Source organism: Bemisia tabaci, chromosome 8 (genome assembly GCF_918797505.1).
Source record: "Bemisia tabaci chromosome 8, PGI_BMITA_v3".
Classification (NCBI taxonomy): Eukaryota; Metazoa; Arthropoda; class Insecta; order Hemiptera; family Aleyrodidae; genus Bemisia; species Bemisia tabaci.
In genome coordinates, this window is record NC_092800.1 from 13,140,872 (window position 1) to 14,181,965 (window position 1,041,094).

Genomic DNA, 1,041,094 nt, shown 5'->3' on the forward strand with positions numbered 1-1,041,094 from the left:
TTTTGGCTAAAATACGCCTTAAGACCTATGCATAAGCAACCATACAGTACGTAATTAGAGTCGTATTCCTTAAATCAGGGTTGCCTCGAAAATTGCATAGGCGCAACTCGTGATTAATGTAGTAATTCCCAGATTTCATTTGGTTCGGTTTCTTTTAAAAAAATATAATAGAAGCGAAAATCTAAAAACCACCGTAACCGAGATACGAATTTTTCATCTTCGATGTGCGATCTTCTCGTAGAAGTTATGGAAATTTTTTTTTTTATTAAACCTATATAAAACTACATGAGCCTAATATTTTAGCCTTGTTTACCCATTTTTTTTTGATTTATTATAACTACATTTCGACGGTGTAAGTCCGCAAACAAGTATCTCGTTTGCTGTGTTTGAAAATCTCCAATCCTATTTTATTTTTTTAAACGAAAACAAATCGACTTCCTTTTTTGAAGTTTTCACAGGATTTTCTTCGCACAGGGAATAAAAATCACGGCAATTTCTAGGAATTGACAATGAGTAGTTTTCCATTTAAAAAATGAAGTATGACAGGAAGTCTACCACGTTGCGAACCGAAATCCGTGGCTGTGGACTTACACTATCGACAGATTGAACAAATGTTTTCAGTTCTTAAAAATGAGGTAAACATTTTCTGAAATCTGCACAGGAATTTGATAAAAATTTGAGAGTCTCAGAAAAAAATATTTTAAGGTTTGAAGGTTTGTCTGAAAACCACTATTTCATTATGAGAAATTTCACCGGAGCTTGGAGCTCCTTGCTACTTTCTTTATCGGCATGGCAGTTACTCCTGCGTTGAATCCAATGGCAAACCTGAGTCCTCGGGTTCGGGTGCCAATTGAGTTAGATTTACGATCTTGCAATGGCTGCAGTTTACAGACTTGCTTTCCGCATTGCACTGGAGCAAAATTTCCTCCAATAATCGATCCCCGCCGGACAGAGAGTGAACCAACCTTCTTTTTGAAACTCGAAAATAACATTGATAATATTGAAACAGGATCATAAAAAAGTATCCAGTAGAGAAACAACGCTTCCAGAGGGAAAAAATTGCAGCACTGGGCAGGACCGGATTTAGGGGGTGGCCACATGGGCGGATGGGCCGTGGCCCATGGCGGCAAATTTTGCAATTTTTTAAACATAGGTATAGAAAAAATCAGATTCAGAAACAAATCGAAAACGAGACAAGGCGACAAAATCTCTAATTTTGTTGCCTCGGCGCGGCGATCGGCATGAAACGCGTATTAGGGCCTGCAAGACTCGCGAATACTTCACGGATTGCGTCAAACACAGGGCATTCAGCAGCGGTCGGTGTGAAACGCATAGCGCCTACAAGACTGCATGAATACTTCACGCATTGCGTCAAACGCAGTGCGTTCAGCAGCGGTCGGTGTGAAACGGATAGCGCCTACAAAACTGTAGGAATACATCACGCATTGCGCCGAACGCAGTGCGCCCAGCGCGGCGCGGGGTGGCAGAAGTTAAAATGATTAAACCGCATATGTTTGTTCTTTCATGATTTTTTCGTTCGTTTCTGATAAATGGAAGGCCTTGTCCACACAGAGATAGGTTTACGGAACTTAACTTTCGCGCAAAATTCCGTGAGCTTTTGCTAGTAGTATTGACAGGAATTTCGCAAAAAATGTGTCCAACACGAGTAAAAGCGTCTTATGCACTCCTCCCCCTCCGGCACGTTCACTTGATGGTTTTTATTGATATTTTAAAACGAATGAGAAGGGAGCGGCAAAATACAGGCGGCCCATAGGTGGGAAGTAGGTAAATCCGGCCCTGATGGCACTGGGAAAAAATAGCTTGTAAACTAATGATTTATTACAACACGAAGATTCGCCTTCATCTATCAGGATAGGCAAAAGTGGACTCCTTCATGTTAGAATAGTGGTATCGAAATATCGTGCCCTGGAGTAGCACAAAGATATATCCTTGCTTTGTAAATACTACTATTATGACTCGTTCTGCCTACCCGGTGAAATGAGGGGTAATTTACACGAATAATCATTCCTCGCATTCTTAGCCCGGAGGCCAAATTCTCTCGTTGACTCTCTTAACAAATAGTTTTATTTAGAGTACCTATATTAAGAGAGTATGGCCACTGGGTCCCACGGAGAGGCTTAGGACCCAAAAATGGCGGTGCTTTGTTTTGGTTTTTGAGGATGGGAGGGGGGTCATTGCCAACTTTTGACGGTTATCACCAACCGCACTTGCTGCCAACCTTACTACATCTAAGATCATTTTTCTCAAAAATTGCACACGATTAGCCTTAAAAATATGTAAAAAAATCGCAATAGTGCATTTGGGTAAAGTTCTCGTTACGATAAGCAAAGACAACTACATTTTGAATCATTTTGCATTACATTAACTTTATGGCGTCCGCCATTTTTGGGTCCTAAGGGCTCCATTCAGCCTAAGATGGCTGAGCCAATCAGAGGTGGTAACTCCAGTGGCCATACTCTCTCAATATAGGTACTCTAGTTTTATTGTTAGTCTAGCGTTTATTATCAAGCATTTTTCACCAAAATAAAAAAATAACTTATATCGAGAAAGAGCCCTCACCAAGAAAGTTTACGTACTTTTAGACTACGGTAAAAGATCACGTGACGCTGCTTTAGCATTCAAAGTAATTAAATGCAAGACCCAAGATGACAGATCATATGTCGCAGTTTAAAAGTGCGTAAACTTATTTGGTGCAGACCCTACTTTTGTTATACCACTATTATCACGAGACCTAAGTAATCCTGATGTTTTTTTGACTCTCGCGATGGCACAAAGACACCAGAAATCTTCACATCCCGACAGCCGTTTTGCTAAAGGTAAGCTTTCCCTCCCAAACTTAAATTTCTTTTACTTACTTTTGCCTACGACGCCGCCATTCTGAATACCAAATTACCCATACATTCAACAACGACGCATGCTAGGTGCGTACTCTTTGTCGGTCCGATATCTCTTATTTATACACGTGTTCTTATATTAATGCAGAATATAAGGAAAGAGCTAAACTTGCTGTCAGTTGGGCCTTATTTTCCTCATGTCGTTTATATTATATATCTTATCCCCCCCCCCCTTGTCGTAAGAAATTGGTTGAGAGCAATGTGTAGTTGGCTACCGCTTACACTCACAATGATCACTTGACTTTCTTTCAGGTTCATGCGGTTAAGTGGGACGCTGTATCCGGAGAATAGGTTGTCAAGTCTGACGCTTGTCGCGACACAAACGCAAAGGGTTCTAGTCCCCCATTAAGGTGATTTGATGGAGGATAGTTTGCGTGTCAAAGCGACGTGCGATATATCGCATCGATTTTTTCCATAATTTCAGTCACTCGTCATTTTTTTCGAATTTTGAGATCGCACTTCTGTTCGAGTGCAGTTTTGATATCAGTATGGAATGCGATATTTTCCCTCTAAAAAACCACGCCTTTATTACGTTGAATTTCTTTGTCAAATTTGGTACATGAGTTCTTAAGTCTCATGACAACAGAAGTGCGATCTCAAAATTCGAAAAAAATGACGAGTGGCTGAAATTATGGAAAAAACCGATGCGATATATCGCGCGTCGCTCTGACACGAAAAATGGCCTCCATCGAATCACCTTAAGCATCAGGTCGGTGTCAATTCCTTTGCGATCCTTTTTTAAAAACTCCCCCTCCCGCATCCTATCCAAAATTGAGAAAAACATAAGAGACCGGATCTGTGAAAAGGGACCTCTTTTTCCGGAAAAAAATATTTCTCAATCTTTTACCAAAGCTGAAACCATGTTTTCTACAACCTGAATGTTTTGTCTCTAATCTGAAGAACTTAACTTTCCTTTAATTTTTGAGTTTTCAGGGTCAAAATTGCGCCAAAATTTCCAGATGTTTTCTTTTGAGTTACTGTACTTGAGTTTACTGCCTGCAAAATGTTAGGATCCCTTTTCCGCATTCGGTACGTTGTAGGTATTTAAAAAGGAGGGGGGGGGGGGGGGGCGTTCTAGGCTTCAAAGTTAAATGAACTCCAAATTTCAGTCCAAAATTTTCAACAAAACAATTTTCTTTTTCTGTCTCTTCCCCGCGGACGATAACCCGGATGATCCATCGCGCACAAAAGTAAACCTGTCTCTTTTGACGATACACATGCGCGGAAAATCGGTGAAAACTATCTGAAGCTAGTTTTTAACCTCGAGAGGAAAGCGAAAAGAGCTCCACACCAAGGCTATTCTCAGACTCCCGTTTTCTCGCCGTCCGGCCGGCCGGCGCAGGTCGTCGTCGTCGTCGGCGCGTGGTAAATTAAGGTACGCTCCCACAGACAAGGCGCGACGCGAAGATGATTGCGCAGCAGAGCCGTGCTACCGGGTGCAAAGATTTTCAACTCAACCATTCCCTCAAACGTCATAGGCAGGTTTAAAATTATCACCAAATTAGAGCCTTTAAAATTCGGAATTCGCTTATTCGAAAACCTCGGAAATTTCAAGGAAATTCCCGTTCCCTCTCGCAAAAGTACCAAAACCGTGGTATCTCAAATAATTTAATCTTCATAACTCGAAATTATTTCGTCTCATTATTTTCCCTTATTGATTTGCAGTTTCCGACGGTTACCTAATTAATTCGAAAAAAAAACATCGTTTCTCGGAGGGAATAGGAGATGACCTAAGTGAATCGAGGTCACCGAGGCCGATTATAAAAGAAACGAATACTCATGCAGAAAAACATGTTTTTTGTTCCATTTTTTTGTGAAGGGATTAAAATTAGTTAATAATTTATATTAATGAAATGAAAATGTTTCTTTTACATTATCAATGGTTTGAATTTACATGCAAACCCAAGAACCACTTTCACAGCGCTCACTAGAGTACCTTTATAGACAGAGTATGGCCATTCGTATCTTTTTACTACAGGAAAACTGTTCCGCTTTTTGATTGGTCAACGAGTTTTTAGGCTTCATGATGCTCTTAGGGCCGTAAATAAACAAACAAGATGGCGGCTCACCGTAACATCGATGAGAAGCTAAATTTGACAAAAATTTCAATTATGCGGCAGTAACAATTTAAACGAGCATATCTACGAATAGCACACGAAAAACACATGAAAGCATTGTTAAATTGCCTTTCACCTTTATCACAGGAGGATGTAAGATGTGCATAACCTCAATCTTGCTTGCTGATAACGGCCATCTTGTTTGTTTATTTACGGCCCTAAGAGCATCGTATCAGCCTATTCGCTCGCGACCAATGAAAAACCGGAACAGAAATGGCCATACTCTGTTTATAAAGGTACTCTAGCGCTCACCGGCGCTTTGCGACACCTAGCCGCCACAATACCCACAATTGTAATTCTATTTCCTGTATTTTTCATTTCAATCTGCAATGACATCAACCTCCATAACTCGAAGATTTTATCCTAATCTCAAAACATGATTCCTCGATTTCTGTCGGTCTCTCCTCACTTTCGAACCATCGCAGTGTGACTTTGTCGCACTCGCTCGCGCGTCGAATTCCGCGTCGCGCGCTGCCACTGGAACGGTGGCTTTATGCAAGGACGGCGCGCATAACAAGAGTCAAGCTCAGGGTAACAAGTGCTCCTACTCCACAGGTGGCGCCCGGCTTTCCTCACGCATAGACCATCTCAGCTCAAACCGCGAATCCCGACCCACCCAACGGATAATTTTAGTACTCAGTCGTTTTGAATCACACGCTCGATTGCTCTCGAGACCGCTGCCAAGTGTTGGAAAACCTTATTTTTATATCATTTTTCCCGCCGTTTTGTTCCGAGGTGAGTTGTGAATGCACATTTCAATCGTGAGTAATCAACTTTTCCCCTCTTCTATGTTTTTGCCCGTGGGAGACACGTGCTTGACCACATTTTTACTTCATTTTGCGAAAAGAAACAACTATCATTGTGATGTTACGCGGTTTGTATCATACTACCCTGGCGATACACCTACGATGAATGGAATTCACAGTATAGATTCCTACTTCGATTGCCGTGTTTTGGGTGATAATACAAACTCACATAATGCTTAGGTTTTCCTTGCAAAAAAAAAATAAATAAATAAATGATACAATCTTATGGCAGCAATGCGGTGTATACCGGTAGTTCCTTTTTTGCGAAATGTAGTCCACTTACTTTGCATCATGGAACTGCGCTTGCATCAGTGCATCGCAGGCAGTTAAGATGTCGGCGAAGATATTACAACTTAACTGTTTACCATAAATTAAGTGAATTAAGATCAATACTAATGAAATTCTTAAGACGTATAATGTCTTCTTTTAGTTGACATTATTTTCACCCCCAAATTAGAACCGTTTGAATTTTCAGATTTTTCCCGAAAGATTGAAAAGGTTGTAACATTCTATGCAACCTATCAATGCTAATGGTTTCTTTTTATTATTTTTTATTTTTTATAACAAAAAATCGGTCTAATAGGATAAATTCAACCGCGGGTTAGCCTGATCACAACGAACATTGCCCAAAATATTTGCACCAGAAATCCAAACTACATTCTGACTTGAAATTTTGTGAACACCCTTTTTAACCCAGGAAAAATTCACAGAAAAGTTGATAGATGTGCGATGACTTGTTAGACTACATTTTGTAATGAGGAATTACTATTTCCGGTACCTTCATTTTTGAAACCATCAATGAGCCGTTACTTTTCCCAAACAGATAAGTGCTTTCACGGATTAGCCAGAAATAGCAGTTCCTTCACTGCAAAATTTAGTTTAACTTTTCTTGAAAGTAAAGTATACCATTGAAAAATACAACTAGGTTGATTTCGGGAAAATTGTTCTAGTTCAGGTCACCCTTGTAGATTCATCGGTCCCTGTCCCTAACTTACGTACACAATCACTCCATGCAAATACAGAGTGTCCCGATAACGATGATGTTCTTGTGCATTCAAGTGGACAGCGTCAAGAGAAACAGTCTAATCTCATCTTGAAGTGAACCTACTATAATAGAACACCATTTTACTTCTGATAAAATTCTATATACTTGATATTTCTACTGGGTGAAGTACAACTTTTAATTTGTAGACAAATTGAAGAAATTTGACCCATTAAGAACCTTGTACTATCTCTTTTTTTTTCGACCATAAAGTTGCAAAAATCTCAAGAAAATACTCTATTGAGTTTCTGAAGGAGGCCATAATTATGCTCAAAAATTTATTTTGGATCAAAACGTGTAGACCAACTTTATAGTTTGAACCAGAATGAACTTGCGACTTGATACTGATTCATAAGCGGTCTCAGTAAAGCATCATTAACAGTGCTATGGAATGACATCTTTTTTTTCTAAAACATTCCAACAACGCACCTATTAGCAATTCATCACAGTTTTCCTTGTGTGTAGAATGTAACGTCTAACTGAATTGATTGATTTAGCTTTTTTGCACGAAATTTTTTATCGTCAGTTTCTGAGGACGGATTTAAATTCCATTAATTTTTTTATGTCTCTAATCGTAAGTTCCCCGGCTAAACTATTCAGTGCAATTTAGTTTGTGTGTAAAATTTTGTGCCGAACGTATTTGCACGGCAATCAATATTTTACCTTTGACTGCATGCTAAGAATGCGCCCCTTCCAAAAAAATAATTTAATTTTCCATTTGAACAGCATTCAATATTCTTGTCCAAATCCTTGCCTTCACCTTAGGTACATCTTGCACTACAGCAAGAAAAAATTCAGAGAAAACTTGACATTTTTGCTAATATTGGAAATTTAAATCTTTTAAAGTAAGTTTGATATTTCTCGAGGGAAAATAAAATTACCATAGAACCGATGGAAAAAGTAAGGTAGATTCTCATGAAAAGCGATTAATGGTATAAAAATAAATACGCGAGCCTTAGGAACGGCGAAACTTCACTAATCTGGTATGTTGACAAGGTCAGCTTTTACCGTAAAAGTTGGCCTTGACAACATACCAGACCAGGGCACAAGTTTATGCGACTCTGAGACTTTGTGATGAGTTCAAAAGTATTTTATTCTTCACCGCAGTGTCATAAAGGGGAAAAATTGTCATTCTCGTAGCTAATCTTTATTCCGCTGCATCGCGATGTCAATGACCTCTCTGATTTCATTTTAACCTCATTTTGCAATTAGGAACCACTGTCTCTGGTTCATTAATAGAGGAACCTATCTGCATATGAAAATTTATGGCACATACGTATGTTGTTTCTGTAATGAACCTGAAATAGGACCTAAACCTATTGCAAAATTTAGTCCATTTATAATGTGTGACCGTCTAAGGAGGCAAAATTTTCAAGATTGCGTTTTCATTTTCATTGCGTGGCTTCCCATTTGAAAAATAAAGTGAGACGGAAAGTCTGCAACGCCGCAATGGGATATGTGGTTTGGGAGTTTCACCATCGAATAAGTGTTTCATTTTTTTGGATGATTTACGGTACGGTAGAGGGTCATTCCCCTGTGCTCTAATGATCCTGTTCTTACGCGATTGTCTCCTTGGTCGCAACATGACATTAGATGCATAAAATCAACCAGATCAATATCACAAAAATGTTTGCCGTGTCTCTTTCCGATCAGGGAAGAGATTAAGAACCGTATCTACTCAAACCATGCTGAATCACTCTCCAAGTTATATAATTGTCTTTTTCTCTTTGGACGAGCTCTGAGTCCTAAAAATGAGTAATTTATAAACATAAGTTACGTAAGTGTAAGGACTGCTGCAGCAGATAACGCGAAAAATAATAATGTTCAGGCTCATCCAAGAAGTTTCGGAGTTCCAGAAGTTCCGAGGGTAGTTTCCCCTGTGCGGGTGGTGGGACGTTGCCTAATGTCTTATGTTAAAGTACCTACTTACAGGGAAATCCGTGAACATTTTTCCTCCAATTTGTCAGAGAATTTTATTCGCTGTTAGTTTAAAAATTATCAAGGAATTTCAGAAGAAAGGATTCTCGACTTTCCTCAAAAATAAACATTTTATCGAAGAAAGTTTGGCAACTCTTGAATGTACATACCTATACGGCGTTCTTCCTTAGCACGGCAGTATACATGCGGATGATCCAGATCGTAACTGGAACATTGGAATGAAAAATAACATCATTAATCTGATCACTTAGAATTGTAACAAGGTGGTAAAATAGTGTTAACTTTTCACCAGTTTGCAGGAAAAACAAGGCCAAAAATCAATCAGAGTGGACTGCTTAACAGAAAGAACCAAGCACATCATATTGCAATTTAATGGCAATTTATTGTTTACACGAAAACGTTTGTGCGGATTTCGTGCAAATTCAGTGAAATCTCCATGGGCGAAGCAATTCCTTTAAATTTTCAAAGAAATTCGAACAACGTCTCTCGTAAAAAAATTAATTGCAGTTAAATGGAATAGCTGATGTGCATGGTTCTTTCTGTTAAACCGGTCCAGTCAATTTTGAGCTCCAATCGTAGTACAGTAAGGAGGTTCAGCTCCGGCAGATGCATATTGGAATATTATTTTACCACCTTATTACATACAGTTCGGGCAACGTTTCTTAGTGGTTTTGTCTTGCCTAGAATCGTATTTCGGTCATACTTTTTCCTGTCATGAACATCTGCTCTCAAACATTTTTTTCGTGAGTAGGTGTGTGTCAAATAAAATTTAAATTTCGTTGAATAGTATAAAATGACGGGGTCGCTAGTTGTTCCTAGTTTAACTATATTGCTGGTATTAGTCCCATAAAGTCCAATTCCAGAATTAACGAGGCCTAGATTGCACTGTCTGGCACGAACCGTAAAGCCATTCCATTTCTCGAATTTTCTGAGCAAAAGAAGAAAATTTTGTCGCAACTTTACATCAGGAATAGGTAACTTGTGCGCGAAGGTTCTAATCGAAAAATTCGTTCTCATTCATCAACTTATTTTATTCCTTTGTGCCGGCCATTTGTCAGTTATGGTGATGGTAACCTTCTACAAATTACGTAAGGCACCAAGGGGAGTCAAGAGGTGACTTATGAAGGGAAGGAGGGGGGGGGGGGGTCGCCAAGCGATGCCTTACGTAAGGCAAGATACCTACTTGAATGGGGCGAAAAAAGACTTGTTGTTTTTTGAAAACAACAGAATTTTCCAATCATATTTTAAACTTATCTACTATTTAAAACATAAAACAGTTTGCAATTTTAAACATAAAACTGCAAATTTTTTCAATGTAACTACGATTTTCCTTTATGGCATTCATGCGCGTTTTTCAAATAAGCACTGCGCTCAGCGTAATATTTACCAGAATAAATTGGGATTACTTAAATCAACACAAATTTATTTCAGCACAAGTTCTCGACCACTTACCTGTGTCTTCTTTTAACAATAGGAATATTACAAGGTAGACGTGGGGAGGGGGCAGGGGGGGGTGGATTTCAGAGAGACAAAAAGAGAAGAACAATTGGACGTATTTATGCTAAAAGGAACTATGTGCATAGGGTTTGCGTTGGACATAGTTCCTTTTAGCATAAATACGTCCAATTGGGAAAAGTCCCTTAAGTAATTACGGACTATCCCATGCTCAGTGACTACCAGAATGATTTTTTTGTGGAAAAATTGTTAATAATATTTCAAGGTACCCACGATTTGACCATAGTTATTCTGCCCTCTCTCCCTCTCCGTCCAGTATCCGAGCTGTGTCTCGAGAGATAATTTTGTGATTTTTTAAGAGATTTTCATGTTTCTTTTTTTATAAAAAAGTTTTTAAAAGTGAATTTCGAGGTAGGAACATTACAACATACTGATATCATGTCTTTTTTTTTGGTTTTTTGTTTTTGAAAGAAAATTCAAAATTGTTCACATGCCCGTGAGATCCCGTGTTTCCTGTCGCAGTCCAATGCGGTTGCGTGTGGCAACCGCGCGTGATTCCGCGAGTAAGGCGTGATTATGAATGGCGGTGATTGCCGTTACGTAAGCCAGTGCTTGTTAATGCAACCGCTCAGCAGACAGGATGAGGGGGATATAGAAAATAGCACTGGAGAATCTGAGTTGAGTCACTGCGCTCTGCCAACGAACACACCCTTCTTTCGCGTGGGTAAGTGGTTCAGCAGCGGGCACGCCGCCGCGCCGGCCGGTACGCTTCAAAATGCTGCTTTAAGAAGCTTCCTTGATTGTAATTTTGTCGAAATTCTTCACCATACATCTAGACCTTCTTGGGGCAAAATTTCACAAAAAGGAACCAAGTTACAGAGTTAGAGTAGGACTGCGTTAAGCAGAAAGGAACCATGCCACATCAGCTATCGCCAAATTTACTTATGCATTTTTAACTTTTTACGTGAAAACGGTCGTGTGGATTTTTGTGGAAATTTCAGAGAATTTTCTGCACAACACGAAGCGAATTCCTTAAAATTTTCACAGGCTTCCGCACAAATTTTCTATCGTAAACATTTAAATTGTCCAGTTTAATTTGGCAATAGCTGGCGTGGCTTGGTTCCTTTCTGCAAAACGCGGTCCAATAGAGAAAAATGGTTACAATAAATTATCTTCTTCAATAACACTCAGCGGAAGAAATTAAGTTTCACTCGATATTGCCGGTGAAACTGCGAGACACCTACGTCGGTTTCATGGGCACAAATGGGGGAGGGGGGTGTTTTTTATCTACTTATGCTTATATGAATGAATCTATCGGTGAATAAGGATTTAACAAGGGATCAACTCCCTGAAACTGAATGAAATATTCTATGATGCAAAACTTAAAGAGCCTGGCAACTTACTGCCCTACCAAAACGGTCCCAAAGAGACCCATAAAATTCCAATGGATCCCTATGGGACTCATGGGGCATGGGTCGGATCATGGGGCATGGGTCTCTATGGGGAGAGTGCAGAGACCAACAGGACCCATGGAGCAGTCGGAGTGACTGCAGCGACTCAGATGGTTACCTTAGATTCATCAAGGATTCCCATGGGAACATATGGGCCAGTTCTAGATGGGTTACCATGGGAGCCCGTGTAATATTCCAATGGCATCGTTTGACGGGGTTCAATTTTAAAGATTTTATTGGCAACTTGGGAGGACCATAAATCAACAAAGTTCCTCACTGAACTTACTTAAAAATGGACCGAGTTTAACAGAAAGGAACCAAGCCACATCAGCTATTGCCAAGTTTAACTGGGCAATTAATTGTTTTACGGGAGAACGTTTGTTCGAATTTCTTTGAAAATTTTTAAGGAATTTGCTTCGCACCATGGAGAATTTTCACTGAAATTTTGCACGAAAATCCGCACAAACGTTTTCGTGTAAACAATAAAATTGCCCAGTTAAATTTGGCAATAGCTGATGTGGCTTGGTTCCTTTCTGTTTAACGCAGTCCAAATAGCTATCTGCAAAAATTCGCAATCATATTCATGTAGAAACAATTTTTGAAAAATTGTCGTTTTCAAAATAGGTTTGCCATAGAATTCTAATTTTTGTGAGCTTCAGGTTTGGAAAAAAAAAAAAAAAAAAAAAAAAAAAGCAGGTCGGATCCCAAAACAGGAAAGTTTTTTCCCCCCTAGCATAGATTGTGCATCAGTAATGGAAATTATGCATTGGAAACTCACTGTGGTCAAATAGTTCTATGTTCCACTGTTCAAGTGTTTATTTACAGTCGCACCAACAGCCTTGATTGCCATAAGGCTATAACACTTCTTAAACGTAATTGCATGTTCTTTTACATAATCGCGACAACTCAATGGCTCTCAACGCTTACCCGGCCATTACGATTTTTCTCGAAATTTGGCTCATAGCCAGTCAGGAGGTGCCAACCGTGCTAAGTAGGTACAGACACATACTCCTTCTACTCCTTCGTGACTTGCATCCATAGCCGTCAGGGATTTTCTGCAAGTTCATTTTCACAGGTAATCCTTTCTTAACGCGAAGTCAGATTATAGGTCCGAAATAAATTGATCGCTCTTTTAAAATCTTCGTCGTGGAATCTCCCCGACTGTGTTAGTGTTCAATGGACCACTGAAAGCGTTAATTTACTCAATTTTGAAAGTGTCCAATAATTTTGCTAGTTTTTTCCAAGGATCACAAACTTCTTTACACTGATTCCTAGACCAGCCGAATCAAGGCTACGTGCTAAAATCGTACAGCTTTCTTCGTGTCTGCATCTGTTTCCAATTATTCTCCAAACATGTTGAAATTTTTAATCTGGAAGCGTTATCAAAAGGATTTCAAGTATGTAGTGTCTTAAAATGTTAGCCCTCTAATTTAATTATTTTAAAATCAAGTTTCAGTTATGAACACTCATAATTGGCTGGAAACCGAAATTGAAATGCAAACCACCGCGTCCTATGAAAGCTTTGATGAACATTCATTTTCATGCTTATGTGTTTGTTTAATCCTTTTGTTGGATCATATGGGAGCCACATTACGTCACTCTGGTAAAAATTGGCGATAGGAGCTATGTTTCAAAATACCATAGGAGTACTTATAGCCGACTACAGAAGGCTATAGAAAATCATATAGCTGCCTGTAAAAAGCGAAAAAAATCATACGACCGGGCTATACGAAGCGATAACAAATTATGCAGCTGGGCTATAGTTCCTATCGCCGGTCTTTACACTTTATCGCCTGGTTGTTGCTTTATCGTCATCGGGCTATAAAAGGGTAGAAGAAATTATGTAGAAATTCGTGTGCTTTGTAAATCCTTAAGTTTGTACGGAATCACCTTAATATTTACAAAACACACATTATATTTTCCTTTAATACATATTTTTTTCATCAACTAAAATGAGAATAATCTATATAGAGTGTGCAAACAATTCAAAATCATGAGTTGAAAAACGCTGATTCCGCGAGATTAAATATTAGAGTCTAACATAGAGCGGTGAGGCGACGCACTGGCGCCTACAAACCTAACAGGGATACTTCACGCATTGCGTAACGCGTGATGTATCCCTGTTAGGTTTGTAGGCGCCAAAGCGCGTCTCGCGCTAGCTGCCCGCCTGCCGCGCCGCAGCGTGCCACGGCGCTTGAAGCAACTATTTCACACTATAGGTATTGCGCAGTATTATACGAAATTGAAGGCGCTCCAACATATGAAGTATGACAGGTATCCTTCAAAAGTACGGAACTTTCCTCGCAAATTAAATCAATATACTACGGCCCAAAAAGAGAGCGGTAGTCCAAAAACTCACTAAGTCCTAGCATCCGTAATTAGTAATGTTTAGCATACACTTTATCGCCTGGCTGTTGCTTAGTAGCCTTCGGCTATTAAAGGCTATTAGAAATTTTGTAGCCGGCTGTAGAAGCTATTGGAGATTTTATAGCCGGCTTTAGGTCTATGGTATTTTGGAACACAATTTCTACTGCCAATTTTTACCAGGGCAGAATCGAGTAGTCAAAAGAGGAGAGAGGAGGCAAGGTTTTTGTCCTAGCTGCACTTTTCTCACGCATCTCCATGATGCAACCACGGTATACTGCCGTGCTAAGGAAAAACGCCGTATGAACCAAATTGCCTCTCAGAAATTAAATCTTTTTTAAAGACGCTATGAATATTTTTCCTTAAAATTTTCAGACACTTCAGATCGAATTACGAAAAAAATGCTCAAAAATAATCTGGAAGGAAACTTTTTGCAAATTTTCCGGAAAATTCGTAATTTGTTGAGAGAGATTTGGCAACGTCTGAAGGCTCATATGGCGTTTATTCTTAATACGGCAGTATGGGACTTCAGTTTCCCTTTCGGAGTCTCTTATACACGAATTATGTTTTTATCGCTGTTAAATCATGTATGCATGCTCTATAACTCGACAAAAAAAATCGAGTCATTAAGGTGTGGTTGTATTGTTCAAATTGAGACTGCATTTCTTCTGCAATGATTGTTTTTACGTCCTTTGAAGAACTGGACATTTTTTTCCTCTTTCGGTCAGTGAGTTGGAGACTGCACGGATAATTTTAGGGAACGAGAAACTTTAACTATCAAAGTAAGAGTATTTGACTATCTGCCTATGCATTTGATTAAATGCCTGTTTTAACTACTTGTTAGTGACGCCTTGAAAGGAAGGTGGAAGAGGGAAAGGGGACTTTACATTGGAGAGGGAGGTCAAAAATCCGTGAAAACTCCCCACTTAGGGGCGGCTCTTCCATACGTAACGCACTTTTTCTCCATTTTCGATCCCTCCCCTCCCCCTTGTAACACTTTTGTGGCGTAGGTCTCTATCCTATGTCTCGTAAAAAAAAATGGCGTAACACTCTCCTCGGCCCCCTCCCTCCCTAGGGTGTCAGAGGGAGCTCTTAAAGTTGATTTTTGAAGTGATACCTATGCTGCCGTGCCAAGGAAGAACGCCGTATGAACATTCAAGAGTTGCCAAATTTCCCTCGATAAAATGTTTATTTTTAAGGCAATTTATGAATATTTTTCCTTGAAATTTTCAGGAACTTTAGGTAAAATTGCGAACAAAATTATACGAAAAATTGGGGGAAAAATATTCATATGTTTACCAGGAAATTCGTGTTTTATCAAAGGATATTTGGCAACGCCTGAAGGCTCATACGGCGTTCTTCCTTAGCATGGCAGAATACTGCCGTTGTAGAAAAAATGCCATATATGCGTCCTTATTCTGCCATTATTTGCCCGACGAAACAGTTATTTCGGAAAAGAGTCAGGGATATTGTTCTCTTAGCATTTTCGTAGACATTAGACTAAATTATGAGGAAATATTTCTGGGATAACTATATTTTGGAAAGTACATGATAAAAAAAGAGACAAATTTTCAAAATAATATGGACAAAATATGGACCTAATTATCCTCATGACGTCATCAATTTCACGTATGTTTGTTTGCAGATCCGACGTAGACAATGCAGAAAGGAGACCTGTACACGGAGTTCAACGCATCGTCGGCCAAGTACAGAGACATCGCGGCCCTTCTTCGGGACCACGAGTCGCTGCTGCGATGGTCGCAGGACGAGGTGGTGCTGGATGCGGGCTGTGGACCGGGTGACGTCACACACAACGTCCTCCTCCCCTTCCTCCCGGACGCCGCCGTCAAGCACCTCGTCGGCGTCGACATCTCGCCCTCCATGAAGGAGCACGGATACAAGAACTTCCCCCACCCCAAGCTCATCTTCGACACCTTCGATCTCGCACAGGATGACGTCACCAAGCTCACCCAGGACCCCCGCCTCCACGACGGATTCGACAAGATCTTCTCATTTTACGTCCTTAACTGGATTTTTGATCTCAAGTAAGAAATTTTGATCTCAAAGAAGTGAGGGGTTTGGAGGACAAAGCGCATAAATGCAGTTTTTGAAAAAAAATGGAGATATTAATGATTTCAAGTAAAACTATTCATAATGCATATTCTGTGAAAATTCGCTCCCAAATTCCAATTTTTAAGCATTAAAAAGTTGGTTCGAACTTTTTTTTCGCCGTAAGAATCATTGTAATTTCGAAACTTCAAACACGTATTTCTCACAATAGAAAAAACTGCCTCCCATTCGAGGAGCATAGAAACATTGGAAGCGCCTTCATCTCCCCTTGATACGTCACGCTTTGCCGCGCCGTTAGTTTAGTTGCCTAGCCGACCCGAACCCAACATGGGTCACCTGAACTCAAATGAGGTTTCCATTTTAAGGTATCTGCAAAGGACACGATTTCGGCCTAGAGCGACTTCATTTTCGCATGATGCTGAGTGATAAAGGTTAGTTGCCTAGCTGGCCCGAAACCAACTTAGGGCTCCAGAAAAGTATCATTTTTACTCACAAATACCTTTAGCTTCCTGAAGCTTTTACTGAAAGTTGCGTGCATTTAGAGTTTGAGCATTTAGATCAAATACAGAAAGTTTGGAATTTGAAATGAAAAAAAGTGCAAAGCAAATACGACAGGGCTTTGGTTTTTGATACAAAATAAACGGGTTTTTGTGGGTTTTAAACGGAATCTAAGTCGAGCACAGAAACAACTAGAATTAGTCGTCAACTGGTAATTTGTTCGTTATTGGCAATAACTTTTGATGGACTATTTTCTACACGCACCAATTTTCTTACGAAATTTTGACGCGGATGGCCATTGAAGGAAATAGGATTTTGCGGGATTTTCTCAGCTTTCTACTCAATAGGTTGATGAGCGGATGTCAGAAACAATTCCAAAATGGCAAAGAATTTGCTTCAACGGTTTCGATTCCATCGTTGTTTTGTTCACACAGAGGGAAAAAAAGTTTGGTTCATTTTGAACTTAGTCAAAAATCAAGAAAAAAAACCTGTATGTTTTTTAGTATTCCAAGCGATTCTTACGATCCGGCCGAACATGATAGTGGGAAAATGTGTGACTAAACATGCGTGATTTTTTGCATTCTATATTTTCAGCCGTTTTCGATTTCTGTCTTCTGAAAATTCTTGTCATGAAAAATCATTCTCCAAAAACTGAGCGGTTGCGTTTGAATATCTTTTCACAGGTCAGCACTGAACAAAATCTACACATTATTGAAACCCAGAGGACAAGCACTGTTCATGTTCCCAGCGAATAGACATTACCAGAGGACCTACGTTGAAATTCAACAAAGGCAGCCCTGGTCAGATATCCTTCAAGTAAGTTTTTAATTTTGAGCTTTTTGATATTACAAATTCATGAGATTGCTCAAATATTGTGAAGAGATTGATTAAATTGTCACGTCTATTCATCTCGTGCAAAATGATGTGAACATGTAGCGACACACGATTCAAAGGTTATCAATATGACCAAAAGTTATCAGGCAGGATGAACTTGATTGTAGATTGTTTCAAATAAATTGTTACCTAAAATAGCCAACTCTGCCACCCCTCCTCCCCCCCCCTCAAAAAAAAATACTTCGTGCGAACGCTTTTAAATAATTATTGGTTTAGGTCACTTATAATAGATTCTTTAAGGGCCCTCCCCCCCCCCCCCCACTAGAGTCCATTAAGATATCCTCTCTTTTCATGACTGTGCATTCATTAAAAAAGTCTCGCCACCAAATTCGTAGAAATACTTAGAAATAAAATGAACTATTCTTTAAAGCAAATTAACTATCAATTTAAGTAGATAGGATGGCTAACTGTGGAACATAATAGTTTTGATTTCCCTGCCAGCGTAACGCAAAAACCGATGATTTTCCTTACACTGCTAGAGGCGCTTACATATAGGATCCCCAGCAGTTTCTGACACTGATGACATTGGTTTTGCTTGAGAGGTAGTAGCTCTCTCAAATTTTTAGTGCTTCCTCCGAAGTCTCGCGAAAAATTTTTTTCATGGGAAACTGGTGTGATGTAATGAACTCTACAGACACACGTGGAATTATGTAACGTATTTACGCGACTCTTGCCTGCTGCTGTCAAAAAATTCAGCGTGACTGACATCATGCGGTATGCCAATGGTTTGAGTAAAAAATAACGCATGATCGTACCATTCTATCGACAAATCTTCTCTCATTATATTTATTTTTTGAGGAAAAAACCGTAGCATTAAAACTTTTAGATCGTAACTTTTAAAAATTAAAGAAAAAATACCTACTAGTTAGGCATTATGTTGAGTTTGGATTTCTTTAAATGATTAGAAACGTCGGTGGAAAGTAGAAACTTCGCTAAGAGGATAATTTGTCTCTTTACATAAACCAGTGATAAAATACTTGGAGGAAATGACAGGCCCGGTACTCTCGGTAGGTTACTGAATCAACGTTAAAATACTCAATGAGAATCCGTCGACTGTTCCCCTATTCCTATCCTTGGTCTTGTTTAAATTGACGTTATATTTTAAACTGAAAATATTTCCATTGATTCAATGGCTGCAAAATGAGGGTGGAAAGTATTAGTGCAAGCGCTTGTATTAAAGATACAGCTTGTATGAAGCGGCCTAAAACACCCTGTATAACTCGATTTTTAAGTTTCAAGCAATATATCAAGGAAGTGAGATAACTAGAAAAACAGAAATTTCAGTTTTTTTTAATTTATTCAACGAACTTCAGGCTATACAATTCAACAATTTTAATGCAGATTCTTAATCTTATTTGCAAGACTTCCTTAACAACTGAAACAAAGTTGACGGGAAAATAGGGACAATTAAAATCAATCATGTCCCTTTTGTTTGTAAGTTGTGCTGTGTGTAGAGACTTTGGGTGCGAGTAGGTTGTATTTACAGTTGTACTCCCTTCGTAATGTAACTCTGCAGCTAGATGGGTTTCAGTAGCTAATTAGAAAAAAAAGAAAAGAAAACAAGAAAACGGAGAAAATGTTTTTTGGTCCTGACTCTGCATTTGCCGGTATAGTTGAAGTTGCGTTGAACACTGCATTGGCCTTAGGAAGATCCTATTGAAAAAATTCAAACAAATAACGTGTCAATTTATTTAATGAAAAACCAAATCCAGATCGAAGTATACTTATATCGAATGCAAAAAAGTGTAATTTTAAGATTTTCTTTTGAAACTTCATTCTCACTCTATGGAAAATATTTTCACCCGTAAATTTGAGAAGTACTTTTGCTAGGATGTCACTGGAAAATATGAATTTCCACAAAATGCTACGTGTAATCAAATTCTTGTATTTCACGGAATATTTAGTAAATTTGACTCACAATTTTGCTGAGATTTTCTCACCGATTTTCAAGAAAGCAATCATTCGCGCCTTTTATCGATCGTACATTGCAATTAGTAGTCGTGATAATTGCGTGAAATTTTTTATTGAGAAAAAAGGGCAAAATCGAAGTCGGTGATAACATTCAATTAAGAGATAAAGATAATACTGCCGTGCTAAGGAAGAGCTCGGTGAGCTATTATACGTTGCCATATTCCTTCCATGAAAAACGAATCGACAGGGAAAATTGTAAATGTTTTTCCTCAAATTTTTCAAACAATTTCATCCCCAATTTACCCTAAAATATCTGAATGTTGAGGAAAAATATACATAACTTTTCTCAAAAATGCATTTTTTATCCGGGGATATTTGGCAACACTCGAATGCTCATACGGCGTTCTTCCTTAGCATGGTAGAATACAAAATCGTTGAATTGTCACCAAAAAGATAAACCTTACCTTAGCACCATCCGCATCCTCCACAACCGCAACCACCCCATCCACAACCTCCCCAGCCTCCGCATCCACAACCACCCCAACCACCGCAACCACAGCCACCCCAACCTCCACACCCACAGCCACCGTTCCTATTGCAGTTCTTGATCAAGGCACAACCCTGCAACCAAACACAAACCATTTTAAGTCAAAGAAATCAGTATCAGAAGGCTTTTATATCTAATTATATTATTTTTGTAATTCTGACACAATCTCATGTCAGGGACAGTGGCGTGGCGTGCTTTGCGATATATCGATTGATACGCCACTCAAACCTATGAAAAAAGATCGATTATCAGGGTGTTCGCAACGAACACCTTAGTAATCGATTCTTTACCACAGCTTCAAATGGCGAGATATCGATAATCGATCATTTACGCCACGCCACTGGTCAGGGAATCATAATCAGCGCTCACGATTTATTTTGTAGCTGATACAAATATACTATGCCTACGTACTAGAAGGAATATTATTTCATAACGTGCTACGAGATCAATGCACAAATAACTCGAATCAATCAATCGAAGAACAAAGATAAATGAAAGAATAAAGCTGATGTGGAAAAATTCTGTGTAAATCGCGTTGTTTTCAAAATTTCTGAGGAAATTATAATTTTCATGAGGATCATTGGACATTTTTCAGGAAATATTTTTAAATGAGCAGAAAAAATTGGAAACGAATTCAGGAAGAAATGTCTTCTCACAAAAATTGGAACTGCTAGAACCAAGCAGATTAGTAGTTCAATCTCCTGTAGCAATTATTGAAGTTTTCAAATGAATGTGAAAAGTAAACTACCATAGTACAAACCTGAACATAAGTCGCTAGCATAGCAACGACAACGAAGAGGAAGAAAAATAACTGTCCATTGGTTTGAGCCATCTGAAACTTCTGCTGTCAAATACAGGGACTAAAAAGAAAGTTTTGAAAGTGGAGTTATTCTCGGCAAATATGAATAAAGAGCTGTATAAGACTTTGAGCTGCTTGGAATGCACTGTGATTAGAGCAGGAACAACTCGATATTTAAAGAAGCCTCCATAGGTATCCTCCATAAAATCCCAATCAATTTCAAGATAAAAAGTCAAAATGAAATTCGCAAGTGTTCCTCCAAACCCCCAGTAACATCTGACTGCTAGGAAAAATCATCCTGAATGATTAATGGAAACACTGCCTCGTGCTTTATTTTTACGCCTCTAAACTCCTGGACTGATTTGTCACTACATGTGCCCTGATAAAGCAATGAGAACAACCAAGGGGCATACTTAGCATAAATTTTTGGTGACGGCTGTGAAAGCATTACTGCGTGTCAATCTTCGCAAATTGTGCCGTTTTAATCAGATGATAAAAAGAACAAGCTGCGCTAAGCTGGCTATAGTTAATGCGACAACCCTTATCGAGTGCAATTGATACTGACAGATTTTTAGATGTTAATTTCTGTGAACGAAAATCAACTTATTGGCATAATGAGTTGAGTTCTGTGGACATCGCTTTCCGTGAGCGTGTCGTGGGTGGAAGTCATTCGCGGGAAATCTAGCAATTCAGATGAGAACTGATAATGATGATTCGCCAATTTTTGCTTATGTTTATGTTGATTCGGATTTTCATGGGAGCTTAGCAATTACTTTCCCGCATCTGGCTCTCACACCCACGCATTCTTTCGATAACAGTTGTTCATACAGCTGTTGCATGTATCGACGGCGTAAGTCCGCAACCATGTATCTCGTTTGCAGAGTTTGAAAATCTCCGCTCCCATTTTATTTTTTTAAATAAGAAAAAATTGACAGCATTTCTTATAGTTTTCACAGATTTTCCCCGTATCGAGAGGAAAAATCACGGCATTTTTTAAGAATTGCCGTTGAGTAGTTTATCATTTAAAAAGTAGAGTATGACAGGGAGTTTGCGACCGGTACTCCAGGATTGCGCGAAAGGGCTAAGAAAATATATGAGGATTACGCGAAAAAGGTACAAAGATTACGTACGTAGGAACCTTAAAACCTGCTACAGGAATGCGCAAATTTAAAATGAAATTAATTTCAGGTAGAAGTTTGGCAAACAGGAAACAGTTGGAAAATAAACGCATTTTTATGTCAACGCTAGTTTAGGTTAATTTGTTGACAAGTCATCGATGTCTTACCTTCTGATGATAAATGAAGTGAAAAGATTAAGTAATGGTCGTGGGTATAAAGAACTGGCCTAACTTTTCTCGGAAAAAATTATTTTATCAGGAGAAACGGGGCAACGTTGGAATGCTCATAAGGCGTCGAAACTCAACATGGGCCATTTAACCTCTATTATGCAATACCGCGATTACTCTAACGCGAGTTTGAATACTCGCGCCAAAAACAGTGCAGCCGGTGTTTAGCGTATATTAGCGCCTGCAAGACTTGAGGAATACTTCACACATTGCGCCAAACAGTGCGGTCGGCGTAGAGCCCCTATTAGCGCCTACAAGACTGTATAAATACTTCTCGCATTGCGCCAAAACCCAGTGCAGTCGGTCAGTTGGCATGAATCGCATATTAGCGCCTGCATGACTGTAGGAATGCTGTAGGACTGCGGGTCACCATTCTTGACTTTCTGCTCCAGTTTTTACCATAATTAAAAGGAAAAGTGCATCCTCATTGTAACAATTCAGGAACTCGGATGATATTTAATTTATTTTTGGTTACAGTAAAAGAAAATGGAACGAACAAAAATATCCCGTCCAAATTTTCGATACTTTAATTTGAAATCATCTAGGTAAATTCGCGGATGATTTTCAGAAATACTCGTACTGCGTGTAGCTTTTTTTAACATATTTATTAAAAATAAAATATAAAAGTGGTGCATAACGTTGCAATGCGAGACAAATATCGACGGTGTACGTCGGCAATCACATGACTCGTTTGCGGTGTCTGAAAATCTCCACCTCTATGTTATTTTTTTAAAAGGGAACAAATTGACATCATTCCTTGAAGTTTTTGCAGAATTTTCTTCGCATAGAGATAAAAAAAATCGCGGCAGTTTGAAAGAATTGCCGTTGAGTAGTATTCCGTATAAAAAATTAAGTATGACAGGAAGTCTGTGACGTCGCAAACCGAGTTATAAGATTGCCGACGTATTCCGTCGATATACCCTTTCGGGTACACCCGTCGGGTTTTGAATCCATTCATCTCTTAAAAAATTGAATATGGATGTTCTAAGATTTTGTACGTGTAGTTTTGCTCAATATTTGGTGGCCGCGTAGCGGCCACAGGCCCCTAATTCGCTTTTTAAATGTCTATAAAAGCTCTCTGGACCATTTGTGCTACGAGGGCTAACCATGGAAGAAAGGCATGCCCGTAAGTGAGGAGGGAGTGGAAACTGAACAGTCTTCGGCGATGTAGTTATCGACCACTAACTACCAAGGTTGCCAGTTTAGCGTATCCTCGTTGAATATTGAATATTACATGTGAGTTTTCAGTACCAGGAAAATTCGCGCATTCCTATGCGTCTCCAAAAAGGTAAGAAAGGGGGCATTGCATTCGCGCAATCCTACCGCAGCCTCTGCGACGTCGCAAACCGAAATACGTGGTTGCGGGCTTGTACCGTCGATATGTGTTTTACTAAACTCCCCTAGTAGGAATCAACATGCAACGGAGTTCTTGCATTCATTGGCGGATCCAGCAAATTGGCAACATTGTCTTTTCTCCATTTAAACCTATGGAAATGTATCGAATCTTGGAGGGGCCAGGTGTTCCGACAAGAATCGATTATTTTGCATATGTTTAAATGAAGGAAATCCGGTGTTGCCAAATTACTGAATCCCCCTCTGCTTGCATTGGCCGGAGATTTGCGATTTAACCACTCTATCCTTCGTAAAAACTTCGCGAAAAACACGATGGTGCCCCTGGTTCTCGCTGAACAAACTTTTGAGCTCAAATCAAGCTATCAAAGTTGAGATCGTACTTAATAGGGGGGATCGATCGCCTCCGTTATCGTGACTGCCCACCTGTTTAACCAGTCAAACCTCCAGGCTTAGATATCGGGGGCAAATGTATTAGTAGGATGCCGCCGCAGCTGTAGCCTTAGCGTTCCCTCACAAAAAGGTAACAAATCCAGGGCCGGACTAAGGGGGTGGCCACATGGGCCGCGGCCCATGGCGGCAAATCAATTGTGGGCGGCAAATTTTGCAATTTTTTTAAACGTAGGTATAAAAAAATTCGGATTTAGAAAAAAATTTACGAACGAAAAAAGGCGACAAAATCTCTAATTTTCTGAGAGTACAGTAATTTCTAATTGTGTCGTATTTCAGTGATACAAGAGATAACACCTTTAATTAGTCGAGTTAAGATAGAAACCAAACACGCAATTTGGCCTGGAACGGCGCGACTTACCTAGAGAGAAATGATGACGAGGACTTGAGATGAAAAGGAGAAACCCTCGGCGCGGCAATCGGCATGGAACACATATTAGCCCCTACAAGACTGCACGAATACTTCACGCATTGCATCAAACAGTGCGTTCATTGCGGACAGCGTGAAACGGATAGCGCCTACAAAAATGCATGAATACCTCACGCATTGCGGAAAACACAGTGCGATCAGCGTGAAACGGATAGCGCCTACAAGACTGCGTGAATACTTCACGCATTGCGTCAAACACGGTGCGGTCTGCGAGGCACGGCGGCGGAAGTTAAAATCATTAATCCACATTTATGTTTGTTCTTTCATAATTTTTTCGTTCATTTCTTATGAATGGAAGGCCTTGTCCACAAAGAAATAGATTTGCGAAACTTAAATTTCGCGCAAAATTCCGTGAACTTTTGCTAGTAGTGTTGACAGGGCTTTCCCAAAAAATGTGTTCAACACGAGTAAACGCGTCTTATGCATCCCTCCCCCGCTGGCACGTTCATTTGATGGTTTTCATTGATGTTTCAAAACGAATGAGAAGGGGGCGGCAAAATACTAGCGGCCCATGGGCGGCAAGTAGGTAAATCCGGCCCTGAACAAATCAAGAATTCTGTCAGAAGTCTGCATTTTTTTTCAAAGGGGTAACCTTGCCTATGCATTTGCTTCCTATCTGTGCATGGAGAGTTTGACTGGATATTAACTCACCATAACGTACGCAATTTCTCCATGACGGCCTTAACTTTGAGAGCTTTTTTTAAGCTTGGGAGTTCGTTGCATGCGAAGAAAATTAGCGGCGCCATCGTTTTCTCGCGAAATTTTACACTAGATAAATTACGTATATCACAAATCCCGGTGGCATGCAAAAGCTGCAGTAATAATGGAGGTACACAGGAATGGATCACTAGACAAGGTACGAATTTCAGCATTCTGATACATGGTTTTCCATCAAAATTTCACACAGAACACGATGCGTACAACGAAAATGACTGAAATCAACTCCTAACGAAGATATTTAATGATTCTTGATGCATGAATTCAAACCCCCTGCTCATAAAAACTGAATGTTCAACGTGAGTCACATCGCACGCTAAACGTTATCATGACAGTCTCTGCGATATAAAAATCTGGCAACCTCAATCTTGACGCTTTGGTTCAGTTTTAGCAAATTGCTCATAGTTTAAACAACACAGGGTGGGAAATGAACATTGCTCGATTGAAAAGCTTGCCAAAACCGTTGTAGTGCGCGATTTGCCTCACACAGAGTATTGTGTTTCTTGCGACCGGGCAATTCAAATTTCCCGTATCCAATGTAAAATTAAAACGTTAATATCCAAGTTAGAAGTTGATCTCAGTAATTTTTGATGCAAGAATCGTGTTTTACATGAAATTCTGGTTAAGTAATATGTAACAGGATTCTTAAATTCATACCTTGTTTAGTGGTCCATTTGACAACGCAGCTCATTGTTCAAGCCCGAAAAATTCACCCTCTTAATATTATTTTATGAGTTTTCTTAAACTTCACCTCAAAAAATCCACTTGTATTTCAGGGTCTCAAACGGGAGATTTCACCGTATTTCTACAGCAACGACCCTGCTGGAGAATTCACAGAGCTCCTGAAGGAAGTAGGATTCAAAGTGAGCGTCTGTAAATGTGTCGAGACCGAAGACGAATTTGAAAGCTTGGACGTCCTAAAAAGTGAGTATTTCAAAAGTCAGCTCCATTAAAGTTTTCGATTGATTTGGTTCATCCGAGATGGGGGCCGCCGCCCCCGCCCCAGAAATTTACCTCGCCCCTCCCAAGAAACGCGAGAAATTTTGCTGAGTAAGCGCGTGACACCTTTCATCATTGAAATGATGATTCGATCATTTTGTGGGTGAAAAAAACTCAAAATTGCTCTTGCAACGATTCAATTTTTCAAAATTTTCTAGGGGAGGCTCCCAATACCCCCCTCAGAGCCAGATGAATCCCCGAACCCTTCTTCGAAACTGGTGGTACCCCACAGATCCCCTGGCGGGTCGTTGTTTTTGTGCCCCTAAGACCCACCCTTGATGAAATGCCCTTCCGCCCCCCTCCCCACAAAAAAATCCTAGTTCCGCCTATGCTTCTTTACAAACTGATTACGGTAGACGCACTAGCCGTATGACAGTAAGTTGTAATTTTATAGCCAACGTGCGCTTAAAAATACAGAAAGCTGGACATCATTACGCTTCATTCTGTCCACAGTTCATGGACACCACGAACAAAAATCTGAAATTAGTGTGTTCAATCTATCCACGTCCGGGGACTCCACGAACACCTTAAATCTATATTAGGTGTTCGTGGAGTCCACGAACCAAGTTTTCACACATTACTCAAAGCTATGCTTACGCATGACTTATGATAAGGACTTGCAACTTTTGAAGAAGACTTTAGACTTTTAAACTGGAACTTTTAAAAACTTGGATCTTGTACAAACTTATGCACGGTGCCAAAATTTACAGTTATTTGAAATTAAATTTGTATTCGTGGAGTCCACGAACGTGGATAGTTTGAACATACTAATTTAAGAATTTTGTTCGTGGCGTCTATGAACTGTGGACAAGATGAAGCGTTACCGGAAAGCTCCTGCAGAGGGAAAAAGCTCACATGAGCATAATTTTCCCTCAAAGGGATACGCTGTTTGGTGCAACCTTAGTTACAAAAAATTACAACTTACTGTCTTACGACTAATGCGTCTACCGAAATCAGCTTATGAAACTGCCCTGCCAAGGCTCATACGGAGCTGTCTTAATAATAATCGCTCACTAAATGGCGCAAGTTTACTCGCCGCCAGCGACGCACTGAGAATGGGTCCAACTAGACCTGAACGCGTCTTCGGAAGCGGATCCAGCAACTTGACAACACCGGATTTCCCCCATTTAACATACATACATAAAGTCGCTTTTATAGCGCCGCCTCGCGCTCTGCGACGCCCAATCGCCATTGCCCTCTATCCTCCCAGAGATCATCAGGCAATTGGCACCTTCTGATCTCCTCCTCCACCCCTTGTCGCCAACCTTTCACAGGACGTCCACGCCGTCGCCTTCCGGGAGGAACCCAATCGAAGACCTACATTATTCCCCCATTACCATTTCCCCCATTTAAACCTATGTTAAATAATCGATTCTGGTCAGATCACCAAGCCCCTCCAAGAATCGATACATTTCCATGGATTTAAATGGAGAGAAAACGATGTTGCGAATTTGCTAGATCCGCCTATGGCGTCCTGAATGGTCGTAACTAGTGTTGCACCAAATAGCGTATCTCTTTGAGGGAAAATTGTGCTCATATGAGCTTCTTCCCTCTGCAGTGAGATTCCCAGTTTTATGGATTTTTAAACGCGCGTTAGCTAAACAATCACAACGTACTATCTTATGCCACTTTAGGCATTAATTTCTCAATTTTAAGCACATGACTTGTTTTCAAGTGGGTTCGTCCTTCAATTTTTGCAGAGTTGATCGAGTCATTGGATAAATACAATTCGAAGATACCCGCCGAACTGAAGGATCAGTATTTGGAGGAGTGCACGCAAATCATGAGAAAGGACAACGCCCTTAAGGAGTTGGATGGTGGTAGAGTTATGGTGCCGCATAGGAGGCTCATCGCTCTCATCGAAAAATGAGAGAAAAGTGTTTCAGAAATTGAAAATATTACATCAATCTGTGCCATAGAGAAAAAGTGGACTATTTCTTGACCACTCTCTCGTCTTCTGCCGGAAAGACACCACTCGAGTTTGGTGCGATTTAAAGCTAAAATGTGATTTAATTCTGTTAAGAGTACACACTTTTTCGATAAAATTCGTGATTTAAAGTTTTACGGCATGTTCTGACATTCACAGTCTCAGGAGGGGGAGTATATCGACGGTGTAAGTCGGCAATCGCATAATTCGGTTTATGACGTCGCAGACTTCCTGTCATACTTCATTTTTAAACGGAAGACTACTCAACGGCAATTCTTTAAAACTGCCGTGATTTTTTATCTCTGTGCGTAGAAAATTCTGCAAAAACTTCAAGAAATGATGTCAATTTGCTCTCTTTTAAAAAAAATAACAAAGAGGTGGAGATTTTCAGACACCGCAAACGAGATTTGTGATTGCGGACTCACGCCGTCGATATGCTTTCATCATGAAAATGAAAATTTATCTCTCCTTTTTTATCATCTGTAATTTCCAAAATGTAATTATCCCAGAAATATTTTCTCATAATTTAGTCTATGTCTAAGAAAATGCTAAGAGAGCAATATCTCCGACTTTTTTCCAAAATAACTGTTTCGTCGGGCAAATAATGGCAGAATAAGGACGCATATAAGGCCTTTTTTCTACAACGGTAGTATTCTGCCGTGCTAAGGAAGAACGCCGTATGAACATTCGAGAGTTGCCAAATTTCTCCGGATAAAACATGTATTTCTTTGGAAAGTTATGCATATTTTTCCGTGAAATTTACAGATGTTTTAGATCGAATTGCGAACAAAATTATCTGAAAAATTTGACAAAAATATGAACAATTTTTCCAGTAAATTCAATTGTTATTAAAGGGGATCTGGCAACGTCTAAAGGCTCATACGGCGTTTTTCCTTGGCACGGCACTATTCATCTTGTGTTCCACGTGGAAGTGATAGGTTAGTCATCGTCAAAACGCGGTTGGTATCAATCGACTCCAACAACAACGTGCCTTGACCATGGGAATGGTCAATTGATCATTTTGACAAGAGACCTCTATGATTTTCCTTCGAGCAAGTATATACACACATTATGCTCACTGTCACGATATAGGACGGTAGGCAGGGATAACATAAGGTGTTGTCAAAATTATGACATGACGTTGCTCCGGATCAGATATCATTTTGTCAACATGGTGCTAGTTTGACCTCAGTTCAGGTGCGGTAATATGTAAGGGTCGTATTGAAGATCCGATTTCTTTCTCTTCCGTCTTTTTCCGTTTCAATTCATTGACTCAATTTTTATGATCATATGATCAGAGATGAGTCTGACGTATCTTAGGATTTTCGGAAAAAATGAAAATAGCTATGATTATATCCTGTTTCTTTTTCTTTTTTCCTTTTTATTTTCTTAATAGTTTGAAAAGTATTGCATTTGTCTAAGATCCAACCAACAATAAGTGAGACTCGATCTAATGAAAGTTCTATCTGGACTATGCTGTCAGACCTATTGTAATAACTCACCATGCGAACAAATGGCAGAGTTCAATTAGATTCACCGATATAGAGAAGAGAAATATTTACGTCAGTTGTTAATAATTTAAATTCTAAATCGAGGCTGAGATCCTCCGATCTATGTTTTTCCCCATTAAAATACTGCAATATTAATCCCATGTTGATATCAGCCTGATCATTGACTGTACTGCCTTCAATTTTTATAATTAAAAAAAGAATAATAATGTATCAAACTTGTGTTTTTCTTTGTCGTGTACGTAATTATATTTTGATTGAAGCAGATTCGAGAAATAATAAGTACCTAACTCTCGATTTGAGCGAGGAACGAAAGAAAACAATTGGCTCTATGATAGCATTGATGGCGCGGAGCGCCTTCAGGGGGTTGGACCGCGTAGCGGTCAGGGGCATAGCCCCCTAGTATTTGACTATTTGCCTAGGCATTTGACAAAATGCCTAATTTTACTATTTGCCTGCGACATATCCATTGCAGTGTTTGAAAATTTCTTTCCTCCCCCTCCCTCCCTTTGGCACCAAGTTTTACGAAAATCCGACGAGCAGGAACCGAGATAGCGTTTTAGGCCACGCCCGCCACCTTGGTTTTTTCGAAATTAGACTAAAAATTCGAATTTAATCGATGGAATGGGAGCCGATGTATCAATTTAGGCTACGTCCGCCGCGCCGTCTTAAATTTTTCAAATTCAGAAAATTCAACTTGAAACGCATCATACCCAAAATCTAAGCTCAGATTCGGCTTCCTCGTGAAAAATCGATGCTATTTCATGTATCATGTGTTACCATAGCATAAAGAAAAGAGGGTAATCGTAGGCGTAAAGATTCTATCAAAGCCGGCCGGTATGCGGAAGTAGGCACAGAATTCAAACGTTTGAGCTACGCCGCCAGGCGCCAGGCGCCAAGCATTTGGTTCGTCCGTTTCCGAGAAAACAAACTTCTTCTTATTACTCATCAGCTGACCCACTCCGAATCACCCATGTTGCCACGTCGGACTGATATGTTAGAATCTACACGCCTACGTTAATCTCTTTCCTTCACGATATGGTGACATATGATACATGAAATTGCATCGATTTTTCACGAGGAAGCCGAATCTGAGCTTAGATTTCGGATATTATGCGTTTTAAGTCAAATTTTCTTTTATCTATTTTAAATCACTCAGGAAAATTTGCGGAAGCTCATTGGAATAACAGTGTGTATTCTTTTAAAAACATTGATCAAAAATAAAACATTGACGGTATTTGAATCCATTAATCTCCGAGATAACTTGAACGCGGTTGTTTCTACGACTTTTTACGTATGTTGTTTTCTTCCGCATTGGTTGTCGGCAGCGTAGCGGCCAAAGGCCCCTGGTACTAATAATAGTTTTCAAAATCAATGTTTTTCTACATTCAAAATTCCAAGGAAATGGCAGAAATTTATCAATTGTCACTAATGTTTTAACAATGTTTCATGTCAATTGTATGCTGTCGTTAAGCTAAACATCCCAGGTTTAGCAGTAGGCTAGACATGCACTATCTTTAACACCATGTCAAAACTTCAGTACTTTGGAGGGGTAATTTTTTTATTTTCTATTCTACATAATCTCACTTGTTCAAGTAAGTATCCTGGGATTATTTGTCCAATGCTAGAAGCACTTCAGCCAATCATAAAAATAATCCTAGTTTGAAAATTTTGAATTGATTCTCGACATGAAAAGAAAAAAAGAAAAAATAGATGAATAAAATGCAGTTATAAATAACAACGAAGAGATATTTAATGAAGTATAAAAATTAAAATGAAGTGACTGAATTAAAGTAAAAAAATGAAAAAATTGCAAGAAATAAAATAAAGTAAGTAACGGTAAAATACAGGGAAGAAATAAAGAATAAATAATCAAAGAAAAATAATATTAAGTGAAGAAAAAACAATAAAGTAAAACATTAAAATTAAGTAAAAAAACAAAGGGAAACAAATTAAAATAAAGTAAATAAATAAAAAGAAATAATCAAAGAAAATTTTTTTACGTAAAGGAAAAAAATAAAGTAAAAAATTTAAAATGAAGTAACGAAATAAAATAAAGTAAAAAACTGAAATAACGTTAAAAAATAAAATGAAATACAAAAATTAGAAAAATGAATGAACCAATCTTAATATTTAATTTGAAAAATAGAATGAAATTGTGAATCAGCCACTGTACTAATTGCGAGGGGCGTTGGTTCATTTGAAAGGTGTTGTTCTCAATGCTTCGGGAAAACTATAAATTATTTTCTGGGGTTCTTCCCCGATTTTTAAATCCCTAAAAACTCATAAATTGGATGAGGGGAAGTGGGGGTTTTTTGTTTTTTGTTTTTTGTTTTTCGGAAAAGTTTTGTTGCTACGCATCTTACTTTACTGTTTGCTGTCTTTTTATCAGCTGTTTTCATTCAACAATCATCATTAAGTGAGGTTACTTCCAACACTCAACTGCCATCAACTTACATTTTTCTTTTCCCGCGTTTTTTTTTTTACGGTTTTTCATGATTGGTTCCATCTTTTTCCTATTGCCAATTTTTCCTCATTAAGGCAATAACCTCCAAGTTTTTTTTCTCATTTAACTTTTCACGCTGTTTCTTTTCAATGTGTATAAATATGTTTATTATTAATTTCCATTTTCATTTCATCCTTTTTCTTCTGATTTATTTTTTTTAATTTAAATATTGAACTTTTCAGTTATGATTTTGTTAAAATAATAATAATTTTTACTAATTTTAATTTTAAATTTAACAGTTGTTATGAGTGAAATTTTCAATGACCGAGGCGGTCGTCCTCCAAAACGTGGTCGCGTTTTCCAGAATTCTTCGCATGTTCGTTTAGTGAAGCAAGAACTTAACTCTGTTATTAGTATAGAAAATCAAAGTTTCATTTCTTCATTTCGGAAGTATAAAATTGATGATCAGAACTTTGATGAAAATTTTGTTACCAAATTTTCAGTCGGTTCAATGAATATAATTTGTCATCATTGTGATGCTCGCCATTTTCAGGGTGAAATGTCCAATGGTCATTTTAATAACTGCTGCCAAAATGGCTTAATTTCTTTACCGAGTATTCGGACAAATACCGATTTGAAATCATTATTTTTATATTCTCCAAATTTCATAAAGCATATCAGAAATTATAATAGTGCTGTTGCTTTTGCCTCTTTCTCTGCAAATCGAATTGATATTCCGGGTGATGGACCTTATTGCTTTAAAGTTCAAGGATCCATATATAGGTAAGTTTATTTAATATTTACCGTTACGTAACGTACTTTTTTCAGTTTCTCAGTCCGTCCCTCCCTCCTTCCCACCCCTTAACGCATCCGGAATGCAGCTGCATTCCGGACCATGGAACCATGGAACCATGAAAAAAAGAACAGCAAAAATTAAAGACTCAAAGGGCAACGGGGTAAGAAAAAAGAAAAATTATTACGTAGCGCAATTGAATCGGTTTCTGTTATACGGGCGTAAGTCCAAAAATTTCAAAATCGTTTTTTTTGCATTTTCAGCCTCCTTTAGGGTACATACACATTTTCTGAAAAGATGGCGGAAGTCCTATGTATAGAAGCCTGTGGAATAGGGGGGGCGAGTTCTCAAACTCGCGCATTTCTAAAGTTTCTGTAACTTTTTTCTAATAAATGAAGAACATTTGTATTGAATTTGCATCTTGACCTAGCTGTTAGGTGATATAACTTCTTACTGTGCATTGATCACAAAAAATACATGATTGAAATTTGAAAACTTGGTTTCAACACTTTTTTAAATGAAAATATCCCATGTCACCTTCATTAATTTTGGAAAAATAGGAGTAATTATAGAAAATTTAGGCCTTTAAATAAATTTAAAAACATATAATAACTCCCTATGCTATATAAAAGAAAAAAACCATGTGCTACATTTTTCAAACTTACTTTAATATTAGTTTTTTGGCTTGAAACTGTCTCAGTCATCCTTCGTTTTCTGGTATAAGGGCGTAAGTCCCAAAACTTAAAATTAGCCTAAAAGGGTACTAAAATTTTTCTGAGCCAAAAAAACATTTCAGAACTTTTAAACGGGTGTTTATACAACCTTTGAACCCTTTTTTGAAATTTAGTGGTGTCCTGCATAACGAGAAAATCAGTTTTTTTGCCTCTCCTGAAAAAATTTGGATTTGTGGACTTACGCCCGTTTAACAGAAACCGATTCAATTGTGGAATGGGAAACGGGGCGGAGAGTCTAAAACACCAAAAAAACACCACTGACAATTAACAAACGACAAAAAAATTGAAAAATTACATTTCAAAAGCAGCAGAGAGAGGATTTTCTATTGTATGAAGATTAAAACAAAATTTTAGTTTAAAGTTTACTAAATAAAATTACAATTTTTGAAAACATTTGTTGCATTTATTCTCTCAAAGAAATTAATTAGACCCGATTCAAAGACAAAACAGAAAATTAAATGAAAATAAATAAAAAAAAAAAAAAAAAACATGTGAAAGTGAAAAGTGTACAGGAAAAATAAGGGGCTGCGAAGCAGCCCCATAAGCCCCTAGTAGGTATGTAGATTGAATATCCTGGTTTCCTGTTCAAATCGAAGCTATGTACAGGTTTTTCGGTCAAGATTTTCATTATACTGTGTAGCTCAATCGTTAGGGTCCTCGGCTAGGGTATGATAGGTCCCAGGTTCAATTCCCGCGGTAGGCAAAAAAATTTGATGGGTCGGATACGACTACAGCACCTCACAATAAGTACTGTAGTCTCATTTTACTCGATTTTGAAATTTATTTACGCGATTAACCATTAACCCTTTTCCACCATCATCTAGCTGCGAGCCCCGACGTTGCACACCTTTGTATTCAATTTTTTTAGCTGTACGTTTTACAAGAAAATACTCCTCTTTATGGCTAAAAACACAAAATATTAGGTTCTCCTAGCTTTCATGATTGATACACTAAACATCCGGATGGGTCAGTTTACCATCTTTGAAGGTCTATCTCAGCAACGCTGTGCGGGACGTCTACGGAGGACGGCGCGCCCGCCCAGCAGTGTTGGTGCGAATTACCCAAAGACATAAAGACGGAGCGCTCGTATCTAAAAGCACGGGGAAAAAGTGAAGCTAGGTTCGGCGCTGCGCGCTTGTGTGAGTGTGTAAATGAGCGCGGGAATCCATGGCGGCAAACGGAAATTTGATTTGAACTTGTCCTCTTGATTTTTGCATATTTCTTCTTCGAAACGTATTTTAAATTCCTAAAACGAATATACTAAGAAAGTTCGGTCTGCGTCCTAACATAATACACCTACTTTTGCTCGGTAACAGGCAGTAATCTCAGATAAAGTTAGTTTTTCTTCTGCTCATGGTGGTTCTGCAGGTTCAAACAGGCCGTTACAGTTCTAGATCAACGTTACTCCCAAATGAAATTAATCGGTCGACGACGGACGGAAACTAACCTAGAGTTAAAAAAATATGAGTTTGTACCTGAATTTGGGCAAAAATCAACCTAAAATACTTTGTTTCCGCAATTATTTTATTCAGTTCCCGCCCTACATTTGAATTCAAACTTGTCCCGATTTCGCCGCCAATCCTCTAGCCAATAGTAGAGGTGGTTGAAAAGAAGCTTCATTTTTTGCTTTTAGCCCTCCGTCTTTATGTCTTTGGAATTACCATCTTTGTTGTCAACGCCTACCTGATCGCGGTTTGAGGTTACTAACCATCATACATTTGTGCTCGTAGCAAAATTGTTCTCAGGGGTCGAATCTGGGAATCCAAGATGGTAAATGTCACCTACTATCTGGCTATAAGCACCAAAGATTTTTTTCCGTGTGGATGGCACACCCTTTGTAAGTTGCAAACTAGGAGTGTCAAAATTTTTGTGACCTGCGGATCCGTAAAAGAAAACTTACTCCCTAATATGTAATCAACAGCAAGAATTCAAAGTCATACTTCTTTGTAAATCTTACTCTATATGTTTATTATCCCCCTCAGTTTCGTGCTGGTACGCCTTAGAGTTCAAAAAATTTAATTTTAACTCTAATTATAATTTTTGGAACTTCTTGGCTTTGTTTTCCCCGCGAAATGGTGTGAACCCAGCACCATTTCTCTACCTTGTTACATACAGTTCGGACCCTTTCTTAGTGTTTTTTTTTTTTCATTTATTTTTATTACATTTTTTGTTTTTTTTCCAAGTTGACAAAGTGTTCAAAACCACCGTATCGGTCACACGACATTTTTTTTGTAAATTTTAGCCTTGTACCCATTTTTCTCATGTGTTTGTTTTGTCAAATAATTTGGGCTTTTTGTGCGTGGTCCTCTTATCTGATTATATGCAGTATATACCTCCTCAAGTTGCGTAATTTTATACTTCAACCGGGCCTCCCGGTGAAATGCATTTTGAAAGTTATTAACGAAGCTTCGTGCGTTTACGTTTAGTTTGTAGATTTCTCATGATTCATGCTGATATGAATTTTAAAGCATTCGATAGAATGAGAAAGTCCCGCGTAAAGGAAAGTTCAGGGACAGGTGGCGTCGATTTTAGTGTGGAAATGAATTGAAAGATGAAATAAATTGATCAAAAATAATGAAAGAAGTGTTTGCAATCACGATGAGTTTTCACGTCATAGTATTTCTTCAGCGCAATTTGTCTGCCTTATCATGAGAAATATAATCGTAAGTTAAGTAAAATATTTTGTTTCGTTCATGATTCTTGGTTGACTTGAAAGGCTTAGCTTCGTGACACTGTTCATTTCAGGATCAGTATCCTGATTGTTAAAATTATATGTTTGTCCACCGGTTAAGACAATTTAGGAAAATGGAGTCATATCTGAGTCGTGCGTTTTGTAGTGCTGATAAAGGATGGATTGAGAAGGATTGGATTTGAGTATAGGATTGGATTTGAAAGGATAGATGGAGCATCGGCATCTTAAGGGGTGCCTTTAGCTTCTCGTTGATCACACCCTTCATTGGCGCGACAAGACGCCAACTCAGAGCACCGACCAATCACATAGGTAACTCCATTTCTCCTTGGTCTTGTCTCATCCGGTCCGCAAACACAAAAAATCAACAATCAGACTGCAGCTGAACAAAAGCAGGCGCATTTTTTTTTTTTTTATTAGAGATTTCGTACATGTATTCTTCATAATTTAGAGATCATTTATATAAAGTTTCTGAGCTGTATTTTTTCCAGCAATCGGTCAAAATAAATAAATCATGAAAAAAAGCAGGCCGTGTGAAATGAAGTTTGGCTGTTTCTGTTTAAAGCGGACGCCAAAAGACCGAACTGGATAAAACAAATATTTGAACTCCTGCGTAGCTCAAATTGCATAACTCTCTAATTGAAGGCGAACTGAGTTTCCCCCCATTTATGCACGCGCCTGCACTGAGGATCTATACAGGATGTCCTGAATTGCAATGCGAGTGTTTAGAAATCAATTTTTGAGAGATGATGCTATTCCCCAGCTCAGTAAATTAAGTTTTCTACGAGCCATTTTAAAGAAGAATTAGACTCTCAAAGGTTCGTTCAAAAATCAAAGTAAGTCCATCTACGAGAAAAGGTGCCCACAAAATATACAAAAATAGCCCACAAATTCGAAATATTCAGAGGAGCCCTTCTCGTCAAGTTGGGTTTAAGATTTTTACTTATTAGCGGGAAACTTAAGCGTTAATAGAATAAGTATAAGTTGCAAGGGTAGAGATCACTTTTATATCAATATAGGACGTAAAGTTGCACTAGCATTCGAAGATTTTTTTTCCTTTTTTTTCTTTTTTTTGTGCCCCAAACCTACGACAGATTAAACGTTTGAATAGTAAATTCCAGTCTCTTCTGTCTGCAATCCAGACGTTAAACCCGAGGATTATCTAAGCAAGAGCAGCGTTTCTCGTGTAGTTCTGTTCATCATTGCAGGATCTTGTGCCCTTTTTCTTTATAGTTTCATCGCAATATTCAAAGTACGAGCTGAACACTAAAAATAAGGATTTTGTGGATCTCTGCTTCGGGCCAATTCAAAAATAGAAAAAACACTCAACGCATAATGATCCTTCTCTCCCTGTATCAACTGATTGCAGCTTTTCAAGTATGGTATGCTGTCGGTGAAACGCTGATAACACCAGAGTACATTAAAAAAATATGTGATCGTTTCCAGATACAACCAAATCTTCTTGACACAATTCCAACCAACATAATTGAGGTATGTTAAATGAAGCAGAGTAATATTAACTTATTGTTGTAAAATCATAGACGTAATTTGAATACCTAAGCATTTAAAATCAGGAAGTTCGACAATGAATTCCAACATCTGACTCAGTTAATAGTCAATTAATGCCAACATATTCGAGCTCACATGATGTCCCTGGTTTTTACTCCAATTTGTGATTATCAAGTGGCAATATTTGTATCCAGCTTAGGATCTCATTTCATTCATTCTATTTTGTGCGTCGCTCCTTACATTTGAAATTTCTAAAGGGAATCGAGTGAAGTTTATCCTGGTAGAACATTTCTTTAAAGTAAATTTATATTTAAAAAAATTAAAAAATTGAAGCAAGGAACATTTTGGATGAGGCTTCCTAAGCGTTTTTTCGTCTCAAATTAACAAAATGTTTCCACTGCAAACTTAGATTACTGTGTGTTTGCGGCCGAGGTTTTATGAAGATAAAAAGAGTGAAGACGCCAAAAGATTCTGTTAATGTAATAAGATAATTTTTAAGGCCCAAAAATAGGAAGCACTGTTCCCATGCACCAGTTATCTCTTTTCCGTGTTTGTACGTATAAAAAATATGGTACATTCTTTCAAGAGAGGAGAAAAGTAATTTGGGAATGATGTTGCAAAGTGAAGTAGAATCGGCAAATGCTTTACTTTACCTCGTATGGGGCAGGTTTTTCTAGCTAAGTGATTGAGAGGTCTCTAACAAAGTTCAAAATCCTCAAGTATCATCCTGCTAAAGAACTTTATTTTTGTTTTCTCGTGATTAATTGTTGTCATATTTCTCATTGCTTCATTTAAGGTTAAGTTCAGCGATAAGGTGACTGTTGAATTCGGGAATGCCATCGATGAAAGAGATTGTCAAGAAGAACCGAAGGTCTCGTGGCCGATTGAGTCCAATCAGACATATTATACGCTTATAATGACAGGTAACGTTGTTATGGATAAATTGAACTGAATTAAAGAGAAATTTTTATTTCCCCATCAATTTACATCCCCACAATCCAAAACAAAATCAATGATTTTAAGTAATCTATAAATATGTTATGTCTTCAAAACACTAATTTAGTCGATTTTTAACAAACCAGGGCTCTCACAGAGATCACAAGTCACATTTTGAGAAAAAAAATGCGTTATACCAGTAGTTTTAAGCTTAATTCTGCTCCTAAAATTTTTTTAAGGTTCAGAAAAAATATTTTGAAAAAGAAACCCGCCGCTAAACTCATCACTAACATTAAATCTTATGGAGGAATACCTATACAATTTCCAACCTTCTTTTTTTTTTCGCTTCCATGCTAATGCGACCTGAATAATTGTTGTTAAAATTGGTAAAATTCCTTTTTAAAAACCCCGTCCCTAAAGTGTTCCTTTAAAAATGCATATAAATTGCAAAATTGATAAGAAACGCCTATTTTGGCGCAAACCACCGAAGTCTGGAAAGTATATTATAGCACGTTTTTAAGTAGCTTCATTCCCGAGATGTATCTCTCCGTGTCTAAGTATTGAAAAGGAATCTGTAAAAATTTCATTCAGATCCAGACAATCCCACTCGTGCTGATGCCACAAAGCGAGAGTTTCTGCACTGGCTCATTGGGAACATTCCGGGAACAATCAAGGAACATGGTGACGAATTGGTTCCCTGGTATCCACCTCATCCGATCAAAGCGTGCGGTAAACTCGTGTCTATCATTTTATTCTCTTTTTTCTTTTTCTTTTTTTTCTCTCAAGATCATTCTGAGGAAACTTGATTTAAAGTGCGCGCTGAGGGACCTTACTATACTGCCGTACTGAGGAAGAACATCGTACATTTGAGAGTTGCCAAATTTGCTGCAGTAAAATGTTAATTTTTTGAGAGACTAATGAGTATTTCCCCTCAAAATTTTTAGATACTATAGATAAAATTGTGAATTAAATGCTGGAAAAAAATTGGGAGAAAAATATGCACTACATTGGGAAAAAAACACATTGGATCTAGAGTCCAGACTCTTGAAAACATTCACAAGAAAAAATACTCTTGATTCAATCGGATTTTTGCTTGAATCAAAAGGAAATCCGCTTAAATTAAGAGGCTTGGTTCTTGATTTAAGCTAGATTCTGAATGAATCAAGAATACTTTTTCTTGTCAATGTTTATAAGAGTCTGGACTCTAGGTCCAATGTGTTTTTTTTTTCCAGTGTAGTTTTCCAGGAATTTCGTATTTTGTCGAAGGAAATTTGACAACGCCTGAAGGCTCATACGGCGTTTTTCCTTAGCACGGCAGTATAGGTGACACGATTATTTTGAATCCCGAGTAGTTCACATTGCATATCTTTAATGTTGAAGGCGAACTAAGTTTTTCCATTGTTCTTACAGCAAAGTAACATCCAATGATCACAAGCTCAATATGTGAACCCTTACCTAGTTTGCACCGTACCTGGTTCATTATTTTGAGAAGAAACGAACTAAAACTATTCCTTAAAATTTGTACGGAGTATACAGAGCACATTTTACCCAATGAAAGAGAATGAAAAAGAAGATCGGAGCTAGATGTTTTCAAGAAATAACGTCGAGCAATTTTTCATTTAAAAAATTACGTGTGCAGCATGTCGCGTGCAAACCGCGGTACGCTTCGCGCCGTTCCACCGTCGATGTGCTATAACATTTTTTTTGCGACAAATAGCATATTTCTTTGAGGACATATTGTGCTTGAATAAGTTTTTTCCCTGCATTGCCCAGATTTTCAATTTTATGCCGGAAACGCACGATCAACGTTTCTGTGCAACTAACGTGCGTAGAATCGCAATATGTTTGTATTCAATTTCCATAATTCGACGGCGAAACTACCAAACCACGTATCTTGGTTTGCGACGTCGCAGACTTCCTGTCATACTTTATTTTTATAATGAAAAACTACTTAACGTCTAGTCTTGAAAATTTCTGTGATTTTTTCTCTTTGTGCGGAGAAAATTTGGTGAAAATTTCAAGGAATGATATTGATTTGGTCGACTTTAAAAAATAAAATGCGAGCGTAGATTTTTAAACACCGCAAACGAGATACGTGGTTTGGTAGTTTCACCGTCGAATTGCAACTTATCCAAAAAAGGATCTGCTGGTAAGTGCAAAAAAATGCGATTATTCGATCGCGACGTTATCCGTTCCCCGAATTGTTCGGACTTCAGATATATCTGGCAAGAACGCACGGTCGGGGTAAGGTACCGGTACCAGTTTCGATTGAAATTTTCGGTAAATTTGGATTCTGACTGAACTAAGACTGGGAAATGTGTTGTTGATTATTTGAATTTTTTCGTCATTCGGATCGACACGGTTCTAATCAATATTTGCAACTCTTGCGTGCGCTGGAATGTTAATGGAATGATAAGAGCTTTCATTCATGTTAAACTTTAGTGCAATATTAAGGATAGCTTAAAATTGACCACCCTGAAGAGTGAGTGTGGGGCGGGAGGTAGAGTTCCGTGTTGTGGCGTGGGTTGAATACTTGTAGCTTTTGGTGCATGAAAAATGAAGGAATCGAGGATGGATCTGATATTGGGCATGTATGCATAATGAAAAATTGTGCAGCTAATGTCTATTTTATTCATTTTTTTTTTTTTTATTTTTTAAACTTGTGTCATGGAACAGATTAATGATTTTGTTGTTGCGTGAAAGAAAAATTCTGAAAACTCGAAAAGGAAATTAAAATTTGGGATTCTAAAAAATGGATAAATAATCGCACTGAAAACTTGAAAAAAATTACGACATGCGATACAGGTGTGAAAGTATGCTCTTTTTGTAAGGGGTGGGGGAGAGAACACGCAATGCTGTCCTGATTTTTAAATTGAGGCAGGAGCCCTTGTGAGCTTCTCTCAGATTTCATGCCCAATTGCATTATACCACGTGATGCCACATTTCATACGCACTGAAACGATTGTACACGTTTAACTCTCGGGTGTATTACGTTTTATAAAAATGAGATGCCCATTGATAAATCATCGTTCCTTTTCAATTTTTCCTCAATCTCATCGAGTTGTTACTGTATGAGTCAACAGAGCAACAGTTATTGCTGCAACACCGTTCATATCATACAATAATGTTTTGAGTTTAGGTATGTGAAATACACTTTGTTTATTTGTGTCGTTGAAAAAAAGAAATCTCAAATGTAATACATTCTCGGCCGGAAGAAAATTACTCCCATGAAACATATGAGATCCTCAATCTGATTCACAGGTTCACTCAATTGTCAATGACGAGGCAAAAACATGCATGTAATATAACTTGACGTGAAAAATCGAAAATAGAAGCACATCATAGTTTTTTTTTTTTTTTTTTTTTTTTTGCATTTTCTGTTGGTGTTTGCCAGTTTTGTAATCATGGACAAAGAATATTTCTTGTTAGCCATAAGTTTTGGAGAGGAGGCATTTTTATCTCAATTTTTTGGCATCTTTAATATGCTATAGTTTTTTAAGGATTTTAGAAATGAAAGTGTACGAGGTACCTTGTTTTAGCCTTTGCTTTTTGCCTGTAAATGCCATGATAACCTTCGTTGATGTTTCACAGGGGTAGGAATCATGTGTGCATTCAAAAAGAGAAAAATTCTGTTGGAATACCAAGCATTACGATCAGCACTTCCTGTTTTGGATTTTCATTTTAGAATGTTTACATTTTTATATTCAACACGTATAGAATATGATTTTCCGGCGGCTCATTAAAAGTTTACATGGAATACCTACTGTCAGTTAAAAAATATCCTGGCTAAAAATTTCTTCACTATACATACTTATGAGGGTGAAGTTGCTATTTTTGAAGAAGCGGGTTACTTGTTCCTGCGAAAAATAGTTTTTCATAACCCACCATACAATGCTCTGGTTTCTAGCAATCGTGATTTTTAAATTTTGAAGATTTGACTGGAAAGAATTACCCTAATACTACGTTTCAAAAAAACTGACAGGAGCCGAGATGAAATTTTGGGCCACGGCCGCCATCTTGGGTTTACGAATTTTGGAAATTTGACTAGAAATTTGAATTTCCCGTCGAAAAATACCCCGCGATACCGAGTTTCAGCGAACTCGAACGAAGAGAAACCGAGATAGCATATTAGGCCACGTCCGCCATCTTGGATTTGAGAATTTTTAAAAATTGACTAAAAATTCGAGTTTCCGGTCGAAAAATACCCTGGGACACCGAGATTCAGAAAAATCCATCGAACAGGAGCCGACATAGCATTTCAGACCACGTCCGCCATCTTGGATTTGAGAATTTTTAAACATAGTAAAAATTCGAGTTTCCGGTCGAAAAATACCCTCAGACACCGAGTTTCAGAAAAATCCATCGAACAGGAGCCGACATATCATTTCAGACCACGTCCGCCATCTTGGATTTGAGAATTTTCAAAAATCGACTAAAAATTCGAGTTTCCCGTCGAAAAGTACCTCTGATCCCGCGGTTCACAAAGCTCCAATGAACAGAAATGGAGGCCAGAAACGGGGCTCATTTTAGGCCACATCCAACATTTTGGAGTTGAGAATTTTAAAAAAATTGATTAAAAATTCGAGTTTTCCGTTAAAAAATACCGTGTGATACCGCGTTCCACAAGACTCGAACAAACAGAAACCGAGATAGCATTTTAGCCCACGTCCGCCATCTTGAATTTGAGAATTTTAAAAAATGGACTAAAAATTCGAGTTTCCCGTCGAAAAATACCTCCTGACACTGAATTTCAGAAAAATCCATCGAACAGGAGCCGAGATAGCATTTTAAGCCATTTCGGATTTTCGAATTTTGAATTTTTTGAATTTTGACAAATTTTGATTTAAAACGCGTGATCCCTAAAATCGAAGCTCAGATTCGGATTTCTCGTAAAAAATCGATGCGATTTCATGTATCATACCCTGACACCGAATTTCAGGAGAATCCACCGAACAGGAGCCGAGATGGCATTTTAAGCCACTTCAGTCATTTCGGAATTTTGAAGTTGAAAAATTTTACTTAAAACGCGTGACTTAAACGCTTAAACGCAATACCCAAAATCGAAGTTCAGATTCGGATTCCTCGTAAAAAATCGATGCGATTTCATGTATCATACCCTGACACCGAATTTCAGGAAAATCCATCGAACGGGAGCCGAGATGGTAATTTAAGCCACGTCACTCATTTCAGATTTTCGAATTTGGAAAATTTGACTTAAAACGCGTGATACCCAAAATCGAAGTTCAGATTCGGATTCCTCGTTAAAAATTGATACAATTTCATGTATCATACCCGAGCATATCGTGAAGGAAAGAGACGTAACGTAGACATACTGATTCGAGCATATGAATCCAACGTGGCAACATGGGTAGTGCTCAGTGGGTCAGCGGAGGAGGAAGAATAAGAATTTATCGTGAGGAATTCCTCGCGACGAAACCGAACGCTTGGCCGGCGCTAACTGGCGCCTCCCCGTTCGGTTTCACTCGGGCGATCGGCGCGGCGGCGTAGTTCAAAAGGGAAGTATGGCAGAATCTATACGCGTCGTTAAACCTTTTTCCTTCACGCTATTTTAACATATGATACATGATATCTCATCAATTTTTCACGAGGAATCCGAATCTGAGCTTAGATTTTGGATATTACGCGTTTTAATCTATTTAAAATCGTAGGAGAATTTACAGAATTGTCCTTGAAAATTGATCACACATTAGTGTTTTTTTTACGTCATTAAACCTCTTTCCTTCTCGCTATTCTAACATATGATGCATAAAATCTCACCAAGTTTTCACGTGGAATCCGAATCTGAGCTTAGATTTTCGATATTACGCGTTTTAATCTATTTAAAATCGTAGGAGAAATTACAGAATTGTCCTTGAAAATTGATCACACATTAGTGATTATTTACCCCGTTTTTCTTCTACGTTCACGTAATGAAATTAGATCAACAGTTGACTCATCGACTAGTCTAGCCTAACCCCCCAGAATCGGTCTAAAGGGCGAACGATTTTATCAGATAAGATGTGCGGTCCTAGTTTCCGGGCAATTGCGGTTTGATGGAAGCTGCGATGAGGAGAAACGGAGGATATCGATACCAAACCACGTATCTCGGTTTGCGACGTCGCAGACTTCCTGTCATACTTTATTTTTTAAATTAAAAACTACTCAACGTCAATTCGTGAAAACCTCCGTGATTTTTCCTCTTTGTGCGGAGAAAAATCTGTGAAACTTGTAAGGAATGATATTGATTTGATCTCCTTCAAAAAAATAAAATGTGAGTGGAGATTTTTAAACACCGCAAACGAGATACGCGGTCTGGTAGTTTCACCGTCGATATGCGAAACTCGGGCGGATATTAAGTGAGAAACTAGGTATAGGGGAAAGGCTTTCTTCCCGAAAAGTTAGTGCTCGGGCCAACTTACATGGTCACTGGAGCATTGTATAGCAGGTTGTGGGAAACTATTTTTTTGCAGCAACAACCAATTGGATTGCATTTTGCAAAAAGGAACTAAGAGCATTTCAATGTTGCTGGGATTGTGCAACTTAGGTACATTCTTTGCAAAAAGTAAACTTTGCGACGGTAATTTTCGTCTTGAATTCATAGTTTATTGGGAGTAGAGGTGAAACTAGTTTAGATGATCGTTTATGTTTGCAAGGTTACCTAGCGACATTGGAATGCTCTTTCACAGGTACAAAATTTGCACCATCAGAACTAAATTGGACGTATGAGTTACAGCCCTCTGCACTGTGACAAGATGTCTTCAATCGGCAAGCAGATTTATATGGGTCAATTCATTACGTGTGGACATCAGACTTTTGTGCCCAGTAACATTTTTCTTCCTCTGAACCTACTCATCAAAATATGCCATCGCAGAAATTTCTTTGCCTCACCAGGGTCTCACTCTCAAATTGCAAATTCAACGATCCTTAACCCGCAACTTTTCCGATTAAATTCGACGGCAGTTAGCTTCTTTCAACACGAAAAGTATGGAATTTTGGACGATATTACTGATTAGCGCGAAAGACATGCATAAATAAGGACCAAATTCTACTCGCATCACTATGCCATGATTTATTTATAAAATTCTTGATGGATGAAAAAACGAAACGATATCAATGATAGTGGTATTCACTTGAACAAAAAGCACACTATTCTCTGTAACTTTAAAATACCCATATAATTATACGTCAGTCACCTGAGGATAACTCAGTTTCACTCGATAGTTTTGAATTATTTTTGGAATTCTATATAAAATGAATTATTTCAGGTTTTCACAGGTATACATTTATTGTTTTCAAACAGCCGGAAGCGGAAAAACTTAGCTTTGACGAACCTAAATTGAACTATTCGTGAGTAAATTTTTTATGATAGATTTCGATACCTACTTCCTCTAGGACCCAACTTCCGATTTTGGGGGTGATCTGGTGGCTGAAATTTCGCCCCATTTCAACCCGTGCCGTGCGTAATCAGGAAATGAAGTACTTGGAGGACAAGGCGCATAAGTGCATTTTCTTGCAACATCGAAAAATACGTGTTTGGAGTTTCGAAATTACATGGATTCTTATAGCGGAAGGAAAGTTCAAACTGACTTTTTGATGCTTAAAAATTGGAATTGGGGAGCAATTTTTTCACAGAATATGCAAGACTAGTTTTAATTGAAATCATTAATGACACAATTATTCCAAAAACTGCACTTATGCACCTTGTCTTCCAAGCCCCTGAAATCTAGTAATCTACGACTAAGATCAGGAATTGCCTATCTCCGATTTCGACATTTCAAAACAATTGTGTTCAATTCATTTTTTAGATAGCAAAAATCATCAAATGCGCGAGAGATCGTTTCGTATCTTCATTTCTTCATAGTCATGCCAAGTTAGCCAGCACAGCTTTGACATAGTTTTGCTTAGAATCAAACCTGCTCTGAGGTTCTAAAAAAATGGTGGCAAGTCATTTTTCCTAAAACATTTTTTCCTACTGCAATTTTTCCTAATACTTTTTTCCTACTCGTTTTTTGTCCCATCACAGTTGGATAGCATTTTGCAATTCGGAACTATAGGCAGAACGGTAGGTTTTCAGGAGAGCAACTTTTGCAAAAACCATTGGCGTTTTTCATCAAAACGATCAATGTTGCGGTTTGATGGTTCATTTTATAGCTATGGAGTTCCTTTAACACCCTGTGTTGATAGATTCGTCAAAAACATCACACTGTTGCCAATAATTACAAAAAAAGGCTATAGTTCCTTATTGCAAAATGAAGAATCCGGGAAAGCTCATTTTGCAATTAGGAACTATAGATTGTTTTAGCACTGACTGCATAGGGGAGACGACCCTGGTGTCACTATTACAAACTGGAGGGTTAACCCCAACAGAGAAAACACCCCTTCCTTCCATCATACGAGGAAGGGGGAGGTGCATTGTCCCTGCGGAAAGATATACTACAAAAAACAGGGTGTGCCAAAAATATGGATACCTACCGACTTGCTAATATTTCGAGAATGGTAGCAAATATTAACATGCAATTTGGACGGGAGGGTTTATAGATTTGATTGACATAAATCGATCAAAAAATGAAAGCATGAATCGATTAACACCGACTCGATCGACAAATTATTGAAAAACCGGTGTCATGATTCCGACATGACCGACATGAATCGATCGAAAAGTTAGAACATGAACCGATTGACGTGATTTGATCGGCACTGATTCGATTGACGACCGTGAATCGATCAAAAACCAGCGAATCGATCCGCAAATCCGTGAATCGATTGACAACCCCGTGATTCGTTCGAAAAATCCGTGAATTGATCGATAAACCCTTGAATAGGTCAACAAACCCGTGAATCGTGAAATTTTGAAAATTCGAAAATCCAAGATTAAGGATGTGGCCTATAATGCTATCTCGGCTCCTGTTCGATGGATCTTGCTGATTTTTGGTAACCGGGGGTATTTTTCGACAGGAAACTCGAATTTCTGGTCAAATTTTGAAAATTCAAAAATCCAAGATGGCGGATGTGGCCTAAAATGCTATCTCGGCTCCTGTTCGATCTTGCTTTGTTGTTCCTGATCTTGCTGATTTTTGGTACCCGGGGGTATTTTTCGACGGGAAACTCGAATTTCTGGTCAAATTTTGAAAATTCAAAAATCCAAGATGGCGGATGTGGCCTAAAATGCTATCTCGGCTCGTGCTCCATCTATCGCGGTGAATCTTGGTACCAGGTAGTATTTTTGGATGGGAAACTCGAATTTCTGATCGAATTTTGAAAATTCAAAAATCCAAGATGGTGGATGTGGCCAAAAATGACCTTACTTGAGGAAGTATCCCCTGGGGGATCTTTCATTCCTCGGACACACGTTTAAAGGGGAGCTCAGAAGACGCAACATCAAACTTGTTTTTCGTGGATTGAAATGCGAAAAATATCGGAGAAATTATTTGTGGCTTATGCGTAGTAAATACTTCAAAAAACGCAAAAATCAAAAATCACTGAACAAGCTCAATGTCAAAATTTGAAAAATTTCAATTTTTCGAAACTCGGCTAGGAATTTGAGATTCCCGGCCAAAAATACCCCCTATACAACCAAGATTCACCACGATAGGTCGAGCAGCCCGAGATAGCATTTTAGGCCACATCCGCCATCTCGGATTTTCAAATTTTCAAAATTTGACCAGAAATTCAAGTTTCCCGTTCAAAATCCCTAATAGCACAGTTACACAATGGAATGTTTTTAAAATGTTTCAAATTATGTCAATCTCGGATCAGTCATTGACATATGTTTCCAACAAATTTTCAAAACGAATACATGAAATGGGCAAGTTGGCCGTGTCTTTGAAACGTATTGAAAACAAATCGAAAATGTTTCTAATTGCGGTCATTCAAACTTTTTTAAAAATAAGTTGGAAACGTTTCAAACTTATTTCAAAAAGGCATAAATAACCCACCCAAAAAATGTGTAAGAATTGTGTCAGCTATGTGTTGTCAATATATTGCAGTCCGTTCAATAAACTATATCAGAAAGGTTTCAAAAACATTTCAAAACCATTGCCATAGCTAAGCTTATGATTGAAACATATTTACGGAACATTTCTGCCACAATTTATATGAAAATCAATGAACCTTTATTGACATCTATCGGAAAAAATTTGTAATGGTGTCAATTTTTTTTTAACGACCCAGGCACAGATTCATATTAGATTTGTGTACGATATGTTGGGAAAGGAGATCAACTAAATATTTTGGAAACATTTCTAAAACATATTTAAAACGTTGCTGCAGAAATTCTTGGAAGTTCGAAGTTTCTGAGAAATAAGCCTGACATATTTCTGACACAATTTAGCAACGTTTCCAAGATCCTTCAAAAACATGTTTCAGAAACAACTGGCAGATATTTCGTATTTTTAATCTGATAAGGTACAGCTATATGTTGAATTTATGTATGAAACGTGACGGAATGGTATTTGAAACGCCTTCAGATTTTCGTGTACGAATTTCCCTCATGGCTCTCCAGTTGAAATACTCGTATCACTCTCATTTAATTGATCCGCGGCGATCGCACGTCATAACCATTTATAAAATTAATTTAAACGCATAAGGGTAAGGAAATTTATTTCAGAAATGTGTCAGGAATATATCAGTTAAACAAAACAGTGCCTTGATTGTCATTAAAACCTGGTGAACACAAGTTGAAAACATTTCTCAGACCTTTCTAAAAATTTTCCTAGATCAAACTGAACCCACCAGAGAGCGTTGACGTTTCATTTTCCAATTTTACCAAATTTTGGTTTATTTTTTTGTCTCAAGGTTTACTTTTTGGCTATTTAATTATGCAGAGTTAAAAATAGTTTTAAATTCTTGGTATGCATCGCATTTATCTCCATAAGAGCTTATAAGTTATGGATTATCTAAAATATTGAAACCGTACATCATGCTTTGCGTATACCTACTTTTCTAAAGTGAGGACGTCCTAATCCCTCTGATAGTTTAATACTGATGGAGTGAACCCATAGTTCCATACTCTCCTTAGGCATAGTCTGTAATCAGGCCGCCCAGGCACTTGATTTGATAGCTATAATGCCTCCACGACATTTGTTAGAACAGATGTCAGAAAATTTTTTTACGGTTAAGAAGTAGTGACATGCGGATGTATTCAACACAGAGTGGGCTCGTGTTTAACACTACATGGACTGTAGTGCTTATACCGAAAATGTGTCATAAACATTTAGAAAATCAGAGGAAAATCTGAGTTAAAGGCTCATTGTTTTACAAATGTGTCAGAAATGTGTCAAAAATGCACTGCCAACGGAGACCTTTGCCCATTGTGTCATTGAAATATGTTAAAAATGAATTCGAAACATTTCGGTGACACAATCTGCAAATGTTTCACAGACACATAAAATGTGGTGACATGGGAATGTGTTGAACACAGAGTGGCTTCGTGTTTGACACTTCATTCGGGTTTTTAAAGTATCACGTGAAACATTTCAGAAATGAGGCTTGGTGTCATTGACACGTTTTAAAAACATCTCTAAGACTAGGTGTGCTATTACGGTACCTCCTGGTATTGAGCATTAATGAGCATTGAACATATAAATGAGCATTTTAGGCCACATCCGCCATCTTGGATTTTTGAATTTTCAAAATTTGACCAGAAATTCGAGTTTCCCGTCGAAAAATACCCCCGGATACCAAAAATCAGCAAGATTGATCGAACAAGAGTCGAGATAGCATTTTAGGGCACATCCGCCATCTTGGATTTTTGAATTTTCAAAATTTGACCAGAAATTCGAGTTTCCCGTCGAAAAATACCCCCGGACACTAAAAATCAGCAAGATCGGTCAAACAGGAGCCGAGAATGCCGAGAAAGCATTATGCCGTCCTGTCTATAGTTCCGAATTGCAAAATGGAAAATCCGAGTTTCGCATTACGCAATAGGGAACCATAGTATAGGTCCCAATTGCAAAATGAACTTCGCGTGATCCTGCGACGGCAAATTTTTGCGGGGTCGCTGAAGCGGGATAAAAATTGTTTTTGAGGATTTTCTTTTTCTCAATAGTAAGTAAATACCCTCCTGATACGGAATTCATCATAAAAAAAAATTCGAAAATTTGACCCTAGTTCCTTATTGCATAAAGCTGTCCAGTTAGTCCTACGAGTGAGATGCCCTACTGGCTTTTTTCCTAGGGGCATTTGTCCTAAATTCAATTTTAAAACTAAGGGAAAAGTCGAAAACTCGAGAAAGTAAAAAAACAACATAGGTACCTCACAAGTTAAAGTTGTGGCCGCATGCCTGTAAGAAGTGGAGCTTCATCCTCCTCCTTATATTAAGGGTATAGAAGGCTCTGCTTGTGATGTCTCCTGTTCACGCGCTTATATTCGGCTCGCTGAGAAAACTTTACTCTTTCTGAAAACTTTCCCTCTACTCTACTCATGTTTACGTTTCAATTATTATTGAATTATTAGGACAAACACCCTTAGGAAAAAAGCCAGAGGGACATCTCACTCGTAGGACTTACTGTAATGGGACAAAAACGAGTAGGAAAAAAGTATTAGGAAAACCTGATGTAGGAAAAAAAAATTTAGGAAAAATGACCTAGCACCAAAAAAATCTACAATTTTACTTTCTGATGAAATTAAGTAAGTGATTGCTGATGGAGGATGTTTTCATTTAAGTGTAAAGAACTTTACGGAGCGCATTTTTTTACTTGATTTTTTTTTTTTTTTTTTTTTTTTTTTTTTTTTTTTTCCTACACAGTGAATATGGACGCGCACATTTCAACACTAGGAAGTTTGCAAAAAAGTACAATCTAGGCGATCCGGAGGCTCTTAATTTTTTCCTTGCCGAATCTCATCTCGGATGAGAGAATAATCCTGCTCCTGAAGGCAGAAGAAAATTACCAAGACAACTTAAACATTCAAGAAGCCACATGCACACAAGTAGCGACATATGGATTGAAACACTGCATTTTATCTGATCACTGATCTTTGAAACACTGTTCTTTGAAAAACGAAAAATAAATGTTGAGGAAAGACAAAAAAACCTATCGATTCTACTTTTATTGTTGTTCCCGATAAAAGTATACTTAATATGTACCAGGACCCATAAATATAACACATATTAACTTATTATTTTCCATCGAGGTGTCCATTTCAATCGCTTAATAAAACCATTGAAAACCGCGTTTCTTTTAAATCACACTTTTAATTTGGCCTAATTACACGCCCTGCCTAATGTTGCGTCATTAAACCTCCCGCGCTTGCTTACCAGTGGCGTGGCGTGTTTTGCGATACATCGATTTATTTCCCATTTAAACCTATGGGAAAGGATCGATAGACAGGGTGTTCGCAGCGAACACCTTAATAATCGATTCTTCAGCATACCTTCAAATGGGGAAATATCGATAATCGATCATTCACGCCACGCCATTGTTGCTTACGCACAGGAGGCGTCTTGAAAAGCGTCAATAATGCATAGAAATTCCTCTCATTTTGAGCAGCTTCAGTTATTCGACTGACGAATAGACGCATAGATTTCTCGGATTTCTCTCGGTCCACACACTAAAACCACAACATTGACAGAATGAGAATAAAATCTCGTGTCACGAGAATTAAAAAGCACGCGTGGAGTTGAGTTCAGCCTAGTGCTTATGTGTATAAATTGAACTACTTACAATTAAAGTGATAAAATCGTTCGCAAAATTAATGAAATAATGATTTGCGTTTAGAATTCGGATGGATTTATACTTTGTGAAATTTCTTTGGACAACTTTCGCTTGTCTCGACGTAAGAAATACTATCGTAAGTGAAATGAAACATTCTGTCACTTTAATTAACTTTAAATACTTTAATTTACACACTACACTTTAATCACTTTATTTTTGTTTAAAAAGGAGAACACGAAATTATGATAGCACGAATCTAAAATTAGCCTAGCAACATTTTGTATTGTTTAATTTTTTCATGCATTTTTTTGTCTTTACAAGAACACCAAGGGAAATAATTTGTCTAAAAACTTCTGTGCATACATTCTTCTTAATTGAGGAGTAATTTGTGAAAATTTTCGACGCATTATATTTCGCTTGGGTTTTTGTACAGAAATGAAACCTGGGAAGAAATCCCACAACGTGAAATACAGTTAGAAAGACCATGATTGATTCCGTCTATGATGGAGTTAAACTTTCTGTGAATTTTTCTCGAACCACAAAGAATATTCTTAAAAAATGTCAAAGCTGAATAAAAGGCGTCCTGAATGGAGATGTTGCATGTGTGAGGATTCGCGATTCGACTGTTGATTCTTATGTAAAAGTTTGCGAGAAACACGATGGGGCCACTGGTTTTCTCTGAAATTAACGCCCAAGCTCAAAAAAGCTCTCAAGTTGAGGCTAAAATGGAGGAGATATCCCTCACTATCCTGAGAGTCCACCTCTTCGTCAAAACAAACTCTCCATGCAAAGATAGGGAGCAAATACATTGACAGGGCTGCCACTTTATTTGGGGACTCTTGAACTGAATTCACGGCAACCCTGCTAATGTATTTGCTCCCCATCTTTGCATGGAGAGTTCGTCTTGATGTAGAGGTGGACTCTCAGGATAGCGTTGGATATCCCCTCCATTTTGGCCTCAACTTGAGAGCTGTTTTTGAGCTTGGAAGATGATTTCAGAGAAAACCAGTAGCACCATCGTGTTTCTCGCGAACTTTTACCTAAGAATCAACAGTCAAATCGCAAATCCCTCACACATGCAACATCTCTATTGAGCTGCGGAACTGCACCCGGAAAGAATATAAGGAAACGGGGGACAACCGACAAAGCTCCGAGACGGTAGCCGGAGGAGTAACCGAAATCACCGGGTATATAATTGAAGGGGCGTCTTGCGTTCTGTGACCCGCCCTCGTCACCAACACTGATGGCGTCAGCAGGAGAAGGGAGAAGCGGTTTGTCACCTTCAACGCACTATCGTACGTCATCGAATCAACAGTCAAATTCCTCACACATGCAACATCTCCATTTTTCTTAGATTTATACCCTAATTCTACTTCATGGTTTCTGTCCACACCAGGCACTTCATGAAAAAGGCGGGGCATATGCAGAATCAGATTTTCGTGATCTTGTTTCGCTAGAGCGGCCGTTCGTTGACAAGACAGAACTGATCAAAGAAATAATGTCCAATGACGCCAGGGTAACACTGATCGTCCAACCTCACCGTTTCGGTAAATCGCTCACTCTATCCATGCTCCAATATTTCCTAGACAAAAGAAAAGCACCCCCGAATACCACGGACTTATTCAACGGACTAAAAATATCAGAAGATCGTGGCTTCTGTGAAACCTACAAAAACCGCTTCCCGGTCATTCACTTCTCATTCCGTGATGTCAACGCAACAGACTTCAAGACCGCTGAATCGGCTGTTTACTCCATAATTCAACAACAATTTAAAGAGCATAGCTACTTACTCACGAATAACTCTCTCAACTTTTTTAGCTCCCTCCAAGTAGGAATGATTATGAATGGAACGTCTTCCCTTGAGACTGTCCGGAACGGGATTTTTTCCCTTTGCGATTTCCTCGGAAACGTGAAAAAATTGATAAAGGAAAACATAGCTGTGATATTACTAGTTGATGATTACGATACGCCTCTCAGAGCAGCCTACATGAACAATTATTTACCCGAAATGTCACGTTTACTCTCCAATGTTCTATCATGCCTTACGACCAGTCCATTCGTTAAAAAAGGTATAATTACAGGCTTATACAGCATTTCATCAGGCGATATATTTCCCAAACGAAGCACCAAAATTATATCGGTCTTTAATGACCAAAAAATACCATATTTTGGATTTACCGCCCCTGAAGTGAAAAACTTACTTCAAGGAATCTCTAGTAATGTGGGAATGAAGGATCTAGGTGAATGGTACGGTCTTGACTCTCCAGTCACGAAATATAATCCGTGGTCGGTGTTATGCTGTTTAGCGAATAAAGGAGCTTTGGCCCCTTATTGGGTTCGTTCATCCGACTCTCGCTTAGTTTCGAACCTTCTCAGTTTGATTGGTGTGAGTGAAGCTGTTAGTTTGATTTATTTAGTACAAGGAGGAATAATTGAGAAATCTGTACACAGGAGTGTTCGCTTTGAAGCTTTGACATCTGAAGCAGAGTATTTTTGGACTGTCTTAGTGCATGGAGGATATCTAAGCGCCAATTTTGTCAAGGAGGTAAGTGTACCTACCAGTGCCGTGGCGTGCTTGGGGAGGTATTGATTTATCTACCATTTAAACCTATGAAAGAGGATCGATAAACACGGTGTTTGCAACGAACACCTTACTAATCAATTCTTCACCACAGCTTAAGGGGAAATATCGATGATCGATCATTTACGCCCCGCCATTCCTACTTATCGTGTAACTTTATGGATGGTTTCACGATAACTGGAGTACTTTTGTCGTCGTAACAGACAACACATTTTTCGGTCATATTTTTGGTAGAAATGATAATCACCCGAATTTTTTCGCTTTAATCTTCAAAGAGTTACGTATTATAACGCTTTCTAATGATTAATTGCTCTATTTCTCAATCAATATTATGTAAATTCCGACAATGTGCTGTCTGTTACGCGGTAAAATGTCAGCGTAACAGACAGCACATTTTCGGCCATTTATATATTAAAATTGAAAAGGAGAGCAATAAATCCTTGAAAAGAGTTACAACACGTAACCCTGTGTAGATTAATGCAAATAAATTCGTGTGATTATCATTACTACTAAAAATATGACCGAAAAATATGTTGTGTGTTACGGCGACAAAGCTATTCCAGTTATCGTGAAACCATCTGTACACGTGTTTTGGTGTGTATACATTTCCGTTCTACGGCAAATTGAAGGAGCTTCATACCATTACATTACAACATTACGATGCGCCATGCGCCTTAAATCGGCGGGCGTCTTGTAATAACTTTAAATATGAAAAGCCCCTTCAATTGATAGATATGCAACATACATAACACTACGATGTAATTCCACGCACTAGTTTTACGTATAAAATTGCAACCTATGATATTTGAGACGGTAATTAAAAGTATATACAGCTCATTTTTTCTATGTATTTTTCAACCTAATAGTTTTGATTGATTCCTTCTTCTGTAATCATTTTTTAAAGGATAGCAGCCGGAAAATTTACTCGCTGGTCATTCCTAATTTTGAGATCAAAAATGAAATCAACCACTGGTGCAGGACGAGGCTCTCAGAGGCGGTGAGGAAAACTACAGGGAAGCTGGCAGAATTTGTGAAGAACACAATGCACGGAGAGGTTGAAAAGATAATGGACTTCTTATTAGAATGCATGCAAAAAACTGGAATTTACTACAACTTCGAAAATCCCGCGCACCTAGGGCGATATTACACCTATTATACAGCTCTCTTCACTCCGTTACGTGATTATTACAAAATTACAGAAAGTCAGACCGAAAAGAACGTCAACATGAGACGACGGCGCTGTTACAGCTTTGTTCTGGAACCCAAGAATTACTCTACGGTAGGAATAATTATGGAGATTGAGGGAGCAAATATCAGTACAGATATGAAAAAGACAGCAGAGATGGTTTTGAAACGAATGAAGAATGACGAACTCTCTCCTCATATCCTCACGGTTTGCGGCAAAGTTTTAGCTATCGGAATGGCATTTTACAGACAAAATTTTGAGTTCAGCTATGATCTGATCGGTGCACAGGTGCTGTGATTGGTTTTTCGTTCCTAAGATATCGCTCTACAAATTCAGATCTGGCACCTACTCTTCGAGTTTAGTGCTACTCTCTTTTCTATGAAAGGAGGAAACATTATACGAATGCCTTATCAATTTTACGTTACTTAAAGGATTTTTTTTGTTTTCATTTTTTATCTACAATTGTCGAATTTTGACACGTTTTTTCCTATTTTTTGTAAGCATCAAAAGCGAAACTTTAACTCGCAGTGTTGTGCAATATTATTCTCTAGCACTTCAATTGAGGCGTCTTTAATAAAAACCTACAATGCAATCTCCCTTTCGCTGTATGAAAGTTTGACAATCGTCTGATTTATTGTAAAAGGAGCAGGCGAGTTTTTACTAGCGTACTTTCTCAAGAATTTACTACATTTTAACAGGATAATTGTGACAGCATTGTACTCATGAAGTTTCATTGATTACTTCTTTTTACAAATTCAAACATCTGACAAATTTTGGACATCGGAGTGAGGATTGCAGCTTTTGATTCTTGACGCTTCAAGCTTCAATTAAAAGAAAAAAAAATCGTCATTCGACTGGAATTCGAGCCTTTCATCAGTAGTTTCAAACTGTCTTTTGCTGAGACGCTTCCTTTAAATGTTTCTTAATTTGTTAAAATTTCATACTTATTAAGCAAATTGGGGAATTCATAAAATCAGCTTTATCAAATATGTAAAAAACACAAATATCGCAGTTCTCTGATAAACGACGCTCTTTCGTCTATGAAAGACTAATTTAAGTTTTATCATTTTGGAGAGTAATTATCGAAAACGCTCTATTATGTTTAGAATTTTCCACAGAGAAGTGGCCTCGAAGAATGTATAAATCAATTAAGCTATATCTCTGTAATTTATTACAAGCGAGGATAGCTGAGTTAAATCGCCTGAAATTTGATAGGGTCACGGTAGCTGATAATGTCTCGATGAAATAATTGTAATCTGGAAGACAACAACACTTAAAATTGCAAAAAAAAAAAAAAAATCAACGAATGAATGTGCGAGTTAGGAAAATATCCTAATTATGTATTGTTGCTTATATTTGAGCCAAATAAATAATCAGCTATCCTTTTGGTTAATAATAATGCTCTTTGACACTTGGTGATTAGAACAAAGTAAGTATTTAATCAATAAAAATACCGTTCGTAAGAATTGATGTTTACAATGTGATGAGATAGTCTGATGGGCTTTTCTCCTATCTTCAAGAATAAAAGAATCGCATCCTCATCCTAAAATACTGCAGTAAATAAGTGTGTGGAACTGCGGTGGATGAAAGTCTAATTAATATGATGCTAGAAGCAAATGCCTTCAAAGCGAGATGTAGGCAAATTTACGTGTTAGCATGATTTCACCCAGTACGGTCTTACAATTTTGCAGGAGACTTTAGAAGCTCAGAGTACCTCACTTATAGTTTTATTGCAGGAAGCTACTTGATCGCAGTCTGACAATACTCTCAAAATAAATCGTTAGCATTTCAACGTTGCTTGAAAATTAGTATTTTTAAATTCTTTATAAATGTTAGAATATTTTTAAACAAGACAGTAATTAATTCTTTCTATCTTAACCCTCAAAAATTGCAGTGAATTTGAGAAATTTTCTAAAATCACCCGAGGAACCTATTAAATTAACACTTAATTTCAAGTTTCATGGGAAAATGTTTTTATTTATCTGTATTGTTTGCTTCTTGGCCATGTATAGCATATCCATGGGAAATTACACTATTTTTACACATTTTGTTGTTTGTGATTTAAAAGTGATCGTAAGAAATGAAACCTTATTTTATGATTAAAAAAATGTTCAGAACACAATTAGCGATTCAACCGTTCAAGATTTTACGGCAAAATCTTTGCCACCCCGTCAAGAAAGAGCATAGTAAATTAGTGGCGAAAAATATGTATTGTGGTATTCTTGTTTAGCTTAAATTGTATTCTACTCGTTTTTTCAAGTGACTTCATGTAAAAGTAATAACAAAAAGCGAAATATTAACTTGTGGAAAACGAGGTTACCCATGGGACCATTCCGAAATACGCCTTGCAGTACGAATGTTGACTCTGATTTTGCCTGAATGTCAATGCCAGTTGCAGTTGGCAACTGGCAGTTGCTAGGCAGTTAGCTTTTCCTCGACGGGGCAATGTAGACTCACGACTTCTAGCGCAATCAAGTATATAAAAATTAAAAAGGCAACTTATATGGCAACTGAAGGATTTAATTTCAAGGGAATTTATAAAAGCAGCACACATTTGAATAAAAAAGATACATTCGAAAAATAAGCACATACAAATTCTTTCACCGCAAATGTTCTTGGGAAAAATGTTCACTCTCAAAATGATTGTACTGACAATAAAATAATTCATTGCCGAGTGGATTTTGTTTTTTTACATCTTTACGATTATAATAAGTCTGATTCGGATGGGTCGGATCCAAGAGCCCCCCTCCCCTCCTTCAGCGATGGAGTATATTGAGTGCTGAGGAGCCATCTTGGACCGGACGATGAGAAAAACAGCGTGAAAGGCTGTTAAATGGGCCTCTCTGAGCGTTATTATTTTGATTTGTGTTATTACTATATTTATGTAATTTTTATCAAAGAAACTTTGGAAACATATTGTGTCATGTGGCTCGGTACAGGGATTACTCCCGCGAGAATCATTCACCCATGCATATTTTCTAGACTTAAAAAAAATACACCACAAAACTCTAAAGGTAAGTAATGCGTCATGAAGTTTTAGGGACGAATGATTTTCAAAAACAGTATGTAATAGGCTCTCGGAAAAATTTAAAATAGCACAGCAACTTAGAGCTAACAAAAAAATCAACGGAGAGGACCCTCTAAAAAGTGGCTTTTTGACATTTTTCCTGAAAACCTGGGAATTTCTACGATGTATAAAATTAAACCCGTAGAATAAATCAAACCTCTAGGAAAAACAGTTTGAGCTCAAAGCGTATCTCTTGAAAGCTCAAGCATTGCTCAAGCGTTACAAGGTTTACACCGTTTTTCATTGTAAATATCTGTGCATAAAAAGGCTGAGAAATTAAACGTTACATTGCTGAAAAACTAGCTTTGAACTCAATCTAAAACTATTAACGAGGCTTTTCTCAATAGTAGATTAGTTTTATAACGTTAATGAAATCCCTAAATTCCCAACCAAAGAGATCTTCTCTGCCGAGCTATAAGGGAAAACGCCGTATGAACATTAGAGTGATAAGATATTTATTTTTTAGAAAGATTTAAACCAGTGGACCACATTTTGCAATTAGAAACTACAATCTCTAGCTCATCCATGAAAGTACCCATCTACATAGGTAAACTAGTAGCATATTTGTTGTTTCTAAAATGAGCGAGAAATATTAGTTCCGTATTGCAAAATGCAGTCCAATTTATCCTTAAAATTTTCGCCTATCTGCGAATGAAATTTTCTGATACGTTCAAGTCAAAACTCACCAATGTTTTTTTAAAAAAAGAGGGGTATCGCTAAGGGCCGTTTTTTAACTAAACCTGAATTTCCTTAACTCTACAATTTTTTGTTCATTGAAGGTCTAGGTATATTTTATGGAGTGCATCATAATTTAGTGATTTCCGGTCTTTTTTCGGGTCCGTTACAGGCCTAAACATGGGTCTAAAGGCCGATTTTGGCGTAAACCGCGAGTACTGCGATAGCGGTTAAACACCGAAAAATCCGCTTTTTTCGCCAAAATCCGCTTTCAGACATATGTTTAGATTAGAGCGGAGAAGAGACCAGAAATGACCGAATCATGATGCATTCCATAAAATATAGACCTTCAATGGACAAAAATCGTTGAGTTGAAGAAACTTGACTACCTTAGGCCCAAACACGACCCTTGTCGATACCGGCCTTTATATTTTAGACACACAAAACACAAGACACTTCTGCCGTGCTAGGGAGGAACGCAGTATGAACATTCGAGAGTTGCCAAATTCCCTTCGGTAAAATGTTCTTTTTTAGGAAAGTTATGAATATTTCCCTTGAAATAGTCAGGACTTTTCAATGGAATTGCGAGCAAAATTATATGAAAAATTGTAAGAAAAATATTCATAAATTTACCAGAAAATTCGTTGTTTTATCGAAGGAAATTTGCCAACTCCTGAGGGTTCATACAGCGTTCTTCCTTAGCACGGCAGAGTTAAAGACAACACAATTTTTGCACTGTTCGAGTGTTCATACGGCATTTTCCACTTGACACAACTGTTTTTGGGGCGGCGCTTTAAGTGCAAGCCTCAACGTCGGATTTTCTCCTCTCGTGGTCGCCAAGGCTTTTCACGAACTTGATAAAATCCGATGGTACAGGATCAAATCGATGCGAATCGTTGTTGACAAAACAGTTGACGAAATTCCTCGCCTGTTCCTCGTCGAAGCTCATATCCCGGAGGTCCCTGGGGTTCAAGTATTGGAGCCACTCCATATCGCGTGCGCTGCACTGCGGGCTCTCTAACTGGTCGTCGAAGTCCTCCACCATCTCAGCTTTGGGTAGGAAGCAGGAAGCGTCGGTCCTCCCGAACATGACGTTCTGGAAGTGGTCCCTGAGTGCGGACCTCGGAGGCACTGATAACACGCATTTGACCAATAGGATCGTCAAGACGAAAAACTTCATCACGGTTTTGATTGGTCGAAACATGTCGATGGAATTCTCCTGATTATCCGAACACACTAGCTTCGCGGAAAACTCGAATGGAAAGTTGGTGTGATGTTATGGGCATTTGTTAATAATATCCTTCAGTTAACCTTCGTCGCTAAAACTGGAGAAATTTTCGCGCATAACCAAAATCACTAACTTATATGTTCACAAAATATCATCAAATGTCCTGAAACCCGTGTTCTTCCTAATGCGGAGAGCACTGGTTCAAAGTTTTTAAAAAAATGTCACAGTTTCGAATGGAAAATTAGTGTGATGTTGTGGGCATTTGTTTACCCCATTCAGTAGCCTTTTTCGCTAAAATTTGAGAATTTTGTAGCGTCTAATTAAACGCGCCTGCTGAAATATTCGCGTAGGATCACCAAATGCCAAGAACCTCGTATTGTTTTTGGTAATGGAAGCACTGGTTCAAACTATAATAAAAATGTCACAGTATATAACCTTTTTAGGTGTGATTGTTTTCAAGCTCTGCTTTACAGTTATATCTAATGATTGTCCATTCAGAAACTTCACTTTTTCACGTGTAAATGCTGATTATGACCAGCTCTGAGCGGCGAGCCACGAAAATAACACGGATTCCAACACCTCGATTGTCACTTCAAAACAGTGTCACTGGCAGAAAAATGGTCCGGCCGTCTGTCTGTCATTCTCTTAAATCAACTCGGATGAGCACGCGTGCGCCTGTGATATCAAAAATCGAAGAAGCGAGTCTTGATATCAGTCTCAGGAGCGTCGAATTGTCGGCACCCGGTTTGAGGAATTTCAAGTAATTTTCGGGCTGATCTTACCAGGGACCAGTTGCAATATTTCTTAATTAAAGACAGAGTTTTTACCACTAAATGAAGAGTCGGAATGCAAAATTTGGTCAGCGCTATTTCGGTTTGGGTAAAAAATTGGACAAAAATCGGCATAAAATTTCCGCTTTGCAATATTTTGGGATCCGTCTTTTCGAGAGAATGAGATATATCGTTACGGTTATGATTTCTCAATCTCATGCCTTAGATTTACCTATCCTAAATCTAAGAAATTGGCCTGAAAAAAGTGAAATATAAAAGTCATCCATTGAGTATGGTCGGGTCGTAACCAGTTAAGTGCGATTTTCTTTTCAACCTTCATCGTTTCCTGAAATGCAGGAAAGCTCATATACCTTAAATTGTTGCTATATTTGACATAGTTGCTCTCCCACCAAAAATCAGCATCATCTGCAGCAATTACATATTTGAGAGAGAAAATTTCTTCAGTGGCGTTAGCATTTTGACTTAAATTAAACATGAACAAATTGTTAAAATGTACGAATTCGGAAGCCACCCCTTTCGAAGTAAAATTAATGTGAAAATACGTTGAGGAAAAGGTATGAGGAGAAAATTGGCAAAGTCGCATTTTTACATAAAAAAAGAACAAAAGTGGTTCCCCGACGCGGATATTTGTAGAGTTCTCAAAGAGTTTCTTTTTTTGAAAATCTGAAGTTTTTAACGTTTTTACTTACAGTCAGTGTCAATTAGGGTAGATTGATAGAGAATTTGCGGGAGTCTGAAATGTTTAAATTGCATGTTTAGAATGAAGTTACCAAGAGAACTGAGCAGGGTGATATCGTTGGTTTCTAAATCGAACAATTAGTGGGTGAAATATGACAAAATAACAAAATCTGCTGAAATACATTTGTTTAAATGGAAAATGCCGCCAGATGACGTCCCAAGGCGGCACATTTTTTCAATTTTAACCCTATTTTTCTACCAAATCCCATTTCAGAAAAAAATATGAAAAATTCTGCGAACTCATCTCATTAAGCACTGTTTGATTAATCCATAAAAAAATTGTGTGCAAATTCTCAATCAGCGCATTTAAATCCGGTATATTTCCGAAATATAGCAACCCTGTCATAGAATCTTGCCAATCGAAACAGATGCAATGAATCCCGATTCCCGAACGGAGTCGATAGCCGATCGGTTCGGAGTTCGATTTTTCGAAGATTATTGGATCGGTATCCGCTGAATTCTTCTTTAGCTCCTTTGTCTCCAGCGATCCGCAGCTGAGGACGTGACAGATAAAGTGCAGCCGTCTCGACTGCACCGCTATCCTCAGCAAGAACCACGTATCTCCGATAGACTAATACGTGTAGAAACGCGGTTTTTGGTAGCAGAGCAGTAGTGCGAGACGAGTGGGCGACAAGCTCTTTTGCTGACGCGCTGCAGTGATCTGCACCATGCACTTGGCTCGCGTTACATCTACATCGCGCCGTCAGACTGATCTTGACCGTGAATTTTTTAAAACAGTGCGATCGGATTTAAAATCGGTCGTTTTTCGTTCCGATTTGGCGGTGTCGCTATTGCACCGGGTCAGTATCGATTTGTTGGAGATTCTGCGTATGGATCTCGTAGTACCTTCTATACAGGGTATGCAATAAATAGAAACACATTTTCAAGAGCAGCCCGAGACAATGATAACAGTGGAAAAAAGAAGGGGGGAAAAACGGGAAACAACACTGGAAAAAAAAACCACATTGGATCTTGAGTCCAGACTCTTAAAAACATCGACAAGAAAAAATACTCTTGATTCAATCAGATTTAAGCTCAAATCAAGAACCAAGCTTCTTAATTTGAACGGATTTCCTTTCGATTTAAGCTTAAATCTGATTGAATCAAGAGTCATTTTTCTTGTCAATGTTTTCAAAAGTCTGGACTCTAGATCCAATGTGTTTTTTTTTTCCAGTGAAGGCTAAAATACACAATTAATAAAAACTGAGACGTTTCAACTCAAAACTGAGTCATTTTCAGTCGGAAATACAATACAAATTTTAAAAAAAAACTATGAAAACCTGAGCCCTCCATGAAGGTGGCCGAAATCCGAGAAAAAGAGAAAAAAATGACTCAGTTGTGAGTCGGAACGTCTCGGTTTTTATTACTTGTGTATTTTAGCCTTGTTTCCCGTTTTTCCTCCCTTGTTTTTTCCACTGGTATGCAATAAATATGGATACTTGTTGATATTTCGAGAACGAATGCTGGTATTGACATTCGATTTGGGCGAGATTTGTTGATGGTGACCCCCACAAAAAATTTGCCCACCTTTGTATGAGGGAGTCTCGTCCAAATCGCACGTTATCCAAACCATATGTCAAGATCTGCAACCGTTCTCGAAATATTAACGAGAGAAAGAAAAAAACTAAAAATGTGGCCCGAAGTGTGAATAGTAGAGTGGTAGAATATTGCTGGGTCCACACTACTCTGCGAGGAAACCAAGGTCATAAAATTCCAAAAATTTTCTTTGGATTAAAAATTTAAACTTGTATTAGTGTTACTGCAGCACTTGTTGGAGTTCATGATCTGAATACTTTTTTAATCTATTGAACATTTTCATGATTTTTTGGCCTTAATTTCCCCCAGAATATTGTGGACGCAGCACTATTCTGCTTTCTAAGGAAGAACACCGTATGAACATTCGAGAGCTGCCAAATTTTCTCTCGGAAAATATGCATTTTTGAAGAAACTTATAAATATTTTCCTTGCAATTTTCAGACTTAATGGCTCAAATTGTAAGCTACATTACCTGAGACTAGAAGAAAAATACCCACAAATTATCTTCAAAATGAGTAATTTTTCAAAGGAACGATTTGGCAACGCTCAGAGGTTCATACGGCGTTTTTCCTTAGCACGGCAGTATTCTACTACCTTCACGGTAAGAAGTATTCATACTGTTAGCACACCCTGTATGTCCTTCGCTGGCGAGGGAGAAGTTCATCGTATTCATCGTTACTCAGTATATCGAGTAAAACTTCTTGTCAGGAGTTGAATTCTATCGGCACTTTTGTACGGAAGGCAACATTCGTCGATGTGCTGAAACGCCGCACAGTGGATCGAGTCAATAGGAGAGGTCAGACAAAATTTAGAAACTTTAAACGCTTATAACTCTATTATTACAGGACTTTGAAGTTCTGGAAGTGGTTTCATTGGTTTCCTCGTGAAATTTTTTTCAAGAAACACTCCTCCAAGTTTAAAATGTGACAAAATAAACATAAAAATTTGCAGTTTTAGTCAAAATTTTCATGTCCGACCTCCCTGATTAACTCGATCCACTGTGCGCCGGCCAATCAAATGCCCTATAACGGACTTAGGTGCAGTAGCAACTTATCCCGAGTATATTTGCATCACATTAACTAGAATCAGTCTAACTACATACTTTTCATACCTAGTGTACGGATACGACAGGCAAATCAGTGTGAAAACGAGGGAGAAACTCAGTTAGCCTTCAATTCAAAAGATATGCAATTTGTGCTACACAGGAGTTAAAATAGTTGTATCGCCTAGTTGGGTCCCTCAGTGCGAACATCAGATTAAGCTTTAAATGCCAGGTTGTTCCATGGAGAAGGCGATATGGATGGATTTATCTAGAATCATCCTAACCACATCTCACGTTGCATGATTTTCTATCATTTTTTATTTATTTTGAAGAGATATTTAATTTGTGCTACGCAGGATTTAAAATAGTTGATCGCCTAGTTGAGTCCCTCAGCGCGCACTTCAACGAACATCAGATTAAAAGCTTTAAATGCCGGGTTGCAGCCTGGAAAAGACGATATGGATGGGTTTATCTAGAATGATCCTAACTACATCGCACGTTGTATAGTTTTCTATCATTTTTTATTTATTTTAACAGATTGCTTTAAAAAAATGGGAAAAAAAACGCCTGGAAACTTTCCGTGTTTTTTCCCAAAATGGACCACTATAGACAAGGTATACGAAGCATTCTGATACATGTTTCTTAACTAAAATTCCACGTGAAGTGTGACGTGCACAACGAAAATTATCGAAATCAACTCCTTCCAAAGATATTTAATGATTCTTGATGCGTGAATTCAAACCACCCGCTCATGAAAACTCAATGCTCTGTGTGATCCACATCGTGCGCTAAACGTTATCATGACAGTCTCTGCGATATAAAAATCTTGCAACCTCAATCTTGCCGCTTTGGCTCAGCTGTAGCAAATCGCTTATGGTTTAAACAACACATGGTGGGAAATGAACATTACTTGATTGAGAAGCTTGTTGAAACCGTTGTCTCGCGCGATTTGACTCGCATAGAGTTTTGAGTTTCTTGTGAACGGGCAGTTCAACTTCCTCGTAACCAATGTGAAATAAAAAAGTTAGTATCTTCGTTTGGAGTTTGTGTCATTAGTTTTCGTTGCGCGAATCGTTCTGCACGTGAAATTCTGGTTAAGGGACATGTATCAGAATGCTGAAATTCGTACCTTGTCTAGTTGTCCATTATGAAGAATATTCTTCGGCAATTCAAGCTAGACTGTTGCTTTGCTTTCTATCAGAAGAATAACATCAGAGTGGATGTAAGGCTGCGCTTTATGCAATTACTGATTAAAGGCTGGCTCTGGTTGAGTCCGTTTATTTCGTCACCCACTTGACATAAAGACGTAACTACAATTTGCAATGAGCCCTGTCGTCCATACAATTCAGTGCTCTCCCAGGCTCATCTCTTTATGTGGTTTTGGCTTTCTGTCCGCCAAGCTACGATTTATGAAAATTGGATCCAAGATTATTTTAAGTTTTTTGTTATCAGGAAAATATTTTCAAAGTTTTCATGCTCAATCCTTAAAATGGTTCATCTATGATGCACCCTCGCACCTTTTTTTGACATTGAAATGAACTAAATCGCTTACACTTTTCTTTTATGAGATACTAGTTTTTGTCCTCGATCAAGGGCTCTGATGACGAACTGAGGAAAATTTCCTCCTTTTAAAACTTTTCTTTCCTGAAAACCAGAGAACTTATTTCCTGGACGATGAAGTAAATATTTTGACGGAAAAGCTCGAGGAATTGATGTGGGCATGGAGGATAAGACGCACAAGTTCAGCTTTTGAAAAAATTGAGATATTCATGAACTCAACTAAAACTAGTTTGATTTTGTTATCTGTGAAAAATTCACAGCTAAAATCCAACTTTAAAGCATGAAAAAGTCAGCTTCAACTTCCTCTCTGCCATAAGGCTCCATGTAATTTCGAAACTTTAAGCTTGCATTTTTTGAAATAGCAAAAACTGCACTTATGTGCCTTGTCCTCCAAGCCCACCAATTGAATCGGCTCGTACGAAAACCGCTAACGTTCATCTTTTTCAATTTTGAGATTTTTGGGTTCAAATACGAGGTCAGACACACTCATTAATGTGGTGAAAATATTAGTTCTGCTTTCAATTCAAGCTGGAGTCAGAATAGTACAAAATTTCATCATTCTTGTGTGCTCGTGTAATGGAAGGAAAGGAAACGAGGTGACCTAGAAAAAGAAAAAAAAATCTTGTCTATCGTTTAATCATTTCATTTTTCTTAGAAGCATAAATAAAATATGTAAAAACTATCTAAAAATAAATTAGCAAGATTTTATAAAAAATGTATATCTCATAAAATGGCAGCTATTGCAAAATATAAAAAAGGGTCTGCAGCAAATTGATGATAATACAGAAATGCAGCAGATAAGGCTAAAGCTAGGGGAGTTGTACTTATACTTGTTTACTGATTTTGCTAGAAAACGGACGGTCTTGTTGTTATCGTACAGAGGTAGTAATTAGCATCGAGATAATCGGAAATCAGTTGAGAGTGAAACCTGTGCAAACAGGATAAAATAGATCATAATTCGTATGATTCAATCTGCCTTAAAACTTCGTAAGACATGCACGCACCTGAACAATGAAATTACAAACCTTCTTCGTGTGTACTTTTTATACAGATAACAAAAAAATATGACCTCTTGTAGAGGCGCCATTTTTACTCGTAACAAAATAAATACTTAAGCTTAAAATTATAAAATGTAAATATAAAACGCAGTTTTAGCAATATTGCAATTAGAGCAGTCCAGCGCAGCGGTGTCAATGACACTTGAATGAAGAATTGCCGTATCTCTTTCAAAATACAAATATTCCCAGAGAATACGCGAAAAAATCGCATATCGTGTAAATTGACAACTATTATCAAATTGACAACTCTGGATTTGGTCAATTCAAATTCATATAAAACAATCGATGTTTCATCAAAGCTTCACTCAGATTCGATTCTTTCAATGGACCTGAATGGAGCAAATACAATTTTGCCAACGGACCACTAGACAAGGTACGAATTTAAGCAATCTGATACATGTTTCCTAACCAGAATTTCACGTAGAAGACGACTCGCGCAACAAAAATTACTGTAACCAACTCCTAACGAAGATATTAACGTTTTTATTTCACATTGGTCACGAGGAAATTGAACTGCCCGCTCACAAGAAACTCAAAGCTCTACGTGAGTCAAATCGCGCACTACAACGGCTTCAGCAAGCTTCTCAATCGAGCAATGTTCATTTCTCACCATGTGTTGTTTAAACTATAAGCAATTTGCTACAACTGAGTCAAAGCGTCAAGATTGAGGTTGCCAGATTTTCATCACGCAAAGACTGTCATGATAACATTTAGCGCTCGATGTGAATCACGTAGAGCATTGAGTTTTCGTGAGCGGGTGGTTTAAATTCACGCATCAAGAATCATTAATTATCTTCGTAAGAAGTTGATTTCAGTAATTTTCGTTTTGCACATCGTAGTTTACGTGAAATTTTGGTTAAGAAACATGTATCAGAATGCTGAAATTCGTACCTTGTCTAGTGGTCCATTCGTGAGAACTGTCAATCATTCGCTGTCTTGAATGAGACCTCATATACGGGCATTTGATAACCGCGACTCAGAATACAACGACGATAATACCCTTTCGATCTGCCCTCCTGAGGAAAAACGCCACACGAACATTCGATCGTTGCCCGATTTTTCTTGATAAAATATGGATTTCCGGAAAAAAATTATGGATATTTTTTCTCGAATTTCCTCTTAATTACGGAGTTGAACTAAGAATACGGGTTTTGGGAGTCTATGGTGGTTAGGCATCGCAGATCGGACTCCTCTTCCTGACAATTTCATCTGAGGTACCTTTTTTCAAGGAAAAATATTCTCAATTGAAGAGTGGAAATTCAAAACCTCGTAAGCGACATTAAATGTTGGTAGATTGTTTAATTTTCCTCTCATCTAATAGGGATTCGGTTCGGAGGCTTACACACAACGCGATTCTCGTCCGAAGAATGAAAATAGAATTCAGAGAAAAATCTCAAAAAATTCCATGAAACGAAGACACTCAGGTTATTTTATGCCGCAACACTTAATGGCTCTTTCCAAATTTTGAACTGCACTACATCTTGCAGTTAGGGACCACGATTTCTGGTCCATACGTAAAAACACGCAAGTGTATGAGGAAACCAATTGCACATACGTTGTTTCTAGACTGAGCCATAAATTGTGGTTCCCAATTGCAAAATTTAGTCCGATTCCCACTCTTCAATAACGTTTCTCCAAAATCCACATTTTACCGGAAGAATTTGGCGACATCCGAAATTCAGTGGCGTGGCGTGCTTCGCGATATATCGACAGATCTGTCATTCTAACCTATGGAAAAGGATCGATAAAGAGGGTGTTCGCAGCGAACACCTTGACAATCGATTCTTTACCATAGCTTCAAATGGAGAAATATCGATAATCGATCATTCACGCCACGCCTCTGATCCGAATGCACATACGACGGTTTACCTCAGCACGGCGGCGTTTTGTGCGCATGTTTCGAGCCGATATAAACAATTGGCGGCCCCGGTTGTGCGAACTGGTCGGTGGTCCGATGGCGAATCAGGCTGTGAGTCGTTGCATGTGCCAGTCGACCTGCGGCTTGTCTTTAACGAAGAGGATGCGGTCCGCGATGTGCTTCTCCTTCCCGTAGTAGAACTCCATGAAATCCGGGAACACCTTAAACGCCGTGCTGAAAGCAAAAAAGGCCACACTGAAGTCTCGAGTTGAATAACCAATGACAAGGCACTGGGTCAGTTGCGCGTGCCGCACAGTGGATCTAGAGTCCCTTTATACTGAGAGTCAACACAACACCCCCTCATGGAGTCACAAACGGGAATAAAGATTACAGAAATTGAACGTTTTTCGTAATCTTTAATCGGCCCATTCTCAAATTCCTTTCTCCGTTCCTTCTCTCATTCCGTTTGTTCCTTGCCGAACCCGTAATTCCCTGGTCCATTTCAGATTATAATCTTTGCAATCGGTGAAAATGTAATCTTTATTCCCGTTTGTGACACTGTGAAGGCCTAAAATACGGGAACCAATCAGAAATGGAATCACATTGTCTTAACTCTCAGTATAAAGGGACTCTAGGTGGATCGAGTCAATTAGAGAGGTCGGACATGAAATTTTTGATTAAAGCATCAAATTTTGATGCTTACTTCGACGCATTCCAAATTTTAAAAATTGCCTCTAGAAAAAAAATTTACGAGGAAACCAATGGAACTACTTTTGGAACCTCAAAGCTTTATATGAACGGAGTTACAAGCGTTTTCAAGTTTCCAAATTTTGTCCGACCTCTCCTATTGACTCGATCCACTGTGTGCCGCACACGGAGAGAAAATGGACCGCGTTTAGCAGAAAGGAACCAAGCCACATCAGCTATTGCCAAATTTGACTGAGCCAGTTTAATTTTTACAAGAGAACGTTAGTGTGGATTCCTCTGAAAGTTTTTAGGAATTTGCTGTGTACTCAGCAGAAAATTTACTGGAATTTGCACAAAAATCCGCACACCCGTTTTCATGTAAAAAATTAAATGCCCAATCAGATTTGACAGTAAAGAAACTAAGGAAGAACGCCGTATGAACATTCGAGAGCTGCCAAATTTCCTTAGATAAAATGTTTATTTATGAGGAACGTCATGAAGATTTTTCCTTGAAATTTTTAAGAACTTTCAGTGATATCGGGAACGAAATTATCTGAAAAATTGGGAGGAAAATATTCACAAGTTCACCAGGAAATTCGTGGTTCATCGAAGGAAATTTGGCAACGCTTGAGGGTTCATACGGCGTTTTTCCTTAGCACGGCAGAACATCTGATGTGGCTTGGTTCCTTTCTGCTTAACACGGTCCGATTATTGCCATTGTATCGGAGTGTCGTGCATGTTGTCTATTCGCTGATTGAAGGGGCTCCTCGTATTGAAATTTATTGCGATACAATTGAAATAAGTTGAATTTTTTCTTGATGCATTGCCTACCTTTCCCACGCACGAATAGACACATTTGATTGATCTACTGGAAAAAAAGGCTCTTGGATCCAGAGTCCAAACCTTGTAAAGAAATTCGACAAGAAAAACATTATTTTTAATCATGCACGCGGATTTGAACTTGAATCGAGAGCCCAGCCCCTTAATTTAAGCGTATTTTCTTTTGATTCAAGCCAAAATCCGATTAAAACCTGGGTATTTTTTCTTGTCGAATTTTTCAGAATCCAGCCATTGGATCCAAAAACCTTTTTTTTTTCATTTTTTTTCTTTCTTTAATTTTAATGAAATACCCATTTCAATATTCCTGAGGCTTCGTGAATATGAATCCAACATTAAAACAATATTTCTTTGTCAAACGCGTCGGAAAACCTACTCTACACAGTTCTTTACGAATATCCCTCGATCACACTCTTGCTTGCACCGAGGTGTTGTCAGATTTCGTTAAAAAGTATAAATTAAACATAGCCTCATACGAAAATGTGAGTGATTTTGATGGATATCCGACAACCACGGAGGCCTGGGTCCACTCGTGACCTGATGGACGCAAAGAGACGGTTACTGCCGATACCTCTTCGAGAAAACCTGGAATGGGTTGCGTAAGCGAATTACGTAACCGTGCCCTTTTTTAATCTGTAAATTGTATGAATAACTCGCGGAATTCTCGGGAAATCAGTTTATGCTAATATCCTATGTTCCATGGTTTATTACTTCTTTCAGAGACGGCTGCGGTCTGCGACCCGATCCCGCTGATCCCAAGAAAGTTTTCGCGTTCGGTGAAACGACACGTGTCGGAGTTGATGTCCTCTCTGCCCTCACGGGGAGAGGTGTTATTCGCAGGCGCAGACCGCTATGCCACTATCGCATAAAGGCCCCAAATAAGGCCTCGGATACTGCCGTGCTAAGGAAAAACGCCGTATGAACCTCCAGGCGTTGCCAAATTTCCTTTGGTAAATCATGAATTTTCGGGAAAATTTGCAAATATTTTTCCTCAGATTTATCAGACAATTTTGTTCACAATTTCACCTAAAGTTTCTGAAAATTTCCAGGAAAAAGGATCATAACTTCCTTCAAAAATGACTATTTTCTGAGAGGAGATTTGGCAACTCTCGAATGCTCATACGGCGTTTTTCCTTAGCACGGCAGGATAGGTCTCAGGATAGACGTGTCTTCGAAAAAATGAACCGTCCGGGAGGAAATGGACATTGGCCCTTGATAGCAAAAACGAATTAGTTCTTATTTTATTAGAAGCTACGCTGGTTGGCTTAATGCCTTCGGTTAGTCTTGGAATAGTGTACGTTTCAGTGGCAAAACGTAGATGATCGACCATCGATTTTTCCCCAATTGAAGCTATGGTATAGAGAATCGACCATTAAGGTGTTCGTTGAAACACTGTTGGTAACACTGGAAAAAAACACGTTGGATCTAGAGTCCAGACTCTTAAAAACATTGACAAGAAGTAGTACTCTTGATTCAATCAGAATCTAACTTAAATCAAGAACCAAGCCTTTTAATTTAAGCGGATTTCGTTTTGATTCAAGCAAAAATCCGATTGAATCAAGAGTATTTTTTCTTGTCAATGTTTTCTAGAGTCTGGACTCTAGATCCAATGTGTTTTTTTTCCAGTGAACCTTCGATCCTTTTCCTTGGGTTTAAATAGCAGATCAATCGATGTATCGCGAAGCATGCTACGCCACTGATACACACACACATTCACAATTTAGTGGGATTCAGGCTTCGGTTTTTTAAGCTAAATATGTTTTGAATCGTTCTATTCGGTGTAATTGGTATGATTATCAGTTATTATTCATTTTAAAGGTTAACGCAGATTTTGCTAAAATATTAGAATTGCTTTTCGCTTTTTGGCAAAAAGTTGATTGACTAAGTCTTTTGGAAATGTGCTTCCAGGTGTCATAGATCTGTTTTTGGTAAAAAATTAAAGTATGAACCAGAAAATCAGCAAACATTGTTCAATATCTCGATGTTTGTTGACTCCCACACGCCACAGCCACTATAGATTTACTATAACAGAAGCACCAAGTCTTGTCCCTAAATACAGACAACCACTTTTGGTGCGATCGCCCGATGATTATAGGGGTTGACAGAATGATAATGTACGGGCCTAACAATAAGTCGGCAGGTTAAATGATAGATGGTGGTTGGGTCAATTACGTCATAATGACGTAACTTGATCTGCGAATTCAATTATTCTCGCCGATCGATCTTATTTCGAGGAAAAAAAGAATAAAAGCGATTTAAAAAAATATAAATAAATTCTCTCGTTATTTTTCTGTTCGTATTAAGTAACCAGGGTCAAATCGTTCAAGGCGATAAATTTCTCTCGTTTATGGGACTAGATTGATTTGAAGTTATATAAACTGCACTGAGGGCTCTATCCGGTTTGATCATATACCGATAAAACTCTTACCCGGGGTTCTCTTGTAAGTGGCGATTCTTGCAAGTTGGCAACCCTGTTTGCTATCCATTTAAATGTATGTTCAACAATCTATTCTAGGTGATACGTACTGCCTCACCTAGAATCGATATATTTTAAAATCGATAAGTTTTCTGTCAAAGTTCAACTTACAAATGATCCGGCATGGGTAGATCAGTCTCTTTCTGCTGGACTCTCTTGACTAGAGTGTCGTGCTTTTCCTTGAGAGTTTCCCATTCGGTCGGGCTGTCCTGATGGCAAATGTGCGCGCGAACCTTGCAGAAGAAGGGCTCTCTGTCGTACAGATCTTGATACCGTGGACGGGTTAGCTGTTCAATGCTACCTTCAATCCGGACCTAAAATCAAAGGACGGGCTCGTCAAAAGCGTAGACTGATAAACTTTGATATGAATCAGTGAGAACGACAACACACCAACTCGGTAACTCGAAAATGCTTAAATTTCATGAAAGATAGTCAGTTTTCAAAAAGTTCATTGAAGTTAACGCATCTGTTGCAACTTGGACCTTTAAAGTGTCCTTAAGTACTTGTCTTTCGGCACCAAAGATCTTTTTCTTGTGTCAACTTTTTCAGCTACTGTATAGTTTTGCGTGTGTCTTGATTATTTCCATTTTTTCGAGTTGGTGTGTTTTCGTTCTCACTGATTCATATGGTGTCGAGCATGATAGCATGAAATTTGAAAGTTTTAACCGACCCTTTAAGTACTTGTAATAATTTGTTGAGTTGGCTGAGAAATACCACAATGCGCTAATAAAGAATTAGGATTGCGAGGGCTTACAGACACACAGTTTAAGATTTCTAGGGGTATTTGTCGGAGGGTATCGATTCGATCGACATGAATCGATCGAAAAATGAAAATGTGAATCGATCGACGCCGATTCGATCGACAGTTAATTTAAAAACACCCGTGTCGATTCGATCGACATGAATGGATCGAAAAATTAGAACGTGAATCGATCGAAGTGAATCGATAGACACCGATTCCATCGACAACCGTGAATCGATCAACAAACCTGTGAATGTGTGACAAGCCCGTGAAGCAATCGAATTTTGTCGACAGAATCGGTGTCGATGTCGATTGATTCACGTCGATCGATTCACGTTTTCGTTTTTCGATCCATTCATGTCGATCGAATCGACACGGGTGTTTTTAAATTAACTGTCGATCGATTCATGTCGATCGATTCACGTTGTCATTTTTCGATCGATTCATGTCGATCGAATGGACACCGGTTTTTTAATAATTTGTCGGTCGATTCATGTCGATCGATTTACGTTTTCATTTTTCGATCGATACATGTCGATCGAATCCACACCGTTTTTTTAATAATTTGTCGATCGAATCGGTGTCGATCGATTCATGTCGATTGTCATCAGCATCAGCACGGCAGCACGCGCGTTGATCACGGCGCAGAGATACAACTATTCGTACTTGATGGATGTCCGTGCTGCATCTGCAAAATTGAAGGCGCGATGGCGCAAGGCGTGAACTCGCATTGCTCCGCTCTTTGAAGCCATCGCTCAGATTCGGGAGAAAAGTTTAAAAGAGAAGCCGGATTACGTATCTCCTATCTTCGGTTGTGTTGACAATCGATACTCTTCATTCTTTTCAATTTGATGTCTGATTCTTTTCAGGAGATTTTTATAGAACTATATCAAAAGTTCGTATGCACCAGCACCATAACTCTTCCTTCCTCCCTTGGACGTTTATATTTGGATTGAATGTATAATCCTTCATAAAGCACACTGGTAACCTACCTGAATGAATGACCCAATGAATAACCCATGAATAAGATTTTAATAAACAGCTTTTATACGGCAAAACATCGCGGTGAATAGGAAAGTAAGTAGCTAGGTATAGAAATTAGCTGCATTTTCCGGATTCTTATCACCAACTTCACGCTTGACTTTCTCTTTGAATTAGCCTTATGTAATCGCTACCGTTTTCATAAAAACTGAGTTTCTTTTCGTTTGGACCGCCCTATCATTTTTTGCAGCTGATGTAAATAGGTGTGATACTGTTATGAAAGTAGGTTGATCTGGTGTTAGAGTTGCTAGATTTTTCTGATAATTAGCGTTATTCCAGTAAGACTCAATGTAAAAAATGCTGATTGATCAGCACAATTTAGCTACCGTGTCTGGTGATTTACACGCGCGTAACAGGGTGGCAACTCAAACCAGATTTATATCCAGACTCTGAAAGCATAAAAAGTGCGATACATTTTTCGTTTGAACAAAAATTTCGTTGTTAGATTTCTGACTCCTCAAATTTTTTAGTGAAAAACATTTGAGAATCTGAGATTGGAATAATATTGTCTTACCTGCTTGTTTTGAGTTACTCCGTCCTTCTTGTAAACCCATAAAAATACAATTGCAACTCGTGGATTTTCTTTCTGAAATCATGAATTAAAGCCAAGATGACATTTTATTTTGAGCAGGAACTAAGATAGTTATTTATCTAACAATTTTAACGCAAAAGCTTTTATTTTTATTGTGTTTCAGTTAATGGATTTTTCCATTTGCTTTGCGTACTGGGTGGAGACGTGTAAGCCAATCTAGTGGTTACGTCATTCAATAGGTATATCGATGTTGAATTTTATTCTCCACTAAAAAGTACGGCAAAACGCATGGTAAAATTGTTGATTTTACTCAGAATATTATCAATCAGGGAACTGGGTCGAAATAGGCTTTCGATCTAAATTTTTGAAAAATTAATTCCAGTTTGAGTCAAATTTTTACACAGTATTCATTTTGAAAATAGTTTATATTAAGTAAATTATGTTTAACATAGTGTACTAATTCATAGCAGGTCATTCTTTTCAAACGGAGTCATTTTATACTTTCAAGTATGTACCTATTAAAATGACAGCACGGTGCGTTTTCTGCAGCCATGCATCAAATTTCTTTACATTCCTACGGGGGGATTAGAATAGCCAAGATTACCTACGTATTGTCTAAGTATTTTTTTCATAATTTCACTCAGAATATCGCAGCAAAAAATTCATAGCATTTCTTTTGCAGTTACTTTAAAAATTTGCGAATCTAGAAAACGCATGAAAACTTTATCGGTTACAAAATATTGAACTAGATTGTTAGTGAAAACTATTTTTCATACCTCCCTTGGTCTCTGTATTGATACATAAAATCTTGCTCCTAATCGTGGATAAATACTATTGCCTCATTCTTATTTTGTGTTAAGAATTTCCTTAAAATTCTACGTGGATATCCTAACTGAGACTAAGAGTTTATCGAGGGTAAAGTTATTATACAGTTTTCTCTCATAATTTTATACATAATACTTACAATTTCTCGAACTTTTCTGCTTCTGTTGTCTGTCATGATGACAATTCCATCTTCTTCTATTCTCCTTAATAACAAACTTCTTGAACTAACTTTACCGTCTCTGTAAACAAAGAAATTCGACTGGACGTTAAAATCCCATCAAAATTTTTCTAAGAGGAAAAATTTCATCAGGAACTATCCCAACTAGAGTAATCATGCGCCTCCGAAGAAAAGGGGGCTTGAAAATTGATCCATACCACAAATAATACGCCTCTTTTTACATAGACCTCAGAGTCGTAAAATTTCCTGATCCTTATTTACCACGCATAAACTGATGGCGGCGATCTCTCTACTTATTATGAGGAGGCAAGGCTTTCCCGAAGAATTTACATTACTCCTTCTTCATCAACGACATTTGAAATGACTGAAAAAGATAGGGAATAAAAAGTATTACCAGTATCAAAATCGATAGGTTGGAGTTTGACACAATGGAGCTGTTACATGTATCATGGATTTGCGTTTTAAGTAGGTAATTATCGCCAATAAAATTTCGCAAGAATCGCGATGGTACCACTGGTTTTCTCTGAAATCAACTTCCAAGCTCAAAAAAAGCTCTCAAGTTCGGACTGTGATAGTGAGCATAGAGATATGCCATGCAGCCCGCACAGATAGGGAAAAAATACATCAGCAGAGTTGCCGTGGTGCCATCTTTGGAGTCCCCAAAAAAAGTGACAACTCTGCTGACGTAATGTGTAAAAGTTGGGTTTATGTCCCTCTTTACGTAAACTGCTCATCCTCTTTGCTAAACCTGGTTTATCGCTGGGGAAATGCACTCAACCGCGCAGAGTTTTGGAGAGAATTTGATGTGTGTCACCGGTGTTGTTTCATTGTTAAATGAAGGCGAAAGCGGACTGCGTTCCGCGAACGAAACCAACATTACTGACTTATTTAGGTACACGGACTTTATGTCCACAATTTTTACGTCCACAGTTCTTAAGCCCACACTATTGTTAAGTCCATTACTTAAACGTCCACTAAGTAAAGTCCACTAAAATCAAATTTAAGCGTTATATTTTAGTCCGTGTGTAAAATTATATCGACAATATCGAAATGAGAAAATTGAGAGAGAATGAGGTGTTGTTATCGTAACTCATATTTTAAATGAAATGTTAATTTCTTCTTTTGATTCATCTTTTCAAGTTGTCTTTGGTAAATACTTGGTTTAATTTTTATCCTTGAAATTTCCTATATAAAATATACCTTAAATGTACATTTTTTTTTAAATGAAATTGATTACTTCATTTTAAAAACATTTTTAAAACGTGGTAAATATTTGTAAAACCTTTTCCAAGCAATGGCATAGATATGAATCTCAATGAGCCGTAGTTGTGATAAAAGAAACTATACAAAATTAATAAAAGAGGAACAAAACTAGAAGCACGCAATTTTTTGTTTTTAACTTAATTGTACATCGACCTTCTTGAGTCAAATATGTCCAATTTTGAGCCTTTAGTTGCGCTTACACCACGCTGCAGCACAGTAAAAGCCCAAAACATAAAAGAATAAATTTGAATGCTTTGGAAATCATTTTTGACCCGGAACCACTATTATATTTACAAAAAACACATTATATTTTCCAGTAGTACATGTTTCTTTTTCATCAGTTTAAAAGGGAATAATCAATGCAGAGAGTGCAAATATTTCAAAATCATGAGTTGAAAAACGCTGACTCCGCGAGTTTAAATAGTAGAGCCTAACACAGAGCGGAGCGGCGTGTTAGCAGCGCAGAACGCTTACTGGCGCCTATAAACCTAACGGGATACTTCACGCATTTCGCAGCGCTTGAAGTATCCCGTTAGGTTTGTAGGCGCCTATGCGCGTGTCACGCTGGTTGCCTGCCGCGCCGCAACGCTTTGAGCAACTATTTCGCGTCAGAGGCGTTGCGCATTATCTTACAAGATTGAAGGCGAACGAAATAACTAGTTAAGGAGGACTTTCAATTTTGACTGCATCTGTTACTGAAAAATGTTTAATTTGTCATTGGAGCGTTTCCTAGGCTCCCGCTTTGGTTTTCATCTTAACATATCCGTACAGTATACACATGAACATATGTTTTTATCTGCTCCTAGAGTCTGTTCTCTTTCATGACTTGTTTCATGAATGAAATGTTTTTAAGAATGAAGGTAGTAGTAGTCTGCATTTATTTTTGAGGTGGTTCCTGTCTTTTAAATGAGAAGAAAAAAATGTGGACATAACATGTCAACAATTTGGACAATTTTAGACATATTCATGGTTGGACATTAAATCATGTGGACTTCATAAAGACTGGACTTAACGTTTAGTGGACATAAATAGCGGTGGAAATTTATCTAATGGACGAAAGGTAGGTGGACATAAAGTCCTGGAAGCCTTATTTAAGAGACTGAATATCGTTCATCAATTTCCTTTTGCATACACGTGTCGCAGGCAAAATGATCAAATGCCTAGGCAAATATCCAAATATTGTTACTTATTGTTAGATTTAAATCCTGATCATTTTGCTAATTTTAGACAAAATAATTCGTTATTTTTCGAATATTAAAAATTTCGTTAACTGTCAAAATTTGCCAATCTGCCTAGACTTTTGATAAAATTCCCGATTTGACTAATTGCTTGCGACATACGTGCTTTCAGTATTATTGCTGCATATATGTTATGGTATATGGATATGGCTTACTGTGTGGCCGTTGAGAGGACAAGTGCCTCGGGAAGGAGACAAGAGCAAGTTTTGGCCTCCTGCAACCAGTCTCTGAAGAGTTGCAGCGGGTCATTGTGGTCGAAGTCGATGTAGGCAAGTCCGGACTCATCAGCGTAACAGATCCCGTTCTCAAGCTTATTTCCATTCTCAAGCTTATTCCCGTTCATGCCATTTTCGCTCACTCCGTTCCCATTGCTTACACCGTTCACGGGTTTTGCCTGCGAAATCAATTCAAAATTACAATTATAAGTCGAATAGCTAGTATGAAAGAAACACTAGAATCGGAGATAATCTGCCGTGCTAAAGAAGAACGCCGTATGAACCTCCGTCAGTTGCCATTTCCTTTGATCAAATACGAATTTCCAGGAAAATGTGTGACCATTATCCGTTCAACTTTTCAGAGAATTTTCTTCGTTATTAGATCTGTATCATCATGAAAATATTCATGGTTCTCCGCAAAAATAAACATTTTATTGATGGAAGGATATTATTTTCTTATTTGGAGGCAACTCTCGAATACTCATATGGAATTTTTCCTCAGCATGGCAGTAATACATTCAGGCAGTACCCGAGTAGCAGTGATCACGGCAAGTTGTGATTTGATCTGAGAATGCTCCGCGCTTTTATCGAAGTCGAATGATTGCAATGTTATCGGATGAAAAATTGCGATTTCATGGCATAAATTTGCAATAAAATCGCGATTTTATCGACGGCGATTTATCGCAATATTATCGAACTAAAAATCGTGATAAAATTTTGATTTTATCGAACGCGATTCTAAAAAATTCTATAAAATTCTTTAAAATTGCAACAAGGTCGCAGGACAAACGCTCAGATGTTCATGATCCTAGCGATTTTATTGACAAAAAACCGCGACTTAATTTTAAAATATCGCAATTTTTCCGTTGAAGAATGACCTGGGAAGTAAAAGGGCTTAAGAAACGACTATTTATAGGGCGCTAAGGTCTCCACGGGGGTGATCCAGATCTAACTACATATATATGCGCCTAATCAAATTCAAACCTTTATACTGGACGACACCCTTGAGCCTCGGGGGAATATTTTTATGACATAAGGAGACTATCCTAACCTAGAACAGTAGCATTCCGAGGTACTTGTTTGTCACTAGGGACGATAACAGTATACCTATCACTTTGATTGATGGCTCCAATCTGAGACAGGTGAGCGACAGCCAACTCGATCTCGATCAGTCGTTGTTGCAGCTGATAATTATGGAGCTGCCGACTCGGTAACCGAGGGGCTCGTTCTTAGTACGTTGTGCAAAAAAGAAATCATCCGAGTGACTAACTAATCAGCCACAAGTTGTGCTAGAGCTTAGGAAGAATGTCTTATTTGTATTGCAATGTTGACAAATTGGGGCCGGAAATATTTGTGATGAAGTCAGGTGAAAGAGAACGAAAGAGAATTTGGGAGTGCTATTGACAGCCTTCAGTTCATCTCGAGACCACTCTTACGTAAGAACGTCTTATGTGTATTGCAATGTTGACAAATTGACCCGTAAAATATTTGTGATGCAGTCAGGTGAAAGAGAACGATACATCGCGAATTTGGGAGTGCTGTTGACAGCCTTCAGTTAATTCCGAAATTAGTCTTACGTTAGTCTTCCTATTTAAACAAGGGGAGCGAGAAAGTATTTTAAAAAAATGAAAATTATGTATATTTTTCAATCTAACGAATATTTTCGCCAGTTTTTCCGTAGATTTGTGAACAACTCGGAGGGAAGCGGGGATTAGGTAAGCGGGCCGATTGTTGAAATTGGTAGACAAGCTATAGACAAAGATGACAAAAAGGATATGGAGGGATCCTATTGGTGTAAGCGGGTAATTGCAATGGACACAGGAGGTAGGTACTAGATTAATTAACGGCCCTCGAGAGACCCTTTAGTTGGTACATCATTTTCTCCCTTAGTCTATACAAATGACCCATCTCTACCTATAGGATCGCTCCATACTCCTTGTCTTTTTTGTCTATCGCTTTGTCTATCAATTTTAACAATCAGACTGCAGTCTTACGTAATTCAAAAAGCGTGGGAAGTTATCTTATAGGTGCCGGTGTCTTGCCTAGGGAGGGGGTCAAGAGGTCAGCCAAAATGCCTTACTGAATATTTAATCGGTCGACCCCGCAATTAAATTTTAAATGTAGTTTCGGAAAAATTTCCAAATTTTGTAGAAAATTGGCAATTTATTGGAAGAAATCTGGCTGCGTTTGATCGTTCATACGGCGTTTTTCCTCAGCATGGCAGTGTTCCACCGCATCGTGATAACTATGGAGGCTGTTTATTGAGTTGGCACTGGGATTCTTGAACCATTCATTTTCGCACGTGGCGCTCTGTGCATTCATCCGCTGATTTCCCATTATAATTCTACTTTAAAATATTGAAAACCTGCTACTCTGTGAGCGCTGTTACGCAAGAAGGCCTCTGGAAACGGAAAACGGGCCTCAAGAATACAATTTGTCCCCACGCGACTTGGATAGTAGCCTAATGTTGCATTCTTAATCGGATGGATTTCCAAGGGAAAAGGATTTTACAATTAGTTGACACCGTTCAGGAAAGTGAGCTACGTGCGATTCGGTCAAAAAATCGGATTTTGGTTTTCAATGAACTATACTCTCAAATATCTGAAATAAAAAGCAAGCGGTTAGGGTCATTTTTCAAAGATGGAGGGACCCTGGTAAAAATTGGCAGTAGAATCTGTGTTCCAAAATACCATAGACCTACCATAGGCTGTAAGATTTCCAATAGCTTCCGTAGCCGGCTGTACAATTTATCATAGCCTTTTATAGCCGATGGCGATTAAGCAACAGCCAGACGATAAAGTTTATGCTAAACGTCACTAAATACGGATACCAGGACTTAGTTAGTTTTTGGACTACCGCTCTCTTTTTGTGCCGTAGTGTCTTGATTTATTTTGCGAGGAAAGCTCCGTACTTTTGAGGGATGCCTGTCATTCTTAATATGTTTGAGCGCCTTCAATTTCTTATGATACTGTGCAATACCTCTGGTGTGAAATAGTTGCTTCAGACGCCGTGGCACGCTGCGGTGCGGCGGGCGGGCAGAGAGTGCGAAACGCGCATTGGCGCCTACAAACCTAACAGGGATACTTCACGCGTTGCGCAATGCGTGAAGTATCCCTTTTAGGTTTGTAGGCGCCAGTGCGTCGCCGCTCCGCTTTGTGTTAGGCTCTAATATTTAATCTCGCGGAGTCAGCGTTTTTCATCTCATGATTTTGAAATGTTTGCACACTCTGTATGGACTATTCTCATTTTAATTGATGAAAAAAAAAAAAAAATGTTTTAAAGGAACATATAATGTGTGTTTTGTAAGTATTAAGGTAGCTCCGTATTAAACTTAATGATTTCCAAAGCACACGAATTTCTGCACAATTTCTTACAGCCTTTTATAGCCAATGGCGATAAAGTGTAATAAGCCCGGCGATAGGAACTATAGCCCGACTGTATACTTTTATATAGCTTCATATAGCCCGGCTATATGTTTTGCTCCGCTTTCTACAGCCAGCTATATGATTTTCAATAGCCCTCTTTAGTCGGCTATAAGAACTCCTATGGTATTTCGAAACGCAGCTCCTATCGCCAATTTTTACCAAGGGATTGAAAACATCCGAGTATTTAAATTCACCAATTTTGAGCCGCGAACAAGGAAAGTTAAAATTTCAAAAAGCTCCTCTTTCAAAATTACTCTTTACATAAACCTAGAGCAGCCTCTCCAGTTTGGATCGTCATTTTGGAGCGTGTTATGTCGCAAAATGTGCGTAAATCACTCCTTGAAAAGTGTGAACCCAATTTTGATTTTTCCGGTGGATCGGTAGAACCAGTAGATCAGTCCCATTTCTGCAGTGCTGAATTCTCTTTACCCGTGGACGGTGAAACTTGAATTTATAAAAAAATTTCGGGAAAACAAATGAGGAATGAGGGGTGCCTTCTCTCCAGTTCAGAAGTTTCTTTTATCCTAAATACAATTTTCGCTTCAACATTACTGCAAAGGCTTTGACAGGATAATACACATCCGAATGTACTCTGAAAAATTGGGTTGTCAACGAAAAATGGGTTCATTACAAAACTTTGCAATGTTCCCTATTAATTCCATAAGCAAACGAACTTTTATGACTGCAACAACGATTTTGCGTCAAAAAACGTTCATCCACAAGCACGGACCAACAAAAAAACCAACAATTTCTAGGTGTCACATCTCTTCGAGGCCAGATAAGAACCAACAAATAGACGCCCTCCAAGAGTCAAAGACTTTCAATTCAATCATTTATCTTAAGATAAAATTTCGCGGGAAACTCAACAGTACCTACCAAGGAATCTGTCGAAAGAATATTCCCGAACGTTACTCGCTAAAAACTTTCGAATTTAAGGCCACAGGGACATAAAAGTTACGGGAGGACCTTCAAGTAAAGGAAAATCAAAGCAAATTTTTTAGGAGAATAGGAGAAAATTACTGGCACACCCTTGAAAATTAGGAAAAAATTTGCAATGAGAATACATTTTCAAATTTTGTATTATAGGTACAGGAGACTCTTGATCCGCGATGATGGGAATTGGATCCACCGCGGAAAATAGAAAATCGTGGATAATCGAAAATCGCGGATAAACCGAAGCTAAGCTATTTGGTCTGGAATAATGATCACGAAGACTCTGTTAAAACACCCGTCAGAGATTACACTGAAATGTAAGGATCAGTTAAGAATGAATAATGTTTACCTTAAAATAAATTATTTTGGCAAACATCGTAGCTGGAGGAAATTTTTATACAAAAGTTTGCGCCAAAGCATTGCAACGCTTTTGGGCTGCGACCTTTTCCATGCGTTCAAAGATAATTACTCTTAAAGTTGATTAACCCCCAAATTTCCCTCCACCCCATGAAAAAAACCCTTACTGAAACAAACGCGGATGGTCCGAACTCGACTATACATGTAGTAAAATGTACAACAAGATGATTCTTCTCTTTTAAAAGAGGAATTTCTACCGTAAAGGATTATCAGAGAATGCTCAAATGACGCAAACTTCTACGAACGATAAAACAGCTTCTTTGCACGCAACTTTGTAGATTTGAATGGAGCCACATAATGCATTGAGATTAAATGCGTGCTTGTGCCAGCTTGTTAGCTCTCAGCTGTTGACCGATGTTAATTATTACAACGGTCTAGCTCTGCCAGACAGTGAAGATCCTCGACTTTGAATCCACGAACTCGTTTTCCTGTCCTATATCCCTACTCCCCACTTGTAATTATCAGTGCTCGAGTATAGTAATTGTGATTCAAACGAACGTAAATCACTCCATTGACATTTTTTACTCTCGTAAAATTATGTAATGGTTTTGGCATCTAAGAATTGGGTCAGTCGCGCGTGTAATACGGCTGGTCGCTGGGGATGAAATTGGCAAGTCTTCGAGAATAAACTTGTAAATAAATGAGCAATTTTCCTGTTGTATCTTCCCAGAGGCAAGAGACCCTCCACTAGTATCTTGGCCATTGTGGAAGCTTATACTTTCGGGACGTCACCATTCTACTGTAGACTTACCAACATGGTTGATGTTCAAGCCGAAAGTGGCCGACGTTTGGGAAACTTGTTTGTCTCATGACGTCATCCGAAGCTCATCATCGACCATGTAGGTAAGTCAACAGCCGAAACTAGGGTGATGACTGTTGCTCCCTAGTAATTGTCCATAAGGAATTGTTGAGACGCCGAAAGTAAAAGCTTCCACCTGTCGCCAAGAGGCCAGTGGAGGGTCTCTTGTCTCTGTATCCTCCACAGAATTTCAACCATTCTTTGTGCAAACAACGTGAAAGCTTCGCAACGCTGCTCAGAATGGGCAGTTTTTTGTTAAAAGTGCCTAATTTTCAATTAAAGGGTTTGGAGGACATGGCACATAAGTGCAGTTTTTGAAAAATAGAGATATTAATAATTTCAAGTGAAACTGGTCTTATTGCATATTCTGTGAAAAATTAGCTCCCAAACTCCAATTTTCAGGCATCAAAATGTCAGTTTGAACTTTCTTTACACCATAAGGATCCATGTAATTTCGAAACTTCAAACACGTATTTCTCGAAATAGCAAAAGCTGCACTCATGCGCCTTGTCCTCCAAGCCCCTCAATAATACGAAATGGAGGCTCCCTTAATGCTTTTCACCCTCGTAAAAATCTACTTTCTTTTGATTGATTCCACCGCAAAAACTATTACAATGTCAATGGCCAAACTGTGGAACCACATATCTCCACTGCATCGATTCAAAAAATTTCCACTCCTATTAGATTTTTTCGGAAAGGGACAAGCCAACATTGTGGCTTTAACCATGAAGAATATTCTGCTGACAGAGAAGAAAAATCAAATGCATTTTCAAGAAATTACGTAGACTAATTTCCCGAGGAAAAAATAAATAACAACAAAAAGTCTGCGACGTCGCAAACGGAGATACGTGGTTTCACACTTTGGCCACCAATGTGGGTTTATTTTCATTGCTTTAACAATACAGGGTGATCCCTCTGAGAATCTCGCACGACCAGCACCAAACATAATCCCTTCGACTTGTGAACAAATTAAAATAAAGACTTGAAATGATGTGAGTTCTCTTAGGTACAGGAAAAAACGTTTAGAGTCCCCCAAAATTGTATGGGAATCACCCTGAAAAGGGACAAGAACCCTGTAGGCTACAAGGCGGGACTTTTGGATCACCCTGTATACGAGGGTGCAAAATCTGAGCAGCACCTCAAAGTTTATACGTCTTTTCTGCAAGGAATGCCTCTCTTAGGCACAGGAAAAAACTTTTAGAATCCCCCAAAATTTTATGGGAATCACCCTGAAAAGGGACAAGAACCCTATAGGCTACAAGGCGGGACTGTCGGATCACCCTGTATACGAGGGTGCAAAATCTGAGCTGCACCTCAAAGTTTATACGTCCTTTCTGCAAGGAATGCCTTAAAACTACTCCTCGCAATCTCATCCTAAGCTGTGAAAGTTCACTTTAAAAAAAGCAATCTTGCAGCAATGCGCGGTCATGATTTTGTGCATCTAGATTCCCGTCTAGAGAGTTGACACACTATTCGCGAAACAGGTAATTATCGTCGGCTTCGATAGACGCAAGGTCACGGCATCCATCGACAGATCGCAGGTGATAACATCTAAGTTACATGCACCTACCGTTTACATACAACTGGTTCGAAGATAACAGAGGCGTTGACATTCGTAGGTGCGCCTGCAATGCGTCGAGATACCACACGTCTTCGTTCCGATCTGGGGATACATACATTGTTAGCACCTCCGCCGAGCATTCCACGAATATTACGTAGACGATGGACTCGAACCAAACCAGTATGCCGTGCTAAGGAAAAACGCCGTATGAGCCTCCAGACGTTGCCAAGTTTCCTTCGAAAAAAACTTATATTACTGGGAAAATTGTGAATATATTTTTTTCCAAAATTTTCAGACAATTTTGTATGCAATTTAATCTAAAATATCTGATAATTTCAAAGAAGTATATGTGCATGAATGTCGTCAAAAATACATGTTTTATCAAGGGAAATTTGGCAACTCTTGAATGTTCATACGGCGTTCTTCTTAAGCACGGCAGTATGGATAGGTACGCGTTCCGCAAGACTTGTGCACTTTTAATCCTTCGCGGGGGAAATACGCTTATTGTATAGCACGAATATAGGAATACGATATGTAGAATAAAGCACGAATATAGGAATACGATATGTAGAATAGAATACATGTTCAATCAAGGCTTCCAAAGATGTTGACAAAGCTATAGACAAAAAAAACAAAAGGGAAATGGAGGGATCCTATTGGTGGAAGTGGGTGGTTGCAATGGACAAAGGAGGTATAGATAGGGATAGTAATAGATTGACTGAAGGCAACTTACGAGAAAACCTGTAGTTAGTCCATCTTTTTCTCCCTTAGTCTATAGGAACCACCCATTTCACCCAATAGGATCGCTCTATACTCTCTATATCCTCTTTCTCTATAGCTTTGTCTATCAATTTCAATAATCGGCCCGCTGGTGCTGCTAAAACTTCATCTCCTTGGACCACGATCCATTTTCCCATGTATCATGAGTGCGATCAGGAAAATAAAAAAAAGTCAGAAAAAAGTGAGGTGAGTCTCCTCAGAAATGCATTCTGACATTTCTCATGCTTTTTTCCCCCTATAATTTCAAATACGTGTTTTATATCAGAGCGATCCCTACATAGATACGCTAAGTGCTCAATTCCAATAAAGAACCACTTTGTGGTGTAGGTACATGCGTTTTTCATGCTCGACAGTGCTCCGAGTATTAAACACCAGCCTCCTTATACTCACAGATTCGAGAATTTTTTTCTTCTTCTTTTTCTTCGCCCTTGCGTCTCTCGTGCCGTGATCTTTTTTTGCCTCGCCAATCAGTGCCACCAGACTCAGAGGTCAATTACACTGGTCTGTTTTTCCACGGGGTTCTCTCAATAGCAATTTATATAACATCAATTTCCGACAAATTCATTTCCGTTATGTAACACTCCGGCAGGCTACCTTCGATTCAGTTCTTGTTGCGAAAGGCGAGTAGGGATTTCATCCGATGGGTATTTCACACTCGTTTGTTTTAGCTCGAGGATTTTTTGTTTTTGGAAATCTCTTTTTTAGAATTTGTAGGTTTGCGGCGCGGTAGCCCCCCCCCCCATCATATTTTGTTTTGTTTATTGATAGCAGCATAAAATATCGTGTGATTTTTTTTATTTCCTTTCAATAATATCCTCTGAGAATTATAATAACATGTCTATTATCAAGCGATGTATTTTGAGAATAGAGACAATTAAAGGGAACATTTCGGAAAATTACAGAATTCGAGGTTCGTGTTTTTGTAAATTTGCCGTCGAGGTATAATTTGGACTACATTTTTCAACGAGGAACTACATATTCGGCTCCTTTCAACGTATGTGCCATGAGTTTCCTTTTATAGAAGAGTACTTTTGTGGAAGAGACAGAAACAGTACTTAGTTCACTCTTTAGCGCAAAATGTAGTTCATTTTTTGACGTTCCCCGATTTGTTCTGTTATCTCTAAACACGTTTTCCGGTGAAAAGAAGGATCGATCAAAATTTTTATTTCTTATAATTCATCTTTAGAAAGCCAGAATATCACAAGTATTCGCTTGTGAGTGCCTACAAATAAGAGTGATTTTTTGCACCAAAAATCCCCCTTCCCCCGCCATGTCTGTAAGTGGTCATTCCTTTTTGCCAACGTTGAATAAATAAATAAAAAAAATAGATATTTCTGTATGAACATCCATATCCGCCTCGCAATCGTGAAAATTTCGAAAAGCGGAAACCGTGAGACGCACTCGTGAATCAGGTTGGGTTGAATCGTCCGAGTCACGCGCTGAGAAGGTCACTGTTAGTGTTTTTCAAGCTACCGTTACTGCTCCTGATCGCAGCGGCAGCGGTCAACAAGTGAATAATTCCACGAATTACATAAGCCCGGTTCGTTTATCGGGATAAACAGGAGTTACATAAAAATTTAATGATAATCCCGTCAAAATAAGAATTTGATAAACCGAGGTAATTATTGGCTCTTAGGCTCTAGTGCACCCCGGTTTCTTAAGGTGCTTCGATATCGATATTTGGATAGAAATAAGCAAACAGGACATATCGACATTCGAATTTTTTAAAATTAGACCATCTATTCAATGGATGAATCACGATCTTCGATTTTCACTATCGGTCGTCCTTTATGGTCTATGGCATTTGGCTTTCGATTGGCATAACCGAACTTTTAAACGAAACTATACCAAAAAGATAGCGCGATTGTATGGATCGTACAAAGAAAAAGTCAGTTGCATGTCCGACGTATGGGTTGATGAGCGAGGCCCATATTGCGTGTTCCAGCTCCAATGACCGATCTGTTTTTCCTTCAATTTGATGAATTTGATCAAAATAACTACACCATACCTAATTTCCTCTCATATTTTATTTAAAAAAAAAAAAAAAAAAAAAAAAAAAAAAAAAAAAAAAAAACGAAGTAAATTCTAACTTGAAATTTTGTGAGTATGCTCCTGATAACCAACAGGAAATTCGTAGAAAGTTTCAAGGTGTCATATTGTTTACTATGTTTAGTTCTTTGTGAAAAAAATGAAATATAAAAGGAAATTAGGCAGCGTGAAATTCAGTTAGACTGATTTTGTAGCGAATAATTATGATCATCCTTACTTGATTTTCATTGATTAGTCTTGTTAAAATTGAGCAATACCTTTAGCCTTTTAGCCTTTTTAAAACGTTCAAAGCTAAACATGATATATGTATTGAAGAAAATTTGCAACGTCACATGCCAGGCAGCAGTATACAGTTCCGCCATCATCACGTGACTTTAAGGAGTCAAAAAACTTTTGTCAGCGTCTTAGATCTCTCAAAAGGTAGGAAGCCCGCAAATACTCACAGCAAGCTCTTTGCACCTTTGCAATTGCTGTAAAACCATCTTAAAAGCCACACAAAGCGCGAAGTGACGTGTCATTCCTTCCGTTCTCATCTTACTTGCGGTTGAGGCTCGATGAAGTGACTAATTTGTTAACCGAGCACCATCATTTTGTTTACATTCTATTTCCGCGGCAGTGATAATACCGGACGAAAAATGTTAGATTCAGTTTCAATATTTCACATCCAAATCTATGCCAAGAAATTCAAAATCGGCACGTTTCTGTTCCAAACAGTGACCGCGAAACGGGTGGGCGGGAGACAGATCCCCCCTTGACCCCCTCCAAAAAAATTCAGTGTCGCTAAATTAACGAACAGACTCTAGAAAAACATCTTCTCCTTGAGATCAACCACCAGGAATCCAAATTCGACGTCCCGAAGCCCAACAAAAGTTCGCTGATATAATGCAGGGGGCCCCAAATTTTGTGAATTCACAAAATAACGGATCCCCAGAATTACATTATATCGAATCTTTGGGGGTTTCGGGGCTGTCAGAATCGGGCTTACCGGAGAACATCCTTTTCCTAAGTTTCTGAGTTTTAGCGACATTGAATTTTTGACAGGAGGGCTCTGTCCCTCACCTTTCGAGGTCAATATTTCGAATAGGATTGGACGATTTTGGATTTCTTTGTATCGCTTACCTAAGGACAAAATTATCCGTACCTCTTGAATTTAATGAAGTATTATCAAAAATTTTGACGAAAAATCGAATTTATGAAGTTACGACTCCCCTTTCTCTCTCCGATGGAGGCCGGTAGGGCTACAGGGCCGTGAATTTTGCATTCCCTGGGCGATTCCAACTTCATTCAATCTACAGTAACCGAGACGAAAACCGATCATGGGACACTTTGTATCCTCATATTTATTTGATGCGTTGTTTCTATTCTATACATTTATAACGTATGTGCGTGTAAGGACCTTTTCTCGTTCACAACACTCACAACCTCAAGTTATGCCGTGCTAAGAAAAAACGCCGTATGAACATTCGAGAGTTGCCAAATTTCCTTCGATAAAGTGTTTAATTTTGGGGGGAAGCTATGGATATTTTCTCTTGTAATTTTCAGGAAATTTAGGTGAAATTCCGAACAAAATTATCCGAAAAATTGGAAGAAAAAGATTTTCAGATTCTCCCAAAAATTCGTGATTTACTAAAGGAAATTTGGCAGCGCCTGGAGGCTCATACGGCTTTCTTCCTTAGCAAGGCGGAGTTCAACCATCAAAATGTATCAGCGGTCAAAAAATTTTGAACGATGGATGGTGACTACCAGTTACCAAAGGCTTCATTTTGATGACACTTATCCTTGTTTAGATAGCGAAAGTAGATCCTGCGGTGTTTTGCCTCTGAATAATGCTTAGGAAAGTCGTTTTAACTGTGTCACAAGCCAGTTTGAACCAGACAGCATTTGAATCCTCTGCAATAATGATCTGCTTAAATATTACAAAGTAGCCTTCTCACCACTTTTTAAACAATCTTCTCGGAGAAAGCGGCGTAAGAGTTGCACTTTCTCTCTTTCCCTTGTGGTGCTTTCAAGATGCCGTACACCCTCAATTGGACGTGTAGAACTATGTGCATTATGACGTGAGCTCTATTATGCATATATTCTTATGGGTCTCAGGGCTCATGTCTTAATGCACATAGTCCCGTTTGGCAGAAACGTCCAATGTCTCATCTCTCTGCAAGCTCTAAAAGATAATTTTTTCACGGATCAAATCCACGTCTCATAATACCAAGAATTCTGGGAAGCCAATTGTAAACACGAGAATCTAGTATTAATCATTAATTTTTCCTCAGTTGAGCAGGTTTCAAAATTCGATGTTTCCCGCACAAAGGAACGTAACTCCATTGCAAGGTTGCAAAACTGACTCAAACATTTCAATGTTTTACGAGAGTGTAACTTTGCAATTTTTGTCCAAAATTTGACTGATTTTTGCTTGAGATCATGAATAATGTCAGTGAAATTTTCAGTTAAAGGCATCCAAGTTTATCCAAGTAAAAATTCAATTTGCGAGGAAAAATTTGGCTACGTTGAATTGTAGTTACGTGCCCTCGTCTGGAAGACGACGATCCAATAATTGGACTGCATTTTGCAATTCGGAGCTTTAAATTCTAACTCATCTGAAAAAAAAACACTGATGTGCATAAGAAAACTAATGGCACATACGTTGTTTTTAAACCTGTTCGAAATTTATAGTTGTCAATAGCAAGATGTAGTCCAATTGATCCAATAATTTTCTCTTACAGAAGGAGTGAAAGACAATTTCCAAATCTCTGAATCCAATTGAAAAAGCGCAAGTTAAACTTATTGTTATATGTATATTATATGTATAATGGGCTTAATGGGAATTTTGAACTTTCGATCGATTCTTTTTAAAACACGTCTTGAGTATCGTCTTCTTCCTTATACCTTCTTTATACCTTAGCGAGGATGAATAAAATTCGTTTCTCCCGTGGCAAAACGGAAGATATAAATCGTAAATATTATACCCATAAATCTTTATTGGTCAATGTATCTGTTAAGTGGCTAAATATAAGGAAAATATGCTCCATTCTCAAGAGGATCCTGACCTCTGATGCCTCTGTGATTTGAAATATCTATGCTTGGCTATATAAATAAACCCTGTTTTAAACAAGTCCTTCTAAGCCTAAGGAAAATCGAGAAATGGGGCAAGAATCTTGCTGAATCACTGACCTACATCCGCCGAATCAGAAATTCTCACCTGAGATCTAGATTTTGACCGAGGTTCGTTTACACTACCACCAGTACGATGTTAGTATAGGCAGTGTGTTTGGTCACGATACTCATAACCTTGATCTTCATTCCGAACTCATCGTGAATGCAGTTGTTTTGATATAATGGTAGGAATGTTTTATAGATTGCAAGAGTGTCGTAGCCACTGTACCGGGTGTCCCAGAATTAAGTGCGGATATTGAAGGAGTCGATTCTTTGGGTCAAAAGAAGACGTTTTTGTGGTATAACTTTTTTTCGAAAAATGCTTTCAGTGGGGGCCCCATTAACCCCCATTTTTATTATCAGCTCCTATTATTCCCTATTAGTCCTTATAATCTCGAAAACGATGAGTTATAGCGAAAAAACGCAGGAGACATTTTCTCAATATTTTTCAACGAAAATCTTATGGTGCCGTCAAAAATCAATGTTTATCGCTAAAAACATTAATTTTGGCCACTTTCAGGTTCGATACCCCCCCCCCCCCCTAAACCCAACTCAAAATGAGTTCTTCCTTTTTTGGAGGTCAAAAATGAAAAGGACGCTTAAAATTACTCCCATTTTCCAGTTTATATTAATATTAGTTGATAAACATTGCCGCAGTGTTAAAAAGGCGATTTTTTTCCTGCAATTTTGGGGAGTCGTGGCGCCCAGGGAAAGCGTTTTTGGAAAAAAATGTATACTACAAAATCGTCTTTTTTTGACCCAAAGAATCGACTCCTTCAATATTCGTACTTAATTCTAGGACACCCTGTATTCATTAGTCTTATCTATCTTGAAACTTCGGCCCGAAAGAAATCGACCTGTGTCGACTTGAATTTTCCAAAATTTTCGATACTTTAACGGGAAATCCGCAAATGAATCAATACTTTTACATAAACTTGAAATAACAAATTTTATGAATGATGAATTGACATGTCTCAAACTCAATATTGATGCTAGAGTTTCACATAAAGTCCATAATAGGAAAATTGATGCTAGATAAGGGTCATCAATTTGTAATTGATTATTACCTCATTAGATTATAGAACCTGAATCCCCGATTCTTATTTTTTCCTTCTTTCTCTAATCATAACTTTATTTGACTGATCTCTCGGGTCATTTTTTTAATTTATCAATTTATTTGAATTAATTTGTCAGAGTTAAGCGAAAACTGGTTGATAACTAACTTAGAAAGTGAAATTGCTGCCAGTGCCGGCTTTATCTCGTGCGAGATAGATTTAGGCGCCTCTTAAGGAGTGATCTGAAGGAGACCCCGAAGCTAAAAAGAAATCTACGAAACATATTAAACATTTTGAGTGCTCATGTTGTAATTTGATATATATTCAGTACTTACTTTCCGTCTTTTTGTTCGCTAAAATGAAATGGAAAATTGTGAAACAAAAAATTAAAAAAAATCATAAGTTTTATCGTTGTCACCAATGATTCTTGATCCTTACGTTCTTACGTTTCAATGACCGCATTTGGTCAATTTTAGAACCCTCGAAATATTTCAATTAATATTGATTGTGCAAACCACCACCAATTTAAGCAACCAGCTCATTGGACGAAATCTATCAAAAATAACAATTAAAAACAGATTGAAAATAATAACTCGAGTTTACAAAATCGTAACCTACGCAAGCAGATGATACTTTTTACACTGCGATTTTGCTAGTCTGGGTGGTTGACATCACATAAGTTCAGAACTTCGAAAAAGACTCATGATGCCAGAGATACGTTAGAAATTTGAGGCGCGACTTCAAAGACGATATCTACCGATGAACTTAAAACGTCGTTTATCGGCTCAATCAATGCTTACGGAGTGATATAACTATGTATTCTTCAATTTTGTGCTCTTAGGTAATGTTTGCTGCCTATACAGCAGAACTGAAGGCGAACTCTGTGGAGCGAGTAGAATGTGTGTTTTTCGAAGTAGATAACTATTCGCGCTCCTCTGTACGTTTTTTGCCTATGCGGCCAAATTGAAGGCGGACCTTAAGTTAACAATATCTGTCAATAGATTTACGCATAGGCCATTGGTTTAGCAGTGTTTATAGTGCGTGAAGTTTTTAACCATGAAATCGATTCTTTAGCAATTTGTGGAGCTTAAAAATACCGTGACGATTTGGACCGCGTTCAGCAGAAGGGAACCTAGACACATCAGCCATTACCAAATTTAACTGAGCAATTCAATTTTTTACAAGAGAACGTTTGCGCGTATTCATTTGAAAATGTTAAGGAATTTGCTTCATTCTATGCAGAAAATGTACTGAAAGCAACAGAAAATCCCTACGACCGTCCTCATGTAAAAAATTAAATCGTCCAATGAAACTTGGCAATAACTGATGTGGCTTCGTTCGTTTCTGCAAAACGCGGTCCATTTACCAGACAATTAAACTTTCGTAAAGACTAAAATTGATATCATTATGAGTCATAAGAAGAAAAAAGGGAAAACGATCAACAAGATAAGATTTTTTTTTTAAATAAGTAAAAATTTAACAGATCCCTGGTAAAAATTGGCAGTAGAATCTGTGTTCCAAAATACCATAGACCTACGGCCGGCTGTAAGATTTCCAATAGCTTCTATAGCCGGCTACACAATTTCTTATAGCCTTTTGTAGCCGATGGCGATTGAGCAACTCACAGCCAGGTGATAAAGTGCTAAACGCCACTAATTACGGATGCTAGGACTTAGTGAGTTTTTGGACCACTGCTCTCTTTTTGGGCCGTAGTATCTTGATTTATTTTGCGAAGAAAGCTCCGTACTTTTGATGGATGCCTGCCATTCCTAATATATTAGATTCAGTTTCGTATGATGCTGTGCAGGTGTAAAATAGTTGCTTCAAGCGCCGTTGCACGCTGCGGCGCGGCAGGCGGGCAGCCAGCGCGAAACGCGCATTGGCGCCTACAAACCTAACAGGGATACTTCACGCGTTGCGCAATGCGTGAAGTATCCCTGTTAGGTTTGTAGGCGCCAGTTCGTCGCCGCTCCGCTTTGTGTTAGGCTCTAATATTTAATCTGGCGGAGTCAGCGTTATTCAACTCATGATTTTGAAATGTTTGCACGTCCTGTATGGATTATTATTCTCGTTTTAATTGATGAGAAAAAAATATGTATTAAAGGAAAATATAACGTGTGTTTTGTAAATATTAAGGTGGTTCCGTATCAAACTTAATGATTTCCAAAGCACACGAATTTCTACACAATTTCTTATAGCCTTTTATAATCGATGGCGAAAAAGCAACAGCCAGGCGATAAAGTGCAAAGCCCGGCTATAGGAACTATAGCCCGGCTGCATAATTTTTTATAGCTTCGTATAGCCCGGCCGTAGGATTTTCTCCGCATTCTACAGCCAGCTATATGATTTTCTGTAGCCTTCTTTAGCCGGCTATAAGAATTCCTATGGTATTTTGAAACGCAGCTCTTATCGCCAATTTTTACCAGGGATTTTATTTACAGTCAGGGAGAAGAAGATCGCTTCGATGCCTCATATCCTAATTCGTCGTGATGATGAATGAATGCTGAATAAGCTAAATTGCTACTCTGCCGCGCTAAGAAAGAACGCCGTATGAACATTCTAGAGTTGCCAAATTTCCTTGATAAAACATGTATTTTTGACGACATTCATGCACATTTCTCTTTGAAATTTTCAGATATTTTAGATCAAATTGCGTACGAAATTGTCGGCAATTTTGCAAAAAAATATTCTCAATTTTCCCTGCAAATTTGGTATTCATCGAAGCAAATTTGGCAACATCTGATGGCTCATACGGCATTCTTCCCTAGCACGGCAGTGCTGGGAATGAAATAGGTTCAGAAACTACTCAATTTCTTCTCATTCCGCGCGAAGAGAGACCTTCGACGGGTGCTCGCGTAAAAATAGCGATGTAATAAAAAGAAAACAAGTTTTCATGACTATTTCACGGGCAAAAATAAGTGCTTATCAATCAGTTTTCGGTGATTTCACTCTAGTCTATCCTGTCTCTTGAAGTATTATCTGTGTATCTTTCTCTTTTTCTGTAACTCTTTATTTTTTTTCCTCCTCCGCATTTTTCTGCGCGCTTGTGCTCTTTATCTCTTTAACACGTGTCATCTTTCTTTTAGTATTATAGCTCTTTTCCCTCGATCTTTTATGGCAGCTTAAAGAACTATTAAACTGTCATCCTCATTTAAATTTAGTGTTGTTTAAGGTTAAATTCGACCTGCATTGCGGTGAATCAGAGTTGGCTCGGTGGAACAGCCATGTGCGTTAATTTTACTTTGTTTATTTTATCGATTATCTTTCCTCGAATCGTATAATCTGTGAAAGGTTAAAGCTATTTTTTTCAGTACACGAGTTCATATTTATCATTGATCGGTTTAATGGAAACTTCTCTGTAGCTTTGGAGGTAGAAAGCAGTTCTCACAATATTTGTTTACATATTTTTGTTATGAGTAGATTAGCATCTCTGATTCTTGCAAATAGCGATTTGACTCGTCATTGGTCGTTACTTATTAGTGCTAATTTCATTTTAAGCAAACCATATCTTGGCTTCTGTAATTCACGCATTTATTTTTGGAAGATCAAGTTTTCAGCCAGCTCCATTTTAGTTCTAAATTGGACTACAATCCATTTTCCCATGAATGCACTTTACGAAAAAAATGTTCTTGAGAAAAATGTTTTGAGAATGTTCTTTAAATTATTTTTAGCATCATAGAGACGGGAAAAATCCACCCTTGGAGGAACGTCTTTTTTATCCGCGCATTCATACTTGGATTTACTTTTGCAAGAAGGAATCAGAAGAATATCGATGATGCTAAGATTGTGCATTTTCATCCTTTGCAATAAAATTACTGAAACCATGAAAAAATGTGAAATTTACATTGTAATTTTGTCTTAAATTTACTGTTTTTAGCGAGTAAAATAAAAACTGTTGATGGATAATCAGGGTTTTCTTCCAAGACAAAAGAAGTTCCACTATCTTAGCAACATTGCAATGCTCCTGGTTCCTTTTTGCAAAATGCAATCCACTTTCTTTGGTCTTTTAAGGGATTTACTACGTGTTTAATTGACGCGACAAACAACGGTCAACGATCGGGAGAGAATGTCCAATAATTGGACGTATTTCTACCAAACGGAACTATGTGCATTTAAACATGAGCCCTGAGACCCATAAGAATACAAGTATAACAGGGCTCACGTCATAATGCACATAGTTCCGTTTGATAGAAATACGTCCAATTGTAAGTGCCAACCTGCACGTCCATCGAGTCGCTGGGCGCAGAGGTTGCCGTTGGCAAGTGTAATGGAGCAAGGTTGGACCCGATTGGACCACTGGACCACCATGGTCATCGTCTTCCAGATCTTTCTATGCCGGGTTTGCCGTGTGCAATGATGCACCCCACATCGATAACAAGCAGGAAAACAATAAACATCTCCTCCCATTCGAATTCTCCAAAACTATCGCGTACATACTGTCATCTATGCTATCGTTCTAAGGAAGAACGCCGTATGAGCCTTCAAACGTTGCCAAATTTCCTTCGACAAAAACCGAATTTACTGAGAAAATTGTGAATATTAATTTCCAAAATCTTCAGACTATTTTGTACGCAATTTAATCTAAAATATCTGAACACTTTAAAAAATGTGCATAAATATCGTCAAAAATACATGCTTTATCAAGGGAAATTTGGCAACTTTCGAATGTTCATACGACGTTATTCCTCGCACCTCACACCAATGATATCAAGGAAAACAATAAACGTCTCCACCCATTCGAATTCTCCAAAAAATTAGCTCAAAAACCTACTTCCTAAGTAGCACAGTGCAATAAAATTAATGTAATAAAATTGCAATTTTTTACCATGAAATTACGATAATTTTACATCATTTGGTCGATGAAGGCCGATTTTAAACGATCAATTTTACATCTATCAGAAAGACAGACAACTTGCAATGCAAAAAACAAATTCCACAATGAGGTGTCCCTTCGATCAGTAGATAGGCAACTTACATAACACTCCGATGAAGTAGCAATAAGTTTACCATGTAATTGCAATTTATTTCACTGTGCTGCTTGAGTGTCATCTATTTTGGAAAAACAGCTCCATCCTTCTTAATTTCACTCGGAACTAACAATCCTTGGAATATATAATAATTCCTGTGACTCTATGCTCGATAGCCTAAGGATTCTCGTAACCTACTTTTTTGACGGCGTGCAGCGATAGATTTATTTTTATTGGTATTCATCATGAATTGCTTTGATCTCCATTCTATTTAATTACCTTACTACAGTGACCTTAACCTTAGCACCTACAAATCTAGATCACATACGTAACGAGTTTCACATGAGTTGGTGTCTTGAATTACCTCACTCACATCTTTGAAATAAAACATGATCCAGAGTATTTGCTGATTATTCGCGATTTTTCCCACTCTGGGAGGCAGTTGTATATATATGCAATATCCCAACATACCTTAAAACCTCGGAAATTTTGAGAGTAATGTTGTAACATTGGAACGTACCCGCGGTAGTGTGATGGCGTTCTCGAGCCCAAAGTTTCGTACATCCCTAAAAGCGAAAATTGGCCAGAAAGAGAGAGGGAGATCGGAGAGCCTTCTCTCTCCCTCAAAAAAACCACGTTACGTTTCAAAAATTCCTGCTCGTATCAACCATGAATATTTCCTCTGCCCTAATTAAAAACTTGAAAATACCGCAAATATGATAAAAGCTCGTTCTTCGAGCAGTTAAGCCTTTTTATCATACGCCAAATTTCCACACCGCCCATTCCCATGAACGGAGCTGATGAGAGGCTAAGGTGCGCCCCCCCCCCCCCCCGAAATTTGAAATAGTATCATCTATAATCATAGATTGTAAAGCCATAGCACTGGCCCAAACATAATTGAAGAACTTGAGGGGCAAGCGAAATAAGAGCAGTTTTTGAAAAAATTGAGGTATCAATGATTTCAACTTTCTTTACGCCGCACAGTGGATCGAGTCAATTGGAGATGTCGGACAAAATTTGGAAACTTTAAGCACTTATAACTCCGTTTATTCAATACTTTGAGGTTTTAAAAGTGGTTCCGTTGAATTTCTTGTGAAATTTTCTTTCAGTAGCATCCCTTAAAATTAAAATTTTGACGAAATTAACATAAAAATTTGCAATTATAGTAAAAAATGTCATGCTCAACCTCTCTAATTGACTCGATCTACTGTGCGCCATAAGGCTCTATGTAAATTTGATATATGCCGCCAGTATATGCCATTGGTTTCCTTATTCAGAGAGGTGCTTTTACAGAGGAGCCAGGGTTCCTTATTGCAAGATGTAATCCAACTCTACAATCCTGTTGCATAGGAAGTATCGAAAATGTGTGTTGGCTCCTTTCTAATAAACTCGGTCCAAATAGGACAGGAAAAGGCAGGGACAAGGTTGAAAAACACAAAAATTTACAAAACACGAGACGTTTCGACCGGTCTCAAATTTTGCATTAAGGAACCACTATATTTCTTTAGAAACAACGTAGATGCCATTGGTTTCACTCTGCAGAAAGGCGCTTTTATAGAAGAGCCAGAGATAGTGATTTTCTGGCTATTTCTATCCTGACTATTTCTGACTCATTTTAGAAACAACGTATATGCCATTGGATTCCCTATGCAGAAAGGTGCTTTCATAGAAGAGCCAGAAATAGTGGTTTTTCTGGCTACTTCTATCCTCACTATTCCTGGCTCATTTCAGAAACAACGTATATGCCATTGGTTCCCCATGCAGGAAGGTGCTATTATAGAAGAGCCAGAGTTCCTCATTCCAAAATGCACGGAGAAAAAAACCTCGTGCGCGAGACCCGAAGTTTAGGTCATATTGATCTCTGAACACTTTCAATCTTTTCAGATTGAGCATCTGAACACTTTAGGTCTAGCTAACGAGGTTCGGATCACACATCTGAAACTTCAGTTCTTACATCTGAAGTACTTATTCAGGTGTGAGGACCGAAGTTTTTTGGATGTGAAAACCGAAGTACTTCAGATTTAAGAACTGAAGTTTCAGATGTGTGATCCAAACCTCGTTAGCTGGACCTTACGTGTTCAGATGCTCAATCCGAAAACTTCGAAGATCCATATGACCTAAACTTCATTCGGGTCTCACGAACGAAGTTTTTTTCTCCGTGTAGAAGAGCCAGAAATAGTGGTTTTTCTGGCTATTTCTATCCTGACTATTCCTGGCTCATTTTAGAAACACCGTCTATGCCATTGGTCCCCCATGCAGGAAGGTGCTTTTATAGAGGAGCCAGAGCCTTTGCAAAATGTAATCCAATTTCACGATCCTGTTGCATAGGGAGTATACGCACCATGGTAGCTGCCATCCTGGGGGGCTGCGGCTTTCACTAAATGCGCCGTAATATATACCTAGACAAAAAGACAATTTGGCCCCTATAAAATCTTCAATGGCGCCTAAAAATCGGGCTTGATGTGCCGCATGGCTCCTAAAACTCAAAGGTGAGTTTCGAACACTGTTAGCACGGCAGTTCTACGATCCTGTTGGATAGGAAGTATACGCACCATGGTAGCTGCCATCCTGGGGGGCTGCGGCTATCCTTCGTCGGGGGACCTGGGCGGGGGTCACTGCACGTGGGGGCGGTTGGCGGTTTCCGGGTCGGGCACTGGAGGTCACGATCGCGGGGCGGCGGCGACGAGGATCGGAAGCTGTCGAGGTGCGCACTGAGGACTGACCGGGGACAACGGCGAGTCAGGTGGATTCGAGTCCGCGGTGCGTCGGGGAGGAACGCGATCGGATCGGATCGGCTCGGGAGCGCGGACGCGTGAGGCGGATTGCGAGAAGATCAAAGGTGCACTTGCTCCGGCTTTTAAAAGGAATTAGCCACCGCGATGGCAGCCGCCGCACAGTGGATCGAACCAATAGGAGAGGTCGGACAAAATTCGGAAACTTTAAAAGCATGTATCTTCATTAATATGCAATTTTGATGTTTTAAAAATAGTTTCATTGGTTTTCTCTTAAAATTGCCCATGAAAAAGCACCCCTTAAAATCGAAATTGTGATGAGATAAACATAAAATTTTACAATTTTTGTCAAAATTCTCATGTCCGACTTCTCCGATTGACTCGATCCACTGTGCGCCGCTCCGGATCGCATCGGGGCCGGGGGGATCCGAGGCCTTACGTAACCCCATCTCCGCCGAGCTCCGTTACGTAACCCGAGTGCGGATTATTTATTTATTTACGCGCCCGAGACGCTTATGTATCCGCCGGGATCTTCCCAGGAGCCCTGCAAGAGTACCGTGTTGGCGAAAAAAGAAAAGAAGGTGGGTGGGAGGGGCGAAAAATTATTAAGATTGACAGAAAGTAATCGATAAAAAAAAAACCCTTCGGAAAATCTCGAGAAACGTCCTGAATTAGATCAACCACGGACACTCATTTGTCCGCCAGGATCTCCAGAGAGCCCTGATTGGTACCCTGGGCATGAGCGATTTTTCAACGAAAAAAGAAAGAAAAGAAAAGAAAAGAGAGGAAGGGGGGAAAACGTTGATAAGAGGAGGCAAAACGTACTAGAGAAATCTTGAGAAATACCATACTATAGATGAACTTCAGTCACTTACTCATCCGCTGGGATCTTCTCTAGGAGTCGTGACCGGGCAAGTACTATGTTGGCGAATTAAGAAAAATAAAGATGGGGAAGGAAGGGGCGAAAAATTGATGAGAGGAGGTAAAGTGTACTCAGAAAAGAGGTGGAAAAACTTGGAAAAATCTCGAGGAATACCATACAATAGATCAACTGCAGACACTTATTTATCCGCTGGGATCTTCTCTAGGAGTCGTGACCGGGCAAGTACTATGTTGGCGAATTAAGAAAAATAAAGATGGGGGAGGAAGGGGCGAAAAATTGATGAGAGGAGGTAAAGTGTACTCAGAAAAGAGGTGGAAAAACTTGGAAAAATCTAGAGAAATGCCACATAATGAATCAACGGCAAACACTTATTTTATCCGTCGCGATCTTCCAGGGAGTACTGATTGGTACCCTGGACAAGAACGCCATTTCAGAAAAGACAGAGGAAAAAGATGGAGGAGAAAGGGACAAAAACTTATAGAACAAGTCAAAATGCACCCGAGTATGACGGGGAATAACTTAGGAAAATCTCGAGAAATAACCGCGGTAACTTACATATCCGCCGGGATCATCTCTGCGAGTCGTCGCTGGGCAAGGGCGTCCTTTCAGAGGAAAAAACATAAAAAAAACGGGAGAAAGGGGCAAAAAATTTATAGGAGGAAACACAATGTACTCAGGGAGAGTGAAAAAACTTCGGAAAATCTTCAGAAATGCCCTGAAACAGATCAACCACGGACACATTTTTATCAGCAAGAATCAAGCAAAAGCGTTATTTCAGCGAAGAAAGGAGAAAAAGATGGAGGAGTAAGAGGCAAAAAATTGATAAGAAGAGACAAAATTTTCTCAGAAGGAGGGGAAAAATTTTCGAAAAATCTCAAGAAACGCCATATAACAGGCCAACTGCAAACACTTATGTATCCGTCGGGCGATCTTCCAGGAAGCTTGATACCCTCGGCAAGATCGCCAGTTCAGCGAAAATGGAGAAAAAAGATGGAGAAGGAGGAAGGGGCAAGCAATGATAATAAGAGCCAAGCATACAGCGTTTTCTAGGAAATTTATACCCGCTGGACGAAATCCTGGATGCGGATTTTCAAGACTACTTACTTCCATTACAAATCCCTTGAAATGGAGATGTTGCATTGGTGAGGAATTTGCGATTTGACTGTTGATTCTCATGTAAAAAGTTCGCGAGAAACACGATGGCGCCACTGGTTTTCTCTGAAATCAACTCCCAAGCTCAAAAAAAGCTCTCAAGTTGAGGCCAAAATGGAGGGATATCCCACCCTACCCTGAGAGTCCACCTCTACATCAAGACAAACTCTCCATGCAAAGATAGGGAGCAAATACATTAGCAGGGTTGTCGTGTTTTCAGTTTTAGAGTGCCCAAGTAAAGTGGCAGCCCTGTCAATGTATTTGCTCTCTATCTTTGCATGGAGAGTTTGTCTTGATGTAGAGGTGGACTCTCAGGGTAGGGTGGGATATCCCCTGCGGAACTGCACCCGAAAAGAATGTAAGGAAACGGGGGACAAAGCTCCGAGACGGTAACCGGAGGAGTAACCGAAATCACCGGGTATAAAATTGAAGGAGCGTCTTGCGTTCTGTTACCCGTCCTCGTCACCGACACTGATGACGTCAGCGGGAGAAGAGAGATCCGGTGTGTCACCTTCAACGCACTAATCAAGTCACCCCCACCAATTCCTTCGATCACTATTTCGTCAAATTCGACTGTTTTTGGTTTCGCGCTGTTGGGATCTAGCAAGTCGGATAAAAGCCCAGAGAAAAAAGGTGTCCAGCCAACGTTGACACAATATTACTCACCGTTTTAACAATTATATTTTATATTAAACTATTGCGTCGATATTTAAAGAATATTGTGAGAGTCAGCATTTAAATAAAAGTAGCAAAATATTCTTATTTGGATTTTTACAAGCATCATATAAAGAGAAAATGCTCGAAAAATATTGAAGAATTACGGAGTGAAACAGTTTTCAGGTGAATAAGAGGCCAACTTTTAAAAAATTATAGTAAAATACTCCAAAAATATCAGTATTAAATCCTACAATAATAAATTAATGTTAATGTTTTAACTCTGGCTCAAATCCGACATGCATATCACTTAATAGGCACGTGTTTGGCACAATTTTGGGGATTTTTAGACAACAATTTTGTCTCGTCGTGTTTTCAGCCTTGTTTCCCCTATTGTTTCAAATTCATCAGCAATAAGACAAAGATAAAATACGGCCTTTATACGAGTAGTATACTCAGGAATCAAGGAATATACACATCAAACTTTAGTTTGTTTACAAGCAAAGTGTTAAATTCATCAAATTATCGTCTGCTTGCAATTCGCCTTCAATTTTCCCGCATAGGCAATAAACATACCAAGGAATTTCACATTGTTATTCTGCTTGAAAAACTAAAAAATATCTCGCTGCATATTGGCGGTGAAACTGCCGTAACGCATTTTTCGATTTAATGACTCGTAGTTAGTAATGCTCCTGGATCTGGTAAAATTTCGGGAAGAAATGCGATAGATAAAAATGCAGTGGCCTTTATAGACTTTTCGTCTGAATTTATTTATAAAAATAATAATAATAATAATCAATAATAATTACATATAATAATATAGACCAGTTGCATCAACTTTTCAAGGTGATTGAAGAGGTCAGTGATGATATTGGCATGATGCTTGGAGTACCTAAATGCGCGACGCTCCATATAGAAAACGGCGTTATAGTGCGGTGAGGATGGTTTTTGTGACCAATTCTGGTGACGTCATCATAGCTTGACAATGGAGGATGCTTATAAATACCTTGGAATGTGGCAGAGCTCTTCCATCCAGAAGGTGAGAGTCAAAGAGCACCTGGTTAACACCTTCGTTGATCGGCTGAGTGCGATACTTAAGACCTCTCTAAACTCAAAACATACGACCAAGGCAATCAACACCTTCGCCATTCCTGCGTTAGCGTACTCATTTGGCGTTGTCCCATGGTTGACACGGAGCTTGAGGGGCTTAATAGGAAAGTCAGAACCTTGATGACCAAGTGGAATAAGCATCACCCAAGAGCCGCGAAGGAGAGAATACACATCCCCCGCAAACAGGGGGGAAGAGGTATCCTTGATGTGAAGGAGGTCTGCCACAGCCAAGTCCGTAACCTGCGAAATTACTTCCTCAGTAGAAACGACAGCACTTTGCACGCTGCAGTAAATGCCATAGATAAATCCTACACGCCTTTGCGCCTCGCTTGTCACGATCTGAATGAAGAACAACCCTCAGACCCAGTTGCTGGCCAGTTGGAGGCATGGGCCTCCAAGCCGCTGCATGGACGCTTTTATCATTCAGTTGCGCAGGATCATGTTAGTGAAGGAAAGTCTTTCTTGTGGTTATCGAAAGGGCAGCTGTATCCAGAAACGGAAGGATTTGTTCTCGCAATACAAGACCAAGTGATCAGTACCAGGAATTACAAGAGATATATACTGAAGGAGAAGATCGAGAGCGATAAGTGTAGGAAGTGTAATGCTGCATCCGAGACAATAGATCACATTACATCTGGTTGCGCATTGCTTGCAGGGAAGGAATATACCGAGCGGCATAACAACATGGCTAAAATTATACATCTAGCGCTGGCCAACGATCGAGAACTATGTGATACTGCTGAACCCTACTACAAATATTGCCCAGCCACGGTCCTGGAGAATCAGCGCTTCCGGCTCTATTGGGATAACCCGATCCTAACCGATAAAAACCATCATGGCAAACAGACCGGACATAGTGCTTGTTGATAAGCGAGATCGCACCGCTTACATCATTGATATTAGCATCCCTAATAATCATAACTTGGAGCTGAAGTATCAGGAAAAGATGGTAAAATATCTGCCCTTAGCTGCAGAAATGAAGCGATTATGGAACCTGAATATTGTTTGTATCAAGCCCCTGATAATGTCAGTAACGGGGATAGTTCCAAAAAGTTTAGTTCAACATCTTCGAGACCTCGGAATAAACAGTTACCTGCTTCATTCAATGCAGAAGTCCGTCGTTATAAGCACGTCAAGTATTGTCAGGTCGTTTCTTAATATCGAATAATTTTTTTGATTTCGCTTAAAATTTAATTTTTTTAAATTTTTTTTTTTTTTTTTTTTTTTTTTTTTTTTTTTTTTTTTTTTTTTTTTTTTTTTTTTTTTTATAAATTTACTTTAAAATAACGTTTACCCTTTTTTTCAAGCAAGATAGTATGTGTTACTGACTTTGGCCTGTGGCCCGTCAGTAATACTTGTGCCGGAAGTGTCCCTCTTCTGAGTTAAAAAAAAAAAAAAAAAAAAAAATAATAATAAAATTCTAATCGTTATTTCTCGAATTTGTCTCTGATTTTTCCTCTCTGTCTGAATTGTGTATCTAAATCTCTCTTTGAGGGATCATCCATGAGAATTTCAAGCAATAACTTAGGTTATAAGTAAATTGTTTTTTTCTCATTCGCTAAAATATAACGACGGTGTAAGTCTGCAACCAGGTAATTCGTTTGCGGTGTTTGAAAATCTCCGCTCCTATTTTATTTCTTCAAAGGAGAACAAGTCGGCATCATTCCTTGAAGTTTGCGCAGAATTTTACTCGGACGGAGAAGAAAAATCACGACAATTTAAAAAAAAGTAAAGTATGACCTCGCGGTTGCAGACTTCCACCGTAGATATTAGGAAACGGAACTTTTGGACGTGCAACGAGATACGCATTCCTGCAGTTTCAATGCCGATAAGTTCATTGAGCGAATAAAACCAATCTGTAAGCCTACTATTGCGGATATCTTGCACTTATAATTCGCCTTTAATTTCACTGGATACACTGGGAAAAAAACACATTGAATCTAGAGTCCAGACTCTTAAAAACATCGACAAGAAAAAATACTCTTGATTCAATCAGCGATTTTAGCTTAAATCAAGATCCAATCCTCTTAATTTGAGCAGAGTTTATTTTAATTTAAGCGGAATTTTGATCCGTATTTATTTTTTGAATTTTGAATTTGATCTGATTGAATCAAGAGTCCTTTTTCTTGTCAATGTTGTCAAGAGTCTGGACTCTAGATACAATGTGTTTTTTTTCCAGTGTAGGTGACAAACATTCCGGGGATTACAAATAGTTGTTTCCCTGAAAATTATACAAATATCTCGCCGCATACCATGATTGAAACAACTTGGTCAATGTGTTCGTCTATTGTTGGGTAAAGTGCACTCAAAATTCACCTTCAATTTTGCCAGGTAGGCAACAAACATGCCAGGAAGTGCGAATATTTATCTCTTCAAAAAAAAGCACATCCCGCTGCATACTTCATTGAACCCATAAAACCCATGGTTAGACCTATTGCTGGATGTCGTCTCTTAAATTTCGCCTTCAATTTTTCCTGGTAGGCAACAAACATGCCAGAAAATACGCAGTCATTTTCATAAAAATCTTACAAATCGATTACCAAGGTGCGAAACCACGTATCTCCGTTTGCTACGTTGCAGACTTCCAGTCCGAAATAATTACTACATTCGAAATCTCGTCAACTCAATTTCTCGAGAACTTCTTTAATTATTATTAGTATTAACAGAATATCTCTCATACCTCTGAAGATCATTTAAGCACCATGATGATGTTTCATTTTACTGGACCGTTCTATTAAAATAATAAAACACGAGTGGAAACTTGCAACATCGAAATCGGAGGTACGCATTTTTCGACGTTATCCGTCGATGTATTTTTATCTTATTTTACACGCATTATCATTCAATATATTGTCAAATTTTATATTATATTGTAAACGGACATGTTTATAGAACGTGAGCAACTTTAAAAGGGTTTTCTTCTTCTTTTCCTTCCTCTCCCCAATCCTTTTCTTTTTCTTCCACTTTTTCATGTTTTGCTTTTCTTTCTTCAGATTTTAAGAGTTTCCTCTGACTACAATTATGTGATTTGTAGGCTTCTTGCAAAATTCTACCAAGATCACAAAAGCGGTAAAATTCAAAAAATAAAAAAAAAAATAATTATACAATTCAGTTCAGGTGGTGTGTGTGTATAAGCTCCGCCGTGACAGTGAGCGCGCGGGATTAATTTACCCGTCACTTTGAAATTTCCCGCGACAATTCAAATTCTGTTACGTTGGTCACTTGGAGAAGCGGGAAAAAAAGTTGGCAGTGCTGGTAATGATTCTAACCTCAAAGTCAAATCAAAACAAACCGAGAATGAGAATGTGAAATGTGATTGTGAAATCTTTGTGAAACCCTGTATCTTTAATTTAAGTTAAGCTCTAATCATTGTAATTGTTAAATAATCGTCTTTGTCTTTTAGTTTTTAATGTATACCGTGGTTTCTCCGTTTGCGTCGGGGTAACATCTAAATCACACAGCAATGTTTACTTGATGGATCTGATACCTGCATCCTGAATCTCAATCGTTTGACCAAATCTATTTTATTTACTTGATATGACAAATGTATGCATGTTTTATACTATAATCATCGAAGAATACTCAGCCAATGACTTGAAACCATTGCCATGTGAAACATTGCAATGATCGCATCAAACCTCTCACTCTACCTATGTGCGTGGTAGAACCACCCTGGTCTGAATCTCATTCTTCTGGCACTCTAAGTTTATGCTACAATCCTCATGCTTGGTCCAGCTAATAAATCAGGAACATGCACGCTTTTCAAACATCGCAAAAGCATGTTATCTCAAACTTTCTTGGAAGTAAACTGAGGCACAAGAAAATCATATGCATTTTATTCCTGTTCCTATTTATTCTTTTTTGCACATGGGACCAGCTGATATTTTCCCTTTACGTCTACAAAGTGCCAACAGGCCTGAATTGTTACAAAGACCAACAGAAAGATTTAGCTGTTCTTACGGTCCCTGATTATAAAGTTCCACCAAACAGTATTTTTTTTGTTGAAACATCATGTCGACATGATGAAGGCATCGACATCTCTAAAAGACAAGCCTGTGCCTATGAATCAGCTGCCAAAGTTCACCCAGACTCTGAAATCTTGGTGTTATTTCCGTCTCCGATTTCTCTGGGCACCCAGTCAACGCTCGTCACTGAATTGTTGAAGTATCCCAACATAAAATTGGTGCACATTGACATGGAGAAGTATTTTTCAGATACACCTCTAGAAGATTTTTACAAGCAAGGCAAGTTAGAGAAGAGCTACTGGCCAAAATCTCATGCAAGTGATGCTCTAAGATATTTGACGTTATGGAGATATGGCGGCACGTACTTGGACTCGGATATTGTTATGATTAGGTAAGAATCAACTAAGCAAGTACCTCATTGCTAATCAGTAATTCAATTTGGAATAGCCCACACTTCTTCTTTTGGTTCATTCAAAAAATAAAACAGTTTTATGAATCACTTGACCACACCTTAGGTTGGTATGGATTCAGTCTTTTCTAAAAAGTAAACATGTGTAAATTTAAGATTTCTATCTGCTGCCTCTTAATTTTTAAAGGATAACACCATTTTTGTCATTTTGCCACTCTTTGCAGAAAACTATCTCATAAGCTACCTTATATCATAGAGGATAAAGGGAGGTTGAAGAGTAATTTCTTATGAACCTTCTAACTTACATCATTAGAGACGACCCGTCTGGACCTTTCTACATCTTTGCCCTATTATTTCTCTCTTTATCTCGCCTATTGGTTGTACTACCTTTTCACATCTTTGAAATGACTGTCAAAACAAAAATTTCCACCACTTTCAGTTTTTCCTCCATGATTTTGCATGTGGAAAATTTTAAAGAGCATTGTTCATGATGTGCTTTTGTAGCCACTATAGTTAAGGCTGTCAAAAAAAAAGTGGAGGCAAAGAAAATTCTGCACTTTTTTCTTAGGAACTCAAAAGTTGCTCCTCCTTTCGCTGAAAATTTTACAAAACATCTATAACTTTCAGCAAGGCAAATTTTTTCTCCAAGGACTTGGTAATTTTTCCTCCAGATACCTACTGAAAGTTTTGTGACGACTCCTTGGCAAGAATATCTTCCTTTTGACTCTTTAAGGTCTTAATATTTTTTCAATAGTTTTTTCATCTTGAGGTGATCTTGATTAATTTTTGTCCGTAGATGTCTTGTTTTCCCAGTAAAAAGTAGCAAGTCTGCTACCTCCTCTGAAAGATTGCCACCGTGTATCTTAGCCCCTATAATTAAATCTTCTCTCAGTTGAAGAGGGATTTTTTTCCTCCTTCTTAGGCATCTAACTCCTGTAATTTGATCATTTTGCAGGCCTATCAATACAATGGAAAATTTTGCGGGTGCAGAATCAAAGACAGACATTGCTGCTGGTTTTTTGAATTTCAATATCAGTGGCGTCAATGGAAGACAGCTTGCTGATGAAATGATCCACGAAATCAAGAACAATTTTCGTGGCTGGGATTGGGGTTACAATGGACCAGGAGTTGTTTCTAGAGTCTTACGCAGGATTTGTAATGAAGAAAATGTGAGTGGAAGTTCTTCATTCTAATTCTCAACAATTATGTAGAGCATTTTAGCCGGCCAGAAAGTTTTTCAATGATAGAATTTTCTGAATTTCTCTTCATCATGTAACTTTTCTCCATCAGATGACTTCATAGAATTAATTCCCATAGTAAGATAGGTAGATAGATACATACATACATACTTTATTCTGAAAAAAAAATACTGAGAACAAACTATTTTTACTATTTCCGCTTTGAGTTTGGCTCGTGCTGTGGAGTTAGTAGTGAAATACAGATTAAAACTAAATTAATATTTTGGCCACATTGGTTACTGACCCAGACTAGGTACTTAAACAAAATAGAATCACAGAGAAAATTTACTAAATTATCTAATAATCTAAAATATATAATCAATGATACTTAAATAGGTAAGATATGATAAAATCTGGGTTACTGAATACTGAAATGAACTTAATGGCAGCACTCTGAAGCAGGAATGAGACAGAAACGTTGAACGAGTAAGATTAAAGACTCGCATTTTGGTTCTCTGGTTGCAGTAATGAATTTTTAGGACGTCTAAATTCATTGCTCATTGTGGCAATTATTCACCTGAAAAATCTAGTGGAGGCCAGCGGATCTAGTGAAGGGCAATAGTTAGGGAAAATCTGGAAATATCAGGGAAAATGACAAAAGGTTCAGAGAAAAATTATGAAGCCAGCTTTATTTGCTCTCTAGAATGGGTTAGATCTTTGAACAACAATATCTACGAGAAAACTATTTCAAATTATGTCTTTTCATGCATCTGGCTCATTTTCAATTTTCAAGGAATTTCACCAAAATGTGACAGAGAGATCAGGAAAAACCATTTTCTAAAGTCTGTGGCAACCGAAAAGCTGTGTATCCCCATCCCTGTTTCAAATTACTCTGTGTGTGAAATGAAGTATATAAGGTATTGCAATTGAGGCACTGGATGCGAAAAGGGCACTTCTCGATTGCGGTGTTTCAGAATCTCTGTTGCCAATTAATCCCTTGGAGAAGCCTTTAATGGGTGATTTTTCCAGAATTCTTTCCATAGAAAATTGTAGAATCATAAGGAATATTCAGTAGAATTTTTAGTGAAATGGATGCATTCACTTTCCTTACAGTGAATGAAATATTAGAGGAAGACTCTGAAACACTGCAACCGAGAAGTGCCCTTTTTGCATCCAGTGCCTCAATTGCAAGACAAACTTATGTGTTTATCTTTGTTTTAATCTTTTTCCTCCGCTCTTTTTGTTTGTCACCAAAAAATGGGAAAAGGCTTTAAAATTATTGATTGTTTTTTTGCAGGTTCTGCGGATGACTCCTGAGAAGTGTAAAGGCTTTACCGTGTTCCCACCCTCTGCATTTTATCCCATCTCCTGGCGTAACTGGAGGATGTATTTCAACGAGCACGTGAGTCAAATGTTTCTTGACCAACTTGGCGAGAGTTTTGGAATTCATGTGTGGAATATGCACAGCAGCAAAACTCCCGTCAAAGTCGGGTCGCGGATGCCTTATAGTGTGTTTGCCTCTAAATTTTGTCCGAGAGTATATTCAGTTGTTGGTGATTATTTGTAAGCGGTTTTTAATGTTGTTTCACTTATTTATTTTTGCCCCATTAGCCATTTACGTACTACTTCTTTCTAGTTACGGCAAGTTAACTTAGGAAAGAAATTTTAAAAAGGTGTAGGCACTTTGTCAGGTTGGCTGTCTTAATCAGGTTTTATTCTAGACGTAAAATCCTAGCCCGGTACTTGGTGCTTCGGTTTATTACTTAGAAGTTAATTATTGTATTAGAAGTTGTTACCAAAATAAAGTCTAGGAAAGCAACTCTGCTGGCTTAGGAAAAACATTGTATGAGCCCTCAGATGTTGTCAAACTTCTTTTGACAAATAACAAATTTTTGGACAAATTTGGAAGTTTTTCTACTCCAAATGCTCACATAATTTGTTTGTTGATCTGAAGTCTGAAAATTTCAATGAAGAAAATATTCACAACTTTCCTTAAAAGTAATTCTTTCTTGAAAGTAAATTTGGCAATATTTGAGTGTTCCTACAGCGTTTTTTCTTAGCACAGCAAAAGTGCAGGTGTATCTTTTCCATTCAGGTTTTTTGGTGAATGGTTTCACTCTCAAAATATGTGTTTCCAGGGACTTTCTGAGCTCTTTTGGTACGCAATTAGTCAAAAAACTCTTTGAAAAACATTGCTAACTGAAAGATACTATCCAAGTCCAGAAATACCCAAAACATACGATTTTTTGACAATTTTATATTTGAAAAAGTCAGCCTTTTGAGTCAAAATCAACGTTATAATACTTACATGCTAAAGGAAAACGTACGAACATTCAAATGTTGCCAAATCCCTCCCTGATAAAAAACATACTTTGGAAAAAGCATGTGTCTATGCATGTTTTTTCCTTGAAATTTTTAGATTTTTTTATTTAATTGCAAAGAAAATCGTTTGACAAATCGGAAGAAAAATATTTACAACTTTTCCAATAAATTCCTATTTTATGAAAGGAAATTTGGCGACCAAGAGGTTCATACAGCATCTTTCCTCGACACAGCAGAATAAGGGATACAAGAAGCAGAGTGATGTACACCTTCTGATGTCTTATTTATTGAGTTAATCAACAAAAGTGTCTCCAGTCAAACTGAATTTTTTAACTAGGTATGTAGACATAGCTCATCACTCACCGAAAAGATCTTATTTTTAAATGACTCCTCCTACAAATATTCAGATCAGTGACTACAATAAGCGTAAATCTCTTACAACCAGGGGAAATCAAAAATCAAATGCTCCTCAAAATATTATCTTTTCAAAAACATTTTGTTGTAATAGACTCTGCCAACCTACAAGGCACCTGTAGTGTGCACCTACAAGGTTGTTATATGTTGTTTACGGATTTATACAATACTCCTAAAACTCAAAACAAGTGTTCTCTGTGTGTCATTGATGATTATCAGCAAAAAATTGATAATTCAAGAGAGTTAGAAATCAGAGTGTGTGTTTCCTCAGACAAGCTTCATCTACAACAGCTAAGAACTTTTGAAAGTCTCTAATGGACCACTAGACAAAGTTCGAATTTAAGCATTCAGAAACATGTTTCCTGATCAAAATTTTATATTAAACATGATTTGTGCCACAAAAATTACTGAATTCATCCTCTAAGTAAAATGTTAACATTTTTAGTTCACATCGGCTGCTCACAAGAAAAACAATACCCTACTTGAATCAAATTGCCAACTAAAACTGTTTTGCAGGCTTCTTAATCGAGCAATGTTCCTTTCCCACCTTGTGCTGTTTGAAGTGTTAACAACGTGCATCAGCTGAGCCAGAGCACGGAGATTAAGGTTTCTATATTTTCAAACCACAGAAATTGTTATGGCAACGTTTATTGCGCAATCCAACTTGCGTCGAGTTTTTTATTTTCTTAAGCAAAAGGTTTAAATCTATGCATCAAAACTCGTGTAATTCTTCAGTTAAGAGTTAATTTTAGCAATTTTCCTCGTCCGAATCGTGCTGTGCGTTACATTTTAGTTAGGAGACATTTACCAGAATGTTAAAATTTGCACCTTATTTAGTGGTTCAGTTTGAAGCATTTTCCAGACTTCTCAGCGTGCACTAAATTCTTAAGGTCAATGTGATTGTATTTCTAGTTTGCAATGTGCCCCTGTACCATGAGTGAAATGCACCGATAAATGTTTTAAATCAACTTTTAATTGATAGGCATTAGTGATTAATGGGAAAGAATTTAATCATTGGTGTGATACCAAAAATCTTCTTGAAGTAAAAAACGAGCAGTTGTTCCTAGGAAACATTTAAAACTGTGATACTTGATTGTAAATTATCTTTTTAGACTGTCCATCATAATGTTTAATCTATTATTTATCAGGTTTCCTGAAGGATTTTTTTCCAATTTTAATTTTTTCAACTGTAAATAGCTTTGTTTTTTTGTAATTTTAATGTTTAACTTAATGATTTATTTCCTTAAAATGCATTATATTAAGGAGCGTTCAAAAGACACGAGGTGATGGATATAAATATACCTAGTCAAGGTTTCCTAAATTTTTGTTTGAAAAGACAGGGCATTCTAAAAATCCCCATGAACTCTACATTCTAAGTTGTGGTTTGAATTTCAAAGAACGTAATCAGCTCTTCTATTCGTTCAAATCCATTTAATTTTGTGAATTATTCTCTTTATGTAATTTCAGCTTACCGACATGATGAAATTTTTTATATTATTTCAGTAAGACCTCTTTTTTTCAAATCTCTGGAATCATACTTCTAAAATTTAATTTTCTATGCTTTTTTCTATTTTTGTTAAGATTTAAAAAGACAATTTTTGTAATGTAAATCACTGGTTTGGGGATTTTTAAAAAATATTTAGGCTGCAGGAGGTAGCTTTTAAGGCTTAAAGGACAGACATCCAGTAGTTTTTGAGCTTTTGATGAATGACAACCCTTTATATTACATTGTAGGCTTTTATTGTTTGTTTCGAGAATTTTTTGTGGGGGTTTTTCTTGAAAAGTGTATCAGATATGAGCAGTGAAAAATTATTCCCCCCACCGCTTTCATCACTAAAGGAGCAATGCTACCCTCGTGCAATTTGAAAAAGCCTTACGGCTGCATACTGAATCGACTTTTCCAGTGCAGTCTAAGTGAAGAGCAAATAAACAGCAAACCTTTCAATTTACCTTGTGTCATATATAAAACAAAGTCAAACCAAAAATTATATTCGCAGAGAAAGTCACTAAAGCAGGATTGCTCCTTTGGCAGCAGAATGATAGATGTATAAAGTAACGAAACAATCATTTTAAACTCTTATTTGTCAGCGAATGATGTTCTACTTTTGGTCAGTTGGCAAGCATTGCAACACAGGAATGATTTTATTTTATGAGATGATAAAATCCAGAAAAATCTATGGTTGTTTTCTATATTTTCTGCAGTACTTATAGTTTTATGAAGAGGGAGATTAGCTCGTTAATTTTTTTAATTTTGGATTAAACATTTAATTTTTCTTTCTGTTTGTTAAGTTCATACATTGTTCGTAGATAGCTTTTTGCTTTTTTTCCTTCTCCTTCTTTCTTTTTTTCTAAAGTCATTAGGCTAATAACTCTTGAATCATTGCATCATTTAGCTAAAAAGCTCCTTCTTTTTGTGTCATTGAACCCACAGACTTTTGTTGTAATGGCATATTTTTTCAAGCTGACTACATGTCGTTAAACTTAAATAACTATGAGATGTAGGGAAATTGAGTAATGACGAAAAAACTTAAACTTTATAAAAGTAGCTTAACCAAGAGACAATGAGGTAATTTTCAAATTATTTATTTTATCTCCTCTAAATTATTTAATTTAATTGTAAATTGTGGACAACCTTGTCATCTTTAAACAGAATCATAGATTACATTTTTGTCTGTGTTTTTAAATTTACGCTGTATCCATACTTTTAGTTGGATTTGTTGAAGACATAAATAGCACAAATTTACCTCATGAATTCTCATCCATGTATAGAATCAATACTGATCATCGGAATCTCACATCACCTTAGTCATTAGTTTTCAAATGAAGTCATACAAATTTAATGGAACAGACTCATCCATTTTATAAAAAATTGTTAAAATTTCATGAACAAACCTTGTGTACAGAATCTACAAATCTATAGAATCTCAAATTATTTCACGTACTATTGTTCAAAAAAAATTGTATCTCACAGATTTTCCTCAATAGCTACTCAAAAAAATTTTTATCTACTTAACAACCCATTTTCAATCTAAGATAGAAAAATTATAAAAACAAGCCAAAATGTAGCTCTTAAATGAATGGTTTGTAGTTTTGCTTTTTATAATCAATGCTTTTCTTCTTTTTAATGGGGCTTTTACATGGTTATAGAATGTTGATTCTTAATTAGGTTGTTTTAAAAATGATCAACTGTTTTTTTTTAGCATGGAAGAAAACGGGAGGAGATAGCCAGTAGCCAGCACCCAGTGATGTAGTCAAAAGAAAGATATGTCAATAAAAAGCGAGAATTGTTGAAAGCATTGTGCAGTCTTGCCTTACTTGTCACAGTTTGATGTCATACCTGGCTGTATGGGCTAAGGTATTGGTTTCTTTTCCCATATATTTTACCATTTTTTAAAAAGTGGGAATTTTCATTTTTTCTTTTTAAAGTCTGTATCCTCCCCAAATGATTTGCGAAGTAGTCACTAAGCTGAAACTGGCGGTCGTCTCCTGAAATTTCTCTGTGTTCTTTTAGTTTTACTCAGAAATCATATTTGTACACCTCTGTTTTAGAACTAGCCGAACAATCCGATCAAATATTGTTTAATCAGCTATCACTTCATTTTTTTAATTCAGGATCCTCTTAGGCCTATGTTTCATGGAGTGTTCCATTGGTAGCTGTTCGTAATTTGAGTCTTTAATTGCATCAATTCTACTCGTGGATTTGTTTTTATCTTTTCGTTTGCATATTTTTATTTTTTCTCCCTTTAATTCAAAACAACACACACACTCAAAAGAGACATAACCGAAACACATTCTTTTAAAATCCTTTGTATGATATTTTCAGATTTTTTCATAGCCACCGATTCAATCATTGTTTTTTAACGCATAGTCTTGCATGTTTTTGGTTGTTTAAAAACATCACTCTTGAGTTTTTAAGTAAAATCGTCCAGCACATGTCCCATGAAACTGTTTAATCATAGGAGAATATCTTACCAAAATCCTTCATAATGTTTGCAACATTTAAGAACAAATGACACTGTAAGATACATTTGTGATGAATTTGTTAGAGTGTCTTAGTTTAAAACTTTAATCGAACAATATGAATCATTGAATTTTTATTTTTTACTGTTCTTCGATAGTTATACTTAATTTTAATGTTTATTGTTATTTCACCATCGGTTGAGTGTGTTTTGAGTCTCAAATTGTCTGTTTTTCATTTGCCTCTCATTTTGTTTTAGCTCTTGATATTTTGCTACGTGTTACCTGTACACAGTTTTCTAGCCTAATAAAAGGCTTTTTTCATGATTCTTTGGCTCTGATTTATAGTGTCATCCCATCATACGGACTTAGCTCCCGACATAGTGCTCCTGTAGTAAAACCTCTGGCTTTAAAAAGAACAATTTCAGTGTTGTCCGCACTTTTCAAGTACACTTATCTTCATTGTTTTACAAAAATTTAGAATTGAAAAAATACGACTTTATCCTCAGCCTTCACCGAACTCGCATGGTTTGCTAACGGCTGCAGATAGGGTCAAAACACATTCCTGATTTAATTACATGTGTGCAAAAAGTACGGGTTTTAAACATTTTATTAAATTCCAAGTTTCTTTTTCAATAAAAACTTTCATATTATATTGCTTATTCTCCAAATTAAAGGAATATTTTGCATTGCCAATAGGCTCTCCTTGTTTTTGCGTAACAGCAATCAATTTTTCCTATCTACTTTTTTTCAGCAGAAATAACGAATATTTCAAATGAAGTAGGTACATCGAGAATTTCGCTTTAACCTCTAAGATTTTTAGTAGAAATTAAATGTCATTGAAGTGTGAATATCAATACATTCATGAAGCTAATTCCTTTCCATCTGAGAAGCGGAGGTCAACAATTTATTTTCACTTTTACGCCACAGAAATATTCAAAAAAATGAAATTTTTAGAGATATTCTCTTTAAAATTAAAGAATTAATGAGGAACTTATTCTTAAAGTAATATTTATGAAAAAGAGGAGAATAAAGTTTCTGAACTGCTGCAAGCAACCAGTTTTGCTCCTAAACCACATCACATTGCCTAGTCACGCCGTTGAAGGCGAACTGATCACAGCGCGGAACGCTGCTGCTGTTTGTATGTACAGTAATTTACATGACACCACTATTGAAACCAAATTAATGTCACCACACTACTGTATAAGTAACTATTACTCCTCCTGAACCGCTTAGTTTGCCTATTCGCGCTTTTGAAGGCGAACTAATCGCATCACAAAACACTGCTATTACATGCAAAGTAATTTACGTGCGACTACTAGGTACTGAAACCAAATTAACGTCGCGTCGCCGACCTGTCGCAAGCAACTATTACTGCTCCTAAGCCAATCACATTGCCTAGTCACGTTGTTGAAGGCGAATTGCTCACAGCGCGGTCGCAACGCTGAGAACATTTTACAGTATTTCAATTAATTCCAATCGCTGTTGAGGTCAAATTAACGTCACCGCACCTACTATGCCGTGCTAAGGAAGAACGCCGTATGAACATTGCCAGAGTTGCCAAGTATCCTTCGATAAAATGTTTATTTTTGAGGAAAGTAATGAATATTTTCCCTTGAAACTTTCTAATAATTTAGATCAAACTGCGTACAAAATTGCCCGAAAATTTGGAGTTAAAAAATCCACACATTTTCTTGAAAATTGGTATTTTATCTAAAGAGATTTGGCAACGGCTGATGGTTCACACGAAGTTTTTCCTTAGCACGGCAGTAGGTACTGTTGTAAGCAACTGTTCCTACTCCTGAGCCACTTATATACTTAGTTACGTGTGTAAGGCGAGCTTATCAGAAGGGGGGGGGGGGGGGGGGTTGAAGCATTATTAATGTGCCGAAAACCGAGTGACCGTATTTATTTGAAGTTAAAACGAGATGCTTGTCTCTTGGAAGGAAATCGGCATGATGGCGTTTGACAAAATTCCTATGGCTCCGAAATGAGGAGAAGATGAGAACAGATCGCCGAGCTCTATACTGTTTTACTACGGAAAAACGTCGTATGAGCATTCAAATTTTGCCAAGTTTCCTCTCAGAAAATATATATCTTCAAGGAAATTTGTGAGTATTTTTCTATGAAAGACTCAGACACATCAGAATAAATTACGAACAAAATTTTCTGCAAAATCAGAGGAAAATATTGGAAATTTGGCGACGTCCGAAGGCTCATACGGCGTTCTTACTTAGCACGGCAGTATATAACCCGACGATAAGGTTATAGGCTCCTTCAATGATGATCATTTGAAATGTCTCAAGAGGCGGAAGCCTCTTGATTATCACACGATCATCATCCATTTTGCCGTGCTAAGGAAGAACGCCATGAACATTCGAGAGTTGCCAAATGTTTCTTGATAAGATATGTATTTTTGACGATATTTATGCACATTTTTCTTTTAAATTTTCAGATATTTTAGATTAAATTGCGTACAAAATAGTTTTTGGGGTAAAATATTCACTATTTTACCAGTGAATTCGGTTTTTATCGAAGGAAACTTGGTAACGTCTGAAGACTCAAACGGCGTTCTTCCATAGCAGGGCAGCATTGTCGGTCCCACTAAATACTCCCCCGCCTTTTCTCTGTTCCTCCTCTTGCTCCTTCTTTTCTGTTTTTTTCTCCAGGATCACCCCCGGTCTATCGAGCAGTCCTTTTCAGCGAGAGTAATTTGGTTTTTTACCCAAGCAGCATTTTTCAACGGAATAATCGCAGTATTTTAAAATCAAGTTGCGATTTTTTTTACGATTTTTGGCCGTCAAATCGTAAGGATCATCAACATCTGAACGATTATCTCTATTTTATCTCAGAAAATCGACATTCCACCTCAATTTATCACGATTTTTTTTCGATATTGTTGCAATTCATCGTTGCCCTGGTAAAAATTAGCAGTAGAATCTGTGTTCCAAAATACCATAGACCTACAGCCGGCTGTAAGATTTCCAACAGCTTCTATAGCCGGATGCACAATTTCTTATAGCCTTTTATAGCCGATGGCGATCAAGCAACAGCCAGGCGATAAAGTGTATACTAAATGTTACCAATTACGGATGCTAGGACTTTGTGAGTTTTTGGACTACCGCTCTCTTTTTGGGCCGAAGTATCTTGATGTATTTTGCGAGGAAAGCTCCGTACTTTTGATGGATGCCTGCCATTCCTAATATGTTAGCGCGCCTTCAATTTCGTATGATACTCTGCAATACCTCTGGTGTGAAATAGTTGCTGCAAGCGCCGCGGTACGCTGCGGCGGGCGAGCAGCCAGCGCTGAACGCGCATTGGCGCCTGCAAACCTAACAGGGATACTTCACGCATTGCGCAATGCGTGAAGTATCCCTGTTAGGTTTGTAGGCGCCAGTGCGTCGCCGCTCCGCTTTGTGTTGGGCTCTAACATTTAATCTGGCGGAGTCAGCGTTTTTCAACTCATGATTTTGAAATGTCTGCACGCTCTGTATGGATTATATTCTCATTTTAATTGATGAAAAAAAATATGTATTAAAGGAAAATATAATGTGTGTTTTGTAAATATTAAGGTGGTTCCGTATCAAACTTAATGATTTTCAAAGCGCACGAATTTCTGCACAATTCCTTTTATAGCAGATGGCGATAAGGTGTATAATCCGGCGATAGGAACTATAGCTTACCTTCATAATTTTTTATCGCTTCGTATAGCCCGGCTCTATGATTTTCTCCACTTTCTACAGCCAGCTATATGATTTTCTATCGCCTCCTTTAGCCGGCTATAAGAATTCTTAAAGTATTTTGAAACGCAGCTCCTACCGCCAATTTTTACCAGGGTGTCGATAAAATCGAGATTTTATTGCAAATTTCTGTTACATAATCGCAATTTTTCATCCGATAATATTGAAATAAATCGACGGCGATAAATTCGCGATCGCTCCAGTGAAAGTGTTACCTTGAGTTCAAATCTCATTTTAGCATACAGCATTGCGAAGTTTGCATTTCTCTTTGTTGAAAAAGTTTTAAGAAAAAGCTTGAGCACACAGTGCAACGAAAATGTTGAAATTAAATTCGCAACTTGATTTCAATAATATTGTAATTTTTTTACCATTAATTTGCAATATTTTTACATCATTTAGTCGATTTATGCCAATTTTAAACAATCAGCAAAATGAGCTCCATGTGTCAGAAAGATAGACAACATGCAATGCAATGAAAAATTGCAACTTACTTCAATTTTTTTGCAATAAGTTTCAATAAATGGGGCCCTTTCAAATTGGAGCTAGGCAAAATACACAACATTCAGTGGAATTGCAATATTTTTACAATGTAATTGCCACGTATTGCAATCTGTGCCACTTGGGATGCTTCAAAATATTTTTTGAAGTTATTCACTCGTAAAGCAACTTTAATCGATTTTTTTATTTTATTTTATGGGACGCAATTTTATCAACTACCATTCTACTTCTGTTTTCATGTTTCTTGGGGAATTGTTGACAATACGATCCAGCTGTCAGTCGTGATGAAGCTTTGAAAAGAATATATTCAAGAAGTCCCAGGCTACCCATGCAAGGCTTTTTTCTCGGTCTTGTATGTCAGTTATCTAGGACCGAGTTAGATAGAAACGGATCTCAAAGTGGGCCGATGGACTTCCAAACCATGAAAGTCCGATTTCAGGGGTTCGTACCGCTATCAAACTACCCGTTCTAAACATCATCCGACCTAAGAAACAGAGAAAAAAGCCAAGCGCGGATAATCTGGCACATCGTGTATAAACTTTGTAAAGCCATAAAACGACAGACCGATACATCGTAGTATCAACAACAGTTTTAGTCCCCGGGTAATAAATTTGATGAAATTTTGCCCACTCAATAAAAAAGATCAATTCTAGTTGTTTTTAATGAAAGAACTTAAAGTATTAACATTTTTAATGGGCGCATTATAGTCCGAGAGCCAGACGACTTTGAGTGACAAACTCGGGATACATGTTTTGACCACCTAAATCGATAGCCTTGCATGCACTGAAACGGAAAATTTTTGTCTGCCGCCCTCTAGCCTGTGCCATCACCCTCATCTAGGCCCTCAAAGTGGTCCAAAAAACACCATCTGGTGACAAACTCCTGACGCTCGGCAGACAAGTCTATTATTAAAGATCATACCCAGGGTGACTAGAAAAACTTTGTCTGCCGCCTTCTAGCCTGTGCCATCACCCTCATCTAGGCCCTCAAAGTGGTCCAAAAAACACCATCTGGTGACAAACTCCTGACGCTCGGCAGACAAGTCTATTATTAAAGATCATACCCAGGGTGACTAGAAAAACTTTGTCTGCCGCCTTCTAGCCTGTGCCATCACCCTCATCTAGGCCCTCAAAGTGGTCCAAAAAACACCATCTGGTGACAAACTCCTGACGCCTAGTGCGGTTGCAGATGTACTCCTGTGAGCAGCTTGTGTAATAAAGTTTGAATGATACATCATTCTCTTCGTTTTTTCGTGTAGAATCCGATTTTCGATGTTGTCAAGTCCAAAAATGATGCTGGTGCCCCCAATTCAAGATGACGCCCAAAATGGCCGCCCCGGGGGTCAAAATTCCAAAATTTGAGAATATTGTCGAGTTTGGTATCCATTTATATGTAATTTTGGTCGTAGAATTCATATCTGGTGTCAAAAAATAATTTCAACCCCTTAGGGTCCGTCAAATCCAAGATGGCGGCCAAAATTTCAACTTTAATGATAATTACCCAAGATGCACCTTTCACTGTCGAATGACGTGTCTTCATTTATGTTAATTAGGTCAGAAAACCTACAAGGGAGGTCTACAATGCCACTGCACCCTATGGAGAGCCAGGGTTCACCCCCTCCTACCCCCAATATGGCCGCCGCGGAGGGCATAAATAGTGACATTCTCTCAGAACGTCATAGTAGGTAAAAAATGCCATTGTGTCCATTCCTATGTAATTTGAGGCGTAAATTCCAAATTTCAAGTCATAAATCGCAAATGTGAGACTTGCAATGGCTTATACCCTATATGGGGCCAGGGGAACCCCCTCAACCCCCTCTTCTTTCTAATATGACTGCCATGGGGGGCATAAATAGTGAAATTCTCTCAAGACGTCATGTGAGGTGTCGATTCATAACATTGGGACCATATACGTTTTCAGATCCCAGAAATCGTCCAGAATTAAGAAAACACATAACTTCCAAGGGAAATTATGAACTTGATTTATCGACTTTTTTCACCCTGAAATGTCCGCTATTCCAATATTCGCCCACATAGGAACAGTGAAATTCTCTCAAAGCGGCATAGTAGGTGTCGATTTGTTTTTAATCTGAGGCGTGGATTTCGAATCACAAGTCAAAACATGTAAATATCCCATAGTGACGAAAATACTTATATATGGCAACCGCTTTGGCCTACATTTTGGACTAAAAATGCTGCTTGGGTTCATTTTTGTCGAAAGAGCTGGAAATGAATTGGTGATTTTAATGGCAATTGACAAATTTCACGCGTATTCTTTTTCTATGTAGGTACGCAAAGGACTCAGATGGGCGTCTGTTTTTTTCATTTTTAAAAATTCCCACAAAAATATAATTTTTTTGCCGACGAAGTATGTATCTGCATTCAGAGTTCCTATGTTATTGTTTATGAACGCAGTCAGTTTAATTGCAATTAAAACAACTGGATAATTGAGTGCTTTTTGTAGCGCAGGGTTTCGTCTCCTAGTAGAAGCGACACCTACAGTTTCCTGCGTTATCTGCAACAAAACGCACGCTCCTGCTAGAAGAAAATCGATTACAAAAAGAACCATCTATTATCCAGTTGTCTAATAATGAAAGAACCAGAAACCAATATGAATCCTCTGTGTACATTTGAAAAAGAACACCGGTGAAATATGTCAATCACCATTAAAGTATCCGATTAATTTCCAGCTCTTTCGACATAACTGAACCCAACCCAAGATGCATTCTTTATTCCAAGATGAAGGCCAGAGCGATTGCCATGCTTAAGTGTTTTTGTCACTTTGAGATATTGACGATTTCTGACTTAAAATTCGGAATCTACGCCTCAACTTACATGAGAATCGACACCTCACATGCCGCTTTGAGAGAATTTCACTGCAACTATGTCCCCCCGGCGGCCGTTTTGAAGAGGGTACGGGGCTGCTCCTGGCCCCGCGTAGGGTGAAATGGCCTCAACTTACATGAGAATCGACACCTCACATGCCGCTTTGAGAGAATTTCACTGCAACTATGTCCCCCCGGCGGCCGTTTTGAAGAGGGTACGGGGTTGCTCCTGGCCCCCCGTAGGGGTAATGGCATTCCAGACCTCTAATTTGCGATTTCCGACTTGGAATTCCGAATCTACACCTCTATTTACATTAGAATCGACACCTCACATGCCGCTTTGAGAGAATTTCACTGCAACTATGCCCCCCCGGCGACCGTTTTGAAGAGGGTAGGGGGCTGCTCCTGGCCCCGCGTAGGGTGAAATGGCATTCCAGACCTCTAATTTGCGATTTTCAACTTGGAATTCGGAATATAAGCCTCTACTTACATAAGAATCGACACCTCACATGACGTCTTGAGAGAATTTCACTATTTATGCCCCCCATGGCAGTCATATTAGAAAGAAGAGGGGGTTGAGGGGGTTCCCCTGGCCCCATATAGGGTATAAGCCATTGCAAGTCTCACATTTGCGATTTATGACTTGAAATTTGGAATTTACGCCTCAAATTACATAGGAATGGACACAATGGCATTTTTTACCTACTATGACGTTCTGAGAGAATGTCACTATTTATGCCCTCCGCGGCGGCCATATTGGGGGTAGGAGGGGGTGAACCCTGGCTCTCCATAGGGTGCAGTGGCATTGTAGACCTCCCTTGTAGGTTTTCTGACCTAATTAACATAAATGAAGACACGTCATTCGACAGTGAAAGGTGCATCTTGGGTAATTATCATTAAAGTTGAAATTTTGGCCGCCATCTTGGATTTGACGGACCCTAAGGGGTTGAAATTATTTTTTGACACCAGATATGAATTCTACGACCAAAATTACATATAAATGGATACCAAACTCGACAATATTCTCAAATTTTGGAATTTTGACCCCCGGGGCGGCCATTTTGGGCGTCATCTTGAATTGGGGGCACCAGCATCATTTTTGGACTTGACAACATCGAAAATCGGATTCTACACGAAAAAACGAAGAGAATGATGTATCATTCAAACTTTATTACACAAGCTGCTCACAGGAGTACATCTGCAACCGCACTAGGCGTCAGGAGTTTGTCACCAGATGGTGTTTTTTGGACCACTTTGAGGGCCTAGATGAGGGTGATGGCACAGGCTAGAAGGCGGCAGACAAAGTTTTTCTAGTCACCCTGGGTATGATCTTTAATAATAGACTTGTCTGCCGAGCGTCAGGAGTTTGTCACCAGATGGTGTTTTTTGGACCACTTTGAGGGCCTAGATGAGGGTGATGGCACAGGCTAGAAGGCGGCAGACAAAGTTTTTCTAGTCACCCTGGGTATGATCTTTAATAATAGACTTGTCTGCCGAGCGTCAGGAGTTTGTCACCAGATGGTGTTTTTTGGACCACTTTGAGGGCCTAGATGAGGGTGATGGCACAGGCTAGAGGGCGGCAGACAAAAATTTTCCGTTTCAGTGCATGCAAGGCTATCGATTTAGGGGGTCAAAACATGTATCCCGAGTTTGTCACTCAAAGTCGTCTGGCTCTCAGACTATTATATAATGTTACTTTTTACAAGACGCACAGTTAGAATAAGACGGGGTGGGCCTTCTTGTGTCAATATCATCAATTATATTTATTGAATATTGGCTATCTTTGGCATGAGAAAACGCTGAAGTTGCAGGGATTCTGGATTAGGCCGATCTTGGTCAGTATAGGAGCGATTTCGCCCACTGGCGACACCTCACCTTTGAGTATGCCTTTTAAATTTTTCCGCTACGTTCTTTCTCTCTTCAGCTCATTTCTGTCTCATTTTATCAGACCTCTTACTTTCCTCATTTTCGTCCATCTCTCTGTGAGCACTCATTTTCTGTTATCTTTCATTATCACCGTCGTCGTTAAGCTATCGATTCTTACAATGATAGTTCAATGCAGTGTTGGAGGTTGCTACAGCTGGCATGGAATATTTTATTATTTGCTTTCAACCAATCAGAGGCTCTTTTCATCTCTGTCTATGAATGACGTCACGACTGGTAGTTGCATATGGATTCACCTACAAATCTATGTATTTTAATAACTTTTAAACCTGTGGCTTCCTGTATCACGATTCATCAGCATCTCGTGCACCGATTCAAAAAAGTATGTCGCAGAGTGATATTACATTCTTTATTTCTTGTGTTCTCTTTTAGTATCAGGACCAGTGGGTACCGACACTATTCTTTTTGTTAGTCCGACAAGAAAAAAAACCTTAAATGTACTTATCTCAGTTTTGAATGAATGACATAATGAATTCAACGTCCAATGTACAGATTTTCAGTTATCTGTTCGTGTTGGATTTCGGAGCCACTGTATTTGATCCTCAGGTAAGTAGAAAATTAGCTCGGTTTTGGACGTTACAAAATTTTTGTACTTAATCCGATTAATGACCTCCACTTGTATTTTTGCAAATTTTGGCCTGTATTGAGCAATTTTTTATTGGGATTTTTCAAAAATTTTCACCCCCTTCCCCCCCCCCCCGGAAAATTTTACTTCCTTTTAACAAATCTCCATATTAGTAACTTCATCATTTTCCTTACGATTTAGCCAGAAATATGTCCCGATTTGTAAGTACAAATATGCATTAATTTAGTGGCATTTGTTTGGAGTGAAAACAATGACCTCATGCAATTAAATAAACATGATTTCAGGAAATCATAGAAATTGCCTGCTTAAAAGTGGGCACGAAGTCGAAGCAGGTAGAGGACAGTTTTCGTCAGTACGTGCGGCCAAAATATTGTGGACGACTGAATGGCGTGACTATGAATATCACCGGCGTGCGGCAGGTCAGTTTGTATAAAAATCGATCATTTTATTTTCACCGAAAAAAAGTGAAGTTGATTTAACATTTTAGATGTAAAAAACGTGTGCGAGAACTTACAAAATGCCAGAATTACCCACCACAGCAGTTAATTTTACATCTTGGCATTGCTAAAATGACTGCTATATGGCGGATATAATTAAGCACTTTTTAAGTTCTCGCACACTTTTTTACATCCAGAATGTTAAATCAACTTCAATTTTTTTTCGGTGTTTCGGTAATTTAACAGCACGATAGCTAAACACTAAACTCATATGCCCAAATTGGTACCTAGGTTTCAAGATTCATGCGTTTAACTACTTTATTTTTTACAGGGAAAACATGTCCATATCATAGCTTATAATGTTAACGATAAAGAAAATCACTTTTTTGGGAGGGGAGTCTCTAAGGATTGGGTCTAGATCGCTACCACCACCTGAAATAAGAGAAAATTTCTATTTTCAAGCCGCACAGTATTAATTTTTTTTTCCTCTGAAAAATTACATGCATGCGTCAATAATTTGGAACGTTGTGTTGTCCCAGTTGCGGTGCGAAGTTTTGGACTTTGCGAACGTTGATATGTCATGTTTGGAGAAAAAAATTAATTCAACTTTTAGAGTTTTCAAGGTTAGGCCCTAACATGAAATTTCAAAACTGACACGAAAAAACCAACGTACCGCATTGGGGCAAACCCTCGTTGAAAATTTACCATATTTCAGTGAATTTTCAGAGCTTTTACTGGTGCTGGGCATTGAATTTGGTGCCGTCTCTAAATTACGTAACGCATCTGTTCGGCTTTTTACCCCTCCCCCCCCCCGTAACATTTTGTGACGTAAATCCCTATCCTCATTTAACACGCACGGGACGGTACTTTTATTTAGAATTTTGCACTCAGCAAAGATTTTTTTTCTCAGTGAAAAAAAGTCCAATAGTAAGTTTTCAAAACAGTTCAAGGTATGTTCAACAAAATTCAATGTGGATAAAGTTCATACCTACGCAGATTTTTATTTTTTGAAAATGCCCTTTTCAATTCTCAGGAGATGGTTTCCTCTGCACCTAGATTTAGGGTAGCGTGGATGAAATTTATGAACTGGTATTTGGCAGCTAAAGGGAATCATACAGTTGCTTTTTTGACGGTTGATAGCTTTCCCATTAATATGCATCTCCGGTGTCAAACACTACTCTCCAAAATGAGACCTAGCGACGATTTCAATCAATGGATCGTCCTTAAGAAGGTGGGTATAACCTAATCTTTTCCCCTTGAAGTTGCATTTTCCTGGATAGTTCAGCAGGGAAATTTCCTCGACAGCCGTTGAGTCCAACATCTGCACTGAAAAAAAATTCTCGGCGTTTTTACCAAGGTCCGTTGGTGCCTTTACCATCTCACTTTTTTTTACCGATTATTGGTAATTTTACAAAGACAGACTGGTAAACTTACCTAAAAACCGGTATTTTTACTGTTTTTTTCAGGTAAGAATACAACTTTAATTGGTAATCAATTCCCGGTAACTTTGCCATTTTATCTCGGTAATTCTACTACAGTCGATAAAAAATATTGGCGTTTTTACCGGGCGTTATGGCGTATGGCGTATTGGCGTTAAGTCAATAATTTTACCGGGATTTCTCGGTAAAATTACCAATTCCATAAATGGTAATTTTACCAAAAAAATCTGGGATCAAATAGAACCCTGAATTCTTAGTAATTTTACCTTTTTCTTAGTAAATACACCGAGATTTTTTTTTCAGTGTGGATGTATTAAATAATTACATGAATGTGCGAAGTATTTATTCGACGGCACCTATGAAGAGTACCCGTTATTAGGGGTGCAGAAAGTTCTTAATCTACCCCAAATTGTAATTTGCCTTCCTCCAAAATTTGATGTTTTGCTATAATTGGACCGCCTTTAGAAGAAAGGAACCAAGCCACATCAGCTACTGGGCAATTCAATTTTTCACGAGAGAAAGTTTGTGCGGATTCCTTCGAAAAATGTTAAGGAATTAGCTCCGGACACTTTGTAGAAAATTCACTGAAATTTGCACAAAAGGCCCAGTGGCAAGAAACCCTCCATTGGCCTCTTGGCGACAGGTAGAAGCTTTTACTTTCGGGGTTTCAACATTTCCTTATGAGCAATTATAAGGGAGCAACAGTCATCACTTTTTTCTCGGCGATTGACCTACCTACTTGTCGATGATGAGCTCCGGGTGACGTCATGAGCTTAATAACTTTCTCAAACTTCGGCTTGTTTTGCAAAACGAAACTGTCAACACGGTATTAACCACCGACCAAGTAGATAGGTCAACAATTGAATGTTGAAGTGGCGAAAGTAAAAGCTTCCACCATTGCCAAGATACTAGTGGAGGGTCTCTTGTCTCTGAAAAATCCGTACCACCATTTTCATGTAAAAAATTAGATTGCCCAATTAAATTTGGCAATAGCTGATGTGGCTTGGTTCATTAATGCCTAATGCGGTCCGGTCACTCCTCCACATAAAAAACTGCGTTTGAAAGGCGTCCAAAAACAATGCGCTCACAGTATTTTCCCCAAAATCGATCGAAATTAATAAAAAAAAAAGAAATTTATTGAAAAGAAGCCATCTCAAATTTTCACAGCCCTCCCTATGTAATTCTCACGCGAGCGGCCATGCGATCTTGAAGGCGTGATCGAGAACATTCTTCACCCCTGACCGTCATGCATATCTGTCATAAAATCTTTCCATTCTTTTAAATTTGTGTTATTTTCTTCTAGCTCATAAAGTATGAATATTTCCTAATAAAAAGCTATTATATACATTTTGTATACAGGAAACGGATAGTAGCCGAGCGGAGCCATGCTAAACACGAAGTAATGTAGACATATTGCTTAACTCAGCAGGAATGGAGCGTATCAAATTGCATACTTCATGTGTATGAAGGCGTTTTTCATAACTGGCGAGTAAAGAATCCTCAGGAGCCGAGCAAAGATTACACAGCTATTCAAAAAACATAAAAATATCACAGATGAAAAGATCATGAAGATTAAACTGCCTTGGACTCATTCTTCGTAATACCGTTGGATCTACTGAATCTGAGATATTGGCGAGGCGTGATTATCAGATATTTCCCCATTTGGAGCTATGGTGAAGAATCGATTATTAAGGTGTTCGTTGCGAACAAAACACTCTATTTATCGATCCTTTTCCATACTATAAAGAGCAGATCAATCCATACATCGCAAAACACGATACGCTACTAATCAGACCGAGTCTCTGAAGTTAATCTTCCATACTTTCCTGCCCCCTCTCACTTTTTCGTGTCATTTTTATCTTAATATCAATTCGTAATCTCGTCGATTTTTGATACCTATATACTCTTCCATGCTAAGGAAAAACACCGTATAAGCATTCGAATGTTGCCAAGTTGCCTCTCAGAAAATATTTATTTCTGAAGACTGTCATGCATATTTTTCCTTTAAATTTCCAAAAACTTCAGATCAAACCACGAACAAAATGCTTCCAAAAGCTGAATGAAAAAAATAAATAAATATTCCCGAAAATACGAGATTTTTCGAAGGAGATTTGGCAACGTCTGAAGGTTCATACGCCGTTCTACCTTAGCACGGCAACACTGGCGTCATTCCAAGTCGCCAAAACAATTAAACGGTATTCTCCTTTTTTCAGGTTTACTACAAAGCTTACGACTTTTTCCCGCGCAATCTGCAGTTTATGATGAGAGAATTGAAGTTGCCCTATCAGGGTAAAGTAGAGAACGCCTATGGTATTGATATTTTGAAGTTAATACTGATTCCTACATTGTTTCCTGAAATTTTTCGTACTAGCCTGGTCATTGCTAATTTTTCGAAAATGATCCCTACATGGATATCGTTAACGATGCATCAGCATATCATATATCGACGGTGAAAGTCGGCAATCACGTAACTCGTTTGCAGTGTTTGAAAATCTCCGCTCACATGTCATTTTTTTGAAGTCGAACAAATTGACATTATTTCTTGAAGTTTTTGCAGAATTTTCTTCGAATCGAAGAAGAAAAATCAAGACAGTTTTAAAGAATTGCCGTCGAGTAGTTTTCCATTTAAAAAATAAAGTATGACAAGAAGTCTGCGACGTCGCAAACCGAGTTATGTGATTGCGACTCACACCGTCGATATATTACAGTTCGTAAGAAAGTGAGTGACCTCTGTGCTGCACAAGGAGATTCCCACCAGTGGCGAAGCGTGAATGATCGATTATTATCGATATTTCCCCATTGAAACTATGATAAACAATCGATTATTAAGATGTTCGTTGCGAACACCCTGTTTATCGATACTTTTCCATAGGTTTAAATGGCCGATTTATCGCAAAGCAAACCACGCCACTGATTCCCACACCCTTTGAGAGAAATTTTGAGAGGGTGTAAGTCTTTCTTCTTCTTCATTCAACCAATGTTGGTATTTCTTAGGAACTAATCCCCCTGCCCCTCCCACCATTCTGAAAAAGTCGCCGCCTTTAATCCGGTTAAGGCCATAACATTACCATGTCCACAATGGAGAATTTGCAGGTGTCTGAAATTTTAAAAATTAAATTGCCTGGTTACATTTGTTAATAGCTGATGTGGCTTGGTCCCTTTCTATGATACGCGGTCCAAATCATAGTGTGCATGCACTGATGCGGCTGATGACGTCATTTGTCGTGTCTTTAGAAAAGCGAAATCTATCCTAAAGACGTAAAAACTTGACGACACTTCGTATTGCTGTTTGTTTTCTTATTACGTATTCTCTACTGCCGTGCTAAATAGAACGTCGTAAGAGCCTTCAAATGTTGCCAAATTTCATTTGATAAAATACGGATATTTAGAGAAATCTGTGAATATTTTCCCTCCCATTTTTTAGAGGATTTTATTCGCGATCAGATCTAAGTTATCTGAAAATTTCAAGAGAAAATATTCATAGCTCCCTTTAAAAATAAATACTTTATTTGAAGAGATTTTGCAACTTTCAAATGATCATACGGAGTTTTTCCTCAGCACGGCAGTAACTTCGCAGTGCCTCGCACTCAAGGCACGATCCTGAGACATGGGTGACTGGCGCATGGTTTTTTTCTGTTTCCAGATGACGTCACCAATGCGGCATTGGTGACTCAAAGAATGCTGAGGGAAAATATCAAATTCGAAATCAATAATCACGTAAAGATAGACCTCGGACCTTGGCCTGCCGTGAGACCAGATCGAAAGCCATACATTCCCCCGGGAACACTGCCACCGGGTGCATACTGATTGTGAATTTCGACTAGAATTAGTGAAGTGGATAAATTGCGGAAAATTACGGAGCGTTTTTTTCCTCCGTCCTTTTCTCTTTCTTCTTCATTTTTTCAGATGTCTTAACTGGAATCTGCTGGTTGGCTTAAAAACCTAAATTAACTACACCAAATCCAGTCAAAAATTTACTATTGAAATGTTTTTAGAAGATTTTAGAAACCGATTAAAAAAAGGAAACAAATCTTACTGAGAATATCCGTAGAAAATACTAATTTACGGCAGAGGATGAACTTTCAGCATCTTCGATCTCCTTCAACTTTGTGTGACCGTAATTGGTGGGGCCGCACTAACATGCGTGTGGCCTACTTCTTGCTTTGAAGGGGCTAGCGAGCTCGTCCTTGTGAACGCCCTAGTAGCACAATGGGTGTCAAAAATGTTTTAAAAATGTTTCACTGAAATCAAGAAACGTCGCCAACACATTTCATCGGAACATTTTAAAAACATTGGAAATGTATTCAGTTTTTAATACATTTCAAACACTTCTCTATGTCACCCCAAATTTTTGTCAAACTGACACTCTACGCAGATGTTTCTGATGCCTATTGAGGATGTATCAAAGTTTCACTGCTACGCTCCAGGAACATTTCTGAAACATATTTTTGAAAGGAAAGGTGCTTGATGCTCTCACAGAATTGTTTCAGAAACGTTTCCAAAACATTTCGATGGTTTTCAAAATTTTTCCTACGTTTCATCGAAACATAATATTAAACACGTTCAGAATGTGCTCATTCAGTTTTTAACACGTTTCAGACACTTCTCTATGTCACCCCAATTTCTTGTGTCGCCCACACCGTGGGAAGATGTTTCTGAAACCTATTGAGGATGTTTTAAAGTTTCACTGATACGTTTCGGAAATATTTCTGTTACATGTATTGGAGAAAATTAGGTTCTGACTGTTCACTGTGAAATGTGTTAAAAACGTTTGCATGTTTCAGAAATATGTTTCTTCGGGGGATATCTAGTGGCTGAGTAACAACAGTTTTCAGTCATTTGTCTTAACAAATGTCGTATTGGGATTAGAACCATCACGACAGGCGTTCCTTGATACCAACCATGCCTGAAGACTGAATCGTTGCACTTCATCACTAATAACCTATCAGAGGGACCAGGACACCTTCACTTTAGAAAAGTATACGCAAAGCATGATGCACGGTTTCAATATTCTAGATAATCCATAACTTATGAGCTTTTATGGTGATGAACTCGATGCATACAAGGAATTTAACATTTTAAAACCTCCACATAATTAAATGTCCAAAAAGTATAGCTTAAGACGAAAAATTAAGCTGAAATTTGGTAAAATTGAAAAATAAAACGTCAACGCCCTCTGGTGGATTCAGTTTGAACTAGGAAAAGTTTTAGAAAGGTCCTAGAAATGTTTCTATATTATTCAATGAAAAATTTCCAAAATGTGTCAAAAACATTTTTGAGTGACGAATAAATTCGAACAAAATATTAAAAAGGTTTTAAAGACATGCATTTTGAAAAATTTTTGAAAACGTATTTAAAAAATCGGGCGGAAAGATTATAAGAATAGGTTTTCCAATTGTATCTAAAACATACACCTCTAAAACCTCATGATTTTCTGTATTGTTTCAAAAACATGTTCAAAACGTTTCGAAGTGACGCCCCAGTAGGTACAAACAAAGTATTTCAGAGAGCATTCAAAAATATTTCAGAAAGAATGCGCTCAAAGAAAAAAAAAGGTTTTCAAATGGTATCAGAAACATTTTCAATTTAGATCTTCGATACCTGTTGAAACATTTTTAAAATGTGTTCCAAATATTTCAACTAAAACCGCCCATTTCAGACATCATTTATAATTTGTTTTGGGAACGTTCTAACAAAGATTAATGAGATGAAGAAGAAATGTTTGGAAAATAATTTTGACTCCAGTTCTACGCAACAAAGATCAAACTAGATCAAAATGTTTTAAATTTGTTTCAAAAATGTTTTAAATGAAATGCGTCAATTTCTCACATCATAGGAAATATTTCTGGAATTTTTTAGATATGTTTCTGAAAGATCGCGTAAAAATCTTTTTAAACTGTTTTTGAAACATTTTAAAATTATTTAGATCTAGCATGAAAAAACTAAAATAAAACATTTTAAATTTATTTCAAAAATATTTTTAGGTGAAAAATTTGGACCTAGGACCTTGGACAATAATGTTTCCAAGATAGTTTGGAAACATTTAAATTTTGTTTCATTGTTTTAACTGTAATTAGTTTCCAATTTCTTTCTGATACATTTTGCTTTGATAATTTTATTTAAAAAGAAAACGTTTTTAAAACGTTCCAAATTTATATTAATGCAACTTTCGAAGTGTTGGCGTCAATTATTTATTTCAAAAATGTTTCTATTAACATCAAAGAACCAAAGACACCTGATGCGAAGAAGATTGGAGAAATCATAAAGATACACGTAAATCTGAGAAAACATTTTAATCCAGAGGCTTAATTTCGGAACTCTTACACAAAAAAGTCGAGAAACGGTGATGGAGGAAAACGAAAGTTGCAATACAGATTAATTTAGATACGCATGAGATAAGTGAATTCATACCAAATCAGCAATTGATTCTGTTACGAAGGGGGGGGGAGGGCGATATGTAGCGGTTTTGGATTATATCCTTGGTATTGCCCTTTGTATCCTCCTTCAAAATTACCCCCATAGTTGTTGCCGGAGCTGGACGGATAGGAAGGCATCGGGATTTCCATCTGCTTGTCTGCAGGCTTCCAGCCTGCTTGTACTGCTTGTGCGTTTGCGAGATATTCGTGCCGGACCAGCACGGAGACGAAAGCCACAGCCAAGTACAAGACGAGCACGCTCGGAAACTTCATAGTAGATAACGTAGTCACTTCAACTGCAGCAACGAGGAACTTTCAGAGATCACTTGCAACTTAGTAGCAGACTGATGTTCTTACATATTATGGCAGCGTTTTTAAACTCGAGCAAGGATGTGATAACTCGTTTTATCTACTAACCTAAAATCAGGCGGCTGCGACGTACTCGTGCGTCAATTTTTTCCGTTGGAAACCTTATCGCCTTTAAAATTCAGCTTAGAAATATAATTTTGAGTAATTTTTCGAGGAATTCTGTGGAAGTGTTTCTAGCTGTAATCTTGTGTTTCTAGCTGTAATCTTATCACCTCTGACCTTAATTTTATGACAGTTTCGTTCCTTCAGATATTCCTGAAGAGATTGATAGATACAGGCCCAGACTGACCATGGAACTACCGGAACTCTCCCCGCTGGGCCGGTCTGACACAAGTCCGATAGGAGAAAAAAAGAGGAGTTTAGAGGGAAAATATGTGAAAATTTAATTTTTGGACAGAAAACATCGTTAACAATTGGAAGCATTTTTGCCAAACGGAACCAAAGACAGGAGGGATACAAGGTGTACGCTCGTCAGTCGATGGCCGTAAGAATGAATGGGAATTATAAAGCGCCATTGACGTCATCGGCGACGAAGCCGCCGCCGCTCAGTGGATCGAGTCAATAAGAGAGGTTGGACATGAAATTTTCGACTAAAACTGCAAATTTTGTTGTATATCTCGTCACATTTTAAACTTTCAGGGGTGCTTTCAGAGGAAAATTTTACGAGGAAACCAATGGAACCACTTTTAGAGCCACGAAGTTTTGTATAAACGGAGTTATAAGCTTTTAAAGCTTCCAGGTTTTGACTGACCTCTCCTCTCCTATTGACTCGATCCATTGAGCGCCGCGACTCCCAGTGGTCAGTAATAATTGGACTACATTTTGCAATGCGGAACTATAATTTCTGGCTTATCGGTAAAAACACGTACGTGCACAAGGAAACTGATGGTACATGCGTTGTTTCTAAGCTGAGCCTGAAATTATAGTTCCGAATTGCAAAATGTGGTCCAATTCATGAGCCTTGTCCACAACACTCTTGTCACATGCCCATGGCTCACGAGTGCCGCATTCAATTGGACGTACTTCTACCAAACAGACCTATGTGGAGGTGAGAAATATGGGGTGTGCTTGTTAGTTCTCTGGCCGCAAGAGTGAATGAGAATAATAAAGCGCCAGTGACGTCAGCGGCAATGAGGGAGCGCCCGCGAAACGGGGAGATCGTCGTCGGGGCACTTTAACTCATGAGCCCTGTGCACAAGGCTCTCTTGCCATGCCCGCGGCTCATGAGTCCCGCATTCAGATGGCACATAGGTCTGTTTGATAGAATGCAATATCCCGCTTTCCCAATTCTTCAAAAGGAACCACGCCCTCTTTTACATTGCTTCTTATGCAACTTCGACGAGCACACCCCATATTTCTCACCACCACATAGGTCTGTTTGATAGAAATACGTCCAATTGGCGCTTAGTTCCATTTGGATATATTCATGCTAAAAGGAACTACGTGCAAAAGGTTTGTGTGCAACATAGTTCAGTTCTTATCGGCATAAATACGTTCATTTTATTTAATGTAAAATCCTGCTTTTCCATTTCTACAAAGTCTACATTTTAGGCACTAAAAAGTCAGGTTGAATTTTCTTTCCGCCATAAGGCTCCATATAATTTCGAAACGTCAAACACGCATTTCTCGAAATAGCAAAAACTGCAAATATGCGCCGTGTCCTCCGAGCCCCTAATTTCGGCTCTTGTTCTTTCCTTGTACATGCCTCCATCGTAGTCCCCTCCCCCCCCCCCCCATTTTTTTAGATTTTAGATTACAGCTTTAAATATAAAGTAAATTCCGTACAAGCTAGCCAAAGATGAACTTAAACTAACCAAAATGACATCGAGGCAGAAGTATTCGAAGAGACTCGCATCAGCAGAAGACGGCCTTAAATGAAATGCTCCACCGTGCCGAGCAACGTGTTCTACCCAGAAAACAGCCTTGTCCATTGCATTGCTTGAGCTGTGAAATCATGCGATTTTGTGGAGAGCTCTCGCATGTTCCTCGAGTAGCTGGGAAAGAATCATTTAATTAAAATACTACTCTTTTCGTCAATAGTTTTGTGATATCTAGGAAGGATTAGGTTTTGCTACTGTATCTATGACACTATTGAGCCATAACACCCAATGAATGACGTACCCCACCACCCTGGTAAAAATTGGCAGTAGAATCTGTGTTCCAAAATACCATAGACCTACAGCCGGCTGTAAGATTTCCAATAGCTTCTATAGCCGGCTACACAATTTCTTATAGCCTTTTATAGCCGATGGCGACTCAGCAACAGCCAGGCGATAAAGTGTATGCTAAGCGTTACTAATTACGGATGCTAAGACTTAGTGAGTTTTTGGACTACCGCTCTCTTTCTGGGCCGTAGTGTCTTGATTTATTTTGCGAGGAAAGCTCCGTACCTTTGATGGATGCCTGCCATTACTAATATATTAGAGCGCCTTCAGTTTCGTATGATACTGTGCAATGCCTCTGGTGTGAAATAGTTGCTTCAAGCGCCGTGGCACATTGCGGCGCGGCGGGCGGGCAGCCAGTGCAAAACGCGCATTGGCGCCTACAAACCTAACAGGGATACTTCACGCGTTGCGCAATGCGTGAAGTATCCCTGTTAGGTTTGTAGGCGCCAGTGCGTCGCCGCTCCGCTTTGTGTTAGGCTCTAATATCTAATCTCGCGGAGTCAGCGTTATTCAACTCATGATTTTGAAATTTTTGCACATCCTGTATGGATCATTATTCTCGTTTTAATTTGATGAAAAAAAAATATGTATTAAAGGAAAATATAACGTGTGTTTTGTAAATATTAAGGTGGTTACGTATCAAACTTAATGATTTCCAAAGCACACGAATTTCCACACAATTTCTTATAGCCTTTTATAATCGATGGTGAACAAGCAACAGCCAGGCGATAAAGTCTAAAGCCCGGCGATAGGAACTATAGCCCGGCTGCATAATTTTTTATCGCTTCGTATAGCCCGGCCGTATGATTTTCTCCGCATTCTACAGCCAGCTATATGATTTTCTGTAGCCTTCTTTAGTCGGCTATAAGAATTCCAATGGTATTTTGAAACGCAGCTCTTATCGCCAATTTTTACCAGGGCAAATCATCATGAGATAGGAATTGGTTGTCACATTGTATTTATGTCTCCCTTTGTCACATTGTATATATTTCTTCCCATAGCCCCCTATCCTGGGGACAATATTGTATCAGAATAATCTTAGGTTTAGGTCTTAATTACGTCTTATTGTTAGTCTTAGGTCTAGGATTAATCATATTGTAAATATTCTTATTTCTAGGTGTAGAAGGCAAATGATCCCCGAAAAAAATGTAAATATATATAAAAAAAAAAAAAAAAAAAAAAAAAATTAAAATCAAGCATAATAATTGCCGAGGCGACCAGAGTATAGAATCGTTCGCTAAAAAGTGACAGTTGCTAAGAGGAATGATATCTCGTTCTTTTAAAACTCAAAATTTACATTTTTACCAGATCATGGAAGAATCTGATATGAAAAATTTGAACATAGCCATAAAATGCCATAAAAATTGCATAAATGTCATAACAAGTGACGAACCAAGGTCCATGCATGCGGGTGAAAAAGTTGGCACCTATCTGGCACTTGTGATGAATAAGGTATGTATGTATATACCTACTTGTTCATAACTGGATGTACCTATTCATGCTAAATAAAGCTATATTACACGCAAGTGCAAGTAGATAGTAGAGACTCCTTGAATTTTCAGGTATATCCTGCATGAAGAAGAGAATAGTACTATCTCAACAGTTTTGCGATGTTTTATAGTTCCGTGTTGCAAAATGGGGGTCATTTATGCGTCTTTCCTACCTCCTTCACTCCCAATTCGACTTGACAATAACATAATTGCATCGATGGCCGAAATACTAAAGCACATATCTTCATCAGGATGTTTCAAAATTTCCGCTCCTATTTCATTCATAGAGAAACAAGCCAGCTTCATAGCTTGAAGTGTATACTGGATCTGTTAATGGAGAAGAAAAATCAATGGATTTTCAAGAAATTACGTTGGCTAGTTTCCCAAAGAGATAATAAAATGTAGCGGGAAGAATGCAACGTTACAAACGGAGATACGTGGTTCCGCGCTTTGGCCATCGACATGTTCTTTTTTCCACAAAATCGTTTTGGACAGTTTCGCAGGGGTTGGTGTTGTACTTCGCGTACCCTTCCTTTCGATTAAGAAATGACACTGGACAAGTTTTTCTTGATATATTATTTTAACTTTAAGCGTAGTTTCTTGTCGACAGATTTTGATTTTTTTTTTTAAAGTTAAATCCGTGCGTATTTAACTTAAAATCAGTTTTATTGAGAAACGTTGTTTTGCTATCTCTTTTTAAAATAAATTTAACGATAGCAAAACGACGTTTTTTTATTTAAAAAGAAATGACTTTCATGCAGTTAAATCCGCACGGATTTACCTCAGGAGAAGAAAAGGAAAAAAATTGTCGACAAGAAATGACGCATTAAGTGAAAATAGTATCTCAAGACATTTTTTTTTGTTCAGTGAATGTCACTCCTACCTCATCATACAACACAGTTTCGACGGCAGATTTGATGCTTGCAAAAGAGTGGACATCCTGTGGCGATAACTTGATTCCAACTTTTGCGTCAACCATCTTAGCTGTGACGCACTCTTGATCCGGTACCCATGGAATGCTAACTGTCGGGACGCCATAATGTACCGCCTCTTGAAAACTCTGGAGTCCCCCTTGTGTGATGAAAAGTTTTGTTTTCGGATGAGCTATCGAAAATGACGGGACAAAATTAAAATTGGATTGCAGTGCGTATTTTGTATTTTAAAATTCAAGAATATATGTACATGAATTTTAATACTGAAGAAAGACCCATCTCCCATCTGATTTTCCCTAACTCCAAATCGATGGCCAAAGTCCGAAACCACGTATCTCCGTGTGTGACGCTGCAGATTTCCTGTCACACATTCTTTTTCTTAGGAAAATTAGGCAACAAAATCTCTTGAGATCTTCCTTGATTTTTCCTTTCTGTCAGCAGAATATTCTGATAAAATTTCAAGCTTAAAAGTTGGCCTGTTTCTCTTCAAATTGGTAAACATTATGAAATTTTTGAAACACCGCAAAGGATGTACGTGGTTTTGCACTTTGGCAATTGAAATTGACTTTTTTCTTACTTAGTTTTCCTTTTTTTTAGAAGGGGCGGGCTCCTGATAGATGTCCCATTTCCGAGAAATTAGCACATCTTCAAACGAGACATTTCAAGCATCTCTCATTTTAAGAATTTTTCAATTTTAGAATTTCTTATCTACTGTAGTAGATGTCTTGATCTTTAAAATTTAATTGAGGTCGATCCTTAATTTTAAACGCGTTTCCTCATGTCTCAAAACATTCATACGTTTGGAGATTCAAAAACGAGGCTCAAATTTTGCTGGCTACGGCCTAGCGCAAATCGGGTGAGCTTGTAACAGTGGCGTGGTGGGCTCTGCAATTTATCTATTGATCTTCAATTTAAACCTATGAAAAAAGATTGATAGATAGGGTGTTTGCAACGCACACCTTAATAATCGATTCTTAAACACAGTTTTAAATGGGGGAAATTTCGATAATCGATCATTCACGCCTCGCCCTCGCCATTGACTTAAAATCGGCTGGTTCCTCTAGTCAGCTAGAAACCTTAAGCCTAGCTGTGCTGAGGATGGCCTCAGCTGCTCGGACTGGCAAAACTCGACTCGGCTTCCAAACTATACCATTGGCGGATCCAGCGATTCGGCAACACCGGATTTCCTCCATTTACGAGGGTCATCCAAAAAGTAAGTTCACCCCTTTCATATTTCCGAAACTAAAAGGAATAAATCAAATCGGTAAAAAATAACTTCTTACTTATATCCTCAGCTCTCCATAGATACCAAGATTTTTAAATTTGGACCACTGGTTGCCGAGATATTCGATTTTATAATTTTAACAGTTCTCTAAAGAGTTTTTAAAACCAAATTTTAACAGCCGTTGCGTAGGTCCACGTGAATTAAAACATTTCAACGGTGTAAGTCTGCAATCACATATCTCGTTTGCGGTTTCTGAAAATCTCCGCCTCTATGTTATTTTTTTCAAGGAGAAAAAATTGACATCATCCCTTGAAGTTTTTGCAGAATTTTCTTTGCACAGAGAAGAAAAATCACGGCAGTTTTAAAGAATTTCCGTTGAGTAGTTTTCCGTTTAAAAAATAAAGTATGACAGGAAGTCTGCGACGTCGCAACTAATTAATTTTTTGGGAGTCTAATGTAGGTATATGCACTGGAAGATCAAACTATGTGATACAACTATATCAACTTCTGGGTCGCACAAATTGCATACCCTCTGAGTTGAAGGCGGACTGAGTTTCTACCTAGAATCTGTACTCCTTTGGACTAAACAGCAGTACTCTCCATTATTATGAATCAATATTGAACGTCGTAAACTTTAAACACGTATTTACTCTAAATAGCCTACCGTGTTCCGTGAAGATATTTAAATGAGACTTTTTTGCAACTTTTGCAGATTTAGTAGAGTTCATGGATAAACATTTTTCAAAAATTCCCGCGGATTTGAAAGAGCAGTATCTAGAGAAGTGCGTGGACGTCATGAGGAAGGACAACGTGCTTCAAGAACTGGATGACGGCAAAGTGTTGGTTCTACATAAAATGATCAGCGCTTTCATTGAAAAAGAAGACAAACTAAATATTTGACCTCTATATAACCTACCAACAGCCTTGGAACCGCTCCCCAGTAAAACCTTTTTTTTTTTTGCTAATCTGGAATATACTCGTAGATGGCCAAAATGCGAAACCACGTATCTTCGTTTACAACGTTGCGGACTTTCTGTGATTAAAAACCGGGATAAAAGGGAGGATAAAATAGGATAGATGGGAATAAAACTGAATATATCCCACCCTTCGATTTATTGATCTTTGTTTATCTACCTTCGATATATCGTTCGAAATATAACAGGATAGACATGGATAAACGGGATGTTTCTCGGAATTCATTAACCGAGAATTTTCAATGACGTTTTCTGATTGGGTAATGAAAGGACCAATGAGAATGCAAATTGACACGAACGTGCACACAAAAAAGGCCTTGATGTGTTTAGTGTGTTTCATATGTTTTTGTGTTTGGTCTGTTTGATGTGTTCGGTGTGTTTGATGTTTTCTTCTTTGAAAAACTAGTTAACGCAATTTCTCGAGATTTTCTTGATTTTTTCATTCTATTAGCAGAATATTCTATAAAAATTTTAAGCCATAAAGTTGGCTTGTTTCTCCTCGAAAAAATCAAAATAGGAGCAGAAATATTAAAACAGCACAATGACGATATGCGGTTTTGCACTGTAGCTATCGATATTTGTTAATCTAATAAGCGGCAAGTGATCTCCAATGAACAAGAATAAAAAGCATATTTTAATGATCAGGACACTGGACAGATTCAACCGGAACAACTGAGAAGTACATGGGGCATTTTTTGCACCGTTTAGCAAAAAATAACCAACTGACACTCTGAAAAAATCAACTTAACGGCACTGTTTTAATCTTTTCTTTTTTCAGCAAATTCTCTAGAAACTTAAATGTGGGTTCCATTCAAAAAATGAAGCATGGTGAAATTTGACTTACAATTAAGTACTTCCTTACATTCTACCTTGAACAGGGATGAAACTTCAAACCTATGTTCCTTCATCCAAATTCATGTCAATTAAATGTAGTTATCAATTATGACCATTTTTTTCCTCAAAAAAGATGAAACGTACTTCATAACCGACAAATCGGCTCTGCGCTCACATTTCTCTCCGTTCGATTTGCGCCGAAAGATCAAACTACAAGATACGACTATTTTAACTCTCGGTTCGCTCAAACTGCATACCTACTCACTAGTTGAAGGCGAACTTAGTTTCTTTCCTAAATCTGCATTCGTTTCGACTGAAGAGCTGCATTTTCCGTATGAATAAATCAACTGAGAAAGTCACAAAACAAGTATCTCAATTTTTGTGATGTTGCAGATTTCTATTCATGATTTTAAAAACCGACGGACATTATTTTTGCAAAATGTTTACTGTTTACTGTATACATTTTATAGGTATACCGACAAAATTTTAAGACACTATAAACTTGTTATTCTTAATCGACGAACAAAGTAAAAAAAGAAATTTCACAACATCGGAAGGTTATAGGCAATTTCCTCAACGATTTTTTGTCCGCGCATCTGTTTTTTCCGGTAATTTACGTCCACGCGTTTTTTCGGCACGGGAGTTTTGGTCCACATGCCAGTTGAGACTCAAAGTTAATTGGCCCACACGTAAATACAAACGACAATTGCTCACGACGTTTTTGGATGAAAATGTAAAATGTCTTGGAAGAATGAAAGTTTGCTTGTTTTTTGTTTTGTCCGTTTGGTCCATCGGAGAATAATATATAGTTAAGAGTTTTGGTAAAAATGGGGAAGCGTCAATTCCATGAGACAAAATTCACTGAAACTCTCTACACCTCTTTGGTGTAACAGGACTTAATTATCTTTCAAGATTTTCCCACCTTGTTATACCTGAACCGGATAAATCTTTATATTTGCCTCAGCTGAAGGCTCTTAGATTTTTCCAGCGTACGATAAGTATCTTGATTTATTTTGCGAGGAAAGATCTGTACTTTTAAAGGATGCCTGTCATTCTTAATACGTTCAATTTCGTATAATACTGCGCAACACCTCTGTTGTAAAATAGTTGCTTCAGGTCCTGCCGCATGGCGGGCGGGCGGCCAGCGCGAAACGGGGCATTAGCGCCTACAAACCTAAGTGGATACTTCAAGCATTGTGCAATGCGCGAAGTATCCACTTAGGTTTGTAGGCACCAGTGAGCCGCTCGCGCTGGCAGCACGTTGCTCCGCTCTGTTAGGCTTTAATATTTATACTCGCATAGTCAGCGTTTTTTAAATCATGATTTTGAAATGTTTGCACACTCTGCATTGACTATTCTCATTTAAATTGATGAGAAAAAAATATGTATCAATTTATCAAAGGAGAATAATAATATAAAATGTGTTTTTTAAATATTGGTGGTTCCGTGTCAAATTTAATGATTTCCATAGCACTTCAATTTTTTCTTTTACATTTTGTGCTTTTATCGTGCTGCAGCGAGGGGTACGCGCAACCAAACTCTCAAAATTTGACGTATTTGACTCTAAAAGATCGATGTACAGATGGGTTAAAACTAAAGATTGCGTGCCTCTTGGTTTTTTCCCCCTCTTTTAATCATTTTTGCAGTATATGTCGGCACAACTGCGGCTTATTTTGTCACGTTTTAAAAATATAAATGTTTTCAAAATGAAGTAATAATTTCGTAAAGAAAAAATTAAAAAAATAAAAAAAAGTACTTATACACATATAAGGTGTATTGTACATCAAATATTTTAAGGATAGAAATAAAACCAAATATTCACCAAAGACAATTTAAAAAGATGATTCAAAAGGAGAAAGTAATAACATTTAGAAAATGAGCAACCATAACAATACCTCCTTCTCACTCAATTTCTCATTTCCATATTGTCAATATAAATTTACATACCGACTAAAATATAACGCTTGGACCAAGTCACCGTTGCTTATTTTACGTGTGGGCGTAAACTACTGGACAAAAAAGGTGCGCGGACAAAAAATGCATTCAGGATGCTTCCGGTTGAAGCTGTCTTCTCGTCGTCACCTGCATGAAAGAACGTAACTCCATTCCAAGGTTGCCAAATTGACTCAAACGATTATTTTATTTTACTAAGTCGTGCCTTCGAAATTTTAATCCATAAGTTTTCTGATTTTTGCATGAAATACGAGAAAAAATCGGTGAAATTTTCGGTTAAGGGTTTCCAGGATTCTCCTAATTTATGATCAATTTGCGAGGCGAAATTTGGCAACATTGAAATGAAGTTACGTTCTTTCTTGAGGGAGACAACATACTGTCTGCTTGCTTATAACATAGAACGTTAGTCTATTAATTCTATGCTTATAATGTCGCATGCCGGAACCTTTCATCCAAATATCAAAGCTTTACATCGCTGAAAAAACCCGAACACCTCAAGCATCGAGTACCAACAACCCGTTGCCAGGCAACGGGTAGACGCCTCGGACCTTTCACGTGTGCGCACGGGCGCCGCAGGGCTGCCACCCTCTGAACCACGCGCAAAATCAATAACTCAAAGTCCACCATGCATCTTGCGTCACAGAGGCTCATTTCCACCATACCTTGCCCCTCTATTTAGAATATTATTTAAGCTGATTGAATCCAGCTTTTTCCTCCGACACGAAAACAAAAATACGAACAAGAGGAAAGATTTTGATTACTCTTCAAGTTCAAACCCAGAAAATGAGCGGGATAATTTTGCGTTCGGATGTTGGCAGCGGTACTGATAAGATTTGAACAGCACAGTGAAGGAATCCTCGGATGCCAGCAAATTGGGAAAATAAATGTAAGTAAAGTTCCTCTCACTTATACGCTTAGTTTAATGGGTTTTTTCTTTCCTTTTCTTACTTGATGGTGTACTGTTTGCCTCTCGTAATGAGTTTCTGATTTTTCGGCTGCTGAAAAACGAGAGGGTAAGTGAAACCATTCATGTTCGGAGGCGGTATCGATCGGCAAGGGTTTGCCGTAGGGTAGGCAATTTCGTCTGCCGTATGCAACTTTTCTCGCGTTCGGGATATGCTTGTTGCAATGTTCCGTTTGAAGGCAAATCGAGGGCTGCGGGAAGTGAAATTAGTAATTTCGAATTTTCGGTTGATGTTTGGATTACCTCGCGATTACTTCGTTCGAGACTAGAGACAACGTCTTTGACAGATTATTTTTTAAAAAAATAGTGCTGTGATATTCACCGCCTCGGTCCTATAAAAAGGTGAGCTGAACATTTTCCGAGTTCCGTTGAAAATGGTGAGATTCGAAATCGTGTAATGAACCGAATTGCTCCCAATTTGTTGATTAAGTTATTTATTGTAGGTGCGCTTTCATTTACAAATAATTTTTAATGTAGAGAGTGCGTGTGGTGGTGGCTGCATTACGTGCTTATTTTTATTTTGCAAGTAGCACAGTTCAATGAAAATACTGAAATAAAAATGCAGTAAAATTGCAAATTTTTTTTTTACAAAAATATAGTAATATTTTTACAAACTTTTGTGCCGACTTTACCTAATCAACGAGTGAGCTCCATGTGTCTGAAAAGTAGACAATTTACAATACAAAGAAACATTGCAACTTATTCCAATTTTATTGCAATAAATTTCAAAAAGAGGTGCCCCTTCAGAAAATAGATAGGCAGTATACACCACACTCCGATGCAGCAGCAATACTTTTACTTTGTAATTACAATGTATTGCAATCTGTGCTGCTTGGGTTGCAGCGTTGCAGGTTATCTTATTTTACAAAGAAAAAATCAACGATCTAAGGATGATATTGACACGACAAATTTGTTATTCTTTTTGATACTACTAAAATGATTCTTGCAAATATTATGCATAATCTCTGTGGGAAGAAATGAGATGCAAGCAAAAGTGCGTGTGGTAATCATGGTACTAATTTTAGAAATTTACCATCGAGTAAAAACTGAGAGCCGATGAATCATAGACAAAATGATATATTTTCTTTGAAGAAGGAAGGGAAATGGTAGCGGAAATGTTGCAACAACGGCGCAAATCGAGCGACGCAGCGCGCAGCTTTCTCAGTACGAAGAAAAATCGGTTCAATGCGTGATGAACATCGGCAGTCGGTGCGACTTCAATTTTTAAGATATGCAATATAGACATCCATCGAGCACGAATTGTTGCATCCTTGCAGGCGTTGTTGATAGCATCGCATTTAACTTCAAAACGAGCATACCTACCGTGCGAGAAAATTCGTGCACGCCCACAATTGTAAATATAGTGTGATCCTAATAGACTACTTTGTGATTTTCGTTTTTTTTTAAACTAGAATACTATACAGTCTAGTTTTAAAGAAGAAAATAACGCAGAAAAATCCAGACATGGAAAATCCTTTTTTTTTTTTTTTTTTTTTTTTTTTTTTTAGGAGAATAGTAGGGATAAGAAAATCATATCGCGTTCCTATTTGTGGAACTATGCTAAAAAGTGAGAGCGGAAATATTAGCCTCCCTTCCCCCCCCCCCCCCCCATCGCCGTGACTCTAAATACGAGTTCTTCGTTCCTATAATTCCTCCATGAGTGATGCTAATAAAAAGTAACCTTCTACAAAAATATCGGATAGTTCGAAAGTTTAGTCAATAGGATGAGACGTTGATAATGCACTGTAATAAATTTGTCCTAAATATTAAATTTGACCTGCTCGAAATAAAACATAGCTCATGAATCATGATAGAAAATTTTTAGAGGCCCATTAAACACAATTATGACATTTAAATCGTTTTAATGTAAAATCGCAATTCATTGCGTGCAAAAACTAGCATTTCTGTGTGTGCAACGTATGCATCTATCAAATTAGAGTCACATCCAAGAATATTATTAACGCTGATTTTATCTTAATGAGCAGTTAAAACAAGAAACATCATAATGCACCTTTACTGCTTTGCGTGAGCTACAAGCGCATCCATTGACCATAATTGTAGCCAGGCGTTGTTGTAAGACCACACAATTATTAGCATAGCCATGGCCGGATTTACCTACTTGCCGCTAATGGGTCGCCTGTATTTTGCCGCCCTCTTCTCATTTATTTTGAAACATCAATAAAAAACCATAAAGTGAACGTACCGGAGGGAAAAGGGTGCATAAAACGCGTTCACTCGTGTTGGACACATTTTTTACGTAAGCCCTGTCAACGCTACTAGCAAAAGTTCACGGAACTTCGCGCGAAAGTTCAGTTCCGTAAACCTATCTCTGTGGGGACAAGGCCTTTCATTTGTAAGAAATGAACGAAAAAATTAAGAAAGAACAAACATAAATGTGGTTTAATAATTTTAACTTCCGCCGCCGTGCCGCGCTGACCACACTGTGTTTGGCGCAATGCGTGAAGTATTCATGCAGTCTTGTAGGCACTGTGCGTTTCACGCCGCGCCGACCGCTGCAGCGCTGTTGACCGTTCTGTGTTTGACGCAATGCGTGAAGTATTCATGCAGTCTCGTAGGCGCTAATATGTGTTACATGCCGACCGCCGCGCCGAGGGCTTCTCCTTTTCATCTCAAGTTCTCGTCATCATTTCTCTTTGCGCCGCGCCGCGCCGCTCGGGCTCGGATCTACCGCGGAAAATCCGAAATTGAGTTGTTTGACCAGGAAAAGGGATCGATAAGGCTGTATTTTGAGAGAATCTATTTAAGCACTTGTCAAATACTAGACAGAAATATATTAGTTGGTTAAAAGATAAAGGAATCTTACCCCCAAAGAAGTTATTTGTAAACATCATTTTTGAAGATTTTTTTTCCCCGATTATCTACGGATATTTGAGACCACTGGCGGATCCAGCAAATCGGCAACATAGTTTTTTCCCCTTTAAACCTATGGAAATGTAACGATTCTTGGAGGGGCCAGGCAGGTGCTCCGACAAGAATCGATTATTCAACATAGCTTTAAATGGAGGAAATCCGATGTTGCCAAATTGCTGGATCCGCCTCTGATTGAAACTATACCGCATGTTTTTCTTCCTTGACAAAAATTCAAATTTTTGTTACAGTGATAAAAATGCAAATTTTCCAAGTACTCTCAAATCTATGGCCAAATTGCGGAATCACGTACCTTCGTTTACGACGTCGCTGCCCTCCTGCCATACTCTATTTTATCTCTGTAAAACAAGTCGATGCAATTTCTTAAAAACTTCTTTGATTTTTCTACTCTTTTAGCTTTAGCAGAATATTCTCGCGGAGCGGAAATTTTGAAACACCGAAATTAAGATACGTGGTTTCGCACCTTAGCCATCGAAATGCAATATATTCAATTTTTCATTAAATTTAAGTAGGTAAATGTACCTATCAAGTTTTGATAAAGATAAATTTCAACCTTCACTTCTTGAACATCTTTTCCCCCTTTATTCTATTCTGTAACACCAATCTTGCTAATTTTCTTTCCAGATATACCTTCTTCCTGATACTCCACCCGAGATGAGTGCAGTCGCTGATGATAACGCAGAGAAGAAATCCGAGCAATGGACAGAAAATAACTTGGGCAATGGCAGCCTCATGATCACATTTAAGACAGAAAAGGAATCTGAAGATGAAGCTGATGATGAGGATGCTTACGAAGAAGAACCATTGGACCCAACTGATTATTTGGAAACCAATCACACCACTGAGGAATCCAGCAAGAATGATCAAGAATATCTTCCATACGATGACTCCGCACTGGAGGTGAAAATAAAGGAAGAGCCACTTGAATATCCCGAGTCTGTTTTGCCCGATATTCCTACCGGAGAGGAAGTAACCCAAACTAAAATCAAAGAGGAGCCCGACTCAGATGTTGAATGCAACGGAGAGTTCATATCGTGCGATGCAACAGAAAGTGAACAGAATTACGAGCTACCACCCATTATTCCAGATTCCATTATCCACAGATGCGACAATTGTCGAAGCGAGTTTGACTCGGAACAAGACTTAGAAACACACCTCCAGGAATGCTCCAAAGAGGTAGCCATGAAAAACGCTATCAAAGCCCGGCTGAAACTGAAACTAGGACTGAATGTTGCCGCCCCGTTGGGGCTCTTACATTTGATGCCGGAGAAAGAAGTCGAGGAAGAGAAAAATCCTGCCGTCCATGGAAACTGCAAACCGCTGCCCGGGAAGAAGTATGGCTGTAATCTATGCGGAGCGACATTCATGAACCGTTCTAACGTCCGCGTTCACAAGGTGTTGAAACATTCCAGCGATCGCAAGTTCGAGTGCAATATCTGCAACGCTAAATTCAAAATCAAGTTCATCCTTCAAAAACACATCAACACGAAACATTCCGAGATTAGGAACTTCTGCTGCACCCAGTGTGAGGCCAAGTTCAAGACGAAACACGAGCTGATCAGTCATACCAGGTTCAAACACACCGACGAAAGGAACTGGGAGTGTAGGATCTGCGGGTCCAAGTTTAAAACAAAGGCACACCTGCAGGCTCACGAAAGCAATAGGCATACTAAAGTCCGCAATTTCAAATGTGATATGTGCTCTGCGACTTTCAAATCGAAAGCTGCTCTCAACAGGCACTTGAAATACAACTCGAGTAAGCTGCATTCCAATGTTACGGTGTTTGAATGTACTTTGTGTAACATGCGATTCAAGGCAGAGCTCCCGATGAAACTGCACATGGCAATGAGCCATTCGACAGAGCAAGAACAGGAGTCATCCTGAAATTGAAATTTAGCTCAAAGCTTTATTAAGACCATTTGAAAAATGTTGAACAAAATGAAAGCTACTTGCATTTCTAATTAAGCTTTCATATGTACAGGTATGCCCATAAGCTCGTATCGAAAAATAGATATCCCTCTTTCCCTTTCTCAAGTTTTTAAGACAGTCCATAGTGGACTGTTAGTCTAATTTTTAAATGCGTATTAAAAATCCATGAAAAATTCAGAGAAGAACTACTGCAAAAATTACTCTTGGCTGGTAAATCTGGCACATTAATCTATTTAAATTTTTTTCTCTCTTTTTAAAATTACGAAATAGCAGTGTTGTTGTTATTGTTGTACCTTGTTTGTTTTTTCTTTTTTTTCAAGTTTTTGGAGTAGGAAAGGAAGTATCATCCCAGAAAATTTTAACCATTCTTGACTAATGCCTTTCAAAATTAAAGGTTGTCTCAAGGCAATTTTCTGTCTTTTGAAGATTATTTCCGTGAGGCAAAAAATGGCAAGATATTCTTTCTTGAAGGTCAAGAATTCCGACATTTTAGAGATGTACAGATAAATCTTTCTTTGTCTTTCCTGGCAATGAAATATTTTTGAACTTCTAAAGGTACTTAATTGCGGAAGCTCCGCCATGAAAAGTTTTAATAACTTCAAATCCAGGGCGCAAGAAGGTCAAATCCAAAAGTTAAGGATACATGATAATAATTGATTTGGCTGAAGAGATGTCTAGTTGGTATGATAGATTAAAAAAAAAAAAAAAAATCCCCCCTTTCTCAGCTGAAGTCAAATTATTACACACACATACACTCCAGAATTTTCTGAGCCTTTTTGGGTTTAAAATTTACTTTGGATGAACTTCGAAGTCAAATAATATTCCTCTCATTCCATTGTTACCTGTCTCTTTCACTTGTAGTTCAATGATCTTCATTTGTATTTTTTCTTTAGACTGGAAACGTTTTTGATGCTAAATTTTGACTGTTCGGATCCCTTAAAATTTTGCATTTTGTGTTTTCCACAGTAATTAATGAAACACGAGTTAAGTTCGACTTTAAATTTACTACCTACTAGATAATTTTAGTTGTTTTGAAATTTCAAATTTAAATGTATTATTCCTGTAGTCAATTGTTGATTTACCTGTTTGTCTTTTTATTTTTTGTTGACATTCTTCCGCTATTTAACGATAGTTCTTGGTCAACACTCAAGATTTCATCCTAATTTGAAAATCTGCCATCTTACAAACTTATTGGCATGAGGAACAAGAAGAAAAATTTCTTCTGACATCGTAAGAAATTCAGAGGATTCACTCTCCCAGTCAAGCTATGCCTGAAAATCTGAGTGTTGACAAAGAGCACACGCTAAACCTAAATTATATGTTTGACACAATTTGTTACTCCCAAAGTTTAGACATTACTTTTTGTTGTGTTACTGCCTTTTATTACGAAGTTACTATGCGCTGGATTATAGACCCTTATAATTTTAGTCAAATTTTAATTGTTTTGTCTCATTGTCTGTTTCTATGACCCTTCATTGTTTAAATAGACCCTTTCCCTTTTCTGTCTATTTGTTTCGTTTTGTTTTGTTTTTTTTTTTTTTGTTTTTTTTTTGAAAAAAAAAAGAATGCATTTGATTTATTCAAAAGTAGGGGACAATGTAGCAGGTGACTATGCAAAAATTGAACCTGGTGAAAAGATTTCTTTCCTATTAATTTAATTCACTGTCTTGAATAAGACCTACCCTTTTGCTATTTTTATTAAATATTTTACATATAGGCTCACATCTTGGTCCAGAAACAATTTTTTTCTCTCTCTCGCCTTTTTGTCTTTTCAATAAATTTGAGACTTGCCCATGATGATGTAACAGAAAACTATGCAATTATTCGATTAATAAAGTAAACTTTGTAATTTTTATTTTTTTGTCTTCCATTCTTTATTTTAGTTTTGCTAAACACAAATTTCTTTAATAGACTCCTGAATGTAATGCATTAGAATACTATAGAATCAATGATGAAACAATTCTAAGAAAAGAAAAGAAGAAAAAAACTGCTTCAGCACAATATTCAGTTAATAAGTGGATTCAGGAAAATTCCTGGCAAAAGAATTACTAAAAATCAACACCGAAAATTCTGGAGCAGTTATTTATTTCAAAGAAAATTATAAAAGAGAGAAGCTTACAAGGAAAAGTTTCTCTGTGAGAAAATTAAATGCATTTACTCTGCGCAATAGAACAGAAGCTGGCATGAAAACATGCACAATTTTAAGTAGAAAAAAAAAGAAAAAAAATCAACCACTAAGGTACATATCACAAAACCTAACGGAAGAAAAAAATTAGAAAACATAGTTAAGTAGGAAGTTAAATTTTTGATATTAGTTACCAGAGTTATTGAGCTTATATCTATATCACATTATTGGCTGATGAAATCAACTTCTATGAATGTTTATTCGGTGGCATCAGCTTTAGCTACTGAGAAGGGTTGATCAACTTTCTCATGACCACAGTCAACAATGATAACATCTTCGACAGGCCGGTCTTGTCTATCAGTCTTTGTTTGTTCTATTTTCCGGACTGAATTCTGAAACAGAGAAGAGCACTTTTCATCAAGACTATGAACAAAATAATTTGATTTCCTTTTGTTGAGATTCTTACTTTGGCATTCTTGACAAGAGATCCTACAACTGCGTACAGTCTATCATGAACAAGTTTACCAAATTTTTGAGGTCCACTGAGATTATGCAATATTCACTTTAGCAGGCAAGAACTAGGATTGCAGATCTTAAGTGTTCACTCGATGAATGAATCAGTCCACTTATTTGGTTGGGTGAATTTTTTCTTTCTTTTTAACTAGCTTTTGATAGGTATGATTAATATTTCTTTAAAAAGCACTTTAATCTGAAACTTACCCCCGATTAGAATTACTTTATTTAACCCTAATGTGCCATTATTTTAAACAAATATACAGATACCAATGGCAATTACTGGGTACCTAATGAAAGATAAACCAAACAGATAACTTGCAGATGTTTGTTAATTTTTGGTTTTAATGATTTGTTATTTTGAGGTCTGGAGAAACTTTACTTCGGATCTAAGATGACCTCTATGCTGACAAAACCTGTATCGCACCTCCTCAGGGAAAAGAGTTTCTACAGGTGTTATCAAGTGTACAACTGGTCACAATAAACTTCTTGGAGTTTTCATGTATTAGGTATGGTTCCCCAGGTTTTAAACCTAATCTAATCGAAGACAACCTCTTGATGCGTCAGAAGACCTGTAAACATAGTACTTACCATTCCTTTCAAAATCTTTCCGAAAACAACATGGCGTTTGTTGAGCCAGGGGGTCTGTTTTGTGGTAATGAAAAACTGAGATCCATTGGTATCTTTTCCAGCATTGGCCATAGATAACCATCCTGCACCATAGTGTTCCAATTTGAAGTTTTCATCTTCGAACTTGTCACCATAGATACTGCGACCTGAAATCAAAAGGAGAATGTATTTTAAAAAGCTTTGCTGTTGACAAAGAATCGTTTTATTACATTTAAAGCTGATACAACAAATTTTATAACTGTTCAGAGGGACAAAATATATATGATTTTGCAATTACGAGAAGCAGATCAGACTGCTGCAAACATGAGGATATTTTCAAAAACATTTTGCCATGCTTTTTAAAACAAGTTTTATCCCAGGTGCAGAATCCACAGGGTGTCTAGTTTCTTTTCATTTTGGGGAATCCTGATTTTTCCTGACTTTTGACTGCTAAATCCTGATTTCGTAATTTTTCCAAATCCTGATCAAATCCTGGTTTTTTGCGGAGAAAAAGAGGCGAATGTAACCTCACAAAAGTAGCTCCATAAAAAAATCCCATCCGACGATCGATTTTCTTCAAATCCTGAGGAAATCGAGATTAAATCCTGATTGACCTCAAATCCTGAAAGAATCGGGAAAATCCTGATTCTTGACACCCTGATCCAGGAAGCCATTTTGAAAAGTATCGTGTTCTATGGTTGTAAAGTGTGATCTTTGCCCGCGGAAAAAAAAAAAAAAAAAAAAAAAGCAAGTAACACAATATGTTGAGGACAACTGAAACAGATTTTTAGCGTTCTGCTGACATCCTGAGAAAGAACCTTGTCTATAGTGAAAGAATTCCCGAGATAATAAAGGTTAAAAGTATTTTACAACAGGTTTTGGGGCATACAGATTGTGCCCTTGATTTAATATTTAGTTTTAGCCCTTGGAGATGCAAACGGGCCTGTTGCAAACTTCTGCTAGAGCAAAAATAATGATAATGTCTTATAGATAATGTCTCAAAAATCACGATGAGCGCATCGGCAAACTCTGGAATGCAGTCCTAATTTCAAAATCTGCATAAGAAATGTGCGTTTTTTTAAGCTTCCCGCTTCAAAAAGGATACTACAGCACAGGTGAACATTTGGTTAGAGGAGTCGTTCTATTCAATCCCTGCTCAACACGGCTGAAGCTTCGAACGTAAGGTAAGAAGAGCACGAGGTCAATCAAGGCGGATATCTATCAACGTGAGAAAAATTTAAATGTAAACACGCCGATGATTGTTATCAGGTGGTTGGATTCATCATCCTGTCACATGCATTTTAGCGGATTGGTGTCAGCTATGTTGAATATTACGTAGTATCCTTGTGAGCAGGGGTTGGATGGAATGACTCCTCTAACGAAATGTTCACCTGTGCTATGGTATCGTTTTTAAAGCGGGAAGCTTGAAAAAACGCACATTTCTTGTGCAAATTGCGAATTAAGGAATGCATTTCAGACTTTGCAGATGCGCTCATTGTGATTTTTGAGATACTTTCTATGAGTAACAACCCTTACTTTTGCTCTAGCAAAAGTTTACAACAGGCCCATTTTGAGATTCAGAGACTTGCAAAAAAACCACAGATCCAAACTTTAACTTACCACCAGTTCCATCTCCTCTGGTGAAGTCGCCACCCTGGATCATGAAGTCCTTAATCACCCTGTGGAATTTGCTTCCCTTGTAGCCCTCGCCTTTTGGTTTCGTAGCGAGCTGCTTGAAATTCTCGACAGTCTTCGGGACGGTTCCACCGAATAATCCGATCCAGATTAGTTCTGGGAGTTCTTCCCCCCCCATCTTGACTTTGAACCAAACCTAGAATGAGAAATTATTATGATCAGATGATAGGTATAAAAACTTTCGGATGAGAAATTTTTCTGTTAAATTCTCCCTTTTGTTTTATTTCACCCCTTAAGTAACTTCTCAGTTATGAATGGCTGCAAGAAAGAAAGTCAACTGCTAAGTTCCGCAGAGGGTATAGAATAAATTTCCGTCTCATTTAACTCAGAATCTCTACAGAAAATTCTGCAATAATCAATATTTTAATCTTGCAAAAATGTTAAGTGCTTTCAGTATGTATTCGTGTGTTGAAAGTCTGGTTCAAAACAAATAATCTCCACTTTTACCTGACGGAGCTGTCCCGCGGAGGATGCTTTGCCACTTGCAGTGCCTTGATTTACATACTCATCAGCCGAAACTATCATGAGCCAGCCGGTACATTCATTCATAAATTACGCAACAGTAGAGAGGTTGGCCATTGTTCTGATGTAAACAAAGAGTGACCCGCGACAAGGCCAAAATGTGCAGAATGTTTCCATTACATCAAATTGAAAAATCATATTGAATATCAATTTAGAGCATTGAACTCCACATAGATTCAGCAGCATTACAGAGCAAACTGCAAATGCCACGTCTCGCTAACCAGAAACAGAGCATAAGGATGCTTCCTCGAAGCTAAGTTTGCTGATAAGACCAACTCAACAAGGAGGGTAACAAAGCTGAGGATTTGGGAAACTGCAGTTATAACTTATCTTTCTGGAGCTAGTCTTCTAAACGTATTTAAAATGAGCTTAAAACTTCGGATAACTTGCCTTATCGGTAACTTTAGGTCCTGATTTCTTCGGATCTTCGGCGGCGTTGGAGATGACGAACAAGACGCACAAAGTGATGAGAGAGAACAGCAATCCGACCTGAACTTTCGGGTTCTTCATGATTGCTTTGAGTTTCCTGGAGTACAGAAGGAAAATTGTGGTCACAAGTGTGGCGACAGGATGCAGAGAACTTGGAAAATTCGAAATTTAAGTAGTAAAGCCAAGTGGTCGTGGCCGATTGGTGTCCTCTCCCGTTCACTAACCTCTGCTCGGAGATGTTTTGTGTTGATTTGCTGGCGCTTGGGAAGCGATGGTGCCAAACTATGTTATTTTCATTTTTATTTCAAGACAAAGCAAAGACGCGGACGGTTTTTTTTTCTTTAAAGTTATCATAAAGCACAAGCATCTTTCAAATTCTTCGACTGAGGATTTACAATCTTGATTTTCGCACTTATTTCAGAGAGCGTCGCCGCTCGCCGGTGGCTACATGGGGCGCCTACACTTTAGTGTATATGCAACCTGGGTACCCCTCGAAGTACGAATAGTTGTATCCTTTCAATCGACGTCGCTTTTCTTCGGTCACAGAGCGCAACGCAACTACAAGCGCATGATTCGGTTAATTTCGTTCTCATGTGGTTGAAACACTTTTTTCGTTCTTCTGACTCCTATGGTTTTCTATTCATTGTAAAGGTTGAAGCGTGACTTTTTTCGACAAAGCGCCAATGTCCTTAATGAGAGGTATGATATAAGAGAAATCTACAGGCGTAGAGCATTCCGCTCCTCATAGCACGCATCTTTCACAATTTTCTTTGAAAAACGTCTGATTCGCTCATGAGGAAGATCCGTACACAAAATTAAGTATTATGCCGTCGAGAAAGTTTATTAATAAAAGAACCACCTAATCGGGAGGAAGGGGGGTGGGATATCCCACACTTCCGCTACTGGCGCTGTCCTTCATTAGCCTTTTTTACAAGATGGGATGCAGTGGCGAGGCGTGAATGATTGACTATCGATATTTCCCCATTTAAAACTGTATTAAAGAATCGATAATTGAGGTGTTCGTTGCGAACACCTCTTTATCGATAGTTTTGCCTAGGTTTAAATGGCAGATCAATCGATTTATCGCAAAGCACGCCACGCCGCTGATGGGATGGACAAGTTTCATGTCAGTGAAAAGGAACCGAACTTAGTCTCTTACTCAGAGTGGCAGGAAACGAAAGAAACATGAATGATATAGAACATTTCTGGGAAACACTCTTTTCTTGACATTTCCCAAGGCTGTGAAATTTACGGGCGATAAGTGTGAAACATTTATTTCAGGGGCAAAGTATGCAATACGCATCCGAAACACCAAAGTATGCATGAACCTTTGTATTCTCCTCATATTTATCTCGAATTTTCTTCATTTTTCCATTCGTGGAGAAAAATATGGTACCAAATTTTATTTTTAACATTTTATTTTATATTAATTTTTTAATCAAACCTTGTTTAAAAATAATATCTGGAAAATTTCAATGATTATTCATTTTGAGGCTGATAATCTGAAAAAAAAATTAAACCTGTAGGTTTTTCATGAATTTTGGAAATTTTCGAGGTATTTCACGTGAAATTTCACAATTTTAAATTTCATGATTTACCACCCTCGTTTGGGATGGAGGAAATAAAAAAATTGGTGCCTCGATTTGATCTACAGAACTCCAGCGCGCCGTTTCCACCTGTTTAATCACATGGGGAAGGGATAGACAATCCAAGTAGAACAGGTTGCAATTTATTGCACTTATACTTAGCTCAGCTCTTGCATGTTGTTTACGTACTTCAGAAAACACATGGCAGGAAATGAACACTGCCAAAAGCATTGAAGCGCACTATGATTTAGGTGCGTACTCTCAAGTTTTTCTTGCCAATTCAAAATTATTGATATTGCATCGGGGTGTTGCGTATAGAATGTTGCCTACTCAATAATTGAAGGGGCTCCTTCAATTGAAGTGTAATTCAATAAAATTGAATTTAGTTGCCACTTTTTTGCATTGCATATTACTAGATACCATTCTCACACATACGGAACTCATATTTTTATTGATCATTTAAACTCAGGATTAATTGATCAAATCATGTAAATATATTGCGATTTGATGATTCAATTACAATTGAGGGGCTTGGGGGGCAAGACGCATGCGTGCAGTTTTTGCTATTCCGAGAAATACGTGTTTGAAGTTTTGAAATTACATGGATCTTTGTGGAGGGAAGAAAGTTTAAACTGATTTTTCTGCTTAAAAATTGGGATTTGGAAGCGAATTTTCCCAGAAGCATTAAGACTATTTTTATTTGAAATCATCAATATCTCAATTTTTTCAAAAACTGCACTTATACGCATTGTCCCCCGAGTCCCTCGATTGTCATTTCATTGCCTTATAAAGTGGAAAATTATCTCACTCTCCTCGTTGTTTCTTGGGTTCCTACTGTTAATAGTCTGAGATCTAATGATATCAAAAGCGACTTGGCAACAGCGTACGCTGAAGCGCGAGAAACCAGTCTTGAGCTTGAGTCTCTGCTGAAAAAAAAACAGTAAATATAGCGTAGAGGGGTTCGAGAACTCGAGACGGGGGGAGAAAATAAAACAGGAAGAACAAGACCATTTTCATCAGATCGGACGATCGACCACACAGTCGTGTTAAGGAAAAACGCCATATGAGCCATTAGACGTTGCCAGATTTACTTCAATTAAACCCGAATTTTCTTGGAATATTGCGAACATTTTTCTTCAAAATTTTCAGATGATGCTGTTCGCGATTTGATCTAAAATATCTGAAAATGTCAAAGAGAAATATATATAACTTTCCTCAAAAATATGTGTTTTATCTAGAGAAATTTGGCAACTCTCGGATGTTCATACGACCTTTTTCCTTAGCGCGGCAGTGTCGGACTCGCCAGAGGATCTCGTATGACTTCATGGAAGATGAGCCGGCAGAAGCGACGGGAATAGCCACTAAAATTTTCAAGGTTCCACCTCGGAATCAGAGGTCACGGCTACCGCCTACCACGGTCATCGGCCTGACCTCATCCATGTAGAGATGGGTCGCCAAACAAGATCGTTGCCCCATCTAAGGAATCCCTTTTGTTTCATCTCGGAGGTCGGAGGGTGGACGGAGTGAGGGTTTCTCAAAAATTATTATTTCTTCATTTCCACTATAGTGAAGGGAAGAATGCATCTGAGGATCCGCCCCGCCCCCCTCTCAAGTAGCGGTGATCGCGATAAGTTGCGATTTGATCAAAAAATGTATCGCGCGATTTTATAGGCGTCGACTTTATGCGATATTAACGGATGAAAAATTGCGATTCATCACATTTTGCAATGAAATCGCGATTTTATCGACGGCGATTGAACGCAATATTATCATCGAAATCGAACAAAAAATCGCGTGATAAATTGAGATAAAATACCAATTTTATCGTTATTATTGCGACAGGGTTGGGGATTAATCGATCAGATGTGAATGATCCAAGCGATCATATCACCAAAAAATCGTGAAAGAAATCGCAACTTAAATTCAAAATATCACGAGTTTTTTGTCGAAAGATGCTATTTAAGCTTGATTCTTCTCTCACGGTGGTCTTGAAGCAAAAATAAATTGCGACAAAAATGTACCCAAAAATGGTTTGCTAGGGTCGATGGTACTGTGTCGACTTAAATCGCGAAAAATCAAAATCTTGGCTGATCCTAATTTCAAGGTATCGCAATTTGAAATTTGCAAAGTAAATGCAAGTTTTTTACTGATTTTGATCAGCTTCTTTATTTATTTGTCCATCATTGAATCGGTGTTGATCGATTCACGTTTTTATTTTTCGTTCGATTCATGTCGATCGAGCACATCGTTGCACGCAGACTACCTATTCATACCCTTTTTTTTAAACTGAACAATACGCCTTCTGCTGCGCCTGCAGCAATTGTTGTTACGAATATGTTGTGCGTGCTAATTTCAGCACATTACATACTCGACTCTCTGAAGGCGTTTTATGTGCGCAAGTAGCGCGGTCTGTCGGAGAACGAACGAAGTAGGGTTTGAGCGATTCATTCAATCTCACTTCGTCGTTCCCCGACAGACTGCGCTACTTGCGCGCATAAAACGCCTTCAGAGAGTTGAGTATGTAATGTGCTGAAATCAGCACGCACGACATATTCGTAAAAACAATTGCTGCAGACGCAGCAGAAGGCGAATTGCTCCGTAAAAAAAAGAGAATGATAGGTAGTCTGCGTGCAAGGAGGGGGTATGTATTCGATCGAAATGAATCATACGCGGATGAAAAACACGAACCGATCAACATCGATTCAATGGTCAGTAAATAAAGAAGCGGATCAAAATCAGTAGAAAACTTGAATTTACTTTAAAAATTTCAAATTGCGATACCTCGAAATTAGGATAGCCAAGATCTTCATTTTTTGCGATTTTGTCCACGCACGTACTACAGAGTAGCCCCCTGCAAACCATTTTTGGGTACATTTTCGTCGCATTTTATTTTTTATTTTTTGCTTCAAGACCACTGTTCCCTCTGTGAAAAGAATGCGAGTGGTTCGAGAGACACTGCATTTTGCAATGAAAAATCTGGGGCAAATGTTGCGATTCAGTGCAATAAAGTAGGAATTTATTTACCATGGAATTGCAATTTTGTACGTTAAGTATTTGATCGATAAATGCCGATTTTAAACGATCAGCAAGGTGAATTCCATGTGTCAGAAAGATTAACAATTTGCAACACAAAAAAAAAAGTCCAACTTAAATGTCATTGTAATGTATTCCGATGAGAGGAGCCCCTTCAATTAGAAGATAGGCAGCATACGCTACACTCCGGTACAGTTGCGATGATTTGGACCGCGTTTAGCAGAAAGGAACTAAGCCACATCAGCTGTAGTACCAAATTTAACTGGGCACTTTAATTTTTAACAAGGAAACGTTTGTGCGGATTCCTTTGAAAAGTTTAAGGCATTTGCTTCGTACTATGCAAAAAATTCACTAAAATCTTCACGAAAATCCACACAACCGTTTTCATAACCAAAAATTAAGTTGCCCAATTACATTTGGCGACAGCTGATGTGACTTGGTTCCTTCCTGCTTAACGCGGTTCATTTTACCATACAATCGCAGTCTATGCAACTCGGGTGTTGCTGCTTCTGAGCAACGCAGCCACGTAAAATAACTATTATTCTCTGATAAACACGAAGACTAAACCCCGTAAAGGCCTTGTCTCGACGGCACTTCTCTTGGGACTTTGTCCTCAGGAAAAATCTCACTTGCGATCTTGGGAAAAATATTGAGTTTGTCAATACTAATCACAGTACAAAGTAGAGTCCTAAGAGCGACTCAGAGAGAAGAAGAGGAAATTTTGCTGTTAAGTTCAACAGGGAAAAAGCCTAGAAGTTTTCATTCCCGCGATTTTCAAGTCCATGTCCTTTCCACGTTCACGTACGACGTCCGAGAAGACACGGCCTCAGGACCGGATTTTCCTTCTTGCCGCCCATGGGCCGCCTGTATTTTGCCGACCCCTTCTCATTCATTTTGTAACATCAAAAAAAACCATCAAGGGAACGTGTCAGCGGGGGAGGGGTGCATGAGAAGCGTTTAATCGTGCTGAACACAGTTTTTGGGAAAGCCCTGTCAACACTACTAGCAAAGGTCACGGAACTTCGCGCGAAAGTCAAGTTTCGTAAACCTATCTCTAATGGACAAGGCCTTCCATTCATGAGAAATTAACGAAAAAATTATGAAAGAACAAACACAAAATTTGGTTTAATGTTTTTAACTTCCGCCGTCCCGCCGCGCCGACCGCACCGTGTTTGGCGCAATGCGTGAAGTATGCATGCATTCTTGTAGGCGCTAATATGTGTTACATGCCGATTGCCGCGCCGAGGGATTCTCCTTTTCATCTCAAGTCTTCGTCATCATTTCTCCCTAAGTCACGCCGTTTCAGGCCAAATTGCTGTGTGTTTGGTTTCTCTCTTAACTCGACTAATTAAAGGGGCTGTCTCTTATATAACTGAAAGACGACAAAATTAGAAATTACTATACTCTCAGGAAATGAGAGATTTTGTAGCCTTTTCTCGTTTGTAATTTTTTTTTCTAAATCCAATTTTTTTTATACCTACATTTAAAAAAATTGCGGAATTTGCCGCCCCCTAGATTTGCCGCCATGGGCCGCGGCCCATGTGGCCACTCCCTTAATCCGGCCCTGCAAGGCCTATACATTTTTAAGTGTAATGATGCCGTGTTAAGGAGAAACGCCGTATGAACCTCCGGGCGTTGCCAAATTACCTTAGATAAAACACGAATTTCCCGGTAAACTTGGGAATATTTTTTTTTCGAATTTTCAGGTAATTTTGTTCGCAATTTCACCTATAAAGTTCCTGAAAATTTCAAGGAAAAATATTTATAACCTGCCTCAAAAATAAACATTTTACCAAAGGAAATGTGGCATCTCTCGAATGTTCATACGGCGTTCTTCGTTGGCTCAGCAAGCACCGCGGTTAAACGGAAACCGCGGATATTCCAGCAGTAAGAGACCCACTCTAAAAACCTACCCAAAACGAATTTGTTATTTTTAAACAGAAAACATTTTTTACAGTTTAGCGCGATGGCTGAACTTGGAAATCAGATGCCTCGTTGCAGTCTAGTTGCAGACTTCTCTCCTTGCTTAGTTTTTTTTTATTGTTCACTATTCGATAAAGTTCCTATGAATTATCCAGAATAATTTTTCTCTGCATTGAACATATTCCATGTTTCAGGTGATAAAGTCATTTCATTTCCGCTTGAGAAAATTTAATTAAAGCCAAAATCTTGAAATCAAGATGAGTTTTGAAGACTTTAACCTCCTTGCCTATGCCCCAATAACTCCACAACTCAAGCTTTCCTACCCTTGTATTCATTGAGACTTACAATCAAAAGGTCAAGAAGAGAAAAGGTCAATATCCTTTGATATTAGAAAATGGACTACATATTTTGATAAGGAACTAAAATTTCTAGCTCAGTTTAGAAACGACATTTGTGCTATTAGTTTCTCTATACAGACAGGTGCTTTCACGGATGGATCAGAAATTTCAGTTCATTCTTGCAAAATGACGTCCAAATTTGACTCAGACCAGGACAAGATGAGGACTGAATTCCTATGAGTCCTGCACCTCCTTCTTTGCCGCAGAACACTGCGATGGTTCCTTTCAAAAAGGACAGTCACATTTTAGTTAAAGCTGCTACTTCTCAACTTTTAGCACAGCCCTATCCAGCAGAACATTTTTTAAAATCATTTTTACTTTTGTTTTAATGATGTTATCTTTAGAGAGCTATTGATGAAGAAAAAAAAGTCTAGGAAATGAATATCAACATGACTGAGTTACAAGAAAAATGTTTAATCACATATTAGAAATCATGTTTAAAAATGATTCTATTATTTATAACATTTATATACATATTTTACATACAAGTTTTTGAAAAAAATCATTACATTATGTAGGAGCAAATAAGATAGTTTCAACCTGCCTGATCAAGCAACGAGTTCAAAGATGTTGGAACCCAAAAATTATTATTGTTACAAGCGAACAGAACGTTCTTTTCGATGTATACCATGACATTTCCAACACGATAAATTTGTTTCCCGTCCTTGAACCTGTTTGGTAACGGCATGAATAGGATTCCTTTTTCTTCGCAACGTTTTTGAACCAACTCTCTGAAGCCTTGAGGAACTTGCGATGTTGTTCGTACTGACTCGGCCATATTCTGTGGAAAAAAAGAAGAAAAACGGTTATGAAATTAGCAGAACAAAGAGATCTGAAGAACTCAGGGATCACTTTGAAACTACAAATAACCATTTTTGAGTGTCGACAAATTCCAGTGGATTTATCGGTTCTTTAAAAAAATCAATGGAATCCAGAATTGAGCTCTCCCAAAATTGATCTTTGATACTTTAAGAGTGAAAATCTCAAACATGTCATAATTTCTGCCAATGCATTCAAACTGTGAACCAAAATTTGAAAATAATCGTTGGATTTTAATATTTTCCGACAAAACGTGCATGGATCAGATTTAAAATCAAAATCAAAGAATTGATACAGTTTTTAAGATTACTTCAGCCAAAAAATGCATGCCTTGAAAAAAAATCATGTTTTAAATAGCTAGTTATTAAATAAATTGATCCAACCAAAAATGGCTTTGTTGATCAATATAACTTCAATTTTAACTATTAACAATTCAAGTTTCTAGAAGATAAGTACTAAAACAAGATAAATTAAACTCAATCAATTTGAAATTGCCATCTTAATTTACGACTTCTTTTACACCAGTAAATTTTATGCCTTCGTGACTCCGCGAGTAGCACACGTATTACTGCAAGCAAGCGGAACTCGTCTAGAGAGCAGAAAATACCGAACACAGTAGCGGAAATGGCGGCAAATTACTTCGTTATACGCGAGGTGCTCCCGCCAAGACTTTGTTAAGGGCCGGCTTTTCTACTATTGAGTGTATATGGAGGCACTAGAAAAATGAAAATTACTTCGTTATATCCGAAACGTCCTTAAAAGCGAGTTTGTCATATACGGGCTCCACTGCAATTGCAGCTTTTCATGACTAAACAATTCGTATAACTTGATAACTAAAAAATACCTGATGTCGATTGAAAGTTGCGGTGTTCTGAGAAGGTGGCGGTGGTGGTGAAGGGGTCCCCCGTCACCTACGGATCTACTCATCATTTCTAGAGCTGACCTAAAATGTTCTGAAAAATAAAAACAATAAAAATTAATTATCAAGTTAAGTTTTAGTTGAGTTAAATTTATTAATGGTCACTATAAATCAGTGAGAAATTTTCCAATGTGTAAACCATAAGTTTTAAATTGTGATCTGCACAGTCAAAAGTGATTTTACAAAACCGTTCATGGCCATAATTTCAGCTTAGTTTGAAGGAAAACAATAAAAAGTCTCACATAGATAATCTCTCTCTTGTTTACTTTAAAAAAACAAATGAACCTTCTACTTACATATATTTTTAAGGTAAAATATTAGAGAATGTAACGTATTGCATAAAACAGAGCGCCAGTCTCACATTATTTTCAATGCATTACAAATATAATGTTGTAAAAAGAGAAAATCCGTAAAAAGGGCATTATTTAATACAATCATAGCATCTTTGGGCTTTTTTAGGCTCTTTTAGATAGAAGATTTCGCCTATCAGAACTGCTTTGTTCCTGAAAATTGAAATGAACATTGCCTTCGCATTGACATCAATTACCTTTAACAACTGGTTCATTCATTAAGGTTTCAGGCACTAAGTTTTTCCACCCAGAGTACCAGCGTGAGACCTGGTCGTAGTCTGGATTCATGTTTAGCCAAAGCGTCAGTACTTGAAGCCACTTTGGGAAGAAGCACTTATCAAGTATTGTTGCGATGATAGGTGCAGGTATCAATTTATTCCAATCCATGACCCAATTCCAATTATCTGAAACAGATTCAAAAATGTTAACTACGTCATTTGCATTCCCTTGAGCAGACCAAATGATTACTTACTAATTACAAGTCAGAATTAATTTTTATAGGATCTCCCGCAAACAGTTTAATTCAAAACTTTCTTTGAAATAATTAATCTCAGTTGGCAGCAGGGGAAAATCCGCTTTAACTCAAATTACAAAAAAACAACAAGTTTGGAGCTTCTACCTTGACAAATATCACTCTAATACAAAATTGGCCCTTTTGCACTGATGTAATTAGAAATTTGAAATGCACTACAACTTTATCCACTTTAAATTATTTATAATGAAGATTTATTTTATGGATGGGTGCACTAAATGTAAAAAGAAAATGCTGAAGGCAGCTTACCTAAATGCTGTTGATGAGGATTGATAATGAATTCTTGGAGGGCTACGTTCAACTTAGGAACAATGTTATTGACTAGGAAAGCGTCCATTTCTCCCTTGGAGAAAGCTTTAGACCACGGTTCTAACATGAGTCTCGCAGAAGTGTCCGACGGATGCCAATTGACCAGGGCAACACTCAATTTATGCCGAATGATCGGGAATACCGTGGTGGACAAATGTTTTTCCAGGAATATGATCCATGGGTGTATCCACACATGAATCGGGATGGTATCCGTAAGGGGATTCCAGTTTTCAACTTCTAGTTGCAGCTTTGGCAGGATTGTCTGCTGGAGAATGTTATCCAGGATCCATTGTGGTAAAATCGGTACCCAAACTTCTAGAAATTCAACCATTGGATTGGGGTTTCGACAGTTCCAAGAGCTGGAAGGAGAAATAAGAACGAAATAAATTAGCCTTATAATAATAGGATGCGGACAGAATTTTTAAAAAACAAAAATTTTGACCTTTTACAGACTTTTTTCCTGATGGTTAGGTCATGCGACCTCTGTCCAGAAACTAATAAGTGTTGAATGGTCATTAATAATTCTGAGAGCACATTTGCCAAACACCCCACTTTGAGAAGAATAATAGCTATAGATTTCTTTTTGGGATTTTATGACTAGTGCACTCCTTAAATTGATCACATATTAGATTTTTGATCAGTTATAGGTCAGGAGATCACTATGACCAAGGGACATGCTTTGTCTGACCTTGGTTTTTTATTCTTGTTTTTGCACGGCACACTATAAATGCATTTTTCCTTTGTATTTTCAGGTTTCCTCATGAAATGTACATCCATATGTTCAAATTCTCTTAACTTTTGTCTCCATTAAAATATGTACATCGGTTCGGCGAGTAAATTACAAAGACTGATTAAGTTAGACTACACCAACAACCACAACCGCTCACCCTGAAGCACTTGATATTTTATGAATTTAAGAGAGCTCCAGTCACTTATAAAAACTATAAAGCATGGTAATTACTTGCTAGTATACTTACGCAATAGCAGTCCTAACAGACGGCATCCATGACTCCCATAATAAAACAGCAAACGGATCTTGAGTGGCTGCCGCTGACAAATAGTGCGTTTTATCCGTTTCCACTAAACTTCTCCATTTCTTGAACAATTCTAAAGGTTCTTCGGGATCTTCTAGTGGCTCCCAGGTTTTTAAGTTTTCTTTGATTACTGGTAAGAGAATTGTCGTCGTCAACGTTGCTACTTCATACATTTGATAATCAGACATATTGCTTTCCTGCAAGAGAAAAATACAGCAAGTGTAAAAAACAATCCACCTTTGAGAGCTAAATGAATCATGTAATTAGGATTAATACTTCGTAATTAATAGTTTGTTTAATCGAATAAAGTTTAAAAGAAGTGAATACTTTAACAACAAAACAAAAGTTTATATTTTATTTTATTTAGTTTTGGAAAATGTGCACAGAAGAACAAAGAAGAATTAATTAACTGTTTGACAAGATATTTTTTTATTTTTTATAATTTTTTATTCTTTTATTCTCTTGTATAACAAAATTAAACTTCCTCTGAAAATCCTTCGCTTTAAATTTGGGAATAGAAATGTAAATTGAAAGAGTTCAAACCTGTAGCTGCTTCAGTGATGCTACAGCTTGATCCACAGTCAAGGCTTTCTTTTCTGCTGCTTCGACAAAAGTTTCGATAGTCTTCAGAATTTTGGATAATGACTCTATACTGGATTCTTGTTGCACAAGCTTTTTATCCAACTTAGTGACCTCTTGCTCAATTGTTACGATCCTATCTTCAGAATACCTCATTTTTTTGTCATTTTCGATGATACTCTGCACAAAAGGGAAATAACAGATAAGCATATTCCTACCAGTGGTTCACATATTATTGTTGACTTGTTAATCCTTGCACCAGTCATGTATTTGAGGCATTGGGTGCAGAAAAGACACTTGTTCCTTGCAGTACTTCAGATTCTGTAAAGGAGCGCAAAGAAGGCTTTTTCTGGAATTTATTGGTTAGAATATCAAGAGGCTGTAAGGAATGTTCAATAAAAGTTTCGATGAAATGTATGCATTTTCTTTCCCTGTAATAAATGAAACGTTGGTAGAGATTCTGAGACACTGCAAACGAGAAAAGCCCTTTTTGTACCCAGCACTTCAGTTGCTCTCACAGTTCTAAGTATCCCCAAATCAACGCACATTTGCATACTACCATGACTATGGTAGCCTAGCCAAAAACGAGTAGCAAAAAAAGAGTTAACGCAAGTTTTGAATTACTTATCTTGCTGATAAGCACTTGTCTTACACTCTCCTTTGAGCAAACTGATCAACTGAGCAGTTTAAAAGCAACTTCTAAAAAAAAAAATTCTGAGCAGTAAGGAAAATCTCTGAACTTCCCCTCGATTTTAGACTTGTCATTGGAATATCTGACTTTTATGGGACATTCAACAGTTTTTAAATCTTCATACAATCTGTTGGATTGGTCTTGCAAAAAAATTATACTGCAGAAAAGATCAATCACTATACATAGGTTGTCCCAAAAGTACTGCACGTTTTTTCTTTTTGGACGAACGGTAGCAGATATCAAAATGCGGTTTGTGTAGTCTTAAAGACAGAGCAATTACCGATAAAACAACACAAATCCGAGCTCTCTAAGTCAAAAAATGACCAAGTTACAGGGTTTTGAAAATGGCTTCCAGAGGGGACCCCTACGGAAATTTTAGCTTCTTTTCTGGAAAAAAAAAACAAAGATTTAAAGATTCAAGATCAATTGGTTTTATTAAATCAATTTTACACAATCTTACCAAGATTACTGGCATTTAATCCTCTTCACTTGACGACTGGACACTGGTTTCCTTCTCAAAATACCTTCCATCGCTTGCCACACAGCGCCGCAACCGTTCTTCCCACTTCTTCAAACATGTTTTTTCGAATTCTTCTTGCCTGATGTTCTTCAAGAAAGTTTCAACAGCTCTTTTTATCTCGTTGATGGAGTTCAATTTCCTGCCTCTTAAGCCCTTTTTCAGCGTAGGGAATAACCAAAAATCGCAGGGTGCAAGGTCCGGGCTGATATCATGTTGCCAACTTCATTCGATCGCGATGATTTCTCTGTAGAATTTTTGATTAATCAAATCTTTGTTTTTTCCAGAAAAGAAGCTAAAAATCCTGGAGGGGTCACCTCTACAAGTCATTTTCAAAACACTGTAACTTGGTCATTTTTTGACTTAGAGAGCTCGGATTTGTCTTGTTTTATTGGTAATTGGCCGGTCTTTAAGACTACACAAACCGCATTTTGATATCTGCTACCGTTCGTCTAAAAAAAAAAAACAATCAACTCTTTGTTTTTTTCCCGGAAAAGAAGCTAAAATTTCCGTAGGGGTCCCCTCTGGAAGCCATTTTCAAAACCCTGTAACTTGGTCATTTTTTGACTTAGAGAGCTCGGATTTGTGTTGTTTTATCGGTAATTGCTCTGTCTTTAAGACTACACAAACCGCATTTTGATATCTGCTACCGTTCGTCCAAAAAGAAAAAACGTGCAGTACTTTTGGGACAACCTATGTACTTAAATCAACCAAGAGGAAAATGGTCGGTATGACTCTTTTAACAGGCAACTTGTTAAAAAGTACCTACTGACAGTGAAAATACAAAAATGCCTATCTTGGTTGCAGTGTTTCAAAATCTCAGCTCCTATTTTGTAAGTGAGGCATAAGAGGAAGTTTGCAACACTGCAAGATACGCATTCCTGCAGTTTTATCATCAATATGTCTTTATTTCCAAACCTCAAGATGTTATTTTGAAATTCTTTGATCATAGAAAGACACAAAAAAATTACCTGTTCACACATGTCTACAAGCAGGTTGAGATTATGCTGGAGCTCCGGCACAGAAAAATTGACGAATTGCTTGTCTTTCCGTATTTCCCACTGATCTGTTGGTCGTTGAACTCCTGAAATAGCATGATAACCAGATAGAATCCTTTGCTCGGGTCCTGTCATATCAATAACTTTTACTTTACTTAATTCACTGCAACAAAAATGAACAATGTAAGTATTGAAGTAAACTTGGGGAACTGCTACAGCAAAACTAGACCAATGAAGTGCGGTAATTTACGATCAACAGTTCTGTCGTGCTACAGCAAAACACTGTATGAACCTTCAAGCGTAGCCAGATTTCCTTGGATAAATCACTAATTTCCAGGAAAATTTTTGCATGCTTTCCTTCCAATTTCTCACAGAATTTTGTTTGTAATTTGATCTAAAGTGTGTGAAAACTTCAAGGAAAAATATTGATAACTTTCCTCAAAAATAAACATTTTATCGGATGAAATTTGGCAACTCTTGAATGTTCATACGGCGTTTTTCCTTAGCACAGCAGAGTTGCCGTCACGATTTTGTCATGGATTGAAGATGAAAAAAAAAGCTCAAGGATTACAAAGGAGTGCTTCAATTCTTATCCTGTTGAATAGTTTATTGGCAGAAATTCACTCTTCAATTTTCAGTACTATGTGATTTTGTTGTATCCCAGATGAAGGAATGTATCTCGATTGTATTGTTTCAGTATTTCTTCAGAACATTTTATTTTTTCATATGAGAGGCATCACATGAATTTACCAGAAATTTCCAGAGGTTGTTTTTTACACTTTTGTGTGTAAAGACACTTTAAAAAATTTAGACAAATTCATGCAACGGTTCAGTTGAAAAAATAAAATTCTGGTAGGAATAACGAAATAACGCAAATGAAATATATTCCATTGTACAGGCGACAATAATGACCTTACAGCCACTTCCTTGCAAAACGATTGAAAATCAGAAACATAGAACAATAATCATAGCTAATCTTAGGAGAAGACCTTTGTTCCTTCGGATTGTTTCCATCCTTTATAAAAAATCAGACTGATATTGAAGGAGCCACTTACTTAAATTCTCGTTTTGGTTTTCCAGGCTGTTTACTTTGCTCCAAGACTTCATCCACACTTTTGTAAACGTAACGGACTTTCTTGCCTTCCTCTCCTTCCTTCCGCCACTGAGACACTCTTTCTTCCACTTCTCCATCTTTACCTTTCTTGCTTTTATCAGTCTTCAATTCAGCTATCTTGGCTGCTTTCTCTGGTCCATATGCACCTAGGGAAGAAATGAAAGAAAATGGCATAAAGAGCATGTGGCGATATAGATGATAAGAACCTAATGAATTACCGTTACCTAGTTTGCCCCGTTTTTTGCGCCTGCCTTTTTCTTTGGACTTCATGAAATAAAATTACAAGTTTTGCAGGGGACCTTCGAAAAAAATTTTAGGACTTTGGCAGTGTCACACTCCTGGTGTGGTGTCTGACTTACAAATTGTTTCATCATGTAATCGTTTTAACTTCACTGAAGAGTTGATAATCGGTTCCATTTTACAGCGTTTTAGATCATGAGAAGGTGGTGAAATTTGTTTAATGGAGGTGAAAATGATTTCAGAGATTTTTTTCTTCCTTTTTTCCAGAAATTTATTGATAAGCTACAATGATCTGTTCGTGAGAATGATAAATAAATGAAAAATGTGCAAAATTTAAGCAATCCTAAGGTGTTGACCATCAAACGCAAGGCATACATTTTTTGGGAGTGACAGTGTCGAGCGATAATTTGTTCTTTTTTCAAAATTAATTTCTTTTTGAATTTTTGGCAAAAATCAGAGAAAACAACGATCATCTGTAGAAAGGCTGCTGGAAAATACAAAAGAGTAGACAAGAAATTAAGTAAAAAAACTGGAACATTTCAAAATAGGTGCATTACGATCACATTTTCAGCAAGAAAACTAAAGAAAAATGAATTAAAGATCCGCTGTTAATCGGAAACCAAGACTTATAGATCAGAGAAAATCAGAGTCAAAGGACTTACCAATTGCCCCTCTGCCTTTCCTTAGCTGAGCTTCGATGGGAGCTTGGATACCTTGTAGATTTTTACCAAGACCTTTGCCGGGTTGGAAACCCATCTGAAAAGGTATAAAAATTACTTTGAAAATTGCTTTGAAACATAGATCGGGGGGAACACAAAAACAGACATCACTAATTAGGAGGAGACTGTCTACAATGAGCCATTCTGAAAAGAACCTCGAGTTGTACAGACAGATTTGGCTAAATTTTAGTCATTTGGCGGTAGGGTTTAGGATGATTTTATCCTTAAGCCCTGATGCGAATTTAAAATGAAATGTCAAATAGACAAAATGGTTGTCTTGAACGAATGGAACAATTTCCATTTGACATTGGAGATAGGTCCACTTGATGGAACAAGATATAAGCCAAGAGTGAATTTAGCAGAAAGGACCTGTCTAGGGAACTCTAAAATAATCAAAGTAGTTTTGGAGTTGATGGTGGCTCGAGAGGTTTTTGCCAATGCCTCTCATTTCCGGCTACTTTTATACATTTCTTCCCCTCTTGATTTCATACATATCCCTATCTAACTCTGGTTACCACCCGTAAATTATTGCACATGCGTCTTTTTAAAAAACTCAAAATGTAGGAAGTCCTATACACTGCTCATGAATAAAAGGAGAGGTAATACAATGGGTTAGTTGCTCTAATCTCAGAATTGTGTTTTGATTCTTGATTCTTGTAGATCAACTAAAAATAATTAGATCCGTCCAAACTGCAACTTTCTACATTCAATATTGACCGAGAGAAAACCCTTTGAAAAGTTGGGTTTTTGACGTCATCCACCAAGGTAGTGACACCCTTAGTTTCTTCCACCTTGCTCTCATCCGCGTCTCACATAGAGTAACCAGTGCTAATGTGTGTCTCCCTGACTGATGAAAGCAAGGTGGAAGAAACCAAGGGTGGGAACCAAGGGTGGAAACCAACTACCGCGGTGGGTGATGTCAAAAACTCAACTTTTCAAAAGGCAATATCTCGATTAATATTAAACGTAGAAAGTTGCAGTTTGGACGGATCTTAATATTTCTAGCTAATCTACCAGAATCAAGCATTAAAACACAATTCAATGACCAGCGCAACTGACCCATTGGACAATTCACATTTGAATAGTGTTGATTAGTGTCAATCGAAAATGCCCATATATTACTTCAGACTTTATATCTGATAGTATCTCACATCAACATTATGCTAGAGCGGCCTAATTCTATGAAAGGGAGCACTTGGTAAGTTGCATAACAAAACAACAAAGCAGGGCCATCAACCCTTTTCTGGACTTTTCGGTTCCTTAATAACACCATAGAGGAGATAATAATCAACTGACCTGTAGCATGAGTTTGCCTCCGATTCCTTTGTTATGTTTCTCCCAATTGCCAATACCTTGATTCATAAGTGTAGGATTTGTAGGAGCCCGTTTCTTCCGTAGGCCTGCCGTTTCTGCATCAATTAATTTTGATGTGCTGAATGCTGGTGACTCTTCTTCACTGTAATAGAAACAGGATGGAATTATTAATTCTTCTAGAACTGAGAATCCTCACTTACTATTTGCTCAAGACATCCTCTTTTTGAACTAATAACTTCAAACCATCGAAACTCAGGTGCGGTTTGACATCTGTGCTAAAATGTTCTTAGGGATTGTCTCTGAGTGCTGATGCTTACAAACATGAGCCAAAGGGGTTTCATTGCATTGCAACGTTCTGAAGTTTCATTTGATAGTTTAATATTAACTCAAGCACAGCTGCAAATTTTCTTTGAGATTTACTTGATGAAAATTTCCTGAAATAGGTATTTGATGTAAAACATGCATACTACTGTCAAAACATAAAAAAATAAGTTATGAGGTGAATTTTAGAAACATTGCAATCAAGCCTTCTGACTCTCATCGGTTTAAATTATGAGTTTATCAGCAAGTCCCTTTCGTCCTTCGATTGAAAATAAGCATATTGATAGCACTGGCAAAATGATCTTCAATTTGAACCACTTATATACTCCTGCATTGTGGGGATAGAATTGTAGCTATTTTAATACAAACCTGGAGGAATCTCCTCTTTTGGGCGAATCGCGAGAGCTGCTACTCTTGCTTGAACTTTCTGCTTTGATAGCTTTATCCTTTCCAGCCTGCTGAACACCACCAGCGATAAAACTAACAGGAGCTGTATAATTTTTGGGCTGCCTGCCAGTTCCTTTGAAACCAACCATTGGCTCACCATCATCGCTGCCATCTTCATCATCAGCCCAAATCCCTGAAAAGTTGCTCTAGTATTAAAATCGTGCTACTGATCAGAATGTGACAATGTGTGTTCAGAATGTGCCTAGCCATGATGTTTGTATTCCTAAAGCTTTGTTCATAGTGTCCCCTGCCAAACAAATTTACGTATTTTTAGACTGCAGGAGAAGAACCGCCATCTTGAGACTTGCATTTACCTCACTCGCAAAAGTGACGTTAGACGATCTTCTGTTTTGGTCCTAGAGGTGCTCTGACTATTCGGCATGGACTCAAAATAACTATAGAAACACTTGGAGTTTTTAATATTTTAATTTTGATATGCTTCCTTGAAATCTTGCTAGTTCACAAACCTTGTAATTTGAAAAAAACCCCTAGTCTCTCAGTTTAAAACTGGCAAGCGTGCAATCAACAAAGATTTATACAGTCCATGCCAACTATGTTTACACACTTTTCAAGTGAGAAAGATATTCAACTAGAGCCTGTTTCAGTTAACTTGTTCTTAAGGTAATTCGATGGACGCCATATTTTGTGTCAAAGCGGCATGCGATATATCACATCAATTGGTTCCATTTTTTCAGCTACTCGTCATTTTTCTCCAATGTTGAGATCGCAATTCTGTTGTCAGGAGACTAATGCACTCACCTACCAATTTTAACAAAGAAATTCAACGTAATAAAGGCGTGGTTTTCTTAGAGAGAAAACATCGCATTCGATATATACTGATATCGAAACTGCACTCGAATGCGATATTTTCTCTCTAAAAAACCACGCCATTATTACGTTGAATTTCTTTGTTAAAATTGGTAGGTGAGTGCTTTAGTCTCCTGACAACAGAATTGCAATCTCAAAATTGGAGAAAAATGACGAGTAGCTGAAAAAATGGAACCAAATTATGCGATATATCGCATGCCATTCTGACACAAAATATGGCGTCCATCGAATCACCTTTTGCTGTACAAGCGGAATAAGAAATTCCGCATTCTGGGTACACAGCGATAAGGGACAAGTTATCTGAGACCGGCGCTATCTTATTTTTCGCACGTTCTTTCAATGTTGAAATGGAAACAGCAGATCATGGGACTTTTTTTTATCTGTGCAACACATGAAATGCAATGGTTTGGGATCTTTGCTGTTCGGACCGGTTCAACCGGCCTCAACCCACTTCAGAAGAACTCCTCCACCTCCTACCTCCACTGGAACAGACGGAACGCACCGGAACACGCAAGTGAAACAGAGTAAAAAAGTTATGCATTCCGTAGTGATCCTCTGCAGTTCTGATAAAAAAAGCCCGCATCTGTCCCATTTAAGAAGTGCGCTAACTTGATTGTCATGAACTTATGTAAGTAAATCGAGAAAATTGTATTCTAATTAGAGTAATACTTACCATAAATTCTTTGATTTTTACTTATCCTTCCACGGGGTCGATTGATGTTAAATTCATTATCCAGATCATAATCGGTAACTTCAAAACTTTCCACTTCGTTGTCTGACATTCTGATATGATTTATTTAAAACTAAAACTGGGTAATGTCAGGCAAATGCCAGGTTTTCAATCGACTTGAATCATGCTTAACTAACTTCAACCGATGAATTTAAAGATCCAGAAATTGATTGACGACATCATACGAAATTATGCGGCTACGCAATTATGCATCCAAAACAATACATCAAAACCAGATTAGATTGCACAAATTCACAAATTGGTTCAAATTGCTACATTTTCCCAATTATTCCTCTTTTCGAACAGAAGGAATCTTAACCGCAAATTCTGAACCAGACGCTTTGATTGGTCCAGAGCGGTTCATTCCAATTATTCCGAGTTGAACCAAAACAAGCGGGAATTTCAAATAATTTCGGATATCCTGTTTACCAAATGGTTTCCGTTTCCGGTAAAGCGGTGTTGTCAGTTTTATTCATCAAATGCTCGTGAAACTGACAACACTGTTTACCGGAAACGGAAACGATTTGGTTGACAGGATATCCGGAATTATTTGAAATTCCCGCTTGTTTTGGTTCAACTTGGAATAATTGGAATGAACCGCTCTGGACCAATCAAAGCGTCTGGTTCAGAATTTGCGGTTAAGATTCCTTTTGTTCGAATAGAGGAATAATTGGAAAAATAGGTTGTAAAAAACTTTTTACGCTGTTGCCAGATATCTGCATGTCAACAAGAGAAGAGGGGATAAGAAGAAGAATGAACGTTTGTTTACAGTCATCCATCTTCTCTCCCGAGGCTGGAATTTCCTTTGATAAATTGAGTGATAACGGGAGATAGAATACGCCCTTTCCCCACAAACTTGTTCTATATATCTTGAAAAAGTGCAAATATTCATCTGGAATCGACACATGTACGAGCAGCCAACTTACCCTCTCATAGACAACTCTCAATCATGGACAACTCGAAAGCAGGTAAATCAGTCACACTGGGTATTTATCTTAGGTGATCCTTTAGCCATCGAAGGGCATCTCTACGAATGAGGAATGCTATAAGAAGTTACTGGCTAACTTACCTCAATTCTGCATCATCTAGTGACGACTGACCCTCATTGGTAACTTGGTTAATCTGCGATGAATATCGATCATCCTCTTAGGAAATTTTAATCTAGCGAGTTACGTGAGTCAATTTCAAAGCAGAATTTGACATGCCGTCACCACCACAGTTACAGGTGGTTGAGATGCAAGTCTACTGTCCGATATAAATTGAACCAGTCAAAATGTTTTTTAGGGAACTCTCTTCGTCTTCCATTAAAATGAGTATTAATTCAGCTATGTAATTTACCAAATGCCTATCAAACGTTCTATTAAGCATCTCGTTTTTTGTAACCTATTTACTGTACCACAACTTCTCCCAATATATAATACTCAGATTATTTGCCGCTTTTATTGCCTAGCTGTTGCTGCGAGGCTAATTGGAGCACATCAAACAGAGGAGAACCAAGTCACATCAGCCATTGTCAAACTTTATCGAATGATTTATATTTCCTCCATTGGTCTGCAAATTTTTCAGCAGGCAGTGCTGAGGTTTGAGCAATAGATAGAGCGGGTAGATAACCTGGCAAAATTTTCTAGAGCCTGTACCCACTAATGATCATGCCCTCAATTTTTCTGTTTTTCTTATACAGCCAGCGAAGTCGTCAAATTGCAGCAGCATTTAAATTTACTGAAAGAAGAGTATGTCAAGCTTCAGTCATACAACGCAGAACTTGAGAGAAAGTATGCTGTCAGCTCTGCATCCGTTGAAAACGGGAATAAAAATAGTTTCGTTGCAAGACTACTTAAAACCGTATCGGGCCTGTACGACACATCTCTCTACAGGTAAGTGTATTCCAACCTTTATCTAGGTTCACCGTTTTTTCCACCAAAATTATTCCTGTACGGCCTGTTTTGTAGGAAATTCCCAGGCTTTATTTTCTAACACTTTATTTAACCTCTCATCTGTGGACTGGACCGATGGCTTAAGTAAAAGATGCATATCGACGGTGCAAGTCGGCAATCACATAACTCGGTTTGCGACGTCGCAGACTTCCTGTCATACTTTATTTTTTAAATGGAAAACTACTCAACGGCAATTCTTTAAAACTGTCATGATTTTTCTTCTCAATGCGAAGAAAATTCTGCAAAAACTTCAAGAAATAATGTCAATTTGCTCTCCTTTAAAAAAATGACGTAGAGGCGGAGATTTTCAGACACCGCAAACGAGTTATGTGATTGCCGACTTTCACCGTCGATATGCTAGATTGCAATGATGCAAGTCTCTGAGTATATTTTATTTTTTTAAAGAAAACCAATTCAACAGTTTTTCTTAAAATTTTTTGTGGATCGTATTCACTCTTTCAAAGATATTGAAATTAAATTTCTAGAAGATATTTTAATCAGTCTTTTTGATATCTTTATCTCCTCATTTGCCTTTGTTTTGTTTTTTTTTTTTGTATCATTTTGTTTTTGATTTGTTTCAGTGATCTCAAGATAAAGCTACAAGATAAAACGGTTCCAGCCCACAAATTCGTTCTTGCTGCTCGAAGTGACGATTGGAATGTAGCCTCTTTACCGGATACAGAATGTTTAGGTAGAAAGTTCTCCTCATAGGAGCTAATTCAATATCTCTTATTTTTGGGAAAATCACAAACATCAGAGACAACTGCAATTCAAAATCCTCTTCATAAAACTAATAAACTCCTCTCTTCTGTTCAGGGCGTTGCCTCGAATGACAGCAATTTGCACAATAATAGAAATCTACTCGTTTAACAATTTTAAAAGTGCAAAAAATGTATATCAGTTCTAACACAGTTTTTCTGTCTTAAGCAGCGACGTAGAAGAAATTTTGTGTTTGTTGACGGAAATTGACAAGATAAAGCAAATAAAAACAGGAATGGAGTTATCTGATTGACCAGTTTTACCAATCGTTCTTGTTGTGCAGTTTTGATGAGAAATTAAGGCACCTCTTTAGTTGCCGATGGTTTGTGGTCAACGAAGCCCCACATGGTACAACAAAGAGGATGACTGACAAGCTGACCAATCACATAAGTCCATTCCTATCTTCTTCTGCTTTATCTTGTCTTATCCGATTGGCAAACACAAAATTACAACAGCCACACTGACGGTCAGTCATCAAAATTGCTTCGTTATTGATGCAGCCTCTTTAGACTAAATGGACCGCGTTTAGCAGAAAGGAACGAAGTCACATCAGTTATTGCCAGATTGACTTGGCAATTAATTTTTTACATGAAAACGGTTGTGCAGGTTTTTGTGCAAATTTCAGTGAATTTTCTGCATGGTTCAAAGCAAATTTCTTAAATTTCACAAAGAAATTTGCAGAAACGTTCTCTTGCAAAAAATTAAATTGCAAAGTTAAATATGGCAATAGGTGATGTGGCTTGGTTCCTTTCTGTTTAACACGGTTCAAATGGAAAGAAAATTTTGTAATGGACTTGTTAGATGATGTTCTTTTTTTTAAAGAAGTATAATTAGGTCAGATGAGTGTTAAGTCACTTTTGGTATATCTATAAACTGAACAACCAATCTAGCTTGTCTTCCGTATTAAGCACAGTAAAGAGGTCATTAATTCCAATCAACCAACCAGTACAAACCTCTGTCTAAACTCATCTCTTATCTTATTTCGTGGAAGGAGACAAAATTCACGTATTTGTTTGCTTGATAGGGAATGAATCTACTTTGGTATTTTTCAATAGAGAAAAGAATAAGTTTTCTGAAATAAAAACTGTACCCTAAAGATTCCCCCGCCCTCTCTCTCTTATAAAAATGAATTACCTAAATGAAAATAAAATATTCAAAGTTTCTTCAAAAAAGTTCTGGCTGTTAAAAAGCTTGCAAGGAAAGAATTTTGCTCGGACTTTTTCCTTTGTTACATCAAAATTAGAGGTCTGTTTTTCTGAATTTTGAACTTTCTTTATTTTGGAATGTTCGATGGAATCCTTGGGTCTATTAAAAAAAACCAAAAGAGAGTTTTCATCAGATTTTTCTATTCTTTTATGGATGATGTTTACTTGTGATTTTTTTAATCTACCCAGATTGGAGTGATCTCCCGTCTCCTGTAGGCGAAGCCATCCTGAAATGGACCTACACCGACTTGGTCAACTTTTCAGAAGGCGATGATTTCACTTTGCAACTCATGAGAACTGCCAATAAGTTTTTCCTCCATGACCTTGTCTCAAAGTAAGTTCTAGTTTGAAAGATTTATACTAGTTTTAAAACTCCTCATACACTCACTTTCTGTCTGCCCATTAAAGTGAGCGAATTCAGAGTTTTAAATTTAACAACTGGTGCAAGGTATTTTAGTTAGAAGTTCACTATTTTGAATCTATATCCCCTCACAATAAGCTGGACGGAGCTTTTTTTTGACAGAATGCACCAAGTCATACTGATTCATTCGTCAGTAGTGTGGGTGAGAGAACAATGTGGATACGGCTGAAAATGCAGATTTCACTTAAAAAAATTAAGTTGTTAATTCAGTACAATCATCCTCAAATGAAGAAAATTAAAATCTGAAATTTTTATTTTTTCCATCAGACAGAAAGAATTAAAAATGTTGCATTTAATAAAACAGAGTCATGAAAACTGCAAGTTGTATAGTGTTCTGACATAATCCTCCCCCCCTCAGTTTTCATTGTAAATTTACAATTAAACAAATTTATTGGTATAGACATTCACAGACTGCCTTAGTCTTTACTTTGTTTTTATCATGAAACAATCAAATATAAATATTGGTTCCACTAAGATTTTAGAAAAATGACATGGTTAACTACAGCCAACTCTCAAATGACATTGAAATATGACCTTTTTTGTTTTTTTCCATTGCTATTTTGCACTTACTTTTTGCTCATGGATATTTTTTAATGTTGATGAAACCTAAGCGTAAGGAATATTTTAGTGGAAAGGGAAAAACTATTGAAAATAACAGCCAGTACTGTCATTGGCTAATGAAAATATTGAATGTTATGTTTATTGAAAATGCTTACTATTTTGGCTTGTTTTTCGTGACATTTTAAAAATTCAGTCATTTGTTAGCAATACCCAGTGAAATGAAGTCATGTAAGTCTCATATTAATTTTACAGATGTGAAAAAGCTCTAATGGCATCCGTGCATGTCCGTAATTGCGTCAGATTTTATACGACAGCTGACGAAATTGGTGCTGAAAGTCTAAAAGAACATTGCTCTAGTTTGATATCCGCTCATTGGGTAAGTCGCCTTGTGTTTCACTTTCTCAGAATTTTTTTTGAAGTATCCGTTGCACTCGACAATCAATGCATAATAAGTAAAAAGACACAGATCAGTTAGCTATTTTCAACTCATGGACATTTATTGTTGCGCGGGGAACTTTTATGGACAGGTAAATCCAGTGCTTTAGATAATGTAATTATTTAGATATTTTTAGAGTTTGAAGCTTCATATTCTGAACTCAACATCATGAAAATGCATTGCCAAATTGAGCAAAGCCGAAAGTTTTTTAACAGAAATTGTGGCTTTAGGGGATCTATTGTGTTGTTTTATTAATAAATGTCCTCAATACTTGGATACTTGTTATTATTAATTTTAATTATTTTTGTTTTAGGATGACTTCACTAGTGAAGATTTCGCTCACATGTCTGCCCCATTACTATTTCACATGTTCAAAAATAAAACTGACTATCCACTTCACTCCGCGGTTCGACTTCACCGGGAGGATGTTGTTTTTTTATACCTTGTTGAAAACAGTGCACAGGTAAGAACAAGCACAATTTTATAAATCCTAACGTGTCATTTGTCTCCATTCAGAAAAGTAGCGGAGAGCTATTTTGCCCCTGTTTTACTTCATTTCTTTCTCTTATTTTCCTCAGCTATCAACAAAACTGAATCAGTTCGATAATCATGGCGATTTGCCACTGGACATAGCAATCAAAGATAGGCAAACCAGCATTGCGGCAACTTTATTAGAACACAAGGCTGATCCAGACGCAAAAGATTCTAAGGGATGGACCTTATTACATCGCGCTGTGGAAAGAGGTAAGGTTTCTCTCAAAATCTACTGTGACTACGATCATTGTGAGCCATCAAAACCTGAAGCCCTAAAACTCCTTAAGTTGTAGCTAAAAAGAATGTGGATTTTTTTGTTCATGTTCTATTTTTCTCTACCTCATCTTTATTGAATGTTATGAGCTTATTATGAATTGGGCTGCTCTTGCTGCTATTAGAAGTCACTGAGACTTTTTTGTGCACAGCCACTGTACAGTTGTACCTTATTGCAAAGTTTCTCGAAATACGGTTTTTTTTCGAGGAAACGTTCATTTTTCAAGTCCTGGCCAGTCACTTCTCATTTTAGCGTTTCTCAAAGTAACGTTTTTCCAGATACAATGTTCTTCGTTTTATTCCCCTTTGAAAATGTTATAAGGGGGTGAGATTGTATTTAAATGATGGAAACTACTCACTACTGCAAGTGGAATGTTATTTGTGTTGTCACAATCCCAAATCCTTGTCAAATCCTGAAAACCAATAAGGAAACTCCAAGCCAACGTTACCTAATCGATCTAACTAGAGTCAGTCAGCCAAGTCAATTGCGAGATTTGGCCAGTCACATCGTGATTTGACCAGGATTTGGAATTTGACAACGACATCCCAATTTCTATTTTCTAGGGGACAGCTATGCTGCAACTTTTCTCTTGGAAAACGGAGCCTCTGTTGCAATCGCCACTCCTGATCTGGGCAACACTGCATTGCACCTGATCGCAAGTTGTTCTCCGGACATAACACCCGAGGAAACATTGACAGCACTGACAGGAGTTGCAAAACTCATGTTAGATAAAGGATTGGATCCCAATATCCAGAATAAAAAAGGATTGTAAGTGTCAATATTGTTTTGTCATCTGGAACGATTTAAATTACTTATTTCATTGTGTTGCAGCCTTTTAGATGAAAAAAACAATTCTGTGGAAGACTTCGAAACATTTGGCTATCAATTTTCGTTGTTTGTGTCTTTTTCTCATTTTCATAAATCTTGATGAAAAAATTGGATGAATTTAGAGTGAAAACCTCTTCTAGTTGCAAATTTTAAACAAGGCTCACTTTAAAATTTTCCATGCGTCCAATTTAATACCTGTGGAAGTTACTCATCTCCGTCTCAATCTTATTGATTCAATTTCTCTTCTTCAATTTAATTAAATAGGGATACAGCACTTGCAGTATTGACGTTCATTGGATACACAACAGCATATAATACGTAGTTAAGTATACTGCTGTGCGAAAGATAAACACCTTCGTGTTTTCAAAATTCACCAGATTTCTTTCGATAAAATATTTATGTCGCAGAAAATTCAAGAACATTTTGCTGTCAAGTCGGGAGCTTAAAACATGAGGGCCGTAACTAATATTTCTGAAAAGTCAGATTATTCACATTCTCATTATGCTTAGGAGGAGGTTCATATTTGTTAACAAATTTGGTAGTGACTTATTGCCAAATCTCAAAATTGCAAATTGCACGGAAAGCAATGGGCAATAGGGTTACCAGACAGTTTTTTCTTTATCTTATGTACTTTATAGTATAAAATCATAAGGGTGCCTTGTCACGCTGAGGGTATCATGCTAAACATGTCATAAACCAGTTTCTCCTCCACTCCCCGCTTTTCCCAGCCGCGCATGCTCACATGCTTCCTGCCCTCTCCAAACTAGGTTTTCCTCCACTCTCCGTTCCCCTTCCGCTGAGCATGCTACCGTTGCCACTACCCCTAACTCTTAATGATCTTAACGATCTCACTATCTTTATGCGATTAATATCTGCACATTAAATGCGCAAAGCGCCTCTGGGGGATTCAGCCACGGAGCGGCCAGGGGGCGCAGCCCCCTAGTTCTTTAACAAAAAAAAAATGTAATTACAACCATTCTGCTCCAAGCTTCTGAATTTTTCAGAAACAATGCATCAATTATGGATAAAGTTCTATGAAAGCTCTGTTCGGAATTTTTAAGAAGTATCTTTTAAAATTTTCAATCTTAATTGCAGTGCTGCTCTGCATTTGGCTGTCATGACACGCAATGAGGAAATATTTGCTCTGCTACTAAAAAGATCTGAAACCCAGATGGTAAATTTGGATGTTCAAACTGTTGAAGGACATTCTCCAATGTGGTATGCTTTGTTTGCATCGCGGAAACTAATCAACAGCAACAGTTTTGCGGCCCGTCTTTTCGAGAAAGGAGCTAATGCCAACCCTGTAAGTAAACGTTTATCTTTGTGCCTTACTTCCTTTATGACGAACATATATTATAGTGCCAAATTTCAAATTTTCAACCGATCAGACTCCATCATGTTCCTTCTCATGGCAATGACTAGTAGCTTCTGTGATGATGTCATCAATACGCCAAAAATTTTAAATTTCATTATTGCAAAAAACTGTCTTAATCAGCCAAAATGATAAAATTTGACTAATGAAATTCGAAGGAGAAAAACTCTAATCAAATGTAAATAAAATTTTAAAATCATCATCAACATTCAACATCATTCAACTTTGAGTTTATATGTGTTGTTATAACAACTATATATCGCAGGGTGTTTACAGGTCTGGAAAACAAATCAGGGAAAATTCAGGGAATTTATAAAAAAGAATAAGGATTTGCAAAATCTTGGAGCTCGAAATCTGAAAAAATATTAGTGCTGTCCACACAATCAAACTGACTGCAAGTTTCAGTCTGGCCCTGGGCTCAATTTTCCGACTCGCACTCTAAAGAGTGATCATTAGTTAATTGAACCATTCATAACAGAGGAAAAAAATTCACATGTTTCTGTCATTTTCGGTGAAATTATTGCCAAAAGTTTTCCAATTTCAGATCTGTGCCTTCAAATTGTCTGTGTGAAAATTCAGGGAATATTAATCATTTTGGCCAAGAGACTGCCAAGTTTGTAGAAATCTTGCTATCTTAACATATTTGAAGAGCTGTACTCTAATTTTCATTCCAATTATAAATGAAACTGTCCAAGAACCCACATTTAAACAACTGTACTGAAATCCAATCGATTCTATCACACTAGCAGTCTATCTTTCATATTGAAATACTTAATTAAGTGTTATATACTTAATTAAGACGTGACTTAATTAAGTGCTGACTTACGCTGCGGAGACCCAGGCAGACACAAAGCGCACTGAACAACAGTTTCGGACTGTAGAAATGAAAGTCCTGTGGAAAATAGCAGACTTTACGCTCCAAGACAGGCAGACCAACGAGTCAATTCGCGAAGAGTGCCAAATTCAAGATATTGCCAAATAGACCAAGATGCGCCGGAAAATGTAGTCGGAACATGTTGAGAGGATGGACGGGGAAAGGCTTGCCAAGATTTGTATGGTAGGACGACCTCATAGCCAAAGGCAACTCGGACGACCGCCCAAGAGATGGGCACACAGCTGCCTTTCATCCCCGGAGAATTAACCCTCTCTCATCGCCATCATATGTCATTTGTCATATTTATATACTAATTTAGAGGCTAGACAAACAGGGTCACGTCCCTAGTCAGAAGGTAGAAGAAGAAGAAGAAGAAGAAGAATTAAGTGTAATTTTATGCTTTAAAAATGAAACCATTTTTGTAATGTTATTTTTTCATTCCAGATATATCCTCAAACGAATGATTCTTTACTTCATTTGGTCGCAGAGGAAGGCCTCGAAGAAGCAGCCTTGTTCATTTGCTCTCACGCCAATAACCTCAATCATATCAATCGAAAAGTAAGTCCATCCTATTTTTCTTCTTACATATCAGGTTCTTTTATTTTATGACAAGTCTTTAATTTTTAAGATGGAATACTGTAATGGAAGAAATTCAAACGAGATGTGTTCCTTTTTCCTTACTGGCAATCCGTTTATTTTTGTGTTTTTTAGGAGTTATCTCTTTTTCAATAATTTCTTCTGGTTAGAATAATTGCTAAATTTTGTGTTTGTTCCTCCTAAGAAACTCAGTGCTCTTGTTAATTTCAGGGTGAAAGTGCCTTACACATAGCCTGCGCTCAAGGTCTGCATCGGCTGGCTACGAATTTGTTAGAAGCAGATGCAGATCCTAACCTTCAAACTCTTCCACCTGAAGATCTCGGCATCAGTGAAGAGGCAAATTCAATAGTCTATAAACAGACTCCACTCCATGTTGCAATCACCAATCGACAAGACTCGTGTGTGAAAGCTATTTTGCAGTTCAAAGGTAAATTTTTTTCATGAGGCTCAGTATTTGGAAGAAGTTGGAAGAATCAAATTGAAAATTAAGCCGTACATTTTCCAATCCGGTTAGGTTTGGTTTTTTTTTTTTCCAATCTTTTTTTTCCATCTACTTTTCGTCTGACTTTTTTCGGTGGATTACATTAATCAAATGTCAGTAGATTTTCTTCAATGATGAAGCACTATGGGTAATTTTTTGGCGTCCTTGAATTTGTGTACAAATGTTTTCATTGAAAATGTGCCCCTCATTTGCTATTTTATAATATATAAAGAACGTTTTTACTCACTTTTCAAGAAAATGTGTGTCGGTACATGGATTGTGTAATAGACCACTAAACAAGATGCTAAGCTGGTAGCTAGCATTATCTCCCGTCTGCAGTAAATTACACCCTGAAAATTCAAGCCCTGCACTAATCTATATCAGTTCTTTGGGCTGAGCTATTTTTATATTCGTGCTTCTTTGATTTGGAAAAAATAGTCCAGGAAAACCTAAGAAGTCAGATAGATGAGAAGAAAATTTCACTGAATATGCGGTTAGGCCTTATGCTCTACAAGCAACAGTTTATTAAATCTGTCCCAGGTCTACATTTTTCATTGTAATTTTTAGTAGAGTAGTTAATTAGATCTCACTGCAGATATGTTAGCAGTTGCTTTCTTGGCATTTGTAAATGACTACATTGGTGCTGTGCAAGAGTCATTGTAGATTGACCCAGAGCAACAACTTTGCAAAATGTAAGCACATGAAACAATTTCCTCGCACATGATGGTTAAAAGCAAACGACTGCTGTCTTATCTAATACGAGTTCTAGTGTGCTCCAATTAACAATTCTTCACTCCTTTCTTTATTTTATTTGTAAGTATCGGTTTTTAATCTACCTGTAATTAATCTTTGATTCCAGCCACTCAAGATCAAAATGCCACTGTTGTAGCAGACCTAAATTTAAAGAACTCTCGTGATGACAGTCCTCTGTCTTTAGCTCTGAATTGTCAAATGCAGCATGTTGTCCCTGACCTGATAAAAGGTGTGTAAAAATTTTGATAGCAAATTATAACCTTTTTAATTATTATTAGTTGAAATAGTAATTGATTAAATTATTATGCAGTTTAGAGCATTTTTAGATCATTTTACATGAAAAATTCTGTTTCTGCACCCAAACAAGAATGGTGTGTAATATCAGAATATCCAGTTATGAGCCTTCCTGTGATGACGGAAGGTGATGATGCTGCCATGCACAGAAGGAGTAAAGAGCATAATTATTTAGAGACTATTATGAACGATCCTTTAATTTCAACTTTAACTGCTAATATCACTTGAATGTAGGTATCATGTTAATAATTTTTTTTTTTGAAAACGCTGGATAACCATTATTTTCAGATCAAACACTAATACTTTTCTATGGCAGATTTTTTTGTGCTCACTCTGTCTTTAGAATCACAATACATGACTTAAGTTTTTTAAGAGTGTTTCTCATGTCTGATGGTTAGTTGATTTTTTATTTGAGCCCAATCGCTTTCATCGTTTACCAATAGTGAATCATTAATGTGTCTTCCTCTTTTATCTTTTGAATCTGATCATTTTCCCCAAAATTATTTTTTTTATTTTATTATTTTTAAAGTCCAGACTTTGTACCCTCACCCTTTTGTTTGATGTGGCTGCTGATTTCAAAGCCCCAATTCACACTACCCAATGTTATCTACAATTTTGTAGTCTTTCAAGTATTTGTTTTTTCTATTTTTTCTATTTATGTTTCTTAAAGTTACTTATGAGTCGTATATGTCCCAGGTGGCGCTGATATTAATGTCCGAACCGGAGAAGAAAGACTGACACTATTGCATCAAGCGATCATCAACGAAGATGCCAAGATCGCAACATTCCTCTTAGAACAAGGAGCTAACATGGACGCTAAAACCATGGACAACGTTACTCCTCTGCAGTTAGCGATCAAACACAAAGTCGGTGCTGTTGTTGAAGCTCTGTGCAAAAGAGGCGCTGACATGTCGGTTAAAGATGAAAATAACAACTGCCCCTTGTGGGTTGCACTGGATTCCGGCGAAGAGGATATCGCTTCAACTCTTGTCAGGTATGGATCGAAGCACCTCATCAATCTTTGCTTAATTTCCTCGTTAAAAAACCTACCTGTTTTCTTCCAGTAAAATCACAAGAATAAAAAAATTCTCTATTATCAAATGATGCCACAGGTGGTAATAACTTGTTACAATTGTCCTATGAGTAGACTTTTAAATCTTTAATAGGACTGCTATATTTCACATGAAATTTTGATAAGGGAAAAAGTATCAAGTGGCGGAAGGTTTCACCCTGTATTCCTAAAGATTGTTTCTTACTCGTTTGTGGTGATTAGTTGTCAATTGACCTGATAAAATTAGAGGGGTACAGAAAGTGCTCAATTGGCTGATTGCGGTAGAAACATGAAGACGCCTGAAAAGGAGGAAAATTTGAAGGAGGAAGGTATTTTTGTAAAGGAAACTTGTGAACTAACTAAAACTAATTTCTTGAGAAAAAAAACTACCTAAGCTCCTTTTTTTTGGCAAAGGAAATTGTGTAACATGCTCTTGAATGCAAAAAAAAACAGTGACATGCGATTTTTCATACGAAAAAAAATAGTGAAGTGTTCAGTCTTATGTGGACATCAATGTGAAGGCAGTGGCACTAATGAGGAGGTGAAGAACTTTTGCATCAATCTAATCAACCCAATGGTTAGAAATCGCTGGCTAGAAGTCGTTAATCAGAATTTCTAATTATGAGCTATTGGTTTTGTGCCCCAAATAATTAGGTATGGCGTGGACACTGACTGCTGGGATGAAGGCCCCGAAGGCTGTTGGCAGACTTTACTTCATCGAGCAATCGATGAGAATAAAGAGGGAATTGCCAAATTTTTAATACAAAGTGGCTGTGATCTTAATACGCCACGAAAGCCCGGCCCTGGAGGCACTGGGGGAGAGGAAGCTCGTGATCTTCAAACGCCTCTCCATTTGTGCTGTGTCTGGGGACTCGAATCCGTCGTGCAGACACTGGTTGAATTTGGTGCTGATGTGAATGCCAAGGTTTGTTTTAATCACTAGCTCTCTCTCATTTTTTCAAAATGTTTTGTTCTGTTTTTAAAGCCTTTCAATGATAGTTGCATCTGAAGGTGCATTAGCTTCTTAATTGACGGGTGAAGCAAAAAATGGAGAAGACTAAGAGGATAGGTTCTGGAAGTAGGGAGGCTGAATGTATATATGTGCAAATTGCTACATTCATAAAATCTTGGATTTTTTAAGGAGGAAAATAAGTCACCACTTTGATAGTCATCGCTTTGAATTGTGGAAAACGAGAGATTTTGGAATTGGAAAGCCTATTGGAAAGTAAGGAAGCTAAGTCCCTTCTGCATCATTGTATGTTGTGCAAAATATCTAAACTTTTTTTCATTCCCAATAAATGTTTCAACAAATAATTGTTTAGATCACATGCAAAGTAACTCTTTCAAGTCCTTTTGAGGCCATGGAGACAAATACGTGAATTTCGATCAAGATGATTTTTTTTTCAAATTCCTGCAAATTTCAAACATTTTTTAAAAATTGTTCGAACAAGAAAATTTTCTGTACCAAATTATGATTGTTTTCCTTAGACTAGAAAAAAACGTAAAATTATATTGCAAGTGAGCGTGCGCACTCATATTTTCTTTTCCTCAAACTCCTTGATACTTTTGGTCAGCCATCTTCTGCACTAGATTGTTCCATAATACTGCTTGTTTTCACAGTAACCAATGCAGTTCCTCTTTAGTGTTTTCTGCTTTTTTCTTTTCTTCCTTATTTTTTTTTGTTCCTCAGTGCAAAAATTACTGTGTTTATTCCAGGACTCAGATGGAAAGACACCACTTCACGTGGCAATAGTCAATCAGCACAGCGCTATAATCTCTCTGCTTCTCTGTCATCCTGGATTAGATCTAACGCAGAGGGATAAAAGTGGTCTCACACCGTTCGCCACTGCCCTCACCTGTAGGAACAACAAAGCTGCAACTGCTATTTTGGAAAAGTTACCCACAGCTGCAGAGCAGGTATTTCATCCTCAATTTTAAAAAAAGCTTTCATTCCTCCTCCTTCTCCCTTTCAAGGCTCACCAGTAGCCGAATTGAGGGGCTTGAAGGACAAGGCGCATAAGCGCAGTTTTTGAAAACTGAAAAAATGATTTCAAGTGAACCTAGTCTTAGTGCATATTCTGTGAAAAATTCGCTCCCAAATTTCAATTTTTAAGCATAAAAAAATCAGTTCGATCTTTCTTTCTGCTGTAAGGATCGATGTAATTTCAAAAATTCAAGCACATATTCCTCGAATTAGCAAAAAACTGCAATTATGCGCCCTGTCCTCCGAGCCCCTCAATTACGTCTCTGGTCACTAAGTTTATATCAGGCGTTGAATTAAGTAATTGATTCATGTTATTCGTAAATATCGTTGGCTAAAGTGCGGAACCATGTATCTTCGTTTGCAATGTTGCAAACTTCTTGTCATTTTTTTTAATGGTAACTGGTCAACATAATTTCTTGAACTGAAAACTTCCTAGATCTTTCTTTTCTGTTGGTGGAATATCCTTTAAAAATTTTAAGCTCTAGAATTGGCTTGTTCCTCCTCAAAAAAATAAAATAGGAGCGAAAATTTTGAAAAACTGCAATGGAGGTACGTAATTTCGCACTCTGGCCATTAATATATAATGAAAAGGAAAATACACTCACCCTGCGCCTTAGAGCACCAGGCAGGATCGGCTGAAAGTTCTACTGGATAAGATAGACTGGCCTCTCAAAAGGGCAGAGGAGAATTAAATGTGGAGAATGCACTATGGGAATGCGCTTGTTAAATATCATTGACTTCAATATCAAAAAGCTGCATTGTGTCTCGTGAATTTTCTCCTCAATGGGTCAGTTGCGCTGGTCACAAAATCATATTTTGATGCTTGAATCTTGTAGATCAGCCAAAAATGATAAGATTTGTCCAAACTGCAATTTTATACGTCACCCACCACGGGAGTGACAGACTTGGTCTCTTCCACCTTGCTTCCATCCGAGTTTCACGTTGAGTATCCAGTGCAAATGTGTGTCTTCCTGGCTGATGAAAGCAAGGTGGAAGAAACCAAGGGTGTCACTCCCGTGGTGGGTGATGTCATAATCCGAATTTTTCAAAGGGGGATATCTCGGTTCATATTGAACATAGAAAGTTGCGATTTGGTTAAGTCTTATTATTTTTAGCTAATATACAAGAATCAAACATCAAAACAAGAATTTTGTAACCAGCACAACTGGCCCATTAATTTTTTTGGCTCACTGTTCTTACGCTTGGCTCTTCTATTCATTTTAGTCATTAATGATGCACTAATTTTTTTCTTCACTTTTTTCATTCAGTTCGACAATAGGGGCTGCAATTTCTTACACATGGCAATCATGAAGCACGACGTTGAAAGTGTTCTGTTCTTACTTTCAATTCAAGTCGATGTTAATTCAAGGGTTCAAGATTCGAACCAAACTCCGCCTCTTCATTTGACGGCTGCAACCGGTGATGAAACCCTTGTCCGAAGTTTACTGTTAGTCGGTGCCAGAGTGGATGACCGGGACGCCAGGAGGAAAACAGCATTGCATGTTGCCGCTGAGTCAGGGTACCCGGCCGTAGTTTCTGCCTTGTTGGGGAACAACTGTGACTGTGATGCTGTTGATTCTGAAGGTTTGATACCATTTAATTATTTTTTAGATTTCTTTGATCCACACTGCCGTGGACTGAGAATTTTCTGAACTTCTCTTAGAGTGTATTCATTTTATTGATTTCTTTCATTAATTTTCTTGCAGTATCCCCTTTAAAATCTTTATAACTAATCGTATAGTAACCGAGAGGTCAGGATGATTTCATGCTTTCCTTTTCAAGAAGAGTTGCTACTACAGGGTTTTCACAGTCAGGGAATACCAGGAAATGTCAGGGAACCTCTGGAAGTGTCGAGAAAAAGACAGAAGTATTGAGAAAAAGACTGAAGTGTCAGGGAAAAATTTTTAAGTCACCTATTTTTGTTTTCTAGGATGGTTTTGATGTTTCAAACAACAGATTTTGCATGAAAACGTATTCAAATTGTGTTTTTTTTTAAACCGTCCGGCATATCTTTAATTGTCAGGGAATTTTACCAAAACGTAACAGGAAAATCGTGGAAATTTTAGGGAATTTCATTTTTTAAATTCTGTGGCAACCCTGCACTAACAAAATTTTGCTCATCTGTCTGAAGCTATCTAACACTGAAGTTATAGTTTTTATGATTTTTTACTAATATCAGCTCTTGTTCTGGGCTTCCTGTATAAATGATGAGCATGTATCTCAAATCGAATACTAATTAAATAGAATTGTAGATTATAAAGAATATAATTTTAATTTACAAGTAGAACGTAGTTGTTCCCATTTTTAAAAAAATGTGTGGAAGAGTTGGCTATGATTTCGGTTCAAAAATTAAGACTATATTGAGTCTTCTATCAGATCAGAATAAATTCAAAAGGTAATCTTCTTACTGTATTCTTCCTTGAAATGTATACTTCCTTTCCTTTAATTTTCTTTCCTCGTTTTTTGTGCTTTATCAGACAGCTATGGAAAGCTGATGGATACAAAAGACAGTAATCACATGACTACTTTAAATGTATTGTGCTGTTCATTACATTGAACCATTTACTCTTCCGCAAAAATTGAATTTTTATATCATGAATCTTCTTTGGTTCTCTTCAACAAACTGTTCTCCTTCCCTCCAGGAATTTTTTACCTGATATTTAACTTTCTTTCTATTTCTTGTTTTTTTTTTTTTTTTTTTTAGGAGACAATGCATTACACATTGCTTGCCAATTTGGGCATCCTCAAGTCGTACGAATGCTTCTGTCAGAATCCAGGATTAATGCCGAAACCATAAATCTGAAGGGAAGAAATCCTTTGCACGTCTTAGCAAGGTATGGAAAAGAGAATGCAGCTGCCATTTGTGAACTTTTTATGGAGTTTATCCCTGACTACCCATGGAACAAACCTGATGTAGATGGAAATACAGGTAATGTCTTCTTCTTCTTTTTCTCTTCTTCCAGTTGTATAGACCGCATGCTCACATTTTTTGTCAGCCATGTGATTTTGAATTGCATCTAGACAGTGTTGCAGAAACTTCACGCTTGCTTTTTGGATGAAATGGGGAAACCCCTGCTTTGAGGCCCTCTCTGTGAATCGGAGAAAAGCTGTCAACTAATTTTGATATTCTCGTTTTTACAGCATTCTAGCGCTGAAAAAGCCGACTTTGCTCAGGAATTTTTTTTTCTCTATCTCCAGTTCTTAGGGGACATTAATCATGAATTACAGTGCAAAATGAGCTAATTGAATGTAGGGAAAGGCTCACATGTCAGTAGCTAAATTCACAAACCTGTCTTGCAATGTTGTAGATCATCCATCTTACTCTATTTCATTTTTTCCCCCTTTACAAATAATGTTCATTTCTCTGAAATTTTTATATATATATGGTAAAAATGTAAGCAGAAAAGTTGCTCAACATTTATTTTTGTCAAATTTAACACCTAGCAAATCCGTTCAGTTCCTGTATTCCCAGTGCTTATTGATCTCATTTTTAATAATGTAAGTTAATCAAGAAGCAGTATTAACATATTCTATAATCTGTAAATTAAAATTCTATTGTCAAAACCAAAATTTGTAATTCTAATATTTGTCCATACCCCGCAGCTCTTTTACTTGCATACATGAAAGGTAACGGACAACTTTGTAGAGCTCTGGTGAAAGCAGGTGCTTGCGTTGGATCCATGAACAAAGAGAGTGTTACTATCTTCAACTACCAAGTTGCCACGAAAACACTTTTATATAAGTAAGTATCGTCCTGTTCGACTGCTCAGAGCTAAAATTCTACTTTCTAATATTGCATATATTTTGACATGTTTTTCCATAAGTATGTAATGATTCAGGTGTTTGTTGAGTTGTGATTTTCAAGATTTCCAGTGAATTTATCGTTTCTGACAATAACTTTCTTTTTCTGGCCCAGTAAAAATTGCGAAGTCCACAATCACAACTCTTGAAAAAAATCTCCTACGAATAACAATGGACCATTAGACAGAGTAGGTACGAATTCAAGCATTCTGATATATGTTTCCTCTTATAAATTTCACGATTCGCGCTACAAAAACACTTAAATTAACTCCTATTTGAGATATTCATGTTTTCATTCAACATTCATTTCAAAAAATTTAAATTTCCTTCTCGCAAGTTAAACCTGAGTCCACGTTAGGGGCACCATGGGGTGGGGTAGGGAGGGGGAGTGTATCTGCCTAGCCTTGTGTATTGGAGAATAACTGTTTGAGTCGCAAATCGCTCGACACGACCGGGGGAAAAAAGTGGGAAAATGGTCTGACGTTTGCCGTTTCCACAATGAGAAGCTAAGAAAAAAAAAAAAGAAAAAAAACACTCCATCACTCTTTTGCCTGGCTCTGCATTAACCTGAAATGGCGCCCCTGGTCCTCGTGAATCAAATTTTGTACAAAATGTGAACAGCGTGCAACAGCTTTGCAGAAGTACCAAGTTAAAAGTTGCTGTATTTTCGCACCGCAAAGACTGTTGCGGTAACATTTAGTGTGCGATGAAACTCTAGTAGAATATTGTGTTTTCTATGAATGGGAAGTTTGAACTTATGCACCAAAATAGGATAATATCTTGGTTTGAAGGCACTTTCAATAATTTTCGTTGCACAAATCAACAAGAAATTTTTATGAGAAAACATACATCAGCAAGCTTAAATTTGCAACTTGTCTAGTGGTCTGTTCATTTTATATTTCACGTTTTCTTCTTTTCTAACAGCTGAAGATAATTATTCCCAACAACGACAAACTCTAACATGTAAGTCCATATCTCACCTTTTCTTCAATTTTTCCAGATTGCTGGACCATTTATCGCGCGAACCTCCATGGACAGAAGGCGACATTTGCTATGAGTGCGGAACAAAATTTAACATCACCATGCGCAAACATCACTGCAGACATTGCGGACGGCTACTCTGTAGTAAGTGCTCATCGCATGAGATTCCTATCCTTAAATTCAATCTGAACAAACCAGTGCGGGTATGTGGAGTTTGTTTCAACGTTCTCCAGGGTGCTGAAAGTGATGGTTACTATTGAAAAAGATAACTGCATTTTTTAGAATTTAAAAGTCCAAAAGGTTCTTCCTAACCTTGCTTTTCTACTTCATAATTGTTGAGGGAAACTGATTTCACCCCCTCTCACCTCATTTGTTTATTTATTCATTTTTTTTCTAATGATAGATGCCAAAAATTAGTAGAAAAAGAACAAATAAGTTGAACATTTTCCATCTGTATTTTGAAGAATTAAACGACCTTCAGCTGTTGGGAACTTCTTTTTCTACATACTTTCTCTTAAAAGTGATTTTAGGATAAAAGTAATGAATAATGACTTGCTCATCTCGTATACATTTTTAGTTTACTGTTTTACTTCATATAAAAAGTATTTTTTTTTTTTTTTTTGCCGTTTTTTGTATTTTAAAAAAAACTAAAATTTCCCTGCATTTAATTCTAACAGTAAATCTAAGTGAACATTTTTTCGAGGTATTTTTTTGCTGTAAATTTTGCCAGAAAAAATGAGAATGGTACGGAAGTAACTTGAAAAACTTAAGTCAGATAAGTTGGTAGTTTTCAATTTTGACTGTCATAAGCTGTACATTCCTGCATATAGTTGCATCGTTGCCTGTAGTCAATCTTCAATGGATATAGGATGACTGCAACGCAGTTGCTTGCTAACAGAAAGTGAACAACTACCAACTTATTTAACATGAGTTCTAAATAATTTACTGGTAACGGAAGGTACAGAATCTCTAATGTAGTATCAGTAAGAGACTCAGAAGTTGAAAGAGAAACATTTTTTTCCTGTAGTATTTATGTCATTGAAGTTTTTCAAGTGAAAATTCCAAGAGATTCTGGGATAGCAACTACGTAATAGTTTCAGTTTGTAACCATCCGAATTTTGTATTTAGATTAGACAAAAATTCAGTATTCACATAATTGTATTTTTATTTTATCTGTATCCGCTTATCAGCCTAATGATCATTTAATTAGATAGTACCATCGTTTAGTTCATAAATTCAAAAGATCGGTACTGTCAAAAATTTTCCTGTTGACGTATTTAATTTGCTTCATACAAATAGCATCTGCAGATTTTAGCAGAATCTGTCTGTTAACAGGAAATAGAAGAAACCAAATTAATATTTTAACTTCTGTTGTTCCTTGTTTTTTGTTGTGTTGTCTGGAGAGAGCTTTTTTCTCTAAAATGTTATTTTAATAATTGTTTTATTCCGTTTAATTTCTCTCAAAGCCCTATTTTTGAGACTTTTTAAAGTATTCCACAGATTTTTTTTAAAATTCTTTATGTTTTGTAAATATAAATTCATTTAATGTACCCGTTTGTTATTTTTTCCCTGGAGTTTTTACTCTGTATAGTTACATTTTTTTTGGAGGGATTTTCTCTCTAAGTTCATGTTTAAGCTATTAATCAACATATTGGTGATAGTGCCGGATACCAGAGCCCTTGCAACAATTTGAATGGAAATGATAGAAAAAAGACTTAATGATTAGAAATCGACTTTATTGTCAACATTAATTGTATAAAAAAAAGAACTAGAATAAACAAGGCTAAATTTACCTCAAATAGATATTAGAATACTTAATGGCAACAAATTTTACACATTACTTTTTCAAAAACTTCCTGGTTCCCTCATCACTAAGCCTCTTGCTAATAAATATGGCTAATAAATCCAATACAACAAATAATCCTTGAGATTTAAGAATTTAATTCCAATTTTTGTACGCATGATCAGAGCAAAAGAACTATTTACTTTTCAGGGGAATAAGAAAATCAGAGGCTAAAATTGTTTTACGAGCTTTATAGTACTTAATCGTCGATCGCTTCCAATATAGAAAATACACTAAACATATTATGTTCGATGAGTACCAAAATAAGGAACTTTTGGCAGCTTAGAGTGAAAGGAAATACAGCAAAAGGTTAGCAGTCTTTCCTTGGAAGCCCTTTGAAGGTTTGCAAGAAGGTCCAAGCGCAGGAAATAACTAACTGTTTTTATCAGCATCAATATTCAGAACCAATGCAGTCAAATCTAAGATAATACAAAAGCATGATCCCCTCCTATTGGACTGTCTAGCAGCTTCATAAGGACCTTTGAGAGATAAATTACTAACAATAAACATTCAACAACATCTGCGTGGTAGAGTAACGGTTAACAGGTAATATAATTTCAAAATTAAATAATGCTACGATGATTGGATAGTTTACAATGATCATTAATTGGCACTAAGCATTTGACACTTAAGGCATAATTAAATTGTGAACACACATTTTGAAGAGCTAAAAAATGGAACGCTGAAGACAAAAAAAATAGAATGGCATTTGAATATTTAGTTATATAAATTCATATAAATTTTAATTTTGATTAGATTTGATTGATCAAAGCAACAGGTTCAATTTTAGTAGCTCTCCATGACATACATACTCAGAATTTTTTTTTTTTCTGTGGTTACTAGAAGAAAAAAAGCTTATCCATTAGATAAAAAAAAGTTGGAAATGGTAATCCTTACTTGACTTTGACAAGAAATCACTTTCTTAGTGACACTGTCCATCCAAGTTGATACTATTGGCAGTACACTAAAAATAGAGAATCATTAAAGCAAGATCCAGATCTAAAACATACATCAGATTTTTAATACGACAAAGAACCAGCCTTTTGCAAATTCTGACAGATACATTAAAGTCTCATTTTCTTCTTTTGCTTGTAAGTACGTGAAAAAACAAAATGAAGTAATTTTTCTAAATTTCAACATTGGAATAAAAAATAATTGAGACATTATTCAAGTTAAACAGTCTTTGATTGAAGGTACTTTCATGTAAAATGGCAGGTGAATATATATAGGAAAGTCTCGATGAGGAATGTGAGTGATTTAGAAATAAATGCTCAAAAAACTTTTGGTGAATTGCTATACTTTGAAGGCTAAAGCTCAATTCACACAGTTCAACTTTTTATCCAACAAAAGTGTATGAAAAGCTGGATAGAAAGTTGTATACGACAAAATTTGATTGAATGCTGATCCATTGCTGTGTGATATTGTCAAACTGAATTCGTCAGCTTGCAGTTCACGAAAATACAGCTCTTGCTAATGTCGGTCGTAAGATTTCGTTTCAACTTTCCTATCAACTTTTCATCCAGTTGTAGCGTTCTCGTGTCTGTAACACACGATCCAACTTTTCATTCGGCCAAAGCAGAAGAAAAGTTTAATGAAAAGTTGAACCGTGTGAATTGGGCCTTCAGATTGCAAAAGTAGAGACAAACAGAATGAGATTTGCGTAACCCATGGGATTGTAAATTCCTCAAAGATAAATAACCGAGGCACGTGTGATGTAAATCAAATGAGATTCTTTTTCCAAATCCAAAATAGGAAGACATAGAAGACATTTCCAGTTTCCCCAGTAATTTGTGAAAATTTTTCCTGAAACAAGAGAGAAGGAATACAATGTAAGTTAACAACGGGTGAATTCTGTACTTGGCTCCTATCAGCTGATTTCCTCAACATCAGTTAGATACAGTTCAACAAAAAAGTCATACCTACATTGTGGTGTTGCACAATCTCATCTCCTATTTTAATTTGTTGGAAGGGAACCATCGAACACTTTCACTCCAAATTTTGTGGGAATAACTTTCACGTAGGCAAGTAAAATTGCGAACATTTGCGAGTGGAGGTGTTGTTTGGTTTCCTTCCAAAACCTTTAAATAGATTTTCAGATTTTGGAACACTGCAATTCACATATGACAGTTCGCCTTTACTCTATATAATTTTTCAGGTAAATTTGTTTGACATAATTATCACTTTTGTTTCGTGGTTCACGAACAGAATACAAAATTTGGTGAAATGGCCTGAACCATTTTGAACTGAACAGTTCAGGGCAAATGAAATGCCTGCACAGTCCTCTGGATGGTGCAAGGCTAGTAAAAACTGCTGTATGGAGATGGAAATTTATGGCCTTATTTTCTTTCTTTGCTTGCTTTTTCTTCATTTTCTTGTGATACATTGAGTAAGTTGTTGCAATCTCAGCAAAAGCACTATCATGTCCTTCTTCAGAAAGACCAAAACTGGAAATTGTTAGGAACGTTCCATATCGATGGCTAAAACGAGAAACCAAAAATCTGCATTGACAGACTTGCAGACTTCCTGTCATACTTTTTTTCTTTAAAAAACTAGTCAATGTAATTTTTTGAAAACCTTGGTTTTTCTTCCCTGCTTGCAGAATTTTCTATCTAAATTTCAATCTATTAACTTGGTTTGTCTCTCTTCAAAATATAAACTCGGTGCGAAGATTTTGGAACATCACTATGAATTGTTTAAACTTTATTAATCACTATGAAGATGCTGGTTCCTGACATTGGCCATCGAGACATACCACAAGAAATGCTTTTGCTTGGATCAGCAACTCCTAAATCAGTTTTTGATCTTCACAGACCTCATTTAACGTCAATATTTTTCAATTTTACACTCCAATGAGACTTCAGCAATGGTGAACTTAGTTTCATTTTGCATGAGTGATTTTTTTTTGGACACGATTTGTTACAACATCAGACACTGACCTCAACAGGAGCAGAACGGTTTTTCAGGCTGAGCAACGGGGCCTCGCAGTGTTACTGTATCCTCATCGTTTGCAATTGCTCCATCGTTTCTTTCCTGCTTCATCATCATATCCACCATAAACCTGATAAAATTAATGATTTTTGGCATGAGAAGAAAAATAAATCTGAGAGCTGATTATTGAAATTGACAGACAAAGCTATAGACGAAAATAAAACGAAAAACTTTTCCGCATTTGGAGGCTGCACAAGAAATGATCAACAATTTTAAAAAAGTACTCACTTATACATCAATTAATTATTATTGCGGAGGCGTTTTGCTCCTGCCCATGGAGCATCATCAGCGCGACTGATATGTTCTTCTTGACATATGAAAAGGTATGGCAGGGAAGATGCGATATACTGAGCATGAAGTTTTCGCAGTGACTAACTAACCTTTGTGTTTAAATTATTATAAGGTATAAGGCTAATGCATGTTTTAGGACCAACTTCTACGTGAAAGTCAGTGCTGGAGTAACAAAAAAATTCCATTGTCCCTCCCCCTCATTTACTTTCATTGATTCTAATCCAGGCGAATGCTAATAACAGAGAGCACCTCTCATTCAGTTCTTAAACCTGAAAATCAGTTAAGCGCCACAAAAAATTCTTCATTTTTTTCAAGTAATTAAAGTTTTTGAGCAATGGAACCAAAGTACAAAATCATGTCAAAAGGTCTTACTTCATAGAGTCTTCAACCATGAGGCCTTCTTTCGCAGATACTTCAGTCCAACCGATAAAATTGTGCTCTTTGTAAAACGTCTCAATTTCCATTTGTTCCACCTGACGATGAGGTAAATCGCACTAAGAAAAACAAGGACAGAGGAACATTAAGGAAAATCTTCATCATTGTGTCAGATCAAGGCCTTAGTGGAACCATTAGTTTATGAAAGAGCCTAAGCACCTTAAATTGCTGAGTCTTGGTTCCTCTCTTTTTCTATGACTCTCCTCGCTGATGAGTTTTCGACACTTGGGCTCTCATAGGATGTTTCAATTCTTAAAATACTTTGATGCAATATCACAAACCAAGGTGCATGTTTTCCTACTTCAGCCATCAATTTATCATTCTTTAATTTTCAATTTGTGATGATTTAAGCAGTGTATAAGGTAAGAGGTTGGATTGGTACGAACATGTGTGTAGGGTGGCACACAATCAGTGACTCAACTAGGTTTTCAATTGGATTCCTCCTCGGAAGAAACGGCATGGACGTCCCAAAAAAGGTTGGCGACAAGAAATGGAAAGGGAGATCAGAAAGTGTCATTGCCCGGCAATCTGTGAAATAATAATGAGCAACAGCGATAGCAGAGTTGCCTTAATTCCTTCATCTTTAAATTCCCTGACTATTTTTGCTTTTCCTGACTCCAAGATTTTTGTTGAATAATACTTCCACTTTGATTTTTTTTCCCTCTTTAAATCACACTCACTTATACTAAACGCTCCTCGGAAAACGCTCCCTGGCCTTTCCATTGAATTCCCTGACTTTTTCCGGTTGACGCAAATTTCCTTACTTTCCCAATTTTCCAGACTGCCGGCGACCCTGCAATAGATTGTTGTAGAGCAGAAAGCTGCGCTATAAAAGTGGGTGTCATACACGTAAGGTACAAGTTTAATTAAAAATGTGAGTGAATTAAAATAAAATGTATCCATTTTTTATTAAAAAAGTCAAATTTAGGTACTTTCCTTACTTTATTGGCCAGAAGCATGCAAGGAATTGGATTCCCATTCGAAAGTTGACATTTTTCATCTACATCGTTTTTCCACTTCAAAGTATTGATAAAAGAGTTTTTGTTGGTAAGATCGAACATAATAACACAGCCATGAGCATCCTTGTAGTACACTCGAGTCATCTGCGTAAACCTCTCCTGCCCTGTAAATCAGACAAAATATCAAGCTACAGCGATCTACCTTCTACTAGATATAGTTATTTTTCAGTAATAGTTAGTATACTTGGTGCAAATCTTATTTTCAGAAACTTAGCAGTGTTTATTAAGGAGCCAATATTTATTCACATGTGCTCCTAAGACGAGGTGTTTACCGTCTAAACAAAATTCCCAGGAAAAATTATAGACCTATTTCTGAATTATTTTAGACTTCTTCTTGATAGTTGAGCCAATTTTACTCAGTCAGCTACAAGAAACATTAGGTAGTATTCAACGCTCATTGATAATTCTGTGAGCACTGTTGCTGCTTGATAGATGTTGCATAAGATCAATCAACCTAGACTTCTAAAAGACTTATTTATCTATATGATCATAGCATATCTATATGACCATAATTTTAACTTCTAATCTGCCCTGTTTTGGTAAAAAATTACACGATTGAATACAAGTGCTACGGTCAGCCTCTGTTGACATAAAGTTGATCCGAACCGCTCAAAATTTATTCTTCAGAAACACTAAATTTTTCTCTTGAAAACTCAAAATTCAATACTTCTTCCAACTCACCAAAATTTGCTCCACTGAAAATATTGCACGCTAACATCTCTTACCCCCAGGGACAGTCAGAAATGTGAAGATTGACTGTTAATTTACAAAATTTAATTTAGAAGAAACAGAGCAAATTTCTTTTCTATTATTTATTTATTCTATTATTTCTATTATTATTTATTTATTTTTTCCCCGATTTCCTTGATTTTCCAGACCTGAGCTTCCGAGACTTTCACTGGACTTTCTAGTAAAACTAGATTTTCCCCCTGAGTTCAGAAAAAAATAATGAATTTCTCATCTTGCAGCTAAATATATCACACTGACATTTCAATGACCGTCTAATTTGTAGACAGAGTGGTCTCAGAGTGGTAAGAGAGGAAATTCATGCTAAAATAACCGAATTTTCAGATGAATTTTATACTTATCATGAGAAAATTCCATTCCCTGATGAATCTTGATGTTTCCTGGTCTTTCCAGATTTTAAAGATCATGATTTGAGAAGGGTTTAATGACCAAAATGACCACGGAACATGGATTTGCAGACTGAGGAAAACTGATTTTAACTTTCATCCCACCATTAAGCTCAATATGAAAAATAACTACTGGTCAAATTATTGAACACTGAATATAGTCTGTGAACACTAGATTTGCAGTATGTGACTAGAAATACATTTTTGAAATAGCTCAAAGCATTCCTCTATGAGTAAAAATTGAGCTTGAATGAGCTTTTTCTCTCTGTGACAAGAATTTCAGTTTCATACTGAATTTTAATGTTTGTTGGTAAAATCACAGACTCTCTTGTCAAAGCCTGTTAGGCTATCCTTGATTCAGTTTTTATGATAATGTCACTTTATTCCTTTTCGACAGGTGCTGCCCATTTTAATGTGATTTTTTTTAAAGTTGCCCATTGAATGTAAGACTGGTGAGACAAAGGGGGAACATTTTGAGAGGCAACAGCGAAACATGTCGAGAAATAAAAGGTTGGTACCTGCAATATCCCATAGTTGAAGTTTCAAGGTTTGATGATCTGACCATTGGAGAACTTTCAAAGCAAAATCGACTCCAACAGTGCCTTTGTAGTCTTTCTTGAAAGAGTTTTGTACATATCTTTGAACATAAGAAGTTTTTCCCACGGTTGGATCACCGATGATAATTACTTTGTAAAGTTTTTCAGGTACGATTACTGTCTCTGCAAAAAAAAGTAAGTGTTTGTAGTTAAAAAAAATAGAAGTTAAATCATAGATTTAATGTTTGAATGACCTTCTTTTGATTATGAAAAACTTTTGGTATTGCAATGTTATTAGGATTGTAGAACTTCTTCACTCTAGCAAAGGTTTAAAAATGTATCAGCTTCCTCATCTTGAAAACCCTTTTTCCTACCTAAAGTTTTCACAGCACTGGTACCCTTTTTTTCGCTCTTAGGCAAAAATTGCATGCTGCAATTCTGCAAAAAATACACAATTTTCTTGCCAGCCAACCTGCTTGCTTTGAAGCCTTCTTCACATAACCTTCCCATTTTTAAAACATGTCTTTGGGGCCTTCCAGATCTCTTAAGGTATATGAAAATTTCGGCTCATATTCTGTAGTTTTAAGAGAACAAGGCATGAATATTTACATACAATTTAGAGGGTGTTTTTGGAAGGGCACCAAAAAATCAACTGACATTTTTAGCAACAACGATAACCAGTCACCTTTCAAAGGCCTCGTACACACGAGCAGGGTTCGCGGAACATTCGAGACACAGGTTTTTCTCAGTTTACGATCAATTCGACTTTCAAAGAATTTATCTCATCTTTATACTTACTTCGTTCGGCCATTAGACGAAACTGCGCATCACTTTCTGGATCACTTCCTTCACCCAACGGCGTGCTGTCTCCTTTGTCTGATAATTGCTGAAGAGGGGCGTCTTCCCACTCTGTATCACTAGAACTATCACTATGATCTACTCTCGGCCAGAATACAAGACTACGTCTTTTGTTATCAGACATACCAGATCATCAAGAGCTACAGCTTTGATGACACACAACTGGAAAAGAAAGACATAGTCTCGTTATTTTGAAAGTTTGCAGGTAAATGAAACGAGGGCAACTTTCAATTTTTGCATTGTTAGATAAATCGATGGCCAAAGCGCAAAACTATTTAAGTCTATTTGCAGCGAAGCAGACTTTCTGTCATACCTTATTTTTTCTTTGGAACACTCATCAACATAATTTCTTGAATCTTCTTAGATTCGTCCTCTCTCTTAGCAGAATATTCTTTTTAAATTTAATGCCTTAAAGTTGATTTCTTTCTCTTCAAAAAAGCAAAACTGGAATGGAAATTTTGAATGCGATTTTGCACTTTAGACATCAAAATGGCATGTTTTGAACACCATCCAACTCAGAGACTAAAAATTTTCATAAAACACAGAAAAGAATGAGGAAGAAAATTTTGGTAGGTTGAAAACCTCTTTCAGGTTGTGTTACAGCAACCGAAGACAGGCTGATGAACAAACGGGGGATATTTCATCCACGCCTTTTCAGGGAGCCAGTTGGCCCCTGCAGACACCATGCTTTGATTAAGCTCACAGGATTTTGTTCTGAGGAATTTCATGGGGATCGTTGCAAATTCTGAAGTTAAAACATGCAAAATTTGGACCATCGGCGAGAGTAAGTTATCATTAATGGAGAATATGAGGGACACCTCTTCAGCAAAGCTCCTTAGAAACAAGGGAAAGACTTTTAACTGAGAAACTAGGATGAACTATTGTAAAAGCATACATTTAGATAAAACAGACAATGAAATCAAGTCAAATGAGCTACCTGATATTCGGCAGATAGAACCTTGAAATCAATCTTTGTTATAACAAAGACTTGGTCAAAAATTAAAACAAAGACAAGGAATAATGGAATTACTTAAAACTTCAAAAATCACTTGCTCCACACAATCAAAAGGCTGATCTTTAGTGATAAATTCAATTGGATTATAAATGAAGTTCTGGGGACTGTTTATATCTCAGCGAACTCCTCATTAAAATCAATGAAAGTGACTGATGCCCTGCTGTGGTCAGTCGCTAAAAGTGAGCGTTATGTTTCAAAGTGATACTGTATGATTCATTGAGCACTGAGGGAATACAAGAACAGGTTTTCACTGTCACACAAAATGAGAGCAATAACTAAGTGTGGTAAATAAAATTGTAAATTTCAGTTACATAAGTTAATCACGGTTGTTATGTAATCAAAACATCAGCATGTTTCAGTTACATATGCATTGGGGAGGCAGGAAACCCTGAACCTGCATAGAAGTTCACGCTATGCAAATTCGATCAAAAGATGAAACAAAGTGACGAAAAAGGTAAAACTTACGAAATGCATGTAAATTATGAGAGAACTTCATCGCTTTATAATATTAAATCACAAAGGGAAGAAAGTGGCGTACGGTCGGTCCGGTCTAACCTTCCCGAATCAAACAAAGTAAAGAAGTTTCGTAGATTGGTGGATTATGACATGAACTGATTTGAAGGAACACTCAACTTGCGTAGATATCTGTAGAGTTTCGAGTATTTTTAGGTGCTTTATCGCAGAATAATAAATCGAACGGAATGCAACTACGGATTCTGATCCACATTACATGTGATAAGCGTGGATTTGCGTTATATAATCACAACACCCATTCCTCTCTCCCCTCTTCTTGCACTGATGTCCGTTGGCCAATCGTAACCATTCTCTAGCTGCAATCTACCCAAGTAACCAATCAGATCGCTGTAATAATGCACTCGGTCTTTTCCCGCTGAAGAGGTTGAAATTCAAATTGACGGCACAGGACAATCAGGAACAGGGGGGATACCAGGAGGGTTTGCGTAAATTAGCTTCATATGTCACACTGTTTTAATTAAAAACCACCCACATTACTGTAATATTGGTCATTTACTCCATTAAATATCTAGATATCAATGAGTGGATTAGTAATGCTGAAATTTCAGCCTTGACCTTGAGAAGAGAGTGAGGAGCTCCGGTTGTAAACCACATTTTCTTTACAAATACTTTTAATTTACGTTGACATTCTTGCAATGTGGTCTTGTCCGTCTTGTTTGGATTTTCAAAAAATGTGCCAGTTGTAGCTACGTGCAACAGGGCCCGACTTTAATGACTAGCCGAGCAGCTGAGCGAACTTATCAGTCGAACTGCCCGCGCCCAGAAATCTTGATTTGTTTCTCGTCTTCTCAGTCTCTGATTGGCTGAGTCCACTGATTTTAGGTTATGTTTACTTGATTTGTTTTATTCGTTATCACCTTATCACTCAGTCACTTGTACTTATCAGTGAAAATGTGACTGAAAACAGTTTTCACTCGGTAAAATAATGTTTGTTATACATCGTTTTATGTCATGGAGTCTGTTATGTAAGTTAACTGGAAGTTAGTACATTTATCAACACACATCAATTCACATATTTTTGGACAATTATCACTTCCTGATTGCTGGAAGTTTTGACTACAGGCACTTCAAGTGTTACTTGATGTGGGTTCATCGAATCCCGCGTTTATTTTGTTGCTAATTTCGCTTCTCTGAAGGATTACTCATGGAATCCTCTGCAGGAAATGAGACACCTGTAAGTAGCAGCCGGATTTTGCAACCGAGGAACGTGAAATCTGCACCTGTAACATCAAAGAAAGCCGGCTTCAGTATGTGTCGCCAAATCGGCCTAAAGCGGAAATCCACCACTGGCACAATTTTTCAATCACCCTTGAAAAGAAGCGCTGGAAGCAATGAGCTTAATCCTGCATTATGTTCTGTGAGCAATAATTTATTTTCAAGACCTCCCATCTCCACCAGTCAAGAAGAAATTGATTCAGGAACATCTCTCACCAATTTTGAAAAAGACTCTAACATCTCTGATATACCTACTAGCAAAGAACCTGACCCTGATATCAAGCAAAACCAGACACAAGCACAACTTAGTTCTGTCAGAAGTTTCACGCCAGTATTATCAAGACGTAAAAAGTTTTTGCTGAGTTCAGTCACCAAAAAATTGAATCTGTCACCCGGCAGTAAAGATATGCCTTCTGCAAGGGAAAACTTGGCAGATATCAGTAAGGATGCTGAAATAGTTACTGCAAATACTCCTAGCATTGTAAATGATCAGGTCAAGTGTCTAAGTGTGAAAAAGTCTGAACACTCAACAGAATTATCAAAATACAACAGTAACTCGGATCAGAATTCTCAATGCTCCGATGCGCAGTTTTCAGCAGAGCTTCAAAAGGCACTGACTAGGAACTACCCGCATTTTCAAACATATGATAATTCTTCTTCAAAGGATCAAGTAGATCAAGAAATAGACCCTGAGAAACAAAATGTTATTTTACAATTGAAACAAATGTTCCATGATATAACAACTTTGAAGCAGTCTCTTTTAAACGCCAAACAGCATGACCTATCCAAACTGCAATTACTCACTGCAAAATGGAGAGAAGGGTGTCAACGTGCTCTTCTTCTTCTTTTGGAGAAGTTTCAGGAACAAGGCAATGAATGCGACATGCCCCAGTTACTTGTCAAATTAGGCATCCCTAGTAAATTAGTAAAATATGATGAAAATATTCAGGATTTTGTCACTTGAACCAGGCATAAATAGTCAGGTTTTTTTTTATTTTGTTTTTATCTTTTGTTCTTCTTTTTTGTTCCTTTTGAGATGTACTAAAAAACTGATGATAGGAGTTGCGAAGCCGTGTAGGTACAATGCTCTAGCAAAAAATTGACAGTGTAAGTCGGCAATCACATAACTCAGTTTGCGACGTCGCAATCTTCCTGTCATACTTTGTCTTTTAAACGGGAAATTACTCAACAGCAATTCTTTAAAACTGCCGTGATTTTTCATCTTTGTGCGAAAGAATTTCTGCATAAACTTCAAGGAATGATGTCCATTTGTTTTCCTTTAAAAAAATAACATAGAGGCAGAGATTTTCGGACACCGCAAAGGAGATATGTGATTGCAGACTTACGCTGTCAAAATGAAATTTTTGCATTGCTTGTTGCCAGCTGAATCCTGGTGCCAGCAACTTTTCAGGAGGCTTTGAAAAAATTTGTACCTAAATTTTGAAGAGACATCTCTCAAAGAAGATGTTGAAATTTATGAGCTGCTATGCGTCCATACCCTAAGTAGAATTTACGAGAGCCGAATTTTCCTCAGAGAGGTATTGAAGAAACTCTCAAAATATATGCACTAGTTTCATTAACTCTTAAATGTTTTAATAAGCGAGGGTTAGAGAATTACCTAAAAATACCTTTCAAAAGGGCACTTTTAAAGAGTCTTGTTGGCGTCACAGTTACTTAAAAGATTTAACTTCGAAAGAATTTCTTCCTGTGTAAAATCTCAACAATCTTTTAAATGTGCTATTCGACAATAACAAACTGCTACTTAAGAACTGAGTAAATTACTTATGTTAACAAATTCTGCCAGAATAAACAAATAGCGGGCAATAATGAGATCGCCAAGAATTCATTCCCTTTTTTCCAAACATATTCATTAAATGTACACCATCAGAAGTTGCCTTTAAATCTATTCCAAAAAATTGCTCTTAGCTAGGAAATAATGTTACTGAGGCATTTCTAGATGTTCATTGGCCGTCTAGGAATAATTCTACCAAAGCTGTAATTCTAAAAACCAGAAAAATATATGTTGTTAAGGCATCAGTAGAAAATTCCTTGCACAATTTATTCATTTCTTACTTGAGGGAGGTGAAATTGTTATCCAAAACTTGGTGTAAGTTTACTTAAAAAACTCGTTATCAAAAAATTCATGAGATGACGTTTGTTGCTTTTCATTTTAAAGAAATTAAATAAAATGTTTGATTTACCCACTGGCGATATTATCTTTCATATATTAGTTTGACCTTTCATGATTCAATCATCCGAAAAGCCTATCTCCACTCCTTGATTTATGGACTTTACCAACAAGCGAATTTTATTCACATTTTTGGTAAGGATTATCTATCGAATGTTGCGTTTTAACATATTGCGTCGGATGATCCGCTCTTAGTGCCCTTCTCTCATTGTTGAAATCCATTAATTTTTGCGTCAGCAGACAGAAATTGCTGAAGAATGGTAATCCTTTAGTTTTCTCCTTCAACGCTATCTTTTACATTCGGAATGAATAAAAGAACTATAAACACTAATTATTGACCAGCTATTTCTGAGGACAAAACTTTTACGTGACAGGTAGATAAAGTTCGCTTAATGGAAACTCTTCCATGTTTAATAGTAAGTTAAAGCTAAAATCAATCCTCTCTCCCACTGAATCTTTGAAAAGAAAGAGAAACACTCACAGTTCAATGCAAAATTATATTAACTTGATATTTACAATTATTTTACAATTTTTTGATAATACTTCCTAATACAAAAAAAGAAGAAGAAAGACAATTAATTATAAAACAACCATAGACAATTTAGAAACAACATTATAAGCACTATTGCATTAACAAATATATGACTTGTTTGAAGAGAGGTGCATCAGTATGACAAATACACCATCATTTACAAAATAAGCCATTTGATGATAAAAGTTGTAAACAAAAAAAACAAGATCTAAGATAACTTTACTGTGTCATAACAACACAATTTTCGAAAAATGTACCCTACTTTCTTTGGGTATCATTTCAAAGTTTAGGGATTGGTTCTTTCCATTTACCTCCTTGAGGAGAGGGTCTAAAAGATTCACAGTCTAAGTAATATTCATAGAAGAAAAAAGAGATGATATGATATGAAATGAAATATGATCGTCCTGAAACAAAAGGACATGAATGATCAATGATAGAAGGAAAAAAGTTTGGCGCACGATAACATACATACCTAATTGACTAGAAAAATTTTGGAGCAATAAAGAGAATAAGTGCAATAAACGATAAAAAAAAAAAAAAAAAAAAAAAAAAATTAATACAGTGAAACCTTGATTATTTGACTATTAATGGCGTAAAGGGTGTTGAATAATGAAAAAGTCGGGAGAGTCGCTTACAGACTCTCTTCCCAAACTTGTTACACACTTATTACATAAATGTGAGCAACAAATAATGACATTAGAAAGTATTAAATTCTCCCCTCCTTGTTGTTGGGTAAAAAATGTGTGATCTCCAGCTGTCATTTAAAAATTTTGGCAAAAACTAAGCAAAAATGGCAACAAATTTTACGAATTGAAAGTCATCAGGGTTCCACTATATCACTGTCGAAGAAATAAAAGTAAAATTAGGGGAATTTTGAATGAAAATCTCTGTTATTTTCACTAAGGAAGAACATAAAATTAAGGAAAATGTTCTTCTATTAATATTCAACGACAGTATTTCGAAAATAAAATGGCATAATCCATGAAGATTTCAAAAGTATATGAGAGCAGCTGATAGAGGCCTTTTTGCATAACTAAATTTCATTCTATAAAACCAACAGACAATATTGACTGTGGCCTGTATACAATACAGTCATATTTCAACAGAAATAACTACTTGCAACGTTCAGCTGCTTTGTATTGTGATGGAACCAATACAATACAAAACTAACATATTTTACGGTTGAAATACAGCTGAAACGCACTTCAAACTCAATTCAGACCAGAATAGATCCTCAAACTTCTGCTAAATTAAATGAAACAAAAGATTCATACTATGTCCTATGGTAAAGTTTAATCTGCAGAGCAGTGTGACAGTTTAAAAAAAATAAATGAAATACACTAGCCTAAAGGTTAAAACCTATGAAAGTGAACGCATGAATCACTGAATCAAGCGAGAGATGCATTGTTTTATCCTGAAAGGGTGATGTTAAAACTCAGAAAACTAAAATCATACGCGGAGATAAATTAGAGAAAAGAAAAAAAGGAATTGAGAGTTTTCACTCCTTTGTCTATGGAATCCTGACAAATTTTCACAAAAATGGCACGCTTAGGTAGAGAAATCTGAGAGACTTATAAATTCTTGTAAAAATGAGAGAAAAAAATCAAATTGGCTCCTTAACGGAAAAGCAGAAAAAAAGGGCGATTAGACTGCAAAATTTTCAGCCTATTCATGCATGAACTGCAAATGTGGCAACAATAAGTAACTGGATGGTAGAATAATGCAGGGTCCTTGTTATTCTGCAACGGAATCAAAGCGAAAAGTCCGAAAGTTAGAAGTAGAATCACAAAATAAACTTCTAGGAGTTTTGGTTGATATTTCAATGCATCTACCCGAGCTAAACACTCTCCTCCTTGGTTTTCTACTGAAACTCAGAAGAGTTCATTTTGTGACTCTAATTATAATTTTTGGATTTTTTTCGCTTTCATTTCCCTGCAGAATGGCATGAACCCAGCAATATTCATCCATGAATAGGTTGTAAGAAATAATGGAAACAAGAGTGAAAGGTTGGCCACACACACAAATTATTGGCCGGAAATACATAGGCTGTCCCAAAAAGAAGTGGACTGATGCTGTAATTTCCGAACTGATCATTGCAGCGATCTTTTCTTGGTTGCGTTTTAAAGATCAACTCAATACCTATCGATTAAGACCAAGATCATCAAAATCGGTCAAAAATTGACCGAGTTATGACGTTTTCCGTGAGAGGAGTAACAATTCAGCCTTCCGTTTTTGAATAAAAAATCATACCGAGAGTTACGCGTGTCAAGCTTCATCTCCACTGTAACTTCTCTCCCGTAATGTTTTCCTTCATCAGTGATACAATATGACTAAAAACCTGTTGGTAACAGTGTCTAGTCGGTGTCCGACTCATGCCGTAACCATAGCGACCAGACAGGATCGGGGAGACTGGCTCAGAATTCGGCGACAACTTCGCCCGCCAGCGACAGTTTTCGAGTGCGCGCGCTCAGTGCAGTGGCAATTAGTTTGTGCCGTTTTCATTCGTTTTTTCGGGATTATGGAAAAGGACAGTGAAATTGTCTGTTCTTTCACAATTTCACTGTCCTTTTCCATAATCCCGAAAAAACGAATGAAAACGGCACAAACTAATTGCCACTGCACTGAGCGCGCGCACTCGAAAACTGTCACTGGCGGGCGAAGTTGTCGCCGAATTCTGAGCGAGTCTCCCCGATCCTGTCTGGTCGCTATGGTTACGGCATGAGTCGGACACCGACTAGACACTGTTACCAACAGGTTTTTAGTCATATTGTATCACTGATGAAGGAAAACATTACGGGAGAGAAGTTACAGTGGAGATGAAGCTTGACACGCGTAACTCTCGGTATGATTTTTTATTCAAAAAACGGTAGGCTGAATTGTTACTCCTCTCACGGAAAACGTCATAACTCGGTCAATTTTTGACCGATTTTGATGATCTTGGTCTTAATCGATAGGTATTGAGTTGATCTTTAAAACGCGACCAAGAAAAGATCGCTGCAATGATCAGTTCGGAAATTATAGCATCAGTCCACTTCTTTTTGGGACAGCCTATGTAAACTTAATTTTTCAGTCTTTCTGTAAAATTAGGATGTGAAATTCAAAAACACAAAATCTCAATTGTGCCATTTCAAAAGTTTTACTGTTGTTCAATTTCTAGTGGGTAAAGAGAAACAAACGAACAATATCGTTAGAAATTTTCGCGGAATATTCTACATTCGATGAGGGGATATATCTAAAAACTCCAAGAAATAATGATAATGAGTTGTTAATTCCATTCAAAAAATATAATAAATGTTCAACGCCTGTAATTAAGAAGCCTGTGTCTCGACTCTCACAACCCAAATATTAGCCAAAATAAAAGGAACTGCTGATTTGGAAGCACCGGGAGATATGAATGGGATGGCCGTGGGATTCGGAGGGTTTTGGAAATATTTGATCAAACTCAAAAATTATCCCTTCATTCATTTTCCTCTCTTTCTTTTCTCTTTTTACTAAACATCAAACTGATTTACTTTCCACTCACAAGAGCATCTCTTGAACGACAATTCTTCTTCCACCAAGTGGCCTGAAACAACGATTTCGCTGCTTCAAAGTTATTGAATATCTTCTCTAAAAGGAGCTACTCATCAGGGGGACAGGAGCAGAAGAAGCAGCAATTTTTTCTTCCGTTATCAACCTGAACAAATAGCGGAATACTTTGGCTCAAATTTTGACAAAAAATAGTAGAAATACTTTTTCGTATTAAATTCAGTTTTGAGCAGATATTAAAAAAGTGAGACTGGCAGTCGCAGTTTCAACTACGGTACTCGTCCTTTTGATTAATCTCAACTAAACTTCTCTTAAACCGTTTAAAATTAAACTATAAGAGCTAATCACTTAAGTTGCAAAGAGCTGATAACAAGTAAACAAATTCCAAAAGCAAGGAACATAGGTGCATCACAATACATCTATATCAGAACTCCTCAATCAGTTGAGAAATAAGATAGCTACCATTCTACATTTAAAACAGGATGGAAAAGACATACTGTCCTGACCACAGGACACATTGAATGTCCAGGTGCCATAGAAGGGATGAGGAGAAATCCAGATCAAAAATATGGGGCAGATGACAAAATGATTGAGCAGCTAGAAGGAGATGCCTAACAATCAAGGGTAAAACAGCGAGAAGGGGCTTGATAATCTTCCGGTGACTCATGAGGAATTAGTAGGAGCAGCTTTAAATAGAGTTATTTGTGGGAAAAATTAATTTTTTTCCTGGAAATTTTAAAGCGTTCTGTAAACAAGACCTTTAAGGTGAGTCTTAAACTTTTACGGTGGAATGTGGAACACTGAAATGAATCTGCTCTGATTCTACACCAAATATTAGTTTTTTCAACGGAAAAAAAGTCTAAAAATTCTGGGAAAATTCAAATAGGTGAAAAGATTAGTTTTCTTGACTGATTTTTAGACTGCTCTAGAACCTTTACTTTTCATTTCATCCTTCTGCTCTTTGACTCAGTATCCACCAGACCAAGGTGGGAACAGTCTTTTTTGTCATCTACCTTGGCTCTGAAAAAAGTGAAATACCATTCCATACACTTAGAATAGGTTGTCTAACTAATAGTGCAGCCTGATTGAAATTAAGTTACACTTATCTAATTATAAAAAGAAAAACGCTCTATGGACTTATACTTTGGTCTTGTTTTCTCATGAACCTCCAGTCAAGTAATTCATTGCTTCTTCTATTATCGTGCATAGTGATGTGGTCTATTTCAAAATGAGAGGTAGCATATTTGTTGCCCGAGGGCTGAGATGAAATAAAAACTGTGGAAAAATTAGGCAAGATTTCATGGGTGTGCAGGGTTGCCACAGAATTTAGAAAATAAAATGTCTTAAAATCCCCCGGTCATGTTTTGGTACATTCCCTGATAATGGCAGATATGCCAGATGGTTAAAAGACATAATTTTAAATCTTTTTTGGGCAAATATTGTTTTACGAAACGTCCACCCCATTCTGGAAAGAAAATAAAGGTGCCTTAACAATTTTTCCCGAACATTTCAACGTTTTACCAGACTTTCAAAAGTCCCTGACTATGGCAACCCTGTGTGAGTCATGCTATTAAGCAGGAGCTATAAGGCATTGCGCTGGATAAAGATCTACAGCATCTTCAATGTTTCAATCTCAGGGAAAGAGACTGGGGTCGTACCCTGTAACAAAATATTGCTCATCAGGATCATCAATTGATAGGCACAAACCCTTAAGCACCACACTCGACAATCTATCACAACCAGAGTGGAGAGCTTTCACTTTTAACTGGTAACCAAGTACAAATCTAGTCGATGAATTCAGAAAAACTCTACAAAGCTTATGAGCACTGCTTGTAAGTCGCAACGGTGTTACCGACTCGCTGGGTGATGGTGCGGCATGTCCTCTGGTATCCGCCGCTGGATTCGTGCGGGTGGTGGAATTGCTGAGCGTGATGGTGCGCCTGATGGTGAGCTTGATGGTGAGCCTGATGGTGGTGATGATGGTGGTTACCGCCGCCACCGCCAAAATGTCCGCCGAAGAACGACCCACCATCCCCGAACTGCTCCTGGTCTTGCATGTGGAATTGATCGAACATTCCTTCCTGCAATCACGTGAAATCAAAATGATAGGGATTTTAAAATTTTAAGATTTATCATTGAGAAAACCAAAATATTGAGATTTTTTTGTGGAAAATCAGGGTTGCCACTAAAATTGAAAATATCCTCCATGTGGAGGAGATCTTGTTTTGCAACAACATTTATTTAAATGGTTTTTTAAGCATCCACAACTTTGTGTATTAATTTTATCACGTTTTGGTGTTATTTCTCATTTAATTAGAAGAGAGGCTGGTAAACTAGAAATATTTGGAACTATAGATACAAATTTTAAGAGCAGCCCAAGACAATGATAACAGTGGAAAAACAAGGATGAAAAAAGGGGAAACAAGGCTAAAAATACACAATTAATGAAACCCGAGACGTTTCAACTCAAAACTGAGTCATTTTCAGTCGGAAACAATAAAAATTTAAAAGAAAAACGATAAAAAACCTGAGCCCTACATGGTGGTGTCCGGGATCTGAGAGAAAGAGAAAATTGATAACCTCGATATTTGGAACGTCAAATATACTCATAAAAACAAATAAAGGTGACTCAACAATTTTACCCTCACACTTTCATCATTTACCTGACATTTCAGTTTGAAACACAGCTGACAGATCATTTAAAATTCCATATCATGCTGATCATGGCCACTGTTCAGCATGACATCACAATTTGATTCAAAGAGAGTACATTTCGAGAGAGTACTGTATTTGCAGCCATTTTTTAAGTTTTGCCCCTACTACCTAAGTTTAAGGAAATATGTTGCCTCTTTTTTCGTCAGTCCTGGAGAAGTTCTCTCATTGGATCAAAATACGTCCAGATGTGGCACGATTTCTTTCAAAAATCTTTTGGTCAAAAGAATGAGCTTACATTGAAAAAATCATCAAAGCTGAAGTGTTGCCTGTGCTTTTCAGCATGTCCATGGTGATGGAAACTTCCGCCTCCTCCGTTGCCGTGAGAGCTGAAGAAGAATGTTTGACCACTACCGAAGTCATCGTCAAAGGCACTGAAAATATCATCGAAGTTGAATGTGTGATGTCGCGGTTGACCTCCAGTTTCAAACGAGGCTGAGCCAAACTGATCATACTGCTTCCTCTTGTCAGGATCCGATAGGACTTCGTATGCTGTGAACACAATGTTAACATTATATACATACTTTTCTATTTTGAACATGAAAAACACATGGATCAAAAAGGCTTCAAAGACAACAACTCAGGACATGATCATAACAAAATGAAATGGATGGTCCATTATGGAGCCTTTTTTGATGTCGAGGCTCTGGGAAATTCCTTCCTGTGGAATTTTCTTCTCATTTTTTTTCTAATTTATAACCGTCCTTTAGGACAAGAGATTTATATTCACACCCTCTAAACTTTTATTAGAGAAATTTTTGCCAAAACAGTACATTTTGACTAACAAACAAGCACACTTGCTCTTCATTCAATTTTTGAACTGCCTCTAGGAGGACATTCCTCTCCGATCTCTCTGGTTAATCAATTTATTATTTTGCTATTTTTGAGTCACTTCTGTATACATTTTTGTTACTTTATTTTGGTATTCTAGTTTTAATTTAAGTTTATATCATCAAAACTTATCTCGACCTTATTGCCGTCTCGTTTTGGTCTTTGTTTTTGTAATATTGTCTAGCTGATGGGTCTTTATGCCCCGTTGATACTGTAAATAAATTAATAAACTTTACTTTGAGTCTGAGACTTCCACTGAAAACTCTCTCCAAAGTTCTAAGGAATAAGTAGCCAGTATTTCAGTTCATTTTTAGAGGTTAACAGTTACCGAAGTACCCTGCAGCCCGATTATTGAAACTATGTCAGCATGAAAAGACAAGACTTAGCCCCATCTTAACCATGCAATATATTGCATCTCGATGTCTTGTCGGGCTGCTTTGAGCTTTCAATATTCCGGCCCCTGGAAAAGGCAAATTTCAGAATAGAATTTTAAATGCCCCTGGCTCATCATATCAGCATAAAAAACGAATAATTTTTGCAAAATTATGACGGTGCGTAAATAAAAGCAAAAAGGGTCATAACTGTGAAAATCTTTGAGGGAAGGGGTCTTGAAATGGGAAAACGATTTGAAGAATGAGAAGACTAATAACTTTCTGCACCCCTGCTCTCGTACTCCCTGATGAAAATAGCCTTCCTAAAATTAACTTCAGGTGAAAAGTAGGATACAATTTTAATGTAGCCATAGTGTCGGCCTCCTGTGGTGTAGTGGTTGTAGCGCTGGCTCTACAATCAGGAGGTCCCGGGTTCGATTCCCGGCTAGGCGACTCGAGTTTGATGGTCTCAAACAACGGTTGCCTTGGGCTGGTACATGGTAGGGACGGAGGGGGGAGGGGCTCTTACTGGAAGCGCTAGGATTACCACTTGTGTGGTATTTGAAGTAGTAAAAAAAAAAAAAAAAAAAAAAAAAAAAAGTTTATACAGCCATTATTTTCAGTTAAATACGTACCTTGAGCAATTTTTTGGAACTTCTGCTCTGCTCCCTCCTCTTTATTCTTGTCTGGGTGCCAGCGCTTTGCTAAATGCCTGAATGCTTTTTTTATTTCTTTTTCGGAGGCATTTTTCTTGACGTTCAGGACTTCATAGTAATCGTCCTCCGTTAGACAAACAACAACCATCAGTGATAGACAGAAAAGGAAGTACCACAGCTGGAGTGCCGGTAACTTGAGATTTTTCATCAAATCCATTTTGGTTAGGAAAATTTAATTCACCTGAAAAACAAGAGCAAAGAGAATTGGATTAAATCTGTAGATGAGAGGGTGGAAAGAAACTTTGCTCATAACTTTCAGAGTACAATATATCACCACTTCAACACACCTGTGATTAATTATGAATTGTGTTGTAGTAAGAGTGTGTTGTGAAAAAAACTGAAAACAAGCTGCAACCCCTTTCAAAAGAGAAGCCCCATTGTTTAAACGAATTTCAGATGAGCTTGGAACATTAACAATTAACTCAGATAATCACAGAGAGGTGTAAAGTTTCACCTCCTGCGAGTCGATCGTTGAATCGTTAGTAGCAATTGATCCTGATTGGTGAATCCTTATCTTAACATTGCTGTTGACCGATGATGATCATTTGATATTGATTCAACAAGCGAGCCGCTGGATGAGGTTCTACACTACGCAGGCATGAATTGTTCGCGGACTTGAGAGATCATAACCTCCCTTCACACTTCATGTAAGTAGCACTGCATTAGTTTTCAAGGAGTGTTCACTGTTGCAAAGCAGGGGAAAACAGAAGCAATCTGGTACTTACGATGGATTAGATAAAGAATCTATGGGGATTGGGGAATAAAGTTACTACTGGCTGATTCTTCCTTTCTCTTTGATTGGGACTGATGGAGCGAGATGAGTTGACAAGGTAATTCGCGCTACAGTGCTCGATTCATCAGATACAACCCTGATGATAGACACTTGTGTAAACAAGTGTCAACACTTTGACGCATCATTATTTTCACATACAGGACTGTCTTTAAAATTTAGTTGACACAGATTGAATTTTCTTGAAGACACGAGATGCCCGAACAGTTTTAGAAGGTAAGATGAGCTGATAATGAGACTTGTGAAGAGTTGATACTTGAAAGGAAAAGAGCTGGTATTTCACAATCTAAGCTGGGTGGTGCAAATTTTTCGAACAAATTTATAAGATCCTTACCTAATTTTTTGATTCTGATTTGGACGGCCGAGAAAGAATGAAACTGACAAAAGGTTATAGTAGTGTAGCAGTGATAAGGGTGCAGGAACGAAAAACGAAATTTTTCACGACGCGACGTGCTAGCAATCACAAACGAGCAAAACTGAAGTTCGCAAGTGTGAAAGGTATACGTGTTTTAAATTCAGACAGCTGACACACAAATGCTAACGAGTACACAAAAAATTACATTCACATTTCAAGGTGCACGCGATTGTAGGTTCTAGAATTGGATTTGTGTACAAAATAATGTAGTTCTTATCACCAAGGACTGGCCGTATTCCTCCGCGCTTGCGTCAGGTGTCTGATTTTACTTGGTTCTATCTGATTGGTCGCTCGCATTGGCGGGAATAACCGAGATTATTCAAATGGTTTTCCGCATTGGATAGTTGACGCACTGCACGTGATGAATCATTTGACAGGTGTTTCGAGTTTGACGTATAGACGTAAGTACGTGGCTTCCGCCACTTAAAATTTCGATGAAAAAACTACAAAACCACGTATGTACCTCCATTAGGGACATTGTAGATTTCTTTCACATTTCACTTCTGAAGAATGACTGTTCATCGTTATTACTATGCTACATTTTTGGTGATTTTTTTAACCTTTCAAGAATGTTCCTTCAACAATGTCTACAATATTCTTTTGTAAATGAGGAGAAGAGCGAAGTTTTGGAAACGTTGATATCATAATACTCTTAACTTAAGGTGCTAAATAGTAACTACATGATTGGAAGAAAAAGTCCTCTAATATCTCTAAGTCTGGAAATCAACCTCTAACCAAGGTGTAGGTGTTTACAATTAATATTGGTTACATGGCAAAAATGCAAATGATCATTGGTGCAATTTAACTTCCATCTAATCTGTACCTATTCCAAATACTTGGTTATAACTTGTTCAAGAGTTGATTTTCAAACTTCCTATTGTGTGGATCATTCTCTACATAAGATTCTAAGGAAAAAACAAGTTGCATTTTCGTCTTGCTCACAGTCGGACTTTGTCTAGTGAGCCATTGGCTGGTTATACAACAGTTTTAACTGTTCTGCAATTAGGAGGCTTTCAGTGCTTATGGGTGGGAAAACTACAGAATTAAAAATCTTGGTTTGCAGGGCTGCAAACTTCTTGTCATCTTGTACTTTCTTTGTACAAGAAAAACCATTTCTTAAAACTTTGAAGCCATGTTTCGTCTCTTTTCAAAAAATAAAATAGAAGCGGAGATTTTAAGACAATGCAACTGCAATTCACAAATCTATAGTTCCAATGTTGTTTTGCAGTAAGAGTACTCTTAATTGAAAAAAAAATTCTGAAATATTTGTGATTAGAAAGGAGCAAAGTGAGTCACCAAAAGTTCAGAAAAATGCCAGGAAACACTGAGACAATACTTGAGTAGTGAGAAAAATTGTAGAGGTTTTTATAAAAAGCAAGAGAAATAAATCGCTGCCAAAAGTTATGAAGAAAATATAAAAAAATTTATTATCACATTATTGAGTAAATTTTAATACTTATTAACCTTTAAATAAAGAGAACCATGCCTTCCTGAAAATTCAGAGGAACAGAACTCGGAAACTTTCAGTACAAAAATTGTCATATAAACATGACAAAATAAAAACAAAATTAAAACAAAGTAGATGGATTAAAAACATTATGAAAGCCAAATGGGTTATTTTAAACGTTGGTAACTTCAACATGTACTGAAGTTCACTTCAGTGAAAAGAGGCATTGGTGTAGAGAGTTAGAGATGAACGTAAATTATGAGAAATAAAATAATTAATCGACAGTGTGAAAATTGCCCCTCCAGGAAGGGATAGCTTCAATTTGATGCAGTGAGCAGTAAGTATAATCAAAAAGAAACAGGGGAAAGAATTGAAATAAATATGCCCTGATTGTAACTTTGCTTTCAATGGAATAATTCTGTCATTAATCTTCCCTTGACATTCTCCCTTAAAACTTGTTCCTAGAAAGCTCTATTGTTTACATTACTTTCTTATTCTTATGAGAAAAATCCTAATATGTCATGCTTTTTAATGGAGAGAAAGAGAGAATTCACACAAAACAAAAGGTAGAGAATGATCACAAGTGGGAAAACTCATTTTTGTCTCATGATCTACCAGACAAATTTCTGACTTTTAAATTATGAAAATTGAACAAATTACCTAGATCTTTGAATTCAATTAGAAGCTAAAATGTCGTTTAGAGAAACTATTTACTTTGACAAAAACACTGTTTAACTTTTGAGTGGATTCAATCTAGTATAACATTAGATGATGAGCATCATCAAGGTGGTATGACGGCAAAAATACTCAAGCACAGATACATTGATGACTGCAAAACCAAATTTTCAAGTTTAGAACATCAGTTTAAACTTTCAACTGGTCAGCAGACTCAATACAATCATAAAACTTAAAACTTGTTATTCTGAATAATACAAAAGCACTTCTTACCTCCTCCGTTCATCGAAGGCTTCAATTCTCTCAGAGTCAGATCAACAGCACTTGAATTGCGTAGAAATAGAAACAATTACAAGTCATCAAACAAGTCTTGTGTGCTGTACATCAATTGATTATGACTTGATACTTCCGGAGATTCTTTAGTCTCTGGCTCATCATACTTCTTGGACTCCGCGGGTGGAGACGAAGGTTGTTGTGCAGAGCTAGGTCCAGGCTCAGCAGGATCTACGATCATCGATTCACTCTTGGTTGATTTTATTGTTTGTGTCGATGGTACCCTCCTGCTTAAAACCAGAACTGGCGAGTTCTGCGAATCATCCAAGGCGAAATTCTCCATTGAATTCTGAGAATTTGATTTCTGGGAGTTGGTTGCGTTTGATTCAACTTCTGCTTCATTTTCTGGTTCTTCCTCCGTATCCACATCCGTTTCTGAATCGTATGGATTGCTTGTGGTTGGTTGATCATTTTTTGAGCTTTCATCAAAGTTTTCAAGGATGGATGAGTGACTCAGCAAAACATCTACAAATAAAATCAGAGGTGTGTCAGTTTAGCACGAGGAGGCTGATTGTTTTTGGAGAAAGGAGGTTTTTTAAATGAAAATGCAAAACGTCGTTGAGAACGTTTTTAAGAATTAAAAGTACTTACAGCTTTGGAGGTAGTCATACTAGATGTAAAAAGTTTGGGAAAGTATTGATAATTTTTAAAACAATTAATTGCCTACTATTGTAATGGTTATTTGCAAAAATCAGAATGAAATATTCCTATTAGAAGTTTTACTGCAATGCTTGATTCGGGAGTTCTTTTGGACCGATTTCAACAATGCTTGATTCTGGTAATAGTTATTGATGTCTTAATGTTCACGAAACTGTCAAAGTTCCAAATTTTCTCTCTTTCCTGCTGTGGAAGCCAAATTTTCTTGGAGGGTTTTTATAATTCCTTCATTTTCTGATTCCCTGATTTTGTTTCTTCTTTATCTCAATTTTCTTAGTTTCTCTCTGGCTCCAAAATTTCCAAATTCTCTGACTTCCCTACACCTTCTGGCAGAATATCCGCTTGGAGTGTTCTCCTTTCAATAACGCTTAACTGAACCTTGAACAAAATTTCCACTTCTACAGATTGCTATATGATGGTGATATCTTTGTTACAAGGAAAAATACATGAATAATTTAAAACTAATGACTAATAATTTCCTTGGAAATTACCTAAAATAATTTAGATACCTACCTTTAACATTAAATCTGTTATCTAATTTTTTGTGCAAGGAACAAATTTTATCCTTTTCAGCATTCAGGATGTGTAGGAAGTTTTGGTACAAATTCTTCTCTTCCTCCTCGATTAAAGCTGGATATGACTCTAATCTATGCCGCAAATTATTTTGAACTGTAAAAGAGAGAGAGAGAGAGAAATTAAACAGATTAGCAATAATTCAAATGATCTGTAAAAAAAGATCAAAGAAAACAAGGTATTTACAAGGTGTCGACTAAAATTTCATTTCGGATTTTCCTGAATTTCAAATGAAATTTCCTGATTTTTTATGCGAATAAATAGATACTTGTTTGATTTTACAAACTGACATATTTGATGAATTGAATCAAATGTTTCGCTCTTGCAAGTGCTTAACTGAATGTAGTTGAAAAAGGCTTTACGCACTCAGAATTGTCTGATCCATGACCGATTTTTTGGATATTTTCCTGATGACATCGAATTCCCTAATATTTTCCAGATTATCTGGTGCTTACTGACAGAAGACATGCTAGTACAGCTTAGAATACTTTATAACATATTTTTCCTTGAAATTTCTTGTAAAAACTCTGTTATATACCAGCAAGTTTGAAAGTAACCTCCGAAGTCAACTCCTCCTGGGATTTAAAAATAAAAATAAAAAATTCACTAAAAACTGCTTTTGAAGGTATATTATCATATGAAAAGGTTTGAATTTTCATCTTCATGCGACAGGACTCAGAATTCTTACATCTTTGATATTTCTTTACATACCTGTTTGATGGGCAGCTATTGAATTTTTCAGTGTTGCGATGCGTTTGTTCAATTTTTTATTGGTGCTTAGTAGAATATCGATAAATTCATTGGCTATATGCGGGATTGGAATCTGCAAACATAACAAAACAGATTAAGATAGAAATTGATTTTGGACGAATTTGGTTTTTCCAGACAGTCATGACGGACAAGGGACAGCATTTGAATTAAATGAAAGATTCCAAATGTTGAGGGTAAGAGGAGTTACTTAAACTAACCACTATGGGCAGAGATCTCCCAGTGAAGGTTGTTTCCTATCCATATCCATCGCTGATTGAGGCTATTAAAAAAACACAATATTCGCCTTCAGGTACAAAAGTTATCCTTTTATTCAGTGATTTCATCTCCTCATGGAATATTTAGAGTAGAATATTTCCTAGAGGCCTACCAATGAGGTCCCTGACAACGGCTAGGTGAAAAATTTTTTTGGGGAAAAAATGCGTTAAAAAAGACCAAATTGATATGGTATATGATTGTTCACAGAAAAAAGGACCTAATTCCACAAAAAATTAAGATTGAGCTACTGACACCAGAGCAATGGAGCAAGAGGAATGTTCTACAAACGCATGAAGACTTAAACCGCTTGAAAATATTAGTCCAAACAGGTATGGCCATTTAAAAAGTTTCATCCGCCGTTTTCATGTGCAAAAATTCCGGCTTTTATTGCAACTTCGAGCAATATATAAACACAAAAAAATGAACTAAACTACCTGTAACTTATTCTTTAGGATAGTAAATGAAGTTCTCTTGCAAAATCTCAAGATCCAATTTTTTCGACTCACCTCGATAAAAATCACTTTACAGAATAATTCGCCTCTGTTAATCAAGTCGCTTTTCCCCAAGGACAGTCACATAATCGATGGCCAAGAGGCAAAATTACGCAACTCCATTGCAGTGTTTCAAAATTTCCCCTCCTATTTAATTTTTTCTAAGAGACACAGCCTACTTCATGACTTAAAATTTACACGGAATATTCTATTTGCAGAGAGGAAAAATCAAGGAATCGAAAAATTATAGAATAAAAAAATTACATTTTCCAAGGAAAAAATTAAGAATGACAGGAGTCCTGCAACATCGGAAACGGATATTTATAGTTTCGTACTTTAGACATCCATGCTGATGGTAAAATTGCACACATGCGTACCTCCGTTTACGTAGTTGCAGACTTTTTGTTATACTTTATCTTTTATACCTATGGTAAACAAGTCAACGTAATTTCTTCCAGCAGACTTCCTGTAGTGCCTACTTTATTTTCTACAGGGAAAACTACCAAATGTCTTTTCTTAAAAACTTCTGTGATTTTTTCTCTCTAGGTGCAAAATATTCTGTGTAATACTGTGTGTCCCCTTTTAAGACATGAAATGGAAGCAGGGATTTTGAAACACCGCAAATGATAAACACATTTTTGCAGTGTTACTATCAATATTGACGTGTACTATAGCTCCACAGAGAGGCATTCTCTGTAAAAACGTATTATTAAATATGAAACAATAACTTACACTTTCTAATGCGATACTGCCGAATTTAATCTTCAGATCACCATCTACTTTTTTCTTCCATGTGAAAGAGCTTTTATCTAAAGTATATGAGGCGGAAGATTCTGTAGTAGAGGTCAACATTTTCAGAGTTTCTTGAAAGTAGTCCTCTTCAGTCTTTCCGAGTAATTTACTCCATAATGAGATTTGCTCCGGCCCAAACTGAAACACGAATTGAGGTCTGATAAGATAATACTTTAAATTAAGACAAAATATTCATGAAAATTGCAGACAAGGAATTTTAAGACCATTCTTTGCAGTTAATTTACTCTGTGGAAGAGTATGGTTAAAATGAAGATGTAGAAATATGTAATTTTAATTTTGTTGAATGAAGAAAGAACATCTCGCCGTTTCCCTAACGAAGGCACTTAACTTCATTCCAGGGTTGCAAAATTGGCTGTATCAGTTTGATTTTTGTTACAAAAATGTGATTGTTCAGTTTTTGTTCAAAATTTAGCTGATTTTCGCATGTGATTAGAGGAAAAAACCAGTAAAAACCATGTAAACCAGTTGATTTTTCTTTCTTTCTTTTAGCGAATGAGTGAAAGAAACAATAGAGAAATAAAACACATAAGGAGGGCGGGGGGGAGGGGGTCGATTAATTTTTTTTGTGAGTGATAAAATGGACCCATTTGAACAAAAGAAAAAAATACTAGCCGCCCTGGATGAGTAATTATTATGCAAGCTTAAACATAGGTAATAAAATTAAAATCCAATAAACTTATCTCCTTATCTATAGGATCAATCATGATTACTGAGATGACATATGGAGCAGTATTTTTGAAAAGACTGGTCAGATCTACATGGTGGAGGGAATGGAGAGGGGGGGGTTGCAGAGCTGTAACATCCATACACTTGAAGTTAGATAAGATCAGTATAACCTTAATTTCAACACAAGCTAGATGTGAGTTCATAAAGTTAAGTTTCATCATAAAAATGAGTACTGATGAAAAAAAAGTTTTTTTAACAGGTGCATCCGGACTTCTGGGGAGAGCTATATACAAAAAGTTTAAGTCAGGAGGATGGGATATTCAAGGGACTGCTTTCACCAGGTAAGTTATGAGAGCTGTTTGGTTTTTAGGTTAGCTGAAGGGCAATGGTTGCTAAGATGATCATTGTATAAACATGACCCAACAGCGCAATACAGTAAATGTACATGATGCTTTCCAATACAGTAAAATTTTTTGAAAAATGAAAATTTGAAATTAAAGGTACAATATTTTCGGTTTGGATGATCTCTGTAAAAATAATTGAGAAATATTTTTTATCCTGCTAAACAATAGCACTTTAGGTGCCCATGGAAAATAGTTCTAAAAGCTTTGGAGACACCTGTTGCTCATGAATACCTCATGCCCATTGTTGGGGGGTGATATTTTTGATGGTAAATACAGAAAATGAACATATGGCAACTGTGCTCTTAAAATTGCCATTCATGATTGGTATTTTCTTTTTTTGAGAAAACTGACTCTCATTACTGCATGAAATTCTTGGGGAATTATCTGCTGGGGGAGGGGGGGGGGAGGACTCAGAAGATTTTAAGTATGAGTACTGATTAGTTCATCATGAAAAAAATTAAATTTTACAGGCCATTAAAACACCATGATGTAAAAATGTCTAGCTGATTGGACCATTACAATAAGATGATTTGGATTGCATTTGGCAAAAAGGAACCGGTGCGATTACAGTGTTTCCAAATTCGTGCGACTTCTTCTTTTCTTTCATAGATACCTAAGATATGTACCGTAATCAAATTCACACAATTATTTTGCTTTAAAATTAACAATTTTTTGTGTGGAAGAAAAAACCATTCGCTATTCTGGGATATTTTTTAGATACTTATAAAGAAGCGCAACATTTTTACAACACTGTAATCATGCTGGTTCCTTTTTGCTAAATGCGATCCATCTATGATAGTATTAAAAGTTAATGGATCATTAATCCAATCAATAATTTTAAATTCCCAATTAAAAAAAATCTCCAAAAAATATATGATGATATACGTACAAGGGAAAGATTGGAAGTAGAGAGGAAAAAGGAAGGTGAGCTCTGCAAATTAAAAATGAAAATGAGGAAAAGATACACAGCCTCAGCATATTAAAGATACCTTAATGATGGATAGGTAAATTGATAATTTCTTACAGGGTTACCGAGGATTTGATAAAAGTGGACATAACAAACGAAAAGGAGCTGAAAGACACGGTTGCAAAATTTCAACCAAAATTCATAATCCACTGTGCGGCTCAAAGGTTTCCCGATAAATGCGATAAAAATCCCAAGGAGGCAGAGCTGCTGAATGTGACAGCGACCGAATACATTGCTGCAATTGCACGTAAGTATTTGTTCTTCAACTGTTGGGAGGAATAAAATCGTCAAGGATACAGAAAATTCGACCCAGTTATCTATGTTGTGCATACCTGGTGAAATTAGAAATTTTAGAGGAGGAAGTGTTAGATGATACATGAGAGCATTTACCAAGACTTTAAAGTTGACGGTAAACATGTCAGCAAACGCACACAAAAATTGAAGAACTTAACTTTTGTCTAAATTTGAGTAATAATTGGACTGCATTTTGTAATTTCTGGCCCGGTTAAAAACAACGCATGTGCCATTAGTTTCCCTGAGTACATAAGTGCTTTTTCAGATGAGCCAGACTTTATAGTTCCTAATTGCAAAATGCGGTCCAATTAATACCTGAGATACTATGAGTTAAGGACAAGGAGATATGAGGTTCCGCACTTTTGCCATCGATTTGTGAGCATTTTTCCAAACAAAGAGACTGTGGATTACTCTTTTTGAAAATGATACTATCGACTTAAGTTTTTTCCCATGAAGGTTCTTTCCAAGTACGATCGTGTATTTTGAGGATGAATATTACTTAATTAGATTGCATTTGACCTACTTTTCAGAACAAAGAATGATTCCCTTGATATTCATCAGCACAGATTATGTCTTCGATGGAAAAAATCCTCCCTATCAGCCAATCAGCGAACCGAATCCAGTGAATCTTTATGGTAAAACCAAAGCAGAAGGTGAAACGATTACTCTGAGCAAATCTCTGAGTAAGTGCATTTTTGACAATTTTTAAGGAGTATTTTCAGAGACTGTAAAAAATCTAAATAAATCTATTGTAAACAATCTGATAAGATATATTAATATTTTTCAATAATTATAAGAATATTTTTCCAGCGAACAAATGGAAAACTTCAATTCTCATATTTTTCTGATCAAATACTTATCGTTAGACTGACTCCCAGGAACAGAACCATCAGTCAATCAAGGCAACTCCCTTGCTTTCAAAATTGGACTTAAAATCCTGAATTTTTTTTCTAATATCCACGGTGAAACCACCAGACCATGTATATTGTTTGCAGTGTTTAAAAATCTCTGCTCCCATTTTCTTTTTTTGAAGAGGAACAAATCAATATCATTTGTTGAAGTTTTCACAGAGCTTTCTCCTCACAGAGAAGAAAAATCACGGAAGTATTCAGGAATTGACACTGAGTAGTTTTCCAGTTGCAAAATAAAAAACGACAGAGAGTTTGCAACGTTGCAAACTGAGATACCTGGTGTGGTAGTTTCACTGTCAATATTTAACTGCCACTAAAATATTAAATACGAAGCTTGACACAGAAGTTTCCGTGTGGAAACTTTTGGAGCACATTGAATTAATCTTGTTGCTGTTTTTTTCATGCGATCATGAGTACTTTCAGATTAATTTCTTGTCAATTTAGGTAATGAGTAGGTAACCCTGCAGCAAAGTTTTTTTCTTCCTTGCAGAAAATATAATTTTACGAGTTCCGGTCTTGTACGGACCGGTGACCAGTTTATCAGAAAGTGCAGTGACCTCCCTCCTTCAGAACTTACTGAATACAGAGAAACCAATTACAGTTTCAAACTATGAAAAAAGGAGGCCTGCTCATGTGGATGATATAGCTTCTATTTGCTTTGATTTGCTTCAGCAGAAAATCAAGGTAAGTTCCTTTTCGAGGATCCATTCATTCATTGGTTGAAAAAATATTAGAACATAGACGTGTCTTTGAAAAAATGCCAAAGGCTTTTGAAGTTACTCTCATTTCTAGAGCGGGGAAAAATATATTTTAGAATCGAAGTAGTTGGGAGTATTTTTCAGATTCAGATTAATCAAACTTCATCTTCTAATTTTGGAATAAATCTTGGAAGGAAAGAGTAAATTTTATCCTTTAAAAAAATTGAGGCAAAAGTAATTACCTACTTAAAAAAAACTGACTTGAAAATTTATTTTTTCCGCTTTCATCTTCAGCCCTTAAAGGGCATTATATAACGTCTTTGGTGGACTGCAGATAATCTAAAGCGCAAATATATGGACCTCGGACAGCCAAGACTTTACTGCATTGCCTCCTAGCTCATAGTTAAGGTTCTACCGTTGGATACACCTATGCTGTAAATCCTTGAACAAGAGTTATTTTTTCAGGATCCAGAGCTGAAAGGAATTTTCCAATGGAGCGGTGAAGAAGTCTTTACCAAGTATCAAATGATTCAAGTGATGAGTGAAGTTTTCAACTTAAAAATGGATCACATAACGCCTGATTCGAAGGAACCAGACCCTAGCGCAGCAGCAAGACCATTTGACGTTACGCTTGACTCATCTAGGTTGAAATCGCTGGGAATTCATCATCATACGATTTTCAAGGAAGGAATTAAAAAAGATCTTGCAAAATGGGTGCAAAAATGAGGATGAACATGAGACAATATTCCCACTGCGTGGGATGAGAGGGAGACCACATTATAACAGCGTCTTTTGATTAGAATGACCAGGAGATTCTCTTGGCTTCAAGGCATTTTTCCTTCAAGTTTTGAGACTGACTGATTTTAAACACACTCAGTAAGTACTTAAGGTACGCCAGACTGTGATTTTTTCAGAAATATTAACCTAGATGTTCAGAATTAAATTAAGTATGTTGTGAAAAAATATAGAAACTTGAGTTAAACAGCATTTCTAGCTTGTGAATCTTTGCCTCAAAATAAACCTTAAGGCCATGTAACATTGTTGATAGCAGGTCATCTCAAGTTATAATTGAGACCTCAGCTGGAGCAAGCTGAGCTCAACAGCAGGACTAATAAATGAATGTACTTACGCTAAAAGTAAGTAACTAGAGATGTGTGGGAAATATGGAAGTGCTTGTTTGAGCTGCATTTGAAATAATGTAAAAAAGGGTATGATTCCCTTTGGGAAAATGGAAAGCTGGGATTTTACATTGAATCAAAAGGAACTATTTGTAAATGTCGAAATATGCTTATGTGAACAGGATTTGGGAGTTAAAGAAATTCGTGGGCGGCCACAGAGGTGGCGGCATCGACGCTGATGTCACTGGCACCCTTTAATTCCCTTTCCTTCTCACGACCCTCAACTAGCAAGCACCGTCGTTCCTTCCTACACACCTCTGGTTCCTTTCAGCATAAATAAGTATATCCAAGTGTCCTCTCATTTTTATATTTTTGGTAATCCATGTTATTCCTTCAATAAATAAATCAAACAAAATCTTTGGAAGAGGAGAAAAAACTATGCCGTGTGGATACCTAGTGAGCCTATATGGTGAATCCAGCCCTGAGTTAGTCCCATCATCAGCGTAGCGTAGCTTCCTGATTTCCCGCTGCTGCGATCTAATGAATCAATCCTTGGACTGGTTTGGCAACCTATACAAGATTGGAGGTAGAAAATCGGAAGGCTGCTCCGCACTCATGTGCTGACGATAGGACCAATAAGTAAGGGAATGTGTCCTCAGTTACCTTCCTGATTGGTCGTAACCAAAGTTCTATCAGACAGCACATCTCTCTAAGGGGAAATTTTACTCGCATGAGCTTTCTCTGTCCATAATGAGAATTTTAATTTATAACTAAAGTTGAGCGCATGCTGACCCAAACAAACAAATCCATCTGCATCTTTTTCCAGCAAGGGGCGAGCAACTTTTTTGTTCATCATGATTTTCACTTGACAGCACGTACCTAGGGATGCATACAGCAAAATCAGATTCATGAGCAGTTCTTAAACCAAAAGCTTACCTTTCCAGTCCAGGCGTTGTTCTCTTCTAAGATGGTTAGAGTCCCTTCCCTCTCTCGCCATTCGCTTTTCACTCTAAGTTTGTGGTCAGGGTTGTTGTCGTTGAGGAGACAGCACACATATTTTTGGACGGGATTATCCCCGTTCATTGTCTATTTTAGTGTTGAAGACGAAAGAGTTAGATCTCCATGACGAACACATGTGCAAGGAGCTATGAAAGATGATTGAGAATTGAGAATGGGAAGTGTGGGAAGAAATGAATTGTGCAGTTCGTAGGACCTGGCAGGAACTCTTCTTTGTCGAAGCACTTTTCAAGAGTATCATAAATTGCAAAGGTACTGAAATATCATAATAGTATCTAGTAACTTTACCCAGCGGAGAGAATAGAGGACAATTACAAGAGGAATCAACTAGTATTCGTGAAATTTCAGTCGTTTATAATGCAATTTTCACCGGCAACGGCACTCACTCACTCGTTTCCACGCTTGTTTACAATATTATTCATGGTTGTCAAAGTGAACGTTAAAAAGAAAAAAAAAACAATTGTTTCTCTAAATTCTCAATCAAATTTGTAGCAACATGACAACTTGACACGAATTTGCATCAGTCAGCGGATAAATCCATCGATGGCTGATCAGCTGATGATGTGTTTACAATTTATGACAACATACATTTTGCTGGAGCTTTTTTGCACCTTTTGCCACTTAAATTAGCTATGAAATGTCAAGTAAAAGAGTGTCTTGTGCTTTAGTTCGAACTTCAGTGTTTTAGAATTTCCCAGCAGTTATCTTTTCTTTCCATCATGATCACTTAATCTTGTCACACTAATGGTTTGTGGCCCTTCGCTGCCACACAATCACTATCGGTTTTCAGAACAACTTGAGTGTTTAAGTGCAAAATTCAGATTGAATATTAGGGATAATGGGATAATGTTGAAACTAACTTTTTTCCTTACGTTTATTTTTGGAATATTATTCTCCATAGTCTTGCACAAGCTATCAATATATCTTACCACTGACTCCGTTCGTTATGTTCCACCTGATACCAAAGTATTCACTTTAATTCCCTTTGAATCATCTGTACACAATGATATTTTGGACATAGCACCTCGACCTTCAGATGTAGAGCCTTCTTGTAAGTGTTACATTAATAATATTTAAGCACTCAGGAGAACTTAATTTTTACATCAGAATGCCTCATTGAGCAGTCAGTGGTTTTACTACATCCAGCAGAGAAGATTTTTCATTGTATGTAAGGTACAACATTTACACAGACAGACAGAAGGTAACCCATTAATGGGAGGAGTTACCTGTATCTTGTTACCACATAAAGAGCTTTCAACCGAGTAGAACCGGTTGACTTAGATGTCGATTTTATTACACTCCGTGTCAACTAATGTTGGCACCATACCTCAGAGGCGGCAGTGACATATTGCACCAGTGGTCTCCTAGAATCATCAATGGATGGATGTTGCCTACATGAAGGGAAAGGCTGTAACCATCTGCAAGTGACATCTTGCCAGTGGATGAAATTCGGCCTTGGTTGAACATGCATTCGTTTTGTAACAATATGTTCTCAAGAGTTGATCTAATGTAAAAATTCTTACGACCCTTTTCAACACGAGAAGAAATTTCACTTTGGAAGCAGACTAGTCTATGGAGAATGATAATTGGAGAAGCAAAGGCTAGATACCGAAAATTGTATATCTACTACAATTCAAGCAAACTGCTCACACAGCTGTAGCTGATCGGAGGCGACTCTGACTGGTGTATGTGGTGACTGCCTCACTCATCGATGCTCCAATGACTCGGAAATGATCGTTGTCATTCAGTACATTTTCATCAGTCGTGTGATATCATGGAATGAAGTAACGAAAATGAAGCAAAGGCCTCTCCCTTCACTAGGCAGTGAAATGAATCGTGCAGCCTGAAAGGACATGCTTCCTAAAAGTGTCTTTCGACCAAGTTTTTTTAAAATTTTTAGCCCACTGAACATGACTTATGACATTATATTTCAACTTAATTTTTCCTAGTTTTGATTTTGTGAAGGAACTTTCTTGGAAAATCAAAGTGGCAAATTTTTTCCTCACCTGAGAAAAAAATCTGTGTGTGGCAAAAGAAATTGATGTCCTTTGTAAATGCTCAAATGATTTTATCCCCTAAAATGTGAGAGAATGGAACGGAAAATACGAGGAATAGGTATTACGTACTGCATCTGTGTAGCGAAATAAATTTAGCATAGAGGAAAACATAAGTATAGAAAAAGTATTTAAGCATTCAGTTAGGAGAAACAGAAAGAAATATTTAATGAAGAAAGGCTATTGCATCTTGTTAGTGCAAGTATCTACCAGTTTTCGTATCCACTAGATAGCCGTTGAAAAAGCAATTGATATTTCTGCTAACCTACAATACTTAACTGAGCTCTATGATCAATACATTTTTCAGGCTAACAATTTTTTCTTGAAATTTTCAGATTCTGAAGGTGAAGCTGTAGCATCGCTGCAAATAGCGTTGGAAGTTTGGAAATCAGGAAGATTGGATAAAGCGAAGAAATTATTTGAGCACGCCGTCACATTAGCGCCCAAATGCCCAGATATTTTAACTTATTATGGAGAGTTCCTTGAAGAGAGTCAAAATGACATCTTAGCTGCTGACCAGTTGTACTTCAAGGTGAGATCTCAATCCACCTTGAATTTGAATTCATTGAACTGTATCCTGGGAGTTAAACTAGTCTGGACCGAAAATCATCAAATTCCATCACAAAAATTGATCCATTTAAACTTTCTCAAATTTTCCTCTTTCGGGAAAATTATCACCGCTTTTATCAAAACTGATAGTTCAAGATTCTAGTTGAATTTATTTTATTATCTTTATCAGGACACACAATATTGCAATACTGATTTTTGGTCGATTAATGCCAATACAAATGAGAGGTTGGTAATTAAATCAAACTAAGCCCAAGTTTACAGAATCTTGTTGATAAAACTTCTAGCCAAAGCCTGATCATTCTTAGAAATTTTCTTTCCAATGTCAAAAACTTACTTTACGATTATGACCATTTTGATGACAGTGTCACCATCATCAGATCATTGTGCCAAAAACATTAAGATAGGAGTCACAACTAACTAAGGTTGCATGTTAATGTGGATGAATTAAATAAAATGAAAAGAAAATGAGATCACAACAAAACTAAAGTATCCAGTTTTGATTTTGCAAATTTTTTCAATCAAGTTTCCAGACAGATAAACCCTCTAGCTTTCCTACTTTTAGCGTTTAATTTGACACAGTTGGCTTTGTTCGTGGCAGCATTGAACCTCCTTAAATTCTGATTTTGTGTAGGCATTGGTCCAAAGTCCAAATCATCGGAGGGCAATCACAAACAGGCAACGCACAGCATCTTTGGTTGAGGAAATTGACAGGACAACGTTAAGAAGGATCGATAAAAAAAGGGATCATGTTGCAAGCATACCAGACTCTGATCCAGCTTTACAAAAAGCTAAGAAAGAATCCTACTTCCAGGTAAAACCCAATGTAACGATAAATGTTTAGTTTTTAGAAAGTTTTACAATCTGAATGAAAGATTTTAGTGTAGTTTTGTACATATTGTCAAACGATCTTTCATCGCTTACAGTTTGAAATGCTTTGTCCGAACTGGCAGACTTCTAGCTAAGTAGTTCTATAAACTTCACGCAAACTCAAGTACAGTCATAGGGTTTTTTTTTATTATTTATTGTTGCTTGAGAATAGTTACAGAGTTATAGAATTCACTTACAATGAAAGTGAGTAATACAGAAATTAGAGAAACAATAATAATTAGGACTATGATATAAATTATGAGCTTAAACAGTCATAGGGTAACTTCCGAGGTTGCCACAGTCAGGGAACACCGGGAAATGTCAGGGAATCTTAAAAAGTCGGGGAGAATGCTGGAAGTGTCAGATAACAATTGTCAAGTCATCTTTATTTGTTTTCTTTCCAGAATGGATTTGACGTTTTGAACAACAAATTTTGCTCGAAAATTATCTCAAATAATGTCTATTTAACCATATTGCATATTTTCAATTGTCAGGGAAATCAGGGAAATGTCAGGTAATTTCCTTTTCTAAATTCTGCGGCAACCCTACTTCTCTGGACATGTTCCAACAGAACTTTATGAATAGTTTTTTGAACTAACCATGCTGAATTTGGCGGAAGTTAACGTAGATGAGATATAACTTGTTATTTACAATAACTGTACCAGATTCGACAATGATAGCTTGTTGCACTTCTTGATTCACTAAGTTTTTAAGTTAAGAGAAAACAATTTTTTCATTCCTTACTCATTGTCTGTTTCTTTCTTTTTCATTCTTCAGCACATTTACCACACAGTCGGAATTGAAGGAAACTCAATGACTTTATCCCAAACGAGATCAATCGTGGAGACAAGGATGGCAATCGGTGGAAAAAGCATAGCTGAGCATAATGAGATTTTGGGACTGGATGCTGCATTGAAGTACATTAATGCAACTTTGATCAAAAGGTAAAGTCTTCTGAATTTTTCTCCTATTTTCGCAGGCATTGAGAAAAAATTCATTGTGCGTAACTCATACAGGATTTTATGAATTATAAAAATTCATGGTAGGGATGAAGAGGAAAAAGAATTAAAACAAAAAATCGACAAGTACATTATAATAGATTTAATGTTAGCAAGTAGGCAAAACTGGTTCATATTATATAAATATATTAAAGATACGTTAGAAATTAAGAATAAAAGCTATAAAGTACCGACCAACAATGTCAATTCACCATCAACTAACAATCAATTCACCTATTTTGAAAAGAGAATTTCAGCGCTTGAAATGCTAGCTAATCAACTTTCTCAGCAGATCGCGCTTCTGATGAAGGTTATCGGGGCTCTTTCTGCTGCAACTGCGGCTTTTCCGTTGGTGCTGGGTGAGGGGGTCTCCGAGGCCTTTTTTGCTTCTAATCTCTTCCTATCGCCCTCACCGCTCATTTTCTCAATTTTTGATTAACACTTGCGGTGGGTGTGAGATGAAGTGATAAATTCTCAACACTGTCGTATCAATTTATGACTCTTTAATTTATTATTGTCTCTCATTGTTAGTTTTTTGCTCTCAGGTTTTTTCTGACTAATCCTTACAACTACTCTCTAATCTCATATATTTTATCCTAAGTCAGTCTTTATTTATTGTAATCAAATAGTTTTGTATTTTGTCTTCTTCGGACGATCTATGGTTTCAACCGCATACGCCCGTTTATTTCTGTATTTTATGTTGAATCTCGGAAATTAATAAGTTTAAAAAAAAACAATGTAAATAATTCTAAGCAACCTCCCCCGATGTGAAGCCCTCAGGTGGTCCCAGGGCTATATGAAGTTCGGTTTTGTTATTTTGGGACAGTTACTCTTAAGTATTTTTTTTTAATACTTATGTCATCATGTAAATCCGATACACTTAATAAATAATTTTAAAAAAAAAGAAAAAAGAGAATCCGAGTCAGCCCACCAACACCAATCGTATTAAGTAAGTATAAGTATGTAGTGAAGAGTGAGTATAGTAAGTAATAAGCAAAACAATTGTAAAAACTGTAATCTTTAAAATTTGTATCCTGAGGCTAGCTCAAAAATATTGCTAAAAAATTTTAGTCAGAAATTCTAGTCTTTTAAAGTGAGTAATGTATGTATGTGTATCTTTTTTCATCTGATTTCAGTCTTGCGGCAAAGCTATATAGACTCTAGATTTTGCTGGAGGCTCCCAAAAAGTTTTCACACTTTCAGGCTATGTCCCCTTTTCCAAAAATTTAGGCTTTGAGTCTATCCTCTGATAATTTAGAGCACCTACTGACGAAGATTTAGAACCAAGCGAGGGGAATGAGGAATGAATCTTTTGGGAGAATGTCACAACATTGAACTGTGACTTTAACTTTCAAGAAGGCTCTGAATGCAAGCATCTTCTTTCCGTATGAAACCGAACATCTCCGAATAGCCCAATGTAAAAAATGTCTCTCTCTAGGCCAAACAGTAATTAGAAATAAATACACAAAAGTTCTGTCAAGCTTGTTAGTTTTAGTTTACTTGAAACTTAATCTACTACGAGTTCCGTGTACAGTTTATCTTTTGATAGTAGGTGTTGCAAGTTGTTCTGTAAGAAACTACAACTTCATTTAAGAAGGTAGTAAAAAGCAAAAGTTCAAGAAGGGAATTTGTTATTGAGGAACTTAAAGCTGTTATTAAGGAACTTAAAGCCTCCACTCCGAATATTCTACTGTTAAAATTAATTCACTGTTTTTCAGACTTGGTAAAATTTCCATGGATGACATTTCAGAAATTCATCAACGAGTCTTGGGGTTTGTTGATCCAATCGAGAGTGGCGCTTTCCATCACACGCAAGTCTTTGTCGGTGGTCACATCCCGCCGAGAGAAAGACAATGCTAACATAGAATAAAAAAACGAAATAAAATTCTCTTTTCCCGAGAAATTCTAACTCTCTTCTGTATGTAAACTAAAAGTGGTCAAATAGGTTTTGTTCTAGGTATCCACTCAACTATAATTTTCTGTCATTTCATTACTGAGTGTTATCCTCGTTTCATGTTTTTATTCATACTTCCATTCCGAATATTCCACTGTTAAAATTAATTCCTTGTTTTTCAGACTTGGTAAAATTTCCATCGACGACATTTTAGAAATTCATCAACGAGTCTTGGGGTTTGTTGATCCAATCGAGAGTGGCGCTTTCCGTCGCACGCAAGTTTTTGTCGGTGGTCACATCCCGCCGACTCCCCATCACATCCCTCCTTTGATGGAAGAGTTTGCTGAATGGCTCAACTCGGACCAGGCTCTAAGAATGCATCCAGTGCGGTATGCTGCTTTAGCACATTACAAACTAGTTCATATTCATCCCTTCACAGATGGGAACGGACGAACTTCCAGACTACTTATGAATATGATATTGATGCAAGCTGGTTATCCACCGGTGATCATCCCGAAACAAGAACGGCACAAGTGAGTTGAACATTTTATCACAAGTGGTCTCAGTTCATTTGCAAAGTTCAATAGCAAAACAAATTTAACAATTTGGTCATGACAAGTAAGGTTACATTACAAGAATTATTTACATCCACTCCCTTTAGTTCACAAAGGTATAAATATGAGTTTATAGCTTAAAAGTTTTTCTACTTTAAAGTTTTAGGGCATTCAGTAATTAAAGACTGTACCATTTAAATAAACTGTACACAAAAATAACTGGGGAAAAATCGGGGGTGGGGGCGAAACCTAGTTTGGTAGATAAGAGGTGGGATAAAACTTTTTTTCAAAAAACCTAGGTGCAATTTTTTTGTATTCATGATCACTAGGTTTTTTCTATTCATCAAATTCCAAAAACACTCTCATAACTGCAGATTGTACACACGTAAACCTTAAAGGTTGAAAGCTGATTGATTTGCAAGGATCTTCTGTCCACATATTGCAGCTCAAATAAAAAATAAAAGCCGGCAGTCGGACAAAATGCCCTCAGATTTTTTTATTGGTTCCAATCCATTGCTCTTGAATTTAAATAGTTGCTTCGCCATATTTTTATCGACACCAAGGGATTATTCACCCACCGACGAATGAAAGTAAGGAGACGAATTAAAGGAAGGAGAGGAATGAAAGGAAGGAGATGAATGAAAGGAAGGAGAGGAATGAAAGGAAGGAGACGAATGAAAGGAAGGAGACAAAATGAAAAGGAGCCGGCTGCAGTCAGGCGAGATGCCCTCAGATATTTAATTTGGCGTACATTGCATCCGAGTTTAAACAACCTCCTCAATTGAATTTAATTCCAAGAAAAATTTCTTACCCACCGATTAATGAGTGAGCAAATGCAGACGAATGAGTTGTGCATCGGCGATGAAAAGCGTTTTGAGTAAAATAAAAGTAAGAAAAAAATACCACACCGTAATATAAAACTTTCAAGGAGTGCATATAGAATAGACGGAACACAATTAAACTAGTGTGTGCTTGGGGTCTAAGAGATGGAAAAATGATCACAGGCTACTGCAGTGCAGCTGTTATTTATAAGAGCCGTTAAATCATTGATGGTGAATGATGAGAGGAGGCCTATGATTGGCTACAGGCATGGAGTGACTCAATTTTAGATGTGGCAACGGGGCCCCAAATTATCATTACGAGCATCAGCAGGATGATAATTGAGATAGATAACTGAATATGAAGCAAAATGATTAAGGAGAAAGATAAAGTAAAGGAAAACTTGGAATTTTGAATTCGTAGAGACTTAAATGAGTATGAGATTTATGGCCAACGAATAAAAAATCGAGTCAGAAGAGGTAATCTCAATATGACAGTATCACAGATGGGGTTGTTTGATATTTTAGTGATAAACAGAACACTGCCTTTAAAACTGAAAACTTCCATGGTAGTCATGGGGCGAATGAACCTGAAAATCAAATTTTAAGATGGAGAATAGAGCACTTATCAGTGTAAAAACTTCTTTACGTCATTGAAAACTTAAAAAAGTCAGGTCATTTCTCTAACTCTGCAAAGTCAGGAAATTTCACTTCGGAATCTTGAAATTCTTGCATCCGGCAGAAAAAATTAATTACTTTCTTCTGCTGCCACATACTTTGTAGACGGAAACTAGAACGTCTGCCTTTAAGCTTTTGAATTTTAAAATTGCACAAGACTTTGCATGCAAAGAAATAGTCGTGAAAAACATGTTCATGAGATACCATACTAAGAAAAAAATATTGGAAAGTCCTGGAAAAGTCAGGGAATTGCATGTTCAAAAACCTTCAGATGTCATGAAAAAGTCAGGGAATTTTGAAATCCAAACTTGTCACCCTTATAATGCCTAGTTTTTTTTAATAGTATGAATTTCCTCATCTAAAATTATTATCCTTCAAATATTCAACTTAAATTAAAAGAGCTATTCATAGAATCAAGGAACCAAATTGATATTTTTTGCAAGTTTCTGGATACATGAGTACATCTAAAACGTTTTGCTGGGATTTAATTGTTTGAAGAAAATCACTCTGAAATATTTAAAAAAGTAGACAGTGAGCTGCTCAGTTCATTCGTGGATTTATAGACAAAGTGTAAAGTTTTTTTTTTTTTTTTCTTTTTCTTTTTTTCCTTTCCTTGCTATCCCGTAACCACATGTTTTATCACTGCCATAAATTCAATAGATTAGACTAAATACTGAAGTAACAGTTATTAATGTAATTCAATCCATGCCAATAAAGGATCTCCAAAATAAAAATAAATTAAAAAAAGATAGAAAGTGTAAAGTTGCATCATCTATACTATAAGCTCCAAGACCTCCTAATTTTGCGAAACTGGTAACGCTTAGTTCCAGCGTTCTATCGGGCCGATTTTCATAATTTTTGCGGCTATCGACGGCAATTGTCTCTAGATAAGCCAACTCTTTTCAGATTTTCAAAATATGGCCCAGGTTTTTTTATATTATGTGGTAAAGTTGCGAATTCTCCCATTTAAACAATGTAAATATATACTTTTTGTCATAGTTCGTTTGAGCGTTCTACCGGGCCGATTTCCATGATTTTTTCGTAAATCGACAGGTAATAGGCCCTAGATGAGCCCGCTGTAATCAGATTTTGGCAAAAGGACCCAGGTTTTTTTAAAATCACGATATAAAAGTGAGTGAGTTTACAGAATGCTCCGGTACTGCTACCGCTATGCGCGGGAGGATGCGCAGTGATCGAGGAGGTTGCGCAGTAGCTGTGTAGCCTGCGCATCAGCTCTACACTTATCTACACAAGATTCGCGTCGATTTTTGTACGTTGAGCGGTGGCCGAGTCGTCTAAGACAGCGATTGCGTCCGCTATGAACTCGGTGTGGGTTCGATCCCCGATTTGAGAGATCTTAATTATTACCTGACTATCATTGTTCATTGTTTTACTGCAATATTTCATCAAGCAGTCATTCCAAAACGCGTCCTTTTAATTTTAAAGTAATTTTAAGTAAAATTTAAAATTAAAGTATACCGCATATCGTATTTTTTTAGGGGAAAAATAAAACTAACACTGATAGTAGGGTAATAATAGGGCCGCAAAGCGGCCCATTGATGGCGCGGAGCGCCTCCAGGGGGTTGGGCCGCGTAGCGGCCAGGGAGCGTAGCCCCTTAGTAATCTGATATTTTTTGAGCTTCAAAAACGGCCAATCATAATTTTGATCACCTCTCTCTCACAATCAAGTTTTTTACCCTGCTGTCCTGATCAAACAGTCTTAACCAGGTTCAGTATAACATTTGTGGGCGTTTCCGAGCTAAAATTTCGGTTGAGCACTCCTTTAGGAGCAGAAACTATGTATTAATTTATACTTTGTTGGCAGAAAGATCCTTTTCCCTGTAGACAACAATATCTTGTTCTAAGGTCCTTTTTTTGGACCATGTCGCAAGTCAGAAATTTTGCTCGATAAAGACAGAACCATTCAAAGAAGGATTATCGTAATTTTCACCTTTAATTTTGTTCTTTGAATTTTACAAAGATAGGGAAACATGATACAAAAAAAGGGAAGAGCTCTTTATTATCAATGATTTTGGTTCATTTCAGGTATTACCAAATGCTAGAACTGGCGAACGAAGGTGACATCAGGCCATTCATAAGGTTCATCGCTGAGTGCACAGAGCAGACTCTAAATCTATTCATTTGGGCGACCACTGAATTTGGCACAACAGTTCCAGCGCTAGACGTTGACGTAAAAACTATCATGGGTAATGATAATTGATTCTGTCACCATCTGTCGTCATTGTCACTTGTGTGTATGATCCGGCAAGGTGTCGAACAATGGCAGAAAGGGCGCAGAGATATATCTCTTCACTTTTGTTTTTAATACTCATGAATCAGGACCATTGCAACTTGGAAATTTTCAGCAACCTAAGTTGTTGATTCCAATAGAAACTTTGTGATTAATTAGAATATAGAGTTGCTGAAGTATTGGGAACGATTTATTGCTACTCTATTAAGATAAAATTGCTTGTATCATCAACATTCAAGTGATTTTCGCCATTGATTTCACTGATAGTCGACCTTGACAAAATAGCAGTTTTATCATAGGAAATCGTGATTCTTGCATCTGATTTTGTTGCATCAGATTGCTGTTGATGAGATCGCAATATTCTGTTTATCAAATTGCAACTTACAGCAAAAATTGCTACTCGCGTAGGATGTCCTAAGGTTTGGAAAAGTCTCGTATTCTACCTAGGATCAGTCTGGGATGTGGGTGAAATTTTTTCTACAGAGTAGTTGAAATGGTCACAAAAACTTAATCCTCTCTTTTTTGTGTTGGTCATGTGTTGATCAAAAGATTACGAAAATTTTCAACATTTCAGTCAAGAAAAATGTAAAAAAATCAAGAGAATCTTTTCTGGAAATCCTCTGGCATCCTGATAGCACTTTAAATTTATAAACCTCCTAAGAAGGATTAAGGAGTTTTTTTTTTTTAAAAAAAAAAAACAAAAAAAAAAAACGATTTTTTTAGGCTCATAGAAACTCTCTTGATTGTGATCAGTACAAATTAAATTCTTACTTCAACCAGAGTAGGCTATAGAATTTCAATTGATTTTTCGAAAATTTCCATTCAGCATTCAATAATACTGTTTGGTCGCTCTGTAAGTGGTGCAAACGTCTATGTCATGACCAGTTTCATCTCATATCAGACTAGATAGCACTCATCAGAAAGGATATTGATGGTGAAACTACCAGACCATGCATCTCGTTTGGGGTGTTTACAAATTTCCGCTCTCATTTTATTTTTTTGAATGAGAACAAATCAATATCATTCCTCAAAGTTTTCACAGAGTTTATGTCACACAGGAAAGAAAAATCATGGAAGTTTTCAAGAATTGATGTTGGGTAGTTTTCCATTTAAAAGATGAAGTAAAAATAAAGACAGGAAGTCCGCAATGTCGCAAACGGAGACAAGCGGTCTATTAGTTTCGCCGTCAATATAAGTACTAGTCATAACAGATTGAAGAGAGCTATTGTGCTGAGGACTCATGTTTAGTTGCTATGGTTAAGAATTTCTAGTCGCACAATTTAGAAAGTCCATTCAGCTTCAAAAATCATCCAGTTATAATCAGGGTTCGGTATCGCCAGAGAAGTTTCAAAAGTGTTTTAAAGTGGATCGTTTAATCATGTTCAAAACGAAGTCAGAGAAGTGAACAATTTTCTTTTTTATTTTCTCAGGCTCTCGTTTTTTCTTTTTTTTCCAAGAGATCAAACTAGAAAATATGCATTCAAAATATTATCTAGTTCACAAAAAACATTTAAAATTGATAATAGAGACTTTGCAACTTTCAAAATTATCAATCTTAAAATTCATGTTCATGTATCATTCATTCTTAGTGCACTGTTTTTGACAATAACGTCACTTCAATTCATTTTGCTCCCGGTTTTTTTTTCTCTGCAAATTAGCAGGGCTTCTTGTCACTTTTGTCAGGAAACGCTGCATTATTTAATTGTTGAAATAGGACTATTTTCTCCACAAACAGGCCTTTAGACCAAGTTTCCAGGTACTAGTTTATATCTAGTTCATATTCAATCCTATCAAGAATTGTAATAATCATAAAGTTAAATATCAGAGAAAGGAACTGATTACGTACTGTTGTGAACATTATCGTGATGTACATGGAATGTTGAAAGTATTTAACTGAAAAATGTTGTAATTTTGACCCTGCTTGCTGATCCTGTTTCCCTTAAATTTTCGTGCCAAATTTTTTCTAGAAAAATGTCATGATTGACTTATTGATACTTAGATCCCCAGTTTTATTGATACCCTTTCCAAAATTTTTGTGATGTATACAGGAACCCTCTGTTGAAAGGACCACCAGACGAAATAAGAATTGAAGCATCAAAATCCATGGTCCCATCAGAAGTCAAAGCAGAACATATCAAACATGTTGGAAATTTCCAAAATAATTTCATGAGCTTTCATTGTTCGTGTTATTCATGTGGGTGATTGTCGTTGTACGTCTTTTAAGCAAGCTTGTACATACTGCATCAATTCAATGTGTGTGAACGTCATGTATAAAGAATACATTTGAATTATTCCTGAGACTGAATGAATTGTGTGAAGAATTCTGAAGGAACGGAATAATGAAAATTTAGAGAAGTGCACTGTATCAGACAATTTTTTTACTTTTCATTGCAATCTGGATGTAATTATTACAGGTAGAACTTGGGAGCATTTTATTTATTAGGGAACAATCACAATCGGAAAACTTGCTCAGAAGTAGAAAAAAATCTAACTCCAATAATAATATTCAATGGATTTTAGAATAGGCTCGCAACAATGTATGTTCCGATTGATTTGCAAAGTTGTTTACTCTCGTTGCTTGCAAATTTTGATTGTAGAATAACCTTCATAGAATGCTCAGTTCATAGTGCTGGAGGGAAAAAAAGCTCTCTGAGAACCTCCTCCGATTTTTTGTGTGACCAGTCAAAATTTAGTCACTGCAAGTTTTTTTTCCTCTTATCGTTGCGTTTATTTTTGGTTACTTGCGTCGTACTCGAGTCGGGATGTATACAACATCTGAATCTTTGTAAAAACTATAGCCCATCTAGAGGATATATCCTTAGTCAGGGCAAAATAGGAAAGACAGAAATTTATTTAAAAAAGACAGTGAGTGTTATTTTCACCCAGGCAAGACCTGTGAATTTCAATGTTTTATTCTTCTGGGACGAACAATTCTGCTAAGCTGTCATTTGACTCATGCTTAGTCAAAAATTATCCTAATACAAACTTTTGATGTGAAATTTTTTTCCGGTTAATTCTGAGTTTTTGGTCAGGGAAAAACCTGTGTTTTTCAATATTTCTGTGATGTGTCTTTATTTTACTAAAGTTTGTTTGTTTCATGTATATTATTGTTTGTTTCATGTATATTATGTATATATCACATTCATTTCTTTATTTTAAGTACTTAGATGTTGCGGAGCACCATAGAGTGCTGTGGAAGGGGCTCTTATGTATGTAATTTTAAGCACTTTGTGGGCAAAAGTATCCTAAAGCATCTTTAAAAATCTTCGCTCTTTTTCCCAAAAAATTGTGAACACTAGTGGACAGAATTATTTCAATGCATCTTCGATGCATGAAAAAAAAGAAAAGTTTAAGAAGGTACCAGAACACAAATTTACACTGAATAACTTGGTTCTCTTCTAATAGAGTCCACATCAATGAGTTTATGCACTTTTAGACCGCAACAGGAGATCATGTGACGTCAGTTTAGCATTGAAAGCAAATGCAAGAATCAAGATGGTGGATCTTCTATCGCAGTTTAAAGGTACTTAAACTTATTTTTTGTGGACTCTATATCATACCAATCACCTTCTCTCTCCTAAGAATTTGACCAGTCACTCATTACGTTTTCCTCCTTGGGATCAATGGAGTAAGCAGCAAAGTATATACATAAAAATGAACAGAGAAGATGCATTGAAATAACATGACAAATCTGTGCTAATGTTCTCAGAATTTGAATGATAACTATAAATTCCTGTTGCAGGTTCTTGGGTCATCTGATTCTCTTTAAACACGCACTTTATCCTGTGGTAGGATTTTAATAAATGGCTGTGATTAGATTAAGATGGATTTTTCGAAAAGTTGGATGAACAGTGCCCTGTGTTTTCTAATATTCTATTATAAGTCTATCATCTATTCTATTTTAGAGCTGTCATTATGCTATTGATAGTTTTTAATTTTACAGAAGAATTTTAGCACCCGGTAATTTGTGGTAGAGACTTCTACTGATGTCGAAAATGCTGAAATATTGAAAATGTATGGAAAACGGTAGAAATATTAAAGGAAACTGTAGATGCCTTGAATGAAGGGTTGCCAAATGTCTAGAGGGTAACTAAAGTTCTCCTGTAATGGATAAATCGCTTACTCTTAATATTTATTCTATTTGGACGCATTTTTGCAAAAGGAGTTTATCAGCATTGGAATATTTAAGAAAGAACATACGTATCTAAGGGATGATTGGACTTCGGGATTGAAGTTTGCAGGCTCGTTTGAGCTGAATTTGATGCTCAAGTATTGTTGTAAATGGAGGACTCAGCAAGCAAAAGACGTGAATCGGTGTGGAAAAGATGGAAGGTTTTTCTCAAGTTTTTACACAGATAGACTCTTGTTTTACCATAATACGGCTCGAAACAAGAATTGCGTAAGAAAAAAATGTGTATCAGTTAGATAGAGCTAAAAATTACTCATTTAGAGTCTTGAGTAGTTTTCACATGTCCATTGCTTTTTCTGTCCTGGAGGAAAAGGTGGAAAGAGGGAAAAGAAAAAGATTAAGATCTTCCCTTTTTCTTCCTCTTCCTCCAATTTTGTGGATATCTCTTAACTGCTGTGCTAAAGAAAAACGCAGTATGAACATTCGAGAGTTGCCAAATTTCCTTCCATAAAATGTTTATTTTTTAGGAAAGTTATGAATATTTTTTCTTTAAATTTTCAGAATCTTTAGGCAAAATTGGGAACTAAATTATCCGAAAAATTGGGAGGAAAATATTTATAAATTTACCAAGAAATTCGCGTTTTATCCAAGGAAATTTGGCAACCCCTGAAGGTTCATAAGGCGTTTTTCCTTAGCACAGCAGTATACATCCAACACATGTTTCCAGTTCCAAATTGTCGCTCTTACTTTTTTTTTTTTTTTTTTTTTTTTATAACTGCTCACGTCGGAATGCTACCTTTGTTTAAATGCGTCCATCTAATATTTTATCAAGGAAAATGCCTACTTAAGGTCTCAAAATTACCAGACCTTGAGTGACTTCTAATTGTCGATAAATATTTTTCCTAGAAGAGTACCTTCAAAGTTGTAAATTTCAATTTATTGCATCTGTTGACTTTTAAAAGACTTATCAATGCCAAAGTTATAAAAGAATTTCGTTAAAAAATTTATGTGAGGACTTCCTCAGTAAAAGGCGGCATGAGGCTGCAATGTTGCTAGGATTGTCCAATTATTCTTAGCATTTGCAGAAAATGAAATTCGTTTAAATTCGACTTACATTTACACAATAATGGGACAAAATTCGAAGCAGACACAGGGGAAAATTCATGGCAGAGCTTTTTGATAGGTTATTCGCACATAATTAAAGAACTACATTGCACATTCTTGGCACCATCAGAAGCCTCATATACTCTTATAAGGATTAAGTCCTCAATCCTTCCTTCACTTAAGTATCTCTTAACCCGGTGTATTTCTCTCACAACAGAAAAAATCAAAATCAATCCAAAGTGATTCTGTTTAATTTTTATTCAGAAAATACTTATCTTTAGTCAGAATTAGGAAACCTCAAATAACAGTACTTTAGATGCAGAAATTGCAGCGCTGAATACTGTTAAAATAATACATGTAACCTCAATTCTATTTCAGTAAATGCCAGAGACCGCCGACTTTCTGTGTGGCAAATAGGTTGGTAGCATCACTTGCGTCACGCGAGTTGAAGCTGTAGCTGACACTGAGGTACTTTTCGACTTTACTGAAGTCTTAGGCATTGACCATATCAATGACCAAAGTGCGAAATCACATATTTCCATTGCACTATTTCAAAATTCCCGCTCCTATTTTATTGTCTCAAGAAGAAACTAGCCATCTTCATAGCTTGAAGTAATTCACACAGAATATTCTACTGACAGAGAACAAAAAGTCAAGGAAGATGTCAAGAAATTACATTGACTAGTTTTCCAAAGAAAAAATAAAGTATGACAGGTGTACAACGTTGCAAACAAAGATATGTGGTTTCACACTTTAGCCATCTGTCCGACGGATTTTACCAGAATCACCATAACTGCATTTGACACTTCCTCTTTTCCTCTCAAGTTTTATTTTTATTAACAGAGAACCAAACCATTCAAAACCTCGAAAGTTTCTGTGAAATTTCTTTAGATTATGAGGGATACACTCACAAGATTTCAAATTAGAATTTTGATCAGTTTTCTGTTGAAAAAACAAAACATGAGAGGACAAAAAGCAACTGCTGATGTAGCAGTCTCGTTAAATTCGTCCCGTTAATTTCCAAAAAAATGTTGTTTAATTTATTTTTTAGAAGTATATGATTGTTGGCGCAGTTTATATTTCAGTTATATATGTCTTTGTTAAAACTTTGTGCGTGATCATTGAAGGAATAAACCACTGTATTTTTCTTTACCAGTTGCATACTATTTTTCCTCCTCATATTGAGTTGTTTAAGATATATCTTAATATTCTCGTTTGAACAAGATGTTTCCTTGAACGGTGGGAGTTTATTTTTCCACTAAATCAAATTTTCTGCTCTCTTACCTCATGGTGGATATACAGTTGGAATAAAGTCCCTTATCTTTTAGACTTTCAGAGATTCAAATTTCGAGACAAAATAATTTCTGAAACTTAACTCATTTATCATTTTTTAAGGTAGTGTCAGTTTTTTCGTTACCAAGAGCTTCCTAATTGCAATTCAATATTCTTCTTATTTTTTACAAAAAACATCTCAGAGTACCCACCCTCAGGTACTTATTTTCTTTTCTTCAATCAGGTTATTGTCAAATTATAATAAGGATCACTTTCTTGTGGAAGTTAAAGAGAGTCTATGGCTAACAAGTCAATGCATTTAAGTAAAAAGTGTGATTGAAGACCTGCAGTCTTCATTTTAGTGTTCGAAGAATAGGTTCCCTAAGTACAAAAATCAAAATTTGATGCTCTGCTTCACCCAATAAATGGATAAACTTATTTAGCGTACACTCCAAGTCGAGGTAAACCGGTGATACTAGATTTTAAAAATTTTCGAATTTTTTTTTTTTGTTGTTCATATCTGCTCTTTAACTTAGGAAGTGAGTTGGTACAATTAAGTTGAGCATCCAATGTTTTTTTTTTTTACTTGATGGACCAAAACATGAATAGAAAAATTGAAAGCACACGCTTACATGGAAAATCTAATTGATTGTGAATACTGAATTTCTATGTTTTACTGTTTTTCAAAAGAAAAGAAGGTAAATTGGAAAATTTTACCGAACGATGATGCCATGAAGGGAGGGGGGGCTTAGATTAATTTTGTGAAATTTGCTGGCTGTCAGAACGCTTTTACAAATTCATGCTCCTGAAAAGTGTCGCTGGTGGCGCAGAAGATGAGGAAGAATCTTTACGTTCTTTTTTAACGATTCCATTAATTTTCGGAAAATTCACAACCCCCTAAACACATCCTTAAGTCAGAAGGCGGGAGGGGATGGAGGGGTAAAGCGGGCGACACAGCGCGCGGGAAATGGCCGATACGAACTCATGCACGCACGGTATCATTATCACTCTGTTATCACAGGAGCGCGCTTGATCGAGTTATCTAATGAATGAAAAGCGTTGAATTTTAAATTTTGCGTAACGTTCATTTCTAACAGTCCGAGGAAATTTTTTTTCCGCATGCTGTTTTGCCGCTGGGACACTAACGCGCTCTAAACCCCCACTTCAAGATTTGAATTTTCGTTTTATGATGGTGGCGCTGCTATCGTATCGTAACGAGTTTCCGTCCTGTTCCGAGAGCGCCCATGATCGAGTTCCGAGATCAACTCGTGAATTTTTTCGTGACATCTTTTAACAATCCTTTTCATCCCCATAAACAAGTAAACCGTGCTCTCGCGCAGTTAATTTCGGAGTGATAACCCAGTGCATCAGCATCAGAATGTAACTGTGTCTCTTTTCATACCAGTTTTTTTTGTCCCAACCTCGTACCCTTTCTCTCCGTGCGAAGTTGTTTGGAGTGTGAAATCTCCCGAGGTTCTGTAACCATGCCGCTATTTTAATATTATCGACGTTTCTGTGATCGTTTTCTAAATTATATGTGCTTTCCAATTTGTTTCTAAAATGGAGGATTTACATCTCATCAAATCCGGGACGAGCGTAGACATAAGAAGAACAGATGGTGAGTCGTGTTGCTTCACTCTCATCCTCCTCATAACGGTTATCTGCCGATTTTCGGTGGATATTTTCTTCACGTTCTTGGCGTCGTTATCACTGCCGTTATCGCTATTATTATTTTTTAAATTCATCTCGTCGGCAATCGTAAAGGAACAGCGGGATCTCGCATGGTAGCTGAGATAATAACAGTCGAAGTTGCTGATGGCCCTCTGGCAAAAACTAGATTGAACCTAAAAGAGAAAGTAGAAAACATCTTCGCAGCTCGACTATTTGAGTTGGACCTGAATATGATAATAGTTGCTTCTTTAAAAGGAGATGTGTATGTTCCTTAGTTTGAGTATTCAAACATGTGAATCAACCCTGGCCCAATAAGTTTTAGGCTAATCTTCAGATCGAGTTAGGAATGCTATCTAGGGTAGGTGTGAGGTTAGCTCACCGCTAGCTTATCATCGGTTTGGCTGCTTCTCTGCTAACCTGTCAAAATGCAAGCAAGGAACACATTATTTGTGTAGCCATACATTTTGAATAATGAAAGCAGTAACCCAAATTTTCCATTGTTAACTTAATCAGCATGAAAACACCAAGTACTCGTGTAAGAATAACGCCTCTCATTGCAATAGAATACCAATGAACAGAAAATGATGCTTAAATCAACTGACAGCTGATAATAGAAAGTATTGAAGGATATTTGAAAGAACTTGAAGAGGTCCCCTCTCTGTTAGCATCGTTTTTGGATTGTTTTATCCCGATCTTCACTGTATCTCAAGTATTGAAGTTTCTTTTTGCTGACAGAATGTACACATGGTGCCACCATCTCTTATTACAATTTAACCTTTGTTCTAATAAATGTGTTTCCTGTTTGCTCTCTTTATAAATTAGCCTCTTTATATGTAATTGAAAGGCTAAATTAAAAAGATAGGGTCGGGCCTCTATATCGCGTCGACCCCCTCTGGAAGTTAAAGCTCTATGAACTCCTGCGGTTGGTAGTACACTCCCGACCGCCCCTGCTATTCTAACGCTACAACGGTCGCCGATTGGCCAAAAGCCAGATTGCACCATACTCAAACCAACAACCAACATTACGGTGGTCAAATTGCTTCATCTTAGTCTCCCTTCTGCACCATACATTATTTGTCAGAAAAATTTCCAAGCCCTTTCATTCAAATCAAGAGTTTTATAAAAGGGAAGCTCTCCCATTAAGTAAGTAGGTAGGTAACCAAATACCAAGTGATGAATTTTCAAGACAGCCTTTTGTGTCTGTTTATATCATTACTTTAATTTTCAAAAGCCCAGAAATGTATAGTAACTCGAGTTAATTTTTAATTTTTTTTTTTTAATACCAATTTCAAGTAGCCTATCGGCTAATCCCACGCTTGTTACCCCAGAGTGATGTTTGAAGTGTTCTCTGTTGAATTTTTTTGATAGGAACTGAGTTGATATGATCTATCAGTAGGTAAGTATCAGAATGCTAAATGTATGAATGCTCATTTCCAAGTGCCACCTCCATGGTTTGTTATGCTCTGAGTGAGGACTGAAGACATAACCAGGAAACAATCATTTTCTCTGATCCCAGAATTCTTAGGAAAGTACTATCAGCAGGTTCAGATCTTTAATGATCCCTAGATTCCAGTTTGAACCAGTTTGATTCAGTGAATACCTGTCTTAACCAGTCTTCATTTCATTGAGCTCCGAGAAATAGACCTGAGTTTTTCACTTAAGTCATCCTGAAGTACACTCAGGTCCTTCCTTGTAGGTCTTTCAGGTTGCACCTATTGCGGCTCTGTAGACACTTACACTAGAATTTGTGATTTCAACAAGCTCCTTTCTAATATGGACAGAATATATTTAAGTAAATACCTAAGTAGGTATTGCAGAAATTATTTAATTTCTCAATTTTCTTAGAAATTTTGGAGAGTGCTGAGGGAGAGAATTCAATAATGCTAGGATCCTCATCAGAATTCCCTGAGTACTGACAGTGAGATCCTACCTGTGAACGAAAAGAAGATAGGATATAACATCAAAGCATAGGTTATCATCCCCAATTACGTCAAATTCCATAATTTAAGTTCTGTAGCTGTTGCATGAAGCCCCTGTTGGATGATGTTATTCACCCGTTCCACTCAGAATCAGTCTGTTAGGGACTAAAAGTAAATTTTGCATAAAACAATAGTCATAGTGAAACTTGTATCTACTTGACAACAGGATGAAAGTCTGTCTGAAATATTTTCTCAATATGTAAAGCACCATCGTTCAAAACTCAACTCTCAGAGATTGCAGGCAAACACGGCAGGAGGTTGGTCACATAATCTGAACATGCTAAAAATTATCCAGTTTTCCAAGATGTTTGAAAAGGGAAGTTGAAATGAGTGAACTTGCTTGTGAGGCAGGAAGAGAATTATGGTTTTGGTCAGGTTACTCTCATCGGTGACCAGGCATTTCATTTGATAATTTGAATGATGTAAATTTTAGGGATTGAGGGGTTTTAGGGGCGATTTTGGAGGTGTGCTTCCCGGTTTCGTTTCATATTTTCAGTTGAAAAAAATCTTTATTGAGAAATTTCTTTATTTCGTTAGAAACCTAAAAGTAGGTACGCTTGGAGCCAGAAACTTACGTAAGTCGTGCTGATTTATTTACTTTTGTAGCTCAAGGCAAGGCGTTCTTTTGAAGAAATATGCGGAATGAGGGAATTTTTTCGATTTAGAGCTTAATTTTTTTCTCTTTTTCTTCTTCTTCTTTTATATCGAAGAAAAGAGATTTTTCGTGTTATTTTCAATTGATAAAATGAGAATCAAAGGCAAAGCACGCTCCTTTACTAAAATGTATCGCCTAATGCACAATTCGTCGCCCGGCTGACAAAAAGACGTAACTCAACACTGAAATGAGCCCGGAAAAGCATTGAATCGTACGAGCAACAGGGTTCATTGCAAATTGTAGTTACGCCCTTGCCCGATTAGCTTCACAGGCAATCGTGCGAGTTTTTAGCAAAATACCCTATTTTTCGGTGAAATGTGCGATTTGTCTCACTTCATTTTCAGCATGGAGAAAAAAAGTCATTCCCTATAAAATTACCTCACAAATGAAGATTTACTTCGCGTACGAGAAACCCAACAGTTAGTCCATCATTTTCTCCCATGGTCAATAAGAATCACACATTTTAACCAATACTGCCGTGCTACGAAAAAACGCCGTACGGACCTTCAGACGTTGCCGAATTTCCTTTAGTTGATAAAACACGAATTTCATGGTAAACTCATGCATATTTTTCCTCCTATTTCCAATTTTGCTTGCAATTTGCTTTGCTTTTTTTTTGCTTGCTTCCAATTTTGTTTGCAATTCCACCTAAAGTCCCTGAAAATTTCAAGGAAAAATATTCATATCTTTCCTCAAAAATATACATTTTATTGAAGGAAATTCCGCAACTCTCGAATCTTCATACGGCGTTCTTCCTTAGCACGGCAGAATAGGATCGCTCCATACCCCTTTGTCTTCTTTGTCTATAGCCTTTTCTATCAATGGAGTTGTTGCATGTGTGAGGAATTCGCGATTTGATTGCGCCAACACAGTACGCGGAGTACAGTCGGCGTGGAATGCATATCAGCGCCTACAAGGCTGTGGGAATACTTCACGCATTACGCCAAACACAGTACGCCAGTGCGCTCGACATGAATCGCATATTAGCGCCTACAAGACTGCCTGAATACTTCACGCATTACGCGTACGCCACGGTGCACATTTCAATCGTTAAGTATTCGCATTTTCTTGCTGTTAGACCTACCGCCCGCGATGTACACAATTTCCGACCAGTGTACACCGCGAGCCTGCCGTCCCAGGTTCCAAGGATCGCTGAGATTTTGCATCTCTGAATGGTACCTTAGTTTACAGGAACTGAAAATTTAGTCTGCATGATAGAGTCTGCTAGATTGATAGGGCGAGGTCTCTAAGAGATATTGTCTCTGTTCTTGATGGCAACGTCTGAATGCAATTGTTCGCGCTCAATGCATGTCCGTTTCGCAAACACGAAAATTTTAGACACACTCACTTCTTTTGTTGTCCGCTGAAGAAGTTGTCTAGTATGTATCAAATATTTGTTGCGCATAATATTTCAAACTATCGAGGCACGGAATGAAAAATCATGCCGAATTCAACGGATGTGTTTCCCTCGTTGAAAAAAAAAAAACATGTGGTGGGAAACACATAACGCCGCCAATGGAGATGTTGCATGTGTGAGGAATTTGCGATTTGAGAGTCGATTCTATTGTAAAAGTTCGCGAGGAACACGATGGTGCCACAGGTTTTCTCTGAGAAATCAACTCCCAAGCTCAAAAAAAGCTCTCGAGTTGAGGTCAAAATGGAGGGGATATCCCACGCTGTCCTGAGAGTCCACCTCTACATCAAGACAAACTCTCCATGCAAAGATATGGAGCAAATGCATTGACAGGGCTGCCTTTTTATTTTGGGACTCTAAAACTGAAAACACGGCAACCCTGTCAATGTATTTGCTCCCTATCATTGCATGGAGAGTTTGTCTTGATATAGAGGTGGACTCTCAGGATAGCGTGGGATATCCCCTCCATTTTGGCCTCAACTTGAGAGCTTTTTTTGAGCTTGGGAGTTGATTTCAGAGAAAACCAGTGGCAACATCATGTTTCTCGCAAACTTTTACAGAAGAATCAACTGTCAAATCGCAAATTCCTCACACATGCAACATCTCCATTTCACTAATCAGCCCGCTGGGATAGTCCCACAGGGCGTCATTCTTTTGCCCACGAGTGTGGCGTCCCGCGATCTGCCCCGGTCGGAATGCGGCTAAAAGGTGAGATGAAGGGGTGGTGGGCCGGGGGTGGGGGCGGTGAAATTTCAGGAAGTCCGGAGCGTGCGGCCAAGTTGGCACGCCGCGGCGCCTCGCGTCGCGATGCTCCGCGGTCGTTGCCGCGCGCGTTGGGCGTCACGACGCCCCGGGCGGGGGCATCGCATCGGACAGAAATCGCCGCGCCGCGCGGCCATCTTAAAACACGCCTCGACCGGTCTCTCAACGTCTTCGTCAGGACCGGCCACTCGAGCCTCACGTGTTTTGCATCTCGGACCGGGGCCGATCGTCCCCAGATGGCGCCACTGGGTTTTGACCCTTTACTTATATCTAGAGTCCCTTTATACTGAAAGTCAAGACAATGTGAATCCATTTCTGATTGGTTCCCGTATTTTAGGCCTTCACGGTGTCACAAACGGGAATAAAGATTACATTTTCACCGATTGCAGAGATTATGATCTGGAATGGACCAAGGAATTACGGGTTCGGAAAGGAACAAACGGAATGAGAGAAGGAGCGGAGAAAGGAATTTGAGAATGGGCCGATCAAAGATCGCAAAAGACGTTCAATTTCTGTAATCTTTATTCCCGTTTGTGACTCCATGAGGGGGTGTTGTCTTGACTCTCAGTATAAAGGGACTCTACTTAAATCTGTGTGGCAAAATCGATATTTATCGAAGTCGCAGGCTGTTCGGCCTAGCAGGGTGTCTATCAGTCCGGAAGTGGAGCTCTTGCATGTGTCAGGAATCTGCGATTTAAGTACTTTTTCTAGAGTAAAATTCCACATGAACCACGATGGTGCCACTGGTTTTCTCAGAAATCGACTCCAAAGCTCAAAAAAAGCTCTCAAAGTTGAGGCCTTAATGCAGGGTACTTAGCGACCTGGAAAACCGGAAAATGTCAGGAAATTCAGGGAAAACTTCAGGGACTGGCCGCAATAATTCGGCATGTCAGGGAATTCGATTTTGCGAGCGATTCTCGTGTCAGGATAACGTCAGGGAAATCGAAATACGCGAATTTTCCGGAAAATGCATCGCAAATTTTACCTTGCGAAGATTTCTACCGGAAGTTCTGTTGATACCTTTTAAATTTTAAAATCGAGGCAAAAATATCTCTCATAAGTTTAGGAAACATATATTTTGCTCTATTTATTCATTCTATTCCTAAGACATGTAAAAAATTTTGCCTACCCCTAATCAGTTCAGCCGTGTCGAAAAATTAGGAATATTTTTCCATTTTGTCAGGAAAATTTCAGGGAATTTAAATTTCTCCCCCGTTTTCCTGGCCGTTTTTGGAAGGGGAATCTGGGAAATGTCATGGAATTTTTTTTTTTTTTTTTGAAAATTGCTAGGCACCCTGCCGTTGAATGTGTCAGGAATTTGCGATTTAAGTACTGTTCCTAGAGTAAAATTCCACAGGAAATACGATGGTGCCACTGGTTTTCTTAGAAATCGACTCCAAAGCTCTAAAAAGCTCTCAAAGTTGAGGCCTTAATAGGGAGGCCCACGCTACTCTGAGAGTCCACCTCCACATCAAGTCAAACTCTCCATGCAAAGGTGTGGAGCTATAGTAGCTCGTGCCCGTGTGCTTATATCGTCGCTCCTCTGACGTAAGGGCGTATCTCGATTTCCACATGAACCCTGTTCTCCATATAACTCCATGCTTTCTAGGGCTCACGTCGAAATCGAGATACGTCCTTACGTCAGATGAGCGACGATATGAGTGACACGCGAGGAAATAAATTTGTCAACCACAACGTAGACATTTCTCAATAAGTCACGTTTTTTAATAAATTCTCAAAAATTTTGCGCCCCTCGGAATGTTGCGCCCTAGGCTATAGTCTATGCAGCCTATTGGTAAATCCGGCCCTGGTCAAGACTCCAGATCCAAGCGACTTCTTTTTCCACGCAGTGCACAAAGTATTGGTTACTTTTTCTTGCTGTGTAGTATTCGACTGAAATTTGCTCCATACCACGATGCTTGCCCATTCCGGCCCCAGATCCAGCTCAAAACCCAGGGGTCGAGTCAAACTACGATCTCCATAGGCGCCGAGCCAGGGCATCGTGCCGGCACCCATTCAGTTCGCCGTTTGTAAATCGAATAAACAGGTTAGAGTGGAGTGTGAAAGTTCGCGCGGATCTGGACAGCGTCTCAAGACCTATCTCCGTCGCGGAGCGAAATGAAGTCGCGCCGGTCTGCCAAATCGTTGCTCCTGCATCACAAATGCGTACAATGGAAATGATGCTTGTGTGAGGAATTTGCGGTTTGACTGTTGATTCCTTTGTAAAAGTTCGCGAGAAACACGATGGTGCCACTGGTTTTCTCTGGAATCAACTCCCAAGCTCAAAAAAAGCTCTCAAGTTGAGGCCAAAATGGAGGGGATAACCTACGCTATCCTGAGAGTCCACCTCTGCATCAAGACAAACTCTCCATGCAAAGATAGGGAGCAATTACATTGACGGGGCTGCCACTTTTTGGGGACTCTAAAACTGGACTGCTTTTTTCAATTTGGAACTATAACTTCTGGCTCTTCTGGAAAAACACTGATACGCATAGGGAAACGAATGGCACGTACGTTGTTTTTAAACCGGGCTAGAATTTATAGTTCCAAATTGCAAAATGTAGTCCAACTGAAAACACGGCATCACTGCTAATGTATTTGCTCCCTATCTTTGCATGGAGAGTTGGTCTTGATGTAGACGTGGAATCTCAGGGTAAGGTGGGATATCCCCTCCATTTTGGCCTCAACTTGAGAGCTTTTTTGAGCTTGGAAGATGATTTCAGAGGAAACCAGTGACATCATCGTGTTTCTCGCGAACTTTTACAATATAATCATCAGTCAAATCGCTAATTCCCCACACAAGCAGCATCTCCATTCACTTTCACGTGCAGAACGGGGGTAAGAAGAAAATGGACCGAAGTCTTGTCGAGAAACAGCGCCATTCAATAGAAATTCTAGTCTTTAATAATGGGCCAACTGGATGGATTTATGCTGAAAGGAACTATATGCAATTGGAAAGATGGGGTGTGCTCGTGGAAGCCGGATAAAGAACAATGTATAAGTGGATATAGTTCCTTTTGAGAAAATGGAAAAGCGGGATTTTCAATTAAATCAAAAGGAACTGAGCGCTAACTCGTGAGCCGTGGGCATGTGACAAGAGCCTTGTGGACAGAGCTCATGAGTTGAAGACCGTGTCGTTGATCGTCGTTTCTCTCGTCGTTGCCTCTGACGTCACTGGCGCTTTATATTTCCCATTCATTCTTATGGGCCCACCACGAACGAGCACACCCCATCTTCCACTTGCACATAGTTCCATTTAGCATAAATACGTCCAACTGTTGATTGATGCGCTTCAGGTTGATTTGATGTGACATCTCTTCGTTTCCTTCACGAAGGAACGTAACTCCATTTGAATGTTGCAAAATTTCTCCTCGCAAATTGCATTTGTATTATTACACGTTTATTTTTCCTTAAAATTTGCAGTTATTTTAGATTTAATTGCGAACGAAATATTCCGAAAAATTGGAAGAAAAACCGTCACTATTTTCCCGATAAATTCGTATTTTATCAGAGAAAAACTGGCAACGCCTGGAGGCTCATACGGCGTTTTTCCTTAGTATGGTAGCATGCAGGTCAAGTGATTCTGGGGTATGTAGGGTGTCTAGTATCAGAATTTTCCCGATTCTATCAGGATTTGTGGTCAATCAGGATTCAATCCCGATTTCATCAGGATTTGAGGAAAAATCTGTGATAAAATCAGAATCAGAGAAAAGTCGGACGCTGAAATTCGAGAGTTCTGCTTTCGAACATGCTTTTGCAGATATTTTAATTTTTCTCCGCAAAAAATTAAGATTTGATCAGGATTTGGAAAAATCATGAAATCAGGATTCAGCAGTCAAAAATCAGGATTCAGCAGTCAATAATCAGGATTTAATCCTGATTTCATTTGGATTTGAGGAAAAATCGGTCGTAAAATCAGATTAGAGAAAAGTCCGACGCTGAAATTCGAGAGTTCTGCTTTCGAACACGCTTTTGCAGAAATTTTAATTTTTCTCCGCAAAAAATAAAGATTTGATCAGGATTTGGAAAAATTTTGGAATCAGGATTCAGCAGTCAAAAATCAGGACAAATCAGGATCAAATCCCGATTTCATCAGGATTTGAGGACAAATCGGTCGTAAAATCAGGATTAGAGAAAAATCGGCCATCCGAAATTCTGGAGTTCTGCTTTCGCATACCTACGCTTATAAGTACGTAAATATTAATTTTTCTCCGCAAAAATCAGGATTTGGAAAAATCATGAAATCAAGATTTAGCAGTCAAAAATCAGGACAAATCAGGATTTAGCGGTCAAAAATCAGGACAAATCAGGATTCAGCAGTCAAAAATCAGGACAAATCAGGATCAAATCCCGATTTCATCAGGATTTGAGGACAAATCGGTCGTAAAATCAGGATTAGAGAAAAATCGGCCATCCGAAATTCTGGAGTTCTGCTTTCGCATACCTACGCTTATAAGTACGGAAATATTAATTTTTCTACGCAAAAATCAGGATTTGGAAGAATCATGAAATCAAGATTTAGCAGTCAAAAATCAGGACAAATCAGGATTTAGCAGTAAAAAATCAGGATTCAGCAGTCAAAAATCAGGACAAATCAGGATTTCTCAACATGAAAAGAACTACACACCCTTTGCCATTTTTCTTCTCGTTCAAGATGCCGGTTCGGCAACCGCGGTGGGATTACACTCATCCACGTTGGGATTGTTTTAAGCGGGCGGGCAGCGGGCATTCTTTCCCCGGGTTCGCTACTCGGCTCAATTGACTCGCGTCCAAATTTTCGAGCCGCCGCGACCGCGTCCAGCGGCGGCGGCATGGAAATCGAGTTGCAGGAGCTCATTGTTATGGCGGCTCCGTCGTCCGACGCCCCCGGAACCCCGCAACGGGACCGCCCGGGAATCGGGAATCGAAATGGGAGCCCGGCTCCCTGACCGGGAATCGCACGCTCGCCGTGACCTCCGCGGCTCGGGAAGGGCTCGTTATGCCTCGAAATTGCGATCCATCGATTGATCTACCGTTTAAAACCCGTGGAAAAGTATCGATCAACACACTGGAAAAAAAACACATTGGATCTAGAGTCCAGACTCTTGAAAACAGAGTTCGAAACTCACATTTGCCTTTTAGGTGCCACGCGGCGCATCAAGCCCGATTTTTAGGCGCCATCGAAGATTTGTTAGGGGCCGAATTGACTTTTTGCCTACGTATCACAGCGCATTTAGTGAAAAGTTAGACGCAAGATGTCTTCGTAACAGAACTTGTGAGTAGCTGTAACTCGGGGAAGACAAAACCGCAAATGATGAAATCGTGAAGAATAGAAAAAGCTTTCCTTGTGGTGCTGAAAATTTCGAATAATCACCTAATATGAAAATTCAGATTTTTAGGGGGCAATTTTTAGGGGCCACGTTGGCGCAGAGCCTTCATTTTTAGGCGCCATGTCCGATTTTTTACGCGCATTTGGCGCGTTGGCGCCTGTGAGTTTCGAATACTGCTTGAAAACATTGACAAGAAAAAGGACTCGTAGTCGAGAACAAAAAATAAGAAATCAGGACTTTGCCATTCCAAATTTTTACGAAGGGAAACACAGGGTATTTTGCTCAACGTAGTCGAGGAAAATTCAAGTAATTTTGAAATGTTTCACAAGTTCCAACCCTGCTCTAATCACGCAAAAATCAGTCAATAACACACTGGAGAAAAACCTGACTCTGGAGTCCAGACTCTTGAAAACATTGACAAGAAAAAGGACTCTTGATTCAAGCAAATTTAAGCTTAAATCGAAAGGAAATCCGCTCAAATTAAGAGGTTTGGTTCTTGATCTAAGCTTAAATCTGATTGAATCAAGAGTATTTTTCATGTCGATGTTTTAAAGAGTCTGGACTCTAGATCCAATGTGTTTTTTTTTTCCAGTGCAGGGTGTTCGCGACAAACACATTTATAAGAGATTTTGTACTATAGGTACAGCTGCAAATGGGAAAATATCGATAATCGACCGTTCATGATTTGGCACCGAAACTCGAAAATTCCTTGAATATACCCTCTTAAACTTTTTTTCTATTTTAGAATTCTTAAATTTTGGACAAATAATCAGAAGCAGTGTTCGGAACTCACAGGCGCCAAATGCGCCGAAAAAATCGGTCATGGCGCCTAAAAAATGAAGGCTCTGCGCCAAAGTAGCCCCTAAAAATTGCCCCCTCAAAATCTGGATTTTCACAGGAAGTCACATAAAGAAAGAAAAACAAATCTATTTGAATTGGAAAAACTCAGAATTTTCAGCACTACAAGTGAAAGCTTACTTTTTCTGTTCTTCACGATTTCATTCTTAGTGCTTTTGTCTTCCTCAAGTTACAGCTACTTACTAGTTCTGTGACGGAAACATTTTACATCTAACTTTTCGCTAAATGCGCCGTAATATATGGGCTAAAAGTCAATTTGGCCCCTAAAAAATCTTCAATGACGCCTAAAAATCAGGCTTGATGCGCCACATGGCTCCTAAAACTCAAAGGTGAGTTTCGAACACCGGCCGTGACTTCCGCGGCTCGGAAAGGGCTCGTCATGCCTTAAAATTGCGATCCATCGATTGATCAGCCGTTTAAACCCATGGCAAAGTATCGATCAACAGGGTGTTCACGACAAACACATTTATGAGAGATTTTTTACGATAGGTACTACAGCTTCAAATGGGAAAATATCGATAATCGACCATTCACGATTTGGCACTGAAACTCGAAAATTCCTTGAATATACTCACTTAAACCATGATGTCTAGTTCTTTAAAAACCGGGATTCATCAGGGAACGAAAATTTACCGGGAAAATCAGGGAATCTGTTCCAGAACCGGGAATCTCTTCTCCAACCACCCAGGGATCATTTCGTTTTCAAATGTGGCGGTCTAATCTGACGTGCGCCACAGATTAATTAAAATCGATATTCATATCTGAAACTCTGGAAAATTATATTCCTTTCCCCAAGAAAATCCCAGGAAGTGGAAGAAAACTTCGGTTTCTCATCGCGGAATGAGCTCCTGAAAATCAGGGAAAATCAGGGAAAATCAGGGAATGAGCTTTGCCAAGAAAACCAGACACCATGACTTAAACTTTTTTTCTATTTTAGAATTCTTAAATTTTGGACAAATAATCAGAAGGGTATAGGTTCGATCGACAAACAGGGTTGCCACAGTCAAGAAAAACTGGGAAATGTCAGGGAAACTGACATAAGTGTCAAAAAAAAAAAATTGTCACTTCATCTTTCTTTGCTTTCTAGAATGAGTTTGAAGTTTCAAACAACAAATGCCTGAAACTATTTCTAACTACGTCCTTCTAACCATCTGGCTTATCTTCAATTGCCAGGGAATTTCATTCTCTAAATTCTGTGGCAACCCTGACAGGGTATTCGCAACGAACACCTTCTATAATAGATTTTTTTTATCATAGTTTTAAATAAAAAATATCGATAATCGCTAAAGCATAGCTATGCGTGGAATCAGAGATTTTAAACGGAAAATCTAAAACTAAAGAAAGAGTAAAATATGAGAACATTGAGACAGAAGTTTATTTCTTTATTCTTTCCTATTTTTCTCCCTTCCTCAAGTCCCACGCAACTTTCCGAGCGAGAGCTATCCCCCAACACAGCCAACCAGTGGCGTGGCGTGAAGGATCGATTATCGATTTATCGCCGTTTGAAGCTATGGTAAAGAATCGATTACCAAGGTGTTTGCTGCGAACACCCTGATAATCGATCTTTTTTCATAGGTTTGAGTGGCGTATCAATCGATATATCGCAAAGCACGCCACGCCACTGCCCAATACAGCCAACTTGACCCTAACCTACCGCGTGTTTCCGACGAGTTGACACGCAATTCTCTGGTACGTAAGAGGCATGGGGAGAGGAAGACATGAGTCACAGTCACAACAATCTAGGCGTCCATCGGAAAGAGCTAACATGAGTGTTATTGCCCTCTTTTAAGGCTGCCTTGGGGCTCATATCCCACATCAATTCGTTTCCTTCGCGAAAGAACGTAACTCCATTTGAATGTTGCAAAACTCCTCGCAAATTGCATTTGTATGATTTTATGTACCTATATTTGGTGGCAAGTCATTTTTCCTAAAACATTTTTTCCTACTGCAATTTTTCCTGATACTTTTTTCCTACTCGTTTTTTGTTCCATCACAGTTACTCCTACGAGTGAGATGTCCTACTGGCTTTTTTCCTAGGAGCATTTGTCCTAAATTCAATTTTAAAACTAGGGGATCGAGAAAGTAAAAAAAAAACAACATAGGTACCTCACAAGTTAAAGTTGTGTGACCGCATGCCCGTAAGTAGTGGAGCTTCATCCTCCTCCTTATATTGAGGGTATAGAAAGCTCAGCTTGTGATGTCTCCTGTTCACGCGTTTATATTCGGGTCGCTGAGAAAACTTTACTCTTTCTGAAAAATTTCCCTCTACTCTACTCATGTTTACGTTTCAATTATTATTGGATTATTAGGACAAATACCCTTAGAAAAAAAGCCAGTGGGACATCTCACTCGTAGGACTTACTGTAATAGGACGAAAAACGAGTAGGAAAAAAGGATTAGGAAAACCTGATGTAGGAAAATTTTTTTTAGGAAAAATGACCTAGCACCGTATATTTTTCCTTAAAATTTGCAGATATTTTAGATTAAATTGCGAACGAAATATTCCGAAAAACTAGAAGAAAAACATTTACTATATTTCCCCGATAAATTTGTATTTTATCAAAGAAAATCTGGCAACACCTGGAGGTTCAAACGGCGTTTTTCCTTAGTATAGCAGTTTGCACGTCAAGTGATTCTGAGATGTGCAGGGTGTCTAGCATCAAGATTTTCCCAATTCTATCAGGATTTGAGGTCAGTCAGGAATTAATCCCGACTTTATCAGGATTTGAGGAAAAATCGGTCGTAAAATCAGGATTTGAGTAAAGTCGGCCGTCTGATCGGATTTTTCTTTATATAGCTATTTTTGAGAAGTTATATTTGCCTAATTTTTCTCCGCAAAAAATCGGGATTTGGAAAAATTATGAAATCGGGACTTAGCAGTCAAAAATCAGGATTTCATCAGGATTTCCCAGAAGGAAAAAAAAAAACTAGACGCCCTGCATGTTTAAGCAGGGAGTATCTTTTTAAACTTCATTCGCACCAATGCTTTAAATGGGATCCCCCTATTTTTAGAATGAAGGAAACAAATTGACTGCAGCTCGGAGCTTGCATGTTTATCGTCGCAATTTCATTCACTCTGGATTTATTCTATTCTTACTGTCAGGAAGCACGACAAAAACACCTCTCCATCGCACCTCAATCTCAACGTAGGGACTCCCCCAAGCACCCGCGAAACTTTCATTAACGACATTCCCTTTCTTTCCCAATTATCGCCGTAACGGCCGAGTCATTTTTAAAACCTTGGTGTCGACAGCTCGTTCACGAATCCTTGAAAATGTTGAAACAGGTTCTGGTTTCGCGGAAAAAATTAAATTGCTGATTTAACAATTCAATTGCTAAAAACAGTGACTGCAATATTTCAATGTAGATCATTCACAACACAAACAAGCAGTTCCAACGCCCAAGCGTTGAAGGGCGCTTCTTTGTCAAAGCATATTACTACCAACTTATGTACCCGAAGACTGACGAAGCTGGAATTTAAAGTGGGATTCTTTAACCGCAAAATCCTTCAAAACTTCAGATCGACCGCGAAGACCTGAAACTTTCCACAAGCACTTTGTGATGAATTTAGTCGGTGGCGAATGGAAACATAAAGGATTCACTGTAAATCAGACGACGGGAAAGAGCGGCGGAACCTCTAAAGCTGGTGCGTCAACGCAATCTAGCGGACAGCGGCGTCGCGACGCCGCGAGGTAGGGCGCGCAGGTCGCGGGGGAGCGGGGCCGCGTGAAGAGGAGTTCAGCAATGGGGAGGGGAAGCGCGGGTCGCGGGGAAGAGAGGGACCGGCCGGCCGGCGGTGACATCGGCGCTGGCTGGACCCATCCATATTCACGGCGTGAACGCAGGCAGCGCTAATGTCTCCGCTAACTGGAGTTGGGGGTCCTTATTCATTCTCTTGGTCCATGACATAACCTTAAACCTTCCGCTCAATGCCGCAAACAGCTGACGTGTCGATGCTGCGCCAAGAAAATGAACCAATCACAAAGTAGCACAGTAATACGTCACTAAAATGAAGAGATCACGTGACTGTTCGTAATATTTTCAAATCGATCTGAAAGTACTGCCTCGGATATAAGTATTTAAAGCATAAGGAGGCCCTAAAATACTTTAACCAGGTAATACGTCCGTGCGAGATTGTTATGCTTAAAAGCAAAACACTTCACGAAAACTTTTACGAGTACCAGATGCAGAAAAAAATCAAATTTTCCCGGGTGTACCAGAATGGCGTCATTACCCATAAGGCAAAAGGGCATGTAGTATAGTACATGTTACATCGGGGGAGTCGAACGGTTGGAAAGGGCGCATCTGGTACCCAGAAGCGCCCAAAATGCTACTTTAACCACCCCCGTTGTTAAATTAAGTAGTTTACAATAGTGTTTAAAGTGGCATTTTTTTTTGTTGTAAAATCTACGTTGAAACATTGCAGTCACTTTTTGTCATGGGAACGGAGTTCCCCATGATATTACGATCGTTCCGTTGCTATCGCTATGGGATTCCCTATACCTCTGCGACCTTGAGCGTTTCGCCCAGTCTCCGATTTTTGGTTGATTTTCCGATGTATCAAAAACCGTTGTATTTTTTAGCCAATCATGTCTCTACGTCAAGTTGTGTTGATTTGCTAAAATTCGCTTTCAGCGAGTTTTTTTCCACCTTGAGATGTCGTGTCTGACTGGTAAATCTGCGCAGAACCACGAAGTTCCGTTTTTGGGCAAATTCTTTTTTTTGGGAGGTTCTGATTGGTTATTTTTCGCCATCAGTTTTCTGTTCGTTGGTGCAAAAGATCGCCTACCTCGGTGTTCTTGAGAAGCCGCCATTATCCCACCTCAAATTTGAAAAATAGAAGTAAAGAAATAATAACCATCGTACAAGGTGGAAAATTGTTCTGGAGGACTCGTTACGGATAAAGAAGTCAAAATCAGAGCTCGATTGATTGATTTAATTCATGGATACGCAAATATTGCCTTAGCTCAACTGCCGCGATCGGAATGCATGCTGGGATGAACCTCGAGACGCATTAAAACAGTGCGAACCATGGCTCCTACAGCAATGCGCTTCATATTCCAAAAGCAGTCAAGGTCTCTTGTGATAAGTCCCGCCCATTGCCCGAGTCTTTTAAATGCTATTTTTACTCTCGCTCACGTGGATCCGTTATAGCCTAGTTGACTAAACCGCCTCGTATTTTTGATTAGGTGCGGGCACCCGGCGATCGGGAGTTCGATACCCGACGATGGGAACTACTTTTTAATGGTTGTATTGAATGTTTTAGACTAATCATCAAAAAATAATTAATAGTAGATGATAAATGTACGAACATTTTCTCGTGAGTTAATATGTTAAACAAAAATACTGGAATATACCTCCTTCATATAATCAGCCACATGTTCCCCCAAATTAATGACGTTATTTTCTTTTTTCAATAAAGTTAATTTGCATTCAACGTTCGTAAGTTAAGCAAAAAGTACCTATTGATACAAATAGAAAGACATGAAAATAGTATGTCTAACATTTCAGTTGTTTTTTTTTTTTTTTATTTATTTTTTGTTTTTTTGTTTTTTCAATAAAACAAATTGACTGGGACTAGAATCATCGTATCTCTGAAGACAAAAGCTAAGTTTTTTGATACAGAAATACTAATATATTCATCCTTTATATAATCAGGGAGATGTTGACCCAAATATTGATGTATATTTTCTCTGTTCGCCCAAATTAATGATGGTATTTTCTTTTTTCAATAAAATTAATTTACATTCCACGTTCTTAAAGCAATATTTTCTCCAAAATTCAGCAAAAAATAACAATTTATACCTACGCAAAAAGTAAATAAATAAATAAAGCAATGACATGAAAGTAGTATAGGTAGTACACATCTAACATTTCGGTTACATCTATTTGAATGAAAAAAATGGCAACTTAGGAAGCACATAGGTCACTTATCGACGGTGAAACTACCAAACCACGTATCTCGGTTTGCGACGTCGCAGACTTCCTGTCATACTTTATTTTTTAAATGAAAAGCTACTTAACGTCCAGTCTTGAAAATTTCCGTGATTTTTCCTCTTCGTGCGGAGAAAATTCTGTGAAAATTTTAAGGAATGATATTGATTTGGTCTACTTCAAAAAAATAAAATGTGAGCGGAGATTTTTAAACACCGCAAACGAGATACGTGGTTTGGTAGTTTCACCGTCGTTATGATGCGTATTCGGGCATATGCGTAGAGTAAAAATATCATACTTTACGCCGAAAAAACGAAACTGAAAGTTAAATGCGTTAACTTCCAAAAACCATACATAATCCAACGAAAATAAATCATTGGTAAATAACAGCTTTCTTGTATGCAAAGAAAAAAAATTAAAAATGTTAAAAAAGAGATGTCGACACAAAATTACATAGCCCCTTCAATTCTGAAGATACTACAAACGAACTGTACCTTAAAATTTTCATATCCCAGAAGCAAAAGTTCCCATGACGAATATTGCTATCGCTAGCGATTGCAAAAACCAACTTGTTTTAGCAATTGAATTGTTAAATCAGCAATTTAATTTCTTCCGTGGGGCCGCCCTACCGTCCAAGTTATTAGGTGCGAGCTTCTTTAGGGTGTCTAGCGAACGAGAAAACCTGGGAAACCGGAAAATGTCAGGACATCTTTTTTGTGTTGGGGTACTCAAGGAAAATGTCAGGGAATCCGCAAAATTGGGCATGTCCGGAAATGTTATTTTGCAAGCTATTTTCGTGTCAAGGAAATCGAATAATTCGAATTTTTCGGAAAATGTCTCCGTAATTTCACTCTCACGGAGATTTACACCAAAATTTCTACCAGAATTTCTGCTAATGTCTTTTAAGTTTTAAAATTTAGGCTATAATCTCTCGTATAAGTTTAGGTAGGTTCCATATATTTTGCTGTATTTATTACATTATATTCCTAAAACATGATAACATGTAGTCAGTTCAACCGCGTCGAAAAATTAGGAATATTTTTCGTTTTTTTAAGGGAATGTCAGGGCATCATTTTCTCCGTCTGTCAGTGAATTTTAAATTTTCCCCGGTTTTTGGCCGTTTTTGTCCGGGAAATCAGGGAATGTCAGATAATTTTTTATTTGAAAATTGCCAGGCAGCCTGTTCTGGAGAGGGGTGGTCTTAAATAAACCTTAAAAAGCCGTAAAAGCAAGAACTCCGCAGGTAATACCAGTGGCGTGGGACTTTTGAATCACCCTGTAGAAGATAGTCCCTGCGAACATGAGTCATAACGTCTTGTCAGCGAGTAACCCCGCCGTTTGGGTTTAAGCTCTCACGGTAGCTACGTAAAAAGCGTACACCTGTTATTATTTGGCTGACCTCTATCGGCCCCTTGTAATCCCTCGTCGTTGTTAAACCCTGCCCTGCGATCCCACCCCCTCCCTCTCGCGTTGTTACCCTTTTTTAGTGTGTCCTTTACGTCCGGGGAGTCCCGAGGGTTCCAACTCAATCGATAAGTACTTCCGTCGCGATGTTTTAATGTAATTTCTGATTTTTCCTCGCCTTGTCCCGCCGCGAGAGTGCGCCAGCAGTGATGCTTGCAAGTTGGCAACACTGTTTTCCGTCCATTCTAACGTATGTTAAACAGACGACGCTCAGGCGTTGCCATCTAGAACAGAGACAATATCTCTCAGAGACCTCGCCCTATCAATCTAGCAGACTCTATCAAGCAGACTAAATTATCAGTTCTTGTAAACTAAGGTACTATTTAGGAATGCAAAATCTCAGCGATCCTTGGATTCTGGGACGGCAGGCTCGCGGTGAACACTGGTCGGAAATTGTGTACATCGCGGGCGGTAGGTCTAACACCGAGAAAATACGAATATTCAACGATTGAAATGTGCACCGTGGCGTACGCGCAATGCGTGAAGTATTCAGGCAGTCTTGTAGGCGCTAATACGCGCTCCATGTCGAACGCACCGGCGCAGCGCACTGTGTTTGGCGCAATGCGTGAAGTATTCCCTCGGTCTTGTAGGCGCTGATATGCTTTCCACGCCGACTGTACTCCGTACTGTGTTAGGCGCAACGCGTAAATTCTTCCTCCAGTCTTGTATAGGCGCTGATACGCGTTTCAAGCTGATTGTACTGTGTTCGGCGCGATTATTTAAACTTGCGGAACCTAAGCTGCGCAATCGGGTGTGGCTGTGGCATAAGTTAATTTTGGAGGGCAACACTATTTTTCGCCTAGTGCTGGTTGTTGACAACTGGTTGAGCAAAAAATATACAATTCGCCTAATGTAGATCGATGAATGTCAGGGGGACACTTTCCCAGACGAGTTTTTGTAATTTAGGTTAGGATCGTTAATCCAATTTCTCAACTCTTTGGTCATTCAGTCATCATAAGGCAAACATGAGCGTTGAATTTCGGAAGTAACTTCTACATTACACTGCCGTACTAAGGGAAAACGCCGTATGAGCCTCCAGGCGATGACAAATTTCCTTCGACGAATCACTAATTTTCAGGAAAATTTGTGAATATTTTTCTCTCAATTTCTCAGATAATTTTGTTTGTAATTTGATCTAAAGTGTCTGAAAATTTCAAAGAAAAGTATTCATGACTTTTCTCATAAAGCAACATTTTATCGAGAGAAATTTGGCAAATCTCGAATGTTCATACGGCGTTCTTCCTTAGCCTCGCAGTATAGAGGAGATAGCAGTGCAGGGTCTCCAAAATGCATTGTCTCCGGTGGCGAGGCGTGCATGATCGATTACACTGGTCAACATGGGTTCTGTCCTTCGAACCAAACCAATTTTTTCAGTTCCCAGGTGCTAAAGAAGCCCGGAAATGGCCATATTAACTTCAGGAAAATTTGCTGGTTCTCAGGGCGCCGCCATCTCGAATTTTTCAAAATTGAGAAAACCCACGATTACATTTTTGCAAATATCTCCTCAACGGTTCATCTCAAAAAAAAATCTAATCGTGGGTTTTCTCAATTTTGAAAAATTCAAAATGGCGGCGCCCTGAGGACCAGAAAATTTTCCTGAAGTTAATATGACCATTTTCGGGCTTCTTTAGCACCTAGGAACTGAAAAAAATTGGTTTGGTTCGAAGGACAAACCAAAACCCGAAATTTGTTGTGCTGTGTTATCGATTTTTTCCCATTTGAAGCTATGGTAAAGAATCGATTTTGAAAGTGTTCGCTCCGAACACCCTGTTTATCGATCCTTTTACATAGGATTAAATAGCAGATCAATCTATATATCCCAAAGCACGCCATGTCATTGATCGTCTCTGCCCGGTCTCGTCGAAATTAGCGTCATGATCAGAAAAGAATAGATCGTATTCGATACATCAAACGGGTGAGATTGTATCGATATCGATTGGTACAAAACATAAACATAACCTCAAAATTCAGAAATCTGAGAGAACGGGTCTTTTGTAACAGATTTTTTATTATTTGGAGCACCAACTGCCAATGTAAAGTGAAATTGTCAGGAAATTTCTTATTTTCAGCTTTTCCAACTTAAATCCTTACAGTTTCAGTTTGGTTTGAGGTTATGTTCTATTGTTTTGAACCAAACGATACATCGAACTGTTATCGAATACGGTCTATTCTATAGTTTTGCCATCGAATCCGACATCCACGGGCGAGAAGGAGGGTGGGTCCGCGGTCCCTTCCGCGACATCGTTCATCACCATCGTCGTCTCCCGGATCAGATCGGGTCAGCCGCTAAAATTAGCCGCGATCCTCTCGGTTTATCGACGCCGCCGACTCGAAGCCGAATCTTGGCCCTCGCGCGGGCGGTGTTTGATGAGCCTCGAGATCCTTATCACCGATCGATGACACGCACCGCTCATCGCAGGTGAGTCCTCCACCGCCCGGTCGCGGTGCCGCGCGGTGGGACGCGATATCCGTCCATTCAAATTCTAATTGACACCCCCCCCCCCCCCCTCGCCGCAAAGTTCGGCTTCTTGGTTTCGGACGAGCAACCTCTTAGTGGCAGGTGGAAAATTTTACTTTCGGGGATTCAACACTTCCTTTCGGACAATGGAGATGTTGCATGTGTGAGGAATTTGAGGCTTGACTGTTGATTCTTCTGTAAAAGTTCGCGAGGAACACGATGGTGCCGCTGGTTTTCTCTGAAATCAACTCCCAAGCTCAAAAAAAGCTCTCGAGTTGAGGCCAAAATGGAGGGGATATCCCACGCTACCCTGAGAGTTGACCTCTACATCAAGACAAACTCTCCATGCAAAGATAGGGAGCAAATACATTGAGAGGGCTGCCACTTTATTTGAGGACTCCAAAACTGAAAACACGGCAACCCTGCTAATGTATTTGCTCCCTATCTTTGCATGGAGAGTTGGTTTTGATGTAGAAGTGGACTCTCAGGTTAGCGCGGGATATCCCCTCCACTTTGGCCTCAACTTGAGAGCTACTTTTGAGCTTGGGAGATGATTTCAGAGAAAACCAGCGGCACCATCGTGTTTCTCGCGAACTTTTACGTTAGAATCAACAGTCAAATCGCAAATTCCTCACACATGCAACATCTCCATTCTTCGTCTCCCGCACGAAGGAACGCAACTCCATTCCATGGTTGTCGAATTCACTGACGGAATGCAATATTTTACGCGAATATACCTGAACAATTTTCGTCGACAATTTGTCTGATTTTTGCACGAAACCAGAAGAAAAATCTGACAAATTTTCAGTTAGAAATTCTCAAAATTCTCCCGCTGAAAATGCAATTCAAGCGGACTAATCTGACAAAATTGAAATTTAGTTACGTTCTCTCGTCAGAAAAAAGACGAATTGGACTGCATTTTGCAATTTGGAACTACAAAGTCTGGCTCATCTGAAAAAACGCTTATGTGCATAGGTAAACTAATGGCACATACGTTGTTTTTAAACCGGGCTGGAATTTATAGTTCCTAATTGCAAAATGCAGTCCAATTACAAGTCATCATACCTTTACCTTGCGGACACGAGCGTGGCGTGATGAACCAAACAAAGTTCCCTAACTTTAGCTTGTTTGCAAAACTAAATGCTTAACACGTTCTTGAACATCCACCTGGTAGATAGGTGAACTCAACTGTTGAGTTGGCTGACTTTCGGGACTCCAACATTCAACTGTTGAGTCAGCAGTTGAATGTTGTCCCGAAAGACAAAGCTTCCGCACCATCGCCTCCCCAAAAAATAAAAAAAAAAAATCGCCCATAAAGAATTTCAAGCTGCGCTACCAGCCGGAGTTTCCGTTGAGTCTTTCTTACCCAAACGAAACCGCATTCCATGCTACTGTTCTCTCATCTCATCTATTCATCGCAATTATTGCGATGTTACCATTTAAAACTCTTCGGACGAATAGCCGCTTCGGTCGTTAGTTCCGAGGTCGCGAGTAGACAGCATACGAAACGCGATCATCGTATAGAGCTTTTAGTGATTCCTACACACAGCTTCAAGCTCGAATATTCTCTCTCTATCGAATGAAAACACTGAGCAGTGAGTCTACACTCTACAATGCGGTAACACATCGAGCTGTTGGAGTGTTGCCACCACTCGAAGAATAAATTCGCCTGCAGGATTCGACACCGGAGACACTGTATTTTAGACTGGACTATATTTTGCCATTAGGAACTAAAATTTCTGGCTCAATTTTTAATTAAAGAATCGAAATTTTTGAAAAACACTAAAAGCTGTATTAAAACTTTTAAAAACTTTTTTGGAAAACTCACGCTTTCACTAATTTGTTATTTTTCGGCGGCTACCCGGGCTACCATCATCAACTGACACCTGATGATACTATGACCAGAATGATCAAAATGACCAGGATGTAAAAGTTCGCGAGAAACACGATGGCGCCACTGGTTTTCTTTGAAATCAACTCCCAAGCTCGAAAAAAGCTCTGAAGTTGAGGCCAAAATGGAGGGGATATCCCACGCTATCCTGAGAGTCCATCTCTATATAATGACAAACTCTCCATGCAAAGATAGGGACCAAATACATTGACAGGTCTGCCACTTTATTTGGGGACTCTTAAACTGAGAACACGGCATCACTGCTGATGTATTTGCTCCCTATCTTTGCATGGAGAGTTCGTCTTGATGTAGAGGTGGACTCTCAGGATAGCGTGAGATATCCCCTCCATTTTGGCCTCAACTTGAGAGCTTTTTTTTCAGCTTTGGAGTTGATTTCAGAGAGAACCAGTGGCACCATCGTGTTTTCTGCGAACTTTTACATAAGAATCAACAGTCAAATCGCAAATTCCTCACACATGCAACATCTCCATTAATGGTCGGACTAAAAATGCCCGATACCAGCGAAAAATCTTAATTTTTCTCGCAAAAATGGCAACGATGCTGGTGGCGGATCCACCGTTCGACCCGGTCCCTCGCCGTTCAATTAAAAGCTCCCATTATTAGCCTCCCGAGCATGACTCCTCCGCGCCGCACAGTGGAGCCACCAATCGGAAGAGGTCGGACATGACATTTTCAACTTAAATTTCAACATTTCATCTTCATCTCATCACATTTTAAGGGTGCTTCTTGTAGAGAATTTTACGACTGAACCAATAAAATCACTGTTCAGGGTGTCTAAAAGTCCGGAACTCCCGGAAAGAGTACTGATTTTTAAGGGCGGTCCGGAAGTACTGAAAAAGTGCGGAAATTCCTTAAGATGGCCCGGAATTTGTTCACTTTTTGTCATTTTTGGCGCAATTCGAGCGGGAAATTCAGATTTTTCAAATTTCTTTCATTGAAGATACTGAAACAGTGCCGGCGGCAGATCCAGCAAATTGGCAACGCTGTTTGTCTCCATTTAAACTTATGGAAATGTATCGATTCTTATAGAGGCTAGGTGCTCCAAGGAATCGATTATTTAACTTAGGCTTAAATGGAGAAAATCCGGTGTTGCCAATTTGCTAGATCCGCCTCTCAAAAGTACTGAATTTTTCTGTTGAGGAGGTACTGAAATTCTCGGGAATGTACCGAAATAGCACTGATTTTTTGCCAGCCTGGTCTAGTAGACACCTTGGTGTTAGTATTCTACCTTTCGTATCACCGACGTTTCGAAGCTTTCGAAGTTGCCAGATCGTGTCCAATTTCTTCCACCGACTCGCTCCGCTGTGCGGCGCGACGTGCGACGCCGGCTTTTTTATCGCCGCTGACACGGTACGGGGTGTTTGATAAATCACTCGCCCCGTCGCCGTCGCAATCGCGCCATCGATTGCCCGGTGCATTCTAACCTTGACGGAGGGGGGGGGGGGGGTTGGAAATCGGATTTGGGCACGTGGTAAGCCTATGGAGCCTGAAAGAAATGCTCCACATTCGATGGCCTTTGGGAGCGGAAAGGGAAGAGGGGATGGACACTCCATCTAGTGGCGAGGCGTGAATGATCGATTATCGATGTCCCCATTTGAAGCTATGGTAAAGAATCGATTATTTAGGAGTTTGTTGCGGACATTCTGTCTATAGATTATTTTCCATTGGTTCAAATGGCAGATCAATCGATTATCGTAAAGCACGCTACGCCACTGATTCCATCGACGGAATGGGGGTGGCACGGTGCAAGGAGAGCCTTTTGATCCCGGCGTCGTAGCGCCCCTTCAGGAAAGGGTGCAAAGTCCGGGAAAGTTCAGTAACCGGAGAGAACTTTTGATACTAAGAAGCACGAGGCTTCCCTCGGAAAATCTTGGAACTTGTTAAACTTGAAGTTGATGTAGAATTTAACGTAATTTAAGCGCTTATTTCGAAAGGATGTCAACTCTGAAAAAAGTAGAAAAAACGGGAAGGGTGCAAAGTTCGGGAAAGTTCAGTAACCGTAGAGAACTTTTGATACCAAGAGGCACGAAGCTTCCCCCGGAAAGACTTTGAACTTGTTAATCTTGAAGTTGATTGTAGAATTTAACGTAATTGAAGCGCTTATTTCGAAAGTATGTCAACTCTGAAAAAAAATGAGAAAAAACGGGAAGGGTGCAAAGTCCGGGAAAGTTCAGTAACTGTAGAGAACTTTTGATACCAAGAGGCACGAGGCTTCCCTCGGAAAATCTTGGAACTTGTTAAACTTGAAGTTGATTGTAGAATTTAACGTAATTGAAGCGCTTATTTCGAAAGGAGGTCAACTCTAAAAAAAAAAAAAAAAGAGAAAAGACAGTTCAGGAGACAAGCAAAACAACACTGGACAGGGTCGCCACAGTCAAGGAACACCGGGAAATGTTAGGGGATTTTGAAAGTCAGGGAAACCCCGGAAATGTCTGGGAAAATTTGTTATATCGTCTTTATTTGCTTGCTAGAATGGGTTCGAAGTTTCAAACAAAAACTTTTGCCCGATAAATATTTTCAATTATGTCTTCTCAACCCCCTGTTATATCTTTAATTGTCATGGCACTTCGCCAAAATGTGTCAGGGAAATCTAGGAAATGTCAGGGAATTTCATTTTCTAAATTATGTGGCAACCCTTTTTCACCTCGATTTTTAACAGTGCATGAATGCAAAAATTTAGTCATTTTTCATTACCATGCAATGGGCTATTGGGTCCGTTTTCTGCCAAACATCCAAAGTGACCCCAGCAATTTTTTTTTTTCATTTCTCGATGTTTGTTCCTCAGAGGCGGATCCAGCAATTATGCAACACCGGATTACCTCCATTTATACCCATGCTAATTAATCGATTCTTGTCGGAGCACCTCCCGGGCCTCTCCAAGAATCGATAAATTTCCATAGGTTTCAATGGAGAAAATACACTGTTGCCTATTTGCTGGATCCACCAGTGTTGCTCCTATACCTTCTCTCGGCGGAGATTCATCTCAATCCTCGTGGAGTCGCTAGTTTAATATCCTACACTGAAAAAAAAAATCTCCGTGTATTTACTAAGAAAAGGGTAAAATTACCAAGAATTCAGGGTTTTATTTGATCCCAGTTGTTTCTTGGTAAAATTACCATTTATGGAATTGGTAATTTTACCGAGAAATCTCTGTTAAATTATTGAACTTTCTCGGTAATTTTACTGGACCTTGGTAAAAACGCCAATATTTTTTATCGGCTGCGGTAGAATTACCGAGATGAAATGGCAAAGTTACCGGGAATTGATTACCACTAAAAGTGGTATTTTTACTTGAAAAAAAAAACAGTAAAAATACCGGTATTTAGGTAAGCTTACCAGTCTGTCTTGGTAAAATTATCAATAATTGGTAAAAAAGTGAGATGGTAAAGGTACCAACGGAACGTGGTAAAAACGCCGAGAATTTTTTTTCAGTGCACCTCCCGGGCCTCTCCAAGAGTCGATAAATTTCCATAGGTTTCAATGGAGACAATACACTGTTGCCTATTTGCTGGATCCGCCAGTGTTGCTCTTATACCTTCTCTCGGCGCAGCTTTATCTCAATCCTCGTGGAGTCGCTAGTTTAAGATCCTAACCAATACTGCCGTGATAGCGAAGAGAGCCGTAAGTGCAAAAATGAAGTTTTGAGAAAACGGGTTCAGAAGCTTCTGATAAGAACATTTTATTGAAAGAAGCCTCCGTCCTTTGTAAAATTGTCACTAATCGTCCGGAAGACTCCCAGAAATCGTTTGGATGATTAAAAAATCGACCGATTTTATTTCAATTACGTAAAAAGGGTATTTTTCATTTTCATGCTAGGTTATTGTTAGGCAAGACAGCCGTAAGTGCTATCTTCTGCGTGCTTTTGTCATGCTTTTGTGGTAGCGTGTTGGACACACAACAAACACATTTTCAGGTTAGAAATCCGCAGATGAGGGCGGCATTCCTCTTGAAAGCACTGTTTTCATTGGTTCTCATGCACCTACGGCTGTCTTGAAGAAAACCATGTCATTTTTTGTGCACTTGCGGCCTTTTCATACGTCTCGTTTACATTAAATTAGGGTGAATTTTGCTGTTTTACCTGTCACAGCAATTTCATCTAAAAGAGTTCAGAAGAATTTTGAAGAAAACTCGATTTCGAAAATTTTGCACTCACGGCTCTCTTCGCTATCACGGCAGAAGAGTCGATAAATTTCCATAGGTTTCAATGGAGAAAATACACTGTTGCCTATTTGCTGGATCCGCCAGTGTTGTTCTCATACCTTCTCTCGGCGTAGCTTTATCTCAATCCTCGTGGAGTCGCTAGTTTAAGATCCTAACCAATAAGTCTTTCTCGTCGGCGCGGAGAAGCGAAGAGTTGGAGCGAGACTCGGAACCCGGAACGAGGATCAGGGACTCGACAAGGAACCGAGGGAAGTGGGCGGCATGCCGAGGAGTGTTCCATAGCGTTGCCAATTCGCACGACGCCCATGAATTCGTGACGAGCTCCTTATTTTGTCATTTTCCGAGGTCACCGGGTACCGATTGTTCGTGGAAATATCATCCGCGTGTCGTCGATACGATCAGGAGCAAGATCGAACGTCGGAACTGCTGCTGTAAGACCCAGAGACAATTAGAGTCCCCTTATACTGAGAGTCAAGACAACACCCCTCATGGAGTCACAAACGGGAATAAAGATTACACAAATTGAACGTTTTTCGTAATCTTTGATCGGCCCATTCTCGAATTCCTTTTTTCGTTCCTTCCCTCATTCCGTTTGTTCCTTGCCGAACCCGTGATTCCCCGGTCCATTCCAGATTATAATCTTTGCAATCGGTGAAAATGTAATCTTTATTCCCGTTTGTGACACTGTGAAGGCCTAAAATACGGGAACCAATCAGAAATGGATTCTCATTGTCTTGACTCTCAGTATAAAGGAACTCTAGAGACAATTGGATTGCATTGTACAAAAAGGAACCACTAGCATTGCAACGACGCTAAGATTGTGCAACTTCATTTTTTGCAATAAAATTGCGGAAATCGTGAAAAACCATGAAATTTAGATGGTAATTTTTGTCTTAGATTTACAGTTTTTAGCGAGTAAAATAGAAACTATTAATGGATAATCGGGTTTTTCCCCCAAGACAAAAGAAGTCGCACAATCTTAGCAACATTGCAATGCTAGTGGTTCCTTTTTGCAAAATGCAATCCAATTCTGCCGTGATACCGAAGAGAGCAGTAAATGTCGAATTTTCGAAATCCAGGGTGTCTACAAGTGCGGAATTTCCGGAAAGTCTGGAAATAGTACTGATTTCTCAAGAGCGGTCCGTAAGTACTGAAAAAGTGCTGAACGTCTGCGAGAAGGTCCAGAATTTTGTTCTTTTTCTAGCCATTTTTGTCGCGATTTGAGCGAGAAATTCAAATTTTTGAAATTTTTCGAATTTCGTCAAAATGGAGGTACTGAGAAAGTACTGAATTTTTCTGTTGGGGAGGTACTGAATTTCCTGGGAACGTACTGAAAATGTACTGATTTTAAGCCAGCCTGTTTTATTGGATACTTTGGTATCATTCCTATCACGGCAGTGTAGTTTCGCACACAATGGACCACCAGACAAGGTGCGACTTTAAGCAGTCTGATACATGTTCCTTAGTCAGAATTTCACGTAGAGCACGATTCGCACAACGATAATAACTTAAACCAACTCCTAACGAAGATATTAACGTTTTTATTTCACATTGGTTACGAGGAATTTGAACTGCCCGCTCACAAGAAACTCAAAGCTCTACATGAATCAAATCGCGCACTGCAACGGTTTCAGCAAGCTTCTCAGTCGAGCAATGTTCATGTCCCACCATGTGTTGTTCAAACTATAAGCAATTCCCTACAGCTGAGCCAAAGCGTCAAGATTGAGGTCGCCAGATTTTTATATCGTAGAGACTGTCATGATAACGTTTAGCGCGCGATGTGAATCACGTAGAGCATTGAGTTTTCATGAGCGGGTGGTTTGAATTCGCGCATCAAGAATCATTAAATATCTTCGTGAGGAGTTGATTTTGGTAATTTTTGTTGTGCTACGTGAAATTTTGGTTAAGAAACATGTACCAGAATGCTGAAATTCGTACCTTATCTAGTGGTCCATTTTCGAAGATTGAGACCCCAAGACAATTTTGCATGAAGCTCTAGATTGGAAAACGGAAGTGGACGGCGACTCTTCCTTTGCGACCTCTAAGTTGACGTGAACGTGGATGCTGGGCCGTTGCTGCAATCGGAAACTCGTTATGTTTTCCCGCGTCCCCGCGTCCCGCTCGAGTTGACGCCCATTCCGAGTTGCACAACGTGGGTCGACTCGACACTCGCCAGTCTACCGGTAGCCGGGACTCCCAGGGCAACAGTCCAGCTCCAAATTCACTCCGAGCTCATTTGGACGTATTTCTACCAAACAGACCTGTGTGGAGGTGAGAAATATGGGGTGTGCTCTAGAAAGCTGCATAAGAAGCAATGTAAAAGTGGGCGTGATTCCTTTTGAAGAATGGACCACTAGATGAGGTACGAATTTCAGCATTCTGATACATGTTTCTTAACCAAAATTTTACGTAAAACACGATGCACACAACGAAAATTACCGAAATTAACTCCTACGAAGATATTTAATGATTCTTAATGCGTGAATTCAAACCACCCGCTCATGAAAACTCAATGCTCTACGTGATTCACATCGCGCGCTAAACGTTATCATGACAGTCTCTGCGATATAAAAATCTGGCAACCTCAATCTTGACGCTTTGGCTCAGTTATAGCAAATTGCTAATAGTTTGAACAACAGATGATGGGAAATAAACATTCCTCGATTGAGAAACTTGCTGAAACCGTTGTAGTGGGCGATTTGACTCACGTAGAGTTTTGAGTTTCTTGTGAGCGGGCAGTTCAAATTCCTCGTAACCAATGTGAAATAAAAACGTTAATATCTTCGTTAGGAGTTGGTTTCCGTAATTTTCGTTGTGTGAATCGTTTTCTAAGTGAAATTCTGGTTAAGAAACATGTATCAGATCGCTTAAATTCGTACCTTGTCTAGTTGTCCATTGGAAAAGCGGGATTTTACATTCTATCAAACAGACCTATGTGCCAACTGAATGCGGGATTCATGAGCCGCGGGCATGGCAAGAGAGCGTTGTGGACAGGGCTCATGAGTTAAAGCCAGGATCCCCCCGATGAACCCCCGCTTTTTCATTGCCGCTGACGTCACTGGCGCTTTATTATTCTCATTCACTCTTACGGCCAGAGAACTAACGAGCACACCCCATATTTCTCACCTCCACATAGGTATGTTTGGTTGAAATACGTCCATTTCACAGTCTGAGATTAGATCGATGAATGGGGTGGCCGCAGTCGGGGGAAATGGCCTGGTTACACGCTAAAATTTCTGTCAAAGTCCGATCAAAATGATGAGCAAGATGGCGGTCGAGAGTTATCTAGATTGATGGTTAAATTAATTAAAACAGCGTGTTGATTGAAATAAGCATGAAATAAGCACAGTTGTGTGGAAATGAGATGAAGGATGAGCCCCACAGCGCCATCATCTACCATCAAATTTTTGCAGGCCGCAGAAATTTGATGGTAGATGGTGCGCACCAGTCACCATTTGATCGGAAATTGATGGGAATTTGAGCGTGTAACCAGCACAAAACTGAGGAGGCTCAGAAAAAGTCAGGGTTGCCTCAGTCAGGGAGAACCGGAAAATGTCAGGGAATTTGAAAAAATCAGGGGATATGACGTAAGGGCCAGGGAAAATTTTTTAAATCATCTTGAATTGTGCTCCAGTATAAATTCGACGTTCTTAACAACTCTCGCGAGAAAACCATTTAAAATAACGTCTTTTTAATCATCCGGGGTGTTTATCAGTCCGTCATCTTGGAAGTCCGAGGATAGTACTGATTTTTAAGGCGATCCGGAAGTACTGAAAGAGTGCGGAAATTCCGGAAGAAGCTAGGTCCGTAATTTTTTCCCTCATACCACCCGGGTTTTTTAATGAAGCCCGAGGAGTATACAATTCCCTACAACTGATTCTCAGAGTAGTATTTGCTTGCAATATCGCGATTTTATAATCAGTTAATCTTTAAGCCACCGATGAAAGTTTTTGGCTGGTTTATTTTTGTCGCAATTCATACGAGAATTTCAAATTTTCGAAATTTGTCTAATTTCGTCAACTGGAAGTAATGGAAAAGCACTGAGCTTTTCTTCTGAAGAGGTACTGAATTGCTTGGGAATGTACTGCATAAGCACTGTTAAAGTACTGATTTTTGGCCAGCCTGTCTAGTAAACAACCTGAAATTGGCCGAGTTTTCCCGAGAATGTTTCAGGAAACAAGAGAGTTCCCCCTTAGGTTCCCAGTCTAGTTTTGTATACCCTGAAAAAAAATTCTCGGCGTTTTTACCAAGGTCCGTTGGTACCTTTACCATCTCACTTTTTTCACCAATTATTGGTAATTTTACCAAGACAGACTGGTAAGCTTACCTAAAAACCGGTATTTTTACTGGTTTTTTTTTTTCAGGTAAAAATATCACTTTTATTGGTAATCAATTCCCGGTAACTTTGCCATTTTATCTCGGTAATGGACCACTAGACAAGGTACGAATTTCAGCATTCTGATACATGTTTCTCAATCAAAATTTCACGTAGGACACGATACGCACAACGAAAATTACCAAAATCAACTCCTGACGAAGATATTTAATGATTCTTGATGCGTGAATTCAAACCACCCGCTCATGAAAACTCAATGCTCTACGTGATTCACATCGCGCGCTAAATGTTTATCATGACAGTCTCTGCGATGTAAAAATCTTCAACTTCAATCTTGACACTTTGGCTCAGCTATAGCAAATTACCAATAGTTTGAACAACACATGGTGGAAAATGAACATTGCTCGATTGAGAAGCTTGCTGAAACCGTTGTAGTGGGCGATTTGACTCACGTAGAGTTTTGAGTTTCTTGTGAGCGGGCAGTTCAAATTCCTCGTAACCAATGTGAAATAAAAACGTTAATATCTTCGTTAGGAGTTGGTTTCCGTAACTTTCGTTGTGTGAATCGTTTTCTACGTGAAATTCTGGTTAAGAAACATGTATCAGATCGCTTAAATTCGTACCTTGTCTAGTGGTCCATTCTACCACAGTCGATAAAAAATATTGGCGTTTTTACCAAGGTTCAGTAAAATCACCGAGAAACTTCAATAATTTTACCGAGATTTCTCGTTAAAATTACCATTCCATAAATAGTAATTTTACCAAGAAAAAACTGGGATCAAATGGAACCCTGAATTCTTGGTAATTTTACCCTTTTCTTAGTAAATACACCAGTTCTCGCTCTAGAGCGAGAACTGACGAGCCGCTACTGTAAAAGAAATGATTATAAACACGGAAAGAAAACAAAGCAAGAAAAGGGCGCCTAAAAAGGATTTCGTGAGCTGTTCATTAGTTCATCAGAGGAGAGAGTAACGGGTTTTATTGCATGTCTAGCGGAAGGAGCTTCCCACATCTGACGAGCCACTTCCACTCATCACCATCGCGGCTAATAGAGTAAGCCGAGTAGCCGAAATACCTCATCACCGTGAAGCTGCCGCCGTCTCGAAATTAAACTTTTCGCCAACTAGGTGAGACGCCCATTCAAACGAAAGAATAAGATTTATTGCATCCATAAGTCCGCCGTGATACACGGAGAAAATGAAATTGCTGATTTAACAATTCAATTGTTGAAAAAGTGACTGCAATGTTTCAATGTTGATTTTACAACACAAAAATGCTACTTTAACCACTATTGTAAGCTAATATAACCACGGGGGTGGTTGAAGTACATTGAAACATTGCAGTCACTTTTCTTAGCAATTGAATTGTTAAATCAGCAATTTCATTTTTTCCGTGTAGCGAAGAGAGCCGTAGTCTCAAATTTTCAAAAGCGAGTTTCCTTAGAAATTTTTCTCATCTCTGTTAGATGAAATCATGTCATGATTTTTTTTGATCCTGTATAATAAATTACTCTCTTTTGTGTTTGTTTCAGGTGAGTACGATTTCTCAGTTACACATTTCGCACATTCGGTTATGAAACGCATGTAAGTACCAAATTGTTGATGAAATTGCGTTTTCCATGTTCATACTTTGAAAAGTTAGGAGGTATTGACACGGCCAGAGAAGATAGCGGAAGAAGAAGTCAGGAAATGCTTCCAATTTTTGTGAGCGACAATCCACGGTATTTTGGCACAACGTAGTCACGGAAAATTCAAGTAATGTTGAAATTTTTCTCAAGTTTCAGCCCTGTTTAAATCACACAAAAATCATTCAATAACACGGTTAGCTTTCCGTTTTCTCCGCGTAGCGCCAAGTTTCTTCTCCAGGGTCTCAATTTTTCTTGAAATTTCTCACGAAGCACATCTTGAAATTTCATAAAAATATGAAAGATATTGAAAACTTCATTCGGAAGTCGAAAAAAGACGAACATTTTTCGCTTTTTGGTGTATTCTCGTGGATTTTTGGAAACCCAGCGCCAAAATATGCTTCATATTTTTCATAGCTTTGTAAAATTTCGCTGAATATTTTACGAAAACTCTCGATTTTTCATATTTTTCATTGCGCTTGTGCCACCGTCCGCTGTGCTAAGTCAAAACGCCGTATGAGGTTTGGAAAGTTGCCAAGTTTCCTCTCAGGAAATATCTATTGTTGAGGAAAGTCATGAATATTTTTCCCTCAAATTTTCAGACTTTCTAGATCAAATCACGATGATCTATCGGAGAAGAAATTTTCACCAATTTTCCTGAAAACTTCGTGATTTTTCAAAGGAAATTTGGCATCGCCTGATGGCTCATTCGGCGTTCTTCCCCAGCACGGCAGCCCTCTCAGCACCCTGGATCGACATAAAAAGCGACCATATGGACGTATTTACGCCAAAAGGACCTATGTGCATAGGATTTACGTGAAACTTAGTTCCTTTTAGCATAAATACGTCCATATGGACGCATTTCTATCAAACGGAACTATGTGCATTATGACGTGAGCCCTGTTATGCATGCATTCTTATGGTATCAGGGCTCATGTCTTAATGCACATAGTTCCCTTTGATAGAAATGCGTCCATATGTCATGCGTCTTGCAAAGTTGAGATCCCCGCTCCGAGCTTCGGTTTCCGGTTCCGACCCTGGCGATCCGTCTCCCATCGATTTGCGATTTATCGATTGACCTCCATTTAAACCAATGGAATACTATCGATTATAAGGCTGTCCGCAACTAACATTTTAATAATCGATTCTTTAGCATAGCTTTTAATGGGTGTATATCGATACCCCATGGACTCAGACCGCCTTTTTCTCGCAGATGGTCCGTTCGTCTTCGCTGAAACTCGCGCTGACCTCACTCAACGTTCGCTTTCGTCGGGACACATGTTCGACCCGTCGCGTCGCTTTGTCTCCGAATCCAGTTCAAGTTCCCCTTGATTTATCAACCGCGTCGGTGACGCCGAGTACTTGAAAAGTAATTAGGGCTCGCGCGCGGAGGGAGGAAACAACTTCGGTTAAAAGTACCGAGCTTTCAGATTCAAGGTGTCAACGTTCGAGCGGATGTGAAGAAATTAGAGTCCCATAGAGTCCCTTTATACTGAGAGTCAAGACAACGTGAATCCATTTCTGATTGGTTCCCGTGTTTTAGGCCTTCGCAGTGTCACAAACGGGAATAAAGATTACATTTTCTCCGATTGCAAAGATTATAATCTGGAATGGACCAGGGAATTACGGGTTAGGCAAGGAGCAAACGTAATGAGAGAAGGAACGGAGAAAGGAATCTGAGAATGGGCCGATCAAAGATTACAAAAAACGTTCAATTTGTGTAATCTTTATTCCCGTTTGTGACTCCATGAGGGGGTGTTGTCTTGACTCTTAGTATAAAGGGACTCTAGAGTCCCAGTCCCTCTATACTGAGAGTTAAGACAACACCCCCTCGCGGAGTCACAAACGGAAATAAAGATTACGCAAATTGAACGTTTTTCGTAATCTTTGATCGGCTCATTCTCAAATTCCTTTCTCCGTCCCTTCTCTCATTCCGTTTGTTCCTCGGCGAACCCGTAATTCCTTGGTCCATTCCAGATTATAATCTTTAAAATCGGTGAACTTGTAATCTTTTTCCCGTTTGTGACACTGTAGAGGCCCAAAATACAGTAACCAATCAGAAATGGATTCACATTGTCTTATCTCTCAGTATGAAGGAACTCTAGAAGTAACAGATTTCAATCGACCTTAATCCCTGAAAATTTGAAAGCCTGGAGCATGGATGTGTACCCTTATCGAGCAATGTTCATTTCCCACCATGTGTTTTTCAAACTAAAAGTAATTTGCTATAGCTGAGCCAAAGCGTCAAGATTGAGGTTGCCAGATTTTTTTATCGCAGAGGCGTTCATGATAACGTTTAGCGCACGCTGTAAATCACGTAGAGCATTGAGTTTTCACGAGCGGGTGGTTTCAATTCACGCACTAATCATTAAGTATCTTCGGAAGGAGTTGATTTCGGTAATTTTCGTTTAGCGCGTCGTGTTTTACGTGAAATTTTAGGGAAGAAACATGAAACAGAATGTTGAAATTCGTACCTTGTCTAGTGGTCCATTGGTTCACCGAAAAATCGGAATCCGGGGGGGAGGGGGGGTGTGCGTCGGAGAATCATGGCTGGAATCGCCGGGCGCTTGTTAGGGATCAGCACGTTCCCCCGTCGGAACGGCCGTTGCCGGTTCGTTCCAGGGCACGGGTGCCCGGCGGCCGGGAATCAGGGTTGTTTCGGGGAAGACGCGGCACGGGCGCTGAGGCGGTATGCGGCCGACGCCCGGGGTTTATTTTTATCCGGAGGCTTGTGATTCCGACGGAGGATCCGTCGTTCCCAACGGCGCGATCACTCCTGAGGCGCCGCGCGCACCCTCCAATCCGACTGGTCAAGCTGAGCGCCGGGGTTCATAACCGAAGGTAGAGCGTAAGAGATTTTACCAGGCAAAAAAATCAGGGAAAAATCGGTTGATTTAGACCCGTAGGGTTCTCGTTAGGTCAAATTTGAAGGGTTTGCTTCAGTACTGAAATGAAATTTACGGGCTATATTGACATACCTAGAGTACCTATATTGAGAGAGTATGGCCACCGGTGTTGCCACCTATGATTGGTTCAGCCATCTTAGGCTGAATGGAGCCCTTAGGACCCAAAAATGGCGGACGCCATAAATTAATGTAATGCAAAATGACTTTAAATGTAGTTTTCTTTGCTTATCGTAACGAGAAATTTACCCAAAAGCACTATTGCGACTTCTTTACATATTTTTAAGGCTAGTCGTGTGCAATTTTTGAGAAAAATCATCTTAGATGTAGTAAGGTTGGCAGCAAGTGCGGTTGGTGAAAACCGTCAAAAGTTATCAATGACCCCCCTCCCATCCACAACAAACTAGAGTCCCTTTATACTGAGAGTCAAGACAATTTGAATCCATTTCTGATTGGTTCCCGTATTTTAGGCCTTCGCAGTGTCACAAACGGGAATAAAGATTACATTTTCACCGATTGCAAAGATTATAATCTGGAATGGACCAGGGAATTACGGGTTCGGCAAGGGACAAACGGAATGAGAGAAGGAAGGGAGAAAGGAATTTGAGAATGGGCCGATCAAAGATTACAGAAAACGTTCAATTTCTGTAATCTTTATTCCCGTTTGTGACTCCATGAGGGGGTGTTGTCTTGACTCTCAGTATAAAGGGACTCTACAACAAACCAAAACAAAGCACCGCCATATTTGGGTCCCAAGCCTCTCCATGAGGCCCAGTGGCCATACTCTCTCAATATAGGTACTCTAGACATACCGTCCGTTCCGGGCTCAGAGGCTGGAAGTTTCAGGTGGTGGAGCCGTAGCTTAGATCGCTCCGGGTGCTACGCCTGGAACGCTGACGGTAACGGTATGTCTATATAGACCGTAAAAACGGCCTTCGCGGCTTGAGGTTTTTTTTCAGTAAACGTTGAAACCTTGGAGAATCATGGAATCGGGAGGAAAACCCCGGAAATATGGGTCGCGCTAAGCAGCAAGGAACCAAGTCACATCAGCCATTGGCCAGTTTTAATGGAGCAGTTTAATTTTTCACACGAAAACGATTGTTCGGATTTTTGTGTGAATTTTAGTGAATTTTCCGCGCAATACGAAGCAAATTCCTTCAAAGTTTTAAAGGAATCAGCAGAAACTATTCCTCTCGTAAAAAAATAGTTTGCTCAAGTAAATTAAGCAATGGCTCGTGTGGCTTGGTTCCTCTGTGCTAAACGTGATCCAAGTGTGGTAGGAGGGGCTTGGAAGACAAGGCGCATAAGTGCAGTTTTTGAAAAAAATAAGAGATTTTGATGATTTTAAGTAAAACTAGTCTTAATGCGTAATCTGTGAATAATCCGCTCCCAAATTCCAATTTTGAAACATCGAATAGTCAGTTTGAACTTTCTTTCCGCCACAAGGATCCATGTAATTTTGAAACTTCAAAACACGTATTCCTCGGAATCGTGAAAACTGCACTTATGCTCCTTGTCCTCCAAGCCCCTCAAATGGACCGCGTTTAACAGAAAGGAACCAAGCCACATGAGGAATTGCCAAATTTAACTGGGCAATTTAAGTTTTTACGAGTGAACTTTTCCGTGGATTCCTTTGAAAATTTTTAGAAATTTGCTTTGTACTATGGAGAAAATTCGCTGAAATTTGCACGAAAATCCGCACAACCGTTTTCATGTAAAAAATAGAATCGCCAAATTCAATTTGACAATAGCTGATGTGGATTGGTTCCTTTCTGTTTAACGCAGTCCAAATGTGGTACGTTAAATTTCTTCAGAGAGCATTAACGTTCGGTGACTGAATTCTGAATCAATAACATAGAATTTCGATCTCAAAGTTCATCGGCCCCTTGAAGGAGCGTATCGTGAAATGTTGCGTGTCAGATGAAATTGTGAGAGGCAACTTTGATCATCCAAGTCGGTGATTGAGTATACCATTTCCATTCCACGTTTTGCTAATCGTTTTTCTGTTTTTCCGTTTCTTTTTCGGATGAGCGCACGGACAAGAGTATTTCCGATTCTCCACGCGGAATGCTTTAAATTCAGTGGCGTGGCGTACTTTGTGACATATCGATTAATCTGCCATTTAAACCAATGGAAAAGAATCGATGAAGAGTGTTTGTAATGAACACCTTATAATCGATTCTTTACCCCAGTTTCAAATGGATAAGTATCGATAAGCGATCACTCAAGCGTCGCTCTGTTTAAATTGCGTGCGTCCATCGCAAGGTCACACCTACAATGAATTAGGAAGATGAGTAATTTTCTCTTAATTTCAGTGCGTGTGAGCTGTGAGGTGCGTAAAGTATTTTCTGTGAAACTATCTAGTTAGTTACAGAGAGCGCGGGACGATCGGTGCGTTTTTACGGATCAATTTTTTTTAAGAGCACGGAAGTGTTTTTCAGGTGGCTAGTTTGTCAGGTTTTAAGAAAATGCTCTCTTTCACAAGCAGCTGGCTGACTATCGAAGTTGATAGACGAAACCGAGGGTCAATATCAAAGTGCTTTATTGGAGTGAGAATCGGATAATAGTCACTGGACGTTCCACCAAGAAGGTCACAGAAGACACGAAAATTACGAAAGTCTTTCGCCCTCCGAACATCACGCTAAACCAAAATTCATGATACAACTATTCCGGCTCCTGAGCCGCTTAAATTGCATAACCATCTAGTCGAAGGCGACTTTGAATTCTCACTCCGGTTTTTTGGCCATTCCAACGAGTTTCGCACTCATTTTGACTCATTCAGGGTGTCTACAAGTCCGTAATTTCCGGAACGTCCGGAAATAGTACTGATTTTTTAAGGGCGGTCCGGAATTACTGAAAAAGTGCGGAAATTCCGCAAAAAGGTCCGGAATTCATTTTTTGTCATTTTTGTCGCAATTTCAAATTTTGGAAATTTTTCGAATTTCGTCAAATGGAGGTACTGTAAAAGTTCGGAATTTTTCTGTTGGAGGAGGTACTGAATTTCTTGATAAGGTACTGAAAAAGTACTGTAAACTTATTTATTTTTGATCAGCCTATTTTAGTAGACACCCTGTCATTGATGTTGCCATCCAAACGTAAAAAAGGTAAAGTAATATTTACCCAAGAATGTGCCTAAATATCATTGGTAGACAGTTAAGAATACATTATCAAAAATCAAAATATCGAATAAAACCGCTATTCTGGATTGTGCGCTCGTTGAAAACTGGTATGAAAACCAGCAGTTTCGTCCAGAAAGATCCGCCTACCTGGTCCGCACTGGTGAAAGCAGAGGTAAACAAACTGAGTGTGGTATTAACCAATATGGAAGTAGATGACACTCTACACAGCCCTATTTCTGCAAAGACGCTAAAAAAACCTACAACTCCGAACCTTATTAACTTTGCGACAGTTGGACTACATTTCGCAATTTGGAACTATTAATTCTAGCCCGGTTTAAAAACAACGTATGTGCCATTATGTGCCTATGCACATAAGTGTTTTTCCAGAAAAGCCAGAATGTATAGTTCCAAATTGCTAAATGCAGTCCAATTGATCCTACTATTTAGGTGCTTTTTAGGATGTGCAAAAAGAGTGAATATTTTTCTCGGAGAATCGCGTAAAAACTATCAGACGTTTCACTAGAAGGGTGACTAAAAACATGAAGATCACAACGAAATTCACTCGCTAGTCGCCCTCTAGACTAGAAATTAAGCTGAACGAAAAAGGGTGATACAACTATTTTAACTTCTGAGCCGCTCAAATTGCATAGGTATCAAATTGAAGGCGAACTTGATTTCTTACTCTCGTTTGCAGTCGTTCAGACCTGGTCACACATGGTTCTTGTTATAAAAATATGAACAAATATTGTAGGATAATATTCGGTACGTACGTTCTTTAATGATTGATCTAAAGACGAACATTTCCTCTAAAATAATCCATCCGGTGGTTAAAATTTTAAGCATTATCTTACTTATGCAAAATGACGCCAAAACGGAGTTCATCATAAGAAAAACCAATCTTACCCACCTGCGGCCGATTATTATAGACAAAGCCATAGACAAAGGAGACGAAAAGGATTTGAAAGGGTCCAATTGGTGGAAGCGGGTGGTTGCAATGCATGAAGGAGGTAGGTAATAGACTAACTAACGGCAACCGACAAGAAACCCTTAGTTAGCCCATCATTTCCCCCCTTTTTTAGTCTTCAAGAACCACCAGTTTCAACCAATGGGATCGCTACATACACCTTATCTCTTCTGAATCTATCGCTTTGTCTATCAGTTTCAATCATCAGCGTGCAGGCCAGATCTTAACACCAGGGGAAAAGTTTAAAGTCTTAAAAACAGAGAATTTTCCCATTTAAATATTGCCCGCAATCATCGCTTATTTCGGATAGTTTCTTCCTGATCTAACGTTTTATTATTGAATCGATAAACGTGAATCTTACATGATGCACTTCTGGAATGCATTGCCAGGTGTTCTAATCGGCGGGAAGATCGCGGATCTGGGATGGTGAACTTAGCGTGTCTAACTCCGAAACCTGAAGTACCTCGCTAAGGAAGAACGCCGTATGAGCCGTGAAATGTTGCCAAATTTTGCTCGATTCACCACGAATTCTCCGTAACTCTTGTGAATGCTTCTTTTCCAAATTTGTATAGAATTTGAGTCACAATTTTATCTGAAATATCTGAGAAGTTCAAAGTAAAATATTTATAATTTTCCCGAAAAATGCATATTTTCTCCGGAGAAATTTGGCAATCTTCGAACGTTTATGAGGCGTTTTTCCTTACCCAGACGGTGAAGTGCCCACAAGTCGACACGGATGAGTCATTAGGTGCTGTAGACACTAGGTTGCCAAATTTCACTGAAATAATAAACACTACCAATGCGGAAACAAATATTGATTTCTGTCTAGGCAATTGAGTAATCTGAGAAAGGAAAGAAATACATTTGTCAAAAAAACCTACTTCCTTCGAGGAAAAACTCTCTTAGTAAGTTTAGAGTGCGATCCAGAATACGATTTTGTCGGATTAAAGTGGAAGAGGAATATGTTTCAATAACTTTTGGGAAGAAAGTAAAAGTCTGTCTGGTCAGGGGTCGATAATCTCTCAAGCTTTCCAATAATTGCTGGATTTGGGGTTGAGCGCCTTCCAAGAAAAATGATGACTTTCTTCAACTTTCACAATGGACGGAATTCCGTGCGATTTGCAGAATAGGCTTGAGACAACATCTTGCTTTCGCCGAAATATATTTTGTTTTGGTTTTTTGGGGCGTCTCTCTAAAATTTGGTAGAATTTCCAAGTTTTTGCGCGATCACGGATCGCGCGATTTGGAGGAGTATCGACTCCTGTTTGGTTTTTAGTTTTAGGTAAACAATTTGCAAGTCTTTCGACGGCCAATCCTTCACACAGATTTTTCCTCCTACCCTAAAGGCGCCTAATCAGTCATCGATCTGTTTAGCCATCGTACGACTTCATTCGAATCCATTCGAAGCCCGGCAACTCTGTGTGGATTTCCAACGATGGCCGTGACTGATGCATCATGTCGGAGACAAAGCAACGAGACATCGAGGTGAATATTATTCCGATGCCGTTCGGATCTATGTTCGAGGCGCGCGCGCGGATCGCATCGCCAAAATCCGCGCTTTTTCGCCCCCCTCCCCCCCCCTTCCCTCCTACCGACATTCATGTAGGTTCCTCGTGAGCAAGCTGTCTCTACAGCTTTCATTCTTATCATTAAGTAAAATGAGGGTGGCCTTGCAGTCGCGGGAAAGCGGGAAAAGTCAGAAAAAGAGAACGAACCCAACAAAATTTGGGAAAGATCGCGTTCATGAAAATGGAGCATCTCTATGTATGTGCTTTCTCAGCTTCTTTCAGCTTTCTCCCCAATGTCCTTCCCTCCACAAAAGAATGTAACTCCATTTCAAGGTTGTGACATTTCCCTTCGCAAATTGCAATTTTAACAGGAGAATCTTTGGCATTTTCGCCTGATTTCACCGCTTTTCGTAACGAGACAGGGGGCGCACAGTGGATCGAGTCAATTTGTGAGGTCGGACTTGAAATTTTTGACTAAACGTGCAAATTTTGATGTTTATTTCGTCCAGGGTTTCCTCCGAATCTTAAAGAAGAAATCCTCTGACATTTCCCTGATTCCCCTGACACATTCTGGTAATTTTTCCTGACAATTAAAGATAAGCCGGTTGGTTAAAAAGGCATAATTCCAAATAGTTTTCAGGCAAAATCTATTGTTTGGAACGTCTAACCTAGTCTAGAAGCGAGAATAAAGGTGACTTGACAATTTTTCCCGGACATTTTCGTCATTCTCCCTGATTTATTAAAATTCCCTGAAATTCCCTGGTTTTCCAGGTATTCCCTGACTTCGGCAACCCTGTTCGTCACATTTTAAATTTCGAGGGGTGTTCTCAGAAGAGCATTTCACGAGGAAACCTATGGAACCACTTTTAGGACTTTCAATTTTTTTAAAAACGGAGTTATACGCGTTTAAGGTTTCCAAATTTTGTCCGACCTCTCCTATCGCTCGATCCACTGTGTGTCGGAGCTCGAGAGAGGTGCGCGGGGTGGATAGAAGTGCACCCCGACGAATCCGGAACAGTGACGTGGCGTGCTTTGCAATATATCGATTGTCATGCCATTTAAACCTATGTAAAATGATCGATAATCAGGGTGTTCGCAGCGAACACCTCTATAATCGATTCTTTACCATAGGTTTAAATGGCATAACAATCGATATATCGCAAAGCACGCCACGCCACTGATCCGCAATGCATTCTGAGACCTTTCCGAAGGTCCCTCCGGCAGCGCGGTTGAAAAGGGGAGAAAGCTCGTGTGTCACTCCTTACGACTGACGTAAGGGCGTATCTCCAATTTCACACGAGCCCCAGAAAGCATAGGATTTTACGGAGAACAGGGCTCACGTGAATATTGAGATACACCCATAAGTAATAAGAGCGATGTACTGGCGTCCTGTCTGCGGTCACTAGTTGCTTCCGAAGTTTCGAGCCTTCCGTGGGATCCTATCCGTTTCGCGCGAGCTCTAGAGGTCAATTGAAATAGAGCTGGCCACGGGGTCGCCGCAAAAATTTCGCATCGGAATGGAGATGTTGCATGTGTAAGGAATTTGCGATTTGACTGTTGATTCTTATGTCCAAGTTCGCGAGAAACACGATGGTGCCTCTGGTTTTCTCTGAAATCAACTCCCAAGCTCAAAAAAGCTCTCAAGTTGAGGCCAAAGTGGAGGGGAAATCCCACGCTATCCTGAGAGTTGACCTCTACATCAAGACAAACTCTCCATGCAAAGATAGGGAGCCAATACATTGACAGGGCTCCCACTTTATTTGGGGACTCCAAAACTGAAAACACGGCATCACTGCTAAAAATGTATTTGCTCCCTATCTTTGCATGGAGAGTTTGTCTTGGTGTAGAGGTGGACTCTCAGTATAGCGTGGGATATCCTCTCCATTTTGGCCTCAACTTGAGAGCTTTTTTTGAGCTTGGGAGTTGATTTCAGAGAAAACCAGTGGCACTATCGTGTTTCTCACGAACTTTTACATAAGAATCAATAGTCAAATTGCAAATTCCTCACTCATGCAATATCTCCATTCCCCGATTGTCCCCGATTCTGAAAAGGTGTCCTCGATCTCCCCGAATGTCCCCGATTTTCATGTTCAGGTCCCCAAAAACTGACACGAATCGTCCGCCGAAAATTTCAAATTTTCGCGGTGCTACGGTTGAGTGCGATGCGGCAGAAATTCGACCTTTCGCTGGCGTCTTTCGGCGGGAACGGCCCGGAACTTCGGGAGCTCGGTGTCGAGTTTATCTTTATTTCATTTTATGTCGCTTTCTCTCGCGGCGTTTCTCTCGTCTACTTTGGTAAAAATGTCCCCAATTTTCATGGAAATAGTTTAAAAAAGTTCCCAAATGTCCCCGATTTCGGTTTTCTCCACCTGGTAGACACCCTGATTTGACAAATCATCGGTTCTCAGAAGATGGAACGTATCCCCTAAAGAAATTTCGCTAGCCATCCTGTATCTAGGATTAAGCAAGAAACAACTCAAGTAATCGGTCCAGTTCTCCCCACAGCCCTTTGCTTTCATCTTCGGTTGAAAAATCCTTGATCCTATATACGTCGGACGCTCAAAACACTGACGGATGATAGGCAAGTGATCGGGGCCGCTGAAAGCGAAAGGAACCGGTTCAATTTCGAGCGAAGGTCCAGTCCAGCCGCACGGGGGCCTCGTCCGACTATCTCCTATTGTCACCGCAATTCGTCATGTACTCGCGGCTCATAGAACTCTAGGTATTGCACCGAGTCCCCTATTGAGATAGCCATGTTTAGAGCACCTTTATGGCAGAGTATGGACTTATCGGTAATTTTGGAGGTTAGGGTTAGGTTATGATGCTCTTCGGCAGAGACAAAAAGACCCTCCATTGGCCTTATGGCGGCTGGTGGAAACTTATTCTTTCGGGGATTCAACGCTTCCGTATGGACAAATATAAGGGAGCAGCAGTCATCAGTCATCACCTCTTCTTCGGCTGTCGACCTAAATCAGGGAAAACGTCAGGGAATCCACAAAAATTCGGCATGTCAGGGGATTTTATTTTGAAAGCTATTTACGTGGCAGGAAAACGTCAGGGTAATCGAGAAACACAGATTTTCCGGAAAATGTTTCGCCAATTTGATCCTTGTGGAGATTTATACCGAAATTTTTACCAGAATTTCTGTTGATATCTTTACAATTTTAAAAATGAGGCAAACATATCTATCATATCTCTCATAAGTTAGGAAACCATATTTTTTGCTTTATTCATTCATCTATTTCCGTATGTAAAAATTCTTACTTACTCTAATCAGTTCAACCGTGTCGAAAAATCGAGAATACTCTCCCATTTTGCCAGGGAAATGTCAGGAAATTATTTTTTCCGTCCGTCGGAAAATTTCAAATTGTTTCCTGTTTTTTCGGCCGTTTTTGTCAGGGAAATCAGGGAAATGTCAGCACTGGAAAAAAAACACACATTGGATCTAGAGTCAAGACTCTTAAAAACATGGACAAGAAAAAATACTCTTGATTCAATCAGAATCTAGCTTAAATCAAGAACCAAGCCTCTTAATTTAAGCGGATTTCGTCTTGATTCAAGCAAAAATCCGATTGAATCAAGAGTACTTTTTCTTGTCAATGTTTCCAAGAGTCGGGACTCTAGATCCAATGTGTTTTTTTTCCAGTGAGGGAATTATTGTTCCGAAGATTGCTAGACATCCTGCTCTATTCGGTTCTAGTTTTGGACTTTTGCAAGTGCAGGGCGGCGTGGTCGGTCGGTCGGTCGGTCCACGACTGGGACGATGGGCACGCTGACGGTGGAAGCTGCGGATCCGTGTTCGCATTCGTGGTCGCGTCGTCGGCCTGGTCGGCGCCCCCACGTGCTCCCAGGTGGGCGGACCACCTTGTTGCCCTTGTTTGGCCAAACGTGGAGGCCGGCCCCAAGAGCCCAACTCCGTCCAACCGAGCCGCGTTGAGCCAGCTAACCACCGCTCACAACCCGAGCCGTTGCGCTGTCGTCTCCGGAATCGAGACGCAGACACACACACCCCCCCCCCCCCCCCCCACGAGTTGTCCCCAGGATTCCGTCTGTTCCCGTCGTATGAATTGATAGCACGTGGCGAGTAGAGTACCTTTACAGGGAGAGTATGGACATGTCGAAAAGTTTGAGATTAGGTGATGGAGCTCTTAGACCCCGAAAAGGTAGGCAATCTATAAAATTCAAATTATCCAGAGTGATTTATGATCACAATTGTTGGGAACTGTCGTTGGTAAAGCACGTATTTGACTTGGTTTCTTCATAAACTTACTCATTTTCGCGGAAGAATGCTTACTTATGAATTTTCTTGTCCATTTTTGTTGGATATTGGAGTTTGACGATTGACAGTGACATTTTTCGTTTTCAAAGGTTGCCTACCCTTTTGGGCCCTAAGAGCTACGTATTTTGAGTTGTCCATACTCTCCAGGTACTCTAGTGGCGAATGGTCAACCCGGGCCCAGAATGGATTTCCCGGAGGTTCGGCAGGGGATTTTAGAGTCAGCCGATGGATAACACAGTTCTTCCAAAAAAATTCGACCAAAATTTCCTAATAAGGCAACGTATAGGGTTGCGACAGCCAGGAAATACCGGGGACTGTCAGGGAATTTTAAGAAGTCTGGGAAAATTGTTTTAACCCACACCGATGGATATCAAAGTTCTTCCAAACGAAAAAAACAATTTGACCAAAATTTCCCGCAGAGGCAATATGCAGGGTTGCCACAGCCAGGGAATATTGGGAAACCCAGAAATTGTCAGGGAAAAACGACGGAAGTGACAGGGAAAAATTATTAACTCACCTTTATTTGTTTTCTAGAATAGGTTGGACGTATTGAACAACTGCTCTCGTCTGAAAACCATTGCAAATTATGTGTTTAACCGTCTGGCATATCTTTATTTGTTATAGGGAATTTTACTCAAATGTTTCAGGAAAATCAGAAAAGATCAGGGAATTTCATTTTCTAAATTTTGTGGCAACCCTGAATATATTTCAGAGACCCCTCTCCTCCAACGTGGCTCCTAGGCCGGAAATAGTACTAATTTCGTGAGAGCGGTCCGGAGGTACTGAAAAAGTGCAGAAATTCCGGAAGAAGGTCCGGAATTTGCAATCCCCAGCGCGTTGAGTCTTAGAGTAGTATCCGCTTGCAAGATCGCGATTCTGCAGTCGGTCAATCCTCTAGCCACGAATGAAATTTTGAGTCCACGTCATTTTTGTCGCATTTCGAGCAAGAATTTCAAATTGTCGACATTTCTCGAATTTCGTTCAATGGAAGTACGAAAAAGTGCTAAATTTTTCTGTTGAGGATGTACTAATTTTTTTGGGTATCCTCAAAAAGCACTGCGAAGTACTGATTTTTAGCCAGCCTGTTTTAAGAGACACTCAGGTAATCAAAATAAAATTCGAATTTAGTTGTGTTCCACTTCCTATAATCATTGAAATAAAATTCTCGGCGTTTTTACCAAAGTCCGTTGGTACCTTTACCATCTCACTTTTTTCCCAATTATTGGTAATTTTACCAAGACAGACTGGTAAGCTTACCTAGAAACCGGTATTTTTACTGTTTTTTTTCAGGTAAGAATACCACTTTTATTGGTAATCAATTCCCGGTAACTTTGCCATTTTATCTCGGTAATTCTAGCACAGTCGATAAAAAATATTGGCGTTTTTACCAAGGTCCAGTAAAATTACCGAGAAAGTTCAGTAATTATACCGAGATTTCTCGGTACAATTACCAATTCCGTAAAAGGTACTTTTACCAAGAAAAAACTGGGATCAAATAGAACCCTGAATTCTTGGTAATTTTACCCTTTTCTCAGTAAATACACCGAGATTTTTTTTTTCAGGGAACTAAAAGTAACACCAGAATATAGATATTTCTCTTGAGTGTAGGGAGATCGGAAATATCGGCTTGGCGTCGTGAAATCCTTCCTCATTTTCCTAACTTGAAGGATAGCTGTCCAGTACTCTGATAGCTGGTCAGTCTGATTTGAGAGAGCCGCGTATTCTTGAACGCGCTGAACAAAGACGAGTCGAGGAGTAAACAGAGCGTATAATGTCACCCAGCCCATCGCTGTTGTCCATCACGGCGAGAATATCCGCGTAACTCCAGGAAAAGTTTGATATTATTTTCATGGATGCAGGATGCAGTACATCAGAATACAGAGTGCCTCAGGGCTAAACGGTCCGACTGTAGGAGGAGAGACTGGTCGAAATAAGCCTTTTTTTCATCTGTAAAGTTTTTCTTACAGAAGTTCTTCGTATAATGTCATCCAGCCCATCGCTGTTGTCCATTACGGCGAGAATATCCGCGTAACTCCAGGAAAAGTTTGATATTATTTTCATGGATGCAGGATGCAGTACATCAGAATACAGAGTGCCTCAGGGCTAAACAATCCGACTGTAGGAGGAGAGACTGGTCGAAATGAGCCGATTTTCCATTTGTAAAGTTCCTCACAAAAGTTCTTCTAGTCGGAGCTATAGCCCCCGAAGTTTTGGGAAAACTATAGTTCTTTCTTAATTTCGGGGACCTAAACTCATGAAAAATAGCTGCGTCCCATACTTTCTTATGCTAAATTTATCTATGGCCTGAAAAATATCGAAATCTGTAGTTGAACCGGGATTTCAGGGGGTCCAAGCAGAAAACTACATTGAACCTTAAAACCTTTTAAATCCTCCTTTAACTTGAAATTCTCATATTTCCTAGGCTATGAAAAAATTTAATGCTGAAAATTTCAACGCGTAGCCATTTTTTATGAATTCTTGTCCATTATCATTGCAGAATTTTAGGAAATGTTTGATTTTCAAAAATTTTGGGGAGTCATAGCGCCGACAAAGGGCTGTCTTGGGAACAACTTTATAGAGGATAAAAAAGGTTATTTTGACCCCCAGCACACGATCCTGCATCCTAATTTTGGGACACCCTGTATTTTAAAAATCACTGATGAAATGATACCGATTTATATGATAACTGCAGGATTGCTGGCAGTCTGGAAAACCGGGAAAATCAAGGAAAATGGGAAAGTCAGGGAATTTCTGGCACATATTCAAATCGCTAAAAGATGTCACTGATCTTCAAAATGTTTACACTCTGTGGTCATTTTTTAGGGTTGCCATCATTTAACCATTCACTGAATGCTTTTTTCCATAATATGATCGCTAATCAATGAAATTTTGTACCAAGCTCAGCGAAAGTCAGCGTTTTTAAAAAGCATAGTGAAAGTTTCGTTCGAAGGTTAGGGCAAGTCAGGGAATTAGAAAATTCTTACGTCAAGGAAAAGTCCGAGAAAATTAAAGGAAAGTCGGGGAATTTGAAGATGAAGAAATTATGGTAACCTATTACGAATTGTATAGACTTTGGAGCGACGCTCTGTTGCGAATTTTTTGGTTTTTGCGGAACTTTGGGAGTTTTGGGGGTAAAGAACGGGCGGGCTTTTGGCGAACTTAGCAAATTCATATCCTCCATAATTTTCTACGAATTTTGGTGTAAAGAAACCCTTTCTTGCATTTTGTTTGAGGTCAACTGTTTATTCCCCGGACTAGCCCTGTTACCGGAATGGTTATGGTTGAAGAGACCGAGTTAGAGAACCGCAATATACCATCGGGTTACGGGAGAAGGTACTCTGCCGTATGCTAAGGAAGAACGCCTTACGAACATTCGATAGATGCCAAATTTCCTCCAATAAAATGTTTATTTTTGAGTAAAGTTTTGAATATTCCTTCTTGAAATTTTCAGGAACTTCAGGTGAAATTGCAAACGACAGTATCTGAAAAATTGGAAGAAAAATACTCATAAGTTTACCCAAAGATTCGTGTTTTCTAAATGGAAATTTGGCAACACCTGAAGGTTCATACGGAGTTTTTCCTTAGCACGGCAGTACTTAAATCTCGTGGTTTCGCAGAGGGTGGAAGAAGGGTAGGAAGCGGGATGCATATCGCAGCACTTGAAACGGACGGAGTGTCTGAGAGCCGAGGAGAGCGCGCGAGGCTGTAAAATATGAATCTTGTGCCCGCGCCTAAATATCTCGAGCCCGACCCAGTTTCGCGGTCCGATTTTCAGTTTCAAGGAGCGGCGTCCTCCGTTTTCGCGCCATTAAAAGTTTTACCGGCGATGCTATTACATCCGAAGGATGGTAAATTTCCACCGACGAGACCTAATTGGGTGTTTCGGGTGAGCGAGTTAATTCATCATTTTTGTAATTTTGAGAGGAACTGCTGCTAAATCTCTATAATAACGATGGGACTGGAAGGGCACGGAGAAGCTGTCACGACAGAGATGCAAGTTTCACGGAGTGTTGCAAAATTTGGAATGTCGAGCGACCTGAAAATCATGGAAATTTCCTAGAATAATCATCTTATTTTAATTCATTTTTTTTTTTTAAAAAAAACAACAACATGCTAAACTCCCTAAAGCCGAAAATGGTAAATTCTACTGGATAAAAGTCTATTGGACCGAGAGGCCAGACTCTTAAAAAATGTGACAACAACAAATACTCATGATGCAATTGGATTCTCTTGCTTGAACCGAAAGGAAATAATCTTAAAACAAGGAACTTGACTCTCGATTCAAGCAAAATTCCGATCGAATCTAGAGTATTTTTTGAAGCTTCCTTTGAAGCTATGGCAAAGAATCTATTAATGAGGTGTTCGTCGCGAACACCTTAGTAATCGATCCTCTTCCATAATTTTAAATGGCAGATCAATCGATACATCCCAAAGCACGCCACACTACTAAAGTTCACGCCGTCCCTACGACAGGACGTGTCCATAAAAAATTTCAGTCATGAAAAAAATGACACAGCCGTCTGAGAATTGCTGCCATGCCGAGAAAAATGCCGGTCGAAATTTTTCCCCCGCATCCAGCAGTCCTCCTCCGGTTTCCTCATCCCGTTCATTAACCTTGAAACGTCGACTGTCCTATCGTGACGTCATTCCGTCGCCCGATTCAAACCAGACTCACTTTTTTCTCTAATCGTAAAAGGTTGACATCTCCATTCAGGTCTACGGATGAGTCTGGGTCCTCTCGTTAGATGTGGTTTGACGAGGAGGCGGCGGCCAGCGGAAATCGAAACTCATACCATACCGAACTAGGGTTTTGGCAGTGTTGCCGAAAGTACTCCAATAATAATAAAGAGGAAATTTTCTTTGTTTAATACATTTTTCTCAGGAAGCGAGTTTTTTGCGAGAAGTAATTGAAACATATTTTTAAGCAATATCAGGAAACAACGTCGGCATTCTGGAAAACTTCTTTTTAAGGCTGAAAAAATTTTTTTGAATGATTTTTTGGTTTTGAAGAAATGGACGTATACCCTCGATGGTGCACCTTTCGAATATATTCAAAACATCTCATTCTGCCGTGCTAAGGAAGATCGCTGTATGGACATTCGAGAATTGCTAAATATCCCCGAATTAAAAATTTATTTTGAAGGGAAGATATGTATATTTCGTTCTCTCCATTACGAAAGAACGTAATCCCAATTCATCGGTACCAAACTCCCCCTCGCAAATTGCTTACTATAACTAGACAAATCTTGGGTATTCCTCACTGAAAACTTTACCGGTTTTTTCCTAGATTTCATGCAAAAATTAGAAAAATTTGGATAAAACTTCCACGAGTACATTTTCGTGAATTAAATTAATGGTTTGAGTCCATTTAGCAACTTTGGGATGGAATTACGTTCCTTTTTCCGGGAGACGACGATTTTTCTTCGAAATTTTCAAATATTTGTGATTAAATTGCGAACAAAATTGTCTGAAAAGGTTGAAGAAAAATGTCAACCATTTTCCCGGTAAATTCTGTTTTTATTGAAGGAAATACGGCAACGATTGGAGGCTCATACGGCGTTCTTTCTTAGCTCGGTAGTATGGACCACTAGACAAGGTACGAATTAAAGGATTCTGTTACATGTTTCTTAACCAAAATTTCACGCAGAACACGATTTGCGCAACGAAAATGACTGAAACCAACTCTTTACGAAGATATTTAATGATTCTTGATGTGTGAATTCAAACCACCCGCTCACGAAAACTCAGTGCTCTACGTGATTCACATCGCGCGGTAAACGTTATCATGACAGTCTGCGATATAAAAATCTGGCAACCTCAATCTTGACGCTTTGGCTCAGATATAGCAAATTTCTTATAGTTTGAACAACACATGGTGGGAAATAAACATTGCTCGATTGAGAAGATTGCTGAACCATTGTAGAGCGCGATTTGACTCACGTAGAGCTTTGAGTTTCTTGTGAGCGGACAGTTCAAATTCCCTGTAACCAATGTATGATATAAAAACGTTAATACCTTTGTTAAGAGTCGGTTTCAGTAATTTTCGTTCAGTGAATCGTGTTTTACATGAAATTCTGGTTAAGAAACATGTATCAGATTGCTTAAATTCGTACCTTGTCGTGGTCCATTGTAGCGGGTAATTCGTACTGCACTTGCACACCGGCAACTCAGGCGTCGGATCTATAAAACCAGTCGGGTTAGCGGATGAGTCATCGAGACAAAGAATCGAATCTATGACCGCCGCACTGAACCGCGGGACGTCCCCCCTTTCTTCGGGAGAGTCCTGCTTTCAGCCGCGCAGTAGCGCACAGTAGGCAAACTATGAACTTCCAATAGAGTCAGGAATTGGTCCGTTGCACGCCGGAACCTTACGAGTATGAATATTGAAAATCACGTCAACAATGCATTAAAGAAAACATTGAGAAATGAGTTCATCATAAATTGAAGAAAGAAAGTTACAGGGGTTTGGCCGCGGAGCGATCATAGGGACACTAAAAGAATGGAGCTGGTTCTTGGGTTGCCAGCAATCTGGAAAACGTAGAAAGCACGAAGAGGTGAGGACATTTTATAGAATATTTAAAATTTATGGAAAAGCCAGAGAATATGATAGATATCACGAAAAAATGGGGGATTTTTGTGGGGGGAAAAAAAAAATACATTTTCCTTCCAAATTTTTCCCTGTTTTAGATGCTCTTTCCAGCCCAGAAAACCGGGCAGAGCCTAGTCGTAAAGCCCGGATCAGACGATCAAAGTAAAGGCTTTTTAAAGAGACTCATCGATTGCCCCGACTTAAACCGCTGGCCAATGAGAAGGCCAGGAAAGGCATCGATGAACCTCTTTGAAGCCTCTACTTTGATCCTCTGATACGGGGGACCGCGAGGGTTGGCAGGGCGGACAAGACATCTTCGCAGTTTGACGCACCTTCAATCCGGCGAAGCTGCAACATGCTTACATCCGTGGTCAAATAGTTGTATGTCACGCCTGCCGTAAACGAACTCAAATATCGATGGTTCCACGCGAAAAGGAGCGTATTTACCTCGATTGCAACGTTGCAAACCATTGTTAATGCTTCAATTTCAATCAATATTTTTTAAAAGTCCGCGCAGAGATTCTCTGAAAAATTTACAAGAATTTAAAGAACGATTTTAACTGAAATCACGGGAAATTTCGTCGCGATATTATATTTAGTCGTATTTTCCTTTTTTTCTTTTTACCGAAAAAAACCACGGCTCCTGGTTCTAAATCGTAGCTTTTAGGATTTTTTTTTTTTTTTTTTTTTTTTTTTTTTTTTTTTTTTTTTATGGTGAAAATTATAAGGGAGTCATAAATAATGACGCGATGTTGCAGCGATTTTAGCCTTCGTCCCGCCCGCGCATAATGCAGTACAAATCCATGCCCCAGGGTCTCATTTTGAGGGCTGTATCTGCAGATAAACTGGATCGCATTTTGCAATAAGGAACCACTTTTTATGGCCCATTTTAGAAACAACATACATGCCATTGGTTTCCCTATGCAGATATGTGCTTTTATGGGAGAGCGAGAGATAGTGGTTCCTTATTGCAAAATGTAATCCAACTCTTCAGTTCCGTGAAAATTTGTCGCCACTACCAGGATTCGAACCCGGTACATGTTGACCCAAAGTCTGACGTGCCTACCACAACCAACCATCTGCAGGCTTATTATTTTCTTACATAGATCCCGGTCTTAAGTCTGCAAATATAATCCATAAGGCAGTGGCGCATCTATGATTAAACCGGAGTGAGAAAGAAATCAAGTTCGCCTTCAACTCGATGGTTAGGCAATTTGAGCGGCTCAGGAGTTTAAATACTTGTATCACGTAGGTTGGTCTAACGTGATGATCGGAGGACGACTGGCGAGTGATTTTCGTTGTGATCTTCGTGTTTTTAATGGCCTCAGTGGAACCCTAGTAACTTTTACGTACGATTCTCCGCGCAAAAAAAATATTTTGATTTTGACATTGAAATGAATTGCAAAGTTAGAGTGCAGTCCCACCTCTCATTGGATGAAAATCGGAGAGTAGAACACCTTGCGTGTCATCATTGGTCGTTGAAATAATTGTACAAGTTGGGAAGCCTACCGGTAAAAAAACCGAAGTGCCCTCGTCTCATTGAGATTTTTTCATCAGAATTGAAAAAAGTACAATTTTGACTTGGATTAGCAGAACAATGAACTTAAGGGCCAATTCGTCGCCTGGCTGATATAAGGGCGTAACTACACATTGAGATGAGCCAGGGAAACCATTGAAACATATGGAAAACAGGGTTCATTGCAGAGTGTAGTTACGCCCTTATGTCAGGTAGGCGACGAATTTTCCAATCAATATGACACATCCATGGCAAAAATCGAATAATGCGTTTCTCAGATTGCGACGTCATAATTAAGTCTCCGCTTGTGTTTCATTTTTTCAAAGATAACTAACTAACAGATTCTTTTGAAATCTTGAGTTTTCCAGTTTTTTTATGAAGAAAATGGTTCATACAAGGAGATTCTTATGCGTTAGAGTTGAGGTATACATCTTTCCTATTTAGCCATTTTTCCGTCTTCTTTTTTTAATGCATGTCGGTGGAGCTTCATCAGAAAAGTTCGGAAATTTGTGTTAGTTTCTTCTAAGAAACATTGAAAAAACAACAGTGTTTCGTCATTTTGGTCAAACCAACCTGAAAAAAAACTAGGGATTTTCCGTAAAGGCTTCAGACACTCTTCTTTACATTTCGCTCTTGCTTCCTAGTTCATTTCAGCTCTTCAACCAGAGGTCAGTACTGCCGTGCTAAGGAAGAACGCCGTTTGAACATTTGAGAGTTGCCAAATTTCCTCGACAAAATGTTTATTTTAGAGGAGCGTTCTGAATATTTTTCATTGAAATTTTCAGGAAATTTTGCCGTGCTAAGGAAGAACGCCGTATGAACATCCGAGAGCTGCCAAATTTCCTTTGCTAAAATGTTTATTTTTAAAGAAATTTGTGAATATTTTTCCTTGACATTTTCAGGAACTTTGGGTGAAATTGCTGACAAAATTACCAATCTGAAAAATTAGAAGAAAATTATTCATACTTTTACGAAAAAATTCATGTTTTATCTAAGGAAATTTAGCAACACCCGGGGGTTTATACGGCGTTTTTCCTCAGCATGGCAGAATTGCTAACAAAATTATCTGAAAAATTGGAAGAAGAATATTCATAAAAGCCAGAAATTTGTATTTTATCAAAGGAAATTTGGCAACGCATGAAGGTTTATACGGTGTTTCTCCTTAGCATGGCAGAATTGCGAACAAAATTATCTGAAAAATTGGAAGAGAAATATTCATAAGTTTAGCCAGAAATTTGTATTTTATCAAAGGAAATTTGGCAACGCATGAAGGTTTATACGGTGTTTTTCCTTAGCATGGCAGAATTGCGAACAAAATTATCTGAAAAATTGGAAGAAAAATATTCATAAGTTTAGCCAGAAATTTGTATTTTATCAAAGGATATTTGGCAACGCATGAAGGTTCATACGGCGTTTTTCCTTAGCACGGCAGAGTATTGCGTCTTTAGCCAAGTGGATGAATAATGACCCCGGTCACCAGTCAATCACCCTACTTATACTAAGATTAAACACATTTTTCAAAGTGACGAATCGCGCGCAACTGCAGCTTTCTACTTCTAGTGTTGCTTGACGTATGTGTTTCACTCGAGCGTCCATACCCTTCAGCTTTGGACTTACGCCGATGATTGTGCCCTATGACTCATATTTATTATCATCTTAAGAAAATTTACTTTCTTTCCACTTCCCTAAAAGCACCTAGTATTCTTGGATCAATGATCGCGAAATGGACCGGTTCGGAGTCGTTGGTTTTTTATCGTCTTCGCAGAAATAATACTGTGTAAGACGTCGTATACTGCCGTGCTAAGGAAGAACGCCGCATGAGCCTACAGACGTTGCCATACACTGGGGAAGAAAAACACATTGGATCTAGAGTCCAGTCTCTTGAAAACATTGACAAGAAAAAATACTCTTGATTCAATCGGATTTTTGCTTGAATCAAAACGAAATCCGCTTTAATTAAGAGGCTTGGTTCTTGATTTGAGCTAGATTCTGATTGAATCAAGAGTACATTTTCTTGTCGATGTTTTTAAGAGTCTGGACTCTAGATCCAATGTGGGTTTTTTTCCAGTGTATGTCCTTCAGTAATTAAACGAATTTATTGGTAAAATTGTGAATCTTTTTCTTAAATTTGCCAGACAATTTTTCTCGTATCCAAAATATCTTAAAATTTCATGGGGAAAGGTAGAAAACTTCCGTTAAAAATACATGTTTTAACCGTTGACGGGAGGAAATGATGGACTAACGATAGGGTCTCTCATTGGTTGTCGTCAGATAGTCTATTACTTTACTCCTTTGTCCAATCCAACAAATCACCTCCACCAATAGGATCCTTTCATATCCCTTTTGCTTTCTTTATCTACAGCTTTGTCTATCATTTTCAATGGGCCTGTTGCAAACTTTTGCTAGAGCAAAACTAAGAGTTGTTTCTTCTAGATAATGCCTCAAAAATCACAATGAGCGCATCGGCAAAGTCTGAAATGCACTCATAACTTCACAATCTGCGTAAGATTTTTGCGGTTTTTTGAGCTTCCCGCTTCGAAAACGATACTACGGTACAGGTGAGCATTTTGTTAGAGGAGTCGTTCCATTGGCGACAATACTCATCATGGCCGACGCCAGTCCGCCAAAACACCTGTGATGGGACGAGATAACACCTGAACAGGATTAAACCATATAACAATCGGCGTGTTTACGTTCATATTTTCCTCGCCCGCCTTAATTGACCTTGAACTCTTCTCGAATTACGCGAGGAACTGCGCAAGCGTCGGCCATGATGAATATTGCCGACGATGGAGCGACTCCTCTAACAAAATGTTCACCTGTGCAGTAGTATCGTTTTTGAAGCGGGAAGCTCAAAATAACGCAAATTTCTTACGCAGATTGTGAATTTATGAGTGCATTTCAGACTTTGCCGATGCGCTCATCGTGATTTTTGAGGCATTATCTATAGGAAACAACTCTTCATTCTGCTCTAGCAAAAGTTTGCAACAGGCCCATTATTGGCCCGTGGGCCGATTATTGAAAAAGCTATAAACAAAGATGACACGCAAAAAATAAAGCGCCTATTTGGCGCAATGCGTGAAGTATTCACGCAGTCTTGTAGGCGCTATGCGTTTCACGCCGACCGCACTGTGTTTGGCGCAATGCGTGAAGTATTCGTGCAGTCGTGTAGGCGCTAATATGTGTTACATGCCGATTGCCGCGCCGAGGGCTTCTCCTTTTCATCTCAAGTCCTCGACATCATTTTTCCCTAAATCGCGCCGTTCCAGGCCAAATTGTGTTCGGTTTCTCTCTTAACTCGACTAATTGAAGGGCTGTCTCTTGTATCACTGAAAGACGACAAAATTAGAAATTACTACACTCTCAGGAAATAAGAGATTTTGTAGCCTTTTCTTGTTTGTAATTTTTTTTTTCTAAATCTGATTTTTTTTATACCTACATTTAAAAAAAATTGCAAAATTTGCCACCCCCTTAATCCGGCCCTGGCATGATGATTTTTGAATTTGCCGCCAAGAATTTTTTTTATCTTGCTTTAAGATGACTTTTTCTTAATACAAGAAAGATAATATTTGGGTTAAGCAAAAAAGTAGTTTATATTAACCAGAAAAATTCTTGATTTAAGAAGAAATACTTCTCGGCGGCAAATTTAAGATTCTTTCTTTTCGCTGAATAAGATCGCTCCACACTCCTTATGCCCTTGTGTCCATAGCTTTGTCTATCAATTTTAATAACCGGCTCGCTGGTTCGGGATTCTATCGAAGCCTGAATCTGCGGGCCGATTATTGAAATGTATAGACACAGCTATAGGCAAAGAAGACGTAAAGAGTATAGAGCGATCCTATCGGTTGAAATGGGTGGTTCTTATAGACTAGGGGTTAAATGATGGACTATAACTATCGGGTCTCTCGTGAGTTGCCGTTAGTTAGCCTATTACCTACGTCCTCTGTCTATTGCAACCACCCGCTTCCACCAATAGGAACCCTCCATATCCTTTTTGTCTTTTTTGTCTATTCCTTTCAATAAGCAGCCCGCAGCGGGCTGATTATTGAAATTGATAGACAAAGCTATAGACAAGTAAGACAAAAGAAGTATCGAGAGATTTTATTAGTGAAAGCGGGTGGTTGCAATGGACAAAGGACGTAGGTAATAGACTACCTAACGGCAACTCACGAGAGACCCGATAGTTAGTCCATCATTTACCCCCTAGTCTATGAGCACCACCCATTTCAACCGATAGGATCGCTCTATACTCTTTATGTCTTCTTTGTCTGTAGCTTTGTCTATACATTTCAATAATCGGCCCGCTGGCAGGAGTAGCGAAACTGGGTGGCTCTGGGCTCTCTGCTCCGACGGTGAACGCTGAACGGTGGACGTGTGTGCTGCATCCGAGGCTCATGGATGCGATCCGGCAGACGAGGAGGGCATTGCAGCGAACCGGAGACCGCAAACGGTATAGACTGCGAGCGTTAGAGTCGCGCCTCGTTGTCACACTGAAAGCGCCCACGGGAAACTTTTCCTCCGAGGTCGCTCCCATGGAAATCCCCAGGATCTCTCAGCCACGGAGTCCTAATCCGCAAGTTTTGTAGATCCATCGTGTGTAGAAACTTCGTTTGAGCTCCGCAGAGGATTAGTTGCGCGTTTTGAGGGTACATTGGAACACACAAAAAAAAAAAAAACACATTGGATCTAGAGTCCAGACTCTTAAAAACATCGACAAGAAAAAAGACGCCTGATTCAATCGGATTTTTGCTTAAATCAAGAACCAAGCCTCTTAATTTGAGCGAATTTCCCATTTATATAAGCTTAAATCTGATTGAATCAAGAGTATTTTTTCTTGTCAATGTTTTCAAGAGCCTGGACTCTAGATCCAATGTGTTTTTTTTTCCAGTGTGGTGTCTAGTTTTTTAAAAACCGGGATTCATCAGGGAATGAAAATTTACCGGGAAAATTCGGGGAAAATCAAGAAATCTGTTCCAGAAACCGGGAATCTCTTCCATTGACAAGATAATATCAACGTCAGGAACATTTTTTTAACTAACATTTTGAATGTTCGCCAAAGAAATGGCTGCATGTAAGATTAATTAAAATCGAAATTCATATCTGAAACTCTGGAAAATCATATTATTTTCCCCAAGAAAATCCCAAGAAAGTGGGAGGAAACTTCGGTCTCTCACCAGGGAATGAGCTCCTGAAAATCAGGGAAAAATCAGGGAATGAGCTTTGCCAAGACAACTACACAGCATGGTCTTGAGGGTTTAAGCCAGCGGTTCCTAACCGGTAGCCCGACAATTTTTTGTCCGAAAAGTCGAAGTGAAAAACCATAGGACAAAAAAAGAAGGAGATCGTTCAGTTTTTTTGGTGGTTTGCGACTTCCTCTTTCATCGGAAGGTCTACGGCCAGAAAAGGTTGGGAATCGCTGGGGGGCTTAAAGCGGCCGGTCCATGGCTGAAATCCCGAGATTTTCGACATTTTGCAGCTGATAGCGTATACTTTACAGAATTTGTATCATAGCGACTCCCACATTTTTTGGGCTCCGGAACAGAGCTTGGGTCCGAACGCCGAAATCCACGAAAATTCGCGTCTTTTTAGTGCTCCTAATCAGATTACATGCTGGGCCCAAAGGACTTGGTTGACCATCTTCAACTACTTCACGTCTCAGGTGGTTAAAAAACAACTTATCCAAAGCTCATGAATCGTTATCATTGGGCCCAGCACGAACTCTAATGTGACCACCGTAAAAACGAGAATATCCGTGGATTTTGGCTCAAGAACCCTTTGGGCCCCAACTTGTGAATATCGCCGCAACATAGATGTTCCTGCAAAATATATGTCGTTCGATAGGAAATATCGAGGTAAATAGAGATTTCGGAATTATGCAGGGTGTCTACAAATCCGGAATTTCCGGAACGTCCGGAAAAAGTACTGATTTTTTAAGGACGGTCCGGAAGTACTGAAAAAGTGCGGAATTTTCGCAAGAAGGTTCGGAATTTTTTCATTTTTGTGGCAAATTTGAGCGATGAATTCAAAATTTTGAAATTTTCCGGATTTCGTTGAATAGAGGTACTGGAAAAGTACCGAATTTTTCTGTTGAGGAGGTACTGAATTTCTTGGGAATGTACTGTAAAAGTACTGATTTTTTGCCAGCCTGTTCTACTAGACACCCTGATACGCCGATTTTGGTCCTCATCGATACACCTCCTTTCGACATAACGAATGGAAATGTATGAACTTGGGACTTGGTAGAGTCCCTTTATACTGAGAGTCAAGACAATTCGGCTCATGGATGTCACAAACGGGAATAAAGATTACAGAATTTGAACGTTTTTCGTAATCTTTGATCGGCCCATTCTCAAATGCCTTTCTCCGTTCCTCCTCTCATTCCGTTTGTTCCTTGCCGAACCCGTAATTCCCTGGTCCATTCCAGATTATAATCTTTGCAATTGGTGAGAATGTAATCTTTATTCCCGTTTGTGACACTGTGGAGGCCTAAAATACGGGAACCAATCAGAAATGGATTCAAATTGTCTTGACTCTCAGTATAAAGGGACTCCAAGACTTGGTATCCGCGATTTCTGCTCGATTTCGCAGCGTCGTTCCCGCGTCTTCTGCGCCACCTCAGCCTCGCTGCCAAATCCTCCGTAAATAAACCTCATTCCCCGAGCGAAAATCTCGAGTTTCAACGGAGATCCGACAGGGGGGCGCGTCGGTACACGGGGACCGTTTATGGTCAAACTCGGGAAGCCAGCAAACAGGTGACTCCCGGCGGATGACTCACGCGCCGCGAGCATTGTTGCCAGGCAGTGCTCCGAAATCAGCTCTTTTCCCGTTTTAAACACCGTATTTTATCGGAGAACTTGGCAATCTCGTCGGCGAGCACCTCCTTCGCGGCTCCTAATTCTTTCTTTTTCGCGTCCGCGTGCGCCCATGCCGTGCCCAACGCACAGTGGATCGAGTCAATAGGACACTGAAATAAAAATCTCGGTGTATTTACTAAGAAAAGGGTAAAATTACCAAGAATTCAGGGTTCTATTTGATCCCAGTTTTTTCTCGGTTAAATTACCGTGTATGGAATTGGTAATTTTACCGAGAAATCTCGGTTAAAGTATTGAACTTTCTCCGTAATTTTACTGGACCTTGGTAAAAACGCCAATATTTTTATCGACTGTGGTGGGATTACTGAGATAAAATGGCAAAGTTACCGGGAATTGATTACCAATGAAAGTGGTATTCTTACCTGGAAAAATAAGAAAAAATACCGGTTTCTAGGTAAGCTTACCAGTCAGTCTTGGTAAAATTACCAATAATTCGTAAAAAAGTGAGATGGTAAAGGTACCAACGGAACTTCGTAATAACGCCGAGAATTTTTCTCTCAGTGGAGGGGTCGGACAAAGTTCGGAAACTTCGAACGCGTATAACTCCGTTTACACAAAACTTCGAGGTGCTCATAATGGTTTCGTTGGTTTCCTCGTAACATTTTCTGCTGAAAGCGCCCCTTGAAACTCATTATTTGACGACTGAAACATCAAAATTCGCAGCTGTAGTCAAACATTTCGTGTCCCACCTCTCTGATAGACGACCCTCCCCGCCGAGATGCGGCAAACGAGTTTCACCGAAAAACCTTCAAATTTCTGCACTAACCACAAACCGTTGCGAAGCTGCTTTTGAGGTTATAAACACAGTTTTGATAACAGAGATAAGGGCTGATATGCTGATAACACTAGTGAACTGCTAGGACGACGTAAGAATCCTAAAATTTCATGAAATAATTTAATTTTTCGAAGCAAGCTCAGTTCGGTACTAGAAATTCATATCCAAAGCTATTCAGTCGATCCAGGTTCTCTAATTTTCGTGTCACTTTCATAGTTCCATCGTCTAAAATTTAAAACGAGGAAAGTCTATGTAAAAGTTGTATCCCTATTTATCACATCGTGTTTCTTTTACAGCCGAACAGTATCAATCAATTTTTTGTTCTTTACTCTCAAACTGCATAGTACTTGAATTTATATCATGCTGTTTGATGAGTGGTTAAAAATTGAGGAGTTGAATCATCGGATTCTTCAGATAGAAACTTAAATCTTTTAATTGCATTTACAAAATACCTGTCACTTCAACTCAACAATCCTCAATGAATAAATTTTTGCTCATTCTTGTTTCTCGGTAGGAGTTTGTCACTGGAGGTTCGCCTTCTTGGGCCCTAAGTAATATTCACGATCTATATGTTTTGATGAGAGACATTTTTTATGAGCCAAAGATTCAACCAGCAATTCTTGATATTGATTCACCTACAACTCACTCAGTAATCATCAGTACAGGATTCAGCCACCCTCAATTAAATATGAGAGGTCATATTGATGCTGCAAGCATAGAATAATAACTAGCATTTATTATTCTATGCTGCAAGTGTGTTCACAAGTTTTTGACTTTAATACATCATAATTGTATACAAAAATGTTGAATTTTCTTCCCTGCGTTAAAGCAAATAATCTTGGATACTGTAAGCCAAACTTTATCTCGCCCAGAAATTTCTTTACAGCCAAAAATTGTTTTACTATCCACAATTTTCTCTTCGGGAGGAAAATGAGTTTCATCCAATTAGTAAACTCTGACTCGTCCCCAGTGATTGTAAAAATTTGGGAACTAAACGGATAATCTCGTGAATAACACCAATGACACATTTTCCCTCTGTGTATGGGCATCATTGAAAAAAGCTTACGTAATATATCATTTTATTTCTTTGACCTCCCGTAAGAAAAGTGACACATAAGGCTTTAAATTTTTTTATGATGCTGCTGATCAGTTTCCTACTGTTTCTGCAATTGGGGAAAAATTACAAATCAAATGAGATTTGACTTACTCTCAGAAAAAAATAAAAGCAGGGCATCTCTGCTTTTTTTGAATATGATCGACAGTCTCCCTTTGAAAGACGTCTAGGCATTCTTGACCAAATCAAGTCATCAAATGGCCAAGGCCAGAAGCTTTTTCTTCAAATAAAAATGACCCACAGGTATTTGATGGAATGACCATGAATATAGGTACAATTAAAAGTTTAGGTCCTTTTCTGCCGGACACAAGTGCACATGGACGAAGTATTTAGGTAACGTAGATGCACCAAACTTGAACCATAGGAAAGAGATTCAAAGTCTTATTCCTCCATAATAATGAGGACCAAGTTTGAGGATTTTTTGCAACGTTCAAAATATTTTGACAGAGAAAAATTTAAGGCTCTTGTTTAATGCCAAACTACTCCAAAGTCATATTTTCCTTAATGCACCTTTAGCCTTGATAAAGATCGCAAGGATCGAAAAGCTTCAGCTATAATCTAATAAATGTATCTCTCTTAACACCTTGGCGTTTTGTATTCACATGTTCCTACTATTAGTAACGCACTTTGTTGCATTTTTGTCAAAGTATTCGTTCAAATGATGATAATGCGATATTGCTCACAAATTTCTAGGAATTTAAGGCACATGAGTCAAAATTGAATCACAACATCAAGTCTAATGATATCGAGATCCTGTCAGCAGTTCAGCATCAATATTGCTTGATCAATTAAGTATTTGCTGGTTGCAAATCCAGTTTGCTTATTAGGAAAGCATCGGTATTTGCTGCTCTCAATTCAAACTTTATCAGGTATTGAGCAACATGTATGAAATGGTAAGAAAAGTGGAACTAATCTGGCCATCATAACCAGGGCCAAATCATGATATTTGGATAACATTGCAAAATGTAAAGTATGTAATAGTAGTGTAACAGAAGAGAAAGGAAGGAGATGTCAATGACAGTGAGTGAGTGAGATCTATCAGCGTTCATTACATGGCAAGGGTACTATGATCTTGCTGGCTAAGATTCACATTCATACACTGATACTTCTTGCATCCTTGGAAGCATTCTGTTTTGACACAAACAGAAGCTTCACAAAAATTCAAATGACGTAGCTCATGTAGATAAAGAAACAATATGTAGAATGTACAATGATTTACATTACAAAAATACAATAGTAGTGATAAGAGGAAATCAATTTCAAAAGCGCGGTGTTTACGTTACGATAGTTGAGAGGTGACACTCCGTGGTGTACGTTGCTTGTCGTTTGCCGCATCTCAGCAGGAAGCAAAAACCCCTCTCTGATTGACTCGATCCACTGTGCGGCGCCGTGGCCGCGCCGGCACTGACCTTGCCGCTGACCTTGTCTCCGCGTTTCGTTTCGATGGGGACCCGGGCTCAGCTTCCCGAGGGATGGGGGGGGGGTCGGGTGCATCGCAGGGTCACTGCGCGGGGGATGGGGGTTCTCCTGGGTCGCGCAGGTGAAGTGGGGTCACGGGTCACTGGGTTAGGTCTGGTTTATCACTAACCTAACCTTTATACTGAGAGTCAAGACAATTTGAATCCATTTCTGATTGGTTCCCGTATTTTAGGCCTCCACAGTGTCACAAACGGGAGTAAAGATTACATTTTCACCGATTGCAAAGATTATAATCTAGAATGGACCGGGGAATTACGGGTTCGGCAAGGAACAAACGGAATGAGAGGAGGAACGGAGAAAGGCATTTGAGAATGGGCCGATCAAAGATTACGAAAAATGTTCAATTTGTGTAATCTTTATTCCCGTTTGTGACATCCATGAGCCGAATTGTCTTGACTCTCAGTATAAAGGGACTCTAGGGTGGATTAGAGGCCCTTTATACTGAGAGTCAAGACAACACCCCCTCATGGAGTCACAAACGGGAATAAAGATTACAGAAATTGAACGTTTTTTGTAATCTTTGATCGACCCATACTCAAATTCCTTTCTCCGTTCCTTCTCTCATTCCGTTTGTTCCTTGTCGAGCCCGTTATTCCCCGGTCCATTCTATATCATAATCTTTGCAATCGGTGAAAATGTAATCTTTATTCCCGTTTGTGACACTATGGAGGCCTAAAATACGGGAACCGGTCAGAAATGGATTCACATTGTCTTGAGTCTCAGTATGAAGGGACTCTAAGGTGGATGTGGGGTTTAGAAGTGGTGTCAATGTCGAAATTGAAGAGCTTAGTATCTTAGTTTGCAGTACTGCAGAATTTTTGAGTTTTGATGGATTGCTGGTCATCGTTACCCCTAAGGCCTTGTCTCCACGGGACGTTTCGTGGGATTCGTCCCTGGGAAAAATCTCACCTGCGGCCACACTGCAGGAGCGTATTTTATGGGTCAAAATAAAATTTTTTGTCGCATAAAGTTTTTCTGCCAAAATTGCCCCCGGTCGGAGCTGTGGCCCCCCAAAATTTTGGAACGTTAATCGTTTTTTCCTGAATTTTGGCAACGATGCGAACCAAATCCCAAGAAAATAACTCCCTTGTACTTTTATGCCCTAAATTCATAAATGGTCTAAAAAAAAAAATCGAAATTTCTTTTGTGCATTGCATGATTAATGCCTACGTAATTTTAATTTATTGTTTTCCTTTTGTTACAGGTGAGTAACTGTTGAACGCTCCTGTCCATTAAGTACTCTGCGTGAGTGAGTCCCAAATTTTTTGTGTAAATTCAACTCAAAAACAAAGTCACGGAAAAAAATTTCGTGAATGATCCATTATATTATCGAGATCTTCCTATTTGAAGCTATATGGTAAAGAATCGATTATCAAGGTTTCTTTGCGAAAATCCTGTTCATCGATCCTTTCATAGGTTTAATTAACAGATCAATCGGTGTATCACAAAGCACGCCACGCCATTGAAATGTATCATTGAGTCGTGATCATCATACCCACATGCTAAAATCGTCAAAAATGGGGGTAGAATGCGCCTTTATCGGCAACCGTGTGGAATTAAATCCAGGACCTACCCACTACCCAGATCATGGCGGATTATCCCCCAGACGTGCAACCGACCTCTAGATCGAACCATCGATACCGATCGGACCTCGCGTGAGGTTCCGCGCGGAAAACGCCATCACCAATTACTCCTCAATTACGAGGGCGCCGAGATTAAAACGCGCGAGGGTTAAGCTGAAACGATGCACGAATACGAAGCCCGACAGTAGCTAAGCTTTGGACTAAGTCAGCAGGGTGTCTACAAGTCCGGAATGGAGATGTTGTATGTGTGAGGAATTTGCGATTAGACTACTAATTTTTATGTAAAAGTTTGCGAGAAACACGATGGTGCCACTGGTTTTCTCTGAAATTAATTCCCTAGCTCAAAAAAGCTCTCAAGTTGAGGCCAAAACGGAGGGGATATCCCACGCTCTCCTGAGAGTCCATAGGGTGCGGCTTATAGAGGAAATTAAAAATGATGAATTTTAAAATTGACAAGGCACCCCGCCAAAACGTTCCTACTAGTGTAAAAACAAACGTTGTAGAACAGTTTTGCATTTGGTCAACATTTAGAGGTTGCGACGGGCCTTTAAAGTTGCCAAATTTGGCTAATTTTCGCATTTTTTCGTCAATTTTGGCAAATTTTCCCAGGCCTTACTGAGAGTTCTAATCGGTCAATTTATTCATAAATAGGCAGTACATAACCTAAAATGTACCCCATCCTCCACCTAAAGCCCCCCAGCCACCCCCAACCCCCCTCCCTCACCGATCCAATATAAATACACTCTTTATAAACTACGCTATTTTGGTAGTGACCAGAGATCTAAAGTAACACTGGTCAACACGGGTTCAAATGTGATTGTTCTAGGGTAGTTTTTAGCGCTGAGTCCGAAAATGACCTCCGTTATGCTGGGTCAGGTCGATTTTCCCCGGAAAAATCAGGATTTTCCTTAAAAATCGAGCTTTTCCGGTGAAAAATCAATTTTCCGGAAAATCTGTGCATGATGGAGGAAAGATAAGGTCATTTTCGGATTCAGCAGCTAAAATTACATGGGAAACCATATATTGCATGCCTATTGAAGTTTCCGTTCTGTTCCAAATATCGAGGTTTTTCCGGACAAGTGCCCCTTTCCGCCCATGTAACGCATGTAATACCAGTCCGATTGATTTGCGTCGGAAAGGAGGGAAAATATTTTTTCTCAGGCGACAGGTGGAGTTGACTCCACTAAATTATCGCTGCTGCAGCCGAAAATGACCCTCGTTTTCTTCCAAAATCTATCAATTTTGTTGAAAAATCGATTTTTCCAAAAAAAATGCACATTTTAATTCAAAAACGTTTAAAAACATTCCCTCTTTTCGGAATCTTGATTTTCCAAAGGTTCTGAAAGGAAATGAGGGTCATTTTCGGCTGCAGCAGCGATAATTTAGTGGAGTCAACTCCACCTGTCGCCTGAGAAAAAATATTTTCCCTCCTTTCCGACGCAAATCAATCGGACTGGTATTACATGCGTTACATGGGCGGAAAGGGGCACTTGTCCGGAAAAACCTCGATATTTGGAACAGAACGGAAACTTCAATAGGCATGCAATATATGGTTTCCCATGTAATTTTAGCTGCTGAATCCGAAAATGACCTCATCTTTCCTCCATCATGCACAGATTTTCCGGAAAATTGATTTTTCACCGGAAAAGCTCGATTTTTAAGGAAAATCCTGATTTTTCCGGGGAAAATCGACCTGACCCATCATAACGGAGGTCATTTTCGGACTCAGCGCTAAAAACTACCCTAGAACAATCACGTTTGAACCCGTGTTGACCAGTGTTACTTTAGATCTCTGGTCACTACCAAAATAGCGTAGTTTATAAAGAGTGTATTTATATTCGATCGGTGAGGGAGGGGGGTTGGGGGTGGAGGGGGGCTTTAGGGGGAGGATGGGGTACATTTTAGGTTATGTACTGCCTATTTATGAATAAATTGACCGATTAGAACTCTCAGTAAGGCCTGGGAAAATTTGCCAAAATTGACGAAAAAATGCGAAAATTAGCCAAATTTGGCAACTTTAAAGGCCCGTCGCGACCTCTAAATGTTGACCAAATGCAAAACTGTTCTACAACGTTTGTTTTTACACTAGTAGGAACGTTTTGGCGGGGTGCCTTGTCAATTTTAAAATTCATCATTTTTAATTTCCTCTATAAGCCGCACCCTATGGACTCTCAGGAGAGCGTGGGATATCCCCTCCGTTTTGGCCTCAACTTGAGAGCTTTTTTGAGCTAGGGAATTAATTTCAGAGAAAACCAGTGGCACCATCGTGTTTCTCGCAAACTTTTACATAAAAATTAGTAGTCTAATCGCAAATTCCTCACACATACAACATCTCCATTCCGGACTTGTAGACACCCTGCTGACTTAGTCCAAAGCTTAGCTACTGTCGCATTTTTTATTTTCCTATTTATTCCCTATTTTTAATTTCCTCTATAAGCCGCACCCTAGAGTCCACCTCTACATCAAGACGAACTCTCCGTGCAAAGATAGGGAGCAAATACATTGACAGGGCTGCCACTTTATTTGGGGACTCCAAAACTGATAACACGGCAACACTGTCAATGTATTTGCTCCCTATCTTTGCATGGAGAGTTCGTCTTGATGTGGACGTGGACTCTCAGGATAGCGTGGGATATCCCCTCCACTTTGGCCTCAACTTGAGAGCTTTTTTCGAGCTTGGGAGTTAATTTCAGGGAAAACCAGTGGCACCATCGTGTTTCTCGCGAACTTTTACTTAAGAATCAACAGTCAAATCGCAAAGTCCTCACACATGCAACATCTCCGTTTTAAAAAGTCAGGGAAAACCTGGAATTTTCAGGGGAAATGACGAAAATATCCGGGAAAATTTTCAAGTCACCTTTATTCGCTTTCCGGACTAGGTTTGACATTTCAAACAATAGAGTTTGCATGAAAACTATTTGGAATATTGCCTTTTTTTACCATCTGGCATATCGTCACCTTCCAGGCAAAGTATCACAAGCGCCATGCGACGTTTAAAAATTTCCGCCGCCATTATATTTTTTTACAGAGAAATTGTTCAACGAAGCTGTCTGAAAATTACACCGAATTTTCTTTGTGCTACCGATAAAATTTAGTGAAATTTTCGAACAGATTCAACCAACAATTTCTCAGTAAAAAAATAAAATGGCGGCGGAAATTTTTAAACGTCGCATGGCGCTTGTGATACTTTGCCTGGAAGGTGACGATATATTTAACTGTCGGGGAATTGTGCAAAAACGAGTCAGGGAATTTCTTTTTTAGATTCGTTAGCAACCCTGGACGAAATAAGCATTAAAACTTGCAGCTTTAGTCAAAAATTTCATGTCCGACCTCTCTAATTGATTCGATCCACTGTGCGACCTCAAGATGGTCACTGATCGGATCTCGCGCGAGGTTCCGCGAGGAAGCGCGATCACCGATCGATTACTCTTCGATTACGTTCTCGGTAACGAGGGGAGGGCGCCGAAATAATACCGCGTGAGGATTATTTACGCGAGCGATGAACAAATATGGGGCCCGGGAGTAGCCGGGCCTTGGAGCGAGTCAAGGCGGGCAGCGCGGGCTCGCTCGACCAATTAGACCGGCCCGCGCGAAGCGCCGCGCCGCTCTGCCCTTTTAAGGACCAGCATTTCAATACGATTTTGGCGATTCTGAGTCATGGAAAACCGATTAAAAAAAGGGCGACGAGTCCGCGCAAAAAGTGTTCCTTCGTCGCGGTAACTTGCTTCCCGTGAGCAACTTAAAGTTGCGACTCGCTCCGTTAGTGCTCCATGAAAGCTTAAAATCGATTAAAAAAAGAGCGACGAGTCCTTTCAAAAAGAGTTCCCTCGTCGCGGTAACTTGCTCCTCGTGAGCAACTTAAAGTTGCGACTCGCTCCGTTAGTGCTCCATGAAAGCTTAAAATCGATTAAAAAAAGAGCGACGAGTCCTAGCGGAAAGAGTTCCCTGGTCGCGGTAACTTACTCCTCGTGAGCAACTTAAAGGTGTGACTTGCTTCCTTAGTTGCTCCTTGAAAGCCTAAAATCGATTATAAAAAGAGCGACGAGTCCTCGCAAAAAGAGTTCCTTCGTCGCGGTAACTTGCTCCTCGTGAGCAACTCAAAGTTGCAAATAGCTTCGTTAGTTGCTCTGTGAAAGTTTTAAATCTGTTATGGTTGTATGAACCAAATGTTTCAGTGTCGGCTATCGCGACTCATCATCACAACTGAATGTATTTTATCATTACTTTTAAAGAGCACCTTATAGGCACTTTCTGAAAGCTTTAAATCAGTATTTGTCGCATGCCATGGTCTTTGTCATGCTCATGGTCTTTGTCGTGCTCATGGTCTTTGTCATGCTCATGGTCTTCTTCAATTATGGAAAACCGATTTTTAAAAAAAACCTATAATTAAAAAAAGGGCGACGAGTCCTTGCAAAAAAAGTTCCTTCGTTGCGGTAATTTGCTCCTCGTGAGTAACTTAAAGTTGCCACTCCCTTTCGTTAGTTGCTCCTTGAAAGCTCAAAAACTATTATAGTTACCTGATTGCCTGAACCTGAGGTTTCAGCTTCGGCAGTTGCAACCCACCATCGAAACTAAAATGAATTATCATCACCTCTAAAGCTTTAAATCAATATTGATCGCATGAACTAAGTGTTTCAGCTCTAGCTAATGCAACTCACTGTCACATCTTAAGGTAAACTGTCATTACTTCAAAGAGCAACTTCCAGCTTGCTGGAATTAGCCCCAATTTTTGAGCAATATTGGTTTCTTGGCGAAGCGTGTTAAAATAATAGCTCAAAATATACAATTTTAAACTTGTTTTCCGTAAAGTTCAGTGGATTGTTTTAAAATATCGGGGGAAATTCCTACGAAAAAAGCTCCGCCGTTAAGTAAAGACTTCAACTTTTTCGGTAAACGAGTGTATTGGGCTTCCAATACTGCTAAGATTGTGCGATTTTTCACAGCGTTTGTGGCAGACGAAACTCATTCACAGTCGACTTACTTCCTTACACAATGGCGAAGAAAAACTCATGGCTGAACTGTCAGATAAGTTACTTACAACTCGAGAACAACGTTGCACAATCTAGCAGCACTGGAAGTCTCACACGTTCTTTAATCGTAAAATGCCTCAATTATTCTGCATACTGAAAAAAAGTTACGGGCTTTATAGACATACCGTCCGTTCCGGGCTCAGAAGCCGAAAGTTCTGGGTGCTGTAACCGTAGCTTCGATTTCTCCGGGTGCTACGTCCGGAACTTTCGGCCTCTGAGCCCGGAACGCGGGCGGTATGTCCATATGAGGCCTTATATGTAACAATGGCGGATGTGAAAAATTACCTTTTCGAAACACGCTTAAAAAACTGCTTTGTTCACACAAAAATGTAATATGTTTGGCTCTGGTATAATGTACAGATCTCGAAGATCACATCTCAAGTATTTTCTCAAAATTTTCCCGATGCCAAAACAGTTTTTGAATGTGTTTCGAAAAGGTAATTTTTCACATCCGCCATTCTTACATATCAGTCCTCATATAGCCCGTAAGCACGGCCTCCACGGCCGGAGTTTTTTTTTCAGTGCAATAATCCGAGAATTAAAAATCATGTCCTTCGTAATTAAAAATCACTGAACAAGTTCAACGCCAATCTGGAATGGACAATCGAGTTGTACCCACACTGCGATGGGCATCTCTACGGTCCGTGCTCGGATCGTTGAGCAACGGTGGCAGGATCTTGAAAAGGGTAAAAAACGGCGAATCGGGCTCCGGTAAGTTGGAGAGACGTGATAATTGATCAAATGACTGTTTTGCAATCTCTCCCCGAGTCTCCGCCAGTGGCGTGGCGTGCTGCGCGATATATCGATTGATCGGCCATTTAAACCTATGGAAAAGGATCGATAGACAGGGTGTTCGCAGCGAACACCTTAATAATCGATTCTTTACCATAGGTTTAAATGGCAGAACAATCGATAGATCGCAATTCACGCCACGCCACTGGTCCCCGCCGACGATGCCATCCACGACGCGACGCGCTCGGCTCTTCGTCGCGTACAAATAGCCTCAACCGCTTCCAGTCCCACGCGAAAAGCGTCGATATAGCATAGCCAACTTGTTACACCGAGTTGAATATGTTTGTCATGTCTTGGAAAGTTTATAAATGAATCCGGATTTTTCAAGATTTCTCAAGTTCTTGAATATATTTGCAGGGTGTCTACAGGTTCCTCCTGGGAGGAGACGTAGGGGACGCCCAGTGAGAGGTTGGCGACAGGGGGTGTTGAGTGAGATGAGGGAGTGTCAACTCCCTGATGACCTGTGGGAAGACCGAGCTTTGTGGCGATTAGGCGTCGTAAAGCGCCAAAGAGCGCTATAAAAGCGACTCATATGTATGTCTACAGGTTCCGAAAGTCCTGAAAAAGTCCGGAATTTGCATGACCGGTCCCGAAGTCACGAATAAGTCCGGAATTTTAACTCGAGGTCCCGAAAAATTTAAAAATTCACGGTTTTCGCGAGTCAAAGTGTAATTATTGTCACGTAGAAAAAATGTCTCCGGTTATACATACATATCATGCAATTTATCAGCAATATAAACCCCTCAGAATAATATATATATATTAATCATTAGCAATAGAGAAGGAGAGGTAGAATAATATATACATAAAGTAATATAGTTATTAATATTTAAGTGCTGACATAAAACAGCACTTAAATATATTAAATCTATAAGTAAAAAAAGATATTAACCATTAGCAATAGAGAAGGAGAGGCCCCTGAGGGGCTGACAGCCCCTTAGCTATCAGCAATTTTCATATAGATGCACTCGATTTCTATTAGAATTAGCAGTGATTGTAGACCCTGACTTAGCAAAAATACTCCGAAGGTCCTGAAAAAGTTCTGGAAAGGTCCTGAAAAAGTCCTGAAATTGGCTTTAATAAATCTGCAGACACTCTGAATTTTGAAATTAGAAAAATGTTTACATTTCAGGAGCGCGTTCGTCGAAAACGGTGTCTAAATGCGTGAAACAACTATTTCGACTTCCAAGTTGGTAAAATTGCATATTCACGAATGGAAGGAGACGTAAACTCTTTGCGGCTGACCCAGAGATTTTAACGCAGGAGTAGAAAAGTTAGGTTGGGATAAATGCGTGATACAACTATTTCGGCTTTAAAGTAGGTAAAATTGCATAGCCACAAAATGAAGGAGAATCTCTTTTCGACTGGCTCAGAGACTTTAACGCAGGAGTAGTAAAGTGTGATGAGCGAAACGCGTGATACAACTATTGCATCTTCCAAGGAGGTTCAATTGCGTATCCACAGAACGAAGGAGAACTTGGTGTCCTACATCATCCCAACTATCCGAATCGTCCAACCCAACTTTTAGTTCTTTCAAACCAAGGATTCGGTTTGTATAATCGAACTTATGATTTTAAAAAAATCCTATGAAGGAAGTTCGATTACAAAATCAACTATCGATTATACGAATCATAAAATTGGGTTTACTCCATGGAGTGAACGCTCAACGCGCCGATTTTAAGGGATCTTATGTATGACAAGGATGTTTATATTTTGTAAAAATTAGTGCGAGCGAAAGCAATGCATTGCTGAGAAATTCACTAAGTATGTGTTGAATTTTTTTTTTTGGCTTATGACTTCTCAAGTGTTGACTCCTTTGAAGAAGCACTGCGAAAGCGTTACATTTAAAGAAATCTACTTCAAAATAGCGTTGAATTTTTAGAAAATTAATGGAACCGTGTTTAATTATTTTAAGATTTCTGCAAACGCGCTAGGTATTTTTTTTTTTTTTTTTTTTTTTTTTTTTTTTTTTTTTTTTTTTTTTTTTTTTTTTTTGGAAAATTACTGCGGATTATCATATTGCGTGGACTGAATTTCCGACTGCTTCAATTTTCGTAGGCCGAAGTACTTTCTACACCCTTGATAATCTGTAGTGAAATTATCGTCTAAAATTTTGCATTCAGTTCTACGTGTGTAAACTGTCTTAATGTCACAAATAAGTCAGGGATAACTTGGTAAAGTCCGGGAAATTTTTTCTTGCCGAGTCCAGTGGCGACTGGCGAGGCGTGAAATAACGATGATCTATACATGAAGCTGTAGTAAAGAATCGATTATTCAAGTGTTTGTTGCGACCACTCTGTTGATCGATCCTTTTAAGTGTTTGTTGCGAACACTCTGTTGATCGATCCTTTTAAGTGTTTGTTGCGAACACTCTGTTGATCGATCCTTTTAAGTGTTTGTTGCGAACACTCTGTTGATCGATCCTTTTCCGTAGGTTTAAATGGCAGATCAATCGATGTATCGCGAAGCACGCCACGCTACTGCCTCGAGTCCGTACTATTCTGCCGTGCGATACAAAAACCCCGTAAACGCCATTTTGCATTTTTTTGGAAACAATGTATCATAGCAGAAAAACTTGTCTACCTTGGTACTATGTTTTTACAGAATTCTTTCGCGAATACTATCAAGAACTTAACCTGAAAATTTGAGGTGCATGGGTCAAACAGGTTTTGTTTTATAGAGTGCTTAGTTCCAGAAAATGAGGGAAAATCTTGATGGATTTACGGCGTTCTTGCTTACACTGGAAAAAAAAACACACTGGATCCAGAGTCCAGACTCTTAAAAACATCGACAAGAAAAAGTACTCTTGATTCAGTCAGAATCTAGCTTAAATCAAGAACCAAGCCCCTTAATTTAGCGGATTTCGTTTTGATTCAAGCAAAAATCCGATTGAATCAAGAGTAGGTATTTTTTCTTGTCAGTGTTTTCAAGAGTCTGGACTCTAGATCCAATGTGATTTTTTCCCAGTGTAGCAACGCAGTATTATCTATAGATTCCCTGTAACTTCGTTTAGGAGCTGATGTGGAATTGAGATCCCCTGTACACACTCACTTTCGGGCACTTTCGGAAAAGGAAATGCTCCTTCCGAAAACACAGTTTACACGATGCACTCGGGCACGACACGAAGTCGCCGCCGTGTCCAGCTCGTTGCCCCCGTGGACTCACGTTCGAATGTCACCGTTGCGGGGACTTTGCATGCAGTTGCAGTATGCAAGTTGCACCGTATACCGGCGCTCACTGCATCGTGTCGTGAATGGCCAAGCAGCGTGGCGCTTGGCGCACGGCAACGGGCACAGTGGATCGAGTCAATAGGAGAGGTCGTGCCAATTTGTAAAAAATGCTTTTAACTCTGTTTATACAAAACTTCGAGATCCTAAAAGTGGCTCCATTGCAGGGTGTCTAGCATCAGGATTTTCCCGATTCCATCAGGATCTGAGGAAAAATCGGTCATAAAATCAGAATTCCAGAAAAGTCGGCCGTCCGATCGAATTTTTGTATCAAGCTATTTTTGGGAAGGTACATTCGCCAAATTTTTCTCACAATTTTTCTCCGCAAAAAATCAGGATTTGGTAAAATTATGAAATCAGGATTTAGCAGTCGAAAATCAGGATTACCCAAAGTGAGGAAACACTTGACATGCTACATTGGTTTCCTCGTGAAATTTTTAAATATAAGCACCCCTTAAACTTTCAAATGCGACAAAATAAACATCAAAATTGGCAGTTTTAGTAAAAAATTTCATGTCCGGCCTGCATATTAGACTCAATCCACTGTGCGACGCGACGTGGCGTTCAGCGCAGTGGCGAAGCGTGAATGATCGATCATCGATGTTTCCCCGCACTGAAAAAAAAATCTCGGTATATTTACTAAGAAAAGGGTAAAATTACCAAGAATTCAGGGTTCTATTCGATCCCAGTTTTTTCTTGGTAAAATTACCACTTATGGAATTGGTAATTTTACAGAGAAATCTCGGTAAAATTATCGACTTTCTCGGTAATGTTACTGGACCCCGGTAAAAACGCCAATATTTTTTATCGACTGTGGTAGAATTACCGAGATAAAATGGCAAAGTTACCGGGAATTGATTACCGATAAAAGTGGTATTCTTACCTGGAAAAAACAGTAAAAATACCGGTTTTTAGGTAAGCTTACCAGTCTGTCTTGGTAAAATTACCAATAATTGGTAAAAAAGTGAGATGGTAAAGGTACCAACGGACCTTGGTAAAAACGCCGAGAATTTTTTTTCAGTGCGTTTGAAGCTGCGGTGAAGAATCGATTGTTCAGGTGATCGTTGAAAACACCCTGTTTATCAATCCTTTTCCATAGGTCTAAATAGCAGATTAATCGATGTATCGTATAGCACACCACGATACTGGCTCAGCGCTACAATGGTCGCTCGTCCAAATCGTCGCTACGGTTCTCATGCAGACGAAGGCACGTAACTCCATTCCACGGCTGCAGAATTTGTTCGAACGATTGAATATTTTATCTGAAGTGTGACCGTGCGTTTTTTCCCCCGAACTTTGATTGATTTTTGTGAGCAACCAAAAGAAAAATAGGTGTTTTCTATCAGAAACGGCCATCCGTTCTCCAGGAAAAATGATTTTTGCAAGTGGAAATTTTGCAACGTTTGAATGTAGACTTGTTCTTTCGTCTGGAAAACGATGAAATGGGCCGCACGATATTTTACCGTAATAATTTCAACTACCGGGTTTGGTTGCCATCGGGTCTGTGTGATCCAAGAGCCTCTTCTAGATTGACGGTTCTCTATATTTTCATCCCGAAATTTTTTCCAGCCGTTCGGCCAGCAAACCCAAGTTTTGAGAACACTCTGCGCAAGGCGAGGGGACTCGGAACTTAAGAATAGTATTCCGTCGAAAACTCAATTTTGGGTGACAGAGCCCTTCTTTGGCCATTCAGTGGCGTGGCGTGCTTTGCGATATATCGATGGATATGTCAATGTAAACCTATAGTAAAGGATCTATAAACAGGGTGTTTGCAACGAGCACCTTAATAATCGATGCTTTACCATGGTTTCACATGGCGGAATATCGATAATCGATCATTCAACCCTCGCCACTGTGCCATTGCCCGTAAATTCAAGTCCCTTTTTTGAAGTGCCTATTTTTGGTCCTGCAGGTTTTTACTTCATCGTGATTGAAAAATATTCGCATTTTGCAGACACTGACAACGCTCATTGAAGCGATCCCACCTGAGATGAGCTCGTAAAGTGAGCTTTTAGATCCGAGCGTTGGGTTTCCTTGGGAGAAAAATTTACGTAACCCAAAATGGGCGGTCATTAATTCTCGACAAATTTTTCTTGTTCCGTGTATCCACACCTATCTCCCGCCACAAATTGGCGCGCGAGTTGTATATCGGGCGCGACAATTTAGTTCGATCCGTAGGCGTAATTTATGAGTCGGTGGTTAGTCATTCGTAAGTATTTACGTCACAAGGAACTATCTCCAATATGACGTGGGCCCTCCAATGCTTGCTCTCTTATGAGCCGCAGGGTCCAGGTGACAGTAGGGGTGGATCACGTTGATTTAAATACGTTTGCTTAGCTCAAGCTTTTTTGTTAATGCTCATGTTAGTCGTGTGTCTCCCGCGGCTTCCTGCACTGGGCACATTTCGACTGGACAAATTTTTTCCTGAAAAAGAAAAAATTTGTCTTACTATCCGTAAAATGTGTGGTCAGTGCGTCAAAAGGCAGCCAACCTATTTTAAATTATCCAGAACGATTTATTTTACGATTTGTACGACTCGTCGTTTGTAAAGCACGTATTTGACTCAGTTTTGCATGAAACTCATTTTTTCGGAAGAACGATCATTTGTGAACATTCTCGGCCATTTTGGTTTGAATTTGAATCTGAAGATTGGTAATAAAATTGTGTGTGTTTAAAGGCTGGCTGCCTGTTTGGACCCTAAACACTCCATAATTCAAAGCGAGCTTTCTATACTCCCGGCAACTAAGAAAAATTTACCGCAGAGGCGGTGAGTTTGAAAAACGCTACAGCGACTACGCAATAATATTGAGTGTTATGAGGGGAGTGAAAGGTAAAAAAATGTCCGATTCAAAAGTGGAACCTTTTCCCCAGGCGGTAAAATTTTCGGTTAAGCTATTTTTGGCCTGAAAAATGTCCTTCTTGATTAATCTAAAGCTCTCTCAGAAGTCAAACCTCAACGCACGCATGCGTTGACCGTTTCTCGCTCCTTCAAAATGAACCGATACCACCCGATAAACTCAATATTCTGGCCCTCTTGCCTCACTCTCTCCCGTAGTCCGCTATCAAGGATATTGAAGAGGTTATTTTGTTTTCGAAAGGACTTCTTCAAATCCCAACTTTGAAAAAAATTGAAGAAGTCGCACAATTTTGGGAACTCTGTAATCGCGCTGGTACCTTTTTGTTGAGTGCGATCCAGTCAACAATTGAACTACATTTTGCAAATAAGAACTGTAAATTTCGGCCCGGTTTAAAAACAACTTAAGTGCCATTAATTTCCCTATGCATGTAAGTGTTTTTTCTGATGAGTTAGAATTTATAGCTCCAAATTGCAAAAAACAGTCCAATGGGCCGAAAAAGGCGAAAAAAAGGGTCTCCATTTACGAGAATTGCTTCATGAACTAAGACTTGCCTCGCGTTTGCAGAGGCGGATCCAGCAAATTGGCAACATTGTCTTTCCTCCATTTAAACCTATGCTGAAAAATCGATTCTTGGCGGATTACCCGCCCCCCCTCCAAAGAATCGATAAATATCCATAGGTTTAAATGGAAAAAAGACAATGTTGCCAATTTGCTGGATCCGCCAATGCGCGTTTGCCGCTACCCTACGATCGCGAGACGTGCGTTTTCTGCAACAAACATGTTGCCTTGTGTTTTAATTCATACTTTTTCTAGCGGTTCGTTTTTCTTTCTCGCCAATCATGTCCGCTCCTCGGCGGACCCCTCGCCGCTGACTGACCTACCGCAATTGGCGAATAATTGGCAATCGCATCTCTGCCCTATCCTTTCCGATTCCGTTCCTGGCGCTTCGGAGACCGAAGCTCCGAGCTGCCGCGCCAAGGAAAAACGACGCAAATCCATTCGAATGTTGCCAAGTTCCCCCCAAATTAAAAAATTAAACTAAAAAGTGGCCCGGTCTTTGTTTCCCCGCGAAATGGTGTGGACCCAGCACCATTTCTCCACCTTGTTCCCCCCAAAGAAGTATCTATTTTCGAGGTAAAAAATAAAATATTTTTTTAGAAAATTGCATCTCGCGTGATAGTAAAGTATTTAGGTAAACTGAAGAATAAAAGTAAACCAGTAAGTACACGTATTTTTTGCAGTAGAGGTCTGTGCTCTCGTATGCATTCCGGGAAAATCATCAGTAAGAAAATTGTATTTATTTTTTTTATTATTATTTATTATTATTAATTTCTTGCTGATGATGAGATTTCCCGAAATGCATACGAGAAAATTGGCTTCTACTGCTAAGAATGCATTGGGTTGCCTTTTACTTCTTAATTTAAATGAATATTTTCCTTGAACTTTTCTGACGTACCAGGAAACAATTCAGATGAAATCCTTTCGAACATCTTATATATTAAAACGCAAAGTTCCGAATCTTTGGACGTTAACTTTGAGAGAACCACCGGACCGATTTGCCTGATCTTTTTTTTTAAATGAAAGCCTCTGAGCTGTAGATTTGCAGGTTGTAATTTGTTTTTCGATTTTATCAAAATTTCTCTAATGTATTAAAACTGAGGTCCGAATTTTTGGACGTTAAATAGATTAGCTAGTTTCAAAGAAAATGCGGCAGAAATTTCACAGGAAATTCGTTTTTGATCGGAAGAAATTTGGCAATGCAGGAATGTCCTTACGTCGTTTTCCCTCGGAACGACAGCTAGCATGCCCTTCGCGAGCCATTCGCGATCCCCGGCCGTGCCTCCGTTCCGCAATTGGTTTGTTTACGATTGCCGCCCCCCGCACCCTCCCGCATAGGGGAGGGGGGGGTCATTTTTCGGTTCATTAGACAAGAGATACTCGCGGGCCGGCGGTGGGTTGCGTCAGTCGCCGGTACGGCTCCGTGTATCGAACTGATTAATAGAGCCATCGTCGAAAATTACCCTCCATACATCGCCCCCCCCCTCCCCCCGTGCCCCCACCTCCTCGCCCCCCACTCTTTCGCGTGGGGGTCAGCATCCGCGACAGGCCGAGACGACGCGCAGTGGATCGAGTCGATAGGAGAGGTCGGACAAAATTTTGAAACTTCAAACGCTTATAACTCCGTTTATACACAACTTTGTGGTTTGAAAGTGGTTCCAGTGGTTTCCTTGTAAAATTTTCGTGTCCGACATCTATAATGGAGATATTGCATGTGTGAGGAATTTGCGATTTGACCGTTGATTCTCATGTAAAAGTTCGCGAGAAACACGATGGTGCCACTGGTTTTCCCTGAAATCAACTCCCAAGCTCAGAAAAAAGCTCTCAAGTTGAGGCCAAAATGGAAGAGATATCCCACGCTATCCCGAGAGTCCACCTCTACATCAAGACAAACTCCCCGTGCAAAGATAGGGAGCAAATACATTGACAGGGCTGCCACTTTATTTGGGGACTCCAAAACTGAAAACACGGCATCACTGCTAATGTATTTACTCCCTATCTTCGCATGGAGGGTTTGTCTTGATGTGGACGTGGACTCTCAGGATAGCGTGGGATATCCCCTCCATTTTGGCCTCAACTTGAGAGCTTTTTTTCAGCTTTGGAGTTGATTTCAGAGAGAACCAGTGGCACCATCGTGTTTCTCGCAAACTTTTACACTATTATTAACAGTCAAATCGCAAATTCCTAACACATGCAACACCTCCATTGACTCAATCCACTGTGCGACGCGCACAAGACGAACGGAACGGTTCGATTCCAGGCTCGGCCGTAGCGGCGAGACGTGAACGATCGATTATCGATATATTCCCATTTGTAGGTATGATAAAGAATCGATTATTTAGCGAACAAATCGTTTATCGATCCTTTTCCGTAGGTTCAAATGACAGATCAATCGGTGTATTGCAAAGCATGCTACGCCACTGCTCGGCCGACTTATCCCCCCCTGGACTCAGGTATCGCGATGTGACCTCCCCGTCACTCCCCCCCTTCGCGATCAGCTGAGTCGCCCCCCTCTCTCCCTTCTTTTGTTTTGTTCCGCGACCGGCCGCTCTCGGGTATCGAAAGACAGTATCGATGAGATTTCGTGACGCCCACGATCATCCGTTCGCCGTTTCGTTTCGTGTTCGTGTCCGTGTGGACGCACGTGTGCTTGTGTTGGTTAGCGCATCTGTGTTTTTTTCGCGTGATTTCGGTTTTTTTTTGTGATTTTTATCATCGGTACGGGGTGGGGTGTTTTAGAGGGGTTTAATATTGTGTCTACTGTGTTTACTGTGTTCGGACGTTTCTTTTTCTGCGTCCATATCGAAGGCTTATATGACAGGTTTCTCGTCGAAGGTTTTAGGTTATGTTTAGGTTGTATTGAGGTTGAGGGCACGGAGTTTGTAAACAAGGGTGTCGTTTTTTTTCGTCATTTGTTCCTGGATTTTTCGTGTTTTTTGTTTGTTTTCTTTACGTGGTGCTGTTTTTTGCTTTTTGCGAGGGGAGGGAGGCTATTGTTGTTGTTGTTGTTGTTGTTGTTGTTGTTGGTTTTTTTTTCTCATAGGTTTGAACGGTTTTACAGAAGTTTTCTTGTTGGTCGTTGTAGGTTTGGTTTCACGCTTTTGTCACACTTTTTGAACGCAGATGGTCATAGCATCTGTGTTCACTTTATGTGTGTGTGGTTTAGTTTTTCGAATGTGGCGCATCGAGGGAAAAAGATTTCTTGCTGCCCCTGCTATCCCCAGTTGGTATTGCACCAATTTAGTCAGTGCACAACATGCTTTTGGTCGGTCTACAACGCCAAATGGTAACTGCGTCAGCAGGATCAATATAAAGCGTAATGTCGGAGCAGAACATCCATTTTTTTCCTAGTGCAGAATGGAATGTTTTTGGGGCACATTTGTACTGTACACGTGCTGCGCGACGAACTTGTTAGGTTCGGTTGTTGTTTTTTTTCTCCGGGTGAGAAGGTTCTCATAAAGGTTTTATCGCTTCTAGGTTTAGGCAGACGTTACCGCACCCATTTTGGTTTTTATGTGTCCCTAGTTTTGTTATTGTTGTGTTTTTATTATTCTGGGAGATGTATCCTCGGGGAACATGACATTGCGTTTGTTATGCTAGAAACCACGTTCTTCAATAAGGAACTATCATATCTGGCTCGTTTTAGAAACAAAATGTGTGGTAATAGTTCCACTTTGTAGAAAGATGCTTTACGGAGAAGCCGGAAACCGTAGTTCCTTAGTGCAAAATGTAGCCCAATTTATTACACACATCATGCTTGAAGGGTGTAAATGTCTTCTAAAAAAAAATTTTGCAGATGCGGTATAAATATTAATACCAATGCGGATTTTTCGTGAAAAGGGAGAGGGATTTTACAGAGATTGTAGACTTGCATCACGGATGCGTGAGAAGGGAGGGGGTAAAAAATTTCGAATTTTGGTCACTGCGTGACGCAAATGCATACAAGCGGGGCATCTACAGCCTTTCACCCCATTATGTGTCACCGCTCGATGACTTTGGGTCGTAAAGTCCTCAAATTTCGACGAGGGGTATCCGTTGAAAGCTCGCGCGATTAACCGTATCACATCGGTCGCGTGTTGAAAGTTCCGAGCAATCTCCATCGAAAGTTCTGCGTGTATTCCATCACGTGTTCGTGCTCATATCGAATGAGACCCACCGAAGTTTGCCCTAATTCACAGAGAGGACGAAGACACCGCTCCTGTTGGGCTTAATCGAGCTGGAGAAAGGGGCGCCGCGCCCGGTGGTGCTGGAGACCGTCGTTTTGACTCTACGCCTTTTTTTTCAGTTTCTCTTTCCTCCTCTTACTATGCCAAGGTTCATCCACCTTTAAAAAGTTGCGTTGAGATACAAGTTCAACGTCTCCGAGGGCCATCTATAAATGGATTGCATTTTGCAAAAAGGAACCACTAGCATCGCAATGATGCTAAGATTGTGCAACTTCATCTTTTGCAATAAAATTGCGAAAATCGTGAAAAACTATGAAATTTAGATGGTAATTTTTGTCTTAAATTTACAGTTTTTAGCGAGTAAAGTAGAAACTATGAATGGATAATCGGGTTTTTCCTCCAAGACAAAAAAAAGTTGCACAATCTTAGCAACATTGCAATGCTAGTGGTTCCTTTTTGCAAAATGCAATCCAAATGACACCTGCACTGAAAAATAATAAGTTACAGGCTGTATAGAGTATAGACATACTGTCCGTTCCGGGCTCAGAGGACGAAAGATCCGGGTGCTGGAGCCGCAGCTTCGATTGCTCCGAATGCTACGCCAGGAACTTTCGGCCTCTGAGCCCGGAACGCGGGCGGTATGCCTGTATAGCCCGGAAGTACGGCTTTCACGGCCGGAGTTTTTTTTCGGTGTACGGGCTGATTATTGAAATTGGTAGGCAAAATTATGGACAAACAGGGTGTCTACTAGTCCGGAAATAGCACTGATTTTTTAAGGGCGATCCGGAAGTTTTAAAAAAGTGCAGAAGTTCCGCAAGAAGGTCCAGAATTTTTCCTTCATACCATGCGTATATTTCAATAAGAAAGCCTGGAAATTATCCAATCCTCTGCGCGTTAATTGTTACAGTAGTGTTTGCCTGCAAAATCGCTATTGATGTGCAGTCAATTAATCTTCAAGCCACCAATGAAACTATGTGTCGACGTCATTTTTGTCGCAATTCGAGCGAGAGTTTCAAATTTTCAAAAATGTTCGAATTTCGTCAAATGGAAGTACTGAAAAAGTATCGGATTTCTCTGTCGAGGAGGTGCGGAATATCCTGGGAACGTACTGAAGAAGTATTGTAAAAGTACTGACTTTCAGTCAGCTTGTTTTAGTAAGCTCTCGATACACGATCAAATTCCCGAACCATTTACTAACCGAGTGTCGAAAGTTTTCAGTCTTAAAATCGTTACTCCGCTTAGTTTTCAGATGAAAACTCGGCAGAAATGTTTCTTGTGGCAAGAAATGATGAATGGTGGCACTTCATTCTGATCAAAATTTGACGGTCCAAAGTCCGGTTTGACCAAAGAAGACTGTTGCATGCACTGGAAAAAAAAAAACACATTGGATCTAGAGTCCAGATTCTTGAAAACATTGACAAGAAAAAATACTCTTGATTCAATCGGATTGCGTGAATCAAAACGAAATCCGCTTAAATTAAGAGGCTTGGTTCTTGATTTAAGCTAGATTCTGATTGAATCAAGAGTACTTTTTCTTGTCGATGTTTTTAAGAGTCTGGACTCGAGATACAATGTGTTTTTTTTTTTTCCAGTGTGGTGACCATCAATCATCCGGTGGCCTACTTTGATCGGAATGGATTCGGAATTCGATCGTTTATCGAGACTTGTAAACACCCTGGATGAAGGAGAATCGTTTACGAAGGTATACCCCGATGATCGATCCTTCTTCATAGGTTTAAACGGCAGATTATTCGATTCATCGCCAAGCGCAACGCGAGATTGCTCACGTCGTTTTCCCGCGGGAAGGCAGCGTGGAGTTGCTTCCTGCCCCCGCGGAGCATACTGCACACACGGTTACGGGCGCGTTTCGACACGAGAGCGTGCGCAGTCTCAGCCCGTGGGATGGATGAGGCCCAACTTACGTAATTCCGATTCGAATTAGGAAGGAGCCGGCTCATTTCGTCCCGGAGGTGGAGGCGCGGCGCGGCGCACAGTGGATCGAGGCAATAGGAGAGGTCGGACATAATTTGGAAACTTTATAAGCTTATAACTCCGTTTATACAAAACGTTGAGGTTTTAATGTGGTTCCATTGGTTTTCTAGTGAAATTTTCTTCTCTAAGCACCCCTAAACATTTGAAATATGACGAAAAAAACGTCAAAATTTGCAGTTTAAGTCTAAAATTTCATGTCCGACCTCTCCAATTGACTCGATCCACTGTGCGGCGTTGCGGTGGTGCACGCCCCTTTGGGGGCATCTCCTCTCCTCTAATCGCGGGCCCGCGACGTCGGGACGCTCGTTTCGTAATTTTTAATTTATCCCCCTCCCCCCCCCCCGCGCGGTGATCACTCGGATTGGTTTTTCTTATCTCTGATCCGAGAGACAATAGATTTTAGAGACCTCGCACCGCTTTCCGCACTGCAGCGTAGAGGTTATCTACGGAAGTCAACGCTCGGATTCGCCTGACGATGACCGGTGACCAAAGAGTTGAGCTATGGACCACTGGATTAGAGTACTTGTATAGCGAGAGTAGAGTACCTATATTGAGAGAGTATGGCCACTGGGGTACCACCTCTAATTGGCTCAGCCATCTTAGGCTAAATGGAGCCCTTAGGACCCAAAAATGGCGGACGCCATAAATTAATGTAATGCAAAATGACTCAAAATGTAGTTTTCTTTGCTTATCGTAACGAGAAATTTACTCAAATGCACTATTGCGACATCTTTACATACTTTTAAGGCTAATCGTGTGCAATTTTTGAGAAAAATTATCTTAGATGTAGTAAGGTTGGCAGCAAGTGCGGTTGGTGATAACCGTCAAAAGTTGGCAATGACCCTCCTCCCATCCACAAAAACCAAAACAAAGCACCGCCATTTCTGGGTCCTAAGCCTCTCCATGGGGCCGGTGGCCATACTCTCTCAATATAGGTACTCTAAGCGAGAGTATGGCCAGATGTGAAACTCCGAAACCCCATCAGGCCTTCACCGATGCCTCTGCGAATAGAGTTAGTGCCCAGAAATGCAGCCAACCTATGAATTTCGATTATCCAGAACGATTTACTAATACAATTGTCACGAACCATCGTTTATAAAGCACGTATTTGACTTGGTTTTTGCATAAATTTTCTCATTTTTGCGGAAGAACGCTCCTCTATGTGCATTCTCAGCCGTTTTGGTTAGAATTGGAATCTGCAGACTGGTAGTGAAACTTCGTGCGTTAGAAGTTGGTTAGAAGGGTGGCTGCACTTTTGGGCCCTAAGCCCTCCATGAAGCGATCTGTCCACACTCTCGCTATATAGGTACTCTACACTGGATAAGGTACGAATTTAAGCATTCTGATACATGCATATAAGTATTCTGTTTCTTAGCCAAAATTTTACGTCTAGAATACGATGCTCGCAACGAAAATTACTGACATTAAGTCCAGAAGAATTAAAAACCAGGGATTCGGTGTTCCTTGACTCGTGAATTGGACGTATTTCTATCAAACGGAACTATGTGCATAATGACGTGAGCCCTAATATGCACATATTCTTATGGGTCTCAGAGTTCATGTCTTAATGCACATAGTTCCGTTTGATAGAAATACGTCCAATTCAAACCTCCCGCTCATGAAATGCAATGGTCTACGTGAGTCAAATCGCGCACTAAACGTTACTGTAATAGTTCGTACGGTATGAATATGTGGCAACGTCAATCTCGGTACTTTGGCTCAGCCGTTGCTTATTGTTAACACTTTAAACAACAGAAGGAGGAGAGCGATCGTTAATTTATTCAAATGTTTGCCTAAACTGTTGTAGTGTGCGATTCGCCTCGTGTAGAGTATTGCGTTTCTTGTGACCGGGCAACGGGCAATTCAAATTTCCCGTAACCAATGTAAAGTAAAAACGGTAATATCTTAGTCAGAAGTTGAATTCAGTAACTTTCGATGCAAGAATCGTGTTCTGTGTGAAATTCTGGTCTAGAAATATGTATCAGAATGCTTAACTTCGTACCTTGTCTAGTGGGTTAGCATTCCTAACACCGCTTTCAAAGCACGCGCCTAGCAAAGTGCTCACCCCGTATTTAGCGGAAAAATTGCCGCAGTTGAGGTAATTTTGACCGAAAAATCAGCGCGGTCGAAGTAACTTTAACCATGAAATACAATGTGTAACGTAGCATAGAAAAATGCGTTGTGTTTTTACCGAGAAATCGTTAACGCATATCCAGTGATTAACACACAAATCGGTGTCCGAACAATATTTAATAAACGTTCTTTAAATCAAAGCAATTACAAGAATGGACCACTAGACAAGGTACGAATTTAAGCGATTTGATACATGTGTCTTCACCAGAATTTCACGTAGAACACGATTCACACAACGAAAATTACTGAAACCAATTCCAAACGAAGATATCAACGCTTTTATTTCACATTGGTTACGGGGAATTTGAACTGCCCGCTCACAAGAAACTCAAAGCTCTACGTGAGTCAAATCGCCCACTACAACGGTTTCAGCAAGCTTCTCAGTCGAGCAATGTTCATTCCCCACCATGTGTTGTTCAAACTATTAGCAATTTGCTATGGCTGAGCCAAAGCGTCAAGATTAAGGTTGCCAGATTTTTATATTGCAGAGACTGTCATGATAACGTTTAGCGCGCGATGTGAATCACGTAGAGCATTGAGTTTTCATGAGCGGGTGGTTTGAATTCACGCATCAAGAATCATTAAATATCTTCGTAAGGAGTTAATATCGGTCATTTTCGTTGTGTGCATCGTGTTTTACGGAAAATTTTGGTTAAGAAGCATGTATCAGAATGCTGAAATTCGTACCTTATCTAGTGGTCCATTCAGCTAAATGCATGCACTTTGAATTATTTGAATTCACTGACGTGAGTAACGTGACGAATCAGCATAGTCGCGGGCAGTAAATGGCGTGCCCGCATGCACCACATATAGCGCCTTCAACATCACGTGAATACTTCATGCGCTACACCGTCACGCACATGCATTCGCTCCGATATGCTCATTGCGTTCACTGCGCCTGCTAGAGTTGTTGGCCGTGTTGCGAGGTGGACATCGTCCCAGCACTATCCACGATTTGGGAGATCGAGCATTTTTTGCCCGCCTGGTGCTGAAGTACTGTTTTTTTTTTCGAATTTTCAAATTCTGGAATATCCTCGAAGTTTGAGGAATCGCTCTTTATTTGAAAGTTCTTAAATCTTCCAAAACCTGTTTAGATTGATAGTGATCATTTATAATGATCAACTATTTCAAATTATGTATTTTTAATCATCTGGCTTATCTTCAATGGACCACCAGACGAGGTACGAATTGAAGCATTCTGATACATGTTTCTTAACGAGAATTTTACGTAGAACGCGGTTCGCGAAACGAAAATGACTGAAACCAACTCCTAACGAAGATATTAACGTTTTTATCTCACATTGATTACAAGGAATTTGAACTGCCCGCTCACAAAGAAACTCAAAGCTCTACGTGAGTCAAACTGCGTACTACAACGATTTCAGCAATCTTCTCAATCGAGCAATGTTCATTTCCCACCACGTGATGTTCAGACTATAAGCAATTTGCTGTAGCTGAGCCAAGGCGTCAAGATTGAGTCGCCAGATTTTTATATCGCAGAGACTGTCATGATAACGTTTAGCGCGCGATGTGAAACACGTTGAGCATTGAGTTTTTATGAGCGGGAGGCTTGAATTCACGCGTCAAGAAACATAGACTATCTTAGGTAGGAATTAATATCAGTAATTTTTGTTGCGCAAATCGTGATCTTCGTGAAATTTTGATTAAGAATCATGTATCAGAATGCTGAAATTCGTACCTTGTCTAGTGGTCCATTGTCAGGGAATTTTACTCAAATGAGTCAAGTAAATCAGGGAATTCCATCTTCCGAATTCCGTGGCAATCCTATTTTTTGTTTGAACTAAATCGGGTTTTACTGGAAAATCGTCGACCGGCCGACGATTGCAACGGAAGGAATCGAGAACTCGGCGAACGGAGGATTCGGGATGGATAGCGGCGGAATCGCGGCGAAGGCTGGAAAGCAAGCGTGTTCCCTAATCAAGCGGGAAATTTAATTAACGCACGACTGCAACAACTGCGTTCCGGGCTCTGCTCTTGGCCGCGACTCCGGCATGGCGGCGGCCGGCAGCGATGACGTTGTTTTCGCCAAAAACGCGGACTAATCGCGATGAGACGTCTTCAGCGACCGATGAAGGTACCTGCTCGTGTATTTCTCCTCGCGGTCAGTCTGCCCTAGCTATCGTGATCTACTCTACAATGTAGAGTCCCTCTATACCCAGAGTTACGACAGCTCACTTTTGTAATCAATTATTCACAAACCAATCTCATTTTCTTTTTAATTGATCACTTTTGTTGATGTTGTTGTTTTTGGAGGACAGACATCGCAGGATTCCTTATCCTTATCTCTCAATATCGTTCGTTTGGGTGCACTCGTTTGTGCCTCCATGGCCAGCCAAGGCCGGCTGCCAGTCAGCTGATAATCGAGTTGTCTCCCTCTAAGGGACTCTACTACAATGTATTGCGAAAAAACATGACGGCAGGGTGTCTACAAGTCCGGAAATAGTACTCATTTTTTAAGGGCGGTCCGGAAGTACTGCAAAAGTGCGGAAATTCTGTCAGTAGGTCCGGAATTTTTCATTTTTGTCGCAATTTAAGAGAGTAATTCAAATTTTTGAAATTTTTCGAATTTCCTCTAATAGAGGTACTGAAAAAGTGCTGAATTTTTCCGTTAAGGTACTGAATTTCTCGGGTATGCACTGAAAAAGTACTGATTTTTGGCCAGCCTGTTTTAGTAGACACCCTGTAAGAAAGACATGGATTACTCTACAGGGTTGCCACAGTCAGGGAGTACCAGGGAAACTGGAAATGTCAGGGAATTTCAATAAGTCAGGAAAAACCTCGAATTGTCAGGGAAAATGACGAAACTTTCTAGGAAAAATTTTTAGGTTATCTTTATTTGCTTTTCATAATGGGTTTAATATAATGTTTCGAACAACAAATTTTGCCCGAAACCTATTTTTAATTATACCTTTTGGACCATCTGACATTTCTTAAACTGTCAGGGAATTTCACCGAATTATGTCAGGGAATTTAATTTGCTAAAATCTGTGGCAGGGTGTGTACAAGTCCGGAAATAGTAACGATTTTTTAAGGGCGATCCGGAGGGACCGAAAAAGTGCGGAAATTCCGCAAGAAGGTCCGGAATTTTTGTCATCTCTGTCGGAATTCGAGCGAAAAATTCATATTTTTGAACTTTTTCGAATTTCGTCTAAAGAAAGCACTGAAAAAGCACTGAATTTTTCCGTTGAGCGGATACTGAATTTCTGGGGATTGTACTGAAAAAGTACTGTAAAAGTACTGATTTTTGGCCATCCCGTTTTAGTAGACACCCTGGACACTCTTTCCAGGCAGGGTGCACTGGAAAAAAAAAACACATTGGATCTAGAGTCCAGACTCTTGAAAACATTGACAAGAAAAAGTACTCTTGGGTCAATCACATTTTTGCTTAAATCAAAAGGAAATCCGCTCCAATTAACAAGCTTGGCTCTTGATTAAAGCAAAAATCCGATTGATTCAAGAGTATCTTTTCTTGTCGATGTTTTTAAGAGTCTGGACTCCAGATCCAATGCGTTTTTTTTTTCCAGTGTGCAAAAACTTCTGCAAACTCTCAATTCTTGGGTTTTCGCCCCGTTTCGTACGAGGAGATTCACGCTGAGTGCGGCAAAGCCGATCTCATCCGAACGGAGCGCGATGTTTTCTGGACCGGAGGCGGCTTCGCAAATGCCAAGTTCTTGGCTCGGGCGCCGGGATCCCAGTTCAATTAATATCTTTCGGTAATTAAGCGGAATCCGAACGGAGCCGTTTTTTTTTTCCCCCCCTCCCTGGATTTCGAGCTCGGGCACCGACGAGCACTGAGGACGGCCCCTGGGCGAATGCTCCTCGCTGCTGCTGTCGGTCCGTTTATGGGAAAGGACCTTGTGCCGTCGAGACCCAGAAAGCCTCTCGTCTCTCCTCGTGAATAATGACGCCCAGGGAATCAGCGCAGATGTCGTTCGCAGAAATGTGTAATTTTATTACGTTTTCAGGGTTGTCGGCGGTCTGGAGAACCGGGAATTCAGGGATTTTGCGACGGCCGGGAAAGTCAGGGATATGTGGGAAATGTCAGGAAATTTATGGGAAAAGCCTGGGAGTTTGTTGGGAAAGTCAGGGATTTCTGAAACATGCGCTAATGACTAAAACATGTCATTAATCTCTCGGGGAAATCTGGGAATTTTCAACGACCGGGAAAAGTTAGGGAATCCGTGGGAAAAGTCAGGGCATTCGTAGGAAAAGTCAGAGACTTTGTGGAAGATGTCAGAAAATTTGTGGGAAAAGTCAGGGAAAATAATGGGAAGAGTCAGGGAATTAATGGGAAAAGTCAGGGAATTCATGGGAAAAGCCAGGGAATTTGTGGAAAAAGTCAGGAAATTTGTGAGAAAAGCCAGTGAATTTCTGAAACATGCACTAATGACTAATGCATCTCACTAATCTTTCGACTGTGTACCCTTTTTGTGCATTTTTAAGGCTTGTCATCGTGTAAGCAGCTACTGAATGTCTTTAACCATAATTTTATCTCGAAACAAGGAAGTGTTCAAAGTTCAGCAAAATTCTGCGTATTAAAAGAGAAAAAAGAAAAAATCTTCAACTTTATTTATTTATTTATTTATTTATTTATTTAATATTATCGGAGAGTAAGTGAATTTTGTCGAAGAACAGGAATAAAGTTGTGGGATGAAAAACGTATTCCGAACAACAGCTTGTCTTAATGAATCAGTGACGTTGAACCTCAGGTTGAGACCATTTATCTAGTGTCCGAACGGTCGCGAAGGAGAACAAAACAGTTTTCTCACAATTAATGGTTTTCGTCAGGCAAGGAAGAAAAAAAAATGAACGGTGAGAGAAGTGTCACTATTATGACGCTCCACCCTAAACCCACATCGGTAACAGTGATGTCAACGTTTATCACATTCTCAAGCTCTGGAAAAAGAGTTAGATGAAAGTAAAGCTCTAGAAACTATAGATAGGGTGATCTGGGTGATGAATTTCGTTTCACATCAGGAGCAACAATTAGGTTAGGATGAGGATAGTCCATGGTTCTCCATGGTGTTCTCCGTGGTTCACTATGGGATTGTTGCTGAATAAGGACTTATATCAAATTCAGAACCAACCGTTTGGAAATCTGTGTCCAGATAGAAACCTTACCACTCTTCGTGTGTGTTTACGATACAAATAACGCTTAATCATTTATTGTAAAAACAACCGTAAGACCCCATGTTGTTGAAGTTATGACGAGAATAGTAATGGGTCAGTTGCGCGGCTGGTCACATAATTGTGTTTAATAATAAGATCTGCGTAAACGGCAATTTTTTACCTCACTATTAACCGAGATATCGCTCTTTGAAAAATTCGGTTTATGACGTCATCCACCGCGGTAGTGACACCCTTGCTTTCTTCCACCTTGCTTTCATCCTAGTCACACGTTTAGTAACCAGTGTAAATGCGTGTTTCCCTGATTGATGAAAGCAAGGTGGAAGAGACCAATAGTGTCACTACCGCAGTGGATGACGTCATGAACCGTATTTTTCAAAGCTTGATATCTTGGTTAATATCCAACTTAGAAAATTGCTATTTGGATCGAACTGAATATTTTCAGCTGATCGAAAAGAACCAAGCATCAAAACACCAGCCAAAGACCATCGCACTTGACCCATTGGACAGTTGAATCAGTCAGAACGAAAACACACCAACTCGGTGACTCGAAGATACTCAATTTCCATTAAAGACAGTTAATTTACATAAATGTCATTGAAGTTAGCGCGTCTGTTCCAACTTGGACCTTCAAAGTGGCCATAAGTACTTGTCTTTCGGCAGCAAAAATATTTCTCTTAAACTAACTTCTTCACCTACTGTGCAGTTTTGCGTGTGTCTTAATTATTTTCATTTTTCCGAGTTGGTGTGTTTTCGTTTTCACCGATTCAGTTCCTCTCCCCGCCCGTCTATCGAACAGTTGCTCCGTGTCTGTTACGTTGTTTCGTCGGCCACCACCAATTACGGTTTCTATATCAGAAGTGAATAAAAAGGCCAAGATTTTAGATGAAGGGCTTTGTGAGTAGACGCGGCACCGGCGGGAAGCCTAGAGGGGTCCCCTGAATCTGTTTTAATAGAGCGTTTCCCGTCATGACGCGCTGTTCTGAGTTATTAAAGCATCTCGGGTGCACCACTGCACTCGCGTTGCACTCGCATTAACGAGTGCATTATTTTGTCGTCTCCCTGACGAAGAAACGTAACTCAATCCAAGGTTGCATAATTGACTCATACCATTCAATTTTTTAAAAGAATGTACCTGCGCAATTTTTCTTGAAAATGTATCCGATTTTTTTCATGAGATCAGTCTATTCAGGGTTGCCACAGTCAGGAAAAACCGGAAAATGTCAGGGAATTTTAAAAAGTCAGGGAAAACCGGGCAATGTCAGGGAAAATGGCGGAAATGACGAACATGTGAGGGAAAATCAGTTAAATCGCCTTCATTTGCTTTCTAGAATGGTTTTGAGGTTTCGAACAACAAATACCTGAAAACTATTTTCAATTATGCCTTCTTAACCATCCGTCACATGTTCAATTGTCAGGGAATTTCGCCAAAATGTGTCAGGGAAATCAGGGAAAAGTCAGGGAATTTTATTTTCTAAATTCTGTGGCAACCCTGTCTATAATAGTCCCGAAAGCCTGAAAATAGCTAAAGTCAAATATATTAATATAATATAAGATATTGTTAATAGTCAAAAGCGTTGAATTTCACTAGCAACTTCTACATTATAAAGAAGATAGCTGTGCGGGTTCTGTAAAATACATTGTCCGTGCTTGGTCTCATCGTAATTTGCCTCATCAGGATGTCTACAAGTCCGGAAATAGTACTAATTTTGTAAGGGCGGCCAGGAAGTACTGAAAAAGTCTGGAACTTGCTCAAGAAGTTCCGGAATTTTTGCCTTCATACCACGCGTGTTTTTTAATTAAGCCTGAAAAATATGCAACCCTCTGCGCGTTGATTCTTAGAGTAGTATTTGCCTGCGAGTGTGCAGTCAATTAATAAGCTACCATTCCGCCGCCGGTCTTCTAAAAAAATTGTGGCTTATCAGAAGGAAATCGGCAATGTTCAATTTTTCATACTGCGTTTTTCCTCAGGAAGCTGGCGCCCGACGGTCTGGGTCCACTCCCTCGGGACGGTTTTACGATCGTCGAAACTGGAACGACGCACACTGGACCGAGTCAACAGGAGATGTCGGACAAAATCTGGAAACTTTGAAAGCTTTTATTTTCGAAAAATACGGAACCAAAAAAGTTTAAGAGTGGTGCCATTGGTTTTTTCGTAAAATTTCCGTTCAGAATCACCTTTGAAATTGAATTTGCGGCGAAATAAACATCAAATGTTGAAATTTTAGCCAACATTTTCGTGTCCGAGTTCTGCAATTAGCTCGTTCCATTGTGCGACGTCGCGGTGGACGTCGGTCCAAGTTTATCCGATCTGCACCAAATGCAGTAAGTGGAGGGACTTGAACCTAAAAGCACGTATCTGCGTAAAGAGAGCCGCGGTAGATTCGTCGTTTTTGCAATAAGCCTTGAAGTTGCAAGGTTCGGTTGCATCGGACGGGACGGGGGTCTCGCATCGTTTGGTACTGGCTCACGTCAAGGTTTCGTTTTTTAGTAGGATGCGTCGTCGAGATGGCTTTTTAATCTGCTCGCTGATTTATATTTGTCTCTGTTCTTGGTGCTTAACAGAGACAATATTTTAGAGATCGCGCACTAAACTGCTGTGCTAATAGGGTGTCTACAAGTCCGGAAATAGTACTGATTTTTTAAGGACAGTCCGGAAGTACTGAAAAATTGCAACCATTCTTTTTAACCAATAGGATCGCTCCATTTTCCCTGCCCTCCTTGTCCGATCGTTTTGTCTATCACTTTCAGTCATCAGCTCGCAACCTTCCTCGAAAACTTTGGTGTTTCACGTGAATCGAAGTTTCCTCCTCCGTTTTGCCCATGATTCTAACGCGGTATAGTTTCTCATTCTCAGTGTATCTAAGTGCAGTATTATCAAAAGAAGGGTGAAAAAGACTAGTTAACAAGTCCGAGTTTTTCGTGACGATTTTCAAGGATGTGAAAATATATTTTCCACTCGCGGGGACTCAGTACGACACGACGACTTGGATGCTGGGGACCGCCTCCGATTGGACGATCAAGGGATGGGAGGATGCTCCAGGTGTGTTTCGGGTGCTGCTCCTCGCCCAAGAGCCTGAAAACGGACCAGGATGACGTCGCCGCCGACGCGATCCGCGATGACGTCAAAAAAGACGCCCCCGCCGCCGACCCCCCGGCATCGCCGCCGAAACCGAAGCCGCCGACATCGGGTAAATAATATCGGGTTGCAATTTGCAAAAAAGAACCAAGAGCATTCCAATGTCGCTAAGATTGTGCAACTTTTTTTACCTTGCAAATGGACCGCGTTAAACAGAAAGGAACCAATCCACATCAGCTATTGCCAAATTCAATGGGACAATTTAATTTTTTACATGAAAACGGTTGTGCGGATTTTTGTGCAAATTTCAGTGAATTTTCTGCATAATACAAGGCGAATTCCTTAAAATTTTCAAAGGAATCTGCATAGACGTTCGCTCGTAAAAAATGTAATTTCCCTGTTAAATTTGGCAATAGCTGATGTGGCTTGGTTCATTTCTGTTTAACGCGGTCCTAATATAAACTGATCATCTAACCAAGTTTCATCTTTACTCTCGATAAATTAAAAATTCTAGACGAAAATTACCTCTATATTATTAATTTTTTGCGCGGCTTCAGTATTTCCTTGCAGAAAATGTAAGTTGCACCATCCTATCAACATTGGAATGCTATTGGTTCCTTTTTGCAAAATGCAATCCATACAAGCGAGATTTTGCTGGTCATCCACCAGCAGTGACGTGACATGGCCAGTAATTTGGCAACACCGGTTTCCTCCAGTGAAACCTATGCTAAATAATCGATTCTAGTCGGAGCAGTCGGATCAAGAATCGATACGTTTCCGTAGGTTTAAATGTAGGAAATCCGGCGTTGCCAAATCGCTGGATCCGCCAATAGACGTGGCGTAATTTGCGATATATCGATTAATCTGCCATTTAAACCTATGGCAAAGGATCGATATACTGGGTGTTCGTCAATAATCGATTCTTTACTGCAGCTTCAAATGCGGATATATCGATGATCGATCATTCACGCCTCGCCACTGTCCACCACCAATGACCCCCTCTTGATGCAGTTTTGATTTTTTTGCTCATTTTTTCTGTTCTCCTCACTGATTGAAAAGCGCCGGTGCTGTGCACCATTGTTGATTGCCAGGTTTTGCTGAAAATTCAGCTCATTTCTCCATGCAACTGTGTGTTAAGTTCCAGATTGTCTCACACAATCTGGCAACCTTGCTGTGCACTAACAAGAAGCGCGCGAGAAAATCCACTTGAACGTTGGCTCGATTATAAATCGTCTCATGCTGCCATGCGAATATTGAATAACGCTGTAGAAGCCTCCAGACCAGTGGCGTGGCTTGCTTTGCGCTCTATCGATATTTCCCCATCAGAAGCTGTGGTTAATCACCTTCATTTTCTTTCTTTGATGGGTTTGAGATTTTGAACAAGAAATTTTGCCCGAAAACTATTTTTAACTTTGTCCTCACTGGAAAAAAAACACATTGGATCTTGAGTCCGACTCTTGAAAACATTGACAAGAAAAAGGACTCTTGATCAATCAGATTTAAGCTTAAATCAAAAGGAAATCCGCTCAAATTAAGAGGCTTGCTTCTTGATTTAAGCTTAAATCTGATTGAATCAGAGTATTTTTTCTTGTCTTTATGAGTCTGGACCCTAGATCCAATGTGTTTTTTTTCCAGTGCTCTTAACCATCCGTCACATCTTCAATTGTCAGGGAATTTCACCAAAATGTGTCAGGGATATGTCAGGGAATTTCATTTCTTAAATTCTGTGGCAACCCTTTGATTATAACCCAGGTAAAAACGTGTTTCCCTCGATATTTTTTTGTTTTTTCCTCACACTGAAAAAAAATTCTCGGCGTTTTTACCAAGGTCCGTTGGTACCTTTACCATCTCACTTTTTTACCAATTATTGGTAATTTTACCAAGACAGACTGGTAAGCTTACCTAAAAACCGGTATTTTTACTGTTTTTTTTCCAGGTAAGAATACCACTTTTATTGGTAATCAATTCCCGGTAACTTTGCCATTTTATCTCGGTAATTCTACCACAGTCGATAAAAAATATTGGCGTTTTTATCAAGGTCCAGTAAAATTACCGAGAAACTTCAATAATTTTACCAAGATTTCTCGGTAAAATTACCAATTCCATAAATGGTAATTTTACCAAGAAAAAACTGGGATCAAATAGAACCCTGAATTCTTGGTAATCTTACCCTTTTTTTAGTAAATACACCGGGATTTTTTTTTCAGTGCAACAGGGCAGCGTTGGCCAGGGAAGAATTTTCCGAGCCCTCGGTGTCCAAGATTGTAGAGCTGACTAACAGAATTGTTTATGTTGCAGGACGTGTCCACTCGGCGATCGTGTCCGGCGTGAACCCCGATACACGCTCCGTCACAGTCGAATGGTTCGAAAAAGGCGAGACTAAAGGCAAAGAGGTAAGTCCTATCGATATCGAATCGCCTCCATGCCCTATCCTAGCAGTGCTTTTTATCGATCGAAATAAATCGATAACGATTCATCTCAATCCAGGATTCCTCCTCTCGCTGGCTATAGTCGATCGTCGGATCGATATCGAATCGCCTCGATCGATAAACTCGTATCTTAGCATTGCTATTTATCGATCATAATAATTCGATAACAATTCATACATCGATCGAGGCCCTGTTCCTCCGATGCGATGCCACGATAATCTTTGCATCTGAATCCAGGATTCCTCCTCTCGAAGGCTAGTCGATCGTCGGATCGATATCGAATCGCCTCGATCGATAAACCCCTATCCTAGTAGTGTTATTTATCGATCGAGATAGTTTGATTACGATCCATCTATCCATCGATGCCCCGCTCTTCTGATGCCATGCCATCATAATCTTTGCATCTGAATCCAGGATTCCTCTTCTCGCTGGCTAGTCGATCGTCGTATCGATATCGAATCGCCTCGATCGATAAACCCCTATCTTAGTAGTATTATATATCGATCGAAATAGCTCGAATACGATCCATTATCCATCGAGGCCCCGTTCCTCCGATGCCATGCCACGATAATCTTTGCATCTGAATCCAGGATTCCTCCTCTCGAAGGCTAGTCGATCGTCGGATCGATATTGAATCGCCTCGATCGATACATCTCTATCCTAGGAGTGTTCTGTATCGATCGAGATAGTTAAATAACACGAGGCCCCGCTCCTTCGATGCCATGCCACGATAATCTTTGCATCTGAATCCACGATAGACCGTATCATCATTTAAGATCTCGGATCCGATTCCTGATACGTTTATTGAGAATTTAGGCGGAGAGGGGTAGAGTACCTATATTAAGAGAGAGTATGGCCACTGGAGTTACCACCTCTGATTGGCTCAGCCATCTTAGGGCCGATTTTATCTCTCTGTGTCAGGACGGCGCTAATTCCGGTGTCAGGTAACACCCGTTTTAGCTTGACACGGACGCTGACACCAAGACCGATTTTAACTCCCCGAATTCAGCCTGTGTCACAGGACACGCTCTCGCTAAAGACCTTCCTGCGTAAATTCGAGGTTTCGTTGGAAAATCGTGTCTGTTCACATCGTTTCTGCTGGGTTTGTTGAGGTTTGAGGTTAGTTCGTGTCATTATCAACCGTGTTTACTATTGTTGGGTTTGAGGTTAATCACGTATACTTCCTTATGCCTTGCTTGGGCGTGATGTTAGTTTTGCGTAGTTTCTCATTTTCCTTGAAACCTTTCAATATTAGAGGAAAATGGGACCTTTTGCAAAGGCCGTAAAATTTTCTATCGGTTCATTTCAAAAAATTACAAAACAAAAATTCTTGTGACAAAAAAGATGGGTTTTAAAAAAAGCCGCGGCTAAAATTCTCACGATCAGCGACCATTTTCCTCATTTTCCTTTAAACATTTCAATCTTAGAGGAAAATGTTATAGGACCTTTTATGAAGGCCGTAAAATTTCCTATCGGTTGATTACACAAAATTTTCGAAAAAATAATTTTTGAGACCAAAAATAAGGGTTTTAGGTAAAAAGGGTGGAGACAAAAATTCGTATGATCAGTGACCTTTTTACTCATTTTTCTTTTAAACCCTTGACTTTAGGGGAAAATTTTATACGACCTTTTTATAAGAGCGTACAAATTCCTATCAGCTCATTACAAAACAATTCCAAAAATCTTTAAATCTTCACTCTGAAACTTGGCTGGAACACGTTCAGATCAGACTTGTCTAGCACCGAGCAGAGCCGCAATGCAAATTCTTTGTCGTGAACCCACCCGGGATCAGCTAAACACCGGTGTCAAGGCCTGGAACACAGCTCCGGAGGCGTGTCAGCCAAACACCGACGCGCACCCCCAAACACGGGTTTGACACGCAGCGAGAATCGACATAAAATCGAGGTTTGAGCCAACACCGGTGTCAGACGCTGATACGGCTCTGACACCGTCTTGACACGGGGAGATAAAATCGGCCCTTAGGCTGAATGGAGCCCTTAGGACCCAAAAATGGCGGACGCCATAAAGTTAATGTAATGCAAAATGATTCAAAATGTAGTTGTCTTTGCTTATCGTAACGAGAACTTTACCCAAATGCACTATTGCGACTTTTTTACATATTTTTAAGGCTAATCGTGTGCAATTTTTGAGAAAAATGATCTTAGATGTAGTAAGGTTGGCAGCTAGTGCGGTTGGTGATAACCGTCAAAAGTTGGCAATGACCCCCCTCCCATCCTCAAAAACCAAAACAAAGCACCGCCATTTTTGGGTCCTAAGCCTCTCCATGGGACCCAGTGGCCATACTCTCTCAATAAAGGTACTCTAGAGAGGGGTATCAATTCGTTGTGTTTTTTGGACGAAAGAACGCAAATTTTTTCAGTGTAGCAAAGTTGCAAAGTTCCACTAGCAAATTAGTTCTAACGGGAAAGTGTCGGGAATATTTCCAACGGAGATCGTCACTTATTTTTCTACTGATCAATGGCCACGGATTTGTTTGGCAGAAACTAACAATAAGTCAGCGTATTTAAAAAAAAAAAAAAAAAAAAAAAAAAAGTGGAAATTTTGTTTGAAGTTCAAAGGAAAGTCAGGGAATTGAACAATTTTGTTACTTAGGAAAAAGCCAAAAAAAAAAAAAAATATTCGGGAAAGTTAGGGAATTTGAAGTTGAAGATATTCTGACAACCCTGTGTTAAGTTCTTTGACCCGGTAACGATGAATTTCTCGCGTTCTGGCACCTCTCTGGCCCTCTGCACGTTGTTGTCCACATCTCCTATCTCTTATCAATTTCCGAACCAAAACTGACTGGGTTTGAGCCTCTGGTTTGAGCACTGACTCGAGGAATGCCGAATGAGCATCACCATCAAGGTCGTTGTCGTTCAGTCTCGCGAAGTCCGTCGCCATGGACAATTACCGCAGTCAAATTCCTACCCGGAAAAGGCGAGTCACACCTGAAGTGAGTGAATCCAAAGAATTGTTTTTTCAGGGTGATAATGGACTACTAGACAAGGTACGAATTTTAGCATTCTGATACATGCCTCTTAATCAGAATTTCACGTAGAACACGATTCGCGCAACGAAAATTACTGAAACCAACTCCTAACGGAGATATTAACATTTTTATTTCACATTGGTTACGAGGAATTTGAACTGCCCGCCCACAAGAAACTCAAAGCTCTACGTGAGTCAAATCGCGCACTACAACTACGGTTTCAGCAATCTTCTCAATCGAGCAATGTTCATTTCCCACCATGTGTTGTTCAAACTGTAAGCAGTTTGCTACAGCTGAGCCAAAGCGTTAAGATTGAGGTTGCCAGATTCTTATATCTCAGAGACTGTCATGATAAACGTTTAGCGCGCGATGTGAATCACGTAGAGCATTGGGTTTTCATGAGCGGGTGGTTTGCGTGGTCGCGTTTGGAGCGTTTTCTACGTGAAATTTTGGTTATGAAACGTGTATCAGAATGCTGGAATTCGTGCCTTGTCTACTGGTCCATTCGGGTTTGCAGTGATATCTGACAGAGTCTCGTTATTGTGATATATAGTATTAGATATAAGTAGCTCAGTTTTTACTCTCAATGTTTCTACTCAAGACTATTGATACATGTGTAGTTAAAACGAAGAAAATTAGTTGGATTCTATAGCACATTTTAAGTGACAATAATTCATACAGATTGTGCATAAACTTTATCTTCGTAACAAGTTTTTTTTTTTTTTTTTTTTTTTTGCCCTGTGATGGGTCTTCGGCCTTTGTGCATTGACACAAACAACCAAAGTAGCAAGTTGAGAAATGCTCAATTCCACGAGTTTAAATAATAGCGCCAAACACAGTGCGATCAGCTTGAAACGCGTATCAGCGCCTACATGACTCTAGGAATACTTCACGCATTGCGCCAAACGGTGCGGTCGGCACGGAGCACTTATTAGCGCCTACAAGACTGCATGAATACTTCACGCATTGCGCGTACGCCACGGTGCGCGCTTCAATGTTCGTTATTTCCCGGTGTCTGACATACCGCCTGCGGTGTACACTATTTCCGACCAGTGTACACAAGAAGCCTGCAATCCCAGGATTGAAGAATCACTGAGATTTTGCACCCCTGAATAGTAACGTAGTCTACGGAAACCGAAATTTGAGTATTTGATGCCGGAGTCTAGAGGAGTGTTCTCATGAGACTATCATGTGGTTGACACTCTACAGCCTCATCGACGGTGTAAGTCGACAATCACATAACTCAGTTTGCGACGTCGCAGACTTCCTGTGTAACTTTACGTTTTAAGCGGAAAATTACTCAATGGCAATTCTTCAAAATGGCCGTGATTTTTCCTCTCTGTTCGAAGAAAATTCTGCAAAAACTTCAAGGAATGATGTCAATTTGTTTTCCTTTGAAAAAATAATATAGAGGCGGAGATTTTTTGACACCGCAAACGAGATATGTGATTGCGGACTTACGTCGTCGACATGTGATTTGATCCCAGCTTTTTTTGACGCACGGACTGTATGGATGGACGTGCATACGTGTAACGCAGTTTTCATTCGAAATAGTGACATGCTGTAAAGAATGCATAAAAATGTCGTTCCGACATAGGTTTATCAATAATAATAATCAATTCATTTTAATTAATCGTGGACTTAGAACATTTGTTTTTCCTTTACTTTTTGGACCTTGAAATTTTATTTTTCCTGTTTTACTTATAACTTTCTCCCTATCTTTCCCAATTTTCCTTCCTTACATTTATCAGGATTTTTTCTTTTTTTGTTTATTTTGTTATGTAATTTATTTGTTCTCTAAATTACAGATCGAGGTGGAAACTATCTTAGCACTCAATGGACACCTCGCCGCTCCCAATAACATTAACAATTTCAACGTGCCAAATAACAAAGTTCCCAGGGTAAGTAATTTGCACCTTTTGGTTTTTCTCTTATTAAAAAGTAATAGAGAATTTACATGTGTCTGAAATTTGATGAATTTCGTGTTTAAGTGGAAATTACTGAGTGAGCTGAACATGAGGATACCCTTGGTTCATGAATTGAACAATTATTGGAGAAGATATGACAAAATGATCTAATCTGCAAAAATACATGTGTTTAAATGGGAAATGCCGCCAGATGACGTCACTTGACGGTTCATTTTATCACTTTTAAATCTATTTTTATACTATTTCCCATATCAGAAATTGTTTAAAAAAATTACTATGAAATCAGCTCTTTAAGCACTCTCAGATGAAGCAATAAAAAATTTGCATGCTCTCCATTCGTGAAATATTTATAGGGCTGCACCTTTTCTGTTTTTACGACAAAATATAATCACGAACAAAATTTCAAGAATTTCTTTCACACCCATTTATAAATCGGCCTCTGTTAGACGAGCGTAAGTCCAAGCCACGAGCCCTAGAGTTCAGATCAATGAAACTAAAATGTGAATGTGAAAGAGACTTTAAAATCAATATTTTTAATGGATTTAAGTGGAGAAAGTACCGTGTCGCCAACTTTCAATAATCGCTGTTGGATCCCGCCAAGGGCCTGGATGAATCACGTAAAAACTCTGAATACAGGGTTGCCGCAGTCAGGGAAAACCGGGAAGTGTCAGGGAATTCTAAAAAGTCAGGGAAAATAACGAAAATGTCAGGGAAAATTTGTTAAATCACCTTCATTTGCTCCCTAGAATGGGTTTGAGGTTTCAAACAACACATTTTACCTAAAAACTATTTTCAATTATGTCTTCTTAACCATCTCTCTTCTCAATCGAGCAATGTTCATTTCCCACCATGTGTTGTTCCGTATCCTCAATATCGTCGTAGAATTTCATCAAAATTTGGCAGGGAAATCAGGGAAATGTCAGAGAATTTCATTTTCTAAATCCTGTGGCAACCCTGACAATGTCAACAATCCGCCCGTCGTCGGGCCTCGAGTTTCCCGACCCCGGCGTTAAATATAACTCTCGAAAGTAGGTATACGGTCCATTCCGTATACTCGATCCGCGATCACGGTTTCCCGATCGATAGCCCCCCCCCCCCCCCCCCCCTCCCGCCGCCGTAGGTTGCAGTTATGCAGGCCGGCGCGGCGCGGCGATTCAAGTTCAATGTGAAAATGGAGCAAACCAATTCTCATGGCTCCGCGCGTCATATCGACAGGTGATAGGATGACCCCGGAGATGGTGCCGAGGAGGGGTGGGGGGGGGGATAATATGAGGTGTGCAGTTGTACTTAGCCACCAGAGCGGAATGACATTGATCCTGATTCTCTGGTATCGGTATCAGCCCGTGTTACGTTCGCGTAGTTCGCGCACGCTGCGCCGATCCTTGCGCAGGCGCAGTCTGGTCGTCTCTGCGGCCGAAAATATGATATTGATGGCTAAATTGCGAAACGGCGTATCTCCATGCGGTGTCTACGAATTTCTGCTCCTATTTTATTTTTTCGAAGAGGAACGAGCCAGGGTATCCAGGTCGTCTATGGAGATGTTGCATGTGTGAGGAATTCGCGATTTGACTATTGATTCTTATGTAAAAGTTCGCGAGAAACACGATGGTGCCGCTGGTTTTCTCTGAAATCAACTCCCAAGCTCAAGAAAAGCTCTCAAGTTGAGGCCAAAATGGAGGGGATATCCCACGCTATCCTGAGAGCCCACATCTACATCAAGACAAACTCTCCATGCAAGATAGGGAGCAAATACATTGGCAGGGCTGCCAATTTATGTGGGGACTCCAAAACTGAAAACACGGCATCCCTGCTAATGTATTTGCTCCCTCTCTTTGCATGGAGAGTTCGTCTTGATGTAGAGGTGCACTCTCAGGATAGCGTTGGACATCCCCTCCATTTTGGCCTCAACTTGAGAGCTTTTCTTGAGCTTGGGAGTTGATTTCAGAGAAAACCAGTGGCACCATCGTAAAACAACAGATCACTTTTCTATCATCGTTTCTTTTTAAAACTTCCGAGAGCCCTTTTTAAAAATAAAATGGAAGTCTATTGCGGGAGGTATTGAATCGAAGGTCTTTTTGAATAAACGAAAACCTCTTCTGATTGCGGGCCGGAAGCTCTGCAAATGAGCTGAAATAAAGAGGACAGAGTGGCTTAGAACTGAAAAGACTGCGCTCTCAAAAACGGGTGCCACAAAAATCAATTTTTCTCGAAGTTTTTGTCTATGCAATATACATTGTTATGAATTAATTCATGCATTGGGTATTTAGACACAAACAATTTCATTTGACGTTTGAAATATAGCAAAAATAGAGACATATGATACGCAGCTTCAAATCCTGCCAGTCACGATGGACTGGAGATTTTTCAGAGGTACTGCAATAATGCACCGAAGAGCAAATACGCGGGTGGCCATCTCTCGGCTTGTAGCCCCTTCAAATACTGAAGCTGCAATTACTCATACACTAATACCTCTTCCTGTGTTACAACCGGTCAATTGAAGGCGATCGAATGTGAAACTCTAACGCCAGCTTACGAAGTTACGACCCTTCAACCAGATTACAGTTTCTGAGTTTACAGAATGACTTTGGTGAGGGAGTACTTAGAAAACGGAGCAAAAGACTGGGGAACATAGTGTTTACCGAAAGGGAAGGGCGGATTACGCTCGTGAATTTCAATTTTGTTTTTCATTGACCATCGACCCTTATGAAATAATGCACCCTCTAACTTACTTTATATCGATCGCTATGGTCCAAAAATGTGTTTGTGTATTGCAATTTTCTTTTTCTAATATTTTAAACGAAAACAAACCAACAGTTAAAAAAAAAAAATCTTCTCTCTTTTAAAAATTTTAGGAAACTTTGTTGAGCTTTATCCTATAAAAATGAAGTTTGGTCCAGGGTATCTACAAGTCCGGGAAGTCCGAAAATAGTACCGCTTTTTTAAGGGCGGTCCGGAAGTACTGAAAAAGTGCGAAAATTCCGCAAAAAGGTCCGGAATTGTCTTTAATGTTTGTCATTTTTGGCGGAAATTTTTCGAATTTCGTCAAATGGAAGTACTGAAAAAGCACGGAATTTTTCTGTCAGAGGAGGTACTGAATTTCTTGAGAATGTACTGAAAAAGTACGGTAAAAGTACTTATTTTTGACCAGCCTGTTTTAGTAGACACCCTGTTGATCTGAAATGTCAAGAAAATTCAATAGAATACGCATTTTTCAGCCTTAGCCATTTCAAGTCAATGTCGCTTGATACCTTCTCGCTAAACTCTTCCTACTTCGCCGTTAAGGTGAAGGGTCACCTACAATTCGATTATTAATACTAACTTTCCTCCTAATGTGGAAATTTTTTTTCGATCTATTCCTTGATATGAAAAGTTCTCGAAAAAATTCAGACCTGGTTGCAAGCTTTCAATCGTTTTCTGAAAACAGTCATGATAGTTTCTTGAAAAAAGAATGAATGAAAGTATTTAATCTAGATGATAATCAGCATTGAATAGAGATTAGAAAAAGTCGTTACAATCGCGGAACACAATGGACGCAAGTCACCGAACCTTCCTCTACATATACATCGAGTTTATCCGCGTTGTTTTTTTGAACGTATTTTGGAACTTACCCAAACTTGAATTAGCTGTTTTTGTGGTCGCGAAAGACTTGGAATGAATAGTATGCTGAGGCTCGCCTGTGAAGACGATCTTTTTTAGTTAAATTTATGGTTAATGGTTGAATTACGCCTCAACGAGATGCATCTGAAATCTTGAATGTGCCACCCTAAGTGTTAAATTTTCTATCATGGAGACAAGATCGCGCAGTCGTATTCCTATATTGAAAGCTTCAGTTAGGGTGAGTGAATCGAAAGTATTTGTTAGTGTTTTAAACTCGGTACCCCTCGACTATGCACGTGAATATAGAACACGGAAAAGAGGGCTTTCCAATTCGTACTCCGTTCTGTGTAATTTGTATTTTGAAACCTGTTGCTGCAAGCCCCTTAAATTTCAATTTACCTAATATCCAATAGATTCACAGCACACCCAGTTTGATATTCAATAATTTCAACCACACCCAGTTTGATATTCAATAATTTCAACAAGTTCAAAAACATATTGTTTATTAAATCAAATATCACAAAAATAATCTTTACAATTACAAAAAAGTAAACTAACTTATTTCTAGAAAAAATAGTGGAATGGATTAATTTCGAAGAGTAAGGTCATGAGTTCAGATATTTTTAAAGAAAACCGTAATACTCCTATGAGTTTAAGGTTCTTTAAGGTTTGCGCATTTCAATCGGTTTTGATTTTCGTTAATAATGATAATGAACGTTCGAAAATATCATTCTTTCTGCAAAATTTTCGTTTCGCCTGAAATTTTTTTGGATAATTGTCTCACAAAATAGTCAATTAGCTAGTGCTGGTAACTAAGGTTTGTAAAGGTTGAATTTGAGTGAAACTTAGAGTACAGAATAGAATAGAAAAAGAAGACGAATGACTCGAGGAATAACACTAATGGTTCGATATTCGATCGATTCATGGTAAAGACCGAATACATACGGTATCTGCTTTTTCCGGTATGGCAACTTGACCTAGCGTTTTTAGGAACTTAAAAATTAATACATATTCATCAAATTAATTTTGATGAACAACTCCAATTGAAATAAGTTTGATGTAAATGAGACCAGATTATTTGGAGAAATATTCCATGAAAAACCTCCCAAGACAAGTTTGAGATTTATCGCAAAACAGCCTGGGATTCAGTTTCATTCGGAAGTTAGATTCGACTCTCCTCCAAATGACCACCTATTGAGGTCAGACTTCAGGAAGTATTTTCTCCTACGAACTAATAATTTTTGAGGGAAAAATTACCTCGATCTCAAAGTAAGTTAACTGAAAAAGAAAATTCGTCGAAAAAAAAAATAGTAGCAAAGAAGAAGAAACCCTGTTCTCACTACCGTCACACCTAGCATCATAAGCAAAGATGAAAAATTGAATTTCATATGACCTCCTTAAAACCTAAAAATTTCACAAAAATTTAAATTTTATCCTACTTTACTGACACATTTATTCTCATTTTTAACAATTAGGAAAGTGTTAAATTCCCGTCTTCCTACTAGATCGTGCAAGAAAAAGACAAGTCCACCTACTTTTCGTTCAATTTTATCGTATTTAGAGTGAAATTCTGAATTTTTGCAGGAGTTGAGTATGCAACCCGCACTAAAATTAAGCCAGCGGGCAACGTAACGAACTTATCAACGATTTTGAATCAAAATTGATCACGTTGTAGGTTTGATTTTGACTCTTGGGTTGGACTAGATTTATCCAAATGGACTTCAGATGGTTTAAAATAGAAATTCTGCTTAATTTCCCGCCCAAATATCCCTAATCTTTCGAGACATTTGAATTTTCATGAGATTTTAAGAAATTACACAGGTGAAAACTTGAGTACCTTTATAGGGAGAGTTTGAACACGTCAATTTATGTAGCTCTTAGGGCCCAAAAGGGCGACAACAGGTAAAACGAAAATCACCAGAAAAGTGCCGCTGCCAACCTATGCATTTGAAAGATTAATCAATATGACCGACAGCGCATTGTAAACAAGCGTCTTTAAGGAGTAAGACTTCGAAACTGAGAAAGTTCATGCGAAATCAAAGTTTTATACATGCCTCTATAATTTTTGATCAGTGCACCGGTGTAAAAGTATTATTATGAAACGACGGGTAGTAAGAATTGTGAAAATCAGTGCCGCTGGATAATTCGAATTCGTAGGTTGGCTGTCCTTTTGGGCTCTACAAGACCAAGTTACATGACCTGATCGAACCTAACTTTCAAATTTTCGACGTATTCATACCAGAGACAAGTCCATACTCTCCCTATAAAGGTGCTCCAGTGAAAATTATACATAATCCAGAGACAAGATACTCTCCACTAGTATATTGGCCATGGTGGAAGCTTTTACTTTCGGGACTTCAGCATTCTACTGTTGACTTACCTACATGGTTGATGTTCAACAACGTGTAGGCAGTTTCGTTTTGCAAACAAGCCGAAAATGGCCGACATTTGGGAAACTTGTTTGGCTCATGACGTCATCCGAAGCTCATCATCGACCATGTAGGTAAGTCAACAGCCGAAAATAGGGTGATGACTGTTGCTCGCTAATAATTGTCCATAAGGAATTGTTGAAACCCCGAAAGTAAAAGCTTCCACCTGTCGCTAGGAGGCCAGTGGAGGGTCTCTTGTCTCTGACATAATCTCGTAAGCGAAATTTCACGATACTTCTGAATACCAAAGAGGATCTCTTCTCTCCGACTTTCTGAGCGAGAAACCCCCGCGGAACGACTACGAGTTAGCGTCGTTCCTGGCGTCCTTGCCCTTGCCCTTCTTGAGGAGCTTGGAGTTCTTGGTCTCGGCCTCGAGCATCAACCCCAGGACCCTCTCCCGCAGCTCGGCCTGGATCTCCTTCACGTAGGACCGCGCCACGTCCCCCATGGACCTGAAGAACACGACGATGGGGTCCTCCTCCGCGTCCATCTTCCTCTTGAGGTTGACGGCGTGCCCGCGGACCGTCCGCCGCCGCTCGGTCGTGATGGACGTGTCCGACGACGTGAGCATCACCTGCGGCTCGTTGAAGAGGAGGAGATCGTCCTCGTTCGGGTCGTCCCACGTCGATTCCGTCGCCGCGCCGCCGCCGGTCGAGTAGCCGTTGACGTTGACGTTGACGTCCGAGGACGCGTCGAGCTTGGGGTCCGAGCTGGCCGTCGTGTCCATGCTCTGGTCGCCGTTGACCAGGACGTCCGGTTTGTCGGCGTCGTCCAGGAGGGCGTCCTCCGCGGCGGCGCCCGTCATCAGGTTGTAGGTCAGGCTCAGGTGGTAGTCCTGCCCGCCGGCCCGCAGCATCTCCTCCGTTATCACAGGGCTGGAAACGGGATTTGAAGTGCATTAACAACTAGGTCATGTCTTAGAGAGCAGGGTCCGTGACCAGAGACAGTTTATTTTAGGGACTCCCGCTATCATAGTGATCATGAGATCTATCTTGTGCATGGGTGTCTACCGTCAGTGAAAACCCGACAATATCAGAAAATTCGGTGTCATCAGAAAAATACTCGGAAAACTTTTCAGAATTCGATGTCTCAGAATCTAAAACTTTGTCTTCATTATTTATTTTAAATCAAACGAGCGTCAATTGGACGTATTTCTATCAAACGGAACTAAGTGCACGAATATGGTGTCGAGTTCCTTTGCGTGAGTGAATATTAGAATCCCGTGATCAGCGCAACGTTGCCGTCCAGGAAAAACCGTCCCGCCGTACGCCGCCATAGATCCACAAGCATCTTGCCGAGGCTCATACCTGCATCAGTTGCACATAGTCGATAGAATGCCATATCTCGCTTTCCAATTCTCAAAGGAATCACGCACACTTCTGCTTCTTAGCACTTCCTCACACCATATGTCGCCTCCTAGGCCTGTTTGATAGAAATGCGTCCAATTTAGTCCTGCCTATAAATCAGAAAATTTCGTCTAAAATATCAGAAAAAATGAGGATAATCCAAAATTAAATTTTAATAGACACCCTTTATCGATCAAGGCTGAAGTCAAGTTAGAAGACCTCCTAACTCCTACCTTTGAGGCTTTTTTTCGCCCGATGATAATCGATGGTTGACAGGTGAAAATCTCCACATGTGTACAATGTGACAGTGTACACAAAGGCCCCCAAATATATCTAATGGATTCCGTAACATTTTGCCTCTCTACCAGCAGGTATTATTAAAAGCATGTTTGAAGGTTTTTAGTTTTTTTCCGCACATCATTTGAAGTTGATAAAACCTCTCTCAGACGTTCTGGAAGATTTTTAAAAGTGCTTGATTTTGCTAATGAAAACTCCTTGAAATCTAGGACCCTCTTTCATGCTGTAAAATGAGATCCTCTCAAAGATTCTTACGTATTTATCCGTAATCGCAAAACACGAATAGGCAGTTGTTATTGTAGCACTTATACTGCTTTGATGTTGAGGCTTATAGGTAGGATGTTTCCGGAAATACTTACTCTCTTGGTTTAATGAAGGCTTTGAGAAACGAAAGTTGCTCATAGTTTTTGAACCTAACGCAGGAAAAATCCTCCGTGATTTGACTTCTTTGGACTAATTTGTACTGCTTGGCGAAAGCATCTCTTAGAGTCCTCCATTTTGATTTACATTGAGGCACTGAAATGAAAGTACACAAGATTATTAGGTAATGTTCGTACCCCAAAGTTATCATAATATCTTGGCTTATTGTCGATTGATATCGCACGGAAAGATTTAAATTGCAACTCGCATGAAAAAATCCTGTTTGTTGCATTATTTTTTTATATATTTTCAAGATTGTTGGGAGTTCTCATAGTTAATGACACTTTAATTGAGATACACCAATAGAATTATTTCATATTTTTTTTTTTTTTCTGTAGGATTGCTATTAACAGAGGAAATTTCTGAGCCCTATACTGTCGTGCTGAGGATAAACATTATATGAACATTCGAGAGTTGCCAAATTTTCCTGTGCGTTTTTGAGGAAAGTTATGGATTGTTTTCTTTGGATTTTCCAGATATTTTAGATCAAATTGCGGAAATAATTGTCTGAAAAATCTGAAAAAAATATTTACAATTTTCCCCGTAAATTCGCTTTATATTGAAGGAAATATGACAACGCCTGAAAGCTCATACGACGTTCTTCCTTAAAACGGCAGTGTAAGGCTGGAACCCTGATGATCTCTACAGCAGCTTTGCAGAGGTACTTGAGTAAGGGAGTTTGGAAGCGAATTTTCAATCGCAAAGTTGTACTTACTTGACAGATCTAATTCTTCGGCTATTTCACCCCAGATCTTGTCTCTTTTCTCTATATCCTTGTAATGCTCGTGGCCTGTGTCGTACAGCTGTGGGTGTTTGTGGACTAGTTCAATCAGCTGTCTCTCCAAAGGCGTGTTGTTCGTGCCTTTCGCTATTTTTTCCGGAACCTGCAACAGGTCAAGAGGTGGCACCGTATTAGAATTTTCATTCAGTGAGAAACTAGTACAATTCTATAAATCACTGTCAACATTTCGGTAACATGCGTTTCCTATTGCAACTTCAATGGTTTTCCAACATGATTTCTTTCCTCTTTTTGAAAAGCTACGTGAAAAAATATGAGTGATGCCACTTGCACATTGCGATAGATGGCATTGTCTTCGTCTGCGCTGTACCTGTATCACGAAGTACGGAAAAATAAAATGTAAAATTAAAAGCAAGGATTTTAAATGATCTCGTACTAAAGTAGACACCCTGTTGCATTGCCGCACCACGAAACAATGTGATGTATAATGGAACGGACAATTATTAGGAAAGGTCAGACAGCACTCAGACATGGAATTTATGATTCAAAATGCAAATTCTGATGTTTACTCCTTTACATTACAAATTTTAAGGTGTGAATTTTTTAAAAAAAACTTTAGAAGAGAACCCAATGAAAAACACTTCTAAACTTCAACGTTTTGTATTTATGTATCTGTCAACTTTTAAAGTCTCCACAACATATCCTACCCATCCGGTCGACGCGCTCTACTGTGTGACAGCTTGCTAAGACTGATAATTCGAGAGGATGTCATGTGGTCTGCTACCGTGCTAAGGAAGAACGCCGTATGAGCCTTCAGACGTTGCCAAATTTCCTTCGATAAAAACCGAATTTACCGGGACAGTTGTGAATATTTTTTTCCAAAATTTTCAGACAGTTGCGTTCGCAATTTAATCTAAAATATCTGAAAATTTCAAAGAAAAATGTGCACGAATGTCGTCAAAAATACATGTTTTACCAAGGGAAATTTGGCAACTCTCGAATGATCATACGGCGTTCTTCCTTAGCATGGCAGCGCGGCAGCGTTGGGGAAGGGTGGTCCAGTGCACAATGGGGAGTCATTTACAGGAAGGGGAGCAGGAGCTTTCTGCCCTAATGAGTTGCGGGTCGCGAAGGGATGTCAGGAGAGGAGTCGTAGAATCCAGTGGCGTGGCGTGAATTGCGATGTATCGATTGTTATGCCATTTAAAACTATGGAAAAGGATCGATAAACAGGGTGTTCGCAGCGAACACCTTAATAATCGATTCTTTACCACGGCTTCAAATGGGGGAATGTCGATAATCGATCATTCACGCCTCGCTACTGATTCTACCAGTGGCGTGGCGTGAATTGCGATATATCGATTGTTATGCCATTTAAACCTATGGAAAAGGATCGATAAACAGGGTGTTCGCAGCGAACACCTTAATAATCGATTCTTTACCTTAGGTTTAAATGGCATAACAATCGATCTATCGCAATTCACGCCACGCCACTGGTAGAATCAGTAGCGAGACGTGAATGATCGATAATTGCCCATTTGAAGCCGTGGTAAAGAATCGACTATTAAGGTGCTCGTTGCGAACACCATGTTTATCGATCCTTTTCCATAGGTTTAAATGGCATAACAATCGATATATCGCAATTCACGCCACGCCACTGGTAGAATCAGTAGCGAGGCGTGAATGATCGATTATCGACATTCCCCCCATTTGAAGCCGTGGTAAAGAATCGACTATTAAGGTGCTCGTTGCGAACACCATGTTTATCGATCCTTTTCCATAGGTTTAAATGGCGATCAATCGATGTGTCGCAAAGCACGCCACGCCACTGCATAGAATGAACCGTACTCTGCTTACCCAAGACTTTCTTTTTATGTAATTTCAATCAAACGGATTTGACCGGCCTAACTGCATCGCCCATTCTCTAAATGCCTCTTTTTCAATTTTCTGCACGAAAACTTAGCCCCGTGAACTATCAAAATTTCCCGGTAATTTCCCCCAAAGTGGCAAGAAAAAACGAACAAAATTTTAAGACAGGTCAATGCTTAGCCATAATCGGGTAACGTCTCATGTAGTTGCGCTGATTCTTGTTAGAAATCACGTAACTCAACCACAGTTTCTAAATGTCTGCTCCAATTTTATTTTTTCGGAGGGAATCAGTTCAGTTTCATCCCTGGACATGTCTTTTGAATATCCCTCTAATAAAGAAGAAAATTCACGAGAATGGTCAAAAAATTATGCAGGTCAATAATTCTATGACTAGGCACAGAGGCAACCGGCTGAATACATCCCTGCGTTGCCTAATATCTCCCAATAAAATACGAATATTCGGTATACGAATGAAGGAAATCTTGGCAATTTTCCCCTCGAATTTTTCGGAAAATTTCCCTCGCGATTTTATCAAGCACGAACGAAAATTTCAATTCAATTTCCAGCATTTCATGCGGTTCTTTTCTCGGGGGAAGCGAGGCAACCCTGCGCGAGGAGAGGCATAGTCGGCCCCGCGAAACTGCGATGCGGTTCGAGATTGATAACTCCGCGGCATTGTTGCCAGACATTGCTTTGGAAAAACAGATTTTCGCCCGTATTCGAACTTATGCAAAATAACCGCAATTCATCGCGTAACCTGGTAACCTAGCTCCGCGGACGGACGCAGCGCGTTCGATTCGACCGCACTGCTGCGGCCGCGAGTAACCGTGAAAAGAATTATGTGTCGTCGGTGACGTAATCGTTTCTCGATAACACACATCGCATCGGCGTCGCCGTAGGTCGTGTGCGGTCTTGGTCTTGAACAGCGGCGTCGCGACGCTGCTGGGTCGGACGCTGACGACGGCGCGATGCGATGCGTCGCCCCAAGCCGCTCGCCGTTGCGATGGTCAAAAACCTCGCCTGATTGTGAGCCGGATGGATGGGTGTCACAGTGTCACTCGACAGTGGCGTGGCGTGAATTGCGATATATCGATTGTTAAGCCATTTAAACCTATGGAAAAGGATCGATAAACAGGGTGTTCGCAGCGAACACCTTAATAATCGATTCTTTACTATAGGTTTAAATGGCGTAACAATCGATATATCGTAAAGCACGCCACGCCACTGTCACTCGAGCCGACGATGAACGGATGCGAAGACAAAGCGCTGCGATGTCGGGTTTGAGTCGTCGAGTTTTGGCACGAAAAGGCCGGAGACGATGTATTATACAGGGTGTCGTGGGGGAAACGAGGCAGTTTGGGTGTCTCGAGAAATTTTGACGTGGAGTCCGAAAAAAGGGTTTGGCACGAAACTTGGACCGCATTTTGCAACTTTAAACTATAAATTCTGGCCCGGTTTAAAAACAACGTATGTGCCATTGGTTTCCCTATGGACATAAGTGTTTTTCATATGAGCCAGAATTTATAGTTCCAAATTGCAAAATGTAGTCCATTTAAGGTTCGAGACGAGTTATTATACAGGGTGTCCCGTAAAAAACGAGCCGGTTCGAGTTTCTTGATTGATGAAAAACCCGAAAAAATAGTCGAAGGGTTGCCATTTGGAAATATTCTGATTGATTGACGTCCAGGTTGAGCTGTAAATCTGAAATTCTATGCGTTAAAGTTTTCTGAAGTATTAAAGTGGGTTTGCTGCTCAAAAATGTTGAGTTAGGCGGGGGGCACCCCCCCCCCTCCAAATTTCAACGTATTTTGAAATTCAAAAGCGTTCTCGAAATGTCCAGACTGGCTCCTTTTCTCAGGAACATCCTGTAGAGATTCCGCTTGACCAATCCATGTAAATGGGTGAGCAAAAAATGCAAATGAATTCGTCTATTTAATTGGGTAAGGCGAAAGTCAAATTCGGAGATCAACGCTACTGTTCGCTCAATGATGATTGATGAGCAACTTGTTGAGCATATAATTTGCCTAACGATCGTGCGAGCTGCATTCAACTTCGTGCCTAAATATTCGCACTGGACAGGCACCAAATTTCGAGAAGATGACTTTAAATTGACTACTACTCTTGCAGTTTTTGGTCTATAACTCGCGACGAGTTGATCTAACCACAAAATTAGTTATTTTCAAAATTGAAGATCAAGTTTTCTCCAAGATTAGTTTTCAGAATTATTTTGCTAAATAAATAATTAATATTAAATCAATATTAATATTAATAATTAATATTTCACAAAATTTATGGTACTGAAAGGTTACGCACTCAGAGGGTTGCCAGAGAATCTGTGGTTTTTGGTGTAATCAATGTTGACAGCAATGAAACTAACCTAACGCAAGTAATACCAAAAACATAACCTATTTCAACGGCAAATAACTGATTTTTCCAGAGATTTTTCGCCTATTTCAATCACGTCACTTTCGACGATGTATAGATTTTCGATGGTTTCAACCAAAACAAGAGAACAAAATCTCAAGTCAAAATTTCGCGCAGAGGTAATTGCGTTACTTCATCGGAATTTTGTCATTACCGAATTATAAATCAATCAATGACTCGTAAAACCGAAGAAATTCCGATTGCAATAAGGCTCTTGGACGCATTTTACCATTAATACGCGAATACAACAAGGTTATGCGTCTGTTTACACTGGAGCCATCGGTCTGCGGCATACAACGAATGACGTAGCCACCAAATCAATTCGCGAGAACCAATTTTTCGATGGCTAACGAACATTACCCCCCATCTGCTATCTTACGATTTTGCAGAACGAAGAGAAAACTTCGCCATTTTTGTAATTTTAAGGTTAGATTTGCAATTTTTCATGCATTACAGCGCCGTTGAAGCGCTCCCCTATAGAATTTGAGAAAAAAAAAAAACTAAAATCATCAGCTGGCGTATTTTATACTGTAGAATGCGGCACTGTCGCTAACTCTTTTTTCGCCAAAATCGTCAGTTAGGTGGTATTGTTTGTCAGCCCTCGCTATGCAAATCGCTCCAGCACCAACGGCAGTCGACCTTGATGGAAATCCTGTTACCCAACGAACGGCAATCGGTCCGCGGTTGACCGTTGCGTTGCGTTGCGTCGAGTCTCTTACCTGTCGTTTGGCTCTGAGATCCATGGCGACCTTGGAACACCCCGACGCGCGCACACAAAAAAGGAACGTAAATAAACACACGCTGGAATCACATGGCTCCGACCGAGAGCTTTTCCACGCACGGGGTTCCGCGTTGGGGGCTTTTCACGCGGGAAAGGGAATTTTCTCACTCTTGGCGGAATATTTTTCGCGGACTGGCGAGCGAGTCGCGGGCCTCCGTGCCACTCCGTGCGTGCTACTCGCGGCGACGCTGCGGGATTGGCTTCGTCGGCCGGAAACCTGCCCCCCCTCGCACGCCGCTTTCCCTGCGGCATGCGTGCTCGGCTTCCGCTCGGCGTCACGTGACCCGCCCCCCGCCCCGCGCGCCGTGCCGTCCGCGCGCCGCGCGGCGTCGCATCGATCCCCGGGCCGGCGGGGTGGGGGCGGGGGAGGGGGGTTGCAGTGCGGAGCGCCGCCGCTGCAGTTGCGCGCGGGGCTCCCGACGTCGTGTTGCCCTCCGCAACGGACCCAACACCGCAATCGATGACGGACGCACCGAGCCAGCTGCACTGCGCCCCCGACGACGCGGCTCGGAGCCGGAGCTTCCCGCCAAACTTGACCGTGAAAGCCTCCACGTCGCCATCGGACTGAAATCGTCGTCGCTGACGCAGCCGAGGCGTATTTTTGTCGCACGTGTGATCGCGGGTGACGGGGGGCAGGATCGCGGTCGAGTAACTCAAAATTCAGTTATATCAGTCGATGCAGGGTTGCCACAGACAGGAAAAACCGGGGAATTTTAAAAAATCAGGGAAAACATCGAAATGTCAGGGAATTCGACGAAAATGTCAGAAAATATTGTCGAGCTCGCTGACGCATACGAGGTTTAATTTTGTCACACGTGTGATCGCGGGTGACGGGGGGCAGGATCGCGGTCGAGTAACTCAAAATTCAGTTATATCAGTCGATGCAGGGTTGCCGCAGTCAGGGAATACCGGGAAATGTCAGGGAATTTTACGAATATGTCAGAAAATATTGTCGAGCTCGCTGACGCATACGAGGCTTATTTTTGTCACACGTGTGATCGCGGGTGACGGGGGACAGGATTGCGGTCGGATAACTCAAAATTCTGTCCCATTAGTCGCCACAGGGTTGCTACGGTCTTGGAAAACCGGGAATTTCAGGGAATTTTAAAATAATAGGGAAAACCTGGAAATATCAGGGAAACCCTGGAAATGTCAGTGAAAACCTGGAAATGTCAGGGAAAACCTGGAAATGTCAGGGAATAGAGAATTCGCAGATCTCAGAAATTTGATGAATGGACCAATAGACAAGGTACGAATTTAAGCATTCTAATACATGTTTCTTGACCAGAATTTCACGTAGAACACAATTTGCGTAACGAAAATTACCGAAATCAACTCCTAACAAAGATATTAACGTTTATATTTCACATTGGTTACGAGGAGTTTGAACTGCCCGCTCACAAGAAACTCAAAGCTCTACGTGAGTCAAATCGTGCACTACAACGGTTTCAGCAAGCTTCTCAATCAAGCGATGTTCATTTCCAACAATTTACTGTTCAAACTATGAACAACTTGCAATAGCTGAGCTAAAGCGTCAAGATTAAGGTTGCCAGATTTTTATATCGCAGAGACTGTCATGATAACGTTTAGCGCGCGATGTGAGTCACGTAGAGCATTGAGTTTTCATGAGCGGGTGGTTTGAATTCACGCATCAAGAATCATTAAATATCTTCATAACGGGTTGATTTCGGTAATTTTCGATGTGCGCATCGTGTTTTACGTGAAATTTTGATTATGAAACGTGTATCAGAATGCAGAAATTTGAGCCTTGTCTACTGGTCCATTTCGTGTTTAAGTGGAAACTACTGGGTGAAATGAACACGAGGATTCACTCGGCTCATTAATTGAACAATTATTGGAGAAGATATGACAAAATACGATTACATCAACGCCATCACACCACTGACGGGGTGTAGTTACGTCCTAATGTCAGGAGCGTACGGTAAGGGGCCAGGCGACTATTTTACATTGATTTCGGGACGAAAATGGATGGTCTCTGGCGGTCTGGAAAACCTGGAAAGTCTAGGGAGTTCACAGCGACTTGGTAAAGTCAGGAGCGACGGGGAATGGAACTCTTGCATGTGTATGTGTCGGGGATTTGCGATTTAAGTCCTGATTCCTACACGAAACGCGAGAAACGCGATGGTGTCACTGGTTTTCTCTGTAACCAACTTCAAAACTCAAGAAAAGCTCTCAAAGTTGAGGCTCTTATGAAGGAGAGATATCGCACGCTATCCTAATGAGAGTCTACCTCTGTATCAAGTTCTGAAAATCCTCAATCCTCAAGGTCCTCTCAGTTGGCGCGGGATTTTTTGGTAGAAAATTTGCACCATTAGGCAACGTTCCTGCGATGCAAAACGGCTCATTCGACAGCACACTGTAGTTAATGCAACGTAGAAAACCCTCGAGTATTACCAACCGTAGCCGCACACTGTGCCGAAGAGAACCAGAACGCCTGCAATTTTTGTGTATGCAACACGGACATCCCCAGAACACGAATAGTTGCATTCAGACCTAGCCCGTAGGAAAGCCGAGATGCCTTCAATTTTTTCCGCTTGTGATAAGGAAATGCATCACTCATTGCATTTATACGTCGTCATCGCACAAAAATGGAGCGATTTGAGTATTTGATCAAATAGAAATAATTAAAAAAACAAGCAAATAGATGATAAATAAGTAGATAGAACAGAGACGATTCATGCGAAAATTAATCACCTATTTGATCGGCAAATATACATTTAAACCTCTTCTGAATCCTCACATTTAATTTACTCATTGGAAGTATGTAAAAATCGTATCCCATTAATTATTTACAATTTTAATTTTTTGTGTGGCTGCGTGCCGAATAGTACAGTTTGCGGTACCGTTATTGGCAAAAACTAGCGAAATCACGGCCCGATCGTGATCATCGTTGTTTGCAATGTGACAGGTTCTCTTGGATTTAAAAATTCCTTGACTATTCAGATATTTTGAACCTAAAATTCCCGATTTCTCTCCAGCTTTTTGGTATTTTTTGGCATGGTTTCTGAAAAGGAATTAATAAATATATTGATTAATTTATCGAAAAATTTTAGTGTGGGGTCTCTATAATGTATTGTCTCTGATCATGCTGGTGAAAAATAAGGAGCTCGATTGGTGCGAAGCGAGCAACAGTTTTTTTCCCATTTGCCATCCATTCCGTGACCTATCTCAACTCGAGACAAGAGCCACTTGAAAACGACACTCGTGGTCCGTCAATCGCATACGATTGCCATCGAGCGCGAAGCGACCAAGTGACCACTCCAACTCGAGTCCAGCCGCTCTCCGGTTCGATTGTTGAATCGATATCGCATGGCCTCGATCGATGAAAAGCATCGGTAAGATAGGGATTTATCGATCAAGATCATTCGATATAAATTCAACAATCTATATCGAATTGTCTCGGTCGATAAAAATCATTGTTAAGATAGGGGGATTTATCGATCAAATCATTCGATAACGATTCAACAATAGAGCCGCGCGGAGCTGGCCTTGATTTCCTGCTCGGAGCTGAGGTACTTTGAGGTGTCGACTTTTCCGTTTCATCCAGGACGGCCTATATTCAGGAGCTGCAATAGCCACTCCCGAGGAAAAACTCGAGTAAAATGAAGGTTTTTCTCAAAATTAGAGACGTCTTTCAACATTAGTTTTGGTGATAGTTGCGAAGAACATCTGCTCGAGGCGAGACGTAGAGACCAAGCTGGATTGGGGAAGGGATGAGGGAGCTTGGAGGCTTGAGCCTCGGGTGGCAAAGTTTGGAAGTGATGACCTTTTTTTTCCCTCTTTTTTTCATTTTCTTTTTCTTTTTGTGTTTTTCAATCACGCCATTCTTCAAGGTAAAGTTGTGAAAATCAACAAGCTAAGAAAAAGGGGAAAAGAGACCAAAAAAGGGGAATCAGTTGAAGCGAATGTGAACAACGATATAAGGGGGACAAGAAAAAGAGGATGAAAAAGAAAAAAAAACCTAGGAAAGAACCATGGATAAAAGAATATACGGTAGTCGGGGAAACAAGAGAAGATGGGGGAAAATATACAAAAAAAAAGAAAATTTGAAAAAAAATAAAAATAAAAAAAGCAAGGAAAACGGAAGAAGCCCAAAAAATGGGGGAAATAGAAAAAAGAACAATCAACACACCAGAGAAAGCGGTATTAAAAAAAAATAGCAAAAAATTAATCACTTTTAAAATCTGGGGGACTGCAATCCCGTTAATCCGACCCTGGCATTTACGATAGCAAAAATGATTAATTCTATCAAATCGAACACTTGTAACGCTCATAGCAGTTCAGTTTAACTGTCAGAATCAATAGGTCTTTTTCTTTTTTCCCATCGCTTTTTCTCTCTCTTTTTTTCAAAAAACGCGCCATAAAATTTGAGTTTGAGAGTCTTTTTTTCCAGTAAAAAATGACCACACTCGCGGCTCGGGGCGCATGAAAGTACAACTGCACATCGGAGCAACTGACCTTGAACGTGAACGAGGTGGATGGAACTTTCCGTTCTCGTCGGCTGCAATGTGTTTTAAAATTTTCACGAACAACCGATTCCCCAGTCCAAAGCCTCAAAATGCACGCAACCAACTTATTCCCCTCGGAAAAATCTCCAATCCGACGTAATTTTGCTGCCGAGTTGTTCTCTCATTAATTTTAACGTGATTTCTGGATCAGTACTGCCGTGCTAAAGAAGAACGCCGTATGAGCCTTCGGACATCGCCAAATTTCCGTCGACAGATCACGGATTTTCCGGAAAATTTGCCGACAATTTTCTTCAGGTTCTTCCGAGCATTTCGTTCGTAATGTGATCTAAAGCGTCCGGAAATTCGAAGGGAAATTATTCGTAACTTTTCTCGAAAATTAATTATTTTTCGAGATGCAATTTGGCAACACTCAAATGTTCATACGGCGTTTTTCCTTAGCACAGCAGAGTAGTAAAAACCGCCTCGGATCGTGCGGTATCGTCGCTCCCCTTGACGTGAGGGCGTATATCGATTTCAGAATGAGCCCCAGGAAGCATGAACTCTAATGTGAAACAAGGCTCGTGTGGAAATTGAGATACGTCCTTACGTCAGAGGGACCACGACATTCATACGGAGAAGAGGGCGCTTTCAGAAAGTTACATATAGTACCATAACCCCCCCCCCCCTCTCCAAGCCCCAAGCCTTAGAGCACCGCCATTATACCTAGGTTATAGTTCGAAAATTTGAAGAGCGGGCTCATCGAATTACTGTATAGATCCTGGTAACCGTTGCATTATTTTTCCAAAAGGCGAAGAAGAAAAAATAAAATGGGCGCTACTTTCCTCATAATTTAATTCTTGATTTTAAAGTGGAACTTTACCGGATTTTCCCTGCGCATCCTTTTTTGATTTTTCTCTCCAGCGTAATGACAGTTTTTTTCTGGTTCAAAAATTGAAATTTCCTCGTCTTTTTTTGTTTCAGTATTCTACCAACAAAGCCACTCCAGCGCCAGTAGTCTCCAATAAAGGTCAGTGTTCCGTCCTTTATCATGTCCATATCGTTGTAGAAATTACTAATCGCAATGTAATTGCAGTCGACTAAACCAGAAACCATGTTATATATATTTGTCTTCAACTTCATCATCTCCTTCACCCCTCCGTAACGTTCCTTGAGTTTTCACAGAGCTCGTGCAGCTTTTAAAGCCAGTTTTTCCTCCCTTATCCTCCACTCCAGTTTTTTTTTTGAAATCTCAAGACTGCGAATCAAAATCTGCATATTGCATCGCCACATTCCATTATTTCCTCCTTTATTATGTTTTTCTCAAGATGCAAATCACTTAAATTGGCCCTGGATAATTTTTTCACGCCCCCCCCCCTCCCCCAACCCCATTCGCAACCTGCGGTGGTGCAAGGACCTCACCGCACTTTCTCGTTCGCATTCAGTGGCGATTTTTTTAAAGTTGGCAACACTGTACTTCGCCTATTTAAATGCATGTAAAACAAGTGATATTTTATCGAATATATAGCGCATAGTTAAATGGAGGGAAAAAGTTTTGCCAACTTGCGAGAGTCTGTAATTTTTTTCGAACGATAATGTTCGTTTATAGTTGCACAAGCCCTGTTTGGTTGCCACGTTCACGATCTACCTCTAAAACTTAACTAATCACCATTTACTCGTGTAGTTAAGGTTTGTCTAACTTTGATTTTTCTTCACTTGTTTTTTGAACTTACACTTCTGGTTTTTAAGCTACCGCCCCTTGTAACCATTCCTCTAGATGAACGGATTTTCGATTTTCTCGCAAAGTTTGATTTTGTGTGTTTCTTTTTTAAAAACTTAATTGCAGTCGCACAATCGAATTTTTACCCTACGCGCGTGTGTGTGTGATTTGCCTAGAAACATATGCACGATTGATTTTAAGAAGCTCCTGAGATAGAGAAAATAATCTTTTCGAGTGTGGCGTTCAGTGCTTGGCGATCGGGTATGATATGTTTATGATTTATACCTGCACACTGTCGCGCTAAGGAAGAACGCCGTGTGAACCCTCACACGCTGACAAACGTCCGTGTTCTCGAGACCCCTCGGTGTGAGGTCCGGGTTCCTTTTTAACTCTATCTTCTCGTGAGGATGCAACTATTCGAGCACTGGTGTATGCATATTGCCTATCCAGTAGAAATGAAGGATTTTTTACTTTTTAAAATAAGGCAGGGTAGCCCCTGACTCACAATCAGTTATCCCGGGGGTTTTCCCATATTCTCGAGACCCCTCCCTCGGTGCGATTTTTCCACCAGTCCGGCCCCGGGGGAAAGGGAGGGTTGTTTTAAGTCTTGATCAGTGCTTACTCTAAATGGTAGCGTCCCGGCTCGATGAAAAAAAGTGGCGCTAGAAGTTAACGCCTCGACTTGAAAGCCGGATAGCGTGCAAGGTGGCTCTGTGATCACGTGGTCGCGTCCGAGCGCCCTGAGCGGGTAAAGTCAAAGTCGGGAGCGAAAATCGGACCGGTCGTGTCCGTGTCAGGACACCGAGGGGTCGTTGACTTTCCCCGGGCTTGAATGTTATGACCGGCCGCGGTTTCAACCCCCCGCGCAACAGCCCCAATCGCCGTCAGGGAGGAACGCTAAACTTGACTTCTCGCGGCGCAGCACCTGTGCTCATAATGATTTGTAGCTGCAATATGGACTAAAAAGAAGTCTCAACATTTTTGGACCCCAAAACCATCCCCAGACCCTTGCGCTGTGCCTTTAAGGGGTTGAAATTCGAAAAGCATACAATTTTACCGGTTAAAAAGTTTGAATGGTCAAGTAAACAGCGTACGAATTTCAGGGTTGTTGGCGATTTGGAAAACCGAGAAGGTCAGGGAATTTTGAGAGGGTGTTGGGCTTAATTGAGTGGAATTTAAAGGGGAGAAAACCAAAGTGGAAGTCTTACTCGAATGTCAGAGAAAGTCAGGGAATCCGAAAATTTTGGAGTCTGGGTTAAGCGAAAATAGTCAGGGAATTTGAAGATGAAAAATTTACTGTGGCAAAGGTTTGCATTTTTGAGTTTTATCAATGTTCATGTTTTGGTATATTCTCTTTGAAAAACCAACTTCAAAGTAGACTTCTCAACACTTACAAAACGGGTAGATGAAACATTATGATACAGCAAGTCTCCGGTAAAAGTTTCAACTTATGCACTAGCCGCGTTTTGGCAGTGCATCGTTGCAAAATTTACCTCAATCCCGAAATCCTTCTAATTCGTGGGGAAGTGGCAACACGGGGCAGCGACGCGAAGTCACCCGGTGACCTACAGCCCGACTTTTTTGTTTTCTCAAGCCCACTCGAAACTGCCCGCGTGTAAAATTCGAAGTGCTCGCGCGGCGCTAATAACGCGGAGATAAAATCGCGAGTCGTTCCGCGTTTTGCCCGACCATCGCATGTCGGGCGCAACTTACAATACTCCGTCCGTTTCATATTTAATGGCTTCGATTGTGCAAACAGGTTTATTAGCCCGCGCCCGGGCGAGCGGTCAGCGCGTCGGGGGCCAATGGCGTGGCGTGCTGTCGATATATCGATCGATCTACCGTTTAAATCCATGGAAAAGGATCGATAGACAGAGTGTTCGCCAAGAATATTTTAATAATCGATTCTTTACCATATCTCCAAATGGAGAAATATCGAAAATCGATCATTTACGCTTTGCCTCTGGCGGGGGCTTCAACGACGGGCGTCGCGACGCTGAGATTAGTGCGCCCGTTGTTTCGCCGTCGAGAGTCGTGTGTTGTGTCATCGTCGGTCTTTTTATCCTGAGTTTTCTTTTTTTTTTTTTATTTTGATTTATTTATTTTTTTTTTATTTTTTTTTTTTTTAGCAAAATGGAGATGTTGCATATGTGAGGAATTTGCGATTTGACTGTTGATTCTTATGTAAAAGTTTGCGAGAAGTACGATGGTGCTACTGGTTTTCTTTGAAATCATCTTCAAAGCTCAAAAACAGCTCTCAAGTTGAAGCCAAAATGGAGAGAATATCCCACGCTATCCTGAGAGTCCACTTCTACATCAAAATAAACTCTCCGTGCAAAGATAGGGCATAGATAGGGAGCAAAGTGACAGCAAGTGTACATTAGCAGTGATGCCGTGTTCTCAGTTTTAGAGTCACTAGATACAAAAAACACATTGGATCTAGAGTCCAGACTCTTAAAAACATCGACAAGAAAAAGTATTATTGATTCAATCAGAATCTAGCTTAAATCAAGAACCAAGTCTCTTAATTTAAGCGGATTTCGTTTTGATTCAAGCAAAAATCGTGGGATATTCCCTCCATTTTGGCCTCAGCTTGAGAGCTTTTTTGAACTTGGGAGTTGATTTCAGAGAAAACAAGTGGCAACATCGTGTTTCTCACGACTTTTTACATAAGAATCAACAGTTAAATCGCAAATTCATTACATAAGCAACATCTCCATTCTGTAAAAATCAGGGGACACCTGAAAACGAAAGGGGATCAGTGGCGAAGCATGAATGAGCGATAATCGATTTTTCCCCATTTGAAGCTATGGTAAAGAGTCGATCATTAAGGTGCTCGTTGCGAGCACCCCGTTTATCGATCCTTTTCTATAGGTTTAAATGTCAGATCAATCGATATATCGCAAAGCACGCCGCGCCACTGGTGGTCTCCTGAAACGCGCGCTCGGTTTCTTTTTGTTCTACGCTGCCCTTTAAATCTTGAATATTTCAAATCTTTAAGTCTGAATTATAATATTTCCTGTTTTTTACCTCAGCGGCGATTCCAGCAAGTTGACAACACTGTTTTTCCTCCATTTAAATCCGTGAAAAATATCGATTGTTTTACTTACATTTAAAGGAAGGAAAAGCAGTGTTGCCAACTCTCAAGAATCGCCAAGCTCGGTTTCCTTTTGTTCTACGCCGCCCGTAAAATCTTGAATGTTTCAAAAACTCTGAATTATTACATTTCCTTTTCTCTCCCCAGTGGCGATTCAAGGAAGCTGGCAGCGCTGTTTTTTCTCCATTTAAATCCACCTAAAATATCGATGCCAGGTAAGGCAAGCTGTCTCACCAAGAATCGATTGTTTCACCAGGGTTGCCACAGTCAAGGAAAACCGGGAACTGTCAGGGAATTTTAAAAAGTCAGGGAAAACCGGGAAATGTCAGGGAAAATGACGAAAGTGTCAGGGAAAATTTGTTAAATCCCCTCGTTTGCTTTCTAGACTCAGGTTTGAGGTTTCGAACGACAAATTTTGCCTGAAAACTATTTTCAATTATGCCCTCTTGACCACCCGTCACATCTTCAATTGTCAGGGAATTTCGCCAAAATGTGTAAGGGAAATCAGGGAATTTTATCGCCTAAACTCTGTGGCAACCCTGTTTTACATACATTTAAAGGAAGAAAAAGCAGTGTTGCCAACTCTCAAAACTCGCCATTGTCTCTCCTCTCATCTTAAGGTGATTCGTCAAGCTCAAGTGACGTGGTCGAACTGGCATGCGATGTATCGCATCTTTTAGGTCAAAAATCTCGGCAGATTTTGAATTTTCAGCAAAAAAAAGGACGATAGCCCCTGCGCATGAGCCTAAAGAATCATTCTAAACCCAAAAATCGGCAAAATTCAGAGAAATGAAAGCAGGATAGTGTTTGGAATAAAACCTCACATTCGATACACAAATCGATAGCTGAATCGAATGCGAGGTTTTCTCCCAAATACACTATCCTGCTTTCATTTCTCTGAATTTTGCAGATTTTTGGGATTAGAATGATTCTTTAGGCTCATGCGCAGGGGCTATCGTCCTTTCTTTTGCTGAAAATTCAAAATCTGCCGAGATTTTTGACCTATAAGATGCGATACATCGCATGCCAGTTCGACCACTTCTTTTGAGCTTGACGCGTCACCTTAAGTTTTCCCTCTTTTTACAAATCCTTCCCCGTCCTGTTTCATCTTTCCCGCCAAAAGCAGCCAAGTCAAAGCCCCGTCCGCCGAGAATGGAAACAGCCCCGTCGCCCTCTTACCTTTTCGATTACAAAAATTTTAAGCCGTTTTTGTCGCGCAGTAAAGTCAGAAGCTCCAACACTTTCAACCTGGCAGCCGAAGCCCCCAAACGCCTCCCTACGCCCTCCTACCTTGATGGTACTTTTTCATATTCTACTTTGTTTTGTCTAACGTGTAAAAAATCAAAAATTATGTCGTGAAAAATGTTTTAAAAACTATGCGAAGTATTGTATTTGTGAAATTTGATCTCTCTTCTTACTGAGATCGCACCGTGAGATCCTTTTTATCCTTTTCATAATTTTGGCTCTCATATCTGGAAAAGCAACACATTTCTTGAGAAAAATAGCAGAAATAAAGGAAATCATATGTTGGACCGAAGTGTTTTCAGTAATATTCATGAGTAATTTTCTGTGATGAAACTAGATTTTCGACCAAATCTTTTGGAATACGAATAAGTACATTGAAAACTGATCACAAGCAGACTATTTCTGCGCAACACCTTGTTTCAGCCTCTTATCTGTAAAAACGCATCATTTTTATTAGCTGAAACAAAGGAAATGCTACTTTTTATTTTTGTTTTTCTTTGGAACATTCCTGTTTGCAGCTAAAATCATAAGTAACATTTAGTGAAAAATCATTGGCGAGGTGTGAATGATCGACTATTGATTTTCCCCATTTGAAGCTATGATAAAGAGTCGATCATCAAGGTGTTCGATCTTCTTCCATGGGTTTAAATTGTAGATTAATCGATACGTCGCAAAGCACGCCACGCCACTGAAAAAAAAATCATATTTTTAACCAATAAGTAAGTGCGCATGAAAAACTAATTACCTACCAACAGAGCTCTTCAACGTAATACCATCCAGTACTGCCGTGCGGAGGAAGAACGACGTATGAAGCCTGAAGAGTTGCCAAATTTCTCAGAATAAAACATGTATTTTTGAAGAGAGTTTTGTATATTGTCCCTTGAAATTTTCAGATATTTTAGATTCAATTGTGAACAAAATTCTCTGAAAAATTGGAGGAAAAATATTTCCCAGTAAATTCGGTTTTTATCGAAGGACTTTTGACAACGTCTGAAGGCTCATACGGCGTTCTTTCTTACACGGAGAAAATAACTTCGTGCGTGGGGCCCGAAGTTTAGGTCATATGGATCTCTGAAGTTTTCGGATTGAGCATCTGAACACTTAAGGTCCAGCTGCTGAGGTTTGGATCACACATCTGAAACTTCAGTTCTTACATCTGAAGTACTTCGGTTTTCACATCCGAAAAACTTCGGTTCTCACATCCGAAAAACTTCGGTTCTCACATCTGAAGTACTTCGGATGTAAGAACTGAAGTTTCAGATGCGTGATCCGAACCTCGACAGCTAGACCTAAAGTGTTCAGATGCTCAATCCGAAAATTTCAGAGATCCATATTACCTAAAACTTTGGGTCCCACGCACGAGGTTTTTTTCTCCGTGTAGGTCCGCAATCAGTAGTCGGTCTGATGTAGAGTACCTTTATAGACAGAGTATGGCCATTTCTGTTCCGGTTTTTCATTGGTCGCGAGCGAATAGGCTGACACGATGCTCTTAGGGCCGTAAATAAACAAACAAGATGGCTGTTATCAGCAAGGAAGATTGAGGTTGGAATATAAGCCAATAAACCATCAGAAGAAGAAGAAGAAGATTGAGGTTATGCTTATGCACATCTTACATCCTCCTGTGATAAAGGTGAAAGGCGATTTAATAATGTTTTCATTTGTTTTTCGTGTGTTATTCGTAGATATGCTAGTTTAAATTGTTACTGCCGCATAATTGAAATTTTTGTCAAATTTAGCTTCTTATCGATGTTACGGTGAGCCGCCATCTTGTTTGTTAATATACGGCCGTAAGAGCATCATGAAGCCTAAAAACTCGTTGACCAATCAAAAAGCGGAACAGTTTTTCTGTAGTAAAAAGATACGAATGGCCATACTCTGTCTAAAAAGGTACTCTAGTCTGATGCATTTTCAGCTGCATTATTTTGCATCCTTGCGCATTGGTTTGATGTTTGGTGCCTGTCGAAGTTTGTTGCACTCTCTACATTGTAAATATTGATTCAACAGGATCTTATCGTTCGACGAAACTGCAAAGTCGTCCGACTAATATCATCACTAACGGGCACAGCGAGACCCGAGGGACCGAGAACTTGCCATCCACACCGACGACCCCTGTCGTACCGAGTCGCGAGACGTTTATTTCCTCGCACATCCCCGGCGCCCAAAATGTGCGGGGCTCCGTTACGTCCTCGCTCGCTAACGCCACGACTATCAATGTCCAGCAGCGGCAGCAGCAGCAGAAACAGCAGCAGCAGCAACAACAAGAGCTGCAGCAGCAAGACTCCCAAGGCAAGATATGTTCATCCCCCAACTCTCCCTTCTTTGGATATCCGGTGGCTAGTGACCGGGAAAACTGGAAACTCTCACGGATTTTTTTTTTGTATCAACAGGGTGTCTAAATGTCCGGAAATACTGAAAAAGTGCGGAATTCCGCAAGATGGACCGGAATTTTTGTCATTTCTGTCGCAATTTGAGCGAGAAATGTCAAAATTTTTCGAATTTCGTCAATCGGAGATACAAGGGTGTCTACAAGTCCGGAAATAGTACTGAATTTTTAAGGGCGGTCCGGAAGTACTGAAAAAGTGCGAAAATGCCGCAAGAAGGTCCGGAATTTTACTCATTTTTTTGTCACAATTTGAGCGAGAAATTCTAATGTTTGAAATTTTTCCCATTTCGTCGAATGGAGGTACTGAAAATGTACTGAATTTTTCTGTTGAGGAGGTACTGAATTTCTTGAGAATGTACTGAAGAAGTGCTGTAAAGTGCTGATTTTTGGCCAGCCTATTTTAGTAGACACTCTGATCAGGGATATCAGGGAAAATGCCCGGGAATCCGCAAAAATTCGGCATGTCAGAGAATTTAATTTTACAAGCAATTTTCATGTGAGAGAAATCGAAAAACACAGATTTTTCGGAAAATGTTTCGCAAATTTTACGTTTACGTTTTACGGAGATTTCTCGCTGATGTCTTTTAATTTTTCAAAATGAGGCAAAAATCTCTCGCATAAGCTTAGATATCGAATATTTTGCTCTGTTTTTTACATTATATTCCTGAGACTTCAAAAAATTCTTACTCACATCTAATCAGTTGGACCGTGTCGAAAAATTGGGAATATTTTTCCTTTTTGTTAGGAGATGTTTTTTGAAGATTGCGAGACACCCTGAAGAAAGACAGATAGAAGATATTAAGAATAAATGTGATTAGACCTGATGTTAATTCATGGTGTCTAAGGAATTGTTGGGAATGTGTCAAAACTGGGATTCATTAGGGAATGAAACATTTCAGGAAAAATTAGGGATCCTATTCCAGAAACCGGGAATCTCTTCTACAGCTTGCAGAAAAAATATATGGGGACCATAAAGTAACTCCCCTTGAATGGAGATGTTGCATGTGTGAGGGATTTGCGATTTGACAATCGATTCTTATGTAAAAGTTCGCGAGAAACACGATGGTGGCACTGGTTTTCTCTGAAGTCAACTCCCAAGCTCATAAAAAGCTCTCAAGCTGAGGCAAAAATAGAGGGGATATCCCACGCTATCCTGAGAGTCCACCTCTACATCAAGTCTAATTCTCCATGCAAAGATAGGGAGCAATTACATTAGCAGGGTTGCCGTGTTTTCAGTCTTTGAGTCCCCAAATAAAGTGGCAGCCCTATCAATGTATTTGCTCCCTATCTTTGCATGGAGAGTTTGTCTTGATGTAGAGTAGAGGTGGACTTTCAGGGTAGGGTGGGATATCCCCTCCATTTCAGCCGCAACTTGAGAGCTTTTTTTGAGCTTGGGAGTTGACTTCAGAGAAAACCAGCGGCACCATCGTGTTTCTCGTAAACTTTTACATTAGAAACAACAGTCAAATCGCAAATCCCTCACACATGCAACATCTCCAATAGGACCATTTGTCCAGTTTCAGATCTTCTTTTCGATTATGTGAAAAGTTAGAGGAGGAGGAGAAAAAGACGGGGGGAAATTCCATGTTTTAAAACCACGAAAAGTCAGGGTATTTTGAAGTCCAACAAAACTCGTCACTTATTATCATCATACCTAATATGGAACCCATACAAAGGGTGTAATCTAGCGTTTATTTTTATTTTTTTTTCTTACTATCCTGGTGTATCGCCTTGCATTTGAGCGAGAATATTTGTCCTGGCTTTCTCCTACCTTTCCCCCAAAAGACTTTTCGGGTACCCCAATAATATATGATCAGATTAGCTTACTGTATTTTAGCACTCGTAGTTCTGTAAATGTGTAAATACTAACTTAGTTTTAACCTGCTATCTGCATGTGTACTGGTCTTGTTTTTTTTGACCTCATTATCTACTCGAACCAGTTGGACCGACTTGAACAGAAACACACCAAATTGCATTTTGGAAAAAAGGTTACCTAGCAGCAGTAGTTCGCAATTCGTTACTTACCTCCTGATTACGGAAAAAAAGTTTTGTTGTCGTTTATTCGCCAATGACCATATCAAAAGACAGAACTTTCTTCTTCCGAGCGTTGAGTTAGAAGTAGTTCTAAATTCAACTAGTTGTACATTTTTTCTTGTAAATAATGCGAAGTCGAGAAAAAATATATTGAACATGAAAATAGTGGATAAACTTTGTCCATAACATTGAGTCTTGTATAGAAATAAAACATGAAAAATCCTGTTCTTGGTTCAAACTTGATGCAACTTGGTCTGTTTCTGTTAAACTCGACCCAGTCGTTCCCTGCTGATCCAGCACAATCTGTTTTGTTTTTTACTTGAATACTTATACATGTTTATTTCATCTTTTTAAACCGTCAATTGAGCTCTTTGTCACCAATGAGTCACCTAACAGAAGACGGAACAAGGCAATATGACACATGCTCTCTTATCCAAATTTTATGTACAACTTGCCTCTTGCGCTGCCTTTCTAAAGCGTAGAGCCCCCTTGTTGTGTGGTTATTAACTCAAATTTCTTTACAGTTTCTCAATTATCTAGAAAAATAAAATTAATAGGCTATTGTTTTTTTTTTTTTTTTTTTTCAGTTAGCTGTTCATTATCAGTTGAATAATTCTACTTATGAATAGCCAACAAAAATTAAATATATTTTTGGAATAATCAAATCAAGGGCTTCTATACAATTCAACTATTCCGTAATGGCATCCAAGACCAAGTATGAGTTTCAGCGGGCTGATTTTTGAAATTAGTAGACCAAGTTTTAGATAAAGAAGATTAAGGAAGCATGGAGCATTTCTTTCGGTTGAAATGGGTGGTTCCTATAGACTAAGGGAGAAAATGATGGACCAACTATAGGGTTCCTCGTGATTTGCCGTTAGTTAGTCTATTACTCACCTCCTTTGTCCATTGCGGCCACCCGCTTCCACTAATAGGATTCCTCCATATCCCTAATGTATTTTTTGTCTACAGCTTTGTCTATAAATTTCAATAATCGGCCCGTCGGACTTTAAAACTAGCGAATCATGTAGAGATCAATGGGGTAGCTGAGCAGTTCTCTCTTCTGATTTTTAAAATCGATGCAAATGTAGTTATTTCTTTGGCTCGAAACTACTGATTTCATCTGACTTCTAGTGTGTCTAATCTTTTGAAATTCATTTTGGCAGGTGCAGGTGGTAAGAATAGAAGGAGTCATGTGGTCAAAGAGGTTGAAAAACTCAAGAAAAACCGTGAGGAAAGACGGCAGCGACAAGCGGAATTACGAGAGGAGAAAGAAGCTTTAATCAACATGGATCCAGGGCAACAAAACTGGGAGTTCCTCGGCATGATAAGGTATGAATTGAACGTATTTCTGTCAAACGGAACTATGTGCATTAAGACATGAGCCCTGAGATACATAAGAATGCATGCATAACAGGGCTCACATCATAATGCACATAGTTCTGTTTGACAGAAGTACGTCCAATTGAAGTAAAATTTCAAATGAAGCTGACACTTTTTTTTACCACTCCAAGTAAATAAACGTTTTAATAAGTGATGAGTATACACATAGAAGCAATTGAATCAGTGAGAAGGAAAACTTATCTACTCAGAAAAAAGAAAATAATCAAGCCACACACAAAACGGCACAGTAGGTGAAGAAGCCTGGTTAGTTGAAGAAAAAAATTTTTGATGCTGATAGACATGTAGTCAGGGACACTTTTAAGGTCCAAGTTGGGACAGATGCGCCAACTTCAATAGCCTTTATGAAAATTGCCTGTCGTTAATAAAAATCGAGCATTTTTGAGTTACAGAGTTGGAGTGTTTTTATTCGCACTGATTCAATTATTGACAACGCTGGAATCGTTACTTTACCCTCTAAGTGCTCTAGGAGAATAAAGTTTCCCTATTTTTCAGGAATAAAGGCACTCTCTGGAAGGTACTTTTAGTGTACCTTATCAATGACTTTAAACATAATCATGGTTAATACAGAGTATGAGAAACACCGTAAAAAATAGTTCTGGAACCATTCGTTTTATTTGCTCAGAATCCTGATGTTAAGTTATACATTTATGAACTCTTTTTTTTTCTTTTCTTTTCATGATTTTAATCAACATATAACAACAGTGTCCTTTTTGTCATTCTTATGAAAAATTTGATAAATTCCCCTTCTTCTTTTCAGAGATTATCGGTCGCAAATCAATTTTAGGCCATTGCGTGATGCTGAGCCGGTGGAAAATCATCAGATTTCAGTATGTGTTAGGAAACGTCCATTGAATAAAAAAGGTAAGCAGTTAATTATCATTTTCAAGAAACAGTGAGCAAGAAATTTAATGGATTTAAACGTTCATAGAGATTCTGAGAACAGAAGAACCTACCTTGAAATACCATATCCACAGTGAAACTCCCAAACGACGAATCTCGGTTTGCAACGTTGCAGATTTCCTGTCATACTTAATGATTTCAATGGGAAAGTACTCAACGTCAATTTTTAAAAGATTTTTTGTCTCGGTATGAAGTAAATTCTGAAAAAATTTCAAGGAATAATTTTTATTGTTCTCCTTTCCGAAAGTAAAACAGGAGCCTAGATTTTTAAACATTGCAACCTAGGTACGTTGTTTGAGAGTTTCGCTGTTGATTTGTAGCCATCCATGATAAAAAGAATTTGAGCGTATGGAGTCAAACTGTGCTGGACGAAAAGTAGAGGGATTCATAGCAAGCCAGATTTTGTACTATTTTATGTTTATTTGGACGTATTTCTATCAAACGGACCTAAGCGCCATAGGGTGAGGAAGGTAGAAGGGGGCTTGGATTGGCGGCGGAATCGGGTGTCCGGCTTATGCCGTCCTATACTCGCAATGCTTTTCCATGGCGCTTAGGTCCGTTTGACAGAACGCGTTCCCCGGGATTCTAAATTCCTCAACAGGAACTCAAATTGGCGCTTAGTTCCGTTTGATAGAAATATGTCTATTTATTCTTCATTTTTTGTCCAAGTTATTCCAAGTGATGTTACCAGGCCGATCTCAATTAAGTTTTGGCTATTGGCAATAGTTTTCTTCAAATTAGCCTCCTGTCCTCAAACGTTTTAACAATGATTCGGTGTTTTTATCGCTGTTAAACAGCTTCGAGAGAGCTCAGTCCACTTATCAGAGGTTGGGCTTTGTAGTGGCTAGAAAGGGACTTCATAGTATGAAATGATTGCTCATTAGGTATGAAGCTCAAAGACTTGTGAACTAAAATTATCAGGGTGTCTAGCATCAGGATTTTCCTGATTCTATCAAGATTTAATCTTGATTTCATCAGGATTTGAGGAAAAATCGGTCGTAAAATCAGGATTTGAGAAAAGTTGGCCGTCCGGTTGGATTTTTTTTATCGAGCTATTAATTCTAGAGTTCTCCTTTCGCATACACTTATGTAGAAATTTTAATATTTCGCCGCAAAAAATCAGGATTTGGAAAAATGATGAAATCAGGATTTCCCAGAATCAAGAAAAACTAGACACCCTATATTCAACAGACCAACACTGACGGAGATGAGGAAGCAAACAAACTTGAAAGTAAGGTACTCTTCTTTCTCTCTGTGTAGAGATTTCATACCAATGTATCTCTGCTGTACTAATTGGCTTGATGTTTTATGAAAAATGTAATTTTCTTTTCCAGAACTTGCCAGGAAAGAAGTGGATGTGATAACAGTGCCTACGAAAGATCAGATTGTCGTCCATGAGCCCAAGAACAAAGTTGATCTAACAAAATATCTCGAAAACCAACTGTTCCGTTTTGATTACGCATTTGACGATTCTTGTGATAATGATCTTGTTTATAAGTAAGTGTGTCTGTCCTTTTTCCTTCTTCTAAATTCTAATGCTACTTTTTAGTGGATTTTTTTTGACCTAGTCTTTTGTGTAGTTAACTTTTTGATGTATGTAACATCAGCCTCACAGAATGATATGAATACCATTCCATCAAATAGTTCTTAATGCTAAATCAGAGTATCTCCAAGTCTGGAAAGTCCGGAAATAGTACTGATTTTCAAGGACGATCCGGAAAAAGTGCAGAAATTCCACAAGAAGGTTCAGAATTTTTTTCATTTTTTTGTCATTTTTGTCGCAATTTGAGCAAGAAATTCAAACGTTTAAAATTTTTCGAATTTCGTCAATCGGAGGTACTGAAAAAGTATTGAATTTTTCTGTTGATGAAGTACATACTGAATTTCTTGGGAACGTACTGAAAAAGTGTTGTAAAAGTACTGATTTTTGGGCCAGTCTATTTTAGTAGACACCCTGTAAATAATCTGTGAAGAATAGGGAGCAAGTCTTCAAATTTTTATGACTAACTTAAGTCTAGTGTTTTCTTAAAGATTGAAACAAAAAAAAAGGGGGTAAAAATCAAATTCTTAGCAAACTCTTGCTACTGTGTCATATGTATTCAGGTATGTTTTTTCTGTAGAAAGAGGCTTTACTAATTGGCTTTCATATTCAAAATGTTTCTATCTCGTAATTCTCAGCAAAAAGGAAAAAAGTAAGCCAGTATTAACCACCTAATGTCCAGTGTTCCTGTTACTCCAGAAGATGACCGTCAAATAGATTTTAAAAATTGACATTTTAAGGGGAAAATGAGACAGTAATACTATTAATGCTTCAAACATTTCTAATCAAAGTTTTAAACAATTTGAAACAATTCATTTTAATTGCTGCTTGAAAAATTCATGGATCCTGTTGTCTTAATGTAGATCTAAGTGTTATAGAATGCCTCAATATCAATCGTTAAATGCTTTTTGTACGGCTGGATTAATGGTTTTTTCCTCTTTCCAGATTTACTGCAAAACCGCTAGTCGAAACTATCTTCGAAGGTGGTATGGCCACTTGTTTTGCATATGGTCAAACTGGAAGTGGGAAAACCCATACCATGGGAGGTGATTTTCAAGGTAAAACGCAAGATTGTAAAAAAGGTATCTATGCCATGGCTGCGAAGGACGTTTTCAAATGGCTACGCTCACCCAAGTACAAGCCTTTGAACTTGATTGTTTCGGCTAGTTTTTTTGAAATTTACAGTGGGAAGGTTTGTGTTTCCTTTTTTTCTTTTTTCTTAATCCGAGTTGTATTATCTTCTATTAGCTTGGCTTATGAGTCAAGGGAAAGGTCAAGTCTTCCACCTAAATAAAAGTAATATTTTCCATTATAAATACAGGCTTTGTAAGTCTCCCTCTCAAATGAAAGTAATGTTTTCCAATATAAACACAGGCTTTGTAAGTCCTACTCTGAAATAAAAGTAGTATTTTCCAATGTAAAAATTTAATTTGTGCAGCAATTCCTCAGATTTTCTGCGGGTTTTTGTTTTTTTCTTTAAAATTAAAAAAAAGTTCTTTAAATTTTTTTTCTTAAAAATTAGGAGGGGAGTGAAGCCAGACTTGCGGCATTAAAAAAGGGGTGAAAAGTTGGCTAACACGTTGCTTACAGGGGAGGGGAGTTAAAAATTGGTGAAAATGGTGTACATAATACCTGAGTAGCCCCTAATTTAACATTTACCCTTCTACTGAAAAATTTGGCCTTTTTGCTTTCCAAGTGGTTACATTCGTGACATGTATTTCAAATAGGTTCTCCTTTTAGTTAGGTTAGCAGATCTCTCAGTATCTTAATGTAGTGCAACATCCAGTCAAGAATTTTAAAGAAAAAGTGCTGAAAATTTGAAGTTTTCAATTCTTCAGTGGTGTCCAAATTATCAAATCCTGTAGTTCGTCTGCATTGTTTTAATATAATATTGTTTGTTTGCAGGTTTTCGATTTGTTAGCAGATAAGGCAAAATTACGGGTTTTAGAAGATGGGAAGCAGCAGGTACAAATCGTCGGTCTAACTGAAAGAATTGTAGAGAATGTAGATGATGTGCTCAAATTAATTCAGCATGGAAACAGTGCTAGGTAATAAGAAAATACTTATTTTCATTTTCTGAGTTTTGGAGTTTGATATCTTTCTTTCATTTTGCAGGGAAACTGGATCATTGTGTTCAATTTTTGTAACTTTAGTATTTGAATTAGTGAATGACTTATTCCCAGTTTATTTGTATTGTCTGGACCAGTCTGTCGAGAGAATGGCAGGAGACAGGTTGCCAAAGAAGGTCCTTGATTGGGTTCCTCCTGGGAGAAGACGCAGAGGGCGCCCAATGAAAGGTTGGAGGGAGGGGATTGAAGCGGAAATGTTAAAGTGCTCAATGCCCCAAGATTTGTGGTTTGAAAGAGAGCAGTGGAGGTTCGGAGTCGTAGAGCGCGAGGGAGTACTGCAAAGCGTATACTTAGCTGCATAAGCGTCACTTATATGTATGTGTATTTGTATTGTATAGTTAAAGCGGAATGAAAATAAAAGTTAGAAAGATTTCATGACCGCGCAATGGAAAATCTACTCGCAAATTTTTTATCGCTTCATCTGGAAGTGCTCGAAGAGCTATTTTTGCAGTTTTTTTATAATTTTCTTTTGATATGGGAAATTGTATAAATATAAATTTAAAAATGAATTTTAAAGAAATTGAAAAATTTAAAAGAAATTGTAAAAATATAAATTTAAACACATGTATTTTAGCAGATTAGATAATTTTATCACATCTCCTGCAATAATTGTTCAATTTTTGAATTGAGAATATCCTCATGTTTCCAGTAGTTTCGACCTATACACGAAATTCCAAAAGTTTTAGACACCTGCAACTTATCCATTACCATCTCATTCAAAATGTCTCAGTCGTCACAAATAGAGATATGTATTTTCCCAGTTCAGTCCTCAGCATACTGTCAATGTCTCTGTTTTTATGCTGAAACTTATCTTGTCATTGTTTCTGATCTTTGATGCTATGATTGATTTCAGAACCTCTGGTCAAACATCAGCTAATAGTAATTCATCAAGATCACACGCTGTTTTTCAAATTATCGTCCGGAACCCTGGTGTCAGTCGTATACATGGCAAATTTTCACTAATTGATTTAGCTGGTAATGAGCGAGGTGCGGACACTTCCTCAGCCAACAGGCAAACAAGTAAGTTATTTCTCACTCCAACTTTTTGTTAAGAACCTTAATATTTATTTTCATCCGACACCTTGGGTTGCAAAATGCAATGATCAACTTTTGATCTCTTTACCGGAGGGACTTCAGGTTTGAGTTCAAGTTCAAATAGCAGAGTATCTGAATATTGTTCTTTTTAGCATATCGCCCATTATCCGTCGAAGTCAGGCCCAGTCAAATTTCATGATCCTATGTTGAAAAATTCCTTAGAACCACCTAATTTTTATAGGTGTTCAAAATCATATTTCTTTCCGCTGCTGATAAAGGGCAAAATTTTGAGAGACTCTTTTCTGCGAGCAGTCTCAAAAGGGCGATGGAAAATATTGTAAAATCTTGGAAAGATCATTAATTATTCGGACTGTATTTTGCAATAAGGATCCACTATTTTGGACTTATTTCACAGACAATGTATGTGCCATTAGTTTCTCTATGCAGGTAGAGGGTTTTGTGAGCAAGTCAGAAATGGAAGTTCCCAATCGCTGAATGCTGTCGATTTATTCTTGAAAAATCAAATCCAATGGAAAATCACAAGTTGAAACGCATGTTTTCTTGTTTCATCATTAAGGTGGTTCCATTGGACGTTAGAGAATGATTCGATAGTCAGCCTGTAGATGAGCCAATAGTGGACTTCAAAGACACTCCTATAAGTAATTTGAAATCCAGGAACTATGAACTGATTGTAGAGGTGGAGAAATGGTGCTGGGTCCACCCCATTTCTCCACCTTGTTACGTACAGTATTCGGGCCACTTCTTAGCAAGACCAATCCACACAGGTCAGTCATTCCCGAGGACGAGTTTTGGTACTCTACTGCGCAGTGACGTAGTATTGAATGCCTGCAATGTATTTTTTATGGGAGCACCCATTGTGACGTAGCATTGAGTGCTGCGAGTTAGGGCCGGGCGGGGGAGTGGATTTCAAAAAAGCTGCGCAATGACTGACCTGTGTGGATTGGTCTTGCTTCTTAGTGTTTTTTTTCTAATTGTCGAGTCGATTTCAAAAGCACCATAGACCCACCGTATTATTAAGAGTAAGAAATTATGTTTGAATATTATATTTCTGCTTATTGTTTTCTGTTCAAAAAAGTTGAAGACCTAATGCTCAAAAGAATAGAGCAATTGAGTCTTTACTCTATGTCTAGCTGTTGAATAGAAAACCAGTATTCGAACAAATCTCTAATATTTATTGTTTCTGTTGTAGGAATGGAAGGAGCCGAAATTAACAAGTCCTTATTAGCATTAAAAGAGTGTATACGAGCTTTAGGTAGGAAAGGAGCCCATCTCCCTTTCAGGGCTAGCAAGCTTACGCAAGTTCTTAAAGACTCTTTCATTGGAGAGAAATCTAAAACATGCATGGTACGTTCATTCTCGTTAATTATGTGTCTGTGAGTTGTATTTTTTTTGCATTACTGAAAGAAATCATTTTTTGTCTCAATAAGCAGAAGCCTCAGGATTTAAGACTCTTTTTAATTCAGACCTTAATTTGATGACAAGCAGGGTTGCCACAGTCAAGGAAAACTGGGAGTTGTCAGGGAATTTTAAAAAGTCAGGGAAAATGACAAAAATGTCAGGAAAAAATTGTCAAGTCACCTTTATTTCCTCTCTAGAATGGGTTTGACGTTTCAAACAACAAATTGCCTGAAAACCATCTCAAATCATGTCTTTTTAAGCATCTGGCATATCCTCAATGGACTACTAGACTAGAATTTTAGTATTCTGATACATGTTTCTTAACCAGAATTTCATGTAGAACACGATTCGTGCAACAAAAATTACTGAAGCCAACTCCTAACGGAGATATTAACATTTTTATCTCACATTGGTTACGAGGAATTATTTGAACTGCCCGCTCACAAGAAACTCAAAGCTCTACGTGAGTCAAATCGCGCACTACAACGGTTTCAGCAATCTTCTCAATCGAGCAATGTTCATTTCCCACTATGCGTTGTTCAAACTGTAAGCAATTTGCTACAGCTGAGCCAAAGCGTCAAGATTGAGGTTGCCAGACTTTTATATCTCAGCGACTGTCATGATAAACGTTTAGCGCGCGATGTGAATCACGTGGAGCATTGAGTTTTCATGAGCGGGTGGTTTGAATTCACGCATCAAGAATTATTGAATATCTTTGTAAGGATGTGATTTCGGTAATTTTCCTTGTGCGCATCGTGTTCTATGTGAAATTTTGGTTAAGAAACATGTATCAAAATGCTGAAATTTGCACCTTGTCTAGTGGTCCATTGTCAGGGAATTATACCAAAATGTAAGAGAAATTGGAGAAATGATAGGAAATTTCATTTTCTAAATTTTGTGGCAACCCTGACAAAGGAGTACCTGGTACTAAGTAATGGAGTAAAGTTCATTCATAAAAAGTTCCAAACACTGGGAAAGCCAGTTTGATTAACATTTTCTTTCTTGTGTGTGAAAATTTTATTTTTTAAAAGAAAAAGAGAAAAGTTGGTGATGTACTGTCTAATAATATGAAAATGTACAGACATCCCGATTTATCATGATGTATTGATGCCAGATTACCCCATCACAAGAATACTCATCAATTTAAGAAAACAATTTTGCATACACTTTTGTTTTCTTTCTCTCCCTTTGATGAAAGACAGACCAAGAAATGTCTTTATTTAAAATGAATGTGCGCTTTCTTCTCCCTCAGATTGCAATGATCAGCCCTGGAATGAGTTCTTGTGAACACTCATTGAACACTCTAAGGTACGCTGACCGCGTGAAAGAACTTGCGGCCACTGATCCAGCAGCAGACAAAAATTCATCACCAACTCTTGATTTGTCCCCACAGAGGAACAACGTCTCGAATCATCACGATAATAGCGCAATGATAGAAAATGGAGATCTTGCAGCCCTCCGATCACTAAATGTATGAAGCATTTCTTGTTGTATAATCTTTGTCATTCGACTCATTGGTTTTTTTGTAGAAACCAGTATCAACATACCAATAGTTAAAGAGCAACACTATGCAACTGACAATTTTGGCAAAAATGAGTTAGCAACTTAGCTGCAGTCTAAAATATGCAAGCTGATATTTTTAGTTAGTTCCAATTCTGCATGGGAGCTCTGCAATGATTTTTTATCGTAGAGTAAGATTTCAAGTGAATATTTTCATAACTCTCCTGAAAAAGAAACATTTTATCGGAGGAAATTCGGCTACTCTCGAATGTTCGTGCGGCATTTTTCCTTAGCAAGGCAGTATTGTGGCGGCGGGTCAATTCACCTATGACGTCTAACGACAATCGTGGATGAATTGATCCGTCAAACTCTCGCTCAAAAACCGAGAGCTCCGCACCGGCACTTTTCAGCGCCGTTCGTAGCTTCGTGGATTTTAGCGAGGGCTGCCTATAAGGATTGATGGGGACGACGAAAAAGGATGTGAAATTTAGCTTCACCGAGTGAACAAGAGAGCATCAATAAAATCTAACTATGATTTCGTCCTTACTGTCGGGAGGTCGTTACCGAACTGCCTGACCACAGTCCGGTCGCGCGCTGGTTGCCGGAGAGCGCAACCAGCGGCCCCCTCTTGATCGCCGCTCGGCACAGTGCATGTGCGCCTTCTCCCTCTCCTCTCTCGCGGCAGCGGGGAGTATCACAGTATTGACTCTCATTTTGCTCTCAAAACACTGCTCACTGGGTTTTTTTTATTTTTTTAGGAAGGGGAGATCTCAGCCGAACTGTACACTTTCCATGAAGCAGTTTCGCAGCTCCAACTCCAAGAGGACGAGATGCTGGACATGCACAAAGCTCTATTAGAACAGTCAAAGAATTGGCAACAGCGGGACATTGCGCTCTTCTCCATGACGCGCGACGTCGACTACGACCAAGACGGTAAAAATATTTTTCATTTAATTAAAACTTTCTTAAGCTTTATTCTCCTGCCAATAGTTTACATTTTATTGTTTTTTTACGCACTTCCACTCTTTAGCACATCTAGTCTCAACAGTCAAAACATTTCTTATCAGGGCTCCGCAAGCCCTGCTGGAGGAAGCTCTGACTTTTTTAGGGTTTTTTCCGTACCTTTTAACACCCCTTGATTTTCAGGGATTTTTTATTGATGTGAGGTCATGGAAGATCTGAATTCAATCCCATATTTGGACTTGATTTTGCAATTAGAAACTACAATTTCCGGCTCAGCTTAAAAACAACGTATGTACCATTAGTTTCCCTTTAGATATATGTGTTCTCGGATGAGCCGGATATTGCAGTTCCTTAATGCAAAATTTAGTCCACTTTTCATTTTTAGTAGAAAATTATTTTCACTTTTTTTTTTTATTCTGAGTGCCTTAGTTCATCTCAAGAGACTTGGCGACGGTAGAGTACCCTTACAGGGATGGACAAAAGAAATGCTGAACTTATTGCAATGTTTTTCATTTTCAAATCAAATTGTTTCAGTCTTTCGTTGCAAAGTGTTCCCTGTTAATCCAGTGAAAAACAGGTCAAACCAAAAAATTTGAAAAGGTTTTGATGGCTCGAGCATTTTCTTTTGCCCATTTAAGTAGGGGGAGAGTATGGTCATTTATTCGCCACTTTTTTATTTGTTATGCAAAATAGGGTTTCCTTGAACTCTCACAGCTGTGAGTGAACAAACATGATAGTGACTACACACAACCACTAGATTTCTTATTGAAAGAATTCAATGGAATTATCATTAAATAATAGCAAAGAGTGACAATCAATTGATCAAAAACTACCACTTATTAGAATAGAAGAAATGCGTAGAATTAAATATTAGGTTAGATAAGTGGTCAACTGGAGGCAGAAGATTGTAATCAAGTAAGTTCCTAAGTTTTTCGAGGGGCTTTTTGCACTTCTGTAAGGAACTCTATTTCAGTTACCTATTTTGCCTGATATTTTCAATACTTAGCATGTCAAATCAGTACCAAATTGTGCTTTGTATCGTTATTAGCTTGAATTCTATTTGACCAAGTTAAAAGATTCGTATTTTGTAAATCTGTAAACTTTGCGAAGCTGGTTTTGCAGCAGAAATTGAGCGATATTACACAATGAGGAACCAACTTTTTCAGCTGCAGATAAGTGTTAGTATGTACGAGCTAAGAATAGCGGTTCCTCTCTGTGTAATGCTGTCCAATTGTCAGATGAGTGAAAATTCAGAACATTCTAAACGCAATCGGGTATTCGTCGCTGAGATTCTATATTTCTGTCCTTTATACTAATGGAGTTGCCCAACCAAAAAAATTTTTGTCTTATTCTTGAAATTAAAATTTAGTAAAAATGACGTATTGCAAAGCTTATGAAGGAAATTCAAGTTTTTTTATTTGCTCCTCTTTTTGACTGATTGTAAAACCAGGAGTGCAGAAGATACTTGATATGCACTTGGTGCAAAAATGTGGAAAGGCCTTATCAAATACAGAAGAAGGAAAAGCTTTTAAGAGGCAAAAGTAGAAAGTCAAAGGAAAAGAGAAAAAAGTTACTCTTGAAACTGATCGGAATAGTGGAACGCCAATGAGGAAAATGTAGAAGCTGGAAAGATTCTGCACCCTTGCGTAAAACTAAGTTCGCACAATTTTAGCAGCACCTGGTGGCACTTTGGATGTTTTGAATTTTTGCTTGTTGTTCTCACATGCTTAGTTTTGGTCCACTATGAGCATCTCTCATTGGATGTCACTCTCAATGAATTCCCTGTCATCTCTTTCAAATGCTTCTTTAGTCTCTTCTGTTTGTTTTCTTTAGTTCAATGTTTATTTGTATGTAAATGCCTTAAGTCTCTACTCGTTAAATTGTTTGTTCTTCTTTAAATTTTACAAGTTTTCAAGTATCTCTGTCTTGATTTTCTGTCCTTTGAAGAACGGTGATAAATTTTATTCTCTGTTTTCTTTGTTTTGTTGTCAACTGCTTTGTTATTTCTTCCTCTTAAAAGATGCATTTTGTACTAAGTGACTGGTCAAACATTGATAGTCTCTAATACGATAAATCTCTCACAGAATCTAACTTCTCAGTTCATTCATCTGTCCTTTTTTTTCACTTTTTCAAAATTTTCCTAACAATCAACCCCCTGAAAAGTATGATCGCTTGACTCTATCAAAATTAGAGCCTGATACTATTGCTAAAACAGCAAACCTGATGTGTTTCAGCCTTTAAGAACCATTTCTGGTGGTTGCTTAATCTTTTACACATCATATTGACACTAATTAGTCGTAGTAGTAGTATTATTAGTTATGAGTCACTCAACAACTTGTTATAACGGAAAGTTTTGCTGTGATAGTAATAGTTTCATAGTTTAAGTTTAATATGATGTGTAAAGGATTTTACCACCTGTGAAGATAGCTCACAAAAGCTGCAATGTATGAGGTCAATGAAATACCTTTAAAATGCGTTAAAACTTCTTGATAAACTGTCCCACAACATGTCGCCTAAATCTCAGAGAAAGTCTAAGGCTTCATGAACCTACAACTTGTTTTTAAAAGCCAGGAATAGATAGTATCACCAGGCTGGACATCTAGGTTCTCACTTGGGTGCATTGTGCCACAATTTCTGAATCCTTGCCTAAGAAACAATACTGCCGAAGGGACTGTTCATAAAATTTGTGCTCCAAGAGAATGAATGAAAAGGGCAGTCCCTTGTGACGGGTACAATACAATGAGGAGAGAGAGTGTCTGACACGAAGTGATCTCTTTCAAAAATAACAGTGCGAAGCAATCTGAATTGCTTAGGTTTCTGGTGGTATTGTATCTTGGGCAACAAAATGGACGTCACCATTTACTAATGTGACTGAATGTTCTAATCATGATAAATCCATAAAATTTAAACTGTTATGTATTAACTGAACTCACATCAAAACTAGGCACTCAGCATGGCTAAGGTCTACAAGCTTAATAGTTGGCAGTAGCATGCGGAGTTACGTCTTAGTGTAATACAGCCCTAGACACATGTGTATATTTGAAAATTTAATATCCCTCCAATGATAGGCATAAAGTTAACCGCAGAACTGTTTTTTGTGTATCTTTCGGTCTCATGCCTTCTTTTTTTTATCATTCTTAGTTGCTTTCAAATGTTGCCAAATCTATAAGAATTTTTAAGCGTTTAATAAGTCTCTTGAATCGCAACCAGTGCCTGCCTAGGCATGCTATATGTTAAATTCTCTTAATTTTACCAGAAAATTATTTTGATGGCCAAAATGCAAAACCACTCATTTTTTTTACATTGTTGCAGACTTCCTGTCAGATTTTATTTTTTATTTGGAAAACTAGTCAAAGTAATCTCTTGAAAACTTCTCTGATTTTCCTTATCTTTCAGCAGAATATTCAGTATAAATTTCAAGTTATGAAGTTGACCTCTTTCTTGTTGAAAAAATAAAATAGGAGCAGAAATTCTGAAACACCGTAATGGAGTCACGTGGTTTCGCACTTTCGCCATTGCTTTGAATGTGGAATGTTAGATAATGCCGCACATAAATAATATATTGATTCTCTCTTTTAAAACGTGTTATGCTAAGCACTTTAACATCTAACAGGGGTCGTGATTTTGAAGGCAGCACGTTTACTCAGACCAGTGACTGATTTTTTTTAAAGTTCAATCTTCATCAATAGTCAGTCATTTTTCCTTGAGAATTATCAAAATTTTGTGAATGTTCTACCTGCCTTAAGTAGGACTAGCGGAAAATTGAAGGGTAAACAAAAAAGCGGAAAGAGTTACCTTGAATCATTCCACACACAGTGTAGCAAGGACCATTGAGAAAACTAAATCTTTACTTTCAAACGTGCAAATCATTTCTGACTGCCCCTGTTCTTCATGCAACAGTTCACGCAACATGCTAATTCTTTCTCCTCCATATTTCGAATAACCATTCGGGGTGCATTGGTAAGAAACCAAAAATGAACGTCTCCCAAAATCATCTGAGGAATCATTTTTAGTACGAAATTCCGTTTCAAAACCTTATGTTCATTTGCATAGAACCTCTTTTTCGTAGGTAAAACAAGCATTAATTTTGAAATTTGTGTAAAAACACTCTATCTGTGTTTTTTCGCTGTGAATAAAAATCTCTCCCAATTTTTTTATATTCATTTATCAAGTGGTGTTATAGCTATAGAATCTATTTCGGTCAGTTTTTTTTTCTGGTTGATTACTCTAAGTAAGTACTTTTATAAGAGAATGAAATGACTTATTTGCACTTTGCTTGTGATTCCTCTGCTTCATTTTTGTTTGTATCTTTCCGATAAATAAATAGAGTTACGCAAAGGAATCGCATTTAGATTGCGGAGCTTCAAAATCTCATCTCTTATTTGAATTTTTTAGGAGGAAACCAACCATTTTCGCTTAAAGTTTTTTGGAAGTAACCTTCATATGGGCAAAAAAAACTACAATTTTCGAGTGGAAATTTTGGTTGGTTTCCTCCCAAAAGATTGAAGTAAGAGATGAGATTTTGAAATACCGCAGTGTAGATGTGACTATTCCGCTTAACTCTTTCTGAATGTATGCTGTTAGGTTTGCATTGACTTTAATTTTGCTCTGGGGGGTTTCATTAGAATTTGCTGTTTCACAAATATGCAGCAGGAAAAAACTAACAAAACAAACCAATTTTTCGTTTTCAGTTCTACTCGTGTATAATTTTTCATGTGAAAAGTCAGGGAATTTTGATTATTTCAGTCGGGGAAAACAGGGGAAAGTCAGGGAATTTTTCCGTCTGAGTTTGCAGACACCCTGCTGTATATTTTGTAGTCAAAAAAGCATATTTGATGTTCAATTAAGGCAATTTTGTGGTATCTGTATATTCTTCAAATAAGCAATTTTACATTCTTGATATGCCCTCACTTAAATACATTTTATACGAAGGCTTTTTTAAGCTTTCCAGGTAAAGGGAATTTTTATTGAAGCATGTTTGGTATGTGAGATTCATTATCTGTACAATCTTATCTCCTCCCTAGTGCAGTTAATTTTTTGTATACCTATAATCTGGTTATTATCACTTGACCATGCTTATTAAATCACGCATGTTGCTGTTCAGAAGCTTAGTGTTGTATGATTTTGATTCTCCTATAAAGCACCAGAGGACCTCGAACGGTTGATCCAGAATTCTTGCCAACAACTGCACACCAAGTTTTCTCGTCCCATTTCGACTAACCGCAAAAGCATGCAACTTTTTCTCCTGTGACCTCTCTGTTTCGTATCTCAGGATTCATTAGGGGTCATTGACCAGAACTAGATGAGTTGAATGAAAAACAAATATATGGATATCAGGCATGCTTTCTTTACGACAAGGTATCTGTTGAAAAAGTCAAGACATGTGTGCTTGTGTTTTCAAGTTGTACTCTTGAAGAATCCTTTACTACTGATGACCATCATCGGTGGCGCCTTGGCGCAGCCAGAAACTTTTTATGCAGGGTCTTTTGTCAAAAATGTCTCACAGGGGCAGAGGGAGCAGGTCTAAAGGCAAAAATTTAGTGATAATTACGAAAAATGATGTATGGGGAAAATTTCCCTGTCATGGGAACTAAGCTGCCAGTTTATTACCGATAAAATTAAATTCAAGTTCATAATCATAAGAATTTGCCTCTTCTTCTCATCTGAGCTTTTCTACGTTGAATTTTTCTCTGGAAAAATCAAGAAATTCTAGAAGGAAAAACGAAATTAAAGAGAACTATATCAATACAAGTACGAGTATTAAACTTTTGCTGGTCAATTTTGTAACTGGCATATTATATATCTATGCATGTCATTGGTGGTATTCTCTTTCATCATTCAATCAGTTTCATTTTTTATTTTTTAACATCGGGTTTGCTTAGTGAACTTTTCCACATCATGGAATCCTACATGCGCCCTTTTTCTTTGATCTTTGAACTCCTATCTCATTGCCTAAAAAACTAGACCTATTAAGTGACCTTTTCAGCAAATATGTATTAACGTTGGCAAAGAGTTCAGTGGTGCAGATCCAGTGACTATTCTCGCACTTTGGCGACACTGGGTTTTGTTTTTTTAAATATCGATGATCAATGTGTGAAATGACGCATCTCCATTGCGGTGTTTCAAAATTTCCGCTCCTGTCTCTTCATGCCTTCGAATTTTTACAGGATACTCTGCCAACAGAGAAGAAAAATCGAGGAAGTTTTTAAGAAATTACGTTGACTGGTTTTCCAAGGAAGAAGTGAAGTATGACAAGAAGTCTGGAAAATCGTAAATGGAGATACGCCGTTTCACATCGACATATCGATGGCCAAAGTGTGAAACGGCGTATCTCGGTTTGCAGTGCTTCTGTCATTTTTTATTTTCTTTATAGACAACTACTTAAGGTTTTTTCTTGAAAACAATAATAGTTTTTCTTCTGTGTGTGAAGATTATTCTGTGAAAATTTCGAGCCATAGTGTTCATCCGGTCTTCTTATAAAAAAAAAAGGGCGGAGATTTTAATACATAGTGACGGAACCCAGATACGCATTTTTGCAGTTTCACCAGCGATATGTGAAACAGGGGATATTTATTGAGACATGTTGCCCCACACAGATTCGATTGTGTGATGAATTTAAATTGAGGAAGAATAGTAAGAATCACTCCCATATGAAACAATCATTGTAACGGCTTTTTTTTACCCGGAATTCCAGCGAGCACAACTGCAGTATCAATGGAAAAAATTCTTGTCTAGCGGCTCCTCATTCAGAATGAGAAAAATAGCTTGTTCCCCTTCACTGTGAGATCTTCAGAATTTCATCCAAGTGGTATTGTTTTTCAGGCAATGATCTGTGACCAGGTGCCTAGCATCACTTTCGTTTCCTGATTTGGTTTAAAATCTTTGGCTTGAAGTTGTCCTCGTTTATTTTTTGTGACTTTTTTGTCACTGTTGACTTTTGCTTTGTTTTCATTGTAAACGAACATTAACATTCTTGATAAAATTAATCAATGTCTATTTTACTATTAATTTGTTAACAGCGTTCTCGAAAGAGCTCCAAGACTTGGTGGTGGAAAAACGTAATTTTCTGGATGAATTCTACAGTAAAATAGTCGCTTTCCGGCAACAACTTATTGAAGAGGAAAAAATTAGTAAGAACATGAGTAGCAACACTCCGCACCGATTTTATAATTAACAGTCATTACATTCCTCGTCTTTTATATTTGTTTGATATTATGTACATGATAAGTATTTCCCCCTTTTTCAAACACTTTCAGTTTTATGAGAAAAAAAAATGTCTAGTTTCAATCATGTGCTTCTTGCCATTTATTTATTATGTGTAGCCGTATTCTCAACAGAAATCTCTTTTACCTGCATCATCTTGAATCATTAAGTGCACACCTGATTGGTAAAATCATCGTAACCTGAGTTGTTGCGTGTTGAGCAAAGAGCTTTCTTCGGAAACACTTAGTTTCTCAAAAACTTGTTGATTGTTGTCATTGTCGATGCACATGAGACTAGCTGGTGTCCAAATTTTTTTCTTTTTTTTCCACTTTTTATACCGTACTTGTAATATTATTTTAGTCACTTAGACCTTTTTAATTTGGAATTTTATTTGCTGAAAGTATTCTTCAATTATGCTGCTCTCATTTTTATGATCAAGAAAGTTCGGTGTTTTAAATTGAATGAAACTTAGTTATCAAAAATAGCAAGCATATAGCAATGATAATTTATGTCGCAATTATTTTTAATACATGAGTGGCTGCAATTTGAACTATTTTTTTTAAAAATAAGATTTATTCCATTATTTAAGTACTTTATCTTTTAAGAACAATAATGAAATAAATACTATTTTTTTAAAAGTAGGGCACTCTTTGGCTACTCATGTATTGTAAAAATAATATCATAAAAAATTATCTTAAATTGTGATTTTAATCAAATTTTTTTAAGGTTTTTCTCTAGCATTTGATGATCAACGTATAATTGGAACTGTTTTTCGAACCGTTGTAAACATTCCAATCAAAATCAAAACGTGAATGTGATAGTTTTCTAAATAATTTCACTAAATTCAATGTTTCTAGTTATCTCAAGACAGAAAAAAAATTATAATAATTAAAGAATTGTTTTCAATCATCTTTTTATCTTAAATGAGAAGGGCAATATTCACAAGAAACAAGAACTTCAGGATGTAGTTAAAAGTTTAAATTTCATGATTTAACAGTCTTGTTCTACATCCACTTTGCAATTGAACCGATACTTATTTCAGGGCCCAAGCCCCGAAATTAAAGTTTTGGAAAAGAAAAACCGTACCAATTGGCGTGCGATAATCTTTTGAGCTTCAAAAATGTTTGTATCTGAAGAATTTCTTCTGCAACTGTTCTTTAAAGGTTGTTTGTACGCCAAATGGCACACTTTTTTCCGTTTTTTCTCAAGACTTGGATTTCGGTACTTGGGTCTCCGAGAAGAAAATTGGTTTGATTGGTTCCATGCAGAAAGTTTTCTCCTTTTTATTTTTATGATCAGTCACCTTTGTAGTCAATTCTGTTAAAAGTCGAGAATTCTCAAGAAACTTAATCCATATAATCAGATGAATTTTGAACCACGATTCTCTCTAATCACTAACAAATTATAGTGGTTCATTATTAAGGTGTGAGCATTTAGTTTCTGATAAAAAATGGGCACATTTGTTTAGTCTGAGCATTATCCTGTTGTTCTGAGCTAGGCTAATAGTTAGTCACCCATTTTAGTTGATTTTTTTTTTCTCTCTCTGCTGGTCCATTTTGAAAAGCAGATCAGAAATACTATGCATAAGTGCTCTGTGGCAATATCTGATCGTTAGTTTTCAGCCGTAGTCCTGATAATAATTCCTAGCTAATTTTTTGCTCTGTTATTGACGTAAAAACTGTTATCTGCCTTAAAAACGTTTTAATTTAGTCTGAATGCCTTTGGGTGGTCACTGGATTTAATTTCAAAAGACTGAATCACTTAACTGTAGAAATGTTGCCGTCTTTAACGAGGTCGTAATTGTGAAAATTAAATCAATGAATGATGAAATAAAAATTAATAATCAATTAATTTGGCATGAGCGTTTTTTCGGAGAATTGTTGTTGTGTGCAGCAGGGTGGTAAAAGCTGATAAGTCCTTGTTGCCATAAAGAGGGGAGCCTCTCCAATTTTTGTTAGTATTAAACCAGCAGTACTCGAAGGAATTCAAAATGCTCCAGCATTTTAGCAGGAATTGATTCTATCAAAGTGCAGGACTGTCTGGAACTTGTAAAATGTGAAAAATTCCCTTATCAAGTGCTGAAGAGCAAGGGAATTTGAAATATTTGTAGAAAATTCGCCAAGGAAATAATAAATTGCTGTTATAAATGTTGGATATGAATTATAAAAACGTATTAATGATGGTGATAAAATTTCGTAATAGTTGTTTTAAATTCTGTCGTTACGATTTTTATTGTCAGTTTTCTCTCTGCGATGTCCAGAAAAAATGCTCAAGGAGCAAGGTGCAAGTAAGGAATTTTCTTTTAATTCTAACATTTTTCCTAGGAACTCCTAAAATTTATCACTAGACTGTGGTTTAAGTGTATTGCTGAATGATGATGATTCGGTAAGGTTTATTTATTCCTCTCTCTTGAGACCATGGCGTGCCTTAAACGTTTTTGGCCTGCAAATACTCAAAGTTGGCTTTGTTGACTGGACTCGTTTTATGTTGCGGGTTTGTGTCGCAGGTTGTAAATCAGTCAAAGAGCTGAATAAGTAGAAATTCGCAGTTTCTTAGAGGAAGACAAGAAGAGAAAACAAAACTTGGAGAAAAATTGCTCCCTAATTTTGTTGTCAGAGGTTAATATTGCAAATGAAAATATAGTGTAAACGAAAAGAGGCAATCGTCAATCCTAGTAGTTAAGTCGTGACTCCGGAAATCTACCCTAAAGAACAAATGACATCAGTGTCAGATAGAACCATCCTGAATTCCAACAGCTATCTTTTGAAAGCAAAGTTTCTCATCCAGCTCTAGGTTTTGATGTGAGTTCGATTGATGAAATTCTACTGATATCAAATGGAGTTTCCGTTTCTCTTAGAGTTACCCTAGCCTACTAGAGGTGATCCTCATGTTGCTGTTCATGCATAGAGATAACTTCATCCTCTCCCGTAGCCTACTTTTCTCAGCCCAAAAATTATTCTTCAGTTGTTTAGAAGAAATTTGAAGCATTATGAAATGGCATTAGAGTACTCAGCAATTTTGAATGAGACCAGAATCATGACTCTACTTGATTTTTCATAGCAATCTTACCCTGTTTGAAGTACGATTGGTCAATTTTTTCCTGAGCCGAGGAACATCAATACAAAATCATTTGAGACTACATCTCCCTCCTTATCATGTTATTCCTCTAACGTAAGGGCATATCTCCAAAGCTCTGTTGTCTATGTAACACTATGCTTTCTGAGGCTCGCATGGAAATAGAGATATGCCTTTACATCAGAGGACCGATGATAAGTAGTTCTGCTGTGCGGAGGGAGAATCCTATGCATCGCTAAATTTCTTTTGATAAAAAGTAAGTTTTCTGCAAAGCTCAAGCTCAAAGCTCTTGCTTTTTGATGCATTGTAAGTGAAAATTTTAAGGGAAAGTGTTTTATTCTCTCAAAAAGGAAATGCTCTATCCAATGACATGTGGCAAAATTTGAATGTTCATATGGTATTCTTTCTCAGCACAGCAGAGCAGGGTAGTGGGGCGCAGGCTTCCATTAAACTCTGAAAAAGAAAAATTTATTAAAGCTATCCGATATTTCTTCAACAGCATCCAGCAGATCATATGAAGGGAAGAGAGCCAAAAGGGATTATTAGCATTGCAACATTGCTTAGTTTATTCCCTTGACGTTTAACCCATTTACCCTTGAATGGTTGTAAATTTTCTATTGAAATTCTCTGTGTGATCACACAAAATACTACAATACTCCATGTAAAAAATGCTCTTTTTTTTAACAAATTAAACAATAATTCTAAGTCCTTTTGGCTCTGAACCCCTTACATGACTGAGCATTCAGTGCACTAGATAAGTAACTTTCTCAGAGAACGTCTTCTGTGGTGTTCTTGAATCTGCACCGGATGAAATTGATCTCCAGTACTTCATTTCTTGACCTCAGCTGTTATCTTACCCCCTGACTAATACTCACAGTTACTTGTATAAAATGCATCCTAGTTCTCTGTACATTGTTCGTATCATTAATTAGGCCTACAGTCAAACAGTAATATGTATTGCTTGTCAACTACTTGTGTTATTCTTTCATATTAGCTGTTTGAAGTTGAAAGATAGTCCATTTACTAATTATAGCAGGTATATATCCATCGTTTTAAACAATTTTATTTTTTCTGATCCTAATGTACCATAACTCTGTATTAAATAATTATATTATTTTTTTGAATGAGAATCAAATATATTTTGTTCATTTCTTGACCTTATCCTAGTGTTGAAACGACATAAGATCCTTCATTTAAGTAAAATTCTCTATGGATCAAGATTGATCACTGTATTCTATAGATTGATATCTTCGATAGTTCAATTGTGATAAGAAACAACTTCACTCTCAAAAAATTCAACCCTCTGATTGGCTGCTTTACTTTTACTGCGCTTTCGAAGCGCGGCAAAACTAATAAAAATTCACGCAGGCCAAATAGTTTTTTATGATTAGATCACCAGAAAAAAAGGGCCCATGAGTAGATCTTTTTATCATATCATTTTCAGTAGACTCGGTGTCTTGGTATTTTTCATGAATTTACCAGAAAGAAAGAAAAGACTATGAATAGGTCTTTTCATTATCTCTTTCGCATTGGGTCCTGTAAATCCCCTTACTTGCTGAGAGCTCTTGTGAAACATTTAAATTCACTAGTTGAACGCTTTGTAATTTCCCTTGTACAACTAATGCAAATATATGTATTAGAAGGATTGGACAAAACATTGATTCCAAGAAAGGACTTGAAGAAAAAGACAAAGCGATTTAATAAATAAAAATAATAACTTTTATTCATAAATTTGTGGAAAAAAAGAAAAAAAGCCAAAAAGGCGATCTAAATTTAATATTAAAAACTATTCAGCTTCAAAGGTATGTGTGAGTGCGTGTGTGTGGGCGAATGCACATATACAAATGTACATACATTTTAAAACATACACACATATATGCAGATGAATACATGTATGTCCATGTATGAATATCTGATGCTAGCACACACACGTGAATAAATACATCGTGTTACGACACGAGCATTCATGTACAGACTGATTCTTGCATACCACTCTATTAATTACTCCTTGTGAATAGGTAATAATAAAAAAAAGATAAATAAATAAATAAATAATGTTATTAAATAAATGAAGTAATGTAAAGGGGTGAAGACATTAAAAGTAAATTTACAAAATGAATAAATTAAAAGTACTGATTTGGTATTTTAAATATGAACTGAAAGATGAAATGAAACATTTCACTTATTAACAGGAAATACGAAAAAAAGAGAGAGAAAAGGTTCCGCTAAAAACGTTATAAGTAATAGCTTGATTTTGAATTAACAAACATGAGGGAAAAATCAAATATTAAAACAATAGACATGACTCTATAATATTAATCTACTTTCATTGATTAACAATATTTAAAACTAACCGTATTGGAACAAAAGAGCAAGTGCTTCCGAACTTAATTTCCACAATAAGTACAAATGTCAACATTACAAATGCATAACAAACAACAATAATCTAATATGCTCAACTCAAAATAAAACTCATTACAAAGTGTCATTGATTTTTTAACAATTTATTTCATTAGTTTCTTTTTTTAAAAATTTAAATTTACACAATTCTAAATCGCTCACATAGGTACGTAGATACATACATTTCAAGTCATGTATGTACTTACATATCTGCAAATAATATGTTAAGTATTATACATATATAATGCATGTATACATAGGCTTAATTACTTGAAATTGTAAAAATCTTTTTACCGAGGGGAAAACGTTGTGAAAATTATTAATTTACAAAAAGAAAGTTTGCTAAGATGAAAAAGTGACGGGAGGAAAATACCGGCAGAAAAAAAGGTTCCTGCCTAAAAAAGAGCAATAAATGCACCTGATAAATACACACTTGTAAAGAGCTCAATGTGTGGAAATAGGTTCGCTGAATAAGACAGAAACGTTCGAGAGATATTGTAATCTGCTGACTTACAAGTGGGTAGAGAGGAAGGTTCCGTTTTGTTTTTCGATAGCTCCAGCAACAACTGGGAGAGAATTGGGAGAGTTGTCAGGAAACCGAGAGTAGGAAAAAAAAGGAAAAGTGAAGGGAAGTTGCTAATAAAGCGTTGCAGCTTGAAGTCTGAGAGAACGCTTGTCTCTCCTATGAGGTGTGACTGCGAAAGTTTTAGAAGAAACTCTATTTTTGGCACTTTACGTTCTTGGAGTGAATTGCATCGCTTTTAAAGTGTAATCCATTAAAAGTGAGTTTCTGTTTTTGAATAAAAAAAGTATATCTATCAAAATAAAAATAGTATATTTAATCAACATTAAAGTAAACATGAAGTTTCACAGCGGGTGTAAAACAAAAGGTGAGAGAGGTGATTTGATGAAAACAACCTAAAACAGCTTAAAATGAATAAAAATAAATAAATAAAGGAAATCATTCAAAGAAAATAACTAACAAGTTGATGAAAGTTTGTTTGAAACAATAATCCATTTATACAAGTTACAGCTTATCCCTAGGTTTCTTGTTTTAATTTGTTTTCTTGAATATTTTCAAAACTGTTTGCACAAGCATAAAATACAACTTACATGCAAGTACACAGATGTATGGTTAGTACAAATGTAATACATGCATAATACATATGTACATTACAGTTATATACATATGTACACATACATATATAATATATATGTGAACACATAGGTATATAATTTGTTAAGTAGTCTCAATAAAACTAATATCTATGAATTTACTTAAGTTAAATTTATACGATAGCTTTTATCATCAAAGTTACATTGCCTCTGAATATCTATTTAAATTCAATAATTCTTCATTGATCAGTGTTCATAAAAGTCAAAATATTTTTCGGCTCCTTCCAGTTGTTTTGAGTCAACATTATAAATTCATTCACAATGAATACAAATAAGTAAGAATTGATTAAGTTTGATAATGTTTACGTCAGAAATAATTTAACGACAAAATCAGCATGTCTTTTAAACTGTTATTGCAAGCACACTAAGTGCTTTGTTATAAATCTATTTACAATATAATATAAACTTAAAAAAAGTAGGTACATTAAAATAAAATGTTCACTTTTTTTTCTTCATTCATGACTAGCCTACCAGACAAACAATTAGACTTCAATGGGTCATGTGAATCATGGCTTCGGAAATACGATCGAGCCACTAATGGACAGTTAAGTTCAAAGCATTCATTTATCCTGTCTAATACATGGTGCTATCTTTGAATCAAAGGATTTATGTGAACAATGAGATAGATATGTTTGCGCAGGTGAAAAATACGCAGACACATTCCCATGAAGCATATAGATCTATTGATTGATATCTATTACACCTGAGAGTGTCTTATCTCTGATTGGCACTCATCCCAAGTAGAGCAAATTACTCTAGTTGAAATAATATGATTAGACTTCAGCAATTTTTCAACATAAAATCGAAATTTAATTGCAATTTTCCAATTACAGGGCCCTAGAATATTCTGTTTCAAACTGCTATATTTCCGCATGTTGTCCCATAGAAGATATTGAGACTAGCCTTGGCATATATCTACCGATAAAGAAGGCGCAAGTATTTTTAGGATTAAGGATTTAAGTGTTGAGCAAAACTGCAATGTTCTGCGAGCAAATTGCTACTTGGGTAGTGGGGATGATTTGAAATCTTGAGAAAATCGAGAAATTGATGAGCCATGACGAAAAGACATGACCCACACAGCGTGGCAGTGGTTAATAAATTTAGTCTGGTGGCAGCGAAGGCGGGAGCAGAGAGGACAATATCACAAATACTCTGCTTCACTCATCATTGGAGCATCAACATTGTTTGAATCCATTTTTGACTTGCCATTGTGTGATAAATTATTATTTGTATTAGATAAAAATACTGTAGGCTGATTTGCATGAAACTAAGCCGAACCCGCACACTGAGAATGTAACATCGATAAAACAAGTATGAGCGTCACGAACAATCATGCATGGTGCACAATATCCATTTACATGCTCAGTCGTTAGCCGCAACAAACCCCAGTGGGACAGTTACCACAAACAAAATGCAGATCCAAGCTCCGTTAAAAAGTCAAAATTTTTCCTTTTCCCCCTTTTCCTTACTTTTCATTAACTTTCTAATTTTCATACGTCAACCAGGAGAAAATTATACAGTGACGAGTCAATTATAATACTGGAAATGAGATGAAAAAATTAAGTCAAAGCAAATCCTTATGTCAGGATCAAACAGACTGATAAGTAGGAAATAATAAGTTTTAAAACAAGCATTATCAACCAAAATATCATCCACCTGCCCACAAATAATTAAACGATGAAAAAAAATCTTGGTTGACGAGAGAACAGTAAAGACGGGAAAGAAAGAAAGAAAAAAAAAAAAATGAAATAAATAAATTGCATAAATGCTGTGTGGGTTAATTTGTACACAGGTGGTATGAAGATAAAATACAATGAAAATAGGCAGGCATACAACCTCACCGTTGTTCGAAATAATTCAATTTTCACAGGTTTTTTTCCTTTTATTTTATTTGGAGAGAGAGGAGAGACTAGTGACAAGAGAAAAAAACTATAAATAAAATGATTAAATTTGTCGAGTGTCCAACAGTTTTGCTCAATGAATGAAACTGTCTTTGGAATTACTTTTTAACGGAGTCTCAGGAGCAATCTAAAAGAGGAACTATTTAAAATCTTATAAAATAAGTCATCGACAAGTGCTAGGACTAAAAATATTGGATACGTCTATCGAATAAAAGAAGAGTTGAAACTGTTGATGACTATAAAAACAACTGTACAAGTTAGAAATCTAGATTTCTGCAAGCCGAGAGAAGGACGTTTGAAGTGGATCTGAGCTCAGATGAGAGTTTTGCTTCTTTTTTTTTAAGTGAATGGCCAAAGAGTGACCATAGAATGAAACCGGTGGACACCCGGCAAAGGAAAAAAGACAGAAATGAATGAGATTGACGATATATTGATGTGATATAACCATGGTGGCATGGTGTCAGAGGTGCAGATTGACATGCTAGGATTAGGGCAAGCTTTGATCAAAAAACATTAGAATAGCTCCGATAAATTAAAAGCGAGGACGTAAGGCACATAATGCTGAGTAAATACATTTAATAACAATTTAAGTACATGTATGATTGGTAACTATACAATCAAATCAAACTGCTAAAATCTCGAGAATAACAGCAATAAATTTGAGTCTACTTCTTCCAATTTAGACAATAGAGGCAAAACAGATGGTTGATTCACGTCTTGATGGTACTTGTTTTTTACATACTAAAAATAATTTTTAAAAAATAAATGAAAATCAAAAAGTGAAATAGAAAAAACTAAAAATACGAAAACTTGGAGAAGAAGGAAATGAAATTGAAAAGAAAACCAAACGAAACATGGGAGTGTGAACTGAATCGGTAAGCTTCGTTTCACGTAGCGATTGGTCGTAAGATGTTTCTCTGATACAGATAAACATGACTGAAAGTTTGCTTAAAAAAGATTTAAATTAGGAGACGCTACATAATTGCAGATGAGGTCAACAGCCCAGAACTAATGCATAATCGCAACATCTAGGTTAAGTCCAAAGATGAGGATGAGGGAGTCTACTAAACGGCAGTCTCCGTATGACTGTGAGACGAAAGGCGTTCCACGTCCACTTCAGGGACCATCAATTCATCTGCGCCTGTATCAGCATACTCAATGGAAGAAGTCTGCGATAACCGCTTACTAAGAGAGCTCTGCTTTCGAAGAACTTCAGCGAGCGATTCACCGTATCGTGCATCTAGCCCCTGGCGGAAAGCATTAACTACTCGAATCTGAAAACAATAACAAAGAACAGACACAATAGTCAACAGCCGAACACTTGAGCAACACTTCATGCTAACAAAAAAAAACATGCTCACTACCAACTCATCGCTTAGGATGCGCATGTGCTTCACCAACTTTCATGTGGGTATATTTCAATTTCAGCAAAATCCACACAAAGCATCTCTAGATCGGTTAAGCGTTAATCTACCTCAACCGTGTTTCTTCATCGAAATTTTATGCAAAACACGTTCCTTGTAAATGAGAGCTTAGCATTTACAGTTTAAACTAAAACCAATCAATTCAAAATAACCACTAAAGAGAAAAATCAAAATCAGCGTTGGTTAAATCGGCTTCTGAAAAATCCAACAGACTGAGCAAATTATTTGAGTTTTGTTTTACATACTGCCCCTCTCCTCTGATAAACAAAATTTGTTGAATACTCAGAGAAATGAAGCCCACAGAGAATTTTTTACTATTATGAAGCACACTGAAGAATATTAATTTAAGCAATGTCTGATTTGACTTGAATAGACTTCGTTCTTGGGATAAGTGAAAAGATTGAATTTAGGAACATGGAAAAGTCCGATTTTCTTGCTTCACAACAAGATTACTATATTCTATAGAGAATTTTGACGAAAAAACACGTTTTGGAATGATCCATTTCTTACCCTGAATAGTGCTGCATTATCAAAAACTTACGCACTCGCATGTCCTCCAACTCTCATCGGAATGAGTATCTTAATGGTGAACCTCTATTTATCTGCATTTTTTACGAGTTACATTTGCAGACTTTAAGCATCATTAAAATAACATGACAGCATGAAAATTCTTGACCTTTCAAATTTAGCTACTTCACTGACGCACAAATAAAAAAGTACAACTTGATCTCCACTCAAAAACATTTGATTTTTTTCAAGACACACACATCAGAGTCACAGAGAAAAAAAATCTGATTTTTTCACATGGGGAGAAAAACAAAATGAGAACGCTAAATAAGACATGTTGGTCCTGACAAACATGGTTATTTGTTCCTGGCATATGTATTTTAATACCATCAAGATTGTGCCTCAAACAAAATCAACAAGAAAGCTGATAAAATGTAGAGAAAAAAATTAGATAAAAAGCAAAAATAAGCTTGGGTAGAGACTTCTCCTTTTTGTTCATTAGCTCAATTGTTTCGAAAACTAAAGACGCAAACAAATTGCTGGTAGTTGGCTTACAGCCAATCTTATTCATAAAATGATCAGAAAAAAATTCAGCCCCAGAATAATGAATTGCTTTGAGTCCTATGAAATTCTTTAAGTAAAAGAGGCTCCATTTATCAGAGACTGGGAGATTTCATTGACATAAGTCCATGCAAAATAAGGCTGCACATTTTTAGACAGACATCACACAATCTTCTGTTGTAGTCATAAAGTGTGTAAACTTATTTGGCGTGGACCCTAATAGGAAAGGCCTTCGTTAAAATTTACAGTTTTGAGTTCAAAGCCAGTTTTGGCCAAATATAGAATACACTCTCAGCATGGACACAGCCAATGATTGAAATTGTAAACTTTGCAATGCTACAGCACCAAAACCAGCTCCAAACTTAAGCTAAAACTTTTCATAGAGGCGTGTCTCATTGTAAAAGTTAGGTTTTAGCCACAGGTCTTGAAATTCCCAGGTTCTCTGATTAAGACCCAAGCTCTTTCTTTGTCAAAACTTAGCAGGAATCATACTTGAAAACATTGCAGATGAGTAAAAAGCTAATGAGAAAGAAAAATAATACAATTATAAAAAATGAGAAAACACAAAAAAGTGCAATTGAGAGGAGAGCGTTTCAAGCACAAAAAAAGGCAGCTTAAGCAGGGTCAAAGATTCAAAGGAACAGAGAGCAACACTGATGAAACTGGATTCGGATTAAAATTAGGTACGTGCATTATCCTGAAGGGGGAAAAATGCACAGCTAAGATTAACAATACTCTACGGGTAATATTAACAGCCGAAAAAGTTTTAAATGCTCAGTCGAGTCAGGCACAGTTGAATATCTACACAAAGCAAGATTATTTCGGGGACACAACCACAGATGATCTGAAGTAAATTGATCTCGCTGGGTGTAATAAAATTTTACGTCATGAACTCCTGTGACAGGCGAGTGGGTAACTATGTCATAATGGCTTGTCGGTGCATTTCAAAACTGAAGGCATTTAAGTAATACAAATTTTTCGATGCAGAAAATTGATGGAGAGTACTTATTTTCTGAAGCTGAAAAGAAATTGGATACCTGAGGCAAGTCTTTAAATGGCAGGCAGAAAATTTAAAGCGAGCAAGGATGATCAACTTCTGTATGTAATACTTTCATAGTTTAAAACTGAATTGGGTACGTATTCTCATAGAGAAGAGCAGATGTATTTGCGGATTTTGATTTACGAGACATAAATTATTGATGCAAATAGTGCCAATTAATGAAGCACCAGTGTAAAATTTTGATTTTGATTTAAATACAAACTGAAATTGAGGGTATCTTGGAACCTCTGACAAAAGCAAAGCCACCTTTAATTACGGATGAGAACGTTACTGAGAGAGAAAAAAACACAGTCCATTTTACAATTTCAGTTTCTTCACTAACAGCAAACTCTTAGCTGACTAGTACATGACTGATCTGAACTCATCAACATGGTAAATTCTTAAACAGGATTGATTTTCAAAAGCAAAATTAGCTAAGATAACAAAAAGATATAACTGATGTGGACTGAAATCCTTGAGCCACTTAAGCAATAGTTTGATTTTGTGGGAAAAAAGCTTCCTCCTTACATTTCAAATCATACATTCTGTATTTTTCTGTCAGAGAGTTGATAGTGCAATAGTAGGGGAGACATTTTGAGCAGAATACTGGTTGTCGCATATCAGCGCTGGAACTGCATAAACACGTGTCTTGGTTGCAGTGTTTCAAAATCTCCGCGACCAATCCAACGTCATGACTCGAAATTTTCACAAAATTGTCTTCCAACAGAGAAGAAGGATCAACGACGGTTTTAAGAAACGACGTCCAAGAAGTTTTCAATGTCGCAACGCATCTCTGCAGTTTCAACAACGACATACGCAACGGAAAAATTGCATAATGTGCACATGTTTGAAATGTATTAGTTCGAATGGTCTCGGTAATGGTGCTCCGCTTTTGATTAAAAATGCTAGGAACTAAAATGAGGTGAGAGAGGGATAGAAAAACGTTAGAAGAATTAACTTCGTTAGCAACATGCCGTGGTAAATTCTATAAAAGCGCTTAGTAGTACATAAATTAATGATGAGCTACATCTAGGCGAAAAATGGTTTCTGTTGAAAAGTGACGAATCAAACAGGCATTGGTGGCTCTTCAAATCATTTGAGCTTGCCATAATCTCTGAAAAAGTATAATAAAACGTGATAACAATCCTACGTATCAAGACAGTATTTACAAAATAACACAAGAGATGATCAAATAAACAACAAAGTAAAAATTAAGACTCCAGACATCTACAGATGAAGTTACACAGGCAAAATCCGCAATTCATCAGCTTTTTCATCACACTACCAGTTGAATCTCTCAATTCCTAGACAACCCAACTTAGGTATTTAAAGAATTTTCATTTATTTGTATAGAATCACTAATTTTTTGGCTGCCACACAGTTTTTATCGTCTCCTGAACGATTTCGTTTTGCCCGAGATGGGTCCTTTTCGAATCGAGAGATTCAATTCAATGAAGAATGTCGGAATTTGAAACACCTGATGAGAATTGGTTTCGAAAGTTGAATTATCCAACGAACTCAAACCTCAAGTTGCAAATCGATGGCTGAACTAAGAGACAATATATTGTCATCTTCCGGCCAAAGTGTCTCAAGCGCCAACTTCAATTCGAGTGCCATTTGCGTTTTCGTCGCTTATGTTACCGGAAATTTCAATAAATACTGTTTAAATTACTTCTTTAAATCTTCTACACATACTTTCGTAAAAATTTTAGGGATTAATTTTAATATTAGGAAATATTAGCTAACATTTTTAAGTGATTCTGTTCATAGTTTTGATAGTTTTTGCGTAAGACATTGGAGAAGTTTCAGAAGTTTGGCAGAGTGCCTAAACACAAATGGTGCTTGTGATACTTTGATCGGAAGGTGACGACACCTTCATTGTGGCAATCCAAAATTTCCATCCTACTTCATTTCTTGAAAAAAAACGAGACAGTTCAATGGCTTGGAATTTTTAAATGGAGAGGAAAATTCGAGGAAATTTCAGAAATTACAGCCTCCAATTAAAATATGAAGTATGACGAAAAGTATGCAATATTGCAAACTAAGATATATAGTCTCTCAGTTTAGCCATCAAAATCCATGATTCAAATCTAAAATGCAATAATGTTGAGCCTTTTAACGTCTTTAGTCTCAATTTAGCGGGGGAAAAGAGAGATGTGGGACAGGTAGTGTGAAAACCTTGCGAGTTAAATCCCCTCATCTACTGGAGCCAGGGTGTCGGAATACTGCAAAAGGAGGAGGTAAATTCCCTAACCTGACCAAGTTTTTTAGATTAAAAACAAGGTTCCTTCCTTCAAAAGCAGTAAATCTACTGAGCTTCGTCTAACAATAATAGATCAACTCAAAGCAAGTGGCTAGTTTATGAAACAGCCAATTTGCTGACAACATACAGCTTAGAAAACGTTTGATAAAGTTCGTTCAATATTAACAATAATTTGTTTTACAATTAAATTGAGCTTATGCAAGAAGTATCGATTCCAAATGTTTTTGCATGATTCTTCGACTTTTTTGGGGTAGAGTGAAGAAGTATAGGTGAAGGAAGTTTTTGTGTTTGCCCAGATGGATACTGGCTCTTTGGTATGGTAAGCAATAATTGTAGGTACGTAGTTTTTGGGGCGAATCAAATATGTAATTCTTGCAAAAATGTTTGTTAGAGATGTGAGAGAGTCGCTTGGACTGATTTCAGTCAACTCTGAGCTGCATTCACATCCCGTTGATTAGAAACATTGAAACTCCTTCCATTGCTAACTTTAGCGACTGGCTACGGAGAGAGATCCTAATAAACCCCTCCCTCTTCAAGCAAACAATTGCTGCTGCACATAGGGGAGCACTTGCTCTTAGGATACGCTCTCACAAGTACAAAATCAAGCAAGAGAAGATATTGCCACTTTGTGAGAGGGCAGGTCAAAACAAAAGTTTTGTGATCCCATGGTGGCAACGTGACTTTAATACAGTAAAGTGGCAGTGAAAAGACGATAAACACAGATGAAAGAAAATAACTTTGCTTATTTTTTTATCAATAGATAAGGCCTACAACAATAACGAACTTACATAGGTTTGAAGATCTCCGTTAGGAACTTCTATGAAGCACGGAGACCTCATTGTGAATAAGTTAGTTGGCTGAGTATCTTTCCTAATTAAAATTACTTTGATGCCGAGGGCGTTGAGAAACAAAGAGAATAGAAAAGAAACAGAAAAGAGTCAGTATCTTCAACTACACAGGCTCATGAATGTGATCTCTATAGTATACTGGAGGGACAGCTGAGTGAATGAACAATATGGTGACTAGGAGTGGTTTATAATCGTTGGTCGAGACAAACTTTTATGAGCAACATTCAACAGAGGAAGCTTTTATACAAATATTCGATGACAATTATTCTAACTTAGGCATCTAAGTGAGCATAAAGAATAGGAGGAATAAGCAATATACTCGGATGGAAGCATCATACAGGAGAGTTAGGCAATGGATTTGATTGAAACTTGGGGTCACACGACTGAACATCAATTGCAAAAATGTTATGACAAGACCAGATCTCTTTTATCAAAATCACTTAACATTATAGCAGTTTAACTTCATACGCTTTGCGGAACCTGGGGCCTCGGTAATCTCTGGCTTACGTTAAGATATGAGCTCTGAAATAGTACATACAGTCATATGAAAAACGGTGTAGATGAAAAATAAATTCGAAAAACGAAAAAAATATCCTGGGCAAATTAATCAATTTTTTATTCTTCTGAATCTTGGAATTGATTGGCTTACCCCAAATATGAAATCAACTATCATGGTTTTCTCACTTGAATGAAGGAAAATTGAGAAGTTGAAAAAAGGTAAAAAATATAGAGGAAAATTTAAGTTTCAACTGATTGAATACCTGCAACAGCAAAAGCTTTGAGTATAATTTAAAATGAGTGCGGCAAAAAAAAAAAAAACCGACACTGTTTCTCTTTCCTATGAGGCTAAGCCTACGAATATTGTTGAAATTATTTAAGAAAAAAACTGTCATGTTACCCAGAAGAAAAAACAACGGCACTTAGTAATAGTTTGCAGAATTTGAAGATGCAATTTTAATACATTCTCTCTTGTTCTCAGTTTTTGAGGATATTATTAATCACTGCATAGAAGATCATTCATATTAGCTTGTTTTTGGTTTATATATACACTGAATTATTCTTTCATATTTTATTACTTTTTGAGGGAAGGATAATTATTTTTAAAAACGTGAAAAATCACGTACCTTCCATAAGAATATTTGCTCATTGAAATTTTGAATTATTTTGGTACTGAAATTAATGATAAAAATAATGCTTAAAAACTGGGGTGGGGGAGGGGGGCTAAAAACTTCAGAATTTAGATGACTGTAAAAACATTTTTGTTCTTAGCAACAGGCCAGGACATTAAAGAGGCAAAAGTTGAGTTTCAATTAGATTAAGTTGAGCAAAATAGTAACATCTTCAATCAAGCGTTTAAAATCTCAACACCTATTATGATTCTTTGGATAGAAACCAACCAACATCCCAGCTAGAAAATTGTCGGAATTTTTCTTGCCCATATGGAGGTTATTTCCACAAAATTTTAAGCGAAAATGTTGGTTGGTTTTCTTCTTAAAAATGAAAATGAGAGATGGAACACCAGTAAATAGATGTGACAGTTTTTCTTAACTCTATCAGATTTTCAGTCATATCCTATAATTGTCACGTGAATCTTGCTCTCTTCTTTTGAAGACAAACAAGTTTTTAAAAAAACTTGATAGCATTGATCTACATGTAGTTACAGTAGCTATAAAATTTCGAACTATCTTTTAAAAAATCTACGACAGACAGGCAGCTCACTTTATCCATTGAATTATAAACAGAGCTGAGCTGCCATTCAAAAGACAGGTCTACGTTCATTTGAATTGTTAACAGGGGTAGGGGACACAAATCTGCCTTCAAAATTCCTTTTCATGTCATAATTTCTATTCACCTCCATTTACAGCACACATTTTCTCACAAAAAAAAAAAAAAAAATGGTGTAGAGGTAAATCAAAAAAGCGAATAGCAGCCAGGATGCCTTAGCTCAAGACTTCATGGTAGAAAAACTACTCAGTGTTCAAAGGGCAAAAACTAAGACTTAATCTCTGGCAATTCCTACAATACTGAAAGATAACTCGAGGAGATCAAAGCAATTGGTATAAAACTCAAAATACTCATACATTACATGAGCAGAAAAATGAGTGAGATAGGACAGCATGCTCAAAGGAGCAGTATGTTTTAACCGCTTTTGTGGTGAAATCGAATTCATATAAAATGCCTAAATTTATCGTTTCCCAGACGAAGGAACCTAACTCCATTCCAAAGTAGCAAAATTCACTCAAACAATTCATTTTTTTACAAGAATGTACCAGTGAAAATTTTGTTCGACACTTTTCTAATATTTGCATGAGATCAGAGAAAAAAATCAGTAAAATTTTCAGTTAGAAATGCTCAAGATTCTCCTGGTAAAAATGCAATTTGCTTAGTTTATCACCCAAAAGCGGTATAAACATGAGTCCTTGCATCCTACATAATTCACACATATACATATCCATGAAGTAGGTCTCTGGAAAAAAAGTATCTGTCAATTTTATCATGCAATAGTTCCTCGTTTTTGACTAAAAAGTGATTGCTACACTTGAGTCGTTGGTGAGTCCTTGATGCCTGAAATTTTCGACACCCTAATGAATCAATCACCATTGGCTTAAGTCAAAAGATGCGTATTCCAAATTGCAATCATTGCTCATGTTTTATTTTTACAGGGAAAACTAACCACCACTTCCTATTAAGTTTTTTGTGGATTTTCTTCATTTATTATAGAAAAAGTCACATTTTGAACAGTTTTCCTTCATGACAATAAAGCATAGTCAGAGATTTTCAAACATTGCGATTAAGAAACGCATTTTTTGCACTGGGCCATCGCCATTTTGAAAGCAGTCTCTTGGTTTCACTCACTCTCTCTCATCAAATCAATGCAACTAAAAGTAAAATTTTCTCAGACTAAGTGAGGGATGAAAAATTATCATGAGACAGAAGACTGACCGCAAGTTTGAAACTATCCAAATTATGGAGTTTTACTTGCTCCAATGGCAGGATTGTCGAATTGATGGAAATTTTTCTTGATAAAAATAAAAAAATTTTTTTGAAATCGAGCAATAATTTTTCTTTGAAGAAAATTATTTGTATTCTTAATTTCTTCACAATAATTTGATGAAGATGCACACCCAAGTCCTAGCGATAGCATACTATGAAAACAATCGACCACAAGACAAGGTATTGATCAAAGCACTACACAACATACTTTTTCTTCTTTTCACAAATAAAATGAATTGCACGGCAGGATGCCTGGAAATCAACTCTCATACAAGATAAAGGTGTTCACAATAGACATGAGTTGGATTGAGTTAAACAGAAAGGAACCAAGCCACATCGGGATCGAACCGAGAAAAACAGGCTTTAAGTTTAGCTCCTGCATACGACTCAATGTAAAAGTTAAACTTCAGGTTCAATTTCTGCAAAATTTGCTCCAACAAAAACTTTGAATTTTTGGCGATAGATAGTAGAGCAGTGGTTGAGTTCAAAACCACTCATAACTCAATTTTTTCCAAAATGTGGGTTGGTTCCCTTCTGCTTAACTCAGTCCAGTTATACGGCAAAAATACAAGGGACGCCATTTGTATATTCCAACATCCATTTGGACCGCGTTAAGCGGAAAGGAACCAAGCCACATCAGCTATTGCCAAATTTCATTGGGCAATTTAAATTTTTAAATGAAAACGGTTGTGCAGATTTTTTTTTTACTTTCAGTGAAATTTCTGAATAGTGCAAAGCAAATTTTTCAAAATGTTCAAGAGAATTTGCACAAACGTTCTCTTGTAAAAAATGAAATTGCCCGGTTAAATTTGGCAATAGCTGATATGGCTTGGTTCCTTTCTGCTTAATGCAGTCCATTTGATCTGTGGTAATTATACTTGTTTTAGCTCGTTCAAGAGATGATTTCCAAACTTCTCTCAATGTGAATCGTTTTTTACATAAGATTTTGAAAAATTAAATTGTGACTTTTCTCCAGACCAAACCTTACCTGGTGGCTCATTCAAGAACACAGAAGGTAACTTACTTTTAGACTCTCCGTCGCTTTGGTTGAACATAATTTTTGGCATCAAAACTTGCTGGAGTTGGTTAGAACCTTTCATCTCGGACTATTCTCATCATTGGGTTCAAAAGGCAGAGAAAGAGTCTCCTATCGCTCAGAACATTGGATCTTTTTCATGGTGTGCCAACACTACGATTTTAGGGCGCATTTTGTTTTTCATACCAAAAAAAATATTTCACGACTCAGCATATTCAGATGTTTCTCATTTTCCTGCCCGCAGTTTTATGGTTTTTTTTTTTCTACAAACCAATTTTCATCTGACTCATAAGGAATCATGTAAACACAACTTGGCTCCAGAAGGTGAAAAAAAATTATAGAGGTGTCCTCCAGAAAGGGGTTTCCTAACATTATTGGTCCTTGGTGAACGCACAATACTAAAATTTGTACAGTAGGATATTCCAGTTTGGTCCATTGAAGGTAACTATTACAGACATCAGAATCACAGTCGGAGAAAAGAAATGAAAGATGCTTGAATACGTCCATGGCTAAAAAGCAAGACCATGTATATCTGATACGATGTTTCAACATTTTCGCTCCAATCTTACTTTCTCAAAGAAAAACAGGTCAACTTTATAACTTGAAATTTACAGAATAATAGAATATTCTGCTCAAGAAATTTTTCAAGAAACTATGTTGACTAGCTTTCGAAAGAAAAAATAAAGTATAGCAAGAAGCCGACAACGACGCATACAGAGATACATGCTTTCTCACTTTGGCCATTGATGTGCTAACTAAACTATATTGATGGCAAAGCTCCAAAACAACTCATCACAGTTGCAACATTTTAAAATTTCGCCTCATATTTTACTTTCATAGAACGTTAACAAAACAACATTAAGGCTTGTAATTTTCTCTGAATTGGCTTCAATATTCTGTAGCCCTTTTGTACAAATTTCAAACCATTACATTGAGTCGTTTTCCTTCTGAGAAATAAAGTATGATAGGAAATGTTAATTTCGTGAATTTGAAGTTTAGTCATCGATATGATTTGTTTCAGTTTTCCGTACAGTTCTAGGAACGTTCCGTTTGTGATCTAGAATACTATCTGTAAGGAATTTTGTGAGACGAAGTTCGGAGGAAGAGTATATACATGGCTAATTTTACAATCTTATGATAAAAACGCATGCAAAAATACAGACCTGGCTAAATCAAACAAGTGGAATTAAAAGCAAGTTGACGGATGGTAGAAGGAAAAAAAAAAAACAACACACACAAAGAAAAATCAACTGGAATAACCTAAAAAATAAATTTTAAAAAGTAAGAAATAGCAAGCAATGAAAAAAAACTCATTAAGATTGTGGGAGAATACACTGCTAAAATACCTTTCTTGTGATGTTCAAGAAACTAATATCTTGTATTTCACTGATAAAAACAAAAAAAACAGGCAAAAGAGAAATTGTATAAAACAATAAGGGGATGATAAAACTGTTAGAAGACAGAAAAGAAAAAGAAAGAAACTAACTTTGAAACAAAAACTTCATTTTCAAGACTGTTCAGTATACTTTTACAAAATAAGTAGAATCATGATTTAAAAAAAGAAAGGATTTGAAAGTTTTTTTGTACGTGTGTCACAAGACTTTTCGACTTTAGAGGAATTTTCCAGCAAAAAAAGATCTTTGACATCCGAAAGGCTGAACGAAAGCTGACGAAAACACAACTGCAACATGTTGCACAAAATATTGGTGGTTTATAAATATTTTTTATAACTCATCGCACTTCAGTTCACCTACGCAACACTTCTCATTTAAATTTCTTTCCCAAAATATTTTCCTTTGATTTTCCGTGTATCGCAAACTGGACATAGGTACCAACAACTTGGAAGTTATCATGTGTTTAATTATGATGTGAAGATGGTTAAAGGAGCAACAAAATAAGAGACTGGATTATCTTAGTATTTGATAGGGCAGTGGCAAGGAATTTTTGCCGGGTTGATACTTTCTAAGGGGAAAAAAAGATTATCAAAATCCGACCGATCAAGAGGCAATAGTCGAGTGCCTAAAGCTGAATTCAGCCCATCAGCAAACGGTGCTTCCTCCGCCTAGCTAAGCCCACCGAAAATATTGTTCCTAACAGATCCCATTCTTGCAATTTACAAAACGGGGTTTCTTTGCCATTTGGGGCAAAAAGAAAAGAAAAAATCCTAGAAGCTTAATTCACCCCGCACATTACGAAAATTATTTTGAAGAAATGGGTGTGATTTACAGAACCACAAAAGAATTTCTGATTAATAATAAATGCAAACCATCCCTGTAAATTAATATGAGAATTTTAATAAGCATGTGGTAATAATTTGACACAGATTGTGAGTAATCTCGACGCGAAAGACTGATGAAAGAGAAGATAAAACGAATTACGGGATTGACCAACCTGCAAAAACAAAGTTATAACAAGGTGCACCAAAATCTGAAGTAGATCTTTGTCCTGGTTGGGATGGTAGAAAACTCTTGCAGAAATTTTTGAAACTTTAAAAAAGGCAAAGCATACACGCCGACTTATTCAGCATTACCATGAACATTGGGAGGCCAACTGCTAGAATATATTTTCATCTGAATATGTTGAGCTCTGGACAAAATGAAGAATAAGTCGGAATAATTTCTGTTTGACTACATTTTAGGAACTTGGAATTTCGAACAGCAATCTTTGAATCAATATTTTTGGACAGTTTTGCATTAGAATATTTGTTGGACAAGACGAGCATTTGGGCAGTGTTTTTTAAAATTCAATTCAAGCTTTAGCAGGGTGGCTACTAGGACCCTCAGAAAAATTAAAAGTGCTCTCTGGATATGCTTGGCTAATTGTTGAAAAAATTAGGTCTTAGAGAAAAATTGAGTACTTTTTCGTAATTATCATCTAAACTGCGTGATGAAATATTAAAAAAATATGTTCTGGAGGGTTCTGCTCTTGCTACGTAGTATCGAGCCCACAAGGAAATGCTCGGTGCATATTATTAGCGACAGCTGCTTTAAGTAACAAGGACAATGCAAAAATTCCTGTAAAATAGTGTTCCTATTAATTCAACTTAAGCTTCCTGTAATGTAATAAGTACATTCAGCTTTATTCTCATTAATTTTGATTCGCTTACGGATAGTCATTTTTCTTGGTTCATATGAACATTTTTGGATCTCTCTTAATTCAAAATAATTTAAAAAAATCCACATGTAGCACAAATGATTTGGGACCATTTATACCAATATTTTTGGCACTTTCAGATACCCTGATAATAGAGAAATGTTTAAGGTTCCACTGGAGGCGATATCCTGAGAACAGTCTTGAAAATGATGAAAGGAAAAACGGTGGTAAATTCGAGCAAAACTGAACAAATGAGCAGGCGAGCGAGCGAGCGGACAGAAAGAGATTAGAGGAATACGGCTTACAGCTTGGTCTGTGGAGCTCTTGCTGTATGGGACTGGAATCAGCCTCTCTTGCAACTCACCACCTATCACCTTTAAGAGTAAAGTAAAGGGCAACACATGAGAAAAGTGTGATGCGACAGTAGAAAAGTAAAGAAAATAAAAATATGAACATTAAAGTGCATAATAAGTGGCATAAGATACATGTAAAGTGATGGTGGGGGTAGGGCTGCTCTGAAAATTGCTGCAAGAAAACTACGTTAGACCAGAACTACAATAGAATTCTAGAGACAGACAGTAAGTAGTCGATAGTCAAGAAAAATACATCAAGACTACACATAAATTAATTCTCACAAAGACATGGGTAATGCAAGACAGACAAACATCTGAATCATGTACAGTGAAAATAAATAATTCAACTAGATAGTAGTTCAAAACTATTACGATAGAGTAGAGAGAATGATTATTGACGCAGCGAAAGAAGGACAAGCTTCTCAAACTAGCAGACCTCCACGATTAAACGCTATTCATTCCAGAAACAATCAAAAACAAAGTCCCTTGACTCCAAATTCCCTCTATTAAGTTTCGGCTTGCACACGGATAGAAAACACAGAATTGAACTAAAAAACAATTTCGTCATTTTGATAACTGAAGTGCGAAACCATGTATATCCATTGAGGCGTCTCAAAGTTTTCCTTCCTACTTTATTTTTTCGAAGAGCAGCAAGCCAAATTTGTGGCTTAAAATTCATATAGAATATTCTGCTGACACATAGGAAAAATAAAGAAAATTTTCAAGAAACTATGTTGACCAGTTATCCAAAGAAAAAATAAAATATGACAGGAAGTCTGCAACATCGCAAACGGTGATACATGGTTCCGCACTCAGGACATCGATTTACTATTCTGTATTTTCAATGCTTATTGCCTGAATTCCCGCTGGTTTTGATAGTTTATCCTGCGGAATTTAATTACATTGTTTTCTTATTTCCCAATTGCTAAAAATCCCTCAATAACTGAACATAAAAAGGGGGAATTTGTCAAGACTTAACACATCAGCAAACTAGGTTTGATCCTTTCCAGATGCCTTCTTTGTATTTCATTTGGAATTTCAGTTCTGCTTTGACTTTCAGGTTGCTTTAAACCATCAATTGGTCACTTAGGGTACTAAATCAATTGTACCGAAGTTATTTTTGCCATCTGTTATCCAGAAGTCATGACTTAAATGGATGAAGTTCATCTAGAATGCACAAGTTCAAATTTTCGGATAAAATAAAGGGGTCAAGTGAGACAGGGACAGAATAATGAAGAAAAAAGTGAAAAATAAATGCAAGTGCATATTAACGAGATTCCATTAGGAGAACCTCTGGGAAAAGCGAAATTTTCTGATCAACTTATGTAGACAATGTTGTTTTATAATGACTCAATTGTTTGATAAGACCCTTCAAAGTGGATCTACTTGCCAAAGCAAGAAAGAAGCGGAATGAATATTTGAAATCGTCCTCTTTATTCATGAATGCACTTTCCATAAGGATTTTCATTGACTGACCCATTAGCTACAAATGATACCCAAGAAATGAGCGTTTCAGAAAAAGAAGTTTAACAGACATTTGATCTCTGTGCTTCTTTTCATTATTAGCAGATAATTTTCAAACTTTCAATTAAAATTGGACTACATTCTGCAATTAGGAGCTAAAAATTGTGGCTAATCCACAAAAGCACTTATCTGCATAGGAAAACTGATGACACATACGTTGTTTGTGAAATAAGCCCAGAATGGTAGTTCCTTATTGCAAAATGAAGGCCAATTGATATAGACCATGCAGTGAAAAATCGAAAGACATGGACTAAAATGATACTGCAAAGAGAAAGTTTTCTTTACCTCTCCCTAAAGTCAGCTTCTGTTTAATGGCATTAACCTTCTTCAAGAAGTAAGCATAAGGTTCATGCAGCATAATTGATTTAACTTTAAGATTACAATCTCTTGCCTGATCGCGGGAGCTTTACGGGAAAAAAATTGGAAACGTTCCTAGTGATTTTCCAAATATTAGATGCATGTTATGAAAATGTATCTTTGGGCAGATGCATCACAAAAGTAACTTCCTAAGTGTGCCAATAATTGTGGAGAGAGAAAGAAGCCCTGTGAGTTACGAGAACAAGCTCTTTGTCAAAATTTTTCATTCGATAGAGATAAAGAATTTGATAAAATTACTCTTAACCAAAAATTAATGATTTATTTGAGAATGAGAGTCTGTGATAATTAGAGATTCGACTTCAGAATAGATGAAATGACACTGTTTCAGATACACTTAACTCAACATTGTGGAGAAAAAATTCAAAAGATCTATCAACAATAATTTTTTACAGCATATAAAGTGGTAACTTATTGAATAAATACGTACTTTACGTTTTAACACTTCAATGAGATTTATCTATTAAAAGTTAATATATCTGGATCAATACAAAAATGTAGAAAAATATGACTGTACAATATAAGAAACAATAGACCAATTGGGGCTACATCATTCGATATATTCGATGGGTCCGACAAAAAAAAAGAGAGAAAAAAAAACCATAGATTTTATCTCAAATTTAACATGTTAATCTGCCTTGTTCCAATTTTGCTGCATGTTGAAGAGCAACAAAATTCGCACAATGCAATCATATTTCGTTCAACTAACAGGGATATATAGAATCATGTAGCTACTAAATCAGTCTGTAAAGAGTAAAAGCTAGTGATTAAAAGCAGGTGGGGAGAAGAAAAAAAATAACATAATCAGTACATAAGTATTTACACATAAGTCATTTTCCACTCGACCTCGCGATCGCTGATCGAGGGAAACAATTTAAAAATGAGGAGGTAAATTATTTACAAGAGAACAATTTTAAATTCATAACAAAGGTAGAGGAAAAATTCGGAAAAATAAATTATTAATGAATAAAAACGTGTGAGAGTATAAAGCAAAAGAGGGGTGCCGGTAAACGGGGGAAAGGACAAGGGGAGAGATGAAGGAGGGAGACGAGGAGCGGGGTGAGGATTGGGGAGGGGTAGAGGGAGAAACTATAGGCGTGATTGAGTCCCAACACCAAAGCTGATTGCTGAGAAGAGAGAAGCAAAGGAGAGAAGACAAGTTTAAATCCTTGTTTCATGGGGAGTTTTAGGTAACAGATGAGTAAGTCCCTCACTATTATATGACCGATGAGGGTCCCCCGAAGACATCTTCTGAACGGTTAGAGAGACATTATTGGTCGACAGTAGTCTCACAGGGTCTTCGTCAATATAAGTGATGTCGGAAAGAGGCCGTTGGCCTGTGTGGCTCCGGGAACTGCGTAAACTGTGCAAACTATGGACAGAACGCCGCTCTTCCAGATCCTCCAGGGTCGAGCGAAACGCTCTTATCACCCGAAGCTGTAAAACACACCGACACCGTCACTTCAAGACAAACGCCCAACTTAACCTAGTCCCTACATCCTCATGCCTAGTGCCGCATTTACCATTCGGTAAATCCACTCGTTTCAATGAAACTGAGACCAGTTTCTCACTTAATCTGCTATTACCTCAAAGTTAACTTGGGTAGTGTGAAATGAACAAAAATCAAACACTCTTCAACACGTGCAAAATTGCAATGCAGTGTTAATTTCCTTTCAAAACCGATTGAGGCGTTTTGATGGACGCCATATTTTGTGTCAAAACAACATGAGATATATCGCATTGATTGGTTCCATTTCTTCAGCCACTCGTTATTTTTCTGGAATTTTGTGATTGCAATTCTGTTGTCAGGATACTAAAGAATTCACCCACCAATTTTGACAATTAAATTCAACGTAATAAAGGCGTGGTTACTTTGGAGGAAAAATATTGCCTTCGAGTGCAGTTTTGATATCAGTATCGAATTCGATACTTTTCCTCTGAAAAAACCACGCTTTCATTTCGTTGAATTTGTTTGTCAAAATTGGTGCGTAAATTCTTTAGTCTCATGACAACAGAATTGGGATCTCAGAAGTCGAGAAGAATGACGAGTAGCTGAAAAAATGGAACCAATTGGTGCGATGTATCGCAAGTCGTTCTGACACAAAAAATAGCATTCATTGAATCACCTTAAGTACCAATCCTTAAAAGGGGTGAATAGAGACAGTGAAAAATGCGAACGAGATAGAGGAGAGGAAAAGAGGAGTACCTAACGACTTGTCTAATGCTTTAATCTGGGCATGACTTAGATAGAGAAGAGAACCTTAGCAATATCTGTTCGATCTCTCTATGTTTTGATTTCCTTGAGAATTTATCTCAACCTTTTTTGCTTCTCTAACCAGTGACATTCATTCTCAAATTTTGGGACCGCTTGAAATAGAAACTTTTTGTTTTTTTAAAAACTAAAGGCATTCGTCTCATTATTTAAAAAAAAAAGCCACATTACTTGAAAAAATTACATCAAAGGTAGATAAAAGGGAGAGAGAAAGAGAAAATATAACGAAGCACCTCAGAGGATCTAATTTGAGGGCGAGAGGGGGGGGGGGGGTCCTTAAATATTCTATCAATATTGTTTTTACTATCCACTTCCAAAAAAAAAAGATAATTTATTTCAGGGATCACTTTTTCTTGTAAGTTGAAAGCTGCATGATAAAAGACTATAGGCTCAAGCATTGCTGCACTAATGTTCAAAAGCGTAATACTAACAATGCAAATGTTTCCTGAATTTTTCGTGCGAAAGTTCTTGTTATTGCATTCAGCAGCAGAGATTTACCGACAGAATAAGATAAAAGAAAAACCTGTAATTTGCAAGGATTTTTGAGGGCATCTGTATCGTTTTCTGCCAATATAATCCTGTGTTTTTTTTAGAGTTTGCTTAATAAAAATTACTCATGATGACTAATTTTAGATGAACATTTTTTTTGAAATGCCAATGTACCAACTCAGTGGTTTCAACAGTAAGTTTCTTTATGCTGTGCTTTCGAAAATTGTAAACTCATCCATTTAAACATTTTTTTATCTTATATTTTTAGACAAAAGAAAGCTGAAAACCTGTTAAGAATGTATGATTTAAAGCCACTTTTGTCAGACCAAAAATTCGTAGAGCTATGTTGTTCAACTGACAACAGGTTTCGAACATTTCCGTCCACCTTAGGAAAAAGAAAGTTTAACAGGATTTTTGTTTGTATTTTCTTTTAAGACAAGACATGAAAAACAATATTTTTTTTTCAAAACAAATACTTCGATGAATTTGTTTCTTTTGTTAATCAGCACATTATTCCTGGCTGTAGTCGGGTTTATAAAATTAATTTTTTCAAAACCTCATCTAACTTGCATAGTCCACTTTTACGACATAGATTTCAACATCAATTTCACGACCTCATTAGACTGAAAATTAAAGCCTCCTGGGAAATGCCTAAGATAGGAATAGATAGCAGTTGAGGAAGGGCACTTAAATGGACTGGAAAATTGATCCTTTGGAATACTGGATGCTTTACTAGAAATGGATAGATTTGAGTGTACCTAACTGTCGTGACTACATTGCTGTGTTTCAAAATCTCATTTCCTACTTTAATACTTTGAAAAGAAACCAGTAAACATCCCTACTCGGAAATTAAAGCAATTTTCCTTGCTCATATGAGTGTTACTTCGCAGATACGTTGGTTGCTTGCTTTCCAAAAAATTAAAATACGACATGAGATTTTTGAATAATGCAATGCAGATTTGACTGTTTTGCTTAACTCTTGTCAAAATATTCAATTAACTTCTTTCATGAAAATTCAGACGGAAATGTTCAAAATATATCAGGCCGGAGTTGATACAGCTCTGCCAATTTCTGTCCAATAAAGGATATCTGTATAACAAGATTTTTAAGAATAATTAAGCTTTCTGTCTACCATAAAATATTTGAAATCGGTGAAAAACCAACAAAATAGAAAAATATGAAAACTTAATTTTTGATTGTACTATTTATTGTAAAAACAATTTTTTTTTTTTTGCTTAAGTACGCTCATCTCGGAGGAGATAAGAAAAGGCTCCCTTTAATGAAGCTATTTGTTGATTTTGTGACTTGAAATATTTGCCGATAATTGAATACTATAGGGAGGGGAAAAAAGTTCTTATTCATGGTATGACATACAAAGCGGCTTACAGTAGCAATCAATACATCAAACAGACACTAATTACTCAAAAAATATGTATTGATACTGCCATGACAAAATCTTCCAACTAATGTTAAACTTGGCTGGGAATTTCATGCATCAAAAACAAGTGGATTATTCTACGAAACTTTCTGCAGCAAACGTCAAATGAAAAGGATAAATAAAAAAAGGGGCAAATAAAGAACAGGAGGGAAATTATGTAGTTGCGATAATACATTTAACAATATTGATAAAATATCAATGTTTGAACGAATCAGAAGAGCCACTAAAAGGGAGAAATTAAAATGATTCGGAAAGAAATGATTCAAAGCGGAATTTTTCTCTATTCACCCCAAATTAAGGTGGATCAGTTTTTCATGTTCAATTTCAATAACAGCATAAACAGCAATACACAACTTTAAAAACACTCTGGATGAAAAATCAATGCTCGGTGGAAAAAATTAGAGAGGTAAAAAATAAATAGATAAATCGAAATGACTTTTGTAAACTCAATACAGACAAGAAAATTATGCAGGTAAGTAATTTCACTTAATGAGCTTTAAAATAGCAGTGAAAGTGTAAGAAGCGGAGTATCAATGTAAAACCAAAAGGCGTTTCATAAAACAAGGAAGCTGTTACAAAATAGAGACCTTTTTCTTAAAAGGAATATTAAGTCGTTGACCAAAATCTAGGTTACTTCCTGAGATTATTAATGGCTTAGCTCTGAAAACATATCAATTTGTAACATTGCAAATTACATAACACACCATTTTTTTTTTCTTAAATGGTAAACTGATCAATAACACTTCATAATCATTTCCAGGACTTTTCTCTTTGCGTTTGGAGAATTTTTAGAAAATTTCAAGTGATAAAATTAGTTTGCTTTCCATTCAAAAAAATTAAAAAGGATCTGGAATTTACAACACTGCAAATGAGATATGTTGTTGTAGAACTGAGCCATCATTAGAAGTTGCATTTCAATTTCTTGCAAAATAATGCTCGACAGCAAATAACTCTATCAGGTAGTGGCCGCTAAAACGATAACTTAACTCCAAGACCTCGATTCCAATGTTTTGAAATTGCCATACAAGTATCAACATTGAAAGGAAAACAAATCGACATTATGGCTTTGAAATGTTTCGATCATCTTCTTTCTAAACTAATTTTTGGTCATCCTGTATAAATTTCAAGCCATTATGTTCATTGGTTTTCTTCCCAAAAACGAAAGTAAACAGAGGAATTTCGAAACATTGTAATTGATATGCGAAGTTTCGGAGCAAAGCCATCAAAAAAGGTTTTGAAAATTTTGTAAAATAAATCAAGATTTTCCAGTTGAGCATTGCGATGTCAAGGGCAGTAAAAAAAATTTGATTAGGTAGACTTTTGATTTTCTGAGGATGGTACCTTGATTTGGGATTTTCTAAAGGGGGACAAACTAAAAAGAAAGAAAGAAAAAACTATTTTCTGAAAATGGAATAAAAATGGAAAAAAATACCCCATTACATGCAAAATAAGCGGCGTGACACACAAAAACTTCAAATTTTCTTCACAAAATAAAAAGTTAATAAATTAGTAATTGAAGCCAATACATATTTTTTAAAAGGAGCCCAAAACTAGAAGCAGAAATTGTTAATTCCAAGGCAGGCACACCTAATGAAAATTAACCATGTCAACGGTCTAAGAATCTCTAAAAACAAAATCAAAGGAATTGCTACTCGAGGCAAAATGCACTTTATAATTCGCGTAGGAAAGAGAGACTCTCTGAATGGTAAAAAAAAGGGAATAAAAATGAGGGTAATCTCGGAGCATTGTAAGAAAGACCATTCGAAAAGTTGTCAGAATTTTGCCGAAAATATTAATAGAAAAACTCAAGGTACTGTTCAGCAGTATTATATAGTAGATACATTTCTTTTCTCTGTAAATGAGGAGGCAGCAATTACGATTTTGCACAGGATACATGGTAATTTTTCATCTTCCTATGGGACTGTTCATAAATTACGTCACATTAGATGGATGGGATGAGTTGAGCATACCAGCATGATCAAGTGTGGCTGAGGGAAAAGGGAGTTATGCAATGAATTACATTGTTCAAAAAACAGTGCTGAACGCCGATGGGAACAGTGTTAATCACAGCATGATGTAACGACGGAAACCGAAAATACCAAGGTAACACCCTTCGAAATGTAAATTGAGGCAAAAAAGCAACATCAAAATGTGTAAAATCGAAATTAATAATACCAACTCACAATATGAATAAAATAAAAGCTGACGCACTTCAAGGAGCATTTTTTCTTCTCCTGGGCTGATTCCAATTCTGTTGTGCTAAGGAAAAACGCTGTATGAACATTTGAGAGTTGCCAAATTTCCTACACTGAAAAGTTAATTTTTGAGGAAGCTATGAATATTTTTCCTTGAAATTTTCAGATACTGTAAATGAAATTCTGTAAGAAATTGGGTGAAAAATATCCACAGGTTTTTCAGCAAATTCGCATTTTATCAAGGGAAATTTGGCAATGCCTGAAGGCTCATACAGCGTTTTTCCTTACCATGGCAGGATTGAACTTATCATTTCTAAAGCTGCTACAATTTAGTGTGACAGTCGTCCAGTCCTACCGAGTAAAAATTAATTGATTCTTCCCGTATCTTGTACATTTTCACCCATTACAAAGGATGTAGTTTTCTGCTATTGCTGCAGGTAAACAACAATTTCCCTGAGTATTCAAATTTGTGACCTGAATTTTGTCAATGTTAGGATTAAAGGCACTAGATTTAGATCATCAATTCGAAGATTCAGAGAAATTGTCAGTCATCTACAGTGATAGAAGAAAACTAAGCACTTAGAAATGGACAGCAATGTATAAGAAGTGCATGGGGATGGTAAATTTTGATCTGGGAGGGTTAGCTTACTGTCTTTCCAAATTCTTGGGTAGCAGCAACGGGAAAAAAGAAATTTTAATCTGAATCCGCTCTGAGGAATGCGCTGCCTCAGAACAAGTCCACAATTATTTTGTGAGTTGAGTTACACATTTTTAAATGACTTTTTGCATCAAAGCATGATGTCATTGTTTGGAGGGGGGGGGGGGGTTTGATCTACATGACAGGTGCATAATGGTGGGAAGGGGGTCCAGATTTTTGTGCGCTGTAATTTATGAACAATCCTGTTGTAGCATGAAAAGAGAGGGATACCTCCCAAGAGCCGCGATTTTATGATTTCACTCAAGGCTTTCTTGATCAAAAGGGCTCATAAAACTCTGGCTTATACAGAAATTAAGATATGGTATAAAACTTATTGACAATCTTTTGATTCCTCGGTTTCATTTTTGGCCTCGACCGTGACTCTGGTTGTAAATTTAGCCAAGTACCCCTAAAATTCTTGCTTCTACATATTTTTTTTTTCAGTTATGAGATACGCATTCCGAAAAGGATTTAAGTTAGTCAAAGCAACACCTTGGTTAGATGACACATAGTCGAATTGGATTCACATGGCACCATAATACTGAAAGTACGAACACAAAATCAAAACACAAATCATTGAAAATTGTACATGATTTTCCTGGCGTGATTGACTACAGGTATTTCAATTAAGTTTGTTATTATTGAATACCCTGATGCATTCACCAGACAAAATTTCAAACCGAAACCTGCACTGCTTGGAGATCAAGCTTTGCACCATCCTTTCCTCAAACAAGACTTCTGATGGCAGAAAGGGTTGCACTACAACTGTTACACATTTTGAGTGAGCATTAGGATTTCAAAATTCTTTATAGGAAGTGTCTGATCAGCCCTATTTGATGATGATCACAAACTAAAAAAATATCTCTTTACAAAAAGCAATAAGCGAGAGTTAGTTGAAATCAAACATGCACCCAATAAAACAAGACGTTGTTCTGACTTTGAGACATTTCTAAGAGATGTTGTATCGGCTGGAAACTACGGCTGCTCTGATTCGACTGAATGCAGTCCTATATTCTACATTCTTGCTTCGTGTGATCTCTATTTTTTTCCTGATAGGTTCGTTCCTACTTCTGAGGGCAAAACCGTGTTAGTAAACACAAACATTCTAACAGGGGGAAAAAAGGGGAAATTGAAGAAAACTTATGGACTATGGTGTTTACATAATTTGAGTCCATTGATGGAGAACAATAGTGTAAAATACAATATTATGTATAAGTAACTCATATTCCTCCAGAAAAATTAGTGTACAAAGTACCTTGGAATGAGAGAAACACGGACAACCTGATGAAACTAACAAAAGAACCGAGCGAGAAAAACTATGGAATTGATTACACATTTGAAGAATATAGATGGATAAATGCACTATCAACGACCTTGACAAAATATCAAATTTTAAACACATGGCCCTAGAACCTACAAAGTTTTTTATCATTAAAAACCTGATTCTAACATCCTATACTTTACGTGGACTACCGTGAAAAATAGCGAGTATGTTGTTAAAGACAAAACGAGGAAAATAATAGAATAACTAATGTTTGCTACAGATCTCCACTCAACGAAAATATCATTTAACTTGCACAATTCTTTTAAAATTCAAGCTTATTTAAAGAACTTCACGATTTCTAATTTCTGGTCTATGACCAAATAGATGCAATGAAAAACAAGTAAATTTAGCAACCAATTTCAGTTAAACTCTTCTCGCAGTGCATCAAAGAGTTTTAAAAATGAAGAGGAGAGAGTAACATTCAGCCTTAAGAGAGTTGCAATCCAACCATTTGGACCTCTGAAAAATTCGTAAGAGACTAGATGGTGCCATGAAATTTATTTCAAATTGACTCTCATGCTCACTAAAGGCTAAAGGCTGAGACAGACTCATCCCAAAAAAGGGGGGTTGAACCCATATTTTGGGTCTGAAAAACAAATCATCTTAGACTGACATCCTCTTAGACTGACATCATCTTAGACTGACATCATCTTAGACTGATATCATCTCTGATCCCCTTTTCCTCACTTTCTAGTAAACTTGAAGAAGGCAATCACCCCCTTTGTAACTTTCAAAGTTGATGTTCAAAGAAAGCCAATTATGAGCAACCAGCGATGCGATCTCCAAAATTCTATGGTAGCAAAACTATAGAACTTGCTTGTGTATGATAAAGACCGAACATTCATGAATGATAGCTTATACTTAGCTCGCATAACAAATCTGGAGAGCACTATTACAACTGATTACATTCATTCAAGTCTGATAATGAAACATGAGGGCGAAATAATCAGCTCGCTATTGCAGTGATTTCGTTGAAACTACCAAGAAAATACATCGAAAAAGAGCCAATTTGAATATCTTCTTCAAGTTTCAAGTGCACAGTTTATTTTATGGTATAACAACTGACGTATGTGCTCAACAGAAAATGACTAAAGTAGAATAATGAAGCATATTCCAGAGACATGGTAGATCAAATGATCTGGACTGCTTTCTGTGTAATGTCATTTCAAGCATACTGCTGAAAAACGCGGAACATAGAACGATTTGTTGGACATACCCGACAAAAACTGAATTTTTTAGTGAATCGAGAACACTTCAACAGTACTTCACAAAACGACACAAGAGGAGTAAATGGCTCAAGGTTGACGTATCAAATAAAACAGAAGGGACGGTCAGGATGAGGATGGATTGGAAACATGGAATTGGGACACAAGGGTGAACTGATCAGGAGTAACAGCAACACATTGAGGGAGTGGTGAACAGATGTACAAATACATTTTGACTGACAACTGTAACAATACCAAGAGAGTATAACAACACCAGGGACTATAGGGAATATTTTACAGAACTTGATATAAAACAGATAAACGGTTGATTCAAGTCGGAAGTGAGGAATGCAGAAAGAGGAGGGGTAAACACAAAACTTGGCAAACATTTAACACACAAAAAAAAGAAAGAGAAAACCATGGAATGGAAAACTTGTGGTCTGTTCGAGGAGTGGTTGAGAATCATTTTGCATTTTTGGGGGGAAAACTATTTTTCATCGGTGCAACTCATCATTATTAAATTTTTCTGGCACTGTCAATGGAAAGGCGTTGTAAACAATCGCACAATAGTAAAAGTTTCGATATCAGGATATTAAGCAGAAATCTTAAAAAACTTCCCACTGCAACTTCACTGACATAAAAATAAACATGTCATTATAAACGAAATGATACGACCTGCATTACTTAGAAACCTGTTGACATTCTATTCTTTTATTTATAAAATAATTACTTCAATTCAAATACTGTTAACTTTGCACAGGGATCGAAATCGAACAAAACAAAAGAATTACTGTAATTGAAACATTTTTAGCCGTCAAAAACTTCGAAATTTGGAAGCTATAGGCGCTATTAGTGGTGACGTCAACGTAGGGACTCTTCATTATATGGAATTGAATCAGAGCAATGATAATGAGATAACCGACTTCAATACTGCCAATGAGAACAAATTAATATATGTGTTTTTTTAAGTGATGTAACGCTAATACCATCTATGGGAGCGATCTGGCTTTGGAAAAGAGGCAGTAATGATGATATCGAATTGACAGTGTTTTCGTTGCGGACAACTAAGAGTTCATCGAGATTATTAAAGAGGGAACTGTTAGATTTGACTTTTTGGACTATTATTTTATGAAGTAGTGGCAGGGGGAGATTGAAAACTTGTGCTGATTTTAGACAATTTATACGATTTAGATTCAATAATTGAAAAACAAAATTTTTTTTAACAGGTAATCTTGATGGCCATTTTAAACATTTTGTCATCCTCCGGTGGATGAAACTGTCACAAAACTCAGCAAAAATGAGAAATTGTACATCTTGCCACTGAGATACGCTAGTTTCGTGTCTACTCTATTCATCCAGAAGAGGGTGCAATGCCCATGATGGCCATCATGATTACATGTTGGGAGAAGTTTTGTCAATTAATTACCAAGAATGAGAGATAAAAATTTCTTGAGAGAATATATCCTAATCAAAGAACCTTCGACAAATTCAGCTGGCGCTGCGTTTTTTCAACAAAAAAAACTTAAGAACACCTCGATTTTGAAGACCAGCAGAGGCTGAAGGGAAAAGATGTAACTTGGACGAATAACACCGGCGGGTTTTCCACTCGAAAATACGGAGAGTAAACAAAAACATCGACACGCAAAAACACATACGGCCATGAAAAATATAGAGGCGCGGGGTGAAACACTGACAAGAGCAAATACGGACACATAGAATTTAAAGATGCACCTTCAGAGTGAAACAAGTCAGAATACGGAGGAGCTGAAAGCGCTGAGAGGCAGATCTGACTGAGCTGACAAACTAACTGCTAACGAGCGAGTCGCTGCGAAATCTGTTATTTTGACCGACTAGGGAGATTGTCTGGTGAACAGAAGATCAAATTTGACTAGCTACTTCAGTGAAGTGGCTCCTCGATCACATTATCAGTTTGACTGCCCAGTTTGATCATTTTGTCACTCCGCTGACATAAGGACAAAACTCCATTTTTACCCAAGCTCCAAAAGTTTGAAGTAAAAAAAAAAGAGCTTATCATGCCTCCTAGTCATGTCCATATGTCAGCAGAGCTATGATTTGAGCACAGTTCGACTTGGGAGCACAATCAAACTGTAGATGGTCAAACAAGAAAAATAATCATCTCCCATCATGGTGTTTCCCAAACTTCATGAGACTGTTAAGAAGTTCACTTAAAAAAATTGAAAAGAGAAAAGAAACAGCAACTGAATAGCTGAACTCTGAATCTATGTTGCAACATTCCAAAATTCTTGAACATATTTTATGTTTTGATAGGATAACAAATTGATATAATATCTTGTAATTTTATTTGATTCTTCTTCAGCATTCCTCAGTCATCTTCAATAAATTTCAAACTCTAACTTTGATTCGGCTTCATTTTCAAAAAAAAAAAAAACCTATGCGTAGAAAATTTTGAAACATTGCAACAGAGATGTATGGTTTAGGAGTTTAACCATTGGACTAGTTTTGATAACTAAAACTGATCGGTCACAACTCAGTTAAAGCCAAACACAATGATGCATTATCATCCTCCTGAACTGAGAAAATCAAGTTCCTTGTTTCACCATCGTTGATGTTCCTGACCAAACATCGATGTAAATAAAAGTGTTGTACTCCTGCAAATAAATACAGCAATTTCGTCAGAATGCTTGAGAACTTGACAGTTGCAGTTTTAATATTGAACCTTCAACGGAGGAGACTTGCAACAATGCTAGTGATGTTACCTCCTCCATAATGTAAGTTTCTGTAAATAGCTTGAATTGGGAACAATCGCTCGATGATTATCTTGAAATTAAAAATTCAGGAGGGATTCGGTCAAAATTGAAAAATCTTGTTGTGAAAATGTATTGATTAAAGATACCGCTACTTCAAGGATATGGCAAAATCTTTAACACTAAACACCAGAGACAAACGACATAATTTTAACAAGGAAAGTTTCCCTACATAAGGAACATAGTTTGATTGTGTCTCAACGTCGAACTTGACAAAATTGAGAAGTGGCACACGAATTGAATTAGTGTAACCTCAGTACATAAATTAATAAGATTGATAAAAAGTAGTAGTCCGTAACCCCCAACCATCACCACCATCACCGTTCTAATCTGTTAACCACCACTTGCATCAAAGCAGCTGAAAAAATTTAATGGTTAATGAGAATGGTAGAAAATTATGATGCGCCCCACCAGTGAGCAACAGGAAAAAATAAAAAGATAAATAAAATCACCTGCGGAGGAATGAAGTTGCTCACGCACAACCGACAGGCAGCCTGCACCTAACCATACTTTTGGTTGACCTGCCGGTCTTCGTGAACATACCTTTGGAGGATGCTGCAAGAATCTAATGAGTGTCTTTTGGAACTACTTCGTAGAATTGCATTGGAATGAGTGCATTCACTACAGCTAGCAAACGCACTGAACATTAACCCAGTACATATTAATACAATTTTCGCTTCAATATTGGGAAAATTAAACTTTTGCAGTGTTTGCTTGACTGAGTGCTTACTTTCAAGACTAGGTTAGCTTAATATATTCTTATAGGCTCCAGTCAGGGACTCGGAGCTACATCATTTGGTAGGAATCTTTCTGTCGGAGCTTCAACAGGAAAACTGTAGGTACTGACACTCAATGCAAAAGTTGAAAATTGAAAAAAATGACCACTCACTTGGAGAAAAAATAATCCAAACTAATCAGTTGTTTATCTACTCCATCAACACAGAGAGGCTTCTGATCTCCTCACTCATTTTCCTTAGATCACAAAAAAGGTAGAAAGTGATTTTTTAATACTCTGTGGAGGCTCTTTTTTAAACTTCTCAAAAGAAAAGCACAAATTTAGAGACTGTGCGATACAGATATTGCAATTTAGTTGTATGGTGAGCTGAGAATAAAAGTTGCAGTTCAATTTTCGCCAGTTCCTGAAGCATCCTCCAACAGACAAAAATTGTCATTGAACCTATTTTGCAAAATTGGATAACACTATGATTACAGTAAAAGAAAGCAGAAAGGGGAAAAGGCTTTATTTCGAGAGGATGATAATTCAAGTACGTCAAAAATGTCCAATGCAGGGTAAAGCCCATTTTAAAGTCATGAGCACTTAAACTTCACTGTTAGACAAGGGAAGAAATCACACTGGGCACTTTGACTTATAATATAGAGTACGACACAAAAAGTGACAGCTAGGAGCAGAGTTAGTGACTGGCTTGGAGTATTTTTTAAGGGTTGAAACACAGGTATATTGGCGCATTCAAAGGACTGAAGCTCGTCTCGGCCAATTAACCCTTAAGGAATAAATCAAACTGCTCACCTGACTCCATCCTTCAGCTGCCAATTTTTGTGACATAGACTGTAGTTGCAATCACCATGTAATGATTGCAATATAGTTCATGACTTCTTGCTTTTTTTTAGAAAGCCAATCTAAACCTAAGATAGCTTGAAACTTCCAGAGAGGAGTAATAGACAAAGCCATTACACTGATTTTTGTCTCTTCTGTTAGGTTTAGTGGTCAACATTTCCGACAAACATGATCAAAGAGACTAAGAAAAGGATGTGGACGAAATTCGTTGAACCAATTCGTTGATATAACAGAAAAAATGGTCGGCAGCTTTGTCTTTGAAATGAGTAAGAAAAAAAGAGAGTCAACTTTGCAATGTAGGTTCTTAATGACAAGATAGAAAATGCCAAAGACCAAACTTATCTTCACTGCACAGTATGGCTTGGGAGAGAAATGGGATTGGCCTCTGTGAAAAGTTTGCTCAACATTGCAAACAAAGAGTTCCGTGCGTTCCCAAGGGGAATTTATTATTGAATAATTCTTCTTGGGTCTAAGTCATGATCAAAGAATGGAGTTCAATATTTCGAAGTATCTTGAAAGAGACTCAGCTGAGTTGACCCACCAGCAATGCAAGTGCGCCAAATCATTTACGCTGTGCAAGAATATCAGCATGAAATAAACTCTTGAGGTCATTACAATGGAACAGGAGTCTTGCAGAACTTCAAAAAAAGTAAGTACAGGAGGGAAGCCAAGATAATTTTTTCCAATGCAGGGAAAACAATTTGGTCTCAGATGAATGAAATTAGTAACACATAATGCAAATTGTAGTACCAGTGCCCCATTTCCCAACCCTTGATTCTAAATGCATGCAAAATAAAAATTAAAATTCAATATTCAATGGTAAGAAGAAAGTGTGGAAAAACACAGAGGAATAAAAGTCATCCTGAAGAAGATAGAGCTGTTCGATAAACAGAGGGTATCACTGAGGAAAGAAAAGTCAGTAGAGACCTACAGGAGAAGAGAAAGAACTTTGAGAAGAGAGAGCCTTCAGATTGGAGAGAATTTTTGAAAGACTCCTTCACTCAGAGTATAATATGAAGATAAAATTTCTATACCCATCAGGGCAAACAGAGATGGGATAAAATGCAACGTTTCCTTGAAACTTCAACAGCGAATTTCCCGTTTATTAGATCAAGAAGCAGAAAATTCTCAGCCTCTCCGTTCGTGTTTTTTTTTTTTTTTTTTTTTTTTTAATTGACTCCCCATTTTAAAAATCTCTCACTTTCAGATGACGGCACATTATCCTTTACTTCTCTTGTGCGAATAATGCAAAACTTTCACACTGACCCCTTTCTAGGCACTGCTACCTTAAAAAATATTTTTCGAACGTTTTGTTCAGAGAGAGGGAAGGAGGAGCCGGATCTTTAAAATTGGTTTTTTTCTCCTCTGGTTTCAAATTATTTTGAAAAGTGTGTTTCAAATGTCTATTTTATACTTTCCCGTTCTAGTGCAATAGAATCATCTCATTAAAATAACAAATAATTGTTGATAAAACTCAGAATACCCTACAAAATGAGCAAGAGGAGAGAAAGAGAATTAAGAAGGAGGATTGAAATGGATAGAGGATAGCTTGTAGAAACCTGCCAGGATAGGATACCTTTTCAGAGAATAGAAAATTTAGGTTTGTGAATAATGCATTATGTGCGTTCCACCACCCTAGCTCTCATTTTCTGGTGAAAATTTTGTGAGCTTCCACTTAGATAATTTTTCGTGCACAGCATCCAAAAATCCCGATCAGTAAGTTCCCAGTGTTGTTGAACAGCATTTGGCAACACAGATAATTATTGATTGATGATGACGGATGGAGATGTTGATCCGTTTCTTGTTATTTGTCCCATTAGGGCTGGAGAGCTCATAAAAACGATTCAATTTACAAATTTAACAGGCATAAACGCAGTGAGGGTACTCTCATGAAGCGTGGAAAAAAGTCAAGGGTGAAAGAATTATTCTGTCGAAGAATGAAGAGGAATGAGATATCATAAGAATAAATACTGTGGAAAAATAGACAATGGCAGTTGAGGAATAGATAGTACTACTGCAGAGAGTAGAGAAGCAATACTGACAAAATTATAAATATTTTAAAAAAGCAACTAACAACGAGAAATTATCCTAGGTCAGTTTACACAAAATAAGTCAAGAAAAATAAATTGATTTGTAATAATAATAGTAATAAACAAGAGAAAAACAAAAATAAAAAAACTTAGAGAGACATAGAAAAAATTAGACAGCCCCAATGCACGTCGATTCTGTACGGCATATAGCGCAATAACCCAGAATAGCACATGAAGAAAGAGATAAAATAAACAGAAAATGAATAGAGAGATAAAATAACCCAATGTAAAGAAAGAGCGAATGTAAGCATGTGTGCGAATGCACACATGCACATCCACACCAGTATTACTTAAGCACAGGTGGATTTACGAGAAAAAGATTTGAGATTTGAAGCAGAAGATTTGAAATTGCACAATTTTCTTGTTCACTTTGAATAGACTGTAAGAGTCTGAAAAATCTAAAATTACGATGCTTGGTGAGTTATTTCATTCCTTTGAAAAGGTACAAAGAAAAGAAGAGCTAAACATTGCATTGAAATGCTTCTCTTGGTAAAATGTAGAACTTTGAATGGGAGTAATTTTTTTAAAAAAATAAAATGAAATAAATAAATTTAAAAAAAAGAAAAAGAAAAAAAAAGAGAAAAAAAAGAAGTCATGCCATTTGACGAGCACAATCTTGGTAATGTTGTTTTACTGGCTGAAATATTCATTTCAGAACAAGTTATGCTGCAGCGTAAAATTGATTAATTCTACGCACTGTCGGAAGAGCAAAAAGCCTGAAAACGGATTGCACTCATCAACTGGTTACTTGCATGAGAGAAAAAAAAGAAATCAGTGACGAAACCCTAATTTTCTAAGAAAATAAAATTACGAATAAGGCAACTTCCAGTTGAAGAACTGAAAGAGGCTTTAATCACTAAAATAAAAGGAGGAAGGAAATTGAAGAAACTAATAAACATGTGCAATTTTAGTGTTCTTTGACTAGTGGTTATGATTCCAACATAATTCCTATAAAATATTAAATTAATAATAGAGTGTTCGAAATTTGATTTTCTTTGTCCAGTTCTATACTTCCAAATCGATGATTTTAAACTTCCTTATCGATAAAGAAATCACAATAATAAAGAGAATAAAATAATTATTATCAAGTTCATTGCTATAAATAAACTTTAAGTAAATGCACTTCAACAACGGTAACAGCATTCAAAGACTTGAAAAATTAATTCAGATTATGAATACACATTTTCATTCGGTTAATTAACTATGATAAAACTATTGGCAGGAAAAAAATCAAGTATTCTGGGATTTCACAGTTTCCTGTTGATTTTGAATTATAGAAATGACAGAGCATGAACAGGAATTTAAATGACTCTTCAGGAATCAGTCCATTTTTGAAGAACTACGCACAAACATCAAATTGTTTTGGAGACGATAAGTACAGTGTTTTGACTATAATTAAATTTACTATCAATAGCTTCTAAAATTCCAAAGTTGACACAACTGGTTGACTTAGATCACGTTTGAATTAGATTAGATGTAATTATTGAGAAGCAGTGTCAACTAATATTGTTTAAAAATGCGCATTCATATCAAATTGAGGTAAAAGGCACCAGACTAATGTTGAATCTTGAAAGAGGCAATATCACTTCGGAAGGTCAAGGAATTCTACATACCTGCGTTTGAAGACGCGTAAGGCCCCTAATCCACAAAATTTGTCCGGCACGCGGTTTTTTGTCCGTATCCGGGTCATATTTCTCTTCACCCAAGTGAATTGCTTCACAGTACTCTTCTGGATGTCCTCGACCCCACCTACACAGATTTAAATAATTTTGATTAACTTAGAGAAGAAATTACTGCGAAAGTTGAGCTATTCATACAGATAAGGCGAAATCCTGCTCAAGACGAAAATCCTCAGTCACTAAACACGGGCATTAGGGGCAATGTAAAAAGCTATGATGAGGACGAATTCATACCTCTTGTTACAATGCATGAATGGACTGCTGGACAAAGTGAGAAATGATGCATCACATTACATGTTCTCTCATCGAAATAGTACTAAAGATCGAGTGACTCAGTCAACTTTCTGAAAATTCGGACTTTCAAGTCATAGATGAGAACCAAACAATTTTCATTTTCGTAAATTCAACCTTTGCACAAAACCAAAGTTTACTGAAACAAGATTCAAAGTACTTACGAGAGTATTTTTGGGAGTTTTCTTGTAGGAACAGTTGTAACAATTTGACCCCAAATTAACGTGCCAAATCCGAAGAAAAGGCACCACAGCCATTGATCCAGCGTTAAGCTTTTCGTTGAAAACGCTGTTCCACCAAATTGAATAATGACAACCTTCAAACAAAAGAAAACATTGATTAGGAGTGAAGAAAGCAGAGAATGAAAGAGAAGTAAAAAGAATTTGCACTATGCCAAGTCTTCTATATACTCTTTGAACTGATATTAAGTTTTCTGCTTTTGTTAGGAATTGCTCAAGACTGATGCCAAATAACTAATACATTTTTGCGGTCTAAAATAAAGTAGGTATTATTCATACAATGATTTTGTGGTAAATTTTAAGTGTTCTTCTTTTTCACTAGTATTAAAAACTATGAAAAATAGCTTTTAAAGAGTCAATCTTCCAAACTTAACTCACTCATTGGTTGTCTTTCAGACTAGCTGTCAAAATAAATAAGCTATCTAGTGGTTTACTAATTCTGCATTCTAGTTGAAGGGTTGAATTTTTTGATTGGAGTAAAGCTATGAAAAAGAGAGGCAGATGATAAGATTGACTTACCTGACTAATAACAGTACTAATCCATATAGAGTAAAAAATGGGATTTGTGAAAAATCCTTCGAATACATTACGTTGGCCATGAATTTTTCTGGCATTAATTTCATTAAAGAGTGTCATCATGACAAAAGTGTTAAAAATGACAGTGAAATGTTGAGTAGGCTCTGAGCCGAATTCAGCTCTGCGTCCAGTAGGGATGTCAAGGAATATATCACCTGAAAATTAGGAAATAAATTAGACATATCTTGAGTGAAACTTTGGCACGGTCCATGCAAAGACAAATGCTGGAGAAATAGAAAACTGAACCTGACACAAAGAATTTTTTCCATTAAAAAACGATCCTGCAATGAAGCCCTACAGTCTCTTTACCATAAAGACATTTTAACTTACATCAGAATTAAAAATTACTTGGATCCAGCTGAAATTTAGCCTTACAGAGGAAACTAGAGGGCCGAAAACACAGCAATTTTCATTAATTTTGGGTAGTATAGCGTATTTTATATTATTTATTCAGTCACCCTTTTTTCAATTTAGTAACTTGCTGTTTGTTCATTTTTATTGCATAGCAGCCCTTAACTAGCCCTTAAAAATGCTGGTTACTTTGACTGCTTTGGTCTGATGCAATTGACAAAAGATGTTTACTTTGACCTGAGAGAAGTTATTTATCAATTGCTAACATATTTCCCAGAAAATTACTAAACTTGTATTTCTGTTTAATTAGTGCTATGGTATAGTGTTTTCAAAATGTGAATACATACCATAAAATAGTAAAGCAAAGACAATAGTCAGCTGATAAACAGCTTGTCCTAAAATATTCTTCATCATAGTTCTAGAAATAAGCGGTTTCGTCCGCCCGTAAGGCTTTCGTAGTAATAAGTCAGGCGTTGGCATTTCAGTTGCTAAAGCTAAGGAAGCTAATGTATCCATAATTAAATTCACCCATAACATTTGCACAGCCTGAAAAAAATACAAATTAAAAGTTAGACTTATGAAAAAGAAGTCTCATTGAGTCACAGCAAAAGATCTAAGGAGTGAAATGAAAAATTTCATCCTGATTTCCACTCTGGGAGTGAGATTGAGACTCGGTTTGAATATGTAGAAAGCGCTGATATTTTCTCAGATTTTACATTTTTTTTTTTGATGGGCCACTATACAGGGTTAAACTTAAATATGAGATCTGTTTCCTCATCCAGAATATGTATAGACTCAGAGAAAAAACCAACAGAATGGACGATGAAAGCGACTTACCTTCAGGGGACTGTCTTGAACAGCACACGCTCCAATAAAAGCTACTATGACAGCAACAACATTAACTGTGAGTTGAAATTGAAGGAACTTAGCAATACTATCATACACATTTCTACCCCACATAACAGCCTTTACTATACTACTGAAGTTATCATCCGTCAGAATAATATCTGATGCTTCTTTTGCCACGTCAGTGCCCGCAATACCCTGGGAAAGGAGAAAGAGCAGTTATAGATCTGTATCTAACAACAACAAAAATTAATGCAAAACAAGGCAACATTGAGATAGGAATATCAATCAGGAATCATTGAATTTTACAGACTAGCGAGAAAGAATATGATTTTTTCAGATGTCAGTTTCTTAATGACAGAGATGTGTGTCTTTACAAACTCTACATTCATTAAATAATTAAAGAGAATCGCATAAGAAAAATTTGAAAATCTCTGTAAATTCTCACTTGTGTGCGAATTGATATCGATATCGCAGACACGTTTCGCCTAATCTACTCTCCAGCTTCCTCAGAATGTCTCCTTGAAGTTGGCCGTTAAAGACTCATGAGTCGCACTGAGGATACTTGAGTGTAGAACTGACAAAACACATCCGCAACATTGATATCGACTTACGTTTGAGTGAGTATTGACATAGTTTTTGCGACTCTACAGTGCATCACACTAATGTGAAAATGGGAAAAAATTGCAATTATTAGCTTCTGTTAGGATCAGGATCTCCTTAAAACTTGGGAGAAAAAATGTTCAGCCCTGCTGAACAAAAGTAAAAAAATTTCTCCTAAAGCTGATATATGGGAGACTAAAATTCCGAGAAAATGACAGAAGTATAAGAAAGCAAATTTTAAAAATCTCACTTTCATTAAAACTGTAATTTACTGAACTCTTGAAGGAGGTAAGACTTTATTAACTTGATGCTGGACCCATAGTTATATACTTATTTTATTCTTTATTTGCGGAAATTTTCCCAAGGTACCCTCTCCTCATCCATTCCCCATTATCAAAAAGTGCATTGGTCACAAAACTGTATATGAACAAAATTTTGGAGAAATAAAGGGAAATGAAGTGAATAATTGAGGCTGAGTCGTAGGTGATTTTTGCGCATAATTTTGTGTGATCTGTGTAGATATATAGCTGACTTTGTAAGGGTCCATTTCTCTTTTTTTTCTTTTTCAAAAATTCTAATACTTGCATCGGAGTTATAACTGAGGAATGAAATTGGACTTTTTCTCATTTTAAAAGCTGTGAATTTATGAAACTACGTACCATAGCAAAACCGACATCAGCCTTCTTTAAGGCAGGACCATCATTGGTCCCGTCACCTGTGACGGCAACGACTTCTCGGCAGTCACTGATTTTACTGTCAATGATACCTTTCACTAGCGTGTACTTGTCTGTTGGCGACGATCGTGCAAGTACCCTTAATTTAGGCCACACTTTGTCTAGTAAATGTTGCTGAACCTAAAATAAAAAGTTTCAAATGGTAAGTGAATCATACGCTATTGACACTCATATTAAATTCTGTAAGATTAAAAATTTCTAGCCCACAATGAAACAAAGTTAGGACTGATTTTTCCCTCAAAACTCTGACTGAGTTATTAGTTGGTACTTGGACGGAATCTTGGACCGGCTTACAAAATTGAGGAGGGAGCTTTCACTAAATTGCTTGCGGCTTTTGGTTAGCTGTTGCAAAAAACACTCCTGAAAAATAGAGCAACTTAAACTGGGAAAGTTAGGCATTTCAAGCCTGTTTTTGTTCATAAAAGATTACCATTATTGATTTTACAATGGTCCGATGATGAAATTCCAAGGACTTTCATATTGCTCAGGGAAGATTCCCATAATCAATTATATTAAAGGACTTTCTGAGGCTTTGTAAGCTCTGTAAATGTCAAATTTGAGGGGTAACTTGAGCCATAGCTCATTTTTCCTACTTCAAATTAAAATTAGAGTCTTGACTTGGCGCTTATGATACTTTGCATACAACAACGAGATTAGGTTAAATTGGAAGCAACTTACTTCTCCATTGGCATCACGGATTCTTGCGTTGAATTCTTTGCCTTCTAAAATAAGCATATCTTCTCCCGGTTTCAGAATCCCGCACTTGGTTGCGATTGATCCTGCAGTCTTAATGTTGTCTCCGGTGACCATGCGCACAGTAATGCCAGCTCGCTGACACTTCCTAATCGCCTCTGGTACCTGCGCAGTGATAAATTTTGTTGAAAGACGATGATGATTAAGTAAGTGGGTAAAAAAAATTAAATATTTGATAACATCTTTTAGCTCCTGAGATTTTACACCGATGTTGTCATACATGACTTCAATTTTCGGTTGGCAATATTTGCCAATACTGAAATGTTATTGACTCACTTTTCTTTTCGGAAAACCGTTTTTTAAATGTATTTATTTATTCACTTATTTTCAATAATGATAATTTGGTTATCCTCTAAAAGCAAGCCTCTCATAACCCGAGGCATCCACAGAATTTAGAAAATGAAATTTCCCGACACACTTTGGTGAAAGTCCCTGACAATTGAAGATATGCCAGGTGGTAAAAAGACATAATTTGAAATGGTTTTCAGGCAAAATTTTTTTGTGCGAAACATCAAACCCAATCTAGAAAGCAAATAAAGGTGACTTAATAATTTTACCCGACACTTTCATCATTTTCCCTGACATTTCCAGGTTTTTCATGACTTTAAAATTCCCTAACATTTCCCGGTTTTCCTGGTATTCCCTGACTGTGGCAACCCTGCGTCTTTGCTTTATGAATTTTCTTGGCGAACTTTTAGCTCTTTCATTTTGATTCAAAGGGTGGTAGAAACAATAACTAACCTCAGGACGGACTGGATCTTCAATACCGACGACACACAGGCAGGTCAAATTGCTTACTACGTAGTCTTCATCATCCCAATTGGGCTCTTGATCGATGTGAACCTGGTTGATTTCTGCTTTGCCAGGCACGAAATCGCGGTACGCGATTGAGATGGTCCGAAGACCGTCACCTGCCATCGGTTCAATGACACGGTTCACCAGTCGGTCCTGCATGTCTCGTGTGAATTTTTCGAGGTTGCCATCTCTTCCATAGATGAAAGCACATCTGTGATAGGGAAAAAAAAGTTACGAAGGGCTCATGACGACACTGAATCATACATTCTTGAGAAAAACATTTGACAAAATTTATTTGAAACCAATAGTTAAAGATAGATTAGGGATGGAAATTTTGAGTAAATTACATTAAAACAACTATTTTTTTGACAGCGATAAATTTAATACTTCTGATTTTGAGTTGATTTTTTCGATTAATTGCAGACTGATTAAAATTAAACAGTTTTTGTCAAATTTTGATCATTGGTGGGAGAAGAATGATCACAAAGACTTTTTTTAAATTTTCTAGGAAACAAGTTTAAAAAAGAAAAAAACTTGCTTTCCTAAAAATCCATTTTCTACCACTGGGCAAATAATTAAGTTTAGAGAGGAATATCACATTTTCTCACTAAAATTAACTGTGCATAAAAATAAATTTTATCTTTAGGCAGGTAGAGTGTCTTCCATTGAAGCAATTTTTTAAGAAATTCACATGGTTTCATTACTGTTGATTGACTGATAAAATTGCAATACATCGCGATTTTTCCGTCGAAAAATGTTACTCGGGATATGGCTTTAAGTCATAACTAAGTTTTGATTCTTCAGCTAAATTTCCTCATTTTACTTCATCAGTTTATCAAGCAACCCAGATTGACAAATAACATTACCAGAGAAGGCTATGACAATTAAAGTCACCCTGTAAAGAGGTACTACATCTTAACAAATCAGCCTCCCGAACTGATTCAAGGAACTTTAAAAAAAGTAATCACTGATGCTCATTGACTTACTTTTTAAGAACTATTTCTGAGGCACCCTTTGTGAAAAGTCTGAAGCCTCCACCTTTGAGCGGAATTACTGTGCTCATAGATTTTCGAACTGAATTGAACGTGTACACTCTCGTCAACTTCTCTTCGGGGATATCATCCCGCCACGTTTGATAATCTTTCTTCAAAGCAAGAACGAAACCTAATAGAGCACATTCAGTCTTGTTACCAACTTGTTTGGGTGGGTCACCCTCGTTATCACCAGGCTGAAACAGACAGAAAAAACGAATGAATTGGTTATTTGTTCATAGCATTCAAAATTTTGAGGCATCACTGAAAAGGATACAATGTGTACTATTGTACTATTTTTATTATATTTGCAGCTATAGTTAGATCATTAACTATGTAGATAAATCATCTGTAGGTTGCTGCTCAATGGGGCCTTTGCTGGGAGACTGGTTTTGTGTCTTTTGAATGGCTGTGTAAATGAACACCATAGTTTTGAACACCTGAGACTTTTTATTCGGCATTAAAATCCGTAAATGGCAACAAATCAGTCTCGAGCGCGGGTGACCATACCGCTCTCCGGACACCTTCTTTTGTTCAGCGACCATTGAGCCGGCAACCATGTCCATTGTTGAGGGGTAGGAACAATGGGCACCCTTCATCCCTCCTTAATGAGCCCTAGTGCCCGAACAGAAATTTTTTTCTTGCTGAAAAATTAATCTTTTGGTGTGAAAATTTAGTTCCAGCGTGAAATCATGATAAAAACGCACTAAAATTTTGTCCAATTATCTTACTTTTGAGCTGACATACAGTATTTCACGGCGGATCGCGGTCACACGCAAATGCCGTACATCAGCTCATAATTAAGATAATTTGACAAAATTTTAGTGGGTTTTTATCATAATTTCATGTTGGAACTAAATTTTCACACCAAAAGATAATTTTTCAGCGAGAAAAATATTTCAGTCCGGGTACTAGGGCTCATTAAGGAGGGATGAAGGGTGCCCATTGTTCCTACCCTCACAATGGACAGGTTGCCGGCCTATGGTCGCTAAACAAAAGAAGCTGTCCAGCAAGCGGTCCGGTCACCCGCGTTTGAGACTGATTTGTTGCCATTTACGGATTTTAATGCCGAATAAAAAGTCTCAGATTTCGTGAAACGGATTAAGATATGTTCTACGCAGCTTAGCTAGCCAAATTTGGCAATATAATGTATTAAGTAGTGTAATAAGCACACAATTTAACCCCCTTTGTAAAATCCTACCCAGGATTTAAATTAAGTACCCATTCTATTCTATTCTACAATGTGTAAGCTTGATTTTATGAATGTTCAGAAAGCAAACAGGGTTTCTTTGAATGCAATTCAAAGGTAAAATAGTTTTTGTGACTCTATTTCATTATTATGATCATTTTGCTTTTTTATGTTTAATATATTCCGTATCTTCAGGCAAATGAATCCCTATCGTACAGTTTACACTGAATTAATTCCCTTGTTTTTGGGCGCAGTGATTTTTCTCCGGGCCTTTTAAATAAAATATTATTCTATGAAACATCACACTCCTTAAAGGAAGATAAAATATTACATTTATTGCAATCCATTGGCTAACGATTGAGGTTTGTAATATTAGAGACAATGAGGTAACCGGTATTGCCAAAATTGTGCCTACCTCATATATATCAAGCATCCATACTTACCTTAAAATATTACAGGAATCTTTTCTTACCATTATTTTGGAAGTATAGGCAGAATTTATTGAGATGGCTTGCACTATCAGATTACCAACTGCGGCCGGAATAGAGGAAAATTTTGGAATTGTTTTACTTAAAACTTCACAGATATAAGATTGAACAACCGTCATTCTATAACAAAGAGAAAGTTGAAGAGAATATTCAGAAAATGAGGCAAAATATAAAAAATGAATATCAGTCAATATGTATACACATAGATATGAGAAAAATCAGAAAGAAAAAATTGCTTATGCTAACACTTTGGATGTTGCAAAATGCATACAAAATGTTGATCATCTTGCATGAGGAATTAAAAGCAAAAATATAATGAGAGTAATCCTTACCTGTTGGTGGTAAGTGTTCCAGTTTTGTCGGAACAAATGGCAGTAGCGTTTCCCATTGTTTCACAGGCATCTAAATGTCTTACAAGATTGTTGTCCTTCATCATTTTCTGTTCCAGGGCAGAGAAATAAAAAGAGGAGGGTGAGTTACGAACAGATTAAAATCAAAATTAAATTAAAACGAGTTTTAAACCTGGGATAGAATACTAGGCAGAATAAACATTACCTTACCACTAGGCCTTATTTCCGCATTAACACTTCATTCAAACCTTGTAGGACATGCTCCACATCGTCATTTCCAAAACCAACTCATGAGTAAGACAACAACATTAATTGCTAACATTAGAACTATAAAAAGAGGGGTATCGATAGGAACCGTTCTTAGACCCACTCTAGCTCAATTTTCTCAACTTTGCAGTTTTGGCTCATGGAAGGTCTATAATTTACAGAATGCATCTTGATTTGATCATTTACAGTCTCTTGGCGGGTCTAATGCTGCCCTGAACATGGGTCTGAAGGGCAATTCTGGCAGAAAATGGAGGTGTTACGGGTCGGTGATTAAATGCCGAAAAATCCACATTTTAATCCAAATAATTTTTTCAAAATATTGACCCTCAATGAGCAAAAAAAATGTAGAGTTTAGGAACGTCAGTAAGGGTTGGAGAAAACAGCCCTTAACGATACCTCTCCTTCATAAAAAAAGAGCAATTTTATCATAAAGCACCCAAAAATCAGTTTGATTTGTGATTTGATTCTGCCTAATTGTAGTTTTTAAACAAGACAGATTCTAGAATTAACATCCGCAGAAAATGTTGAATTATTAATATGTTCGAAACTGACACTTCAGCTTCTTCCATCTTGTTTTGAATGCGATTTTAGAGAGGAGCCATGTTTTGGGAGAACTTAACTTTTAACCCTGTTTAGTGTCTATTGGGCTTAATAAATTACTAGCGCATAAATGAATGTTTTCGAGAAGAGGCTAAAGGAACTAATAAAGTCGAACATTGGTTGAAAGCTCACAACTTTGAGAGTATTCAATGAGTGGCAATGAAAAATTCTAGGGGCCTGTGCATAGTCATTTACTTGTTGTATGGAGGGCAGCTATAACAATTATCTCTATGACACTGCGACCAAACTGTAAGAATTACCGTCGCTAAGAATTCCAGATTAATAAGGTAGTTAACTGGATAAAATAAACTGATTAAACCCAATCTCTCCAAAATCAGCTTGGGAGAAGAAAACTGCTAAATAAATTCTAAAAAAATGCAGCTTAGATCTAAGATTAAAATTTACCTTGACGGAGTAAGCTAATGAAAGAGTGACGGCTAGAGGTAAACCTTCAGGCACAGCAACGACAAGGACTGTCACACCAATGATTAAATGCCGTACAAATTCATTTGCATAGATATTTTTCCAAGGCTTCTGTTCGATGACAAACGTTCTTACACAGAACTGAATGACTAAAATAACAACAGTGAACACAGCTATCGTTGAACCTGAAACAAAAATGAGAGCCCTTGGTTACTAGCGACTGTGTACAGATGGCTACAGAAAAAGAGTGCATTAAAACAAAAGTATCCGACTCTGAAAGATAGATTTCATAAATTCTTTTTCTTCCTTTAAAACCACTTATTTCGATCTTAGAACTTGAAACTGTCATGGTTCCAGTGCGGCTTAACCTTTTCGAGCATTGCTATGACGAAAAGATTGATGAAAGTCATGTATTCTATGTAATAATACTAATTAATTGATTTTCAATTTTCTTCAAATAAGGCCCATTTCAATGTTTGTGGTCAAAGTCAATAGGCATTCCACTAGAAACTGCGACTATCTTCAAACTTCTTTGCCGTCATAACTAGGATATGATATGATATGATGTTTGTGGGCGCTTTTATCCGGAGATGTTATTGAATGCTCTTCTAGGGTCTGGTAAAAATCATTTAATTTTAAATTTTTTGAATTGTGGCTTGAGGTCGTTGGTTTTATGAATCGTCTCGATTAAGAATTGAGTGACAGAAAAAAAAAATTGCGCTTACCTGCATAACCAATTTGAATAGCTAGTTTGGTAAGTTTAGCTTGAAGAACGGATTTTTCTTTCTTCGTAGTTTCTTCTCCGCCGCCTCCACCACCGGAAGAAGGCTGGGTGTGATTTTCGGCAGCAGCGGGGATTGTAGCACCAATACGACTATTGCTGGTAATACCTTCATCATCTGGACAAAAAAGAGATGACCCATTTATAACTAGCTCTCGACAAAAGTGGCCGAGAGATGGATAGAAAAATCACTCTTGTGATGAAGAGAAAAAACTCACTAAAGCATTTCCATGGCTTGAGATGAAAATTTTAAATCCATGGCAACATTTCAAAATCTTTGATCATGCTTTATGCTTCATCTTTGTACCTACTTTAAGTAAATTAACCAAAAGTTTAAAAAAAAAAAAGAAAAAAAAAAACCCTACAAATTAATTTCCTTCTGAAACAATGTAACACAAATTTGCAACATCAAAATCTGAGTTATACATTTCTTGACTTTTGCCATTGATATTCATTATTAGTCAAATTAATGGTTGGTCTCAGAAACTGACCAACTCAGTTCGCAATGTTTATGTTACATACGTATGAAGCATTCAGGATCAGGTCTAATCCAGAATTTGAACACCCTTTGAGTGATTCTAAAATTGGTGCCTACTTTGAGTACAGAGCCTCCACAATTTATTCACACTGACATAAGAAAAACTTTAAACATGACAACCTTGTTTTTAGGTGACCGTAAAACACAGCGTATGATGTCATCCACCATGGTTGTACAAACCATGGTTTCCTCCACCTTGAATTCATCATTGTGGTACACACATTTGCACAGACTGTTTCACTTAAAGTATGGATTAAAACAAAGTCGGAGGAAACCATGGTATGCATTTATGACATTATACACCGTTTTGTTCCAAGGGAGATATCTCCGTTAATATTTGATGTGGAAAATTGGAATTAGGACAGATCTTATCTTGTCCACCTATGATCTGAAATCACCAAGATAAGATTCTATGACCAGCTCAACTGGTCCATTGCTGGTATTTTCTTGTGCAAGGCGAACTGATGAACTGATTAGAAGTCTGTTCAGTGCCAAAACAATCAATATTAGATCATGAACGAAGAGTGCAATCATCTAAAGGATTATGCGAGGGGATTTCTATCCATGCTTCTACAGAGAGTTCCTCTTTGTGTTTTGTACAAAGTCTATACATAAAATCGAACATACTAAAAGGATACTTTGTCACATTTGATGGTCCATGTGGGTGCGAGCAACAGGTGGTTTTTGAACTTGAGGATATACAGTTATTGACTAAATGTGATGAGTAATTCTTGTCGCAGCAGATTTTTTCAAAAGGAGACAGAACAACAAGTTTCCATTTAAATTTGAAATAAAATCATTGAACATGTGAGGAAAGATCATACGAACTTTGGTTAATGACGATAATTGGCTCTATCAATTTGCCTGGCAGTTTTTATCCCCCTTGTTAGGATTTTTCCATTTTGAGAATAAATTCTTATCTGAGATGATTGTTTTGACATTTTGACAAGCAATTTTATTTTTCAAGCCTTACGATAATGTAAGTACAACAAAGAGATAAGAGAATAAAATCCAAACAAAAACTAGTAGAAGAATAATGAAAAATTCAAAAAATAGAACTTGAGGATAAGATATAAAAGGAAAGCCTTGATAAAAAAAAGAGATCAAAAGAGCACAGATACATAACTGATTAAGTTAAAAAAATTAACGAATAAAAATGAGGAAGAGAGGAAAAATATAAATTAATAAAAACTAGATAATGAAATGAAATGAAGGAATTGAAATGCCCAAACAAATGAAGCAGATAGTTAAACGTTGACGATCTTTGAACTTCCTACTGCCGACACAAAAATTGGAAGCTCAAAAAAGTGAGTTAGTAGCAGTAAAACAAATTGACTCCTCAGTTAAAAAACGGAAATCACAGCAAATCAAGGAGCCATTCCCAAGTCAACTCATCAGAGGCGGATCCAGCCATTTGGCAACACTATAGTGCTTCCATTGAAACCTATGCTAAATAATCGATTTTGTCAGAGCACCTGGCCCCTCCAAGAATCGATAAAATTCCGTAAGTTTAAATGGAGAAAGGGCAAAGTTGCCAATTTACTGGATCCGCCGATACAACTCATAAACAAATAATGTTTAGTTAGTTCAAAAATCACATGAATTCAAATTTAGTTACAGCTATATTCCTTGTCTGAAATTGATATTCTTCACATTAAACAAAACTGTTATTTTTTTTTTCTCTCTGTAACTTCAAACATCCCTCAGGGGATAATCCCACGCTTGCCGTCCCTAAATTCCCATCCACCTCAATCCCTAATCTAGCCAGCTAGCCAGCCCCAGGTGACCGTCATTCGAGACCATCAAACCCAAAACCTCCCTATCGTAGAGCAAGCGCTACAATCACTACACCACAGGAAGCCGACAGTTTCCCATTTTAAAGTTGAGTATTAACATTTCTGACGCTTACAGTGTGTCGAAAGTAAAATTTTGCACTGTTCATTTTCAGACGTTGGCTATCAGTTGAAGAAATGATCAAGTAACCGAGAGAAAAAGAGAAAGCAACAAAAAAGAGTGTTAGACGGATAGAAGAGAGATTACGTAACGTTGAAATTGATAATCACCTGCTAGGCTCTTCTTCTTCTTGCCCTGTTTTTTGGCTTCTGGACATTGAGAGGAGCATGCAACAGGGAAATGTATTAGTCAACACATAAAAGTACCACACTTTGATGAAACCACTACGCCTTTTTGGGAGACTGGGTGAAAGTCGTTTGAAAACCGCAGAGATAATTTGAGACAGCGTAGGATATCAATGGCTAAACGAACAATACTGCCATCTAACGCAAAAACGCTGTAAATCCATTCCAGATTTTAAAATCCTTCAGACAAAATGCTGCATTACAAGGAAACCTGGCCACCTCCATGCTCCATATTCTCAATTCATCTTCCTAATGGTGTAACAAAGTCATTATGGAAGTACAAAGGATGGATATTCGCAGCCTTTCTTGCTGTGGAGCATTTTGTCTGAGAAAAATGTGCCGAAACTGAAATGGAGGGACGGCTTTTCTGCATTGGACGGTAGAATACTGCTTAACTGACAATTTTGGCAAAAGGGAGTTAGCAAGTTTGTTGCATTCTTTAGTATAAAATACACTGATGATTTTAATTGTTTTTCAATTCTGTAGGGGAGCGCTCCAATGACGCTGTAATATATGAAAAAATTGCAAAACTAACCTTAAAATTGCGAAAATGGCGAAGTTTTCTCTTCGTTCAACAAAATCGTCAGGTTGCAGCTAGACGGTATTGTTTGTTAGCTAGTGGTATCTATTCATCACTCATGGATGTGATTAAAAAATTACTATAAGTTATTCTTAGTGGATTTTGTCGTCTGAGAAACTTAAGTCAACTGACGACTTGTTTTGACTTGATTTCGGAAATTACGCAACCACAAGGAAATAATGTAAAATTCTTAACACAAGAATATAATACCAAATGGGTTAAGGAGATATCTCAAGGGTTTTCAAACATTTTTCCCCTGAACATTCAAGACATTAAAACAACGTTGAGGGGGTGCATAATTATCATTGCGGAAACAAGCTATCATCATAGTTTTGAGGAGCGTTAGTTATTAATGATGCTAATGAAATTGACTACAAGTTTCTGCAAACCGTATTCCAAACTCTTCATTATCTATAAACGGTTCATTCAGAACCAGACAGCTCTCAATTTTTTTGGGGAAGCTCTTTTATCAGATTTCACACATAAGTCCCATTGAATTTTGTGTTAATTATTAATCCTATCTACGATGATAGCTTATCTGTATCTATTAGTTTCGATTTTATGAAGAATATCTTTTTTAGGTTGACATTAAAATGTAAGATACAAAAAGTGTTGAAGACAATGGAGACACATTTTTTAGAACATAAATCTGGAAAGGAAAGAAAAAAAAAAAGAACATTTTCTCCGTTTTTCAGTGGGTAGGGTGTCAAATGATTCAAATGGATGATCCTGTTATCAGAACTTTTAAAAAAAATTATTTTGATTTCCAATTTAATTGTACATGCCCTTTTTCCCAGCACTTCTTGTTCCTTTTCAGACTGATTCATCTTGGATCATCGGACACCATAATTTATGAAATGACCGATAAATTTTCTGTTTAATGCTTGTGAAAAAATAAAATTAACTTTCTTCAGTTATTTGTTGTAGCATATACATCATTTATACAATCCACTCTGAAGTTTTCCTCCCATTGTCTTTGGTACGAAGAGAGGGAAATGGAAGGAGGCAGGGGCTATAGAATACTGTTCCTCATTGGTACAAATATAGATCCGTCAAAACGCTGATGGATGAAAAGACCTTCCATTGAGGTTATAATAATTAAGGCATTTCAATGACATGGACTATCACCCGTTAAGCCTATGTTATTGAAAAATAGTAAAGTCAGTGACATAATCAGGGATTTTCTGAAGGGAGGAGATATAGACCTCCCCAATTTTCCTCTTGACTATGTTCTGAGGTTTAAGTAAAATTTAACACTTCTTCTCTCTGACAATTTCCGAATTCAAGGTTTGCTGCTGGAAAGATGGATATATCCTCATAATCCTCATAATAATAAAAAAAATCTTCCTTGATTGAAAGCTTGGATGAAACTTCAAATAAATTTCAAAAATTATCAAAAATTTAAAAATAGTCTCAGTTCTGGCAAAAATACAAAAATCTTATGGATAGATGCATGTGTTTCACTTTTCAAGAGTTGCAAAAAATGTGCAGCAAGTTCAAATCGGCGAGCTTTATTTTAAGATTTCTGTAAGTAGGCCAAGGTTAGAGGAAATTCACTTCGGTGACAAAAAAAATAATGACCTCAGTCAGTGCAGGATTCAAGCAAGATGTCATAGTTCACTATGAATCAAATACAGGGGTCCATGCTGTACAATCACGTTCAAAGTCAGTTGCCAAATTGAGTGGTTAATTAAACCACTTGAAACTAACCTCAAAATTAAGTTAGAGTAATCGAGAGTACGTAAAAACCGATTTGAATGGACCAATAGACAAGGTACGAATTGAACCATTTTGATATATGTTTCCTTTACAAAATTTCACCTAAAACACGATTTGCTCAACTAAAATAACTTATATTGACTTCAAACTGAGATAATGGCATTTTCATTCAGCACTGGTTACAAGAAATTTGGATTTCCCACTCACAACAAAAACATGAGTATACCTGAATTAAACCCACATTGTAACTGATTGGGTAGGCTTCTCAACCGAGAGCAATGTTCCATCCCCACCCTGTGTTCTTACTTACAGTAATTTTTGATGAGCAAATCGTGTTTTCTGTCAAATTTTAATGAGAAATCAAAAATCATATTTCTAAACTTGGCACCTTTTCTTTTGGTCCATGATTAACAATTAAAAAGAATTGAGCACAGTTCGATTATTTGGTGACACTTGCAACTGACCTTTTTTAGATGAAGTGAAACCTACTATATTTCCCATATTTTGATTTAAGCTGGGATTTCTTTGACCACACAATCTGGCAGCAATGTTTGAAAACTATGATCAACTCTAATTTCCGATCGAGAGTGACAGAGGTATTATCATGCTGCTCGGGGGGTGAACACAGTCTCTATAGGTCCAGGGGTAAACAAATGATACCTACTCAATTCGATAGCGTTATATTTGACACGGCGAGAGCTCTTACCTTTCCGTTTCTGCTTGATTTCTTGCTCTTGTTGATCGGCAGCAGCACCAAGGAGCGTGAAGATGATACCCGCTTGTGAGTTGACACCGACGGCAGTCACGAGCATTTTCCCACTCCCTTCCATCACATGCGTCCCGGACAGCACCATTGGGTCAAACGACTCCCCTTTCTTCACATGATCTGACTCTCCGGTCAGCGAAGATTCGTCTACTTTGAGGTCATTGCTTTGAATCAATACTCCGTCAGCAGGAAGCAAGTCACCATACTTGATCTGAAAGAATTAAAAATAATTCATAACTCCAGAGTGGGTGATTTTATTGAAATTTCAAATAATGAGTGTTTTTTCTGAGGAGGTCTGTTCCACACAAAAGATTTCAAGGGTAAAGTTTCGGGAAATTCTTATTGAGGACATCAGAGAAGTCTAAGATCCACTTCTTGAAGCAAAACGTGAATGGTCTGTACTGCATTATTTCAAATTATCCGTGATCATACGGAGTTTTTCCTTTTTCCTCTTTGTTTTTCTCAGAGAGTATAGAAGGTTAGAGGCCCGACTCAATGATAGAAAACTGAAACAGAAGTTGAAGAAGTTGCGTACGTTGACACGAGAGCGCGCTAGTACCTTCAGCTTGCTCATTGGTCAGTGATGACTCCAACTACTGCAAATCTATTGTTAACGAGTTGCAGATGCTAACGCACTCTCGCGTCGACGTACGCAACTTCTTGCTTTTACGGCAAACTTGTGTTTCAGGTTTTCCCTATCCAGTCGGGCCTTTAACCTTCCATACTCTCTGGTTTTTCTTCATTTGCAAGGGGAGACATGGCAAACCTATCCTAATTGAAGGAGCAGCCCTGCGAGCTGTTCTAAACCTTGTTATTTCAATCGTATTTCAGCATTAGCTTTCCCCAAGCACTTTTTCCGAATAGTTTAGAGGTCTCACTTTTTACTTTTAAATGCTTAGAACAATTGAAATCCGTGTGAAAAATATTGATAACAGCTTGCTAGATGTTCGTTTGCTGACCACCCAAATTGTGAAATACAGAAAATGATTAAGACTGTTGTGACATGCTCAACATAATTTTAAGGCGATTTTACTACTGTATAGTGTAAGCTGGCAATGTTGTAATGAAGTCTTAAACTTGAACTGCTATCCTGAATATTGGACGAAAGTGTATCTTAAATATGTGGGAAAGTCAGTCGGTAAAGCCTGAATGGAAGGGTGGAGTTTCTTACCTGACAGATATCACCAACAACTATATCACCAACAGAAATTTGTTTTAATTCACCCTGCCGTATTACAGCAAACTTGTGTTCGCCTTCTATCCTGTTTTGAAGGCCACGGAACTGGCGTTCTTTCGTATAATCATTGAATGCTGTGACTATAACAACTACTATTACAGATATTAGAATGGCTAAGCCTTCAATCCAACCATGCTTGGCTTCATCTTCATCAATGACTAGAAACAAAACAAATAAACAAACATCAAATTAGAATCCCGCAAACTTCTATTTTTCTAATCAGTGACCTGGAATTAGAATCAGAAGACTTGCCACCTTAGAACTGCACATACTACTATTAATATCTTAAATGATCTAGTCGAAATAGTTCATCTGCATTTTGCTTCCTCCACATACACATGGAAGTTCCATCGATAGGGTTTGCTTCAGTGTTCCTTAGCGGATTCTCTGTCAATTCATGATGCAAGGATGAAAAAAAAATTCTGCTACTTAATAGTTGATGGTTAAATTATTTCTGATACACTTCTAATTCACTAACTAATCTTTGCTTCTCAATTGTAGACACAAGACTAGTCTTTAAACTTAAATTACTTTACATATAACTTTACTCCTTGCTATGCACACCCACCAACTGAAGAAAGACCCTCCTCACATTACATCTAGCAGCATACATTCTGATTGCAAGAAGCAAGAAGCCTTTTGGTGATTTTATCAACACCTGAGTTGATGAAAGGGATACCGGCTAAAACTTTGTCTTTCCGTCTCACTATCTTCAAGTTTAATTCCAGCAACAATAAATGAAATGGAAACTTTATATCATAAGCACAGCTACAGATTAAGAACTAGGTTCTATGTAAGCTCATGTAATCCATGTCACAATGTCAACGCTATTAAGATTGGGCAGTGAGTACCATAGATATTTTGACGAAATACACTTGCAATCTGAAGGTAGCAGTAACTAACTCTACCTCAGAAACACAAACCCATTGAGAATAAACAGAGTAGACAATTAGACACATGTAGGATTTCAGGTAATCTGCTAAATTAACAAAAGGAAACACATTCTGTAGGTACCACCATCAAAAAACAACTAACAAGGACCGATCTCATTCGTATTGGAAGGAGAGGTACACTTTTGTGCATTCATGGCTAACTTCGTCATGCACAATCCTATTTATTAAAATAATTCAGAAATTATTTACATTGATTAAGTGAATTATTCAATCGCACAGAATTGGCTTCCCCTAAACCCCCCGAAAGTATACCAACTTTGATTCAGTATTCAATTTTTTCTCATGCAAACATCTAGTGACAAAATTAGAGAAAGTTTACGGCTGATTGTCACATAATATTACATCATATATTGAATTTTTCACATGATTTCTTCTAGAGCAGCTCAGGGGAAATGCAGGACAAGATATTTTGTAGACATTTTTTCATCTTCAGAGCGGTGTAACTAAATAAATTGATAAGAGGAAATCCAAAACTTTTCTCAACTTTTTCTTCATCGATAGGGCAATTGGTTTAAGTCTGTCAAGACATTAATTAGTGTAAACTATCATCGACACCGCAAACTGAGAATCTTTTTGGCTAGTTTCACAAACAAAATAAAGGTTTCCTTGTTCAAGAATGTTAACGCACGACATGAAACTGAAACACGAAACAAGTTGTGGTGCTTAATTCATTGCAACAGAGAGAACACTTTACTGAATTGCCCTCTTTTTGTCAAAATAAAAAAATACATCGATGAAAACACTGATCGATATGGTAGGTAGAAGTATGAGGAAGATCTTTAAGATAGGAGGTACAACTAGAAATTGAAATATGTACCACAAGAACTTCAAAGGGAACAAATTACTAGAGTAACCATGCAGACAGCCTGATCTCAATATAGAATAGATTGTGTAATTAAAAAAAATTAAAAAAACACCACCTCACAGATGTGGAATGTGTGGAGGAAACAATCGATTGGGAAAAAATGTGAGCACGCAGACGCATGGGCAGTAAATTCTAATTTTTTGCTGGATTCACGTTTTATAAGAGAAGAAACCTTTTATTTCGTGGCGTAAAATGGTTCTACAGGCTTCATTTCAGTGTTCTGTTGCCTTCTAAATTTAATTGATAATTTCTAAATTTGAAATTTTTTTTGCAATTCAACAGACTGTGCAAAATATTTAATATACTGCGAAATGATAAATTGTGATGTGAAAAAATATGTTCATATTGGTAAGTTAGAGTGTAAAGACCGTAACAACTTTTTTGCCAATTGAACATGTTACGGAGTGACCTACTTGGCAACAATGATGATTAGATTTCCAAAAAGACGGACAAATCGTCTTTCATAAAGCGCATCTATTAGGCAAGTTGAAAGTGCAAATAACTATTTTTCCTTACATGTCAATGGCGATTCTATCTCTGAGATACAAAAATGATTTAGAGCCAGATTTCAGCAAAATGATCATTACAAAAATCGAAAGATATATAATTTCCTCACAATGCGACGAATAAGAGACAAGAAGACGAAGAGATATACGGAGTATTTTACGGGAGAAACTACTGAGCACATGATGAGAAGAATACAAAGTGGGTCAGAAAATTAAAGACAGTGATAAGATTAGTTTAAGAAGAGCATATGCCAGAGAGGAAGGACTATTGCATAGATATGACAGACAAACACTTGGGAGGGTTATTCTGTTGTTGTAAGGCGTTCCGTAAGAGTAATGACTTTGTAAATGGCGGGAAGTAACTAAAAGTTGTGGTGCAAAGTGCCGACTCAATTTACTTCCTTAAAACTTACTTCTTGGCTAGTAAACGATCTTTCATCTTTAAAAAACTAAATTAACTTTTGTGATTTCCTGAAAATTCATTGCTTGTTGAGTTTGGCACTTATCAAAACTGTTTGCTCAATTTCACACTGGATTGATGTTCAAGAGGAATGTTGATGGCCTGCGCGCAAAACCACGGATCTACATTGCGGTGTTTCAAAATTTTCGCTCCTATTTTAATGTTTCAAAAGGAAACAAGCCAACTTTACAGCTTGAAATTCATACAGAATAATATACTAACAGTAAAAAAAATAGAGGAATCCTCCAAGAAATCATGTTAATTAGTTTTCCAAAGAAAAAATAAAGTATGACAGGAAACCTGCGATGTCAATAACGGAGAAACGTGCTTTTGCACCTTAGCCATCCATGCGCTTTCTTTTTTCTCTAAATTGCAGCATTCAACACCAAAAAAGACTTGATTAAAATCTGAAAGCCCTTGACTCTTTCATAAGTAGCCAAAAACCCTTTGATTGAGCTGTTCACGCTGAACAAAGGACATACATCGCCATTTAAAAATTTTCCCTAGTGGACAGAAGACCATCAATTGAGTGTCTACACTATTACTTATTGTTTGACAAAAGGAAGTGAACAGAGAGCATGCATGAGCTCGCTAAAATTATAGGACACGTAGTATACAATCTGACATGATGTGTTCATATTATACCTGCACCAAGTCCTGCACAAGAGCAAAAGGAAATAAACAACAAAAAAAACTTTAATCATAGAGCCGACGCAAGGCATAAAGATTGGAAAACATCTTCGAAGTTCAAATTTTAAGCATTACGCAAACTTACTACAACTGCAGCTCGTCAAATATACCAAACAAGAGATTAAAACTAAGGTGGAATGGAAGCATTGAACGTAGTATAATACTGCAAAATGTTTGCTTTAAAAAAAGGCATCCAAGAAATGGACTGTGGTAAAAAGCGAGGAGTAAGCTCTCTGCAAATTTTGATCATCTCATAATAAATCAGGGTTGCCACAGAACTAAGGAACTTTTCTGACACATGTTGGTAAAATTCACTGACAATTGAGGATACCCCAGACAGTTAGTGGACATAATTTGAAATATTTTTCAGGCACAATTTGTTCTTCGAAACATCAAACCCATTCTAGAAAGCAAATATAGATAACAGAACGATTTTTTCCTGACACTTCGGTCATTTCCTTTGACATTTCTAGGTTTTCCCTAAAGTTTTAAAAATCTGTGACATTTCCCAGCTTCCTTAATTCTCTGACTGGGGCAACCCTGTAATAATACATAATTTTAAAAAAATTTGAAGAGGATCATGCAAAAGCATAATGCTACTTTCAATTGAAAAAAAAACTACATTCATTTCCTCAGCAATTTTTTTTTATGTTCTTTGTTTTTTCTCCCCTTCTATAAATAGATGTGATCGCCCCTGGAAAAAGGAACTGTAGACGATGGAAGCAACTTCATCGGTAGAGATACAAGTATTTTTCTCAAGTTGGGCTGAGACGTTTGAAATTGAGTTTGTGGAGGAAAACTCTTTCGTATCCCAAAAAATCAGATATAGCGGTTTTAGCTCATTTTTGTACCAATAGAGGATGTTGCATTTTTATTCACTAGTTTCTTGATAGTGCTAATCATGAGGGATTACAACCTGGCACAGCTTCTTCTGGAAACTGCGTTTTCGTAGCCACAAACTTCAATCACTTTTTAGGGTTAAGCATTTAATGAACAGCCGGTGTGGTCTTTTTTCCCAGAGACGAGCAGAAACGCATATGAATACAGGTACTCCAAAGCTATGAAGCATGTGACCCATTGACTTAGACAGCTGATTATGAGCTGGACTTGCTCACACTGCGCTAAACTAGAACTCATGCGCTTTCGAGGTATCTCATTCCGCAACTTAGCAATGCTTTTTTGGTATTTTTTACATGATATTAATGATAAGAGCAATGTGACCAATTGAGCTCTGTCGAACGGAGAAAAATAGGTTTAAAGTTTTGCTCCTGCATAAGACTCAATGTAAAAGATGAACTTCAAGTTCAATTTCTTGAACAAAAATTTCTTGCAAAATTTGCTCCACAAAAACTTTGAATTTTTGGCGATAGATAGTAGAGCAGTGGTTGAGTTCAAAACCACTCATAACTCAATTTTTTCCAAAATGTGGGTTGGTTCCTTTCTGCTTAACTCGGTCCAATTAAAAACCTTACAATGGTTAGGTTAAGATTGTTTTCTTTCTCAGAATGTATTATCCATGCTAAAAATTCTAATTTCCAGCTGTATATGATGAGTTTCGTGTGTGTTCGCGGAGAGATTAATTGGAAATTTTTGGCACTCTCTTACAAAAGTATTAAACAAGGCAATGGGTTACATACGTTCCACTAAACTGATTCACTTAAAATACGAAATTAGATCTAGAGCCTATAAAATACATAATAAAAAGCAACAAATCAATTGAATAGAACTTCAAAAAGGTAAAAAATGTTCAATTAAAGATACTGCACAAGGTAAATTGTACCTCAGCGGGGAAAAAAATTAGGGTGACTAAGAATAAATACTGGATAAAAATAAATAAACAAACAAAAAATAACAAGGTTGGTTCAAAACTATAAATACTTAGAAAACCATCACCTGTGGAGATAACACAGACAGTTCAAAACGCAGGAAATCAGAGTAAAAAAAGAGAAAATAAATAGGAAAAAACAAACTTGGGTGAGCAAAGTAAGGGACAAGTCCGCCACCGTTAAGAATAGGCGATATCAAAATGGCAAGGGGGATAATTTACAGAAGAACAAATGGACCGTGGAAATAATAACATACTCAAAGGGATAAACAAAAAGAAAGATCCACCACCTCTCAGATTTGGGCTATCCACAATAGAAACAGGAGGCCAAAGAAAAAAAAGAGAGGGAAGGATCATGCTAAAATATTTATAAAATTTTTAATACCTGGTCCAACAGCTGTTCGTCGCATGAATGAACAAAAAAAAAGAGGAAAAAACACAAAATCAGAATGAATCGAAGTAAATTGCAGGTTTAAATCAGTGATTGATAATTACTTAGAAATCTTAGCAAATAGTAACAAATCTATTAAGAAAAATCGTTGAGATACTTCCTTTTAAAATAGAATCATAAGCTATTTAAGCATAACAAACTGTGCTTTCTCACTTTGTGATCACACTAGTAACATTAGCCGGAGTCTCCTCTTCAGAATCACATAGTCCTGAGCTCATCTCAATCTCCACCCCCATCCTAATTTTTATTAGTTCTTCAAAGAAATATAGATGTTCTCTCAAAATTTGCGTCAACAGAACGACGGAATTAGGTAGCCACAGGACCGTCTTTCAATGATTGTAGTTTATATAATAGAAAGAAATAAAGATTTGTTCTTTCATTAAATCTTTGCGTCTAAGGTTGACAAGATATTGTCCTCTGAAAACCGTTGTGAATTTTGTCGTCAATTAAGTTTTCCATACGCTAGGCATCCATTGATAATGGACTGAAAAACTTGGCGTTTGAGCAGAATGTGACATTTTTGGCTGATCTAAAGGCTGCAACCATTAAACAGAAAGCTACATACTGTGTCTTAAGTTACAGTTCATGAGACTGACAGTAATGCCAGAGATGGATCCAACAATTTGACAACACTGGCTTTCCGCCATCTAAACCTATGTTAAATAGTCGGTTCTTGATGGAGAACTTGGCCCCTTCAAAAATTGATACATATCCATAGGTTCAAATGGAGGAACACAGTGTTGCCAATTTGCTGAAAAATTGCAGTAATGCGAAATATGAGACAAGGAAAAATAGAATTAATTTTCTGAGCGCTTGAAGCAGAAATGATCATGGACAGATCTGGTAGCCAGAAAACCAAATACCACTGTGTAAATAAATGATGATATCATAACAATGGTCACCTTCTGTCACTTTCTGAGACCTGTACATCCACCATTTCTAATTTAATGCTCTTAAGAGAAAAATTGAGAGTGAATCAGAAATAAAACTCACCTTCTTCATCGGCAGGTTTGTAAAAAGCTAATAATAAGGAAACAATAGCTGCTATTTCTAAAATTATTAAAGTTACATCTTGCAACGCTTCATATACAAGTTGCCAAAATGTTTTAGGAGGCTTAGGAGGAATTGTATTTGAACCGAAGGTTTCTGTTCTATGTTTGAGGTCAGCTGCTGACCCGCTAAGACCTGAAAAAGGAAAAAGAAACAATTAATTTACCAAATAAATTTTGATTCTTGGAAGCCTAGTTACGAGATTACAAAAACCTAAACTCAAGCATGGCCTCATTTTCTCAAAGGAGTTGAACAATAAATAATAAGGCATTCATGATTTTTAGAAGAAGCCAGCAGACATTATTATATGGTAAAGTGAGCGTATCCTCTTGTTGGTGGTCAAAAAAAATTAGAAACTATTCCAAGAATTTTAGAATTTGGTGGATAGGTTCTTTTTTCATCAATAAAATGTTTTTCCAAGAAGTCTTCCAGGAAGAACTACAGCCCCTGCCCCCCCCCCCCCAAATTTTAAAAAAAATAATCAGTTTTCCTACCCTGTTGATATCACTTTCAGTGACCAGAAAACCAACTTCACACGATAAAAGATCCAAGAACCACTGAAATCCCTATTTAATTTGACATTTAGATATTTAAGAGGCTGTGAAGGAGTTTCGCACTAAAAATTCTGAGGGGGAGGGGTGGTTGCCATTTTACATGAGTTTTAGCACATAGATGTCCCTGAATTAAGTAGATCATGAAAATTCAACTTGAAGGGTACCCGGATAAATTGATACGGAATGAGTAGCCAAGTATTTGTCTTTTGCTCTTCCTGAAATGATTTTGTCGACTGAATCAGGCAATGTTAAAACTGAATGTGTCCATTGTTAGATGAGTCCTAGAACACAGGCATTCATTGCGGCATTCTCATGGAGCTTAAAGCTCATCAGAAAATGGACTCATTGGTTTTCACATCCACAAATTCAACTGTTACATGGGAATTCGTAGATATTCAATGCAGACTGTAAAGCAAAAATCTGTTTTCTTGTCCAGCTTCAGGGACTTGCCAAAAAGAAAAAAGGGTTTCTTCTGGTCTCTTAAGACCTGGGGATACCTTGTAAGAGATAGCTGCGATAAAGCAGTATTACAGGACCGTTCAGTCTAAAAATGAGTCTTACCATCTGTGGGTGAGGTATAAAGCTTTTTACAAACTTCTTGAACTCCTCCATATTCTTTGACTTTATTCACCCCTTCGGCTCCGCGAAGCTCCATGAGCTCGCGCAGTTGCTTGAGTGAGATTCCATACTGTGCCGGCCGCCCGTCTATAGTCGCCATCAGACCCACTCAACTTTTTTCACCTGAAACAAAACACAAACAGAATTAGTTTACAACTAGAAAATAACTTGTACGATTTAGATACAAGGTTGTGGTGCATTGGCAATGAATAATAATAGGCGCAGAATAATTTCACTGTAAAATAAATTGTTAAATCCTAAAGAGACTTTATAATGATACTTAACACTTACCAACAAAAATTCGAAGAAAAAAAAACTCTTCAATTTGAAAAACCTTTTTAAAAAATGGCAAAAAATTATGAAAGTTATCAGGAGTCAACAGCTCTTGATGCAAATTCTGCGTCAAAATAGATACAAATTTACCATATGAAATGAGAAGGGACAGGGGTATGACAAACTTTTCAATGGTTCTTCTTTTAAGTAAAAGGGTACTTGACAGTGTTCGCGGACCTAAAGTCAGCAAGACTGACAAGTGAAACATCGTCGGCGAACGGATAATTCATTCAACTGATGTCACATGGGCCTTATTTTGAACAGGCTCACTGATGAGGTAACAGTCCATGCTGCCAATTATTCATTATCCTTAGGTACGTTGCAGAAACATTACCCTAACTGATAACATATAAAAAACAAGTCTACAAAACAATTTGATCCTTTCATTAAATTATGTATAGATGAGGCACATATTTTCTAGTAGCTACTGCAATGACTGCAATTGGGAGTCAAAAACGCCCGATACAACATGAAATGTGACAATAATCATCCACCTTCACAGAAGTTACGACAATTTAAAGCTCAGTGTAAAATCTCCAAGGCTTTGGAGTAAACTTTTGGAACTGAAGAAAGGAAAAGGTTGATCTGCGGAAGTTTGATGAAATGATGCTGCAATGGGTAAACTGAAAACTTATGTAGATTGAAACACACAACCATGGGAAGAACAGGTTCAACAAGTTGTGTTTTGGCAAGTTATGTGTTTACAGTGATAACCATCACAAGAGCACATGATTTTCATTTGAAGGAAGGCAGATGGTCTTCGAATCGCCTTAGGTACGTGGCCCCAGGTGGAATGACATGAATTGGGATTGAATGAAAGTTGTGACTTACTTTTAGCGACTGAACGAAAGCTATGATTGGACTCTTAACCTATAAGTGGAAAAGACGCCTACCAGAATTAACATACTCCAACACTATACAACGAATTAATTCGAAGTCACTGTTGAGCGGGATACTGAAACAGGGACCAGGGATAGAGGGGTAGAAGAATAAGTCCGAAAAAACAGTGATAATAAACGTAAAATCAAGATTTCATCAACCACGGTCACACTGAGGCAAGACATCACACAACATCAAAATGCCGAATCTGCTGAAACCCAATCACATTTCACAACGACTTCCCCTCCCCCTCACCATGTCCACCATTCCGCGGACACCCTTCGCCCCCGCCAATCCGCCTCTTCACATTCGGTCCTGATTTCAAGTTCCTTGTCGGACCGGCAAAATCTAGTAAACAAACACTTGAAGTGGCGCGAAGTTCGAAAACACGTGGGACTCTGTAGTATCGTGTAGAGTCCCTTTATACCCAGAGTTAAGACAACTCACTTTTGGTTCGGCTGAAAGTGGCCTAAAAAAAAATCCAATTCTGATTGGTTCTCGCTCATGGAGGCCGAAACGAGTGCACCAAGATGGCGGTACCTCGAATGTGAACAAGAATAATGAAAATATCACCTAATTGTGGTTTATCAAGAGTAAATTGTCATTTCCATCGGTCCAAAATGAAAAGAGAATAAGAAATTATTCACAAACCAATCTCATTTTCTTTTTAATTGATTAATTTGTTGATGTTGTTGTTTTTGTGTGACAGACATCGCAGGATTCCTGATCCTTATCCCTCAATATCGTTCGTTTGGGTGCACTCGTTTCGGCCTCCATGGCCAGCCAAGGCCGGCTGTCAGTCAGCTGATAATCGAGTTGTCTTAACTCTGGGTATAAAGGGACTCTAATCAATGCGGGTCTTGGGTCTCTCACGATACTAGAGTCCCTTTATACCCAGAGTTAAGACAACTCGATTATCAGCTGACTGACAGCCGGCCTTGGCTGGCCATAGAGTCCCTTTATACCCAGAGTTAAGACAACTCGATTATCAGCTGACTGGCAGCCGGCCTTAGCTGGCCATGGAGGCCGAAACGAGTGCACCCAAACGAACGATATTGAGGGATAAGGATCAGGAATCCTGCGATGTCTGTCATACAAAAACAACAACATCAACAAATTGATCAATTAAAAAGAAAATGAGATTGGTTTGTGAATAATTTCTTATTCTCTTTTCATTTTGGACCGATGGAAATGACAATTTACTCTTGATAAACCACAATTAGGTGATATTTTCATTATTCTTGTTCACATTCGAGGTACCGCCATCTTGGTGCACTCGTTTCGGCCTCCATGAGCGAGAACCAATCAGAATTGGATTTTTTTTTAGGCCACTTTCAGCCGAACCAAAAGTGAGTTGTCTTAACTCTGGGTATAAAGGGACTCTAGCTGGCCATGGAGGCCGAAACGAGTGCACCCAAACGAACGATATTGAGGGATAAGGATCAGGAATCCTGCGATGTCTGTCACACAAAAACAACAACATCAACAAATTAATCAATTAAAAAGAAAATGAGATTGGTTTGTGAATAATTTCTTATTCTCTTTTCATTTTGGACCGATGGAAATGACAATTTACTCTTGATAAACCACAATTAGGTGATATTTTCATTATTCTTGTTCACATTCGAGGTACCGCCATCTTGGTGCACTCGTTTCGGCCTCCATGAGCGAGAACCAATCAGAATTGGATTTTTTTTTAGGCCACTTTCAGCCGAACCAAAAGTGAGTTGTCTTAACTCTGGGTATAAAGGGACTCTACGGGAAGGGGTAAGGGTACGGAAAGGCGCCCAGAGTTTCGAGACAGCAGCACGGACAACGGAAGAATGAACAACTTGGAGATTCACACTTGTGACATTATTAAAGCGGTCAAAGAGCTGCAAAATGGCAAAGCACCGGGTCCAGGTGGAATCCCTGTCGAGTGGGTTAAGAGCGGGACTTCTAAGCTCTTCGAGTGCCTCAGAAAGCTGATGCAGCAATGCATTAGGGGTGACGAGGTGCCAGGGGAGTGGAAGGAGTCCTGGATCAAGGCCATCTACAAAAAGAAGGGAAGGAAGGACGATTGTAACAACTACCGGGGGCTCTCAGTGACCGGGACAATAAGCAAAGTGTGCGGGAAGATACTGAAAGCGAAGATCGAGGACGAATGGCAAGATCACGAAGCAGAGGAGCAGGCTGGTTTTCGAGCTGGCAGGTCTACGATAGATCACCTCTTTGTTATTGTCCAGGTCATTGAGAAGAAAATGGCCGTAGCTCAGGAGCTGCATTTAATTTTTGTGGATCTCCAGAAGGCGTATGACAGTGTGCCGTTGGTGAAACTTTGGGAGGCCTTGGAAAAATCCAATTTTAACGGGGGGTTGATTGACGCTGTTAAGCCATTTTATAAAGGGAGTTTTACCAAAATTAAGTGCCATGGGGGGTCGTCAGCGGGATTTTATGTTACTAAGGGTTTAAAACAGGGATGTTGTTTGTCGCCAACATTATTTAAAATTTATCTCGAGTGCGTGCTAAAAGAATGGAAAAAGAAATGTTCTGGTATGGGTGTCCCCTTGGGTGATCTTGAAACTCTGTTCACTCTGTGCTTTGCTGATGACCAGGTGGTGGTTGCTCAAGATCAAGACGACGCGGAATACATTATGCGCAAGTTAGTAGAAGAGTATCGGAAGTGGGGTCTGGAAGTCAGCATATCCAAATCTGAGAAGATGACTTTTGGCGGTGATCAGCAAAGCATTGAGTTGGAGGATGGGCAGCAGATCAAAGGCTGCGAGCACTATAAGTACTTGGGAGTGCGGTTGACCCAGGATGGAAGAACTGATCAAGCGATTAAGGAAAGAAACACCCTGGCAAGGAAGGCTACAGCGATGTTAAATGGAATCCTCTGGGACCCTCGGATTTCCAAGGAGAACAAGAGGAGAATTTACGACGTTGTAGTCAAGAGTATTCTTACATATGGATGTGAAGTTTGGCAGCTGAAGGAGCGGACAAAGGGGATGCTAAGAGCAACGGAGATGGATTTCTGGAGGAGGTCTGCTGGAATTTCTAGGAGAGATCGGGTCCGCAATGAAAGAGTGCGTCAGATCATGGGAGTCGAAAATGACATCATATTCGACGTCATGACCAGACAGCTTGTCTGGTATGGTCATGTCAATAGAATGACGGACGAAAGGCTGCCAAAGAAGTTGCTTGATTGGGTTCCTCCTGGAAGGAGACGAAGGGGACGCCCAGTGAAAGGGTGGCGACAGAGGATTTTAGAAGAAATGAGGGTTTGTCAACTCCCTGAAGGGCTTTGGGAGGATAGGGGACTTTGGCGGCTAGGGGTCGCAGAGCGCCAAAGAGCGCTATAAAAGCGACTTTATACATACATACATAAAGGGACTCTAGCATTGATAAGTGGTTTGATGATTCCCATTCATAATTTCTGCGGTCGATGATGGAGATGTATTGACAAGTTTTGTCCTCTCGGGGTTGAGATGCGGAACCCTGCGGGGGGGGTTTCCGAGTTGAACAACTTTTATTTGGTCCGTGGATAAACCCGCAGTTTTCTCTCCTTTCCTCGCCAATCAAAAATGATTTTCACCACATATGAACCTCCTTAAAGTTCCATAGAACCCTGATATTCTATTTAACCGGTGGAAGTCCATGCAAAAATGACGTCCTCATCTGCCCTTGAAATATGAACGATTGAAAACGCAGAAAAGGGTCTTTATAGATAAAGGGAAATTCGCCAGTTGTTCTTGCTGGAAAGTCAGAACATTTTTTGAGAAAAGAGAAAAAATTTAAGTTGCGTTTGACCCTGAGAACCATTTTTCTGCAAGAAAACATTTGTTAAAGTTTTGGGCGTTAGGGCGTTTTTGCATTGAATTAATCAATTAATACGATTTCACATTTATGGAAGGAGGGTATATACTTTGCGGGTCTAAGCTGCATTATTGAATTTTTGCCATTCACTGAATCTTGCTTCGAATGAGCGGCAAACCTATGGCTCGCCTTCAATTTGAACAGGTATGCAACTATTCGAACGTGCAGGAGCTGTTATTGCCGAACCGGTTGAATTGAGGGCGGACAACGCTGCGCACCGAGGAATGGGATTCTATTCCCATTGAGCGAGAGAATAGTTTGCCTCCATCCAGCGATCAAGCGAAAATTTATCCTATTCGTGTTAAAATATTCGCATCGAAAGAGTCGGAAAATTTCGAATTCACACGAGAATTTTAAATGAGAAATAGAGGCGGTACTTTAAGAGGTTTTGTTCTTCAATTCACAAGAAGTAAACCTACGATTTTGACAAATTTTAAAATGCCACCTGAGAACTTTGCAAAACTCGCAATTCTTTTTTCTTTTGTCGGTCATATGAACCGAATATACGGTGTTCAATATCAGCCGTATTGTTCAGTTCATGCGACCGCACTCTCCGTTCTGGGAACTGTATATTCGGTTCAAGCAACCGAGCATTCGTACCGAACGGAACTAACGAAAAAGCTCGGTTGCATGAACCGAATATACAGTTCCCAGAACGGAGAGTGCGGTCGCATGAACTGAACAATACGGCTGACATTGAGCACCGTATATTCGGTTCATATGCCCGAACTTTTTTTCTCAGAATTTAGCATCAAAACAAGATTCCGGCTATATTCTTGTACATCAGGTAAAAATAATAAGATCTGCCCCAACAGCAACTTTCTACTTTCAATATTAACCTGGGTATCGCGCTTTGAAAAATACGGTTTATGATGCATCTGCCACGGTGACACCCTCGGTCTCTTTCACATCCCTCTTATCAGTTAGTATGAATAACATGACATCATGACTTGCGCAACTGACCCCCCCTAGTAGCAGTGGCTGTTGAGAAAAGTTGTGAAAAACTCGTAAATTTTAAGAGATCTCTTAAAATTTACATTAAAACCACTTGAAAATTACGTAAAAAAACTCTTGAAATATTCGTATAAGGAAACCCTTTTTGGGGCTTTTTTACATAAATTTGAAGAACAATTTTAAGTAAATTTTTTGCGTTAATTTTAAGTAAAATTTACGTATTTTTTTAGCTTCCTGCGAGCAAAAACGAGGAAAAAAGTGGTGAAAAGTATAAAAGGAACACTTGCAGCCCATAAAAATTGAGGATATAGTTTATTGCTTTTTACGTAAATTGCACGTTTTCTTTGAATTAAAATAACACTATTTTTTTACTTAAAAGAATTCCCCAGAGAGGTTTCCCAAAACGAGTATTTTAAGAGTTTTTTCACTTGAAAATTTACGAGCTCTTAAAATTTACAAGTTTTTTACATTTTTTTGGACAACTTTTTGTAGAACTTATTTTAAGAGCCATTGCTACTAGGGCTTTTTTCTATCAAATATATCCAATGAAAGATTGTCGTTCAATTTTCTCCAAAACCGTATTTTCCACGTTCTACTCTCTTTCTCGGCACATTCAGCACAGCAAAGGCAAGGAAGAAGCCACTTGGGAGCGCTGACCACTCGCGATAAGTGGCCGGCAGCGCTCTCAATCTAAACATCCGAGTCAAACATATTTAAATGCATGCCTACGGATCTTTTTGCGTATCCTCCTAATCCACTTGCCTCGTTTATTTACCCACAGATTCGATTAGAAGCCGCGTCGCTTGACGCTAGTCGCGTGCCTCCTCCGCGCAACCGACTCATCGGTCATCGTCATGACCATCGAAACGCCGAATTTTGTCGGCTCTTCCACTCGGAGACGCAACATCCATCGATGAGTCCGAACCGCACCACCGGCCAATCAGAAGCGCAAAGCCGGACTTAAGTGCAGTCGAGGCTCGTCTTTATTACACTGGAAAAAAAACACATTGGGTTTAGACTCCAGACTCTTGAAAACACTGACAAGAAAAAATACTCTTGATTCAATCAGATTTTTGCTTGAATCAAAACGGAATCCGCTTAAATTAAGAGGCTTGGTTCTTGATTTAAGCTAGATTCTTATAGAATCAAGAGTACTTTTTCTTGTCGATGTTTAAAAGAGTCTGGACTCTGGATCCAATGTGTGGTTTTTTTTTCCAGTGTAAGTATGGTGGAAGGACAACGACCGACAAAAGTCGGCCCCTGAAATTACACCGGTTTCAGCAGTCCAGTTCGCTTGAGGATAAGGCATTTTTCAGACGCCGCGCGCCGCCCTGAATAGCCGAGGAAGGTGCGTGGGTGACAAATAGGTCCGTCGCGGGGGGGGGGGGGGGAGGGGCGCAAATAGTACATACACTCAAGGGGGGTGGGGCACAAAAAGTGCAAACTCATGTGGGTCGCCAGATCTAGGAGTGCTAACACTTCTCAAGGATTCATTTCTCTCTCTCATGAAATTTTTGTGGAAAAACGGAGCTTGTGCATAGATAAGCGGACCTAGGGGGGCCGGTAGGGGTAGGGCCTATCCCTCCCCCCCAGAGATCTACTTGGCCCTCCCCGAGATATGTGAAGGGTTTTGCTAGGTAAGTGCGTGATATATCTTTTATCTTGGAAATTTTAACTGAATCAATTTTTCGATGAGAAAGATTCAAAATCACTCCCGAGTTGACTCAGATTTTCGAAATATTTCGAGAGGGTCCCCCGAAACCTCCCTTTGGAGCTGTGAAAACTCCCCGATTTCTCCTTTGGAATTAGGGGAGTCCCGCAAACGCAGGCAAAACCCCTTAATGGGCTATTTTCTTGTGCCCTCCTAGAATACCCTTGATGAGATACCCTTCTGGCCCCTTTTTTGGGAATTGGAATTTTCGTGAAGGGGCCCCCTTCACGAAAAGTTCGCAGTTCCGCCCATGCTTGCATGCCACGGAGGAACGAACCAATCAGAGAAGAGCACACACACGCAGCAATTTTCTACGTGTATACGTATTCTGGTTAGCGAGAACTTCATTCGATCAGAAGTTGCAATCCAAGAGACTCCTCACTCCACAAACCTTCGTCTCATTTATCATTTCAGTCTCACTGCGGCCTGGATTTCAGCCGCACACAGCACACAAGCTATCGTACGGATAGAAACGCGAAAAAAGGGAAAGAGAAACGAAAAGGAAGAGAGAAACGGCATGGCATGGCGTCGGGCGGATATACCGTCGCGTAGTTGCCACCGTTTCCGGTGAACCGGGGCGTTTTCCGGCGACTCGGGGTCGTTTCCGGTCCGACCCGGCAGCAGCGCGCTCCCGCCGGAAGCGGAAATGGAGCGAAGCTTCGTCGCAGGAAAATGAAAACGATGATAGCCGTTGAGAAGTGGACGAAATACTGCCGTGCCCCAAGGAAAAACGTCCTATGAACATTCGACCGTTGCTAAATTTCTCTCGCTAAATGGACTGCGTTAAACAGATAAAGGAACCAAGCCACATTAGAGTCTCTTTATACTGAGAGTCAAGACAATGTGAATCCATTTCTGATTGGTTCAAATTTAGTGGTGGCGGCAAATTTAGGGGGCGGCAAATTTTGCAATTTTTTTAAATAAAGGTATAAAAAAATCGGATTCAGAAAAAAATTACAAACGAGAAAAGGTGACAAAATATCTCATTTCCTGAGAGTATAGTAATTTCTACTTTTGTCATATTTCGGTGACACAAGGGACAGCACCTTTAAATAGTCGAGTTAAGAGAGAAACCAAACACGCGATTTGGCCTGGAACGGCGCAGCGCAGAGAGCAATGATGACGAGTACTTGAGATGAACAGGAGAAACCCTCGGCGCGGCGGTCGGCATGTAACACATATCAGCGCCTACAAGACTACATGAATACTTCACGCATTGCGTGAAACACAGTGCGGTCAGCGTGAAACGCATAGCGCCTACAAGACTGCATGAATACTTCACGCATTGCGTCAAACACAGTGCGGTCAACAGCAACAGCGGTCGGCGTGAAACGCAAAGCGCCTACAAGACTGCATGAATACTGCACGCATTGCATCAAACGCAGTGCGGTCAACAGCGGTCGGCGTGAAACGCAAAGCGCCCACAAGACTGTAGAAATACTTTACGGATTGTGCCAAACCCATTGCGTTCAGCGCGGCGCGGCGGCGGAAGTTAAAATTATTAAATCCCATTTATGTTTGTTCTTTCATAATTTTTTCGTTCATTTCTTCAAACGGAGGACCTCGCCCACACAAAGATAGGTATACGGAACTTAACTTTCAAATTATTCATAACTTTCTTCAAAAACAGATATTTTCTTAGAGGAAATTTGGCAACGCCTGAAGGCTCATACGGCGTTCTTCCTTAGCACGGCAGAAAAAAAGGCTCCTAGTTTCATCCTTGAAAGTTCGGCTCCTAGTTTCATCCTTGAAAGTTCGGCTCCTAGTTTCATCTGTAGATGTTCTCCATTCTTAAACTGTTCCTGCATTTGGGGTATAAGTTGATTCCGTTCCTGGGCAGTTAAATCAGTTAAATTTCACAGTTAACCGTTTGGGCGTTTATTTTGGGCAATGTTCAGAGATTTGCGGAGTTAATCATAGATTAATACCTATTAAAGGAACGTCTTGAGTATTTTTCCATGAAATTTCCAGATACATTAGATTAAAATACGATCAAAATTCTATGAAAAATTGATGACAAAACATCCGGAAGTTCCCTGAAAATTTGTTTTTCATTGAAAGTAATTTGGCAATGTCTGAAGGCTCATCCGACTTTTTTCCTCAGCGCAGGAGAAAACGCAACGTTGACGTAACGAGTCCGAGTCTGAACCGCGGCTTAGCGGAGATAAGCGGAGGGTTGTCGCGGGGCGATGGTGGCGCGCGCGACGGGGACACGGGGAACCACGGCGGTAATCCTGGGATCTCGGGGCAAGCCGCGGTGCGATCGGGGGGGGGGGGGGGATCAGAGCGAAAGACAGGGCACCTCGGATTTATGACCTAGATTTCCAGGATCATCCCGCCCGAAACGTTGAATGGTGACTTCGGGGAGTGTTTCTGATGCCGGCGGAGTCTAGGACCGATTGGAAATCAGTCAGTTGGACGACTTAATTCACGAAATTGAGGAAAAAAGAAGTGTGAGAGATAGGAAGGAAAGATAGGTAGAATAAAGAAAGAAAAAGGGAGAAAATGGAAACATACATGCGGATGTACAAATTTAAGCACGCTGGAAAAAATTCACATTGGATCTAGAGTCCAGACTCTTGAAAACATTGACAGGAAAAAATACTCTTGATTTAATCGGATTTTTGCTTGAATCAAAACGAAATCCGCTTAAATTAAAGTAGAGGGGAAATGGCGACTTGCGCACACCTGAGATATCGAAGTGTAACCTAAGTTCAGTGTTGCCGTGTGACCTAACCCAAGTTCAGTGTTGCCGTGTGACCTAACCTAACCTAACCTAACCTAACCTAGCCTAACCTAACCTAACCTAACCAAACCTAACCTAACCTAAGTCCATTTCAGTTGCGGGTTGCGTACCTCGCCGACACAAGGTGCAGATATGCGGGTTGCATACCTTACGGACGGGAGGCGTCCTATGTTGGTCCCTCACTTCGCCGGTGCTCAGCGATAATTTGTGAAATGCAGTCCTCACGACTCCCATGAAATGCGGGTTGCATACCTTACGGACGGGAGGCGTCCTATGTTGGTCGCGCACCTCGCCGACGATCAGCGATAATTTGTGATGTGCATTCCTCACGAACCCATGAAATGCGGGTTGCATACCTTACGGACTGGAGGCGTTCTCATGTTGGTCGCGCACCTCGCCGGTGGTCAGGGATAATTTGTGAATCGCATTCCTTACGATCCTCCTGAAATGCGGGTTGCATACCTTACGGGAGTAAGGCGTTAACATGCGGGTTGCATACCTTACGGAAGTAAGGCGCTAATACGCGGGTTGCATACCTTACGAGAGTACGGCGTTTACCTAGCCTAACCTCTACACCCCCCTCAAATGGATGACGTCATCCCACCCGCACTTTGATGTTCCCGCGCCGATTCAGGTGATCCTCTGTCAACTCCTCCTCCGGCCGCCGTTCAGGGTGCGACCAAGTTTAAACCGGCGTGGCCCGCTTCGCGATTTATCGATTGATCTGTCATTTAAACCTATGAAAAAAGATCGATTATCAGGGTGCTCGCAGCGAACACCTTAATAATCGATTCTTTACCATAGCTTCAAATGGCGAGATATCGACAATCGATCATTCACGCCACGCCACCGGTTTAAACCTGCATCAAAGGCGCAGAGCCGCGCTCGGATCGAACGCTGTCCGAACGAGTCTGAGCCTGCCGGGACAAGTCTGAACCGGTTCGGGTCTCTTTTCCTTCGAGCGACCGGGAACAAGTTCCGAACCTGCCCGACGTTGCCACCTCGTGACTCCTTCATCTCTGCGACGTTGCCGCTCCGTTCAGCCCCCCGGGTGTAATTTCACGGTTTTCCTAAATAAATAAAAATGAAGAAAATAAGAAATGAATAAAAAATAAATACAAATAATAAACAAGCAGAAAAATCCAACATGAATATGTTGGAAAAGCGTGCCGAATATAAATGTTGGACACAAACCTACTATTTTCACGTTTTGTCATTTGCATCAATTGGTACTTTTTGCTAAATTTGGGAGAAAATATTGATTCATGAACGTTGAATGTAAATTGATTTTAAAGATTCCGTCCAATTATCTTGATTTTAAGCTGATATGCGGCATTTCGCACGACCGTGATTTGGGCGAACTGCCGTGCATCGAAATCGCGTTGAGTTAATCTCTTTGGATTTCGAACTGTAACTTCTCTCCTATTCGGCCGATTTTTACAAATGAGGTCTCTTTTTATTTGTACTTTAACGGAAAGTAAGGAAAAACTCGCTAAATAGACGGAAAACAATTTTTGTGAAAATTTGGTGGATCCTGGCGTCACGGTGAATGGTTAATCGGGCGTGGAAGATAATAGGTTCGACGAGGCGACCCTCTCCTCGCCGTCTTTTATTGCCTTGCTCGAAACCTGACACCCAAAGCTATATCGGGAGATAACTGCAGTGGTTTGAGTGGATTTCTGCAGGGGCCACGGTTAGTACATGGTATAAAGAGTCACGAGGCTCATCACAGATTGCACTTGCAGTGCAAGACGCTCATTGGCTAAACAGTTTTGGCGGGAAAGAAGGTTCTAGAGTTGAGTCCTCCGAGCGTAAGAAAGCTTCTATGAGGTTTTTGTCAAATGAAATAATACGGTTTTGACAGGAAAATGTTCTCAAGGGTTCCCAATTAGCAGTTCATTCGGTTTTTTGGTAAGAGACCATCAAGGCTTGACAGTATAATGGTTCGAAGACAAGAAAACGGGTCCGAGGAAAAAAATATTTGGACGGCCCGTTGAATAGCATTGGTTGATCGGTGTGCTGTACCGTGGTACATCCGAGTGATTTCAAAAAGCGAGCCCTACTGGCACGCTTGATAGATAAAATGAAAAAAAAGAGAAAATAAACTTTTGTGTCTTAATGGACGAGACGCCGTTAAAATTCATGAATAAAATTTCAAAAACTTAAAGATAGACTCGCCCGTCTTAAGAATCGAACCCGGACCGTTCTGATAAGAACTCGATTAGAAATCCGGGCTTCTACCGACCGAGCAAGTCTATCTTCGGAAACGTAACGGTGAAAATACTCCTACAAATAATTTCCTACCCACCGGTGTTGGAGCTTTAGACACCACCCCTAACCTTATATCGACCCAGTTGAACAGATAAATAAACGTAAAAACAAAGTGTTCCGTTTGCAATTTTTATTTCTAAAACAAAAAAGATTACATGGATTTAGCTAAAAGTAAATAATAAACATTTTAAATTCTTGAAAATTATAAACTTACATTCGTTAACGTATTGAAGTCGTGAAATTATAAACTTACATTCATTAACTTATTAAAGTCTCGAAAATTATAAATTTACATTCATTAACGTATTAAAATGATAGGTACAATTGAAGATGTTATAGGTTACACGAATCCAAATAATAGTCTTTACATCAGATCTGGGAGGGATGAGAGTGACAGAGAGAGCGGTGGAGTGGAACAGCATCGTCCTACAGGAGGCTCGCGGTATAATTGTTCAGCAGCCGGTCAAATTTTACACGAATCGGGAAACCCAAGTTTAAAACCACTGAAACCAGGTTTAAAACCAATGAAACCAGGTTTTAAACCACAAAACACATTTAGGAACCACCATATTTTAGTTTAAAACCCCAAAAACTGAGTCTAAAACCGATATAACCACATTCCAAACCGGAGAATCTCTGTTCAGAACCAGGAAACTCGAGGTTAAAACCATTAAACACAATTGTCATCTCCGGAACCTTGTTAAAAACCAAACCGGGAAACCCAAGTTTAAAACCACTGAAACCAAGTTTAAAACCACTGAAACCAAGTTTAAAACCACTGAAACCAGGTTTAAAACCAATGAAACCAGGTTTTAAACCACAAAACACATTTAGGAACCGCCATATTTCAGTTTAAAACCCCAAAAACTGAGTCTAAAACCGATATAACCACATTCCAAACCGGAGAATCTCTGTTCAGAACCAGGAAACTCGAGGGTAAAACCCTTAAACACAATTGTCATCTCCGGAACCTTGTTAAAAACCAGAATAACCACATTGAAAATAACCAAATTTGAAACCGAAGGAACCCTGTTTCAAACCAGGAAAACCACATTGAAAACCGGGAAACCCAAGTTTAAAACCACTGAAACCAAGTTTAAAACCACTGAAACCAGGTTTAAAACCAATGAAACCAGGTTTTAAACCACAAAACACATTTAGGAACCACCATATTTCAGTTTAAAACCCAAAAAACTGAGTCTAAAACCGATATAACCACATTCCAAACCGGAGAATCTCTGTTCAGAACCAGGAAACTCGAGGGTAAAACCTTAAACACAATTGTCATCTCCGGAACCTTGTTAAAAACCAGAATAACCACATTGAAAACCGACAAACTCCAGTTCAGAACCGAGAATACCCCCTTTGGAACCACTTTTATCAAATTTAATCTCTCTACCGGTTATAATTGTGGTTTTTCTGGTTTGAATCAGGGTTCCTTCGGTTTCAAATGTGGTTATTTTGCCTCCTTGACCCGGTTTTTGGAGATTAAACTGGATAAAAGTGGTTCCAAAGGGGGTATTCTCGGTTCTGAACTGGAGTTTGTCGGTTTTCAATGTGGTTATTCTGGTTTTTAACAAGGTTCCGGAGATGACAATTGTGTTTAAGGGTTTTACCCTCGAGTTTCCTGGTTCTGAACAGAGATTCTCCGGTTTGGAATGTGGTTATATCGGTTTTAGACTCAGTTTTTTGGGTTTTAAACTGAAATATGGTGGTTCCTAAATGTGTTTTGTGGTTTAAAACCTGGTTTCATTGGTTTTAAACCTGGTTTCAGTGGTTTTAAACTTGGTTTCAGTGGTTTTAAACTTGGGTTTCCCGGTTTTCAATGTGGTTTTCCTGGTTTGAAACAGGGTTCCTTCGGTTTCAAATTTGGTTATTTTCAATGTGGTTATTCTGGTTTTTAACAAGGTTCCGGAGATGACAATTGTGTTTAAGGGTTTTACCCTCGAGTTTCCTGGTTCTGAACAGAGATTCTCCGGTTTGGAATGTGGTTATATCGGTTTTAGACTCAGTTTTTGGGGTTTTAAACTGAAATATGGCGGTTCCTAAATGTGTTTTGTGGTTTAAAACCTGGTTTCATTGGTTTTAAACCTGGTTTCAGTGGTTTTAAACTTGGTTTCAGTGGTTTTAAACTTGGTTTCAGTGGTTTTAAACTTGGGTTTCCCGGTTTGGTTTTTAACAAGGTTCCGGAGATGACAATTGTGTTTAATGGTTTTAACCTCGAGTTTCCTGGTTCTGAACAGAGATTCTCCGGTTTGGAATGTGGTTATATCGGTTTTAGACTCAGTTTTTGGGGTTTTAAACTAAAATATGGTGGTTCCTAAATGTGTTTTGTGGTTTAAAACCTGGTTTCATTGGTTTTAAACCTGGTTTCAGTGGTTTTAAACTTGGGTTTCCCGATTCGTGTAAAATTTGACCGGCTGCTGAACAATTATACCGCGAGCCTCCTGTAGGACGATGCTGTTCCACTCCACCGCTCTCTCTGTCACTCTCATCCCTCCCAGATCTGATGTAAAGACTATTATTTGGATTCGTGTAACCTATAACATCTTCAATTGTACCTATCATTTTAATACGTTAATGAATGTAAATTTATAATTTTCGAGACTTTAATAAGTTAATGAATGTAAGTTTATAATTTCACGACTTCAATACGTTAACGAATGTAAGTTTATAATTTTCAAGAATTTAAAATGTTTATTATTTACTTTTAGCTAAATCCATGTAATCTTTTTTGTTTTAGAAATAAAAATTGCAAACGGAACACTTTGTTTTTACGTTTATTTATCTGTTCAACTGGGTCGATATAAGGTTAGGGGTGGTGTCTAAAGCTCCAACACCGGTGGGTAGGAAATTATTTGTAGGAGTATTTTCACCGTTACGTTTCCGAAGATAGACTTGCTCGGTCGGTAGAAGCCCGGATTTCTAATCGAGTTCTTATCAGAACGGTCCGGGTTCGATTCTTAAGACGGGCGAGTCTATCTTTAAGTTTTTGAAATTTTATTCATGAATTTTAACGGCGTCTCGTCCATTAAGACACAAAAGTTTATTTTCTCTTTTTTTTCATTTTATCTATCAAGCGTGCCAGTAGGGCTCGCTTTTTGAAATCACTCGGATGTACCACGGTACAGCACACCGATCAACCAATGCTATTCAACGGGCCGTCCAAATATTTTTTTCCTCGGACCCGTTTTCTTGTCTTCGAACCATTATACTGTCAAGCCTTGATGGTCTCTTACCAAAAAACCGAATGAACTGCTAATTGGGAACCCTTGAGAACATTTTCCTGTCAAAACCGTATTATTTCATTTGACAAAAACCTCATAGAAGCTTTCTTACGCTCGGAGGACTCAACTCTAGAACCTTCTTTCCCGCCAAAACTGTTTAGCCAATGAGCGTCTTGCACTGCAAGTGCAATCTGTGATGAGCCTCGTGACTCTTTATACCATGTACTAACCGTGGCCCCTGCAGAAATCCACTCAAACCACTGCAGTTATCTCCCGATATAGCTTTGGGTGTCAGGTTTCGAGCAAGGCAATAAAAGACGGCGAGGAGAGGGTCGCCTCGTCGAACCTATTATCTTCCACGCCCGATTAACCATTCACCGTGACGCCAGGATCCACCAAATTTTCACAAAAATTGTTTTCCGTCTATTTAGCGAGTTTTTCCTTACTTTCCGTTAAAGTACAAATAAAAAGAGACCTCATTTGTAAAAATCGGCCGAATAGGAGAGAAGTTACAGTTCGAAATCCAAAGAGATTAACTCAACGCGATTTCGATGCACGGCAGTTCGCCCAAATCACGGTCGTGCGAAATGCCGCATATCAGCTTAAAATCAAGATAATTGGACGGAATCTTTAAAATCAATTTACATTCAACGTTCATGAATCAATATTTTCTCCCAAATTTAGCAAAAAGTACCAATTGATGCAAATGACAAAACGTGAAAATAGTAGGTTTGTGTCCAACATTTATATTCGGCACGCTTTTCCAACATATTCATGTTGGATTTTTCTGCTTGTTTATTATTTGTATTTATTTTTTATTCATTTCTTATTTTCTTCATTTTTATTTATTTAGGAAAACCGTGAAATTACACCCGGGGGGCTGAACGGAGCGGCAACGTCGCAGAGATGAAGGAGTCACGAGGTGGCAACGTCGGGCAGGTTCGGAACTTGTTCCCGGTCGCTCGAAGGAAAAGAGACCCGAACCGGTTCAGACTTGTCCCGGCAGGCTCAGACTCGTTCGGACAGCGTTCGATCCGAGCGCGGCTCTGCGCCTTTGATGCAGGTTTAAACCGGTGGCGTGGCGTGAATGATCGATTGTCGATATCTCGCCATTTGAAGCTATGGTAAAGAATCGATTATTAAGGTGTTCGCTGCGAGCACCCTGATAATCGATCTTTTTTCATAGGTTTAAATGACAGATCAATCGATAAATCGCGAAGCGGGCCACGCCGGTTTAAACTTGGTCGCACCCTGAACGGCGGCCGGAGGAGGAGTTGACAGAGGATCACCTGAATCGGCGCGGGAACATCAAAGTGCGGGTGGGATGACGTCATCCATTTGAGGGGGGTGTAGAGGTTAGGCTAGGTAAACGCCGTACTCTCGTAAGGTATGCAACCCGCGTATTAGCGCCTTACTTCCGTAAGGTATGCAACCCGCATGTTAACGCCTTACTCCGTAAGGTATGCAACCCGCATTTCAGGAGGATCGTAAGGAATGCGATTCACAAATTATCCCTGACCACCGGCGAGGTGCGCGACCAACATGAGAACGCCTCCAGTCCGTAAGGTATGCAACCCGCATTTCATGGGTTCGTGAGGAATGCACATCACAAATTATCGCTGATCGTCGGCGAGGTGCGCGACCAACATAGGACGCCTCCCGTCCGTAAGGTATGCAACCCGCATTTCATGGGAGTCGTGAGGACTGCATTTCACAAATTATCGCTGAGCACCGGCGAAGTGAGGGACCAACATAGGACGCCTCCCGTCCGTAAGGTATGCAACCCGCATATCTGCACCTTGTGTCGGCGAGGTACGCAACCCGCAACTGAAATGGACTTAGGTTAGGTTAGGTTTGGTTAGGTTAGGTTAGGTTAGGTTAGGCTAGGTTAGGTTAGGTTAGGTTAGGTTAGGTCACACGGCAACACTGAACTTGGGTTAGGTCACACGGCAACACTGAACTTAGGTTACACTTCGATATCTCAGGTGTGCGCAAGTCGCCATTTCCCCTCTACTAATTAAGAGGCTTGGTTCTTGATTTAAGCTAGATTCTGATTGAATCAAGAGTACTTGTTCTTGTCGATGTTTTTAAGAGTCTGGACTTCAGCTCCAATGTGTTCTTTTTTTCCCGTGCATGTGTGTGTTTGAAGGAATAAAACGAAAAAAGTACATAGTCCTTTGAATAAAAGGCAAACGTTTTTAAGTCGATCTACATCGATAGACATAAATACCCTGGTAAAAATTGGCGATAGGAGCTGCGTTTCAAAATACCATAGGAATTCTTATAGCCGGCTAAAGAAGGCAATAGAAAATCGTATAGCTGGCTGTAGAAATCGGAGCAAATCATACAGCCGGGCTATACGAAGCTATAAAAGAGTATACAGTCGGGCTATAGTTCCTATCGGCGGGCTTTACACTTTATCGCCATTGGCTATAAAATGCCATAAGAAATTGTGTAGAAATTCGTGCGCTTTGGAAATCATTAAGTTAACCACCATAATATTTACAAAACACACGGTATATTTTCCTTTCATACATATTTTTTTTCATCAATTAAAATGAGAATAATCCATACAGGATGTGCAAACATTTTAAAATCGTGGGTTGAAAAACGCTGACTCCGCGAGATTATATATTGGAGCCTAACACAGAGCGGAGCGACGCGGCGTGCTGCCAGAGTTAAGCGCGCACTAGCGCCTACAAACCTAACAGGGATACTTCACGCATTGCGCAATGCTTGAAGTATCCCTGTTAGGTTTGTAGGCGCTAATGCGCTTTTCGCGCTGGCTACCTGCCCGCCGCGCCGCAGCGTGCCACGGCGCTTGAAGCAACTATTTCACACCAGAGGTATTGCACAGTATCATACGAAATTGAAGGCGCTCCAACATATTAGGAATGGCAGGCATCCTTCAAAAGTACGCAGCTTTCCGCGCAAAATAAATCAAGATACTGCGGCCCAAAAATAGAGCGGTAGTCCAAAAACTCAATAAGTCCTAGCATCCGTTATTAGTAACATTTAGCATACACTTTATCGCCTGGCTGTTGCTTAATCGTCATCGGCTATAAGAAATTGTGCATCCGGCTATAGAAGCTATTGAAAATCTTACAACCGGCTTTAGGTCTATGGTATTTCGGAACACAGATTCTACTGCCAATTTTTACCAGGGTACCAAATCAATCTACTTTCCAGGATTTAACGAAAGGACATCTTAAGGTCTTCGCTTTTTAAGGTTATTCGAGTCCCAAGTGGTAACTTTATGGGAGGTCAAAACAAATTTGAAGAAAAAAAGGAAAATTTAAGGCTGCACTTCTGAAAACAGTTATTCTGAACGAAAATGCATTTTTGAGATGTCGACATTGGGTCCTTTCCAAACTGAACGATTCAAATGAGACGATTTCACTTTTGCCGAGGATCTACCTCGCGGATCAAATGCTAAGATACTGAACTGCTGCCTTTATTGAGCCTCGTTTTAAATGAGCAACAGGCCGTGATTCCCCTTCAATTTGAGTAGGTAGGCAACTATTTCGACATGTTGCTGCTGGTTCCATCTGACTGACCGAGATGGAGGGAAACCGTGAGATGACCGTGCCATTGGAACTAAACAGTGATTCGCCTTCAATTTGAACCGGTAGGCAACGATTTCGACATGGAATAGCTGGTTTCGGACTATCGTCTGACCGATCGAAATGGAGACGAACAATGCCCTTTGCGGTCTGAACCATCGTGCGACGTACTGCAGGTTGCATCTCACTCGTTTGGGAGGGGCAACAGAGCTGATTTCAGTACCGCGATGCATGGACAGCCGCGCCCGTCCGTTCGTCGAGGCAACGTCGCCAAACTGCTTAATAAAAGGCATATCCTCCTTCTTTCTCATTTTTTGCGAAACTTAGAGAAGTTGGAAGTAGTTGAGACACGGTACCACCCTTAAGGGCACATTCTTCTTCTCTCTCGTTTTTTGCTAAACCTATAGAAGTTAGACGTTGTTGAGACAGGGCACATAGAATGGATCACTAAAGCAAGAACAAATTTTGACTTGCGAATCCATTTTTCCCGAGGTAAATGACGCGTGGAGCACGATGCGCACATTAAAAACGCGGGAAAGTACCCTCGAGACTACGCAGTTCAAGAAGCGCAACTTTCCTCAAATTTAAAACGCCCTGGTCTCGCGCGGATCCGAATAATTTCATCCGGCACCAATCAGAAGCTAGCACGGGTTTCAACGACTCCCATCAAACGTCTTTCTACTCCATTAGTATGTTCTGCTCCATGTAGCAAGCAATAATTACACGTATAAATACGCTTTTTTTTAAACAAAATTAGTGGAAAATGAGAAGAGACAGCGATTTGACTGTCGTGATACACCAGTGCTATCATTTTCCCGCCATTCTAGCGCGTTTGAAATTTCTTCGAGTCTTTGAACTTTTTTAAAGGTTTGGCCGGGATGTTTGCTAAAAAATGACGGAATAAATCACCACGTAATCTACGGACCTGGTCGTTTCAAAATACTACATAAAAAACACAAGGCCTAGTGACTCATTTGCTAGAAAGCAGGGGGCAAGATTTTAGACAAGCTTGATAAGTATCCATAAATTGAATAAATTGTCCGAAAAATGGTCGAATCACTATTGACAAGGGCGGGGTCTGCAATTGCCTCTCTGAACCCTCCCCTTTAAAGCCTCTGACGGTTTGCCCTAACCCTTGAAAACCACATTTTTTTACGAAAGCTGATTTTGGACGATTCAGCGTTTCTATCACACATATTTCTCAAGAAGTTATACTTACGAATGGATGATTAGATATTCCAATAAATCTGCTATTTTCCATGCAATACGGCAACCCTGCTTCGAAGCCGGTCTCGGCCGAGTACGGGACCCGGAGAATTGGACGCCCCCCCCCCCCCCTCGGTCCCCCTCGTCAGCGCTCCCCGTAAACGATGACGTCAATGGAAGAGAATAGGATTCATAAGCTAAATAAACAATGTCGATTCAATTAAAGCCGGTTTCATTAACTAGAGTGACTTTTCATTTCATTTAACTCGCCGTCAATCACTGGTTCTCCTCCCCTCGCCGTGAAAAAAGGGAGAGGGATAAAAAAATCGAACGCATTTCGACGTCGGGTCTTACGTCCCGTCCGCACGCACGCACGCACGCATGTCGCGTGACGTCGTCGTCGCGGTCGGGGAACGTCCGAAGAGTAATTCAGCCGCCGAGAGCGGGGCAGAAGTTGTGGCATTTTAGCGATACGCTGTTCAGTGTTAAGAATGGGCAGTGCTAAAGTTTTGAAGAGTAGGATTCGATCGACATGAATCGGTCGAAAAATAGAAACGTGAATCGATCGAAAAATAAAAACGTGAATAGATAGACGTGGACCGATCCACACCGATTCGATCGACAAATTATTAGAAAACTGGTGTCGATTCGATCGACATGAATCGATCGAAAAATAAAAACGTGGATCGATCGACACCGATCCAATCGACAAAACTTGATCGATTCACAGGTTTCTCGATCGATTCACGGGTTTGTCTATCGATTCACGGGTTTGTCTATCGATTCACGGGTTTGTCTATCGACCCACGCCACTCACGCCACAATCGATTCTCTAGTTTTTCGAACGATTCACGGATTGATCGGTCGACTCAAGTTTGTCGATCGAAGCGTTGTCAATCGGTTCTTGATCGATCGAATCCATACCCTCCAAGGTTTTAGCTAGAGGGACCCATGCGTAGCTATAAAGATCATTCTTCCAGAGCGGGTCTGGTCACCACTAAAAGAATAACCCCCCACCTATCGGGGGCTCTCGGGGGTCTCCCTGGAAAATTTTAAACTTCACCCAGCGGGGCGGAGAGCAGTGACTACAGATCATCACCAGTCTGCCTTCAATTTTCAAAGTAGGCAACATGAGCTCCTACGTGGTCGAATGGTGGTATAACTATCAGATGTCACGATTGTTCGAGGGGAAAAAGCGGGAATAGACTTTACCGAGCGTGGAGCGGGGGCTTCGGCTCACTTTCAGTTTGCCTTCACTTTTCAAAGTAGGCAACACGAGCTCCTACGTGGCTGAATAGTGGTATCGCCCTCGAAGATCACGATTGCTTACATAAAAAAAGAATATACCTCGACGGTGTGAGTCGGCAATCACAAAACTCTGTTTGCGACGTCGCAGACTTCCTGTCATACTTTATTTTTTAAACGGAAAACTAACCAACGGAAATTCTTTGAAACTGCCGTGATTTTTCCTCACTGTGCGAAGAAAATTCTGCAAAAACTTCAAGGAGTGATGTCAATTTGTTCTCCTTTAAAAAAATAACATAGAGGCGAAGATTTTCAGACACCGCAAACGAATTATGTGATTGCCGACTTACACCGTCGACCTAAATAGCTTGTGATGAAGCAAGTTTCGCAGTATCCTGGGAAAAAAATGTATTGGAGAGCCCAAATTCGTTTATGATTTAGTGGCCTATTGACTACGAACCGGCGGCGACGGGAATAAATCCCGAAAGGGCACGCGACAACGCTGTCACTCGCAGGCCGAAGTTTCGTCCGCATTCTCGTGCATAATTACGCCCGAGCGCCCGAGTCCGAGCCGGTGACGTCATTGGCCAATTAAAAAAGCTCCCAAATTAACAAGCGCTCGGTTTACAGACGCCGCCGCCTCCCTCTCCCCGCCCAGGATGTGTTAATTACTATGCGACGGGACTGGAGCTCGCGGACTCGCGCGAACCATCCCCGAATTCGGGCGTCGCATCGTGTCGCTCGAGTGAAAAGTTTTCGCCGAAAACCACTTATTCGCGGCGTGTCAGAATTGGAGTTAGGTGGTTTTTCCGATCCTCAAGAGGGCGCGGAACCGTGAGACGGGATCGAAACTTTCGGCCGGGCGGAGACGGCGCGCGGTACGGGACCCTTAATCACTCGCAACGCGCTCTGGTGGGCGCGGGGAGAACCTCGTGTCTGCGCAGGGTTTTCGTGGAGGTTTCGTTGTTCATATTCGCCGAGGTTTTGATAGGGGTGGCTAATTTCGAGGGAAAATCGATTTGATTTTGACAAGAAAAAAATCGATACGATTTCATAATCTATGGCGAAAAATCGATTTTCCTGATTTTCGGGATCAATATTATGAAAAATCGCCGACATGCTGCCAATTTTAATATCTTGACCAAAACTTGACAAAACTTGTTGGATTTTAATAGTTTGCCGGTTCTAAAAATCTACCCCAAAAAGTCGCTTCGATTTTTTCGGTTATTTGCGCCAAGTGATCGAGGTAATGTCTCGAAGTAATCGATTTAAAATCGCAACCCTAGTTTGGAGTCGAGTGGATCTTCTAGGTTGAGAAAAGGCGTAAGAATCACGAGTCTAGTTCTCAGAAAATAAAGAAAAACTGAACTTCTTCCCTCATGGACCATTAGGCAAAGAAAGAATTAAAGTTTCACAAGCTTTAGTGCAGCTAGAAAATTATTGTGTGTAAGAGGGCGTGTGTGTGGGGGGGGGGGGGGATTCATCTTCACAAGGGTCTTATGCATTGAGCGGCCTTACACTTTTTCAAATCTGCTGGCTGATAGGGGAGTGCCCGGGGGGGGGGGGGGGGGAGAGCAGGGACAGCGCTCCAGATCTCCCATAACTTCAACTAGGTCCAAACGGTTATGTTTTCCATTAGAATTTCACGAAAAATACGTTAAAAATGCCCAAAAATCCGAGGTCAACTGCTTCAATAGAAAAAAAGTTGTTAATTGAAAGGAGAATCGGTACATGCTTTCGCTCATGAAAAAATCAGAGGTCACTTCGGTCGTTGAAAACGCACTAAGTTCGGGAAATAACAAAACAGTAGATTTCACAAAAAGTTACTCTCTTCTTTTACAGCTATAAATATGGCCCTCGAACTATAACGAAGCAAATGAAAAAAGTGGCAGCAACGCAGCAATGCTCACATAATTTAACTTTCCTGAACACCTTTTACAGACTATTTACAGAGGGTAAATGTCGAGAAAAGGAGTTGAAAAATGGTGGCTGCGACCGGGGAGAAGATCTGCCGGAGCTCTTTGCCACTTTAAATTAAACGAGAACTGAGCTTCTCTCATAAAGGAAAAAGAAAAAAATAGAAACGTAAAGTGTTATTCCGCATCTCTCTTACTGAATTTAATTATTCTGCCTTAACTTTCCGCCTAATTAAAGAAATCAAGAGTCAGCTGGGGCAATGGCGTGACGTGCTTTGCGATATATCGATTGATCTGCCATTTAAACCTATGGAAAAATATCGATAAACAGGGTGTTTGTAACGAACACCTTAATAATCGATTCTTTACCATAGCTTCCAATGGGGAAATATCGATAATCGATCGTACGCCTCGTCACTGCTGACTTCATAAAAAAGGAGAGCGGAATAAGTAGATGGAGTAAAAGGGGGCATGGAAGTTCCTATCGTTTTTTAGTCGAGGGGCAGACTCACGGCTGTGGGCTGATTGTTGAAATTGATAGACAAAGCTATAGACAAAGAAGACAAAAGGGATATGGAGGGATCCTATTGGTGGATGAGGGTGGTTGCAATGAACAAAGAAGGTAAGATAATAGACTAACTATCGGCAAACCACGAGAGACTCCATAAAGATAGTTCATCATTTTCTCCCTCAGTCTACAGGAGCCAACCATTTCAACAGATTCTTCTTTGTCTATCGCTTTGCCTATCGATTTCAACAATCAGTCGGCTGGATTGAGGAAACGTTTAACCAGATTCTTCCCTGTAAAATAGATAATTATTGCATTTAAGGTTCCTTTATAACACGACCACTTGTGAAAAATTTCTGCGCCGAAACCAAAATAGATTATCTACTATTTTTGTTGGACGCGAGTTCTGCCGTACTCAGAGAGCGAACGCAGTAAGAATCGTCGGGCGATGCAAATTTCTTCCATAAAATACGGATTTGCTAGAAAGCCTGTGCAATTTCCTCCCTGTTTTTCAGAGAATTTCATTCGCATTTTGATCTTGAGTATCCAAAAATTCCGAGGAAAAATGCTCATAACTCTCCTCAAAACTATATATTTTATTGGGAGGAAATCTGATATTGTAAGAATGTTCATCCGGCATTATACCAGCAGATTAGGAAGAACAGTTCAGTTGGAGAAACTGGACTTCAGTTCACACTGAAGACCGAAATTTTTCGGTTCAGGTAACCGCAGTTTTTGACACTGTAAATAAACCGAATTTTGTTAAGTTGAGATTTCACGGAAGTAAATGTCATGAAATTTTACTTTGCTGAAACGTGAAAAGTTTATTTTTCATGAAATTTTAATGATTTTTAGGGGCTGCGCACGCTACCCTTTCAACAATTATCCGAGAATTCGATAAGAAACTTTTTTCCCCAGGATTTTCCCTCGAAAATTTCAAAACCTAGATTTTACTGCTCCTGTGCACCTCATTGCACACTGAGTTTATTACAGAAATTTTAAAATATTTAATGGAATTTCATGAAATTTTATCGTGAAATTTATTTTCATAAAGTTCCATAAAATTTTACACATCTGGTTGCTCTTGCTCTCAATGGAGATGATGCATGTGTGAGGAATTTGCGATTTGACTGTTGATTCTTATGTTAAAGTTCGCAAGAAACACGATGGTACCACTGGTTTTCTCTGAAATCAACTCCAAAGCTCAAAAAAGCTCTCAAGTTGAGGCCAAAATGGAGCAGGGGATACCCCACGCTATCCTAAGAGTCCACCTACATAAAGACAAACTCTCCATGCAAAGATAGGGAGCAAATACATTGCCAGGGCCGCCACTTTATTTAGGGACTCTAAAACTGAAAACACGGAATCCCTGCTAAGGTCTTTGCTCTGATTTGCTTCCTATCTTTTGCATGGAGAGTTCGTCTTGATGTAGAGGTGGACTCTCAGGATAGCGTGGATATTTCTCCATTTTGGCCTCAACTTGAGCTTTTTTTGAGCTTGGGAGTTGATTTCACAGAAAACCAGTGGCACCAGCCTGTTTCTCACGAACTTTTACATAAGAGTCAACAGTCAAATCGCAAATTCCTCACACATGCAACATCTCCATTAAGTACGCTAAAATTCCCCTCAGCGTGAAAATTCCGCGAGTATTCAACATGAGGCAACGTTGTAGCACAGTGGTCACTTGCCGCGGTTGACAAATAGTCTGATGAACGCCCATATTACATTGATTTATTTGGGTCACGTAAATAGGCATTGCCCGCCGATCTAATAACCCTTGAGTCCTGTTTTATGATACGTGGCCTGTGAATTAAATCATTACCGTTCGTAACCCTCGGCTATGACAGTCAGGATCGGCGTTCACTTTAGATGATCTTGCGCGGCAGTCATGCAGGAGAGTAATGATGCAGTTCTGATCAGGTTGCCAGTTTCTCACGCCGCTTGTACATTTACTTCAAAATTATCGGATGAAAAATTGCGATCTCATCGCATAAATTTGCAATGAAATCGCGCGGCGATTTATCGCATTATTATAGAACGCAAAATCGTGGTTAATTAAGATAATATATCGATTTTGTTGAACGCGATTTTAGAGAGATAAAATTGAGAAAAGGTTGAGGATAATCGCTGAGATATTGATGCTCTTAGCGATAAATTTTGATGAAAACAAATGTTGAAATAATTACCATACTAGAAATCTATTCGATAATAATCTGTTAATGACATGTATTTTAGAAATTGGTTAAACTATCAACATTAAAATAATAGGTGTGATTATTTATTCTATTATCATAATTTTAATAGTTCATGAAAAATGTTGATTTTGTAATTCAATGAAATCTATTTAGGTTTAAAATATCAGTAAAAATACAATTATTTATAATTTCCAAAATTGGTATTTTATTTTAAATTATTTACTGATTGAAATTATTGACTTTTCTAATCGTCGGCAGTAACATCGCGATTTATCGCAATATTATCGCTCAAAATAACGTGATAAATGAGACAAAATTCCGATTTTATCGAGCGTGATTTTATAGAAATAAATTTGGGACAAGATTGAGGTTAATCGCTCAAATTTTGACGGTCCTAGCGATTTTATCGCCGAAAAATTGTAAAAAAAAAAATCGCGACTTAATTTCAAAATATCACGATTTTTCCATTGAGAAATGCTAATTAGGAGCGAGCATAACGGTGCTGAGCAGTAGCTGACAACGCTGCTGCGGGAGCTTTGTGCTGAAAAGTTGCGGCATTAATAGCATAATAGTAGATCGATCTCGTTTAATCATGAGGCGCTTGGGGCTTGCTTTTGTTACCTGAGGTTGCATTCTTGACTTCGCTGTAACAACGCTGCCAACTTAACAGGTGCGAAGCACAATTGAAGTCAGGTGAAATGGTTTCTCTACTTTACAATCCATGTGAGGATGACATTATTCAAACTTTCCATAAAGTTTGATTGAACGACAGAAAACTGGGCTGCATTACCAAATCCAGCGTAAAGGAGAATATCGACGGTGCAAGTCGGCAATCACATAACTCGTTTGCGGTGTCTGAAAATCTCCGCAACTATGTTATTTTTTTAAAGGAGAACAAATCGACATGATTCCTTGAAGTTTTTGCAGAATTTGCCTCGTACATAGGAGAAAAATCACGGCAGTTTTAAAGAATTACCGTTGAGTAGTTCTCCGTTTAAAAAATAAAGTATGACAGGAAGTCTGCGACGTCGCAAACCGAGTTATGTGATTGCCGACTTTCACCGTCGATATGCACTATGCAGGTATGTCTTAAAGTTTGATATTTCCATGTTTAAAATGAAACTACCGAGTGAACTGAGCACGAGGATATCCTTGGTTTCTAAACTGAGCAATTATTAAAGGAATTATGACAAAATAACCTAAACTGCTAAAATAAATGTGTTTCAATGGGAAATGTCATCATATGACGTCACGAGGTGGGAATTTTTCTCACTTTTAAATTTATTTTTCTACAATTTCCCATTTCAGAAAAAATTATGAAAAATACTGTGATTGCAGATCATTAGGCTTTACCACATGAAGCCATAAAATGTGTTTGTGAATCCTCTCCATTACACAGACATTGCCTGATTTCTGCTCATGTTTTATTTTCTTGACAAAAAATTCAGGAAAATCCTAACTTAAAAATTTATGAGTGTATTCTTTGTGATCTAAAGGAAATTCACAGAAATTTTAAAGTCGTTATGTTGTAAAGTTTTTAGTTGAAAAATGAACACATGAGTAAAAATTAGACAACGTGCAATGCTGCATAAAGTTGCAATTCTTTTTGAATGGTACAATTCTTCTTCAAATTAGGTAGACTCTGTATAAAACGGCCAAATGTAAGGTCCGTTTGCCAATAATAGGATAAATTTTAAGAGGACTTTACAACTGCAACAAAACTTTCGCTTTTGACTTTACAAAAAGGACAATGAGTATGAGCCTGGAGTTTAAGTTAACAATGTAACTTTGAATACATCCCTCCAACAGAATAAACTGATATGCCACAGCATGAACCGCGAAAGAAAATGTCATGCATGTTTGAAGGTAGATCCCTATGAACCTCAAAGTTTGGCAAAATCATACATTTTTCCTTTTTATGAGGTTTCCTATTTTTTTGGGGAGCGATATGATTATAACCTTTGGGAAAGATATATGAAGTCGATCTGTTGAATTTTAATCGAGGTTCCTGAGAATCGTCTTTTTCATGATGATATGTTTAAGCCTTACCTAAACTTCAGTTGGTCATAAAGTAAACCGCAGGAAGTTTCCTTGTTTGCAAGAACGACCATACATACGATTGTTCCAATTATTTCGTACGACAACACTGCGATTATAAATTGTTGATAACTAAATTATCACGAGGAGTAAATCTCCTCAAAGCATAGGTATTCTCAGGAAGAATTAAATTCGAGGTCTCCAATCTCTACGTCGCAACTTTTAATTCTTCGTCCACACCTTCAATTTGGCGGACTTTGCAATGAAACCGATTGTGCTGAATGTTGCCAAAACTAACCGAAAAATACTCGAATTTGCTGCGCAAAGGTGGAGAAATCGCTCTTTTGCACTCTCACCTGACAATCGTATCAAAATTTTAATTGGTGCGAATAACTCTCTAACCGCGCTCTTAATGCATGCATAACTCTAAGGCTTATCTCTAAACGCACTGGTGACGAAGGCACGTGGCGTAGGTAGGTGTCGAAAAACCTTCCGCTGAAAAAGTGAATTGAGGAACAGTGAGTGTTATGCGAAATAATTACCGGTAATCGGAAAAAACCTTATCAATTCCCTGACATCTGGGGAGCGTGTCCTCCTTTGATAGTTTATATTTTCCTTGAGCAAAGACGGAGGAGAATTTTTTTTTTTTTTTAAATCTTGAGCTGAAGCCCTCTGTAGGTTGGATTAACTTCCGAGAAAATTTGACACCACTACCGGAATTCAAACCCGGGACCAATTGACGTAGACTCACACGCGGTGACCGCTAGGCTAACTTAGTATGCTTCATTTATTTGTATTTTTGTATTAGTTAATAAAGAAATAGCCTTCTTCTATATTTAAGGTTGATCCTTTAGAACAAATTAACAAATTACTACGGGATACGTAGGTAAGTCGAAAAATGATGATCTCTATTCACGTTTACAAATCTCAAAGTACATTTATTTCATATCCCTCGAAGAAAAGTAACCAAAAGAACTCTTGGACATTTTTCGTCAGTATTTATGAATGAGAGAAAACATTCACAAGGAGAGCAACCGGAATAAAACGAAATTGGGTACGCAAAATTCTACTTAAGCCATCGGCATTGATAGAGATATCCGTTGAACTGTGACGGTAATGAAGTAGGGACAATCCTCCAACACTCTATTACCCTGGATACAACTATACATGCTCCAGAGATGTCCGCATTGCATAAGCAAAAAATGAAGGCGCTCAGACCTTTTCACACTCTTGGCCACATTTCCTCGTTATATTGCACGATCAGTCAGAGTTAGCTGCGGTTTATCCTTTCTCAACTTTTGAAGTCCCCACACAGAGTGGCAACTCCCCCAATATACGAGGAAAGATTTCCCTACATCCATGCATTGCGTCGTCATAACTGTTTAAACTTCAGGAGCTTTTTATGAGTTCCGGAGTTGAGTTCAGACAAAACTGAGGGTGCCATCTTGTTCCTCGCAAAGTTTTACATGGGATTAGAACGGTAAATTGCAAATCCTTTCTCTGCGGAAAACCCCATTTCTGAGCTCACAAGAAGCTGTTGAAGTTGACTTGCAGTATTCGTGCACTTTTCGATGGGAGATAGGAAAATTTTCCTCGCGCATAGAAGATGAGTATCGATGATGAAATGGACCACTAGACGAGGTAGGTACGAATTTCGGTATTCTGATACGTGTTTCGTAACTAAAATTTCACGAAGAACACGATGCGCACAATCAAAATTGCCGAAATTAACTTCTTACGAAGATATTTAATGATTCCTGATGCGTGATTTCAAACCACTCGCTCATGAAAACTCAATGCTCTACGTGATTCACATCGCGCGCTAAACGTTATCATGACAGTCTCTGCGGTATAAAAATCTGGCAACCTCAATCTTGACGCTTTGGCTCAGCTATAGCAAACTGCTAATAGCTTAGAACAACACATGGTGGGAAATGAACATTGCTCAATTGAGAAGCTTGCTGAAACCGTTGTAGTACGCGATTTGACTCACGTAGAGCTTTGAGTTTCTTGTGAGCGGGCAGTTCAAATTCCTCGTAAACAATGTGAAATTAAAACGTTAATATCTTCGTTAGGGGTTGGTTTCAGTAATTTTCGTTGTGCGAATCGTGTTCGACGTGAAATTCTGGTTAAGAAACATGTATCAGATTGCTTAAATTCGTACCTTGTCTAGTGGTCCATTGGAAAATGCGTACCTCGGTTTTAAACTTTGTAGACTTCCTGTTTCTACAAAGAAAACTGCTAGACGTCATATTTTGAAAACTTCGGAGATTTTTTTTCTATCTACGACCTAAAAGCTTAACGACGACGTTCAGCCCTGCCCGAAACATGGATTCCGGTACCGTGACTTTATTCCCGTGGTGAAAACCCAAATATTTGGCAAGTTACCCGGAAAAGAGGATAACACGTGTTTCCTCGTGTGGGAGCCCGGGGCCCTCGGAATCGACATCCCTTCCGCAGACACGGGCGGGGAATTTCAATGAGATACCTCTCGAATTCGGGGAGTTGTGTTTCACTCGGGACTCGGAGCGGGTAACAGGGCCGAAGGGACTCCAACTTGCAGAGGAAGTCCCGCTTAATTGCACCCGCGCGGGCATCCAGGATATTCTGATGACGCGTGCTTGACACGTGACTTACGAGTTGGGTTTCCGATCGCTCGGAGCGCCGGGATGCGCGGACCCTTCGCCGGTTTCCCGGCACACATTGGGACGAGTCTTGGAACGATGTTGGACGTGGTGCTATTGACTATAACTGCAAGTTTTGTTGTTTATTTAGTCAAATTTTATATTGGAAGGGGTCCTCATTGGCAGAAATGTGGACGTTTCTCGCACAAAATACGTAACTGCATTTCATTGTTGCCAAATTTCCGACGAAAAATTTCCCTGATTTTTCGTCTGATCTCATGAGAAAATCAGAAAAATTTTGGACAAGCATTGCGCAAGTACATTCTTGTAAAGAATTTAATTATTTGAGTGAATTTTAATAGTGGCTCAGGTGCAATGACAAAAACCATGCTAATAATAGAGCTTAAAATTTTCGCGAAAGTTGAAAATTGAAAAACAAAGCGGTGAAAAAAAATTACTGGTTTCTGGAACGGATTCGTTAAATTTTCCTAAATTTTTGATTCCTTGATGAAACCCGATTTTTCCAAGTCCTGGACACCATACATGCTTTTAAACGTGTCCGAATTAGTGGCGTGGCGTGATTTGCGATAAATCGATTGATCCACTATTTAAACCTATGGGAAAGGAACGATCGACACGGTGTTTTCAACGATCACCTCGATAATCATATCTTCAAATGGGGAAATATTGATAATAATTGGACGTATTTCTACCAAACAGACCTATGTGGAGGTGAGAATTATGGGGTGTGCTCGTTAGTTCTCTGGCCGTAAGAGTGAATGGGAATAATAAAGCGCCAGTGACGTCAGCGGCAACGATGGAGCTTCCGATCCGCGGATCCGTGTCTTTAACTCAGTCATGAGCCCTGTCCACAAGGCTCTCTTGCCATGCCCGCGGCTCATGAGTTCCGCATTCAGTTGGCACATAGGTCTGTTTGATAGAATGTAAAATCCCGCTTTTCCAATTCTTCAAAAGGAATCACGCTCACTTTTACATTGCTTCTTATGCAGCTTTCTAGAGCACACCCCATATTTCTCACCTCCACATAGGTCTGTTTGGTAGAAATACGTCCAATTGGACGCATTTCTGTCAAACGGAACTATGTGCATTATGACGTGAGCCCTGGTATGCATGCATTCTTATGGGTCTCAAGGCTCATTTCTTAATGCACATAGTTCCGTTTGATAGAAATACGTCCAATTGTTTATTCACGCCTGGCCACTAGTCCAAATTCTACAATCGAATGGCTCCACTGTACGGAGATGATGGAAACTATTACGTCTGGGCATTCAACGGTTCCTTATGGCCGGCAATACTCACGGCAGCAACACTCATCTTACTTTCTATTGGTTGTTGAGCTACCTATTCAGTATTATGCCCGAAAAGTTTACCGAATATACTATCGAGGTGAGGAAAAGCGCATTAAAAATATCTGAGCGTTGCCGAATTACCCTCAAGAAAGTATGTAATTCCGAAGAAGAATAATACATACTAGGGGATTACACATTACACCCCCTGACCGCTTCGCGTTCCGGTCCCCTGAGGCGCTTCGCGCCAAAGGCGTTATGCATTACGCTTTAATATTTGATTTCATATTTTAGAGTAAGATTTGCACGGACTTAAAGCCATAATATTAAATTTATTTTTTCCGATTGAACCGTTTTTAGACGACCCATCGTTGAATGGAAAGTGGCAGAGGTTACATACTGGTATTACTGGTACTTTCGTCAAGTAAAAATTACTTACTGGTGGGTACCGTCACCGGGCAAATAAAAACACTGGCATTGGTCTGCTCACCTGAAACAAAGAAATACATTGAGTCATTAGATATGAGTAAAAACTGAAGTCTTAAAAAAAATTGGTGAGTTTGAAATTAAAGTGCGGAACCCTCGGTATAATTCATTCCGGTGTTTCGAAATTTCCGCTCGTATTTTATTTTTGCGGAGAGAACAAACCGACTTTAAAGATTTAAATTAACACAGAATATTCTGCTTACTAAGTGGAAAAAATTAAGGAGGTTTTCAAGAGATTTCGTTGACTATTCATCGAAATAAACATTAAGGTATAGCAGGAAGTCTACAAAGTCGGAAACGTAGATACGTGGTCGTCTTGCACTATGGCCATCGATGTGATATCCCGCTTTGCTAAGGAAGAACGCCGTATGATCATTCGAATGTTGCCAAATTCCCTCTCAATGGATATTTATTTTTGAGGCAAAAATGCATGATTTTCCTTGAAATTTTTAAAGGTTTTCGATCAAATTATGAGAAAAACTCTGAAAATCAGAGGAAAAATATTTATAATTATTCCCGAAAACTCCTGACTTGTCAAGGGCAATTTGGCGCTGCCTGAAGGCCCATACGTCGTTTTTCCTCAGCACGGCACACAGTGAATCGAGTCAATTAGAAAGGTCGGATGCGAAATGTTTGACTAAAATCGCAAATTTTGATGTTTAATTCGTCACATTTAAAATTTCAAGGGGTGTTTTCGGAGGAGATTCTCACGGGAAAACCAATAGAACCACTTAAAGAACCTCAAATATGTGCATGAATGGAGTTATAAGCGTTTAAAGTTTCCAAATTTTGTCCGATATCTCCTATTGACTCACTCCACTGTGCGGCAGTGTTGTCTCTGATCGGACCATCTGAAAGGACCATTCTGAAAAAGGGCACCGTCTAGTTTCTTAAAGATCGTTGATTGCTTTATTCCCTCACATTATGAATTATAAGGGGTACTCCTAAAAGAAAATTTCACGAGAGAACTGACGAAACCACTTTTGAGCCTCGACGTTTCGTACTAACGAAGATATAAGCTTTTAAAAATTTCACATCATCTCCAAACCTTCCCATCGACTCGTTCAACCGGCCGGCATACGTACCCCCAAACACGAACCCGGAAAAGCTCGGAGTCTCAGCGACGAAGGGGTCCATCCCGAAGCTCAGTTACGCTGTTACGACGGAGGAGCGAGGAGATGACGTCACGTTGAACAAACACATCATCGTCGGCGATCGATTCCGCCCACGCGCGCGACATCGGCGGTCACGACTCGCGGTGTCAATCAAGCCGACGGATCTCCAAGAATTATTGCCCTCGCCTTTTCCACCCCCCCCCCCGCTCCCCTTTGCCCCCGGGTCCCCCCCCCCCGTCCCCCGGTAAACGCCGACAGAATCCCTGTGCTTCGGGTACGTCAAGAAGGGGACGACACAAGATGCCTGCCAAGGCCTTACCTAGCTCCACATCTCAGCTCCTCGACCAACTAATTACTCACGAAAGGCACAAGTTCCAGGGTTGTCGATTTGAGCCCGACTGAAAAACGGGCCTCTTGCAATCTTCAGCTTGAGAAAAAAGAGGAGCTGTTGGTTCAACGGCATGTGTGTTAGCCAGTGCTCCCGTTCCATGCCCGTCAAAAGTTCCGGATTCGGAATTTTTTGGTTCCAATTTCCTCCACTCCATGACCGTCAAAAGTTCCGGGATTCCTTGTAGATTTTTTCAAGAGTTCTGAGAAAGTTCCGGAAAATGCAAAAGATCCGGAAAATTTCGAAAATTTCAAAAGTTCCGGGAAAAAGTCAGGAAAATTTCAAAAGTTCCGGAATTAGGAAAAAGTTCCGGGAAATGGGAGCACTGGTGTTAGCTCGTCAACTACAATGCTTCGCATCGACATGATGGTTTCACTGGTAAGGGAATTCGCATGACATTGGAACGCCTTCAAATCCCGAATCAAATTGTCAGGCAACTAAACTAACCGCATGGCAAAGCGGAGAGTATCATCCGGATTTGAAGGCACTCCAATGTTGCGCAAATTCCCCTACCTCGGGTTAAGATAGCATCGACATGATGGTTTAGTTTGTGAAGGAAATTTGCACGATATCGGAGCGCCTTCAAATCCAGGCGATACTCTCTGCTTCGCCAGGCGGTTAGTTTAGTTGCCTGACAATTTGATTTTGAATTAGAAGGCGTTCCGATGTCATGCAAATCCCCTTGCCAATGAAACCATCATGTGGATGCGAATTATCTCAATTTGACGAGCTAACATTTTCAAACGTTTTTAAATTGCTGGCAATTGCTGAGTGCCTGCGACTTATGTTAATCGAGCAATTCAGTTTTTTAAAAGGATTTACCGTACCCATCCAGTTATATCTTAAAATTTTCCTGATTTTTTCTTCAAATTAGAGGAAAAATCGGGAAATTTTCAGTTGGAAATGATCAAGATTCTCCTCGAGTAAATGAAATTTGCGAAGGGAAATTTGGCAACATTGAAATGTAGTTACGTTCTTACTTGAGGAAAAGGACGAAGAGAGCGGGATCTCTAAAATATATCGTCTCAGATAAGACGCAACCGCACTGAAAAAAAATGTATCACCATCTCAACTATACTTCTTGCGGATTTTGGCGCCAGCCTTAAGAGTAGTTGCACTGGATAGACGTGTAAAGGCACCAGCCAGCGGTATAGTTAATCCAACCGCACTAATGCTGACTGTGAGGGCACCAGCTAGAGGTATGGTTGATCCAACCACACTTTCAGCTGACTTAACCATACCTCTGGCCATGGCCGGATTTACCTACTTGCCGCCCATGGGCCGCCTGTATTTTGCCGCCCTCTTCTCATTCATTTTGAAACATCAATAAAACCATCAAGTGAACGTGCCGGAGGGAGAAGGGTGCATAAGACGCGTTCACTCGTGTTGGACACATTTTTTGCGTAAGCCCTGTCAACGCTACCAGCAAAAGTTCACGGAACTTCGCGCGAAAGTTCAGTTCCGTAAACCTATCTCCGTGGGGACGAGGCCTTTCATTTGTAAGAAATGAACTAAAAAATCAAGAAAGAACAAACATAAATGTGGTTTAATAATTTTAACTTCCGCCGCCGTGCCGCGCTGACCAAACTGTGTTTGGCGCAACGCGTGAAGTATTCATGTAGTCTTGTAGGCACTGTGCGTTTCACGCCGCGCCGACCGCTGTTGACCGTACTGTGTTTGACGCGATGCGTGAAGTATTCATGCAGTCTCGTAGGCGCTAATATGTGTTACATGCCGACCGACGCGCCGAGGGCTTCTCCTTTTCATCTCAAGTCCTCGTCATCATTTCTCTTTGCGCCGCGCCGCTCCAGGTCAAATTACGTGTTTGGTTTCTCTCCTAGCTCAACTAATTAAAGTCGCGCACTCTTTTGTATCACCGAAATACGACAAAATTAGAAATTAATGAACTCTCAGGAAATGAGAGATTTTGTCACCTTTTCTTGTTTGTAATTTTTTTCTGAATCCGATTTTTTTGTACCTGCATTTAAAAGAATTGCAGAATTTGCCACCCCCTAATTTTGCCGCCATGGGCCGCGGCCCATGTGGCCACCCCCTTAATCCGGCCCATCCTCCGGCTTGTGCAACTACTGTAATATCTGCCGCTAAAATTAGCTAGGAGTATGGTTGGGATACACTGAAAAAAAAAATCTCGGTGTATTTACTAAGAAAAGGGTAAAATTACCAAGAATTCAGGGTTCTATTTGATCCCAGTTTTTTCTTGGTAAAATTACCATTTATGGAATTGGTAATTTTACCGAGAATCTCGGTAAAATTAATGAACTTTCTCGGGAATTTTACTGGACCTTTGTAAAAACGCCAACATTTTTTATCGACTGTAGTAAAATTACCGAAATAAAATGGCAAAGCTACCTGGAATTGATTACCAATAAAAGTCGTATCCTTACCTGAAAAAAAAAACAGTTGAAATACCGGTTTTTAGGTAAGCTTACCAGTCTGTCTTGGTAAAATTACCAATAATTGGTAGAAAAAGTGAGATGGTAAAGGTACCAACGGACCTTGGTAAAAACGCCGAGAATTTTTTTTCAGTGTAGTTGGGATTGTGATACTTTTTTTCCGTGCGCGGCTCTGAAAATACGAGAAATTTGGCAACATGCGTGACCCCCGGTCCCTGGCCGCTTCCTCTTGCCGCCTGACACAGTACCATATTTGGGGGAGTCAAGCGATTTGTATGCATGCTCTCGGTTGAGTGTCGACCCGAACCCGGAGTAAGCCGTGAGCGAGGAAACACAATTTCCTAAACGAGTCGTTGAGGTGATGATTGTGGGAGGTTGCAGTTTTGGAGGAGATTAATTATTGTCTTGGCCGTGCCCGCTCCTGCTCCTCGTCGGGGACCCGACTCGGGTCCTAGAGTCAGGTGCGAGCACTTCCATATTCGCGCCCGCCGATCTAGATCGAAAATACCAGCTGTTCTCCAAGCCGTTTGGATTTGGACGGTAAATTTTTAAATTTTTTGCTCCTGGAAATCAGAGACAATAAATTGTATTCGATAGTGGATTGATGTATCGTTTGGTTCAAAACAATAGAGCATAATCTCAAACAAAAACTTGGATTCGGACGGTCAATTTTTAAATTTTTTTGCTCCTGGAAATCAGAGACAATAAATTGTATTCGATAGTGGTTTGATGTATCGTTTGGTTCAAAACAATAGAACAAAACCTCAAGCAAAATTTTTGGGATTCAAGTTGGAAAAGCTAATAATAAGATAATTCCTAACAATTTCACTTTTCATTGCCATTATATACTCATGAGAGTCAATAATCTAACACAAGAAACCCGTACGTAGTTAGGCGAGTTTTTACCAGCGTTGACTCCAAAAAGTAACTTTCACATTATAGAGAGGACAGTTGAGCGGTGCCTCTAAAATATACTCTTTTTGGATTCAATGGCCAGCCATGAAGGTAAGGAATTTGAACATTAAAACTAGCTTCGAAAAATAGTCTTGAAGCGAGATCCAGTCCCCAATTTAACTTAAGAACTCGCATCGATTAATACTTAATCCTCGATATTGAACATCTATACGTCATCTGGGAATGTTCGATTTTATGGTCAACTTTATTGGCCGTACATTACGTGGCAGGATTAGACCGCGGGCGGATAGTTCTGGTCAACCGGCATTTTTTTAAAATAAAAATTTGGTAATTGCTAGGCTTTGCCTCTGGTGCTTCCCTTCTGAAACCAATATACTCACTTATCATATAGACAGCCTCTTGCATTAAACCCACTTTTGGTATGGTTGAGAAGCTTAGTGAAACAGTTGCCATATTTATCAAATTCCTTTTTCTTACATCGAACCATTCAAAACCGTCCAAACGAAGAATATGCGGGAGATAATACAGTTTCCGATCAGACTAATCAGAATCATTGAAATTTTGCGTAAGATGCATGATGGGGTATTTTTTATGAAAAAATTAGGGGAGGTAGAATGGGCCTTTAGACGAAGTATGTATTAAAGCACGAAGTTAGGTGTTTTCTCCTCAAAATTCCATGAGGGAAACGAAACACACGACGGAAAGTTACGACGAGGGGTTAGAGAAGATATACAGATTCGCCTTCAATTCAGAGGATAGGCAAAAGCGGTCACCCACGAGTTGAAAAAGTTGTATCAAAGCACCGAGATGGATAATGGGCTTCTAGACAAGGTATGAATTAGTGTTTTCTCTTCAAAATTCCACAAAGAAAGCAAATCACACCACGAGAGGTCTGAAAATCAATTCCTGAACAAAATATAAGTGTTCTACATTAACATTGGTTAAAAGGCAAAAATACAAATGTTGTCATTAGTAAATAGTCGAGCTTCGATTTGATCTGTGTTTAAAAGACTTGCTAATAACTTATTCAGAGTTGATTATAAAACTTCTTGTTCTGTGCATAGTTTGCCCTTACCAATTCCATAAATGGTAATTTTACCAAGAAAAACTGGGATCAAATAGAACCCTGAATTCTTGGTAATTTTACCCTTTTCTTAGTAAATACACCGAGATTTTTTTTTTCAGTGAAAGCTTAAAAATACCTCTCGGTTCAAAAATAACGAAAACGAAATCGGGAGCGAGGAGGAAACCATACTCCCATCCAGCATTACTTCCGCCAGGAGAAGACAAAAGAAAGCTTCGGGGGAAAGAGGATGAATTAAAATGGTGATGTGATGAATTAAAATGGTGAAATGAATTGGGTGAGGGCCCCTCACCCAAAATGGACTTTTCCGTGGACAAATCTGGCAACGAAGGTGCTGATAACAGTGAAAGCTGGATTTAAGCTTAAAAAGCTGCGACCATCCCAGCTCCAAGTTAAGAGACTGTGTTCTAAGAGACGAGGCGGTGCCACCAAGGCTTAGGTTGAGGACGGATCGGGAAGCAAAATGCCGCGCGCGGTAAGTCCGATTTCTCGTTAAGAAATTCCACGAATTTGATAATGCGAAATCGCTGACCATCGCGACATCGAAGGTGCGACAACTGTCTCCAAAGGCCTGGGAGTGTTGAAAGCTCTCAAAGAGACTTTAAACTTTATTATATACCGTGAAGAGTGTTCGAAGCTCACCTTTGAGTTTCAGTCCCATGTGGCTCATCAAGCTCAATTTTTAGGGGCCATTGAAGATTTTTTAGGGGCCAAATTGACTTTTTGCCTATATGCAGTCACGCCGCATTTAGTGAAAAGTTAGACTCAAGATGTTGTAGGTGCAAGAATAGTAGCTGTGACTTGAGGAGGAGAAAAGCTCCAAAAATCACCAAACAGAAAATGTAGGATTTTTTTGGGAGATTGGGATTTTTAGGGGCCAGAGCCTTCATTTTTTAGGCTCCATGACCGATTTCTTGAGCGTATTTGGCGCGTTGGCTCATGTGAGTTTCGAAAACTGGCTGTGAAATTCCTGGAGGAATAATATTCCTATTTTTATCGAAAAATCGTTTTCATATATATTTCTTTTAATGTTTCGAATTTTCATTTGACTTAGAATGTAGAAAGGTTTAAAAACAGCATTCTTCAAAATCTTCAAGCGAAAATTTCAGCTATATTTTTCGAAGAGTTTCGGAATGCAGGATTTGAAAACTTTTGTTCCTTAGATTTTTTTAATAAAACAAGTGAAACAATATTATGACGGTCGCTTAATAATACTTGACACATAAAGTTTAAGAATATGATATGCACTCCAACATTGGTCCTCTTCCCGACTGACGAGAGCCACCATGTGGCCAGTGCGTACTGTGCGATATATCGATTGAGCTGTCATTAAAACCTTTGTTAAGGGATCGATAAACAGGATGTTCGCAATGAACATCTTAGTAGTCGATTCTTTACCACAGCTTCAAAGATTGAGGTACCGATAATCGATCATTCACGCCTCGCCATTGTATGTAGCGTAGCATGACACTGGCTTTTCTCAATCGGGACATTCAGCATTTCCAACCCCTTTTCGGTCTTTTATTGACCAAACTTTGCCACCCTCGACGGGACCCGATCTTACCCCCACTGTATTTCATTTCAAGGTCATGGCGTGTCGACCTAAATTTCAATGACACGTGATATGGGTTTGAAAAAACCATTCGCCTCTCACGCATACACTTTATATTTTCAGAGAAAACTATAAATGCGGTTGCAAATCACTTTTGTACCAGGAAACTTGAAAGTTTCCCTTTTCCTTGTTCCTCATGTATTTTTTAAGATACTTTGAATGTGTTTCATACCACAATTGGACGCATTTCTGCCAAACGGAACTATGTGCATTCTGACGTGAGCCCTGTATGCATATATTCTTTGGGTCTCAGGGCTCATGTCTTAATGTACATAGTTCCGTTTGGCAGAAATACGTCCAATTCGCCTTCCCGGGACGAAGAAACGCAATTCCATTCCTAGACAGCGGAATCAGCTCAAACAATTTAAATTTTAACGGGAATGAACCCGCATAGTTTTCGTCCGAAATTTTTCTGATTTTTGCATGAAATTAGAAGAAAAATCAGTGCAATTTACAGTTGGAATTTCCAAAGATTTTCCCAGTAAAAATTCAACTTGCGGGGAGCAATTTGGCAACATTGAAATGCAGTTACGATCTTTTGCGAGGGAAACGACCGATTGACATTTAGTTTTATCAACTATTTCGGCAGTAAATGTGTGACCAAATGACCTATTACACGCACCGCAAAATAAAACCGCACAAGAGCAAAGGACGAAGGGGCGGCTCGAGAGTGTTGGGGGGGGGAGGGTCATCGGGGGGGGGGGGGGGGTAAAAAGGGATTAAAAGGAGCACTTACTCCGACGATTACGACGACGCCAGTTACTCTCTACCTGAGATTTATCCTTACTTTTTATTCGTTTTATATCTCTCGTCTTTTTCACAGGAGTGAAACAAGAGTTATAAAAAGCTATTTATGACTCCTTTTTTTATTACTTTGTAAGAGGGGGAAGCATAAAGTGTAATCGGGCTCTATGTCGGAGTCATCTGCGACCTTGAACGCGTAGGAGTCCCGAAAGATGATAAAAATCATGATAAAATCAAAGGTCGCGGCGCGAGATACTCGTGAGTTGTGAGTTGGACTACATTTTATGATTAGGAACTTTTAAAATCATCTGTCTCCGCAGGGAATCTATCGGCACGTATGATGTTTCTGAAATGAGCTGGAAATGGTAGTTCCACCTTCGCAAAATGTAATCGAACGGGCTAATTGTTGAAATTGATACCCTGGTAAAATTGGCGATAAGAGCTGCATTTCAAAATACCATAGGAATTCTTACAGCCGGCTAAAGGAGGCTACAGAAAATCATATAGCTGGCTGTAGAATGCGGAGAAAATTATACGGCCGGGCTATACGAAGCGATAAAAAATTACGCAGCCGAGCTATAGTTCCTATCGCCGGGCTTTACACTTTATCGCCTGGCTGTTGCTTTTTAGCCATCGATTATAAAAGGCTATAAGAAATTGTGTAGAAATTCGTGTGCTTTGGAAATCATTAAGTTTGATACGGAACCACCTTAATATTTACAAAACACACATTATATTTTCCTTTAACACATATTTTTTTTCATCAATTAAAATGAGAATAATCCATACAGGATGTGCAAACATTTCAAAATCATTAGTTGAATAAAGCCGACTCCGCCAGATTAAATATTAGAGCCTAATACAAAGCGGAGCGGCGACGCACTGGCGCCTACTAACCTAACAGGGATACTTCACGCATTGCGCAATGCGTGAAGTATCCCTATTAGGTTTGTTGGCGCCAATGCGTGTTTCGTACTGGCTGCCCGCCTGCCACGGCGCTTGAAGCAACTATTTCACACCAGAGGTATTGCACGGTATCATACGAAACTGAAGGCGCTCTAATATATTAGGAATGGCAGGCATCCATCAAAAGTACGGAGCTTTCCTCGCAAAATAAATCAAGATACTACGGCCCAAAAAGAGAGTAGTATTCCAAAAACTCACTAAGTCCTAGCATCCGTAATTAGTAACGTTTAGCATACACTTTATCGCCTGGCTGTTGCTTAATCGCCATCGGCTATAAAGGGCTATAAGAAATTGTGTAGCCGGCTATAGAAGCTATTGGAAATCTTACAGCCGGCTGTACATCTATGGTATTTTGGAACACAGATTCTATTGCCAATTTTTACCAGGGTAGACTTAAAATAGACAGAACTTCGGTTTACATAAAACACCAAAGTCTTCGGTTTCAGTAACTATAGATTTTGGTTATAGAAGCTGAATTTTGGTTCTAACAACCGAAGACCCCAGTGAAGAATACGAGTCTACCTCACAGCTGACACAAAATTTAGTTACACGAACCGAAATAATTTTCCTATAAAACCGAGGACTTCGGTTACTTGATGTTAACTGTATCGTACGAACCAACGGCGAGGCGTGATGATCAACTATCGATATTTCCCCATTTGAAGCTATGGTGAAGAATCGATTTTTAAGGCATTCGTTGCGAACAGCTTGTTAATCGATCCTTTTCCATAGGTTTAAATGGCAGATCAATCGATATATCGCAAAGCACGCCACGCCACCGATGCGAACCGAAGTTTTTCTCACCGGTGATGAACAGTGGCGAGGCGTGACCTATCGATCATCGATATTTCCCCATTTGAAGCTGTGGTAAAGAATCGATTATTAAGGTGTTCGCTGCGAACACCCTGTTCATCGATCCTTTTCCACAGGTTTAAACGGTTGATCAATCGATATATCGCTAAGCACGGCACGCCACTGGTGATGAACCGTAAAAACACGAGGCGATATTAGCAGCGTACTTCCTACGTCATGAAGCGGAAAAAAAAGGGAAAGGAAGAGGATGTGCCGCTGAAAGCAAACAGCGACTCATTAACTTTACGGTGCAAAACAGCTGATTTTCAATCGGTTGAAGCACGCTGCAACCAGAGTATTTAAACAGATTGTGCTCCTAGTGTGATGGACGGGTGGCGGCGGGGACTAATTTGGTCGCAGCTGGTGATGTTTATGCGATGGTAATTTGCAGAGGCGGGGCGTGCTCTGCGATATATCGATTGATCTGCCATTTGAACACATGGAAAAGGATCGCTAAACAGGGTGTTCGCGACGAACACCTTAAAAATCGATTCTTTACCATGGCTTCATATAGGGAATAATCGATACATCGTAGAGCACACAGAAAAAAATGGATGGTGCTGGCGACAGAACCTTTTGTTCATACGGCTCCCACAGTTTCTTTGTTACACTTACAGAACTTTCTGTCGTGGGAACAGAGTACTCTGTTCCCACGACAGAAGTTCTGTTCTCACAGCAGAAAAGTCTGTAAGTGTAACAAAGAAACTGTGGGAGCCGTATAAACAAAAGGTTCTGTCGTCAGCACCATCCATTTTTTTCTGTGCACGCCACGATCGATCATTAACTCCTTGCCACTGGTAATTGTGGTTCGAGCGGTTGACCCGGCGTAACAAGACTCGTCTTTGGAAAAGTGCAACATTTTGTTGGGGTCTTCAAAGGCGTTGCTATCGCGATTTCGCTTCGATTTTGGGTTACTTTTGCGTACGCGTACATCATACACTTGACGATACTGCCGTGATAAGGAAGAACGCCGTATGAACACTCGAGGGTTGCTAAATTTCCTTCGATAAAATGTTCATTTTTTAGAAAAGTTATGAATATTTTTCTTTGAAACTTTCAGGAACTTTAAGTGGAATTGCGAGCAAACGTATCTGAAAAATTGGAAAGAAAATATTCATAAGTTTACCAGGATATTCTTGTATTGTCAAAGGAAATTTGGCAACGCCTGGAGGTTCATACGGCGTTTTTCCTTAGCACGGCAGAGTAGGTAACGAGCTAGAGCACTCAGGATGTTTGTGGTGACAATATAATAATGCAAAAATGTTTGTCATGTCATTTTTCAACATTTTTGGGACGATCTCTGCTAAAAACAACCATGTTAGTGACTGGGACATGGTACCATGTTGACGCCAACTTGGTATTAACATGGTTATAACAAGGTATCAGCTTCCGGAGGATCTCTACCATGACCATGTCAGGTTCCTGTGGCGGGAAGGCGTCGCAGAGCGCCCTAGCGCGCCGTAAAAGCGGCTTATACATACATACATAACAAAGTATCAATATGAAATCAATACAGTATCAACCTGGGGACCCTCTAGTCTAGTGCCAACATGGTGCCGAATTGGTGAAACTGTCCTACAGTAAGCGACACGGTACAAACGTGAAACAATGTCGAGACCAAGTTAGAAGCATGTTGGTATCACGTTTATACCTCGTAGGCGCCAACATGGTGCCATTGTGGTAACAATGTGATCCCAACATAGTGCCGACATGATCGTTCTTAACAGGGATACAATCCTAAAAATATTTTAAAAAACTTTTCGACGGTATGTTATAGAAATATACTTCCAAGTTAATATATCAACGAAAAAAATTTCCAAACTGAATAAATATAGGCCATTGTCAAAAACTCCTTATACCTTACACAATACACACCACACTCCGCTGTACCATTTTTTTTTATTCGTAGAAGTATTGTAAACTGTAGAAGAATTATAACTTTACAACAGTTTTAAGGTATTTTTAAAACACTCTTCAAAAATTATCAAAATTAAGCTTTATTTTACAAAATTTTCCAGTGCTATAGTTTGGTAATCAACACCAAACCAACCCGAAATCGGCCGTTTCCGTCGTCTTAAGTTCGCGGAAACTTCCGTGACGTGACGGACGCGGCACCTGTAAATTTCGCGGCGAGGGGGGGGGAGAGGGGGCGAGGGGATGTTTACATATCCCGCGTGACGTCATCACGGTCTGCGATCAATCAGTATCACATTTTATTGGGATTTCGGCTCTCGCACGGTAGGCGAACAGGGAATTTTATTTTTCCCGCTGCCGGACCGGCCGACGGCGACCGGCTCCACACTCCTCCCCCCCCCCCCCCACGGGGGGCACTGCGCTTGTGTTTATGCAAACAGGCCGTAAACATTATACCCGCTTTGAGTTTTGTCCGTTCGCCTCTTGCCGACTTCCCTTCATTACCTTACCCCTCCGCACACTGGGCCAAATCAATAGGAGAGGTCGGAAAAAATTCGGAAACTTTGAACGCTTATAACTCCGTTTATACATACCTTTGAGGTTCTGTTAGTGGTTTCATTGGTTTCCTCCTGAAATTTTCTTCAAGAAACACTCCTAATAGTTTAAAATGTGCCGAAATAAACATAAAAAATTGTATTTTTTGTCGAAAATTTCATGTTCGACCTCTCTGATTGACCCGATCCACTGTGCGGCGGGGCCGCGCGTCACTCTTTTACGACCTAATAGCTGATTACAGAGCCCATCTTCGCCCGATGGCGATGGGAAGCACCTGGGGGCGAGGGCCGGCGGGGGTGGGGACGGAGCACTGATGTGCTGAGGATAAACACCGTAAGGGCACTCGACTGTTGCCATTTTCCCTCCGTAGAATATTTCTTTTTCGAGAGAAGTTACACGGTAAAAATGAACTACCATCACCGGTGAAACCGTCAGTATTACAAAATCTTTTAAAAAAAGTGTCTAAAGTATTTTGAAAAATTGAGAGGTTGCTGCTAGGTTATATTTGACGGTATTTCCGACAGCGTGATGAATTTTTGGCATGGCAAACTGAAAATTAACATTCTTCCTCCATGACGGGATTTTTTCGCTGAACTGAAAATTTTCACTTCCTACCCAACCCTTTGACTCTTACGGACGAGAAATCCTGCCTCACGTAACCGCACTGAGACTCCACGGACCAGAATTTTCGCCTTGGAACTTCAAAAATCTTGATCTTAGGTACTATATTTATTTACCAAATAAAAAAATAAATAAATAAATAAATAATTGGGTACGAGTAACTATCTTTTGACGACTGATCTTCACTTCTACATTCATAAGGACAAGGTAGACATCATTTCAAGCTGCTTGGTTGGGAAATAGGCGAGTAAAGGTATGTAAGAAAACTAAAAACAGTCATTTTTGCATGAATTTCCATTCCAAACCTAGGGAGTGTAACGAGGCAAATCCCGTTTCTTCAGAGGCACATACGTCCTCTGGTATAAGATAAGCCAACGTTACTGTAGTTGCCGGAATGAGCTCGCCGGGATCCTGGATTCGGGCGCCAATTTAAAAAATGCGAGAGTTTGAAAGAGGGGAAGAATGATCAAACTCTTGTGTCTCAAATTTACAAAAAGAATGTCCTTTTATTAGCTAAATTTGTGAGGATCCTACTCAAACTACACTCAAAATTATGATAATAATTTAGCCGAAATGCCACTCACTAACGTGCACCTCAAGGCTTAAAATTCAAGGATACATTTGAGAGGAGAGGAGGAGTGAAGCTGGGCGAGATGCTACTCACTAACGTGCACCTCAGCACAGAAGAAGAGAAAAGAGGTAAGTGAAAAGGACAGAGGGCTCGACGAGATGCCACTCACTAACGTGCACCTCGAGTCGAGAAAGAGTTAGAAAAGATGAGAGAAGAGGTGACCCTTCGGCGAGGAGAGGGTGATGAACAATGTTTGGCTTAGAGGGCTATCAGATTGATTTAAAGCTATTGGAAGACGATCTCGACATTCATTGCAATATTTTTGTTACAAGAAAAATTAATTAAAATATAAAATTTACAGAAATGGATGTAGGAAAATTTGCTACAGAAGTTTATAGTAGTTTAGAATTTTTTACAATTTTACGTTTGGGTAAAACTACGGAAAACCTGATTTCGCAGTTATCTTCGAGAGAGAAAAAAAAGAGAAACAGTATTCCATTTCTTTTCATTATTCAAACAGCTGATGTACCGTCACCGGGCGTCGTGGCGCGGTGTCGCCAAGCCGTGACACATTTGTCGCTATTTTGGTCTACAAAAGAAGTGAAAAAACTTAAAACGGAGAATGAAATTCTTCGTTACAAATCTCCTCCTTTTCGGAGATGAGAAGACTGTTGTCTTGAAGCTTCTAATATACATTTATAAAAGGTATACACAAAAAAGTTGAGATACACTACTTTCAGCTTTTAGTGCAAAATCCCCAAGACAATTCACAAAGTTACTTCATCCTGAACAAAATTACGAAAAAGATTCTATGAGAAAAAGGCAAAGGCATTGAATAGAGGAAAAAGGGAGGGAAATTTCTGCATGATTTTACAGATTAGTTACAAAATTAAGACACATGACAATGACATGAATTAGCATGTTAGATTGAAAATTAACAGAGGATTACTAAAGGAAACAATTGCAGAAAATTTAGAAAAATATAAAACTGGCCATTATTTCAAATAGAAACAAACAAGACGTTTCCCTACGGCCAAAGAACAAGGGAAAAAAATTGTTTTAGTTGAGCTGACCATAAATACATAAACTAGACGTGACCCTTACTGCAATAGTTTTACTGTTGGTTTTTTGTCTTCCATGTGTCTGATAATGAATCGTTCCAATTATCAAATGACTGAGAGCATCATAACGTCCCATGTAGACAACAATATCTTTGATTGAGACTTTGCGAGAATTTTCACAGCAACCAAACAATAGCTCAACTCGAAAACTTGTTTGCAGAGTCCTCAAATACGGGAGATTGGTCAAAACACCTTCTTGGCTAGTCAAATCCATGAACCTAGCAATTCATATGGTGGCCAATTCTTAATTCCACACAAAAAATCGGACTCCCAAACTACAAAACTGAGTTGAGACACTGGAAATTACAACTGGAAGAATTCTACGTCTTTACTTTGTCAGGCTACCACCACTGACACTAAGTAACTCCCATCTCAAATTAAAAGATTTGCCAGGTTCATTTAAGATTCCTCAAGTGATCTTACATATTCTTATTATTTATCAAGACAACATTCCACGACTGTAGGTAAACCCTAAACCCTACTTTAAACCAACTATGTGCAGAACTACATCTTCGGGGTGCGCAATAGATATACGCGGGTCAAAGCTTCACTTCAAGGCTATAATGTAGCGAAATTTCAAGAATACGGAAACAGGTTGTCAAAAAAAAATATGCTGGTCATTCATAAAAATGTCAGGTTCATAACTAAAGTGGATCAGCAATTCTACAATCTAGCCGTTGGTGCATTGACATCACAAAACCGTCAATTCCAAATTTACACCAGGCGTCACAAAAAAAGAAATATTGCTTGTCCAAAACACAAATCAATGAAACCTACTTAAATCATCATACATTAAAAATTGACCCAACACTGTTCCAAATTTCAAGTGATAAAACGCATAAAAAGTAATCATCTTATTCAGAAAGAAAAGAAGTGGAAAACATTACCACCATTACATTTAACGAAGTAGTTCGAAAGAATTTAAAATTTAAGGATAAAATTTACAACCTTCTGTGAACATTTTCTAGGGCGTGCTTCAAAGCTCCTGCGGGTTTAAAAAAAAAAAAAAAAAAATCATATTTTCCAAAAGTACAGAGTTGGTATCAAAAATGATTGGTTTCAAAACTTTAAAAAATTCACCGTTTCAATGGTTTCAAACATTAAGTTTCAAAATTCGTAGAAAATTCAAAATTAAAATCTCTTGTAATCACAAATTCGCGTATGCTAGACTCACAAGTTCAGCTAACAAGACATTCAGGGGTACAAATTTAGATGAGGTTCAAAAGAAGTCCCAGTTCGCGGGCTGCCACTTTGTAACGAGGCAAATCCCGTTTCTTCAGAGGCACATACGTCCTCTGGTATAAGATAAGCCAACGTTACTGTAGTTGCCGGAATGAGCTCGCCGGGATCCTGGATTCGGGCGCCAATTTAAAAAATGCGAGAGTTTGAAAGAGGGGAAGAATGATCAAACTCTTGTGTCTCAAATTTACAAAAAGAATGTCCTTTTATTAGCTAAATTTGTGAGGATCCTACTCAAACTACACTCAAAATTATGATAATAATTTAGCCGAAATGCCACTCACTAACGTGCACCTCAAGGCTTAAAATTCAAGGATACATTTGAGAGGAGAGGAGGAGTGAAGCTGGGCGAGATGCTACTCACTAACGTGCACCTCAGCACAGAAGAAGAGAAAAGAGGTAAGTGAAAAGGACAGAGGGCTCGACGAGATGCCACTCACTAACGTGCACCTCGAGTCGAGAAAGAGTTAGAAAAGATGAGAGAAGAGGTGACCCTCCGGCGAGGAGAGGGTGATGAACAATGTTTGGCTTAGAGGGCTATCAGATTGATTTAAAGCTATTGGAAGACGATCTCGACATTCATTGCAATATTTTTGTTACAAGAAAAATTAATTAAAATATAAAATTTACAGAAATGGATGTAGGAAAATTTGCTACAGAAGTTTATAGTAGTTTAGAATTTTTTACAATTTTACGTTTTGGGTAAAACTACGGAAAACCCTGATTTCGCAGTTATCTTCGAGAGAGAAAAAAAAGAGAAACAGTATTCCATTTCTTTTCATTATTCAAACAGCTGATGTACCGTCACCGGGCGTCGTGGCGCGGTGTCGCCAAGCCGTGACACATTTGTCGCTATTTTGGTCTACAAAAGAAGTGAAAAACTTAAAACGGAGAATGAAATTCTTCGTTACAGGGAGAGCACGGAGTGTAAATCTAACCCAGTAGTCAACGCCTTTTCTTGACTACATCACAAATATTTACATTCCAAAAAAGTTTCGAACGTTTTTCTTTGAAATTTCCAGAAACATTGCCTTGAAATACGAACAAAATTCCGTGAAAAATTGACAGGGAAATATTCAAATTTTATGCGGAAAAATTAGGCAACGTCAGCAGGTGGATGGAACGTTTTTCCTCAGGAAGGCAGAACAGCCCAAGCAATGATCACCGGAGGAAATTAAAAATACATTGTTTGGCTTTGAGAACATTCCGCAAAGAATACAGTTAAGATTATTACTCCACTTTTCCAGGAAACCGTCCGTGAGTTTTTCTCGTAAAGTGCGGTCTATTCACAGAGTCTCGTGCTGTGAGGTGGTGTTATTACAAGCCCCCTCAGCCCCTCCCCTATCCCCCTGTCCGCGTACCCTTCGCGATCCCCCACTGAGTGCTTTTTATTTCTCCCTTGGCCTCAAGTTTTAAACCCGAGCATAAATGATTTTGTGACTGCTTGCACACGAAGGAGGAACCCTAACTTTCGTCGATTGCAAAGTATTATATAAAACAGTAAGTCAAAATGTACAGGCACATACAAAAAAATTCGAAACATGAGTGCAAATTTTCTTCAATTTTTCTAAGAAGTTTTTCACGCTTTTCTAAAGGCGCTCAAGAATTTGTGAGGCTCTGTAATGAGTAAATTAAACAGGACAAGGTAGGATTACCGCGATAGAATGGTAAAGTTACCTGAACTTGATTGCCAATAAAAGAGGTATTTACACTTGAAATAGCCAGTAAAATACCGTTCTTTCGGCAAGTTTATCATTTTGTCTCGGTAACATCAATGATAATAGAAAATTAGCAGGTGTTAAATAAAACAGCTTAGATTAGGGTTGGTAAAGGGTTTTTTTTTTAAAAGAATTTGTCGAAATGGACCTTTTGGCGTAATGGTTTCGTTTCCCTTTAAAAATGTATGGTGAAACCAGTATTTTGCAAAATACTGAATAACTCCGAAAATAAAGCATTATTTCATATGTATAAAACAGCTTTTTTAGGGTTAGCGAAAGAGTTTTTTTTTTTTGAAAAGAAATAGTTTTTAAAGTCTCCAAATTATGTCCGCGACTTCTCCTAACGACTCGATCCACCGTGCGCCGCCCTTCCCGAGTCCCTGGCTAATTTGGGGGAGCGTAGGGGTGGGGAGGGAGGGGAAAAAAGGTGCTCATCTCCCGCCCGTGCGACAAGAACACCGAGCAGGTAAGAACAAAAAGTATACATATTAATCTATTATGAATCAAACGGGCCTCCGCTTGACCTAGTTCTAGATTCCCAAGCTCGACCGAGACGCGTCGCGGCGCGGCGCGCGGACGTCGCGGGTGGGGGAGGACGCGAGTGACGTCATTCCAAGACAGAGTCAACGTTTTTACGAGAGCCAGCGTCGCGACGCGCGCAGCGTCGCATCGCTCCGCATGACACTGCTCCCGTTTTCCGGAACTATCTCCGGATCCAGAATTTTGGCGCACTGGGAAAAAAAACACATTGGTTCTAGAGTCCGGACACTAAAAACATCCACAAGAAAAAATACTCTTGATTCAATCGGATTTAAGCTTAAATCAAGAACCCGCAGCCTCTTAATTTGAGCGGATTTCCTTTTGATTTAAGCTAAAATCTGATTGAATCAGGAGTATTTTTTCTTGTCAATGTTTTCAAGAGTCTGGACTCTAGATCCAATGTGTTTTTTTTTTTTCCAGTGCGTTCATCTAGATCATGATGTTTAAAATTGTGGACCATGCCCAGTAACTGATTCTTCCCTAAATTTCCCTAATTTTCCCCTGAATGGAGATGTTGCATGTGTAAGGAATTTCCGATTTGACTATTGACCCTTATGTGAAAGTTCGCGAGAAACACGATGGTGCCACTGGTTTTCCCTGAAATTGACTCCCCAGCTCAGAAAAAGCTCTCAAAGTTGAGACCGTAATGGAGGGAATATCCTGGCTCCGCATGACACTGCTCCCGTTTTCCGGAACTATCTCCGGATCCAAAATTTTGGCGCTCATCTAGATCGTGATGTTTAAAATTATAGACCATTCCCAGTCCCTGATTTTTCCCTAAATTTCCCTGATTTTCCCCTGAATGGTGATGTTGCATGTGTGAGGAATTTGCGAGTTTGACTGTTGATTCTTATGTAAAAGTCCGCGAGAAACACGATGGTGCCACTGGTTTTCTCTGAAATCATCTCCCAAGCTCAAAAAAGCTCTCAAGTTGAGGCCAAAATGGAGGGGATACCCCACGCTATCCTGAGAGTCCACCTCTACATCAAAACAAACTCTCCATGAAAAGATAGGGAGCAAATACATTGACAGGGCTGCCGTGATTTCAGTTTAAGAGTCCCCAAATAAAGTGGCAGCCCTGTCAATGTATTGAGTTTGTCTTGATGTAGAGGTGGACTCTCAGGACAGCGTGGGATATCCCATCCATTTTGGCCTCAACTTGAGAGCTTTTTTTGAGCTTGGGAGATGATTTCAGAGAAAACCAGTGGCACCATCGTGTTTCTCGCGAACTTTTGCATCAGAAATAACAGTCAAATCGCAAATTTCTCACACATACATCATCTCCATTGTGGACCATGCTCAGTCCCTGATTTTTCCCTAATTTTCCCCCGAATGGAGATGTTACATGTGTGAGGAATTTCCGATTTGATTATTGACCCTTATGTAAAAGTTCGCGAGAGACACGATGGTGCCACTAGTTTTCCCTGAAATTAACTCCCAAGCTCAAAAAAAAGCTCTTAAAGTTGAGGGCGAAATGAAGGGAATATCCAACGCTATCATGAGAGTCCACCTCTACATCAAGACAAACTTTCCATGCTTAGTTTTCTTCAAAATTCGACTAATCCACTTTAGATAAACTGGATTCAATTAAAGTAAGCAGTAGCGTCAATGTAATGATAATGAAAAGTTAAATCAGTCACGCACAAACTTTTTTTGATCACTTTGAATTCCTGACCAATTTTAGGGCCAAGTATCCCCATCTAGCCTTTGGTGGCCTAAATGTTCCAAAATGCATTGGTTTACGCAAACTAATCATTCTGGATAAGCGTGAGGTTCTTTAACCCTCAATTTAACCCACCGAATAAATTAAAATGAAGGCACACCTGCTCTTCATATGATATTTTCAGGATGCAACTACTACTACCCTGGGTTATAGGACATTTCGTCAACGATTTTTTTGTCCGCGCACCTGTTTTTTCCAGTAATTTACATCCACGCGTTTTTTCGGCACAGGAGTTTTGGTCCACGTGTCAGTTGAGACCCAAAGTTAATGGGCCCACATGTAAATACAAACGACAATTGCTCACGACGTTTTTGGATGAAAATGTATAATGTCTTGGAAGAATGAGGGTTTGCTCGTTTTTTTGTTTTTTCTGTTTGGTCCAACGGAGAATAATATATGGTTGAGAGTTTTGGTAAAAATGGGAGAGCGTCAAGTCCATAAGACAAAATTCACTAAAACTCTCTACACCTCTTTGGTGTAACAGAATTTAATTATCTTTCAAGAAATTCCCACCTTGTTATACCTGAACCGGATAAACCTCTATATTTGCCTCAGCTGAAGGCTCTTAGATTTTTCCTGTGTACGATAAGTATCTTGATTTATTTTGCAAGGAAAGATCTGTACTTTTAAAGGATGCCTGTCATTCCTAATACGTCCAATTTCGTATGCCACACCTCTGTTGTGAAATAGTTGCTTCAGGCGCCGCCGCACGGCGGGCGGGCGGCCAGCGCGAAACGCGCATTGGCGCCTACAAACCTAAGTGGATACTTCAAGCACTGTGCAATGCGTGAAGTATTCACTTAGGTTTGTAGGCGCCAGTGAGCCTCTCGCGCTGGCAGCACGCCGCCGCTCCGCTCTGTTAGGCTTTAATATTTATACTCGCATAGTCAGCGTTTTTTAACTCATGATTTTGAAATGTTTGCACACTCTGCATTGATTATTCACATTTAAATTGATGGGGAAAAAATATGTATCAATTTATCAAAGGAAAATAATAATATAATGTGTGTTTTTTTAAATATTGGTGGTTCCGAGTCAAAAATGATTTCCAAGGCACTTTAATTTTTTCTTTTACATTTTGTGCTTTTATTGTGTTGCAGCGAGGTGTACGCGCAACCAAACGCTCAAAATTTGACGTATTTGACTCTAAAAGATCGATGTACAAATGGGTTAAAACTAAAGATTGCGTGCTTCTTGGTCTTCTTTCCTCTTTTATTCATTTTTGCAGTTTCTATCGGCACAACTGCGGCTCATTGAGGTTAATGTCGCTTGGAAAAGGTTTTACAAATATTTGTCACGTTTTAAAAATATAAATGTTTTCAAAATGAAGTAATAATTTCGTAAATAAAAAATTAAAAAAATAAAAAAAAAGTACCTACACACATATAAAGGATGAAACACATATGATTCAAAAGGAGAAAGTAATAAAATTTCATTTAGAAAATGAGCAACCATAACAACACCTCCTTCTCTCTCAATTTCTCATTTCCATATTGTCAATATAATTTTACATACCGACTAAAATATAACGCTTGGACCAAGTCACTGTTGCTTATTTTACGTGTGGGCGTAAACTACTGGACAAAAAGGTGCGTGGACAAAAAATCGTTGACAAAATGCCCTGAATCCCTACTCTGCGGATGGTCGAGTTGCATTTACGACTTATTGAAGGCGATTTTCAGGTCGCGACGCCTGGATGTGCAACAATTTCATCTCGGCGAATACCCGTGTTGTATATGTAATATAATGAAGGCGCACTGCGTTTCAGAGTCAACCGTCATAACTCAATTCCAAAACATGTTAAACTTTCCCACTACACAGTTATACAGGAACTTGTGAGCCTTGTTGCTAGTGGAGCTATGAACTCAGAACTCATGATTTTCAACCACGATTACAACTCCAGGCCTCTCAGGTCTTTATTAATTTCATAATATCAGAAATCTAAAGGATAGAGACACTTACTGGTCACACGACAAGAAAATATCACTATTGGCTGAGACGTCAACGTACCTGAAACAAAGGAATAGAAAAAAGCGGTTAGAAAAGGGCTGAGAATACTGAGCGGACAAAAAAGTTATTTTAAGAGTAAAACTGCGGATTTCAGGGATTTGCAAAGAAATAAGTAAGATTTCAAGTTATACTCAATTTGTGGACTCAACCAAAAATGTAAATAGAGTTAAAGTTAAATGACCTTTTCAAAATTCATCATGAACATGAACATGAATTTAATTGAATTGAATTTATTTTCGTTTTAATACAGAGGTATACAAAGGTTATAGACAAATAGGTAAAAAAAGAAAAAAAAACGAAAATAAAACACCCCCTAATGCCATTTGGCCATTGTGGCGGGTGGAGCCTCTATGTTTGATTTTATTTTATTTTGTTCATTTTCCCCCTTTTTTTCGTCCCTTTTTTCCCTTCTTTCTATTTTTTTTACCCACTACATGATAAGCCATGCTTTTTACATGATTTCTTAAAAGCCAAAAAAATAAAGAGAATTTCTGCGATCCATCCGAAGTACTCATGTTTACATTCAATTTTTTTCCCAGTTCCCGTAACTTACATCTCAAACTCATATTCCGCAGCATCGACGCAGAATTTCGTTTCATAAATAGGCCTCAGAGCGGCCACGTGAACTTCCTACTGAATTTATTCCTGTAGGGTGAATGGCCCATCAGGTATGGTTAAAAATACCGATATGTTATTCTTCCGATTCGATTGTATTGCTCGTTTTCGGAAGTTCGGAAGTTTGGTGATAAGAGCCCTCGGGGAAAACGTGTCGAACAGAAGTTACGTGATTCATGTGTTTTCCTTGTATTGAACAATCAAGTAGTGTCCTCAATTATATCTCTCAGGGTTGGAAAACTGTGGAGCGTGTCTCAGAAAACTCAGATTGTGGGTGCTGCATTTCTCCGAATACCGAAAGAAACAACGAAAATAGGGACTGAGGCGAATTTTCGCGATCGAATATCATTCACCGTTGAATGATATTCGACGATTGTGCATTTTTCTTTTTTGAGCTCGCCCACTCGGGAGAGCTCTTTGCGATCGATTTCTTTTAGCATTGGTAGTGTCCGTGGCGACAAATGGATGGTTCTCGTTGCCGTCGGAGGAACGGCCAAAATCCCATTGATTTCAAGGTCTAAAAGTTGAATTTTCGCGGGTTACAGTTTTCCTCCGTCGAACATTTCCGTTCCCTCATTCAACTGAGGATTAATTGTTCCTCGTTTGCTACACTAGAGAGCAGCACTTTCCAGTGGCCGAGTATATCATAGCATGTTGCTATGGTTTTATAGCAAATTACCTAATTGTATGTTATCATCCTCTTATCTTTTCAATGCAGTTTTTGTGTGCAGTTGTACTTGCAATTGTTATTATTTCTTAAAATAAAAAACATGGTGACCTCGACGTGATTTAATAATTTGTTCAATTAATTTTAAGTTACTAAGACTAAGATTGAGATTTGCGCATAACTAATGGATAATCCTTAAGATTGCCGTTATTGGTACCATAGAAGGTTAATTAACCTCAAAATAATTGCATGCTTGAGAGCTCGGTTGAGACTCGCATTGGGATCCTTTCAGAGTTTGTTTAAACCTCATATTAAGAATGCTTTAGGATTCGTTTGAGCCCCTCGCATTAAGAATGCTTGGGAGTTCGTTTGAGCCTCGCATTAAGAATGCTTGAGAGTTCGTTTGAGCCTCGCATTGAGTTTCTTTAGAGTTCGTTTTAACCTTAAAATACAGATGCATGAAGTGCTCTTTCGAGCTCCGTGCTATTTATAGTGCGCGAGGTGCTCCATTGAGCCACCGCATACATACAAAGGCGTGATGTGCTCCATTGAGCCACTCGCATACAAAGACTTGAAGTGGTCTTTCGAGCTCCACGCTAAAATTCAAGTGAGTTCCTTTCCGCTCTTAGTGTATACCATAAGTATTGTGTAAGAATTATGGCAGAAACGTTCCTCCGAACCGTGCTCAATTATAGTTTCTTTGAACTCTGTGCCGATAAAAATTCAGAATTTCAGACTGCCAGCTTAACAAAGTATAACCTTAATTCAAGTTGGCGACTTGATTTAAAAAAAAAAAAAATTAAAATTAAATCATATGGTTTCATTACATTGTTGACAAGTTAAGAAAAAGCTTATCAACGATGAAAGCCAGAAACAAAAATGCGATGGCAAAAATAGCCATTGCAACATTTGCCGCAAAATCACATTCATAAAAGATAATTCCATTTCTCTCTCTTTATTTCTCTTTATTTATTGAAATGTGAAAAATTTGACTTATGAAATTACGTCATAACATTTTGCATCGGCATGTAACCTCTGATAATTGGGTAAAGATTCATTTAATACGTATACAATTTTAGAAAAAAGCATTAATAGTTGTTAATAGTTTCCCAAAGGCGAGCTCTCCAACACAGTAGTGTTGGAACCAGCAGCTTGTTTTTTTTTATATTCAACTTCTTCGTTGGTCTCACTGGGAACTGGTGAAATCCATCAATTTGAAATTTCGAATTCACCTCGGGACTTGAATTCGATTTTTGAATTCATGCCATCAATGCCACAGACTTCATCCCTCAACAGAATTTCAGTTTCGTTGTTTCTTTTGGTTTTTGTGTTTTGTCAATTCAAGTCTGCTGTTTTTGCAATTTGCTGTGTTACAGTGTTCCGTATTTTCGTATTTTCTTCTTAATTACATTAAAAAAAAAAAATGAACTCTGATTGGCTCCTGCTGTCACCGATCATCAGCATCGCACTCATGCCGCAATCACACGCTGAATTTAGCAGCTGAATGTGGAAGTCAACAGTCATCACCCAACGACTGAAATTTGGCAAATTCGAGTTATTTTCATCCAGATGTGTATCAAATCTGCTCGAATAGTTTAGAAAAATCCAACTTTATTCCGATGGTTGCTGAGAATCGTTGCTGAATTTTGCACGTCACGCGCAAAATTCAGGCATCGAGCCGATGACTTTCACATTCAAGACACATTCAGCTCCCACATTCAGCGTGTGATTGCGGCATTAGCAATGGTCAATTCGTCGGATGAATGATATTCGCTCGCGAAAATTCGCTTATTTTGTCTATGATTGTTTAGCACATCGCTCTAGAGCCAACGATAATGTAACGACAAGGGCTGAGTTGTAGAAAAAGTCCGAGAGTTGAAGTTCTAGTCCATCGCCAGCAGGTTAGCGGAAGGTCTCTATTTGTCTCCGAGTACACCACTCTCGACGACCGTCCATTACGGGCCGAAACCACGGAGCCCTTCAATTGGATGTATTTCTGTCAAACGGAACTATGTGCGTTAAGACATGAGCCCTGAGACCCATGAGGATAGATGCATGACAGGACTCACGTCATAATGCACATAGTTTCGTTTGGCAGAAATACGTCCAATTGGAAATCGAGGGTTTTGAATACGGATATCGACCCGCATTCCGGGGCTTTTCAGGGCGGCTTCGGAAGTTCGGAGGAACCCTAAACGGCATAGCGCCAGTAATGGATTTTCGAGGTGAGGAGCTCGGGCTTCGGAAAGACATCCAATTTGAGCGCCATTAAATAAATCAAAAGGAGAGGTCGCGGCCGCGGCGCTCCCTCCGAAAGGGCGTGAAGTTGCCCGGACGGAGCATTAAAGGGATCCCTAACCACTGTAATTTCCGAGCAGTAAAAATGAACAAAATAAATCAACGAGTGCGTTTCGCACGCGAGGATAGGAGTGGCCACTCCGCCCGGGCCTCGGGGTTGAAAGATTGCGCATCGATTATCGATACCTCCCCATGTAAAGCTACGATAAAGGATCGATTATCGATACCTCCCCATCTAAAGCTATGATAAAGGATCGATTATCGATACCTCCCCATCTAAAGCTATGATAAAGGATCGATTATCAAGGTGTTCGTTTCGAAGTCCCTGTTTATCGATCCTTTTTCATAGGTTTAAATGGCAGGTAAATCGATATATCGCACGCGAGGATAGGAGTGGCTACTCCGCCACCACGTCCGCCTCAGCCCCAGACCTCGGGGTTGAAAGATTGCGGATCGATTTTCGATATTTCCCCATGTGAGACCGTGGTAAAAAATCGATTGTTGAGGTGTTCGTTGCGAAATCCCTGTTTATCGATCTTTTTCCATAGGTTTAAACGGCGGGTAAATCGATGTATCGCAAAGAACGCCGCGCCACTGTTGGGGATGAACTTTTACTAGGGAGCGACGCTGCCGATCTTACACACGTGGAGGCCCAGCTAGGGCAGGGGTGGAAACTTCGGCTGTAACGATTGAACTTCGGTTGAAGTTCTCGTGAGGGGAAAGGTACGGGATGAGTGAGTGTTCGAAGATACACTAAAACGCGGACGATCATCAGGGGTGTCTTTTCGGCCTGGCCTTAATATGAGGGTAAATTGTTGGCAGGGGAAAATTTGATTGGAAGAAGCAAGTCTTCAATTTTCAAAAGGCACTAGTTGGGCAGCTGACGCTTCATTGAACTATTTGCGCTAAAAAGAACTATGTTGCATGCAAACTCTACGCACATAGTTCCTTTTAGCAAAAATACGTCTAATTCCCACATCCTTTCCCCGATTTAGGAATTTAACCCTTAAAGATGAAATTTTTTTCAAATTGATGATATTTTTGAAGTTCAACCCTCCAACCTCAAATTACTTTGCTACAATTTTTCTTTTTAATCTTCTTATTATTATTCTCCTTCCTTTTTTCTGTATCAGTTTCCTCTTTATTATAGGGGTCTCGGCTTCCTCTTCTCCCTTTTTTCTGTCTCGGTTGCATATTCCCGTTTTCCTTCTTCTTCTTCTTATTTCTGTCTCAAATTCCATGTTTTATTTTTCTTCTGTCTCAATTTCCCCTCCTCCCTTCTCCTCTTCCTACCGTTTTCTGCCTCGGCTGCATCTTTTTCTCCTTTTTCTTCTTCGTGTTCCTATTTTCTGTCTCGGTCGCATCTTATTCTTTTCTTCTTCCTCCTCCTTTTTTCTGTCTCGGTAGCATCATCTTATTTTCTTCTTCTCCTTCTTCTCCTTCTTCTCCTTCTTCTTTTTCTTCTTTTTCCTCACTGGAAAAAAACACATTGGATCTAGAGTCCAGACTCTTGAGAACATTGACAAGAAGAAATACTCTTGATTCAATCGGATTTTTGCTTGAATCGAAACGAAATCCGCTTAAATTAAGAGGCTTGGTTCTTGATTTAGGCTAGATTCTGATTGAATCAAGAATACTTTTTCTTGTCGATGTTTTTAAGAGTCTGGACTCTAGATCCAATAAGTTTTTTTTCCAGTGCTTGTTTCGGTCTCGGTGTTCTCCTCTTCTTTTCTTCTTCTTCTTCCCCATTTTCGTATTTTTCTTCCTCAGTTCTATTTCCTTCTATCTTCCCTCCTTTTGATTCCTCCTTTCCAATTTATTTTCCTTATTTTTTCTCCGGAATGTAGTCCGACTGGTGCAAGTTGGCAGCCGCGGGAATAAAAGGAGTGTCCGCCCTACCACCACCGACCACCGCACCGCACCGCGCCGGGCGCCACCGAAGCAGGAGTCGTTCGCGACGGGGATGAACTCCTCCTAGGGACAACCGTAACCGCGCAGGGATGAAGGAGGGGGGGAGCGGGCGACCGAGCAGGTGGCGGGGCGGTGGAGGGGGAGATTACATGTGACCCAATTTGAAGGATTACAATGAAATTAGTAGTGATTTCGAATCGCGCGCCGAGGTTTTTCGTCCGCGCCGCCGCACAGTGGGCCAGGTCGACGGGAGAAGTCGGACAAGAAACGGAAAAACTCATAACGCCCGGACCACAGAGCGTTGAAGTTTTTAAAAGTGGCTCCATCTTTTACCCTAAAATTTTCATTAAGAGGCATCCCTTAAAATTTAAAATTTCACGAAATAAGCACCAGAAGGAGGGACATCGATAAGGCCGTTTTGGGGCCCTTTCACTGGAAAAAAACTACGGGCTACATAGACATACCGTCCGTTCTGGGCTCATAGGCCGAAAGTTCTGGGCGCTGGAGCCGTAACTTCGATTGCTCCGGGTGCTATACGCCCAAAACGCGGACGGTATGTCTCTACACGGAGAAAAAAACCTTGTGCGTGGGACCCGAAGTTTAGGTCATATGGATCTCTGAAATTTTCGGATTTCAAAATTTTAATGATAAAAGAATCGTCCGGTCGAGGAACTGAAAATATCCCTTATCGATAACTCTCCTTTAGGGTTTTGGTAAAAAAAATCTATGTTTCCGATTAACTCTATCCACTGTGCGCTTAACCGCGGTACCGAACAAAAGGCCGCGCGAAGATTCGCCCGACGGACGCGGAAAATGAGTTGTCCGCGCGCCCGCGGGGGGTCGCAGGGGCGCGGGGGAGGGGGAGGGAGTGGAAAAGGAAAAGAAGATCTATATTTAGCGGGGCGAGAGGTTTTCCCGAGCGGCCGGGCTTTGGCACCGGGCCATATCGGCCCTGGCTGCGCTGTCGGAGGTTCGCCGTCCGTCCAGCCCCCCCTCCCCCCGTGCCCCTATCCCTCGGGGGGGGGGGGGGTCGTCGCCTGGGGGCCACCGCTCGGCATCCCTCGTGTACACACTCCCGGTTGACGTTGAAATATGACGTCAGATTCCGGCCGCGTTGACGACCGCTCCGATGACGTCAGGGAAGAAAAGCGTATCCATGCTGCCGTGGTGAGGAAAAACGCCGTAAGAGCCATCAGATGTTGTCAAACTCCTTTCGACTAATGATAAATTTCCGGGAAAACTTGTCGGTACTCAGTTCCGATTTCTCTAAGGTTGTAGTTCGTGATCAATTTAAAATGTCTGAAAATTTCAATAAAAAACATCCATGACTTTCCTCGACAATAATTTTTCCCTAAGGGTAAATTTGGCTGCATCCGGAGGTGCATACGACGTTTCCCCTTAGCACGGTAGTATGACTCGGCTCCAAAACCGCACATCTCGATTGCGGCATTTCGAAATGCGTTGAACTTCGTCGGAAAATGGGCGGATTCAACCATATTGGAGAAAAAGCTCCATCTACGATAGCCGTACTTAAGGAAAGGGCTGTATGGACATACCGTACGTCCCAATCACAGAGGCTAAACGTTCCGGATGTGGCAGCCTTTGCTCTGGCCTTTAAACGCGAAGCTACGGCTTCAGCACCCGGGAATTTCAGCCTTTGGGCCCAGAACGAACGGTTTGGCCATATAGCCAAGTGTCGCTTTCAAAGCTGGAGCTTTTTACAATGCAGATTATGCAGAAATGGCCATACTAACCTAATTTACTCTTTCCTCCAGCAAACTCCGTTTTAATTCAACAATAAGCCCTAAAACTGAACCGATTGACACAAACTGATTGCGGTAGACGCACGGGTCGTAAGACTGTAAGTTACTAGGATCGTTACTATGGTGCTGCACCAAACAGCGTTATCTTTCGAAGGAAAATTGTGCTCATATGAGCTTTTCCCCTCTGCGTATTGAGATGTTCAGCTTCATGCTGATTTTTAACGCACGTTGGCTAAAAAATTCCAACTTACTGAACCGATTGGAACTTTAAATCGCTGTTTCTGAAAACAACTATACTGAACTACGAATTTCAACCGTCATATCGCTAGCGTTTTTCCTTATCACGGCAGCATTCCTACAAGCTTCAATCTTTATACTATCGTGCTAGGTAAAAACGCCGTAAAAGCATTAGAATGTTGCCAATTTTCCTCTCAGAAAACATTTATTTGTGAAGAAAGTTATACAGATTCTGCATTGAAATTTTCCAACTTTTAGTTACCAAATTACGTTAGTATTTACGTTACGTAGTTACAAAGTTAGTAGACCAAATTACGAACGAAATTCTCTGAAAAATCGGAAAGAAATTATCACAAATATTTGCTGTCATGATTTGTCAAAATAAATTTGGCAACGCCTGATGGCTCTTACGGCGTTCTTCCTTAGTACGGCAGTGCACATAAAGACGTAATTCAATTTTAACGAGAGCCCTGAAAAGAATGAGCTCATATACGGAGGACGGGCGTATTATAAAATGCAGTTATGTCCTTACGTCAGAGGAGCGATAGAGACATCTCTTTCTCCGAGGGAGCAAGCAACTTCCATGGGAGTAGCGCAAACACATCCGAGCGAGTCCCGGGTAGATCGACCGAACTTTTTTAAGGGTTAAATTATTCCGCTTCGGGGGCGGCTCCGTGTAATCAAGAGTAAAACCCTCGAGGATAGAACTCTAATTACTCTTGTTGGTATTTGTTCTGCGTCTTGTAATCAGATTAATTTTCCTTGTTCCTTCCCTGGTAGCGGCTCGGTTCTGCCGTGCTGAGGAAGAACACCGTATGAACCTTCAGGTGTTGCCAAATTTGCATTTATAAAACACGAATTTCCTGGTAAACATATGAATATTTTTCTTACAATTTCTCCGATTATGGTGATTGCAATTTCACCTGAAGTTCCTGAAAATTTCAGGGAAAAATATTCGTAACTTTCCGCAAGAATAAACATTTAATTGAAAGAAATTCTGCAACTTTCGAATGTTCTCACGGCGTTTTTCCTTAGCACGGCAGTGTTTGACGACCCGATATTTTCCGGTTTCCTGATCGCTGAAGAGCGAACGAGCCTCAAAACTGCATGTTAGAAAAAAGTAGAGCGGAATTCCGGAATTTTTTCCGGAAAATTCAACTTCTCCTCTCTTCATTACGGTACTTGGAATTCTCTTACTTTTTTTTAATCCTTTTCGAAGAGTCGGCAGGGGCAGGGTGTCTACAAAAACAGGCTCACCAAAAATCAGTACTTTTACTGTACTTCTTCGGTACATTCCCGGGAAATTCAGTACCTCCTCAACAGGGCCGGATTCACCTACTTGCCGCCCATGGCCGCCTGTATTTTGCCGCCCCCTTCTTATTCGTTTTGAAACTCGATAAAAACCATCAAATGAACGTGTCAGCGGGAGAGGGGTGCATAAGACGTATTTCTATTTACTCGTGTTGAACACATTTATTGGGAAATCTCTGTCAACACTACTAGCAAAAGTTCACGGAACTTTCTGTGTGGACAAGGCCTTCCATTCATAAGAAATGAACGAAAAAATTATAAAGAACGAACACAAATGTGGATCAATGATTTGAACTTCCGCCGCCGCGCCGCGTGGACCGCACCGTGTTTGGCGCAATGCGTGAAGTATTCCGACAGTCTTGTAGGCGCTATGCGTTTCACGCCGACCGCTGCTGAACGCGCTGGGTTGGACGCAACGCGAGAAGTATTCACGCAGTCTTGTAGGCGCTATGCGTTTCACGCTGACCGCACTGTGTTTGGCGCAATGCGTGAAGTTATCATGCATTCTTGTAGGCGCTATCCGTTTCACGCTGACTTTAATGACCGCATTGTGTTTGATGCAATGCGTGAAGTATTCGTGCAGTCTTGTAGGCGCTAACATGTGTTACATGCCGACCGCCGCGCCGAGGGCTTCTCCTCTTCATCTCAAGTCCTCGTCATCATTTCTCTCCAAGTCGCGCCGTTCCAGGCCAAATTGCGTGTTTGGTCTCTCTCTTAACTCGACTTATTGAAGGTGCTGTCTTTTGTATAACTAAGAGACGACAAAATTAGAAATTACTATACTCTCAGGAAATGAGAGATTTTGTCGCCTTCCTCGTTTGTAATTTTGTTTTTATAAATCCGATTTTTTTTTTTTACCTACACTTTAAGAAATTGCAAATTTTTGCCGCCTCTAAGATTTGCCGCCATTGGCCGCGGCCCATGTGGCGACCCCCTTAATCCGGCCCTGCTCCTCAACAGAAAAATTCAATACTTTTTCAGTGCCTTCAATTGACCAAATTCGAAAAATGTCGAAAATTTTAAATTCTTCCTCGAATTGCTGCAGAAATAATCGCGATCTTGCAGGCAAATACTACTCCAAGAATCAACGCATAGGGTATTGCATCAATACTCTCTTTGGACTCTCCGGAAATTTCGAACTAGTAGACACCCTGTACTTTTATTCATTCCCTACCTAGAACACTCGAGGATTTTGTATCTTAATCCTAGAGAAAAACTAGGTTCCTTCCCGAAACTCGGAAAATAATAATTATTGCAATTATATATTTTTAACCATTTTTTAAGCCCAGCGTAGCAGCTTGCGTTCGTGTTTTAAGTGCGGAAATTTTTGGAAATTCGAGCCTATGGGCTTCTGGCCAAAATCGATGGCTTGATAGGGGCCATTTGATATTATGGAAACCGTGCAACGCTCGTCAGACAAGGTGGTTGAAAACCGGGAAGTTATGTTGCCGTGGTAAGGAAGAACGCCATATGAGCCATCGGGAGTTGCCAAGTTTCTTTCAATAAAAACCAAATTTACTGGAAAAATGGTGAATATTTTCTTACCAAATTTACAGACATTTTCTACTCGATTCAATATAAAATATCTGAAAATTGCAAGGAAAAATGTGCACGAATGTCGTCAAAAATACATGTTTTATCAAGGGGAATTTGGCAGGTCTCGAATAGTCATACGGCGTTCTTCCTAAGCACGACAGTGTGGATCAACAGCGTGGCGTGCCTTGAGATATATAGATTGATCCGTCATTTAAACCTACGGAAAAAGGTTCGTAAAAAGGGCGTTTGCAACGTAATCGATTTTTTACCATAGCTTCAAAGGCGGCAATATCGATAATCGATCATTCACGCTTCGCCACAGCTGTTCTACGAGCGATCACGTTTTCAAAATTAGACTTTAGAAACATTGTAGCGACGACTATTTTGTAAAAAGAAAAAGGAATGAATGAAATAATTGAATGGACGTACTTCTGCCAAACAGAACTATGCGCATTACGGCGTGAGTCCTGTTATGCATATATTCTTATGGGTCTCAGGGCTCATGTCTTAATGCACATAGTTCCGTTTGGCAGAAATACGTCCAAATAAGCTGTGCCGCAACGTAAGCATTTACCGGATATGCTCGAGGATATCTCGGTGGGATCTAAAGATAAACCAAAATCGATCCGATGAATGGTGATGGCGGAATGCTAAAAGCAGCGATCAAGAATTGAAAACATCTGTCGATCCGTGGAACACGTCTCTGCAGTCATGAAAGGTGAGAGGAGTGAAGTCATTTCGGCGAATATAAATAAAAACCAGCCATAAAAATTTAAAGCAGGAGATCGCTCGGGTCTTTCAAATTACCTCGGCGGGGGGGGGGGGGGAGGAGAGAAAGTTCTGAAAAAAGTCGTGATTCATAGACAACCTCCGACGGAACTTCATGGAACTACATTCGTGGGTCGATTACTGGAACTTCAGCGATTGATCTTTTAATAGGATGAAGTATTATCCTTCGATATTATTTATTGATCAAGATAGCTTGACAGCCTGTCCCTTCGTTTTCAGAAATTTTGAAGAAACGTACTGCGTGTTGTGGAAAAACGCCGTATGAACATTCGCACGTTGCCAAATTTCCCCTCTTAAAATATTAATTTTTGAGAAAAATTGTGAGTGTTTCTATTTGAAATTATTTATACATACATTAAGCCGCTTTTATAGCGCAGCCTCGCGCTCTGCGACGCCCAATCGCCATTGCCCCTTATCCTCCCAGGGACCATCAGGCAATTGACACCTTCTGATCTCCTCCTCCACCCCTTGTCGCCAACCTTTTATATTATGCCTATTTATTCATTATTCCTTTAATTTTATGGGAGAAAAATAGGCCCACTTTGCAGTTTGAAATTTTTACGAAATATTTTGCAAATGAAGGGGAAAAAGCAAGACAGTTTTCAAGAAATTATGCAGACTAGTTTATCGATGAAAAAATAAAATATGACAAGAAGTATGCAACGTCGCAAATGGAGATACTGGGCGTGGTTTTCGCACTTTTGCCATCGATATTTCACAGTTTGTTTTTAGATTTTTCGAGTAGAGCTTTTTAACGGCCCTTGCTACTAAAATATCCGCTCCTCAATCGACGGTGCGGAGTTATCGTCGGCGGTTCTCTCCAAGACGGTCGAGTTTTCCGACGGCGAATTGGGAACGTCGGAAAACATGCAAAGCGAAGTTTAAGAATGATTATAGTGTAGCACGCACTCGGGCTAAAGCGTTGGGTGACCATGCAAATCCGCTCTCCGATTTGTATGAGCTCCCTTTATAAAATTCGCTTTTCAGGGAGAACTTTCCGGACATTTGGCAGCACGACGACGTGCGTACACGATTTGATCGGCCAAGTTTCGCGTGCCAAATCTGTGAGCAGGCATAATTACAGGCCTACGTAAACACTAACGTGGCTTGTGCTTATATTAACCCTTCACCCTCGCGGTGTTGCCCAATCAGACCATCGGTGATTTTTTACACCGAAATTCATCCATAGAAAAGAACATGCGTAAAATGATCGATTTTAATCGGGGAAGGGTGCTTGGGTGAGCCTGAGCATACACTGAGAATTATTACTCTCTTGCTTCCCTGTGGATATACGAAGAGAAGTTTCTTCTTCTTCCTCCTCTTTTTCCAATTTTTCTATATGTTGATAAAATAAATAACAATTAATAAATAAAAAAAGAGGATGCAGCAATGATCCTTTCAATGATTGGGGAAACCTCTCCTCTAAATTGTATAAATGTTGCAAATTTACTGAATTAAGTATTTTTTTTCACATGATTTTTGCATATTTTGCAGAGAAATAAAATTTTCCTTAAACTGCGATTTCCAGATCACCCTAACTCCAATTCATAGAAAAAGAAAAGGAGGTGTTTGCATTTCAGAAATCTTGGATTTTTTTGATGACGTAGGTCGGTACGGACGCGACTTTTATCATCGATTTTCTTGGAAATTGTGTAGTTTACGGAAAAAAGTCATTTTAATTCATAGTCAATTAATAATGTATATAAGTCATACTATATAAAGTGTTTGGAATTATATCATGAGTTGATTTAAGTAAAAAAATCGGACTTCATGGTCCGTTTTTCATACTTCAAATTCCGGATTTTGCTGGTCATGCATTTTGCATTGCATTTTGCTACGTCACGGGGTAAACAATATTCAAGATGCAAACACTTCCTTTTGTTTCTCTATGACTCCAATCTGCTTTATAATTCTGAGCATTTATAAAGACCACAATATTTATTAAACTGCACTCTATAAGGTAATACCACTATTTGCTTTTCAATTTTTCGGAGCCCTGTACCCATTTTTCATTAACAGTCACATCATACGATGCGTGCAGAAACTTTGGCTCTATTAAGTTTTATGGGAATCTACCAGTATTGGGAGGGATAGACGCATGGCGTCGTAGTGCGGGAAATCAACCGCAATTGGAAACACACCCCTTTGTCAAGAATTTCATGGGGCGAAATAATGAGCCTAAAAATTCCTACGTCTAATACGAGAGGGGTAAATTCCCTGTCACTCGCTCTTTGCCCTCCCGAAAGAGTTGACTACAAAATACTGCTCGTGTGACACGCACATTTTCAATCAGATCGTCCCACATTCACCCCTCATTAGCCTCAAATCTAAAACTGAAGGGGTCTGAAAATCTGAGACAGGAATTTCGGAGTAGAAGTCGAAAGTATTTCAGACAGACGTACACAGCACAGCTATTAGTTTTCAGAATTCAGAGAGGCTCCTTTTAAAGTTACATAGCATACAATGTGATAATTTCTATTGATAGGGTATCACGGGTAAAAAAGATATGTGACATGGTTGTGAAGACTAGAAAAGCGCGGTGGTTGTTAGTGTTGAGAAGCATCTTAAAGGTCGTAGAAAAACGAAAATGTGGGTCGTATAAATTTGATCCCAACATATTGAAATTGAGCCCCACGGAGGCTGACGATTCTGGCTGGAAATTTCAAGATCTCTGCGTACAGCTCATTTTTTTGACGTCGAATAAGATGATGGGAACTCAATATTCTCAGCTGAAAATGCAAGAGCGTTTGTGTCATAGGATTCGCCTTCAATTTGCCGAGCTAGGCAAAACGAGCTCTCACGAGCAGCATTAGTGGTACTTTAACAAGCTGAAAACGGGAAAGCGTTTGTGTTAACGGATTCGCCTTCATTTTGCCACGATAAGCAAAACGAGCTCCAATGAGCAGCAATAGTGGTATTTCAATTCAACGAGATGAAGACGTGAGAGAGTTTGTGTCGTTGGATTCGCCTTCAATTTGACGGCATAGGCAAAACGAGCTTCCTGGAACAGCAATAGTGGTATTCCGAGCTAAAAACGCGATAATTTTTGCGTGAATCGATTCCCCTTCATTTTGACAAGATAGGCAAAACGAGATCCCACGAGCAGCAATAGTGGTATTCCAAGCTAAAAATGCGATAATTTTTGCGTGAATCGATTCCCCTTCATTTTGACAAGATAGGCAAAACGAGATCCCACGAGCAGCAATAGTGGTATTTGGACAGTTTGAAACTTTCCGTTGGAGAAACGTAGAGGCGTCAGACCTCCGTCCGCCAGGGCGGAGACGCTAGTCGCCTCGAATAGATTTTCTGCAGATCTAATAAAAAGGGGGCCGAGGGGGTTGGGGGGGCAGCGGAAAAATACGGGAGACGGAACAGGGATGGCGAGGAACTCAAAAGTAAGATGTGAGCTGTGTATAGATTGAGGTGCGGAAAACGTCAATGATATCACTCGGGAAATAGGTCAAGCTAGTCAGCGGGTCGATTTTTGCCTTAGTTTTTCGAGCCGAGCGACCCCCCCTCCCACCCCCGGACGCCCCGCTCCTTTGAATGCGCCCCTACGGCGTTTCCCCTCTCCAACCCCCGCGCGCCTCCAGCTAATAAAATTGACGTCTAACATATCTCTCCATCCAGATAATTTCCTCCCTGTTTGGATGTAACTGGCCTTTTATCTCGGGCGCATCGTATCGGGCAAGGAGTAGAAAGGGACGATGTTCGTGTAATAGGTAACCCACTTTCCCCGCCCGGCTTTTCAACCCCCTTCCCTTCCGCAACGGACGCGTAACGCAAGCTCACCCCTTATCGAAGAATGGATATGTTGCATGTGCGATTTGACTATTGATTCTTACGTAAAAGTTCGCGAGAAACACGATGGTGCCACTGGTTTTCTCTGAAACTAGCTCCCAAGCTCAAAAAAAGCTCTCAAGTTGAGGCCAAATGGAGGGGATATCCCACCCTGAGAGTCCACGTCTACATCAAGACAAACTCTCCATGCAAAGCTAGGAGCGAATACATTAGCAGTGATGCCGTGTTTTCAGTTTTGGAGTCCCCAAATAAAGTGGCAGCCCTGTCAATGTATTTGCTCCTTATCTTTGCAAGGAGAGTTTGTCTTGATGTAGAGGTGGACTCTCAAGGTAGGGTGGGATATCCCCTACATTTTGGCCTCAACTTGAGAGCTTTTATTTGCGAATACCTTGTCTATCGATCCTTTTCCAAATGTTTGAATGGCATATCAATCGATACATCGCAAACCTGCCACTGCTCTCCCTCCCTTTTCCGAAAAGGTCTGTACATGTTATGGAGACAGATTGTCAAATCGAAAATCCTTGACTCGTGTCTAAATATAATTTCTTTGTAGATTTATGCGAATAATGCGCTGTGCGAGGCATTAAACCGCATAAAGTGGAAAGGCACCAAGCCGCATCAGCTATTACCAAATTTAATGGGGCAAATTAATTTTTTACATGAAAACGGTTGTTCGGATTTGGTGCGAATTTCAAATAATTTTCTGCGTGGTACGAGGCAAAGTCCTTCACATTTTCAAAGGAGTCCGCACAAACGTGAAAACCGTCCCGAGAAAACCAATGGGACCACTTTTAAGACCTCAAAATTTTGTAAAAACGGAGTTTGGAGCTTTTAAAGTTTTCAAATTTTGCCCGACCTCTCCCATTGACACAATTCACCGTGCGACGATACAGGATTTTGATCAAGATTCGTTTGAGACCCGCACAAGATAATTGTTCAAATAAAATTGTACGTAAAACTCACTTGCACGTAAAAACGTGCAAGTGAGTTTTTACAATTTTACATGAAGATTTTTACGTGCAAGTGAGTTTTACAATTTTATTTGAGGATTTTGATCCACTGGAAGTTTCATATGGAAGGTAGAATCGCACGGAAACCGGAGAGTTCGTGCGAAAGTCTCGCAAATTTCATGAAAGATCGTTCGGATCCACGGTAGACTAATAATCCCTCGAGATGTGAATGATTTTACGCGGAGACAATAGCGTGACGTAGGCACCGTCGGAGGCACATGCGAAGGTTTTCTTGAGCACACTACAATAGACTCTTGATGAACACTTCAAAATTCCTTGTCAACCGTCCCCTCATATTTTGACTAATTGCTCCATCGATTCTCACCGCGGCATCTAACTAAGAGCCTCCCTCTCTGAGACCTGGTCTGCCGTGCTAAGGAAAAACGCCGTATGAGCATTAGGCGTTGCCAAATTCTCTACGATAAAACACGGATTCCCTAGTAAACTTATGTATATTTTTCTTCTAATTTTTCAAGGAATATTCTTTGTATTTTGATCTAAAGTTTCTGAAAATTTCAAGGAAAAATTTTCATAATTTTCCTCAATTAAACATTTTATCAAAGGAAATTTGGCAACTCTCGAATGTTCATACGCGTTCTTCCTTAGCACGGCAGTGGTGAAGGGCAGCACGTGAAAGAGTCTCAGAATCATCGGTTTGCGGCCAGAGTTAACAGCCTCCAAAACTACATGGTGTGATTTACACGAATATTAAAGCACGTGCTGTAAATACGTGGTTTCCCTGCGAAGAAACGTTACTGCACAGTAAGGTTGCAAAGTTATCTCAAACAATTTGATGCTTTACATGAATGCACCTTTGCGATTTTCGTCCAAAATTATTCTGATTTTCGCATGAAATCACAGGGAAAATCAATTAAACTTTCAAATTAGAAATGCCCATGATTCTTCCGGTAAAAATTCAATTTCCGACCAACTTTTCTTTTTTTTTTGTGTTCTTTTCAAGCCAACTTTGCGGCTTGAAATACAGAATATTCTGTGAGAGAATATTCTCATAAATATTACTTACTGGTGGGTAACGCGTCAACGGGCAAATAAACAGGCTGGCATTGGTCTGCTTACCTGAAACAAAGAATACATCGATTTATTAGAGATGGACAAAAGCTGACACAGTACAAGAAAAAATAGGTGAGCTTCAGGGCCGGATTTACCTACTTGCCGCCCATGGGCCGCCTGTACTTTGCCGCCCCCTTCTCATTCGTTTCGAATCATCAATAAAAACCATCAAGTGAACGTACCGGAGGGGGAGGGGTGCATAAGACACGTTTACCTACTCGTGTTGGATACATTTTTTGTGAAAGCCCTGTCAACACTGCTAGCAAAATTTCACGGATTTTTCCGCGAAAGTTAAGTTCCGTAAACCAATCTCTATGTTGACAAGGTCCTCTATTTATAAGAAATGAACCAAAAAATTATGAAAGAACAAACATAAATGTGGTTTAATAAATTCAACTTCCGCCGCAGCGCCGCGCTGATCGCACTGTGATTGGCACAATGCGTGAAGTATTCCTGCAGTCTTGTAGGCGCTACGCGTTTCACGCCAACCGCTCCTGACCGCACTGTGTTTGGCGCAATGGGGGTGAAGTATTCACTCAGTCTTGTAGGCGCTAACATATGTTACATGCTGATCGCCGCGCCGAGGGCTTGTCTTTTTCATCTCAAGTCCTCGTCATCATTCGTCTCTGCGTTGAGCTCCAGACCAAATTGCGTGTTTAGTTCCTCTCTCCATCCTACTAATTATAAAGATGTTATTTCTTGTATCACCGAAAAACGACAAAATTAGAAATTACTACACTCTCAGGAAATAGAGATTTCGTCCCCTTTTCTCATGGATAATGTTTTTTCTGAATCCGATTTTTTTATACCTACATTTAGAAAAAACATTTTCCAATAAGGAACCACTATTTCTGGCTCATTTTAGAAACAACACGTATGTCATTGGTTTCTTTATGCAGATAGGTGCTTTTATAGATGAACCGGAAATAACGGTTCCTCAATGCAAAATGTGGTGCAATTGATCACATGTCTTGTGCCTCTGACGCAAACTCGTTTTTTCCGTCGTGTTCTCTAGAATATATTGTCTTTGAGACAGTTTCACAAAATTTTCAGTCATTTAAAACATTTTTGAGCCATACTTTGGGCCAGACGGTCTCATATATAGCCTAAGATATCTGCCACGGAGAAAAAAACTTCGTGCGTGGGACCCGAAGTTGAGGTCTTATGGATCTCTGAAGTTTTCGGATCACGTATTTGAAAACTTGAGGTCCAGCTGCCGAAGTTCGGGTCACACATCTGAAGTACTTCGATATATACCGAAGGGTTCGGGTCACGCATCCGAAGTACTCCGGTACACACCGAAGTGCCTCAATGTCTGACCCGAACTTCGGCTGCTCGACCTCAAGTTTTCGGATGCCTGATCAGAAAACTTCAGAGATCCATATGACCTCAACTTCGGGTCCCATGCATGAAGTTTTTTCCTCCGAGTGAGCCAATTAGCGATGAACCCAGCAGTGTCCACGTCCTCCTCAAATCCTCAACGCTGCACTGAAAGAAAATTCTCGGCGTTTTTACCAAGGTCCGTTGGTACCTTTACTATCTCACTTGTTTTACCAATTATTGGTAACTTTACCAAGACAGACTGGTAAGCTTACCTAAAAACCGGTATTTTTACTGTTTTTCTTCAGGTAAGAATACCACTTTCATTGGTAATCAATTACCAGTAACTTTGCCATTTTATCTCGGTAATTCTACCACAGTCGATAAAAAATATTGGTGTTTTTACCGGGGTCCAGTAAAATCACCGAGAAAGATAATAATTTTACCGAGATTTCTCGGTAACATTACCAATTCCATAAATGGTAATTTTACCAAGAAAAAACTGGGATCAAATAGAACCCTGAATTCTTGGTAATTTTACCCTTTTCTTAGTAAATATACCGAGATTTTTTTTTCAGTGTGAATTCCGTCCTATTTGGCAACGCAGGATCCGCACAGTCATTGCCACACGGTGAAATTATTCGCCAAGAACCATGGAAGGCAGGCGGGTGGGGTGCGAGGGGGAGGGCTAACGCGCGTCGCGGAATGATAAAATAATTAAGCCACGGTCCCCGAGGAGAGAGGAATTAAGACGGGAGAGGAGACCCGGGGTGGGGCGGGGAGGAGGCGGAAATATGCCTCAATTTTGATTTAAATAGTCATTTTTTTTTCATCCGACTCGAGTGCAGCGTGTTCGGCATCAAAGAGCATGCCACCAAAACGGGTGCTTGACATTCTTCCTTGCCGCAATCCCCCGCCTCGCGCTTGTCACATTTACCCGGAAAAACACCCCGGTCCATCCTTGCGTTACCGTGCCAAGGAAGAAAGCCGTGAGAAAAGTGCCACGTTGCCAGCTTCCTCTTCGCAAAACACAAATTTTCTGAAAACTTGTGGATTTTTTTGCTGAATTCTCTTGAAAAGTTCACAGTTGCCAGTCAAAGAAACGGTCCTAGCAGCCTGATTGTTGAAATTTATGTGGGCACGACAAGAATCGAAAATCGATATATTACACGGCGCAGATAGGACAACGTCTTGTCTCATCTTGCCGATATAGCCAGTTAAAATTTCAACGATTCGGCTGCACGGAGAAAAAAACCTCGTGCGTGGGATCCGAAGTTTAGGTCATATGGATCTCTGAAGTTTTCGGATTGAGCATCTGAACACTTTGGGTCTAGCTGTCGAGGTTCGGATCACACATCTGAAACTCCAGTTCTTACATCTGAAGTACTTCAGATGTGAGAATCGAAATTTTTCGGATGTGAGAACCGAAGTTTTTCGGATGTGAAAACCGAAGTACTTCAGATGTAAAAACTGAAGTTTCAGATGTGTGATCCGAACCTCAGCAGCTGGACCCAAAGTGTTCAGATGCTCAATCCGAAAACTTCAGAGATCCGTGTGATCTAAACTTCGGGTCCCACGCACGAAGTTTTTTTCTCCGTGTGGCTTCGGCCATATCATAATAAACCCCTTCATGCCCGCTAGCGTGGGGCTCTATCATAACACAGAAACGCTAATTCCTGGAAAGGAGGTGCGGACGTCAAAACAAGGTAAAAAAAAAATTGAATTTCATGAAAACTTGCTGATTTTTTTCGCTGAATTTTCTTGAAAAAATCACCATTGGTAGCGAGAGTTGCCAGTCAAAGAGACGATCCTAGCAGCCGGATTGTTGAAAATTTATGTCGGCACGACAAGAATCGAAAATCGACATATTACACGGCGCAGATAGGGCTACGTCTTATGTCTTATCTTGCCGATATGGCCAGTTAAAATTTCAACAATCAGGCTGCAGGTACCCGAAATAGACTTTTGGCGCAGAATGGCCGGAGTGTCAAGGAAGAATCACCAAAATGCGATCCGAGGGTTCTCTCTCGATGGGGCTCATAGAAACGTGGATTCTTCCAAAAGAATAATAGTTCTAAGTCTCAAAAGTCTTCCTCTCGCACGGAAACAGTCGAGCCTTTTGTAGGAACAGCATCGATCCGAAAAACATTCGGGGCGGGGATTTATGTGCGTGAGCAGGGCGATTGGGAGCGAGGCAGAAAACACCGGAAAACCAGCGGAAACACGAAGCAAAAAATTCATGCATCAAAAGGCGCGGCACTCGAGACTCGCCGCGGTGTTGCCTGAATCCAACAGCCACCGAACCACCCAACCCTCCTCCCTCGACGACAAGTCAATAGACAATTCCGAGGAAAACGAAGAAGATTACTCATAAACATATAGAAGATGAGGATCTTCAAATGTAACTTAATCTATAAAATAAGTCTATAAAGGGAAATTACTAGGGGGAACCAATATGTAAATATTATAGGAACTTCTAACACTATTAGCATGTACATTATATAGGCCTTCGGCCATAATTCTGTCCAATTGTGGTTCCAAAATGTAAAACAAATAATAAATAATTCGTTTAATTGGAAAAAAAAAACAGCCACCGGACTGAGCAAAACAGCGTTAAATTCAATGATGATACAGTGTGGTTCCGCGGTTTTGGCTTTTTGGCGAGGTGCGGAGCAGACATCCTGGGAAAAACGGGGTGGATTCGTGGATTTGGAATGGAAGGCGTCGCAGGTATTTACAAGAAATTAGCGTAAGTTCAATGAGAAAATTGGGTAGATTCGGGGTTTTGGCATCTGGATAGGGTCCGGAGTCGCCTCCCTCAGGGAGACAGCGTAATTTCATCGAAAACGTACTCCAGGGTGTCCATTAAAACTGGCTGGCCAAAAAACAGTGCTTAACAGTGCTTTTTTAGTACATTCCCAAGAAATCCAGTAACTCCTCGATAGAAAAATTCAGGAGCCGCCACCCCGGGAGAAAGAGCGTAACTTCAATTCGCGTTTATTGCATCTGGGTGGGATGCATAGCCGACACTAGGGTATACCGAAAAATAATTTTTTCGCACATGACATTCGCTACCCTTAGAAAGTATGTGGTTGATGCACAAAAGAGCCAAAAAAAAAATTTCTGCGGCCTAGGATGATCCTAATCACTGCCAATTATGGTCAAACTTTCGGATTTTCGACGAAAAATCGCTAAAAACGGAACCCGCGACACATTTTTAGGGGGTTGTCATCAATAGCGTGGCGTACTTTGCGATACATCGATTGATCTGCCATTTAAACCTACGGAAAAGAATCGATAAACAGTAGGTTTGTAACGAAAACTTAACATTCGATTCTTTACCATAGCTTCAAATGGGGATATATCGATAATATCGAGCATTCACGCCTCGCCACTGGTTGTCATGAAAAAGTCGAATAAAGTCATTTTTGCTACACCCTAGCCGACATCCCCGAAAAACAGCATAACTCTAATGATGAGGGCGTGCAGTTGGGCGGTTTTTGATTCTGGGCGGGGTGCGGAGGCAGCGCGCATGGCAGGGACGCCCGGCGTCGCGGCGCTCGGGTCGCGGTGGCTGGAGCGCCTCCGCGACTCTGGCGCCAGGGGTGGAATTATGGATTAGCAGCCTGCCGTCAGGGTTGCGAGTTTGGGACGCTTTCGAAGCCGGGGTACTCGTGGAAGACTTTTTTAGCACTTGATTTCGGAGGCTTAGACAACAAAGACACGTCTCCGTCCGGCTTTCCCGAGAGAAAAGCCTATCTGTTATTTTAGTGGATGAATTCCTGCTTTTTAGTGGTTTTTGGCGGTACAGAGGCTGCGGGATGAATATTGAAATTGATTGAGAAGGCGATAGACAAAGAAAACAAAGCTATAGAAAAAAGAGACAAAGCTGTAGACAAATATTCCATAGCTATAGACAAATATATCATAGCTATAGACAAATATTTCATAGCTATAGACAAATATTTCATAGCTATGAATATGAAATATTTGCCTATGGCTATGGAATATTTGTCTACAGGTCTGTCGTTTTTGTCTATAGCTTTGTTTTCTTCATCAATCGCCTTGCCTATTAATTTCAATATTCGTCCCGCAGCCTCAGTACCACTAAAACCAAACAGTCGACAAGACCAACAGAAGACAAACATTTCATAGCTATAGACAAATATTTCATAGCTATGGACAGATATTTCATAGCTATAGATAAAGAAAACAAAGTTATAGACAAAATAGACAAAGCGTAAATAAAGCGACCTTGTTGGTTGAAACGGGTGGTTTTTGTATGCTAGAGGAACAAATGGTGGACTATCAATAGGGTCCTTATTGGGTTCCCGTGCATTAGTCTAAAATTTACCTCCAGTGTCTGTTACGACTAACTGTTTCTACCAATAGTTTCGCTCCGTTTTCTCTCTATCTTCTTTCTGTATAGCCTTGTCTGTCGATTTCTATACTCAGCTTGCTGGATCGGCAAAGCGTCAAAATGACACATTATCTCTTCTGCGGGCTGCATATTGAAATTGATAGAAAAAGCGATGGACAAAGAAGACAAATGAAAAACGGGACGAAACTATCGGTAGAAGCGGGTGAAAGACGTAAGTAATTGACTCACTAACGACAACTCATGAGAATTCCCATAGTATAGTCAGTCCATCATTTTTTCCCTAGGTTGTAAGAACAACCAGTTTCAACCGATAATATCGCCTCATTTTCCCTTCGTCTTATTTATCCATCGCTTTGTCCATCAATTTCAATAATCAGCCTGCAGCAGCTTTGCCCGAACTTACTTTATAAAGGTGCTTAATGTCGAAGAACTAAAGACGGATCGGTTCTTAGAGCGCCCGGTCGAAAGGCGGTTAGGCAACCCGCCGAGCATCCAGAATTTCGCTACAAAACCGCCTGTGAATGGCGGCGCGCCGTTGTGTCGCGACGCGCGTGGTCCTCACAATCGTGACGTGCACGATAAGTTCATTAATTGAACGCCAGATTTTCACACGGGTTCCACCGAAGCGCCCTTTTCCGCGCCCCATTTTGCTGGGAAACTCGGTCACCGCTGTGCGGAACTTGGAGTGCCACGGCGCGGCTTGTCCGGGCAAGCGCAGTCAGGTAAAAGGAACGTATGTTAGTCCATCCGTGCTGAGGGAAGATGCGTCATGGGCAGCGGAAAGTCATCAAATTTTCCCTGATAAGATGTCTTTTTTGGTAGAAAATTGATGAATATTAGTCCTTTTTTTCAGAGACGATAGACGCTACTGGTATAGTAACATCACCATGGGGACTCTTCAATATATCGAATGGGAATAAATCGATACATAGACTGTGAAATTCCGCAACCACGAAACTCGGTTTGCGATTTTGCAGACTTTCTGTCTCCACTCAAAGGCAATCCTTAAAAACTGCCGTGATTTTCCCTCTCTGTATGAAGAAAATTCGGCGCAAATTTCGAGGAATGTTGTCGATTGGTTCTCTTGAAAAAAATACGATAGGAGATTTTGAAACACCGTCAACGAGATACATGGTTGCGGACTTATACCGTTGATGTGTCGCTTTTCTAAGACATAACATCAACAGCCTCGGTAGAAACGTACGCCTGGTATCCATCAATGCAGTTCATTGACAGGGCAAACGAAATAAAAACGCCTTCAATTTTTGTGTAGGCAACATGGACATCCAACAAGCACGAATAGTTGTATCAAGGCTCTGATATCGATTTAGCGTTGAAACCTGCCTGAGTGACGGTGGTTAGGTTGATTTTAAACAAGTCTTTTGTTTTCGCATCTAAGGCAAAACTAAGCAATGGCAAAATTTTTACATGGATAAACTTCTTCGGGCTTTTTGAAGTAGATCGTGTCTATTTGATAGTTGAATCTGGATAAAATTTCGTGGTGTGAAGGCAAGATTCAGGGCGAATCAATACTCAAGCTTTGCCGAAAATTTCGAGACTTGCAAACGTAGGGATTAATGTTTACATGCGTTTAATGTAATCTCTATGTACATAATATTTAAGGACGTAAACTTAAACTGCGGGGTAATTAACTCTGTCGTTCCCAGGAAGTATATCTATCATCGGCAAATGTTCTTGTTGGACGCCATTATATACTCCTTTTTTCTTGGGGATGAAATACTGTGCAGCTAAATTAATGAACGCAGAAACGTGGGTCTCTCGTGTAAATTACTAATTTATTCATTTCTCCCCTCCATGCCATTTGTCAGAATGAAGCGAGTTGACAGTGTATCCACTGGATTTAATTTTCTCGCAGTTTTCTGAGGTTCCTCAGTCTGTGAAACCCCAACTTAAAACTGAACAGATTAATGAAATTTGAAAAGGCGTACTGCTTACTTGAAAGAAAGGAAGAAAAAAGCAAACTCGGTAACATGATAAAACTCTGCCGTGATCGTGAAGTGAACAGTGAGTTGCGTATTTCTGAAATCGAGTTTCCTTCAAAACGCGTCTACTCTCTTTTAGATTAAATCACTGAAATCGCTAGAACAGCAAAATTCTTCTTATTTATGTGAAAAAAAGACATATAGGAAACCGTAATTGCGAAAAAAGTGAAGTAGTTTCAGGCAAAACAGTTGTAAGGAGCATTATTTGAATGAAAAACTATACACCCTGGTAAAAATTGGCAGTAGAATGTGTGCTCCAAAATACTATAGTCCTAAAGCCAGCTGTAAGATTTCCAATAGCTTCTGTAGCCGGCTATAATTCCTTATTTCTTATAGCCTTTTATAGCCGATGGCGACTAAGCAACATGACGATAAAGTTTATGCTAAACGTTACTAAATACGGATACTAGGACAAAGTTAGTTTTTGGACTACCGCTCTCTTTTTGTGCCGTAGTATCTTGATTTATTTTGCGAGAAAAGCTCCGTACTTTTGAAGGATGCCTGTCATTCTTAATATTTGAGGGCCTTCAATTTCTTATGATATTGTGCAATACCTCTGGGGTGAAATAGTTGCTTCAGACGCCGTGGCACGCTGCGCGCGGCGCGGCGGGCGGGCAGCCAGCGCGAAACACGCATTGGCGCCTACAAACCTAAAAGGGATACTTCACGCATTGCGGAGTGCGTGAAGTATCCCTGTTAGGTTAGTAGGCGCCAGTGCGTCGCCGCTCCGCTTTGTGTTAGGCTCTAATATTTAATCTGGCGGAGTCCGCGTTATTCAACTCATGATTTTGAAATGTTTGCACTTCCTGTATGGATTATTCTCATTTTAAATGATGAAAAAAATATGTATTAAAGGAAAATATAACGTGTGTTTTGTAAATATTCAGGTGGTTCCGTATCAAACTTAATGATTTCCAAAGCACACGATTTTCTACACAATTTCTTATAGCCTTTTATAGCCAGTGGCGATAAAGTGTAAATCCCGGCGACAGGAACTATAGCCCGACTGTATACTTTTTTATAGCTTCGTATAGCCCGGCTGTATGATTAGCTCCGCTTTCTACAGCCAGATATTTGATCTTCAATAGCCTTCTTTAGTCGGCTATAAGAACTCCTATGGTATTTTGAAACTCAGCTCCTATCGCCAATTTTTACCAGGGCAAATTTACACAAAATTACACTGATTTGTTTCCCCATCGAAAAATTGAGTACCTATGCTTTTACATGCGAGATCATGAGCTCAGATATAAGTGGTTTCCGAATCTAGTCATCGAAATAGCAAAAACTAATTCTAGCATTCTACAACTTATTTTCCACATTGATCAAACTTTAATGACATAAGTTTGATTTAGACAAATTATAAATTCCTACGAGCAAATTCGAGAAGAATTATGCTCATCAAGGACTTTTCCTCAATACTTAAAATCTACCTATCTCGGACTTTTAATTGTCTTCAGTCGGATACAATCATAACGAAGGCAATCGTTTGAAAATCAAAGCTGATCCACGGAAGGGCGGAATTTATGTTTACTGTTGATGCGATAGCCTCACTTATTGGGGGAAAAAATTGATTGACATTGAAACCTGTCAAAATTAATTATCAGGAGGTTCGCTGAAGAGCTCTCGGGCTGAAAATCAATAATGCACTCGGAACGTCAACGGATAAGCGGTGTTGCCATGTTTAAGATGAAGCGTTTTCAAAAAATTTCAATTTCCAGGGGAATTACGGCTTGCTTACCCGCAACTCTGACAGTTAGCACATGTATCTCAGCAACAAAAGGGTTGGATAAGGTAAAGTACCATCCAGTGGTTGTTCTGAAAAATTTTCCACTATTTAAATGTATAATAAACAATCGATTTTTTGCAGTGAATGAAGTCATAAACCGAATTTTTCAAAGCGCGATATCTCGTTTAATATTGAACGTTGATAGCTTCTGTTTGGACGGATCTTATTATATTCAGCTGACCTAAAGAATGAAGCGCCAAAGCACAATTTCATTACCTGTGCAACTGACACATTCAATTTTTTACGAGAATAGGCTAACGAAATTTTTGTTGGGAATTGTTCTGGTTTATGCATGAAATCAGAATAAAACCCCGAGAATCTTCAGTTCGGGGCTCAAAAGATTCTCCCCGTAGAAATTCAATTTGCGCGGAGAGATTTGGCAACATTGAAATGGAGTTTTGCTCTTTTATAGGGAAAAGCTTGAAGAACAAAGCTCATAGGTGCAGTTTTTGCTGTCAGCGCAACTGACTCATTGTTTGAGACAATTTCGCAACCTTGGAATAAAGTTACATTCCTTGGTCGGAGAGACTAGGAATGGGTCAGTTGCGCTGGTCCCTGGATGTTATTTTGAAGCTTGATTCTTGAGGATTACCTTAAAATAATGAGATCCGTCCAAACAGGAACTTTCTAGGTTCAATATTAACCGAGATATCGCGATTTGAAAAATTCGGTTTACGACGTCATCCGCCGCGGTAGTGACACCCTCGATTTCTTCCATCTTGCTCTCATTCGGGTGTCACGTTGAGTAACCAGTAAACATTTATGTTACCCTGATTGATGAAAGCTAGGTGGAGAAACCAAGGGTGTCACTACCAGGATGGATGACGTCATTAAACGAATTTTTTTAAAGCGCGATATTTCCGTTAATAGTGAACGTGGAGAGTTGCTGTTTGGACAAATCTCATTATTTTTAGCTGATTCACAAGAAAGTAGCACCAAAACACAATTCTGTGACCAGCGCAACTGACCCATTGAGATGTAGTGAGATAGATGAGTACACTGGTAAAAAAAACACATTGGATCTGGAGCCCAGATTCTTGAAAACATCGACAAGAAAAAGGACTCTTGATTCAATCAGATTTAAGCTTAAATCAAAAGGAAATCCGCTCAAATTAAGAGGCTTGGTTCTTAATTTAAGCTTAAATCCGATTGAATCGAGAGTATTTTTTCTTGTCGATGTTTTTAAGAGTCTGGACTCAAGATCCAATGTGTGTTTTTCCTGTGTAGTTTTCACTGACAGGAAGAGGATAGGGACTCACCTCATAAGATAGTGTTCCTATAAACGCTGTGTTTCATGTTGCACGTCGCGGATCATGTGGAATCGGTGGTGACGCCATGACTAGGATGAACACATAATTTTATCTCATTTTCGAAGCGAGTCACTCCACGGTTAAGATGTGCGCTGATCCTGGATCGCCTTCTCTACGCCTTTTCCGTCCAAGGGGGGATCAGCCACAATCCCTGAAACACCAAGTTATTAACGAGTATTTCTCGAGTGACAGCAACTTTATTTTCAAAACAAGATCAACAACTTAAATTGGGACTAAGGCCGCATGATAAAACACAAAAAAATAAAAAACTGGGACGTTTTGCAGCTTTTCTCCTGCAACTGCAACCCCGTTCGCCCGCAAAAAAGAGGATGAAAGAGGAGGACGGAGAAAAAGAAGGAATGGAGGAAATCAGGAGGAAGGATGTCTATGGAAAACATACAAAGTGAACATATGGTAGGAATTGAGTGTGGAAGAGAAGATGATTTGTTTGGAAAAAGGTAGATTGAATAATTTAGAGGGTAAGACGGTTGGTGAATGTGGGGTAAGTTTAAGAAAATTATTAGTGTAAGAGTAAAGATTTGGTAGATTAGAGATGGATATATTTTGTGATTATTTATGACGAAATTGACTCAAAATGCATTTAACAGATGCTTCAAATTTTGAAAATATCAAGGGGGGGGGGGGGGAGCTACCGGATCCTCCTTAGCCCCCCCCCCCCCCCCCGAAGTGTCTGGATTCACCTAAGCTGACGATTTGGAGACTCAAAAGTTCAATAATGGTGGTCATCAATGTATAATTACATAAACTTTAAAGTAGTCTCTAAAACGTAGAGGAAGAGAGTCCCAGTTTCTGGAACAGATCCCCTGAATTTTCGTTGATTATATCTATAAAACCTTTCATTCCCTGGTCAGTGCTCCCATTCCATGCCCGTCAAAAGTTTCAGGATTCTCTTCAGATTTTTTCTAAATTTCCGAGAAAGTTCTGAAAAATGCAAAAGATCCGGAAAATTTCGGGAATTTCAAAAGTTCCGGGAAAAATTCCGGAAAATCTCAAAAGTTCCGAAATTCGATACTATTTCCAGGAAACGGGAGCACTGTCCCTGATAATTCCGGTTTCCCCCGTTTTTCCCGGTTCTAAACACCATGACTTAAACCTTCACTATCAAAGGTTTATCTGAATCACAATTTTTTCACAGTGCATCGACACCTATTTACGGGTTGCAGTTCATTCCATCAGGGTTTTCTCGATGCGATTCCCGATGAAATGAAATGGATTCGCGACTATGTCGTTCACCGTGCGATGGACACGCATATCCTGAGTCCGAGTTCTGTCATGCGACGGGGCTTCAAATCAGGTCAGCACGGGCTCACATCGGCGCTCCTCTTACGTAAGGGCGTATTTTCAATTTCCCTTAAGCCCTGAGAAGCCTCCAGTTGTACGGATAGTGCGGCTCAACTCGAAATATAGTTACGCCCTTACGACGGTGGAGCGATGAAATGTCGGCATCGATACACACAAAATTTTATGGTTTCGCCTTCGCATGGAGGGACGTTGACCTTCCAAACTTATAATCTCGCTCTTTCTCCATGTCCTGTTTCAGTTCATTATTTATTGATCATCTCGATCTGCCCTTCATTTCGCTATCGTTTGCGGTGAATCTTCAGCGGTGATTTCGAGGAAATCCACCACGTGATGGACTAAACTCTGACTATACGAAATCGGCGATTATTTTTACCGAGGCTCACGGAGACACACCGAGTCGGGTTTTGGAAAAAAATGAGTTGGATTTTTTGATATTTTCTTGATTTTTTCCCGAAATGTTAAATGAATGTAATGTTGTGATTTATTGCTCAACTAAATTGACACTATTCGATTTTACGCCTTGTCCCCACGAGACGTTTCATGGGATTTTTCCCAAGTTCGAATCGCAGGAATGTAACTTCTGGGATTTTTTCCCGTTATAGAACACAACGAAATACCTTAAACTTCCTTTTGAGTCGTTCCTGGGACTCCACAAGGACTCTTAGTTGGTACGGTGATTAGTATTGGCTAACTCAATATTTTCCCAACTTCGGAAGTGAGATTTTTCCCTGGGACAAATCCCATGAAACGTTTAACGTTTCGCGGAGACAAGGCCTTACAAACCAACATATTTAATGAGTGCCCCAAGCTACTGATAAGGGAAAATTGAACCCTATCTTTCCGTTTAATTCATGACTCTCTATCCGTAAATGTTCCATATTTCGACACTTTCGTATACGGTCCTCATGTAGGTTTTCTAAGTTCAACTACCCACGCTACCTAGAGAGTGAGGAGTTATTTCTTTTCTCACCGTGTGGGAAAAGACTGGTAGCGGTTAAACACACTCACGCAATAGTCCGATTTTGTTTACTAACATTTCTCCAAAGAATGATAGAGGTACCCGTAACTTTGGAGGAGTACTAGGAAATTGACGTAAACGGAGCGGTATGTAGATTACTGCTGTGCTATGGAAGAACGCCGTATGAGCCAACACGCGTTGCCAAATTTCCTTCGACACAAAATCACGAATTTTCCGGAAAATTTGGGAATATTTCCCTTCCGATAATTCAAAGGATTTCGTTCGTAATTCGTTGTAAAAAGTCTGAAAATTTCAAGGGTGAGGACTCATAACTTTCTTCAAAAATAAATATTTCCTGGGCGAAAATTTGGCAACGTTCGAATGTTCATGCGGCGTTTTTACTTAGCACGGCTGATTAGGCGTGCGACAACTGTTACGCAGAGGAGTGATTATCCTCAATAAGCAGCGAAATTTATGCTAGGTCAGCAGCCACTGGTCCAGACAGCTGATTCGTCATTCCGACGCGACAAAATTACTCAAAAACGTGCGCTTCCTGCGTGCTTTCGATTCCAGTGGCGTGCGCTTGACCGGACCTATCATGGGACTTACGTTTCTCACGGCAGTTAAGTAAAGCTGTGGTGGGTCCGAAAAACATCCTGTCTACACCTCAAGATTCTCAAGACTAGAGTTTCTTAATTCAGGGCGTAAACCAAAACAGGCTGGCCAAAAATCAGTTCTTTAACTGTACTTTTTCACCACGTTCCCGAGAAATTCAGTACCTCCTTAACAGAAAAATTCAGTACTTTTTAAAAGGATTTTTGTAGGAATGCACCGACAAGTATCCCAGGCTTGGTACCTACTAGGCACATCTTGTGTGAAACAGACCCATCACATGAATACAATGACATAGACTGCATTTTGAAATTGCAAAAATTTTAAAAAAAGAAACTGCACGGTATAGAGTTGCAATATTGTTGAGATTGTGTAACTTCGATTTCAGTGAATACGTTCGCAATACATTAAATGTAAGCAAACAAGTATGTCAGTTACATTACAAGGTTCTCACTTTTGGATCATCCTGTAGAACTCAAGTGACAGGGATCGCAAAATGTTGCGATTTGATCGGGAAATGTATCGCGATTTTATCGACGTCAATTTGTTGCAATTTTATCGGATAAGAAATTGCGAGAAATTGCGATTTAATTGCATAAATCTGCAAACAATTTGGATTTTATCGAAGACGATTTTATAGAGATAAAATTGCACCAAGATTGAGGATAATCGCTCAGATTTTGATGATCCTAGCGATTTCACCGCCCAAAAATCGTAAAAAATTGCAACTTCATTTCAAAATAGCGAAATTTTTCCGCTGAAAAATGCTACTCGAGAATAGCAATGTTATATTTAATGTTCGTGTTCAAGCGTACGTGATTCGCGGCTGCCAAGAGCGCTTTTGAGCCTTTTGTTTCGAGGCGGGGGCGGCGGGTAGCGGTGGTGGTGGTGGGGTGGGAGTGTGGTGGGACAGGACTGTGGTGGTCGCCGGGCGGTGAGGAATTTGCATAACAGGAGCCATCATCCGCTGCGGTCTGGACGTTTGTGCCTTCGACGAATGGTGCATATTGGTTCGAAAAGCGCGCGGACACGTTTGAGGTTTCGTCCGAGGTCCGGGAACCGCCGCGGGCTACGCGGGTGGCTTCGTGGCGTTCCGACTCCGAATCGCCCAAACCACGCTCCCAGCCTAAAGAAATGCGCCTCGTCGAGACCTGGATGTTATCGAGGTTCCCGCCATAAAAAATGGTTTTCTAAAGGAAACATTTAAATTTGAAAGTCGACGGGAAAAAACACTTAAAAATGGCCCGAAACTGTATGGAACAAGGTGGAGAAATGGTGCTGGGTCCAAACCATTTCGCGGAGAAATCAAAACCGACACGGAGAAAAAAACTTCGTGCGTGGGACCCGAAGTTTAGGTCATATGGATCTCTGACGTTTTCGGATTGAGCATCTGAACACTTTAGGTCCAGCTGCTGAGGTTTGGATCACACATCTGAAACTTCAGTTCTTACATCTGAAGTACTTCGGTTTTCACATCCGAACAACTTCGGTTCTCACATCCGAAAAACTTCGGTTCTCACATCCGAAAAACTTCGGTTCTCACATCCGAAGTACTTCAGACGTGAGAACTGGAGTTTCAGATGTGTAATTCGAACCTCGACAGCTAGACCTAAAGTGTTCAGATGCTCAATCCGAAAACTTCAGAGATCCAAACGACCTAAACTTCGAGTCCCACGCACGAGGTTTTTTTCTCCGTGTACAAAAACTCGAGAAAAATCAGTTTAACTTGTTATGTAATGCTTCGTTATATCCCTCCCCCCGAAACCCTGTACCGCTGGCTCCATTTGGAGCGTTTACATAATTCAGGGACGGCCCCTTACCGAGGTTCATTTTAAACCACTGTCCAAATTTCTCTTAGAAATTACTGGGATTAATCGGGAACTTGGCTGCGGTCTTTCGCCGAGAAGAGGAATTATTTTTGCTTCCTGCGGTAGGGAGGGGTATGGGGCGGGGGGGGGGGGTCGGAGTGGGGAATCAATTCTAAGCCCACAAAGCACACCGTGATAAAAATAAATGGTTTTAACATTACTTCCTCGGAGTTAGCGCAAAATATATACTATTATTTGCCCACTCACTTTTCACACGCCTCACTGTGGATCGAGTTAATAGGAGAGCTCGGACACAATTAAGAAACTTAGAGAGCTTATGACTCTGTTCATACAAGACTTTAAAGCTCTAGAAGTGGTTTCGTTGGGATTCTCGTGAAATTTTCTTCTAGAAGCACCCGTAAATATTTAAAATGTGACGAAATAGACGTCAAAATTTGCAGTTTTAGTCAAACATTTGGACTACATTTTGCAATTTGGAACTATAAATTCTAGCCCGGTTTAAAAACAACGTATGTGCCATTAGTTTCCCTATGCACATGAGTGTTTTTCCAGAAGAGCCAGAATTTATAGTCCCAAATTGCTAAATGCAGTCCATTTCATGTCCGACTTCTCTAATTAACTCGGTCCACTGTGCGCCGGTCTCGCTCTTGCTCTTCCTGCGACATTGCATTTACCGTTTCACCAAAAAATCATTTTCGGATTCGCGCGTGCTCTGTGGAAAAACGCCGTATCAGTCATCAGGCGTTGCCAAATTCTCTTCGATAAAGTAAGAATTGCGGAGAATCTTGTGTATATTTTTGTCCCACACTAGGGAAAAAAAACACATTGGATCTAGAGTCCAGACTCTTGAAAACATTGACAAGAAAAAGGACTCTCGATTCAATCAGAATCTAGCTTGAATCATAAGGAAATCCGCTAAAATTAAGAAGCTGGGTTCTTGATTTAAGCTTAAATCTGATTGAATCAAGAGTATTTTTTCTTGTCGATGTTTTTAAGAGTCTGGACTCTAGATCCAATGTGTTTTCTTCCAGTGCAATTTCTTAGAGAACTTCATTCGCGATTTGATTTACAGTATCTGGAAATTTCACGAAAAAATATTTATAAATTTCTTCAAAATGAGTGTTTTTTAAAGGGGGAAATTTGGCAACATCCGGGTGTACTTACGACGTTTTTCCCAGTGCTGCTGCACCTCGTTCCGCGGGATTATCCGCTTGTGCGGATTCCGCCGCGAGCGAGATTTCCCCCTTTCACTCGTTTCGTTCATGCCCTAAATCTTGATTTTAATTAAGTGCTCAGCTTTTATTGGTTTCAATTACTTTTTAGAGCTCTTTTAGCTGTCCCTTTTTTATTCGGGCATTATGTCCGGGGGCTTCATTTCAGTTGAGTCTTTAAGCGTTTTTCGGAATCGAGAACTGGCGTTTCATTTACTGATCGAATTAAACTTCATTTTGCAATCAGAAACTATTGTTTTTAGTTGATTTACACAAGACATATATGATTACATATAGAATTATTGGACTTTCAAGAGCGGATAGTGATAGTTTTGGATTTTTGGTATCATCTGGACATCAACAGTTTTCGTTTGAAACAAAAATCAAGCACGGCAGTGGCCCCGCGCAGTTCCTCAGAATTTGTTAAGGAGCGCAAGGTTTGGACCCTTACAGTTTCATTTATATATAGAAATGCTTAATTATTAATTAATTGGATTATACACATTGCAATGAGGACCTACTTTTCTTCGCTCATGCGTGAAAACACCTAGCTCCATAGAGAAACTAATGGCACATCTGTTGCTCCTGAAATAAGCGACACATTGTAGTTCCTGTCTGTGAGACGTGGTGCAATCAATGTAGATTAATTCAATATTAATAAGACAACGAAAAAGATTCCTCCAAGTTTAAAAAATTAAACACCATTCTGAATCGAAGTTTTGTGAGTTTACTTTTCTTAATGTGAAATATTCAAGGCGGTTTGTGGTCCTCGCTTCTTGTCGAAAATATAAAACCCGGGAGGGAATCAGCCAGCGTGAAACGCAGCTATAAGCTGATTCAGCTAAAATCCGTGCAAATTTATTTCAATGTAACTTGGTGAATTAGTTACGAGTTTTCCAGCTACAACGTCGAAATACTTGTCAGGGAGGCGACAAGACAAGACCATGTCATGTCACCCGTTACTTGTCTACAGGCTCAATGGAAATGTTTTATTTTACGCAAACGAACTGAAGTCAAGAGGCCACTCAAGCAGTGGCGCGACGTGCTTTGCGATGCATCGATTGATCTGACATTTAAACGTTTGGAGAGGGGTCGATTAAAATAAGGTTTTCGCAACGACCACCCTAATAATCGATTCCTTGACATAGCTTCAAATGGAAAAATATCGATAATCGACCATTCACGCCTCGCCATTGCACTCGAGCATAAGCTTGCAGGCTAATTTTAATGGCACATAGTACGAGCACACAAGTCATGTAAGTCGCGCTATCAAGCACTGCTGCGTCCATATGCCCGCCTACGCGACTCCAAATATCTCTCTTTTAAGATTCAGTTCGATTGCATTTTCCAGTAATAAAACTTCTAGTATTGCAATGATCCTGTTGCAAACTTCAGGTGGAGAAATAGATCCTTAGAATTAGAACCATCGTCACCTTCCAGCCGAAGTATCACAAGCGCCATGCGACGTTTCAAAATTTCAGCCGCCATATTATTTTTTTACGGAGAAATCGTTCAACGAAGCTGTCCGCAGTGAATTTTCTTTGTGCTATCGATGAAATTCAGTGGGATTTTCAAAAAGATTCAACCAACAATTTCTCTATGAAAAATAATATGGCGGCGGAAATTTTGAAACGTCGCATGGTGCTTGTGATACTTTCGCCGGAAGGTGACGACATGGGCATTCTCGTATGATCCTTGACGAGGGCTTATGGGGGAGATGATACTTATTTCAATTCTGGTGCAGCAGGCCCAACTGACCCCCCTAGCTACGCCCATGGGTCAACCTAAGAGGTTGGTTCTCTCAACTTGTAGGCAAACCCTCTCAACAAAATAGACCTCACTGAACTATCCGTAGTCTAGGTCTGGATACACGATTCAATGCGGAACCAATTCTGATCAAAGTAGACCAGTTGATGACTGATGGTCGCTATGCAACAGCCCTCCTCGATCAAAATCGGACGGGCCGTCAAATTTTGATCAGAATGGAGTACGAACATTCATTTCCTGCCGCATGAAAAATTTTGTCGCTTGGCTGACCTAAGGGCGTACACATTGAGATGACCTCAGAAAAGCATTGTCATGTATGTAAGACAGGGTACATTGCAGAGTGTAGTTAAGCCCCTATGTAAGGTAGGCGATGATTTCTGCCAAGTTTTCATTTTAAAATCAAGCAAAGCGATGAGTTTAAAGACTGATGACTCCCGACACTTCGATGGTACTTGGTTCGGGAATTTGATCGCATATCGAGACCTTGTAGTCGATGCTTTGCAATGGCGAGGCGTGACCATACGTGAAACATTGATTTTATATCGATATTTCCCCATTTGTAGCTTTGGTAAGGAATCGATTATTGAGACGTCAGTTGTGAACAACATGTGTATCGATCCTTTTTCATAGGTTTAAAGACCGATAAATCGATATATCGCAAAGCACACCGCACTGACGCTATTTTTTCCGAGGTACCTCTGCCTTCAAATTTTACACATTTAGGGTAAAAATAATTCCTCTAAATGTGAAACTCCCGCATGGGAGTGCACGGACACCCACGATCGATTATTCCACCGCGGCGAGGGACATTCTTGCCAGATCATGCTGAAAATTCTCCATTTTCCTCTCATATAACCCCATGTAAAATATTCAAATTTTATCACGCAACATGGCAACCTTGGCGAGAAAGGTGAGGCGTCGCAACGGAGGCAGAGCTTTGACAGTGAAAACATGGGAATTGGTCCATGCCAAAAGCGAACATGTCTGTGGTTCGATGAGCCCTGGCACACTCGCATTCTTACGGGGCCCAAGGATCATCTCAAAATGAGCGTGTTGCTTTTTAGAAACGACTCGTTCATGGAAGCTCTCAAGCTAACTGCACTCCGAGTCCAAGTCTCGCCTAAGTCTATTTTGCTTGAATATTTCATCGAATCTCGCGTCGAACGTTGCCGGACCTCCGTGTAAACCCCCTTTTTACCACTTCTTTTTGCGGAATAATGGAGAAAAGCGGCAACGTAGCCCACGTCCACGACTTGCCATGGCTCCGTGCCAAACGGTGCGGAAAATAGAGCCAGCTCATGAGGCACCCCCTCCCTCCCCCGCGACGGGGATCGCCCCCCTTCCGGCTGCTGTGCCCCCCCCCCCCCCCCGTCGTACATGATAATATTATTTTCGTCTATGATCAAACATTATTGATATTAGATTAAGAGTCTAGCGCGGGCCCGGGGCTGTCATGTGTGACAGGCAGAGATGCAAAATTTCATCGAATTTATGCCAATTTTTTGGATTTTTCATGATGTACTTGGAAAGCTGTGAAACGGCAAGAAACAGTACAAAAAACATCGAAATTTATTAAGTATGTCGATTTTTCGGTTGTTTTGAATGGATTGCATACAATTAGCACCCAAAAATTATGACATGTTTGAGACGTTTTTAATGGACTCAGCAAGACAACAAACGGGAAAGAAATAATAAAAACTTGATTTTGGAAAAAGATCACATTGAGTCGATTTTTTTTCATTTGTTGAGGGCTGCATACTTGGCTCTGAAAATTCCAGGAAATTTTGTCAAACCTCCTCAATAAAAAGAAAAAAATAATTCCATGAAATTTCGTTTTCTATTCCTACCTCTGCAGGTTTACCATGGAAGCGATGGGTTAAGAAAATCGCTGGACAGAGTCGAAAACAAGCTGACCATAAAAAATGAACGTTTGTTTAGAAAATACCAAACTATGCTTATTAAAAAAATATAGGTAGAAGGACAAACGGAAAAAAACTCGCGTTTGTTGAAAGAAGTGAGAAATTCAAACAGGAAAAAGTTTTTGAAATTATCCGGTGGAATCCTAGGAGAGAGGTCTCGAGGTATTAGTAGGTAAAGGTTAAAAAAATAATCCACAGGAAAATTGCATTTAAACAAACACGAGGTCAAAGTTCAAACTTCCTGTCTACGTCAGAGGTGTCTCTTGAAATGACTGCGCCGGGTCGAATTTGCATTAAATTTTCACTTGCTTCGTTTATTGCACGCGGAATTGTGGAAAGCGATTGGCCGGAAAAAGATGAATATGACGCTGGGCTCTAGTTATTGGTTCATTATCATGTGTTATGCATGCTCTCACACCGATGAGATTAATGGGGGAGTTGCCTGAAAGGTGCAAAACACTGAAAATCCTGCCCTTCCCGAATAAATCTTTCCGGCGGACATTTTTCTCCTTTATTTATTTTAATATTATTTTTGCAATGGCTAACTTGGTGTGTGACGGGTGCGTTACAAGGAGAGGGGAGGGGGTCAAAAAATCTGAAAAAGTGCGTTACGTGATACTTGAACGCCTAGGCTTTAGCCTATAACAATCAATCGGTTCATTTTTCCTTTGCCTTCTTTGACTATCACTTTGTCTATCAGTTTCAATAATCAACCCGCAGATGAATCACCCCGGTTCTATAATTTCACCCAAAGCTATAAATGATCGATATCACGTGTTCTTTCATTAAACACGATTCGTCACCTTCGATTAAAGTATCATAAGCGCCATGCGACGTTTCAAAATTTCCACCGTCATTTAATTTTTTACAGAGAAATTGTTCAACGCAGCTGTTCGAAAATTTCACCGAATTTTCTTCGTGTTGTCAATAAAATTCAGTGAAATTTTCCAACAGATTCAACCAACAATTTCTCTGTAAAAAAATAAAATGGCGCCGGAAATTTTGAAACGTAGCATGGCGCTTGTGATACTTTGTCCGAAAGATGACGAATTCAATAAGTTGAGCACTGGAAAAAAAACCACATTGGATCTAGAGTCCAGACTCTTGAAAATATTGACAAGAAAAAGGACTCTTGATTCAATCAGATTTAAGCTTAAATCAAAAGGAAATCCGCTCAAATTAAGAGGCTTGGTTCTTGATTTAAGCTTAAATCTGATTGAATCGAGATTATTTTTTCCTGTCAATGTGTTTAAGAGTCTGGACTCTAGATCCGATGTATTTTTTTTCCAGTGACGCTTAAGACAGCTCTTTACGATAGATTTCGATTATTTTACACACATTCAAATGAAAAAAACTCGGTGTCTCCAACCATCGCGAATCGCGACGGCTGAGAGCAGGGAGGTCAACGCGCTAATTTCGGCGCGAACACCACGGATAAAATTCGAGTCGGCTCTCACGCTCTCACGCACTCACGCGCTGCCGACGATGTTCGCGCCCGCGCGTCACGGATTGTGCATCCTGGATGCAGTCGGTCGCTCGCAAAATCCCAGCGCCGCGACGCCACGTGACGCCACGACGCATCAAGACGCGACGCTGCGGCTGAAGTTAGTTTCGGCTCGCAGTCGCAGTGGGTGCCATCTGCGCCCTATTGCCAAATTCGCCAACAGAAAGGGAGACACTGTCGTTTGGCTTAAACAGATTCGCCTTCAATCAAAAGGATAGGCAAAAGCGGTCACCTGAGTGTTGAAATAGTTATATCAAAATACCTGGATGGATATGCACTAACGGCAGAAACGACAATGTTGGAGGGCCTGAACAGTTTCGCCTTCAATCAAAAGGATAGGCAAAAGCAGCCACTTAAGTTTTGAAATAGTTGTATCAAGATACCGAGAAGGATATATACTAACGTAGAAACGGCAATGTTAGAAGATATATACAGATTCGCCTTCAATTTAGAGGATAGGCAAAAGCGGTCACCTACGAGTTGAAATAGTTGTATCAAAGCACTGAGGTAGATAATGGGCCTCTAGAAGAGGTATGAATTAAAGCACAACGATGCACGTTTTCTCTTGAAAATTCCACGAGAAAAACGAATCATATGACAGAAAGTCTGAAAATCAACTCCTGAACAAAATATAAGTGTTTTCTATCAAAATTGATTAAATTACAAAAATAAAAATGACGTCATTTGTATAATTGAACTTCCATTTGATCTGTGTTTAAAAGACTTATTAATATCTCATTCAAGGGTTGATTTCAAAACTTCCCGTTGTGTGAATTGTTTTCAATGTAAGATTTTTTTAGGAGAAAACATGTGACGTTCTCCTCTACTTCGGGCCTTGTCTAAAGGACCATTGGATTATTTTTGAATGACATTCAACATAAGGGAACCATGTCGATTACAGTATTGTAAAACACACGAATCTTCATCTTCATCTGAAAAAAGTGCTCATAATAGAAAATAGTTTTCTTTTTGTTTTTCTACCAAAGAATTGTTCCGGTGGGTGCCGTATGTGCCCCTTAATTGGCTAAATTCACTTACGGCAGAGGCACTACCTAAACAGGTTCGCCTTCAATTGAAATGATAGGCAAAAGCGGCCACCTACGAGTTGAAATAGTCGTATCAAAATAAGGAGGAGGCTATAACTGGACTACATTCGAATGGCCTTCAACAAAAGGGAACCATTGCGTCTAGGGTTTTGTGAAATAAAATGTATCTTCCTCTTGATCTAAAAAAGTGCCCAAAATGGCAAATAGTTTGTTTTTCTGCGAAAAATTGTTGATTTTAGCGGGAAAAGATCGTTTCACCAACTACCAATGATTTCCAGCTAGTGGTTTGCCATCTCTCGCAAAAACTGCTTCATACGTGCAGTCGATTAATTTCCCCATTCTTTCTCTAAAAATAGATGTCTTGTTTTGTTAGTGTCGTTTAATGCGATTTTTTCTCCCTCCAAAATGAATCATAAAAACTAAATCTACTGAGCGCTATTTTATATAAACAGAGGCCTCTTAGTTTTTGGCTCTGGACGCCTCGAAGTATATCCGAGAACATTTTTTACGACACGCTCTTCGGGTTGTTAATCACTCGTCCACATGGATGGACAGCTGTACACCCATTAATCTACTACGAATCTTCTGCATATAATAGTGATTTTATCGCCCCGCGTCTATAATTCGATCGTTTATAGAGGAACAGTGGCGTGGCGTGTTTTGCGATATATCGATTGATCTGTCATTGAAACCTATGGAAAAGGATCAATAAACAAGGAGTTCGCGACGAACTTTTTACTAATCGATTCTTGACCACAGCTTTAAATAGGGAAAGATCGATAGTTGACTTGAGAGAAAACGGAAGAGGCGTTCCAGCCTAGTTAGATAGACATCCAGAAAAATAAACCGCTGCCGATGAGGAAAATTGTCGCAAAGAAAACAAATAACAAATCTTGAGCGATTCCATTAAAACCAGAAAAATTGTGACACAAATAAACGTTCATCGTTACTATACCAAAAGTATTTCACTTGTCGTAATTTATGGACTACATTTTGCAGTAAGGAACCACTAGCATTGCAGTGTTGCTAAGTTTCATCATTTCCCGGACGGAGGAACGCAACGCCATTCAAAGGTTGCAAACTTGACACTTATAATCCAATTATTTTTTACGTGTAAATATGACCGTGCCGTTTCCATATAAACTTATCTGCCTGTGATGAAGTAAGAAATCAGTGAAATATTGGCTATGAAAAATCAGTTTCCCGTGATGAGAGCACAATTTACGAGTAAAAATTTGGCAACATTTGCATGATCATACGGCGTTTTTTCTTAGCGCGTTCTGTCATCTGAAAAACGACAGACCCATTGGATTGCATTTTGCAATAAGGAACCACTATTTCTGGCCAATTTTAGAAACAACATACATGCCATTGGTTTCCCTATGCAAATATGTGCTTTTGTGGGAGACCATTTTTAGAGTACCATTCTCATTTAACTTTTCTCTAATTGAAAAAAGAGGCAGAATAACTGCAATATTCCAAATATTTCTCTGAGGGCGGGAAAACTTAGATATAAAAGAAACGCCGTGAAAATAGGATTTTTCCCTCTTTCTGTCCGTTAAATAATTGAACTCTTGTCTGATTTTCCAGGTTTCCTATGTTATAAATACACTGAAAAAAATGTACGAGATGAGGATAAAAGTCGATAACTTACCAACCGTCACTTTAGGAAATTCAGCTTCTTTTCCTGAGCATTGTTGCGCGGCTTAATTAGTATCCTGCAACAGAAAAAGAAAGTTTTTTAAGCATCATCTCTCAAAATATCAGTTGCACGGTGGCAAATCACGTCGGTACATTGTAGTTCAAATATCAATTCTTAATATAAAACTGATAATGAGGAAACAAGAACGCCCTATACCTCAATTTGTGATATTACGATCCTAATGTGGGGAGACGAATGCGGAATATCGATACCTTGATTAGTAAAATAAAAAACTGGATTCCAAGCGGGTTAATTTTGGCATTACTCGGGGCTTTCTACAGAACTTTCCGAAAATAGAAAGCTGAAATGCGTTTTTAAAAGTATTTTAGGAGTGTCACTAGCTCGGCATTACTCGAAATGGAACCCAAGTTTCAGCTGCCGCCAAATTTAATTGGACAAGGTACTGTTCTACGAGAGGACAGCACGGTTAAGCCAATTCTCTTGAAAATTGCATTCTACGAAAGACATAACTAGAAATTCTCGAGCGAATCGGCGCAAAGTTTTCCACTAAAAAAAAATTGTTCGATGAAATTTGACAACTTCTGATATCAATTGGTTCCCTTTCGAAGAACATCCACTTCATTGACCAAGCTACGCCGCCGCAAATCGGCCGCGCTAGAGAAGAATGCCATATTTGAAAGCCTCATTTTTGCCGGTAAAACACTTCTTATTCACATAAGTTACGAATAATTTACTTAGAATTTTTCAGATACATTAGCGAATTACCAAATAAATTCTAAATTCTCCGAAAAATTCCCAGAAAAAAATTTGCTAGATTTCTGAAAAGTCGTATTTTATCGGGATGGATTTGGCAACGTCCCAATGTTCATACGGCATTTTCCCATCTCACAGCAGTAATGATCAAAGTAAGTGACGTATGCATTTTCACGGCTCGGAGGTGAAAATCTGCGATTGCATCCGAAGAGTGCGTTCAAAGAAAATAAATTGATTGAAGTCGTATGGTCGTTAGCCTCGAAGTCAAACCGCATTTCATTCACATCTTGAACGATTGAATTTTTTTTGTGTCATAGAATTACGCATCACGAAGTAGTTTCAATATGTCTATGGTCAGTCAGTGATGCATAAGAGGATGAACGATTGATTATTATTTCATAAGTAATTTGTTCGTCGATTAACTTCTTTTCTTCAGTTTTCACGCATCTTCAGGACGAACAAGTACCAAAACTGTGGCTTCATTTCTTACAATCACAGAGTACGTCATTCGAGACGGTATATTCCAAAATTAATTCATCCAGGCAATAATGTCACCGTGGGCCAAGGGGCCGTCCCGAAATTACGTAACGCACTTTTTCGGCATTTTTGACTTACCCTTGTGATTTTTTTGTGACGTAGGTCCCGATCCTTTAACACGTAAAAGCAAAATGTTGTAACGCTCTCCTCGACCCCCCTCCCCCTCCCCCCTAGAACGTTACGTAATTTAGGGACGGCCCACGATGGATTGAGTCAATGGGATAAGTCGGAAAAAATTCTGAAAACTTTAAAAACCTATGACTCTGTTATTGCCGAAAGTTGCATTTTAAAAGTTCTATTGGTTTTCTTCTACAATTTTCTCGTTAAAGCATCCGTAAATATTTAAAATTTGTGGAAACGTACCTAAAATTAGCACTTTTTGGGTATATTTCGCGCCCAACCTCTTCCGTTGACTCATTCCACTGTGCGGCCCCAAAATTATTTTTCTCCGAGTCAAAAAATTACCTCTTTTTCACAACTTGATCTCGTTCAAATGAGTCCACAGGATATTCGAGAAACAAAAAAATACTCTCAGGCGAAGTTTCCTTTTTTCGGGCGAACTTGTCGGTTTTTGCAAGAATGCCACATCGTCGGATCGTCGGAAACACTTCCGCGAAACGCGAAGCGTTGGCCGAACAGATGCCTTGTCCGTCCGGATACGGTTGAGTCATCGTAGGTATCCTTGTCACTTGGACTCGGGTTGCAATTCATATTTGGCGCCGCCCATAAAAATTATGAAAATTATAGACGTGGACTTCTCCGCGGGCGAGGACGGGAGGGCGGCGCGGCGCACAGTGGATCGAGTCAACAGGAAAGGTCGGACAAAATTTGGAAACTTGAAACGCTTGCAACTCCGTTTATATAAAACTTTGAGGTTCTAAAAGTGGTTCCATTGGTTTTCTCATGAAATTTTCTTCGGAAGGCACCTCTTGAAATTTAAAATGTGACGGAATAAACATCAAAATTCGCAATTTTAGTAAGAAATTCCATGTCCGACCTCTCTAATTGACTCGATCCACTGTGCGGCGCAAGACGCGACACATGCACATGGGTCGAAGGGCAGCTTAGAAATAAATTGTCGGCTGTCGATTTTAACCTGATCGCACAGCTCCAGCGCCTGCACTCCCTGCCTCCGCGCATACCTTCCGTGCCATACGCTCGCCGAGTTGTAAAATTTAGGATGAATTTTTGGACGTCCACGAAAAGGGTGGACTGATCAATAGAGTACCTATATTGAGAGAGTATGGCCACTGGGGTTACCACCTCTGATTGGCTCAGCCATCTTAGGCTAAATGGAGCCCTTAGGACCCAAAAATGGCGGACGCCATAAATTAATGTAATGCAAAATGACTCAAAATGTAGTTTTCTTTGCTTATCGTAACGAGAAATTTACTCAAATGCACTATTGCGACATCTTCACATATTTGCAAGGCTAATCGTGTGCAATTTTTGAGAAAAATTATCTCAGATGTAGTAAGGTTGGCAGCAAGTGCGGTTGGTGATAACCGTCAAAATTTGGCAATGACCCCCCTCCCATCCACAAAAACCAAGACAAAGCACCGCCATTTTTGGGTCCTAAGCCTCTCCATGGGGCCCAGTGGCCATACTCTCTCAATATAGGTACTCTACTGATCAATAGACAACTATTTGTCAATGGAGAGGATGTGTGAGGAATTTGCGATTTGACTGTTGATTCTTATGTAAAAGTTCGCGAGAAACACGATGATGTGGCCCCTGGTTTTCTCTGAAATCAACTCCCAAGCTCAAAAAAAGCTCTCAAAGTGAGGCCAAAATGGAGGGGATATCCATCCTACCTGAGAGTCCACCTCTACAACAAGACAAACTCTCCATGCAAAGATAGGGAGCTAATACATTGACAGGACTGCCACTTTATTTGGAGGCTCTAAAACTGAAAACACGGCATCGCTGCTAATGTATTTTCTCCCTATCTTTGCATGGAGAGTTTGTTTTGACGTAGAAGTGGACTCTCAGGATAGCGTGGGATATCCCCTCCATTTTGGCCTCAACTTGAGAGCTGTTTTTGAGCTTGGAAGATGATTTCAGAACCAGTAGCACCATCGTGTTTCTCGCGAACTTTTACATAAGAACCAACAGTTAAATCGCAAATTCCTCACACATGCAACATCTCCATTGATAATTGCCTATTGATTGTCTTCGTCTATACGAAGACAACGGAGAGCTTAATTCTTTTATTCGTAAGTAAAAAACCAGCGGACAAAAGTGGATAAAGGTCAACACTATATAGTTCGGTGGGGCATTTCGTGGAAAACTATGCTTGTACACGGGTGTAATTAATATTATTGTGCGGTAACAAATTGAAGTTAAATTTTACCCCTTTCCTCTTTTTCTTGTGCAAGCTACTTCTAAATTTCTTACAAATAATGGAACACTAGACAAGGTACGAATTTAAGCAGTCTGATACAAGTTTCTTAGCCAGAATTTTACGTAAAACACGATTAGCACAACGAAATCGTGCATACAATCGGAGCTAATTCGTGTGTGTAACAGTGTAGCGCATGAAGTATTCACACGATGTTGAAGGCGCTAAATGTGGTACACGGGGGACGCCTTTTACTACCCGCGATAATTCTGATTCGTCACGTCAGTGAATTCAAAAAATTCAAAGTGCATGCATTTTGCTGAAAACTCTTCAATTGCTTTGATTTGAAGAACGTTTATAAAATATTGTTCGGACATCGATTTGTGTGTAAATCACTGGATCTGCGTTAAAGTTTTGCCGATAAAAAACAACGCATTTTTGTATGCTACGTTACACATTATAATTCATTGTTAAAGTTACTTCGACCGCGCTGATTTTTCGGTCAAAATTACCTCAACTACGGTAATTTTTCTGCTAAATACAGGGTGAGCACTTGGCTAGGCGCGTGCTTTGAAATCGGTGTTAGGAATGCTAACCCACTAGACAAGGTACGAAGTTGAGCATTCTGATAAATGTTTCTAGACCAGAATTTCACATAAAACACGATTCTTGCATCAAAAGTTACTGAAACCAACTCCTAATGAAGATATTAACGTTTTTATTTCACATCGGTTACAAGGAATTTAAACTGCTCGCTCACAAAAAACTCAAAGCTCTACGTGAGTCAAATCGCGCACTACAATGGTTTCAGCAGGTTCTCAATCGAGCAATGGTCATTTCCCACCATGTGTTCTTCAAACTATAAGCAATTTGCTATAGCTTAGCCAAAGCGTCAAGACTGAGGTTGCCAGATTTTTATATCGCAGAGCTGTCATGATAATGTTTAGCGCAGGATGTGAATCACGTAGAGCATTGAGTTTTAATGAGCGGGTGGTTTGAATTCACGCATTAGGAATCATTAAATATCTTTGTAAGGAGTTGATTTTGCGGTAATTTTTGTTGTGCGCATCGTGTTTTTTGTGAAATTTTGGTTAAAAAACATATATCAGAATGCTGAAATTCGTACCTTGTCTAGTGGTCCATTCCGCACTTGTGTGAGATTTTTTAATTACAAAACACACAGTTACTTTGGTACCCGCATTTGATTCCAGCATTGCAGTGCTATTAAAGAACGCCGTATGAATATTCGAGAGTTGCCAAATTTCCCAGCATAAAACATTTACTTTTGCGGAAAGTTATGTATATTCTTCCTTGAAATTTTCAGATACTTTATAGATTTATACTTAGTTATAGAATTATACGATTTATAGATTTATACGGTTACAGATTTATACGAAGTTATCTGGAAAACTTGCATAAAAATATTCACAATTTTGCTAGTAAATTCGTTTTTTATTGTAGGAGACATGGCAACGTCTGAAGGCTCATAAGGCATTCTTCCCCTAGCACGGCAGAGCAGACTTTGGTTTTTGCCAAGCGGGAAGTTTGGACTGTCAGGTGCAGATAAAGCTCATTACTCACTTGCGAATGAAAGTTGGAAACTTTTCATTTGTCCACCTCGTTCAAAGTGAAATTTTGATGAGGAAACATATATTGTGAGGCTTAATTTCTTACCCTGTAATCTGACGCGGTAGAAAACAGAGTTTGTATAGCTACTTTGTACAGCTATATAGACTGAGATAGCTTTGGGATGTTTGGTAGCCTACCACAAAAATCGAAGGCAAAACAGCTGCGCGCGTAACTTCTCCCTTTTGAATAAATTCTGATACCAAATTTGACTTCTGCGTTTTACGGAAGATGTTGCGAGTGATGCAATTCACCTTCTTGAATCTTGAACTTGCCGCGGGAAATGATAGGTGACAACAAAATTGTTCCCCCATTTAGGTACATTAGGTATATATAATAGATTTCAGGCGAGGTAGCTTGCATTGATTTATATCGCTTAATCATATGCATTTAAACGCACGAAATCCAGCGTTTCCAACTTGACATTTGGACTTCATTTTGCAATTTGGACCTATAGATCTTAGCCCGGTTTAAGAACAACGTAATACGCCATTAGTTTCCCTATGCACATAAGTGTCTTCCCAGAAGAGTTATAGAATTTATAGTTCCAAATTGCAAAATCAGTCCATTTCTACTTGCTCTCCACTTAAGACCATTATAAAATAATCGATCCTAGTATCCTAGGATCGATATGTATCGCGGTATCCCTCGATACATATCGATTTTTCACATACATTTAAAGGGACGAAACCCGGTGTTGCCAACTTGTAACAATTGCCACTGTGGGGGAAATTGGGTCACCGGAACCCCTTGCAGGTTGCACATCGAGCTGTGCGCACTCCACGATACTAGAAACGAGGTTAGAATGACCGGAACTTGCAGCGAAATTCGGATTCGGCCCCGAATAATTGAATTTCCAGCCGGCAACGCTACGGCGAGCCGCTAGGTTGCCGGATCTCACTAAAAAATCACCGGATTCCCCTTCGAAACAGCGAGCGCAGCGCCCGGTTTGGCAAGCGCGGAGCCGGGTAATTAACTAAAGAAGGGCAGAGCTTAAAATAGAGGTTCGGTGACGTAAGAGAGCGCCCGACGGCAATAAGTCCTTCTGTCACCCGTACGTGCAAAGTGCGTGCACGCGAGAGGAGGAATACGGGGAGAAATGGACCCATCTCAGATGAAAGTTTTGAAGAAAGCGCGTATCTGCCGTGCATCCTATTGGACTAGAGTCCCTTTATACTGAGAGTAAAGATAATGCGAATTCATTTCTGATTGGTTCCTGTATTTAAGCATGCTTTTAGGCCTCTACGTTGTCACAAACAGGACTAAAGATTATGTTCACCAATTGCAAACATTATAAACTGGAATGAACCGGTGAAAAGCATTCAATTTACAATGAAAAAAAATTCTCGGCGTTTTTACCAAGATCCATTAGTATCTTTACCATCTCACTTTTTTTACCAATTATTGGTAATTTTACCAAGACAGACTGGTAAGCCTACCTACAAACCGGTATTTTTACTGTTTTTTTTCAGGTAAGAATACCACTTTTATTGGTAATCACTTCCCGGTAACTTTGCCATTTTATCTCGGTAATTCTACCACAGTCGATAAAAAATATTGGCGTTTTTACCAAGGTCCAGTAAAATTACCGAGAAAGTTCAATAATTTTACCGAGATTTCTCGGTAAAATTACCAATTCCATAAATGGTAATTTTATCAAGAAAAACTGGGATCAAATAGAACCCTGAATTCTTGGTAATTTTACCCTTTTCTTAGTAAATACACCGAGATTTTTTTTTTCAGTGTAAAGATAATGCGAATCCATTTCTGATTGGTTCCTGTATTTAAGCATGATTTCAGGCCTCCACATTGTCACAAACAGGACTAAAGATTATTTTCACCAATTGCAAAGATTATAAACTGGAATGAACCAGTGAAAAGCATTCAATTTGTGTAATCTATACTCCCGATTGTGACATCTATTTCTGCTGGACGGAACCAGAGACGGGTAGGAAAGAAGGAGTATGTGCTCGTCACTTGAGGGCCGTAAGAATAAATGGGAATTTTAAAGCGCCAGTGACGTCAGCGGCGACGACCAAGACGAGGTGATCAGGATCGTAGCTTTTAACTCATGAGCACTGATCACAACACTTCTCGTCACATGCCCACGGCTCATAAGTGCCCAATTTTATGGCGATTAGTTCCATTTTATTTAACGTAAAATCTCACTTTTCCATTTCCGCTACAGGATTCACGTCAGCTTTTACGTTATTTCTTATGCAGTTTTCTATAGAGCATATCCAATACTTCCCACACATGTCTCTAGTTCCGTTTAGCAGAACTACGTTCGATTAGCACAATAAAATAAGTGCTGGTTACACGCTCAAATTTCCACCAATTTCCGATCAAATGGTGACTGGTGCGCACCATCTACCATCAAATTTCTGCTGCCTGCAAAAACTTGATGGTAGATGATGGAGCTGTGGGGCTCATCCTTCATCTGATTTCCACACAACCGTGCTTATTTCATGCTTATTTCATGCTTATTTCATGCTTATTTCAATCAACACGCTGTTTTAATTAATTTTACTCATCAACCTAGATAACTATCGACCGCCATCTGGGTCATCATTTTGATCGGAATTTGACGGAAATTTGAGTGTGTAACTAGGCCACAGATCAGCCCGCTGAAGGAAGAACAGTGCAAGATCGACGATTTTTTTTCCCCGCGAGAGACCCACATCAGGCAAGGGTTGATCGAAAGCTCCTAAAATCTGCTAAGTCTTTGATTAAACAGAAGAATCAGGGAACCCCTCCCCCAACCTCCTACCCTTGTAACTGCTAAGTTAGAGTATTCGACGTTAACGCATGAAAAAATCCAAATCGAAGACCCATGGGTTCATTGTGGGCTCTATCCGGACTGCGGGTCAATTGTTGAATCGTTATCGAATGACCTAAATCGATAAATAGCATTGCTAAGATAGGGACTTATCGATCAAGCTCATTCGATACATAGCATTGCTAAGATAGGGACTTATCGATCAAGTTCATTCGTTAGCGATTCAACAATCGACCCGATGGTTTGCGAGAGCTGAGCTAATAAAAAGCGGGCTGCATATCTCTCACTAATTAGGGGCAAGGCGCAACGTCGGCAAGTGCTGTTAATTAGTTAAATGGACTCAAAGGGTTCTCTGTCGGCGTTTCGCGAGGAGCCGCGTTTGGCCCCGCCCTCCATGACTCCTGCTCACTTTAACGTCTTTGACGCCAGCGAGTGACACCCTTCGGGGACTTTTTCATTGATGTTCGATGGATAAAGTTTCGCGAAAAGGAACCAGGTGTTTTCGGAAACAACGGATTTGCTCGTCAGAAACGTATCCAGCAATTTGGCAACACCGAATTCCTTCTATGCTAAATAATCGATTCTTCTGAGGGAACTTGGCTCCTCCAAGAATCGATACATTTCCATGTGTTTAAACGGAGAAAAGACGATGTTGCCAATTTGCTGGATCCGTCCTGTGAACCTATGGTCCAATTTTGTGTCCAAATATCTTACGATGCACAACGGGGTGTGATGCTCGGAAATTTTGAAGAAATGTCCTAGAATCCAGAAATTGAAATCAGTCGATCGAATATTGAATTTGTCTCCAAAAGGCGCTGCAAATTTTAATATTGTTGGCAATTTCGACTGTTGTTAGTTTTTCCCGATAAAATGTGTGTTTTTAACAAAAGTTGCAGATCTTACACCTCAAAATTTTCAGGTATTTCAGATAAAATGCGAATGTAATATCCAAAAGAAATAGAAGAAGAGAGTACGGCAGTTTCCCTAAAAGTACGTTTTTTATCGAAGAAAATGCGGCTATGTCTAAAGGCCCATGGAGCACTCCTGCAATGCATGCTGGGAATCAACTTAAAAACGATCACGCATGACTTTAAACCGTACCAGATAGTAATTGATATCATATTATGGCTTAATTTTCATAATTTTCTTGGAGGCTACATTCCATTTACGTTTATTTTCCATTACAGATGCAATTTATTTCCGGGAAAAAGATTCGTCGAATATGACAATAATCTCACTATTCGAGGTGAAAATAAAAAAGAAGATTAGAACCATAAAATTAAAATACGTAAATCTTCCGGCTCTCGGAATGTATTTTCTCGCGCGAAAGAAGGAAAAATAAAAAGGAAAAAGCTTAGAGCCGGTTCTTTATAATGACTTAAGAATCTTATTAAAACAAGGAAGCTCCGATAAATAAGTTAAAACTTCCCTGGGCGCGAACTTGAGCCGAGTTCAGGAACGATGCACAAGGCGTCTAATCCAATTTTTGAAATGCACCGAAGCTTTTAAAGATTAAAATATTTACCCTGAAAACTAAGGGAAGAGGAAGGAGTAATCCGAACAGACGCAAACAGATAAAACGATTTTTCTCGATTCTCATCCGTGGCACTGGGAGGGCACCGGATGCACGCACTTTTCTGCGGCAACGAAGTTCCGGAAAGTTTTAAAAAAGTTTAAGGTCTGAAAAAGTAATGGACCAGGGTGAAAAGTGGGTGTGGGGGAGGCGTTATTCTTGAAATGCTCATCCCGCGCTGAAATAAACTGGGAAGATTAATTTTTGCAGCGTGCTCCGCAGCCTCCAGCGCGAACGAGGATTGAAAAATGCAGTCTGAGGAATACTGATGAGTGAGGCACTAAAAAGTAACTTCGAGATTGATCATTTCGTTCCGTTCGGATGCCCAGAAGTAGGATTAATTTTCACACTGTTATGCGGGGTTTTATGAACGCTTAATTTGAATGTGAATCATCCAGTCTGAAGACGGACTGATGCCAACAATATCCAGAAAGGAGAATTTGCTCGCCAATCATGGCCGAATTTACCTACTTGCCGCCCATGGGCTGCCTGTATTTTGCCGCCTTCTTCTCAATCATTTTGAAACATCAATAAAAACCATCAAGTGAACGTGCCGGAGGGTGAAGGGTGCATAAGACGCGTTCACTCATGTTGGACACATTTTTTGCGTAAGCCCTGTCAACACTACTAGCAAAAGTTCACGGAACTTCGCGCGAAAATTCAGTTCCGCAAACCTATCTCTGTGGGGACAAGGCCTTTCATTTGTAAGAAATGAACTAAAAAATTAAGAAAGAACAAACATAAATGTGATTTATTAATTTTAACTTCCGTCGCCGTGCCGCGCTGACCACACTGTGTTTGGCGCAATGCGTGAAGTATTCATGTAGTCTTGTAGGCACTGTGCGTTTCGCGCGGCGCCGACCGCTGTTGACCGTACTGTGTTTTACGCAATGCGTGAAGTATTCATGCAGTTTCGTAGGCGCTAATATGTGTCACATGCCGACTGCCGCGTCGAGGGCTTCTCCTTTTCATCTCAAGTCCTCGTCATCATTTCTCTTTGCGCCGCGCCGCTCCTGGCCAGTTTACGTGTTTGGTTTCTCTCTTAACTCAACTAATTAAAGGTGCACAGTCTTTTGTATTACCGAAATACGACAAAATTAGAAATCAATGAACTCTCAGGAAATGAGAGATTTTGTCACCTTTTCTTGTCTGTAGTTTTTTTCTGAACCCGATTTTTTTGTACCTGCACTTAAAAAAATTGCAAAATATGCCGCCCCCTAATTTTGCCGCCATGGGCCGCGGCCCATGTGGCCACCCCCTTAATCCGGCCCTGTCGCCAATTTGTATTGGTTCAGCTTGGAGCGTGCTTAAAAACTGATTTCACAGTATTTTTTATAATTTTTTTTTCTGATATGTGAAATTGTATAAAAATAGACTTAAATAGGAGAAAATACGCCGCCCTGTGGCGTCATTTCCCTTTTAAGCACATGGTCTTAAGCAGATTCGGTTATTTTGTCATATTCTCTAAAATAATTGTTCAATTTAGAAACTGAGGATATTGTGCTAATTTCTCTTAGAAGTTTCATCTTAAACATAAAATTCACCAAATTTTAGACACCTGCAAATTCTCCGTTCGATGTATTGGATACAAGTGATTTTAAAGGGCAGACACAAATTTTGTTTCATATTTTTTCCCCGGCAAAATTTGTTTGATTTCTTAAAGGGTTATCAGAGGCTAATTTTCATCGTTTAAAAACAACCAAAATCTACTGGTTCTTGACCACCAATTTATCATTCCACAATGTCCAATGAACTTTCATGTACATAATAATTACTTTCAACGATCTTTTTTGAAGCACTCTGATAAATGGAAAAAAAATGGATCACGGATGAATGCACTCAAATATGACAGCTTGAAGGCGTAATCTTATCATTTTTCCGAGATAGAGGTCACTTAACATTTCATCGTTTCCCACACGAAGGAACGTAACTCCATTCCAAGGTTGCAAAATCGACTGAAAATATTCAAATTTCCACAAGAATATGTCTGTGCAATTTTTGTCCATATTTTTTCTGATATTTGCCAAAGATCAAAGGAAAAATTCATGAAATTTTCAGCATGGAATAGCAGAGATTTTCCTCGTAAATAATCTAAATCGTATCTAAATCTAATCGTAAATAATATGCGAAGGGAAATATGACAACATCTAACTGTAGTTACGGTCTTCCGTGATGAAAACGACGACTTGTAACGGTTCAATTTGTTGTTACGCGCACAACAAATACAACGGTACTGTCTCTTTTCACGTTTTAATTTTTCAAGGTGTATACCTTACTCCCTCCCTAGGAGCATAGAAAACTACAATTCGGATGTAAGCAACTTGAAAAATGTTCTCATCATCATTCGATTTTTATTCTTATCATTACTTTGAAATGTCCGTCTTCTTGGTTTAACATGTTTTAAGGCCATGCCCCGTATGAAATAATGACGACAGGTACTTAAGGGGTTGGAATTTCTGACAAACCCTCTTAGAAGAAGGGCAACAGTAGGGAAGAGGACCGGACATAGGGGTGGAAGACTAAGGAGGAAATAAGCTACCAGCTGTAAGTTTGAAACGCTGCAATGGTAGTAAGCTCCGCTTGCTTCATAGCATGGTATTCACTTCCCGCTAACTCATCGATTTCCAGACACAATTTCCTCTTATTTTCATCTAGATTCTCTAGAAAAAAGAAATAAGTAAGAAAAAAGAAACTCTAAAATTTGGAAGGGGGGAATCTTCCTTTTTTGTCTTTTTCTGACTTTTTCAAGCAGAGGCAACTCGGACCATCAAATTTAACCATGATTTGATCTCAGAGCGGAGAAAAAAGACATTCTCGGTTCTTGGCACCCAATTCCGGATACTATCCTGATTTATCCGGATATTTATCATTCAATGATAAATCCCACTAATTCTAGTTTTTTTTTCAGGTTCAGATCTTGGACACCATGCTCTAAAGCAGCTATCTTCAATTCTGCAAACATTGCCCGGATAACGCCAGCCACAGATGCTTAATGACAGTGACGCAGCGTGAGTGATCGATTATTATCGATGATTCCCCGTTTGAAGCTGTGGTAAAAAATCGACTATTAAGGTATTTGTTGCGAACATCCTGTTTATCGATCCTTTTCCATGAGTTCAAATGGCAGATCGATCGATATATCGCAAAGCACGCCACGCCACTGGTTCAGGGTACAAGATGCATCAACGTACAGCATAGCCGTTACGCGTTTATAATTGCAGAAATTGATTACAGAAATGCAGACCTTCAATTCTCTTGCATCGCGTCAGTGTCAGCTACGCTTTTCTGCTCGTCATACCTCTTACTCATCGAAGGTGTGTTTAGAAAGATGCCGTATGAACACTCAAACGTTGCTAAATTTCTCCGTGAATTCTAACCGAAAAAATCCGATTTTTTAAGCCGGCCCCACGAAAAGCACCCCTAGCAATTTTTGCTGATAGAGACTTTACGACTGAAAAAATCATTAATCTCATGGATGGAGATGGCGGATTTTTTTTCGTTGGATATCTACAATATTTATGACGTTACATTTGTATGTGATGCCTAGATCGTCCGCGAAAACAATCAAGGGGCCTGATCTATTTTCCTATTGAATCATCTATTTCGGGAGATTATGGGATTTTTCAGATAAAAATAGCCAGCCAAAGGGTTCTTTTTATCATAAACTATTACATTGAAACATATGATCCTTTATTCCACGCTGAAAGATTCATCTTTCAATTTATGTGAGCAAGTTTAATGCTAGAAACGAAACAGACCACAACAAGCGAGCATCCTAACATTTTAGAGTGCAAATTGCATACCACAAATTAAAATAACAGCTGACTTAGCCATGCTAATTAGACTTTTGATCATAAAGACTGATGATCTCTGCCCTAAATGAGTCATTTTCCCTTAAAGCTTTCTTGTTGAATGTAGAGGCTGATTTGGACTGCATTTTTCAATACGGAACCTTTTTTTCTGACTCATTGAAATAGACACCTATCTCCATATGGGAACTGATGTCACATGGATGTTTCTTAAAATAGTAGTCTCATAAAAAGAGAAATAGCAGTTCCTTATTGCAAGATATAGCCAATTTTTCTATTTCAAGCCTCGAGGAGACCCGTAAAAACGTTTTAAATTTCTCATGATTCTCATCGAAATGGCAACTCTGTTCTCAATGAGTCGTTGATAGCAGTAGTCGCGGGGATGCGCTGATGTGGTGTTGTACGGTCCGGCCCTGGTAGTGGTAGTCCTCAGATGAGCTGCATGGATGTCAAGTTTAAATTAAATGCATTTAAATTAGGAGACTTCGTTGTGTCTCTAAAAATTAAAGTTCATTCCTGTCTGATGTACATCCAAAGATGCACAGTTCCATAGTCTCATAAAATTTCGTGAAATTTTATGAATTTTTTTTAAATGTTTTGCAATGGACCCACTATGCCATGAAATGCACATCAACAGAGAATTTTTAAGTAATTTTGAAATTTGATTTTGGAAAAAAGAAATCATGAGTAAAATTCAGAGATTCCTTATATCGAATTCTCAATTAATTGTTGCGGGTTGCATACGCAGCCCCTGAAGAGTCGTTGAACTCTCAATCCCATGAAAATCCAGGTTTGCAAAATTTCACGATTTTTCTTATACCTCTGCAATGGACAAAATATGACATGAAACGCACAAAAACAGTAACATCTTGATCCTGTAATTTTGAAAACAAATCAAAATTCATTTTGCATCTCTGTGTCCACGCTAGGGAAATTCGGCACCGTCGGATGAGCTTTAAGTGCGGAGCAGCAAGTGCGAGTGAACTTTCACCTGCGCCGCGGGGGGTGGCCGGGGGGAGGGGGGTAAAGGGGGGGGGGAGCGGTGGCTGGAGATGGAGAGCCGTTGACTGTGACGAGAATCAATCTAAGTTACACACGAGTAACAACTGTTTGGATCGGACCCGATCAGTGACCCAGAGCCAATTACGGCCGCTTAACTTGTCACCAACCGAGCGCCGCCGCCGCTGTGTCCTCCAACCGATCCGTCCAGACCGGCCCCGCCGACGGACGACGAACACAGGTTCACACGTCCGTGCACCGTTCATCTAATGCACCGGGAGACAATGTGTGCATCGGGAAAAAATGGTCAATTGGATGCAATAATATGAGTATGGTGGACAATAGAGAAGGGAGCTTTCGGAACAATATGGAAATGGACACAAGTTGGTGATCATACGATCTTAGCCGCAAGATAGCGTCATAACTTCACATTACGCACAGTATTCTCACTATATGGGGAAAATATCATTTCGAGCTCTCCAGCCTGTGTCACACTATCAAAATAATCCATCAAAATGTCAAGGTCAAGTGCTGTGATTGGTCCAAGTCATCGAATAAGCCAATCACAACACCTGAGCTTGATATTTTGATGGCTAGCTTTGATAGTGTGACAGGCTTATAGACATGGATACTGGTGGATACACGAGAGCGCGGTAAATCCAGTGATTTGGTCATGCAAAAATAATCGACATTAGTAGAATGCCAAAACGGTTACGAAAAAGCACAGCTCCACTGCTGAAGAGAAGATCACCATCAAGATGGGCCGAAAGTGTGAAAAATGACTTAAAAACGATAGAAGTAAGAACATTACATTTGTACTATTAGGATGTAGCGAGGAAACGATAAATCAGTGAGCCCATTGATACGTGGGACGAGGTTCTAATTAGAGAAACTCTTCTCTAATAGATTTGTTGGAATCAGTCCGTAGAATTGAAAGGTTCAAAAAAACGAGAAAAATAAGTTACATAATCTGGAAGCCTCCTTCCCTTCCTCTTTTTTTGGTGGGCCGTTCATTGGCTTGTCCATAAATTTTCCATTGGCTATTTTTCCATTTGGAAACTTTTCTAGAGGCTCCCGTGGGTTGGTTCGAAGACTAGGTATTGGACGTTCAGTAGAGTGGTGTTCTTTGCGATGTATCGATTGATCTGCCATTTAAACCTATCGAAAAAGATCGATTATTAGGGTGATCGCAGCGAACACATCAACAATCGATTATTTCCCATAGCTTCAAATGGAAAAATATCGATACTCGAACGTTCATGCCTCGCCACTGTGGAAGTTTGCTCTATCTTGGAGGAGTAAGAGGAGTGCTAGCGTGTTAAGCAAAACATCGTATAAACATTCGAGCAATGCCAAATTTCCTCTAAGAAAATATCTATTCCTGAGAAAAGTTACGAGTATTTCCTTTTGAAATTTTTAGACACTTTAGATCAAATTGTGACTAAAAATCTGGGAAAAAATTAAAGAAAAACATGCATAAATTCTCAGGAAGATACGGGTTCTCTTGGGCATAATTTGGCAATTGTTGAGTGCTCATATGACGTTTTGTCTCCGTGCGTCAGAGTACAGGACCCACCCGCGAAAACAGGAGCTTGACGCTGGCGATTCTGATCTCTTGAGGAGCCGCCCAGTGGGATTACTCTTCTAATGATACATCGAGGCCTTGACTGAGTCATCTCCACCTGTTGCCGCTGTTCTGCGCAAGTTTGCCGAATCCTCGTAAATCTGAGCCCATGAAATGGTGGTATATGAGACTGAGTAGACTGACTCTAAGCGCATAAAATGCACCTTGCCTCTATAAAGAATTTTTAACAGCTTTTCTTTCGTCACTGAAAAAAATAATATGCTGTTTTAGCCCCTAAGATGTCAAAAATGTGTCTGGTGATCCTAAGATGCTGCCTTGATTGCCCACGCAGTTGAATTTGCATTCACAGGATGTAAAGTTAACTGCGAAGGCATGAAAGGCAGCATCTTAGGATCCGCAGACACATTTTTGACATCCTAGGTGCTAAAACAGCATACCATTTTTTCAGTGTAAATACTAAGGGGAAGACACATTGAACTATTTTTAGTTTTGTGCGTTGCATTAGTAGTGCTTTACTTTGATGTCGAGTTCAGCGAACATTGTATTATTAAAACAATAAGTCCAAAAAGTAGCGCCACTGGAATATATAGGTATGTAGAATGTAGCCAAGTGCTAGAAATAATGTAACATTTCTTTGATTTCATTTTAATATCAACGATTTTTACAATTGAAAATAAAAATTATGTTCATTTTTTACATGAGCTTTACATACACTTCACGTGTGGACACCCAAAAGAGTCACAGTATTTTTTACGAACTTCCAACTTTTCGAAATAAAGGCTACACTGGGGTTTATGGATTACCAGAAAATCAAATTGGATGACTTGCACTTTCAGTTTGTTGTTTCACGTTCGGTATGCTGCACATACACTGCACTTTGCTTAGCTCATCACGCTAGAGGAGAGTATTTTTAAACTTCAACAAAATTTCATGTCAAAATTTCAATGCTAACTTTTAATTCACAACTTTTTCACTAAATTTTACAACTATTTTATGAGTGGGATCTCACGAAACGGATTCCCTAATTCGTAATTTTTAAATTTTGTTTTCATCATCTTACGCGATATTTGGTTGAGAAAAAAGCAAATCAAGGTGAGAAAACTAAAAAAAAGTCATTTTTGAATGATTTCCCATTCCTGACCTAGGCTTGGGGGGAGGAGGGCGTTGTTAAAATCTCACTCAGGGGTCAAAGGGTTAAATGAGGAGAGACAGCCCGAGGACTTGGTGTAAGGTTTTTTTTTTATTTTTTTTTTTTTTTTCAATACCAATTTCACCATGTAACGCCGTTTGCTGGTTTTTATTTTAATTCCTTTTTTATTTTTAATTCTATTTTAGTAGTTGATAATGGTGCCGTAAGGTACCGAAACGTCCTTCCTTTGTATTTTAGCTTGGTTTCCGCATTTTCCTGTGTTTTCGATTGTAAGGGGAGACAGGGACAAAAAATCTCAAAAAGCTCCTTAGCTTTCAGCTCCATGCTCAAGAATGCGATAGAACTGGCAACGGCGTAACTACGTCTAGGTTCTTTGATACTGGACTGACATAGTTACTGACGCAGAGCTCTTTTAAGGCGCGTCTCTCGCGTCAGGCATCCGTCCGTAGACGCGCCGCGACGCCCGACCCGGGCCGCATGACGACAATGCAAGGACTCGGTCACTTCTTCCAACTTCCACGCGGTCTAGCTTTGGGCTTTGCGCTTTGGGCAGGGCTCCGAATTTATTCGCCGAGGCGTGCCAAGCGTCAAGTGGGAGCCGAGGTGGAGAGGCATAGCTCCTTCACTCGCGACTGACGAAAACCAAAGCTCGTATTCGAGGCATGTGGAGTGAAAACTACGGGAATCCGGGAGATATTATAGACCACTAGACAGGGTACGAATTTCAGCATGGTACATGTTTCTTAACCAAAATTTCACGTGGAGCACGATTCTCGAAATTACTGAAATTAACTCACTGGAAAAAAAACCACATTGGATCTAAAGTCCAGATTCTTGAAAACATTGACAAGTAAAAATACTCTTGATTCAATCAGATTTAAGCTTAAATCAAAAGGAAATCCGCTCAAATTAAGAGGCTTGGATCTTAATTTAAGCAAAAATCCGATTTAATCAAGAGTATTTTTTCTTGTCGACGTTTTTAAGAGTCTGGACTCTAGATCCAATGTGGTTTTTTTTTCCAGTGCTCCTAACCGCCAAGATATTTAACCTTTCTTGACGCCTAAATTCAAACCTTCTGCTTGTGAAGAAACAATGGTCTACCTGAGTCAAATCGCATAATAAACGTTACCATGACAGTCTCTGCGATATGAAAATCTGGCAATCTCAATTTTGACACTTTGGTTCAGCTATAGCAAGATGTTTATAATTTAAACAACAAATTTCTTTTTAGGTAAAGCTGTTTCTGGCGATGAAGAAATGGAAATTTTACATCCTAAGTCTTTATACATGGTAAATACGAAGTAATTGCTATTAAAAAGTAATATAAATGGAGTGTATACTAAAAGTTAAGTACGTAAAGTAAATGGTAAACAAAAAGTAATTCATAATGCTTGAACACCAAAACCGACTTTTGACATAAGCTGAAATTGTTACCATAGCTAATCTAATTAAAAGGTTTAATTTTAGTGACAGGATGAAAATTTGAAAACATAAAATGGTATACAAGAAGGCGGCAACGTTAGAAATTCATAAACGCGTTTTGCGACATAAACCATCGGTATTTAGGCGCGCTGCAACGCAAAATCGATGTTAGCGCCTTGATACAACAATACGTACTCGATGGATGTCCATATTGCCTATCAAAAAATTGAAGGCGTTTTCGTTTCGGTTGCCCTGATAGTGAAGTGTACACCGTGCACGAATACGTTCCTGTGGCCGCTATTGGTGTCACGTCAAATAGAGGCGACAGATATCGATTTATTCTTGGCGGTAGCATTGAAAAAGGTTAAGTCGTTACATGTTACATTGTTTAAATCCAATTCGTCATAATGGAGAATCCCTGTGTGAACATCAACGCTAATATTGCATCTTTTATGATATTTGCCTCCACGTGATGCCCCTAACCTCTGCCTGATCCTCTCTACCATCCTGAAGAATTTTAAGAATTCTAGCAAGACAAAACACGAGTTCTGTAGAGTTGAATGGATGTAAAGCAATAAATATCTATCAAGGCGAGCTGCTTCATTAAGAATCGATTAATTACGATGGATTTAAATGGAGGACCAGCGTTATCAGCTAACATTAACTGCTATCAGACTGCTATGTAAGGAAGATCGTCTCTGATGCCGTGTTAAGGAGCAAAGTCGTATGAAGATTCGAACGTTTCGAGATTCCTTCAATAATATACAAGTTTCTTTAAAAATTTGTGATTTCGTTTTATTCGTCTTTAAAGAAATTGTTTTTTCAGTTGAATCTAATGATTTTGAAGATTTAAGGGAAAAACATTCATAAATTTTCCAAAAAATTACACATTTCCGATAAAATTTGGCAACAACCAAATGTTCATTCAGCGTTCTCAATTTGTACAGCAAATAAATGCGAATGCTAACTTTAAAGAAGATACACTTTAGAAAACTTGGTTTGAAAAATTGAAAATCGAGTTTTCGGTGGCAATAATTCTCCATTCTTCCTGCGGAAAAATGTTACTGAAACACTCCAATGAAATGTAGGTATCGTTCGGGGTTCATCGGCACTAAAATCCTTTTTCGCGTAGTTGGACAAAGATAAAAAATTCTGACCAAATTTAGGTACTTTGTAAAGAGTTGAAACCAATATGCCTCTACCTCGTCATCAAAATAAAAAAGCGCCTTCAATTTTTGGATAGGCAATATGGACATCCATCGAGCACGTATAGTTGCATCAAGGCGCTAACATAAAAATCCACCCATGTTTTGCTTGACGATTTTTCTTTTTAAACCTAACCCCTCCGGTTACAGTCGGAACCCTTCTCTGCAGTGCGGCTGTGGAGACTCAGAGCAAACCAATCCATCAATCAATAAGAATGTTTGCTTCCGCTCCCAAAGGCTGGGTCGATAGTTGAATCGTTATCGAATAATCCTGCTCGATAAATTCCTATCTTAGCAATGCTCTTTATCGATTAAGGTCATTAGATTTCAGTGGCGCGGCCTGCTTCGATATATATCGATATTTCCCCATTTGAAGCTATGGTAAAGAATCGATCATTAAGGTGTTCGTTGCGAACACCCTGATAATCGATCCTTTTCCACACGTTTAAATTGCAGATCAATCGATATATCGCAAAGCACGCTACGTACGCCACTGTTCGGTATCGCTTCAGCAATCGAGCTTCTGGAGCGTTCATGGCCAGAGTCTCCTTATGAGTCTCCTCTTACAATATCAAATTACGGGCCAACTGAGTGATAAGTCGAAGACCAGAAATTTCACCGCTGACCAATGAGAAGACTGAAAATCGTATCGATTATTCTTTCAGTTTGCTTATGATGTGATCTGATTGGTAGGCGAGAGGCCAGATAGCCAAACTAAACAAAAACATTTGCTTGGTTATTCATATACAATTAAGTCATGTGACTTTGTTCTTTGAGATGGCGAAACATAATGATCTTTTACAAAGGATAGCGTGGTGAACGCGCAAAATGAAGAGAGCTGAGGGGATGAAAAAACGGGTACAGAGGGAAATTAATATTTCCTAAAAATTGACCCTTTGGCAGCAAATCGAAGTTTAAGACGAGGAACGGGGAGTGAGAGGAAACCGCTGTTAAAGTCCGCCGTGGCGGTTGCCAGTATTAGGAACGGTTCGCCTCGAACGCTTGTAACATCATTAATAATGCAAATTATGGATTGAAACTTTGACCTGATTTTCTTGAGAGTATTAGAAAGTATTTAGCATTAAAAACTGGGAATTGATATTTTTGACCCCAAAACCGAAGTTTTCACTGTACAGAATGATTGAGAGGTCCACTTTGACGGACTCTAGCTTGATTCCAAAGCTGATTTTGGTGATAAAAAAATGCAACGTTTACATCTTTGGTTTATGCACAACTAAATGCTATGAACAAAGTGTAATCTGCAATGCATTCACACCAAAACCGACTTTAAACAAAAGCTATAATTTTTACCGAGGTGAATGCCATAAAACGGTTTCATTTTAACGATAGGATGAAGATTTGAAAAAATAAACCTGTACGAGAAATTAGCAACGTTGGAAAAAGAGTCACCTGTTTTGCTACCAGAACCATCGTTCTTTCAGCGCGCTACTGATGTTAGCGCCTTGCGTGATGCGACTATTCGTGCTTGATGGATGTCCATGTTGCATATTTAAAAATTGAAGGCGCTCCGCGTTTGATTGCCCTGCTATAGTGCCGTGCGCTCAGATGTTCCTGTAAGCGCTCGGTGTTGCGTTACACAATTTAATCTTAGTGATATTATTGAAAAAATGTAGTCGTTATTGTTGAGTTCCGATTATTTATAACAGAGAATCAAACCGAAGGTTTTGCTGTATACTGAACAATTGAAATTCCCACTTTAGCGCACTTTGCCTGACATAATCAGGTAACTTTGTCCGTAATACTACAATACTCATAGAATTCGTAAACGGCATCATTCAGCGCGTAAAAAGCAGGCTCTTAAACCAATCGTTTCCCACTCGAAGAAACGTAGCTGCATTAATTGCCAGGTTGCAAAACTGACTCAAACAATTAAATTGTTCGTAGGAATGTACCTGTCCAATCATTTCCGATTCATTCTTCGTTGTTCTTTGCATGAAATTAGAGGAAAAAACAAGTAAAATTTTCAGTTGGAAGTGCAGTTCTACTGCTAAAAGTGCAATTTGTGAGATGCAATTTGACAACATTGAGATGTATTTATGTTCTTTCGTACGGGAAACGAAGAATCGCGTGAATAATTAAACGAAGAGGAGGTTTTCTGGGATAAAATCTGCTCAGTGAGAACGATGACGAACTGCAGTTTAACGCTCCACCTTGACTTTGACTCATCGGCGAATCAACCCGGCCGTAAATCTTGACCCGACTCGGATTGAAGTGCATCGCCGCAACTCATTAATCAATAATAATAAATCAATAATAATCGATCAGCAGCGTCCGGCCGGCCGGCCGGTGGAATCCGAAAACAAATAAAAACTCGCATCAAACTCTCTCCGCGGCGACCGAGGGAGAGAAAATAAAAATTAATGTAAACGCGAAAGCCTTATCTGCGCTGATAACGCAGAGGCTAAAAATAATGATAAAAGGGCGAATCACCACTGGAAAAATAACGTAACTGCATTTTAGGATGAGCTCTATCCAACAGTGGCGTGGCGTGAATTGCGATGTATCGATTGTTCTGCCATTTAAACCTATGGTAAAGAATCGATTATTAAAGTTTTCGCTACGAACACTGTTTATCGATCTTTTTCCATAGGTTTAAATGGCATAACAATCGATTTATCGCAATTCACGCCACGCCACTGCTCTATCCACCGTACAACACCGTGCTATATGAGGTTCATGCGCGGGTGGAGTTGAGCTCTTAAGTTAACGCGGAGATGAGTTCATCGCTCCTGTAACGAAAAGACGTATCTTGATTTCCGAGTAAGCCCTGGAAAACAAGAAGTTGGGCGAACGGTAAGGCTCATTTTAAAGTGCACTTACGTGTTTTTGTGCGATTGGGGATGATTTGTTGGGAGACACGTATGAATAATTCGAGTCGAGGCAGCCGCGGTGGCTGATAAATTATTTATGATGCGGGGACGCGGTGACAAAGCTTATTATTAAGTGAAAAAATGAAAAAGAAAATAATAAAGAATAATGTAGCGGCTGAGAAAAGCGAGAAAAAACCGAACTAAACTGACAACTCGTCGTTTTCCCGACGAAGGGACGTAACTAAATTCCAAGGTTGCAAAATTGACTTCAACAATTGTATTTTTACCAGTGGTATTTCGGACATTTCAAACTAAAAATTTCACAAATGTTATCTCTAATCTCCCGTAAAAATCAGGAGAATTTTGGACAAAAATTGCACACGTACATTCTTGTCCGAAAATTTTCCTAATTTTTACAGGAGATAGAGAAAAATCAGCGAAACTTTCAGTTTGAAAGGCCCAAGATACTTCTGGTAAAAATGAAATTCGTGAGGGGAAATTTGGCAACGTTGAAATGTAGTTACTTTTTTTTGGCGAGGAAACGACAAACTGATATCCCAGCGGTGGTGATATTTGCAAAAGTAATGATGAAGAGCGACTGACTTTCATTCGAATCAACGGGTACCTTGAGAAATAGGGCTGATGTAGACAGAAGACACAGATAACTATAAAACTATGAAACCACGACCGATGAACTATGAACTATGGCTTATAAAACTATGAAAACCGGCCAAAAAGCACGTTGAACATGTTCAACGAAAGAAAGACCGGCACAACAAGGCATCCACCTCTGAAATACTTGATTTTCCCGTAATTTTTCGAGAATGCAGACGCAGAGCATGAAAACGTCCTCCATAGAATACCGAATATTGCACTAAAAATTAAGATTAAGGACGTTCCACTTAAAATATCTCGGGCATTATTTCACGAAATACTACAGCCGTGCTAAGGAAGAACGCCGTATGAGCCTTCAGACGTTGCCAAATTTTCTCTGATACAAACAAATTTTTCCGGGAAACTTCCGAACAGTTTTCTTCCAATTTTGTACAGAATTATGTCCTCAATTTAATCTAAACTATCTGCAAACTGTAGGGGAAAATATTCATAACTGCCATGAAAAATTGAGGCACTGAATGCGAAAAGGGCACTCCTCGGTTACAGTTCTTCAGAGTCTCCTCTAATATTTCATTCATTGTAAAGTGCAAGTTTCATTCATGCAAGTGAATGCATCCATATCGCTAAAAAATTTACTGAATATTCCTTACGATTCTACAATTTTCTAAGGAAAGAATTCTGGATAATCACCCATTAAAGACTTCTCCAAGGGATTAATTAGCAACAGAGATTCTGAAACACCGCAATCGAGAAGTGCCCTTTTCGCATCCAGTGCCTCAATTGTTATTTAACCGGGAGACATAAGGCAGTATTCAAACGTTCATACGGCGCACAGTGGATCGAGTCAACTAAAAGGGTCGGACGTTGAATCTTGGACCAAAAACTGCGAATTTTTATGTTTATTTCGTCACTCTTTAAACTAAAAGGAGTGCCTCTTGAAGAAAATTTCACGAGAAAACCAATGGTACCACTTTTAGAACCTCAAAGTATTGTATAAACGGAGTTATATGCGTTTGAAGTTTTCAAATTTTGTCCGACCTCTCCTATTTACTCGATCCACTGTGCGGCGTTTTTCCATAGCGAGACAGTAAATATTTCAGAACCGCGGAGGCACAGAGCAGTTTGGCAAGCGTGTCGTGAACGTCAAAATCTACCTACCACTGAAGATGGTTATAAAAACATTCGACGGAGCCGAGGGCTTTCTGGTGACAGGTGTCTCGATGGAAGGCTGAAAGGGTTTAAGTCGTCTTTCCACGATGAACACGTCTTTTCGTCGCGCCTCTGACGTAAGGGCGCATCTCTTTTTTCACACGAGCCCTGCAACGCATAGGGTTAAACGGAGAACAGGGCTCACAAGGGTATCGAGCTACGCTCTCGCGTCTTAAAGGGGGAGGGGGGTTCTTCCCGTTGTAAAGGAACGTTTCATCGAAAGAAGGCAAATTCAGACAATTTTGAGCACAGATGTTTTTGGACCTGCTCCCCACTCACTGTTTGAGAGGAGCAGACCATTAGTGTTGGATCTTTATGGTATTCGAACTGTTACTTCTAAAAGGGAACATTTCAATTCCCAGATGAGCCCCGGGTTACGTAAGAATACTCGCGTTGTAGGGCTCGGGAATAACTCGCTTATTTAGTATCTGATTTTAAAATGGGCCAGCTGCAAGAGTTACAGGGTCGAGTTTGATGGTTGAATTTTAAATTTCAGAGGAAAAATTAGATCAAAACGGTTTCGATTTCAAATTTCTCTGACAAGCACCTGGGTCGTGTTTCCTAAAAGGGGACCAAATAACATCAGCTGGGGTAAAATTTCATCGAATTATTAATTAGATCATCGTGACAATTTTTCTTAGCTTTGGGGGCTTGCTCTCTTCAATAAAACCAGGATGTCTAAAAATCGGTACTTTTTCAGTACTTTCCCAAGAAATTCAGTGCTTTTTCGGTACCTCCATTTGAGGAAAAATTCCGGACCTTCTTTTGGAATTTCCTTAGTACCTCCGGACCGCCCTTCAAAAATAGGAACTGTTCCCGGATTATCCGAAAAATTCCGGACTAGTAGACGCTTTGAGTTGCGGAATGCACTACCTTGCGGAATTTCCGCACTTTTACAGTACTTCCGGACCGCACTGGAAAAAAAAAACCACATTGGATCTAGAGTCCAGACTCTTGAAAACATTAACAAGAAAAAATGCTCTTGGTTCAACCGGATTTTTGCTTGAATCAAAACGTAATCCGCTTAAATTAAGAGGCTTGGCTCTTGATTTAAGCTAGGTTCTGATTGAATCAAGAGTACTTTTCCTTGTCGATGTTTTTAAGAGTCTGGACTCTAGATCCAATGTGTATTTTCATCCAGTGCGCCCTTAATAACAGGAACTGTTTCCGGACTAGGAGACACCTGATAAAACGACAGTTGTAACCCCCGATTATGCGTTCATTCGTTGCACGAAGCCCACCCGGGCGTCCCGGTGCGATCGGGTGAATGCGTCGCGATGCCGGCCACGCGGTGAACCCAGGCGTCGCGACGCCGGCACGGGAAATCCAGTTCGAACCAGAAAGTGAGGAGCCGGCGGCCGCAGATACAAAACGTGGGATGGAAAACTGAAGACGAGCGTTATTCGGCGTCGCGTCCGGCCCCGACGCACAGTGGAACGAGCTAATCGAAGAAGACGAACATGAAAATTGTGGCTAAAATTTCAAATTTTGATGTTTATTTCGTCACATTTTAAATTTCAAGGGGTGTTCCTGGAGGAAAATTTTACGAGGGAACCAATGGGACCACTTTTAGAAGCTCAAGGTTTTGTATAAACGGAGTATTATAAAGCGTTGAAAGTTATCAAATTTTTTCCGACCTCTCCTATTGACTCGATCCACTGTGCGGCAATGCGGCATGGTGGTTAAAAGTGGAGGCCGGTTTCGGATGTGCACCTGCTGACGTCACGCTTATCGTCACTCGTCTAGTGTAAGGGCCAGTGGCGTGGCGTGCTTTGCGATTTATCGATTGATCGGTCATTTAAACCTATGGAAAAGCATCGATAAACAGGGTGTTCGCAGCGAACACCTCGATAATCGATTATTGACCACAGCTTCGAATAGGGAAATATCGATAGATCGCCACTGGAAAGGGCGTATCTCGATTTCCACCTGACCTGAGTCCTGCTGCCGTGATAGCGGGAGAGAGCGGTAAGTGCAAAAATGAAGTTTTGAATGAATGGGCTTTCTAGCGTCTGAGCGATAAATTTTATTGAAATAAGTTTCCGTTCTTTGTCAAATTCCCACCAATCATCCGAAAGACTGTCAGAAATCGTTTGAACAATTAAAAGTCGACCAATTTTCGACAATCGACTCACAACAAACACATTCTTAGGTTAGAAATTAGAGGGCGGTAGCGACCAGCGCGCGTTGACGCCTACAAACCTAAGGGGATACTTCAAGCATTGCGCAATGCGTGAAGTATCCCCTTAGGTGTGTAGGCGCCAGTCTATGTTTAGCGCTGCCGTTCCATTCTGTGTTAGGCTCTAATATTTAACAATTTGAAAATTTGGCAACAAAGATGGCGTCGGGACGGACATCATCCAAAACTTCTGAAAAAAATTGAGCGTTACTTTTATGCCAAAACGCAACTTTTTAACACTAGCCATCTGGAATTTCGAAAAAAGTTCAATAACGGTCCACTCTAAGCGGTACTTTACTGGAAAGCACTGTTTTCATTGGCTCCCTGGAGGATTAACGCCATTTACGACACAGCTGTTTTGCCTGAGACTACGTCATTTTCTGCATTTTTACGGCTTTCAAATATGTCTCGTTTTCATAAAATTGAGACGAATCTTGCTATTTTAGCGATTTCATCGAAAAAAGATTAGACGAATTTACTCGATTTCGAAAATTTGACACTTATTGATCTCTTCGCCATCACGACAATGTATTGCAGGCCCTTGGTTTTTCGCGTGTAATTCAGTTTTCCACTTTTGAGAATATTTTTTCCGGAGCTTTCTCATATGTCTCGTTTTCATGCAAAGGAGACACATTTTACTGTTTCGGCCATTTCAGTGATTCCATCGAAAAGAGATTAGACGAGCCTAGGAGGAAACTTGATTTCGAAAATTTGAGACTCACGGTTCTTTCTGATATCACGGCAGAGCAGTGTGAGGCCTCTAAAATATACTGCACTGGAAAAAAAAAACACATTGGATCTAGAGTTTAGACTCTTGAAAACATTGACAAGAAAAAATACTCTTGATTCAATCAAATTTTAGCTTAAATCAAAAGGAAATCCGCTCAAATTAAGAGGCTTGGTTCTTGATTTAAGCGAAAATCTTGATTGAATTAAGAGTATTTTTTTTGTCAATGTTTTAAGAGTCTGGACTCTAGATCCAATGTGTTTTTTTCCAGTGTGTCGCTGTGTATGAGATTCTGAGGAAGCTTTTAATAGAGCACTAACGTTGACCGACGTCGAAGTGGCAACTCACTTAACCATTGCGGAGAGACGAGAGACGACCCCTTCCCTGTCCCCGGCGCACTCTGTCCACTGCATTCGGAGCTTTTCCGACCCTAGACGACGTGAATGACGTCATGAAGGGCGGAAACGGTCGCAGTTTAAACAATGAAATGCCATTATACCCCTAGACGACGGCGAAGCTCGCGCTCGAGGTACCTCGGCGTTGCCACATTTTGCGATGAAATTCACAAATTTGCATCGAGTGAACGTAGAAAAATGCGTGATGTGGCAATGATGACGTCGCTCTTCTTGTGGGATCAACCCGCTTTGAAACTTGTCCGGCGAAACAATTGAATCTTCCCTTCGAGGCGTCGGGTAATACCTGGGGATCACGGCGAAGCGCGTTTTACGATAGATCGATTGATCTTCCATTTGAACCTATGAGAAAGAATCGATTATTACAGTGTTCCAGTGGCGTGGCGTGCTTTGCGATATATCGATCGATCGGTCATTTAAACCAATGGAAAAGTATCGATAATCAAGGCGTTCGCAGCGAACACCTTAATAATCGATTATTTACCACTGCTTCAAATAGGGAAATATCGATCGATCGCGAAGCACGCCACGCCACTGCTGAGTGTTCGCGACGAACACCTATTCATAGTCGATTCTTTGCCACAGCTTCAAATGGGAACGTAATCCATCGAACTTCTTCACTCATTCAAGAATACTCGAAGAGAATTTCGAGGAGATATCTTTAGTAGTTTCCTTTGAAAACCAAAATTTAACATATTAAATATTTTATAATCGCCAATAGAGATAAAGGAAGCGCTGGATACAGAAAAGGCACGTATTGGTTGTAGTGTCTCCAAATTTCTACTGAAGTTTAATTCATTATGATTAAAGCAAATGTATGTGTGTAATTTGTTGTAGCTCTCACTGTATATCCTTTGTGATTTTACAGTGCAGACGAAAAATTTCAGAAAATTCACCAAATATTTTCCTCTCGAAAATAAAACGAGCACGGGGGCTTCTGTAACACCGCAACCAAGAAATGCCCTCTCTGCACCTGACGCCTCAAAACTTTTCCGACATCAGCTGTCGATACACGATAGGTTATACACTATAACAGGTCAAAAATGGGATTGTTACCTTACACGCACATTTTCAAACGAATCGGAGTTTTCTCTTACCTGAAACAAAATGAAAAAAAAAAACAATATATTAATTTCGAGTGTGAAAAAATAATTAAAAAACATGCAGAATTAATAACCCCTAAGATCATATTTGAGAGGAATTATTGTAGAGGCAGTGCGTCTATGAAGAATTCTTGCAAGAAACAACTGCAAGAATAATTATCACACCATTGGAATGCACTTGTCGTGAAGGAATGACGTCAATAATGGACGATCCTTGCGGTTGAGGCTGGAGACGAATAATTAAGTAAATATATCGTATGAATTACACAATTCACCTGGCAGTAAAATAAATGCTGCCGTGTACAAATGCACGTGACAAATCGAATGACTGGACTGAGCCTTGAACTTCTTTTCTTGCAATGACAATAAATTCAAAATTAACAGTGTCAATTCAACACTGCGTTCTATCCATGTAAAATGTAAATACATCAAAACAATCGATACTTCTCGAAGTGCACTGAGATTATTTTTTGTGGATTTGGATACTAATGGAGAAAGACTGAGTTATCAGTTCAGCCCCAGAAATGATCCCTGGAATTTTTATGAGTACTAAACGCACAAAGATTCGTCTGAAGTAACAGAATAGGTAAAAGCGATGGCCTACATAAATGAATAGTAGCATCCAAGCACCACGAATTTACGCGAACATTTTGATCGGATCTCCGCTGTAAATGTGAGTTTATTTTGCCTAAATCGTAAAATTTGGGTAATCAATTATATTTAGTGGAGGAGGTTGTGGGAAATGATAATTTAATAATGATAACTTCAATATCACTGAGAGACCCACGACATTTGTACGTATTTATGTTAAAAGGAACTATAAGCACAGGGCTTGCGTGCAACTTAGTTCCTTTTAACATAAATACGTCCATTTAAGTACGGACGAGTGATCTTTAGGCCGGTTGGTTTCGATCACCCGGATTTTTTCTGCGATTCTTCTAGCTGCATGTATACTTAAGCTTGTAAATTCGGTGATAAAATAGCTTAAACACGGAATTTTAAAGCAGGTCATATCACGATAAGAGTTAGAGTAGTGAACGGTTGAAAAAAGTTTTATCGTTTACGGTTTGTCATGCTGAGTTGCAAGCATGCTGGAAGGTTCCTTGGACACAAAAAACACTAACACACGAAATGGTCTCCTGGGGCACACCGGGAAACATTCAACACAGAGATGGTGATCATCACTCCAGAGCTTACTCCTGGTGCTAGAAACTCCCCGGGGACCTATACTAAACCTTTTGTGAAACAAAGGCTAGGATAGGACCGAAATGATTAGATAAGGCGTTTTGGTTCACACCTGCAGCAGACAATGGGAGTTCAATTTATCAGAGCTGGGGTAACTTCTCGTAAGATGAGAACATTTAAACAATGGACCGCTGGGGGAATTGGGGAAAGACCATCAGACCAGTTGAGAATTACAGCAAGTCAAGATATATTTTAGCATTAAAATTTCTTCAAAAATAAATTAAAAATGTATAAAAAGCGAAAAATCAACCTATCGACGGTGAAACTACCAAACCACGTATCTCGGTTTGCGACGTCGCAGACTTCCTGTCATACTTTATTTTTTAAATGAAAAGCTACTTAACGTCCAGTCTTGAAAATTTCCGTGATTTTTCCTCTTCGTGCGGAGAAAATTCTGTGAAAATTTCGAGGAATGATATTGATTTGGTCTACTTCAAAAAAATAAAATGTGAGCGGAGATTTTTAAACACCGCAAACGAGATACGTGGTTTGGTAGTTTCACCGTCGCTTTAAGGCAGGACTTAGCGTTTACAATTTTTACAGAAATCAGTGACTTTCAACTTCTTTTTCAGCGCCGCCCTCAAGGAACTGCGAAGAAAAGGGTTTATTCCCTGTGATGAATCCGATTATTTTCAGCGCATTTCATGGGAGACAAAATACACTACGATTTTCACTACGAGATTTCTAAAGGAGCATTTACTAAATGGCTTAGGCTGATTTATGGGAAAAAGCATGATAATTTCAACTGTACTCCTGGCTGATTTTGGCACTACGTCAGGGCCGGGTTTAGGGGGTGGCCACGTAGGCCGCGGCCCATGGCGGCAAATTTAGAGGGCGGCAAATGTTGTAATTTTTTCAAATGGAAATATCAAGAAATAAATCTGATTCAGAAAAAAAATTCCAAACGAGAGAGGGCGAAAAAATCTCTCATTTTCTGAGAGTTAAAGAATAATAATTTCTAATTTGTTCGTCTTCCGGTGATACAAGAGACAGCGCCTTTCATTAGTTAGTTGAGGGAGAAACCAAACACGCGATTTGGTCTGGAGCGGCGCGGCGCAGAGAGCAATGATGACGAGGACTCGAGATGGAAAGGAGAAGCCCTCGGCGTGCCGGTTAGTATGACACACATATTAGCGCCTGCAAGTCTCCATGAATACTTTACGCATTGCGTCAAACGTAGTGCGGTTAGCAGCGATTGGCGTGAAGCGCATAGTGCCTGCAAGACTGCATGGATACTTCACGCATTGCGCCAAACACAGTGCGGTTGGCACGGTGGCGGAAATTAAAATCATTAACCACATCCGTGTTTATTCTTTCATAATTTTTTTGTTCTTTCCTTATAAATGAAAGGTCTCGCCTCGTCCACACAAAAATAGGTTTATAGAACTTAATTTTCGCGCAAAGTTCCGTAAACTTTTGCTAGTGTTGACAGGGTTTTCACAACAATGTGCCCAACACGAGTAAACGCGTTTCAAAAATTTTTGAAACTTCTTGGCTTTGTTTTCCCCGCGAAATAGTATGGACCCAGCACCATTTCTCCACCTTGTTACATACAGTTCGGGCCACTTCTTAGTGTTTTTTTTTTTTTTTTTTTTTTTTTTTTTTTTTTTTTTTTATTTATTCAAGGAAATTTAGGGATATTTCCTTCAAATTTTTCATAGAATTCCATTTGAAATTTGATTTAAAGCATGTGAACATTTCAAAGAAAAATACTCACGACTTCCACCCAAAATCAATGTTTTACTGCGGGAAATTTGACAACTCCCGAAGACTCATGCGGTGTTTTTCTTAGCACGGCAGTATATTGCAAGCCCTTGGTTTTCGCGTGAAATTCACTTTTCCATTTTCAAGAATTTTTTCCAGGGGTTTCACATTTTCAAAAATTTGTGATTCAAGTGGTATATCCTTTCGAAAATCCTCGAATTCATGATGCCTTTTTTCGTATTTAAGTACAAACGCGTCCATCCCTCCGGCAAGCGACGGGATTTGAAGGCGGGATTGGCGGAGCGTATCTGGGGCACCCTACTTTAGGGGGGGGGGGGGGTTGAGGGGGGATCCAGGGCCCGGCATGACGCCGAGAACCGAGAGGACGGCGAGGAAATTCTACAAATTTACGAGGGCCGCGTCGTTTCCGCCGACAGCGAGAAAACAAGGGGCGCCCTCCGGCCCCGCCTGCGCCTTTCTTTTCTTCCCGCCCCGAAACTTTTCTCCCAGGACTTACCGACTTCCATCGAGATTAGAATAAATTAAGCCAGGATGACCCTTTAGCACCGAGTTCTACTGCAGGATGTTGCATTGACGGCCGAAAATGAACAGGTCATTCTCAAGAAGGCTTTCAAAAATCGAAAAGTGAGTTTAGAGACAAAATATTTTAGAGACCAAGCATACTAAGAATCGAAACAATTTCATTAGGAGCCAGAACAACAACTGGATTATATCTTGCAATTCGAAACTACTATCTCTGGCTCCTCTACAAAAGCATATTTTGCAGAGGAAAACTAATGGCATATATATTGTTTCTATAAAATGAGCCAAAAATAGTGGTTCCTAATTGCAAAATATGCTCCAACTGTGGAGCTTAATGTGGTTCCAAAAAAGCGTTTGTCAAAGCGCAGAGTGAACGCCGCATAGTGGAAGGAGTTAATGAGAGTAGTCGGACACATTTTGGAAAAACGTAGCTATAATAGCTTTGACTTAGAACTTTGATGGGCTATTTTAAAAAATCTGCGATCCGGAGTGCAATGGTTTTTGAGTTTCGTTAAGTTTTGGCGGAGGTATCATAAAAAAACGCAAAATGTGAACGGGTTCGTGTAAGATACTGTAGCGGCTCCCATTCTGTTGAAAATTTTGATTATTAGTTTCATCAATGTATCGCTGTGCACATGTTGAGAAAATGCAATTAAAAGAACAATCTATTCTTTATTTTATCAACTTAAATAATTCAAAAATGTTCGGTTGGAGATCTCTATAGCCTTGACGGGGTCGCCAACGCTCCTAGTAATGCTGTGAAAGAGAAAATAGTATTTTCCGATTTACGGTAGGGTGATAAGTTAAAATTCGAAAATTTAAAATAACTTCAGGACTGAAACATTATAAAAAGTGTGAAAAAATCGTAGGAGGTCATTGAAAGATGAAGTCCAATTCACCCCCTTCCTTTTTCCATGGAATATTAATTTATACAGAGAGAAAAAGTTACCCGCGAAAATCTGCCGGCAACGGGCGCGAACCGCAACCCCCGAACAAACATGGACGAAAGGAACGACGAAGAGAAAACTCAACCCCGCGCGATAGCGAGGAGGGCGCGGACAAGACCGGTGAGTGGAAGGGGGGGGGGGGCAACAACAGCAGCCTCATCGAGGGCCTTGTAATGAGCGCGAGTTGCGCTTTACCGCATTTCGGTCGGGCGTACAATTTTCCGGCCGGGGAAAAAGGCAAAAACAAAAAAGGGGATAATGATGAATCGAGTCAGGAAGACAAATCGGGAGCCCGTGACGTCAGCGCCGCGGGAGGGTGGGGGTGGAAAGGTGAGGGCAGGGGGTTGATCGCAGGCTTCCACCTCGGCGCGCGGCGTTGCCGAGCCGGCGCCGAATCCGCGGGTTTTGAGGTTAGGTCGTCGGCGCACGATAGTCACAGAGGTCAGACATGAAGTTTTCCCACTGTAATGGAGATTTTGCATGTGTGAGGAATTTGCGATTTGACTGTTGATTCTTACGTAAAAGTTCGCGAAAAACACGATGGTGCCACTGGTTTTCTCTGAAATCATCTCTCAAGCTCAAAAAAGTTCTCAAAAGGAGGCCAAAATGGAGGGAACATCCCACGCCATCCTGAGAGGCCACCTCTACATCAAGACGAGCTCTCCATGCAAAGATAGGGATCAAATACATTAGCAGGGTTGCCTGCCTGTCAGTTTTAGAGTCCCCAAATAAGGTGGAAGCCCTGTCAATGTATTTGCTCCCTATGTTTGCATGGAGGGTTTGTCTTGATGTAGAGGTGGCCTCTCAGGATAGCGTGGGATATCCCCTCCATTTTGGCCTCAACTTGAGAGCTTTTTTTGAGCTTGAAAGTTGATTTCGGAGAAAACCAGTGGCACCATCGTGTTTCTCGCGACTTTTACCTAAGAATCAACGGTCAAATCGCAAATTCCTCACACATGCAACATCTCCATTGCAAATTATGACGTGACTTTTGTCAAATTTTAGATTTGAAGGGGTGTTTTTTGCAGATAACGTTACGAGAAACTGATTGGAACCTTTTTTAAACCCTCAACGTTTGGTATTAACGAAGCTTTTGAAGTTTCCAAATTTTGTCTGACTTTCCCATAAATTCATCCCTTTGAGCGGCGGGGTTCGTGCACGATCCGCGCGGCGCGAGGTGAAACGAGGCCAGGTAAAAATCGATGCACATTTGTAACCCCGCCGAGCCGGGGAGAACCGCGTAACTGCGAGGGGGTTGTCGTTGAAGATAAGTGGTTTTGCGGCCCGCGCCGCGGTATGAAGTTGAAGCACATTTTCCCGCTAATGCCTCCTCTGTTTCCCATATTCCGAGTTCGTCGAGTTCCCGCCCTTCCCGCACGCATGATAATATCCTCGTTAACGCGTTGCCACGTCATCGCGGATAGCGGTATCCAGCGTGACGTCACTCGTTGGAACCTACCCTGAATACCTAGCTCGTTCATACCGGGAACAGTACGTATCGAAGATCCCGCACTAGCAATCTACTGTGCTGGTTACACGCTCAAATTCCCATCAATTTCCGATCAAATGGTGACTGGTGCGCACCATCTACCATCAAATTTCTGTGGCCTGCAAAAATTTGATGGTAGATGATGGAACTGTGGGGCTCATTCTTCATCTGATTTCCACACAACCGTGCTTATTTCATGCTTATTTCAATCAACACGCTGTTTTAATTAATTTTACTCATCAATCTAGATAACTCTCGACCGCCATCTTGGTCATCATTCTGATCGGAATTTGACGGAAATTTTAGCGTGTAACCAGGCCATACGTAATGTGATCGGGTGAGGTAAGGATTAAAGTTGGAGGTCAACGCTATTTTTCGCCTGATGGTGGTTGGTGAGCCATTCGTTGAGAGAAAAATCATTCAAAATTTGCCTACTGATGACTGATGAATGTCCAGATGCGCACTTTGTCCGAGAATTTTGCCCACAGGAAATAAGTTTTCGAGACTCTGCACTAAGAATCTAAGCAACGTACTCGAGGGAGGTACAAGCTCAATTCGGAGATCGAAGCTATTTCTTGCATGAAGTTGGTCGATGAGCGAATTGTGCAAAAAATCAAAGAAAAATCGCCTAACAATCAGCAAATTTTTACAAATTAGGTTAGCATTGCTCAACCCTTTGATCATCGGTCATCCGTAAGTGAATCTGAGCGTTGACTTTTGAAAGTAACTTTTACACTTCAGAGAAAGATGACAGTGAAAGCAGGCATCGATTGCCAAAGTGCGGAAACATCGTATCTTCGTTTCTGACGTTGTAGACTTCCTATCATTTATTTTTTCGTCGGAAAACTAATAAATTTACTTTCTTTGAAAACTTCCTTGAAATTTCCTCTCTTTTAGCAGATTATTCTGGATAAGTTTCAAGCTTTAATTAAAGTTGGCTTATTTTACTTTGAAAAAAGAAAATTGGAGGCGAAATTTCGATACACTGCGATAATGATATGTGGTTTCGCACTTTGGCCATCGACATTGTCTCTGTGCTTTATAAGAAGCTGAGACAGTATATATATAGAATGACGAATACACACGTAAATTTGTGTAACATAGGACGTATAGAATGGACCACTAGACAAGGTACGAATTTAAGCGATCTGATACGTGTTCCTTAACCAGAATTTCACGTAGAAAACGATTCACACAACGATAATAACTTAAACCAACTCCTAACGAAGATATTAACGTTTTTATTTCACATTGGTCACGAGGAATTTGAACTGCCGGCTCACAAGAAACTCAAAGCTCTACGTGAGTCGAATCGCTCACTACAACGGTTTCAGCAAGCTTCTCAATCGAGCAATGTTCATTTCCCACCATGTGTTGTTCAAACTATTAGCAATTTGCTATAACTGAGCCAAAGCGTCAAGATTGAGGTTGCCAGATTTTTATATCGCAAAGACCGTCATGATCACGTTTAGCGCGCGATATGAATCACGTAGAGCATTGAGTTTTCATGAGCGGGTGGTTTGAATTCACGCATCAAGAATCATTAAATATCTTCGTAAGGAGTTAATTTCGGTGATTTTCGTTGTTTGCATCGTGTTTTACGTAAAATTTTGGTTAAGAAACATGTATCAGAATGCTGAAATTCGTACCTTATCTAGTGGTCCATTCATAGTCAGCCTTTATAAAGTTACCAGTCTCTTCCCCTCAGAAAATAAAACGGAAGCGGAGATTTGGAAACACCGCACATGGGTTTCGCGTTTCGGCAGTTTCACCGTCGCTATGGTTTACATTGTGATTAAAGGATAAGGAAAGGAAGGTTTAAGGATCTAGTATAACAGCATAAAAGAGACAATTTGTGCAACCCTCTCGTGAGCTTCAACCGTATCACATCGGAGGAATATTCTTGCGAGGTATTGACATGATTTGTCATTGTCAAAAATTGAAATTCGAGATGAACAATTTTTAAAATGTTCAAATATTTTAAGGTATACAATCCTCTGTATTTAATGCTTTTTGCTGTGGTAAGTTACAACAATCCCTTGCAGGGATCTATGGATTTTTCTACCCTCGTGTATTTCAACCATATTACATTGGAGGAATATTCTTGTGAGGTATTGAAATGATTTGTCATTATCAAAAATTGAAATTCCAGATGAACAATTGTTCAAATGTTTAAATATTTTAAGGTATACAATCCTCTGTAATTAATACTTTTTGCTGTGGTAAGTTACTGCAATCCCTTGCAAGGATCTATGGATTTTTGAAGTTTTACTGATGAATTATATTCGAGATTTGTAAATATTGTCACTTGTATGTTACCATATTGTAGCGCTCCTCAAAAGCTTCCTCAATCACAAAGCAAACCAAGAGGAGTCTCCAGATCGGAAAGAGCTATTCAAGAAGCGACGGTTAATGCAGTATTTGAACTCAAAAGCGACGCATTTTTTATGACCTTTATGATTTAAAATTATTTTTAAACCTCTCAACTTCACAGAATTTTTTTTTGAAAATTTAGTGGCAATTCGAGTGGGATGATTGTTATCATTTTATTTGAAAACTCCCTTGCGTAGGGACTTCTTTTTCAGAGTTTTGATGAAAATAATTCTTCTTCCGACACAAACTTGATATCGTCGGACGTATAATGAAGTTTGGGCGATCCCAACATTTTATGGAATTGTAAAATCCGATTATCCAAATTTGATTTGGTGATGGGTGGAATGAACCCATTTATGCTGGAACAACGTTCACCTTGAACTATTGAGTTGGTATCTAGACATCTTTTTGTTCAGACGATTTTTGACCTGGTCATTTTTGACAGTATGTGTTGACTGAATTTCCCTCATTCTTATCTGGCCCACGCTCTCATTCCTGGAAAAAGCTTATAATAAAATATTGAGGAGCCTCTCCCTTGATACAATTCTTAGAAACCATTCACAGAATATTTTCTTTATTCATACTTGTTTACGCCAAGTCAGCACTTTCCTCGGGAAAAAATACCTTTATTTTCCGAAAGAAAAAGTGGGACTTTGCTTTTTCCTGGAAAGAAAAATCGGTAATGGAACTTTGGCTGTAGACAACCTCGTTCTCGGCAGTGTTGCCATTCGGAAAAGGCCTTGATCATCTGAGAAGGGACATAATGTTTGGCATGCATTTTTGACCCGAAATGGAAACACCGTTTTACAGGAAGGAGGGTTTTTGTAGTCGATTTTCTGCCCTGTATCTTGATCTAAAGCAATGAACACATTGCTGCCATTTTAGATGAAGAATTGTGGGAGTATTTAAAGATAAGTTGAGAAGCAAATGAGAAGTGAGTGATTTTTACCTGAGGAGAAAAGAGAAAATTGATTTTTTTCTTCTTTGAAGCTTGAAGCTACATTGCCAAGAAATTCAGTTCCTTCTCGACAGAAAACTTCAATATTTTTGCAGTAACTCCATTTGACCAAATTCGAAAAACTTCGTAAATTTGAAAATCTCGCTCGAATGGCAACAAAAACAAATAAAAGTAGCCGCAAAATTTTATCGGTGGTTTAAGGATCTTGCAGGCAAATACCACTCTAAGAATCAAAGTACAGGGGCTTCATTAAAACACACGCGTGGTATGAAGGGAATAAATTCCGGACTTTCTCGCGGAATTTCCGCACTTTTTCGAAGCTTCCGAACCACCCTTAAAAAGTACTCGAAATAGTACTCATTTGAGTACTATAGTAGTAGACACTCCGACCGTGCATTGGTTTTCAGCAGGAAATTCGCGAATCCTCCACAAAATGGCAGCGCTGATTTTGTGCCGTTTCCAATCACAATTTCCCCCGATCGGATAGGCTCGTTCCCGGTTCTGCTATCTAAGCCCCGCGCTTTGCAGACGACAGCTGAAAAGTCGCAAAGCCCCCGCGTCCCTCGCCGTTCCATTGAGCGGAAAAATCGTGATGCAGCTCGTACCAAAAATGAAAGGGCTTGCAGCCAGCGTTATCCGCGCAAACAACATTTGAAAGCTCCCCTGACGTTGGAGCGTACCTCGATTTCCACCTGGACCCTAGTGTCCATATGAAGCCATGCTTTCCGGGGCTCAGGTTGAAATGAATTTACGCCCTTGTAACAGAGGGGCGACGATTTGGGAGGGCGCCGCCTCGAAAGAGTAAATCCGGAGCACAAACATGGCCGTAACGAAGTCGATTTTTTCGCCCGTTGCCCGGTTAGATACAATTAAAAAAATTGAGAATACTTTCAAAATATTTTTTGTATTTCATGTTAAATGTATTATATTTTGCAATAAGCAACCATTATATCCGGCTCCTCCGTAATAGCACCTTCTGCATGGGGAAACCAATGGCAAATATGTTGTTTCTAAAATGAGCCGTAAAATAGTGGTTCCTTATTGCAAAATGTGGCCCACATAATGTTAAGAAGCAAACAGAGATCATTGAACGAAATTTTTAAGAGAAATACTTTTAAAATATTTATGCGATATTCTTATAAAAACATTCATCTTAGAGTATTTGCTAAAATAATCACAAAAACCTTGTGAGGGGAAAAATCTGAAAATGTTCTGTCAGCGTACAAGACAAAGCTTTCATACTTTCCAGCGGGCAGATTACCTATTGAAATTGAGATCTTCGCTTATAGGTGGGTTATGAGTAACATAAAATTTGATTGACATGACCAAGCCGGGAAAACTTTATCGGCAAATTAACGAACGAGAATAGTATCATTATTGATCAAATTTGGCTTCAAAACCCGATTTTGAAAATTTCCAGTAGCACTTTACAAGTGACTTTGATGAATACTCAAGGGCAATGTAACGCGAAATCTATACAGGCGCCTTCATGCAACTATTCGTCCTCCATGGATGTCCATGTTGCCTATTCAAAAAATTGAAGGCGTTTTCACTGCGTTTGCCCGCATAGTGAAATACAAGGCACGCATACTACTAGGTTGGTATTTAAAGCGTTATCGAAGGACCTTGATCGATAAATCCCTTTAAAAGCAATAATAGTTCTCGATCAAGAATCGATTCAACATCGAACTGCCAGGATATTTATGTTTCTAGGGACCTTTGCCATTGCGTGGTGTCTCAATTCTTCCTCCATGCATTGTCGGGGCTTTTGGGCTTAAGTTTTCCTGCAAATTGAAAAATCTAGGTTTTGCCCATGAAATATACTGCCGTGCTAAGGAAGAACACCGTATGAACATTCGAGAGTTGCCAAATTTCCCTCGATAAAACATTTATTTTTGACGAAATTCACCTATTTATAATTTTCCTTGAAACTTTCAGATGTTTTAGATTGAATTGCATACAAAATTACGTGAAAATTTTGGAAACAAATATTCACGATTTTCTCATTACATTCGGTTTTTATCAAAGATATTTGGCAACTTCTGAAGGTTCATACGGCGTTTTTCCTTAGCACGGCAGTATACTCAAACAATGGATATCAACGGTGAAACTACAAAAACGTGTTTCTCGGTAGCCGAAGCTGCAGATTTCCTGTCATTTTTCAGCACGGTTATAGAACACACGAGAGAAACAATTGACCGATTCAAAATTCGAACGCATTAGCGGGCGCAGACAAAAACAAGCAGTTCCAACGCCCAAGCGTTGAAGGCGCTTCTTTGTCAAAGCATATTACTACCAACTTATGTACCCGAAGACTGACGAAGCTGGAATTTAAAGTGGGATTCTTTTACCGCAAAACCTAACCCTTCAAAACTCAGATCGACCGCGAAGACCTGAATTTTCTACAAGCATTTTGTGATGAATTTAGTCGGTGGTGAATGGAAACATAAAGGATTCAGTGTAAATCAGACGACGGAAAGAGCGCGGAACCTCTAAAGCTGGTGCGTCAACGCGATCTAGCGGACAGCGGCGTCGCGACGCCGCGAGGTAGGGCGCGCAGGTCGCGGGGAGCGGGCCGCGTGAAGAGGAGTTCAGCAATGGGGAGGGAAGCGCGGGTCGCGGGGAAGAGAGACGGCCGGCCGCGGTGACATCGGCGCTGGCTGGACCCATATTCACGGCGTGAACGCAGGCAGCGCTAATGTCTCCGCTAACTGGATGGGGTCCTTATTCATTCTCTTGGTCCATGACATAACCTTAAACCTTCCGCTCAATGCCGCAAACAGCTGACGTGTCGATGCTGCGCCAAGAAAATGAACCAATCACAAAGTAGCACAGTAATACGTCACTAAAATGAAGAGATCACGTGACTGTTCGTAATATTTTCAAATCGATCTGAAAGTACTGCCTCGGATATAAGTATTTAAAGCATAAGGAGGCCCTAAAATACTTTAACCAGGTAAAAGTCCGTGCGAGATTGTTATGCTTAAAAGCAAAACATTTCACGAAAACTTTTACGAATACCAGATGCAGAAAAAAATCCAATTTTTCCCGGGTGTACCAGAATGGCGTCATTACCCATAAGGCAAAAGGGCATTAGTATAGTACATGTTACATCGGGGGAGTCGAACGGTTGGAAAGGGCGCATCTGGTACCCAGAAGCGCCCAAATTATACAGTGACGAGTCAATTATAATACTGGAAATGAGATGAAAAAATTAAGTCAAAGCAAATCCTTATGTCAGGATCAAACAGACTGATAAGTAGGAATAATAAGTTTTTAAAAAAGCATTATCAACCAAAATATCATCCACCTGCCCACAAATAATTAAACGATGAAAAAAAATCTTGGTTGACGAGAGAACAGTAAAGACGGGAAAGAAAGAAAGAAAAAAAAAATGAAATAAATAAATTGCATAAATGCTGTGTGGGTTAATTTGTACACAGGTGGTATGAAGATAAAATACAATGAAAATAGGCAGGCATACAACCTCACCGTTGTTCGAAATAATTCAATTTTCACAGGTTTTTTTCCTTTTATTTTATTTGGAGAGAGAGGAGAGACTAGTGACAAGAGAAAAAAACTATAAATAAAATGATTAAATTTGTCGAGTGTCCAACAGTTTTGCTCAATGAATGAAACTGTCTTTGGAATTACTTTTTAACGGAGTCTCAGGAGCAATCTAAAAGAGGAACTATTTAAAATCTTATAAAATAAGTCATCGACAAGTGCTAGGACTAAAAATATTGGATACGTCTATCGAATAAAAGAAGAGTTGAAACTGTTGATGACTATAAAAACAACTGTACAAGTTAGAAATCTAGATTTCTGCAAGCCGAGAGAAGGACGTTTGAAGTGGATCTGAGCTCAGATGAGAGTTTTGCTTCTTTTTTTTTAAGTGAATGGCCAAAGAGTGACCATAGAATGAAACCGGTGGACACCCGGCAAAGGAAAAAAGACAGAAATGAATGAGATTGACGATATATTGATGTGATATAACCATGGTGGCATGGTGTCAGAGGTGCAGATTGACATGCTAGGATTAGGGCAAGCTTTGATCAAAAAACATTAGAATAGCTCCGATAAATTAAAAGCGAGGACGTAAGGCACATAATGCTGAGTAAATACATTTAATAACAATTTAAGTACATGTATGATTGGTAACTATACAATCAAATCAAACTGCTAAAATCTCGAGAATAACAGCAATAAATTTGAGTCTACTTCTTCCAATTTAGACAATAGAGGCAAAACAGATGGTTGATTCACGTCTTGATGGTACTTGTTTTTACATACTAAAAATAATTTTTAAAAAATAAATGAAAATCAAAAAGTGAAATAGAAAAAACTAAAAATACGAAAACTTGGAGAAGAAGGAAATGAAATTGAAAAGAAAACCAAACGAAACATGGGAGTGTGAACTGAATCGGTAAGCTTCGTTTCACGTAGCGATTGGTCGTAAGATGTTTCTCTGATACAGATAAACATGACTGAAAGTTTGCTTAAAAAAGATTTAAATTAGGAGACGCTACATAATTGCAGATGAGGTCAACAGCCCAGAACTAATGCATAATCGCAACATCTAGGTTAAGTCCAAAGATGAGGATGAGGGAGTCTACTAAACGGCAGTCTCCGTATGACTGTGAGACGAAAGGCGTTCCACGTCCACTTCAGGGACCATCAATTCATCTGCGCCTGTATCAGCATACTCAATGGAAGAAGTCTGCGATAACCGCTTACTAAGAGAGCTCTGCTTTCGAAGAACTTCAGCGAGCGATTCACCGTATCGTGCATCTAGCCCCTGGCGGAAAGCATTAACTACTCGAATCTGAAAACAATAACAAAGAACAGACACAATAGTCAACAGCCGAACACTTGAGCAACACTTCATGCTAACAAAAAAAAACATGCTCACTACCAACTCATCGCTTAGGATGCGCATGTGCTTCACCAACTTTCATGTGGGTATATTTCAATTTCAGCAAAATCCACACAAAGCATCTCTAGATCGGTAAGCGTTAATCTACCTCAACCGTGTTTCTTCATCGAAATTTTATGCAAAACACGTTCCTTGTAAATGAGAGCTTAGCATTTACAGTTTAAACTAAAACCAATCAATTCAAAATAACCACTAAAGAGAAAAATCAAAATCAGCGTTGGTTAAATCGGCTTCTGAAAAATCCAACAGACTGAGCAAATTATTTGAGTTTTGTTTTACATACTGCCCCTCTCCTCTGATAAACAAAATTTGTTGAATACTCAGAGAAATGAAGCCCACAGAGAATTTTTTACTATTATGAAGCACATGAAGATATTAATTTAAGCAATGTCTGATTTGACTTGAATAGACTTCGTTCTTGGGATAAGTGAAAAGATTGAATTTAGGAACATGGAAAAGTCCGATTTTCTTGCTTCACAACAAGATTACTATATTCTATAGAGAATTTTGACGAAAAAACACGTTTTGGAATGATCCATTTCTTACCCTGAATAGTGCTGCATTATCAAAAACTTACGCACTCGCATGTCCTCCAACTCTCATCGGAATGAGTATCTTAATGGTGAACCTCTATTTATCTGCATTTTTAACGAGTTACATTTGCAGACTTTAAGCATCATTAAAATAACATGACAGCATGAAAATTCTTGACCTTTCAAATTTAGCTACTTCACTGACGCACAAATAGAAAAGTACAACTTGATCTCCACTCAAAAACATTTGATTTTTTTCAAGACACACACATCAGAGTCACAGAGAAAAAAAATCTGATTTTTTCACATGGGGAGAAAAACAAAATGAGAACGCTAAATAAGACATGTTGGTCCTGACAAACATGGTTATTTGTTCCTTGCATATGTATTTTAATACCATCAAGATTGTGCCTCAAACAAAATCGACAAGAAAGCTGATAAAATGTAGAGAAAAAAATTAGATAAAAAGCAAAAATAAGCTTGGGTAGAGACTTCTCCTTTTTGTTCATTAGCTCAATTGTTTCGAAAACTAAAGACGCAAACAAATTGCTGGTAGTTGGCTTACAGCCAATCTTATTCATAAAATGATCAGAAAAAAATTCAGCCCCAGAATAATGAATTGCTTTGAGTCCTATGAAATTCTTTAAGTAAAAGAGGCTCCATTTATCAGAGACTGGGAGATTTCATTGACATAAGTCCATGCAAAATAAGGCTGCACATTTTTAGACAGACATCACACAATCTTCTGTTGTAGTCATAAAGTGTGTAAACTTATTTGGCGTGGACCCTAATAGGAAAGGCCTTCGTTAAAATTTGCAGTTTTGAGTTCAAAGCCAGTTTTGGCCAAATATAGAATACATTCTCAGCATGGACACAGCCAATGATTGAAATTGTAAACTTTGCAATGCTACAGCACCAAAACCAGCTCCAAACTTAAGCTAAAACTTTTCATAGAGGCGTGTCTCATTGTAAAAGTTAGGTTTTAGCCACAGGTCTTGAAATTCCCAGGTTCTCCGATTAAGACCCAAGCTCTTTCTTTGTCAAAACTTAGCAGGAATCATACTTGAAAACATTGCAGATGAGTAAAAAGCTAATGAGAAAGAAAAATAATACAATTACAAAAAATGAGAAAACACAAAAAAGTGCAATTGAGAGGAGAGCGTTTCAAGCACAAAAAAAGGCAGCTTAAGCAGGGTCAAAGATTCAAAGGAACAGAGAGCAACACTGATGAAACTGGATTCGGATTAAAATTAGGTACGTGCATTATCCTGAAGGGGGAAAAATGCACAGCTAAGATTAACAATACTCTACGGGTAATATTAACAGCCGAAAAAGTTTTAAATGCTCAGTCGAGTCAGGCACAGTTGTATATCTAAACAAAGCAAGATTATTTCGGGGACACAACCACAGATGATCCGAAGTAAATTGATCTTGCTGGGTGTAATAAAATTTTACGTCATGAACTCCTGTGACAGGCGAGTGGGTAACTATGTCATAATGGCTTGTCGGTGCATTTCAAAACTGAAGGCATTTAAGTAATACAAATTTTTCGATGCAGAAAATTGATGGAGAGTACTTATTTTCTGAAGCTGAAAAGAAATTGGATACCTGAGGCAAGTCTTTAAATGGCAGGCAGAAAATTTAAAGCGAGCAAGGATGATCAACTTCTGTATGTAATACTTTCATAGTTTAAAACTGAATTGGGTACGTATTCTCATAGAGAAGAGCAGATGTATTTGCGGATTTTGATTTACGAGACATAAATTATTGATGCAAATAGTGCCAATTAATGAAGCACCAGTGTAAAATTTTGATTTTGATTTAAATACAAACTGAAATTGAGGGTATCTTGGAACCTCTGACAAAAGCAAAGCCACCTTTAATTACGGATGAGAACGTTACTGAGAGAAAAAAAAACACAGTCCATTTTACAATTTCAGTTTCTTCACTAACAGCAAACTCTTAGCTGACTAGTACATGACTGATTTGAACTCATCAACATGGTAAATTCTTAAACAGGATTGATTTTCAAAAGCAAAATTAGCTAAGATAACAAAAAGATATAACTGATGTGGACTAAAATCCTTGAGCCACTTAAGCAATAGTAAATTTGATTTTGTGGGAAAAAAGCTTCCTCCTTACATTTCAAATCATACATTCTGTATTTTTCTGTCAGAGAGTTGATAGTGCAACAGTAGGGGAGACATTTTGAGCAGAATACTGGTTGTCGCATATCAGCGCTGGAACTGCATAAACACGTGTCTTGGTTGCAGTGTTTCAAAATCTCCGCGACCAACCCAACATCATGACTCGAAATTTTCACAAAATAGTCTTCCAACAGAGAAGAAGGATCAACGACGGTTTTAAGAAACGACGTCCAAGAAGTTTTCAATGTCGCAACGCATCTCTGCAGTTTCAACAACGACATACGCAACGGAAAAATTGCATAATGTGCACATGTTTGAAATGTATTAGTTTGAATGGTCTCAGTAATGGTGCTCCGCTTTTGATTAAAAATGCTAGGAACTAAAATGAGGTGAGAGAGGGATAGAAAAACGTTAGAAGAATTAACTTCGTTAGCAACATGCCGTGGTAAATTCTATAAAAGCGCTTAGTAGTACATAAATTAATGATGAGCTACATCTAGGCGAAAAATGGTTTCTGTTGAAAAGTGACGAATCAAACAGGCATTGGTGGCTCTTCAAATCATTTGAGCTTGCCATAATCTCTGAAAAAGTATAATAAAACGTGATAACAATCCTACATATCAAGACAGTATTTACAAAATAACACAAGAGGTGATCAAATAAACAACAAAGTAAAAATTAAGACTCCAGACATCTACAGATGAAGTTACACAGGCAAAATCCGCAATTCATCAGCTTTTTCATCACACTACCAGTTGAATCTCTCAATTCCAAGACAACCCAACTTAGGTATTTAAAGAATTTTCATTTATTTGTATAGAATCACTAATTTTTTGGCTGCCACACAGTTTTTATCGTCTCCTGAACAATTTCGTTTTGCCCGAGATGGGTCCTTTTCGAATCGAGAGATTCAATTCAATGAAGAATGTCAGAATTTGAAACACCTGATGAGAATTGGTTTCGAAAGTTGAAGTATCCAACGAACTCAAACCTCAAGTTGCAAATCGATGGCTGAACTAAGAGACAATATATTGTCATCTTCCGGCCAAAGTGTCTCAAGCGCCAACTTCAATTCGAGTGCCATTTGCGTTTTCGTCGCTTATGTTACCGGAAATCTAAATAAATACTGTTTAAGTAAATTACTTCTTTAAATCTTCTACACATACTTTCGAAAAAATTTTAGAGATTAATTTTAATATTAGGAAATATTAACTAACATTTTTAAGTGATTCTGTTCATAGTTTTGATAGTTTTTGCATAAGACATTGGAGAAGTTTCAGAAGTTTGGCAGAGTGCCTAAACACAAATGGCGCTTGTGATACTTTGATCGGAAGGTGACGACACCTTAATTGTGGCAATCCAAAATTTCCATCCTACTTCATTTCTTGAAAAAAAACGAGACAATTCAATGGCTTGGAATTTTTAAATGGAAAGGAAAATTCAAGGAAATTTCAGAAATTACAGCCTCCAATTAAAATATGATGTATGACGAAAAGTATGCAATATTGCAAACTAAGATATATAGTCTCTCAGTTTAGCCATCAAAATCCATGATTCAAATCTAAAATGCAATAATGTTGAGCCTTTTAACGTCTTTAGTCTCAATTTAGCGGGGGAAAAGAGAGATATGGGACAGGTAGTGTGAAAACCTTGCGAGTTAAATCCCCTCATCTACTGGAGCCAGGATGTCGGAATACTGCAAAAGGAGGAGGTAAATTCCCTAACCTGACCAAGTTTTTTAGATTAAAAACAAGGTTCCTTCCTTCAAAAGCAGTAAATCTACTGAGCTTCGTCTAACAATAATAGATCAACTCAAAGCAAGTGGCTAGTTTATGAAACAGCCAATTTGCTGACAACATACAGCTTAGAAAACGTTTGATAAAGTTCGTTCAATATTAACAATAATTTGTTTTACAATTAAATTGAGCTTATGCAAGAAGTATCGATTCCAAATGTTTTTGCATGATTCTTCGACTTTTTTGGGGTAGAGTGAAGAAGTATAGGTGAAGGAAGTTTTTGTGTTTGCCCAGATGGATACTGGCTCTTTGGTATGGTAAGCAATAATCGTAGGTACGTAGTTTTTGGGGCGAATCAAATATGTAATTCTTGCAAAAATGTTTGTTAGAGATGTGAGAGAGTCGCTTGGACTGATTTCAGTCAACTCTGAGCTGCATTCACATCCCGTTTATTAGAAACATTGAAACTCCTTCCATTGCTAACTTTAGCGACTGGCTATGGAGAGAGATCCTAATAAACCCCTCCCTCTTCAAGCAAACAATTGCTGCTGCACATAGGGGAGGATACGCTCTCACAAGTACAAAATCAACCAAGAGAAGATATTGCCACTTTGTGAGAGGGCAGGTCAAAACAAAAGTTTTGTGATCCCATGGTGGCAACGTGACTTTAATACAGTAAAGTGGCAGTGAAAAGACGATAAACACAGATGAAAGAAAATAACTTTGCTTATTTTTTTATCAATAGATAAGGCCTACAACAATAACGAACTTACATAGGTTTGAAGATCTCCGTTAGGAACTTCTATGAAGCACGGAGACCTCATTGTGAATAAGTTAGTTGGCTGAGTATCTTTCCTAATTAAAATTACTTTGATGCCGAGGGCGTTGAGAAACAAAGAGAATAAAAAAGAAACAGAAAAGAGTCAGTATCTTTAACTACACAGGCTCATGAATGTGATCTCTATAGTATACTGGAGGGACAGCTGAGTGAATGAACAATATGGTGACTAGGAGTGGTTTATAATCGTTGGTGGAGACAAACTTTTATGAGCAACATTCAACAGAGGAAGCTTTTATACAAATATTCGATGACAATTATTCTAACTTAGGCATCTAAGTGAGCATAAAGAATAGGAGGAATAAGCAATATACTCGGATGGAAGCATCATACAGGAGAGTTAGGCAATGGATTTGATTGAAACTGGGGGTCACACGACTGAACATCAATTGCAAAAATGTTATGACAAGACCAGATCTCTTTTATCAAAATCACTTAACATTATAGCAGTTTAACTTCATACGCTTTGCGGAACCTGGGGCCTCGGTAATCTCTGGCTTACGTTAAGATATGAGCTCTGAAATAGTACATACAGTCATATGAAAAACGGTGTAGATGAAAAATAAATTCGAAAAACGAAAAAAATATCCTGGGCAAATTAATCAATTTTTTATTCTTCTGAATCTTGGAATTGATTGGCTTACCCCAAATATGAAATCAATTATCATGGTTTTCTCACTTGAATGAAGGAAAATTGAGAAGTTGAAAAAAGGTAAAAAATATAGAGGAAAATTTAAGTTTCAACTGATTGAATACCTGCAACAGCAAAAGCTTTGAGTATAATTTAAAATGAGTGCGGCAAAAAAAAAAAAACCGACACTGTTTCTCTTTCCTATGAGGCTAAGCCTACGAATATTGTTGAAATTATTTAAGAAAAAAACTGTCATGTTACCCAGGAGAAAAAACAACGGCACTTAGTAATAGTTTGCAGAATTTGAAGATGCAATTTTAATACATTCTCTCTTGTTCTCAGTTTTTGAGGATATTATTAATCACTGCATAGAAGATCATTCATATTAGCTTGTTTTTGGTTTATATATACACTGAATTATTCTTTCATATTTTATTACTTTTTGAGGGAAGGATAATTATTTTTAAAAACGTGAAAAATCACGTACCTTCCATAAGAATATTTGCTCATTGAAATTTTGAATTATTTTGGTACTGAAATTAATGATAAAAATAATGCTTAAAAACTGGGGTGGGGGAGGGGGCTAAAAACTTCAGAATTTAGATGACTGTAAAAACATTTTTGTTCTTAGCAACAGGCCAGGACATTAAAGAGGCAAAAGTTGAGTTTCAATTAGATTAAGTTGAGCAAAATAGTAACATCTTCAATCAAGCGTTTAAAATCTCAACACCTATTATGATTCTTTGGATAGAAACCAACCAACATCCCAGCTAGAAAATTGTCGGAATTTTTCTTGCCCATATGGAGGTTATTTCCACAAAATTTTAAGCGAAAATGTTGGTTGGTTTTCTTCTTAAAAATGAAAATGAGAGATGGAACACCAGTAAATAGATGTGACAGTTTTTCTTAACTCTATCAGATTTTCAGTCATATCCTATAATTGTCACGTGAATCTTGCTCTCTTCTTTTGAAGACAAACAAGTTTTTAAAAAAACTTGATAGCATTGATCTACATGTAGTTACAGTAGCTATAAAATTTCGAACTATCTTTTAAAAAATCTACGACAGACAGGCAGCTCACTTTATCCATTGAATTATAAACAGAGCTGAGCTGCCATTCAAAAGACAGGTCTACGTTCATTTGAATTGTTAACAGGGGTAGGGGACACAAATCTGCCTTCAAAATTCCTTTTCATGTCATAATTTCTATTCACCTCCATTTACAGCACACATTTTCTCACAAAAAAAAAAAAAAAATGGTGTAGAGGTAAATCAAAAAAGCGAATAGCAGCCAGGATGCCTTAGCTCAAGACTTCATGGTAGAAAAACTACTCAGTGTTCAAAGGGCAAAAACTAAGACTTAATCTGGCAATTCCTACAATACTGAAAGATAACTCGAGGAGATCAAAGCAATTGGTATAAAACTCAAAATACTCATACATTACATGAGCAGAAAAATGAGTGAGATAGGACAGCATGCTCAAAGGAGCAGTATGTTTTAACCGCTTTTGTGGTGAAATCGAATTCATATAAAATGCCTAAATTTATCGTTTCCCAGACGAAGGAACCTAACTCCATTCCAAAGTAGCAAAATTTACTCAAACAATTTATTTTTTACAAGAATGTACCAGTGAAAATTTTGTTCGACACTTTTCTAATATTTGCATGAGATCAGAGAAAAAAATCAGTAAAATTTTTAGTTAGAAATGCTCAAGATTCTCCTGGTAAAAATGCAATTTGCTTAGTTTATCACCCAAAAGCGGTATAAACATGAGTCCTTGCATCCTACATAATTCACACATATACATATCCATGAAGTAGGTCTCTGGAAAAAAAGTATCTGTCAATTTTATCATGCAATAGTTCCTCGTTTTTGACAAAAAGTGATTGCTACACTTGAGTCGTTGGTGAGTCCTTGATGCCTGAAATTTTCGACACCCTAATGAAATCAATCACCATTGGCTTAAGTCAAAAGATGCGTATTCCAAATTGCAATCATTGCTCATGTTTTATTTTTACAGGGAAAACTAACCACCACTTCCTATTAAGTTTTTTGTGGATTTTCTTCATTTATTATAGAAAAAGTCACATTTTGAACAGTTTTCCTTCATGACAATAAAGCATAGTCAGAGATTTTCAAACATTGCGATTAAGAAACGCATTTTTTGCACTGGGCCATCGCCATTTTGAAAGCAGTCTCTTGGTTTCACTCACTCTCTCTCATCAAATCAATGCAACTAAAAGTAAAATTTTCTCAGACTAAGTGAGGGATGAAAAATTATCATGAGACAGAAGACTGACCGCAAGTTTGAAACTATCCAAATTATGGAGTTTTACTTGCTCCAATGGCAGGATTGTCGAATTGATGGAAATTTTTCTTGATAAAAATAAAAATTTTTTTTTGAAATCGAGCAATAATTTTTCTTTGAAGAAAATTATTTGTATTCTTAATTTCTTCACAATAATTTGATGAAGATGCACACCCAAGTCCTAGCGATAGCATACTATGAAAACAATCGACCACAAGACAAGGTATTGATCAAAGCACTACACAACATATTTTTTCTTCTTTTCACAAATAAAATGAATTGCACGGCAGGATGCCTGGAAATCAACTCTCATACAAGATAAAGGTGTTCACAATAGACATGAGTTATATGGCAAAAATACAAGGGACGCCATTTGTATATTCCAACATCCATTGGGACCGCGTTAAGCGGAAAGGAACCAAGCCACATCAGCTATTGCCAAATTTCATTGGGCAATTTAAATTTTTAAATGAAAACGGTTGTGCAGATTTTTTTTTTACTTTCAGTGAAATTTCTGAATAGTGCAAAGCAAATTTTTCAAAATGTTCAAGAGAATTTGCACAAACGTTCTCTTGTAAAAAATGAAATTGCCCGGTTAAATTTGGCAATAGCTGATATGGCTTGGTTCCTTTCTGCTTAATGCAGTCCATTTGATCTGTGGTAATTATACTTGTTTTAGCTCGTTCAAGAGATGATTTCCAAACTTCTCTCAATGTGAATCGTTTTTTACATAAGATTTTGAAAAATTAAATTGTGACTTTTCTCCAGACCAAACCTTACCTGGTGGCTCATTCAAGAACACAGAAGGTAACTTACTTTTAGACTCTCCGTCGCTTTGGTTGAACATAATTTTTGGCATCAAAACTTGCTGGAGTTGGTTAGAACCTTTCATCTCGGACTATTCTCATCATTGGGTTCAAAAGGCAGAGAAAGAGTCTCCTATCGCTCAGAACATTGGATCTTTTTCATGGTGTGCCAACACTACGATTTTAGGGCGCATTTTGTTTTTCATACCAAAGAAAATATTTCACGACTCAGCATATTCAGATGTTTCTCATTTTCCTGCCCGCAGTTTTATGGTTTTTTTTTCTACAAACCAATTTTCATCTGACTCATAAGGAATCATGTAAACACAACTTGGCTCCAGAAGGTGAAAAAAAATTATAGAGGTGTCCTCCAGAGAGGGGTTTCCTAACATTATTGGTCCTTGGTGAACGCACAATACTAAAATTTGTACAGTAGGATATTCCAGTTTGGTCCATTGAAGGTAACTATTACCGACATCAGAATCACAGTCGGAGAAAAGAAATGAAAGATGCTTGAATACGTCCATGGCTAAAAAGCAAGACCATGTATATCTGATACGATGTTTCAACATTTTTGCTCCAATCTTACTTTCTCAAAGAAAAACAGGTCAACTTTATAGCTTGAAATTTACAGAATAATAGAATATTCTGCTCAAGAAATTTTTCAAGAAACTATGTTGACTAGCTTTCGAAAGAAAAAATAAAGTATAGCAAGAAGCCGACAACGACGCATACAGAGATACATGCTTTCTCACTTTGGCCATTGATGTGCTAACTAAACTATATTGATGGCAAAGCTCCAAAACAACTCATCACAGTTGCAACATTTTAAAATTTCGCCTCATATTTTACTTTCATAGAACGTTAACAAAACAACATTAAGGCTTGTAATTTTCTCTGAATTGGCTTCAATATTCTGTAGCCCTTTTGTACAAATTTCAAACCATTACATTGAGTCGTTTTCCTTCTGAGAAATAAAGTATGATAGGAAATGTTAATTTCGTGAATTTGAAGTTTAGTCATCGATATGATTTGTTTCAGTTTTCCGTACAGTTCTAGGAACGTTCCGTTTGTGATCTAGAATACTATCTGTAAGGAATTTTGTGAGACGAAGTTCGGAGGAAGAGTATATACATGGCTAATTTTACAATCTTATGATAAAAACGCATGCAAAAATACAGACCTGGCTAAATCAAACAAGTGGAATTAAAAGCAAGTTGACGGATGGTAGAAGGAAAAAAAAAACAACACACACAAAGAAAAATCAACTGGAATAACCTAAAAAATAAATTTAAAAAAAGTAAGAAATAGCAAGCAATGAAAAAAACTCATTAAGATTGTGGGAGAATACACTGCTAAAATACCTTTCTTGTGATGTTCAAGAAACTAATATCTTGTATTTCACTGATAAAAACAAAAAAAAAACAGGCAAAAGAGAAATTGTATAAAACAATAAGGGGATGATAAAACTGTTAGAAGACAGAAAAGAAAAAGAAAGAAACTAACTTTGAAACAAAAACTTCATTTTCAAGACTGTTCAGTATACTTTTACAAAATAAGTAGAATCATGATTTAAAAAAAGAAAGGATTTGAAAGTTTTTTTGTATGTGTGTCACAAGACTTTTCGACATTAGAGGAATTTACCAGCAAAAAAAGATCTTTGACATCCGAAAGGCTGAACGAAAGCTGACGAAAACACAACTGCAACATGTTGCACAAAAATATGGTGGTTTAAAATATTTTTTATAACTCATCGCACTTCAGTTCACCTACGCAACACTTCTCATTTAAATTTCTTTCCCAAAATATTTTCCTTTGATTTTCCGTGTATCGCAAACTCGACATAGGTACCAACAACTTGGAAGTTATCATGTGTTTAATTATGATGTGAAGATGGTTAAAGGAGCAACAAAATAAGAGACTGGATTATCTTGGTATTTGATGGGGCAGTGGCAAGGAATTTTTGCCGGGTTGATACTTTATAAGGGGAAAAAAAGATTATCAAAATCCGACCGATCAAGAGGCAATAGTCGAGTGCCTAAAGCTGAATTCAGCCCATCAGCAAACGGTGCTTCCTCCGCCTGGCTAAGCCCACCGAAAATATTGTTCCTAACGGATCCCATTCTTGCAATTTACAAAACGGGGTTTCTTTGCCATTTGGAGCAAAAAGAAAAGAAAAAATCCTAGAAGCTTAATTCACCCCGCACATTACGAAAATTATTTTGAAGAAATGGGTGTGATTTACAGAACCGCAAAAGAATTTCTGATTAATAATAAATGCAAACCATCCCTGTAAATTAATATCAGAATTTTTATAAGCGTGTGGTAATAATTTGACACAGATTGTGAGTAATCTCGACGCGAAAGACTGATGAAAGAGAAGATAAAACGAATTACGGGATTGACCAACCTGCAAAAACAAAGTTATAACAAGGTGCACCAAAATCTGAAGTAGATCTTTGTCCTGGTTGGGATGGTAGAAAACTCTTGCAGAAATTCTTACAGAAATTTTTGAAACTTTAAAAAAGGCAAAGCATACACGCCGACTTATTCAGCATTACCATGAACATTCGGAGGCCAACTGCTAGAATATATTTTCATCTGAATATGTTGAGCTCTGGACAAAATGAAGAATAAGTCGGAATAATTTCTGTTTGACTACATTTTAGGAATTGGAATTTCGAACAGCAATCTTTGAATCAATATTTTTGGACAGTTTTGCATTAGAATATTTGTTGGACAAGACGAGCATTTGGGCAGTGTTTTTTAAAATTCAATTCAAGCTTTAGCAGGGTGGCTACTAGGACCCTCAGAAAAATTAAAAGTGCTCTCTGGGTATGCTTGGCTAATTGTTGAAAAAATTAGGTCTTAGAGAAAAATTGAGTACTTTTTCGTAATTATCATCTAAACTGCGTGATGAAATATAAAAAAAATATGTTCTGGAGGGTTCTGCTCTTGCTACGTAGTATCGAGCCCACAAGGAAATGCTCGGTGCATATTATTAGCGACAGCTGCTTTAAGTAACAAGGACAATGCAAAAATTCCTGTAAAATAGTGTTCCTATTAATTCAACTTAAGCTTCCTGTAATGTAATAAGTACATTCAGCTTTATTCTCATTAATTTTGATTCGCTTACGGATAGTCATTTTTCTTGGTTCATATGAACATTTTTGGATCTCTCTTAATTCAAAATAATTTAAAAAAATCCACATGTAGCACAAATGATTTGGGACCATTTATACCAATATTTTTGGCACTTTCAGATACCCTGATAATAGAGAAATGTTTAAGGTTCCACTGGAGGCGATATCCTGAGAACAGTCTTGAAAATGATGAAAGGAAAAACGGTGGTAAATTCGAGCAAAACTGAACAAATGAGCAGGCGAGCGAGCGAGCGAGCAGACAGAAAGAGATGAGAGGAATACGGCTTACAGCTTGGTCTGTGGAGCTCTTGCTGTATGGGACTGGAATCAGCCTCTCTTGCAACTCACCACCTATCACCTTTAAGAGTAAAGTAAAGGGCAACACATGAGAAAAGTGTGATGCGACAGTAGAAAAGTAAAGAAAATAAAAATATGAACATTAAAGTGCATAATAAGTGGCATAAGATACATGTAAAGTGATGGTGGGGGTAGGGCTGCTCTGAAAATTGCTGCAAGAAAACTACGTTAGACCAGAACTACAATAGAATTCTAGAGACAGACAGTAAGTAGTCGATAGTCAAGAAAAATACATCAAGACTACACATAAATTAATTCTCACAAAGACATGGGTAATGCAAGACAGACAAACATCTGAATCATGTACAGTGAAAATAAATAATTCAACTAGATAGTAGTTCAAAACTATTACGATAGAGTAGAGAGAATGATTATTGACGCAGCGAAAGAAGGACAAGCTTCTCAAACTAGCAGACCTCCACGATTAAACGCTATTCATTCCAGAAACAATCAAAAACAAAGTCCCTTGACTCCAAATTCCCTCTATTAAGTTTCGGCTTGCACACGGATAGAAAACACAGAATTGAACTAAAAAACAATTTCGTCATTTTGATAACTGAAGTGCGAAACCATGTATATCCATTGAGGCGTCTCAAAGTTTTCCTTCCTACTTTATTTTTTCGAAGAGCAGCAAGCCAAATTTGTGGCTTAAAATTCATATAGAATATTCTGCTGACACATAGGAAAAATAAAGAAAATTTTCAAGAAACTATGTTGACCAGTTATCCAAAGAAAAAATAAAGTATGACAGGAAGTCTGCAACATCTCAAACGGTGATACATGGTTCCGCACTCAGGACATCGATTTACTATTCTGTATTTTCAATGCTTATTGCCTGAATTCCCGCTGGTTTTGATAGTTTATCCTGCGGAATTTAATTACATTGTTTTCTTATTTCCCAATTGCTAAAAATCCCTCAATAACTGAACATAAAAAGGGGGAATTTGTCAAGACTTAACACATCAGCAAACTAGGTTTGATCCTTTCCAGATGCCTTCTTTGTATTTCATTTGGAATTTCAGTTCTGCTTTGACTTTCAGGTTGCTTTAAACCATCAATTGGTCACTTAGGGTACTAAATCAATTGTACCGAAGTTATTTTTGCCATCTGTTATCCAGAAGTCATGACTTAAATGGATGAAGTTCATCTAGAATGCACAAGTTCAAATTTTCGGATAAAATAAAGGGGTCAAGTGAGACAGGGACAGAATAATGAAGAAAAAAGTGAAAAATAAATGCAAGTGCATACTAACGAGATTCCATTAAGAGAACCTCTGGGAAAAGCGAAATTTTCTGATCAACTTATGTAGACAATGTTGTTTTATAATGACTCAATTGTTTGATAAGACCCTTCAAAGTGGATCTACTTGCCAAAGCAAGAAAGAAGCGGAATGAATATTTGAAATCGTCCTCTTTATTCATGAATGCACTTTCCATAAGGCTTTTCATTGACTGACCCATTAGCTACAAATGATACCCAAGAAATGAGCGTTTCAGAAAAAGAAGTTTATCAGACATTTGATCTCTGTGCTTCTTTTCATTATTAGCAGATAATTTTCAAACTTTCAATTAAAATTGGACTATATTCTGCAATTAGGAGCTAAAAATTGTGGCTAATCCACAAAAGCACTTATCTGCATAGGAAAACTGATGACACATACGTTGTTTGTGAAATAAGCCCAGAATGGTAGTTCCTTATTGCAAAATGAAGGCCAATTGATATAGACCATGCAGTGAAAAATCGAAAGACATGGACTAAAATAATACTGCAAAGAGAAAGTTTTCTTTACCTCTCCCTAAAGTCAGCTTCTGTTTAATGGCATTAACCTTCTTCAAGAAGTAAGCATAAGGTTCATGCAGCATAATTGATTTAACTTTAAGATTACAATCTCTTGCCTGATCGCGGGAGCTTTACGGGAAAAAAATTGGAAACGTTCCTAGTGATTTTCCAAATATTAGATGCATGTTATGAAAATGTATCTTTGGGCAGATGCATCACAAAAGTAACTTCCTAAGTGTGCCAATAATTGTGGAGAGAGAAAGAAGCCCTGTGAGTTACGAGAACAAGCTCTTTGTCAAAATTTTTCATTCGATAGAGATAAAGAATTTGATAAAATTACTCTTAACCAAAAATTAATGATTTATTTGAGAATGAGAGTCTGTGATAATTAGAGATTCGACTTCAGAATAGATGAAATGACACTGTTTCAGATACACTTAACTCAACATTGTGGAGAAAAAATTCAAAAGATCTATCAACAATAATTTTTTACAGCATATAAAGTGGTAACTTATTGAATAAATACGTACTTTACGTTTTAACACTTCAATGAGATTTATCTATTAAAAGTTAATATATCTGGATCAATACAAAAATGTAGAAAAATATGACTGTACAATATAAGAAACAATAGACCAATTGGGGCTACATCATTCGATATATTCGATGGGTCCGACGAAAAAAAAGAGAGAAAAAAAAAACCATAGACTTTATCTCAAATTTAACATGTTAATCTGCCTTGTTCCAATTTTGCTGCATGTTGAAGAGCAACAAAATTCGCACAATGCAATCATATTTCGTTCAACTAACAGGGATATATAGAATCATGTAGCTACTAAATCAGTCTGTAAAGAGTAAAAGCTAGTGATTAAAAGCAGGTGGGGAGAAGAAAAAAAATAACATAATCAGTACATAAGTATTTACACATAAGTCATTTTCCACTCGACCTGGCGATCGCTGATCGAGGGAAACAATTTAAAAATGAGGAGGTAAATTATTTACAAGAGAACAATTTTAAATTCATAACAAAGGTAGAGGAAAAATTCGGAAAAATAAATTATTAATGAATAAAAACGTGTGAGAGTATAAAGCAAAAGAGGGGTGCCGGTAAACGGGGGAAGGACAAGGGGAGAGATGAAGGAGGGAGACGAGGAGCGGGGTGAGGATTGGGGAGGGGTAGAGGGAGAAACTATAGGCGTGATTGAGTCCCAACACCAAAGCTGATTGCTGAGAAGAGAGAAGCAAAGGAGAGAAGACAAGTTTAAATCCTTGTTTCATGGGGAGTTTTAGGTAACAGATGAGTAAGTCCCTCACTATTATATGACCGATGAGGGTCCCCCGAAGACATCTTCTGAACGGTTAGAGAGACATTATTGGTCGACAGTAGTCTCACAGGGTCTTCGTCAATATAAGTGATGTCGGAAAGAGGCCGTTGGCCTGTGTGGCTCCGGGAACTGCGTAAACTGTGCAAACTATGGACAGAACGCCGCTCTTCCAGATCCTCCAGGGTCGAGCGAAACGCTCTTATCACCCGAAGCTGTAAAACACACCGACACCGTCACTTCAAGACAAACGCCCAACTTAACCTAGTCCCTACATCCTCATGCCTAGTGCCGCATTTACCATTCGGTAAATCCACTCGTTTCAATGAAACTGAGACCAGTTTCTCACTTAATCTGCTATTACCTCAAAGTTAACTTGGGTAGTGTGAAATGAACAAAAATCAAACACTCTTCAACACGTGCAAAATTGCAATGCAGTGTTAATTTCCTTTCAAAACCGATTGAGGCGTTTTGATGGACGCCATATTTTGTGTCAAAACAACATGAGATATATCGCATTGATTGGTTCCATTTCTTCAGCCACTCGTTATTTTTCTGGAATTTTGTGATTGCAATTCTGTTGTCAGGATACTAAAGAATTCACCCACCAATTTTGACAATTAAATTCAACGTAATAAAGGCGTGGTTACTTTGGAGGAAAAATATTGCCTTCGAGTGCAGTTTTGATATCAGTATCGAATTCGATACTTTTCCTCTGAAAAAACCACGCTTTCATTTCGTTGAATTTGTTTGTCAAAATTGGTGCGTAAATTCTTTAGTCTCATGACAACAGAATTGGGATCTCAGAAGTCGAGAAGAATGACGAGTAGCTGAAAAAATGGAACCAATTGATGCGATGTATCGCAAGTCGTTCTGACACAAAAAATAGCGTTCATCGAATCACCTTAAGTACCAATCCTTAAAAGGGGTGAATAGAGACAGTGAAAAATGCGAACGAGATAGAGGAGAGGAAAAGAGGAGTACCTAACGACTTGTCTAATGCTTTAATCTGGGCATGACTTAGATAGAGAAGAGAACCTTAGCAATATCTGTTCGATCTCTCTATGTTTTGATTTCCTTGAGAATTTATCTCAACCTTTTTTGCTTCTCTAACCAGTGACATTAATTCTCAAATTTTGGGACCGCTTGAAATAGAAACTTTTTGTTTTTTTAAAAACAAAAGGCATTCGTCTCATTATTTAAAAAAAAAGCCACATTACTTGAAAAAATTACATCAAAGGTAGATAAAAGGGAGAGAGAAAGAGAAAATATAACGAAGCACCTCAGAGGATCTAATTTGAGGGCGAGAGGGGGGGGGGGGTCCTTAAATATTCTATCAATATTGTTTTTACTATCCACTTCCAAAAAAATAGCTAATTTATTTCAGGGATCACTTTTTCTTGTAAGTTGAAAGCTGCATGATAAAAGACTATAGGCTCAAGCATTGCTGCACTAATGTTCAAAAGCGTAATACTAACAATGCAAATGTTTCCTGAATTTTTCGTGCGAAAGTTCTTGTTATTGCATTCAGCAGCAGAGATTTACCGACAGAATAAGATAAAAGAAAAACCTGTAATTTGCAAGGATTTTTGAGGGCATCTGTATCGTTTTCTGCCAATATAATCCTGTGTTTTTTTTAGAGTTTGCTTAATAAAAATTACCTACTCATGATGACTAATTTTAGATGAACATTTTTTTTGAAATGCCAATGTACCAACTCAGTGGTTTCAACAGTAAGTTTCTTTATGCTGTGCTTTCGAAAATTGTAAACTCATCCATTTAAACATTTTTTTATCTTATATTTTTAGACAAAAGAAAGCTGAAAACCTGTTAAGAGTATGATTTAAAGCCACTTTTGTCAGACCAAAAATTCGTAGAGCTATGTTGTTCAACTGACAACAGGTTTCGAACATTTCCGTCCACCTTAGGAAAAAGAAAGTTTAACAGGATTTTTGTTTGTATTTTCTTTTAAGACAAGACATGAAAAACAATATTTTTTTTTCAAAACAAATACTTCGATGAATTTGTTTCTGTTGTTAATCAGCACATTATTCCTGGCTGTAGTCGGGTTTATAAAATTAATTTTTTCAAAACCTCGTCTAACTTGCATAGTCCACTTTTACAGCATCTTTCACGACCTCATTAGACTGAAAATTAAAGCCTCCTGGGAAATGCCTAAGATAGGAATAGATAGCAGTTGAGGAAGGGCACTTAAATGGACTGGAAAATTGATCCTTTGGAATACTGGATGCTTTACTAGAAATGGATAGATTTGAGTGTACCTAACTGTCGTGACTACATTGCTGTGTTTAAAAATCTCATCTCCTATTTTAATACTTTGAAAAGAAACCAGTAAACATCCCTACTCGGAAATTAAAGCAATTTTCCTTGCTCATATGAGTGTTACTTTGCAGATACGTTGGTTGCTTGCTTTCCAAAAAATTAAAATAAGACATGAGATTTTTGAATAATGCAATGCAGATTTGACTGTTTTGCTTAACTCTTGTCAAAATATTCAATTAACTTCTTTCATGCAAATTCAGACGGAAATGTTCAAAATATATCAGGCCGGAGTTGATACAGCTCTGCCAATTTCTGTCCAATAAAGGATATCTGTATAACAAGATTTTTAAGAATAATTAAGCTTTCTGTCTACCATAAAATATTTGAAATCGGTGAAAAACCAACAAAATAGAAAAACATGAAAACTTAATTTTTAATTGTACTATTTATTGTAAAAACAATTTTTTTTTTTTTTTTTCGCTTAAGTACGCTTATCTGGGAGGAGATAAGAAAAGGCTCCCTTTAATGAAGCTATTTGTTGATTTTGTGACTTGAAATATTTGCCGATAATTGAATACTATAGGGAGGGGAAAAAAGTTCTTATTCATGGTATGACATACAAAGCGGCTTACAGTAGCAATCAATACATCAAACAGACACTAATTACTCAAAAAATATGTATTGATACTGCCATGACAAAATCTTCCAACTAATGTTAAACTTGGCTGGGAATTTCATGCATCAAAAACAAGTGGATTATTCTACGAAACTTTCTGCAGCAAACGTCAAATGAAAAGGATAAATAAAAAAAGGGGCAAATAAAGAACAGGAGGGAAATTATGTAGTTGCGATAATACATTTAACAATATTGATAAAATATCAATGTTTGAACGAATCAGAGGAGCCACTAAAAGGGAGAAATAAAAATGATTCGGAAAGAAATGATTCAAAGCGGAATTTTTCTCTATTCACCCCAAATTAAGGTGGATCAGTTTTTCATGTTCAATTTCAATAACAGCATAAACAGCAATACACAACTTTAAAAACACTCTGGATGAAAAATCAATGCTCGGTGGAAAAAATTAGAGAGGTAAAAAATAAATAAATAAATCGAAATGACTTTTGTAAACTCAATACAGACAAGAAAATTATGCAGGTAAGTAATTTCACTTAATGAGCTTTAAAATAGCAGTGAAAGTGTAAGAAGCAGAGTATCAATGTAAAACCAAAAGGCGTTTCATAAAACAAGGAAGCTGTTACAAAATAGAGACCTTTTTCTTAAAAGGAATATTAAGTCGTTGACCAAAATCTAGGTTACTTCCTGAGATTATTAATGGCTTAGCACTGAAAACATATCAATTTGTAACATTGCAAATTACATAACACACCATTTTTTTTCTTAAATGGTAAACTGATCAATAACACTTCATAATCATTTCCAGGACTTTTCTCTTTGCGTTTAGAGAATTTTTAGAAAATTTCAAGTGATAAAATTAGTTTGCTTTCCATTCAAAAAAATTAAAAAGGATCTGGAATTTACAACACTGCAAATGAGATATGTTGTTGTAGAACTGAGCCATCATTAGAAGTTGCATTTCAATTTCTTGCAAAATAATGCTCGACAGCAAATAACTCTATCAGGTAGTGGCCGCTAAAACGATAACTTAACTCCAAGACCTCGATTCCAATGTTTTGAAATTGCCATACAAGTATCAACATTGAAAGGAAAACAAATCGACATTATGGCTTTGAAATGTTTCGATCATCTTCTTTCTAAACTAATTTTTGGTCATCCTGTATAAATTTCAAGCCATTATGTTCATTGGTTTTCTTCCCAAAAACGAAAGTAAACAGAGGAATTTCGAAACATTGTAATTGATATGCGAAGTTTCGGAGCAAAGCCATCAAAAAAGGTTTTGAAAATTTTGTAAAATAAATCAAGATTTTCCAGTTGAGCATTGCGATGTCAAGGGCAGTAAAAAAAATTTGATTAGGTAGACTTTTGATTTTCTGAGGATGGTACCTTGATTTGGGATTTTCTAAAGGGGGACAAACTAAAAAGAAAGAAAGAAAAAACTATTTTCTGAAAATGGAATAAAAATGGAAAAAAATACCCCATTACATGCAAAATAAGCGGTGTGACACACAAAAACTTCAAATTTTCTTCACAAAATAAAAAGTTAATAAATTAGTAATTGAAGCCAATACATATTTTTTAAAAGGAGCCCAAAACTAGAAGCAGAAATTGTTAATTCCAAGGCAGGCACACCTAATGAAAATTAACCATGTCAACGGTCTAAGAATCTCTAAAAACAAAATCAAAGGAATTGCTACTCGAGGCAAAATGCAATTTATAATTCGCGTAGGAAAGAGAGACTCTCTGAATGGTAAAAAAAAGGGGAATAAAAATGAGGGTAATCTCGGAGCATTGTAAGAAAGACCATTCAAAAAGTTGTCAGAATTTTGCTGAAAATATTAATAGAAAAACTCAAGGTACTGTTCAGCAGTATTATATAGTAGATACATTTCTTTTCTCTGTAAATGAGGAGGCAGCAATTACGATTTTGCACAGGATACATGGTAATTTTTCATCTTCCTATGGGACTGTTCATAAATTACGTCACATTAGATGGATGGGATGAGTTGAGCATACCAGCATGATCAAGTGTGGCTGAGGGAAAAGGGAGTTATGCAATGAATTACATTGTTCAAAAAGCAGTGCTGAACGCCGATGGGAACAGTGTTAATCACAGCATGATGTAACGACGGAAACCGAAAATACCAAGGTAACACCCTTCGAAATTTAAATTGAGGCAAAAAAGCAACATCAAAATGTGTAAAATCGAAATTAATAATACCAACTCACAATATGAATAAAATAAAAGCTGACGCACTTCAGGGAGCATTTTTTCTTCTCCTGGGCTGATTCCAATTCTGTTGAGCTAAGGAAAAACGCTGTATGAACATTCGAGAGTTGCCAAATTTCCTACATTGAAAAGTTAATTTTTGAGGAAGCTATGAATATTTTTCCTTGAAATTTTCAGATACTGTAAATGAAATTCTGTAAGAAATCGGGTGAAAAATATCCACAAGTTTTTCAGCAAATTCGCATTTTATCAAGGGAAATTTGGCAATGCCTGAAGGCTCATACAGCGTTTTTCCTTACCATGGCAGGATTGAACTTATCATTTCTAAAGCTGCTAAAATTTAGTGTGACAGTCGTCCAGTCCTACCGAGTAAAAATTAATTGATTCTTCCCGTATCTTGTACATTTCCACCCATTACAAAGGATGTAGTTTTCTGCTATTGCTGCAGGTAAACAACAATTTCCCTGAGTATTCAAATTTGTGACCTGAATTTTGTCAATGTTAGGATTAAAGGCACTAGATTTAGATCATCAATTCGAAGATTCAGAGAAATTGTCAGTCATCTACAGTGATAGAAGAAAACTAAGCACTTAGAAATGGACGGCAATGTATAAGAAATGCATGGGGATGGTAAATTTTGATCTGGGAGGGTTAGCTTACTGTCTTTCCAAATTCTTGGGTAGCAGCAACGGAAAAAAAGAAATTTTAATCTGAATCCGCTCTGAGGAATGCGCTGCCTCAGAACAAGTCCACTATTATTTTGTGAGTTGAGTTACACATTTTTAAATTACTTTTTGCATCAAAGCATGATGTCATTGTTAGGAGGGGGGGGATTGATCTACATGACAGGTGCATAATGGAGGGAAGGGGGTCCAGATTTTTGTGCGCTGTAATTTATGAACAATCCTGTTGTAGCATGAAAAGAGAGGGATACCTCCCATGAGCCGCGATTTTATGATTTCACTCAAGGCTTTCTTGATCAAAATGGCTCATAAAACTCTGACTTATACAGAAATTAAGATATACCTAGTATAAAACTTATTGACGATCTTTTGATTCCTCGGTTTCATTTTTGGCCTCGACCGTGACTCTGGTTGTAAATTTAGCCAAGTACCCCTAAAATTCTTGCTTCTACATATTTTTTTTTTTTCAATTATGAGATACGCATTCCGAAAAGGATTTAAGTTAGTCAAAGCAACACCTTGGTTAGATGACACATAGTCGAATTGGATTCACATGGCACCATAATACTGAAAGTACGAACACAAAATCAAAACACAAATCATTGAAAATTGTACATGATTTTCTCGGCGTGATTGACTACAGGTATTTCAATTAAGTTTGTTATTATTGAATACCCTAATGCATTCACCAGACAAAATTTCAAACCGAAACCTGCACTGCTTGGAGATCAAGCTTTGCACCATCCTTTCCTCAAACAAGACTTCTGATGGCAGAAAGGGTTGCACTACAACTGTTACACATTTTGAGTGAGCATTAGGATTTCAAAATTCTTTATAGGAAGTGTCTGATCAGCCCTATTTGATGATGATCACAAACTAAAAAAAATATCTCTTTACAAAAAGCAATAAGCGAGAGTTAGTTGAAATCAAACATGCACCCAATAAAACAAGACGTTGTTCTGACTTTGAGACATTTCTAAGAGATGTTGTATCGGCTGGAAACTACGGCTGCTCTGATTCGACTGAATGCAGTCCTATATTCTACATTCTTGCTTCTTGTGATCTCTATTTCTTTCATGATAGGTTCGTTTCTACTTCTGAGGGCAAAACCGTGTTAGTAAACACAAACATTCTAACAGGGAAAAAAAGGGGAAATTGAAGAAAACTTATGGACTATGGTGTTTACATAATTTGAGTCCATTGATGGAGAACAATAGTGTAAAATACAATATTATGTATAAGTAACTCATATTCCTCCAGAAAAATTAGTGTACAAAGTACCTTGGAATGAGAGAAACACGGACAACCTGATGAAACTAACAAAAGAACCGAGCGAGAAAAACTATGGAATTGATTACACATTTGAAGAATATAGATGGATAAATGCACTATCAACGACCTTGACAAAATATCAAATTTTAAACACATGGCCCTAGAACCTACAAAGTTTTTTATCATTAAAAACCTGATTCTAACATCCTATACTTTACGTGGACTACCGTGAAAAATAGCGAGTATGTTGTTAAAGACAAAACGAGGAAAATAATAGAATAACTAATGTTTGCTACAGATCTCCACTCAACGAAAATATCATTTAACTTGCACAATTCTTTTAAAATTCAAGCTTATTTAAAGAACTTCACGATTTCTAATTTCTGGTCTATGACCAAATAGATGCAATGAAAAACAAGTAAATTTAGCAACCAATTTCAGTTAAACTCTTCTCGCAGTGCATCAAAGAGTTTTAAAAATGAAGAGGAGAGAGTAACATTCAGCCTTAAGAGAGTTGCAATCCAACCATTTGGACCTCTGAAAAATTCGTAAGAGACTAGATGGTGCCATGAAATTTATTTCAAATTGACTCTCATGCTCACTAAAGGCTAAAGGCTGAGACAGACTCATCCCAAAAAAGGGGGGTTGAACCCATATTTTGGGTCTGAAAAACAAATCATCTTAGACTGACATCCTCTTAGACTGACATCATCTTAGACTGACATCATCTTAGACTGATATCATCTCTGATCCCCTTTTCTCACTTTCTAGTAAACTTGAAGAAGGCAATCACCCCCTTTGTAACTTTCAAAGTTGATGTTCAAAGAAAGCCAATTATGAGCAACCAGCGATGCGATCTCCAAAATTCTATGGTAGCAAAACTATAGAACTTGCTTGTGTATGATAAAGACCGAACATTCATGAATGATAGCTTATACTTAGCTCGCATAACAAATCTGGAGAGCACTATTACAACTGATTACATTCATTCAAGTCTGATAATAAAACATGAGGGCGAAATAATCAGCTCGCTATTGCAGTGATTTCGTTGAAACTACCAAGAAAATACATCGAAAAAGAGCCAATTTGAATATCTTCTTCAAGTTTCAAGTGCAGAGTTTATTTTATGGTATAAAAACTGACCTATGTGCTCAATAGAAAATGACTGTAGTAGAATAATGAAGCATATTCCAGAGACATGGTAGATCAAATGATCTGGACTGCTTTCTGTGTAATGTCATTTCAAGCATACTGCTGAAAAACGCGGAACATAGAACGATTTGTTGGACATACCCGACAAAAATTGAATTTTTTAGTGAATCGAGAACACTTCAACAGTACTTCACAAAACGACACAAGAAGAGTAAATGGCTCAAGGTTGACGGATCAAATAAAACAGAAGGGACGACCAGGATGAGGATGGATTGGAAACATGGAATTGGGACACAAGGGTGAACTGATCAGGAGTAACAGCAACACATTGAGGGAGTGGTGAACAGATGTACAAATACATTTTGACTGACAACTGTAACAATACCAAGAGAGTATAACAACACCAGGGACTATAGGGAATATTTTACAGAACTTGATATAAAACAGATAAACGGTTGATTCAAGTCGGAAGTGAGGAATGCAGAAAGAGAAGGGGTAAACACAAAACTTGGCAAACATTTAACACACAAAAAAAAGAGAGAGAAAACCATGGAATGGAAAACTTGTGGTCTGTTCGAGGAGTGGTTGAGAATCATTTTGCATTTTTGGGGGAAAACTATTTTTCATCGGTGCAACTCATCATTATTAAATTTTTCTGGCACTGTCAATGGAAAGGCGTTGTAAACAATCGCACAATAGTAAAAGTTTCGATATCAGGATATTAAGCAGAAATCTTATAAAACTTCCCACTGCAACTTCACTGACATAAAAATAAAGATGTCATTATAAACGAAATGATACGACCTGCATTACTTAGAAACTTGTTGACATTCTATTCTTTTATTTATAAAATAATTACTTCAATTCAAATACTGTTAACTTTGCACAGGGATCGAAATCGAACAAAACAAAAGAATTACTGTAATTGAAACATTTTTAGCCGTCAAAAACTTCGAAATTTGGAAGCTATAGGCGCTATTAGTGGTGACGTCAACGTAGGGACTCTTCATTATATGGAATTGAATCAGAGCAATGATAATGAGATAACCGACTTCAATACTGCCAATGAGAACAAATTAATATATGTGTTTTTTTAAGTGATGTAACGCTAATACCATCTATGGGAGCGATCTGGCTTTGGAAAAGAGACAGTAATGATGACATCGAATTGACAGTGTTTTCGTTGCGGACAACTCAGAGTTCATCGAGATTATTAAAGAGGGAACTGTTAGATTTGACTTTTTGGACTATTATTCTATAAAGTAGTGGCAGGGGGAGATTGAAAACTTGTGCTGATTTTAGACAATTTATACGATTTAGATTCAATAATAGAAAAACAAAATTTTTTTTAACAGGTAATCTTGATGGCCATTTTAAACATTTTGTCATCCTCCGGTGGATGAAACTGTCATAAAACTCAGCAAAAATGAGAAATTGTACATCTTGCCACTGAGATACGCTAGTTTTGTGTCTACTCTATTCATCCAGAAGAGGGTGCAATGCCCATGATGGCCATCATGATTACATGTTTGGAGAAGTTTTGTCAATTAATTACCAAGAGTGAGAGATAAAAATTTCTTGAGAGAATATATCCTAATCAAAGAACCTTCGACAAATTCAGCTGGCGCTGCGTTTTTTCAACAAAAAAAACTTAAGAACACCTCGATTTTGAAGACCAGCAGAGGCTGAAGGGAAAAGATGTAACTTGGACGAATAACACCGGCGGGTTTTCCACTCGAAAATACGGAGAGTAAACAAAAACATCGACACGCAAAAACACATACGGCCATGAAAAATATAGAGGCGCGGGGTGAAACACTGACAAGAGCAAATACGGACACATAGAATTTAAAGATGCACCTTCAGAGTGAAACAAGTCAGAATACGGAGGAGCTGAAAGCGCTGAGAGGCAGATCTGACTGAGCTGACAAACTAACTGCTAACGAGCGAGTCGCTGCGAAATCTGTTATTTTGACCGACTAGGGAGATTGTCTGGTGAACAGAAGATCAAATTTGACTAGCTACTTCAGTGAAGTGGCTCCTCGATCACATTATCAGTTTGACTGCCCAGTTTGATCATTTTGTCACTCCGCTGACATAAGGACAAAACTCCATTTTTACCCAAGCTCCAAAAAGTTTGAAGTAAAAAAAAAAGAGCTTATCATGCCTCCTAGTCATGTCCATATGTCAGCAGAGCTATGATTTGAGCACAGTTCGACTTGGGAGCACAATCAAACTGTAGATGGTCAAACAAGAAAAATAATCATCTCCCATCATGGTGTTTCCCAAACTTCATGAGACTGTTAAGAAGTTCTCTTAAAAAAATTGAAAAGAGAAAAGAAACAGCAACTGAATAGCTGAACTCTGAATCTATGTTGCAACATTCCAAAATTCTTGAACATATTTTATGTTTTGATAGGATAACAAATTGATATAATATCTTGTAATTTTATTTGATTCTTCTTCAGCATTCCTCAGTCATCTTCAATAAATTTCAAACTCTAACTTTGATTCGGCTTCATTTTCAAAAAAAAAAAAACCTATGCGTAGAAAATTTTGAAACATTGCAACAGAGATGTATGGTTTAGGAGTTTAACCATTGGACTAGTTTTGATAACTAAAACTGATTGGTTAAAACTCATTTAAAGTCAAACACAATGATGCATTATCATCCTCCTGAACTGAGAAAATCAATTTCTTTGTTTCACCATCGTTGATGTTCCTGACCAAACATCGATGTAAATAAAAGTGTTGTACTCCTGCAAATAAATACTGCAATTTCGTCAGAATGCTTGAGAACTTGACAGTTGCAGTTTTAATATTGAACCTTCAACGGAGGAGACTTGCAACAATGCTAGTGATGTTACCTCCTCCATAATGTAAGTTTCTGTAAATAGCTTGAATTGGGAACAATCGCTCGATGATTATCTTGAAATTAAAAATTCAGGAGGGATTCGGTCAAAATTGAAAAATCTTGTTGTGAAAATGTATTGATTAAAGATACTGCTACTTCGAGGATATGGCAAAATCTTAACACTTAACACCAGAGACAAACGACATAATTTTAACAAGGAGAGTTTCCCTACATAAGGAACATAGTTTGATTGTGTCTCAACGTCGAACTTGACAAAATTGAGAAGTGGCACACGAATTGAATTAGTGTAACCTCAGTACATAAATTAATAAGATTGATAAAAAGTAGTAGTCCGTAACCCCCAACCATCACCACCATCACCGTTCTAATCTGTTAACCACCACTTGCATCAAAGCAGCTGAAAAAATTTAATGGTTAATGAGAATGGTAGAAAATTATGATGCGCCCCACCAGTGAGCAACAGGAAAAAATAAAAAGATAAATAAAATCACCTGCGGAGGAATGAAGTTGCTCACGCACAACCGACAGGCAGCCTGCACCTAACCATACTTTTGGTTGACCTGCCGGCCTTCGTGAGCATACCTTTGGAGGATGCTGCAAGAATCTAATGAGTGTCTTTTGGAACTACTTCGTAGAATTGCATTGGAATGAGTGCATTCACTACAGCTAGCAGATGCACTGAACATTAACCCAGTACATATTAATACAATTTTCGCTTCAATGGGCCACTAGACAAGATGCGAATTTCAGCATTCTGACACATGTTTCTTAATTAAAATTTTACGTAGAATACGACGCGCACAACGAAAATTACCGAAATTAACTCCTTACGAAGATATTTAATGATTCTTGATGCGTAAATTCAAACCACCCGCTCATGAAAACTCAATGCTCTGCGTGATTCACATCGTGCGCTAAAAATTATCATGACAGTCTCTGCGATATAAAAGTCTGGCAACCTTAATCTTGACACTTTGGCTCAGCTGTAGCAAATTTTTTATAGTTTGAACAACACATGGTGGGAAATGAACATTACCAGATTGAGAAGTTTGTTGAAACCGTTGTAGTGCGCGATTTGGCTCACGTAGAGCTTTGAGTTTCTTGTGAGCGGGCAGTTCAAATTCCTCGGAACCAATGTGAAATAAAAATGTTAATATCTTCGTTTGGATTTTGTTTCATTATTTTTCGTTGCGAAAATCGTGCTTTACGTGAAATTTTGGTTAAGAAACATGTATCAGAATGCTTAAATTCATACCTTGTCTTGTGGTCCATTGGGAAAATTAAACTTTTGCAGTGTTTGCTTGACTGAGTGCTTACTTTCAAGACTAGGTTAGCTTAATATATTCTTATAGGCTCCAGTCAGGGACTCGGAGCTACATCATTTGGTAGAAATCTTTCCGTCGGAGCTTCAACAGGAAAACTGTAGGTACTGACACTCGATGCAAAAGTTGAAAATTGAAAAAAATGACCACTCACTTGGAGAAAAAATAATCCAAACTGATCAGTTGTTTATCTACTCCATCAACACAGAGAGGCTTCTGATCTCCTCACTCATTTTCCTTAGATCACAAAAAAGGTAGAAAGTGATTTTTTAATACTCTGTGGAGGCTTTTTTTTAAACTTCTCAAAAGAAAAGCACAAATTTAGAGACTGTGCGATACAGATATTGCAATTTAGTTGTATGGTGAGCTGAGAATAAAAGTTGCAGTTCAATTTTCGCCAGTTCCTGAAGCATCCTCCAACAGACAAAAATTGTCATTGAACCTATTTTGCAAAATTGGATAACACTATGATTACAGTAAAAGAAAGCAGAAAGGGGAAAAGGCTTTATTTCGAGAGGATGATAGGTCAAGTACGTCAAAAATGTCCAATGCAGGGTAAAGCCCATTTTAAAGTCATGAGCACTTAAACTTCACTGTTAGACAAGGGAAGAAATCACACTGGGCACTTTGACTTATAATATAGAGTACGACACAAAAAGGGACAGCTAGGAGCAGAGTTAATGACTGGCTTGGAGTATTTTTTAAGGGTTGAAACACAGGTATATTGGCACATTCAAAGGACTGAAGCTCGTCTAAGCCAATTAACCCTTAAAAAATATATCAAGCTGCTCACCTGACTCCATCCTTCAGCTGCCAATTTTTGTGACATAGACTGTAGTTGCAATCACCATGTAATGATTGCAATATAGTTCATGACTTCTCGCTTTTTTTTAGAACGCCAATCTAAACGTAAGAGAGCTTGAAACTTCCAGAAAGGAGTAACAAACAAAGCCATTACACTGATTTGTATCTCTTCTGTTAGGTTTAGTGGTCAACATTTCAGACAAACATGATCAAAGAGACTGAGAAAAGGATGTGCACGAAATTCATTAAACCAATTCGTTGATATAACAAAAGAAATGGTTGGCAGCTTTGTTTTTGAAATTAGTAAGAAAAAAAGAGAGTCAACTTTGCAATGTAGGTTCTTAATGACAAGATAGAAAATGCCAAAGACCAAACTTATCTTCACTGCACAGTATGGCTTGGCAGAAAAATGGGATTGGCCTCTGTGAAAATTTTGCTCAACATTGCAAACAAAGAGTTCGGTGAGTTCCCAAGGGGAATTTATTATTGAATTATTTTTCTTGGGTCTAAGTCATGATCAAAGAATGAAGTTCAATATTTCAAAGTATCTTGAAAGAGACTCAGTTGAGCTGACCCACCAGCAATGCAAGTGCACCAAATCATTTACGCTGTGCAAGAATATCAGCATGAAATAAACTCTTGAGGTCATTACAATGGAACAGGAGTCTTGCAGAACTTCAAAAAAAGTAAGTACAGGTGAGAAGCCAAGATAATTTTTTCCAATGCAGGGAAAACAATTTGGTCTCAGATGAATGAAATTAGTAACACATAATGCAAATAGTAGTACCAGTGCCCCATTTCCCAACCCTTGATTCTAAATGCATGCAAAATAAATATTAAAATTCAATATTTAATGGTAAGAAGAAAAAGTTGAAACACAGAAGACTAAAAGTCATCCTGAAGAAGACAGAGCTGTCTGATGAACAGAGTGTAACACTGAGGAAAGAAAAGTCAGTAGAGACCTACAGGAAAAGGGAAAGAACTTTGAGAAGAGAGAGCCTTGAGATTGGAGAGAATTTTTGAAAGACTCCTTCAATCAGAGTATAATATGAAGATAAAATTTCTATACCCATCAAGGCAAACAGGAGGGGATAAAATGCAATGTTTCCTTGAAGCTTCAACAGCAAATTTTCTGTTTATTAGATCAAGAAGCAGAAAATTTTTAGCCTCTCTGTTCGTTTTTTTTTTTTTTTTATCGACTCCCCATTTTAAAAATTTCTCACTTTCAGATGACGGCACATTATCCTTTACTTCTCTTGTGCGAATAATGCAAAACTTTCACACTGACCCCTTTCTAGGCACTGCTACCTTAAAAAATATTTTTCGAACTTTTTGTTCAGAGAAAGGGAAGGAGGAGCCAGATCTTTAAAATTGGTTTTTCTCTCCTCTAGTTTCAAATTATTTTGAAAAGTGTGTTTCAAGTGTCTATTTTATACTTTCCCGTTCTAGTGCAATAGAATCATCTCATTAAAATAACAAATAATTGTTGATAAAACTCAGAATACCCTACAAAATGAGCAAGAGGAGCGAAAGAGAATTAAGAAGGAGGATTGAAATGGATAGGGGATAGCTTGTAGAAACCTGCCAGGATAGGATACCTTTTCAATGAATAGAAAATGTAGGTTTGGGAATAATGCATTATGTGCGTTCCACCACCCTAGCTCTCATTTTCTGGTGAAAATTTTGTGAGCTTCCACTTAGATAATTTTTCGTGCACAGCATCCAAAAATCCCGATCAGTAAGTTCCCAGTGTTGTTGAACAGCATTTGGCGACACAGATAATTATTGATTGATGATGACGGATGGAAATGTTGACCCGTTTCTTGTAATTTGTCCCATTAGGGCTGGAGAGCTCATAAAAACGATTCAATTTACAAATTTGACAAGCATAAACGCAGTGAGGGTACTCTCATGAAACGTGGAAAAAAGTCAAGGGTGAAAGAATGATTCTGTCGAAGAATGAAGAGGAATGAGATATCATAAGAATAAATATTGTGGAAAAATAGACGATGGCAGTTGAGGAATAGATAGTACTATTGCAGAGAGTAGAGAAGCAATACTGACAAAATTATAAATATTTTAAAAAAGCAACTAACAACGAGAAATTATCCTAGGTCAGTTTACACAAAATAAGTCAAGAAAAATAAATTGATTTGTAATAATAATAATAGTAATAAACAAGAGAAAAACAAAAATAAACAAACTTAGAGAGACATAGAAAAAATTAGACAGCCCCAATGCACGTCAATTCTGTACGGCATATAGCGCAATAACCCAGAATAGCACATGAAGAAAGAGATAAAATAAACAGAAAATGAATAGAGAGATAAAATAACCCAATGTAAAGAAAGAGCGAATGTAAGCATGTGTGCGAATGCACACATGCACATCCACACCAGTATTACTTAAGCACAGGTGGATTTACGAGAAAAAGATTTGAGATTTGAAGCAGAAGATTTGAAATTGCACAATTTTCTTGTTCACTTTGAATAGACTGTAAGAGTCTGAAAAATCTAAAATTACGATGCTTGGTGAGTTATTTCATTCCTTTGAAAAGGTACAAAGAAAAGAAGAGCTAAACATTGCATTGAAATGCTTCTCTTGGTAAAATGTAGAACTTTGAATGGGAGTAATTTTTTTAAAAAAATAAAATGAAATAAATAAATTAAAAAAAAAAGAAAAAGAAAAAAAAGAGAAAAAAAAGAAGTCATGCCATTTGACGAGCGCAATCTTGGTAATGTTGTTTTACTGGCTGAAATATTCATTTCAGAACAAGTTATGCTGCAGCGTAAAATTGATTAATTCTACGCACTGTCGGAAGAGCAAAAAGCCTGAAAACGGATTGCACTCATCAACTGGTTACTTGCATGAGAGAAAAAAAAGAAATCAGTGACGAAACCCTAATTTTCTAAGAAAATAAAATTACGAATAAGGCAACTTCCAGTTGAAGAACTGAAAGAGGCTTTAATCACTAAAATAAAAGGAGGAAGGAAATTGAAGAAACTAATAAACATGTGCAATTTTAGTGTTCTTTGACTAGTGGTTATGATTCCAACATAATTCCTATAAAATATTAAATTAATAATAGAGTGTTCGAAATTTGATTTTCTTTGTCCAGTTCTATACTTCCAAATCGATGATTTTAAACTTCCTTATCGATAAAGAAATCACAATAATAAAGAGAATAAAATAATTATTATCAAGTTCATTGCTATAAATAAACTTTAAGTAAATGCACTTCAACAACGGTAACAGCATTCAAAGACTTGAAAAATTAATTCAGATTATGAATACACATTTTCATTCGGTTAATTAACTATGATAAAACTATTGGCAGGAAAAAAATCAAGTATTCTGGGATTTCACAGTTTCCTGTTGATTTTGAATTATAGAAATGACAGAGCATGAACAGGAATTTAAATGACTCTTCAGGAATCAGTCCATTTTTGAAGAACTACGCACAAACATCAAATTGTTTTGGAGACGATAAGTACAGTGTTTTGACTATAATTAAATTTACTATCAATAGCTTCTAAAATTCCAAAGTTGACACAACTGGTTGACTTAGATCACGTTTGAATTAGATTAGATGTAATTATTGAGAAGCAGTGTCAACTAATATTGTTTAAAAATGCGCATTCATATCAAATTGAGGTAAAAGGCACCAGACTAATGTTGAATCTTGAAAAGAGGCAATATCACTTCGGAAGGTCAAGGAATTCTACATACCTGCGTTTGAAGACGCGTAAGGCCCCTAATCCACAAAATTTGTCCGGCACGCGGTTTTTTGTCCGTATCCGGGTCATATTTCTCTTCACCCAAGTGAATTGCTTCACAGTACTCTTCTGGATGTCCTCGACCCCACCTACACAGATTTAAATAATTTTGATTAACTTAGAGAAGAAATTACTGCGAAAGTTGAGCTATTCATACAGATAAGGCGAAATCCTGCTCAAGACGAAAATCCTCAGTCACTAAACACGGGCATTAGGGGCAATGTAAAAAGCTATGATGAGGACGAATTCATACCTCTTGTTACAATGCATGAATGGACTGCTGGACAAAGTGAGAAATGATGCATCACATTACATGTTCTCTCATCGAAATAGTACTAAAGATCGAGTGACTCAGTCAACTTTCTGAAAATTCGGACTTTCAAGTCATAGATGAGAACCAAACAATTTTCATTTTCGTAAATTCAACCTTTGCACAAAACCAAAGTTTACTGAAACAAGATTCAAAGTACTTACGAGAGTATTTTTGGGAGTTTTCTTGTAGGAACAGTTGTAACAATTTGACCCCAAATTAACGTGCCAAATCCGAAGAAAAGGCACCACAGCCATTGATCCAGCGTTAAGCTTTTCGTTGAAAACGCTGTTCCACCAAATTGAATAATGACAACCTTCAAACAAAAGAAAACATTGATTAGGAGTGAAGAAAGCAGAGAATGAAAGAGAAGTAAAAAGAATTTGCACTATGCCAAGTCTTCTATATACTCTTTGAACTGATATTAAGTTTTCTGCTTTTGTTAGGAATTGCTCAAGACTGATGCCAAATAACTAATACATTTTTGCGGTCTAAAATAAAGTAGGTATTATTCATACAATGATTTTGTGGTAAATTTTAAGTGTTCTTCTTTTTCACTAGTATTAAAAACTATGAAAAATAGCTTTTAAAGAGTCAATCTTCCAAACTTAACTCACTCATTGGTTGTCTTTCAGACTAGCTGTCAAAATAAATAAGCTATCTAGTGGTTTACTAATTCTGCATTCTAGTTGAAGGGTTGAATTTTTTGATTGGAGTAAAGCTATGAAAAAGAGAGGCAGATGATAAGATTGACTTACCTGACTAATAACAGTACTAATCCATATAGAGTAAAAAATGGGATTTGTGAAAAATCCTTCGAATACATTACGTTGGCCATGAATTTTTCTGGCATTAATTTCATTAAAGAGTGTCATCATGACAAAAGTGTTAAAAATGACAGTGAAATGTTGAGTAGGCTCTGAGCCGAATTCAGCTCTGCGTCCAGTAGGGATGTCAAGGAATATATCACCTGAAAATTAGGAAATAAATTAGACATATCTTGAGTGAAACTTTGGCACGGTCCATGCAAAGACAAATGCTGGAGAAATAGAAAACTGAACCTGACACAAAGAATTTTTTCCATTAAAAAACGATCCTGCAATGAAGCCCTACAGTCTCTTTACCATAAAGACATTTTAACTTACATCAGAATTAAAAATTACTTGGATCCAGCTGAAATTTAGCCTTACAGAGGAAACTAGAGGGCCGAAAACACAGCAATTTTCATTAATTTTGGGTAGTATAGCGTATTTTATATTATTTATTCAGTCACCCTTTTTTCAATTTAGTAACTTGCTGTTTGTTCATTTTTATTGCATAGCAGCCCTTAACTAGCCCTTAAAAATGCTGGTTACTTTGACTGCTTTGGTCTGATGCAATTGACAAAAGATGTTTACTTTGACCTGAGAGAAGTTATTTATCAATTGCTAACATATTTCCCAGAAAATTACTAAACTTGTATTTCTGTTTAATTAGTGCTATGGTATAGTGTTTTCAAAATGTGAATACATACCATAAAATAGTAAAGCAAAGACAATAGTCAGCTGATAAACAGCTTGTCCTAAAATATTCTTCATCATAGTTCTAGAAATAAGCGGTTTCGTCCGCCCGTAAGGCTTTCGTAGTAATAAGTCAGGCGTTGGCATTTCAGTTGCTAAAGCTAAGGAAGCTAATGTATCCATAATTAAATTCACCCATAACATTTGCACAGCCTGAAAAAAATACAAATTAAAAGTTAGACTTATGAAAAAGAAGTCTCATTGAGTCACAGCAAAAGATCTAAGGAGTGAAATGAAAAATTTCATCCTGATTTCCACTCTGGGAGTGAGATTGAGACTCGGTTTGAATATGTAGAAAGCGCTGATATTTTCTCAGATTTTACATTTTTTTTTTTGATGGGCCACTATACAGGGTTAAACTTAAATATGAGATCTGTTTCCTCATCCAGAATATGTATAGACTCAGAGAAAAAACCAACAGAATGGACGATGAAAGCGACTTACCTTCAGGGGACTGTCTTGAACAGCACACGCTCCAATAAAAGCTACTATGACAGCAACAACATTAACTGTGAGTTGAAATTGAAGGAACTTAGCAATACTATCATACACATTTCTACCCCACATAACAGCCTTTACTATACTACTGAAGTTATCATCCGTCAGAATAATATCTGATGCTTCTTTTGCCACGTCAGTGCCCGCAATACCCTGGGAAAGGAGAAAGAGCAGTTATAGATCTGTATCTAACAACAACAAAAATTAATGCAAAACAAGGCAACATTGAGATAGGAATATCAATCAGGAATCATTGAATTTTACAGACTAGCGAGAAAGAATATGATTTTTTCAGATGTCAGTTTCTTAATGACAGAGATGTGTGTCTTTACAAACTCTACATTCATTAAATAATTAAAGAGAATCGCATAAGAAAAATTTGAAAATCTCTGTAAATTCTCACTTGTGTGCGAATTGATATCGATATCGCAGACACGTTTCGCCTAATCTACTCTCCAGCTTCCTCAGAATGTCTCCTTGAAGTTGGCCGTTAAAGACTCATGAGTCGCACTGAGGATACTTGAGTGTAGAACTGACAAAACACATCCGCAACATTGATATCGACTTACGTTTGAGTGAGTATTGACATAGTTTTTGCGACTCTACAGTGCATCACACTAATGTGAAAATGGGAAAAAATTGCAATTATTAGCTTCTGTTAGGATCAGGATCTCCTTAAAACTTGGGAGAAAAAATGTTCAGCCCTGCTGAACAAAAGTAAAAAAATTTCTCCTAAAGCTGATATATGGGAGACTAAAATTCCGAGAAAATGACAGAAGTATAAGAAAGCAAATTTTAAAAATCTCACTTTCATTAAAACTGTAATTTACTGAACTCTTGAAGGAGGTAAGACTTTATTAACTTGATGCTGGACCCATAGTTATATACTTATTTTATTCTTTATTTGCGGAAATTTTCCCAAGGTACCCTCTCCTCATCCATTCCCCATTATCAAAAAGTGCATTGGTCACAAAACTGTATATGAACAAAATTTTGGAGAAATAAAGGGAAATGAAGTGAATAATTGAGGCTGAGTCGTAGGTGATTTTTGCGCATAATTTTGTGTGATCTGTGTAGATATATAGCTGACTTTGTAAGGGTCCATTTCTCTTTTTTTTCTTTTTCAAAAATTCTAATACTTGCATCGGAGTTATAACTGAGGAATGAAATTGGACTTTTTCTCATTTTAAAAGCTGTGAATTTATGAAACTACGTACCATAGCAAAACCGACATCAGCCTTCTTTAAGGCAGGACCATCATTGGTCCCGTCACCTGTGACGGCAACGACTTCTCGGCAGTCACTGATTTTACTGTCAATGATACCTTTCACTAGCGTGTACTTGTCTGTTGGCGACGATCGTGCAAGTACCCTTAATTTAGGCCACACTTTGTCTAGTAAATGTTGCTGAACCTAAAATAAAAAGTTTCAAATGGTAAGTGAATCATACGCTATTGACACTCATATTAAATTCTGTAAGATTAAAAATTTCTAGCCCACAATGAAACAAAGTTAGGACTGATTTTTCCCTCAAAACTCTGACTGAGTTATTAGTTGGTACTTGGACGGAATCTTGGACCGGCTTACAAAATTGAGGAGGGAGCTTTCACTAAATTGCTTGCGGCTTTTGGTTAGCTGTTGCAAAAAACACTCCTGAAAAATAGAGCAACTTAAACTGGGAAAGTTAGGCATTTCAAGCCTGTTTTTGTTCATAAAAGATTACCATTATTGATTTTACAATGGTCCGATGATGAAATTCCAAGGACTTTCATATTGCTCAGGGAAGATTCCCATAATCAATTATATTAAAGGACTTTCTGAGGCTTTGTAAGCTCTGTAAATGTCAAATTTGAGGGGTAACTTGAGCCATAGCTCATTTTTCCTACTTCAAATTAAAATTAGAGTCTTGACTTGGCGCTTATGATACTTTGCATACAACAACGAGATTAGGTTAAATTGGAAGCAACTTACTTCTCCATTGGCATCACGGATTCTTGCGTTGAATTCTTTGCCTTCTAAAATAAGCATATCTTCTCCCGGTTTCAGAATCCCGCACTTGGTTGCGATTGATCCTGCAGTCTTAATGTTGTCTCCGGTGACCATGCGCACAGTAATGCCAGCTCGCTGACACTTCCTAATCGCCTCTGGTACCTGCGCAGTGATAAATTTTGTTGAAAGACGATGATGATTAAGTAAGTGGGTAAAAAAAATTAAATATTTGATAACATCTTTTAGCTCCTGAGATTTTACACCGATGTTGTCATACATGACTTCAATTTTCGGTTGGCAATATTTGCCAATACTGAAATGTTATTGACTCACTTTTCTTTTCGGAAAACCGTTTTTTAAATGTATTTATTTATTCACTTATTTTCAATAATGATAATTTGGTTATCCTCTAAAAGCAAGCCTCTCATAACCCGAGGCATCCACAGAATTTAGAAAATGAAATTTCCCGACACACTTTGGTGAAAGTCCCTGACAATTGAAGATATGCCAGGTGGTAAAAAGACATAATTTGAAATGGTTTTCAGGCAAAATTTTTTTGTGCGAAACATCAAACCCAATCTAGAAAGCAAATAAAGGTGACTTAATAATTTTACCCGACACTTTCATCATTTTCCCTGACATTTCCAGGTTTTTCATGACTTTAAAATTCCCTAACATTTCCCGGTTTTCCTGGTATTCCCTGACTGTGGCAACCCTGCGTCTTTGCTTTATGAATTTTCTTGGCGAACTTTTAGCTCTTTCATTTTGATTCAAAGGGTGGTAGAAACAATAACTAACCTCAGGACGGACTGGATCTTCAATACCGACGACACACAGGCAGGTCAAATTGCTTACTACGTAGTCTTCATCATCCCAATTGGGCTCTTGATCGATGTGAACCTGGTTGATTTCTGCTTTGCCAGGCACGAAATCGCGGTACGCGATTGAGATGGTCCGAAGACCGTCACCTGCCATCGGTTCAATGACACGGTTCACCAGTCGGTCCTGCATGTCTCGTGTGAATTTTTCGAGGTTGCCATCTCTTCCATAGATGAAAGCACATCTGTGATAGGGAAAAAAAAGTTACGAAGGGCTCATGACGACACTGAATCATACATTCTTGAGAAAAACATTTGACAAAATTTATTTGAAACCAATAGTTAAAGATAGATTAGGGATGGAAATTTTGAGTAAATTACATTAAAACAACTATTTTTTTGACAGCGATAAATTTAATACTTCTGATTTTGAGTTGATTTTTTCGATTAATTGCAGACTGATTAAAATTAAACAGTTTTTGTCAAATTTTGATCATTGGTGGGAGAAGAATGATCACAAAGACTTTTTTTAAATTTTCTAGGAAACAAGTTTAAAAAAGAAAAAAACTTGCTTTCCTAAAAATCCATTTTCTACCACTGGGCAAATAATTAAGTTTAGAGAGGAATATCACATTTTCTCACTAAAATTAACTGTGCATAAAAATAAATTTTATCTTTAGGCAGGTAGAGTGTCTTCCATTGAAGCAATTTTTTAAGAAATTCACATGGTTTCATTACTGTTGATTGACTGATAAAATTGCAATACATCGCGATTTTTCCGTCGAAAAATGTTACTCGGGATATGGCTTTAAGTCATAACTAAGTTTTGATTCTTCAGCTAAATTTCCTCATTTTACTTCATCAGTTTATCAAGCAACCCAGATTGACAAATAACATTACCAGAGAAGGCTATGACAATTAAAGTCACCCTGTAAAGAGGTACTACATCTTAACAAATCAGCCTCCCGAACTGATTCAAGGAACTTTAAAAAAAGTAATCACTGATGCTCATTGACTTACTTTTTAAGAACTATTTCTGAGGCACCCTTTGTGAAAAGTCTGAAGCCTCCACCTTTGAGCGGAATTACTGTGCTCATAGATTTTCGAACTGAATTGAACGTGTACACTCTCGTCAACTTCTCTTCGGGGATATCATCCCGCCACGTTTGATAATCTTTCTTCAAAGCAAGAACGAAACCTAATAGAGCACATTCAGTCTTGTTACCAACTTGTTTGGGTGGGTCACCCTCGTTATCACCAGGCTGAAACAGACAGAAAAAACGAATGAATTGGTTATTTGTTCATAGCATTCAAAATTTTGAGGCATCACTGAAAAGGATACAATGTGTACTATTGTACTATTTTTATTATATTTGCAGCTATAGTTAGATCATTAACTATGTAGATAAATCATCTGTAGGTTGCTGCTCAATGGGGCCTTTGCTGGGAGACTGGTTTTGTGTCTTTTGAATGGCTGTGTAAATGAACACCATAGTTTTGAACACCTGAGACTTTTTATTCGGCATTAAAATCCGTAAATGGCAACAAATCAGTCTCGAGCGCGGGTGACCATACCGCTCTCCGGACACCTTCTTTTGTTCAGCGACCATAGGCCGGCAACCAGTCCATTGTGAGGGTAGGAACAATGGGCACCCTTCATCCCTCCTTAATGAGCCCTAGTGCCCGAACCGAAATTTTTTTCTCGCTGAAAAATTAATCTTAACTATATTAGTTATTTTGTAGGAGTTAATCTCCATTTCCCACCATATCCACAGTCCCAATCATACCTCCATATGTTCACTTTGTACGTTATCCAGGGCCCAGTTTTCCCTGGTATAGGAGTCGCTTAGAAGGGTCTCTAAGCGTGAAGATGGTGATGTTAGAATTAACTAAATATCTTACCTTTCTATTAACCTCCTTTCCCATTCATGTTCATTAAATTCTAATTTGTTACCCTGTCTATAGATGGCTGTAGGTTCCTCTCTTGGAATATAAGCCAATAAATCATCAGAAGAAGAAGAAGAAGAAGAAAATTAATCTTTTGGTGTGAAAATTTAGTTCCAGCGTGAAATTATGATAAAAACGCACTAAAATTTTGTCCAATTATCTTACTTTTGAGCTGACATACGGTATTTCACGGCGGATCGCGGTCACACGCAAATGCCGTACATCAGCTCATAATTAAGATAATTTGACAAAATTTTAGTGCGTTTTTATCATAATTTCATGTTGGAACTAAATTTTCACACCAAAAGATAATTTTTCAGCGAGAAAAATATTTCAGTCCGGGTACTAGGGCTCATTAAGGAGGGATGAAGGGTGCCCATTGTTCCTACCCTCACAATGGACAGGTTGCCGGCCTATGGTCGCTAAACAAAAGAAGCTGTCCAGCAAGCGGTCCGGTCACCCGCGTTTGAGACTGATTTGTTGCCATTTACGGATTTTAATGCCGAATAAAAAGTCTCAGATTTCGTGAAACGGATTAAGATATGTTCTACGCAGCTTAGCTAACCAAATTTGGCAATATAATGTATTAAGTAGTGTAATAAGCACGCAATTTAACCCCCTTTGTAAAATCCTACCCAGGATTTAAATTAAGTACCCATTCTATTCTATTCTACAATGTGTAAGCTTGATTTTATGAATGTTCAGAAAGCAAACAGGGTTTCTTTGAATGCAATTCAAAGGTAAAATAGTTTTTGTGACTCTATTTCATTATTATGATCATTTTGCTTTTTTATGTTTAATATATTCCGTATCTTCAGGCAAATGAATCCCTATCGTACAGTTTACACTGAATTAATTCCCTTGTTTTTGGGCGCAGTGATTTTTCTCCGGGCCTTTTAAATAAAATATTATTCTATGAAACATCACACTCCTTAAAGGAAGATAAAACATTACATTTATTGCAATCCATTGGCTAACGATTGAGGTTTGTAATATTAGAGACAATGAGGTAACTGGTATTGCCAAAATTGTGCCTACCTCATATATATCAAGCATCCATACTTACCTTAAAATATTACAGGAATCTTTTCTTACCATTATTTTGGAAGTATAGGCAGAATTTATTGAGATGGCTTGCACTATCAGATTACCAACTGCGGCCGGAATAGAGGAAAATTTTGGAATTGTTTTACTTAAAACTTCACAGATATAAGATTGAACAACCGTCATTCTATAACAAAGAGAAAATTGAAGAGAATATTCAGAAAATGAGGCAAAATATCAAAAATGAATATCAGTCAATATGTATACACATAGATATGAGAAAAATCAGAAAGAAAAAATTGCTTATGCTAACACTTTGGATGTTGCAAAATGCATACAAAATGTTGATCATCTTGCATGAGGAATTAAAAGCAAAAATATAATGAGAGTAATCCTTACCTGTTGGTGGTAAGTGTTCCAGTTTTGTCGGAACAAATGGCAGTAGCGTTTCCCATTGTTTCACAGGCATCTAAATGTCTTACAAGATTGTTGTCCTTCATCATTTTCTGTTTCAGGGCAGAGAAATAAAAAGAGGAGGGTGAGTTACGAACAGATTAAAATCAAAATTAAATTAAAACGAGTTTTAAACCTGGGATAGAATACTAGGCAGAATAAACATTACCTTACCACTAGGCCTTATTTCCGCATTAACACTTCATTCAAACCTTGTAGGACATGCTCCACATCGTCATTTCCAAAACCAACTCATGAGTAAGACAACAACATTAATTGCTAACATTAGAACTATAAAAAGAGGGGTATCGATAGGAACCGTTCTTAGACCCACTCTAGCTCAATTTTCTCAACTTTGCAGTTTTGGCTCATGGAAGGTCTATAATTTACAGAATGCATCTTGATTTGATCATTTACAGTCTCTTGGCGGGTCTAATGCTGCCCTGAACATGGGTCTGAAGGGCAATTCTGGCAGAAAATGGAGGTGTTACGGGTCGGTGATTAAATGCCGAAAAATCCACATTTTAATCCAAATAATTTTTTCAAAATATTGACCCTCAATGAGCAAAAAAAATGTAGAGTTTAGGAACGTCAGTAAGGGTTGGAGAAAACAGCCCTTAACGATACCTCTCCTTCATAAAAAAAGAGCAATTTTATCATAAAGCACCCAAAAATCAGTTTGATTTGTGATTTGATTCTGCCTAATGGGCCTGTTGCAAACTTTTGCTAGAGCAAAAATAAGAGTTATTTCTTATAGATAATGCCTCAAAAATCACGATGAGCGCATCGGCAAAGTCTGAAATGCATTCATAACTTCACAATCTGCGAAAGAAATTTGCGTTTTTTTAAGCTTCCCGCTTCAAAAACGATACTACGGCACAGGTGAACATTTTGTTAGAGGAGTCGCTCCATCGTCGGCGATATTCATCATGGCCGACGCTTGCGCGCAGTTCCGCGCGTAATTCGAGGAGAGTTCAAGGTCAATCAATTCGGGCGTGGAAAACATGAACGTTAAAACACGCCTATTGTTATCTGGTCTAATCCAGTTCAGGTATTATCTCGTCCCATCACACGTGTTTTGGCGGATTGGCATTGGCCATGATGAGTATTGCCGACGATGGAACGACTCCTCTTACAAAATGTTCACCTGTGCCGTAGTATCGCTTTTGAAGTGGGAAGCTCAAAAAACCGCAAATTTCTTACGCAGACTGTGAAGTTATGAGTGCATTTCAGACATTGCCGATGCGCTCATCGTGATTTTTGAGGCATTATCTATAAGAAACAACTCTTATTTTTGCTCTAGCAAAAGTTTGCAACAGGCCCATTGTAGTTTTTAAACAAGACAGATTCTAGAATTAACATCCGCAGAAAATGTTGAATTATTAATATGTTCGAAACTGACACTTCAGCTTCTTCCATCTTGTTTTGAATGCGATTTTAGAGAGGAGCCATGTTTTGGGAGAACTTAACTTTTAACCCTGTTTAGTGTCTATTGGGCTTAATAAATTACTAGCGCATAAATGAATGTTTTCGAGAAGAGGCTAAAGGAACTAATAAAGTCGAACATTGGTTGAAAGCTCACAACTTTGAGAGTATTCAATGAGTGGCAATGAAAAATTCTAGGGGCCTGTGCATAGTCATTTACTTGTTGTATGGAGGGCAGCTATAACAATTATCTCTATGACACTGCGACCAAACTGTAAGAATTACCGTCGCTAAGAATTCCAGATTAATAAGGTAGTTAACTGGATAAAATAAACTGATTAAACCCAATCTCTCCAAAATCAGCTTGGGAGAAGAAAACTGCTAAATAAATTCTAAAAAAATGCAGCTTAGATCTAAGATTAAAATTTACCTTGACGGAGTAAGCTAATGAAAGAGTGACGGCTAGAGGTAAACCTTCAGGCACAGCAACGACAAGGACTGTCACACCAATGATTAAATGCCGTACAAATTCATTTGCATAGATATTTTTCCAAGGCTTCTGTTCGATGACAAACGTTCTTACACAGAACTGAATGACTAAAATAACAACAGTGAACACAGCTATCGTTGAACCTGAAACAAAAATGAGAGCCCTTGGTTACTAGCGACTGTGTACAGATGGCTACAGAAAAAGAGTGCATTAAAACAAAAGTATCCGACTCTGAAAGATAGATTTCATAAATTCTTTTTCTTCCTTTAAAACCACTTATTTCGATCTTAGAACTTGAAACTGTCATGGTTCCAGTGAGGCTTAACCTTTTCGAGCATTGCTATGACGAAAAGATTGATGAAAGTCATGTATTCTATGTAATAATACTAATTAATTGATTTTCAATTTTCTTCAAATAAGGCCCATTTCAATGTTTGTGGTCAAAGTCAATAGGCATTCCACTAGAAACTGCGACTTATCTTCAAACTTCTTTGCCGTCATAACTACGATATGATATGATATGATATGATATGATATTTGTGGGCGCTTTTATCCGGAGATGTTATTGAATGCTCTTCTAGGGTCTGGTAAAAATCATTTAATTTTAAATTTTTTGAATTGTGGCTTGAGGTCGTTGGTTTTATGAATCGTCTCGATTAAGAATTGAGTGACAGAAAAAAAAAATTGCGCTTACCTGCATAACCAATTTGAATAGCTAGTTTGGTAAGTTTAGCTTGAAGAACGGATTTTTCTTTCTTCGTAGTTTCTTCTCCGCCGCCTCCACCACCGGAAGAAGGCTGGGTGTGATTTTCGGCAGCAGCGGGGATTGTAGCACCAATACGACTATTGCTGGTAATACCTTCATCATCTGGACAAAAAAGAGATGACCCATTTATAACTAGCTCTCGACAAAAGTGGCCGAGAGATGGATAGAAAAATCACTCTTGTGATGAAGAGAAAAAACTCACTAAAGCATTTCCATGGCTTGAGATGAAAATTTTAAATCCATGGCAACATTTCAAAATCTTTGATCATGCTTTATGCTTCATCTTTGTACCTACTTTAAGTAAATTAACCAAAAGTTTAAAAAAAAAAAAGAAAAAAAAAAACCTACAAATTAATTTCCTTCTGAAACAATGTAACACAAATTTGCAACATCAAAATCTGAGTTATACATTTCTTGACTTTTGCCATTGATATTCATTATTAGTCAAATTAATGGTTGGTCTCAGAAACTGACCAACTCAGTTCGCAATGTTTATGTTACATACGTATGAAGCATTCAGGATCAGGTCTAATCCAGAATTTGAACACCCTTTGAGTGATTCTAAAATTGGTGCCTACTTTGAGTACAGAGCCTCCACAATTTATTCACACTGACATAAGAAAAACTTTAAACATGACAACCTTGTTTTTAGGTGACCGTAAAACACAGCGTATGATGTCATCCACCATGGTTGTACAAACCATGGTTTCCTCCACCTTGAATTCATCATTGTGGTACACGCATTTGCACAGGCTGTTTCACTTAAAGTATGGATTAAAACAAAGTTGGAGGAAACCATGGTATGCATTTATGACATTATACACCGTTTTGTTCCAAGGGAGATATCTCCGTTAATATTTGATGTGGAAAATTGGAATTAGGACAGATCTTATCTTGTCCACCTATGATCTGAAATCACCAAAATAAGATTCTATGACCAGCTCAACTGGTCCATTGCTGGTATTTTCTTGTGCAAGGCGAACTGATGAACTGATTAGAAGTCTGTTCAGTGCCAAAACAATCAATATTAGATCATGAACGAAGAGTGCAATCATCTAAAGGATTATGCGAGGGGATTTCTATCCATGCTTCTACAGAGAGTTCCTCTTTGTGTTTTGTACAAAGTCTATACATAAAATCGAACATACTAAAAGGATACTTTGTCACATTTGATGGTCCATGTGGGTGCGAGCAACAGGTGGTTTTTGAACTTGAGGATATACAGTTATTGACTAAATGTGATGAGTAATTCTTGTCGCAGCAGATTTTTTCAAGAGGAGACAGAACAACAAGTTTCCATTTAAATTTGAAATAAAATCATTGAACATGTGAGGAAAGATCATACGAACTTTGGTTAATGACGATAATTGGCTCTATCAATTTGCCTGGCAGTTTTTATCCCCCTTGTTAGGATTTTTCCATTATGAGAATTAATTCTTATCTGAGATGATTGTTTCAACATTTTGACAAGCAATTTTATTTGTCAAGCCTTACGATAATGTAAGTACAACAAAGAGATCAGAGAATAAGATCCACACAAAAATTAATAGAAGAATAATGAAAAATTCAAAAAATAGAACTTGAGGATAAGATATACAAGGAAAGCCTTGATAAAAAAAAGAGATCAAAAGAACACAGATACATAACTGATTAAGTTAAAAAAATTAACGAATAAAAGTGAGGAAGAGAGGAAAAATATAAATTAATAAAAACTAGATAATGAAATGAAATGAAGGAATTGAAACGCCCAAACAAATGAAGCAGATAGTTAAACGTTGACGATCTTTGAACTTCCTACTGCCGACACAAAAATTGGAAGCTCAAAAAAATGAGGTAGTAGCAGTAAAACAAATTGACTCCTCAGTTAAAAAACGGAAATCACAGCAAATCAAGGAGCCATTCCCAAGTCAACTCATCAGAGGCGGATCCAGCCATTTGGCAACACTATAGTGCTTCCATTGAAACCTATGCTAAATAATCGATTTTGTCAGAGCACCTGGCCCCTTCAAGAATCGATAAATTTCCGTAAGTTTAAATGGAGAAAGGGCAAAGTTGCCAATTTACTGGATCCGCCGATACAACTCATAAACAAATAATGTTCAGTTAGTTCAAAAATCACATGAATTCAAATTTAGTTACAGCTATATTCCTTATCTGAAATTGATATTCTTCACATTAAACAAAACTGTTATTTTTTTTTTCTCTCTGTAACTTCAAATATCCCTCAGGGGATAATCCCACGCTTGCCGTCCCTAAATTCCCATCCACCTCAATCCCTAATCTAGCCAGCTAGCCAGCCCCAGGTGACCGTCATTCGAGACCATCAAACCCAGAACCTCCCTATCATAGAGCAAGCGCTACAATCACTACACCACAGGAAGCTGACAGTTTCCCATTTTAAAGTTGAGTATTAACATTTCTAACGCTTACAGTGTGTCGAAAGTAAAATTTTGCACTGTTCATTTTCAGACGTTGGCTATCAGTTGAAGAAATGATCAAGTAACCGAGAGAAAAAGAGAAAGCAACAAAAAAGAGTGTTAGACGGATAGAAGAGAGATTACGTAACGTTGAAATTGATAATCACCTGCTAGGCTCTTCTTCTTCTTGCCCTGTTTTTTGGCTTCTGGACATTGAGAGGAGCATGCAACAGGGAAATGTATTAGTCAACACATAAAAGTACCACACTTTGATGAAACCACTACGCCTTTTTGGGAGACTGGGTGAAAGTCGTTTGAAAACCGCAGAGATAATTTGAGACAGCGTAGGATATCAATGGCTAAACGAACAATACTGCCATCTAACGCAAAAACGCTGTAAATCCATTCCAGATTTTAAAATCCTTCAGACAAAATGCTGCATTACAAGGAAACCTGGCCACCTCCATGCTCCATATTCTCAATTCATCTTCCTAATGGTGTAACAAAGTCATTATGGAAGTACAAAGGATGGATATTCGCAGCCTTTCTTGCTGTGGAGCATTTTGTCTGAGAAAAATGTGCCGAAACTGAAATGGAGGGACGGCTTTTCTGCGTTGGACGGTAGAATACTGCTTAACTGACAATTTTGACAAAAGGGAGTTACCAAGTTTGATGCATTCTTTAGTATAAAATACACTGATGATTTTAATTGTTTTTCAATTCTGTAGGGGAGCGCTCCAATGACGCTATAATATATGAAAAAATTGCAAAACTAACCTTAAAATTGCGAAAATGGCGAAGTTTTCTCTTCGTTCAACAAAATCGTCAGGTTGCAGCTAGACGGTATTGTTTGTTAGCTAGTGGTATCTATTCATCACTCATGGGTGTGATTAAAAAATTACTATAAGTTATTCTTAGTGGATTTTGTCGTCTGAGAAACTTAAGTCAACTGACGACTTGTTTTGACTTGATTTCGGAAATTACGCAACCACAAGAAGATAATGTAAAATTCTTAACACAAGAATATAATACCAAATGGGTTAAGGAGATATCTCAAGGGTTTTCAAACATTTTTCCCCTGAACATTCAAGACATTAAAACAACGTTGAGGGGGTGCATAATTATCATTGCGGAAACAAGCTATCATCATAGTTTTGAGGAGCGTTAGTTATTAATGATGCTAATGAAATTGACTACAAGTTTCTGCAAACCGTATTCCAAACTCTTCATTATCTATAAACGGTTCATTCAGAACCAGACAGCTCTCAATTTTTTTGGGGAAGCTCTTTTATCAGATTTCACACATAAGTCCCATTGAATTTTGTGTTAATTATTAATCCTATCTACGATGATAGCTTATCTGTATCTATTAGTTTCGATTTTATGAAGAATATCTTTTTTAGGTTGACATTAAAATGTAAGATACAAAAAGTGTTGAAGACAATGGAGACACATTTTTTAGAACATAAATCTGGAAAGGAAAGAAAAAAAAAAGAACATTTTCTCCGTTTTTCAGTGGGTAGGGTGTCAAATGATTCAAATGGATGATCCTGTTATCGGAACTTTTAAAAAAAATTATTTTGATTTCCAATTTAATTGTACATGTCCTTTTTCCCAGCACTTCTTGTTCCTTTTCAGACTGATTCATCTTGGATCATCGGACACCATAATTTATGAAATGACCGATAAATTTTCTGTTTAATGCTTGTGAAAAAATAAAATTAACTTTCTTCAGTTATTTGTTGTAGCATATACATCATTTATACAATCCACTCTGAAGTTTTCCTCCCATTGGCTATGGTACGAAGAGAGGGAAATGGAAGGAGGCAGGGGCTATAGAATTCTGTTCCTCATTGGTACAAATATAGATCCGTCAAAACGCTGATGGATGAAAAGACCTTCCATTGAGGTTATAATAATTAAGGCATTTCAATGACATGGACTATCACCCGTTAAGCCTATGTTATTGAAAAATAGTAAAGTCAGTGACATAATCAGGGATTTTCTGAAGGGAGGAGATATAGACCTCCCCAATTTTCCTCTTGACTATGTTCTGAGGTTTAAGTAAAATTTAACACTTCTTCTCTCTGACGATTTCCGAATTCAAGGTTTGCTGCTGGAAAGATGGATATATCCTAATAATAAAAAAAAAAAATCTTCCTTGATTGAAAGCTTGGATGAAACTTCAAATAAATTTCAAAAATTATCAAAAATTTAAAAATAGTCTCAGTTCTGGCAAAAATACAAAAATCTTATGGATAGATGCATGTGTTTCACTTTTCAAGAGTTGCAAAAAATGTGCAGCAAGTTCAAATCGGCGAGCTTTATTTTAAGATTTCTGTAAGTAGGCCAAGGTTAGAGGAAATTCACTTCGGTGACAAAAAAAATAATGACCTCAGTCAGTGCAGGATTCAAGCAAGATGTCATAGTTCACTATGAATCAAATACAGGGGTCCATGCTGTACAATCACGTTCAAAGTCAGTTGCCAAATTGAGTGGTTAATTAAACCACTTGAAACTAACCTCAAAATTAAGTTAGAGTAATCGAGAGTACGTAAAAACCGATTTGAATGGACCAATAGACAAGGTACGAATTGAATCATTTTGATATATGTTTCCTTTACAAAATTTCACCTAAAATACGATTTGCTCAACTAAAATAACTTATATTGACTTCAAACTGAGATAATGGCATTTTCATTCAGCACTGGTTACAAGAAATTTGGATTTCCCACTCACAACAAAAACATGAGTATACCTGAATTAAACCCACATTGTAACTGATTGGGTAGGCTTCTCAACCGAGAGCAATGTTCCATCCCCACCCTGTGTTCTTACTTACAGTAATTTTTGATGAGCAAATCGTGTTTTTTGTCAAATTTTAATGAGAAATCAAAAATCATATTTCTAAACTTGGCACCTTTTCTTTTGGTCCATGATTAACAATTAAAAAGAATTGAGCACAGTTCGATTATTTGGTGACACTTGCAACTGACCTTTTTTAGATGAAGTGAAACCTACTATATTTCCCATATTTTGATTTAAGCTGGGATTTCTTTGACCACACAATCTGGCAGCAATGTTTGAAAACTATGATCAACTCTAATTTCCGATCGAGAGTGACAGAGGTATTATCATGCTGCTCGGGGGGTGAACACAGTCTCTATAGGTCCAGGGGTAAACAAATGATACCTACTCAATTCGATAGCGTTATATTTGACACGGCGAGAGCTCTTACCTTTCCGTTTCTGCTTGATTTCTTGCTCTTGTTGATCGGCAGCAGCACCAAGGAGCGTGAAGATGATACCCGCTTGTGAGTTGACACCGACGGCAGTCACGAGCATTTTCCCACTCCCTTCCATCACATGCGTCCCGGACAGCACCATTGGGTCAAACGACTCCCCTTTCTTCACATGATCTGACTCTCCGGTCAGCGAAGATTCGTCTACTTTGAGGTCATTGCTTTGAATCAATACTCCGTCAGCAGGAAGCAAGTCACCATACTTGATCTGAAAGAATTAAAAATAATTCATAACTCCAGAGTGGGTGATTTTATTGAAATTTCAAATAATGAGTGTTTTTTCTGAGGAGGTCTGTTCCACACAAAAGATTTCAAGGGTAAAGTTTCGGGAAATTCTTATTGAGGACATCAGAGAAGTCTAAGATCCACTTCTTGAAGCAAAACGTGAATGGTCTGTACTGCATTATTTCAAATTATCCGTGATCATACGGAGTTTTTCCTTTTTCCTCTTTGTTTTTCTCAGAGAGTATAGAAGGTTAGAGGCCCGACTCAATGATAGAAAACTGAAACAGAAGTTGAAGAAGTTGCGTACGTTGACACGAGAGCGCGCTAGTACCTTCAGCTTGCTCATTGGTCAGTGATGACTCCAACTACTGCAAATCTATTGTTAACGAGTTGCAGATGCTAACGCACTCTCGCGTCGACGTACGCAACTTCTTGCTTTTACGGCAAACTTGTGTTTCAGGTTTTCCCTATCCAGTCGGGCCTTTAACCTTCCATACTCTCTGGTTTTTCTTCATTTGCAAGGGGAGACATGGCAAACCTATCCTAATTGAAGGAGCAGCCCTGCAAGCTGTTCTAAACCTTGTTATTTCAATCGTATTTCAGCATTAGCTTTCCCCAAGCACTTTTTCCGAATAGTTTAGAGGTCTCACTTTTTACTTTTAAATGCTTAGAACAATTGAAATCCGTGTGAAAAATATTGATAACAGCTTGCTTGATGTTCGTTTGCTGACCACCCAAATTGTGAGTTACAGAAAATGATTAAGACTGTTGTGACATGCTCAACATAATTTTAAGGCGATTTTACTACTGTATAGTGTAAGCTGGCAATGTTGTAATGAAGTCTTAAACTTGAACTGCTATCCTGAATATTGGACGAAAGTGTATCTTAAATATGTGGGAAAGTCAGTCGGTAAAGCCTGAATGGAAGGGTGGAGTTTCTTACCTGACAGATATCACCAACAACTATATCACCAACAGAAATTTGTTTTAATTCACCCTGCCGTATTACAGCAAACTTGTGTTCGCCTTCTATCCTGTTTTGAAGGCCACGGAACTGGCGTTCTTTCGTATAATCATTGAATGCTGTGACTATAACAACTACTATTACAGATATTAGAATGGCTAAGCCTTCAATCCAACCATGCTTGGCTTCATCTTCATCAATGACTAGAAACAAAACAAATAAACAAACATCAAATTAGAATCCCGCAAACTTCTATTTTTCTAATCAGTGACCTGGAATTAGAATCAGAAGACTTGCCACCTTAGAACTGCACATACTACTATTTATATCTTAAATGATCTAGTCGAAATAGTTCATCTGCATTTTGCTTCCTCCACATACACATGGAAGTTCCATCGATAGGGTTTGCTTCAGTGTTCCTTAGCGGATTCTCTGTCAATTCATGATGCAAGGATGAAAAAAAAATTCTGCTACTTAATAGTTGATGGTTAAATTATTTCTGATACACTTCTAATTCACTAACTAATCTTTGCTTCTCAATTGTAGACACAAGACTAGTCTTTAAAACTTAAATTACTTTACATATAACTTTACTCCTTGCTATGCACACCCATCAACTGAAGAAAGACCCTCCTCACATTACATCTAGCAGCATACATTCTGATTGCAAGAAGCAAGAAGCCTTTTGGTGATTTTATCAACACCTGAGTTGATGAAAGGGATACCGGCTAAAACTTTGTCTTTCTGTCTCACTATCTTCAAGTTAAATTCCAGCAACAATAAATGAAATGGAAACTTAGTATCATAAGCACAGCTACAGATTAAGAACTAGGTTCTATGAAAGCTCATGTAATCCATGTCACAATGTCAACGCTATTAAGATTGGGCAGTGAGTACCATAGATATTTTGACGAAATACACTTGCAATCTGAAGGTAGCAGTAACTAACTCTACCTCAGAAACACAAACCCATTGAGAATAAACAGAGTAGACAATTAGACACATGTAGGATTTCAGGTAATCTGCTAAATTAACAAAAGGAAACACATTCTGTAGGTACCACCATCAAAAAACAACTAACAAGGACCGATCTCATTCGTATTGGAAGGAGAGGTACACTTTTGTGCATTCATGGCTAACTTCGTCATGCACAATCCTATTTATTAAAATAATTCAGAAATTATTTACATTGATTAAGTGAATTATTCAATCGCACAGAATTGGCTTCCCCTAAACCCCCCGAAAGTATACCAACTTTGATTCAGTATTCAATTTTTTCTCATGCAAACATCTAGTGACAAAATTAGAGAAAGTTTACGGCTGATTGTCACATAATATTACATCATATATTGAATTTTTCACATGATTTCTTCTAGAGCAGCTCAGGGGAAATGCAGGACAAGATATTTTGTAGACATTTTTTCATCTTCAGAGCGGTGTAACTAAATAAATTGATAAGTGGAAATCCAAAACTTTTCTCAACTTTTTTTTCATCGATAGGGCAATTGGTTTAAGTCTGTCAAGACATTAATTAGTGTAAACTATCATCGACACCGCAAACTGAGAATCTTTTTGGCTAGTTTCACAAACAAAATAAAGGTTTCCTTGTTCAAGAATGTTAACGCACGACATGAAACTGAAACACAAAACAAGTTGTGGTGCTTAATTCATTGCAACAGAGAGAACACTTTACTGAATTGCCCTCTTTTTGTCAAAATAAAAAAATACATCGATGAAAACACTGATCGATATGGTAGGTAGAAGTATGAGGAAGATCTTTAAGATAGGAGGTACAACTAGAAATTGAAATATGTACCACAAGAACTTCAAAGGGAACAAATTACTAAAGTAACCATGCAGACAGCCTGATCTCAATATAGAATAGAATAGATTGTGTAATTAAAAAAATTAAAAAAACACCACCTCACAGATGTGGAATGTGTGGAGGAAACAATCGATTGAGAAAAAATGTGAGCACGCAGACGCATGGGCAGTAAATTCTAATTTTTTGCTGGATTCACGTTTTATAAGAAAAGAAACCTTTTATTTCGTGGCGTAAAATGGTTCTACAGGCTTCATTTCAGTGTTCTGTTGCCTCCTAAATTTAATTGATAATTTCTAAATTTGAATTTTTTTTTGCAATTCAACAGACTGCAAAATATTTAATATACTGCGAAATGATAAATTGTGATGTGAAAAAATATGTTCATATTGGTAAGTTAGAGTGTAAAGACCGTAACAACTTTTTTGCCAATTGAACATGTTACCGAGTGACCTACTTGGCAACAATGATGATTAGATTTCCAAAAAGACGGACAAATCGTCTTTCATAAAGCCCATCTATTAGGCAAGTTGAAAGTGCAAATAACTATTTTTCCTTACATGTCAATGGCGATTCTATCTCTGAGATACAAAAATGATTTAGAGCCAGATTTCAGCAAAATGATCATTACAAAAATCGAAAGATATATAATTTCCTCACAATGCGACGAATAAGAGACAAGAAGACGAAGAGATATACGGAGTATTTTACGGGAGAAACTACTGAGCACATGATGAGAAGAATACAAAGTGGGTCAGAAAATTAAAGACAGTGATAAGATTAGTTTAAGAAGAGCATATGCCAGAGAGGAAGGACTATTGCATAGATATGACAGACAAACACTTGGGAGGGTTATTCTGTTGTTGTAAGGCGTTCCGTAAGAGTGGTGACTTTGTAAATGGCGGGAAGTAACTAAAAGTTGTGGTGCAAAGTGCCGACTCAATTTACTTCCTTAAAATTTACTGCTTGGCTAGTAAACGATCTTTCATCTTTAAAAAACTAAATTAACTTTTGTGATTTCCTGAAAATTCATTGCTTGTTGAGTTTGGCACTTATCAAAACTGTTTGCTCAATTTCACACTGGATTGATGTTCAAGAGGAATGTTGATGGCCTGCGTGCAAAACCACGGATCTACATTGCGGTGTTTCAAAATTTTCGCTCCTATTTTAATGTTTCAAAAGGAAACAAGCCAACTTTACAGCTTGAAATTCATACAGAATAATATACTAACAGCAAAAAAAATAGAGGAATCCTCCAAGAAATCATGTTAATTAGTTTTCCAAAGAAAAAATAAAGTATGACAGGAAACTTGCGATGTCAATAACGGAGAAACGTGCTTTTGCACCTTAGCCATCCATGCGCTTTCTTTTTTCTCTAAATTGCAGCATTCAACACCAATAAAGACTTGATTAAAATCTGAAAGCCCTTGACTCTTTCATAAGTAACCAAAAACCCTTTGATTGAGCTGTTCACGCTGAACAAAGGACATACATCGCCATTTAAAAATTTTCCCTAGTGGACAGAAGACCATCAATTGAGTGTCTACACTATTACTTATTGTTTGACAAAAGGAAGTGAACAGAGAGCATGCATGAGCTCGCTAAAATTATAGGACACGTAGTATACAATCTGACATGATGTGTTCATATTATACCTGCACCAAGTCCTGCACAAGAGCAAAAGGAAATAAACAACAAAAAAAACTTTAATCATAGAGCCGACGCAAGGCATAAAGATTGGAAAACATCTTCGAAGTTCAAATTTTAAGCATTACGCAAACTTACTACAACTGCAGCTCGTCAAATATACCAAACAAGAGATTAAAACTAAGGTGGAATGGAAGCATTGAACGTAGTATAATACTGCAAAATGTTTGCTTTAAAAAAAGGCATCCAAGAAATGGACTGTGGTAAAAAGCGAGGAGTAAGCTCTCTGCAAATTTTGATCATCTCATAATAAATCAGGGTTGCCACAGAACTAAGGAACTTTTCTGACACATGTTGGTAAAATTCACTGACAATTGAGGATACCCCAGACAGTTAGTGGACATAATTTGAAATATTTTTCAGGCACAATTTGTTCTTCGAAACATCAAACCCATTCTAGAAAGCAAATATAGATAACAGAACGATTTTTTCCTGACACTTCGGTCATTTCCTTTGACATTTCTAGGTTTTCCCTAAAGTTTTAAAAATCTGTGACATTTCCCAGCTTCCTTAATTCTCTGACTGGGGCAACCCTGTAATAATACATAATTTTAAAAAAATTTGAAGAGGATCACGCAAAAGCATAATGCTACTTTCAATTGAAAAAAAAACTACATTCATTTCCTCAGCAATTTTTTTTTTATGTTCTTTGTTTTTTCTCCCCTTCTATAAATAAATGTGATCGCCCCTGGAAAAAGGAACTGTAGACGATGGAAGCAACTTCATCGGTAGAGATACAAGTATTTTTCTCAAGTTGGGCTGAGACGTTTGAAATTGAGTTTGTGGAGGAAAACTCTTTCGTATCCCAAAAAATCAGATATAGCGGTTTTAGCTCATTTTTGTACCAATAGAGGATGTTGCATTTTTATTCACTAGTTTCTTGATAGTGCTAATCATGAGGGATTACAACCTGGCACAGCTTCTTCTGGAAACTGCGTTTTCGTAGCCACAAACTTCAATCACTTTTTAGGGTTAAGCATTTAATGAACAGCCGGTGTGGTCTTTTTTCCCAGAGACGAGCAGAAACGCATATGAATACAGGTACTCCAAAGCTATGAAGCATGTGACCCATTGACTTAGACAGCTGATTATGAGCTGGACTTGCTCACACTGCGCTAAACTAGAACTCATGCGCTTTCGAGGTATCTCATTCCGCAACTTAGCAATGCTTTTTTGGTATTTTTTACATGATATTAATGATAAGAGCAATGTGACCAATTGAGCTCTGTCGAACGGAGAAAAATAGGTTTAAAGTTTTGCTCCTGCATAAGACTCAATGTAAAAGATGAACTTCAAGTTCAATTTCTTGAACAAAAATTTCTTGCAAAATTTGCTCCACAAAAACTTCGAATTTTTGGCGATAGATAGTAGAGCAGTGGTTGAGTTCAAAACCACTCATAACTCAATTTTTTCCAAAATGTGGGTTGGTTCCTTTCTGCTTAACTCGGTCCAATTAAAAACCTTACAATGGTTAGGTTAAGATTGTTTTCTTTCTCAGAATGTATTATCCATGCTAAAAATTCTAATTTCCAGCTGTATATGATGAGTTTCGTGTGTGTTCGCGGAGAGATTAATTGGAAATTTTTGGCACTCTCTTACAAAAGTATTAAACAAGGCAATGGGTTACATACGTTCCACTGAACTGATTCACTTAAAATACGAAATTAGATCTAGAGCCTATAAAATACATAATAAAAAGCAACAAATCAATTGAATAGAACTTCAAAAAGGTAAAAAATGTTCAATTAAAGATACTGCACAAGGTAAATTGTACCTCAGCGGGGAAAAAAATTAGGGTGACTAAGAATAAATACTGGATAAAAATAAATAAACAAACAAAAAATAACAAGATTGGTTCAAAACTATAAATACTTAGAAAACCATCACCTGTGGAGATAACACAGACAGTTCAAAACGCAGGAAATCAGAGTAAAAAAAGAGAAAATAAATAGGAAAAAACAAACTTGGGTGAGCAAAGTAAGGGACAAGTCCGCCACCGTTAAGAATAGGCGATATCAAAATGGCAAGGGGGATAATTTACAGAAGAACAAATGGACCGTGGAAATAATAACATACTCAAAGGGATAAACAAAAAGAAAGATCCACCACCTCTCAGATTTGGGCTATCCACAATAGAAACAGGAGGCCAAAGAAAAAAAAGAGAGGGAAGGATCATGCTAAAATATTTATAAAATTTTTAATACCTGGTCCAACAGCTGTTCGTCGCATGAATGAACAAAAAAAAAGAGGAAAAAACACAAAATCAGAATGAATCGAAGTAAATTGCAGGTTTAAATCAGTGATTGATAATTACTTAGAAATCTTAGCAAATAGTAACAAATCTATTAAGAAAAATCGTTGAGATACTTCCTTTTAAAATAGAATCATAAGCTATTTAAGCATAACAAACTGTGCTTTCTCACTTTGTGATCACACTAGTAACATTAGCCGGAGTCTCCTCTTCAGAATCACATAGTCCTGAGCTCATCTCAATCTCCACCCCCATCCTAATTTTTATTAGTTCTTCAAAGAAATATAGATGTTCTCTCAAAATTTGCGTCAACAGAACGACGGAATTAGGTAGCCACAGGACCGTCTTTCAATGATTGTAGTTTATATAATAGAAAGAAATAAAGATTTGTTCTTTCATTAAATCTTTGCGTCTAAGGTTGACAAGATATTGTCCTCTGAAAACCGTTGTGAATTTTGTCGTCAATTAAGTTTTCCATACGCTAGGCATCCATTGATAATGGACTGAAAAACTTGGCGTTTGAGCAGAATGTGACATTTTTGGCTGATCTAAAGGCTGCAACCATTAAACAGAAAGCTACATACTGTGTCTTAAGTTACAGTTCATGAGACTGACAGTAATGCCAGAGATGGATCCAACAATTTGACAACACTGGCTTTCCGCCATCTAAACCTATGTTAAATAGTCGGTTCTTGATGGAGAACTTGGCCCCTTCAAAAATTGATACATATCCATAGGTTCAAATGGAGGAACACAGTGTTGCCAATTTGCTGAAAAATTGCAGTAATGCGAAATATGAGACAAGGAAAAATAGAATTAATTTTCTGAGCGCTTGAAGCAGAAATGATCATGGACAGATCTGGTAGCCAGAAAACCAAATACCACTGTGTAAATAAATGATGATATCATAACAATGGTCACCTTCTGTCACTTTCTGAGACCTGTACATCCACCATTTCTAATTTAATGCTCTTAAGAGAAAAATTGAGAGTGAATCAGAAATAAAACTCACCTTCTTCATCGGCAGGTTTGTAAAAAGCTAATAATAAGGAAACAATAGCTGCTATTTCTAAAATTATTAAAGTTACATCTTGCAACGCTTCATATACAAGTTGCCAAAATGTTTTAGGAGGCTTAGGAGGAATTGTATTTGAACCGAAGGTTTCTGTTCTATGTTTGAGGTCAGCTGCTGACCCGCTAAGACCTGAAAAAGGAAAAAGAAACAATTAATTTACCAAATAAATTTTGATTCTTGGAAGCCTAGTTACGAGATTACAAAAACCTAAACTCAAGCATGGCCTCATTTTCTTAAAGGAGTTGAACAATAAATAATAGGGCATTCATGATTTTTAGAAGAAGCCAGCAGACATTATTATATGGTAAAGTGAGCGTATCCTCTTGTTGGTGGTCAAAAAAAATTAGAAACTATTCCAAGAATTTTAGAATTTGGTGGATAGGTTCTTTTTTCATCAATAAAATGTTTTTCCAAGAAGTCTTCCAGGAAGAACTACAGCCCCTGCCCCCCCCCCCCAAATTTTAAAAAAAATAATCAGTTTTCCTACCCTGTTGATATCACTTTCAGTGACCAGAAAACCAACTTCACACGATAAAAGATCCAAGAACCACTGAAATCCCTATTTGATTTGACATTTAGATATTTAAGAGGCTGTGAAAGAGTTTCGCACTAAAAATTCTGAGGGGGAGGGGTGGTTGCCATTTTACATGAGTTTTAGCACATAGATGTCCCTGAATTAAGTAGATCATGAAAATTCAACTTGAAGGGTACCCGGATAAATTGATACGGAATGAGTAGCCAAGTATTTGTCTTTTGCTCTTCCTGAAATGATTTTGTCGACTGAATCAGGCAATGTTAAAACTGAATGTGTCCATTGTTAGATGAGTCCTAGAACACAGGCATTCATTGCGGCATTCTCATGGAGCTTAAAGCTCATCAGAAAATGGACTCATTGGTTTTCACATCCACGAATTCAACTGTTACATGGAAATTCGTAGATATTCAATGCAGACTGTAAAGCAAAAATCTGTTTTCTTGTCCAGCTTCTGGGACTTGCCAAAAAGAAAAAAGGGTTTCTTCTGGTCTCTTAAGACCTGGGGATACCTTGTAAGAGATAGCTGCGATAAAGCAGTATTACAGGACCGTTCAGTCTAAAAATGAGTCTTACCATCTGTGGGTGAGGTATAAAGCTTTTTACAAACTTCTTGAACTCCTCCATATTCTTTGACTTTATTCACCCCTTCGGCTCCGCGAAGCTCCATGAGCTCGCGCAGTTGCTTGAGTGAGATTCCATACTGTGCCGGCCGCCCGTCTATAGTCGCCATCAGACCCACTCAACTTTTTTCACCTGAAACAAAACACAAACAGAATTAGTTTACAACTAGAAAATAACTTGTACGATTTAGATACAAGGTTGTGGTGCATTGGCAATGAATAATAATAGGCGCAGAATAATTTCACTGTAAAATAAATTGTTAAATCCTAAAGAGACTTTATAATGATACTTAACACTTACCAACAAAAATTCGAAGAAAAAAAAACTCTTCAATTTGAAAAACCTTTTTAAAAAATGGCAAAAAATTATGAAAGTTATCAGGAGTCAACAGCTCTTGATGCAAATTCTGCGTCAAAATAGATACAAATTTACCATATGAAATGAGAAGGGACAGGGGTATGACAAACTTTTCAATGGTTCTTCTTTTAAGTAAAAGGGTACTTGACAGTGTTCGCGGACCTAAAGTCAGCAAGACTGACAAGTGAAACATCGTCGGCGAACGGATAATTCATTCAACTGATGTCACATGGGCCTTATTTTGAACAGGCTCACTGATGAGGTAACAGTCCATGCTGCCAATTATTCATTATCCTTAGGTACGTTGCAGAAACATTACCCTAACTGATAACATATAAAAAACAAGTCTACAAAACAATTTGATCCTTTCATTAAATTATGTATAGATGAGGCACATATTTTCTAGTAGCTACTGCAATGACTGCAATTGGGAGTCAAAAACGCCCGATACAACATGAAATGTGACAATAATCATCCACCTTCACAGAAGTTACGACAATTTAAAGCTCAGTGTAAAATCTCCAAGGCTTTGGAGTAAACTTTTGGAACTGAAGAAAGGAAAAGGTTGATCTGCGGAAGTTTGATGAAATGATGCTGAAATGGGTAAACTGAAAACTTATGTAGATTGAAACACACAACCATGGGAAGAACAGGTTCAACAAGTTGTGTTTTGGCAAGTTATGTGTTTACAGTGATAACCATCACAAGAGCACATGATTTTCATTTGAAGGAAGGCAGATGGTCTTCGAATCGCCTTAGGTACGTGGCCCCAGGTGGAATGACATGAATTGGGATTGAATGAAAGTTGTGACTTACTTTTAGCGACTGAACGAAAGCTATGATTGGACTCTTAACCTATAAGTGGAAAAGACGCCTACCAGAATTAACATACTCCAACACTATACAACGAATTAATTCGAAGTCACTGTTGAGCGGGATACTGAAACAGGGACCAGGGATAGAGGGGTAGAAGAATAAGTCCGAAAAAACAGTGATAATAAACGTAAAATCAAGATTTCATCAACCACGGTCACACTGAGGCAAGACATCACACAACATCAAAATGCCGAATCTGCTGAAACCCAATCACATTTCACAACGACTTCCCCTCCCCCTCACCATGTCCACCATTCCGCGGACACCCTTCGCCCCCGCCAATCCGCCTCCTCACATTCGGTCCTGATTTCAAGTTCCTTGTCGGACCGGCAAAATCTAGTAAACAAACACTTGAAGTGGCGCGAAGTTCGAAAACACGTGGGACTCTGTACTGTAGTATCGTGAGAGACCCAAGACCCGCATTGATAAGTGGTTTGATGATTCCCATTCATGATTTCTGCGGTCGATGATAGAGATGTATTGACAAGTTTTGTCCTCTCGGGGTTGAGATGCGGAACCTTGCGGGGGGGGGGGGGGGGTGTGCTACTGAGTTGAACAACTTTTATTTAGTCCGTGGTTAAACCCAGTTTTCTCTCCTTTCCTTGCCAATCATAAATGATTTTCACCACATATGAACCTCCTTAAAGTTCCATAGAACCCTGATATTCTATTTAACCGGTGGAAGTACATGCAAAAATGACGTCCTCATCTGCCTTTGAAATATGAACGATTGAAAACGCAGAAAAGGGTCTTTATAGATAGAGGGAAATTCGCCAGTTGCTCTTGCTGGAAAGTCAGAACATTTTTTGAAAAAAGAGAAAAAATTCAAGTTGCGTTTCACCCTGAGAACCATTTTTCTGCAAGAAAACATTTGAGAAAATTTTGGGCGTTAGGGCGTTTTCGCATTGAATTAATCAATTAATATACGATTTCACATTTATGGAAGGAGGATATACTTTGCGGGTCTAAGCTGCATTTTTGAATTTTTGCCATTCACTGAATCTTGCTTCGAATGAGCGACAAACCTATGGCTCGCCTTCAATTTGAACAGGTATGCAACTATTCGAACGTGCAGGGGCTGTTTTTGCCGAACCGGTTGAATTGAGGGCGGACAACGCTGCGCACCGAGGAATGGGATTTCTACTCCCATTGAGCGAGAGAATAGTTTGCCTCCATTCAGCGATCGAGAAAAAATTTATCCTATACGTGTTAAAATAGTCGCATCGAAAGAGTCGGAAAATTTCGAATTCACGCGAGAATTTCAAATGAGAAATAGAGGCGGTACAAATTTAAGAGGTTTTGCTCTTCAATTCACAAGAAATAAACCTACGATTTTGACAAATTTTAAAGTGCCACCTGAAAAATTTGCAAAACTCGCAATTTTTTTTTGATATTTCGTATTTTTTGTCGGTCATATGAACCGAATATACGGTGTTCAATATCAGCCGTATTGTTCAGTTCATGCGACCGCACTCTCCGATCTGGGGGCTGTATCTTCGGCTCAAGCAACCGAGCATTCATACCGAACGGAACCAACGAAAGAGCTCGGTTGCATGAACCGAGGATACGGTTCCGAGAACCGAGAATACGGTTCCGAGAACCGAGAATGCGGTCGCGTGATCCGAACAATACGGCCGATATTAAACACCGTACATTCAGTTCATATGCCCGAACTTTTTTTCTCAGAATTTAGCATCAAAACAAGATTCCGGCTAAATTCTTGTACATCAGGTAAAAATAATAAGATCTGCCCCAGCAGCAACTTTTGACTTTCAATGTGAACCGAGGTCTCGTGCTTTGAAAAATACGATTTATGATGCATCTGCCACGGTAGTGACACCCTCGGTCTCTTTCACATCGCTCTCATCAGTTAATATGAATAACATGACATCATGACTTGTGCAACTGACCCTTTTTCTATCAAATATATCCAATGAAAGATTGTCGTTCAATGGAGATGTCGCATGTGTGAGGAATTTGCGATTTGCCTGATGATCCTTATGTAAAAGTTCGCGAGAAACACGATGGTGCCACTGGTTTTCTCTGAAATCAACTCCCAAGCTCAAAATAAGCTCTCAAGTTGAGACCAAAATGGAGGGAATATTCCACGCTATCCTGAGAGTTCACCTCTACATCAAGACAAACTCTCCATGCAAAGATAGGGAGCAAATACATTAGCAGTGATGCCGTGTTTTCAGTTTTGGAGTCCCCGAATAAAGTGGCAGCTCTGTCAATGTATTTGCTCCCTATCATTGCATGAAGAGATTGTCTTGATGTAGAGGTGGACTCTCAGGATAGCGTGGGATATACCCTCCATTTTGGCCTCAACTTGAGAGCTTTTTTTGAGCTTCGGAGTTGATTTCAGAGAAAACCAGTGGCACCATCGTGTTTCTCGCGAACTTTTACGTAAGAATCAACAACAGTCAAATCGCAAATTCCTCACACATGCAACATCTCCATTTTCTCCGAAACTTCATTTTCCACGTTCTATTCTCTTTCTCGGCACATTCAGCACAGCAAAGGCAAGGAAGAAGCCACTTGGAAGCGCTGACCACTCGCGATAAGTGGCCGGCAGCGCTCTCAATCTAAACATCCGAGTCAAACATTTAAATGTATGCCTACGGATCTTTTTGCGTATCCTCCTAATCCACTTGCCTCGTTTATTTACCCACAGATTCGATTAGAAGCCGCGTCGCTTGATGCTAGTCGCGTGCCTCCTCCGCGCAACCGACTCATCGGTCATCGTCATGACCATTGAAACGCCGAATTTTGTCGGCTCTTTCACTCGGAGACGCAACATCCATCGATGAGCATCCAGAGCTCCCCCCCTATATTTCAAAAGTGAATAGTTCCTCGTATGGAAAACCCGGATTGGGTACCACTGCCCGCAGACGCAGGCAGAGCCCCTTAATGGGCTATTTTCTTGTGCCCTCCTGGACTCCCCTTGATGAGATACCCTTCTGGCCCCTTCACGAAAAGTTCGAAGTTCCGCTCCTGCTTGCATGCGACGGAGGAACGAACCAGTCAGAGAAGGGCACACACATACGCGGCAATTTTCTACGTGTACACGAATTCTGGTTAGCGAGAACTTCATTCGATCAGAAGTTGCAATCCAAGAGACTCCTCACTCCACAAACCTTCGTCTCATTTATCATTTCAGTCTCGCTGCGGCCTGGATTTCAGCCGCACACAGCACACAGCTATCGCACGGATAGAAACGCGAAAAAGAGGGAAAGAGAAACGAAAAGGAAGGGAGAAACGGCATGGCATGGCGTCGGGCGGATATACCGTCGCGTAGTTGCCACCGTTTCCGGTGAACCGGGGCGTTTTCCGGCGACTCGGGGTCGTTTCCGGTCCGACCCGGCAGCAGCGCGCTCCCGCCGGAAGCGGAAACGGAGCGAAGCTTCGTCGCAGGAAAATGAAAACGATGATAGCCGTTGAGGAGTGGACGGAATACTGCCGTGCCCCAAGGAAAAACGTCCTACGAACATTCGACCGTTGCTAAATTTCTCTCGCTAAATGGACTGCGTTAAACAGATAAAGGAACCAAGCCACATTAGAGTCTCTTTATACTGAGAGTCAAGACAATGTGAATTCATTTCTGATTGGTTCAAATTTAGTGGTGGCGGCAAATTTAGGGGGCGGCAAATTTTGCAATTTTTTGAAATAAAGGTATAAAAAAAATCGGATTCAGAAAAAAATTACAAACGAGAAAAAGTGACAAAATCTCTCATTTCCTGAGAGTATAGTAATTTCTAATTTTGTCATCTTTCGGTGACACAAGAGACAGCACCTTTAATTAGTCGAGTTAAGAGAGAAACCAAACACGCGATTTGGCCTGGAACGGTGTAGCGCAGAGAGCAATGATGACGAGTTCTTGAGATGAACAGGAGAAACCCTCGGCGCGGCGGTCGGCATGTAACATATATCAGCGCCTACACGACTACGTGGATACTTCACGCATTGCGTCAAACACAGTGCGGTCAGCGTAAAACGCATAGCGCCTACTAGACTGCATGAATACTTCACGCATTGTGTCAAACACAGTGCGGTCAACAGCGGTCGTCGTGAAACGCAAAGCGCCTACAAGACTGCATGAATACTGCACGCATTGCATCAAACGCAGTGCGGTCAACAGCGGTCGGCGTGAAATGCAAAGCGCCCACAAGACTGTAGGAATACTTTACGAATTGCGCCAAACCCATTGCGGTCAGCGCGGCGCCGCGGCGGCGGAAGTTAAAATTATTAAATCCCATTTATGTTTGTTCTTTCATAATTTTTTCGTTCATTCCCTCAAATGGAAGACCTCGCCCACACAGAGATAGGTGTACGGAACTTAACTTTTGCGCAAAGTTCTGTGAACTTTTGCTGGTAGTGTTGACAGGGTTTTCGCAAATAATGTGTCCAACAAGAATGACCGCGTCTAATGCACCCCTCTCCCTTTGGCACGTTTACTTAATGGTTTTTATTGATGTTTCAAAACGAATGATAAGGGGGCGGCAAAATACAGGCGGCACATGGGCGGCAAGTTGGTAAATCCGGCCCTGGATTTCAATGTTGCTAAATTTCTCCTGGATATTGCACATTAACCCAGAGAATATTGGAAATTTCTGATCGAAAATTTCACCGATTTTCCTTCTGATCTCATGCCAGGAGCAGACAAATTTTGGACAAAAATTGCACAGGTACACTCTTGTAAAAAATTGGATTGTTTGAGTCAATGTTGCAACGTTGGAATGGAGTTACGTTCTTTCGAGGGGGACGCCACGAAATGGACTGCATTTTGCAATGAGGAACTTAAAAATTCTGGCTCATACATTAAAGCACCCATCTGCATAGGAAATCTGATAGCACATGCGTTGTTTCTAAATTGAACCAAAAACTGGGTACCTAAATGAGAAATGTAGTCCGAATGTCCTTGAGATTTCAAAATTCCACAGCTTTTCCCTGTCTTTCGAGGGATTTTGAGCGAATAATCCCTTTCCATTTTTCTGACTTTTGACAATTTTTTAAGGGGGGGGGGGGATGATTTCTCATAAAATTTCTACTCGCGAAAAATTTCCAGCGCAAAGTCTCTTGAAATTGAAAAGCTGCAATATGTTATGTAGCTGAAAGAAAAATTTCAAGAGTCCGCAGCAAAGTTCAACGACATCTGAACCAAGAGACGTCAGAGTTAGAGACAAATCGCAGACTTTCAATGGTTTTCCTGGATTTTTCAAGAACTAGTCTGCCGTGCTGAGGAAGAACGCCTTATGAGGATTCAGACGTTGCCAAATTTCCTTCGACGTATTACGAATTTTTGAATGAATTTGTAAACATTTTTCCTCTGATTTTTCAGAGAATTTTGTTCGTAATTTCATCTGAGACTTGTGAAAATGTTGAGAAGAATTATTCATAACTTTCTTCAAAAACAGATATTTTCTTGGAGGAAATTTGGCAACGCATGAAGGCTCATACGGCGTTCTTCCTTAGCACGGCAGAAGTATTCCTGTCAAGGAACGTTTCGAGTATTTTTCCCTGAAATTTCCAGATACATTATATTAAAACACGATCAAAATTATATAAAAAATTGATGACCCGGAAGTTCCCTGAAAATTCGTTTTTCATCGAAAGTAATTTGGCAAAGTCTGAGGGCTCGTCCGACGTTTTTCCTCAGCGCAGGAGAAAACGCAACGTTGACGTAACGAGTCCGAGTCTGAACCGCGGCTTAGCGGAGATAAGCGGAGGGTTGTCGCGGGGCGATGGTGGCGCGCGCGACGGGGACACGGGGAACCGCGGCGGTAATCCTGGGATCTCGGGGCAAGCCGCGGTGCGATCGGGGGGGGGGGGGGGGGGGCGGAATCAGAGCGAAAGACAGGTCACCTCGGATTTATGACCTAGATTTCCAGGATCATCCCGCCCGAAACTTTGAATGGTGACTTCGGGGAGTGTTTCTGATGCCGGCGGAGTCTAGGACCGATTGGAAATCGGTCAGTTGGACGACTTAATTCACGAGATTGAGGAAAAAAGAAGTGTGAGAGATAGGAAGGAAAGATAGGTAGAATAAAGAAAGAAAAAGGGAGAAAATGGAAACATACATGCGGGTGTACAAATGTAAGCATTAAGCTATGTTTGAAGGAATAAAACGGAAAAAGTACATACACTGGAAAAAAAAGCACATTGGGTCTAGAGTCGAGACTCTTGAAAACATCGACAAGAAAAAATACTCTTGATTCAATCAGATTTAAGTTTAAATCAAGAACCAACCCTCTTAATTTAAGCGGATTTCCTTTTGATTTAAGCTTAAATCTGATTGAATCAAGAGTATTTTTTCTTGTCAATGTTTTCAAGAGTCTGGACTCTAGATCCAATGTTTTTTTTTCCGGTGCATGGCACGAATTACTTTTGCGAGTGAACTCTGTTTGGAGGCGGGATTTTTGTTAGCTGGTAAAATATTTTTTCCTAAATTTAAGGCGATCCTTAGCGGGAGTTCAGAAACGTCGAGGTATCGAAAAAAAACTTGATCGAATAATTGCACTCTACTTTTTGGAAGAAAAAAACGAATCAATTACAGCCAGAGGCACATTGGAGCAGTATTCTCTTCAAGACCCTTAAAATTGTGCTGAAAATCGAATGGTTAAGTTTGACGTTCGACGAATACTCATAGCTTTGGTGCAGGTTTTCAGAAAAAGAGTTTCGAGGTTAACAACTGAAAAGTGATTCTAAAAAAAACTTTTCGGTGAAATCAGTATTTTAGCAAATATTTTGATATCTTGATGTTTGTTTACACACAGTAAAGATATACCTGAAATTTAAAATAAATGACCAATTCAACATGAGGCAACCCGTTTACACATGTATCGATTTTCGATTGTTTCACATGTGTTTAAACGAGCTCTCGAGGCGGCGAGGACCGCCATTGGTTTCGTTTAATTCTGAACCATCGTGCGACGTACTGCAAGTTGCATCTCACTCGTTTGGGAGGGGCAACAGAGCTGATTTCAGGACCGCGATGCATGAACAGCCGCGCCCGTCCGTTCGTCAAGGCAACGTCGCCAAACTGCTTAATAAAAGGCATATGAGGCCTTAGATGTAACAATGGCGGGTGTAAAAAATTATCTTTCCGAAACACGCCTAAAAAAACTGTTTTGGTCACACAAAAATCTAATATGTTCGGCTCTGACATAATGTGCAGATCTCAAAGATCACATCTCAAGTATTTTCTCAAAATTTTCTCGATGCCAAAACAGTTTTTTGAACTTGTTTCGAAGAGGTAATTTTCCACATCCGCCATTGTTTCATATAAGTCCTCATATTCTCCTTCTTTATCATTTTTTGCGAAACTTAGAGAAGTGGAAGTAGTTGAGACACGGTACCACCCTGAGGGGCACATTCTTCTTCTCACTCGTTTTTTGCGGAACTTAAAGAAGTTAGAAGTTGTTGAGACAGGGCACATAGAATGGATCACTAAAGCAAGAACAAATTTTGACTTGCGAATCCATTTTTCCCGAGGTAAATGACGCGTGGAGCACGATGCGCACATTAAAAACGCGGGAAAGTACCCTCGAGACTACGCAGTTCAAGAAGCGCAACTTTCCTCAAATTTAAAACGCCCTGGTCTCGCGCGGATCCGAATAATTTCATCCGGCACCAATCAGAAGCTAGCACGGGTTTCAACGACTCCCATCAAACGTCTTTCTACTCCATTAGTATGTTCTGCTCCATGTAGCAAGCAATAATTACACGTATAAATACGCTTTTTTTTTAAACAAAATTAGTGGAAAATGAGAAAAGACAGCGATTTGACTGTCGTGATACACCAGTGCTATCATTTTCCCGCCATTCTAGCGCGTTTGAAATTTCTTCGAGTCTTTGGACTTTTTTAAAGGTTTGGCCGGGATGTTTGCTAAAAAATGACGGAATAAATCACCACGTAATCTACGGACCTGGTCGTTTCAAAATACTACATAAAAAACACAAGGCCTAGTGACTCATTTGCTAGAAAGCAGGGGGCAAGATTTTAGACAAGCTTGATAAGTATCCATAAATTGAATAAATTGTCCGAAAAATGGTCGAATCACTATTGACAAGGGCGGGGTCTGCAATTGCCTCTCTGAACCCTCCCCTTTAAAGCCTCTGACGGTTTGCCCTAACCCTTGAAAACCACATTTTTTTACGAAAGCTGATTTTGGACGATTCAGCGTTTCTATCACACATATTTCTCAAGAAGTTATACTTACGAATGGATAGATTAGATATTCCAATAAATCTGCTATTTTCCATGCAATACGGCAACCCTGCTTCGAAGCCGGTCTCGGCCGAGTACGGGACCCGGAGAATTGGACGCCCCCCCCCCCCCCTCGGTCCCCCTCGTCAGCGCTCCCCGTAAACGATGACGTCAATGGAAGAGAATAGGATTCATAAGCTAAATAAACAATGTCGATTCAATTAAAGCCGGTTTCATTAACTAGAGTGACTTTTCATTTCATTTAACTCGCCGTCAATCACTGGTTCTCCTTCCCTCGCCGTGAAAAAAGGGAGAGGGATAAAAAAATCGAACGCATTTCGACGTCGGGTCTTACGTCCCGTCCGCACGCACGCACGTCGCGTGACGTCGTCGTCGCGGTCGGGGAACGTCCGAAGAGTAATTCAGCCGCCGAGAGCGGGGCAGAAGTTGTGGCATTTTAGCGATACGCTGTTCAGTGTTAAGAATGGGCAGTGCTAAAGTTTTGAAGAGTAGGATTCGATCGACATGAATCGGTCGAAAAATAGAAACGTGAATCGATCGAAAAATAAAAACGTGAATAGATAGACGTGGACCGATCCACACCGATTCGATCGACAAATTATTAGAAAACTGGTGTCGATTCGATCGACATGAATCGATCGAAAAATAAAAACGTGGATCGATCGACACCGATCCAATCGACAAAACTTGATCGATTCACAGGTTTCTCGATCGATTCACGGGTTTGTCTATCGATTCACGGGTTTGTCTATCGACCCACGCCACTCACGCCACAATCGATTCTCTAGTTTTTCGAACGATTCACGGATTGATCGGTCGACTCAAGTTTGTCGATCGAAGCGTTGTCAATCGGTTCTTGATCGATCGAATCCATACCCTCCAAGGTTTTAGCTAGAGGGACCCATGCGTAGCTATAAAGATCATTCTTCCAGAGCGGGTCTGGTCACCACTAAAAGAATAACCCCCCACCTATCGGGGGCTCTCGGGGGTCTCCCTGGAAAATTTTAAACTTCACCCAGCGGGGCGGAGAGCAGTGACTACAGATCATCACCAGTCTGCCTTCAATTTTCAAAGTAGGCAACATGAGCTCCTACGTGGTCGAATGGTGGTATAACTATCAGATGGTACGATTGTTTGAGGGGAAAAAGCGGGAGTAGACTTTACCGAGCGTGGAGCGGGGACTTCGGCTCACTTTCAGTTTGCCTTCACTTTTCAAAGTAGGCAACACGAGCTCCTACGTGGCTGAATAGTGGTATCGCCCTCGAAGATCACGATTGCTTACATAAAAAAAGAATATACCTCGACGGTGTGAGTCGGCAATCACAAAACTCTGTTTGCGACGTCGCAGACTTCCTGTCATACTTTATTTTTTAAACGGAAAACTAACCAACGGAAATTCTTTGAAACTGCCGTGATTTTTCCTCACTGTGCGAAGAAAATTCTGCAAAAACTTCAAGGAGTGATGTCAATTTGTTCTCCTTTAAAAAAATAACATAGAGGCGAAGATTTTCAGACACCGCAAACGAATTATGTGATTGCCGACTTACACCGTCGACCTAAATAGCTTGTGATGAAGCAAGTTTCGCAGTATCCTGGGAAAAAAATGTATTGGAGAGCCCAAATTCGTTTATGATTTAGTGGCCTATTGACTACGAACCGGCGGCGACGGGAATAAATCCCGAAAGGGCACGCGACAACGCTGTCACTCGCAGGCCGAAGTTTCGTCCGCATTCTCGTGCATAATTACGCCCGAGCGCCCGAGTCCGAGCCGGTGACGTCATTGGCCAATTAAAAAAGCTCCCAAATTAACAAGCGCTCGGTTTACAGACGCCGCCGCCTCCCTCTCCCCCGCCCAGGATGTGTTAATTACTATGCGACGGGACTGGAGCTCGCGGACTCGCGCGAACCATCCCCGAATTCGGGCGTCGCATCGTGTCGCTCGAGTGAAAAGTTTTCGCCGAAAACCACTTATTCGCGGCGTGTCAGAATTGGAGTTAGGTGGTTTTTCCGATCCTCAAGAGGGCGCGGAACCGTGAGACGGGATCGAAACTTTCGGCCGGGCGGAGACGGCGCGCGGTACGGGACCCTTAATCACTCGCAACGCGCTCTGGTGGGCGCGGGGAGAACCTCGTGTCTGCGCAGGGTTTTCGTGGAGGTTTCGTTGTTCATATTCGCCGAGGTTTTGATAGGGGTGGCTAATTTCGAGGGAAAATCGATTTGATTTTGACAAGAAAAAAATCGATACGATTTCATAATCTATGGCGAAAAATCGATTTTCCTGATTTTCGGGATCAATATTATGAAAAATCGCCGACATGCTGCCAATTTTAATATCTTGACCAAAACTTGACAAAACTTGTTGGATTTTAATAGTTTGCCGGTTCTAAAAATCTACCCCAAAAAGTCGCTTCGATTTTTTCGGTTATTTGCGCCAAGTGATCGAGGTAATGTCTCGAAGTAATCGATTTAAAATCGCAACCCTAGTTTGGAGTCGAGTGGATCTTCTAGGTTGAGAAAAGGCGTAAGAATCACGAGTCTAGTTCTCAGAAAATAAAGAAAAACTGAACTTCTTCCCTCATGGACCATTAGGCAAAGAAAGAATTAAAGTTTCACAAGCTTTAGTGCAGCTAGAAAATTATTGTGTGTAAGAGGGCGTGTGTGTGGTGGGGGGGGGGGGGATTCATCTTCACAAGGGTCTTATGCATTGAGCGGCCTTACACTTTTTCAAATCTGCTGGCTGATAGGGGAGTGCCCGGGGGGGGGGGGGGGGAGAGCAGGGACAGCGCTCCAGATCTCCCATAACTTCAACTAGGTCCAAACGGTTATGTTTTCCATTAGAATTTCACGAAAAATACGTTAAAAATGCCCAAAAATCCGAGGTCAACTGCTTCAATAGAAAAAAAGTTGTTAATTGAAAGGAGAATCGGTACATGCTTTCGCTCATGAAAAAATCAGAGGTCACTTCGGTCGTTGAAAACGCACTAAGTTCGGGAAATAACAAAACAGTAGATTTCACAAAAGTTACTCTCTTCTTTTACAGCTATAAATATGGCCCTCGAACTATAACGAAGCAAATGAAAAAAGTGGCAGCAACGCAGCAATGCTCACATAATTTAACTTTCCTGAACACCTTTTACAGACTATTTACAGAGGGTAAATGTCGAGAAAAGGAGTTGAAAAATGGTGGCTGCGACCGGGGAGAAGATCTGCCGGAGCTCTTTGCCACTTTAAATTAAACGAGAACTGAGCTTCTCTCATAAAGGAAAAAGAAAAAAATAGAAACGTAAAGTGTTATTCCGCATCTCTCTTACTGAATTTAATTATTCTGCCTTAACTTTCCGCCTAATTAAAGAAATCAAGAGTCAGCTGGGGCAATGGCGTGACGTGCTTTGCGATATATCGATTGATCTGCCATTTAAACCTATGGAAAAATATCGATAAACAGGGTGTTTGTAACGAACACCTTAATAATCGATTCTTTACCATAGCTTCCAATGGGGAAATATCGATAATCGATCGTACGCCTCGTCACTGCTGACTTCATAAAAAAGGAGAGCGGAATAAGTAGATGGAGTAAAAGGGGGCATGGAAGTTCCTATCGTTTTTTAGTCGAGGGGCAGACTCACGGCTGTGGGCTGATTGTTGAAATTGATAGACAAAGCTATAGACAAAGAAGACAAAAGGGATATGGAGGGATCCTATTGGTGGATGAGGGTGGTTGCAATGAACAAAGAAGGTAAGATAATAGACTAACTATCGGCAAACCACGAGAGACTCCATAAAGATAGTTCATCATTTTCTCCCTCAGTCTACAGGAGCCAACCATTTCAACAGATTCTTCTTTGTCTATCGCTTTGCCTATCGATTTCAACAATCAGTCGGCTGGATTGAGGAAACGTTTAACCAGATTCTTCCCTGTAAAATAGATAATTATTGCATTTAAGGTTCCTTTATAACACGACCACTTGTGAAAAATTTCTGCGCCGAAACCAAAATAGATTATCTACTATTTTTGTTGGACGCGAGTTCTGCCGTACTCAGAGAGCGAACGCAGTAAGAATCGTCGGGCGATGCAAATTTCTTCCATAAAATACGGATTTGCTAGAAAGCCTGTGCAATTTCCTCCCTGTTTTTCAGAGAATTTCATTCGCATTTTGATCTTGAGTATCCGAAAATTCCGAGGAAAAATGCTCATAACTCTCCTCAAAACTATATATTTTATTGGGAGGAAATCTGATATTGTAAGAATGTTCATCCGGCATTATACCAGCAGATTAGGAAGAACAGTTCAGTTGGAGAAACTGGACTTCAGTTCACACTGAAGACCGAAATTTTTCGGTTCAGGTAACCGCAGTTTTTGACACTGTAAATAAACCGAATTTTGTTAAGTTGAGATTTCACGGAAGTAAATGTCATGAAATTTTACTTTGCTGAAACGTGAAAAGTTTATTTTTCATGAAATTTTAATGATTTTTAGGGGCTGCGCACGCTACCCTTTCAACAATTATCCGAGAATTCGATAAGAAACTTTTTTTCCCCAGGATTTTCCCTCGAAAATTTCAAAACCTAGATTTTACTGCTCCTGTGCACCTCATTGCACACTGAGTTTATTACAGAAATTTTAAAATATTTAATGGAATTTCATGAAATTTTATCGTGAAATTTATTTTCATAAAGTTCCATAAAATTTTACACATCTGGTTGCTCTTGCTCTCAATGGAGATGATGCATGTGTGAGGAATTTGCGATTTGACTGTTGATTCTTATGTTAAAGTTCGCAAGAAACACGATGGTACCACTGGTTTTCTCTGAAATCAACTCCAAAGCTCAAAAAAAGCTCTCAAGTTGAGGCCAAAATGGAGCAGGGGATACCCCACGCTATCCTAAGAGTCCACCTACATAAAGACAAACTCTCCATGCAAAGATAGGGAGCAAATACATTGCCAGGGCCGCCACTTTATTTAGGGACTCTAAAACTGAAAACACGGAATCCCTGCTAAGGTCTTTGCTCTGATTTGCTTCCTATCTTTTGCATGGAGAGTTCGTCTTGATGTAGAGGTGGACTCTCAGGATAGCGTGGATATTTCTCCATTTTGGCCTCAACTTGAGCTTTTTTTGAGCTTGGGAGTTGATTTCACAGAAAACCAGTGGCACCAGCCTGTTTCTCACGAACTTTTACATAAGAGTCAACAGTCAAATCGCAAATTCCTCACACATGCAACATCTCCATTAAGTACGCTAAAATTCCCCTCAGCGTGAAAATTCCGCGAGTATTCAACATGAGGCAACGTTGTAGCACAGTGGTCACTTGCCGCGGTTGACAAATAGTCTGATGAACGCCCATATTACATTGATTTATTTGGGTCACGTAAATAGGCATTGCCCGCCGATCTAATAACCCTTGAGTCCTGTTTTATGATACGTGGCCTGTGAATTAAATCATTACCGTTCGTAACCCTCGGCTATGACAGTCAGGATCGGCGTTCACTTTAGATGATCTTGCGCGGCAGTCATGCAGGAGAGTAATGATGCAGTTCTGATCAGGTTGCCAGTTTCTCACGCCGCTTGTACATTTACTTCAAAATTATCGGATGAAAAATTGCGATCTCATCGCATAAATTTGCAATGAAATCGCGCGGCGATTTATCGCATTATTATAGAACGCAAAATCGTGGTTAATTAAGATAATATATCGATTTTGTTGAACGCGATTTTAGAGAGATAAAATTGAGAAAAGGTTGAGGATAATCGCTGAGATATTGATGCTCTTAGCGATAAATTTTGATGAAAACAAATGTTGAAATAATTACCATACTAGAAATCTATTCGATAATAATCTGTTAATGACATGTATTTTAGAAATTGGTTAAACTATCAACATTAAAATAATAGGTGTGATTATTTATTCTATTATCATAATTTTAATAGTTCATGAAAAATGTTGATTTTGTAATTCAATGAAATCTATTTAGGTTTAAAATATCAGTAAAAATACAATTATTTATAATTTCCAAAATTGGTATTTTATTTTAAATTATTTACTGATTGAAATTATTGACTTTTCTAATCGTCGGCAGTAACATCGCGATTTATCGCAATATTATCGCTCAAAATAACGTGATAAATGAGACAAAATTCCGATTTTATCGAGCGTGATTTTATAGAAATAAATTTGGGACAAGATTGAGGTTAATCGCTCAAATTTTGACGGTCCTAGCGATTTTATCGCCGAAAAATTGTAAAAAAAAAAATCGCGACTTAATTTCAAAATATCACGATTTTTCCATTGAGAAATGCTAATTAGGAGCGAGCATAACGGTGCTGAGCAGTAGCTGACAACGCTGCTGCGGGAGCTTTGTGCTGAAAAGTTGCGGCATTAATAGCATAATAGTAGATCGATCTCGTTTAATCATGAGGCGCTTGGGGCTTGCTTTTGTTACCTGAGGTTGCATTCTTGACTTCGCTGTAACAACGCTGCCAACTTAACAGGTGCGAAGCACGATTGAAGTCAGGTGAAATGGTTTCTCTACTTTACAATCCATGTGAGGATGACATTATTCAAACTTTCCATAAAGTTTGATTGAACGACAGAAAACTGGGCTGCATTACCAAATCCAGCGTAAAGGAGAATATCGACGGTGCAAGTCGGCAATCACATAACTCGTTTGCGGTGTCTGAAAATCTCCGCAACTATGTTATTTTTTTAAAGGAGAACAAATCGACATGATTCCTTGAAGTTTTTGCAGAATTTGCCTCGTACATAGGAGAAAAATCACGGCAGTTTTAAAGAATTACCGTTGAGTAGTTCTCCGTTTAAAAAATAAAGTATGACAGGAAGTCTGCGACGTCGCAAACCGAGTTATGTGATTGCCGACTTTCACCGTCGATATGCACTATGCAGGTATGTCTTAAAGTTTGATATTTCCATGTTTAAAATGAAACTACCGAGTGAACTGAGCACGAGGATATCCTTGGTTTCTAAACTGAGCAATTATTAAAGGAATTATGACAAAATAACCTAAACTGCTAAAATAAATGTGTTTCAATGGGAAATGTCATCATATGACGTCACGAGGTGGGAATTTTTCTCACTTTTAAATTTATTTTTCTACAATTTCCCATTTCAGAAAAAATTATGAAAAATACTGTGATTGCAGATCATTAGGCTTTACCACATGAAGCCATAAAATGTGTTTGTGAATCCTCTCCATTACACAGACATTGCCTGATTTCTGCTCATGTTTTATTTTCTTGACAAAAAATTCAGGAAAATCCTAACTTAAAAATTTATGAGTGTATTCTTTGTGATCTAAAGGAAATTCACAGAAATTTTAAAGTCGTTATGTTGTAAAGTTTTTAGTTGAAAAATGAACACATGAGTAAAAATTAGACAACGTGCAATGCTGCATAAAGTTGCAATTCTTTTTGAATGGTACAATTCTTCTTCAAATTAGGTAGACTCTGTATAAAACGGCCAAATGTAAGGTCCGTTTGCCAATAATAGGATAAATTTTAAGAGGACTTTACAACTGCAACAAAACTTTCGCTTTTGACTTTACAAAAAGGACAATGAGTATGAGCCTGGAGTTTAAGTTAACAATGTAACTTTGAATACATCCCTCCAACAGAATAAACTGATATGCCACAGCATGAACCGCGAAAGAAAATGTCATGCATGTTTGAAGGTAGATCCCTATGAACCTCAAAGTTTGGCAAAATCATACATTTTTCCTTTTTATGAGGTTTCCTATTTTTTTGGGGAGCGATATGATTATAACCTTTGGGAAAGATATATGAAGTCGATCTGTTGAATTTTAATCGAGGTTCCTGAGAATCGTCTTTTTCATGATGATATGTTTAAGCCTTACCTAAACTTCAGTTGGTCATAAAGTAAACCGCAGGAAGTTTCCTTGTTTGCAAGAACGACCATACATACGATTGTTCCAATTATTTCGTACGACAACACTGCGATTATAAATTGTTGATAACTAAATTATCACGAGGAGTAAATCTCCTCAAAGCATAGGTATTCTCAGGAAGAATTAAATTCGAGGTCTCCAATCTCTACGTCGCAACTTTTAATTCTTCGTCCACACCTTCAATTTGGCGGACTTTGCAATGAAACCGATTGTGCTGAATGTTGCCAAAACTAACCGAAAAATACTCGAATTTGCTGCGCAAAGGTGGAGAAATCGCTCTCTTTGCACTCTCACCTGACAATCGTATCAAAATTTTAATTGGTGCGAATAACTCTCTAACCGCGCTCTTAATGCATGCATAACTCTAAGGCTTATCTCTAAACGCACTGGTGACGAAGGCACGTGGCGTAGGTAGGTGTCGAAAAACCTTCCGCTGAAAAAGTGAATTGAGGAACAGTGAGTGTTATGCGAAATAATTACCGGTAATCGGAAAAAACCTTATCAATTCCCTGACATCTGGGGAGCGTGTCCTCCTTTGATAGTTTATATTTTCCTTGAGCAAAGACGGAAGAGAATTTTTTTTTTTTTTTTTAAATCTTGAGCTGAAGCCCTCTGTAGGTTGGATTAACTTCCGAGAAAATTTGACACCACTACCGGAATTCAAACCCGGGACCAATTGACGTAGACTCACACGCGGTGACCGCTAGGCTAACTTAGTATGCTTCATTTATTTGTATTTTTGTATTAGTTAATAAAGAAATAGCCTTCTTCTATATTTAAGGTTGATCCTTTAGAACAAATTAACAAATTACTACGGGATACGTAGGTAAGTCGAAAAATGATGATCTCTATTCACGTTTACAAATCTCAAAGTACATTTATTTCATATCCCTCGAAGAAAAGTAACCAAAAGAACTCTTGGACATTTTTCGTCAGTATTTATGAATGAGAGAAAACATTCACAAGGAGAGCAACCGGAATAAAACGAAATTGGGTACGCAAAATTCTACTTAAGCCATCGGCATTGATAGAGATATCCGTTGAACTGTGACGGTAATGAAGTAGGGACAATCCTCCAACACTCTATTACCCTGGATACAACTATACATGCTCCAGAGATGTCCGCATTGCATAAGCAAAAAATGAAGGCGCTCAGACCTTTTCACACTCTTGGCCACATTTCCTCGTTATATTGCACGATCAGTCTGAGTTAGCTGCGGTTTATCCTTTCTCAACTTTTGAAGTCCCCACACAGAGTGGCAACTCCCCCAATATACGAGGAAAGATTTCCCTACATCCATGCATTGCGTCGTCATAACTGTTTAAACTTCAGAAGCTTTTTATGAGTTCCGGAGTTGAGTTCAGACAAAACTGAGGGTGCCATCTTGTTCCTCGCAAAGTTTTACATGGGATTAGAACGGTAAATTGCAAATCCTTTCTCTGCGGAAAACCCCATTTCTGAGCTCACAAGAAGCTGTTGAAGTTGACTTGCAGTATTCGTGCACTTTTCGATGGGAGATAGGAAAATTTTCCTCGCGCATAGAAGATGAGTATCGATGATGAAATGGACCACTAGACGAGGTAGGTACGAATTTCAGTATTCTGATACGTGTTTCGTAACTAAAATTTCACGAAGAACACGATGCGCACAATCAAAATTGCCGAAATTAACTTCTTACGAAGATATTTAATGATTCCTGATGCGTGATTTCAAACCACTCGCTCATGAAAACTCAATGCTCTACGTGATTCACATCGCGCGCTAAACGTTATCATGACAGTCTCTGCGGTATAAAAATCTGGCAACCTCAATCTTGACGCTTTGGCTCAGCTATAGCAAACTGCTAATAGCTTAGAACAACACATGGTGGGAAATGAACATTGCTCAATTGAGAAGCTTGCTGAAACCGTTGTAGTACGCGATTTGACTCACGTAGAGCTTTGAGTTTCTTGTGAGCGGGCAGTTCAAATTCCTCGTAAACAATGTGAAATTAAAACGTTAATATCTTCGTTAGGGGTTGGTTTCAGTAATTTTCGTTGTGCGAATCGTGTTCGACGTGAAATTCTGGTTAAGAAACATGTATCAGATTGCTTAAATTCGTACCTTGTCTAGTGGTCCATTGGAAAATGCGTACCTCGGTTTTAAACTTTGTAGACTTCCTGTTTCTACAAAGAAAACTGCTAGACGTCATATTTTGAAAACTTCGGAGATTTTTTTTCTATCTACGACCTAAAAGCTTAACGACGACGTTCAGCCCTGCCCGAAACATGGATTCCGGTACCGTGACTTTATTCCCGTGGTGAAAACCCAAATATTTGGCAAGTTACCCGGAAAAGAGGATAACACGTGTTTCCTCGTGTGGGAGCCCGGGGCCCTCGGAATCGACATCCCTTCCGCAGACACGGGCGGGGAATTTCAATGAGATGCCTCTCGAATTCGGGGAGTTGTGTTTCACTCGGGACTCGGAGCGGGTAACAGGGCCGAAGGGACTCCAACTTGCAGAGGAAGTCCCGCTTAATTGCACCCGCGCGGGCATCCAGGATATTCTGATGACGCGTGCTTGACACGTGACTTACGAGTTGGGTTTCCGATCGCTCGGAGCGCCGGGATGCGCGGACCCTTCGCCGGTTTCCCGGCACACATTGGGACGAGTCTTGGAACGATGTTGGACGTGGTGCTATTGACTATAACTGCAAGTTTTGTTGTTCATTTAGTCAAATTTTATATTGGAAGGGGTCCTTATTGGCAGAAATGTGGACGTTTCTCGCACAAAATACGTAACTACATTTCAATGTTGCCAAATTTCCCCTCGGCAATTGAATTTTTACCGAGAAAATATTGGGCATTTCCGACGAAAAATTTCCCTGATTTTTCGTCTGATCTCATGAGAAAATCAGAAAAATTTTGGACAAGCATTGCACAAGTACATTCTTGTGAAAATTTTGATTATTTGAGTAAATCTTAATAGTGGCTCAGGCGCAATGACAAAAACCATACAAATAATAGAGCTTAAAATTTCCGCAAAATTTGAAAATTGAAAAACTCTATTCTTGGTTTCTGGAACAGATTCCATGAATTTTCCCTGAAATTTTTCATTCCTTGATGAAACCCGATTTTTCCCTGTGTTATTCCCAGTCCTAGACACCATGCGAATGCTTTTAAACGTGTCCGGATTAGTGGCGTGGCGTGATTTGCGATAAATCGATTGATCCACTATTTAAACCTATGGGAAAGGAACGATCGACACGGTGTTTTCAACGATCACCTCAATAATCATATCTTCACCATATCTTCAAATGGGGAAATATTGATAATAATTGGACGTATTTCTACCAAACAGACCTATGTGGAGGCGAGAAATATGGGGTGTGCTCGTTAGTTCTCTGGCCGTAAGAGTGAATGGGAATAATAAAGCGCCAGTGACGTCAGCGGCAACGATGGAGCTTCCGATCCGCGGATCCGTGTCTTTAACTCATGAGCCCTGTCCACAACGCTCTCTTGCCATGCCCGCGGCTCATGAGTTCCGCATTCAGTTGGCACATAGTCTCTTTGATAGAATGTAAAATCCCGCTTTTCCAATTCCTCAAAAGGAATCACGCCCACTTTTACATTGCTTCTTATGCAGCTTTCTAGAGCACACCCCATATTTCTCACCTCCACATAGGTCTGTTTGGTAGAAATACGTCCAATTGGACGCATTTCTGTCAAACGGAACTATGTGCATTATGACGTGAGCCCTGGTATGCATGCATTCTTATGGGTCTCAAGGCTCATTTCTTAATGCACATAGTTCCGTTTGATAGAAATACGTCCAATTGATCATTCACGCCTCGCCACCAGTCCAAATTCTACAATCGAATGGCTCCACTGTACGGAGATGATGGAAACTATTACGTCTGGGCATTCAACGGTTCCTTATGGCCGGCAATACTCACGGCAGCAACACTCATCTTACTTTCTATTGGTTGTTGAGCTACCTATTCAGTATTAGGCCCGAAAAGTTTACCGAATATACCATCGAGGTGAGGAAAAGCGCATTAAAAATATCTGAGCGTTGCCGAATTTCCCTCAAGAAAGTATGTAATTCCGAAGAAGAATAATACATACTAGGGGATTACACATTACACCCCCTGACCGCTTCGCGTTCCGGTCCCCTGAGGCGCTTCGCGCCAAAGGCATTATGCATTACGCTTTAATATTTGATTTCATATTTTAGAGTAAGATTTGCACGGACTTAAAGTCATAATATTAAATTTATTTTTTCCGATTTGACCGTTTTTAGACGACCCATTGTTGAATGGAAAGTGGCAGAGGTTACATACTGGTATTACTGGTACTTTCGTCAAGTAAAAATTACTTACTGGTGGGTACCGTCACCGGGCAAATAAAAACACTGGCATTGGTCTGCTCACCTGAAACAAAGAAATACATTGAGTCATTAGATATGGGTAAAAACTGACACCTTAAAAAAAATTGGTGAGCTTGAAACTAAAGAGCTTGAAACTAAAGAAACTAAATTCCCGAAAAATCCTGATTTGTCAAGGGCAATTTGGCGCTGCCTGAAGGCCCATACGTCGTTTTTCGGCACACAGTGAATCGAGTCAATTAGAAAGGTCGGACGTGAAATGTTTGACTAAAATCGCAAATTTTGATGTTTAATTCGTCACATTTAAAATTTCAAGGGGTGTTTTCAGAGGAGATTCTCACGGGAAAACCAATAGAACCACTTAAAGAACCTCAAATATGTGCATAAATGGAGTTATAAGCGTTTAAAGTTTCCAAATTTTGTCCGATATCTCCTATTGACTCACTCCACTGGGCGGCAGTGTTGTCTCTGATCGGACCATCTGAAAGGACCATTCTGAAAAAGGGCATCATCTAGTTTCTTAAGATTGTTGATTGCTATATTCCCTCACATTATGAATTATAAGGGGTACTCCTAAAAGACAATTTCACGAGAGAACTGACGAAACCACTTTTGAGCCTCGACGTTTCGTACTAACGAAGATATAAGCTTTTAAAAATTTCACATCATCTCCAAACCTTCCCATCGACTCGTTCAACCGGCCGGCATACGTACCCCCAAACACGAACCCGGAAAAGCTCGGAGTCTCAGCGACGAAGGGGTCCATCCCGAAGCTCAGTTGCGCTGTTACGACGGAGGAGCGAGGAGATGACGTCACGTTGAACAAACACATCATCGTCGGCGATCGATTCCGCCCACGCGCGCGACACCGGCGGTCACGACTCGCGGTGTCAATCAAGCCGACGGATCTCCAAGAATTATTGCCCTCGCCTTTTCCAGCCCCCCCCCCCCCCGCTCCCCTTTGCCCCCGGGTCCCCCCCCCCGTCCCCCGGTGAACGCCGACAGAATCCCTGTGCTTCGGGTACGTCAAGAAGGGGACGACACAAGATGCCTGCCAAGGCCTTACCTAGCTCCACATCTCAGCTCCTCGACCAACTAATTACTCACGAAAGGCACAAGTTCCAGGGTTGTCGATTTGAGCCCGTTTGAAAGATGGGCCTCTTGCAAACTTCAGCTTGAGCAAAAAGAGGAGCTGTTGGTTCAACGGAATGTGTGTTAGCCAGTGCTTCCGTTCCATGCCCGTCAAAAGTTCCGGAATTCGGAATTTTTTGGTTCCAATTTCCTCCACTCCATGACCGTCAAAAGTTCCGGGATTCCTTGTAGATTTTTTCAAGAGTTCTGAGAAAGTTCCGGAAAATGCAAAAGATCCGGAACATTTCGAAAATTTCAAAAGTTCCGGGAAAAAGTCAGGAAAATTTCAAAAGTTCCGGAATTAGGAAAAAGTTCCGGGAAATGGGAGCACTGGTGTTAGCTCGTCAACTACAATGCTTCGCATCGACATGACGGTTTCATTGGTAAGGGAATTTGCACGACATCGGAACGCCTTCAAATCCCAAATCAAACTGCCAGGCAACTACACTAACCGCATGGCAAAGCGGAGAGTATCGTCAGCATTTGAAGGCGCTCCAATGTCGCGCAAATTCCCTTACCTCGAGCTAGGTTAGCATCGACATGATGGTTTCGTTGGTAAAGGAATTTGCACGATATCGGAGCGCCTTCAAATCCAGGCGATACTCTCTGCTTCGCCAGGCGGTTAGTTTAGTTGCCTGACAATTTGATTTTGAATTAGAAGGCGTTCCGATGTCGTGAGAATTCCCTTGCCAATGAGACCATCATGTGGATGCGAATTATCTCAATTTTACGAGCTAACATTTTCAAACGTTTTTAAATTGCTGGCAATTGCTGAGTGCCTGCGACTTATGTTAATCGAGCAATTCAATTTCATAAAAAGATTTACCGTACCCATCCAGTTATTTCTGAAAATTTTCCTGATTTTTTCTTCAAATTAGAGGAAAAATCGGTGAAATTTTCAGTTAGAAATGATCAAGATTCTCCTAGAGTAAATGAAATTTGCGAAGGGAAATTTGGCAACATTGAAATGTAGTTACGTTCTTTCTTAAGGAAAAGGACGAAGAGAGTGGGATTTCTATAATATATCGTCTCTGATAAGACGCAACCGCACTGAAAAAAAAGGTATCACCATCTCAACTATACTTCTAACGGATTTTGGCGCCAGCCTTAAGAGTAGTTGCACTAGCTAGAAGTGTAAAGGCACCAGCCAGCGGTATAGTTAATCCAACCACAATAATGCTGACTGTGAGGGCACCAGCTAGAGGTATGGTTGATCCAACCACACTTTCAGCTGACTTAACCATACCTCTGGCCATGGCCGGATTTACCTACTTGCCGCCCATGGGCCGCCTGTATTTTGCCACCCTCTTCTCATTCATTTTGAAACATCAATAAAAACCATCAAGTGAACGTGCCGGAGGGAGAAGGGTGCATAAGACGCGTTCACTCGTGTTGGACACATTTTTTGCGTAAGCCCTGTCAACGCTACCAGCAAAAGTTCACGGAACTTCGCGCGAAAGTTCAGTTCCGTAAACCTATCTCTGTGGGGACGAGGCCTTTCATTTGTAAGAAATGAACTAAAAAATGAAGGAAGAACAAACATAAATGTGGTTTAATAATTTTAACTTCCGCCGTCGTGCCGTGCTGACCACACTGTGCTTGGCGCAATGCGTGAAGTATTCATGTAGTCTTGTAGGCACTGTGCGTTTCACGCCGCGCCGACCGCTGTTGACCGTACTGTGTTTGACGCGATGCGTGAAGTATTCATGCAGTCTCGTAGGCGCTAATATGTGTTACATGCCGACCGACGCGCCGAGGGCTTCTCCTTTTCATCTCAAGTCCTCGTCATCATTTCTCTTTGCGCCGCGCCGCTCCAGGTCAAATTACGTGTTTGGTTTCTCTCCTAGCTCAACTAATTAAAGTCGCGCACTCTTTTGTATCACCGAAATACGACAAAATTAGAAATTAATGAACTCTCAGGAAATGAGAGATTTTGTCACCTTTTCTTGTTTGTAATTTTTTTCTGAATCCGATTTTTTTGTACCTGCATTTAAAAGAATTGCAGAATTTGCCACCCCCTAATTTTGCCGCCATGGGCCGCGGCCCATGTGGCCACCCCCTTAATCCGGCCCATCCTCCGGCTTGTGCAACTACTGTAATATCTGCCGCTAAAATTAGCTAGGAGTATGGTTGGGATACACTGAAAAAAAAAATCTCGGTGTATTTACTAAGAAAAGGGTAAAATTACCAAGAATTCAGGGTTCTATTTGATCCCAGTTTTTTCTTGGTAAAATTACCATTTATGGAATTGGTAATTTTACCGAGAATCTCGGTAAAATTAATGAACTTTCTCGGGAATTTTACTGGACCTTTGTAAAAACGCCAACATTTTTTATCGACTGTAGTAAAATTACCGAAATAAAATGGCAAAGCTACCTGGAATTGATTACCAATAAAAGTCGTATCCTTACCTGAAAAAAAAAACAGTTGAAATACCGGTTTTTAGGTAAGCTTACCAGTCTGTCTTGGTAAAATTACCAATAATTGGTAGAAAAAGTGAGATGGTAAAGGTACCAACGGACCTTGGTAAAAACGCCGAGAATTTTTTTTCAGTGTAGTTGGGATTGTGATACTTTTTTTCCGTGCGCGGCTCTGAAAATACGATAAATTTGGCAACATGCGTGACCCCCCGGTCCCCTGGCCGCTTCCTCTTGCCGCCTGACACAGTACCATATTTGGGGGAGTCAAGCGATTTGTATGCATGCTCTCGGTTGAGTGTCGACCCGAACCCGGAGTAAGCCGTGAGCGAGGAAACACAATTTCCTAAACGAGTCGTTGAGGTGATGATTGTGGGAGGTTGCAGTTTTGGAGGAGATTAATTATTGTCTTGGCCGTGCCCGCTCCTGCTCCTCGTCGGGGACCCGACTCGGGTCCTAGAGTCAGGTGCGAGCACTTCCATATTCGCGCCCGCCGATCTAGATCGAAAATACCAGCTGTTCTCCAAGCCGTTTGGATTTGGACGGTAAATTTTTAAATTTTTTTGCTCCTGGAAATCAGAGACAATAAATTGTATTCGATAGTGGATTGATGTATCGTTTGGTTCAAAACAATAGAGCATAATCTCAAACAAAAACTTGGATTTGGACGGTCAATTTTTAAATTTTTTTGCTCCTGGAAATCAGAGACAATAAATTGTATTCGATAGTGGTTTGATGTATCGTTTGGTTCAAAACAATAGAACAAAACCTCAAGCAAAATTTTTGGGATTCAAGTTGGAAAAGCTGAAAATAAGATAATTCCTAACAATTTCACTTTTCATTGCCATTATATACTCATGAGAGTCAATAATCTAACACAAGAAACCCGTACGTAGTTAGGCGAGTTTTTACCAGCGTTGACTCCAAAAAGTAACTTTCACATTATAGAGAGGACAGTTGAGCGGTGCCTCTAAAATATACTCTTTTTGGATTCAATGGCCAGCCATGAAGGTAAGGAATTTGAACATTAAAACTAGCTTCGAAAAATAGTCTTGAAGCGAGATCCAGTCCCCAATTTAACTTAAGAACTCGCATCGATTAATACTTAATCCTCGATATTGAACATCTATACGTCATCTGGGAATGTTCGATTTTATGGTCAACTTTATTGGCCGTACATTACGTGGCAGGATTAGACCGCGGGCGGATAGTTCTGGTCAACCGGCATTTTTTTAAAATAAAAATTTGGTAATTGCTAGGCTTTGCCTCTGGTGCTTCCCTTCTGAAACCAATATACTCACTTATCATATAGACAGCCTCTTGCATTAAACCCACTTTTGGTATGGTTGAGAAGCTTAGTGAAACAGTTGCCATATTTATCAAATTCCTTTTTCTTACATCGAACCATTCAAAACCGTCCAAACGAAGAATATGCGGGAGATAATACAGTTTCCGATCAGACTAATCAGAATCATTGAAATTTTGCGTAAGATGCATGATGGGGTATTTTTTATGAAAAAATTAGGGGAGGTAGAATGGGCCTCTAGACGAAGTATGTATTAAAGCACGAAGTTAGGTGTTTTCTCCTCAAAATTCCATGAGGGAAACGAAACACACGACGGAAAGTTACGACGAGGGGTTAGAGAAGATATACAGATTCGCCTTCAATTCAGAGGATAGGCAAAAGCGGTCACCCACGAGTTGAAAAAGTTGTATCAAAGCACCGAGATGGATAATGGGCTTCTAGACAAGGTATGAATTAGTGTTTTCTCTTCAAAATTCCACAAAGAAAGCAAATCACACCACGAGAGGTCTGAAAATCAATTCCTGAACAAAATATAAGTGTTCTACATTAACATTGGTTAAAAGGCAAAAATACAAATGTTGTCATTAGTAAATAGTCGAGCTTCGATTTGATCTGTGTTTAAAAGACTTGCTAATAACTTATTCAGAGTTGATTATAAAACTTCTTGTTCTGTGCATAGTTTGCCCTTACCAATTCCATAAATGGTAATTTTACCAAGAAAAACTGGGATCAAATAGAACCCTGAATTCTTGGTAATTTTACCCTTTTCTTAGTAAATACACCGAGATTTTTTTTTTCAGTGAAAGCTTAAAAATACCTCTCGGTTCAAAAATAACGAAAACGAAGTCGGGAGCGAGGAGGAAACCATACTCCCATCCAGCATTACTTCCGCCAGGAGAAGACAAAAGAAAGCTTCGGGGGAAAGAGGATGAATTAAAATGGTGATGTGATGAATTAAAATGGTGAAATGAATTGGGTGAGGGCCCCTCACCCAAAATGGACTTTTCCGTGGACAAATCTGGCAACGAAGGTGCTGATAACAGTGAAAGCTGGATTTAAGCTTAAAAAGCTGCGACCATCCCAGCTCCAAGTTAAGAGACTGTGTTCTAAGAGACGAGGCGGTGCCACCAAGGCTTAGGTTGAGGACGGATCGGGAAGCAAAATGCCGCGCGCGGTAAGTCCGATTTCTCGTTAAGAAATTCCACGAATTTGATAATGCGAAATCGCTGACCATCGCGACATCGAAGGTGCGACAACTGTCTCCAAAGGCCTGGGAGTGTTGAAAGCTCTCAAAGAGACTTTAAACTTTATTATATACCGTGAAGAGTGTTCGAAGCTCACCTTTGAGTTTCAGTCCCATGTGGCTCATCAAGCTCAATTTTTAGGGGCCATTGAAGATTTTTTAGGGGCCAAATTGACTTTTTGCCTATATGCAGTCACGCCGCATTTAGTGAAAAGTTAGACTCAAGATGTTGTAGGTGCAAGAATAGTAGCTGTGACTTGAGGAGGAGAAAAGCTCCAAAAATCACCAAACAGAAAATGTAGGATTTTTTTGGGGAGATTGGGATTTTTAGGGGCCAGAGCCTTCATTTTTTAGGCTCCATGACCGATTTCTTGAGCGTATTTGGCGCGTTGGCTCATGTGAGTTTCGAAAACTGGCTGTGAAATTCCTGGAGGAATAATATTCCTATTTTTATCGAAAAATCGTTTTCATATATATTTCTTTTTATGTTTCGAATTTTCATTTGACTTAGAATGTAGAAAGGTTTAAAAACAGCATTCTTCAAAATCTTCAAGCGAAAATTTCAGCTATATTTTTCGAAGAGTTTCGGAATGCAGGATTTGAAAACTTTTGTTCCTTAGATTTTTTTAATAAAACAAGTGAAACAATATTATGACGGTCGCTTAATAATACTTGACACATAAAGTTTAAGAATATGATATGCACTCCAACATTGGTCCTCTTCCCGACTGACGAGAGCCACCATGTGGCCAGTGCGTACTGTGCGATATATCGATTGAGCTGTCATTAAAACCTTTGTTAAGGGATCGATAAACAGGATGTTCGCAATGAACATCTTAGTAATCGATTCTTTACCACAGCTTCAAAGATTGAGGTACCGATAATCGATCATTCACGCCTCGCCATTGTATGTAGCGTAGCATGACACTGGCTTTTCTCAATCGGGACATTCAGCATTTCCAACCCCTTTTCGGTCTTTTATTGACCAAACTTTGCCACCCCTCGACGGGACCCGATCTTACCCCCACTGTATTTCATTTCAAGGTCATGGCGTGTCGACCTAAATTTCAATGACACGTGATATGGGTTTGAAAAAACCATTCGCCTCTCACGCATACACTTTATATTTTCAGAGAAAACTATAAATGCGGTTGCAAATCACTTTTGTACCAGGAAACTTGAAAGTTTCCCTTTTCCTTGTTCCTCATGTATTTTTTAAGATACTTTGAATGTGTTTCATACCACAATTGGACGCATTTCTGCCAAACGGAACTATGTGCATTCTGACGTGAGCCCTGTATGCATATATTCTTTTGGGTCTCAGGGCTCATGTCTTAATGTACATAGTTCCGTTTGGCAGAAATACGTCCAATTCGCCTTCCCGGGACGAAGAAACGCAATTCCATTCCTAGACAGCGGAATCAGCTCAAACAATTTAAATTTTAACGGGAATGAACCCGCATAGTTTTCGTACGAAATTTTTCTGATTTTTGCATATAATTGGAAGAAAAATCAGTGCAATTTACAGTTGGAATTTCCAAAGAATTACCCAGTAAAAATTCAACTTGCGGGGAGCAATTTGGCAACATTGAAATGCAGTTACGATCTTTTGCGAGGGAAACGACCGATTGACATTTAGTTTTATCAACTATTTCGGCGGTAAATGTGTGACCAAATGACCTATTACACGCACCGCAAAATAAAACCGCACAAGAGCAAAGGACGAAGGGGCGGCCCGAGAGTGTTGGGGGGGGGGGGTCATCGGGGGGGGGGGGGGGTAAAAAGGGATTAAAAGGAGCACTTACTCCGACGATTACGACGACGCCAGTTACTCTCTACCTGAGATTTATCCTCACTTTTTATTCGTTTTATATCTCTCGTCTTTTTCACAAGAGTGAAACAAGAGTTATAAAAAGCTATTTATGACTCCTTTTTTTATTACTTTGTAAGAGGGGGAAGCATAAAGTGTAATCGGGCTCCATGTCGGAGTCATCTGCGACCTTGAACGCGTGGGAGTCCCGAAAGATGATAAAAATCATGATAAAATCAAAGGTCGCGGCGCGAGATACTCGTGAGTTGTGAGTTGGACTACATTTTGTGATTGGGAACTTTTAAAATCATCTGTCTCTGCAGGGAATCTATCGGCACGTATGATGTTTCTGAAATGAGCTGGAAATGGTAGTTCCACCGTCGCAAAATGTAATCGAACGGGCTGATTGTTGAAATTGATACCCTGGTAAAAATTGGCGATAAGAGCTGCATTTCAAAATACCATAGGAATTCTTACAGCCGGCTAAAGGAGGCTACAGAAAATCATATAGCTGGCTGTAGAATGCGAAGAAAATCATACGGCCGGGCTATACGAAGCGATAAAAAATTACGCAGCCGAGCTATAGTTCCTATCGCCGGGCTTTACACTTTATCGCCTGGCTGTTGCTTTTTAGCCATCGATTATAAAAGACTATAAGAAATTGTGTAGAAATTCGTAAGTTTTGGAAATCATTAAGTTTGATACGGAACCACCTTAATATTTACAAAACACACATTATATTTTCCTTTAATACATATTTTTTTTCATCAATTAAAATGAGAATAATCCATACAGGATGTGCAAACATTTCAAAATCATGAGTTGAATAACGCTGACTCCGCCAGATTAAATATTAGAGCCAAACACAAAGCGGAGCGGCGACGCACTGGCGCCTACAAACCTAACAGGGATACTTCACGCATTGCGCAACGCGTGAAGTATCCCTGTTAGGTTTGTAGGCGCCAATGCGTGTTTCGCACTGGCTGCCCGCCTGCCACGGCGCTTGAAGCAACTATTTCACACCAGAGGTATTGCACAGTATCATACGAAACTGAAGGCGCTCTAATATATTAGGAATGGCAGGCATCCATCAAAAGTACGGAGCTTTCCTCGCAAAATAAATCAAGATACTACGGCCCAAAAAGAGAGTAGTATTCCAAAAACTCACTAAGTCCTAGCATCCGTAATTAGTAACGTTTAGCATACACTTTATCGCCTGGCTGTTGCTTAATCGCCATCGGCTATAAAGGGCTATAAGAAATTGTGTAGCCGGCTATAGAAGCTATTGGAAATCTTACAGCCGGCTGTACATCTATGGTATTTTGGAACACAGATTCTATTGCCAATTTTTACCAGGGTAGACTTAAAATAGGCAGAGCTTCGGTTTACATAAAACACCAAAGTCTTCGGTTTCAGTAACTATAGATTTTGGTTATAGAAGCTGAATTTTGGTTCAAACAACCGAAGTCCTTAGTGAAGAATACGAGTCTACCTTACCTACTAAAATTTAGTTACATGAACCGAAATAATTTCCCTATAACCGAGGACTTTGGTTCCTTGAACTGTTAACTATGTCGTGCGAACCGATGGCGAGGCGTGATGATCAATTATCGATATTTTCTCTGTTGAAGCTATGGTGCAGAATCGACTATCAAGGCATTCGTTGCGAACAGCTTGTTAATCGATCCTTTTCCACAGGTTTAAATGGCAGTTCAATCGAATTATCGCAAAGCACGCCACGCCTCTGGTGCGAACCGAAGTTTTTTTCAACGGTGATGAACAGTGGCGAAGCGTGACCCATCGATCATCGATATTTCCCCATTTGAAGCTGTGGTAAAGTATCGATTATTAAGGTGTTCGCTGCGAACACCCTGTTCATCGATCCTTTTCCACAGGTTTAAACGGTTGTTCAATCGATATATCGCTAAGTACGCCACGCCACTGGCGTGAATCGTAAAAACACGAGGCGATATTAGCACCGTACTTCCTACGTCATGGAGAGGGGAAAAAATGGAAAGAAGGAGGATGTGCCGCTGAAAGCAAACAGCGACTCATTAACTTTACGGTGCAAAACAGCTGATTTTCAATCGGTTGAAGCACGCTGCAACCAGAGTATTTAAACAGATTGTGCTCCTAGTGTGATGGACGGGTGGCGGCGGGGACTAATTTGGTCGCAGCTGGTGATGTTTATGCGATGGTAATTTGCAGTGGCGGGGCGTGCTCTGCGATGTATCGATTGATCTGCCATTTGAACCCATGGAAAAGGATCGCTAAACAGGGTGTTCGCGACGAACACCTGAATAATCGATTCTTTACCATGGCTTCATATAGGGAATAATCGATATATCGTAGAGCAAGCCACGATCGATCATTAACTCCTTGCCACTGGTAATTGTGGTTCGAGCGGTTGACCCGGCGTAACAAGACTCGTCTTTGGAAAAGTGCAACATTTTGTTGGGGTCGTTTAAGGGCGTTGCCTTCGCGATTTCGGTTTGATTTTGGGTTACTTTTGCATACAGCATACACTTGACAATAGGTACCTAACGAGCTAGATCATTCAGGATGTTTGGGATGACAATACGATATTGCAAAAATGTTTGTCATGCCATTTTTCAACATTTTTGGGACGATCTATGCTAAAAACAACTATGTTAGTGACTGGAACATGGTACCATGTTGATGCCAACATGGTATTAACATGGTTATAACAAGGTATCAATATGAAATCAATATAGTATCATCCTGGTAACCCTCTAGTGCCAACATGGTGCCAAATTGGTCGAGCTGCCCTACAACTACAGTAACCGACATGGTGCAAACGTGAAACAATGTCGAGACCAAGGTGGAAGCATGTTGGTACCACGTTGATACCTTGTACTTATTGTTACCTTAATGGTATCATGGTGCCAACATGGTACCATTAAGGTAACAAAGTGATCCCAACATGGTACCTACATGCTCGTTCCTAACAGGGATACAATCATAAAAATATTTTTAAAAACTTTTCGACGGTATGTTATAGAAAGATACTTAACCGAAAAAATTTTCAACGAAAAAAATTTCCAAACCAAATAAATAAATTTAGCCTTTGTCAAAAACACCTTAAACCTTGGACACCGCACTATGTTGTACCGTTTTTTTTATTTGTATAATTATTGTAAACTGTAGAAGAATTATAACTTTACAACAGTTTTAAGGTATTTTTAAAACACTCTTCAAAAATTATCAAAATTAAGCTTTATTTTACAAAATTTTCCAGTGCTATAGTTTGGTAATCAACACCAAACCAACCCGATATCGGCCGTGTCCGTCGTCTCAAATTCGCGGAAACTTCCGTGACGTGACGGACGCGGCACCTGTAAATTTCGCGGCGAGGGGGGGGGGAGGGGGCGAGGGGATGTTTACATATCCCGCGTGACGTCATCACGGTCTGCGATCAATCAGTATCACATTTTATTGGGATTTCGGCTCTCGCACGGTAGGCGAACAGGGAATTTTATTTTTCCCGCTGCCGGACCGGCCGACGGCGACCGGCTCCACCCCCCCCCCCCCCCCCACGTGGGGCACTGCGCTTGTGTTTATGCAAACAGGCCGTAAACATTATACCCGCTTTGAGTTTTGTCCGTTCGCCTCTTGCCGACTTCCCTTCATTACCTTACCCCTCCGCACGCTGGGCCGAATCAATAGGAGAGGTCGGACAAAATTCCGAAACTTTGAACGCTTATATCTCCGTTTATACATAACTTTGAGGTTCTGTTAGTGGTTTCATTGGTTTTCTCGTGAAATTTTCTTCAAGAAACGCTCCCTATAGTTTAAAATGTGGCGAAATAAACATAAAAATTTGCATTTTTTGTCAAAAATTTCATGTCCGACCTTTCTGATTGACTCGATTCACTGTGCGGCGGGGCCGCGCGTCACTCTTTTACGACCTAATAGCTGATTACAGAGCCCATCCTCGCCCGATGGCGATGGGAAGCACCTGGGGGCGAGGGCCGGCGGGGGTGGGGACGGAGCACTGCTGTGCTGAGGATAAACACCGTAAGGGCACTTGAATGTTGCCGTTTTCCCCTCCGTTGAATATTTCTTTTTCGAGAGAAGTTACACGGTAAAAATGAACTACCGTCACCGGTAAAACCGTAAGTATTACAAAATCTTTTAAAAAATGTGTCTAAAGTATTTTGAAAAATTGAGAGGTTGCTGCTAGGTTATATTTGACGGTATTTCCAACAGCGTAATGAATTTTTGGCATGGCAAACTGAAAATTAACATTCTTAATCCTGACGGGATTTTTTCGCTGAACTGAAAATTTTCACTTTCTACCCAACCCTTTGACTCTTAAGGACGAGAAATCTCGTCCTCACGTAACCGCATTGAGACCCTACGGACCAGAATTTTCGCCTTGGAACTTCAAAAATCTTGATCTTAGGTATTGTATTTATTTACCAAAAAAAATAAAATAAATAAATAAATAATTGGGTACGGCTAATTAACTTTTGACGACTGATCTTCTTTTCTACATTCATAAGGACAAGGCATTGTTTCAAGCTGTTTGGTTGGGAAATAGGCGAGTAAAGGTATGTAAGAAAACTAAAAACAGTCATTTTTGCATGAATTTCCATTCCAAAACCTAGGGAGAGCACGGAGTGAAAATCTAACTCAGTAGTCGACGCCTTTTCTTGACTACATCACAAATATTTACATTCCAAAAAAGTTTCGACCGTTTTTCTTCGAAATTTCCAGAAACATTGCCTTGAAATACGAACGGAATTCCGTGAAAAATTGAAAGGGAAATATTCAAATTTTATGCGGAAAAATTAGGCAACATCAGCCACGTGGATGGAACGTTTTTCCTCAGGAAGGCAGAACAGCCCAAGCAATGATCACCGGAGGAAATTAAAAATACATTGCTTTGGCTTTGAGAACATTCCGCAAAGAATACAGTTAAGATTATTACTCCACTTTTCCAGGAAACCGTCCGTGAGTTTTTCTCGTAAAGTGCGGTCTATTCACAGAGTCTCGTGCTGTGAGGTGGTGTTATTACAAGCCCCCCTCAGCCCCTCCCCTATCTCCCTGTCCGCGTACCCTTCGCGATCCCCCACTGAGTGCTTTTTATTTCTCCCTTGGCCTCAAGTTTTAAACCCGAGCATAAATGATTTTGTGACTGCTTGCACACGAAGGAGGAACCCTAACTTTCGTCGATTGCAAAGTATTATATAAAACAGTAAGTCAAAATGTACAGGCACATACAAAAAAATTCGAAACATGAGTGCAAATTTTCTTCAATTTTTCTCGGAAGTTTTTCACGCTTTTCTAAAAGCGCTCAAGAATTTGTGAGGCTCTGTGAAAGACGTTATCAATAATAAACAGGACAAGGTAGGATTACCGCCGTATAGAATGTGTAAAGTTACCTGAACTTGATTGCCAATATAAAGAGGTATTTACACTTGAAATAGCCAGTAAAATACCGTTCTCATTACGGCAAGTTTATCATTTTGTCTCGGTAACATCCATGATTAATCAGATAACATTGAGCACTGGTGTTAAATAAAACAGCTTAGATTAGGCGACTTGGTATTGACAAGGGTCTTGATTCATCGTTTTTAAAAGAAATTCGCTCGAAATGGACCTTGTTTGGCTGTTGAATCAGGTTTTTCGTTGTCCGTTTTTAAAAGTCTGGACTGCAATCCATGTATTTTTGCAAATACTGATAACTCCGAAAATAGAGCATTATTTCATATTAAAACAGCTTTTTTAGGCTGTTAGCACTGTTAGCGAAAGAGTTTTTTTTTTTTTTTTTGAAAAGAAATAGTTTTTAAAGTCTCCAAATTATGTCCGCGACTTCTCCTATCGACTCGATCCACCGTGCGCCGCCCTTCCCGGGTCCCTGGCTAATTTGGGGGAGCGTAGGGGTGGGGAGGGAGGGGAAAAAAGGTGCTCATCTCCCGCCCGTGCGACAAGAGCACCGAGCAGGTAAGAACAAAAAGTATACATATTAATCTATTATGAATCAAACGGGCCTCCGCTTGACCTAGTTCTAGATTCCCAAGCTCGACCGAGACGCGTCGCGGCGCGGCGCGCGGACGTCGCGGGTGGGGGAGGACGCGAGTGACGTCATTCCAAGACAGAGTCAACGTTTTTACGAGAGCCAGCGTCGCGACGCGCGCAGCGTCGCCTCGCTCCGCATGACACTGCTCCCGTTTTCCGGAACTATCTCCGGATCCAGAATTTTGGCGCACTGGGAAAAAAAACACATTGGTTCTAGAGTCCGGACACTAAAAACATCCACAAGAAAAAATACTCTTGATTCAATCGGATTTAAGCTTAAATCAAGAACCCGCAGCCTCTTAATTTGAGCGGATTTCCTTTTGATTTAAGCTAAAATCTGATTGAATCAGGAGTATTTTTTCTTGTCAATGTTTTCAAGAGTCTGGACTCTAGATCCAATGTGTTTTTTTTTTTTCCAGTGCGTTCATCTAGATCATGATGTTTAAAATTGTGGACCATGCCCAGTACCTGATTCTTCCCTAAATTTCCCTAATTTTCCCCTGAATGGAGATGTTGCATGTGTAAGGAATTTCCGATTTGACTATTGACCCTTATGTGAAAGTTCGCGAGAAACACGATGGTGCCACTGGTTTTCCCTGAAATTGACTCCCCAGCTCAGAAAAAGCTCTCAAAGTTGAGACCGTAATGGAGGGAATATCCTGGCTCCGCATGACACTGCTCCCGTTTTCCGGAACTATCTCCGGATCCAAAATTTTGGCGCTCATCTAGATCGTGATGTTTAAAATTATAGACCATTCCCAGTCCCTGATTTTTCCCTAAATTTCCCTGACTTTCCCCTGAATGGTGATGTTGCATGAGTGAGGAATTTGCGAGTTTGACTGTTGATTCTTATGTAAAAGTCCGCGAGAAACACGATGGTGCCACTGGTTTTCTCTGAAATCATCTCCCAAGCTCAAAAAAGCTCTCAAGTTGAGGCCAAAATGGAGGGGATACCCCACGCTATCCTGAGAGTCCACCTCTACATCAAAACAAACTCTCCATGAAAAGATAGGGAGCAAATACATTGACAGGGCTGCCGTGATTTCAGTTTAAGAGTCCCCAAATAAAGTGGCAGCCCTGTCAATGTATTGAGTTTGTCTTGATGTAGAGGTGGACTCTCAGGACAGCGTGGGATATCCCATCCATTTTGGCCTCAACTTGAGAGCTTTTTTTGAGCTTGGGAGATGATTTCAGAGAAAACCAGTGGCACCATCGTGTTTCTCGCGAACTTTTGCATCAGAAATAACAGTCAAATCGCAAATTTCTCACACATACATCATCTCCATTGTGGACCATGCTCAGTCCCTGATTTTTCCCTAATTTTCCCCCGAATGGAGATGTTACATGTGTGAGGAATTTCCGATTTGATTATTGACCCTTATGTAAAAGTTCGCGAGAGACACGATGGTGCCACTAGTTTTCCCTGAAATTAACTCCCAAGCTCAAAAAAAAGCTCTTAAAGTTGAGGGCGAAATGAAGGGAATATCCAACGCTATCATGAGAGTCCACCTCTACATCAAGACAAACTTTCCATGCTTAGTTTTCTTCAAAATTCGACTAATCCACTTTAGATAAACTGGATTCAATTAAAGTAAGCAGTAGCGTCAATGTAATGATAATGAAAAGTTAAATCAGTCACGCACAAACTTTTTTTGATCACTTTGAATTCCTGACCAATTTTAGGGCCAAGTATCCCCATCTAGCCTTTGGTGGCCTAAATGTTCCAAAATGCATTGGTTTACGCAAACTAATCATTCTGGATAAGCGTGAGGTTCTTTAACCCTCAATTTAACCCACCGAATAAATTAAAATGAAGGCACACCTGCTCTTCATATGATATTTTCAGGATGCAACTACTACTACCCTGGGTTATAGGACATTTCGTCAACGATTTTTTTGTCCGCGCACCTGTTTTTTCCAGTAATTTACATCCACGCGTTTTTTCGGCACAGGAGTTTTGGTCCACGTGTCAGTTGAGACCCAAAGTTAATGGGCCCACATGTAAATACAAACGACAATTGCTCACGACGTTTTTGGATGAAAATGTATAATGTCTTGGAAGAATGAGGGTTTGCTCGTTTTTTTGTTTTTTCTGTTTGGTCCAACGGAGAATAATATATGGTTGAGAGTTTTGGTAAAAATGGGAGAGCGTCAAGTCCATAAGACAAAATTCACTAAAACTCTCTACACCTCTTTGGTGTAACAGAATTTAATTATCTTTCAAGAAATTCCCACCTTGTTATACCTGAACCGGATAAACCTCTATATTTGCCTCAGCTGAAGGCTCTTAGATTTTTCCTGTGTACGATAAGTATCTTGATTTATTTTGCAAGGAAAGATCTGTACTTTTAAAGGATGCCTGTCATTCCTAATACGTCCAATTTCGTATGCCACACCTCTGTTGTGAAATAGTTGCTTCAGGCGCCGCCGCACGGCGGGCGGGCGGCCAGCGCGAAACGCGCATTGGCGCCTACAAACCTAAGTGGATACTTCAAGCACTGTGCAATGCGTGAAGTATTCACTTAGGTTTGTAGGCGCCAGTGAGCCTCTCGCGCTGGCAGCACGCCGCCGCTCCGCTCTGTTAGGCTTTAATATTTATACTCGCATAGTCAGCGTTTTTTAACTCATGATTTTGAAATGTTTGCACACTCTGCATTGATTATTCACATTTAAATTGATGGGGAAAAAATATGTATCAATTTATCAAAGGAAAATAATAATATAATGTGTGTTTTTTTAAATATTGGTGGTTCCGAGTCAAAAATGATTTCCAAGGCACTTTAATTTTTTCTTTTACATTTTGTGCTTTTATTGTGTTGCAGCGAGGTGTACGCGCAACCAAACGCTCAAAATTTGACGTATTTGACTCTAAAAGATCGATGTACAAATGGGTTAAAACTAAAGATTGCGTGCTTCTTGGTCTTCTTTCCTCTTTTATTCATTTTTGCAGTTTCTATCGGCACAACTGCGGCTCATTGAGGTTAATGTCGCTTGGAAAAGGTTTTACAAATATTTGTCACGTTTTAAAAATATAAATGTTTTCAAAATGAAGTAATAATTTCGTAAATAAAAAATTAAAAAAATAAAAAAAAAGTACCTACACACATATAAAGGATGAAACACATATGATTCAAAAGGAGAAAGTAATAAAATTTCATTTAGAAAATGAGCAACCATAACAACACCTCCTTCTCTCTCAATTTCTCATTTCCATATTGTCAATATAATTTTACATACCGACTAAAATATAACGCTTGGACCAAGTCACTGTTGCTTATTTTACGTGTGGGCGTAAACTACTGGACAAAAAAGGTGCGTGGACAAAAAATCGTTGACAAAATGCCCTGAATCCCTACTCTGCGGATGGTCGAGTTGCATTTACGACTTATTGAAGGCGATTTTCAGGTCGCGACGCCTGGATGTGCAACAATTTCATCTCGGCGAATACCCGTGTTGTATATGTAATATAATGAAGGCGCACTGCGTTTCAGAGTCAACCGTCATAACTCAATTCCAAAACATGTTAAACTTTCCCACTACACAGTTATACAGGAACTTGTGAGCCTTGTTGCTAGTGGAGCTATGAACTCAGAACTCATGATTTTCAACCACGATTACAACTCCAGGCCTCTCAGGTCTTTATTAATTTCATAATATCAGAAATCTAAAGGATAGAGACACTTACTGGTCACACGACAAGAAAATATCACTATTGGCTGAGACGTCAACGTACCTGAAACAAAGGAATAGAAAAGAGCGGTTAGAAAAGGGCTGAGAATACTGAGCGGACAAAAAAGTTATTTTAAGAGTAAAACTGCGGATTTCAGGGATTTGCAAAGAAATAAGTAAGATTTCAAGTTATACTCAATTTGTGGACTCAACCAAAAATGTAAATAGAGTTAAAGTTAAATGACCTTTTCAAAATTCATCATGAACATGAACATGAATTTAATTGAATTGAATTTATTTTCGTTTTAATACAGAGGTATACAAAGGTTATAGACAAATAGGTAAAAAAAGAAAAAAAAACGAAAATAAAACACCCCCTAATGCCATTTGGCCATTGTGGCGGGTGGAGCCTCTATGTTTGATTTTATTTTATTTTGTTCATTTTCCCCCTTTTTTCGTCCCTTTTTTCCCTTCTTTCTATTTTTTTTACCCACTACATGATAAGCCATGCTTTTTACATGATTTCTTAAAAGCCAAAAAAATAAAGAGAATTTCTGCGATCCATCCGAAGTACTCATGTTTACATTCAATTTTTTTCCCAGTTCCCGTAACTTACATCTCAAACTCATATTCCGCAGCATCGACGCAGAATTTCGTTTCATAAATAGGCCTCAGAGCGGCCACGTGAACTTCCTACTGAATTTATTCCTGTAGGGTGAATGGCCCATCAGGTATGGTTAAAAATACCGATATGTTATTCTTCCGATTCGATTGTATTGCTCGTTTTCGGAAGTTCGGAAGTTTGGTGATAAGAGCCCTCGGGAAAACGTGTCGAACAGAAGTTACGTGATTCATGTGTTTTCCTTGTATTGAACAATCAAGTAGTGTCCTCAATTATATCTCTCAGGGTTGGAAAACTGTGGAGCGTGTCTCAGAAAACTCAGATTGTGGGTGCTGCATTTCTCCGAATACCGAAAGAAACAACGAAAATAGGGACTGAGGCGAATTTTCGCGATCGAATATCATTCACCGTTGAATGATATTCGACGATTGTGCATTTTTCTTTTTTTTTTTTATATTCAACTTCTTCGTTGGTCTCACTGGGAACTGGTGAAATCCATCAATTTGAAATTTCGAATTCACCTCGGGACTTGAATTCGATTTTTGAATTCATGCCATCAATGCCACAGACTTCATCCCTCAACAGAATTTCAGTTTCGTTGTTTCTTTTGGTTTTTGTGTTTTGTCAATTCAAGTCTGCTGTTTTTGCAATTTGCTGTGTTACAGTGTTCCGTATTTTCGTATTTTCTTCTTAATTACATTAAAAAAAAAAAATGAACTCTGATTGGCTCCTGCTGTCACCGATCATCAGCATCGCACTCATGCCGCAATCACACGCTGAATTTAGCAGCTGAATGTGGAAGTCAACAGTCATCACCCAACGACTGAAATTTGGCAAATTCGAGTTATTTTCATCCAGATGTGTATCAAATCTGCTCGAATAGTTTAGAAAAATCCAACTTTATTCCGATGGTTGCTGAGAATCGTTGCTGAATTTTGCACGTCACGCGCAAAATTCAGGCATCGAGCCGATGACTTCCACATTCAAGACACATTCAGCTCCCACATTCAGCGTGTGATTGCGGCATTAGCAATGGTCAATTCGTCGGATGAATGATATTCGCTCGCGAAAATTCGCTTATTTTGTCTATGATTGTTTAGCACATCGCTCTAGAGCCAACGATAATGTAACGACAAGGGCTGAGTTGTAGAAAAAGTCCGAGAGTTGAAGTTCTAGTCCATCGCCAGCAGGTTAGCGGAAGGTCTCTATTTGTCTCCGAGTACACCACTCTCGACGACCGTCCATTACGGGCCGAAACCACGGAGCCCTTCAATTGGATGTATTTCTGTCAAACGGAACTATGTGCGTTAAGACATGAGCCCTGAGACCCATGAGGATAGATGCATGACAGGACTCACGTCATAATGCACATAGTTTCGTTTGGCAGAAATACGTCCAATTGGAAATCGAGGGTTTTGAATACGGATATCGACCCGCATTCCGGGGCTTTTCAGGGCGGCTTCGGAAGTTCGGAGGAACCCTAAACGGCATAGCGCCAGTAATGGATTTTCGAGGTGAGGAGCTCGGGCTTCGGAAAGACATCCAATTTGAGCGCCATTAAATAAATCAAAAGGAGAGGTCGCGGCCGCGGCGCTCCCTCCGAAAGGGCGTGAAGTTGCCCGGACGGAGCATTAAAGGGATCCCTAACCACTGTAATTTCCGAGCAGTAAAAATGAACAAAATAAATCAACGAGTGCGTTTCGCACGCGAGGATAGGAGTGGCCACTCCGCCCCGGGCCTCGGGGTTGAAAGATTGCGCATCGATTATCGATACCTCCCCATGTAAAGCTACGATAAAGGATCGATTATCGATACCTCCCCATCTAAAGCTATGATAAAGGATCGATTATCGATACCTCCCCATCTAAAGCTATGATAAAGGATCGATTATCAAGGTGTTCGTTTCGAAGTCCCTGTTTATCGATCCTTTTTCATAGGTTTAAATGGCAGGTAAATCGATATATCGCACGCGAGGATAGGAGTGGCTACTCCGCCACCACGTCCGCCTCAGCCCCGGGCCTCGGGGTTGGAAGATTGGGATTCGACTATCGATATCTTCCCATCTGAAGCTATGGTTAAAAATCGATTGTTGAGGCGTTCGCTGCGAACACCCTGTTAATCGATCCTTTTGCATAGGTTTAAATGGCGGGTAAATCGATGTATTGCAAATAACGCCACGCCACTGTTGGGGATGAACTTTCACCGGGGAGCGACGCTGCCAATCTTACACACGTGGAGGCCTAGGGGAGGGGCGGAAACTTCGGCTGTAACGATTGAACTTCGGTTGAAGTTCTCGTGAGGGGTGCGGGATGAGTGAATGTTCGAAGATACACTAAAACGTGAACGATCATCAGGGGTGTCTTTTCGGCCTGGCCTTGATATGAGGGCAAATTGTTGGCAGGGGGAAAATTTGCTTGGAAGAAGCAAACCTTCAATTTTCATCAATTATTTAAATAGGATAGTCGCGTCGGATAGTTTCGAATTTTCTCTGACTAGTGAGTTTTTAAATTTTATTTTAACTTTAATTTTCAAACGGCACTGGATGGGCAGCTGACGCTTGATTGGACTATTTATGCAAAAAGAACAATGTTGCACGCAAACTCTACGCACATAGTTCCTTTCAGCAAAAATACGTCTAATTCCCACCTCCTTTCCCCGATTTAGGAATTTAACCCTTAAAGGTGAAATTTTGTTTCAAATTGATGATATTTTTGAGGATTTTTTGGAGTTCAACCCTCCAACCTCAAATTACTTTGCTACCATTTTTCTTCTTACTCTTCTCCTTCCTTTTTTCTGTGGCAGTTTCCTCTTTATTCTTGGGGTTCGGCTTCCTCTTCTCCCTTTTTTCTGTCTCGGTTGCATCTCCCCGTGTTCCTCCTTCTTCTTCTTCTCCTCCTCCTTCTTCTTCTTATTTCTGTCTCAAATTCCATGTCTTCTTTTTCTTCTGTCTCAATTTCCTCTTCTTCCTTTTCCTCTTCCTACCGTTTTCTGCCTCGGCTGCATCCTCTTCTTCTTCGTCTTCCTTTTTTCTGTCTCGGTCGCAGCTTATTTTCTTCTTCCTCCTCCTTTCTTCTGTCTGGGTAGCATCTTCTTATTTTCCTTCTTCTCCTTCTTTTTTTTTTCTTTTTCCTCACTGGAAAAAAACACATTGGATCTAGAGTCCAGACTCTTGAGAACATTGACAAGAAGAAATACTCTTGATTCAATCGGATTTTTGCTTGAATCAAAACGAAATCCGCTTAAATTAAGAGGCTTGGTTCTTGATTTAGGCTAGATTCTGATTGAATCAAGAATACTTTTTCTTGTCGATGTTTTTAAGAGTCTGGACTCTAGATCCAATAAGTTTTTTTTCCAGTGCTTGTTTCGGTCTCGGTGTTCTCCTCCCCTTTTTTCTTCTTCTTCTTCCCCATTTTCGTATTTTTCTTCCTCAGTTCTATTTCCTTCTCTCTTCCTTCCTTCTGAGTCCTCCTTTTCCATTTATTATCCTTATTTTTTCTCCGGAATGTAGTCCGACCGGTGCAAGTTGGCAGCCGCGGGAATAAAAGGAGTGTCCGCCCTACCACCACCGACCACCACACCGCACCGCGCCGGGCGCCGCCGAAGCAGGAGTCGTTCGCGACGGGGATGAACTCCTCCTAGGGACAACCGTAACCGCGCAGGGATGAAGGAGGGGGGGAGCGGGCGACCGAGCAGGTGGCGGGGCGGTGGAGGGGGAGATTACATGTGACCCAATTTGAAGGATTACAATGAAATTAGTAGTGATTTCGAATCCCGCGCCGAGGTTTTTCGTCCGCGCCGCCGCACAGTGGAACAGGTCGCTGGGAGAAGTCGGCCACGATATGGAAAAACTCATAACGCCCAGACTACAGAGCGTTCAAGTTTTTAAAAGTGGCTCCATCTTCTATTCTAAAATTTTCATCAAGAAGCATCCCTTAAAATTTAAAATTTCACGAAATAAGCACCAGAAGGAGGGACATCGATAAGGCCGTTTTGGGGCCCTTTCACTGGAAAAAAACTACGGGCTACATAGACATACCGTCCGTTCTGGGCTCATAGGCCGAAAGTTCTGGGCGCTGGAGCCGTAACTTCGATTGCTCCGGGTGCTATGCGCCCAGAACGCGGACGGTATGTCTCTACACGGAGAAAAAAACCTCGTACGTGGGACCCGAAGTTTAGATCATATGGATCTCTGAAATTTTCGGATTTCAAAATTTCAATGATAAAAGAATCGTCCAGTCGAGGAACCGAAAATATCCCTTATCGATACCTCTCCTTTAGGGTTTTGGTAAAAAAATCTATGTTTCCGATTAACTCGATCCACTGTGCGCTTAACCGCGGTACCGAACAAAAGGCCGCGCGAAGATTCGCCCGACGGACGCGGAAAATGAGTTGTCCGCGCGCCCGCGGGGGGTCGCAGGGGCGCGGGGGAGGGGGAGGGAGTGGAAAAGGAAAAGAAGATCTATATTTAGCGGGGCGAGAGGTTTTCCCGAGCGGCCGGGCTTTGGCACCGGGCCATATCGGCCCTGGCTGCGCTGTCGGAGGTTCGCCGTCCGTCCAGCCCCCCCGTGCCCCTATCTCTTGGGGGGGGGGGGGGGGTCGTCGCCTGGGGGCCACCGCTCGGCATCCCTCGTGTACACACTCTCGGTTGACGTTGAAATATGACGTCAGATTCCGGCCGCGTTGACGACCGCTCTGATGACGTCAGGGAAGAAAAGCGTATCCATGCTGCTGTGTCGAGGAAAAACGCCGTATGAGCCATCAGATGTTGCCAAACTTTTTTCGGCAAATGATAAATGTCCGGGAAAACTTGTGGGTATTTAGTTCCGATTTCTCTAAGGCTGTAGTTCGTGATCAATTTAAAATGTCTGAAAATTTCAATAAAAAACATCCATGACTTTCCTCGAAAATAATTTTTCTTAAAGGTATATTTGGCTGCATTCGGAGGTGCATATGACATGTGCATCCCTTAGTGGGACAGCATGACTCAATTCCGGAACCGCACATTTCGATTGCGGCTCTTCAAAATGCGTTGAACTTCGTCGGAAAATGGACGGATTCAACCACATTGAAGAAAAAGCTTCAACTATGATAGCCGTACTTACGGGCTGTATGAACATACCGTCCGTCCCGATCTCAGAGACTAAAAGTTCCGGATGTGGCAGCCTTTGCCCTGGCCTTTAAACGCAAAGCTACGGCTTCAGCACCCGGAAATTTCGGCCTTTGGGCCGAGAACGAACGGTTTGCCTGTATGGCCAAATGCCGCTTTCAAAGCTGGAGCTTTTTACAATGCAGTTATGTTCTTACGTCAGAGGAGCGATAGAGACATCTCTCTCTCCGAGGGAGCAAGCAACTTCTGTGGGAGTAGCGCAAACACATTCGAGCGAGTCCCGGGTAGATCGACCGAACTTTTTTAAGGGTTAAATTATTCCGCTTCGGGGGAGGCTCCGTGTAATCAAGAGTAAAACCCTCGAGGATAGAACTCTAATTACTCTTGTTGGTATTTGTTCTGCGTCTTGTAATCAGATTAATTTTCCTTGTTCCTTCCCTGGTAGCGGCTCGGTTCTGCCGTGCTGAGGAAGAACACCGTATGAACCTTCAGGTGTTGCCAAATTTGCATTTATAAAACACGAATTTCCTGGTAAACATATGAATATTTTTCTTACAATTTCTCCGATTATGGTGATTGCAATTTCACCTGAAGTTCCTGAAAATTTCAGGGAAAAATATTCGTAACTTTCCGCAAGAATAAACATTTAATTGAAAGAAATTCTGCAACTTTCGAATGTTCTCACGGCGTTTTTCCTTAGCACGGCAGTGTTCGACGACCCGATATTTTCCGGTTTCCTGATCGCTGAAGAGCGAACGAGCCTCAAAACTGCATGTTAGAAAAAAGTAGAGCGGAATTCCGGAATTTTTTCCGGAAAATTCAACTTCTCCTCTCTTCATTACGGTACTTGGAATTCTCTTACTTTTTTTTAATCCTTTTCGAAGAGTCGGCAGGGGCAGGGTGTCTACAAAAACAGGCTCACCAAAAATCAGTACTTTTACTGTACTTCTTCGGTACATTCCCGGGAAATTCAGTACCTCCTCAACAGGGCCGGATTCACCTACTTGCCGCCCATGGGCCGCCTGTATTTTGCCGCCCCCTTCTTATTCGTTTTGAAACTCGATAAAAACCATCAAATGAACGTGTCAGCGGGAGAGGGGTGCATAAGACGTATTTCTATTTACTCGTGTTGAACACATTTATTGGGAAATCTCTGTCAACACTACTAGCAAAAGTTCACGGAACTTTCTGTGTGGACAAGGCCTTCCATTCATAAGAAATGAACGAAAAAATTATAAAGAACGAACACAAATGTGGATCAATGATTTGAACTTCCGCCGCCGCGCCGCGTGGACCGCACCGTGTTTGGCGCAATGCGTGAAGTATTCCGACAGTCTTGTAGGCGCTATGCGTTTCACGCCGACCGCTGCTGAACGCGCTGGGTTGGACGCAACGCGAGAAGTATTCACGCAGTCTTGTAGGCGCTATGCGTTTCACGCTGACCGCACTGTGTTTGGCGCAATGCGTGAAGTTATCATGCATTCTTGTAGGCGCTATCCGTTCCACGCTGACTTTAATGACCGCATTGTGTTTGATGCAATGCGTGAAGTATTCGTGCAGTCTTGTAGGCGCTAACATGTGTTACATGCCGACCGCCGCGTCGAGGGCTTCTCCTCTTCATCTCAAGTCCTCGTCATCATTTCTCTCCAAGTCGCGCCGTTCCAGGCCAAATTGCGTGTTTGGTCTCTCTCTTAACTCGACTTATTGAAGGTGCTGTCTTTTGTATAACTAAGAGACGACAAAATTAGAAATTACTATACTCTCAGGAAATGAGAGATTTTGTCGCCTTTCCTCGTTTGTAATTTTGTTTTTATAAATCCGATTTTTTTTTTATACCTACACTTTAAGAAATTGCAAATTTTTGCCGCCCCTAAGATTTGCCGCCATTGGCCGCGGCCCATGTGGCGACCCCCTTAATCCGGCCCTGCTCCTCAACAGAAAAATTCAATACTTTCTCAGTGCCTTCAATTGACCAAATTCGAAAAATGTCGAAAATTTTAAATTCTTCCTCGAATTGCTGCAGAAATAATCGCGATCTTGCAGGCAAATACTACTCCAAGAATCAACGCATAGGGTATTGCATCAATACTCTCTTTGGACTCTCCGGAAATTTCGAACTAGTAGACACCCTGTACTTTTATTCATTCCCTACCTAGAACACTCGAGGATTTTGTATCTTAATCCTAGAGAAAAACTAGGTTCCTTCCCGAAACTCGGAAAATAATGATGATTGCAATTATATATTTTTAACCATTTTTTAAGCCCAGCGTAGCAGCTTGCGTTCGTGTTTTAAGTGCGGAAATTTTTGGAAATTCGAGCCTATGGGCTTCTGGCCAAAATCGATGGCTTGATAGGGGCCATTTGATATTATGGAAACCGTGCAACGCTCGTCAGACAAGGTGGTTGAAAACCGGGAAGTTATGTTGCCGTGGTAAGGAAGAACGCCATATGAGCCATCGGGAGTTGCCAAGTTTCTTTCAATAAAAACCAAATTTACTGGAAAAATGGTGAATATTTTCTTACCAAATTTACAGACATTTTCTACTCGATTCAATATAAAATATCTGAAAATTGCAAGGAAAAATGTGCACGAATGTCGTCAAAAATACATGTTTTATCAAGGGGAATTTGGCAGGTCTCGAATAGTCATACGGCGTTCTTCCTAAGCACGACAGTGTGGATCAACAGCGTGGCGTGCCTTGAGATATATAGATTGATCCGTCATTTAAACCTACGGAAAAAGGTTCGTAAAAAGGGCGTTTGCAACGTAATCGATTTTTTACCATAGCTTCAAAGGCGGCAATATCGATAATCGATCATTCACGCTTCGCCACAGCTATTCTACGAGCGATCACGTTTTCAAAATTAGACTTTAGAAACATTGTAGCGACGACTTTTTTGTAAAAAGAAAAAGGAATGAATGAAATAATTAAATGGACGTACTTCTGCCAAACAGAACTATGCGCATTACGGCGTGAGTCCTGTTATGCATATATTCTTATGGGTCTCAGGGCTCATGTCTTAATGCACATAGTTCCGTTTGGCAGAAATACGTCCAAATAAGCTGTGCCGCAACGTAAGCATTTACCGGATATGCTCGAGGATATCTCGGTGGGATCTAAAGATAAACCAAAATCGATCCGATGAATGGTGATGGCGGAATGCTAAAAGCAGCGATCAAGAATTGAAAACATCTGTCGATCCGTGGAACACGTCTCTGCAGTCATGAAAGGTGAGAGGAGTGAAGTCATTTCGGCGAATATAAATAAAAACCAGCCATAAAAATTTAAAGCAGGAGATCGCTCGGGTCTTTCAAATTACCTCGTCGGGGGGGGGGGGGGGGGGAGGAGAGAAAGTTCTGAAAAAAGTCGTGATTCATAGACAACCTCCGACGGAACTTCATGGAACTACATTCGTGGGTCGATTACTGGAACTTCAGCGATTGATCTTTTAATAGGATGAAGTATTATCCTTCGATATTATTTATTGATCAAGATAGCTTGACAGCTGTCCCTTCATTTTCAGAAATTTTGAAGAAACGTACTGCGTGTTGAGGAAAAACGCCGTATGAACATTCGCACGTTTCCAAATTTCCCCTCTTAAAATATTAATTTTTGAGAAAAATTGTGAGTGTTTCTATTTGAAATTATTTATACATACATTAAGCCGCTTTTATAGCGCAGCCTCGCGCTCTGCGACGCCCAATCGCCATTGCCCCCTATCCTCCCAGGGACCATCAGGCAATTGACACCTTCTGATCTCCTCCTCCACCCCTTGTCGCCAACCTTTTATATTATGCCTATTTATTCATTATTCTTTTAATTTTATGGGAGAAAAATAGGCCCACTTTGCAGTTTGAAATTTTTACGAAATATTTTGCAAATGAAGGGGAAAAAGCAAGACAGTTTTCAAGAAATTATGCAGACTAGTTTATCGATGAAAAAATAAAATATGACAAGGAGTATGCAACGTCGCAAATGGAGATACTGGGCGTGGTTTTCGCACTTTTGCCATCGATATTTCACAGTTTGTTTTTAGATTTTTCGAGTAGAGCTTTTTAACGGCCCTTGCTACTAAAATATCCGCTCCTCGATCGACGGAGCGGAGTTATCGTCGGCGGTTTTCTCCAAGACGGTCGAGTTTTCCGACGGCGAATTGGGAGCGTCGGAAAACATGCAAAGCGAAGTTTAAGAATGATTATAGTGTAGCACGCACTCGGGAAAAAGCGTTGGGTGACCATGCAAAGCCGCTCTCCGCTTTGTATGAGCTCCCTTTATAAAATCCGCTTTTCAGGGAGAACTTTCCGGACATTTGGCAGCACGACGACGTGCGTACACGATTTGACCGGCCAAGTTTCGCGTGCCAAATCTGTGAGGAAGCATAATTACAGGCCTACGTAAACACTAACGTGGCTTGTGCTTATATTAACCCTTCACCCTCGCGGTGTTGCCCGATCGGACCATCGGTGATTTTTTACACCGAAATTCATCCGTTGAAAGAACATGCGTATAATGATCGATTTTAATCGAGTCAGGGTGCTAGGGCTAGCCTGAGCATACACTGGGAGTTATTACTCTTTTGCTCCCCTGTGGATATACGAAGTGAAGTTTCTTCTTATTCCTCCTCTCTTTCCAATTTTTCCATTTGTTGATTAAATAAATAAATAAATAAAAGAAAAGGATGCAACAATGGTCCTTTTAATGCTTGAGGAAACCTCTCCTCTAAATTGTAAAAAATGTTACAAATTTACTAAATTAAGTATTTTTTTTCACATGATTTTTGCATATTTTGTAGAGAAATGAAGTTTTCCTTAAACTGCGATTTCCAGATCACCCTAACTCCAATCCATATAGAGACAGAAAAGGAGGTGTTTGCATTTCAGGAATCTTGGATTCTTTTGATGACGTAGGTCGGTATTTACGGCTTTTATCATCGATTTTCTTGGAAATGGTGTAGTTTACGGAAAAAAGTCATGCTTTATAAAGCGTTTGAAATTTTATCATGACTTGATTTGAGTAAAAAAATCGGACTTCATGGTCCGTTTTTCATACTTCAAATTCCGGATTTTGCTGGTCATGCTGTACCGACTTACGTCACGGGGTAAACAATACTCAAGATGCAAACACCTCCTTTTGTTTCTCTATGACTCCAATCTTGTTTTATAATTCTGAGCATTTATAAAGACCAAAATATTTATTAAACTGCACTCTATAAGGTAATACCACTATTTGATTTTCAATTTTTCGGAGCTCAGTCCCCATTTTTCATTAACGGTCACATCATACGATGCGTGCAGAAACTTTGGCTCTATTAAGTTTTATGGGAATCTACCAGTATTGGGAGGGATAGACGCATGGCGTCGTAGTGCGGGAAATCAACCGCAATTGGAAACACACCCCTTTGTCAAGAATTTCGTGGGGGCGAAATAATGAGCCTAAAAATTCCTACGTCTAATACGAGAGGGGTAAATTCCCTGTCACTTGCTCTTTGCCCTTCCGAAAGAGTTGACTACAAAATACTGCTCGTGTGACACGCACATTTTCAATCAGATCGACCCACATTCACCCCTCATTAGCCTCAAATCTAAAACTGAAGGGGTCTGAAAATCTGAGACAGGAATTTCGGAGTAGAAGTCGAAAGTATTTCAGACAGACGTACACAGCTTAGTTTTCAGAATTCAGAGAGGCTCCTTTTAAAGTTACATCGCATACAATTTGATAATTTCTATTGATAGGGTATCACGGGTAATAAAGAGGATATGTGACATGGTTGTGAAGGCAAGAAAAGCGCGGTGGTTGTTAGTAGTGAGAAGCATCTTAAATGTCGTAGAACAATAAATTTGATCCCAATATATTGAAATTGAGCCCCACGGAGGCTGACAATACTGACTGGAAATTTCAAGATATCTGAGTACAGCTCATTTTTTTGACGTCGAATAAGATGACGGGAACTCAATATTCTCAGCTGAAAATGCAAGAGCGTTTGTGCCATAGGATTCGCCTTCAATTTGCCGAGCTAGGCAAAACGAGCTCCCAAAAGTAGCATTAGTGGTACTTTAATAAGCTGAAAACGGGAAAGCGTGTTGTGTTAACGGATTCGCCTTCATTTTGACACGATAGGCAAAACGAGCTCCCATGAGCAGCAATAGTGGTATTTCAATTCAACGAGTTAAAGACGAGAGAGAGTTTGTGTCGTTGGATTCGCCTTCAATTTGACGGCATAGGCAAAATGAGCTCCCTGGAACAGCAATAGTGGTATTCCAGCTAAAAACGCGAAATTTTGCGTGAATCGATTCCCTCATTTGACAAGATAGGCAAAACGAGATCCACGAGCAGCAATAGGTATTCCAAGCTAAAAAGCGATATTTTGCGTGAATCGATTCCCTTCATTTTGACAAGATAGGCAAAACGAGATCCCACGAGCAGCAATGGTGGTATCTGGACAGTTTGAAACTTTCCGTTGGAGAAACGCAGAGGCGTCAGACCTCCGTCCGCCAGGGCGGAGACGCTAGTCGCCTCGAATAGATTTTCTGCAGATCTAATAAAAAGGGGGCCGAGGGGTTGGGGGGGCAGCGGAAAAATACGGGAGACGGAACAGGGATGGCGAGGAACTCAAAAGTAAGATGTGAGCTGTGTATAGATTGAGGTGCGGAAAACGTCAATGATATCACTCGGGAAATAGGTCAAGCTAGTCAGCGGGTCGATTTTTGCCTTAGTTTTTCGAGCCGAGCGACCCCCCCTCCCACCCCCGGACGCCCCGCTCCTTTGAATGCGCCCCTACGGCGTTTCCCCTTGCCAACCCCCGCGCGCCTCCAGCTAATAAAATTGACGTCTAACATATCTCTCCATCCAGATAATTTCCTCCCTGTTTGGATGTAACTGGCCTTTTATCTCGGGCGCATCGTATCGGGCAAGGAGTAGAAAGGGACGATGTTCGTGTAATAGGTAACCCACTTTCCCCGCCCGGCTTTTCAACCCCCTTCCCTTCCGCAACGGACGCGTAACGCAAGCTCACCCCTTATCGAAGAATGGCGATGTTGCATGTGTGAAGAATTTGCAATTTGACTATTGATTCTTATGCAAGAGTTCGCAAGAAACACGATGGTGCCACTGGTTTTCTCTGGAATCAGCTCCCAAGCTCAAAAAAAGCTCTCAAGTTGAGCCAAAATGGAGGGGATATCCCACCCTGAGAGTCCACGTCTACATCAAGACAAACTCTCCATGCAAAGATAGGGAGCGAATACATTAGCAGGGATGCCGTGTTTTCAGTTTTGGAGTCCCCAAATAAAGTGGCAGCCCTGTCAATGTATTTGCTCCTTATCTTTGCAAGGAGAGTTTGTCTTGATGTAGAGGTGGACTCTCAAGGTAGGGTGGGATATCCCCTACATTTTGGCCTCAACTTGAGAGCTTTTATTTGCGAATACCTTGTCTATCGATCCTTTTCCAAATGTTTGAATGGCATATCAATCGATACATCGCAAACCTGCCACTGCTCTCCCTCCCTTTTCCGAAAAGGTCTGTACATGTTATGGAGACAGATTGTTAAATCGAAAATCCTTGACTCGTGTCTAAATATAATTTCTTTGTAGATTTATGCGAATAATGCGCTGTGCGAGGCATTAAACCGCATAAAGTGGAAAGGCACCAAGCCGCATCAGCTATTACCAAATTTAATGGGGCAAATTAATTTTTTACATGAAAACGGTTGTTCGGATTTTGGTGCGAATTTCAAATAAATTTCTGCGTGGTACGAGGCAAAGTCCTTCACATTTTCAAAGGAGTCCGCACAAACGTGAAAACCGTTCCGAGAAAACCAATGGGACCACTTTTAAGACCTCAAAATTTTGTAAAAACGGAGTTCGGAGCTTTTAAAGTTTTCAAATTTTGCCCGACCTCTCCCGTTGACACAATTCACCGTGCGACGATACAGGATTTTGATCAAGATTCGTTTGGAGACCCGCACAAGATAATTGTTCAAATAAAATTGTACGTAAAACTCACTTGCACGTAAAAACGTGCGAGTGAGTTTTACAATTTTACTTGAAGATTTTTACGTGCAAGTGAGTTTTACAATTTTATTTGAGGATTTTGATCCACTGGAAGTTTCATATGGAAGGTAGAAACGCACGGAAACCGGAGAGTTCGTGCGAAAGTCTCGCAAATTTCATGAAAGATCGTTCGGATCCACGGTAGACTAATAATCCCTCGAGATGTGAATCATTTTACGCGGAGACAATAGCGTGACGTAGGCACCGTCGGAGGCACATGCGAAGGTTTTCTTGAGCACACTACAATAGACTCTTGATGAACACTTCAAAATTCCTTGTCAACCGTCCCCTCATATTTTGACTAATTGCTCCATCGATTCTCACCGCGGCATCTAAACTAAGAGCCTCCCTCTCCGAGACCTGGTCTGCCGTGCTATGGAAAAACGCCGCATGAGCCTTCAGGCGTTGCCAAATTCTCTTCGATAAAACACGGATTCCCTGGTGAACTTATGTATATTTTTCTTCTAATTTTTCAAGGAAAATTCTTTGTATTTTGATCTAAAGTTCCTGAAAATTTCAAGGAAAAATTTTCATAATTTTCCTCGTAAATAAACATTTTATTAAAGGAAATTTGGCAACTCTCGAATGTTCATGCGTTGTTCTTCCTTAGCACGGCAGTGGTGAAGGGCAGCACGTGAAAGAGTCTCAGAATCATCGGTTTGCGGCCAGAGTTAACAGCCTCCAAAACTACATGGTGTGATTTACACGAATATTAAAGCACGTGCTGTAAATTCGTGGTTTCCCTGCGAAGAAACGTTACTGCACAGTAAGGTTGCAAAGTTATCTCAAACAATTTGATGCTTTACGTGAATGTACCTTTGCGATTTTCGTCCAAAATTATTCTGATTTTCGCATGAAATCACAGGGAAAATCAATTAAACTTTCAAATTAGAAATGCCCATGATTCTTCCGGTAAAAATTCAATTTCCGAGGGGAAATTTGGCAACATTGCGATGCAGTTACGTTCTTTCGTGAGGGAAACGACGAATTTATTCGTTGGGTTTTTTTTTGTTCCTTTCCATCTCTATTTCAAAAAATCACATCGACGGCCAAAGTGCGAAACAGCATTTACCTCAATTGTGGTGTTTTAATTTCCGCTTCCTGTTTACTCTTGCAAAGAGAAGCAAGCCAACTTTGTAGCTTGAAATACAGAATATTCTGTGAGAGAATATTCTCAGAAATATTACTTACTGGTGGGTACCGCGTCACCGGGCAAATAAACAGGCTGGCATTGGTCTGCTTACCTGAAACAAATAATACATCGAGTCATTAGAGATGGATAAAAGCTGACACCTTACAAAAAAAAAAATTGTATGTTCCGTAAACCTATATCTATGTGGACAAGGTCCTCCATTTATAAGGAATGGACCAAAAAATTATGGAAGAACAAACATAAATGTGGTTTAATAATTTTAACTTCCGCCACTTTGCCGCGCTGATCGCACCGTGATTGGCTCAATGCGTGAAGTATTCCTGCAGTCTTGTAGGCGCTACGCGTTTCACGGCAACCGCTCCTGACCGCACTGTGTTTGGCGCAATGGGTGAAGTATTCATGCAGTCTTGTAGACGCTAATATGTGTTACATGCCGATCGCCGCGCCAAGGGCTTGTCTTTTTCATCTCAAGTCCTCGTCATCATTCCTCTCTGCGTTGAGCTCCAGGCCAAATTGCGTGTTTAGTTCCTTTCTCCACTCTACTAAATAAAGATGCTATTTCTTGTATCACCGAAAAACGACAAAATTAGAAATTGCTTCACTCTCAGGAAAGAGAGATTTCGTCCTCTTTTCTCATGGATAATTTTTTTCTGATTCCGATTTTTTTATACCTACATTTAAAAAAACATTTTCCAATAAGAAACCACTATTTCTGGCTCATTTTAGAAACAACACATATGTCATTGATATCTTGATGCAGATAGGTGCTTTTATAGATGGACCGGAAATTATGGTTCCTCAATGCAAAATGTGGTGCAATTGATCACATGTCTTGTGCCTCTGACGCAAACTCGTTTTTTCCGTCGTGTTCTCTAGAATATGTTGTCTTTGAGACAGTTTCACAAAATTTTCAGTTATTTAAAACATTTTTGAGCCAGACGGTCTCATACGTAGCCTAAGATATCTGCCACGGAGAAAGAAACTTTGTGCGTGGGACCCGAAGTTGAGGTCTTATGGATCTCTGAAGTTTTCGGATCACGTATTTGAAAACTTGAGGTCCAGCTGCCGAAGTTCGGGTCACACATCTGAAGTACTTCGATATATACCGAAGGGTTCGGGTCACGCATCCGAAGTACTCCGGTACACACCGAAGTGCCTCAATGTCTGACCCGAACTTCGGCTGCTCGACCTCAAGTTTTCGGATGCCTGATCAGAAAACTTCAGAGATCCATATGACCTCAACTTCGGGTCCCATGCACGAAGTTTTTACCTCCGTGTGAGCCAATTAGCAATGGACCCAGCAGTGTCCACGTCCTCCTCAAATCCTCAACGCTGCACTGAAAAAAAATTCTCGGCGTTTTTACCAAGGTCCGTTGGTACCTTTACCATCTCACTTGTTTTACCAATTATTGGTAACTTTACCAAAACAGACAGGTAAGCTTACCTAAAAACCGGTATTTTTACTGTTTTTTCAGGTAAGAATACCACTTTCATTGGTAATCAATTACCAGTAACTTTGCCATTTTATCTCGGCAATTCTACCACAGTCGATAAAAAATATTGGTGTTTTTACCGGGGTCCAGTAAAATCACCGAGAAAGATGATAATTTTACCGAGATTTCTCGGTAAAATTAGCAATTCCATAATTGGTAATTTTACCAAGAAAAAACTGGGATCAAATAGAACCCTGAATTCTTGGTAATTTTACTCTTTTCTTAGTAAATATACCGAGATTTTTTTTTCAGTGTGAATTCCGTCCTATTTGGCAACGCTGGATCCGCACAGTCATTGCCACACGGTGAAATTATTCGCCAAGAACCATGGAAGGCAGGCGGGTGGGGTGCGAGGGGGGAGGGCTAACGCGCGTCGCGGAATGATAAAATAATTAAGCCACGGTCCCCGAGGAGAGAGGAATTAAGACGGGAGAGGAGACCCGTGGTGGGGCGGGGAGGAGGCGGAAATATGCCTCAATTTTGATTTAAATAGTCATTTTTTTCATCCGACTCGAGTGCAGCGTGTTCGGCATCAAAGAGCATGCCACCAAAACGGGTGCTTGACATTCTTCCTTGCCGCAATTCCCCGCCTCGCGCTTGTCACATTTACCCGGAAAAACACCGCGGTCCATCCTTGCACTACCGTGCCAAGGAAGAAAGCCGTGAGAAAAGGACCATGCTGCCAGCTTACTCTTCTCGAAATACGAATTTTCGCCCATGCACGGAGAAAAAAACCTCGTGCGTGGGATCCGAAGTTTCGGTCATATGGATCTCTGAAGTTTTCGGATTGAGCATCTGAACACTTTAGGTCTAGCTGTCGAGGTTCGGATCACACATCTGAAACTCCAGTTCTTACATCTGAAGTACTTCAGATGTGAGAATCGAAGTTTTTCGGATGTGAGAACCGAAGTTGTTCGGATGTGAAAACCGAAGTACTTCAGATGTAAAAACTGAAGTTTCAGATGTGTGATCCGAACCTCAGCAGCTGGACCCAAAGTGTTCAGATGCTCAATCCGAAAACTTCAGAGATCCGTGTGATCTAAACTTCGGGTCCCACGCACGAAGTTTTTTTCTCCGTGTGGCTTCGGCCATATCATAATAAACCCCTTCATGCCCGCTAGCGTGGGGCTCTATCATAACACAGAAACGCTAATTCCTGGAAAGGAGGTGCGGACGTCAAAACAAGGTAAAAAAAAAAGAATTTCATGAAAACTTGCTGATTTTTTCGCTGAATTTTCTTGAAAAAATCACCATTGGTAGCGAGAGTTGCCAGTCAAAGAGACTATCCTAGCAGCCGGATTGTTGAAATTTATGTCGGCACCACAAGAATCGAAAATCGATATATTACACGGCGCAGATAGGGCTACGTCTCATGTCTTATCTTGCCGATATGGCCAGTTAAAATTTCAACAATCAGGCTGCAGGTACCCGAAATAGACTTTTGGCGCAGAATGGCCGGAGTGTCAAGGAAGAATCACCAAAATGCGATCCGCGTAGCCGAGGGTTCTCTCTCGATGGGGCTCATAGAAACGTGGATTCTTCCAAAAGAATAATAGTTCTAAGTCTCAAAAGTCTTCCTCTCGCACGGAAACAGTCGAGCCTTTTGTAGGAACAGCATCGATCCGAAAAACATTCGGGGCGGGGATTTATGTGCGTGAGCAGGGCGATTGGGAGCGAGGCAGAAAACACCGGAAAACCAGCGGAAACACGAAGCAAAAAATTCATGCATCAAAAGGCGCGGCACTCGAGACACAACACGAGACTCGGCACGATGTTGCCGGAATCCATCAGTCACCGGACTGAGAAAAACAGCGTTATATTCAATGATGATACAGTCAAGGTTCCGCGGTTTTGGCTTTTTGGCGAGGTGCGGAGCACACATCCTGGGAAAAACGGGGTAGATTCGTGGATTTGGAATGGAAGGCGTCGCAGGTATTTACAAGAAATTAGCGTAAGTTCAATGAGAAAATTGGGTAGATTCGGGGTTTTGGCATCTGGATAGGGTCCGGAGTCGCCTCCCTCAGGGAGACAGCGTAATTTCATCGAAAACGTACTCCAGGGTGTCCATTAAAACTGGCTGGCCAAAAAACAGTACTTCAACAGTGCTTTTTTAGTACACTCCCAAGAAATCCAGTAACTCCTCGATAGAAAAATTCAGGAGCCGCCACCCCGGGAGAAAGAGCGTAACTTCAATTCGCGTTTATTGCATCTGGGTGGGATGCATAGCCGACACTAAGGCCTAGCGAAAAATACTTTTTTTCGCGCATAATATTCGCTACCGTTGGAAAGTTTGTGGTTGGTGCACAAAAGAGCACACAAAAAAAATTCAGCAGCCTACGATGATCCTAACCACTGCCACTTTTCGGTCAAAATTTCGAATTTTCGACAAAAAATCCCTAAAAGCGCAACCCGCAACATTTTTTGGGGGGTTGTCATCAATAGCGTGGCGTACTTTGCGATACATTGACTGATATGCCATTTAAACCTACGGAAAATAATCGATAAACAGTAGGTTTCGTAACGAACTCTACACACCTTACACACACCTGATCGATTCTTTACCATAGCTTCAAATGGGAATATATCGATAATATCGATCATTCACGCCTCGCACTGTGTCATGAAAAGTCGATAAGTCATTTTTGCTACACCCTAGCCGACATCCCCGAAAAACAGCATAACTCTAATGATGAGGGCGTGCAGTTGGGCGGTTTTTGATTCTGGGCGGGGTGCGGAGGCAGCGCGCATGGCAGGGACGCCCGGCGTCGCGGCGCTCGGGTCGCGGTGGCTGGAGCGCCTCCGCGACTCTGGCGCCAGGGGTGGAATTATGGATTAGCAGCCTGCCGTCAGGGTTGCGAGTTTGGGACGCTTTCGAAGCCGGGGTACTCGTGGAAGACTTTTTTAGCACTTGATTTCGGAGGCTTAGACAACAAAGACACGTCTCCGTCCGGCTTTCCCGAGAGAAAAGCCTATCTGTTATTTTAGTGGATGAATTCCTGCTTTTTAGTGGTTTTTGGTGGTACAGAGGCTGCGGTATGAATATTGAAATTGATTGAGAAGCGATAGACAAAGAAAACAAAGCTATAGAAAAAAGAGACAAAGCTGTAGACAAATATTCCATAGCTATAGACAAATATTTCATAGCTATAAATATAAAATATTTGTCTATGGCTATGAAATATTTGTCTAAAGCTTTGACATTTTGTCTACAGGTCTGTCTTTTTTGTCTATAGCTTTGTTTTCTTTATCAATCGCCTTGCCTATTAATTTCAATATTCGTCCTGCAGCCTCTGTACCACTAAAACCAAACAGACGACAAGACGAACAGAAGACAAACATTTCATAGCTATAGACAAATATTTCATAGCTTTAGACAAATATAATTCATAGCTATGGACAGATATTTCATAGCTATAGATAAAGAAAACAAAGTTATAGACAAAATAGACAAAGCGTAAATAAAGCGATCCTGTTGGTTGAAACGGGTGGTTTTTGTATGCTAAAGGAACAAATGATGGACTATCAATAGGGTCCTTATTGGGTTCCCGTCCATTAATCTAAAATTTACCTCCAGTGTCTATTACGACTAACCGTTTCTACCAATAGTTTCGCTCCGTTTTCTCTCTGTCTTCTTTGTCTATAGCTTTGTCCGTCGATTTCGATAATCAGCCTGCTGGATTGGCATAGCGTCAAAATGACACATTAGCTCTTCTGCGGGCTGCATATTGACATTGATAGAAAAAGGGATGGACAAAGAAAATAACGAGAAAACGGGGCGAAACCATCGGTAGAAGCGGGTGAAAGACGTAAGTAATAGACTCACTAACGACAACTCAAGAGAATTCCCACAGTATAGCCAGTCCATCATTTTTCCCCTAGGTTATAAGAACAACCAGTTTCAACCGATAATATCGCCTCATTTTCCCTTCGTCTTATTTATCTATCGCTTTGTCCATCAATTTCAATAATCAGCCTGCAGCAGCTTTACCCGAACTTACTTTATAAGGTGCTTAATGTCGAAAAACTAAAGACGGATCGGTTCTTAGAGCGCCCGGTCGAAAGGCGGTTAGGCAACACGCCGAGCATCCAAAATTTCGCTAAAAAACCGCCTGTGAATGGTGGCGCGCCGTTGTGTCGCGACGCGCGTGGTCCTCACAATCGTGACGTGCACGATAAGTTCATTAATTGAACGCCAGATTTTCACACGGGTTCCACCGAAGCGCCCTTTTCCGCGCCCCATTTTGCTGGGAAACTCGGTCACCGCTGTGCGGAACTTGGAGTGCCACGGCGCGGCGCGTCCGGGCAAGCGCAGTCAGGTAAAAGGAACGTATGTTAGTCCATCCGTGCTGAGGGAAGATGCGTCATGGGCAGCGGAAAGTCATCAAATTTTCCCTGATAAGATGTCTTTTTTGGTAGAAAATTGATGAATATTAGTCCTTTAAATTTTCAGAGACGATAGACGCTACTGGTATAGTAACATCACCATGGGGACTCTTCAATATATCGAATGGGAATAAATCGATACATAGACTGTGAAATTCCGCAACCACGGAACTCGGTTTGCGATTTTGCAGACTTTCTGTCTCCACTCAAAGGCAATCCTTAAAAACTGCCGTGATTTTCCCTCTCTGTATGAGGAAAATTCGGCGCAAATTTCGAGGAATGTTGTCGATTGGTTCTCTTGAAAAAAATACGATAGGAGATTTTGAAACACCGTCAACGAGATACATGGTTGCGGACTTATACCGTTGATGTGTCGCTTTTCTAAGACATAACATCAACAGCCTCGGTAGAAACGTACGCCTGGTATCCATCAATGCAGTTCATTGACAGGGCAAACGAAATAAAAACGCCTTCAATTTTTGTGTAGGCAACATGGACATCCATCAAGCACGAATAGTTGTATCAAGGCTCTGATATCGATTTAGCGTTGAAACGCGCCTGAGTGACGGTGGTTAGGTTGATTTTAAACAAGTCTTTTGTTTTCGCATCTAAGGCAAAACTAAGCAATGGCAAAATTTTTACATGGATAAACTTCTTCGGGCTTTTTGAAGTAGATCGTGTCTATTTGATAGTTGAATCTGGATAAAATTTCGTGGTGTGAAGGCAAGATTCAGGGCGAATCAATACTCAAGCTTTGCCGAAAATTTCGAGACTTGCAAACGTAGGGATTAGTGTTTACATGCGTTTAATGTAATCTCTATGTACATAATATTTAAGGACGTAAACTTAAACTGCGGGTAATTAACTCTGTCGTTCCCAGGAAGTATATCTATCATCGGCAAATGTTCTTGTTGGACGCCATTATATACTCCTTTTTTCTTGGGATGAAATACTGTGCAGCTAAATTAATGAACGCAGAAACGTGGGTCTCTCGTGTAAATTACTAATTTATTCATTTCTCCCCTCCATGCCATTTGTCAGAATGAAGCGAGTTGACAGTGTATCCACTGGATTTAATTTTCTCGCAGTTTTCTGAGGTTCCTCAGTCTGTGAAACCCCAACTTAAAACTGAACAGATTAATGAAATTTGAAAAGGCGTACTGCTCACTTGAAATAAAGGAAGAAAAAAGCAAACTCGGTAACATGATAAAACTCTGCCGTGATCGTGAAGTGAACAGTGAGTTGCATATTTCTGAAATCGAGTTTCCTTCAAAACGCGTCTACTCTCTTTTAGATTAAATCACTGAAATCGCTAGAACAGCAAAATTCTTCTTATTTATGTGAAAAAAAGACATATAGGAAACCGTAATTGCGAAAAAAGTGAAGTAGTTTCAGGCAAAACAGTTGTAAGGAGCATTATTTGAATGAAAAACTATACACCCTGGTAAAAATTGGCAGTAGAATGTGTGCTCCAAAATACTATAGTCCTAAAGCCAGCTGTAAGATTTCCAATAGCTTCTGTAGCCGGCTATAATTCCTTATTTCTTATAGCCTTTTATAGCCGATGGCGACTAAGCAACATCCAGACGATAAAGTTTATGCTAAACGTTACTAAATACGGATACTAGGACAAAGTTAGTTTTTGGACTACCGCTCTCTTTTTGTGCCGTAGTATCTTGATTTATTTTGCGAGAAAAGCTCCGTACTTTTGAAGGATGCCTGTCATTCTTAATATTTGAGGGCCTTCAATTTCTTATGATATTGTGCAATACCTCTGGGGTGAAATAGTTGCTTCAGACGCCGTGGCACGCTGCGCGCGGCGCGGCGCGGCGGGCGGGCAGCCAGCGCGAAACACGCATTGGCGCCTACAAACCTAAAAGGGATACTTCACGCATTGCGCAGTGCGTGAAGTATCCCTGTTAGGTTAGTAGGCGCCAGTGCGTCGCCGCTCCGCTTTGTGTTAGGCTCTAATATTTAATCTGGCGGAGTCCGCGTTATTCAACTCATGATTTTGAAATGTTTGCACTTCCTGTATGGATTATTCTCATTTTAAATGATGAAAAAAAATATGTATTAAAGGAAAATATAACGTGTGTTTTGTAAATATTCAGGTGGTTCCGTATCAAACTTAATGATTTCCAAAGCACACGATTTTCTACACAATTTCTTATAGCCTTTTATAGCCAGTGGCGATAAAGTGTAAATCCCGGCGACAGGAACTATAGCCCGACTGTATACTTTTTTATAGCTTCGTATAGCCCGGCTGTATGATTAGCTCCGCTTTCTACAGCCAGATATTTGATCTTCAATAGCCTTCTTTAGTCGGCTATAAGAACTCCTATGGTATTTTGAAACTCAGCTCCTATCGCCAATTTTTACCAGGGCAAATTTACACAAAATTACACTGATTTGTTTCCCCATCGAAAAATTGAGTACCTATGCTTTTACATGTGAGATCATGAGCTCAGATATAAGTGGTTTCCGAATCTAGTCATCGAAATAGCAAAAACTTATTCTAGCATTCTACAACTTATTTTCCACATTGATCAAACTTTAATGACATAAGTTTGATTTAGACAAATTATAAATTCCTACGAGCAAATTCGAGAAGAATTATGCTCATCAAGGACTTTTCCTCAATACTTAAAATCTACCTATCTCGGACTTTTAATTGTCTTCAGTCGGATACAATCATAACGAAGGCAATCGTTTGAAAATCAAAGCTGATCCACGGAAGGGCGGAATTTATGTTTACTGTTGATGCGATAGCCTCACTTATTGGGGGAAAAAATTGATTGACATTGAAACCTGTCAAAATTAATTATCAGGAGGTTCGCTGAAGAGCTCTCGGGCTGAAAATCAATAATGCACTCGGAACGTCAACGGATAAGCGGTGTTGCCATGTTTAAGATGAAGCGTTTTCAAAAAATTTCAATTTCCAGGGGAATTACGGCTTGCTTACCCGCAACTCTGACAGTTAGCACATGTATCTCAGCAACAAAAGGGTTGGATAAGGTAAAGTACCATCCAGTGGTTGTTCTGAAAAATTTTCTACTATTTAAATGTATAATAAACAATCGATGTTTTGCAGTGAATGACGTCATAAACCGAATTTTTCAAAGCGCGATATCTCGTTTAATATTGAACGTTGATAGCTTCTGTTTGGACGGATCTTATTATATTCAGCTGACCTAAAGAATGAAGCGCCAAAGCACAATTTCATTACCTGTGCAACTGACACATTCAATTTTTTACGAGAATAGGCTAACGAAATTTTTGTTGGGAATTGTTCTGGTTTATGCATGAAATCAGAATAAAACCCCGAGAATCTTCAGTTCGGGGCTCAAAAGATTCTCCCCGTAGAAATTCAATTTGCGCGGAGAGATTTGGCAACATTGAAATGGAGTTTTGCTCTTTTATAGGGAAAACGGCGAATTCAGGAACTTGAAGAACAAAGCTCATAGGTGCAGTTTTTGCTGTCAGCGCAACTGACTCATTGTTTGAGACAATTTCGCAACCTTGGAATAAAGTTACATTCCTTGGTCGGAGAGACTAGGAATGGGTCAGTTGCGCTGGTCCCTGGATGTTATTTTGAAGCTTGATTCTTGAGGATTACCTTAAAATAATGAGATCCGTCCAAACAGGAACTTTCTAGGTTCAATATTAACCGAGATATCGCGATTTGAAAAATTCGGTTTACGACGTCATCCGCCGCGGTAGTGACACCCTCGATTTCTTCCATCTTGCTCTCATTCGGGTGTCACGTTGAGTAACCAGTAAACATTTATGTTACCCTGATTGATGAAAGCTAGGTGGAGAAACCAAGGGTGTCACTACCAGGATGGATGACGTCATTAAACGAATTTTTTTAAAGCGCGATATTTCCGTTAATAGTGAACGTGGAGAGTTGCTGTTTGGACAAATCTCATTATTTTTAGCTGATTCACAAGAAAGTAGCACCAAAACACAATTCTGTGACCAGCGCAACTGACCCATTGAGATGTAGTGAGATAGATGAGTACACTGGTAAAAAAAACACATTGGATCTGGAGCCCAGACTCTTGAAAACATCGACAAGAAAAAGGACTCTTGATTCAATCAGATTTCAGCTTAAATCAAAAGGAAATCCGCTCAAATTAAGAGGCTTGGTTCTTGATTTAAGCTTAAATCCGATTGAATCGAGAGTATTTTTTCTTGTCGATGTTTTTAAGAGTCTGGACTCAAGATCCAATGTGTGTTTTTCCTGTGTAGTTTTCACTGACAGGAAGAGGATAGGGACTCACCTCATAAGATAGTGTTCCTATAAACGCTGTGTTTCATGTTGCACGTCGCGGATCATGTGGAATCGGTGGTGACGCCATGACTAGGATGAACACATAATTTTATCTCATTTTCGAAGCGAGTCACTCCACGGTTAAGATGTGCGCTGATCCTGGATCGCCTTCTCTACGCCTTTTCCGTCCAAGGGGGGATCAGCCACAATCCCTGAAACACCAAGTTATTAACGAGTATTTCTCGAGTAACAGCAACTTTATTTTCAAAACAAGATCAACAACTTAAATTGGGACTAAGGCCGCATGATAAAACACAAAAAAATAAAAAACTGGGACGTTTTGCAGCTTTTCTCCTGCAACTGCAACCCCGTTCGCCCGGCAAAATGGAAGGAAGAAAGAAGGAGGAAGAACGCATGGAAATTATTCCCACTGGAAAAAAAAACATTAGATCTAGAGAAATACTCTTGATTCGATCAGATTTTTGCTTAAATCAAAAGGAAATCCGATCAATTTAAGAGGCTTGGTTCTTCATTTCAGCAAAAATCCGATTGAATCAAGAGTATTTTTTCTTGTCGATGTTTTTCAGAGTCTGGACTCTAAATCCAATGTGTTTTTTTTCCAGAGCATGACGAAATTGACTCAAACTGCATATTAGGTGCTTTAAAATTTTGAAAATTTATGGGAGGGGAGGGGAAGCCTCCGGATTCTCCTTACGCCCCCCCCCCCCCCATTCGAAGTGTCTGGATCCGTCTGCTAAGCTGACGTTTTGAAGATTTAAGAGGTCAATAATGGTTGTCAATGATGTATAATTACATAAACTTTAAAATGGTTTCGAAGCAGTAGAAGAAGAGATTCCCAGTTTCTGGGACAGATCCCCTGATGTTTCCTTGATTTACTCTAAGACCTTTCATTCCCTGAGCAGTGCTTCCATTCCATGTCCGTCAAAAGTTCCGGGATTCTCTCTTTAGATTTTTTCAAAATTTCCGAGAAAGTTCCGAAAAATGCAAAAGATCCGGAAAATGTCGGGAATTTCAAAAGTTCCGGGAAAAATTCCGGAAAATCTCAAAAGTTCCGAGATTCGGTACTAGTTCCGGAAAATGGGAGCACTATCCCTGATAATTCCGGCTTCCCCCGTTTTTCCCGGTTCTAAACACCATGACTTAAACCTTCACTATCAGAGGTTTATCCGAATCACAATTTTTTCACAGTGCATCGACACCTTTTTACAGGTTGCAGTTCATTCCATCAGGGTTTTCTCGATGCAATTCCCGATGAAATGAAATGGATTCGCGACGATGTCGCTCGCCGTGCGATGGACACGCATATCCTGAGTCCGAGCTCTGTCATGCGACGGGGCTTCAAATCAGGTCAGCACGGGCTCACATCGGCGCTACTCTTACGTAAGGGCGTATTTTCAATTTCCCTTAAGCCCTGAGAAGCCTCCAGTTGTACGGATAGTGCGGCTCAACTCGAAATATGGTTACGCCCTTACGACGGTGGAGCGATGAAATGTCGGCATCGATACACACAAAATTTTATGGTTTCGCCTTCGCATGGAGGGACGTTGACCTTCCAAACTTATAATCTCGCTCTTTCTCCATGTCCTGTTTCAGTTCATTATTTATTGATCATCTCGATCTGCCCTTCATTTCGCTATCGTTTACGGTGAATCTTCAGCGGTGATTTCGAGGAAATCCACCACGTGATGGACTAAACTCTGACTATACGAAATCGGCGATTATTTTTACCGAGGCTCACGGAGACACACCGAGTCGGGTTTTGGAAAAAAATGAGTTGGATTTTTTGATATTTTCTTGATTTTTTCCCGAAATGTTAAATGAATGTAATGTTGTGATTTATTGCTCAACTAAATTGACACTATTCGATTTTACGCCTTGTCCCCACGAGACGTTTCATGGGATTTTTCCCAAGTTCGAATCGCAGGAATGTAACTTCTGGGCTTTTTCCCCGTTATAGAACACAACAAAATTCCTTAAACTTCTTTTTAAGTCGTTCCTGGGACTCCACAAGGACTCTTAGTTGGTACTGTGATTAGTATTGGCTAACTCAATATTTTCCCAACTTCGCAAGTGAGATTTTTCCCTGGGACAAATCCCATGAAACGTTCCGCGGAGACAAGGCCTTACAAACCAACATATTTAATGAATGCCCCAAGCTACTGATAAGGGAAAATTGAACCCTATCTTTCCGTTTAATTCATGACTCTCTATCCGTAAATGTTCCATATTTCGACACTTTCGTATACGGTCCTCATGTAGGTTTTCTAAGTTCAACTACCCACGCTACGTAGAGAGAGAGGAGTTATTTCTTTTCTCACCGTGTGGGAAAAGACTGGTAGCGGTTAAACACACTCACGCAATAGTCCGATTTTGTTTACTAACATTTCTCCAAAGAATGATAGAGGTACCCGTAACTTTGGAGGAGTACTAGGAAATTGACGTAAACGGAGCGGTATGTAGATTACTGCCGTGCTGAGGAAGAGCGCCGTACGAGCCAACACGCGTTGCCAAATTTCCTTCGACACAAAATCACGAATTTTCCGGAAAATTTGGCAATATTTCCCTTCCGATAATTTAAAGGATTTCGTTCGTAATTCGTTGTAAAAAGTCTGAAAATTTCAAGGGTGAGGAATCATAACGTTCTTCAAAAATAAATATTTCCTGGGCGAAAATTTGGCAACGTTCGAATGTTCATACGGCGTTTTTACTTAGCACGGCTGATTAGGCGTGCGACAACTGTTACGCAGAGGAGTGATTATCCTCAATAATCAGCGAAATTTATGCTAGGTCAGCAGCCGCTGGTCCAGACAGCTGATTCGTCATTCCGACGCGACAAAATTACTCAAAAACGTGCGCTTCCTGCGTGCTTTCGATTCCAGTGGCGTGCGCTTGACCGGACCTATCATGGGACTTACGATTCTCACGGCAGTTAAGTAAAGCTGTGGTGGGTCCGAAGAGCATCCGGTCTATACCTCAAGCTTCTCAAGACTAGAATTTCTTAATTCAGGGCGTAAACCAAAACAAGCTGGCCGAAAATCAGTACTTTAACTGTACTTTTTCACTACGTTCCCGGGAAATTCAGTACTTCCTTAATAGAAAAATTCAGTACTTTTCAAGAGGATTTTTCTGCGAATTCACCGACAAGTAGCCCAGGCTTGGTACCTACTAGGTACATCTTGTGTGAAACAGACCCATCACATGAATACAATGACATAGACTGCATTTTGATATTGCAAACATTTTAAAAAAAGAAACTGCACTGTATAGAGTTGCAATATTGTTGAGATTGTGCAACTTGGATTTACAGTAAATACGTTCGCAATACATTGAATGCAAGCAAACAAGTATGACATTTACAAGGTTCTCACTTTTGGATCATCTTGTAGAACTCAAGTAACAGGGATCGCAATATGTTGCGATTAGATCGAGAAATGTATCGCGATTTTATCAACGTCGATTTGTTGCAATTTTATCGGATAAGAAATTGCGAGAAATTGCGGTTTCATTGCATAAATCTGCAAAAAATTTGGATTTTATCGAAGACGATTTTATAGAGGTAAAATTGCAACAATATTGCGGAAAATCGTTCAGATGTTGATGACCCTTGCGATTTCACCGCCAAAAAATCGTGAAAAATTGCAACTTCATTTCAAAATAGCGAAATTTTTCCGCTGAAAAATGCCACTCGAGAATAGCAATGTTATATTTAATGTTCGTGTTCAAGCGTACGTGATTCGCGGCTGCCAAGAGCGCTTTTGAGCCTTTTGTTTCGAGGCGGGGGCGGCGGGTAGCGGTGGTGGAGGTGGGGTAGGAGTGTGGTGGGACAGGAGTGTGGTGGTCGCCGGGCGGTGAGGAATTTGCATAACAGGAGCCATCATCCGCTCTGCCGTGCTAAGGAAGAACGCCGTATGAGCCTTCAGACGTTGCCAAATTTCCTTCGATAAAAACTGAATTTACCGGGAAAATTGTGAATATTTTTTCCCAAAATTTTCAGACAATTTCGTACGCAATTTAATCTAATACATCTGAAAATTTCAAAGAGAAATATGCATGCATGTTATCAAAAATACATGTTTTATCGAGGGAAATTTGGCAACTCTCGAATGTTCATACGGCGTTCTTCCTTAGCACGGCAGCGCTGTGGTCTGGACGTTTGTGCCTTCGACGAATGGTGCATATTGGTTCGAAAAGCGCGCGGACGCGGACACGTTTGAGGTTTCGTCCGAGGTCCGGGAACCGCCGCGGGCTACGCGGGTGGCTTCGTGGCGTTCCGACTCCGAATCGCCCAAACCACGCTCCCGGCCTAAAGAAATGCGCCTCGTCGAGACCTGGATGTTGTCGAGGTTCCCGCCATAAAAAATGGTTTTCTAAAGGAAACATTTAAATTTGAAAGTTGACGAGAAAAAACACTTAAAAATGGCCCGAAACTGTATGGAACAAGGTGGAGAAATGGTGCTGGGTCCAAACCATTTCGCGGGGAAATCAAAACCGACACGGAGAAAAAAACTTCGTGCGTGGGACCCGAAGTTTAGGTCATATGGATCTCTGACGTTTTCGGATTGAGCATCTGAACACTTTAGGTCCAGCTGCTGAGGTTTGGATCACACATCTGAAACTTCAGTTCTTACATCTGAAGTACTTCGGTTTTCACATCCGAACAACTTCGGTTCTCACATCCGAAAAACTTCGGTTCTCACATCCGAAGTACTTCAGATGTGAGAACTGGAGTTTCAGATGTGTGATTCGAACCTCGACAGCTAGACCTAAAGTGTTCAGATGCTCAATACGAAAACTTCAGAGATCCATATAACCTAAACTTCGAGTCCCACGCACGAGGTTTTTTTCTCCGTGTACAAAAACTCGAGAAAAATCAGTTTAACTTGTTATGTAACGCTTCGTTATATCCCTCCCCCCGAAACCCTGTACCGCTGGCTCCATTTGGAGCGTTTACATAATTCAGGGACGGCCCCTTACCGAGGTTTTTCATTTTAAACCACTGTCCAAATTTCTCTTAGAAATTACTGGGATTAATCGGGAACTTGGCTGCGGTCTTTCGCCGAGAAGAGGAATTATTTTTGCTTCCTGCGGTAGGGAGGGGTATGGGGCGGGGGGGGGGGGGGTCGGAGTGGGGAATCAATTCTAAGCCCACAAAGCACACCGTGATAAAAATAAATGGTTTTAACATTACTTCCTCGGAGTTAGCGCAAAATATATACTATTATTTGCCCACTCACTTTTCACACGCCTCACTGTGGATCGAGTTAATAGGAGAGCTCGGACACAATTAAGAAACTTAGAGAGCTTATGACTCTGTTCATACAAGACTTTAAAGCTCTAGAAGTGGTTTCGTTGGGATTCTCGTGAAATTTTCTTCTAGAAGCACCCGTAAATAGTTAAAATGTGACGAAATAGACGTCAAAATTTGCAGTTTTAGTCAAACATTTGGACTACATTTTGCAATTTGGAACTATAAATTCTAGCCCGGTTTAAAAACAACGTATGTGCCATTAGTTTCCCTATGCACATGAGTGTTTTTCCAGAAGAGCCAGAATTTATAGTCCCAAATTGCTAAATGCAGTCCATTTCATGTCCGACTTCTCTAATTAACTCGGTCCACTGTGCGCCGGTCTCGCTCTTGCTCTTCCTGCGACATTGCATTTACCGTTTCACCCAAAAATCATTTTCGGATTCGCGCGTGCTCTGTGGAAAAACGCCGTATCAGTCATCAGGCGTTGCCAAATTCTCTTCGATAAAGTAAGAATTGCGGAGAATCTTGTGTATATTTTTGTCCCACACTAGGAAAAAAAACACATTGGATCTAGAGTCCAGACTCTTGAAAACATTGACAAGAAAAAGGACTCTCGATTCAATCAGAATCTAGCTTAAATCATAAGGAAATCCGCTAAAGTTAAGAAGCTGGGTTCTTGATTTAAGCTTAAATCTGATTGAATCAAGAGTATTTTTTCTTGTCGATGTTTTTAAGAGTCTGGACTCTAGATCCAATGTGTTTTTTTCCAGTGCAATTTCTTAGAGAACTTCATTCGCAATTTGATTTCCAGTATCTGGAAATTTCACGAAAAAATATTTATAAATTTCTTCAAAATGAAAGTTTTTTAAAGGGGGAAATTTGGCAACATCTGGGTGTACTTACGACGTTTTTCCCAGTGCTGCTGCACCTCGTTCCGCGGGATTATCCGCTTGTGCGGATTCCGCCGCGAGCGAGATTTCCCCCTTTCACTCGTTTCGTTCATGCCCTAAATCTTGATTTTAATTAAGTGCTCAGCTTTTATTGGTTTCAATTACTTTTTAGTGCTCTTTTAGCTGTCCCTTTTTTATTCGGGCATTATGTCCGGGGGCTTCATTTCAGTTGAGTCTTTAAGCGTTTTTCGGAATCGAGAACTGGCGTTTCATTTACTGATCGAATTAAACTTCATTTTGCAATCAGAAACTATTGTTTTTAGTTGATTTACACGAGACATATATATGATATACATATATGATTGTTGAACTTTCAAGAGCGGATAGTGGTAGTTTCGCATTTTTGGTTTCATCTGGACATCAACAGTTTTCGTTTGAAACAAAAATCAAGGGAAGCGGCTCCGCAGATCCTCAGAATTAAGGATAACAAGGTTTCGACCCTTACAGTTTCATTTATATAGAATGCTTAATTAATTAATTGGATTATACACATTGCAATGAGGACCTACTTTTCCTCGCTCAGCGTGAAAACACCTATCTCCATTGAGAAACTAATGGCACATCTGTTGCTTCTGAAATAAGCGACAAATTGTAGTTCCTACCTGTGAGACGTGGTGCAATCAATGTAGATTAATTCAATATTTATAAGACAACGACAAGATTTCTCCAAGTTTAAAAAATTAAACACCATTCTGACTCGAAGTTTTGTAAGTTTACTTTTCTTAATGCGAAATATTCACGGCGGTTTGTGGTCCTCGCTTCTTGTCGAAAATATAAAACCCGGGAGGGAATCAGCCAGCGTGAAACGCAGCTATAAGCTGATTCAGCTAAAGTCCGTGCAAATTTATATTAATGTAACTTGGTGAATTAGTTACGAGTTTTCCAGCTACAACGTCGAAATACTTGTCAGGGAGGCGACAAGACAAGACCATGTCATGTCACCCGTTACTTGTCTACAGGCTCAATGGAAATGTTTTATTTTACGCAAACGAACTGAAGTCAAGAGGCCACTCAAGCAGTGGCGCGACGTGCTTTGCGATGTATCGATTGATCTGACATTTAAACGTTTGGAGAGGGGTCGATTAAAACAAGGTTTTCGCAACGACCACCCTAATAATCGATTCCTTGACATAGCTTCAAATGGAAAAATATCGATAATCGACCATTCACGCCTCGCCATTGCACTCGAGCATAAGCTTGCAGGCTAATTTTAATGGCACATAGTACGAGCACACAAGTCATGTAAGTCGCGCTATCAAGCACTGCTGCGTCCATATGCCCGCCTACGCGACTCCAAACATCTCTCTTTTAAGATTCAGTTCGATTGCATTTTCCAGTAATAAAACTTCTAGTATTGCAATGATCCTGTTGCAAACTTCAGGTAGAGAAATAGATCCTTAGAATTAGAACCATCGTCACCTTCCAGCCGAAGTATCACAAGCGCCATGCGACGTTTCAAAATTTCAGCCGCCATATTATTTTTTTACAGAGAAATCGTTCAACGAAGCTGTCCGCAGTGAATTTTCTTTGTGCTATCGATGAAATTCAGTGGGATTTTCAAAAAGATTCAACCAACAATTTCTCTATGAAAAATAATATGGCGGCGGAAATTTTGAAACGTCGCATGGTGCTTGTGATACTTTCGCCGGAAGGTGACGACATGGGCATTCTCGTATGATCCTTGACGAGGGCTTATGGGGGAGATGATACTTATTTCAATTCTGGTGCAGCAGGCCCAACTGACCCCCCTAGCTACGCCCATGGGTCAACCTAAGAGGTTGGTTCTCTCAACTTGTAGGCAAACCCTCTCAACAAAATAGACCTCACTGAACTATCCGTAGTCTAGGTCTGGATACACGATTCAATGCGGAACCAATTCTGATCAAAGTAGACCAGTTGATGACTGATGGTCGCTATGCAACAGCCCTCCTCGATCAAAATCGGACGGGCCGTCAAATTTTGATCAGAATGGAGTACGAACATTCATTTCCTGCCGCATGAAAAATTTTGTCGCTTGGCTGACCTAAGGGCGTACACATTGAGATGACCTCAGAAAAGCATTGTCATGTATGTAAGACAGGGTACATTGCAGAGTGTAGTTAAGCCCCTATGTAAGGTAGGCGATGATTTCTGCCAAGTTTTCATTTTAAAATCAAGCAAAGCGATGAGTTTAAAGACTGATGACTCCCGACACTTCGATGGTACTTGGTTCGGGAATTTGATCGCATATCGAGACCTTGTAGTCGATGCTTTGCAATGGCGAGGCGTGACCATACGTGAAACATTGATTTTATATCGATATTTCCCCATTTGTAGCTTTGGTAAGGAATCGATTATTGAGACGTCAGTTGTGAACAACATGTGTATCGATCCTTTTTCATAGGTTTAAAGACCGATAAATCGATATATCGCAAAGCACACCGCACTGACGCTATTTTTTCCGAGGTACCTCTGCCTTCAAATTTTACACATTTAGGGTAAAAATAATTCCTCTAAATGTGAAACTCCCGCATGGGAGTGCACGGACACCCACGATCGATTATTCCACCGCGGCGAGGGACATTCTTGCCAGATCATGCTGAAAATTCTCCATTTTCCTCTCATATAACCCCATGTAAAATATTCAAATTTTATCACGCAACATGGCAACCTTGGCGAGAAAGGTGAGGCGTCGCAACGGAGGCAGAGCTTTGACAGTGAAAACATGGGAATTGGTCCATGCCAAAAGCGAACATGTCTGTGGTTCGATGAGCCCTGGCACACTCGCATTCTTACGGGGCCCAAGGATCATCTCAAAATGAGCGTGTCGCTTTTTAGAAACAACTCGTTCATGGAAGCTCTCAAGCTAACTGCACTCCGAGTCCAAGTCTCGCCTAAGTCTATTTTGCTTGAATATTTCATCGAATCTCGCGTCGAGCGTTGCCGGACCTCCGTGTAATCCCCCTTTTTACCACTTCTTTTCGCGGGAAAACGGAGAAAAGCGGCAACGTAGCCCACGTCCACGACTTGCCATGGCTCCGTGCCAAACGGTGCGGAAAATAGAGCCAGCTCATGAGGCACCCCCTCCCTCCCCCGCGACGGGGATCGCCCCCCTTCCGGCTGCTGTGCCCCCCCCCCCCCCCGTCGTACATGATAATATTATTTTCGTCTATGATCAAACATTATTGATATTAGATTAAGAGTCTAGCGCGGGCCCGGGGCTGTCATGTGTGACAGGCAGAGATGCAAAATTTCATCGAATTTATGCCAATTTTTTAGATTTTTCATGATGTACTTGGAAAGCTGTGAAACGGCTAGAAACAGTACAAAAAACCTCGAAATTTAGTAAGTATCTCTCGATGAGCCACATTCCAGCGCTCTTTGTCGAATTTTCGGTTGTTTTGAATGGATTGCATACTTTGCACCCAAAAATTGTGACATTTTTGAGACATTTTAATGGACTCTGCGAGATAACATACGGAAAGGAAATAATAAAAAACTTGATTTTGGAAAAAGATCACATTGAGTCGATTTTTTGTTCATTTGTTAAGGGCTGCATACTTGGCCCTGAAAAGTCCAGGAATTTTTTGTTAAACTTCCTCAATAAAAAGAAAAAATTAATTCCATGAAATTCCGTTTTCTATTCCTACTTCTGCAGGTTTACCATGGAAGCGATGGGTTAAGAAAATCGCTGGACAGAGTAGAAAACAAGCTGACCATAAAAATGAACGTTTGTTTAGAAAATACCAAACTATGCTTATTAAAAAAATATAGGTAGAAGGACAAACGGAGAAAAACTCGCGTTTGTTGAAAGAAGTGAGAAATTCAAACAGGAAAAAGTTTTTGAAATCATCCGATGGAATCCTAGGAGAGAGGTCTCGAGGTATTAGTAGGTAAAGGTTAAAAAAATAATCCACAGGAAAATTGCATTTGAACAAACACGAGGTCAAAGTTCAAACTTCCTGTCTACGTCAGAGGTGTCTCTTGAAATGGCTGCACCGGGTCGAATTTGCATTAAATTTTCACTTGCTTCGTTTATTGCACGCGAAATTGTGGAAAGCGATTGGCCGGAAAAAGATGAATCTGACGCTGGGCTCTAGTTATTGGCTCATTATCATGTGTTATGCATGCTCTCACACCGATGAGATTAATGGGGGAGTTGCCTGAAAGGTGCAAAACACTGAAAATCCTGCCCTTCCCGAATAAATCTTTCCGGCGGACATTTTTCTCCTTTATTTATTTTAATATTATTTTTGCAATGGCTAACTTGGTGTGTGACGGGTGCGTTACAAGGAGGGGAGGGAGGGGGTCAAAAAATCTGAAAAAGTGCGTTACGTGATACTTGAACGCCTATAGGCTTTAGCCTATAACAATCAATCGGTTCATTTTTCCTTTGCCTTCTTAGACTATCACTTTGTCTATCAGTTTCAATAATCAACCCGCAGATGAATCACCCCGGTTCTATAATTTCACCCAAAGGTATAAATGATCGATATCACGTGTTCTTTCATTAAACACGATTCGTCACCTTCGTTTAAAGTATCATAAGCGCCATGCGACGTTTCAAAATTTCCGCCGTCATTTAATTTTTTACAGAGAAATTGTTCAACGCAGCTGTTCGAAAATTTCACCGAATTTTCTTCGTGCTGTCAATAAAATTCAGTGAAATTTTCCAACAGATTCAACCAACAATTTCTCTGTAAAAAAATAAAATGGCACCGGAAATTTTGAAACGTAGCATGGCGCTTGTGATACTTTGTCCGAAAGATGACGAATTCAAGTTGAGCACTGAAAAAAAAACCACATTGGATCTAGAGTCCAGACTCTTGAAAATAATGACAAGAAAAAGGACTCTTGATTCAATCAGATTTAAGCTTAAATCAAAAGGAAATCCGCTCAAATTAAGAGGCTTGGTTCTTGATTTAAGCTTAAATCTGATTGAATCGAGATTATTTTTTCCTGTCAATGTGTTTAAGAGTCTGGACTCTAGATCCGATGTATTTTTTTTCCAGTGACGCTTAAGACAGCTCTTTACGATAGATTTCGATTATTTTACACACATTCAAATGAAAAAAACTCGGTGTCTCCAACCATCGCGAATCGCGACGGCTGAGAGCAGCGAGGTCAACGCGCTAATTTCGGCGCGAACACCACGGATAAAATTCGAGTCGGCTCTCACGCTCTCACGCACTCACGCGCTGCCGACGATGTTCGCGCCCGCGCGTCACGGATAGTGCATCTTGGATGCAGTCGGTCGCTCGCAAAATCCCAGCGCCGCGACGCCACGTGACGCCACGACGCATCACGACGCGACGCTGCGGCTGAAGTTAGTTTCGGCTCGCAGTCGCAGTGGGTGCCATCTGCGCCCTATTGCCAAATTCGCCAACAGAAAGGGAGACACTGTCGTTTGGCTTAAACAGATTCGCCTTCAATCAAAAGGATAGGCAAAAGCGGTCACCTGAGTGTTGAAATAGTTGTATCAAAATACCTGGATGGATATGCACTAACGGCAGAAACGACAATGTTGGAGGGCCTGAACAGATTCGCCTTCAATCAAAAGGATAGGCAAAAGCAGCCTCTTACGTTTTGAAATAGTTGTATCAAGATACCGAGAAGGATATACTATACACTAACGTAGAAACGGCAATGTTAGAAGATATATACAGATTCGCCTTCAATTTAGAGGATAGGCAAAAGCCGTCACCTACGAGTTGAAATAGTTGTATCGAAGCACTGAGGTAGATAATGGGCCTCTAGAAGAGGTATGAATTAAAGCACAACGATGCATGTTTTCTCTTGAAAATTCCACGAGAAAAACGAATCACATGACAGGAAGTCTGAAAATCAACTCCTGAACAAAATATAAGTGTTTTCTATCAAAATTGATTAAATTACAAAAATAAAAATGACGTCATTTGTATAATTGAACTTCCATTTGATCTGTGTTTAAAAGACTTATTAATATCTCATTCAAGGGTTGATTTCAAAACTTCCCGTTGTGTGAATTGTTTTCAATGTAAGATTTTTTTAGGAGAAAACATGTGACGTTCTCCTCTACTTCGGGCCTTGTCTAAAGGACCATTGGATTATTTTTGAATGACATTCAACATAAGGGAACCATGTCGATTACAGTATTGTAAAACACACGAATCTTCATCTTCATCTGAAAAAAGTGCTCATAATAGAAAATAGTTTCCTTTTTGTTTTTCTACCAAAGAATTGTTCCGGTGGGTGCCGTATGTGCCCCTTAATTGGCTAAATTCACTTACGGCAGAGGCACTACCTAAACAGGTTCGCCTTCAATTGAAATGATAGGCAAAAGCGGCCACGTACGAGTTGAAATAGTCGTATCAAAATAAGGAGGAGGATATAACTGGACTACATTCGAATGGCCTTCAACAAAAGGGAACCATTGCGTCTAGGGTTTTGTGAAATAAAATGTATCTTCCTCTTGATCTAAAAAAAAGTGCCCAAAATGGCAAATAGTTTGTTTTTCTGCGAAAAATTGTTGATTTCAGGGGGTAAAGATCGTTTCACCAACTACCAATGATTTCCAGCCAGTGGTTTGCCATCTCTCGCAAAAACTGCTTCGTACGTGCAGTCGATTAATTTCCCCATTCTTTCTCTAAAAATAGATGTCTTGTTTTGTTAGTGTCGTTTAATGCGATTTTTTCTCCCTCCAAAATGAATCATAAAAACTAAATCTACTGAGCGCTATTTTATATAAACAGAGGCCTCTTAGTTTTTGGCTCTGGACGCCTCGAAGTATATCCGAGAACATTTTTTACGACACGCTCTTCGGGTTGTTAATCACTCGTCCACATGGATGGACAGCTGTACACCCATTAATCTACTACGAATCTTCTGCATATTATAATAGTGATTTTATCGTCCCGCGTCTATAATTCGATCGTTTCTACAGGAACAGTGGCGTGGCGTGTTTTGCGATACATCGATTGATCTGTCATTTAAACCTATGGAAAAGGATCGATAAACAAGGAGTTCGCGACGAACTTTTTAATAATCGATTCTTTACCACGGCTTTAAATAGGGAAAGATCGATAATTGACTTGAGAGAAAACGGAAGAGGCGTTCCAGCCTAGTTAGATAGACATCCAGAAAAATAAACCGCTGCCGATGAGGAAAATTGTCGCAAAGAAAACAAATAACAAATCTTGAGCGATTCCATTAAAACCAGAAAAATTGTGACACAAATAAACGTGCATCGTTACTATACCAAAAGTATTTCACTTGTCGTAATTTATGGACTACATTTTGCAGTAAGGAACCACTAGCATTGCAGTGGTGCTAAGTTTCATCATTTCCCGGACGGAGGAACGCAACGCCATTCAAAGGTTGCAAACTTGACACTTATAATCCAATTATTTTTTACGTGTAAATATGACCGTGCCGTTTCCACATAAACTTATCTGTCTGTGATGAAGTAAGAAATCAGTGAAATATTGGCTATAAAAAATCAGTTTCCCATGATGAGAGCACAATTATTTACGAGTAAAAATTTGGCAACATTTGCATGCTCATACGGCGTTTTTTCTTAGCGCGTTCTGTCATCTGAAAAACGACAGACCCATTGGATTGCATTTTGCAATACGGAACCACTATTTCTGGCCAATTTTAGAAACAACATACATGCCATCGGTTTCCCTATGCAAATATGTGCTTTTGTGGGAGACCATTTTTAGTGTACCATTCTCATTTAACTTTTCTCTAATTGAAAAAAGAGGCAGGATAACTGCAATATTCCAAATATTTCTCTGAGGGTCGGGCAAACTTACCTAGACATAAAAGAAACGCCGTGAAAATAAGATATTTCCCTCTTTCCGTCCGTTAAATAATTGAACTCTTGTCTGATTTTCCAGGTTTCCTATGTTGTAAATACGCTGAAAAAAATGTACGAGATGAGGATAAAAGTCGATAACTTACCAACCGTCACTTTAGGAAATTCAGCTTCTTTTCCTGAGCATTGTTACGCGGCTTAATTAGTATCCTGCAACAGAAAAATAAAGTTTTTCAAGCATCATCTCTCAAAATATCAGTTGCACGGTGGCAAATCACGTCGTTACATTGTAGTTCAAATATCAATTCTTAATATAAAACTGATAATGAGGAAACAAGAATGCCCTATACCTCAATTTGTGATATTACGATCCTAATGTGGGGAGACGAATGCGGAACATCGATACCTTGATTAGTAAAATAAAAAACTGGATTCCAAGCGGGTTAATTTTAGCATTACTCGGGGCTTTCTACAGAACTTTCCGAAAATAGAGAGCAGAAATGCGTTTTTAAAAGTATTTTAGGAGTGTTACTAGCACGGCATTACTCGTAACCCAAGTAGCAGAGGTTGCAACAACTTGCAACAAAATCGTTTGATCATGCAACCAATAGATTGATGTGCAGATTGCCCACTCTCTCCCCCGAAGGAGCTATCATTGTTGGAACTAGTTGCAATTAAGTTTAAACATGTTTCAACTTCAAAGTATTGCTGGTTGCCTATCTTTAGATTTTAAACAACTTTGGTTCAGCACTTTTGCAATCTCAGCAGGTTGCAACTTTGTCTTCCGATCAGATCGCCGAAAATCGGCACTTATCGACCAAAAGTTGACCGAAAGTTGCAACTTTGTTGCAACTAATACCAAGATTGTTTCAACTTGTTGCAACTTTTACATTGAAAAATTCTACTTGGGGATGGAACCAAAGTTTCAGCTGCTGCCAAAAATTGGACAAGGTACTGTTCTACGAGAGGACAGCACGGTTAAGCTAATTCTCTTGAAAATTGCATTCTACGAAAGACATAACTAGAAATTCTCGAGCGAATCGGCGCAAAGTTTTCCACTAAAAAAAAATTGTTCGATGAAATTTGACAACTTCTGATATCAATTGGTTCCCTTTCGAAGAACACCCACTTCATTGACCAAGCTACGCCGCCGCAAATCGGCCGCGCTAGAGAAGAATGATATTTGAAAGCCTTATTTTTGCCGGTAAAATACTTCTTATTCACATAAGTTACGAATAATTTACTTAGAATTTATCAGATACATTAGCGAATTACCAAATAAATTCTAAATTCTCCGAAAAATACCCAGAAAAAAATTTGCTAGATTTCTGAAAAGTCGTATTTTATCGGGATGGATTTGGCAACGTCCCAATGTTCATACGGCATTTTCCCATCTCACAGCAGTAATGATCAAAGTAAGTGACGTATGCATTTTCACGGCTCGGAGGTGGAAATCTGCGATTGCATCCGAAGGATGCGTTCAAAGAAAATAAATTGATTGAAGTCGTATGGTCGTTAGCCTCGAAGTCAAACCGTATTTCATTCACATCTTGAACGATTGAATTTTTTTTGTGTCATAGAATTACGCATCACGAAGTAGTTTCAATATGTCTATGGTCAGTCAGTGATGCATAAGAGGATGAACATTGATTATTATTTCATAAGTAATTTGTTCGTCGATTAACTTCTTTTCTTCAGTTTTCACGCATCTTCAGGACGAACAAGTACCAAAACTGTGGCTTCATTTCTTACAATTCACAGAGTACGTCATTCGAGACGGTATATTCCAAAATTAATTCATCCAGGCAATAATGTCACCGTGGGCCAAGGGGCCGTCCCGAAATTACGTAACGCACTTTTTCGGCATTTTTGACTTACCCTTGTAATTTTTTTGTGACGTAGGTCCCGATCCTTTAACACGTAAAAGCAAAATGTTGTAACGCTCTCCTCGACCCCCCTCCCCCTCCCCCCTAGAACGTTACGTAATTTAGGGACGGCCCACGATGGATTGAGTCAATGGGATAAGTCGGAAAAATTCTGAAAACTTTAAAAACCTATGACTCTGTTATTGCCGAAAGTTGCATTTTAAAAGTTCTATTGGTTTTCTTCTACAATTTTCTCGTTAAAGCATCCGTAAATATTTAAAATTTGTGGAAACGTACCTAAAATTAGCACTTTTTGGCTATATTTCGCGCCCAACCTCTTCCGTTGACTCATTCCACTGTGCGGCCCCCAAAATTATTTTTCTCCGAGTCAAAAAATTACCTCTTTTTCACAACTTGATCTCGTTCAAATGAGTCCACAGGATATTCGAGAAACAAAAAAACAAGCAGGAAGCTCCAACGCATTGGCGTCGGAGAGCGGCTCTGGGGGCAGTAGTTGTAGTCAAGAATGAGGGCCTAGACACATTTTGTCATTGATGTACAATCCGACAACTGTCGATTCAATCAACGAAAACGATTCAAACTGTCGAATCGCCCCAATGGCCACGATAGTTGTTAGACGTTTACGGTTTCCCTGGTAACCTTTGTTTGCTATCAGCTGATATCAAGTAATATGAATAGGAAGCTCCAACCCAGTGGTTAAAGCTTCCTTAACCGCGAAAACTTTAAAATTCAAATTTTCAAATTTTGAACGTAAAGTACATTTTTTCCATCACGAGATAAAAGCACAAACAAGTTTTGAATTGTTTACTGTATCACCATGATTCCAAAAATACAATACACAACATAGCATTGACTAACAATAAAACAGTATGCAATAAAATAAAGTCATGACAAGGAACATAGCCGAAAATGGCGCCGATTCCCATCAACCAACGCGCGGTCTCTACAATGTAACATGCTGCATTGATACTCCCCAGCTGGGACCGTCCGGAATAGCAGCTCTAGTGCAAGCACCAGAGCCGCTAATACTCTCAGGCGAAGTTTCCTTTTTTCGGGCGAACTTGTTGGTTTTTGCAAGAATGCCGCATCGTCGGATCGTCGGAAACACTTCCGCGAAACGCGAAGCGTTGGCCGAACAGATGCCTTGTCCGTCCGGATACGGTTGAGTCATCGTAGGTATCCTTGTCACTCGGACTCGGGTTGCAATTCATATTTGGCGCCGCCCATACAAATTATGAAAATTATAGACGTGGACTTCTCCGCGGGCGAGGACGGGAGGGCGGCGCGGCGCAAGACGCGACACATCGTCGCTCCTCTGACGTAAGGGCGTATCTCTAATTCCACATGGGCCTCGGAAAGCATAGGATTATACGGAGGACAGGGCTCACGTTGAAATCGAGATACGCCCTTACCTCAGAGAAGCGACGACATGCACATGGGTCGAAGGGCAGCTTCGAAATAAATTGTCGGCTGCCGATTTTAACCTGATCGCACAGCTCCAGCGCCTGCACTCCCTGCCTCCGCGCATACCTTCCGTCCATACGATCGCCGAGTTGTAAAATTTAGGATGAATTTTTGGACGTCCACGAAAAGGGTGAACTGATCAATAGACAATTATTTGGATTGTATTTTGCAAAAAGGAACCAGGAGCATTGCAGTTTTGCAAACATTGTGCAACTTCTTCTATCTCGGAAGAAAAACCTGATTTTCCATTGACAGTTTCTATCTTACTCGCTAAAAACTGTAAATTTAATACGAAAATTGCCATGTAAATTTCATATTTTTTCATGATTTCACTAAGTTTATTGCAAAGGACAGAATGCACAATATCAGCATCATTGCGATGTTTCTGGTTCCTTTCTGCAAAATACAATCCATTTGTCAATGGATCATTGTCTATTGATTGTCTTCGTCAATACGAAGACAAGGAAAAGCTTAAGTCTTCCCTTCATAAGTAAAAAACCACCGGACAAAAGTGGATAAAGGTCAACACTATATAGTTCGGTGGGGCATTTCGTGGAAAACTATGCCTGTCCAAGGGTGTAATTAATATTATTGTGCGGTAACAAGTTGAAGTTTAAATTTCACCCCTGTCCTCTTTTTCTTGTGTAAGCTACTTCTAAATTTCTTACAAATAATGGAACACTAGACAAGGTACGAATTTAAGCAATCTGATACAAGTTTCTTAACCAGAATTTTACTTAAAACACGATTAGCACAACGAAATCGTGCATACAATCGGAGCGAATATTCGTGTGTGTAACGGTGTAGCGCATGAAGTATTTACACGATGTTGAAGGCGCTATATGTGGTACACGCGGGCACGCCTTTTACTACCCGCGACAATTCTGATTCGTCACGTCAGTGAATTCAAAAAATTCAAAGTGCATGCATTTTGCTGAAAACTCTACAATTGCTTTGATTTGAAGAACGTTTATAAAATATTGTTCGGACACCGATTTCTGAGTAAATCACTGGATCTGCGTTAACGTTTTGTCGATAAAAACACAACGCATTTTTGTATGCTTCGTTACACATTGTATTACATTGTTAAAGTTACTTCGACCGCGCTGATTTTTCGGTCAAAATTACCTCAACTGCGGCAATTTTTCTGCTAAATATGGGATGAGCACTTGGCAAGGCGCGTGCTTTGAAAACGGGGTTAGGAATGCTAACCCACTAGACAAGGTACGAAGTTAAGCATTCTGATACATGTTTCTAGACCAGAATCTCACATAGAACACGATTCTTGCATCGAAAGTTACTGAAACCAACTCCTAACGAAGATATTAACGTTTTTATTTCACATTGGTTACGAGGAATTTGAACTGCTCGCTCACAAGAAACACAAAGCTCTACGTGAGTCAAATCGCGCACTACAATGGTTTCAGCAAGCTTCTCAATCGAGCAATGGTCATTTCCCCACCATGTGTTGTTCAAACTATAAGCAATTTGCTATAGCTGAGCCAAAGCGTCAAGACTGAGGTTGCCAGATTTTTATATCGCAGAGGCTGTCATGATAACGATTAGCGCGCGATGTGAATCAAGTACAGCATTGAGTTTTAATGAGCAGGTTTGAATTCACGCATCAGGAATCATCAAATATCTTTGTAAGGAGTTGATTTTGCGGTAATTTTTGTTGTGCGCATCGTGTTTTACGTGGAATATTGGTTAAAAAACATGTATCAGAATGCTGAAATTTGTACCTTGTCTAGTGGTCCATTCCATACTTATGGGAAATTTTTTTAATTGCAACACACACAGTTACTTAGTACCCGCATTTGATTCCAGCATTGCAGTTCTATAAAAGAACGCCGTATGAACATTCGAGAGTTGCCAAATTTCCCAGCAGAAAACATTTACTTTCGCGGAAAGTTATGTATATTCTTCCTTGAGATTTTCAGATACTTTAGATTTATACTTGGTTGTAGAATTATACGATTAATAGATTTTTACGGTTACAGATTTATACGAAGTTATCTGAAAAACTTGAATAAAAATATTCACAATTTTTCTTGTAAATTTGTTTTTTATTGTAGGAGATATGGCAACGTCTGAAGGCTCATACGGCATTCTTCCCCTAGTACAGCAGAGCAGACTTTGGTTTTTGCCAAGCGGGAAGTTTGGACCGTCAGGCGCAGATAAAGCTCATTACTCACTTGCGAATGAAAGTTGGAAACTTTTCATTTGTCCACCTCGTTCAAAGTGAAATTTTGATGAGGAAACATGTAATGTGAGGCTTAATTTCTTACCCTGTAATCTGACGCGGTAGAAAATAGAATGGAAGAACAGAGTTTGTATAGCTACTTTGTATAGCGACAGACTGAGATAGCTATACTGCAGCGCAAAGGATGATTGGTAGCCTACCACAAAAATTGAAGGCGAAACAGCAGCGCGCGTAACTTCTCTTCTTTGACTAAATTCTGATAGTAATTTTGAATTTAGTGTTTTACAGAACCCTGGTAAAAATTGGCGATAAGAGCTGCGTTTCAAAATACCATAGGAATTCTTACAGCCGGCTAAAGATGGCTACAGAAAATCATATAGTTGGCTGTAGAGTGCGGAGAAAATCATACGGCCGGGCTATACGGAGCGATCAAAAATTATGCAGCCGGGCTATAATTCCTATAGCCGGGCTTTACACTTTATCGCCTGGCTGTTGCTTTTTCGCGATCTGCTATGAAAGGCTATAGGAATTGTGTAGAAATTCGTGTGCTTTGGAAATCATTAAGTTTGATACGGAACCACCTTAATATTTACAAAACACACGTTATATTTTCCTTTAATACATATTTTTTCCATCAATTAAAACGAGAATAAACGATACAGGATGTGCAAACATTTCAAAATCATGAGTTGAATAAGGCTGACTCTGTCAGATTAAATATTAGAGCCTAACACAAAGGGAAGCGGCGACGCACTGGCGCCTACGAACCTAACAGGGATACTTCACGCATTGCGCAACGCGTGAAGTATCCCTGTTAGGTTTGTAGGCGCCAATGCGCGTTTCGCGCTAGCTCCCCGCCTGCCGCACCGCAGCGTGCCACGGCGCTTGAGGCAACTATTTCACACCAGAGGTATTGCACAGTATCATACGAAACTGAAGGCGCTCTAATATATATTAGGAATGGCAGGCATCCATCAAAAGTACGGAGCTTTCCTCGCAAAATAAATCAAGATACTACCGCCCGAAAAGAGAGCAGTGGTCCAGGATCAGCCATCGGCTGTAAAAGGCTATGAGAAATTGTGTAGCCGGCTATAGAAGCTATTGGAAATCTTACAGCCGGCCGTAGGTCTATGGTATTTTGGAACACAGATTATACTGCCAATTTTTACCAGGGAAGAAATTGCGAGGTATGCAATTTACCTTATTGAATCTTGAACTTGCCACGGGAAACGATAGGTGACAACAAAATTGTCCCCCCATTTAGGTACATTAGGTATAGGTTAGGTAACGTTAGGTACGTTAGGTAATAGATTTTAGGCGAGGTAGCCTGCATGGATTAATATCGCTTAATCATATGCATTCAAACGCACGAAATCCAGCGTTTCCAACTTGACATTTCTACTTGCTCTCCACTTAAGACCATTATAAAATAATCGATCCTAGTATCCTAGGATCGATATGTATCGCGGTATCCCTCGGTACACATCGATTTTTCTCATACATTTAAACGGAAGAAACCCGGTGTTGCCAACTTGAAACAATTGCCACTGTGCGGGAAATTGGGTCACCGGAACCCCCGCAGGTTGCACATCGAGCCGTGCGCACTCCACGATACTAGAAACGAGGTTAGAATGACCGGAACTTGCAGCGAAATTCGGATTCGGCCCCGAATAATTGAATTTCCAGCCGGCAACGCCACGGCGAGCCGGTAGGTTGCCGGATCTCACTAAAAAATCACCGGATTCTCCTTCGAAACAGCGAGTGCAGCGCCCGGTCTGGCAAGCGCGGAGCCGGGTAATTAACTAAAGAAGGGCAGAGCTTAAAATAGAGGTTCGGTGACGTAAGAGAGCGCCCGACGGCAATAAGTCCTTCTGTCACCCGAACGTGCAAAGTGCGTGCACGCGAGAGGAGGAATACGGGGAGAAATGGACCCATCTGAGATGAAAGTTTTGAAAAAAGCGCGTATCTCCCGAGTATCCTATTAGACTAGAGTCCCTTTATACTGAGAGTAAAGATAATGCGAATCCATTTCTGATTGGTTCCTGTATTTAAGTATGATCTTAGGCCTCTACATTGTCACAAACAGGAATCAAGACATTTTCACCAATTGCAAAGATTATAAACTGGAATGAACCGGTGAAAAGCGTTCAATTTGTGTAATTTTTACTCCCGTTTGTGACATCCATGAGCCGTGCACTGAAAGAAAAATTCTCGGCGTTTTTACTAAGGTCCGTTGGTACCTTTATACCATCTCACTTTTTTTTACCAATTATTGGTAGTTTTACCAAGACAGACTGGTAAGCCTACCTACAAACCGGTATTTTTACTGTTTTTTTTCAGGTAAGAATACCACTTTTATTGGTAATCACTTCCCGGTAACTTTGCCATTTTATCTCGGTAATTCTACCACAGTCGATAAAAAATATTGGCGTTTCTACCAAGGTCTAGTAAAATTACCGAGAAAGTTCAATAATTGTACCGAGATTTCTCGGTAAAATTACCAATTCCATAGATGGTAATTTTACCAAGAAACTGGGATCAAATAGAACCCTGAATTCTTGGTAATTTTACCCTTTTCTTAGTAAATACACCAAGATTTTTTTTCAGTGCTGATTGGTTCCTGTGTTTAAGCATGATTTTAGACCTCTACATTGTCACAAACAGGACTAAAGATTATTTTCATCAATTGCAAAGATTATAAACTGGAATGAACCGGTGAAAAGCATTCAGTTTGTGTAATCTTTGCTCCCGTTTGTGACATCCATGAGCCGTGTTATGTCTTAACTCTCTCCACAAAAGGACTCTAGCCGTTTCTAACATGCTAGAAGAGGAATACAAGCAGAAATAAAACAGATAATAAAGCAGATCTAAATCGTGATATTTGAATGAAACGCGTATACACCGTTAAAAATCGAGGAGAGAAATTCGGTGCCTGAGTCAATACAGCGCTTGAACTTCCGGACTGATATGAATGTGAAGTGGAATTGGACGTATTTCTGCTGGACGGAACCAGAGACGGGTAGGAAAGAAGGAGTGTGCTCGTCACTTGAGGGCCGTAATAATAAATGGGAATTTTAAAGCGCCAGTGACGTCAGCGGCGACGATCAGGACGAGGTGATCAGGATCGTAGCTTTTAACTCATGAGCACTGTTCACAACACTTATCGTCACATGCCCACGGCTCATGAGTGCCGCATTTTATGACGCTTAGTTCCATTTCATTTAACGTAAAATCTCACTTTTCCATTTCCGCTACAGGATTCACGTCCGCTTTTACGTTGTTTCTTATGCAGCTTTCTATAGAGCATATCCAATACTCCCCACGCATGTCTCTAGTTCCGTTTAGCAGAACTACGTTCGATTAGCACAATGAAATAATCAGCTCGCTGAAGGAAGAACATTGCAAGATCGACGATTATTTTGCCCCGCGAGTGACCCACATCAGGCAAGGGTTGATCGAAAGCTCCTAAAATCTGCTAAGTCTATGATTAAACAGAAGAACCAGGGAACCCCTCCCCCAACCCCCTACCCCTATAACTGCTAAGTTAGAGTATTCGACGTTAACGCATGAAAAAATCCAAATCGAAGACCCATGGGTTCATTGTGGGCTCTATCCGGACTGCGGGTCGATTGTTGAATCGTTATCGAATGACCTAAATCGATAAATAGCATTGCTAAGATAGGGACTTATCGATCAAGCTCATTCGATACATAGCATTGCTAAGATAGGGACTTATCGATCAAGTTCATTCGATAGCGATTCAACAATCGACCCGATGGTTTGCGAGAGCTGAGCTAATAAAAAGCGGGCTGCATATCTCTCACTAATTAGGGGCAAGGCGCAACGTCGGCAAGTGCTGTTAATTAGTTAAATGGACTCAAAGGGTTCTCTGTCGGCGTTTCGCGAGGAGCCGCGTTTGGCCCCGCCCTCCATGACTCCTGCTCACTTTAACGTCTTTGACGCCAGCGAGTGACACCCTTTGGGTTCTTTTTCATTGATGTTCGATGGATAAAGTTTCGCGAAAAGGAACCAGGTGTTTTGGGAAACAACGGATTTGCTCGTCAGAAACGTATCCAGCCATTTGGTAACACCGAATTCTTTATATTTAAACCTATGCTAAATAATCGATTCTTCTAGGGGAACTTGGCCCCTTCAAGAATCGATACATTTCCATAGGTTTAAATGGAGAAAAGACGATGTTGCCAATTTGCTGGATCCGTCTTGTGTAGGTCCAATTTTGTGTCCAAATATCTTACGATTTACAACGGGATGCGATGCTCGGAAATTTTGAAGAAATGTCCTAAAATCCAGAAATCGAAATCAGTCGATCGAATATTAATTTTTTCTCCAAAAAGCGCTGCAAATTTTAATATTGTTGGAAATTTCGACTGTTGTTAGTTTTTCCCGATAAAATGTGTATTTTCAACAAAAGTTGCAGATCTTACACCTTAAAATATTCAGGTATTTCAGATAAAATGCGAATGTAATATCCAAAAGAATTAGAAGAAGAGAGTGCGGCAGTTTCCCTAAAAGTAAGTCTTTTATCGAAGGAAATGCGGCTATGTCTAAAGGCCCTGGAGCACTCCTGCAATGCATTTTGGGAATCAACTTAAAAACGATCACGCATGACTTTAAATCGTACCAAATAGTAATTGGTATCACATTATGGCTTGATTTTTATAATTTTCTTGAAGGCTACATTCCATCTACGTTTATTTTCCATTACAGATGAAATTTATTTCCGGGAAAAAGACTCGTCGAATATGACAATAATCTCACTATTGGAGGTGAAAATAAAAAAGAAGATTAGAACCATAAAATTAAAATACGTAAATCTTCCGGCTCTCGGAATCTATTTTCTCGCGCGAAAGAAGGAAAAATAAAAAGGAAAAAGCTTAGAGCCGGTTCTTAATAATGACTTAAGAATCTTATTAAAACAAGGAAGCTCTGATAAATAAGTTAAAACTTCCCTGGGCGCGAACTTGAGCCGAGTTCAGGAACGATACACAAGAGGTCTAATCCAATTTTTGAAATGCACCGAAGCTTTTAAAGATTAAAATATTTACCCTGAAAACTAAGGGAAGAGGAAGGAGTAATCCGAACAGACGCAAACAGATAAAACGATTTTTCTCGATTCTCATCCGTGGCACTGGGAGGGCACCGGATGCACGCACTTTTCTGCGGCAACGAAGTTCCGGAAAGTTTTAAAAAAGTTTAAGGTCTGAAAAAGTAATGGGCCAGGGTGAAAAGTGGAGGCGTTATTCTTGAAATGCTCATCCCGCGCTGAAATAAACTGGGAAGATTAATTTTTGCAGCGTGCTCCGCAGCCTCCAGCGCGAACGAGGATTGAAAAATGCAGTCTGAGGAATACTGATGAGTGAGGCACTAAAAAGTAACTTCGAGATTGATCATTTCGTTCCGTTCGGATGCCCAGAAGTAGGATTAATTTTCACACTGTTATGCGGGGTTTTATGAACGCTTAATTTGAATGTGAATCATCCAGTCTGAAGACGGACTGATGCCAACAATCTCCAGAAAGGAGAATTTGCTCGCCAATCATGGCCGGATTTACCTACTTGCCGCCCATGGGCCGCCTATATTTTGCCGCCTTCTTCTCAATCATTTTGAAACATCAATAAAAACCATCAAGTGAACGTGCCGGAGGGTGAAGGGTGCATAAGACGCGTTCACTCATGTTGGACACATTTTTTGCGTAAGCCCTGTCAACACTACTAGCAAAAGTTCACGGAACTTCGCGCAAAAATTCAGTTCCGCAAACCTATCTCTGTGGGGACAAGGCCTTTAATTTGTAAGAAATGAACTAAAAAATTAAGAAAGAACAAACATAAATGTGATTTAATAATTTTAACTTCCGCCGCCGTGCCGCGCTGACCACACTGTGCTTGGCGCAATGCGTGAAGTATTCATGTAGTCTTGTAGGCACTGTGCGTTTCACGTGGCGCCGACCGCTGTTGACCGTACTGTGTTTTACGCAATGCGTGAAGTATTCATGCAGTTTCGTAGGCGCTAATATGTGTCACATGCCGACTGCCGCGTCGAGGGCTTCTCCTTTTCATCTCAAGTCCTCGTCATCATTTCTCTTTGCGCCGCGCCGCTCCTGGCCAGTTTACGTGTTTGTTTTCTCTCTTAACTCAACTAATTAAAGGTGCACAGTCTTTTGTATTACCGAAATACGACAAAATTAGAAATTAATGAACTCTCAGGAAATGAGAGATTTTGTCACCTTTTCTTGTTTGTAATTTTTTTCTAAATCCGATTTTTTTGCACCTGCATTTAAAAAAATTGCAAAATATGCCGCCCCCTAATTTTGCCGCCATGGGCCGCGGCCCATGTGGCCACCCCCTTAATCCGGCCCTGTCACCAATTTTTAATGGTTCATTTGAGCGTGCTTAAAAACTGATTTCACAGTATTTTTTATAATTTTTTTCTGATATGTGAAATTGTATAAAAGTAGACTTAAATAGGAGAAAATACGCCGCCCTGTGGCGTCATTTCCCTTTTAAGCACATGGACTTAAGCAGATTCGGTTATTTTGTCATATTCTCTAAAATAATTGTTCAATTTAGAAACTGAGGATACCATTGTGCTATTTTCTCTTGGAAGTTTCATCTTAAACATGAAATTCACCAAATTTTAGACACCTGCAAATTCTCCGTTCGATGTATTGGAGAAAAGTGATTTTAAAGGCCAGAAACAAATTTTGTTTCATATTTTTTTCCCCGGCAAAATTTGTTTGATTTCTTAAAGGGTTATCAGAGGCTAATTTTCATCGTTTGAAAACAACCAAAATCTACTGGTTCTTGACGACCAATTTATCATTCCCCAATGTCCAATGAATTTCATGTACATAATACTTTCAACGATCTTTTTTGAAGCACTCTGATAAATGGAAAAAAAATGGATCACGGATGAATGCACTCAAATATGACAGCTTGAAGGCGTAATCTTATCATTTTTCCGAGATAGAGGTCACTTAACATTTCATCGTTTCCCACACTAAGGAACGTAACTCTATTCCAAGGTTGCAAAATCGACGAAAAATATTCAAATTTTCACAAGAATATGTCTGTGCAATTTTTGTCCAAATTTTTTCTGATATTTGCCAAAGATCAAAGGAAAAATTCATGAAATTTTCAGCATGGAATAGCAGAGATTTTCCTCGTAAATAATCTAAATCGTATCTAAATCTAATCGTAAATAATATGCGAAGGGAAATATGACAACATCTAACTGTAGTTACGGTCTTCCGTGATGAAAACGACGACTTGTAACGGTTCAATTTGTTGTTACGCGCACAACAAATACAACGGTACTGTCTCTTTTCACGTTTTAATTTTTCAAGGTGTATACCTTACTCCCTCCCTAGGAGCATAGAAAACTACAATTCGGATGTAAGCAACTTGAAAAATGTTCTCATCATCATTCGATTTTTATTCTTATCATTACTTTGAAATGTCCGTCTTCATGGTTTAACATGTTTTAAGGCCACGACCCGTATGAAATAATGACGACAGGTACTTAAGGGGTTGGAATTTCTGACAAACCCTCTTAGAAGAAGGGCAACAGTAGGGAAGAGGACCGGACATAGGGGTGGAAGACTAAGGAGGAAATAAGCTACCAGCTGTAAGTTTGAAACGCTGCAATGGTAGTAAGCTCCGCTTGCTTCATAGCATGGTATTCACTTCCCGCTAACTCATCGATTTCCAGACACAATTTCCTCTTATTTTCGTCTAGATTCTCCAGCAAAAAGAAATAAGTAAGAAAAAAGAAACTCTAAAATTTGGAAGGGGGGAATCTTCCTTTTTTGTCTTTTCCTGACTTTTTCAAGCAGAGGCAACTCGGACCATCAAATTTAACCATGATTTGATCTCAGAGCGGAGAAAAAAGACATTCTCGGTTCTTGGCACCCAATTCCGGATACTATCCTGATTTATCCGGATATTTATCATTCAATGATAAATCCCACTAATTCTAGTTTTTTTTTTTCAGGTTCAGATCTTGGACACCATGCTCTAAAGCAGCTATCTTCAATTCTGCAAACATTGCCCGGATAACGCCAGCCACAGATGCTTAATGACAGTGGCGCAGCGTGAGTGATCGATTATCGATATTTCCCCATTTGAAGCTGTGGTAAAGAATCGATTATTGAGGCTTCATTGCGAACATCCTGATTATCGATCCTTTTCCATGAGTTCAAATGGCAGATCGATCGATATATCGCAAAGCACGCCACGCCACTGGTTCAGGGTACAAGATGCATCAACGTACAGCATAGCCGTTACGCGTTTATAATTGCAGAAATTGATTACAGAAATGCAGACCTTCAATTCTCTTGCATCGCGTCAGTGTCAGCTACGCTTTTCTGCTCGTCATACCTCTTACTCATCGAAGGTGTGTTTAGAAAGATGCCGTATGAACACTCAAACGTTGCTAAATTTCTCCGTGAATTCTAACCGAAAAAATCCGATTTTTTAAGCCGGCCCCACGAAAAGCACCCCTAGCAATTTTTGCTGATAGAGACTTTACGACTGAAAAAATCATTAATCTCATGGCGGATTTTTTTTCGTTGGATATCTACAATATTTATGACGTTACATTTGTATGTGATGCCTAGATCGTCCGCGAAAACAATCAAGGGGCCTGATCTATTTTCCTATTGAATCATCTATTTCGGGAGATTATGGGATTTTTCAGATAAAAATAGCCAGCCAAAGGGTTCTTTTTATCATAAACTATTACATTGAAACATATGATCCTTTATTCCACGCTGAAAGATTCATCTTTCAATTTATGTGAGCAAGTTTAATGCTAGAAACGAAACAGACCACAACAAGCGAGCATCCTAACATTTTAGAGTGCAAATTGCATACCACAAATTAAAATAACAGCTGACTTAGCCATGCTAATTAGACTTTTGATCATAAAGACTGATGATCTCTGCCCTAAATGAGTCATTTTCCCTTAAAGCTTTCTTGTTGAATGTAGAGGCTGATTTGGACTGCATTTTTCAATACGGAACCTTTTTTTCTGACTCATTGAAATAGACACCTATCTCCATATGGGAACTGATGTCACATGGATGTTTCTTAAAATAGTAGTCTCATAAAAAGAGAAATAGCAGTTCCTTATTGCAAGATATAGCCAATTTTTCTATTTCAAGCCTCGAGGAGACCCGTAAAAACGTTTTAAATTTCTCATGATTCTCATCGAAATGGCAACTCTGTTCTCAATGAGTCGTTGATAGCAGTAGTCGCGGGGATGCGCTGATGTGGTGTTGTACGGTCCGGCCCTGGTAGTGGTAGTCCTCAGATGAGCTGCATGGATGTCAAGTTTAAATTAAATGCATTTAAATTAGGAGACTTCGTTGTGTCTCTAAAAATTAAAGTTCATTCCTGTCTGATGTACATCCAAAGATGCACAGTTCCATAGTCTCATAAAATTTCGTGAAATTTTATGAATTTTTTTTAAATGTTTTGCAATGGACCCACTATGCCATGAAATGCACATCAACAGAGAATTTTTAAGTAATTTTGAAATTTGATTTTGGAAAAAAGAAATCATGAGTAAAATTCAGAGATTCCTTATATCGAATTCTCAATTAATTGTTGCGGGTTGCATACGCAGCCCCTGAAGAGTCGTTGAACTCTCAATCCCATGAAAATCCAGGTTTGCAAAATTTCACGATTTTTCTTATACCTCTGCAATGGACAAAATATGACATGAAACGCACAAAAACAGTAACATCTTGATCCTGTAATTTTGAAAACAAATCAAAATTCATTTTGCATCTCTGTGTCCACGCTAGGGAAATTCGGCACCGTCGGATGAGCTTTAAGTGCGGAGCAGCAAGTGCGAGTGAACTTTCACCTGCGCCGCGGGGGGTGGCCGGGGGGAGGGGGGTAAAGGGGGGGGGGAGCGGTGGCTGGAGATGGAGAGCCGTTGACTGTGACGAGAATCAATCTAAGTTACACACGAGTAACAACTGTTTGGATCGGACCCGATCAGTGACCCAGAGCCAATTACGGCCGCTTAACCTGTCACCAGCTGAGCGCCGCCGCCGCGCCGCTGTGTCCTCCAACCGATCCGTCCAGACCGGCCCCGCCGACGGACGACGGACACAGGTTCACACGTCCGTGCACCGTTCATCTAATGCACCGGGAGACAATGTGTGCATCGGGAAAAAATGGTCAATTGGATGCAATAATATGAGTATGGTGGACAATAGAGAAGGGAGCTTTCGGAACAACATGGAAACGGACACAAGTTGGTGAGCACGCGATCTTAACCAAGATAACGCCATAACTTCACATTACGCACAGTATTCTCACTATATGGGGAAAATATCATTTCGAGCTCTCCAGCCTGTGTCACACTATCAAAATAATCCATCAAAATGTCAAGGTCAAGTGCTGTGATTGGTCCAAGTCATCGAATAAGCCAATCACAACACCTGAGCTTGATATTTTGATGGCTAGCTTTGATAGTGTGACAGGCTTATAGACATGGATACTGGTGGATACACGAGAGCGCGGTAAATCCAGTGATTTGGTCATGCAAAAATAATCGACATTAGTAGAATGCCAAAAAGGTTACGAAAAAGCACAGCTCCACTGCTTAAGAGAAGATCACCATCAAGATGGGCCGAAAGTGTGAAAAATGACTTAAAAACGATAGAAGTAAGAACATTACATTTGTACTATTAGGATGTAGCGAGGAAACGATAAATCAGTGAGCCCATTGATACGTGGGACGAGGTTCTAATTAGAGAAACTCTTCTCTAATAGATTTGTTGGAATCAGTCCGTAGAATTGAAAGGTTCAAAAAAAACGAGAAAAAATAAGTTACATAATCTGGAAGCCTCCTTCCCTTCCTCTTTTTTTGGTGGGCCGTTCATTGGCTTGTCCATAAATTTTCCATTGGCTATTTTTCCATTTGGAAACTTTTCTAGAGGCTCCCGTGGGTTGGTTCGAAGACTAGGTATTGGACGTTCAGTAGAGTGGTGTTCTTTGCAATGTATCGATTGATCTGCCATTTAAACCTATCGAAAAAGATCGATTATTAGGGTGATCGCAGCGAACACATCAACAATCGATTATTTCCCATAGCTTCAAATGGAAAAATATCGATACTCGAACGTTCATGCCTCGCCACTGTGGAAGTTTGCTCTATCTTGGAGGAGTAAGAGGAGTGCTAGCGTGTTAAGGCAAAACATCGTATAAACATTCGAGCAATGCCAAATTTCCTCTAAGAAAATATCTATTCCTGAGAAAAGTTACGAGTATTTCCTTTTGAAATTTTTAGACACTTTAGATCAAATTGTGACTAAAAATCTGGGAAAAAATTAAAGAAAAACATGCATAAAGTCTCAGGAAGTACGGGTTCTCTTGGGCATAATTTGGCAATTGTTGAGTGCTCATATGACGTTTTGTCTCCGTGCGTCAGAGCACAGGACCCACCCGCGAAAACAGGAGCTTGACGCTGGCGATTCTGATCTCTTGAGGAGCCGCCCAGTGGGATTACTCTTCTAATGATACATCGAGGCCTTGACTGAGTCATCTCCACCTGTTGCCGCTGTTCTGCGCAAGTTTGCCGAATCCTCGTAAATCTGAGCCCATGAAATGGTGGTATATGAGACTGAGTAGACTGACTCTAAGCGCATAAAATGCACCTTGCCTCTATAAAGAATTTTTAACAGCTTTTCTTTCGTCACTGAAAAAAATAATATGCTGTTTTAGCACCTAAGATGTCAAAAATGTGTCTGGTGATCCTAAGATGCTGCCTTGATTGCCCACGCAGTTGAATTTGCATTCACAGGATGTAAAGTTAACTGCGAAGGCAGGAAAGGCAGCATCTTAGGATCAGCAGACACATTTTTGACATCCTAGGTGCTAAAACAGCATACCATTTTTTCAGTGTAAATACTAAGGGGAAGACACATTGAACTATTTTTAGTTTTGTTAGTAGTGCTTTACTTTGATGTCGAGTTCAGTGAACATTGTATTATTAAAACAATAAGTCCAAAAAGTAGTGCCACTGGAATATATAGGTATGTAGAATGTAGCCAAGTGCTAGAAATAATGTAACATTTCTTTGATTTCATTTTAATATCAACGATTTTTACAATTGAAAATAAAAATTATGTTCATTTTTTACATGAGCTTTACATACACTTCACGTGTGGACACCCAAAAGAGTCACAGTATTTTTTACGAACTTCCAACTTTTCGAAATAAAGGCTACACTGGCACGGTTCGTTTGAGTAAAAGTCATATGAAATTTTCTATCACTCAAAAACTCTTTTTGGATTCGAAAAGTAGAGTGAAAATGGAGTCTTTCTAGCTAAAAATGAAAATAGGTTGTTTGAGCTCCTGGAGAAATATATCGTTTTTTGTATTTTTTGGGGCTTATTAGAGGGTGATACGAAAATTGAATCAAATTTCCTCAATGTTTCTGTTTTAATTTCTAAACTAAGATAGCTATCAAAATGATCTTGGTTTCATTTTAAAGCTGGTGTAATTTGCCATCTATTGAATGGTCTGCAAGCTAATTTTGTCAAAAATTGACAAAGTTATAATAGCTTGAATAAAGGGTATCCAAAATAAGCTTACTTGTTTTCCTTACCGAGTAATGCTCTATTTTTTCTTTTTTTCCCTTCAAGACCAAAAACACTAGAGTCAATCTGTAAAAATTACAGCATTTGCGGTACTCTCAGGTCTGTAACGAGCGTCAGATTTTTAAATTTGACCCATTGGTTTCGGAGAAAATACATTTTTGGTTTCGGTTCCGTTCTGCTTACAATCAGCTATTGACATACGGCGCAAGACGCGCCACTGACGAGGAGACCAAGTACAGAAAATCGATTTTATCCACTTTAACAATCGATCAAATTTAATATGTAAAGCTCGTTAGAAAGTTCAAAATATGATAAAGAACATTTTACTCTTTGCGTTTTTTCCCTAAGCCCCCATGTTTTGGAGTTATGGGTCATTTTCGGGGCAATTTTCAATTCGATGCTGTAAGTGGCCAAATTATTCACATTTCAAAATCTAAAACTCTCCTGAGAGGAGAGGTCAATACCTTTTTATTGATGTGCCATATGACCCTGCTGCTCCATAATTTGGGGGCCACGACCTCTCAAAATTGTGGAGCTTTGGAGGGCCATAAGTCACAAAAATTTCAAATAGCAAGGGTATGTTTCGACTTCAGATATGGATTCTACGCGAAAAATTACGTAGAATTGATATGGCGCACGGCCTGTTTGCTCCAAATTACTAAAGAACCCCATTTCTCCATAAAAGGCCGAGTATTTTTGGAGAAAATAAGGGGCACAAAATATCTTAATCAAACAGGCTGTGCGCCATATCATCATAGCAAGGGTATGTTTTGACTTCAGATTTGGATTTTACGCCAAAAGTAACGTAGAATTGATGTGGCACACGGCCTGTTTGATTAAGATATTTTGTGCCCCTTATTTTCTCCAAAAATACCCGGCCTTTTATGGAGAAATGGGGTTCTTTAGTAATTTGGAGCAAACAGGCCGTGCGCCATATCAATTCTACGTAATTTTTCGCGTAGAATCCATATCTGAAGTCGAAACATACCCTTGCTATTTGAAATTTTTGTGACTTATGGCCCTCCAAAGCCCCACAATTTTGAGAGGTCGTGGCCCCCAAATTATGGAGCAGCAGGGGTCATATGGCACATCAACAAAAAGGTATTGACCTCTCCTCTCAGGAGACTTTTAGATTTTGAAATGTGAATAATTTGGCCACTTACAGCATCGAATTGAAAATTGCCCCGAAAATGACCCATAACTCCAAAACATGGGGGCTTAGGGAAAAAACGCAAAGAGTAAAATGTTCTTTATCATATTTTGAACTTTCTAACGAGCTTTACATGTTAAATTTGATCGATTGTTAAAGTGGATAAAATCGATTTTCTGTACTTGGTCTCCTCGTCAGTGGCGCGTCTTGCGCCGTATGTCAATAGCTGATTGTAAGCAGAACGGAACCGAAACCAAAAATGTATTTTCTCCGAAACCAATGGGTCAAATTTAAAAATCTGACGCTCGTTACAGACCTGAGAGTACCGCAAATGCTGTAATTTTTACAGATTGACTCTAGTGTTTTTGGTCTTGAAGGGAAAAAAAGAAAAAATAGAGCATTACTCGGTAAGGAAAACAAGTAAGCTTATTTTGGATACCCTTTATTCAAGCTATTATAACTTTGTCAATTTTTGACAAAATTAGCTTGCAGACCATTCAATAGATGGCAAATTACACCAGCTTTAAAATGAAACCAAGATCATTTTGATAGCTATCTTAGTTTAGAAATTAAAACAGAAACATTGAGGAAATTTGATTCAATTTTCGTATCACCTCTAATAAGCCCCAAAAAATACAAAAAACGATATATTTCTCCAGGAGCTCAAACAACCTATTTTCATTTTTAGCTAGAAAGACTCCATTTTCACTCTACTTTTCGAATCCAAAAAGAGTTTTTGAGTGATAGAAAATTTCATATGACTTTTACTCAAACGAACCGTGCTGGGGTTTATGGATTACCAGAAAATCAAATTGGATGACTTGCACTTTCAGTTTGTTGTTTCACGTTCGGTATGCTGCACATACACTGCACTTTGCTTAGCTCATCACGCTAGAGGAGAGTATTTTTAAACTTCAACAAAATTTCATGTCAAAATTTCAATGCTAACTTTTAATTCATAACTTTTTCACTAAATTTTACAACTATTTTATGAGTGGGATCTCACGAAACGGATTCCCTGATTCGTAATTTTTAAATTTCGTTTTCATCATCTTACGCGATATTTGGTTGAGAAAAAAGCAAATCAAGGTGAGAAAACTAAAAAAAAGTCATTTTTGAATGATTTCCCATTCCTGACCTAGGCTTGGGGGGAGGAGGGCGTTGTTAAAATCTCACTCAGGGGTCAAAGGGTTAAATGAGGAGAGACAGCCCGAGGACTTGGTGTAAGGTTTTTTTTTTATTTTTTTTTTTTTTCAATACCAATATCACCATGTAACGCCGTTTGCTGGTTTTTATTTTAATTCCTTTTTTATTTTTAATTCTATTTTAGCAGTTGATAATGGTGCCGTAAGGTACCGAAACGTCCTGCCTTTGTATTTTAGCTTGGTTTCCGCATTTTCCTGTGTTTTCGATTATAAGGGGAGACAGGGACAAAAAATCTCAAAAAAGCTCCTTAGCTTTTAGCTCCATGCTCAAGAATGCGGTAGAACTGGCAACGGCGTAACTACGTCTAGGTTCTTTGATACTGGACTGACATAGTTACTGACGCAGAGCTCTTTTAAGGCGCGTCTCTCGCGTCAGGCATCCGTCCGTAGACGCGCCGCGACGCCCGACCCGGGCCGCATGACGACAATGCAAGGACTCGGTCACTTCTTCCAACTTCCACGCGGTCTAGCTTTGGGCTTTGCGCTTTGGGCAGGGCTCCGAATTTATTCGCCGAGGCGTGCCAAGCGTCAAGTGGGAGCCGAGGTGGAGAGGCATAGCTCCTTCACTCGCGACTGACGAAAACCAAAGCTCGTATTCGAGGCATGTGGAATGAAAACTTCGGGATTCCGGGAGATAATATGGACCACTAGACAGGGTACGAATTTCAGGATGGTACATGTTTCTTAACCAAAATTTCACGTGGAGCACGATTCTCGAAATTACTGAAATTAACTCACTGGAAAAAAACCACATTGGATCTAAAGTCCAGATTCTTGAAAACATTGACAAGTAAAAATACTCTTGATTCAATCAGATTTAAGCTTAAATCAAAAGGAAATCCGCTCAAATTAAGAGGCTTGGATCTTAATTTAAGCAAAAATCCGATTTAATCAAGAGTATTTTTTCTTGTCGACGTTTTTAAGAGTCTGGACTCTAGATCCAATGTGGTTTTTTTTTCCAGTGCTCCTAACCGCCAAGATATTTAACCTTTCTTGACGCCTAAATTCAAACCTTCTGCTTGTGAAGAAACAATGGTCTACCTGAGTCAAATCGCATAATAAACGTTACCATGACAGTCTCTGCGATATGAAAATCTGGCAATCTCAATTTTGACACTTTGGTTCAGCTATAGCAAGATGTTTATAATTTAAACAACAAATTTCTTTTTAGGTAAAGCTGTTTCTGGCGATGAAGAATGGAAATTTTACATCCTAAGTCTTTATACATGGTAAATACGAAGTAATTGCTATTAAAAAGTAATATAAATGGAGTGTATACTAAAAGTTAAGTACGTAAAGTAAATGGTAAACAAAGAGTAATTCATAATGCTTGAACACCAAAACCGACTTTTGACATAAGCTGAAATTGTTACCATAGCTAATCTAATTAAAAGGTTTAATTTTAGTGACAGGATGAAAATTTGAAAACATAAAATGGTATACAAGAAGGCGGCAACGTTAGAAATTCATAAACGCGTTTTGCGACATAAACCATCGGTATTTAGGCGCGCTGCAACGCAAAATCGATGTTAGCGCCTTGATACAACAATACGTACTCGATGGATGTCCATATTGCCTATCAAAAAATTGAAGGCGTTTTCGTTTCGGTTGCCCTGATAGTGAAGTGTACACCGTGCACGAATACGTTCCTGTGGCCGCTATTGGTGTCACGTCAAATAGAGGCGACAGATATCGATTTATTCTTGGCGGTAGCATTGAAAAAGGTTAAATCGTTACATGTTACATTGTTTAAATCCAATTCGTCATAATGGAGAATCCCTGTGTGAACATCAACGCTAATATTGCATCTTTTATGGTATTTGCCTCCACGTGATGCCCCTAACCTCTGCCTGATCCTCTCTACCATCCTGAAGAATTTTAAGAATTCTAGCAAGACAAAACACGAGTTCTGTAGAGTTGAATGGATGTAAAGCAATAAATATCTATCAAGGCGAGCTGCTTCATTAAGAATCGATTAATTACGATGGATTTAAATGGAGGACCAGCGTTATCAGCTACCATTAACTGCTATCAGACTGCTATGTAAGGAAGATCGTCTCTGATGCCGTGTTAAGGAGCAAAGTCGTATGAAGATTCGAACGTTTCGAGATTCCTTCAATAATATACAAGTTTCTTAAAAATTTGTGATTTCGTTTTATTCGTCTTTAAAGAAATTGTTTTTTCAGTTGAATCTAATGATTTTGAAGATTTAAGGGAAAAACATTCATAAATTTTCCAAAAAATTTACATTTCCGATAAAATTTGGCAACAACCAAATGTTCATTCAGCGTTCTCAATTTGTACAGCAAATAAATGCGAATGCTAACTTTAAAGAAGATACACTTTAGAAAACTTGGTTTGAAAAATTGAAAATCGAGTTTTCGGTGGCAATAATTCTCCATTCTTCCTGCGGAAAAATGTTACTGAAACACTCCAATGAAATGTAGGTATCGTTCGGGGTTCATCGGCACTAAAATCCTTTTTCGCGTAGTTGGACAAAGATAAAAAATTCTGACCAAATTTAGGTACTTTGTAAAGAGTTGAAACCAATATGCCTCTACCTCGTCATCAAAATAAAAAAGCGCCTTCAATTTTTGGATAGGCAATATGGACATCCATCGAGCACGTATAGTTGCATCAAGGCGCTAACATAAAAATCCACCCATGTTTTGCTTGACGATTTTTCTTTTTAAACCTAACCCCTCCGGTTACAGTCGGAACCCTTCTCTGCAGTGCGGCTGTGGAGACTCAGAGCAAACCAATCCATCAATCAATAAGAATGTTTGCTTCCGCTCCCAAAGGCTGGGTCGATAGTTGAATCGTTATCGAATAATCCTGCTCGATAAATTCCTATCTTAGCAATGCTCTTTATCGATTAAGGTCATTAGATTTCAGTGGCGCGGCCTGCTTCGATATATATCGATATTTCCCCATTTGAAGCTATGGTAAAGAATCGATCATTAAGGTGTTCGTTGCGAACACCCTGATAATCGATCCTTTTCCACACGTTTAAATTGCAGATCAATCGATATATCGCAAAGCACGCTACGTACGCCACTGTTCGGTATCGCTTCAGCAATCGAGCTTCTGGAGCGTTCATGGCCAGAGTCTCCTTATGAGTCTCCTCTTACAATATCAAATTACGGGCCAACTGAGTGATAAGTCGAAGACCAGAAATTTCACCGCTGACCAATGAGAAGACTGAAAATCGTATCGATTATTCTTTCAGTTTGCTTATGATGTGATCTGATTGGTAGGCGAGAGGCCAGATAGCCAAACTAAACAAAAACATTTGCTTGGTTATTCATATACAATTAAGTCATGTGACTTTGTTCTTTGAGATGGCGAAACATAATGATCTTTTACAAAGGATAGCGTGGTGAACGCGCAAAATGAAGAGAGCTGAGGGGATGAAAAAACGGGTACAGAGGGAAATTAATATTTCCTAAAAATTGACCCTTTGGCAGCAAATCGAAGTTTAAGACGAGGAACGGGGAGTGAGAGGAAACCGCTGTTAAAGTCCGCCGTGGCGGTTGCCAGTATTAGGAACGGTTCGCCTCGAACGCTTGTAACATCATTAATAATGCAAATTATGGATTGAAACTTTGACCTGATTTTCTTGAGAGTATTAGAAAGTATTTAGCATTAAAAACTGGGAATTGATATTTTTGACCCCAAAACCGAAGTTTTCACTGTACAGAATGATTGAGAGGTCCACTTTGACGGACTCTAGCTTGATTCCAAAGCTGATTTTGGTGATAAAAAAATGCAACGTTTACATCTTTGGTTTATGCACAACTAAATGCTATGAACAAAGTGTAATCTGCAATGCATTCACACCAAAACCGACTTTAAACAAAAGCTATAATTTTTACCGAGGTGAATGCCATAAAACGGTTTCATTTTAACGATAGGATGAAGATTTGAAAAAATAAACTTGTACGAGAAATTAGCAACGTTGGAAAAAGAGTCACCTGTTTTGCTACCAGAACCATCGTTCTTTCAGCGCGCTACTGATGTTAGCGCCTTGCGTGATGCGACTATTCGTGCTTGATGGATGTCCATGTTGCATATTTAAAAATTGAAGGCGCTCCGCGTTTGATTGCCCTGCTATAGTGCCGTGCGCTCAGATGTTCCTGTAAGCGCTCGGTGTTGCGTTACACAATTTAATCTTAGTGATATTATTGAAAAAATGTAGTCGTTATTGTTGAGTTCCGATTATTTATAACAGAGAATCAAACCGAAGGTTTTGCTGTATACTGAACAATTGAAATTCCCACTTTAGCGCACTTTGCCTGACATAATCAGGTAACTTTGTCCGTAATACTACAATACTCATAGAATTCGTAAACGGCATCATTCAGCGCGTAAAAAGCAGGCTCTTAAACCAATCGTTTCCCACTCGAAGAAACGTAGCTGCATTAATTGCCAGGTTGCAAAACTGACTCAAACAATTAAATTGTTCGTAGGAATGTACCTGTCCAATCATTTCCGATTCATTCTTCGTTGTTCTTTGCATGAAATTAGAGGAAAAAACAAGTAAAATTTTCAGTTGGAAGTGCAGTTCTACTGCTAAAAGTGCAATTTGTGAGATGCAATTTGACAACATTGAGATGTATTTATGTTCTTTCGTACGGGAAACGAAGAATCGCGTGAATAATTAAACGAAGAGGAGGTTTTCTGGGATAAAATCTGCTCAGTGAGAACGATGACGAACTGCAGTTTAACGCTCCACCTTGACTTTGACTCATCGGCGAATCAACCCGGCCGTAAATCTTGACCCGACTCGGATTGAAGTGCATCGCCGCAACTCATTAATCAATAATAATAAATCAATAATAATCGATCAGCAGCGTCCGGCCGGCCGGCCGGTGGAATCCGAAAACAAATAAAAACTCGCATCAAACTCTCTCCGCGGCGACCGAGGGAGAGAAAATAAAAATTAATGTAAACGCGAAAGCCTTATCTGCGCTGATAACGCAGAGGCTAAAAATAATGATAAAAGGGCGAATCACCACTGGAAAAAATAACGTAACTGCATTTTAGGATGAGCTCTATCCAACAGTGGCGTGGCGTGAATTGCGATGTATCGATTGTTCTGCCATTTAAACCTATGGTAAAGAATCGATTATTAAAGTTTTCGCTACGAACACTGTTTATCGATCTTTTTCCATAGGTTTAAATTACATAACAATCGATATATCGCAATTCACGCCACGCCACTGCTCTATCCACCGTACAACACCGTGCTATATGAGGTTCATGCGCGGGTGGAGTTGAGCTCTTAAGTTAAAGCGCGGAGATGAGTTCATCGCTCCTGTAACGAAAAGACGTATCTTGATTTCCGAGTAAGCCCTGGAAAACAAGAAGTTGGGCGAACGGTAAGGCTCATTTTAAAGTGCACTTACGTGTTTTTGTGAGATTGGGGATGATTTGTTGGGAGACGCGTATGAATAATTCGAGTCGAGGCAGCCGCGGTGGCTGATAAATTATTTATGATGCGGGGACGCGGTGACAAAGCTTATTATTAAGTGAAAAAATGAAAAAGAAAATAATAAAGAATAATGTAGCGGCTGAGAAAAGCGAGAAAAAACCGAACTAAACTGACAACTCGTCGTTTTCCCGACGAAGGGACGTAACTCAATTCCAAGGTTGCAAAATTGACTTCAACAATTGCATTTTTACCAGTGGTATTTTGGACATTTCAAACTAAAAATTTCACAAATGTTATCTCTAATCTCCCGTAAAAATCAGGAGAATTTTGGACAAAAATTGCACACGTACATTCTTGTCCGAAAATTTTCCTAATTTTTACAGGAGATAGAGAAAAATCAGCGAAACTTTCAGTTTGAAAGGCCCAAGATAATTCTGGTAAAAATGAAATTCGTGAGGGGAAATTTGGCAACGTTGAAATGTAGTTACTTTTTTTTGGCGAGGAAACGACAAACTGATATCCCAGCGGTGGTGATATTTGCAAAGGTAATGATGAAGAGCGACTGACTTTCATTCGAATCAACGGGTACCCTGGGAAATAGGGCTGATGTAGACAGAAGATAACATAAAACTATGATGAAATGGCTTATAAAACTATGAAAACCGGCCAAAAAGCACGTTGAACATGTTCAACGAAAGAAAGACCGGCACAACAAGGCATCCACCTCTGAAATACTTGATTTTCCCGTAATTTTTCGAGAATGCAGACGCAGAGCATGAAAACGTCCTCCATAGAATACCGAATATTGCACTAAAAAATTAAGATTAAGGACGTTCCACTTAAAATATCTCGGGCATTATTTCACGAAATACTACAGCCGTGCTAAGGAAGAACGCCGTATGAGCCTTCAGACGTTTGCCAAATTTTCTCTGATACAAACAAATTTTTCCGGGAAACTTCCGAACAGTTTCTTCCAATTTTGTACAGAATTATGTCCTCAATTTAATCTAAACTATCTGCAAACTGTAGGGGAAAATATTCATAACTGCCATGAAAAATTGAGGCACTGAATGCGAAAAGGGCACTCCTCGGTTACAGTTCTTCAGAGTCTCCTCTAATATTTCATTCATTGTAAAGTGCAAGTTTCATTCATGCAAGTGAATGCATCCATATCGCTAAAAAATTTACTGAATATTCCTTATGATTCTACAATTTTCTAAGGAAAGAATTCTGGATAATCACCCATTAAAGACTTCTCCAAGGGATTAATTAGCAACAGAGATTCTGAAACACCACAATCGAGAAGTGCCCTTTTCGCATCCAGTGCCTCAATTGTTATTTAACCGGGAGACATAAGGCAGTATTCAAACGTTCATACGGCGCACAGTGGATCGAGTCAACTAAAAGGGTCGGACGTTGAATCTTGGACCAAAACTGCGAATTTTTATGTTTATTTCGTCACTCTTTAAACTAAAAGGAGTGCCTCTTGAAGAAAATTTCACGAGAAAACCAATGGTACCACTTTTAGAACCTCAAAGTATTGTATAAACGGAGTTAATATGCGTTTGAAGTTTTCAAATTTTGTCCGACCTCTCCAATTTACTCGATCCACTGTGCGGCGTTTTTCCATAGCGAGACAGTAAATATTTCAGAACCGCGGAGGCACAGAGCAGTTTGGCAAGCGTGTCGTGAACGTCAAAATCTACCTACCACTGAAGATGGTTATAAAAACATTCGACGGAGCCGAGGGCTTTCTGGTGACAGGTGTCTCGATGGAAGGCTGAAAGGGTTTAAGTCGTCTTTCCACGATGAACACGTCTTTTCGTCGCCCCTCAGACGTAAGGGCGCATCTCTTTTTTCACACGAGCCCTGCAACGCATAGGGTTAAACGGAGAACAGGGCTCACAAGGGTATCGAGCTACGCTCTCGCGTCTTAAAGGGGGAGGGGGGTTCTTCCCGTTGTAAAGGAACGTTTCATCGAAAGAAGGCAAATTCAGACAATTTTGAGCACAGATGTTTTTGGACCTGCTCCCCACTCACTGTTTGAGAGGAGCAGACCATTAGTGTTGGATCTTTATGGTATTCGAACTGTTACTTCTAAAAGGGAACATTTCAATTCCCAGATGAGCCCCGGTTACGTAAGAATACTCGCGTTGTAGGGCTCGGGAATAACTCGCTTATTTAGTATCTGATTTTAAAATGGGCCAGCTGCAAGAGTTACAGGGTCGAGTTTAGATGGTTGAATTTTAAATTTCAGAGGAAAAATTAGATCAAAACGGTTTCGATTTCAATTTCTCTGACAAGCACCTGGGTCGTGTTTCCTAAAAGGGGACCAAATAACATCAGCTGGGGTAAAATTTCATCGAATTATTAATTAGATCATCGTGACAATTTTTCTTAGCTTTGGGGGCTTGCTCTCTTCAATAAAACCAGGATGTCTAAAAATCGGTACTTTTTCAGTACTTTCCCAAGAAATTCAGTGCTTTTTCGGTACCTCCATTTGAGGAAAAATTCCGGACCTTCTTGGAATTTCCTTAGTACCACCTCCGACCGCCCCTTCAAAAATAGGAACTGTTTCCCGATTATCCGAAAAATTCCGGACTAGTAGACGCTTTGAGTTGCGGAATGCACTACCTTGCGGGAATTTCCGCACTTTTACAGTACTTCCGGACCGCACTGGAAAAAAAAACCCACATTGGATCTAGAGTCCAGACTCTTGAAAACATTAACAAGAAAAATGCTCTTGATTCAACCGGATTTTTGCTTGAATCAAAACGAAATCCGCTTAAATTAAGAGGCTTGGCTCTTGATTTAAGCTAGGTTCTGATTGAATCAAGAGTACTTTTCCTTGTCGATGTTTTTAAGAGTCTGGACTCTAGATCCAATGTGTTTTTTTTTATCCAAAGCGCCCTTTATAACAGGAAATGTTTCCGGACTAGGAGACTCCTGATAAAATGACAGTTGTAACCCCCGCTTATGCGTTCATTCGTTGCACGAAGTTCACCCGGGCATCCCGGTGCGATCGGGTGAATGCGTCGCGATGCCGGCCACGCGGTGAACCCAGGCGTCGCGACGCCGGCACGGAAATCCAGTTCGAACCAGAAAGTGAGGAGCCGGCGGCCGCAGATACAAAACGTGGGATGGAAAACTGAAGACGAGCGTTATTCGGCGTCGCGTCCGGCCCGACGCACAGTGGAACGAGCTAATCGAAGAAGACGAACATGAAAATTGTGGCTAAAATTTCAAATTTTGTGATGTTTATTTCGTCACATTTTAAATTTCAAGGGTGTTCCTGGAGGAAAATTTTACGAGGGAACCAATGGCACCACTTTTAGAAGCTCAATTTTTTGTATAAACGGTATTATAAAGCGTTGAAAGTTATCAAATTTTTTCCGACCTCTCCTATTGACTCGATCCACTGTGCGGCAATGCGGCATGGTGGTTAAAAGTGGAGGCCGGTTTCGGATGTGCACCTGCTGACGTCACGCTTATCGTCACTCGTCTAGTGTAAGGGCCAGTGGCGTGGCGTGCTTTGCGATTTATCGATTGATCGGTCATTTAAACCTATGGAAAAGTATCGATAAACAGGGTGTTCGCAGCGAACACCTCGATAATCGATTATTTACCACAGCTTCGAATAGGGAAATATCGATAGATCGCCACTGGAAAGGGCGTATCTCGATTTCCACCTGACCTGAGTCCTGCTGCCGTGATAGCGGGAGAGAGCGGTAAGTGCAAAAATGAAGTTTTGAATGAATGGGCTTTCTAGCGTCTGAGCGATAAATTTTATTGAAATAAGTTTCCGTTCTTTGTCAAATTCCCACCAATCATCCGAAAGACTGTCAGAAATCGTTTGAACAATTAAAAGTCGACCAATTTTCGACAATCGACTCACAACAAACACATTCTTAGGTTAGAAATAGAGGGCGGTAGCGACCAGCGCGCGTTGACGCCTACAAACCTAAGGGGATACTTCAAGCATTGCGCAATGCGTGAAGTATCCCCTTAGGTTTGTAGGCGCCAGTCTATGTTTAGCGCTGCCGTTCCATTCTGTGTTAGGCTCTAATATTTAACAATTTGAAAATTTGGCAACAAAGATGGCGTCGGGACGGACATCATCCAAAACTTCTGAAAAAAATTGAGCGTTACTTTTATGCCAAAACGCAACTTTTTAACACTAGCCATCTGGAATTTCGAAAAAAGTTCAATAACGGTCCACTCTAAGCGGTACTTTACTGGAAAGCACTGTTTTCATTGGCTCCCTGGAGGATTAACGCCATTTACGACACAGCTGTTTTGCCTGAGACTACGTCATTTTCTGCATTTTTACGGCTTTCAAATATGTCTCGTTTTCATAAAATTGAGACGAATCTTGCTATTTTAGCGATTTCATCGAAAAAAGATTAGACGAATTTACTCGATTTCGAAAATTTGACACTTATTGATCTCTTCGCCATCACGACAATGTATTGCAGGCCCTTGGTTTTTCGCGTGTAATTCAGTTTTCCACTTTTGAGAATATTTTTTCCGGAGCTTTCTCATATGTCTCGTTTTCATGCAAAGGAGACACATTTTACTGTTTCGGCCATTTCAGTGATTCCATCGAAAAGAGATTAGACGAGCCTAGGAGGAAACTTGATTTCGAAAATTTGAGACTCACGGTTCTTTTGATATCACGGCAGAGCAGTGTGAGGCCTCTAAAATATACTGCACTGGAAAAAAAAACACATTGGATCTAGAGTTAGACTCTTGAAAACATTGACAAGAAAAAATACTCTTGATTCAATCAAATTTTAGCTTAAATCAAAAGGAAATCCGCTCAAATTAAGAGGCTTGGTTCTTGATTTAAGCAAAATCTTGATTGAATTAAGAGTATTTTTTTCTGTCAATGTTTTAAGAGTCTGGACTCTAGATCCAATGTGTTTTTTTCCAGTGTGTCGCTGTGTATGAGATTCTGAGGAAGCTTTTAATAGAGCACTAACGTTGACCGACGTCGAAGTGGCAACTCACTTAACCATTGCGGAGAGACGAGAGACGACCCCTTCCCTGTCCCCGGCGCACTCTGTCCACTGCATTCGGAGCTTTTCCGACCCTAGACGACGTGAATGACGTCATGAAGGGCGGAAACGGTCGCAGTTTAAACAATGAAATGCCATTATACCCCTAGACGACGGCGAAGCTCGCGCTCGAGGTACCTCGGCGTTGCCACATTTTGCGATGAAATTCACAAATTTGCATCGAGTGAACGTAGAAAAATGCGTGATGTGGCAATGATGACGTCGCTCTTCTTGTGGGATCAACCCGCTTTGAAACTTGTCCGGCGAAACAATTGAATCTTCCCTTCGAGGCGTCGGGTAATACCTGGGGATCACGGCGAAGCGCGTTTTACGATAGATCGATTGATCTTCCATTTGAACCTATGAGAAAGAATCGATTATTACAGTGTTCCAGTGGCGTGGCGTGCTTTGCGATATATCGATCGATCGGTCATTTAAACCAATGGAAAAGTATCGATAATCAAGGCGTTCGCAGCGAACACCTTAATAATCGATTATTTACCACTGCTTCAAATAGGGAAATATCGATCGATCGCGAAGCACGCCACGCCACTGCTGAGTGTTCGCGACGAACACCTATTCATAGTCGATTCTTTGCCACAGCTTCAAATGGGAACGTAATCCATCGAACTTCTTCACTCATTCAAGAATACTCGAAGAGAATTTCGAGGAGATATCTTTAGTAGTTTCCTTTGAAAACCAAAATTTAACATATTAAATATTTTATAATCGCCAATAGAGATAAAGGAAGCGCTGGATACAGAAAAGGCACGTATTGGTTGTAGTGTCTCCAAATTTCTACTGAAGTTTAATTCATTATGATTAAAGCAAATGTATGTGTGTAATTTGTTGTAGCTCTCACTGTATATCCTTTGTGATTTTACAGTGCAGACGAAAAATTTCAGAAAATTCACCAAATATTTTCCTCTCGAAAATAAAACGAGCACGGGGGCTTCTGTAACACCGCAACCAAGAAATGCCCTCTCTGCACCTGACGCCTCAAAACTTTTCCGACATCAGCTGTCGATACACGATAGGTTATACACTATATAACAGGTCAAAAATGGGATTGTTACCTTACACGCACATTTTCAAACGAATCGGAGTTTTCTCTTACCTGAAACAAAATGAAAAAAAAAACAATATATTAATTTCGAGTGTGAAAAAAGAATTAAAAAACATGCAGAATTAATAACCCCTAAGATCATATTTGAGAGGAATTATTGTAGAGGCAGTGCGTCTATGAAGAATTCTTGCAAGAAACAACTGCAAGAATAATTATCACACCATTGGAATGCACTTGTCGTGAAGGAATGACGTCAATAATGGACGATCCTTGCGGTTGAGGCTGGAGACGAATAATTAAGTAAATATATCGTATGAATTACACAATTCACCTGGCAGTAAAATAAATGCTGCCGTGTACAAATGCACGTGACAAATCGAATGACTGGACTGAGCCTTGAACTTCTTTTCTTGCAATGACAATAAATTCAAAATTAACAGTGTCAATTCAACACTGCGTTCTATCCATGTAAAATGTAAATACATCAAAACAATCGATACTTCTCGAAGTGCACTGAGATTATTTTTTGTGGATTTGGATACTAATGGAGAAAGACTGAGTTATCAGTTCAGCCCCAGAAATGATCCCTGGAATTTTTATGAGTACTAAACGCACAAAGATTCGTCTGAAGTAACAGAATAGGTAAAAGCGATGGCCTACATAAATGAATAGTAGCATCCAAGCACCACGAATTTACGCGAACATTTTGATCGGATCTCCGCTGTAAATGTGAGTTTATTTTGCCTAAATCGTAAAATTTGGGTAATCAATTATATTTAGTGGAGGAGGTTGTGGGAAATGATAATTTAATAATGATAACTTCAATATCACTGAGAGACCCACGACATTTGTACGTATTTATGTTAAAAGGAACTATAAGCACAGGGCTTGCGTGCAACTTAGTTCCTTTTAACATAAATACGTCCATTTAAGTACGGACGAGTGATCTTTAGGCCGGTTGGTTTCGATCACCCGGATTTTTTCTGCGATTCTTCTAGCTGCATGTATACTTAAGCTTGTAAATTCGGTGATAAAATAGCTTAAACACGGAATTTTAAAGCAGGTCATATCACGATAAGAGTTAGAGTAGTGAACGGTTGAAAAAAGTTTTATCGTTTACGGTTTGTCATGCTGAGTTGCAAGCATGCTGGAAGGTTCCTTGGACACAAAAAACACTAACACACGAAATGGTCTCCTGGGGCACACCGGGAAACATTCAACACAGAGATGGTGATCATCACTCCAGAGCTTACTCCTGGTGCTAGAAACTCCCCGGGGACCTATACTAAACCTTTTGTGAAACAAAGGCTAGGATAGGACCGAAATGATTAGATAAGGCGTTTTGGTTCACACCTGCAGCAGACAATGGGAGTTCAATTTATCAGAGCTGGGGTAACTTCTCGTAAGATGAGAACATTTAAACAATGGACCGCTGGGGGAATTGGGGAAAGACCATCAGACCAGTTGAGAATTACAGCAAGTCAAGATATATTTTAGCATTAAAATTTCTTCAAAAATAAATTAAAAATGTATAAAAAGCGAAAAATCAACCTATCGACGGTGAAACTACCAAACCACGTATCTCGGTTTGCGACGTCGCAGACTTCCTGTCATACTTTATTTTTTAAATGAAAAGCTACTTAACGTCCAGTCTTGAAAATTTCCGTGATTTTTCCTCTTCGTGCGGAGAAAATTCTGTGAAAATTTCGAGGAATGATATTGATTTGGTCTACTTCAAAAAAATAAAATGTGAGCGGAGATTTTTTAAACACCGCAAACGAGATACGTGGTTTGGTAGTTTCACCGTCGCTTTAAGGCAGGACTTAGCGTTTACAATTTTTACAGAAATCAGTGACTTTCAACTTCTTTTTCAGCGCCGCCCTCAAGGAACTGCGAAGAAAAGGGTTTATTCCCTGTGATGAATCCGATTATTTTCAGCGCATTTCATGGGAGACAAAATACACTACGATTTTCACTACGAGATTTCTAAAGGAGCATTTACTAAATGGCTTAGGCTGATTTATGGGAAAAAGCATGATAATTTCAACTGTACTCCTGGCTGATTTTGGCACTACGTCAGGGCCGGTTTAGGGGGTGGCCACGTAGGCCGCGGCCCATGGCGGCAAATTTAGAGGGCGGCAAATGTTGTAATTTTTTCAAATGGAAATATCAAGAAATAAATCTGATTCAGAAAAAAAATTCCAAACGAGAGAGGGCGAAAAAATCTCTCATTTTCTGAGAGTTAAAGAATAATAATTTCTAATTTGTTCGTCTTCCGGTGATACAAGAGACAGCGCCTTTCATTAGTTAGTTGAGGGAGAAACCAAACACGCGATTTGGTCTGGAGCGGCGCGGCGCAGAGAGCAATGATGACGAGGACTCGAGATGGAAAGGAGAAGCCCTCGGCGTGCCGGTTAGTATGACACACATATTAGCGCCTGCAAGTCTCCATGAATACTTTACGCATTGCGTCAAACGTAGTGCGGTTAGCAGCGATTGGCGTGAAGCGCATAGTGCCTGCAAGACTGCATGGATACTTCACGCATTGCGCCAAACACAGTGCGGTTGGCACGGTGGCGGAAATTAAAATCATTAACCACATCCGTGTTTATTCTTTCATAATTTTTTTGTTCTTTCCTTATAAATGAAAGGTCTCGCCTCGTCCACACAAAAATAGGTTTATAGAACTTAATTTTCGCGCAAAGTTCCGTAAACTTTTGCTAGTGTTGACAGGGTTTTCACAACAATGTGCCCAACACGAGTAAACGCGTTTCAAAAATTTTTGAAACTTCTTGGCTTTGTTTTCCCCGCGAAATAGTATGGACCCAGCACCATTTCTCCACCTTGTTACATACAGTTCGGGCCACTTCTTAGTGTTTTTTTTTTTTTTTTTTTTTTTTTTTTTTTTTTTTTTATTTATTCAAGGAAATTTAGGGATATTTCCTTCAAATTTTTCATAGAATTCCATTTGAAATTTGATTTAAAGCATGTGAACATTTCAAAGAAAAATACTCACGACTTCCACCCAAAATCAATGTTTTACTGCGGGAAATTTGACAACTCCCGAAGACTCATGCGGTGTTTTTCTTAGCACGGCAGTATATTGCAAGCCCTTGGTTTTCGCGTGAAATTCACTTTTCCATTTTCAAGAATTTTTTCCAGGGGTTTCACATTTTCAAAAATGTATGATTCAAGTGGTATATCCTTTCGAAAATCCCCGAATTCATGATGCCTTTTTTCGTATTTAAGTACAAACGCGTCCATCCCTCCGGCAAGCGACGGGATTTGAAGGCGGGATTGGCGGAGCGTATCTGGGGCACCCTACTTTAGGGGGGGGGGGGTTGAGGGGGATCCAGGGCCCGGCATGACGCCGAGAACCGAGAGGACGGCGAGGAAATTCTACAAATTTACGAGGGCCGCGTCGTTTCCGCCGACAGCGAGAAAACAAGGGGCGCCCTCCGGCCCCGCCTGCGCCTTTCTTTTCTTCCCGCCCCGAAACTTTTCTCCCAGGACTTACCGACTTCCATCGAGATTAGAATAAATTAAGCCAGGATGACCCTTTAGCACCGAGTTCTACTGCAGGATGTTGCATTGACGGCCGAAAATGAATAGGTCATTCTCAAGAAGGCTTTCAAAAATCGAAAAGTGAATTTAGAGGCAAAATATTTTAGAGACCAAGCATACTAAGAATCGAAACAATTTCATTAGGAGCCAGAAAACAACTGGATTATATCTTGCAATTCGAAACTACTATCTCTGGCTCCTCTACAAAAGCATATTTTGCAGAGGAAAACTAATGGCATATATATTGTTTCTATAAAATGAGCCAAAAATAGTGGTTCCTAATTGCAAAATATGCTCCAACTGTGGAGCTTAATGTGGTTCCAAAAAAGCGTTTGTCAAAGCGCAGAGTGAACGCCGCATAGTGGAAGGAGTTAATGAGAGTAGTCGGACACATTTTGGAAAAACGTAGCTATAATAGCTTTGACTTAGAACTTTGATGGGCTATTTTAAAAAATCTGCGATCCGGAGTGCAATGGTTTTTGAGTTTCGTTAAGTTTTGGCGGAGGTATCATAAAAAAACGCAAAATGTGAACGGGTTCGTGTAAGATACTGTAGCGGCTCCCATTCTGTTGAAAATTTTGATTATTAGTTTCATCAATGTATCGCTGTGCACATGTTGAGAAAATGCAATTAAAAGAACAATCTATTCTTTATTTTATCAACTTAAATAATTCAAAAATGTTCGGTTGGAGATCTCTATAGCCTTGACGGGGTCGCCAACGCTCCTAGTAATGCTGTGAAAGAGAAAATAGTATTTTCCGATTTACGGTAGGTGATAAGTTAAAATTCGAAAATTTAAAATAACTTCAGGACTGAAACATTATAAAAAGTGTGAAAAAATCGTAGGAGGTCATTGAAAGATGAAGTCCAATTCACCCCCTTCCTTTTTCCATGGAATATTAATTTATACAGAGAGAAAAAGTTACCCGCGAAAATCTGCCGGCAACGGGCGCGAACCGCAACTCCCGAACAAACATGGACGAAAGGAACGACGAAGAGAAAACTCACCCCCCGCGATAGCGAGGAGGGCGCGGACAAGACCGGTGGGAGGAAGGGGGAGGGGGGTGGGGGGCAACAACAGCAACCTCATCGAGGGCCTTGTAATGAGCGCGAGTTGCGCTTTACCGCATTTCGGTCGGGCGTACAATTTTCCGGCCGGGGAAAAAGGCAAAAACAAAAAAGGGGATAATGATGAATCGAGTCAGGAAGACAAATCGGGAGCCCGTGACGTCAGCGCCGCGGGAGGGTGGGGGGTGGAAAGGTGAGGGCAGGGGGTTGATCGCAGGCTTCCACCTCGGCGCGCGGCGTTGCCGAGCCGGCGCCGAATCCGCGGGTTTTGAGGTTAGGTCGTCGGCGCACAATAGTCACAGAGGTCGCACATGAAGTTCTTCCACTGTAATGGAGATGTTGCATGTGTGAGGGATTTGCGATTTGACTGTTGATTCTCGAGTAAAAGTTCGCGAAAAACACGATGGAGCCACTGGTTTTCTCTGAAATCATCTCTCAAGCTCAAAAAAGTTCTCAAGTTGAGGCCAAAATGGAGGGGATCCCACGCTATCCTGAGAGTCCACCTCTACATCAAGACAGCTCTCCATGCAAAGATAGGGATCAAATACATTAGCAGGGTTGCCGTGTTTTCAGTTTTGGAGTCCCCAAATAAAGGTGGCAGCCCTGTCAATGTATTTGCTCCCTATGTTTGCATGGAGAGTTTGTCTTGATGTAGAGGTGGACTCTCAGGATAGCGTGGGATATCCCCTCCATTTTGGCCTCAACTTGAGAGCTTTTTTTGAGCTTGGGAGTTGATTTCGAGAAAACCAGTGGCACCATCGTGTTTCTCGCGAACTTTTACCTAAGAATCAACTGTCAAATCGCAAATCCTCACACATGCAACATCTCCATTGCAAATTATGACGTGACTTTTGTCAAATTTTAAATTTTAAGGGGTGTTTTTTACAGATGTCGTTACGAGAAACTGATTGGAACCTTTTTTAAACCCTCAACGTTTGGAATTAATAAAGCTTTTGAAGTTTCCAAATTTTGTCCGACTTTTCCATAAATTCATCCCCTTGTGAGCGGCGGGGTTCGTGCACGATCCGCGCGGCGCGAGGTGAAACGAGGCCAGGTAAAAATCGATGCACATTTGTAACCCCGCCGAGCCGGGGAAAACCGCGTAACCGCGACGGGGTTGTCGTTGGAGATAAGTGGTTTTGCGGCCCGCGCCGCGGTATGAAGTTGAAGCACATTTTCCCGCTAATGCCTCCTCTGTTTCCCATATTCCGAGCTCGTCGAGTTCCCGCCCTTCCCGCACGCACGATAATATCCTCGTTAACGCGTTGCCACGTCATCGCGGATAGCGGTATCCAGCGTGACGTCACTCGTTGGAACCTACCCTGAATACCTAGCTCGTTCATACCGGAAACAGTACGTATCGAAGATCCCGCACTAGCAATCTACTGTGCTGGTTACACGCTCAAATTCCCATCAATTTCCGATCAAATGGTGACTGGTGCGCACCATCTACCATCAAATTTCTGCGGCCTGCAAAAATTTGATGGTAGATGATGGAACTGTGGGGCTCATTCTTCATCTGATTTCCACACAACCGTGCTTATTTCATGCTTATTTCAATCAACACGCTGTTTTAATTAATTTTACTCATCAATCTAGATAACTCTCGACCGCCATCTTGGTCATCATTCTGATCGGAATTTGACGGAAATTTTAGCGTGTAACCAGGCCATACGTAATGTGATCGGGTGAGGTAAGGATTAAAGTTGGAGGTCAACGCTATTTTTCGCCTGATGGTGGTTGGTGAGCCATTCGTTGAGAAAAAAATCATTCAAAATTTGCCTACTGTTGACTGATGAATGTCCGGATGCGCACTTTGTCCGAGAATTTTGCCCACAGGAAATATATTTTCGAGACTCAGCACTAAGAATCTAAGCAACGTACTCGAGGGAGGTACAAGCTCAATTCGGAGATCGAAGCTATTTCTTGCATGAAGTTGGTCGATGAGCGAATTGTGCAAAAAATCAAAGAAAAATCGCCTAACAATCAGCAAATTTTTACAAATTAGGTTAGCATTGCTCAACCCTTTGATCATCGGTCATCCGTAAGTGAATCTGAGCGTTGACTTTTGAAAGTAACTTTTACACTTCAGAGAAAGATGACAGTGAAAGCAGGCATCGATTGCCAAAGTGCGGAAACATCGTATCTTCGTTTCTGACGTTGTAGACTTCCTATCATTTATTTTTTCGTCGGAAAACTAATAAATTTACTTTCTTTGAAAACTTCCTTGAAATTTCCTCTCTTTTAGCAGATTATTCTGGATAAGTTTCAAGCTTTAATTAAAGTTGGCTTATTTTACTTTGAAAAAAGAAAATTGGAGGCGAAATTTCGATACACTGCGATAATGATAAGTGGTTTCGAACTTTGGCCATCGACATTGTCTCTGTGCTTTATAAGAAGCTGAGACAGTATATACATAGAATGACGAATACACACGTAAATTTGTGTAACATAGGACGTATAGAATGGACCACTAGACAAGGTACGAATTTAAGCGATCTGATACGTGTTTCTTAACCAGAATTTCACGTAGAAAACGATTCACACAACGATAATAACTTAAACCAACTCCTAACGAAGATATTAACGTTTTTATTTCACATTGGTTACGAGGAATTTGAACTGCCGGCTCACAAGAAACTCAAAGCTCTACGTGAGTCGAATCGCCCACTACAACGGTTTCAGCAAGCTTCTCAATCGAGCAATGTTCATTTCCCACCATGTGTTGTTCAAACTATTAGCAATTTGCTATAACTGGAGCCAAAGCGTCAAGATTGAGGTTGCCAGATTTTTATATCGCAAAGACCGTCATGATCACGTTTAGCGCGCGATATGAATCACGTAGAGCATTGAGTTTTCATGAGCGGGTGGTTTGAATTCACGCATCAAGAATCATTAAATATCTTCGTAAGGAGTTAATTTCGGTGATTTTCGTTGTTTGCATCGTGTTTTACGTAAAATTTTGGTTAAGAAACATGTATCAGAATGCTGAAATTCGTACCTTATCTAGTGGTCCATTCATAGTCAGCTTTATAAAGTTACCAGTCTCTTCCCTCAGAAAATAAAACGGAAGCGGAGATTTGGAAACACCGCAAATGGGTTTCGCGTTTTGGCAGTTTCACCGTCGCTATGGTTTACATTGTGATTAAAGGATAAGGAAAGGAAGGTTTAAGGATCTAGTATAATAGCATAAAAGAGACAATTTGTGCAACCCTCTCGTGAGCTTCAACCGTATCACATTGGAGGAATATTCTTGTGAGGTATTGAAATGATTTGTCATTGTCAAAAATCGAAATTCCAGATGAACAATTTTTAAAATGTTTGAATATTTTAAGGTATACAATCCTCTGTATTTAATGATTTTTGCTGTGGTAAGTCACTGCAATCCCTTGCAAGGATCAATGGGTTTTTGAAGTCTTATACTGATGAATCACATTCGAGATTTGTAAATATTGTCACTTTTATGTTACCATATCGTAGCGCTCCTCAAATGCTCCTTCAATCACAAAGCAAACGAAGAGGAGTCTCCAGAGCGAACAGAGACATTCAAGAAGCGACGGTTAATGCAGTATTTGAACTCAAAAGCGACGCATTTTTTACGACTTTTATGATTTAAAATGATTTTTAAACCTCTCAACTTCACAGAATTTTTTTTTGAAAATTTAGTGGCAATTCGAGTGGGATGATTGTTATCATTTTATTTGAAAACTCCCTTGCGTAGGGACTTCTTTTTCAGAGTTTTGATGAAAATAATTCTTCTTCCGACACAAACTTGATATCGTCGGACGTATAATGAAGTTTGGGCGATCCCAACATTTTATGGAATTGTAAAATCCGATTATCCAAATTTGATTTGGTGATGGGTGGAATGAACCCATTTATGCTGGAACAACGTTCACCTTGAACTATTGAGTTGGTATCTAGACATCTTTTTGTTCAGACGATTTTTGACCTGGTCATTTTTGACAGTATGTGTTGACTGAATTTCCCTCATTCTTATCTGGCCCACGCTCACATTCCTGGAAAAAGCTTATAATAAAATATTGAGGAGCCTCTCCCTTGATACAATTCTTAGAAACCATTCACAGAATATTTTCTTTATTCATACTTGTTTACGCCAAGTCAGCACTTTCCTCGGGAAAAAATACCTTTATTTTCCGAAAGAAAAATGGGACTTTGCTTTTTCCTGGAAAGAAAAATCGGTAATGGAACTTTGGCTGTAGACAACCTCGTTCTCGGCAGTGTTGCCATTCGGAAAAGGCCTTGATCATCTGAGAAGGGACATAATGTTTGGCATGCATTTTTGACCCGAAATGGAAACACCGTTTTACAGGAAGGAGGGTTTTTGTAGTCGATTTTCTGCCCTGTATCTTGATCCAAAGCAATGAACACATTGCTGCCATTTTAGATGAAGAATTGTGGGAGTATTTAAAGATAAGTTGAGAAGCAAATGAGAAGTGAGTGATTTTTACCTGAGGAGAAAAGAGAAAATTGATTTTTTTCTTCTTTGAAGCTTGAAGCTACATTCCCAAGAAATTCAGTTCCTTCTCGACAGAAAAATTCAATATTTTTGCTGTAACTCCATTCGACCAAATTCGAAAAAATTCGTAAATTTGAAAATCTCGCTCGAATGGCAACAAAAACAAAGTAGCCGCAAAATTTTATCGGTGGTTTAAGGATCTTGCAGGCAAATACCACTCTAAGAATCAAAGTGCAGGGGCTTCATTAAAACACACGCGTGGTATGAAGGGAATAAATTCCGGACTTTCTCGCGGAATTTCCGCACTTTTTCGAAGCTTCCGAACCACCCTTAAAAAGTACTCGAAATAGTACTCATTTGAGTACTATTTCCGGACTTTCCGAAAGTTCCAGACTAGTAGACACCCCGACCGTGCATTGGTTTTCAACAGGAAATTCGCGAATCCTCCACAAAATGGCAGCGCTGATTTTGTACCGTTTCCAATCACAATTTCCCCCGATCGGATAGGCTCGTTCCCGGTTCTGCTATCTAAGCCCCGCGCTTTGCAGACGACAGCTGAAAAGTCGCAAAGCCCCCGCGTCCCTCGCCGTTCCATTGAGCGGAAAAATCGTGATGCAGCCCGTACCAAAAATGAAAGGGCTTGCAGCCAGCGTTATCCGCGCAAACAACATTTCAAAGCTCCCCTGACGTTGGAGCGTACCTCGATTTCCACCTGGACCCTAGTGTCCATATGAAGCCATTCTTTCCAGGGCTCAGGTCGAAATGAATATTTGCCCTTGTACCAGAAGGGGTGACGATTTGGGAGGGCGCCGCCTCGAAAGAGTAAATCCGGAGCACAAACATGGCCGTAACGAAGTCGATTTTTTCGCCCGTTGCCCGGTTAGATACAATAAAAAAAATTGAGAATACTTTCAAAATATTTTTTGTATTTCATGTTAAATGTATTACATTTTGCAATAAGCAACCATTATATCCGGCTCCTCCGTAACAGCACCTTCTGCATGGGGAAACCAATGGCAAATATGTTGTTTCTAAAATGAGCCGTAAAATAGTGGTTCCTTATTGCAAAATGTGGCCCCCATAATGTTAAGAAGCAAACAGAGATCATTGAACGAAATTTTTGGGAGAAATACTTTTAAAATATTTATGCGATATTCTTATAAAAACATTCATCGTAGAGTATTTGGAAGTATTTGCTAAAATAATCACGAAAACCTTGTGAGGGGAAAAATCTGAAAATGTTCTGTCAGCGTACAAGACAAAGCTTTTATACTTTCCAGCGGGCAGATTATTAAAATTGAGATCTTCGCTTACAGGTGGGTTATGAGTAGCATAAAATTTGATTGACATGACCAAGCCGGGAAAACTTTATCGGCAAATTAACGAACAAAAATAGTATCTTTAGTGATCAAATTTGGCTTCAAAAGCCCGATTTTGAAAATTTCCAGTAGCACTTTACAAGTGACTTTGATGAATATTCAGGGGCAATGCAACGCGAAATCTATACAGGCGCCTTCATGCAACTATTCGTCCTCCATGGATGTCCATGTTGCCTATTCAAAAAATTGAAGGCGTTTTCACTGCGTTTGCCCGCATAGTGAAATACAAGGCACGCATACTGCTAGGTTGGTAGTTAAATCGTTATCGAACGACTTTGTATAGATCAATCCCTTTAATAGCAATAATAGTTATCGATCAAGAATCGATTCAACATCGAACTGCCAGGATATTTATGTTTCTAGGGACCTTTGCCATTGCGTGGTGTCTCAATTCTTCCTCCATGCATTGTCGGGGCTTTTGGGCTTGAGTTTTCCTGCAAATTGAAAAATCTAGGTTTTGCCCATGAAATATACTGCCGTGCTAAGGAAGAACACCGTATGAACATTCGAGAGTTGCCAAATTTCCCTCGATAAAACATTTATTTTTGACGAAATTCACCTATTCATAATTTTCCTTGAAACTTTCAGATGTTTTAGATTGAATTGCATACAAAATTACGTGAAAATTTTGGAAACAAATATTCACGATTTTCTCATTACATTCGGTTTTTATCAAAGATATTTGGCAACTTCTGAAGGTTCATACGGCGTTTTTCCTTAGCACGGCAGTATACTCAAACAATGGATATCAACGGTGAAACTACAAAAACGTGTTTCTCGGTAGCCGAAGCTGCAGATTTCCTGTCATTTTTCAGCACGGTTATAGAACACACGAGAGAAACAATTGACCAATTCAAAATTCGAACGCATTAGCGGGCGCAGACAAATAATGTTGGCACTTCCGAGGAGTGCTTCCAACTCGACTGGCATCGCAACGACATGCGATTCAGCGATACAATCAGATTGAATGTTCCCATAATTACCCAAATTATTTTTGGTAAATGCACCCGAATGTAAATTGGTTACGAGCGTGGTGTAAACCAGCTACGCGGAGCCGAACTTTACCCTCATTCACGGGTCCGGAGCTCATTGTCATGCAAAGCTTTATTGTTGTTGAAAAAGCGGCGCGCCTCCATTCTGCCGTGCTAAGGAAGAACGCCGTATGAACGTTCGAGAGTTGCCAAATTTCTCCGGATAAAACATGTATTTTGTAGAAAAGTTCTGCATATTTTTCCTCAAATTTTCAGATATTTTAGACTAAATTGCGTGCAAAATTGTCCGAAAATTTGGAGGACAAATATTCACATGTTTTCTCAAGAATTCGTATTTTATAGAAGGAAATTTGGCAACGCCTGAAGGTTTATACGGCGTTTTTCCTTGGCGCGCCTCCATTCGTCGCGACAATATTCAAGGTAAAGGTGGGATCTGGATTGCTTCTTTCATTATACCGAACGTCACATTCGTAGCATTATTTTTGAGTGCACATGAGGTTAACGAAAATTATGTTTCCTTAAGAGAGAGAGAAAGAGAGGAAAATTGGTTTGAGAGACGAATGGCAATAAACATATCTGGGTCAGTTCAGATTCTAGCAAGTTAGTGAAACTGTTCTAATTCTATTTGAACACATTATAAAGAATCGATTCTATGCCAGGCATCCTGATTTGATAGATATTGATGAGAAACTGGACGCATTTATTTTTTTATTTTTCTTTTCTGCTGGTTTTATAGCTTCGTTTTTAGCACCTTCAGCCAACTTTGAACTATATTTATTGTCCACGGATATCGAGGGATTTAAGCACATCCACGCTCCAAGCTTTTCAAATTTTCAGGGATTAGGGCCAAGGAGAATCTTTTTCAGCAGATCTGTTCGTCAATTCCGTGAAAATTAGACGCCACCACCGGGATTCGAACCCGGGACCTAATGACCTAGAGTCAGACGCGCTGACCACTAGGCCAACCTGGTCGGCCTGGACGTATTTATGCTAAAAGGAACTATGAGAATAGGTTTTGCCTGTGACATAGGTCCTTTTAGCATAAATACGTCCAACTGTGAAAACGTGTATCTCGTTTCCTGTATTTTAAAATCTCCGCTCCCATTTGTTTTATCGAAAACAAACGAACCTAGACGAGTGCTTAAAATTTTCACAGAATAATCTTCACACGGAGAGCGTCGCACAGTGGAACGAGTCAGTCAGAGAGGTCGGACATGAAATTTTTAACTAAAACTGCAAATTTTGATGTTTATTTCGTCAAATTTTAAATTTTAAGAGGTGCACCTGAAAGAAAAATTTCACGAGGAAACCGATGGAGCTACTTTTAACACCTCAAATTTTTGTATGAACGGAGTTACGAGCTTCTAAAGTTTCCAAATTTTGTTCGACCTCCCTCATGGAATCGATCCATTGTGCGTCGTCTCACGATCAACTAAATTTAGTCGAAATTCAAGGGAGATTTTCTCAATAGCTCATTCGTGCATAAATGCACCGTATGTAGCAATTTCGAAACGTTCCACTGGAACTACGCCCTTTTTTTAAAATATATTCATTTACGCGACTTATCATTCATCTTAGTTCGAGGATTAACTCCAATCCATACATGAGAGGGTAGACTAATGCGAAGTTTCTAATATATTTTGTCTCCGATCATACGATCGAGGGATGATTAACTGGATCGCAAACCCAACAAAATCTTTTTTCTCGCGTGAGTTGGATCCCACGATGACGGACAAACCGCCGAGTTCCTGAGCGATGAGATTGATGACTGCGGTGAGCGTTGGAACTTCGTGGTCCGTAAAGTTTTCGAGGATCATCGCTCAATAGTTCATCTAATCGAGGAGCTTAAAAACTTCCCCGAACGGAATTATAACTTCGGGCTGGAAAAACGCGGCGAGGCGGTTGAAACAAGGCGCGGTGTTGCCGCTTTGAGTTAAATCCGTCCATTTTACGTAAAGCCTCGTGGGAAAAACCTCACGTTAAGCACAATGGATCGAGTCCATGGGGGAGGGTCGGACAAAATTTGGAAACTTTAAAAGCTCGTAACTCCGTTCATACAAAAGTTTAAGGTTTTAAAAGTGGGCTCCATTGATTATTCCTCGTGAAATTTTCTTCTACAGGCACTCCTAAAAATTTAAAATTTGACGAATTAAACATCAAAATTTGCAGTTTTAGTTAGAAATTTCATGTCCGACCGTTCTGATTGACTCGATCCATTTTTATCCATTTCGATGGATTCTGTTTTGGATGGATTACGTTACAATGGACCACTAAATGGACCGCGTTAAGCAGAAAGGAACCAAGTCACATCAGCTATTGCCAAATTTAATTGGGTAATTTAATATTTTACGTGAAAACGGTTGTACAGATTCTTATGCAAATTTCAGTGAAATCTCTGCATAGTGTGAAGCAAATTTCTTTAAATTTTCAAAGGAATCCGCATAAACGTTCTCTTTTAAAAAATTAAACGGTCCAGTTAAATTTGGCAATAGCTGATGTGGCTTGGTTCCTATCTGCTAAACGCGGTAATGCATATATTTTCATGAGTCTCAGGGCTCATGTCTTAATGCACATAGTTCCATTTGGCAGAAATTCATCCAATTTTAGTTGAAGTCATGAAATTCTCAATTTTGTCAAAAACTGCAGTCATGCACCTGGTCCTCCAAGTCCCTCAATCCACTTCGTGGACAAGCTCATTTCCATTGCAATCATTTCAGAATAACTAGTAATAGGGACAGTATTGCCATGAGGTTGTTCCAATGGTCCTTTTTACAAGTATTCTAAATTATTTAACTCAAAAAAAGCAAAGCGAGATGTCTTATACACCCGGATCTTTTTTGTACGGATTTCGTTTCACTTTATTATATTTTAATGCTCACGAACTGCAGTAAGCGTTCAGGCGGTCATCGTTTGAAAGCGGGCCAAGGATGGCAGGATTTGGGAGTTGAGCAGGTCAAAAGCCTCACGTTCCACCGAACAAGAGCTTAACTCGTCGCAAAAAAACGTCGCCCCTCGGACGAAAGGTCGTATCTCCATCTCCACGTGAGCCCTGTTCCCCGTATAACTCTATGCTATCCAGGGCTCATGCGGAAATAGAGATACGAATATAATGCCCGGCGGTGGCTTTGGTTCCACGATACCGAAAAAGCGCGGCCGCGCGGCCATGCGGCGAAGCGATGTCTGTGGAAACCGCAGTAAGAGTTAGCCGCTATCAGCGGAGGCATTTAAATAACGAGGAACAATAAGCTAGTTTTTTGCATAATATCAGCGGCTTACCTTCGTGCACGAAGGCGTGTGTGCCATTGTATTATTATTTCGCTCGGTGAGACAGAGACACCCGGGCTTCTTTTCAAATTTTTCGCGTTGTTTATGGTCGAGGAGTGATTTGAGGTTAGGAATCGCACACGGTGGCAGGTTTTCAAGGCTGTGTTGAAGTAATTCGTCCAGAAGTTTAGTCGTTGTCAACTTTGTAAAAATAACTTCGATCATAAATGTATGATTCGAATGTACGGTGTTCAATATCGGCCGTATAGTTTGGTTCATGCGACCGCACTCTCGGTTTTGAGAACCGTATCCTTGGTTCATGCAACTGAGCATTCAAAACGAGCAGAACTAACAGAAAAGCTAGGTTGCACGAACCGAGGATACGATTCCCAGAACCGAAAGTGCGGTCGCATGAACAGAAAAATACCGCCAATATTGAATATCGTGCTTTCGGTTCATGGGACCAACAATTTGTCGCATTGATTAGAACAACATATTTTTTGTAAAGGAAAAAGAAAAAAAAAACCAGGTCCAAAAAAGGGTCTCTGCAGTTCTGCACAGTAGCCTAAAGAATCATTTGCAAAAAAGAACAAAAAAGAGAGTAAAAATACAGCAGATTGGAAAAGGCGGGTTCTGTTAAGTTATAGTATCATATTCGATGAGTATATAATCATAGCACTTGTGTGGTATTTAAAGTAGGGGGGGGGGGGGGTCGATAATTATTTTCGCGATGTTCGGAAAATTACGTTGACCAAAGTCATAAAAAATTGAAAAATGTACAAAACCCCCGGTTTTTATGATAAAAATGGAACGGAGCTGGGACCTCGCACATACAGCGTCTCCAGTCGTCGCTCAATAGTCTCAGCAATATTGGACAAAACAGCCTCAAAAGCACTTCATCGGCGCTCCAGTACATTGCGACTATTGTACTCAATGTTTTGAGTGGGGAAGGGGGGGAGGGGTAGTCGGGGGGTCGTGGTGTCGAAGGGGGTGAAGGGATGTAGGTGCGGGGGCGGACCGGGGCTCAGCTGACTAGGTTCCCGGTCGGAGGAGGAAGGAAGCGCGTTTATTTTCGAGTCTGATCGATAGGGTGCGGGCGTCGCGACGACTCGGTCGCGTCGCGGCGCGCGGCTCGAAGCGACGCCGTTACGTAAGATTCTGTTTGGTCAGCAGTCCCGCGAGCGTAATATGATTAGAGATTGCAGATTCGCCCCCGCGAATAGAGGGGAAGAAAATCTGTTCAGTGCGATATCGTCACAATCCGGACAGTTTAACACCTTCCGAGCACTACTCGACGTCCGTGTTCCCTGCTGACTGATTATTGACATTGATAGACAGAGCGATAGATAGTGAAAACATAGGGACAATTGAACAATCCTTTGGGTGGAAGTCAGTGCTCCCATTCCATGCCCGTTAAAAGTTCCCGGAATCGGGACTTTTTTGTTCCAATTCCTCCCGGTAGCGTGGCGTGTATAATCGATTATCAATATTTCCTCATTTTATGCTATGGTAAAGAATCGATTGTTAAGGTGTTCGCTGTGAACACCCTGTCGATCGATCCCATCCCATAGGTTTAAATGGCGAATTAGTCGATACATGCGCAAAGCACGCCACGCCACTGATTTCTCCCACTCCATGACCGTCACAAGTTCCGGGATTCTTTTTAGATTTTTTCAGAATTTCCGAGAAAGTTCCGGAAAATTCGAAAGATCCGGAACATTTTGGGAATTTTAAAAGTTTCGGGGAAAATTCAGAAAAATCTCGAAAGTTCCAGAAGTCGGAACTAGTACTGGGATATGGACGCACTTGACTGGAAGTGGGTGGTTTCAATAGACATAGGAAGTAAGAAATTCACTAAGATCGTGTACTTAGTCTATTATTTTTATCCGCAGACCATAACAACCGCCCATTTCAGCCAACAGGATCGCTCCATTTTCCCCATGTCTTCTTTGTCTATAGCTTTGTTCATTAATTTATTATAATCAGCTTGCAGTTAACGATGAAAAGTCAAATTTGATTCCGAGGACTGAATTTCGGTTCTCATGTCTCATTAAAGTCTTCAATATAACGTAGTAGATGGACGGCGTTAAGCAAAAAGGAACAGCAAGCCACATCAGGTATTGACAAATTTAAGTGGGCATTTTAATTTTTTACATGGGAAAGTTGTGCGGATTTATGTGCTAATTTCAGTGAATGCTCTGCATAGTGCGAAGCAAATTTCTTAACATTTCCGAAGGAATCCGCACAAACATTCTCTTGTAAAAAATCAAATTGCCCAAGTAAATTCGGCAATAGCATGTGTGGCTTGGTTCCTTTCTGCTAAACACGGTCTAAATTTGCTCATGGTGGGTCACTCACGCATGGTTAAAATAAAAATGCACAACCAAAATAATGTAATCGAAGTCTCATCCTACATACGAGAAAAAATAACTCTTGTTCGAGACATAATAATGTTGACTCCGACAAGCGTTCCACCGGTATCAGAGCTGTTTTTAGTTATTTCCTCTAATTAAACACTGATAAGTCAAAAATTGATAGAACAAACCAGACAGGGCAGTAATCTCTTTAGCAACACGGATTGAGACCAATGTTACATCGATCTTACATCGGCCTTACAACCCACTCATAAAAAGATATATGTAAAAGCCACAAAAACAGGATTTCGATCATTTTCGCGGAGGGAGAGAGAAAGGGGGTGAGGATGGGGGGGAGTTAGGAGCTAAATCCGACAGTATCTCGAAGCCATACGCTATTTTGACAAGCGCATCATTGTAAACTTGTGATTCCTTAGCTCCGGCGATGAGAGTCGCGGTCGTCGACTCTGATCGCGAAATTGACCTTGTCAATACTGACATATGTTTCAGACGTTGCGGCCGATGATTTATTCAGACGTTTGAAAATACTTGTGGCACCCGATGAACTTGTCGCCTGGAAGCATCGAACTTTTCTCGCCGGCCAGATTTCGGAAATCGATCCGCAGTCGAAAATTCGAACGACGCACAGTGGATCTAGTCAATGGCAGAGGTCGGACATTATTCAAAAACTTTAAAAGCGTATATCTTCATGAATATGAGATGTTGACGTTTTTTAAGTAGTTTTATCGGTTTCCTCGTAAAATTTTCTAATAAAATCACCTCTTGAAATTAAAATTGTGACGAGATAAACGTAAAATTTTGCAATTTTTGTGAAAAATTTAATGTCCGACTTCTCGGAAGACTTGTTCCACTGTGCGGTGCTAAGAAAAAGTTACCGTAGCATACACTGGGAGAAAAAACACATTGGATCTAGAGTCCAGACTCTTGAAAACATTGACAAGGAAAAGGACTCTTGATTCAATCAGATGTAAGCTTAAATCAAAAGGAAATCCGCTCAAATTAAGAGGCTTGGTTCTTGATTTACGCTTAAATCTGATTGAATCAAGAGTATTTTTTCTTGTCGATGTTTTTATGAGTCTGGACTCTAGATCCAATGTGTTTTTTAATAGACGTGGAAATAAAAGTTTTACGCTACACGGAAAAATCTGACTTTTCAACTTTAGTCTCATTTTGCCAGATTACTCAAATCGTCGTCTCCCGGTCGAAGAAACGTAGGTACATTTCAAGATTGCAAAATTTTTTTTACCTGATTTTTGTATGAGATCAGAAGAAAAACCAGTGAAATCTTCAGTTAGAAATGCCCGCAAGATTCTCCTGCTGAAATTGCCATTAGCGAGGGAAATTTTGCAACGCTAGAATTTAGTGACGTGCTTCTGCGAGAAGAATGACGAAATGTCGAGGCGATCTGGCAACAATCGAAAGTTCATACGGCGGTTTTCCTTGGAATTTCCGGATGAACTAAACTTAACAGGGAGGGCGGGATTCGCTGAATATTTCAATCAACAATTTTCCCAAATTTCTCAGAAAATTTAGATTCATCAGATCGTCACCTTCCGACCAAAGTATCACAAGCGCCATTCGACGTTTCAAAATTTCCGCTGCCATATTATGTTTTTACAGAGAAATTGTTGGTTGAATCTGTTTGAAAATTTTACCGGATTCGATCGGCAGCGCAAACAAAATTCAGTGAAATTTTCGGACAGCTTTGTTGAAAAATTTTGAAAATTGGCGAAAATTTTGAAACGTCGCATGACGCTGCTGCTACTCAGGCGATACGAGATGAGATTTGCCAACGTCTCACCGCTCGAGCGGCGTTTTGCGTTCCCAGTTACCGCGTTGTGTTATGGAGCTAGTTCCTCGTCTAGTGGTCCATTACGGAGAGGAAACGTCGAGTGTTTCAATTGGAACCTTGTCGTCTCAGTCGTGGCTTTCGGCGAGCGAGGCAAGCGCACATACTTATCCCTTCAACCCCCTGCCCCCGCCCCCAGGGGCCGCGGATTCCACTTTTACGAGGCTCGTTTTTGATCGTGTGCGGCGACCGCGACCTCAAGATAAGCCCCGGCCCGTCGCACCCTTGTCAGCCGCCCCATTTGCATCTCCAAAGCCCCCGTATCCCCCCCTTCCCCCTTGCTGCAAGCCCCGCTTTAATTAAATTTCGACTCGGAGCCACCGTACACTCGGCGCACAGTGAAGCGAATTTGAATGCCTATATGGGGAGAGATTGGACATTTCGGTGATTTTGAGGTTAGGTCATGGAGCTTAAAGGGCCCGGAAGGGCAGGTTACCTACAGGGATATTCAAAAGTCATGCACCACTGGCCATGAGGAGAGGGGTGGCCATTAGAAATTTTTGAGTTGCCCCCCGCCCCCCTCTCCCCGAGGGGATCAAAAACTGGAAAGTACCTAAAAAATGTTCCCCTTCGATAAGAGGAAAAACGTCATAAACCGCAAATCGATATCATAATTAGAACTAAAGTTATGGCCAGTGGTGCGTGATTTTTGAATTACCCTGTATGTACTCAAATTACCCAGAATGATTTATTTTTACCATTTTTACTACCAGTCATCTCAAATCACGTATTTGACTTAGTTTTCACATAAAGTTGGTCATCTTTGCGGAAAGACGCTGATTTGTGTATGTTCTTGGTCACCTTGGTTTGAAATTGGAATCTGAAGATTGACAGCGGCTTTTTCCCAGTGTTTTTCTTGTTAGGGTTGGCTGTCTTTTTGGGCCCTCAGAGCTCTATATTTCGACCAGTGACGAGGTGTTAATGATCGATTATCGATATTTTCCCATTTGAGGGTTGTGGTAAAGAATCGATTATTAAAGTGTTAGTTGCGAACACCCTCCTTTTCATCGATCCTTTCTACAAATGTTTAAATGGTAGATCAATAGATATATCGCAAAGCACATCACGCCACTGTTAATAGAAAACGTGGAAAGTTTAAAGTGACTTCATTGGTTTTGTCGTAGCACTTTCTTTTAAGTATCACTTAAAATTCGTTTTTGACGATATAGACATCAATTTTTGCATTTTCAGTTAAAAATGCCATGTCCGATTGTCCGACCCGTTTCAATGACTTGTTTCACTGTGCGGCGGTCCGCGACGTAGGTGAGCCGTGTCGGTGGATTACTTTTTCGCCCGCGTAATTTTAAAGTGTCTTCAACAGCGACTCCTCCAACCGTTAGACCGAAATTTAATTTCATCCCGAGTGTCTTCTTTGTTAACCGAGTTGTAACGGCTCAGGTTGTGGTAGACTCCTTGAAACTTTACCGCGCCCTACGAACTTTGACATTCGGTTGGTAAAGGGACCCTTACGGAGGAAAAGACTTCGTTCAAAACAACCGAACTTCGAATCGTATCGTCATTTAATAGACAAGGGAATAAGACTCTATTTGAAGGTTGCAATATTGGTTGAAAAAAACAATTTTTTACACTTTAACGGTATAATGCTTAGACCAAAGTGAAAGAGTCCGTATCGAAAAGGGGAAGTGCGGCTGCGGAACCACAAGATCTTCCCGCACTTTTTTCAGTCGATCAGACATCCGACGACCATATTTTCATTCCATATGGAAAATAACATGGGAAATCGAAGCCATATATTTTTTTCGTATTCAGTCAATTTTTGACAAAAATATGTTCACGGCTGACTTCTGGAGGATTTGGCGTTTCTGTTGATGTATAATACGTTCCATTTCCTCTAAAAAACACCGAAGAAATTGATTTTTGAAAGTTCAATTTTCTTCCACTCGAGTCAATATCTCTGACCAGAGAGCTGATGGGACAATCAAAAAAATCGACCCGAGTAGTAAAAAATTGAAATTTCAAAAATTAATATATTTTTTTAATTTTTTTCTAATTTGCGCAGGAAACGTTCCGGAACGGCACGACTTAGGGAGAAATGATGACGAAGACTTCAGGTGAAAAGGAGAAGCCCTCGGCGCGGCAATCGGCATGTAACACATATTAGCGCCTACAAGACTGCACGAATACTTCACGCATTGCATCGAACACAGTGCGGTTATTGCGGTCAGCGTGAAACGGATAGCGCCTACAAGAATGCATGAATACTTCACGCATTGCGCCAAACACGGTGCGGTCACTGCTGCGGTCAGCGTGAAACGGAAAGCGCCTACAAGAATGCATGAATACTTCACGCATTGCGCCAAGGCGGCGGAAGTTAAAATCATTAAACCATGAACCGTTACAAGTCGTCGTTTTCATCACGGAAGACCGTAACTACAGTTAGATGTTGTCATATTTCCCTTCGCATATTATTTACGATTAGATTTAGATACGATTTAGATTATTTACGAGGAATATCTCTGTTATTCTATGCTGAAAATTTCATGAATTTTTCCTTTGATCTTTGGCAAATATCAGCAACAATTTGGACAAAAATTGCACAGACATATTCTTGTGAAAATTTGAATATTTTTCGTCGATTTTGCAACCTTGGAATAGAGTTACGTCCCTTCGTGTGGGAAACGATGAAATGTTAAGTGACCTCTATCTCGGAAAAATGATAAGATTACGCCTTCAAGCTGTCATATTTGAGTGCATTCATCCGTGATCCATTTTTTTTCCATTTATCAGAGTGCTTCAAAAAAGATCGTTGAAAGTAATTTTTATGTACATTAAAGTTCACTGGACATTGTGGAATGATAAACTGGTGGTCAAGAACCAGTAGATTTTGGTTGTTTTCAAACGATGAAAATTAGCCTCTGATAACCCTTTAAGAAATCAAACAAATTTTGCCGGGGAAAAAAAAAATGAAACAAAATTTGTGTCTGGCCCTTAAAATCACTTGTATCCAATACATCGAACGGAGAATTTGCAGGTGTCTAAAATTTGGTGAATTTCATGTTTAAGATGAAACTCCTAAGAGAAATTAGCAGAATAATATCCTTAGTTTCTAAATTGAACAATTATTTTAGAGAATATGACAAAATAACTGAATCTGCCTAAGTCAATGTGCTTAAATGGGAAATGACGCCACAGGGCGGCGTATTTTCTCCTATTTAAGTATATTTTTATACAATTTCACGTATCAGAAAAAAATTATAAAAAATACCGTGAAATCAGTTTTTAAGCACGCTCAAATGAACCATTAAAAATTGGTGACAGGGCCGGATTAAGGGGATAGCCACATGGGCCGCGGCCCATGGCGGCAAAATTTGGGGGCGGCATATTTTGCAATTTTTTTAAATGCAGGTACAAAAAAATCGGATTCAGAAAAAAATTACAAACAAGAAAAGGTGACAAAATCTCTCATTTCCTGAGAGTTCATTAATTTCTAATTTTGTCGTATTTCGGTAATACAAAAGACTGTGCACCTTTAATTAGTTGAGTTAAGAGAGAAAACAAACACGTAAACTGGCCAGGAGCGGCGCGGCGCAAAGAGAAATGATGACGAGCACTTGAGATGAAAAGGAGAAGCCCTCGACGCGGCAGTCGGCATGTGACACATATTAGCGCCTACGAAACTGCATGAATACTTCACGCATTGCGCCAAACACGGTGCGGTCACTGCTGCGGTCAGCGTGAAACGGAAAGCGCCTACAAGAATGCATGAATACTTCACGCATTGCGCCAAACACAGTGCAGTCTGCGCGGCGCGGCGCGGCGGCGGAAGTTAAAATCATTAAACCAAATTTTGTGTTTGTTCTTTCATAATTTTTTCGTTCATTTCTTATGAATGGAAGGCCGTGTCCATTAGAGATAGGTTTACGAAACTTGACTTTCGCGCGAAGTTCCGTGACATTTGCTAGTAGTGTTGACAGGGCTTTCCCAAAAACTGTGTTCAACACGAGTAAACGCGTCTTATGCACCCCTCCCCCGCTTGCACGTTCACTTGATGGTTTTTATTGATGTTTCAAAACGAATGAGAAGCCCTAGTGGAAGTCAGCCTTGTGCAGGTCCGTGCGGCGGAAGGCTAGGTCCGTGCAAGTCCCCGTAGCCTCGTGCAGCCATCTGCGAAGGATGGGATTCCCGAAATTATGCCTTTGTTTCGCTTCCCTCTGCACGGGCTCACGGGAGGTGACGGGGACTTGCACGGACCTAGCCTTCCGCCGCACGGACCTGCACAAGGCTGACTTCCACTAGGGAGGGGGCGGCAAAATACAGGCGGCCCATGGGCGGCAAGTAGGAAAATCTGGCCCTGGTGGCCTCAGGCTAATACAGCCACCCGTTTCAACCAACGATATTGCTTCATTGTCCATTTTTTTCTTTGGCTATCGCTTTGTCTGCAGCTTTGTCTATCGCTTTGGCTATTGCTTTGTCTATCGCATGGTCCATTGTTTTGTCTTACAGTTTTTCTATCTCTTTGTCTATAAATTGTTCAATATCGTTGTCTATTTTGTCTATTGGTTTGTCTATCGCTTTGTCTCTTATGATTTCAACAATATGCAGCCCGCTGAACGGTTCTTCGGTTGAGCGACCATTGGACAAGCTGTCGATGGAGTCTGAATCATCAAGGCAGCCTCAGGCTATAACAGCCACCCGTTTGAACCAATGACATTGCTTCATTGTCCATCTTTCTTCTTTGCCTACAGCTTTGCCAATCGCTTTGTCTATAGCTTGGTCTATTGTTTTGTCTAATGCTTTGTATATCGCATTATCTATTGCTTTGTCTATCGCATTGTCTATTCCTCTTGTCTTACAATTTTTCTATCGCTTTGTCAATTGCTTTATCTATTATAATTCCAACATATTTCTACAGCGTTGTTTAATTTTTCTATTGCTTTGTCTATTATGATTTCAACAATCTACAGCCGCTGAACGGTTCTCCGGTCGACGACCATTGGACAAGCTGTCGATGGAGTCTGAATAATCAGGGCAGCGTGTTAAGCCTCCGTTCCGTTCCGCGGGCGGGCGGGTCGTACGGCAAGCGGCGCGGAATGCAAGTGACGCAAAATGCACTCGGTGGCGCGAGGCGAGACTGCGAGCGGTGGAAACGGGCGCGACGGGCGACTAGCGCTAAGCTCGCTGCATTAAATTAATTAATCGCTCGTTCCGCCGAGACCGGGGCCTCCGCCCGGCGCGAACCGGCGCGGCGCCCGTCAATTTTCAAGTTAAATGGATTTAGTTTTCGATAAGCATCAATTTGCTGTCCGCGACGTCGACGCGCTGATTGATCAGCGACATTCGCACGTGCTTGTTCGGATCCGCTCCCGTGTTACGGGAGAGAGCCGTAAGTGCAGTCTGGGATGAGCCTCGAGACACGTAAGAGACTGTGCTAACCATGGCTCACCGCAGAAATGCACTTACGGCTCTCTCCCGTATAGAGGAGAGCCGAAGAGAGCCGTAAGTGCAATCTGGGATGAGCCTCGAGACACGTAAGAGCCTCTGCTATCCATGGTTCATGCAGAAATGCACTTACTGCTCTTTTCCGTACAGAAGAGAGCCGAAGAGAGCCGTAAGGGCAGTCTGGGATGAGCCTCGAGAAACATAAGAGCCTGTGCTTACCGTGGTTCATGCAGAAATGCACTTACGGCTCTCTTCCGTACTGAGGAGAGCCGAAGAGAGCCGTAAGTGCAATCTGGAATGAGCCTCGAGACACATAAGAGCCTCTGCTATCCATGGTTCATGCAGAAATGCACTTACTGCTCTTTTCCGTACAGAGAGCGAGAGAGCCGTAAGGGCAGTCTGGGATGAGCCTCGAGAAACATAAGAGACTGTGCTTACCGTGGTTCATGCAGAAATGCACTTGCTGCCCTCTTCCGTAACACGGAAATGTTACACCGAGTGCAAGAGTGGACCTTCGAAGGTTCCTGACCTATGGTAACTGTAAGCCAATTGGTTTGAAAAAAAAGTTAACCTTCGAAAGGTCCACTCTTGCACTCGGCGTAACACTTCCGTGTTACGGAAGAGAACCGTAAGTGCATTTCTGCATAAGCCACGGTTAGCACAGGCTCTTACGTGTCTCGAGGTTCCTGACCTATGGTAACTGTAGGCCAATTTTCGTGAGTGGATTTGCTTGACTCTTTCGACGAAATCGTAATGAAGAACGTCTTTTTTTCCAACCCAATCCACCATAGTCTGTTGAGCTCATCAACGGAAGGTATCTGAACCAGGCATTTGAGGCGCCTCATGAGGTTATGCTGTACAGCATCAACTCGTAGCTTCAGCATCAATGCCGTATGCCCAGGTAGCGGCCGTTCGGGCATACGGCTCCGAGCCTGATGCGCTCAACCTGCCGGCCGCCGGCTTCGGGCATTGAAGCCCGATGCTGGAGAGCCGACCGAGCCAGCCTCAAGCGCTGATGCTGAGGTTTGATGCTGGCTCATGGGCCTCAGCGGGCCTCAGCCTCTGAGGCCGGACCGTCGGCTTGCGGCCCGATACGGCCTTAATTTTCGGACCCGCCACCCAGCTTAATTACCGACGGGGCTGTCCCAGAAGACCGCGACCCTCGGACTCGGCGATGAATTCGCGGAACACCCCTTTGTTTACGTTTCCCATCGGCGCGGTGGCCCACGCCTCGTCTCATCGTCTCGCCAGGAGGAGGACACCTCTTTTTCTCGCCGATCTCGTTTGAAATCGAAAGTCCCCCTTCCCCGGTCGAGAACTTGAGAAGTCGAGACGCTCAATGAGACAGAGTATTAGGTTGGGTTGTGCAAGGGCCGCATGGACTTTGAAAAATAGAGGTCTTGTCGTTCCGTTTATTACTGGGGAGATTTGCCGTCTAGGAACACAACACCCCCCCCCCCCCCCCCGGGATCGTCTTCTCCGCATAAGTTGTCACTTTTTGCCTTTCTTCACAATTTGCAACAATAAGAAATGAAAAATAAAATATTCAAATGAAATACAATAACTCTGATGAACTTTACAAGAAATTGTTTCAGGAAAGAGTGGGATTTTCTTTAAAAAAAAGGCAACTGCAGACTTCAATTTTTTATGCCTTCTTTCACAGGTTATCTGAAGTCGCCAGATAATGCTGAAAATCAGCACTTTTCTTCAATTAAACCCATATTAAATATTCACATTTTGTGGCACAACCTGGCAACTTAAGAAGTATCTACTCGTTGTTTTATAGGTCATTCACACCAGTGGTGTCAGTAGCCATGTTTGTAGACGAGCAACTCGTCAAGTTTGAAATTGGGGGGGTGACTTTTTTTTTTTTTTTTTTTTTTTTTTTTTTTTTTAATGGGCACTTTTACCGTGAATCCGCCAAAGCGTTACCTGTTTTCCCTCGTAGATATTCTCCTCTCCACCCATCTTCCTTATTTTCTGCACCCCCCCCCCCCCCGTTCTCCCCGTATTTTTCGTTCCCCCATATTTTTCGTTTCTCCCCCCCCGTTTCCTTTTCTCCCCGATCTTTCATTCCCCCCCACTATTTTGTTCTCTCCCCCCTATTCTTCGTTTATCCCCCCCCCCCATTTCCTTTTCTCCCCGATCCTTCATTCCCCCCATATTTTGTTCTCTCCCCCCCCCCAGTTTCCTTTTCTCCCCTATCCTTCATTCCCCCCATATTTTGTTCTCTCTCCGCCCCTCGTTTTCCTGTTCCCCCTCTATTCTTATTCTCTCCCCCCATTTTCCTTTTCTCCCGATCCTTCATCCCCCCATATTTTGCTCTCTCCCCCGCTTTTCTTTCTTTTCTCTCCTTCACGATTTTTCTTATCCCTTCATCTTTCTTGCCCGTTTGTTTTATTTTTATTTTTTTCAAGGGGGGCATTTACATGCAAGACACTGCTACTGTTAGTTCTAATCGTAAGCATCATTTTCTGGATTTTAAAAGGAAAGCTCATTTAATGTCAAGAAAAATAATAATGTTACTACACGTAGCTCACGAAAGGTTGAGGGGACCTTTAGTCGAGGTAAGGGGGGCTCAGTTGTGGTAGGGGGGGAGCTCAGTCGAGTTAGGATCGAACTTGCTTACGGAAAGGGAGCAGCCTAGTCAAATTTATGTTAGATGAAGACCATGGAAATAGCTTCTGATAAAATTGAAGGAGGGTGTCGTCGGTAAGGATTGGAAAGGGATAGCCTAAAGTTGGGGAGGGGGAGAGGTTTTATTCAAAATAAAAAGAGAAACTTCCGGCATCGTTAATGGGAGATTTTAATGAACCTTTGAGGGGACCCTTTTAATTCCACGAATGAAATAATTTTTTACTTATTTATTTTTTGTAATGGAAATAAAATTGCTCAATGTATCTGTATGGAGAAGGCATCCATAAATATTCATCCTTACCTAAGTTTTTTTTTTTTTTCAAAAAAAATTATATATATTTACACTGAAAACTACGCAAATTTCTGCAGTGGAATCGGAGACAAAACTGCTGACTATAGCCTCAAATTGCTTCTAGAGAGCATCAAATTTTCAAAATTTTCCGGGGGAGGCCCCCGGACCCCCCGTCGGGGAGGGGGCCGCCCCCTGGAAATTCGCGGCTGTTTAAGGGGGGGGGGTGAAAAGTAATGAAATAGGGGGGGAACTCGTCAAGTACCTAGGGGGGGAGTGACACCACTGATTCACACACTTACTTTTTTGCCGGCAATTCGAAAATAAGTACAAATAATGAAATGTTATGACACACTGATACTTGCAGAACATTAAAACTTAAGGTGATTCGAAGGAAGCCATACTTTGTGTCAGAGCGACGAGCGATATATCGCATCAATTCGTTCCATAATTTCAACAACTCGTCATTTTTTTCCGAAATTTGAAATCGCACTTCTCTTGTCATGAGACTAAAGAAGTCATGTATCAAATTTGACAAAGAAATTCAACGTATTAAAGATGAAGTTTTTTTCAGAGGAAAAATATCGCGCATTCGAAAGCACTTTTGATATCAGTATCGAGTTCTTTGGGTGGACTCATTCCTAGAATTTCTTCACTTAAAAATGACCTAACGTGGCTCAAGATAAAGCATGATATGATAAAATAAAAAATACTAATTTAAGAAATCACAATAAAGCATAAGATTTTCTAAAAGTACATAAACAAAAGAAACCGGCAGACTTTTGGTGCCCTTGCAATAAATTAACGCCGCGCTACAGAAAAAATTACGCGAGTGCATAATTTTTCTCCCCGCCGCGACGAGCATGTGCTGTAAACACTAATTAATCACTTAGAGAACATAATCATAAAATATATAGCAATACTTAAATTGAAACGCTCGGAGGACAAGGCGCATAAGTGTCGTTCTTAAGAAAATTTAGACAATTATGATTTCAAGTAAAGCTAGTTTTAATCTTAATGCATGCTCTGTGAAAAATTCGCTTCCACTTTCCGAATTTTAAGCATCAAAAAGTCAATTTAAGGGGCTTGGAACTTTGGAAGACAAGGAGCATAACGACGGTGTAAGTCGGCAATCACATAACTCGTTTGCGGTGTCTGAAAATCTCCGCCTCTATGTTATTTTTTTAAAGGAGAACAAATTGACATCATTCCTTGAAGCTTATGCAGAATTGTCTTCGCACAGAGAAGAAAAATCACGGCAGTTTTAAAGAATTGCCGGTGAGTAGTTTTCCGTTTAAAAAATAAAGTATGACAGGAAGTTTGCGACGTCGCAAACCGAGTTATGTGATTGCTGACTTACACCGTCGATAAGTGCAGTTCTTGAGAAAATTGAGATATTAATGTTTTCAAGAAAAACTAGTCTCAATGCGTGATCAGTGAAAAATTCGCTGCCTAAGTCCAATTCTTAGGCATTTAAGGCTTTCTTTCCGCCATATGGATCCATGTAATTTCGAAAGTTGATACACACATTTTTCGAAATAGCAAAAACTGCACTCATGCACCTTGTCCTCCAAGCCCCTCAAACTTTCTTCCCGCCGTAAGGATCCATGTCATTTCGAAACTGCAAACGAGCATTCCTCGAAATAGCAAAAACTGCATTTATGCGGCTCATACTTCAGGCCCTTCAGTCGTACCTTCACTTTAAATCCTTTTTTCGTTATCACCGCCGGAGAAAAAGGACATTGGCCCTCAAAAGCGGCAAAATTGTTTTCAAGGTTACTTACTACTCTATCATCGAGAAAGTGTTCTACGAAGCACGAACATCTTAGGACCGAATGTCTACGAACATTCCACATCAAAACGACAAAAATTACACTTTCAATACCAATACGACAATAAGCTACTTAAAATATACTCGAATCAGCTACATATTCAGGTTTAGGAACCTACCTCACTCATCTTTCAAGAATCAAAGTATTCGAAGTTCGAACAATGGAACTTCACGACCTCCTTCCCAAGTAGCAGTGATCGTGATAAATAGCGATTTTATCGGTTGGTTATCGCGATTATATCGATGGCAATATATTGAGATATCATCGCATTAAAAATTGCTGTACATGAATACATGGCGATTAAATCGCTGCACATCGCAATTTTCGTCGATAAAATCGTGATGAATTTTCGTCGATAAAATCGATATTAAATCGCCATTTATCGCAATTTTTATTTCGAAAATATTGCGATTTGGAACTATAAATTTCAGCCCGGTTTAAAAACAACGAAAGTGCCATTAGTTTCCCTATGCACATAAGTGTTTTCTCAGATGAGCCAGAATTTATAGCTCCGAATTGCAAAATGCAGTTTGTTTTTGTTAAAGAGTAACTCTACGAAAGCATTAAGATAAGCATGAATGCTGCTGAAAAATTGTGGTATGTGGACGGAGTAACGGGTTTGTCCGAGAAAACATCCTTATGAGAAACTGGGATTATTTTCAGACGTGCCTTACACAAATTCCGGTATATTTTTGACAGCGGAACCCAAAAAGGACCTTCGTTTTAATGCATCATCTGCGAATTTTTTGAAAAATTAATTTCTTCCTGGGAAAGCTAAGTTTTAAACGGAAATGCCGATTTTTTTCTGGTTATAGGTAACCTTATTTACCAGCATGACCGCTCACACCTCTCTCGAATCACTTTACAACTTTCTAGCAACTTAGAAATAAGAATTATTTGTTGAAAAGTGCTATTATGAAATGGGAAATGTATGAAGAAAGTGAGCAAAAATGCAAAGGTTTAAAGCCAAAGCCCCCCCCCCCCCCCCCGGGAAAATTGAGTCCAAATCACAAGCGTAAAAAACGATTAAGAACTTTTAACATGAACGGAGGAAAGTAACAATAAAAAATTATAGGGCCCACTAGAGACTCAGGTGAATCCGACGTAGTGTGAAGAACTTTTAGAAATTTATTTATTTATTTTTAATTACCTATTGAAAAACCATTAATAATTGGACGGAGTTAAACAGAAAGGAACCAAGCCACATCGGGATCGAACCGAGAAAAAGAGGTTTAAAGTTTGGCTCCTGCATAAGACTCAATGTAAAACATAAACTTCAAGTTCAATTTCTGCAAAATTTGCTCCAACAAAAACTTTAAATTTTTGGCGATAGATAGTAGAGCAGTGGCTGAGTTCAAAACCACTCATAACTCATTTTTTTCCAAAATGTGGGTTGGTTCCTTTCTGCTTAACTCAGTCCAATTAAAAAGAGACTCAATTAAGTAGAAGCATGGAAGGAAGAAGAACCAAACGATAAAATGATCAAACGTATTCAGCAGAACCACATCAGAGATGGCCTACTTTTTATTTAAGTGGTAATTTTTCAGCCAAAACCAAGTAGGTAATATCCTGACTTAAAACGTCGTATGTATGTATTCTAGTTTTAGTTCCAAGAGAAAACTTGCAGCAACCTGAAGTGGGCTCAGGATAATTCTGTTTAAATCCGTTCAAATGTGAGGGAGTAACATTTTAGTGAGAGCGAAAGAAAGTTTAAAAAAACGGAGTAGCGCATGTTAAGGTAACGGAGGGTGCCTTGCTGCCTTGCCGTGCCGCGAGAAGCGCGAAGCGCTGAAATAAGTAGGCAGCTTATCCGCAAGCCTAGGACGCACAATGTGTAAGCGGATGTATCGCAACGAACTCGGAAGGTGGTGAATCTGTGGAAAGTGAGAGTGACGAAATGAAACCAGGAAGAGGGTGAACCGTCGAGGTGACCGCGGAGGAGAAGGGTTCTACAGGTGAGAGGACAGCGGGAGGGAGGAGGAAAGTTCTAAGAAGTGGACGCCGAGGAAGGGTTGAAAACACAGCCCCGTGCAATTAGCCGACCGGCAGCCGGGCCCGGGGAGCTGGCGTCCGACGCGTCTGCTAATTGAGGCCGCTAATTTTGATGCTGGACTCAGCATCAAAACTGATGCAGCATCAGAAAAGGAGCCGGGAGTCGGCTTCACCAGGTGAAGCCGCCTCAACGGCATATGCGCTCCCCCGGCGCACTGATCGAGGCGGCATGAAAGTCCGCGCCGGGCCTCCGCCTCGCGCGCCGATGCGGCTCCGTTTATGATGCTCCCTCAAACCTCAGCTCTAAATCCCTGATCTGAACCATATTTGAATTTCTCGAACCACCTCCGGGGGTAAGTCGAAAAGTGGGTGGGAGTAAACGATTTCACTAGAAACCTTGAAAAGCAACCAATGTTTCCAAAATGGCCAATGAATTAAATGAAAATGCCAAAAATGCAACATAAAGACCTGCTTGATTGTGTGCACAGAGTTGGCGTTTTTCAATATTTAATGCAAAACATGGTCCAATCTATTTTCACTGCCCGGGACACGACTGCATCGTACGCGCAAAGTTTAAAAAATTGCTCAAGCACTGAGAGTTTGAAAAGTTCTAGCACGTTTATCACTCATTCTAACTGGAAAAACGGCAACACTGCCACATTTCCGAAATCAAAGCTCGGAAGCCGGAAACCGGTCGCTTTGAGCTTTCGCGATTCCGGGGGAACGCTTATCTCGTCTCGCACACGCTCCCCTTCCCCTCACCCTTCACCATATCATCGTTGTCAGATAGTTCAAAATATCTTCGTTAAACCCCACGTAAAGCAGACAAATTGCGCCAAAATCGAAAACATCTTCCGAAAGGTTGTCAGGTCGTGCAGAAATTCGATGTTTTGATTGATGATTCGAGCGAATTTCAAGCAAATATTAGCAACCCTGTAAGTACAACTACCGATTCGATGAAGCTTTTCTTTCGTCGTGAGGCTGCTTTGAGATAGTCAGCAACGCGAGCTTTGACTGGATTTCCACGAAGTGTGCAGATGAGAATCGGGAGCTCTTTGTTTAAGCAAATGCGGATTTGGAGAAGGGGGATTCAAACTAAAGTAGGGTCTCAATTATCCGCGATTTACTTTATCCGCGGTGGACCAAAGAGGCTACATTGTGGATCCTAATAGCAATGAAATAAAATATAACATTAACAAACAATTCATTTAGTAGAACATGCACTATCATCTTCCCCATAGTGCAAAAGATATCTGCGGAAGACAACCCTCCGATGATAGCCCAATGGTGACTGATGATTAAAAAGTTCAGCGATTGGTTTAGTCATTTCAACCTAATTTACAAAAACTCACAAATCAAAATACCATCATCAACTTAGAATCGATACTACTAATAATACAAACACCAAGAATTACAATAATTTACAAAAATTACAACATTACAACCAACACTTCCAATCCCACCACCAGCAAAGTCAACCAAAAACAAACAACAACAATATAAACAATTATAAGAACAGAAAGAACGATCACTAAACAACAAAACGACAAAAAAAGTCCACCACCACAACTAACAAAAATGGAACTATGAAGAGAACACCAAAACTTTTACTCACACGTCACTACTGACAGCAATGAAAACATTAAAGACAACAGAAATGCCACCACAGTCAGTAAAAAGAATTATAATATTTAAAATATTAACGATCTGCTACTGGTTAACAACATATAAAACAATATCAACAACAACTATATCCCATTACCATTACCCCAACATTGAAACAACGTTCATTCTACCTAAAAACGGTAATGAAAACTCTAACATCAATAATAACGGCATCTGACAACACAAATAAACGCATATTCCATTTATATCAACAACAAACCACCAAAAACTGCATCCATGCACGGAATGAGAATGATAACGGCAGTAGCGTGGCGTTTTTTGCGATATATCGATTGTTATGCCATTTAAACCTATGGTACAGAATCGATTATTATGGTGTTCCACACCCTGTTTGTGTTTATCGATCCTTTTCCATAGGTGTAAATGGCATAAAATCTATATATCGCAAAGCACGCCACGCCACTAGACTTGGTAACCCATTTTCTTGTATCTTTTAGTCTAAATACTAATTAATACATTTATTTTTAGGCGCGCATTATTCCCTTCCGCAAAACTTAGTCCACCATCATCGTTACAACGTTACATTATCCACTTTCCAACGTAAAGCCCAGTTCACACTATCAAACTCTTCTTTCAACTCTTGAATACAACTTGCCGTGATGAAAAGTCGGATAGTTTGATACTGACGCGAGGAGACGACAATTTGATGAAAAATTGAACGGAAACTTGAACAAGGCGGCACATTCAACTTTTCGGAGAGTAATTGAATCAAATTTTCTTGTGTTCAACTTTTCATCCAACTTTTCGTTCAATTATTGTCGGATGAAAAGTTTGATAGCGTGAATCGGGCTTCAATAATCTTCACCACGAGCAGTTTAACTTGACCAATTAGACGAATTAAATTTTTAATGCTGAGAGAAACCGTGTGAAATTGAATTCAATACAAAGCAAATAACTGTATACGATTTGCAGGCTTCATCGCTCTCTTGTGTTTAATTAATTTTCACACAGCTCCTTTCGTCATAAATACGTCCAATTGACTCTGGGGCCGAGTGTTTACTATAACGAGGTTGATTTTAATGTTAAAACTTTACGAGGTATGAGACTTGCATATTTGATGATTCGAGAGGAGAGCGGGAGATTGGACGGTGGCCAAAAAAACAAACTCCCGACGCGGCCTGCTTCTCAGGTGATGTTTGTCTCTAGAGATCGACATTCTTTCAAATTGTTGAACTTCAACATTTACTCGGATGCCCCGACCGAAACGCCGCCTGCCGCCGTTGTGAGCAATAACGACGAATATTCGCAGCGATTTAATTGCAGTTAAGTGGTTCTTGCAGCTGCAGCAGGGCAGACAACTTGTGCGGTCCGGCTCATGTGCGATCACTGCTTTGGCTTTCGTTTAACGAGAAAACATTCAATTTGAAGTATTCTATGGTGGACCACCAGATAAGATGCGAATCTATGGATTTTGAAGAATTTTTTAATCTAAACACGTATAGCACGATTTGCACAACCAAAAATTACTGAAAGTAAATCCTGGCGAAGATATGGACGTTTCTCGACTCATGATTTCGAACGGTCCGCCTTAATGCAACTATTCACGCTCGACGGATGTCCATGTTGCCTACTCAAAAGTTGAAGGCGCTCGATTTTGGTTGCTCCCATACTAGGCATGGGCACGTGTTTACAGACGCTAAATTCTGTGTTAAAACAGAGAAGCAACAAGAAAAAAACAATAATCTACTTGAATTATAGCGCATCTTGAAAGTTACCCTGACATTATCTGCAGAGTGAAAATATGACAGCCTTAATATCGGCACTTCGGCTTAGCTACTGCACGTTGTACACTTTGAACGACACAGGATGTGGGGAGGGAATAGCACAACGCTTAATTGAGAAGTGCTTAATTGTTCTCACGGCGATACGCATAGTGGATAGGGTCAATAAGAGAAGTTAGACAAAATTTGGAAACTTTAAACGCTGCTTTATGAACTCCGCGCTTTACGCGCTTTTATGAACTCCGTTCATATCAAACTTTGAGGTTCTAAAAGTAATTTCATTGGTTTCCTCGTCGTAAAATTTCTGCAAAAAGCACCCCTTGAAATTTAAAATGTGACAAAATAAACATCAGAACTTGCAGTTTTAGTCAAAACTTTCATGTCCAACCTCTGTAATTGACTCGATCCACTGTGCGACACATTTAATCAAATATTACTCCTCGAAAATCAAAAACAAATTAGCTGGGTCAGTTTTGAGCTGAATGCTCGCTTTTGCAGAACAGTTACATGTTCATTAATAAGATCGGTCAGTTTGGCAACGCAGCGTATGATGTTCGCTTTGGCACTGGGTCAACTCAATGCGCACTAGCGCAGAGCCAGAAGGAACTTCATTTATAAAACCCTCCGCAAAGATATTCACCTTTGCCAGATAGGGCACCTGAGCGCCTACACCCATGAGCAATTCCGATGCTAAACGAGCCGGGAAAATGATATGAAAGGCGGTGGATTCAAAGACTCACCTGCAGCTACATCAAACGAAAATGTGATGGATCGATTTCCGCGATGAAGTGCGCCTGTTTTATTTACATGATTTCATTTCGCCGACAACGAATCTGCAACGGCGCCTCATTGTTGTCGGATTTTTTACTAATCCGTCGGTCATGCACGAGTGGAACTGGTAAAATTCATAGACTTTGACCCACTTCGGGGCCCATGCGCAACGTTGCCGCTTTTACGTCAAATGGGGATGTTTGTGTAATTGAGGAACTTATGGAGAACGAGGCGCATAAGTGCAGTTTTTGAAGAATTGAGATATTAATGATTTCAAGTGTAACTAATCTTGATGCATATTCTGTGAAAAATTCGCCCCAAATTCCAATTTTTAAGCGTCAAAAAGTCAGTTTGAACTTCCTTTCCGCCACAAGGATCCATATAATTTCGAAACTTCTAACACGTATTTCTCGAAATAGCAAAAACTGCACTTATGCGCCTTGTCTTCCAAGCACCTCAATTGGTCATAAGTATTTGCTAAGAGGGGTATCGCTAAGGGTCAGTTTTGGCCCTACCCTGAGTTTCCTCAACTCTGCAATGTTTGGCTCATTAAAAGTCTACATTTTACGGGATGCATCACGTTATGGTTACTTTCGGTGTGTTTCTGGGTCTGATACTGGCCTAAACTTGGGTATAGAGGCCGATTTTGGCGGAAAATGCGGGTTTGTGGTTGAATGCCAAAAAATCCGCCTTTTTCACCGAAATCGGCCTTCATATCCATGTTTAGGCCAGTATTGGACTTGAAAAGAAACCGAAAATGAAAAAAATCATGCTCGTGATGCTTCCTCTAAAATTTAGACCTTCAATATGCAAAAAAATCGTGGTTGAAGAAATTCAGCTAAGGTGGATGCAACACCGTCCCTTATCGATACCTTTAATTTTCTAGTTCAATCGACAAATTTTCCGTTTCCTGTTCGTCTTCTTTTAATTTGAATAAAATATTATTTTCCTATATAAAGTGAAATTGAAGGGTCTTGTGCATGAGAATGTTACGTGAAATTTTGGTGCGACTAGAAATGAATTTTGTGGGTCATAAAGAAGAGTCCACAGAAAAGTGTACATTTCTTTATTAGGTATATACAATTTGAGTTCTGACGTACCATTTTGTATGTAATACTTCAAAACTTCTTGTGTTCGAAATACCCGATGCGACAATCTCCAAAAATATCACTTAACACGTTCTTGCACTTTGCCTGCCGTGCTTGGGAAAGATGCCACGTGAAAATTCAAACGGTGCCAAATTTGTTCCCATAAAATGCCGATTGTTTAGGAAACGTGTATCCTGGTATGTGTTCGTCCGATTTCAGAGAATGATATTCGCGCTAATACAGCGCATAGATCGACCTCAAATTTTCTTTCACTCCATGAAAAAAACCTCGAATGTCTTATTATTTCCAAAATAAAGGACAAATCCTTGGCAAATTGGCAACGCATCCTCCCTCCCTAGCGCAATCTTCCGTGCTCTGCAAATAACATTTTTCTGCGCCAGAGAAAATGTTTTCGCACTGGCGCCCGCGAATTTCTACCGGATGCAAGAACCCGGGGTTGGAAGGGAGGGAGGGATAAGGGTAGGGGGCGGTCTTTCAGGGACGCGTCACACTGGACAATTCGAATTGTCGCAAAGTCCGACCCGAACCTGAACATGGACTCGGCAAGGTCCCCCTGCCAGCATTCAGTTACTCGACGTCTTTTAAAGCGCTGTACGGTTATTTATTCTCGAAACGCTATTCATACACGAGCAAGCTCTATGGAAAGTCCAGAGTTATGGCTGGTGGCGTTGCCAGGAATTGTTCATTAAAATTATTAAGAGAGAAAAAATGTTAATAGAACAGGAACTGTTACGGAGAGGGACCTAACAGTGAAAATTGAGCACGAATAGTTTCTTACGCATAAAAAAGAATGCATCTTCAATGGATCAGTTGTGCTGGTCATGTAATCGTGTTTTGATATGTTTATTAATTGCAGTTTAGCTAAAAATAATAAGATCCGTCTAAACAGCAACTGTCTACGTTCAATATTGACTGAGATATAGCGCTTTGAAAAATTCAGTCTATGACGTCATTCATCTCGGTAGAGACACTCTTGGTTTCTTCCACCTTGCTTTCATTGGTGATACACTGGTTACTTACCATGACACTTGGATGAAATCAAGGTGGAAGAAACCAAGGGTGTCCCTATACCGCGGTGGATGACAACATACACCAAATTTTTCAAAGCGCGCGGGATATCTCGGTTGATATTGAACGTAGAAAGGTGCTATACTTAGACAATTAATATTATTTTTAGCTGATTTACAAGCATCAAGCATCAAAATACAAGTTTGTGACCAGCGCAACTGAACCATTCTCAGAACATGCAGCTCACACATCCTTTAAGCACGTACATCCGAGCAATGCCTCAAAAGAAAACTAGAGCGCCTTCATTTCTTGAGCATGCAACAAGGGCATCCATCAAGCACGAATAGTGGTATCCAATCGTTGCTGTTTAGAAAACCGCAACGCCTTCACCTTTTCAAATATATGAGATAGACATCCCTCAAGCAGGGACGGGTGTATCAAGTCGTCATAGTTAAGAATCGCAGTGCGACATCATTTTGTTCTGCAAGCAGCAAGGACAGCAGCTGAAAACAAATAGTTGCACGGGCGGACTACGTTGACGCTATACGATTAGAGACTAGGATGGTACAATTGGTACATCCAGTGGCGTGGTTTGCAATAAATCGATTGATCTGACATTTAAACTTATGGAAAAGGATCAATAAACAAGGTGTTCGCAACGTACACCTTAATAATCGATTCTTCATCGTAGCTTAAAATGGGGAAATATCGATAAATCGATCATTCACGCCTCGCCCCTGACGTCAATATGGCTTTTTATCCGTGATCCTTCGTGATCGCGCTGGAGAAAAATTAAGTCCGTATTGAATCGAGTTTAAAGTGATTTACACTGTTTCTTATCAAAAATTATGCCGACTTATTAACGACTCCAATCTCTTGCTTCCAAAAACTCATGGTTACATACATACATATCAGTCGCTTTATAGCACTCCCTGGCGCTCCAATACACCTAACCTCCACTGCCCTCTGTCGAACCATACCCTAACTTAACCATACCATACCTACCATAACCTAAATAATGGTTGCCTTCTTCTTATTATTTGTACAATGGAGGTAAAATCCCGATTTTCGGAGGAACTTTGGCAAAAGCACGGCGCTTGGCTCGAATTTTCCAGCGCGAGTTCCTGCTGCACGAAAAGCTGTCGAGGAGTCATTAATTTGAGTGCTTTTTCGCGGCGGCGGGGCGCAGGGGTTGGGGGGTGGGGGAAGGGCGGGAAAAAATTTAAATGGAGCGTCACGTAAGTTCAATTGTAAATGAAAACTAATGACGGCGCAATGTAAATAAAGATAGGTTTCACTCGAACATGAAATGAAATCTTAGACCGCTCTATCGTGCTCCACCCTGAGTGATTAACTTCACTTTTAAAACCGTGAGCGATGTTTCGCTTCCTCTTTCGGTCTCGCCTCCTTCTCCTCCTTTCCCCCCACCCCTCCTCCGTTGTGCATCCTGTGTTCGTTTTCCCCTTGATTGGGGTTATGATTCGCCAAATGACCGTGCCCGCGATGAGTGCAACTTGCACTGCAGGCCGATGATTGAAATTGATAGACAAAGCTATAGACAAAGAAGAAAAAGGAGATATGTAGGGATCCTATTCTGCCATGCTATGGAAGAACGCCACATTTCTCCCGATAAAACATGTATTTTTGAGGAAACTGGTGCATATTTTTCATTGAAAATTTTTAGATATTTTAGATAAAATTGAGAACAAAATTGTCTGAAAAATTAGAAGACACATATTTACAAACTTACTACTTTAGTGCTGTGCACTTATTAAATTCGTATTGTGGATCATTAAATTACCGTTGAATACAGCAAAATTAATTTATATACCTACATAGGACGGACTTGAATAAAAAGGAATTATATCCATTCAGACGTGAACCCTGAGATCCATAACAGTGCATCTATAACAAGTTTCAAGTCAAAATGGGCATAGCTCCTGTTGATTTAAATGCGTCCAATATATTTTTTAACATCACATAATTGATGTTTTACCAATCGAATGGCGCACAGACAGATTAATTGGAGGTTTATACCAACCAATTTGTGCCACACACCAACTGGTTGACATCAACCAGTTGGTGTGTGGCACAAATTGGTTGTTATACACGAACTATCACCATAAAATAAACTGTAATGGATAATTTTCACGGAAATGTTTTATTGCTTCATCTGAGAGTACTTCAAGAGCTGATTCCCATAGATCTTCGAATCTTCAAATCCGGAATTGCAATCTTGCAATCCGCAATCTTGCTCCGGAATCCGGGATTGCAATCTTGCAATCCGAAATCTTGCTCCGGAATCCGGAGTCCAATAATCGAATATTCGCATCGACCATTCTTGCTACTGCATTATAACTCAGGAAACTACATAGCAGATTTTAGCGAGACCCACATTCCACCTGCGGCTGGCCGAACAGAAAATTGCGCCGTTAATTTAGGCCCGCGACCAGCCCGCCATTGACCTTGACCCTGCTAATGGGGTCGTAAATTCGCCTCCACTCCATAGGGGTGGCACGCAAATTCGCGGTCGGTAGCGGGCAATTTTCTGCACGAATACGGTTGTCCCCTCCGATGGAAATTCTCGAAATACCCACATTTGAGTCGCTGAAAACGAGGGTCCCGCTGTGTCTTATGACTTGCGATTCCATCGACAAGTCTTGCATGAAATTTCATAAACGCGGTGGTGCCATAGGTATTCGGCTAAAATCAAACCGTAAGCTCGTAAAAATATTTCAAAGTATAGGCAGGCACACACCGAAAAACACGTGAAGTTGATTAAACATTCTGGAAGTAAAAAAAAGTGTGCGAGAACTTATAAAATGCTGAATTATTACCCGTCACAGCTGTTACTTTAGCAAAGCAAAAATGTAAAGCTAACTGCTATAGCGGGTGATTCAGCGTTTTATTAAGTCTCGCGCACTGTTTTCACACCCAGACTGTTAAATCAACTTCACTTTTTTCGGTGCGGAAATAAATTTTGAAAAATTCCTGTTTGGATCGTTATGATGGTCTAAAGAATATTCCTCTCGTTGGAATTCTCTTTGAAACACCTGGAATTCTCCTTGGGATAACCGGTATTAGCTATGGGACTACAAAATTCCAGGTGTTCAAAAGAGAATTCCAGTGCAGAACATATTGTGCACTATCAGCGTTCATATCCCGGTGAAAATCTCGAGTTAAATCCTTTCGCCGATTATTACTTGAACAAACTATAACTCGAGCAAATTTCTCCTATGACGGACCGATTGAGAGAATTTTGAGATCGTCCACGGACTTTCCGATTCTTATAATAATTTTCTCCGATTTTTCCTCAGATTCCATGCAAAAATCAGAAAATTTTTGGATAAAATACAGGTACGTTTTTGTAAAATGATTTAATGGTTTGAGTCAATTTGGCAACCTTGGAATGGAGTTAAGTTCCTTAGCCCAGGAGACGACGAATTTTTCGTTTTCCCCCGACAAAAAGCTCTCAAAAGTTCAACGAGGAGAAAAGTGGTCCCATCGTTTGAAATTCACCAACCACGGTAAAAATCCATGACCACGTACGGTGAGAATTGGACTACATTTTTCAATTTGGAAAAAAAAATTGGAATTTTTTTTTTAAATTCAAGCCCGGGACTTCGTTTTCAACCGTGGCAGTGTGAAGTCCAACTGTTGATAGCTCCTCGGAGTTTTTACTTTCTTACTAGGTTCCTAACGTCGGACAGTAGTGATTTTTACACGAAAAGAAAGCTCTTTCTTTAGTGATAAGTTCTTCGTTGGTGTCCTGTTGGAAAGATTAGTGCAGCGGTCAAGATCTCGCGAAATCTATGTGTGATACTTTGGATTACATAACATTTTTCGTAAAGTCTGGTCGTTATCAGTCTTTATCAGTGGCTTTTAATATAGATGTGGCACCACATCAGTAGATTTTGAAAACTGACAAGACTAGCCGCGCCTGTACTTTTACTATTCTTTTTCTGTGTTTCATTGCTTCAATCTCTTATCCGATCTAACTCTACTAGAAACAGCCCACTGCTTAGTGACTATATACTATTTAACTCTTGTTTTATTCACTTAAACATGGAGACTACTACAGATATTAAAGTCTATCTAGATGATCGTTTGATATGTCAACATAATAATAGAATCTCTGAATGTGATCCATGTTCATCTATGAACACTACGGATGTCAAATGCGTACACATGGAGGATGTTTACGTTTGCTCACAGTGTTTTACTCTAATGTTTTACGAAGACGGCTTAGTAAGAATACCATACTTAGCCTCTATACTCAAAAACGTTTCGCTCAAAACTATGATATTCCTAATGACAGAACGAGAACCAATCTACAGATATTTAATGGAACATTTTCCGGAATCTTTCCCACTCTTCCCTGAACTTACTAAGTTTACCGATACAATCCCAGATGACACACCTGCTTCAGATGACTCGGTTCCACCCCCTTCAGATGATAACACCGCTGAACATGGAGAAACTTCTGTGAAACCTAACAAGCAAAAGCTTCCTCGCAAATTTACCTTTAGCGAAAATTGTAAATGTCAACACAATAAGAAAATATTTTTATGTTTCAAGCCCGGTTTAAAAACAACGTATGCGCCATTCGTTTTCCTATGCACATAATGTGTTTTTCCAGAAGAGCCAGAATTTATAGTTCCAAATTGCAAAATGCAGTCCAATTCGTCTCTCCCGTCCGATGGAACGTACCTCCGTTCCAAGGTTGTAAAATTGACTCAAAAAATTCAATTTTTTACAAGAATTGACCTGTGAATTTTTGTCAAAAATTTGCCTAATTTTTGCATGAAATCAGAAGAAGAAACAGTGAAATTTTTAGTTAGAAATGCCCAGATTCTCTTCGTAAAAATTAAATTTGCGAGGGGAAATTTGGCAATATTGAAATGTAGATACGTTCATTCGTAAGGGAACACTGGAAAAAAACACATTGGATCTAGAGTCCAGACTCTTAAAAACATCGACAAGAAAAAGTACTCTTGATTCAATCGGTATTTTTGCTTAAATCAAGAACCAAGCCTCTTAATTTGAGCGGATTTCCTTTTGATTTAAGCTTAAATCTGATTGAATCAAGAGTATTTTTTCTTGTCAATGTTTTCAAGAGTCTGGACTCTAGATCCAATGTGTTTTTGTTCCAGGGAACGACGAATTCCGTGACTTTTCCCGGGTTTTCCTGTCGCTCGCAACCCAGCGGGAGCAAAAGCTCGGAAGCTCCGTCGAAAGTTCGATCGGGAGAGACTCGGCCACAGCGCTTGCCCGGGCTGGGCCGGGGGTCTCGCAATTTATTTTTAGTGTATGTGAGTCTGGTCTCGGATCCCACCTCAGTGTCTGTGCTAATTTTGGTGCTACATTCTCATGCCCGCCGCACCACGCACCACGCTCCGCCGGCTCACATAACTCACCCACTTATTCCGTGGAAAATCGGAAATGGAAAATGGGAAATTAACAGGGTTCGCGGGTATATTAACGGGAAACACTTGAGCTGTTTCGTCGATAAGACAATCACCTGACTCGCGCGGTGTGCAGAGGGAAAAAAAAGCGGGAATGTTCTATGTGGCCTACATTTTGCCAATAGGAACTACAATTTCCGACTCATCCGTAAAACCATTTTTATGCATAGGAAAATTAATGGTACATACGTTGTTTCTAAACTGAGCCACAATTTATAGTTCCTAATTGGAAAATGTAGTCCACTTAAAGTGAAAGAGAAGGACTGCCCGAACCGATTAGTTTTTGAATATCCGTGAATTTCTCTTATCCGCGGTGACATACCGCGGATGATCATACCGCGGATAATCGAGACTCAGCCACGCTTGTCTTTTCTTTTAAGTGTATTTTTTCAACAGAAAACTTAACTACTCAACGATTTTCAGAGTTTCTGTGGATTTACCTTCAATTATGAGGGAAAAACTCACAAAATTTCAAGTTTTAGTGTTGCTTAGCTTTGCTGTTAAAAAATAATATATCAGAAGAAAATTAGGCAACGTCTGGTGTAGTTGGGCAAATTCCGCGAATGAATTCACCCATACGGCCCACCGAACTTTTTGATTAAAGGTCGGGTTTGAATTCGTTCCTTATCCAGTTCTATGACAAACTTTGCCTGAAAAACTATTGTTGTCTACATGAATCGCATGTGAAGGTATAACTGAGAAGCACTGATGCAGGGTACTCACCTATGAAATTCGGGAAGGGCAGATGTTCAGACTATCCAATAAATATACGAACAACCTGCAACAAAAAAGAAAACGGAATATTTAGCTATCGAGCAGAGAACTCATGAAAACATTGTGAAAATATTTTTAAAAAATAATGTTTTACAATGCTTTGTGATAATTGAAATCCTTTCTATCCTTCCTGGAAATATCAGCAGATCCACGCCAGAAGCCCAACTCTATTGCCTCTCGAATAGATTTCTATCGACAATAGAAACATTTTCTCCTTAGGAAAAACACCATTAAAAAGTACGTCATGTAAAATTACGATAGTAGAATAAATGAAAAGTCTTCAGGCGTAAAAATTGGTGGTATTTTAGTCTCCCTGGGAAAAAAAGGCTGGAAAAAGGGCCGAAAATGAAAGGATGAAAGTGACTATTCCAGCTCCCGGAAAACCGCTATGGAGAGAAAAAAAGAGAAAAGGCAGAGTAATAATTACTCCGATAGCAATAACTCTTTATTTGCCGTTGGGTCCGCACAACGCGGGTCAAGTAATCCCGAGGTCATTTACCCACCGATCAACTTTTATTGACTATTTCAACCCGAGTTCATTACACCGGAGACGGGATCTCAACTCCACCTTATTAATATTCACCGTGGATGGGTCAGTTACATTGGTCGCATATTAGTGTTTGCTGTTTCATGGTTCAAACTAATAGATCAGCAAAAACTAATGAAAGCTATCCAAACACGAGGTTTCTACCGCCGGATATTAACGGAGATACCACCTTTCGGAGAGTGTAGTTGAATCTCTCAGTTCCAAAACGACCTAACTCTAGTTTTTTACGATGTTCATTTTTTTTACGTAGAAAACGCTTCTTTTCTGTCTGTTACGCAGGTTTCTATTACCTTCCGAAAATTTTTAAAATTTTTTCCGAGATGGGTCGTTTTCGAACTGAGAGATTCAGTTCATGTTATTCTAAAATTGCTAAAAACATCCACTTTGATGAAAGTTTTGAGGCGGCTTTTCCTTCCCCTCTTTATTATTATGAACAGTTAAAAATGTCTGAGTTTATGGTTACTATGAATTACACTTTTTCGGTCACATGAAGAAAACCTGGGACCTCCCGATCATAGAGCAAGCGCTGTACAGCCATCACACTACAGGAGACTGACAAAATAAGTCCCATTCTCGTTAAAAATTGCACCGAACAAAAAAGGTGTTAAAGAAATGTGGAACAAACCGTGGATGTTGTTATCAACACTCTTGTGTTAAAGTAACATTCTAGGATGTAAAAGTAACATCCTGGGATATAAAAGTAACATCCTAGGATGTTAGTTTAACACCAGAGTGTTAATGACAACATTCTAGAGTTGTCGCACTCGCACATTTTTTAAACATCTTTGCTATTACTACGGCACCTTCTTTTTCGGTGTAAATTGTTTCAGTCGATTTTGCAACCTTGGAATGGAGTTACGTGCTTTTGTCAGGGAAGACGACTAATGTTCATATCCGCGAACAATGCAGACTTAAAGTTTTTAAAACTCCGAATAAAATGTTCGCGTGTAATGTTCATGCGCTGGTGTGCGTTCCTCCTTGCAGCTCGTGGACGTTACTTCGTCGTCCCTGTGCCGTAACCGCGCAACTAAACTTCGCGATGACCCTTATCCCACGCACAGTTCCATACTTTTCGGGCTCATGTGAGTGTCGAGTTACGCTCTTTTGTTCGAGGAACGCCGGGTTGGGTATGCCGGGCAAATTGCTGTCGTTTGTATTCTGAGATTTATGGCTTTTGGCAGCTTCGTACATTTGCGCCTTCGGATAATTTTAAAACGACAATTAAAATCGACCCCTTGTTACGCTCCACGTAGGATTATTTTCGAAAAAGCCTTCGGTTGGTCGCGGTACCGGAGTGGGATGTTGCTTCGGGAAAGGCGACAGCCAGTTAACGATGCGCATACTTCCTGATCCCGATCGGTTCCGTGGAGGTTTGCGCAAGTTGGCAACCCTGGGTTTCGCCCGTTTAGATGCATGTTAAACAATCGATCTAACAAGAGTGACTGCCTAACCTAGAATCGACTATTCATGATGGATTCAAACGGAGGAAAAAAAGCGGGGTTGACAATATTTTCAAAATTCCCTGTTCCTTGTGTTTTTTCTGCGCGGAGGAAAAAAATATAGTTTGAGTGACAATGATATAAGTGTGGTAATAATCGTTTTTAATCTCGCCAAAAATAATGTGGCCCGGTGCAAAACGCATATTAGCACCTACAAGACCGCAGGAATACTTCATGCATTGCGCCAAACAGAGTGCGGTCGCTGGTCGAAACAGGAAGCATACTAGCGCCTACAAGCGTGCAGAAATACTTCACGCATTGCGCCAAACACAGTGCGGTCGCTGCTGGTCGACGCGGGAAGCATATTAGCGCCTACAAGAGTGCAAGAAAACTTCACGCATTGCGCTAAACACAGTGCGGTTGCTGGCCGGCGTGAAACGCATATGAGCATGGTCAACTATACGAAAATTGCCCATAATGTAAACTCTTAATGTATTCTTCTGATGGTCGATTGCAACATGTTTCCGCAAATAAACCACCTAGATATTGATTTTCACAGATTGCCCTTTGTTCAGAGCTAATTTAACTACTATTTAAACGTGCGTGGGCAAAATCACAACACGATGGTGAAACTTTCAAACCACGTATCTCGGTTGGAGACGTTGCAGACTTCCTTCCATACTTTGATTTTTGAATTGAGAACTATTCAACGTCAATTCTTAAAAACTTCCGCGAATTTCCTTCGCTGCGCGAGGCAAACTCTCAGGAAACTAATGGTGTTGGTTTTTTCTCATTCAAAAAATTAAAATAGGAGCGAAGATTTTCAAACACGGCAAACAAGAATCGTGGTTTGAGAGTTTCACTTTCAAATACTCTGTTCAAACAACTCGTGAGTCAAACCTCGATCTGTTTGTAGTATGTACCATGTCCTGCGTCAAAAATCGATGAAGAAAAAGAAATTGTGGTGCTTTGATTATTGCCTTGTCTGGTGGCCCATTCAACCAATCATTCCAGAGGTTGACTCTACCACAGTCCTGAATCGCAACATCATAGCTGCCGGAGCTGTGATCGTACACGGCATACGCACTGAGAGCTCTTTGTCGAATGGGAGGTTGATTACATGAGCTGAGTGGCTCTATCATTACCTCTCTCAAAATTTCAAATGGGAATAATTTGTTAAATAGGGATTCTCCCGCCCTCGTGGAAACTCCATTGTCACTCGCTCACCGATGCAGCACCCAAGTGCAGCGTGCAATAATGCACCCGCAGCGTGAAGCACGATAACTCGACTCTCGCGTTGGAAACAAATACCTGACGATTGGATCGGATTATATGCCATCCGTCAGTGCGAATTAGCCGATGTTGCGAGATTGTTTTCGCAGACCTTGGTCAACGAGAAACAACGTGTGTGGTATAAGAGTCCCTGCAAACGTTCGCGCTTTAAGTGAAAAATTCAATTTACTTTGCATTCTTTACATGACATTGTCCGTAAGTATCTTTCCTGAGTTTTTTGTGTATTTTTCGAGTCGTAGATTACGAATACATACACCATTCATTTTTTACTAAAATTAATTTTTTTGGTTTTAAATGTTCGGGAGGAACAATTTCGGACGATGGTGCGAGTGTAACTACTGTATTGCCATGAATTTTCTGTCAAAATCTTAAAATCCTATTTTTTGACCCTGCTTGACACGCACTCTATCGTAAAATACATTTCTGATAACCCTCGATAGCATGAATTGATTTTGTGAAAACATAGACTCCCAAATTGTTCCTCCAAATTTCAAGATTTTGGTTACTTTTTCAAAAAAGAAAGCACGTTTGAAATTTTATGGTTACATGCCACAGTGTAAAAGCCGCAATTTTTTAAAATCCAAAAATTGCGTTGTCGTGAATAAGTTACACCATGTCATATAGGGTTAACTGAGGTAGCTTATCCCGTAAGCCCGATTCCATTGTATAATAATACTTTGCTGTGCTTATGATTCAGTACTTATGACATTAAAAAGTTTCTATGAAAAAGTTTCAATGAATAATTGAATAATTATATCATCAAATACAATATCTTTTTACACTCATTTTTTAACATGGAAATGAAAATTTAAAAAATAGTTTAATGAAGGCAATATTGAATGTGGAAATATGACACATCCCGTCGATGATGAATAAACTGTTGACTGAAAGACCTGTGCGCAAACGGAATCCCGTATGATTAATATATAACCCATCGTCTGGTAACAAAATTAGTCATCGCAGCGATAAACCCGCCAGCGGACGGTGATAATGAAATCGATGATAAGTCGGTTTTACGTAATGGAAAGTAATATGGAATGATACGTCATGCAGTTATGTGGGTGCTCAGTAAGAGTTTTTCAAGTTCTAGGGAATCGTATAATTTAATCCACTCAACGCAAACAAAACGCTGCTTTTTTGAAGTTTTTCACGAAGTTTTCGATCGACAAAATGTGTAAAATAAACAACATTTGGACAGCATTGACAATGATTAGAAAACTACATCTTCTGCTGTTACATTTTTTTTGTGAAAAATTTTTTTGAGTAGAAGGGAATCAATCCTTTGCACTGAACAGTGCACTGTGCAATCTTTTTGAAGTCGAGACAAATTCGCTAGGTATTTATGTATTGATTTCAATAAAGTTGACTCTCAGGGAGGCTGAAAATTTTAAAAATCAGTATTTGTGAAAAAATCCATGTCAAAGTGTGTAGAAAAATGGGAGGAATAAAAAATAATCGAAGAAATAAGAGTTTTTGAAAGAAGACACACTAAAACCTGAGGAGAGGTATACCTTTTGAATGAAAAAACTGATTTACCGAAAACTTGATTTGAATTTTGAGTAGGAAAAATAGTGAATAGCTTATTAGAAATATGTGTTCTTGGCCTTGTTTTGCTTGTGTGGAAATGCAAAAAAAAATGCGCCCAAAAAAACGAAATTCTGAAAATTTTCCAAAAATTCATGTCTAACTCCCTCAAATTGTGAGAAAACCCATATCCTTGATAAAAATATCTCGTAGGCGCACGAGGGGATGATCCGAACCGCAGAGGGCACAGAGGATCATCCCCTCAAGGGTTTTAAAATTCCTGGGTTTGTCAAGATTCTGAACACCTCTTTGCGGTCGGAGTGCGGTACGGAGAAAAAGCGGAACGAAGTACATAACGCCGCTCCTCCTACATAAAACCACATCTCAATTTCCACGTGGACCCTGTTGCACATATAAGGCCACGTTCTCCAGGGCTCAAGTTGGAAGAGAGGTACCCCCTTAGGTGAGAAGAACGACTATAAAAGCCACTCGTCCTACATAAAGACGAATCTCAATTTCCACGTGGACCATGATGTACATATAAGGCCATGTTCTCCAGGGTTCACGTTGAATAAGAGATACCCCCTTAGGTGGGAAGAGCAACGATAAAAGCGAACTGAAGGGGAGGACGACCGGTGTAAAAAACAAAAAGCAGGTTAATTGAGACTAATGGGTCCTGAGTGCTTCTCTTGGTCCGAGCCGGCTAACAAGAGCCGTATCCCCCGTCCGCCCCGCCAAGATTCATACTCTTCCGGGAAAATCCGGGCGCCCGCCCCGTCTATTCCGGGCAGTGGCGTAGCGTGGATTGCGATACATCGATTTTTACGCCATTTAAACCTACGGTAGAGAATCGATTATTAAGGTGTTCGCTGCGAACGCCCTGTTTATCGATCCTTTTCCATAGGTTTAAATGGCATAACAATCGATTTATCGAAATTCACGCCACGCCACTGATTCCGGGAGACAACCGGGAAACCGGCCGGGATGTACTCGCGTCCGAGTTATTCTTCCCGGAGTTCTCGAGAAGAAAAGGGCAAGGAGGTCTTGAAAGTTTCCTCCGATAACTGCCCGGTCAAGGTTGCTAGATTGTGCGAGAAATTGGGGATATTTTTACATCGGTTTAAATACAGAAATGTGCTGATTTTCGGCACTATCTGGCAACTATGCGGCCGATGCTTTTCGAGAGGGCACCGAGTGACATCGGCCCTTGCCAAATTTCTTCAGACAAATGTAGAGCGCGCTGCCGTGATAAGGAAGAACGCCGTATGAACATCTGATGGTTGCCAAATTCTCCCGGATAAAACATGTATTTTTGGGGAAAGTTATGCTTATTTTTCCTTGAAGCTTTCAGATATGTTGGATTAAATTGGGAACGAAGTTGTCTGAAAAATTTGAAGAAAAATATTCACAATTTTGCCAGTAAATTCGATTTGTAGTATGGGAGGAAATGTGGCAACGCCTGAAAGCTCATACGGCGTTCTTCCTTAGCACGGCAGTACGTATATGGGGTGAGTATGGACGAGTCGGTAATTTGAAGGTTAGGTCATGGTGCTTTTAGGGCCCGAAAGGGTAGCCAACCTATGAACTCAATTATACAGAAGGATTTATTATTACAAGTGTTACGACCTTCCGTTTCTAAAGCACGAATTTGACTTGAATTTCGCATACATATACTCACATTCGCGGAAGGACTTTTTTTATTAACATTCTTGGACATCTTGGTTTGATATTGGAATCTGATAGGAAATAAGAATAATTTGCAGCTGGAGATGCCCATTACTTCTCTGGTAAAACAACATTTTGCGAGAAGAAATGCAGCGTTGACAAGTCAATAAGGAACAATCATTTCTAGCTCACTCACAAAAACACTTTTCTGCATGGAGAAATTAATAGAGTATACGTTTCATATAAAATGAGCCAAAAATGGTAGCTCTCTATTGCAATATCTAGTCCACTCACCTTCGCTGCCTCGCCGAGAAAAAAAAAAAGAAAAAAGAAAAACGCCGTACGAACGTTCTAATGCTTGTTTTGAAAACTCCTCAAAAACTCGTTCAGACTAGTATGAACGGGTTTTGGCTGGAATATATACTTTCAACAGGGCAAAGACAACAATCGTTAAAAATTCCGTGAAGAAAAAAAAATTATAAGCTAAAATATCATCTCAAAATGTGTATCTTCATCACAATGGGCATTGGAGCTCACCGGGAAATTGGCATGGTATTAGCGACAGATTGTTGCTGAATTTCAACAAAGTGGATGCACTATACACTAGGTGGTATGGATGTGGTCAGGGTGCAGCACCAAGTGGGGCATACGAGATGCAATTTTGCCGGTGCACAGCACCAATAATGTTTAAGACACACAAGGCTTAGGGCAAACACAAACACATACTTTTTCCAGTGTTATGGTTATCAATGGGCGACCAGACATGGCCAGAATTAGAAGAAAGCGTCATAGGTTTTCTCTTCAAAATCTTACAAACTATTCACATACAACAAGAAGTGAAATCAAATCTGAAAATTGAAATCCCAAGTGACCATCTGGATTCGTAAGTTTTTTTGCAGTGTCACTTGAACCTTCCCGTGACGTCTGCAGCGATGAAGTGCGTAAGACTGTGATTGCCACACACGATTTCCGGTTTCAGGTTTGCACGAAGTTGCCTCATTTCCTAAGAGCAGATTTAACTTCAGTGCACAGAGGAGCAGTTAGTGTGACATTGCTCAATGAACTGTTTCTCAGAAAATACGTTTTCAGACCTCATTTGAAATCAACAATTGGGCGTCATTTTGAAAATAGGATCAACCATTTCTCGCTCATCCGTAAAAACACATATGAGGACTTATATGTAACAATGGCGGATGTGAAAAATTACCTTTTCGAAACACATTAAAAAAACTGTTTTGGCATCGAGAAAATATTGAGAAAATACTTGAGATGTGATCTTCGAAATCTGTACATTATGCCAGAGCCAAACATAAAAATTTTTTGTGCGAACAAAACAGTTTTATGAGCGTGTTTCGAAAAGGTAATTTCTTAAATCCTCCATTGTTACATATAAAGCCTCATATGTGCATCAGGCTGCGCTAAGGAAGAACTCTGTAAGCCTTCAGACATTGCCGTATCCCTTCAATAAAAACCAAATTACTTGAAAAATTGTGAATCTGTCTCATCAAATTTTTCGGACGATTTTATTCGCAAGATAATCTAAAATGTCTAAAAATTGCAAGGACAAATTCCCATAACTTTCCGCAAAAATACATGTTTTATCCAGGGAAGTTTGGCAACTCTCAAATGTTTTTACGGCGTTCTTCCTCAGTACGGCAGCATAGGGAAACTAATGACACATAGGTTGTTTCTAGACTGAGCCAGAGATTGTAGTTCTTAATAGACCGTATTCGATAGTGGCTCGATGTATCGTTTGGTCCAATAGCCATAACCAATCCATAACCTCAAACTAATCTGTTAGGATTTAAGTTGGAAAAGCTGAAAATGAGAAATTTCCTGACAATTTCACTTTGCATTGGCATTTGGTACTCAAAAGAATAAAAAATCTGTTACAAAAGATCCGTTCTCTCAGATTTCTAAATTTACTTTTGAGGCTATGTTTATATTTTGAACCAATCGATATCGATACAATCTCACCCGTTTGATGTATCGAATACGATCTATTGAAAAATGTAGTCCAACTGTTATTCTTGTTTTAACCTAGCACTACTAACATACAGAACTATTTCGCGTTAATGCGGAAGGTCTCCGAGTGCCGTGCTTTCGATAAATTCCGTGAGAGGAATTACCAACGGCCGAATGTCCCCGCGTGTGGGGAGGGGGGTGGGGGGTCGCCCTACCCGATTTTAGCGTTAATTTAGAAGATTGGCCGCTGCCCAATCGGTTTTTTCCCAACAATAGTGGTGGTCGAACTCCATGGATAAAGTTTATAATTAGAAGAGAAAATGAATCGCTTTTTTTAGCGCGGTCATCCGTGTCTGAGGAGTATAACTCCGGCGTACTGGGCTGCACGTTAGCCAAAAACAGCAGTTTCTTCCGTATGACTCGATGTACACTATACAGTGTGCGCTTTCAGCCCACGATACGGCAACCTCGAAGTGAAGGGTTGCCAGATTGTACTGAAAAATGTTATTCTTTGCAATTCGATTTGAATTGTGCAAATTTCGTAGTTTTACGGACAAAAGAAAGTTACTCTATTCTAAGGTTGCAAAATGGACTCAAACATTTCGATTTTTTACAAGAATGTACTTGTGCAATTTTTGTTATGAATTTTGCTGATTTTTGCATGAGGTAGAAAAGAAAAGTAAAGGAATTACTTAAATTGTCATTTTACGTCTACGAAAATTGTCATTTTCCATTAATGAGATAAAAAGATAAAATGAGATAAAATATATAAGAACTCTTATGACGCTCAGAGTGTTTTGAAAGTCTTTACTCTTCATTTATTCATTTATTTTCCGCGTCTGCGAATTCGAAGAAAGAAAGAGAAATAATCGAGATTTTCCATCGCGGTGTTTCAGAGATGGTTGCATCAATTTAAGATCTCGAAAGCGTTATAACAATGGAACTTTCTGGAATTTTTTTTACTTGAGAATAATTGACTGGTGCAAAAACAATTTGCCGGTACAGTTTTATTTCTAAAATTAACAGTTTGACTTAGCTTTTCTATTGTTCGTCGGGAAAATTATAATTCCCGGCCTAACGCGTATTATGCAACATCTATTCGGTTCCCGAAATATTGTTTGAGGTCTCTTATAACTCCACAGCGGGTCAATAGTCGACACCGTGTGATTCAATCATGAACATTTACTGAAAAGTATTTTCAACAAACCAAATTCAAAATTTATCAAGGGAGACACATAGTTTTTAAACATTTAAATAGTAAGAAAACTTTTTCTTTAAATTTCAACAAAAACTTTCCTTTGGTTTAATGAAAAGTTTTGCTCATCTGCAGATGGGCCCCTTGATGAAATCGTGAATTGCGATGTATCGATTTTTACGCCATTTAAACCTATGGTGAAGAATCGATTATTAAGGTGTTCCTATTTATTGATCCTTTTCCATAGGTTTAAATGGCATAACAATCGATATCGCAAAGCACGCCACGCCACTGAATGAAAAAGTTCACCGATGTTCATGACTCGAGGGAATTTTTTTACTCACAATTTTTCACTTCGATCCTTTCAAACGCAGTCTCTTTGAACCGAATGATAGTATTTTTCACTGATGATCAAACATTTTTGTGTGAATGATAGAAACCCAATTTCATAAAAGAAAAGAACATTTTTTTTTTTAAAAAAAAAAAAACAGAAATTCTTCAAAGCAAAAAAATGTTCTTCAACCAAAGAGACAATGTTTGCAAATTAAGAGAAGAAAAAAGACAGTTTGTTCGGGGCACAGTACATAAATACACAAATAAATTTCATTGACACCAAGCAAAACAGAGACAACACTACTATGACGTCATGAACGCCACCACGCGCCATCCTTCCTGTAGCGGTTCAACATTTTTCATTCGTTCGCTTTTCGCTCTCCACATCAGCACATTCTGATGAGCCCCGGCATGAATCCACTCTTATGGGCTCGAGAGTCCATCAGAATATAGACTTGATAGGTTTACATGCCGGCCGATTCATCTAATTACAGAGTGTCAACAAGGCGACAGCTTGTCTTTAATTGATTGGTCATTTGGCCAATTGACTAATTTCGTCATGATGGTCTAGACGAGACATGCCCGACTTCGGCGATCGCTTTCTTTTTTGGGACACTGATACTGTTCCAAGTGTGAAAGGGGCGTCCGATGAATTGACCGACTCTTAACTCTTGATTTTCTTCAATAATTAAATACGGAAATGGGTCAGTTACGACCGTAGTACTCAGAATCTTGTTTTGATATGACGCAAAACTTCATGGACTTTTTGAGGATGAACTTTTTTGGCAACACAGACTATTCATTCACATGTTGTTACCGTCCACGGGGAAATGGATCTTAGTCAAAGGCGGTCGGTCAGGCAACTAAACTAACTCCGTGGCAAAGCGTAGAGTATCACAAAAAATGAAGGCACTCCAAGCCAAGATCATGCTATTGTAGATCATTACACACCATACCTTCACTACACTGGAAAAAAAACACATTGGATCTAGAGTCCCGACTCTTGAGAACATTGACAAGAAAAAATACTCTTGATTCAATCGGATTTTTGCTTGAATCAAAACGAAATCCGCTTAAATTAAGAGGCTTGGTTCTTGATTTAAGCTAGATTCTGATTGAATCAAGAGTAATTTTTCTTCTCGATGTTTTTAAGAGTCTGGACTCTAGATCCAAAGTGTTTTTTTTTTTTTTTTTTTTCTTTTTTTTCTTCAGTGTATGCCGATGCGCATTACTGCAATTCATCGGAAAAGCATGTAAGCCGCTTGCACATTTCCAGCGATTGCTAATTCCCTGCGACGGATACGATAAATAATCGATAATTGAAGTACACCTAAATTCGATTATTTCAATGGAATTAAATTGAGAAAAACAGTGTTGTCAAAATGCACAAATGGCTTTTGCAAATTAATTTGCAGCAACACCCCACACCACTCGTACCAATTTGTCTCCGAGCGGAGAACGAGCGATTTCATTTCCGATTAAACGATTTCGGTAATTGGTGACGCGGCTCAGCCGTGCTAAGGAAGAACGCCGTATAAACCACCAGACGTTACCAAATCTCCTTTGTTAAAATACACATTTTCAGGGAAAGCTGTGCATATATTTTCTGAAAATTTTCAGAATAACATTTCATTCGCGATTAGATAGGAATAATTTGAAAATTTCAAGAGATAATATTCACAACTTTGCTGAAAAATAAACATTCAACTGAATGAAATTTGGCAACTCTCGAATGTACATACAGCGTTTTTACTTAGCACGCAGATTAGACGGCTATTGACCACCTGACGCATTGACACGATATTCTCAAGGTTTATTTTTGGAAGCCTCCGAACAAACTGTGTGCAGCTTGACAATCATCGCCCGTTTTGGCCAGCAAGGTTGGCAGATCGTGCGATTAAATGTGGACAGTTTCCATGGGTTTAAATGGAGGAAAGTGCTGATTTGACAATACAATCTGGCAACGATGTTGGCCGGTCACCAATAGAAACAGTGATCAAGCTCAGGCTCACCTAGCGAGATAAGGCGATTTTAATTGAGGGAAAAAAGGGGACCTTCTCATCGACGGCTATTTTTACATCTCAATGAGTAAGAAAAGAATTTGAAGCAAAAGTGCATCTTTAGACATGGTATGGGTGTGGCTGGGGGGTCCTGGGGGGACCTTGCCTCCCCTCCCAGGAATAAATTGTTCTAGTTCCCCCTATAAGGTTTTTGCGACGGAATCTTATGCATTTTGACGGAAAGAAAGGCTTAGAATCGCTAAAAAGCAGGAAATTCAAAATCATGAAATCCGAATCCCGGATTTTTTTTTTTTCATTGTATATTGTTTATATTTGATTTCTCTGAGCTCGTTTCGCAGGTCGCAAAAATTAGACAAAAATTTCAAAATGTTCCTGAGTCTTCAAAAACACTCCCAACTGTAGGTACTATTTAAATTTAGCAATTTGTCAAATTATCGCTAGTATTTTTCTTATATTTTTGGATTTTTAAATATTTTTAGATTTTCGGAAAGAGGAGGCTTACCCTCTTCCTTCCACCCCGATCCGCCGTTGTGAAGATCTGAAGACAAGACTAAAATCGAACATTTACCCCCGTGAATGAAGACAAACTATTTGGCTAATAGGAAAACAAAAATAGCAACACTGCAAAAACACTTCACCGAGTGGCTATGAGCAATAATGTGTCAACTAAGGAATTTGATGATCTCAGAAAAATAGGTCAATGTTTCAGCAGGACTCAGGCGCCTGGCGATCATAATCTACATCATCTCGCATAAAATTTCGCTGCCAATAGCGTTTACCGTCGTTTTTCTGCTGTTTTGTCCTTTAATGAACTTCGTAATATCTCTTTTCAGACAGTGCTCATCTCCGTCTCGCCAACCTCGGGAACTAAGAGTGACCGTGTTGCCAAACTGTCAAATCAAAACTAAAATTTACAATCCGACGCACAGTGGGTAATTGGGTATACGGTCCAGAAACAAGATTCCCTCCACTGGCCTCTTGGCGACAGGTGGAGGCTTTTACTTTCGGAGATTCAACACTTTCCTTACAGACAATTATAAGGGAGCAATAGTCATCACTCTTTTTTCGGCTGTTGACCTACCTACATGGTGGATGATGAGCTTCGGGTGACGTCATGAGCCAAACAAGTTTCCCAAACTTTTTTGCGGTTTTTTTGCAAAACAAAACTGCCCAAAGGTTGTTAACCATCAACCATGTAGGTAAGTCAACAGTTTAATATTGAAGTCACGAAAGTAAAAGCTTCCACCTTACTGCCCTGCTAAGGAAGAACGCCGTATGAACATTCAAGAGTTGCCAGATTTCCTTCAATAAAATGTTCATTATTGAGGAAAGTTATGAATGTTTTTCCTCGGAATTTTCAGGAACTTTAGGTGAAATTGGAAACAACGTTATCTGAAAAATTGGACGAAAAACGCTCCTAAGTTTACCAGAAAATTCGTGTTTTCTAATGAAAATTTGGTAACGCCCTGAAGGTTTATACGGCGTTTTTCCTTTCCGCATTCCTCAGCATAGGCGAGATACGAGTGGAGGGTCTCTTGTCTCTGATAGGTCTGACATGAATTTTTTTTTTAAAAAAAAACTGAAAATTTAGATGTGTATTTCGACAAAATTTCCAATTTTGAAGGATGCGTCTCGAGGAAAATTTTACGCGAAAACCAATGGGACCATTTTTAAGACCTCAACATTTTGTAATAATAACGGAGTTATAAGCTTCAAAGTTTTCAAATGTTGTTCGACTTCTCCCATTGCCTTGTCCCATTGTGCGACGTGATCGAGTCTCCGTAAAGATTGGTGGAGGGTCTATTGTCTCCGTTACGGTCAGACATGAAATTTAAAAAAAAAAAAAAAAAAAAAAAAAAAAAAAAAAAAAAAACTGAAAATTTAGATGCATATTCCGTCAAATTTTCAATTTTGAAGGATGCGTCATGAGGGAATTTTAAGCGAACTTCAACACGGCAATTTTTAAGACCTCACCATTTTGTAATAACGGAGTTATAAGTTTTAAAGTTTTTAAATGTTGTTCGAATTCTCCCATTGGCTTGTCCCTTTGTGCGACGCGATCGAGTCTCCGTAAAGATTGATTGAAACCCCGTCAGCAGGGAGCGGAGCGGACTTAAGGATTCCTGACACATCGCAGTTGTTATTCAAGAAGCTGGAAGGGAGTTGTCCGGCGGAAATTAGGGTCGCTCGCAGGAAAAGGAATTGTGTGACCGAGGCTTAAATAAGCTTCCACCATAAGCTCCTATTTCAAGCAAGCATCAACTTTGTGGGAACTGCAATGTTTAACACATCGACAAGCATACCTTATAGAAATCCCCCTTCCCCTAATCGATTAATTTCATTCTTATACCTCGAAATTTTTGGTGAACAAAATGGAAAGCAAGGTGATAGGCGGATAAAATAATTGGATCGCATTCAACAGAGGAGACAAGCTCGATTACAGTGTTTCCAAAATTGTGCAATGTTTTCTTTTCTTTAAAAGACTCTACGTGTGCAGTAATACAATTTATAGGATCGTTTTCCTCTTAAACTAACGATTTCTTGGGGGAAACACAACATCGAAAAAAAATTAAAGCTGACTTAACATTTTGGATGTAAAAAAAGTGTGCGAGAACTCAACAAAATGCTAAATTACCCGTTACGGCGGTTAGTTTTCCATCTTGACATTGCTATAGTAACTGCTGTAGCGGTTAATTCAACATTTTGTGAGTCTCGCACACTTTTTTTACATCCAGAATGTTTAGTCAACTTAACTTTTTATTTCAGTGACAAATTGAAGCGCTGGGTGCAGATAAGGCATTTCTTGGTTACAGTACCTCGAAATCCCAGCTAACGTTCCATCCATTATGATTAAAGCAAAAAGGAGATAGATTTAGTTTATTTTGTTTATCGAAAAAGAGTTCCTGTCAAGCGTCACGAAATTGTTAGGGGGAGTCTAGCATAGCGTTACGCAGCGTTACCGGGGGGATGAGGGAGAGTATGGGAAAACCGAAAATTTAGCGTTACGTAAGTAAGGGACAGCCCCAAGGAGCAGTCAAAAATGTACATAGAGTACATAGAGTCGTAATGTAAATGGGAGAGCTGGCGCCATGTTCTTCTCGACGAATTCCGAGCCCGGTGTGCGCCGAGTTCGGGTCGCTTTTTCGATACATTTTCGATCCAAAATGGCGGTGTGGAATACGTGGTAATTCCTATCTCCTCTGTTGTTGTTGTTGTTGTCATCGGATGGCCGGGTACCCGTGTATCGCAAACAATCGATTATGTATCGAAAAAGTGACCCGGCGTCAGACAGGAGTCTCGGAATTCGGGACATGGAAAATGCTTAAAAGTGGCGCCAGCTCTCCCAATTACATTACGACTCTATGTACTCTATGAAAATGTAAAACAAAACCTGACCCTTTTACCGCGTTCGGAATATAACCTTAAAATCCACCTGGGACAAGGCATGTTGGCTCACATTGGTCCCTGGATTGGCGGAGAGGTCGCGGGACAGGAAACCCGAGTGACGTCATCGTCGGGGTGGCCGCGCCGCCGCTCGGCATTTCCGCGCCACGATCGATTCCTCCCGCCGAACGCGAGGCATGGACAATCCACTACAGGGACTCCCGGCTCCCGCGCTCGGCGGGGTTGCCGGCTCCGCGGCGAGAGGGCGCTGCCGGCGGCCGCCGTGACTCCGACTCGTGCAGGGATAGGACTTCTTTATCTGAAGTACACTCGATTAACTAGGCCAAGCGGTTTCTGAATCAGGATACTTGTAAAGCTGCCCGCCGCTGCCAGCCAATATCCCCGCGGAATCGATAAAACACACATCGTTGGACCCTACGTGGCCGGGGCTCCACTCGCCGCTGGCCAATGACCGTGATCGGGGGGGGGGGGGGGGTGGTGGTGGTGGTGTGTGACACACCTTGGGGGAGAAGATAAGTTCTCAACTTTGGAAAAAAAGAGAATTCGCGGGTCCCTGATATAAAATTTGAGGTGTTTAATTGGACCATATTCTACACTGGAGAATTTGCACGCAATTTTTTTATTGCTTCATCTGAAAGTGCCTAATGAGCTAAGTTCGCAATATTTTTCATAATTTTTTTCTGACATGGGAAATTGGAGAAAAATTGATTTAAGAGTGAGAAAATGTGCCGCCTTGTGACGTCATCTGGCGGCATTTCCCATTTAAACACATGTATTTTAGCAGAATCGGTTATTTTGTCATATCTCCTCTAATAATTGCTCAATTTATGAATCAAGGGTATCTTCGTGTTCAGTTCACTCAGAGGATTCCACTTGAACAGGAAATTCATCAAATTTCAGACCCTTGCAAATTCTCCATTGAGGCGTTTTTTGGTAAGAGAACGTGCGAGACTCTCAAGATAAGTTCTCAACTTTGGGATAAAGAGAATTTGTAGGTCCCTGATATAAAATTTGAGGTGTTTAATTGGACCATATTCTACGATTGAGGCATTTTTTGGTGAGAGAGCGTGAGAGACTCTCAAGATAAGTTCTCAACTTTGGGAAAAAGAGAATTTGCAGGTCCCTGAAATAAAATTTGAGTTGTTTAATTGGACCGCATTCTACATAATTGAGGCATTTTTTGGTGAGAGAGCGTGTGAGACTCTCAAGATGAGTTCTCAACTTTGGGGAAGAGAGAATTTGCAGGTCCCTGAAATAAAATTTGAGGAGTTTAATTGGACCACATTCTAAAATTGATGCATTTTTTTTGGTAAAAGGGCGTATGAAACTCCCAATGCTACTAAGATTACCTATGCAACATAGTTTTCTAGTTACAAGTAACTTATTCAACAGATCGCTGCTATAAACTTTTCCCTGAGTCTGCTCCGAATTTTCCCTCACTGTTGTAAGGAAGTAAGCCGACTGTAAATAAATTTAATCTACCGCAAACGCTGTCTTGGCAGCATTGAAAGCCTACGACGCCCTTTTACCAAAAAAGTCCTCTATTAGGAACTACGATATCTGGCTAAGTTTAGAAACTACGTATGTTCCTCCTTTGCACACAGTGGTTTACAGATGAGCCAGAAATTATGGTTCCTTATTGCAAAATGAACTCCAACTCACGGTGAAACTGCAGAAACACGTGCCTCCACGGAAAAAAAAGTGTTTAGTGTTATCCCCTAAAATTGTGGGACTACCTCATTCTTTTGGATGTAATAGACATTTCCAATTAATTGTGGTGGTTGGAAGAGTACCGCAACATTTGGGTTAGTATAACTTAATTTATTAGGGTACAACCACAATTAATTGGAAATGTCCAAGTTGGGACTTGACCCCCACCTCTTTTTTTCTGTATCGATTTTGTGATATTACAGACTTTCTGTCAAACTTTATGTAAAATGGAAACAAAATGTGTAATTTCTGATGTAGATTTCTGATTCTGCTGACTTTTTCTATAAGTCCTGATTCCTCCTGTGTTTCACTTCGCGTAGTCTTCATCCTAATAGTTAAGTTTGATTTACAGTAAAACATAAAATAATCCATCATCCATTAAATTTTTCCAAAATTTATTTCACGAGACCCTTTGAAAAAAAAATTGTCAAACTACATCGGATTCTTTTATATTTTAACCTCAAGACATGCGCCACATCGTCCGTCCAGAATTCAGAACCGGAATTGAAAATCGGAGACGATGGGCACGGACAAGGAACGAGAGAAATGAGGGAAGGGGTAAAGGGCAAGTAGCGAGAAGAAATTCGTGTGTGGGTGTACCGGATTGCTGCAGGCGGCCAACGCGGTCAAATTGTGTTACTTCCAATACCTGGTACTTATCCACGGCAGTTGATCTTTTTTCCACGATTTGCAATATGGCAACGTCGAAGATTCCTCTCGCAGCGGCATGGCACCTGGCTGCAACTGACCGGTTTTAGGAGGCGTCGAACTATGCAAACCGATGCCGCCGCGTGCCATAAGTGCATATGCATCGTGCACAGGGTATCACACAATGGAGATGTTGCATGTGTGAAGAATTTGCGATTTGACTATTGATTCTTCTGTAAAAGTTCGCGAGAAACACGATGGTGCCACTGGTTTTCTCTGAAATCAACTCCCAAGCTCAAAAAAGCTCTCAAGTTGAGGCCAACATGGAGGAGATATCCCACGCTATCCTGAGAGTCCACCTCTACATCAACACAAACTCCATGCAAAGATAGGGAGCAAATACATTGACAGGGATGCCGTGTTTTCAGTCCTCGAGTTCCCAAATAAAGTGGCAGCCCTGTCAATGTATTTGCTCCTTATCTTTGCATGGAGAGTTCGTCTTGATGTAGAGGTGGACTCTCAGGATAGCGTGGATATCCCTCCATTTTGGCCTCAACTTGAGAGCTTTTTTTGAGCTTGGGAGTTGGTTTCAGAGAAAACCAGTGGCACCATAGCGTGTTTCTCACGAACTTTTACATAAGAGTCAACAGTCAAATCGCAAATCCCTCACACATGCAACATCTCCATTACTATAATAGTGGTGTTCAATATGCACTCTTAATTAGTAGTGGCCATAACCAACAATAGTAATATTTCCACTGGAGAAATCGTAATTTTACAAATGTGCGGTAGTAAAATTACCATTTAATGGTAAAAACATCTCTATTCTCGGTGCATTCTTATCCGGAAATGTTATATTCTGAACAATGAACACGGTATATTGGAGTCATATTGGAAAGCTTTTTTTCTGGAAAGTTGCTTTCCAGTATGCAGTTAGGGGAGGCTACTACTTTCTTCTCGGCTTGAAATTCAAAGTTGCTCAGGTTTTTGAGGTAATCGATGTGATAAATCGGATACACCACACACCAGTTCACATCGCACGCTAGTTCACCATACCCCGAAACGAATCACCTCAAACGGCGCATCTGAAACTTCAGTCGTGGTAATTACAGTAGTCAATTCCGAGAGAGACGTCCAGACAACGAATGACCCGAGTTTCGCACGCAACGATGATCTTAAACGTCACAGACATACTGCACTGAGCCCCAACTTTACGGTTGCCAAGTAGTGCTGAAAAGGCAGCACATTTTATATTAAGTCGCATGGGAAATATGCTAATTTTCAGCTAAATCTTGCCACTATGCTCGACTTGGATCCACTCGATTTATACTGTCATGTTGAGAGAAAACGTCTTATGGGAAATTGGACGTTGTCAAATTCCCTCCGATAAAATACAAAATTTCAGGAAAACTGTGAGAGTGTTTTTCTTTGAATTTTTTAGAGAATTTTATTCGCACCTTGGTCTCATGAACCTGACGTTTTTAAGAAAATATGGATGGATTTAACCGAAATAAACCTAACTTGGTCCATTTCACGTTGACTACTCTTCTTTTGTGTTTTATTTATTTTAACAGAGAATAACTACTTGACACCTTTAAAATCTCAGTGAGTATCCCTGACCTGTAAAAAATATACTCACAGCACTTTAAGTTTCATTGTTGCTTAATTTTTTGCTTAAAAAATAAAACATCAGAGAAGATTGGGCACTGCCTGATGTAGTTAGTCTGATATTGACTAAATCCGTCCAAATATTCATAACTTTCCTCGATACGATGGGTACATTCCAGCTGCAGAAATGTGGCAACGCTTGAATTTTCATAAGTTGCTTTGGCGAGTTTCGGTCGGCGGGGGCCCAGTAAACAATTTTCATGAGTTTACGAATGAGTGACAAAGAATGACAGTGACTCGTACGCGTTCAAAGGTAAGTTTATAAATTTCGGTCGGAAATTCTCGTCTCGTTGTTTTGTCTCGGCTATTTTTGGCGCAATCCGAAGAAATCGATCGTCTTGCCAATTTTTTCGACGAACGCCGGGGGGAAAAATTGCACAAATTTGGGGCTGCCGAATTCTCGGAAAAACGCGTCATCGATGATACAACAAAGTAAGTAAAATTGCGAGCCGATACGCAGATACGAGCTTCGGTGAACTTCGACGAGCCTGATGCCAATTTCTGCTTCAGTGAAGAACGAAAAAATTAAGGTCTGTTCAGAAGAAACCTAGCTGGTCAATGCACGAAAAAAACTCAAAGAGATCAAATTATGGAGAAATACATTCAGTAGCTGTCGAAAAGATGGTTAGCCTTAAAAATGACCGGAAAAGGTAAATAGTTAGGACATTGGTGATGCTTTAGTGATTAGTAGATGTGTCCGAAATTTCCTGACTATTCCAACGAATTTCCTGACTTTTCCGACAAATGCCCTTACTTTCCCCACAAATTCCCCTACTTTCCCCGCGAATTCCCTTACTTTTCCCACAAATCCCCTTACTTTTCCCCCGAATTCCCTGACTTTCCTTGACTTTTCCTACGATTTCCCTTACTTTCCCACGAATTACCCTACTTTCCCACAAATTACCCTACTTTCCCCACGAATTCCCTTACTTTTCCCACAAATTCTCTGACTTTCCTGACTTTCCACAAATTCCCTTACTTTTCTCACGATATCCCTTACCTTTCCCACGAATTTCCTTACTTTCCTACGAATTTCCTTATTTTTCCCACGAATTCCCTAACCTCTCCCAGTCGTCGCAAATTCCCTACCTTTCCCTGATCTCCCCGGTTTTCCAGACCCGACAACCCTGAATTTCATTTCGGCGGCATGTATCTCTGCATGCCGCCGAGGTTTCACTTCAAAGCCGTCAAAGTCGAAAGCACGGACAAACGCACAATACGTCAGACGGGATCGAGAAACAGAAAAAAAAAAAAAACTTCGAAGCCAGGTGACGTCACAGCGGGGACGGAAGTCGAAAAGGGGTTCCGAAGTTGGCGCACAGGTGCGAAGACGGACCGGGCCGTTTGTTTTTGTTTGTTTCCGTGTTTGAGCTTTGCAAAGTTGGCCGGAAGGTGGGGGCGGAGGGGAAGGAGGGGTTGACTGACATTTGAGCGCGTTTACCGGGGCACCGAAAGCACTCGAAGCGCCCATTGAAAGGCGAAGTTGCCATACAAAATGGTGAGATTGGTGTATCGATGGTAGAAATCGACCCCTTTTGAATTTTTTTTCAAAATACACTAAAAAAAAGATTGGTAGACTTTACCATTCCCTCACACTGTATTTCACACAGCGTCAATTCAGAGTCAATTCTGCCGGAAGAAAGGTAAACGTTACTATATACTGCACTGGAAAAAAAAAAAAACCACACTAGATCTAGAGTCCAGACTCTTGAAAACATTGACAAGAAAAAATACTCTTGATTCAATCGGATTTTTGCTTGAATCAAAACGAAATCCGCTTAAATTAAGAGGCTTGGTTCTTGATTTAAGCTAGATTCTGATTGAATCAAGAGTACTTTTTCTTGTCGATGTTTTTAAGAGTCTGGACTCTAGATCCAATGTGTTTTTCTTTCCCCCAGTGTGGTGCAACCATTCCTCCGGCAGAATTGACTTGAAAATTGGTAGAATTTACCATTCCTTCAGGCTGTGTGAAATACAGCGTGAAGGAATGGTAAATTGTACCAATCTTTTTTTTCAGTGTATTATTGCCGTTACTATGGAAAATTTACAAGTATCTGAAATTTTGTAAATTTCATGTTAAAGAAGAAACTGCTGAAATAACTGAGCATGAGAATATCCTTGGTTTCGAAAATGAACATTTATTGGAGGAGATTATGACAAAAATAACATAATCTGCTAAAATACATGCGTTTAAATGGGAAATGTCGCCTGATGACGTCACAAGGCGATAGATTTTCTAACTATAATATCCATTTTTCTACAGTTTCCCATATTAGAAAAAAAAATGATGAAAAATACTGCGGGCGCAGCTCATTAAGCACTCAGATACAGCAATAAAAATTTTTGTGTGCAAATTCTGTATTTTTCCAAAATCTTTTTAAACTCTCACTTGGTCCATACTGCTGTACTAAGTGATAATGCCGAATACCCATTCGAGTATTTCCAAAGTTCTCTCTCAGAAAAGATTTATTTTCGAAGAAAGTTATGAGTATTTTCCTTCGATATTTTCAATCTTTTTAAATCTAATTCGAACGAAATGGTACAAAAATTGGAAGAGAAATATTCATGAATTTTCCCGGAAATTCGTGATTTGTTGAAGGAAACTTAGCAAGGCCTAAAAGCTCATACGGCTTTTTACCTTTGCTCGGCAGCATACTTTGCACGTTTCTATCAGTGGCGTGGCGTGCTTTGCGATATATCGATTGATCTGCCATTTAAACCTATGGAAAAGGATCGATAAACAAGGTGCTCGCAAAGAGCACATTGATAATCGATTCTTTACCACAGCTTTAAAGGGAGAAATATCGATAATCGATCATTCACGCCACGCCACTGGTTTCCATACCACTCCTTCCCATAGATGTAGATTTCTGCCGAGCAGAACTATGTGCGTTAAGACATGAGCCATGATACCCGTAAGAATATGTGCATAACAGGGCTCACGTCAATATGCACATAGTTCCGTTTGATAGAAATACGTCCAGATGGCGAGACGTTGCATTATAATCGCGCCGGCTATGCATGCCTCCCCGAGAGAATTGGATTTCAAGAGTTGGGCGTTGAAAGGTGCACGGACATTAAATTTAACGTTATTTATACGTCAGTAATCATCATCTGACGTCCGGAGACGTCAAGCGGAGTCGTCACTGCATTCTTATTTTTATGGCTTCTAAAATACGCTACATATTATGACGTCATGCATTACGTCGCGTCGTTCAGACTCACCGTGCAAATTAAGATCTCGAGCGTGTCACTGATGATGGAGCTGCCTATCATTTTGTTTCATGAGGATCATTGTTGCACGTACTTATTTCTGGCGCTTTTTCAAGGGTGAGATTTGAAGTATTTTTCTGGAGTCACGGATGGACGTTTTTCAAATGCGATTATTTATTCAAAGGTTTCTGAGATGAATATACTGATTAGCAGGAGGGAAATAGCAAGGTCCATTTACCCCCCAAAAAGATGAGCCGATAGGCGGAAAATCACGGAAATCAGCCATAGTAGATATTTAATTAATATTGTGATAAAAATCAACAGAGAGAGGCGAAAGAGCCCTTAGTAAAGGAGAATAGTAAAAATTATGAACAAAACCATACTTGAAAGAAAAGGGGTCAAAAATTTAAAAAAAAAAACTTGACTGTGCCTCAATAACTTCCATAAAATTTTTGTCTCCTTTTCTTTTAAATCTTACCTCAGTGTTTATTAATTTCGGTTTTAAAAACCATATTTGCTGGAGCAAACCACCGCACCTTTAATCGATTTCCCATGCTCCGTTGTGGGACGAGTTTCAGACTCCAATGACTCGGGGCATGGGTTTTTGATACCACCATTAGTATGACACCCCCCCCCCCCTCATCCCTCACCAAAAAACCTACAATCGAATGTTTATAATGAATTTATATGGAAGACGAAGACCAACAGTGTTACCAAACAGCGAGAATTGCCCCAAATTTTTGACAAATTAGAATTGTTCAATATTGGTAAGTTGGAGCAGTACCTAAAAACCTTCGGATCCCGGAATCCTCGTGACAGAACTGTTCAAAAAACAAATTGCATAGTTGCAAGCTACAACCTCTGCTATCGAAGCATTGTTCATTGTCCAAGGTTAAAGTAGAATCAGTCGAGGACTGTTGAGTCAGAAATTTTTCAAAAAAATCCGGGCGCTGTTTGTTTTTTAACAGACGAAAATGATTGCGTAAGCACCTGCGCGTCCCAAATGGCACACACACATCGTTTTATTTTTTTTCTGGTTCCCACGGTCTTTATATTGTTCATTGTTTTTATTCTAAAATATACTTAGACGTGACTCGTTTAAATGAGTCAACGCTCCCCCTTTTCGGCATATGAAGGGTCCAGTTTGTGATCATGTTAAAATGAACTTTTTGCAATTTTGAAAAAAAAATTGAAAAAAGTTCGGGCTTCGTACCCGTACTACTGCACTAAGGAAAAACTTCGTGAAAGCCTTCAGGCGTTGTCAAATCTCCTTCAACAAAATACGAATTTTCAAGGGAACTTAAGTACATTTTTCTTCCAAATATTTAGAAAACATTCGATATTTCATCTACGGTATCTGAAAGATTCAATGAAAAATATTCAAAAATTTACATAAAAATAAATGTTTCATACTGGAAAATTTGGCAACATCCGGATGGTTTTTATCTCCTACCGAGGTCACTTTTCATGAAAATTCGAAGAATGCACCATGAATTGGCAACAATGGATGAGCTTAGTGGGCGCCTGCCTTGAGGGTTGTCCCGCACGCGAATGCTCGTGCATTATGGGTCAGTTATCGATGTTAGAAATATTCGATAGTTTTAATGGCGAATCGCCTGATGAGTCGAATATCGATACATCGCACGCTCCTCGTAAGGGGCCATTCCAAATATCGATTCAATCGAGATTGCAGGCGAGAATCAATCGACAAAGCCTCTCCGCTAGTCTCATCGCGAAGACAAATTGGACGTATTTATGTTAAAAGGAACTATGTGCATACGCTTTACGTGAGACATAGTTCCTTTTGGCATAAATATGTTCAATTGGACGTATTTCTATCAAACGGAACTATGTACATTAAGGCATGAGCCCTGAGACCCATAAGCATACATGCATAACAGGGCTCACCTCATAATGCACATAGTTCCGTTTGATAGAAATACATCCAATTGACGAATGAGTGGGCAGCCAAGATATGATTGAGTGCATGAGTGACCAATCGTCAGGTCGATCGTTGAAATGTTATCGAAGATCGATAGAAAGCATTGAAATGATATGAATATATTGATCGAAGACTTTCGATACCGCATGTGATACCGACTGAATGGACTGCTCCCTGTATGGATTCTTCATTAAAACTGGTTTCGATTGTGAGGATTGTTCTCTCTCCGTGAGATAATCAATCAAGCCTGCATTATTTTGCAGTGGGTAGTTGTGTGCACGGAGAAAAAATGAAATCTCTGTTATCAAAACCGGTCAATTTATATGGCGCTTTCTCTGTTGTGAGGACTGAACCAGTGCGAGGCGTGAATGGTCGATTATCGACATTTCCCCACTTTCCCCACAAATATTTTATCACGAGAAACCTGGCAACTTCCGAATGTTCTTACGGGATTTTCGACAAAACTCTAAATGGACCGAGTTTATGAGAAAGGAACCAACCCACATTTTCGTGAAAATCGAGTTGAGAATGTACATTTTCTTCTGCCAAAAATTCAAAGTCGAAAAATAAACATTCGTTTATGAAAAAGGGTTCAAATTTATTTCTACATTGAGTCCTATGGGGGAATAAAACTCCCAACCTCTTTTCAGTTTCAACTTAATACTGCCGTGCTAAGGAAGAACGCCGTATGAACATTCGAGAGTTGCCAAATTTCCCTTCATTAAACATGTATTTTTAACGACATTCATGCATATTTTTCCTTGAGATTTTCAGATATTTTAGATTAAATTCTGTGAAAAATTCTCCGAAAATTTCGAAGAAAAATATCCAACAGATTCCTTGAAAATTCGTACTTTATCGGAGGAAATTTGGCAACGCCTGAAGGTTCATACTGCGTTCTTCCTTAGCACGGTAGAATAGGGGTTGGTTCCTTCCTGATTAACTCGGTCCAAATGGCACCGATGCGGACGCTCCTCGGAGATGAGGACGAGCTTTTAGTGCGACACGGGGAGCCGGTGTCAACGGGGGGGCTAGGGAGTGGAGGGGGGGTTCGAGGAGGGGTTCGAGGGGGGGATGCGTGACCGGGGGCACGAGTAGCGGGTGATTGATAGTCCGGTAACGCGCGCGCTTGAAAACTTGATCGCATTTTGATCATGACACGAACGAGAACGGCACAGCGACGGCGTCGTTGTCGACATCGGGGGGGCTATTCGAAGGGGGGATGGGGGCTATTCGCAGGGGGAGGATGGGGGATGGGGGCCGGATAGCTCGGCTACACCGGTGCCCCAAAAACTGCCGCCCACAACCCGTTTCGCGTCCGACCCGTGATGTGCGGCAAATGCCAGTTAAAAATCGACCAGTGGGCACGGTTAAAAACTAAGGCGAGGGATCGCACACTGGAAAAAAAAAAACACATTGGATCTAGAGTCCAGACTCTTAAAAACATCGACAAGAAAAAATACTCTCGATTCAATCAGATTTAAGCTTATGTCAAGAACCAAGCCCCTTAATTTGAGCGGATTTCCTTTTGATTTGAGCTTAAATCTGATTGAATCAAGAGTCCATTTTCTTGTCAATGTTATCAAGAGTCTGGACTCTAGATCCAATATGTTTTTTTTTTTTTTTTCCAGTGAGTGGAAAAGAGATCCGTAAAGGGTTGATGAATTTTGTGGACAAAGCTATAGACTAAGAAGAAATTTACCTTGTTTTCAGCTTGGAGCCAAATAGTAACTTATTCCTTACTGCGACGTTTCGCTCCACATGAGGGGCATCTTCAGGCAGGCTTTATACACATTAATCACATTAAAACTTAAAACTATTCGTAAAATCAGGTCGAGTGTCCTCGCGAAATGTTGAAATTAACGATTGTCCACGCGGAAAATATTTAAAAAACACGAAAACTAACTAATACTAACTAACTATTTGGCTGCAAGCTGAAAACAGGCTAAATTTTGTAAAAATTACAGCCATTAAATCGTAATAAGACTAAGAAGAAATATAGAGTATGTAGTAATCCCATTGGTTGAAACCATTGGTTGTCATAGACTAAAGGAGGAAAATGAATGATTTTGTCTCTTAAGGGGTTGCTGTTAGTAAGTCTATTACTTACCTCCTTTTCCATTGAAACCGCACCCGCTTCCACCGATAGGATCACCCTATTTTCCCTTTGTCTTTTATGTCCATCGCTTTGATTATAAATTAAATAATCAGCCCAAGACAAGAAGGCAAGACAAGATTGAGAAAGAAGACTAAGAGTAAATAGAGCGATCCTAGATCGCAATGGACGAGGAGGTAAGTAAGTGGCTAACTAACAGCAACCCACTTTTTTCAAACTTTTAGACGAGCTTTTAGAATATTTTTGCACTTTTTTCAATGATTAAGGGTGGCAACGCATATTTACTTGTGATCATCGATTACGCGATAATAGACGCTGTCGAGGGCGAGGGGTGGCTGTCCCGCATCGGACTGAGGGGGTGGTTTTCAGAGGGGCGAACAGAGGGCTCATCTGTCGGGTACGCGATATGATGCGCCGTGAAAGCTTTTAACAATTGACACTCTCCACGACAAAAGCCACTCAACTTTTTAATAAAATCATGGGGATACAATGCGGTTGTGTTGCTTCGAGAGCGGGGTTTTCCCGGGTATCGAAATGAAAACTATCACTCTGAAGCGATTACCTGGAAAAAACCATCGGGGAATATTCTTCCTCCGGGAATACTTTCCCTCGGTTGAAAAATTTCCCGCCGATAGAGAGGTGGGTTTTGAGAAAGCCCCTCGTTATATTTGCACTCCAATTAAGTTGAGCTGTGAATTATAACTTGTGGGATTCGAGAGTGTTAACTAAACGGCTTTCAGTATAATGAACTTAATTAAATCACACTTTACCTAATATTCCCTCAGGTTTAATTTTTTTCAACAGGATACGAAACAGAAGTATACCTGAGGACAGTTCATCATCTAGAGGGTCACTTACAGAAAATTTCGAAGCACTATGATACTGCGTCCACGGCTGTGTAATTAAAACACGAAGGTAAAATGTAATTAGGCTAATCCAGCTTAGATTTGTTCAATTAATGTAGAGTGATACCTGGTCTTAACGGATCGTGCTCTATACTGCCGTGCTACGGAAAAACGCCGTATGAACCTTCAGGCGTTGCCAAATTTCTTTTGAGAAAACACGAATTTCCCGATAAACTTGTGAACATTTTCCTTTCGATTTTTCAGATAATCGTGCGCGCAAATTCAACTGACGTTCCTGAAAATTTCAAGGAAAAATATTCATAATGTTCCGCAAAAATAAACATTTTATAGAAGGAAATTTGGCAACTCTCGAATGTTCATACGGCGTTCTTCCTTAGCACGGCAGCATAGTAGAGAACCGCTCTCCACAGAAATTGTCTCCGTGTGTTAGCAATATCATGAAACTTCAACACAGAAACTTGGACTCCATTTTGCAATTTGGAACTATAAATTCTAGCCTGGTTTAAAAACAACGTATGTGCCATTAGTTTCCCTTTGCACATAAGTGTTTTTCCAGAAGAGCCAAAATTTATAGTTCCAAATTGCAAAATGCAGTCCACTTGTTGTTCGCGAAAAAATCCCATCGCTCGGTGCATCATTGTATTTTTGCGTCAGGTATCCAGCGCGAGATTGTGAATTTGATTCTCCTGTTGAAAATGTATTTAAATGTGCTCTTATGTCTTCATTATCATCGTCCAGAAGAATGATTTGTTAAGTAAAGCGTGACCCTGCTGGATCATACGTCGTTTATTCAATCATTTTTTAGAACGGGAGCCGGACTACATTTGGACTGCATTTTGCAATTTGGAGCTATAAATTCTAGCGCATCTGAAAAAACACTTATGTGCATAGGGGAACTAATGGCACATACGTTATTTATAAACCGGGCTAGAATTTATGGTTCAAAACTGCAAAATGCAGTCCATTTGCACTGCTTCAAGCAGAGAGAAACAAAGCCAAATCAGCTGGGGCAATTACATTTTTTACATGAAAACCGGTGTGCGGATTTTTTTTGCAAATTTCAGTGGATTTTTTGCTTAGAACGAAGCTAATTCCGTAAAACTCTCGAAGGAATCCGCACAAACGCTCTCCTGTAAAACATTAAATTGCCCAGTTAAATTGGCAATAGCTAATGTGGCTTGGTTCTTTTCTGCTAAACGCGATCCATTCTGCTATTGGGAACCACGATTTCTCGCTCAACTGTATCAAAGCACTTACTTTCGCAGGGGAAGTAAAGCTACATGAGTTGCTTCTATGGTGAACCAAAAATAATGGTCGTTTGTCGCAAAACGTTGTCCAAATATTCTACTAGCTGACGTCTAGTTTAGCGATTGTGGGATTTTTTACCTAACGGACACCTACCTCAATTTGGAGCTCTATGAAAGAAACAGGAATTCTCCCTTACCTGAAACAAAACAAAAGCAAATCCGTTAGAGAGTTGATACATCAGGAAATGAAAATAATTGCAAATACACCTCAAACATTCAAAGTACACTTGCAATAAAGGATGATGTTGATGGTACGAGATTGAACAATTGATTGGCAAACACAAGGGTGTATGGTGTTTCGAGTTGATAATTGAAATTTCAGGAAATTGATTTTTAAGGAGGAAAAAACTTCAAAACCTTAGGTTCTGAAAATTGCAAAGACTAGGCTTCGCCCAATGAAACGCATGTAAAACAATCGAAAGTACTGAATCGGCTAAAAGCTCAATACTTTGTTTTATTATTTATATCTCAATATGAAACCAGAAAATACCGGAAGAGCAAACTCAACGAGGACCTTACAAACTTTCAAATTCAGCGAGAGTCAGAGAAAATCCAGAGGACTTCACTTTATCTTAATCGTGCTAAATACATAACCTATTTAATTTCCATCACTCTTTACATTCGCATTACAGACCGGCTCACTTAAAAAAGACACAACCACCATAAGAATCAAACTGAACTTGTGGTGTTCTTTAAACAAGCCGTTCGATTGTCCCATCTTCCGCGGGAGACTCGCATTGATTGCGAGCTCAATTTGACGTCAGCAAATCCGAGCCTTAAAAATTTAAGCCTCCTAATCCGCACATATGCGTCATAAGTTTAAGCTAGTAAACTCGGTCATTCATCGACGTTAATTGCTTTCAGATTAAAATATTAGCCGCCGTCTTAGCCCGCACTCCAGACAGAAGTGGTCGAATTTCCTTCGCGCGGTCATAATAATAGCTCCGAATCAATTATCGACCATGATCAATGAAACATCGCTCGAGTGCCTGCTACTCTTCAAATAATTCCACCACGGCGGGTTCTAGCAGGAATCCTTGCCGAATTACAAGGGCTTATTATGTTTTGATACAACAAAATGGATTGCATTATGCCAAAAGGAACCACTCTGGAGAAGAAAGTAGCTTATTGGATCTAGAGTCCGGACTCTTAAAAACATTGACAAGAAAAAATACTCTCGATTCATTTGGATTTTTGCTGAGGTCGAGAACCATGCCTTTTAATTTAAGCTGATTTTCTTTTGATTCGAGCAAAAATCCGACTGAATCAAGAGTATTTTTTCTTGTCATTGTTTTCAAGAGTCAGGACTCCAGATCCAAGTGTCTCTTCTTTCCAGTGCAGGAGCATCCCAATGTTGCAAAGATTGTGCCACTTTTTTCATCTTACATATATGAACAGATCATCTGAACAAATTTTATCTTAACTCCCAATAAACTATGAATTCAAGAAGAAAATTACAGTTCTAATTTAATTTTTTTCATGATTTCGGTAATTTTTTACCCGCTCCTCGTCCCCCAGTTATCGATAAAATCGCTATTTTATCCATAGCGATTTATTGCAATATTATCGAACAAAAAATAGTGATAAATTGAGATAAAATTTCGATTTTATCAAACGTGATTTTTTAGAGTTAAAATTGCGACAAGATTGAGAATAATTGCTCACCTATTGATGACCCTGGCGATGTTATTTCTGAAAAGTCGTAAAAAAAACCGCAACTAAATTTTAAAATATCGATTTATTGGAATATTATCGAACAAAAAATCGTGATGAATAGAGATAAAATGTCGATTTAATCGAACGCAATTTTATAGAGATACAGTTGCGACAAGATCGAAGATAATCGCTGAGATGCTGATGATCCTAGCGATTTTATCGCCAAAAAGTCGTGAAAAATTCGCAGCAAAATTTCAAAATGTCGCAACTTTTCCGTCGAAGAATGCTATTTGGGAGGGTCTTCCACTTCTCATAATAACACAAAATGTCGGTCCCTTTTTTTTACCGTGCTGCAAAAAGGATCTGCTTCAGAAACGTCCACGAATACATCCCCCAGGTAAGAGTTGGACACATTTATGTCAAAGGGAACTATGTTGACCGCAAACCCTACGCTTGTAGTTCCTTTTAGCATAAATACGCCCAACTAAACTTCAACTGTTGAGGTTTATCGCCCCATCTTTTCTCGGAAAATCAACAGCAGAAAAGATAACGGCAACGCGCAGCGCGAAAAACATTACCGAGTGTCCAAATGAAGCGCGTTAAAATCATGCACCTCTAGATTTGATCTCGAGAATAAATTGACCCCAACTCGGGGGAGGATAAGATCTCTCTTGAACTACCATCTCAGGGAGCAAAAACGCGCTTGGGCGAAGCGACGCAACTGCTTTTTGAGTTGAGCCCTAACGTGCAACTAACGTCATACTTCACGCGGCTCACGTGGAGATGGAAATACGCGTGTACGTCGGATCGGGCGAGAGTCGACGAGAGTCCTTACCCTGCTCTCCAAACTTTCCCAGCGCCCCGTCTTCGACAAAACTTTGGCGCAAAAGTAGTCAAACTGAAATTAAAAGGAAATTACATTTCGAGTCTGTAGACTTGCAGGGACGGCTAGATGAAGATATTTTAATCGAATTTTAAATCGCCGGCGGTTAGTTAAAACAAGCTGCGACGCGAATGATCAATATTGCCGCTGAGAATTGGTTCCACCGGACTATTTTTATCGGGAAGCAACTTTAATTCGGTTGGCGTCAAAACGACGGATTTTTTACCAAATTTTCCGGAAAAATACGTGATTTTCCAGGTTCCCATCTCGGATGATCAATTTAGCCGCTGAGAAATGGTTCGATTAAACCGTTTTTATCAGAGCAACTTTTTTCGCGCACTTCAGATACGACGTATTTACTTTGGATTTCTTCGTTAAGATGGGTGATTTTATAACGGCGGGTCCTTGTATAAATAATAACTTAATCTCCTTCTACGAGTTTGTGTGGGGTTTTCGGCTGAAGTTTTCTGCAATTTATGAGAGGGTGCATTCGAATACTTGACTGAGTTGTTACCAAGTTTCCTCTCTTATCGACATAATTTGACCTCGTGCGAAACGTTTACGCAGCGGAAAGGATTAAACAAGATCTTTCCGAATCGAATTCGGAGGAAGAGAATAAATCGGTTGCAATTTTGAGAGTCAGAAAAAAGTTAGCCCTGTTTTGACGTCAATTTTTAATTACCGCACGGTAAAAATATCGTTGATCCAGGAAAAAAATCTACAGTGCGGCAGGCGAATGATGCTAAACCTTTAGGGAACATTGATGACCCATTGATGGTAAACATATTTTTTCAGGTAAGATGGGCGACTAGTGCGAAAATGCCTGCCCGTTTTTTTTTTTTTTAAAGTAAATTTAATAAAAAACGAGTGGTGAGTACCAACGATGCAATCGGAGGAATGCATTTTCCCAAGTCTCTCTATTGTTTTCTGTGCTAAATTCGCCGCAAACTGTACTAAAATCAACACAAAATATATGCTGGTTTGGGTTTCACTCCCGTAATTGACCAAAAGTAACTCAATAACACAAATATTTTCATCAGCGTATGGTCATTCAGGTGCGTTTCAACTCGAAATCGATTCTAGCGCCTGGACGCAACTATTCGTGCTTGGTGGATATCCATATTGCCTATCCAAAAATTGAAGGCGTTTTGGTTTCGGTCGCCTCGTTAGTGCATTACAAATCTGGCATGCGTTTCTAGAGGCGCTAGTAGTGTTAGGTCTTAGAAAAGCGATACACATCGATTTACTCTCATAGTTGGCGTTAAGAAAAGGTAACGTAGTGGCGGATTTCATCTCCGGATCACTTAAAATCACCTTGAGGAAAAACTGTGAATACGACCTGGCAAAGAGAGTATGTTTCAAGGGTTGAGTATTGACGCTACGAAAGAAGAGGTTTCCATACGTCGTCAAGAAAATAGCGAAGTGGGAGCTCTATTTGTCTCTTAGCATACCTGCGTTTCGCTTACTTCGAGCTCAAGCGGCTCGATTACAGAATTTTCCAAAATGTCGCCCGTGAGACGCCGGCACTTCCCAGAATCCAGGAGGAAAAATTCTCCGAAATCCACGCCGGGTCACCTTTCCCCGTTTCCATTGCGCATACATCAAACGGGCCGGGGGTTTTATTTCGGCGTCTTCCGGGGAGCTCCACCCCCTCCCCATCCCCTACAGTCGGGGATGCGGTGGGAGGGGTGGGGGCTACGGCTTCGCGCTCTCGTTTGATGAAACCGTCGAGGTGACAGATGGATATAGGAATCCCGTTGCCTCGACGACTCGATCTCTTGCACCATTACTCAAAGCCCCGCGAGGTTGACGGATTATGGCGTAAAAAGGCCGCGTGTAAGGGGAGAATACTGATTTTACGGCATGATCTGGCAACGATGACGAACCTCTTCTATTGCTGCGAGTGAACCGAGACGCGACGCCATCTAGCGTCGTGTTTCCACATCTGCGGCTGTCTCGGGATTGGGTACATATTATGCTGCCCTGCTGGATGAGCACAGTACGTCGGGGAAAAATGGGTACTCACCGTTAAGAAAATGCCATATTTGCTGCATAAGTCGCGAAAATTAAAGCGCCTTCATTTTCAACTAATGCAATACGGCCATCCCCTAAACACGTAAAGTTGCATCTAGGTGATTTAACCACCATACAGTTATAAATTGCCGTGCTCGGTGTTACTCGCTTGTACTTTGTGTCAGATCAACGCAAAGGTTTTGGTTTCTTAACACAATTTTGTGTTAAATCGACCCAAACCGTAAGTTACTCTGAAACATCGGGACATGACGCGTTTTTTGGAACTTAACACTTCACAAAATAAAAACTGTTTCACCCATGCATCTCGAATTTTCAGGAAGAGTTCTTGATAGTATTCGCAAAAGACTTTTGTAAAAAAATTGTTCCAAGGCACACAAGTTTTTCTGCTACGATACAGTGTTTCCAAAAAATTTAAAATGGCGTTTACAGCGTTTTTGCGTAGCACAGCAGTAGGCGCTTTAACCACCGGAGTCAACTTCAAAAGACCGGGGTTTCACGAGGAATTTCGGCCGACTCGCTAACAGAGCCGGGGAGTCAGCTTCGCGGGTTGTTTCTACCCCCATAAAACCCTCGTTTATTTATTTTTCCGTCCGAGCGCACTCGGGATACCGCCAGAGGGGTCGCGTCCCCGCATCATCCCCTACTTTGATCGTCCCGGACTCCGGGCCCGGACGGACGTTCTTCCTCGCCAACATCTCCGTTTTCACCGGTGCTCGTCCTCCGTTTACATAACCCACACCGAGATATCGTCGCTCCTCTGACGTAGGGGCGTATCTCGATTTTGACATGAGCCCTGGAAAGCATGGAGTTTAATGGAATACAGGGCTCAAGTGCAAATCGAGATACGCCCTTACGTCAGAGGGGCGAGATAAGTTGCCGAGGGTTGACGGGGGAATATGTCCTTACGTGCTCGCCGACTCACGCCCAGCAGCGGGTCGATTGTAGAGTACCTTTAAAAGGAGGGTATGGACGCGTTGAAAATTTGGAGGTTAGGTTTGATCAAGTCATGTAGCTCTTGGGGCCCAAGAGGGCAGCCAACCTATGAACTCGAATTTTACTAATAATAATTTTACTAATTTTCTTAATTCTTACACTGTGAGAGTAGATATGTCGCAGGCAATTAGCAATCGCCGGCAATTTGCAAGCAGTTCTCTTGTTGTTTCAATAGATCGCAATAATGCGCATCGGCATAGTGCAATTTTTAAGGGTTATGGTCTTCAAAAGTATGAGTTCGGCTTGAAGCGCCTTCATCTTCCATGATACTCTACGCTTTGTCAAGATGTTGGTTTAGTTGCCTGTCCAATCTCAACCCGACTAATGTCACGGAGCCCACTGCACGCTCTCCTGAGTGAGAATGTGCATATTTCTGTCATATTTTTAAGAATGGAAAAGTGTCTATTCACATTACGGGCAACGTACTCAGCACTCTAATCTTGTTCTTTTATTGAATTGTATGATTTTCTATATATGTTCACCACTGGCTTGCAAATCGCCGGCGATTGCTAAGTGCCTGCGACAGATACACTGATCAAAAATTTCAGAAGCACGTATAAAACTTTGATGTCGCACACATTTTCTCGTTTCAAAGTCCTAAACTTTAAAATTGCCTAATGCCCCCGCGCAAATTGAATTTTTACCAGGAGATTTTCCGTTGCGCGAATCGTGTTCTACGAGAACTTATGGTCGAGAAACATGTATCAGAATATTTAAATTCGTAACATGACTAGTGGTCCATAAAAAATGTGACCAGGTAAACATCAAAATTCGAAATTGAAGCAAACGATTTAAAATCCGACCTCTCTAAAAGACTCGTCGCATCGTATACTTCAACTTCAACTTCACACAGACTTTCGCCGAATTCAAGTCGATAAATTTGGCGCCGTAGAGTAGGGTCAGACTATGGACCGCCAGCGCCCCCCTCCCCCGCAACCATCGTCCACGGGTCGTCTCTCTCGGTTTTCGACTTCGGGCACACAAATCCCTGCTAATGCCAAGCCCCCCTCCCCCGCCCTTCACAGGGCCAACACCAAGGTTGCCAGATAATGTTGAAAACCATGCATATTTTATACCGCGTTTACTAGGGGAAAATGCAAGATTTTCAGCACAATATGGCGACGATGGCTACCACACTTGCATACTTCATCCGCGCGAGGAGGATGATTATGCATGCTAAACAAATGGACGTATCTCTATCAAACGGAACTATGTGCATTACGACGTGAGCCCTGTTATGCATATATTCTTACGGGTCTCAGGGCTCATGTTTGAATGCACATAGTTCCGTTTGATAGAAATACGTCCAAATCGCGACAAGCCTTGCATCGCGGCTGCAGATTTGTATTCGCCATTCAAATGAACCGTGCGGTCAAAAATCAGAAGGGGTTGCCGCAGCGGTTCATTAAATGTGCTTGCTTCACGTTCTGGCTCGTTGAGAAAATGGATAATTTTCGGAACGATTTGGCAGCTATGCTTGAAAAGGATGACCGGCCTTATGAAGGGATTTCGTTATGATGTTGTATTTTGATACGAGCACAGGATGAGCTGTGGATTGTGGGTTTGGGCCGCCGTTTCTGTCCGTCTTACTCGGACTTTATTTGGAGCTTGTGGTCACAAAACACTCTGATTTCTCCTTTTATGGCAAACGAGAAACAAGGGAAAATCGCGGAAACAAGGCTAATAACTGACCAAAAACAAATTTAGGACGTTTCGACGTCTTACGGTATCAAATGCTGAAAGAATAAAACATGAATTAAAATAAAAATATGTTAAAACCTTGGCAATTACATGGTGATATCTGATATCTTCTCCTTGCAAAAAATCTCTCCTCTGTTGAGAGATGCGAAATTTCATGAAACTTCATAAAAATGACCGACTTATCGTAAAACAACACCAAAAGTGATCAATATTTTGCCACAATTTGGTAAAACACTCATAAAATTATAGTTTTCTTTTTAAAACGTCAAACATTTTATTCGGAATTCATTGAATCTTTTCAGACGCCTGCAAAGTCATAGAATTCAAACAATTTTTCGACGTGATTTGATGTGAGTTATTATCAAACTTTTGTTGAATGTATTCACAAATCGGCAAAACAGGAAGTTCGGAATTTAAGTAAGTTTAAGAAATCTGATAAAAATATTGAAAATTTGACAATATCTGATAAATTGGCACGGTTAGTCGTAGTTGGGTGAATTGGTGTGATCATTATTGAGAGTGCTTTGCCGCCAACTTGTGCTAAAGTAGCACCTATATGAAACTAAATTATGCAATTAATCAACTGTTCTGACCACCTTTTTCTGCAAAGAAATGATTGTAGACTCTAGATGCATGTCCAAATACGAATCTGCATGATGTGTTAAGCATGATCGGTCGATACGACTTTTTTCATTAAAAAATGAGATTGATTGTTTCTGAAATTACAAAAATTATGGGGACTGGCTTAACTTAGCTAGCATTCAGTGTAAAATAATCTGTACAAATCGAGAGATTTGAAAAAGCACGAATCTGCTCAAGCATTGCGGAGGGATGTACTTTAAAACTCTTGATGAACATAGGTCACTTTTGCTCAATGAAGTCCGGTTATTCATACCTAAATTTTGATGCAAAGGGGCAAAAAAGGTACATCAAAATTGAAATATTGGAAAAAATCAATATTTTCCGCGGTAAAGAACAACTTCAAACTGAACAACACCATTTTCATGAGAGCTTTTAATCTAAGGTCCTACTCTAAGATGCGAAATTTTATGAACCTTAACAAAATGACATTTTAAAAATTCTGTAGTTGAATCAGAAACGGAATTTATTGAAATCTTAATTTTGAGGCCAAAATTCAAAGTTTCTAAACAAATTATTGGATAAGTCTTGCGGGTTGCATACGCAGCCCTTGAAAAACCGTTGGAATTCCAAGGAAAATCAAATGTCACTTTTCAGAAAACTGAAATTTCCCGAAAATCCATTCCGGGAAATCTCATTCTTGCATCTCTGAAGGCCTCATTCTTTTTCTTACGAGGACAATGTGTCAACTCTGTTGGGAGTATTTATACACACGTACACAGCCGCCACATTCTCCGCAAGAATCTCACGCACGAAGGGTAAATCCGCATTAAAACGTTCGAATCGGCAACGCCGCACACATGATTAATGTAACCGAGCCGGCAACGTCACAACTACGCGCCACTCGCATTTGCGTCATCATCGGGGATGTCGGGGCGGCGGTCATAGGAGGGGCGCGGAGCCAAAGTGGTTGTGCTCTACTTCCGCGGAGACGCCGGCGCCCCCCCCCCCCCCCCCCGAGCGAGCCCGGCACCGCCCCCCCAGCCCCCCCGTTCACCCTAGCCGGTCGCTCCCATAACCAAATTTCCGTGCCCCACATTCCCCTGCTGCCCCGCGCCAAGCAGCGTCCGACCTTTGACCCTGTCAACCCCCGGACCCCCGCTAACCACCAACACCCCTTACGACACCCTGAAAATCGATAAGAACAGCAATTTAAGGGCGGTTTTCGAAAATTGCTGACTGAAGGAGAAAAAAACCAGTCAAATCTGTATTTAGTGATACCTGAGGTTATGATGTACGGATGAACGTAAATCTATTGCAAGGTTGCAAAATTGACTTAAACAATTCAATTTTTCACGAGAATGTACCTATGCAATTGTTGTGATGAACGGTATGCGTCCGGAGCTTTTGCAGTTTCTCGGAACCAACTTTACTCGGAATCTTTAAAATCCTGGAATATTCCGGAATTTCAAGCAACTTTAGAAATATTTTCGGAATTTCGGGGTTTTTCGTCAGTCTGACCGATTATTTGATCAAATTCAATGATTATTTGGTCAAATTTTACGATCTCCGGAGCTAAATCCGGGCGTATTTAGGAACTTTTTCCCGGAACTTTTGAAAAAATTGGAATTTTTCTCGGAACTTTTGGATATTGAAATTAAGGGGCTTGTAGTACAAGGCGCGTAAGTGCAGTTTTTGGAAACATTGAGATATTAATGATTCCAAGTATAATTAGTCTTAATATGCATTAAGACTAAAAAAATTCTGATTCTGTGAAAAATTCGCTCCCAAATTCCAATTTTTAGGCATCAAAAAGTCACCTTGAACTTTCTTTCCGCCATAAGGATCCATGTAATTTTGAAACTCCAAACACGGATTTCTCGAAATAGCAAAAACTGCACTTATGCGAATCGTCCTCCAAGCCCCTCAATTACTTTCGGGAATCCCGGAATCTTTGGTAAAATTAAATGGCAACGCTCAGCATAACCTCACTGTACCAGATTTGAAGCAGTTTTGTGGGATACCCGTCATCGAGGACAGACAGGAGTGTTCCTAGACGACAAAGCGACTGGTAGCTCTGAATGTCAATTAGTCCATCCCAACGAGGATGCACCTGCACTGGTGGGACGTGACTTAGCGGCGGTGAGTTATGAGTTTTGACAAAACACCGAAATTAAATCCACTCCGAGTCGACACTCGGCGCTCCGCGGGTGGCTTCAATGGGTTTCCTGCGCGATGCGTCAGTGGCGTGGCGTGAATAATCGATTATCGATATCTCGCCATTTGAAGCTATGGTAAAGAATCGATTACAAAGGTGTTCGCTGCGAACACCCTGAAAATCGATCTTTTCTCATAGGTTTAAATGGCATAACGATCGATACATCGCAATTCACGCCACGCCACTGATGCGTGTCCCGCGCCCACTGCCACTGCACTCGCGGATTCCGCGGGCGTTTAGCGCCAACCGCAACGAAACGTAATTAATTTCACGCGCCCCGTGTATTCGCCATGTTGCCGGAACCACAGGCCACAGGAATAGGCCTGCTCCAAACTTTAACTACAGCAAAATGTACAGTACCAATATAGGGAGAGTACAGACATGTCAGTAATTTTATTTTAAGGTTAGGTGATGGAGCTCTTACGACGAACTACACCTCTAGAATGACCGCCAGATAGCAAAGCTGCGTAGAGTCCCTTTCTACTGAGAGTCAAGACAATGCGAATCCATTTCTGATTGGTTAAGCGGATTTTAGGCCTTCACAGTGTCACAAACGGGAATAAAGATTACATTTTCACCAATTGCAAAGATTATAATCTGGAATGGACCGAGGAATTTCGGGTTCGACAAGGAACAAACGGAATGAAAGAAGGAACGGAGAAAGGAATTTAAGAATGAGCCGATCAAAGATTACAAAAAACGTTCAATTTCTGTAATCTTTATTCCCGTCTGTGACTCCATGAGGAGTGTTGTCTTGACTCTCAGTATAAAGGGACTCTAAACCTGCGTAACGCGCATGGGACGGTTTTAGAAGGCAGGAGGGGGGTGGGAGCCCAAGTATAGCTAACCTCAATCTCCAATCATGGCAAAGAAAAAGGTGTTCCCTGGTAAATTAGCGATAGGAGCTGCGTTTCAAAATACCATCGGAATTCTTATAGCCGGCTAAAGAAGGCAATAGAAAATCATATAGCTGGCTGTAGAAAGCGGAGAAAATCCTACGGCCGGGCTATACGAAGCGATAAAAAAGTATGCAGCTGGGCTATAGTTCCTATCGCCGGGCGTTACACTTTATCGCCATCGGCTATAAAAGGCTATAGGAAATTGTGTAGAAATTCGTGTGCTTTGGAAATCATTAAAATTGATACTGAGCCAACATAATATTCACAAAGCACATTATATTTTCCTTTAATACATATTTTTTTTCATCAATTAAAATGAGAATAATCCATATAGGATGTGCAAACATTTCAAAATCATGAGTTGCAAAACGCTGACTCCGCAAGATTATACTGGAGCATAACACAGAGCGGAGCGGCGTGCTGCCAGCGATAAGCGCGCACCAGCGCCTACAAACCTAACTAGGATACTTCTCGCATGGCGCAATGCGTGAAGTATCCCTGTTAGGTTTGTAGGCGCTAAGGCGCTTTTCGCGCTGGCTGCCCGCTCGCCGCGCCGCAGCGTGCCACGGCGCTTGAAGCAACTATTTCACACCAGAGGTATTGCACAGTATCATACGGAATTGAAGCCGCTCCAGCATATTAGGAATGGCAGGCATCCTTCAAAAGTACGGAGCTTTCCGCGCAAAATAAATCAAGATACTACGGCCCAAAAATAGAGCGGTAGTCCAAAAACTCACTAAGTCCTAGCATCCGTAATTAGTAACATGTAGTATACACTTTATCGCCTGGCTGTTGCTTAATCGCCATCGGCTACAAAAGGCTACAAGAAATTGTGCAGCCGGCTATAGAAGCTATTGAAAATCTTACCACCGGCTTTAGGTCTATGGTATTTTGGAACACAGATTCTACTGCCAATTTTTACCAGGGTTCCCTACAGCAAATGGCTCAAAAATCACGATGAGTGCATCGAGAAAGCCTGAAATGCTCTCCTAACTTCACTATCTGCGTAAAAACATGCGTTTAATTAAGCTTCTCGCTTCAAAACGATACTACGGCATAACGGTCATTTGACCGTCTGCTGTTAATATAAACAAACACATTCAGTGCAAGCAAACTATTTGAGATTGAAAATTCATTTGTTTTTGGTGAGGAGGCTGTTGGAACCTTTTTATCAACAGTCATATTTATATTCGGCCAAGATTGCAAAGTTGTTGAAATTTTTTGGGGGCTCAGCTCCAGAGGCGGGAGCCGGAAGGGTCAGGTTCGAGCCGAAACCCGTGGCGTGGCGTGCTTTGCGATTTATCGATTGATTTGCCATTTAAATCTATGGGAAAGGATCGATAGACAGGATGTTCGCAGCAAACACCTTAATAATCGATTTTTTACCATAGCTTCAAATGGAGAAATATCGATTATCGATCATTCGCTCCTCGACACTGGCCGAAACGGCCTAAGTTCAGGCCGAAAAGGTCAAAAAGAGCATATCTTTCTATGAAGGGACTCAAATATCTATACCGGTGCACGAGGCAACCCTGTTCTCGGGGGCGCGAAATGAAACGAAGCGTAGCGAGACAACTCCAGGAATACAGGGGCGCGAGTAAGATTTCGGCTCGTTTATTATATCAAGTTCCCCCTCCCCCCCCCCCGCTCCTCGCGACAGAAAGAGGGAGGGTGGGGGCTCGGAAATTTCGCCTAACAAAACCAATTAGTTTAAATTGCTTCCAAGACGAGTAAACAGACTCGCGGCTCCTCCTTTGCAAAGCGCCGCACAGTGGATAGACTCAATTAGAGAGGTCTAACAAAATTTGGAAACTTTAAACGCTTGTAACTCCGTCCATAAAAAAACTTCGAGGCCCTAGAGGTGGTCTCATTGGTTTCCTCTTAAAATTTTCGGCTACATCACTCCATAAAGTTTGAAATGTGACGAAATGAACATCAAAATATTGCAGTTTTATTTAGAAATTTCATGTCCGACCTCTCCCATCAACTCGTTTCACTGAGCGCCGCGCGAAAAATAACCCCCCCCCCCCCCACACACACCGCCACTCCTGGGCCATCCGCGATTCCTCAGAGCTACCGATCGCGGCACCCTTGAAGTTGTCTGGAAAAATTCTAACTTCTCAACTTTTGTCGTGGGACGCAGAGTCCTCCCGTAGAAAGGTTGACACAGAACATGCTACATCGTACACTGTCGTGCTAAGGTAGAACGCCGTATGAACATCCGAGAGTTGCCAAATTTCCTCGTATAAAGCATGTATTTCTGAGAATTTTATGTTTATTTTTCCTCGAAATTTTAAGATATTGTAGATCAAATTGCGATCAAAATTTTTTGAAAAATTTGACGGAAAATAGTCACAATTTTTCCGATCAATTTGTTTTTGATCGAAAGAAATATGGCAACACTTGAAGGCTCATGGGCGTTCTTCTTTTGCACGGCAGTGCTGGAGACGGGAATACTTGAAAAACAAGTCAAGTACACTTTTCGTGGCAGATAAAACACATTGAGATGAAGTTTTTGTAGCATAGGCCCGTGACGTATGTACTAATTCAGAGTGTCTTTGGTTGTTGGAAGGGATATTGCATTCAGATTTTAGTGCTGAGAGCCTCGGTCCTCGCCTACTATACATTGTGCAATGCACTCTAAGGTTAGTAGACAATTTTATCTGCTATTCGGCGATTTTCATGCGAGCTTTTATTGCTTCGAGACAGTTCCGTCTCTTGTAAGCTGGCAACACTGTGTTTTCTCCGTTTAAATGCATGTTAAACAATCGATTCTAAATGAGGCAGCCTGTCTCACCTATAGAATCGAGATATTCAATGGATTTAAATGGGGTATTAAAAGAGTTGCCAACTTGCTGGAATCGCCACTGCTTCGAGGCAAGTGGTGCTGTTGTTGGTCGCTGAAGTGTTAACCGCTTTCTATTCAAAATTTAGTAATTTTCTCAGGTCCACGCATTTATAATGCTGAAATTGCTTTGTTCCCAGTGAGCGGCTTAATTTTTCCGATGCCGAAATGCGTGGCAATCGATTTCAAAAGCGTAGCATAAAGTTGCGGGATCAAGGTTGCCCGATTAAATGTGAATATTTTAAAAGAATTTATACGGGAGAAATGCTGATATTTCAGCACTACCCGGCAACGATGGTCCCGAAGCGGGCGGTAGGCTCGGCGTTGCGGGTGGCCGCCCGAGTTGGGCACGGCGCTGTGACAAAAGCAGGAGGCTCGTGCTGTCGTTCTGTGGAAAAACAACGTATGAGCCTTCAGACGTTGCCAAACTTCCTTCAACTACACACGGATTTCCGGGAAAAACTGTGGGATAATTTCTGTGGCAAAATTTTCATAGAATTTTGTCCGTAATTTGATCTATAGTGTTTCAAAATTTCAATGAAAAATATTTAAAACTTTCATTAAAAATTAGCATTTTCTGAGGATAAATTTGGCAACATGCGAATGTTCATACGGCGTTTTTCCTTAACCCGGCAGCGTTAATGAGAAACGGTTAGCGATGCGCTTGGAGACGGGGTTGAGCATTCAATCAACTCGGAAGCGGCCCCGTACCAGAAGCGCATTTGCATATTGCCATCAAATCGTCTGACATAAGAGCGTAACTACACTCTGCAATGAGCCCTGTTCTCCATACAATTCAATGCTTTTTCGGGCTCATCTTAATGTGTGGTTACGCCCTTATGTCAGGCAAGCGACGAAAACTGCGTCCGGCATCCACTGTTGGAGCGCGTCGCATCGTCCGATGCAAGTCCACGCATAGCGGAGGTTGTCTGGTTTCATACGCTGCTTTACACGAAGTTTTCGCGGGAAACTTGATTGTGGCACGAGATAACATACATAATAATGCATGGATGCTGCAGGTATACTGAGATTCTTCGTTAAATCGAGGGACTGACTTTACGGCTACTTAGCTCGATGTACATCACACTTCGATGTATGCGACGTCGAAGATCCAAATCAGTGTTTTGTGGCGTTAACTTTCGATATTCAGCCACGCTGCAACCGAAGGCTGCAACGGAAAATCAGCGCTAGCGCCTTGATGCAACAATTCGTGCTTGATGGATGTCCACGTTGCCTACTCTGGTAAAAATTGGCGATAAGAGCTGCGTTTCAAAATACCATAGGAATTCTTATAGCCGGCTAAAGAAGGCTACAGAATCATATAGCTGGCTGTAGAATGCGGAGAAAATCATACGGCCGGGCTATACGAAGCGATAAAAAATTATACAGCCGGGCTATAGTTCCTATAGCCGGGCTTTACACTGTATCGTCTGGCTGTTGCTTTTTCGCCATCGATTATAAAAGGCTATAAGAAATTGTGTAGAAATTCGTGTGCTTTCGAAATCATTAAGTTTGATACGGAACCATCTTAATATTTACAAACTACACGTTATATTTTCCTTTCATACATATTTTTTTTCATCAATTGAAACGAGAATAATCCATACAGGATGTGCAAACATTTCAAAATCATGAGTTGAATAACGCTGACTCCGCCAGATTAAATATTAGAGCCTAGCCTAAAGCGGAGCGGCGACGCACTGACGCCTACAAACCTAACAGGATACTTCACGCATTGCGCAACGCGTGAAGTATCCCTGTTAGGTTTGTAGGCGCCAATGCGCGTTTCGCGCTGGCTGCCCGCCTGCCGTATCATGTCCTCTAGCGGTCCATTATTATCGGTGGCGCAAGTGCGAAACCACGTATATCCATTATTGCGATGTTTCAAAATTTCCACTCCAGTTTTATTTAATCGAAGAGAAACAAGTCAACTTTATAGTTTTGAATTTATACAGAATATTCAACTGATTCGGAGGAAAAATCAAAGAAGTTTTTAAGGAACAATGAATGTGCAGGTATCTGAAATTTGATGAATTTCGTGTTCAAGTGGAAAATACTGTGTGAACTGAACACGAGGATACCCTTGGTTCATTAATGGAACAATTATTATTGGAGGAGACATGGCAAACTTATCTAGTCTGCTAAAATACATGTGATCAAATGGGAAATGCTGCCACATGACGTCACTGGGCAGTGCATTCTCTAACTCTGAAATCTATTTTTATACTTTTTCCCGTATCAGAATAAAATTATAAAAAAAAACTGCGACACCACTCTTTAAGCACTCCCACAGGAAGCAATGAAAAATGTTCGTGCAAATTTTCCATTACGTTGATTAGTTTTCTAAAGAAAAAATGAGGTATGACAGGAAGTCTACAACGTCGCAAACGAGCATAGGTGGTTTCGCACTTCGGCCACCGATACGTGCTTTTGCATTTTTTTTAATCGACGTACTAAAACTGAAGCTGCGGACGCTTTCGATAATGGCCTCTGAAGCACAACCTGAATCCTCAATTTATCTTGTAAACAGTAAATGTTTACGAGATTATGGATTATAGATTAGCTGTCAGTTGGCGAAAGAATGTGGGAGGGGAGCCGGAGCCAGTCCAGGGGGGGAGGATGGGGTTGCGGGGCGGAATGCCGGGCACTATACGAGCCCCTTGAACACCTCCGCACCCCTTTCGCCGCAGGGTGGACATAGTATAGGGAGCGGTTACGATTCGGTAAATAGCTAAACAATCCCCGGGAATTTTCCACGGGGCACCGTGCCGAATCACTGCATATTTTGTTGGTTTTTATGGCAGCACGACTCACCTCATTTTTTTTTTTCTGTGGGTCGGGACACGGAATAGGTCCTTGAATTTCAGAGCTTTTAGAGAGACGTTGGGAGGGGAAAAAAAGAGAACGAGGTACAAAATGAGGGAGAAGAAGAGAGAAGAAGAAAAAAGTAGGAGTAAAAAAGGGAGAATGTGAAGGAAAAGAAAAAGAATAGATGCAGGTATACAGGATTGCCATAATTTCTTCATCGTCCTTAGCACAATTTCTTGACTAATTTTGCTCTTTATTACTATTACTGCCTTCTTTAGAGGTGTAAATGGCCTTAGATGCTAAAGCACCGCTTTAAAATAAAATTATTTTACTACTACTACTACCCGTCTCCGAACTTTTCGGATTCCCTGACATTCCGGACTTTTTCCGACATTCCAATACAATTTCCACTTTGATTTTGGTCCTTTGAATTACCCTCACTGCTGCTGAACGCACCTCGCTAAATTTCCTGACTTTTCCAATGAATTTTCTGACTTTTTCTATGAAATTCCGGACTTTTCTTCTGAATTTCCTGACTTTTCCTATGAATTTCCTGACTTTCCCTTGCTTTTCCCGGTTGCCGCGAATTCCTTAACCCTCCCTGTTTTCCAGACCTCCGGCAACCCTGGTAGAAGGAAGAGGAAGTAGAGAAGGAAGGAGGAGAATAAAAATAGAAGAGAAAGAGGAAGATATAGGAGAAGAAAGAAAAGGAGAGGAAGGGGAAGAAACATGTAGTAATAGATGAGAAATAGAATAAAAAGAAGAAAACTGAGATACTCGTACACATATCAAACAAAAGCGAGGGACATTGAAGATTATAACAGAACTGTTGTTCGTTTGGCCTGTACTTGGCAGTCGGTAACTATTGTTTCTGGATCGTCTGAAAAAGGGCGTGTGTGCCATTAGTTTCCTGCGCATACAGCTGCTTATATGGATGAATCAGAAATTGTAGTCCCAATGGAATCCATTTGGGGAGAGGAAGTTCTGCTGATTTTAACATATATTCTGCAGACAAGACAATGCAAATTTCAGCCGAAAGACTCAACAGCAGTTTCCTGGTTAAAATATTATATTTACGAGGGGGAAGTTTGCAACGTTAAAATGCAGTTACGTTCTTTTGCCTCTGAAACGCCAACTCCATGCAACCTCCTAGTCATCACATTTTAGTGGCAATCTCTACGAATCTCAAGTGTCAATAAGACTCTCATTACGTCAGTTACATTGGGAACACTTATTTTTACACGCGTACCCGGTTCCATCTCAACAGTTCCGTGCTTATCATATCGAAACACCTCTCGAAATGATAGAACATTTTCATCTTGAAGTGCGCGAATTGATACGAGCGCAGACCATCTTCGATACAGTCAATACCTGTGGCCGTTCTCATTTTCTCTTGAATGAAGGTTATACTCATACTGAATATGACCTTAATAATCATTATTTTATGATACCTTTAAAATAAGTGTAGTTCCGGCGACAGTGGCGATTTCCCCTTAAAATTTGGGGCTTACGCCCTACCTGACAACATTTTTAAGGGTGGGTCCAGAGGCGTCTGGCATGCACAGAAAAAGGGGATGGGGCGGGTCGTCAAAAATTCGGGATTAGTGCTTAACCAGGGTGACAAGTTTTCTTGGATACCAAAATTCCCTGAATTTTTAGGATTTTTTGACGTGGAATTCCCCGAATTTTCCATGAATTTTCAACGCTTAATTTTTTTTGCATAATTTCTCAACCTAACGCTTTTCACAACAAATTAAAGCAAGAAGTCTCATAAAACTTTTAGAATTCGAAAACTTGAAGGCAAAGATTTTAATTTTCGTCGATAAAGCGTGCTAGTTCTGTGGAAAAATATTGAAAATTGCGGCCTAGGAAAGAATTTCAAAGCTCCGCAGCGAAATTCCTTGACTTTTTCTAGACTTTTCCAGGTTTCCGGTGACTTTTAAAGAACTTGCCACCCTGCTAACGTTATTTCATCGTTTTCCACTTAAAGAAACGTAACTTTATTACAAGGTTGCGGAATGCCTTGAAAAATTCAATTCTTTTACGGGAATAGAATTGTGCAATTTCTGATCGAAAAATTGCACATTTTTGTGTGTGATCAGTGGAAACATCAGGAATCATCATTATCTTCTAAAATTGCCAATCATTTCAAAACATTAATTTCTAGTAAAAAATTTACAATTTTCTAGTTAAAATTGTACAATTTTCTATTAAAAATTTTACAATTTTCTAGTAAAAGTTTTACAATTTTCTAGTAAGAATTTTACAATTTTCTAGTAAGAATTTTACAATTTTCTATTAAAAATTTTACAATTTTCTAATACAAATTTTACAATTTTCTAGTAGAAATTTTACAATTTTCTAGTAAAAAATGTACAATCTTCTATAAAAATTATAAAATTTTCTGGTAAAATGTTTACATTTTTCTAGTAAAAATTTTGCAAAACTGAAACGCAGTTACGTTCCTCCGTTTCGGGAATGACGATTAATGGACGGTTTCTCCTCTCCACGTACGCGAAAAACCCGGCATCACCTTTTTCGCTCCCTAAGGACACACGGGCCGTGGCAATTTGCGGCGGGATGGAAAACGGGCGGGCAGGAGCGGGGGAAAGTTCACCGCGGGGGGGGGGGGTGGGGGGTCGGTGGGGGTTTCGAGCAGCCCGGAGTGGGGGGCGCCGGCAGAAAGAGTGAGGTGGGGGGCCAGAGCACGGGGGGAACGGGGGGAAAGGTCATACTCTTTTTCTTGTTTCCCCCTCGGTCTTTTCTTGAACATTAATAGATACGGCGCGGCGAGGTGGGCGGGAGGGGGCAGGGGCGGGCGGGCGGCGCGCGAGGGACCGTTTCGGCCAAAAATATAACACACCCGAGTCTCTCGGTGATTTTTTACACGTTTTTAAACGATATTTTCGGTTCGCGCCGAACGCCGAGCCCGCCGACCCGACGAACCGAGCGAAATTCACGACACCGGCCCCGGAGCACCTTCCTCGAGGGATCGGCACGCCGCTTTCCCTCCATTTAAATCCATTGAAAATAATCGATTCTAGGTGAGGAAGCTTGCGTTGATAAAAAGCGATTGTTTTACATATATTTAAATGCGCGGATTCCTCGAGAGGCCTTTGACGAATCGGCAACATTGTTTACCTTAATTTAAATCCATTGAAAATGATTGGCTCTAGGTAAGGCAGCTTGCTATAATGAAAATTGATTGTTTTACTTATATTTAAATGGGCGAATTTATCGAGAGGCCGGTGACGAATTGGCAACATTGTTTTCCCTCAATGGAGAATTTGCAGGTGTCTGAAATTTGGCGAATTTCATGTTTAAGATGAAACTACTGAGAGAAAAGAGGACGAGAATATCCTTGGTTTCTAAGTAGAGAACTATTGGAAGAGATAAGACAAAATAACCGAATCAGCTAAAATGCATGTGTTTCAATGGGAAATGCCGACGGATGACGTCAGAAAGTAGAGTGCAAGCGTGCGGGGATCGACGTCGACCCGAGGTTGCCAAATTGACTGAAACAATTTTTGTATTTTACAAAAATTTACCCGTGCAATTTTCATTCAAAACATTACTGATTTTTGCATAAAATTGAAGTAAAATCAGTAAAATTTTCAGTCAGAAATGCCCAAAATTGTCTCAGGTAATATGCAAGTTGCGAGGGGAAATTTTGCAACATTGAAATTGAGTAACACTCCTTCGTGAGGGAAATGACGAAATGTACCGGTGCAAACATTGTCCAAAATTTTTCTGATTTTTGCTTGAGATCAGAGGAAAAATCCGGAAAATGTTCATTTAGAAACTTCCAAGATTCTCCCGGTGATGCAGTTTGCGAGGGGATATTTGGCAACCTTGAATTGAAGTTAAGTTCTTTCGCGAAAGGAACGGCGAAAAAACCGATTAAGATGCATCTCACGGTCCGAGCGAGAGGAATCGCAGAATGGGCATTGTTTCGAAATCAATTAACTCCTGAGCCGTGGTCCCCGTGCATCCTGTTGTGATTAATGATTCTGAAATGATTGGCACCGACACACTTTTGAGATTTTTAAATTCCATGTTCTGTTGGACGAAGTAAACGCAGTGCTAAAATTATCCACCATCTCTCCCGCGTGTTGGAATTTGGGCAACTTTCAAACTGGCACCTGTACTCTCTTCGGCCGCCGAGTCGGTTTATGACTATATCAACATAAATTACTGCGTTTAATCTAACGTTTAGTCAACGATTGTTGGGTCGGGAGGGTGTCCCAGCAGGGTAAAATGGACCGCGTTTAGCAGAAAGGAACCAAGCCACATCAGATATTGCCAAATTTAACTGGGCGGTTTTATTTTTTTACAAGAGAACGTCCGTGCGGATTTCTTTGAATATTTTGAGAAATTTGCTTCTTACACTTCATACTATCACTGAAATTTGCACTAAAATCGCACAGCCGTTTTCATGTAAAAGGAAACGGTGTCGCAGCAGGGTAAAGTGTACCACGTTTAGCAGGAAGGAACCATGCCACATCTGCTTTTGCCAAATTTAATTGAGCAATTTAATTTTTTACATGAAAACGGTTGTGTGGATTTTTGGGCTTTCGGTAAATTTTCTGCATAGTGCGGAGCAGATTCTTCAAAACATTCAAAGGAATCCGAGGAAAAATTCTCCTGTATAAAGGTAAATTATTGCCCAGTTACATTTGGCAATGAAGTAAATAAAAAACAAAATGAAAATTGCACAACTTTTCTCAAAGTTTATAAAATTGACAACCGTGTAATATGATTTTTTGAAAATAGTTGAAAAATACCCCAGTATCATAAAGGAAATATTCTCAAAACTAATAAAGCATGATAGGTAATTGAGCGACGTATAATATCAAGTTTGGCTGATTTTGGTTGAACTCTCATACGTAATCAAACTAAAAATCACGTTTTACTGTAATTATGAACAAATTGAAATTGAAAATTCATTTTGATGTAGCTGAACTGTTAATCATGCAATTTGTTGTCACTTGAAAACACACATCAGATGAAATGGATCAACCAAACCTATAACCGCCAAAATATTCTGAGAGAATACCGATTCGATTAAACTAAACTGCGTTTATTCATTCCTCGAAGTCACGGTTGTGTCAAACAGGTAATATCAGTTGTAGGTCAAATTTTGAGCCGGCGAACATACGACACTTAATGATAATGCTGACTGACAGTCGCGCTGAAGACGACTTGGAATGTAAATAACCTCTTATCTCTGAGTAGTAAGTCTATATTTCCACAGAAACACGTGTTCCTTTTTCAAGCTGTGTAAAAGTTGAAGCGAGGGTGAGAAAGCCGTCAAAAAGTTAAACTGTCCTTTGCAGCGGTTGCATGATCCCTTTTATCTTAGTCGAAGGGGTAAGCGCCAAGGGAGCTTAAAATGGCGTTTGGTGCAGAACGGACACTTCTCAGTTGCAGTGTTTCAGAATCTCTACATCCTATGTATATTTCAAGAGAGAAGTTAATGAGTGAATTTTCCGAGGTTTTTCGTTTGAAGCATCGTGAAACCATGAAGAAAATTTAGTCCAAGTTTTAACGACCTACATACAATTGCTTCGATTATAACGGATGATACGGTAGCGGAGATTTTGAGACATCGCAATCAAAAAGTGCTCATTCTGCACCCAACGTTTCAGTTTCATTCTGACGTTTCATTGCATATTTCAGGAATTTTTCGTCGGATCTCTTAAAAAATCGTAAAAATTCCTAAGAAAATTCTTGACCGTTTTAGAGTACGTGAAAAATGGCAACTTTGCAATGTCATTGACTTATCTCCATGCCCAAAATTGCCATAAGATAATATATATATTCATATAATTTACGGTCCAACGAACACATCTTTAGAAATGTTGAGAGATTGGAAAATTACTTTGATTGTTTCAGAATTTTCCGTAATTTCACTTAAAAAATTCATCACGTACCTACTTCAGCAAAGCGAAACCCCTATTTTGATTGAATAGTAACATTCATTCATTTTGCCCGTTCGTGAAATTCAGAGTTTGCAGTGCACTGCAAATGCTGAAAATTGAAGTATTTGCTCTCCTAGGGACGTAATGAAAAATTCAGAAAATTCCTAAAGTTAAGAGGAACTATTCAAAACTACATCGGCTCAAAATGAGGAGAACTCCTGGAGACCTTATTTTAAATATCAACTTACAATTTTTGATTATTTCATGGTATAATCTTCATGGAGGGTACACTCGTGAACTTTAACCTTTCTGGAACGAGACAATCAAATTTGCAATTCTATTCGGGATACCAATGTTGAGGATCAATCTGAAACTTCCCTCCTTTCATCAGTTAAATTTGCTCAAATTTCTTTTCTCTGATGGACTGCTTCAACCTCATTTGTCCATCTAATTATGCCCTAATTAAATGTGCACGGATAACATAATTTTCACGAATGATAGGTAGTAGCGAAATATAGTAAATAGAATAGTTTTGAATTAGAGAACTACGTGCCTTGATTGAGGATTCCCAAAATTTCCGCTCTTAAATTATTTATTTTTAAAGTGTGCTCTTCAGTATTTTTGTTCGAAAATTTCAGCGAATATTTTTGAAAGGGCGAAGATAAAAAACTCGAAATTCCGTAAAATTGCAACTGTCTCCGAAAATATGAAATATTACCGGACATTGGTCCTAAGAATGCGAACGAAAACACGCAACTCAATCTCAGCGTTCCAGAATTTCCGTTCCCTCTCCATTTTGTTAAAAAATCCTATACGACATTTTTGGGCGAAACTTTCAGCTAATACCTACTTATGAAAAGCGAAAAGAAAATTCACGCCAAAGTTGGCCAAATATCAATCGAATATTAGTTATCCTTCAAAAAAGAATGACAGAGTATTTTCGATGTCTCAAACCGAGATATATGGTTTGGCAGTTTCATCATCGATACTTGCAACGTCCCGAACCGATACTCGCCGTTTCATCCTTTTCAGCAAATGGAAGGAATATTCTACCAATATGCTGCAGTATCAATACACTGTGAATGAAATCTGCTCAGAATATTCTACTATTATTCCCACTAATGGTCATTTCATTAAACCAAAGCAGCGGGAGGGGGAAGGGATGCCAAAGAAAAAAGCCAGCTCACATGCCACTCATAAATCCTGTTGGAATATTCTCAAAATATTCTTGGCCAAAAATATGCTGGGAATCCTCTTCAGACATTGTAATTGCCGCGGAGATGTTTCCAGAATATTATAACAATCTTCCGAATAGTTTTTAAAAGATTCCTAAGGTATTCTTAGAATATTGTCTCACACATGGATGGTGGTTTGACCTTTTGATCGATAACCTACACACCGAGCCAGGATCGTAAAAATTTATGAAAACCCGGAAAAAAGTTTTTCTCTTTTCCTCGCGAAGAGATGGAGAATCCATGGCGGGAAGAGGTTAGGTCCGAATTCGATTCCTGACTTTAGGCTGGGTGTTGGACTAAAAATACACCGTCGGCTCCGGCACCGAACGCGGAGATTGCGATCCAGAGCGCGCTGCCGTCGCGTCGGTGGGAAAAGATTGGCAGACCGGGTAAGTATTGTAGCTGAGTGACCTACTTAGACTCGAATCCCGGCGGCTCCCAAACCGCGATTGATTTCCGAGGAGCCGCGCGAAAAACTCGCCGAAAAACCAACACAAAATATTCAAAACGCAAAAACAACTTACCGAAGCAAAACAAAACCCGAAACCCCGTCCTGGATGAGCAGCCTAGAAGCACTAAGAACCGGAGTCAAGGACGAAGGGATACAGTCTCAAGGAATTAACAAATAAAAAAAAAGTGACGGGTAGCCGAATTCTCGATCAAATAAGATTTTGTTCCAAGGGTTGAATCCAAAAAGGAGCACAACTTCACCCGATGGAGAACGCGAGGGGCCGCGTCCGGGGAGAGGGGCGGGGTGGAGGGGTTTTGGAAAAACTAAGAGAAAAAAACGCGGAAGGGGGATACGAAAAGCAAGATGTGAAGAAACCAAAAAAACGCTTTGAAACTTACTTGGGGGGCGGGCGATTACCAAAAAGGGGTCGCTGAGCGCTGGCGGGGGCACAGACTGTCTTGAAAAATCGTACGCGGAAAACGAACCGGGGGCGAACTGTGAGGGGGGCAACAATCTGCAAAAACCACTAAACAACAGTCAATTCGAGGCGGCTACTCACTCTCGGACAAGAATCCAGATTGGAAAAGGTTACACTGAACTCCACTTTAACTTGGGCAAGCGATGAGGAGGCCGGCCGGCATTGACGTTCGACACACCTAGGTCTCTCTCGGAACACTGCGTCAGTTGGAAACTTGAAATAGTGCGCGCTTGCGTCGTCGGGGCGTCTGCGCCGACGGCGGCGCCACCTCGCGGGCGTCCTCGCCAACCGGAGCGCCGCACAGTGGATCGAGCCACTCAGATCGGCCGGACATGAAATTTTCAACTAAAACTGCAAACTTTGTCATTTAAATCATCACATTTTAAGTTTCAAGGGGTGATTTTCGCAGAAAATTTCAAGAGGAAACCAACGGAGCCACTTTGAGAATCTCAAAGTTGTGTATAATCGGAGTTACAAGCGTTTAAAGTTTCCGAATTTCGACCGACCTCTCCTGTCGGCTCGAGCCCATTGTGCGACGCCGCATTCCGGATAATGACTCACAAGTCACTGCACAACACGACTGCATTCAATCATCGTTCTTCGCCGGAGCCTTCGTCCCTTCCATGTCGGGTCCCCCGGAATTTTATCCCTTGTGCCCCCCTCCCCCCCGGCCCATCGGCCACTTGTGTTCCCTTCCCTCCCGGCCGGGCACTCCCCGCTAATTTACCTGCTTATAATCCCCGCCCCGCCGATTTCCCACGACCCTCTAAGACAGCGTGGACCTGTCAAATAAGGAAGATGTTAACTGCTCCGGTGGCAGTTGAAATTCATCTCTAGTTCCGGACGTGTCCTGTGGAGAGTAAACATGAACATTATTACACAGGGTGATCTTAAAGTTCCGCACTACTCGCACAGCCCCAGGTTCTTGCCCCATTTAAAGCGCATGCTACAGAACCTGTATAGTAAGAGTATGGACGGATCGTTTCATGGAGGACTTACTTGGGGGCCGTCCCCCTAGTAAAAATTGGCGATAGGAGCTGCGTTTCAAAATACCCTAGGAGTTCTTATAGCCGACTGAAGAAGGTGATAGAAAATCATATAGCTGGCTGCAGAAAGTGGAAAAAATCATACGGCCGGGCTACACGAAGCGATAAAAAATTAAACAGCCGGGCTATAGTTCCTGTCGCCGGGCTTTACACTTTATCGCCTGGCTGTTGCTTTTTCGCCATCGGCTATGAAAGGCTATAAGAAATTGTGTAGAAATTCGTGTGCTTTGTAAATCCGCAAGTTTGTACAGAATCACCATAATATTTACAAAACGCACATTATATTTTCCTTTACTACATATTTGTTTTCATCAATTAAAATGAGAATAATCCATACAGTGTGTGCAAACATTTCAAAGTCATGAGTTGAACAACGCTGACTCCACGAGATTAAATATTAGAGCCTAACACAAAGCGGAGCGGCGTCGCACTGGCGCCTACAAACCTAACAGGGATACTTCACGCACTGCGCAATGCATGAAGTATCCCTGTTAGGTTTGTAGGCGCCAATGCGCGTTTCGCGCTGGCTGCCCGCCCGCCGCGCTGCGCCGCAGCGTACCACGGCGCTTGAAGCAACTATTTCACACCCGAGGTATTGCACAGTATCGAACAAAATTGAAGGCGCTCCAACATATTAGGAATGGCAGGCATCCTTCAAAAGTACGGAGCTTCCCTCGCAAAATAAATCAAGATAATACGGCCCAAAAAGAGAGTGGTAGTCCAAAAACTCACTAAGTCCCAGCATCCGTAATTAGTGAAGTTTAGCATACCCTTTATCGCCTGGCTGTTGCTTAATCGCCATCGGCTATAAAAGACTATAAGAAATTGTGTTGCCGGCTATCGAAGCTATTGGAAATTTTACAGTCGGCTGTAGGTCTACGGTATTTTAAAGCACAGATTCTACTGCCAATTTTTACCAGGGCCCTTAATAATTACGTGACGCACTTTTTCGGCATTTTTGACCTCCCCTTCCCCCTTCTAACGCTTTTATGACGTAGGGCCCTTTCCTTTAACACGTAAAAATAAAATGGCGTGACGCTTTCCTCGACCCCCCATCCCCCCCCCCCCAAGAGCGTTACATTTAGGGACAGTCCCATAGGGCCCAAAAGGGATGTTCATCTTCTTACGCACGGAATGACAAATCCAATCTTCAGATTCCAATATCAAACCAAGGTGGCCGAGAATGTTCATAAATGAGCGTTTTTCCGCAAAAGTGGGTAAATTTATGCACAAGTTAAGTCAAATACGTACTTTACGAACGACGGGTCGTAATAATTGTAATAATAAATTGCTTGATAGTTTGAATTCAAAGGTTGGCTGATCTTTTGGGCCCTGCTAACTTTATTCGCGGAGGTATCGATGAGAGCCTGATGGATTTTCGGTATTCACACTTGTCCATACTCTCGCTATACAGGCACTCTAGGGCGATCCCCTGGAAATTTTGCGGGGTCCCAAAAGTAGCTTCCTTTGACCCGTTAAGAGTACTCACGAAATTGCACGTCTCTGTCTCAATTTTTTCAAAAGTTAAAGGGGTAATGCGAGGTGCTGGTAGTGTGGGACTTTTGGATCGCCCTGTATGTGTCCTCTTGAAAGTTTTACATCAAGAGCAGTTTATGCGACTGAAAGTTCGGAAATCAACCCCTTAGCAAAATAGAACATGCAGAGTGAAATATGCTCTGATGAAAAATTCTCAAAGCGGAAACCTGATCTTGAAGGTACTTTTTTTTCGAATTCATATGTAATAAGCTTGCGACGGAAACCTGTTGTTAACGGACATTTTTACCGCCCCACGAGATTCTGTCAAAATCAGGCGCCATTGAACATTCAACACTTAAGATAGAGCCCAAATGAACTGTATTTTGCAGTTGGGAACAACTTTGGCTCACCTACGAAAGATCCTTTCTCCATACGAAAACTATTGGCGAGCATGTTGTTTTAATAAACATGGGTTCGCGGCAGTGGCGTGGCGTGAATTGCGATAAATCGATTATTATGCCACTTAAACCTATGGAAAAGGATCGATAAACAGGGTGTTTGCAGCGAACACCTTAATAATCGATTCTTTACCATAGGTTTAAATGGCATAACAATCGATATATCGCAATTCACGCCACGCCACTGGTTAGCGGACTCTTTTCGGGTGTTATACTAGCCTGGGCATGGGGTCTTGGGGTCGGTTGTTGTGGAAAAATTGGATTTTTTGGCATTCGACCGCAGACCCACGAAACTCGAAATTTTCGCTAAAATCGGCCTTGAGACTTATGCTTACGTCAGTATAAGACCCGAAAGTGACCGAATCATGATGCATTCCGTCAAATATCGTCTTGAATGAGCAGAAATTGTAGAGTTAAGGAAATTCAGGGCGGGCCCAAAAACAAAAAAGGGGGGAAGGGTAGGGATTATCCCCTAAAATTGCGGTACTACCCAAAGTTGTTGGATCCTGAGGGCATTTCGAATTAATTATGGTAATACCAAAACGCAAGTTGGGGTAGTGCCGCAATATTTGGGTTAGTAACCTACTTTATTGGGGCCCTACCGCAATTGAGGCATTTTCCAGTAAAAGGGCGTGCGAGAATTCCAATGCGGCTAGGATTGTGTAACGTAGATATGTAGTTTTATGTAACTTATCCGACAATTCTGCTAAATAAATTTTACCCTGAATCTGCTCCGAGTATTTTCCCACTATTGTAAAGAAGTAAGTCGACTGTGAATGAATATCCTCTGCCGCAAATTCTATAAAAAATTGCACAATCTTAGCAGCATTGCAAGCATCCTACGCCTTTTTACCGAAAAAGTCCTCAATTGATTGGAAATGCTCAAGTTGGGTCTACCTCTTTTTTCCGTGTTATATCAAAACTCCTTAAAAGAGAGAAATCTACAATTTTTCCGAAAATTCTTTTCCTGTGAGAAGAAATCCGGCTACGTCAGAATTTTATCTCTTTTTTCCGTGTTATATCAAAACTCCTTAAAAGAGAGAAATCTACAATTTTTCCGAAAATTCTTTTCCTGTGAGAAGAAATCCGGCTACGTCAGAATTTTATCTCTTTTTTCCGTGTTATATTAAAACTCCTTAAAAGAGAGAAATCTACGATTTTTCCGAAAATTCTTTTCCTGTGAGAAGAAATTCGGCTACGTCAGAATTTTCATAGGGCGTTTTTTCGTAGTAGGGCAAAATTTCCAGCGGTCTTGAGCCGCCGCCGCCGCCTCTGCTACCGCATGCCGGTCAATTATTGATTCCTCGCTGAGAGCAGCGAACGCCCAACGGCCCAACGGATGGAGATGAATGGTATGACGTCATGAGCAGGAGGTTTATTCGCCTCCAAGACCTTTTTTAAATTCATTTCGACCCTCGTGTCCCCTTGTTTTTATAGCCATAACAAAGGCTTCACAAATTTCAGCCTCATAAAAAGACTATTTTCTCGAACTTGGAGTGAAATTTGGAACTATTACTTTAGATTTACGGTCGTGTTCATAGTCGAACCTTAAACAGCTCCTTTCTTAGGATGCCTCAATTTGGTTTTGAGATTAGGGGAAGTTTAAGGAGATCCTTAACATGACGTCATAAAAAGGAAGATTGTTGCAGACCTTGAGTAAAATTCAGCAGTATTACTTTGAAAATGGATCCTTGAAACGGATTACAATGATTCGCCGCTACAAAAATCACCAAAAATTAAATTTGTCTTTACAAGTTCTGTGAATTTCAGGGGAGTTTTGTATTGACCTTAAATTTTTTCAAGATCATATAATTTTTTCCTCCGTATTCCAAAAGAGCATTTTTCAACGGAAAAATCGCGATATTTTGAGATTTGGTTTCAATTATTTTGCGATTTTTTGCGACAAAATCGCTAGGGCCATCAACGTTTGAGCGATTATCCTCGATCTTGACACAATTTTATCTCTATAAAATCGCGTTCGATTAGATCGAAATTTCCTCTCAATTTATCACGAATTTTTGTTCGATATTATTGCGATAAATCGCTGTCGATAAAATCGCGATTTCATTGCAAATTTATGTGATAAAATCGCAATATATGGCAACTTGATTATCGGATAATATTACAGTTAATCGAAATCGATAAAATCGTGATACATTTTCCGATCAAATTGCAACATATCGCGATCACTACTGCTTACATGGGTTTTGTTCTTTTTCCAAGGGCGAATCATTGTAATCCCTTTTGAGGATCCATTTTCAATTCCAAAACTAGTTGTTTTGAATTTTGATCGAAGTTTGTAAAAACTATCATTTTAATTGCAGACTGTCGAATGCCCTCTTCAGTCTATCTTAATCACAATGTGAGCAGCGTGTTAGCGTCTCTTGAAAATAGGGCTGGTTCGGTGGAGGCTAGGAATACATATCTTGAATATTTCATCAAAGGAAAAAGGTTTAACAAGAGTTCAACACGCTTAATCATAAGGAATACGTTTTTTAAAAAAATAAACATCGCGGTTTAAACTCTGATGATTCTGCTCAACGTCTTATTTGAATCATGAGGAAACTTCGACACTCCTCGAACATTCGAACTTTTATAGACCGAGCGGTAAAATTGCGAACTCAATAAACTTGAAATGGAAAGGCACAGAACTGTAAGCCTGCGAAGAGGAAGCCAAAGAAAAAAATAATAAAACATGAGACGGGAATAAAATCCAGGGAAGAGATAAAAGCTTCATGCGAATACATCGGCGCGCAATTGGAACCAGTAAAACCGGTCTAAAATCGATTGATGTACTCTTCAAATACTAAAAACTTAAGGGATAAATTCTCAAAGATTTAATGGAGACGCTCTAACCGAACCTCATGAGTGGAATTAACTGTCGGGGAACTGCTGATATCATAGCGAAGGCGAATAGACCGAAGAAATACCTTCCGACGTTCAAAGCGCCTTCAAAAATCCGTGTAGGCAATTTCGCGACCACAGCGTTCGAATAGTTATCTACTCAGCCCCTTACAATTTAGCTCCTCTTTACCGCGCGTCCGCGCGCTTCTCTGTGAGTGATAGTTTAGATCGCCGCATGTACCTTCGAATGTTGCCTAATTTCTTGATCAAATACAAAAGTTCTGAAAATCGTTTGATCTTTCTCATAACTTTTCGATTCATCATATTCATGAAAGTTTTTGTGTATCGAGTAATGTAAATGGCGAAGAATCTATTAAGTTTTCTCACTTATTAATAAGTACTTAAGAAAAACTGGCAACGTTTGAATGATGTTACTTTCATGGATATCATCATAATCGACCAAAATTTCATTATCATGTTTTATCTATTTCTTTTCGTGTTCCATTTTCCAAACAGAGAACTGAACAACATGACGCGTATATAGGGACTTCAGGTGTGTTTCCATTAGGTTATGAAAAATATACTCACAAAACCTCTGGTCTGAAATTTACTTCAGTTTGAGATAGAAAAGTAAAGCATAAAAGGAAACTTGGCGACGTCTAATGAATAGTCATGCTAACTCTTGTTCAATTCATCAATTTTTTATTAGGGCAGAACCGAAAACAATCGACCTCGATGAGGTATAACGAGAATTGAGGACATTCAAAATTTTGCAAGCATGCCATCTTTTTAGTTTCTTTGGTAATTATCTCGGCAAATGTATGAGTAAATGAAAAGCGAAAAAATATTCCCGTTTTAGGCACTTTCCGAAAATGTTAAATAAAAAATTAAGCAACTTTTATATTTTCCTTTTGGAGCGTTTATAAATTAAGTAACGTCTTTTTTCGGCATTGTAACGCTTCAGAGACATCATTGAAGCGGTATAGGCAAAAAGGGCATTTTTTGGTTGCGGTGTCTCAGAATCTCCGCTAACTAATCCATTTTAATTAAAGCAAAGGTATGAAAATCGTCGAAACTTACACTAAATTTTCTTTATAATTTTACAATCTGAAAATGAAAAATAAAAAAAAAAAATCCCTCTTTAAAATATAAATTAGCACTGGAGATTCTGAAACACCGCAGCCAAGAAATGCCCTTTTTGCACCCAACGCTGCTTATCGATGGTGAAACTACCAGACCACGTATCTCGGTTTGCGACGTTGTAGACTTCCTGTTATACTTTATTTTCCACATGGGAAACCACTCGACGTCAATTTTTGAAAACTTCCAAAATTTTTCTTCTCCTTGCGAAGGAAACTCCGTGAAATCTTCAAGGAATGAAATTGATTTGTTCTCAATCAAAAAAATAAAATGGGGGCAGAGATTTTTAAACACCGCAAACGAGATACGTGGTCTGGTAGTTTCACCGTCGTTATACTGTAACGCGTGAAAACACGGTGGCGTTACACTCTCCCCGACTCCCCTTCCTACCCTTAGAGCGTTATATAATTTGGCCCCTATGGAAACGAGCGCTATGAAGTGGGTGACGCAGGATAAAGCTAGAAGGTTTTCCTCCTTGCATACTCATGTCAGCAAGGGCCGGTCGCACTGTCCCAGGGTAGCCTTTTTTAAATACTCGAGCAAATATTATCGATTCGCCGCCCGACAGGCCGACAGCCAGCCGTCGACGAGAGCAACGACCTCTGGCTGACGGAAATCGAATCACTCGACCTTACCACCCACTTACAGCGGGAAAGCTCTAAATCCTTATATTGCAATCAGCCCGTCATTGTTAACTGCGGCTCTTCATAGCCGTGCTCGTGACGTCATGGCCAAAGCTCCCGTGCTTAAGGGATGAAGGTGTCATTGCGGAAAAATCGTTCGAAATGAGTTCAAGGCTTGATTGAAGAGGCGAAAAAAGGACGATACGAAGGTAGAGGAGAGGGAAATTGAGCGGCGGCGATTCCAGCAAGTTGGCAACACCGTTAACACTCCATTTAAATCCATTAAAAATATCGATTTGCATGGGGCGAGCTGCCTCGCCAAGAATCGATTGTTTTACATATATTTAAATGGAGGAAAAACAGAGTTGCCAGCTTTCAAGAATCGTTACTGAAATTGAGGGACCATTCGAGGAAGAGCACATACGTGGGTACTTGTCGCTGTTACGCATAGGCAGTTTTTCATTCGTTTCTTCGTCAATTGGACGTATTTCTATCAAACGGAACTATGTGCATTAAGCCATGAGCCCTGAGACCCATAAGAATACGTGCTTAAAAGGGCCCAAGTCATAATACACATAGTTCCGTTTGACAGAAATGCGTCCAATTAGAAGTTTTCATTTCATATATTTGCCTTCTAAAATATTCTAATGGGCCACTAGAGCTAGGTATGAGTCAAAGCTTTACAAAACAAAATTCTTCTTCGAAATTTCAGGTGAAAAACAAATCACACAACGGGAACTCTTGGGATCAACTCCTAAAAAAGATAAATGTAGGTGTTTAATTAACATTGATTAAATGGCAAGTATACAAATGACGTCATTCGATGGAGCCCCCCGAACCCCCCGCTCGACATCAGCAAATTCTCCCTCCGACTCACTCTGGATCCACCACTGGATCGCTATCAGTGAAAATAACTATAGGAGAATGAAAAACCAGTTTCACGCGCTGCGAAAAATTGCATTTTATCAACCCCTGAAGGCGGGGAAAACCGCGAAGAGAATTAAATCCACTATTACAAAAGATGATTCCATTAGACGCACTGAAAACGCAGACCCGGACTCCAAGAAAATTTTCAACTCGCATTTTGAAGAGCTTAGAACCAAGGAAGCCGGCGCCTCTCCTTCCCGCGATTAACTGCCTCCCATTAATTAAGGATTCTCGCCGATAGTTTCGAAATAAATCACGTATAAGAATGAAAGCACCGCGGGTCAATGAGGGAATAAAAAAAAATGAAGTTTTGAAAAATGGTAAGCAGGAGCCGGGGAGAAATAGGGCGGATGAAATTCGAATGAATGGGCTTTTTAAAAGCTTTGTCGGAGCTTTCCGGTCGCGGAAAAAGTGCAGGTATTTACCGTGCCGAGGTTGTATCTCTCTCCATCTCCCCCTCCCCTCTCTCTTCCGCAACCCCTCCCCCACCGCAACCCCCCTTCTCCCCTAAGTCGACGGCATTCGTTCCAGTTTTTTGCAACTTTTAACGTCGGACAGTCTGTGAAAAGAGGAAGCAAGTACATTGTTTTGAAGGAGGGAATCGCTTGATGTTTAACCATTCAAAAACGACTGGAGCCATTTATCATTTTCACGCACACACAGGCACATGCGGCCCGCTCGACTCTGTGTTCGCACCTCACACACATGCGCTGACTCTTTAATTTCACGGTGGTAGCATTTAACGTGTTTATTATTTTCTTTTCGCCGCCATGCTCCGCCGCTTTGCTCTGACGCTATCGATGCTTCGAAGTCAATTTTAAGGTACATTTACACTATTTAAAATAATAATATTTCGTTCTCACATTGGAGCTAAGTCGAGTCAATTGATTCGTAGATCGAATTAAATATAAGTCTGACACAGAGAAAATAATTGCCTCTGATTATGCTTCCCTGGTAAAAATTGGCGATAAGAGCTGCGTTTCAAAATACCATAGGAATTCTTATAACCGACTAAAGAAGGCTACAGAAAATCATATAGCTGGCTGTAGAATGCGGAGAAAATCATACGGCCGGGCTATACGAAGCGATAAAAAATTATACAGCCGGGCTATAGTTCATATCGCCGGGCTTTACACTTTATCGCCTGGCTGTTGCTTTTTCGCCATCGATTATAAAAGGCTATAAGAAATTGTGTAGAAATTCGTGTGCTTTGGAAATCATTAAGTTTGATACGGAATCACCTTAATATTGACAAAACACACATTATATTTTCCTTTAATACATATTTTTTTTCCATCAATTAAAATGAGAATAATCCATAGAGGATGTGCAAACATTTCAAAATCATGAGTTGAATAACGCTTACTCCGCCAGATTAAATATTAGAGCCTAACACAAAGCGGAGCAGCGACGCACTGGCGCCTACAAACCTAACAGGGATACTTCACGCATTGCGCTACGCGTGAGGTATCCCTGTTAGGTTTGTAGGCGCCAAAAATTTGACACTTGTTTGATTATAAAAAACTATACTAAATGAATTAATTGGCTGAAATGTTTAATTGTGAATGAACACAGGGTGTCTACTAAAATTTTATTTTGGATTTTCTTGATATTTTCTCGATGTTACAAATTAAATTTTCTGATTTTTTGTTCGGATAAATTGACACTCGATTGTTATTGACAAATTAATATACTTGAATGAAGTGAATCAAATGCTTCACTTTTGTATGTTCTAAACTGCATGAAGTTGAAAAATACTTGACGCACTCAGAATTCCCTGATTCATGGACGATTTTCCGAATAATCTCCTGATTCTCTTTGATGACATCGAATTTCCTAACATTTTCCGGCTTTGACAAGTGGCACACACTTGTTCACACCTTGTAAGGCCAACCTGACGTGACTTAAATGAGATTCCTTTTAAATATCCGTGGTTTTGTCACCCACACTGCCATGCTAAGGAAGAACGTCGTATGAACTTTCGAGGGTTGCTAACTTTCCTTCGATAAAACGCATACTTTGAAGAAAGTAATGAATATTTATTCTTAAAATTTTCAGAATTTCAGGTAAGATTATCTGAAAAATTGGAAGGAAAATATTCATAAGTTCACCGGGAAATTCGTGTTAAATCAAGGGAAATTTGGCAACCCCCGAAGGTTCATACGGCGTGTTTCCTTATCTCGGCAGCACACTCCGGTATCACCCGAGAAAAGTGTACGGCTCGCGTTCACATTCTATGTTTAATTAATTAAACCGGTTAGCAGGTATGCGAGCATTTCAAACGGATGACGTCATCGCGGAAGGCTGCGTGTCGCGTGTCGCTCCTCTGCGGTATCGGTATTTGACATAATGAATTACATCCCCTCCTTCCCCCGGTTCCTACCGCGGCGAAACACGTTTATTTGGGTGTAAAATACAGGGTGCCCCAGTATCAGGATTAGAATAAAGTACCTATATAGGGAGAGTAAGGACACGTCGGTAATTTTGAGATTAAGAGATGGAGCTCTTAGGGCTCAAACGAGCAGCCAATCTATGAATGCAAAGTATACAGAGTGATTTATTATTACAATGGGCCTGTTGCAAACTTTTGCTAGAGCAAAACTAAGAGTTGTTTCCTACAGATAATGCCTCAAAAATCACGATGAGCGCATCGGCAAAGTCTGAAATGCACTCATAACTTCACAATCTGCGTAAGAAATTTGCGATTTTTTGAGCTTCCCGCTTCGAAAATGATACTACGGTACAGGTGAACATTTTGTTAGAGGAGTCGTTCCATTGGCGGCAATACTCATCATGGCCGACGCCAGTCCGCCAAAACACGTGTGATGGAACGAGATAACACCTAAACAGGATTAAACCAGATAACAATCGGCGTGTTTACGTTCATATTTTCCTCGCCCGCCTTAATTGACCTTGAGTTCTCCTCGAATTACGCGAGGAACTGCGCAAGCGTCGGCCATGATGAATATTGCTGACGATGGAGCGACTCCTCTAACAAAATGTTCACCTGTGCAGTAGTATCGTTTTTGAAGCGGGAAGCTCAAAATAACGCAAATTTCTTACGCAGATTGTGAATTTATGAGTGCATTTCAGACTTTGCCGATGCGCTCATCGTGATTTTTGAGGCATTATCTATGGGAAACAACTCTTCATTCTGCTCCAGCAAAAGTTTGCAACAGGCCCATTGTTAGGATCCGTCGTTGGTACAGCACGCAATTGACTTAGTTTTTGCATAAAACTCATTTTTGCAGAAGAACGCTCATTTATGAACAAACGTGGCCATTTGATATTGGAATTTAAAGATTGGCAGTGACATTTTCGTTTTCAAAGGTTGGCTGTTCTTTCGGGCCTTAAAAGCTTCATATTTTTACACTTTCGTACTCTCCCTATCAGTGGCGTGGCGTGCTTTGCGATATATCGATTGTTATGCCATTTAAACCTATGGAAAAGGATCGATAAACAAGGTGTTCGCAGCGAACACCTCAGTAATCGATTCTTTACCATATGTTTAAATGGCAGATCGATCGATATATCGCAAATCACGCCACGCCACTGCTCCCTACATCGGTACTCTACGTTAGACAGCTAGTGCAGGAGTGTTTTCTAGTGGGTGTGTATTTATGTCATATCTATACGGGATTTAGGGTGTAAGAAACGATAGGTAATAATCACTAAAAACTATATTAATGGTACTCATAATCTGAAAAAATGTTTGCTTACCTTCTTATCTCTATATCTTCTCCTCTTTCTTTCTTCTTCTTATTTTCTGGATCTGAAAAAAAAATTCAGACTAGTGAGGATTTTCATACTTTTAGGCATTTCAGACTTTCGTGATAACAATACCAAGGTTTTGAGTTTCGCGGTACTACGACCCTTATTCCCGGCGGCAGTTGTATTTTGGTGCTCAAATGGACGTATTTGAATCAAAAGGAACTATATCCGTTCTGACATGAGCCCTGAGATCCATATGAATAAATGCATGACAGGTTTCGTGTTAAAATGGATATAGTTTGATTTAAATGCGTCCAAATCACGTGATGCAACTATTTAACCTCCGGCGCCAGCGGGGAAGTATCACCACGAAGCGAAGGAACTTTCTGCTCTTTCAACTCGGTCCCTCCTGATGAGTATCGACGGCCGATGTTGATTCCAGCAACTTGGCAACACTGTTGGAACTCCGTTTAAATCCGTTGAAAATATCGATTCCAGATGAGGCAGCGCGTCTCACCTCAAATCGATTGTTTTACATACATTTAAATGGAGGAAAAACTGTTGCCAAATTTCAAAAATCGCCACTGTCACTGGCAAAGTTGCAGGTACACGTATCTCGCATTGCCCCTTCTCACGATGGTCCCTTTAAAGTTTTGGCCTTTCCCAAAGTGGTTTCCTTTGCCTAAGGAGCACTCGCAAAATATGAAGTCTCTATCTCAGTTCGTGCAAAAGTCACTGGGTTTCCTAGTGCTGGTTGCACGGGACTTTTGGATCATCCTGTATGTAGAGTTCCACTATAGTAGTACTTTGGTGGGATCCTACTGGTGGAAGCGGTTGGTTGCAATGGACAAAGTAGGTGATAGACCGACTAACGGCAACCCACAAGAGACCCATAGTCAGTCCATCATTTTCTCCCTTAGTCCAAAGGAAACAACCGTTTCAACCAATAGGATCGTTCCATACTTCCTATGTATTCTTTGTCTATAGCTTTGTCTATTAATGGAGACGTTGGATGAGTGAGGAATTTGCGATTTGACAGTTGATTCTTGTGTAAAAGTTCGCGAGAAACACGATGGTGCCACTAGTTTTCTCTGAAATCAACTCCCAAGCTCAAAGAAAGTTCTCAAGTTGAGGCCAAAATGGAGGAGATATCCCACGCTATCTTGAGAGTCCACCTCTACATCAAAACAAACTCTCCATGCGAAGATAGGGAGCAAATACATTGACAGGGTTGCCACTTTATTTGGGGACTCTCAAACTGAAAACACGGCAACCCTGCTAATGTATTTGCTCCCTATCTTTGCATGGAGAGTTTGTCTTGATGTAGAGGTGGACTGTCAGGATAGCGTGGGACATCCCCTCCATTTTGGCCTCAACTTGAAAGCTTTTTTTGAGCTTGGGAGTTGATTTCAGAGAAAACCAGTGGCACCATTGTGTTTTTCGCGAACTTTAACATAAGAAACAACAGACAAATCGCAAATTCCTCACACATGCAACATTTCCATTTCAACAATCAGCCCGCAGTTAGGGCCCGAACCCTGGATAAAAAGGATGTTCTAGATGCATCGAGCTAGGCGACATAAATACAGGCGCTGCATACGGGGTGGGTTCGGGCGCGAACGCGGCGATAGAGGGCGTTCCATTCAAATTACAGGCAACGGAGCGGTTTTTATTCACGCCATAAAAATCAGCACAAAGTAAAGGGAGCGTGACGCAACGGGCGGGGGTCGGCGCGAGGAACGGTTACAAGGTTCGCAGGCGACCGAGGGGCGGCGGCGAGGGGGGGGGGGGAGGGCGGCTCGGAATTGGAGCATCTGTCAGAATTGTTGAAACTCAACTGCGTTCGGTTTGCGCCCGAAACATTTCATGACTTACGTCACTCGGAAACCGCGGACCGCGGCGCTCCGACTCCGGTTCGGGGCGAGTGTCGAGTGCGCATGCGCGCGGGGGGCTCCGTGCCCCGCCGCCAACCCCCGCGACCCCCGACGCACCCGAGCGCCCCCTGCCGGCGCCACCGGTGATCCGGCAGGGGTGGCTCGCGGAGTTTCCAGGTCCGCCGAGCGGGATCCGAGAGCTGTGGCCGCTCTCGCGGGTTCGCAGGGGGAAAAACTTCGGTTGGAGAGTCCAAACCTCACTTTAAATCTACGACACACTGAAAAAAAATTCTCGGCGTTTTTACCAAGGTCCGTTGGTACCTTTACCATCTCACTTTTTACCAATTATTGGTAATTTTACCAAGACAGACTAGTAAGCTTACCTAAAAACCGGTATTTTTACTGTTTTTTTCAGGTAAGAATACCACTTTTATTGGTAATCAATTCCCGGTAACTTTGCCATTTTATCTCGGTAATTCTACCACAGTCGATAAAAAATATTGGCGTTTTTACCAAGGTCCAGTAAAATTACCGAGAAAGTTCAATAATTTTACCGAGATTTCTCGATAGAATTACCAATTCCATAAATTAATGGTAATTTTACCAAGAAAAAACTGGGATCAAATAGAACCCTGAATTCTTGGTAATTTTACCCTTTTCTTAGTAAATACACCGAGATTTTTTTTTCAGAGCAGGGGGAAAAACTTCGGTTGGAGAGTCCAAACCTCACTTTAAATCTACGATAGAACTGCAAAAAACAAAGTATCTCAGTTTTCGACTTCCTGTCGTGATGTAGAATCAGGGTGGCAAAATTTCATGGAATATGAGAGCTTGAAATTTCTAGTGAAATATTTCATGAAATTTCAGAAATTCATGAGGATCATGAGGATCCGAGAGCTGTGGCCGCTCTCGCAGGTTCGCAGAGGGGAAAATTTCGGTTGGAGAGTCCAAACCCCACTTTAAATCAACTATAGAACTGCAAAAAACAAAGTATCTCGGTTTTCGACTTCCTGTCATGATGTAGAATCAGGGTGGCAAAATTTCATGGAGTATAAAAGCTTGAAATTTGTCGTGAAATATTTCAGGAAATTTCAGAAATTCATGAAAAATATTGAAGAATGTGCACACTCGAAAAACAAGTATGGGAAGAGTGACTTACCGGCCGAGTTATGGATCATGGAGCCATAAAATATAGTTCATGGAGCCATGCTTATAGGTTCACGACTAATAAAGTATGTCTTAGGAAGCCATACTGTAGACGATAAGTCACTTTTGGTTAGAAATTATGGATCTCCGAGCCATTTTTGATGGGTCTCAGAGTCATACCTTTTTTTGAGTGCAGTTTCCTTTTCATGTTTCAAAAAATGTAAAAATTGCGACTTTCTTCTATCTTTGTGTGTTTGAGTACGGGTTGCATACTCTAGCCCCTGAGAAATATGAAGTATTTCACTGAAATCTCCAATATTTCGTGTCTGTCTTACGTTTCATGCCACCCTGTGTAGAATTAGCGGGTGTCCGGAATTTCGCATGATTAATTGTCATGGGAACGGAGTTCCCCATGATATTACAATCGTTCCGTTGCTTTCGCTATGGGATTCCCTATACCTCTGCGACCTTGAGCGTTTCGCCCAGTCTCCGATTTTTGGTAGATTTTCCGATGTATCAAAAACCGTTGTATTTTTTAGCCAATCATGTCTCTACGTCAAGTTGTGTTGATTTCTAAAATTCGCTTTCAGCGAGTTTTTTTCCACTTTGAGATGTCGTGTCTGACTGGTAAATCTGCGCAGAACCACGAAGTTCCGTTTTTAGGCAAATTCTTTTTTTTGGGAGGTTTTCATTGGCTATTTTTCGCCATCAGTTTTCTGTTCGTTGGTGCAAAAGATCGCCTACCTCGTTGCTCTTGAGAAGCCGCCATTATCCCACCTCAAATTTTAAACATAGATATAAAGAAATAATAACCATCGTACAAGGTGGAAAATTGCTCTGGAGGACCCGTTACGGATATATGAGCCAAAATCAGAACTCGATTGATGGATTTAATCCATGAATACAGAAATATTGCCTCAGCTTACTGCCGCGATCGCAAATGCATGGTGTGATGAACCTTGTGACATATGACAGCATAGGTAAACAATGTCTCACAGAGTAATACGGTTAATCCGTTGTCTCTTAGGACGCCAGTGGCCGAACTGTTGAAATCTCAAGGACGTCTTTTGTGAAGCCCCGCTCAGCGTCCGAGATCACTTAACTGTTCTCTTTTTCTCCATCATCATCCGAGCGGTGAGATAGCTCAGTTAGCTACGCCACTGTTCTGATTCTGGGAGAGCGTCACTTTTTGTGCGAGCGGGGGTTCGAATCTCGTAGGGGACAGCTAATTTTTACTGGTTGTATTGAATGTTTTAGACCAATCATCTAACAATAATTAATACTTGGCAACTTAGGAAGCACATAGGTCCCTTACGATGCGTATTCGGGCATATGTGTAGAGTAAAAATATCATACGTAGGGTGTCCCAAAAGTACCGGGACTGGTTCTGTAACTTCAAAAGTAAGATAGATACAGACATGATTTTGGTCTCATTTTAAAGATCAACTCAATACCTATCGATTAAAACCAAGATCAGCTCAATCGAATAAAAATTGACCGAGTTATGACAATTTGAAATTAGTGAGGAAAGTTTACCCCTACGGTTTTTAGGAAGATTTTTCGCTTACCAGGATTCAAAAAGTAAATATTCGTATCCACTTTCCTCCGAATCTTCCATAACTTCCTTTTGCTTTTCAAAGTACCGTCCATCAAACCGGATGCACTTTTTCATGCGCTCTTGCCACTTATCCAACATTGTTTTCCTGAATTCTTCCTCTGGGATGGAGTTGAAAAAGTTTTGAATTGCATTCTGGATTTCGGTCTTCGATACGAATCTTCGTCCGCGAAGCTCCTTTTTAAGCGTAGGAAACATCCAAAAATCACATGGAGCCAAGTCAGGGCTATAAGGGGGATGAGGGATTGTTTCAACTCCATTTTTACTCATAAATTCACGTGTTAAGCTCGATGTGTGAGGCCGCGCATTGTCTTGATGGAGTATCCACGAAGCTTTCAAGTCCGACCGTTTCCGGGAAATGTGCATTCTCAACTCCTTTAGTACTTTGCAATAATACGCACTGTCAACTGTTGTGTTTGATGGTACAAAATGTTGATAAATGACACCTCGAAAATAAAAAAACACAATAAGCATCACTTTATCGGCCGACTTTTCGATTTACGGCGATGAAGAATCTTCCTTAAAAACCGTAGGCGTAAACTTTCCTCGCTGATTTCAAATTGCCATAACTCGGTCAATTTTTATCCGATTGAGCTGATCTTGGTTTTAATCGATGGGTATTGAGTTGATCTTTAAAATGAGATCAAGATCATGTCTGTATCTATCTTACTTTCGAAGTTACAGAACAAGTTTTTTGGGATACCTTATGTATACTTTACGCCGAAAAAGCGAACCTGAAACTTAAATGCGTTAACTTCCGAAAACCATATATAATCCAACGAAAATAAATAATTGGTACATAACAGCTTTCTTGTATGCAAAGAAAATAATTAAAAATGTTAAAAAAGAGATGTCAACACAAAATTACATAGCCCCTTCAATTCAGAAGATACTACAAACGAACTGTACCTTAACATTTTCATATCCCAGAAGCTAACGTTCCCATGACGAATATTGCCATCGCTAGCGATTGCAAAATCCAACTTGTTTTATTTTTACGACGAAACTACTGAGTGAGCTGGGCACGAGAATATTCTCGGTTTCTAAGTAGTTTCAGGACATTCTGTCAACGATTTTTTTGTCCGCGCACCTTTTTTGTCCAGTAGTATACGCCTACGCGTAAAAGAAGCAACAGTGACTTGGTCCAAGCGTTATATTTTAATCGGTATGTAAAATTATATTGACAATATGGAAATGAGAAATTGAGAAAGAAGGAGGTGTTATTATGGTTGCTCATTTTCTGAATGAAATGTTATTACTTTCTCCTTTTGAATCATCTTTTTAAATTGTCATTGGTGAATATTTGGTTTTACATTTCTATCCTTAAAATATTGAAAGTACAATATACCTTATATATGTTTAGGTCCTTTTTTTTGTTTATTATTTTTTCTTTACGAAATTATTACTTCGTTTCGAAAACATTTATACTTTTAAAACGTGACAAATATTTGTAAAACCTTTTCCACGCGACATCAATCTCAATGAGCCGCAGTTGTGCCGACAGAAACTGCAAAAATGAATAAAAGAGGGGAAAAAACCAAGAAGCACGAGTTTTAACCCATTTGTACATCGATCTTATCAATTTAAATGGGAATACTCAATGCAGAGTGTGCTAACATGTTAAAATCATGAGTTAAAAAACGCTGACCATGCGAGTATAAATATTAAAACCTAACAGAGCTGAGCGGCGTGCTGCCAACGCGAGAGGCTCACTGGCGCCTAAAAACCTAAGTGGATACTTCACGCATTGCACAAAGCTTGAAGTATCCACTTAGGTTTGTAAGCGCCAATGCGCGCTTCGCGCTGGCCGCCCGCCGCTCCGCTCTGTTACCTAGGCTTTAATATTTATACTCGCATAGTCAGCGTTTTTTAACTCATGATTTGAACATGTTAGCACACTCTGCATTGATTATTCCCATATAAATTCATAAGATCGATAAGATCGGCGCCTGAAGCAACTATTTCACAACAGAGGTTTTGCACAGTATTATACGAAATTGAACGTATAAAGAATGACAGGCATCCTCTAAGGTACAGATCTTTCCTCGCAAAATAAATCAAGATACTTGTCGTACACAGGAAAAATCTAAGAGCCTTTAGTTGAGGCAAATATAGAGGTTCATCCGGTTCAGGTATAACAAGGTGGGAAAATCTTGAAAGATAATTAAGTCCTGTTACACCAAAGAGGTGTAGAGGGTTTTAGTGAATTTTGTCTCATGGAATTGACGCTCCCCCATTTTTACCAAAACTCTCAACTATATATTATTCTCCGTTGGACCAAACAGACAAAACAAAAAGACAAGCAAACCCTCATTCTTCCAAGACATTATATATTTTCATCCAAAAACGTCGTGAGCAATAAATTGTCGTTTGTATTTACATGTGGGCCAATTAACTATGGGTCTCAATAATTGGCACGTGGACCAAAACTCCCGTGCCGAAAAAACGCGTGGACGTAAATTACTTGAAGAAACAGGTGCGCGGATAACAAATCGTTGACGAAATGTCCTATAACCTTCTAAGTTGAACAGTTATTATCGGTGATATGACAAAATGACCTAATCTACTGAAATACATGTGTATAAAGAGGGTAATGTCACAAAGCGTCTTTTACTCTTATTTTTCTACAATTTTTGAAATTAGAAAAAAATATAGGAAAAAAATACCGCGTAAGCAGCTTAATAAGCTCTTTCAGATGAATTAAGGCATGAAATTGATTCGTGCTAAGACCCCATTTCGATGGTGAAATTGCGGAAATGCGCATATCTCGGTTTACGGAGTTGCAGACTTCCTGTTTTACTTTATTTCCTACGCAGGAAACTACCAAACGTCATTTCTTAAAAACTAGGGTAATTTTCACAGTAGTGTAATGAATATTCTGTGAAAATTTCAAGCTGTATACTGTTAGTTGGGTCCTTTTTTTAAAAAATACAGTATGAGTGGGAATTTTGAAACACTACAACCGAGATGCGCATTTTTGTAGTTTTGCCGTCGATTTGTGACCGTCCACGCAAATAGGGACTCCAGTCCGCAAAAACTTAAATTTTCCTTATTGATATCACATTAAAAGGGTGTGTTCTATGAGCATTTCAAAATAAAGAGTGCCCAAAGGGGTCACATCTTTTTCATCCTTCCGAGATAAGTCGACACGCGCATTTCTCGTGACAGGAAAAGCCATCTGACAAAAAAAATGATGGAGGCAATTAAATCTGGAGGTCAAATTATTTTTAAATCGGAGCCTCTGGGGTCATTAGGGATTCTCATTTAGACTTCCACGAGAGTCACGCCGGCGATTTTTGAACGATATATTAGCTCTGATTTGAGGCTATTTAGGTCGAATAATTGTTCAAAAAGGCAACCGAGCGCCAGGAATAGGGTTAAAACCGGCTTGTTGTTCCAATGAGCCATGGGAATTCGACAGGGACACATCTATTTGCGGATGAGCCCTGTGATGCTGGTATCCTCATGCAATTCAATGCCCACCTGAAAAATTATTTTTTCCTCTTGACGGATATATGCATATTAATTTCGTAATTCGTGCATAATTTGCCGTTTTTCTTTTCCTTTAGCTTCAAATCGCTTCAAAATTGGTCGTTACCAGTGCGTTATGAGTGTATGTTTGAGGTCTGAAGATAATAAACTGGACCTATTTATGCTGAAAGGAACTATGTGCATAGGGTTTGCGTGATACATATAGTTCCTTTTGGCATAAATATGTTCAAATGTCACCTAAAAAGCCACCGCTGTCTACTAAAAAAAAGAGAGAAAACTTCGTGTTCAGCATCAAGGATACGTCTGATTTTAACCCGGTTAAACCAGCAACGCGTGTACCCCAATCGTTGTAGTGTACGTAGAGGGTATCTAAAGGCTGGAGTATGGGATGGTATGTATTGTGGTGTAGTAACAGTTGGTCTTCAGCACCAAGCGGTTGTTGTATAATAGTAATTTTATTGGTGCTCAGCGTCGACTAGGGTTAGCCAGGTCGGGGGCACTCACTTTTCATTTTCAGTGTATATGCCTTATCTAGAATATTAATTGTGCAAAATTGCCGGCAACATTTCAGCTATTTATAACGCGCCCCTTCTTACATTAATAATCTATGGATGTGCGTGCCCACAGTCTTCAAATTTTTAAAGTATGATCCCAATTTTTTCCTCTTCATTTTTTTGCCTCAAAGCCACCCTCCAGGACATCGAAACCCTTGTCAGAATTCGAGCCGCATAGTGGTCGGGAAGAGGATCCCCAGTATTTCTAATTCTACCATCAAAATGACGAAAAACCTCCGATTATGGTGTCAATTTGACGACCACGCTCTGGGTACTTGACGTCAATGGGAGCATTATTGGGAACAAGAGTTTCTATTGAGCCGCTCTCTTGTTTGTCCACGACAATTTGGCAAATTAATAAACAATTAATTAGAGGATAAATTTAATTAGAGGGAGCTGTAAGGGAGGCGGAAGAGGCGAGTCGGGGTGAGTAAACAAGGAGCTACCGGTCGCAGCCTGGGGTGCTCCAGGGGCAGGTCATACCGGGGGTCAGCCACTGCAGAGGAGGACAAGTTGTTCTGCAGAATTCGGAGCATTCGACCTGGATGAGAGCTTTGAACAATAGGCTGATCACAAAACTCGATTGATTTTAAAGGGAATGAGCTTGAAGTCTGACCATCAATACTGACAGGCTAAGGAAGAATGCTGAATGCAGTATGAACCTTCAGACGTTGCCAGATTTCCTCTTATAAAAGACGAAATTTAAAGGGAACATGTGAATATTTTTCTTCGAAGTTTTCGGATAGTTATATTCTCAATTCGATCTGAAGTATCTGAAAATTTCAGGGAGAAATATTCATGACTTTCCTCAAAAATAAATATGTTGTCGAAAGAAATGTCGCTGAATTCGGAGCTTTCGACCTGACTGAGAGCTTTAAACAATAGGCTGATCACAAAATCCGATTGAAACTAACAATAAATGGTATGATCTCGATGTGTGACCGTCAATGCTGACATGCTAAGGAAGAGTGCAGTATGAGCCCTTAGACGTCGCCAGATCTCCTCCAATTAAAGACGAAAGTTAAAGGAAATATGTGAATATTTTTCTTCAAAGTATTCGGATAACTGTATTCGTAATTTGATGTGAAGTATCTGCAAATTTCCAGGAGAAATATTCATAACTTTCCTCAAAAATAAATATTTTGTCGAAAGAAATTTGGCAACATCTGAAAGTACATACGGTGTTTTTTTTTAGCATGGCAAAGTGAAGAAAGATACCTTATACCTCGGGAACTCATAATTTAACGGAGAAATTTTATTGCTGCATGAGAGTGCTCAATGAGCTGAGTTGACAGTATGTATTTTTATGGTTTTTCTCCGATTGGGGAAATTTTTGATGTAGCACCACAGCCAGTGATAGGATGAAGCCCTCCCTCGGCTTAAATCATAAAGCTTCAAATTCTTATCAATAATTTATCGGGCTGCTTTTATCTGATTAAAAAGAAGGGTTACCAGCTAAGAACAACCGCAACGCTATGAAACTAAAAATTTTGTTCAACTATAGGGGAAGAGTTCAACATTTTTAGAGACTACTTGCGCTTGTTACTTTTTCTGTTTTTGTATTTATTTTTTTCTTGGGAAAACTCATCTTCAGTGTCATCACGTGGTAATTTCCAAAGTTGATGTGGAAATTACGGGTTAGAAAGCTCACTGTGAATATGTTAGTAAACTTTTTCCTTTTGTCACCGTTCTTTGCGGAAACAGTAACTGGACTGACTGCAGTCGAGTGTGACTTAACCTATGAGGAGAGGAAATCAGCGCTCACGAAATCTCGAATTATTCCTGAGGTGATAAAGAAAATGCCGGAACATCCCCTTCAGGTATGACTTTTGAATGGTCCAATTTAGCTTTCTTTAAGTATGGATCGGATTGTTTCTTTCAAATAATAGAAAATTTACTGATTATAAAAAATTTGGAATGAAAGTGGTGGAAAAAGTAATGATGCAGCTCGATCGTTTATTTTCACATCACGTGCATTAAGGTATATCTCACACAAAGTAATTGTCAAAGAGTAAACCACAATTTCAAGAGCTTTTAGGAATTTTTGTCTTCTTTATTGCTGAAAAAACTGAAAATCTCGAATACTTTTTGATGGAGGCATTATCAAATTCTGTCCACTGTTCCGCAGAGGTCATTGAAGGTTTAGATTAAATCTGTTCTTAGGGACTTCAAGAGAGGTTTCCTCTACTTAACAAATGTGCTGCTATTGGGTACAGATATGGGCTTCCAGATTAATTTTAACCTCTAATGGTTTGAGGCTTTATCGTGATATATTTCCACTGATCGGATCACCACTCCAACACTTAAATGGCGCTCACAGACACTTACAAAATACATTCATGAATATATATCCATATACGGATGACCAAAGTGCACAATCACGTATCATTATTGCAATGTTCCAAAATTTCGGATCCGATTTTATCTTTTCGAAGAGAAACAAGCCATTATTGTAGCTTGAATTTCTACAGAATATTCTGCAACCCGAAAAGATACATCACGGAAGTTTTCAAGAAATTACGTTAACTGTTTTTTTTTTTTTTAAAAATAAAGAAAAAATAGTTTAAATGCAAGAATTTTGCAACGCCACAGACGAAGATATGTGGTTTTTCAATGTGACCGGCGAATTTTATATGATATTTTAGTTGATAGATATTTTGTTGATATTTTAGTTGAGAATTTCGGATGATCTGCTTGAATATATAATCAAAATTCTCCACGTACTTGCGGCTTTACGAATTAATTTTCACACATACTAAAAAATACATTTTTGACTCATTTCAGGTAAAATACGTGGAAAATAAGACGGTCAATTACGGGAACGAACTTGAAGCCCATAAACTTGAGTTTGAGCCCTATAGAGTTAAATGGCCCTGTGAGCTTCAAACATACTACACTTTGATTATGATAGGTGAGGGTATACTTATGGGTTATAATATAAGCTCCTTAGTTTTAGAATGTTTCTGATGATTGTAGCAACATAAGTGAAAAGAGAAAGCTAAAAGATGAAGTTCATTTTGCCTCAATGAACCATAAGATGACTTTGCATGGAAAAATCAAGTGGATCTGTTATTACACACAAAAACTTTCAACCTACATTACCTGAATTTACGTGTAAACATTTTTACCAAAAAAAAAAATACCTCCAGTAATTATTTTTGTAATTATCAAAAATATACAACACCCGTATAACATGGTGTGATTTTCTAAAGGGTATCCCTGGGTAAGGGCACCAAAATGCCCCTCGTCACGGATTTTGAATTTAATGGTCTAAACCCTTTCAGGAGGTCCTAAAAACATGGTTTTGGGCAATTTTACCCTCCTGACCCCAACCACCCCCCCTCCAGCCCCGAAAAACCCATTTTTCGGGGAATTTTGGGGTATTTTCACGTTTTATTTCATATCTCCCGCAATTTTCGATAAAAATGCACCAAAATTTCACCAATTACACATCAGACCAGTCAGATTCTTGGGTAAAAAAATCAAATTTATCGTACCTTATTTAGGCCCCTAAAAAAATTCGTAAAAATCGTTTATTTCCAATTTTTTTCAGATTTTAGCGGTTTTAAAAAAAATGAGGACACATACATTTTTTGTTTTTGCCTTAAAATGTAGGTAATATACCCAGTTGTTACCAAAAAAAATCTCAAGCCTTCACGCGTGGTGCGTCCCACCGAAAAAATGGTTTTTTTGGCGCCAAAACGGTTAAAATGGCTCTTTTGGCAACGGTTTACTCGCACGCTATCAAGATTGTAACACTAAAATCACTAATTTTTGGTTTCAATGTTTCAAGAGGCATGCCCTAGTATCGTCAGAAAAGGTTTCAAGTCAATCGAGTCCTTGCGCCCCACGTAAAGTACCGGTTTTTGGCGCCGAAATGGTCATCATTGCTATTTCAGAAGAGGTTACTCGCGTAGGGTGGCCCTTATTTTTGAATTTACGGAGTTTAAAGTGCGGAACCCTGCAAATGGTTTCATTTGACGAGAAAATAACGGGGAAAAAAATAAAAATTGAGAAAACAGCGTTTTAAAACGCGCCTCAAAGAGCCTAAAGTTCCGAGCGTGGCGTGCGAAGACGCGTTTTTTCGTCATTTCGCGAATTTTTTTCCTCCCTTTAAAATGTTCCTACGGCTTTGAAATTTTTAGAGATTATACACTGTTTAGAGTACTTTACGAGAAAAATAATGAAATTTACATAGCTCAGTTTAAAATTCTCTTTTATCCCCATCAAAGAGGCCACATCATGCGATTTCGTCGATGATTGTTCATAACATTCTCTCGGCACGGTTTGCCTGAACGAGATTAAATTTTTTGAAGAGTCAAAAGCAAAAATTCTTCAGATTCTAGAAGTAGAGTGTCTACCGAGTCATTTAAACCAAAAATAAACAATTCTGTTCAGCTGCTGGAAAACAAGTCGATTTAATGGTATTTCGGGGCTAACAAGCAAATAATGAACGATATAAAGGGAAAATCGGCAAAATCGCACGACGTGGCCTCTTTGATGGGGATAAAAGAGAATTTTAAACTGAGCTATGTAAATTTCATTATTTTTCTCGTAAAGTACTCTAAACAGTGTATAATCTCTAAAAATTTCAAAGCCGTAGGAACATTTTAAAGGGAGGAAAAAAATTCGCGAAATGACGAAAAAACGCGTCTTCGCACGCCACGCTCGGAACTTTAGGCTCTTTGAGGCGCGTTTTAAAACGCTGTTTTCTCAATTTTTATTTTTTCCCCGTTATTTTCTCGTCAAATGAAACCATTTGCAGGGTTCCGCACTTTAAACTCCGTAAATTCAAAAATAAGGGCCACCCTACGCGAGTAACCTCTTCTGAAATAGCAATGATGACCATTTCGGCGCCAAAAACCGGTACTTTACGTGGGGCGCAAGGACTCGATTGACTTGAAACCTTTTCTGACGATACTAGGGCATGCCTCTTGAAACATTGAAACCAAAAATTAGTGATTTTAGTGTTACAATCTTGATAGCGTGCGAGTAAACCGTTGCCAAAAGAGCCATTTTAACCGTTTTGGCGCCAAAAAAACCATTTTTTCGGTGGGACGCACCACGCGTGAAGGCTTGAGATTTTTTTTGGTAACAACTGGGTATATTACCTACATTTTAAGGCAAAAACAAAAAATGTATGTGTCCTCATTTTTTTTAAAACCGCTAAAATCTGAAAAAAATTGGAAATAAACGATTTTTACGAATTTTTTTAGGGGCCTAAATAAGGTACGATAAATTTGATTTTTTTACCCAAGAATCTGACTGGTCTGATGTGTAATTGGTGAAATTTTGGTGCATTTTTATCGAAAATTGCGGGAGATATGAAATAAAACGTGAAAATACCCCAAAATTCCCCGAAAAATGGGTTTTTCGGGGCTGGAGGGGGGGTGGTTGGGGTCAGGAGGGTAAAATTGCCCAAAACCATGTTTTTAGGACCTCCTGAAAGGGTTTAGACCATTAAATTCAAAATCCGTGACGAGGGGCATTTTGGTGCCCTTACCCAGGGATACCCTTTATCATTTTAATTAATAATTTTAACAGATATACAATAATCAAGTTATTCATATGTGCAGTTATTAATATGCAAAATTCGCTCTTTTGAGTTAAAAGTTTTAGGAGAAAGTAAAGCTTCACATAATTAGAGATACACGTTTTCCAATCTAAATCCAAATTTTCTGCATGGTTGCGTTAAAAGATATGCGCTTGGCATCTTTCTTCTGATAATGAAGATAAAAAATCGAAAAGTAAATTTATTGGAACTTTATATCATATGCTTTAGATTAAGGGGAAATTAAGTCTAACGTGTTTTACGTCATTTGAATCAGATCCAGATGTACCATCGGCAAAGAATCCAAAGAAAAAGGAAGAACTACTGTGGCTGGTTGGGAATATCAGGGGAATTTTTATTTTGACAGCTAAACATGTTGCAAAATATTTGCAACCGGATCCGGAGGAGGACACAGGTCAGTGTGAAAAATCAGTCATTAAAAACATTGACCAAAATGAACGAAAACGAAAAAACTAGTTTTGGTTGAAATCATTAATGCATAATTTTTTCAAAAACTACCTATTCTTATACGCATGCGCCTTGTCCTCCAAGCCCCTTAACCCTTTGTTGCACGGTGGTATACATGTCATACCACTTCGGTTTTTAATTTTTACAGCGCTGCCAATGTGATGAGCGGACTCAACTACTGAATCATTGGGTCCAATATACCTCTGGTTATCATTGCTAAATGGTATGACCATTCATTTCTACAAAATGACATGGCTACAGCGTATTGTATGTCATGAAAACCCGGTATTTTAGGTTATGTCGGATCCGCATTGTTTTTCTTCGAGTCGTGTGTGAAAAATAGGTGTTATTTTTTAGATAAATGTGATTATCTAATCTAACTAGCCGTAATTTACTAGGTGCATTGCAGTTTTTACTTGATTTTTCATTTTGGTCGATTTTCTGAGCTGAAATAAAGTGGTATGACAGTTATACCACCGCACACACAGCATTTTGTAGATAACTCAATTTTCTGTGCATTCTCGAGGAAATCTTTCTCCCCGTTTCAAGTTTTGATCCCAATGTCACTCGAGAACCGACATTTCCTTGTCCTAAGCGTATTTCTCGGGTGAAGGGTGAAGCTACATACCTCTCAAATTCAGTCGCCATCTTGGATTTGGGGCACCCTCTTTGACCGGGGTTTTTTTATGACTGCATGCTTGAAATGTGCGACTAAAGTGATATAAGAATTGAAATCTAACTTGTCTAATCACATAAAATCCAAAAAATGCTCCCTCCTACCTTTCAAAATTGGCAGCCATCTTGGATTTAGGGTACCCCCTTTGAAAAGGAGGCCTTTATGACTTCATATATGAAATTCACAACAAAAATCTTATCAGAATTGATATCTGATATTGATATCAGATGCCTGATCACGTAAGAATTTAAAAAATACACCCTCCTGCCTTTCAAATTTGACCGCCATCTTGGCTTTTGGGACACCCTCTTTGACCGGGGGGGGGGGGGGGGTTGGTGGGGGTGTTATGACTTTATATATAATGTGGGTGACCAAAGTGACATTGGAATTGATACCTAACTTGCCTAATCACTTATAATTTCAAAAAATGCACCCTCCTGCCTTTTAGATTTGGCCGCCATCTTGGATTTAGGGTACCCCCTTCGACCAGGAGGCATTTATGACTACATATAAAATTTACGAAAAAAGGTACATCAGAATTGATATTTCAGGTGTCCGGTCAAGTAAAAATTTAAAAAATACACCTTGCTGTCTTTCAAATTCGGCCGCCATCTTGGATTTGGGGCACTGTTGTGGATTGGAGGGCTTTTATGACTTCACATTTGAAATCGACGACCAAATTTACATCAGAATTGATACCTCACTTGCCCAATAACGTAAAATTTTTAAAAGAAATGCACCCTTCTGCCTTTCAAATTTAGTCGCCATCTTTGATTTGGGGCTTTTTCGTTGACCGGGGGGCTATTATGACTTCTTATATGAAATTCTGAATCCTTATATGGAATTTTGGACCAAAATTTCATAAGAATTGATATCTCACTTGCCTAATCACGTAAAAATTTACAAAATGCACCCTCCTGCCTTTCAAAGTCAGATATATTGAATTCGGGGCAGTATCTTTGACTGTGGAGGGGGGGGGGGGTGGCTGTTCTGACTTCATACATTTAATCTACTACCAAAATGACCCAGAAAATGATACCTCACATGCCACTCTTTATTGACCACAAATATTCTTTAGTTTTTTCCTGCCCCCCCCCCCCCTCCCACAAAAAAATAAGTTTCCCCTGGAACTTCAAATATACACCCCTTTTTCTTTTTCTTCTTTTCCCCCATTCCATCCACCCTAATTCTGTGTAGTCACAAAGTTTTTGGATTTTGACCTTTTTCATATTCATTAAAAAAAAATTTGCTTATGTTTGAAATTTCAATTTTGATTTTTTTTTATTTATATTTATTTTCATCTTGACTGCCGTTCTCCACTCGCTGGAACCCCCCCCCCCCCTCCTAAACCTGACCCAAAAATTATATATGTGATAATCGATATTACTAAAATTAGAAAGTTGAAATCATACATACATACAAATGTACTCTATGTACTAAAATCCAATGTGGTCAGCAAAGTGGTATGACAGTTATACCACCGCACAATGACAAACCTGGAACGTCAGTGTGCGGTGGTATGACAGTTCTACCACTTTTCCTACCCCTACAGAATTTTTCAGAAGGGATGAAAAAAAATTTTGAAGCGTTTTTTGTGCTTATCTTTCTGATTAAATTTGAACCATAACATTTTTTTTAAAAAAATGAAATTTTTTTTTTCCGTGCAACAAAGGGTTTAAATGTAAATAAATTTCACGAAGGGATCTCTGAACCAATGAACAAGTGTAGAGTTCGACTCTTTGGATGCAAATAATTAGGGAGGGAGGGGGTCCATTTTGATGAATGCATAACATGCTGTGCTCTTTCATGACAAAAAATATTTTCATGATGCTAAAATTCATCAAAATACTATCAGAAGTATCGGTCTCATGGACAAAAGTATGCTGGAAATGGCATGTGCTTTCACGGAGGACTTGTGATCAAGTTTTAAGTCGAAGAATTCCGTCAGCTTTGTTGTAAACACGTTTAGGAGACATGCATCAATTTAATTATGTAGAAAACAAATGAATTGTGGGGCGAGAGATTAGGTCGTCCTGGAATGATCACTGATAACATTTTGATAATTTTGAAACTTTTATTCCATGCACTTTAATGACGGATTTTCAGGTTTACACAGGATCGTCTTCATTTTGTTTAAACAACCGAATGGCGTGATCAAGTTCAACGAAACGAACGACTATAATGATTTGTAAGCTGATTATTTCATCTCTTAATTTTTTCTGCTTTTGTAGTGTTCAATTCTTAATTGGACCAAGTTCATCAGAAAGGAAACCAACCCACATATTCGAAAAAATTGAGTCAAGAATTTTTTTGAGTTCCACTAGTCGTATTTCTTCCCCTGCCAAAAACTAAAAGTCGAGAAAAAAAAAATTAGCCTGTGTGTTAAGAGGAGTTAAAGTTCATTTTATACATTGAGCCTCATGGAGAAATAAAACTTCTGATCTCTTTTTCTCAGTTTCAACTTTATATGGATTGGTTCTCCTTTCTCTTAAACTCGGTTCAAAATTGGAAAAAGCAATATAGCAGAAGGTTGAAAGACGATAGTCAAGCAAAATGAAAACCGTGAGCGATACTATATTCGTGCTGCACTATTTGTTGAGTGGAGCACTCTTATAAAGGTCATTTCTTAACAGTTGACCATTTTCAAGCTGAATATTTATTTCTAATGGACAAATCGTGCATTGGACACTGAAAAGCGTATCACATTGCTAGAGAAATTTCCTATTGGACAATGTGGACATTGGTCATTTAGAGCAGAACATTTTAGCCTGTCACCGAGCCGCCTCGTTTAAATCGTAGACGCTCGGTGAAGTGTAGGCACATCAGAACTCATATTAGAATAAATGTGATATATTTGGAGGGCAAAAAGAGTTGAATATGGTGAGAAACTTTGTAATTTGATAACATTTGATACGTTCATTCAGATGGGATGCATCCATGCATCCATGCCTTTCATGTATAATAATGTAATATTGATTAAGTGTATATTTGATCTAATAATAGGGGTGATCTGGACTGTCGGTACCACTTTTCAACGAAAAAATTTGCCAAGAAGTACAACCTAGGCGATCCTTATGCGGTTAACTTTTTCACTACGAGGTGGATATTTGTACCTACAACAGAGGACCTTTGGGGTCCAGAGATACCCATCGTTGACCAAGAACAAGTAGTAAATTGGGATGACGACTAAATGGTAACAGATTGCATCGCCCACTGAGACGGCAAGTTAAAAATTTCATCAGAACTTTTTACGATAAACTTTTCAAGAACAATATCTCCTCACGGACACGAAACAAGATCGTCATTAGGCTCAGAGTTTGGATGGTGGTGACAAATTTTTACAGATGAAATGGACATATTTATTGTAAAAAGAACCAGATAGATGTGAGAAAGATGGGGTATGCTCTTTGCTCGTGCAAGCTGCATAAGAACCAATGTAAAACTGGACGTGATTTTTTGGGGAAAATAGAAAAATGGGATTTAACATTAAATCAAATGGAATTAAGCGGCAAGATATGCTAAGTCGTGAGCCGTTGGCATACGCAGAAAGCGTTGTGGACAGGGCTCATGAATTAAAGGCTCAGATCCGCGGACTGTCGTCTCCGACGTCGCCGCTGACGTCACTGGCGTTTTAAAATTCCCATTCATTTTAACGGCCCTCAACTAACAAGCACACTCTCCCTTTTCCACTCGTTTCTGGTTCTTTTTAGCATACGACCAAATCAAGATGGAGGAGACCATGCTGCACGGAAAAAAATATCACCATCCCAACTGTACTCCTAGCTGATTTTGGCGCCAGATATTAAAGTAGTTGCACAAGCCAGAGGTATGCTTAAGTCAGCTGAAAGTATGGTTGAATCAATTATATCTCTGGCTGGTGACCTTGCAGTCAGCATAAGTGTGGTTGGGTTAACTGTACCGCTGGCTGGTGCCTTTACACTTGTAGCTGGTGCAACTACTCTTGCGGCTGGCACACAGTAGATTGACTCGGACATGAAATTTTTGACCGAAACTACGAATTTTGATGTTTATTTCCTCACATTTTACATTTCAAGAGGTGCTTTAGTTAGAAAATTTCACGAGAAAACCAATGGAACTTTTAAAACCTTAAAATTGTGTATGAACGGAGTTATAGGCATTTAAAGTTTCCAAATTTTGTCCGACCTACCAAATATTGACTCGATGTGAGGCGCCAAAATCAGCTGGAAGATTGTGCTGCGCTAGGTGTCATGGTTTTTAAAGAGTGAAACCTCCCTTAGTACTATGAACGAAGACCAAAATCAGCCCGTTAGAACTCTCCGGCTCGTATACCGGAACTTTCAAGCCGAGCGCATGACAGAATAAAACATCTCCGAGGGAAGTTGATCGATAGAAGGAACAAAAGGAGCGGGGAATCGGAAAGCGGGCCGACAGAACATCATGACGAGCTAAGTCGTGAAATGAAAGAAATGAGCCGATTCGGGGCAGGGCGCGCGACGGGCGGAAGCATTAAATTTTAACACGTTCCGGGGGATATTTGCCCAGCAGATTGTGCTCCAAAACGCTCCAGGAATATGAAAATCCTCGCCTCGATGACGTAACGCTGCGAGTCCCTTTCGAGATGAGCCCTGACAGCCGTAAAATGCCACGCTCAGCGAGGCTCATCTAAAATTGAAGTTGAGGTCTTCAGCTTTCAGCTTTCAGCCAGCGGAGCGACGATACAAACGCAGGTAACAGAACTAAGGGCGTATAGCTATTTTTTGAGATGAGCCCTAAATTTTGTCTGAATTGATGTTTTGCAAGGCTCTGCAGGGATATGACAAGCCTCACTCCGGTGACGTAACAGTTTGATTCCCTTTCGAGATGAGCCCTGACAGCCGTAAAATGCCACGCTCAGCGAGGCTCATCTAAAATTGAAGTTGAGGTCTTCAGCTTTCAGCTTTCAGCCAGCGGAGCGACGATACAAACGCAGGTAACAGAACTAAGGGCGTATAGCTATTTTTTGAGATGAGCCCTAAATTTTGTCTGAATTGATGTTTTGCAAGGCTCTGCAGGGATATGACAAGCCTCATCTCCGGTGACGTAACAGTTTGATTCCCTTTTGAGATGAGCCTTGCCGGCCGTAAAATGCCACGTTTAACAAGGTTCATTTAAAATTGAAGTTGAGGTCTTCAGTCTTCAGCCAGCGGAGTGACGATACGAATGCAGGTAACAGAAATAAGGGCGTATAGCTATTTTTTGAGATGAGCCCTAGTTTTTGTTGAACTTAATGCATTGCAAGGCTCACGTGAATGTGAAATTAAACATCCTTTTGTCTGGGGAAATACGACAAAAGCACAGATAACAGAGCTAAGAGTGTGCGTCCAATTTGAGATGAGCCTATTTTCCATACAGAGTGATCCCAAAGTTCCGTGCCTTCCTTGCACAGTAAAACAAGCAGGAAGCTCCAACGCATTGGCGTCGGAGAGCGGCTCTGGGGGCAGTAGTTGTAGTCAAGAATGAGGGCCTAGACACATTTTGTCATTGATGTACAATCCGACAACTGTCGATTCATGTTTTGTAACTTAGCAGATTTACGTAGCCGGTGTATAAATGTGTATTGGGCTTTGATATGGCGAATACATGGCATTATCACTTGTTGTATACTTTTAATTTTGAAAGCTCTTTGGAGGTCCGCTTCCTAAAAAATCTCTGGTTGATAAGTCGTTTAGCGAGGCTGCAAAAAATTTGCATTTTTATATCTGAAAGTGTAGGTATTGGTTTTTTGTATAATTGTTTTTTTGGATTGCTGGAAAAGTAACGCATACTTCTATAATTTAGGACTGAGTCAGGGAAATATAAGGTTCGTTAAATAGTAAATATTCCTAGTACCGTGTGACACTATTGTTAACGAAAAGTTTTTGCAACTTGTCAAAGAGGTTGTTGAATGATCTTCGAATAACTTTTGATGAGCTAGAGGTAATGGTTCTATCTGCAGCTCGTGGACTTCTGTACGATATTGTCCAGAATCATCTAAATTTTCAAAAAGTGTCCGCTTGTTCGATACCCAATTTGCTCATTCATGCATACAAGGAGAAGCGCATGAAAGCTTTAGCAGACATTTTGGAGATGAATCAAGAATTAGATGAAGAATTTATGACTTAAATCACGGCACCTTAATCACGGGATGACCTTAATTACGGCAACTATTTATTGTCCATGAGATGCAGATGGTTCCATTTCCCTAGCTCATCAAAAGGTATTCGAAGATCAATTTCATCAGCCACCCGTACGAACCACGTTTCTAGTGACCCGTACTTGCTTCGCACGTATGAAACATACAATCAGAGAAAACAGAATTCATCTTACAATAATCAATAATCAGTAGGACATGAATCGTTGCGATGTATAATACGACATTATAATGCGGCATTACTATTGTAATTCATTTTAATGTTTAGGGGCATTATAAATCATTATTGCCACGTCGGAATGAAATGTTGTAGACTGAATTGAAAAGCATGTTGGCAAAATTTATTATAAAAATAGTATAACATGTAGGTACATAACATAAAGGTAATACAAATTAAATGATTAGAGCGTGTATATTTCATTACATTATAGGTATATTACAATCATTTTTGTCATTGTTGGAAATTTTGATAGTTTGAATTTTGATAGTTGATAGTTGATAGTTTGAGAGTTGAAAATTTGGTTATTTTATTTAGTTAAGGTGATTCGATAGACGCCATATTTTGTGTCAGAATGGCATGCGACATATCCCATCAATTGGTTCCATTTTTTCATTTACTCATCATTTTTCTCCAATTTTAAGTTTCGCAATTCTGTTTTCAGGAGACTAAAGCACTCACTTATCAATTTGTATATTTATATTGAGTTAAGGGTAGAGACGTATTCCTCACCGGAATTGAGGAATGGAGGTGTTACAGTAAGTCCGGCATTAGGTTCCATTTCGACATCAGCGACGATCAACGCTACGATACTGGAAGCCAGTCTTCCGATATTAAATCCCTAGCGGGGAAGAAAAAAAATGCCTAGATTTCGCTAAAAATCCCTAAATCCCCAGATTTGCTCAAATATACTTAAAAAATCCCTAGATTTTGCAAAAAGCGCCATTTTTTTATGAAGAATCATGATGTCATTCGATGTAGCGATTTGCAATATTTAAATCTGATTGGCTCGTTTGAATTTTGGCGCTCTCTGAAAGCAGTGCTAATCCAGACCAATAAAATGAAAGAATATTAGTTGATTTCTTATTATTAACAGGTTGAATGCAGTTGAATGTCAAGTACATCGAAGGACGCAATCGTTTTAATTTCCGGCTTATTTGCGGGGAAAATAGTGTTGCCAAAAAGGCCTACAAAATATAGATGAAAAAATGTTTTCGATTGTCGAAGCTAGAATTGAGGTTAAAAAGTTGATTTTTGGTAACTTTACCTCATCAAAAAAAAATCCCTAGATTTCCTGAAAAATCCCTAAATCCCTGGAAATTCCGGAAAATCCCTAAATCTAGGAATAAACTCTTAGACATCGGATGGCTGTTGGAAGCATTAGAGTCAACATTTGAAACGCTGCTGCAGAATTTGCCGGGAGTATAATCGAGTGTTGAAAGTCAGTAGAATTGAACAATGTAATAATTGCTTTCCGAAATAAGCGTTATAATAAAAAAACAACGAATCTGAACTGTTAATACTGGAACACACCTTCTGTAAATGTACCTTGCGAGAGATAAGTAAAAAAATAGATGTACTGGAGGAGAAGTGCTTCTCCACAGAGTTTGAAGAAGGAAAAAAAATGCCCAAATTTACTTACTTCAGCATTTTCGGCAAAATCACTGCAATTTCCGAACCTTTTTCTGGCCAGGGGCCAAAATTAAATGATTATGAAGGGCCACTTAGATGTTGTAGATAAAAATAGGACTGTTGAAAAATTCGCCGTTTTCAATAAATATGTACCCGGAATGGAAGACATCTAGGGGAAAATTGTTACGATTTTCCGATGCAAATATTTTCCTACAATCTATTTTCCTGCGTTTTGGGATTATACGTACTAAGCAGGCTAAGGGCCCGTTCGCCAAAACTAATCGGAACTGTATGAATGAATTGCTCCTTTTAAAAATCAAAACAATATCGAATTGCGATATATTACACAGTTAAGATAGGGCTATGTCCTGTCGTAAGCGGCGACATAAAGTCGATATCATTTCAATAATCGCCCCAATGGCCACGATAGTTGTTAGACGTTTACGGTTTCCCTGGTAACCTTTGTTTGCTATCAGCTGATATCGAGTAAATGACTAGGAAGCTCCAACCCAGTGGTTAAAGCTTCCTTAACCGCGAAAACTTTAAAATTCAAATTTTCAAATTTTGAACGTAAAGTACATTTTTTCCATCACGAGATAAAAGCACAAACAAGTTTTGAATTGTTGACTGTATCACCATGATTCCAAAAATACAATACACAACATAGCATTGACTAACAATAAAACAGTATGCAATAAAATAAAGTCATGACAAGGAACATAGCCGAAAATGGCGCCGATTCCCATCAACCAACGCGCGGTCTCTACAATGTAACATGCTGCATTGATACTCCCCAGCTGGGACCGTCCGGAATAGCAGCTCTAGTGCAAGCACCAGAGCCGCTAAAAGTAACCAGAATTTTGCGTTAATATGGGAAGTAAAACAGGGAGGAGGATGGATCTAACGCAAAAAAATAACACAAAAAAAGTAACACCAAACACTTGAATGTTTAGCTGTGTGTTCTCGTCCCTTTTTAGGGTGGTACCTGGTCCCCTTAAAATTTTCGAGTTACTCAAAAGTTGTTTTCTTTGACCTAGGAGCATTTGACATTCATGTTTTTGACTCGATTTGTTCTAAAGTTACAGGGGTGATGTTTGGTGTTGATGGTACGGGACTTTGAGTCATCCCGTATTTGGCTATGTTTTTCGGGGCTCAGACGAAAACAGGGTTGATCTCTCTAGTCAGCAAGGCGACAGACAACATGAGCACAGCAAGCAAAACTAAAGACGAACCTCTACTTGCGCCATTAAAAGAGTTTAAAAGGTCCCTGCCATCTGAAAATTTTCAAGGATGAACCTCTGCAGATCAAATTGCTTTGAAAATTCAGATTTCATGCTCATAATGTTGGAGATTAATTGTTTCAAGATGTTTGTGATTAACGTGTAAAAGAACACAGAAGTGCATTTCCGTTCATAATTGCCGTCACAATCAAGAAAAAAACAATTTGTTGACCGACATTTTGAGAGACTGAATAAGCTGGAAGAGAAGATATTCTGAGAAAATATTACTAATGACTGAGCAAATTATGATTTTGATCCCAAATATAGATGTTGAAGCCATTCGCGTTTGACTTCGCAACACCACTGGCGAGGCGTGAATGATCGATTATAGATACTTTCCCCCTTTGAAGCTGTGGTAAAGAATCGATTGCGACTTGTTCGTTGCGAACACCTTGTTTATCGATCCTTTACCATAGGTTGAAACGGCAGATCAATCGATATATCGCAAAGCCCGCTACGCCACTGCGGGACACCCTGTTCATAAGGCTATGCTATCTAGGGCTCACGTCAAAATAAAGCTACGCCCTCTAGTCAGCAAAGCAATGAAAAAAACACAGCCAACAAAACTAAGGGTGTATTTCCTATTTAACGTGAGCTCTTTCCTTCATATAACTCTATGCTATCCGGGGCTCACGTGAGAATGGAGTTACGCCCTTGCACGGCGGGAACGAGGGAAAACAGGCGGGGGCCGGGGCTGGGAGCGCGCTTGGCGAATTCAAAATGTCGTCTTCTCCGGTGGCCTTTGACATTTAATGTATACCTTCGCGCGGAATCGCAACCTCACCTCCTCCGATTCGCCGTTATTGACTCAGCGCTGCCGGTAACAGAGCACAGCTCCCAACCCAGGCACTTCGCCATTTTTTCCCGGCTCAACGTCGGAACTCCGGAAAGTTTCCCGACCCGTGAAGTTTCGCGCGAAATTTCCTCAAAAGAAGGCTCTTGTTTGGCTCTTCGACGAGGTATTCGCAGACTTGGAGAGGAAACATTCGTTGCTTTTCACGTTTCCCCTGACGAAAATGCACGAGTAGAATCGAAAAAGGCAATTTTTGGCATTAGTGCCGCTGCAAAAGACAGTAACATGAAAACCATATTTAAGGTAAAGTTTCTCGGAAAATTTCCTCAAAAGAATGGTCTTGCTTGGCTCTTAAACAAGTTACCAACAGACTTAGAGAGGAAAAATTCATTGACATTTCCACGTTTTCCCTGACAAAAATGCACGAGTTGAACTGAAAAGGCAATTTTTGGCATTATTGCCACCGCAAATGACAGAAACATGAAATCCATTTTTAAGGTAAAGTTTCACGCAAAATTGCCTCAAGAAAAGGCTCTTGTCTGGCTCTTAGAGACTTGACTGATTTTGGTATGTTTGGCTGCATCTACAGAATTGGAGAGGAAAAATTCTTGACTTTTCCACGTTTTTCCTGACCAAAATGCACGAATTGAACTGAAAATGAACAATTTTTGGCATTACTACCACTGAAAATGACAGAAACACGAGAGCCATTTTTCTTAAGATATTAATCATTCAGTGGAGAATTTGCAGGTGTCTAAAATTGATAAAATTTCAAGTTTAAGATGAAACTACTACCAGATCTGGGCATGAGGATATCTTTGGTTTCTGAATTGAGCAATTATTCGAGGAAATATGACGGAAAAACCTATTCAATTAAAATATACGTGTTTAAATGGGAAACTCCGTCTGATGGCGTCACAAGGTGGCCCATTTTCCCAATTTTGAACCTATTTCCCTAAAATTTCCCAGCTTAGAAAAAATTATGAAAAATACTACGAACTCAGCTCATTAAGCACATTCAGGTACAGCAATATAATTTTTTCGTGCAATTCTCCATTGACTTAAATTGAATTTCCTTACTGAAACTTATTTCCCTGATCACTTTTCAGAGTTTAACCCGAAGCATTGCGCCCAAAATTAGGGGTCGCATTTATAGGCGTTTTTAAGAAGATCCTTGCCTTAAGGAGGCCCCGTAAGGCTCACATTGTGAATAAGGGAGGTTGAAGGAACCCTTTAATATACCAACGCAAGAAAGACAGTTTTTCCAAACCTCGAGTAAAATTCAGTAGTAGGACTCTTGAAAAATCTTGTTGAGAATTATTCCGGAAAAATTGATCGTTTTATAATGATATCTTGAGAGTTTCCTTAAATATTTTTTAACCATAATGCAAACCATGTGGGCTCTCCTGAAGAAAGGAGCTGTGAAAGGAATGACTATGAAATGGACAATACTGTGAAAATGAATACGTACAAGTTTAAGGATAGCTTGGTTTACATGTCTAATCGCATTATACCACTATTCGTGTTCTGGTGTGCGCGGTGAAGTGTCCCCAGGAATTGAAGGAACTTTCTCTACCAACCGCTTTTAATTTGACTGAACGATGGACTACCAGATACATCTGGTAACTTATGTGATTAGAGGACATGCGGGCTCTATGATTCACAGAAAGTCTCTCGTAGGCATTTACTTAAATGTGTTATGAAACACTTGGTTGATGGCAGAAAAAAGCTTCGTCAGTGCTTTGCATATGCATTGCTCTATATGACTTTGCTAGCAACACGTGCATCAATGAATCCAAACACAACTAGGGGCCGAAAATTTGCTTTTGCAAGCAAAAGCGGGCTGCACACGCGGTCACCAAAAATGTCACTTAAATGTATGTAAAAAAAATATAATTGTAGTGAGACATATTGCCTCACCGAAAAACGATATTCGTAATGTATTTAAATGGAGAAAAAACAGTGTTGCCTACTTGCAAAATCGCCTTTGCACGTGTCCATATTATTCTAATGGGTTTAGCAGGACCCTAAAAGATGACCAGAGTCGTACTAAAATTTGAGGGCTATAAGCGTAAAAAAGTAATTTTTGATCGAAATATGCTTAAAAAAACTAAGAAAATGAAGGAGATTTATATTCTCTCCAATGAAAGAGTGATGGAAGGGCACAGTGGATCCCGCCGTATTATCAAAAAATACTAACCCACTTATTTGAGTGACTGCATATTAGGGTTCTAAACGCACCCACGGGGGTCGTCCTATCGTGCTATGGTAAAACGCCGTATATGGATCTAATCAAATTCTTTGGTGAATACCAATTTTCTAACAAACTTGAGTATTTTTTCCCCCGAAATATTTACACTAATTTTTTCGCAATTCAACCCAACGCACCTCAACATTTCTTCAAAAATAAATATTTTATCAAGAGAAATTTGACAACATTCAAATGCTCATACGGCTTTCATCCTCAGCGTAGGAGAGTTTAGACCATATTCACGGTCCAAAAACTTCCCTCCGTATATCCTATCCGGGGCATATCGAGAGGCTTCGAAGAAATTGCAGTCCTCCAATAAATTCATATTTTCAATAATGTAGGGTGGTGTAATTCAGGCTGAAACTCATGAATATTTTATTTGGATCGAAGCACCGGTTTTTTTAAAAAAAACTTTTCTCCAGCTTTTCCAGCAAATAAAGCGGCCGAAAAAGCAAAGTTGAGGCGATCTCATCTTGACAGATAGTATGCTCGATTGAGGCAGAAATTAAGGATGTACGTAAGTGGCAAGGCGTGCATCGATATTTCCCCATTTGAAGCTGTGGTGAAGAATCGATATTAGAGGTGTTCGTTCCGAACACCTCGCTCATCAATCCTTTTCTATAGGTTTAAATGGCATATCAATCGATCTATCGCAAAGCACGCCACGCCACTGATATATACATGAGAGAATTCTATTTAAACTCATCCGGGCAAGATATGCTTGTTAGGTTGCCAAAGCCCGTACCCAAGATACATGAATATAATGTGGCTAAGCCTTTCAAAGGGCATTTGGACCAGGGATAGAAAATTTCAGGAAATTTAATCCTCCAAATTTGGACCCATTAGAGTAATATTTAGATCAAAATTAATCAGAACTGCAAGTTAAAAGAGTAATGATTTCAACTTTCGAAATATTAATGAAAATCGTCAACATTTTCGCTAGAAATCTCCAAGAGATGGGCACAACGTTGGTCCTATTCTCCTGAGGATGATTGAAAATTTTATTCCGATTGATTTGATGAGGTCTTTATATTTAATGGATTTTCGTTTTTTATAAATTTGATGATTAATTTGAAATTTTAATTTTGAGATTTTTAATTTAATGTGCTCGGCATTAGGTGGTCTGACAAATCCTGGTCACTTGAGGAAGACGAAGAGGTCGAAATTTTATTTTCCCGATAAATATTTTGGGGGTTGGGATATAGCACGTTTGAATCCTACGGACGTTCAATATTTTACTCTGAATTCGTCAAAATCAAATGGATACAATAATTAAATATACCTTATTCTGTGCAACGTTGCATATCGCGGTGCGTTTAGAGATTTAAACTAAAAATTTTTGAGATAGAGAACTTCATTTGGGATTTCATGAAATATAGATTGCATAAAATTTCTCCTCACTGAGTTTCCTAAAACTTATTGAAAATTCCGTGGCCTAAGTATGTAACTTGTAATAAATAACGGATGATTCGATAAGGAACTCTAAATCCCACCTAAAGATGCTTCTTTTCAGGAATTTCTGAATTGAATTTTTACTATATCTATGCATTTTATAGCCTCCTGAGTATATAATAAAACAAAGTTCTCTAGCCGCTGCGTGGCCCAACCCCCAGAGGACGCTCCGCGACCTCTAAGGCCTGCTTTACGGGCCACCGCATAGCTTAATCTGAATAGGAGCTCATTCATTTAGAAACTATCTTTTATCGATAGCTGTAAAAAATCATGAAAATCGGCCCGGGAGATTCTTAGAACGAACTGCGATAAAAAATGAAATAATTTAAATAGTTTAACTGGGAAAATTCACAAGTTTATAATGCAGTATACAAAAACCTGGGTTGTATTTCCAAAATCTGAATTGAGCGGGATCTGTAAGGGACTATCACCTGTCTCAACTCACAAAAACCATGGAAATCAGAACGACAGAATGAAGGGTGAAAAGGAGTGGAAAGTCATGGGGTCATCAGAGGGCTCCAACATTAGTATGAAATTACAACGTGAAATTTAATTTTATAAAATTCCATGGAATTTCGCATCTTTGAGTGCAAAGACTCGTGGTTTCACCTTCAAAATCTCGTTAAACTCTACGAGCACCTGCGTGATTTTAATCCTCCCGTACTGACAGTGGAGTCTTGATTATCCGCGGTTCAATCATCCGCGTTTTTCCTCGACGTCTTTGGACCATATAGATTGCAATTCTATGGCGCAAACTTCTATAAAAAAAATTATTCTAGAGAGGACGTTTACCAAAATGACGCCTATGAGGTGAAATTCCTTCATTTTCGACCAATTATAGTCTATGAATAGATTTTTTCTAAGCACAGCCTGTCAGAAACCCTTCCTGGCCAATCAGCGGGCTGATTATTGAAATTTATAGGCAAAAAAGTGATGGACCAAAAAGACGAAAAAAAGGAGCGATCCTATTGGTGGAAGTAGGTGGTTGCAATGGGCAAGGTAAGTAAGTAATTGATTGACTAAAGGTAACTCACGGGAGACCCTATAACGAGTCCATCATTTTCCCTTTTAGTCTATAGCAAGCACTTACATGTCTCAACCAATAGGATCGCTCCATTCCGCCGTGCTAAGGAAGAACGCCATATTCGAGAGTTGTCAAATTTCCTTCGATAAAATGTGTGTTTAGGAGGAACGTTATGAAGATTTTTCATTGAAATGTTCAGGAACTTTAGGTGAGATTAGGACCGAAATCATCTGAAAAATCGGAAGGAAAATATTCACAAGTTCACCAGGAAATTCGTGTTTTATCGAAGGAAATTTGGCAATGACTGAGGGTTCATACGGCGTTTCTCCTTCCACCGCAGCTTCCCTTCTGTCTTCTACGTCTATCGCTTTGTCTATCAATGTCAATAATCAGCCTACAGACTCGTTTTGATTATTCGCGGAAGCTCTTATACCAATCTCCGCGGGGTCCCTATGTACTATCACTCTGTGTCCCATACGTTTAATGCAATTCACAGAAACACTGAATTTTACAATTTTCGCAAAAAAAACGCAGACGAAAATTCTGAGTGTGTGGGCGTTGACGACGATCCTTGGCGCTGCCGTTCCCAGCAACTGGGGCCAGATCTCACCCGACGAAACCACGTAGGCCCGTATCCTGGGTGTCACATAAACGACCTGGCCCCGACCCAAAGACGAAAATTGAACGTACACCAATCACAGATCGGGAAACTAGGTAAAAGTTAGGTTAGGCGCCAACTTACCGAAATCGGTTAAATCCTACGAACCCGAAGCAGGCTCGCGTCCCAGGGATAAAAACTCCTCTCGGAAACTACTCCGGTCGTAAAAAAGGGGGCGGGGAGCCACCGGAACCGCACGTGAGAGGCTTAGACTAAGGATCACCGATGCGTTACGAAAAAGGCTACACGTCACCTCACGTCACCTCACGTCGGAGAGTCAATAGGGTTGAGCGCCGCCCTGACCACACTAACAACAAATAACAAGGGGGGGAACGAAGGGTATAACAACTATTGCTATGTCCGTGAGTACTCCTACACGTCCGGGGCTGGGCTCGTCGCGGGACGACGGGTTGCGCCTCGATCGTCGGGTGCGTGGAGGAGGCTATGGAGCTCGGAGGACTGCACGCATACTAGACTCGCACGGAAGGCAGAGTTGGCACAGGGCGGTTCTCAGCTCGGCGAGGCTCCCTGTGAGACATCGATCGCCCGTCGGCTCATGCCCGGGAAAGTTCATCCCGCAGCACACGGGGGTGGAACCTCCAGCTCGCCCGCCGGCGGTGCCGGATCGACGCCGGGAATTTCGTCCCTCGAGCGCCGCGGTGCGGCCCGCAGTGTAGGTCGAATGACTTTGCACTTCGGTGTCCCGGATCTACAATTGAACGTATCCATGCTAAAAGGAACTGGATGTTGGAGTTTTTTAGCCAACGTGCGTAAAAAGTTCAACTTAAAGCTGAAATCTCATTAGAGAGGGAAAAGCTCATACAAGCACAATGGAGATGTTGCATGTGTGAGGGATTTGCGATTTGACTGTTGTTTCTTATGTTAAAGTTCGCGAGAAACTCGATGGTGCCACTGGTTTTCTCTGAAATCGACTCCCAAGATCAAAAAAAGCTCTCAAAGTGAGGCCAAAATGGAGGGGATATCCCACCCTACCCTGAGAGTCCACCTCTACATCAAAACAAACTCTCCATGCAAAGATAGGGAGCAAATACAGTAGCAGGGTTGCCACTTTATTTGGGGACTCCAAAACTGAACACACGACATCACTGCTAATGTATTTGCTCCCTATCTTTGCATGGAGAGTTTGTTTTGATGTAGAGGTGGACTCTCAGGGTAGGGTGGGATATCCTCTCCATTTTGGCATCAACTTGAGAGCTTTTTTTGAGCTTGAGAGTTGATTTCAGAGAAAACCAGTGGCACCATCGTGTTTCTCGCGAACTTTTACTTAAGAAAATGGTCAAATCGCAAATCTCTCACACATGCAACATCTCCATTGGACGTATTTTTATCGAACAGATTTATGTGCAGGTGAGAAATATGGGGTGTGCTAGTTAGTTCCCTGGCCGTAAGAGTAAATGAGAATAATAAAGCGCCAGTGACGTTAACGGGGATGGATGCCGTCGTCGCGGTCGTAGTGGTCATTAACTCATGAGCCCTGTCCACAACGCTCTCGTGCCATGCCCGCGGCTCATAGATCCCGCATTCAGTTGGCACACAGTTCTCTTTGCTGAATTTAAAATCCTGCTTTTCCAATTCTTCAAAAGGAATCACACCCACTTCTACATTGTTTCTTAAGCAGATTCCTAGAGCACACCCCATATTTCTCACCTGCACATAGTTCTGTTTGATATAAATACGTCCAATTGGACGAATTTGTGCTGAAATGAGCTATGTGAAAGTGGAAAGATAGGGTGTGCTCGTGCAAGCTGGATAAGAAACAATGTAAAAGTGGATGTAGTTCCTTTTGAGAAAATGGAAAAGCGGGATTTTACAGTAAATCAAAAGGAACTGAGCGCTAACTAGTGAGCCGTGGGCATGTGACAAGAGCGTCGTGCACAGGGCTCATGAGCTCCACGGATCGCCCCGTCGCGTCGTGCCCGCTATTCCATCCGCTATTGTTACACATAAGTCCTCATATAGTTAACAGCCAGAGAAACGTGGTATCAGCAATTTTGGAAAAATCGAGTTGTTGGGCACGAGAACAGGGGACTTAGAAATAGAGAAAAAAATTGAGATAAGACGCCCTTACTTAGAGGGGTTAATTTCGAACAAGTCGGGGCAAAAAACACTCAACAATTTTGAAAATTGACTTTTCATGAGCATTCCGGAGTTTGTGGGTTGCGGGGAGATGCTTGAAAATTGGAATTTGGGAGCGAATTTTTCACAGATTATGCAAAAAGACTAGTACCTATTACTTGAAATCTTAATATCTCATTTTTTTCAAAAACTGCACTTATGCGCCTTATCCTCCAAGCCCCTCAATCCCTCATAGACTAAGCTACTAAGTTGCTTTTGCTCCTCTCGCACCTTCATAGTTCTCCTAACTGTAGTGTATTTCACTGCTGCTACCGGGAGTCCACTTGCACTGGCCTACTCATTTTTCCACTTCTTATTTCAACGCCGAGTGAACGGCCCGTTTCTAAAAAGGTTTGGCTTGGTATTACATTCAAGGAAGAAGCAAACAAAGTCAAAATGTAGGAAATACATAGAAAATTACTTATTTTTTAGTATATCACAGCAACATCAAAAGAAGTCTACTTTGCGCATCGAAAATTGTTGGGCGTTACTAGGTTCAAAATGTTTGCAGAACCCCAGTCTACGGATTTGTCCTGACTCCTCATTGTGAATTTGTGTATGCTAAGATCCTATTTTTGTTGTATTCAATTCACGTATCAAAAGTACCAGTTGACTGTGGTATCCTTAAGGATCAGTTTCCAGCGTTTCAGGTCAGTGGCGTAGGCGTGCTATGCGATGTATCGATTGATCTGCCATTCAAGCCTATGATAAAGGATCTATGAGCATGGAATTTGCAAAGAACACCTTAATAATCGATTCTCTACTATAGCTTCAAATGGGGGAGTATCGATAATCGATCATTCACCCCTCGCCATTGCTCCAGGTCATCAGTGCGCCAGTAGATGGAAAACATTCGCATTGATATCAGAAAAATTGTGTATCTTGTACCGTGCAGATCAGAATTCATACCATGTAGTTTTTATTTAAAAATACGTTTTTTTCAAAACGCAAACTTCAACCCACCATAATTTTGGTTCAGCTAAACATTTTTGGGCGCCGTTCGTCCCAACATGTTCGCAAATCACTCCTATATGCTCTGGTTTCAATTTTGAGTTTTTGTGGATTTGAGTCCGTGAACGGTTACATTTTGGGGTCTGGGGGATTAGGAGGGGGGAAGGGGGGTTAAGGATTCGACCCCGAGATCCCCACGCTGGGCACGCCGTCCCGTCCGTCAGTTGCGCGGGGTTCCCGCAGCGCGGCAGCACTGTCGGTCATCCTCCACGGGCAGAGACTAGAGGTCAATCGATAGGAGCAAACCGGTCGGTGTGACACAATGCAACCGATGCTACGCGATGTCGACGTGCTTCTCCCGACTCGCACAGACAAATGACCCATTCCACGATTCCGAATGTCTCGAATCCGTCGATTTTCCCACCCCACCCCATCCCCCAACCCCCAACCCCGCCCCCACCTCCCCCGCTTTTTGTTACCTAGTTCCATCTCGCCTCCACCGTCGCCGGGCCGGGCCTCCTTGCTGCGCCGCGTCGCCTCCCCCCCCCCTCCCCCCACCCCCGGGACCTCACACGAGGCTTAATGGTACCGTGGAAATTAATGTAATTCACCATAAATCAATGTAATTCACCATAAATCAATGTTGAACAGCGACACTCTCCACGCCCTTCTTTTCTGATTCTTTTGCATTCCGTAATTCATCAATTACAATCTCATTCATTTTACAAGCCCCCCCCCCCCCTCCTGATCCCTGCCCCGTCGCGCCCGGTTCGCTGTTATAATTTTCGTTTTCGATCGCACCCCCCATCCCCTCCCCCACCTCACCGCCCGCGTCCGTTTTTTTTTATTCACTTTTTCTTCCGAAATGCTGATCTGGGTCACGCGGAGACAAACGGTGGGCGCGTCGGTGCCGAGTTGGATCCGATAAAAGTTGGACCGTTGAGTAGCCGTTGTTTGTTTGCTGGGTCGCGGTTTCGCGCGGGGTATTCGTCGAGTTCCTGTTGAGCAACTGTTGACTGCACCGTTGTCGTCGATAGTATCCGAGACAGTATCTGAGTTTTGTGCACGGTTACCAGTGAGTTCTTGCTAAGTAACTGTTGACTTCATCGTTGCCGTTGATAGCATCTGATTGTGGGCCTCAAATTTTGTGCAAGGTTATCGTTGATGAATAGTATCTAAGTCACAAGCTTTGAATAGGGTTATCGTTGAATTCCTGTTGAGCAACTATTGAATGCATCGGTGTCATTGATAGCACACGAGTCACACATTTTCAAAGGGCAAATTTAATTGCCGCGTGCTGGAAATATGCTGAGTTCACGAGGATTTTCAATGATTTTTTCTGACAGGAGAAATTTGAGAAAAGACATTTAATAATTTTTAAAAAAAAAATTGCAACTGTGTGACGTTCTAGAGCGATATTTCCTAGTCATTTATTTGAGTTTTAGTAGATTGAATAATGCTGTCATGATTCTTTCAATAATTGAGTCATCTTTTGTGGAAAAGACGTGCGAACTTTGGCATCCCGCGCAGATCGTGGTTCCGAACATACATTCAGTCACAGTTCAACGATGACTTCGCACTTGATTGCTGATTATACGTATGTTACGATGATTCTTCCGATGCGATGTACCGTTCACGGAAAAAAAGACGTAGGAGTCAAACTGTTGGATGATACGGACATTTACAACTCATTGTAATGGTACTCCAATTAATTGTGGCACTCGTGGTAGCACCCCAATAAATTAGGTTACTAGCCTAAATGTTGCGGTACTACCAGGATTGATTGAAAATTTCCATATCATCCGACAAATTGGAGTAGTGCCACAATTTTAGGGAATATAACCCCTAACACTTTTTTTCCGTCTTGATTGAATAATGCATATTGAATCGCAAGTAAGAGTCATCATTGATACAAGTACATACTGAATTGCACGTCCTTATGGAGCTTCCGCTGAGTTGTTGATGACTATCAACTGAGTCACTGCTATCATTACCATTACAATTAGACGTATTTATGCTAAAAGGAACTATGCGCATAGGGTTTGCGTGTAACATAGCTCCTTTTAGCACAAATACGTCCAATTGCTTGTAAATTGAATCGCAATCAAAGGCGAAATTATCGAGGGTTAAGTTGTCGTTGAGACACTGCTGATGACTAATCGCGAGGAAGATTGATCATGCGCTGAGTAGGAACTGATTGTGACTGTAGATCTAACTGTTGAGTTCCCGATGAGTTTCAATTGAAGTGATTCGCCGAACAGCGGGCACTCCACTGGAATCTGACAACAGGGACGAGCTAATCGATGGTTTAACCGGTTGTCGATCCGCCGAGGCCGAGAGGTCTGATTGAGTGCGTCCGTAAATTAGACGGGAGCCCAGATTGCACACATGATGCAGCATTCGTAACGGTTCGTTAAACGTCATCAGATAACGTCGTGCAGATCCAATGGAACATTGTAACTGCGTCACACACAGCATTCGGATCGTCATTGCTTGCTTGCGGAGACTTCGCTTTAGCATTGGTGCCGACTTTGGTCGACCGAAATTAAGCCTATTTCTACAACCAAGAAGAATTAATACCTAAAATGTGGCTCGAATTGCACTGAAACATTTTTTCATGAGATATTAATTTTATATATTCGATGCAAGAATCGTGTTCTACGTGAAATTCTAGTTAAGAATCGTGTATCAAAATTCTTAAATTCGTACCTTGTCTAGTGGTCCATTCCGCTTACCACTTATTTTTAAACACAGAAAGAACTTTTCATCAGAATCTTAAAATCCTCTCTCGTCGATCTCCTAGACAAAGATCGCTCCATTCAAGATATTGTCTCCGTGGACTCAGGTTACAGTTCCATTAGACATCTCTCCGGTGGATGGTCACATCGATGGCCAAAGTGCGTAACCACGTATCTCCGTTTGCGACGTTGCAGACTTGCTGCCATAATTTTTTTTTTTTTTTGAAAACTGACTGACATAATTTCTTGAAAACATTTTTGAATTTTCTTCTCTAATGGTTGAATATTCTGTACAAAGTTCAAACTTCAAAGGTAGCTTGATTTCTTTTGAAAAATAAAATAGGAGCGGAAATATTGGAACATCGCCACAAGGATACGTGATTTCCGATTTAGGCCGTCGACATACTACAAGTTTTGTTACATTTTCATGCTATTAAATCAAGCTTTTTCGTGTTGTCTAAAGGGCTTCCTTGCGGAACTGATGGAATTTCCTCCCTCGGGAATCCTGGTTGAAACGCCCCCCCCCCCCCCAAAAAAAAGTTCAGCCGGTCCCTCTCCTCTTTTGACACTGCGCTGCAACCCCAAAACTTTTAGGGCTCATCAAACGCGGCTCCAAATAAAGCAGACAGTAAAACCCCCGCCAACAATACAATGGTGAGGTTAAACCACGTGATACAACTATTCGTGCTCCGGCGTACGCTCAGAGGTATCACGTGGAATTGAAGGAGTTTTCAATTTTTCGAACCGCGCTCTCTCCTGAGGCCTGAAGATGCTCCCGAAAAAGATCAAACCAAGTACTTTGTTTCTGCTTGTGTTTGAAAACCTGTAGAGGGAACGTGTTGTCTGTTAAGCACTATCCAATATCCTAACATTTTGAGTAGTTAAGTTTATTTTGGTGCCAACAGGCGAAGCTAAACACTGCATTTCTAATTAAAAATTTGGTGCGCCAAGCAAGGAATCTGAAAATTTAAATTTTTTTCCCCCCTATAAGATAGTATTTTAACTTCGAATTTCAATCTGTATTTTGAAAATTGTATGACTTGTTGAGCTATTTGATTTTACCTATTTCTGAAATGAAAATATGATATTTTAATTTAAATTTAAATTTCTCTCTAATCTGTTCCAAAACCCTGAAGTCTATCTTTAGAACCTCACTGTTATGATATTGTAAAATTAAGCTGATATAACAAGCAATCAATATAACTAATAGATTTAAAGGTATTACTGTAGTTCTAAACTTATATTCATTTAGTAAAAATGAAATGGTTGTTAAAGGTTTAAGGGCATCCGTTGAGATCTTTGACGCCAGGTTGATTTTACATTTTTGAGGGGGTTTTCTTGTGCCAACATTTTCGTAGGACACTCTTTGCAGCAGTGAGTGCACTACCTCTATTCTGAGTTTCAAGAAGTATTTCTGGTTTTCATTTCCATCGGTTAGGCGTTTTCGAGAACCGAATGAATGATTCAATTGTGGAACGAGTTGACCTGGCCATTAAGATCAAAATCGATAAACACGGGAAAAAACTCTCCTATTTGACATGAGAAAGGGATAGCGCGTAAGAATGCTATTTTCCTACCTACCATGCTACCGTGCTAAAGAAGGACGGCGTACGAACATTCGAGAGTTGCCAAATTTCCTTCAATTAAATGTTTGTTTTTTAGGAAAGTTATGAATGTTTTTCCTTGAAATTTTCAGGGACATTCGGTGAAATTGCGAAAAAAACTATCTGCAAAATTGAAAGGAAAATATTAATGAGTTTACCAGGAAATTCGTGTTTTATCAAATAAATTTGGCAACGATTGCGAAGCTTCATACGGCGTTTTTCCTAAGCACGGCAGCATACCAACCGAATTGGACTGCATTTTGCAATTTGGACCCATAAATTCTGGCTCATCTGAAAAAACACGTATGTGCATAGGGAAACTGGTGGTACATACGTTGTTCTTAAATTGGGATAGGATTTATAGTTCTAAATTGCAAAATGCAGTCCAATTATTCCACAGCGTTCTTTGACTGAAATAAGTAGCTCCCATCAGATTTTCGCGCTTACTAATCGAAAGCCTCAGGCGCCAACGTTCCTCTCATCCTAACAAAACAAGAGCTTCTCTCTCCTCCACCGGCAAGCCCCTTTCACACCGAACGGAAATTAGACGAGATAAAGTCAGTTGATTCTCTCTAGCAACCCCCCTCTCGCTCTTTTTTCGGTGAAAAACTAATTATCCTCATCTATTGATACTCGCATCTCGATGATCAAACCGCTGCAGAGCGAAAGGCGAAAAAAACCTCCGAGAGGAATTTTCTGATTGGTTGAATGTCTTCAGAAGCTTTGAAATTATCTTGGCCTTTAATCATCATCGCATTTCGAATTCCTTACAGAGTCGGGTTTTGATGGTTGAATCTTATCGGCGACTAATTTTGCAAGTTTGCGAAGTGGATATTCACCAATAGGAAATCCAAGAGGGCGTAGAGATAGAATAGGAAATGGTCGCATTTCGGGCATCTTGGATTTTGTCGATGACGTAGGTAGGTACAGACTGCCAAAATATTGCAATTTTCAAATTTGTTCTGATTTATACAAAAAATGTGACTAACGTGATCAAAAATGACCATGCAAAACTCCTGGAATGAATTAAAATTGAAATCAAAATTTAGAAAGGCAAAATTTTGAACGGGAATTGTGGAAATGGGAATGGATCAGGTTTGATACAAAGGAACCGAGTAAGAAGCAGTTGTTTCATAAAGATAAAAGAATGAATTGAAAAATCGTTGATTAATTAGAAAATTAGTTGCTTAGAAATACCTACTCCATAAGTATCTCTATACTTGGTTTGTTTCTCTCTCTAAATTGAATCCCAAATGTAAAACCCGAGAGGGAACTAACATGTAAACTTGAGTGTTTAATCTAAATCACGTTTGCTACATGTATGCATTCAGGAGAGGGGAACTAGATTACTGATGATGAAGAAATAAAATGATGATTTTTGTAGCTTTGACTTTCATGGTCATAAACTATCAAGCAAAGCTGTTGCAGTGTATTTAAATTGAAATTTTGAACCGTAGAATTTCCCTTGCGAGAATGATAAAAAGCGAATGCTACAATAATCAGTTCCTTTGTTTTTGTATTTGAAAAAACGAGACAAAAATCGGTTTATTTCTCCTAAACTAAATCCATTTATCGGAACAAACGACTGAATTTTCGGGTGGAGACTTCTTTCGTCCCCTTTGTGAAACTCCGTTTATTTGTCTGTAACGGCGACTGTGCCTCTCGGACGACGGCTGCTGACGGCCCTCCTTAAATGACAAGATCAACAGAGCCAAAAAGCCTCGTCAACAATAATTATTATTACGCTTACCGCATTAGGGGACCGAAGTTTGCGGGCCGGTGTTGGCCGATAAACCACGGGAGCCTGGGTCAGTGACGTATCTTATCTTAAAATTCTCCCATTTTATCTCTGAGCCTGGGAACACCGTGTCTTGGCATTTCTTTCTCAGGACATTGCCCTGAGAGGATTATGCCCCCACAGGATAATTTTGCGTCCGCATCATTCCCGCTGAGATTATCCTGGCAGGAGTAACCTTTGGCCTAATCTTAGCTGAAAATTACACTAATCTTTTTTCATTTTTACAGAAATAATTTTATGATTTTCGTTTTTATTTCCTCCTCAAGAAAACCAAAATACCACGGTCCAGGCGTGGTTGAGTCGCCTGGGATAGTCTCGGGTGGGGGCTCCCATCCTCAATATTTTTCTATATTTTTCTGTTTTTCCATGAACTCTGTTTTCTTTATTCACGGATTTTTTTATGGCACTTTTTGCTAAATTTCAATTCTTAATTCTATTCCATTCTATTCAATTTATTGTTTATTTTTTGGTTAAATTAAATTGTAATAAGATCCAGACCCAAATTTTAGTTAGGTAGTATTGGTGTCATTAAGGTATGTTTTGGGGCTCTTGTGGCCCCGTATATCTTTGTATAAGAATTAAGCTAGTAAATAAATAAATGAATAAATAAATAAAATCAACAGAATGATAATTAATATTTGCTTCATACTAATCATCGTCATCATTAGCACTGAAATAAAAGTTATGATATCAAAACTGAAGTACGGTTACTGTACACAACAGTTATCCACAAGTTTAGGGATATTAAAGGGGACCGTAAAGCGTTACGGGGGGTTCGGGGTTGCTCTACGAAACATTACATGGGAAAATGGGCCGCCTGTATTTTGCCGCCCCTCCCATTCGTTTTGAAACATCAATAAAAACCATCAGGTGAACGTGTCGGAGGGGGAGGGGTGCATAAGACGCGTTTACTCGTGTTGAACACATTTTTTGCGAAAGCCCTGTCAACATTACTAGCAAAAGTTCACGGAACTTTGCACGGAAGTTAAGTTCCATAAACCTATCTCTGTGTGAACAAGGCCTTCCATTTATACGAAATTAACAAAAAAATTATGAAAGAACAAACATAAATGGGGCTTAATAATTTTAACTTCTGCCGCCGCGCTGACCGCACTGTGTTCAGCGCAATGCGTGAAGTATTTATGCAGTCTTGTAGGCGCTATGCGTTTCCCGCCGACCGCTGTTGACCGCACCGCGTTTGATGCAGTGCGTGCAGTATTCATGCAGTCTTGTAGGCGCTAATATAAGTTACATGCCGACCGCCTCGCCGAGGGCTTCTCCTATTCATCTCAAGTCCTCGTCATCATTGCTCTCTACAGCGCGCCGCTCCAGGCCAAATTGCGTGTTTGGTTTCTCTCTTAACTCGACTAAATGAAGGTGCTTTCTCATGTATCACCGAAAGACGACAAAATTAGAAATTACTGTACTCTCGAGAAATGAGAGATTTTGTCGCCTTTTCTAGTTTGTAATTTTTTTTTCTGAATCCGATTTTTTTTTATACCTACATTTAAGAAAATTGCAAAATTTGCCTCCATGGGTCGCGGCCCATGTGGCCACCCCCTAATTGCGGCCCTGGAAAAAGTGCGTTACGTAATTTATGAACGCTCCCTAAAATAACCACTTTCTTCCCAGCAAACGCGAATATTCACACGAGGCAAACCTTTCAAGCATCAGAGCCTTAAATCCGGCGTGGAAAACCAATAAAAGTCTCCAGCCTTTTCGAGAAAATCACCTTAAAGTGGAGTTTTCCTTTGAGCGAAAAAGTTAAAGTAAGGGAGCTCGGGAGAAGAGGAGACGGGGACTAAGGCGAATCGAACAAAGAGCGGTTATTTATTAGACCCAATCCACGAGGATACGCAGAAGCCGATCAGATCGACCGGGACCAAATCGATAAATACCAATGCTTTCATACGCGGAACGAGTGATGTATCGAACCGCGATGAAAGCGATACTGCATCACGCCGAAATTGAAAAATATCGATCAGGCCTTAATCAACATCTCGAAAGGGGAGGCAAACAATAAGCGGTTATTTATTGGAGCCAATCTAGCGGATCCCGAGTTTGAACGCGGGCGAGTCGATACTTATCCATGGTTTCTTATGGCGACCGACCGATATATCGAACTCGATATTTTGTCATTGTACACCATTGAAAATAATCGATTGAAGTCGATCATCGAAGCGGCGCCTGTCACTCGGCGAGGGGTATGAATTTTTAAAATTGATCGAGAGGAGTCAGCTCAACCGGGAGGAAGATGGGGGTGCAGAGGGGGGTGAGTTACTATGGGAGGGGGAAGGGGGGGTACAAAGCTAAAGACTCTGAATGGGCTATAAATTAGCCGTCGTGGATGAGGCTAAACAGCATCGCAGATGCACTTTATCGCTTCGGAAAAGTTCGTTATCCTCAAATTGTGCTTCCTGCCGGAGCGCTGTGCATCGAACCGCTCTCCTAATGCTAAGTGCAAGGCCAGGATTGCGCTGCGTTGCACTGAGCAGGAACGCCGCATGAGCAATCGGGCGTTGCCATATTTCTACCATCTTGTGAAGTTTACCAGATCAATATTGTATTTTTTCAATGGACATTTTTTAGAAAAGTACACCGAAAAAAAAGATGTTGTAATAACACCACAGATGTTAAAAAAAATATGCGACAGCTCTTGAATGTTGTCATTGACACTTTGGTGTTAAAATAACATCCTAGGAAGCTACTTTTACATCGTAGACTGGTACTTTAACACCGGAGTGTCAGTGACAACATCCAAGAGTTGTCGCAAATTTTTTTAACATCTTTTTTTTCCGGTGTAGACTAACCTCAACGAAGAAATGGGTTTCACCATCACCAGGCACAGAATGCAATGGCTTGAATTTAGAATTAAAGTACCACAAGAAATATTTCAGTATCCAGCGGGCTGATTATTGATATCGATAGACACAGCGATAGACAAAGAAAAAATGGAGCGATCCTTTTGGTAAAATAAGTGGTTGCGATGGGGAAAAAAGGTAAGTAACAGACTAACTATCAGCAACTCACGAGAGACCCTGTAGTCAGCCAATCCTTTTCTCTATTGGTCTATAAAAACCGCACCTTTAAATTAATAAACTCGTTCCATTTCCCCATTGCTTTCTTTGTCTATTGCTTTGTCTACCAGTCTCAATAATCAGCTCGATGGATAGGGTAATATTTCTTGTAACTTTAATAATTCTGATCTTAAGCCGCCCTACACCGTACTACACGGAGAAAAAAAACTCGTGCGTGGGACCCGAAGTTCAGGTCATATGGATCTCTGAGGTTTTCAGATTGAGCATCTGAACCCTTTAGGTCTAGCTGTCGAGGTTTGGATCACAAATCTGAAACTTCAGTTCTTACATCTGAAGTACTTAGGTTCTCACATCCGAAGTACTTCGGTTCTCACATCCGAAGTACTTCGGTTCTCACATCCGAAGTACTTCGGTTCTCACATCCGAAGTACTTCGGTTCTCACATCTGAAGTACTTCAGATGTAAGAACTGAAGTTTCAGATGTATGATCCGAACTTCGGCAGCCAGACCTAAAGTGTTCAGATGCTCAATCTGAAGACTTCAGAGATCCATATGACCTAAACTTCGGGTCCCACGCACGAGTTTTTTTTTCTCCGTGTACGTGGTTATACCCGTTTTTCCTCGAAATTTTTCTAATTTTCTAGAAGAATACCCGCGAAACTTTTAGGTAAATACTGGCACAATATTTTGTTCCTGAAAATAAGTTAGGAACACGGGAAAACCAACTTAGAGCTGAACCCTGATACTTCGAGTAAAATAGCGCCAATTAAAGGCAGGAGTGCTAAGCCCTGCAGCTTTAGGGTCCAGCTCAACAGCTTCAGGGTCCAGCCCTACTACCTTTAGTTTACGCTATTTTACACAAAGTGTTCGGGCTCAGAGCCGAGTTGTTTGCTCCGTGAATAATAGCTCTACATAAATGGGCCTGTTGCAGACTTTAGCTAGAGTAAACAGATTTGTTTCTTAAGACAGTGGCTCAATTATCACGATGAGCGAATCGGAGAAGTATGAAATACACTTCCTAACTTCACGATCTGCGTAAGAAATATGTGTTATTTTATGCTTTCCGCTTCGAAAACGATATTACAGCACAGGTGAACATTTCGTAAGAGGAGTCGTTCCATCTTTCAAGCTTAAAAACGCATATTTTCTACACTGATCGTGAAGTTATAGTGGTGCATTTTAGACTTTCCCAATATACTCATCGTAATTTTCAAATCATTTTCTTTAAGATATAACCCTTCTCTTTGCTCTGGCGGAAGTTTGTAATAGGCCCATTGCAAATGTATTCCAATTAATAATTCATACAAATTTTAGACTTAAGTTTGTACTCTATTGCAGCAATCCCCAAACTTTTTGGGCCACAGACCGTCTTTTCGCTGAGAGAAGAGATTGCGAACACGGATCACCAAAACAATTAGACAGTGCTGTTTTCATTGAAACCAACGATCATTAATTAAGCGATAGAGGGGAAATCGGAAGAATGATGTAGCTACTGAATCAACCCATGAACAAAACTGTGGATCAATGAGCAACACTGCCGTGATGGCGTAGAGAGTAGTAAGGGCAGAAGTGAATAAGCTTTGAGAAAACGGGCTCAGAGGCTTCTGACCGGAAAATTGTATCAAAAGAAGCCTCCGTTCTTTGTGAAATTGTCACTAACCGTCCTGAAGACTCATTGAAATCGTTTGGATGCTTGAAAATCGACTGATTTTATTTCAATTACATAAAAAGAGTATTTTTCATTTTCATGCTAGGCTAGTGTTAGGCAAGACAGCCATAGGTGCAATCTTCTGCTTACTTTCGTGGTTGCGTTTTGGATACACAACAAACACATTTTCAGGTTAGAAATTGGCTAAGGAGGGTGGCACTTTACTTGAAAGCACTGTTTCCATTGGCTCTCTGGAGGAATTATGTCACTTACTGTTGTCTTGCCTGAAACTACGTTCATTTTTGCGCACTTGCGGCTTTCTCATGTCTCGTTTTTATATAATTAGATGAATTTTACTGTTTTAGGCATTTCAGTGATTCTATCTGAAAGAGATTGGACGAATTTTGAAGGAATTTCGATTTCGAAAATTTGACACTTATTGCTCTCTTCGCCATCACGGCAGAACACACGTGTTGTTCATGTTCTTCACTGAAAAAAAATTCTCGGCGTTTTTACCAAGGTCCGTTGGTACCATTACCATCTCACTTTTTTTACCAATTATTGGTAATTTTACCAAGACAGACTGGCAAGCTTACCTAAAAACCGGTATTTTTACCGTTTTTTTCAGGTAAGAATACCACTTTAATTGGTAATCAATTCCCGGTAACTTTGCCATTTTATCTCGGTAATTCTACCACAGTCGATAAAAAATATTGGCGTTTTTACCAAGGTCCAGTAAAATTACCGAGAAAGTCAATAATTTTACCGAGATTTCTCGGTAAAATTACCAATTCCTTAAATGGTAATTTTACCAAGAAAAAACTAGGATCAAATAGAACCCTGAATTCTCGGTAATTTTACCCTTTTCTTAGTAAATACACTTAGATTTTTTTTTCAGTGTTCCTGCCTTTCGGTTCATTTGGCAACATCTCAATACGCATATGTGGTTCTTCCTCAACACGGTAGAGGAGCCGCTCCGGGCACACCGCGACCCGAGGACGGGTTGTCGGGTTCTCTCGGTTTACGAGCGTTTGTTTTTAAGTTCCTGTAAAAACTAATGTTGAAGTTGGACTCCTCCGAGGCGGTTCCTGAAAACGAAGTTTGTGCAGCTTGAACCGGAGTTTACGATAAAATGAAGTTCCGAGGAAGTACAGAGGATTTACGATTTAACTATCCATACCTTCGTGAAACGGGGTTCTCGCACGCAGCGGAGAATTTCGATTTTATCGTCTATTCCTTCCTCATATTTCGAGGAGATAAAAGGAATTTTTACTTTAAAAAACTTCAACATGACGAGCAAGGTGACGGGTTTTCTTGGACCTCACGATTCCTGGAATTTTCGGCGATTTTGAATGTAAAATTCCCTCGACTTTTCAATTTTTCTTGACATAATAAAATTTCTCATACAAATAATGTTATTTACCTTGCTGATGTAGTGCTAAAAACGACTCCAGCCTCTTCCAGGTACCAGGTTTCTAGAAATAGGAAACAGATAATGAATTTTTTTGAGTCATTGTATTCGGAGAGGTAAATCAGTAGATGTGACAAAAATCGCACACCGGACAAAGGTGAGACCATTAAATTTTTTTTTTTTATTTTTTTTTTTTAATTTTTTTTTATTTTTTTTTTTTTTAAACACCCTTTAAGTTATAATCGTTCTCAAATGCGTAGATAGTGGCTCATTTGCTGAAGTCACTACTTCTGTCTCAAGGGATCACAGCTGTGATTCATCAATAACAATAACGGCAAGCAGGTGGTGACATATGGGGCTGCGTCAGCGTGGGCGAGTTTGATTTTATTTTTTTCGTTTTAATTATTCCTTCACTTCTCACCTCTTCACCTGTTTAACCTCCTGATGTTCCCTCTCTATGTATTCTCTCTTCTCTGTTCATCCTCTTTCTTATTTTTCCTCGTTTCCTCCCCCTCCCTCCCCCCCGACACACCTGTGGATCAGGGCTCATGATAATACCACGTTTAAAATTTCATTTTTCCTATACTTTCTTTGTCTATCGCTTTGTCTATCAATTTCAAAAATCCGCCCCTTATAATGTCAGTCATAGGGATGGTTCCAAAAAGTAACAAACACTAAACTATACTACAACAACCACTCGTTTCAACCAATATGATCGTTTCATTTTTCCTGTACTTTTTTTGTCCATCGCTTTATCTGTCAATTTCAATGATCAACCGGCAGTATGGAGATGTTGCATGTGTGAGGAATTTGCGATTTGACTGTTGATTCTATGTAAAAGTTCCCGAGAAACACGATGGTGCCACTGGTTTTCTCTGAAATCAACTCCCAAGCTCAAAAAAAGCTCTCAAGTTGAGGCCAAAATGGAGGGGATATCCCACGCTATCCTGAGAGTCCACCTCTACATCAAGACAAACTCTCCATGCAAAGATAGGGAGCAAATACATTGACAGGGCTGCCACTTTCATTTGGGGACTCCTAAAATGAAACACGGCAACCCTGCTAATGTATTTGCTCCCTATCTTTGCATGGAGAGTTTGTCTTGACGTAGAGGTGGACTCTCAGGATAGCGTGGGATATCCCCTCCATTTTGGCCTCAACTTGAGAGCTTTTTTTGAGCTTGGGAGTTGATTTCAGAGAAAACCAGTGGCACCATCGTGCTTCTCGCGAACTTTTACATAAGAATCAACAGTCAAATCGCAAATTCCTCACACATGCAACATCTCCATTCTCCATTAATTAGCGTTGAGATGGGAAAACTACCGGTTTGACGGAGACATCTGGTGACCGCGCACGGCGTCCCTCCCTGTGGATTCTCTGCCAGAGCGGAGCGGCGTGGCACCAGCCTTTGAGGTCACGCTCATATAATGAACTTGGAAAGATCAAAGGTTACCTGGGGCCGCGTCGGCCGGACCCTGGAGGCGCGGGAGCGGCACTCCAACACAAGCCGATTAATTAATTTGCACGGATTGCGAACCTTGATTTGTCGCCCGATCCCCCCCGATGCTCTTCGATTCCGTCACATCCAAACAAACGCCGAATCAACACGAATCCACACGAGTCTCAGACAAAAGCCATGCTTTATTTAGTCTCTTTGAGAGGTTTCTAGGGGAGGGTATGGATTCGATCGACATGAATCGATCGAGAAAGAAAACGTGAATCAATCGAAGTGAACCGCACTGAAAGAATAGTTCTGCTCACAGCGCTCCTGCACGTCTTTTGTAACAGTCACAGAAGCTTCCGTTATGAGGACAGAGTACTCTGTTCCCTTGATCGGAGTTCTGTTCTCACAACAGAGAAATTCTGTAAGTATAACAAAGAAACTGCAGGAGCCCTGTGAACAAAAGGTTCCGTCGTCAGCACCATCTATTTTTTTCTGTGCGATCGGCAAATTATCAAATTCCAGCGTGGATGCGATTCGACATTAACCGATTGAAAAATAATAACGTAAACTGATCCACGTGATTATTTTGATCGACAAAATTCGATTAATTCGCGGGTTTGTCGATCGATTCGCGGTGTTGTCGATGGATTCATGAAGTTGTCGAATGATTCACGCGGGGTTGTTGACCAATTTACGGTCGTCGATCGAATCGCGTCGATCGGTTAACGTTTTTATTTTTCGATCGATTCATGTCGATCGAATCGACCCCGTTTTTTTAGTAAAATACACGGATCGGTTAACGTCGATAGATTCACGTTTTTATTTTTCTAGGCAGAAACAATATTTTAGAGACTTCGCACCAACAATCCAAGCAATGTATGCTGTGTTACCGAAACTGTGTCACTGTAACGCTCAAAGTTTCAAAATCACGGCAGACTCTCAAGTGTTCATGTTGGTTTACCCGCGTAAAATCAGTAGCAAAAAACTTGCAACGTCGCAAATTGAGGTATGAATGTTTTTACCTCACCGTCGATGATGACACAATGTGAAACTAACAAACTACACACACGAAGAAGTGTAATCTTAGCGGCAATCGAATCGTGATCCTCCGCTATCAAGTCGTGGCGAGGCGAAACTCTTGAAGGCGCTCTGAGCAACTATTCCACCTCGGAAGTGTTGCACAGTATCAAACGAAATTGAAGGCGCTCTGACGTGCATGTGTTACCACTGTTCAGTTCAGAGTCCTACGATATGCGGCCTCTGTTCGATCAATTTTTGTGTAGCTTAATACCATAGACATTTTTTGACGAGAAACTTGAATTTCAATTCAAATTTTCAAAATCCAAGATGGCGGACGTGGCCTAAAGTGCTATGTCGGCTCCTGTTCGATGGATTTTTGTGAGATTTGGTGTCAGGGAGTATTTTCTGACGACAAACTCGAATTGCCAGTCACATTTTTAAAATTTCAAAATCAAACATGGCGGAAATGGGCATTAAATGCTATTTTGGCGCCTTTGAAATAATCCAAACTTGAGAACGAGGTGTCTATTATTTTCCCATTCAGCTTCAAAATCATTACTCTCAGCTAATTTAGACCTCGATGTAGGCGCGCTCTTCAACTTTGTTGTGTTGAACCCTCTTGTATTTTAAAATTGCGAATATAGGAATGAGTAAAATTTACAGATAATTAATTATAACTGGTATAATTTCTACAAACTATATTCAATTGAACCACGTTGTCACAGGATATTTTCGGGAATCTCTAATTTTTAGTCCAATTTTTGTAATGCGAAAATCTATGATGCAATCTCGGTTCCTGTTCCATGGATTATGGTGAAACTTGGTATAGTAGGAGACAGCTTTTGTCGGGAAACTCTAATTTTCGGTCAAAGTGTCTAATTTCAAAAATACAAGATGATATATGTGACCTAAAATGCTATCTCGGCTCCTGTTCACTCTAAATTTTGGTCTTATTTTCAAGACAAGTGCCTATCACTATTCGTAAGCAACTGGACCCCCATTGAATAAGGAAATTAGCTGCACACTCTTACAGTAGCATTCAATGTCGCTTACTAGGTTTTGTTTCCCCTCTCTTCAAATAGTCCTTAAAAATGTTATTTTTTATAATGCCACGTTAAAGGCATTTAAACCTCCCTTGATCACATAGTGTAAACCATATGGGTCCCTCGGGAAAGAGCTGCTTAAGGAACGATTACTAATACTACCGTGCTAAGGAGGAACGCTGTAAGGGCCTTCAGACTTTGCCATATTTCCTTTAATACCAAACAAATTCACTGAAAAATTCGTGAGTAGTTATCCTCCAATTTTTCAGACAATTTCGTTCGCAATTCAATTTGAAATACCTGAAAGTTTTTAGGAAAAGTATGCATTAATTTTCTAAAAAATGAATGTTTTATCGGGGGATGTTAGGCAACGTTTGAATGCTCATCATGCGTTCTTCCTTAGCACTTCAGATTCCGGCCCTTAGAATTCATGAGTTTTTAGTGCCCTCGGCCTATCGCACAGAGGATCGAGTCAAGTAGAGAGGTTGGACATGAAATTTTTGGCTAAAACTGCAAATTTTAATGTTAATTTCGCCACATCTTGAATTATAAGAGTAGTCTCTGAAAGAGAATCTCACGAGGAAACCAATGGAACCTTTTTCAGAGCCTCGAAGTTTTGTATAAACGAAGTTATAAGCGTTTAAAGTTTCCAAATTTTGTCCGACCTCTCCTATTGACTCGATCCACCGTGTGGCGGCTCGATGCTCAAGAGTTTCCGGTGCTTAAATCATTACCCGGAAGGATAGCGGTTATAAACAACATATGTGCAGATAACTCACACACCGTGGCTTCGTTATAATACCGATAGTCGGGGTTCGTGAGTTTTCGGCGGTTACGTTGTTGTTAGCCGGAGGTAGCCGTTTTCAATTGATCCCCGCCGTTTCGTGGAAGGAGCTACATTTGATGCGACCCGATAAACGAAAGCTCGTTGGGGGTATTAAATGATTATTGCCCAGAGCGGCGGGCAATAAATTTCTCATAAAGGCTGAGGTTAGATGCGCTCACCGAGATGCGAGATGCGGCTAAGAGCACAAATCTAGCGCTGTGTGAGTGTGCGAGGCGTTTTCGGCGTGGATCCTACCAATACCATCTTAACGTACCATGCACCACGCACACTCCTGGAAGATGGAATTTCTTAGTCAATAACAACTAGGTATTAGCTTTTTCACTTGGGACTGATATTCAAAAACAGTAAAAGCTGTTACTTGAAAATGTTGACACTAATTGAATCGGTGAGAACGAAAACGCACACGGAGAAAAAAACTTCGTGCGTGGGACCCGAAGTTTAGGTCATATGGATCGCTGAAGTTTTCAGATTGAGCATCTGAACACTTTAGGTCTGGCTGTCGAGGTTCGGATCACACATCTGAAGTACTTCGGTTTTCACATCCGAAAAACTTCGGTTCTTACATCTGAAGTACTTCAGATGTAAGAACTGAAGTTTCAGATGTGTGATCCAAGCCTCAACAGCTAGACCTAAAGTGTTCAGATGCTCAATCTGAAAACTTCAGAGATCCATATGACCTAAACTTTGGGTCCCGCGCACGAGGTTTTTTTCTCCGCGTTGCACCAACTTGGTAACTCGGAAATGCTCAATTTCCATTTAAAATAGTTAATTTGTATAAAGTCTATTGAAGTTAGTGCATCTGTTCCAACTTGAACCTTTAAAGTGTCCATAAGTACTTGTTTTTCGGTAGCAAAAAACTCTTTTTCTTACACTGATTTCTTCACCTACTGTGCAGTTTTATGTGTGTCTTGATTATTTTCATTTTTCCGATTTGGTGTGTTTTCGTTCCCACTAATTTAATTTAAAAAATCCCACGCTTTCACCGCTATTTTCAAACATGTACTAATTTCACAGTTATATTCAAAATAGTAGTGAAAACGTGAGTTTTTTTTTAATAGTGTCAAAATTTGTATCTATGTATTAGGTTTGCAACTAGGTTCAACCCAAGGTAAAGGGGCCTGTTGCAGATTTCAGTTAGAGCAAAAAGATGAGTTATTTCTTACAGAAAGTAGCTCTTAAATGGACGTATTTCTATCAAACGGAACTATGTGCATTATGACGTGAGCCCTGTTATGCACATATTCTTATGGGTCTCAGGGCTCATTTCTTAATGCACATAGTTCCGTTTGATAGAAATACGTCCAAATCACGATGAGCGTATCGGGAAATTCTGAAATACTGGATTCATCAAAATTTTTAATTATGTATTAGGTTTACAAGTAGGTTAAACCCAAGGTAAATGAGCCTGTTGCAAACTTCAGTTAGAGCAAAAAGAAGAGTTGTTTCTCACAGAAAATGGCTCAAAAATCATGCACTGGAAAAAAAAACACATCGAATCTAGAGTTTAGACTCTTGAAAACATTGACAAGAAAAAATACTCTTGATTCAATCGGATTTTTGCTTGAATCAAAACGAAATTCGCTTAAATTAAGAGGCTTGGTTCTTGATTTAAGCTAGATTCTGATTGAATCAAGAGTACTTTTTCTTGTCGATATTTTTAAGAGTCTTGAATCTAGATCCAATGTGTTTTTTTCCCAGTGTGATGAGCGCATCGAGAACGTCTGAGATACACTCCTCACTTCACAATCTGCGTCAAAAATATGTGTTTTCTCAAGTTCGACACTTCAAAAACGATACTACGGCACAGGTGAACATTTCGTCGTTCCATCCAACACTTGCGCACTAGGATGCTACACAATATTCAACATGGCTGACACCATCCCGCCAAAACACACGTGACGAGAAGGGATTTCATCAAACTGCGTGTCTATATTTACATTTTCCTTGCGTTGATAAAGGTCAGGGTGCATGGTTTCAGGACATTCTGTCAACGATTTTTTGTCCGGACACCTATTTTGTCCAGTAGTTGACGTCAACGCGTAAAATAGCAACAGTGACTTGGTCCAAGCGTTATATTATAGTCCGTAGGTAAAATTTTATTAACAATATCGAAATGAGAAAATTGGGAGAGAAGGAAGTGTTGTTATGATAACTCTTAGTTTAAACGAAATGTTACAATCTTCTTTTGATTCATTTTCTCAAATTATCAATGGCGAATATTTGGTTTTATTTCTATCCTTCATGAAAAGTATACTTCATTTTAAAAGAATTTACATTTTTAAAACGTGAAAATATTTGTAAAACCCTTTCCAAGCGATTGTATCGATATTAATTTCAATGAGTCGTGGTTGCGTTAAAAGCAACTGTACAAAAATGAATGGAGAGAAACAAAAACCAAGAAGCACGCAATTTTTGTTTTTAACCCATTTGTAAATCGATCTTTTACAGTCAAATACGCTCAGTTTTGAGGGTTTGGTTGAGCGTATACTACTCTGCAGCACAGTAAAGTCACAAAATATAATGGAAAAAATTAAAGTGCCTTGGAAATCATTAAAGTTGTCACGGAACTACCTAAATATTTACAAAATACACGTTACGTTTTCCTTTGAGACATATTTTTTTCCATCAATTTAAATGAAAATAATCCATGCAGAGTGTGCAAAAATTTCAAAATTATGAGTTAAAAAACACTGATTCCGCGAGTTTAAATGTTAGAGTCTAACACAACAACAACAACAGTGTTTGGTTTAACGTGCCGGTTCCTACACTTCTGTGCCTACCCGGCACGGGGAGTCTACTCCTCGTGACGAGAGGATTCGGGGTCGGGGTCACCCCGCACGTCCTCGGCGCGCCGTAGGGGATTGGGCTTGCCCCCTACGGTACCGATGCGCTCGGTTTGCGTCCGACTCCGGTGTTGCCACCGGGGGGAGATGTCGGCTTCCGATCTCCTCTGCTTGGTTTTTGCAGTTTGCTGAAGGCTCCCTGGTCCGCATCAGCTGGCGGTCGGTGTCATCCAAACACCTGACACTTTAGGCTGCCTATGCCGTTTACAAGGATCCCTCGTTTCCGAGGCTCCAAGGTAGTTTTACGTCCTCCGACGTCGGGACTAAGTCCCTGGCCTTAAGCGAATTGGCCTAATACCACCGGTGGAGGCGAGAGCCTTTAGCGACTCTTACCCCCACCCCGAGCTAACCCGCCTTCACTCGGAACCACACAGAGTCCAACCCGTGGAGGCCCCAGGTAAACCTGGTGGGCGAAGACCTCTCCCTGTGTACCAGGATTCATGCCAACCACTTGGCAAGGGCCTCAACAGCCACGGCTCTTGGTCGGCCGGAAGAGTCTAACACAGAGCGGAGCGGCGTGCTGCAAGCGCCAAACTCGCACTGGCGCCTACAAACCCAAGGGGATACTTCCAGCATTGCGCAATCCGTGAAGTATCCCTTTGGGTTTGTAGGCACCAATGCGCTTTTCGCGCTGGCGCAGCGTCCGACGACCAATTAACTTTAAGTCTCAATCGATCGGTGGCCCAAAACTCTCCTGCCGAAAAAACACGTGTACTTAGACTACTGTAAAAAACATGTGTGCGGACAAAAAATCGTTGACGAAATGTCCTAAAACCAGGCGAATCCTCTTATATGCGCGGAGGAAAGTCAACTATTTTAAATATTGTGTGGCATCTTAGTGCGCAAGGGATGGATGGAATGACTCCTCTCACGGAATGTTCACCTATGCCAGAGGATCGTTCTTGAAACGGGAGGCTTTAAAAAAATGCAAATTTTTACGCAGATTGTGAAGTTAGGAGTGTATTTCAGGCTTCTCTGATGCGATCATCGTGATTTTTGATCCATTTTCTAAGATAAAAAACTCCTCTTTTTGCTTTAGCTGAAGTCTGGCTTTTAGCCGAACAGGCTTATGGAAAAAAGTGATCCCATTAAATCTACAGGGTGTCCCAAAAGTCCGTACCCCCCCTCGTAACTTTTGAACGGTTGAAGATAGAAAAACGAAACTTTGGGAATGTTTCTATCTTAAAGGGGACCATCTCCCAGAGGGGTCAAAATTTGTGTCCCCCCCTCAGGGGGGGCTCGGGGGCCCCCAACTTTTTTTTTTCAAATGGTAACCCCTATCTTGTGATACCTCATTCAAAAGAGCATAAAAAACTAAGAATTTTGGCGCAAACCGCAAATCAATATCTTAATTTTTGACCGAGTTATGATAGGTCAAAGGTCAAATTTGACCTATTTTCAAGAAATCATATCTCCGGTTCAAATTATCGTAATGAAAAAAATAAAACGGGGAAAATTTACCAAATTGTAAGCACTTTCAAGTAAAAATCACAGAAATTACTTCAACATAATTTTAAGGGGGGTTTCGGACCCCCAAATACGTCATTTTAAAGGTCATACGATCTTCTCGCGAAATGAGCCAATTTCCCCTTACTTTTCCTTAACATTATCTTTGTAAGTTCAAAATCAGTTCAACATTGCGTTTTCAAGTCCCCAAATTTTCGGGCGAAGTTTCAAAGAAACGAAATTTAAGGTGATTTAATTCAACCATCTAAATTTCATTTTTTTAAAAAACTTTGTTCGAAATTTGGGGACTTGAAAACGCAATGTTGAACTGATTTTGAACTTACAAAGATAATGTTAAGGAAAAGTAAGGGGAAATTGGCTCATTTCGCGAGAAGATCGTATGACCTTTAAAATGACGTATTTGGGGGTCCGAAACCCCCCCTTAAAATTATGTTGAAGTAATTTCTGTGATTTTTACTTGAAAGTGCTTACAATTTGGTAAATTTCCCCGTTTTATTTTTTTCATTACGATAATTTGAACCGGAGATATGATTTCTTGAAAATAGGTCAAATTTGACCTTTGACCTATCATAACTCGGTCAAAAATTAAGATATTGATTTGCGGTTTGCGCCAAAATTCTTAGTTTTTTATGCTCTTTTGAATGAGGTATCACAAGATAGGGGTTACCATTTGAAAAAAAAAAGTTGGGGGCCCCCGAGCCCCCCCTGAGGGGGGGACACAAATTTTGACCCCTCTGGGAGATGGTCCCCTTTAAGATAGAAACATTCCCAAAGTTTCGTTTTTCTATCTTCAACCGTTCAAAAGTTACGAGGGGGGGTACGGACTTTTGGGACACCCTGTATACACATTTTGGAGTTATATTCTATGTCTACACACATTATATTCTATTACAGCGTTAGATTGAAAATATTTTTTTTTTTCAATTCAGAGGAAATTAAATGTTTCATAAAAAGCAAAATTCAATTTCTTTACTTAAAATAGACGACATAAAAACTAATCGCAGGTGAAACAAATTTCTTTTACTCGAGATATTTGTCCTTTAAATATAAAACGAATGCTTCACCTAAAAAATAGAAAAAATAAATGGAAGATACTTTTATTTTAATTTCAATAAAATTTTTTTAACCATTTTTCTCACTGACGTGCACCATTTTTCTCACTGATGTGCGCCATGTTCTCCCTGAAGTGCACCATATTCCCCTCGAAACTTCAATGCAATTACGTGTGTCGCAACGCCTGGTTTCTAATCTCGTCTAACGGTCCATTTTAATCCTTCGGCGTCTTTGTCGGGACTGCAGGAAAACGTCCGCAAATTCCGAAAGCACTCTCGGTTTCCGCGAACCGTCAGTCACGGTAATAAGAGCTTGGAACCGAAGTTATTCCGGGAAAGCTGCAAGCAAGACTGCCGCGCTTAAGAGAGAACGCCGTATGAGCCGTCAGACGTTGCCAAATTTTCCTCTGTTAAAACACGAATTTTCAGGGAAACCTGTGAATATTATTTCTTTCATTTTATAGAGAATTACACTCGCAATTAGATCTAAATTATCTGGAAATTTCAAGAGAAAATATTCAAAACTCTCCTCAAAAATTAGCATTTTAACGGAGGAAATTTGGCAACATTCGAGTGTTTATAGGACGTTCTTTCTTAGCAAGGCAGAAGAGGGCATTCCTCCTCTCGCTTTGAAGCCTTTAATTTCATCCTAAGTCGCAACAAGCGCCCGCTAAACAGAGTGCATTTCCGCGAAATCGGTTCCTGACTTTTAATTCGCCTGGATTCATCGACGGAGCCTGAAACCGTCGATCAATCAGATTGCGTCGCACATGTGGTTCGAGACATCAAACCCTGGCCAAAATTTAAATTTAAAAGACGAACTTTAGAGAAAACTTTTTTATGGTGAATAAAATTGAAACAGTTTCTTTACAGTACACCACGCAAGGAAATCATGTGTGTTTTCGGCCCTTCCGGTTCATAGGGAACTTGAAACACAAGCTGGACTCCATTTTATTTTGTATTTATTTATTTATTTTTTTTCGGTTCTACCAGTGCTATGAAAGTAATTAAGGATAAACTTACATGGAAAATTGTACAATATATTTATTATAGAAGTCGAAGCCTTTCGGCTATCGCCATCGTCAGCACTTTAGCAGAAAAAGTAGCACATATCTAATATTTTGAGTTGATTTCGGTACGGTTTTTTACGGGTCGAAGTTCTCAAAGTTTTTGCGAGAATTGAAATGCGGGCAACGTTCATGAAGCATTCGGATTTCGGGGGCTTAGTAAATGAACTGCACTTTACAACTATGAAATACTATTAATATCTTGTTAGAAGTGAATTTCAGAAATTTTCGTTGCACAAATCGCGTTTTGAAGAGAGGAAACATATCATAATGCTAAAAATCATAGCTCGTCTAGTCGTCCATTTTTAGTTTTTACGGATTAAAGTCTCCTCCTCCATAGAGATAATATAAAGACTTAAATAGGACCTTTTCGTGGGACTGTGTTGTTTCAGCCATTAAAAAGTTATGACCAGGTTTTGAGGTCAAATACCACGGTGTGCGTCTGCGATTTCAGCTCGTCGCTCCTCCAGACGTAAGGGCGTAACTCAATTTTCGTAAGAGCCCCAGATAGAATGGATTTATATATGAAATAAGGCTCACGTGGAAATTAAGATACGCGTTTTTGTCAGAGCAGCGATGAGTGGAAGGAAAGCGAGACGAATATTGGTACCTTTCCTGTGATTCGCAGCTCCAGGTGTCTGAAGGTCTTTCAAACGCATGTTTCCTAGCAAAACAGCGCAACTGCACCTTAAAATCACCCTTGTGCTGGATATTACCTCATGATTTGTAGAGCTTACGTATACGTGAGAGGAGTTGCGTCGTTTCAGCAACGGAGCGACGACTCCACGTCCCTGAGGGTCTTTCAACCGCAACCGCACTTCTGTTAAAACAGCATAACTGTGCCTTGAAATGAGCTCTATGGTTGGTATAATTTCATGTTTTTGAGAGTTCACGCTAGAATGGAGTTACGTCGTTTCAACATCGGAGCGAAAGGCTCCAGGTCCACGTCCCGGCGGGCGGCCGGGATACGTTCGCCTTTCGGTGGAGTTCCTTATTAATTAAATCCGAATACAGCCAGACCTGCAGTGAGATTGTGGGCTGTGTTGCCGTTTTGACAAAAACCGCAAATTTGCATAGATTTCCTATTGGAATTCAGCTTTTCTTCCTTGTCGGGATTAGGAAGAACGAGCGGGGGAGATGTTGTTGAGCTGGTACGCCATTTGAACGCATTGCCACTAGTAAACTATAGAGTCCCTTTATACTGAGAGTCAAGACAATGTGAATCCATTTCTGATTGGTTCCCGTATTTTAGGCCTCCACAGTGTCACAAACGGGAATTACCGACGATGGAACGACTCATTTTACAAAATGTTCACCTGTGCCATAGTATTGTTTTTAAAGCGGGAAGTTAAAAAAACCGCGACTTTCTTACGCAGATTGTCAAGTTATGAGTCCATTTCAGACTTTACCGATGCGCTCATCGTGATTTTTGAGGCATTATCTGTAAGAAACAACTCTTAGTTTTGCTTTAGCAAAAGTTTGCAATAGGCCCATTGCTTTCACTTTTCAGGAGGTATATTTTCAAATTGCATTTTTTTATTTCTTCAAGCAGGCGTTTTGCCTTCCGTCAGGCAGTGATTGCTAGTATTATGGTCGCGTATGTTAGCCGAGTCACTTCACAGACATTTCATGACATACATGATGCCCTTTCTTGAAAATGTCGCGGAAACAAGAGAACTGGTGCCCACTTGACCTTTGTACAGTGAACGAAAGGAAGAAGAAACGATTGTTTCGCCAGAGCCATCCAAACTGAATTTTAAGCAATCACTTTGAAAGTTAAATATGTATAAACGTTGACATTTACACTGCGATCGCTCTCCTATAAACTTCTCACTTCTGCCAGGAGCTCTTTTTCATAGCTGTGATATTATTTCGCCGTTATAGTTCCAGAGACACGAATTTCTTCTTGCATTACAAAACACGTACACCGTCCCTAGTTTTTACTGAAATTTTGATGAGAAAACATACGTCAGGATGCTTAAATTCGTACTTTGGTTGGTCCATTAAGGGAAGACATTTCGAGACGCCAGGGTCTCTACTAAAACTAGCTGGCCAAAAATCAGCACTTTTACAGTACTTTCTCAGTACATTCCTAAGAAAATCAGTGCCTCGTCAACAGAAAAATTCAGTGCTTTTTTAGAACCTTCATTTGACAAATTTCGAAGGAGTTCAAACATTTAAAATCCTCGCTAGAATTGTGACAAAAATGACGCAGTTACATTGATGGCTTGAAGATTAAGTGACTGCAAAATCGCGGTCTTGCAGGCAAATACTACGCATACTAAGAATTAACGCGTAGGGGATTGCATACTCTCCATGCTTTAGTAAAAAAACACGCATCACACGTGGTATGATTGAAAAAATGCTGGACCTTCTTGTGAAATGTCCGCCCTTTTTCAGTAATTCCAGGACACTTTTAAAAATCAGTACTATTTCCTGACATTCCGGAAATTCCGAACTAGCAGACATCCTAGACGCTGATTTGGATGGTTTGAATCACTGTTTATATTGATCTCCAAACTTCGGGCAGATTGCTGCAATACGAGTAGTTTATTCGCACCCCCAAGGGAGATGCGGGAGCAGCGATAGTTTTCCGAACGAATTTAAGCACACATTTCCTCCTCCGAAATTTTGAATGAGAATGTTGCCGACAGGTCTCGCAGTAATGAGCATCTCCGACGGAAGTGACCCTTTGTCATTGACGACAAACTTTCGCGAAACTTTGCACTTATTGATCTGCGACGCTTTGACAGAAGCCGGAAATTGTAACATTCGTGCATTTCCAGTCATGGTGATTTTGAGAGAGATACAAATAACTTCGAGACCGAGCCTCCTATACAAGATTGTGAATGTTCAGAAAGCTCGTATCTACCGAAGCACTCTAATTTGGAGGACTGGTGTTTCTCATTCTTCTCAGGTTAGGAATATTACCTGGTTGTTTTGATGCCGAAAGGAAAGATAGAAGATAAGAAGAAGGATAGATATCGAATGTTTTACACATATTTAAATGGACGTAATCCATCGTGTTGCCAACTACCAATCAGTGGTGTGGCGTGCTTTGCGATATATCGATTGCAATGTCATTTAGACCCATGGAAAAGGATCGATAAATAGGGTGTTTGCGGCGAACACCTTAATAGTCGATTCTTTACTATAGGTTTAAATGGCAGAACAATCGATACATCGCAATTCACGCCACGCCACTGCTACCAATCCTTGGTAAAAATTGGCAATAAGAATTGCGTTTCATGATACCATAGGAACTATATCGCCGGAAATAGAAGGCTATAGAAAATCATAAAGCTGGCTATAGTTCCTATCGCCTGGCTGTAGCTTCATCGTCATTGGTTATAAAAGGCTATATAGCTGGCTATAGAGGCTATTGGAAATCTTATAGCCGGCCGCAGGCCTATAGTTTTACCAGGGATAGGTCAGTTGCGCTGGCCACAGACTTGTGTTTTAATGCCTGATTCATTTCGATCAGACACAAATTTTAAGATCCACTCGAACAGCAACTTTTTACCGATTAACATTAACCGAGATATCGCGCTTTGAAAAATGCGGTTTATGACGTCATCTACTGCGGTAGTGACACCTTTGGCTCCTTCTACCTTGCTTTCATCAACTGGTGAGACCCACATCTTTACTGGTAACAACAATGACCTGGAAACAATGCACCTTCAATGGATCAGTTGTGCTGGTCAAAAAATTGTGTTTTGATGCATATTTCTTGTAGTTAAGCTAAAAATAATTAGAACCGTCCAAACAGCAACTATCTTTGTTTAATATTGACTGAGATATCGCGCTTTGAAAAATTCGGTTTATGGCTTCATTCACCGCTGTGGTTACACCCTCGGTTTCATCCAAGTTTTACGTTAAGTAAGCAGTGCATCACTGACCAATGAAAGCAAGGCGGAAGAAACCGAGGGTGTAACCACAACAATTTTTAACAGCGCGATATCTCGGTTGATATTGAACGTAGAAAGTTGCTGTTTGGACGGATCTTATTGTTTTCAGCTTATCTACATGAATTAAGCGCCAAAACACCATTCTTATACCAGCGCAACTAACCTTGTATCTCTACTGGCAGAGAGGCGATACTTGGGTGGTGCGGAAGATCCGCTGTGTGACGGGGGAGGGGGGTTCCGACCCACCCCCTCCTCGGGAGCAGGGGTTGCGGGCGGAGGGGGGTGGGGGCTCCAACTGACGCAGGGGAGCATCGATTCCGCTCCGTCCTAGTTGTTCCTCAATCCATTCCAACCCTCAATTTGCTCATTAAGGCACTCGCTTGATCAGTCGATAAACGCCTTGTTCATGTTTCCCTCGTATCCCAGTTCTCCTCGACCCCTGTCGGTGTTTTTTTCATTTTGCCTAATTTTTCTAGGGTGCGCATTTTATTTGGGGTATTTGCCTGAGAGTGAGTTTTTTCAATGTAGTTAAACCGTTTCGATGTTATTAAATCCTTAAACTACCACTGATGTTTTCTGTGCTGAACTTGAATTTCAAGCCTGTTTTGTTTTATAGTTTTCCCGTACCTATTTAGTGATTTTGTATTAATCAATGACAGTATAGATATTTGGTTAATTTTATTAAGAAAGGCACCTAAGTATTGTGAGCGTGATTTGCATCGATCGTTCATTTTTTGGCTAGAAACAGGGTGCCATCAATTTGAGTCGTTTGTACGTACTGTAACTTGTAATTAAATGACAAAGCCTGACTTTCAATTTTGGTTTGAATATTTTAAATTTAAAGTCCTGCATTCTAAATAGCATTCTATGAGCCTCCAGACGTTGCCAAATTTCCTTCGATAAAAACCGAACTTACTGGAAAAATTGTGAATATTTCTTTCAACAAATTTCAGGCAACTTTGTACGCAATTCAATATAAAATAGGTGAAAATTCTAAGGAAACATGTGCATAATTGTCTTCAAAAAACATGTTTTATCAAGGAAAATCTGGCAACTATCGAATGTTTATAGAGCGTTCTTCCTTAGCACGGCAGAATATTAAGTATATTCATATCATGATTTTCCGCCTGTGAACTCCGCCTGTGCCGTCTCCTCGACGGTACTGCCGGTCCCAAGCCCGGGCTAAGGAGGAGGGTTCGGAGGTAAGGCTAGCAACCTGCCTCCGGTAAAAAGACCCGTTTTTGCTCATAGGAGAAATAAAAAGCCTCGGTATCAGAATAGAAAGGACTTTCGACCCAAAGATTTAAGGATAACGGACAAATGGACAAAAGCGGCTCAAAAATTGAGAATTGCGTCTTGGAATGTGACATCATTAACAAATAAGGAGCAAGAAGTTATTATTGAATTGGATGGAAAGAAGATCGACATCTGTGCGCTGAGTGAGACCAAGAGGAAAGGAGCTGGAAGTGTAATGAGGGGCAACTACCTGCTCATATATAAAGGCGTCGACAAGAGTGAAAGAGCACACGCCGGCGTTGGAATGTTGGTTCATAAGAACCTCATTGATAATATCATTGATATCGATTATATAAGCGAAAGGATCCTAAAAGTTATCATCTACTTAGGCCGAGAAAAATTAAATCTGATATCAATTTACGCGCCAGATACGAGTAGAGGGAAGCCAGAGCGAGATACGTTTTATGAGTCTTTACAAAAAGTCATCGACACAATACCAGCTCGGGAAAAGTTAGTCATGATGGGTGACTGGAATGCTCGTGTTGGGAATAATGTTGTACCTGGGATCAAAAATAGATTCAATGAGCCCACCTTGAATGACAGCGGTGAGGAACTCATTGAGTTTTGCGCCATAAATGAATTGAGGATTAATAACACGTTTTTTGATCACCCGTTACAACAGAAAATTACCTGGACCAATCGGAGAGGCCAAGCATCGATGATTGATTTCATCATCAGTAATCGGCATGTACATCCACAGCAGATCCTAGATGTTCGCACCTTGTCATCCGCAGATGCTGGTACTCAGCACGGCTTAGTGTTATGCGAACTAAGAATCGATTTCAGTCAGCGAAAACAGCAACCGGTGATTTTCGAAAAACTTTGTGTTGAAAAGATGTCCGACCCCAGCATCAGGAGCTTCTATCGCTCCAGGCTGCATGGCAAGTTGGAGAGTGTGCCAGATGAAGATTTGACAGCAAATGAGCTGTGGCGGCATGTAAAATCGAAGGTGCTGGAAGCAGCTGGTGAGGCAGTAGGATGGCGAAAAGTAAACAGAAATCGCACAGATACCCGGACACCCTGGTTTTGTGATGAAGTCAGAGATGCTGCAAGGTCTAAGAAGGAAGCATTTTTACAGTATAAATCTAATCCCACTCCAGAAGAATATGAAAAGTACAAAAGGGTCCGCAATTCGATGAACCAGAGAATTAGGAAAATTAAAGAAGGCTATTGGGAAAGTTACACCAAAGGAATGGAGCATGACTTTTATGGTGCGCAACGGAAAATGTGGAATGCTCTTCGAAATCAGCGGAAAGAAATCTGTGAATTTAGGCAGGCCCATCACATTCGGAAAGAAGAATGGCACACTTATTTTACTGAACTGTACAAAGATGCAGATGACGACATCCAAGAGAGGATTGATTACCAGAACGAAGATAATGTGACCGTGTCATTGGAGATGGTGACCAAAGCCATTCACAGATTAAAGCTCAGAAAATCCCCTGGACCAGATGGCATCGGAAATGAATTCGTTAAATATGGTGGAAAAGTCCTAGCTGTGTGGATGCATCGTCTGTTCCAAAAAATTTTGGAAGAAAAGAAAATGCCGGAAGACTGGAAGGATAGTTTCACAATTCCCATCTTCAAGAAAGGTGACAAATTTGTACCTGAAAATTATCGCGGTATTACGCTCCTAAACACGTGCTCCAAGCTATTTACATCCGTTCTCAAAGATATTTTGGAGCAGATTGTGCATATGGCCGAGGAACAGCAAGGGTTTAGGAAAAACAGAGGCACCAACGATGCCATATTCATGGTACGACAATTGGCAGAGAAATCCATCGAGTTCAACAAGCCTTTATTTTTATGTTTTGTGGATTTGGAGAAGGCATTCGACCGCGTACGGAGAACAGATGTCTTGAGGATACTTAACGAGCGGAATGTTCCCAGGTGTCTCATCGAGATAGTTGCCGACTTGAACTCGAACACCAAGACACGGATAGTCACCAGGGAGGGAACCTCTGATGTAGTCATTGTAAACAGAGGAGTAAGACAAGGGGACTCCCTCAGCTCTTTTCTATTCAATTTGTTAATGAATAAGCTAATCGATGCAGTTAGATTTAAGAGAGGCTATCGGCTAGGCAATTCGAATATCAATATAATCTGTTATGCAGACGATGCTGTTTTAGTAGCAAGCTCCGAGGATGATCTGCAAAGAATGCTCCATTCCTTCAACCTGGCTGCAGAGGTATTCAACATGAAAGTGTCGGCTAAAAAAACAAAAAGTATGGTCATCAGCAAAAATCCAATACGATGTAAGCTAGTCGTGGACGGTACCGTAGTTGAACAAGTAATGCAGTTTAAGTACTTGGGCGCTTTAATAACGAGTGTGAAGGATTTAGGGACCGAGGTGCGGAGTCAGACAATCAAGGCAACTAGAGTAGCCGGATGCCTAAATGAAATGGTTTGGAGGAATAAGTACATGGCTAAAGAGAGCAAAGTTCGAGTTTATAAAACGGTTGTAAGACCTGTGCTGACTTACGCTGCGGAGACCCGAGCGGACACGAAGCGCACTAAACAACAGTTGCGGACCGTAGAAATGAAAGTCCTGAGGAAAATAGCAGGCTTTACGCTCCGAGATAGGCAGACCAACGAGTCAATTCGCGAAGAGTGCCAAATTCAAGATATTGCCAAATGGACCAAGATGCGCCGGAAAATGTGGTCGGAACATGTTGAGAGGATGGACGGGGAAAGGCTTGCCAAGATTTGTATGGTAGGACGACCTCATAGCCAAAGGCAACCCGGACGACCGCCCAAGAGATGGGCACAGAGCTGCCTTTCATCCCCGGAGAATTAAGTGATCTCTCTCATCGGCATCATATTACTGTTTTAGAGGCTAGACAAACAGGGTCACGGCCCTAGTCAGAAGGCAGAAGAAGAAGAAGAAGAATATCATGATTTTCCTCAGTGCAGCAGCTGAGCCTTCGAATGTCGCTAACTGTAAAATATTTACATTCGAGAGAAGTTAAGGGTACTTTTTTTTTAAAAAAAAAAATTTAGACACATGATATAATTATAATCAAATTCTGTGAAAAGTTAGAGCTGTGCAAAAACGCCTTTTGAGCATTTTGACGTTGCCAAATTTCTACGGATAGAATAGAAATTTTCTGATATAATTGTCAATTTCATTTTATGAATTTTTCATTGGGTTTTACAAACAATTTAAACTACTAAGTCTGAAAATTTCGAGGAATAATAATGTCCAAGAGTTTTACAAAAAATGGATACCTTTTCTCATGTTATTCGGCAAAACAGCAGACATGGATGGACCTTGTCAAGCTGGAAGGAGCACGTTTACCTGACTCACTTCAGAAACAACGTTTTAACTGTCATTGATTCTGCCATACAAATCGGTGGATGTGCAAAGCAATAGGCCACGAACGGTGAACGAATTTTGACTTGCTAAAGGTAAATTACGCGTAGAATACGATGTACGCACATTAAAAACACGAAAAAATAACTCAAAACCCGAGAAATACGCAGTTCAAGAAGCGGAACTCTTTAAACTGCTGTTTAACTGTCACCTAGGCGCTGCATACAACTATTCGTACTCGATGGATGTGCGTGTTGCATACGCATTTAATTGAAGGTGTTTTAACTTTCCTCGCGCTCGTCACGCAACCGTCACACACTTTCCCATGTTTGTATAGACAGTAATGACAATCCCGTGAATCTGGGCTTTGGTTATATCCGTCAGTAATGAATAACATTAATATTGGTTTGCAGATAGTACTATTTCATGTTTTTCAGTGCTCGCTCGTGTCCGAGCGCTTTACAAAAAGTGGTTCAATGATTGTGATTTTCAGAGGATCGAGAAAACTGAACCTTGGTCCCATAAAACTATTTGGGCTCTGAACTCCAAGAATTTTAAGCCATGTTAGTAACATCATGATCAAAACGTAACTTACGGGAAAAAAAATTATTTTTTAGTTGACAAATGTGTCCGACATGTTTCAATGTAGATTTTACATTAAAAAAATTATATTATCGTGGTTAAATTAGCTTTCCTCTATTGAAAAATGTACATTTGAAACATGTTGGACACATATTTTAACAATTTAATCGTAAAATTTATTTCTCCTATGGGCACAGAGCTGCCTTTCATCCCCGGAGAATTAACCCTCTCTCATCGCAATCATATGTTATTTGTCATATATATTTTTAATTATTCATATTTATTTATTTATTATCATATTTGTCATATTTACTTATTAATTTAGAGGCTAGACAAACAGGGTCACGGCCCTAATCAAAAGGTAGAAGAAGAAGAAGAATCGTAAAATTAGCAATCCCTTTTCTTTCTGTGCCGAGTCGTTTTCAAGAGGGTCAGCTTCGATCCTCCATCCAAGCTCCTCCGAAAGGAACGAAATCTCGAGTCGGGCGTCGTCTTGCGTTTAATTTCGGAGCAGGTACTTTCCATTTTCATTTTTCATTTTTCGTCGGGTCCCCTGTCCACGAAACGGAGCGTTGTGGCTGACGGGTTAATCCAGGGGCCGGGCGCAAACTTGCGGTTGGCGGCGCGCCGCGGCAGCCGAAAGGGCATGACCTGCTTTCTTAGCTATCGCGGGCGGCGCTGCGTCGCAAGAATCAACTTTCATCCCTCCAGCCCTGTAACTTTATTCTCTTCTTCCTTGCCGAGTCCCTTAATACTCAAAGTTAAGACATGTGGAATCCATTCCCGATGCTCCCTCGCTACCCAACAGGGCAGTAAAGACCAAATTAGCATGTCTACGCTACCGCGCTCAGAAAAAACGCCGTTTGAACCTTCAGGCGTTGCCAAATTTCCTTCCTTATCAAAAAAATGTTCGCCGTTTTTGTGTGTGCGTTTGTGCCGATTTGCTTTCTCATTGGTAGTTTGATTAACCAATCAGAAAACGTCATTAAAAACCCCAGGAAATTTAAATTCCAAGAAATCGGTATAAAAGGACAAATCAGCATAAATCTTGATATAGCGGGATAAATTGGAATGAAATGGAATGATTTGAGTTGAATCAGGACTGGTAAGTACGAATGTATCATGTAAAACGAACTTATTGGGAAAATTGTTGAATACTGAAAGGTAAGACATATGAAATCCTTTTCCGATGCTGCCCCGTTACCGAACAGGGCAAAAACGACCAAATTAGCATGTCTACGCTGTCGTGTTGAGGAAAAACGTCGTATGAACCTTAAAGCGTTGCCAAATTTCCTTTAATAAAATGCGAATATATTGGGAAAGTTCACTTTGCAAAAAGGAATTAACTTCTCAGGATTATTTCTGAAAGCACCTATCTGCATGCGTAAGAAAATGAATGGTAGATATGGTCGTTTCCCAGAATAAGGAACGTAGCTTCATTTCAAGGTTGCGAAATTGACTCCAACAATTAATTGATTCACAATAATACATCTGTGCAATTTTAGTTCAAAGTTTGTCTGATTTCGCATGAGATCAGAAGAAAAATCAGTTAAATATTCGGTTGTAAATGCCCAAGATCCTCCTGGTAAAAATACAATTTGGGAGGGAAAATTTGACAACATTGAAATGTAGTTATACTCTTTCATGAGATGAGCAACACATGTTAGTTCCGTACTCCGTAATGTTATCCATGCAGCAGATTCTCGCGGTGGCGTATCGTAATTTGCGATGAACTGATGGATCTGCCATTTGAGACTATGGAAAAGGATGAATTGGACGTACTTACGCTATATGGAACTATGTGCAAGTGGGAAGATGGGGTGTGCGCGCTGAAGCTGCATAAGAAACAATGTAAAAGTGGATATAGTTCCTTTTGAGAAAATGGAAAAGCGGGATTTTCAATTAAATCAAAAGGACCAAGTTATAGACCGCCTTCCCGATCGTCGTTTCTCTCGTCGTTGCCGCTGACGTCAATGACGCTTAATATTTCCCATTCATTCTTATGGCCCAAGCACGAACGAGCACACCCCATCTTTTCACTTGCACGTAGTTCCATTTAGCATAAATAAGTCTAATTCTGCCGTGCTAAGGAAGAACGCCGTATGAGCCTTCAGACGTTGTTCTGACAATCATTCCAGACGAAATTTCCCTTTTTAACAATGTAATTGATTTTTCCCCCCGTTGAGCGTGGTATCTACATTTTAAACCACAAAAAACAAATAAGAAAACAAATCAATCAAGTACAAATATGCAGTCTCAACCCCTCACCTACGCGCAATCAAAGTGACGCAAGGAGGCGGGCGGATGCGGCTTTCACTACGGCGCCGCATACAACTATTCGTACTCGATGGATGTGCGTGTTGCATACGCATTTAATTGGAGGCGTTTTAACTTTCATCGCGCTCGCTGGCATCGACCGCGAGACGCGTAACGACTAACGACCGTGCTGGGACCAAGGTGCGCATGCGCAATACTGCCGTGCTAAGGAAGAACGCCATATAAGCCTTCAGACGTTGCCAAGTTTCCTCCGATAAAAACCGAATTTACAGTGAAAATTGCGAATATTAATTTCCAAAATTTTCAGACAATTTTGTACGCAATTACATCTAAAGTATCAGAAATTTTTGAGGAAATACGTGCATAAATGTCGTCAAAAATACGTCTTTTAATAAGGGAAATTTGGCAACTCTCGAATGTTCATACGGCGTTCCTCCTTAGCACGGCAGTATTAAGTTGAAACTGAGAAAAACAGGTTCGAAGTTTCATTTCCCCCATAGGACTGAACGTAGAAAATAAATTACAACCCCTCTTTTCATAAACGAATGTTTATTTTTCGACTTTGAGTTTTTGGCAGAAGAAAATGTACATTCTTAACTCAATTTTTACGAAAATATGGGTTGGTTCCTTTCTCATCGATTATCGTTTAGGAGTTTTTTAATTAATCCGGATGCTCGAGGTGGATACGTTAATAAGTGATAGTTTCACATCGAAAAACATCAAAAATCGATCGTTCACGCCTCGCTAATGGAATCTCGTGATGGACAGGTAACGAAACCAAAATCGCGGCACGAAAACTGAGAATTACACTACCGTTCGAGGAGACAGCAACAGGAGAAGTGCTTCTGTTCATGTTCGAGCTCCTTTGTGACACGGAACATGGCGTGTTCCTTTTGCTTGATTCTTGAAGAAGATTAACTTGAGGATCTTCAAAAGCTACACATAAATAACCGTCGATGGAAAGTGCGAAGGGATCGATTCGATAGCGATAAAAAAGAAACTAGATGATTCTTATATCGAAATCCTCAGGTACATAAAATATGACCGTCTACGAGGAAAATGATCATACTGCCGAAAAAATCGAAATTTAATGATTGGCAACACTGTCAGGCTAAGGAAAAATGCCGTATGAACATTCGAGAGTTGCCAAATTTCCTTTGAAAAATTCTTGTCGGAACACCTGGCTTCTCCGGGAATCGATACATTTCCATAAATTTAAATGTAAACTTACTCTTCTGAGCGCAAAAGAACGCTACGCCACTGGGCCACAGGCGGCTCCAGCAATTTAGCAACACCGAATTTCCTCCATTTAAAAAATGTTAAATAATCGATTCTTGTCGGGGCACATGGGCCCTCTAGAAATCGATACATTTCCACAGGTTTAAATGGAAAAAAAGCAATGTTGCCACTTTGTTGGACCCGCCAATGCACTGAACTGGAACGAAGGGGGAATCACAAAGCCACGAATATGGTAGTGGAGTACTGACAGTAACATTCAACCAAGTCTCAATGTCAATAACCCTCGTTGTTAGGGCCATGTGGCGTGCCAGGGGAGGGGTTGGAGGCAAAGCAGAGGTCTCAACATTACATATTTATATTTTCAAATGAATGGCCTCTCTTTTGCGCCCGCGAAGTATTAACGCGAGCAAATTTCGTCGGAGAACAATGTTCCACTGACCCGAAAATTATTGGGAGGGGGTGCTAAGCAGAAACAGCATATCACCGTATGGTTTGGCCTTGGGTTGAGTGGTTCTTGTATCCCGTTTCTCAGGGCAGTAATAATATGCCATAAATTAGCAGCGAACAAGCATCCTGCCATCGGTGCCATTAATTTATGGGGTGAAAAGAACGCTCGGGATGTAGCTTATTGTTTTACAGCCACGAACCGCGCGAATTTAGAATTACTGATCGGTTACCAAATTTCGAATAACTCGTAAACCTATATCGTTCAACGTATTTATTGTGAGGTCAAGAATTACCACGTGCAATGTGTATGCACGTGCGTCCCGTATTTCTCTCTTCTGAGAAGGAAAGATACTTGGATTGCATTTTGCAAAAAGGAACCACTAGCATTGCAATGATGCTAAGATTGTGCAACTTCATCCTTTGCAATAAAATTGCGGAAATCGTGAAAAACTGTAAAATTTAGATGGTAATTTTTGTCTTAAATTCACAGTTTTTAGCGAGTAAAATAGAAACTATTGATGGATAATCGGGTTTTTCCTCCAAGACAAAAGAAGTTGCACAATCTTAGCAACATTGCAATGCTAGTGGTTCCTTTTTGCAAAACCAGTTTAACATGTCTTTTCTTCTCAAATCAGTGGTAAACTCGCACAATAATGATATTGAGCATATTAAAAATTGACGATATTCAAAAAATCCCACCATGCGTTGGGGGGGGGGGGGGGAGGCGCAGAGTTTGGGACCGGATACTGAGCAGTGGCATGATGTGCTTTGCGATGTATCGATGGATCTGTTATTTAATCCTATGGAGAGGATCGATAAACAGGGTGTTCGCAACAAACACCTTAATAATCGATTCTTTACCACAGCTTCAAATGGGGGCATATCGATAATCGATAATTCACGCCGCGCCTCTGTTACCGAGTGGAAACTGAAGGAACTTACGACACTCAAAGCTCCTGACAAACAGAGCGCGATTCCAGGAAAACTAGTTTTCTTGAATTTTCTCTCCTCGTTTGAGTAGTCTGCGCGGGTCCTGAACCTGAGCCGACAAAGGAATTGAGTCACTCAATCGAGATAGATTTGCGAGAACTCCGGCATTATTTTTAGCATTTGCAACCGCGGAAAGAGAGTTCTTGGAGGAACGACGACCAAGATGGAATCATATCCTTTCGATAGTGCTGAGGTTGTTGATCAATAGTTAGTGACAATAAAACTGGTCTACATTTACATATTTTTTGTTGTTTTTTTTCCATGCAGTGCTGTCATTTTATTTTACGGAAGAGTCCGGGATTCTCGGAAATAATACCGATTTCCAAAAGCTCCGAGAAAAATTTTGATTTTCTCAAAAGTACCGGGGGAAAATTTCGAGATATGCCCGAATTAAGTTCCGAAGATTGCTAAATTCGATCAAACAGGGTGTCTAGTTTTTTTCTCATCTTAGGAAATCCTGATTTTTCCTGATTTTCCACTGCTGAATCCTGATTTCATAATTTTCCCAAATCCTGATCAAATTCTGGATTGTTTCGGAGAAAAATTAGACGAATGTTACTTCACAAAAATAGCTCGTTGAAAAAATCCGATGGGACGGCCGACTCTTCTCAAATCCTGATTTTACGACTGATTTTCCCTCAAATCCTGATGAAATCGGGATTAAATCCTGATAGAATCGGGGAAGCGGGGAAAATCCTGAATGCTAGACACCTTCTAAATAATCGGTCAAACTCAAATTCCGGGAAAATTCCGAAAATAGCTGGATATTCCGGGAATTCCAAAGAGTCCGAGAAATTGCAATTATTCCGGAATCCATCATTGATTCCGGGAAACAGTAGTACTGTTTCTATTTTTTATCGTCAGCAGACCACAAACATGCGGGCTCAATCGCTCAACGACGCGCAGTTGTTACCCGTTACTGTTACGTGAGGAATTGAGGATGCGACTTTTTCACCAAGGCGCTGCATACAACTATTCGTACTCTATGGACGTGCGTGTTGCATACGCATTCAATTGGAGGCGTTTTAACTTTCCTCGCGCTCGCCACGCAGCAGTGACCCTATGTGCCCATGTTAATATTGGATATTACTGACAATCCATTACCATCTCTGCCTTCATCGCATCAATCAGCGATAATTATTATTTGAATAGGTTTGCAAAGGGAGCTTCTTGACGTTTTTCAGCGCAAACCGCAATGAACACACAACAAAAACACACAACAAGAAATTGCAATTATTCCGGAATCCATCATTGATTCCGGGAAACAGTAGTACTGTTTCTACTTTTTATCGTCCAAACCAGTTACTTACTGCGCGCGTTGAAAAAATCAGAAATCAGGGCAAAGAGAATGCCTTAAAATTCTTACAAATGACCTTTTCAAAGCATTCAAAAGTTGGGGAGTAATTAAACGCGAATTTGAGAGTTAAATATGCCGGCGGTGTTGCCAGCCTTATAGACGATGGATTCATTTACAGAACGCTCACGATAATACAAACTATTACTCAATTTCGGCAACACCCGAAAATCCATACTACATTTTATCTAAAAAAGTATCATAAAAATTGCGACAGCGGTGGAGGAGGTGGGAAGGGGGAAGAAATATTATTCTAATTTTGAGAAAAAGTGACGGCATTTGAAACTGCTTTACCGCGCGCGGCCAGCGCACAGCGGAGCGGTTCACCTGGAGAGATGGAACATGATGTGGAAATTTAAAAGCTTATATCGATGGTCGATGTGCGAAAATCGTATCTGCATTACGTTATTTCAAAGTTTTCACTCTTATTTTATTATTTCGATGAGACCAAGCCAACTAAATGGCCTGAAATGTATGCGGAATATTCTGCTAACAGACAAGAGAGATTAAGACAGGTTTTCAAGAAATTACGTCGACTGGTTTTCCAAAGAAAAGATAAAGTATGACAGAAATCCTGCAACGTCGCAAACGAATATACGAGGCTTCGAAGCATTCACTATTGCTGATTATAAAAGATGACAAGCCTTAAAAATTACCAGAAAAGGTAAACAGTTGGAAGATCAGTGATATGTTTCAGTATCTAGTAGAGAAGTCAGCAATTCCCTGATTGTGTCCACGAATTTTCCGATTTTTCCTGACTTTTTGCGGTCGTCGCAAATGCCTGGACTTTTCCCTGATTTTCCCGGTTTTCCTAACCGCCAGCAAGCCTGGAATCAATGAAAGAAGTGCTTGAAAAACGGCCAAAATGCCTCGACGCATTTTTGCACGCTTGACATCATAAAGCATCTCTCGAGACGCCTTAAAATAGTCGCGGTTTTTCATAGAAACACCGGGTTGCGGCGTTGTCATTTTCGCCTAAAATGTGTTGAGGCATTTTTAGCCGTTTTTTCACACACCTCCCTCTAGTTAGAAAAGACATAGATTATCTTGGTAAAAATGCAATTTGCGAGGGGAAATTGTGAACCATCAAAATTTAGTTCCTTTCTTTCGTGAGGGAAACGTTAAAATATTTTAAGGTGATTCGATGGAGGCCATTTTTTGTGTCAGAGCGACGTGCGATATATCGCATCGATTTGTTCCATAATTTCAGCTACTTGTCATTTTTTCCGAATTTTGAGATCGCACTTCTGTTGTCATGAGACTTAAGAACTTATGTACCAAATTTGACAAAGAAATTCAACGTAATAAAGGCGTCGTTTTTTTAGAGAGAAAATATCGCATTCGATACTGATATCGAAACTGCACTCGAATGCTATATTTTTCCTCTAAAAAAACCACGCCTTTAATACGTTGAATTTCTTTGTCAAATTTGGTACATGAGTTCTTAAGTCTCATGACAACAGAAGTGCGATTTCAAAATTCGAAAAAAATGACAAGTAGCTGAAATTATGGAACAAATCGATGCGATATATCGCACGTCGCTCTGACACAAAAAATGGCCTCCATCGAATTACCTTAAGTCCAGCGTCTCCCGACGGTCCGTTCCACCGTGTGGCGGCTGACGACTCGCAACTCGCAGCTTGTGGCTCGCGCTCCCGACTTGGCGGCGATGAGAAGCTTTCTTTGTGAAGCCGGCGACTTTAAACTAAAAACTCCGGACCGGGGGATATTAATTATTCTGTCCTCGGCGAGATAAACGAGGAGTTTATTCAGAGCCACGAATAAATGTTCCTCCTGACATTTTTATTCCGGCTACGCGTTAACTCTCATTTCGACGCCGCCGCCGCCGCCGCGCGCCACACAGTGGATCGAGTCAATTAGAGAGGTTGCACTGAAAAAAAATATCGGTGTATTTACTAAGAAAAGGGTAAAATTACCAAGAATTCAGGGTTCTATTTGATCCCAGTTTTTTCTTGGTAAAATTACCATTTATGGAATTGGTAATTTTACCGAGAAATCTCGGTCAAATTATTGACTTTCTCGGTAATTTTACTGGACCCCGGTAAAAACGCCAAAATTTTTTTTTGACTGTGGTAAAATTACCGAGATAAAATGGCAAAGTCACCGGGAATTGATTACCAATAAAAGTAGAATTCTTACCTGAAAAAGCAGTAAAAATACCGGTTTTTAGGTAAGCTTACCAGTCTATCTTGGTAAAATTACCAATAATTGGTAAAAAAAGTGAGATGGTAAAGGTACCAACGGACCTTGGTAAAAACGCCGAGAATTTTTTTTCAGTGTGGACATGAAAATTTTGACTAAAACTGCAAATTTTGATGTTTATTTCGTCAAATTTTAAATTTTTAGGGATGCTTCTAGTAGTAAATTTCACGAGGAAACTCATTTAACCACTTTTAGAATCTCAAAGTGTTGTATTAACAGAGTTAAAAGCGTTTAAAGTTTCCAAATTTTGTCCGACCTCTCCTATTGATTCGATCCACTGTGCGTCACTCGCACTCGCTCGCGAACACTTTATTCACTCGCGGGTTTGAAAATTGCAGTTGGCTCCAGTGGTTTGCGATAGATCGATTAATCTGCCATGCAAACCGATAAAAAAGGATCGATTATCAGGGTGTCAGTGGCGTGGCGTGCTTTTCGATGTATCGATATTTCCCCATTTGAAGCTGTGGTAAATAATCGATTATTACGGTGTTCACTGCGAACACCCTGTTAATCGATACTTTTCCATTGGTTTAAATGACAGATCAATCGATATATCGCAAAGCACGCCACGCCACTGCAGGGTGTTCGCAACATACACCATAAATATCGATTCTATACTATCGCTTTAAATGGGAAAATATCGATAGTCGATTACTACGCCTCGCTATTTGGCTCGCCTGCCCCCGCCCGGGGGATTCCGAGGAAAATTGCGAATTGACTACGCGCGACGTACTGTTCTGCCGTGCTAAGGAAGAACGCCGTAAGAACATTCGAGAGTTGCCAAATTTCCTCCGATAAAATATGTATTTTTGACGAAATTTATGCACATTTTTCTTTGAAATTTTCAGATATTTTAGAGTAAATTGCGTACAAAATTGTCTGAAAATGTTGGAAAAAAATATTCAAAATTTTCCCAGTAAATTCGGTTTCTATCGAATGAGACTTGGCAACGTCTGAAGACCCATACGGCGTTCTTCCTTAGTACGGCAGTGCTCTGCCGTGCTAAGGAAGAACAACATATGAGTTTTCAGACGTTGTCATATTTCCTCCAATAAAAAACGAATTTATTAGGAAAATTGTGAATATTTTTAGTCGAATTTTTGGACATGCAATTTTTGTCCGAAATTAGATCTAAAATATTAAAAAATTTCAAGGAAAGATATGTATAACCTTTCGCAAAAGTACATGTTTTATGCTGCGAAATTTGGCAACTATCGAATGTTCAAACTGCGTTTCTCCATAGCACTGTTACTGCCGTGCTAAGGAGAAACGCCGTATATGAGCCTTCAGGCGTTGCCAAATTTCCTTTGATAAAACTCGAATTTCCTGGTAAATTTATGAAGATTTTTCTTCCAATTTTTTAAATAATTTTGTTCGCAATTTCACCTAAAGTTCCTGAAAATTTCAAGGAAGAATATTCATAACTTTCCTCAAAAATGAACATTTTACGAGAGGAAATTTGGCAACCCCCGAATGTTCATACGGCATTCTTCCTTAGCACGGCTGTGTAGTGTTGCACGTCCGCGTCCATCTTACCTATGCGCTTCTGCAAGACGTAGGGCACGGTGAAGAAAAAATATGGATTTCTGCACTGCCAAGCTGAGGAAGAATGCCGCATACGCCTTCAAAAGCTGTCAAATGTCTTTTGACAAAAAGAAATTTCCCGGAGGATTCGCAAGAATCGATATTTTAATTTGTAAAAGAAATTTGGATGTAATTTGATATAAAACGTTTGGACATTTCAAGACAACATATCATAACTTTCTTCAAAAATAAATATTTTATGAGCGGCAATTTGGCAACATTCGAGCGCTTATACGGTGTTTTCCCTCAGCACGGCAGTATAAAGTTTAAAATTTGTGCCCACGCGGCTAACAAAATTACTTGGTTAATCGACCTTACTTAACTGTAGGTCACTCTGAGAAATCTGGGATTGATAAAAATTTGTAAACTAAAACAAATGTGTGTAGCTTGTGGACGATAAAAATATTTTTGATTTTGACAAATCATTATACACTCAGAAAAACAGTGCATTGAGTGGTTTTTTAATCCATGATAGCTTCCAATACAGAAAAAAAAACAAGCGCAAATTTTCAAGTATTATTCTTTCAATTGGACGTATTTCTATCAAACAGATTTATGTGCAGGTGAGGAATATGGGGTGTGCTTGTCAGTTCTCTGGCTGTACTAGTGAATAGGAATAATAAAGCGCCGGTGACGTCAACAGAGATAGATACCGTCTTCGCGGTCGTAGTGGTCATTAACTCATGAGCCCTGTCCACAACGCTACTGTGCCATGCCCGAGGCTCATGAGTCCCGCATTCAGTTGGCACATAGTTCTGTTTGCTGAATTTAAAATCCCGCTTTTCCAATTCTTGAAAAAGAATCACGCCCACTTTTACATTGTTTCTTATGCAGCTTTCTAGAGCACACCCCAAATTTCTCACCTTCACATAGTTCTGTTTGACAGAAAGTTCATGGTAGTTCATAGTTCATAGATATGGAACCAGACATTGCTTCATGAACAATAATACTGTAACAACTAGGGAGAGTAAATCGATGAAAAATCAAGCGATAACATTTTTCAACAACTTGACCAACGAATTAAAAGTAATGTACAGGGAAAGTTCTGTCAAAATATTCCTTAACCAATTGAAAATAAAACTAAAAGACAAGAGACGTTGTCTGGAGATTACACTATTGATTTATTTCTAAGGAGATTATTATTGAATATTTTTCCTACAAAATTTCCTCAGAATATTCTAGACACAGCGGTCCATGATCACATACCTAGTTGAAAGTCTAAATACTGATTCAAGAACATTTAAAAGCTTGGAATGGAACAGGAATCCAGTGATGTCACCGACAGGAAGACGCGCTCTTCGACTTCCGTTAGTATGAATTTACCCCTACAATTACCATGTGACAGTCGTCAAAAGGGTCTTTAAAATTTAGAACCAGAAGATACATCTATTATTTGTATCCTGTTTACTTTTATAATTGTCTAACTTGCACTATTTGCTTCGATACCTCATGGACACGTGCACGTCCATCTTCGTAACCGATGGTGCCTGACTACCTGCACAGAAATCTTGCTCAGTAGGTACGACTTCAAATTGGGATGTCAGCTATTCCCAGGTAAACTATGGCAGCTGAATGTAAATATAAACTATTAACGCTTTCGGACGGCTTGTCACGCCTGCTAAAAGCTTTAGTTCTGCTTTGTAAGCCAATGCAAAAGGTGAGTAAACATGTACCTAACCTCAACTCCGCATCCATGGAGCGCAGAGGTAACTTAGATCGAAGTCGAATGACATGCAATAACTGGCATCTTACCTGATACTACGAGAACAGTTGGGTCCAAAATTGAGAATATTTCCCATAAACAGTTATTTTAAGTGTTGAAAGAGCTCCTCAAAGATTCCACTTCGCACCAAACCGAACCTCACACGATGCACGAAACACACTTCGAACCCAAGGTAAATCTACCTTGCTTCGAACCGAACCGAACTAAAAGGTTCCCGTCACTCTGGAATTGTTTTTCTTTCGAGCCGATGTTTTCCCTCCCGAACATGGGAATAATACTTTACAATCTTGAACGATGATAATAAGTTGTAATAAAATCAGAGAAATTAAAAACTCATTTTCTCGTCACCAACTAGAGAGTACCTTTATCACGAACTCCGGGGAAGACCTGTTTGTTTACAAACAAACTGCACGCCGCCAGTCCAGAAACCGGAAATGCATGATTTCCCGCCATTTTTGCTCCTAAATTACAAATATGCCCGCGAAAATTTAAATTGACGCTCCGTCCCCAGACGAGCGCAAATGTTAACAAGCGGGAAAGTCAGTGGCGTAACGGACTTCCGCTGGGCCCCCCCGCAAAATTTTTTCTAGCCCCCCCCCCCAATGTCGATAAAATTTCAAAATTATCCTTCCCTCCCGCCCCTCTCCCTCCCTCGCTCCTTCCCGTTTTTCCTCTTATGGTCGGGGCCCGCAGCACGAAAATTTCTGCAAAAATCAGCCTTAACCACCAAAAATATCAAAATGGCAGCAGCTTATATCTTTTTACCTTTAGGTATGGTATGTGCAGAATTTAGCCTATTTTTACGCTTTGTCCTTAGGTTGAATTTGACTCATCCCTCACCGTCCCGGATCCCGTACCCGATTAAATGGGGCCACTAAAGGATCAACGATGTAAAGTGGGGCGGGGCCCAGCCCAGGCCCAAGGATCTTCAGGGGGGCCCAGGCCCAAGAATCAAAGGTGTTGGCAAAAAGCGTCAGCTGTTTTGTAAAGTTTTGATTCCTCCAGTTTTTCATTTCTCAGTTTCAGTTCGGTATGATACCTTGCCCATAAAGGTGATCTAAAAGCGTCCTCCGAGTGTTATTTCTTTCCATACCACCTTTAGCTTTTACCTTTAGCCTTTAGGTTATGGGCCCAGAGCAGTGCAGTTTTTATTCGTGATTTCATTAAGTGTCCAATTAACAATGAGTGGTGACCATAAAACTAAAAGAAATATTAAGCCGTTCGACGGTACCAAATACTCAATTTGGAAGTTGCGAGTGCGAGCGGTCTTGGCCGAGTTAAAAGTCTTATCCGCCGTAGACTCGGTAACCACGGTTACGACTCAGACCGCGTCGGGCGATAACAGTGTTGCAAGTGGTGCAAGTGAAATCTCGGACGATTCGGACCTAAAAGCGAAAAATGTAATTCTCGAGTATCTCGCGGACTCTCACATTCACTTCGTTAGCAACGAAAAAAGTGCACGAGGCATTTTCTTAAGTTTAGATGCCATTTACGAGAGGAAGAGTTTGGCCGCGCAAATATCGATTAAAAAGAAGTTGCTCGCGTTAAAATTCCAAGGACAGTCAGATTTAATGAAATTCTTCACAGTTTTTGACGATTTGATGACTGAGCTGAGTGCCGCTGGCGCCACGTTGACCGAATCTGATAAGGTGGCTCACCTTTTAGTGACGTTGCCAAGCAGCTATGATGGTATCGTTACAGCTATCGAGACTTTGTCAGAAAACAACTTGACATTAGCTTTTGTTAAGACAAGGCTACTTGATCATGAAACAAAGCTGAAGGGTGATGATGATACAAGCCCCAAAGTCCTCCTCTTGGACCACCAAAAACGAAAGTTCCCACTAAAGGGTTCAAAGTTCAATTCTCAAAAGTTCAATCCGAACATTAAGAAGAAGAATAACTTCAAACCTTTTCAGAAGAAATCAATGGGATGTTTCCATTGTGGCCGTAAAAATCACGTGATCAAGGATTGCACACGGAAAAAAAAGTTCTGCCATTTTAATCGTCGCGACTGCTAAAGGAACAGCCCTTGGCTGTTAAAAAACGGCACAGCATCCTGGCTTTTAAAATAACATTACCTTTGTCTGTTATTATAACAGGCGCTTTGCTGTCACATTGACAGTAAATGAGTGTAACAACGACAGCAAAATCTGCTCAACCTACATCAAATAGTATGTTACACTGGCAGCGCAGCTGCTGGCGTAAACGCCGGTTCCCCATCAGATTGACGTTCACGCTGCCTTCGATTTAACAGCGGCCGCTGCTGTCGAAAAAGCAGCGTCGCTGTTCTCATGACAGCCAGTTCGTTCTTGAATTTAAATCCACACTGCTGTCGATGTAGCAGCGCTGCTGTTCATGTAAAAGCAAATTCGCTCTTGGATTCTCATTCACACTGCTGTTAATGTAGCAGATACAATGCCACGCAACTGTAAAAAAATCATGGTCATACTTACATGCTTATGTAAATAGCTGATAACTGCTTAACTGGTTTCAAGTAAATGATACAAAAACCGTAGATAATATTTCGGTCTAAGTAACATTTACAGACTAAATCAGTTTCACAATGAGTTAATTTCATAAAAATTTTAACAGTTTAAATGCACAAAAACACTTCACAAAGTATTTATCTTTGCAGTTCTCGGTGGGGCAAAATTGATCATGGCCTAGGGGTCGTCAACAAATTATGTGAGGCACGTTTTAAACCCTTCCTCTCCATCCGTTATTTTCTTTTTTTCAAATAACCCAACTTATCACTCGCATCCTGGTCAGATACCGCACATACACTGTATTACACATTGAAACACTTTACGTCATTAAGACAATGTCACGTTGGCATCATCAATAAAAACAACGTAAGAACCAAACAGCAGATCGTGCTTGTGAGTTAAAAACACCAAAAATGTATTATAAAGGGTTTCAAAAGATTCTACCAAGATTAAGATTTGCTAAATTATCACTTCATTTCATTTCAAAACAGCCGAAATTTCTTTGAACAAAAGAAAAGGAAAAAATCACACAATGGAGTTGGGTCGGAAAGTATAGAGGACAGGGCTGATGGTATAATCTACAGAAAACGAAATCAAAAGAGCGCCTGCATATAAACATGGAAGGCACGCTAAAAATAATAATGGGATGCACTGGACGCAAACCTAAGTGAGTTGAGAGTGAGTGTAATGTCAATGGTAAAGTTGAAACCAAAAAACACAAATATACGGCAGCAGAAATTCCGAGTTGAACGGATTCATGATGATGCCTCAAAAAATGGCGTCTGCCCGCAACTGATTACAGTGTGCCCAAATTTGCTTATATCGTAAGAGTTACTTTCCTATGGAGCTACTAATTTTGCAGATCGCGCACTGAGTATCAAAACTAATCACTTTCTTCGCCAAAATTCACTCGCAAACACAATTTGAGCACGATTTCGAAACGCAAGCGCAAGACTTCTCTCTGACTCAAAACCACTGACTGTTGAGCAAACGCAATCCCTTTAAACAGTGACATGGCCGCCTCAACGAACAGACTGGAATGCGCGAACAATGTCGAAGGAAGAAACAGCCGAACGCCAGGCCCGGGCGGTTGGAGTTCTGAGAATTTCCCTGACCGGGCCCTTTGTTAGGTCGGCGCGCAACCCTCGAGAAGGAGGGTGGACAGTGGCGGGTAGGGTAGGAGAGGTTTTCTGCGTCACCGCTCGCAGCGGGGCGATCGACAACTGTATACAACTGCGCATGCGCGCTGCGCCGACCGCGCGGGACTGGCTGGGATGGGATGCTCCGTGCAACGGTCAGCATTATGATTTTACCGTCAACTCGCTGTTAAATGAGAGGCTGTTATTTCGACACCCTCGCTGTTGCTTTAGCAGATTATTTCTGCGAATTTAACGGCCTTCAAAACATTAGACCAACACCTAGCACGAGTGTAAATTTAAAATCTAAACGAATGTCAAAATGACGTGTGTACTGTAAAATCAAAAGTCAATGACAGTCATTCCAAGAGCTTCAGGAACCGTTGATTTAATGAACCGCACTGACGTTAACTCAGCAGTCGTGTGATGATGGAATAACATACAGAATGTTATTTCAAAAGCATCAATAAGATGTTGAGCTGACAGATTTGTACACTTTTGTTTCAACATACTTAAAATGTTCAATTAACAGTCACGACAACTAAAAGAACAGAAAAACGTCAAACAAATTTAACATTCAATGCGACTGTTAAAATGACAGGTCTTTTTTTTCCGTGCATTTACAGACGCAATCAATCGAGCCAAAATTCACCGAGACCCAACTTAAAGAGCGTGAAAGTTAAAGATAAAGATGACTATTCACCCGAAAGTGCAAATATCTCTGCTTTTGCCTTCATGGCGGGTGAATCTCAAGGAAATCAAGAAGCTGGATTCTGGATCCTGGATTCTGGAGCATCGGCCCATATTTCAAAAACTGATGCATTCTTCAACAGCAGCGTGACACTAGATCCTCCAATGAAGATTGCCATCGCAAAGAGTGGAGCCTTCATCACTGCCCTTAAAAAAGGGAATATCAACGTTACGACTCAATCCGGGTTCAGCGGACTTCTCGAGGACGTTCTATTCTGCCCTGAAGTTCCTCATAATTTATTGTCCGTGAAGAAAATCCAGGAAGCTGGATTCACGGTCACCTTCGATCAAAAGGGCGTACAAATTACAAAGGGAAGTACAGTGTTTTTCAAGGGTAAGCCCTTTCATAATTTATTTTCGATTACATTTTTGATTAATTCCCAGAATGCAAACATGCAAGTTTATAGTGCGATGGGCAATACTACTTATAAACTGTGGCATGAACGCTTAGGACATATTGGCAAGGGAAAATTTTTAGAGTTGAAAAGACATAACATGTTTGATGATATTGACAGGATCAAAAATGTTGCAGTGAGTGAACATTTTTGTGAAGCTTGTATTAAAGGTAAGCAAGCAAGGTTACCTTTTCACAAGATGAAAGATAAAAGTCACGTCAATAGAGCGTTATTTATAGTACATTCAGATGTGTCTGGACCAATTAGTCCTCCAACTATTCTGAATAATCAGAATTACTTCGTTTTATTTGTTGATCAATACACTCACTACTGTGTAACTTACTTGCTTCAACAAAAATCGGGAGTTTTTCCTGCTTTCAAAGATTTTGTAGCCAAAAGTGAGGCTCATTTTAATTCAAAATTCGTTACTCTCTACTCAGATAATGGTGGCGAATATTTCTCCACTGAGATGAAACAGTTTTGTATAGATAAGGGAATAACATATCATCCAACCATTCCACGAACGCCTCAGTTGAATGGGGTGGCTGAAAGAATGGTAAGAAGTATCACAGAACGGGCACGTGCAATGCTTCATGGAGCTAAGTTAGATCTTGCATTTTGGGGTGAAGCTGTCCTAACAGCTACGTATCTGATAAACTTGACTCCTACCAAAGCTTTATCAGCATGCATGACTCCGTATGAAGCATGGCATGGAAAGAAGCCCAAAATAGAATTTTTGAGAGTTTTTGGTTCTACGGTCTATGTCCACAACAAAACCAGGAAACGAAAATTTGATGAAAAATCCTGGAAAGCCATTCTAGTTGGTTATGAACCAAATGGATATAAAGTGTGGGACGTAGAAAACGAAAAATTTGTCAAAGTTAGAGATGTAATTGTTGATGAGACAAATTACCTGGTTTCGAGGCCTGTGCTGAATTTGAATAATATTCTAGAAAATCGAGATAAATATGGTGAAACCTATGGTGATAGGAATAGTGCAAACCATAAACTCGATAATGGTCAAGTATCAGTTTCACAGCAACGAGCTGGAGTAAATGAAAAATCAAACACGTGTGAGAAAACATGTGAGCCTTTTAAACCTGAAAACTCTAACAAGGACAAAATGGATGATAAGGATGTGAATGTTAATTTACCTACAGCAAACTGTGACTCAAAGCCCCATGAACTGAGAAGGAGTGAACGAATTAAGGGATTGCCACATGTTAGTTATGATGAAACCGATGATTTAACTCGGTACATTTTAAGTGCTCAATCACTCGAATGTGACATTCCCTCTTCCATTAAAGAGATCGAGAAAAGCCCCGACAAATTAAAATGGAAAAAAGCTATTCAGGAAGAAATTGATTCTTTATTAATCAATAAAACCTGGAATATTGTGCCAGAGCCCATAGGAAGAAACATTGTTGCATGCAAGTGGGTATTTGCAATTAAAAACAATGAATTTGGGGAAAAAGTAAAGTATAAAGCTAGACTTGTAGCCTGCGGCTATAGTCAGAAATTTGCGGAGGACTACGACCAAACATTTGCGCCAGTTGCTCGAATCGCTAGTCTTAGAATCTTAACAGCTTTTGCAAACCAATTTGACCTGTTAATTCACCAAATGGACGTCAAAACTGCATTCTTAAATGGAGTTCTAAAAGAGGAAATTTACATGAGAATACCAGAAGGGATGGAGAGTAAAGAAAATCACGTTTGCAAACTAAATAAGGCACTATACGGTCTTAAACAAGGAGCACGATGCTGGTTTGAAACTTTTGAAATAAAACTCCTTAAGGTAGATTTCAAAACTTCACCTGCGGACCGTTGCATTTACTTTTTGGATAGGGGTGATATTTCCAAAAATATTTACGTTATTCTTTACGTCGATGACGTGGTAATAATTTGCAAAGATCTTAAAACAATGATGAGTTTCAAACGCTATTTAATGAGTGAATTTAGCATGGTAGATTTAGGCAGCATTCGATTATTCTTGGGAATTAAATTCGAAAGAGGTAATGAAGAGATAACCATGAGTCAATGCGCTTACATTGACGCAGTCCTTAAAAAATTCAACATGAGTGATTGCAATCCTATTAGCAACCCTCTTCCGAGCAAATTAAACTTCGAAGCTCTCAATTCAGACGAAAGGTGCGACGCGCCTTGCCAAAGCCTTATTGGATGTCTCATGTATATAATGCTGAGTACTCGACCCGATTTAAGCACTGCAGTAAATATTTTGAGTCGATTCGCTAGTAAAAATAACAAGGAGCTATGGCAGTGTTTAAAACGAGTCCTGAGATATTTGAAAGGATCTCGTGCTTTGAAACTTACGTATAAACGAAATAATGATCATGAGCATATTCTAAGTGGATTTGTTGATTCTGATTGGGCAGGAGATTCAACGGACAGGAAAAGTACCACTGGGTTTTTCTTCAAACTGTTTGGTGTGTGCACCGTTAGTTGGAATACAAAGAAACAGAAATCTGTTGCTGCCTCGTCTACAGAGGCAGAATACATGGCCCTATTTGAAGGGGTTAGGGAAGCTCTCTGGTTGAAGTCATTACTGCATAGCGTAAATTTGGCAATACAACGGCCAATCCCTATCTATGAGGATAATAACGGTTGTATTAGCATTGCTAACAACCCGTCTAGTCATAAAAGATCGAAACACATCGATATTAAATATCACTTTTCCCGAGAGCAAGTTGAAGAAAATACTATTATCCTTCATCATTTGTCCACAGGTGATCAGCCAGCAGATCTGCTCACGAAGCCTCTACCAACTCCGACCTTCTTGAAATTCAGAGCTGAATTTGGGCTCCAATCAGCCAGTACCGAGTGAGATATTTGATGAGGTTTTCATCTGGGTTTCCCTCATCCTTGCAACGAATGTTGAATCTATTTTCTTTTCTTCCCAGATATTAGATAAAAAGGAATTTTTTTTGACGTTTTAAACCCCCCCCCCCAAAAAAAAAAAAAAAAAAAAAAAAAAAAAAGTCAAATTTACATTTCATTTTTCAATGTCAAAATTTAATCCCCAAGTTAAATTTTGAGGGGGCGTGTTGGCGAAAAGCGTCAGCTGTTTTGTAAAGTTTTGATTCCTCCAGTTTTTCATTTCTCAGTTTCAGTTCGGTATGATACCTTGCCCATAAAGGTGATCTAAAAGCGTCCTCCGAGTGTTATTTCTTTCCATACCACCTTTAGCTTTTACCTTTAGCCTTTAAAAGGGTCCCCAAGGGCCTTGGGGCCATTAGATTCTTGGGCCTCCCCCCTCCCAAAGATCGAAATACGAGAAGTGACAAAAAAAGAGAAAATTATCTAGTAATCACTGAGTGGACATTGGAAAGCAGGGACCTTCCAGCAAACAAAAAGTTAGGAACAGTCCGAAAGAAGTATGAAAAACCCCGAGCTAACAATAAAAATCAGAGAAAGATGCCCCATTTCTGTAAGTAGAGGCCAAAAGTTTGAAACCAAAGTTGAGCATCAAAAAGAGAGAGAAAAAAAAAATCCCGGCGGCCGAGGGAGGGCCCCCTAGGCGTCTGGGCCCCCCTGCATAGCAGGGTCTGCGGGGGCGCCCGTTACGCCACTGGGGAAAGTTCTAATACGACAGTATTAGAAAAGCGCTCAGGTGTTAGTAAATGTATTTAGTGAAGAAAGGACGTATAAACTCCGTCGACTTGGCTGGGAAATGGAAATAAACATCAGCTGATAGCAAACAAAGGTTACCAAGGAAACCGTAAACGCATATTTTTGTTTCCCGAAAATGAGCTCACCGTTGAGCTCATCAGGCGCGTTTTTTCTAGGCTTCATTTGAGTTCAACGATCAATTTCGATGAGAATTACTCTACCGCTAAGAAATTTTCTTATAGACAAACGATCGAAACTACCTGCGCATTACGTTAAAAGCATAAAATACAGTTTTCACAGCTTTATTTATTTTAAAAATGGACCCCCCAAAAAGCCTACACATCGATGAGCTGGTGCGCCATTTAAACGCATTAGCACTCGTATACTAGTACTCAGAGGCAAGTCGAAATCAAAAAGCGCTGCCTATCGGCTGAGCGCTTAATAAAGCTTATTATAATCTAAAAGAATTTTTTGAGGAACCTGTATAATTTTATTTTGCTTAAATTGTTGTATAAATTGTAAATTTGACTTGTGCCAGAGCTTTTTACTATAGGCTGTACGCATCAATAAATTCTATCTATCTAAGAAATACGTCCAATTTTTCCATTTCCAATGTCCATTTTCTTAATCTTTGCATCCTATTTGCACCTAACGCTTCCTTCGGTCAGTGGCGCTTCTCGTGAGTTGGCAACGCTGTTATCCTCTATTTAAATGCATTGAATATATCGATTCTAGGCGAGGCAGGCCGTCCAACCTAGAATAGATAGTTTAACATAGATTTAAATGGAGAAGGAAACAGAGTTGCCAACTTGCAAAATCGCCGCTGCTCCTCCATAGCGCACGGCAGCATTGTCGAGCCACTTCGTACGGCTTCTCCTCCTTCGCGCTGTCTTGTCAAGCAAAAAACGCATATCTGCACGAGGGTCCCACTGAAGTTATGCGGTTTTTATTACAAAGAATAGTACAACCGTCTATTCTCGGCTAATGCCGACTCGCTTCGTGGAATGATATTGTTCCGAAATGTTCGTCCGACTTCTGAACGGCGGGGAGAACGGGCTTCAGCGCGACTCACAAACTACCACCCGCAAAATATGGCTATTTTAATGGAGATGTTGCATGTGTGAGGAATTTGCGATTTGACTGATGATTCTTATGTAAAAGTTCGCGAGAAACACGATGGTGCCACTGATTTTCTCTGAAATCAACTCCCAAGCTCAAAAAAAGCTCTCAAGTTGATGCCAAAATGGAGGGGATATCCCACCCTACCCTGAGAGTCCACGTCTACATCAAGACAAACTCTCCATGCAAAGATAGGGAGCAAATACATTAGCAGGGTTGTAGTGTTTTCAGTTTTGGAGTCCCCAAATAAAGTGGCAGCCCTGTCAATGTATTTGCTCCCTATCTTTACATGGAGAGTTCGTCTTGATGTAGACGTGGACTCTCAGGGTAGGGTGGGATATCCCCCCCATTTTGGCCTCAACTTGAGAGCTTTTTTTGAGCTTGGGCGTTGATTTCAGAGAAAACCAGTGGCACCATCGTGTTTCTCGCGAACTTTTACATAAGAATCGACAGTCAAATCGCAAATTCCTCACACATGCAACATCTCCATTGAATGAAAAATGAAATTAATGGATACACCAAAAAATAAACACATTATTTAACATTCTGGATGTAGGAAAGAGTACGTGAACTTACAAAACGCTGAATTAACCGCAATAGCAGTTACTTTAACAATGACGAGATGTAAAACTAACGGCTGTGGCAGGTAATTCAGCGTGTCGTAAGTTCGCGCACTCTTTCCCACACCCGGAATGTTAAATCAGCATCTTTTTTTCGGTGTGGGACAGTAACTTTATTTTTATTATTGGACAAATAATCCTCACTGCCTAGCTTAATAGTAACACTGATCACAAGTAGAATTTTACCGTGCACTCACTATCAGTTTTATATTGAAATAAACAAATTGTATTTTCAAAAGATTTAGTGACTTTTATAATCTCCTTAATACTATCAATCTTAAGACCAAATACGATTTCGCTAATTATACGTTAAGAGGGATTAGGGACATCCACACTCCACACATGCAAGTTAAAAGCAAAAATTTCGATTCATGGTATCGGCTCGGTCTCTTTTAAAAAAATTAGATAGGAGCAGAGATTTTGAAGCATCGTAACCAAAGCATCGTAACCAAAGCATCGTACCATTTATTTCAGTTCAACGTCGAAATACTCTTACTCACAACATTTTATTTCCGAATGCTGTTTTGTTTTCTGATAAAATAAAATATAAAAGGAGATTTGGAAACGGCTAACGCACTTAAACTGATTCTGGATACGCTCGTTCAGGTAGGATCTGGAAAAGTCAGCTCATGGTAAATTTCTTAAAATACAATCGTCTACGTAACACTTAAGATAAGATATATTGAAAAATCGAGGTAACGAACGAAACTTTTCCGGGAATATTATATAATCGAACCTGGAACAATCGGCAATTGATTGAAAAATTATTTGAAATATACTCATCAATGGGATGATAAAGGAAAATAAGTTATCATATTAAAAAATTAAAGTTAAAAAAAGTCCTCGATTTAAACCATGGAGTTCTATCAATCACTTCGGACTAGTTAACCTGTTAATTACAAAGAAACGTTTTCTTTTTTAATTAAACGTTGTATATTTCAAACTACAGAAACAATCAAAGAAACAACGTAAATCAAGAGGCCGACCACAAACATGCGGGCTCAACCGCTCAACGACGCGCGGTTGTTACCCGTTACTGTTATACGTGAGGAATTGAGGATAGGATGCGACTTTTTCACCAAGGCGCTGCATACAACTATTCGTACTCTATGGACGTGCGTGTTGCATACGCATTCAATTGGAGGCGTTTTAACTTTCCTCGCGCTCGCCACGCAGCAGTTACCCTATGTAGCCATGTTATTAATGAAAACCCAATAAATCTCTACCTTGATTCCATCAGTCCATGATGAATCGCATCAGTTTTGTTACTTTTTGAGGAAATTACATATTACTGAATAAAAAACAAATAAAGAAATAAAATAAAATTAAAATTAAAAAGGGATGGATGAATTGAAGTCGGTTCAGCGTGACTGCATGTCACATTCCTGCGTGATTCCTAAATAAAAAAATAAAAAAATTACCGTGCACTTTTTTTTTTTTTTACAAAATACGCAAAAAATCCGGTATTTAAAATTGGAATCCCTTGAAATGATCTATTTCCAACATGTGTGTATGTATGAGCCGCTTTTACGGCGCGCTAGGGCGCTCTGCGACGCCTATTCTCCAAAGGAATCTGTCATGGTAGAGATCCTCCGGAAGGTGGCATCTCTCCATCTCTTCATGGATGCCCTCTACCCACCGTTTGGCTGGACGCCCTCTCCGTCGCCTACCTGGGGGACCCACTCCAACACCTTCTTCGGCAACCTGGTATCAGCCATTCTCTGCACATGCCCATACCATACCAATTGCTTGGTCATGATATCGTGCACAATCGTCCCCTCAACGCCCATTATCTCTCGGACACGTTCATTCCTGACACGTTCTCTCCTCGAGATTCCAGCCGATCTTCGCCAGAAATCCATCTCGGTCGCCTTGAGCATTTCTTGGGTCCAACATTTCCAACATTATTCTGTTGAATAGGCCGCTGTTAAAAGTAGACCACAAACATGCGAGCTCAATCGCTCAACGACGCGCGGTTACCCGTTGCTGTTACGTCAGGAATTGAGGATGCGACTTTCACCAAGGCGCTGCATACAACTATTCGTACTCGATGGATGTGCGTGTTGCATACTCATTCAACTGAAGGCGTTTTAATTTTCCTTGCGCTCGCCACGCAGCAGTGACCCTATGTACCCATGTTAATATTGGATATTAATGACAATCCATCAACTCATCTACCTTCATCTCATCAATCAGCGATAAATATTATTTGAATAGGTTTGCAAAGGGTGCTTCTTGACGTTTTTCAGCGCAAACAGCAATGAACACACAACAAAAACCTACCTTCCTCCAGAAGAATTAGATACTGTATCTCACTCAATTTTGCATCTAGAGTCGTTAAAATGTATCCGCATGCGCTTGAGTCTGAAAAACATTAAAATAGTCCTTTCACCCCCAAAACGGCACGATACGAGCTTACGGTTTATTTCAACCTATGGATACAGAGTGTTCCATAAAAAACAAGCCACTTTGAATAATCAAGAACGCTTTGAGTTTCAAAAAAGCTGAAAAGTGTTCGCTCATTTAAAGTGGCACATCTTTTAAGCCTACTTCACTTAGGTACTCCTCTCCTAACATCAGTATTGGCTGACAGAGAGCACTTTTTGACGATTACCTACAAGGGTTAGATAAGTACACCTGTCTGTGAGACGACTGAGTGTCCTGTGTCTCCTTATGAAGTTACTCTATTATAGATCTGACAACACTCTCGTCTTGATCGTTCCCTGCGCACGTCTCGCAAACTTACAACCCCGGTAGCTGCTCTTTTTCGCTTTCGCCACCTTCCCCTCCTCCGCCCCTCGACCACCCCCTCCCCTCACCGAAGCTCCGACGCTCTCTGAAAGATCCAATCGGAACACATCTCACTCAAGCTTAATCCGCGCAATTCATCAACATTTAACTTCCTATCAGCTTCATCAATACAACTTATTTCGTCGGCCACTCTCCTCCAATTTTTCTCGTCCCCCTCCTCCCTCTCCCCCCGCAGACACCGGGCGACCCGGAACCCCCCCCCCCTCACAATCCCGAGCGAGGGATCCTGCACGTGCCCCTCTCGATTCGCAAGGTTTTCCGCGCCATATTTTCCGCGGCAGCTTTTCGCGAAGGACTGTACTCTGCCGTGCTAAAGAAAAACGCCGTATAAACCTTTAGGCGTTGCCAAATTTCCGTTGATAAAATACGAATTTATTGCGAGCTTTTTGAATATTTTTCCTCCAATTTTTCGGATAATTTCATTTGCAGCCAGATCTAAATCATCTGCAAGTTTCAAGAGAATAAGCAAGGCAAGCACTGCTTGCCCAAAGATTTCTAAAGAAAGAAGAAAATTACACCTATTAAATGTTTTACATTTTAGCAAATATAATTTATTAAATGCGTTCAGTAAGTAAATTGCATTAAAAACAGAAAGAGAGGGAGACAGAAATACGTATAGAGCCACCAAAGTAGGAAAGCAGAAGAGCGGATGGAGGTGGCGCAGCGCGCTGCGCGGCCTGAACACGGGCCAACTCATGCGCTGGAGAATCGCTTGCGATCAGCTGAGCGGAGCGCCACTGCTCGGCGGCGGAATCAAGGCAGGCGGGGAGCGCGGTACGTTCCGAGTCCGAGCCCTTCGCTGCGCGATCGCAGCTCGCTTCTCTTGGCCACCTCTTGGCCCGTCACCGCAGCGCGCTGCTTCTGCCTCCGATGCGCTATCTTGTTCCCTCTTTCCGTCGCGGTTGTAATTGCTCCTCCGGAGCAAATGCCTTTATATTCTATAAAATTTCGCTCACTTGGATCTAATTGGTGATGAATTAGACAATTAATTCTCAATCATGTTTTAAATGCAGAAAGCCTTTTTTTTGGGAAATTTAAGTAACTCAAAAAATTCTAAATGCTGTAGAATAAAGACTATAATACCTCAAATAAGCGGCAAAATTAGGAGTTATGAGTAAGGAGCCGTCCTCCAATGCTCAATAACATTCAAAACAAGTTGAGTAAACGAAATCATAAATAAGAGAGAAAAAAATGAAAATACAGTTTTTCAAGACGTTACGTTCCATCAGATTTCATCCGAAAAACAGAGCAAATATAGTAAAATTTTAGGAATTTTCTAGGGAGGCTAGGGGGAGGGGGAAGGGAAAGAGGCTACGTTAACACCCCCCCCCCCCCCCCGGATGGCGAACGCTAGAGCTTGCCCTGTCACTGAACCCACCGCACGCCACTGAATGTTCGTAACTTTCTTCAAAATGACACTTTTATCGGAGGATACTTGGCAACTCTAGAATGTTCATACGGCGTTCTTCCTCAGTACTGACTGCCGTGCTGAAGGAAAACGCCGTATGAATATTCGAGAGTTGCCAAATTTCCTCCGATATTTTTTTTTAAGGAGAGTAATGAATATTTTCAATTGAAATCTTCAGATGATTTCTGGTCACGAATAAAATTCCCTGAATAATTCAAAGGAAAATGATTACAGAATTCCCTAAAATGAAATTTTTATCAAAGGAAATTTGGCAACGCCTAATGGCTCAAACAGCGTTCTTCCTTAGCACGGCAGTGTTTACCTGTTTTACGTGCGAAAGATGGACGGTTCAAATTCGTCCCGACAAAATCACGCTTTCGACGAAATCTGTTGCTTTTCTCGCTTTTACGCGTACAGTCGGGATAACGAAACTTATACTACATTGTTGAGGATGATACTATTCTTTTCCCATATTTAGGACCAGGGGTACGCCTCCGGGCTGCATCGTGGGCCCCCATGAGTCAAACTAAATATAGCGGGCTCACCCTGGGACTGTCTCCCGCAGACGCACAGTAGATCGAGTCAATAGGAGAGGACGGACTTTGGAAACTCTAAACGCCTATAACTCCATTTACACAAAGCTTGGAGATTCTAAAAGTGGTTCCATCGGTTTCCTCGTGGAACTTTCTTCTAGGTGCACCCCTTTAAATTTAAAATGTGACAAAATAAACATCAAAATTTTCAGTGTAAGTAAAAAATTTAATGTCCAACCTCTCTAATTGACTCGATCCACTCTGCGACGACCATCAAAATCATGAAAATTAGCCTGGTATACCTATTGGACGAACTTTGGCAAAAAATGTACATTTACATTGTTTAAATGGAAGATATCATAACTTAATCGCGTAATATGACAACACTTATGGGTCACATTTCTAAAATCTGTAAAAAGCAGGTTTGTATAAGGACTATTTCCTGCTAATAGCTGAAAACTAGGGGATTCGGTTATTGTATCGAGGGGGGGGGGGGGGGGGGGTCGAGACGATCGAAAAGGCGGTATACTACGTATACGCGCCAAAATCATGTACGAGTAATTCGGCCTACTGGAACGGTAAGACGGAATGTGACGAAAAATGAAACATTAGGGGGGCAGGGAGCTGACAATGATATAAGTAGAGTCGATTAACTCGTCGACCGAGTTAAATGACTCATTTTCGAGGCGATTAAAATAATTGACAGTCCATTAGAGTCCTATGCAGGAGAATATGGTCAAATATAACACGGAATAACTCAGAATTGACTCAAACTTATATCTTCATTAGGGAACAGAATAAAAATAATTTTTAAATAATTTGTTATGATGCAGTGATAACAGCGAGAAGACAAATATTTTTCTTAGAGCTCCAGCCACTGTAAAATGGATTAAATGTTGCAATAAGGAACCACTATTTCTGGCTCATTTTAGAAACAAAATATATGCCATTGGTTTCCCTACGCAGAGAGGTGCTTTTATGGAAGATCCAGAGGTATTGGCTCGCCTTATTGCAAAATGTTATCCAAATAGCAACTCTAAAATTAACTGAGGAGTTTTCTGCGCTCAATCTGGATTGGATAGAAATGTATGGTGTTGAAGCGAGAATAATTGAAAGGCAGAGAACCAGGCTGCCATGGGCGTAATGACTTATTATGCTCCCGTGGGATAGCGTTCTAGAAGGCAATCAGACCACTAACGAGTGTCCATTGTTTCACCCAGGAGCTGTGTTTATATGTTTTCATGCCCCTCGCCTCATACTATGTAACCCTCAAAATAGCCCTCAATGTGATCACGACACTTCATCATTTTGCTCTGCTTCCACAAAGTAAGCCTCATATCTGAAACTTGGTCAGCCAGGAGTAAAAAAACTACTCTCATCGTTTCAAAAAAGATTAGATATATTATTCTATTATTCTTCATTATAATTATTATCATTCATTATCTTGCAAACGCCAAAATCAAAAGATGAACCTGGTCTTACCCTGTAATAAAAATAAGCCAAGAAAATGAAATAAAAAAAATCTTTCTGAATTGATAAAAAACTTATATCAGTTCTAACAGTACAATTGATTTTTGTAGATCGAAACCCTTCATATAGTGCCTCTCGGATTACATCTCGTCACCATTAGGCTATAATTAAAATAGTTGTTAATGAAAAAAAAGAAAGAAAAAAGAAAGAGTTATTTGTAATTCATCTAATCAGCCCTGCTCTAATCAATTCCTGATTCATCAATCCTGTTTCTTACGGAGGTATGAATCGAAGAAAAAGTATTGAATGAACGAGATCGAGGACATTAGTAAACAAGTTGGTTTTTGCAATCGCTAGCGATAGCAATATTCGTCATGGGAACTTTTGCTTCTGGGATATGAAAATTTTAAGGTACAGTTCGTTTGTAGTATCTTCAGAATTGAAGGGGCTATGTAATTTTGTGTCGACATCTCTTTTTTAACATTTTTAATTTTTTTTCTTTGCATACAAGAAAGCTGTTATTTACAAATTATTTATTTTCGTTGGATTATGTATGGTTTTTGGAAGTTCACGCATTTAACTTTCAGTTTCGTTTTTTCGGCGTAAAGTATGATATTTTTACTCTACGCATATGCCCGAATACGCATCATAACGACGGTGAAACTACCAAACCACGTATCTCGTTTGCGGTGTTTAAAAATCTCCGCTCACATTTTATTTTTTTGAAGTAGACCAAATCAATATCATTCCTTGAAATTTTCACAGAATTTTCTCCGCACGAAGAGGAAAAATCACGGAAATTTTCAAGACTGGACGTTAAGTAGCTTTTCATTTAAAAAATAAAGTATGACAGGAAGTCTGCGACGTCGCAAACCGAGATACGTGGTTTGGTAGTTTCACCGTCGATAAGTGACCTATGTGCTTCCTAAGTTGCCATTTTTTTCATTCAAATAGATGTAACCGAAATGTTAGATGTGTACTACCTATACTACTTTCATGTCATTGCTTTATTTATTTATTTACTTTTTGCGTAGGTATAAATTGTTATTTTTTGCTGAATTTTGGAGAAAATATTGCTTTAAGAACGTGGAATGTAAATTAATTTTATTGAAAAAAGAAAATACCATCATTAATTTGGGCGAACAGAGAAAATATACATCAATATTTGGGTCAACATCTCCCTGATTATATAAAGGATGAATATATTAGTATTTCTGTATCAAAAAACTTAGCTTTTGTCTTCAGAGATACTTACAATGATTCTAGTCCCAGTCAATTTGTTTTATTGAAAAAACAAAAAAACAAAAAATAAATAAAAAAAAAACAACTGAAATGTTAGACATACTATTTTCATGTCTTTCTATTTGTATCAATAGGTACTTTTTGCTTAACTTACGAACGTTGAATGCAAATTAACTTTATTGAAAAAAGAAAATAACGTCATTAATTTGGGGGAACATGTGGCTGATTATATGAAGGAGGTATATTCCAGTATTTTTGTTTAACATATTAACTCACGAGAAAATGTTCGTACATTTATCATCTACTATTAAGTATTTTTTGATGATTAGTCTAAAACATTCAATACAACCGTTAAAAAGTGGTTCCCATTGTCGGGTATCGAACTCCCGATCGCCGGGTGCTCGCACTTGATCAAAATTTGAGGCGGTATAGTCAACTAGGCTATAACGGAGCGGCGTGTGGGAGAGTAAAAATAGCATACAAAAGACTCGGGCAATGGGCGGGACTTATCACAAGAGACCTTGACTGCTTTTGGGATGCGCATTGCTGTAGGAGCCATGGTTCGCACTGTTTTAATGCGTCTCGAGGTTCATCCCAACATGCATTCCGATCGCGGCAGTTTAGCTAAGGCAATATTTGCGTATCCATGAATTAAATCAATCAATCGAGCTCTGATTTTGACTTCTTTATCCGTAACGAGTCCTCCAGAACAATTTTCCACCTTGTACGATGGTTATTATTTCTTTACTTCTATTTTTCAAATTTGAGGTGGGATAATGGCGGCTTCTCAAGAACACCGAGGTAGGCGATCTTTTGCACCAACGAACAGAAAACTGATGGCGAAAAATAACCAATCAGAACCTCCCAAAAAAAAGAATTTGCCTAAAAACGGAACTTCGTGGTTCTGCGCAGATTTACCAGTCAGACACGACATCTCAAGGTGGAAAAAAAACTCGCTGAAAGCGAATTTTAGCAATCAACACAACTTGACGTAGAGACATGATTGGCTAAAAAATACAACGGTTTTTGATACATCGGAAAATCAACCAAAAATCGGAGACTGGGCGAAACGCTCAAGGTCGCAGAGGTATAGGGAATCCCATAGCGAAAGCAACGGAACGATTCTAATATCATGGGGAACGGCCATGACAAAAAAATATGTCCGGAACATTTTGGGTTGGTGTCAACCTCTTTGTCATCAATGAAACTAAAAATTATAAGATGAATTAGAAAAAATTAAAAATCTATATTCTTTCGGCCTGATTGGACAAAAGAGATAACATATACCACCCTCAAATCGTCTGATTATGAGCCATTTTGTTATTTATTGATCTAAAGTATTGGTTGCTCATTTTTAAGTCTCGATTTTGCCAGATCAATCTGGCTATTTTATGTATTTTCTTACCACTAGTTTTGAACAAAAAATGCCGACTTGCAAACGCCGAAAATAAAAGACTACCCGTCTTCAAGGGAAGCATACCATTTAATTTAATCACGGCATACTTTCCCCCTCTCCACTGCAGTAAAAAATACAGACGGAAAACTGAATCGGGAAATTTTGCGAACACGACTCACTGTCGATTTAATTAAAAATCTTCAGTACCTCGTGCGAAAGGAATTTTGTTTGCCAAAGAGCATTTCCGAATCCTGAATGTTGCTTCGAATTATGGTGCAATTATCTCCCTCTCTCTTCCCCCCTCGCATTTCTGAAATATTGTTGGAGCATTGGCACTGCCTTCTCCCTTCAAACATAAATTCCCGAGATTATAGACAATCGTCATTCCTTTAAAGTTTTCGACTCCCCATTATTCCATTTTTGTCATAGTTGTATCGCCAAATCTGTCTGGTTGTCGGCTATCGGCAGGTGAATAATATAGTGTCTTCAAATTTTGAAATTGTGCCCTTCTTGGGATTGGAAAATTTTATCCACGAAGGCAACATTTTCAATAAAACTCTTCTTGTCGTGTTGAGGCAAAAAACCTGACTCGGAGATTTCGACCGAAAACTCTAGCTCGTATCCTAAAAAATAAGCTGCCAATAATGTTGTACTAAGGAAAAATGCCGTATGAACATTCGAGAGTTGCCAAATTTCCTCGAATAAAACATATATTTCTGAGAAAAGTTATGCATATTTTTCTTTGAAATTTTCAGATATTTTAGATTAAACTGCGTACAAAATTGCCTAAAAAGTTTGACGAAAAACATTCACAATTTTTCCAATTGATCCGTTTTATATTGAAGGAAATATGACAACGCCTGAGGGTTCATAGGGCGTTCTTCTTCAGCGGGGCAGAATATCTCAGCGGCTCAGTTGTTGAATCTATATCGAATGACCTTAATCGATAGAAAGCATTGCTAAGATAAGGATTTATCGATCAGGATAATTCAATAACGATTCAACAAGCAACGCGCAATTCATTTTTGGGTCAATGGAGAGTGTAAAGTTGCTTATAATGATTCGGAGAATGTCGTGACCTGAACATGGCGACTAAGAATTTTGGACATATCTTTTTCTCAAAACTAAGTAGTTCGAACTACAAACTCCAAACCGTCATTTATAAAAATGTTATGCGATTGCCGACTTCCAGCCACCTGTGACTGCCATCGATATGTATTTTTCTATTAATATTTATCAGAAAATGCGGTGTCATACAAATTTCTCAGAAAAACTAAATTGTATTAATTTTTAATCCCTGAAATTGAGGCGTTGGATGTAGAAAGGGCATTTCTTGGTTACGGTGTTTCAGACTCTCCAGTGTTTTTCCTCATTTTAGGGAGGAAACCATGGGTCAATTTTCTGAAATTGTACATTTTCAGCAGTGTAAAATCATAGAGAATATTCAGTAAAAGTTACAACGAATTACTTGCATTTGCTTCGATTATAGTGGATGAAACGTCAGTTGAGATTTTGAGTCCTCTGTATTCAAGAAATGCTCTTTTTGCACCCAACGCTTCAATGCCATTTTGATTCCCAGATTTTGTTATGAAGGAACGAGAAGTTCAGATTTTCTCTGATCGGTTCGGCAACTCTGCAATTATCATAAGCTCTGCAAATCATAATTACTGCGAACTGCGAGCTCACCAAAAACTTCACTGTTATTGCTCCTCTGCATCTTGGATAAAGTTTGACATTCATAATGACTCTCATTTCTTTTTGAAATAAAGGGGAGGATCAGAGGGACTTCGTTTCATTTCTGAGGAAAGCCAATGCGAATGACAAATGATCCCAAACACAAGGCACATTTTAAGTAAGGAATTAATCGTCGAACTCTCCTCGTATTTTTTTTTCTTATCTTGCGTGCCCGGAAAAAACTTGCGACTTTATTAAAATTCCGCGGGAGGTAATCGAATGGGTGGGTGCAGATACGAACCATTTATACATACAGAAAATGATTTACAGAAACTCGATTTATTTACCGTGGACTATGTTAAGTAGATTAGTAATTTGTTATTCTTTTTAATTTTTTTATTACTTATAATGCGCGGAAATTTGGTGGCATTTTGTTGGTTAACTTTTGTACAAAACCAAGAGCAGAAAGGCCACCGTAAAATCCTACTGAAACTTTTGGAGACCCGCACAAGACAAATGATCAATAAAATATACAGTCACAGAATCAGTCCATACCAGCAGACTGATTGTTGAAATCGATAGACAAAGGGATGGACAAAGAAGACATAACGCGTATGGAGCGATTCTATTGGTTGAAATGGGCGGTTCCTATAGACTGAGGGAAAAAATGATGGACTAAGTATCGGATCTTTCGTGGGTTGCCGTTAGCTAGTCTATTATTACCTACCACCCTTGTCCATTGCAACCACCCACTTCCACCAATAGGATCCCCCCGTATCTCTTTTGTCTTCTTTGTCTAGCTTTGTCTATCAATTTCAATAATCGGCCCGCAGTGATGCGTATCGAGTGGAACAATCGCGAGTACTCATCCGAAACTCGGGCGTGGCCTGGAATCGAGAGCACAGGCGGATCCAGCAATTTGGCAACACCAAATTTCCTCCAGTTAAACCTATGCTACATAATCGATTCTTGTCGGAGCACCTAGCCCCCCCTCCCCCAAGAATCGATACATATACATAGGTTTCAATGGAGGAAATCCGGTGTTGCCAAATCGCTGGATCCGCTAATGCAAGAGAAGAAGGGATAGACCGACTCCAAATTGAGGAGTTAGGTGCAAAAACAGCTCGAGTAGGAGAATCGCAGTCCCACCAAAATCACAAAACAGCGACGGAATATTTTCACCATGGTACCAATTTATTACATTATATGGATTGAATTTTGCAAAAAGGAACCACTAGCATTGGAATGTTGCTAAGATTGTGCAACTTCTTTTGTCTTGGAGGAAAAACCCGATTATCCTTCAATAGTTTCTATTTTACTCGCTAAAAACTGTAAATTTAAGACAAAAATTACCATCTAAATTTCATAGTTTTTCACGATTTCCGCAATTTTATTGCAAAAAATGAAGTTGCACAATCTTAGCATCATTGCAATGCTAGTGGTTCCTTTTTGAAAAATGCAATCCATATCAGGTATAGGGTTGGCTGAGATTAAAAAAGAAGGCACCCATATCCTTGAGTTTATGTTCAATATGTTACGTTAATTATGTTATGTTAAGGTATTGGTTATGTATTGGTTTAAATGGAAGAAATCCGGTGTTGCCAAATTGCTGGATCCACCAATGATCGAGAACTCATTCTCGATCATTGGTCGAGAATGGGATCGAAAATAAGAGGGAGGAGGTAGAGAGGTACCTCGAAAATCCAAAGGACGACCTAGAGAAGCGGAGGGTGGATGAGACAGAAACATGAGTAAGGAAATAGTTTCCGGCATGCAACGTTACCATAAAACGCGTAGTTATTGATTTATTTGTTTAGGCAGCACACAAGCATGTAACAACATGACTTTTAGGCTCGATTTCGCCTCGAGCAACTCGTAGTTTCGGGCTCTTGCGTGCTCCATTTCGCTTGAATTACGAGGGAGGAGGCTAATCTAGAAACGAGACCGATGCCAAACGAGTCGCTCCATCCTGGAACGCAAAATGTTTACTTTCTGATGAGTCCCGAGGTTTTCTAAGAACGCTGTGCCGTGCTAAGGAAGAACGCCGTATGAACATTCGAGAGTTGCCAAATGTTCCTCGATAAAGTGTTCATTTTTGAGGAAAGTTATTAATATTTTTCCTTGAAATTTTCAGAATCTTTAGGTGAAATTGCGAACTAAATTATCTGAAAAATTGGGAGTAAAATATTCATAAAGTTACCAGGAGATTCGCGTTTTATGAAAGGAAATTTGGCAACGCCTGAAGGTTCGTTCAACGTTATCCCTTAGCACGGCAGTGCTCGCATATCAGGGTTCATCGACGTACGATTAAAATGTGGGGAGAAAAAAGGGGACTAACAGTGGAAAATTACGAAGATATGGATTGCATTTAGCACAAAGGAACCAGCGTGATTGCAGTGTTTTCAAAATCGTGCAACATCTTCTGACCTTTTAAAAATAATCAATATATGCACAGTATTAAAATTTACACAATTATTTTCCTTTAAGAATAACAATTTTTTGGTCGGAAGCAAAAATTATTTGCTATGCTGATAATTCTGTAGAATTATTAGATAATTATGGAGAAGCAACATTTTTACAACACCGTAATTACACTGGTTCCTTTTTGCTGAATGCGATCCATATGAAGCATGCATACTGCATAGGGGGAGTTCACTGAGTATAATTTGCCCCGAGAAACCAGAGGCGGATCCAGCGATTCGGCAACGCCGAATTACTTCCCTTAAACCTAGGTTAAAAAATCGATTCTTGACAGAGCACCTGGCCCCTTCAAGAATCGATACATTTCCATAGGTTTAAATGGAGGGGGGTAATGTTGGCAATTTTCTGGATCCGCCAATGCGAGGAACAACTCCATCTCCATTCTGAATGAATACGACGTTTAATATTCACTTAATCAAATTTTGAAGGACAAACTATTGTGAGTAAATTATTAGGATACATCGAAAAAGAAATTCACTTCGGACTAGTAGACATCTTATCACAAAGAAATTTAGTTTTCTTTTTTTCATTAAACGTTGTACATTTTAAACCACAGAAACAATTAAAAAGAACAACGTCAATTAACCACAAATATGCAGGCTCAACCTTCCCGCGACGCGCGATCACAGTTACGTGAGGATGCTATTTTCACTAAGGCGCTGCATACAACTATTCGTACTCGATGGATGTGCGTGTTGCATACGCACCTAATTGAAGGCGTTTTAACTTTCCTCGCGCTCGCCACGCAGGAAAGACCTTATTTACCCATGTTTATATAAAACATTAATGACAATCGCGTAAGTCTCTACCTTAATCTCATCAGTCAGTGATGAATAACAGCAGTGTTGGTTTGCAGAGAGTAATTTTTGGCGTAATTTCTTATTACTGAAATTACTGAAAACATTTTTAAAAAAAAGTTAAATTAAATTAAAATAAAAAAAGAATGGATAAAAAGTAGAATCAGCGTGACTGCATTTTACATGCCCAAATCCTAAATCCTGAAAAGAAATATCGTGCACTTTTTTTTTTACAAAACACGCACAAAATCTGGTCTAAAAATTGGAATTCCTTGAAATGATCTATTTCCGACACTATTGAATTTTACACTGCTAAAAGTTTTGGAGTGAAATCCTGTGTGGATCTCCTTTGATGGACCACTAGATAAGGTACAAATGTAAGCATTCTGATACATGTTCCTTATCCAGAATTTTACGTAAAACACAATCCTTGCATCAAAAATTACTGAAATCAACTCCTAACTAAGATATTAACGCTTTAATCTCACATTGGTTACGGAAAATTTGAATTGCCCGGTCACCGGGTCACGAGAGACACAATTCTCTACGTGAGTCAAATTGCGCACTACAACGGCTTCTCAATCAAACATTGTTCATTTCCTACCCTTCATTGTGCAAAGTTTAAACAATTGCTGCTATACCTAAGCCAAAGCATCAAGATTGAGATTTCCATATTTTCTTATCGCATCAGAGACTACCACGATAATGTTTAGTTTGCGATCTGACACACGTAAACCGTTGTGTTTTCATAAGCGGGAGGTTTGAATTCACGTGTCAAGAAACATTGAATATCTTGATAAGGAATCAATTTCAGTAATTTTCGTTGCACGAATCGTATTTCATGTTGAACTGTGGTTAAGAAACATGTATCACAATACTTAACTTCATACCTTGTCTGGTGGTCCGTTACAACGTAATTTATATATACGTAACCTCCCATGGAGAGGAGCGTTTTGAAGAACGACTATGAATAGAATAGGGCCCCAAAAATCGACATTTTTCCCGTTAAAAACGCAGGCTTATTTGATTTATAAATCGAGGTCCTTATGAATAATAATAATTCCGGGTCCCAGTCGTAGGACACGTGTTATTTCTCGTCTCCCGTCGCCCCGGAGATGCTGAAATCAAATGTTCCACCCTCTCGGGAAAAAACCCGCAACCTCCGATATAAAACCTGCGCTCATACTCGGTTTTTTCCTTAACGCGGCAGTGCTTGGGGGGCTGTACGAATTGGCACGCGTCCAATCTCATCTACACAGTCGGAGCTCTCTAAGGAGCGCAAACATAGTTGCCAAATCTTGCGTCGGAAAAAATATATAAATATGGCCGACAGTGCACAAAAAAGGACCTTAAGAGTACGAAATGCTGAGAATCGTAATTTTTTATCCCTTCCCGCCCCGTAACGCAACGCTGAACATCCTTCAAAAAGTAACGCTCTGTTTGACCCTCCACTCTCAATTATGGAGAAATCACTAAAAACCCTCGATTTTTTTTATTTGTAAAACGTACTTTTAAAAAATTAATAAATAAATAGAGATAAACAATAAAAGGAGACAATGACGGAGAACTAGTTTTTAATTATGAAATTAGGGGAAAAAATAGAAATTGGACAATGAAAAAATCTATTAAAACTTCCGAAAAATGCTGCGTCAAGCGTTACATAACATGATCCTGGATTATTTTCGTAACGTAGGCTTAGATCCCTATTCCTCTATGGAGCGTTACGTATTTTAAGAACAGTCCTTTGGTCCACAAAGGTGAAATTTTCAGTACAAAGATGAAGGAGTTTCATGTTTTGGTTTCATTAAATCAATGAAAATGTTACAGCTTGAAAATCATTCGACTTTAACATTATTAATAGAGTTGGGTGAAAAATTGGATTGTATCATCTCAGCAGAAAACTCTCACCGATTGCAAATAGGATAAAAAAAGTCCTAAGGCATAAGTTGCGAGTAGTTTGGCTCATCTTTTTGCCGATAGAAAGCGTAAAAACGCATGATAATCTCTTGGTTTTGTGCTCCTAAAATCGTATATTATAAATTCAAAAAGCTTTTTCGCGTTTTTAACGCAAGTGCAAATTAAAGATATCATTAATCCAGTTTAGGTCTACATGTTCGGTTCAGTGCGAAGACAGGGAAATGTCAGACATTTTAGAAGGAAATACTCCAACATTTTAGTGGGTATAGTTAGCTATTTTGTTTCTCTTTGTGAAGCCAAAGAGAATCTGGAAAATGTGAGGGAAATTTTGAATCCAACCCAACCTGCAACCCTGTCTTGTGTACTAAAAAGTGAAAGAAGTGAGGTGGAAAAGTGTGGAAAATCACTCTTTTGTGCCTGGAGAGAGGTTTCGCCCCTGCAAACGAGTCCCCTCCTATATGAAATGTAGCTCTAGCAAAATATAAGAGTGCCACTCTTGAACTGTAAAAAGTAAATTGGGCGCACGAAAGGCATTGGTAAAACCAGATTTTTGGGAAAAAAACGCAGGATCACCCTCCCGTCTAAGGTATCTAGATTCGCCCACACAATAAAGCTCAAGTATGTTGAGAAACGTCTCTCCCTGCTAAAATCAGAAAAATGCGTCGGGAGAAAATATAAAAGTTCCTATTCTTGTTCCAAAATAGCAAGTATTTTGAAATGGCTACATTGGACAGAGGGTCGTCCGTAAATAGCGTCAGCGGGCTGATTTCTGAAATTGATCGACAAGGCGATAGACAAAAGCGACGAGCAGAAAAAAAGTGGTCCTATCGGTGGTAGAGAAGGCGGTTGCAATGGACGAAGGAAGTAAGTAATAAACTGACTAACAGCAACCGACGAGAGACCTTATGGTTAGTCTATTATCCTCTCCTTAGTCCATAAAAACCACGCGTTCAACTAATAGGATCGTTCCATTTCCTCTATGCCTTCTTTGTCTATCGCTTTGTCTAAAAATTTCAATAATCAATGCGCAGGACCTTACGGGATGAGCAGAGGGGGATCTAAATTCGCCGAGCCAGAAGTGCATCGATAAAATTTATCTGACAACCTGACAAGGCGAGAAGGGCTTAAAAAGTGGTAAAATTACCTGACGTTATAATATATACAAAAAGGCAGCGGCGAGGCATAAAATATCGACTATCGATATTTCCCCATTTGAAGCTATGGTGAAGAATCGATTACTAAGGTGTTCGTTGCAAACACTCTGTTTCTCGATCCTTTTCTATAGGTTTAAATGGCAGATCAATCGATATATTGCAAATCACGCTACGCCACAATAGAGAAAGCTCCAGAAGAGTCTAAGGGCGTCTTTTTATGCAAAGGCCCAGTTATTAAGTGATTTTACTTACGAACCAATGAAAGCTCAACGAGAGATTTCTAAGCTCCTACTGAAATTTCCCAACAGCCTCTTCATTATGCAACCCGGACAACCGTAGAGCAAATGTACCGCAATGTATAGAGCAAACCGTAGAGCATCGTTGTATTCGCAGCTATACATACCGATCGTCCACGAGAGGAGGGACCTTGGACCAGAAAAACTCTACGTTTTGTTTTTCTATAATATTTTTCAGGAGTGGAGCTATTAAGGGACCGACAATGAATTCGACATTATAGGAAATTGAGAAGGTATGTAGTGTGCCTTCATAATTTAGATATGCAACCTAGACAATCGTAGAGCAAATGTAGTTGCATCGCCGTCTCCGCAGCCTAATGATCGTTCACGAAGGAGGGACCTTCGACCAGAAAGATTCTACGTTTGTTTTTCGATAGTATTTTTCAGGAAAGGAGCTATTTAAGAAACGAATAATGAATACAAATCTAAGAGAAATTGAAAAAGTATGAAGTGCGCCTTCATTTTCTTAGATATGCAACCCGGACAACCGTACAGCAAATGTAGTTGCATCGCCGTATCCGTAGCTATACCATCGTTCACGAGAGGAGAGACCTTTGCCCAAAAAACTCAAAGTTTATTTGGACTGAATTAAGCAGAAAGGAACCAACCCACATTTTGGAAAAAATTGAGTTATGAGTGGTTTTGAACTCAGCCACTGCTCCACTATCTATCGCCAAAAATTCAAAATTTTCGTTGAAGCAAATTTTGCAGAAATTGAACTTGAAGTTTATCTTTTACATCGAGTCTTATGCAGGAGCCAAACTTTAAACCTCTTTTACTCGGTTCGATCCCGATGTGGCTTGGTTCGTTTCTGTTTAACTCCGTCCATTTCTTAATAATATTTTTCAGGAATGGAGCTATTTAAGGCCTGACTACAAATGCGGTTCTCATTGGAGAAATCCGGCAACGAAGGGACCATGGAGCATTTTCGCGCCTGGAGCGGGTCGGAGAAGTTGCGCGGCAGCGAAAGGCTGAAAGTGACAAAACTCGAGCGTGAACTCAAACTCAGCCTCCATCGGACGAAACTCCCCGTATTTGCATTTCAGCATGAGACCTGGAACCAATGAGAAACCTCGCTAGACGAGGCTCATGTAGAAACGCAAGTGGAACCCCCCATCGCCAACTCTATTATGTCAGGAGCCAGATTCCCCGAGGCGATTCGATTCGCTTACGTTAAGAGTTCGGGGAAAAAACTTGCCGATAATCGGCGCGACATGAGGAGAGTCGGAGATATACATGGGGGGTGGAATACTCCCGCTACCAAACGGGATTCTTGCAAGTTCCGTAAGTTCTGTCATGCCGGAGAAAAACTGGAGAGCCTATATCTACGGTGTAAGTCGGCAATCACATAACTCACATAACCGTCACACTCACTCTGAAAATCTCCGCCTCTATGTTAATTTTTTAAAAGAGAATAAATTGACATCATTCCTTGAAGTTTCTGCAGAATTTTCTTCGCACAGAGAAGAAAAATCACGGAGGTTTTAAAGAATTGCCGTTGAGTAATTTTCCGTCTAAAAAGTAACGTATATGACAGGAAGTCTGCGACGTCGCAAACCGAGTTATGTAATTGCCGACTTACACCGTCGATATACTGCTGTGTTACCGAAGACAGCAGCAAAGCCCTCATGAAATCGAGTTTTCTTCGAAATTCGACCCAGTGTGGCGGTTAAGCATAAGAATCGTACATTTCTGGTGGAAAGCCTGAAACTTTCAGGGTTCATCTTTGTATGTAAAAGGTTCCATTTCACAAGTCCACAATTTCACAGGTTTCTAAAGTTCTACTTCCTGGTCCTCTAAAATTCTCCAGTCTAGAGGGACCGAGTGGCTAAGAGGCCTTAAATGGATTGCATTTTGTAAAAAGGAACCACCAGCATTGCAATGATGCTAAGATTGTGCAACTTCATCCTTTGCAATAAAATTGCGGAAATTGTGAAAAACTATGAAATTTAGATGGTAATTTTTGTCTTAAATTCACAGTTTTTAGCGAGTAAAATAGAAACTATTAATGGATAATCAGGTTTTTCCTCCAAGACAAAAGGAGTTGCAAAATCTTAGCAACATTGCAATGCTAGTGGTTCATTTTTGCAAAATGAAATCCAAATCATGTGTCCAGAATTATTGACCGTGCTCATTTCCCGCTTCTCCTCAGATTTTTAGGAGCTTATTCCCTGATGGGAATTTTTCTCCCATTTCCTCGGTATTTTCGGGAGCCCTGAACTATATACTTTTCCAAGCTCCATAGATGTGAATATCGATTTTTTTTCTCCTTTCGTCCGATTTTTTGACGCTTGTTCAAAGTTTCAATTCCAGCATCATTCTTGGTTTTTATATTATCTGGTCAATGAAAGCTTTCCCATTGTTCCGATTATTTGAAGATTCAAATAGGTCACTCAAACGGTAGAAGAAGAGATTCCCAGTTCCTGGAACAGATTCCCTGGAAGTTTTCATACCCTGATGATTCCCGGCTTTCTGTGTCCTATAGACACCTTATTCTGAATTTGTTACTTTTTGGCAAATTATTAGTCACAATAGAACGACCTTAAAATATAATATGTGATTAAGTATCTATTGCCTGGACACACGAGCAATGAAATTTACAAGAAATATGAGATATTTCTCGAGAGACTTTGAGTCTCTCTAGTGTCTCTATTAGTGTAATTCTTTAATCCATTATAGCTTGGCTATAATGGATTAAAGAATTACACTAATTGAAGTGAGCTGACTGATATTCAGACGGCTAGCTTCAGCAAAATCCGTCTCATTCGTAAAAAAATGCGAGTTATTAGAAAGCAGTGTGTGCCAAAAAATTGACTTCGTTTTAAACAAAACAGGTAAGTCCGCATTTTTTTCACATAATTCTGTATTTCATGACACAGTGCGAATTGCGAGATAAACGTTCATTCTAGGTCTAGGGATCACTCAAGGTGGTATTGTAAAATGTAGTTTCTTACAGAAACTTCTTTTCTCGAATAGCGAAGCTTTTATTCGTCTGAAACTAGCAAAACAACCAGAATTTAAATCCAAGTAAGATTATTTGGCAATATACCCGGGCGTTTGTTAAAATGCTTGATTTGCCTACTATGTGTCGACAGGTCCTCTATCTCAAATGCACGTTTTTAGGCCTAGTGCTCTTTTTAATAACACCACGAAATTGTAATCCTTTCCTCACTGCTTTGCATCTAAACGCCCTTCGCGGAGCACGGGTTTTATCGCCAGTTCGTGAAACGACATAAGACAACAACGCTGAACATTCATCAAAACAAGATAATGAGAATAAGGCCAATATTGCCGGGCATTTATCTTCGAGGCAACGTCTAATAGGCAGCCGGCTCAAGAGGCGGAGTATTTACTCATCAACGGTGAGTGCATCCGCCTACCTTCACCTATTTGTCCTCCGCCGCCTCGCGAATCGCCTGTAATGACGGTGCGCCCCGTCTCAAGAGAGCGCCTTCAAATTCCTCGGATACCGCACCGCAAACAATGCGCATCTCCGGATTTTAACGGTTGCGGCCCGAGCGATGTCGTGTTGTCTTTTTCGGGGCGACGTGGATCTGTGGCACGGTTGTAGGGAGTTCAAGAGGATTTCAAGGCACTTAATTGGACGCATTTAAATTAATTAATAATTTAATTAATGCGCCCCGAGATCCATAAGAATAAACATGCATGCAAGGGCATAGGAGCCGTTCCTAAATTACGGAACGCACCGGAGGGGGGGGGGGTGTCGAGAAGAGGGTGACGCCATTTTGTTTTTACGTGTTGAATGATAGGGAATTACGTTACAAAAGCGTTAAAAATGGGTGGGGGGGGGGGTCAAAAATTCCGAAAAAGTGCGATACGTCTGTTGAGACTTGGCGACTCCTAAACCTCAACAACGTTATTTAGGGACGGCCCCTTGTGTCATGATAGATATAGCTTCTTTTGACCTTTTTGTGCGTAAAATTGGACCGAGTTTAGTGATGAAGGAACCAAACAGAGACAATATACTTCAAAGATTCCCTAATAATTAATCTAAGTAGTGTGATCGAGTGAGGTAGAATATAAATAAAATTTGGAGGTCAATGTAATTTTTAGCCTGGTGATGATTTCTCTCAGTGAATTGAAAGGTGAAACAAGCTATCTATCCAAGAATCGTTTGTTCACATACACTTAATCGGAGGAATAACCGTGTTGATAACTTTCAAGAATGGAGATCATGTGTGAGGAATTTGCGATTTGACTGTAGATTCTTATGTAAAAGTTCGCGAGAAACACGATGATGCCACTGGTTTTCTCTGAAATCAATTCCCAAACTCAAAAAAAGGTCTCCAGTTGAGGTCAAAATGGAGGAAATATCCCACGCTATCCTAAGAGTCCACGTCTACATCAAGACAAACTCTCTATGCAAAGATAGGGAGCAAATACATTGAAAGGGCTGCCACTTTATTTGGAGACTCTAAAACTGAAAACTGCTAATGTATTTGTTCCCTATCTTTGCATGGAGAGTTTGTCATGATGTAGACGTGGACTCTCAGGGTAGGGTGGGATATCCCCTTCATTTTGGCCTCAACTTGAGAGCTTTTTTTGAGTTTGGGAGTTGATTTCAGAGAAAACCAATGGCACCATCGTGTTTTTCGCAAACTTTTACGTAAGAATCAACAGTCAAATCGCAAATTCATGACGCAAAAATTTCTGACTATAATTTGGACGTATTTCTACCAAACAGACCTATGTGGAAGTGAGAAATATGGGGTGTGCTCGTTAGTCTCTGGCCGTAAGAGTGAATGAGAATAATAAAGCGCCAGTGACGTCAGCGGCAATGATAGTGCGCACTCGAGCGAGGGGGAGATCGTTAGAGGGATCCTTTAACTCATGAGCCCTGTCCACAACGCTCTCGTGCCATGCCCGCGGCTCATGAGTTCCGCACTCAGCTGCACATAGGTCTGTTTGATAGAATGCAATATCCCGCTTTTCCAATTCTTCAAAAGGAACCACGCCCACTTTTACATTGCTTCTTATGCAGATTTCTAGAGCACACCCCACATTTCTCATCGCCACATAGGTCTGTTTGGTAGAAATACGTCCATTTGATACCATGTTCACTACGTCATTGTGGTTTAGTTAGGCAAAATGGACCTCAAGGGGGAAAACCGGAAACTGAAAAGCTTAATTTCTACTGTACCGGAAATGTGCCCCAATCGAAAACTCGACTCAACTGGAAATCGACCCGACCGGAAATGTGTTCCAACCCAAAATTTGGTTGTTCTCGGGTGGAGAATAACCAATTTCAATACCAATATATCATTGATTTTCCTGAAAAATCGCAAAAATTCGATACAAGCGATTGATATATCGACTCGTTAACGTTAAAATTCGATTCTACAAGAAAAAATACGTAGGTGTCGGTGTACCAAAGTCATATTAGGTGCATTTAGTCATCCATGAATCAAAGCCGAACAATTTCAATCTCAATAAAAAAGTCGCTTCTCCGTAAAGAATCTTAAAAAATCGATATAACCGATCGGTGTATCAACTCGTCAACATTAAAAGTCGATTTTGCGTGTAAAAATACGTAGGAACCGGTGTTTATAACATGTGTAAACGACGATAACAACCCTGTAGACACATCAATTCAACAAGAAAATAGCGAAAAATAAGGCCGGGGTTTGACCCCTTTGCCCCCCTCCCCCCCGTAACTCGAAAACGGTTCCTATGCTCATCTTGAAATGTATTCCTGAGTTTTCTGTCATTATAAGCTTCCACTTAAACCTTGGTTCGATGGTCGAATCGAATACCGAAAAAGGGGCGACATTTTGGGAGGCTCTTTCTTGAATGTGACCATACGCGGGGAAAGAAGACAGATCATCCAAATAAGATTGTTAAATCGAAAAATTTTCATAAATAAAGTAATGATAAAAAAAGGAATGAACGAATCTCACCACTTCTCCAACTCTCTCTCCAAAGAAATTTAATTTTATAGTTTTGTTAAACGTCGTGCATTTTAAACCACAGTGACCAATTAGAGAAACAACGCCAATCAAACAAAAATATATAGGCTCAACTGCCCTGCGACGCGCGATCATTGCTACGTGAGGATGCGACTTTCACCTAGGCGCTGCATACAACTATTCGTACTAGATGGATGTGCGTGTTGCATACGCACCTAATTGAAGGCGTTTTAACTTTCCTCGCACTCGCCACGCAATTGTCACCCTGTGCGTTCATGTTTATACAGGACATTCATGACAATCCCGTGAATCTCTACCTTGGTTTCATCAGTCAGTGATGAGTAATATTAGTATCGGTTTACAGAGAGTACTTCTTGATGTTTTCAGTGCAAACCGCAATGAGCTCATCGCAAACTTTTGCTAGAGGAAAAGTAAGAGTTGTTTCACATGGAAAGAAGATATAAGTGATGGGGCCTCAAAAGTAGTTTTCTGTTATTATAAGCTTCCACTTAAACCTTGGTTCGATGGTCGGATTGAATACTGAAAAAGGGGCGAAAGTCAGCCCTTATTTTGGAAGGATCTTTGAGAAAGCCGCAGTTGAAGTTTTTTGGAAGTGTTGGAAGCTTGAGAAACGGTCCAGTTCAAGCGCTCGTAACAATACGTAAAATGCAAAGTGCGCTTGAAATTTTGACCTCATGGCCATGATCCACTACCAATCAGGTTTAGATCAAATGGAGCCAGCTGATATGGCAGTACTGCTGAGACCTGCAGTCTGTAGAGCTGGACCTTAATGTTGTAGGGCTCAGCACTACTGCCATACTAGCTGGCTCCATTTGATCTAAACAGTTAGTGCTCAGCACTATATCGTTTTTTTCTTGATTTTTTAGTGTTTTACCGTTGAAAAGCGACAACGGGGAGGAAACATTGTCTCGGAGTAGTTGAGAAATATTTATCGACGGGCGGTCTGAAGATGAAAGCTGGGTGGAAGCGTCATCCCCGATTCGATGCCGCGAAGTGTGAAGCGGTGAGGGTTAGCGAAATTCCGATGAGTCGGCGGTTTTTTATTCGATTCTGTTCTTGTGCTGTGACTGCGGGCTCCGCGGCCGTGCACGCGAGGGCCACGCCTGATCGATTATCGATACTCCCCTATTTGAAGCTATGGTAAAGAATCGATTAATAAGGTGTTCGTCAAGACCACCCTGTTTATCGATCCTTTTTCGTAGGTTTAAATGACGGATCAATCGATATATCGCAAAGCACGTCACGCCACTGGCCACGCGCGAAGGGAGGGAAGCGTCAAGGAGCCGCGCTCGCCACCGACAATCGTCGCCTCAGTCCATACTCGATGCAATTCTCGGCTTCAATTCGAGAGTCCGAGCTTATCCTTGTTGCCAGTTCGTGGGAAAAAGCTAGAGGACTTGGATAGGGAGAATGTGGGAATGCCAAAATATGGAGCTCTTAAGGGAACGTATAGATTTGATCAAAATGAATCGATCTAAAAATAAAAACGAGGATTGATCGACGTGAACCGATCGACACCTATTCTATCGACATATTATTCAAAGACTGGTGTCAAGAAAATTACAACGTGAACCAATCGACATGAATCGATCGAGAAATTAAAACGTGAACCAATCGACGTGATTCCATCGACAAAATTCGGTCGATTCATGAGTTTGTCGATCAATTTACAGAATTATCGATTGATTCACGGGTCTATCAATCGAGCCCGGAGTTTTCGATCGATTCCTGGGTTAGTCGATCGATTCGCGGTTGTCGATCAAATCACGTCGACCAATGCACGTTTTTATTTTTCGATCGAATGCGGAAAAATCGACGAGTTAAGGAACTTCAGGGTGAGCTCAAAAACGACCCTTATCAATATCAATACAATCCTTTATACAGGGTTATCCAGAAGTCCGGGACCCCCCTTATAACTTTTGAACAAAAAATGCTAGAGATTTGAAATTTGGGGAATGTTCCTAGGTCAACGGGAACTACTTTTTGGCGTGCCCAAAATTTTGGGGGGCGCCCCCCCTGAGGGGGGGCGGACCCTAACTTTTTTTTTTCAAATGGGAGCCCCTATCTTGTGATACATCATTCGAAAGGGCTTAAAAAAAGAAAACTTTTGGCGCAAACCGATTGTCAATACCTCAATTTTTAACAAAATGGCGGCCAAAAAATGGCGGCTCATTCAAAAGTCTGGGCCTCCGCTCATAACTCATGAACAAAAAATGCTAGGGATTCGAAATTTGGGGAACATTCCTAGGTGAAAGGGAACTACTTTTTGGCCTACCCTAAATTTCGGGGGGCGGCCCCCCTGAGGGGGGGCGGACCCTAACCCTTTTTTTCAAATAGGAACCCCTATCTTGTGATACAACATTCGAAAGGGCTTGAAAAAAGAAAACTTTTGGCGCAAACCGATTGTCGATACCTCAATTTTTAACAAAATGGCGGCGAAAAAATGGCGGAAATGCGTTTTTTGGTTATTTACCGTCGGATTCGCTTGAAACTTAGTTTCCACAGGTTTTCGGAAATTTTGGGTACGCCAAAAAGTAGTTCCCTTTCACCTAGGAATATTCCCCAAATTTCGAATCCCTAGCATTTTTTGTTCATGAGTTCTGAGCGGAGGCCCAGACTTTTGAATGAGCCGCCATTTTGTTAAAAATTGAGGTATCGACAATCGGTTTGCGCCAAGAATTTTCTTTTTTTAAGCCCTTTCGAATGATGTATTACAAGATAGGGGTTCCCATTTGAAAAAAAAAAGTTAGGGTCCGCCCCCCCTCAGGGGGGGCGCCCCTCAAAATTTTGGGTACGCCAAAAAGTAGTTCCCGTTGACCTAGGAACATTCCCCAAATTTCAAATCTCTAGCATTTTTTGTTCAAAAGTTATAAGGGGGGTCCCGGACTTCTGGATAACCCTGTACAGAAACGAAACATAATATGGGTTTCCATCATTTTTAAATCGACGGATGGTAATAACTGTAATTACAAGCAATTTTGTGAATAGTTTGATTTCTTGAGTTGGCTACTCTTTTCTGCCCATAGAGTTCCATGACCTAGTGATTAGACTTAACTTCCAAAATGATCGGCATATCCATACCTTCCTTATCTAGTTACTAGTTATCTAGTTAGGAAAGTAAATCGAATTGCTCAACAATCCAAGAAAAGGAATGATTTCGGAGGTTTATTGGTGGAGACGGACCGCCGAGATTAGAAGTTTCCTTTCAACTTTGAGAAAGAGACATGGCAATGGAACGTTGGGAAATTAAATTCTTTTCAGTGGTGGTAATTTTGAGAGTTCATAAAAGATACACAAACCTACATAAAAAACATTATGCGTATATTACGTACTGTGTCACTTAAGCGAGGAGATTTGATTCAAAACATGAAATGCCGAAGAAGCAATTGAAAATTTTCGAATGTAACGGCAGTTTCATTGCAAGAAGGAGCATAGAATCAACACGATTTAAAATACACGAGAGATATGTCTCAGTACGTTGCTGAAAAGGTTACATTGTTTGATCTACAAACCCTAGTGGAGAGAGTACGTGTATAAAAGGCACGATGAGATAGCACATTATTGATAAGTCATGTAAAATCCTTGAGAACTGGAGAAGCCAGTAACCATTTGTAAAATTGGATGAACATGTTGGAGATATGTACAGCGTTGAACCAAATAATATGGTTTACATCGTCCAACGATTCGAGTAAAGATTTGTAGCACCAGACCGAACCTTGAAATGCTGCCAACCACGATGGAAGAAACGCGATCATGGCAAAAAAGTGAACGAAATTATTCTCAGAAAATTCTGCAGAAAGATCAGGGGCTGAAATAGGTACTCCGGTAGAATTCGGAGTGAACTGTTCGTTTCATTCAAAATATTTGGTTCACAACAGAATTGATAATTATTTCATGTGATGACTTATCACTTTTAAATTAGATTATGAGTGATGTCTTACTCGATAACTTCACATGATGTCACGTTGTGTGTACGGAGAATAACAAAGTATTAAAAGTGCTGCCGTCGCGTTGCGTCGTAAGCATGAGATTCGTTAAATGGTCACAGCCTCCCAGTTTTACGGCATTACTAAACCAACTTTTCTTGCTTATCGACTTACTTACGAAGTCGGGAAACATATTGAGTCAGTCAATATTTTTCACAGCACGAAGTATGGTCCTTGTACTCCTTGCAGAGATAAAAACTAACGAGAGAGGAAAAAGAAGTGAGCGCAAATTATTGTATGATACATATTTCGTTGTTTACTCGATTGCTCCTGCTAGTTTAATCGAAATAATTTGTTTCGTGGTTAATCGTGTTTAGTTTTCGTCTTAACTCCGGTCGATTACTCGACTTTTACTAATTTTTCTTCCCGCGTAAACTCGTTTTAGGAACTCGGGAGCCCAGTCCCGTGGAGACGGTAACTGGGAAAAATCCCAGAAGTTTCATTCCTTGATTCGAACTTGGGACAAATCCCATAAAAACGTCCCGTGGAGACAAGACCGACGTTGCCGTGCTAAGGAAAAACGCCGTATGAGCATTCAAATGTTGCCAAATTGCCTCCCAGAAAGTATTTATTTTAGACCAATATGCATTTTTTCCTCGCTATTTTCTTAAATCTCAGATAAAATTAGGAGCAAAATTCTATGATAAATAAGAAAAGGAATATTTATAAATTTACTCGAAAATCCCACTGGGAAAAACTGGGAAAAATCCCAGAAGTTTCATTCCTTGATTCGAACTTGGGACAAATCCCATAAAAACGTCCCGTGGAGACAAGACCGACGTTGCCGTGCTAAGGAAAAACGCCGTATGAGCATTCGAATGTTGCCAAATTGCCTCCCAGAAAGTATTTATTTTAGACCAATATGCATTTTTTCCTCGCTATTTTCTTAAATCTCAGATAAAATTAGGAGCAAAATTCTATGATAAATAAAAAAAGGAATATTTATAAATTTCGTCAACATCGTTGTGCAAGGCCACTAACAATGGATACAGAAGAGCGCCTTCAAATCAATCCGTAAACTAAATGCAAAATTCTGATACCACTATTCGTGCGTCACGGCAGTCATTTTGCATACCCGGTCATTTGAAGGGAATCATTGACTTCAGGCAACGGGGCACGAATTACAGCAATGTCATTCGATATTCTCAGATAAAATTAGGAGCAAAATTCTACGATAAATAAGAAAAGGAATATTTATAAATGTACTCGCAAATTCGTGATTTGTCAAATGGAATGTTGCAACGTCTGAAGGCCCATACGGCGTTCTCCCTTAGCAGGGCGGTACGATTCCGCCATCGATATCACACCTGAGATTACAATGTATAACTTCAACGAGTCTTTGGAGCCAGGCGCATTATCGTAATTCCGCCGCTAATTGTGCTCGAAGCTCGTAAGGATGCATAATTAAAAAAAAAAGCGCAAGGTGGGAAAACAAGGAGGGGGTGGGGGCTGAATCACGTGAGTGCGTCATAACAACGGCTAATTTACATAGGCAGAAAATACAAACAATCATAAAAAAAACCCCGAGGGGAACGAGCTGGGGAGTCGGTGTTGGGCAGACGGACACCCCCCCCCCCTTCCCCCATGAAAGGTTCGAGAAGGGTGCCTTGATTACTTCTTCTCATGCACGGGTACATTTTCGCCGCCGAGTCAAGGAAATGCGTGCGCCGCCTCTCATGATAGCTGACTCGGTCGATGTTGAAACCGCGTATGTGTACTGTAGGATGAACCATAGGAAACGGCATTCTTGTGGCGCTCAGGACTCGTTAGGATATGGACTTAATAGGTTTTAGCATTGACTTGGTCAGCTCCAATTTCGACGGGGACGATCGCGTAAGTTCAGGCGCGGTTGTCAAATATGCTTTTTTTTATCTTTTGTTCAATTCGTTGTTTCCCCCACACTGAACAATTCTCGGCGTTTTTACCAAGGTCCGTTGGTACCTTTACCATCTCACTTTTTTTTACCAATTATTGGTAATTTTACCAAGACGGACTGGTAAACTTATCTAAAAACCGGTATTTTTACTGTTCTTTTTTCAGGTAAGAATACCACTTTTATTGGTAACCAATTCCCGGTACCTTTGCCATTTTATCTCGGTAATTCTACCATAGTCGATAAAAAATATTGTCGTTTTTGCCAAAGTCCAGTAAAATTACCGAGAAAGTTCAATACTTTTACCGAGATTTCTCGGTAAAATTACCAATTCCATAAATGGTAATTTTACCAAGAAAAAACTGGGATCAAATAGAACCCTGAATTTTTGGTAATTTTACCCTTTTCTTAGTAAATACACCGAGATTTTTTTTTCAGTGCACGATGGAACGTAATTAAATTTGGACGTTTCCAAATTCCCCCTCGCAAATAGCAAGAATCATGGGTATATCTAACTGGAAATGTCACTGTTTTTCCATCTGATCTCTTGCGAAAATCAGACAAATTTTGAACGAAAATTGCACAGGTACATTCACGTAAAAAATCGAATTGTTTGAGTCAATTTACGACTTCGAGTGGAGTTAAGTTCCTTCGTCCGGGAAACGACAATGGACTGCATTTTGCAATTTGGAACTATAAATTCTGGCTCTTCTGGAAAAACACTTATGTATATAGAGAAACTACCGGCACATACGTTGTTTTTAAACTGGGCTAGAATCTATAGGTCCAAATTGCAAAATGTAATCCAAATGTAGAGACAACAAAAGTGATTTATCTATTTTACAATAACTATGTATATAAAGCGCAATTCAGGATTATGAACAAACACGAGGGTGGTGGACTCTAAGTTCTGACTTTTGAATATTCCTGCACAAGGTCTGCACATAGATATTACATTAATTCTAGGTACCTACGATACGAGAACAGTTCAGTCACGAGAAACGAAGAGCATAGAATTGGAAGCATTTTGATGGTGAAAGTTGCAAGTGCCTGTATCTGTAAGAGACAGTGCTGCTATTTCCCGGAACTAATTCTGGATTCCGGGACTACTATAATTTCCTGGAACTTTTCTCGGAATCTTCAAAGTTCCCGAGATTACCAGCTATTTAAGGGACTTTCTCGGAATTTCGGGGGTCAGTCTGGCCGATTATTTGATCAAGTTTGATGATGATCGACTGGGTTTTGTGGCGGTTAGGCGTCGCAGAGCGCCAGAGAGCGTTGTAAGAGCGACTCTTATGTATGTTCGATGATGATTCGGTCAAACTTAACGTCTTTTGGAACTGGATCCGAGCAAATTTTGAAATTTTTTCCTGGAACTTTTGAAAATTTTGGAATTTTTCACGGAACTTTTGGATATATGGACGTATTTCTATCAAACAGACCTATGTGGAGGTGAGAAATATGGGGTGTGCTCGTTAGTTCTCTCGCCGTAAGAGTGAATGAGAATAATAAGGCGCCAGTGACGTCAGCGGCAATGATGAAGCCCGAGCGCGAGGGGGAGATCGTCGTCGGGGCGCTTTAACTCATGAGCCTTGTCTACAACGCTCTCTTGCCATGCCCGCGGCTCATGCATCTCGCATTCAGTTGGCACATAGGTCTGTTTGATAGAATGTAAAATCCCGCTTTTCAAATTTTTCAAAAGGAATCACGCCCACTTTTACATTGCTTCTTATGCAGCTTTAACGAGCACACCCCATATTTCTCACCTTCACATAGGTCTGTTTGATAGAAATACGTCCATATGAATTTCTGGAACCCCAGAATCTTCGGTAAAATAGAATGGCAGCACCGGTAAAAAAGGACTCAACTCCATTTATAGAGAGAAGTCTTGGGCTCTTATTGAAAGTCAATTTCTATTTCTGGCGGATGATTCCCATTCGTCTTGGGCACAGAATCATGGTTCGAAAATAGAGTGAAACGCTTCTCCGGGTTAATTCCGCGAGTCCTTTGAGATGCAAGCAGCCGCTCGAATCCGCGGCTATTAAGTAATCTTCAGCCGAGAAACTGCGCCGAGCAACCAATAAATTGTTTCTAGATGTCAGAGATGCAATTTCAGCCCCTCGGCGGAGGGGGCGCGGGGGCGGGGGGGGGGGGGGGAGTTACGGTTCTCCCGTGATATCCTCCCGGCCTCGCTCCTCCAGGTTAGGATTACGGGTCCTTTCATCTCTACATTTTATTATCTAAATGCTTATAAAAGTTCCATTTGCGTCACAAACAAACTTTTATGCCTTTCATCCAGAAACTATTTTTCAGCCCTGAATTTTTATGCGCGTCGTCCGGCCATCATCCGTCGATGTTTAATGCCTCTCGGCTGGGCCTCGAGGCTCTTTAAGAATGGACTCGCGCATTTATTTTGCCCCTCTTCGATGACTCAGCTCTGAGTATACGTACCGAGATCCGTCTTCTATCAGACGGAAGGACTACATTTTAACGTTGCAAAGCTATGCATGAGGGCACTTCCGATGCACAGTAAGGAAAAGTAACCAGAAGCTTGTGTCGATGTAGGAAGTAAAATCCGAAGTAACACAGCTGTCGGTGGATTTTTTGGAGTTAGTTTTCCCTGTGTCAAATCGACCGAATCTTTCTGTTGAAGGGACTAAATCTTTGTGTTGAAAATCTAGTGGCCTGGTTACACGCTCAAATTTCCGTCAAATTACGATCAAAATGATGACCAAGATGGCGGTCGAGAGTTATCTAGATTGATGAGTAAAATTAATTGAAACAGCGTGTTGATTGAAATAATCATGCAATAAGCACGGTTGTGTGGAAATCAGATGAAGGATGAGCCCCACAGTTCCATCATCTACCATCAAATTTTTGCAGGCCGCAGAAATTTGATGGTAGATGGTGCGCACCAGTCACCATTTGATCGAAAATTGATGGGAATTTGAGCGTGTAACCAGCGCATACGACCTCGGTCAAAATTTATAGCCAGCCTCCAAGATTGAACCAGGGTCACATCGGTTATAGTCCATTGCGCTAGCCACTCGCAAGTCGAGAAGAGTGTTTTTTCCTGGTCTGTTTGTCAATGATTTGCGACCGTTCATAAAATGCGTAGCAGAAGAAGAAGAAAAGAAGAAGAAGAAGAAGAGGAGGAAGAAAGGGTGAAGGAAGAAGAGAGCGTTGTGCTGTTTTGCTTGTACGTTGTACAGAAGCAAGACCTACGTCACAAAAGTGTCACGAGGGGTTAAAGGAGGAGCATAAGAGTAAACAATCCGACTGTAATGTGACAAATTTTATGAGCGGCTCCTATATCTCAAAAATTCTAGATCAGAATCGAATAGTCTCATCCATACATCTTCAAACTACCATTGGTTAGCCTTCAAGTTGCAACTTGGCAATCAAGGATGGGAGGGTGGCTACGTAATGTTATTCCAGTCCAACCGAGCCATATTTTTGAGCGCTTTGTTCTAAATTCTCGAGGCGATTGGCTTCGTTTCCCTCCCAATGCGTGAGCTGTTCACTGTTACGAACAAAATTACAGGGTCCTAAAATCATAATTAACGTCACCTTGAAGGACGGAGCAAGGGGTGAACCACGATTGTTGACTGATTCGATTGACCTTGATCGACAAATAGCATTGTTAGGATAGGGATGTATCGATGAGGCCAGTCGATAACGAGCGGTGGCGTGGTGTGCTTTGCGATGTCTTCAGTGGCGTGGCGTGAATTGCGATATATCGATTGTTACGCCATTTAAACCTATGGAAAAAGATCGATTATCAGGGTGTTCGCAGCGAACACCTTAGTAATCGATTCTTTACCATAGCTTCAAATGGCGAGATATCGATAATCGATTATTCACGCCACGCTAATGTATCGATTGATCTGCCATTTGAACCCGTGGAAAAGGATCGATAAAGAGGGTGCGCGCAACGAATTGTTAATCGATTCTTTACCGCTGCTTCAAATAGGGAAATACCTATCGACAATCGATCATTCACGCCTCGCCACAGAGACGAGTCAAAAATCGACCTACGGATCTGTTGCGTGTTTTGTTAGGATCGCTAGAATGTGACAGTGTGCTACATCAGAGTCATTTAAAATCGGCGGAAATCACACGATTATTAACCATTTGTCGATTCGGCTCTGAAACGATGTGCACATTCAGAGGTTGGTATTTAATTTTTAGTTCACACGCTGCAGCCGGAAGTTGGTAAAGGACTACGTTTTGCAATTATTAAGAATTATACTAATTTTGGCTCACCCTGCAAAACATATATCTACATTGGAGAAGTAATGACACATGCGGTGTGTGTGAAATGAGCCAAAAATTGTACACTGAAAAAAAAATTCTCGGCGTTTTTACCAAGGTCCGATGGTACCTTTACCATCCCACTTTTTTACCAATTATTGGTAATTTTACCTAGACAGACTGGTAAGCTTACCTAAAAACCGGTATTTTTACTGGTTTTTCAGGTAAGAATACCACTTTTATTGGTAATCAATTCCCGCTAACTTTGCCATTTTAGCCCGGTAATTCTACCACAGTCAATAAAAAATATTGGCGTTTTTACCAAGGTCCAGTATAATTACCGAGAAAATTCAATAATTTTACCAAGATTTCTCGGTAAGATTACCAATTCTATAAATGATAATTTTACCCAGAAAAAACTGGGATCAAATAGAACCCTGAATTCTTGGTAATTTTACCCTTTTCTTAGTAAATACACCGAGATTTTTTTTTCAGTGTGTACGTCCGTGCTCAGGAAAAACGCTGTATGAGCCTTCAAACGTTGCCACATTTTCTTGGATAAAACTCGAATTTGTTGGATATATTCTGAATATTTTTCTTCCGATATTTCAGACAAATTTCTTCTCAATTTAATCTGTAATATCTGAAAATGTCCAGGAAAAATATACATAACTTACTTCAAGAGTAAATATTTTATCGGCGGATTTTGTCAAAGCACAGCTGTGTAGATGCTTTCATAAATGTGTCTGTTCACGGAGGATATAGATTCAATCGGCATGAATCGATCAAAAAATAAAAATAAAAAATAAAAAAACAACGTCAGTCAATCAATCGAAAACATGCAGCACCACGCTCAACGCAACGACGCGACGCACAACCACCGCACCATGATGCGATGATGCGACTTTCACCAAGGCGCTGCATACAACTATTCATACTCGATGGATGCGCGTGTTGCATACGCATCAATTGAAGGCGTTTCAACTTTCCTCGCGCTCGCAACGCAACAGAGACTCTATTTATGCCGTGTTCATTAACAGGATATGCTAATCTTATGACTTTCTGTACCTTGATCTCATCAGTTATTGCTGAGTAACATGGATGTATTCTGAATGTTTTTCTCCCGAAATTTCAGACAAATTTCATCTCAATTTAATCTGTAATATCTGAAAATGTCTAGGAAAAATATACATAACTTACTTCAAGAGTAAATATATTATCGGCGGATTTTGTCAACGCACAGCTGTGTAGATGCTTTCATAGATGTGTCTGTTCACGGAGGATATAGATTCAATCGGCATGCATCGATCAAAAAATAAAAATGTTAACCGATCCGATGTGATTCGATAGACACCGACTCGATCGATTCATCATGGGTTTTTCGATCAATTTTTGGAGTTGTCGATCGACTCGCGGGGTTTGTCGATCAGCTAACGGGTTTTGTCTACCGACTTACGATTTTTTTATCATATCACGGTCGCCGATTGGTTCACGCTTTTATTTGTCGATCGATTCATGTCAATCAAATTTTTATCAGTATTTTAAGCCATATTTGTCGATCAAATTGGTGTCGATCGGTTTATGTCCATCAGTTCACGTTTTAAATTTTTCGATCGATTCATGTCGGCTTTTTCAAGTCCGATCGTGGTGGAGAAAAGACATTTGGAACTAGTTTGTGAGCGGTGGCCTTTGGCTTGGGACTTATTTATCCGAGGGCGTTAGCGGGGCATTCCTTTCACGGGAAAGGTCATAGCTTGGCAATCATAATAAGTATAAGCTGAGACTCGGCGGCCGGGGCTGGGCCCACAGCCCTGGTCGCCCCTTGATTTATCGTGTGCATAAAATCCCCTTATCCCCTTGTCGTTGTCCCCTATCCCCCACTCCAGCGGCGCACAGTGGATCGCGAGTCTATTAATTGAGACTGGCCGACTTAGGTTTTGGATTTTTCGTGCAAAAATCATCGCAGGTCAACTATATTTACACAAGATCGATGGACCCAGATCAGTCCTGTGGGAAAGTCGAGAGTGATAACACTGGTCAACAAATTTTTACTTTTGTAGATTTGTCTAACTTTTTTCAACCGATCTCAAATAGATTTTTAGCGCTGAATCCGAAAAGGACCTCCATTTTGCTGGGTCAGCTCGATTTTCCCTAAAAATTGAGCTTTTTCGGAGAAAAAACAATTTTCCGAAAAAGCTGTGCCAAATGAAGAAAAAATGAGGTCATTTTTGGATGCAGCAGCCAAAACTACATGGAGAGTCATGTATTGCGTGCCTATCAACGTTTCCTTTCTGTTCCTAGTATCAAGATTTTTTGGAATATGTAACACCATGTAAAACTCATCCAATTGTTTTGCGTCTGAAAGGAGGAGAAGATTTTTTTTCTCGAGTGACAAGTGGAAATATACCCTTTCAATTTTTGCCGCTGAAATCGAAAATGGCCTTCGTTCTCTTCCAAAACATTTCGAAATCGGCGCTAAAAATCTTCAAAAATCAGTTACCAAATGGTAGGCAAATTTACCCGTGTTGACCAGTGTAATCTTTGCGAAACTGCGGTGAGGACTGTCCGCGATGCCGATAAATTCTCCCGATTTGCTTGTCCCCCTCTGCTGTCCCCCCGATCCGATTACATTTGTCTTATGCAGATCTGGGGGGGGGGGGGGGCTATGCAATGGAACAACGCAAATCAGAGAAACGTTTAGAAAAAAGTGGAATGGCAAATCAGGCAAATTCGTCGCCAGATCGGTAAATTCCAAAGAACATCTTGTTATCGGGCTGACCTGGGTCTATCAGCCTTGATATTTATAAATCACCGTAAAGTGGAAATTGAAAAATTATACACAGCGATGACCAAAATTTCCGTTCCTATTTAATTTTTCGAAGAGAACCAAGCCAACTTCATAGCATACTTCCGTCAAGAGGACCTCTTTTCCGATTACTTCTTTCATGTTTTCTTTTCTCCCTCTCTCTTCGATAAACGTTGTAAATTTTAGACCACGAAAATACATCAGAAAAACAACGTCAATCAATCACAAACATGCAGCCACACGCCCAACGCAACGACGCGACGCACAACTACCGCACCATGACGTGATGATGTGACTTTCACTTAGGCGCTGCATACAACTATTCATACTCGATGAATGTGTGTGTTGCATACGCATCAATTGAAGGCGTTTTAACTTTCCTCGCGCTCGCAACGCAACGGAGACTCGATGTATGCCGTGTTCATTAACAGATATGCTAATCTTATGACTTTCTGTACCTTAATCTCATCTGTTAGTGCTGAGTATCATTTGTATTGATTTGCAAAGGGCACTTTTTGACGTGTTTCACCACAAACCGTATATAACGCACATAAAATTCTACTTTAGTCATCACGTAATTATTTTATGAAGTTAAAGTGGATCGAATTCAGGTGTATAACGTTAAAAGATGTATAAACTAATAAAAATCTCATAAAAAAGGATTTGGAGGTACATAAAATAAATAAAATATTATTTGATTAAATATAAAATAAATGGTGTTATTTCCTTTTCTGTCTTTAATAGCACACCGCAAAACAAGTTATTTTCAAAAACTTTGAAAAATGTTTTCAAATCATCTTTTGAAAATTCCCTACAGTGTTAAAAAAATTGTTGCAAGCCCTTTCAAATTTAGCAAAGCAGCAATCTCATGGTAAGATATTCAACTTTTTTTGAAATATTTAGAGTTTTACCTGCATCCTACTTAAAAGCAAGCGATAACGTATGAGCCATTTGTATTTTTCAGTGCATCTTACAATAAAATATGTGTTCAGTAAATAAAAGAAAGATTGTAAAATATTTTTTTTTAGTTCATGTCCGCTGCCGAGCATGAGCTCAATCCACAGTGCGACACCTCCCTCATGTTCCACTCATCGCCATTGTGTCCCCTCTCCCGTCGGAGGAAATTTAAAACGATTGCTAAACATGCCAGTCTCGCATTTTTCAACTAACTTTCGAGAGCAGCGCGTGAACCTACGGCTCTGGACTTACATTGAAAGTTTTATTATTGTTTTCATTCTTGTGTTGTCTGACTTTTTTTATCTAGTGACGTAAAGGGTCGTCCATAAAATACATAATGCACCTAAAAGGGAAAGAGAAGTCTGCCGTGCTGAGGAAAAACACCGTAAGAGCCTTCAGATGTTGTCATATTTCCTTCAATGAAAGTTAAGTTACCGGGAAAATTGTAATTTTCAGACAATTTTGTTCAGTATTTAATCTAAAATATTGGTATTTAATTTTAATGTAAAAAACGAAACGCTCCGTTCTGTTCGTTTCAGTATTGGCCAGAAGTTTGAAAGAAATGACGGTTTTCTTGTTTGCTTCTTAATGGTCTAATCGCTCCCGGCCAGAGGGAGATTGGACAAATGAGAGTCGGGTATGAAAATCTTTTCATTTTTTTTGTTCGTTCTTTTGTCGACGCGGGCCTAGGAGAACGCGAAGCGTCCTCTGGGGGTTGGGCCGCGTAGTGGCCAGGGGACATGGCCCCCTGGTAACATTATAACAGTTCGGGACCCGGGCGAGTAGAGAGGGGGGATTTGAACCCCTCGCCCCTCCCCCTTACAGCGGTCTAGTTCTGCTCTCATAGCGATGGTTAACGAGCCGCGGAATGCATTACGTTTTCCTGCCCGCGCTCATTACCGGCAGTTTTCATGACGTCATCCTGCTCGCCTTTATGAAACATGTTAATGATAGGACCGACAACTGCTTTTCGCCTCTCCGTCAAGCCACGGTCCCATAGGCGGCTTTCGACACGAAGCCGAGAGCGCGAGGTCAAAGCCGCGCGACCAGCACTGCCGTGATAGCGAAGAGAGCCGTAAGTGCAAAAATGAAGTTTTGAGAAAATGGGCCTAGAAGCTTCTAAGTGGAACATTTTATTAAAAGAAGCCTCCGTTCTTTGTCAAATCGCAACCAATCATTCGATGGACTCTTAGAAATCATTTGGGGGATTAAAACTCGACCGATTTTATTTTAAAGTACATGAGAAAGGTAAAATTCGAGTTCATGTTAGGTTAGTATTTGGCAAGATAGCCGTAAGTGCTATCTTCCGCGTGCTTTTGTGGTAGTGTGTTGAACACACAACAAACACATTTTCAAGTTAGAAATCGGCAGATGAGGGCGGCATTCCTCTTGAAAGTACTGTTTTCATTGGCTCTCATGCACCGACGGCTGTCTTGAAAAAAACTTTTTCATTTTTTGTGCACCTACGGCTTTTTCATACGTCTCGTTTCCATTAAATTACGATGAATTTTGCTGGTTTAGGTGTCTCAGTAATTTCATCTAAAAGAGTTTAGACAAATTTTGAAGAAAATTCGATTTCGAAAATTTTGCACTAACGGCTCTCTTCGCTATCACGGCAGAGCAGTAAACAGATTTTTTATAATACTGAGAGTTAAGACATCGTCACCTTCCGGCGAAAATATCACAAGCGTCATGCGACGTTTCGAAATTTCCGCCGTCATTTGAATTTTTACAAAGAAATTGTTGGTTGAATCCGTTTGAAAATTTCAATGAATTTTTTCGGCAGCATAAATGAAATGCAGTGAATTTTTTGGAAAGCTTCGTTGAAAAATTTCTCTGTAAAAAAATTAAACGGCTGTGGAAATTTTGTAACGTCACATGGCGCTTTTGATACTTTGACCGGAATTTAAGCGTTGACTTCTGAAATTATAATTTACACTGAACTCAGGATAGCTGTGCAGGGCAGTGACGAGGCTTGAATGATCGATTATCGATAAATCCCCATCTGAAGCTACGTAATGAATCGATTATTAAGGTGCCCGTTACAAACACCCTGTCCATCGATCCTTTTCTATAGGTTTAAACGACGGATTAACCGAAGGATCGCAAAGCATGCCACGTCACTGGTGCGGCGTCTGGAAAAAATATTGTTGTTGCGCAGCTGCGTCAAAACCTGTGTGTGAAATCGTGGCTTTATTTCGCACCCTCTCTCTCTTCACGCTACCGCGAAACACAGATGGCTTCCGCCAAAACACTTCATGCTTCATTTTGCGGGGTAATTTCCGAGAAGGTAATCGACGGCAGACTTCTACACCCCGGAGTCTTCGGGGGCCATCGCTGGAATACTAATTAGGGTCCACGAGAGGCGGCTCAAAAATGGTGGAACTCTGGATGGGGGGAGGGGAAGTTGCGGTCTGTCAAGTGTATGACGATGGCTTGGGTCCATAATTATCAGCATTTTTGACGATGCGGATATTCTTCCTCCCTCGGTACTTTGCTCTTCTAATGCGAAAATGAAGGAAATTCTCAGCTTTTCACATGTCTCTTTCTGACGCTTGGATATGCCGTAATACTCTATGTGAAAAATGCATTTTTTTTATGTTTTTACAAATAGGTGGATAAGTTGCGTATATTTAATGATATTGTGGTGATAGACGCGTAATCTTTTACGTATTTACATCTCTAATTTGCCGCAAAATCGAGAAACATTTTAAGTTTTCACAAAACCGCCGGAAAAATTGCCCTTTTTCACTGATATTGTGATAGACATCGCATAATTTCTCACTTTTTTACAAGAAGGTCAGAAAAATCGCGAAATCGCTGCAATGCTGAGATGGCAGTAACATTTGAACCTACCCTTACCGACCTCTAATTTAGCTGACCACAGAGTTTCTGGACCTGCGGACTGATTATTGGAATTGATAGACAAAGCGATAGCCAAGCAGACATGGGAGTATGGGGAGATCCCAATGGTTGCAACTGGTGGTTCTTACAGACTGAGAGGGAAAATGATGGACTAACCGTCGGGTCTCTTGTCGGTTGCCGTTAGCTAGTCTATTACTTACCTCCTTTGTCCATTGCAATTATCCGATTCCACCTATAGGATCCCACCATATCCCTTTTCTCTTCTTTGTCTGCAGCTTTGTCCATCAATTTCAATAATCGGCCCGCAGGCAGGGACAGTCGTATTCTTCACCGGAGAGCCGTAGAGCCCTCCATAACTAGAGACAAATTATTTTTGAGGCCCCCTCACTTTTATCTTCCTTCCATGTGAAACAACTCTTATTTTTCCTCTAGCAAAAGTTTGCAACGAGCCCATTGCGGTTTGCACTGAAAACATCAAAAAGTACCCTCTGCAAACCGATATGTACTAATATTACGAGGGTCATCCAAAAAGTAAGTTCACCCCTTTCATATCTCCGAAACTAAAAGGGATAAATCAAATCGGTAAAAAATAACTTCTTACTTATATCCTCAGCTCTCCATATGTACCAAGATTTTAAAATTTGGACCACTGGTTGCCGAGATATTCGATTTTTACGTGAACAACTCCCGGCCAGTTCCGTCCACCAAACGATGCGCTGCGATTCCCGTCACGAATTGACTGTGTTTCCCACACATCTACGTAGGAATAACCAACTCAAATATTCTAAGATTGGCTTTAAAACAATCTTACCTTATTTTTCGACGTAATTTCCGTTCCTATAGATGCATTTTTCATAGCGTTTCTGAAGCTTCTTAATGCCGTTCTCAAAGAACACTTTTGGTTGACTCTTGAACCAGCCATTGACTGCTTCCATCACCTGCTGATCGTTCTCGAAGCGCTGGCCACCTAGGTGCTTCTTGAGTTGCGAAAAAATATGATAGTCACTCGGGGCAAGGGCTGGAGAGTATGGAGGATGAGGTGACACCTCCCACGCAAATTTGTCCGACAAAGGGTATCCCGGGATAAGCATGTCAAAATGCCCTTGTGAATGGATTTTTATTTTAACCATTTTAAGTCATCAAGGGGGTCCTAAAACTTAGGTTTTGGGGGGTTTCAGCCCCCCAACCCCCTCCGCCCCCCTCAGACCCCCAAAAACCGCTTTTTTGGGCTATTTTTGACTATGCTAACGTCATTTCCTCATAACTTTCGTAATTTTCGATAGAATTGAACCAAAATTTGTCAGAATCTACATCAACTAGCTTAGTTTGTGTAGAAAAAAATTCATTATCATCGGATAATATTTTAGCCCTTAAAAAAATTCGTAAAATTTTTGAAAAAATCATATTTTTTCCTTTTTTCGCGGCTAAGTGGCGTATGGAAACATGCACACAAACAAAAATTGTCTCTTTTCTTACTTTATACATCCAATAAGATACAGGAAAAATTTCGTGTTGATCGGAGTGGTGCGCCATACTTAAAAACGCAATTTTCTAACCTCAAAACGGCCTAAATGCCACTATTAGCCTCCTTTGATGACTAGGCGCGGAGAAATGTAGAGAGAAATATCCGGTTTTATCGTCTCACCTCTTAAGTGATCCACTTAAGTACCTTGAGTCAAAATTTCGAGTCGATCAGAGTGGTGCGCAACACCCAAGCACGCAATTTTCTAACCTCAAAACGCCGAAATTGCCCATTTCGGCACCCATTATCACTCCGTGTGAAAAAATAAGAAGAGGTACATCCGATATTATTGTCCTACCTAATGAATTAGACACTTAAGTGCATTTAGTCGAAATTTCGAGTCGATCAGAGTGGTGCGCAACAACCGAACGCGCCGATTTCTAACCTCAAAACGCCCAAATTGCCCATTTCGGCACCCATTATCACTCCGTGTAAAAAAAAGAGAGGTGGGTACATTCGATTTTATAGTCCTCCCTCATGAATTAGACACTTGAATACCTAGAGTCAAAATTTCGTGTTGATCAGAGTGGTGCGCAACACCCAAGCACTCAGGGAAACCTCTAAACTCCCAGGATATATATGACGGTAAGGAGGCTCGCCCATCCCCACGAAGAAGCGTTCCCTCCTCCAAACTTCCATAATACGTAGCGGTGCAATGAGTACTGGCAAATTCAAGTCAATAAATTAACAAGAGGTTAGATCGAAAGAATCCTAAAGTGAAAGGAAATCACTTTTTTAGTAAAGAAACTTTGTTATGAGTGAAAAAAACGGGTTTTTTTTTTTAAATATAATTAAGATAAAACGGTAAATACGACTATATGTATAGTCGTATTTACCGTGGTCTAGCATTGGCCTCAGTATACCCTTCAGCTCGCCCAGAGGGATTCCCTTCATGAATCCCCAGACACACCACGTGAAGTCGGACCCACTTCAAAAAAAAAAAAAGAAACCACACCTTCAATTTGTTTTTTGTTTTTGTTTTAACCTAATATACGTACAAATTGTTTCAGAGGTAAACAAAAAAAATTGTAATGAGCAAGTGTTTGTTGACAAAGTCTGTTAAAATGAACCTTCTTTGCCAAGAAGAAATCATACCAAATACCCACCAAATTAGGTCAAATTTATCTCGTGCTTCTTAAAAAAAATCTATCCTGTAAATTCAAACGAAAAATTGCGATTGACACCAGCAAAATGGAGCAACTTAAAACCATTGATCACTCGTCTTTATTTCTTGCCACTGAATTTTGTTTATTTTCCGATTTGTATATCATGTCTTACCTTAAGTAATAATTTTGTCATCTCTACAATTGTAAATATTAATTATATTTTTAAAAAAAAACCCGTTTCTTTCACTCATAACAAATTTTCTTTACTGAAAAAGTGTTTTCCTTTCACTTTAGGATTCTTTCTAACCTCTTGTTAATTTATTGACTTGAATTTGCCAGTACTCATTGCACCGCTACGTATTATGGAAGTTTGGACGAGGAAACGCTTCCTCGTGGGGGATGAGCGAGCCTCCCTACCGTCATATATATCCTGGGAGTTTAGAGGTTTCCCTGAGTGACCGGGTCTGCTACGCGGCAGGGTGCCATAATAAACTTTGAAATATGTGCATCATGCAATTTTCAAGCGGGATCTTGGCTAACATACAGTGATAATGAATGCCAAAATGGGAATTTTGGGAGGTTTCAGGTTAGAAAGCGGCGTGTTCGGGTGTTGCACATCACTCTGATCAACACGAAATTTTGACTCTAGGTATTCAAGTGTCTAATTCATGAGGTAGGACTATAAAATCGAATGTACCCACCTCTCTTTTTTTTACACGGAGTGTTAATGGGTGCCGAAATAGGCATTTTGGCCGTTTTAAGGTTAGAAAATTGCGTGCTTTGGTGTTGCGCACCACTCTGATCGACACGAAATTTTGACTAAATGCACTTTAGTGTCTAATTTATGAGGTAGGACTATAATATCGTATGTATCTCTTCTCACTTTTTCACACGGAGTGATAATGGGTGCCGAAATGGGCAATTTGGGCGTCTTGAGGTTAGAAATCGGCGCGTTCGGTTGTTGCGAACCACTCCGATCGACTCGAAATTTTGACTAAATGCACTTAAGTGTCTAATTCATTAGGTAGGACAATAATATCGGATGTACCTCTTCTTATTTTTTCACACGGAGTGATAATGGGTGCCGAAATGGGCAATTTCGGTGTTTTGAGGTTAGAAAATTGCGTGCTTGGGTGTTGCGCACCACTCTGATCGACTCGAAATTTTGACTCAAGGTACTTAAGTGGATCACTTAAGAGGTGAGACGATAAAACCGGATATTTCTCTCTACATTTCTCCACGCCTAGTCGTCAAAGGAGGCTAATAGTGGCATTTAGGCCGTTTTGAGGTTAGAAAATTGCGTTTTTAAGTATGGCGCACCACTCCGATCAACACGAAATTTTTCCTGTATCTTATTGGATGTATAAAGTAAGAAAAGAGACAATTTTTGTTTGTGTGCATGTTTCCATACGCCACCTAGCCGCGAAAAAAGGAAAAAAATGATTTTTTCAAAAATTTTACGAATTTTTTTAGGGGCTAAAATATTAACCGATGATAATGAATTTTTTTCTACACAAACTAAGCTAATTGATGTAGATTCTGACAAATTTTGGTTCAATTCTATCGAAAATTACGAAAGTTATGAGGAAATGACGTTAGCATAGTCAAAAATAGCCCCAAAAAGCGGTTTTTGGGGGTCTGAGGGGGGGCGGAGGGGGTTGGGGGGCTGAAACCCCCCAAAACCTAAGTTTTAGGGCCCCCTTGATGACTTAAAATGGTTAAAATAAAAATCCATTCACAAGGGCATTTTGACATGCTTATCCCGGGATACCCTTTTGGGTCTCTTTCGCCGTGTGAGGTCTGGCATTATCGTGAAGGATTAGGGGACCACGAGACAAGAGACCCGGTCGCTTGTTTCTTATTGCCAATCGCAACGAATTCAATATTCCACAATACCGTGGTGCATTGATTGTACACCCTTTCTCCAAATAATGGACGAGAAGTACTCCTTGAGAGTCCCAGAAGACAAAAGCGACGCGACAGCGCGCGGTGCATCTTATATCAGCGCGTCGTTTGGTGGACGGAACTGGCCGGAAGTTGTTCACGTAAAAATCGAATATCTCGGCAACCAGTGGTTCAAATTTAAAAATCTTGGTACCTATGGAGAGCTGAGGATATAAGTAAGAAGTCCTTTTTTACCGATTTGATTTATCCCTTTTAGTTTCGGAGATATGAAAGGGGTGAACTTACTTTTTGGATGACCCTCGTATTCATCACTGACTGATGAAACAAAGGTAGAGATTCAGGGATTGTCATGAATGCCCTGTATAAACATGAACGCACAGGGTGACAATTGCGTGGCGAGCGCGAGGAAAGTTAAAACGCCTTCAATTAGGTGCGTATGCAACACGCACATCCATCGAGTACGAATAGTTGTATGCAGCGCCTCGGTGAAAGTCGCATCCTCTCGCGTAGCAATGATCGCGCGTCGCAGGGCAGTTGAGCCCACATATTTGTGTTTGATTGGCATCGTTTCTCTAGTTGGTCACTGTAATTTATAATGCACGACGTTTAAAAAAACTATAAAATCAAATTTCTTTGGAGAGAGAGTTGGAGAATTGGTGAGATTCGTTCATTCCTTTTTTTATCATTACTTTGCTTATGAAAATTTTTCGATTTAACATTCTTATTTGGATGATTCGTCTTCTTTCCCCGCGTATGGTCACATTCAAGAAATTTACTGACTCAAATTTCATCTCATTTGAATCCTCGAAGCCGGTCAAACGAAATAGAAAGGTCAACAAATTTTTAAAATCCAAATAAATTTTCAACTTTTGAACGTGGTGTAAATTTGATAAGAACCGGTTTCGCTTGATTTCAATTTCATATCTATTGTATTTTTAATTTTTGACTTGGAACTAATACTTCTTCTGCTTCCATTTATGTATTGCATATAATTCTTCAATATCATACATACATTTATAAGGATTCATATCAATCATTATTAGACGGAAAGTAACGTAAACCACCAAACTGAAGTTATGCCTAATACGATTCCATTTATTGGATCGTTAGTGTGGAGTCCCTAAAATAAATATTGTTTCTTAACTTGGTTCATTTTATAACATTTTACACATCCTACGAATTTAAGAACGCTCTCTCTTGTCTTGGGCGGATGGAAACGATTCGAACCTCGAAGGATTAGAGTACGTTAAAACATCTTTAGACATCGTCTTAGGTGAGGGTATGAAAAAAAGGAAAAGAAAGAAACAAGTGGGAAATCTCTAATACATCCGTATTAGAGAAGTGCTCAATCGTTTTCTATGTAGGCTCGTTTTTAAGTTCCTCAAAGAAGATGAGCAACGATCACCGTTGAGATGAAAGAGCTCGCTCACCAAAATTTCAACTAAGAACATTGAGAAAACAACACTATCGCTAAAAAAAATTATGAAAAAACAGTATCCTCCTCCGTGCTTCGACATCACACTGGAAAAAAACACATTGGATCTAGAGTCCAGACTCTTGAAAACATTGACAAGAAAAAGGACTCTTGATTCAATCAGATTTAAGCTTAAATCAAAAGGAAATCCGCTCAAATTCAGAGGCTTGGTCCTTGATTTAAGCTTAAATCTGATTGAATCAAGAGTATTTTTTCTTTTCGATGTTTTTAAAAGTCTGGACTCTAGATCCAATGTGTTTTTTTCCAGTGCAGAAAAATCAATTTAAGTTATCGCAGATCAATCTATTATAGATATGTTCGGCCCCTCTCCGACATCTTGCTGTTTAGCTGTTGCGCCATTTGAACGCAGTTCCACCAGTACACTAGACTTCTAGAGGCAGGTTGAAATAAAAAAAGCGCTCCCTATCGGCTGAGCGCTGAACAAAACAAAAAAAAATGATAAAAAAAAGACTCCGAGAAACCTCAAGAGCTCAATTCCTTTGCGTGTTTCGTAACCCGAGTCTCCGATGCACTCAATGAAAATTTCGTGCCCTCGAGTGGGTTGAACCGCACCCCCCCCCCCCCCTCGCCACGTTTTAAAACCTCTCGAAGAAAGCACGAAAAACGCTGGGGGGACGGAGGGGGACCGAGCGACGTGAAAAAGAGAAGTTATAAAAGTAGGTCTGAACTGGAAATTGGCCGGTTTTATCAACGTGAACCCGGCCGACGGCTTAGCCCCCCGCGAGATCTTGGCATGCTTTCGGGAAAATTCGAGGGGCTTAACTTTAACTTTATCAAGCTCTCAGTCGCTCTCCTACCCCCCCCCCCCGGTCCCACTCCGCCGCGCGTTTTATTTCCCCGGAACCTTTTGAAAGTTAGATTGTATCCATCTCGTGGCTATGTTTCTTGGTCCAAGTAGGCCATTTCTAATTCCGAATTATGCAAGCTTATTGAAAACAACTACACTGCACTGGAGCATCCTCCACTTCTCTCTTCCTTCTGGTTCGTCCATTTGTACGTCCTCTTGGATTATATCTTCTCATCAAACCAACGAGCTTGATTATCCTTGGCCGGGCAAGGACAGCTAATAATAAGGGAGATGAAAAGAAATGAGGGACTTGGAGGACAAGGCGCATGAGTGCAGTTTCTGAAAAAATTGAGACGTCAATGATTTCGAGTAAAACTAGGCTTAATGCATATCCTGTGAAAAATTTGCCTCCAAATCCAATTTTTAAGCATCAAAAAGTCATTTTGAACTTTCTTTCCGCCATAAAGATCCATGTAATTTTGAAACTTCTAATACGTATTTCTCGAAATAGCAAAAATTGCATTTATGCGCCTTGTCCTCCAAGCCCCTAAAATATAATGAAGCCTAATAAAATTGGCTGTTGAGTAAAAAAATTCCTTAAAATACACTCGTCCACGGGGCGAGAAAATAAACTAGCCAACTAAAACATTAAAGCCAAAAATATTCGTCATCCAAAAATTTGGAGTTCTGCCAATCATTTCCGAAGAGTTTTTCCTCGTTACATGTTGTATGTATTAAACCACAACGAACAGATAGAAAAACAACGTTAATCAATGCAGGCTCAACCGCTCAAAAACGCGCAATGACAGTGACGTGAGGATGCGACTTTCATCAGGGCGTTGCATACAACTATTCGTACTCTATGGATGTGCGGGTTGCATAAGCGTCATTAGAAGGCGTTTTAACTTTCCGCGCGCTCACAACGCAACAGTGACAATATGTGCGCAATGTTTCCACAGCATACTAATGACAGTTTTACGACTTTCTGTGCCTTGATCTCATCAGTCAGCGATAAATAATATTTTCATAGGTTTGCAAAGGGTAATTTTTGACGTTCCTTAGCGCAAACCGAAATGAACACACAAAACATACTCACCCTTTGCACCGACTAGTTGCTCAGGAAAGAAAACATTTCTCCCGAAATCAACTATTCAGTGCATAGGAGAGAAATATTTTCTCTCTTGGGCAACTAGTTTGTGCTTAGGAGAGGATACATTCCTCTTCCAAGCACCATCTAGTTGCTCGGGAGAGAAAACATTTCTCTCCTCTGCATCGAGTAATTGTTTACGAGGGAATGGGTTTCTCTCCCGAGCAACTAGTTGGTACCTAGGAGAGGAATGTATCCTTTCCTAAGCACAAACTAGTTTCCCAGGAGAGAAAGCATTTCTCTCTTATGCATTGCGTAGTTGTTTTCGAGAGAAATTTTTTCTCTCCCGAGAAACCAGCTAGTGCTTAAGAGAGGTTTGTATCCGTTCCTAAGCACTTCTTGAGGAAGAATTAGATACTGCATCTCACTCAATTTTGCAGTTAGGGGCGCTAAAATATATCTGCATGCACTTGATGCTGAATAGCATTAAAATAGTTCCCCCATCCCAAAAACGGCATGATACGGCCATCCCTCTGAACCAAACGAAAATATTTGCAACGTGTGAATGTTTTAGGGTAAAAATTTTCAAAATCTGGAATTACTGTTTCTAGGCTAAGCAAGGCATCCCCAAAAATTTCAAAAAATGTCACGAAATTTCATACCAATAAATGTCATGAAATTTTCCATCTCTGGAGCCGGGACGAGAACTTTTTTGTGAGTTTTTGCAAATTAAGTCAAGATTTCTGGATCAACAGCTCAACTCTGTGGCTCATCAGTCATCATTAGGCAAATATGAGCGTTGACTTCCGAAAGTAATACACTTTGGGGAAGATAACAGTGCGGGGGTCTCTGAAATACATCGTCCCTGTATCGACTGCTAGGCAAGTAGATCAGGAGGTCAGGTGAGACAGAGAGACGCGGAGGAGACGCGGGGTCCGAGGCCCGAACGACGTCATTCGATCTCACCTGGATGACGTCATCGTGCGGGAAATTCAATGGGGAGTGACGCGGGAGGACGCGCAAGCCCCGAGTCCTCAATGAACTTTCGGGTGCGATGAATCCGGCCGGAGCCTTGAGCCGGGGAATTCCGGGAACCGGGATCCCGATCCTGCATCCCGTTCGATCCGGATTCGGGCGAGGGGCGGGGGAGGGCTGCGTCACTGCGTCAGAGCATGAATGAAACGAACGGGGAGAGATAACCCGACCTGACATTGACCCACATGCTGGCCGCTGCGCTGCGTGTTGCCGTGTCGGCAACGCCAGGCGTCGCGGTGTTGCCCGATTATGCTGAAAAATTGACACTTTCCTCATACTGATGATCAAAGTCCATGTCGACGGTGTCAGTCGGCAATTACATAACTTGTTTGCGGTGTCTGAAAATCTCCGTCTCTATGTTCTTTTTTTAAAGGAGAACAAATTGACATCGTTCCTTGAAGTTTTTGCAGAATTTTCTTCGCACAGAGAAGAAAAATCAAGGCAGTTTTAAAGAATTGCCATTGAGTAGTTTTCCGTTTAAAAAATAAAGTATGACAGAAAGTCTACGACGTCGCAAACCGAGTTATGTGTTTGCCGATTTACACCGTCGATGTGCCATGCGATCATGTACCATACCATGACGTGTACCATAGTTTCGACCAGAAGCTCCTTTTGTACAACTTATAAAATAAATTAATGAATAAATAAATAAGTACGAGGCCACGTAGTACCTCCGTTTGCGACATTGTAGCATATCTTATTTCTTCTGCAGAAAACTAGGCAACGTGTGTCTACAAATTTTCGTTGATTTCTCGTCTCTAATGGCAGAATAATCTGTATAAATGGAAAATTTGCGAGTATTTAAAGTTCTGTGAACTTCATGTTAAAGTAGAAACTACTGTGCGAACCGAGCGTTAGAATATCCTAGATTGGACCACTAGACAAGGTACGAATTTCAGCATTCTGATACATGTTTCTCAACCAAAATTTCACGTGAAATACGATACGCACAACGAAAATTACCGAAATTAACTCCTTACAAAGATACTTAATGATTCTTGATGCGTGAATTCAAACCGCCCGCTCATGAAAACTCAATGCTCTTCGTGATTCACGTCGCGCGCCAAACGTTATCATGACAGTCTCTGCGATATAAAAATCAGGCGACTTCAATCTTGACGCTTTGGCTCAGCTATAGCAAATTGCTAATAGTTTGAACAACACATGGTGGGAAATTAACATTGCTCGATTGAGAGGCTTCCTGGAACCGTTGTATTGCGCGATTTGACTCAAGTAGAGCTTTGAGTTTCTTGCGAGCGGGCAGTTCAAAATCCGCGTAACCAATGTAAACTAAAAAGGTTACTATTTTCATTAGGAGTTGGTTTCAGTAATTTTCGTTGCGCAAATCGTGTTCTACGTGAATCTGGTTAAGAAACATGTATCAGAATGCTTGAATTCGTGCCTTGTCTAGTGGTCCATTATTGGAAGAAATATGACCAAATGACCTAATCTGCTAAAATACATGTTTAAAAGGGAATACCGCCTGATGACGTCACAAGGTGGCAGATTCTCTCCCTTTGAAACCTATTTTTAACAAACTCCCATACTAGAATGCAGAAGAAAAAGGAGATTCCAGTGTTTGAGAAATCGAGAAGCGAGAATAAGATGTACAAGAAGATGAAAGAGAAGAAGGAGAAAAGCGACAGATGAGGAAATAAGGAAAAGAAGAAAACACAAGCAAGAGGAGAAAAAACATAACTTGAGAAAGGAAAGAAGATGGAGAGGAAGAAGAAGAAGCTGGAGATAAGGGAATCGAAAGGAAGGAATGAGCACAAACATAAGAAAAAGAACAACCTGTAGATAAGGAAGCAGGCGATGCCGAAAAAGGAACAGCAGAGGTAAAACTAGAGGAAGAAAAAAAGGAGGGAACAATGAAAGAAAAAGTATAAAATAAATAGGATGTACAAGGAAAGGAATAGAAACGCATGGACAAAAGCTTAGGTTTAGGGAACACATCAGAATTTTCGGTTCACGTGCGACCGAATTTTCGGTCACAGCAATCGAGGCACAGTTTAACTAGAGTTTAAAGCGTTAGCTCAACTCACGACTTTTTCTTTTCTTCCTTAAGAAGCGACCATTTTAATGTAATTTAGACTCAATTCCACGTAGACAGATTCCATTTAGACAGATTTTAAAGATCTAGCTTCAAAGTTGATTATGAGGTACCGTAATTATCTTGCAAGAAAGTTAGGTTTTTATGTGTGTTAATTACGGTTGGTGCTGAAAGACGTAAAATATTTTCTATGCAAACCAATAAAAATGTAATTCATCACTGAATAATGAGATCAGGGTAGAGCAAGTCATGGTCTTATGAAAACATCTTATATAAACATTGCACACCGCATACATGGGGTCACTGTCGCGTTCTAGGAGCGCGAAAAGTTAAAACGCCTTCAAATAATGCGTATGCAACGCGCGCATCCATCGAGTACGAATAGTTGTATGCAGCGCCTCAGTGAAAGTAGCACATTAACGTTACTGTGGTTGGGTTGGGCATGGTTGAGCGGTTGGGCCTGCATATTTCGACGGCGTAAGTCCGCAATCACACATATCGTTTGCGGTGTCTGAGAATCCCCGCCTCTATGTTATTTTTTTAAAGGAGAAGAAATTGACGCCATTCCTTGAAGTTTTTGCAGAATTTCCTTCGCACAGGGAAGAAAAATAGGGGGGCAGTTTTAAAGAATTTCCGTTGAGTGGTTTTCCGTTTAAAACATGAAGTATGACAGGAAGTCTGCGACGTCGAAAACCGAGTTATGTAATTGCCGACTCACACCGTCGAATTGTGGTTTATTGATGCTGTTTTTCTAACCTTTTTCCGCGGTTCAAATGTACAACGTTCGACGGGACGAAAAAAAAAATTCTTTGTAAAGAAAAGGTCAACTCATTGAATACGATTGTCAGACCTCCACATTTTAGGTTTGGAGAACACTTTTAGCTTCGATTTTTTAACTGGATAATTTATTTTCCCGTCACCTGTGTACGATTGTCTTCAAAAGAATTTTTCAATCAACAGCCACTTTTTCCAGTAAGATCTCAAAATATTTTTTCTCCCGGAAAATAATATTTACTCGTAGTTCCGATATTTCAATTTGAAGGAATTTTACTTTTTTCATAGAAACATCGACTATTGTATTTTATGAAATTAACTGATAGCCGACTTCCAAAACCCTACGTGAACCAATTTATCCAGGTTCAGCCTAAGTCCATTAGCCGTTGCCTAATCTCCTCTTATAAATTTTTTTGAGGGGGGGGGGGTTGGCACAAAACTAAGCAACATTTGAACATGAATTTTTTTAGTACGAGTATGTCAGGCCGATACCAGGTTGCCTAAAAAGGTGTTGGAGTGGGTCCCCCCATGTAGGCGACGGAGAGGGCGTCCAGCCAAACGGTGGGTAGAGGGGATCCGTGAAGAGATGGAGAGATGCCAGCTTCCGGAGGATCTCTACCATGACAGATTCCTGTGGCGAGTAGGCGTCGCAGAGTGCCCAAGCGCGCCGTAAAAGCGGCTTATGCATACATGTTCTTCATCACCCTAGGAAACGAGAAAAAAATGTGAAGACGTTATGTTCATTAGTTTCCAGCGGAGAAAGTAAAATACGAGAGAAAATTAGACGTGAGAAATGCAAAAAGAGTGATTATGCCTAAGTTTATCCGATCCTCTTATACGAAATATCTTTCAATTTAGAATTTTGATTTGAATGATTCGTATATCCTTCCGCAGCGCGGTTCCTATTTCAAAACATTTACTGACTTGAATTTCGTCTCATTTTAATCCTGGAGGCCAGTCAGGAAATCGTCCTTGCCAGGCCGGCAGGCCGCGGATCAGTCACACTTCATTTTGCGATTAGGAACTACAATGTCTGACTCAATTTTGGTACAGCATATGTGCTATGAGTTTTCCTATGCAAGTACGCGCTTTTATGGTTGAGCCTGAAATTGGAGTTCTCTAATTGAAAAAGGTGATCCAATATTAATTAGGCGACTCTGAACAACCTCGAAAGCAACCTTCATCCTATAGAAAAGATAGCAGTACTGCAGTAAGGGATCTATAAAATGGATCACATTTGGAAATTAGGAACTACAGTTTCTGGCTCAGTTCAGAAGCAACGTGTGTACCATCAGTTCACCTATGCACGTGAGTGTTTTTAAGGTTGAGCCAGAGACTGTAGTTCTTAATTGCAAAATGAGGTCCAAATATATTTTCTCCGCTCCAGCTCCCGAGGTGGAGGATAGGATACTCTCACCGGTGCGACCGATGGCACATTTTCCATTGGCGGGTCCAGCCACACTGTATTTCTCCATTTAAACCTTTGGTAATGTATCGATTCTTGGAGGAACCACGTTCTCCAAGAAGAATCGATTATCTAACATAGGTTTAAATGGAGGAAACCCGGTGTTGCCATGTTGCTGAATCCGCTTTTAACTGCTCTTCGCTGATAACCGAAGCGACTCGTCATTTTTAGCTAGAAAATATGCTTCCACGAGGGGAAATCGGGAAACCGGGGGGCCTGCCCCCTAGAAATCTACTCGCCCCCTCCCCGAGAAATGTAAGGGGTCATGTTAAGTAAGAGCGAGTAAGTGGCCTATCTTTAATCTTTAAATTTGTAATTAGATCAAATTTTCGGTGAGAACAGCTCAAAATTGATCCTGGTGAGACGACTGAATTTTTTCATATTTCCGCGGGCCCCCCTTAGATGGTAGGGAAGTCCCCCAAACCCTGCTTTTGGAACAAGAGAAGTCTCGCAGATCCTCCTTAGTAGTATGTGTTTTTACACCCCCCTCCCCCAACCTTCTTTGACGATGTGCCCTTCTCTGAAGCGCGAAGGAAAAACGCCGTATCAGCCTTCAGACGTTGCCAAATTCCCTTCGAAAACGTACACATTTTAAGCGGTAACTGGGTAAATTTTTCTTCCAATTTCTGAAAGAATTTTCTTTGTAATTTAATCGGCTGTACCTGAAAATTCCAAGGCAAAATATCCATCAACTTCCTTAAAAATTAATTTATTTTAGGGGGAATTTGGCAACATTCGGATGTTTATACGGCGTTGTTCCTTAGCACGGCAGTTCTGGCCCCCCACGAGAATTTTCTAGTTTCGCCTACATTTGCGTCCCGTATACTACCGTACTAAGGTAAAACGGCGTACGAACATTTATGAGTTGTCAGATTTCCCCGGATAAAATTTGTATTTTCGAGGACAATTCTGCCTATTTTTCCTTGGAATTTTTAGATATTCTAGATTAAATCCCCACCCCCCACTTAAAATATCCCACGAGGGATAATCCTACGCATTACAGTCCGTGAAGTCCCTCCCGCCTTCCGCTCCAATCAAGCCAGCCCCAGATAACTGTTGTTTGAGACCATCAAACTCAGGCCACCTGGCCGGGAATCGAACCCGGGACCTTCCGATCATAGAGCAAGCGCTACGACCACTACACCACAATGCCGTGCAAAGAAAAATGCCGTATGAGCCTCCAGACGTTGCCAAGTTTCGTCCTCTAAAACCCGAACTTAATGGGAAAATTGCGAATATTATTATCCAACATTTTTAGACAATTAAATCTAAAATATCTAAAAATTCCGAGAAAAAATATGCACGAATGTCGTCAATTTGAATGTTTTACCAAGGGAACTTTGGCAACGCCTAAAGGTTCATACGGCGTTTCTCCTTAGCACGACAGCGCAAGAGGCCAACAAATTGCGAAAAAAATATCCTGAAAAATTTGATGAAAAATATTCACAACTTCCCTTAGCGAATTCGTTTTTTTACAGACGGAAATATGACAACGTCTGAAGGCCCAAACGACGTTCTACCTTGGCGCGGGAGCATAGGGCCTTGAAATCGATGATTTTTTTCGCACAATCCGGCAACTTTAGGTGTGGTGTCCCGCCCGGTCCCGGCGAGGCGCCACCCCGAGTCTATTGATCCTCGTCCCGCTTCTTCGTGGTTCCTCGCGAGTCGCCGCACGGTGGATCGAGTCGATGGGAGGAGTCGGAAAAAATTTGGAAACTTTAAACGCTTATAACTCCGTTTACACAAAACTTTGAAGCTCTAAAAGTGGTTTCATTGGTTTCCTAATGAATTTTTCTTCAGAAACCATCCCTCTGAACAGTGCTGCCATTTCCCGGACTTAATTCTTAATTTCGGCACTTTTGCAATTTCTCGAAAGCTGCAAAATTCCCAGCAGAGGCGGATCCAGCAATTTGGCAACACCGGATTTCCTCCATTTAAACCTATGGAAAAGTATCGATTCTTGGAGGGGCCAGGTGCTCCGACGAGAATCGATTAGTTAGCGTAGGTTTAAATGGAGGAAATCCGTTGTTGCAAAATTGCTGGATCCGCCTCTGTCCCAGCTATTTTTGAAATTCCGGGGTTTTTAGTCAGTTTGACCGATATTTGATCGAATATGAAAATCTTAGGGACTAAATCCGGGCGTTTCCGGAATTTTTCCCGGAACTTTTGAAAAATCGGAATTTTTCTCGGAACTTTTGGAAATCGGAATCAATGCCGGGAGCCCCGGAATTTTTGGTAAGATAAAATAGCGGCGCTGCCTTTAAGTTTAAAATGTGACGAAATAGATGTACAAATTTGCAGTTTTAGTCAAAAATTTCGTGTCCAACCTCTCTAATTGCCTCAATCTACTGTGCGCCGTCCAACCCCCCTCCCCCCTCCCTCCCTTGTGGTTCCTACGCTCGCCGGCTAATCCTCGAATGTATTCCTTATCGCTAATCCGAGCTACAATTTTTCCAAGCGTGTGTGCAGCTTAAGGGGCTGAGGCCCTGATTCCCATCACCCCATTTTCCCGCTTGAGGGGCTTAAATTCGAGTTGATACTGGGGGGGGGGGGGGATCCATCCCCCAGAAAGCTCCCCACTAATCGCTACGCGGTCGAATTTTGGAGTGCCGCTCCGTGGTTATGAGAGACCTGGGTCATGGTTTAAAAATTTGATCGCATTTAGCGAAAAGGAACCAGCGCATTTGCAGTGTTTCCAAACTCGTGCAAATTAGTTTTTTTCTTCCAAAAACGCCGTATATATGTACAGTATTAGAATTATTGATACAATTATTTTCCTTTAAAATTTACAATTTTTTGGTGAGAAACTAACATTATTTGGACTGCATTTTGCAATTCACAGAAAAAAATGGATGGTGCTGACGACAGAACCTTTTGTTCATACGGCTCCCACAGTTTCTTTGTTACACTTACAGAACTTTTGGTCGTGGGAACAGAGTACTCTGTTCCCACGACAGAAGTTCTGTTCTCACAACAGAAAAGTTCTGTAAGTGTAACAAAGAAACTGTGGGAGCCGTATGAACAAAAGGTTCTGTCGTCAGCACCATCCATTTTTTTCTGTGTTGGGAACTATAAATTCTGGCTCTTCTGAAAAACTCGTATGTGCATTGGGAAACTAATGGCACATACGTTGTTTTTAAATGTGGCTAGAATTTAGTTCCAAATTGCAAAATGTAGTCCATTTGGATTACATTTTGCAATAAGAAACCTCTAGTTCTGGCCCATTTTAGGAACAACATACATGTTATTGGTTTCCCTATGCAGATATGTGCTTTTATGGAAGAGCGAGAGATAGTGGTACCTTATTGCAAAATATAATCCATTTGCTACTTTGGGAGATTTTTTAGATAATAATTATGGAGAGGCAACATTTTAGCAACACAGTAATTGCGCTGGTTCCTTCTTCCTGTATGCGATCCAATTTAGAAATGGTAAGCTCTCCTTGCCGAGGTCCAAAAACGGAATGGACTTCAAAATTGGGAAAAGAAAAGAATAGACAAGTGTCACATAAACTTGAATTCATCATTTATAGTTGGCCCATTGATTACCATATCAATTTCTGTTAAATGGTACCATAATCCGATGTGGCATACGTCCTTCTTTTCTGTCCCCAATTCTTATCAGGATGAGCCTATTTAGGCTGGTTTCACATGTTAGCTTTTGTCTCATGTTTAATTTTTTTATTTTTTCGATGAAAACTGCAAAATTTAACGTCTTTAAACTTGTTGCTCGTTTTCCTAGGGTGATAAAGAATACACTCGTATTCACGAAATTTTAAGTCAGAAAATTGCTTAGTTTCCCGTCGCAAAAATGGAGGAGGAGATTAGGCGACGGCTGCGAACTAATTATTGAAATTGATAGACAAAGCTAATGGTAAAGAAGAATAAGGGAAAATTAAGCGATCCTATTGGTGGAAGCGGGTGGTTGCAATGGATAAAGAGGTAAATAAAAGACTAACCAACAACCCTGCAAGTGTACATCATTCTGTATAAGAACCACCTGTTTCAACCAATGGGATTGCTCAATAATACTTGTGTTTTCTTCGTCCATCGCTTTGTCTATCAATTTTAATAATCAGCTCGCAGGTGCGTATGGGCTGATTCTAGTTAAGTTCGTTCAGACAGGACCTGGAAAGTAACGATCAGTAAATAATATATAAATAAAATCGCCCCGATGAAAATAAAAAAATGATAAAACAAATTTAATTATCAATGTTACCTACGAGTAAAAGCTCTCTGGGGGAAAAACATGATGAAATCTACAAAAAGTGGCTGTTAATTGAAACATTCTTTGAAATGAATTCGTCAACGAGAGACAGGAAAATAAATTATATCCAATGAAAATGTCCAAGCCAAATTAATCCCCCAACCTAAAGTTCTGTCAATCATTCCAGACGAAATTTCCCTTTTTAACAATTTAATTGAACTCCCCCCCCCCCCCCCCCAGTTAAGCGTAGTATCTACATTTTAAACCACAAAAAACGAATAAGAAAACAAATCAATCAATTACAAATATGCAGTCTCAACCCCTCACCTACGCGCAATCAAAATCGAAGTGACGTAAGGAGGCGGGCGGATGCGGCTTTCACTAAGGCGCTGCATACAACTATTCGTACTCGATGGATGTGCGTGTTGCATACGCACCTAATTGAAGGCGTTTTAACTTTCATCGCGCTCGCTAGCATCGACCGCGAGACGCGACCGACTAACGACCGTGCCGGGACCAAGGTGCGCATGCGCAATACTGCCGTGCTAAGGAAGAACGTCGTATGAGCCTTCAGACGTTGCCAAGTTTCCTCCGATAAAAACCGAATTTACCGGGAAAATTGTGAATATTATTTTCAAAAATTTTCAGACAATTTTGTAGGCATTTTAATCTAAAATATCTGAAAATTGCAAGGAGAAATATGCGTGAATGTTTTCAAAAATACATGTTTTATCAAGGGAAATCTGGCAACTCTCGAATGTTTATACGGCATTTTTCCTTAGCACGGCAGAATAGCAAATAAGTCGATGGCTAAAGTTCGAAACCACATATCTCCATTCGCGACGTCGCAGACTTCTTGCCATGCCTCAAGTTCTCTTCGGAAAACTACTCTACGTAATTTCTTGAGAATTTCTCTTCTGTTAGCTAAATATTCTGAAATTATGCTCAAGCTATAAAGTAGGCCTGACCGACTTCGAAAGAATTAAATGGGAACGGAAATTTTGAAACACCGTAATGGAGGTACGTGGTTTCGCACTTTAGCCATAGATATATCAACGGTAAAACTACGAAAGCACGTATTTCAATTGCAGTGTTTCAAAATTTTCGCTCATACTTTTTATAAAATGGCATAACGCGTTCCCATAAGCACATAAATAGAGGTATTTTTTCAAAATTTTTCAGCATTGCTTATTCCGGCTGGTAAAATTTTGAAAATTGAACTTTGAACTTTGAACTTTTATGCTCTTCTCAACACATTGATAGACGCTTTTGTTTCCAGAACACCGCATTTCGTTTAGAAATTTTATCTATATTTTAGTCCCCCTTTTCCAGTTCAATATTTTTCTTTTGTTTTAAAATTTTACGGACTCGTCCCCAAAAATACTTCCTTCTCGCGTTCTTTTTCCTGTTCATTCCTGTTCACCAGAGTTTCATTGTTTTGCAGTATTGAGGTTTTTTGACCGCCAAAGAAACAGAACAGGGATTTCCCCTTCTATTGTTTTGGGCACGTGAGGTCCCCAACTCAATAGAACAAAAGACCCTGACGAACACCTGGCTAATGATGTTTACGAAAGAGTGCCGTTTCGTTTTTGTGTTCCGCAAAGTTCGGGCTTCCCCGCCACTGAAAAAAAAAAGAAAAGAAAAAAACAAGGAAATAGTTTCTAAATTGCAAGAGGGGTCATCAGAGGGGGATGGAATTTTTGGTGACGGTTACAGACCGACAGATCACGAGCTTATAAAAGGGCAGCCCCACCCCTGAAGTTCTGTTAGTCTGGGATCAGTGGACGAAGGGGTTCAATGGGTAGACCAAACAGGTCAGTGGGTCAGTGTTTAAGTGGTTCAGTGACTCAGTGCCTCAGTGCCTCAGTGCCTCAGTGCCTCAGTGCTTTAATGCTTCAGTGCTTCAGTGCTTTAGTGCCTCAGTGCTTCAGTGCTTCAGTGCCTCAGTGCCTCAGTGCTTCAGTGGTAGAGTGGTTTAGTGGCGCAGTCCGCAGTCCGCAGTCAGCAATGAGAATCGCAACATTTGCAGGTGCACAACATGATTTAAACTTATATTGCATGAGTAGGTACACCTTACAGGGTATACATTATATTATTATAAAATTAAATTCTTATTTTATAATTTTAAATTTGAAAAATTTTGCTTTCTGAGTTTTAATTTTTTATTTTTTAAATTTTTTAAATTTTTTCAATATTAATTTTTTTAAAATATTAGATGCATCATATAATACATTTTAGAAACACTTCATTATTAATTCAGCAAGGTCAAGTTCATATTTTCTTTAATCAGTATAAGTACTCGTATCCTTTTTGTTTTTTAAAAAAGATAATAATAAAAAGAAATCGTCAACGAAAATAATGTTTCACAATTATTTTTCCATTTTTTTTTTTTCTCTCTAGGTCAACAGTATGATACGATGATTGTTTTCTTTTCATCCGCATAGATTGACATCCAAGAGAACGCTGGGATTTTGATGGCTAATTCTCGAGTAATTTTCAGCGCTTAATCCGGAAGAATTAATCGAGAATCTACCATCAAAATCCCAGCATTAAAAAGTTCACATTTTTTAGGCTAACAATAGTTTAATGCATTCATCAATTTCCAATTATTCTCATGTTTTCAGATTTGAATTAATGCTCCTTTTTTTCTTTCAGGTCATAGTTTTGCATTGAGAGTCGTATTAAAACAGTATTCTATGATCAACATGGATTGATGAAGTCAAATAATGCGTATAACTCCACCGCAGCGTTTGAAAATTCCGTTAAAGGTTTACTTTTTTAAAAGACAAGTAACTGATGCATCTTCCTCAAATTCTCCGTGAATGCTTGAATGAATATTTGAACATTGAATGAGTGAAGAATATTCTCAGAAGTTTTAAGGAAAAACTACTGATTAGTTCAGGCTGAAAGGAATGAAACATGAGCAGCGATTTGCAACGTCACAATTAAAGGTAAGTAATCTTATCCTTCAGCTACTAATAAGCTACTGAATGTTTAATTTTAAATAAAAAAAAAAAAAAAAAAAATTGCGCGAAGGCTATACTTTTCTAGCATTCTGTTTGTTAAATGGTTTCAACTAATTTTATTTTACTGATTTTTTCTCCTCTTCGAAAGCTGTATACTGATTTTTCTTTCTCATTTATGTATATTTCCTAAATTGACATGAGACAGGGTCAGAGTGGAAGTTATTTTCAGTATACTGATCGCGAGTTAAATCGCCTTCCGGCATTTTTATTTTCCTCACAAATATGGACTACATTTTGCAATTTGGAACTATAAATTCTAGCCCGGTTGAAAAACAATGTATGTGTCATTAGTTTCCCTATACTTATAAGCGCTTTTTCAGATGAGTTAGAATTTCCAGCTCCAAATTGCAAAATGCAGTCCATATCATACTAATTTTTCTCTCCGTGTTGTTTTTTTTATCTTTTATTCATTTTTAATTCAGATCAACAAGACAGGAACACATTGAAAGTAGTTTCACCTTGCTTTATTTTGTTTTGTGTGCCTCATACTACTTTTTATCTTATTCCATATTTTTATAAAGTTTGAGATAAACCCTAAAAAAATTGTTCAAGTTATTTCATTTTCCTTTTACATTCCACGTATGTACCTCAAATTAATCTTCTTTTATTTCTCTTTCTTTCAGATCGACAAGAAACGAGGGCAGCAGTGAATTCTGTTTAACTAACTTTTCATTTCGCTGATTTTACTTAGTTCACTCTCTTTCTTCTTATCAATTTTCCTTTCTTTATTTATTCGTCCTTAAAACTTTGATAAGCAGCCTTTTTCAAATCATTTGCAGTTGAACTACATTTTGCAATCGAGAGCTACTAATTCCGTTTCTATCACAAAAGCACTTAACTGCATCGGGAAACAAACTGCTATTGTTTCTAAAATGAGATAGAATTAACAGTTTCTTTTTGCAAAATTTAGTCCTATGGAAGCATCAAAAATTCGCATTTTAATTACTGAATCACACATTAATTGTACTGCATTTTGCAATTTGGAGCTATAAATTCTGGCTCATCCAAAAAAACACTTATGTGCATGGGGAAACTAATGGCACATGCGTTGTTTTAAACCGGGCCGGAATTTATAGTTCCAAATTGCAAAATGTAGTCCAATTACTATGTGTTTATTATTAATAGAGATTTTGGCATGATTTACCACAAATTACCAGGACAGTTTAATTATTCTGTAGGTATTTTGGAAAGCAAATTTAAATGGCTAATTAGTTGCTCACAGAATAAATAACGAGAGATAAAAGAAAAAAGTAAAAAAGCAACAGGTAATTAATGGCGATTTGCATTAGAGTAGTAAGTAGATATCAGTTTCGACACATTAATTTAGCATATTCAAAAATATGTTTTACTAAAATGTATATCTTTAAATTAGGTTCAGGCCCGACTAATCATTCCTTTTTTTATTTTTAGTTTGTTTCAGGTCTGCAAAAAACGAAGGAAATGCCTAGCAAGACGAGTCATTAAGGACGGAAGTAGTGCCCTCCAAAATGCGTATTTGTTGTATAAATTTTAAATAGTAGAATTCATCAATTGTACAATTTATTTAATCCATTTTTAATTAATTTCATCTATAAACTCTTAAAGAATAATTATATTTTAAAATTACTTATCTCATTCTTAACTTTAAGGTGATTCGATGGACGTCATATTTTGTGTCAGAACGGCATGCGATTTATCGCATCAATTTGTTCCATTTTTTCAGCTACTCGTCATTTTTTTCCAATTTTGAGATCGAATTCTGTTGTCAGGAGACTAAAGCACTCACTTACCAATTTTAACAAAGAAATTCAACGCAATAAAGGCGTGGTTTTTTCAGAGAGAAAATATCGCATTCGAGTGCAGTTTCGATATCAGTATGGTTTTTTCAGAGAGAAAATATAGCATTCGAGTGCAGTTTCGATATCAGTATCGAATGCGATATTTTCTCTCTGAAAAAACCACGCCTTTATTGCGTTGAATTTCTTTGTTAAAATTGGTAAGTGAGTGCTTTAGTCTCCTGACAACAGAATTGCGATCTCAAAATTGGAGAAAAATGACGAGTAGCTGAAAAAATGGAACCAATTGATGCGATATATCGCATGCCGTTCTGACACAAAATATGGCGTCCATCGAATCACCTTAATGCCCTTAGTTGCCTCAAGAAACTTTGAGATTTGCGATTCCTCCAAGTTCTGCATTATTTTATAAATCCCAAGTGATACTATACGATAGGACGTATTTCTGCCAAACAGAACTATGTGCATTAAGACATGAGCCCAAAGACCCATAAGAATATCTGCATTACAGGGCTCACATCTTAATGCACATTATGGTTCCGTTTGGCAGAAATACGTCCAATAGGTAGTGCATTCAACTATAAAAGTAATTACCTGCATTACGCAAAAAGAAATTATTTTTTCCATTCACAGTAGAAAAGACACGAGAGACATCAATTTTTCTACATAAATAGGTGATTTTAAAAGTGTCGGAAAAATTAGTTCCTTTTTCGTTATGCAGTTCAGTAACTACAACTGAATTCAAACTTGTAATTGGTGCTGCATGATGTAAGTACTCTGAAGACATACCTAGTATCAAATTATTAAAATTACAAGTAAAATTAAAATTTGATAAAATAGCACCTAAATTTGATTAATTTTGGCAAAGTGCCTTGACTAAAATTTTGACGAAAGGATTGGACGAGTTTATGCTACAAGGAACTATGTTGCATGCAAATCCCATGCACATAGTTCATTTTAGCGTAGCTGCGTGCAACTAATTGGACGTGTCTCTGCCAAACGGAACTATGTGCATTATGACGTGAGCCTTGTCATGCATACATTATTATGAGTCTCAGGGCTCATGCCTTAATGCACATAGTTCCGTTTGGCAGAAATACGTCCAATCAATGGATGATAATAGAAAAGAACTTTGAAATTTATTGAGGGACTAAATGAATTTCGAGAAACCAGTTTTGTCACCTGCTGCAAATCATACTAGTAATTCTTGATTTTTTTTGTTTGTTTCAGAGCGGGAACGAAGGAAGAAGACGCGGCTGAAGAAGCGGGGGCTTGGGGGGAGGGCTCGCTGAAGGGGGAGGTTCCCAGGGAAAGGGGGGTTCGTGGGGTTGGGAAGGATCGCGAGGTTAGGATTTCCAGGGGGGTGTTCCTGAGGAAAGGGGGGTCCGTGGGGTTGGATGCGGCATCGCGGAGTAGGGTTTCCCGAGGGGGTTCCCGGGGAGAGGGGGGATTCGTGGGGTTTAGATAGGACTGCGGAGTAGGGTTTCCAAGGGGGGAGGGGACTCGGAATAGGATCACGGGGGGAGGAGTAGGTTTTTTTTTTTTTTTTTTTTTTTTTTCCTGCGACTGGCTTGCTGAGATCCTCCGGGGCGTTACGTCCCGGGGTCCGCCGTCGCCGGCAGGGGCGCCCGCCGGGACCCCGTGGGTCCGTTGGGTGCCCCTGCCCCCGACCCCCCGCGAGGGGGGTCACTTTGCCTCCCCGCAAGGGGGGGCTTTTTGACCCCCCTCGCGGGGGGTCGGGGGTGGGGGTGCCCAACGGACCCTTATGGGGTCCCGGCGGGCGCCCCTGCCGGCGACGGCAGGCTCCGGGGCGTTGCGCCCCGGAGGATCTCAGCAAGCCACGAACGGGGGAAAAAAAAAAAGAAAACAAAAAAAAAGGGAGGAGGTGGGAAAGGAACCTGGACGCCGGAAGCCGGGGTTGAGGGAGGCCGCTGCTGGTGGACACCGTCGTACCGGGATCGTCGATTTTTTTTTTTTCTATTCTTTTTTTTTCTTTTTTTATTCTCTGTTTCAGGGTCTCTGCTGCTGCCGCTGCTGGTGGACACCGTCGTACCGGGATCGTCGATTTTTTTTTCTTTTCTATTCTTTTTTTTTCTTTTTTTATTCTCTGTTTCAGATGCTGCTGCTGCTGCTGGTGCTGGTGGATTCGTTCCCGCAACCGAAGGTAAGATACCGTTTTATTTCTCCTCGTTAATCAGTTGGTGAGGGCACTACTTCCGTCTTCTGAGGGACAGCTGCTGTTCAGCAGTATCAAAAACGACAAGTAGAAGTGACAGCTGGGGCTGCACCAGCGTTGGTAAGTGTTTTATTTTTTGTTTTCTCTCCCCGTTTCCTCTTCCCTCCCCCCGTGGATTAGGGCTCTTGGCGATACCACGTTAAAAAAAACGCGCCGAAAGCTCTACCTCCAGGAGCAGCACCTCATCCTCTGTCTGATCGGGCTCTCCTAAGGTGGTGTGGAAAAGAGCTTGTCAAAAGGTGGTTCTTCATTCCTCTTCCTGAATGTGGATTATGGAAAAAAATTAATATGCAGAAAAGGCAGAAGGGGTTTCACACTGTTCTTATTTCTTCATTCTCATTTCAAAAAAAAAGCTGCTGCGCGCCACAAGCCTCATTGACCAATCAGGGTGGGTCAACTTATCAATTACCAATCAGATCCTAGTGCTGTTTTTACTATAAGAGCAAAAAATATTTCCTGCCTTGTTATCCAAATATGGTAGTATGGGTAGTAGAATGAATGTTTTTATTATAGAGTCGACTGTTCAGCAGAGATTCCTTCCTTGAGCTCGGAAGGCAGGGATGACAAAAATCCTGCCGAATTTCCATCGCAAACTGTCTGGTGCGCAATCGGGAGCATCGATGTTTCCTTTCTGCAGACTCACTGCACTCCCCACGCGCCGCACTATGGTCCGAATAGCCGGTTTAAGCGGCAATAAATCGAAAAAGTGAAGTTTGGAAAAAGTTAGATTTTAAGAGGTAGATCGATAGTACATACTGTAGAGAAGACTCCTGTAAAATTTCACTTCGATTAAAGCACTAATAAAGATGTGACAAGCCTGGGAAGTGCGGCGCGCGGAGCACTTTATGAGTGCAATTCCAGTTACCGAGCGGCAGTGCTGTGTTTAAGGGCTTGTTTTCGTCGTTTCACCGTACCTGAAAGTGTTTGGGCACTTGATTCACAAAATACAAGATAAGTTTAAGATGTTTCATGCTGAAACTGTTCTTTTTCATCATATCTAATGTTCTAGATTAACCCTTAGACATAGTCACTTTTTTCAATAAATTCGCAAAAGTAGGACCCAAAAAATATCCTTTGCACCTCTGAGCACCTCGTAATTTTACTCGGAAGTTATTGTCATGACTCTATACTACCTTTTAGTCTGAGTGGCAGATCAATCACACACAATCGCCTCAAGTTATTTCTCATGAAAAATGACGTTTTCGCGTTTCTTATCACTTACTACAATTAGCTATCATATGCCATTGACGATGACTTTTATCATGTTCCATTGTCATATTCTAGCAAATCGAATGCATTAGAGCCTAAATCTGCCCAGGCAGAATAATACGAGTTGATGGGGTTGATCGGGACCAATTGAAACTTTGTGCTCAAGAACAGCAAAGAATCGCCTCGGGAGGCTACTTTGAGGCCCCGTAAAAGTTTTTTTTTTGACGTTTTAAGTGTTTCAAACATATAATCTATCAGTGTAGATATATGTTAGCATAAGTTTAGCTTGGCAGACGAAAACAAGTCTAAACGGTTGATCGGTGGGACTTGAAAGTAAGGCTCCCGAGCAATGAAATTGTCTTAGGAAGCCACTTTGAGGTCCCGTAAACGTTTTTTTCTTACGTTTACCCATGTTTCAAACAAATAATCTATCAAAATGGATATATTTAAGCTTAAGTTTCGCTTGGCAGACGAAAACAAGTTCAAACGGCTGATCGGTGGGACTTGAAAGTAGGCCTCTGGAGCCATGAAACGTAGAAGTATTATCCTGAGCTGTCTTTTTCAAGTTCCCTTGATAGTAGTGTTTGACGAGGCTCTACTTTTAGCTTCTCATAGTCCATCCAATGTAAAATTAATTTTTAAACTTATAAAAAAAAAAAAATTCTACCGAGAATCGATCCCGGGACATCAAGAAGATGAGAGAGACGCGATGCCAACTGCTCCACCGCTTCAACTTGAAATATACGCCTCAATTTAAGGTTTCTGAACAAATTATTACCACAGTTATATAAAGTATAAAAATGTTAAAAATGGATTTTTCCTGAAGAAAATTAGCATTTTTGCACTCAGCGACCCTAAAAACCCCTGAAAACTCATGTTGCGAGGTTTAAACATACGTATCTGATTTAATGCCGCTTAAACCGGCTATTCGGACCATAGTGCGCCGCAGGATTTTTGTCAACCCTCGCCTTTCGGGCCAAGCAGGAATCTTTTAAATTCAAACCAAATTAAACGCTCTTTTTTTTTAAAGGAAAATCTGCATGATTTCTCTTCTATTATCTATATGATTAGGAATTTTAAGTAATAAAGACCATAAGGAATACCACAAATTTAAATAAGGGGCCGTTCATAAATTACTTAAGGCTCTCATGGGGAGGGGGGGGGGTCTATAACAGCCTTTCGTTGCCTTACGAGGGGGGAGGAGAGGGTACGGCTGAGCCTTACGTCAACTTTTTAGCCTATATTTGAAGAAAATGCAAAAATCCATATTTCGTCAGGTTGATAATAAAATTCAAGATGAAATAAAGGAAATCAGGAAACCACCGATTGCTGGCCGATCGAACCATGCCCTATCTCATTTCTCTTGATTCCCACTTCTCCACTCATTCTCACGATGATGAGTAGTGACTTCATCCTCACGTCAACTTTATACTTTTAACTATTTACTCCCAAGGCCAAAAGAATCTTCAATTTTACTCCATATTTTTGTTTATTAAACTAATTATATCATGAATCTTGCCTGTGAACTTACTCCAGAAATTTGGTTTCACATAAAAAAATTGTGGCTTAAAAATTTCATTGTGTTCTAAAGGGAAACGTCATGCTTCGATCTACGATAACTGAAAAAGGGGGGGGGGGGGTTAGTCGAGACTTACGTAATTTGGGGGGGGGGGGGGGGGTTAAGGGATGCCTTACGGTGCTGCACAAGGAGAAGTATGGGGGTTAAAAAATGGGGAAAAGGTCTTACGTAATTTATACTAAAGGATGTTAACTGAACACTATGCTACATTAATTCCTGTCTGGAGTCTGCTTTTTCCTCCAAGAAAAAACAAGTTTATTGGACGGCCCCTGTATACTACTGTATACCCTCATACAGGGACCCTGGACCAGAGTTGCTAAAGGAATTTCATCGTATGAAATTCTTGAAATTTCACCGTATGAAATTCTTGAAATTTCACAAGAAATTTCATGAAATTTCCTCATAAAATTTCTTGAAATTTCCTCATAAAATTTCTTGAAATTTCCTTATGAAATTTCTTTTTGTAATCTTTCATGAAATTTCTTAACTCTGCCCTGGACCTTGGATTCAGAAGTTTCTCTGAAGCAAGAGGAGCCCTTTTCGATTACGTTTCAATCAAAATGCAATCC

General features: G+C 39.5%; 21 protein-coding genes and 1 long non-coding RNA gene across 80 annotated transcripts; 12 read left to right on the top strand and 10 right to left on the bottom strand.

The window, feature by feature from the left end:
- Positions 1-5,561: 5,561 nt before the first annotated feature.
- Positions 5,562-29,760, top strand: LOC109034261 (juvenile hormone acid O-methyltransferase). 3 transcript variants are annotated; one of them, XM_019047312.2, is made up of 5 exons: positions 5,562-5,767; positions 15,734-16,133; positions 17,340-17,472; positions 25,876-26,023; positions 27,799-29,759. In XM_019047312.2, exons 2-5 carry the CDS (start codon positions 15,748-15,750, stop codon positions 27,966-27,968), a joined length of 837 nt encoding a protein of 278 aa, XP_018902857.2. In that variant the 5' UTR covers positions 5,562-5,767; positions 15,734-15,747; the 3' UTR covers positions 27,969-29,759. The 3 variants fall into 3 exon arrangements, with proteins under 3 accessions (XP_018902857.2, XP_018902872.2, XP_018902866.2); XM_019047327.2 differs by lacking the exon at positions 5,562-5,767 and adding an exon at positions 12,669-12,799 and having other exon boundaries at positions 27,799-29,760; XM_019047321.2 differs by lacking the exon at positions 5,562-5,767 and adding an exon at positions 13,100-13,121 and having other exon boundaries at positions 27,799-29,760.
- Positions 29,761-35,700: 5,940 nt separating this feature from the next.
- Positions 35,701-51,811, top strand: LOC109040669 (protein D2). Of its 5 annotated transcripts, none has more exons than XM_019056671.2 (6): positions 35,734-36,169; positions 37,642-37,686; positions 38,501-38,627; positions 39,232-39,369; positions 45,906-45,987; positions 51,386-51,811. In XM_019056671.2, the coding sequence occupies exons 1-6, from the start codon at positions 36,155-36,157 to the stop codon at positions 51,489-51,491; spliced, it is 513 nt and encodes a 170-aa protein (XP_018912216.2). In that variant the 5' UTR covers positions 35,734-36,154; the 3' UTR covers positions 51,492-51,811. The 5 variants fall into 5 exon arrangements, with proteins under 5 accessions (XP_018912218.2, XP_018912216.2, XP_018912217.2 ...); XM_019056674.2 differs by having other exon boundaries at positions 35,754-36,169; positions 37,429-37,686; positions 45,941-45,987; positions 51,386-51,454; XM_019056669.2 differs by having other exon boundaries at positions 35,758-36,169; positions 37,429-37,686.
- Positions 51,812-52,050: 239 nt separating this feature from the next.
- LOC109034256 (uncharacterized) lies at positions 52,051-57,063 on the top strand. Its single transcript, XM_072303379.1, has 3 exons — positions 52,051-52,428; positions 53,689-54,837; positions 55,778-57,063. Exons 1-3 carry the CDS (start codon positions 52,363-52,365, stop codon positions 56,354-56,356), a joined length of 1,794 nt encoding a protein of 597 aa, XP_072159480.1. The 5' UTR covers positions 52,051-52,362; the 3' UTR covers positions 56,357-57,063.
- A 10,253-nt stretch (positions 57,064-67,316) lies between these two features.
- Positions 67,317-101,608, bottom strand: LOC109034248 (pyridoxine/pyridoxamine 5'-phosphate oxidase). 2 transcript variants are annotated; one of them, XM_019047288.2, is made up of 6 exons: positions 101,335-101,608; positions 79,587-79,825; positions 76,892-76,991; positions 75,910-75,981; positions 73,724-73,926; positions 67,317-69,846 (listed from the first exon to the last, which is right to left on the bottom strand). In XM_019047288.2, exons 1-6 carry the CDS (start codon positions 101,347-101,349, stop codon positions 69,717-69,719), a joined length of 759 nt encoding a protein of 252 aa, XP_018902833.1. In that variant the 5' UTR covers positions 101,350-101,608; the 3' UTR covers positions 67,317-69,716. The 2 variants fall into 2 exon arrangements, with proteins under 2 accessions (XP_018902833.1, XP_072159482.1); XM_072303381.1 differs by lacking the exon at positions 101,335-101,608 and adding an exon at positions 101,124-101,279.
- Positions 101,609-105,385: 3,777 nt separating this feature from the next.
- Positions 105,386-106,180, top strand: LOC140225270 (uncharacterized). The gene has a single exon (XM_072303548.1). It carries the CDS (start codon positions 105,386-105,388, stop codon positions 106,178-106,180), a length of 795 nt encoding a protein of 264 aa, XP_072159649.1.
- Positions 106,181-108,579: 2,399 nt separating this feature from the next.
- On the top strand, positions 108,580-117,885 carry LOC109034972 (lactosylceramide 4-alpha-galactosyltransferase). The gene is made up of 3 exons (XM_019048419.2): positions 108,580-109,669; positions 110,643-110,856; positions 112,163-117,885. Exons 1-3 carry the CDS (start codon positions 109,065-109,067, stop codon positions 112,430-112,432), a joined length of 1,089 nt encoding a protein of 362 aa, XP_018903964.1. The 5' UTR covers positions 108,580-109,064; the 3' UTR covers positions 112,433-117,885.
- An 8,825-nt stretch (positions 117,886-126,710) lies between these two features.
- LOC109035335 (3'-5' exoribonuclease 1) lies at positions 126,711-133,068 on the top strand. Of its 3 annotated transcripts, none has more exons than XM_072303387.1 (5): positions 126,711-126,886; positions 127,435-127,569; positions 128,621-128,818; positions 131,240-131,352; positions 132,670-132,882. In XM_072303387.1, exons 1-5 carry the CDS (start codon positions 126,791-126,793, stop codon positions 132,671-132,673), a joined length of 546 nt encoding a protein of 181 aa, XP_072159488.1. In that variant the 5' UTR covers positions 126,711-126,790; the 3' UTR covers positions 132,674-132,882. The 3 variants fall into 3 exon arrangements, with proteins under 3 accessions (XP_072159488.1, XP_072159486.1, XP_072159487.1); XM_072303385.1 differs by having other exon boundaries at positions 126,735-126,886; positions 131,240-131,336; positions 132,670-133,068; XM_072303386.1 differs by having other exon boundaries at positions 126,766-127,110; positions 131,240-131,336; positions 132,670-133,068.
- A 9,248-nt stretch (positions 133,069-142,316) lies between these two features.
- LOC109034951 (uncharacterized) lies at positions 142,317-153,021 on the top strand. 4 transcript variants are annotated; one of them, XM_072303383.1, is made up of 2 exons: positions 142,317-142,563; positions 149,862-153,021. In XM_072303383.1, the coding sequence occupies exon 2, from the start codon at positions 149,892-149,894 to the stop codon at positions 151,119-151,121; it is 1,230 nt and encodes a 409-aa protein (XP_072159484.1). In that variant the 5' UTR covers positions 142,317-142,563; positions 149,862-149,891; the 3' UTR covers positions 151,122-153,021. The 4 variants fall into 4 exon arrangements, with proteins under 4 accessions (XP_072159484.1, XP_018903931.2, XP_072159483.1 ...); XM_019048386.2 differs by lacking the exon at positions 142,317-142,563 and adding an exon at positions 145,349-146,270; XM_072303382.1 differs by lacking the exon at positions 142,317-142,563 and adding an exon at positions 146,277-146,397.
- Positions 153,022-153,234: 213 nt separating this feature from the next.
- Positions 153,235-157,303, bottom strand: LOC109034964 (peptidyl-prolyl cis-trans isomerase 5). The gene is made up of 4 exons (XM_019048406.2): positions 157,021-157,303; positions 156,034-156,244; positions 154,396-154,580; positions 153,235-153,683 (listed from the first exon to the last, which is right to left on the bottom strand). Exons 1-4 carry the CDS (start codon positions 157,138-157,140, stop codon positions 153,549-153,551), a joined length of 651 nt encoding a protein of 216 aa, XP_018903951.2. The 5' UTR covers positions 157,141-157,303; the 3' UTR covers positions 153,235-153,548.
- A 7,090-nt stretch (positions 157,304-164,393) lies between these two features.
- sip1 (septin interacting protein 1) lies at positions 164,394-176,653 on the bottom strand. The gene is given in 13 exon segments (XM_019048581.2): positions 164,394-164,780; positions 165,663-165,722; positions 165,725-165,771; positions 166,285-166,491; positions 166,869-167,287; positions 167,906-168,159; positions 168,506-168,721; positions 170,721-170,910; positions 171,803-172,007; positions 172,764-172,857; positions 174,117-174,276; positions 174,825-175,035; positions 176,404-176,653. Coding segments are annotated over 13 exon segments (2,418 nt in total). The 5' UTR covers positions 176,513-176,653; the 3' UTR covers positions 164,394-164,534.
- Positions 176,654-177,209: 556 nt separating this feature from the next.
- On the top strand, positions 177,210-197,150 carry LOC109034421 (rabankyrin-5). Its single transcript, XM_019047549.2, has 19 exons — positions 177,210-177,428; positions 178,142-178,334; positions 178,976-179,085; positions 180,548-180,692; positions 181,593-181,716; positions 182,090-182,239; positions 182,355-182,520; positions 183,148-183,352; positions 184,508-184,715; positions 186,103-186,216; positions 186,466-186,682; positions 187,596-187,718; positions 188,480-188,777; positions 189,489-189,759; positions 190,551-190,751; positions 192,087-192,402; positions 193,523-193,747; positions 194,422-194,560; positions 195,620-197,150. Exons 1-19 carry the CDS (start codon positions 177,410-177,412, stop codon positions 195,858-195,860), a joined length of 3,465 nt encoding a protein of 1,154 aa, XP_018903094.2. The 5' UTR covers positions 177,210-177,409; the 3' UTR covers positions 195,861-197,150.
- A 165-nt stretch (positions 197,151-197,315) lies between these two features.
- On the bottom strand, positions 197,316-206,475 carry LOC109034429 (ras-related protein Rab-7L1). 4 transcript variants are annotated; one of them, XM_019047562.2, is made up of 7 exons: positions 206,184-206,471; positions 204,644-204,865; positions 203,828-204,028; positions 202,099-202,280; positions 201,095-201,216; positions 200,380-200,501; positions 197,316-199,246 (listed from the first exon to the last, which is right to left on the bottom strand). In XM_019047562.2, exons 2-6 carry the CDS (start codon positions 204,825-204,827, stop codon positions 200,381-200,383), a joined length of 810 nt encoding a protein of 269 aa, XP_018903107.1. In that variant the 5' UTR covers positions 204,828-204,865; positions 206,184-206,471; the 3' UTR covers positions 197,316-199,246; position 200,380. The 4 variants fall into 4 exon arrangements, 3 of the variants coding, with proteins under 3 accessions (XP_018903107.1, XP_018903114.1, XP_072159683.1); XM_019047569.2 differs by lacking the exon at positions 206,184-206,471 and adding an exon at positions 205,641-206,019; XR_011900411.1 differs by lacking the exon at positions 201,095-201,216 and having other exon boundaries at positions 206,184-206,474.
- Positions 206,476-214,198: 7,723 nt separating this feature from the next.
- LOC109033855 (dnaJ homolog subfamily B member 9) lies at positions 214,199-219,722 on the bottom strand. Of its 2 annotated transcripts, none has more exons than XM_019046678.2 (4): positions 219,470-219,722; positions 218,265-218,526; positions 216,666-216,919; positions 214,199-215,796 (listed from the first exon to the last, which is right to left on the bottom strand). In XM_019046678.2, exons 2-4 carry the CDS (start codon positions 218,500-218,502, stop codon positions 215,533-215,535), a joined length of 756 nt encoding a protein of 251 aa, XP_018902223.1. In that variant the 5' UTR covers positions 218,503-218,526; positions 219,470-219,722; the 3' UTR covers positions 214,199-215,532. The 2 variants fall into 2 exon arrangements, with proteins under 2 accessions (XP_018902223.1, XP_018902232.1); XM_019046687.2 differs by lacking the exon at positions 219,470-219,722 and adding an exon at positions 219,071-219,310.
- A 1,229-nt stretch (positions 219,723-220,951) lies between these two features.
- Positions 220,952-232,035, bottom strand: LOC109033846 (DNA repair protein XRCC4). Its single transcript, XM_019046662.2, has 5 exons — positions 231,560-232,035; positions 225,485-225,682; positions 223,947-224,058; positions 223,176-223,331; positions 220,952-222,470 (listed from the first exon to the last, which is right to left on the bottom strand). The coding sequence occupies exons 1-5, from the start codon at positions 231,704-231,706 to the stop codon at positions 222,022-222,024; spliced, it is 1,062 nt and encodes a 353-aa protein (XP_018902207.2). The 5' UTR covers positions 231,707-232,035; the 3' UTR covers positions 220,952-222,021.
- Positions 226,336-230,492, top strand: LOC109033836 (methionine adenosyltransferase 2 subunit beta). Its single transcript, XM_019046650.2, has 5 exons — positions 226,336-226,572; positions 227,662-227,849; positions 228,427-228,579; positions 229,298-229,491; positions 229,971-230,492. Exons 1-5 carry the CDS (start codon positions 226,457-226,459, stop codon positions 230,229-230,231), a joined length of 912 nt encoding a protein of 303 aa, XP_018902195.2. The 5' UTR covers positions 226,336-226,456; the 3' UTR covers positions 230,232-230,492.
- A 154-nt stretch (positions 232,036-232,189) lies between the features above and the next one.
- Positions 232,190-248,709, top strand: Fic (FIC domain protein adenylyltransferase). 2 transcript variants are annotated; one of them, XM_019046638.2, is made up of 7 exons: positions 232,190-232,691; positions 234,030-234,226; positions 234,896-235,075; positions 235,909-236,075; positions 238,206-238,556; positions 242,120-242,280; positions 244,373-248,709. In XM_019046638.2, the coding sequence occupies exons 1-7, from the start codon at positions 232,385-232,387 to the stop codon at positions 244,384-244,386; spliced, it is 1,377 nt and encodes a 458-aa protein (XP_018902183.2). In that variant the 5' UTR covers positions 232,190-232,384; the 3' UTR covers positions 244,387-248,709. The 2 variants fall into 2 exon arrangements, with proteins under 2 accessions (XP_018902183.2, XP_018902175.2); XM_019046630.2 differs by having other exon boundaries at positions 246,067-248,709.
- Positions 248,710-250,035: 1,326 nt separating this feature from the next.
- On the top strand, positions 250,036-403,543 carry Klp10A (kinesin-like protein 10A). 5 transcript variants are annotated; one of them, XM_019047135.2, is made up of 15 exons: positions 250,036-250,447; positions 347,349-347,443; positions 352,277-352,369; positions 371,749-371,794; positions 378,831-379,112; positions 382,407-382,572; positions 383,402-383,505; positions 384,879-385,041; positions 386,030-386,276; positions 386,990-387,132; positions 388,067-388,233; positions 389,459-389,613; positions 390,920-391,138; positions 391,926-392,100; positions 399,150-403,543. In XM_019047135.2, exons 1-15 carry the CDS (start codon positions 250,390-250,392, stop codon positions 399,302-399,304), a joined length of 2,268 nt encoding a protein of 755 aa, XP_018902680.2. In that variant the 5' UTR covers positions 250,036-250,389; the 3' UTR covers positions 399,305-403,543. The 5 variants fall into 5 exon arrangements, with proteins under 5 accessions (XP_018902680.2, XP_018902670.2, XP_018902660.2 ...); XM_019047125.2 differs by lacking the exon at positions 250,036-250,447 and adding an exon at positions 344,906-345,162 and having other exon boundaries at positions 382,413-382,572; XM_019047115.2 differs by lacking the exon at positions 250,036-250,447 and adding an exon at positions 344,913-345,162.
- LOC109034165 (uncharacterized) lies at positions 356,480-366,789 on the bottom strand. Its single transcript, XM_019047169.2, has 4 exons — positions 366,237-366,789; positions 361,201-361,369; positions 360,425-360,581; positions 356,480-359,297 (listed from the first exon to the last, which is right to left on the bottom strand). The coding sequence occupies exons 1-4, from the start codon at positions 366,258-366,260 to the stop codon at positions 358,721-358,723; spliced, it is 927 nt and encodes a 308-aa protein (XP_018902714.2). The 5' UTR covers positions 366,261-366,789; the 3' UTR covers positions 356,480-358,720.
- Positions 403,544-404,104: 561 nt separating the features above from the next.
- Positions 404,105-873,382, bottom strand: LOC109033903 (plasma membrane calcium-transporting ATPase 3). 15 transcript variants are annotated; one of them, XR_011900360.1, is made up of 26 exons: positions 873,302-873,382; positions 819,773-819,827; positions 563,718-563,781; positions 549,844-550,045; positions 466,864-467,043; positions 465,692-465,883; positions 464,633-464,644; positions 458,883-459,106; positions 457,652-457,922; positions 454,572-454,610; positions 451,915-452,088; positions 451,172-451,374; positions 449,882-449,988; positions 449,534-449,669; positions 447,828-448,069; positions 446,788-447,052; positions 445,972-446,151; positions 445,219-445,413; positions 443,948-444,154; positions 443,458-443,656; positions 442,703-442,914; positions 442,109-442,260; positions 441,588-441,723; positions 425,117-425,339; positions 421,956-422,024; positions 409,019-409,159 (listed from the first exon to the last, which is right to left on the bottom strand). XR_011900360.1 is itself a non-coding variant. In XM_072303342.1 (26 exons), the coding sequence occupies exons 5-25, from the start codon at positions 467,018-467,020 to the stop codon at positions 414,990-414,992; spliced, it is 3,432 nt and encodes a 1,143-aa protein (XP_072159443.1). In that variant the 5' UTR covers positions 467,021-467,043; positions 549,844-550,045; positions 563,718-563,781; positions 819,773-819,827; positions 873,302-873,382; the 3' UTR covers positions 409,033-409,159; positions 414,973-414,989. The 15 variants fall into 15 exon arrangements, 13 of the variants coding, with proteins under 13 accessions (XP_072159434.1, XP_072159440.1, XP_072159438.1 ...); XM_072303342.1 differs by lacking the exon at positions 425,117-425,339 and adding an exon at positions 414,973-415,049 and having other exon boundaries at positions 409,033-409,159; XR_011900361.1 differs by lacking the exon at positions 409,019-409,159 and adding an exon at positions 414,990-415,049.
- LOC140223753 (plasma membrane calcium-transporting ATPase 3-like) lies at positions 605,717-916,710 on the bottom strand. 19 transcript variants are annotated; one of them, XM_072303319.1, is made up of 26 exons: positions 916,306-916,710; positions 885,616-885,667; positions 819,773-819,827; positions 744,216-744,279; positions 730,084-730,285; positions 665,581-665,760; positions 664,410-664,601; positions 663,351-663,362; positions 657,597-657,820; positions 656,366-656,636; positions 653,295-653,333; positions 650,639-650,812; positions 649,885-650,087; positions 647,976-648,082; positions 647,628-647,763; positions 645,606-645,847; positions 644,566-644,830; positions 643,750-643,929; positions 642,997-643,191; positions 641,726-641,932; positions 641,236-641,434; positions 640,481-640,692; positions 639,887-640,038; positions 639,366-639,501; positions 619,210-619,278; positions 605,717-606,666 (listed from the first exon to the last, which is right to left on the bottom strand). In XM_072303319.1, exons 6-26 carry the CDS (start codon positions 665,735-665,737, stop codon positions 606,457-606,459), a joined length of 3,582 nt encoding a protein of 1,193 aa, XP_072159420.1. In that variant the 5' UTR covers positions 665,738-665,760; positions 730,084-730,285; positions 744,216-744,279; positions 819,773-819,827; positions 885,616-885,667; positions 916,306-916,710; the 3' UTR covers positions 605,717-606,456. The 19 variants fall into 19 exon arrangements, 17 of the variants coding, with proteins under 17 accessions (XP_072159420.1, XP_072159418.1, XP_072159417.1 ...); XM_072303317.1 differs by lacking the exons at positions 885,616-885,667; positions 916,306-916,710 and adding exons at positions 848,775-848,817; positions 873,302-873,437; XR_011900358.1 differs by lacking the exons at positions 885,616-885,667; positions 916,306-916,710 and adding exons at positions 622,371-622,593; positions 873,302-873,387 and having other exon boundaries at positions 606,526-606,666.
- Positions 895,757-924,570, top strand: LOC109038282 (protein D3). Of its 6 annotated transcripts, none has more exons than XR_011900362.1 (7): positions 895,757-896,107; positions 897,072-897,198; positions 900,116-900,253; positions 903,089-903,170; positions 903,986-904,203; positions 905,510-905,933; positions 924,424-924,570. XR_011900362.1 is itself a non-coding variant. In XM_072303346.1 (6 exons), exons 1-5 carry the CDS (start codon positions 895,910-895,912, stop codon positions 904,170-904,172), a joined length of 732 nt encoding a protein of 243 aa, XP_072159447.1. In that variant the 5' UTR covers positions 895,757-895,909; the 3' UTR covers positions 904,173-904,203; positions 924,424-924,570. The 6 variants fall into 6 exon arrangements, 3 of the variants coding, with proteins under 3 accessions (XP_072159447.1, XP_072159449.1, XP_018908850.2); XR_011900363.1 differs by lacking the exon at positions 924,424-924,570 and adding an exon at positions 909,843-910,265; XR_011900364.1 differs by lacking the exon at positions 924,424-924,570 and adding an exon at positions 909,849-910,265.
- Positions 924,571-985,710: 61,140 nt separating this feature from the next.
- LOC109037228 (uncharacterized) lies at positions 985,711-1,000,772 on the bottom strand. The gene is made up of 2 exons (XR_002009449.2): positions 999,857-1,000,772; positions 985,711-985,900 (listed from the first exon to the last, which is right to left on the bottom strand). It is a non-coding gene; the product is annotated as an uncharacterized lncRNA (long non-coding RNA).
- Between the last annotated feature and the right edge of the window lie 40,322 nt (positions 1,000,773-1,041,094).

Bases quoted from the DNA above. Each gene is read 5' to 3' on its own strand.
- LOC109034261 (XM_019047312.2), top strand. From the start codon at position 15,748: ATGCAGAAAGGAGACCTGTACACGGAGTTCAACGCATCGTCGGCCAAG. The intron at 17,473-25,875 runs GTAAGTTTTTAA...CTTGTATTTCAG, and splicing joins CCTGGTCAGATATCCTTCAA to GGTCTCAAACGGGAGATTTC. The intron at 26,024-27,798 runs GTGAGTATTTCA...CAATTTTTGCAG, and splicing joins AAGCTTGGACGTCCTAAAAA to AGTTGATCGAGTCATTGGAT.
- LOC109040669 (XM_019056669.2), top strand. From the start codon at position 37,531: ATGATCCTTCTCTCCCTGTATCAACTGATTGCAGCTTTTCAAGTATGG. The intron at 37,687-38,500 runs GTATGTTAAATG...GCTTCATTTAAG, and splicing joins TTCCAACCAACATAATTGAG to GTTAAGTTCAGCGATAAGGT. The intron at 38,628-39,231 runs GTAACGTTGTTA...AATTTCATTCAG, and splicing joins TTATACGCTTATAATGACAG to ATCCAGACAATCCCACTCGT.
- LOC109034256 (XM_072303379.1), top strand. From the start codon at position 52,363: ATGGATTTATACTTTGTGAAATTTCTTTGGACAACTTTCGCTTGTCTC. The intron at 52,429-53,688 runs GTAAGTGAAATG...TGTCCACACCAG, and splicing joins TCGACGTAAGAAATACTATC to GCACTTCATGAAAAAGGCGG. The intron at 54,838-55,777 runs GTAAGTGTACCT...CATTTTTTAAAG, and splicing joins GCGCCAATTTTGTCAAGGAG to GATAGCAGCCGGAAAATTTA.
- LOC109034248 (XM_019047288.2), bottom strand. The intron at 76,992-79,586 runs GTAAGCCATATC...CTTTGTTTACAG, and splicing joins GTCCTCTCAACGGCCACACA to AGACGGTAAAGTTAGTTCAA. The intron at 73,927-75,909 runs GTAAGACAATAT...CTTTGATTTTAG, and splicing joins GAGTAACTCAAAACAAGCAG to GTCCGGATTGAAGGTAGCAT.
- LOC140225270 (XM_072303548.1), top strand. From the start codon at position 105,386: ATGGTTGACACGGAGCTTGAGGGGCTTAATAGGAAAGTCAGAACCTTG.
- LOC109034972 (XM_019048419.2), top strand. From the start codon at position 109,065: ATGCACGCTTTTCAAACATCGCAAAAGCATGTTATCTCAAACTTTCTT. The intron at 109,670-110,642 runs GTAAGAATCAAC...ATCATTTTGCAG, and splicing joins TCGGATATTGTTATGATTAG to GCCTATCAATACAATGGAAA. The intron at 110,857-112,162 runs GTGAGTGGAAGT...GTTTTTTTGCAG, and splicing joins GGATTTGTAATGAAGAAAAT to GTTCTGCGGATGACTCCTGA.
- LOC109035335 (XM_072303385.1), top strand. From the start codon at position 126,791: ATGGATTCACCTACAAATCTATGTATTTTAATAACTTTTAAACCTGTG. The intron at 127,570-128,620 runs GTCAGTTTGTAT...TTCAATTCTCAG, and splicing joins ATATCACCGGCGTGCGGCAG to GAGATGGTTTCCTCTGCACC. The intron at 131,337-132,669 runs GTATTGATATTT...TTCTGTTTCCAG, and splicing joins TAAAGTAGAGAACGCCTATG to ATGACGTCACCAATGCGGCA.
- LOC109034951 (XM_019048386.2), top strand. From the start codon at position 146,193: ATGTTGGCAGCGGTACTGATAAGATTTGAACAGCACAGTGAAGGAATC. The intron at 146,271-149,861 runs GTAAGTAAAGTT...TTTTCTTTCCAG, and splicing joins AGCAAATTGGGAAAATAAAT to ATATACCTTCTTCCTGATAC.
- LOC109034964 (XM_019048406.2), bottom strand. From the start codon at position 157,140: ATGAAGAACCCGAAAGTTCAGGTCGGATTGCTGTTCTCTCTCATCACT. The intron at 156,245-157,020 runs GCAAGTTATCCG...TTCTCATTCTAG, and splicing joins GACCTAAAGTTACCGATAAG to GTTTGGTTCAAAGTCAAGAT. The intron at 153,684-154,395 runs GTAAGTACTATG...TCTCTGTTTCAG, and splicing joins GAAAGATTTTGAAAGGAATG to AATTCAGTCCGGAAAATAGA.
- LOC109034421 (XM_019047549.2), top strand. The intron at 182,521-183,147 runs GTAAGGTTTCTC...TCTATTTTCTAG, and splicing joins ACATCGCGCTGTGGAAAGAG to GGGACAGCTATGCTGCAACT. The intron at 183,353-184,507 runs GTAAGTGTCAAT...TCTTAATTGCAG, and splicing joins ATCCAGAATAAAAAAGGATT to TGCTGCTCTGCATTTGGCTG.
- LOC109034429 (XM_019047562.2), bottom strand. From the start codon at position 204,827: ATGTCTGATAACAAAAGACGTAGTCTTGTATTCTGGCCGAGAGTAGAT. The intron at 201,217-202,098 runs GTAAGGAAAGTA...TGTTTTTCTTAG, and splicing joins GCATGCTTCTGGCCAATAAA to TGCGATTTACCTCATCGTCA. The intron at 200,502-201,094 runs GTAAGACCTTTT...TAATTTTATCAG, and splicing joins ATGGTTGAAGACTCTATGAA to GTTTATGGTGGATATGATGA.
- LOC109033855 (XM_019046678.2), bottom strand. From the start codon at position 218,502: ATGGATTTGATGAAAAATCTCAAGTTACCGGCACTCCAGCTGTGGTAC. The intron at 216,920-218,264 runs GTACGTATTTAA...TTGTGTTCACAG, and splicing joins GTTCCAAAAAATTGCTCAAG to CATACGAAGTCCTATCGGAT. The intron at 215,797-216,665 runs GTAAGCTCATTC...ACGTGATTGCAG, and splicing joins GCTTTGATGATTTTTTCAAT to GAAGGAATGTTCGATCAATT.
- LOC109033836 (XM_019046650.2), top strand. From the start codon at position 226,457: ATGAGTACTGATGAAAAAAAAGTTTTTTTAACAGGTGCATCCGGACTT. The intron at 226,573-227,661 runs GTAAGTTATGAG...AATTTCTTACAG, and splicing joins CAAGGGACTGCTTTCACCAG to GGTTACCGAGGATTTGATAA. The intron at 228,580-229,297 runs GTAAGTGCATTT...TCTTCCTTGCAG, and splicing joins TACTCTGAGCAAATCTCTGA to AAAATATAATTTTACGAGTT.
- LOC109033846 (XM_019046662.2), bottom strand. From the start codon at position 231,706: ATGAACGGGGATAATCCCGTCCAAAAATATGTGTGCTGTCTCCTCAAC. The intron at 225,683-231,559 runs GTAAGCTTTTGG...TTCGTGTTTCAG, and splicing joins ACAACGCCTGGACTGGAAAG to TTTGGGCCGGAGCAAATCTC. The intron at 223,332-223,946 runs GTATGTAAAGAA...TCTCTTTTACAG, and splicing joins AATAGCTGCCCATCAAACAG to TTCAAAATAATTTGCGGCAT.
- Fic (XM_019046630.2), top strand. From the start codon at position 232,385: ATGGTTTGTGGCCCTTCGCTGCCACACAATCACTATCGGTTTTCAGAA. The intron at 232,692-234,029 runs GTAAGTGTTACA...TGAAATTTTCAG, and splicing joins TTCAGATGTAGAGCCTTCTT to ATTCTGAAGGTGAAGCTGTA. The intron at 238,557-242,119 runs GTGAGTTGAACA...GGTTCATTTCAG, and splicing joins CCGAAACAAGAACGGCACAA to GTATTACCAAATGCTAGAAC.
- Klp10A (XM_019047115.2), top strand. From the start codon at position 345,006: ATGCTCCAGGTGTGTTTCGGGTGCTGCTCCTCGCCCAAGAGCCTGAAA. The intron at 379,113-382,406 runs GCAAGATATGTT...TCATTTTGGCAG, and splicing joins GCAGCAGCAAGACTCCCAAG to GTGCAGGTGGTAAGAATAGA. The intron at 387,133-388,066 runs GTAATAAGAAAA...GATTGATTTCAG, and splicing joins CAGCATGGAAACAGTGCTAG to AACCTCTGGTCAAACATCAG.
- LOC109034165 (XM_019047169.2), bottom strand. From the start codon at position 366,260: ATGGATCTCAGAGCCAAACGACAG. The intron at 361,370-366,236 runs GTAAGAGACTCG...GACCTGTTGCAG, and splicing joins ATCTCAGAGCCAAACGACAG to GTTCCGGAAAAAATAGCGAA. The intron at 359,298-360,424 runs GTAAGTATTTCC...TCCCGTTTCCAG, and splicing joins GCCTTCATTAAACCAAGAGA to CCCTGTGATAACGGAGGAGA.
- LOC109033903 (XM_072303333.1), bottom strand. From the start codon at position 467,020: ATGGCGACTATAGACGGGCGGCCGGCACAGTATGGAATCTCACTCAAG. The intron at 452,089-454,571 runs GTGATTATCAAT...TTTTTTGTCCAG, and splicing joins GAAGAAGAAGAGCCTAGCAG to ATGATGAAGGTATTACCAGC. The intron at 449,670-449,881 runs GTAAGGATTACT...TCTTTGTTATAG, and splicing joins GGAACACTTACCACCAACAG to AATGACGGTTGTTCAATCTT.
- LOC140223753 (XM_072303319.1), bottom strand. From the start codon at position 665,737: ATGGCGACTATAGACGGGCGGCCGGCACAGTATGGAATCTCACTCAAG. The intron at 664,602-665,580 runs GTAAGACTCATT...TTCCTTTTTCAG, and splicing joins TTATACCTCACCCACAGATG to GTCTTAGCGGGTCAGCAGCT. The intron at 656,637-657,596 runs GTAAGAAACTCC...TAATTCTTTCAG, and splicing joins TTGTTGGTGATATCTGTCAG to ATCAAGTATGGTGACTTGCT.
- LOC109038282 (XM_072303346.1), top strand. From the start codon at position 895,910: ATGTGGAAATTACGGGTTAGAAAGCTCACTGTGAATATGTTAGTAAAC. The intron at 896,108-897,071 runs GTATGACTTTTG...GACTCATTTCAG, and splicing joins TGCCGGAACATCCCCTTCAG to GTAAAATACGTGGAAAATAA. The intron at 897,199-900,115 runs GTGAGGGTATAC...CATTTGAATCAG, and splicing joins CTACACTTTGATTATGATAG to ATCCAGATGTACCATCGGCA.